The 1,153,433-nt window shown below is 45.9% G+C and overlaps 3 protein-coding genes across 4 annotated transcripts; 2 read left to right on the forward strand and 1 right to left on the reverse strand.

The window, feature by feature from the left end:
- Positions 1-107,946: 107,946 nt before the first annotated feature.
- On the forward strand, positions 107,947-583,170 carry NPDC1 (neural proliferation, differentiation and control 1). Of its 2 annotated transcripts, XM_086921156.1 has the most exons (9): positions 107,947-108,189; positions 361,845-361,997; positions 528,489-528,575; positions 530,266-530,433; positions 533,179-533,245; positions 533,556-533,640; positions 535,839-535,918; positions 536,572-536,671; positions 579,425-583,170. In XM_086921156.1, exons 1-9 carry the CDS (start codon positions 108,105-108,107, stop codon positions 579,497-579,499), a joined length of 900 nt encoding a protein of 299 aa, XP_086777282.1. In that variant the 5' UTR covers positions 107,947-108,104; the 3' UTR covers positions 579,500-583,170. The 2 variants fall into 2 exon arrangements, with proteins under 2 accessions (XP_086777282.1, XP_086777283.1); XM_086921157.1 differs by lacking the exons at positions 107,947-108,189; positions 361,845-361,997 and adding an exon at positions 479,398-479,587.
- A 217,571-nt stretch (positions 583,171-800,741) lies between these two features.
- LOC147710473 (POU domain, class 5, transcription factor 3-like) lies at positions 800,742-827,824 on the forward strand. The gene is made up of 5 exons (XM_086919360.1): positions 800,742-801,386; positions 818,235-818,346; positions 823,110-823,240; positions 826,319-826,483; positions 827,570-827,824. Exons 1-5 carry the CDS (start codon positions 800,742-800,744, stop codon positions 827,822-827,824), a joined length of 1,308 nt encoding a protein of 435 aa, XP_086775486.1.
- Positions 827,825-873,849: 46,025 nt separating this feature from the next.
- Positions 873,850-932,843, reverse strand: FUT7 (fucosyltransferase 7). The gene is made up of 2 exons (XM_086921158.1): positions 931,797-932,843; positions 873,850-876,812 (listed from the first exon to the last, which is right to left on the reverse strand). The coding sequence occupies exon 2, from the start codon at positions 876,691-876,693 to the stop codon at positions 875,659-875,661; it is 1,035 nt and encodes a 344-aa protein (XP_086777284.1). The 5' UTR covers positions 876,694-876,812; positions 931,797-932,843; the 3' UTR covers positions 873,850-875,658.
- Between the last annotated feature and the right edge of the window lie 220,590 nt (positions 932,844-1,153,433).

A 1,153,433-nucleotide genomic window follows, 5' to 3' on the forward strand; every position in this document is an offset into this window, starting at 1 on the left:
AAAGCTGAACACGATGTTTGGTCTAATTTGCAAGGGTGTTTCCAGATTACATGCTGTTTTTATTCACCACCATAAAGAGATTTAGTTTATCACCTTTAGGCAAAGTGTAGGCACGTGATTTCACACTGCTCATGGGCACTGTGCCAGATGCATTGTTAGTGTCCTTTATAAAATGCAACTATTTTCAAAGAACATATTTAGAACATTTTGTTGCAGAATAAAAAGTTGGCCCCATTTAAAAAAATATCTTGGTGTTGTGGGTTCCACCTTCCGTCCCAAGCCCTTTCAAGGAGGGCAATTCTAGCTCATAAACTCTGTGCAGTATGGGTCTGGTTCCAGCGCTGCCTTTGGCTGCTTTTCATACTTTGATGAGGTGATCGGAAGCACAAAAACTGCAGAAGGACTACATTATCTATTCCTCATTTGTTGCTGATTCGAGTCCAGAGTATGGAACGGTGTAAGGATTTTTAGCATTCGGAGCAGAATAGGAGTTTGTTTTGGTGTGCTCCCTTCACAGAAAAAAATAAGGCTGTTTTTAGACCTTTATTGTTTTTGGTGAAACGCAGTGCCAGTTCTTAGCTAGCTTTATGAAGTGCCGGCCCTGCCTCCTGGCTCCATGTTTCCATTCCTGATCTTTTCATTTGCAAACCATTGCTATCTGTTGTGTTAGTCTAAATAGGTCAATGTAAACAATAGTTATTAGTAAAAGCAATCACAACCAACATGTTAGGTTTTAACTCCTGAGTTTCTATAGTTACCAGGCCACCCACTCTTAAGATAAAATACCTACCAATATAGATGACATTCGACTCTTACACCTTGTAGCCCTCATTGTCTTATTAACATTTCCTATACATTGACTTACACATTTGTATGAGTCATTGTCTCAATACAGTTTGTGTGTGATTTAACGCACTCTGACACCCTACCCTACATACTTGGCATGACAAGCACTATGTATGGGTTCCATATTAGCATGCTACTCTCCGAAAGAAAACACTACAACCCCTCATCAGGGGTAGCAAGCACTATATAAATGCAAACCTTTTTTCCCTCCTCTATCCCTCCACTATCCTTCTCAATCCAAATAATCTGACTGACATATCCACCACTCAAATTACTTTCATATTTTCAGTATACGAATTCACCACTAACCCTTTATGGGTTCCGAAGTAGCATGCTACTCACCGAAAAAGCGCTTTAACACCCATTAGGGATAGCAAGCTATATAAAGCAAACATTTTTCCCTTCTCTATCCCTCCACTATCCTTCTAAATCCAAATAACTGACTAACATATCCACCACTGAAATTACTTTAATATTTTACACTATACTAGTGCACCACTAATCCTTTATGGATTCCGGAGTAGTGTGCTACTCGCCGAAAAAGCGCTTTGACAGGGGTAGCAAGCGCTATAAAATGCAAATACAATACAATAAAAGAAATGAAATACCCATGAGAGAGAGTCTAGGTGAAGGTGAAGGGCACCATTGGCGGATGGGCCGTACCAGGCATCAGGATTTTCACAGGAGGCTGGAGGGGTAGGAGGCTGGTTTTGTTACTGGGGGACGTTTTTGTAGCAGTGCAGTAGTTTTGAAAGCATTGCTAAGTTCCTTGTACATCCAGCAGTTTTCAGGCAACAATAAAAGTGTCACAATAACTCCGGTGATTAATTTACCTGCTGGAGACAGATGGGAGTTTTGTCCAGTGGCAGTTTTGATAAGGTAGTGCAGAGGATTAATATGCCTGCTGCAAAAAATGTGTACTGTGCAAGTCAAAATACAGTATTTTATGTACGGAGCGTACAACTGGGTTACTGCTTTTGTTACAGAGATTCTTTAGTTATTGTGTAGCTCATAAATGACAATCATAATCTAGCACAGTGAGCTATGAACTGCCATCAAAGAGCTGCTTTGTATAGGTTAGAAAGTTATGGCTGTTTCCCAGTCTTTCATTAGCCCGATGTTGCTAAAAAATGCATGATTGGGTTGAAATAAATTCATGTAATAAAAGTCAACCCTAACCACAATGTTATGTTCTGAATCCTGAGTTTGTGCTTCTTCAGACCAAACACACTTAAAAAATGCCTACTGGTATGGGTGACATGTGCATCCTACACCTTGTAGTTTCCTTTGCCCTACGTAACATTTTGTATACCCTGATTTACACATGTGTGATTAATTGTCTCTGTAAGTGTGTGTGATGTAAAGTGCTCCGACACATTATACTGGTATGAGACGCGCCATAAGACACATGAAATGCATGTGAGAGAGGGACTAAGAAGAGTTAGGAGGAACTGTTGGTGATAGTGAGGTAATCGTTGAAGAGCCCCAACAAAGATTGTCCTATCCTGGTGCACAGTAACATCATCATTTACTATGCTTTAGAAGCTAATACAGTTTAATATCTAATGACAAATGTGTTGTAAAATGCACCATGCATTCCCAAATTTTCTTGGTGGTGTGAAAACAAATGCTGTAAGCTGTCAGTGTTTTGTAACACTCAACAACCTTTGAATACCTGTAAATCAAATCATACAAATCAAACAGCATTTGTAAAGTGCAACACTGTCACCCCTAGGGGTATATGGGTGCTGTGTCTCAGTCGAAGAGCCCGGTCTTGAGTCTCATTCTGAAGCGTGCCAGCGAAGGGGCTGTATGGAGCTGGAGGAGAAGGTTGTTTCAGGTCTTGGCAGCGATGTAGAAGAAGGAGAGGCTACTGCTGAGGCTGCAACATATTTGAGGTGTATGTACGAGGGCGAGTGAAGAGGAGCGCAGGTGACTAGCGGGTTGGTGGGAGTTCAGTTGAAGGTTGAGGGAGGCAGGTCCTCAGTCATGGAGAGCTTTGCAGCCATGCGTGAGGACTCGAACTGGCATCTTTTCTGGATAGGGAGCCAGTGGAGGTCGTAAGTGAGGCAAGTCAACTTGTGGAGGTCTAGGATGACTCTGGCTGCAGTGTTCTATATGGTCTGGAGCCTTGTGAGGAGATGGTTGGTGATGCCGGCGTAGAGGGTGTTGCCATAGTTGAGGCGGCTGGTGACTAGATCCTGAGTGATGGTCTTTCTGGTGTTGATTGAGATCTATCTAAAGATTCTGCTTGTCAGACGAAGTGTGTGGAAGCAGGAAAAGTGACTGCATTAACTTGTCATTTCATGGTGAATTGGCTGTCGTGGATGATGGTGAGGTTGCGTACATGGTCGGTTGGTCGGTGTGGGCATGGGTCAGAGTTCTGCAGGCCACCAGCTGTGGTCCAATGAGAAGGTGTTCTTCCCGAAGATCAGTACTTCATTTGTGTCAGAGTTAAGTTGAAGGCTGTTGTGTCTCATCCTTTTGGTTACGTTGTTCATGGCGTTGCAAAAGTTGGTTTTGGCATTGGAGGGGTGCTCGGTGATCGAGAGGATCAGTTGAGTGTCATCTGCGTAGGAGAATATGTCTGTGGGATCTGAGGACGTCTGTAATGGGGGTCATGTAGGTGTTGAACATGGTGGGGCTGAGGGAGTATTCTTGTGGCACACCGCATATGATGTCTTTGGGTGCGGAGGTGAAGGGAGTCAGTGGGATGCTCTGTTTGTGTCCTGTAAGGAAGGAGGTGATCCACTTGAGGGCGCCTTGGCGTATGCCTGCGTTGTAGAGTCTGTTGATGAGGGTGTTGCGGGAGACTGTGTCAAAAGCTGCGGAGAAGTTTAGGAGGATCAGTTCCATGGTTGCTCCATGGTTGAGGAGTCCTCTGACGTCTGTGGCAGCAATCAGTGAGGTCTCAGTGCTGTGGTTGTCACGGTATCCTGATTGCGAGGCGTCAAGTTAATGGTTTTGTCCCAGGAATTCGGCGTACTGCTGGTTAATGGCTTTCTCAAGAACTGTGGCCAGATAGGGAGCAGGAACATTGGATGATAATTTTTGAGATCGTTGGGGTCAGCGGAGGGTTTTTCTAGGAGGGGTTTGAGGTCTCTGTGTTTCTATGCTGGTGAGTTGCGTGTTGATTGGGTTTGTTGCGAGGTTGTAGAGGTGGTGGGGGCAGCAGTTGGTGGGCGTCCCTGAGTGGATGAAAGACAAGATGGCTGAGGTGGTCAGGGTGGTGAGTGATGACCAGGTGGTGATGGTTTGGCTGATTGGTGGAGGTCGTCGGGGTTGAGGGTGGTAGATTGGATGTTGAAATTGTTGTAGATGGTGGTCTTGCTGTGGAAGTAGTCTGAGAGGTGTGGATGGTCTCCATGGCTGTCGGTTTGGAGAATTCTTTGACTATTTTGAAGAGTTCCTTTGTGTGGTTTGCTGTGGAGTCGATGAACTGTGCAAATGTCTCAAACATGTCAACAGTTAGGAAACCATAAATGGACCACTTGTTTGTAATTCAGAAGTGTGCTCAAAACAAAGTTTTAATAGGATAAAAACAATCAAGGCACTTTACATGGTGATGTTCAAATGATGAATATTTGCTGAAACCACATTTCCAAACATTACTATTTGTGCGCTATATGGTTTTATCAGTAAAACTGCATGTTGGCATTGTTCTTCTATTTCAAAAGAAAATGTTCTGTATGTAAAAAGACAGTGTCCCCTTCTGACCTACAATAATGCCACAACAACGTATACAGTTTCTAGTCTATAGCACACTTCTGTGCATTAGTGAGAATCTGCAGTTTAAACCTTACAGAAATGAAACAGCCTAATCATATATAGGTAAAATAAGGAGGGCGGATATATGGCTAGCCAGGACATTATATAGTAATGTCAACTACTATCTAATCGTTCTGGTCCACAATAATGCCATGCCACTCAGCAGTGTGCAGCCAAGCATAGCTCATGCAGGGTGGGTTTTCCTGCTTCATGCTCTTAACCTCACATAAGACCTGTGCGCTACAGGTCTTATCCATCACTCAGTACTGTACCAGCCACTATGTAAGTCACCACCAGCTGAACAGAAATGGAATACCTGACACGATCTGACACATAATGCTGGCCACTCGGAGGACTGCATTCTAGTCCAGCACTGCAGGCCCCAATTAGTTACATTCTATGCGTGCTGCTTTACATCTCACAATGGAAGTTAGATATGAGATGCTGGTAACTAAGTTCATCCATCCAACCAGTTCTCTCACCAAACATGCCTTCTCAGGACCATGAACTGTAAACGAAATATCGGACTGGACAACCCAGCGCAGTAACCATATAAATAGATCATGATCATATGAAATACCACAAAAACACCTACCCAGCTGCTCAAAGCTGCACGAAAAACTGTGACATGCACAATTGTTTCAGCCTAATATAAAAATATTTTGACTTGTACTTATGTTGGTTGTCTATTATCTTATATATTATTGTATGACCTCCTCTGATGTGTCTCTAAAACGTACCTTTTCTCCCAAAGTTTTGTCCTGAATTTTGACCTTCTGTCCTGAATTTTTGTCCTGGATTTTGACCCTTTGTCGTGAATTTTTACACTGACCGTCCTGAATTTGCAACCATGCCAGTTGGTCACCCTAGCTGGCAGAGATCATAACAAGGAATGCCTCCGCCCTCACTCCGCCCCTCAGAGGTCTCACCCCAGAGCCCCTCACTTCCCCTGCCCTCCCACTCCCTCCGCTTCCCCCCCTCCTCCCCGCCTTCTCTGCTGTCTGGTCTGACATTCTTTGGTAGAGATTTATAGCTGAAATAGCCCCTCCAATGAAGCTCTATTTTCGAAACTCCACGAAATCAGCACTGACAAATCTAATAGTTCTGTTTTTTTAAATATGAAAAAAGTCCTCTACGTTTACCGGAGGGTGGACTGGAGTTACCAGAGGTGAGAAGAGCTGATCAAGCGGGGGTCGTGGGGACACTCACACTGTTACTTCTGGCGCAGGAGTAGGTTTGCCTTTATATATGTGCACATTTACTTCATGGCCTCGCTCAAAGTCTGTTGACAAAGTCCAGGACCCCAGAAATGAGCCCCGGTGCACAAACACCCGTTCGAAGTAGTTCTTCATCTCGCGCTCCATTGTACATTTTGCATCCACATGAAATAGGGGCTTGTTTCTGCCCTTACCGTCAACAACGTTTTGCCAGCAACATCCGGCAGAGGGCAGTCAAGTCATAATATTCAACATCTCAACCAAACTGTGTTTAATGAAGTTAGCAGTTTAGGCAGTGCTGGCCACGATTGAAAATCGAGGCTGATTTCGAAGGTGGAGACTTTGATTTATTTTTCGGAACAAGAACAATGATGAGAAAGGCACAGCGTGAAGAGAACTGTGAGAAGGACATTCTGACTTTCACCTGGGAGAGGTGACGCACTGGCGCCTCTAGGTAGGGCAGCAGACAGGTGGGGGTACAAATAATACTGCTGTGACCCCCTTCAGAGGGACACTGGGAAAGCTGGATCACTTCGAATAAGATGCCAGTGTTTGGTCATAATGCTCCTCACCTTGTTGTGTTGAGTTTTATATGTAGTTATCCTTCTACAATCATTGTTCTTGGTGCTTTCTTTTTTCTTTCTGGTGTTGCTCTTGCTGAAGAGAATTTCTTCTCTTGTTCTTTACTTAGCTCTTGAAATCGTCGAGTTTATGCACTGTTCGGGATAACCTCTGGCTTTGACACGTGACTGTAATGTCTGCAGTTCTACACCACAGCTGTCCTGATTGCCGCAGTTCCAAATAGTTCTAAGACTTTTGCTAGGAAAAGAAGAGAAGAAATTCTCTTTAGCAAGAGCAACACGAGAAAGAAACTAGTCACTCTCCACACCCTAGTCACTCTGCACTCCCTAGCACTCCCTAGTCACTCTGCACTCCCTAGCACTCCCTAGTCACTCTGCACTCCCTAGCATTCCCTAGTCACTCTGCACTCCCTAGTCACTCTCCACACCCTAGTCACTCTGCACTCCCTAGCACTCCCTAGTCACTCTGCACTCCCTAGCACTCTGCAGTCACTCTGCACTCTCTAGCACTCCCTAGTCACTCTGCACTCCCTAGCACTCCCTAGTCACTCTGCACTCCCTAATCACTCTGCACTCCATAGCAATCCCTAGTCACTCTGCACTCCCTAGCACTCCCTAGTCACTCTGCACTCCCTAGTCACTCTGCACTCCCTAGTCACTCTGCACTCCCTAGTCACTCTGCAGTCACTCTGCACTCTCTAGCACTCCCTAGTCACTCTGCACTCCCTAGCACTCTGCAGTCACTCTGCACTCCCTAGCACTCTGCACTCCCTAGCACTCCCTAGTCACTCTGCACTCCCTAGCACACCCTAGTCACTCTGCACTCCCCAGTCACTCTGCACTCCCCAGTCACTCTGCACTCCCTAGCACTCTGCATTCCCTAGCACTCTGCACTCCCTATCACTCTGCACTCCCTAGTCACTCTGCACTCCCTAGTCACTCCCTAGTCACTCTACACTCCCTAGTCACTCCCTAGTCACTCTGCACTCCCTAGTCACTCCCTAGTCACTCTGCACTCCCTAGTCACTCTGCACTCCCTAGTCACTCTGCAGTCACTCTGCACTCTCTAGCACTCCCTAGTCACTCTGCACTCCCTAGCACTCCCTAGCACTCTGCAGTCACTCTGCACTCCCTAGCACTCTGCAGTCACTCTGCACTCCCTAGTCACTCTGCACTCCCTAGTCACTCTGTACTCCCTAGTCACGCTGAACTCCCCAGTCACTCTGCACTCCCTAGCACTCTGCACTCCCTAGCACTCTGCACTCCCTAGTCACTCTGCACTCCCTAGTCACTCCCTAGTCACTCTGCACTCCCTAGTCACTCCCTAGTCACTCTGCACTCCCTTGCACTCCCTAGCAGTCCCTAGTCACTCTGCACTCCCTAGCACTCCCTAGTCACTCTGCACTCCCTAGCACTCCCTAGCATTCTGCAGTCACTCTGCACTCCCTAGCAGTCACTCTGCAGTCACTCTGCAGTCCCTAGCACTCCCTAGCACTCTGCAGTCACTCTGCACTCCCTAGCACTCCCTAGTCACTCTTCACCCCCTAGCACTCCCTAGTCACTCTCCACTCCCTACCACTCCCTAGTCACTCTGCACTCCCTAGTCACTCTGCACTCCCTAGCACTCTGCAGTCACTCTGCACTCTCTAGCACTCCCTAGTCACTCTGCACCCCTAGCACTCCCTAGTCACTCTGCACTCCCTAGTCACTCTGCACTCCCTAGCACTCCCATGTCACTCTGTACTCCCTAGCACTCCCTAGTCACTCTGCACTCCCTAGCACTCCCTAGTCACTCTGCACTCCCTAGTCACTCTGCACTCCCTAGTCACTCTGCACTCCCTAGTCACTCTGCACTCCCTAGTCACTCTGCACTCCCTAGCACTTCACAGTCACTCTGCACTCCCTAGTCACTCTGCACTCCCTAGCACTCCCTAGTCACTCTGCACTCCCTAGCACTCCCTAGTCACTCTGCACTCCCTAGTCACTCTGCACTCCCTAGCACTCTGCAGTCACTCTGCACTCTCTAGCACTCCCTAGTCACTCTGCACTCCCTAGCACTCCCTAGTCACTCTGCACTCCCTAATCACTCTGCACTCCATAGCAATCCCTAGTCACTCTGCACTCCCTAGCACTCCCTAGTCACTCTGCACTCCCTAGTCACTCTGCACTCCCTAGTCACTCTGCACTCCCTAGTCACTCTGCAGTCACTCTGCACTCTCTAGCACTCCCTAGTCACTCTGCACTCCCTAGCACTCTGCAGTCACTCTGCACTCCCTAGCACTCTGCAGTCACTCTGCACTCCCTAGTCACTCTGCACTCCCTAGCACTCCCTAGTCACTCTGCACTCCCTAGCACACCCTAGTCACTCTGCACTCCCCAGTCACTCTGCACTCCCCAGTCACTCTGCACTCCCTAGCACTCTGCATTCCCTAGCACTCTGCACTCCCTATCACTCTGCACTCCCTAGTCACTCTGCACTCCCTAGTCACTCCCTAGTCACTCTACACTCCCTAGTCACTCCCTAGTCACTCTGCACTCCCTAGTCACTCCCTAGTCACTCTGCACTCCCTAGTCACTCTGCACTCCCTAGTCACTCTGCAGTCACTCTGCACTCTCTAGCACTCCCTAGTCACTCTGCACTCCCTAGCACTCCCTAGCACTCTGCAGTCACTCTGCACTCCCTAGCACTCTGCAGTCACTCTGCACTCCCTAGTCACTCTGCACTCCCTAGTCACTCTGTACTCCCTAGTCACGCTGAACTCCCCAGTCACTCTGCACTCCCTAGCACTCTGCACTCCCTAGCACTCTGCACTCCCTAGTCACTCTGCACTCCCTAGTCACTCCCTAGTCACTCTGCACTCCCTAGTCACTCCCTAGTCACTCTGCACTCCCTTGCACTCCCTAGCAGTCCCTAGTCACTCTGCACTCCCTAGCACTCCCTAGTCACTCTGCACTCCCTAGCACTCCCTAGCATTCTGCAGTCACTCTGCACTCCCTAGCAGTCACTCTGCAGTCACTCTGCAGTCCCTAGCACTCCCTAGCACTCTGCAGTCACTCTGCACTCCCTAGCACTCCCTAGTCACTCTTCACCCCCTAGCACTCCCTAGTCACTCTCCACTCCCTACCACTCCCTAGTCACTGTGCACTCCCTAGCACTCCCTAGTCACTGTGCACTCCCTAGCACTCCGAAGTCACTCTGCACCCCCTAGCACTCCATAGTCACTCTGCACTCCCTAGCACTCCCTAGTCACTCTGCACTCCCTAGCACTCCCTAGTCACTCTGCACTCCCTAGTCACTCTGCACTCCCTAGCACTCTGTAGTCACTCTGCACTCTCTAGCACTCCCTAGTCACTCTGCACTCCCTAGCACTCTGCAGTCACTCTGCACTCCCTAGCACTCTGCACTCCCTAGCACTCCCTAGCACACCCTAGCACTCTGCTCTGCAGTCACTCTGCAGTCCCTAGCACTCCCTAGTCACTCTGCACTCCTAGCAATCTGCAGTCACTCTGCACTCCCTAGTCACTCTGCACTCCCTAGCACTCCCTAGTCACTCTGCACTCCCTAGCACTCTGCAGTCACTCTGCACTCCCTAGCACTCTGCAGTCACTCTGAACTCCCTAGTCACCCTGCACTCCCTAGCACTCCCTAGTCACTCTGCACTCCCCAGTCACTCTGCACTCCCCAGTCACTCTGCACTCCCTAGTCACTCTGCACTCCCTAGCACTCTGCAGTCACTCTGCACTCCCTAGCACTCTGCAGTCACTCTGCACTCCCTAGCACTCCGTAGTACTCTGCAGTCACTCTGCACTCCCTAGCACTCCCTAGTACTCTGCAGTCACTCTCCACTCCCTAGTCACTCTCCACTCCCTAGTCACTCTCCACTCCCTTGCACTCTGCACTCCCTTGCACTCTGCACTCCCTTGCACTCTGCACCTTCAGAGACCTGGTCCTGAAAAGAACTGGAGGAATCCACCCTTGAGGCTTCTTATGGAGACAGGGCCTGTCCTGGGGTCCACCATGTGGTACCATCCAAGACCAGAGCTGTAAGCATGGATGTCTCTAATAGAGGCGCTGCCCAGTGGCATTCTAGGATCTGAGGCGCAATAGAGAAAGGGGCACGGGTGACCCTCGGGTCAAACCACTGAAATAGAATGTCAGCTCACTCGTTCAGAATCACCACCATAATATGAAATCCTTCCTCAGAGAGTCCTTCTCTTCCCAATACCCCTCCACCCTCAATCCAGCACACGTCCACTGCCTGTGGGAAATTTGAGTAACCACGTTTTTTGTCGCTTAGATTCACACACTAGCATGGCAATGTAAATATCTGGATTAGGAGGCATGTTGAAATCTTTACCTGCCCCAAGATCTCAATGGGAGTCGGAGGCTTTTAAAGGAGAACGGGGAAATCGCGAGCTCGGATTACTCGAAGGGGCGGGTATGGCCACGGGTTGTAGACAGAGCGCTACGAATTCCAAAGACGAACGCCTTAAACCAAAAGGGCCCGATTCACAAAGCCTTTGCTGTGATTGTACTCTTGGAGAACTCCGGCTTACTCCTGACATTCAGGAGTAAGTTAGGAGTACAGTCACCTCAACTCACAGCAAAACCGTTATGAATTTTGGTCCCTCAGTGCAGGCAAAGAATAAATGCAGGCCCGTGCCTGTCCATCTTTCACTCCTCGGCCTGTCCTTAATAGTTTGCCATTTAAATGTACTCCCTGAACGCTAGATTACACCTCACATTGACGCAGGGTCGCAGAACCAGTCACCTCTCGCAACCTCACCCCTATCAAATAGGTGAGTTGTGACACCTTTGTTTCAGGGTGTGACTGCAACCATCACGTAAGAGAATAAAACACTGTGCCAGATACCACTGGACTAGCCCCTTCAGGTAGTCTCAGCAAAAAGGCCAGGGATTGGAAGAGGACACACTCCGAACCACCCTCTGTTCTTTCAAGGTTGGCTGTTGTATGTTTTGCGATTTTTAGACGGCTCAAATTGGTCATTTAAAGGGATTCTGAGCGCTGAGGGGTGACTCCCGGAGCACTGTGTGTTTCCTGCGGCGGAAGAGGCCCTGTGGGCAGATCTAGCATTCCTCCCTAGCCCACAGGTACGGGTGGCTCAGTGGTTCAAGTGTTCCTAAAGCGCCTAGAGGCGATCAGGTCAAAGCAAAGAGCGCAAAGAGCGCGTTTCAAAATTGACATTCATGCTGGAAGTGCACTGTAAGGGCTCAATTGCCGATCCTGTGACTACTGAAGCCACCTGTTGCCGGTGATAAATGCTCTGCTGGTTAGTTACTCATAGTTACTACTTTCTTTTCCAGGCTCCAACCCACGAATCTCTGGGGGTTTGAGCAAGGGAGAAACCAGCTCCGCGTGGCCAAACACACGCCGGCACCCAGAGATTCTCAGCGCACTCCGCGGGTTTCTATTCTCACAGAGAAGGTACACAGAGCCAGCGGACTCGCTGCCACAGAAGAGACGCCGCGAACCCGTCTCATAGTCTCAAAGCGGAGATGCAAAGAAAACCAGAGGGCCTCATTCTTACAGGTCCAATGGACCCCGGAAGCCAGTGTGCCTCACTCATGCAAGAGACGTGCACAAAGGGAACAAGAGTCTCATTTTAACAGAGAAAGACTCACACTGGAAACGGAGCCTCTTTCTCACACAGCAGACACATGTGGGACTCCCGGGGATCTCATTCTCACAGAGCCTCAAAACACACAGGATACCAGGGGGGTCACATTCTCACAGAGCCTGAACACACAGGATACCAAGGGGTCACATTCTCTCACAGCCCGAACACACAGGATACCAGGGGGTCACATTCTCTCACAGCCCGAACACACAGGATACCAGGGGGTCACATTCTCACAGAGCCTGAACATACAGGCTACCAGAGGGTCACATTCTCACAGAGAATTGGTGTGAATGTCGGGAGGCAAGTTCCCAACATATATGCGGCAGTCATTATTCCCGGCGGGGCCGCGGATAACGCCTCCTGCCATGTCGTCCAGGGTGGCGGCTGGATGGGGGCGTATGCCGCGGGGGGACGGGCACACGGACAGCGGGAGGGGGGGGGGCACACGGACAGCGGAAGGGGGAGGGGGTGGGCACACGGACAGCGGGAGGGGGGCCGGGCGGGCACACGGACAGCAGGAGGGGGGCCGGGTAGGCACACGGACAGCGGGAGGGGGGCAGGCAGGCACACGTACAGAGGGAGGGGGGGCGGGTGGGCACACGGACAGTGGGGGGGTGGGCAGGCAACATAAGACGGGATACACGAGACGAGTAAAAGACGAGCGGGAAAGGCACGGACAGCGGGAGGGGGGGGGGAAAGGCACGGACAGCAGGAGGGGGGGCCGGAACGATCGATCAAAGCACTCACCTGGACCTGGACTTTCTCCGGCGGCGGTCGGCCGCGGAATGACCAAACAAAACATGGACAACCCAAAAAATAAACCCCGCCCACCGCCGCACTGACGTGATAAAAGGGGCAGGATGAGAAAAACATCGCCGGAACGCCCACGAATCGCCTCGAACCATGACAGACAGATCTCACTTCCAATGGCTAGCCTCCATTTATGGAGCTAGCCAATGGAAGTGAGAGGCGTGACAATACTCTTCACAAAAGTTTTCGCCTGCGCGAACGCTGCTGCGCAGTGGACGCCAGGCGAAACCTAAAAAGAAAGCACCAAGAACAATGATTGTAGAATGATAACTACATTTAACTCTCAACACAACAAGGTGAGGAGCATTATGACCAAACACTGGCATCTTATTCGAAGTGGTTTTAGGTGTGTCGCTTTGTGTTGTTTTGTGTAGTTGCTTCTTGTAGCCACTCATATAGTTTTTTAACAGAATGTATCAAGCTCTGTTCAAGCTATGGAACTTTTTACCCCCAACATAAGATCCACAGATAACCACCTCATCTTCAGAAAACTACTCAAGAATTTGCTCTACCCACATAACCACCATACGCAAATAGAAATATACAGCATATTCCTCTGTATTTAAACATTTATTTGGACTATAGCTATGTACCTTTATATGTGTCTTCCTTTGTATAAATGTGTATAATAATTATGTTTTAAAAATATAGATATCCGTTAGTTCTGCTTAACAAATGTACATATTACTAAAAGTTGTATTATTCTATGTTTTTAACATGTATATAAGTGGCTGCATAAATAAGTAATTTCTTTTATCCTAACTATCTACAATTGCATCACTATTGAATTACAAACAAAAATCGATATATTTATTACTTTTCTTCTAATTCAGCATATGCAATGAACTACCTCATTTCTCACCATCTACCACACTCAATACAGCATCTACCTCAACTCTCTGACTCATCTCAAACCTCATTCTACTACTCTTTCCAATACACTACCCTATTTCTCACCCTATACCACTGCCAATATATCTTCTACCTCAAATCTCTGATTCATCTAAAACCTCACTCTGCTATTCTTTCCAATGCACTACCCTATTTCTTACCCTATACCTCTATCAATATATCCTCTACCTCCACTCTCTGATTCATCCCCAACCCCATACCACTACTATGATCCCCAAAATAACCCTCTACAGACTCGTCCATACTCTACCCCTCTTTGAATCATCTCATACCTCTTTTACTATTCAGATCCCCTAAACAAGCCTTTTTTAAACCCTTTTCTCTGACTCTTCCCTCTCCACCTCCCTTTTATTTACCCCAAGCCTACTCCTACTGCTATGAGCTCAAAAAGAGTTCTATATCTTTCTCTCTTCTATCCCTCCACTATCCTTTTCATCCAAATAGTAGACTAACATGTCCACCACTCAAATGAATTTCATATTTCACTATACTAATTTGCCACTAATCCTTTATGGGTTCCGGAGTAGTGTGCTACTCGCCGAAAAAGTGCTTCAACACCCCATCAGGGGTAGCAAGCGCTATATAAATGCAAACCTTTTCCCTCTTCTATCCCTCCACTATCCTTCTCAATCCAAATAACTGACTAACATATTCACCACTCAATTTACTTTCATATTTCACTATACTAATTCACCGCGTATCCTTTATGGGTTCTGGAGTAGTGTTCTACTCACCAAAAAAGCACTTCAACACCCCATCAGGGGTAGCAAGGGCTATATAAATGCAAACCTTTTCCCTTTTCTATCCCTCCACTATCCTTCTCAATCCAAATAACTGCCTAACACATCCACCACTCAACGTCTCATCAGGGGCAGTAAGTGCTTTATAAATGCAATTACAATACAAAACAATTACAATACTGAGTGTGTAAGTGAGGCACTGTATAGGTGACTGAGTGTGTGTATGGCTGTCGGTTGGTGAATGGGTGTGTCTGGTGTATATGGATAAGTAACTGAATATGTGAAAGGCAACATAGGTGAGTTTTTGAGTATATGAGTATAGTATATGTGAGTGAGGGATTGTGATAGTGGCTGTATTGGTGAGTGTGTGCTTGTGTCAGTGACTGTATAGGTGAGTAAAAATGATATGTATGAATAAGTGAGTGTGTGTGTGTATAACTGTATAGGTGAGTAAATGGTTGTGTGATTGACTCTAGCTGAGCGGGTAGATGTGTGAGTAGCTCTATGAGTGACCGATGGTGTGGGAGTGGCTATATGGGTATATGGGTGGCTATGTCAGTGGCTGTATTAGTGAGTGAGTTGGTGTATGAGTGGCTGTATGGGTGATTGAGTAAATGTCTGTGTAGACAGATGAATCAGTGAGTGGGAGTGTAAGTAATGGTATGGGTGTGTCAATGGTTTTGAGAACGGTAGTGTGGGAGTTTGAGTGGGTATTTGAAAGGTTAAATCAGGCTGTGAGTGGGTGCATCAGAGGATCTGTGGATGGGGTCATCAGTGAAGTCCTTTGAGATGTCATTAGTGATGTCACTGACCATGTCATGAGGGATGTAATATGTGAGGTCATAAGCAGTGCATTGCGGTGACGCGAGTTATAGTTAGCTCAGCTAACTATAACTGCAGAATTTCTCTAGTTTTGTACGAGTGAAACTTGAGCCTAACTATATCTTTTCTGCACCCTTTGGGTTTCACAGTATAACGTCTCTGTAACCTTTCTCTTGTAATTTTATTTTTAAGGTTTTTAAATTGTATTTTCTTCAGTGGATTAATAAGCATAGCTTTTTTTCTTTAGATGTCTATATTCTTTATGATTTTATAATGATCGCGATCACGTTGCGAAATTGCAAAACAAAAGCAGACATTCAACGACCACCACCATATTCCAAATTTTTAACTTAAAAAATGAATTCTAACTATTACAATACACATAACACTAACTTAAAGAACATGTTTGTACACACATTTTTGTAGTAACTTTTTGAAAAACTGTGTTTGAACCCTACTTCCTATTTTCACGATTACGCAGAGAGTCGCAGTGACTCCCGTAACTGCGATGGTTTCGCACCTTTTTTAGTTTCAGACTCTAGGGGTTTATTAATTCACTGTTTAAAATCATATTTTTGTAAGGAGTTTGTATAAAACAACCATTTAAACCGAGTGTCCGTTTTCATGGTGACCTCTGGCGTTGCGATGATATTGGTAGCCGCGATCACCACAAATACGTTGTGAACTGACAAAACACATGCAGACATTTAATAGCCACCACCACATTCAAAACTTATACCCGCAAAATGGATTACAACCAACAGACTAAACACATTACTATCTAAATAACTGTATAATAGCATGTAGAACTTCCTTAATATCTCTATAACATAGTGCATAACTTTTTCAGTGTAATCTAAAACTGCATGCCACACTGTATCAATTGGTCTCTCATTCACTGTATAACTATTTCAGTGAATCTGTAACATGATTCATCAGTCTATCAATGCCTCTGTAACAAACTGTGTGACTGTCTCAGTGCATCTATGTGTGGGTGCATCAGTGTCTCAATGGGTCTGTGACTCATTGCATAGCTCTGAGTCAATCTGTGAGTATGTGCATGAGTGTCTTTGTGCACTTGTAAGTAAGTATACAACTGTCTGACTGGATCTGTGAGTAGATACATGAGTGTCTAAGAGGGTGTCTGAGTGGGTCATTGAGTGGATACATAAGTGTCTGAGTGGGTCATTGAGTGGATACATAAGTGTCTGAGTGGGTCTGTGACTAAGTACCTGAGTCTCTCAGTGGGTCTATGACTGGGAGCGTGAGGGTCTGACTGGTTCTGTGAGTGGGTCCATGGGTGTCTGAGTGGGACTGCAACTGCATGTGTGAGTCTGAGTGTATGAGTGACTGGGTGCATACGTCTGAGTGGGTCTGTGTGAGGATGTGTGAGTTACTGTGGGAGTGGGTCTGTAAGTGAGTGTGTGAGTCTCTGAGTGGGTCCATACATGGATGTGTGACTCTTCAAGTGAGTCTGTAAGTGGTTGCATGAGTATCTGAGTTGGTCTGTGAGTGGGTGCATGATTGCCCAAGTGGATGGGGCCTTATAAAGTGACAGGAACAATAGGAAGAACGGCTAGGACCTCTCCCTAAGAATAACCATCTCACCATACCTACTGACACTTCCTCTGCATCTACCCTAGAACTTCTGGTGATAAATGAAGAGCTAAGAAAGGGAGAGCAAGAAGACTTACAGGAAGTACTTAGGCCTTTCTCCCCTCTATTCTCCGACCTCCCAGGAAAAACGTTGTTGATCGAACACCAAATCGTGACAACTCCGGGAGCTGTGATAAAACAACGACCCTATCGAATACCCGCAGCCAAAAGAAGGGACATACAGAAAGAAGTCCAGGAAATGTTGAGGCTCGGGGTAATCAGACCCTCTAGAAGCGAATGGTCCTCTCCGATAGTAATGGCCCCGAACCCGGACGGAAGCACCAAGTTCTATATGGACTTTCGCGTCTTAAACCAGATCTCTTCATTTGATTCCTATCCCATACCCCGCATTGACGAGCTCATCGAAAAACCCAGGGAGGCCCAATTCATCAGTACAATAGACTTGACCAAACGCTACTGGCAAGTTCCCCTAAGAGCGGAAGATAGGAAAAAGACAGCCTTTGCAACACCAGACGGTCTATATGAGTTTAATGTACTTCCCTTCGGCTTACATGGTGCCCCCACCACCTTCCAGCGCCTGATGAACGAAGTCCTACGGGACTATCATACCTTCAGCTAAGCGTACTTGGATGATATCATCATATTTAACCCCACCTGGGAAAGTCACATGGAGCATATACAGACCATTCTGAATGCCCTAAAAGATGCGGGACTACACATAAATTCCAAGAAATCACGCATAGGCTATAAGAAGATTAAATATCTCGGGTATCTACTAGGATATGGAGTGATTGAGCCCCAGATAGAGAAGGTCCGTGCCATCGCTGAAACCCTGTTTCCCAAAAACAAGGAGATGAGAGCCTTCTTAGGACTTATCGGATACTATTGTTGTTTTATCCCCTCCTTCTCTGAAATAGCAGCCCCTTTATCAGACACCCTTAAAAAAGATGCCAAACCTAAGACATTCCAATATCCCACAGCCGCCATGTGGAGTGCATTCAATTAATTAAAGAGAGCCATCACTACGAGTCCCGTGTTAAGATCACCGGACTTTATCCGTCCCTTCATTTTACACACAGATGCATCAGAGTATGGGGTAGGGGCCGTCCTTTCTCAGTTGTCCCCTGAAGGAATAGAGCAGCCTATACTTTACATCAGTAGGAAACTCTTTCCCAGGGAATTTAAATATCCAACAGTCGAGAAAGAGTGTCTCGCAATAAAATGGGCTGTGGACAAATTAAGGTATTATTTGGAAGGACGCCCATTCTCCCTATACACAGACCATGCTCCTCTTAAGTGGATGAGCCACAACATCTCCCAAAACCCCCGAGTCCTGAGGTGGTTTTTGTCTCTCCAACCCTTTGCTTTTACAGTATGTCACCATAAAGGCACAGAGAATTGCAATGCTGATTATCTATCACGCTTTCCTCTCCCCAATCGGGAGAATCCGGGGGGGGTGGTGTGTGACCTGGAAAACCGGCCCGGTCTCGAGACTAAGAAAACGCTACCCTTAGAGACCATCGATAGACTGGATGCATAACTGTTTTGCTGGGTGTGTCTTTGTCTGTTTTTTGTACGCCTGGGTGTGTCATTGTCGGTTTTGGTATGTCCCTGGGTATGGCAATGTATGCATCAGCGTGTACCTGGGTGTGTCAGTGTATACGTCAGTGTGTGCCTGAATGTGTTAGTGTATTCATTAGTGCGTGCCTGGGTGTGTTAGTGTGTGCATCAGTGTGTGCCTGAGTGTTTTAGTGTATGTATGACGGTGTGCCTGAGTGTGTTACAAATGATGTACTGTTGATATAATCATCATTGAGCAGCCAGAAATATTGTAGTAAAAAACAAAAACTGCACACAATTTGTATGTAAGTAGATATTTGCATGTGTAAATAGGTCTTTTACTGACTGTACGGGTTTTTGAGTGGGTGTGTGACAGTTTGTGGGTGTGTCAGTACCTATGTGAAAGACTGTAAGTGTGTGAGTACATATATGAGTACCTGCATGGGTATGTTTGTGAATCTTAAGTTACGTTAATAATAAATATATTTATAACTTTACAAGTACATTTTATTAACATATTAGAATACAATTTAAACCAAACAATTAACAAAAAATATGACATAACTTATTTAACTATTTATAAATACAGAAACACACTGAAACTTGAACTTTTGATTAACTACTGTAGGAACCCAGCCATATACTTACAGTACTGCTGTCTATTTAATGTACTACTCCAGTTTTGTAGCAGAGATGGAGTAAGTCAGAATAAAAGTAAAAAATGTTATAAAGAAATTCCTAACTTGACAGGGAGGTGGAAACAATTTAAAGAAATACAAATACATATGTTTAGAAGTAGAGTAATACAGAATTTGGCATGAACAATGAGGGACATGAAGACGAGAAGAGCAGCCCTCAAACAAAAAAAATATATTGAGAGTGTGGTTGATTAATTATTTGCGCTGAAGCGCATCCTATTTATTTCTAAACTAAACAGAATGAAAACACTGGAACAGTGTTGTCTATGAAGAAAAAAAGCCAAAAATGCTTGATAAAAGTAACTTTTGCTAAATTTTCAAAGGAGAATGGAAGTGTATGTCTAGTACTGAGCCTTTATTTAATGAAGAAAGCTACTCACAAGATAATTAATTTGTGTATGTATTTGAAACTACTGGCCAATATTAGGAAGTAAATGAGAGTAATCTCATTGCAAAAGAAGAGATGGTTCCTAGAAATGTAGAGGAAGAGATAGGTGAAGAGGTACAAGTAAGGCGTAGACATGCTCCTGTATATAAATAGGAGTGCTGTCGTATTTGTAGTATTTTCCAGGACTAAATTGATACAGTAGGACCCTTCCCACATACTTGCAGTGCTGCAGTCTGTTTACTTTACCTCTACAAATATTGGTGCGAATGAGTACAGATATCGTTGTCATGTTGAGCTTAAGTGCATGTTGTAAAATTTAGAAACACCAACTGGCTTTCTAACCCTGAGTTGTGCAGAATATCTATGGGATCACTTACATTATTTTCTGAGAGAAGCAAACTCTTACATTAAAAGTATCAGCAACTGTGCTTCAGAAAGGACTTAAAAGCAGAGTTGTGCATTACCTTTAGATGTTAAAAGCAATATTAAAACTGTAGGTGTAGAGAGAGATTTGGAAGAACCGCTTGTTATTCTAGTGAACTGTGTGCCCATGAAAAACAAAATAATCTGGCAAGAACGGCTGTATGAGATTACAACGCATGCTTTTACCAAGCATGCTTTTACATCGCAAGTTTTACAACACATGCCTTTACAACGCATAGTGTTGAGGGGTGCTGAATAGTGAATAGTTTAATTTACTATTTCAACTCCAGTCCCCGTGGATAGTAGGGAAGGTGTTGGATAGTAAATTAAATCTATTCCCTATCCTAGAGCGCCCCCCAGCGCAATGCGTTGTAATGGTTTGCGTTGTAAAAGTTGCGATGTAAAGGCACTGCGTGGTAAAAGTTGCATTGTAAAGGATGTTTCCCGGCAAGAACTAGTGGATGTAATTAAATAAGTTGAAGAAAGCTACATTATATCTTAAAGAAAATAAAGTATACTATAAAGTTGTAGATGTTTTCTAACATGGAATTTGCATGGAGGAAGAAATGTTGCCTTCTAGTGGACAGTTTGAAACAGTGCATAGAAGTAGATCTGAAGAAATATATGAGCATTACAGTATCCATCCAGTACAATCAAAAGATGTTATTGTGGATGCCATTGAACTGTTTTAGATGAAACAGGCTAAAAGAACTCCAATGAGTGTCAGGAGAAAAGGTTAGATGCTCAATATTTTCCTCAACTATTTCAAACTGGAGTAGGCAGATAGCATGATGACTGCCCTGTCCAAATACCTTCAGCAAAGTATAGGTCAAACAAGATGCTTCTTCTCAGTTCTCTTTGGAAAAAAGAAAAAGTATAAAACTGTTAGAAACACCTTCTTAAAAACATCAATATTTTTAACAAACATTTCAAAAGTACCCCACAAAATCCTCCCAGCAGTAGTGAGACAGTTTATGACTAACCCTAAATTTCAACCTGCACTCCTCGGAGGTTAATTCATACTTACTGACAAGGGCCTCCTTTATAGTGGGATACCTCAACCTCTTCCCCTTCTCTAGAGCTAGTAAGTTTTCCCTCCCATCACCACAAATATGTCTTCAAAGTAGGCCCGGGTGGAATTCACGTAGTTGCGCTATGTGGAACTTCACGAAGTGTCAGAAAAACTCCACAGCGCTATTCGGAGCTCCACGTGCAGGCGAAGTTGCTCGCTATGCCCTTTCGCGCAAATGATTACCTCATACACAATGCAAAGTTTGTTCTTGCACCAGAAATCGTGCACAAACGGCCCCACCCTGTTTGCATGGGAACAGCCATCTTGCTTTTTGCTCTGCTATGGTGCAGGGGCCTAATTTTAAGTTTCCTCTTAATCTGTGTAATCCTACCCATTTGCTTTACTTGTCTTTTTATTTCCTTCCTTTCTTTCGACATTATTCTTTTTTTTCTATACTCTTCTTTTCCTCCCACTCGGTGCCATGGCAGAGCAGGGAAGCAGAAGTGTCAGGCCTCCCTGAACCAGCACCACCTGCAGAGGTGCAGCCCACGCCATTTTCTCAGAGGCGAAGGTGGCTGCGCTAATTTTTTTATGTGCAGTGCCACCTCTCCTCTATCCTGGCAGCAGGCCTGGCAGTGGGCAAGGACTCCGGGAACGTAGGCAGTGCTGGGAGAGGGTACGCTGGGCTGTGTGCCACTGCTCTGGGGTCCTGCGCACCTAACAGCAGCTTATGCACCGGTGAGCCAACATCCTGGATAGGGACCAGGACCTGCTTGACCTTCTGGGTGTGGAGTTTTTTGGGCTCAGTAAGTAATAACTGTCTATTTGTTGTGTTCTATCTATACCAATATTATTTTCCCCAATGGCAGGCATACTGCTCACACTCAGGTAAGTTAATTTATGTTGTAAATATTATGTGACCATTATCTACAGTAGACAGGTGCTCAGCAGCAGTACCTAATCCTACTCATTGGCGCTCGCTTGGGCTGTTTATTTAAAGCCATGCGGAGACTCCTCTGTTCTGTCACTAAGATAGCGGTAGTTGTTAGTATTAGTGAGTTAGCAGGTTCTCTCACTTCTCTGTGCCCTTATGTTTTGGAGCTCATACTGTCCCAAACCCTAGCAATTTCCCAGTGATGTGTATTATGCATTGAAAAAAAATGTAGACTGAGTTGGCCCGTCAAAGATCATTTGTTACAATCTGTTAGTAGTTTCAAAGTGTAGTTTAGGAAATTTGGAATAGGGTTAGGTTTAGGGAGTTAGAAATAGGTCCATGATACGTCTAGTACTGTAGGAAATCTGATTTAGAAAAGTTAAATGTTACTGTGTTTGCCTTCCCCATTGAAAATATTTTTGTGGAGATTATTATTTACTGCACCACTAATCTTATTTTATTTTGTTTATTTCTTACATTAGCATCCAGGGGCAAGAAGAGGGATGCACCTGGATTCAGCGAGGCAGGCGAGGGAGCTGGAGGTGCCACTGCCTCCACAAGTGCCTCAGAAGATGGCTCTGCTAGCCCCAGTTAGTCCTCCTGTTGTTAATATTATTCCCCTACCTTTTGCCGCTCCACGTTTAGAATTATTTTTCCATTTTGCTGTGCCTATCTCCTACTTTTTTTTCAACTCCTCTTTGTTCTATTTGTTTCCTAAATTCTTCTTATCCCTGCATTATCCTATTTACTTATTATCTATATTTCAAGTTAGTGTACTTGACATCAAAGTGTCTGTACAAGTCTGTCTATTCTTTAGCTTCCTTTCTTCTGCTTTTTCAGTAAGCTTTCCTTCTCCCCCCATATTTCTTGTAGACTGGTAGTACTGTAAGACTCTGGCAACTCATTTTAGGTCAGGGACTCTATTGTGAAGTTTGCATGCCCAAGTAAAGTATTGTACGCATGTTTGTTGAGAAAGCTTCCTTTTTTCTTGCTCGTGTTCAAACAATAAAACAAGAGAGTGGTCATTGTCATGGGGGACCCTCCAATGTTTGTAGGCATAATTATCATAGTATACCAGCAGTTGATCTATCACACGAGATCGTGGGACCAAACAGGTCCCAAAAGGGTAGAGAGTTCCTCAACCACAAGCTTTAGAAGGTACACGTCCTCCCTAACTCATATACTCACAACTAAATAAGTGTCCCTTCGGGAAGATACTACTCGCTCCTCCAGGGATGGAGGAGGCAGGGGGTTCCTAAGTGTACGATGGTAAGCCTCTCAAGTGGGGATTGCTGGGAGAGTCTGATATGTGACCAACCCATTGCTACGGGTGGGAAGGGAGAGAGACCCTTTTTTTATATAGCCCTTACTCATTCTAGTAGTGACATGCGTCATCATCGGGCTCACCCCAACTCCTACAGGTCGGGTGGCTCAACCATTTTCCAGAGAGCACTTAAAGATATGGTGTATGGGGGTGTCCCGTTAAAGATAAAATTCATCATCCACTCCTAAAGTATTCTTTATTGATGGAGTGGGAGGGAAGTTTAAAAACACTATAATCAGGTATCAGGATGTGATGGTCCTATGACCCTAGAACAGGCACCAACATGTTTCAGCCCTCCTTAATGGCCTTAATAAGTCCTGGGTTTTTGTCAGGGTGGGATGTAAAGAGGTTACCTCCCCCAAAGACGTGAGTGTGTGTACGCAATTTGCATAGGGCACATCTAGGTGTAAAAGTAGGAACAAGCCTAATACTTGCCACCTCTTGCAGATGAGGAATTACCCCATGTAATCAGGGCTCAGGACAAGTCGGGGAGCAGAGCAGCAAGTATGTTACAGCAGGGCAGGACCTTTGATGAATTTGTGACTACAAGGCCTCCCTACTGTGCTCTCTTGAAAATCAAAAGCTCTGATTACATGGGGTAATTGTTTACAATTTATCTTTTTTCTTTCTAGCTACTCCTACTGTCTGTGGTCATCCAAATTGGCATAAAGTAGTAGCCTGGCTGCGGCAGAAGAAACTGGAGGCTATACGTGATGTGTACCAACAACTGGAGCCCCAGGAGGAGGATACTGCTGCCCAGGGCCCCAGCCAGCCCCTAGTGCCTCCAGCCTCTCAACAATGGTGCCACAGTTCACTGGCAGACGCCCACTGGGGATCCATCACTGCTGACCCCCTCAATTTCTGATCACAACTTCCTCCGCATTATGCAGAGGCTGGGCTGCATAGAAGCCAGGGAAACCAAGAGGGAGGAGCTCCCGCTGTTGGTACCCTCTTCTGCCCCTTTTTTAACCTTTGTTGGGACTGGGAAAGTTTGGACTTTAGTAATCAGTTGAAAGGAAAACGGCAGCCCTTAAATGGAGTTGATGAAACAATATTGAAACAGCATGATCAGTAGCAAAGAAAGGAAAACATGAAACCTTTTGAAACAAATTTGCATACATGGCATTTAAATACATACAGGAAGACAGAAGGCCTTTGCAGTGAGATAGCACACTTGTTTGGTTCCTCTAGGCAAGTTTGAGCTGTCTGTGGAGGGCGGTGGGGGTGGGTGGTGGGCTGGGGTAACATTCAAAACGTATGTCAAAAATTATTTCAAAAAGCAACCAAATCTTCTCTAAAGTACCTCAACAACAAAAAAAGACTGAGGTTACATGGATGCTGAGAAAGGTCTAAAAAGGGCAGGATGAGCCATCTGCACAGGAATGGAAACCTAAAACCTTTTGCAAACGGGGTAACGGGGTAGAGAATAAGATCAGGCAACAGTGCTTAGAGAGAAAATGAATTGTTGTATGCTAATCCAATGAGATTAGGGAAAAGGCGTGTACTGAAAATCCAAAAGTTGCCCCAGATCATAATAGCAAACAACCAAAATAAACACTGAAAACCAGGCGCTATGCAACACCGGTGGCATCAAGGAATGAAAAACATGAAACAGTCCAGAACAGACCCTCCAATTCAGATTTAAAACAGAACAATCCACTGAAAAGAAAACAACAAAACCATGTCAATTCCAGGTATTGGAAAAAATAAAAACAGAAAAAGGAGAAAAGCTATTTAAACAGGAATGCAGTGGGCGTATCAGAACTCAAGATGTAGGATGGATGGAACATGAATGCATAGGCTTAAAATCGCATGCCCCACCCCAGCAAATGTTTAAAAAAATTGTATATGGAATGCCTTTAGCAAAATCCTTTAAATGACATTTACTCAAAACGCCAAAGAGTATTCATTTTATTTTTTTTAAAGACAAGAATACACAGAATTCCACCATAAAGCGGTCACAGGTGGCCACTTGTACTCCAATCTCTGCAATAAATACCAACCATCAGACAACTTACCATCTGCATTTTCTTGATCTTATGACTGTCTAGACACCATGCTGATCTACTACGCATTTGTGGTGAAAAGCAAGCACTTCCTTTTAGATGCGTGTGTGTATATAGATATATATATATATATATATATTCACAAAGCTTTTAAATGTTAATGGCTCACTATAATCCCGCACTTATTTTCAATGCATTTTCTATTTAGTAATTTATTTTTGCGTATTTTATTGTAATGGTATTTTGAAGTTTGCGTTAAAGGTCAGCTGCTCTCACAAGCAGTGCACGTAAACCGTATCAGGCTGGTCACGTTCTGGTAGCTATGTTACCCCAGCATAGTCATCACAGGCTCCACTATGTGTAGTGCACTTTCAGGGAATACACTGTAGACGCATACTCTCTGCCTCGCAGCTCCACAGCCTGCCATATCTAGTGGAGCACCAAACTTCCAAGGGCTGCTGCCTCCCTCTCCGCAGCCACCATCTGAGGAGACTACAGCACAGCACTGGCGGCAGACTGGAGGAACAGAGTGAATAGCTAGAGGAAAGAGCTGCTGGGACATTTCAGTGCTGCTGGAACATTTCATTGTTAAGGAAAGGTAGGTTTCAATAAGTTTACATTTCAAATGTCTTCCAGCCTGTGCTCCAGCCTGTGCTCCAGACACAACCTTTGTGTAGTGATGCCCTTCACAGCAGGGCTGTCTCCAGCCTGGAATGCCCACAACAGAGGCACAAAGAAGTGTGAGGGCTCTGCACTGAAGTGTCATTGAGGTAGACAAATGCTTGGCCTCACCTAAATGGTCCCTTTCAACCTGCAGCTCCACATCTACTCGCCAATAGCATCAACAAAAAGGGCACTGGTTCAGAGAGTCTAATCAGCAGCTGTTTGCTAACAAAGTGTTCCTAGAATTTGTAAAGGAAGCCCTTTCACCACCCCCTCACTCACACGTCACCGGTGTTTGCATCCCCTGGCCTCCAGCCACTGGAAAGCAGGTAATACACTTCCACTGTCTGGGATGTGGTCCTTATCTTCCATCTAGTACCAATTAACCCCAGGTGTCGTAACCCGCTCTGCCAGCGGAGTTTGCAGAGTTTTACCAACTGCACGCTCCACTGGGAATGCAAAGTTGGGCAAAACTCTGACTTCGCGGCGGAGCGGAGTACGAGGCCAGCCCCCTTAAAGAAACATTTTTTAAAACCCACTTACCTTGTCTTCTGCCTGCCCTCATCCTCGCCGCGGTGTCTCCCTTCTTGCGACGTCCTCCTCCTCGCGTCCCTGTATGTATTACGTCTTGCGTGAACTGCGCATGCGCAATTGCGGTGGTATAAAGTGCTGATTCTCTTTGATCAGGGTTAATCACTCCATGTTTTGGGGCGAGATGGGTCATTCTCACTGTGATAACTGCACTGAACACCCACTCAGCAAGCACACTGGCTACTGGGCAAGACAGATACTTTATTTGCAGCCTGCTGAGCACTGGCCATTGGCACCTCTTCCCATACCAATACACCAATGGGTTTTTGTAAGGAGCCAAAGGAGTTTCTGCAGGAGTGTCAGGAACCGAAGTCTAGCCCAACCCGCCCCTACACCAATTGCGGCTATCAAACTCTAGAACGCAATGGTGATCGGGAGGGAAAGGAGGGAACAAAACAAGGTAAGAAGGGGAAAGACACAGGACTTCTTGGATGGCTCTCTCTCCGGATGCAGCTGGTGCAGGGAAAGGAATGGTTAATTAGTACATTCAAAAACATTAAGCAATACTCATATTAATCTGTAATACTTTACTGGTTACCTGATGAGAAATGGGAGACTACCAGGATATTAGGAATAATGTTGTCCTCCTAAATGCCCACAGTGACTAGGTACCACGGAATGCCTGTCATAAAATAGAGTTTGTGACTGGGGAATGTGCCACAATTTAGTACACTGTAATATGTAGTGCTGTATAGTCTTACCCCTACAAACAATGAGCGTAACAAGGTGGTTGACCTATGGAGCTGACTAAGAAAACAGCAATGGTATCTGTTGAAGAGCAAAAACAGTTGGCATGTGAATCATAAGTACCTTTACGAAAGAAATGTATAATTAATAAAGGGGCGCTACAAGCGCGTTAGCAGGTTGTCTGCTCTCAGTACTGTGATGAATGCCAACATCCATGAAGTGAAGCAAACTCCAAGAAATAGGGACTGGGATAAATAACAAAAGAATAAAGGAGAATACCTCCAGGCGGACCACCACTCCCAGAATCCAACAGTGGACACCAACAACGTGCACCTCGCAAGGCCGGCCGCCAGAAAGCGGATCCGCAAGATATGCAGCCGAGGGAGCCCCCTCCAGAATCCCGAGAGGAGACAGCCGGCAACGGGGTCAAAGAATGAGTATCAAAACAAATGAGGGAAAATCGGAACGGAACCGCGAATAAAGCTAAGCGGCAATTCCGAAGCTTTAACCTCTAATAACGAGGTTCTGTAAAGCGTTAACAGCCACAATAGCAACTAAGTCAGCAAGACTAATGTAGCGTTGATCAGAAGGAATTCTCAGGGGAACTCGTATGGGAACGAATAGTCAGAAGTAACCTCAGTAACCAAGAAGTGAGGTGGGCGAGGCGGAAGTGACGCGCCGCACGGAGCGATGTGAAAACTAGAGCGCGAAGCTCAGAGCAGCGAGGAGATCATGCTTTAGTATCCAGCCTGATCTCCTTGCGCATGCGCAGAACCTCGCGACCATCTTGGATTGGTCTCGCGGGGTTGCTCGGTCTGCGGCTTCACGGAAGGGTTGGCAGGCGTGACAGTTTTGATCAAGATAGACCTCTGTTGACACAATGTCTCTTTGTACCCTTGTTTTAACAGATAAGTGAAGGATTAAGCTCTCCACCAACTCATGCACATCTTTTTATTTGTCCACACCTACCTACATTTCAGACTTCTTTAGCAGTTCCTGTAGCATATGCAACAATGCAATAGCTTGGCCCATAATACTGTCCTCCTTGCTGACTTCCCGTGTGAAAACCTCAAAAGGAAGCAGAATCTATGTCAGGCATTTGACTAGGCCCCATTGGTCCATTTCAATGATCATGCCTTTCACAGTTGCATCCCCTCTTTGTATGACATATCCATTGATCATTCTGCACTGCTCAAACAGACGTTGCAGCATGCAATAAGTTGAGTTCCAACGTGTAGACACCTCCTTTATGAGTGCTTTAACTGGCATTAAATTATCACGCTGAATGGCCCTCAACTGCTTTAAGGCTTTAAAAGAATAGCTGAATGAGTGCAGATTCATCTGCAGGTGGACAGTAAGTTGCTGACTCGGGCTTCTTTTCAGAGAAAGTCCTGTACAATGATGTTGATGCAGTGCGCCAAACACGAGACCCTGAAATAGCCTCCATCTGCCATGGCCTTAACAATAATAGTGCCACTGTCTGTGGCAACAAATCCAATGCTAAGCCCTCTTGGTTGCTGCTATTCAAAGACCTTATTTGTTAAAGTTTTCCATACTTTTGCAGCAGTATGGGATTTCTCCATGGCAAACATGGCTATTGTTGCATGCTTCTGAGCACCATTAAAAATTTCAGCGGTGTCAACACTTGCAGATAACATTTCTCTGAACTCTACAAAAGAGATCCAGTGTGCAGTGATGCACATGTAATCAGTGGCATGGTGACTGGTCTACATGTCTGTAGTCAGGTGGATAGTGTCCAAAGCACTCCACCGGAAAGCTTGTACAACTAATTCCAGCACATCGTGATGTATCGCTGGAACAGCAACTCTGGCAAAATTGAACCGGCTGGGAACCTTCCATTTTGGGAAGATGGCTGCCACAAATTCTAGAAAACCCAACCCTTGCACAAAAGAAAATGGAGAATTTCCAGTGCTAACATTTAAGCCAGCTTTGCGTTGTACAAACATGCTGATGGGAGGCTGCGTTCATACTCCCCCTCCTGCCTAAACATGCCAGGAATAGTAGCCCGATTTTTTTCTTTTCTGGTGCCACGTATACAGGTGACTTCTTGAGAGCAGAAGGTGCCAGGCTAAAGGTGCATCTTAGCAAGACAGTCCCTGTATGCTCTTGCCTTGGTGTCTTGATAACCTGAGTCTTGTGCCATTTCTATACTACTGCACTGCTTGTACAGGGCGAATCTGCACAGTGAAAATGTCTTCCTCTTCTTCAACTTCCGCTGTGATCCGATTGGATACCCCGCTTAGCCTTTCACCCTTTCACCAACACCACTTGCAGTTCTTTGGCCACTAAGGCGCTCCTCCCACTGGATTGTGTGGTGTTTTCTCAAATAGGTTGTTTGGCTTCGGTACCATAGTTGATACCAAGCTTGCCCCAGCTAACACTTGCTCTGCAAATGGAGACGTCCCAACTGGGGAGGTCCCCTTTCTGATGCTGGTGCCACTGCCAATGTTGGGTGAAACAGCTGCTGGTGGGCATTTTGACCTTTGCCTCTCTGCAGTGAGGCAGATATCCTAGTTCAACTGAGGTGGTTATAGGTCACTGCGGGGGCCTTGCAAATATGGCAGCAAGTTGGTGGTGGTATCTTTGGCACATTCCTCAGAACTGGTTGAGCTGGAGTAACGTTGGTCTCCACTGAGGCTAGGCAAACTTCCATGATGACTGGCTCGTTGTCATCCCCCTCCTCTTTATCCATAAATCTACGGCTTTCAGGAGCCTTCCTTTTCCTTAGCCTCTCCTGGCGTGTCTCAGACTGAGGCGGGATTCAAGTGGAGTATTGATCATCAAAAGAGGGGCTTGGAGAAAAAGATGGTGAAGTAACCGTCCTTTTTCATGCTCGAGATCTGGAAAACAATGGATCTTCTTAAAGAGTGGCTCCTTCTACTTCCTCAGCATGAAGCTCAATCTCCTGAACTGCTCCTACTTCGGGAAGAACTGCTATTGCTGGCTGCGGCTGTTGTCCACTTATCTGAGTTTCCTGCAATAATTGGGTACTACTTTGCGAAAGAAATAAGCCCATTTCAATGTCACTGCTCATCGGCGTTGCATGATTAGACTGGCTACCTCTGTGCCAGACATGGGCTTGGGCCTAGTTTGGGGTGGGTTCGAAGATACAGGGGTGCTGCTCTTTCTTTCTCTCTTTCTTTCCTTTCTTTGGGGCCATTGTGCAGCTGTCAGTTGGCAGTGGCACTTAGCTTCACAAGCTGACGAGATGTCCGCGTTGTGTGGTCACGTGTCACATCATGCACAGACCTTCTGTCTGGCAGTACTGTGGGTGATGTTGTCTCTTGTGCATCTAAATGCAAACAAGCAAGAAGGACATTAGTGAAATGCGACATTGTTGAAGTTGCATTAGTAATATCATTTAGTGTGGTTACTCAAGTTAGAAATAATGAACAATATAGTGTTTCCATTTGCAAAACCACACCAAGAGAAACTTTCATGTACACTCAGGAGGAATAAAAAAGAGCAACAACAACACAAATATATAGCAGTTTGCTTTATGTGCATCAAGTTGGGAATGGGATGTGGCACTCAGGAAGGTGCAGTTGACAAAAGAAAACTGACAATGGAATAATCCTTAGAAAATGAATGCTGCTGTGCGGTTGAGCACCACCGAAAGCACATGGGGTTGATGTCAGATGTTAATAAAATGGGAAAAAGAAAATGATTTAAAAAAAGAAAATTGAAAAAATGTGTACAAATATTTTTTATTACAAACATTTTAAAAATTGAAAAAAATGAAAACATTGAAAAAATTAAGAAGTATCAATTTAAAAAATACAAAGCAAATTAAAATTAAATTTAAAAAATGGTTGTGAAAAAAGAATTTTCCAAAATGTATTAAAAAAATATAATTCAATTGATGATGTACTAGGTGAAGGTGAATACTACTTACTAACTTGACAATTGCATTTGGAACCCACTGGGATTTGGGAGGCAAGGAGTGGTGCAGATGAAAAATAAAAAATAGTATGTATTACGATATAAATCACTGTTCCAATAGTATATTCGTAGGAGCATTGAGCTACTAGGCCTCAAGCATAATGAATGAATTGGGAATTTGTATGGCGCAACTTAACCCGAAGGCATCAAGGTGCATCTGATGGAAAAAAAACAACTGAGTGGTCGGAGGCATCATTAGGAAGCAGATACTACAGGTAGGATACTGCGAATAGCCAGATTTTTAGATTTTTCCGAAAAAGGGCAAGAGATGGCTGGCCCTTAAGGTCAGCTGGACGCGTGTTCCACAGTTTGGGGGTGAGGGAGAAAAAAGCCCTCCCTCCCCACCTGGCCTTGGCGATCCGGGCGATCGTCAGAAGGTTTTTGTGAGCCGATCCCAGGGCCCTGCCCGGGGTATAGAAGGACACGAGGGACCCAATGTCCTCAGCACCCAGGCCATGTTGAGCACGGTAAGTCATAACCAGAACCTTAAAGTTAATCCTGGCTTGTGCAGGTAACCAGTGGAGGTTTTTTCTGATTCCTGTGACAGAAACATGTCTGGGGGCATTCACCACCAACCTGGCTGCAGCGTTCTGGATGATCTGGAGGCGATGAATAAGCTTTCTGCAAATGCCAAGGTAGAGGGCATTGCAATAGTCCAGACGAGGTGAGATGAGGGCCACAACAACCTGTTTCCGAGCATCAGGGGAGAGGTAGTGTACTAATTTCCTGAGGATCCTCAAAACCCCACAGCAGGTTGAAACAGTTTTGTTCACTTGTTTATCAAACGCCAGTGTGGTGTCAAAGGTGACCCCCAAATTTCTGGCAACCAGAGACGGTTTGGGACAGGTTCCAAGGGAGGGTGGCCACCAATCATCTGACCAGAGATCTTGTTTGCCACCAAAGATGAGGATCTCTGTTTTTTCCTCGTTAAGCTTGAGGAAGTTTGAGGACATCCAACTTGCCACGGCTTCCATGCATTTCTTAAAATTAAGGGCCGTGGACTCCACAGAATGGAATAGGGAGACCATTATCTGGGTATCATCAGCGTACGATAAGACTTCCAATCCGTAAGATCTAACAAGCCTTACAAGTGGGGCCACATATATGTTGAACAGTGTGGGGCTCAATGAAGAGCCCTGTGGGACCCCACAATGCAAAGGCTTAGCAGAGGAAAGGAAGTCACCCAGTTTGACCTTTTGGGCACGTTGGTTAAGGAAGGATGTCAAGAGGGTGAGGGCCGATCCATCCACTCCCATCTCACCCAGCCGCCTAGATAAGATGGAAGGAGACAGGGAGTCAAAGGCGCCTGTGAGGTCGAGCAGGATCAAAATAGTAGGATGACCTCTGTCGATCTTAGCACGGATGTTGTTGACCACCACTGTGAGGCCCGATTCAGTGCTGTGCGCCTTTCGAAAGCCATGCTGTAAGGAATCTAGCAGGCTCGCATTGTCCAGAAAGGCGCTGAGGTAGTAATGGAGGTGGGCCTCAAGCATCTTGGCTGGGCAGGGAGAAGGGATATAGGGCATAGTACACAAAATTGCCACTAGCCACATAGCCAAATAGCACGCATGGAGGCATGACGACAAACAAACAACACAGGCAGGCCTATGGTAAAAGCACACTGGCTGCCTACGCAAAATGGCCACAATTCGCATGGTCACAACAGCAAGCAGGAGGCCTTGAAAACAAATAACGCAAACAGGCCTATGGCCTACACAAAACGGCCACTGAGCACGGGATCAAACAGCAAGCAAGGAGGCATGGCCATAAACAAAGAACACATGCAGGCTATGGAAAAATTACACTGGCTGCTTACGCAAAAAGGCCACCAGCCACATGGTCACAACAACAAGCAGGAGGCCTGGAAAATAAAAACACATGCAGGCCTATGGCAAAAGCAATCTGGCTGCCTACACAAAATGGCCTCCGACCACATGGCCAAACAGCAAACATGGAGGTATGGCCACAAACAAAGAGCACCTGCAGGTCTATGCCAAAAGCACACTGGCTGCCTACACAAAATGGCCACCAGCCACATGGTCAAACAACAAGCAGGAGGCATGGAAAACAAAGAACATATGCAGGCCTATGGATACTGACTATGCAAATGCCCCCTGGCCACATGGCATGGGGAACAAACACAAATGTTGGCCTATGGCAAACAATCTCACACACTGGCCAGACAAAGGAGGCATGGTAACACAGAGAATACAGCATTAATTTAACAATGAAAAAAACGAAACTTAACAGGACCAACATTTTTTATACCAACACACATCCACCAAAGGCATTACCCCACCTTTATGCTGGTTGCAGGGAAAAAACATGAAATACCACAAAAAACATTTTTATTTTAATCCAATGTTATCCATTGCTTAATGATGTTTCAATTCAACAGACACCACGAAAACAGTTGTTTCATGCACCCATGACTAGTACTGGGCCTACTGGCTGGGAGGCTCATTGGCAGACTAGGCAACATAGTGAATTAAAAGAATATTGCAAATTAAAAAAGAACATAGAGAAAATGTACTAAACTGTGCAACATTTTTCCTTTAGAAAAGAAAAAACGTACATGTAAAAAAACAACAACAACAACGAGCAAGGAGGTATGGCCACAAACAAGAACACATGCAGGCCTATGGCAAAAGCACACTGGCTGCCTACTCAAAAGGGCCACCAGCCACATGGTCAAATAACAAGCATGAGGCCTAGAAAACAAAATACACATGCAGGCCTATGGCAAAAGCACATTGGCTGCCTACGCAAAATGGCCACAGACCACATGGTCAAACAGCAAGCAAGGAGAAATGGCCGCAAACAAAGAACACAGGCAGGCCTATGACAAAAGCACACTAGCTGCCTATTAAAAATGTCCGACAGCCAAATGGTCAAACAGCAAGCAGGAGGTATGGAAAACAAAGAACGCATGCAGGCCTATGGACACTGACTATACAAAATGGCGCCTGGCTACATGGCATGGAAAACAAAGACAAATGGTGGTCTATGGCAAGCACACTTAAACACTGGCCAGACAATTGTGGCATGGTAACACAGAGAACATAGCATTAATTCAGCAATGCCAAACATGAAAATTATTAGGGCTAAACATTTTTACAACAACACACATCCTCCAATGGCATTACCCCACCTATACACTGTTTGACGAAAAACATGAAATACCACAAAAAAATCACATTTTGACTACAACAGACAGTTGTTTCATGCACCCATGACTAGTACTGGACCTACTGGCTGGAAGACCCATTGTCAGACTAGGCCACATATCTAATTAAAAGAATATTGTAAATTTATTTAAAAAACATGGAGAAAATGTACTACACTTTGCAACATTTTTCCTTTACAAAAGAAGAAAAATTACCTGCAAAACATTACTAGGCCCCTACTGGAACTAAAAGCCATTCCCACCACAATAAATGTTAAAAATCAAATAAAAATACAACTAAATCCTGATGCATGTCCTCTATCAAACAAACAAAACACTTACATAACTGTTTTTTAATTTACTTGTTGAACCTCAAATACAAAGTCCTTAAATCTAATGGTAAATATGCAGCAGACGCAGAGAGTGAACCTTCCAGCTCCAAATGAAAAGTGACCAGTAGATGGACAAAGCACTGGGAGGAGCCTGATAAGCAGGAACAGGAAGTTTTAGACTCTGAGGCACTTTCTTCCTGTTGAGAAAAAAAGGTTTTTAAAAAGTAATCCTCGTACAAAAAACCAACGCGAATGGTCATTTTGAAATGGCTTTTAACTCCAAATCGTCTTTTTGAGGAGATTTAGCTGCTTCTGAAGAAGTGTCCCTAAAGCCGTTTTAGCAGCCATAAAATCACTTTGGAGCTAACGGGTGGCTTGCAAATCTCGTGGCTCTCGCGAAAGGCTAGAAATTCTTGTAGGCACTCGTGAGCGACCAGCAAGTCGCTAGAGCATGCGCAACGTGACATTTCGAGCGCGCCAACGTTCCATTGTGGAGTACAGAGTTTATTGGTAATTCGTATTCTCCGTGGAACGCAGAGTTGCCAAATTCTGCAAACGCATTGAGCGGAACGGAACTTTATGCCTAGGCCTACTTCTAAGGCACCTCTACAATCCTCCTCAGACATCCACTGTACCTCTACAGCTACTTCTTATGCCAGAAATAAGCTATCTATATCAACCCTCTCTTTAAAGTCAGGCACTAAGTCTCTGAATATATGAACTCTTTCTTCTCTAAGGGACACAATAGTGGTGCTCCCGCCATTTTTGCTAGACTCTAACAGCTATTTGGCCTTAAAGTGCACCTCCTTAACACTTCAGCCAACAAGACCCTTTTCTCCTCCAAGGCTCTCTTCATCTCAGCTTTTCTCTCCCCTCTCCTCTGGGCCGGCTGCAGCATCAGGTCCCACTCAGCCTGTTTCTGCTTGAGGTCCTCCAGAGTTTGGGAGGAGACAGTACTTATTGCACGTTATCCAATAGAAAAGTTTCTCTCTGGGAGATCCCCTCTCTCCTCCAGAGACTTTACCCACTCATTTCTCCACTCCTCTCCCTCCTTCTGAAACCCACTACCTTTTTGGCCATTATTCTGAGGTCAGCTACAATCAGGGTTCTCTCTTATCAAGAGTGCTGAAGTAGTTCTCTTCAAACCCTTCTTGTGGTGCAGGTTGCATTCTGCAGATGTCACCCCAGGTTCTGAGAGCAAACTAGAACTCAAACTTGGACGTACACATGAGTAAATGTGTGAGTGAAATTTCTTATGTGTTTGACAGTGAATACACAATCATTTTTATCTAAATGTACTTTTGTAGACAATGACCTATTTAACATACATGTAAAAGTTCTTTGCTGTTCTCTTAGTTTTATTTCTTTGTCTGGTAACATCTGTTTTAATTTCAAATCTCCAGTCAGAACTCCTGCACACCACCTCCTCTCTCACTATAAAAAGCAGCTAAAATGACTACCCTTTACCATGTGCTCTTACTTATGCTTCTCGAGTTAATAAATCATAGGCTTTCCTTCATCTTTTTCTTTTGTCATACCACTTCTAAATGGTCAGTATTTCTTTAACCCTTTCATTGTCACCTGCGAAGAATCCCAATGCAGTTGGGTTTTTTCATGAATCCATGGATCCACAGTGACGCTCAGAGTGCCCCCCATGCAACTTCACGGCGAGATGCACAGATTTACATGGGGGGCCACACTGGTCTCCTTGATGGCTCCACGGATCTCACGAATGACCAAAAAACCATTGTCTGGCATTTTACAGCCATTATAACTCCTTTCACCTCATTTACAACATGCGAAAGAGGTCAGGAAAGCTCTTACCTGACCCCTTCAATTAGTATGCAAGCAATATTTCACCCCAGGAACTGTTTCCCGAGATATAGAATGGCAGCCGCAACATTTCTGTATAGGCATGGCCAGCCAATCAAAACCCTGCTTTGTTGCACGGAGCAGTGGATTCACAGTGGGTGGATCCGCAGAGGGTCCGCATCCCTAGATATACATATTTGGCTTTAAGTTAATATCTCTAAAACTACTGAACAGATTTACACCAAATAACACAAAGCATGTCTTCTGGACTAAGATCCAGCTTTCTGCCACCACATTTGGTGTAAATCCATTAGTTCCAAATCCCTATGGGAAATTGTATTGGTAAAACGTGTTTTGGGACACCTTTTTCTCTCGCCACCCACTTGATGGATCACCCTGAAACTTTCAACACAGCAGCTGAAGTTAGTGCCAAACTAGTTTTGAAAATTTTGCAAGGATTTGTCAAAGGGCGCCAGAGTTATCGGTATATATATACATATATATATATATTCCTTGAAAAAAAAGGACAAAGTTATAGTTAGGTTTCATAAAAAGATGTTTTTTTAGGTTTTTTTAAAATCTTAGAATGTAACTGAAAAAACCAAAGGTGAAAGTAACGTTATAGTTAGGTGAATTTGTCAGTGACAACATTGCCGTTGTGAACAAAAAAAAAACAAAGAAATTCACCAGTTATAGTTTGCAGCACTAACTTCAACTTGCCCCCCACCATGCACTGCTCATAACCTCATATATGACATCACTCATAACATGTTCTATAATATAATTTATGACATCACTCATGACATCTCAAATGACATAATTGATAACATCACTGATGACATCATCTAATGATGTGTGCTAGTTTGTTTTATAGTTTACATAGTGGTGTGCAAGTACCATATTACTTTTGTACCTATTTTTCTACAGCCAGGTTCTAGCTAATGGGTGCAACTGTTTACAAAACACACCTGCTACTAATGCATCATAGGTGTGTTGAGGTATTGAAGACGTTAGAAAGGTTTGCATTAAAGAGTAGCCTTGTGTGCAGGTGACAGTTGACAGCTCGTGTCTATTATCATAGAAAAAGTTTGCAACCATTTCTACATACAACATACTACGAATTGCAAGCACCCTTTAGTTATTAGACAGAATTGTGTCAGCATAACAATTTCTAGGTAATATATAAGACTGGGTGCTTGTGCTTGTTTTGAAGATGGGTATCTGTAAAGACCAAACTTCAGGCATTGCAATTAGATCAGGAAGGAGGACTGACACTTCCTAGAATGGAATTGTATTTTCAGGCAATTGTTTTGGACTTATTAACTTGAGCTGCTCCCTCTACTAATGATCATAACAATTTCTATTTAAATAGAATTATAGAAGCAGAATCCAAGCGTTTCTTGTTTTTAAAAAATCCCTAGACTCCTGAAAGGGTCCATGTGTAGGATGCCACACATAATAATCAATAGGTTTAATAGGAATATAATTTATAAACTACAGAAAGGTTCTGTCGGGTGCCACAATTCTTGTACAAGAAATGTGAAATATGTTGAACATTCAACATTAGTACATGAGGGTCACAACTTGATCTCTTTTGAAAAGGGGATTATTTTAGTATTACAGACTTATAATGTTTGTACCTTAACACTAAATAAAAACTTGTGTGCTAACTTGTTTTGCAAAAATGAATCTAAAACTGAAAAAAATCACAAACACGACAAAACAAAGTAATTTATAGTTTGGTATATTTATTGGCATATAACAAACATTACATATAATGAAGCAATTTTCTTTTATTCTTTGTTTTTTCAATATGCTGCTCATAACACATTACAATGGGAAACACTAGAAATTTGAAAGCCCCTATGATTGAAAGAATCTGTGAAAAATGTCTGACAAGCATAGCAAGTGAAAAGCTTAAGTAACAACTGGAAAGTGAGGCAGTGTGGAGAAGAGCTGGGGAATTGCAGCAAATGCGAGGGTGGAATTAATAATTACTTGCGTTGGCCCCACTACACCAACTTGGGCTGAGTGCCCGTATCTTATTAGTGCTTGAGTGTAATCATAGGACTACTCGACTTTTTCGAACCAACATGCCACTCCACTTTGAAAAATCAGCCCAGGTCACATCTGCCCTGCCTGGAGTATTCCCTATATCCAACCTGCCTGTCTGGTGAGAAGCCTTTGGCCAGTCCTCTGGGCAGGGAGATATTTGATCTATCCAGTGTTTAAAGATTTCCCTTCTAGCAAGAAGCACTAGGTAGAACAGCAGACACTGCTAAGGTCTACTCAAAAGGCTGTGTGATACAGTATCTACCCCAGACAGTACTAGCGTGGGACTTAGCTTAATTCTTTTTTAAGTTTTAGAAGTAAAGTTTAGTAAGTAGGAAAGAGGGAAATCAAACTGCAGGTTCACAATACAATCTATAAAAAATTTACTGAAAACATTTGAATAATAATAAGATAAAAACATGATAATATTTGCACTTATATGTAGAAAACAGGATTAGGGGGAATGGAAAAAGAAAATAGAAAGGACAAAAAGAAGCACTTCTGATGTAATGAAATTAGCATACTTTTAAACAGTAGTGGAATTAAAAAAATACAAAAATCCTAGAGAAACAAAAAAAAGCAAAACATGTTACTATTAGAATAGAAGTTCTAATAAGAAAAAGTATATATTCAAGGAGGTTTAGATACTTCATCAGTTAAGGGTGGCTTAGCTTAATTCTAACACCCAAAATTTCCGCAATTATATTACAGTCTCCCAGTACCCACTGATCGAGGGGCAGGTGGCACACATATGCATATATCTCAAACATACCACCTACTTATTAAACATATTTTTGACTGCAAAGATAAAGAAGGATCACTCCATCACCTTGTGTACTCTCGATGTGACAACCAGGATAGGACTGAGCACAGCAGAGTGGTTCATCTTTAACCATACCATTACATGAGTGAACACAGTATTTTTGCTGAACAGTCTTTCTTAAACCCTTTGCCGCAGGTTTTTTTGTTGGGGCATAACTTTTTTTAACGTTATTATTAAATTTGTAAATAATAAGCAACATATCAACTTGTACAGTTTGCAACAGTTAGGGATCAGACTAGTTATATTGTAGTTACACAAAGTGCAATTAACTGGATTTGGATTAAGCAAAAAGTTATCATGATTGGCACCCTAAACTCATGCAGCAGACATTGAAAACATGTTTATCTCTGCATTTGGTGACATAGCCTTTATAGTCCTGTAGATATATGGTCTCCAGAATTTGGTACACTCGCCTGCGACAGGAAAAGGTACAGCCACAAAGGCTTGCATAGATCTTATGGTCTGATTTCGCTATTGGCTGCATCATTCTGCCAGTCCCCTATTTTGTGGCCTGGATCCCTCAACCATGTCACCGGAAGCCTTTGCCTTGCTAACCATATCAATATTGAAACTCGTCTTCTGAAAGGTAAAGGGATGCTTAGTGTATCCTAATAACATCATCCTGGGGTTGCATGCTCTCATGATCCCCACTATTTCTCCTGCCTTGCATGGTGCACCATCTCAGTAGTCCACAATTATTGAGCACTCTCACACTAAGTGAAAGGACCCTGCTGTCTCTGCCTCGGAGCATACACACCCTGTAGATCTAGCATGGCCTAACTTGTGCAAAAACCTGGGAGAGCAATACAATCTGTGTGAAAACTTAAGTGAATTAGTTTGTGTTTGTAATTTATGGAAATCAGTTTTGTTTGTATACAACAGTACCTACACCTATTGGGTGCTATTGGATCACGCAAATCAGCCCGCAAATTTGTTATTGTTCAGTGAGGAACTATCAAGTAAGACAGTATATAGCTTATAGAGCCTGGAAATCCCTCCCTTTCCCATTTGGTTTTTAATCATATGTGTCAAAGGAGAGAATTCAGGGGGAATGTCCCCAAGCAAGTCTTCTCTGCATGTCTTATTCTATGGTTGAGTTCCCTCCCGTCCGTGAACTGTTCCATGATGAGAAATGTATGGTCAGGGAAGAGCTGGCTGGTCTTGAGAAAGCCCGCTTTCATCAGTTTGAGATTCACTCCCCTCTCCAGTGTGGGAAAAGAGGTGGGTTGTCGAGCAGGACCATCCTAAATCAATGTTCTCCAGCTGTAGCCTAAAGGGACCAAAGTGCAGTGAACAGTCTGAATGCCCTGTACGGGTCGACTCAGCTGCACTGCTATGCCAGTTAGTAGGCTTCCACTCTCTAGCTGGTCCCTCTATCTGGTCACTAAATATGGGGTCATACTCTGCGGATCCAATCAATATATGAACTATTGGGCCTGAGCCGCATGATCATGATATTCATGGTCAGGATCTACGAATTCCCCTTGTTCAATTGACCATGTGAAGATCTTCAACTGCAGTACAGGGTTCTTACTGCCTCACACTAATCTGGTGAGTTATGATAGTAATTTTGCAAAACAAGTTTTACCTTGGGTGGTAGGAATATTGTGAATTAGATATAGAAACCTAGGCAGTGTTAGCATTTTAATGAAGGGCACTCGGCTCGCCATGGACAAGGTTGGCAGGATCCACCCAGCTTGTCCACAACCGGTTCACAGTTATCTTGATGGATTTGTTTGTCTCTGTTTATCATTACACCTAAATATGGGGCTGATCCATCGCACCTGCGTAAGGGGTAGTCATGCCATGATTTGCATGAAGACTCCGTCAATTGAAACATCTCCAATTTCCGCCAATTAATCCGTATCCCCAACACTCTTACGTATTTCAATATTTCTTTCATAAAGTGGTCAGTTTTAGAGCCGGGTGCAAGATATCGTCCATGGTTAGAAAGAGGAGAGGTGAGAGTGGGCAGCCGTGCCATGTACCCTTATATATATAAACCTGAAATACAGCCATTGGCATATACCTTCTCCATGGGTTGCCATAGAGTCATTTAATAAGTCCCAGAATATTGTGTCGTATGACCAATGTGCAAAGACATACAACCACTCATGGAAGTTGCATGCTTTTTCCGCATCATGAAAAGCCACCAGGGCATCATGCTCCTCATTAGTGGACTGAGTCTATTTGCCATTATGTGGACCAGAAACTTGTTATCTAAGTTCATGAGTGACGGCAGCCGGGGCCTTAACTGGGCCGGGTCCTGACGGTGCTCAGCAGTGGCAGCTCTAAAAAGCAGGTCCTGAGGCAGGTTCCTATAGGGCTCTCTATTTCTGCCCTCACAATGGGGGTGAAAAAAAATCTCAACTCTACAGCAGTGCAACTCTTCACTGCCTTTAATGTAACTTCAAAGAGACTCGTTCTTTCAGAGTCTCATTTCAGAACTGAAGCATTTCCAATATATTATGCAATGAAGTCATAGTTGTTGCTAATTAATCTTATGTATCTAACAACCACTGATAAAAGCCAATAGTCATATATTTGTATCTTACCTGTTTTTAAGCCTTGCCCTTAATTAAATCGTCCAAGCCCCTTTGAGAGACCCCCCCACAGTTTTGTCATCCTACTTAAAGCCCTAACAGCAGCCTATACGACCCTCTGTCTTGGAGGTCCTTACCCAGTTTTAAAATGACTATGATCATTGCTTTCCTGTCTGTGGGGAAGAGCATCCCCTTTCCATCACTTTTTGATATAAGCAGTGCTTTAAATGAGCCGGTACTGTCTGGTACGGAGTACAAAGACCTTTTTATTTGGAGAGGGAGAGGACCAACACTTCTCAAGAGAGACGGAATACTTTTAATCGGAGAGTACCAGCACTTCTCAGAAACAAGAAGATACCATTCCATAGTCCCTCAATTGCAAGTGAAATCTCCTGAGTGTCTATTGGGGGTTTATTTTTGCAGTTTTATATAGTGAAAACCCGACCCGAAGGTATTGGATCGCTTTACATGAGCACCTCTTACATTACAGATGGATACATAAATTTTTGGCAGGTATAAGGAGATTAATTGATTTGCCCAGAATCACAGGATGTTAAGCCGACGCCCAGACTCGAACCTGGTTTCTGAGTTCCAAAGTCGGCAGCTCTGGCAATTAGGCCACATAAGGTTCTAGCCCCTCCCTCAATCCACGCTAGGGTCACACCACTGAAATACTCTTCAATTTGGCTGGATGTGGATTTCTCTCACGTGTGTAAATGATCATAATAGTCACTAAATACCTCCTATAGTTATGCGCTCATTCTCCTAATAGTATGCATCAAGATATGCGGACACGCCTTATTTATCAGTCTTGAGAGAGTTCTCCTGGGACACTCCCCTCGCCCTAGGAGGGGTAGGTAAAAGATGTCTGTAGTCTACAAGCATGTCTCTGATGAGGCCAGACTAAAATTAATTTGGCAAAGCTGTTATAGACAGAAGAGTGAAATGAATATGCTCTGCCTTTCGTTGTCCTCCACACATCCGACAGGCTGTCCACTTCAAGAATAGAATTTAGCACCCATGATGCCTTTGGGTGGTTCACTATGGTAAGGTTGGTAATGTCAAGGTCCTGCTGTAATGTTAGATTGAAATCACCACATAATATTGTCAGCACATGCACAGTGCCATCATTGCCTCAAAGAAGTTTGGTCCATCTTGGGGGCACAGACATTAAAAAAAAATTGACCCAGAATTCATGCAGCACACCCATAACCATGTAAAATGTGCATGGGGATCCCTGTGAACTTGTAAGTGATTAAAGCTTAATGGCTTTTTTATCAGCACAGATACCCTTCTCAAATAAGTGTAGAATGAGGTGATATAGCGTGATCGGCCAAAGTGCCCAGCATAGGTGCTAGCCAATCCATCACCCAGGTGCGCCTGCTGTAGCATGGCAACCTCGAAACCATACCTCTCTTAGTATGCCTGTATCAACCCCCGCTTTTTGCAATTACTCATCCGTGTTATATGCCATGACTTTAATAGTTCGCATCTCCCTGTAAAGTGATTATGGACCTGTGTTTCCAAGTGTTGTGCCATTAATGTCATTTCTAGATTGAATGTCCTCACTCCCCCCACACAAACACCTCAAGTTTCAGTGAATTACCCCCCTTTGGACATCTCAACTCTCCCACAAAACCAGTGGAAAGCTTTTAGCCCATGGAGAGACCATCACTGGCCATCCCGTGGCCCTGATTATTGTATCACATAACAATAAACGTGCTGCCATTTCATTATTCAATCCATCAACTGTTCAAAACACCAGACATATACTCCTAATGCTGTTATCCACCAAGCATCCATTCACACATGGTGTTAGTCCAATCTGGAAAATCCACATGGCCATGCAAAAGTCTCATTCCTGCCAGTGGGTCTGTTCCAAGCTCAGCCCCTTCCCCTCAGCCGCGGGAGGTGTGTAGAGCTTTCTCAACTTCCGATTCTTGTTTGCATTATGTGAATGGTTAACTTGCTCCTCTTGAGTTCTGGAAATAGTCTTAGCAAACTTCAGGGACTTTTTCGGATTCCCAAATGTCTGTGTGTGGGATAGAGCATGCCATGTTTGACGCTTTGTGTCGAGAAATCTTCTTGGTTTACCAAAAGCTCTCCTCACTTCCGGAACAACCATGGTGAAACCTGGGTAGAACGATAATTAGAGGTTTCCTTACTCTCTTGCTAGGCATATAGCAGTATATCAGTCTCATTGATTAAGTAACCTAGCAATAATAGCCCTGGGAGGGCGACACAGCGGAGACCTAGGGCCAAGTGATCTGTGCGCACATTAAACTACCAACAAATCTGAAAACTTAGCTTGGTCAAAAAACTCTGTCAAGAGTGATTGAATAAATGTTGCTGGTATACCCATATTGGTGAACTCTGGGACACCCATTAGGCAGATATTATTTTTGTGAAAGTGCACTCTGAGGTCTTCATTTGTCACAGAGATTCTGTGTAGATATTTTCAATATGCCCTTTTCATGACTGGGAACATGACTTTCAGTCCACATATACAGCACTCAGCTTCATCAAAGCAATCCCTGGTTTCCATTCACCATTTATATGCACAGTAAAGAGCTTTCATTGATATTATCATTTCCTTGGGAACTGAAAGCTTGAAACCATATTCTACACAAAAAACACTGACTGCAATAATCTTAGACATTACTCAAGCTTCCAATAAAAAACCCTAAAAGACAATTATCTAGAAGTCCAACTCATGAGATTTAAAAGAATAGTAAGCAACAAAACCATGGACCATTGGTCAGGGCTGCAAGCAGAAATCAACTTTAACAAAATGTTTCATGATAAACCTTTAAAAACCATAAATAACTTCTTAGTACAAACAGAGACCTGGCTGACTGACACAGTCAGATTAACTCTAATCCACAAGGGATAGTTTAAATTTGGGGAACTACAATGCGGTCATAAGCAGTAGAGAAATATACGTCACCCTTATACACCCTTATACAGGACAGAAATTGTACATTGTACATTAAGAACACCTGTATGTGTGATACTCATAACTCCCTGCAGCAAGATTTACTTTGAGAAAACCGAACACAAAATAAAAATACAGCTAAAAAACATAAAAATAGCGTTTTACATAATTGTGAATGAACTACTCTTGCAAACATTTGCAGAGACGGAGTACATTAGCCAGCTCAGGCTTTAAGTCACTGAACAACTGCAAAAGAAACAGCACTTAACCTCTTCGATGCTTGTGACGGAACGGTTCCGTCACGAGCGCCGGTTGGGCTGTGCTTTTGACGGAAGCGTTCCGTCACGGCCACGCCCGTTTCTTAGAACCTTCAGCACAGCGCGAAAATACGCGCTGCGCTGAAAGTGTTAAGCAGCAATAAGATATTCTTACAAAGAGAATTATTTTGGATAAAACCTCTCTCACTCATACAACACACAGGGCTAAATGACCGACTTGAAATGTCCTGTTATTTATAAGTTGTTTCTGTGAGGTGCTCTGATGATGTATTTCTAGATCCTTTCATGTATTTCATTTCTACCTGTAGATTTAGATGGTTCGACACATAATAACTGATGGCCTGTGTAACAGACAGGATTACTTTTTGCCATTGCCCGACATTATCCACTTTCCATTATAGCACCCAGGTTTCCCATCACTTCTGTACATGTTTTTCTATCTACTCCCTTCTATATGGCAGACACCCAATTCTCTCAGCTCTACTGCACTGTTCTACTCCTTTTTCCAGGCTCACATCTGATTGCCCTACAAAGATTCCACCTTCCCACCACAGTTTCCTGTATCCCCCATTTACCTGTTTGCACAATGACCAACAGTTTCTCTTTTGTATCCACTGTGACGTCTGCAGCGATGTCCCAGCAGTCCAGGTTTAGGTTCTATATAACTGGTCACCATCTAGCCAGTGGCGGCCGCCGCAAACAAAGGGTGGTGGGTGGGTGGAGTGAATGGGGAGGGATTGCATCACGGGGGGGGGTAGTGATAATATATTAATTTTGAAAAAAAAGAACTTACCTGAAGCCGCTGGCTGGCTCGCGCGTAGCTCCTGCTCTCCACCTCCTGGTCCTAACAGCCCCTGGGACAGACTCCTTTCCAATCACCGTGCTCCGTGCTACAGGGCAGCGCATGGATTAGCCTGAGCGGGCTGAAAAGCCGCTCCTCTCAGGTCAGGGAGTCTGTGGGGTTACTCCAGCCCAGCTTTTCAATACAGCTGGGCAGGAGAAACCTAAGTGTGCGTGTGTTTGGTCGGCCTGAGACACCTGGCCAAAACACATATACGCACTTAGGGCGTGCACATAGCACTCCGCTTCCCCCTCCCAAGACTCGGTCCAGCCCTTCCCATCAGAGCTGGCTGAGAGCCGGCAATGAAAAATAATCCGATGCTACAAAATCGTTTTATTTTTCATTTGCTGCCTCTGAGCCAAGCAGTGGGGTGATGCTCCTCCGCCATTGTGGATTAGCCGCCGCTGCATCTAGCGCCATGGCTGTCCAACTGTTTTGAATGCCATCTGGTGACAGGCACTCTTCACCGTGAATTCAAACAGTTGGTCTACTTTTCTGCTTCCACTTAGTTGCCTCACCACCTCCATCCTCTGGCACTAGTCTGCCAGTCTTCCCTGGTGTTTCCTGAGATAGCTTACAGTTCATCCACAATGTATCCTTTCCATGCCCTCTCCCAAATTGGTTTTAGTGGGTTCTTGAGATAGTGCTGTGCCAGATAGGCCTTGTCTTTACTACTCACCTTCTCAATGAGATTTGCATATTATTAGAGTATTTGACTTAGCATGTTAATGTATGAAATGGTTAGGTGATTAACAATGTCTATTAGCACAGCACCTCTGAAGAGTCGAGAAGGGGCGTGGCTTGGTCAGTAAGATTGGGAGGGAGTGAGCTTCAGATTTCCAGTCATGTGTTAAAATACATTATATGACAAGCAGGATGCATGAGAGGGGCTTAAGAGACAGTAGAAAGGGAGAGGAATGGGGATTGGCAGGAGTCCTGAAAGAAGCACAATATTTTGTAAAATAATCAACATTTTTTAGGACTTTCAAAACAGAGACGAGAGAGTGTGTGTGTTTTTGTCAGTGTGCTCATGCTCAAATCCCACGTGAAATCCGACATCTCACCATACCCGACATAAACTATTTATCAGAAAATACATTTATCAGAGGGTTGTAACGCCCCAAATACGCCCCCCCCCCCCTCTCCTTTGAAGGTACGCCCTTGGGTTGTAGTCAAGTCATGTTATAAGGTTGTTTTCTTTTTTTCTCTTCTATTTACTTTTTTCCACCATCGTCAATTCATGCGAGTCTTCCAATGAAGAGACTCTTCCCCCAAATGCAATGCTGCATTGCATACAGCCTTATAATTGGTACCTTTCAGCTCACTTTATGAATCACTGTGCAAAATAAGAGGTTTGATAATAAATAACTAAAAATCACTTAGGTATGAATGACTGCTAAATGAAAGTAACAAGGATTGAATTAATATTTAGCATCTTTTCAAGCACAACTGTTGTACGGATGCCTGAACTGCGCTATATCATAAATCTTGAGGGTAATCTGAAGACATTGAAAAAGACACATCTGCAGGCTCTGTGCTACTATGTTGTGATGCAGAGATGTAGTATAACTAAAGTATACCGATTGAAAGCAGCTTGCAGAATGAATCGTTTGCAATTTTGTTTAACTCCACCTGCTTAGCGAAGTGCGAAGCCTTTGAAAATAAAAAAAAAAGGCAGCTTCAGGGGCATTTTGTGTGAGCTAGAAACATTCTTACCACTGACAAGATTTATTCAGGGCAATGGGGAACTCGTGATTATGTAGCAAAGATAAACAGATCGTTGCCTCCCCAATCTCAGGGACTTGTAAAACTAACACATCCCCAGATTTTCCCAACATTTGTTTCACAAGGCAATCACGTGGGGTGCACTACATAGAAACTGAAATGTTAAAAAACAGTGCTACCAGGCTCATGACTTTCTAATGAGAAGAGTGCAATGACCTTTAGAAGAGACACAACAAAGGGGCTGCAGATGCTGAGGTAGCCTGATTGAGAATTCTCCCTTCCTGTACCAGGTGTGAAATCTCGAGGCCTGCACACGTCAGGTAGGAGAAAACCCAAGCTTCTTGGTTTAACATGCGTATGCACAATGGAAGCAGGTGAAACAATATGGTGTTAATAATTGCAATATACTTCAACATAAATTGAGCAAACTTACTCCCCATCTGTATCTATCAGCACTGTTTCCTGAAGTCCCAACCTGACTGTGTCCCACACTGGTATTCCTCGGCACCAATCCCGCTTGACACACTCCGCAGCATTCAACACTATCTCCACAACACCCTTGTCAGAAGACTTCATGAGATTGGCATACAAGGATCCGTTCTCAAACGGATCTGTTTTCTCCTAACAGGAAGAACCCAAGGGGTCGAGCTAAAAAACTTCACATCAGAGACCAAGAAACTGATGTACACAGCCCCACAGGAATTATCCCTCAACCCCACCCTTTTCAACATACACATGACACCGCGTGTCAATATCATCTAATACCAAGACTTCACTGTTATCTCCTACGCCGATGACACCCAACTCATCCTCTCACTGACAAGCAAGACAACCCCCTCCAGAACGAACTTCACCAACTGCATGACCATGATGAGAACCAACTTCCTGAAACCCAACTCTGACAAGACAGAGGTACTGGTCTTCAGCAACAAGACTTTCCTGTGGGACTCCACCTAGTGGTCATCGGAGCTAGGACCAACACCCACATCCACAGACCACGCAAGAAATCTAGGGATCATCTTAGCATCAAGTTCAATATGAAAGCTCTAGTCATCGCAGTGTGCACCTGCTGCTTCCATATCCTACCCATGCTGCAAAAGATCTTCATATGGTTGCTTCAGAACACCAGACTGACCGTCACGCAAGCAATCATCACCAGCAGGCTGGACTACGGAAACACTTTCTATGCCAGAATCTCCAAACAACTCCTACACAGTTTGCAGACCATCCAGAACACTGCTGCAAGACTCATACATGACTTCCCACTCTGCACCCACTTCGTACCACACCTCAGGAAGCTTAACTGATGCCTCATTCACAAGGGCAGCCAATTCAAACTTCTCATGCACACATATAAAGCCATACACAACACAGAAATAGAATACCTGAACAGCCGCATAGACTTTCACCAACCCACCAGACACCTTAGCTCTGCCTCACTCTCACTTGCACACACTACCCGCATCTGCAAAAGCAAAATCGCACCCAATCATGGAAAGACCTTTCTCAACACAGCAGAGCCTCCTCTTCATTTCTTGAGTTACGCAAAAATCTCTTCTATATAAGCACCTCCTGGAACAAGCACCTGCCCAAGTGCCTGGATATCAACATAATGTAACTTAACATAACATAACATGCATCCGTCCTTGGCACCGCTTACCTGGTGACTACAGAGATAGCTGTACACTGCCAATGATTTCCTGTTGTAGGATGTCCCACCCACAGGACATCCTGAAAACTAAATATTATTTCATTGGATCTTAAATTTGGCACCATAACGTCTCATTCAGCTGAAGCTTTTGAAGAGAATGTCAGTGTTTCCGTCAGGAGTGGTCATGTTATGTATGGATCTCCTATTACTCCACTGCACCTGTGAAGCACTTGAAAGCAAAGGCAGATGATTTTGAGAGCCATTTATACCAGAAAATGATAAGCTAGGTAAAAAGAGAACAAGGATTTTTTTCACTATAACCTATCTATAATTCGATATATGATGTTCTATCAATCGGGGCAAGTGGTGGACTTGATAATCATCATCTGTGAACTCTCCCCATTTAGTCAGAAAAATATGGTAAATATTTCAAACATAAATTAAAACCCACACTCAGAGTCCGCCTAGAGTATACATGCCTAGTTTTTATCACCATATCAAGCTTGTTTTGGAGTTCTCACATATTGGCTGTCATGGTATTGGTGATGCTCACTCATTATTTTTCTTTTGCTTAAATTATATACTAATGCACATTGCATGCTTATATCTAACGTGTGATTTTTCATGTTAAGTTGGAGCATAGTTAGTGATTTTCACTTTATAGCTGGCCATAATTTAAATGTGATATAGTTAAATTAGTCACAGTAAATTTAGGCCTCAGTTTAACAACTCATGCAAATGTTGAAAATGCATTTGGGCTGCAGTGTGTTATCTCACTCTTTCTCTCACTTCAGGAGCTGACCTGCAGTAGTTTAAGCAAAATTAAATTGTTTTGGTTTGAATGTTTTGTTCTGGGAGAACTGCTATCAGTGTTAGTTTCACTGAAAGTTGAATAAGGAGTTTCTTGTACCTGTGCTGGGGATGGTATGACCGTGATGTACCATCTTGTCCAAGATATTTCCTGAAGGCTGTGTATCTGTGAGCTTACTTTGTATGACTCCTAGAAAGAATGGATGACACCTTAGCGGGGAAATGCTGGATTTTGATTGGTCCCCATTTCATGGGAACCATAGGCAGTGTAATAGTTTGTTGAATTGGATGTTTTAATTATACTATGCTGAGTGTTGAAAATTGGATTCCTGGTTGACTGGGGTATAAGTCCTGGTCAAGCATTCACCACAATCCTAGTCATGGTAAGGCACAAGTACACCGTAAATTAACCTGTGCTCACCCTCTGCGCAGCACATCTTAACCCAAATCCATGCACCACAGCAACCATAGATAACTTTGTTTCCATGGGCCTAACTGGGTCCCTGTATCCAGCCCACCTCCATTACAGTCGGACTGAAATTTTGGCTTTGTCCTGGTCCGGCACGACCAGATATTCAATTTTAATGCTTTACACTTCTTAGCACTATTTTTACTTTAAACCTTTTAAAATCAATATCTCAAGTTCTACTTATTGGATTTTTGCCATTTTGGTCTTGTATTACTTATTACATCAAAGCTAATTTTTCTAACATGGTGTGGAATCTTTTTGTTTGGTGTTTTCACAGTTTTTTATGTTTGAAGTGTTGCGCAAATACTTTACAATATGCCTCCCATTTAACCCAGGCTTCTCTGTGCCAAGTTACCAGAGACAGAGGTAATGTGCCAGCTCCGAGATGCAGCAAGGCTGTGGTGTGAAATCTTGATGCGTCAACGGCGAGGATCCTGACGACGGGGCTTGTGATGCAAAAAACAATGTTGAGGATGAGTTCTGCAGTCAAGGCGAGGCATCGGCTCTAATGAGCGGGGAAGCTGCGATGTGTAGTTTCGTTGTCAAGGCAGCTGTAGACAGGGATGTAAGGACCTTGTGGCGGAAACAGTGTAACGCACTGGGGGTTCTGAAGGCGATAAGTCAGGTTTGTTCCACGCAGCAGAAGCAATGTATCGGTTCTGATCGAAGCAGTATCGGCGATGCGTTGGTTCCGATCTCCGCAACCACAGCCATGCTTTGGTTCAGTACAGAATTTGCCAGTTCTGGTGGAGAAAACACCTTAGACCCACTTCCAAGGATCCAGGACTGGGATGGCACAACTTGGCTGGGCCGACTCGCAGATGGAGGGTCTAGGTGTAGAAGCATGGTAGTTGGAAGCCTTTTATGCCCCTGAGACTGTAGATCAGGAGGCCTGCCAGCTATCCCTTGAAGTCACTCTGGGTTCAAGTGATGCAGGCCCAGTCTCCTCACCAGGCAAGAGACGGCAAGCAGCAGGGCAAAATAGCAAAGCATGAGTACAGTGAAGCAGTAGTCCAGAGAGTGGTAGTCCTTGTAGCAGCACAACAGTCCTTTTTCTTGGCAAAGTCTTCACAGTTCCAGAAGTGTACTGCTGTGGTGGGGTCAGAGGTCCACTACTTATACCCAGTTGGTCTTTGAAATGGGAGAGACTTCAAAGACAGGCAGGTGAAGGGTACTGAGGTCCTGCTCCTCCTGCCCTGGCTCCAGAGTCACTACAGGGGACTATTCAGGTATAAGTGAGGCTGGGTCAAGCTCCCCCCTCCAATCCTGTCAGGGTGGCCCATCAAGTCACACCTAAGTTCCCACTGTGTGTGGCTGTCTAGGAGGAATACACAACTGTCACCGACCCCAGACATGTGATCCGAGACAGGCTGCAGGCACCAAATGGCTAAAATAAGAAAATGACAACTTTCTAAAAGTTAATTCATCAGAGTGGTAGAATGCACACCATATTTAAACTAGCTGTGTCTTTATGAAAGCTCAAAGGCTTGTGAATGTAGAGCGTGCAACCCTGTAGTGCACTCTGTCCATGCTCACTGATTATGTTAAAGTCAGATTGGAGCCTCATCAGTTGCCAGTCCAGGATGCACTGCTGAAGAAAAAAATTACGAACAAATGCATTCAGACAATTTTTTTTCAGGATTGGCCCATTTTATTTGTTCAATTTTCGTTCCATATTCCATTCTTATCCAAACAAGTCTAGCATTCAAACATTTTCAACGAACACCTACCCAGTAGGGAGATGGACCACCTCAACAGGTAGGGATTTTCACACCTCAGCTGCATGAACCATCTGAGCGGTCTGTGGTCACCATGAAGTGAGTCCCAAACATGTTTGTTATCAACTTCTTCAGTGCCCAGACAACAGCAAAAGCTTCTCTCTCAATTGCACTCTACCTCTTTTCCCGTGGAAGTAGCCACCTACTAATGTAGGCTACCAGTTGGTCTATGCCTTCTTCATTCAACTGTGCTAAGACTGAACCCATGCCATTCTCTGAAGCGTATGTCTGAACGATGAACTCTTTGGAGAAATCAGGTGCCTTGAGTACAGCTGCTGTACATATGGATTCCTTGAGGGTATCAAAGGCTTTCTGACAAGCCTCTGTCCAGATCATAAATCTGGGCTGCTTGGTCAGCTCAGTTAAGGGGGCAAAAATTGCATTATAACCTTTAACAAATCTTCTGTAGTAGCCTGTGAGGTCTAGGAAGACTCTCACTTCTGTCTGGGTTTTAGGTGGTTGCCAGGCAATGAGAATTTCAATCTTGGCCTGGAGGGGCTGCACTTGCACTTGCCCCTACCTACTAGGTGACCCAGGTGTACCACAGAACCCAGCCCGATCTGGCACTTATTGGCCTTGATTGTCAGGTCTGGAAGGCATTCCTACCAGCTAGGACTCTGTTAGCCAACCTCTGGAAGGTATCAGGGCATTCTTTCAGCCAAAGGGTATCACCTAAAATTAGAAGTGGCCCTCTGGGGTCAAGAATGCTCACCTCTCTTTGGCCCCCTCAGTCAGAGCAATCTGCCAGTATCCTGATGCCCAAACAAAGGTAATTAGGAATCTGGTAGCACTCAGACTGTCAATGAGCTCATCAGCTCGGGAGATGGAGTGTGCACCAGTCCGGGTGATGGAACTGAGATCCTTGTAGTCCATACAGAACCTCAGTTCTGAAGTGGTGCCTGGAGGGGCAGTCTTTGGCACCAACACCACAGGGCTGAACCAGGAACTAATGGAGGGCTCAATCAACCCTAATGCCAGCATCTTCAAGACTTTCTACTTTATGCTGGCCTTCACCCTGTCTGACAACCTGTAAATGCTGTTCTTCACAGGCAAGCTGTCTCCAGTGTCAATATAGTGGATGCACAGTAGTCCAGGGGTGAGGGAGACTAGAGAGGCAAACTGTCCTAGCAACTGGTAACAGTCACTGTGCCGTTCTGGTGTCATGGTGGAAGTGAGGTTGACACCCTCCACTGACCCATCATGTCACTGTGCAGAGAGGAGGTCAGAGAGAGGTTCCCTCTTCTCTTCCACTCCCTCATCTGTCACGAGGAGCATGCTCAATTCGGACCTCTCAAAATGAGGCTTGTATATACATATTACCTTTTGTATAGCCAATTTCTTGGTAGCAGCAGCTAGGATGAAAAAACACACCCATTAGATCCATTGTTATTCCTTTTTAACTTTTGTATGCCTAGATTTGTTTTAATATAAATGATTTTATTGTCAAATCTTAACATACATTTAATCTTAATATGTATGAAATGTTCCTAATTCCTTGTATGACATGTTTTTAATTTCTTTGTATGACTTTTAATTGAGTCGAATAAAGATATCTTGACTGACTGAGGCTTGTGCCTGTTGACATGGAGCACCCTTAAGGGGTTTCTAGGAGTCTGCACCGGGTGGATGGACTTCTGCTTCTTGATTTTGTATGGGCCGGTCCAGTGTTCTGGGAGAGCCCTGGGCTCTACTGGCTCCATGACCCATACTTTTGGTCAAGTTGAAACGCCACCAGAGTGGTCTTATGGTCATACCAGAGCTTCATGACTGGCCTCAACATTTCTTTTTGCCTTCTTTCAGAAGCAATGCATCTGGTCTCAGAGGGTGATCATGTAGCTGACCATATCCTGGGGGGTTTCTAGTTAGCATTCTCCTATCCTTTCCTGACAAGGCTCAGAGGTCCCCTAACAGGGTGGCCATAAAGGAATTTCAATGGGTTGAACCCTACTCCTTTCTGTGGCCCCTCCCTGTAGGCAAAGAAGATGCATGGCAAGAGGACATCCCACATATGCCTCATGTGCTCAAGCAGCCCCACAATCATGCCCTCAAGGTTACACCATCCTTATCCCACATGGACTTCATGTATGCAGACATGGAGTGAGTGCCTCTGACACACCTTACCTTCTTCGGAAACCCAACATGAGAAAACATCTCCATTAGAGCTCTAGCCATCACTGGTGCAACCACTGACCCCAGAGGGATGGATCCTGGGTAGCAGGTGGCATGGTATACCAAGATCAGGACAAACCTGCCAATCCTTTCAACGGGGGGTCCCAATGACTGGGAGTGGGATCAGTAGAGATTTTTGCTTTTCCCCTGAATTCCCACTGGCCTGGCATGTGGGAAAGGACTTGCAGAATGCTTCAGAGGCTGTCTTAATTCAGGGTCAACAGAAATGGGAGGCTAGCCTGGCGAAGGGATTGTCTTGCCCTAAATGTCCTGCTAGAGGTATATCATGAGCCAAGCACAGTAGGACAGCCCTGTTACACTGGGGGACCACCACAACAGTGGCTGCACCAGAGCCAGGAGACTCAAGCTCACTATAGAGGCAATAATTCTCCCAGTAGATTAGGTGATCCCTAGTGGGAAAAATGCCAATTGGCGATGAACCAATATTACCATGTTTAGAGGAGAGAGCACAGACAGTTCAGCACTGGTAAAGTGCACAGGGTCCTAGTATAAACAAAAACGATGGGAGGCAGGAAAAACGTTGGGGGAAATACCACCCTAAGGCTGTCAGGTCTAACACTTAGCTATTGAGTTTCAGATTCTCCTATCTTCTCTTTCAAGAACAGATGCACCCTTCCGCTCTCGAGACCTCATACTTATTTTATTCCTGCTCCTAAAATTAAACTCTTGAGCAAATCTATTCTTCTTTGTCTGATTGAACCTTCATTTGGCTCAGCCTTTACTTGCTGATGCCTGCTGCTTAGCTTCCCCCCAACTTCATTTGAAGCTTCAGCTTAACATTAGGGAATTTCCCTTCAGGGGACACTAAATCTTTATTCAATTTGCATATGACAATCTTTAAAAAACTTGTCTTTGTATTTTCTATTTTAATTTACGCTTTGAATATACCGAACACTACTTTTATAAAGTGATTATTGGTTTATGACTTATTCAAATCATTTGAGTGTGTACCTTTGCTTATCTAGTAATAAACCTTCATGGTTTGCAAATCTACAACTATATGTGGTCCTTGTGTGGCCATATGGGCTTCTCTGTTATTGATGCATTATAGATTTGATGATGTTAAGCCTCAGCTTCAAGACAAAAGTCCTTCCACATAAGTGAGCTTCCACTTGAATTTGCACAAAGGATCTGCATGATGCAAACCCCATCAAGAGCTACTTCAGTCGGTAGTAGAGGAGGGTTCTTACTAAAGCTTAGGGAGCTAGAATTTACCCCAGAGACAGTAGAAATCCACTCCATCCCTGACAGAATTTGAGGATATTATTGGAAGAATTCTAGAACTGGAATTTACAAATGGGTAAAACAAAGAAGAACTTTTGTTCCTGTGCACAGAAGCTGCTGGGTGAGCTTGAGAGGCTCATGAGTATCTAGAAGGAAAAGCAGCAGAATGTGGGGATGACTTGTCCAAGAGTCAGAATCCGAAGATGGAATTTAGGATGTTCATGAGTGAGAAACGTTTCCAGTATATGTAAACGCCAAGAATAAAATTATTTCTGAGGGAAGTAATTGGGAATATTAAAAAATTGATTGATATTCAAAACATTAAAGATTGGTGGACTCAAAAAGTAAAGAATAAGTAAAATAATGATGATACTGGAGGGCCAGAAGGTAAAAACAGCAAAAGTGACTCAGAGGTCAGGGCTTATCCATTGAGAGAAGTACATGGAGGTGGATATGTACATGTACTCTGGAGTCATGGTGATCTATTCACGTTCGTAAATCAATTCGAGAATTGAGAGAAAATCCTCAACTCTGGTATACACAGGTTGACTGGGTTGTGAAAATATCAAAGGTGTCTTGGAATTTGAACACCTATTGTTTGTAACGATTTGTGGGCTGAGTGCAAAGTGCCAGTGCAGTGGCCTGCAGTGGAACTGCCAAGAGTGGCCCAAAAGAATGCTCCTTCAATGGCTGTGATGGATAAATATAATCAGGTGATTAATGTCTTAAAAATTAATGTTCCCCAGAAAGATATCGCTTGGTTGAGACCATCAAGAATCATCCCAAGTGTCTAAGGATTCTGTGCGTGCTTATTATGGGAGCCGCCTGCAGGCTTTTCATCACCTTAGTGGCATTGAGAATGCAAAAAAGAGGAAACCTTGGTAAATTTGTGTCTCACTTCGTTCTTGGTTTCAGGCCGGAGATTAGCTTGCACATTCAACAGACTGTGATTAGTTGGCAACTGAAGCCTTTGAATGGAATTGAGTGATATGCAAAGTAGTGCAGTGATGATTTGGAAGCGAGAGAAGAGAATCAAGGAGAGATTCATGCTGGCACAAATGAAATTAGCACAGAAATAATTTCAGAATGGCCTCTATGTGACCAATTCATATTATAGCCCTAGGTTTGGGGTTGGAATACTGGAAGTTTGATATTGATGGAGCGAGGTGGAAAAACAAATTTTTTGTACCCCTCGTTAAATTACTTCCTCATAATAGTAACATGAACTAATTGTGTGGTTTTGAAAATTAACCAACATAGAATAAAATGCACACACACAAGTACACATGGGAAACAAATTTGCTTATGTTGCAAACCATAATCGACTTATTAAGTGATATTGTTATGTTTATAAGTAATGGAAATGCTATAACCTAATCAAAAGCAGTATAAATGTGCTTTTGTCTGTCTAAATGTGGCATAATAGATGAAGAATGGTGAGTAAATTACGCATATATGTTGCTTTATCTGCTAGGTAATAACTAACAGGGATACCTTAGTATGATGGGAGGTAAACAGAAGGATTAAAATTTAATAATTAACGTTTAATTGTGTTTGTTTCTATAATAGTTCCCGCTCTGGCCCATGCGGCCTAGTATAAAATGGACATTTCTGTAACTCCGATGCTGTACGCATGCGCGATTAAGCCCTGAACGAATGTGAGCTGCATGTGCCTGTGCAGAATGGGTCAAGGACAATGTGCCCTGAGGACCTGATTGAATGCCAATAAAAATGAACTTACGCATCGTGAGCCTGGGAAGAACTGAAAAATAAGCGACTTAAGGACACAAGAGAGATGAACATAAGTTAAGACAAAGACCACTTTCATATTTTATGATCGCACAAAATTGGAACAATAAGGTGATGTGGTTATGCTCATCCACCCCTTGCTTTGAACAATCAGAACTGTTAAAGACCCCAAATGTATCAAAATTTAGATAGATTAGTTAGTGAAAAGGGGTATAAAAGAGTACGTTCGGGCTTAAGAAAAAATTCTTCATTCCTGATCTTCATCTTTGCATCCCGACATGCTGCCGGATTGCTGAATCTATCCTGAGGCGTAGGAACTTTGAAATTTTCTGAACTTTAACTTTTTCTTGAATGAGTACAGAGTCTTTATTAGAGATGAACAGTTAGAGAGAATAGAAAGATGATTTCAGGAAACTATTCTGTCCTATGCTAATGTCTGTGTCCTGAGATTGTAGAAATAATTTGCTTATTTCCTGAACTATTGATTTAAGTAAATATAAATGCTTGATTTTAATGCTTCTTTCTTTAGGTTGTTTTACTAAATGAATAAAATAAAAGAGATATTAAATAAAGTTCATGCTAGAACATTTTCGCTTAGAATAAAAATTAAATAAATGGTGAATTAAGCTGGTCTTGTTTATCCTTTAGTTAATTTTTACTAGCAGATCCATTGACAAAAATAATGGTGGTGTGTCTGAATAACTTTCTCTTAAATAAACCATGGTAAAAGATTAAACTGCAGATGTATATATTATAAAAATTTGTGTTTAGTTTAGACACTCCGCTATGATCCAGTCGCTCTCCTATTTAAACTTCACTGAATCCTTGAAGTAGAGTAAAAGTGTGTGGAAGTGACTTGCAGTGTTATGGGTCCCACTGATGAGTAAATGCGTGATTGTGTTCTTCAGGGAATAGGTGAGAAGTTTAGATGACATTTCTGGAGTAGCGCTGCATCAGTTAATTACTTGGTAGCAGAGCATAGGTTGCTATAGGTTAACTAGGATAAGATGTATACAGAATTTTGATGTACAGAATTCATGACTAACACCTCTTGAGTTTGTATTACGTTATATGTAGTCTGGAAAAGGCGTCCGGAAAGTGTGGGAAGCTAGTTACTCTGTCTGCAGGCAGAGGAAGTGTGGCAAGTGAAGTCGCACATCACATAGTCTGTTTCAAAGTAGTGGTATCGTCGCATATCACAAGTCTAGGGAACTTTACGTGTGAAAGGATAAATGTATAGCGAGGGCAGTCAATAACATTTTAGCCTTCAAGTACAGGGATCATTGTGTATCCTGATTTAAAACTTTCTGCTGGGAGAGTAATATAGCTTAACCTGAGCTTGAGAGAAGTGTAAGATAGAAGGATGTGCTACTTTATCGGCGAGTCTAAAATTATTTGGTAGAGAAGAGGTAAGCGCTGTCTACCGGAAATACAGAATACTTTTGTGAATGAGGAAACTATCACTTTGGTTTTAGCGAAACAGACGAATGGAGTTGTTTTATGTAGTTACTAACTGATTTAGCTGTATAAAAGTGTAAATACGAATTGCCGGAATTTTTTGTAAAGGCGGTGTCAGCAGAAAGCTGTACACACCGGAGCAGGGTTGAAGTCAAAGGTATCGCGCTGGGATTGGTCCATGTGACCAAGACAGGGTTAGAGCTGTTTGGTGCATCAGGTGAAACAGCAAGATTATTGGTTGAGCACTAAGGAAACGTATCTTGTTCTAATTGGTACGATAGTGTGAACCTTCCTGTGATAGGTTGGTGTTACGAGGCAGTTTTCTGAAAGGTGAGTGACTGTTTTGAAAGTCCGGAAATCATCAGAAATATGGAGTTTTATTACGGAGAAGAGAAGGAGAAATCTTCGTGGTTTAAGAAATTGAAAAATGTGTTCAAGAAGGACAAGGCGATAGTAACAGGAGAGGGAAAATTACTCCCTCTGCCTAAAAAGCCTGCTTCGTACATGATGACAAAATATGGCTATCATACATGCATATGGTTCGAGAACTGTGCTGGATATACCAGGAATGATGGTGCGTTAGCATTTCCAGAAGTAGGATCCTTTAGTTCTTGCAGTGTTGCAAAATTTGAGAGAAAAAATGATGAAGCTTGAACCGAGACCTAGACTGACTCAATTTGAAGCACTAGTTGAGTGGGAAGATGAGATGCATGAATTAGAGCGAGAAAGGTTGAAAGATTACAGAGGACCAAGAGGTAGATTTGGTGGATTTTGGAAAGAGACTCATGAAAGTAGAATGCGAAGGTGGAGAAATGCTGATATGTGTGATGGGATGTATCGTGTTAGAATGGTTGATGAAATGGTAGGATGAAAATGCATGGAGAAAAGGAACAATGTGGAGACGGGAGGGAAAGGCTATGAAGATTGTGAATCAGAGGATAAAGTACTGGAAGAGATATTAAATAGAAGACCACCACCTTATCAACCGAGTTCTGTAAGTACAACCCCAAATGTGTCAGGCTCCTCCTTCCGATATGTTCGGGATTGTGCTGATGCTATAGGGGTTCCACCTCTTGACGGCCCCAGAGTCTGAAGTGTAAGTACACAGACTGCCGGGATAGTCCAGTGAGGGAAGAAAAGGAAAGGAAGGGGACCGCAGGGAGGGAGATCTGAAAAGACAACAAAAGATGCTGAGAACACAAAGGAAGTATTCATAAACCTCAGGACTATCTTTGTCCCTCCCTCATAACATAACATGCAGTATGCCCACCTTCTTACCTATAAAGGAAAATACTGATGCCTCAATTATAGGAAGAGTTTAGGGTGAAACCAGGGATTTGACCAACTGTAAGGGGAAAACAAGAGAACACATTGGAGCTTCTAATTCTGTACCCCCTATGCAATCAGATGAGCCCGTTATTGTAACATACCTAACGCTGATTGAATATCTTCGTGTATTAGACAAAACCCACTGATATATCACCCTTTGTTTCTCTCTCCTGTGTTTGAAAAAGATATAAAAGGTTGTGGAGAGAAATCATACATGAACAGCAGACGGAGTTAATAATCCTTAATGACGTCTGTTCCACATTTACTGCAGGCCAATTACTCAGCGACCATTAGGCTGACGAAAACCTCAAGTAATCCAACGAGCAGTTTGTGCCCAAAACCGCTCCTAGTCGTAACCACCAATACCACAAAAGTCCTGCTAGAGACCGGGAACAGGAGTCTCCTCCAACAAATGAGTGAGACTATGCTTTGGTCTTTCCCCGCATCAAGACGGAAGGATGCCTGACTCGGCCAACGGGGAAAGCGAGCTCGCTCAGACGAGAGAGCCCATCAGGGACTGAGCCGGACCAACACTCACGATGTGCTCCGCTCGGCACCACAGTGAGACATGTACCCAAATCCAGAACTGGATACAACGAGAACAGAGTAATGCATAAATATTGGTTCTTACCGCCTTCCCGGCAATACCAACCGCACGACCTCTCCGGCAAGAAAATCGGCAGCGACGGCTTCCCCGGCATGGGTTTTAGTTCCGGTTGTTGCGTGGTTCATGTTGCAGATGCGACGTGCTCCCTGGCATGCTGGGAGTTGTAGTCTTTCTGCCCGAACCTCCGTGCCAGCGCAAGGAAGGACAGCGCTTTACCTGAGACTCAATTCCTGACAGTACATCTCCCCTCACAAGGGGCGCTGACCAGCAGCAGGCTTGTCCGGATGCAAGCGGTGGAACTTAGCCACCAAACGGGGAGCATGTACAGCCCTGGCTGGCTCCCAGGAGTCCTCCTCCGGGCCATAGCCCTTCCAGGAAATCAGATACTGCAACCGCCCCCTCACCAGCTTGGAATCCAACACACCCCGAACTTCATATTCCTGGTCGTGACGAACCCAGATAGGCAAAGGAGTATGCCTTACCGGGCAATGGGAGGGTTTCAGGAGGGACACATGAAACACCGGATGAATCCTGAAGTGCACTGGCAAGCGCAGCTTCACAGCCACCGGATTAACGTGTTTTATGACACGATAAGGACCTATGAACCTGGGGTTAAACACGCTATATTTCCTAAACTTTATGTGTTTTGTGGACACTTACACACCGTCTCCCTTTTTATACACAGGGAAAGGCCTTCTGTGTTTGTCTGCCTGTTTTTTGTATCTACTCTTGGCTTGCAGAAGGTTCTCCCGTGTGGCAAGGAGGATCTTGCCGACAAGTAGCAACCTCTCCTTGACATCTGGCAACCTGACGTTGGAACTTGGGAGCAACAGTGGGTTGAATCTAGGATGATGCCCGTCGGAACAGAAAAAGGGAGAGTGTAGTGTGGAGGAATGCTGTGTGCTGTTATAAGCGATTTCTGCCACCCATAGCCAGTCTACCCATGCCTCAGTGTTATCCTGAACGTAGCAAAGCAGGAACTGTTTGAGCGTCTGATTTAGCCTCTCTGTCTGCCCGTCTGTTTGGGGGAGAAAACGAGTTGAGAGGGAAGAGGTTATTTGCAGTCCAGAGCACCAAGTCTTCCAAAAACGTGCCGTAAATTGGGCCCCCTGTCTGAGACTATAACCCTTGGAAGTCCATGTAAATGAACTACGTTTACCAATAGTATGTGTGCTAACTGCCCTGCTGTGGGAACCTGATTGCATGCGACAAAGTGACCCATCTTGTTAAGATAATCTCCAACCACTACAATCACAGTTTTCCCTTGATCTTTGGGGAGTCCAACTATGAAATCAACGGAGATCCTTTCCCACTGGTTCTCAGGAGTAGGCATGGGTTTTCGGATTTCATTCAGGCACACGTTGCACACTCTTTTACCCAACAGCCTATGTCAGGTCGAATCGAGGGCCCCCAAAATTGTCTTAACGCCCTCTCCAGTGTCTTTGCATATCCCATGTGACCAGCACAAGGTGAATCGCGACACCAGGAAAATACGTTTTTTCTTAATGGCTTAGTAGGTACTAACACCTGTGTTCCTTTCACGGGTATTTCTTGCTTCATCGTCCATTCTTTATGATGCCTAAGCCAGGTTCTCCATACACATGTCTGTACTCCTGTTATTACCCCTATCAAGAAGTCCCCAGTTGTGTAACACACAAGATCTTTGCGGGTTCGATGATAGCTCTGTTTGGCGTTACAGTGTGCATAGTTGGGTTTTCCTGTCGTGTCAAAGCTTCCGCTTTCTTGTTATCCACACCTGGCCGGTAGGTGACGACGAATCGATATTCGTCGCCATGAAACCGCATGGTATAAGTGCGCTATATAAATGTTTTTAAATTCAAATTCAAATTCAAATTCCTCAAAGAATAGCATCCAGCGTAACTGCCACGGGGTAAGATGACGAGCTGCTCGCATGAATTGCATGTTACGGTGGTCTGTATAGACCATCACCAGATGCTTTGCTCCCAATAGCCAATGCCTCCATTCCAGGAACGCATCCCTGATGGCCAGAAGTTCCTTTTCAGCTATCATATAGTTTGTTTTGGCTGCATTCAGTTTCCGAAACATGAAAGCTATCGGATGTAGGTGTCCTGTTTGTTCGTGTCTTTGGGACAGGACCGTTCCCAGAGCGACTTCGGATGCGTCAGCTTCCACTAAGAACGGTATCTCGGGATTGGCGTGTGTAAGAACCGGAGCCATAGAGAACGCGGCTTTCAATGAATTGAAAGCTTCTTGTGTTGTTTTGTCCCACACAAAAGGCGTGTTTTTTCGTGTGAGTCGGGTTAACGGTGTTACCATAGCAGAGAATCCGCGGATGAACCGCCTATAAAAGTTGGCGAATCCCAACAGGCTCTGAATATCTTTGATGTTGCAGGGACGAGGCCACTCCTTTACAGCCTTGACTTTTCTTTCGCCCATCACCTGACCAGATGGTGTGAGCATCACACCCGAAAATTCCACTGTAGTGACGTGAAACTCACACTTGGTGATCTTGCAGTAAAGGTGGTTGTTTTGCAACGCCTGTAAAACCCAGCTCACTCTCCACATGTTCTTCGGTTGTGGTGGAGTATATCAAAATATCATCGTTATAAAAGACCATGTAGATGTCCAGATGCTCCCTCAATACTTTGTTTAAGAAGAACTGGAACGCGGCCGGGGAGTTACAAAGCCCAAAGGGCATTACCAGGTATTCAAGAAGCCCATACCGCGTCTTGAAGGCCGTTTTCCATTCATCACCCTGCTGTATTCGAACAACGTGGTAGGCGCCCCTTAAATCAAGTTTTGTGTATATCTTGCCCGCTTGTACTTCTTTCAATAGAACCAGGATCAAGGACAATGGGTATTGGTTCTTCACTGTAATGGTATTAAGAGCTCTGTAGTCGATGCTGCAGCGTTTCTCACCATTTGCCTTCGGGATAAAGAACAGAGGAGAAGCTGCAGGGGATCTTGATGGTCTTATGTACCCAGCAGCAAGGTATTTGTCCAAATTGTTACGCAGGATTCCGTTCTCAGGTATAGTGAGGGCGTAAATCCTTCCCCTAGGGACCACAGTTCCTGGAAGAAGGTCAATCCTGCAGTCGTATTCCCTGTGAGGTGGGAGGACCTCTGCCTACGTGTCGCTAAACACAACTCCGTACGCCTCGTAGACCGTAGGCAACGTCACCCCCTTTTCTGCAGCAGTGGCAACGTGTTGTATCAAGGCTAACGCCCGAGAGGGACCACCCAGTTCCTGGTTGCAATGATCCATAAAATATGCTGACATAAATCGCACGGTTTTGGAGGTCCAGTGTATGAGGGGTTCGTCTTTTTGTAGCCATGGAAGACCCAGTCTGACCCCATAATGAGGCGCGTTAATGATGTTCAATGACAGCCATTCATGATGATATCTATCATAAGTGAGGTCATATTCAGGGGTGTTGAACTTAATGGGACCTGCTTCCAGCTCCTTTCCGTCCACAGCGTACACTGTTTCTGACTGGCTCTTGGTGATAAGAAGCGCTCCTAAACGTATGGCTTAGTCGTAATCCATGAAGCATCCAGTGGCTCCGGATTCTACCATGCCGCTTATGTCTTTTTCTTCGGAATTTATAACCATAGACATCTCTAGAAACAGGTGGTTCTTCTCTCACACACAACCCGGAGTGATTGAAGGGATAATATTCTTGCTTGAAGGCTCCCCTTCACCAGCCTTCAAGCTTTGGAGTTTTCCGCCCCTTTCTCTGTGACTCCTGCCGCGGCTTGTCCATTCCTAAACCTTCCAGGCTTAGGTTTCACTGGACAGTCCCATAGGTAGTGCCCTTTCTTACCACAATAAAGGCACAGGCCCTGTTTTCGGCGATGGTCCTTTTTCGCTCAGTGTCAACGAGGCCCTCGCGGCTCCTATTTCCATAGCTTCCGTTGACATCGCTGTTTTTTCCCCTGGTCCAACACGCTCATATGGCGGGACAGGGCGATCCTTTTTCTTGTGGTCCCCTTTCCGCTTTTTCATCCTATGATCAAGGCGCAAGGTAAGCTCAATGAGAGCGGAACAGGTGCGAGGTTGGGGATCGATGGTAGCCAACACATCCTTTAGTTCATCAGTAAGGCCCTGATAAAATATGGCAGACTGTTTGGACTCAGGCCAATCGGTTTCTGCCACCAATCGGCGGAAATTGTTGAGATAGGTTACTCGATCAGAGGAGCCCTGTTTGAGTTCCAGTAAATCCCTGTCAGTCGAAAATGTTTCTGCTCTCCGGTCGAATGTTTTCTCGAATTCCTGACGAAACTCCTCCCAATCGTAAAGCAAAGGATCATCACGTATAACTACAGGGACTGCCCACTGTGCTGCTTCGCCCCCTAGATATGAAATCAGAAACGCCACTCTGGCCTGATTCGTAACGAACAATTTGCGTTTGCACATGAAGTGTAGCAACATCTAGGTCATAAACACCTGAACCTTTTTGTTATCGCCATAAAACCTCTCGGGGGAGCTAAGGGTATTTGTGCGGGCATTTCAACAACTACAGAGGTGAGGGGGGGTAGGTTCCCTACAGCAGCAATGGGAGCCCCTGTATTCTATCCACCCTGGCTTGTAGCTGCGTGGTTACTGCTCTTGAAGCGGCTATCTCCTGTCGGGAAGCTGCCAGCTCTGCTTGCACCAACGCCAAAGCTGCTATCACGTCTTCTAAGGTAGCCATATCTCTATCGCAGCACAATCAGGAAGAGAAAGCAATCCTGGGCCCATTATTCTCTCAGGCTCCTCCTTCCGATATCTTCGGGATTGTGCTGATGCTATAGGGGTTCCACCTCTCGACGGCCCCAGAGTCTGAAGTATAAGTACACAGAGTGCCGGGATAGTCCAGTGATGGAAGGAAAGGAAGGGGACCGCAGGGAGGGAGATCTGAAAAGACAACAAAAGATGCTTAGAACACACAGGAAGTATTCATAAACCTCAGGACTATCTTTGTCCCTCCCTCATGACATAACATGCAGTATGTCCACCTTCCTACCTGTAAAGGAAAATACTGATGCCTCAATTATAGGAAGAGTTTAGGGTGAAACCAGGGATTTGACCAACTGTAAGGGGAAAGCAAGAGAACACATTGGAGCTTCTAATTCTGTACACCCTATGTAATCAGATGAGTCCGTTATTGTAACATACCTAACGCTGATTGAATATCTTCCGTGTATTAGACAAAACCCACTGATATATCACCCTTTGTTTCTCTCTCCTGTGTTTGAAAAAGATATAAAAGGTTGTGGAGAGAAATCATACATGAACAGCAGACGGAGTTAATAATCCTTAACGACGTCTGTTCCACATTTACTGCAGGCCGATTACTCAGTGACCATTAGGCTGACGAAAATTTCAAGTAATCCGTGGGTAATCCAACGAGCAGTTTGAGCTCAAAACCGCTCCTAGTCGTAATCACCAATACCACAAAAGTCCCGCTAGAGACCGGGTACAGGAGTCTCCTCCAACAAACGAGTGAGACTATGCTTTGGTCTTTCCCCGCATCAAGACGCCGGGATGCCTGACACGACCAATGAGGAAAGCGAGCTCGCTCAGACGAGAGAGCCCATCAGGGACTGAGCCGGACCAACACTCACGATGTGCTCCGCTCGGCACCACAGTGAGACATGTACCCAAATACAGAACGGGATACAATGGAACAGAGCAATGCATAAATAATGGTTCTTACCGCCTTCCCGGCAATACCAACCACACGACCTCTCCGGCAGGAATAATCAGCAGCGACGGCTTCCCCAGCATGGGTTTTAGGTCCGGTTGTTGCTTGGTTCACATTGCAGACGCAACGTGCTCCCTGGTATGCTGGGAGTTGTAGTCTTTCTGCCCGAACCTCCGTAACAGCGCAAGGAAGGACAGCACTTTACCGGAGACTCAAATCCTGACAAAATGCTCCACCAATGGAGGATAGGTTTGCTGAAACTCCTAAACGATTCTCAAATTTTAGAGACCTTCCAGAAAGAGTAGAAAAGAGATATGATTCAAATACCCTATTGATAGAAACTAGATTTACTGGTACCCCTAAACAAAATAATGAAAAGAGAAGGAGTGTGGCTAGAGTAGAGAGACAAATTGAAGAACAACCAAGTACTTCTGAATATATACGTTCTACAAATGAATTAACCGAAAAGATACAGGAACTTACTAAAAATATAGAAGCTGTAACTGTCCCAGTAACAATAGGTCCTGTAATTCCAGTGTTCGATAATCAGAAAATAAAAGAAACATCTTTGACGATTCCTTTAAATCAAAGTTTGCAAAATGTAAGAGAAAAAGTTTATCCAGATTTGTCTGAGGTTAGGCGTACAAGTCATATAACACCGCCTGACTTGACTTTCAATCAAACCTTACCGTATAAATTTCCAATGGGTGCAGAATCTGATTCTGTGACTCCTGAAAGGAGTATAGAAAAAATAGATTTATCACAGACCCCAGTAGAACCTACAGAACAGGAATTACATGATTGGATTAAAACTTTAAAAGTAAAAGATCATGAACCTAAAGTATTAGATGTGGCTAGGTTAAAAATTGACATGGAAGAATCGATAATTGGAACAATAGGAATAGATAGGCTGAAAACATACCAAGATGATGAACTGATGTTCATGTGTAAAAGCATTACTTGGAAAGCGAAATCTATGCATGAGCGGTTAGAAGGATTGACTAGTGAATTAAATGTAAACTTTATGATGAATAAAACATTACAGAAACCCTACAGAGTAGACTTTAGCGAGAAAGACATTGAGAATATGAATACCACAGGGAGATTAACCCAAATAAAAGAACTAATTGTGTTACTAAGAAGATGGGGAGATGTGAATAAGTGGAGAGTGAAATGGGCAAAGAAAAAAGAAGAAGGCAGTGATAAATCCACATTAGCATTCCCAGTAAGAGAAAAGGAACAAGTAGTAAACGAATTCCCGATGAGAGAAAATACCTTGAGGAGGATATGTACATGTTCCTTGGACTAGACAGGACATATTATCATTTACTAATGATTTCCCCAGATTGAGAGAAAAACCAGTAGAATGGTATCGACAAGTGGATTGATTTGTAAAAGTCTCGAAAGTATTATGGGAAGATTTAGATGGATTGTTTGACGTAGTGGTACCAGCAGATTTGTGGTCTGAATGCAAAATAACAGTGGATTTACCAAAAACTGAATATCCACAAGACAAAGTGACAGGTGCTCCTGGACATGAAGTAATGTGAAAGTATGAACAAGTAATAGTGTTTCTGAAAAATAAGATTCCACCGAAGGCAACAGATTGGGTAAAAATTGACAGGACATTACAGGAACCAAAAGAATCGGTACACACATTTTACGAGAGACTATTGTTAGTGTTTAAACAGTATAGAGGATATGAGGAGTTGAATGAAAAGGATATGAGTCATTTTGTGGATCGTTTTGTGTTCAGATTGAGACCAGAAATAGGATACATGATTAAACATAATTTAATAGGTTGGCAATCATGTTCTGTAGATGAGGTACTGAGACATGCAAAATACTGTAGTGATGAAATTGAAGTAAAACAGAGGAAGCTTAAAGACAAATCTATGTGGGCCCAAGTGAAGGTAGCCGAACATCAAGTGGCTCACTTGGAGAATAAAATTACAGAAGGAAGTCAAGGAAAACCGAAGGGAAATTTTATTAAACCTAAATTGGTAGGGAATTTGGATGAACTTAAGAAAAAGTACCCTTATCATAATTGCGGCAGGATAGGGCATTGGGAAAAAGAGTGTCAGTATCCACCAAAGTTTAATGCCGAAAATACATCATTGAATCCGCAGGTGCAGAATGAGATAATTCAGCAGCCATCGTCACAGCAGCAGGTAGTTACTCAACAAAATCAGGTGCCACAACCGCCACTTCCACACACTGTAAATCTATAGAGATACAGTACAGAGGCAGGATTCTGCGGAGGCAAGCAGGTAATCAGATCCCCTAGAGTGAATGTTAGTCCGCAGTATTGGTTAAAGAAAGATGGGAGTGAGTCGGATGATAGTTTCTGATGGTGCCCGAGAGAGGAGAAGAGTGCGTACTTGGCGCCACTCTAGAGGTAGATCAATCTGGTCCTTTTGTGAATGGAAAGGTGAATGATGTAGATGTGACTTTCCTAGTGGACACAGGTGCTACCCGGTCTACAGTCAGATCAGTAGAAGTTCAAAATCTTCCTCTCTCTGGAGAACACATCCAAGTTGTAGGTGTAGCTAATAGGCAAATTAAAACATCCCTAACAAAACCAGTTGAAGTAGAAATCGGAAATTTCAAAGACATGCACTGATTTGTGGTGTGCGACAGTAGTCCTGTTAATCTGCTAGGCAGAGATATTCTATGTAAAATGAACCGTGCCATATACTGTTCACCAGATGGCATTGAACTACAAACCCCAGATGAAGATAGCCTGTACAAAATGACTATGTCACTGTGTATACAAGCACAGATGTACTTCGATAGCATTGTATGGCTCGGGGGTATGGGGACATTGCAATGCCAAGGCTCTGCAAATTGAAGAAAACAAGTTCATTAAACGGCTGCTTTGTCTCCCCACCTCCGCATCTACTATTCTAACTCATTCGGAACTAGATCTGGATTACCTGTCCGACCTCACCGGATTAAGGCCACTGTTGGTATGGAAATCCATTTTTACCAAGCCGGAAACAGCATTCACCAAAGATATCATCAAAGACTGTTTACTCTTGGATAAAGTTTTAAGTATTCCATGGTTAAAATATGTAGTTTCGACTGTTAAAGACCTGTTTGACATGGACCTAGGAAATGACCCTACCAGCCTGAACACGCTAGATAAACAGGAACTAAAAAATGTTTATCTTAGGGCGAAATCGGATGTGCGAAGTTATGCTACTAGAGATTATTCCACACATATTTACTACCTGTCCTTGAATGACGATAGCCGGGGTATTCCTATGTACCTTAATGTTATCCACAGACAGTCCCACCAGTTTGTTCTTTCAAGGCTAAGACTAGGTATAGTGCATAACTTGGTTGCTTTCCCGATTATGAAATCCCATCCAGTTACCCCATGTCCATGTGATGGCTCTTCCAAACAAAGCACAATGCACTTTTTACTACTCTGTCCTCTGTATAAAGCACAACGCATCTGTTTCCTCAAGCCTATGTTCCTTAAATATAACATGTATACTACTGATAGCGCTTTGAGGCTTCTCTTTTCACTTTCAAGCCCAGATATATGTTTTTATACTGCCACTTTTATTCTGAAATCTATCAGAGCTAGACTTAGCATGGTTTTTCTGTAATTTTATGTGCAGCAATCCCCACAACATGTGACAACGTTATTACTGTTTCTGTATTCTGAGTACCATGTGTATGTAATGTTTTAAATTGTATACTTTTATGATGTTTTTTTAAACATTCGAATAAAGTTATAAAAAAAAAAAAAAAGACTATGTCACTGATAAAATCAGAAAAGATTGAAATGTTTCCTGTGTTTGATCGATAAAAGATACTTGTTGAATTGAAAAAGGTAGTCAAAGAGCAAGTGTGGGATTTTACAGGAGAGGATATTGGATTAATGAAAGGTGTAGATCCAGTAAATGTTTCTGTAAAAGAAGGAGTGAGTTACCCGAATATTCCACAATATAAAATGACAGCAGAAACAATTAAAGGAATAACCCCAGTGATAAACAAAATGATTGAACAAGGCATTTTAAGGGAGATAGAAAGTAGTCCTTGTAATTCGCCAATAATGGGATTGAAAAAGCCTAATGGAACGTTTAGGATAGTACAGGATCTTAGAAAAATTAATAAGATTGTTGTCTCATGTTGTCCGATTGTACCAAATCTAGCAGTGATTCTATATCAAATTCCACATGATGCAGAATGGTATACCGTCATTGATTTATGTAATGCGTTCTTTACTGTTCCATTACATCCTGAAAGCCAGACAATATTTGTGTTCCGGTGCGGAGTCCGTGTTTTAGCATGGTGTTGAATCCCTCAGGGGTATATTGAGAGTCCATCCATCTTTAATCAATTGCTAAAGAAATCATTAGAAAGTTTGAACATGCCTGGAGAATCTGTATTGGTTCAATATATTGATAACCTATTGGTGGCATCAAACACAAAAGATGCATGTGTATCAGACAGTGTTGCATTGTTGAATCAGGGACATAAAGTGTCTCCATCGAAGTTACAATTTTGTCAGAAAGAAGTACAATATTTAGGTCATAAAATTGTTAAAGGAATTAGGCAAGTCATTGTAGAAATAATCAAAATGATACAAGGAATGCAGCCCCCAAAAACACAAAGACAAGTGAGAATGTTCTTAGGAATGGTAGGCTATTGTCGACAATGGATTAGTGGGTTTTGACTGATAGCCAAACCTTTACAAAGATTAACAAGAGCAGATGTAAAAGACCCTATAGTACTGAACAAGGCTGAAATGGAAGCATTCGAACAGCTAAAAACAAGTTTATGTGAAGCACCAGCTTTAGGAATGCCTGACTATGAAAAAGAGTTTGAGCTGTATTGCAGTGAACAAGAAGGATGTGCATTGTCAGTCCTAATTCAAAGACATGGAAAACTGAGAAAACCATTTGCATATTTCACAGCTTCTTTGAATCCAGTTGCAAAAGCCTTACCAGGTTGTTTGAAAGCAGTAGCAGCTACGAGTGTAAGTTTGGAACAAAGTTAAGGGATAGTGATGGGATTTCCTGTGAGGGTATATGTACCCATTCTGTGGAGATTCTCCTCACTAGGACAAAAACACAGTTCCTTACTAATAACAGGATGACAAAATATGAGAAAACAATTCTAGGTGCAGATAATGTGACAATTTCACGATGTGTGAATGTAAATCCATTCACATTGCTACCTGATGTCATAGAAGCTGAAGTAAGAAATGAGGTTGATCACAAATGTTTGGATGTTCTCGAGTATTGTACCAAACCAAGACCTGATATCAAAGACAAACCATTGCCTGAATCTGACTATGTAATGTTTGTTGATGGTTCATCCCTAAGAACGGATGAAGGTGCTCTGAGTGCTGCATATGCTGTATGGACAGTAGCAGATGTACTAGAAACATCTTGTCTGAAAGGAATTCGTTCTGCCCAAATAGCAGAATTGATTGCTTTGATTCAAGCATGTGAACATGGAAAGAGATAAAAGTTACCAATACTGACTGACAGTCAGTATGGATTTGGGGTTGTCCATGACTATGGGCAATTGTGGTCCCAAAGAGGTTATTTATCGTCTGCAGGATCCCCCATTTGAAATGCAGAATTTGTGAAAATGTTGATTGATGCAATTCAATTGCCTGATAAAATGGCTGTCGTGAAATGTGCAGCACACAAAAAAGGAGATGACTATGTCACCAGAGGTAACCGGTATGTTGACTCCATTGCAAAATACTGTGCTAAAAATCTAGCATCCATAAATTGGGACAGAAAAGAAGAACATGTTTCAAGTCCTTAAATGCTAACCACAGTAGTTGAGACTTGGCAGGAAGTGAGACAGATGCAAGAAGAAGCTAGTGAAGAAGAGAACAACATCTGGCTAAAGGCAGGATGTAGACAAAGAGAAGAAGATGAAATTTGGGTTTACAAAGATGAAAGACCAGTAATGCCTGATAACATGATTTCAAATATGGCCCGAATGTACCATGGTCAAGCTCATATTGGAAGAGACGCAATGATCAGAATGTTTAAGCAAACATGGTATAACCCTAAGTTTAGGATAATTGCCAAGAGCCTGTGCCAGAGATATCTTGTGTGCCAGAAATGTAATCCTAGGCGAAAGACAGTTGTGAGCTTGGGAACCATAGGACAGGAGGGAGGTCCATTTACACGGATGCAATTGGATTTCATTGAATTGCCACCCTGTGACAGACTCAGATATGTATTTGCAATCATCTGCCTATTTTCTCAGTGGGTAGAAGCATTCCCCACTAGGAGGAATGATGGAGTAACTATTGCAAGATTGTTGTTACGTGAAATTATACCACGCTACGGTTTCCCAGTAACTATTTAAACAGATCGTGGAACGCATTTTCAAAACGAGCTGTTGCAAATGGTTTGTGAAGCACTGGACATTCGTCAGAAATTGCATTGTGCTTACACACCAGAGGCTTCTGGGGTAGTTGAACAAATGAATAGAACAATAAAAAACAGAATTGCAAAAATGTGCTTGGCTACTGGACTGAAGTGGCAGGATGCATTGCCACTTGTTTTGATGGCCTTAAGGAGCATACCTGATAAAAAAGACTGCACTAAGTCCACATGAGATTTTGATGGGAAGAGTAATGAGACAAGCATTTGTGCCAGTTGATAAATGTTAACTATTAATGATGACATCATACTCGATTACTGCAAAAAACTGTCTGACGTGGTAATTTCTGTGTTCCATCAGGTGGGAACTGAGTCAAACAAGAAAGAAAAACATCCAGCTCATGATCTAGTACTTGGAGATTGGGTTCGAATAAAGGTGCCCCGAAGAAGAAACTGCTTAGTGCCTCGCTGGCAAAGACCAAGACAGGTTATTCTGGTCAGCACAACTGCAGTTAAATGTGCTAGAGTAAAGAGGTGGGTGCACGCCAGCCACACCATCCATGTACTTGAACCTGAGAACCCACAGGAGGAAGGTGAAAGCACAACTGATTCTGAAGATGAACCGGAAAAAGATCCAGATTCTGAAGCTCGACCTGGTTGTCGACACCTGGAGATATCAGAGGCTAGCTCTGCATCTGAAAGAGAAGGTGAAGCTAATGAAGTACCAAAGTTTGAAGATCGACCTAAAAGTCGAGATTTGGTAAGGACTGATACCAGTAAGGACACTGAACAGAGCAGAGATACAACTGGTAATCAGGAAAATACTGAAGAGCAGTCAGAAAGCTCTGGAAGCAGGAAACAAAATCCTGAAGCTGGAAAACAGGAAAGATCTCAGGATAAGGATGAGCTTCCAAGTACCAGTTATGGAGATGTTCCTAACAGAGTGAAAGTACTGACTGAAGAGAAAGCAGATTCTGAGAAAGGATAAGACATTATAAATTTCATCATAAATGAAACTGTCGAAAATTCTGAAACTGAAAATGAAACTCAATTGAGAAGGAGTTCAAGAAAAAGAGCTTGGAGAGTGGAACGTAACACTATTGAACCAAAAACGAAAAGAGCTTGTAAAGGAGAATATTGGCCTAAAGGAAGTGATGGACTGAAATTTAAACTGGTTAATAAAGCAAGAGAACCAGAAGATCAAGTAAATGAAATAACCAGTCAAAAAGAGTTGTTGGGAAAGAAAATAGAGGTTGCTCAAAGGCCAAAAAGAGTGAGGAGACCAAATCAGAAATATAAGTCACCTGAATGGACTTACATGATCTTACCTCCTATTAGTGAAGTAAACAGCAGCCAAGAGAACTTGAATTGTCAAGGCAAAGAGAAAGAAAGTGAGTAAAATTAGGACTCAAAGAAGGAAAAGAGATATTCGAACTGAAATTGTGAAAGAGAAAAGCACAAGGAAAAAAAGATTTGAAATCTTGGTGGAAGAAACACTGCAAGTGTGAAGTAAAGATTTAATGAGAGACAATATTTATTAAAAAATGGCTACTAATGATGTAACTAGATCAAATTGTGCTTTTTGTAGAAAATGGTGTAGAATGTGGTTAATATGCAATGGATTATTAATGTTGATATGGTTAATTTTTGCTATTATTATTCCTTTTAGACCAGATTTTGAGAAAATGAAAGATAATGTGAGTATGAATGAAAGAAATAATGAATTAAAAGGTGAAACATTACATGTGTATAAGCCAGAGATACATAAAGATAACTCGATTAGTGACTTTTCAAAGAACACTTTTTCAAAATTATTATCTGAATATGTTAAGACCATGGACGCTAGTGACTGTTACGTGTGTGTGAAATTGCCAGCATCAGTTGCGGAGGGGTGACTTACCACCATCTCCCACTCACATATGGAGTTACATGTAGTGTATTAACAAGTTTATTTTATAGAACAGGTACACTGGAGTATTATTATTCAAATTCTGACGATGTTTTTGCAAAACTGAAGATTGTAGCTGAACTAAACAAAATTAAGCCTGCAAAGGTTTTTGGAGAATATTTTTGGGAAACACAAGAGTTGACTCATGATTATGCATTTAAACATAATTTGACTTGTAAAATGAGGAATGAACAAAAAGCTTTTTTAGATATGGTGGAGGAAAGAAGAAATTAGTACAAAAGGAGGGAAAAAGTGAAGCAGACTAAATCTAATATGTGGACATTTGGGGCCCGATTCACAGAATGAACTTAAGACTCAATCCTAAACGTACTACTATTTTGGTATTCACCGAATGAACTTACTACTTTTGGTATTCACAGAAGTTAGGATTTTGTCTTAAGACTGTCTTAAGTCTGTCTTAAGTCTGTCTTAAAACAAACTTAAGACAAAATCCTAACTTCTGTGAATACTAAAAGTAGTAAGTTCATTCTGTGAATATCAAAATAGAAGTACGTTTAGGATTGAGTCTTAAGTTCATTCTGTGAATCGGGCCCATAATGATGAAAATATTGAAGGGCAGAATGTAAATGTGGCCATTAATATAGATACACCATTATTAGGGAAATTATTAATTCGAATAGATAATACTGTGTATGACAATTATTTTGTGGGAGCGAGTCAATGTGAAGATACATATATCATAAAGGAAGGTTGGGGATTTAAAGGTGGTAATGACTCAGTCTTTCCTGGGATCTATTTTTTGTGTGGGAACAAAACTTATTACAAATTACCAGATCATTGGTACGGGTCCTGTTATGTAGGCCTGGTCTTTCTGAAAAATTTCCATGTAGATAGGGGCATTAATGGAATACATGAGATAGGTAAACCTTTAAGTCAAAGAAAAAGAGAAAATGTATTAGAAATAATAGGTGATGTTTTTGGAGCACTGATACCAGCAGTGGGTATATATTTTAATGCAAACAAAATTCGACAATTTTAAACGATAGTAGATCGTTTCTCAACAAACACTGGAGGTGGATTTTTAATGGTAAACACTGAAATGGTTGCTATGAGGGCTATGGTGATGCAAAATTGTCTTGCTCTTGATTTAATTTTGGCAAAAGAAGGTGGAGTTTGTGGAATTTTGAAGGTACAACATTGCTGTACATACATTCCAGATAAAAGTGAAAACATTGAAAGATATATTACAAATCTTACAGAGTTGCATAAAGAAGTTGGACCACTGGAGGTTGATGGTGTTCTTGAGAAACTTAGTAGAAGATTTTCAGCAGTTAAAAATTGGTTTTATGAAATAGGTAGATCAATTATAGGTAAGGTACAAATTCCAGTAACAATAATAATAGTAGTGATTTTAATTTTAAGATTAGGTTGTAAACTCAGAAAGAGGAGAAATGTCAAAAGGTTTATAAATAAAGTGATTGAGGAAAAACAAGAAAGAGAAAGTGAAAAAGGAGATATTGAAATGGAAGAAATCAAAGAAAAACTTTATCAAGACAGAAAGAAAATAGAAGATACTAGAGTATAGCGCATACAAATTGAAAGTACTTGAAACATGTTAAGATAAAAATTTGCTAAATTTAGGGATTTGTTTGGTGATAAATCACCAAAGGAGGGAGGTGATGGAGCGAGGTGGAAAAACAAATTTTGTGTACCCCTCATAAAATTACTTCCTCATAATAGTAACATGAACTAATTGTGTGGTTTTGAAAATTAACCAACATAAAAATAGAATGCACACACACAAGTACACATGGGAAACTAATTGCTTATGTTGCAAACCATAATCGACTAATTAAGTGATATTGTTATGTTTATAACTAACGCAAATGCTATAAACTAATCAAAAGCAGCATAAATGTGCTTTTGTCTGTCTAAATATGGCATAAAAGATGAAGAATGGTGAGTAAACTACGCATATATGTTGCTTTATCTGCTAGGTAATAACTAACAGGGATACCTTAGTATGGTGGGAGGTAAGCTGAAGGGTTAAAATTCAATAATTAACGTTTAATTGTGTTTGTTTCTATAATAGTTCCTGTTCCGGCCCATGCGGCCTGGTATAAAATGGACGTTTCTGTGACTCTGAGATTGAAGTGCTGTACGCATGCGCGATTAAGCCCAGAACGAGCGTGAACTGCCTGTGCCTGTGCAGAATGGGTCAAGGACAATGTGCCCTGAGGACCTGACTGAATGCCAACAAAAATTAACTTCCGCATCCTGAGTCTTGGAAGAACTGAAAAACTAGCGCCTTAAGGACATAAGAGAGATTAACATAAGCTAAGACAAAGACCACTTTCATATTTGATGATCGTGCAAAATTGGAACAATAAGGTGATGAGGTTATGCTCATCCACCCCTTGATTTGACCAATCGAAACTGTTAAAGACCCCAAATATTTTAAAATTTAGATAAATTAGTTAGTGAAAAAGGGTATAAAAGAGTACGTTCTGACTTGAGAAAAAACTCTTCCTTTCTGATCTTCATCTTTGCATCCCGACATGCTGCCGGATTGCTGAATCGATCCTGAGGCGTAAGAACTTTGACATTTTCTGAACTTTTTCTTGAATGAGTACGGAGTCTTTATTAGAGATGAACAGTTAGAGAGGATAGAAAGATGATTTCAGGGAACTATTCTGTCCTATGCTAATGTATGTGTCCTGAGATTGTAGTAATAATTTGCTTATTTCCTGAACTATTGATTTAAATCAATATAAATGTTTGAATTTAATTCTTCTTTTTTTAGGTTGTTTTACTAAATGAATAAAATAAAAGAGATATTAAATAAAGGTCATGCTAGAAGATTTTCGCTTAGAATAAAAATTAAATAAACGGTGAATTAAGCTGGTCTTGTTTATCCTTTAGTTAATTTTTACTAGCAGATCCATTGACAAAAATAATGCTGGTGTGTCTGAATAACTTTCTCATAAATAAACCATGGTAAAAGATTAAACTGCAGATGTATATATTATAAATATTAGTGTTTGGTTTAGACTCTCCGCTATGATCCAGTCGCACTCCTATTTAAACTTAACTGAATCCTTGAAGTAGAGTAAAAGTGTGTGGAAGTGACTAGCAGTGTTATTGGCCCCACTGATGAGTAAATGCATGATTGTGTTCTTCAGGGAATAGGTGAGGAGTTTAGAAGAAATTACTGGATTAGCGCTGCATCAATATCAAGGTAGTGTTCAGAAGTAGAGGAATGAGAATGATGTCCCACATGGTAGAGAACGAGGGATGCCGGTTGACCTAAATTCAGGAATGGACATAACCATGTTGAAAATGTTTACTCTGTTTTCAGTATTGTAATATGGTGGGCCTCTGGGAGCGGGACTATGGTTTAAATCCAAATTGAATGTAAATTGATTGGCAACTGCAAAATATAAACATGATGTCAGTTAAAAATATGGAAATGCAAACACCCCTGAACATTAACATGCCCCAAGCTCAGCTAATGCAGCAAAGTATGAATGTCCCATGGTTTAATATAATATAAACCTGAATCCTAGAAACAACAAAACCCTTTCACAATTTCTGGCAGTCTCCATCGAATCCCGATCTTTGACAGTTTTGGTCACCCAGGTTCTGACCAATCACAATGATGAGAGGGCAGACTGCGTGCTTGGTACAGACTTTGAGGTAGCCTAGAGTGGCCCATTTGTACATGGAGAGTTGAATGGCCACGTCATTTTTGATTGACACCAGTACTACCCACTCTACTGTAAGAACTATGGAGGTCCCAACCAGACCCTCCAGGATTTCGCGATTTGCAAAAAAATCGCGAAATCAGCAGTTTTGTAAAAATATGGTGATTTTTACAAAACTGCCTGCGAAATCCGAGGAATCCGCCCCTTTCTATTGGCCCGGTGGCTCTCGCTATGGAGCCAATAGAAGGAGGGGTCCTCGGGTCCTCACAGCAGGCAGGCGAGAGGTGTAGTGCTTATTTAAACCCCTCCACCTCTCACCTGCCTTGCTGCTGCTGCCTCACCTACTCACCTGATGTCACCTGGCTGCCCAAGCAAGGTAGGTCTCTTCCTCTTTTTTTAGCTGCTGGGCCCGCCGCGTGCCCCTGTGTGGCGGGCCTGGAGGCATGGTGGGCCCGCCGCACAGGGGCACGCGGCTGGGCCTGGGCGGCATTTTTAAAAAAAATGTGAGGCTGCTGGGCCCGCCGCGTGCCCCTGTGCGGCGGGCACGGTGGCATGGTGGGCCCACCGCACAGGGGCACGCGGCAGGCCCTGGGGGGCATTTTTTTTTTAATGTGTGGCTGCTGGGCCCGCCGCATGCCCCTGTGCGGTGGGCCCGGTGGCATGGTGGGCCCGCCGCACAGGGGCACACGGCGGGCCCTGGGGAGCATTAAAAAAAAAAAGTGAGGCTGCTGGGCCCGCCGTGTGCCCCTGTGCGGGGGGCCCGGTGACATTTGTGGGTCCGCCGCACAAGGGCATGCGGCGGGTCCTGGGGGCATTAAACAAAATGTGAGGCTGCTGGGCCCGCCGCGTGCCCCTGTGCTGCAGTCCCGGTGGCATGGTGGGCCCGCCGCACAGGGCACGTGGCCGGCCCTGGGGGCATTAAAAAAAATGTGAGGCTGCTGGGCCCGCCACGTGCCCTTGTGCAGCGGGTCCTGTGGAATGGGGCCCGCCAAACAGGGGCACGCGGCGGGCCCTGGGGGGCATTTTGAAAAAAAATGTGAGGCTGCTGGGCCAGCTGCGTGCCCCTGTGCGGCGTTCCCAGGAGGGCATTCTTTTGGGGCCAGCTGGTTATGCGGGCCCAGGGGGCACATGGGGTGCAGTGGTTTTTAAAGAGGCGTAGTGCGGCAGGTGGCAGTGATGTGGGATAGGTGCCATGGGAAGGGCTATCCAAGCCTCCTGTAACTCTTTTTTCTTCTTTTCGTAGAGTCCCAGAGGGAAGAATCTGCTGGTTCAAGAGCCGGTGCAGGACACAGGTAAGTTTTGTACCCGCCTCATGCCCGGTGTGCGACGGCCCCCTGGGGGCATTCTTTTGGGGGCAGCTGGTTATGCGGGCCCAGGGGGCACATGGAGGTGCTGTGGTTTTTAAAGAGGCGTAGTGCGGGAGGTGGCAGTGATGTGGGACAGGTGCCATGGGAAGGGCTATCCAAGCCTCCTGTAACTCTTTTTTCTTCTTTTTGTAGAGTCCCAGAGGGAAGAATCGTCTCGTACAAGAGCCATTGGGCCGTCTGGCAAATAATATGCTTCACAGAACGGGTACGTTTTGGTTTCTGTACACTTCCGGGAAGATGAATAACACATACGCTAAAGCGCAGAAGCTTGAGGTCGCCACCCATATTTGTGAAGTCCTACTTGCGATGGGTGGGAGCGCTGTGCATGGTTTGGTGATGGGATTCTGCGTGATCATGTGGGTTTCATACTTGTCGTTTTGTTTTTTGTATTTCTTGGGGGTGGTTTGGAGCTATCTTGGGATTTTCCCTAGACACCCGTTAAGCACTGTTGGCCCCCACCCCCCAGTGTAAACACCGGGATTATTTGCTCCTACAAAGTACATTTGTACAAATTTGTTTTGAGCGGTTAGATTTCGCTTTCTTCGCAGGTGGTTCATCCTTCCCCTTCTTCCAGTTTTTGCCCAAATGTGATTTTTTATTGCAGGCACTTTGGGGCACAGTTGTTTTTTGGGTGAAAACACTTTTCCCTTATGTTTTTTATGTTTACCTCACACCCCCACTGCCTTCCACAGACAACTCAAAGATGCCTAGCGGGACCACACAAGTGTGCCATTTCACTTCAAAGGACCTCTGCCTACCTGTATGTTAAAACGCCATGTATGCAACTTTGCTTCACAGTTACACGCATTTTTAATCACGTTTAACTTACGTTTTCTTAACTTTTTATCCAACAATTGCAATGTCCTTTTCCCCTTTGGAACACATCTAGTAACACCAAATATATTTGTAGGTGAGCTACGGGAGTGCGCCACAAGCCTGAGATCTTTTGGATTCCAAGGGAGCAACAAGCCACTACAACAAAAGAAGGATGGAGAAGTTTCTGCAGCCTGTGGAGATTGTGAAGCACCGATCACATCTACCTACCCATATAACTGCAGCAGATCGGGCCAAAGAGTGCAGCGCCGTGATGCATGCTGACGGTGGCGTACTGTTTTGCAGTGTGTGCAATGTGGCGGTGGACCACATCCGGAAACACACAGTTGATATGCATGTGCGGTCCCAAAAACAATTGAAGCGCTGTTCAGATGATCCAGACCCTCACTCTTCGCCAAAACGTGCCCGTCAGATGACTGTGAACTCGCTGTTCACAAAGAGTACAGCTGCCGGTGCCTCAAACCAGGAAATTATAAGTGAGTGGGTCAATGTCTGCACAGCGCTGAACATTCCGCTGAGCAAAACCGACCACCCTGTGTTGCGCAAGTTTTTCCATGAGCGAGTACGAAATGGTGGAGCGATACCTGGGAGTCATCAGCTTCAGGAACGTTATCTCTCAGAGAGATATATAGTAGCAAAGAACAAGCTGAAAGAACACTTGCAAGATCAGAAGATCAGTGTTATATTTGATGAAACATCTGATGTCGAAGGGCGTTGTGTATTGAATGTGTTATTTGCAGTGGTCTCTGCGCAGGGTGGACGTAAGATCCACACCCACCTAGCAGACACAGTGTTCCTCTCACAGTGCAACCATGGGACTGTAGCGCAAGCAGTTGTGAAGGTGCTCACAAAGTACAGCATAGCCTTTTAGAACGTTATTTCCTTTAACACTGACAATGCGGCAAACATGCTCAAGGCATACAACACTGTTTTGAGAAATCTGTACACAAACTCCATACATATCACCTGCTGGGCACACATAATGAACCTTATTGGAGAGTCATTTAGGAAGCCTTTCGTGGAGCTAAATGCTTTCCTTTTGTACTTCTTGCACATCTTTTTCATGGCCGGTAGCAGAAAGAGAAGGTACCTGCACCATCTTGCTGAGAACCATGGGATGAAACCACGGATGGCACCTGACCACTGCAGTACCCGGTTGAATTCTTGGTTTCCTGCTGTCCAGTACCATTGCAAGCATTTTGAGGCATATGCTGGGTTTGTTGAGTCTGAGATGCAACTCAGCAAGTCTCCCCCAGATTCCCTTGAAAATCTGCAAAGGATTTTGAACAGCGACCAAAGAAACTGCATTAAAGTGCAATTGGACATTGTGGCCGAAAAATGCCAAAACCTTTTACATCTGATGGACTTATTCCAGAGTCAGACACCAGTGACAATGAAGGTGTATGATTATTTGGAGGACCTTCACATTGACCTAACAAACAATTCAGTCCTCACTCTGGAGTCACTAGAACCATTTTTACATGGTTCATGTTTATAGAAGGAAGTCCCTGAAAGTGAACAGGAGGAAAGGATCAGAGCATGGTGTGTGAGGACTCAGGATGACATTTGACCCTTAACAGATAGGAGACCTATTTTGCCAGATGTTGTGTTGTCCCTTATGGTCAGACATTTAGAGAGAGCTGCAATGGTGCACTTGCTTAAGATGCACTGGTTAAATCCCTGTAATTGCTGAGAATTTATGTCATTTATGTGCCCACTGTCAGCAGCTAAATACGGGCAGAACGACCATAGTAACCTTGAATCATATAGGGAAATCAGGTGGCCCCTTTCAATCGCATGCAACTTGGTTTTGTTCAAATGCCTATGTGCAGCTGGGAAGGTAAGTTGGAGCGTGAGGATGTAAGTGCACCTCAGGTCCTCTTCTCCAGGGCGCAGGACGGCCCGGATGCAGGGGTGCCCATTTGAGGATGGATTTCACCTTCCTGGGCCACTCGCGGTTGGGTGATCTCCATGCAGAGGCTGCATGCAGCGTCGGGGAGTCCGGGTGGGGTCAACCCACAGTGGACTTGAACTCTGGAGCACTGGGGGACTTCACTGGAACTGGTGGGCCACTAGGCAGTGGTGGTTCCAGGTGTCAGGTTTCTTTGACTTCAGCAGGCTCGGAGTCTTGCTTTGAAGATTCTTTTGAAAAGAGCTGCTGTTCACAGGAGATTCAGTCTTTGTTGAAGGCAGTCAGTTGTCCCAGTGGTTCTGGAGGTCACTGGCTGCAGGACAAGGTGACTTTTGGTGCAAGATCTCTGGAAACTTCAGACGGGCCGGTAGGGCTAGGGCCAAGTCAGTTCTTCTCTGCAGTCTCCTCTGCTGGGCGTCTTCTTTCTTCCTTCTTCGTAGGTTGCAGAAATCTCTCTTCTTGGTTCAGGGCTGCCCCTAAATACTGTATTTAAGGGGCGTTTTAGGGGTCTCGAGGTCAGTAGCCAATGGGCTACTGACCTTAAGGTGACTACACCCTTGGTGTGCTCACCCCTCATGGGGAGTGGGCATAATCCTTAACCCTGATTGGAGAGTGCATGCAGCCTACACAAAAAAAATGGCCTTCCTACTGGCGCCAGGCTGGGCGCTGTCACCACCAATCACAACGCTGCCATTTCAGCGTTGTGATTGGCTTACGGGAAGGGAAGGAGCATGCCTATTTCTGTTCAGGAACAGGAAATCACTAAATGCGGGACCTGGCCCAGGAGCATAGGCGTTGCGGGAGCCGGTCAGGTAAGTTTTTTTCTTTTAACCCCCCTACTCCAGCAAAAACACCCGCTCAAACCCCCAACCGCAAGTATTGCGAGCCGCGACTGCCTCTAAGGTGTGGCACAATATGTCCTGCAGCCCTTAGAGCCCATCCCTTGTCACAGTGCACTTGGTAACCCGTGTTCCTTTTACAAAGGACTTACATGTGGCCAGGGAGGTGCCAATTAGGGGTACAGAGGTACAATTTTGGGAAAGAACACATGCCCTGGGAACCTGATTGGCAGGGACCCAGGGCACATAAAGTCAAAGTGCATCAGAAATCTGGTTAAAGGCGGGGGTTACTGTAACAAATACTCACTTTCCCACAGATGGTCCTTACTTATGTACTGCTTGCTGTGTTGGCCTTCCTTTAGCATGATGCGATGTACAATGCCTTTGAGATTACCTACTTTCACCCTCATCACACCTAAGGGAACTTATTATGTAGCACTTCATCTGAAGCCCCACTGTCGCCAAAACCTGTTTCTCTCTATTACAATATGACCCAGTGAAAACATGCTTCTGACCTTGACAACCCAAAACAAGTGGATCCCTTTTAGAAACATACTACTTTCCTATTGTTTCACAAGAATTAAAACCACATTTCAGCATCTTTTGTAATTACATATTTACTGGCTATCATCTATACTCTTTTACACTTCACAGAATATAATGGTGTCAGCTGAACAAAGTACTCTATTTTAATTTTTACTCCACCAATGGCCATAAAAAAACTATTCTCCATTCTTAGCAAATATCCTGTCTCATCAATACAATCAACTGTACCTCATTTACTCTCCTTTTTACACACACTGCAAAAGAGTAAATGCTGCACTTATTGCACTTTTACTCTTTGCAAATTAGCATTGTCAATGCCGTTACAATTACAAAAAAAAATTCTGGTCCGCATTGAATGTTTCATAATCTTATGCACCCCATTAATATTGCTCTCCCCTGAACTCTCCTTCACAAGTCAAGCACACATCCCCGGTAATTTCATTCTTCAAATTAGAATAGCGTCTTTCTGCAAATCAGGCTTCAGTCAGTGCTTAATTTGTGTTGTGGTGGCCGGTGGGGCCACCTGCACTTATTTTTGGGGACTGGCACTTACTTTTCCTCAACAGACTTTGACACCAGCAGGTGAGAGAAAAATACAGATATCGGAGAAGGACGAAGAAGAAAGATGGGAAAACAGTCACAAAAGGAGAAAGCAGGAACCTGCAAGAGTGTGGTAAAGGGGCAGGGAGTGTCTGGTAGTTGATTGAAGAGGCATGAGCAGTGCTTAATTTTAGTCATTGGTTTCCTGTGCTCGGTACCAGCACTTATTTGTCAACATCAGTGCTTGTGGCAGTCTGCCACAAGGTGGCTCTGTCTGTCTAATTTAGAGAGTAGCACAAAACAGTTAATTAATTCAATATACATTAAAAATCTAAATCACCTGCTGCCCAAGCCATTCAATAAATTTGGTGGCCTGGAATAGTTGGTTAGCAGTTGTATTGTTACCATCACTGGCCGCAGTGTTAGGAGCAAAGTTCGGTGCAAACTCTGGACGAGAGCCCTGGCCCTTTTTTTGTTCGAATTAAGCACTGGCCATGAGGTGGATTTAACAGTACACAGCCTTGGTATTTGGGCACACTGACATTCCATAGTGCCGGACGCAGGCTTGTGGGCAGAGCTTTGGGGGCCAGCATTTATTTGACAAATTAGGCACTGATCTTCATACACTAATACTCTTGCATACTGTTGTTATCACAATACAAAACTACTTGATCGTTAATTATTTCAACATGATGTGCCCCAAATTTGAAATGTATAGCTCATTACTTTAGCCCCGAAACAAAATCATCAATGCCCTTAGGTCTGTCAATGACAACATACTGATGCAAATCACTTAGTGCCTCAGTATGCTCATGCCATTAGACAAAAACCCTTATTTTTGGTATATTATTTTAAATTCTGTTTACCCTTTAGGTCCAGTGAAGGCAGGAATTATTTTTCAATTTTGCAGAAGTACATCCCTGTTGACCCACAAAAATGATGTAATTTTTAAATTCATCTTTCCATTCCTTTCACGGCAAGTGCGATCTGTTAATTCGGTCACATTTTCACACTGTATTTTAGAACTTGTAGCTTTGATGTTCACACTATAAACACAAAACTGCATACACTCACAAACATCAAAAGGGTCTTCCAGACTGTCAAGATCAGTTTTTCACCTCTTTTCTGCATGTGAGAACGAGCCATTCAATGTGTTATGCAAGCATCATGCACTGGCACACTGCAAATACAGGAACATCACAAATGAGATTAAAGAAGACTTGACAGCTACGGTATTCCAGGCCTACCCTTGTTATTTTGTGGAGGGGTCCAAACAGCTGTGGGGTGGTTATTTAGGCAGAGCAAGGCCACACACCCTATTCCTCGCACACACAAAATTGCCATTTTTGCCAGTTCCATGTGCGATTAACTAGTTCAGTCATGTTCTTTTTAAAGACATCTGGGACTTGTAGTTATGGTTTTATACTGGGTTAAATAAAACTACAAGACCCAGAATTGTAAATTTAAAAAAAACAGGACTGGCTAACTAGTTACGCATGGACCTGGGAAACTTGGCAGCTAAGTACGCTCACACAGTAAATAAATATAGGATGAAAGGTCTGCATGTGACCTTTCTTTGGTTCGGTTATTTTTGTTGCCATCTTTAAAGGCCACAGTGCTGCAATAGAAATGTAGTACATTGTTCACGATCTTGGACCATGCCCACCTTTAAATCCACAATGCCGTCAGGTGAAAGCAGCAACTGCACATGTATTAATCCTGGCAACTAGTGCTTAATTTGCGCTGGTGGTTTGAGGCGGGGGGCACCTGCACTTATTTTTGTGCACCGGCACTTATTTTTCCTTATTAGACTTTAAGCCAGAGGAAGAGAGAAAAAAAACAAGTACAAATGGGGAAAGAAGGAGGAAAAAAAAGTTCAGAAAAACAGTACCAAATGGAGAAAGCAGGGATGAGAAAGAACCAGCAAGAGTAAGATGCTGGGAGTCTCTGTTGGGGGATTAAAGAAGCATGATACGTGTGACGGTCAGCGCAGCAGCGTTTACCGTTGACGCATGCTAAACCAAGACCGCCCTTGCGCTCACGCCGGCCGGCGTGAGCACGTGTATAAAATAAAAATGGATGGAGCTGTGAGGCAGTCCGCGCTACACGCTGATACTGAGTGTGTGTGAGTCATTCATGCGGCGCGCTAATAAGGCCCAGCACAAATCTTGGTATAGGGAGGGAGGCCCCCCCGATCATAACATTGGCGACGAGGGCAGGGAACAACACACGCTGCTCCTGCCCAGCCCCACTGGGCTGCACACCCTGTCTCTGCTTTGCTACAGAAGGCAACAGGCCTACACCCTGTTTTGCCTCAGACCCTCACGAGCAACCCTCCCTGGCCACAGGTTTAAACACAGCTGCCCCCCTGCCAAGCAACACCTGCCACAGAAGTCCCCGGAAATCTGCTGCCCCCACACCACGAGGGGGCGAGTTGCGGACATCCGGGAGGAGCCAACGGACAGCACTGACCCACGCTAGACCGGTGAGTGGCATACCACTGAAAGCGCGCAAGCTCTTACGATTCCCACATCGTGCGACAACGCCTACGCGCCTAGGCCCAACACAAGACACCAGCATCCTTGGCAAGACACTTCCCTGCACATACATCTGGTACAATGGGAGATCAGGATAACGCCGCCCAGGCCCCTGCGTCAACAGTTCCCCACCACCCGCACTCAGGAGTCCTGCCTCCATTTAATGAGTCGGCAGACCCCTCCACGGCTGCGCCACGGTGGCAGACCTGGCTAGGTCGCCTGGAGAATTACTTCATCACCACAAGGGAAAAGGATGGCGCAGTGAACCGTTCATTGCTACTCCACTACGCGCGGGAGGAAATCTACCTTTTGGTTAAGCACCTACCAAACAAAGGACCCCCTGACGACTACGCGGCAGCTGTCACCGCCCTAAATGCCCACTTCGACCTGCAAATGAGCCGTGACTTCGAACACTTTAAGCTCAGGCAAGCCAAGCAAAGTGAGGGCAAGTCAGTAGACGCTTTTCAAGCAGGACTCCAGGAACTAGCCACCACCCACCTTGCGGGAGACAGGGCCGCAGAGGAAATCAGAGCCCAGTTGATCCTTGGAATTCGCAGCAAAGTTCTACGTGGCCTCATACTCAGGCAACCGAACATCCTGATGAATGACATCCTGGTACTGGCGCAATCCCGCAATCTGTCGGCGGCGCAAGAAGAAAAAATGGACATGGCGCTAGAGTGAGGGGCAGAGAAAGGCGTCACAGTCAAAACGAAGAAAGCCAACACAGTCAAGACACGATACAGGACCTACAGACCTCGTGATCGCCAACCACAACCCCCAAAGAATCAATGTGGGTACTGTGGATACGAAGACCACCCTGCACAGGCATGCCCGGCACAAGGAACGACCTGCACCAACTGCGACATCGCAAACCACTTTGCGTCAGTATGCAGAAACAGATGCTGGGACAGACGTCAACGCGGTAATCGACACTGGTGCCTCAGTAACTGTAATGGGAATCCAGCAGTACAACAAGTTAAGACCCAGGCCAGAGCTGAGACCGTCGAAGGCGCAGATCTTTGCATATGGAAGGGACTCACCACTACCCCTCCAAGGTAAAATGACCTTGCCGGTGCGGTCAAAGACGTTGAGATCATCATTGATATTCACGTCATTAACCAGGAGGTGGACACGCTCCTCAGCAGCCATGCAGCTGAAGACCTAGGCCTGGTAATATTTGCTGAAAGGATACTAGCAGACAAAACTGAAGACCCTACTGTCCCGCAAACAGCCCTACGACACCGAAGGATCCCGTTCCACCTACGACCGCTAGTAGAGGAAGAATTGCAGAAACTTGAAGACCAAGGGGTCAGAGAAAAAGAAAAAGTATCCGGGCCCACGCCGTGGGTATCACCCATTGGGATTGTCGAAAAGCCTCACCAACTAGGGATTATCAGACTCTGCATTGACATGTGCCTTCCCAACAAGGCCATTCGGCGGGAGTGCCACATCACGCCGACCATGGACGACATTGTAGCTGACCTGAGTGGATCCGGTGGTTTTCTAAGCTGGACCAGAACGCGGGCTATCACCAACTAGCCGGACCAGGTATGAGCAAGGGTACTGGACAGTAACCACCACACAAGGGACCATGGTGACTGTCGAGAAGGCAGGAGAAACAGTGACCCGCAATGTCTCTTGGTTCAAACGGGTGGACAGGCCCCACACCTCCCCTGCTGTCGCAGACCCCGCCGGAGAACCTGGAACCATGCCAGGTGAAACCCAAGCAGCAGAAGACCACCGTCCTGAAGTGGTCCCGATGCCGACAAGTCCGGAAGCCCCCGGTGAAACCCCCAGCCTGCCTCCGGGACCCACCACACCAGTCCCTGACCCCACCACCAGCCGGGGCCCTGCCAGGTATGCCCTACGGGGAAATCCTCCGCCGAGCACCCGCCTGAGAGACTTTGCCTGCCAAGTAAGTGGACCATGAGACTTTTGTGATCCAGTCAAGAACTGAGTTGAGATGGGATATGACGGTCAGAGCACCAGCTGGTGCGCGCTAAACCAGGACCGCCCTTGCGCTCACATTGGCCGGGGTAATCGCGTGTATAAAATAAACATGGGAGGAGCCTCGAGGCAGTCCATGCCACAAGCTGATACCGAGTGTGTGTCAGTCATTCATGCAGCGCTCTAATTAGGCCCAGCGCGAATCTTAGTAGCAGTAAAAGTTGCTGCAGGTTTATTATTGTTATTTGTATTTGTATAGCGCAACATTCATCCTATAAGGATATCACGGCGCTGCAAAAAATAACAGTAAAACCAAGGCAGAAACCTGGGAGCATTATATTACATACAACATTATGTGATCATGGTGGGTTATCTTACGGGCGATCCAAGGCCGCATTCTCGCCACCTGCCCGCCTGATGAGCCAAGCAGCACAGTGGCGAACCACCCATCTGCTGCGTCATTATGGTAATAACTCTACTCACGCCCCTTGCGGGGCGTACTAGGCAAACCCCCGGTTGCACAGGCACACAACCGCCCGAAGGACTACTGGGGCGCCGACACGGGTTCCCGGCCTCCCATGAGGTTCCAGGTTAGGCTCTGGCACCCCTATGTGCCCGCTGAAGTACAGTGCTGCACCTCTCTGCTTCCGGATCGCCCCGTAACTCCGCCTGCAACGAAAAAGAACACATTAAAGTTCCCACAGGAACCCCCCCTTAGCTGACACTCAGGGTAAGAGGTAGGGAGGGAAAAGAGTGTCCCGTGACCCGACGAGTGACGTCCGGAGCGGCAAAGAGGCTGATAAAAAAGCGAGGGGAAAATATAAACCCCTCGCCTGCCTGCCACCCCGGACGTGCGTCACTGGCCCGCCCACGCTCCAACCGGGCACCACCTGCCCGGGGAGGAGTGGCTGACCCAAGTATGGGGGAGGGCGGGGGAAGTCCTCCGGGACTAAGGGCCCGCCCTCCTGATGGCCACAGGGTGGCCTCGGGCAGCCGTATAGTACCATCAGGACAACAGCACCCCTCGCCCCAACATACCCAACATCCCGCAAATAACACACAGACACCAGTGTTAGATTGGGAAAAGTTGCTGCAGGTTTATTATATTACATACAACATTATGTAATCACGGTGGGTTATCTTACGGGCGATCCAAGGGCAGGCCGCATTCTCGCCACCTGCCCGCCTGATGAGCCAAGCAGCACAGTGGCGAACCACCCATCTGCTGCATCATTATGGTAATAACTCTACTCACGCCCCTTGCGGGGCGTACTAGGCAAACCCCCGGTTGCACAGGCACACAACTGCCCGAAGGACTACTGGGGCGCCGACACGGGTTCCCGGCCTCCCATGAGGTTCCAGGTTAGGCTCTGGCACCCCTATGTGCCCGCTGAAGTACAGTGCTGCACCTCTCTGCTTCCGGATCGCCCCGTAACTCCGCCACAGCCCGGCCGGCGGCCACCGTCGCCGTCCGGGCCCCCCACCACTTCGCTACTTAGGCAACCTGCAACCTTTGCTCTGCAGAGCTTCTCTTAACGAAGAGGAACAAGGCCAAACCGACAGGTGCGAATGGACCCCTTCCATCTCAACGAGACCTTAGATCCTGTCCCGACTAATAAAGGCCCCTCTGTCACTAATCTGCAGATTACCCCCGGGTCCATATCCTTCTCCAGCAATAGTGTTGAATGACCAGGTTCGAGGGGACATACCCCTAGAAGAATGATACAGGTAGAATAGGGGGGCCCCCCCAGCTGCTAGCGCTCTTAATTTGTACAATAAGTACCAGCGCAAGCCACTGAGACCCACCACACCCCTCACATGAAGTGTCAAAAACTACCCCCAGGAAAAGTTTCAACTTCTGTCGTAGCGCGGTGCCCAGAAAACAATGTTTAATATATAACTTGTGTGGTATCCCATCATTAGACACACAGGAATGCACAGATTGGAACAACAGGCTTCCCCTGCCCTCGAGAGATTAGCCTGGAGGCTGCCTGGACCATGCCACCTCCAGGATAGCTTGTCTATAAGGTTTACATACCACCACCCCTTAAAGGATTGTTTTGACAGATACAGGTGCCCACCGAATAGGGGACATCATGATCAGGCAACTTCACACAATGGGAGGGGCTTCCCAGATAAACTATAGGTTACTCAAGTGTATTCACAAGGCTATTCCGGCCAAGCCAGGGGAGCCCAACCACACATGATCGTGTTCGAGAAGCCGTGAGTCCCAATTTCCGCAAGGAGCCCAGTGCAAGCCACTCCCCCTGGGCGACGAGCTAAAAAGGAGAGGTTGGGTTACCAGATGGATCAATGTGATCCCCTGCAAACTAGCAGGGAAAATGAAGGGCCCCTCCCCAAGAATGCCGCCAGGGTAGGCCCTGACAGCAAAACTGTAACTGGCATAATTCAAGGAGCCCAGGTGGATTGCCGCACAGCAATCAAAGAGGTTCGCACTAACTGAGGAGGCAATTCCAATGGCTTAAATACACACACTATTCACTGCACGTAAGCTGAACTGCCTCCTACCAGCCCAAAACAGGAGGGTGACAAGCGTCGCCTGCAAAACCACGTGCTCGTGGTAATTAGCCGCTTGAGTACATCACTACACCCAAGGTGTATGTCAGAAGTGGATGCCCCAAAATACTGTAGCGCAAACAGCTCTACTCCTGCCGCAGCAGAGCGGCTCCCTGGCACATACGGCCCAGAGCAATGGAGCACACTGAAACTGTGTGCCCTTTTCCAGGGTAAAGAAAGAGGGAAAGCCCACGTGAACGGACCCTGTCGACACTGGCTCGACCACTGTGTAACCCACTTTCTGTGCCACTGTGGAAAAAGGGTAGGGCTGATGGCCTTTTTCAAAGTTGCCCGGCGCTAACCGCCTCTATACCATTCTAGTTATCAAACAAAGAGGCAGGCGCTGGAGACTGGAAGGCAGGAAACAGAAGTTTTTATTCCGACGGAGCAGAACACATCAGATCAGACAACAAGGTATCGTTTTGAGGTGCTCTAACAGCCTCTCTGAGGCCTGGCCTTTTATACTCTGGTTTATGACATGTGAGCATTCTTTATTGCAGAAAAGACTCTTTGAAGTATGACAAGACATCCCCGGAATCCCCGTTTCAGACCCACCCCCACATGTATCCACAATAGAGGTCCTCACCCCACATACAATAGGAGGGGGCTATCACGCAGCTGAGTGTTCCGCCGATTCTTAGGATGAGTGCGCCTGATCGTATCCCAGGGGGTGGGGAGGCCATGATCAATAGTAGCTCCTTTGTAGAGGAGCGACTTCATACAATAGGGGGGGGGGCAATAAACTGTATCCCCCGGCTAGGTGGTGGCCTGGGACCCGTGCGGACAATCGGACTCAGAGGAAGGGGTCATCAAAAGAGGGGTATTCATGAAAGGAAAGGAAGTGTTGGTCAGGCGCGGGTGCAACTCCCAAGGACAGTGTCATGCGGAAGGAGAGGGTTTATGACTTGTGCATGTGAGAGCGGGGGCAGCCAGGGTGTGCAGGGGATGCTCGCAGGGTCGGGGGAGCGCGCTGGCGATCGATCGTGTACAGGGAGACCATGGTACCTAAAATAGCTGCCGTGCATATTGTACATGGATGACAAGATGGCGCAGATGATGTTCAGTTCGCAAACTAAAATTCCACAGTCCTCCCTTTTAACATGTCTCGCCAACTTGTCAATTCAGGTCTATCCCCATAAGGCCACGTACTTCTACCTCGTAGAGGGGACTCATGTGCTCAGTTCGGAAGTCCAAAGTCATAGGGCACATGCAGTTAGAAATGAGTGCACACAAAGATGGCAAGCATTAAATACCTAGGCAACACCCACATAGTATCACAATCGGTATCAATATGAATGTAAACAACCTCCATCCCCAGCCCTTCAGAGTGTCCCAAAACCAGCTCCCAAGCGACCATCCTTCTTGCTCTTGATGAACTTCTGAGGAAAGTCTATGGAGGTGCTCAATTGCCTTGTAGACTGAGGGCGAGTTATCTGGCACGTAGGTGCAACAGCTGGATCCGATGATGCGGCATGCTCCTCCACGATCGGCTAGAACAACGTCTAGAACCAGGCGATTTTGAAGGGTCACAAGGCGGACCGCCTGAAGCTCAGCCGTGTTGTTAGGGAGGGCGCCAGCTGTGATGTTGATGGTCGTTTCTATTGCCTGGGTCAGATGTCGGATGGCGCGGCTGTTCGCCATCGGGCCCCACAGAGGAACAAGTCCCTTCGCTGCATCCAGGAACTGTGCTCCAGTGGAGTCGGCTTGTCCAATGTCACTTGCGCGTCTCTGCCGGTGATGATCAGCAGGGGCTACATACGTGGGGGGGGAGGACGAAAGCGATGTAGCAAGTGCCTCTCCAACCTTTCGGGAGCCAGGTGTAAGCTTTGGTGCCACAAATAAAGTACATATTCGGAGAAGCAACAAAAGAGGGGGGGTCAATTGAGTCCAGTGTCCTTGTGATGTGGCAGGCACTGTGACCTACCAGCTGTCTTCCCAGGCCTTCGATGCACACCTGGCCAGTGACGTTGATGACAGACAGGGCCACAGTCAGAGTGGCGGCGGTTCGCATCCGTAGGTGGGAGAAGGTGGTTCTAGCTGGATTATGGAGCACCTGCATTTCTACTCGCTCCTTTGCAGGGATGTCCATAAGGAAGGCGGAACCAGAGGGAACAGGACACAAGGGAGCAGATGTCCTTCCGGTTGTGTTCAGCCAGAACCCATGGTAGAAGTGTGACACTGTTTGACCAGAAATGGTGTTGTCCTTGTGGCTTTCTTGCATGAGGATCAACCAGGCAAGGCAGGAGCCATGAACTGAGAAAGGAGAAGGGATGAAGGGGATGGAGTGACCGGTGGCATGCGGGAGCAGTCCGCAGATCCAGCAGTTGGTGGCATTTGCAGCAAGGTTGTGCTGGTGCAACAGTTGTACAAAGGAATTGTTCCAGAACTCCTTACGCCTCTCTCGGAGCTGAGGTGAGAGGGAGATCAGGTGATGCTCTTTCATAGTGGTTGGCTGTGCAGTGGTTAGCAATATCTGATGAGCAGGAGTGCTTTCCTCCAAGATCCAGAAGGAAGTCATGAGGAGGAGGCAAAAGAGGAAAGCAATGAAGAAGGCGATTGTCTTTGATTTGTGCATATTGTCAGTCTTTGGGTTCCTGTAGTGGGTATTCCCGGCTGCTTCCATCATCTTCTTATCTGGTGCTTCCATCATCTTCTTATCTGGCGCTTCCATCATCTTCAAGGTGCTCGGTAGCGGGCAGAACCACAGACTTTGTTTAGCTTCTCTCCGGGTAACCCTTGGTGGTGTTTGGGTCACCGTTCTGAGATTTAACTTAGTCCGCGGTCTACTTAGCCGAAGCTCCCTCCTTTCGACGCAGGAAATACCCTTCCCTGGTTGGCACAGTGGGATCAGGGAATTTTGCAAGTTCAAGTGCCTCGGTATCGGAATAGCAGTTCAGTGATGGTCGATCCTTGTTCAGGAGCTCTTCTTGGTTATCGATGTCTTCGGTGGTGGCCAGGGTCGAGGAGACCTTCTTGCAGTGGTGTGCGTGCAGCCAGTGCCGCTTCCCCTCCACTCGAAGAGCCGTCCGGGTGGTGATTAGTACTTGCCAGGGGCCCGTCCACCGGGGTTCCAGACTCTTTGCTCGTTGAAAATTCCGGACTAATACATAGTCCCCCGGTTGGATGTCGTGGCCCGGACCCCTGGAAGCATCGGGGATGGCCTGCTGCACCTGCTGATGAATGACAGACAATGTTTTTGTTAATTTGTACAAGTAATCAGACAGCAGGACATCCGGGACGTCATGAATGGAGGTCGGTTTGGGGGCAGTACAAAGGTTCATTGGTCGCCCGAATACAACCTCATAGGGGGTCAAATGGTGCTTAGTGGGAGTGGAGCGCATTGATAGCAATGCCAGTGGGAAGGCATCTGGCCATTTAAGTCCTGTGGTGGCCACTATTTTTGACAATTTCAGCTTCAATGTAGCGTTGTGTCGCTCCACCAAACCAGCAGATTGGGGGTGGAAGACCGCATGGAACCTCTGCCTCACACCCAACCCCTTCAAAATTAGCTGGATAACTTCTGCTATGAAGTGGGGGCCGTTGTCGCTCCATAAAATTCGACAGAGGCCGTAGCGAGGAAAAAACTCTTTCAGTAGTACTTTGGCAGTAGTCATGGCAGTATTGTCACGGGTTGGATAGGCTTCCACCCATTTGCTGAAGGCACATACAATGACCAGTACATACTTCAAGCTTTGGCATCTCTCTAGCTGAATGTAATCCATCTGGAGGACCTCAAAGGGGTGGTCGGGGATCCCAAACCCTCCCCGGGGCACTACAGTTCCTTTCCCGGGGTTGTGTTGCAAGCAGATAAGGCACTGCTGAACCAGACGTTTGGCTGAGTCGGGGATTTTGTCATTGTGCCAGACTTTGGAAATGAGCTCGACCATGGGGCAGATCCTATATGTGCGGGGGAGTGTGCCATAGTCAGTATGGGGATCAGGTATGAGTCAGGCAGCAACCACTTGTTCGCATCCTTTGTCCGCCAGCAGCCTTCATCGTCCTTCAGACCCACCCGTGCCCACTCAGTCAGTTTGTGAGGTGTGCTGGCCGAATGGATGTCTCTAATCGTCTCCCTAGCGTCAGTCCATTTCTCTGCTTGTGACCTGGTCACATACATGCGTGCCGTTGTCCTATTTTCAGCTGTGGTTCGTGCAGTGATATCGGCCAGTGCGTTTCCTTGTCCGACTAGGTCCGTCACCTTCTTGTGTGCCTGACACTTGATCACTGCTAATCGTTTGGGGAGTAGTACTGCTTCGATCAGGGCAGAGACTAGATCCCCGTGGAGGATGGGTGTGCCGTGGGACGTCAGGAATCCCCTTTCCCTCCATAAGAGCCCAAAATGATGAACCACCCCGAAGGCATACTGGCTATCGATGTATATGTTCGCTGTGGTTCCTGCTGCTAGGATGCATGCTCGTGTCAGGGCAATCAGTTCCGCTGCCTGTGCAGATCGTTGTGTAATGCAGGCTGTCTCTACTACAGTTCGGGCCGTGGTGACTGCATAGGCAGCTGAAGTGGTGCCATCGGGGAGTTTGATGCAAGAGCCGTCCACCCACAGCTCTCCGTCAGGGTCAGGAAAAGCCGTGTCTCTGAGGTCAACCCTACTTCTAGTCTGTTCATCCGTGAGGGTCACACAGTCGTGTACAGGGGGCACATTGGGATCGCTCTCTGGTAGGGGTAACAAAGTTGCCGGGTTCAGTGTGGTGCATCTTTTCAGAGTGATGTGGGGTGCGAGCAGAGTCAGTTCGTATCCAGTCAGTCGGGCACTCGTCAGGTGTTGCGTCTTGGTTTGGTTCAGGAGGGTGTCAACTGCATGGGGTACTAGTACCGTAAGGGAATTCGAGAGCACGATCCCCTCACTCTGTCGGATAGAGTTAGCAGCGGCAGCTACAGCTCGAAGGCAGGCAGGCAAGGCTCTGGCTACGGGGTCAAGAGTGGCAGAGAAGTAAGCGCACGGTCTTTGCTTTGGGCCAATGGACTGGGTCAGGACAGATAAAGCGCACCCCTCCCTTTCGTGAGTGTAGAGGGAGAAGGGCTTTGTGTAATCTGGTGTTCCCAGGACAGGTGCTGAACAAAGGGCATTCCGCAACTCTCCAAAGAACGTTTGGCATTCGGGGGTCCAAGGGAGCGGGAAGGGGACATCTTTGGTCAACAAGGAAAGTAGGGGTTTTATTATGAGGCTGAAATTTGGTAACCACTGTCTACAGAAAGAGGTTAGACCCACCAAAGAACGGACTTGCTTTTGGGTTTTTGGGATGGGGGTGTCTAGGATAGTTTGGATTCGATCGGGCGTAAGTTTCCTCCCTTCTTTGGACAGGAGATGGCCTAGGTATGTCACTTGAGGCTGGCAGAACTGCAATTTCTTTTTAGAGACTTTGTGACCATTTTCTGCAAGGAAGTGTAAGAGTTGGACAGTGGCTGTGATTGCAAGTGGGGTGGTGTTGGCCGCCAAAAGGATATCATCGAAATATTGGATCAACACCACTCCATCTGGTAGTTGGACGGCGTCCAGCTGTCTTTTGAGGGCCTGGCTGTAAATGCTGGGACTTTCAGTGTAGCCCTGGGAAACTCTACAAAATCGGTACAAACGGGATTTTAGGGTGAAGCCGAAGAGATAACGGCTGTCTGGGTGGATGGGGATAGAGAAAAATGAATTTTTGAGGTCAATGACAGTGAAGGTGGTGGCAGTGGGCGGGATGAGGGTCAGAATGGTGGTGATGTCTGAGACTACAGGGTACTGGGGTACGACCACTTTGTTAACCTCCCGCAGGTCGATGATGAAGCGGTACGCTTTCTCATCTCCCTCGCCTTGCTTCTTAACAATGGGTAGGATAGGGCTGTTGCAGACATTGCTAACTACTTCCTCGACTACTCCTGCATCTACCAGGGACTGGATGATCGCTACCAGTGCCTTCTCGCCCTCGGGCGATATCCGATACTGTGGGAGTTTCGGGAGTATTGCGTCTTGTCTTATCGTTATGTGTATAGGGTCAATCATCATTCGTCCCACATCAGAGTCATTTTTGGCCCATAGGTACGGGGGCAGGGTGTCGAGCAAGGACAGGTCAGCGTCAGTTATGGAGTACATGTGTCGTGCTGGGCAGGATTTGGACATGCTCGGGTTGTCGTACAGGATGACTCGGACTCCATCTGGGGAACACCTAATGGTAGCCCGAAAATGCTTTAGTAAATCAATGCCCATAATGGCGTCAGGGGAGTTGGAGGAGAGCAAAAATGTTGTGTCAGTGAGGTTGTTTTCTAGGTCAAAGGAGATAGGTACGGACAGGGAGTTAGTGGAGGGCGTCCCATCGAAACCTATCGATGTAATGTGTGAGCCAGACAAGGGTGCCCTTGGAATCAGTCGTTTTGATAACACACTACGTGTCGCCCCAGTGTCTACCAAAAATGGAGACTTTGTACCCAGGACCTTAGCGGTGACGAAAGGACCTTGCTGGTCAACACAGAGCTCGACTGGATCCCTCCCTTGCCCCTGGCAGTCCTATGCAAAGTCGGGGGCATTCTCGCTGTCGGATAGTTGATACTGGTTCTGTCGGGGACGGTCAAACGTGTTCGATCTCCCTGGTTTATCACTGTTGGTGTCATTTGTGTACCCTCGTCCCTGTCCCCTATTTCTCGGTCCACCCGCTACGTCCTTGGGGTCCCTATTTCTGTTCATTTCTAACAGAACCGGACACTGGGATTTCCAATGGCCGAATCCTTTGCAGAAGGCACACTGGTCCTCGCTAATGTCTCTACGTCCGATGTGGGGTGTTGGGGTGCAATCTTTAGGAGGTGGATTTCTAGGGGTGGTTGATTGGTAGTTCCCCCTGTGGGGTTCTCTTCCGACCGCTACCCCTTGTATCTTGGCTATCATCACCCTTTCTTTCAAATCTTTCTTCTTTCTCTCGGATGCCCTATCACTCTCATTCTTTTGATGTTCGTAATACTGAGCCATCTGAAGGATAGCTGCGGGTTTGGAGGCTCCCCAACTACTCTCGCTCGTCTGTAACTTTTGGGAGACCTCTTGTGATAGACCCTTTACATAATTTTGTACAAACAGGTGTTGTCCGGTGGCGGTGGTCATGTCTTGGCCACTGTAGTCGGAGAACACCGTCTCAAATCGGGAGAAGTATTCCGATACGTCTTCCTGGGGTGTCTGACGGCAAGCCGTGACTATCGACCAATCTACCTTTTTCTCTGGGATTAATGTCTTTAGCTTCTGAACTATTTTGTCTGGGAGTTCCAGTACGTCTTTTACAGGTTTCCTTCCGGGCTCTCGCTGTCTATCTAGTTCACCGAGTTGATTCCAGGTATGTCCGAACAGATCTGTGTGGTCAGCTTTCCGGATTTGCTTCCACACGTCAGCCGGCAGACATAACCCGAAAAACAAGTCAATGTCCGCTAAAGTCATTATCGTCGAACCCAAGGCTGTGCCTAATTCGGTATAAAATGCTGTTGGGTTCTTTCTTAAATCGGGCAGGGTTTGCCTAAAAGTTAAGATATCTTGTCGATCCCAGGGTTGATAAACCCAATTGTACACAACCCTCCCCTTTGCATCTGTGTGGTTGATATCGTCGTTTGTTCCCTGACCTCGTGGCGGAACCCAGTAAGGGGCCGCCTCTCTGATAGGCATCATAGTGTTGGCTACTTCTAATGAGGACCCGGTCGTTTCAGGGACCGTAACCTTGACTTCTGGTTTCTGTTCCGCGAGGTGTAGGAAGACTTCAAGCATTTGCATGAAGAGGCCCGTCACATCGTGTTCAGTCCCATCTCCAACATCGACCTTTCTATATAAAGTTGTCAATTTAGCGGGCCCTTATTCTGATACCTATCCTCATATGCGTTCAGGGTGTGGTAGCTGAATCGTAAAATGAAATGCCGTCTGTGGCTACCGGCATGTGAATTGTGCATATCCATCGTGTATTCTTCGCTCTCCTTCCGTTCTACTAGTGTCTTCACTATCTTGTCAATCCCATCCCGCTCATCTTTGCTCAATCTATTTGGTCTGGCTGGTGGTTGCTTGCTAGCCTCGAGGTCATCTGGTGTCGTTACTAATGCAGCCGGTGCAGAGGCCGCAAGGGCCGGGGCACTAGCGCTAAGGTCACTCTCGCTTGTATTTGGAGCTGGTAGGTGCTGTATCAGAGGTTGGCAGGGGGCATATGGAGGGGGCATGTAGATGATTGGAGGACCTAGCAGTAACTCATCGTTCGCCCGTTGTTTGGAGGGCAGCTCAGGGTAGAGCGTAGAGGGGGTCCTAACAGGGCATTGGCCTGTCAACCCTGAGTCTTGCTTTTGTGTAGCTTCCTTTCTTTCTTTTATTTCTTCTTCTAGTTGCTTAGCGGCTAGGTGGGCTGCCTTTCGTAATTCTTTCCCTATTTTTGCTTCTTCTCTTTTCTTTTGTTGTTCCGTTTCTTTGCGCCACATGCCGATACTATCGTGCATGGTGGGCGTAGTCTTATTTTTCTGGAGCGCTGCTTCTAACGTTTCTATTTTATGATCATCAAAGGAACCGATCAGTGGCCACTGACTTTCGGGGTCCTTCTTTGTATATTTATGCCATAACTTGTTATAAGCTATAGCGACTAGTCCATGCTTAATGAACATGTCCTTATTAGTGGTGCCTTCCAGTGGAGCCGGATGGTTCATCTCTAATAAGCGGTCCGGGCTAAACAGGCTACCAATCAGTGGGGAGAAGATAGGCATGACGGATTACAACGGGGACAAAAGTCTGCACTACCTATCTTATCACTGCGCGCAAAGACTAGACAGAATATTTCTATTCTTCGTTGTTTGCAGGCGGTGAATACCTCAAAAGAACCAATATCGAACAATCAATGTTCGGTCAAACAATCAATGGGGAGAATAAGTAGGCACGACGGGTTACAACGGGGACAAAAGTCTGCGTTACCTACCCTTTCGCTACCTGCAAAGAGAGAACCTGTTCTTCCCCGTTTGCAGACAGAGAATCTCCAGAAAACAATCCGCGAACAACAGTTCGGGCCAAACAATCAATCAGTGGGGGAGGAAGATAGGCACGACGGATTACAACGGGGACAAAAGTCTGCGTTACCTATCCTTCGCTACCTGCAAAGAGAGAGCCTGTTATTTCTCTGTTTGCAGACAGCGAATCTCCAAACGAATCAACAAAAGAGTAATACTAGTATTATCCAAATAAAACAATCATTTCGCAATTTGTCGCATTTACACGACCTTACCCGGACCGCATGGACAGTTTCCTGTCTTCCGAATCCAGCGCCCGATCGTCCTCTATTCTTCGTGATCTTTGCGGCACTCCTGATGATTCCCAGTCAGGACCGTAGATCACTCGAGAGAGGTCTGTTCGGAATCAGTAAAGTTCGGATGATCGGCTGTCAGACGAGGGTCTATCGGACAGGAGCTCTCCCGATCGTTGCAGTCGTTCACTCTATCTTCAGGACCTCTCCCACTGGATCCACGAGTCACTGATGGGTCCCACTTTGGGCGCCAATTGTGGAAAAAGGGTAGGGCTGATGGCCTTTTTCAAAGTTGCCCGGCGCTAACCGCCTCTATACCATTCTAGTTATCAAACAAAGAGGCAGGCGCTGGAGACTGGAAGGCAGGAAACAGAAGTTTTTATTCCGACGGAGCAGAACACATCAGATCAGACAACAAGGTATCGTTTCGAGGTGCTCTAACAGCCTCTCTGAGGCCTGGCCTTTTATACTCTGGTTTATGACATGTGAGCATTCTTTATTGCAGAAAAGACTCTTTGAAGTATGAGAAGACATCCCCGGAATCCCCGTTTCAGACCCACCCCCACATGTATCCACAATAGAGGTCCTCACCCCACATACAATAGGAGGGGGCTATCACGCAGCTGAGTGTTCCGCCGATTCTTAGGATGTGTGCGCCTGATCGTATCCCAGGGGGTGGGGAGGCCATGATCAATAGTAGCTCCTTTGTAGAGGAGCGACTCCATACAATAGGGGGGGCAATAAACTGTATCCCCCGGCTAGGTGGTGGCCTGGGACCCGTGCGGACAATCGGACTCAGAGGAAGGGGTCATCAAAAGAGGGGTATTCATGAAAGGAAAGGAAGTGTTGGTCAGGCGTGGGTGCAACTCCCAAGGACAGTGTCATGCAGAAGGAGAGGGTTTATGACTTGTGCATGTGAGAGCGGGGGCAGCCAGGGTGTGCAGGGGATGCTCGCAGGGTCGGGGGAGCGCGCTGGCGATCGATCGTGTACAGGGAGACCATGGTACCTAAAATAGCTGCCGTGCATATTGTACATGGATGACAAGATGGCGCAGATGATGTTCAGTTCGCAAACTAAAATTCCACACCACAACACTTTATAGCTGCTCCTACCTCCCCCCGCCTGCACCCTGGCACAGCGGGGGGATATGTCTTAGTGCGAACAGATAAATTGTCACATCGCTACCTCGGTTTACCCCCTGTGACTGACACCGCACACATTCTGTGCCTTGTGTGAACATGGCCACCATAGTGGGAGCAGCGCCCCGGGACGTATACTTGGCTTCGAGGCCGCTGACGCACCAGAACGGTGAAGAATTAGAAACAATACTGCAGAGTCCTGGTCAAGACCGACAAAAAATTCTGATTGCCACCAATGGCACCTGCATCAATCGGACAAGCCGGAGGGCCAAATGCAAAACTCCTGGTGGCTCGCGGACCATGATAGTCAAGCAGCGAGACTTCGCTCAAGCCATAATCTGAAACCAGCTTCTCACAATGCACGCCACCCGGCGCCAAGGGGATCCATTTAGGGGATCCGGACTGGCAATGCATGACTAGTGTTGTCGGAACACTGATATCCTGGCAAAATAGTATTAGGCCCCCGATTATACATGAGAATTGCCAGATATAATATCCCAGCCCTCTCCAGTCCAGCAAAAACCACAACGTAAGTACCACCTATGAACCAATCTCTCGTGGTGTTCATAGAATGGCACATCCACGCCTCTACACTAATCTGATCAATTTAAAATAGCGCAGAGAACTGAGTCTGCGAAAGAGATGGATCTGCCAATACGACACGAGGGAAGAATCAGAGAAAACTCTAGACTTAAATTGGGAATTCCTCCAATACCCTCTAGCGAGAGCAAGCATGTGCAGTCAGACCTAGACTGGATGAAAGATCTACGATGGCAGAACGCTCTCCTAACACTAGCGCACCATTGTGCACAGCCTTGCCACTTGAAACCTCACCAGTCCTCGCAAGGGCTTAATCAACGTGCATCTTAGTCATAATACAAATATGTGTAAAGCATGCAACCGACTACTGATAATAATCTGTAGAATGGAGACTACTGATAATAATCTGTAGAATGGATGTACTCACTCTCGCAATGGAATGCATGGGATGAAAATGAGCTCGGTATCATAAAGGGACGTGGCATATCAATTTAAGGGTGTGGCTTAATAACAGGCAGTGCCTCTAAAACCCAATGTGTGTTACAGCCCACCCTAAGAAACATCATGCCCTTGTGCACCACGTGTAAGTCTTAAATGAAGTTATGCTTGGCGGCCAGCATTGGTTTTATGCGGGGAAGCAAGGGAGTAGAAAGCACCGTGTACAAGAGTGGCATCTTAAGGGCAGTCATAAATGAATAACTTTCCCGACCAGGTGCCTGGTTGCTAACATCCTATCGATCATACAGGGTGTGATCTGAAATTACCCACAATGCTTGCCGGCAACAACAATTCCTACTGCCGTGTGGGAAAAAAGGTGCAGGAACCCACATGCCCTGATATGCGGCTACCCGGGAGGCCCATCTGGCCTACTCGAATAACGCCCCGCTATTATGTATTGATAAGCAACGAGAGACGACCGCGTACACCGCAAGGAAACGCGACCCGCAGGCCCCGCGACAGGACCCTGTAACCAGCACCAAGGTCTCCCAAGCGAGCTCGCCCTCCCGATAAACGAATCCTCGCAAACAGGTAAAACTCGAACCCAAGGCTCAATCCTGAGTTCCAGCACCAGGCTAGACAACGCAACCAGGATCGCTGCGGGTGAGCGCGATGCAGAGGCTCGAACCACCAGTTTGGCCGCCGGCCTCGACCCTAAGGTATGAAGCGCTTGCATGAGCCGCTTCCTCCTCGCATTCAAGAATGGGCGAGTTAGGATGCTAGCCCAGAATCACACAGTGTGAAACGCAACCCCAACGCGTGCCATCTGAAATGTACCTTAATCAGAAGATTGCCCGGACTAACCATTATAGCTGAGGCCCGACCAGTTTACCAGCATTGCGGACGACACTAACTGCCGAGCATGGAAGCTAGGTTAGCCACAACAGGCCATGGGGCAACGCAAAATCTGGACTGGGCAACATACGAAGCTGCCCGGCCGAGATGCCGCACTTCGGGGAATGTACTAACGACAGCAGCTGCAGGATGCGGGCAGATGATGGGCAATCCCGGGAAGACCCATGCCCACGCGGGTCTGGTGCCCGAAGTGGCTCACCAAACGTGTAACCCGCACTGGCCGGGTGAACGGGCCCGAACGCTCACCAACATCCTGCCCTTGGCCCCCTGAGACAGACGGGCACCCGAATGGCCACTGTGGGCCAGCATTACGCCCGGAGCTATCTCCCGAAAGAAATGGGCGACCCGCGGGGCAGAAGACATGCAGAATGTAAACCCCCCCTCGGCTCAGCCGCTCTACTGCTGCGCAAGAGACGCCTCGTCCCCTAACTGTGGCCCGGAGGCGCACAAATGCGACGAGTTCCCTGCGAATGTCTGTTCTACGTACGCCAGAGGCACCTATGGCTGACAGCAAGGGCAACTTGCTGACGGCTGGTGCCTCCCCTACACGTGCTGGCCTAGCAATATCGTCTAGAATATCGGTGCTTACCTACACCAACGCGGTTTCGTGATTCCCGAGTGCCACAAGCATATGCCCCAAGCTCGCTAACCGAGGGCTTCAGGCACGTTTGAATAACGTGCAATGCCCTCATATATATGTTTGTATTCGAGTAGGATTTCCCCCCCCCCATCGTAAGGTTTTACCACGGGGAGAACAGATGGGGTTCCTTGGATAGACGTTTACCACTAGCCAGGACTCTATGCTACTGGCCTGTTGTGCAAGTAGGAATATGAGAAGCTTGAGTTGCTGCAGAGAACGAGCCATGCATGCAGTAGCAGTTATTAAATGCTGTATTCCACCAGCTGGATTCACGCTGTGCCTTCTCAGCACCGGCCTAATCGCACGGTGTCTGACCCGGGCGCTCCCCGAAATTGGGCACCAAAAAAAAACAATCATGTCACGTCACTCACTAAACGTGCCCCATTCCACAGATATGGAACTGGAGCCACGGAGGCACCTCAAGGAGATGAGGAGCGAAGCTGAGGGGCGCGGCAGTTGGGACGCGCCTCTAAGGCCATGGCCTGCTAGTCCTATGATTCAGAAGCCACGGTCCGGTATCAAGACTGTTGAGCATGTGTCCACAGTTGTAGCACAGCCGCCCCAGACATAAGCAATTCCCTGGGGTGTACCGCACTTTGACCAAAAGGATTGGAGCGCTTTAGAGCACCGTATTTACATTACACATTTTTGCACGGGGAGATTATGATGATATTTGCCAGGAGGCGAAACTGAGACTCGAACCACGGTCTCAGCACCAAAGTCGGCAATCTAGCCGACTGACCACGTCCTATCCCTAATAACTAAACGTGGCAAAATTAAAGTAGGCTCCCAGCAGGGCTCAGCCAGCGCCGACACTGAAACGGATATGTGCAGCAACTGTGCTAGGAATGCAGGCTGCTAGACTAAGGGATGCCCCAGGGCGTTGCAAGACTGACCCCGTGCCCGGGTAATTGCGACCGTCATGATGCTTGTCCCCCCACCCCCTGAGGGCGTAGGAGGCAGACACAGGGCCTCAGAATAGTTGGCAGTGTCCCGCGCCACTGTAGTCCCTATGGGTGGCCTAGACCGACACCAGCGGACCGCAGGCGGGGGCAGCGGCAGTACTGGCCGAAGGGGTAGGACGCGTGCGCTGTGCCGGTCCTGTCCGTGACCTGAACTGAGCACATGTACCGGCTATATTTAATTTATGTATATAGCGTGGTGCCTACGTTTACTGCTCGCTCAGGAACCGGTGACTGCTATATGAAGGGGCCCTCGCACTGCCGCGCATGCCAATCCCTCCCCTCCGCTTGCTGACGTGTGCGAGGCAAGACCTCACAAGGCTGAGCACGCAGGTATCTGGTCGTGCCTAAACCCGGGGCGGGGGGGGGCAGGCGCTCGAAATAGGCCGCCACAAAGACACCTAAGCAGTGCCTCCGTTGGGACCGTACCCCAGAGGAAGGCAGGGCCCGCGCACATATGGAGCAGGACCGCACGCCGAGGCCCGGACGCGCCTACTTGCCCCCCCCTCGTGTGCTACAAAACCTAATCGCAGACCTACTGCTATCCTTGCGTAAGAAGAGCCCCAAGAGCTCACTAAAGGGCGGGAGTGCCCATCGGGAGTACCACACCCACCTCACCGCAGTGCTCTGAATTAGCGCGTATGCAACGCATACCCGTGCCCATGCGGGCGTCCCGCACCGGCAACAGGCTGGACGAGCAGAGAAAATGCAGGGCATTGCACACGACCCCCCTTGCCAATGGTAGGGCCGGACCCGAGCCCCGGGCAGGGCCCGCACGGCGGCCCGGTAAACACTCACGCAGCCCACTCGCGAGCGGAAGCAAAAGCCCCGCATACCACCGGTGTACGCTCCGCCTGGCAAACGGTGACGGGGAAATGCAACCTGCACCCACAACCCGCCCGCAATGGCACAACTGTACCCACGAATGCCAGGGGATCGGGGAGTACGCCTCGAGGCAGGCGAGGAGGGACACGAGTCCCGCACGACAACAGGCCAACTCAGCCTGCTCAGCCACAGCAAGCCAGCTGCCTGGCGGCATACCGAGCGTGTGGGCTGCCCCGAATCCCGCTATGCTGCCCCCTAGTCCGAATCCCACCCGGCCACAGTGCCGCAAAATAAGCCCACTCGAGCCGAAACACGTGGGTGGCCACCCCCCCCCCCCCGTGGTCTCCTGCCACAGGGCCCCTGTACCACCTGGATCCATACCAGGGACGGGGCCGGGGGACGTGAGAGAGAGGCACACCTACCTTACAATTCGGCGATCTGACAATGGCGGGCAACACACGCACTGCAGCACTCGATGGGAGAAAAGAGTGTCCTGTGACCCGACGCGCGACGTCCGGAGCGGCAAAGAGGCTGATAAAATGGCGAGGGGAAAATATAAACCCCTCGCCTGCCTGCCGCCCCGGACGTGCGTCACTGGCCCGCCCACGCTCCAACCGGGCACCACCTGCCCGGGGAGGAGTGGCTGACACAAGTATGGGGGGGGGCGGGGGAAGTCCTCCGGGACTAAGGGCCCGCCCTCCTGATGGCCACAGGGTGGCCTCGGGCAGCCGTAAAGACTGCGCAGCCTTGGAATTTGGCAAACCAATATTAGTAGCGCCGGCCGGAAGCGAAATTTCCGGAGCGAAATTTTGAGCCCAGGCAACTTATGTTTTTACAAAATTAGCACTGCATGCAACAAACTACATCATACCAAAACCCTTCGATCGAAGCCTCGGAGGCAAAGTCCTTCCCTGACTATCGAATGCGATGCTCTAACAAAGGCAGAATGCGTGCCACATAAATGGCAAGTGATAACAAAGCGTAATATAAATACCAAAATTGGACGCAAATGGCATAGCTGCACTACATAAATAAAACGCACACTGCAGTCACGATAAACACCTCGGTCACGGGTCGCCATTTAACACTAAGCAACCGCTAACGCTCGGGAAAGTTTGGCCCTGGGGCACGACGGATGCAGGTGCGTTTTTATTCCGCTCCCAGTTAGCAGACGAGAATGACCTGCCCCGTAAGATTGCAGAGTGACATCAGACGCGCCGGTCCGCTACCGGCAGGGCATGCGCCTAGGGGCGGCTTCGACAATGTGGAAGCCCTCTCCTTTATGCTCCGCCCCCTTGCTGTTATGGCAGCTCCGCCTCCTCTTCTACCGTCCTAGCGCCTACTCTCCAATGTTGTTGAGCTTTTAGGCCCGTGGAGGTAGCTCCGCCTCCAGCAAGTTTTAGCTCCACCTTCCCTTGATCCACGTAGCCTGACTCCGCCCCTATTCGCGCCTCACACGCTCCGCCCCACCTCCTTTCTGACTCGCCACGCCCCTCTAGACACGCCCTCTCCTTATTATTTATTTTTACATTCTAGCTCCTCCGCGGTCTCCGGCCTCGCGCGCTCCGCCCCGCTCGGGAGCGCGCGCTGACTGTCAGATTGCTGGCCAGCTGAGCTTGCGGCGCGCGACGGTGATTGCAGCCGTTCCTGAACCATGCTGCACCCTCAGCCCTGAGCCCCGGAGCATGGAGCCCCCCAGAGAAGCCCTGGGAGCATGGCTGCTGCTGCTCCTCTGCGGGCTCAGCCAGCTCGGCGCCGCGGCTCCGCCAGGTGAGCAGGGGACCCGGGCATCGCTCGGGAGGAAGGGAAGGTCGTATATAGAGGTAGTCAAGGAAGATGAGGGGTATCCACCGCCAGTTAGAGGCGTGTGTGTGGGGGATCCGGGCTGCTTAGCACTGGCAGGGCGGCACCTCACTCGTAAGGGACAGGAACATAGCTGCCAAGGTTTCAGATTGCTTATGTGTGACATTTTCATAATTTCAGTGTAATTATGAATGATATTCAACGACTATGAGCGGCACTTTCTCGCAAGCAAAATCAAGCCATGAAGTTGAAGGAAATATATTGATATTGGAAATTACACCAATTTGAGCAATGAGAAACTATAAGAAGATCTATAAACTGCTGCCAAGCACCAAAAATGGAAGTGCATTAGGATGTGAGAGAGGCCCCAGCGTGAACCAGCCTCACTGACACAGCTCAACTTTGTGCACACTGCAGACAGTGTCTGCAATGCAGAGCTCAGCTCAGGCACTGCAACTTTACTTACAGAGGACCGGCACACAGTGCCGGCTTTAGAGCAGTGCGACTGGTGCAGCCGCATTGGGCGTTGACATGTGGATGGGGCGCTGACCTCAAGGGGGCGCTGCGTTTAGCAATAACTTGGGATTGGAGGGATGAGGGGCACTTTTGCCCGGTGGTAGGGAGAGAATCTTAGTAGGTGGTCATATGGTGTGGGGGTGCCAAAAATGATGGTCACACTGGGCGCCACCAGCGCTAAAGCCTGCCTTGCCGGCACAGTTACATAAATCGTGGGCTGAACAGGGTCACGCCCAAGAGCCAGAACCAGAATCCAATAACTGAGGATGCCTCTGCCCAAAAAATAGTTCTTTTCACACACTTTTGCAAATAATGACCCTGCCATTAACCCTTTCGATGCTGATGACGAGCTCAGCTCGTCATCACCCAAAGGTGTCGTGTGCTGATGACGAGCTGAGCTCGTCATGAACAAATGGCATCAGTGGTTTTCCAGCACAGGGGGGGAAAACGCCCAGCAGCCATGTGGTTAAGAAGCATGTGCAGTCTGAACTGCCTTCAGGCATAGATGATACAGGCCTGATGTCTGAATCTGAACCGGAAGCATACAAAACACATGAATTTCTCAGGTTCATGTGATGTGTTAGTACACTAGGCAATGTAAGCCATCTTGAAGGCTATCATTTAAAAACCTATCTTTATTAAGAGGAACTGGGTCAATTAATAGACAAGACGTGAATCACTAATTTTTCATCATATCCCTTTGACCCGACCAAGAGGAAAAAGGAGAACGGAGGAAGTGAAGCTAGGAAAACAGTGAGAATCGGAGAAAACATTAACGAAAAATGACCTGCATGATTGAGGTCAAGAGTCAGAAAGTGCATAGTCGTGGAAAAATGAGTATGCATGGGAATCAAGACTGAACTAGACTGCTAGGCACCTAAGAAAATCTTTGGGGCCCTGCACTAACCTTTTTCACAGATTAGAAGCTGGTTATTAGTATTTACTAGTTGCATTATTACCCCACTAAAAAACCTTGGTACTCTTACAGATCTTTGTGTATGGCAAGAAGTAATTAAAGTGCTTGCTTTTATACTTTTAAATATGGCAGATTTTCTCTCCTTCTCCAAGAATCGTATGCAGAGAACTCACAAAATGGAAGTAAGTTCTTCTATGAGCAAATCGTTAAACATGATCTGTCAAGCAAAAGAAAATGTATCCGCTGATGGTTGATTTTGAAAAATGTGATTAGTTAATAATGCAAAAACTCAATGGAAGAAAAATGTAAACAGAAACTACAGTACTCTACCAGTTCGCTGTTGCAGCAGGTGGTCTCAGTGACGGTGCTGGAGGCTGCGGTACTGCTAGTGGCGAGGAGTCACCTGCATCGCACAGCAGCTCTCGCTGATGCCTTCAGCAGAAACAAGATACACACCACAATAAACTATTCGTGGATGCCCACTCCTTCACTTCTTAAAGGCAGACATGCACAGGACAGTGCTACAGACGCTCCAACATCCACAACATCAGAGCTGTGTAAAGGGAGAGCATGTAATGCTTACTTTGGAGCCATGACACACACTGAGAGCCCCTCATTCGATTCCCCCAGTGACCAGTCTGCAACACCGTCTGCACAGCACTCACGTGCTGGTGTAAATTCAGCCCTGACAGTTGTGGTCACTCAGAGCTTCTCACTCACAGCGCACAGGTGTTGTCAACTCATTTAAATGTATGATTTATTCAATTTAGTGCGGTGATGTGGACCACCACACTAAAATGTGTTAGTCTAATGCTGATGCGTGGTACTTGGCAGGGCTGTCCGAATGGGTGCTAACTCATCCGCAGAAGGAAACTGAGACTCATGGAGGGCGCGCATGTGGAGAATTTACCTCTTAAACAGTAGTACACACATATGCAACCCAGAGGATTCTGAGCTAGAAAAGGGCACATCATTTTATTCTTGGGGCATGTGAGAGTTTATGCAGGGTGGGGTTTTAAGTATATCCTCCTACGGAAGTGGGGGGCGGTTAAAAGGTGTTTATCTCAGAGTGGATGGGTACAATGCAGATAGGGACTATGGGGTATTTATCCTTGAGAGAAGGTGACCAGTACCGTTTTGCGAATGCAAAGAATACTCCTTTGGCACAACCGGGCATAAACTGCTTTGGTTGTGACAGAATCATGAGAGAATATGGCCAATGGTCATCAACTTCTAGGTTGAAGTAAAAGGGTTGCAGCACTGGATGAATAGGACGTATGTTCGTAGAGAATTTGGAATGTATTTACCTCTGGGGGAATAGGGCAGCAGTTGTAGGTATTACCATGGGGAAGGAGTGCCATGCGCATAAACAAACAGTGTCTTTTATCACAGAGAGAAATAAGGTATTTCCCCCAGAGATGATGGAATACATTTTCCAATGTCAATTTGTGCGAGTAAATATTATATGATGGTCATTTGTTACTAAGAGAGCATGTTATGTATTTGTAAGCAGGTGAAGTAGCCCCCTACTCATCACTGCCTATAGCTCCTTTTGCGATTGTTTTTATAGTAGGAAGTTACCCCTCGGGTAAGCTTGTGTGTGATATGTATGTACTTTTTGGTAGTGCGTTCATAGTGGAGAGTAGTGTACTCCCGTATCTGTGTTGTCAATGTTTGTGACCTGGATAAAAGCCCATTCTGCAATGTATACCTTAAGCCCTGTCTTCCGTGGGATCCTTCTCACTCCCAGAAGGCCTTGCTGCGTACGCAGACATTGGAATTAGTCCAGCAGTTTGTCTAACTTCATTTATTATGCATATTTATGTGGGATCCCGTACAGTTTGGCTGTTTACATATTCTGTTTGTGTTGCTTTCTACCACGTGTGTGCATGCTGTGCATTGCTTCTTATTTTACTCGCTGGCGTTGACAGTCTGGGTGTATTTGAGTCCTGAAGGGATTGGTGTCAGGTGTGGTTTTTCTTCTCACTGTTCATTAAAAAGGGCGTTTGCAATAACTTGTGTGGGTGCAGCTTGAGGGAGTTATGCGACCCTTCATACATGGCTGACCTCTGACAATAAAAAGAACTAGCACCACTGATCCTGCAGGTTCCACCAAACTGCTTTGCAAGGTTGTCTTTCGTTGTCTAATTGTGAGGTTTTCATGCAAATACTGCAGGGTGACAGCTTTGTCTTTCCTAATTTAAAAATTACATTGCTTATGAATTGTGGTATGGAGGGAGACCTTTCTGTAAAATGCATAATAGTGGAGCCCTCATCTCGATAAATAGGCATGAGTGAACTAGGGATTGTCAAACAATAGCATTTAGGTGACTGTGCTGCCACCAGCCGCTTCGAAAAAACAGAAGTCAGGCTTGATTTGTTGGCAAATGCTGCTTTGAGTTGCTATCACTGCTTAATTATTTATTTCGTGATTTAAACAATAATATGCAATTATTTCTGCCTGTCGAGTCATAAAGAGTCTGCTACATTTTCTCACTGGATTTTATGACCGTATTTTCGCTACTTTATCGCAGATTTTCCTTTACTTCAAAACAAAGAGTAAATGCTCCACTGCCATTGGTGTTTTACTGGAGATACTTGTGCCAGTAGACTGTGAAATGTGTATCACTGTGCAAGTCATTAACAGCGCTTAATTTGTACCGGGCTACTCATTTTTGGAGACCAGTCTTATTTTTTTCTCATCAGATTTTGTCCCAGAGTAAGCGATTGGAAAACAGAAAAGGGAGAAATCAGGAATAGAAAGCAAAACTGTGACAAAGGAGCAAACAGGGTTGAAAAAGAACACGCAAGAGTAAGATAAAGAGATAGGAAACGTACAATGGTGGACGAAGTAGACACGAGCTAGCAGTAAGACTAGGTACCCCTGATGTTTGGTAACACCTAGCATTTAGCAGCTCCTGTGTTGGTCTTCTAAGAAAGTCTTTGGATCCGTGCACTTTTTTATTTTTACAAATTTAACAGAGGTCGTGTAACTCACTTTCCACACTGAACCAAGGGCAGAATGCAGATCCCATGAAACCCCTGCAGTGTAGGGGGGGGGGGGGGGTTGGAGGGAGCTCACCCTTCAAGGACCCCCTGACAGCCATAGGCCTGTGAATATCTGCAAAATGCAAGAGTCTCAAGGACCCCCCAACACATTCTGAAAAGGGGTGCCACCATTTTGTGTTTTGCTGCTGCATTGAGTAGTGAAATATGTGATATATTGTGCTGTCTCCTGGCAAACCTGTTCTCTTTGACAAATGGTGAAAGAAAATACTTTGGTAAATGTTACAATAATCCTGGCAATGTTCAAATGTAGTATTTAGAACAAGTTCCACCTGGGCATTGTTTTTTAACCTAGCCACATTCTTCACTGCTTCTTATCCTTTGTCTCCACTTTTTGCAATGTGTGGTTAGGATTCAAGCATCAGACAGAAAGTGAACTCCCTGTCTTGACGTAAATGTTTCCATTCCTGTGTGAAGAATGTAGTATGACGCCCATAAAGCTGATAAACCACTTTTAGTTATGATTTCAGTGTTTTCTTAGATGCACGTTCAGTGGTGATGCATGTGTAGTGTGCTGTGTGGTATCATTTCAAAGAACAATGTAGGCTTGGATGTCCTCTGCAGTGCCACGGAAAGAGGGATATTGCATTTTTTCCTGCAGATCCGACTGTCTTTCGGAGTACATAAGAGAGGAAAACAATAGTTTAGGAGGGTCAAGGGGACTATATTTATAGACCATCCAAACTCAAATACCCCTAATTAAGCTACAACGAACAAAGAAGAGTTGGAGGGTCTGTAAACCAAAAGAGCCGAGCCTATACGGTCCTGTTAAGAAGACCACACTTTTGGATTGCACTAAATCAGACCAAGTGGTCACATGACACAAGTATATGATAGATATCCTATCAGCCCACCCACTTGGCGGAGCCTCGTCATGTAGGACGTCTAACCAGAAAAGTGCTGAAAAAGTGCAGTGCAAACAAAAAAGAGTGAAGTGGGTGATGTTAAAATGACGGTCGAGGCAAAAGAATTTTTTTTTTATTGATATTCACCAGGACGCCAGATTAAAAAGAGATGTAGGACAGTGTGAAAAAATCACTGTTTACTTTGCTGTGTTGTGGATTAGGCCAACATGTTTCTGCCAATACGTGAAAACTACACCGGCATTCTTCAGGGCCACATACATAAGATATTGCTACTGCAAAGGTACACTCAAATAATTTTGTGTAAAGTGAAAAATGAAAAAGACAGACCAATTTATTTGTTAACGGGCTGTCAAAACTACTGGAGTGGTCATATAGACCATCCTACCATATCCTCTCGAACCAGTAGTTGATGGAGGATGTAATCCCAGCAATATGTGGGAGTCAAGCCTCACCTCACCCGGCAACGGCTCGGAGATTGAGGCCCCGCTCTCTCCGTCGGTACCTCTCGGCTAACACCAAAGCCGAAGGGGAGGGAGCCCGTTAACAAATAAGTAAACAGTGATTTTTTCACACTGTCCTACATCTCTTTTTAATCTGGCGTCCTGGTGAATATCAATAAAAAAACATTTCTTTTTCCTCGACCGTCATTTTAACATCACCCACTTCACTCTTTTTTGTTTGCACTGCACTTTTTCAGCACTTTTCTGGTTAGACGTCCTACATGACGAGGCTCCGCCAAGTGGGTGGGCTGATAGGATATCTATCATATACTTGTGTCATGTGACCACTTGGTCTGATTTAGTGCAATCCAAAAGTGTGGTCTTCTTAACAGGACCGTATAGGCTCGGCTCTTTTGGTTTACAGACCCTCCAACTCTTCTTTGTTCGTTGTACATAAGAGAGGACCCTACTCTGAAACGTTAGTAGCAGGCCTATTAATTCCCAATACGTAAACAAGCATCCGCACTTTCACACCATGCAACTAGCTGGTCGATAATCTCCACTTTTCATACCAATTAAACTTGAAATTGGAAAATTATTTTGCATTTCAGCATAATTTCACTTGTGTGTCTGTGTGTGTGCCGAGGAGGTTCATCTTTATGCTTGCTTTGCCCTAGTTCACTATCAACGAACAAGGTTTTGCACTATACGGTGCATGTTTAGCATGTGCCTGACAGCAGACAGTTTTCTGAAGCACAACCATACATTTTCAGCCATTCTGTTAAAGCTGGTACAGAACCAGTTAATGTTAAGGCTGGCAAAGAATCATGTTGATGTCTTCTCCGTTTTTGGCCTGGTTGGGAAGTACGGCTATGTCATTCTTCCATAGCTGTGTTGATTTAAAGTGAAAAAAAAACCACTTTCACCTGTAATGACTTTGAATAGTTCAGAGCAGGTTATTGAAATGTTACACAGGTTATTCCACTTCAAAGTGAAATTAAAAAAATACCCCCCTGAGTCAGTTGAACTAGTCGAGGAATATTTCCAGTTGTATATTTGAGTGATTTGCACTGCGTGCAGTGGCAGGGTTGCCAAGTGCTGCCTTAATGATCCCCGAGCTGACCATATTAACCACCCCAAGGATGCCGACCAACCTCTCACATCCTGGGTTACTGCCTTCAGCTCCTTGTTTTGAACTTTGTCAGCAAATATTTACCAGTAAAGTCGCTAGTGATGTGCAAACTGGAATAGTCCTAACTTGTTATTTTTTTCATGCAGGTTCAGGTGGTTGACTTCCATTCTTTATACAGTAGAGCTAGGAGGAGAGAAACTGGAATTAATGTGGCAGCGGAGCACCAAATTATTGCAACAGAGTTGACTGAATTATGCGTAGGGCTCTTAGTTTTATGGTATTTTTTTTAATGTATTTTAATCATCTGTTTTAAGTTTATTTTATTTAGCAGAGTTACTTAAAACCATTGCTACAAAATATCTCATTGCATGTCATCAATTAAAAAATATTAAAACCAATGAAAAACACTATGACCAATTGATGTTTGCAGTACATTAAAGCAATAAGCAGTTATTTAGCAGCGTCCGACTTTTCCTTGTCAACTGTATTGCTTTTTTGACTAGGCATTTTCTTCTCCACTTGTCTCAAGAATTTTACAAAGCGGCAGTTAAGCTACGTGTCCTCGGGTGTAAAACATGCGAGCACAGCCTGTCTCCGTGTGCGAATACCTCTCTGATTAAAAAGTGGTTTTAAAAGCTGTCTCCTTTCCTTTGTTAGTTCCTTGCATGTGTAGAGGAGATGCAGCATATCTTCTTGCGATGTATCACATAAGCGACAATTGGGATCAGATTGGTTTTTCAGCCAATATGGAAAGTGCTTTGTGAATGGCAGCAATCCTAATGTGTATTTTAAAAATTGAATTTTTGTATATTTGGCAAAACCCGAAGCTAGATACTTTTGTGCATCCAGGGAGGAATAGGAACTCAAGATCTTCCAGCCATGCGATCTCCTTGTTAAGGCTGCCTTATCTTCAATCCAAGATTGATTCTTTACTATTTTCTTAGTTGAATTTTTAAGGAGTGAATGACTTATAGGAGTTGGCCAAAGTTCCGTGAGACCCAAAGTGGACACGCTAGTCGCATAATAATTCGCCTCTGGTGATGCTTTTTTCTGTTGTAGCTCAGGCCACAAGTGCCAATTTAGGGTACCTGATTTGTATTTCCTTACTTTGTCCCAGAAAATAACTATTGCACCTTTTCTTGCAATGGTCTGTTTTTGAACACCAACCTCAAGCCTAATTTGTGCTGGAGAGACTCGTGTTGGTAAACCAAAATTTATTCTATACACTTTTGCGACCACAACCTCCAAGAGCTTCGAGTCCCTTCCCCTCTGTGCCTCGCTCCCATAAGTTATTGTGGGTAGGAGTTGTGCTCGTATAATTCAACCAGTGGGGCAAGTGAGGGGCCCGTCAGTTTGGAATGTAGGTTTCTCATTGTCCCAAAACCAGACCGGTGTTTTCTTAAGGTTCTTTTTAACTGTCATGGTTTTGTTTTTTTCCAGGTTAATATTTAAATTGTCAGCCTCAGACTACTCAAACGTGATATCAAGAAGATGCTGTAGACTCACCTTCATTTGGCTGATCAATACTAGTTCATCAGCGTAGGGTAGGCATGGTAGTACTAGGTTACCGATCTATGGAGAGTATGATTTACTGGCATTTAATAGCGGGATCAGATCTGCAAGAAACCGATTAAATAGCGTTGGGGCCAGTACGCAACCTTGCTTGAGGCCTTTTGTTGATGAAATATACCTCCATAGGGTTGATCTGTCGCCCAGCTTTACTTGAACCCACGTCTTAGTATGCAGATTAATTTACAGGTTCAGTAAAGCCAGCCTGCCAGTTTCAACCAAAGGTTGTGACAATTTACATGATCGAAAGCTGCCCGGTAATCGATGAAGTACAAATGTAGTGGCGTTCTTGTGATCTCTGCCTTATCGATTAACAGAGCCATTGTTGTTATGTTTGTTGTGGTCCCAACCGATTTGGAGAAGCCAGTTTGATTTAGGGGGATGATCGAATTGTCTATCGCCCAGAGTTGCAGTTCGTCCAGCAAAGTGCCGGCAAAATATTTTGCTTCATGGTCCAAGAGGGCAACAAACCAGTAACTCTTAGGCTGAGTCTTGTCACCTGGTTTGAAAATTGGTGAAATTATCGAAGTCCGCCAGGATGGAGGGAGTAGGCCTGTCGCTCTTATTTCCCAAAACAGAGGACTGAGTGCTTTCGCCCAATATTCTGTGTCTTGTTTGTAGAGCGCGGGTGGAATTCCATTGGGCCCCGGTGCCCCTCCTTGCCTTCCCTTCTTGATGTAATTGTTGATTGATTTTATGTAATCATGTATGGGTCTGAATCCCCGGGATTCTCTTTCATACCATTCCTCTGGGGTTGCTTTTCCCTCATTGGATTGATGCTTCAAGATGATAGGCCGCTGTGTGGAATCCATGCTAGTTTCTGTGTGCCATACGGTTTTTCCTTGATGAAAGTAGTTTCCAAGATAAGTGGCCCAGTCTTCCTCAGATATATTTGAAGACAGACTCTAGTGCATCAGATGGGTGAATCTTTTTATTGTTTCCCAGATCTCGCACTGTTTTTCAACTTAGAGTCCGCATGCAGTTTCGCCCATAGGATATCCTCATTATCATGCCTGGCTTCCCAAATTGCTTGCTTCAGTCGTGTTTTCTGCTGTTGCAATTCAGCTAGTTTTGTGATGTTAGTTGGAGACCGGCACACCTGCCGCAAAGAGTAGTTGATGCTATTTTTGATGGATTTTATCTTGCTCTTTTGCGCCATGGTGTAATTAGTGTGTCCTCTATAGCCCTGCTGTGATTTAGATTTAATTGGGGCGGAGAAAGATGTTGCCAAGGCATGTGTATAATTTGTCCATCTCTCTATTTCGTTGTCACCTTCCTGTGATTCAAATAGAAATTTAGCAGCTTCCTGGAAGTTATCTTGCGTTGCTTGTGTGAATTTTATTTTCCTAAAGTTGATTGTAGTAATTGTGCCTGGTATGCTGTTCCATTTCATTAATCTTGGGATATTTGTGCGCAATATAAGTTCCTTGGGCCAGTGATCGCTATCAACTTTGTCGCCCATACTAAATGAGAACATTTCTTTAAAGAGAGTTAGGGAGCCAAAGGTATAGTCCACCGTTGAATTCTTTGTGATGATTGATGGGTAAAGGCAGGGGGGTGTATCATCTGTAGTTCTGCCATTCGCTGCTCTAAGCATGAGATGTTCAAGATCCTCTATAAGAAGCTGACCAATTTTTGAGGGAGCTGCTGATGAGTTGGTACCCTGCTGCGGGATGTTCCATAAATGGTTAAGTATAGAAACTTCCTCCGCTTTTGGATGGGACAAGTAGATGTAAATTAAAGTCTCCTGTCAGTATCATATCTGGTGTATTGACCCTGCTCATGCAAGACTCTACGAAGTTGGCCAGTTGTTTTGCGTTGTTACATTTCCTGTTGGGGTGTATGTACGTGTTTATCATTACTATATCCTTGTGCCTATTCCCTGATGGCCCCTTTATAGTGTAGATTTTTATAGCGATGGATTCTGGTGTTGTTAAGGCCACTGAATGGACTGAGTTTGCGCAGGTGTTATTTACATAGATCACCAGGCCTCCCTGCAGATGACCAAATCTTGCTCTTTTGCTCTTTTGAGGGCTGGTGCATAGAAGCGTAAATATCCTTTTAGATGTGGTGGATCTGTCATCCATGTCTCCTGGAAAGCAATGATATGGAATGACTTTTGATAATTCATAAAGGCATGGTCTGACAGCTTGCTGTTTAGCCCGTTGCTGTTCCATGAGCATATCCGTAATAGGTTTATTTCACCTTCTGGCAGATTATACCTGCTATTCTGTCATTTGCTTATTACTTGGTTGGAAACTACCCTCATGGGTCATCTTGAGTCTTCGTGGCAGAGACCTTGGTGTAAATGATTCTGATTCTGGTGATGTCTCCTTGCATCATGTGGTTGCCTCATGCTGACCGGCGAGGGACCCCTCACCCCTCTCAATATTGACTTAGAGGTGTTGGACCGTTCTGTTATCCGTCTGCCCCCTTGCCACTGTATTAGTGGTGCTGGATAACCGGGTGAGTTGATGGATTTTATTTTTATACCCCAATTTTCAAATGTCGTACTTTCCAGTAATATTTTTGTGCAATGGTTTCCGGCCTCCATGTTGTCTGTGTGGCCTCACCCACTCCCCAAAGGTCCCTTTGGCTGATAAACTCTACTGAGTCCAGGTCCGTTGACTTTACCTCCGTTAGTGAGGGTATATGTGATAATAAGCGAAGGATGTTCCCACAATTTAATATGTTGTGAGCCCCTCTTGATCTGTATGCTGGTGCAAACTCTAGTGCTTTCACATTCCTATTGAGGTCCTTTCCTAGGTTGTCTGATTGTGGTCTGTTGGAGGACTCATGGGTGTTTGTGCTTACTTGGGATGGTTTCATGATTACTTCTGCCTTGCTCTGATCATCTGGAATTTGTTTTCTTTGATCATGGGTCCTGCAGATGTTTGGTTGACGCTGGTATCAATTTTTTAGTATTTCGTCTGCATTTATCCATATTTATTTTAGACCCATCTTATTGGTATTTATCCATATTCATTTGGGGTTTTGAGAGCCAATGGAGTTGTAAAATTGTATATTTCCACATTTATTTAAGTGATAAATTTGCACTCATACTTTGATGCTGGACACGTTTTAACAAATTAGACAGTCAAAAATAACAAAACACTACATCCACGCATAATATTAGCATTCTATACAAATATATGATGAGCTATCCCTTTATTTAAGGACATGTCATCTCGTTTTTTACTTCCCCATGATGGCTATATGTTCAGCTGTTGGCCTGGAATTCATGAAGAATAGCATGAAGAGTCATTCATAAGAAGCTTAATTTTCTGTATTTTTCTGCATTTAAAAATAAATACAGATAGGAAACACATTGTTTTGTGTCTGTATTTATCTGTAAAAATCAGTAAAAACTGAAAATTGGGAGGCTTAATTATGCAGCAAAAAGGGCAAATTATGCAGCATAATGAGGCACCTTTTCTGATCTAACTACTTCTTTATTCAGTCATTTTTAATACCGTTGAGCAAATATTTCACCTCATTAGTGCTATTCTAATAACCAAATGAGAAATAAGCAACTGAAAGATGACTAGATGACCTTTGCAAAGGACCTTCTACTGCACACAAACATGTTGCCTCTTTTTAGTAATGTTTGCTCCATTTGAGCTAGAAACAAATATTTTTTGTTAAAATCTGAAGGTTATGCAGCAGATGATGGATTATGTGGAAAATGCGTCAAATCCCTTAGTATGGGGGGGAAAACAAACAAAAAAAAAAACAGAATCACATAATTCCAGTGGCCCTTGTTATGAGGAAAACAAAAGATTAGAAAACAGTTCTTTTAAATGCCATACTATCTTATTAACAGTACAAGAAATATGTTTGAATAAAAATAAAAAATAAATTGGGGGGGGGTGAAGATGAAGGTGAAGGGCCTCTAAGAAAGGGTGCAAGAACAACAAATCCTCGTTGACACCTAACTGATCTTTTAAAGACCTGTTGGGCACTCTGGTGTGGCTGCAGTAAGATGGACGCCAGACCACTACAGCTCAAAAACTCTGCCCTGGCTGACACACACAACGGGAGCGTTGTGAGCTTGATGTGATATTGTGTAACAAAATGAATGTTGCTTAGCAAAAGCTGAACACGAGCTTTGTATCCACAGACGGTTTCGTGCACAATAGGCATCAACATAGCCAGGCGGTGCTATTTGCTCCATGTTCTGTGGAAGGGGTGGTACCTAGAAGGTGCAATAGGCAGACATGCAGATCTACATCTTTGGTGCCTAACAAGTGTTATCGCCATAACATATACTGCTGCCTAAAACGCGTTTGCTATCCTTATGTTGGTTCCTTGCTAATATCCGTCAGAATGCCCCCCATCATAATTTCAGAATGAAAAATTAAAAGATTTGTAAAAGAGAGGTGAAATCCTTCAAATAGACAGCGTATGTTATTTTAGGTTTAATAGTTCATCAAAGTCTACCTTTGATGTGGACAATATAGAGCATGTACGCACTTATTTCTCATGTAACTTGTCATAAGGGTATTAGCCTAAGAGCAAGACCTTGTTCAGCTTTCATAAAAAGTATGGGAAACTTTATGATGTCGTCATGACCAGAAATAAGTGAATGTAAATCACAAAGACAGCACAAGTTATTAAATACAAAACCGAATATCTGATAAGAGGCTGATGTGATGTCCTAAAAGAAGGACATCCACAAAATTGATTTTTTTCGATTCATTTAATGGACTTTTCGGTGAATGTGATAAACCTACCTTTCCAGATTACTTCCCAGACTCTTCTGTAAAGCTCTCCACCCTCGAGCAGAAGTGTTATCCTTGCATGGAACGTATGTGACTCTTGTCAATCTCAGTTTTCCCCCATAGATTCCCCGTTTCCTACCCTTGCCTGTCACAGCCCGCTTGGGCAAGTGCCACAGCTCCCGATCTAAGAGTTGCTCAACCTCTCTAGAGGCCTTGCACACTAACTCCGTTTCCTTCTGCCCTATTGGGCTCTGCACTTCGAATGGCTTGGGTGGGGGGAGGGGGGTATCAAGCTCGCCGTGACCCCCTGGTGTGATCTGCTGCACTGTCTGCTCAGAGCTGCACATGTATGTCAGTGACTCAAGCCTGGTGCGCGTCTGCAAGCCCAGTTCTAGAATCTCACACACAGCTGTGCCAGGGTGGCACAACCACCCACAACTGCCCCCTTTGCAAGAACACTGCCATGGCTGACTCGGGTTAAGGGAGGTCTAGGATCCAGACCACCACGAAGAGGCATCCTGCTGCGCACTCGTCATGCACCCGGGTTAGGATGGAAGTGTGCCAGGTCCACCCATCAAAGGAACACCTCTGTGGAGGTGAGCGCACCCTTCGCGTCACCTGCCTTCACCAAAGTGGTCCAGGAACAAAGTTATCCAGCTCTGCTGGGTGGATCATAACAGAACGATGTCTGCACAAAGTGCCCCGAGGCCAAGTATTTGCCTAACACTACAATGTGAAATACCCAGTGTAGGGTGACCAACCGTCCGTAAATTTCACGGACAGTCCGTAATTTCGACCGTCTGTCCGTTGTCCGTGAAGGATTCTTTAACGGACGCCATTTGTCCGTAATTTTAACCGGGCACCGGTCACACCTCCCTGAAGCCGGCACAGCTTCCACTCACCTCCCTTCTTGACTTCACATGACGCATTCAGGGCTGTTTGCATCTGAATAGATGCCCCTGCTCTTGAAGCTGCAGCCCCCACCCCTCACACCTCCAACCCTTGATGAGCTGTTAAGAGGTGCTTGAAGGTGGCTGAGAGGGAGGGGGCTGCAGCTTCAGGAGCAGGGGCATCTATTCACATGCAAACAGCCCTGAATGCGTCTTGTATCTGCAATTTGTATTTGTATTGCAAATGTCCTTTCATAATTCAGGTGTGGATAGTGCACATTTATTCACACAAAAATTGCTTGGCAAAAATGCATTTACACTTTTTTTCTAAACAAGACATTTTTTGAGACTGAAAGAAGATTGCATTGTTGATTTATATACTGGGTGTGTTCTGTGGGTGAGCAAAGTTGTTCCTCCTGTTGCTTTTCATGTGCTTGTTCTGAGGACGTTTGTATTTCTGCTATCCGTGCTGCATATGTTCTGGGTCAGTGGACGATGTACTGTGCAGGGGAGAAGATTTTTTTGCCCTGTTTGTGCCGAGCCCCTGGGGGAAAGTATGGGTTCTTCCAATCTAACGGCGTGCGCACACTGGTTGGCTGCATAATCTGGGTGTTCCGGAGTTATGAACAACTGTAGCTTCCATGGGACGGTTTCAGCTGGTTCATGAGGCTGAGATCGGTAGTAGCTCCAGACGAGGGGTCCGGTTCAACAGGGATGAAGAGGGTGCGGAGCAAGCAGCTCTATGTCACCTGCAGAGTAGACACTTCAAGGGGTAATGGTCAGCCCCTCGACTCTCCCCTCACCCAGCACATCCACAGGGACATCTGTACTAGTGGCAGGAGGAAATAAAATGTCAATGTGCAGACTCCCAGGTCCCTTTTGGAACTGTGTAGTCTCTGTTGGAGGTCATCCGCCAATTTGAAAGCAAACTACAACCAGGGGGAGCCCAGTAGATGCCACCTTGTACAAAGGCAGTTAAATTCAAAGTCCTCCCATTAATTCACAGTTGTAGGAGCACTCTCCAAACCTGGCTCTTACGTGTAGACTAGAGGGAAGATGACCCCGGTTAAGGGAGACTGGGCGGACGTTTTACATAGCCAATAGCATCTCCTTCTGAAGGGTGCAGGAAGTCCTGCTGCCACCACTGTAAGTCTCTCAGAGCCTGAGGAGAGAGTGCCGTGGATGTGTGTGAGACCTTCCCTTTCTGCCCAGGGCCCCAAACATCCTACAACCGGTCTGATACACCGAGGCAGCACGTGGTTCTCATCACAGCACAGAGCTTAATAACTGTCACTAAATTGTAAACAAACCTCGATTCTTCAAACATGCAGTCTTTAATGTAATAAAATAAAGAAATGGCACCCACACTTATTAACAAAGTACGGAGGACAATCAGTTAAATCAGTTCTCTTAGAGTATCTCCTTTAAGTACTGTGCTTCACAGTGGGGGCTGGAAAAAGTAACATTTTGGAAAGAGAGACTGACTTCTCATGGTCTTGTCCCGGAGGGGGTGAGGAGCCCTACCCCACCCTGGAAGAGACCAAGATGATACTAGGATACTGCATGCCCACCCCTGTGTCCACCCTGGTGGATCCTGGTCCCCCTCCTTCCCATACCCCTCCCCCCAGTGATGGCTCCTGTCCCTCCCCCTGCCCCCCCACCTGTGGTGGATCCTGTCTCTGCCCTGGGTGGATTCTGTCCCAGTCCAGGAATGGCTTCTGCAGCTCAAAAAGGCTCAGCTCAAAATGAATATGAAAAGGTGGGCGAGTGAGTAAGTGAAGGGATGGGTGGATGGCTGGATGAATTCGTGAAAGGGTGCATGGATGAATGAAAGATTGAATAGATGGATAATAAAAGAGGATGGATGGATTGATGAGTGAGTGGTGGAAGGATGGAAGGGAGAAAAGGTAAATAGCTGGATGTATGGAAGGAAGGGTAACTGGATGGGTAGAAGGGTGGATGGATGAGTGAAAGCATGGATGAGTGAAAAGGTGGGTGGGTGGATGGATGGATGAGTGAAATGATGGATGGATTGATGAATTGATAAGTGCAAGGGTGAATGGATGGACAGATGAGTGAAAGGGTGGATGTAAGGATGGGTGAGTGAAAAGGAGGGTAGATGGACTAAAGGATGAATAGATGAGTGAAGGAGTAAAAGGATACATGGATGAGAGAAAGGATGGATGAGTGAAGGGTCAATGGATGGATTCATGAGTGGACGAGTAGATGGGTGGGTGGATGGATGGAAGGAAGGATTGCTAAGTGAAAGGGACGATGGAGAGAGGAAGGGAGGATGGTGGATGACTGAAAGGGTGGATGAGTGGAAGGATGAGTGACTGGGTGGATGGATGAGTAAGAGAAAGGATGGCTGGATGGGTGAAAGGGTAAATGGCTGGATGGATGGGTAGAAGAGTGGATGGATGAGTGTACAGATGGCTAGGGTGAAAGGGTGGATGGATGAATAAAGGATGAAAGAAGGAATGGATGACTGAAAGGATAGATGGAAGGATACATGATGGATAGGTTTGCAAATGGTTGAATATGTTTGGATATGACTGGGCTTACTTATATACCATTGCGCGACCTCTAATGTGTTTGTAAAACTTATCCAATTGTCCTGAAGTTTTGTCCTGAATTTTGACCTCCTGTCCTGAATTTGTGTCCTGAATTTTGACCCTTTGTCCTGAATTTTTACACTCACCGTCCTGAATTTGCACCAATGCCAGTTGGTCACCCTAACCCAGTGATAAAACACCCCCCTCAAATCTTAAACTGCTGTCCAAAAACTCAAGTCACCTGCCTGAGTACCATGCACGCATTTTCGGATTTCACTGCAATGAACTTTAGTTCTAGACTCCCAGAAGTGAATGCATGTTGTGTTACTAAAACTCCACAGCTGTGAAACAGAAGAATGTGTAGGGCTCCGAAAAAGATGAAGTTTAATTTTCAGCGGACCATAGAGACAGGGCGGTGCCAGGTAGTCATGCTAACACCCTCGCTCCCACCCCGCCCCTTGTCAGTCAAACAGGAAAGGCAGCTTTTCTCAGGTATGCGGTGTGCCGCCTGTTTACCTTACTGGGTGAGTCAAGAGCTGTCATTCAGCAGGCGCGGTGTTTGCTGAGCAGACAGTCCTCTTCCTGACTGCTGGACGCCTGCTTCTAACACCTGCTTCTTATGCTGTCTCCGCACTATCAACCCTCTCTCCACCACCACCGAGCAGTCTCCTACACTCAGGAATGGGATCTCGGAGGACGCCTGCAGGTCTCGAAGGAGCGCTGTTCAGCCTCGGGTGTTTATTTACCTGTATCCGGTATCTCGGGCCTTTAATGGCCCGCTTATCTGGCTGCTACTGTGCTTTATCTGTTACCTGCCCAGCAGGTGTGAGAGGTGCCCGCTTGCATCTACCGCAGCATCTTGCCTGACTCGCTGAAAGGTCACCTCTTTGACCTGGTCAGATGCTGGCTGTACACCTCCTGCTTTTGAGACCGATGTTTCCCCATCCTCCCCCAGTGCCCCCTACTTTTAGAAAACAGGCATTGAGGTATCCTGCCCAAATGCAGTTCTGCACTATTAATTGCCCTTGCACTTGATTTTTATGAACTACCTTTCCTTCAGCAGCAGAAACCATATACAAACCTAGTAAAGGCCGCCTACGGAGTATAACATATTACAGTGCAATCTGACGATATTTGGTTGATCTTTCTGGAAACATATGTTTGCAACTCAAAAATTTTAAGATTGTTCAATTTTATTGCAGTCGAGCTCCTCTTCCCCTTCCTTTCTTCTCCATAACTTTTCCCCCTTTCTTAATTTTAGTTCTGCTGTTCTTCTCCCCGATAGCTACGCGGTAGTGTAAAATCAATTGTATATTGCTGTTGTGTACAATGGTATTTATGCTGATAGTCATTTGTAACTATAAAAAGCTCCAACTAAAATGTCAACAAAATTAACACAGAGGGCAGTGTTCCTGATGGCACATGGATGGCAGTTTTCCTGATGGCACATGGATGTCACCCAGGGACGCCATTCGAAGAGGGATGGGGTAGAAGGCTGTAGGCAGCTTAGGCCCTGACTTTCTTTTTGGCTTTGTGCTAGCTTCCACTAGTTCTCGGGGTCATGAAGGCAGCAGCAGGAACAGAGAATGAAGGGTGCACAGCCCTGTTTTCTTTCTGTAGGTTCTGCAACATGCCCTTCCCCTTAAAACCTCCCCAGCAACACAGCACCTATTGGAGGGAGAGGGTGAAGGTAAAAGAAGAGGTTAAACCTGTCATCAGTCAAGTCATCATTGGTCATCGTGTGATCAGTGGCCAAAGGTTTGATGATGTTACTTCTGCTACCCCTGGCTTTTAGTGAATTGACATACATGGTGCTAACTGGCCCATTCAGGTGACCAGTTGGTCTGCTTAGTCTGTCTTGCGTATACATTAACTTTATTGACTACTCTTAGGTGAACCTCTCTGAAAGTTGTTCTTGAGGCATAGAGCATGTGATCGACATGCCGGCCTAGGATCATAGGTCACATTTTTGCTGTGTCTACATTCTTCTCATTCATATTATGTCACACCACTTCTGACACCAACATCTGTGGCAAACTCCTTCCAGCAAGGACTGCATTGGCTCTCTCCTCTGGGTCATGAGTGACTGACATAATGGCGGATGGTATGGTAAATAGCAACCGTCAGCTGGAACCAAAATTGTCAAACCATTTAACAAGTTCTAAACTTTCCCACAGGAGCATGCTGTGGCATCCCAACCATTTGGACAAAATCAGTCTTTTATTTGGACAAAATTAGTCTTTTATTTCAACAATGAATAAGGAATCAAATAATGTAAAGTCAGCATTCAATCTCCTTGCCCAATTTTGGCCTTCACCAAGCTGAGCTTTCAGTGTGAGTTCAGTTGGGTCGTCAGAACGACTGTCATTCTACTCAAATCCATTACCAAAGTACCTGCAACTGTACAATATAATGTCTCTTAGTTCCAAAACCATTGACCCTTGTGCAGTTATGTTTTTTTCTTTAGCCTCCACCTTTAACTCTGAGCCCCCAAGTAGACCCATTCCCTTATCTTTTAAGTCACACCTATTTTTGATTGTTGTGCCCATTCTGCTACCCACCCTAACCCCTAGTGCTCATTGTTGTTCTTCCTTTTTTCCCCCTGAAGTTAATTTTGTATACTGATGTAATTGATCTTAGGAAAACACATAACCTTCAGAGTACCGATGACATAACATTATAGCTCAGCTACTTAGTAATTATGGGATGTATGACAACAGATGTTTTTAAACTATTTACCCGCCAAGTAGTCCTTTTCAGCAGCATTTGAGTGAGTGTTTTTAGTGTTTGATGGGTGAGACAGGAGGGCTGTACCAAATCACTTGATCGTCCTCTGGAATGGTTGGCATGTCTAAAAGTAGATGGTTGGTGGTATGTTATCTGGGCCTCGTAATAGGCATTAGTTAAAAGTGTGTTGGTTGTAGGTTAGGCATTTGGTCTTAAAGTCCTCTGACGTGTTTTCTTGTGGAGAGTGTTCCTATAAGCTTGGTGATGCCCAAAAATATGGTAAATCCGCACCCTGTTGGATGTGATTTCAACTTCTGTCTAATCTGTGCTATTGCACGTGTTGTGTGATTGGAGATGTGTGTTGTCAATACAGTGATACCCATGTCATATGGCATCTCTCTCCTGGAAGCATGTTGTGTTCTGTCCAACATGTCCTGTTATCTTATATTTATTTGAATAGTGCACTAATCACCCAAGAGGGTCTCCAGGTGCTTGGGCAGGTGTGTAGGTTTGTGGTCTCAAGGTGCTGATCGAAGAGCCCGTTCTACAGCTTTTTGCGGAACTCAAGAAGTGAGGAGGAGGCTCTGATGTGTTGTGGGAGGTTGTTCAGTGTCTTGGGTGCGATGTAGGAGAATTTGCGATTTCCAGTTTTGCTTTTGCAGATGCTGGGAAAGTGTGCAAGTGACAGTAGGTATTGGTGTTAAGATTTTGTGTGTGTGTGATGTACGCGCTGAAAAGTTCTTTGAAGATGGCAGTGAAGATGAAGCTAGGAATGAGAACTTGAAAGACCTGTAGCTCAGTGGACCCCTTACGCCGATGGATGCAGTCCCATAATATATGTTGAAGCATCCGTTTACTCGGTTTCTTTTACATAACTTTGTGCTACTATCTCTTGATCCCCGTTGGTCATGTTTTCTCACTTATTAAGTCTTTCGCTCATTTCTGTTTCTCTTAAGTTCCATTTATATATCATCTGCTTTTTCTTTTTCTTTCTCAGTCTATTTTTTGTCCACCTCTCACACTTCCCTGCATCTCACTGCCTGTTCAGTTGCCTCTCTTCAAACTTCTTTGTTTTTGTCTGCCTCCTATGTCTGTACACCTGAGTTGTGTGGGCTTCATCTGATGTAGCAGCCATTCTGCACCCTCTGGGTAACTGTCGTTCTCTGTTTTTAGGTCTGGCTTGAGAGTACAGCGATCTGCATGTCGCCTTGCTAGGAATTCTTTAAAAACACACGTAGAGTTTTGGCTTTAGCTCCTCCCACAGGAGTATACCTCTCCCACCTCCTGCTTTTCATTATTTGGTGAGTATTCTCCATCCCAGAAAGTACTTCCGTCAGAATGCATACATTACTTTTTCACATCTGAAAAGTATCACAGTCACCACCATCCTGTTTGTCCTTTTCTCCTAAATGCATTTTACAGAAATCAATCCTTTTTTGCATTCATTTTGCCCAGCATTACCAAACCCGGTAGCGCAGGCTTAAATGTGATAAGCAGCATTTTTTTGCATGCCTGCTGTGATTACACGTATTGGAACCTTTATGCCAGACCTTTTGGATTTTCTAATGCTTGCTTGTATTCTCTCGCTGCCTGTCATCATTTGCCTTCCTTTCTTTCTCTCTGGCGTCTGTCGTCAGTCTTGTTCCTGCCGTCACCTTCACTCAGCCTCGTGCTCCCTCTCTGCCCCTCGTATCGCTCGTCTGTCCCAGTGACACGTTGTTTTGCTTCCCCGCCAGGATGTGCCTGCAATGTTCAACACCCAAGGCGGACGCCTTGCCGAACACGATTCCTGGCGGCGCGGCGGTGAGATAGTGTCAGACCGTGAGATACCTCGCGCTAAGGTCATCCATCAGGGGACGCACTGGTTTTCTCCCCAGTGTTTGATAGTCACGCCCTCGCCGTGACGTCATAACGTGGAAGCTCGCTGCAGACGCCGGGATCCCCTGCAGAGGGCCATCCGTTCGTATTAAATAAAAGAATGAACGGGCTCTCTACTCTGCTAGGAATACCGACCTTTATCACCACAAACAGGACTGCCTTCCTCGCCATCATCGGCAAGACTTGCCCGGTAATACCGGGCATCCTTGCCAGAGGCTATGCATGTCAGAAGCTATAAGTGACGCCAACTAGTGACGTTATCATAACCTCTGGAAATTACTCTGGACAGCTTTGTGTATCAGTTGTTGTGCCATCAAACCGCCATCTGGGTCATTGCACTTTACCGTCATTTCGGCACTCTTTGTAACCAGCACGCGCAGTAGACCAATTGTGGTAGAAACGCTGTGCATTCGAGCTGTTGTGCATCCGAACCCACACTTAGTTCTAGATATTCCGAGGATATTTCCTTCGGAATGGCAGTTCAATAGAACACATCCAATTTTATACACGTACCACAAAATAATCCACCGATCATTTTCGGTACAATGTCTGAATTACTGTGCCAAAGACTATGCCTACGACAACACTTGCTGTGCAACACGGACTGTGCTCATCAGAAATTCCGTCCCTCAATATATAGCAATCAAAATTGCCATCATTATGATGCCACTTAAAATGCATCCCAGGGCCATGGAATATTCCAATCGGCGGCTCTGTGCCAGGAAAGCATGCTTGGCAGGATTACTGTGCTACAGGTTATATACATACACCCAGTGATGCCACACAAAATACATCACAACGATTGCGCTCTACAATAGAAGTTATGTCCCTATATGCTACTCCAAATGTACCGGGCCTCTGTTAAATCAAGAGGACCCTAAACCTATGGTGAGTAATGCGTGGGAATCAGAAAGAAAGGGTAAAGAATTTACCTTCAAGTTTATCCATCGGAACTACTCTTCCAAGAGACTGCCTATGAGCACTGGTCCTCAAAACAGGCCCCCTTTAAATACATTATCTTCTAATCTTCGGTGGTTTTTTTGCAAATGTTTGGTGTATAGCCCTGAATTCGCGCTTTTTTGTGTGCTCTTTACCTAATGTTTTGTGACCATTGTGGACTCGAGCAAAAAGAAGAATAAAGTTAAAAAAAAGAATACAAACTCTTTGTGTGTGTGTGAGGTGGGTTTTGCAGAGTTATACAGGGGTGACTAACATTCCAGGTGGGCAAGGCATGCATGCTTAACATTGGTAGCAAGGAGCAAGAGAGGGGTTTTGACTCCGCCCACATGTTGGGAAATAGGCATACCTGTTTTGAGTGGGCAGAAGTTGTGTGCTTCCACAAAAAAGTGCTTGCCCTCCCACAACTGTTATCCTTTTGTTTATTTATCCAGTTGGCTCAGCTTAAACTTCCAGAGGCACACACATGGCACTGTAAAGCTGCACAAGTGTCTTAAATAACTAGATCATCTTTGGCACTTGTATTTTCCTGGCAGCAGCTCAGATGGGAGGAGGGCAGCCAGGAGGAATGTGCACCATTCTATTTTGTTGAATTTTGTGTGTTTTATTCCGATTGGGTCAGAAGCTGAACGCAAAAATGAGTCAGTGGATGAATGATTAAATGTATGTGCAGACGAGTGGCAGAGTACATGTACAAAGACCTATTAAGTGCTAAACCTAATAGTGACGCAAGAGGCCCTTTCATTCATAAGCCAGACCTATTGACTTTGCCGATGCTTGTTGTATCTTTAAAATCAACTCATGGCCACCCCAGGTTAAGATGATTGTGATGACCTTAAGCTGGGGGCAGCATAAAAAGCCTCGCCCACATAAACCCTTTGCTGGTGGTCATGAACAGCAGGAGAGATTAGTTATTGCCAAGACACAAGTTGTTGTGGCTGTTACTATTTATTCTTCTTTTTAACAGCTCTGGGGACGGGGTCAGCATGGTCCACAGAGACTCTCACGGTTGCAAACATGAAAACCGCATCAGAAGCCTAAAGATGACGGGTTGCCGTGCAACATAAAGCTCACGGTTATGAGTTTTCACTGGTTACGCCAGCAGTGTTATAGAAATGGGTTCTGAAGGGAGGAATTCAGACAGCCAGTGATTTGAATCTGCAATAATGCTTGTGTCACTATTGAATAACAATATACATGTTTGCATCAGACTCATTATTAACTTCATAGTACAAACCTTTTTAAGTGGAGTACATATGACAGCAGCATCTTATTCTGTCATAACCATAAAGGAATATATAGTCATGATTCACGTGATTTTTTTGAATTACATTTAAGATAGTTAAAATATTCATACATTACAATGAGACAGACGACTTTTAAGGTATATGCAGTGATGCACAGTCCTTCCATTACATTCTTAAGGTCTCAGCACATCATTCATGCGTTGATTTTGTACCCTGATGTAGTTCATGCAAGAGAAGTTTGATATACATATTCAGCTTTGATTAATATCATGGATAATTAATCCAGAAGCTTCCCATAGTGCAAATTGTAAACTCCTCTGAGAAAGGCTCATGCATTTCAACCTACAATTTTCAGGCCTCCTCAGGAAATATACTAGGATACACGTCTGAATTCATACAATTTTATATAGAAATTATATTAGAAATGCACATTACTTTGACCACATGCATAGAAAATAAATGGAACAAACTGTTTACCCTAAGTAGCTATCCTAAACAGTCAGTCACATGAATGGCAGCTCTGCTTCCCGCTGACCTCATATTTTCAAAAAACAAACGTATCATAAGGTGAGCACATATTACAAATAGGGTCTATCGAATTAATGACAATATGGGTGCGAGAAATAGGTAGTTTGGCAGTAGCTCTGGGTAAACCAATAGATTAAAACGAACACCACATACGACAGGAAAATAATGTCATTGCCATAAGAAGGAGAGTGAGCCCTGACTTGTACAAAGGATGTGGGCTTGGGCTCATAGGCAAAGTCGGATTCCAGTCCTTTAATAGGAAACCAAAGGTTTCTTTTAGATGAAAAAGCTGAATCACAAACGCTAATATTACTCAAAACATGGCAAACACACTCGCTGCAGTCGTCACGGCCAGGGCGATCCCAGAAATGGTGGGGCGAAATCACTATATGAAGTGGGTCGCAACACAACCTACCTCACTAATATTAATGAGGCAGATCACAAGTTGTGACTCCCTCCAATTGGATACGATCACAGGGATGGTGACCTTCTGGGGTGAGCAGACCACCATGTCTGTGATGGCATTTAAATAAAGTGTATTTTTTTTTAATGTAGCTTGTTTTCGTTAACGGAAAAGGGGCTTTGTTTAAGGAAATAAAATGTAGTTAAAAAAAAAAAGCTGGCTGTGTTCCCTTGGACCACTGCACACTCCCATGCAACCTTGTTTTTCATTCACACCGCGTAAGAGGTCCCGTGGGGCTGCGGGACCTCTTTCTCGTTGCTAATGTGATACTACCTCATTTGGGGCTTCAGTGATCTATCATCCCAAATTGGGTTGTAACCTATTTAAATTTCTCATTGTGAATCAACATTTGAAATGGATGCCCTTAGCACGCCCCTTCCAAATTGCGGTTCATAATGCATTTCTAATCCCATTTTACAATTCGAGAACCAGTTACTGAATCGATAAATGGGTTTATTGCATTTGTAAAAGTTATTTAGCAGTCCCAAAAGCTGCGATTTAGGCAATCAAAGACTTTGCAACATGGCTTAATACACCTGCTGCTAAATGGGGTACTCGGTATGTAGAAGTGAGAGGTATTTGAATTTGTTGATTTTATGGAGCAGTTGATATTGAAACCTGATTGCAATTAGAATGTTAATGCTTTGTTCAGCAGTGGACACAGGCAGGGGAAATCGGTGAGGCAGATAAAAAATTAAGCAAAACTTATCTTCAGCCTGATGTCTGCCGCCTCTTCAGTGCCGATGCTCGCACAGGCTCCCACGGTCGCCTGCGCCAATCCAAACACTACCCTCATGCTGGTATTACTCCGCATGATAGAAGCATCGGGGTTGGGCTGATTCCACGCTCCACCAAGGACTGGAAGCCTGTTCTCCTGAGCCTGCCGATCTCTCCAAGCAATTGCCTGGAGATATCCAAGTGTGCATGTCGGTTTGGCTGGCCGTGGACGGCCGACCGAACCGACATGCGCTCTGGCACTGTGCCCTGAGCCCACCACTCCTCCTGCTGGCCCCGCCCTCAAGACTCGGCTATGGCTCCGCTATGGAGTAAAGTAAAATGGTCATAAAGCAGCTTTATAACTGCTTTATTGTAATTTTATTTTATATATGTCTGCAGGTTCCAGCAGTGGGGCGACGCTCCAGCGCTATTACGGAGGAGATGCCCCTGGGTTTGTTTAATTTGCTTGAAACGCATGGCGATTAAACAAACGACATTGGTGGGCTTAGCAGAGTAGTCTGGTGCTATAATTCTATAGATACATTTCCTGCAAAAAGACTGACTGTAGTCATCTGGTTGGATAAAATCCAAAAGTGACAGGAATTTAGCATTTTCTGCAAATTTTAAAAAAAATTCATTGGCTTAACAACAACAACCTTATGAAAAAAAGCGGGTTTTGAAACCTCTCCTTTCCGTACAATAAAGGAGCCAAACATGGGCATGGTTGCATTCCAAATGATGCCCTTGTATCTAAAGCACAGAAGCCAATACTATCACCTTTAAACAAAGCTTTACCGACATAACCTTTTCCGACCAGGACAACGCAAAGGGCAGACAATATTTGAGGTTTTCAGTAAAATTAAAGCTGCACATGGAAATACTTAATCAAGCTTGCATTTAAGTACAGCTTTTACAATTGTGTATTACAATTTACAACAATTACTTTGAAACACATTTTAAATTACAATAGGCTGTCGAACACATAATCACAAAACACAGTTTTTACAATTCATCATACTCCTTATTCAGAGCCACTTTTAGTTTAATTGCCCACCTAAGAGCTGCAGGGAAAGAAGTTATTACACATCTACTCCTCTTCTAGGAAAACCAGGGCAGAGGCAGCCCACCCGATGTGCATCATGAGTAAGAGCAGTCTCATTATATTCCTTATATAAGAGGGTTTACACTGGGAAAGGTCATCACACAGGAAGTGCTTCAGTTCATCTAAAGACTGCAACCAGGCCAAATGCAATTTCTAAAGACCTTTCACTGACCACCTCCCTCTCCTTCTTAGATCCAAAGTACCAGATTCAAATACAATGAAAGGCTTAGAGGAATAAAGAGACAGCAGCTTAGGAAGTATACTGCTCTGGGTTTTAATCACTCGTGGAAAAGTGACTTAGAGAAAAAATATTTAAAGCTTGTGCTCAGGTCTTCTACCACAAATTCCACCGACTGCCGTTAGTGTATTAAATTCTACAGTGCCTGCTGCCGTGGGGCTGCAGGCCCATTTGCTATTTGGGGACGTATTGAATACATGCTAAGGACAGGGTTGTGAATGTGTGGGTGGAGCACCTCAGAATTGGTGTTTGGAATGATGAATGTACAGAAAAGAGAATATTATTGAATGTTTTCCGAGATGGAGAACATGGATATGTGCATAGATTTCCAGCTGGGTGGCTATTTTCGTATTAAAACTCTGGATGTGCTACCTACTACCCTGGAGTCTGTTAGGAATAATCAGATGTTCAACCTCTGCATGCTAGCCGCCTTTCAATGGCCATAAATGCCATGTAGCATTTTAAAATAGTCCCAGAAAATGCAGAACTAATCTTAATAATAATTGCTCGTGAGACCAAGAGAGATTGAAAACACTGTGTACGCTTTCTTTCGCAGTCTGTTGGAAGAAATGTGAGTACCTCTATGATATCCCTTTGGCTCTTCGCACGTGTATAGTTTTTAAAAAGCTTTTGGGGCAGTAGTATAGTGCAAACTCTCAGAGCCTTATTGTAAACTTTGGCATAGTATGTATGTATGTATGTGGTATTTTTGTAGCATGAACCTAGCCAAAAGGCATCAAAGCACTGTATGGGACCAAGACAAACATGCAGTCATTGAGTGATGAGTGAGGTAGCATGTTTGTGGACTGTTCATGCATTGTGATGGAGTGCTCTTTGAAGAGGTTGATTTTCAACCCTTTCCTAAACAGGAGCAGTGTTGGGGCTTTCCTAGTGGGTATGGGAGTGGTGTTCCAGATTTTGTCCTGGTTCCAAAAAATTCCTTTTGCCTGTGTTTTGTTTTCTACACTACTTAGTGTGCAATCTGATAGTTTTCTGGCTGCGGGTGTGCTGAGAACCACCAGATGCCACAAGCTTGTCTGCAATATAGGCGGAGGTGCTGGTCGTGATGGCTGTGTATATGAGCCAGATGGTTTTGAAGATGCTGTGGGCTGGCAAGTGGAGTTGATGGATTTAGCTAATTAGAATTTATCTTGCGCTATCCTCGAGAGGGCCCCATAGACGTGTGCCCTGCTGAATTAAAAAAATATGCACATATGTGTTTTCGGCGTGCTTTGTGAGTGAAGCATTTGAAGCTTCAAACATGTTACAGTATGGGGGTTTCTTATACTAACTATTAAATATCTTCAGGTTTCCCCAAAAAATTTCTGGAGAGAAGCAGTAGGTAAGAGCTATAAATGCTTGAGTTACTAGTGCATGATAGATTCCTTCTGTGGTTGTATCTGTATTATGGCGTCAGTCTGCCCACTCTGGAAAATACCTGTGCATTAGCAGATGCTCCTTCAGCAACCACAGTAATGTGACGGGTATAGAACCACTTTATGCTGGCAGGTTTCCATGCTGCCTGTTGACGGTGCAGCGCAAAATGCAGTAAGTCATCTATGTGTCCTACTTCTGCACAACCTGCTCTATATCAAGGTCTCCCAGTAGCAGGGCACATTTGCACTGAAGTATCTGTGTCCGACTGTGTTAAAAAAAAACAGCGCACCTACCACCAGGGAGATCAGAATAGCTGCCGGCATCCTTCTGAACAGATCCAAGCCAAGAAACATTCGAGGCTTCAGGGAAACAATACAACTTTGTGTGATCTTGGATTTTCAGACCTAATCCTGCACTAGTGTGGGGTCTGAAACTTGCTAGCATAGAATATAGAAGTACACTTCTAATTTAGAGTCTAGAATTCTATATTTACAATGTCTTTCCAGAGAAGGCTGCAGCAAAGGGGACGGCTGGAGACCTAGAGAAAAGCATTAGTTGGTGGGTTTCAGAGACCAGAACGCATAATAGGAATAAGGGAATAGTATAGACAAAAGTGACAAGGTATAAAAAAAGTAATTGTTCTTTTAAAATTAGCGGCTCCAAATAGGTTATGGCTATATTGGCTTAATTTGTCCCACTTCTTAAGCATAACCCTGAACCCAATTTCCTTTTCCTATTATCCGGAAATGATTAGTGAGCAGATCAAACTGACGACTACCTTGGTTCTGCCTGTATCAATTGCCAATGAATCTAAGTAGAAATCTAAACAGCAGTTTTAAAATAGTAGAGGGATTTTGGATACATCTAAAAAAACTTGTAATTTTCAAAAAAACAAAAAATAACCTCTTGCCAATAATACTATTTGATATACCAAGCTGATCCCAGGACTTCCAAGAGCACGAAAGCTCAAACTTTCACAGTGGTTGAGTTCATCAGTGGACAGGTGTATACTGAAACCTATACAATCTTTTAATTAAAGGAACTTGTGACAGTCTTGTATATTGAATTTGTATAAAATTTCATTTTTGCATCAAAGTAGCTACTGAATTAATTTAAATTATTTATTTAGGGAGATGGAATATTTTTATTAGCATGGATAATTAAACGTCTGTTTCTGCAAATATTGCATAGAATATGCAATTGTTGAAAATCAGGGCAGAGGGCGCATCATTCAGATCAGATAAAATATCTAACAGTGCTGCTTGGAAATATAATCAAAGATTGGATAGAGTAACCCACCATGCTCTTTATCCAAGTGTCAATAAGAAAAACTCACTCAGCTGAGACTGATGATTGTTCCAAATGAGAAACTCCGTAGTAGTGAGTCAATCTTGGAGAATAATTTTTGGGGGATTTGTGCAGAATTGACATTTTAATCATGGATACTCTGGTGAAAGCAATTCAAACGGGAAGGAACTGGTCCCAAGAGAAGGGCAAAGAGGAAGGCAGGTCTACTAAGAGAAATGCAGAAAAGAAATGTGATCGATACAGGTAATGGAAGTGGTAAGGGGGAAAACAATGTAAAGAAAAAAAGAGTATGAAGAATCAAAAATGAAGACAAGGACAACAAGGGCACATGAGATCAGTATAGAGGAAAGTGCAGAATCACTCTTGAGTAATTATGGCAAAAAAGGTATCACAAGTAAGCAGATGTAAGCTCATGGCATTTGCACTTGGAGGCAGAACCCATATGGTTGTTGGCATTGTTATTGTCAATTTACATTGAACTACATAATGAGAAATATATAGCATCTCACCAATAGGGCGGGTCTGTACACATTGAATGGATGCAAAGTGTAATTTAAGTGATCTGTTTTGGATTGCAGCTACTGTTCATGGTGTTAGAAGAAACAAACTCTGCAACTCCTGACTCCAGCCCTAACTCCCTAAGTGTAAGGTGATAATGGTTCATAATTTCCCTAGTTTGGTGAGTTACACATGGATGCAGGAAAAAAGTGGGTGACAAATAAAACAGAATCTGGATGAATGAAGTGACATTACATTGACACAAGGAGGGAGCATTGGCAGGGATCAGCGAGGAGTGATTGGCTCTTTGCTAATGGTCTTGATTGATCAGTGGGATATATGGGGGAACGAAAAAGAGCTTCATTTATTGTAATCCACCATTCTGAGCATATGGTCATTTGCAGCCAAACTATTTTTATTTTAATAATTCTAGTGGAGCGGTCAATTTACATATTAGTTTGTGTTGCTCCCAAGTAAGTAATATACACTTTTGTAGAGCACTGTAGGTAAAGTTGTTTTTTAGATGCTTAAATGCTAATTTCCTCTAAGTGTACTGAAAAAGTTATTCTGAAATTCGTGTTAAATTGAGGGCGAGGATAAGGTGTTGTGAGGCTTCTCTCATTACTTTCAATCTAAGTTGATGTCTGAATATAGAAGCAAAAGCTTAAACGTTTCTTCCTGTAAGAACAGAGTGCTGGAAGAAGTCAAGAGTAGCTAAAGGCCATATAGATTAGAATTATTGGGGTAGGACAAGCATTCCTTGTAGGGTTCAGGGCACCAGAACTGGAATGCTATTGGGAATTTGAGCCTATCTTCAAACTTTAAAGTATGCATCTTGGGCTTAAGGCTTGATCATGTCTATTCATGCAGTTTGAGGTACCCAGACCCTAAAAAATAATTGTGATCCCAAGGTTTTAGAATATTCTAATTGGAAGTTGATTATTGAACCTCATATCTGAAATAAAGCACACTATTTTGTGTAGCTGAAAAAAAGTGCAGATTGGTATTTTTCAAGATGTAAGCCATCTATGGCTCTATAGCTAATTGCTGGTTTAAAAGATTCATAGGTTACTAACTTTACGCACAGTGTGTAATTTATAGAAACAAATGCTGGTGCCCAACTTTCTACTCAGAAGCCAGTGTTTTTGTAGGACCAGGTGCCGAATACCAAGAATAAGTAGTAGTAAAATCATGACTTTGCATCCACCACTGGACAGTCCCTGCTTCTTTATCTCACCCTTACAGGTTCTTGTTAATGCTGTTTTCTCCATTTGTCGCTGTTTTATATCTTTCTCCTCTTACTCCTTTTCCCTGTTTTGTGTTTTACTCTCTTTTGCTCTGGCTCAAAATGTGTTGAGGAAAAATGACTGCCAGTCGCCAAAATGAGTGCTAGTGGGCCCACCTGCTACCACCGGCACAAATTAACCACTGTTTATGAGCTAGATTCATGTTTTTCTGGTAAAACAGAAGATATATTTTTTGTAAATAAAAATTGTTGGGGCATTTATTTTTGTGTTAAAAGAAAATGACTTAAGTTTTGGCCCAATTCAAAAGCAACCAGCTGCAAAACTTCTTGGATTCATTCTCTGCTAGCTAGCTAACTTATAGTTATATTGGTCAAACGACCCATCCTGTTGTGCTAAAACTGAGGGCTGCCAGATTAACGCTCAAAATAGAGATCCCCAATCTGAATGAGTGATAACAAAGATTTACTATATCAGTAGAGTGATGAAGAGCTTTATATTTAAAGAGGCCCTGCGCCTATGCCCTTCCAAGAAGTTAACTGACTTCTATCAAAGTTGGAGTAGTTCCTCGTAAACAAGGTGGTGAAGCCACAAGACTGGCCAATATCATCGCAAGGGGACCAGAAGGTCAGATCTTAAAGCCCACACACACCTGTTAGTGTGTCATGCTTCATCATTGGGTGCTCCGCGTCTGGCCGGCGCTGAAATGCCGGACGGGGATGGGGCCTCTTTGTAGATGTTTTGACCCAAATACGCAGTTTAGGTGAATGCGTGCGAGGGTAGAGTGCAGATGTGTTTCTGGTGAAAAGTGAAGTGTCTCTAAAATAGACTCCGGTACCCCCAAAACAATTCCTTATGGGGTAGGGGTACCATGACTTAATAAAAACAGCGTTGCTATCATTCAGTCACAATATACCTAGACAGCTATCAATTAAGTGAGGTTGACATGTTTCATGCCTTAGTCACCGAAAGGGTCAGTCTGCATTTCATCAGGACTGAAAAATAACAGTAGAATATTCCCCCATCTCTGATCACAACTCTTTATCTTTATCTTTATTTCTTTCAATGGAACAGTCTGTCCAGTTTGGCCGGTCTTGTATGTGGACCTTTGATAGACAGGTGTTATTTGAAGAGGGGTATATTAACTATTTGAATAAAGAACTGAGGGATTATGTGCAGTTTAATGTTGGCTCTGCTTCTTTCCCAGTGGTATTGGATGTGCTTAAGGTCTGTTGTAGAGAGTATACATTGAAATAATCAGATTATCAGAGAATGAAGCACATTAAGGAGGAGGTTAGTATGAGGTTCTCTATTAGCGCTAAGGAATGCCTTCTAGTGCAAAGTGTAATAAATCAGGATTGGGGGGGCCTTCACCTCACAACTGCTCAGGCCACACTCTGGGGGAGACTTTGGAATAGATCGATAAAGAAGATCCAGGTAAAGTGAATAAATAATTGAAAATAATTATAAGTAAGGCTCCCTATTTTCCATTTTTAAGGATTCGTACAGATACATACAGACAGAAAACAATGTGTTTTCTGTCTGTATCTAATTTTAAAAGTGGATAAATACAGAAAATTGTGCTTCTTTTAAGTGACTCTCCGTGCTGTCTTTCATGAATTATAGGCCATCAGCTGAGCAGATAGACAGCATGGGAAATTAAAAAAACAGGATGAAATTTCTTTAAATAATGGCATATGTCAACATACTTGTATGGTATAATGCTAGTATTTACCAGTGGATGTATTATTATTTAATATTTGGCAGCTTAAATAGCTAAAACATGACAGACGTCAAAGTATGAGTACGCGTCTGAGGTAAATAGATATGGACACGGGCCCGCCCCCTCAATAGAACGCTCCACACCGCGGCGAAATTGCCGCCGCGGTAAATGGGTTAAACAAAGCTGTAGCCACAACCACAGCTTTGTTTATCTTCCCCCCCAGTTTTATTTAGCGCGAGCTTGACCCAACAGCGTTAGAGCGCTCGACATGAGCAAAGCCGCGTGCACGTAAGAGAGATGGGACGATGGGGCTGTGTGAGGGGGGATTTCGACAGACGATGCAGAGGAAAAATAAGTAATTCATTAATTTACCCCCACGTCATCGTCTTTCGAAATCCCCCCTCAGCGGATCCCATCGCCCACCGCTCTTACCTGCAGGGGCCGCTGCTGTGCTCATGTAGAGCGCTCTAATGATGTTGGGTCAAGTTTGTGCTATATAAAACTGAGGGGAAAATATAAATAAAGCTGTGATTGTGGATACAGCTTTGTTTAAGCGTGTACGTGTTCTTTATAACTCTGCTTCTCCCTCTTGACGCTTTTCCTTTTACTTTCCAGTCAGGGGCGTAGCTTCAGGGGAGTGTTTGGGGTGCTACACCCTCCAATGAATGTATTTTCAGATGGATAGTTGGGTACAGCTGCTTTCATTCAGGTCTGGTGAGGTGTCTTTCGGATTTCACCTGGGATTTTTGCATACATACACAGTGGCGGCTCGCGCAGGTAAGGGCGTGGCATGGGGCGGGGCAGGGTGTGGATTGGTGCAAGTTGACAGATGACGGGATAAGTAATATTAAATAAATGAATAAATAAAACCACTTTGCGCGCCAGCGATGCGGAAAGCGCAAAGTAAGTAGTTTTTTACATTTTTTTTATTATGACTTAGCCTGTAGTCTGGTGATTTCAGTCAGCTACTGTACACACACTGACAAAAACACACACACTCTCTCATTCGAAAGCTCTAAAAATGTTTATTTTACACAATATTGGGCTTCTCTCATTTAGTACTCCTATTAATCCATATTCCTCTCCCTTTCCACTGCCCCTTAAGGCGCTCCCAAGCGCCCTGCTCGTCTTCTAATGTTTTTTAACATCATATGCCGGCGTGAAGGTCGGTGACTCTGATGCTCACAGCCCCCAGTCTGACTGACCCAGCTTCGCCTCTGGTTCCAGTTGCTCGGCTCTTGTTAACGGGTTTTTCCGTGTTCCATGTAAGGTCGCTGATTGAGTTTGGGCTGGCGGCTTCCTTCCTCTGCAGAGGAATATGGGAGCTTTGAGGATTAGATTCCGAAATTAAGGACAATGTGAGGGGAAGCGGGAGGGGGCGGGGGGAGAGGAAGCGGTGCCAGCTCGCTCACTTTGTTCTTGGGCTGAGCCGTCCCTGGTGTTTTGAGACCGCTTGTTGGTTTTGCGCGAGCACTTCTTCCTGGCACGTGCACAGAACCTCCCAAACAAAACCAGTCCGGTCTGTTCGACCGCTTTTCCCATGGCAGTTCGAAGGAATCCCCTTTTCCGCATTCTTTCCACATACATGCTTTACAGCAGGTGAACTGTGTACATACTGCGGGCAGAGCGCGCGCCCCTGCGTTCTGTACTTTCTTGCTCACACAGTGGGGCATTTTCAAGGCGTTATTGCTTCGTTTGCTTTTGTGACGTGTCACTGTCCTCTGGGCTGGAGTATGACAGAGGTACGTAGCCAGGTCCCATTGGTCGATACACACATCCATGACCCAAAGGTGGCAACGATTGCAACAAGCAGGAAGCTTGCATCTTTCTAAGGGACGAAGGCCTATTTCCTGAGTGAGGGAGGCTCCACGCCCTTATGCGTATGTATAAAAGTGCACACAAGCTGCTGTCCTGCGTGTACACCTCCGCGCACTCACTCCTGTGCGTTTGTGAGGCAGCCTGTATCTTTTAGGCGCCACGTGTCTGAGAGATTAAGGGTCACTTTGGTACTTCCTACCAGGGATTAAGTGAGCTTTAAATTTACAAAATCCCCTCTTGCCTGGGTAATTTGTGACACTGCAACCTGTGGAGTTGTGTAACAGATCTATGTTTTGGGAATGCACCCTTCCCTCACATTAAAGCTATTTATTGTAAAGGGCTCTCTTCCCTCCCAGACATGTGTAAGAATCAGTATGCAGGACCTCGGGGTTGGATTGGGATTAGAAATCGGCCCGGGCAGCTAAAAAAAGAAGTGCTCCACATTTCCATATTGCCTCTCTGCAAAACACTGCTTTGGCGAAATTATGTTTTTTTAAAAGGGGGCGTAAAAAAATGCTTGGATTAGTTTACACTGGTGAAACACACCTAAAAATAAGTTAGGCCACTTTTGCTCGAGCCCCTTGCCCCCGCTCAATCTGCATACATTAATGGGGCGGCCAGCGAGAGAATGGGAGTGATATACCTCCGCCTGTTGAGAAAAGGGAGGTTATGGACACCCATCTGCCTCCAGAAAGGCCACTCGGGTACCCACTGGGCATCTGGTGGCATTCGAACACAGACACCACCCAAAACAGAGCCCAGGTTGCCCAAAAAAGCAGCGCACAGCTGGGAGTCTGATACCGGCCCCTCGGGCATTGCCTGAGTGCCTGCATTACCAATCCAACGCTGCGGGACCGTCCTGGTTAGCACGTGAGCCCACGTGCCACCGAGGGCCTTCTGTGATCCATTACTGCTTAACACTCAGTCCTGTAAGCACCCCTCCCTCACTGCCTGTTGTGTGTCTGTGCCATAGCTGGTACACTTGGAGCGCCAGTCGGTGCCTAATTTTCACCGGTGGTTGGTGGTGGCGGGCCCCGGCACTCCTTTTTAGGGACCAGCACTCATTTTGTAAAATCCGACTTTGACTCAGAGTAAGAGATTGAGAAGCATAAGGGAGACCAGATAAAGCAGGACAGTGATGTCTCCACTGGCAAATCCGGAATAACGAAGAACAGGATAGAGTGCGATAACGAGATAGAGAGGGTCAGATTAGGCACTGGAACCAGGGATACAAGGGGTGCAGCAGCACCTCCAACATTACCATGGAAGACTTCACAAGGTGACTGAGCAAAAAAGGATGGCTTCAGTTTTGTTTTTATCGTGCCACTTCTCCTGTGAGTTCAAAGACAGAGGTCAAATGTCAGGCTGTGTCTGCAAACAACTTGCTGCTTATTCTTTTCACGCTGAGATTGGTGTTTAGTTTCTCAGACTGCAAAGTGAGAGGGTTTTGCAAAGTGTAGTATGTGACAATCCTACCTCATTTACTACATTCGTTTTATTTTCGAGATGCTTCGATGTTTCTCAATCCCTATTACTTCAGTGATGTAAAGCTGATGGTAGCACCTGCATTATGAAAGTTGTTCCAGTACCACTGGGTGGAGTGATGGAAGAAAGATGCACCAGGTGGACACAAGACTGTGCAGACTTGCTGTTTGGGAATGCCGGCATTCAGCAAAGGTGTGTTCCTAAGGAAGGTTTTGGGGCACCAATATTTATATTTATCATTATTATTGCATTATTCAACACACACTGAGCACTGTGCACCTCCCTGTTTGTGGTGTGTGGGATTCAGTGTAGAGAAACCCTCTCTGCCTACGGTGAGAGGGCTCTTTGCTCCTCGGAGAGCCGCTCCCTTCTTGTGGTGTGTGGGTCGGAGGTGACTCCCTAGAACTGTATCTGTTTACCTGTGTTTGTTCAGCTCAATGACTCACTAAACACAATTTGATTGCCTTTGAAACCACTCTTTAGTTCTTGTTTTGGATTCATCACAGGCTGAAAACAACATTCTTTGTGTCTGTAGATAAAACAAATGTTGCTTATTGAGCTTGATGAAGTCAAAATTTGGTATGACAAAGTTGCACCTGCCGAGATAATGTTTTAGTTGCAGTGGGTCTTGGTTGTGTAAGTACAACAGCTGATCGTTCAGTGGGATGTTCTCTCTAAGCAGGGCGGGCTGGGTTATCCGCCCGCTAGAAAGCTCGCTGTAGAAGGCGGTTGAGGTGTTATGCAATACTAACCCCCATTGGCAGGTTCTTGATAACACCTCCACAAAAAAGTTTCCTTCTGGTACCAAGCAGATGAAGTACATTTAGAACATTTCGTAATGACGGACACCATCCACCATCTTCTCTCATCCGACCCCGCCAGCTCTGCCCGTTGGTTCTCCCCATCCTTCGTCTCCAGTCATTGTCAGCAGTGTGCCTGATCAGCAGTTAACAGTAAAGATGGACATCTAGTTGTCAGATAAACACTGGTATTATCCAAAAGTGGAACATTGACTTTTCCAAATGTCAAAGCCTATACGTTATTTAAAAAATGAACTGCTTCTAAATTTAAAACTGTTGTTGTCTTGGCTTTAGGATCTAGTAAAAATATTTGATAAATTATCGTACTACTAATCCTAACTACTATCCTTCACTAGGCAAATTTAACATGTAGATCCTGCCTCCCCTGAAAAGATAAGATTCCATACAAAGAGCTCCCTTGAACTCTCAAGGTTGAGTCCGCCCAGATATAAGTTTAATATCTGTGGCGAGGACTCGATGATGGAGCATGCTACTGGAGTGAGAACACAGTGAGTGAGAGTCCTAATAATAAACCAATATGTTTGCCAGGGTGGGTTGCAATAGGTCTATATGCCCCACCCATTTTTGGGCAGTCCTTTCTGATTTAAGTTATTTGTGGTAATACACTCACTGCCCACATGTTAGTCCTTAAAATGTTATAATCCTTAGAATTTCCCCATCCCCCGAATTACAGCAACCTCTGGTAATTGTAAAACAGATGTGAAGCTAACCTTTGGTATTAAGATTTGAATATCAGACCCCTGCCGGAGAAATGGGGAAACAGCATGGATTGGTGCATGGGTGCCGAGAGGTTTGTTTATGAAGGCATGGCTACATGGGCAAATTTGAAAAAATATAGGGCCCATGGAAGAATCACTGAGGGTTTATGTGAGTGAATATTATGTTATTGTATAATATTATTGTGATTGAATAATATCTTTTTGTGATATTGATGTACCACTGATATGGCTGAACTGCATGTAACAATCACTTGATATAGCTATGTTTAATGTACTCGGAGATGGTTATTGTTTTTTACAAATCTGGCTAAACACGGTGGTGTTATATTGAGCATAATTAAATCACTGTACTTGAAGATTCCAAAACTGTTGCTTTCTGCATCCAGAAAGACATAATTTAAAGCGGCATTATGGATAAGGCCAAATAAGTGTATGTACATTAGAGAATAAAAAAACAAATGTGCAGAGGAGAAATAAATCTTTGCCCATAATTTACATTTTGTTTTGTGACTCATGCCAAATATTCCCTGTCTTTGTTAGAGCCCACAATGTTTGTGACATTTTCCCTAGTTTGGGAATAACATGGTGGTATTATAGCCATTTCCTTTTTTTGTAGGGTAGGGAGATGGACATCCTTTTTGGAAAATACGTACGTGTTCTTATGAGGGCAAGATATCTGCATTTGTTTTCCATGTAAACCTGTGAGACTTTAGCATGTGGTGTGATTAATTGCATGGAGGTTAAGCCATGTTACAAGAGAACAATGAGTTCAGTGGTGCCCAAGAAAGTCTGGTCACCCATGTTTCTGGAGATGAAAAGAAAATCAATTCTGAATTAGGATTTACAGGCATTAGCGGAGAAATTATGTTCCTTCTTAGTAGTAGTCAGTGTGTTTGTGTCTATTAAGGCATTTTATTAATGCCTGTTGGCTTTTGGATGGGTTGTAGTGGAATCAGGACCACAGCCCATTGAAGAATGAATCTGTGGTCAAATTAAAGTCTCTTCCCATTATTATAGGTGTGCAACCGAAATGCACGATCTCAGAGGATAGTCTTACCTAGAATTCCAAGCGCTCCGCCATCAGTCCATTAATCACTTGGAGCATTGTCTCCAATTGGATTAATTCAGAAGTGTGTTGAGGAAAATGATCACGTCCATCTTTTTCACTGTCTTCAGTGGGCAGATAGACCAAGAATCCAAATATGTTGCATACTTTCCAAATCTATATATTAGATGGATCTCCTGGGGGAGAATCATCCCTAATTTTAGTTTTTGCTTTCCAATATTTTTTGTCAAATCGTACTTACAACCTGAAAATATAATTGCTACTTTTAAACCAGTGACAGTGTCTGCCAGGAGCTCCATTTGCCCAAGACCCCCACTTAAGCACATGTCATGGTAGAATGACAAGAAGAAATCTTATTCATCAAAGGGCCATTGTTGAAGAGGTTGTTTTTGAGAATTGTCAGCAAGTAACCCGGACTTGATCTCTCATCCATGTCGTATACGTTCTCATGTTGATATCTCAATTATTACTAAATATTCAGGAAGGCAACAAGGGTAATGGAGTCTTTCAAAGAATGCGTTGAGCGAGATTCACAAAATAGGGTTCATACTTATATTTCAATATGGCCTTCAGTTCGTAACCTGCTCTTTCGCAATCTAAATGTTAACAGAGTATGGGTGCTGCACACTGCCCTCCTCTCCATTACAAGTTGTTCAGGTTTGAGAATTTGTATTAGGTTATTGATTTCAATAAGGTTTGCATATATGGTGTTGACTCCTCGAATTTTGATGGATGATTCAGTAATAGGAGATTGGGGATACACTTCTTGTTTTCCAGCTGCCATTTCATAGTTCTTGCAACATTCAAACCTATCCACCATATTCCATGCCAGTCTCTCTTGCTTCTCGGAGGGTTTACCCCACTGCTTGCTGCTCCACCTGAGTTTTCACTTTTCTCTGCATGTGTGTACGTGAATCGGCACCACATCAGTGGCACCCTTGGTTCCACTAAAGGCACCCAACTTTTTTTTTGTTGGTTGAAATCTTTTTTATTATTGAGAAGAAGACTCATCATGTACACAGCAAGTCACCTACAACCCTTTGACCGGCCGGCTGCATGATGGAATCAGGAGTCGGAATGCAAGAGTGGAACAGTATGAAACTATGCATGTACATTAGGTCACCTACAACCCATACAGGCCAGTCCCGTAGTGTGGCAATCATACTTGGTGGGTATAAATTTAGAGCTCCTTCAAATGATAAGGTCATGGCACCCCACTTTTATGCTGGTTCTCTGATTGGTCTGTTTTGCGGTTTGATTGAGCCCAGGAAGAGGCTCCTTGAAGGTTTCTCAGTGCCTCAGAAAGAAGGAGGAAAAGTCAGTCCTGATCCTCTTCGGATTTTTCGGAGACCATAATCCCCAGCTGAAATTCGCATTGCTCAAAAGATAGCCTCTTGCTCTTGAAGGTGTGTTGCATCGCCTCTCTTTATTGAAGGCTGAAGTTCAGGTTTCAAACGAAAACCATCAGTGATTCAAAGGAGTAGGACTGCACTTGCCTTTGTTGCCTAGAGAAAAAAAAATTGTGTGGGGAATTGCCAATGCCTTTATGGAGGGAATCAATGTGTGTGAATACATCAAACGATCCATCCATAAAGTAAAATTCTATCGGTGAGTAGCTGCATTTTTACCATAGGCAGTCAAAACAATGCGCACTTGTATGCTGAGCTCTAGAGCCACCAGTCTAGGTAAGCAATGATTAAGATGAAAGTTATTAGTAAAGAGAATATTGTACTATCCTATTAAAACAATTTTGAAAAATCGTTTTGTTAAACACAAACCTGTGGCTGTTGATAGAATATAGTCAAAAGTGAGCACCTAGTCAAGTCAGACTGAAGTTCATGTGTCATCAAAATGTTCCTAGGAACCAATTATGCAGACATCATGCATGCAATAGAAATCAATTTATACGATGGTGGAATATGCAAGACCCACTGTGAAATCAAATTACTGCAGTGAAATAAAAATAATAGAGTTCATCTTAAACATTTTTATATGGTGCTAAACCAGCTACTTGGCGAGTGCTCAAGGTGAAACTCTTTCCACATCTAAGTTGCATATGTTCTCACTGCCACATGACCGGCGGGTGAATTGGGAGGACATTAATGAAGAGCATACTTGCAAGTGTGAAAGCCTTGCATCTAGCAGCCTCTATGAAAGGAGAGGCCAAACCATAGCACACAGGAGGCATGAAGTCCCAACATTTTATTGCAATAAACTTTATCTAAGAACAACTAAAGACTGTCTTCCGCTCTCGCTACCCACAAAAACATGCATTGACAAAACCAATAAAATAGATTTTGTACCCACACAGAGACATAAACCATACAGGCATGCATTTAAACATTGGGCACACAAGTTTCCACATGAGCAAGAATGGGGCAACCGATCTATAGACTTCTAGGAACAAACAGATTCCAGCAGATACAGATATCTAAGGCCTGTGCGCACAGCCCACCAGATATGTTGGTACACCTACTCACAGACCAACAAGCATAGGCACACACTTTTACCAAAAATACAGATACATTGACAGTGACACAGAACATGCATACAGGAAGCCATAGGGGTAGATTGAGGGAGGGACAGACAGCAGACAAATGGTTACACACATGGACTTGTAGACAAGAAACCCTCAAACACACACAAACAAGCACACCCATATGAACCTATTCTCAAAGACCATGCATTCACCTATGCACATATATAGGCAGCCCCCCATGCACACAATCGAAGAAGGCTTATTCATGCATGCTGGCATGAAGAAATGGCTCGCATTCAGACAAGCATTTACAGAGAGTACATTTGAAGGCACACATTGATAGACAGGAGATCAGACTGATGAGACAAACCTCAGTCACAAGCATGTATTCAGAGTTAGTGCAGGGGATGCAGTCTTCATGTCCACTTAATCTTTAGACCATGTCTGAAGTAATTAACATTTGAAGTGAGAAAAGGTTTGCGTTAACACTGGTATCAGTCCATGTCCTCTCTATGGTTAAACCTCCTCTATTGGGGAATAGAATAGTTCACTTTTCATACTCATCCACTTTTTTCACTTATTGTAATGGACACCTGTAGGTAACAACAGTAAGTACATTGTGCATGGCCATTCCTTTCCTGTCCTCCTTGGTATCATCATACATATGTAGCATTGCAGTTCAGTACCTCCAACTGTGTAATTGCTAGATGACTCCATGCATAGTCTACACCATTTCTGTGGATCTAGGATTTCCTTTCACAAAGCATAGCTTTCAGGAGTGTTACCCAAGTAGTTCAATTGAAGTCAGCCAATGCTGTACTTGGAATAAGAAATATTGTGTTGGCATAAATGTAACTGATAGTTCTAATTACGCTTCAATCTTTGCACTGTACCTTTACAAGAAATCATTTGCAAGACAAAGATAATATTTGGTGTCTTTGACTATGATATTTCCCCATTTGCATTCCTTCCATTGTAAAGTCATTCATTGTGCCTCCTGTTGCTGTTCTGCAGAAGCAAAACGAAAGAAAGCTAGGTTGCTGCCATAGAAGCCATTTTTTCAATGCTGGCTCATTTTTATAGCCCACTTTTTAGATTGTGCAGCTAGAAATGGCTCCTTGAAAAAAAAAATTCAAATGGAACTTAGAGAAAAATGAGAAAGAACTGATGAACCACTTTGAGGTTTGTAACCCCGTAATCTCGTGCATTGAATTATTACTGGCAATGTCTGACCATAAAATTGACTTTTTTAAACTTTCACTAATTAAATTGGCAAATATCATTCTAGCTTGGAACATCAGCTAAAAACCATTTCTGAAGAGTGGAGTTTCGTTGTTGCACTTGCTGAGCCAGTAACAAGTGATACATCCCAAATATCACATCCAAGTCTCATATTCGTATAGATCCAAAATAATTTTAAATTAAATGAAGTCCTACATTAGAAGAAAACGACTCAAATTTGCTAATATGTTTTGTGAGCCTCTACCAGATAAACCCAAGTTGGGTAAAGAAAGTCTAAAAAATGAAAAAGTTTTGAAACTCAAATATCTAAAATGGTCACCAAGCTTCAAGGGCCCCCTTCATTAAGGAGATGCATATCAAGTGAAATGTAATTATTAAAAATAACGTGTGTAATAACTTTAATATCAATTTGATTCGGACAACACTGCATACTTCTTTTTGCATTTCTGTATTTACTTGGTATTACTCCATTTGGGCCTCAGTGGTCCTATTGTACAAATGACACGTAAATCTACTCATACAAGCCAAAATAAAATAAAAGTATTTAAGAAGCGAATAGGGATGTGAGCCTACTCCAGGATGAAGCGTGCATAGGGAGTGCATAGGGAGTGTGGAAGAATACTTTGCTACCGGAGCCTGTATTTATTTTTTATATGTATCTATGGTGTTTTCACTTGTACCTTCCATGTTACATTGTGGGAATTACACGGTACATATGCACAGTTCTATGTGGTCCATTACTGGTACATTTGATGAGGTATGTTGTTACTAGTGAGGCAGTAATGTGATTTACGTATAGTGAGAGCTTTGTTTCCTGTGAGAAAGGTAGTAGTGCAAAAGGTGAGCCATTAGTGGTACATCTTATGAATAAAGGTGAGCAAGCCAACAAATTAACAGGGAGTGCCCAGACAAGGGTTTAGCTTGGCACTAAGAACCTGTGCACAAGCCGAGGCTTGAAAATATTTGGCATGTAACAAAAGCAACAGAGATCATGTGATAATGAAAACGTCTCTTCAAATAATTCTCAAAAGCGGACTTCTTTAACACATGCACGCATTTCACATTCGTACACTTTATATCAAAGCACGGAGTTGTTTATTAAAGGCAATACGGATAGTTTTTAAAAATTAACTTATATCCCACCCCACGCCCCTGCCATGATGACAGTGCCACCAGTGGATTTAGAGACAAGTCAGTTGTCATATGTATCCCTTTAAGTTGTCTTGATTTTTATTAGACGTTAAGCCTCATTATAGTCCAGTTCAATCAAGCACGAGAGATTTTCGGACAGCGCACATCCTGAACTTAGATATTTTAAGTTCTTTCATGTGCAATAATGAAGACAAAGGGGGCATTGTGAAATAAAATATTTGTGTAGATTCACACTGTTAGGTCAAGTAGGGAAAACTGAACTGTTCCCAGTGCAGTTCAACCACTAGATGTTATCTCTTTGTCTCTCCTCTTTCATATCAAAGGTTTCTGCTTTATCTTTAATTCGTTCATGAGGTTAGAGCATGGGTGGCAGACAGACAGAAGCCGCATGAAAGCTCGGCTCGTTTTGGGCTCGAAGGTCCAAGAGTACACAAGCTGAGCCGGAGGCAGACATCTGACTCAAGCTTTCAGTAGTTTACCCACTTCTTCTTAAGCATTATAGTGTGACCAGTGATGCTGTAATGTTATTTGTGTAAAGTGACTGTTTTTACTGTAAGAACGTTATTAATAGTGCAAGAGGTGACCATATGTAATTAGAAAGAAGTGCATTATTATCCCCGTCATTGAGACTTATGCAATAAACATCTTCAGGGGGAAAAGACTGACTTTGGGCCACATGTACGACCATGTCATTTAGCGACTCGCAAAGTGTGCTCAATTGCGAGTCATTAAATGTACAACAGTGTCTGAGACACTGTTAGCGATTCCTGATAACACTCGCAATTTGAGACCCCATTAGTAATGGCTGGCCCTCCCAGGTATGGTGGGCTGCTGGGCTCAGCAGACCTCCATGTATGGGACTGCTTTTAAATAAAGCAGTTTTTTTTAAATGCAGCCCGTTTTCCTTAAAGGAAAATGGGGTGCATTTAAAAAAAGAAAAATTAAACGTTTTTGTTTAATTTTTGAAGTGCAGGTAGTGATCTCGGGGATCATTGCCTGCCCCTAAAAAATATTTTCAAATAGGGATCCCTTCCTATTTGCGAGTGCTTTACCACCCTTTTGAAGAGGGCGGTAAATTGCGAGTGTTTTGCAACTGCAAAACATTCTTACATAGGCCTCTGACTCGCTAGTAGGATGGGACGCCCTCGGAACATCCCTCCCTAAGAGCGACTTGCAATTCCTATTTAGCGTGTCGCAAAAAAATTGCGACTCACTAAATAGGGATTGTACATGGCCCTATTAGATTTTGCATGCACTAACGGGTTGCAAACATCTGGCCCTTTAATCCTAAATGCCTAATAAGGGCATAAACTAAGACACCCACCTGTCTCCAAATACAAACTGCTCTCCGTAATAGTGGAACTCAACCAGGAAACCTTCTTCAAGCTAGATAAATAGCACCCTAGCTTATTTCAAAATATACTATACACCGAAATAAACATTGTTCAAAGGAATTGACGAGAACAAATCCAAATGTATATAGTTCAAGACAGAACTGACATTTTAGAAAATGTCTCTTTTGTTTCTCTGCACCTCAATTCCTACACTGCCCACAGGTCGCACATGCTTATCTAAAAATCATTGCTGTTTGAGACAACTGGGTTATGGATTGTTGTTGCATTTTGATGTAGTGTACTTTAAAGAGGCACGTCTTCAACTCTTTCCTAAATTGGAGCAGGGTTGGGCGGTCCTGATGGATAAGGCGATGTGTGTAACAAATTCTGTGTGTATAGATGGAAAAGGCCTATGGCCCTGTTTTTTCTTTTTTACACTTCTTAAAATGCAATCTTATAGTGTCCTGACTGCAGGTGTGCCGTGCACCGCTGAGATGGTGAGGCTGTCTGCAAGGTAAACAGGGGTGCTGGTTGTGATAGCCTCGTAAATGATGCAGCTGGTTTTGAAGATGGTGCCTGCTGGCAAGGGGAGCCAATGGAGTTCCACCAGGAAGGGGGGATCGGTTAATACTTCTTTAGGTCCAGGATGAGACATGCTGTGGCTTGTTTGATGCTCTTAAAGGATGCGAGTGTGGAATATGGGAGGACCTGGACCATCATCCAGATGTGAGATTACACACAAACTCTGACACTACAAAGATCCAACAAGAGACAAATGTCACTATGCCGGTAAGGTGCTTATCAATCCTGGGATTTGTGACAGACCAACAATCCTCTGTTATTAATAAAACGGTGTACTGCTAAACTAGGTAACAGCTGCTCGTCATACTCAGTGCTACGAAACAGAAAATGAGCAGCTACAAATGCCATACAAAAATGATTATGTATTTATGTATGTGGGTTGCCCACGTAGACCATCCACACAGCACCAGTCTTTTATGATTCTTCAGCTGCTGTAAAAGTGTGGTGAAGGTGGGGTTTGGTCCCAAGTATTTAGTTGTTTTAGTTTTTTTTGTCTGCTGAGGTCAGATGTATTGACAAAATATGTGATCAGGCTAGTTTCTTTTCAAACAATGCACTAGTGGCACAGGCAAGGATCTAACTCAGGACTGATTTGTTTGCTGTAGAGAAGTGATGTGCTGATCGACATCTGTAGTGTGGTGATTTCTTCTTTTCCTGCGGGTGTTTGGAGATGTATAGCTGACCTGTGGTGATGCAGGTTGTTAAGAACTTTCTATCATCTTGTCGCTTCCTATACCTCTCTTTCTTGCTCTTTCTTTCTTATTGCTATTTCTCATTTCTTCCATGACTCCTCACGTCTGTACTTGTGATTCTCAAGGTTGTCTGTCTACACCTCACTTCTACATCTTTTGATACAGTTCCTTCTCCTCTTGACACAGTGCATACAAAGTCTCTGAATTGGAAGTGACCTTCTGAAACGACCAGGACAATCCTAAGAAGTGCACTGAGATGTTTGGTTTTCCTTTTTTTCCTTCATGGCATTAACATTCTATCTGTGCTGTTAGCAACAACAGTGACCCTCCAAGTTCTGAAAATCTGCGCAGCATACAAATTAGAATGTTTGACCTCTGAGATGACTACTACATCTAGGGGAGGGTGGATTATTAATTTCACTCACATGATCAGGCTTATTCGGGAAATAATGTTCTAAACGAAAGAGTATGACGTTTCCTGACTTTGTTTGTGGCCAGCGGATTTATCCGCCCATCACTGGAGCTAATGGTCCCGCCCAACAAGGACCGGACACCAGGCTGCAGGGGTTTGTGCTTCCTCACTGCTGCCTGCATGGGTGACGCGTAGGCGTTGGAGAGAGCCTGGCAGGCTGGGTGCAGTGGGAGAGTCCTGCAATTTCATTGTGGTCCGTGGGTATGTAGATGGGCCTCAAAACATGTGGAAACGCTTTAGAAAATGCTGCTTTATTGACCATTCGTGGTGACTTTTCTGGTTGTCCAGTTTCCTTGCTCCTGCTTAGATAGAAATTAACCTTTATTTTCTTTTTCTGGGCAGTTGTTGATCATTAGCAACATTTGCCCACCACCCATTTGTGATATCTCTTCTGTGCAAGCTTTATCAAATGTTTATCCTCTTATATAAACCTGTGATTTGCATTTTAAATATTTATATTTATGATTTTACTGTAAGGTAAACCACCCCAGGTGAGCCACTGATCTTTGATGAGGAAAGGTGCTCAAGTTTGTGTACACCTTTCCCAGGGCATGATCGTTTGCTGTTGGGTGTGGAGCGCCTTGTGCTGGGTGTGTAGAGCCTGTGTTGGTGTCTAGCAGCGGCCCCAGTATTGCAGTGCTTGGGGCATCTGTCTGCCACCCTGTTATTAGGAAAGTTATTGCTGCCGCCGCAATGTTGTGACATTGGTGTGGGAGCGTAAAGCAAGATCAGTGCCAATTTACTAACTCAAGCTTTGGCAGTGCCAGCTGTTTTTTTTTTTTTAACAAGATATAGGTTTTCTTCAGCTTCAGTGACAAACAGTGCACACGTTGCGCATGGGTGGGGGGTGTGCAGGCTTTTCTCACACACAAAAGACCAAACTGGCTTCAGCGATGTAAACTTCCCTCGCATACATACACAGGTATCATGCAGGCAGGATCAGGACAAGTTGCACTCATGCAGAGAATAGGCAGAGCATATTCTGCACCGGTGCAACCTCTGCCACTATTACACCACTGGATTCAAGCAAGCCGGGCTGAAGACGGCTGGAATGCCAGAAACCGGTCCACAGAAGCTTGTTTCCGGTCCAGAGAAGGCATGGCTTGGGAGTTCGGGCTGGACTGTTCCCATGAGGCACAGGGTCACACTGATTTGCATATGGCCATGTCTGAACTGGGGTGGTGTGGAGTGCAAAAAAACGATGGATTTAGGCCCAGATCTCTGTACTGGGGGGAATGTATGACATTGTTCTGCATTCTGTCCATCAACTGTGGTTTTTACAACTATTAGCACGAACAGCACCAGCGCCCACCATGTAACTCTCAGCATGACAGCTCCATTGCATCCTCTGCCACTCCTAGCATGGACAACACCAGCGCCCACACTGCCACTCTTCGCATGTACAGCACCAGTGCGACCTCTGCCATTCTTAGCATGTACAGCACCAGTGCGACCTCTGCCACTCCTAGCCTGGCGAGCACCAGTGCCTGCTTGTCCACTCAGCATGGACAGCACCAATTCCCACCATGGCACTCCTAGCATGGACAGCACCTTTGCAACCGTTGCCACTCCTAACATGGACAGCTCCAGTGCAACTTTTGCCACTCCTACCATGGACAGCACCAGTGCCTGCTTGTCCATTCTTAGCATGAACAGCACCAGCGTCAGCTCTGCCTCTGTGAGCATGGACAGCACCAGCACCTGCTTATCCACTCTTAGCACAGACAGTAGCAGTGCCTGCTCATCCACTCTTAACATGCACTCTATGCCAATTCAATCTACACCACTTTACTCAGAACCAATGCACCTTACGCCATGGTACCTATGCCAGCTACTTTTCACCACTGCACTTTACGCCACTATACTCTACACCATTCTACTGTGCGCTACTGCACTGTATGTCACTGGACACTACGTCACTCTACACCATTGCTCTTTACGTCACTGCACTCTATACCACTCTATTCCACTCTGTACCACTCTACTGTACGTCACTGCTCTCTGCAACACTATATGACCCTGCACTCTACGACCCTGCACTCTGACACTGTACTCTGCATGACTGCACTCTAGGCCACTGCACTCTTTGCCACTGCACATACTCTTCACTACTTAACTCTACTGTACTCTTCCCCACTACACTCTTCCCCACAACAGCCTTCACCACTGTATTCTGCGCCACTGCACTCTGCTGCACTCCACTCTATGCCACTTCACACTATGCCACTCTACTCCATTCTGTGCCACTTCTCTCTACTCCATTGCACTCTACACCACTGCAGTCTACTCTGAACCACTCTACTTTATGCACTGCACTCTACGCCAATGCACTCTACACCACCTTACGCAAACTTAATGCACTCTGTAGTTTACTCTACTCCACTCTACTCCCCTTCATTCTACGACACGTCACGATACACTACTCTCCATGACGCTCCTTTTCATTAAACTCTTATCCATTGACACTCAACTCCACTCTATGCCATTCTACAACTCTACTCTGCAACGCTCTACGTAACTCCCTCTTTCCACTTCATGTCACTTTACTCAGCTGTGTACTATGACACATTACTCCACTGTACTCCTTTCCTCTCTATGACACTCTACTCTACGACAATCTACTCTGCTGTACGCCACTCTACTCTGCAACACTCTACTCCACTCTACGCAACACAATCTGCGCCACTCCACTCAACACCACTCCACAACACTAAGATTCTCTACTCAACTCTGACACTATGCTCCACTCTAAACCACCTCAACTCTACTCCCTTCCACTCTGACACTCCACAACTCTGTACGCTACTCTGACACTCCACTCTTCTCCACTTTAAAACACTCCACTCCCCACCACTCTCCTGTACCCTACTAACTTTTAACCATGCTACCCAGCAGTCACTCTGATGTACAACATTGCTAAGGCATATTGGCAAAGCCACTAGCTCTTGCAAAGGGAAGACTTCTTGGGTTTGCCATTGCTTGTTTTCAAGTCTGGCTCATCTATCTGGCCCACTATTAACTTTGATAAAAATAAGAAAGGACTGATAAACTACTTCAATGTTGGTGACTTGTCACAACCATCCTGTGCATTGAATTATTACTGTGAATGCAAAGAATAAATAGTTCCCGAGCACAAAAGGTCTTCTTATAGTCTTTAGAGAAAAGATATATACTTTCAAGAGTCCAATAAGTTAATTCCTTTTATTTCCTTTATCTTTTCTCGTCACACATCTGAGAATTCTTCGTCAGTCTTTCAATATTCATCAAATTCACATCAACGTAGCCAATGGAAAAACCAATGCCAACACGTGTTTCGTCATGGGGCACAGTCACCCAAATGACTTCTTCAGGGCTAAAAATGAAAGTGAAACAATACAAAGTATAAGCACTGATCTTAGTTCTCAGCCAACAATCACCAATCAGTGGGCATGCCACCTAAGAGCCAAGGTTTAGAAATCAAAAAACCCAAAAGTTGTGAATAGTGAGAAAGTCAAAAAAGTACTACCAGTGTGATTTACACTAGAAGAAAAGATTACCAGGTGTAATCCAATTATTAGATTTGATAAGAAATAAGATACAAACGAAACAGACAAAGGGGGAAAAGAGAACAGACCAATATTTGTGTTGGAGTGCGTTCAAGTAACGAACAACAGTTTAGCAAAGGTCAAAGTTTGTTATATCACCCAAGGAGATGGAAAGACCTAATAAACAAGTAATTATGAGAAAAAATACCAAGGTTTATAATCGTGTTAAGATCAAGCAAAGAGCTCACCATATAGATCAAATGTATCAACGGTATATATACGCCAATTCCAGAAATCAATAATTTTCCAAGTAGAGAATTAGAACTAAATAAGAAACAAAGAATAAATTAGGGCCCAAGTATTCAAAACAGATGGATAAAAGCTACTTAAGCCTAATCCTACGTACACATAGGCATTGTATCCCAATTTATCATGGGGATAGTAAAATAAAATTATTTTAATATCTATAGATTCAGTCGACAAAGAATATCAATTAAAGGTGAATTTGCAAACGGTTACCTCTATCCATTCCTATTGTGGAGTTCTTCATGTGGATAAATGTATAGATGATATTCTGCAATAAAGATGTGAACCAGTGTGTTAGTTAAGGTTCACTCTAACATGTAGCGACACATGTCATATTTTGCAAGTGATCACCATGGTTCCAAAACCCAAGCAATATGTTTAGTGGTTTGGATTTAACACCAATAATAGGTCGACTTATTCATTCTAAGGCAACCAAAATAAGGTAAGCCTATAAATTTTTTATCTTTAAAATTCACGCTCATAGTACCCCTAATTTATCAAATAAAATTGCATATTTAATAAGTACCTTGAATATTATTATAATTCGAGCACATAAGACAAAATGAACCAAAACAGTTATATGTATAAAGAATTTTGCGTCATACCACATCAAGATGTCCGACATAGCGTATAAATTCAGACAACTCTAAACAAAAATCGACACGTTATTAGCGTCGTATATCTACAAGCAAAGTAAACCAAAACAATTATACATATGAAATTTACGTCATAAAACCCAAAGAACACAAAAACGTCCGACGTTATATATAGATTCAGGCATATCTACTCAGTATGAATGGTAGACTGGACTTTATATATATCGTGGTGCGGCACAAAACCGACACTGCGAGCCACATATGTAAACATAACATCCGTAGTCAGCCCTAGGTAATCCTACGTTTAATATATTATCTATATGCGCCAGGTATAATAAATATTACTAAATACACAAACGTGTAGATATAGAGCAGCACCGAGATACTATCAATCAGTTTCATGATATACGTAGTCCTACAAACAAAACCTCACGCCAGGTGTTAGTATCATACGGATGAAAACACCAGCTCGTGCAGTAGCATGGTCGACTCACCTCGGAGAGTACTCCCTGCCACATCAAATGCGATCCATATTCGTTAGTAGCCGTCTCGATGTCGCACGGCGTTTAAGTGCCCGTTCGCACCACAGCGTTGTAGTTAAAATCGACATCGTCTTAGAGTGCAGGGTCATATAGTGTTGCAGAGAACAGTGACGTACAGTAGAGTGGTACAGAGTGGAATAGAGTGGTATAGAGTGCAGTGCCATAAAGAGCAATGGTGTAGAGTGACGTAGTGTCCAGTGACATACAGTGCAGTGGCACACAGTAGAATGTTGTAGAGTATAGTGGCGTAAAGTGCAGTGGTGAAAAGTAGCTGGCATAGGTACCGTGGCTTAAGGTGCATTGGTTCTGAGTAAAGTGGTGTAGATTGAATTGGCATAGAGTGCATGTTAACAGTGGATGAGCAGGCACTGCTACTGTCTGTGCTAAGAATGGATAAGCAGGTGCTGGTGCTGTCCATGCTCACAGAGGCAGAGCTGACGCTGGTGCTGTTCATGCTAAGAATGGACAAGCAGGCACTGGTGCTGTCCATGGTAGGAGTGGCAGAGGTTGCACTTGAGCTGTCCATGTTAGGAGTGGCAACGGTTGCAAAGGTGCTGTCCATGCTAGGAGTGCCATGGTGGGAATTGGTGCTGTCCATGCTGAGTGGACAAGCAGGCACTGGTGCTCGCCAGGCTAGGAGTGGCAGAGGTCGCACTGGTGCTGTACATGTTAAGAATGGCAGAGGTTGCACTGCTGCTGTCCATGAAAAGAGTGGCAGTGTGGGCGCTGGTGTTGTCCATGCTAGGAGTGGCAGAGGATGCACTAGAGCTGTCATGCTGAGAGTTACATGATGGGCACTGGTGCTGTCCGTGCTAATAGTTGTAAAAACCACAGTTGATGGACAGAATGCAGAACAATGTCATACATTCACCCCAGTACAGAGATCTGGGCCTAAATCCATCGTTTTTTTGCACTCCACACCACCCCAGTTCAGACATGGCCATATGCAAATCAGTCTGACCCTGTGCCTCATGGGAACAGTCCAGCCCGAACTCCCAAGCCAGGCCTTCCCTGGACCGGAAACAAGCTTCCGAGGACCGGTTTCTGGCATTCCAGCCGTCTTCAGCCCGGCTTGCTTGAATCCAGTGGTGTAATAGTGGCAGAGGTTGCACCGGTGCAGAATATGCTCTGCCTGTTCTCTGCATGAGTGCAACTTGTCCTGATCCTGCCTGCGTGATACCTGTGTATGTATGCGAGGGAAGTTTACATCGCTGAAGCCAGTTTGGTCTTTTGTGTGTGAGAAAAGCCTGCACACCCCCACCCATGCGCAACGTGTGCACTGTTTGTCACTGAAGCTGAAGAAAACCTATATCTTGTTTAAAAAAAAAAAACAGCTGGCCTTGCCAAAGCTTGAGTTAGTAAATTGGCACTGATCTTGCTTTACGCTCCCACACCAATGTCACAACGATGGTTGGCTGAGAACTAAGATCAGTGCTTATACTTTGTATTGTTTCACTTTCATTTGTAGCCCTGAAGAAGTCATTTGGGTGACTGTGCCCCATGACAAAACACGTGTTGGCATTGGTTTTTCCATTGGCTACGTTGATGTGAATTTGATGAATATTGAAAGACTGACGAAGAATTCTCAGATGTGTGATGAGAAAAGATAAAGGAAATAAAAGGAATTAACTTATTGGACTCTTGAAAGTATATATCTTTTCTCTAAAGACTATAAGAAGACCTTTTGTGCTCGGGAACTATTTATTCTTTGCCTTTGAATCCTCTGGCTCTACAGAAGATTCCCCTTGGGGACGCAGGTGGCCGCTTTCCCCTGTTCCCTTGAGCCACCTTACTTGGAGAACACTACACTGGTTGCAATTGCGCAAACATTACCCAGCCACCCTTTGTCTTGTAATATTACTGTGAATGTCTAACTGTAAAATCGACTTTATTTTTAATACTTCGACGAATTAAATTGGCAGATGGCTAGCTTCGTACTTCTGGTAAAAACCATTTCTGAAGAGTAGAGCTTCGGTGTTGCGTTTGCTAAGCCAGTAACAAGTCCTAAATACCAAATATCGCATCCAAGTCTCTTATTCGTATAGATCCCCAAAATTTAGAAATTACACTCTCTTACCTTAGAGAAAAAAACCACTAAATTTTGCTAAATTGTTTTCTGTGCCCCTTCCAGATGAGCCCACAATAGGTAGAAAAAAATCTAAAAATGTAGGAAGTTATGACACTAAAATATCCAATATGGTCACCAAGCTTTAAGACACTCCGTGCACAGCATCTGGTGCACGGTGATACGAGCAGCACCAGACAATTCCAATCTCACGCAATGAAGAGTTGCACGCTTAATACCTCCCCGGAAAGGAGGCACGACATCTGGTGTGCCTTGATGCTGGTCGCAACAGACCATTCCAGTCACACACAGAAGTGCAAGTTCAGCAGTGCCACGTGAGGTAGAATGAGGCACCACTCTTTTCTTCTGCATTCGTGACACTCATGGTTGTTCGCCTACACCTCCCTTCTACATCCTTTTTTCCAGGTTCTTTTCGTCTCGACACAGTGCATAGAGTCTCTGATTTTGAAGTGACCATAAGAAATGACCAGAGCAAGCCTAGGAAGTGCACTGAGATGTTCCTTTACCCTTCACCACAATACAATTCTATCTGTGTTGTTTTGTACTAATAGCAAAAACATCTGTGACACTCCAACCATCTGTGCAGTATAGAAATTAGAATGTTTCAGCCGAGAGCTGACTACATCTAGGGGAGGGTGAATTATTAATTTCCTTCACATACAGCCATATTCATCAACATGAATTGCGCTCGCAAATGGCCAGATTCTGAGAATCTGGCCGTTTGCAAGTGAGATTTTAGCATTTGGGATTCATCATCTCAAATGCAAAAATCGCTATTACCGAAATCGCATATTTGCGAGGAATTGGATTTAAGGAATCTCTAATAGAGATTCCTTAAATCCAATTCATCAACCAATTGGAAATTGCGAATTCGCAATATTTGGTCGGAATTTACCACCAAGTCTGACTTGGTGGTAAATTGCGAAAAAAGAGTAAAAAGCACTTTAGTGCATTTTTTTCTTTTGCATGTTACACACACACATGTCCTCTGGACATGTGTGTGCGCAACACCTGTTCAAATGTGCATTTGAGGGGTGCTACAGGGTGTCCTTTGGACACCCCTGGCACCCTTCAAATCGCAATCTTATTTGCGATTAGCAAATTGCTAATCGCAAATAAGGAATACTCCCCATTCATTCCTATAGGCCTTTTGGCCCATAGGAATGAATGGGGAGTTTTTCCTTATTTGCGATTAGCAATTTGCTAATCGCAAATAAGGAATCAGTAGGAATCGCAATAAATTTTGCTAATCCTACATGAATCCCGTTTTGCGAGTCCTTAATAGCGAATCGCTATAATTTGCTATTAGGGCCTCGCAAAATGGGAGATTGATGAATCAGGCTGATAGTCAGGCTAATTTGCGAAAATATGCAGTTAATGAAAAAGTGTGACGTTTGTTGAATTTGTGGCCAGTGGATTTAAATTTGCCCACCCCTGGAGCTAATGTTCCCGCCCAAAAAGGACCAGACATCCGGCTGCTGCCTGCATGGGTGACGTGTAGGCGTTGGAGAGAGCCCATCAGGATGGGTGCAGTGAGAGAGTCCTGCAAATTCACAGTGTGGTCAGTGGGCGTGGCGATGGGCCTCAAAACATGTAAAAACTCTTTGGAAAATGCAGCTTTGTTGACCATTCGTGGTGACTTTTCTGGTTGTCCAGTTACCTTTCTCCTGTTTAAATAAAAATAAACCTTCATTTTCTCTTTTGGGCAGTTGTTAATCATTAGCAACCCTTGACCACCAAACAATTTGTGAAATTTCTTCTCTGAAAACGACATTAAAGATTTATCCTCTTATATAAGTTTGAGATTTGCAGTTTAAACCTATATATTTATGATTGTACTCTTGGGTAAATTGAGGTCAGCATCACATCACCCCCAGGTGAGCCACTGATATTTGATGAGGAAAGATGCTCAAGTTTGTGTTTTTAACTGTGTGACACAGCCCAACAGGGCAGCTCTAGGCTCACTTTAAACCTCTTTCAAAAAGGGGAGAATGGAAAAGGATTTTCCACTCGTTCCGTTGTCTGGTCTGTCAGGGCATGGAGTACCGACAAGGGCCATCTTTAGAGTGTGCATGTTCTCGAGGTTCAGGGGTCTGTAGGCCTTGATTCTTCTACCACAGTACACTATACATGAACATATTACCTCGTTTCTGGAGTAGAGATACATCTTTGTGAAAACCTGCGCATATTTGGCAGACTTTGGACATTGAAATCCTTTCTTTGGATGGTGCTCCAGAAGCTATGTTTTTGTTTTTGAAAAGAGCAGTAAATTATTGAATAATTATGTGAAAAAGGAAATAAACGTCTTCATATATGTATTTTCTCTTCAGAGCGCAAACATATCCTATATTGACTCTAAGGCTGCACCAATAAATAGCCTTGAATGCGACAGTAAACTTTGTCTACACGATAAAGTTGATGCTCGGCAACCTGCCAACAACACTTAGCACACCCCTCCAGCCTCCGCAAAGCTGTTTACTAAGACCCCAGCAGTGGGAATGGTGAAACCTATGCGAGGGCTGCGTTGAGCTCCTTTCCACCCCTGCTCTGTGACCCTGCCTTGTGATTTTGCTAGGCTTTGCTCCTGCTATATGTCTGCGTTCTTTGTTTGGCAAGTCTTGTGTACACCTTTCCCAGGGCGCGATGGTTTGCTGTTGGGTGTGGAGCGCCTTGTGCTGGGTGTGTAGAGCCTGTGTTGGTGTCTAGCAGCGGCCCCAGTAATGCAGTGCTTGAGGCATCTGTCTGCCACCCTGTTATTAGGAAAGTTATTGCCGCCGCAATGTTGTGACATTGGTGTGGGAGCGTAAAGCAAGATCAGTGCCAATTTACTAACTCAAGCTTTGGCAATGCCAGCTGTTTTGGCTTTTTTTGTAACAGTATATTGGTTTTCTCCAGCTTCAGTGACATACGTGCACACGTTGCGCATGGGTGGGGGGTGTGCAGCTTTCCTCCCACACAAAAGACCAAACTGGATTCAGCGATGTAAACTTCTCTCGCAGACATTCACATATTCTGCACCGGTGCAACCTCTGCCACTTTTAGCATGGACAGCACCAGTGCAACCTCTGCCCTCTCAGCATGGAAAGCACCTGCTGGTCCACTCTTAGCACGGACAGCACCAGCGCCCACCATGGCACTCTTAGCATGAACAGCAACTGTGCAACCTCTGCCACTCGCAGCATGGAAAGCACCAATGCCTGCTTGTCCACTATTAGCACAGTTAGCATCAGCCCCCCCTCTGCCACTGTCCGCATGGACAGCTGTCCACTCTTAGCACAGACAGCACCAGTGCCCACTCTGCCATTTTCAGCTTGGGCAGCACCTGTACAACCTCTACCACTCTTAGCATGGACAGCACCAGTCCCTGCTTGTCCACTCTTAGCACATTCAGCATCATCTCACGCTCTGCCACTCTCAGCATGGACAGCACCAGCTCCCGCTCTGCCACTCTTAGCATGGACAGCATCAGTGCTATCTCTGTCACTCTTAGCATTGACCGCACCAGTGTCCACTGTGCCTGAGCAGCACCTGCACCCGCTCTGCCACTCCTAGCTTGGACAGTACCAGTGCCTGCTCTGCCACTCTTAGCATGGACAGCACCAGTACAACCTCTGCCCCTCTTAGCATGGACAGCACCAGTACAACCTCTGCCACTCTTAGCATGGACAGCACCAGTACAACCTCTGCCCCTCTTAGCATGGACAGCACCAGTACAACCTCTGCCACTCTTAGCATGGACAGCACCAGTACAACCTCTGCCACTCTTAGCATGGACAGCACCAGTACAACCTCTGCCACTCTTAGCATGGACAGCACCAGTACAACCTCTGCCCCTCTTAGCATGGACAGCACCAGTACAACCTCTGCCACTCTGAGCATGGACAGCACCAGTACAACCTCTGCCACTCTTAGCACGGACAGCACCGGTGCAAGCTCCGCCACTCATAGCATGGACAGCATCGCTGACCGCTCCGCCACTCTCAGCATGGACAGCAGCAGTGACCGCTCCGCCTCTCCTGGCAAAAATGTGACCTACATCTGCTACTCAGTTACTGGCACAACCAGAGCCGGACTGGGAACCCAAAGCAGCCCTGGCAATTTTCTCAGACCAACCCCTGGGGAAGCACCACCTGGCCCAAGGAGGCTGGAGATGCTTACTTACTGCTTTTGTTACTGGGGAGCAATATTGCAGCACTGCTGCAAAACCACCCCCCACCGCCACAAAACCGGCCCCCACCCTTCCAGCCTCCTGGGGAAACGCTCGATGCCAGCTGCGGCCAGCCCGGCTCTGGGCACATTGTCCATTACCCGAGTGCCCACGTTACCAATTTGACCCTGTGCCCCCCTGTGCTAAATGTAATCTAGTACTCTCTCATTATCCTTACACTGGATTTGTTGTGATATCTAGTCGTGTTAGATTTCGTTTAACTGCATCTCATTCAAATGTGCTTTTTGTTGAAAGTTGTGAATTAAATGTGTGCCATATATAAACGTTTCATGCGATTCATGTTATTGCTGTTACAAGTGGGTGAGGGCCAGAGGGGTATTCCCCAGGCCTAGGCATTTTTAGGGGCCCATGCTTATGCTGCAAAATGTATAGATTTAGAAGCAGAGCTGCCCTCTTTATCAATGACCAGACAATCAAACTAAATGGCACCCGTTGCTGGAGATGCAGTGCTTTCTCCTAACTTGAGGATACTTAGGGAAAGGTGTTCTTGCTTGGTGGAAGCCCACGTGAATCTTTTTACCTGGGCCTGGCAAATACTTTCGACTTGCTCGATTGCTCATTGCCTGGATGCAGAGGGCCGATGAGCTTTTATACAGTACGGTCCGTGACCAACCCAAGATCTAGCAGAGTATGTCTTATAGTCAGGGCTTTAAGTGGGCCGGTTCCTGCTGGTGCTCAGCACCGGCAGTTCTGAAAAGCAGGTGCTGAGGCGGGTCTCTATCGGGCTCTCCATTTTTGCCCTCACCCTCTTTGAAGAAAAAAAACTTAGCCCTGCCGCAGAACCTCCCTTCACTGCCTTTGATGTAAATTCAAAGAGACTCGTTATAGTTCTTGAGCAGTTTCATTATTGTAGAACTGAAGCTTATTCAATATTATAAATAACAAAGCCACAGTTGTTGCTTATTTATCACTTGCAACAAACAACTATCGACAAAGCCAACAGTTCTGGCTTGTTGTAGGTGTAATGTTGCATGTTCTATTATACTTGTGGATGCAATGACAGAAGCAGCAAAATACCAGTCAGGGGGCACACTATGCTAAGCACAGATTTCTAGCTAAGGTGTTTTTAAGCCACGCCCTTAATTATATTGACCACGCCCCATTGAAAGACCCCCCCAGTTTTTTCATCCCACTTCAACCCCTGATTATAGTGTTGGGATTTGGGAATCTCTAGTCTGAAAATGTATTTCTCTTCTTTTATTTTGATGTATTAATCCTGATCAAATCTGAAAATATGACTTAAATTCACTGACTGTACATATAAAAATACGTAAAGCGGCCAAGGTCACAAGACATGTCAGTATAAAGCCAAGATAATACCCATTGATCGCACACTAACAAGTTTCCACCATATGCATCCTGGAAGAGACTCTTTACTAGGCCAAGACAAGAAAAAAGATGGAGCAGAGCCTTCTAGGACCATCTGTCTTTCTGCAGGTGCTGGACCACTTTCTGACGTGCTCCACGTACTTGGCGTTCCTGCTTCGGTTCCATTCTCATCTGACCCCTGTCGCTTCCCTTTTTTTATTCTTTTTTTTAAATTTCTTTGTCGAAGGAGAAAAACCCCCTTAACAGATGCTCTTGCATTGTCAGACCCATCTCCCTTCATATTCACATTTCACTAGCAGTTACTCCGCGGCCAAAGATCCATGGAAGCTGTGGGGCTACACTGATATGTGCCAACACTTGTTACGTCAGTAATGTGGATTATTTCAACTGACTCCATTCCTCTTTATGTGAAGTTATCAGGAGGGAGGCCTCATCCGCGTGCGCTCAAATGGACACAATGGCCAATAAAGAAAGCTCTGTTGCTCAAGTGATGGTTCTAGATACACGGGGTTACTGGCCGAAAACTACAGCAGAATACCCCATTTTCCACTGGAGTGTCTCTCGGGAACACTGGTAGGGCTGGGTCAGAGTCTGTCACGCGTGTCTCATTTTGTAATTTGTAATTTATATTTATATAGCGCATTATCACCAACGGTCTCTAAGCGCTTGCTTTGGGAACCCGTCCTGGTTTTTCCCTGTGAGATAACCTGTACTGGGCACCCCCAAGGTGAAAGCCAGGCATCCCGCCGCGGGGGGGGGGGCATAGTGGAGATTAAGCAAGCTATTGCCCGGAGTTGCAGAGTGTGAACCCGTAGTTCGAGCAGGCACCGAAGCGAGAATTATCGAGTCCAAGGACATTTTAGGCTCAAGACCCTGCCGCGTAGGAAATTGAACCGTGGTCCCGGGTCTGACCTCTGCTTCATGGTATGCCTCTTCTAACCCTTGAGCCACACTTCTCCATTTTGCCCATTCAATTCATGACTGACTCTACCCTGTCTCTACCAGCCTTTAAGAGGCGTCTGCATTTGGGAAATGGTTGATTTAGAGGCCAATCCCGCTCTGTTTTGAGATTGCCTAGAGAAGCCTTGTCAGACTTGTTTTTTCCATGCTCGTGGTTTTGGCTGTTCTTGTGGCATGAGGGTGGGACAGTGGGCATTGCTTTCACAGTCCCAGTTTTCCCTCAGGGGGGGGGGGGGGGGGGGGGGGGGGGGGCTACGTCTGACTGCCAGGCGTGGGGGTGGATCCTGCTTCAGTGACTCATCCCAGTGATACTGGAGAGCGGGAGGGTAATCGGCTTACGGGCCTTCTCTCGGTTTATTTACGTAACTGATTTACTTCTTGGCAAGTGGACGGTGCATGGGAAGTGGGCAGATGACGTGACGCCCACGAATGCTAAGCGCTGTCCTCAGATAACCAGTTTGGGTTACTTTTGAGGTGTCTTTACTAAGCAGAGGCAGCGAGTCTGCATCAACCAGTCGCCAGAGTCCACCTCAGCAGAGCGAGGCATTCTGGAAATGAATTAAGCACAAGTGTGTCGCCTTTCCTTCTTCTGTGCATGCTAAGCTACTCTTCATTCAAACACACACCTCCCTCCTCTCCTAATCCGAAATGCTCTCTTATTTTAGCAGCACCCTGCCATGGCCACGACTCTTATTCACGAAGCAGTTCCTGGAATTGAAAATCCAAACAAACTGTGATTCTTGGTGATTTTAATGTATTAGTTGAGTGGCCTCATTTGAAAACTGCAACAGACTTCCCTGAGAATATGCTAGACCCACCTAAATCCGGCAGCCCAGCTGACACCACTTCTTCTCCACTAACCAGACCAAGCTTACTTATACTAACAATACCCGCCCACTTCAAACCTACATCCCTGCAGAGCAAGGTTTGCCTCAATAGAGCTGCTGCCCTGGATATTTTTGTTCCGATCTATTCATCAAACCCAAATAAAAAAGTAAGGCACTCGTCAAGTGGTCCAATGAAGAACTGGCTGAACTGAAACGCACAAAATGTAACCAAGAATGCAAATACATGTCTGAAGAGGATAACATTCTCCACACATGCACATAAAAACTGAGAACCGGACATTCAGAAAAGCTAGAAGAAATACCTCCCTAAATGTGTCAATGAGATACCCAACAAATTGAAGGAAATATGTAACATCTACAATGGGCGGTGTCAGTCTGCTGGCCTCAAAAGCAATGCTTGGTCATGGCAACTCTGCTGTCGGTGCCTCTTATCTGCATTCACTTCCTTCAGCCCATCGTGATTGATGGGATGTGTGGCATGGATGCCCAAATCAAAGCATTCAATTACCACACCGACCCCTTTTCAGCCACAACTCCTCCTTCTCGTGCACCGGATGCTGCAAATATGATAAATACCTCCCTTCGATCAGGAGTCATTAATGACCCTTAAAGTATCCTTTAACAACCCTGCTTCTGAGAAAAAATAGATTTAGAGCTCCATCATTCTGTCTAATTACAAACCCTCTTTAACCCCCCTTCATTCCTTAGAAGGAACCTGGAAAAGAGTGTGACGACGGCTCCACTACTGCATGAACATCTATCCTCTCCTCTGTGACCACGAGTCAGGGGTAATACACATGAGTGACACCTAAACACCCATAATTGATATAAGCGATAAGCTCACATCTCAAAGGCTGAAGCTAAGAAAACAACCATAAGACTCCATAGCATGTCCATGTCATACGATACTGCTGACCGCACAGCTTTGCTGGACCAGCTACAAAAATGGCTTGGAATAGTAGGCTGTGATCTGTCCTGTGCCCAGTGTTTTCCCAGCCACCACAGCCAAACAAATCAGGATAGAAATAGCTGAGTCTTCCACAATTCTGGGACCCTTGCATTTGTGTACACCAAAGTCAACGTTTGTCAAGTAAAATTTATGCAAATGGCACTCACATCATTATTGGCTAGACGACTATGGAAACAACACTGCTAAAATGATCTTGCGCTTGGCCCCCAGGTCTTACGACCCCCGCTTTCCACCACCCCCAGGAAACTTGAATATATATCTTCGATTCAGCGCTGTCATTCAATCCACAAGTGAATTCAGTGGCCAAAAGGATCACTCTTGAGCTCTTGCTACTCTATAAATGCTCCCTTTATTCCAAGGTGACCATAGAGCCCAGCTGGGAGGAGCCCTAATGTCCTGCTTGGGTTAGAGTCTCATCATGTACACTAGTCTCCCCAACATGCTCACGGCTGTGCCCTAACCATCATGAGTGGGGCCACCCCAAGCATGCTCTGAAAGCACTACATTGGCTATCTGTCAAGTTCAGCATCACATTTAGCAATCTTTCGACAGTCCTCAATGCATTCTGGAGAAAAAAAAACACAAAAATCTGCAGAATATATTCAACCCCACACTTCTGTCGGAAAGCTCTACTCCTCGTTTGCTAATTTGATACAACAATGGTTGTTCAGTGGGATGAAACCAGAATACAGAGCTTTGAAAGTACAAGGTCTAAGACTATGGGATGCCTTCCCCCTCCCCCGACTTTCCACGCTACAGGGTGTCCTTAGGCTGCATGCAACAAATCTACCTGATCGGTTGCAGCTCTTCCAATTCGCCACTTTTTTCTTCAGATTAGTGAACGGTTACACACAGTGCACTCCATAACTCTCAAATTAAATAAAATAAATAACACGATTCTCAACGTCAGTCTTACCTCCTTGTTGTACACTAACATAGGTGGGGTGTTCCATAATTGTGGGGAAATTTAAGTGGGGCTTCTCATCTTTTCAGCTCTCAGTAAGCAATAAAATAACATCGAGGTACCTTTAAACATCTTTTTACTGTCAGATGCACTCACTCTGGCTTCAAAGGGATGGCCCTTTATAACAAAAATTGGGCGGTGAGGTTAACTAGATTTTGGCTTACTGACTCCATCCATTTGGACTTTTCAACATATTAGGAATAAACTGCATCTATTTATTGTGCTCTCTTCACACGAGTTGAAGATTATTGAAGGTCAGGATGTTGGAGCATTTCATCCCTGTGAGCCCAAAATGGCCCAAGTCCCCGGAGGGCACCACCCAGTGATGTGCAGAGCTTGTGACCGGCATCTCCAGACACAGGCAGGTCCGCATTAGAATTAGGCTTTGTCCTCCACCCCAGGTACTCAAGGTTGTAAATCATGAATTTAGCAATATTTACCTGTTTAATGTGATGCTGTAGTTCAGTGTAGGTGTGTAGGTATTGTGTTTTCAAGTGGTCCTCCGCCATTGCACTGATGTGCCCCGGGGGGTACAAACGTCAATTTAAAATGAACTCCATTTCAGTTCGGCTGGTGTCAGAGCCTGTGGTAAGAGTAAGCAATACTTTCCTTCCCCTGACTCTAAGGCATACATTTGGATGAATATCCCCACGCGGAGTGTGATCTTTCACGTGCAGCTCCAATGGCTCCCAGACCCAGAAGTGACCAAGTGCCTGGAGTGGGATTTTGTGGAAACAAGTGCCTCTCCATGTCTTGACCATTCTTCACTGAAGGATGATGCTGATCCACAGGTCATTCCAAAGTTGTTGGGAGGTTGCCCACCCCTAGTTCCTTTCACCCAGTGCATTAGTATTGCTGAAGTGCATTTTCTCCTTTTTGCTCATTGTTGGTCTATCGCCTTTTCCGTATGTTGTCCTAAGTGGTTTAGACAGAGCATTACTTTGTTCCTGGATAGCATGTAGGTTGGTCAGCCACCCACCTGATGAAACCGGATCTGCTCGCCCTCTTTGCCACTTGCTCCAGTCTCTACTGATGGAACACAAAAAACATGTTGGCCTGTGTTTCAGGTGTCCTTATCAGTTCCAAGTTCATTGATTCAGGAGGCTCTAAACATTGTGCCTGCCCTTGCCTGGAAGGGTAGAAAAGCAAAATGCCACGCGCCCTGCTGAGAGGGATGGCAGAGATTTTATTCTGCACTTCACTTTTAGGAAACCTGCTACTCCCGTCCCTCTGTAAATGTGCAGAGGACAGGTGGAGGATCAATCCGTCCCTGACTGAGGGTATCTACAATTATTCTGTGTATATCTTTTATTTGTGAGTTATGGGATTCTGCCACTTCCAGCCAGATTGGTGAGGGCATCAGAACATTTGTTACACTCAGCTTTATGGCTTTGGAAATGCCAAATTTCCTTTTTTGGGTTTCCAAAATTATTTCTTCTCCAAGCACTACATATTCAACAGTTCCTAGAAGAAGGATTTGGCAAGGAAAGACTTTAGAAAAACCAACGTTACCAAAAAGGCCAACAGACAAGCCGAACTGGAAAGCTAGTGCTCCTCCCAAAACTGGTGAAAGTGCAGATTACTTCTGATTTACTCCCATTACAGGCAAAGTGCCGGTTCTGGTATGTTATTTTGGTGTGCTCTAGTGCCTCACCCTTCCAGAAGCCGTTTCCAAGGTACTTTAACCATGGTCGTGCTTTACGTGCAAGAACGGAACCAAGACAGAAATCACTGTAATGTGAGGAGTTCATCAGAAAAAACAGAACATAAAACAGAAGTTCATAGCAGATTATGGTAGCAGTAGGTCTGTTACATGTACCTTTTTGGTGTACGCTTCATTATCCAGCTGCTTTTGTTATTCCCCTTGCCTGGACATCAGTCCCATAGCTATGGTTTATAATTTACAGAATGTTTTGCTAATAGTTTTTATGGTCTAGCTTGACAGCGCAGCTATCACCACACAATTACGTGAGCATCTTTAAAAGGGGGCCTTGGCTCCACCCACATGTTGGGACCCAAGAGTACATGTTCAGATTGGACAGAAGCTGTGTCCTTCCACAAAAAAAGTGCTTGCCCATCAGTTTGTTCATTTATTCAGCTACCTAATCTTGAATGTTCAAATTCTATTAAGGTGTCTTAGATAAGTCAGGGCCAGATGTATTAACTTAACTGTTTGCAATGACCTGATAGCAAATTTTTGTGATTCGCTACTAGGTAATCGCAAACAGCGATGTACTACAGTTTGTTTTACATTGTTTGCAGTTCCCAGTAGGTCGCAAATAGACCTACCTTATTGATATTCATGAGGTAGTTTTAAATTTGTGGCCCATTGGAAATCGCTAAAATCACAGGGATGGTGGCATTCTGGGGTTTGCAGACCACCATGTCTGTGATTGCTTTTAAATAATGCAATGTTTTTTTCTGTTTGTTTTAAATGCAGCCCGTTATAGGAAAACAGGATGCGTTTCAGAAATAAAAAAAAATTACATTCTTTTAATTTGTTTAAGAGTTGGCAATGGTTTGTGTGACCACTGCCTGTTCTTAAAAAATGTTTTTACAACCATTCACAAAGGGGAAGGGGCGTTTGCAAATGGGTTACCACCTACGTGAAGTAGGCAGGAAAATGTGAATGCTTTTCGACCGCATGTCAGTCCACTGCAAGTTGCTGTTAGGAAGGGATGCCCTTAACACGGCCCTTTCTAGTACTAAATCACAAACCCATTTTGGGATTCGGCAATAGCTTACCAAATCGTAAAATAGGTCTTGGTCAGGGAAAAATTCTTTTTTCCGGTCCCAAATGGCCCGATTCTGCAAATCGGGCCATTTGTGATCTAAAAATGTGTACTTTATTTGGCCCTAGATGATTTATGTTGTTTTTGCAGGTAGCAGCACAGAAGGGAAGAGGGCAGTGATTGACCTATAGGGATTAACCTACATGGATTTATATTTCTGACTTGGCAGTGCGACCTTTTAACCCAGACCAGTATTATTCTACAGTTCTTTGATTCTACATAAATGCATATCTATCCCCATGCTATGTACTTGTAATGCTTCACATTACCATACAGCATTCCTTTAAAGCCAGACCTGTTGGCAGTACCAATGTTTGTTTATATCTTCCATGGCCAGATGGCAGTCTTCTGGTTCATCCACTTTAAAGTGATACATTCAGAGCCTGAAGAGGACATAAAGTTTCTCTGGCTCATATTATGCTATTTTATTGATGGAGCTCAATTCAAGAGCAGGCATCATGCTTCAAGATTGTCTCCACTCTTTGTAGCTACAACTAAGAATACTTGTCACACTTTGTGAAAATCTTATGTTTTATTATAACATTTCCATTTCAATGTAACTGATTTTGAGAAATAATATAGTCGCATTTTACGTGTGGGGTTGACTGTGTAAATAAAACAGTTTGGTTATTGTTCACACAATACGCACTGATAGTTCTCATCTTAGCAAAACACTGTGTGTGTAGTTATGCAAATGGCTACATTTATTGGAGCACTAAATTGCTGTAAATAATTGCTGAACAAAACTGCTCTCGTTTCTCACAAAGACTTTGCATATGGACATTTTAGTTTTTATTTGTAGATAATGTGATTGCCTGTATAGGCACGATTCGCAAAAAATATACAGTATAGTGAATGTAAGACATCCTTACTGGTTGTCCAAATATAGATTATTGAACATCTCAGGACATACGGACTTACATATGGATGAAATGCTCATATTAGAAGAAAGAAGTGCAAGAAATTGTACTAAAAAATAAAAGCTTCCATAGGGCTGTTTACCACACCCTTCATATACCCACTGCACATAATGTGTCACTCGTACCCCGGTTTGGGTAATTAGAAAACAAATTCAACTAACTTTCGTTTTTACATTTGTTTATTTTCCACTTAAAATTCATTTCCCTTGCCGGTCTCCCCTTCCTAACCTCCCCTCCTTGAAAACTAAGTTAACAGGTGTGCATTCAACACTTTTAGTACTTACACTGGAATGTGTGGAAAATGGCAATCAAAACCGGTGTGCCTCACCAAAAAATTCGGACTAAGAGTTTTCACCTCACCGCTCTTCTGTTGCTCCATGGGAACATCTCTGTTAAAAATGTAATAGTCGAAAGTAGAGATGCAGCACAATCATCAAAGAGAAAAAAGTCCAGTTTAAACTCAAGCCTGTTGTCAAGTCTTCATTTTCTTTTCTTTCTTAAACTCATCAAATGTTACAGCGAAGACAGCCAAAGCGTTTCGTTCATAGAAATTGGACTTCTTCAGGGCACATTCAGTCAAATGATTAAGTCCTCGAGTAAGTGTATGTCAAGCAATCTCAACTCACAGTGATAGGAAATACTCTATGTGCATGGTTTAGGCCAATCTGCCCTGTATTTGGTCCCACAGTATATTGTATTATCCAATCCCCCTAAAAGAGTCTATCTCTCAGTATCCATATAAAAAATGTCTATATGGTGGTTTGGGCAGGATGCCTCGAGATGGCACTCCAAGTACTGTTAAAAATGTAGTTCAAAACTACAGTCTGTAGGTGACTGGTGAATGAATAATGCATTTCTACCCTTATTTTTGCTATTTTATTTGTGAAGCCTATAGCTGCCTAAAGGTCTTCATGGCAGGTCTTTTTCAGTCTCTCTTGGAGGGGAAGATTATTCCCAAGTTTAGAGGCTAGATATTAGAAGGAACGCTAATATGAGAATTTGTTGTTGTTCTTAATATGTATTATTAGTTGTTGGTGAAGATTTCCCAGATACAAAGATCAGACTGGGTCATAGGAGTTTTCTTAGCTTCGAATTTTCCCGCCCATAAACACCTCTGGTTCATACAGAGGCATTTAAACTGCACCCCCTGCTCTACAGCCAACCCCTGACCCACAGACACATGATTGCACTTCGATATTCTCTGCACTGTTATGAGTGCAACATTTAGAGCTAGTTAAAGTATTACTAAAAGATATTTAAATGGGGCTATAGCTGTGATCAGGTATGGACACTGCATGGATAGCAACACCTTGAGCATATCTGTTTCTGTGGAGACATTACAAGCCCGTTTCTCAGCAATTGGCGAGTGTAGACTTTGGCACTGCCAGATTGCCCTATTCGCCAGTCCGGCCATGGAAATATGTGTCTGCCAAAGATTTGATCGGCACGTTCATAAATACTTCCCGGTGATGGAACTCGCAAACGAGGCTCCGACATCATCATTTGAGTTGAGGTTGTAGCTTTACCACAATGGTTCTGATGAAGCTTCTGGATTTAGGGGAGTTTCCTCGCCCACGTTTCTTTTTTGGTCATTTTCACCTTGAATGTGAAATAGGCAGCCAGTTCATTGAAGAAAAAAACAAACCTAAGAGTCAGACAGAATACCTGACAGGTATGGAGGATCAATAAATATATTTATTAAAGTGAGCAGGGCGTGGGAAGGATTTATCAGTCTTAATGTTTCTTCCAAATAGATATCACCTTCATGAGAGTTTTCATACAGCAATTTTGTGGTTTTTATTAACTATTTTCCGTAATTCTTAGGTGGTTTCTCTCCAAGCCTGTTTAGCCTTTTAGTTTTCAGCTTGAATCTGACAATTTTGTAGGGGGTGGAACGTTTTCTTTTTTTAACTGAATTATTCATGGTGTCATTGAGCTTCTCTATCACACCCGCAAGACCACTTAGTTGGTGCTTTTCAACCATCCCTTCAAAAGTTCTTTGAGATGTTATCCATGAGTTTGTAAGGTAGAATATTGTATGCAAAAATATTGTCAGACATAAATATCTTGTCCTAACCATCATTCACAAAATTATCATCCCACTGGGAGTAGGATTTATTTCATTAAGTACAGTAGGCAAAACTTTTGTAAACGACACTGAGGACTAGATATTCTGACAACAATATTCCAGTACCATCTCTATCCAAGTTCATCTCTTAAATGGAGGGGAGGTGTGAGTATTAGTGCCCAGACAGGTTTGGCAAATTGTATTGTATTGTATTGTATTGTATTGTATTGTATTGTATTGCATGTTGGATTTATATAGCGCTTATCACCCAGGGTTCTCTAAGCGCTTGCCTTGGGAACCCGTCCTGGCTTTTCCCTGTGAGATAGCCCGTACAGGGCATCCCCAAGGTGAAAGCCAGGCATCCCGCCGCGGGGGCCGTTGTAGAGATTAAGCAAGCTTAATGCCCAGAGTTGCAGAGTGTGAACCCATGATTAGGTCAGGCACCGAAGCGAGAATTATCGAGTCCGTGGACATTTGAGCTCAAGACCCTGCCGCGTCGGGAATTAAATCTTATTCCCGGGTCTGACCTCTGCTTCAGGGTCTGCCTGCTCTAACCAGTGAGCCACACTTCTCCACTCTTTCGCCAGTTTCGATAAGGTGTTGATCAGTTCAGCGCAGCAGGAATACTTCCAGTTTTAACTAAGTTATCCCTCACCAGAGCAATGTTGAGTGTAAATCCCCCAGTACAGCTTTAGTCACTGACATTTGTGAGCTACGTTATCAGGAATATTGTCGCTATGCATCTTGGAGTCACCCAGCGGCACGAAAACTTAGCGAGGCCTGGCCACGAATTTCTAAGAAAAGATCAGTGATGCCTTTACTTGAAATTGAATGTATGTGTCCATTCTTACTATTGTTGGCCCAGACATGCCAAAGAGTCGGCGCAAAAATTGTCCAAGCGAGGAAATTTGATATTTAAAATACCATGACTATGCCTTCCCTTCCAAATCATCCCTATTATGATAGAGGTTCTTAAGGCATCTAGGCTAGCATAAGCAACACCCTAGTGGTAGGTATCCTTGCATCCAAGTTTCAGTGAGACATAGAATATCTTGAAGTAGGTCACCAACAGATAGAAAATCTCCCACCAGTACTTCACTAACGAACCTTTATTTACCAAAGCACAAGATTAAAGCGACGTACCAGGTCATGGTAGCGTGCGGGCTGTGTGCCATGTGCAGTTCTTATACCCATTTCTGCTTTGTGAATCTGGGATAAACTGTCCAGATGTCATAAGCTGTGACTTTTTCTAGGGGGTTAGCTGACTTACACATTGAAGAATCACTTCTGACCCCAGTGCTCTGTGATTTCCAGTCTCTCAAGTAGCCACTGCTAAAGAGGCAAGTTCCACTGACGGGCACAAGGACCCAGGTGAGAACAAGACACATTTTACACAGAATAGTTGTATTTAGACCTTAGTGCCAGCAGTCGAGTGGCTGGATCCTGCACAGGCTGAAAATGGTAAATCATGTAGCCCAGCACACTCCGAAACAAACTGTAACTGTACCTGGAGTCCAATCGAGGAGCACAAGCCATGATGTGTGTGTGATGCTCAGCTCAAAAGATGAGCACAAATGCTTTAGGTGTCTATAGGTTGCTGTTCAAGATTGAACAGCTTTATGTCTAGGTGAAGCTGGATTCTTTGGCAATAAGGATGTTCCAGGCTGGAATGAAGCTGCCGTGCGTCACTTCACACAGACAGACAACAAAAGATGTAAATTCTGGTTATTTCCTGCTATCACAATTATTTTCACTGCTGGGGCTGTAGTTTGTGAAGCAATCACTTTCATAGTCTTTATCCATCTTGCCTTGGTCTCGGGAGACCTGGAGGAAGAGTTGGGACAGCGAGTGACTGTCCACCTCATTCTTCTTCTGCCCACTAATCTTGTCTCTTCAAATCCGAGGGAGATGGGGAATATATGTAGTGCTCTGGTACCACCAACTAGTCGGTTCCCTGTGACTCATGGGTCTTTGTAGATGCCTTGCTGCGAGGGAGTTACTCCGCCCCAGCAGAGACTCAAGCAGAGCCACTGATTGCATCATCTCTCTGGCCTCTAAGAGCAGAATGCACAGCAATCATGTCTGGTGGGGAGCTAATCCCCCGAGGGTGGTGAAAGAGAGTGGCAGTTTGCCATGCATTATTATTATTTTTTTAAATGTAGGTGGAGGGGGGGGGGGGGGGGAGTGCAATGGGTACACCAACGCTGGCAGACCAACAGAATGTATTTAAAAAAATTTGAACAAGTAGAGGGTGCTGCAAAGCATAATGTAAGAGGGGAGCAGGGTTACAGTTATTTTTTGCAATTTGGTATTAAACAGAGGTAGATTGCCCATCAGGTAGTAGGAGGAGATGACAAGACACCAGGTGTATATACAATTTTTAATGTACAGGATAATCCAGGTGCCTGCGATGCGAGGCAGCTGAAGGTGACTTCTTTCACACTGTATGGCAGTGTACGTCCCTGTCAGGGTTTTGGAGAGGAGTGGCAGCATGCCTCTCGGAGGTCCTGGGATGGGATATTCAACTCTCGCCCGATTGATTTTTCGTCATATAGCCGAGGGGTTGGATGGCAATAGATACAAGCGCCATTTCTTGTTTCTAGGCCTTACGCTGACTAGGCGCGATATCGCAAGAGTGTGGAAGAGTGAGGCTCTGCCACTGGTTGCAACAAGGACGAAAGGTTTTGACTTTTGCATGGGGTTGGAGATTCCAGTCTTTACGGCGAGAGGGTGTACCCAGAAACACTATAAGATATGGAAGCGGTGGGCCGACTACAGGGGAGTAGATCTAGAACCTCCCCCCTCTGTCTCTGCTGTTGAAGACCTGTTGAGTTGATCGGGCTGTACTGCGCCATAGATATGGACCCAACTTACATGTGTACTGATTTGCTTGCACCTGTGTATTGCAGGTCGCTGGGTGCGTCCAGCGATATTGTTATGGCACTATCGTTTATTGTTTTAAGTTTCTTTTTAACGTGTTTTTTGCATCAACATGATTCTGTAATCTTTGAAAATGTTGAAATCAATGCTGCTGGTCATTATACACTGCTGGCGCTCTATGGAACGCCAAATTTGTATCGGCTTTCAACAATAAAATTGGTTGTGAAATTTTTTTTTTACAGGATTAGCTCCATCGTGTCTCCTGCACCCAAGTGCAGATAATTATTACTCAGAATAAGACTGCACATGGGCAGCTGGCAATAATGTGGTGCAATCCACCCCCATGTGACGTCATAGTCAGCTCCATCTATGCTCTAGTTGTCTACGTCACTTGAGACCCCTCGGTGGATAACAACACTGTTACTGACAGTTCAACTATACGTATATAGATATAGAGCATAGATTCTTATGCCAAACTTCTCAGTTTATATTGGAATTACAAGAGAAAGCACTCCCTGCACACTGAGCAACGTGGCAGATCTGGCAGCTGCGGCCACAATGCTTTGTAAGGCATGGGAACCTTGAAATGCAGATGGTGACCTGTGGTTTTGCACAGAATGCCTCCGCCTCCAGCATGAATGCTTTGCGTTTGCCCTTCCAACGAGTAATATTGTGAGAGAGGGTGTTGTCCTGTCAAGGTGTCTTGGACAGAGTCCCTATCAGCTGTGCAGCTGCTGTGTACACACGGATACAGGATTTCTGTAATGTTTAATGGATGCAGGGAATCCTACAGCTTAATTTTTAACCACCTGCTTTAAGTGAGCAATTTGCAAGCTTCCTTCTAATCTTAATCGTTCGTTGCTCAGGGACACATGCTATTTTTGTCACATACAAATAGGTCTCAGATTGCATGGCCTGGCTGGCATTTCAGTAGCCAAGGACAGAAATTATTCCAGGTAAACCCATTGCTCCCCTCCAAGATCTGAAGAGGGCAGGGCTTTTTTCTAGGGTTGCAGGGCTGTGCTTTGCTGTTTTTTGTTTTGCTTTGTGGTCCCTCAACTACCACATTTTGAGGGCAAACCCAGAAAATTTGAAAATACTCTGCCCAAAGAAGGGCAAAGCTTTGTGAAAACGAAGAATTAGAATTTTAACCAAGCTAGTTCCCAATTTACCTAAGTTGTGCCTTCTCTTCTTCGCCCACAAGAAAAGTGGGGTTTATTTATGTATTCAAGGGTTTTGTGGCGTCTGGCATGTAGTCCTGCGGTTACCTCAGAGTGCCTATTGTGAAGTAGTGTGGCTCACTGGTTAGAGGCGGCAGACCCGAGAGCAGAGGACGGCCCGGGACCAGGGTTCGATTCCCGACGCGGCAGGTTTCTGGACCAGGGTCAGCGGACTCGATAATTCTCTCGCCTCGGTGCCCACTCTGATCAGCGATCACACTCGGCAACTCTGGGCACTAGCTTGCCTCATCTTCACTAACGGCCCCATCAGACCGCCGGGGATGCCTGGTCTCACCCTGGAGATACCCATTAAGGGACCATCTCTCAGGGAAGCCAGGAAGGGTTTCGCAGCGGTCGAAGCGCGGGGACACGCCGGTGCGCGTAATAACCCAGCGCTATATAAATGCCCCTATTACTATTACTATTACTATTGTGATTGCAATCCTGATTCGACAGCATCACCTGTTACATTCAGCTCCCTATTTGATACATCGTGTAAGTTCAGTGTCTACAGTGAAAGAAATGGTCATATTTGGGTTGGATGCAGTCTCCTAAAGTCCCCTTCACCACCTATCTTTTTTTTAAATTTTTTTAATGGGAATGGTAACATCTGGTGACTCCCTACTGAAATACATCCTGGGAAAGACAAATGACATTCAGTGCTAGGCACCCAGGTGTTTTTTTCTGCCCTGCCTCTCACTCTGTCTACATCACTGTACCCATCTTGTCTGCTTCCTGTTCAAAAGGGATAGATGCATTTTCTCCCATGCAGCAGGTTCTCTCGTGCTGTACTGTGGTTTGCAACATTCAAAGTTTCCAAAATCACTCTTTGCAAGGAAAAGGGCCCAGTAGACTGTGAAGAGGGTGACATTGGTGGTCCATTCTTAATAGTTTTAATCTCCAGCCCTGTAACAGCCTTGTGGAAAACATTTCTACATGCGCGGTCTTCTCGAATTGACATCAATAGCCATTCCTTACTGCGCACCCATTTTCATGTCCTTTTTGGCTTAAGCCAATATGGCTAGTGAGAGTTTTTCTGGGAAATGCCCTCTGATCTTGTTACCTTGCTGTCAAACATAACATAAGGCCTGACTCTTGCATTCCTGGAAGTGGATAGAGACTCTCTTCCTGTTTGGATGATCAGAGATTTAAGGTTTGGAGGAGGAGACTTTAAGACGTAGCAGGTTGCACACATTCTCCCACTCAGTAGATGCTGCAATAGGAATTTCCTCTCTATGGTAAATGGTTTTGCAACCCTGCCTGACTGAATATGCAACTGGTATCCTCTCAGACGGTGAGGTGTCCAGGACCATAGAGAGGCGCACTAAACATGGCCTCATAGATCACCCTGGACTACAGTCCCTTTCCTGGGTTTTGCCCATAAAGCAGTGGTTGCACCATACTGTCTTTTGTGATTCTTTAGTGGGATCAGACTGGTACCTGTGGCTGTGGGAATGTGGCCGATTGGTCTCACTGTTGTAAATGTCCACTGTTATGTGAAACAAAGGGCATTGCACTGAATGTCTGCTGGCATCCCATATGAATGACAAGTGTGTGTGTGTGTGTCAGTCAATCAGTGCGTCTGAGTACTGAAGCCAATGGAATCCATTTTGGATGCCCCTGGTTTATCATAGCACAAGAAGAAGTGTATTGGCTGCATTCCTCTGGCTAGAGGGTGGAGAACCAGACATCCGTGTGAGGAGTAGGGAAGCAGAAATACCTTTAGAATTTCCATGAAGACTTTGTTCTGAATCTGCTGATTAGTTCTTCCTGAGAATTGTCATTCGGTAGATGGTGTTGGCAGTCACGGCCGGCATGACTCGCGGGTGGGTGGCGCATGGGGTCGTGCGGGGAGAGCAGGGGGGTTAAATAAAAAAAATTAAAAAATACATTACCTTCGCCCCCGCGACACTGCTCATCTCAGGAAGCAGGCAGCCTTCCTCCCCTCCCCTAAGCCAATCACAATGCTGCAATGGAAGCATTGTGATTGGCCAAGACGCCGACCGCACAGGCGTCTATGGGGATGCCGTTTATTCCATGCAGGCTGCATCTACCTCTTCCACTTGACCACAGCTGACCAAGAGGGCCACCGCTGCTGAGCCAGGTGCCGCAGTGAACAAAACCTCCCCAAATTAATCTTCCATCGCTGTCCACAATGAAGAGTATACTGCAAAGGTGGAAGGGTAGGACTGCATCTCCAGCATGCCTCTGAGATGAACTTGCAGGTATATCACTGGGCTTAGCCTACGCCAAGAGATGAGAGGCCTGAAGGCATACAGGGAGATCTGCCAGCCCACTAGAAACTGTAGCTTGAAGATAAAGGAATGGTAAACTGTTGATCTGAGCTGTCTATTAGGAACAGTGAAAAAATGTGGACTAACTGCACATGTGGCCGAAAGCCATAAAAGGGTAGGGACGGCAATACTGGAGATGATGTGCCTAGTGGAAAAGATTACTACTGGGAAGGGAAGAGTGATTTCAGTGCCTCACTGACAGAATGTAGCAATCTTCACACATGTATCTCATATTCCTTGAATTGTACATTACTTAGTTTTGATGTGAGAAGTACTTTCTCTCTTTTTGATAAAGATAGGGCCTTAGCTGGACATTACCTTATTGTGTCTGTTGGTCGATGGTTGATTGTTGTGCTCTGAGCTCTGGTCCCCATACTATCTCCCTCCTGAGAAGTTTGTCCTTACTCACCCTTGCTACCCTGAGAGTCAAGTGCCGATAGGGTTATACTCAGCCCACTTTGCAGAGCCATGGTAGGATGGGCCCCAGGACACCAGTTGCAGATTACCTCAACCACCACAGTTGAGGGTCAGTAGCCCCCTGTCTGCCCCGTGGCTCCTCGAAAAAGTTCTGACTTTTGCCCCCGGTCTGGGATGACAAAGGCCAGATCTTGGGAAGGTATGCATTCAAAGTACTTTTACCAGACAAGCCAACTGACTTAACATTACAGACGGGTGGAGAAAGTATAAAAGCCCTTACTCTGTCAACCCTGTCCGTAGAAATAGAACAATATGTTCCATCAGTTGTTAAAACCGTGCTCATACTCTACTTCCCTGTATTTTCAGAATGCATTCCAAGATCTGCTATCTTTTCATTCAAGCCCAGTGTCTTTTCCTGCCGATCAGTGTTCACTGGACTCACATAGACCTTAAAGACTAAATAAAATCTGGGGCTGATTTGATGACAACATTTGCCTTAGGGAAGCACATCTTGGATATGCTATATAGTTAAGATCTGGTGAAACAAAGATTTAACTTTTCAGGAATGTGTGTACATTTTAACTTGCATCTTCTCTTCTGTATTTATGAAGTCAAGAATATTGAATGTTATTTTTTATTTTCTGAACTGGCATTCGTTACTGTACTAAACAGTTTATTCAGCCGCACCTAGAATTGTGCTCTAAATTTTTCACAGGCTTATCACAGTACGTGGCATCTTTTAAGATTGATGGCAGAAGCCACTTGTTGATTAGTTGAGAGGCCCAGAAATTATTAACATCATTGTGCGTATTCTATGTTAATTTATGTACATTTATATAACACAGTCTCACGATTTGTATGACCTAGAGGTGATTTTACTGTATAGGTGGGCTGTTTGGTCCTGAGAGTCTTATTGACCAGGGGGAAAGTGGTCTGTTGATGTTGAGTTTGGTTATGTTTCATTCTGTTATGAGTGAGTCCTATTTGTTAGTGGATTACAATCTGTTTTTAAAATTTGGTCTTCATATCGCTGTCAGTTCCAGCAACGTGATTTGGTTTATGGAACATGGAATTTCTTGATAACTGACATACATTTTTTGCTTGTGTGGCTCAGAGGAAGAAAGCTATTGATTTGTTTCAGCAAAGTGCTTGGTTTAATCTTAGGACATCAGAGACACCATGCCAACGTATATATCCTTGCCAAACCTTTTCTAGGCTTTCTGAATCACACTCCAGATCAATTTTGCTAACATAATTAATGGAATAGAGTCATTCCGATACCAGTAGTGCGTTTGACAGTACCCATTTTTTTCCTTATTTCCCTTCTAGCTAAATGGATTAAAAAAATAGGAGTCTCTTCTGCAAGGATGTAAGACATCTGTTTGATGAGGGATCCCTCCCAAATAATATTGAAATGTGGTTTACCTTGATCTCTTGTACAAAGATTGCAGATACAATTTTGCTTGCTTCTTCTTAAAATTTCGTCAATTTGGGCAATTTACAAACATATGTTCATTGTTTGCCCCAGGTAAGTCGCAAAGCTTACATCTGAGAATTTCTTTTGAAAATCTAGCCTATCTTTGTGATGTCTAATAGATCCTGTTTAGGGTGAAAAAAATATTTCCTTGAAGCAGCAGACTTGACTCTGGCATAAAGCAAATTATAAGATGCTTGACATATGTCTCCTAGCTTGGGCATCAGCAAATATCCCTTTCATTCACGATAGGGCTCCATCTAATTAGTGTCTTCTGCTTTGTCAAGTTCCCAGTATCATATTGAAACTTCTTTTTCGCTATTATATAATCATGAATCAGTTCTGTGTATTCACAATGATCACTCTAAGACATATTTTACGAAGCCTTCCGTGATTCAAGCTGAAGGTATATGAAATTAGAGAGATTTTCTTCTGTTGTTTCTAGGATTGTGTTCTAGTTGCTAGGGTTTGTCCCATCTCGTAAATCTCATCAAAAGTTGATGCCTGCATTCCCAAAGGAGAACTGCGCTTACCATTTAAGCATGCTGGTGTAACCAGTGAATCCCATACTGGGCTAAATGGGTATAATAGTGAATGCCTAATGATCTTCTTGGGTTTAGCCATAAATTATACAAGGTTTCAGAAACTTTCAATCAAACTTTTTTTTTTTAACCCCTCAGGTCTCCAAACTTATATAAACATTTCTCTTGTCCTAAGGCCCATAATTTTGCAGTATATGTATTCCCTCTGATTGAATGTTCCTTGTGAGTCATCACCATTTGTCCATTTTTAAATTGAAAAGCATGACAATAAAGTTGAAGATACAGTGAGGCCAGAGCCTTCACCTTCCTAGTTCCCAATCTGAACTTTTTTCCCTTGTAAGCTTTACTCCTTTTGAAGATCAAACGAAGCTTCTAATCTTTCTCTGACATTTTAAGATGCTATGCTTTGCAAAGGTGAGAGGGATGGTTGAAATATAAAGGGTTAATTTAAGAAGGGTTATCATTTTGATCAAATTCACCCTATCATACATTTTCAAGGATAAACTTTCCCATTTCCTCTAAAAGCCTTCTTTTTGCTTACGTTTTTAGACCATAGATCAACTATATGTTTTGTGATTACAACCCCAAAATATCTTATCTCCTTTTTTGATGTTCTGGTTATCATACCTTTGTTTTTGCATCATTACATCATTTTTTTCCTTATTGATCTATTAGTCCGAGATATTTTCAAATTATTACACATGTGTCTCTGCTCTTGTTATTCAAAAAACACTGGTCCTAGACCTTCATCTGACAAGATATAAATCAAAGTTCCTATTTGGTATATCGATAAATTCATGAGCTTCTGAGAAACGACTTGTAGGCTCACAGTACTCAATACATTATTCAAAAGTAAACAAAAGAGTGCAACAGAACATGACCTCATCCACCATGCATTTTATTTTCATGTCAATTGGTAAGAGAGGGTCAAACCATTCTGACAGTATGAACTTAAGTCAAAGAAGGTTGCTCCAGAGGGAACGTGCATGAAGGAAGGCTGCTCAAGTGAGAAGGTGGTGAAAGGAATTCAGTTAAGTGACATGGGAAGCTTTATACATTTAGAATATGGACCAGTGATTCAGAAAGCCTAGAAAAGGTTTGGCAAGGATATATACGTTGGCATGGTGTCTCTGAAGTCCTAAGATTAAACCAAGCAATTTGCTGAAACAAATCAATATCTTCCTTCCTCTGAGCCATACAAGCAGAAAATGTATGTCAGTTATCAAGAAATTCCATGTTCCATTGCACTCTTTTGTTTACTTTTGAATAATGTATTGAGTACTGTGAGCCTACAAGTCGTTTCTCAGAAGCCCATGAATTTATAGATATACCAAATAGGAACTTTGATTTATATCTTGTCAGATTAAGGTCTAAGACCAGTGTTTTTTATTATCATATTGTACCCAGGTCCAAGTCTACGATTGGGTAACCCCATTTTTGAAATGGCCTTGTTATTCAAAAATGATTCAGAAAAGGGGGTGGTGATGAACAGAGTGTTTGAATTAAGCAGACCACTCTTACCCAGTCCAAAGATCAGGGCTTGATCCATCACCGTTTTTTAGCTCACTGCACCATCCCAGCTCAGAACTTGGCTATATGCAAATTAGTCTGACCCTGGCCCAGTGCATCATGGGAACAGGGCAGACCAAACTACCAAGCCAATTCTTATACTGGGAAGGAAACAAGCTACCGGGGACCGGTTTCTGGCATTTCAGCCGTCTTCGGCCCGGCTTGCTTGAATCCTGATGGTGCAATGAGCTAGGGACTCACATCTGAGTATACCCTTCCACGCTTATGGTGGACAAAAATGATTCAGAAAAGGGGGTGGTGATGAACAGAGTGTTTGAATTAAGCAGACCACTCTTACCCAGTCCAAAGATCAGGGCTTGATCCATCACCGTTTTTTTAGCTCACTGCACCATCCCAGCTCAGAACTTGGCTATATGCAAATTAGTCTGACCCTGGCCCAGTGCATCATGGGAACAGGGCAGACCAAACTACCAAGCCAATTCTTATACTGGGAAGGAAACAAGCTACCGGGGACCGGTTTCTGGCATTTCAGCCGTCTTCGGCCCAGCTTGCTTGAATCCTGATGGTGCAATGAGCTAGGGACTCACATCTGAGTATACCCTCCCACGCTTATGGTGGACAAAAATGATTCAGAAAAGGGGGTGGTGATGAACAGAGTGTTTGAATTAAGCAGACCACTCTTACCCAGTCCAAAGATCAGGGCTTGATCCATCACCGTTTTTAGCTCACTGCACCATCCCAGCTCAGACCACCCCCTTTTCTGAATCGTTTTTGGCCACTATAGGTGTGGCAGGGTATACTCAGACATGAGTCCCTTTCTCACTGCACCATCAGGATTCAAGCAAGCCGGGCCGAAGACGGCTGAAATGCCAGAAACCGGTCCCCGGTAGCTTGTCTCCTTTCTGGTGAAGAATTGGCTTGGTAGTTTAGTCTGCCCTGTTCCCATGATGCACTGGGCCAGGGACAGACTGATTTGCATATAGCCAGGTTCTGAGCTGGGATGGTGCAGTGAGATAAATAACGGTGATGGATCAAGCCCTGATCTTTGGACTGGGTAAGAGTGGTCTGCTTAATTCAGACACTCTGTTCATCACCACCCCCTTTTCTGAATCGTTTTTGGCCACTATAGGTGTGGCAGGGTATACTCAGACATGAGTCCCTTTCTCACTGCACCATCAGGATTCAAGCAAGCCGGGCCGAAGACGGCTGAAATGCCAGAAACCGGTCCCCGGTAGCTTGTCTCCTTTCTGGTGAAGAATTGGCTTGGTAGTTTAGTCTGCCCTGTTCCCATGATGCACTGGGCCAGGGACAGACTGATTTGCATATAGCCAGGTTCTGAGCTGGGATGGTGCAGTGAGATAAATAACGGTGATAGATCAAGCCCTGATCTTTGGACTGGGTAAGAGTGGTCTGCTTAATTCAGACACTCTGTTCATCACCACCCCCTTTTCTGAATCGCTTGTTATTCAAAAAGCTGGATCTGCTGTGTACAAGTTAATGTCGTCCACATATAAAACTATCTTGATAGATGTGCCTAATGATACAAATGGGATTATATTTTTATTGCTTCTAATTACCTGTTTCAATCAATCAATCAACCATTTGTAGAGCGCACTACTCACCCGTGAGGGTCTCAAGGTGCTTGGGGGGGGCGGGGGTGAGGCTACAGCTCAAACAACCAGGTCTTAAGGAGTCTTCTGAAGGCCAGCAGGTCCTGGGTCTGTCGTAGGGGGAGGGTGTTCCAAGTTTTGGCGGCGAGGTGGGAGAAAGATCTTCCACCAGCGGTCGCTCGTCGGATGCGGGGGACAGTGGCGAGGGCGAGGTCAGCGGAGCGAAGCTGACGGTTTGGGGAATAGTGGCCGGCAATCTTACTATAGATTAATGAATTGTTTGGTGATGTATTATATTGGAATGGGCTGGCCGTATCCTGTTGTTGTCTATGTGGAGCATTATGTTAATTGGAGCCTGCTGTTTGTTTTTACTGGGGGAAGATTGTCCATTACTCGGCTACAGTTGGAAGTAATTTTTCAAGTCATGCTTGCCTTCTTTTGCTTTGATGTTTTTCCATGTGTATGTGGGCATGGTATGTTTAAGTTAAATTATTCAGGAATGATAATATGTATAATACTGACAGAACATATGTATAACTAGATTAGATGTACTGTTGAGGGTGAAACACTTTGGTAACTGGCTAGCTTGATTGAATCATTTTGATGTCCTTCCTGGCTAGGAACAAAAGGTAGGATATACGCTGGGAATGCTCTTTGTACTGTAGAGATGCAAATAACATAAAACAACATAGCTGTGGCACGCCTTCTCATTGGTGACATTCTTCACATCTGTATTCTACATTTCTACCTATAAAGCTCATTTGGAAGGACTACCACCCCTTCACTGTCCCTGTTCAAAGTTTGACCCCATATCTGTTGTTAAAGAACACGGATGCTAGCAGGAAGGAGCCCCGCTCTTCTTGATATGGGGGGTGTTTAGAAGAGGTCATCTCTCCTCTAATCTGCAGCTAGGGCAGCACCACCTCTACCACTGTGCAGAAGGACAGGCAGCTGGGGGATGGGCTAATTGATTTCTTGTAATGTGAGCATCACTTTGCTGCCTCCTGGGTGTGCAGTGAGCACTCTGTGGTGTGTCTTGCACGACCTCCTGATTGGCCCTACCTTGATCTCACAGGCATATAGTGAAATTACAATGAATAATTAACATCTTCGAGAAAACATTAGAGTAGGCCTTCATACATTCTGCTTTTTGTTTTCATTCAGTCTAATCATGGGATAAAGGAGAGGGGTGATATTTGTTGTTATTGCATTATTATTTGGGTTATTAAATTTGTTGTTTCATTAACGAGCTCATGTTTCAGACCATGCAGTAAATCTTTCATAGTAAAAAACAGCCTGTTTGTTCATTTGCTTATTGATTTTCTGCTTCCCTTTTGCATGCCTTTGATTTGATCTGGCAACTGGTAGGGCGAATGAAAGGATGTCTGAGGTTGGTGCCAGAAAGGTTTTTTCCAGCCATATCTGATGTCACTGCTACTGTATGCCAAAGTCTGTAATGTGCCATTTTTAAGTAATTCATAGCTTTTAATAATACACAATGCCTATATTAGAAAGGTTAGCAGACAGAGATGTAACGTATGTGTGGTGTCGATATTGCTTCAAGTCACAAAGAAACCACATTTACAATCCTCTTGTACTTGCTTTTGCATACAAATCATTTTATCTGGTGTATTACTGTCAGTGTAACAAAAATGGGGTGAATAATTTTGTACATTACGTTTTAAATTTTTTTAATATGTGATGGAATTAGGAGGTCCAGGATGTGGAAGATCTCTATTTTTATTACGGTCGTCTAATTGATCGCCTTGTTTTCTTTCTTATTTTAACAGTTTGTATACAATGTGAATTTTGCAATTTTCTTTTAAAGATATCTGTGTTATATCTAAATAAAGATTATTATTATTATTATTATTATTATTATTATTATTATTGGTGTATTACTCTAAAGTCTCGATCATGAGTGCCATGGAGGTTGTATCTTATATTTGTCCCACCTTCATCTGCTGGCATAAATAGCACCTATTGCAGGTTTTGCCTTGAAAATGGGACACAACAGGGAGAATGTTTTATTCCTACACCAAAAGTCGTATGTCCTGTATTTACCTGGGTCTTTTTTCCACGCTAAATTTCAGCAAGTTTGATCTGCTCATATTTATCCACGAGGGAGCGGACTTTATCACACCTGGTAATTACTGAGCGCAGTAAACTTCCTGCAACTTACAATTGTGATGCCTCGGCAAAGGTGTTCACGCAATAATTAGGCCACACTGTTGTTTAACCCCTTCGCTGCTGGCCCATTTCCGCCGCTGTGCGGTAAACAAATGAACAGGGCGGGGCCGTGACGAACCCCAGCCGTCATCAGCACACGAGCACCGCGGAGCGTGACGGCTGGGGTTCGTCACCAGCATACAAGGGGTTAAGGCATAAAAGGCCATTTACTAGGACCAGGCTGCACAAACACAACAATAACCAAATAACATTAATCCCCCACAACTCCCCCCCAACAACACTCAACCTTCATATACTCCAAACTCACCTTCCATTCCACTCCATGGCCCATTCCTTTCTTCCACCCTTTCTTCCGCTTACTCTTGTCATCTGGTCATTAGCCTCATGTCTTCAGTCCCCCCTCATCATTCACTCCTCTCCCACACGAGAGGTGGGTGCACCCGCCAGTGACTCCCCCCACCCCTCCCAAGTACCGCCACCCAGGGAACCCCCTTTAGGGCGGTTATCTACCCCCCCCCCCAGGAACCTACTGTGCAACTTTCGCCCCCAATTCCTTCAAGCCGTCCTGTGACACCAGATCGCCTCACTCCACAGCTTGCTCACCACATCTCTCACTTCCATCATATAATAGGCCTTCCCTAGAGTCGAAAGATGCACGCCGTCATCCCTAAAAAGCAGTCTCTCTTCCAGTCTCAGTCCGGGGTGTGCTATCACCTTAATGTCTCTGCTCTCACAAAAAACCCTCATAGTTCTGTTTAGTTTCCTTCAAGCTTTCTCGACTGCCCCATGCTTGATCGCCCCTCTCAACTCTTCTGGGTACAAATTCAGATAAGCAATACAAGTCCCAGATAATTTCTGCTTTATTACTTCCAAGTCTCTTTGCATGAGCTGTAAGAGCGCCAAACCCGACAGCTGAATCATGTCATTTTCCCCCAGATGAATAATCAATAGATCTGGGCATCCTTTCTGTGGGACCATCTTCGCGAGCCAGGGCAATAGTACCCCCCATCGCATCCCCCCTTTTTCCCACCAGTGCACCTCATGCTGTTGTCCCCCGAGTCCCAGGTTACGGCCGTAGACCTGTTGCTCTGCATATTTGGAGGACCAGTGCACGAATGAATGCCCCACAATCCATGTGACCGTCTTGGCCCCCAGGCCGCCCACGTAACCTAGGAAAAGAAACAGAAATTAGTACACATCCTGACACGTAACCAACCCCCTCATCCTTCCTTACACCTTACCCAACCCTTGAAACCTGACCCACCGGGTTCAACCCCAACCTGCCTACTGCCATCCGCAAAACTGCCAACAACTGTGCAGCCGTGTCTCTGGGCCCCAGACGCATGACAAAAAATTCCACCCACCGAGGCCACCGAGGAAACCAAAAACGCCCTCCATTCTGCCACCGGACACACTCCCCCACCCCCCCCCCACCACCCCCCCACCACTCCCCCACCACCCCCCAGCCTCACACAACCAAACCCATTTTCCCCATCCCAACTGATCTGTCTTAGACTGGCCCAACCAAATCCCAAGCCGGCCAGCACCCAACCTGATCTCCTCATACCGCCTGCCACCTTTGGCCCTTGTCCCCAACAGCTCCGAAACCCTGAAAGCTCCAAAAAACATCCACACCTTGCACAAACGGAAAATGCGAACCTCAGAACTATCATAACAACATCACGGCCAACCGGACTAACAGATCAATAGTAACAGCTTTCCTCAACCTCCACTCCCCCCTCTGCTCCCTACCCCAACCCCGCAACACCCTACCTATAACCACATCTTTGGTAGGGTCAAAACTGAAAAACAAAGACTCATAAAATTACAGACCTGCCAGTATCCCCGCAATGGTCGCGACCGACAACCCTTTGTCCATGCAATGTAAAACAAAATGTAACACCCCTTGTTCCACCACAGTTCGATCCCCCCATGTCGCATCTCGCTGCCAACCCATAAAGGAGCCGAACTCTGCCCATGCCAGCCTGAAGGTCTGCTTCGTTGAGTCCGTCACTGATTTCTCCACCAGGCCTAGCACCCTCACTCCCCCTAAGGCCCAGACGCCGGCCTGCAATCCAGTCTTGCTCCGATCCGCTCCATGCACCAGTCTCCGGAACCGCTGCCACTGCGAACGAGACAGAGCATCCGCAATGTCATTATTCGCTCCAGGGACATGCTTAGCCCGAAACACCACATTCAAGCGCAGACACTTCAGCATGAAACCCCTCAACAGCCGTAACACTCTCAAATCCCTCGCCCGTTGCCGGTTGACCAACCCAACCACAGTCATGTTATCTACATGGAAAAGCACCGATCTGTTCTGAAACTCCTCTCCCCACACTTCCGCCGCCACCAACAAAGGGAAGAAATCCAGAAAAGCAATGCTCCCCCCCTGCCTCATCCAATGGGCCGGCCACTCTTCAGCACACCATCTGCCATCCCAAAAGATGCCGAAACCAGCTGCCTCTGCTGCGTCAGAGTAAATTTGGATTTGCCAGATCATCTTTTCATCCACAAAGTCGAGTGACACCCCATAGAAATCAGTGAGGAATGTCAGCCATGTCCTTAAGTCAGCCCGCACTCCCATGGAAGTCCGGACCCTGTGGTGTGGTAAAACCGCCCCCGACATGACCATGCCGAGCCACCTGCAGAAAGTCCGTCCAGCCCTCACCACCCTACAAGCAAAGTTCAAGAAACCCAACAGTTGCTGCACCGCCCTCAAAGCAATCCTCTTCTCCCCAATCGCCCACAGCAAACATGCTTGTATCTCTTCTACCTTTGCCTGCGGGAGGTGAGTCATCCAATGAATGGAATCCAGCTCAATTCCGAAGAAAGTCAAGCAGCAGCTGGGCCCAGCTGTTTTTTCCGGCGCCAGGGGGACTCAATACCTCTGCGCATCTCCTGAAAGTGGGACATGGTTGCCACAGTCACCGGAGTGATCCCTCACGAGGAAGAGAAAGTCGTCCAAATAGTGAGTTAGTCACGGTGTCCACTAATCTGTGTAAAAGCCCATTGTAAAAACGTGCTAAACACTTCAAAAAGCGCACAGGAAATGGCGCATCCCATGGGCAAGACCTTGTCCATGAAGATGGCCCTCGCAAACTGCATCCCAAGCAGAGGGAAATCCACAGGGTCTATAGGCAAGAGATGGAACGCAGATTTGATATCACACTTTGCCAGTTCCGCCCCCCGCCCACACACTTGTACCAGGCGGATCGCATCATCCACCGATGCAAAGAGCACTCGTGATTCCACCTCTGCAATGAAGTCGTTCACAGACTGTCCATCCGGCCAGGAGAGGTGGTGGATCATCCGAAACTCACCCTCCTTTTTCTTTGGCACGACTCCCAGTGTGGAGACGATCAAATGTTCAAGGGGCCAATCCACAAACGGTCCTGCTACCCTGCCTTCCAACACTTCTTTCTGTAATTTGGCTGCCACCACCCCAGGTAGTTCTTTGGCTGATTTAAGATTGTCCACCCATCTCCGCTCCCTAGGTCCCTGGTAGCCCACATGAAAACCCTCTGCGAAACCCCAATGCAACTTCAAAGCCGCCTCCCTATCGGGGTAACACGAGAGCCACAGGGCCATCACCTCCACCTTAACCGGAGTAGGCGCCCTTCTGTCTAGGCTGCCCCCTACCTTTCGCATTTGCATTTCGCCACTGCTCTGAAGGGGTGACCAAGGTGAAACAGTGAGTGATCGCATGCCGGCCTCCACATTTGGAGCACTCATGTTTGAACTTGCAAGGGTACCGCAAACAGTATCCCTTGTTGTAGCTCCAGCATGCACCTGTAGTGCTGGTGCCCGGCTTGGCTGATTGACTGGCATTATTCCCGGGTCCGTTAGCCCCTCCCACCCCAGACTGGGTGGGCCGCGGCTGAAAAGACCAATAAGGGACCGGCAAACCACTGGCAGTGTGCGTGGACCCTGACGAGTGTGTCAACGCCATCCACTGCATCCACAGCTCCTGATCAATTTCTCCCCATGGCTGGTCAGGGTTCACACTAACCCGCGCCCAAACTCCTCATCATAACTTAACCAGGCAAACCCCCCAAACTTTAACTGTGCCTTCCTAATAATATCCATGTATCTCAAGAGGGGGATCGCTCTGTCCAAATGCTTTTCGCAGTATATACTTGCATAAATTAGAAAAGCGGATGTCCAGTTTTCTATATTAAGTGGTACCCTGGGACGCCTTGTTAGTTCCCACCTTCCTTGGCCTGCACTTCCCTATGTAGAAGCTTGAAGACGTCTTCATACTTATGTTTCCATATCCTGCTCTTAATCTTATCCGACAAGTGAGAACCCAGTGGCATAGCTAGCCCCATATATGGCAGTTTCTTATGTTGCTTGTCCTCCCCTTTACTCTCTTTGTCCTCCTTCCCAGCGGTCTTGTCATCCGTCCTGTCGGGCTTGTCAGTCTGTACACCAGCCACCACCACCACCTTACCCCCCGTCTTGAGTGTCACCCCCCCCTGACACTCCCACTGCAGGCCCCCCCACATCCCGGACAGACCCTTCCCCAACACCTACCGACCTACACGCCTTCCTCCTGCCCCCTTTTGGGCCCTCCTCCCAAGCTGGCCACCACGCCCCCTCGCCTGCCAAAGGTGTCTGTGTCGCTCCCGACCACCCTCGCGAGCTGGTGGCTTTGCTAGAATCCGTTTCGCCTTTCCCTTTTACTTTTGTGGGGCCTGCAAAACACCAAGACCACTGTTGCTCTGCAACCCCCCGTCCTGTCAGTTTCATCCCTCACCTCCCCCAAGTCCTCACTCTCAGAGCCATAGTCCAACTCCAGCACCCGTTCATCCGCCACAGGCTGCCACATCGCTTCCCGCACCGCTCTCTTCACTCCTTTCTGTCCCACACCCACTCTCTCGTTCCACGCACTTCGCCGTAACCCGATCCCGTGCTGGATGGAAGGCCGCCGCATGCCCCCCTGCTGCTTCAAGTTGGCATCCTGGGGCCGTCTTTCACCCTACCGCACGTCCCACCCATTTGCTGACCTCCGCCAGCTGGGATCCCCCCTACCCCCCAGGTCGCTCCAACCTGGGCGGGCTCTGGCATCATCAGGCATCGTCGCCATCCTGACCGTCCCTAACTGGCTATGCTGGAATCCCCTAAAATCGGTTCTCTCACACTGAACCCTGCCCTCCCTGTCTCTCTCCTCTTGCTCCGCCCACATTTCCTCTTCCGAGGTGGGCGTGGGGGGGCCCTACAGCCTCCTCTTCCCAGACCGCCCCTGACCTAGTCGCTTCCAGCTCCGCCAACCGCGCCTCTGACTCCTGCACTAATAAACGCTGCTCCCTGATCCTGTCCTCCCATCTGCATGGAATCCCACCTGGGGAGCAGTGGGGGGCAATGACGCCTGGGGCCCACACCCTGCATGCAAGCCCAAGGTACCCCAATCCTAACTTGAGAGTCGTCCCCTCTCCCTCCTGCTTGTAACTCTGACTTGGGGCCCCTCCCCACACTCCCCACCTGAGCAGGGGTGCAGGGGTGAGACCTCTAGAAAGGTCCATAGGTGCCTCAATCCCTAGCCTGGGAGCCTCCTCACAGACCACCTCCCCATCGCTGACCTCCCCCTGCCACAACTGCTCCTGACACCGTCTCGAGGCCTCCTTGGCCCCCAACAGCTGATCCTCGTGTCCCACTGGCACAAGGCATCCCAGCGGCCTCCCGCCTCCCCTCCCGCATCCCTTATGGCATCACACTCACTCAGGGGCGGAAGCACTAGGCCCCCCCCCCCCCCCGGGGCCATGCTGTGCATTCCCGACCTCTCAGACCCGCTCCCCTTCGCGCCCAGCAGCCACAAACCCTGCCTTTCCTAAACGCGGGGGCAGGCTCGTATGCCGGCCTCCGTGCACCGACACACGCTGCCTCACGCCCCTCCCCTACTCGACGCACTCCGAGCCGGCGGTGGCGGCTCATCTAGACACGCCGCCACCACCGCGGAAACACCAGCCGAGGCCACCCCCGGGATGCGGGCGAGCCCCACCCACCCACGCCCCGCCGAGCACACCGGGCCGGAGGAGGTCCTCCCGCCCGGCCCGCCCCAGCACCTTTAGGGTCTCACGTACCTTGTCCGATGAGACCTCCTCCATACTGCCTTCCTCCTCAAGAATGCCACAGGAGCCCGACGCCGCATGCTCCGCACCACCGACCAGTGGTCCACGTCGCAAGACCACCTGCACCGATACTCTCCGTCTACACTACTGGGCCTAACTCCCCTCACCTCAAATAACTATTCCCCACCCGAACGATGCCAGAATGCAGGAAGAGGAAGTTGCCTTCCTCTCCTGCATTCTTATACCCACCGCCCCCAAACCACACATCCCAACCCCAGCCTGGCACTCCCTGCGCGAATGACCCCGGGGGAAGACTAGACTGCGTCTTCACTTCCCCCGGGGCCCTGCATTGTGCAAGGATCGGTGAAAACCGGGGAACTCTTACTCAAGGCCTCATAGTTTTAATTAATCGGGGCTTAAAACAACCATCTCAGAATGTGTTAATGTGATACACGGAAGCCTATGGCTTATGTCATTACATCACTTCCTGTTTATAAACCTTAGTAACACATGAGCATAGTTTGGCAACAGATAAAGTGAGCAAATAATATATGTACTAACAGACCACAGTATCTTCTTTTACAAGCAGTAAGTGAAAGTGACATAAAGTCATTTGATTTAACATTTTGATGCATTAGGGAAGCGTACATCACCGTAAGTTTACTTAGCTAACTTAGTAAGCCCTTTTTGGCTTCCTTTAGTAGCCCTTGTTGGTGAAATGTGACATTTTGGTATGGGTGTGTTGTTTCAGTTGTTGCTGACAACACACCCAACAAACATACCTTTCTTTACGCGTGCCCTTCGGGGCATTAAGTTAACAATAGATGGTGAAGTTTTCCGGTGGATGTGTTCATCAAAATGGAATTTCTACCTTCAGCTTCATGGTTCCGCCGCCTCCCTGCACCGTTGTGATGAAGAAGTGCTCATGTTTTGCTTCTGGTATCGCCAAAGGGAAGGAGGGAATGAAAAAAACGGTTCTATTCTTGACTTTGAGCTGAGCACATTCATGCTGTGGGGCTCCTTGCAAAATGCATTTATTATATCTCAATAAGAGAGAAGGTGTTGGTGCATATCATAAAAAATGGTTTCTATTTTTAATGCATCATTGAGATAAAGTGTGATGATTCAGAGTACTTTTGAGCTATAAAATAGTCCTTCATGCTTTACAATGTGAGGACCACTTGGCAGACTGAATGATGCTACACACATCTACTTTCATGAAGTGAGAGAGTTCTACTCCGCTGGGTGGAATCAAAGCGTCCTCTGTGTATATTTATAGAATTGGTACCAATGGGCTTTGCAGAAGGCTGTGCTATCAAATCAAGCCAACTTGGGTGCCCCCTCTCCCATTACCTTTGGCGTTGGGTTAGTGCTGCATGTTTGTAATGTAGGATAATCAGAGAATCAAAAGGATGGCTCTAGAGGCCAGGGTGGCAGGTTCAAGTAAAAAACACAAAGGTTTCCTGTACTACTCTACTTCATTTTCTACATATGACCCAGTTAACAAATTATTAACTCAAAGTGGCCATGACGGTAGTGCAGCTGTTAAACACCACGATTAGTGCCTTTATTCAGAATAGTATTACACGAAACAAAGCCTCAACCACGCATATGATTTATGTAAAATTGTATCTCGTCATGGTTTATTAAACAAATATTACAGTAAATCATCAAGTTGGTCAATACATTTAATCGACATATCATTCCATAAAATATTGTAACCTCTACACTATTAATTATTGAATCATTGCACACTTTGTGAGTTGATTTACCTAGAAGTTCTCTAATTCATGATCAACAATACTATTAGAGCGTCTTTATTTAAGACAATCAGGTCTTCTAGAACCACTGAGGCTGTGTTTTGGCTGTTACATAACTTTTAACAGCCTTCTTCAGGACACATATAATATTTGCATTGAATATTGTTTGGCAATTAAGTTCACAATTTAAATGGTATAAACTATTTTATGCTGAAAATGGCAGATAACAGTTTATGAATATTAAAGCAACAGAAATTCAAAAGAATATTCTGTACAGAGCTTTTGATAGCGGAAGCAATTTTGCCAAATCATTGTTCAAAAACGTTAGAGAGTTTGCTTCCCCGTTTTTAATAAAGCAGACCTCTTTTGAATATAATCTTTTTGTATATATTAACTGTGTGTATGCAGTGCATGGGGATATTGCGAAGTAATATCTTAATATAAGAAGAAGCACGGTGTGTCTTCAGTGTATGAATGCCTCTATCATCTAACCCTTTGCAAGTGGTTCAACAAAGAAACCATGCTACTTTAATTAAAATAATTGTGAGCTCTGAGACATATTAATACATATATTCACAATGTTTACATTATGAATCAAAATGTTAATAATCTAACAAATGCTTCATAAACCATGAAAGATTGATACTTTTTTTGATATTGAATGTACTGTGTGTATATTATTGTATTTAATTATCGTTTTTAAAAGCTCTGAACCTTTAAAATCGGTTGCACTTTTGCTGATGTTCAATAACTACAATCTGAGAATCTAATAGGTAATTTAGAAAGGAAAAATCAGTCAGAGGCAGGAGTCTTGCCCTAAAGAGGGTAGGCTTCTTCCTCCCTGACCACAGATGCAAAAACCCTGACAACTGATGGAAAAACAACTTAATCGCTCGAAGCTCATCCCAATCCATTGTTTTTCACGCTCCATGTCAACTCAGTTTGAACCCAGCCATATGCAAATCAGTCTTGACCCTACTCTTCATGGGAACAGTCGAGCCTGAACTGCCAGGCCAGGTCCTCCCTGAACCGAAACCAGCAATCTAGGACAGGTTTTGCCCTTGTTATGGGCTTTTTAGCTGGGTTCCAGTGGCACAGTGAGCTCGGGACCCACGTCTGGGCATACCCAGCACTCTTAGGACATCAAATGCAAAAACAGCAAAGCAATGGATGGAATGCTTGAATTAATCTCTGCCTTTGGCAATTGCTCGATTCGAATCCCAATCCATCTTTTTTTAGCCCACAATGCCATCTCCGTTTGGACCCAGCCATATGCAAATCAGTCTTGACCCTGCTCCTCATGGGAAAAGTCCAGCCCAAACTGCCGGGTCAGGTCCCGATTGGAGCACGGTCAAGACTGATTTGCATATCGCTGGGTCCATACTGAATATGACATGGTGTGCAATATACCGATGGATTGGGGTGCGGCCCGAGTAATTACCAGTGGCTGAGATTAATTTAAGCATTCCATCCATCACTTTTTTTGTATACTTTAATGCACAGCTTTCCAAACTTTTCATGTTGGTGACACACCTATTAGACAACCTCCATCTTGCGACACAGCAATGATAGAGAGCGAAGCGAGCGAGCCTGAACCACCTAACTTCACCATAGGTAGGACAAAAATCATATAGCACTCCCACGGTAGTTCAGATATTACCTAAAAAGGCTTAATTTGTGCAGGTGGTTGCAGGAGAGAGTCGCATGCGCTTCTTCTTGTGCACCAGTGCCCATATCATAAAGATGTGTAATCAGGGAGGGGACAGCTGTGCACCAGTTTTCACGCACTTACACACTCTAAAGTACTTACATTTAACTCAGAATTTCTCCAAGTTGTGCAACAAACAGCATAGCTCGGAGGCACTCACCTCTTAGCTGTGCTACATGCACTGTCTCTGAGAAATTTCGAGTTAAATGTACATGGTTTAGAAATTCAGGACCTGCGACTACTCCTAAGGAAAAAATGTTGGGCCCTCCAAACTCAAATATCTGGTTCCCCTTATTGGATATTGTCATTTTGTTGTGATGTTTATTACAGGCGCCTGTCCTGGGTTATACAACCCCAGTGTCACATTCTGGGGGCCCCATGCTGGCATCCTATTTCCCAAGCGCTTCGCTTCGCTTGTACACGAGTCACCCTCCTTTAAGGGGCTGCATTCCTTGTTTGTGATGGCGTTTATCAGAAATGAAAACCTGCTTTCTTGCTTGGAGTCATATCCATTGATCCGGTCGCACTGGCCCTATTAAAGTACAGAAAGGCAGTTTATAGTGCTTACATTTAATAAGTAATAACATTAATAACCCATTCTATGTGTCACTCGTTCCCTAAGATGTATTCTTTCGTTTTACCATGAATACTAGCCATTATGACTACTTATCTTATTGGTATTCATATTAAAGTGCCTCAAAGGATGATGAGCTAAGTCGACCCTGCTATCATTCCCACCTGTGATTTACCGGTCCATGCAGATTTCTGCAGCGGGGCATTAACCCACTGAGTTGTCTCACCGGCACCAAGACAAAGCCTAGCAAATATCGGGAAGAAACTGCTTTGGGGGTCACCTTCAGCTCAGCCGCCTGCCATCAAAAGGTGGAACAAATCAAGAGGAAAAGAAACTACACCTCCGACATTGGCACCATATTAGTTCAGGGCAGGATACAATTTAATGGCAACAGTTTTTAAAAGTCGAAATTTGCCTTGCCGAGCGCCTGGGATTGGGACTGCAGAGACGGCTCCGTGGACTGCAGATTGGACGTTCAACGCACGTCGCAAAGGGAAACAAGGCCGCGCTCACCTTACCCCTCTCCTTCCTCCATGTACTGCACCACTGAAAGCAAACTCCAAGAGGGTGTTCGTCCTAATCTGCCTTGGATGTCATCGTCGCGCGGCACATCCACACCTGGGAGGCGACACAGTACAGTGTTGCGCCACAGTTTGGAAAGCTCTGTTTTAATGTGTCGCCATAAGTGGGGCAGGTATGCCCAGACATGGGTCCTGTACATATTGTGTCACTGAAACCAAACTGTACCGGGCGGTATACACCTGTTACAACGCAACTTTTACAACTACCTACTGTTACAACGCAACTTTTACAACGCATACCATTACAACGCATTGCGCTGGGGGGCGCTCTAGGATAGGGAATAAGTATAATTTACTATCCAACACCTTCCCTAGTGTCCACGGGGACTGGAGTTAGAATAGTAAATTATACTTACCACTATCCAGCACCTCAAAGCACTATGCGTTGTAATGGTATGCGTTGTAATGGTCGCGTTGTAATAGTAGGTAGTTGTAATGGTATGCGTTGTAACATGGTACATCCGTACCGGGCTGATGCGCCCACAACTATGGCAAATAATTTCCCGGGCTGCTTGTGCTCCAGTTTAAGGAGGACCTGGCTTGGCAGTTCGGCTTAACTGTTCCTATTGGAGCAGGGTCAAGACTGATTTGCATACACCTGGGTCCAAAGTGAGGTGAAATGATGTGCAAAATTGCGATGGATTGGCCCAAATAATTTCCAGCGGCTGAGATTATTCAAGCATTCCATCCATCACTTTTTTCTACAGCTTTTAGTATTCTGGCTACAGAGGTTGTGTGGCAGGTTGGCTGAAGGAAAGAGATTTCTAACAGAGGAGCCAGATAAGCCTTTGTCGTTGAGAGCCTTGTAGTACCCCCACTTTTAAATAAGGTGGAACAACTGCAGGTTTGGAAGGTTATGGAGCCCAGCAGACTTGGTTTGGCTTTCCTTAAATAAGGCCCTAAGTCACAGGTGCCCCAAGACTTTCAGGTGCACCGGTCATTGGAGGGCTGCATGCAGCTGGTGTTTTACCAACTTGTTTATGAAATGGAGGAAAAGTACGAACCACATACAGACACTAGCCTTAAAGATCCTCCACCCAGAGTTTTAAAAGTCCCTGTCTTTGTGCCTTTCCTGCAGATAGCAGCCTTGCACCTTGGTGCAGAGGAATAACAAGGGTTCCTGTGGCCTCCGCGGCGCGTGGGGCCCCCAACCCTCATGGGGGCCCCCTTCAGCAAAAGTTCAATGCGTATCTTTGAGATATAGGAGACTCTTGGGCCCCACACTACATTGTGCTGGGGGGCCCCATCATTTTGGGTTACTCCACTGCCTCGATGTCTGGGATGGGTAAGAGTGGGACAGTTGCCTAAGTGCCTTGCATGGGGGAGCTTGTCATGTGGTGAGCGTATGACTGTCTAAATAGACCACAAGCCAGGTCCGACTGGGAGCCGAAACCGGCCCTGGCAAAGAGCTCGGCTATCTCCGGGAGCGGAGGGGGGCTAGCAGAAAGTGGTGTGCCGCTTTTGTTGCTGGAGGCCGATATTGTAGCTACGCTTTATGTAACCGGCCTCCAGTAACAAAAACGCCCCCCCCTGGGGTCCAAAACCAGCTCCCACCCTGGCGGTCCACCAGGAAAACACCTGGTGGCCACTACAGCAAGTCCGGCCTTGACCACAAGTTAGGTGTTTAACCCCTTGCATGCTGATGACGAACCCCAGCCGTCATGCACTACGGTGCTCGTGTGCTGATGACGGCTGGGGTTCGTCATGGCCCGCCCCTGTTCATTTGTTTACAGCACAGGGGCGGAAACGGGCCAGCAGTGAAGGGGTTAAGGGGCCATTCAGCAGAGCTTTGGATGGGCTTCCTAGTCCTCGTCCGGCCCGCTTGCCTTTATGTTGACATCAGTTCGCACAAGAACAGGAAAGGATGCAAGCTGGCAGGTCAGCGTCTCGCGGGGCTTCCCGGTGTGCGCGGACTCTCCATCATTTAATCAGCAGCAGCAGCAGAATGTGCACCCTGTGCCCGGGCCAATCATGGGACCGCTTGTTCCGAAATGATGGATGCCTTGTCACTTTTGTTTACCATTTCACCTCTGCCACAGCCACCAAAAATAGAAATATTTTTTTCCAACATTTTTAGCAATCTAAGATGTTATATTGCTTTATTAATTATAATGCAACTAACAGGTCGCCTGAACCCCTTTTGAAAATATATATTTATTTCATTTTTTTCCAACCTGAAATATACTCCCAGACTCTGTAATGCATTTAAATATTCAAGCTTGAATCTATGGCTGATATTCTCATTCAAATAGGCAAAATAAATCAATGAACTGTTTCATGTTTTCTGGAACACAATGAGTCATTTGACTTATTAGGGTTTAAGTCTAATCATATAAATGGTTTCCTGTGTTTTTAGATTTAAATAGGTCTTTGATAAATGTTTTTACGGATTGTGTGTATAGCACTGGAATCCTTCAAAGGATTTTTACACTTTATTAAAACTAAATCCTAGCAACTGTTTGGGGGTCTTGGCCCAGTCCACACACCTTTAATATATAAATAAAATAATTAAGACAGGCCCCTCCTCTCCAATGTGTTCTCAAAGAATTGAACAGAATTTGGCACTGTTTATTTCCCCTTCCTTGCGAGTGTGTTAAATCACTTTTTCTATACAAGGCTGTCTTTGCCTGTTTTCCTGCATGCTTGCATTCACGCGTGTGCATGTTTGCCCTTCCATGTGCATGTTCACACACGTAGATCTGTCTATCGAGATGGGCGAGCCAACAAATAAACAGGGAGAGTCGATCCAGAGCCAAGCCAAGGGGTCTGACTCGGGTCTTAGAGCCCCTACAGGAACTGAGCCCTAAAATATTTTCTATGTAAATGATATAGCACACATCCTGTAAAATATGATACAGTCTCTTCAAAATTCACAAAAATATTTTTTTAACATGTGGGCTTTGACATGAATAGGGCACATTATAGCGCTTCACTGAGAAGTACTTATTAAAAGATATTTTTTTACAATTGTGGATTTCCACATTTTTGCTGCTGTCTCCACACAGGGTTTGTTGTGCTTTTAAACTCTTCCTTGCATCCCTTGGAAACTGCTCGCGGGTCCCGCTTCGCTTGAGGCCACCTCTGAACATTACTACTGCTGAAACATTGCCTCTGGGTGTCTGGACGTGCAGGGCTGCGAACGTGTTGTGGGCGCAGGACTACAAGTCCCAGGAGCGCCTACAACCCCCAATTGTTACCAGCTGGGACGCTCTCCCTGAAGGCTCCTCCCTGGTTCATCATCGCTGGTAAAAGGGTGGCTAATATGGCTTGTTCCACAAACACTCCAACCTTGCTGCCCTCTTTGAATGAGTCGGGGGCTGCTATTATGGGCCCCCTAGATACCTATTTTAAACGGCTGCCTCAGGATATTGATAGGGAAATCGCCCTGGCAGAAAGACTTGCGGGACGCAGGTTGTCCATTGAGCTTCTAAAAACCCCTGTTGACAAACGTCCAAACCAAAGTTTTCCATCATTGGTCACGCCTTTATCATCCATCACGCTGCCTGTTGCACAGGAAATCCCACACCTTTCTCCCCCAATAATTGAGCCATTGGCTACTTGCCCTTTGGAAATAGTAACCTCTACTTTGCCTGCAACCCCTCCTAATGTTCCTATTAATCCATTCACTGGGCAACAGCCTACAACTCAACCCAGTGTTCTAATACATGTTGCAAAACCCAAATCCTGCTCCAAAAGGAAAAGGAGTGTAGTTACAAAGAAATGTCATGCTTCAAAGCCTCCAAAAAAATACAGGAAATTAGGGACATGTACACGACCTCGTGATATTACTGGGAATAACCTTACTGGGCCATCAATGGGAGAGGGAGAAGCTGTTCCATCAGGCTCAGATCCCATAGTTATAGCATCCCCTGGGACACCACTACCATCAGGCTCAGATCCCATAGTTATAGCATCCCCTGGGACATCACCATCTAAGCCGCAACTCTTCTTGGAGTTGGAAAAATTAATACGGTCCCTTCTGAACCCCTTTGAAGACAGACTTAAAAAGCTAGCTGATCAGCTAGACCACCTAGAGCAGGCTAGTCTAGATAATTTCTTTTCAACTAAATCTTTAATTAAGTCCTGTCTTAAAACGGGCGAGAATATGATCCACCAGCAATTAGCTGAGCGAGATGGAGGTGCCCCCTCGGTTGAATTACATCCTCCCGTTGCTAGTATTGCAACTGGTCAACGGGGAAAGGGACAAAGTAGTAAGACTACTACCGAATCGCCAACCATCCTAAGCAAAAGCAATTGTGGGAAAACCAAGCCCCATAGTACGGTGGCCGAAGGTAGCAAGGAATGCCCAAAAAATATCACCCCTGTTAGTAATGTTACCCAACCCCTACCAAGTACCCTGATAACTTGCCAGGGACCTTTGGTTAGCAATGATAGAAATTCCTGTAAAAACAGTGTTGGAACAAACAAGTCCCATGTTCCACAAGTTCAAAACAGGGGTGGTTCTGCAAGTGGTGGTAACGATATTTCTGGGAAAAATAAGGCTTCCTTGGTATCAAAGAATGCTCCCCTTCCACGCCCTGTTGTCCCAGAACAAAGCCGACCAACACCCTGTGTGACAAAACCTCCAACTAGGATACCCCCAATAAATCTTACTCCGGATTCCTATCCCTATGTGGCTATTCTTACCAATGAGAAACCTACCAGATGTTAAAAAAAATAAGGTATTCTGAATTCAAATACTGGAAAGTGCTTTCATACGCGATAATGAAGACGAAAGAGTTTTGGTGAAATAAAATATTTTCCTAAGCTCACACCATTTACTTAGGAAGCTGCAATTTATCCAGGTTTTTTTATTTCACTTTGTACAGATCAATCAGTAAATGGATATCTATTGGTCTTTCTTGATTTTAAGGCTTTGTTTTGACCTCAGTACATTTTTCTACAGATTTGAAATATAGCATGAACTCGATCTGAAGGCCGAGCGCCTTACATGAGCACTAATTGCATTATGCAAAGTAACATGCATTGTTTTTAGGCATGGGGCGATCAAGGGCCAGATGTAGGTCACCAAATACCGGTCGGTAACGGCCTTTTTCGGCCGTTACCGACCGGTATTTGGTGATTGAGATGTAGGGGGCCTAAATTCTACAGAATCTGTAAATTTACCGAATCGGTAAATCTATATGTAGGTGGCACTGCAAACAGTGCCACAGGCCCCTAAGAATTTGTTATTTATCATGTAATACTATTGCATGGTAAATAACGAATTCCTGTGTACATGCACATCTGTGCATGTACACCTGTGCCATGTGGCACACAGACATGCCCTAAGGGCATGTGTGTGTGTCTCATGGCACACAAGCCTGAATCAGGGGTGCAACAGAATGTCAAAGTGACACCCTGTCCATCTTGTCAATTCGGTAATTTTACCGAATCAGTATTTACTGATTCGGTAATTGCCATAGGTTCCTATGGGCCTCAAGGCCCATAGGAATCAATGGAAATTACCCAATCGGTAAATACTGATTCTGTAATTACCGAATCATTCCAATTCTGTAAAAATTACCAAATATTTACCTACATCTTATTTACCGAATCTACAATACCGAATCGGTAAAATTCGGTATTTTAGAGTCGGTAAATAAGATTTACCTACATCTGGCCCCAAGTGAGTTGCCCAGAATCACAGGATGTCGAGCCGACGCCGAGATTTGACCCTGGTTCCTCAGTCCAGCTCTGATAGTAACACCACATCCTAGGCAGAGGGATGAAGGCAGGAGCCACATGAAGGCGCTTTACGGTTCGAGGTTGCAACAGTGCCTCAATCTGAGCCAGAGCCCAGCCTCAGGCTTGAGCCTGGCTCAAGCTTTCAGTGGCTCGCCCACCTCTGTCTACTCATCAAGACCGGTAACAGGCCAACAAAAGTAAAAGATGGTATTTTAAGTCCTTGAAGTACATTTACGCCTGAAAATACCTCTGAGAATCGGTCCCTTTATGTGTAGATATCTTTGTGTATTGAATTGCATTTCTGTGTGTATATCACTATATGTGTGTGCTCTCTTCTTACTATACCACGCATTAAGAAAACACGTTTAGGTGGCCGTGCTTTTTCTTTCCAAGCCCACCATCTTTGCAACAAACTTCCCCTACACCTACAAGAATGCACTGCCCACTACAATTTCAGGAAATTATTAAAAACTGAATTATTTTAAACTTTTTAGCTCTTCGCCTTACATTTTTGATCCCGCTGCGCTGAGATATCTCTTTAGGGATGATTCATGCGCATTACAAATAAAAAAAAATTAAATAAAAAAAATTGTACTGTTTGTGTGTTCGAGACCATATTTTGCTGTCCTGTAGATTTCTGTGTTACATTCATAAGTGTAGGTCCCTTTCCCCTCTAACTGCGGTACACATTGTTCATGTGAGGAACAGTTTGTCCTTAACCTAGCTCGTGTTTGTCTATGCTTCATATTTCAAGCACTAGTGTGTGTTTGTCTGCTCTCCTTTATACACTGTTATTTATTATGTATTTGTATAGTGCACAACTCACCCAGGAGGGTATCCTGGCGCCAACAATACAGTTTGTTTTACAAACAATTCCCCTACGGGCAGCACTGTCATTTCAAGCACGCTACTGTTGGGTTTCTCTTCTGTGTATGTTTTTACCTGGGACTTGTGTGTGTTTGGCTGCCACCTAGTGTACAGCTTTCTGCATTACTAAGTCTTCTTGTGTGTGTATATATATCATGTGTGCTTGTCAAGCGCTAGCCCTCCCACTTACAGCATATGTACATGGGTGGCTGCCCCAAAACGGGCCTTGCTGCCCGTTTACCTGGGTACATTGCTAGTATGTTGTGCTAGGTGAATAACACCCGTCGGCAGCCGTCTCATCTCGTTGACTTGTTTTCATTTGTTTATCACTGCAGTGAAGCCTGCAGCACTGGCTGCTGAGCCCAGGATGCTGCTGGTCTTCAGGAGGTAGAGAGGCCTTCTCGTACAGTCATTCATCACCTAATTCAATAATTTAAAGCTTCTATCACGTTGTGTACCACTCGACTCCTTGCCCCGCGGTGGCCGAGCCCCGGCGAGCCGCCACAGACCTGCTAATGCCTTCTGCAGTCATCCTCTGAGGAGCGATCGAGTCTTAAACCTATGGCCTGATCTGGAGTTTGGGGGACGGGCTACTTCATCACACATGTCACTGATATCCCTTCCCCCGTATTACGATCTCCATAGTATATCTTGGAATCATAACACGGCGGATGGAATATCCGTCACGTTTGTGACTGACGAAGTAACCCCAGGAGAAGTGTGGCTCACTGGTTAGAGGAGGCAGACCCTGATGCAGACGTCGGACCCTGGACCAGGGTCCAATTCCCGACGCGGCAGGGTCTTGAGCTCAAAATGTCCACGGACTCGATAATTCTCGCCTCGGTGCCTACTCGAATCATGGGTTCACTCTCTGCAACTCTGGGCAATAGCTTGCTTAATCTCCACTACGGCCCCACCGTGAGGGGATGCCTGGTCTTCACCTTGGGGATGCCCAATAGGGGTTATCTCGCAGGGAAAGCCAGGACGGGTTCCCAAAGCAAGCGCTAAGAGACCTGTCGGTGATTTGGCGCTATATATTAACATAACATAACATAACATCCGCCAAACTCTAAACAAGGCCCTTAGTCCTATTGCAATTAGTAATTCAGAAATATATGTGTGAGCTTAATAAAATCGGTGGGTCATCTTTCAGCCAACATAAAACCCCTCTTCCCAAAGATGTTTTCTTCCTGTGGCAAAAGCTAAGAAGTGGGAATTATAAACATACAGATATCATGAATCCCAAAACTGTACATTTATCAGGATGGTGGATTGGTTGACCAACACATCTACTCCAGGAAACTTGGTTTGTCGTCATGACCACAGGCTCAAAACCCAGCAGGTCCACTCAGCCTTTCAGCCTTCAGCGGTTGATAAAATGAGAACTATTGAGTTGGGTGACAGTAAAACCTGTCTACTCAGCCCAACATGGCCCGAGGCGAATGTGTGCTCTACAAATATGTCTTGTTATTTATCCCCAATCACTTCTACTTATTCTTGTGTGAACGCATTTAGAATTGAAATTTCGATGTTCCTCTCCTCAATACATCATGAACCTATTGGTCCAGAATATATAGCAATGTTTACAGAATTCTTCTGCGACTTAGGGCCCAATTTATATGTTGGCTGGAAGGTAGCTCCCTCCCCATCATCATAGTGGTCTGTCTGCACAATTTGATTTTGGGTGGACCATCAGATTAGCCTCTGTGGAGTCCACTCTGTCTCTGCTGTGGCCAAACTTCTCCGATGGCTCTGGGGAATACAGGCTGTCAGAGAAATGGCTATATGTCCACCTGCCCAATTTAGATGGGCGGACATGTATCCATATTTTACTATTTCTCACCGCTATGTAAAACCTGGCGGAGAGGGACAGTGAAATCATACTATAATAGTCCCTGCCCACCATGGGAGAAAACTCACATGGTGAGGGAAGCATTATTTTTTTTCTTTACAAAAAGAAAATCTCATTTCAGGAGTAAAATGCATTGTCAGGAACCGCCATTACGGCACTTCCTGGAAATGATTTTATAAATGCCTGTCTGCTTGGATGTCATTTATAAACTTAGCAGGAGGCCCCTCCTCCATACAGAAGAAGTAATTTACTCCATCCCCATGGTGGAACAGCGGGCTGTCAGCCCAGATATGAATCTGGGCCTTAATTTACCAAGCCCATTACAGAAGCCTAGGGAAAACACGGGCTGCATTAAATGTAAATCTGATATTGGCAAAGTAATGTTTCTCAAAGAAATAAAACGTATCCGCTTTCTAATTCAAACAATTAAAAACCTCAATATGTATTAGAGTATGCCTAGCTCTTAAAAGTGGGAGAACAAATCGAAAGAGATGCAGCAATAGTTTACATCTGCAGTAATCAAACCCCAAGAAACCTATCTGCTGGGATTCAACTAATTCTTTAACCCCTTCAATGCTGGTGATGGAACCATTCCGTCATCAGTCACGGTTGAGCTGTGCTGATGACGGAATGGTTCCGTCATGACCACACCCAGTTAAGGGAAGTCCAGCACCGGGGGGAATCGGGGCAGCAGCCATGTGGTTAACAATGATTTTGCTTAGATCATTTTTCTCTGACCCTCAAACATCTGAAGGGCGTTACAAAGCTATCACCAAAGAGTGCCCTTGTGGTTTCGCTGATGCTCCAAGAATCTTGTACGGGCACACTGCTATGCCGATGCATTTACATCTCAATGTCCTTTTTGAGACCATCAAGCACATGATCTTATAAACCACCCTTAATTGACCAGCCTCAGCCAGTACAGTATTGTACTATACAAGGTTGTTCATAGAGCACAGAGTGAGCCAGGACCTCTCTAACCCCTTTACACTCCATTAAGAAGCCCTCGGATGTCTAATCGTTTCATCTCTAGCGTCAACCCCATCTAACCATACAAGCGACCAGATGAGCACTGACACACCATCACTCGAATGGTAATGTCAGCCAGCTGTCCCTTCGGCTAGACACCAAATCAACAATTCTCTCCACAACTGAAGCAATTTTGAAACACAATATCAACAAATGCACCAGAGGCTGGTGGGTTATTTGGACTGGACCTAAAGATGAAACAAAGCCTCAGATGTAGGCACTTATTGATTTTTTCTGGGATTTCCTACAACTACAATTAGGGCTAATGTCTGTAAACACTGTTGTGGTGTTTTAGTGTTGTTGTATAACCACTGTCTCCAGCTGCATTCATCTACAACAGAATTTATGAAGACATCCTAAAGCGGAAAAATAGCGACACACCCAGAAGTGATGCCTCACAGCTTGACTAATAAAGAGCTCCCAATGGTCAGCACAGTATCACTGAGTTCATAATGGTGGCAAACCAGTGATTAAGGCCACACGCCTGAACTGTTGGTAATATGAAAAGTAATGATAAAGGCAGTAGGTAATACATATTTATTATGAACAGCGTTTGTTAAAGTCATTATATTCTTAAATGTGGATTATAACTCTGTATTAAAGCCTGAATTGTTTACATGAAATCTCACAGGTTGGCATAATCGTCAAGGGTGTTATGACACACCCTGAGCATAGAAGATTTTCACTCTGATAAACCTTGATAGGCTGTTTTGAGAGGAGTTGTATATTGTTTTGCCAAATGTAATTTTATACAGTCAGATGATGAGAAAGACACTGGTGTAAAATCTACAATGATGAAAATAAGGTCAAATTTAAAGCAGGTGTAATAAAATATAAAACCATACTGGTCCAAACCAACTTTTTATAGTACGCTAGCAAAATCACAGAAGCCCCCAATAAACAAAAGGAGGTCTTCTAAATTCTGCATCCATACTTTCTCTTAAAGCGTGACCTAAATCCTAGGGCCATCACAAGAATTCTGTAACTCACTAAATAACTTTTTTTTTTAAAGTACATTTTATGAATACGAGAGTATTGTTAGAAATTCAGTAGACTTAGATGTAGGTTAAAGATCACACTACCGATTACCTTTCGTCTTTTAATGCTCTAGACTAGATGAAGGAAGTCTTCAAGTTTTGTTGAAAAATATTAAGTTGGGCTATCCTTTGGGTCCCAGCATACCGGCAAATGTGCGGACAGGCTCTTCAGTTATAGCAACCCCCCATTAAACCTGTTAAATAAATCTCCAACCCAAGGTTTAGTATACAAAGCATTAAAAATGCAATGGTTATACTACTATTAAAAAAGCAAGGAGATGATCCAAAGCTCCTACCCCCTGTTTTTTGTGCCAACCCACTGCAGTTCAGCTTCTATCTGCTAATGCTGCTATCCACGCTAATCGAATATATGGCTGAATCCAGGGGAGTTTTTAGAAAATTAAAATAGCCCCACTTGAACCAAACCTCAACTGACAATGAGCACATAAGGCAAGCAAATCTTACTCTCTGTAGGAGACTTACATTCATCCTTTAAACTTCTATCCATCCATTCATACATACATCCTTTCATGCTTCCACCCATCAATATGTCCACATATCATTCTATCCATACCTTTGCCATACATTTTTCGCTTTTCTCTATCTTTTCATTCTGCATTTTTCTAGTAATTCACATGGTAACCCATCAATTCTTCTATTCTTTCATTCATCTTCTCACCTTTCCGTCTATTCATCTTTTTACACTTTCATTCTCTTTTTCACCTTTTCTACCTTATTGCCTTTTACTTTTCTTCCTTTCTTTCTCCTCCATTTTTTTGGTTCCTCCTATTTACCATTCTTTTGCCTTTCATCATTTCTTTTGTCTTTTCTCTCACGCTGATTTTTTCTATTTGTACCTCTGTGTTTTCCCTTATTTTCACAATCCCATCCTTTCTCTTTCTCTCTTTCCCTTGCCATGCATGTATGCCTACCCACCACACCCCTCTGTCATTTATTGCCAAACAGTATTATTTATTAGCACTTTGTATCCAGATGTGCAGACAGAGGAGGCCCATAAACAACCAATTGTTGAGTTGGACCCATTTCATTATTCAGTAGCGCCCAGTGGTAGCCCCCACTTAAGATTCTTACGCGGGGGTGGGCTCCCTACGCACTTGACTATATTGATTGGGTAGAGCTCCTGACTGGGGCTGCAACTGTTCCTCATAGTATTGGGTAAGATTTCCACTTGTGAGTGTACCAGCACACCCGTCGCTTTTTAAAACCTAGAGATAGGGTACCTTCTCTTTTCAGGGTATGCAAACCAAGTGAGTAACTTTCTTGCATTGTACCTTTGATCAAATGGGCTTGAACAGGTGCTACTTATAGTCGTACCCCCTTAGTATCACCACCAAATGCATTGTCTTCTTAATTTCTGTGGCCTGGAGTACAAGGTGGTTGACCTTGTGTTCTCTACCTCCTTCAGTATTTGTTCTTTCATATCTGTGTCTTAGATTACTGTTGGCCCTATAACCCCCAAAGCATTGCCCACACACTAAAGCTTTAAATGTGTCAGAGCTGCAAAACCTGTACCCTGATTCTCCCCAAGAGTACTGAAAACACTTTCCTAATCGGCTGTGTTGATACCAGCCCTCAAGGGCATCTGCCTACAACCTCTAATTGGGGCTACTTGTCCTGTCCACACCCCGCCCCATCCTTATTATGAGCGGGTTGTAGTCAGAGTAAGACCCAGATAAATGTTCAGTGTGGTCTATAGGAGTATGGATTGGATGAGAGCAGTAAAATGCAGCCAGTCTGACATGGACATTGTGCATACTGTTCCCTAGAAGCGTGGTGTTGAACCCTCCACATATCTGTAAAACCCCAGTGTCTCACTTATGCCTATAGTGCTATTACAGTTCTATGCGTTCCAGATGCAGGAAGCAGAGGGTGGGATCTATCATGTACCACAGCAGCAATTCACTTAAAATCTCCTCCTACTATCAGGGAGTAGTGTGTATATTGGTCGTCTCATGTGACCGCTTATAAAGAATAGGAGATGCTCCATGTTCGTGGCATACACATGAATCGGGGCAATGTCCTTCTAGCCTGTCCCCAACAATCAAGTACTGCCCTCCCGTATATAACTCTTCGCCATTGTATTGAGGCTCTCACAATCCAGGCTGGGGCGGCTCCTCCACTATGGCGGAGGAGCGTCGCCCCACTGTTTTAAGCAGTGATCAACATAAAATGACAATTATTGTCATTTTATGTTTTGTGTCCTGCTTTGCGGCGGGTGGGTGGGTGGGCTAGGCTGCTCTGCTCTACGAATAGGGTAGGGGAGGAGTGGTTTGCCCACTCCTAAATTGTGCAGTGACTGTTTGGTCGGCCTTCTTGGGCACTTCCTTGTTCTGCATGCAGGCTGAATTACAGCCTGCATTGAGACCATGCCCACAACTCCATCCCCTGGCTGAGCGCCCTGTCATGGCACTCAGACCAATCACAATGCTGCATTGCAGAGTTGTGATTAGCTTAGAGGAGGGAACCTGGCTGCCTGTTTCCTGTTCCTGTCGGAGACAGGAGAAGAGAAGACGCGGGACCCGGCCTCGATGTAAAAAAAATTTTTCCCCCGATTCCCCCTACCCCCTTGCAGTCCTCTCACTTTACACTGTCCCTTAAGCCCCTCTCATGCACCCTGCTTGTCCTATATTGTATTATAACATTATATGTCAGCATGATCTCCGGAAAATCTGAAGTTCACCCCTCCCCAAACTTAATGACAATGCTACGCCCCTGACTTTTAAGTAACTTATTCCATTTGCGACGCGTCTCAAAAATAACACACAGACTCGGAGGACTTTGGCTGTCTACGCATGAGGACATACTAGCATACAAAAAGCCCACTTCCCAATTTTGCTTGAAACATATAATTTTAAGGTCTGGCCTAGCGACCGCTTCACCCATGTGTCAGCCTCATCTTTTCCCCCAAAAAATCACAATAAAAATATATTCCTATATACTTACATACAAGGACTTTCAGTCAGCCCTCTTCAACAATTAGTCTGTTCAAGTCTCATTCACATTTTGTTTCCTTCCACCACAGCAGACAGCATGGGGCACAGGGTCAGCCCACTTCATCCATTGGCTGTCTTGCACAGAGAGTGACAGCATTTTGCATGATCACGTGTGCACAGCCGCCTGAAAAAAGTAGTGCACTTCATTGCCAGGGCTGCAGAGCCACTCCGTTCTTTTTTATGTTTTAAAAAAATATTTTTGACAGTGAGTTTTTTGCCTCAGCGCTCTTAGCTAGGCTGCACTGGCTGCCAATCGCTGGGAGAATTAGATTTAAACTCCTCACTTTGGCGTTTAAAGCTCTCCATGCGATTGGTCCTTTCTATCTGAGGAAGCGTACTGCTTTCTATGTGCCACGGAGGTCTCTGCGGTCGGCGGAACTGGCCAAAATGGAGGTGCCTGTGGTCAAACGTGTCCGGATGGGAGGTCGCTCCTTCCAACACGTGACAGCCTGTTTGTGGAACGAGCTCCCACTTTCCCTTCGGAAAGCGAATAACCTCCTGGCTTTCAGGAAGGAGTTGAAGACTCTGCTCTTCACCAAGTAACCCGCGGTAACTGTAGCATGTTTGCCTTTGGTTTTCCTGTTTCTAGGGGCCTCTTTGCTAAAGCGCCGGGACACCCTCTGGGGTAGCCGTGCGCTCAAAAAGTTCGGCTTACATTAACATTAACATTAACATACTGCGTATGATTGGAACAGAATTGCACGATTACCAAGTCCAAGCCTATTGGCCTGTTTTAAATTGGATGGAAAATGGACTGAAGAAATGGCTCCATTTTGTATTAAAAAGATTGCAAAAAAAGTGGACACCGAAGCAGATTATGTTTCAATATCTTGACATTATCGGATTTACATATTCAGAATTGAAGTTGTTAAGATTTTACTTCACTCCATCCTGACCTTGTCTTCGCTCACCCCTCTTTCTCTGTTTTCGAGACCATCTTCACTTTTCTGCGTGGTTATGTAACACATTTTATAAGTGGCAGCAAGTAGAAACGTCCATGTAATTGGAGTGTTTCTTCTTATTACAGAGCATTACAAGCTGTCAGTGTCTGCGGGGAGTACTGGGGCATCTGGTACACTCTTTGTCTTCAGCCTGGAGATGAGAAAGATACGGCTTCATTGAAAAACAGAGCATTGGAGTATATCTAATTAGACTAAATGAGTACATCCTTTGTGGAAAGGGGTGATCATTATTCCATTGAAATGGGGAGTGTGCTTTATTCACCGTTGTTATTGAGATAGTCAGTCCTAGGGACTGTACGTAACCGCTTGAGGGCTGTGGCTCTGGATAAGGTGCCAGCTTGTGCCATTTTAGGTTTGGTCTAAGGTGCCTTTGTATGTTGTCCAAAGGCCATGGTGACCTGGGTGGACTACACTACCTCCCAGTGGTGGTCAAACCTCTGTGTGCACGCTTCCACGGCGGACTCTTCCCTTGCATTTTAATTGTACCACAAAGGTCCCTTATGATTAAAGTTTACTTCTTCTGTTAATACATTCATGTACAGAAAGGTGTAGTCCTGTGTTTTCCTTTTTATGTTTAAATAAAAATTAAAAGTCTCTTTCTGATTGGTTATTCAGCCTCAATAGACCAACAGTATTGCACTCATGTGAAGACGCAAGTCCCCAGCCTGATGTACCAGCTGTACTAGCCCAGCCATTTTTCATGAATCCCTGAAATGACCTTTCTGGTTCTGCATAAACTAGAACCAGGGACATCCATGTACCTTGGGGCATCCATGTACCCTGGGACATGGGCAGCCCCAAACTAATATGCCCCATTAATCTTTTGGGTGACTGCCCTTGGCTCCTCATTGAAGGTCATGGCATGTTGCATCCATGGGTGATGCTTACTGCACCATATAAATGTTGCCAGTTTTGTCAGGAGCCCTTGGTGTTTCGTTATTTTTTTATTGAATTTAATATTCACAGTCTGGATTTTAAACACGGTAATGATTATGAACATGTGGACAAGTTCAGAAAGAGGAATGCCCATGGTTACCTTTGCCCCCTTATCTATAGGGTCACCATAGATGATCACAAACAACCATTTGAGTGGAAGCTGAAGATTGATGCTGCCCTAGGAAAAAGATGTGGGGCAGACCACCAAACACTTTTTTTACCGCTTTTTCCCTTTCCTGTCCTCTTGACCTTTTTACTCTTTCTGTTGGGGATCACGCAAAGTTTCCCACCCGCAGCAAACCTCTGTGGAGTCTGCCTAACTAGTGTCACTTAGACAGGAAAGACTTCTGACCAGCAAAAAGCTGTTCCAACTAGACTGGTTATATTTTTTTCAAATTTAGAGGTAAACGTGCATGAGTTTATGCTGGAGCTGCATCACAGTTTTACATCAACACACATCGGCGTGTCCTTTGCGCCAATGCTTTTTTAATATGGAACTAGTCGCTCCCTATTTCCTTAAGGCTAGTGCTCAAATTGATGCTGTGTTATAACCCAACTGGCCAACTCTGCTGCTTGCCCGTTTGCACTTCTACAACCCGATGACTCTAGATGTCGTACTTGAGGACCAGACAGACAGATCTAGTTGCAGCTGCACTACAGCGCGGAGCGGTTGCCACCAATGACATTGAAGCCTTGAGAAAGTCGCGGGATGATTTCCCAGTTTGTGCGACAAAACACGTGTTGGCTGATCAGAAAGAAAAGAATAAAAGAAAGAGAAGAGTTCTGAAACTGTGTTTATAATTTGTGCATACTTGCATTGGTATTTAATACTACTCATTCACAACAAACAATGGGGGTAGGGTCTAAGGGCGAGTTTACCGACCAACCAGGTGCATGCCCCAAAATACAGTATTATCACTACAGAGAACACCTGGGGGTCAAAAATAAGAGGTGGATCATAAGACCAATTGCAACACAAAAGACACCAGTGAGTGAGCTTCGATAGCGAAATGCCGGCCGAGGTAAGGCTCAAGAGCAAATGGAGAAATAGTTCCCATCAGAAGCCACTCTGTACCGCCCTTATTCTCATCATCTGGGTTCTCCTTACCCAGGAGACTGAACGGCCGGTCAGGTGTTACCGTAGCCGATATGTGCGAGATAAGGGAAGTGAATGAAGTACAAAGGATTAAGGTGGCTACTGTAGAGGCAGTGTTGTGGTGGGAAAAGTGCTGAGTGAGGGGAGAGAATATAAAATTAGGTGGTCGGGTGGACAAACAACATTTATTAGTGTCCCCCAATCCCTAAGATTTAAAAAGCAAGTGTAAGTGCGGGTTCCAAATAATCACCGTACTATATGATGGTCAACATGTTTCTGCATTATTCTGAACAAAGTTTCAAATGCATTCTTCAGGACCGAAATTGTAAAACACTGCTACTTAGATTTTGTGAAATTAAAACCAATATCACCTGATCTTCAGGTACAAACTCAACCGAATACTGTTGCGTCGCACGATATTAGATCCACACAAAAAGACAGACAAGATAGAAAAGAGAACATGGTTGAGTCATATTCCCATGATTGGTATACTGTGACAAAAAAGACATGTATAAAGACAAACATTGTCGATTAGCAGACTCACCCAAATCTTGTGGTTGAGAGGCTTCACCCCACCTGGCCACAGCGCAGGTATGAGGAGCACCGCTCTACAAAGAATTCATAAGTAATGCCTTTAGAGCAATAAATCAAAAAGTTTAAAAATGAGTTCACATCGTGGTTAATGGTTTGATAAGTCCTTCCTACTCCTCATTTAAGAATGTGGAGCATCCCACTACTACTCAACTCCATCAATCCAAAAATGGCTGGCCAAGAGGAGGATAGCTTGGTCATAGAGGGGTTAATCGTTATATAAACTACGCTTATCAGCGTGTGTGCTTTGTAATCAGAACACCTCCAGAGTCAAGCGCTTTTAAACAACATACTGTTAGAAAAATATTGAGCCTTGTAAACTCAAGTCAAGCGCTTTTAAACAACATATTGTTAGAAAAATATTGAGCCTTGTGAGCTTAAGGCATCCAAACTCTGGGGCACTGGTTTTAGCGCGATCGTTGTCAAAATAACTGACGTGACAGTATTAGTTATGTTGGCCGGGTAAAGATACTCGTCTTACTAACAACGCGCTATGATTCTGGAAAAGGCAGACACTGATTATAGCGCGATCGTTGTCAAAATCACTAACGTGACAATATTAATTCTGTTAGCCGGGTAAAGAAACTCGTCTCACTAACAACGCGCTCTAATTCTGAAACAGGCAGCAGGGTAAAGAAACTCGTCTCACTGACAACGCGCTCCGATTCTGAAACAGGCAGCAGGCTGCATCAGCGCGTATACCTAGTAACGCGATCGTGATCTAACAGCGATGCATTGTTTGGGCTTCAAGCACAGAGAGCCTGCTCGCTTACCTAATCCGTCGATGTCTCCAGGCAGTCAGCTGTACTGCTTGGGGGGGCACCGGCGTTACTGTGGACGCGACTGATATGCACTTCCTCGTTGTACAAGGAATAATGACGGTCACGTGGTACAATCACATGACCACAGGAATGCTGGGAAATGTAGTTCCAACTGAGATCAGTGTGTAAATCAGACAATGATTAAGGCAAATATGTACAGTAATGAGTATCTAGGGAGTTCAAAAGAGTAGTCTATGGCCTAAAAAGCGCCGAGGCAGAGTTGCTAGTGAAAACCCAGAGGGTAGATATATGTGTGTGTTTACAGTAGAGGATCATAGGGACATCCAAGGGATAGGTTCGTTTAGTCCCTCTTTGTCACTGTTAAGACGGTATACCCACTTTTGTTCAATTTTGAACAGGAAACGGCTGATGTCAGTACAGGACAAGGGTATCAATGGTTGCTCAAGAACAGTCCAACAGAAATCTTCCGGGCCATGTCCCTTTTCCAAGAAATGCGCGGTGAGGCGGGTGGCTTGTTTTCTACACCGCACCGTGCTTTTGTGCTCCTGTAGTCTCGTCCTGATTTTGCGGGTCGTCATGCCTACGTATCGCAAAAGGCAAGGGCAGGTAATCAAGTATATTAGGTTGCTGCTGTTGCAGTTGGTAAATCTCTTCTGTATCCAAGGGCGATTAGTCCCAATGTCAACCTCGGTGGATTTCCTCACCGCGCATTTCTTGGAAAAGGGACATGGCCCGGAAGATTTCTGTTGGACTGTTCTTGAGCAACCATTGATACCCTTGTCCTGTACTGACATCAGCCGTTTCAGATACCTCCCAACATGGACCAGCTGGTCAAACCCCTAGAGGCCGGGGTAACAGAAGAAACGGTAATCACTCCCAGAGCTTCAATAATTTCCAACCGTGGTGGCCGGCCAATCCATGGATGTTTGGACCACAGTGTCCCCCCCAAATGGGTGCTTTTGGCCCCCCTCCAATGCAACAGGGTCCAGGGTCGTATCCTTTTTTAGGATTTGGCCAGAGGCGGGGCAGGGGCAGGAGGAGACAAGGGAATACCAAACCACAGGTACATTGGAACACAGAAACTCCGCAACAGTCAGGAATGGATCTCCGCAGCGGAAAGAAGGTCCCACAGGACACTGCAGGGACCAGCAACCAACAAGCCTTGTGATGAACCTTAGCTCACACACACTCTCCCCTACCGAAGAACGGCTCCTGAACAGAGGCTTAGGTTTTGTGGCCACCCAGAAGGGGGACCCCTTTGTAGCACAGATCGAACTGGCTAAGTTTCTTCGCAAAATAAGATTACACTACTTCTTTTCCAAGTCAGAACAACCAAATACTGTCCCTGAAGACACCAACACGGGGTTAAAAAAACCCTCCAACTTCAACCCACCTGCTGCAGCTCTACCTCCGAAGGTCTTGACCTTTGAAGCAGCATTGGTAAATGACATTAAACGCATCTACGAGACAGAGACTAAACCATTCATGAACCTTCCGAAGAATGAACAGCTTGCTCTACGCTCTCTAACATCTAACGAGAGTATCATTATCAAGCCAGCCGATAAAGGTGGAGCAACAGTCATCCTGGATACCAACACGTACCGGAACGAGTGTATTCGACAACTGAGTGACCAGAGATCATATCTTCCATTGAGGGAGGACCCCACCGAAAGATTGCAGAGTAAAATCAGCAACCTGGTAGAAGAAGCTACCGGCGAAGGTTGGATAACGCCTCAAGAAGGACAGTATCTGATCACAAAACACCCGACAGTCCCGTACTTTTACTGTCTTCCAAAAGTGCATAAGCCCCAGAGACCACCACCTGGCAGGCCCATCATCTCTGGCATTGGCTCTGTTTTAGAACCCCTATCAACTTTTGTTGATCACTTTCTGAACCCTATGGTTAAGGCTATGCCTACCTTCCTGCAGGACACAAAAGACGTTCTTAGGCTACTACCAACTATACCATATGACATCAACACAGACATCTTGGTGTCATTCGACGTAGAGTCTCTATATACGTCCATTCCACAGACTGAGACCCTAGAAGTAGTAGGTGCCCTATTGGAACAGAGTGATCATCAATCTATCACGCCCACAAGTTTCATTATGCAACTTGCCGAGATTGCGATGAAAGAAAACTATTTTCGCTTTGAGGAGACCATCTACCTGCAGACGTCCGGGACCAGCATGGGCAGTGTTTTCGCGCCGAGCCTGGCGAACCTCTATGTTCATCATTTTGAACAGCAGGAGGTTCTGACGCCCACCAATCCATATATGTCGTCTTTACATGTATGGAAACGATATATTGATGACATTCTGGTGGTGTGGCGCGGCACAGAGGAAGACCTATTACTATTCCATGGCTGGTTGAATAGTAAGAATCCATACTTGAAGTTCACCATTGAACATAGCAGAACCTCATTAGCCTTTCTGGACCTGAGGCTACACGCAACCGCCAATGGCATTGAATCGGAACTTTATCGGAAGCCCATGGCTAGGAATGCCCTACTAAGGTACGACAGTTGTCACCCTCGAGCCCTGAGAGACAACCTGCCCTTCGGCCAATTTTTAAGGGTACAAAGGAACTGCTCCAGCAAAGAAGCATTTGAAATTCACTCCAAGAATTTGGAAACCCAACTGAGTGAAAAGGACTATCCGAGAAAGATCATTCGGAAATCAAAGAAGAGGGCGTCCAATAATAATAGAGATTCCCTCTTGGAGATACAGCCACCCAAAGATAAGACAAACCGTATTGCTTTTGTGAATACATTTAACACACGCTCCAACCTGGTACAGAAAACCATAAAGAAACATTGGTCGATCCTAAAGACTGAAAATGATGACATTGCCCCCCCTATTTTTGCTTTCAAAAGAGGACAAAATCTCAAGGACCAATTGGTCCATACCCGCCCACGCAACAAAGAACCCAGGCAAGTTGGCACGTTGTGGGACTTACCTCCAGTATCTGGACACCACCCCTGCGGGGCATGTAGTGTTTGTCCCCAAACCAGGAAATCCACCGAGGTTGACATTGGGACTAATCGCCCTTGGATACAGAAGAGATTTACCAACTGCAACAGCAGCAACCTAATATACTTGATTACCTGCCCTTGCCTTTTGCGATACGTAGGCATGACGACCCGCAAAATCAGGACGAGACTACAGGAGCACAAAAGCACGGTGCGGTGTAGAAAACAAGCCACCCGCCTCACCGCGCATTTCTTGGAAAAGGGACATGGCCCGGAAGATTTCTGTTGGACTGTTCTTGAGCAACCATTGATACCCTTGTCCTGTACTGACATCAGCCGTTTCCTGTTCAAAATTGAACAAAAGTGGGTATACCGTCTTAACAGTGACAAAGAGGGACTAAACGAACCTATCCCTTGGATGTCCCTATGATCCTCTACTGTAAACACACACATATATCTACCCTCTGGGTTTTCACTAGCAACTCTGCCTCGGCGCTTTTTAGGCCATAGACTACTCTTTTGAACTCCCTAGATACTCATTACTGTACATATTTGCCTTAATCATTGTCTGATTTACACACTGATCTCAGTTGGAACTACATTTCCCAGCATTCCTGTGGTCATGTGATTGTACCACGTGACCGTCATTATTCCTTGTACAACGAGGAAGTGCATATCAGTCGCGTCCACAGTAACGCCGGTGCCCCCCCAAGCAGTACAGCTGACTGCCTGGAGACATCGACGGATTAGGTAAGCGAGCAGGCTCTCTGTGCTTGAAGCCCAAACAATGCATCGCTGTTAGATCACGATCGCGTTACTAGGTATACGCGCTGATGCAGCCTGCTGCCTGTTTCAGAATCGGAGCGCGTTGTCAGTGAGACGAGTTTCTTTACCCTGCTGCCTGTTTCAGAATTAGAGCGCGTTGTTAGTGAGACGAGTTTCTTTACCCGGCTAACAGAATTAATATTGTCACGTTAGTGATTTTGACAACGATCGCGCTATAATCAGTGTCTGCCTTTTCCAGAATCATAGCGCGTTGTTAGTAAGACGAGTATCTTTACCCGGCCAACATAACTAATACTGTCACGTCAGTTATTTTGACAACGATCGCGCTAAAACCAGTGCCCCAGAGTTTGGATGCCTTAAGCTCACAAGGCTCAATATTTTTCTAACAATATGTTGTTTAAAAGCGCTTGACTTGAGTTTACAAGGCTCAATATTTTTCTAACAGTATGTTGTTTAAAAGCGCTTGACTCTGGAGGTGTTCTGATTACAAAGCACACACGCTGATAAGCGTAGTTTATATAACGATTAACCCCTCTATGACCAAGCTATCCTCCTCTTGGCCAGCCATTTTTGGATTGATGGAGTTGAGTAGTAGTGGGATGCTCCACATTCTTAAATGAGGAGTAGGAAGGACTTATCAAACCATTAACCACGATGTGAACTCATTTTTAAACTTTTTGATTTATTGCTCTAAAGGCATTACTTATGAATTCTTTGTAGAGCGGTGCTCCTCATACCTGCGCTGTGGCCAGGTGGGGTGAAGCCTCTCAACCACAAGATTTGGGTGAGTCTGCTAATCGACAATGTTTGTCTTTATACATGTCTTTTTTGTCACAGTATACCAATCATGGGAATATGACTCAACCATGTTCTCTTTTCTATCTTGTCTGTCTTTTTGTGTGGATCTAATATCGTGCGACGCAACAGTATTCGGTTGAGTTTGTACCTGAAGATCAGGTGATATTGGTTTTAATTTCACAAAATCTAAGTAGCAGTGTTTTACAATTTCGGTCCTGAAGAATGCATTTGAAACTTTGTTCAGAATAATGCAGAAACATGTTGACCATCATATAGTACGGTGATTATTTGGAACCCGCACTTACACTTGCTTTTTAAATCTTAGGGATTGGGGGACACTAATAAATGTTGTTTGTCCACCCGACCACCTAATTTTATATTCTCTCCCCTCACTCAGCACTTTTCCCACCACAACACTGCCTCTACAGTAGCCACCTTAATCCTTTGTACTTCATTCACTTCCCTTATCTCGCACATATCGGCTACGGTAACACCTGACCGGCCGTTCAGTCTCCTGGGTAAGGAGAACCCAGATGATGAGAATAAGGGCGGTACAGAGTGGCTTCTGATGGGAACTATTTCTCCATTTGCTCTTGAGCCTTACCTCGGCCGGCATTTCGCTATCGAAGCTCACTCACTGGTGTCTTTTGTGTTGCAATTGGTCTTATGATCCACCTCTTATTTTTGACCCCCAGGTGTTCTCTGTAGTGATAATTTAATACTACTCTACAGAAGTATGCTGAGGATTTTGTGAATTTCTATGTTGGCTTTGGCCACAGCTTTGGGGGAGGTTGGTTCTACATCAACACACATCTGCGTGTCCTTTGCGCCAATGCTTTTTTAATATGGAACTGAGCACTGCCTATTTCCTGAAGGCAAGTGCTCAAATTGATGCTGTGGTATAACCCGGCCGGCCCGCTCTGTTGCTTACCCGTTTGCACTTCTACAGCCCGATGAATCTAGATATGGTGGACACCAAGAAGCCCTCTCTACCCCTTTGGAGGAGAGCTTTCCAAGATTAACCTATAAGTGCATGCGAGCCGAGATCTGCCTCTATTATAGCCTTATAGCCCGCCGTAGCGGGCTATACCGGCTATTAAAGGCCCGCTGAATCGTTAAAGGCCCGAGCCGAAGGCGAGGGATTTTAACGAGACAGCAGGACTTTAATAGCCGGTATAGCCCGCATACGAAGGGCTATAAGGCTATTAGAACATTCTGCCACTAGAGGGCAGAATGTTTTAACAAATTAAACAAAGGGTTCTCGAAGCTCGAGGGGATATAAATCCCCTCGAGCTTCGAGAAGCCTTTGTAGAACATTGGAATGTTGCTCTGCGGGCCTTTGCCGGCCCGTAGAGGCAGGGAGCACTCCATTGTCTGCAATGGAGCTCCCAACATTCCAATGTTCTAATAATAGATACAGTCCTTCCTGCTCTATTCGCCATATTGTTTGTATCACTTTTACTGTCACTTCACCATGCTGTTTCCTGCACCTGTTATTCTTTTATGGCATAACATTGAGGGCATGCTTCTTACCATCATCAATGGCCTGCAGCTGTAAGAAGGGCTTCCAATCCACTGTTGGTTATCTCCTGACCCTGCCCGACTTTGTAAAAGTTCACCAGAGAGTAGCCATAGCTGCTAATCAGAAACCGAGCCTGAAGAAGGCTCAGGGAGTTCATAGGATGTGTGTTTTTTTCCTGGTTGGCTCACATCGTTAGTTTCCACTGAGGGTTAGAATTTTGTCTGACCTCTTTCAGATAGTTTCTTCCGGGACATGGAGCCCCAGACTTGTCTTTGCTTGCGCTTTTAAAGTAATATATAAGCCAGAACACTGAACTGGAAAAGAAGTCAAGAGGATTACAAACCTTGTAATTATGAACATTATGAATATTGTTATTGTAATTTTGGTACCTCATGTTGCTACTTTGTACTCGTATTTGATATTTTGTGTGTTGTGTGCTTGCATTTCTTATGATGTGTTCTACTACATTTCAGATGTTATTGAAGTGTTGTTCCTCTAATTAAAAATAACTCGAGCTGGATTCCTGTATTATTACCATTGTGATACCTGTGCTACACCACATGTTCTGTTAACTTTCACACCACCTCTTTTGAACTAGACAGTAAATGCATGTCCAAGCATCCCAGGAGAGACGAGTAGTCGTTGGATGTACAAGTTTTCATCTCAGACCAAGCACATACTATCTTGGTCAGTAGGTAGCATATGCATTCTCATCTTTGATATTGCTAGGTAGTCCCTACAACTTCACTGATCTGGTAAAACGCCTGATACCAATGACCAAACTGTAAGCAAACAGGATGAAAATATCACTAAAATAAACATACATTCAACTTAAGAACTTTGCCTTCTTTTAATAAAATATAAAACATAGATGCAATATTGACTACAAATATTTGGGGGATGGAGGATCAGGCGTGATCCATCACAAATGGGTTGACACACAAAAATATTATGAATACAGGAAGTAGCACTACAGGAGTACTCTTTTGCATACTCTTATTTGTAAATCCGCCTGAAAATGTCCAGCATACTATTAGTGCAAAACAGGCTCAGTCCTTTTTATTTGTACTAATTTTATATGAATATTTCCTGAATGTTCCAATGTTATTCCAGTTTTAGATATTCGGTGCCAATTCATAAAGACTGTAAGAGTACATAAAAAGAGTACTACTTCCCATACTCATAAATGCTCTTGCGATTCGGTCAAGAAAACCATATTCAGGATATTGCCTTGCTAGTAGGCTCACCGGATTCTGCCTTTTTAACTGTTAAATTCTTGACTGTTTGTTTTTGACTGCAGCATGGAATCTTTCTTGTTTAAATTGTTGAATTATTACCCAGTCCTAAGCATTCCAAGGTCATAGGAAATGTTGCTATTTTTGCTGGAGTGGAAAGATGTGAACTTGTGCTTCTTGTTTCCATTGATATCTAATGCTACTAGAAGGTCTCCACACTAGAATGAGTCTGGCTGTTGCATGTACGATTAGTTCCCTTTTTCCCATGAGCTGGGTTTCAATTCAGGTTCTATTTCAACTGTCTGAATTTTTGACAGTTTGCTTCAAGAAACATTTTTTTCAAAATGTATTATATTTTATACCTTTTAGATTTAGTGATTGTTATATTATGTTATGGGGTATTAATATAGCGCATTATCACCGAAGAGGTCTCTAAGTGCTGTCCAAGAGGGGTCCAGTAGAGAGAGGCAGAGAGTCAGGAGTGCTTTACATAGGGCTCCAAGCTTCCAGGAAGAGAACAGTTTTGAATCTCTTCCTGAAGGTGAGCAAGTTGGTCTGTTAGCGCAGGCTTTCACGGAGACTATTCCATAAAGGTGGCATCGTAGTTGAAAAGGATCTTCCACCCAGTGTAGAGCGCTTAAAACGCGGACATACCAGAAGACAAGCTTCTGAGGACCGCAGCCTCCTACTGGGAACATAATGGGTCAGTTTGTCCTTGATGAAATTTGGGGCCGAACCATAAATGGCTTTGTGGGTGATACATAGACTTTTAAACTTCACTCTTTGATTGCTTTTATACAATGAGCTTTCCTTCTGTAAACATCTACAAACTCACCTTTTCAGACTCTACCTAATCCACCAATATTGATTTCATTCTCTGTTTATCATCTTTTGTTTGCTGTTTCTTGTTAAGCATTGTTGTAACCGTTTACTGCAATCTACTGTTTTTTTCTAAGTATTATCTGTATTTGCTGTTGTAATGTAAATCGCCCAATATACTATTTAGTGACCACGTGCTATTAGAAATTATTAAATGAATCCTGTTCTATGGATCACTGCATTCTTTTATGACCTAAACCATGCATGTTGAATATATACATTGTCCACTGAGTCTTGATTGGTCAGACTTCAAGTAACTGCTGCATGACAGCTCCTCGTTGGTCAACTACTTGGACATTGATATTAAAGATACAGAAAGGTACCAGGCGTTACGGGCAAGAGCACAGAGAGACTGATTTTTTTAATTTCACAGGCAAATAACAACTTCTTCTTCTCTAGCCATTCGCTGCATATATTTCTTTGAACTCATGCCCAGACAACCTAAATATTCAGCCTCTGTACATAGCCACCTTATGAATCTGATGTATTAATATTGATACATTATGCCCATTACTGAGATATTAGAACATGTATTTTCTCATGATAAATGGCAAGCTCACCTTGGATGGATATAGCTTTTGTTTCCTTCATGGCGTCTTTTAGACAAAGTGCGTGAGTTCACCGTGAAGGGCTTGCAGCATCACATGTCTTTTTCCCAGGAGAGCCTACAGTCATCAGTTTTTGCTAGGGGAGAGGTGGACTCCATCAGGCAGAAGTCCTCTAACTGGATCGCATACCATCACCAAAAGTCAAAGCAGATATTACACTTGATCTTAGCCAATAACCAGAGAAGTGAATTTGAGGCAGTCCAATGTTTCAGCCCACAGCACTTAGCATGCTCTTACACTCTTTCAGCTGATGTAGAACAGTAAACTGCAAATGGCTGCATGAATCGGCTGTTATTGAAAACACACCACTGGCTCATTTTCACCCCCATGCCATACAAACAATTTGCAGCTATAAAAGGATGAACGAGCAACTGTTCTCCCGCCTACAGGTCCTACAAAACCAGGCGGCTAAACTGGTCTGTAACAAAGGCAAGCGAGATTCGGCCTCTGCATGCCTAAAAAAACTTCACTGGCTACCAATGCGTCAGAGGGCCACCTTCAAACTACTTTGCCACGCGCATAGAGCCCTTCATAAAACGGGCCCCACCATCCTTCAAGGGAAAATCGAATTCTATATCCCCAACAGGAATCTAAGATCCAACAACTCAGCTCTGGCGAAATCCAAGCGCATTTACAAAGCAAGGACTGGCGGACGCGCCTTCTCGTACTTGGCGGCTAAAAGATGGAATGAGTTACCTGTAGACCTCAGACACACCACTAACTACCTCCAATTCCGCCAAAAATTAAAAACTCACCTCTTTCCCAAAACTAACTCCCCAGCACAGTTTCAGTAGTCTCCTTTTTCTTACAGTGCCGTGATATCCCATGGGATGAGTGTCGCGCTCTACAAATACCAGAAATAAATAAATAAAAATTCTTGGATATAGACTTTCATGAATTGAAAATGTGAACTGGATGACAGCAAGAAGCAGAGCAATGATATGATGAAGAGGTACCATATCATGTGGAGTGGTACACCAAAAACACGCAGCAAAGTACAGACTTCGCCTACAGGGATTAGAAAAGGAATGCCCTGGGACAGGAGGTTGTGAACACTAAAAATAAAATACTCTGATTAACCGAAGTGCTTCTCTCTTCCTCACTCCTTTCTGAGCCTACATGCTGACTCTGAATACGAATAATACTCTACTATACAACAATTTGTTTTTGGCATAGATAAACTTACCTATTTTCCCAAAGATTAATAGTTCATAATTAAATGACTATAAAAAGTGTAGAGTTTGTGCTGAGTGGTCTGATGCCACTTTATAAGAATTCAAAAGCTAACCTTTGTAAGAGTTGTAGGAGTTAAAAAAAAAAACACATTGATTCTGTGTTTCCTGTTGCCGGGGAATCAAATATAAGTAATACTAAATAGCATCCATGCAGAGTCAACCAAACGCCAGCAGAAGTGACATCACATGCTCTTAAACACCTGATGACATCCCAGGGTTGACCTCTTGGCTCACCTTTACCACCTCAACCGCCTATTATTTTTTGCTGCTGGTAGGTTAGGGGAAAGGTCAAGGAGTGAAAACTACAGAAAGCAAACAGAGTTTCTCCTACATACCACTTATTGTCCCCCAGGTGAAATAGGAACTTGTGCAGTAATGCCACAAGAATCTATTCAAGGTGTGGATGAGTCACTCTGGCTGATTAAAGATGACAAGCTTCAGATACCCGTGTAATTACATTTGTAGGTAATTATGTACACGTGAAGTCAAATTAAGTTCTAAAAGAAGGTTTCGAATGTACATACTGTGTGGTGACCTAAAAAGTGAGAGATGGCAGTGCATCATGATACATTCAGGAATTACATAAAGAAAGAATGCGACTGCTAATCAAACACAATTGTGATAAAATGGTGGCAGTCCCTTTCATTTATTTTATTTTTATTATTGCAGAACTTTATACCTCCAACTTCTAAGATATCCTGTGCCGTTTCTTGTGTCCTCGTCTCCTCTTTATCCAACTGAGTGATATATTCGTAGCTTTGAGAATCGCAAAACTGCGATTGTTCTGTTGTCACCTCTGCTTCTTTTCCCACCCTTAACAGTGTTTTATGTCTAGCTTTACACAGCTTTGGCTGTCTGGCAAACTCGCTACCAGAAAGTAGCACAGGCAGAGGGTGGGCTTTGGGCGAGCCACCTTCATTCATTGGGTTTCTTGTGCTTTTCATGGTTGATTATTGTTTGTATTCACCGAACATCAACTCCAAGGGATTTTGTGGATGGCCTCTTTGTCCAATTTGAGTTCACATTGGGTCTTGATGATAGTGCATCAAGTCTGCTTTGTGCAGCAAGTACTCCTTTTGTTGTAACATGATGTATAGCTTGCAACTGAAAGCCAGTTTGATGCATTTACTTTACTGACACAACATTTTAATTGCGGCTTGGTGGTCCTTTGTCTAGGAAGTGCATGTGGGTTGGATACTTAAGGCCGTCATCAAGACCCAGTGATACTCACTAATTGTCCTTGTACTTTTGTTAGCAATACTTTTCAGTCATGCAACATTTAGTTGAATTTACATTTCTTTTATGTTTAATGTAAAGAGGTACACACACTGTTTTTTTAAGGTCGCAACGAAAAGGCTGGCCGTTTGTGAAATATATCTTCAATGCAATATGTTGCGGTGTGCCTCTTACATGCATCACTTACAATATAAAAGGAATCGTCTGGCTCATTTTCATTCCACTCTCCTTTCAAGGTGCAGCTTAACTCTACTAATGCAGGTTGTTCAGCAAATGGGCAATTCTCCCCGCTTGCATATTGTGTTAGCCGAAGAGATAGTTTTATTATGGGATTTTCACTCTGGGACGGCTGGGAAAAGTATTACCAACCCTTTCCCCTAAGAAAGAGGAAGACCTAATTGCATTTCTACTACTTATTAAAACAGTCCCATGCACGGTCTAGTGGTGTTATACCAGAACAATGCAGGTACGCTGAGTAGAAGTCAGAGCAGGCTCTAATCATGTATTACATGTATGTCACTGTGAATACTTTGTCCATCTAAATCTTCGATACCTTTCATGTAGTATGTTTAAAAGCACAAAATGGTGTCTTCATATGTACTTTTCAAAGTGCTGTGTGGATACTTTATACCAACCTCAATTACAACACAAGTAAACTAAATTAAAAACAACTGGCTAGATGATATTTGTAATATTACGCAGTGCTTTAATGTTTTTTTAATGCATAGAGCAGTGATATTTCTAACGAGGCAGAGACTTCCCAGTGTGATACAAAGCCACTGTATTTATAATGAGCAACAGAGTGTACATTTGTTGACGTTTGTAATGAGCCACTGAGTCATAATGGAGTAGAGAACTGCGTTATTTACAAATAAAGTATTGCATTATGTAATTTGTAATAAGCTAAAGAACTGTAGTGTTTGTAATGAGGCACAGAGATGTGACATTTTAATGAGGTACAAAGCTTAATATTTATAATGAGGAACAATGTGAGGCACAGCGCAGTGACATTTGTAATGAGGCCAAGTGCTGTGACATTTTCAATGAGGCTCAGAGCTGCAGTATTTTTAATGAAGCATGAGGTTTGAAATGAGGTACACAGCTTAAGTGTGTGTAATGATGCACAGAACTCTGTTATTTGTAATGAGGCACAGAGCCACAGAATTTGTAACGATGCACAGGAGATGAAGTATTTTTAATGAGGCACAGAGCCACAGAATTTGTAACGATGCACAGGAGATGAAGTTTTTGTAATCATGCACAGGAGATGAAGTATTTTTAATGATGCACAGGAGATGAAGTTTTTGTAATCATGCACAGGAGATGAAGTATTTTTAATGATGCACAGGAGATGAAGTTTTTGTAATCATGCACAGGAGATGAAGTATTTTTAATGATGCACAGGAAATGAAGTATTTGTAATGATGCACAGAAGATGAAGTATTTGTAATGATGCACAGGAGATGAAGTATTTGTAATGATGCACAGGAGATGAAGTATTTTTAATGATGCACAGGAAATGAAGTATTTGTAATGATGCACAGGAGATGAAGTATTTTTAATGATGCACAGGAGATGAAGTATTTGTAACGATGCACAGGAGATAAAGTTTTTGTAATGAGGCACAGAGCAGCAGCATTTGTAACAATGCACAGGAGATGAAGTATTTGTAAGGATGCACGGGAGATGAAGTATTTGTAACGATGCACGGGAGATGAAGTTTTTGTAATGATGCACAGAGCAGCAGTATTTTAATGATGCACGGGAGATGAAGTGTTTGTAATGAGGCACCAAACCATATTTTGACGCACGGCGAAGTAGAGTATTTGAAATGAGGCTCAGAGCTGTAGTGATTGTAATGAAAGAGTCCTCAAACCATGATATTTGTCATGAGAAACTGAGCCACTGTATTTTTAATGAGATGCGGAACCCTGATATTTATAAAGAGTCAAAGAACCATCACATTTATATTGAATCCTGGAGCTGAAGTATTTGTATAGAGACACAATACCTATATTGATCGGTGTAAACAGATCGGCCTGGAAATCGATATACCTCTCAGGCAGAGGTTTGTAAAGGAGAAAACAAGTAGAGAAGATCAAAGAGCACATTGAAGCTCTCAATAGGGGCCTTGCTTATTGGGCAGATGAAACAGGCACATAACAGCATCAATCGTAGAGTTAGTCAATCAGCTGAGACTTAACCTGCCCTTTAACTAGTGGTGTTGCTGTCGGTGCAGGCCACTATCAACCAAACTGCCACCATTGCACCCACTCCTGAGGACTAAGTCAATGCTTACGCAGAGCAAAGTGCACACAATCATTGCAGTTGTCTCACCCATGGGATCATATGCTTCCCTGGTTTAGAGAGGTTACCACGAAAAATGTTGGAAGTCCCTGCAAAAGCTACAAAACAAGGCCGAAAGAATAGCAACAAGTGCTCGCTGCCTTACAAGAACCGCGGACCTCTGCAGAGATCTATGCATTGAGATGCTGGCCAACCACCTGCACAACCTCAATGAGGAATTCTGCAAGGTACTCAATCAAAAGGAAAACCCACTGATCAAGAAGCTGGCTAGCATTCAGCAAGCTGTTACCCACATGCCATCACAACGCTAACCCTGTCAAATTATTCTATTGTAAGAACGTGTCACAGATCAACAAGAAAAGCAATGCAACTAAATATTTGAAAGGGAATATGGAGTGATGAGACTCCAAGGTTTGGTGTGCAAAACCACTAGTGTCTGATTGAACGTGACAACCAGAGAAGAACAGATCGGAGTACAGGTCACTTCCACTCACATTCAGTGTTGCACCGGCAGCAGAGCTGCCTGGACCAGTGATGGTCTCATGCAGGAGAAGAACATTCAAGGGTGGCACAATTGAGTGACTCGTAGGTCTCTAAAACACTCGTCCACCTAGTCAGAGTTGAACTAGGACATGTCGCTGTTCATAGGTACAGCACTAAGTGAAGCATGTGCTCTTTATTTTGATATTTATGTATGCACTGCATACTATTAACAATCAAACTAATTGCACTTTGTATGTTCTACACTGCGATCAATGCAGATGCGATACCTTTGCATCACGGATAGTTTAACGACCTGTATATACTCTGTCCGTGTGCGTCCTCCACCTAAACTGGGTTCCGTATTGGATGAAGTACTCATTGGATATTTTGTGTGCCCCTTTTTCAAAAAATGTATGATTCTAATTTATTTTGCATGTGCATAGCATGTACAGCATTAATTGCCGTGTATGCACTGGTGGTCATTCACGGGTTCAAAGTTGGAAATCCGTGTCACTTGTGTGACTTTAAGTACTTCACCGTGACATGGTGCACTTCACTGTTGATGTGTATATCTCCATGTTCACTTTACATACCTCATCTGGGCCTTGAGAGTACACCTGGGGGATGGGGGAGTATGTCTCCATATTCACGTTAGATTATTCATCTGGATTGAGGGATAAACTCCTCTCCTTGCGCACTTTAGCTAGTTTTTAACCCTTCATCTGTGCACTGGAAGTACACCGTTGATGTTTTATATTCAGGGCCACTAGAATTATGCTGCAGAAGAGGGCCAAATTATGCTGCAGAGTTGAGAAAATTATGCTGCAAGAAAAGGCATGTTATGCGGCATTATGTGCCACATTTATTAATAGTATTACTTATTTAGTTCATAATTTTTAGGTCTCGCCTGGAAATCGCATCCGAAGGATGCGTCCAGGCTGGAGACTTATAGCGAGCTGACACGGGGGAATGACGGACAAGAAACTGTCACGCGCTTCTCCCCGGCTGGATTCAGCTGCTTGCACGCGCACCAACATTCATGCATGCGCACATCACAGCCACACGCATACACAGCACTCACGCATGCGCACATACACACGCATACACAGGCACACCCCCGTCGCCGCCGCCGCCGCACCTACACGCATACACAGAGACCCCTCCACACACACCAGCCCCTCTCCTCCCGGCTCCACTCACCGGTGTCTGGCGGGCGCTCCCCGGGTCTCCAGGCTCCTTCCCTTCCTCCGCAGCTGCAGGCTCTCAACATTCACACATGCGCACATCACAGCCACACGCATACACAGCACTCACGCATGCGCACATACACACGCATACACAGGCACACCCCCCGTCGCCGCCGCCGCACCTACACGCATACACAGAGACCCCTCCACACACACCAGCCCCTCTCCTCCCGGCTCCACTCACCGGTGTCTGGCGGGCGCTCCCCGGGTCTCCAGGCACCTTCCCTTCCTCCGCAGCTGCAGGCTCTCCCCACATCACGGGGGCCCGCTGCTAGACAGAAGGCTTCTCTGTGGCCGGGCGGTGGTAGCGCTCGGCGGGGCTCTCTCTCCACATGGGAGCCCCGCCTCCTCAGTGCGCCCGCTTCGCCCCGCGGGTCTTCACCCGGTCCCCCATCTCGGGACCGGGACTTAAAGGGAAACAGTATCCAGGGCTCCTTCCTGGTCACGGGAGCCCCGGGGCCGCAATGCTCACGCCCCGGGGCCGCAATGCTCACGCCACTTCCTACTGCCGGCTCCTCTTCCTGGTTGCACGTCAGGTCCCGGGCCAGCAGCCAATCAGAGCGCGGCCCGGGAATGACGTCACAGAGGTGTCCCGCAGTACCGCCCCCGGCCTGCCTGACTTCTCAATTACATGGACGCCATGGACGGAGCCGTACTGGATGGGCGCGAACTTCGGGTGCAGATGGCTCGTTATGGAAGGCCACCAGACTCACACCATAGCCGCAGGGGACCACCACCCCGAAGATATGGAGGCAGTGGAGGAAGTTATGGACGCCGGAGTCGCAGTCCCAGGAGGCGTCGTCGGTCGAGGTCCCGCAGTCGGAGTCGCTCCAGATCCTGCAGCAGGAGCCGCTACAGCCGATCCAAGTCAAGATCCCGCACACGATCAAGGTCTCGTTCCACATCGAAGTCCTGACAGAGAGTGCAGAGTGCGTGGAGAGTGCAGAGTGAGTGCAGAGTGAGTGCGGAGTGACAGTGAGTGCGGAGTGACAGTGAGTGCGGAGTGACAGTGAGTGCAGAGTGACAGTGAGTGCAGAGTGACAGTGAGTGCAGAGTGACAGTGAGTGCAGAGTGCGTGCAGAAACAGTGAGTGCAGAGTGCGTGCAGAAACAGTGAGTGCAGAATGACAGTGAGTGCAGAATGACAGTGAGTGCAGAGTGACAGTGAGTGCAGAGTGACAGTGAGTGCAGAGTGACAGTGAGTGCAGAGTGACAGTGAGTGCAGAGTGACAGTGAGTGCAGAGTGACAGTGAGTGCAGAGTGCGTGCAGAAACAGTGAGTGCAGAGTGCGTGCAGAAACAGTGAGTGCAGAGTGACAGTGAGTGCAGAGTGAGTGCAGTGACAGTGAGTGCAGAGTGACAGTGAGTGCAGAGTGACAGTGAGTGCAGAGTGACAGTGAGTGCAGAGTGCGTGCAGAGTGACAGTGAGTGCAGAGTGACAGTGAGTGCAGAGTGCGTGCAGAATGACAGTGCGTGCAGAGTGACAGTGCGTGCAGAGTGACAGTGCGTGCAGAGTGACAGTGCGTGCAGAGTGACAGTGCGTGCAGAGTGCGTGCAGAGTGACAGTGCGTGCAGAGTGACAGTGCGTGCAGAGTGACAGTGAGTACAGAGTGCGTGCAGAGTGACAGTGAGTGCAGAGTGCGTGCAGAGTGACATTGAGTGCAGAGTGACAGTGAGTGCAGAGTGACAGTGAGTGCAGAGTGACAGTGAGTGCAGAGTGACAGTGAGTGCAGAGTGACAGTGCGTGCAGAGTGCGTGCAGAGTGCGTGCAGAGTGACAGTGAGTGCAGAGTGACAGTGAGTGCAGAGTGACAGTGAGTGCAGAGTGACAGTGAGTGCAGAGTGCGTGCAGAGTGACAGTGAGTGCAGAGTGACAGTGAGTGCAGAGTGACAGTGAGTGCAGAGTGCGTGCAGAAACAGTGAGTGCAGAGTGCGTGCAGAGTCAGAGTGAGTGCAGAGTGACAGTGAGTTCAGAGTGACAGTGAGTTCAGAGTGACAGTGAGTGCAGAGTGCGTGCAGAGTGACAGTGAGTGCAGAGTGACAGTGAGTGCAGAGTGCGTGCAGAATGACAGTGAGTGCAGAGTGACAGTGCGTGCAGAGTGACAGTGCGTGCAGAGTGACAGTGCGTGCAGAGTGACAGTGCGTGCAGAGTGCGTGCAGAGTGACAGTGCGTGCAGAGTGCGTGCAGAGTGACAGTGAGTACAGAGTGCGTGCAGAGTGACAGTGAGTGCAGAGTGCGTGCAGAGTGACATTGAGTGCAGAGTGACAGTGAGTGCAGAGTGACAGTGAGTGCAGAGTGACAGTGAGTGCAGAGTGACAGTGAGTGCAGAGTGCGTGCAGAGTGACAGTGAGTGCAGAGTGACAGTGAGTGCAGAGTGACAGTGAGTGCAGAGTGACAGTGAGTGCAGAGTGCGTGCAGAAACAGTGAGTGCAGAGTGCGTGCAGAGTCAGAGTGAGTGCAGAGTGACAGTGAGTTCAGAGTGACAGTGCGTGCAGAGTGACAGTGCGTGCAGAGTGACAGTGCGTGCAGAGTGACAGTGCGTGCAGAGTGACAGTGCGTGCAGAGTGCGTGCAGAGTGACAGTGAGTGCAGAGTGCGTGCAGAGTGACAGTGAATGCAGAGTGACAGTGAGTGCAGAGTGACAGTGAGTGCAGAGTGACAGTGAGTGCAGAGTGACAGTGAGTGCAGAGTGACAGTGAGTGCAGAGTGAAAGTGAGTGCAGAGTGACAGTGAGTGCAGAGTGCGTGCAGAAACAGTGAGTGCAGAGTGCGTGCAGAGTGACAGTGCGTGCAGAGTGACAGTGCGTGCAGAGTGACAGTGCGTGCAGAGTGACAGTGCGTGCAGAGTGACAGTGAGTGCAGAGTGACAGTGAGTGCAGAGTGACAGTGAGTGCAGAGTGACAGTGAGTGCAGAGTGACTGCAGAGTGACAGTGAATGCAGAGTGACAGTGAGTGCAGAGTGACAAAGAGTGCAGAGTGACAAAGAGTGCAGAGTGACAGTGAGTGCAGAGTGACAGTGAGTGCAGAGTGACAGTGAGTGCAGAGTGAGTGCAGAGTGACAGTGAGTGCAGAGTGCGTGCAGAAACAGTGAGTGCAGAGTGCGTGCAGAGTGAGTGCAGAGTGACAGTGAGTGCAGAGTGACAGTGAGTACAGAGTGAGTGCAGTGAGAGTGAGTGCAGAGTGACAGTGAGTGCAGAGTGACAGTGAGTGCAGAGTGACAGTGAGTGCAGAGTGACAGTGAGTGCAGAGTGACAGTGAGTGCAGAGTGCGTGCAGAGTGACAGTGCGTGCAGAGTGACAGTGCGTGCAGAGTGACAGTGCGTGCAGAGTGACAGTGCGTGCAGAGTGACAGTGAGTGCAGAGTGACAGTGAGTGCAGAGTGCGTGCAGAAACAGTGAGTGCAGAGTGAGTGCAGAGTCAGAGTGAGTGCAGAGTGACAGTGAGTGCAGAGTGACAGTGAGTGCAGAGTGACAGTGAGTGCAGAGTGACAGTGAGTGCAGAGTGCGTGCAGAAACAGTGAGTGCAGAGTGCGTGCAGAGTCAGAGTGAGTGCAGAGTGACAGTGAGTGCAGAGTGACAGTGAGTGCAGAGTGACAGTGAGTGCAGAGTGCGTGCAGAGTGACAGTGAGTGCAGAGTGACAGTGAGTGCAGAGTGACAGTGAGTGCAGAGTGCGTGCAGAAACAGTGAGTGCAGAGTGCGTGCAGAAACAGTGAGTGCAGAGTGCGTGCAGAGTGAGTGCAGAGTGACAGTGAGTGCAGAGTGACAGTGAGTACAGAGTGAGTGCAGTGAGAGTGAGTGCAGAGTGACAGTGAGTGCAGAGTGACAGTGAGTGCAGAGTGACAGTGAGTGCAGAGTGACAGTGAGTGCAGAGTGCATGCAGAGTGACAGTGCGTGCAGAGTGACAGTGCGTGCAGAGTGACAGTGCGTGCAGAGTGCATGCAGAGTGACAGTGCGTGCAGAGTGACAGTGCGTGCAGAGTGACAGTGCGTGCAGAGTGACAGTGCGTGCAGAGTGACAGTGAGTGCAGAGTGACAGTGAGTGCAGAGTGCGTGCAGATTGACAGTGCGTGCAGAGTGACAGTGCGTGCAGAGTGACAGTGCGTGCAGAGTGCATGCAGAGTGACAGTGCGTGCAGAGTGACAGTGCGTGCAGAGTGACAGTGAGTGCAGAGTGACAGTGAGTGCAGAGTGCGTGCAGAGTGACAGTGAGTGCAGAGTGCGTGCAGAGTGACAGTGAGTGCAGAGTGACAGTGAGTGCAGAGTGACAGTGAGTGCAGAGTGACAGTGAGTGCAGAGTGCGTGCAGAGTGACAGTGCGTGCAGAGTGACAGTGCGTGCAGAGTGACAGTGCGTGCAGAGTGCGTGCAGAGTGCGTGCAGAGTGCGTGCAGAGTGACAGTGCGTGCAGAGTGACAGTGCGTGCAGAGTGACAGTGAGTGCAGAGTGACAGTGAGTGCAGAGTGACAGTGAGTGCAGAGTGACAGTGAGTGCAGAGTGCGTGCAGAAACAGTGAGTGCAGAGTGCGTGCAGAGTGACAGTGAGTGCAGAGTGCGTGCAGAGTGACAGTGAGTGCAGAGTGACAGTGAGTGCAGAGTGCGTGCAGAGTGACAGTGAGTGCAGAGTACGTGGAGAGTGACAGTGCGTGCAGAGTGACAGTGAGTGCAGAGTGACAGTGAGTGCAGAGTGACAGTGAGTGCAGAGTGACAGTGAGTGCAGAGTGCGTGCAGAAACAGTGAGTGCAGAGTGCGTGCAGAGTCAGAGTGAGTGCAGAGTGACAGTGAGTGCAGAGTGAGTGCAGTGACAGTGAGTGCAGAGTGACAGTGAGTGCAGAGTGCGTGCAGAGTGACAGTGCGTGCAGAGTGACAGTGAGTGCAGAGTGCGTGCAGAGTGACAGAGCGTGCAGAGTAACAGAGCGTGCAGAGTGACAGAGCGTGCAGAGTGACAGTGCGTGCAGAGTGACAGTGCGTGCAGAGTGACAGTGTGTGCAGAGTGACAGTGCGTGCAGAGTAACAGTGAGTGCAGAGTGACAGTGCGTGCAGAGTGACAGTGCGTGCAGAGTGCGTGCAGAGTGACAGTGAGTGCAGAGTGCATGCAGAGTGACAGTGAGTGCAGAGTGACAGTGAGTGCAGAGTGACAGTGAGTGCAGAGTGACAGTGAGTGCAGAGTGCGTGCAGAAACAGTGAGTGCAGAGTGCGTGCAGAGTGACAGTGCGTGCAGAGTGACAGTGAGTGCAGAGTGACAGTGAGTGCAGAGTGACAGTGAGTGCAGAGTGACAGTGAGTGCAGAGTGACAGTGAGTGCAGAGTGACGACAGTGAGTGCAGAGTGACGACAGTGAGTGCAGAGTGACGACAGTGAGTGCAGAGTGACGACAGTGAGTGCAGAGTGACGACAGTGAGTGCAGAGTGACGACAGTGAGTGCAGAGTGACAGTGAGTGCAGAGTGACCGTGAGTGCAGAGTGACAGTGAGTACAGTCACTCAGCACCACCACATTATCACTCAGAACCACCACAGCATCACTCAGAACCACCACAGCACCACTCAGCACCACCACAGCATCACTCAGCATCACCACAGCATCACCACAGCACCACCACAGCACCACCACAGCACCACCATTACAATCACTTTTATTAAGTATTACAAAAAATTAAAAGCCATTGTTATTTGTAATATCAATACATCTAAGTCACGTAAATACAAATGTTGCATTACAAATGCTATAGGTGTCACATTTGCGAAAGTTATAACTATTGGCATTGTAAATGACAAAGCTATTAATTTAGCTATTTTCAAAACCAACACATAAAAGAACATTTGGTGAATTTCCATTAAAATATTTGACTTTTTTACTAAGATATTATTATACTCTTTTATGCAAACAAAATTTAGATACTGCATAAATAACTTCAATAAAACATTTTTTATATGTAGCTTTTTATGTAAAAAAATAACTATAGCAAAAAGCAAAAAACAATTGCCATTTACAATGCTAATAGCTCAAACTTAAATAATGCGAGACCTATTGCATTGCAAATGCTTGTTTAACTTGGTAACACTCTGGGCATTGGATGCACCTCTTTAGTAGCAGTTTAACATCCAAATATAGCAAAAAGCAAAAGAAAGGTGTGCAGTCCAGCTTTGCAAAGGTCCTTCTCCTGCGTTGCAACATGAGCCGTTTGAGCTAGAAAGACATTTTTTTTGCTAAAATCTTTATATTATTTTGCAAATGATGGTTTATGTGGCAAATGCAACAAATCTATAACTATGCAAAAATCGCCGCGACCGCACAATCGCATTATTGCAGCGGCCCTGTCTATATTATGTCACATGCACCTCCCATATAAAGCCCCGATCAGCACTTGCCCTTCTGAAGGGCGCTGCCCTGGGAGTCCTCTGCATTCATTATAAACAAGCACCGTATGGTGGCTTTCATGATCTCATTAGACGTTCAGACGAGCGTGGAGCGCCGCCGAGCCTGCAACACCCCATGGACACATTATACATTCACAGCCTGGTGTGGCCTGGCCTATCACCGGAGTGGAGACGCGGTGCAGAGCGAAACGCCTGGGCAACTTAACAGGGTATGAAGAAGCGCGGCCACAGTCTTTACTTGGAAGTAACCAGGAATGGCCAGTGCGTGACCGGTAACAAGACAAGGGGGCTCATACCCGACTCCATGGTGCGGACGTGCGGTCGAGACCCCTGCACAGAGCTAGGCCAGGCAGTGCGCCTGCGCAGGAAGCACAAGGACACGTTATCTGCAGCTAGGCTGTCCTCACCTCCTACTTGTGAGTGCAAGAAACCACTTCACACTCGGCGTCCAGTCCTCTGCACTGTACCCAATGCAGATAAGGGCCAGGACAACTGATAAGATCCCGTGGCGCCCTAGAAGGCATGGAATGGACAGGGAGGGGCCCTCTTTCCACCCTTCATTCACTCACACAACATGGCAGGGAAGCCTTACATTTAAGGGTTCGGCTCAATAGATTTATAACCACAAAGTAAATTGTAACATGGACATTTTTCAGTCAGAGAATCGACGTAAACAATTCAGAACATGTTTTGTAACACTTAAGTCCGCAAGCCATAAAAGGACATAAACAAATTGCAGAAAAAAGGAAAAGTACAGGTAGGATAAAGATATTTAATTTAAACAAGCATTGGAAATGCAATAGGTCTCGCATTAGAAAAGTTGGAGTTATTGGTATTGTAAATGACATATGTTATTTATTTGTTGGTTTTTAAAATTGCTAAATTGATGGCTTTGTCATTTACAATGCCAATAGTTATAACTTTTGCGAATGTGACACCTATAGCATTTGGAATGCAACATATTTTGTATTTACGTGACTTAGATGGCAGCTCTTGTCGTTAGGCCACATCTCTAGAGAGCAGGAGAGTGCAGCAGGGGAGAGAAGCACAGCAATGCAATAGGTCTTGCATTAGGAAAGATTGAGCTATTGGTATTGTAAAGGACACATTTTTTATTTATGTGCTTGTTTTGAAAATAGCGAATTAATAGCTTTGTTATTTACAATGCCAATAGTTTTATCTTTTGCAAATGTGACACCTATTGTAACACAATATGTGTTGTGAGGGTGAGTGAGGGTGAGGGTGAGGGGTTGAGGGTGAGGTGTTGAGGGTGAGTGAGGGTAAGGTGTTGAGGGTGAGTGAGGGTGAGGTGTTGAGGGTGAGTGAGGCTGAGTGAGGGTGAGGGGTTGAGGGGTCGAGGGTGAGGGGTTGAGGGTGAGGGAGGGTGAGGGGTTGAGGGTGAGGGAGGGTGAGGGGTTGAGGGTGAGTGAGGGTGAGGTGTTGAGGGTGAGTGAGGGTGAGGGTGAGTGAGGGTGAGGGTGAGGGGTTGAGAGTGAGTGAGGGTGAGTGAGGGTGAGGTGTTGAGGGTGAGTGAGGGTGAGGGTGAGGCTGAGGGGTTGAGGGTGAGTGAGGGTGAGTGAGAGTGAGGGTGAGTGAGGGTGAGTGAGAGTGAGGGTGAGTGAGGGGTTGAGGGTGAGGGGTTGAGGGTGAGTGAGGGTGAGGGGTTGGGGGTGAGTGAGGGTGAGGTGTTGAGGGTGAGTGAGGGTGAGGTGTTGAGGGTGAGAGAGGGTGAGGGTGAGTGAGGGTGAGTGAGGGTGAGTGAGGGTGAGTGAGGGTGAGTGAGGGTGAGTGAGGGTGAGTGAGTGATGGTGAGGGTGAGGGGTTGAGGGTGAGTGAGGGGTTGAGGGTGAGTGAGGGTGAGGGTGAGTGAGGGTGAGGGGTTGAGAGTGAGTGAGGGTGAGGTGTTGAGGGTGAGTGAGGGTGAGGGTGAGGGTGAGGCTGAGGGGTTGAGGGTGAGTGAGAGTGAGGGTGAGTGAGGGGTTGAGGGTGAGGGGTTGAGGGTGAGTGAGGGTGAGGGGTTGAGGGTGAGTGAGGGTGAGGTGTTGAGGGTGAGAGAGGGTGAGGGTGAGTGAGGGTGAGTGAGGGTGAGTGAGTGATGGTGAGGGGTTGAGGGTGAGTGAGGGTGAGGGGGTGAGGGTGAGGGATTGAGGGTAAGGGGTTGAGGGTGAGTGAGGGTGAGGGTGAGTGAGGGTGAGGTGTTGAGGGTGAGTGAGGGTGAGGGGTTGAGGGTAAGTGAGGATGAGGGTGAGTGAGGATGAGGGGTTGAGGGTGGGTGAGGGTGGGTGAGGGTGAGTGAGGGTGAGTGAGGGTGAGGGTGAGTGAGGGTGAGGGTGAGTGAGGGTGAGGGTGAGGGTGAGTGAGGGTGAGGGTGAGTGAGGGTGAGTGAGGGTGAGGGTGAATGTGAGTGAGGGTGAGTGAGGGTGAGGGTGAGTGAGGGTGAGTGAGGGTGAATGTGAGTGAGGGTGAGTGAGGGTGAGGATGAGGGGCTGAGGGTGAGTGAGGGTGAGGGGTTGAGGGTGAGTGAGGGTGAGGGGTTGAGGGTGAGTGAGGGTGAGTGAGGGTGAGTGAGGGTGAGGGTGAGTGAGGATGAGGGGTTGAGGGTGGGTGAGGGTGAGTGAGGTTGAGGGTGAGTGAGGGTGAGTGAGGGTGAGTGTGAGGGTGAGGATGAGGGGTTGAGGGTGAGTGAGGGTGAGGGGTTGAGGGTGAGTGAGGGTGAGGGGTTGAAGGTGAGTGAGGGTGAGGGTGAGTTAGGGTGAGGGGTTGAGGGTGGGTGAGGGTGAGTGAGGGTGAGGGTGAGGTGTTGAGGGTGAGTGAGGGTGAGTTAGAGTGAGGGTGAGTGAGGGGTTGAGGGTGAGGTGTTGAGGGTGAGTGGGGGTGAGGCATTGAGGGTGAGTGAGGGTGAGGTGTTGAGGGTGAGGGTGAGTGAGGGTGAGTGAGGGTGAGTGAGGGTGAGTGAGGGTGAGTGATGGTGTGGGTGAGGGGTTGAGGGTGAGTGAGGGTGAGGGGGTTGAGGGTGAGTGAGGGTGAGGGGTTGAGGGTGAGGGTGAGGGTGACTGAGGGTGAGGGATTGAGGGTGAGGGATTGAGGGTGAGGGATTGAGGGTGAGGGATTGAGGGTGAGGGATTGAGGGTGAGTGAGGGTGAGGGTGAGGGGTTGAGGGTGAGTGAGGGTGAGGGGTTGAGGGTGAGTGAGGATGAGGGGTTGAGGGTGGGTGAGGGTGAGTGAGGTTGAGGGTGAGTGAGGGTGAGTGAGGGTGAGTGAGGGTGAGGGTGAGTGAGGGTGAGGGCGTGTGAGGGCGAGTGAGGGCGAGTGAGGGTGAGTGAGGGTGAGTGAGGGTGAGTGAGGATGTGGGTGAGGGGTTGAGGGTGAGTGAGGGTGAGGGGTTGAGGGTGAGTGAGGGTGAGGGTGAGTGAGGGTGAGGTATTGAGGGTGAGGGGTTGAGGTTGGGTGAGGGTGAGTGAGGGTGAGGGTGAGATATTGAGGGTGAGGGGTTAAGGTTGAGTGAGGGTGAGGGGTTGAGGGTGAGTGAGGGTGAGGGGTTGAGGGTGAGTGAGGGTGAGGGGTTAAGGGTGAGTGAGGGTGAGTGAGGATGAGGGGTTGAGGGTGGGTGAGGTTGAGGGTGAGTGAGGGTGAGTGAGGGTGAGGGTGAGTGAGGGTGAGTGAGGGTGAGGGTGAGTGTGAGTGAGGGTGAGTGAGGGTGAGGGTGAGGGGTTGAGGGTGAGTGAGGGTGAGGGGTTGAGGGTGAGTGAGGGTGAGTGAGGGTGAGGGGTTGAGGGTGAGTGAGGGTGAGGGTGAGTTAGGGTGAGGGATTGAGGGTGGGTGAGGGTGAGTGAGGGTGAGGGGTTGAGGGTGAGTGAGGATGAGTGAGAGTGAGGGTGAGTGAGGGGTTGAGGGTGAGTGAGGGTGAGGGTGAGGGGTTGAGGGTGAGTGAGGGTGAGGGGTTGAGGGTGAGTGAGGGTGAGGGTGAGTGAGGGTGAGTGGTGAGGGTGAGTGAGGGTGAGTGAGGGTGAGTGAGGGTGAGTGAGGGTGAGGGTGAGTGAGGGTGAGTGAGGGTGAGGGTGAGTGCGGGTGAGTGAGGGTGAGGGTGAGTGAGGGTGAGGGTGAGGTGTTGAGGGTGAGTGAGGGTGAGTGAGGGTGAGGGGTTGAGGGTGAGTGAGGGTGAGTGGTTGAGGGTGAGTGAGGGTGAGGGTATGTATGTATGTATGTATGTATGTATGTTGAGTTTGAGGGTGAGTGAGGGTGAGGTGTTGAGGGTGAGTGAGGGTGAGGGGTTGAGGGTGAGTGAGGGTGAGGGGTTGAGGTTGAGGGTGAGGGGTTGAGGGTGAGTGAGGGTGAGTGAGGGTGAGGGGTTGAGGGTGAGTGAGGGTGAGGTGTTGAGGGTGAGTGAGGGTGAGTGAGGGTGAGGGTGAGGTGTTGAGGGTGAGGGTGAGGTGTTGAGGGTGAGTGAGGGTGGGTGAGGGTGAGTGAGGGTGAGTGAGGGTGAGGGGTTGAGGGTGAGTGAGGGTGTGAGTGAGGGTGAGGGGTTGAGGGTGAGGGGCTGAGGGTGAGTGACGGTGAGGGGTTGAGGGTGAGTGAGGGTGAGGGGTTGAGGGTGAGTGAGGGTGAGAGGTTGAGGGTGAGTGAGGGTGAGGGGTTGAGGGTGATAGAGGATGAGTGAGAGTGAGGGTGAGTGAGGGGTTGAGGGTGAGGGGTTGAGGATGAGTGAGGGGTTGAGGGTGAGTGAGGGTGAGGTGTTGAGGGTGAGTGAGGGTGAGGGTGGGTGAGCGTGAGGGTGAGCGTGAGGGTGAGTGAGGTGTTGAGGGTGAGGGGTTGAGGGTGAGTGAGGGTGAGGGGTTGAGGGTGAGTGAGGGTGAGGGGTTGAGGGTGAGTGAGGGTGAGGTGTTGAGGGTGAGTGAGGGTGAGGGTGGGTGAGCGTGAGGGAGGGGTTGAGGGTGAGGTGTTGAGGGTGAGTGAGGGTGTGGGTGAGGGGTTGAGGGTGAGTGAGGGTGAGGGGGTTGAGGGTGAGTGAGGGTGAGGGGTTGAGGGTGAGGGTGAGGGTGACTGAGGGTGAGGGATTGAGGGTGAGGGATTGAGGGTGAGGGATTGAGGGTGAGGGATTGAGGGTGAGGGATTGAGGGTGAGGGATTGAGGGTGAGTGAGGGTGAGGGGTTGAGGGTGAGTGAGGGTGAGGGGTTGAGGGTGAGTGAGGATGAGGGGTTGAGGGTGGGTGAGGGTGAGTGAGGTTGAGGGTGAGTGAGGGTGAGTGAGGGTGAGTGAGGGTGAGGGTGAGTGAGGGTGAGGGCGTGTGAGGGCGAGTGAGGGCGAGTGAGGGTGAGTGAGGGTGAGTGAGGGTGAGTGAGGATGTGGGTGAGGGGTTGAGGGTGAGTGAGGGTGAGGGGTTGAGGGTGAGTGAGGGTGAGGGTGAGTGAGGGTGAGGTATTGAGGGTGAGGGGTTGAGGTTGGGTGAGGGTGAGTGAGGGTGAGGGTGAGATATTGAGGGTGAGGGGTTAAGGTTGAGTGAGGGTGAGGGGTTGAGGGTGAGTGAGGGTGAGGGGTTGAGGGTGAGTGAGGGTGAGGGGTTAAGGGTGAGTGAGGGTGAGTGAGGATGAGGGGTTGAGGGTGGGTGAGGTTGAGGGTGAGTGAGGGTGGGTGAGGGTGAGTGAGGGTGAGGGTGAGTGAGGGTGAGTGAGGGTGAGGGTGAGTGTGAGTGAGGGTGAGTGAGGGTGAGGGTGAGGGGTTGAGGGTGAGTGAGGGTGAGGGGTTGAGGGTGAGTGAGGGTGAGTGAGGGTGAGGGGTTGAGGGTGAGTGAGGGTGAGGGTGAGTTAGGGTGAGGGATTGAGGGTGGGTGAGGGTGAGTGAGGGTGAGGGGTTGAGGGTGAGTGAGGATGAGTGAGAGTGAGGGTGAGTGAGGGGTTGAGGGTGAGTGAGGGTGAGGGTGAGGGGTTGAGGGTGAGTGAGGGTGAGGGGTTGAGGGTGAGTGAGGGTGAGGGTGAGTGAGGGTGAGTGGTTGAGGGTGAGTGAGGGTGAGTGAGGGTGAGTGAGGGTGAGTGAGGGTGAGGGTGAGTGAGGGTGAGTGAGGGTGAGGGTGAGTGCGGGTGAGTGAGGGTGAGGGTGAGTGAGGGTGAGGGTGAGGTGTTGAGGGTGAGTGAGGGTGAGTGAGGGTGAGGGGTTGAGGGTGAGTGAGGGTGAGTGGTTGAGGGTGAGTGAGGGTGAGGGTATGTATGTATGTATGTATGTATGTATGTTGAGTTTGAGGGTGAGTGAGGGTGAGGTGTTGAGGGTGAGTGAGGGTGAGGGGTTGAGGGTGAGTGAGGGTGAGGGGTTGAGGTTGAGGGTGAGGGGTTGAGGGTGAGTGAGGGTGAGTGAGGGTGAGGGGTTGAGGGTGAGTGAGGGTGAGGTGTTGAGGGTGAGTGAGGGTGAGTGAGGGTGAGGGTGAGGTGTTGAGGGTGAGGGTGAGGTGTTGAGGGTGAGTGAGGGTGGGTGAGGGTGAGTGAGGGTGTGAGTGAGGGTGAGGGGTTGAGGGTGAGGGGCTGAGGATGAGTGACGGTGAGGGGTTGAGGGTGAGTGAGGGTGAGGGGTTGAGGGTGAGTGAGGGTGAGAGGTTGAGGGTGAGTGAGGGTGAGGGGTTGAGGGTGATAGAGGATGAGTGAGAGTGAGGGTGAGTGAGGGGTTGAGGGTGAGGGGTTGAGGATGAGTGAGGGGTTGAGGGTGAGTGAGGGTGAGGTGTTGAGGGTGAGTGAGGGTGAGGGTGGGTGAGCGTGAGGGTGAGCGTGAGGGTGAGTGAGGTGTTGAGGGTGAGGGGTTGAGGGTGAGTGAGGGTGAGGGGTTGAGGGTGAGTGAGGGTGAGGGGTTGAGGGTGAGTGAGGGTGAGGTGTTGAGGGTGAGTGAGGGTGAGGGTGGGTGAGCGTGAGGGAGGGGTTGAGGGTGAGGTGTTGAGGGTGAGTGAGGGTGTGGGTGAGGGGTTGAGGGTGAGTGAGGGTGAGGGGTTGAGGGTGAGTGAGGGTGTGACCATATCCATTCCAGACACTGATAATTAATTGGCGACAAAAGTTATTATTTGACGTGGCATATCTTAATTGCTAGGTTTTTTAATTACTAGTTGATGTTTAATTTTTGTAATCATTTTTTTAAGTATGCACCTCTTAAAAAATAAATAAAAATATTGCTTGTTATGTATTTCCATTTGTAGACCTAGAATAGTTATGGTGCATTGTATGTAGCTTTAAAAAATAAAAATGTAGACTGCTCAATGTATTTCCGTGAATAGATGCAGGTTGCCTCTTTCTGTCAAATAATATCCCTTGTTCAACTTACTATAGTGGCGCGGCATACTATGAAGCAGAGGAGGACTGACTGTCAGAGCCTTGCTCTTTCCTCTCTTGCCAACAGGGCTACTCCAGAATAAGACCACGAAAACCATAATTTGTGAAACATGGCCATTTGACTCGCAGCCCGGTCAGTGGAGGGGCTCCGCTTTCTGATCCGTAGAGGCTGATGCGCAGTCACTTTCTTGAAGAGGAAATGGGGAATAAAAACTTTACTTTTGCAGTGATGTCGATGAACCTGGCTTGATGTCACACTGCTGCATTGTGCTGATTTTCTAAGTAAAAACATGCATAGTGAGGAGCACTAATACGGGTTTGAGATGGTGGAAGAGCTGCTTATCTCTTATGGAGATAGATTATCTGGGGGGAGGAAGGGCTCCTAATGGGAAGTGTAGACGGGGAGAAATTGAGAAAAAAGCTGAGCAGGGAGGGTGTTATTGCGGCTATCTGTTTGCCCGAGGGGAGGAGAAATGCAGGCCTGAGGCAGAGCACACGCTGAGAAGCTTGTGGGAGGGGGGCTGGGCTGCCTTTGATCTGGTAATGCGAGGCAGGCAGGCAGGCGGCTGGTGGCATTGTGCACGCGCTTTTTAGGGCTTGCGCTTGCGCAATGACCTAAAAAGCACATGCACTTGAAGAAATCGCCAGTGGAATCGCCAGTGGTGGTTCAAAACTGGATAAGCCGTAATAGAGCTTCGCCAGCGATGCGCAGAAGCGCATCAGCAGGCGAGCCCTAAAAATGGGTTTTGGAGAAAATTATTTTCGCTTGACATGTAAAATTTTACAAGAGGGACTGAGCCTTGAAGATGGGTATGACTACCTATGACCAAATTAAAACCTATAAAATGAAAGATTTATAAACTGCATTAAAAGAGGGATGAAATAACTATTTGAAGAAATCATTCTGTAACTCAATCTCTTTTCTAAAGCTTTTCCACACCACAGTTTCTCAAAATAGTAGATCTCCACCGCTGTATTACAGGAACGGACCATTCAACATTTATGAATTCCAAAAGGCTTAATTCAGGTTCCATTAAATGTGAAAAAATGTAAAACAAGGCAACCGACTTACGTGCATGACGCGTTTCGACCGCTTGAACACGGTCTTGATCACATGACAACACTGCGTCACATTATCCCTTTTATCCAATTGTAAACACCTTGTGCACGTACATACAATTGTAATGAAAGACAGGCTATCCCTATTCATATATTGTAAACAAAATGGATTCATTCATGACAGTTCATAAAAATAAATACAGCGTAAAATAGATTGATAAATATAAATACGGTTTTTATAGAAACATCTAACTCATTAAGCTGATTCTTTACATTTTAGAAATTCCATTGTAATACTAGTCAACAATTAGCTATGGCTCTGTTATATATGACATTATCATGATCAAAATATTATTCTTTTTGGAAATGTGCGTAATGCCAACGGTATGCTAAAAAGTAAAAAAAAAAAAGAGGTTTATATATATGTAAATACTACACCACTGTAAACCCTTTATTGGGTGCATAAAATGGTATGTCACCTGGTGTTGAAGGCTTTTTACACTCCCCATGTGACTGGTTGTAGAACAACAGACTGGTGCTTAACAGCTTCAAGCACCCTGTCCCACTTGTAATTAATATTTTACATGTAAAACGATAATCATTTCCTCCAAGCCCACTTAAAAAAAAAAATATATATATATAATATATATATATTTTTTAAAGAAATATATATATATATACTAGCAGCCCATCCCGACGTTGTCCGGGTATGAATTGCTGCCGGCCAGTAGTATATTGTTTTTTTTTTCTTTCTTTTCTTTCTTTTCTTTGGAAGTTTTATTGTAAAAAGAGTATATTGTAACGATTTTAAGTGATTGAACAATAAAGCTTAACCCCCCTATATTTTTTTGTAGGATTTCGTTTTGATAGCATTTCTTATCTGTGAAAGGCCTGTGAAACGCTCCGATTCACAGTGCACTGCTGATGCGCTTAAGAGTGCGCGTTCAGTAGTGTGTGAACTCGAGTTTCCCTACTTTATTTTTCCTTGCAATATTATATAGCGCGAACTCAACAACGTGTCATGAGCACAATTTACATTACAGAAAAACACATTCATTTGTGGTAGGCACGGGGAGACAAAGCGATTTGCCTGAAATCACAGGATGTTGAGCTGATGCCGAGATTCGAACGTAGCTCCCCAGCTCTAAAGTTCGCAATTCTAGAACTTGCGGCGGGAGGTGTGTCTAAAAGTGTATGTCGGTGCTGGCCATCAATGAGAGAGACCTGTGCATTTTTCAAATCGGTGGTGAAAAAATATGAATATGTTGCTGGAGATGTGGGCCGCCGTGCCACCAATGTACTTACCGGGGGAGGGTAAAGACCCATTATTCCGCAACTTTCTTTCCGCATACCATCACTCTGCATACTTTCATTACGAAAGTACCATGACTCCGCAATGGCATTATAACGCATGGCATTACATTTTATATGCTTTTACCACGCATACATTTACAGCGAAATTCGTTGTACATGCATGAATGGTAAAAGCATGTTTTTTTAATGTTTGGATAAGGTAAGTATGGGTATAGGGGTATATGTTTTGGGGTACTGAGGTATATGTTTGGGGTGTTTGGGTATTTTAAGGGTTCAGATATAGTTGTGGGTTATGGGGTACAGGGGTAGTTTTAGGGTTAGGTATTGGTTTTGGGGTACAGGGGTATTTTTAGGGTTCAGGGCTAGGTTTGGGTTTGGGGTATAGGGGTATTTTTAGGGTTCAGGGGTAGGTTTGGGTTTTGAGGTACAGGGGTATTTTAAGGGTTCAGGTCTACGTTTGGGTTTTGGGGTACAGGGGTATTTTTAGGGTGCAGGGCTAGGTTTGGGTTTTGGGGTACAGGGGTATTTTTAGGGTTCAGAGGTAGGTTTGGGTTTTGGGGTACAGGGGTATTTTAAGGGTTCAGGGCTAGGTTTGGGTTTTGGGGTACAGGGGTATTTTTAGGGTGCAGGGCTAGGTTTGGGTTTTGGGGTACAGGGGTATTTTAGGGTTCGGGGCTTGGTTTGGGTTTTGGGGTACAGGATTATTTTATGGTTCAGGGCTAGGTTTGGGTTTTGGGGTACAGGGGTATTTTTAGCATACAGGGGTAGGTTTGGGTTTTAGGGTATTTTAAGGGTTCAGGGCTAGGTTTGGGTTTTGGGGTACAGGGGTATTTTAGGGTTCAGGGGTAGGTTTGGCTTTTTGGGGTACAGGGGTATTTTTAGCGTTCAGGGCTAGGTTTGGGGTACATGGGTATTTTTAGGGTTCAGGGGTAGGTTTGGGGGTACAGGGGTATTTTTAGGGTTCAGGGGTAGATTTGGGTTTTGGGGTACAGGGGTATTTTAAGGGTTCAGGGCTAGGTTTGGGGTACAGGGGAATTTTATGGTTCAGGGCTAGGTTTGGGGGTACAGTGGTATTTTTAGGGTTTAGGGGTAGGTTTTGGTTTTGGGGTACAGGGGTATTTTTAGGGTTCAGGGGTAGGTTTGGGATTTGAGGTACAGGGGTATTTTTAGGGGTAGGTTTGGGTTTTGGGGTACCGGGTATATTTATAGGGTTAAGATGGGTTAGTGTTTAAGGGTGTTGGGGTATTTTAAGGAGTAAGGGTGGGTTATGATTATGGGATGCAGGGGTATTTAAAGGGAGCAGGGTGGGATTAGCACACGATATGAGACATGGCATGAAGGGCGGAACGTACCACACGCCCCCGCGTTTGTCACGCCCCCAGCACAACACAGACACGCCCACAGGGACTACTTTGCTGGCACGGTTCTTTTACCTTTTAAATGTATATGGTGGGCGTCTGCCTAGCCTATGTCCTTCTGCTGCAACTGCCCTTTCCAACGCTGTATTGGGTGTTGTGATTGGTGCTGTGGTTCCTGAGATTACCCACCTCAAAGGTTTGGGCTCTCTCTTTATTATATTAGTATGGATATATATATACACGTGAACTGCAGTATATTGTCACGATGTTTACCGATGCCGAACGCCACACAGCGGCACAGGGAATGTTCAAACGGCGAGATAAGCCGCCGGCAGCAGCAACAGGCGCGTCTGCAGAGCCATCCAGTGACAAGCTAACATCGGTGATGGCAAAACTTGAGAGGCTATATGAGCGTGAAATACGCAAGTGGTGGGAGGCAACCAGTCTCACCAACTATGTGGAGGAGAAGAGGGTACCTAGAGGCCTAAGGGTACACACAGTTCCTTCTTATGAGCACCCAGACCCGCAGTTACTTACTGATTGGTTCAAACACACCGCCACGTACTGTGAGGGGACCCTGAAAATACTTATTAAATATGCATGGAGCGACCGTGAGAAAGTTCTGGCCGAGATCTCATCAATTAATGATGAACTTGACAAAGAGACATCGAACATCATACTGTCAATCACCGAGAAAAAGGAACAAATGAAAGCTCGCTTGGTGAAATATGAAACGAAAATAAGGAATCGGAAGCAAGAGAAGTACGAGCGGGACGCCAATGACTACCTGTCAGGTCGAGTACTTACCTATGCCAAGAAATTTGACGCCCCACGCAAGGCTCTATTGAAAAGTTCCAGCACAATTACTGGAGCATCTACAGGATTGGACATCGCCACCTCTGAGTCAGAGGTCACTGAAAACGAGTCCGGCGACGAACAAGCTGAGCCAATCCAACGGGGTCGTACGCGTGGAGCGCAACAAGGCAGAAGCAATAGAACCCCTTTTCAAGAGGAGTACGAGGTGCTCAAGAGTACGTGGCTCCGTGGAGGAAAGAACAAACCCCCGGACATGGAGGAGCCAGAAACAGAGGCACCAGGAGGACTAGGAGGTCAGGGGGCGGAAAAAGGAGGAAGAAGGGGAACAAGAAGCTCCCGCTGGGTCAACCGCAACCGAACCAAGAAGTAATGACTTCTGATTCCAATGGCCCACAAGAACAGGCCAACTTAACGGTTGTCAACCTGACGTCCAAGCAACTGACCAACCAAGAAACCGAAGTCCTCAGTCTAGGACTAACCTTCTGCCCCAACAAGGAACTGGAATATACCCAAACGAGGATTGACCTATTTCGCTTCACGCGAAAATTAAAACTCCACAAATATTTCAAGCTACGCCCCCACACTCAAGATCCTAAAAATCAGGGGACCAGAATAACAGCCACTGATGCCCTGAGTAGTAGAGATCTAGCAACAGTTGAGGCCCTGGAAGATCTTGAAAGAGAGGAGACACAAGATGTTCAACACTTGGACCTTGCACAAAGGGCTGAGCTGCAAGGGATTGATCAGGAAAGGGAAGAGAGCAATTTTAAACCCCCTTCTATCTTTGTCCCTCAATCCCCGTGGGATGCTGTGGATGCGTTTAGCGAAGCTATGATTAACGACCTCATAAAGTATCGCAAGTCTAACCACACCAGTCACAACTTCAACATCTCTGAACAGCAACTAGAGGCGCTGAAAAAACTAAAAGAAGACAAAAACATTGTGGTGAAACCTTCTGATAAAGGTGGGAACATTGTTTTAATGAGTAGGGACTACTACAAGACTGAGGCATTGAGACAGCTCTCAGATGAAAACTTTTACATCAAGTGTACTATGACTACGTACCAACAGAGCCTGAAAGATTATGATACTCTCCTCAAAAAATGGTACGACCTACAGATGCTGGGCAAGGATGAACATCTATTCCTACGAAACAACTGCCCAATGATTCCCACTTTTTACCATCTCCCAAAACTTCACAAGAGCAAAGACAATCCTCCTGGCCGCCCCATTATCTCCTCTATTGGGAGTTTAACGGAGAACATGTCGCGCTTTGTAGATAATATCCTTTTCCCTTTGGTGCTAAACCTGAAGTCATATGTCCGGGACACTAAGGATTTCCTCATGAAAATAGGAGACCTACAGTGGAATCCGAGTTACCTGCTGGTAGTGCTGGACATCACCAGCCTGTACACTATAATTCAACACCAACAGGGTTTACAAGCGATAAGGCATGCTTTAGAACAGCGCCAGGCGCGATTTGCGAGACATAATCTGATGATACTGGACTTTGTTGAATTCTGCCTAACCCACAATGTTTTCCTGTTTGATGAACAACTGTATCTACAGAAGTCAGGGACGGCGATGGGTACTTGCTTCGCTCCCAGCTACGCGAACCTCTTCGTGGGCTGGTGGGAGGAGCAAGTACCCAGGAGCTGCAGGGTCGGGCAGGAGGTAGGAAACGCGGTGTGTTGGCATCGATACATCGATGATCTTTTCATCGTTTGGAATGGTAATATCGAGACAGCCACTGAATATATCAAACTGCTCAATAACAACAACCTCAACTTACACTTCTCGGGTTCTATTAGTCCGGTGGCAGCGGAGTACTTGGACCTGAGGGTGTTTGTTGAAGATGGGCAGTTACACACCTGCTTGTTCAGAAAAGAGACTGCTGGCAACTCAACACTCTTTGCCAGCAGCAGCCACCCACCACAATTGATCAACAGCATTCCCTACGGAGAGCTCTTGAGACTCCGTAGGAACTGTTCCAGGGATTCGGATTTCGAGGCGGCTGCCTCTGAATGCATATCCCGTTTCATGATAAGGGGATATGGTGAAGACCTATTACAGGATACATTGAGAAGGGTTAAAAAGACATCGAGAAGGAGTTTGCTCACCGCCAGACCGGCTGGCTCAGGCCGTGATGCAAACAAAGACACCAATGTCAACAAATTCAGAATGATCACCCCCTACTCCACTGGGGCCAATGACCTAAAAAGAATGCTTAAAAAGAACTGGCATATCTTGCAAACAGACACTGTACTGAAGGACGACCTTCCCCCCAACCCGCTGGTTACATTCAGCAAAGCGAGGTCTGTAGGTAACATGCTCGTTACAAGCCATCTGGAGAAACCCCCTCCAAGGGTAAATACCTTGAAGGACCAAAGAGGGTTCTTCCCCTGTGGGAGATGTAAAGCCTGTGCAAACAGTAAAAGGGTTCTCTCATACATCATACCAGACACAGGAAAGAGCATGTCCATAAGAAAGTTTATTACCTGCAGCACACAATATGCAGTTTATTGCCTACACTGCCCGTGTGGCTTGCGCTACATAGGCAGCACGATCAAAGAACTGAAACTGAGGGTCATGGAGCACCTGAGAGCCATCGACAAAGCTGACCCCAGTTATCCAGTGGCCCGCCACTTCGCGGAGGTACATGGACGGGACCGTAAATTACTACAGTACTACGGTCTAGACACCATACCCATAAATGCGAGGGGCGGAGATCGTTTGAGACGACTCCGCAGACTGGAATCTAGGTTCATTATAGACCTTTCCACGAAGCATCCCAGGGGTCTGAATGCAGGGGAGGAGATGGCGTTCCATCTGGGAAAATAGAACCATGTACAGTGTATATAGGCCATATGTAGGACACACCCTTTCCCTGTTATAACATAACGTCTTGGGAAGATTGGAGTAGACATTCCAGGTGATCTAAGAATATACACAGGGTCCTCATTGTGGCTGGAATGAGAAGTTGAACATGGCGTATGCCGACGCACCTATCTGTCTGTTTGTCTCACATCGTAAGATGCAATTACCCTGTGAAAATGTATGATTTATCTCATCATCTCTGCACTGTCTGTACGCACAGGTTGTCCCTGTGTCTGAATTTTATCCATGCATAGGTTTTAACACTGCTGTGTCTCCTGGCATGCATGAATGCACTTTTACAACAATGTGTACAATTATAATTTGAGATATGGATTTGTACAGCAAAATGATCCTGTGACCTTTTTTCGGTAACATAAGATGGCATTTTCGTGCAGTACATTGGTGGATAGTTATTTGATACACTAGATAGAGGACCCTAGCCGATCCACGGCTTTATTTCTTATTCTGTTTATGCCTTGAACAGTATAATTTTTGTGTATACCCACGCCCTGTATGGATTTGCCCATCTGTGGGCTACATTGCAAAACCTGTGTAACATCTTTAGGTTGCGCACATTGACACTCAAAGATGGCGCCTACAGCAACCACAGTGGGGTTGTCCTCTGTCGTTTTCTATGATTGTAATTAGAAAGTGAGAATGTCTTATTTAAATCCACCTAGTAATGCAAAACGTTGTTACCACACTGACGAAGGCAGCACGCCGAAACACGTTTGTGGAGGGTGCCTGCAAGAAATAAATAAACCTGCACTTTTCGAAAAGTAACCCCTGAGTGCTGTCGTCTTTCTCGCATATGAGGAGGAATTGGAGCGTGATATATATATATATATATATATATATATATATATATATATATATATATATATATACACATACATACACACACAGCTAAGTTAATTTAGATTAACTTAGCTGCATGGAAAAGTAGAAGTCACAGACTGACTAGTTTCATTGCAATTTCGTACAAGATTTCCAAGCTACCATTAAAACCAGTAATTGTCAAAATGATTGTCACTAGCCTTGGCATGTTCAGATAAATCATTCGTATGGTGATTGCTTCTCACTTGTCCAACAGCCTTCAGTTCAGAAATGCAATATGCAAATCTGATCTTTTTCGTTGCAATCACTTTAAAATGCTAATGCGACTTCTGATCAGTTGTTCAGACTCTGATTCTACAGCCTACAGGTACTCAGTCTTGGCTTTTTAACCTATGTACTTCTTGGTTTCTTTGTGGGAAGGGCTACAAACAGTTCACTCACAGGCTGCTCTAGGATTTCTGAGAAGTTGGCCATCTTATGCTAGTGTTAATCTATTTTCACTTGTTCCCGTTCCATGTCCTTCTTTACTCTAAAATGCATCTCCTTACCTGTTTAGAGCCCGCGTCACTCATACCTTTCCCTAAGATATCTGGGTGGTGCCAAGTGTCTATATAGCAGGGACAGTTAAAAAATTGAACAACAGAAAACCCCTAAAAACAAAATGCCTAGTTTAAACAACCTTCGAGAAAGCATTTTCCATCTGGAGCCATATTTCCACAGATTTGGAAATACTTCAAATATTTCTAAATTTGAGAAAACACCTACAAGCAACACTCTTTAGGTGTTTTAGTAAACCAGTATTTGAGAGCTGCCTATGTTTTTTTGCAGTATGCATTTCCTTCTTAGTAATATTGATTTATGATGGGGAACTCTGGAGTGGTTTCAAATACTCTGTTTGGATAATATTTTAGGATCTATTTGCATAACATTGTACTCCATTATCACTTATTCTCCTTTCAATATTGCACAGTTCCCTGATACTCTGGTAATTTGCACTTTGTAAAAATTCGTACATAGAACAAGCAGTGTTAAGTAATATATATATATTTCACAAATAAGACTGACCACCCCTAACATGACTCAACAAAGTAGCGGGCACATTCTCTACTTAAAAGATGGATTGAACTGAACAGAGGGTGTGACTGCCTTCTTCAATGAAATAAGTTTGTAACTTGGGGATTGTGTTATTTGTGTTTGGAGTACAGTGTGAGCTGTAGTGCTGCATGCCTTTAGCTACTCTCCCCTCCTAGGGTCAGCTTCAGGGCTACTGAAGGGAGGATTTTAATATTAGTAATGATGTATTGCCATAAAGTATTATCTGCCTCTTTCCAAACTTGTGGTCAAAACTAGTGTTCCTATTGCCACCCACTCCTTTGAACTCTCTTTGGAACAACATATGACTGTCTTGACCTACTAGTATTTCAAACTTGTGATTTTGTGGTTGAACGAAGATCTCTGCAGTAAGTACTTAACTCACAGAATGTTTTAGAGCATCAAAGACAATGTTTGGAACCCCTCTCCTAAGATCAATGGTTCTTGGAGCAGTTTCTTTTTTGACTATCTGACTAAAGTTGATTAGTTGGAGTAAAAGCCCCTAGGTCGTCCCTCCAGCCAGTGCCCTGCTGGCTGCCCCAGGACTTGATCCTACCACCCAAGCCTTTTACTGTTCACATGATGTTATTGAGAAAGGTACTTGAGCACTAGTATGCCAATGACAGTAGAGGGCAGCAGCTGCCAGAAGAGTTGCTGGTCATGCATTTAGACCTTGACCACCTCCACGTATCAGAAGCTCAAATTCGCTAGGATAGATTTTATCCTTTTGTCAGGAACCTGCCCTTACCTTTCAGCTACAGTTAATGTTTTGGAAGAGGAGCATTTGTCCTAGTAGAGTAGCACCAGTTTAACTGCAATGAAAATTAAATTCTTTCTGCAGCTTTTTGTTTTTTAAACAGCACTTGAAAAATTGTCTTGGGTGAAATTTCCATAATTTCTTTTGCGAAATTGATGCAAAATGGTCCAAAAATTATGTAGAATTATGTGTTATTACGCAGAATGCAGGCCACTCAATGCCACTGTCATTTTGGATGTGAAGACCCATTTAATGCAACAGCAAAAAAATCACAAAATTCAGGGGCTTTCACAACCACTATATACATAACCTGCCAGGTGTAATGGCCTAATCTTGGACATTTCGTGTAACCAGTGTAATGCGAAGTGCTGGAAATAGAAATGCGTAAACTAAATATAACCCTGGTCTATACAAAATCTTTTCCCTTCCCACCTCAATGGGGGATTTTGGCATAGCTACCCAGAGTTTCATGTGTCCCACTAAAGACCCTTTTTCACTCTATTCACACTTCTGGCAAGGCTGGGCGTAGGTATGCCTTCCTGTGGTAGAGGCTGCAGGGTGTTTGTGCGGAAGGGTGGGGTGTGCTGGGCATCAGTAAGGCGACCCAAGCATCACCATGCTGATATCCTTGTTTGAAGAGATAAGCCTCCAAGGGCACCCGGTGAAAGTCATAGCTGCTGAACACCACCCGCCTTCCCCTGGGTCCACAGTGCTTTTTCGGAAGTGAGGGTCGGGTTGAAAATCTTTGGAATTCCTCAGGACAAGGAGGACATGGTAATTCTTAGTATTACCAACCCTGGCGTGTGCAAGAACCCACTGATGCCCACCATTACCGCCCCTTGAAAGAATCCACCGCTGGATTATGTGACATTACGGAGGTATCTGAACTCTGCTAGTTCTCAGAGTAAATCATCAGCTTACATTACAAGGAAGTGGAAGTGCAGTGTGATAGCTCCGATAGACCTGCTCAGACTTGAACAGTAGCGAGTGACGCTCTACATTTTGGCTCAACTGAGCTCCCTGTTGGGCAGGAGTGACATTCACAAGACTGAAGCATCTTGTTACCTGGGAGCAGCTCGAGATTTCAAAGGTCCAGCTCAGTGGCATTTTTATGGCCAGCATTATAATATACTCACCATCTTTACATGTTACTGTCACCAGGTCCAAATGCAACTTTACCTTGCCCTGAGATGCATTTGTGCCCTGAGAATCTTACCCCTTCTGCTTAGGCTGTATTATTTAATGACTGTTCCGCCGCACCCCTTGTAGGATCAAAGTAAATGTACAATTGTTGTTCAGTCTGGGTTGTCTGGCATAAAGCATTTAACATTGCAGTCGGCCTCGCACGAGCATCCACTTGGCCACCGAGATCTATGCAGGAGTGCAGCAGTAGTAGCTGTTGGATGTGCTTTTTCCGAAGAAGATCTGCAACCTCGGAAGTGAGTCCAGTTAAAGAACTACTAGCACATCCTCTGCCTCGTGGATACAGTGACCTGAGCTGAGGGCGTGCTGGTCCTCCCCCCCCCATTGTGAAGTCTGGTGACTCTAGGGACGCTGAGGTGTGCATCGGGAGCACAGTCTGAGCTCCATGACGCTTGTTCCATTGCCCATTGAACCAAACGCTGCTTCATAGTTCTTGCTGACATTTTTGAATAATAATGATGTCTTTGTGCAGGGCTGGCTGGCAGAAATGAAAAGGTAGAGGGAATGATGTGATTTGCAAGTTGCGCACACACACCTCCGCATAAGGCACTTAATACCCAATGGTGTCTCACCAACGAATAGGACAAGTTACAACGCAAACATTTACAACGCATGCTTTTACAAAGCAATTTTTACATCGCAACATCCCTTACAATGCATGATTTTACGATGCATGCCATCACAACGCATTCTTAGAAACTACATTTACAACGCATACCATTACAACGCATACCATTACAATATATAATACTTTTAGGGCAACAGTAGGGTAAGTGTTGAATAGTGTAGGGGTAAAAATTACTATTCCCACTCCAGTGAGTGCAACAGTAGGGTAAGTGTTGGATAGTGTAGGGGTAAAAATTATTATTCCCACTCCACTGAGTGCAACAGGAGGGTAAGTGTTGGATAGTGTAGGGGTAAAAATTACTATTCCCATGTACTCCAAAACCCATACCCACCCTAAAACTTTAAAAATCCCTATTACTTCCCTTATAATGCGTTGTAATGGCATGCATTGTAGTGACACGCTTTGTAATGGCATGTGTGGTAGTGACATATACTGTAATGGCTGCCTTGTACTGGCATGCGATGTAAAGGCTGCTGCGTTGTAACAGCCGTGTTGTAAAGATACTGCGTTGTAATGGATGTTTACCCTCACCAACATGACAACGAGGATGCTTGCTAGCTGTAACGATGCTGAGTAAACAGCACTCATCTGGCCACAGAAGAGGTATTCTATAAGCTTCCTGCAGTACATACAATGATGGGATGATGCCAAATCAGACATTCTGGCAAACTGTCAGTATACACTAAAATAAGTATTTTTAAGGTTGTCTTTTTTCCTGGCTCAGTGTTGCTGCTGTCCAGCTTACCACAGACTGTAACTCAAGTTGGGTTTGGGGTTCGAAGTCCTCCGCTTCGTTGCTGTGAGCTTCTTTCCAGCTTTGTAATGGGCTCTGGTGGCGGCTGAAATTGATGTTTGACTCAAGCTCTGGAGCACGCTGGCTATGCAGTTTTTGATTTACCCCTCATCTTTCATGCGCTGATGAAGCTGCTTTGATTGCATTTTCCTTCAGGGTGACTTGATGCAGCATTCAGAGCTAGGGACATGTAGAGGGACTTTGCAGAGAGTGTCCTGTAGATGCAGTATTCCTGGTGTCAATGGCCAGCCCCTCCACGGGCTACATCATTTTTTTCCCATTGTCCAGATGGATTTTGCGACTTTCAATCTTTCTGCAAAGACACTAAACCACAAAAAGGCATAAAGATCCAGCTGCAGAACTTTTTCTTAGAATTGGCTAAACTAGTCAAAGAGGCTTTCCAAAGTCATCAAACTCATGTCTCCCTTGATAGCATAAAGCTGTTCACCAGCCCCTCCCTCCAGACACAAGGCCACTCATGGCTGAGGTCACACCTCGTCTTGGTCCCGGGAAAGCAGGTGGGGCTAGATAGTAAGCATAAACAAGAGGTAGACCTAAAAAATGGGGGTCTTGGTGCCACTCAGGAAGTTTACCAGCAAGTTACTAAGCAGAAACTGACTAAGAGAAACAATTTGTTACAATCAGGGGGTCCACCAGGGCCTTCTGGCACCAGCCCAGTTCTGCGAATCACAGGGGTGGGGGGTCACACAGTCTCTTGACCTGCTCCTGAATCTTCTTGTAAGTGTCCTTCCAGCTTAGTCAATTCCTCTCACTCCTACCTCGCGCCACAGAGTCTTGGTAAGGGCCAGATGGGGAGGGCTGTTGGTCCACTGTGATGGGGTCAATGAGGGAACAAGTAGTTAATGGGAAATCGCACACAGGGGAGCCTCTCAGCTTGAGGAGGCACCCTGTCGTTTACACACTGATCTGGGATGTGTCCTGGCAATCTGGGCACAGATTCTGGCACATGATTAGATGAGTCACACCAGACACTTCAGGTTACACAAAGTATAGTTGCAATTCCGTACCTCTCTGGAAATGAGGCACTTGGTCCGGCATACCTTGATGTTGGTTGCACCAGATGTTTCCGGTCACACACATAGGCGCACGTTTAGCAATGCCTCATGAGTTAGAATGAGACTCTGCAGTGGTTGCATCTCCCCAACCTCGGAGGGTCGCAAACTATGAATTGGACACTGCACACACACCATGAGCATGCAGTCAGCGTGGTGCACCCGAGAAATGTGTCACAGTTTACGTAGCGGGCAGTGTTGGATCCCACAACTGGTGAAACTGCTCCCCACCAACAAGACACTGTTGCGTCCCGAGGTCCCTGCAGTACAGGAAGCACTTCGCCATAGATGTGGGCAACTTCTTGAGCTCCACACTAGGCACTCCAGTCTCCAGGCACGATTTTGTAGTTCCAAACTCACATGCGCTGCCCAGCTTTTAGCAGGTGATGTGGGCACTGAGAGGGCAACGCTCTCCAGATGTCACCGGTAGATGGTGTGAGCACCTCATAGGCACACTTTGATATCCCTGAGACCTCCGAGAGACAGTATACCAGCCAACTGGTCCTTGGGAGCCCACTTCAGGGTGCCATACATCAGCAGGTTGTTGGGCCAGGCCAGCCACTATTCAGGAAGGCAAGTGGTTCTGTCCACAGGTAGTTATCCTCTATGTGAATAACGGAGTCCTCTGGCAATGTGCACCACACAGACCAGGCTCTCTGGTCCTGCGTCCCCACAAGCAGGTCTCTCCTTATGGTGTTGTGGAATTGGGTAGTTCTACCCCATTGGGTCTTTGAAATTGAGGGAATATTTAAAAGATATTCCTTTGAACCACAGATGTGTCCCTTAAATGTCCATCCTGTCTGCCATGAGTCTTCTGAATGTGGATCTCTATGTTTATGGGGGCTGTGATCTCGCCCAGAGGCCAGGTGTCACAATCTCTGACCCCCATATATTCCTCCAGGCCTGCAAATGGCAAAGGTCGGCTATTTCAATTGCAGGCCCAATGGTTTATTGCTGTCGCTGGGAGTACCCAAATGTGCTCCCCAGTCTCCGGTGTTGACTGGCGGCAAATACCATAGCACACGAAGTTTGATGTATAAAAATGTCTACCTTCCATAAGTGGCATTTCCATGCAAGATATACCAAGCCCACCGTTTCCATTGGAACGAGGTTGGCTAAGCAAATCTATTGATAGGAAATATAATGAGGCTGTGCCACTCCAATCCCTTATTGCAGCTTGAGATACCGGCGGCTCTTTCCCCGTGCTAACTTAAGGGAAGAGCATGATCCTCCATAGGAGAACCCTCCTGGGTCTTCCTTCGTACCTGGGCAACGAACACCCATAGGTGCTTGCCCAGCCCTTTATCTTCCATCCTAGTGGAGGCGAAGGACCTCCTCCGGATGGACCGTGTTTGCTACAGGCCAGCTAGAGTACAGGCACAAGGGTGCTCTAAAGATCTGCTGTGGCAGGTTGGACACATGTTTGAAACACGCAGGCCATGCAAGCGCGTACACCGTCCTGCCAGAGCAGATCGCGCACAATAAGTTAACCACACCCAGGCCGCAATGGCTGGCCTGACCTACGTTTTCAAACTTCATGTCCGTACCACTTCCTAAAATGTGTGGAAAGGGTGTGCACATATTCACACTGCAGTACAGTGGGAAAGGGCCCAGAGCCTTAAGGCTATATACTAGAGCCAGCACGTACACCAGCTTGCTGTGGCAGGCTGGCAGCCTGGGTCTACAGGACACCTGTGGTGTCAGTTTGCTATGCGGGTGACAATTGACGGTCTAGTCTCATGCTAGGCATTTCCTTGGTGCCACTGTACACACCGGCTTGTCTTGGCAGGCTGGTGGCGGAGGTCTAGAAACACCACTATTGCAAGGGCTCAGGCAGACCAGCACTAGCAGGTCAGACACAGGCCCAGCACAACTTTGGTGCTAATGTAAAAAAAATTGTAAATTGATACTTGTATAGCGCACTACTCACCCGCAAGGGTCTCAAGGCGCTTGTACGAATACCGCTGTGGAACCCATCCTGGCTTTCCCTGTGAGGCGTCCACTCCTGGGCACCCCCAGGGTGAAGGCCAGGCATCCTTAGCGTTGTGGGGGCCGTTGTAAAGATTAAGCAAGCTATTTCCCAGAGTTGCAGAGTGGGACTCCATGATTGGAATAGGCACTGAGGCGAGAATTATCAGGTCCGTGGAATTTTGAGCCCAAGACCCGCCGAGGCGGGGAATTGAACCCTGGTCCCGGGCTAGATCTCTGCATCAGGGTCTGCCGCTCTAACCATTGAGCCACACTTCTCCATTGCACCCACCGCTTGTCATGACAGGTGGAAGATCCGTTTCAACCCCTCAGCTAAGCGCTGCTTCCTAAAGGATATAGGAATTGTGGTGCCCTTCCACACTGTGCCCACAGTGTGGAAGGGCTCTGGCCCTACGACTGCAAAGGGGCCTCGGCAACCTTGGGAGGTGTCCCATAGATAGGACTGACCTCTGAGGTAGGGGGACCCTATCTAGGGGTTCTCCCCTGTTCTGGCAGTGGTCCCACTTGGGCCCCACCTGACCACTTGCCTACCCCGAGTTTCACCCCTCTGGACATACCCTAAGGGCGCTCCTGTGTTTGGGGAGGCCCCCTCCAGGTTGGCACACCGAGGCGACGCCAAACTGAGTAGAAGACGTAAGGGGCCGGCAAGTCCCTGGGGCATTATCAGTGCCAAGTCCCCTGTCTCGTCCATGCCGTACACGCCCTGGGTATGTGGTGTACCCTTTCATAGGGCACTTCCGGGAATGACACTTAACCCAATCGTGCAGGCACCCTGCTCCTACCCTGTATGGGGATGGTGCTTTTATTTTCCCACTGCAGTACAGTGAGAACAGGTTCTGAGTCTCAGGGTCATGAACAGAGGGTAAGCGAAGACTAGGAGGTGGAAAAAAGCAAAACATTTTGGGGATGTTCCCCTAAGAAGGCCTTGTCCAACACTCCTCCTTCAATCTATGCAGCCAGGCCTGAAAATGGCAAAGGTCTGTCTTTACAATTGAATTCCCAGTGTTTTGTAGCTCTCACTGGGGAATGCCCAGATGTGCTGTCCCAACCTCCAGTGTGGATTGAAACCAAGCACCAAGGCACATAAAGAGTTTTTAGAGCATATAGATGCCCAGTTTCTTGTAGTGGCACATGTACGCTAATCATGACAAATTCACCTCGACCAGTACAAGGGCTTGTTGCTGCGAATTAAATGATAGGAAACATTACGCGGCTGCTCCACTTCAATCCACTATTGCAGCCTGAAATAATATCAACTAGTCCCCTGTGTTAGCTTATGGGAAGAGCAAACCTCATTGGTAGCGAAAACACACATGGTTATTCCTCATTACTGGGGTAGGGGACACCCCTGTGTACCTGCCCTGTCTTTCACCTACCACTCGCTTCATCCCTTAGGACGTACCCTTTGTGTACTCGATGGAAGTGAAAGTTCCTCTTAGGATGGCCAGTGACTTAATCAGGCCAGTCGGAGCAAAGGCTGGACGCATATTTAAGAACTCCATAGGTGCAAAGAACACACCAGCCTGCTATGGCAGGCCAGACATGTAGTTAAGATGCCATTGGTGCAAAGCACATACCAGCCTGTAATGCCATGCTGGACACTTATTTAAGACACAAGGTAAGCACCAGTTCCTAACGTTGTAGGAAGGCGTGCGCACCGTCACGCTGCATTTACAGTGTAGAAGTGCCCTAAGGCCACTCCAAGAGAATCAGCAAATCCCGGTAGGAAAAGGCGTAAAGTCTGGGGAAACGCTACCTGAAGGGCTCAGGTCTAGCCGCTGCCCTGGCTCATGTAGCTCGAGTTGCCCCAGGAACAAAGCAAGGAGAACGTGCAGTATTGCATACAGTCGTTCGTGCCTTAACTAAAACTAATTAAAAGCATCCTGGTTCGCCGTCACCAGTCTGGACCAACTACTTGGCTGACTCTCTGATCCTGCTAACAGACTCATGAGACACACCCAGGCCCCAGGAGCTTCTCGCCCCAGAATTGAAAGAGCCTCACAAACAATCAAAGCGCAGGTGATGGCTGGGATACAGGTGGAATGCTGTATCACTTGGGGCGTAGGGATGGGGGCTACGTGGAGCTGCTTCAGCACCTTCCATGTTCATTCTCTGTCCTGAGGGAAGGTGGTCCAAAGGTGGGGGAACAGCTTGTATCTAGGGTAGCCTGGCCTGCATCCCCAGTTCTGCTGCTTCTGGAACTGGAAGGCGGGTGATAAACTGAAATGTACCTCTCAGGCTGTGTGTTCACCAAGGTAGCTCAGTGGGTACTTTCTTACAGCAGCTAGCTGTGTGCAATTTGTGATTCACAAATACGAAAACCACTAGTGCAAACTCTGCCTTTCATCCTTCAGAGGTCGACAATGTGTTCCATCACATTTGAATATTATTAACACTTATTACTGAAGCATCGTACAGCTCTTCAGTCTGCAGTTTGCGCGATATAAACGGACGGTGTTTTTTTTTTTTATATATTACCTTATCGTAGAGAAAGAGATTCCAAACAGCTGAGCACTCGACTGTAAAAATACCACCTGGGCATAGCTCCTCTGGTACTCGCTTTTCATTTCTTTCTCTGCCACGTGAATCACAGGGCAGTGAAAAGATGTCGGGTTCAAGTCCGTCAAGTGTAAAAGTACGGGTGAAGTGTTACGAATTCGACTGATCGTACTTTTACACGTGTTGCCTTTCACAGAACATTTGCGATAGTGTGCCTGGGAAGCCTCGTCGCGGGCAGTTTTCAGGGTGTTCAATTGCACCTGTGATTTGACTTTTTAACGGGCTGCCTAATCCCCCTGTGACGAATGGTACACAGTGAGAAAGGCAGACAAAAGTGCGATTTTCTGTTGGGGGGAAATATTTGTCCAGTGGAGAAAGGCCTTCCTCAAATATCCCCCCCCCCTCCTCCCGCCGCCAATACCCTGGCAAATCTTGAGGTGATCTGTTCCCCTACTTCAGCCGTTGAATTTCTGACAATTATCAGGGTAGGAAAAGATCTAGCTTTGGTTTGTCAGTGCACGCAATCATACATGTTTTGTGGACACGCTTTACCACTGCAGATGTCTTCGCCCTTGTGGAGGATTTGGGATTGATCAGATTTAGGGGGACTTTTGAATAAAAAGTGGAGTGACTATTGCTTTCTCAGTGTCTAGAGGCTCAGGGCCTTACCATAGTCAAGCGTTATGGAAGTGTGCAGGGATGGGTTAGAGGATTCTCCCTGGACGGCCCTTTGCACTCGTGCCCTAGATGGACACTAGTGCCAGCACCTGACAAGTGAGTGCACAGATCATAGGAAGGGAAATATTAGTGGTGTGAAGCCAGAATCTCCTCCTTTTTTTAGTCAACTTCATTGATTCCTCACTTGGAAGAATCTCTGCAGATCGCTTTATTCACAAACTAGCTCCGTGGAAGTCCCTCATATTATCACACTTCCCAACGATCTAATCAGTCAAATGTAAATATAGTGGGATTGTGATATGCCTGGTCTCAGGTGGGAATATGAATCATACCTTTTCTGAAGCAATGGGGTCTCGGTGGGCGCTGGAGACATAAAATGTTTCCTTTGTGTGCGTAATTGTGCGTTTGTGTTCCATCTGCGGACCCAAGTGGACATTGTTGGCTTCTGGCGGATGGTGAGCCTTCACTTTCTGTTTTTAGTGACATCTTGTTAAAATGATGTCTCTTCTTACGGTCTTCAAAGCTTCCCCTGTGCTCTTTTCAACAAAGGGAGGTTTGTAGAAAATGTGGACGCCTTCCCCTGTGCTCTAAAGCAGAGAAATAACATTCTGGGAAGGGAAGAAAGCAAGCTCATTTTTAATCATGACTTGCTTTGATGTATTGGGCTTACCAACTCAAGTCCTGTTGCTATCAGCCGATGAAGAGGTACTCCTTTTCGCTACCTTATTGCCTGCCTGGGTTAAAACCTGTGATCTGCTCAATGCACATTGTTCTGTGTATTGACTGCGCTACCCAACTATCCTACCTTATTTCTTCACAGTATGATGTGATGGAAGATGAAAGGGTGCCACAACTTTGGTCAGAAAGTGTGTTTTAAACCCATTTGTGCCTCAATTATGCTCCAGACCATGGGTACTTGCAAACATTTTTCAGGAGGCTAAAATGTTTGCCTGTAGTGTGAACGTGTGCTGCATTGATGGCAGGTGGGGTGTAAGGCATAGGGGAGGCAAACATATACATATAAAGGCTGGATTGCATATTAAGAAGTAAGAAAACCTTGGATAAATCCCAGCTTCCCTACTTGACCAAATTGTGTGATCCTAGACAGTTTTATTTCACTTTACTGTCTTTTTTATCATTATCACATATAAGGAGACCTCGAAATACATGACCTCGGGATGCGCACTGTATGAAACCTTCTCTTGCGTTTTATTTGCTAAACTATAAAGTCATCCATTTATAATAGGAACCATGGCCACTCAGGTGGTAAATATACCAACTGACTTGCCTCTTAGTTCACTATTTGCGGTGTTGCCAGGATAGAGGGGAAGCATGAATGATTCAAAATTCATCTTTGCAAACTATAACTTTAAAGAAAAATATTCTCAATGCACTAATATAATCTAATGTACTAAGATGAAATGCTCCTGCATGTTAATGAAATAAAGTTTTTGAATATTGAAGAGACTGTCATATTTTCACAGTGGCAGAATGTCTTTAAAATGAAGATGTTCCTAAATGTAAATGGTGAATGATACCTTTATTACTTCCTTTAACTTCAGTTAAGTTGTAAATAAATGCGTGCCCCTTTATGAATATATTCTCAATGTTTGTGCTGAGTCGCGAAACAGCAGCCGAGTGCAGCTGATGACCAGGGGGGCCGCATGCTGCACCCGGGTAGTAGTACTTTGAGTATTGCTGCTCTAGACCAATGAGCTCAGTAGGTGTTTCTTCTCTTCCTCCTCTTTATTCTGCATAGATTAGTATTCTCTCCTCTACGGTTTAGCTTTATTCTCACCCACTTTTCTCAGAAGCTGGAAGCTTTTGCCAACCTATTTATCTACTTAGAACTGTTTATACAAGGACGAAAAAACCACAATGCACCATGATGCAGGGCCCAAGGCACCGGTGTTGTCAGAGGCTCAGCCAACACAACTTGGAAGAGCGGGAAACTCAAGTGCTTTGTTGCCACTTGCCAGGCCAGTGCAAGCAACCTGGAGGAGGCTGAGGGGAAAAAGCAACAACTGGTCTGTGGTGATTCGAGAGGTACATGTGTATTATTTACATGTGTGCTTTACTCCTATCAAAATTTTATAAAAGCCGGTAAGGGCATTAGAAGTTCTGACTTGTTTCAGCCTTGACTATCTGCCTTTCCTGTAATCTAAAGCAGATTGCAGCCTTTCTTTGCGGATAGTTCAGATGGACAGTGAGTGGGTGGTGGACTACTGGTCAGTAGACGGGGGATGCAGCAGTGATCGCATATCCTGCAGAAATCTTTGAATGGAAACATTTCTACCCTTTCACCAGGTTCTCCTGATTGTTCTTCTGGTGTTGAATGGTCTTTATCTTCCCGGCAGTCAGATTTAATCTGGCAGTGGTGTTTTTGCTTAGTTTTGAGTTTGAGCTTCATTATTCCACATTCAATTCAATGTGAATTATTTGCCACAGTTTTGTTTGACACGTGATCCGTGACACATTTCCAAGGTGAGATGGTTCAAAGGCTCTTCTTTTTGATCCAGTTCTTCATGGTTTTTTCATAGAGGTCTCTTTTTAGCCCATTTCCTCATAGGTGGTGCATATGGCGCTATTTTTGATCCACAGTTTCGTAGTTGTTTCAAGTGGTTCTCTTTTTGATCCAATACTTCGCCGTTTTTTATATAGTTTTTTTTCTTTTTGATCAAGATCTTTATAGACTGTATGTTGATCTTTAGGATGTGTTCTTATCAAGTATCATCCCCAGCACTCTTGTAAATTGTTGTACACAGGTATCTATCCTTGGAATTTGTTTACAAATATGTGCATAGATTTTAAATACCATTCCTGGCAGTCGGTCAGCAGAAGGAAGACACATGACAGTCTAAGACTGATGATCACCACATTACATAGATTTTCGTTTTTTAAAGGCACATATTTTGTTTTCAGGAGTTAGCGCGATGCTGCCAATTTGGTTGAGCCATTCTGACCATTTTCCTAAATATGGTTTATTTGCTTCAGTTTAGAGGCCCATATTACATTAAGGCGGCAGCTGTTCTCTTTCAATTTTAGTTCCTGTCCTGTGAAGTGGCTCTGTGGGTTGTCTAATATTTTTTGTGGTGGGCAGCTTTGTTGTACTCTTGCTTATGTTGAGAGATTTTTGTTGGCGCTGCCAGTCTGAGTCTATAGAGAGATGCTTAAAGGTTCCTATCGGTTTCCTTTTCACTGAAATACTGAGAGATGACCACATCATAACTGTATGGTACAGTATTTGTATTTCTTACGTTTGTCAGAATATCCTTTTTGAACATATTGAACAGGTGCGGCCCAAAGTTTGTTCCACTGGGCTGTTGTCGAAAATAGACACAATAATTGAAAGTGTGACAGTCTCTGGAGCCAATATCCATCTATATTTGGGTATAAAGTCACAATAACTGGCATTGGTAGAGCTATAGAACCACAAGCCAGCTGTGGGTGGGGCTAAAGCCCAAAAATCTCTTGTGGGCTGATTTAGAGTGATACTCGAGATATAATAACCATTCAGTACATCCGTATGGGCAGTGCAATGACCATGAGATGTCAAGCTTAGTATCAATCAGGACAAGGATACTCTCTGGTTTTAAACAGGAGCCCTCCCGGTTTTCCTTACAGACATTCAATTTTAAGTCTCAATGTATAAAGGGGATAATTAGTGGTGTGTGGTAGTTTTCTGACTGATTGCTGTATCAGAAGTGACCAACAACTCCCTTGCAATTAACTGATAATAAATTTTTTCACATGTATGGTGTAGAACAACACTAAGCACCAAGGTGTAAATCTTTTGCATTAAATGCACCTGTGCAGTGAAATCGTAGACTTCTACAGGTCCCAACTCGTCCTTCAGGTATCCTAACACACCTGAGCTTCGAAGTGAGGGTCCCGTCCTCCAGGTCTCTTGGGCAGTCAGGTCTACTGAATACTGTAGAAGTTGACTAGAGCGCTGGGCAGGTAGCAGTAGTTCTAGTAGTCACAGAAATTGATATTCGGGGTATTGATGTTGCATGAGAGGAACAGTGAGTACTAGACAGAAGATGTGGATAGTTTCTGTGAAGGTATGAGCTAAATAATCTGGTTTGCCAACTTGGATTTATTAACTTTAAGGAAGCCAAACACATTGTATTTAATTTTCCCACCCCGGTCTAGTGGGTGGCCCCCACATCCACTAAAAATACTGTTCCAGTTAATGGGTTTTCTTCTTGTGAGTCAAACATTTGTAGAAAGCTACAGTTTATTATATTGTAATCCTAAATTGTTTACTAAGAATAATGCTTTAATTATAGCATTACTTTTTGGCCACAAACTTTAAATGTCTCGCCAAAGCAAGGGTTTGACTAAAGTCACAAAAAACTTTATTCTGGCAGAAAATATATTTTTTTCAGCTGGACCGGGCAATAATGCTTTGTGGTGATCCATTCTTTATTGATTATGGTAGTGTGTATTACAGAATGACTATTTAACGAATGTACACTGGCATGTAAAATACCATAATGCTAATAGTGAGGCGACCTGTAAAGAAGCTACACTTGTTGCCTCATCCTGGGCTCACACTTTAAAGAGCTAATTTGTCTGAAGCCGACCATACCGTCCTCTCTACTTTAGATATTTAATAAACGTACTTGAATAGTGGGGTCACATGGGCAGCAGGGCGCTTTACACGTATCAAGGGAAACAATGAGACAACTTTTGGTCAGTAGTTGTGATGTTCAGCAGCTGATAGTAACAGGAGGAGCAGTAGTGAGGAGGATTAGGGGTAGAGAAGACGGAGGAAAACATAGGAGCTGAATTTATGGCACACCGGTTGAACTGATGGTGCACCGGCTGAATTGATGGCGCACCGGCTGAACTGATGGCGCACCGGCTGAACTGATGGAGCACCGGCTTAACTGATGGAGCATCGGTTGAATTGATGGCGCGTCGGCTGAATTGATGGCGCGTCGGCTGAATTGATGGCGCGTCGGCTGAATTGATGGAGTGTGGGCTGAATTGATGGAGTGTGGGCTGAATTGATGGAGTGTCGGCTGAATTGATGGAGTGTCGGCTGAATTGATGGAGTGTCGGCTGAATTGATGGAGTGTCGGCTGAATTGATGGAGTGTCGGCTGAATTGATGGACCTCTGGCTGTATTGAAGGAGCACCAGTTAAATTGATGGAGCACCAGTTAAATTGATGGAGCACGGGTTAAATTGACGGTGCACTGGCTGAACTGTGGGGGCACCAGCTAAATTGATGGAGCACCTGCTGAATTGATTGAGCACTGGCTGAATTGGTGCAACACCAACTGAATTGAAGGAGCACCTGCTTAAATGATGGCGCATTGGCTAAAGTAATGGGCCAAAAGAATTGATGGACCACTGGCCGAATTGATAGAACACTGTCTGAATTGAAAGACCACTTACTGAAATGATGGTGCACTGGTTAAATTGATGGGGCACTAGTTAAATTGATGGATCACTGATTGAATTGATGGAGCCTGAATGTATTGATGGAGAACTGGTTCGACCGAGGGAGCACCGGCTGGACAGATGGAGCACTGGCTGGACAGATGGAGCACTGGCTGGACTGATGGCGCTCTGGCTGGACTGATGGCACTCTGGCTGGACTGATGGCGCTCTGGCTGGACTGTTGGCGCTCTGGCTGGACTGATGGAGCTCTGGCTGGACTGATGGAGCACCGGCTGGACTGATGGAGCACCGGCTGGACTGATGGAGCACCGGCTGGACTGATGGAGCCTGAATGAATTGATGGAGAACTGGTTCGACCGAGGGAGCACTAGCTGGACAGATGGAGCACCGGCTGGACTGATGGAGCACCGGCTGGACTGATGGAGCCTGAATGAATTGATGGAGAACTGGTTCGACCGAGGGAGCACTAGCTGGACAGATGGCGCACTGGCTGGACAGATGGCGCACTGGCTGGACAGATGGCGCACTGGCTGGACTGATGGAGCACCGGCTGGACTGCTGGAGCACCGGCTGGACTGCTGGAGCACCGGCTGGACTGCTGGAGCACCGGCTGGACTGCTGGAGCACCGACTCAAGTGATGGGGAACTGGCTGAATTGTTGTTGCATTGAATACATTAATGGTGCCCTGGTTGAATTGATGGCTCACTGGCTGGGCTGATGGCGCACTGGCTGGGAGTGATCGGCCACTAGCTGGGCTGAAGGAACACTGGCTGGGCTGATGGACAACTGGCTGGGAATGATGGACCACTGGCTGTGCTGATGGACCCATGACTGGACTGATGGAGCACTGGCTCGACTGATGGAGCCCTGGCTGAATTGATGATGCAGTGGATGAGTGACATTACATTTCATGAATTCTGGCTAGCAGTTTGACTACATGTGTCACCTTTGAAAACCACCCTAATGTCATGAAACCCGTGTAGAAGGAGATGCCACAGTACACTCATTGAGCTTATGAACAAGTTGGACGCGGTGCATGTACATACCACGTGTATGGTAAACTACTACTAGCACCAAAGCAAGATAATTAATGAAACATAAGAGAATACCTCTAAATGTCCTGGAACAAGGTGTCCTGTAAGAGTAGGCCATCCAGACCTTTTAGAAAGGCCCTACTGTAATAGGTCCATCTGTCCCACTGTTGCCTGCCCAGCATGCAGCCAAGGAAGCAGCTCCAGAAGACTGAAGACAAATGTTTGCCAAGGAGGGAAAGCAATAACCAAATGAGAGGTACTAGTGGAGCAAACTCCAGAGCCGCACTCAGAGGAGGCCGCATGACCGCACTTTTGCTTTAATGGGTTCTGTCGAGCCTGGCCAATGGAGGTCAGCAGATAACTAACCTTAACCGGAACAGCAAATATACCCGAAACTGGCAGCGAGGCAGACAAAACCGCGTTAAATATTGGAACAGTAGCAGCGTGTAACAGCAAACAATGGAGCGAGGAATCTGGGTCACGAAGGAATAAATGAACATGAACTGGTCTCGGAGAAAGACAGGCGTGGAGCGTGTGGCAGGCAGCAGAGCACACGTGGCAGTACAGGATCCTTGGATGCGCCGTGTGCATAGGAGGGGATGAATGCTAGCTCCCCTACATAGAAAAAAGTACATTTTTGTAGAATGTTTTTGTCAGAGCTTCTTGTGCAGTTAAAATGTGTATTCCTCACCCACCCACAAAATCAAATGGCCTCAAACACTTAATTTCTGTCAGTCGTTGGCTGTGATTGGCGATGGGACTCATTTTTTGGGGACAGACACTTACTTTTCACCATTAGACTTTGACCCAGAGAAAGAGAGAGGAGAGAAAGGCGAGGAAGAGAACGATGGGACAATGTAGCAAAGCACGGGGTGAAAAAAGCATACAAGATTGAGGTAAAGAGACAGGAATTATAGGGTGGTGGAAAAAAGATGCAGTAGGTGGAGGCAGGACCGTGCAGCCTTCGTATTCAGCATCTCTGGCATTCGACTGCGGCGGGCTCCTAAGGAACAGGGCCTTCTTCTTCTGCACGGATTGTGTATTTTTATTTTTTAATTAGTCACTCGTGACCTTCCCCTCCACCCATGGAGCTTGAGTATACAGACCCTGGGGTTTCCTTAGCAGCCCAGATTAGCCTGATAATCATAGTTGATAGATGCAGGGGCGAAGCAGGCACTATCAGCTACAGCAGAATCTCTGGCACATTTCTCTCTGGTCCAGACTGAAATGCATAACAGAAAATTCAGAAAAGTACATTTTATTTGCCTTGTAGTAGAGGTTCTGGTTGATATTTTTCGATTGCCAGACGTCTCGTATGTTGATATACCTGTCTGTGTGAAATGGCTTTTCAATGCATTCTTTTGTTTGACTGCTCCAGAGTTTTGCTGCTGAAGTGCCTGTTGTTTGGGGTGGTTCTGGGTGGCGCTGGTTACCTTCCACACCCATACAAGCATTACAACAGACCTCTGAGGCATTGACAGACATTGCATTAATGGTTATTCGGTCTCGCCCTCTGTACATGCCATTGTTTTGTGGTGACTCCTCAAACTCTTTATTAAACTGTCCCAAGCAGGGTGCGGTAGACATTTCGTGCTCCGAGCACCCTGCGGCGTGCAGCCTGTAGCAGCATAAGCAGTTGCCACTCAAATAGGCTGGGCTTTGAGAGCACCGGCATGGCCCCTGGCCCCAGAAGCCCGTGTAAGGATGTGCACTGCAGGTGATGGTGGGGCTTCCTCATTGGTGGCCAAGCAGAAAGAGGCTCTCCTCCCTGCGGAGTGGGTTGAAGCGTAGAAGGGCAAGGTAGGGCACCTACCTCACTGCAGGCAGAATTCACATCTGTTTAAAAGGTTGCACCCATTGACTAGCAAACAGAGAGGGGCAAAGCCTTTTTGTAAACAATAATTAAATGTACATGCTAAAGGCAGCTAACTGCTCCATTGCCCCAGTGTTAGCGCACATCAAGCTGAGGACCAGAGATAGAAGAGAGAGCCTCCTAACAGAAGCTGTATTAAATTACTTCTGTGTTCCTGTTAAATATCGCCATTACTCTTTACAACCCTTTTCAAACTGCTCTTATTACAGTTATGTATACCTGTATATTTTACATCTGCACCTGAGATTCTTTTCTTAAACTAAATATCTTGCTTTTGGTGAGTGGGAGGGCGTCCAGATTTCAAAGTGTCTTGGACCATGAACTACCTGCTCCGTTCGTTTTCTCACTATAATGCAGTGTGAAAGTTGCACGCGCTTCCGACACATGCCAGGAAGTGGTGCTTATCTGATTGGTTTAGGTGATGTACCTGTGAGTACCCTGTAAAGAGGTATACTACATACCCAGGGCAGGTACTGCACTGGCTACTAGTGGGCCGCAGCACTGATTGTGGCACCCACATGAATAGCCTTTCAAACATGTCTCAGGCCTGCCATAGCAGTCCGGTGTGTGTTCAGTTGCAATATGCTCAAGTGGGCATTTCTAAACCATTAGCCCATGCCGAGTGGGCCATTCACTACCACTAGGACACCACTAGGGTAAGTTCCCGAGGGGTGGGATGAGTGGTAAGGGAAAGGCAGGGCAGGTACAATATGTGTTCTCTGCCCAGGTTGTGATAATCTCCATGTAGGCTTTCCCTACCTAGGAGGTCTGCTTTCCCATGGGTCAACATGGGGGAATTGTTGATTGACTTTTAAACTACAGTTTTAGCTTACAGCAGGGAGTAACCTTGTAGTGTTTTCAAACATGTCTTAAGCCTGCCATTGCAGACCTGTGTGTGCGCCTTTTCACTTATGCTCAGGGTGGCCTTTTTAAATCATTGGCCAATGCTCAGGGTGCCTTTCACTAGCACTAGAGCACCCCTAGGGTAGCCAGGGTGCATTGTTTGGTGCAACTCGTATCATCACGCACTAGGCATTGTATCTCATTCCCGGGAGGTGCGGCAAACTGGATTGTGGGTTAATTGTAACCGGATTGTCTGGTGCGACTCGTATCATCGCACACCAGATGTTGTGCCTCATTCCAAGCAGGTACGACAAACCCATCCGTGGGTTGTTTGTAAACAAATTGTCTGGTGCAAATCTTCATCGCGCCCCAGACGTTGTGCCTCATTTACAGGGAGGTACGGCGAACCTGACTCTGGGTTGATTGGGACTGGATTGTCTGGTGCCACTTGGATCATCGCACAAAAGACACTGTGCCTCATTTCCAGGGAGGTACTGCGAACCCAACTTTTGGTTCATTGTGAGCAGATTGTCTGGAGCGACTCATATCATCGCGCACGAGACATTGTGCCTCATTTCCAGGGAGATACAAGGAACCAGAATCATGATTCCTTGTGACTGGATTGTCAGGTGCGAATCAGATCAACATGCACCAGCCGTTGTGTATCACGTCCATTAGGGTGTGGGGACAGCTGCAACCCCCATTCACCAATATTTCCAGCTTGCCCTCAGTGCAGCGAATCAACTGCCTTCTCCAGACCTGGGTCCATGCCTTCGTGTTGCCAGGTAATACCGCCCAGTTCGGGCCTGGGTGGTGAGAGTAATTGACTTAGCTGAGGAGTACTTCCGAGAGCAATCAAGAGTGGGTTGAGAGAGACTGCATGACTCCCCTGTGCTTCACAAAACTGGACTGGACCTCTTAATTGAACTGAGACAGCCTCTAGCCCGTTTCTGCTCAGCATAAAGTGGGTTAACTTCCTAAGTGGTGGCCAACCTGCATTTGTCAACTGTTGCCTGGCTACTCTGATAGCTACTCCAGCCTTCTCCCCTGCGCCCCTGACTAAGTGTGACTCTGGCCTTAAACTGATATAACAAGGGGTGGGGAGTTTTGACTGCAACCTGTGGGCAGAGTAGTGGGTAACGGAGAGGTATGGGAGGGATTGTGCCTCAGGGTCAGTATTCATATTATCAACTGACCTGCCAAATATCAATTGTACCGCGTTACGGTGCCGTGCCGAGTGCGTGTGTGTGCGAGTCTGCTTCATACAGATTGCTAATATCCTTTGCAGCGCTGTACCGTGCAGTGAGAGTGTAGGAGAGTGTGCTGCATGAGAACAGCCGGCTAATAGTTGCACAGTGCAGTTGTTTTACCTGCTTGTTTCATTATCCAATGAATACCATGTTTTGACATTGGTTTTACCTGTGCGAAATTGGCACACAGTGTTACTGAAAAGTGTTATAAATTCCTGTGTGTACACATTCCTGATATTGTTGTGACCTGGGATGCACCCTAGAAATGTGTGGATTTTAATTGTGCTGTTTGCCTGGGTGGGCACAGTTCTGACAACGTAACGCACCGCATATGGGTGCTGGGGTAAAATAGGATTTTTCCCCTATGTGTATATTACGTACATAATTTTAACACTGTTGGGCCCAGTACTGCCAGTAATATTTCCATGTGTGATTTATGCCCAGAAATACGTGATGTTCAAGTTGTGTTAACGTGTGTTTTGAATACAATCTTTATTTACGTACACGATGCGTGAAGTCTCCTTTGTGACGCTCAGTGTATTTATTGTGTGATAGTGCTGTGCTAATTCTTTACACATTACCTCTGTGATAAGCCTGCCTCCTCGGTGCAAAGCTGTCCAAGGGTGAGTGCAGGAGTGGTAGGTTCTACCTGGTTTGGGCACCACCTTTGCCAACCACAATTACCAGTTCCAACATCCTCCCTTATCCTGCCACTGCTTGTCAGAGCTCTTTGTTTTCTTTTATAATTTGCCCTTTGCACAGTACCCAATACCCTCCTTATCAGGGGACCTATTCGGAGTCCAATTGTTGATTTGTGGCCCTCACCCCCAGTTGATAGAGTAGATGTGTTCAATTCAGCACCTGCCTCTAGGAGTCCAGTACAGGTTTGGGCACAGTACGAGGTTACCAGCGGAGGCCTCGCTCGCCTTCGTTTGGTTACCTCTGCATGCTGCGGTCAAGCTGTTATCTGCTTGCTGTTCCGATCATTAATCTTTCAAGTTACGCTCCACAGGTGAGCATACGATGAAAGCCCAACTGCTCCAATCTACTGCATAAAATAAGCAAGGGCAGGTTCTGTGGGAAGCTACAGATCGCTCTCGGAAGTGTTCCACAGCCCAGTCACTTACTCTCACCACCCAGGACTGATCCGGGCAATACCACCTAGCAACACAAAGTCGTCGGGAATGGTGAGGAGAGGGCAGTTGAGTAGCCGCACTAAGCGCAGGCAAAACATAGAGGAAGGAGGAAACATATACAGAGAGTGAGGGCTTACAGTGAACACAAAAGTATAGTAAATGAATCTACATAAGACAGATTAAACTGGAAATGTTGACTGTCAGGAACAGCAAACAAGCATTTTCAATGCAATAGGTCGCACATTTACGAGAGTTTGAGCTGTTGGCATTTAAGTGAAACCGCGGCATGGGGACTTTGACAAAAAAAAGCATCTGTTTGTCAAGTTGACAAACAAATGCTTTTTTTTGTAAAAGCGCCCCATGCCACGCTTTCACTTTAATAACGTCTGCGCACATTTCTTTAGACACGGCTTGTCTATAAAAGGGCCGCGGCTTCCATTAATGTGAAAGTGCCACATGGACGCTAGTAAACAAAACAAAAAATTATACGAGTGGCCTCTATACTTAAAGCACTGCTAAAATAAAGGAAGAAAGAAGCGTGGACGCTACAGTTAAAGCAGACCACTATAATTAAAGCGAACCACCATTACTAATTAAATTAAAAGCGGGCTGCATGCTGCAACATAGTAGATGAAATAGGGGCAAATCATTGAACAAAATAGTGCGGTACCAAAGAGGGAATAATAAGCCTATTCAGGAATGAAAAGCAACCATTTTGCAAGGACGGTAACAGGAGCCAATTGAAAAGATGAGCAGAACATGGGCGGAGTTTCAAGTCCCTACCCCAATAATGCATTTCTCGCAGCGTATGCACTGCCCAGGCTCTACTTAAAAAGGGGAGAAAGTCGAGGCCAGGTCTTCCTTTATTCCTGGCCTCAATTCAAAGATCCAACATTAGGAGACTTGGAGCAGAACAATGTTCATTCAGGGCACTTGTGAGGTTCTGTAATGCCCCGGTGGACTTTAACCACTAGCATTAGGAACTGCAATGAGGCAGTGAACTACCTGCCAGTGAGTGATGGGTTTTCGGCACTCAATGTCTGCTTCTGATTGCAAGATGAGTTCACTGCCTGTGCCCTTTATCTGTGACTTTTCTGGTGCTATCACCTTTGGAAGATAAGCTCTTTGTTGGAGTGCAGTCCTCAGAGCTTCTCAGAAAGTGGCTGAAATAAGAGGGGGTGACTCCTTGGAAAAGACCCCAGTGTTTGTGCTGCTTCAGTTCTTTGTCTCCCCCTGAAGAGATCACCTCTAGGATATATATTCACACATATTCAGTTCTTGCCTTTGGTGTTGGAGCTCAAACCTTTAGAGTGGCATATTGGAGCTTAGTCTCAATGTCTTCATTCCAGACTTTGGACTCATTCTGTAACTTAATTATGCATTCTTATACCAGTTTTGTCCTGAATCGCCGCCGAACCTCTGGGTTGTCGGCTGATGGGCAGTGTAGTACTGTAATATTGGTGGTCTTACTCTATCTAGCGGCCAGCCCCCGAGGTTGTAGGCCCATGCCTGTATTTTCTTGAATGCTATAATAAAGGTTTTAAAAAAAATAAATAATCCACCATCTCTAAAACAAGCACCTGGACTCAGGTGGTAGTTTAATGGCTTTCCCTGCCGCCTCGGATGGCAGGCATAAATGGGTGGTAGGGGGACACACTTTTTCCTAATTTTTCCCTAAATAAATAGAAAATTTGGGGTAAATTTCACTTCTTTCTCCACTATTATAGACATGGTTTGAATATAGGAAAAAGCCCAAGCCTTGATTATGCCTTTTCCTCATATTTCCATGTATTTCCGCAATTCGGCTGAGTATAAATGGGATGCAGTGCGTGATGGGACTTGTGCACAGTAGGAAAGCCCTTCTTTGCCTCGGGTATGTGTAGCATCTTGCAAGTATTCATTTGTTGAAACCACTAAGTAATGCCTCTAAGTAAGAATAAAGAAATAACATATATATGCAATTTTATGTTTCTAAAGCTCAGTCCTCGCTCTGAGGGCAAGTACGATCAGTGCCGCTTCTGCTGAGATATCTCCCCCAGCTTACCGAAATCACTGTAACTTAGCTGCCTCACGCAGAATAGGGTTTAGGTGATGTGTGCCAGCAGGGGTCGAAGTGGGGCAAGGAAGGGGGCTAAAGGGGTGTTAAAAACATCACACGTCGTATGAGGATGAAAGACTAAAACCACTTTAAACTGGCAAATCAGACAGGAACGAACAGGCAGGGACAAGGACCAGGCTGGGACAAGATGAGAAGGGTGCTGCTGTTGGCTTAAATTGAGTGCACACAGCTCCCCTCGAAACATTGGCGCCCTGGTCCCAGCGCACCCTTTGCTAAAGTCCTGCCCTGAGTAAGATGCTGTTCAATAGTGACAAATCAACACAAAATCAAGAGTAGAAGCACAAATGCAATATCAAAATGAAGAAAGGGTCAGATAACAACAAAAACTAAAGAATACTCCACAGGCAATGAACATCTGTACCACACACATGTGACTAAAATAACCCACCGTTAACCAGTGTGGTATATGTGTGGTATCTGTACATAGTGCCCTGCTGGAATGCACTGAGTTCCTGGCTGTGGGTCTTGTTGCACTGGAAATGCCATCACAAATAACATTGACCTGGCCTCTAAGTATGACATAACCAGTGGCGACATCGATTACATTATGGTGAGCCCAGCAGTGTGCAATTCAGCATAACCACTTGAGACACTTTGAGTCAAAAAGCAGATTGGCGACAGTCCTATCATAGCAGCCCTCGTTTCAGACCAACTAGCTGAGTTTCTATGGGGCTATTTAAAGGTGAGGGTGGACTCTGAAGTCAGAGTGGTCCTTGCCAATGTCACATGCAGAACAACAATGGCCTGAATCACTGCTCATGCCGTCATCAGAGCAAACCTCTTCCCTTGGTTGCCAGGGGAACTATGCGGCCCTTCTTCTTGAGAACCTAGCAGCTGGTCTTTTGATTGGTGTGTCTCCAAAGGTTATCTTGATAACCCTGACCATCTATGTGCCTTACATGTAATGGTTGTACAAGGTAGTAATTCTACTATACTCTCTCCCTAGTACTACTCTCAGCAAGCCCTGAAGGCTGAGCAGAAGAACAAAGTCGTAAAAAATGACCTGAGGAACCACTTTTGGATCCACTTTGTTCTTCAGCAGACCGGTACATCCGTTTTAAGAACACACACACTCTCTCCAGTTAATATAACATTAAAAAGAGCAGCTGGTTTTGGGAGCTTACTGGCTTTGACGTTGGGTGTCAACTGAGCAAAATGAGTCCTGCAACTCATGGTGCATGCACTACTGTCAAATGAGATTATATGAGGGTACAGTCCTTCTGTTTTAGTTTGCATTTAGTTAGGCGGCTTGCTTGCGTTGGTCATACAGAGAAGATCCTCCTAAATGCACACTTCCAGAGTGGCGAGCAGTGCACATTAGTTGACATGGTGAGGAGGCCTTTCCCTGGCCACCTTTCACTGTCTGCTGGGGGCAGTCATGTCACAGTGCACCATTGGCCACATGCGTAATTCCAACACTGGTCTTGCAATGTTGGGGCGGCCACAAGCAGCAAGGGTGAGCCCTCTCTCCTGTCTTTGCCCACACCAGGAGACCACCACCTGTAAAGACTACGTGTGTTGATCTGCAGTCTTTAGTCAGGAGGGCAGCTGTCCATGCAGAAGATGCTGTGATATGCTATCATTGGGCAATGCATACCATGATTTATTTTTCTTCTGGGCATCAGTGGTCTCCACTTGTCTGGATTGTGAGTCAAATCTATGGAGAGCTTGCAACCAGCCCACACACCCTCCCACCTGAGTGGTTAATCTTGCACATCAGGTGCAATGGTAGGGCCTCACTTGGAAGGAAGGGTGTCAGGGAATACTTTTTTAAGATGATGAATTGGATTTCAAGAACTCTTCCTCAAGGTCACAATTGCTTGGTCTCAAAAGGTCCCCAGGACTGTGTGGGATGTGGGTACCAAGGTTTGGATGATGAACTATTCTGTTCAAGAACTGAACTGAAAAACTTTGACAAGAGTCCACCGCGTTCTGGAAAGCTGAAAGCAGTTGCATTCGAGTGATGTGCATTGGCAGCGATGTTTGTAAGATCCCCATGGCATATTACAATGCCAGCCCCTTTCAGAATTGAGGGACCTGACAGTTCTAGCACTGGAACCAAATGAGTCATTTCTCTGCACCATTCAAGAACACGGAGAGAGCTGTGCTTGGGAGCATGTTATTGAGCCAGGAAGGAGGACGCTCCTGGTTGGCATGGGGGGGATTTGTGCGTGAGCTTGTGTACCCCAGTAATGCATTCATGCCATCATGTGTGTGCACTGGAAGAACAGAGCTCGAGGTTCGCTTCCTGGGACAGCAGGAAGTGTCCTTGGTCGGGCTGAGAAATCTGAGTGCGCCTTCCCCTGGAGCTGAGCAGGAGCATCGGAGGATCAGTGTGTGTGCTCGTGTGGGGATTGATGTTTGTTGGCTTAGCTGTAGACACAACAATGCCCTCGTATCCTTCCGCTGCCTTCCCCGACGCTCTTCAGATCACCCAGTTTATAATCACAGTAATGACCTTGTCATTTCCTCTGTGTTGTTGGGAGCTGCGGTGTTTGGCTTCCTCTGCTGCGCGTGCCCACAGGGGGATGTGCGCGTGCTTGCCGCCATTGCTGATGACCTAATGCAAGGCTTACAATTTATTTTTGTTCGGCTGCCTCATCTAAAGACCTGCTCTGAGTCCTGGCAGCAGCGGTCCTTCTGGCGGAAGTCTCAGTCCAACATGTCTGCTGCTGCTGCCACAGTGACTGCAGCCTACACACACTCTACTGTCTTGTCACACTAGGGGGCGGCAGAGGGCACAACCGAGTGATCATCAAACTTTTCTATGTCAGAACAATTCTTGCCCTCAATCCCAAAGTGACGCAGCCTGCTAGAGTGTTTAACGGGATAGGATAACACGTTGGAAGTTAGAGGTTTCTTTTTGCTGAATTCAAAGATAGCAGAGCAAACGTGATACTCAGTATTGCATTTCCTCACCCCATCCTGAAAATATTAATTGTAAAGTGTGCCCAGAGTTAACAGAGCACAAAATCCGTGGCCGTGCAAGGTTTCCTCACCCACATTGTAAAGGCAAGGAACAGGTGGAACCAGTGCTTAGCTAACAAACAAAGACTGAGGAGAGCATGGGCAGAAGAAATACAACTCGATAAAACACAGGTTGTAGCAGCTTCTCGAGTTTTCTCACAAATAACACAGATATGGAATGAGTTGTACAAGCTTAACTCACCCACAGAAGAGTTACACAAGAAAACCAGGCCTGCAGGCAGGCACCACTGTGCAGTGCTCCTCACCTAAAAAGTGCACGGTGCTCTTCTTTGATTGGCTGTGTACCAGGGGGATCACATGAGCAAGGTGCTACTTATAGGTCAATCTGCCACAAACGCGGAGGGAGATTTGGTGTTGCGGCCTCCACAGGCTGTGGGTACTGTGACTTCCCCACTCCTTTGTCATTCCCTCGGAGATCATAGGCAGGTAATTGTCACAATTATGCATTTTATACGTGACCCTGTAGTCCCTCAGCATGCACTTAGTCACCATTAGCCACCTTGTAAGAGGGCCATTAGTGTGCCAACACAGATTGTCTGCTGGCTTTCAAGGGGCTTTAGATGGTGCCTGAGTTACATTGCCGAATTTTAAGTCCTAACTGGTCCTCATTGGCCCATGGCCCGCGCAATGAACCAGTCAGCCAGCCCTAAGAGATTTTAATCTGATACCCTGATCCAGCCATTTGACAGTCTGCAAGGACCAACCCTCGAGCACCAGAACCCCTCAGCTGCCACTCAGCCTTCACTGGGCTTTAGTCAACCTCAAACGACTTCCAGGCCCAATGTGGTGGTGTTCAGAGTCTGTTAAATACCATCTACAGGTTCCTGGCTTTCCATAGACACCCTCACCGTGCCCACAGGCCACTAAACATCACCCTCCACTGGCCCTCAGATTGCCCATGAAACCATTAGCTGTACACTAGACCCTTAGCTAATCCCAATAAGGCCTTAGCCGCCCCCTTTCCATAAAAGATCATCATATACTTTAGCCAGTGTTCACACACTCACTCCACCCTGCCAGCCACCTGAGTCTCTGAGACATTTTTTTCAAAGTTTCTAAAACTAATCACCTAGTCCTGAAGTGCACCTCAGAGTTCTCTCCAGCCCTCTTTTTGGGCTCTCTGATATCCACAAGGCATTACTTCCAGTCTTAGACCCCCCCCTCCGCCCCCTCCTCCACCCCACTGTGAGCTCTCTGACACATCTGTCCAACGATTACTAAATGGCTTCATGTCACCAAGGATGTAATGCTTCATTTGTGGGCTTTTCATTTACAGGTTATTGTTTTCAGGTATGTTGGATCAAGGGAAGTGATGTAGGACATCAATTCCCAGAATGCATCAGACTGTTAAACCAAAGTCCAGTTCTGAAGGAGTGCATGTTTGATGATATGGAATTATCTGGTACTCAGGTCCTGCAGCCCCTCCTGAGTGGTCCTCGGAGCCAGTCAGACATCCATTCTTAGCCCCCAGCGCTCCTTTCCCGGGTGCTCACAGTACAACTGCTCCCTGCCTGTCTGTCGGTCCTTCCCTCCCTTGCACACAAAACACCCAGACACCTGCATTCACTGTGGAGCCAATCCTTCACTAATCTGCAGCGCACAGGGTGTCACTTGTGCTTCAAACCAAACGTGGACTCAACCCTTGCTTAGTCACACACAGCAAATGGCGCCCAAGACCTCCTGCTTTTGCAGCTACTCGGTAAACTGGTTCCTTTTAACACGTTTATTTTTAATTTGCTTATTTTGCTTTCTGCATAGAAATGCACACAATACATCCCAAGGGCCGAGGGGTGGAGGTCAAGGAGAGAGAGAAAGAACTGATGCAAAAAAAGAGACAGGGCAGACGCGCAAAGTAAGTTAAACCGAATAGTAAGAAAGGAAACGAGCATTTACAATGCAATAGGTCTCGCATTATTAAAGTTTGAGCTATTGGCATTGTAAATGGCAATGCCTTTTATTCATTTGTTTTTAAAACCTGCAATCGGTGCATAAACATGCACTTTGAACGTATAGTCCTTGCTTACACTGAGCAAGGCTGGCAGTAAAAGAGACTGCCAGCCTTGCTTCTCATAAGCATGGACTATAAGTACAAAGCGCTTGTTTACGCACCGATGCAAATGAATAAAAGGCATTGTCATTTACAATGCCAATAGCTCAAACTTTAATAGTTCACCATGTACTTTTTACAATTATTCTACAGTCACAACCCATTCGACCACTGCCAGGTTGGCGTCAGGCCTTTCTGAGAAACAAAAAATATGTAGGTTTATGTCTGGGACTACTTCAGATGCAAGCAGGTACAGATGGTGCATTGTAAACCCCTGCACTTAATAAACTTTTTTCACTGTCTGGAAATTAGAAAACATTATTTACTGAATTTCCTCTTTACTCTCAAAGAGATGCTGAATAGGGGAAACATCCATTACAACGCAGTCATTACCACAACCTACCTTTACAACGCAACTGTTACAACACAACTGTCTTTACATCGCATGCCATTACAATGCATGCCATTGACTGTCAAGGAATAATAACACTCAGTGAGTGATTGTCCAATCAGTATTTGTTCTTTAGAAAAAGGAGAAGTACATTTATTACACACACATACTACTAAATACTACCCAATAATTTACAAATATATACATTGGTAGATGTAAAAAAACACAGATGGCATTGCATAATCAACTCTGCCCCCCCGCCCCAAAATGTTCATACAAACATTTAAAGTAAGCCTATAGGCTAGATCAAAGGTTCATGATCAGCAAACTGCATGTTAAAAACACATCATTTTGTACTTAAATGCAATCACCAATAATAAAAATCATGAGTGAATTCATTTATTAATGTTAATAAAAAGCACTTTCACTATGATAATCATTGTCAACATTATTTCAATAATAAATCTAAAATGAACAAAACATGTGTCTGTTTGCTTTCTGTAGACTTTTGAACCATGAAAGTGCAATCATAAAAACAACACCTAGAGAGCATCACATTTTGACTACATTAACATGCAACCATAGACTTGGCCCCTAGAAAGCACTTTAGTACATGAATTTCCTTTAGACACTCCTAGGCCACAGCAACTGTATCCATAAAATCATCCCCTAAAAACACAGCACTCCGAGCTATAGAAGAAAAGCTCTAGCCTATGGAGTGCTTTAACATATTAATGAAAATCCCCGTGGGTCATGGTTTGCTTGACCCCAAACACATGGGATCAGTACTTTGAAAAACCCTCTTTAGGGGGCAGCTGCTGCACTCCAGCAGCACCCCCAAACCGCCTTCACTAAGTTGGTGGTACCCCTGTCTGTTTTGGGGGCCACCACAAACATAAAAAAGAATGCAATACAAAAACCCCTCAGGGCATTATGGGGTGCTCCACCGAGGTATGCTCGCTAAGGCCTCTAACTAGCCAGCAGATGAGGTGTCTACTTAGTGTATCAGGCCTGGACTAACTTATCAACTCTGCTCTGGATTTCCAGTCTTCCTATTTTACATCCAACTTCAAAATTCCGCAGCCACACTGCTACCAAACCTGGGAAGGAATGACTAAAAGTCTGTGTGCTCCCTGCCTCACGTTAAGATCCCAAGCATGTACCCCCATTGGTTTCAAGGCACGCTACAGTAAACAAAGAGCAGCAGATGGACTTGGGCATGAGTAATTTCAAACTACATTTGTCCGAGTCCTTCTCAACTTTACCATTTGATCAGCATCATCGCACCACATGGCCATACCACACTACACTTTGGAACACTATCTAATGACGCCTCCACACCATACACAGTAACCTGCCCAAAAAGGAAGACCTAGAATCCTGCCTTTTGCCAACTGCACCATTTACCCCCACTCCACACTACCGACCTGCTCACATAATGATGAGCTCACTTATACTACCAATGGTCTAGCAGTTGCTCTGACATCCAAAACACCAACACCTGGGCGGTCAGCTCCTCAAAGTCTGTTCAGTATCCCTCCACCCTCAATACTTGATCCTGCCATTGCTCCTGGGCACTATCTCACTGTGAGGTGCCATTGGCTGGCACCTATTGGCCTGAACTTCCTGCTTAGTGTACTGTTGTAGATCCTATAAAACAACGTGTCTGTCTTTACGTAAAATTGTATTTGCTCAGTCCTTTTAATCTGAGCCATGCTGCCCCCACTTCTGCAGGCTCTGCCAAGGGCACAGCTGTTATAGCGCCGACGGCCAAGCACCTGGTAAGGTGCTGCTTCTCTCAATACAACATTAAGACCCAGCAACTAACATAATTCCTTAGAAGATGTTTAATAGATTCTCTACATGTGTGCCATTACAAACCATTACCCTTGACCTGCCTCTGGACCATGTCCCTCCCAGTCTATGCCACACCTCCAGCCCGCACCTTCTACACTGTTCAAAAAACTGCAGCAATGCACATCCCGACAACCCACTCGCACCAAAAACAGTGGGGCATTGCTATACAAGTGCCAGCAATATATAACAAAATATAAGATAACACACACAATATAACATACACAATATAACGAAACATACTCCTAACATACCATGGGCACCACCCTCCAAAGGAGGAAGGGATCTGGCAGGTGGACGACTAGGCCTTGGCGCTTGACAGGGTGCAGGGCTAGGGCGCCAGGGCCTGCCACCCTCCGCGTTCAGCCGCCATGCATATGTCTGTCAGGCCTCGGTCTCAGCTGTTCAAAGATTCAAGAGCGCACAGCACTGCCAGGCACCGGTTTCAACAGTTTGCAAGAGTAAGACACTAAAAAATACAAAACATGTATCAATAAGCTCGTGGCACGAAGCAGGGGTCAGGTCTGACACCACCACTGCCCACTACAGCACCCCTACCGCACTACGAACAAGGGAAGTACACTCTACGCTGCACACACCCTGCTTTCCAGGCATGCTAGGTCGGGGGTCAGCCGCTTATGGGCACGGATTTGCCTTTCGCATTTATTAGCTATTTGGTCAGTAGCCTAATAGTCAGTCAAACAGAAGTGCACTTTGTTCAAAGGCTCACATTGGACAAACGAATGCAGTCAATGAACAGGTATCTAATTTTCCATCATAGATCTTTATTTATTTCAAAGGTTTTATATAGCGCTTCGGACCCAAGAGTATCAGAGCGCTTTACAAGGGAGGTAAACATGTTACAGTGGAGTTACAAAAGGAAGAAAATTCACAAGTGAATAAAAAATTGCATTCAGAGTAATTTACAAGTTGAGAAGACAAAATAGAATTAAATTAACAGTGTGTGAAAATCTCAACAAGGGATATAGTATTGCAATTAAATGAGCTAGGAAAAGAGAGGAAAGTGGACAGGGTCAGAGTTGGTAAAGTTAGGTACCCCAATATTTGCTGAGAAGCAGTACTTTGAGTTCTTTTTTGAAAAGAGAGTAGGAGGGGTTGCAACGAAGTTCCTTGGGGAGAGTCTTCCAGATGGTAGGAGCATTGCCAGAGAATGCACGGGATTGGGTCTTTTGACATTTTAGTCTGGGAGGGATTAAAAGAAGGGAGTTACTGCTCCTCAGGGACCTGGTGCAACCTGCCTTTTTTAGTTTGATAGCAAGGTAGGAGGGGGTGTTTTGGTGAAGAGCTTTGTGAGTGATGAAAGCAATCTTGTAAGTGGATCTTCCTTCAACTGGGAGCCAATTGAGATTTTTGAGGACGGGGGATATGTGGTCAAATCTTTTACAGTCAGAGATAAGTCGAGCCGCTAGATTGAGAACAGATTTAATCGGTGCAAGGTGAGTTTTAGGGGTGCCGGAAAGTGTGGCGTTACCATAGTCAATCCTTGAAAGGACAAGTGATTGGACAACAATTTTGAAATCATCAGCTGGAATGAAAGGTTTAATTTTCTTGAGGTGTTGAAGGGTGAACAGAGCACCTTTGGCTGCATTTTTAATGTGGGGGGTGAGATTGAGATTCTGGTCGATGCTGGTGCCTAGGGATTTAACAGAGTTAGAAATGGAGAGGGAGCAATTAAGAGCTGTAATATCCTCAACCCAGAGTTGGATAGGGAGGGTATTGCTTTTGGGGGTGAAAAGGATGATTTCGGTTTTATTTGGGTTCAGTTTGAGATGGTTGAGATGGAACCAGGCTTGAACTTTAGACAAGGTGTCGTTGAGTGAAGAATGTCTTTGTGAGATTTGATCTTGTAGTATAATTGGGTGTTGTCGGCATAGAGGTGGTAGTTTATTTTAGCTTGTTTGAGAATGAGGGTGAGAGGTTCCATGAAAAGATTGAAAAGGGTTGGGGATAGGATGGATCCTTGAGGGTCACCAAGAGAGACAGGTTGGGGTTTAGAGAGGAAGTGGCTAAGCTTGATTTGCTGAGATCTGTTTAGGAGAAATGAGGAGAACCATTTGTATACGGTGTCTACCAAACCAAAACGATCTTTGAGAGTGTTGAGAAGCATGGGACGGTGGACAGTATCAAATGCCGACGAGAGGTCGAGGAGGATTAGAAGTGAGGGTTCACCTTTGTCAAGGGAGCGATGAATGTCATCTGTAATATTTAACATAGCAGTTTCAGTACTACATCCTTTTCTAAATCCTGATTGGAGAACATCAAGGAGGTTGAAGGCCCCACATTCAGAATAACAGCGAAATGGCGCGGAGGGCCTTTTATTTTAATTGAGATGGGTCCTCAGGCTAATGGAAGAGATATATTCCCTGACACCCCAACAAGACTACTCCCCACTCTTCAGGTAGGAGAGCCTCTCCCTTTTTAAAAAGGACATTTAAATTGAAAGCCACAGAACAAGAGATGGGTGTAATTACACCACAAACTCTTTAACTTGTCAACTTGTAAATCTAAAAAGGCCGTCAATCACCGTAGGAAAGAAATCTGAAATACCTGTGATTGACAGCGAGCACTCTTTATTTTGTGCACAGTCCTCATTTACCCCCTCCCTTGTTAGAGTCAGCAATGAATGTAGTTCCTGTTGCTTTCCCGGTTCCATAAAGCGCGTGGTATTTTGGGTATACATTCTAAACCGTAACTAAGCAATGCACTTTCCCAGTTCTAGGAGGCCCACAAGAAATAACCGCCAAATGCAGTTCCTGTGTGTCGTGAAACATGAGCTGGCATGTCTTGCCATCTTTTTTACTGTGTGTAGCGTGTTGTACCAGACACACTCCCTGTGTGGGAAGCGAACACAAAACGCAGCCTTGCTCCCTGCCTTGTATTTGTTCCAGCATAGCTGATCATGTTTCCGCAGTAACGCAAATATCATAAATAAATAAAGATGTGCATGATAACTGTAGCGAGTAGCCTAGTATTACTGAGTGGTGCACGCGCATGTTGCCCTCCCCCAACTGAGGCTCGAACCCGGATCCATAGCTCCTGATTCTGCAGCTCTGGTCCCTGCGCCACACCCTCTCCGAAGGATGTAAAGAATAGGCGAAGAGTGCATTGCAGTATTTAATCAGCACAGCGTATAGACACCGCTTGTGGGTCTCAGCACCACCACCACAATAGCAAAATGTTACAGCACACCTATTTTGTGCACAGTCCTCATTTACCCCTCCCTTGCTACAGCGTCAGCAGTGAATATAGTTCCTGTTGCTTTCCCAGTTCCATAAAGGGCTTGGTATTTTGGGTATGCATTCTAATCCGTAATTAAGCAAAGCACTTTCCCTATTCCAGTAAAGTGATCGCGAAAGTGAAAGCGATCGCTTTTGGCAGAGGAAAGAGGCCGGGTTTCAGGCGTGGCACTGCCAGCCTGAGGAGAGACTCCCGCAGCATAAATGCCCGACGCTGGTGCTGGAAACCAGGGTTCAAGCCTCGGGGTCGCGCCCACATCCTGAGATTAAGTGATTTGCCCAGAATCACAGGATGTGGACGCGACCCCCAGGCTCGAACCCTGGTTTCCAGCACTAAAGTGCTCCAACAGCAGAATTAATTTAACCGAACATAAGTCTTTATGAACATGGCCCTTTATGTCTACAGCGGTGGCTCGTGGCTGCTGAGGCAGCTGAGCAGCGCCGCTGACAAGGCCTCAAAGCCCCAAGATCACACGACGCAGAAAACATGTTCAGAAGGGAGCCGAGAAGCTCTTAAGTTTGAAAATCACAGGCCGCGCCGCGGGGCACTGATGGGGCTCGGATCAGCTTCTGGGGATGATGTGCTCCCCCCTCCCGCCCCCGGTTCTTAGGACCCGTATAGCTTGGCTCTCAGTCTGCAGCCTAATTTGTGACACTCTTTGAAAAGGATTAGACACGTATTCCCTCCCGCCCTTAGCTGCGCAAACACTCGGCAGCCCCTGTGGACCGAACGCTGCCACTCTCTTCGAAGCTAATGCGGACGCAGGCTCGTCTGAATGGGTGCCTCTTATCTCTGGAAGAGCACTTGAGAAGAGGGGGGGGGGCAGCTGGAAGGGAGGAAAATAGGGGGGCGAACAGGAGAGGAGGAGCAGGAGAGAGTCTGGGAATTTAGGCATATGTCTTCAATTATCGTGGCTGTGTCTGGCCGCGGTAATTGAAGACATATGGGCTTTGGTGCGCGTAACAGACACCAATAGGCCATAGGCTGAGCTATGCGACCGCCTATGGCCTATTGCGTGTTCTGTTAAAAAAACAGCACGCAAGAAAAGCCCAATCAAAATGGACCTAGGAAATAACACGCACATGCTTTGTGGAATTTCCAGGTCCATTTTTTAAAACCCTACCAAAAGGGCTTTTTCGTTTCGCTTCGTTTGCGAGGCCTAAAAATAAGGTGAGAATAGAGCGAAAGATGGGTCACAAGTGCCAATCCCGAGGAAACCTGTGGATTATGCATTAGATAGAAGAAAAATCTGCATATGATCTGCATTGGAATCCTTACCAGGCTCCATTGTAGAATGAATAGCATTGAATGAGCTATTCTTTCTTTATTTAATCTTTATTCGATCATCCAAATGCAGATCATGAAAGATACACAGATAAAATCATACATAAAAATATTTTAAAAATATCCACAATAAAATTCTTAGATAACTTCCATTAAAAAGGATGATAGTGCTTGGAGCTTAATTCAGCAGCTTGAAATTGAAATAGCAGAGTAAACTCATCAACTTTGGTGAATTAAAAATCCATAAATCAGAATTTATCATCATCATTTTTTTATATATATATATATATTACCTACTGGCGATAGCCAGTAGGTATATATAGTTAGGATTTTTTCCCTATGGGATTTCTGAAAATTCTATGTCTAATAACTTTGGCGTTTGTGGACGGAATCGGCTGAAATTTTCAGGAAAATGGCACATTTTGTTTCTGAGCAGCTCCTGGAAATTTGGGGGGGGTTCGTCAAGGGGGGGCCGAGAAAAAAGGGGGGTCCCAAAACGCGTTTTTCCCATGTTAATTTCCATAGGGCGGTTGGACTCACTTTTAGCCCGAACGGCTGAATGGATTTCCACGAAACTTGGCAAAATTGTAGGGACTGTTAGCCCGATGTGCCTTTGCTAGGTCTCAATATATGTGCTTCAGTGGATTTTGAGAGATTAACGTTTAAAACAAGATATATATCTGTAACAGCGCTCCGGGCAGCGCTCCGGTTCGCGTACTTTTCGCGTATCGGAACTTTGCGAAGCGAAGCTGATTGGCTCTCCGGTGTCTGTCAACATTCTAAACAGTCCGGAGCGGCCGCCATCTTGTCTCTCGGTAGGATCGAGAGACAAGAGGAGGCCAAAACAAAGGGGGAAATGAAGGAAAGGGGGCGAGGTAGACCCCTTCTGACCCCCTAGGATTGATGAGGGGGATATTATAGAGTCACGCGGGGCCCAAAAAAAAAAAAAAAAAAAATTCCGATTTTTTCGCCGTAGAGACGCGTCCCGGTACGCGAACCGGGCAGCTAACCGGGAAGCTAACCGGCAGTGTAACGGGAGTCTGAGGAGTAGCTGATTGGCTGTCAACATTGTAAACAGTCCGGAGCGGCCGCCATCTTGTCTCTATATAGTTAGGATTTTTTCTCTATGGAACTTTTGAAAATTCTATGTCTAATAACTTTGGCGTTTGTGGACGGAATTGGCTGAAATTTTCAGGAAAATGGCACATTTTGTTTCTGAGCAGCCCCTGAAAATTTGGGGGGGGTCGTCAAGGGGGGGCCGAGAAAAAAGGAGGGTCCCAAAACGCGTTTTTCCCATTCATTTTTCCATAGGGCGGTTGGCCTCACTTTTAGCTCAAACGGCTGAATGGATTTGCACGAAACTTGGCAAAATTGTAGGGACTGTTAGCCCGATGTGCCTTTGCTAGGTCTCAATATATGTGCTCCCGTGGATTTTGAGTAATTTAGGTTCAAAAAAAGATATATATCTGGGCGGAGCCTAACCACACATCTGATCTGATTGGCTGTCAGCACTTCATCCAAGAAGTGTTGGCAGCCATCTTGGGACCAATATACATGATAGCACCTCATTAAAAAGCATTGTAGTTAATAGAGGGTTTTAGGACTTTAGTTACATTATAAAACGTTTGTGATATGTGCACGTGTGGATTTTGTCTCATTAAGGTTAAAAAAATATATATATATCTTTAAGCGTGTTCTGGCGCGCTTACGTTTTGGGTTTGGTTTGCGCTGCAGAGACGATACGTCACGGTTATGCGATGCATCATGAGGCGTCTCACGGGCTACGTGATACGTCACTTAATAAAGAATATATTTTACAGCTATAGATATTAGCTTTTAAAAAACCAATGAAATTCACAGAAAAAACCATAGGTTATAGACCATATATAGTTAGGAATTTGCATTTACAAAACCTTGAAAATTCACTGAAAAAAACATAGGTTATAGACCATATATAGTTAGGGATTAGCATTTAAAAAACCTTATTTTATTTGCACAAAACCATTGAAATTCCATATATAGTTAGTTGCACTAACTATATATCGCGGACCCGCAATCCACTGCTAATGATGTCACATATTACATCATTCATGACATGGTCAGTGACATCACTGATGACATCACTGATGACATCTCAAATGACATCACTGATGACATCACTGATGACAACACCCAGTGACTGTATGTTTCGGTAAAGTTAAAATATGTCTTACATATTGAAGAATGAGTGGATGTATAAGTGTCTGGATGAAGGATTTAGTAGGTGCATGACTGACTGTATGAGAGAATGATTAAATGTGTCTCACTGAGTGCATGGGTTAGTGATTAAAGTGTCTTAATTTGGCAATCATTATTTATGTTCTTCTGTAAACTAATGCATGTTTAAATCAGTAGCTATATCAGTAACTATATGGGTTATTGAATGGTTGCCCAAGTATTTGTATGGGAGACTGAGTATGTGTGTGGGTGGCTGGGTGGTGTATAACTCTGTGCATAGATGTGTGAGCAGTTGATTCCCTAGGTGTATGGGTTCAAAAGTGCATGTAGAAACAGCTGTATGGACAGTTGACTGTGTGCATGAGTGTATTGGTGAGTGAATGGATATCTCAGTTCTACATGTCAAAGTAAGTACATATGTAAAACACACTCCATGTGAGAGTTGACATATATAAATAACTGAACATAAGAGCCAGTGAATGTGAGAGTGGCTGTATGAATCATTGTGAACTTGTATCAAGGATTGTATAAGAGAGTAAATATGTGTTAGTATATGTTTGAATAAGTAAGGTGTGTATAACTGTATAGTTGAGGAAATGGAGGTGTGATTGATTCTTTGCATGACTGACTAGGTGTGTGAGTAACTCCATGGATGTGTGACAGTCTGTGAGTGCCTGTTTACACTGAGTGTATCTAAGGTTATATTAGAGTCTGAAGATGTATTATCACATAAATGATATCATCAGTGATGTAATCAGTAATGTCAAATGAGATGTCATCAGTGATGTCATCAGTGATGTCATTTGAGATGTCATCAGTGATGTCATCAGTGATGTCATTTGAGATGTCATCAGTGATGTCATCAGTGATGTCACTGACCATGTCATGAATGATGTAATATGTGACATCATTAGCAGTGGATTGCGGGTCCGCGATATATAGTTAGTGCAACTAACTATATATGGAATTTCAATGGTTTTGTGCAAATAAAATAAGGTTTTTTAAATGCTAATCCCTAACTATATATGGTCTATAACCTATGGTTTTTTCAGTGAATTTTCAAGGTTTTGTAAATGCAAATTCCTAACTATATATGGTCTATAACCTATGGTTTTTTCTGTGAATATATATATATATATGTATATATATATATATGTATATATATATATATATATATATATCATGTGATCAAGGCCAGCTTGGCTGGCCAAAACGCGTTATGACAGGTTGCGGGAGCACTGCATATAAAAATGTATAATAAAAACTAACTTGGAATCACAGGAAGCGGTGTTCGTGTGTCTCTTCATCGCCGAAAGAAGGTTGAGGATGTCATTGGATTAAAATATATATATATATATATATATATATATATATATATATATAATCACACACACTCTCTCCTGACAGGAAAGACATAGCCACACTCACGATGATGAGGGTCAAATCCATTTATTTACAGCGTGGGCAGTCCTGACGCGTTTCGGTCTTCGTGACCTTTTTCGAAGGTAAGCCCCGGCATCTTGAGAAAGCGCACCATGAAGTCACATGCTCAATTTAAACATTCTTACCCTCTGGTGGACGCCCTGATGGGAACCTTTTTCCCTGAGCATGCTGGTACTTGTAGTGCGCTTACCCCACAATCACACCCTCCAGTGGGTTGCCGTTTTTTTTAAGATTCATTTCATTGCTGTGTTCATCATCGCTCCGTCGCATAACCCATTTTTAAGGATGCATAGAGTCCAAAACCGAAGCCAGTCTTCGGCGGCACCCACTGTACCTTTGTCGTTTTCACGGTCTACCAGAGGCGGTTCAAGGCGGGACAGTTACGGCGGTCTTTGCTGGTAGTGCGTCGCTTGCGGTTGAACCACGCCACTGAATATCACACACACTCTCTACTGACAGGAAAGACAGAGCCGCACTCACGAAGATGAGGGTCAAATCCATTTATTTACAGCGTGGGCAGTCCTGACGCATTTCGGTCTTCGTGACCTTTTTCGAAGGTAAGGCCCAGCATCTTGAGAAAGCGCACCATTAAGTCACATGCTTAATTTAAACATTCTTGCCCTCTGGTGGACGCCCTGATGGGAACCTATTTCCCCGAGCATACTGGAACTTGTAGTGCGCTTACCCCACAATCACACCCTCTAGTGGGTTGCTGTTTTTTTTAAGATTCATTTCCTTGCTGTGTTCATCATCGCTCCGTCGCATAACCCATTTTTAGGGATGCATAGAGTCCAAAAATATATATATATATATATATATATATATATATATATATATATATATATATATATATATATATATATATATATATATATATATATATATATATATATATATATATATATATATATATATATATATATATATATATATATATATATATATATATATATATATATATATATATATATATATATATATATATATATATATATATATATATATATATAACCAAGCAGAAATCCAGCAACAAAAAGGAAATCAGGCGAGCCCACAAAGTAGATGCAGCAGGTGAAGTTTATTCCTGGCAGCAAAGATGACGCGTTTCGAACAGTAACTGAGTAACATTTATCATAGTCATTGAGTTGCTGGAGAAAAAATAGGGCGGCCTTACACTTTAGAGAATATCTACCAAGCTATTCATTGTATATGAAGTCTAAAACAATTTCATAATGTGTCCGATATAAATGGTGATTAATTATATAATTTGACATACACACATTACACTGTATGAAGAACAGATGCAACATACATGTCTTGTTTTGTTCGAGTATCAACGAGTCCGTTTATTCAGGAAGAGTAAAATGAATGTTGATCCTGTGTATATGTTAAAAGCCTTCGTGCCCCTCTCATCCCACGGCCTACTTGTTGCATAAAGAGCCAGAGTGCATCTTGTTTACTCTGAGAGCCTACTCAGTCTCAGCCAGGTGTGAAAAGGTTTTTGAAAACTAAGTAAGGACCATCGGCGCCTACAATGTGTAATCAAACTGAAGGCCTCTCTTTTGTGAGAATAATCCCTCCTCTGCCTTTAATATGCAGCAGCAGAAGATGAGGGCAGTGAAACTTAATGTTTGGTTTTAGGTCTGGCCTTTGAGACCGCTTTAGTTGTCTCATCAGAATATTGTTTACCCAAAATGTTATACATACAGAGTGGTGCTTTTGGTCAGCAGACTTCAGCCAATGGTTAAGTTGTCATTCACATTTTTCTTCAGCCCACCACAGCATACAAAATGTGGCAATGGGTCAGCTTTCTCTGCTCATTGGCTCCTTCTGTTTGAGTGACTGCACAAAGCTTGTGCACATAGTTCACACACACTTAAAAAATGTTTTCTTCAGTGACACAGCTCTTTCAGAGTGTTCTTTTTTAATGTTATGTTTATATATGACCTTCAAAGAAAAGTGCCCATTCGGGTGTTGATTTTTTCCTGTCTCCTTTTATAAAGGTGCTTTTATGTGTAAATGAGTTTGTCACATAGTAGCTGCTGCTTGCAGTTTGAGTGTATTTGTTTGAATGCACGCAAGTGGTATTTCTATAGTGCGAACCTAGCCAAAAGACAGTGAAGTGCTGTAGAGAAGGGGGATGCCTGTTCGGACCTTGTAGCAAACACAACAAGTTGATGGACAGAGTGCTGAAACGATTCAAGCACTCACCCCCAGTCACAGATCTGGGTTTAATCCATTGTTCTTTTGCTCACTATTCCACCCCAGTTTGGACCCAGTCATATTCAAATCAGTCTTGACCCTGTTCCTCATGAGAACAGTCCAGCCCAAACTGCCAGGCCAGGTCTTCCTTGGACCGGAAACAAGCAATCTGGGACCAGTTTCGTGTTATTACCCCTTATCAGCCAGGCTAGCTTGAATCCAGAGACACAGCGACCTTGTAGCCAAGATGGAAATCCATGATGGTGTGCTTTTCATGGACTTGGAGCCATTTCTTCCTTCAGTTGCACCCGCAAAATCGAAAGATGGGATGTTCCCAAAAGAAGTTCAAGCAAATCAAGGTAGAGTAAGCCATTGCAATCTCGTTTTGACATAGGATTGAGGCTTCAGATGCACTGCATGGTTTCCAAATGCACCAAAGTGAGGAGCTTCATGGATGGGATTCACAAATTCATCCGAATATGCATGGTTATCCCTGTCTAAGATATGGATCATGGGTGAAGGATGTACTCCTTTGTCATCGTGGCCCAGAAGGCTTTAGGGTTGGTGATAGATGTGAATAGGATCAATTTCTCCAAAGACGGGTCTCATTGATCAGTACAGGTGAATACCTGGTTCAGTAGGCCTTGGGGCCCCATATATTCACATTACGATCAGAAGGTCATGTTAGAGATGCCTGCATTGCTGTTTCAGAAGCTTACACATGCACTTCAGTGCCCAGCCATTTAGATTTAAGTCAGCTCCACTTTATACAATGGGAATTTTGCTTAGTTGGAGTGTCTTTCTGCACCTCTACTTGAATGATTGGATAATCCAGTCACTGTTGGCCTGAAGCCATAGGTAGGATTCCTTTGTGTTAAGTTAGCTGTTGGCCTACCATAGATATTTAGCTAACCTCAGGCAGTCTCAACTCAGCCCCTTGGATTTTTTGGGTACAGTTCCTGACTCTTCTTGGAGCTGCCTTCCATCAGACACAACTAGACTAGACTGCTTTAGAAGGACCCGGCCATGTCAGGAGTTTAATGTGGACCTTAGGTCACGATTTTGTGTTTGTGCTGCCCAGGGCTCCCCTACAAATCGTCACATTTGCACTGAATTTAATAGTTAAAGGAGATCATTTCCAGTTCCAATTACAAGTTAGTGTATCTGATTACAAATACAATCAATAACATCAATTATGAAATCATATACAGATCCAATGATACATTTAATATCGATTCAGCCTTTTGTTTAATAATATATTATTGCAAGGGTTCCTTCTTATGTCTTTCAATAACAAAAAACTAGTTTGTCTAATATATACAAATGTTATTTTATCAAGAATGGTATTACTGGAAGCACCCCTTATTACATTTAAAGGCTCACAGATTATTAAGCAGTGAGTGAATATCAGACCCACACAGATTACCGTGATGCTGCTTGCAAGAAACACCTAGGCTGAGTACCTTTAATTTTTCACCCATTCCACAGATGCTTCTTCAGCTCTTTGCAAAATGGTAGCAGGGTTGTGGCAGTCCAGCTGGATTTGAGGATGCTCTTCCACAACGTTGGTGTATGAATAGAAACAAGTTGTTTTTAATTTTCTTTCACCTGTCTGAACATTAAATTGCTCAATAATTCAATGGAGTGAGTCACCTGTTTTTCAAAATAATTCTAATTGAGACTGCCAAGTGAGGCTGCAATTGCGAATCGATGCAAACTAACACAAAACTCTTCAATCACAAAAATAGTTAAAAAACACATCTTACTGAACTTATTTTTCTATTTATTTTGCCTTTTTTTAATTGATCTACACTGCATTTCCACTCCAACTCCAAGTGCTGCTGCTGCCCTTTGGACAGGCCCAGGTTAGAACAGGCGTGAGTGAAAGGTGACAACTAGATCAGAAGGAGGAATACCTCTCTCGTCTCCACCACTTCACTTCCTGGTGTGCAATGCCATACGGCTGGCAAATGTGCACGAAGAGAGACGAGACAACAGAGACTGAGAGAGTAAGGGCAGAAAGGGCCAATCACTACATGGTTTCATAATAAAGCAATAGAGTGATTGGTTATGCGGTCTGTCACCCTGAACCTCCCACCTCTGCACTGCCTTATGCTCACAAGAGGCCTATTAACAGCATCTCTTGAGCCAATCTAGACACTGCTCTCTTGCTGTTATGTTACCAATACAAAAACAACAATTGATGGACAGAATGCAGAACAGTGTCATACATTCACCACAGTACAGAGATCTGGGCCTAAATCCTTTGGTTTTTGGCTCACCATGCCATTCCAGTTTGGACCCAGCCATATGCAAATCAGTCTTGACCCTGGGTTCAATGGGAACAGCCCAGCCCAAACTGCCAGGCCAGGTCCTCCCTGGACTGGAAACAAGCCTCCTAGGACCGGGCTCTGGGTTTCACCCCTCTTCAGCCAGGATAGCTTGAGTCCCTTGGCATGGAGAGCATGGGAACCACGTCTGGGCATACGCACCCACTCGGGGTGACAAATGCAAAAACAACAATTGATGGACAGAATGCAGAACAATGTCATACATTAACCCCAGTACAGAGATCTGGGCCTAAATCCATTTTTGCTCACAATGCCATTCCAGTTTGGACCCAGCCATATGCAAATCAGTCTTGACCCTACACCCCATGGGAATAGTCCAGCACGAACTGCCAGGCCAGGTCCTTCCTATAATTGGAAACAAGCATCCTAGGACCAGTTTCGGGCTTTGAGCCCTCATTAGCCAGGATAGCTTGAATCCAGTGGCATGGAGAGCACAGGGCCCAAGTCTGGGCATACCCGTCCCACTTGGGGTGACAAATGCAAAAAGAACAATTGATAGACCGAAACGGGGAGCTCTGTGAGAATGGCCCCCTCTTGTCCGGGTGAACCTAGGCAGCCACAAGAAAACACAAGCATTGGCAAAGCCAATTGGTCTCATCTTTTGAGGAATTATTTGGTTTTTGGCAATGCATGTTGATACCCTCGCCTCCGCCACTTGCTATGTCATTCAATGATAAACATCTTGTGAGAGGGATGGTATACTTCATTGTCCAGCACTGGGGTCAGCGTCTCAAGTGACACATGGGCTGAGCATGGAGCAAAATTCAGTCGGGTCGAGACCTCCAGGAGAGGTCTGAGGCAGACGGTGGATGCCGTTGTTCAAGTGATTTCTGACACGACAAATCTCACCAACAATAAGGAAAGCAAATGCATGAAAACCGGCACAGAACACAGAGAGGTGAGCTGGGAATGGAGGTTCAAGTTCCTTAAACACCAAAGAGCTAGGTAAGCAGATATGTGCATGAAAAGTGGCACGGCAGCTACATAACCACCCCATTAATATTCACAAATATAAATAAAGTACATAGAGCAAACATCTGTAGTTTACTAATATTTACACTGAATGTATGCCTAACAACATGTTTTTAAATATCCTGATGGCTGAGTAACAAAGGTGCAAAGAAAATATAAACTATCCGAAGATTGACCTACATATTAAAGGGGGTGCCGAGACTGGAATCGGGGACTCCTGCTCTCACCTGTTCGTAAAGCAGGCAGATAATTGGAAATTACATAGGGTATTTGGGAGACAAAACCAGGGACTGCAATGTGGTTGGTTGAAGGAGGTGGTTGCTCATGTAGTGTAGAACTGTCTGGTACAGACTGGCACAGAAGGTCACTCGCAACGACTGGCTTTGGCATGCTTAGCTCACTGGTGCGCTAATGAGGAGAACTGGCTCGGGGAATATTATACCGGCTACTCTCACATCTTGCGCCTCCCCGTCGTTTATCTTTTATTCAAGTTCTTTAATTAGGCTGCCAACGATCACTGTGCCCTTTCAACTGGCTGCTGCTCCTGCCCGCAAGCCCAGACCGGTGTTGGCACCAGAAGAGCAAGGCAAGCGAGGCCTATTTGGTGAATGCTAAAACCAAAGAAAACAAGCATCATACAAAAACAAGATGGCCAGCACTTCTTTGGAACGCATAATAAGAATGTATTTTAATTGTGGTTTCCAAAGGAGTGCCAGCCATCTTATATCTTGAGGAAAGAGGATGTTTTGTAATGGCTAGAGCGACCGACTTTGAAGCTGGGGAATCGGGTACCTCTGCTTGCCTCTGCATGTGTCCGTTTGTAATACAACTGGCGCTTGTGTAAAGCACTTCTGATAAAGCACTCCGATACGGGTTGAGTTTGTGCCATGTAACACGACAGAGGAAGAAAAAGGTACTTATCTGGTACTTGCAGAAAACAACTAAAAAATGATGCTCAGAAACAAACAAACCTACAGCCATCAGCCGCAGCTCATGAAGGTAAGAGCGGTGGGGAGGGGTGGGGGGCAGGGGTAAGATGACATTTTGACAAGGGAAAATTTATTAATTTATTTTATTTTCCCTTGTCTGTCAAAATCGCCCCACCCGGCCCCACTGCCCGATCACTCTTACCTGTACGAGCTGCGGCTGAGAGCAAAGTGAATGTATATAAGTAATAGGCCCCTGCTCCATGGGAGGGAACAAAGCACCAAAAGGAAGGACAAAAAAGATGCACTCCCCACATAGAAAAAAGCTTTTGGGAAGGGCACCGGACTAAACCAATGAAAAGCGATGGGCCCACAGAGTAGATGCAGCATGCCTCGAAGAGACAGTGCATTCGCTGCCTAGGCGAGACCTAACCAGTACTCCGCTGTTGAGATTCAACACCTTGGCTTCGCATCAGACACGGCAGCCTTAGATGTTGAAAAACACCTGTGATCTGGTGCCCCTTAATGCCATACAGAGCAAGTTCACATATTGAAAAGCATATGCTCTGCTGATGAAATGCTCATGTGATTCCGCACCCTCAACAATACATCACATGCTCAGTTGTTGAGAAGTTCAAGATTCCACACCTTCACACCATGCATACAGCGCGTGCTCATGTGTTGAAAACCGCATGTGATTCCACACATTCGCAGATTAACAGCACATGCTCATGTGCTGAAAATCACACGTGATCTGACACATTACTTACATACTAAAATTACGTTGACATGACATTTGCAGTGCAAACTCGGAATTAAAGCAAAACTCTAATCCCACTGACGCAAAAAGATGTACATTTACACAAAGGCAATGATTCATACTGATGTCTAGAAATGTCAAATTCTCGGTACTTCCTGTTCTTCAGGATTGTGGCACTACATTCCGCTTCGAATGACATGACAGGTTGCACACCTTGCGCCTCGTTTAACCCTGTTTTTCACGTTTTGGGTTTGTATGTGAGGATTTGTCACTACAAGTAAGTACTTGTTTCATCATTCTTCCTGTACTGTTAGTTGTTTTTGTGCATGCTACGGGCCTCGCCCGCTTTCTACCAGTGCCCACTGTGTGCATTCCTTGTTTCTGTGCTTGACCGTCTTGTGTGGTCTGGGCACTCACTGCATCTCCTGCCAGCCGTTGTCCTCTAGCTTGTGAGCCCTGTCCTATTGTGTACCCTGTTTTCCTCTATAGTCTCACTATTGCTGTCCAGCTGGTGATGTCCCTACCGCCTTTATCCAGTACATGCTTTAAGTCCTTTCTTTATGTTTGCCATACACATGTAAGAAGAGCCTTTGCTATTTCTACACGGTGCCCACTTGTTCTCTCTTTCATCACCTGAAGCTGTTGTAATCTGGGAGGCAGGTACACCAAGGCTGAGGTGTAGATTATGCAGTTTAAAGACATCTTTCAAGAACACCATTTCTTTCTCACTCACCACTTTTGCAGCCTTCAGGAAGGAATTTAACGACAGAAGCTTGCATAACTTTTGTGAACCCTTGTGTGTTTCTGGAACACTTCTGTGACCTATGTTATATTTTTGACACCATTGTTTTAAATTCACGGTGATTTCTATTTTCTTTAACTTTGTCATTTATGTATTTTTGCCACTGATAAAACAATATCAGTCACTTAACAATTTTCAAAATTAACAAAGTACACATAAATAGGAGATCCTATAACTATATTCTAATGTTATGCAAATGGAGAAACACATAAGCGACATAACTCTACATTAATAAAATAAACAGCTATTTCAGCTTTGGTAGCACAGACACAAAATTGAACATACGTTATTTTTAATACTTCCAGTTCTGACCCAGAGAAACCAACAATGGTACACAATGGAATGCCCACAGTGACTCTACGTGGCACATACATAGAAAAGTTGTAATATGAAGATAAAAGTAAGACTGGGTGTGGCAAATGAACAGAAAGGGAAGAAATGAGAAAGAAGAAATACCATAGTAAATAAAGCACACTTTCCCTTAATAAGAACTAAAACGCAAAGGACACACAATGCTATTAAACAAAGTCATTTTTTCACTTATGGATCGCGTGGCACTTATGGCAACAGTGTCTTCAGACAGCACATTGGTACCATCTTCTCCACATGCCTCACTGTTCCTCCCGTCTCCTTTATTAGCGCCCTCAGTATCCATGGAATTATGTTCCAAAAGTACCTGTGGACTTATGATAGTCACTTATTTTCATCAGGAAATAATCAGAGGCAGATTCACATTCACAAAGCTGACTTCTCTTACACTGTTCCTTACATGTCTAACATTTTACATGTGCCCATCTTGGGTCACATCACTTTCGTAATTTATACCGACATGCCAAGCTTAGAGCACCCTTTGGTAATGTGACCAAGCTTTAAAATCCTAACCCACTGACCCTCTTTGAAATCAGGTTGACATTCATGCCGCCTGCAATCATGCTGAGCTTTCGACACTTTTTGTTTCTCTGCTCCTACCACTCTGCTCTAATTCTTTTTTTTAAAAAATGTCCTTCCTTTCAGCAGACTTGTTTTTATTAAATCTACAAGGACAAAGCTTAGAAACATGATTCCTCCCCTTGATCAGCATAAATGGGCTCTCTTCCTTGCTGCTGTGGGAGGTGTGATACAATATAACCAGCCTTTCTCATGTAAAATGTCATTCCAATTCAGACTATTGGAAGAGGCCCAAACTATATTATTCTTGATCACTCGTTAAACCGTTCAGCTTGTCCATTGTTTTTTTGATCATACAAAACTGTGAAAATGTGCTTAATACTGTACATGTGCAAAAAAACTATTTCATTCCATGTGGCTTCAACTGGGTTCCCATTGTCCATCACCATTGATTTGGTTGTACAGTTCAATTATGCAGTATAATGTGCTACATTTTCTGATAGTATTACTTCATTATTGTGTTATTTTACTCTTGTTCTCACTGTACAGGCAAAGGTTTAACCTCATTAGTATCAGTTTAACACCCAAACAGATCAATAAACAGCTGAAAGGTTACCAGTCAATTATGAAGGGCCTTACATTCTGTGGCAGCATGTAGATTAGTAACTGTTGATCCAAACAAAATGATATGTGAACAAAGCTGTGGCTGCAGAATCACCCTTAACATATTCTATGCGGAAACAGTACTCTTGCAGTCTTGGTATCTTAATAAATACTTAATCAACCATTGAGTTTCAAGCAAATGAATCATTCAAAAACATGTACTGCGTTCAGTAATAATGAGTAATATGAGCATTATTCATAGAACTGCTTTGTCATTCAACTCTTATAAAATGTTCATATTATAATATCCCATTTTTGAGCATCGTCATGAAGAGTTGATGTGGTAATACACAACTCTACATGTTTGGTAACATGGGCCGTGCTTTTGAATTGGTTTTACAGATATGTTTATCACTAAGAGCGGCTATTTGCTTGAAGGAGGTTTCTCTTAGGTGTGAGTATGAAAGTACTTTTTTCAGCTGTTTACATAGTGTGCTATTGCTGTATTGCCTACAGGTAGTTATTGCACAGAGGAGACAGGCTTAACTTGGAGCATTGGGTAAAGTATCCAGGTACAAACAGTAATAAAGTCGAAATGCAAAACAGTACATTACTCAAACTGAATTATAAAAGTAGAATAAACTTTATTACACATAATGAATGATACAAAAATGACAAAAATACAATAAGGAGACCCGAAGATGTGAATTTTTCAGGTTTTAAGTAGAAATGGCATCAAAACGCACACAGCACCAATGACAGTCAGTAGTCTCAGAACATGTAAGTGCAATTTATGGCTGATTGCGATAGAGTGCAGGTTGGATCCATCAACCAGGTTCCACCTGGTTAAAGATTTTACCTTCTGACTCAGTCCTTTTAGTCCCAGTCCATCATAGGAGTACACTTCTAAAGCCCCAAATACATCAGGGGAGGGGCTTAAAGTCTCAGGGGGTGTGAGGCAGAGGCCAATAGCTGCAAGGTCCAGTCCAGATCCAGGTGGTGCTGAACTGCTGGAAGATGCTCGAAAAAGTCTCTTGTAGTTTTTCGTAGCACTATTGGCAAAGAGGAGGCCCACCAACTGATTCTTGGAGTCCACTTCTTTGCCCTTGGTACAAGAGGAAGCAAGATGAAGCAACCCCAGTTCTTCAGGACTCCTCTTGAGACACAGACAGCAGGTCCAGTCCTCTTATCTTCATCCTCAGACCCAGCAGTGTTTTGAAGTGGATGCTTGGAGATACCACATTAATGTCTGTCGTGAGCTAGTGGGTGGAAATGACTCCTGGACCCACCCTAACCAACAAGGTAAAAGTTAAAGGCCAACTTTACACATATTGGGCATTTTAAAATAGCAAAAGTCTTACCCCACATTAAACTTGGGCTCTGAGAACTGTGTGTGTGTGGGGAGTGTACTACGGTATTCCTAGTGTCCTCCTACATCGAACACTAAAGTCCAATAGGAAGCTGACACTGTACCCACAATAAAACCAGAAGTCTGGTAAGACAAAGCAGGGTTGTTTAGCAACCATACAGTAGATACACAAGAATTGTCTTGATATCCTATTCTCCCCCTTTCAGGTGTTACATGTGACTCAGCAGACCTGCAAAGCAGGATTTGATGCTATACTGTGAAAAGGAGGCCTATAGCTCCTTCCTTTTGGGCCTCAAGGTTTACATGAGAATGACTTACTAATAGTTAAAATAGCGGTTGTGACCTGTCAGAAGGGTATATTTTAGCAGGCTGATTTGCAGTTTCATCACTTCTATAACCAGGATACACTGGTAGGCCTGAAGCCATATTTGCGTTATAGTGGATGGCACAATAGGTGCTGTAGTCCACTAATGGCATTTAACTTCCAGGCCCTGGGTACGTTTTGTACAAAATACTAGATACCTATAGTCAAGTTAAATATACCAATTATGAGTATGCCAATTCGACCATGTTAAAATGGGGAGCACAAGCACTTTACTGCCGGTTAGCAGGGGTAAAGGGCAGTGCTGTAAAGCCAGCAAAAATAAAGGACAGGCACAAGGTGAAAAATCCAGGGTGACCACAAAAAAGATAGATTTCCAACAATAATTACTAAGTCAATGAACGTATTGAAGCTACTCAGTTGTTGCACAACTCACCAGTCAGATAGTAGTTATGTCTTGCTCTGTTTTTCAAAGTAGACTGTTGTTTCCACAACTGCTTATACGTTATATGGCATAACCTATCCATAAGCACCAAAGAAAAGGTTTTTCAAACCATGAATTCATAAAACAAACCCATGTGTTAAGCACATCGTTGGGTTTCAATCTAATGAATGACTAATCAAATGAAACATCCTTTTTATGAAGGAGGAATCCTTGTGAGGAAGGTCTGCTCTACATTCTTTCTCTTCAACGTGGTATTTTTCTGGTTTAGTATAATATATGCTCTGCAAAGAATCACTGGAGAAATGGTGAAATGTCAAAGTAATTCATTTTCAGACTCATGCACAGATGCATGCTTCGGAGTTCTGACACAAAAAGTGCACAGCGGCTTACATAAAACCGACTTTATCATTCAGCTGGAGAATAGCATTTCTCTGGTGAAAATGTACCTGAAGACAGGATACCTGTACGGACTTAGGGTTCAGATGATAATAAGCGTATACTACATCCAACTTCAGCATTTGTAGAGAATGCTCATCTGTGTGTTTATCTGTGGAATGGATCTGTCAATTTGACTTCTAATAAAGCACGACAGAGCATAGGCGCGTTGATGGGTACAAACTATAATATAAGGCGTTCTATATTAGCACACACACTTAAAATGTATTTACTTGTGAAGCATTTCTAATATCAGCCCGAGTTATCCCGGTAAAGAGCTCAACGCGCTGATCTTCATTATGTGAAAATGTGAGTCCCCTGTGCCGTCAATGATGTACAGCACCGTGTAACCTGGTACAAAGCGCATGCTCTGAGCCATAGATGTGCCGGGTGCATACAAGGATGATTGTAGCACTACAATGCCAAAGCTATCAGTAACACATCTGCAGTACTTCCAAGAAGCGCACCTCAGGATTAGTGATCTGGGGAAATATCTGAGGCTTGTCCACATCACCTGGAACCTCACTGACTATATGGTGGAAGTTCACTGGAATGGATCTTGAGCTTGGGTGTTCACCAGCGCTTAGGACTTTCAGCCCAGGTCCTGGTCATTGCTTTAGATGCTTGATGTTTGACTACCAATGCTTGAATAGCACCGCCTTGTTTCTCCGGTCAGTCGGTAGTATGTTTTGGGAATTACCTGTACCCAGAACTCTTCAGTCATATTTCATCTCTTGCTTGCTTCTGCTCTTTGTAATGTTGCTGTCTAATGTGTTGCATATTACTAAATACATGATGGTATTGTAAATAGAATCAACACAACGTCCTTGACTTGAAAACTTCAAGAAAAATGGAGCTGCTGTTGACGCAAGTTAGAAAATGAAATATTATTTTCCTGATATAAACATTAGTAACGGTTTTTAAACCACATGCTTTATTATTGTTTGTCTGCATACGCATGTCCTGAGCTATTTGATGTTGAACTTCAGTCTTAAGCAAATCAACGTTTTAACATTGATGGGCGATGTATGAACACCTGACTTGAATGGGTATCTGAGCACCATTGTGTGAATGCATTTTCATTGCCATAAATTAAAAGGTTCAACACTATTGTTACTTGTAAATGTGGAAACAAAACCAACAACAAGATAACAATGGACGTGGTTGGTAGGAAGTTGCATGTTCATGGGAGGTAATCAAATGTGCTCGATTAGAAGAGTTTGTGGACTCTGTGAAGTCAGCCGTGTGATGTAGGCCGGGCCTCGATGTCCATTCCCACACTGGGTAAAGGATCTAGCCATGGGAGGGTGTTTGTCCGATGTTGGCCATATCTGCTTATGTTACCTTTTGAGGAGGTGGATTTTTGGATATTAATGAAATAATTTGATGTGATGCTGGGATACGGGGTAAGATGTCCCACAATGCTCACTTTTGTTTCCATAATTGCTCAACGTAAACCTAACGTATCCTGAAGCCAATATCTGCAGGGACTTCTAGAAGAATCATCAGAGCTATGTGGACACACATATCTTTGATTCAGAGCCTTTGTAAATTTCTGATCATGTGTTTAAGGAGGCTGGGCCTCAAGAGAAGAACAGGCTGAAGCAAATCTAGGCTAACACAAACCTGTGGCGCTGGTTGGCCCATCACATAGAGACAATCAATGAATTGTAGCCAAATCATTGTTGGAAAATGCTTCATGTAACCCGCTTTGACTGTAGCCTCAGCCTGTGTAAGGAGCAAGAATGCCACTGTCACACTGGAAGTTGTCGTCATGTACATTTTTCGCAAGGACCGTGTCTTTATATGTCTTCCCTCAGGAGTGGAATCAACATTGTGTGGGCCCCATTGGATTATGGGCACACCCTATATGTTGCAGAGCTGTCATCTGGTCTATCCAATAGACTTCAGCGCATTCTCCTCAATCTGACCTATGACCTGAAACTTTCTTGGTGCTTAATGCACGTTAATGGGCCCATATTGACTGGATATGTGAGATCCTAGATCAGTAGGAGATAGAATTGGGTTAATATTTTTATTCAGCCCATCTCTTGCGTCAGTTCCTATATTAGTGTTCCTAAAACTTTAGATTGATGCACACTATTTCAATTCTGCCACTTTTGTTTTAAATATTGTTTCATATTGTCTTGTAATTCTCTCTCACCTATAGTATTACCTTCTTGTTCAATGGTACCTGTTTTTCTACAATTTGCCGTAATGGGAAAACAAAGATGAGTCCAGGAGTGCTCTATAAGAATTTTAGTAAATAAGTAAATAATGAATACTTACTGTGGGCATTCTTTCATACTAACATCTTACCCATTTGGGTGTGTAAGAGCTAGAAATGGATTGGATAGCAGGTATAAAGTTAGAAGCTGGGGACGGAGGATAGCGGGAAACATCCTTTACAATGCAACTTTTACGACGCAATGCTTTTACATCGCAACTTTTACAACGCTAACCATTACAACGCATTGCGCTGGGGGCGCTCTAGGATAGGGAATAGATTTAATTTACTATCCATTACCTTCCCTACTATCCACAGGGACTGGAGTTGGACTAGTAAATTAAACTATTCGCTATCCAGCACCCCTCAACACTATGCGTTGTAAAGGCATCGTTGTAAAAGTTGCGATGTAAAAGCATGCGTGGTAAAAGCATGCGTTGTAATGTCATACATCCGAGGATAGCGGTAGACACATAGTTACAAGCCGGGGATGGAGGAAAGCAGTGGCTATATAGTTACAAGCCAGGGATGGTGAAACGCAGTGGATACATACTTCAAAACAAAGACACAAACAAGGGTAAAGGCACGCAAGTCCTGCACTCGTCAGATCAGAGTAGGAACCAAAATTTATCTAGAGTGTGGTGCAATGAGCCAGAGACGTGACCCCCCTACGTCTCTATGTGGGGAAAGAGAGACCCCATACAATAACACACAGCGTGGTTCAGCACTCAACTTCACCCTTAAATGATCAAGTAACAGAGATTATAATTCATAGTCCACAGATAAGATAAACAGAATGATATCTTCTTAAAAAATCATTATGTGAGTCGTTCTTCCTTCGAAAAATAATTCTTTATTCTTTATTTATAGTTGTTTTTAAAAACACAGCATGCAATTGATAGCCAATGCGTTTCATCCCTCTGGGACTTCTTCAAGGCTCATCATGCGAATGAGGTTTCCCGCATGTTCTCCATGTCATGCTCTGTAATAAAGATACAGTGATGTGTAGAATAGTTGGTGTATGATAGCTCCAAAAAGTGTTGATGTGATGTCAGGTTCAAATGGAAAGAGATGCACAGTTTCAAGCCTGAGAGGTAGAAAAGGAGTGGATAAATAGTTACAAGCGAGAGAGGGAGAAACATGGTGGATACATAGTTACTTGCCAGGCATGTAGGAAAGTAGTAGATACATAGTTACAAGCCGGGTATGTAGCAAATTGGTGGATACATAGTTACAAGCTGGGGATGTAGGAAAGCAGTGTACATATCAAGCCGGGGATGTAAGAAAGCAGTGAACACATAGTTACAAGCCGGGGATGTAAGAAAGCAGTGGACACATAGTTACAAGCCGGGGATGTAGGAAAGCAGTGGACACATAGTCACAAACTGGGGATGTAGGAAAGCAGTGGACACATAATCACAAACTGGGGATGTAGGAAAGCAGTGGACACATAGTCACAAACTGGGGATGTAGGAAAGCAGTGGACACATAGTCACAAACTGGGGATGTAGGAAAGCAGTGGACACATAGTCTCAAACTGGGGATGTAGGAAAGCAGTGGACACATAGTCACAAACTGGGGATGTAGGAAAGCAGTGGACACATAGTCACAAACTGGGGATGTAGGAAAGCAGTGGACACATAGTCACAAACTGGGGATGTAGGAAAGCAGTGGACACATAGTTACAAGCCTGGGACGGAGGAAAGTGGTGGAAATTTAGTTATAAGATAGGGATGGAGGAAATGGTGGTTACATAGTTACACAGTAGTGACGGAGGCAAGTGGTGGCTACATGGTTGCAAGCTGTGGGCTTGGGGGGCTGGAGGGGAAGCAGTGGATATAAAGTTAGAAGCTGGGGGCTGAGGATAGCAGTGGATACATAGTTACAAGCTGGGGATCAAGATTCAAAAATTCGAACTCAATTTACGGTAGGGTTCTTGCTGGGTGAAACTGAAGGTGCAAGGGGAGGCGGGAAGGTGGTCTCATACTCCAGATGGCAATATCATAATAGTTATAATAGGGAGCTGAATAATCTGTGGCAAGAATTAGGATTCAAAGAAATGGGAAATCCTTTGGCATAGCTCTTTGGTGGCAAATTAGAACTAACGTTGGGTGCAAAGCCCTCCACATGCTTACTCGAGCTTGCCTGCTCGTATCAGCTCTGTCTTTAGTCGCCCTTGATTTTCTCTGGTTCTATCGTATAGGAGTATGTTCTGGTTGCCAGTGCCCTCAATCTTCACTTTACTGCTACTCTTCCTCAGTGCCAGGTGCCTACAGAGATACCTGCGGCACTGCCAGCGCATGGCTGCGGGCTTCCACTACCATCACCAGCCCAAGAGACCAGAGCTGAGTACATTCTGTTTTACCTGAAGCCAGAACAAGTTAAAATCCGACATTATCTGCAGGGGCTGTTTCTGCAGACTTTCTCATTTCAGTACATCGATTGCAGAAGAGCTCAGGGCCTTTCAAATTTCATATTCTGTTGAACAATTTGTAAATGTATTCTCCCAAATCTCCTTTCTGCTGCAGCGTGCTTTCAAAACTGGATTACAGTGCAGAGATACCGATGGTGCTGGCAAAGCAAATCCTGATGAAATATATGACGATTTCCATGAAAATACCCATTTATTAAAAGACGTGTACTGAATAAGTAATGTGATATATAAACGTGTAGCATGTTCTATTCATATTTTAAAAAGCAAAACACAGGATAACACCCCCCTCCAATTCTGTTGTTTAAAATCAAATGTTTCCAGTATATTTACCCGATTGATACTAAATATTTCCAATTGAATGGCACCCTCTCCCTGATGTGTTTTTGGCCTGCCCGCTAGTACACGTTATTAGGTACAACAAAGATGGGGAAGTACCTTCTTAAGGATTTGTGCACCACTTCAAGGCATACTGTAGACCATCATGGTAGATGGTACACCATCCCCTACATTCACATTACAATTAATGGTCCATGTACAATTGTTTCACTGTGGACTGTAAGAAACGTGTTTTGGACAACTTCTGCAGGGCCGGCTTTAGTGCTGCTGGCGCCTGTTGCGACAATGTTTGTTGGCGCCCTCCAATGACGTTCTTCACAGATTTGATCACTACTACCATTTAACAGTGACCCTCAGGTCTCAGTACCACTCACTCAGGTGCATTTATTTTGTTCTATAGCGCTACTCATACTAATGTAGGGTGTCAGAGCACTTTACATCACACAGAGACAATGAATCATATGTGTGTAAATCAGTGTATAGGAAATGTTACACAAGACTTAGACTGAGGACCACAAAGTGTAGGAGTCACATGTCATCTATACTGTTGACAGTTGACAGTTAATAGCTCACTGTGCTATATTAGGATTTTAACTGCAAGTAACAAAAGTATCTATGAGTAAAGTAGTTTATATGCAGTTATATGCACTTCTGTGATCTGCACGTTCTTTCCAGAAAGCACATTAACCCTCTGATTTACTTTACGATGAGTCAAAACATTCACTGAACAAAACTCCGATCTCTCTCTAGCAGGGACATTAATCACCAGCATTATCTTAGCATTTTTATTGTTGCCTGAAAATTGCTGGAAGCAAGGAATGGTGCAGCAGGTGCTTTCAAATCCATAGTATGTTTGATAACATGATGCACCCCCAAAGTAATGCCTAGTGCGGTGGGACCGATCGCACCGTCTTAAAGCTGCCACTGTCTGAAATTACTTTTACTAGTGGGCACAGCATTTCCACCCATAATACATGCCTCCCTGGCAAAAGAAGTGTAACCTGGTACTAGCCAGGCCTGTTCCACTGTTTGTTTAATTTTATGCCCTCCACATCACTGGAGTCAAGCTATCCAGGCTGAAGAAGGCTGAAAGCCAGAAACCGGTCCTTGGATGCTTGATTCCGGTCTAGGAAAGACATGGCTTGGTAGTTCGGGCTGGACTGTTCCCATGAGGCACAGGGTCAAGGCTGATTAGCATATAGCCATTGTCTGACCTAGGGTGGTGTGGAGTGGAAAAAAACGATGGATTTAGGCCCAGATCTGTGTACTGGGGTGAATGTAAGACATTGTTCTGCATTCTGTCCATCAACTGTGTTTTTTGCAACTCTGCAATATGGCCGCATGAGTGTCGGGCTTTGCCAGATGGTGTTAACACAGAGAGACATACAGGCCGTGCATCCAAAAACCTTTCAAGAGATTGTAAGTATTGATGTTATGTTAAGACCTCCTTACTGCCAATTCTCACTAACCTAAACTTTTAAAGTTCTATGCAAATATTGATGAAATTGTCTAATTCTGAAATTATTTTTGGCGAGATACACATTTTAAATTACATTTCTACAATTAGCCATTTTGTCATACTTAATTTAGTGCTTTGAGGCGACTGGAAAGTGACATTTAGTGCTTTGTTAAAATCTTAAATAAATGAAAAATCATGTTTAGTAACAAATCTTTTTTGCTGTCAGCCCCATCAGCGGCGGTGGATCCCTGCTTGGCCTCTTTGCTCAAATAAAAATGTAGAACTTTAAAGTTTTTTAAAAAGTACATTTTGACATCAGGCCAGCTGTCTCTGATGGCTAAAAGTTCAGGTAAGATGGTAGACACCATTTACCCTAAGATGGAAAAAATAGTGATACCATTTCCAGCAGCACACATTATTTCTGGGAACATATGAACCATAGCAACCAAGACCAGACCTGAAATGGCCACATTTGCTGTGAGATAATTCCCCTACGTGAGGAACATCAGGTGTGTTATTTGAGACAATCAACACAACATTCTGGGTCTATCTCGAGTAGTAACTGGAGTGACAACACAACCACCATTCCACCATGTTGCTTCATTCTGAAGTGGCTCATGCCTTGTGCGTGATACCCATTCAAGGGTTGTAAGGGAAAAATGTCCATGTAGAGGGCAGACCACCTTAAATGTGGCCATACCATGGATTCTCTAGAAGAGACAGTACCTCCACCAAGCCAGCCATATCTGGTCAGCCGGCACAATAGGTTTTGTGTGCACTTCACAGAAGAGGTCTTCGGAGCTTGTGAAGTTCATCTTGGGTTCTCTCAGTGCCTGTCATAGAATGCTGCACTTGAACTCTGAAGTTCCCTTGCCAGCATTCTGAGTGGCTAAGAATGCAGAACAAAAGCTAAACACACCCTGGACCAGAAGCCATGCTCCTGTCCCAGCATGTATTTAAAAAAACAAGGCAACTTGGAACCACAAAAGAGGCTTTATCTGTGATTTAAAAATACGGATCCTTTACCTGGACAGGTTCTTTCATGTTCTGAGTACCTGTGCTTTATCACCCCTCAGTAAAGGTGCAGTACTTTTAATGGGAGAGTACTGGCACTTTTCCGTAACAAACAGGTAGCATGGGATACTGAGTGCCGGCACGTTTTTATATTTCCATTTCAAGCACTGCAGATGCTTTTCCCTCCTGCCAGCCATCTATGTAGGGTGTACGTGGACCTCTTCATCAAAAGCCATAAGTGAGGGCCTGTTGCCTAGACACAATTTCCAAGGCTCCAAATGCGCGTCATTCTTCTTTTGATCCAGTTCCGAGAGACAAGCCTTGATCTGCTAAATAGACGCAAATTGATGCAGAAAATGTGCAGTTTCATTCAAAATTGAGTTATTGAAAACGTTCCTCTTTCTGCTTTTTTAATTGGAAGTGCTGTGGCAATGAAGAAAGCGTTGCGACCAGAGGGAAGGTTTTCAGCAGAACCTAGAGGTTCGAAATCAGCTTTTGAGCTACGTGAACCCCCAATTACAAAGAATTTTTGGTTAAATCCCTTGACGCAGCAGCTTCCGCGATCTGTTTGAAGCAGTTATGTGCATGAACCCTGCAAATGTTGCACTGATGCATTATTATTCTGTTAATGGAAATGGAATCATTAAAGGAAAACGCATTCCATTTCTATAAATTGAAGCCCTTTCGTTTTTTCTTGTTTGCTTTAGTTTTTTTTTCTTCTCAAGCAAGGCAGGATGTCTCATTGGGTTGAGTATTCGAATCCTGGCAAGGCAATCTCTTCCTTTCATCCTTTCCAGTTTTGATGAGTACCATAAATTGTGTAATTATGACATCTGTTATTTACATAACTTTGAAATAATAAAAGTGCTGTATGGTATACAAAAGCAATTGTGAACAAAAGATGTGTTCCTTATAGTTTTCACAGAGAGTGCTCCACCTGCTACTAATGTGATGCCAACTCTGCATTATGAAGTATATTTCAGCTCCCACATGTATTATTTTATTTGTTGATTATGTATTGCATAGAGGCTGTGTTCAGCTCTTTGGAAGGGTGGGGCAATGAGGAGGAGGAGCGAGGGGGTGACAGTCTAAGAAACGTGCAGTCTCTAGTATACACTACGGGTGGCCAGTAAACTCCACTCCACTGGCGGAGTTCGTGGAGTTTTGCCACTTGAGTGTGGCAGAGTTTACCGGTGCCACCCCGAGTTTTAAAGGGAAATCTATTAGTACTGCTGCTAGGGTGAGTAGCCGCAGCTGCAGAAGCCTGGCTGCTAGTGTTTAGCTGGGTATCAGTCAGATCTCAAGTTGGGGGCGTGTAGTTCTTATCAAAGCCCCCCTTGTCTTGTTGTGTGAAAGCTCTGATATTGTTTATTGTTGTGAATGTCAGGTATAATTAATTAGCAATCGATACAAAGAACCCATCGTGTGTGCTTGCCCAGTCTGTGACATCACGCCCAGGCGGGCCTGTGATTGGCTCTGTCGCTGTCCAAGCCTGAGCTAATTATTGGACGGGTTCTGTTGATCAAATAAAGAGTAGCCCCAATTCTGGCAGCATGTCTCCTCCCGGCTGGCCTCCATACTCCGCCAATCGGCCTGGACTTGATGGAGAGCCGCATTCTCGGGCACCTTTATGCCTAGTTCGGGGGCTCCTTGGGCAGCATGGTGGGTTCCCCTACCTGCTCAGCCCCCACCATGTATAAGAGCTGGCCGCGGCAAGGCACCAGATGCAGTCCATGGCCTGGCCCTTTTGCATTGAGGGCTACTGGGCAGCTCGTGTGCGGCGTCTTTCGCCAACCCCTGTCCATTGCCACCCTCCGGCTGCGACCTCATGGGGCAAGCAGCAGTACAAGATGTCAGGTAAGAAAGAGGGTCTTCGTAGTCAGTGTTGGTACTGGGGCTGAGTTGTTTTAGGGCCTTATTAAGACTTTGGCAGTCTCACCTCCCGCTGTAGGACCACCAAAGCCGTAGTACTGCTGCCCACCAGATGAGGAGTTCAATCCTGATCTGGTGGGCGGTGATGCAGCCGTCTATCAGGGTCATTTAAGAGCCTGATCTGATGACTGCCGTTCTCAAAGCGCTGACTGCACCTTCCTGCACTTTGGGGCCTACATGCCCCACCGTCCAGGAACTCGGGTGGAAAACCAGAGGGTCACTGCATGTCACCCGGCATGCACCCCCATTTTCCTGGTGGGCTCACTGACATGAAAAGGGTGGTGGACAGGCAACTCTTAATATGCTTGTCGGTGCTGCAGCGGCACTGCCAGCATATTAGTGCTCCTGACCTCGAATCCTTGATCCCCGGCGGTCGCTGCGGTCCTGTGGCGGTCCAATGCCACACTCTATAATACTGAGGGCTGGCCCGCAGTGTGGCAGTGGTTGAACAGCCACCATGGATTCCGCCGCCAAATTCATAATAAGGCCTTTAGTGTTGTAAAGTTTGGGCATGAACAACAGGCGCTGAATATCAGCAGTTTCCCCCAGCGCCTTGAGAATGTTCATACGGTATACTGCTGCCCTATTAAATTGTTGTCACACGCTTAAATACTTGAATAACTCTGCCGAACCACCGGGGAACAGATTGTCTCAAAGACATACCCACCCAAGGTACCTGTGCATTGCTTTCATGTGTCACAAAGAAGGGAAGGGCTGTTGCTCCGCCTCAAGGTGCACTCCCTGCTGGTTGATCGTAATGTGCAGAATGCATGAAGATGCTTAGAGGGCTGTGGCATGCAGGGTGCCAGGACTTGTCTGCACCCCTGCAGTCCGAATCAACTGGATCCGTGCATGCTCACCTACATGTGATATCAGTTGAGAGTCGGCCTCAGAGAATATTATGGTATATGCACGCACCTTCTGAACATGATTTATAGTCCTGCAATGATGCCCGCTGCCAAGAAACTTCAAAAGTAGGGCTCGCCGGAACTCTGCTGAATCTCGCTGAGTTTTTACGCAACTCTGCGGAATTTCATGGAGTAAAACTCTGTGAGTTCTGCCCACCCCTAGTCTAGACCTAATGCTTGTTGGAAGATGGAGAACTTTTACACATATCTAAAGGCAACAAGGAAAGGTGGACAGTGCAGACAACATGATATCTGTTTGTTAGATTGTACAGACAAGCATTTACAATGCAACGGTCTCGGCATTGCAAAAGTTAGAGCTATTAGCATTGTAAATGACAATGTCATTTATTTATGTTTTAAAAACAAAAACATAAATAAAAATAATGTCATGAGCAATGCCAATAGCTCTAACTTTAACAATGCCGAGACCATTGCATTGTAAATGCTTGTTTTTCTACAGCACTCGTCAGTAAGCTGTGGGGAAAATATAAGATTAAAGTTGGTTTACCTGTTGCAACTCTTGTTTTAGTTGGAACAGTCTGCGATTGCATCCCCTAGTCGTGAGCGGGGGCTCGCCTCTTGATAAGGCATCCCTTACTAGTTTGCCGTCCAGGCTCTGTCACCGGGCAGCCCACGAGCAGGGTGTGAAGACTATTAGGTAGCTGCTTTCAGCAGATGCATCTGTACTGACCGAAGTTATGTATAGAAATTGGTTGTGACTGAGCACTCTCACGGATGCTCGCTCCTTTTATGTTATCACGTTGACAGAGCAGATGTTTTGGTTGGCACTATGTAAGGTTAGTAATTGCATGTGCAATGCAGTCTTCGGTTAAATGTATTATTTAAATGTATTGCTCCTTTTGAGAAGAGCCACCTATCAACAAATATGCTAAAACTTTCTTGAAGATTAAACGCAAATTAAAAGTCCTTAACCCCATCGCAGTCCTTTGCACCCATAAATCCCCAAAATATTCACATGGAATGTTGTCTAAAAAAGGAACCCCCACATTCTACTCATGAGTGGTTCTATATTTCAGTGGGCCACCCACTGGCCCCAAAATGAATCCTCTGTTTTAGCCTTTCTTTTAGCCAATTTCTTTTAGCCAAGAGAGCCAAGAGAGTCTTTTAGCCAAGAGAGTCCCCCATAAAGCAGTGGCATGACGAAACTTGAGCGGACCCCCTGCAAAGTCCAAGGGGCATGGTTTAAAAACAAAACATGTCAACAAAAAAAAGAACTGAGTTTAGCACAGTGTGCTGCCCGACTTGGATTTTGCTGTTCCTGTCATTGCTCCAGGTATATGATACAACAAGTAACATCATACCTTCAAGTCAAGACTATTGGCTTTGACAATGGTTGCTAGTTGCATAACCTAAATAAGCAGCAACTATGGCTTGTATATAATATTTAAAAAAAACTTCCACTTAAAGACCTGGTGACACCACGACGATGTTGCTGCTCCTGAGTTTCAAACAGAGAAGGGAAATCCAGAGAGAAAATGACTCTCTTTAAAAGATTTCCCTTCCTCTACAACTCTCACCTCGCGCACATCGACGTGCCTGCTGTCACTGCAGTCTGGTAAAAAAAAAAACGGACTGCCTGTGTCAGGGCACAAAACAGAGCCAGATAGAGACCCGTTTCAAGGCCCCCTTAAAAAAACTACCGGTGCTCAGACCAGGTGAGACCCGGCCCACTTAAAGCCCTGCCCGTGCGTGAATATGTAACGTAAGGGGTGCTCATGTAAAGCGCTCCAATACCTTTGGGTTGAGTTCGTGCTATACAAATCTGGTAAAAAGGCCGCATTCGAGCGCTTTTCTTCAGCTCTAGTTACCATACACGAGTGCAGGTCCTAACTGCCACTGTGTGCAGAGCCACCCTTTGCTACGATAGTGCCCTGGCCGGAGTGAAAATTGGCGACCTTGCTGACGGTAGTGTGGTAGGGAATAGAATGAGGCAGCGGAGGGGTGGGGGTTGGGCTTTTGTGTTCACAGGTCTGTCTCTGTCAGCCCAGTGAAGGGCCCTAAACACAAATATCTTCGGACCTCACCCAAGTCACCCATAGTTTACATTGCGTCACGCTGCGGCGAGGAGGGTGGTGGTGGTGTATGTCAGCAAGGGTAAGAGGGTGAAGGGGGCAAGGAAGGGGGCTAATGGGCTGTTAAAAATATCCTCTACGGAAAGAAAGGAGAGCGGAGAGGCACCGAGGTTGGAGAAAGGTTTGCTGCTGTTTGCATAACCTGAATACATACAGCTCCGTCCACCCCTCAGAAGATTGGCGCCCTGGGCCTGAGCCCAGATCGCCCATGCCAAAAGCCAGTGCTGTCTGGGTGCCTGTTTACCAATTAGAAGTGGCGGTACGTAGTATCTTATTGACGACTCGAGACCAGTGTCAAGTTTGTAGGTCCTTTATTCCAACCCCCGCATGAAAGGACACCCAACACGAACAAGGTACAAGCAGTCAAATGACACAAAGGGAATACTTGCTACATCATACGATTCTACAATTCGAGATCGTTAACATTAATACAGTTCATGTACTATGATACTGAGTTACCCATTACGCACTATACTACACGGTACTCTCCCATCAAACGTTTTACAGCAGTGCGAAAAGGTGCTGGTACTTCTGCCCAATTTCAAATTTAAGAAAAGCAGGTACTGAGGGGCAGATTTCCAAGCCCCTTGTGCCACTTTTGCGTCATTCCCATGTTAAAAATGACGCAAAAGTGGCGCAATGGGTTTGTATATCAGCCCCATAGTGCCTGAGAGCACCTACTCATTTAAAACACGGCTCCTACCATTACAGAATGTGTTTTTCTGCGTAGAGTTACGATAAAACTTTGTAAAATTAATCAATTTCCTGTAGATTACTTATTATAAAAAATATATACATGTTCCTTGAAGAGACGTCTCAAATACTGTGTACTGGATAAGGGATTTCAGGCATTTAGCTCGTGTTAGCACTAGTGCGATCATCCTGGCAGGCTGCCTCGAGGGGGGGTCCGCCTCCCTCCTCAGACTGACTGCCCCAGTGGGCGCAGGGCACGCTGCTAACCTGAGAGTTTCCCAGCAAAGCATCCAGGGTGTCCTATCTCCAGGGGGAGAGGGCGTCACCTATCTGCCACAGATAAAAGGCGTAGGAGAACTAAGTGGGGAACATTGGAAAGAGTAAACGAGCTCCGACAGACAAGAGGCTATCAGGAAGGAAGGCAGCAAGCAGACCGCATGCTCTCTGCACCATCCACGCCGCGTGCATCACACATCTGTCCTCAGCAAGTCACCATGAACAGCTGCCTGGCGATCCTGGCGCTGCTGGCCGCGGCTGCAGCCCTCTCACAAGGTAAGAGAGCACACGAATCGACCTCACATGCCATTTATACATTAAGAACAGCCGTGTCTAAAACCAACCGGGCGTTCCTTAATACCAGTTCCACAGCTGCCCCTGTGCCAGCAGCTGGATTGAGTTGAAAACATGTGTATGCGGTCTGCAGGCGTTTGCAACGTGTGTTGGGCATCCAATAGTGATGAGCCTGAATCCTGACAAGAATGCTGCCAGGCTTCGGTAACAAACTACTTATGTCGTTAGCCCTTTAATATTTGTCAAGAGCCAAGTCTGCCGCGGCCGGTCCTGCAGTAAGTGGCACGGCGCATGCGTAAGCCCAAAACCTTCCATTGGGCACGGCGCATGCGCAAGCAGCGGGAGGTATAGCTAGCGTCTCAGCTTCCGAGGAGGACAGCGGGTTCGCGTGCGCGTGGCCTTAACAAATCGCCGCGCGCGGCCAGTGCTGTCCTCCTGGGAAGCTGAGACGCTAACAATAAGGTCTCTGGCGAGAGCGAGCTTCGCTCGCTTCTAGCCGAGACCTAAAAAAGGAAACAGAAGCCATCTCAAATTAATTATTGAAGACTATTAAAAAAATAAAAGAAAATTCTATGATGCAACTTTAATGAATATAAACAGCAGCACTTTAAATTCCCTTTTATTTTTATTTGTCCATGAGTTTCCTTCTTTCATTTTGATGTTTGAGAATTTCTATCCTATATCCTGGGCGTTTTTTTTTATGGTTGATGTGCATTTTGATCTCTTTTAATGTAAATACTAATGTACTGTTGGGGTTTTCATGCCTTGAGACCTTGTAGCTTATTAATTGGAACTTCTTCCTCTGCAGTACAAACATTATTGAGGCAATAATGCATCTTCAGGTCTTAACGCCTTAACTGCGGCCGTTATTTCAGTGCAGTGCGGGCGTTCCATTAGGTGGGCGGGGCTAGCACTAGGGAGGTAGTGCTCCCATCGGGCAATGACCGACGGGAGCACGAGAGGGGTTAATGAGCATACTGTATAAGCTCCAGACCCACTGGTTTGGTCCTAGTGTGATCTACTCAGCCTTCCATTCATTCACAGCCATTAAAATGGTATCATCGTGTTAGGTGCAGGGAGCAAGTACTATTAACAGAATTACACATTTTCGTCTGTCAGGGTTCTCTACAGTTTATAGATGACCAAGAATATCCCTATTATTTTTGACTAGGCAACACCGAAGAAATGTGTGTACTTAAGATGTGAGACCTTCCTCTATGTGGTAGAATGAGGAGGAGGTGCTGGAGAAAATAGTTTTTCCTCTATGGCCTTCCAATACAAACAGGTTTTCAAACCTTCGTTTTAGCAAAAACCCTGTTGATTGGACTCCTATGATCACTTTTAATCCTTGTTATCCAGGTGCAGGAAATCTGTCAGGCTTCCCACATTAAGGCTTTAATCTTCTTAGCAAACGCAAGGGTGGTGTACTGCAGAACTTGGATATGCCCCCGACCTCTCGGCGCGCCCGAAGATACTGGTGAAACAAAATGGTCCATCATATCGAAGAACCACCTTCCACCTTTTGGAACTTTCGAACTTTTGGATGAGGTTAACTGTGACATGGCCCACTGTATAAATTGTATATAATAAAATATAAGCAGTAACATATTTTCTTTCTATAGGTGGCTTTAGGTCCTATGTGCAATATTTATTTGAAAAATAACTTGGCCAGAAATGTTGTGAATACCACAACAGGCTTTTTGGGTATCCACTTCAAAAACTGACTGGGAATCAATCTTATTACATATGACATAAAAGGCCTGACTCCAACCCTTATTTTTTTCATGCAACCAAAAATGCCCTATGGCTTTGTAATACTGTATGCATGTGGCAGACTGTGCACTTGGCAGTCTGCTGCCAAGCACGCTCCAGCCTGTGTGTCACTAACCGAGCTCCTGGAGTATGTCATCCTATCTACAAATAACAAAAGCTTGTGAAGCAGGTGGTTGACTCAAATATATTTTTTAAAAAAGAAAAGTGACATATTTAAGTTAAGTCCAAAACACCACTCAGGGCGTTCCCTTGTGCCAAGAGTTTCTCAATCCTTAACAGAAATACCGAAGAACACTCCCAAGACAGAAGCCATTAAAATGTCCTGTACGTTTGGGTTCAGCACCTGTGTGTGTCGGTGCTTGCGGAAATTTGGTGCACCCAACCCACTTACCCTAAAATTAACAAACTGAGTACGCCAACCGAAGCTTCCTAAATGTACCATGTGCCTTATCCCAGAGCACACAAAAGGCCAAAAGAAACCCTTAAACAATGCCGCCAAAACTTAAAACACTCTGCATATGCAAGCAATCACTACACCTTACCCAATATGGTAGTATCATCATTAACTGGTTGCACATAAGAATATTGTGCCAAAATATATTGTGCTACAAAAATATTGTAGCCAAAATATCAGCGTCCACAGTATTGTGAAGATAAGTAACTATCGATAAGTATATATTACTATCAACTCCACATCTATGTACCTTGCAGATAAATATATATATATATATCTTAAAGATTGATTTATGTTGTTAACCCTAAAAAATTATTTATATATGGACTCCTTCGATCGAGGTAACCTTTTGCGAAGTTTTATGTAATGGCATGCCTAGCCGTGAGGGAGTCCCGCTGCGGCCAAGCAGGCCTAGATGACGCCGAGAGGCTGCCATCGTTTCAGGACAGGAGCAGAATTTCGAGGTGACAAGATGCGGGCTAAAACGAGGGAAGAATTCTTAGCGACCCACATGGATTTTTATATGATTAATCAATGGATTGCAGAACAGCTCACTGTAGCAATACTGAATGTGCACTTCAAGTTCCAGAATGCCGTACGAAGCGGCTGCACCCACTCCTTCAATCGAGGTGAGCTTTTGCAGAGATACATATGTGTGTGTGTGTGTATATATACATATATATATATATATATATATATATATATATCTTGCTTCCCGCAAGACTGCACACAGTTTCCATAGTCAATAAAGTTTATTAGCAACGTGTTTCAACCTGAAAAGGTCTTCTTCACAGCCTAGATATATTTCACAATTTTGTGGTATTTATATTTTGGTTATGATATTTTGTAGCATGAAACTTACAATATCATACTCTGATAAAATACCAATTAAACACATGGTACAACACCGCACAATATAGCCTTCCTAATGGTGACCCACAGTCATTAGCCTTCCACATGTCTGAAATCCCAGAGACTTTCAATATAGTATTTTTGCTGTGTGTGTGTATGCTGTGTGTGTGTATGTATGAGAGAGAGAGAGAGAGAGATTTATGCATATTTATATTATTGGCGTGTTAATCCCCCAAACTCCTCCTTTTTTGTGGAGGGACTCATAAACCTCACCTCTTTTTCCTTTAAATCCTAATTTGCCCTTACCTTGCTTTATATCTACCTACCCCAGACGTTTAATATCACCCTTAACTCCTTTTACTTCTAACCACCCTTGAACCCTAAAATAATCCTTACCTCCCTTCACCTCCACCCACCCTATAAGCCTAAAATCACCCTCACCACCACCCATCCTTAAATCTCTAAATCACCTTTGCCTGCGTTGTAAATACCACGTGGTAAAAGTATCAGTGGAAATGGTATGACCTGTAATAAATACGTACCTACGTGGTGAAGGGTGCGTGGAGCAGGCTGCGTGCCCTCTCGAGCTGTCCCTGCAACAGCTGTTCTCGTGCTGCCTGGCACGTGCCTCCAGATGGATAGCGCGGGAGGCGATGGTTACATGATAACGTGTTTACACCCAGGAATCCTGCTAACAGGGGCCTTGTTTGTTAAGCGATTTGGACTCACGAGCAGGATGTAACACTCCGTGCAGAGCGCGTCGACGTCCTTATCTCTGAATTCTGGAGCTTTCAGAGACGCTGTAATTTTAGACCAACAAATTGTTCTGGCTGGTGTTAATGCTTCCAGTTTCCGTAAGTGCGCTCCCTGCGAGGCCTTCCCAGCCCTGGGAGGGTGGACCTGCGAAATCTACACACCGTCAACAACGTGCCGCAAGCGCTTGGTGCGGATGTGCTGCTAATCAAAGCGCTAAAGGGTGGGGGAGGGCCCGAAGACGGCTCTCACCGCGTGCCATGCTGGCAGGGCAACAACAGGCTTATTCGCTTGGGCTTTCACTGGGCATCGTAGTGCACTCTGGGAGTTGTCTTAGAATGTTTCCGATGAACCAATCGGACTAATGTACCGGAGTATAACAAGCATTAGAAATGCAATAGGTCTCGCAGCATTAGAGTTAGTGCTTTTAGAATTGTTTATGGGTTTTTTTGTAAATCTTTAGCATGAGGTTGAGGGTGAGTGAGGGTGAGTGAGGGTGAGGGGTTGAGGGTGAGTGAGGGTGAGGCTGAGGGGTTGAGGGTGAGGGTGAGTGAGGGTGAGGCTGAGGGGTTGAGGGTGAGTGAGGGTGAGGCTGAGGGGTTGAGGGTGAGTGAGGGTGAGTGAGGGGTTGAGGGTGAGTGAGGGGTTGAGGGTGAGTGAGGGTGAGTGAGGGGTTGAGGGTGAGGGGTTGAGGGTGGGTGAGGGGGTGAGGGTGAGGGGTTGAGGGTGGGTGAGGGGTTGAGGGTGGGTGAGGGTGAGGGGTTGAGGGTGAGTGAGGGTGAGGGGTTGAGGGTGAGTGAGGGTGAGTGAGGGTGGGTGAGGGTGAGGGGTTGAGGGTGAGTGAGGGTGAGTGAGGGTGAGTGAGGGTGAGTGAGGGTGAGTGAGGGGTTGAGGGTGAGTGAGGGGTTGAGGGTGAGTGAGGGGTTGAGGGTGAGTGAGGGGTTGAGGGTGAGTGAGGGTGAGTGAGGGTGGGTGAGGGTGAGGGGTTGAGGGTGAGTGAGGGTGAGTGAGGGTGAGTGAGGGTGAGTGAGGGTGAGTGAGGGTGAGTGAGGGTGAGGGGTTGAGGGTGAGGGGTTGAGGGTGAGGGGTTGAGGGTGAGGGGTTGAGGGAGAGCAGGGGGCATGAACACTACCAGGGTGGTGAAGTAAGAGCCTGGACATAAGGTTGTGTGTCAATTCTGGGGCATCTGGGTGAGTAGGCAATTGGTAGGGGAGCAAGGGGGAAGAAGCATACCAACCCTGAGAAGATGGGAGTGTCTAGAAGGAACACCATCCTGGTGTGGTTAATGGTCTGCCAGAAGAATAAAAACGGACAGAAGTGATCTGCGTACCCCAGGAGTGGTGAGCACTATAATCTCAATTATTACACTCCTGAGCCTGAAACGCAGATCAACAGCCAACCTCGCTACTGTGCCAAAAAGTTAAGACTGTGGCCACCTACACCACTGTGACACAGAAATGTATCTGCAGATGCCCTTGCTACTGTGATCAAGATGTGTGCCTGCAGCGGTTCTTGACGCATTAAAGAAGTGTATACGCTTCTATCCATTCTAATGCTGTGAACACTCCCTCTCAGACTGTGTGCTCCACCTGCATAGTATAGTCACATGATCCAGAAGCCGGTAGGGAGCCAAGGGGGGTCTGCTTTATTCTGTTAGGCCCCCTGTGATAAAGTACTTGTGCTAATGCTGGAGGACCTATAATATCAGCCCTTTCGGTCTATAGACTCAGCCTGCCTGGACTGACAAAAGCTACTCCTGCAAGCAGCAAGTCTCCTACCAGAAGCGGGAGCAAATGAAGGCGTCTTTCCAGTTCCCTCTGGCTACAATGTAAACACAGAACATGTGGTGGGTGAGCCTTTAAGGAGGACTCTACCAAACAGAGTACAATTTATGCTCAATAAGGATAACTTGCTCCTGGGCCTTGATTTGCACTGGACAGAGACTTTGGCCCTAGGGTGAACTTCCAGAGCTTTACCAAAAGAAGGAAATTCATGTAACATGTACTTTTCTTTTAGTTTGACTATCAATTAAAACACTACTGGGTGGGATTGCTTTTTTCTATATTGATTGTATTTATTACTCTTTGTATCCAATTTCATTATTAAGCTGTGATTTGGCTATTTAAAGACCTGTGTAGATTGGCCGTTATGTCTGGATATATGTAACATGTATTGTGATATAGAATTTGGATTGCCAATTGTTGTTTTCTACAGTGCGTTGTCCAAACATGTTACATACACAGCACACTGTAAACAAGCCAGTTTACACCTCTTCCAAAACACAAGTTGCTATTTCACTCTCCGCCTCGACTGATGCCACGGGCTAGGGGTGCGTTATTTTGGGAAGCTTGTGGCGTTTTGGCAAAAAGTCTTAAATAGGTAAAAAGATAAAAAGTTCTGTGCGTTTAAGCGTTCGCCGGAAAACGTGTACTTTACCGAAACTATTAATATTGCCCAAGCTATTTTTCTCAACGCAAAAACACTTTCCTGCATTTTAAAAATGTTGCAGGAGATTTTTTTGGGGTGTCGCAAACATGCGTTTTTTTGTGCGCGAGTACACTAATTTGTCACTCATGTCGCTCAAGCGCATCGGAATGACCTCATTTTCAAAGTGGCAAAAAAAAAATATAGGAAGCATGACGTGTATACGGTTTAATTAAAAAAAAAAAAGATGACAAAAGAACACAGCCAGCTGCGAGAAAATATTCCACCATACAGGTAAGTGTGGGAGGAAAACGTTGACTGTTTGAAAAACGCGTGAATTTTATGATGCTAGGTGAAAGTAAATAACTGGCTAATTTTTGGCAAACCCCTGCTTCTGTAACAAAAATCAAACCCATCCATATGACAGATTAATTAAATTATTCCTGGTGCCCGTTTTAAGGAGAAAAAATAAACAAAAAAGAAGCCGGAGGGAAGAGAGGGGAGGGGGGAGGAGAGCGAAAGGATCGGAGACACGGCGACACGGCGGGTAAAATAAACAAAAAAAAAGCCGGAGGGAAGAGAGGGGAGGGGGGAGGAGAAATGCGACACGGCGGGAAGGGGAGGGGGCGGAGCGGGTCAAATAAACAAAAAACAAGCTGGAGGGAAGAGAGGGGAGGGGGGAGGAGAAGTGCGACAGGGGAAATGCGAGACGGCGGGAAGACGGACATGCACGCGCCCGTGACTTTTAAGGTCAATGCGCATGCGCATAAGCTTAATGCGCATGCGCATTGACCTTAAAAGTCACGGGCACTGCAAGGAATCGCCACGATTCCTTGCAGTGCAGATAAAGAGTGGATAACTCGCAATACTCTCGCCTTGCTCGATGCGCATGCGCATCGACAGGCGAGACCTAAAAATGAATAGCAGACTCCAGGGATCAAGGTGGCGGCCCCAACCCGGTGGGATCTGGGGCTTGGCAGATTCATGGCTGAGAAGTGTACTGCAAAGGGGAGGCAGCCCCTGTATAGGGGATGAGAGGGCTTTTGGATTGTTTACAGTGAGAGCAAGACAGATAACTCTGGTGAAGCTTCGGGAGGTCTTCTTGCAACCCCAGTTGGCTCAGCCCGCAACCAGTATTGACCTACACATAACCCGCCTCATTGTAACCACCTTGAATTGTCCTTTGCGGTTCATTTCCTACGGTCAATAGTTCAGTGCCCTCTAGCTGGGTGTGCGCTACACAAATACTTCAGCAGGCACGCACACAACCCATTATACTAACACACAGTTTCCTCTATTTGCTGGACTATCCGCGGTTTCAGCTTTACCCATCGCCTCAATCTAACCCATCATAGCTCTGTGAGGGAAGCCTGCACTACTGTTGCCTGTGCCTTACCTGTGCTTGAAAGGAAGCTTGTACCAGCTACTGCAAGTACTGTGCTTGCGCGTAACAGAAGCTTGCACTATTGTTCCCGGTGCCGCGCCTCACCTGTACTTGTAACTCTTCCCTCTTCTATCCCTCCATTATCCTGTTCAATTCCACTAACAGACTCGCGTGTTCTTCGCTCAAAATAACCTATATTTCTCTATTCTAATCCACCACTAATCCTTTTGGTTTCCGGAGTAGCAAGCTACTCACCAAAAAGCTATTCCAGCCTCATCAGGGATAGTAATCACTAAATATCTACAATTACATTTACAGTAAGGAAGCTTGTGCCAGCTGCTCCCAGTACTGTACTTACGTGTAACGGAACCTTGCAGTACTGTTGCCCATGCTGCGCCTGCCTTTGTAAGGAAGCTTACACCAGCTACTGCCAGTACTGTACTTGCGTGTAACAGAAGCTTGCACTACTGTTGACCGTGCTGCGCCTCCCCAGTGCTTGTAAGGAACCTTGTGCCAGCTACTGCCAGTACCATACTTGCGTGTAACGGAACCTTGCAGTACTGTTGCCCATGCTGCGCCTGCCTTTGTAAGGAAGCTTGTATCAGCTACTGACAGTACTGTACATGTGTGTGATGTGAGCTTGCACTACTGTTGCCCGTGCTGCGCCTCCCCAGTGCTTGTAAGGAAGCTTGTGCCAGCTACTGCCAGTACCGTACTTGCGTGTAACGGAACCTTGCAGTACTGTTGCCCATGCTGTGCCTGCCCTTTTATGGAAGCGTGTATCAGCTACTGCCAGTACTGTACATGTGTGTAATGTAAGCTTGCACTACTGTTGCCTGTGCTGCGCCTCCCCTGTGCTTGTAAGGAAGCTTGTACCAGCTACTGCCAGTACCGTACTTGCGTGTAACGGAACCTTGCAGTACTGTTGCCCATGCTGTGCCTGCCCTTTTAAGGAAGCGTGTATCAGCTACTGCCAGTACTGTACATGTGTGTAATGTAAGCTTGCACTACTGTTGCCCGTGCTGCGCCTGCCCTGGTCTTGTGAGGAAGCTTGTACCAGCTACTGTCAGTACTGTCATCGAGTGGAAGCTCAACAACAAAAAGTCCCTAGTTGGAGGAAATATATCCTAAGGCGTAAGGTAACCTAGGCCCGGTGGCTTAAGGGTTATCTACGCTAACAGAGACTACAAATATGTCAAGACACCCTATTGTAAATAATCAGTCAGTATAAACTCCCTATCTGTACGTCACACAACAATTGAGAGACTATAATTACTACTAGTGTAAAAGCAACAATTTATTAAAAACATTATACAGAATCAATTTGCATCAGAAAACACATTGTACAATAAAATACATAATTTTTTTTAAAAAAAACCAAAAGTCGACGCGGCGTTTCGGTGTCTTTTGTTGATGCCAACACCTTCTTCAGGACAGGGTAGCCTAAAGATACGTAACGAAAGAGTCCCGAAGTATTAATAACAATAATACAAATGTGTCTCAAATTGAAAGGATTCTTCCTCCATGGGGGTATAGACATTGGAAAATGATATATGCGGGTAGTTAACCATTATGATATGCCCAATAGTAATGCATGCTAGTCCATCAAAGATGAGAGTATTAATGCAGACAAAAGTATTCTTGTCGTTCCAAATTCAGTATCTTAATCAGAGGAATGGAGTTATGAACTCGGGAGAAAATGAGTATTTGATTGAACCTCTTATATTTAAATCACAGATATTGTAAGGCAAGACTACACATAGGTCGAATGTTTGTATGATAACGTAAACTTTCTCTCAGAAGTATTGCATTGTTAACTGTGTTTGCTGTGTCAATGTAACTTCTAGGTAACCCTAAACAGTCAGTGTACAATAGGCCCTTATTGATTGTACGTTTTTTGTAATTTTACTTTCTAGAGACTTTTTAACTCAAAAACCCTGTCCTGAAGAAGGTGTTGGCATCAACAAAAGACACCGAAACGCCGCGTCGACTTTTGGTTTTTTTAAAAAAAAATTATGTATTTTATTGTACAATGTGTTTTCTGATGCAAATTGATTCTGTATAATGTTTTTAATAAATTGTTGCTTTTACACTAGTAGTAATTATAGTCTCTCAATTGTTGTGTGACGTACAGATAGGGAGTTTATACTGACTGATTATTTACAATAGGGTGTCTTGACATATTTGTAGTCTCTGTTAGCGTAGATAACCCTTAAGCCACCGGGCCTAGGTTACCTTACGCCTTAGGATATATTTCCTCCAACTAGGGACTTTTTGTTGTTGTGTACAATTTACCCTGTCCCCTAACCGGTCTCAAGGGTACCTCCCTCCTTGTGTTGTGAATCGAGTGGAAGCTTACACTACTGTTGCCCATGCTGCGCCTTCCCTGTGATTGTAGGGAAGCTTGTACCAGCTAATGGCAGTACAATACTTGCGTCTTGCGGAAGCTTGCACTACTGTAGCACGTGCAGCACCTGGCCTTGTAAGGAAGCTTGTTCCTGCTGCTATTAGTACTGTACTTGCATCTGACGGAAGCTTGTGCCTCTGTTGTTGGTGCTGCGACTGCACTGTGCTTGTTAGGAAGCTTGTACCAGCTACTGCTAGTCCAGTACTTACGCGTAAAGGAAGCTTGCACTACTTTTGCCCGTGCTGCACAGGCCCTTGTTAGGAAGCTTACACCAGCTACTGCCAGTATGGAACTTACATGTAAAGGAAGCTTGCAGTACTGTTGCCCATGCTGCACATGCCCTTGTAAGGAAGCTTACACCAGCTACTGCCAGTCCAGTACTTGCGTGTAAAGGAAGCTTGCACTACTGTGGCCCGTGCTGCACATGCCCTTGTAAGGAAGCTTACACCAGCTACTGCCAGTCCAGTACTTGCGTGTAAAGGAAGCTTGCACTACTGTTGCCCGTGCTGCACATGCCCTTATAAGGAAGCTTACACCAGCTACTGCCAGTCCAGTACTTACGTGTAAAGGAAGCTTGCACTACTGTGGCCCGTGCTGCACAGGCCCTTGTTAGGAAGCTTACACCAGCTACTGCCAGTCCAGTACTTACGTGTAAAGGAAGCTTGCACTACTGTTGCCCGTGCTGCACATTCCCTTGTAAGGAAGCTTACACCAGCTACTGCCAGTACAGTACTTGCGTCAAAGGGAAGCATGTACTTCTGCAGTCCATGCTCTGACTGTACTGTGTGTGTAAGAGAAGCATGAAAATAACCCTTTCACAAAAAAATAGCTTAAATTATTATGCTTGTTGTGTCGGTGTTAGAGCAGGGTCCCACTACATCGAGGCTGTGCTAGTTCATGCCTTGGTTTGGAGTTTATTGTATTTTATTTAAAACAGTTTATTTGTCTACAGTTACTACAACTTCAGTCAGTTTGGAGATTAGAGGCATCCTGTTCAGTTTTGATGCTAAGGTATGAAAACCAATGGCCATTCAGTCTTTAATTTGGGCCTCTGCTGGTGCACACTTCTTTTTGCAATACCGGACTCATTTTTAGGTTGAGCTTGGGCAGCGCATGCGCTGCCTTGTGAGGTGTGCTGTATTCAGGTATGGACTTGAAGCTCCGCCCACTCTTTGCCCATATATTTCATTAGTTTGTGTCATTGTGCACTGTAAACTGGCTTTTCATTGGTCAACCCTCTTTAGTTCTGCCTTGTCTCATTTTGTAACCTCCCATGAGAACACCCCCTGTTACAAGTGTTGTTGCTCAGTAGGCTTTAGTTACACCCTGCAAGCTCTATTTTCTCAAATAGATTTGTCCTGCTTGCTGTTGCAGGCAGGACACACTCTCTCCTAATGCTTTAAAAAATATATATATTTATAGCACGGGTGCCAAACGCATTTGCAATGCAATAGGTCTCCCATTTGCGAGAGTTTGTTATTGGCATTGTACATGACAATGCCTTTATTTATTTGTTTTAAAAACAACACATAAATAAAAAGGCATTGTCCTTTACAATGCCAATAGCTTAAACTCTCGCAAATACGGGACCTATTGTATAACAAATATGTATTCATCAACAGTCTCTGACCTAGAGAGAAAAAAGAGGAGGAAGTGAAAGGTAATACAACACTGACTAAGGTAGAAAGCTGGAAGGCAAAAGAACCGGCCGCCAGGAGGTGAAGGGGAAGGAAGTGTAGTGTTGTGAAAGAAAGTGGAAGGAGGTGGAATCACAGCTGGGCAACCTTGGCATCTGGCAGCCTGGTATTCGGCATCACTGGCAGTGGACGCCTTAAGAAAAACTGAGCTCCCAGGCATCTATTATTATTTTGTGTTTGTTTTTATTCCAAATTAGGCACTGCAGCCTGATCTATGCCTTCTTGTCTTTGCAGTCGATGGAGGTCATACTTGTGAGCAGAGCTCCAGCCTGGAGGTGGTTGCACCTTTAATAGGAGAGCGAAGGCACTCATACATCACCCTAGTACACTTGCAGTCTTCCATCTTTCGACCTGGGGCATCTTCCAGTAGGACTGAAGGAGCCAGGCTTCTTTATTAGTGCTATCAATGACGTCATCTGATTGACAGACAGAGCAGAGCGCATTACAATATGGAAAAGACAGAGGTGCAGGCTCACCCATGATTGGCAGTGCAGGGTCGGCAGTGTCAAAGGCGGTGGACAGATCCAAGACCCAGCCAGCCCTTGCATCCCCACGTCACACTTCTTTATCCCACATCTGTACCACGGCAGTGTCTGTGCAGCGTTGAGGATGGAGCCCAGAGGTCAATGAATGGAACAGTTGTGCCCAGTCCAATCATTCCTGCACTTGAGACTCCCCCTTTCTGTGCTGTCAGTGAACCGATCTCTGAGCCTCTGATCTCTTGGTTCAGTGGGATTCATACTCCTTTTCAGCAGGTGTTCGTATTATTTGCAAGAATCCAGCACTCTGGTGCATATACTTGACTAAGGCCAGCATTGTTGCTCCTGGTAGTGCAATATCTGCTAAACACATTGCATGCTGTTTTTTTGTAGTAAACTTTATAGTTGGCAGAAAGACAACGACCACAGGTAATTAAAAAAAATTAAATTCTTCACGTGAAACCGACCTTCCTGCATGCACTATGTGTTTATAGGTTACTTCCATATGCTCAACGTGCACAGATGTCGCGTGCCACCAGACCGTGACCTCGCGCTCTTGGACAGTAGGGCGGGAATAGTCCAGTGTGAGCCAAAGGACCCTGGGACCCTGGTACACTGTTGTGTCTCAGGCTTGGCTCTCTCTGCGCCCTCCTCTGCTGACGTCACTCTTTCCCCATCCGTGGGTGCGCACTACTTAAGGTAATTGCAGGTGCGACACATTAAGTGGTGAACCATATTGGCGTGCAGTGCCGGCACAGTGCCCGGAGCACAGACGCATCCATTTGAATAATGCATCTCCCAGGGCCATCTAGTTTTATGTCTCTGCCGAGTTAATCATCGGCCCAGTAGGATGCTGACAATCCACCCTTTCTTATCAGAAACATGCATAATAATATTTCAAATCAATTAGGAATAGTTTTGTTAGTTTTGAGCATAGAGCTCTACTTCAAACTTCATGATACCTTGTTATGTTGTTTTTTTTGTGGTGTATGTGATTGAGTATTGAGCATACTGGTCTACTTAGAGGCGCATGATGCCTTATTATCTTGATTTTTTTGTTTGTGTGTAGGTGTGAGTGTGTGTGGTTGGGGTTTGAGCATACTGGTCTACTTTGAATCTCATGATACCTTGTTTTCTTGATTTTTGTGTGTGTAGGTGTGTGTGTGTGTGTGGTTGGGTGTACAGCTGTCCTTCTAACCTCATGATACTTTGTTATCTTGATTTTTTGTTTGTGTGTAGGTGTGAGTGGGTGTGTGTGTGTTGCATGCAGTACCTCAGGGGTGGACCTCTCAAGCCTCCTTGTTAAGTCAGCATTAGGCCTCCCGCAGATCACTCCCAGTTCACCTCCTCCATGTTAAGTTGCTGTGCATATTGTTTCACCATTATCTCATGTTCCGGGTTCATTTAGAAATCCTTGCTCTGGCCCCATCTGATTTGTCCTGTCTCCTACTCCTTCTTGATGTCTGCATAATTCCTTTGATCGGATCTGAACTGTTAGATGTATCTCAACCTTGTTTTCTCCTGTATCCCTGCACTCTTCTGCTATCTGAGGGATGGGGTCTCTCATAGCTCTACATTGCGTTTTATACCGGCACCTCTGTGTTCTCAGAGTGATGGTCAAAGTGATAGGAGTCTCTTATAACTCTACACTGATTATTGTACCGGCACCTGCACTGCTCTGCTTTTGGAGAGATAGGGCTCTCTCATAACTCTGCAATAGCTCTTATATCAGCACCTGCACTGCTCTGCTATCAGAGTGATAGGGCTCTCTCATAACTCTGCAATAGCTCTTATATCAGCACCTGCACTGCTCTGCTATCAGAGTGATAGGGCTCTCTCATAACTCTGCAATAGCTCTTATATCAGCACTTGCACTGCTCTGCTATCAGAGTGATAGGGCTCTCTCATAACTCTGCAATAGCTCTTATACCGGCACCTGCACTGCTCTGCTATCTGAGAGATGGGTCTCTCTCGTAGCTCTGCAATAACTCTTATACCGGCACCGTCACTGCTCTGCTATCGGAGTGTTGGGGCTCTCCCTCATAGCTCTGCAATAGCCCGGCACCTTTACTGCTCTGCTATCGGAGAGATGGGTCTCTCTCATAGCTCTGCAATAACTCTTATACTGGCACCTATTCTGTTCCACTATCAGAGTGATAGGGCTCTCTCATTGCTCTGCAATAGCTTTCATACCGACACCTGCACTATTCTGCTATCATAGAGATAGGGCTCTGTCATAGTTCTGCAATATGTCTTATACCGCCACCTTTACTCCTGTGGTATCGGAGTGTTGGGGCTCTCCCTCATAGCTCTGCAATATCTCTTATACCGGCACCTTTACTCCTCTGCTATCAGAGTGATAGGGCTCTCCCTCATAGCTCTGCAATAGCTCCTATGCCGGCACCTGAACTGCTCTGCTATCGGAGAGATAGGGCTCCGTCATAGCTCTGCAATAGCTCTTATATCAGCACCTACACTGCTCTGCTATCAGAGTGATAGGGCTCTCTCATAGCTCTGCAATAGGCTATAGCTATTAAACAAGCACTTTCACTGCTCTGCTATCAGAGAGATAGGGCTCGTCATAGCTCTGCAATAGCTCTTATACCAGCACCTGTACTGCTCTGCTATCAGAGTGATAGGGCTTTCTAATAGCTCTGCAATAGCTCTTATACCGGCACCTGCACTGCTCTTCTATCGGAATGATAGGGCTCTCTCGTAGCTCTGCAATAACTCTTATACCGGCACCGGCACTGCTCTGCTATTGGAGTGTTGGGGCTCTCCCTCATAGCTCTGCAATAGCCCGGCACCTTCACTTCTCTGCTACCGGAGAGATGGGTCTCTCTCATAGCTCTGCAATAACTCTTATACTGTCACCTATTCTGTTCCACTATCAGAGTGATAGGGCTCTCTCATTGCTCTGCAATAGCTTTCATACCGACACCTGCACTATTCTGCTATCATAGAGATAGGGCTCTGTCATAGTTCTGCAATATGTCTTATACCGCCACCTTTACTCCTGTGGTATCGGAGTGTTGGGGCTCTCCCTCATAGCTCTGCAATATCTCTTATACCGGCACCTTCACTGCTCTGCTATCAGAGTGATAGGGCTCTCTAATAGCTCTGCAATAGCTCCTATACCGGCACCTGCACTGCTCTTCTATCGGAGTGATAGGGCTCTCTCATAGCTCTGCAATAGCCCCTATACTGACACCTGCATTGCTCTGCTATAGGAGAGATCGGGCTCTCTCATAATTCTGCAATAGCTCTTTTTACCGGCATCTTCACTGCTCTACTATCGGAGAGCTAGGGCTCTCTCTGAAAGTCTGCAATAGTTCTCATAACGGCATCTGCACAGCTATCGGAGAGATAGGGCTCTCTCTTTGCTCTGCAATAGGTCTTATACCAGCACCTGCACTATTCTGCTATCGGAGTGATAGGGCTCTCTCATAGCTCTGCAGTAGCTCTTATACCGGCACCTGCCCTGCTCCGCCGTCGGAGTGATAGGGCTCTGTCATAGCTCTGTAATAGCTTTTATACCAGCACCTGCACTATTCTGCTATCATAGAGATAGGTCTCTCTTATAGTTCTGCAGTATCTCTTATACTGGCACCTACACTGCTCTGCCATCGGAGTCATAGGGCTCTCTCATAGCTCTGCAATAGCTCGTATTCCGGCACCTGCACTGCTCTGCTATTGGAGAGATAGGGCTCTCTCATAGCTCTGCAATAGCTCTTACATCAGCACCTTCACTGCTCTTCTATCGGAGTGATAGGGCTTTCTCATAACTTTGCAATAGCTCTTATACCTGCACCTTCACTGCTCTGCTATCAGACAGATAGGGCTCTCTAATAGCTCTGCAATAGCTCTTATTCCGGCACCTGCACTGCTCTGCTATAGAGATAGGGCTCTCTCATTCATAACTCTGCAATAGCTCTTTTTACCAGCATCTTCACTGCTCTACTATCTGAGAGCTAGGGCTCTCTCATAGTCTGCAATAGTTCTCATACCGGCATCTGCACTGCTATCGGAGAGATAGGGCTCTCTAATAGCTCTGCAATAGCTCTTATTCCGGCACCTGCACTGCTCTGCTATAGAGATAGGGCTCTCTCATTCATAACTCTGCAATAGCTCTTTTTACCAGCATCTTCACTGCTCTACTATCTGAGAGCTAGGGCTCTCTCATAGTCTGCAATAGTTCTCATACCGGCATCTGCTCCGCTATCGGAGAGATAGGGCTCTCTCATTGCTCTGCAATAGCTCTTATACCAGCACCTGCACTATTCTGCTATCGGAGTGATAGGGCTCTGTCATAGCTCTGCAATAGCTTTTATACCAGCACCTACACTATTCTGCTATCATGAGAGGCAGGTCTCTGTTATAGCTCTGTAATAGCTCTTATATCAGCAACTGCACTGCTCTGCTATCAGAGTGATAGGGCACTATCATAGCTCTGTAATAGCTCCTCTACCGGCACCTGCAATGCTCTGCTATCGGAGTTATGTTATGTTATATATGGATTTGTATCGCGCACTGCTACTCAAGAGTGTCCTGGCGCGTTGGGGAAAACAGTGACCGAGCAGACTGGGGCGGCTACACCACTTGTTTAAACAGATATGTTTTCAGAAGTTTTTTAAAGGTGGTAAGTTCTTTTGTGTGTCTTAGTGTATCCAGCAGAGCATTCCACATGGTGGATGCTCTCACCGCCAGGGACTGACCTCCCAGGCGGGCTCTTCTAAACCTAGGGATTACCAGCCGTCTTTGCGCAGCAGAGCGCAGATGACGGGTCGGGAGGTAAAAAGCAAACCTAGCACTCAGGTAGGAGGGGCAGGGGCCATGGAGAGCTTTATGTGCCAGGACCAGGGCTTTAAAGCGTACTCGCTGAACAACCGGGAGCCAGTGAAGATCACTCAGTTGCTTGCGGACACTTAGTCTCCTCGGGATGTCAAAGAGGAGCCTGACCACTGCGTTCTGCACAACCTGTAATTTCCCCAAGAGAAATCCAGGAGAGCCGATGTAAAGGGCATTAGCGTAGTCCAGGCGCAAGAGTATAAGCCCCCTAGCTGCAGCCTCCTTTGCGACATGAGGAAGGAGGAGGAAGAACTTCCTGAGGGCTTTCAGGGTACCAAAGCAGGCTCCTGAGAGTCTCATGAACTGTTCGCGGAAGCTCAGATCAGCTCCGAACCAGATCCCTAGGTTCTTGGCTACCCCACAGTCCCCCTTGGGACAGGGAAATCCCTTGGGCCAAAGGGATTCCCTGAATGCCATCGGAAATTGACCATAAAGGAGCACTTCTGATTTGTCCTCGTTGCATTTCAGGCTAGCCTGGGCCAGCCAGGAGTCATAGGGCTCTCTCATAGCTCTGCAATAGCTATTATTCCGGCACCTGCACTGCTTTGCTGTTGGAGTGATAGGGCTCTCTCATAGCTCTGTAGTAGCCCTTATACCGACACCTGCACTGCTCGGCTTTCGGAGTGATAGGGCTCTCTCATAACTCTGTAATTGCTCTTATACCGGGACCTCCACTACTCTGCTATCGGAGTTATAGGGCTCTCTAATAGCTCAGCAATAGCTCCTATACCGGCACCTGCATTGCTCTTCTATCGGAGTGATAGTGCTTTCTCATAGCCCAGCAATAGCTCTTATATCAGCACCTGCACTGCTCTGCTATCGGAGAGATAAGGCTCTCTCATAGTCTGCAATAGCTCTTATACTGGCACCTTCACTGCTGTGCTATCAGAGAGACAGGTCTCTCTCATAGCTCTGCAATAGCTCTTCTACCGGCACCTGCTCTGCTCTGCTATTGGAGAGATAGGGCTCTGTCATAGCTCTGCAATATCAGCACCTACACTGCTCTGCTATCAGAGTGATAGGGCTCTCTAATAGCTCTGCAATAGCTCCTATTCCGGCACCTGCACTGCTCTGCTATCGGAGAGATAAGGCTCTCTCATAGCTCTGCAATAGCTCTTATATCAGCACCTGCACTGCTCTGCTATCAGAGTGATAGGGCTCTCTCATAGCTCTGCAATTGCTATTAAACCTGTACTTTCACTGCTCTGCTATCGGAGAGATAGGACCTCGCTCACAGCTCTGCAATAGATCTTCTTCCGGCACCTGCAGTGTTCTTCTCTCTGAGTGATCGGAATCTCTTATAGCTCTGCAATAGATCTTCTACCAGCACCTGCACTGCTCTACTGCCAAAGTGATAAGAATCTCTTATAACTCTACACTGACTATTGCTCTGGCACACCCTCTGCTCTGCTTTTAGAGTGACAGGGCTCTCTCATTGCTCTACAATAGCTCTTATTCAGGCACCTGCCCTGCTGTGCTATGGCAGTGATAGGCCTGACTTATAGCTCTACACTGACTGCTGTACGGGCACCTGTACTGTTCTGCTATCAGAGAGATAGGGCTCTCTCATAGCTCTGCAATTGCTCTTATACCGGCACCTGTACTGCTCTGCTATCGGAGTAATAGGGCTCTCTTATAGCTCTGCAATAGCTCCTATTCCGGAACCTGCACTGCTCTGCTATCCGAGAGATAGGGCTCTATCATAGCTCTGCAATAAATCTTATACCCGCACCTGCACTGCTCTGCTATCGGAAAGATAGGGCTCTGTCTTAGCTCTGCAATAGCTCTTATACTGGCACCTGCACTGCTCTGCTATCGGAGAGATAAGGCTGTCTCATAGCTCTGCAATAGCTCTTCTACCGGCATCTGCACGGCTCTGCTATTGGAAAGATAGGGTCTCTCATTGCTACCTGCTGGTCCACTGATGAGGTAATCTCACTGCTTTGTAGTGTCCCCTGTGCTGAAGCTTGCGGTGCATGGTATTCCAGTGCTGGGGTCTCCATGCCATTGGAGTCAAGATATCCTGGCTGATGAGAGGTGAATCCCTGAAACCGGTCCTAGGATGCTTGTTTCTAGTCTAGGGAGGACCTGGCTGGCCTTTCGGGCTGGACTGTTCCCATTGGTCGCAGGGTCAAGACTGATTTACATGTACAAAGGAAAGTAACAGTGGTAGATTCCCAAAAGGACAGCACCTAGTCAGTTTATTCTCCAAAAAATCACGCCCTCTTATACATGGGGCAGTATGTGTGCACGCTTCAATGAACACCCACTGTCACAATGCAGGTTCAAACATGAACTATAGTAAGATTTGAAAAAAGGCCAAGGTGCACCACGTCAACACTTAGGGAAATAACTATTTTCAGTGAAATAAACAGTAATAATCATATCAGAGAGATTTTTCTTCATGTAGTTTTGAGAGTTCTTTATTTAGTTCAGATGGTTAAAATATACAGGATCTACAGCCGACGCGTTTCGTCCACAAGGGACTTCTTCAGGGCAGGATAGTCAGATGGTGATGGTGTCCCTGGTTTCTGGACCGTAGGTGAAGGATAAATGAATCAATCCGGATAACTATATTAATCATCCGATGGTATCATGTGTAATTCAGGTTTAGATCCAATTGTATAACTGGCGTTAGAGAGTTCAGCTGTCATCAAAATTGCACCATTAATATCAGGTGTTGCAATGTCTTGTGTTCAAGCCACATCAAAAGTGAGGACAATACTCCAATAGTGGTGGAACCAGGGTAGAAAGATAATGGAGACCTCCGTATAGGATTTAAAATCTTTTCTCTTATATGCGGGGAAGTATAGGGAAAAGTTCTATTGCCAGAAAAGCTCTTAATGAAGCTTGCTGCTGCCTCCCCTGGTTCCTACGTGGCTAGCGACGATAGCGTCTGTCGAGACGTCCCCCTCCGTCAAGTACCGGTACTTGACGGAGGGGGACGTCTCGACAGACGCTATCGTCGCTAGCCACGTAGGAACCAGGGGAGGCAGCAGCAAGCTTCATTAAGAGCTTTTCTGGCAATAGAACTTTTCCCTATACTTCCCCGCATATAAGAGAAAAGATTTTAAATCCTATACGGAGGTCTCCATTATCTTTCTACCCTGGTTCCACCACTATTGGAGTATTGTCCTCACTTTTGATGTGGCTTGAACACAAGACATTGCAACACCTGATATTAATGGTGCAATTTTGATGACAGCTGAACTCTCTAACGCCAGTTATACAATTGGATCTAAACCTGAATTACACATGATACCATCGGATGATTAATATAGTTATCCGGATTGATTCATTTATCCTTCACCTACGGTCCAGAAACCAGGGACACCATCACCATCTGACTATCCTGCCCTGAAGAAGTCCCTTGTGGACGAAACGCGTCGGCTGTAGATCCTGTATATTTTAACCATCTGAACTAAATAAAGAACTCTCAAAACTACATGAAGAAAAATCTCTCTGATATGATTATTACTGTTTATTTCACTGAAAATAGTTATTTCCCTAAGTGTTGACGTGGTGCACCTTGGCCTTTTTTCAAATCAAGACTGATTTACATATGGCCAGGTTTAAACTGGGGTGGCATGGTGAGCAAAAGAATGATGGATTTAACCCAGATCTTTTGATTGAAGGGGAATGTTTTGATTTGTTCTGCATTCCGTCCATCAAGTGTGTGTCTTTTTGTTCCTCGCCCTAAGTGCGCCGGGTATGCCCAGACGTGGGTCCCGGGCTCACTATGCCACTGGAATCAAGCTATCCTGGCTTATATGGGGTGAAACCCCGAAACCGGTCCTAGGATGCTTGTTTTTGGTCCAGGGAGGACCTGGCTTGGCAATTTGGGCTGGACTGTTCCCATGAGGCACAGGGTCAAGACTGATTTGCATATGGCCAGGTCTAAACTGGGGCGGCATGGTGAGCAAAAGAATGATGGATTTAACCCAGATCTTTTGACTGGAGGAGAATGTTTTGATTTGTTCTGTATTCCGTCCATCAATTGTGTCTTTTGCTCTGTGGTGGGCCTATTTCTGAAGCCGGCCCTGCTGTAGTATTCCATTGATGGAGTACTCTCCGAGGCATGCTCTTTACGGGTACCCGCACTTCATGGATATTCCATTGATGGGACACCCTAACTGCTATGCAGTGGCCTGTTATTGATACCTGCACTGCTGTAGTATTTACCCTGGCTGCTCTGCAGTATGCAATATGCTGCTGCCTGCCCTGCTCCGGAATTCCACTTTTGGAATTTTCTAACTGCTCCGCCGTGTGTCGAACACTCCTCTGGCATTCTGTTGATGGGTACTCCCATAACTCTGAAACGTGCCCTCCACTGGTTCCTGCACTGCTCTGGTACTCCAGTGATGGGCACACTCAGAGCTCTGCGGTGTACTCTCTATTGCTGCCTGCATTGCTCTGATATTGCATTGATCGTGCACTCTCATAGCTCTGCAGTGTGCCCTTACAGATATCCGCAGTGTTGAAAGTGACGGGGTACCTTCATAGCTCTGGAGTGTGCCCGAGCTCGCACCTGCACTGCTCTGAAGTCCATTGATGGTATACCTCTCCGGACTGTGCAGTGTTCCCTTAACTGGTAGTACCTACACTGCTCTGCGTTTCCATTGATGGGTACTCTCGCTGCTTGAGCTGCTCTGCAGTGTGCCCTGCACTTCTCCAGTATTCCATGCATGGTGCACACTTGTGTCTCTTCTGTGGACACTTTGGCGATACGTGCACTGCTCTGGTATTCCTTTGATGGTGCCCTCTCAATGCTCTGCAGTGTGATCTATACTATTAGCGGCACTGCGTAGATATTCCACACATTCTCGCAGCTCTGTGTTGTGCCCTACACTGGTTTGTGCACTGCTTTAGTCATTCGTTGATGGGGATACACTCAAGGCTCTGCAGTGCATCCTGCAGTGCTCTGATCTTCCATTGAATGAGTACCCTCACAGCTCTGCAGTGCTGTCTGCTGGTGCATGCACTGCTCTGGCATTCATCGATGGGCTTCACTATCTGCGACTGGGGCATTCTTCGCTCTGGTGTCCCACTGGTGAGGTTCCCCTGCTGCTGGGCTCTGCCCTGTGCCTTCTGGTGATACCAGCAGTGCTCCAGTATCACAATGTCTGAGAACTCTCATAGCTCTGCTGTCTGCCCTTTACCGGTACCTGCACTGCTCTGATAGCCAAAGGATGTGGTACCCTCACAGCTCTGCAGTGTGCCCTCTGCTGTTCCCTGCACTGCTCTAGTATCCCATCGATGGGAGTACCCGCACAACTATGCAGTCCGCCACCCCCCTGGTGCCTGCACATCCTTGGTATTCAAGGGATGGGGTCACCTCCACGCTCTGTGATGTGCCCAATATTGGTACCTACAGTGCATTCATATTCTACTCATGGAGTACCCTCACAGCACCCTCTGTAGTTCCCTGCACTGCTCTGATGTTCCATTGACGGAGTACACTCACCGCGCTGCAGTGTGCCCTCTCCTGGCACTTGCACTGCTCTGGTATTTCACTGATAAGGTACTCGCTCAGCGGTGAACTGTGCCCGGCTCTGCTCTAGTATTCCATTGGTGGAGCACCCTCACACCTCCGCAGTGTCCCTCTCAGCTGGTATCTGCACTGCTCTGATGTTCCATTGATGGAGCACCTCACACCTCTGCAGTGTCCCTCTCAGCTGGGACCTGCACTGCTCTGATGTTCCATTGATGGAGCACCCTCACACTTCTGCAGTGTCCCTCTCAGCTGGTATCTGCACTGCTCTGATGTTCCATTGATGGAGCACCCTCACACCTCTGCAGTGTCCCTCTCAGCTGGTATCTGCACTGCTCTGATGTTCCATTGATGGAGCACCCTCACACCTCTGCAGTGTCCCTCTCAGCTGGTATCTGCACTGCTCTAGTATTCATTTGATGGGGCACCCTCACACCTCTGCAGTGTCCCTCTCAGCTGGTATCTGCACTGCTCTAGTATTCCATTGATGGAGCACCCTCACACCTCTGCAGTGTCCCTCTCAGCTGGTATCTGCACTGCTCTAGTATTCCATTGATGGAGCACCCTCACACCTCTGCAGTGTCCCTCTCAGCTGGTATCTGCACTGCTCTAGTATTCCTTTGATGGGGCACCCTCACACCTCTGCAGTGTCCCTCTCAGCTGGTATCTGCACTGCTCTAGTATTCCATTGATGGAGCACCCTCACACCTCTGCAGTGTCCCTCTCAGCTGGTATCTGCACTGCTCTTGTATTCCATTGATGGAGCACCCTCACACCTCTGCCGTGTCCCTCTCAGCTGGTATCTGCTCTAGTATTCCATTGATGGAGCACCCTCACACCTCTGCAGTGTCCCTCTCAGCTGGTATCCGCACTGCTCTGATATTTCACTGATAAGATACCCTCACCGCGCTGCAGTGCGCCCTCTGTGCACTGCTCTGATGTTCCATTGATGGAGCACCCTCACACCTCTGCAGTGTCCCTCTCAGCTGGTATCTGCACTGCTCTGATGTTCCATTGATGGAGCACCCTCACACCTCTGCAGTGTCCCTCTCAGCTGGTATCTGCACTGCTCTAGTGTTCCATTGATGGAGCACCCTCACACCTCTGCAGTGTCCCTCTCAGCTGGTATCTGCACTGCTCTGGTGTTCCATTGATGGAGCACCCTCACACCTCTGCAGTGTCCCTCTCAGCTGGTATCTGCACTGCTCTGGTGTTCCATTGATGGAGCACCTCACACCTCTGCAGTGTCCCTCTCAGCTGGTATCTGCACTGCTCTGGTGTTCCATTGATGAAGCACCTCACACCTCTGCAGTGTCCCTCTCAGCTGGTATCTGCACTGCTCTGGTGTTCCATTGATGGAGCACCCTCACACCTCTGCAGTGTCCCTCTCAGCTGGTATCTGCACTGCTCTGGTGTTCCATTGATGGAGCACCCTCACACCTCTGCAGTGTCCCTCTCAGCTGGTATCTGCACTGCTCTGGTGTTCCATTGATGGAGCACCTCACACCTCTGCAGTGTCCCTCTCAGCTGGTATCTGCACTGCTCGGGTGTTCCATTGATGGAGCACCCTCACACCTCTGCAGTGTCCCTCTCAGCTGGTATCTGCACTGCTCTGGTGTTCCATTGATGGAGTACCCTCATACCTCTGCAGTGTCCCTCTCAGCTGGTATCTGCACTGCTCTGATGTTCCATTGATGGAGTACCCTCACACCTCTGCAGTGTCCCTCTCAGCTGGTATCTGCACTGCTCTAGTATTCCATTGATGGAGCACCCTCACACCTCTGCAGTGTCCCTCTCAGCTGGTATCTGCACTGCTCTAGTATTCCTTTGATGGGGCACCCTCACACCTCTGCAGTGTCCCTCTCAGCTGGTATCTGCACTGCTCTAGTATTCCAGTGATGGAGCACCCTCACACCTCTGCAGTGTCCCTCTCAGCTGGTATCTGCACTGCTCTTGTATTCCATTGATGGAGCACCCTCACACCTCTGCCGTGTCCCTCTCAGCTGGTATCTGCACTGCTCTAGTATTCCATTGATGGAGCACCCTCACACCTCTGCAGTGTCCCTCTCAGCTGGTATCCGCACTGCTCTGATATTTCACTGATAAGATACCCTCACCGCGCTGCAGTGCGCCCTCTGTGCACTGCTCTGATGTTCCATTGATGGAGCACCCTCACACCTCTGCAGTGTCCCTCTCAGCTGGTATCTGCACTGCTCTGGTGTTCCATTGATGGAGCACCCTCACACCTCTGCAGTGTCCCTCTCAGCTGGTATCTGCACTGCTCTGGTGTTCCATTGATGGAGCACCTCACACCTCTGCAGTGTCCCTCTCAGCTGGTATCTGCACTGCTCTGGTGTTCCATTGATGGAGCACCTCACACCTCTGCAGTGTCCCTCTCAGCTGGTATCTGCACTGCTCTGGTGTTCCATTGATGGAGCACCCTCACACCTCTGCAGTGTCCCTCTCAGCTGGTATCTGCACTGCTCTGGTGTTCCATTGATGGAGCACCCTCACACCTCTGCAGTGTCCCTCTCAGCTGGTATCTGCACTGCTCTGGTGTTCCATTGATGGAGTACCCTCATACCTCTGCAGTGTCCCTCTCAGCTGGTATCTGCACTGCTCTGATGTTCCATTGATGGAGTACCCTCACACCTCTGCAGTGTCCCTCTCAGCTGGTATCTGCACTGCTCTGATACTTCACTGATAAGATACCCTCACCGCGCTGCATGTGCTCTCTGTGCACTGCTCTGATGTTCCATTGGTGGGGCCCCCTCAGACCTCTGCGGTGCACCCGTGACTGGCACCCACACTGCACGGTGATATTCTGTTGATGGGGCACGCACAGCTCTGCAGTGCCCGAACAGGGAACCACAGAGCGGGCCTAGAAGTTAGAAACGGAGGGATTCAAGGTGCATTCAATAAACGACTGAGCCGGAGACAGCGCAGAACGAGAACCAGACCCCTGGGTCTTGCCCCCTCCCGCACTGCAGTGGGCACCGTGTGCGGCCCCACCATGCAACTCCAGGGCACACGTGTTGGCGCATCACCCGCGCCCTTGCGACGAAGACGGAGGCGCAACGTGCTCTTTAAATGTAAACTCTATTGTCATTAAGATAACGGTAATTGTGTCCCGCACGTGTCGTCTGCGGCTTCCTTTAATTGCATCGACTCCTCATCCCCGGGGGGCGCGCGCGGAGCCAGGTAAACACACCAGGAGGCGCGTGAAGGAGAGGGTGGGAGCGCCGGGCAGATGCTGGAAACAACATGGATAATTTATTGGATTTCAGTGGTAAGGACGGGGAGGGATGCCGCAGGCGTGGGAGGCATGGATCAGACGGAGCCTGCATTAAATCGCCATTATCCACAGCCGCCAGCTCAGGTGGAGAAGGGAAATGCCTACGAAAATGAGCCCTTTCCGTGACTGGCAGAAATTGTGCGCACACGTCAGCGTGGCCGCGCTTCTCTCCGTGAATCCTGACGGGGGGGCTCGTCCTCCGCAAGTCAGTGTGCTCCCCACAATCGTGCCCCCCAGCGCCTCCAAGCCTCCTTCTCCTGGGCATGCCAGCCCACTCCCTAAACGCTGGGTATTCACCCTAATGATGTACAGAAGAACCAGCTTCCTGCGCCGCCGTGTCCTCCAGTAATCCTCAGTCAAAACTCTCACATACACCATCCACACTTCCGGTCCTGCCAGCTCTCTTTTAAGTCACCGGCCACTGAGTAGCAAAGACTATTCCCAACTCATGCTGAGTTATTATATATATATATGTTTAAAGAATATTTGTATGTGTACTGTGCACACTACAATACAACTGTCTTTAAGCTCCCAGAAGGCCAAATTAAATTTAAATGATAACTTTCTAAAGATATCTGTTAAGTGAAGTAAACCAGACAAATGGAAAAGAACTGAGTTTTAACAGCTTTTCCCGGAGCTCCTGGGCCCCGCTGATGAACCTCCCTCTGATGCACCTCCCTCTGATGCACCTCCTTCTGATGCACTTCCCTCTGGTGCACTTCCTTCTGATGCACTTCCCTCTGATGCACTTCCTTCTGATGCACTTCCCTCTGATGCACTTCCTTCTGATTCACTTCCCTCTGATGCACTTCCCTCTGATGCACCTCCTTCTGATGCACTTCCCTCTGGTGCACTTCCTTCTGATGCACTTCCCTCTGATGCACTTCCTTCTGATGCACTTCCCTCTGATGCACTTCCTTCTGATTCACTTCCCTCTGATGCACTTCCCTCTGATTGACTTTCTTCTGATTGACTTTCCTCTGATTGACTTCCCTCTGATGCACTTCTCTCTGATGCACTTCTCTCTGATGCACTTCTCTCTGGTGCACTTCTCTCTGGTGCACTTCTCTCTGGTGCACTTCCCACTGACGCACTTCCCACTGACGCACTTCCCACTGCCGCACTTCCCTCTGATGCACTTCCCTCTGATGCACTTCCCTCTGATGCACTTCCCTCTGATGCACTTCCCTCTGATGCACTTCCCTCTAATGCACTTCCCTCTGATGCACTTCCCTCTGATGCACTTCCCTCTAATGCACTTCCCTCTGATGCACTTCCCTCTAATGCACTTCCCTCTGATGCACTTCCCTCTGATGCACTTCCCTCTGATGCACTTCCCACTGATGCACTTCTCTCTGGTGCACTTCTCTCTGGTGCACTTCCCACTGACGCACTTCCCACTGACGCACTTCCCACTGACGCACTTCCCTCTGATGCACTTCCCTCTGATGCACTTCCCTCTGATGCACTTCCCTCTGATGCACTTCCCTCTAATGCACTTCCCTCTGATGCACTTCCCTCTGATGCACTTCCCTCTGATGCACTTCCCTCTGATGCACTTCCCTCTGATGCACTTCCCTCTGATGCACTTCCCACGGATGCACTTCCCACTGATGCACTTCCCACTGACGCACTTCCCACTGACGCACTTCCCACTGACGCACTTCCCACTGACGCACTTCCCTCTGATGCACTTCCCTCTGATGCACTTCCCTCTGATGCACTTCCCTCTGATGCACTTCCCTCTGATGCACTTCCCACTGATGCACTTCCCACTGATGCACTTCCCACTGATGCACTTCCCACTGATGCACTTCCCACTGATGCACTTCTCTCTGGTGCACTTCCCACTGACGCACTTCCCACTGACGCACTTCCCACTGACGCACTTCCCACTGACGCACTTCCCTCTGACGCACTTCCCTCTGACGCACTTCCCTCTGATGCACTTCCCTCTGATGCACTTCCCTCTGATGCACTTCCCTCTGATGCACTTCTCTCTGACGCACTTCCCTCTGAGTACGAATGAGGGTAGGAGATGGAGAGCGCATGATGTCTGTCTGAGGAAGGAGTTGAGGAGAAAACCTTAGTGCTATCTATAGATAGGTAAATCTGCCATCTGAAGGCTCCCACGCCGTGACCGGTTCGTAACATAGTGCCGGATTTAGAAGTTGGCTGCTGAGTTACTGCGTCCCAACGGTGACGGCAGGGGTGGCTCCTCTTCTGAAGCAGAGGAGTGTCGCCCCACTGAGCAATAAAAAACTGAAAAATAAAATGAGAATATTATTATCATTTTATTTAAGGGGGCTGGCTCACTTGCTTGGGGGCGGGCAGGGCAGGGCTGTTTAGAGGCTGAGGGAGGAGTGGTAGGCACTTCCTAAATGCGCATGACACTTTGGCCGGCCCTCTGGGACCGCCAAACCGTCATGCGCACTTTGCATGTTCTCCACACAGGCTGCATTATAGCCTGCTTGAAAAACATGTCCAGGCCAAATTTCCCTGGTAGAGCGCCGAACCTCAACGCTCAGACCAATCACAATTCTGCTGTAATGATTGGTCAGGGGAGTCTGGGAGGCTGCCTGCTTCCTTCTGCCCTGGGAGAAGAGAAGAGGACGGAAGAGAGGCGGCGGCCAACCAGCAGGCCGGCCGCATCCAAGTAAGTATTTTTTTTGTTTTGTTTAATTTCTCCCCCCTCTGCTCCCCACCCACGTCCATTTGGTAGCGGCTGCTACTGGTTGACTCATATCCCGTCCGCCGAAATATAAATTCCATTATATCCTATGGGATTTATTTTTCAGCGGATGGATATGTGTCACTGCTGTAATGGAGGAACCCGTCCACCAAGAACTAGCAGCCAGATTCATCAAGCTTAATTGCGCTCGCAAAGGGCCAGATTCTGAGAATCTGGCCCTTTGTGAGTGCAATTTTTGCATTTGGGATTCATCAACCCAAATGCAAAATTCGCTAATAAAGAATTCGCTAATTTGCGAGGAATTGCATTTAAGGAATCTCTATTTGAGATTCATTAAATGCAATTCATGAACCATTTTAAAATTGCGAAATCGCAATTTTGGGCCGCTATTTACCGCGAGGTCAAACCTCGTGGTAAATAGCGAAAACTAAGAAAAATGCATTTAAATGCATTTTTCTAAGTTGCATGTTACACACACATGTCCTTTGGACATGTGTGTGCGCAACACCAATGTAGATTACATTTCAGGGGTGCTACAGGGTGTCCTTTGGACACCCCTGGCATCCTTGAAATCGCATCCTTATTTGCGATTAGCAAATTGCTAATCGCAAATAAGGAATAACTCCCCATTCATTCCTATGGGCCAAAGGCCAATAGGAATGAATGGGGAGTTATTCCTGAATGGGGAGTTATTCCTTATTTGCGATTAGCAATTTGCTAATCGCAAATAAGGAATGTGTAGGAATCGCAATTTATTTAGCGATTCCTACATGAATCCCGTTTTGCAAGTCCTTAATAGCGATTCCTTAATAATCGCTATTAAGGACTCGCAAAACGGGACAATGATGAATCTGGCTGTAAATCCGGCCCAAAGTGTTAAAACATGAATTAGGGAGGTTTTTGGAGCCTATGGGGAGGGTTAGTTGGTAGAATTATAAACTAATATTTGAACTGCCCAAAACCCTTCCTTGTTTAGCCCCAAAAGTGGTTTCCCTTTTCCCTTCCTCTACCAATGCCATGCACAATTTATTTTTTATTTACAGTTTTTCTGTAAAACAAAGGCATGACTGGTGCTTAGTGGCACACACTGGAGAGGGAGGAAGGGAAAGAGAAGCAGAAGCAGTGAGCGAAGAAATGGAACATGGAATAAAAATCCTGCAGCAGTTTGCCAGTCTCTGAAGAGTGTTCACTTGAGATGGGATGAAGAGCTTGTCAAAAAGTGGTGCATCCTCAGAGCCCACCTGGTGCATTTGGATGTCCATCTCATGGTGGAGGACCAACAATAGTGAGTCCTGGAAGATGGAACTTTGGACATGGTTCACCGTGCCCAAATTTACTCCCTTCAAAACAAGATTTGTATTGCATCAGCTGGAACAACAGCTTCTTTCTGAGCCAGCATTTGGCTTTTGGATGCTTCGAACAAGTTTTATGAATTCCATTCTTTGCTTAACCTGCAACCAGTGAGCACCCCAGAGAGGCTTCGTTGGAGGCGGTGATGTGATCTGACTATTTTAGGCGTCGCACTTCTGTATTCGTTGATGCTACACCATGGATTTCTTTGCAAGGTGACCATATACCCAATTTCAAAACTCTGTCCTGCAGAGGAAGACTGCAAGGACCAATACAATTCTTTGGACAACAATAGTAGTTGTAAGAGTCAGTGGAGGTGAAAAGAAGTTTCTAATACATTTGTGAGATCATCGGCTCTTCATCAAAAGTGGTTGCTTTGTTGCATATTTTCCCTCCAGTAACTCGTGGGGTCTTCATACTGGGGGTGTGTGGAGGATTTAGAAGGATGCAGGCTAGAACTGGTAAGCATAGTCTCAGTAGGCCTATCTTGGCTGCATTCTGGAATAGCCTGTTGAGTCTCATCCATTCGCCACCGCACAAACACAAAGTCACTAATTATCATGAAAATGAGACAAAAAAGGCTACATTTTTCTGACTTTCTTTTGACCCAATTCACAAAGACCAGGCAAAAAAAATTAGAAATTTCCCCCCATAAATTTCCTACGCTTGGAGTAACTCATTTTATAGGTATTTACAAGGCTCACCCAGAAAGCAGCCATCTGTTTAGCTAATAGACTTCAGAAATGAGTTCACTTCCGTGTGCTATTCAGTGTTCTACACCGTTTACCTGTCAAAAACACCATGTGTCCCAGAATTCCCTGCCTGGTCTGCAACCGTTCACATAACTTAACCTCTTCCTGCATTCTTGCACATTTTACTCCTCCTCGGAGCTTTAAGAAGCAGCACTCACGGACTCCTAGCCTTTCCATGCATTATAGTCAAACCTGGGGGACAGGTGAGTCAAGGGCCAACACATGACATTCTCTCCCTTTGGCACTCCGTACCTCACAAGACTTCGAGGCTTAAACAATTCTTTAAATCATTTCTGTTGTAAATTACTATTGTGTCCTCTATCTTGTAACCAAGGCTCCCAGATTTTTCCAAATAAATACAGACAGAGAACAATGTGTTTCCTGTCTGTATTTATTTTTAAACGCGGAATACAAACGGAAAATTGTACTTCTTGTGGATGACTCTCCGTGCTGTCTTTCGTGATTATCAGGCAACAGCTGAGCAGATAGACGACCTGAGAAGTTAAAAAACAGATTGAGATGTCAACATATATTTGTATTATAACACTGATATTTACCTGCAAGTGTGATTTTTTACTATATTTGGCTGCTTAATTTGCTAAAATACAATAGGCAGCAAAGTATGAGTGCATGCTTATCAGTTAAATAAATGTGGAAATATACATTTTTGCGACTCAATTTATTCTCAAAATGCATTATGGATAAATACCAATAATATAGGCAAAAAAGAAATATAGAGAAATACAGAGTGAAATGTTAAAAAAATAAATACCATAAAGCGGGAGCCCTACTTGTAACGTATGTTATGCAAATTTGGTCATGCTGGTAATAAGAGAAAAAGGACTCAAGAGCACCCCTGGAAATCTGAATGTCGTAGATTTCCAGATACTCCTGCTTCCTAAAATGTTCTTGCACATATTTTCCAATTGAATTAAAGATATGAATGGGTGAATAATGTGATACATGTAAGCATGGGCGAATTTTGCGAATCTGGCTTTCGCAAATTTGCGTATTTGCGAACTCACAATCCGCAAAATCCGCGAATTCTCGCTAATTTGCGGATTTATTTTTTTTTGTGTTCGCAAGGGTTTCTGCCAGTTCGCAAGGGTTTTGTACCAGTTCACAATTGCGAACTTATTTGTCGGCTCGCAACGGTTGTGACTTTGTTGTTTCTACGTCTGGTTCATCATCACAGGTTCACAGCACCCTCTGTTTCACCACTGCCACCCTCTGATTCACCCATGCCACCCTCTGGTACATCACTGCCACCCTCTGATTCATCACTGTAGATTATGGGGGGGAAAGCAAGCACACCTGCCCTGCTTCAACTGACATGAATTAATTTGGGGTTGATTAATGTGTCACTGAATTTAAAGTTCCTGTCTGGCACCTGCTTCCTTATCTGTAATTTTCTTTCTGTTGCAGTGCATTTTTTTTCCCAGGACCTTTGTGGCCTACTTGTAGCTATTCTATGAGCCTGCTGTGAGGGTCAGAGCAGGGTCATAGAATAGTTGCAAGTAGGCAACTGAACTCTGGAGGGGCCCCTCAGGAAGCACTACAGGGAATGGTTACTAATGATGAATTTGAACTTTTGCACCTGCTGAGTGCTTTCAGTTTTGCAAAACTCGTTTTTCTGCAGAACAGCAACTGTAATGCCCCAAACAAACGTAGGCAACTGAACTCTGGAGGGGCCCCTCAGGAAGCACTACAGGGAATGGTTACTAATGATGAGTGAACTTTTACACCTGCTGAGTGCTTTCAGTTTTGCAAAACTCGTTTTTCTGCAGAACAGCAACTGTAATGCCCCAAACAAACTTACTTGTGAAAGTTGATTTCTAATCCAAAAGTGATCCAAAGAAAGTCAAAAAGGCCTCAAATCCAAAAAAGTGCAGGCAAATGTCAACCTGAGGAGTTATTCTGATAAAAATCATCATTTTCAGAAGGTTTATGCTGCTTGCTGGTGGATTTCTTGTGCAGAATTGCAAATTTTGTAATTTCGCGAGTGCGAGATTGTTGCTGCCCGCCGCATCTACATGTTCGCAATTGCGAACTCTCGCGATGCGTCGCCAAACTCCCGCGGGATCGCGCAGCAAGATCCAAAATGGTGCAGCGCTCGCAAAATATAGAGAAAAACAACTCTGCAAACGCTGAATGACGGTAGGTGAACGCCGCACGCCGCAGTATTGTATCACCAAGCAAAAAAATCCGCTGCGTGCGAATTTGCGGATTTTCGGTAAATTCGCGAGAGTTTGCGGATTGCGAATTTACCGAAAATCTGCAAAATCCGCGAGCGGAACGGATTTCCCGCCCATGCTTAGATACGTGCATTTACACATCCCCCCACAAAATCCCCTGCAGCACTGAAAACATCTTTACCTTTTCCCCCCACACTGCTATCAAATATTGGCATGTCCCTTCTAACTCACCACTATTTACAAAATATTCATCAATGCTCACAAAATTGGGTATTGTACGTTCAGTTAATTTTGCATGCTCCCTCCATGTCGATGGATTTCCTGACGATAAGAGTGAGTATGAACATCAGGTATTTCACTAGCCTTGACCTCGTGAACCAGGATGAATTCGAAAGAGACTTGTATGCGCAAAACATTTGTGAATTCGTCCCTGAATCTGTTTGTGTTCCAAAATGTAGACAAGTGATGCAGGTAGTGTTTAGTGCACTTTTGGTTTTCAAGGTCCACAGTAGTTGAGTCGTGATTGCTTCTCGGAAGATATTTGACTTCTGATATGAAGGTGAAGCCAAGGATTTCTAATGGATCTTTTCTATTAGAAAATGCATTCTGAGATGGAGTGTTGTTTATGACACAAAGCTGACCTTCTCCACTTTCCAAAATTCTTTTGATTTTTATGTTGCTGAAGACGTATTTCACTTTTTGCAGATTTTGAGGCAGCTCTCCCTTTGCGAGCATTAATTTATATTTTTTGTATAACCTGGTGTTCTCATTTCACTGGCCTCTTGGTGGTGGGTGTTTTTGGATGTTGACACCAGACTTTAGTGAGGATGCAAAGATGCTGCCCTTGTCTTCATCCTGGTACAACACATCTGTGGGAATATTTATGTTCCTCCTGAAGGCAAAATGAGACTTACCTGAAGAGTTAGAGGCCTTTTCACAAGCGCATATTGTAGTACGGAAAGGAGTGCCATATATACTAATTTTACTCACTAAGAAATGATGTTCAGAAACCTACGGCCTCCGCCTCTTCTTTCTTTTCTTTGTGGAGATCTTCAGCGGAGTCCCAGGGATCTCTACACACATATGTGAACATTGTTGTAGCAAATGTGGGAGGGACAAGGGGGATTTGCTAGAACATGGGGAATAGTTACTACAAGAAAGGAGGGTTGTAGGGGGCAGTAAGGTTGACTATAGGGAGAGAAAAGAAGAGGAGTAAGAGACATGCTAATACAAACACCCAGTCACAAAAGAGTAAGGCCAGGGACCTAATATATATAAACGCGAAACGCGTCGAGGAGAGCACTCGCTCTATGATTGCAGAATAAAACTTACCACCACTGACACGATTTTGGTGTGATGGCGATTTACTAAAATCTTGGATTTGATACTTGGGGAGAGAGGTTTGCGCCTGCTAAGTCTGCGTGGATAGCGGACGGGACTGTTTCCAATATATATTTCGATATATATATATATGTATATTTTTGTTTTTCAACAAAACAGGGGGCCCCTGTGAGGATGCCCACTCAAAAAGTACTCTCCCTGGATGGAGGACCTGAGCACAAAACCGCCTCCTTTCAATCTCGTGTAGCTGCTTAACCCGTTTCAAACTGTTTGTTCTTGATCACAAGCCTTGACAAACTGGAAACTGCAAACAAAATGCGTGGCACCTTCTCTTTATTCAAACAACCCACTGGGGTAATACTGTATGTGTGGACTGCGAATACCAAGATGCTTTCTGGCATACGCCCACTGGGGCAGAAGTACACGCCCATGGGGCGGGTTGTTTGAATAAAGAGCAGGTGCCACACATTTTCATTGAGGCCTTGCCTTACAGTTTCGTAGAAATCCTTTGTCCTTATATGTAGGAAAGCATACAGGACATTGAGGTTTCTCCAATTAATCTGAGCAGATGTTCTTTAGGTGAAAACCCATGTTGGTCTTGACAGACCAGTCACTTCTGTTCGTTGGTAACTTAGCCCGTGACTTTGTTGGATGCCGACGAGGCCTGCCCAGTGTTGTCTCTCATTCCCTTAATCCTGGCAGTTGGGGTCATATAGTTTAGGGATCACAAAATGCCCCATCAGTGCTCATGGACATGTTTGCCAGTCATAGATTGTTTCATGGGTCCTCCCACTGACAACACTTACTTTTGTCTCGTTTGTTGATAATCTGAGTAAAGATGTTGGAATGTGCTACTGCACTGTAAGTTTCATCCCCTTCTTTTCATCCATCTGGAAAATGTGTCCTGTTAGAAAAATCCTTTCTCCTACATCGACTGCTAATGTTAGTAGGTGGGAGAGGGCTTGACACGTAATGTACGGACCTACTCCTGTCATTTCTATCCCTAAAGTTACTTCAGCAGACATATGTCATTTATCTTAACCGCAGCAGTGGTTTTTCCTCCTAAAGTTATGACTCTGTGGGTGTTCACTATGTTCCTATGCCCTCCTGCTCCACTCTGCTGCTCCCCCAGGGGATTATCACTATATTCACTGAAAGCTCAGACTTATTGTGAAGGCAAACTTGGAAAGTGGCGACTTTCTGACAGTAAATATGCTTTATGGTCAGAAATATCCACAGTCTTGCTTTTTGAAATGGGTATTTGGTATTTGTACACTGAATGCAGGTTTTGTGGGTATACATGTAATTTATGGCTGCAAACTCCGTTGCCAAGAAGGCCCTGAGAGGTCTTCCTATTTTTCCACCAAACCTCAAATATGTGAGCCCAAGGTTGATTTAAAAGGCGTTGGGTCTGAGTTGCAGTTTGGTGGACAAGGTACACTGCTACAGATGTGGCAGAATAACCTGTCCAGCAAACTGATGGTCCACCTGCTCTATTTATTATATAAAAGTGCTTCATAAGGGAACCCTAGTAGCCCCATAATAGAATTTTGAATTGTAGAATTTTTCTAGTTGAAGCCACACAAACAGTCCAAGCCTTTGACAAGTCCTTACTCTACTCATAGTCTTATATAAATTGGATTAAACTTGATCAACTCAGTGCGCAGGTGCAAGATACCACCTATTTGTAGAACATCTGGGAGGTTAGCACTGCTCCAGTTTTCTTTCAAGTTTAACAGTCACATATGCATTTTGCTTCAGTGTGCTTCGCCTCTCTGCTGTTGAACAACCTTGAGAGATAGCAGTTTTTAACTAAAAGCCAAGTTAAAAGGCTCTGGACCTTAATTAAATTTGTTCGAAGGGATACTCAGTCACAAATGTGATGGATAACCTGTCCACTTCATGACAAGTGCATTGTACCCTAATTGTATCCTAATGCAATTGTAATAAGGCTGTCAGGGTATCCGTCATGTTTGTGAGTACCCATCCGCCAAATTCTAAATAAGGATTTCTGTCTATAGACTGAGCAACTGTTTTGTTCTATTTTTTAGACTCAAGGTGCTTGTTTAGCAGTGAAAATGTGCAGACTTGGCTATTGGGGTGTGAAATCCTTATAAGGGCTAATGACTATACAACCGTGTTGGAATTCCTTACAGGAAATGTATCTGTTTCTTTGGGTGGATAATAATATGTTGGAGATTTGTGATTACCACTACCGTTACAACTATAAAGTATCCCTGTTCCACATTTACATGCTCTGTCTGTAGTAGGTCCAGGGCCAGTTACAGACTTAGGTCCTGATTACGATGGTGGTGAAACCGCCACCGACAGCCGGTCGGTGGCAGTTTCACCACCATCGTAAGCAGGTTTACCGACCGCGAAAGACACGCCCGCCATTGTAATGTGGCAGGCGTGTTGGGGAGACCGACCGCCACTGTTTCGATGGGCTCCAGGAGCCCGTCAGAAAGTCGGAGGGGAATCATATCCCTACAACGGCGGTGGTAGGGATTATCATGTAACCTGCCATGAAAAGGCAGGCGGAGAGGGACTTTGGGTCCCGTAGCGGGCACCCTACATATCCCTGCACCATCTGACAGGCACCCCATGATGCCTGCAACGTAGTGCAGGGATATGTTACATGTCCCGTTTTTACATTGCAGCGGGTGCTGCAGCCAGCAGCACCCGCTGCAATGTAAAATATAGGTATTGTGGCCGCCGTGGTGGTGGTCACATTGTAATTACCCCTGTGGGACCACGCCTTGTAGGAGTGCAGTCTCACTCCTCGATACGATGGCGGACGGACTGAAGTCTGTCTGCCATCGTAATCAGCCCGTCAGATTGGTGTTTCCCCAATTGCAATGGCATACCCTTCAACTTTGCAAGACCAGTATGAGGGTGAGGGCTGTGCCATGCAGCTAACGCCCTCAGCGTGTCCCAGAGATATGCTGGACTATGGGAAATAATGCATTCTTGGGATCATTGGTCAGGTAACTGATATGGCTAATATGCTATTTTATAGAGTGGGCTTTGGGTCACCTCTCAAGGAAGGTTTTCTAAATGTAGTGGGAAATATTTTTAATGCACACAGTGCTAGTAACGTTAATCACAGAGGACTAGCTAGGGCTTAAAGTGCACATTTACATGAGGTTCCAATGATTATCTTGAAAAATGTGCATTTTAACAGTCATTGGGACAGTAACAACGGGCAGAACTTGATATAAATAAGATTTAAAGACTATTTTTCAAGTGGATGGGGATTGTGATTTTCTCTCAAAGACAGATTTGGGGAAGTGCAAGGCAAACCATGTTTTGTTTTGAAGCCTGTTGGATCTGAAGGCGTGCACCCTTGTTCAGTGTTTCCCTGTGTATGACTCAGTCCCTTCTAACCCGTATGAAGGGTGTGTGGAAAGTGGCCATTGTGCTCATATTAAACGTCCAGGACATTCTTCCAACAAAAAGTTTAGTAGCTCAAATTATTGGCATGTGCAACAAAGACTGCAAAATCGCAACCTGATGGCTGCTGCTGGGAATGCCTTCAATAACTCCTGCACCCCACCCTCAATGTCTCTGAGTCCAGTGCACCTGGCATCAGTTCCCCGTCAGACCACCCAGTGGCCAAAGGTCTCAAGGTGCCCAGGCCTGTTCTTAAGTAGCTCATCCTGCGGAGGGATTGCTATGTATTACATTCAGGAATATACTCGTCAAAAACTAAAAGGGCTTTAACGTAGACTAGTCCTACTTAACAGTCTGCACCATACATGATATGATGTATTGTTACACAATGATGTACTTATCAGATATGTGAAGCCAACTGATACCACCCGCATTGCCAATAAAAATAAATATTAAAAAATTGCTCATCCTGTCCAGTTTATTTGCTTTCATTCTGCAACATGTAGTTCTGTTTATTCCATTTAAAATGTAGGACTACAAGTCGCAAAATGCAATGCAAACACTGGGACTGGGTGAGCTACTCACACCTAGGTCAGTGAGGGGTCTTCAGACCGGTCCCTACAGGATTGGCCGACCTGCTTAAATAATTTCCCTTATTTTCTCCTCTGTTTTGTTTCCCGCTTGCAGCCCCACCTGAGCAACTCCAGAACTCCAGTCTTTTATTTCCAACCTTCATCCCAGATGCCCTCTCCCTTCTGCTCACCAGTGCCACTACCTTAACGTCGTACTTCTTTCCCTCTTCTGTGAATATATCCCACTCCTCCGCCTCAGGCCCTTCTCTCTCTTTCTTTTCTTTACCCCACATTTCCATTCCCTACACACCATCAGTTTCTGCTCTCCTATCCCAATTTTACTTTAGTTCTTTCGTTCCTCCTTTAGCTCCACCTGAACTCATCTCTCTCCCCCTCCCTCCTTTAGCGCCACCAAAGCTAGGCCCTCCCTCTTGACTATCCAAACTCTCCCTGCACCTTCCTTGCTCCTCTTTCCCTTGTCCGCTGCACCTTTCTACTCCTTTCTGTAGCTCCATCTCTTCTTTTATCCGACAGGCCACCTCCTTCCCTCGTTCTAGGCCATATTCCAACCTGACTCCATCCCTCCCTTGACGACCCAGAAAGCCGGTCTTCTAGACACTCAGTGGCGTGGCAATCAGACAGATGAATCAACTTGCTGGTGACATGGTAACATTGCAGTTGTGTAGGTGTAAACATCTGAATAATGGTGACATCCAAAACTTCTGATTGACACTCTGGTGTGGCATGGTACCAGTTACACAGATGCTCTTTTTCTTTTAGGGAGCTACTTCCTATTGGGATGCTCATGTTGAATATTTTTTGCTCTATATCCATCTGTGTCTATGTGGGTATTACTCACTGCTCATCGCTGAATAGCCTCTGCGGTGACCAACAGTGTCCTAGGATGCCATCCAATGGCCTGCGTATGCTCTTGTATGCAGTTTCTGGTCTTTTTTCACGGTTCCTAACAGCTCATTCAACTTTGGTCTTTAAATTAGGATGATCTTTGTGTTAGAGTAATGTTTATGCTAGGATGATGATTGTGTTAGGATGATGATTGTGTCAGGATGATGATTGTGTCAGGATGATGATTGTGTCAGGATGATGATTGTGTCAGGGTGATGATTGTGTCAGGATGATGATTGTGTCAGGATGATGTTTGTGTTAGGGGGATCTTTGTGTTAGGTTGATCTTTGTGCCAGGATGATCTCTGGCTTGCATGATTTTCATCTCTCGCCATCTCTATTTCCAGCCTCGCACTGCCCTGGGAGCATAGACTGCGCCTTGCTGAGGCGGCAGACCTGCCCCGAAGGTAAGGGCGAATGTGGACCCTGCCTCGAGAACCACGTGAAGGATACGGAGGCTGTGGATGGGAGGTGTGTTCTAAGAGATACTGCACAGAGAGGTATGTACAACATGACCTAACCTAACCTCCTCCGGTTCAGAAAAGCCCTCAAAACTCTTCTCTTCCCCTAAAACTGTCACTTTTCCGGACCACACCCCCTCGCGAGTAAAAAAGGTTTTAGCGCTGGGATACCCACTGGGTGACTACGCGCTCTACAAAACTTTAAATAAATAAACTTTAAATACAATCCTTCTCCTTCCAGCCCTGGAGGACTGATCTTTGAGCCTTACCATGCAAAATGGGCATCTGTCCATGTTTAAGACTGTGAAATCTTTTCTGGAGATGTGTGAGAGGGGCTGATGCATCTTCCCTGGTAAAAACCTGGTTGTAGTGACAATAAGCCATTCTATTTTTAATTGTTAAAATTAACCTTTCCCTTGTGAGCTTGGTGGTTCAAGCTTTGATTTTATTAGCTTTTGCTCTCTATGCTCTGAGTTGTTCAGTCGTCCATGTGCTATCAATTGGGCTGGGATGGTTTGGACAGATTGTAACTTCTGCTTTGCGGAGAAACAATTTGGATAAATACGTGTAAGAACAATAAAAGGCAGTGTTACCTGAATTCTGGATTGTACGTACATCATAAATACCTTCTTCTGCTTTTATCAGATTTTTCAAGCATTAGTTACTTCCTGTCTACTTGGCCAGTCACCATATTGGTCTGGTGCTGATTTTGCTTATTATGGTATATAATTTCAGTTACTAATGAAGAATATTATTTGGCTTTTTTAATTACATTTTTAATATATAGAAGGGAGAGTCACTTCTGGCCCACAGCTGTATTTCATGGTGGCCCATTAGCTTTTTTATGGGAAAAAAAACAGTTCTCAGTTTGTTGTTCATTGCGTTGTCCATGGAAGGTTGTACCAGATATTAAGTGAATTACTTTGCTGAAAGGTTTCCCATTCTTGTCAGAGCCATGGTGGTCAATCATCGTCTCATGTACACTCATGAATCTGGTTAAACATTGAGTGCTGCTCCATCCTGAGGACTCTGGTGCAATTTCAGTATCAGAAAGTGAGGCCACCTTACGTGTTCAAGGTCAAATCTTCGAACCGCTAAACTGTAGCGATGTTCAACATCTGACTCAGTTATGCACTACCAAAGAAACCATTCCATAGAGGTCCTCAAGAGGCGGGAGACCTACTTCAGAAGATGAAGATAGCAATTGGAATGGTTTACCATAGTGACTAGCAGAGCCAAGATCATGCAGGCCAATACATTGTGTCACCAATGCCTTTTGTAATGTGTGCCAGCAGGAGCAGCTGCCATGCATCCACATGAAAAATAATGTGCTATCTGTGGCTCCTAGCAGCAAGGGATTAAGCAAAGAAACTAGCGTGAAGTATTTAGAAGCAACAAACAAATAAATAAGAAAGACACACAGCATGAAATAAATCCAACACCAATTTATAAAAATTGATTTGATATTTAGGAATTTTTAGGGTACAAGATGACCAAAACTGTACCAGAGGTTTTTAGAGATATATATTTTTAAAGTAAACTTGAATCTCATTTCTTTTAGTCACACCCATAAACAAGCATTGGTAACCATAAAGTTTGGAAACTTTCGAAAAGTTTGAAAGACTTATGTTCGGCTCCTCCAACCTGATTCGGGTGACCAACCCCATCAAGGAGAATGTCACGGGGCACCAAGGAGTATTTAGACAGTTACCTAGTCACCAAAGCTTCTAAACTGAAGAGTCAGTCCAGTTCTTAACTTTACACCATAGCTGCCCTAGACTTTAACGGAGTGGTCCTCATTTTGGGAATGCAGGAGATGGGAGGGTGCTCATGGATGCTCTGGGTGCTGTGTGGTCAATGGGGATGTACCTTGAAGTCCGGGGATGTCCCTTGAAGTCCTCTTTGAGCCAGTAAAAGGTCAGCTGTAGCTGGGCTAAAGGTCTCCGTTCACAGCGGTATCCTTTGGTGGAGGCTACTGTCCCTCTTGCGCACCCAATCTGGACTCAGGCAATACTCCTGGGTCCGGCAGGCTCGGGTGCAATTTGTGGGAATAGAGGATCAGTCTCTTGGGGTGCTCATCAGCGATTCTCCAGAAGTGGTTACTGACTTGCCAAGTTGGGATACTGCAGCTTTGATGGTCCTGATGCTAGTTCCGGGAGGGGGGGGGGGAGGCGGTCGTCAGTCTACTGATCCTTGGAGTCACTTTTTTGGTCTGGGGCTGGGGAGAGACTTTTTCTGAAGCCTGGAGCTACAGGTACAGTCGTCTCTTTGCTGCCTCAAGGTGCAACTGGTGCAGTCTAGCAGACTGAGAAGCCTCTCTTTGCCAGGTCAAGGGATCAGCATGGCAGTCCTTCTTCGGTCCTCTCTCTGGTTCTGTAGTGATCGGAGGTTCAGGGTGCCAGGGGTGCCTTATTTATACCCAGAAAGTGTCCTAGGGGGATGATGCTGTCATTAGCAAATGGGGTACCAGAAACCCTTCTGACTTTCTATGGCATCCGGCAAAGTGTGGCATCTTCAATCCCAGGTGACACTATTCTGCCCACTCCCCAAGATGTCTGAACCCTTCCTTGGATGTTAGGAGGTTGGTAGCCCACCCTAGAAGTGTGGCTACCTGTGGGCCATACCCCCCAGGAAAACTGATTTGGGAACTGGTCTTCCCTCTCTGTTCCCGCTGCTAGCCTGTCTACCTGAACAAACGGGCAACCCCTCATGAGTGTGATTTATATTTGCACAGCAAAGGCAGTTTCGCTTTTGAAGCTCGCCTTTTGGGCCAACACTCTGAGTGGCTTCCAACAAGGTGGAAATAACACTTCCCTATGTAGCAGGCTACCGTTGTTCCTAAGCCTGGCAGTCATTAAATGTACTCTCTCCAGGAGGGCAGAAGGTGTCTGGTGGCCAGCGACCATGTGAGGCCACTGGACAAATTGGTCTACAGAGTGGCAACTTTCTAGAAGTTGCTTTTCCTTAAAAGTGACATTAAATTTGACTTGGGCACCAAGTCAGGTTTGATGCCACAATTAATTTGCTACCTTGTAAATGTATTGGCATTTATATAGCGCACTACTTACCCGTAGGGTCCCAAGGCGCTTCGACCGCTGCGAAACCCTTCCTGGCTTCCCTGAGAGATGGTCCCTTAATGGGTATCTCCAGGGTGAGACCAGGCATCCCCGGCGGTCAGGTGGGGCCGTTAGTGAAGATGAGGCAAGCTAATGCCCAGAGTTGCCGAGTGTGATCGCTGATCAGAGTGGGCACCGAGGCGAGAGAATTATCGAGTCCGCTGACCCTGGTCCAGAAACCTGCCGCGCCGGGAATCGAACCCTGGTCCCGGGCCGTCCTCTGCTCTCGGGTCTGCCGCCTCTAACCAGTGAGCCACACTACTTCACCTTGAAGTAACCATTTAGTAATCTCATTCCGAAGTTAGCCAGGCTGAGGGGTCACCCGGTAACTCTGTGTTAGCCAATGCGGCTACTAACTTTTCCACAGCAAAATGACAATTTGGATGTGTCAGGACAGTTTAAAAGCATATATCATTCTTAATAATGCATAGCTCCCTGCCTCAGGTCTCCATAGGCCCTTCTTAGTGGAGACATATATATTGTTAAAGGAAGTGGGGACTTTGCCATTGCTTTCAATGGCAAAGTTAAACTAGCAGGTGAAACCTGCTCTTCCAGGGAGCAGCGACAGGCTGGGAGCAATTTTGTACTTTGTCCCACACAGGATGTCCCAACCAGCGCTGCAGTCCTGGAGGGACACTGTGTTACATGCCCTGGGTACCCATGGTACCATATACTAGAGACTTATAAGTACGTCAGCGTATGCCAATTGGGTCTGCCAGGTCATCATACACTTTATAAGGGGTTAGAACACTGGCGCTGAGGTCTGCTTAGCAGGCTTAAGTGCACTCTCAGAGTTGAAAAACGATGCAGGATCAATGCAAAACATCGGGGGTGATCATGCAAAAAGATACATTTCCTTTTACAGCCTCTGCAAACAGTCTTAGCTGCAGTGAGAATCTTGGGGTAATATTGGTTCCTGCATTAATCCTCTGTTTATCAAAGGACCCTATGGATGCTGTTTGAATAACATGAGCTTCCCGCACCCTAAATTTCTCATACTGTCAGTGTCAGTAACTCTGGTTCCAGCAATACTATATTGGTATTTTCGCACTCCTTCGAATGAAGTAGGGCCTTCGTCACTAGTAGGTAAAGATGTCTGAAGTTGCACTCTCAAACACAAGGAGATTATGGACGGAGCACTGAAACTTTTCAGACACTCACCCCAGTCGCAGATCTGGTTTGAATCCATCAACGTTCTTTAGCTTGCTACGCCACCTCAGTTCAGACCCAGCTATATGCAAATCAGTCTTGACCTGTGCCTCATGGGAATAGTCCAGCCCGAACTGCCAAGCCAGGTCTTCCCTGAACTGGAAACAAGTTTCACTCTCATCCCAACCCAATTTTTGGGTCATTCAATCAACCAGAAAATGATGTGTAAGCTTGTCTACTCAGTCATGTCTACCCTCTTCTTCATTTATTATGTCAGACTTCACAGTGTTTGGAAGTACAACAAGCTACAGAAAAGCTGCAGTGCAGCTTCCTCTTCCATCATCCTACAGCAGGAGTAGGGCAAGTGGAGCAAAGGCTTGCCTTCGAGCTCTGTATAGAAAAGCAGACATAGGAAATAATGTAGTTTAGCCTGTGCTTGATGCTTTCCAAAGAAGGATAGCATGAAGAAATATTCTGTTGCTCATGAAAGCTTTCAAACAAACCATTTATTTAGCCGAGTTCAGGTCTCATGTGCTACTATGTACAGGTAGCTCCAATCTGAGCTCTTACTCTCTTAAGTGCCTTTGTGGATGTTTCTTGGTTGGACTCCCCGTAGCAGTAGGCCGACGCTTACAACCTGAGATGTTGATGGGTATTCACATCACACTTTCAGGTAGTTTCCCTACTATCTAAATTCATTTTACAAGTTTTATCCTGTGGATGATATAGAAGTAAATAATTTTCCAGAAAGGAAAGGGCAAGGAACAACCCTTTATTTAATAGGGTGTCGAGAACAGGGTTTTTTTTCCATGGGACGAAGAGTTTCCACACTGACAGAAAAGCTACATAAAGCACATATGCAGATCAAGTACAGATGCAGAAATGTCCTCCTGCTGAAAATTTGTGAATCTTGTGCATTTACTAAACTGGTCTTGGGATTGTTTGCAAATACCTTGCCATCTGCTCCAGCTGCATGAAAGTGTGCCCAAAATAATGTTATAATTCAAGATGTTAATGTCATCGTAGTTGAATGGGGAAAAGTTGTAAGCACGCCTTGTAAAAGCCCACCGTCTTCAAGCTATAGCTCCTAATTCTGCTAAATTTACTGCACATGTCCTAAGGTTCTAAGCAATTCTGTCTCTGTTATCTCTATAACATATGGCCGTAAGCAATCCTGTGTCTTTTATCTCTTGTAGTAAATGCTTAATGCACATGGCCTCGCAGTCATGTGTGAAGGCTGTTGTTATCTGGTTATTTTAGTGAAAATACTCAATAATAATATGTTACAAAGATCTAGCTGACAAAACTGATGTTTGCATTTTTTCAACTGTACCTAAACTATTTAAAGGAAAAGACAAAGCTATTTGAAAAGCATCTAGCCACTTAATTGACTCTTTTATCCTAAACCTGCACTTAAAGAAAGCCTCCTACTCTTTTGTTCAGATGAATGCACAGCATGTAGCCTGCCCCTAGGCCACTCTAACCCTCCCCTCCTTTTACTTCTCAGAAAGGGAAAAAAGACTTTCTCCGCCATGTGCTGTGCAAGGAAACAGGAGGTGGAAATGGAGGATGAGAAACCTTCACTTATGGTTGTCAACTATTTTAAATGTGCAAGGCATCTCATCAGTGGCTGTATGCTCTTACTCTAACATGCATTCCAAATACTGGGACGGGACTCCCTGCCCTACTGACCATATAACAAGCATTGGCAGAGCCAGTAGGTCAGGCTTTAACGGGCTCACGGGAAAATCCAGAGATGTGCAAATGTGCACAGACTACGTCAGTCCGGTCTTTGAGAAATCTGCCTCCTTCTGTGCCTCTCATGTCTGTCTCTGTTGTTTTGTATTTTCCAAGCCTTGATGAATGCTAATCGTTCAGGATGTTATGGGTTACGAATATCACCCGTCTTAAATAGTATTTGGAGCTGTGATCGCATGGCATTTGTCGCAGGCTGTGGTGGTACACTTGATGTAACGCGTGTGGAAGAATGCTCTCAGGCATGGGGTTGAGGAGTAGGTGTGCTGAGTGAGATATAATTGGGGCTGCGAGGATCTAGGCGAGTAGGACCAGTAGAAGTGAGCCTGTGGAAAAGAGAGACAATGCGGGTTGCACATTTTGTATCGTTTCAGGCATGTGATCATCTTCATTTTTAGGTCAAACAGTCATTTTAGGAAGTGTTTAAGAGATTTTTGTTTTGGTTCTAGTAAGTAGTTGTAAGGAAGCACCTTGTGTATGCCTCATGCCTAGGGGTGATTGAGTATTTCTGTGATGAGCCAATTTGTGTGCTATTGGTTTGCTGCAGCTGAAGCTGGATCAAGAAGACTGGGAGTTTGATTGACAGAGAAAGGCTGCATCGTGTCTTACTAGTGGCTACTGGAAAACTTATGTCTTGGGTCTTAACAGAATTGGATCTGTCTCAGTGTAGGAATAGCAGGGTTCCAGCGAATGGCTCGCCTACATTGATTGATGCTGGCATTATCCTGTCTGGTTTTGGGTTTTGTGGGTGATAATCGGAGTCAATAGAGTAGTGATGTCACCATTAAAAAGTGTAGGCTGGGAGTGAAGGAGAGTGAGATTGTAATGGCTGTAGTAGGGCACCCAGGGTATCAAAAAATGTGTTGAAGCTATGAAAGTTGATATCCACACACAGGGCCTTCACTTTCCAATTCCTTACTATTTTCAGACAGGGTGGTGTGTTGCTTGCATTTCTGGATATTGTAACCTGTAATGGAGGTTTTGAGACTAATTTGAAAAAGCTTAAAGTAATCAGTCCAAGGGCATATATCCTTTGTTTAAAAAGAGTAATCTGTTTTAATGCAGCCCAGTCTGAAACCGTGGCACTTGTCACACGTTAAGGTTTCCTGGTCAGGGTTCGATGTTTATGGTATTCGGAGGCCAATAAAGCAAACGGGATTCATAAAGCACCACTATTCACTTGTGAGGGTATTTAGGTGTTGAAAGCCAAGCTGCTCGTGTGGACTCAGTCGAACAACCAGGACTTCAGCCCCCTTCTGAATTCCTGAAGAGGAGGTGATGTCCGGAGGTGGAAACTGTTCCAGAACTTTGTGGTGAGTTAGGAGAAGCAGCGTCCTCGGCTGTTGCTTCAGTGATGCGGAGGGTGTGAGAGAGAGGGAGACAGAGCACAGGTGTCTTGAGGGTTGGTAGATCTCGGGATTGTGGTTATTGTAGGCTGTTCCTTGATTGCACACGGCTTTGTAGGTGTCGGTCAGCATCTCGAATTGGCATCTCTTGAGGACGAGGTGGCCAATGGAGTTTCTTTAGGTGTGGGGTGATGTGAGTCCCTCTAGGGAGGTCAAGAATGAGTATAGCTGCTGAGATCTGTAGAGTCTGCAATATTCTCAGGAGGTGAGTGGTGATTCCTTCGTAGTGTGTGTTGCCATGGTCCAAGTGGCTGGTGACGAGGGCTTGAGTGACTGTGTGTCTGGTGGTGACTGGGAGCAACTTGAAAATCTTACGGAGCATGTGAAGAGTGAAGAAGTGGGTGGAAGAGATTGCGTTCATCTGCTTTTTCATGATGAGTTTGCTGTCCAGGATGATGTCAAGTTTCCTGACATGTTCTGTAGGAGTGGGTGAGAGAGTCCTAGGTCAGCAGGCCACTAGGAGTCATTCCACAGGGAGGTGGTGATCCTGAAGATCAGTACCTTTGTTTTGTCTGTGTTGAGTTTGAGGCCTTTGTTTTGCATCCAGTTTTAAACTCTGGTCATGCATGAGTGAATGTTGTCCTTCTTGGTGGATGGGTCTTCAGATAGAAAGTGAATGAGCTGGGTGTCTTCTGCGTAGGAAATGATGTTCAGTCCATGGGTTCTTACTATGTTGCCCAGGTGAGTGATGTTTGCTGTGAACAGTGAAGGGCTGAGGTATGAGCCTTCAGGGAGGCCGAAGATGATGTTCTTGGGTTCCAAGGTGAAAAGTGGAAAGCAGATTCTCTGTGTTCTTCCTGTGAGGAAGGATGCGATCCATTTGAGGTCATCCTATTGGATTCCAATCTGATTAAGCCTCTTGATCAGAGTGTAGTGGAACACGGTGTCGAAGGCTGCTGACAGGTCGAGGAGGATCGGAGCGGCCGCTTCTCCCTGGTCTAGGAGGGCTTTGCTATTGGTGGTGGCTGCGATCAGGGCAGTTTCGGTGCTATGGTTCATGCGGAATCCAGATTAGTATGGCTCCAGAAGATAGTTATTCTCCATGTATTCCGTGAGATGGTGATTGATGGCCTTTCAATGACTTTGGCAGGTAAGGGGAGCAGGGAGCTGGGCTGGTAGTTCTTGAGCTCATTGGGGTCGGTGGGAGGGGTTTGACTTCAGCATGTTTCCGTTCTTCTGAAAAGGTGGCTGAGCTGATGGAGGGGTTGAAGATGGCTGGGAGGATGCTGCTGGCAGTATTGTTTTTGAGGTTGAACATGTGGTGGGGACTCCTGAGAGGATGGAGAGCATGATGACAGTGGTGCTCTGAGTGTTAAGCTGATCCCAAGCGGTGATCCAGAGGTCTGAGTGTGTGTCTGTGGGGGTGAGGAGGCTGGGGAGGTCGGAGGTGAGTTCAAAGTGTTTGTAGATGGTAGAGGTTCTGTGATGGAAGAAGACCCATGGGTGTCACAAAGTTCTTGGGAAGGGGTGATTATGTTCTCGGTTGCTGGACGCTGAAGAGTTCTTTGCTGTGTTTGGAGCTGGCTTCGATGTGGTTATATGAAAGATTTGCAGGCTATTCATCTTGAAAAGCACAAAAATATTGGGACAGACATAATATACAGCAGCGGGATATCACATAGTAAAGAGAGAAAAGGCAGTCGTAAAATGTTACATTAGATGTAAAATGTGTCCCTTGGCATAGCTACATATTTAGTTAACAGCACATGGAAGAGCAAAATCTCCCTTGTAATATCAGTATGAATGTAGAAAGTCTTTAGGGTCAGAAATCATATTTATGTGCAAAATCTAGCTTAGATATAAAAACAATTTTATGTGCAAATTCACTTTGGGTAAAAAGTAAGCAGCATTGTGGAATTATATTTAGATGCACAATCAAATTTTGGTGCTAAATCAAATTAACATGCAAAATCATCTATTGTGCTACATGAGTAAGTGAGTGGGAACATGTTTAGTAGCACGAATCACATTTACGAGGAAAACATGTTGATGTAAAAACTCAGTCAGGGCTGCGAGTATGGGACTATCAAAAGCGTTAGGTGAGACGTAAAAGATTTTCTTAACTTGATAGTCTTCCTTGTTTTGTGTATATGTACAGTGATAAATGACAGAGCACTGCATGTACCAGGCAGCAATCATTGAAGGTAGTTCTTTCTTTGACTGGGTGCCCCTGTGGGGATACAAGGGCCAGCTTTGATGATGTGATGTTGTTTCAAACCAACCAAGCATTCTGCAAGGTTTTGAAATGTTGAGTTTTGAGAGAGAAGCACTGGGAATTCCGGTGTTTAATTTGTTGCAGTAGTCTAGGTGGAACATGACCAGGCCAAAGGTTAGCAAGAGTGAGTTTATGACAACAGTGGAGCACTGGCAGACCCCCTTTTACATGACCAAACCATAGAGGCAGACTGGCTTTATGGAGGAAATTTCCCGACACGCTGATGCCTCTGAAAAGCCTCAGTGTGCCAGGGTGTGGCTCGTGGCCTGAAGGCCTTTCCATATCTGTACAGCTCACACAGAAGGGGAGGCTCTGAAGCTTGACTGGGAGGCATTGTTAGTACACAGGTACATGACGCTAACAGCGTACGCCCACCTTTTTAGTGAAATGGAAACATTGTTGTATTGGATCTGTCAAAGCACTCAGATAATTGTGCCCTATAACAGTGGCTCTTGGATGGAGAGCAGGAGCGGGTTTAAGGTGATCCCTGAAGGATATTTGCAATAATCTCCACTCGTGTTTCATTCCCTTGGGCCTGAGCCTCCTTGTGGAATCTGCATGAGAGTTGTTCATATTTCTATGTACTCCTAGCTTCCATCTCAGACCCTGAGAAGTTAAGTGATGGAGCAGGCATTCAATAGTTGCCTGCATTGACCTGCATTGGTTGAGTTCAGGGAGCTTGAGGATGCACTTCATTGCTCTGAGCCTGGGACGCTGCATGGAACACAGAGGTGGAACACCAGTGCTGGAGTGGAGTAGCATTGTATTCATGGCAGGCACTTTGCGGAGTCTTGCGGAGCTCTCACAACCAACTGCTGGGTTGAATTTGTACCCAATCCACTGTAGTTCTCCTACTTGCACACTGGATGCGATTACGAATCCACATACAACCCCAAAACACTTATTATTTACTTAAATCAGTGGAAAGGGTTATCGTTGGCATTGTGCTTGTCTTGAAATCTTTGGATACACGGACATTGTGAACCAACATTGAGCCCCATTGTCAGACAAATTTGCTTGTATCAATATACAGCTCTTAGGTGGAAGGATGAAAAATATGTCTGTTTTCCGATATCTATACAGCGATGTTTCTTGCTTTGGGACTAGGTTTTACCTACAAAAAGTGGTTGTTGTTCTTCATCTTGTCCATGCTGTGCAAGATTTGTTAGTTTTGTATAGGAATGTATACCAAACACCATTTGTCTAGTCCTGGGATTTCCGTTTGTGAGTGGTTGTTGTCATCCATGTGAATCCAATTTCTTGAAATTATGAAATGAAGCAAATATGTCCAGCAACTCCTAGAAAGTCCTGGACTGGAAACTGGTGAACTATGACATAGAAGCCCGATCTGTTGTTCAGCAGAGGTCTGTGTATACTGTGACATGAAATTATAATATGTTCTTAACAGCATCATTTTTTACCATTTTAGGGAGCATTAAGTTAGAGGGAGATTTGGAGATCTGGATGATTCTTTAAATAATGGAAGGTTTGTGAAGGTGGCATGAAGATATGATTGGAAGTGTGAAGGGTGGAGAGGTAGGAAAAACACACAGTGTCTGATTGTTTCTGTGTGGTGCCTTGCTCACGGTGTGCACCAGAACCTAGCTGACCACGTCCTGTCAGACCTAATGATACTCAAATACAGAAACTACCGCCAGATTGCAACTGGAATGAGCCAGCCGTTTACTTATCGGTAGCACCTAATTAGTCTATAGGCCCCCCTCAATTTTCAATCAGTAGATTTTAAGGTATTCATTTTATTTCTTACATTTTGTTTTCAAAACATGAGTTTGTTTTTATTATATTTAGGGATAGCATCCCTTCTTAGGGGAATTTATGCATTATCATGACCATTAAAAATGTATTGACAGTAATTTAAAACGAGCATTAGTAAATGCAATAGGTTGTACCTAAGTGATTAATAATGAGCTGGTTTTTGTTGTAAGTTGTAGCTTGATGAGCATTTGTGCAATATAAGTAAGCATGGGCGGAAAATCCGTTTCGCTCGCGGATTTTGCGGATTTTCGGTAAATTCGCAATCCGCGAGATTCGCGAATCTCCCGCAAAGTCCGCAAATCCGCGAGCAGCGGATTTTATGGCTTGCTCGCACTGTTCGCGTGAGTTCGCGGCTTCCCAGTACAACTTCGCGCCCCGCGAATAAGCGCTAAATTGCAGAAATACGATCTTAGCAAAACTGAAACTACTTACCAGGTTCAAAAGTTCAGGCTCATCATTAGTAGCCATTTCCTGTAGTGCTTCCTGAGGGGCCCCTCCAGAGTTCAGTTGCCAGTTGCAACTATTATGTGACCCTGCTCTGAACCTCAGAATAGTTACACATATGCCACAAAGGTCCTGAATTACAGCTAAGGGAGACAAGCAGGAGCCAGGCTGGAAGTTCAAATCCATTAATCAGCCCCTAATTCATTATTGTCAGTTGGGGCAGGGCAGGTGTTGTAACTAATTTTGCAACAATGAAAGCACTTAGCAAGTGCAAAAGATCACTAATCAGGAAGCACTAAGGAAGCAGGTGCCAGCTAAAAAAATATTCTGTGACACATTAATCAGCCCCAAATTAATTCAGGTCACTTGAGGCAGGGAAGGTGTGCTTTGCCACAATAATGTACACTGACTGGACAACCAGAGGGTGCTGTGATGAAACAGAGGGTGGCATGGGTGGGCCAGAGGGTGGCATGAGTAGTCAGAGAGTGGCAGTGGTGACAGAGAGTGGCAGTGATGAAGAAGAGTGTCCCAAACAGGCTGGACACGTAGAAACAACAAGTTCGCAAAACTTGCGACCCGACAGGTAAGTTCGCGTTTGCCAAATTGTACAAAACCCTCGCGAACTGGCAGAAACCTGTGCGAACACACAAAAAAAAAATCCGCAAATTCGCGAGAATTCGCGGATTTTGCGGATTGCGAGTTCGCAAATCCGCAAAATTCACGAACGCGAGATTCGCAAAATTCACCCATTGAGAAAGGCAATGTTTTGTGCTCTTACTGGGGGTATTATAAAGTGGGGATATTAGGTAAAGGGTGGAGGATGAATTAAAAAAACATGCACCCAATAAATATACTTGAAATAGGTGCAGCCATGGAGAGATTAGGTAAAGGTTATAAAACAGTTCTGCTAAAAAACGGACCCACACACTGATCTTTCAGACCACCCGATCGTGCAATCCCTCATTGTCCTAGGGATCAGTCCGACCCTGGATGGGTGACTGGAGTTATCTCCTGAAACTTGCCTGCAGACAATGATCTGGAAAACCAATGTCAGTACACCAGTAGTCTGGTGGACTACTGCCGACCGCAAAGCTTGTACCCTGTGAAGTCACAAGCACAAGGCATGTGACGCTTCGCTTGAAGGTCATCAGTGAAAGCCATTCTAAAAGGGCTTCAGCTACTTGCCAGGGTAGTGAGAGCAGCTATATAAATACAACACAATAACAGTTCCAGCGTGGCACAGGCCATTATTTGGACATGCAAAGCTACAAGAAGTTTGCTCACCGTGTGAAAGCCTGGATATCCCCTCCCCACCCATCAACATACCACAAAATGACCCAACCAGAGCACAGCACAACAACTAGCACACTTGAATTGCTGTGCTGTTTATTGTTGTGTTGTTGTGCTTGCGTGTTCCTAAACAAACTTTGATGGATGATTATTCAAAATGGAGTTGGTTACCGGGTGTTCTCTCTAGCAAATCTACTTCTTGTCCTAAACCGCATCCAAATTTTTAACAGAGACTTGAAGTTAATCTCATGGAATACTGCGGGTTTCAAAGATTACAAGGAAAAATTATGTTTCCTACGCTCCCTAGAAGCCGACATAATCTGTCTTCAAGAAACGTGGGTGGAAGGTAAATTAATACTAGAAAAAGAGTATTTTGTCTTAGAAGGAAGTGCAATCCCCTCTAGGAGAGGTCATGCCAAGGGTGGAATAGCATGTTTATTATCCAATAGAATCAATTGGAATTATTCCCACTATCTTGATCCCGATAAATTGTTTCAGGCAATACTTTTTAAAAATTTGTTCAAGGATTGTCCCAATAAATTGCTTGTTTTAATAAATACTTACATTCCCCCAAACTTTTGCTTTAATGATGGTTTAAAAGTACTCTTCTCCTTCATAACTAAAAGTATGGATACTTCCCCCCCTTATATATTGTTATTTGGAGACTTGAATTGTAATATATCTAATTGTGGGCTTGATTTGTTTAGAAATAAATTTAGGGAAGAAGCGCTTAATATACCTCAGGCCTTGTTTCCAGCGAATATTAAATCTAATAAAAGAGGTAAATTAGTTCTGGAAGGTCTTTCTAAGGTGGATTGCCTAATAATAAATGGGAGATTCCCTTCTGATATCCCGGCAGCTTTCACACATAATTAAAAAAACGGAGACTCTATTATTGATCATGTAATCGCAGATTGTTCTTTCTTTTCCCATATGAAAGATCTTTTGGTTGTAGATACTAAACTTAGAGACCATAATGTGCTGATGCTTACAGTTTCTCTCAGCCCTCCTCTGGCGGATTCCTGGCACATCGACCCGGATGTGGTGAATTTTGGCGCCAGTTCGGGGAAATGTTTTTGGAATCACCGTTCCTTTGTGTGTTTGCTGACTCTTTTAATTTCTACTGTGGAGAATTTGTTTCAGTGGGACGGGAGGGAACTATTAGGCTTTGCTGAGTTTTTAGAATTAGTGACCTCAATAGCTAAGAAGGGCCCCTCCTCTAAAAAACCTTTAGTAGTCCCCCAATCGCTTCGGCTACTAAATATTGAAATAAATAAAGTGATAAGGGGTCAATACTTATCATTTAGTTAGGAAGCCCATCAGAAATTAGCATTATTTAAAAGAAGGAGAGCAAGGCTGAAGGCCAGTTTAAAAAGAAATTTTCAACAACTAGCACGGGACAGTGGACCACTTATACACCTTCAATGCACCAACCCATATATCACCAATAAGTAGGTATGAATTTCTTGTAAGTAGCGTGCAATTTCAAATACTCCCTGTCCCAGGAGTATATCCCAGAGGCACCCTAGGAAAAAGACAATTTTCAAACAAATTTTGAAATGCACCACCCAAATGAAGTAAATTGCCACTAGGCTTGATTGATAAGGTTCATAAGCAAATAGTAGTTCCAGATGAAAAACGCTGAATCCGTGGTTGCAAAAGAGTTCTTTTAATATGCCAAGAAAAACCAGCCAACGCGTTTCGTTCTGTCAAGCAGAACTTCTTCAGGGCTGTAAATCATAAAGTGAAACATACAAAAACCCGTGTAAGTCATTTCTAGCCAATGGTTGTGAACCACAATAAAAGTGTGTGCACAGACATTACATTTAACAAAAGAAAAATACATACAAACCACAATTTAAAAACATGTCTCAATTTTAAAATAGCAGCATTCTCCTCACAGCAATACAGTTTATGTATATTTACCAAAGTGCCTATGCTGCAAACGCATTGTCTAACGCAGATTTCATTATGAGCCCACCTACTGTTAGCTGTATGCGGGTACATCATTCCTAGAGTATTGTATGTCCAATTACAAGCAACAGAAACAGCGTAGTCCTTAATATTGGTCATAACACATTTCGAGATTTAAAATCAAACACACGATTCCGCACCAAAAACCTTTTTTGTTAAGTACAAGAGCAAACATTCTAACCTCCATTGTCACAGCTTTTTGAGTGTGTCACCTCTTTTATCAAGATCGCAAATTCATGCCATACTATAGAACGACAGCAAACAATCTCCAGATTTGGATACAATAACATAACACGCAGCCACCCTTAGTAATGGATAAATAAATATAGTTCCTACCGCAATGATGTGCAAAGAGACGGGGATATATTCCGATTCAAAATGTCTGTATTGAAACAAGGAGCCAAATCCTTCAGTGTAGATGTCTAATGGGCCGTATTGAGTTCCGACAGTATTTCAAACAAAATATTCACCTAAGGTTGCCTGCAACAAGTGCATACAAGTGCATACATAAGAGAAACACAAATGCTGGGAATACCATAATATATTTATATACCGACTAAGTAGTTTGCTTCTACACCTTATTTAGAAGGAAGTAATAAATAAGTACCTTATATATTCAAGGAAAGTAATTCTAAAAGGGGACGCTCGATTTGCATCATATAAATTTTTCAGCGTAATACGCACTCCACTGAGCTCAAGTATTGGCCTGCAACAATAGTAAAAATTGAGAAACAAACCATTAGTCGTGGAGATACTTAAGATCTATATTGTCGAACTATCGTTGCTTCTGGGGGGGGAAAAATTAGGTCCATCGCTATATATATTGGCCTACCTTCAAGTGGTGTGACGTGCACTTTGTTTGCACCGTCAAGTTTTTCAATTCCTGCAGTCCATAGTTGGCTCCAAATATGTATTCAAATGAAGGTAGTTGCCTGTAAATTAACGTGAAAATATATATATTTGTTTATACCATGAGGGTTGCATGGTCCTTAGTGCTGTACAAATGTCTTTAACCCTATTTCTACCCTTAAGGGACGAAATATCTGTTCCCCAAATATTAGCTTTAATGTCCCTTCGGCACATAATAATTAAGGCGGGGAATCGCATTGCACCACACAACGGTAGCACCCGTTTCTGTTGTTGTACCCAGTTCTAATGAGCCCGATATAATGGTCACCTGGTCTTAGCGACATGAAATCATGACGCAAATACTTTTTGCTATTTGTGTTAATCAATACTGGCAATGCATTGGCACTTGTCCCAAAGCAAACTATTTGGCTCCATAGTGAAAACGACCTAAACGCCGACTTCAGTCAAAAATACGTAAACAATGTTAAAGTACGGCTCTTTCGGAATATGGACCCCTATCGTACAAAGGTTCTATAATTTATACTGAAAACCGAACGAAGGGGTCTGAAATTAATGAAAGAAAGAGTCTCCTGGATATCCTACCTTAAGGGGTCGTGTTATTCCCCCAGTTGGCGTGTCCACGGTCCGCGCGCCAAACCTTTCCCGGCAAGTTGTGAGAAACGTCCACCTGCGCGCTAGCTGTGATATAACCACACCCTCCTCACGTGTGGACGGCAGAAATTCATGCACCTCGAACCACTACTTGCCGGTCCAAAATAGCCGCCATATTAGGCTAGTCAGATATGAGCTTATCTCGATGTTAGATTCTGTCGGGTCAGGGCGTGAGACGGGAGTGAGCAAAACAATAGTGGCTTGACATTTGTTTCGCACAATTCCTGTTCATACGAGGATTGTACTAATATATAATCCAAATCAATCATTAGTATATAGAAAAACTATTATGTACCATTACGTATATAGACCAGTATTCAAACTTTTTAAACATATGTATAAAGTTTGAGAGTATTATATAGAATACAATTATAGAAAAAAAATTTTTGTAGCATTAACAACAGTAGTTCATCTAATTCGGTAGGATACAGTGTATCAATTGAGAGGAGATTGTTACTGTCGCCCCACGTGCGGCTCGAAAATGACGTCAAGACAACAAGATACACATAGCATAATATGTTATTATAATGTTGCTCCCAACTCAATAGAGGGGGTAGGGGAGACAAAGTATTTGTTTGCTATTAAAGATTGGTTGTGAGACTAGGAGGATTGCATATGTATCAAGCAAAAAGAATAAATCAGTGGGATGTACAGTTCAACATAATGATGGTTAATGAGGGGAGCACAGATCACACTTTTGGCGACACAAATAGGCAGTCAGCAGTAAATAAGGCGAAAAACCAATTTAATAGTGGTCCGTCCTAAATAAGCCAACACCAGTTTTTACAAAGTCCGTTTTTAGAATATCAATGATTTATATATTCTTTGGAAACCCACCAGCACTGTTATTTCAAACAAGGTGATAGTGCATTTCATCCTCGGTGTTGTGTCCCCATTCGACACACCTTAAGCGACATATCCAAGACGCTTCCCTTTTCCTGAGGGTGAGTTCGCGATTCCCCCCTCTGGGATGTGGCGGTATGTGATCAATACCATGAAACCATATTTTCTTGTCGTCTTTATGGTGTTCCTGCATGTGATAGGTCATGGGGTACTTCAGGTCATAGTTTTTCATGGCCCGAGTGTGTTCCTGAATCCTGATTTTTAAAGGACGCACAGTGCTCCCGACATATATCTTATTGCAACCACAGCCTATGACGTAAATCACATGGCTAGTGTTGCAATTGATATAATGCCTTATCTCATATTCCCTTTCCGTGTTGTATTTGAACTTCTTGGTTTTATTCATACCAAGGGGGCAAATATTACATCCTCCACATGTATAAAAACCTTTTGGTCTTGTTTGCATCCATGTTCCTGTTTTCTTCTTCATTGGATAACTGGGGCACAAAATATTTCGTAAAGTTTTACCTCTCCTGAAAGTGATGCTGGGTGTCTCATTGACTACCTCCTTCAGATTAGGGACCTCACATAATAGTTTCCAATGTCTTTTGAGGACCTTGAAAACTTCTGTGCTGTTTTGTGTGTATTGGGTGGTGAAAGCCATCCTGGATTTGTTCTTCTTTTTGTTGTTTTTAGCCTTTTTAATGAGAGTATCACTACGTGCAACGGTCAGTATTCTCTTTTCAGCCTTATCCAGGGTTTTACTGTTATAGCCTCTGTTGGCAAACCTGATCTTACTGTCCTGTATCTCATGTTTGAAGTTCTCCTCTTTACTGCAATTGCGCCTTATGCGCACCATCTCACCATATGGAATATTGTGGATGGTTGAGCTAGGGTGCGCACTGGTAGCGTGCAACACACTGTTACAGGCTGTACTTTTGCGGTACAGGTTGCTCTGTATGGTGTTTTTCTCAACGAAAAACAATATATCTAGAAATTCCATTTGATTGTAGTCAGATTTCACTGTCAGATGTATATTGTAAGGATTATCATTCAAAAAGTTGAAATATTCCAGTAGTTGTGCCTCACTCCCTTTCCACAGCATGATGATATCATCAATATACCTCCCCCAAAAGATGATCATATCCATCCAGGGGGAGGCATATTTGCCCCATGCGTGTTCACGCTCCCACCATCCCATAAAAAGTCCCGCATACGAGGGAGCAAATTTGCTTCCCATTGCGGTCCCCCTTATTTGATGGTACCAGCTGTCTTTGTGTAGGAAGAAATTTCTGGATAGAATTAACTCTGTCATTTCGATCAGCATTTCATTATGATCTACATGATCTGCTGTTCTCATTGACAAAAATGACGAGAGCGCTCTGATACCAAAGTGTTGTGGTATACAGGTGTAAAGCCCTGTTACGTCCAGCGTAACAAACATCAGATCAGCAGACCATTCTAGGCCATCTAGTTTTTTCAGAATGTCCCCTGAGTCTTGTATATAGGACGGTAGATTGGCCACAAGGGGTTGTAAAAACCCATCAACATATTGTGAAAGACGTTCTGTAGGAGAATTAATTCCCGATATAATGGGACGTCCTGGTGGAAAATTGCCTCCCTTGTGTATTTTTGGCAACACATAGATACATGGTGCAGTTGGATGTATGACCTTTAGGTATCGACATTCCTCCTCAGACAGAAGGCCAACCTCGCCCCAGTCTTGTATTCGGTTGTTGATATGGGTGACAAGAGATGGAATGGGATTGGTTTGTAATGCTTTGTAACAGCTAGTGTCGCTTAGTTGTCGGGCAATCTCCTTATCATAGTCCACAGTATTCATCACAACCACATTCCCACCCTTGTCAGCCTCCTTTATTGTAATGGTGTTATCTCTAGCCAATCCATCGAGTGCCAGTCTTTCTGCCTTTGTCAAGTTGTTTTGTTTACATGTATATTTGTTTGGTGAGTCAATCATTCTACAAAAGTCTTGTGAAACTCTTTCGTTGAACAAATCAATGTTTTTATGTGTGTTTGTAGGGATATATTTGGAACGGGCCTTAAGACCACTGTTGATGGTTATATCCTCCTCAATATTTAGATCCGAACGGATCTCCTGTAATGAGGGATTGTCACCACTCTCAATAGATAACAGCAATTGTGCATTTTGGAGGTCAGAAATGGTGGTAGTGCAAATGGTCTTAGTGTTCAAATTACAAACAGGAATTCCAGGATAGTTTACAAAATGATCTTTTAATTTCAAAAGTCTTATGAATTTAAACAAATCCACCATCAGTAAAGTTGGATCTCCAACCTGAGAAGGGCAAAAACTCAAACCTCTCTTCAGGATGTTAATCTCCACATCCGTAAGTTCGCGGTCTGATAAGTTTACGATAGACAGGGCGTTGTCAACAGAAATAGTATGGTCATTGTCAGGATCAATATTAGGGGGGGAAGTCATGTAGTTTAGGTTCTCTTCGACCTGGTGTCCATTGGGTGTGCGGTCCCGCCCCTGGGCTGTTTTGCTTTTCCACCTTTTTCCTCCCCTCCTGGTTTTGGGTCTGGGTTGATATTGGGTAATTTTGTGCCTTGGCGGATGCGGTCCATCTCCCATAAAAAATTATTACTTCTTGGAGTGGCCGCCTGGCATGCCCCCCCATCCTTTGAGGATGAGCTTCCCATGGAGGAAATTGAGCTGCTACTAGCGCTCATTGACTCTTCTCTAGGTCGTTTGCCATCACCTCCCTGTTTTATATTATCAAATTTATGGGCAAACGTATAAATACGCCCTGTCCTGTAATCATTATCGTCGCGCTTTATTTTGCGTAATTTCTTATCCCGTAGGTAGATCTGATACCTGCTAATGACATCATCAAAAATTTCATAGTTCTTTTTTATGCTATCTTTCAAGCTAGATGTGTCTATTTCCCGTTCCAAGTCTAAGATTTCCTGCTTAAGAGCTGCGACTTTTTTCTCTGAATGGCGAATTAATATTTTCATCATTGTATGTGAAGCCTGTTTCAAATTCTCTTCCCATTCTCCGAGGGCATCATCATCCAAGTCCTCAAAGGTTGGGAAGATTAAGATCCGCAGGCCCCTAGGAATTTTCTGATTATCTAGATACTTCTGCAGTGTGATGCCATCCCACCATCTAGACATCTCCAGCTTTTTTAATCTCTCTAGTTTAAGAAATTTGGCACGAAGGCCTTCTGTGCTGGGTTCTTTAGTCGTCGTGGCACCCCCAGACTGGCTTTTGCCAAACAAACTCGAAGCCATCTCCTCCCTAGTATCCTTGAATTTGGACATGATGTTATACGGTTAAATCTAGATCGTACTTGAAAGGTGCGAAAACAATGTGTTACAATCTCAATCGTTCAATTTACAAATCAAAATAGAAACTGACAGTAGTACAAGTTGCAATGGTTTGGATTGTGCAGTCAATGGATCCAAAAAATGAAATTTTCAACAACTAGCACGGGACAGTGGACCACTTATACACCTTCAATGCACCAACCCATATATCACTAATAAGTAGGTATGAATTTCTTGTAAGTAGCGTGCAATTTCAAATACTCCCTGTCCCAGGAGTATATCCCAGAGGCACCCTAGGAAAAAGACAATTTTCAAACAAATTTTGAAATGCACCACCCAAATGAAGTAAATTGCCACTAGGCTTGATTGATATGGTTCATAAGCAAATAGTAGTTCCAGATGAAAAACGCTGAATCCGTGGTTGCAAAAGAGTTCTTTTAATATGCCAAGAAAAACCAGCCAACGCGTTTCGTTCTGTCAAGCAGAACTTCTTCAGGGCTGTAAATCATAAAGTGAAACATACAAAAACCCGTGTAAGTCATTTCTAGCCAATGGTTGTGAACCACAATAAAAGTGTGTGCACAGACATTACATTTAACAAAAGAAAAATACATACAAACCACAATTTAAAAACATGTCTCAATTTTAAAATAGCAGCATTCTCCTCACAGCAATACAGTTTATGTATATTTACCAAAGTGCCTATGCTGCAAACGCATTGTCTAACGCAGATTTCATTATGAGCCCACCTACTGTTAGCTGTATGCGGGTACATCATTCCTAGAGTATTGTATGTCCAATTACAAGCAACAGAAACAGCGTAGTCCTTAATATTGGTCATAACGCATTTCGAGATTTAAAATCAAACACACGATTCCGCACCAAAAACCTTTTTTGTTAAGTACAAGAGCAAACATTCTAACCTCCATTGTCACAGCTTTTTGAGTGTGTCACCTCTTTTATCAAGATCGCAAATTCATGCCATACTATAGAACGACAGCAAACAATCTCCAGATTTGGATACAATAACATAACACGCAGCCACCCTTAGTAATGGATAAATAAATATAGTTCCTACCGCAATGATGTGCAAAGAGACGGGGATATATTCCGATTCAAAATGTCTGTATTGAAACAAGGAGCCAAATCCTTCAGTGTAGATGTCTAATGGGCCGTATTGAGTTCCGACAGTATTTCAAACAAAATATTCACCTAAGGTTGCCTGCAACAAGTGCATACAAGTGCATACATAAGAGAAACACAAATGCTGGGAATACCATAATATATTTATATACCGACTAAGTAGTTTGGATGCAAACAAGACCAAAAGGTTTTTATACATGTGGAGGATGTAATATTTGCCCCCTTGGTATGAATAAAACCAAGAAGTTCAAATACAACACGGAAAGGGAATATGAGATAAGGCATTATATCAATTGCAACACTAGCCATGTGATTTACGTCATAGGCTGTGGTTGCAATAAGATATATGTCGGGAGCACTGTGCGTCCTTTAAAAATCAGGATTCAGGAACACACTCGGGCCATGAAAAACTATGACCTGAAGTACCCCATGACCTATCACATGCAGGAACACCATAAAGACGACAAGAAAATATGGTTTCATGGTATTGATCACATACCGCCACATCCCAGAGGGGGGAATCGCGAACTCACCCTCAGGAAAAGGGAAGCGTCTTGGATATGTCGCTTAAGGTGTGTCGAATGGGGACACAACACCGAGGATGAAATGCACTATCACCTTGTTTGAAATAACAGTGCTGGTGGGTTTCCAAAGAATATATAAATCATTGATATTCTAAAAACGGACTTTGTAAAAACTGGTGTTGGCTTATTTAGGACGGACCACTATTAAATTGGTTTTTCGCCTTATTTACTGCTGACTGCCTATTTGTGTCGCCAAAAGTGTGATCTGTGCTCCCCTCATTAACCATCATTATGTTGAACTGTACATCCCACTGATTTATTCTTTTTGCTTGATACATATGCAATCCTCCTAGTCTCACAACCAATCTTTAATAGCAAACAAATACTTTGTCTCCCCTACCCCCTCTATTGAGTTGGGAGCAACATTATAATAACATATTATGCTATGTGTATCTTGTTGTCTTGACGTCATTTTCGAGCCGCACGTGGGGCGACAGTAACAATCTCCTCTCAATTGATACACTGTATCCTACCGAATTAGATGAACTACTGTTGTTAATGCTACAAAATTTTTTTTTCTATAATTGTATTCTATATAATACTCTCAAACTTTATACATATGTTTAAAAAGTTTGAATACTGGTCTATATACGTAATGGTACATAATAGTTTTTCTATATACTAATGATTGATTTGGATTATATATTAGTACAATCCTCGTATGAACAGGAATTGTGCGAAACAAATGTCAAGCCACTATTGTTTTGCTCACTCCCGTCTCACGCCCTGACCCGACAGAATCTAACATCGAGATAAGCTCATATCTGACTAGCCTAATATGGCGGCTATTTTGGACCGGCAAGTAGTGGTTCGAGGTGCATGAATTTCTGCCGTCCACACGTGAGGAGGGTGTGGTTATATCACAGCTAGCGCGCAGGTGGACGTTTCTCACAACTTGCCGGGAAAGGTTTGGCGCGCGGACCGTGGACACGCCAACTGGGGGAATAACACGACCCCTTAAGGTAGGATATCCAGGAGACTCTTTCTTTCATTAATTTCAGACCCCTTCGTTCGGTTTTCAGTATAAATTATAGAACCTTTGTACGATAGGGGTCCATATTCCGAAAGAGCCGTACTTTAACATTGTTTACGTATTTTTGACTGAAGTCGGCGTTTAGGTCGTTTTCACTATGGAGCCAAATAGTTTGCTTTGGGACAAGTGCCAATGCATTGCCAGTATTGATTAACACAAATAGCAAAAAGTATTTGCGTCATGATTTCATGTCGCTAAGACCAGGTGACCATTATATCGGGCTCATTAGAACTGGGTACAACAACAGAAACGGGTGCTACCGTTGTGTGGTGCAATGCGATTCCCCGCCTTAATTATTATGTGCCGAAGGGACATTAAAGCTAATATTTGGGGAACAGATATTTCGTCCCTTAAGGGTAGAAATAGGGTTAAAGACATTTGTACAGCACTAAGGACCATGCAACCCTCATGGTATAAACAAATATATATATTTTCACGTTAATTTACAGGCAACTACCTTCATTTGAATACATATTTGGAGCCAACTATGGACTGCAGGAATTGAAAAACTTGACGGTGCAAACAAAGTGCACGTCACACCACTTGAAGGTAGGCCAATATATATAGCGATGGACCTAATTTTTCCCCCCCCAGAAGCAACGATAGTTCGACAATATAGATCTTAAGTATCTCCACGACTAATGGTTTGTTTCTCAATTTTTACTATTGTTGCAGGCCAATACTTGAGCTCAGTGGAGTGCGTATTACGCTGAAAAATTTATATGATGCAAATCGAGCGTCCCCTTTTAGAATTACTTTCCTTGAATATATAAGGTACTTATTTATTACTTCCTTCTAAATAAGGTGTAGAAGCAAACTACTTAGTCGGTATATAAATATATTATGGTATTCCCAGCATTTGTGTTTCTCTTATGTATGCACTTGTATGCACTTGTTGCAGGCAACCTTAGGTGAATATTTTGTTTGAAATACTGTCGGAACTCAATACGGCCCATTAGACATCTACACTGAAGGATTTGGCTCCTTGTTTCAATACAGACATTTTGAATCGGAATATATCCCCGTCTCTTTGCACATCATTGCGGTAGGAACTATATTTATTTATCCATTACTAAGGGTGGCTGCGTGTTATGTTATTGTATCCAAATCTGGAGATTGTTTGCTGTCGTTCTATAGTATGGCATGAATTTGCGATCTTGATAAAAGAGGTGACACACTCAAAAAGCTGTGACAATGGAGGTTAGAATGTTTGCTCTTGTACTTAACAAAAAAGGTTTTTGGTGCGGAATCGTGTGTTTGATTTTAAATCTCGAAATGTGTTATGACCAATATTAAGGACTACGCTGTTTCTGTTGCTTGTAATTGGACATACAATACTCTAGGAATGATGTACCCGCATACAGCTAACAGTAGGTGGGCTCATAATGAAATCTGCGTTAGACAATGCGTTTGCAGCATAGGCACTTTGGTAAATATACATAAACTGTATTGCTGTGAGGAGAATGCTGCTATTTTAAAATTGAGACATGTTTTTAAATTGTGGTTTGTATGTATTTTTCTTTTGTTAAATGTAATGTCTGTGCACACACTTTTATTGTGGTTCACAACCATTGGCTAGAAATGACTTACACGGGTTTTTGTATGTTTCACTTTATGATTTACAGCCCTGAAGAAGTTCTGCTTGACAGAACGAAACGCGTTGGCTGGTTTTTCTTGGCATATTAAAAGAACTCTTTTGCAACCACGGATTCAGCGTTTTTCATCTGGAACTACTATTTGCTTATGAACCTTATCAATCAAGCCTAGTGGCAATTTACTTCATTTGGGTGGTGCATTTCAAAATTTGTTTGAAAATTGTCTTTTTCCTAGGGTGCCTCTGGGATATACTCCTGGGACAGGGAGTATTTGAAATTGCACGCTACTTACAAGAAATTCATACCTACTTATTGGTGATATATGGGTTGGTGCATTGAAGGTGTATAAGTGGTCCACTGTCCCGTGCTAGTTGTTGAAAATTTCATTTTTTGGATCCATTGACTGCACAATCCAAACCATTGCAACTTGTACTACTGTCAGTTTCTATTTTGATTTGTAAATTGAACGATTGAGATTGTAACACATTGTTTTCGCACCTTTCAAGTACGATCTAGATTTAACCGTATAACATCATGTCCAAATTCAAGGATACTAGGGAGGAGATGGCTTCGAGTTTGTTTGGCAAAAGCCAGTCTGGGGGTGCCACGACGACTAAAGAACCCAGCACAGAAGGCCTTCGTGCCAAATTTCTTAAACTAGAGAGATTAAAAAAGCTGGAGATGTCTAGATGGTGGGATGGCATCACACTGCAGAAGTATCTAGATAATCAGAAAATTCCTAGGGGCCTGCGGATCTTAATCTTCCCAACCTTTGAGGACTTGGATGATGATGCCCTCGGAGAATGGGAAGAGAATTTGAAACAGGCTTCACATACAATGATGAAAATATTAATTCGCCATTCAGAGAAAAAAGTCGCAGCTCTTAAGCAGGAAATCTTAGACTTGGAACGGGAAATAGACACATCTAGCTTGAAAGATAGCATAAAAAAGAACTATGAAATTTTTGATGATGTCATTAGCAGGTATCAGATCTACCTACGGGATAAGAAATTACGCAAAATAAAGCGCGACGATAATGATTACAGGACAGGGCGTATTTATACGTTTGCCCATAAATTTGATAATATAAAACAGGGAGGTGATGGCAAACGACCTAGAGAAGAGTCAATGAGCGCTAGTAGCAGCTCAATTTCCTCCATGGGAAGCTCATCCTCAAAGGATGGGGGGGCATGCCAGGCGGCCACTCCAAGAAGTAATAATTTTTTATGGGAGATGGACCGCATCCGCCAAGGCACAAAATTACCCAATATCAACCCAGACCCAAAACCAGGAGGGGAGGAAAAAGGTGGAAAAGCAAAACAGCCCAGGGGCGGGACCGCACACCCAATGGACACCAGGTCGAAGAGAACCTAAACTACATGACTTCCCCCCCTAATATTGATCCTGACAATGACCATACTATTTCTGTTGACAACGCCCTGTCTATCGTAAACTTATCAGACCGCGAACTTACGGATGTGGAGATTAACATCCTGAAGAGAGGTTTGAGTTTTTGCCCTTCTCAGGTTGGAGATCCAACTTTACTGATGGTGGATTTGTTTAAATTCATAAGACTTTTGAAATTAAAAGATCATTTTGTAAACTATCCTGGAATTCCTGTTTGTAATTTGAACACTAAGACCATTTGCACTACCACCATTTCTGACCTCCAAAATGCACAATTGCTGTTATCTATTGAGAGTGGTGACAATCCCTCATTACAGGAGATCCGTTCGGATCTAAATATTGAGGAGGATATAACCATCAACAGTGGTCTTAAGGCCCGTTCCAAATATATCCCTACAAACACACATAAAAACATTGATTTGTTCAACGAAAGAGTTTCACAAGACTTTTGTAGAATGATTGACTCACCAAACAAATATACATGTAAACAAAACAACTTGACAAAGGCAGAAAGACTGGCACTCGATGGATTGGCTAGAGATAACACCATTACAATAAAGGAGGCTGACAAGGGTGGGAATGTGGTTGTGATGAATACTGTGGACTATGATAAGGAGATTGCCCGACAACTAAGCGACACTAGCTGTTACAAAGCATTACAAACCAATCCCATTCCATCTCTTGTCACCCATATCAACAACCGAATACAAGACTGGGGCGAGGTTGGCCTTCTGTCTGAGGAGGAATGTCGATACCTAAAGGTCATACATCCAACTGCACCATGTATCTATGTGTTGCCAAAAATACACAAGGGAGGCAATTTTCCACCAGGACGTCCCATTATATCGGGAATTAATTCTCCTACAGAACGTCTTTCACAATATGTTGATGGGTTTTTACAACCCCTTGTGGCCAATCTACCGTCCTATATACAAGACTCAGGGGACATTCTGAAAAAACTAGATGGCCTAGAATGGTCTGCTGATCTGATGTTTGTTACGCTGGACGTAACAGGGCTTTACACCTGTATACCACAACACTTTGGTATCAGAGCGCTCTCGTCATTTTTGTCAATGAGAACAGCAGATCATGTAGATCATAATGAAATGCTGATCGAAATGACAGAGTTAATTCTATCCAGAAATTTCTTCCTACACAAAGACAGCTGGTACCATCAAATAAGGGGGACCGCAATGGGAAGCAAATTTGCTCCCTCGTATGCGGGACTTTTTATGGGATGGTGGGAGCGTGAACACGCATGGGGCAAATATGCCTCCCCCTGGATGGATATGATCATCTTTTGGGGGAGGTATATTGATGATATCATCATGCTGTGGAAAGGGAGTGAGGCACAACTACTGGAATATTTCAACTTTTTGAATGATAATCCTTACAATATACATCTGACAGTGAAATCTGACTACAATCAAATGGAATTTCTAGATATATTGTTTTTCGTTGAGAAAAACACCATACAGAGCAACCTGTACCGCAAAAGTACAGCCTGTAACAGTGTGTTGCACGCTACCAGTGCGCACCCTAGCTCAACCATCCACAATATTCCATATGGTGAGATGGTGCGCATAAGGCGCAATTGCAGTAAAGAGGAGAACTTCAAACATGAGATACAGGACAGTAAGATCAGGTTTGCCAACAGAGGCTATAACAGTAAAACCCTGGATAAGGCTGAAAAGAGAATACTGACCGTTGCACGTAGTGATACTCTCATTAAAAAGGCTAAAAACAACAAAAAGAAGAACAAATCCAGGATGGCTTTCACCACCCAATACACACAAAACAGCACAGAAGTTTTCAAGGTCCTCAAAAGACATTGGAAACTATTATGTGAGGTCCCTAATCTGAAGGAGGTAGTCAATGAGACACCCAGCATCACTTTCAGGAGAGGTAAAACTTTACGAAATATTTTGTGCCCCAGTTATCCAATGAAGAAGAAAACAGGAACATGGATGCAAACAAGACCAAAAGGTTTTTATACATGTGGAGGATGTAATATTTGCCCCCTTGGTATGAATAAAACCAAGAAGTTCAAATACAACACGGAAAGGGAATATGAGATAAGGCATTATATCAATTGCAACACTAGCCATGTGATTTACGTCATAGGCTGTGGTTGCAATAAGATATATGTCGGGAGCACTGTGCGTCCTTTAAAAATCAGGATTCAGGAACACACTCGGGCCATGAAAAACTATGACCTGAAGTACCCCATGACCTATCACATGCAGGAACACCATAAAGACGACAAGAAAATATGGTTTCATGGTATTGATCACATACCGCCACATCCCAGAGGGGGGAATCGCGAACTCACCCTCAGGAAAAGGGAAGCGTCTTGGATATGTCGCTTAAGGTGTGTCGAATGGGGACACAACACCGAGGATGAAATGCACTATCACCTTGTTTGAAATAACAGTGCTGGTGGGTTTCCAAAGAATATATAAATCATTGATATTCTAAAAACGGACTTTGTAAAAACTGGTGTTGGCTTATTTAGGACGGACCACTATTAAATTGGTTTTTCGCCTTATTTACTGCTGACTGCCTATTTGTGTCGCCAAAAGTGTGATCTGTGCTCCCCTCATTAACCATCATTATGTTGAACTGTACATCCCACTGATTTATTCTTTTTGCTTGATACATATGCAATCCTCCTAGTCTCACAACCAATCTTTAATAGCAAACAAATACTTTGTCTCCCCTACCCCCTCTATTGAGTTGGGAGCAACATTATAATAACATATTATGCTATGTGTATCTTGTTGTCTTGACGTCATTTTCGAGCCGCACGTGGGGCGACAGTAACAATCTCCTCTCAATTGATACACTGTATCCTACCGAATTAGATGAACTACTGTTGTTAATGCTACAAAAATTTTTTTTCTATAATTGTATTCTATATAGTACTCTCAAACTTTATACATATGTTTAAAAAGTTTGAATACTGGTCTATATACGTAATGGTACATAATAGTTTTTCTATATACTAATGATTGATTTGGATTATATATTAGTACAATCCTCGTATGAACAGGAATTGTGCGAAACAAATGTCAAGCCACTATTGTTTTGCTCACTCCCGTCTCACGCCCTGACCCGACAGAATCTAACATCGAGATAAGCTCATATCTGACTAGCCTAATATGGCGGCTATTTTGGACCGGCAAGTAGTGGTTCGAGGTGCATGAATTTCTGCCGTCCACACGTGAGGAGGGTGTGGTTATATCACAGCTAGCGCGCAGGTGGACGTTTCTCACAACTTGCCGGGAAAGGTTTGGCGCGCGGACCGTGGACACGCCAACTGGGGGAATAACACGACCCCTTAAGGTAGGATATCCAGGAGACTCTTTCTTTCATTAATTTCAGACCCCTTCGTTCGGTTTTCAGTATAAATTATAGAACCTTTGTACGATAGGGGTCCATATTCCGAAAGAGCCGTACTTTAACATTGTTTACGTATTTTTGACTGAAGTCGGCGTTTAGGTCGTTTTCACTATGGAGCCAAATAGTTTGCTTTGGGACAAGTGCCAATGCATTGCCAGTATTGATTAACACAAATAGCAAAAAGTATTTGCGTCATGATTTCATGTCGCTAAGACCAGGTGACCATTATATCGGGCTCATTAGAACTGGGTACAACAACAGAAACGGGTGCTACCGTTGTGTGGTGCAATGCGATTCCCCGCCTTAATTATTATGTGCCGAAGGGACATTAAAGCTAATATTTGGGGAACAGATATTTCGTCCCTTAAGGGTAGAAATAGGGTTAAAGACATTTGTACAGCACTAAGGACCATGCAACCCTCATGGTATAAACAAATATATATATTTTCACGTTAATTTACAGGCAACTACCTTCATTTGAATACATATTTGGAGCCAACTATGGACTGCAGGAATTGAAAAACTTGACGGTGCAAACAAAGTGCACGTCACACCACTTGAAGGTAGGCCAATATATATAGCGATGGACCTAATTTTTCCCCCCCCAGAAGCAACGATAGTTCGACAATATAGATCTTAAGTATCTCCACGACTAATGGTTTGTTTCTCAATTTTTACTATTGTTGCAGGCCAATACTTGAGCTCAGTGGAGTGCGTATTACGCTGAAACATTTATATGATGCAAATCGAGCGTCCCCTTTTAGAATTACTTTCCTTGAATATATAAGGTACTTATTTATTACTTCCTTCTAAATAAGGTGTAGAAGCAAACTACTTAGTCGGTATATAAATATATTATGGTATTCCCAGCATTTGTGTTTCTCTTATGTATGCACTTGTATGCACTTGTTGCAGGCAACCTTAGGTGAATATTTTGTTTGAAATACTGTCGGAACTCAATACGGCCCATTAGACATCTACACTGAAGGATTTGGCTCCTTGTTTCAATACAGACATTTTGAATCGGAATATATCCCCGTCTCTTTGCACATCATTGCGGTAGGAACTATATTTATTTATCCATTACTAAGGGTGGCTGCGTGTTATGTTATTGTATCCAAATCTGGAGATTGTTTGCTGTCGTTCTATAGTATGGCATGAATTTGCGATCTTGATAAAAGAGGTGACACACTCAAAAAGCTGTGACAATGGAGGTTAGAATGTTTGCTCTTGTACTTAACAAAAAAGGTTTTTGGTGCGGAATCGTGTGTTTGATTTTAAATCTTGAAATGTGTTATGACCAATATTAAGGACTACGCTGTTTCTGTTGCTTGTAATTGGACATACAATACTCTAGGAATGATGTACCCGCATACAGCTAACAGTAGGTGGGCTCATAATGAAATCTGCGTTAGACAATGCGTTTGCAGCATAGGCACTTTGGTAAATATACATAAACTGTATTGCTGTGAGGAGAATGCTGCTATTTTAAAATTGAGACATGTTTTTAAATTGTGGTTTGTATGTATTTTTCTTTTGTTAAATGTAATGTCTGTGCACACACTTTTATTGTGGTTCACAACCATTGGCTAGAAATGACTTACACGGGTTTTTGTATGTTTCACTTTATGATTTACAGCCCTGAAGAAGTTCTGCTTGACAGAACGAAACGCGTTGGCTGGTTTTTCTTGGCATATTAAAAGAACTCTTTTGCAACCACGGATTCAGCGTTTTTCATCTGGAACTACTATTTGCTTATGAACCTTATCAATCAAGCCTAGTGGCAATTTACTTCATTTGGGTGGTGCATTTCAAAATTTGTTTGAAAATTGCCAGTTTAAAAAGAGATAAGGAGGATTCCGTTTGGATCCAACTTCGGGAAGCCTCATATAAGGGCCAAGCTAATACATTCTGGTCATTAATAGGCAAAGGGTGCGGCACTAGAGTTAGTCCTACGCCAATCGCCATTGATGAGCAGATCTGGGTTCATTATATTGAGAATCTGTACAGTAATAATAATCTGCAACGGAAAAATGATGTAACTTATGATGACTCTTGCATGTATGATTCCCCCACTGAAAAGGAAATTGAATTAGCCATTAAGAGCATGCGCTCTTCCGGTGCGATGGGTCCTGACGAGGTTCCCATCTCTGTACTAAAACAACAGGTAATTATGGAGCAAAATTCTTTATCCTGTGTTTAAATCTTGCTTTGCTAGTGGAATTGTCCCCCCATCCTGGAAAGGGAGTATTCTTGTCCCTTTATATAAAAAAGGGGCAAGAGGCATTCCACAAAATTACCGTCAAATTGCTTTGCTTGATGCCATCGGCAAGGTCTTTGCAAAATGTATTCTCACCTTAATCAATGATTGGGTAACTAAGGCCAAAATTTTGCCTTTCGAACAAACTGGTTTTAGGCAAAAGCACGGAACATTAGATAACTTGACTGCACTTCAGGTTATAACGGAAAAATATGTGAAAGTCCGTGGAGGGCATGTTTATGGCGCGTTCATCGATTTCTCCACAGCTTTCGATAAAGTGGACAGAACATTGCTGTGGAGAAAGTTAATCGATTTAGGGATGCCTCCCTTTCTTATTAAATTAGTTTGTGCCCTCTATTCGGACACCTGGTGCAGAGTGCTGCTAGGTGGTGAAAGAGGTTTATCTAGAATAATTCCCACATCCAACGGGTTAAAACAGGGTTGCCTATTGGCCCCTCTACTATTTTCTCTTTATACAGCTGATTTACCTCTGGCTCTCTCAGCATGTTCAGGTATTGTCCCGATTTTGGGGGGCTCTCCAATTGTATGCCTCATGTATGCTGATGATATTTTGATTCTTGACCTAACTCCTAAGGGTCTGAATAATCGCCTGCAGGCTTTATATGAATATGCTGGAAACCACTTTTTGTTGATAAATATTGCAAAAAGCAAAGTGATGTGCATGTCAGGTAGGAAGAAACCTAAATATCCGAACTTTCCTTGGGTAGTAGGGGGTCACAAATTGGAAACAGTGAAATCTTATTCCTTCCTTGGTGAAATTGTTATGAGTAATCTAAGTGAAAAAGCTCATATAGCCAACAATTCCCGGAAAGCTATTGTTCAGGGAAAGAGTTTGGTATCCTTGCATAAGGCTACAGGTAGAAGGCATTTTTCGATATTATTAGATGTATTTCGAGCAAAAGTTCCTGCCTCCCTACTCTATGGAATATAGTTAATTGATATAAAAAATTGGAGCTTCTTAAATTCCTGGGAAGGAAAAATTTTACGTAGCCTAGTATCTGTCAATACAGCTAGTTCTACTGCTGTCTTTAGACAGGAATTCGGCTTATGTAGTAGCTGGGTCCAAGGTCTAGCGGGAATCGTGCGCTGGGTTGTCAGCCTTGCAAGGAGAGAACCTAGTACCTTAAGACATCTTATAAAAAATGAGTTGTTGGGAAATTTTAATGACTATTCATTCATCGTAAAAAAATTTAGATATGCTGTGGGTCAATTACAACTGGATAAAGATGTGTTATTCTCTTTGTCACCTTATCAGTTAAAAACCCTTTTGAAGTCCTCCCCGTGGGAACTAGGGTTTAGACTGGATAGAGATCTCCGGATTTTGAAAAAGGGCATTACCCCAGTTATCGATTCCTGTGTGTTGAGGAAAGCTCAACCATACGTTCAATGGAACATTCCTCATGGCGTTAGACGCCTACTGTTTTTAGTAAGACAGGATTTACTTCCTTTGAAATCGCTCTTATCCAGATGGCATGGCTCTTCAGCGGTCTGTGATTTTTGTCATATGTATGATCAAGATTTGTCTCATGTTATTTTTGTTTGTCCAGCCCTGATGTCTTATAGGCGAAGATGGCTTAGACCCATCTGCCTTCAATTGAACATTTTGTCTGCTCCTTCTTTTAGTGCAGCTTTGATCAATCCTCCTAATGAAATGTTTTGTTTCAAACTGTACAAATTTTTCAAATGTTTCCTGAATTTGTATTAATTTGGTAATTCAGAGGTCCTAATTGTTGTGTATTCTTATTCTATGTACTTGTCGATATTTTATTTTAAAGATTTTATTGTATGTATTTTATGTCTTTTATGTGGATCTCATAAGAGTTCCGATATCATAATAAACTTGAAACTTGAAACTTGCTACATTATGTCTTTCTATGGAGTGATCTTTTATAATGCTGCGTTTGTTTGTTGGTCTGTGGTGTATTATTGAATTGTTGTTGCGTTTTGTTAGGTTGAAGTTTTGTTGTGTTGTATTGGGTTGGTTTGGTGTACAGTGTTGTCACTGTAGTGTGTTCTGGAGTTTTGTTTAAACTGGTGAGTTTACAAATGGCATAGCTTGTATGTTTTCAAGTTAACCAGAAGCCCTATTTTCACATTTCCATCACAAAGTAGGTACTTTAATACTTTTGGATTTGTATACAACAACCTGTACTGTAAGTGTGATTATGGCTAGCTAGATAAAGCAATATTCAGTACAGATGCTCGATAGTGTGGTTATTTGAGACTTGTAACCATCCTTTCTTTCAAATGTATATTTATTGTAAAATTGAGGAAAATTATAGCTCTCATTCAGAGTTTTTAAGTGTTTTTAATTGTTTTCGGTCAATGGTCTTTAAAGAAAAATGGTTTTGAACTTACCTTTGAGAAGGTTAAATATTCAATGAAAAAAAGATCGACCATTTAAAGAAATTATATCACCATTTGTAGAGACCTCATGAGACTGTACTTTACAGTAGGCTGGCATTTTGCTGACTACCATTCAAACGCATTGCATTTATGCATTCCAAAGTGGCACTGTCCATTTGCGTGCTGATACTTGTAAAGAAACCGCAAGATTAAATAACTAGAATGGGTCCCTGCTTTAGCCCCAGGGGACAGGTGAGTGTGCTGCTCGGTGTACAAACAAAAGGTTGAACTAAAGTAGGCCCCTGCTTCGGCCCCAGAGGGATTGGTGAGTGTGCGTTGTGATCAGAGCGTTGGGTTCCCACAAAGCACTCTCCAATGCATAAAACAAGCTGCGTCTGTTTACACTCCAGGCAGCGTGAGCCTTGACTTTGTAGTCTGCTTCAGACGGGACTAATGTGTCAAGATGGTCATAGCTGCCAGGCTTTCAGATTGCCTTGTGTGACATTTTCATAATTTCAGTGTAATTATGAGTGACATTTCAACAACTATGAGTCCCACTTTCTCAGGGGCAAAATCAAGCAAAGAAGACGGGAGAAACATAAATATCAGAAATTACACCCATTTGAGCAACGAGAAACTCTAAGATCTTAAAACAGCTGCAAAGCACCAGAAATGGAAGAGCACAACTGGAGACCGACTGCATGACTGCAGTTCTCAGTAACAGAGGGCAGGCACTGCAACTGCTCAGAAGATGAACTCATTGATCTGATCATTCATGACTGTGCGTTAGCCCCAACAGAAAAAGTTATAGCATAGCAAGTGCAAATATATATATCACACACAAACCTCCGAATAGGGAGCCACTAACCCGGCCTCTTCAAAACGGGCACGGAGACGCCCGCCAATTTCACACTCCATGAAAAACACACAAGAGGCCCATTTCAGGAGACGGAGCTTTTAATTCAAGATTGCGTGCACAGCGCTTTCTGCAGTCCAACTAGTTTCGGCACTACAGCCTTGATCACGGGCAGAAAGTTTCACCAAGTGCCTCTGTGCTTGCGTTTTTGTAACGTCTCTGATCATGTGACTGATGATAGCCTGCATCTCCCAGGGTGCATCATTACGTGCAGGTAAGTGTTGTTTGTGAGAAAATACTAATTTTGCTGTCAGAAAGATGATACTCTGCTCAGCTGCCTGATGCACACGTTATTTGAATAAATCCCAATGGAAATCAGTCAGGATATTTAAAATAGCGTAATGCTGGATGTTGAGGCATCTTGATTTGCAGGCTCCTGTCTCCAGAACGATTGGAAAGGGAAATCATCCCCAGCCAAATCCCTTCCAGCGCTGCCGTTATTTTCGCCATTTGGCATCTCCAAAGTAGGTTTAACGGCAGCGCGTGGGTCATGCTCCCTTGTCAAATATCACACACAAACCTCCGAATAGGGAGCCACCAACCCTGCAGGACGGCCTCTTCAAAACGGGCACGGAGACGCCCGCCAATTTCACACTCCATGAAAAATACACAAGAGGCCCATTTCAGGAGACGGAGCTTTTAATTCAAGATTGCGTGCACAGCGCTTTCTGCAGTCCAACTAGTTTCAGCACTACAGCATTGATCACGGGCAGAAAGTTTCACCAAGTGCCTCTGTGCTTGCGTTTTTGTAACGTCTCTGATCATGTGACTGATGATAGCCTGCATCTCCCAGGGTGCATCATTACGTGCAAGTAAGTATTGTTTGTGAGAAAATACTCATTTTGCTGTGCTGGATGTTGAGACATCTTGATTTGCAGGCTCCTGTCTCCAGAACGATTGGAAAGGGAAACCTTATATATATATATATATATATATATATATATATATATATATATATATATATATATATATATATATATACACATATACACATATATGCTTCGCCGACAGGCACCTTCGTATGCCACAACTCCTCTCAAGATTGACAGGCACTCCGACAGGCGCGTGTGTCAGCAAAATATTTAATGGGCAGCACAACGTACAGACACGTTTGGCAGCAAATTGCCTGTAGTACGTGCCATTTAGCTCTTACTGTTTATAGTCACATGAGCGTGACGACATAGAGACCATAATGAACATAAAAGTGTCAAACTCTGGTGTTACAATATCGGTCCAAAACGCACAAGATGACAACACACCATGCTTAACGATATTATAAATAAACATTGTGATCAAACCATGCACTGTTAAAATCACAATACTTATGTCTAAGTAAGCTCTTGGCTAAGGAAACAGACCAAAAACCTAGTAATGGAGTAAATGGGTAAAAAAGTAAATATGTCGCTCCCAGCTATCACGCCCCAGTGGGCTGGGAAATAAACGTTGCCTTTTCAAATGTTCGCTGTGACACACATATAACAAACAGTTAAGTAGTTTAAGGATGAATGAGATCAAGGAAAAGGTGAAAGCATCAGAGAAAAACAACGCGTCCAGTACCGTAAGGTGATGGCCACAAGCACCAGCCATAGACCAGCTGACCATACCAATGAGTGCCCCAGGCCCACCAGAAGGCTATATTGCTTCATAGGCAAAGTGGCAATCCAGAGATTAAGTGCTATGCGTCATTGGCATAACGAAACTTGAGGGGGCCCCCCTGCAAAGCACAACGAGGCTGCCCCCCAGTGGCCTGGCCCACCACCTACCACTAATAAGCGGTCACCTAAAGCCCTATTTTCAGCACGTATCTGTGCCTACTTCGAACAGCAAATATAAATAGAATGCACTTTAATTGTGTTCTAGGGCTGCCTGAATGATGTGATCCATGACTGATAATTAAAGGGAACAAAGACAGAAAGGTCACATTTACAAATTAATACATACGTGTTTTATTTATAACCCTATTCAGTGCCAACGCGAAGTCTTTCTAGGCTCTTTAAACACATGGCTAGCATTTTACTTTTGGCAACCCTACTCTATATTCCTTTTCATGACATGCATTCTCACACTACAGAAGTAAATGTAAATTTCAAATGCAAGGAATAGGCAGAGTGGGGTCCAAAGGGGTACTGGAACAGGGAAAAAACTAAGCCTCGGTAACCAGTTTACAAAGGTATGTTGACTGTGCACCTCAGATAGAGCGTACAGCCGACTGTTGTGGTGCACTGTAGCACCCAACAACACTTTTTCAATAATGTACATCACCCGCCGACATGTAATAGCGCCCACTGGGTAGAGCATATATAGTTCATAGCTCAGAAATACCATATAGGTGGATGGCACGCAGCTCCCAAGAGCATTGTAAATAGTTTAAAACACACACAAGCATCGAACAGAACGCTCTGGACAGACCTTGCATACAGCCCACATAGCGCAGATGTACTATACAGTGGCAATGTGACCCCGAAGAGCACTTTTCAATAGCATGGAACACACGCAAACCTCCAACACAACACATTAAATAGAATATTTTGCTTACATCTAACTAAGCACAGACATGGCATTTGGGCCATGGGCCATACTTTCCACAGAATGCATTATATAAACATATATACCGTACCATAACATGTAATTGCTGCCCCTATAGTTGTGTAGCTCTATCTATAATTTGGTCATCAGAATGTGCTACACACAAAGACGATGATGCTGGGCTGGTAAACAGGAGAGGGGGCCAACCCATCTTCCCTACTGAGAGGCTCAGAAGCGCATCATTTAATTTTTTGAGGCAGGCCGCCTGGCCGCAGCACTGATATGAGGCAACTGGGGAACCCATGCTGCAGATGCGAGTTACAACTACTGCGCTGATGGCCCGAACTCAACGCCACTCTACTCTATGCCACTGCACTTTTGGGTAGAAGTGCACCAGTGAGTGAAGTGCCCCAGTACTGGGCTGGAAGTGCCAGTTGCAGATCAGAAATGATTGGGCGCATATGCAACTCGAGTGGATCTCTGCACTAGAATTGCAGAAAGGGGCTGTCCTACAGGCCAGACACATGCTGAGAGAATGGCCAACTAGACGCTGAGCACAGTGGTCATCCTCAAAGTGCAAGTGTCATGGCCCATTCTAAACATACCACAGAGTGCTCTGCAAAGCTGAGACTCCCCCCACCATACCCTGGGTGCTTGCCCTCTGCGGGCCCCATGTTTGCGTCGGGGGTCGGGCACACTAGGGCTCCTCAACAACACAAGACCCAAGGGAATGCTGGAAATGAGTCCAAACTAACAAAGACGTCTGTGCAAGTCTTCCTGCTCAGTTGGAGGCTGTGCACATATTTCACAGCATCTATTTACAGGCCTCAAAACACACTGAGAAAACAAGTGACCGGCTCCATTTACAGGTTCGGAGAAGGCTGTGAACACAACCGGCTGCATCTATTTACAGGTCTCAAAGCAGGCTGAGCAAACAACTGGCAGGATCCATTTACAAACCTCAAATGAGGCTGCTTTATCAGCTGGCAGAATCCATTTGAAGCCTTAGAGGAGGCTGTGCACACATCTGGCAGCATTCACGTAAAGGCCTGAAAGGAAGCTGCGTATGCAGCTGGTAGAGCCCATTAGGAACTCAGAGAAGGCTGTGCACACAGCCGTCAGCATCCATTTACTGGTCTCAGAAGAGGCTGACTACAGCTAGAAGGATCCATTTACATTCCTCAGAGTAGACAGTAGACGGTGAACAGCTGACAGGACCCACTATGACCTCTGAAGAGCCGGTGTACACAGTTGGCCGGATCCATTTGCAGCCCTCAGAGGGCACTATATACAATTGGCAAAGCCCGTTAAGACCTTAGAGGAGGCAGTGAACACATCTACCAGGGACCAGTCCAGGCCTCAGAGGAGGCTGTGAGCAGAGCATTGATGTTCATGCCTCAGTGGAGGCTGTGCACAGCTGGTTGGACCTCTTTACCAGCTAGAGAAGATGCGCCGTTTTGGCCCCTGTATAAGTGACCATAAAACAACACACTGTCTGTTGTAGGTATTTAGCATTGGGTGTGGTTAAGATTTTGAATCAGATTAAAAAGGAGTCCATTCACAAACTGCATTTTGTAGTACATAAATTAGTACTACGTAGTACTTCCATGTACTATAAAATGCTATTCACAAACCTACAAGCAGAGCCCTCCATAACTCCTATCTTTTCCATGTCCAGATTTCTGTAAAAGTGTTGAAGGTGTCCGCACACATAAACCTACGATTTAGCTGTAAATGTCAGAGGGACAATGGAAATCTGCTGGGAAATTAGCAATAGTTACTACTAAATAGGAGGGGTTCAAGGAGCAGTAAAGAGAAGTTTATGGATATGAGGTTGGGCTAGGGGTGGGGTCTGCTAACACAAACACAGCCATTGCTATTCACGAACTACATTTCTAAAGTTACTATAACTCAAATGGTCACAAATCACTAGTAAATGCACTCCAGCCTCGTCTTGGAGTGAGTATAGCACCACACATGGCCACTCACTGGTACAAACACCCACTCCCAATTAAAGTAATGGATGAGGGACTTAGCACCTCACAGGAAATCATATTAAATATATTTAGTTATTTTGATTTTTAAATTGAATATATATATAAACGTGTTTTGGTGTAAAAGTTATATTAAATTCAACAAAATATTTTATCATTTTTTTTAATGAATAATTAACCAATTAAAAAAAGTAATTCAATTAAACTTGTGAGCTTTTAATACAAAACGTCTAATGATTTTAAATACATACAAAAAAACATATCTTTCGCCCAGTTGCCGTGTTTGAATTAATAGTACACAATTGACAACATGTGATATGAAATTGTTTTATCTCGAAATTGAGTGATTCCTACTAGGAGATATTTATACAACTTGCGAATTAATAGAATTGTGGAGAAGGCAAACAGATTGGTCAAGAGTGTAACTGAATTGGGCGTAAAGGGCAAGCTGAATGTTGAGAAAGCATCTTTGGGAGCTGTATTGGCACATTGCGCATGTGTCACCAGTATGACAGTTCAAATGCATTTTATATTGATGGCCGGGACAAACCAAATTGGCTCCATGTTGGAATAGGCAAGCTGTAGAAAAAGAAGACATCAGAGAAGGCAGAGTGGTTGAAAGAGACTGCTGGCTAGACAGTGGTGATTAAAGTGAAGCAGGGAATATGGGTGTAGGTCTCTCAAAATTAAGGAGGACCTTACCAAGTATAGTGAAGGGTAATTATGTAATACTGTCAGATGGACAAAGATGGAACAGAAAAGGGTTGGGTATAATAAAGTTCTTCTGTTACGGTTTTGTCAGGCATAGTTGCATTCCCTTCAGGCAGTAGTTTCCCTGTCTACAGTTCAGGCACGCCAAGGTTATGTTCACCTTTACCTTTTTTTTAAATCTTAGTCACATATAAACATGTCTCATTTGCTTTGCCTTGCTTTTTTCCCTTCATTTTCTTTTGCTATATTTGCTTGAGTAATTATATCGTTATCTGCATACTCCATGAACATATATGTGAAACCCTATCAGAGTGCCTTTTCAACTATAAAAAACCTCATAAAAATAAATTGCATCATTCTTTTCCACAATACAGAAGGCTTACCATAAGTATCATCAATAGATGTATACACACCCTATGTGATTGCCAGACCTCATATGATCTTATTTATGTAGTATAATTGCTCAACCCAAACATTTTCTTAGGCAAAAGTATAGCAGTGCATGCATGTATTCAAGCAAGCATTTATCACTAGGAAAGCATTGCTTTAACTGTGAAAGCCTTCTCTTAAAGATGTTGGCCGCATTTAGCAAAACGTCACTGCCACATAGTCAGAGACACTGGAATTATGTGATTCTGCAGCCGTACATTTGTTTTGCATATATATGGATTTGCCGCATTTACCACATAATCCACCGTCTGCTACGTAATCTGAAAATTGAGATTAAAAATGTGTTTCTAGCTCATAAGGACCGAAAGTTACTAAAATTGTTGCAATGTGTTCCAAAGCAGTGGAAGGTCCTTCGCAAAGGTCAACTGGTCACCTTTCAGTTGCTTACTTCTGTACCTGGTTGTTAAACTGGTACTAATGATGTGAAATATTTGCCCAGAGCTTCTTACGTTGGCTAAATATTATAAAATAATGAATAGTACCAAAAAAGTGCAGAATTATTCCGCATAATTTGCCTTTTATTGCCTCATAATTTAGTCAGGCATGCTGCATAATTCCAGTGGCTATACATAAAATTAAATACCATTTTGTACTGTAATATAGGAGGCGGGATGGATTAATTAAAGTCTGCAGTGTGAGGATATAATTTGCACAATTACAAAACAGATAGAAATGTTCCTGGGCAGGACAAAAGAAACGAATATTGAGGAAAGCCAACAAATCAAGAGAAGCCTAGCAAGTTAGATAAAGCCATCCATTCATTGCAAGGGTTTGACCTAAAGTCTTCTACAAGTACATGATGTGCACTGGAAACAATAGGTCTGCCTACAGAAATGTAACCCCGAATCGTAAAAAAAAAAGGTGTGGACTTATTGAATGTTAGAATTAATGTCAGATACATTTATTTTACCCTTCCCCATTCGACTCTATTTTTTTCAATTATCTGCACGCCAATCTTAGTTTGAGTACAATGGCAGCAGTGCAGCTCGAAAAGATGTGAATATCTCCCTTGGCGGTTATTGCTCTACAGGTACTAGGCGGTAGAGAAAGCATCCAAATATGAGAAGCAACAGATTAGTTAAAATGAGTCCGCCGGGGAATGGGTGGTATTTGGCGTGGATACCTTGAATGTGCCTACAGAGTATTGGCTCCGATATTGCAGTCTGCAGCTCAACTGCCAGGGCAAAGACTTACAATGTGAGTGACTGATAGGTGGGGTGGGGGAGAACGTTCAAGATGAGTGGGAGGTTATGACCGTGACAAGGAAGGCATCACACGTGAGTCGCAATGGTAAGGAACACGGTGCTTAACAGCAGGAGGGGCCACAATAAGGCGGGGCACCCTGTATGAATGATGGTTGGCCATTCTAGATGAATGCCAAGAACATCCCAACAGCAGTTGTATGGAGGAAACATCACGTTATTAGGTTAGAGGAAGTGGGTCGGTGGACATCACCAGTGTCTGGCGGGCGGCTCGGTGCTAGAGAACAAGATACAAGTCGTGGCTGGGTGCACCTGCCCCTGACACTCTCCATGCAGACTGAGGAGTAGCGAATGCAACCGGGAGGGGATGGAGCCAACGTGGAGAACAGACGGCAGCTGGAGTAGTGTAGTTTATTCTCTTTTAAGTAGGTAGCTGAGCTCTATGGCGCCCATTCCTTCCGTGCCCTAGAACCAAGTCGGTGTAGTTGCTAATTGGCAGAATAAGAGTTTCTCACTATATCTGAGTCACCTCCACGACCAGTATCCTTCTATGTACCCGAATGGGGACTTACCCGTCATTTGAATTCGTTGGCAGGTACTGTCTGAGCCAGAGCCAATCAAAGCAAATCATCCGCTCAAGCTGCACTTCCGGACTCCGAATGACGTACTTCCGGGGGTACCCAAGAAAACCAGAACAGAACAATGTGGCATGGTCTGAGCTTTGCATATAGAGCGTTTGGATATTATCCTATTTCTGCCTTAACTATTATTTTTCTGCATGCAGTTTTTTAAATCCATGTTACATATTATTTGTACACCCTTCTATGCTGTACCTTGCATTGGGGGCGCGAGGCACCTACATACTGTTCATATCATGCGCTAGTCCAGTTCGAGGCAAACACAGAAGATGTATATCCAAAAAGGACAAAGAATATAGCACAGCTCCCCCTCTTCTAACAATTGGAGAAGTGTGGCTCACTGGTTAGAGGAGGCAGACCTGGAAGCAGAGGTCAGCCCAGGACCAGGGTTCAGTTCCCGGCTCGGCGGGGTCTTGAGTCCTAAAAAAAATGTCCACGGACTCGACAATTCTCGCTCCGGTGCCTACTCGATTCACGGGTTCACACTCTGCGACTCTGGGCAATAGCTTGCTTAATCTCCACAACGGCCCCTCGCGGCGGGATGCCTGGCTTTCACCTTGAGGATACCCTGCCGGGGTTATCTCACAGGGGAATACCAGGACGGGTTCCCTAAGCAAGCGCTTAGAAACTGCTCGGTGATTTGCGCTATATAAATTCCTGTACATTTACATTTAAATTTACAACAATATAACAAGTACGATGAATAAAGTAATAGAACAAAGAAATTAAAAACAAAATAATACGTGTGCAATAATTGAGCTGGACAGCTGCGCAGAGAAGTAGCCTTACTCTGCCTGAGGGGCCCCCTGGACCGCGGGCACCCCTCCACACCGCGTGGGCTGCGAGGGCATGTGTTACGCCCATGCTATGCGTGAGGCTGCTTTTTGAAGTGCCTCATAAACCCCTGATTTTCATTGAAGTGATGCGTAGGAGAAAGAGAGAAAAGGGGAGGGCAACATGAGGTGACAGCATAGAGAACCTAAAAGTGACAAACTCGGATGTTACAATTTCATTCCATAACACACCATGCTTAACAATAATATAAATAAACATTTTGATCAAAGCCATGCACTGTTAAAATCACAGTACTCACAGCTGAGAAATATCTCAGCTATGGTAAAAGACTGAAAACCTAGTAACTACGTAAATGGATAAACAAGTAAATACATCGATTCCAGGTATCACACTCCACTGGGCTGAGAAATAAACATTGTCTTTTCAAATGTACACTGTGAAAACAATATATAACAATTGAGGAATTTAAGGAAGAAGGAGGTGAAGGAAAAGGTGAAAGTGCCAGAGAAAAGAATCACGTCCTGTTCTGTAAGGTGATGGCCACATGCACCAACCAGAGACCAGCCAACCCCCAATGTCCACAGTTTAGCAGCGTGGCCTGTGCCGGATGACCCCGAAGCAACCTGTGTTTCAGAGAGGGCTGACAGGGCTCACAGAGGGAGCACAATTTGTTTTTGCAAAACAGGACTGAAACTGTATCACTGTGCCCCGTCACCATAGCAATGAGTCTCCCAGGCCCGCCAAATGGTTAAATTACTTTGCAGGCAGAGTGTCAATGCATAGATTATGCCCTACACATGAGGCTGCTTTTTGATGTGCCTCACAAACCCCTGGCTGTCATTGAAGTGGTGTGTGGTAGGAGTGAAAAGGGGGGAGAAACATGAGGAATGGAGGCGAACTGTAGAGAGTCATGCACTCGGCAGAAAGTAAAAACAAGCACAGGGCAAGGGCTGTGGAGACAGAAGCTTTAATAAAAGGTCCCACAAAGTGGATGAAAGCAGTACTTGGGCCATGGTAGACTGATAAGGAAAACACACAGTGGACCACTAGGAAATAGTGTGCTACAGCCAATAGAAACGGAGGGAAAGTAAGTGGCAAGCACAGAAACCAATGAAAAGCAAGAGTGGGATGTAAGCCTCTTTTAAGATTTATATTTAATCCAATGGATTTCACAAACATTGTGCAAGCGCTGGACAGGCGAAACCTAAAAACAAAAAATTTAATTTAATAAAATGTATTGTTCCACCTGCTGGTTTCTAAAATACAGAAATTAAACAATTTGTTTTTAGAGAAAGAATGTGACATTTTACGTTTTTTTCATATATTGTCTTCACTGTGAAAAGGTTACCTTTGCTTGAATTGTAGGCAAATTTGACAGCTTGAGAGTAGTTCAAAGAATGATTGTGTAAGCTTGAGTGCCCATTGCAACTAAAGCGTAGCAAGCATGTAAGACATATAATTGCGGGCGTAATGGACCAGCAGGCTTATGCAAATGGTCTCTGGACTATCCTGCAGGCATAGCCACAATGTTGGACATCATTTCTTGGGCTTGAGTGATTGTCACATCTTTGTGTCTTTTTCATGTAAAAGGAGTGCTAAAACAAGTGCAGGTAGGACCCAGTATTGGTTTGGCCAATTGGTGATGAAGGCATGGGGCAACAAGGAAGGTACATTTGGTGCTTGGCTGAAGTTAAGTTTGTTACTTAACTGGGAGAGGCTGGGAAAGAAAGATAATTCTTCATGAATTGTAATGCTGGAAATGACAGACACTCTTTGGGTGAGTTCTTTGGTCTAAGGTTGACCAGTCAATGTCCTTGTGATCTTTAAAGTGCTTTGTAAATCCAGTATTGCCTCACATTGTTATGATATCATAGATTATGCAGTGAGTCTGATGACGGCCATTTGCATAATCCAGTCTAGATATCACTATTATCAATGAAGGCAGTATCTTATGGATGAGATCTGGTACATTTGGGATTTTCTGAGAAATTAAAGGCCAAACTTCACACAGTTATGAATCCTGTTGGTTGATGTGAAAAGCTATGGATTACAAACTTCCATAACAACTACACAAAAGTGATGATAGCCAACTTCCTAATGTGCATTGCTTTTTATAACTTAATGCATCCTGCTTTCCCATCCAAACAACTGTTAATTAAATCTGGCATGACTAAATGAAATGAAAGCCAATACCATCAGACCCCACTTGCACAGGAAGTCAAATTGTTGAAAATTTGGCTTGACCCATTTGTCTCAACAAATGCTCAGTTCAAACGTACTAATAAACCTCTCAGACTCACTAAATAAAGCAAGCAATTAAGCAAACCATCAACCTGTGGATAGAGGTTCAAACACCAATCATCTCTCAATTAAACTAATAAAATGTATCACTTATTGGACTACCTAAAACAAGACTGTATCCCGTAACGTTGATACTAAGTTCAATGAAAGCCATCTTACTGGTGGCCATGAGACTGGCACCTGGATGACAGAAGCAAGACAAAATGTCTCCGGTGTTGCGATATCGGCATTGGCTTTCCCTGGAATCCGAAATAAAATAAAATCCTTCCTGCTCGGTGTTCAAAATCTATGCGAACCGCAACTAGTATTTTTCCTTCCTATGTGTCACTGGAAGTGAGAGGGACTGCAGAAGAAAAGATGTACTTGATTGAAAACTGAGAAATTCAAGACTGAAATAGTGTCAGCCCAGTTGTTCTACCTTCCAGCTGGAACTCTCTTCCTCAGAAGATGAGGTGCTAAGGTCACCTTCTCTGGGCTAAAAAAGCCAAAGACTCTATTGTTTATCAGACGTTCGGCCATTTAAGCGATTGAGGATATCTCTTTGATATCCTCTTATGAACCTTTCAATTTAGTCTAAACTTGTCCTCACCGCCCCACTTCCTCAGTTTGGTTGTAGAAGAGACTCCGGTCATCTAACTCTGTTTTAAGTGAAATATTCTGGTACATTACAAGGGCTGCGAGCCGTACTACATAAAAAGGCTAAAATAATAAGAGAGATCTTAAGAGAACTTAATTATTTCAATAATAAAGTATACGCAGAGTTCAGCATATTTGCATTGCATTGTTCCAAATGTCTAATATGGAGTCAACCTTTTAGTACAAAAACTGCACATGTATCTTTCGTGTCACTGCCTGCAGCCACAGGGGCATACTGGTCATCTTTTTTTTCCCTACCAGCATAATAGTCCCAGATATTCTCAGTGTAATTGCATGGAATTCTGAATTAAAGATTGCCCAAAAGTTTAACGTTCAAGTATATAGCAATGGCAAGGCCCAGAGTTATAACCTGCAATGCCTTATAAAGGTTCAGTACTCCATTCTGATCACATGCAGCTATCTATTACACAGTCCCACACTCTCTCGAACTCAAGGAAGCAAAATAACAGTTGTTTGTGATCCAGAACTCACTGTTGTCAAGATGAGCTACTTTGTGTAATGATCGAAAGCTCTAAAGGCACCACTGTTTACCTACCTGTTTACCTACCTTGCCTATGTCTTTGTTGTATAGCTGCTAGACTAAAAAATTATGCACTTTGTGATAGAAAGCTGAAAGTTGGTAGAGACATTCATCTTTGCAATAGTAATGGCGTCAGAATCGGACTTGTCACAGGCAAATACTAATGCGGATCCTACGTCATCTTCAAAAGCTAACAGGACATCTCTTCCTCCATTGTATGCCTTCAAACTTCTTGTATTTCTGAGAATTCTCTCTGATACTCTTGTTGACTCTTACCTGTGTAAAGGTTTAGTAAGTCACATAGTTTGAAAATTGTTTTAACACCTCCCACTCTCAAATCTTTCTGATAAGATAAAAGCTCTGGTAGAACTATTTCTTCTACTGAGGTCTCACTAGGTGATACATTTTCATTCTTTCATACACTGCATGCTCTATTATAGAGTCCGACTAAACATTTATGGTGATATTCAGCATCCTGTGCGTGCATATCATCCATAGCTAATTTTGCAGTAAGTGCTGTATCTTGAACTAACTCAGCACACTGGTGAACATTAGCATCCACATCATCGGTTTTCAGTTTATGCATTACAGATGTATCTGATTCTTTACAAAAGAAACATGCTTTCCTTCCAGGAATTTTATTTGGAACTGGAACTGCCAAACATGTTTTAACTTGCCTACAATATAGATCTGCATCACTTTGTTTTCTTTTTTAAGCCCGTTGCTGCTTTAAATTGTCACATATGTTAAAACATGATTTATGCCACACTGCGGTGTTGGTCCTTAATGTCTGCTCAATACCAGAACCATCCGTAAGTCATCATCATCATAAACTTTATGCAACTGAACTCTGTCATGAAAACACAGCGCATAAAATACATTATACATATTTAAAATAGTCATAAAAATACAGTATACAAGAGTAAGAAACATAAAAATGCCCTACACATTGAAAAGGAACATCTTTATAGTAAATCACCAATATATGTCTGAGGATTGGCCATATCCCTGCTTAACATCTAAATTACATTTAATAAAATTATTTACAGGCGCCAATATTATATATCTAGTAATTGGCAATATCTCTTCCTTGTAGCTAAGGCACAGGTATCCAGTGTTTGCAATATGTTGAAAGCTGTCCTATGCTATCTACAATTAGCTGCACGGAGAACTAGAACAAGGATACACTTCCTATGAGAAGAGTACAAACTGCAAACCATTTAATGTGCAAAGTGCTTTGTTTAACAACTGGGTTGTACGGACAGTGAGGGAGATCAGAAAACCAGGAACCCTGACAGGGGAACTCTACCAGGAAGTGAATTCAGTTAAAACGAAACCTCATTAGATAAAATCTGTACTCTCCATTATGAGTGAGAGAAAGATAAAACTCCAACCCCCATGAGGTTGTAATGGGAAGATAGTTTAGAGCTGTTTGCGATTGAATAAAAAACTCTGGTGAACTGTTTCTTTCCATTTTTAAAGCAGCTCTTTCACCAGTATTCTGGTGCCACTCGTAATCGTGTCTGGATTTTAATAAAACTCCTCAATTCCCAAAATACTAAAAAAGGATTTGACCTATTTCAGCCAGGGAATACCTAAGTGAAGACAATCTAGGATGATCTTCCTTGTAGGGATAGCTTGAGGGGCCAACCAAATTCTTACCCGTAGATGTAATGGGCTGATTTTAATTCTGTCCTCCAAATAGATAACACCAAGTTCCCTATGACAAGCTATAGTGGAAAGCAACTGAAGTACTGCCAATAGATCACGCAAAACTTTAATTCCAATTGTATGAAGAGAAGCGTTATTTTTATAACCCCACACTCCATAGTTCGCTAGTATAACACATTTAGCATTATAAATTACAGACAGTTTCTTCACTTGATTTTGACCGAACCTTCTAGCAAAATCTAAAACGGAATACATCGATCTCTGAAAGTGAAGGGAGCGTGATTTAAATAAACATTCTCAACTCATTTTATAATCAAACTCAATTTCCAAATAAGTTGAACTATTTACATTGGCTACCTCTGTGCCGCCTAGTTGGAATTTCATGGTTCTTGTTCTTTTTGGGCCAACCTTCATAGCAAAGGATTTACCTAAGTTTGTTTGTAAACCAAGGGGATCAATGAAATATTTAAACCTGTCTTATAGTTTTGCAACCCCATAGCTGTTTGTGCAATCAGCAAGGCGTTATCTGTATAAAGCGGATCAAGAATTGGAAGAGCCTTAAATATGGGTAATTCTTTCCCTATACCACAAAGCGATTCCTCCAAGCCTTTCATATAAATTAAGAACAACAGAGGGGCCTTAAGACAGCCTTGCAAAACCCCCATCATGGACCTGATTTCTGGAGAAAGTTCCCTGTTAATCCCATACCATATTTTTACCATGGTGTCTTAACTGCATCCTATATAGCAAGTTTATTAGAGATTTATCAAACCCTAGTTAATCCATGATGGCCCACAGGACTGGGTGGTTAACCATGTCAAATGCGCTGGAAAGGTACATACACGCATGGACCCCCCCTTTGCACAGACATATTTTCCACTGATCATTTTGAGATTGAAGCACTGATCGAATGTGCCAACACCTTCATGGAACCCAAATTGTGCCCTAGAAAGTAACTGCCTCTCCTCTATCCAAGCCTCCAATCAATTTGGATGCAATGACTCTGACCAAGATTTAACATGAGCTATCCAGGAGGGAAACTGGACGGTAGTAGCTAGGCATATTTTTGTTCCCTTTCTTAAACATTGGTAAATGTAAATCCTTATTTTTAAAGCGCGAACTACTCACCCTTACGGGTCTCAAGGCGCTGGAAACCCTCGTGGAAGTTAAGTGAGCTATTGCCCAGAGTCCCATGGTGCTGAGCTGAGCTGCCCCTGGGGATCGAAAAGTTAACCCTGTGCTCCGAAGTCATCTGCCCTGGCCGCTGTCCAACACCTTTCCAGAACAGGATAGATTGACCTAAAATAACAGCCCTGAACACATTTGTTTAAATCAGTGACCACAATGGTGTATTTGATTTGAGAAGGTCCATAGGGACCCCATCCAGGCCTGAAGCTTTTCTTAAGCAACTCTGTTTAATTGCAGCTGCTACGTCTTTGACCTGGCTAGATTGACTTAATAAGGAGAGTTCTTCTTAACTAGATTGAATATCAACAGGGGTTGATAGTGGGGAAAGATCCATTTCTCAACTGAATATAACTGAATAATGTTCTACCCAGGTTTGGACAGTGATGTTAGTACCAATACTGAGTTTATGACACCCTGAGAAAAATGGTTTAGTCACCATCTTCCAGAAATGTACATTACCTCTTAGAGTACGTGCCTTCTCCAGGTCCTCCCATGCCTTCTTCTAATCTCTTCTTTACTAAGTTCTAAGGCCTTCTTATAATCATTCCTGCATAAGCTAATTTCTTCCAGGAAACTGGGCTTTTTTATTAGGGCTGTTTTGAGTCACTTGTGGGCTGTGGTACACATAAAATTAAACCAGCCCTTCAGTGGTTTATTCCTCATGGTTTTACTTATTAACATCGTGTAAGAAATAGTAGAAAAGATATCCTCAAAGGCCTCAATATCCATTTGGGCCTTTAAACCCCCATTATGTGACAGCTCAATTGGGTGGCCAGAATTACCATCAGTAAGCTGCTCTAGTTCAATTTTCATAGGTATGCATTCCAAGGATTTAACTTTCTTCAGGTTATGGTGTAAAACACTATCCCCCACATGCATCAAACTCCCGTTTTGCGTTTCCAAATTTGCGATTTTTACCGAATCGCAAATATGGATTCGCAAAACGGGATGCATCATAGAAAGTGCTAAATATTTCCGATTCGGTAAAAATCGCAATTTTTACCGAATCGCAAATATTATGCGAATTCAAAATTGCGAATTCGCTATTCCCATTGATTCCTATGGGCCAAAAGGCCCATAGGAATCAATGGAAATTGTGAATTCGCAATTTTGAATTCGCAAATGTTGATGCATTCCATGGGTGCAGGGGGGATCCAAAGGACCCCCCCCCCCCCTGCACTCCTGAAATGTATTTTTAAATGGATGTTTCACACACACATGTCCTAAGGACATGTGTGTCTGTAACATGACATTGTTTAAAATGTAAATTAGAACATTTTAAACATTTTTCGCAATTTACCACGAGGTTCAACCTCGTGGTAATTTGCACTTCCAAACTTTGTATTCGCAATTTGATTTCAGAATGATGCATTGCATTTAAGGAATCGCAAATTTGCGATTCCTTAAATGCAATCGCTTTCTGGAAAGTCGCAAAATTAGCGATTTTCATCACCAAATAATGATGCATCTGAAAAAGCATTTTTGGAATCGCAAACGGCCGATTTTAGGGAATCGCACCGATTGCGACTCCAAAAATGCTTGATGCATGTGGGCACATGTCCAGACCCATAATGTTTGCGTGTCGCATTTGTTGGACTAATAAGTCTTTCTGAAGTGCTATCCTGACAGAGAACACAAATGGACCAATTTGTTGCATCATCATCATGCTGGACAGCTTGACCACTGGTTGTGTGTGTTGCGGTAGAGCATTGTTTCGACATGCTACTCCTTTTCAGGGATTACAGAAGATGTGTTGAAGCTGAAAAAAAGAGAAGTACATTTTAATATATTAATAAATGTTGATACATGTCAATAAGTATGACTATTTACATCGAATTTATAAAAGATTTGAATTTTAAACTTTTCTACATGATTTTGGTGGGCATTTTGGTTTTATATTTGTGAAGTCACAGTCTAGATCCAATGTGGACATGCACATGACATGCACTGACATGCACACATGAACTTTTGTGCCAAATTTGACCCAAGTCAGAATAGCTAAAATTATTTTTTATATTTTATTTCTCAAGCAAAAAAAGGAGGGAGGCAGAGGGAGAAGTTTAGCCTCCTTATTGATATATAACAAACAAAAATCGAATACTTCGAAGAGAACCTGCCCAAGGGATTAGTGATAGGATACAGAGGAATCTGCTGTAATCGCTTACTAGAAAAAATACTTATTTCTAGAGACCCCTCACCCACCAAGGTTAACCTAGGTGACATGCTTAATCATTGGGGTTCATCCCAATCCTCTACGGATTGAGGCGTGCTGCCATTCAGGGATTGCGCAGGAACGCTTACTGGTGTAGATTAGGTGAAGTAAAGGGGAGTGGAAAAGGGTATTTAAAAATACCTGAAGTTGTGAGCCACTATTTTTTTTCCGCCCCTAGTTGGTAAGGTTAAAATCAGGGGTTATTACTGAAAAAAGAGACCATAATGAGTCTGGCTGTCTCAGTAATGGATAGCCAACATGTTTCGAGCCGTTCCCCTATTGGCTCTTCTTCACGACTCCACGGAGACCAACCCCATTTGCACCACTCTAAACTAGTCCATTAATAGGGACACTCTTGTGCACACTCCTTGCACATACACTTTGTATACAAACTTTTTTTTAATGAAATATCCCATATTTAGGAAACGTTATACTATAGCTTCATGGTCGCGGTCCCCAGGGCAAGAAATAGGTGCATTGATCCAAGGCTGCTGATGAAGGGTTGACCACAGGCCCCTCGACCCTAGTTTCGACCATGACGCTATAGTATAGCGTTTCCTAAATACAGGATATTTTATTACCTTTGTCAAAGCCCAGTATTTATGAAGCTACTCTGCTGAGGCATTAACTGAGATTTTCTGGTGGTGGTGGTTTTGCCAGTATGAGATCTTTGATAGGTTTATCACTGTCACTGGAATTGGGCCTAAAACCACAAAACACATTTAACATAGCATTTGGAACAATCTCTGGGCGAGCTTAGGATTTGAACCTTGGTAATGACATACTAACGCCCAGTGTCGTATAGAGCTACACCGGTTCAAGTGCAGCGTTGTTGTTTACAAAAAGTGGAATGGAATTACCTTCAAACCTCCATCTAGTCTGCAGCGGTCCAGATTTCAGCACAAATAATCAGACAGCCACCAGTCAGAGCCTCTGCTCTAAAGGTGGATGTTACTCAGGCTTTACTTTCTGACACTGAGTGCATTGCACATTGTTTTTAGTACACATTGTATAGGTTTTTAAAACAAGAGCCCCCCAAAACCATGGAAAGCGGAAGTGACCTCACAGAAACGATCTATGAGACACAGATTGAAAACAAGCACAAAGAGCCAGCTTCTAAAGCTAACTAAAGCTATAGGTGTTATTACTTACCTGTTTAATGGTCTGTGTTAAGACTGATTAAATTACAGGTTTGCGAGAAGCAAAACATGGGAGCACGTCCTACTCTGGACTGCTCCAGCATTGACCTCTTCGCAAACTTATGGCAGTCTTATAGCTGCAAAGCCGCTTTTGCATCAGACTGGCGTGTTAAGGACTAGGCGACGCCCTGCTTCCTGCGGGTGGTCTGGTATGTCGATGGATAGACGCTACTCAGTAACTAGGTTTACCTGGATTACTGAGTCACTGTAGGAACAAATAAGCAGAAGGAAGTTAAACACGTGCAGTATCTCGGGTCACGGCCATTCAATGGATACAGAGACTTGCTCTGAGATAATAAATTGGCAGCCTGGGATGGAGGTAGTCGGGGTTTTATTTGCTCGTAAACTATCGACCAAGCAGTCAAACATGATCACTTGTAAAAATGTAATCAATGTCTTGTACTTCCTGCCTTTCCCGCTGGGTACAGTATTCTGTTTGGCTTCTCTTCTAAGCCCATCGCCTAAAGATGCTTCAATAAAATGAATTAAAACAAATGAAATGAATGATCCAAAGCAAGAACCTGGTTTAGTGGAAGGAAGGCGAGTGACGTCTAAGGCACTGACACCGGATTGGCTAGATCGTTCCCTCGATATTGTCTGCCTTAATGCTAAAGCTGACAGATTTTTTTTGAGAATTGACGTGCACTATTAATATGTAATGAGTTATGTATTAGAATCATCACATGGATGCAAAAATGGGTTTATTGTGAAATGGATTTTTTTAATATGTAAATGTTTTTAGTTGTGATCAATAAATAGCTTTGCTTTTACTATAACGAGTCATTTTACATTGCTTTGGATGTGAAAACTACTAGCGAAAGGAGTGTTTTATTTATCAAGAAACGGTCTAAGATAAACATATAAGTAGAAGAGTGAAAAATCTTTTTGTTTCTAGAGAAGAAAATAGCTCAAGACCCACACAAAACTGGAATATAAACAAGACACTCTTAAAACATTAATATAATGTCTAAAAAGCAGAATTTGTATTTCTTGCAAAAAACATATAGAGACGAAAGAGTGCCACTCATTCGCTTCAACAACAGAACAAGCCTTAGACTTAAAACAAACAGTTTTGGACTTGGGGCCTTAGGAAAAATTGGCCTGAGGAGCAAAGAGTGCATTGTGGGACATGTAGATGGAATTTAGCGGTCACGGAGCCACCTTAGACAGTACATCGGCTAACTGCTCTGTCACTTTCCTCAACTACACATCAACCTTCACACAAGTTCTCCACCCTGATACTGATTCTTCAATGTCTGACCCATGTCTGCTACCTTCCAGTCATCTTCCTTCTAATCAACTTTAACTTCCAAAAGTAATCTCACCATGCAGTTAACATTTACGTTGTGCGCTCCCAGTAAATACCTAATGTTAAACGACTATGCCTCAACCAGTACAGCCACTTTGCTGTTCGAGAGTTCACCTTACTTGGACACCTTGATGTAAATAGGTGAATTAGTGGTTTGTAATCTGTCTTTAATTCCAAAAATGCTCCCTATTCATAGATTCAGAAATGCTAGACTCCCCACCAACATGCTCATACCTCCTCTACACAGAGTAACTCACTTCAGCTTGTGTAAGAGTCTTTGAAGCGAAACATCACCACCCTTTCCTGACCTTCCTTGCACTGCACAGTATTCTGCAAGACCTAAAAAAAATTGATAACTGACCCTTACCTTCTGGTTTGGTACCTTATCAATACCTTCAGTTAACATAATCTTCGGTTTAATGTCCTAGCCTGTCACCTTGTACCCCAAGCAATCAACCTCTTTTACTCCTCCAGTGCTTCCCTACTATGAGATCTGCTTCTCCCTAGATCTACAAGATTCTCCCTAATACACAATCATGTTCTTCCTTGCTGGATCCCCTATACAAATACCTCTTCCTGGAAGCATATTACCTGGGAACGTTTATCCAACAACTTCGGCATCACATGTTGGAACATGGCTAATGCAGATGTTAAACCGATGGGCAGTCAAATAAATTGTTATTCCCTCGCTGGCATGATGAAAGACATTAAATACCTCGACTCTGAGTGCAACATAACCTGATGGTAACTATTTGACAAATGTAAGGGTGAAAAGGCCTTTGCATTTTTCACTGTAACTTATCATTTAAGTTGGAGCGTGGCTAGTGGTTTGAAAGCTTGTTGTCTTTCTGCCTAAGCAATGTGTCCTGGGCATCAGATGATATAAATTGCACACCCCTGGCTCTGCAGATGCACATTTAAACCAAGTGTTCAACAACTGAGCGTCTCCCTTCATAGGAAAGGGGACAATCTTTACACTACCTCCGTCATTCCCTAAGAGCTGTTGTTGAGAGTACCTTTGAGCAATGGTGTCAGCCGGTTAGGGTATTTTCCAAATGCAGCATCTGCTGAGTTACATTTTGTCTCACAATAAATTATCTGTACTTCTAACTTTGCACAATACCCCAGCATACCAGATCCCATTTCCTTTTACCAGTCCATGTTTGTTCCCTGCCCAGTATAGAAATCACCCTGTTGCTCCTAGTGGTATTGCTTGGTAGTAGTAAAACCCACGTTACTTTTTTACTTCCATCTGCTCTCCCATTCGTGTTGCACAGCACGCATCTCCCTCCATTCCTGATTCGTAACATCTACATGTCCTCGGCTCTGCACAGTCTTTGGCATTGGCAAAGAATTGGGTCAGACTGGTCATTTATCCAGGGGCCAGTGTCCCGACAGGATGGAGCCTTTGGGTGCCACTGCTAGCGCCTCTGTCCCCTTCTCTAGCTCCCTGATGTAAATTGCAGCTAAGAGAGTGAAAGGAGGGGAGAGTGAGTGATCAGAGAGGGAGAAAAGAGGGAGTGGGGGGAAGGAGAGACCGATATGGATGGATGAAAAGAAAGAGAGCTTGAGAGAGGGGAGGAAAGGAGTGGGGCAGGTTTGAAACTCTTGCCAGGGCTACTTTTAATTCACAATTCGGCCCTGGAAAAGAAATTAGGAGATAGTTCAGGCAGCCCGTGGCTCGCCATCTTTGTTTTGCCTTGGCTGTTAGATGGCATGCTTTTTATCTTATGCCAAATTAAACAAGGAATGAGTTCTATATCATATTAAAGGACAAAAATGTTGTCAATAACGAAAGAAGCCTCCAAGCTACTTTGATGCCTGCATGCTTGGTCTGCTCTACCAGCTGGCCCATTCAGAGAGACACTTAAATACACCTCTCCCAAGTAAAAACTACTACAGTTGAGCAACAAGACCAGCTTCTGTGTTCTAATATGATGTGCTCTGAATCAGTGTGGAGTTCCAGGTTGTCCCAAAGCCCTAGTTATGGCACCGAGGGATGGATAAATGCACACATGGCTGTTATGGGTTTTATGGGAAGTTTTCATGGCGCCTCCCTGGTCTGGCATTAGTCCTCCGTGCATCGGTGATGGCCCATGTGGGCGGACAGGGTTGGGCTGCAGGCTCTCTCGTTCAGGTCTTATAAAACATAGGAAATAAAGACTTCTCAGTCTCTATGACTCATCGGTTGTTGGTTATTTATCTCATTTCCCAGCGAAAACGTCCTTCAGGGCCCTCTGGCTACAGTATACAGGATGATTAGCAGGGAGAGCTGAATACATCACTTGCGTCAGACCAGACGAGAACCTTGTGTGCTGCGGCTATCCACTGTAAACAGCGGGCACTCACAGACCCCCGCTGCCCTTTCGAATGCTGCAGCAACACAGCACAAAACTCACACCACCACCAGAATCTCATGCAACACAGCAGCACCAATCACACAGTATCACAAGCATACCTCATGGAGCAACATTATGGATGCCGCTATCAACCGAGCACATAGAAAATACAGCGCTTGTTCTACTCTTCCATCAGCAGGGAAAGAACCACACAAACGCACACTGATATCATCTACTATAACCTGAGACAAAGAGAACACATCAGAATGAATCTACACTGTTACCATATGAGTGTGAATCCCATATGGCTACCAGTGGAGATGAAGGAACACAATAATGTGAAGCCCACAGTACCAATGGACCTGTGTAACACAGGACCATGAATCCCCCTACTGCTACCAATAATGCAGGACTCCGGCATTCACTTGTGGAAAGGTAGACAAAGTAAACCGAATATTGGGCACTGAGTTGCCCACGGTCAAATTGGGAGTCAGCGGCGAAAAGGGATCCAATAGGAAATCTGTGAACAAGGTAACAACAAGTCAAAGCTCAGAAAGAACAGGCACTCAAGCGGCTATTTAGCATTCAGAATAACTAACACTCAGAATGAGAGAGACATGCGTGTAACAACATTAACAAGGAATGTGGGGTAAAGTACTGTGCCAAGCAGTTGAAGGCACACAAAGCACACAAAATTAGTACCCAGATTCAAAACTCCAATTTCCAGGATCCTCAACTGGAGGGATTTCATCTGAGACATAACACCAAATCAGTGATACTATCCATTACCAACAGCCTGAGAATGGATTTTGTTGCTGGCCAAAAAGCAAGCCTTGATTTTGCTCGACCTATCCACAGCCTTTGACACAGTAAACCATAAGATCGTGTTCAGTTTGAGGGCATCGCGGGGACAGCACGTAAAGGGTTTGCTTCATTTCTGTAGACTAAAACACAGGCAGTGCAGCTGATCAACCGTATCACCTCATCTTTTAACATCTATATTTGATCTGTAACGATAGAGTTGACTAATCTAGATTTCTGGATTTTTAACTATGCTGATGTCCCCCAGATTCGATTATGGCTACATGATTAAGTTGCTTCCCAAGAATAATTCCGAGATATAATGTGCTTCACCTGTAGCTGGATGAGAAATAATCATCTGAAACTAAATGCAGGCAAAACAAAAATTGCAGTGATAAATGAAAACGCAACCTCCTTGGTCTAAATCCGTACTGACCTACAGAGATGGGAATGCTCCCTGAATCTAAGCCAAGGGCTAAAAGTCCCGGAGTTCTAGTTGACTACCAGCTCTCCCTAACTCCACAAATCAATGCTGTGGTCTCCAGGGATATTTTTTAATTCTCAGGACCACTAGACAACTACAGCCATACCTCTACTCAGAGGCTTTAAATGTAATTCCGGCAGCAGTGGTTGGAGCAAGGCTAGATTATTCTATCATCATATACCTGAGCCTTCCCAAATGTGATACTGCTAGATTACAAATGGTTCAGAATGCAGCTGCAAGATTGGCTTTTGAGGCTCCTTTTAGAATACACACTTCTGTTCAGAAACAGCTTCATCGGCGGCCCATTAAATAGTGCATTCAATGTAAAACTTGCTGGTGAATTTTTAAGCCCTAAATAGTCTACCCCCGAAATTCGTTGCCCAAAGAGTGTCCAGATACGTTCCCTCAAGAAATCTTTACTCCTCCTCAGAAAACTTGTTGGCCGTTCAGCAATTTTGAAAGTAAAATCTGGGGGCTGATGTCCTCAGTGTTGGCATCTATCGAATGGAATTTCCTCCCTTGGGATACACAGTCGCTTACTGACCTAATTACCTTCTGTTAGGCTTTATCAACCTGGCTCTCCTCTAAAGTCTTTGCCTGGTATTCCCTAGCATCATCCTCTTTCACATTATACCACATTACGTTTACTTTAGCACCAAGACCCCTTGAGTGAATGTGCACTTTATAAGTACAGTTAACATAAACTTTAAGGTTTCTTGTGGGAAGAGTGAAGACTAATGAAACAAGAGTGCACTACAATAGTTCTAGCTCAGAAACAAAAGAAACAAGGAAGCACTGCAGGGCGGTGCTAGTTCAAGGAACCAAGACGAAGCTATAGCTCAGAAATCATCTGGAAGCAAGGCTTAGCAAAAGCGCAGGAACTGTGGAAACAAAGCATCAGTCAAACAGGAACATTACAACAATGACCAACGCTGGACTGAAGGAAGCTGAGGCTTAACAGAGCTCACTATGATCACAAGCCTCAAGTGTGGAGGTGAAACAGTAAGCGAAGAGTTTGAAGAATTTGAGTTTTTAACAAGAAACGCAGACTGGCTCCCCCCAAGCCCAGCATGGATCTGGAATGAATGAGCAGAGGCTTGGGTGCAGGGATTTCCGGAGATCCAGCCAATTGGCTTGTCCGGGATGAATCGACTATTGCTCCGCTGGTATCCCACCTTGGTATTTCCCGTCACCAGCATGCCTCATGGAGCAACATTTAGATGCCACTATCAACTGAGCACATAGAAAATACAATGTTTTTTCTACTCTTCCAACAGCGGGGACAGAACCACACAAACACACACTTCTGTCATCTACCATGACCTGAGACTAACACATCAGCACGTACACTGTTACGACATGGGTGTGAATCCCATACTGCTACCAATGGAGATGAAGGAACACAGCAGTGTGAAGCCCACAGTTACTGCAGAAAATGCTCACAGAAGGTCAATAAACTTTTATTTTCAGCTTTTACTTGATCTAAAGGAATCCTTTAGGGCAATTTTGCTTCTTCTTGATTTTCCCACATTTGCACCCTTAATCAAAGGGTTCTTGTACATAATTACCCTGGACATTCTGGACATTCAGAAACTCCCACAACGTGTGTCCCGATCGTGCGTGTTACTTCTTCTGCTCCAAATCCACTGTGAATTCAATACTTTTCGTCCCAGTGACATCAGCGTGTGCGCGGTCATCTCAACAGTCCTTGAGGCAAAAATGATTCGCCTATCGGGTTTAAATAGGACATTTATATGAAAAACCGGCCCATGATACCTCCAAAAAATAATTTGCCCTTTTATTGGTCTGGAGGTGTCTAGCTCGCCTGTTGATTGGCTAATCGTGGTCTATAAAATTCCTTGTTTCCATAAGGAGCTAAGAAGGGTGAGGGGTTACATGTTCCCATTGACAAGGGAATGCCTTACCACTTCTCAATTCTCTGTCATTTACAAGTAATGCTGTAAAAAAATTGCAAGAAAGGATAAGGATCTTCACACACAAATCTGTGTTTATGTGAAAGAGAGAGGAACTGTGTTTGTCCATACTAGGCCCTATTTTATCATGCCTGGGGCATTAGTTCTGGACTGAGATTTTCTCTCACCTTATAGATTTCTTCCATTGTTCTCAGATGTTGGTATTTAATAGTTATTCAGTAGCACTGAGAGGCCAAGAATGTGAAATTGTTTTTCTATTTGTATTGGAACTCTGGCCCTCATCAAGGATGTATACACACTTCTCTTTGCTTCCCTACAATCTGAACCCAGCTTCCTTCTGCTGTTTTACGGTGGCCCATCACACATGTAATGGGGTTTTGTACATTCCTTTCAGCAAATGGTGCACAGATGTGCATGTGAGCGGCTTCTCATTCAGCCAGTCAGATATGTTTGTAGTGTAGATATTTTTCTTCACAACCAATTCAGTTTTTTCCCAATAATTAGTAGTGGTGTTATGTTGAATTCCTAGAGCAGAAAAGGGTGTATTTTAGTTGTCAATGGGGAACTAACAGAGAAATGATAGGATATGCATGGACAGGTTAAAGTAACAGAATGACCATACACAATACTTGCGTGTAACAAGAGGGAGAGAGAGGACTAGTTAGCTAGTCCGAGTCCCCGAGGGTTTATATGTGATTAAACAAAGAGGACTAGCTTAAGTTGACCAAAGTGTTGCAGTATTCAAATTAGTTCTGTCACGGGCTCCTTGTTGGTGTATTCATGAAGCCCTCATCCACCAACCTAGTTGGTGGCATGCTTCATCATCGGGCCCACCCAGTGACACCTAGTATGTCCCGGGTGTGCTACGACGCCTGATTACAGCGGAGCTGGTATATTGCTGAGAGTGCAGTGAGGTTGGATAAGTTGTGATTTAAAACGGCTTGGTGGTGGTCCCAGTACCCGGGGGTAAATTAAATTTTAATAACTGGGCCGTCACCAGCGGTTAAAAGTAAGGCTACAGGACGCGTGAGGGTGGCGAGTTACTGCCCCCTGCGTCCTTCAAATGGTCGACATGTTTCAGCCAGTGCCTTAGAGTATTCTGGCTTTCCTCAGGACCGTTTTTTAAAAATGTGTGGTGAAATAAAACAGACTTAGTGTTGTGGTACAGACTATGTGATACACTCACTAAGGCGTTGTTCTATATGTGAGAGGGGGATTCCCTTCTCATGCATACGCTTTGGGTTATTAGCCAAGGCTTCCTGGAGGGAAGCAGTAAGGGGATGACCAGTCTTTCTGGTCAGTGCCTGCCTTGTACCTGTTGTCCCGCCGTCGTCCTCCGGTAGGTGAGGGCTTCATGAATACACCAACAAGGTGCCCGTGACAGAACTAATTTGAGTACTGCAACACTTTGGTCAACTTAAGCTAGTCCTCTTTGTTTAATCACATACACAATACTTAACACTGTGGTATCTTGGTGGCTTGTGATTCTTCATCTCCAGTACTGTGTCCAGTTAGAGACTGCTTAAGATAGTTCAAAACCTAGGATAGACCCACGAGTAGAGAACGTGAAGTATGTGCACTACTGTTGAGATGTGGCTTATAACTAAGGAGCCATAAAGTAAGACCTCTTAATGAGCTGGAGTCTTAGGAGTAAAGTGAAGCACTCCTCAGGATGGGTGATAAATGCACTGAACCTAGCCTCCTCCCACTAGAAGTGACTAAATCAATTACATGATGTAGAACATCATGGTACCTATGCGGGAGAGTCATAGAACTTAGTCAACTGACCTGGAGATGATTAAATGCCTAATCAAACGTTTTGGTAATTAATGGAAAATTTATCAATTTGAAGACAGGGTGAGGTCTTGAAGTATCCTCATGTGGAATTTTTTTCTCAAACCTGTCCCTTTTGTACTGGAAATTCCATCAGCACATTCACCATTTGTAGATCAGGCCCACCTGATGGTCCATGGTGCTCTACCAAGTCTCTTGGACAGTGCCAGATGAGCATTTCATAATTATCGAGCTCAAACAGAGCTGTGAATGGTATGAAATCAATGACTAAAGAGTGAGTGTGACTGTTTGTTCACAGCAAGAAACATGTGTGGCAACTGTATGAAGAGTGTATGAATACACAATTTTATATGGATTTCAAGTTTAGGATTGGCAGTGCAGGCTAAACAGTGCAGGCCTACTGTCCCTTAGACCATCTCCAGCTCCCTCAAAGTACTCCTTCCTCCTTTTATGCACATCTAACCAGGGCTCTAACTTGCTCCCCACACTGTGTAACTCGACTATGCAGCATCTATACCATTTCATTTAAATTTACAATGATACCTCCCATCTATAAATGGGACTCTTGACTTCCCTGTGGTCTTTCTTGCTGCTCCTTCGTAAATTGTCTACCCTGCTCTTATCTCTGTAATCGAGTACCTTTAGCCAGTGCCGTTAGAAGGCCGCACAATCGGGATGATCTCTCGAGGTTATTCTCTGTTATGATTCTTCAGAATATCCACATTTCCGCAAAGGACTCCCGACTCAATTGCCTATGTTTGTAAACTCTGCATAAGGTGGGAGTTCATGGAACCCTGCACCATGGTGAGTTCCTGTGCTGACCACCCCACCTCTCCCTGAGGCATCCCGCAGAGATAGGACTTCCCACCTTGGATCTGGGTGTTTGTCCCATTCTATTCAATGTAACTCATCCTCTCCAGAGCCCTGAGATTTCTGTGGTCATGCCCACTAGCATCGCTGACTCCAAGTGGAAAGATGGCTCACTCACACTAATCAAAATACTGGGTAATCCAATATATCTATTGTGTAAACACATGGAGGTGAACGCCGAACAGTTCCGTATGTATGGTGATCAGTTTTGCAGAGATTTCACTACTTTATTCTCCTCTTTTTGTGACACGCACAATGAAGTTTCCTTCTTCGTTTTAATGTTCCCAATGTCTATAGTGTGATAGCCCTGAAGTGAGCCTAGTTTTGTTTATGACAGCGGCCAAAACTTTGGAACTCCCTGCCACTCTCTTTGAGAAGCCATAAGGACTACCTTCCTTTTAGAAAAGCGTTAAAAACTCACCTTTTTCCATAAATGGCCTGAGCTGTTAAAGTCTATGGTTCTTGATCAAAGCGCCAGGATGCCCTTTGGGTGACAGGTTTGCACTCTATAAATACAGTAAATAAATAAACAAATAAATAAATGACATCACAATGGAAGCTCCTTTCACCTCTCTCCACTGTCAGCCGGTTACCTGTAGTGTTTTGTATGAGCATAAGGTGCTATATATATGTTGGTGCTTGCTTCCTCTATGGTCTCGTTTACTGCAGCCGCCATTTTCGATCTTCGAAAAATGAGTTTGCCTTTTAGGTTTTGCTGGTTTTAGTAGTTGATTCTTCTGGCTTATTAATACTTGATGTTAATTACGATGCCATAGTCCAAGCTTTTAATAAACGTTGTATAAATAAGTACATTGACTCTTCATTGGAGATGAAGGCCATGTATTGCCGCTTCCTATGGTGTCACTGGGTCAGGGAGCATTTAATGCCAATTTCCATAGCCGTGTGATTTGCTGTGAAATGACATCACTTGTGCAGGGACAAAATAGTCTTGAAATAATTATGTCATCTTCAAAACCAAGCCCAAAGAATAGTATATGTGCACAGAGATATAAAAATACACAAATATAAAATGTAAGGTAATCATATGACACTGTACAGCATTTTATTTTTCAGTTTAGACCTTCTCCTCTAACAAGCACCCTCCATGGCATTGCAGTGGGTTATAGCCAAAAGAAGGGATGTGTTTATCAGTGTCTGTTCCCAGGGTATCTAAGCACTCTATCATCCTGCACTGCCCCACCCCATACATAACTACTTGTGTCCTTGGAAATGGGGTATTAAAAACATTAACTAACAACTGGTAATGCATATCACGTCACAAGAAAAAGATTTATCAGTTGTCCCTGAAAATGGACAAGTATCCTTTTTTGTTGTACAATTGATTTTACCCTTGAGATGAAAATAGAGAGGACTGGTCCTTCTGTTCTTTTGAGTCCCATGAAATTGGGTGTTGGTCATACTTATTTACAAAGCTGAAATGCTACAGAGGAACAATTACTGTGCTTACTATTATTGTTATCCTAGGGTTATTCGTAGAGCATGCAAATCACTCAGATGGTTATCCTGGGGGTTAGAGAAGGGAACAGAGCCCCATATTGGGCCTATTGGAAGAGCCAGGTTCCCAGTTTCTTTCGGAATCTTCCACTGTGCTGGCAGCTCTGATGTGATGGGGGAGGCATTCCAGGTTTTAGCAGATAAAGTGGCTGCCAGCTCTAGATCTTCAGATTCGAGGGACAGAGGCGAGCCGAAGATTGGCAGAGGGATGGTGTCTGACAGGATGTGGAAACTGATGCAGCTGTTCAAGTACATGAGTCCTTGGTTGTACCGTGCTTTATGTGTATTTGTGGTCAGATTGAAAAGGCGGCGTTTGTGAATGAGGAGCCAATGGAGGTCTTTAAGGTGAGAGTATATGTGGGTGTGGGGTGGGAGATTGAGTTTAAGTCAGGCCACTGTGTTCTGGATGGCCAGGAGCCTCATGGTGAGTTGAGCAGAGATTTCCACTTAAGTGCATTTCCATAGCCTGGCTGCCAGTTGATTTGAGCTTAGGTGATTGACCAACAGATTTGGATAGGAAACCATCTGAAGATTTTCCAGAGGAGCCTGAGGGTGTGGAAATAGGAGGATTCTATTGATTTAACCTGGCTTGGCATTAAGATATGCCTGTCAATCACGATCCCTAGGTTCGTATCTTGGTTTGACGGCATGGGTCCTAGCTCTGCTGCCCACCAGCCCATAGACCACAGTAAGGTGTCTTTTCCGAAGAGTACCAGCTCCGTCTTATCTGAGTTGTGCTTCAGGTATTGGACTTCACCAAGAGGGCGTCTTCTGAAACGCAGTCAATAAACTTTATTTGGGTGCAAGGAGTGTCATCGGAGAGGGTGAGCTATGTCATCAGAGTAAGAGATGGTGTTGAGGCCAATAGTACGGACAATGGTGGCACGTGGGGTCATATTGATATCGAAGAGCGTGGGGCTGAGAGATGACTCTTGGGAGATTTAAGGGGGATGCCAACCATCAGCCTGAAGGGTTTGGAGGTATAGGAGCCAGGTTGACAGCCTGCGTGGGGCCTGTGAGTAAGCCACTCATCCACTGAAGAGCCAGTCCACAACAATATATCTATCCATTTAAAATACAATATATTATTACTGTTGTTATTTATTATTATTACTGTGACTTTTATCATTTTTAATAAAGGTTCAAACCAGAGGCATCAAGAAACCAAGACAGTGTTAGTTGTTTTGTCACATGACCACAGATTTCTTACACAGTTCATACAAATAGACACGAGATTCCGGGCATAATTTGACACTAGAACCTGCAGAACAGACAACTGCGGTGTTCCAGGCAGCAGCGTCATCGCTCCCACCCTGGTGGGCTTCGAGCGGGAACAGCAATATAATATTCCGAGCTCACAATAAACCATAACTGCTGCCCCTCCTCAGGGAAGTATACCGGAAGTGACGCACAGCTGACAACAGAAGGCAAGCTCCGGTCTGCACCACTGCACAGGGCGCTCTGCCGGGAATCTCGGGCGCGCGCTCAGTTCACGGTTTAACAGAGAGTCAGACATACATGAAAGACGTGACTAACACTTGTATTGCACTTGTATCATCGAGAGCTGTGAGCGTCCTGAGGAACGGCGGAGCAGGTGGAGTCCTACGTCTCTCACAGAGCAGTGTTCCTCCTGGGAATGGAAGGACAACTCAAGCACAGTTGAAAATATTTGTCCTTTATGCCACATTCACCGCTGCAGTTTAATTTCGATATAGATCACCTCATCAGGTGTGTTTAGAGCATCCTGCGAGAAATAACGTGTTTTTTTCACTTGATTTTTTTTATATAGCAGCATTACCTTCTAGTGCTTCTTTTAAAGTCTTGTTAAAAAAGTCACAATATTACTTCTACCAAGGGTGCACGCAGACTGACACGTAACATGAATGTATATAGCAAATAATCAGGAGATATAAAATTGTACGATATAAACTCCATATGTACATGCTTTGATATTTAAAAATTCAGGCTTTCCATTTTTGCAATAAATTTAGGATTTTTTGTATTTATCATAAAAAAAATATATATATATATATATATATATATATATATATATATATATATATATATATATATATATATATATATATATATATATATATATATATATATATATATATATATATATATATATATATATATATATATATATATATATATTATTTGTATGTGCCCCCAATGTTTCAATAGTGAAGCACTTATAGCTACAATTGCTGTAATCATATTTACAAATTGTGACAGATATGTGGTATTACGGGAAAATAAACCCTTAAGCATACACTCATCCCCACGTATGTTATTGATGAATTGATCTACGAATATATAGATATATTGGCAAAGTTATACATATAACTATGTATATAATATACATTGTTTTAGCTTTATTTTTTAGTGATTAATTATAAATGAGATTGACTTTTCCATCTTCACTGGTTTTTACATAAATGAAGATGAAAACAAACGGTTTTTACCAATGGTTTCTATGAATGATTTTATATAGTGAAAATACGGAATATAGATCTTCTTTTCAGCATCTCCCTTTTATCAGTCATGACAGGCAGGACAATAGCTTTGCAAGTTAGCAGCGTAGAAAGTAAAAAAAAAAGATAGGTTTTCCCAATGAAGCTTAAAGAGCTGCAGATGTGCATGATAGACCTGCAATGCATTTTGTTCAGGTAAGTGTATTATCTCATTATATACAGCTCATTAGTGCACTAAAACCCAATATCTATCGAAGTGTGATTACTTCTTTATCAGTTAAATAAATGTGATACATTTGGGTAATATACTACTTCAAATTCATGTTTATTTATTTATTTATTTAGTTGCTTATATAGCGCTGGAATCAAGCCCGGTTGGGTTATCTCCGCGCTTTGACTGCAACAACAGGTGACAAGACTACTTTACAGATAACCTGAGAATGCAAAAAACAGCTATAAATTATATCTCCATAAACAAGTTGGTTTTTAACATTTTCCTAAATGTAAGGTGATTGGAGGTCTGTCTAAGGCTGAGGGGCAGGTTATTCCACAAGGTCGGCCACACTGAGGAGAGGGCTCGGCCGCCTTGTCTGGTCTTTTTAATGAGAGGTGGTTTAAGCAGAAGTTGATTTCTTGACCCTAGATCTCGTTCTGGTTTGTAGGGCTGTAGTAGTTGAGCTAGATAATTGGGGCCCTTTCCAAATAGACATTTGTGGACAGTGCAGCAGATTTTAAATTTAACCCGTTGGCGTATTGGGAGCCAATGTAGTTCTCTCAACAGGGGTCCAGAAGATGTTCTAGGGGGGGCATTCAGGATCAGTCTGGCCGCCGTGTTCTGGACCACCTGCAGTCGATTGATGGCATCCTCATTGGCTTGTATCAGAAGCCCATTGCAATAGTCAAGGCGACTTATTACAAGGGCTTGTATAAGGGTCTTTTTTGTAGGTGTCTGGTAAAAGAGGAAAGACTCGCCTGAGTAGTCCAATGGTGTGAAAGCAGGCTCCTGCAGTTACATTTGCGTGATCTTTTAGGGTTAAATTTTGGTCCAGTTTCACACCCAGATTTCTAATGGATGGTTTTGGGGAAGGTACAGGTCCCAAATCCTGGGGCCACCAGTCGGGAGACCAGAGCATGCCAGCTTTCCCAAAGAGCATCACTTCTGTCTTCCCGACATTACACTGGAGGTAGTTGGAGGCCATTCAGTTGGAGATGGCCCTCTTGCCTTCCGCAAAGTTTTCCCTAACATTGGAGTTAGGGTCATGGAAAGGGTAGAGGAGTTGAGTGTCGTCAGCGTACGACACTTGTGTGAATCCGTACTTCCTCACAATCTCAGCAAGGGGGGCCACATACACATTAAACAACGTGGGGCTTAGGCATGAGCCCTGTGGCACCCCCTTAGTGAGCGTCCTGGAGATGGAATGATAGGGGCCCAGGCTGACAGATTGTGAGCGGCCGGAGAGGAAACTCTCCAACCATGCAAGCGCCTGACCTCTAATGCCCACTCCTTGTAGTCGGTTCAACAGGATTTTATGTGAAACAGTGTCAAAAGCAGCTGACAGGTCTAACAGCACCAGAATCATCGAGCCTCCTCTATCCTGTGACATCTTGATGTTATCGGTCACGGAGAGGAGTGCGGATTCGGTGCTGTAGTTGGGCCTGAACCCAGATTGAGATTGGTCCAGGCCCCCTGTCGCTTCTATGAAACTGGAGATCTGGGTGTTAACAAATTTCTCAGCCACCTTAGTCAGGAGGGGCAAAAGAGAGATAGGGCGAAGGTTGGAGAGTTCCTTCCAAGGTGCGGTGGAATTTTTACGTATCGGATTCACAACTGCCTCTTTCCACTGTTGCGGGAGTTTACCTTCTTTGAAAGAGAGATTGAGAATTTTGGTGATGATTGGGCATAATGATCTGCTCAGGCTATTGGTTAGCCTAGCAGGGAGAAGATCATGAGGGGAGCCAGATTTCATATTGTTCAGAAGTGTGAGAATTTCGCTCTCTGTGGCTTCTGGAATGACTTTAAAGATCTCTAGGGGAGTTTCTTTGCATAAAGTACTCGAGTCTTCTGAATTATTAGGGTGTTTAGCCAGGATTTTATTGTAAATAGTATCGATTTTATCCTCAAAGAACTGGGAGATATTATTGCACAACTGTTGTGAGAAAGTGTCTGGGCTTTCGCAAGCCAAGGGGTTGGTAAAAGTCCTAAGGATTTTATATAACTCTCTTGTAGAGTTGGCGGCTTCATCAAGCTGGGACAGCAGGCAGGTTTTTCTTGCCTTTTTAATGTTTTTGTAGTAGGTAGATATGGCCTGCTGATAAAGTTCCTTGCTGGCGAGAGAGTGTTCCTTTCTCCATTGTTTTTCCAGCTTCCTACATTTTTGTTTCTCTATTTTTAGTGATTCAGAGTACCATATTTCTTTTTTGATGGTCAGAGGTTTTTTGACTATTTTTTGTGGAGCTAAGGAGTTTAAGGTATCCAGAAGGGTGTTATTTAGCTTGGATAGAGCCGATTCGATGTTGTCAGAGTCAGAGATAATTGGCTCTTTCCAGGCTTGTTCAAAGGAGTCCGGTGTGATTTTATGCCATGATCTTTTTGTAATGGTCAGAGTGGTGGGGGGATCAGAATATTTGGTAAGTTTTAGAAAGGAAAATTCCAGCATGCTATGGTCAGACCAGTTGATGGATTTAGGTGGGGGGCAGTGTATTAAGGGATAGTTGGTAAATATTAAATCCAATGTATGGCCTTTTCTGTGAGTAGGGCCGCAGTTTCTTAAGTGAAGACCTAGAAGAGCAAGGTCGGCTAAGAGGAGTTTAGTGTCAGGGTCTTCTGCTATGTCCGCATGAAAATTAAAATCCCCGAGGACGATAAAATTTTCTTTTGCTCTTAAATGAGGGGGTAGTATTTCAGTTAAGGCAAGTGAAAAGCCAGCATTGGGGCCTGGAGGTCGATATACTAAGGCACCTTTCCAGTGGTCTTTAGTTTTAATATTTATTTTAAAAATCATTATTTCCATAGTTGGCAAAGTAATTCGTTCCAATACCGTGATATGGAGATTATCTTTAAAAATAATGGCAATTCCTCCACCTGTTTTTATTGGGCGGTCCTGTCTTAGAATTTTATATCCTTGAGGGATACCCAGAGTTATAGAGGGAACAGTGTGAGGCTTCATCCAAGTTTCCGTGAGGAAGCATATTTCAGGCTTGTGGCTTGTGGCTTTGGATAGTATCCCCGATAAGAAACAAATACGGACGCATTCCAAAAAGTGAGAAAAAATATGAGTAAGTACAGATAGAAATGTTAAAAAATAAACACCATAAAAACAAGGAACCCTAATTATAACCTGGAAGTATAAATTCTGGTAGCCTGAAATCCATCAAGCCAGATCTCGGGTATTTACTTTGGTCCAAGGTACAAAGTGGGAAAGCATGTAGTATGACACAAACCTGACATGACACACACAACGTGTGGTCTTTGTAGACAAGAAACGAGGCTGCTGATAGGCTGGATGAGATAGAAGCCATTGAGTTTTCAGACAAGAAACCCTTGCCCCCCTGGCCTGGCCCTCCCTTAGCTCATGAGGTCATCCTGGACTATATGTGTGTGTTGCAATTGTTGAATCCTTGTTGAGGTGATGGTGCCTCGTCTTCACTATCCTTTCCATTTCCTGTGACCCACTTGTCTTTTATTAGGCAATTATCACTATATATTCATTCTGGTATTTACGTGAAGTAATAGCCATTTAAAAAGCAAAACAAAAAAAATATGTTCTGATTATACGCCTGCCAGTGAAACAATCCCACAAATTGTGCCTTGGCAGAACCCTTCGGACCGCATACTGACCTTTCCTTACCAGGCTACCTGTTGGTCCACCAGTCAGCGCAAACCCTCGCACTGTATTTCTTAATCTTGTGGGACCTGCATGTGATTCTTGGATGTTCAGTGGGTGCTCAAGCTGTGGGGAGCTCTTGTGTGTGGTAGCCAGTATAGCGGGTCAACGGGCCTGGTGCATTGATCAGCAGAAGATCATGCGAGCCGACAATGGTAACTCATCAGTGTTAGTTCTATTGGACTTGTCAGCCGCATTCGACACGGTAAGCCACGCAGTATTGTTAGGCAGACCGAAAAGACTTGGTGTGAAAGGCAAAGCTCTGAAATGGTTACAATCTTATCTGTCAGATAGACAACAGATAGTGGCCATGACTATGTATGCCTCCCCCAAGTCCCTGGTTCATCACGGAGTGCCACAGGGGTCGGCAATTAGCCCTATCCTTTTTTATATATATTTGCAGCCCTTGATTCCCATTATAAAATCCTATGGGATCAACCTGATCAATTATGCCGACGACACCCAATTGGTGTTTTCCCTGGAAGGGAAGCATGCGGTGTCTATGGATACTTTTCAGGAATGCATGCGCCGGGTCTCCGGCTGGCTCAATGCAAACTCTCTGCAATTTAACAAGGGGAAAACAGAGGTAGTTTTTGCTCGACTGCCAAAATGAATCGGCAATTACCGTGCGAGCTCAGGTTTTCTCCGGGGACCGATCTTCTGGTCCCAGTTAAAATAATGCGTAACCTGGGGGTACTGCTTGATGAAATTCTTCAAATGGTATCGCAAACCAACAAAACAATTAGCGTATGTTTTGCCCTGCTAAAAGCACTTAGACAGATCCTTCCTCTCCTACCCAATGAGGCTAGACCCTTGGTGAGGAGGAGCATAATCTTGTGCAGACAGGATTATTGTAATTCCCTATATTTAGGTGCCCCATTATACATCCTGCAGGGGCTGCAAAGAGTCCAGTCTTTAGCGGCAAAGCTGGCACTTAACAGACCGCGCAGTTCCTCTACCACAATGGCTTTGAGAGATCTTCACTGGTTGCCGATAAGGGACAGAGTCACCTTTAAATCACTGTGCATTGTATACAGAGCACTGCACAGTACGGGCCCCCTATCAATGCAGGAAAGATTTACCTGGTATAAGCCCACCAGGCTCCTTCGCTCGTCCAGTGTGAGTCTGGCAACGACTACCAGATTCAAGAAATCCAGGATGGGAGGAAGGGCTTTCAGTACAGTAGCATCCCGTCTGTGGAATGAGCTACCTCAGAACATCAGGCGAGCCAACTCTCTGATGTGCTTCAGAAAGAGTCTAAAGACCTGGCTATTCGCTAAAATCTGAGACTCCTGTGCCCCCATACTCAGCCCCGCTCTCTACCGTTTCCATCTGATTAGGTTTTCTAAAGCACCAGGATACCCGTAGGGTGACAGTCTGCGCTATATAAGTGTAATATACAATACAATACAAGAGCAGGCAAGGGACAGTTCTGCCCAAGTGGTACCTTTAATAAGGGGGGACACTAACAGCAAGGGAGTGGAGGCCTCTTCTGGTGTACTGGAGTATTTTTATGTCTCAATGGCAAGTTCCTGCATATTATTTATTTATTTTTATGTGCATGCCCGGTGGCTTGCTGCACATAGACAAAAGTCTATCACTTGCAATGTCTATACATATGCTGTGTCGGATTTCAATTCCGTAGCGCACATTTTCTACTGGCCTCATGACACTTTTGCTTTGTTCAATGAAGCCATAATATGCTTGTGAGGTGAAGGTGTGTGGATGAATAGTGTTCTGTGGTGGGAATCTAGCAGTGGCGGTTCGTCCATTGGGGGCGTTGGGGTATTGCCCCACTAGCCATGGACGACCGTCACTGCATACATACGATTACCGAGTCATAATGCATTTGCCTTGAGAGGTTGCCGTCGGTCGGAGTCACTAACTATAGTGACATCATCACGGAAGGGTGTGGGGGGCGGGCCTGCTCTGCGGCAGTGAGTGGCAGCCGGCAGGCTGGGCTAGCAGATAGCAGGCAGCAGCATGGCAGGGAGGGCAGGGGACAGCAGAAGTGTGTGCGCATTTAGGACAAGTCATTTTTATGACTTGCCCACGCATGCGCACACATGCGGTAGGCCCTTCCCTCCTCCTCCTCTCCTTGTACCCACACAGGCAGAGACCCGGGGGAGCCGGGTCTCATTATGGGCAGTATTAGCCCTGCTCCATGTACTCAGTGATTGGTCGGCGCTGCTTCCCTTGCAACGTAGGGGAGGGAAGCTGGCTGCTTCCTGCAGCAGGAACAAGCGTAGCGGGCCCACCAGAAAAGGCCAGAGCGGAGGTGGTATCCTAGCCCTCAGGTACGTGTACTTTTAAACATTTTAATGCTGGTAAATTTGTATTCTCCACCCGCCCCCCCCCCCCCCTTCCCCTTTCACTCGAGTATTTATTTCGGCCACCGCTGTGTAAGTTTTGTAGTTGGCACTGCGTGGGGGACACAGGGGCGTAACACAGGCCCCTGCAGCCCCCGCAGTGCGGGGGGGCCACATGCTCCAGGGGGGCCCCCCAGCCCCCTTCACTCCCAGCAGAGGAAGACTGTTGCGCACACGCCATGTAAGTTACGGTGACAGAGAGCCTCTATTTAAATGTTTAAATTACAGGGGCGTAATAACACAGGGCCCCGCAGGGCCCCCCCACGCTCCAGGGGCCCCCTCAATGGGGCCCCCACGCTCCATCACCCCCCCTCACTCTCGGCAGAGCCAGGCCTATAAACTGTGCTGCGCGTGCACACCACGGATGGTGACGACGTGAGCTCGTCTTCTCAGACTCTATTTCACCATTAATTATAGGGGGTATTAACACAGGCCCCCGGAGGGGGCCCCAACGCTCCAGGGGCCCCCTCACTAGTCTCAGCAGAGGCAGAGGCAAGCAAGCCTATAAACAGTGAGCACAGACCACGGACAGTGTGACGTGCCTCGGGCTCTGTGGCCTCTATTTAACAAATTAATTATGGTGCCGTGCGCTGTGGGCATGCCCTGCCGGCCTGCCTGCCAGAACCTTTTTTCATTAATTAAATATTTGGTGCGCACTATGCAGTAGCTCTCTGGCATGCACGTAACATATATAGCACACAATTAGTTACACAGGAACATAGTGATGAGTTTGTTACATAGCGCTTTCAACCTCCTAACCTTATAGCGCTACAGAGTTTAGTTTCTTTCATAGTGCTTACAATCAGAACATCTTAGAATCGTAGCGCTACAAATGTAAACTTTTACTATGACCCAATTTAACATAACTTGTTTTAGTGGGTGCAGGCAAAAGCAATGTAAGCACCTGGGAATTGCACTTGGTAGGCACGCAGGACGCAGAAGCATTAACCCACCAGGCTAACTCTGCAGCTACGTCACGTCAGACACTGCATTTGTCCTCTGCGCAAGTGGTCAAAACTGGAGTACCAGAAAGGAAGAATCCGCGCACCCAGAATCCATCATCTCATATTCAAAGAGGGCGCTGCATTAATGAGGGCCTGGGAGGATGAATGTTGGGGCGGCGGGTGATCGATGCGCCGCACATACGTTTTCAAGTGTAATGACACTCATTCCTATTAGCCCTCGCCGCTGAAGGCCCGCGCGTTATGAAGTGCGCACTACATCCATTTCCTGCCGCCTTTACAGGGCGCTATGCGTGCAGGCAGCAGCCGGCCACCCATTCCTGCACAATGGGGCCGGCCTCCCATAAACTGAGAGAAGTCACCAAACCAATCGACAAAAATGAGCAGCATGCATCAGAAACACGTTTTCACACTGTCCACATTCAGCAGGGCCTTTCCTCTCTAATGCATTTACTAATTCATCAAATCTGTGCCTCACCAGTATATGGTCCATATACTATGGACTACCCTACTTCACTGGCGTGATCCGCCATACCTTCGTCTACCAAAGGGAAAATATTAATTAAAAAGTACTGAAAATGACGCAGAACATATTCAGCATTCCAAAATTATAAAAGGGGGCAATGAAAGTGTCATGGTGCGAACCAATTGGTTTGAAACACGCTGCCTCATTTTCTTTATGATACACAAAGCCTAGAATATTTCCTAATAAAATGTGTCATTTCTGTGCCTTTGCAGCCATAGGAGACCACTAATATCAGATGCTATTGCTATTTTGTCAAGATGGCATTTCGTGAAAGAGAGTCTATCATGAAAAAGAAACCAATCCAGTAATTATGGATAAAATATGCTCAGCTGAAAACTGCCACAGCGGCGGCGTGGGGGCATTTAGGGCACGCCGCTGGGTGGGAAGGGCTGGAGTTCTTGTTATGTGGAGGATGTGTGGGTGGGGCATGGCGGGCCACAAGCACTAGGACAATCTTGGTCTATGGATTTTGAGACGTCAGTGAGTCCAGATCAGGAAGTAAGGTAATTTCCTCTAGAAGGTCACTGGGGCTGGAGTAGAGTTAGCTCTGTCCACCTTTCAGGGCGTGTGGGTCTCCTTGGCACATCTTCCAAATTCCTTACTTTAGGCAGGCCGCTGGTGGAATCCGATTTTGTGACGGTGACTTTTTACTACATAATTGTGGAATGGTATTTGCCACTTATTGCATCAACTGCAGCCTAATCTGCCGATTTTGAAAACATTTGTTTCTGGCTCAGACAGATCAAAAGTTAATGAAAATGCGTAGATGTTTCAGCGCAGCGCAAGGCCTTTCACAAAGTTGGGTAGCGCTCTTTCAGTTGCTTATTGCTATATTGAGGTATTAACTGACGGTAGTCTTGTTGTTGTCTCCGTAATGGTCCGTGGGCTTGGCAACAAGCTACACATCATTTCTAAAATAAACCTACACCTGAAGGAAATTTCTCCGCATGTACTATAAAATCAATAGATCAATTTACAAGCAAAATGAAAGCCTTTCCAAACTATATATTTTATTATTTCTACTAGTAGTTGTCTAATCTCACATCAGGGCTCTAATGGAGTCAGTATATATTGAGGAAAATCATGATCCCTGTAATAGGCAATGTTTCCTTAATTCGCTTACCGCTTTAACTTGTTTATCTACTTTAGTTGATCATTGTCGAACTAAATCCTATTTTACGTCTTCAGTGACATACTAAAGTCTTTAATGTGGATTTAAGTTTGGCTGATATAATATTTTCTGTGCCCTCATTTCTCACGTATGTCTCAGTCATGTATTAGTTATTCCTGAAAGACATTCCAGCAGTTTGGCCATATACCCCCCTCCAAAACTTAGAGCTGCCTTTATCAAATGCCTCAGAGCATTTTACGAGGAGCAATGTGTATATATATACCTATCTGTGATAAACGGGGTAGTTCTACCACTTGTGAGTTTAACCTGAGGAATTCCTGGACTGAGATGTCGAGATGATATACTGTATGTGGTGGGCTGGGTCGCCAGGGGGGCCCCCTCCTTATGCTTTGTAGGGGGGCCCCCTCAAGTTTCGTTACGCCACTGGGGGGACATCTAGGACCTAGGCTAGGTGCAATGTTTCCTTGTGCACGGCTTCACGTGAACATTGATTTGTGTTGTGCGAGCGCCCACTCTTATCTCAACAAACCTGCTGGATCACGATCTGTTCAATAGCCAAACTATTGAAGAACATTCAGAAAATGTATATAATAAATGCACGCCATTTAGAGTTGAGAGATACGGCAGTTTAAACGTGAGCTCTGCTCACCCACATTACACCAAGCCTTCCCCCACCCCCACTGCAGGATGTGTCCACGTCACGCAGGGGCTGCCTGTCTTTAGATCAGGCCCTCAACTCGTACCTTCAGGCAATGAACGGATGTGCGTGCACTAGTGCACGCTGATTTCCCCAGATCTACCTCCAACGTGTACAGCAATAATGAATAACCGCCAGGTTACAGAGTAGTGTTCCACCTGCCATCAACACCTGATCAGGGGTAGTAGTAGGCGCTATATAAATGCAATTACAATACAGTACAACGCCTCCATGTGCACCGTCATTATATCACTTTTTTCTAATTTCCTTTAAGCTCATCCAACTAAAGATACTATAACCAGAGCTCGCGCTACGTAACCTTACCTTAACCCTAGTGTTAAAGCTAACTGTAACTCTGCCTGCACTGTACCCTAACCCTTCCTTTACTCCCGCCGCTGCCCAAAGCCTCTCCCTTACGGTGAGCACAAAGAGAAGGTGCTGTGGAAGCGGGCATATCTTTGCTTAAAGTGTGCAGGGACACTCGTTCGCGCATTGTGGGAACTGGTTACACACTTACGTGCAGTGCACTTAGAAGGGAACAGGGCGCAGTCACTGGTGCTACCGTGCTACAGAGCACGGCGGAGGGAACCGGCCAGGCTCCACTGGCTGAGGCGGGTCTCGGAGAGTTTGTGAAAAAATGCATTAAGGAGGCAGAGGTGGGGCATTGAAAAACATCTAAAAACCCCGTGCATGCAACTGTGCTGTGCATGATGTCTAGAACTGGCGTTGCTGACTGAACCCATCACCTGACTGCAAAGACTTAAGGGCAGAGTAAAAAACAAAATTATATATATATATAACAGCAAACAACAGAAAATCGATCCAAGTTGCATCTGTTTCTTGTTGCCAATTAGTAAGTGACGTGGGTGTGGAATTATGTCCCTCTGAGCTGATTTTCGTCAGCCAGCAGGCTCGTTGTGTTTTACCTTCAGCATTTTTGTGCAATTAATTAGACGGAGGGGTGTTTTAGGGGCATATTACACGGAGTGATTTTGTTCAAATTCAGTTGCATTGCAGCAAGGTGAATTTTAAGTGTTTGACTCTGCAAAAAGTTGACTTCAATAGTGCAGCATGAAGGGATGTGCGGTTCTAAACATGGTATAGTCCAGTGCAGAGAATTGGACTTAAAAGCACAGACTAGAATGTTGGGCAGTGCAGGGCAGAGCATAGTGCAGGTCAGCCCACGAGTGAGACCATACTCCTTTAAAAAGCTTGATTTTGGGTGATTACATCATGTGCTATGTGTAGATGTGAAGAATGCAGGATGAAATTGAAATTTGCCCTGTGTGGAATGTAGGGTAAGCATGTTTGGAAAATGGAACAGAACAGCGTGAAAATGAATGCTCAATGCAGAATACGAGTCTACACAGGTCAGGGAGAGGGAATTGTGCCTTGCAGGGCACGGCACTGCAAAAAAAAAAAAACAAGTGGGAGTTTACTATGCAGCACATTGCATTGCACATTGTAGTACAGAATGATGGGAGGCATAGAGCATGTGACCGCAGCACAGAATAATGGACTAGGGTGTGTACAAGGTTTGACTGAGTAGTACGACATATGGTTCTGGGAGGGCAAAATGTTACACTTGTGCATAATGTCAATTATATGCTACCTAGATTGTGTTTCTGGCTGGCCTATACTGATCTTGTTTTTCACCCACTTCCAACACGTGTCTATTCTGGCTTCTTTCGTGCTAAGCTGTTCTGTAACTCTGGGTCCATCTCTGCCTCTTATTTGGATATTTTCTGTAGTCTTCACCTTCGACTTGTGCAGGCCATAACACAGTGCTCTGCATTTAAGCCTTGTTCAGTGTCAATTGCATTTTGGAGCAGCTGACAGAACTCCTGCTTGTCTTATCTAAGGAGCCTGCACTCTGTTATACCATTGTGTTCTTGCAGTACAAGGCTGTTGACCAGTGAGGAAGTGCATTCTGGAAACAGTGAAAAGAGGATGCTGAAGAGGAAGGAGAGTGGGTTGAAGATGTGGATATGGACAAGATATGCAGAGAAAAAGTTGAACCCCCCCCCCGAATTCCCCTTATTGCGGTCGAGCTTGCTCGCATATGTTGCTTTCTTCTGCATCTGCCTCACCAGTTTGAAATTCCACCAGCCGCCACTGGAATCTAGTTGTGTGAGGCTCAGATGTAGTCTCCAGTCATAGTGTGGCAAACATGGCATTAGAGGGAGCGTGTGCCCCTGTTTTTATCAGAGGAAGGCGTATGGCACGCATGCTTGACGAGGAGCGGACCAAGCACACGCCCAATAACGCAAAGAGAAGAATTCGGGGACCTAATGTGCACGGAGGAAAACTGCATAATTGTAGAGCAGCCCAAGGAAGCCCTATAAAAACTTTTAAACCACATACGAGGGATGAACAACATTAAAATAAGACTGGCCACAATAAAGAAAATTGATTATAGAAAATACTACTAACAATGAGATGAAGGCCTGTGAAATTATACCAAAAGGAAGTATTGTTTTCAAGATAAAACCAGAAAGGCTTTTAAAGCAAAACGAAAATCTGAAGGCATAAGGAGCACCCAAACAAGGCTCTTTTCATCTGTATGAGATCTGGAAAAACATACATGAAGAGCAGGTATAATGAAAATGGTCGGCAATAACATGCTGTAAGAAGTAATATCAGCTGGCAACCAACCAGTGCCAAACAAGAGAGACACAGTTTTGTCTTGAAAAAGATGAAACTATAAGACGAAGCCATCGAAATGCGTCAACGCTAATATTTGACATAATCTTTTGGGCAAATAACCAATTCGTTTAAGATAAGCTAAGAAAATATGCTACTAGGATTGGTTTAAAAACATTTGTCCCGGATGTGTCGGTTAATGACAAATCAGAGTGTCTATCTTGCTGTCTCTCTGTTTTATTTGTGTTAAGTTCTATGTAGGTATAGGGATATAATTGTGGGCGTATAAGCTTTACATTTGAGCAAATGAGTTTCGCTTATTGGGGGGTTATGCAAAAATTGTTTTTATGGATTGTAATTAGGTTTTTATTAATTGTATTATGAATTGTGCGCTGTATGAAAATACATGTTTTTAAATGACAAACTTAGAATATTATCTTGTTATTTAAAATAAAAAGATTTTTGTAATATTCTAGCTCTAGGTATTTGATTGATTATAAGTTGAATGAGGCAAGTCTTCACTGTATGGGTTCATATTGTGTGATATCCAGTATACCAGTAAATTCTCATGATCTAAACAATTGTCCGCCAAGGGATAACTCCATATCTACCTGTGTAATTAAGTTGTACAGGAAGCAAGCGTCATACCTTTCCTGGTGAGACCTCCTGCAGCCCATATTCTGTATTGAAGTTTAAGCAGTTTAATTCTGGACGAAGGAGGGGGCTACTATTAAGCTACCTCCATGAAGGGTTTGAGGCTGTTGGAATTGAATTGTAGAAAGGGGGCTGAGTGCTTCACATTTCATGAAAGAGGAGATCCACATGTTAGGGCTAGTCAGACGGTGAGCTGATTTCGTACTTTCTGGTTGCAAGCTGAAAAATATGTACACAATTTTGCAGTCTAAACCGTGATTGCAGCGCCTCACAATTTGTAAATGGAAGAATCTCAACCCAGAGTGGAGACTGAACGAGTTGCAGCTTGGATGATTCCTGGAGCACTTAGTGCACATTTGCTTAAATTTAATTTAGTTGGGCGACCATCACCTGGTCTCAGAAATGTTATGGTAGTTTAGTTTGATAGAAAATAGACTGTAGAACTTAAAAAAAAAATCTATACATAGAAAAAGACAACCATCTGCTTTTTCTATATATATATATATATATATATATATATATATATATATATATTATTTTTTCCAACAAGTTTTAGTCGCACACACAGATCCTTCTTCTTTATGAGTTATTTATTCAAAAACAGAGCCGGTCTGTCAACGTGAGAAAATTGACTTTGGCCACTGGTCCAGCCAATAGTCTGCACCCACTGCTGAGCGCTCTGGCGATCCGACCACGTTGTTGCTGAAACCAACATAATCTCTAAAGATGAGGCCATCCAGGTTTACTATGGAAGTATATTTATTGTAGGTACAGCACACCAGATGGGAGGACACTGCAGTACCACACAACGGTGTCAACTCCCCAGCGATATCTCCTCAACTGTCATGTTCAGCTGGCGTTCTAGAACGCCAGCTGATCACATCACAGTATGATATGAGGCACGAGCAGGGAACAGGGGGCAGGTGGAAGGATCAGGAAGGTTCTGGAAGTGTGAGGAAAGGAAGGATGAGAACAGCCGATCCTCAAGCCACTTTAGACGGCAAGTCCTCAGTGGGGTAACTGGCCCCTAATTATATTTGCAACATCTTCCACTGTTGGTACGTAGTCCACGTGTTAACAACCAAGACAGCACAGACTCTTATTCCATCAGCCTATTTAATTAAATTTCAGCAGCATAAACCGCCCGACGCGTTTCAGAGCCTCCGCTTCTTGATCACGGGTCATTGCTATTTACTACATCATTCTTTTTTTATGTGATTCCCCACCACCATCAAAGTAGGACTGTGTGGAGTACTTTTTGACAAGGTATAGACATACAATGTCAGCCATCTTTTAGAGTTGTTTTTCTTTTACATACATGTGTATTCACATTTCTTACATGTTTTAAACCTCCAATGGTTACAATTTACCAATTGTTATTATAATATAACATGTGCACCATATATTTGCTTTTTAAAATAGACTCATACCATTTTTTTTACACTTGATACTGTCATTATTTCACACCCATGCTGGACACATCCTTGTGCTCCATTCTCATCGCTGCACGCTGCATTTATTTTCATGTGCACAGATGTCTCCCTAATACCAGAAGGCAGAATTGCTCCAATCCATTCTCTCCAAGTACTTTGCTGTTTTTGTACGGTTGTGTTGGCCCGCAGCTTATTTACCTCTGGGTTCTTATGCCCATATTTCTCAGTCTGCAGAGCTACTACAGGCTTGCTTTTTCTGGCTCACAGCCCCTCAGACAACTACATTGCTGCTCCCAGCTTTTTATTGTGGGTCAGAGACTACCCACCGCTGTCATACATCCCCACCTATGGGCGCTGCAAACACTTTGTGTGGTGCCAAGCCAGTGGGAGACCAACTGGTAAAGAACTGACTATGGCATGCTCACCACATGCATAAGGAAAGATAGTCCTTCTGATGATTTTTGCCTACCAGTAGGGCTGGGTGAACATCTGTCATGTTACGAGTTGTCAGGGCACTACCACTAGTGAAGGTGTGCTGTTTCCAAGTGAAGATGGATGCAATGTCAGTCCATTGGGTCTGTATGAATTACAACCTGTAAGTACTCTGCACCACCCATCTTAAAATCTTGTACAGAAAGGCCCCACCCATTGTAAAAGACCTTATTGTCCCCTACAAAACTAACAGAACTCTCCGCTCTTCACATCTACACTTGGCGTCAATACCTAGGATCAGGAAGGCCCGCTCTGGAGGCCGATTATTTTCATACAATGCCTCCAAGCTGTGGAACACACTGCCCCAAGACATCCGGGCTCAGCCCAATCTCCTTCCATTCCGCAAATTACTCAAAACCTGGCTGTTTCCCTAATTCGTTCACTCCCCTCAAATTCTTCTGATCTATCACCAGCGCTGGGACGCTCACGAGCAGCCATGCGCTCTAAAAATCTGTAGAATAAATAAATAAATAATCAGTTAGGTTGACCTTGGCCAACCTGCAAACATTTTATTTTCAAGCCGCGGCCCCTTTTAGCATTTCAATAGTACACAAATAGCAGCATCATTTCCAAGCATGCTCTCACAGGTGTGACCCCATCATGATGTACACTTTGAATAAACACAAAATGAGGTAATATTGCCAAGTGGAGAGTGAAAGCAATGAAAAGCCATGCATGCTGACACTATGCCATATTCCCCAAATGCTCACAAAATAGGACATTGCTGTTGCGTGTTTCTCTTTAGGTGGGAATACAGTCTACAGTGGCAAAGAGGTGACGAGGCTGTCGAGTTACTTATTTTAAACAAAGCGTGGTAGTTTTTTGCCACTACGTGTTGCTACCCATCCATTAGGCTTTGGCATCCACCAGTAACAAGTTCACAATGATACAGGGAGGACTTCTTTTTAAGGACGCAGACTAGGTATGCTCTAGTCTTTTAATGGGCATAAGACTCACCTATAATAGGTTAAGAGAATTCCATGTTAAAGGCACTGAGAATATTGGAAGAAGAGAGGTTGATGGAAGCCAGGGTGGCAGCGGGTGCTTGGTACAAGTGCCATACTCCTGTCTGTGATCCCCTTTACTCTCCAGTTCCCTCTGCTTCCTTCCCTTGTGTTAATATGTCTTCTTTGCCAATCGAACTCAACTTCCCAAGAGCTGGCAATCCTTTCCGTTGTTCCCTGCTGGTCTCTTCCTCTCCTCTCCCTTGTTTGGCGAACCCCAAAATCCCTTCTAACATCTCATATAGTGGTGGCAAAATTTGAGATTGTTTTTCCAAATTCTCGTGATATTTTTTTACCCACCACTTTCCAAGTGTGCCGTTTTCTTAAACAATGTGTATGTAGCACGACTGATTTTCCACAGTATTATTAGTACCAACAGCTTGCCACTTTGTGTGACTAATGTAATGATATCACAGAGAATTAACGAGGCGAAAGTTGGACGAATACCAACAAGAAAATAGACTAGAACGAACATGGTTTACTTTAGTCGATGATGATGATACTAATAAATGTATTTTATTTAGTATTTCATTCTGCATGGTCCATATTATAGAAAGGTTTGTTCAAATATCTGCGGCCCCACGCCTAATACCAAAGTGCCCTAATGTTTTCAATGCTGGCACAGTGAAAAAGTAATTCCATCTTAACATAAACGGCACAAATCCTCCCTTTGGTGTAGGAGCCTGTGTGAGAGTCAGAAGGATTATCACTGCACTTACTCACAGTAACGGGTATCCCTCGTGTCCTATTACACAGATCCATTGTATGAGATTGTATGAGATTTATGTTTAGTTATTTATTTGTAGTAGTTACTAAGTACAGATTTAAGGCAACCAATATATAGACAATAAGTGAATGCTAATACATAGCTTTCAATCATTGTCTATATATTGGTTGCCTTAAATCTGTACATGAATTGATTTTTCCCTACCTTAAGGAACCTTTTTGTAACTGTATGGGGCCTCTTCTTTGCGCTCGTAGTTACGAAGTACCACATGCATTTAGAAGCCATCTCAGGGCTCCTGGGATGGTCTTAGAGCTGTTCTTGAGTAGAAACCAAGATTCCTCCGTACCCCAGGCAGTGAGGGTGGATATGATGAAAAGCCTTGGTGAGTACCTAAGGGATCATGTACCAGCCGCGGTGTGGCAGAGTGCTGGTTTATGAAGTTCAAAGGGGACCCAGTGTGGCCTAATCTCTATTAGTCTTATATAGAGGTTAGATCACGGATTAACTTGAGTGGAAGAGGGTGGAGCGAGTTCTCTTTGACTCTTCAATAAGTCTTTCTCGAGTATTGTGTTCACTGGATGGCTGTTCCATAGCAAAGCACCCTGTTCATAGAGTGAACTGCCAGCAGATCATTTCAATCTAGAAGAATAAGTGTGATGGATCTTGTCTACTGCTGATGTCAGATATCTTGGAGGGTTAATATGAGTGAGTTATCTTGTAGAGGTATGTAAGAGTGCGACCATGCAATGATTGTGAATATGCACATTTGGAGCAGCGATCGAACATTGACAAGAGATTTTGATGCTGGGCATAATATGCTCTCGTGGTCTTAACATTACTATCATCTTAGTCGTCTGTTTTGGGGTTCTCTCTCCAGTGTTCTATGCAATGGTGCATGGGTGGAGCTGATAAATGCACTGCGTCGTCTGTAGCACCTCCAGTTTTTTTTTGCTTCGTTAGGCAACAGGACCTTGTATTTCGGAACTTGTCAGAGGCGGAGATTTCGGGGGATGTTACACCCCCCCCCCCCCCCCCCCCCCACACACACATCCCCCTCAATAAACGCATCGTCTGATAAATAGTTGGGTACAGATGCTTCCAGTCGAGTATTGTGAGATGCCTATCAGATTTTACCAGTAACATTTACATACACAGAAAAACACACACACACACACTCCCTCTCCGTTTTGAAGGTCCTCAAAAACATTGGTTCTTTTACAAAATATTGTGTTTTCTCTTAGTACTCCTGCTAATTCGCATTCCTCTCCATTCCACTGCCCCTCAAACCCCCCTCATGTACTCTGCTTGTCATACAATGTATTTAAACATTGTGGGAAAGTCTGAAGCTCACTCCCCCCCCCCCCCCCCCCCCCCGCTCCCCTCCCCCACAATCTTACTGACCGAGCTACGCCCCTGGAACCTGTAGTCTTGTTTTTGTCGTGATAAATGTGGACACAAATATCCCATCTTGCATAATAATGTGTCCAAAAACCCAGGTCTGGCCAGAGGTGTCACATGTGACGTGCTGCCTCTTCAGTCCTGCGCCCCTCCATCAGCGGTTGTGAGCACTGGACATCTTTAGTTTGCATCAGTTATCTCCTCAATGTTGGTCTGTGTGGCGTAGGTGCCTGCATACACAGTGCTTGTTTTCAGGTGTTCTTGGTGTGGGAGCCTGTGGGAGTCCGTGAACTCCTCGTCGCCCCCTCGCACTGAGCCCCAGCTGCCACGCTCACTGTTGCTAGTATCAAAGCATTACCAGGGCTTGGGTTCAGCTCCCTGCCCTGCTCTCGAGGTGGCATGTCTGGCTGCCAGAGAGATGCACCGGCGCGAGACTGGTGCCTAAGACCTGCCACGGCTTCCATCAGCGGATGGAGCCCCAGAGCTGCCTTCTGGGTACCCGTTGCAGCCTCTCATCTCAGCTATAGCTTCTAATCCCCTCAGATCACTGCCCAGCTGAGACACAACCCGCGTCATTGTTTTGAAAGCTGTTTCTCCACGTGGGCTTGAGTCACTCCTGGCTTCCTTGCCATGGGAAAGCTTCTGCCTGTGGGCAGATGGGCACATGACTCAACACATTGCACAGTATGTACCCAGAGGGAGCCCCCCGTGTACTGCTCGAGGAGATGGAGGTAACATGGATTCAGTGCGCGGCCCTTCTGCTGGCGCAGCCCCCGTGCTGTCCATGGTCCTGGATCTGTTGCAATACCTCGCGTCAGGCGCTAGTCGAACTGTCCGAGGGCCACCTACAGAAGGAGGAAGAACTGGGAAGTGCTTAGCGCGCGCCTCTGGATAACAGTGGGACTTTGCAATGAGTGGCACGTGTCTCCCGACTCTGCCCCAGCCTGGCCGGCCCTACAGACATACTGACCCATCGTGTCACTTCATGATTCTCCCCTTGGCCTTTATTCTTCCACAGTGAGATTTGTTTTCCTTCAGATTTTAACAATGCACGCTTTAATTGAAAATTACGAAGAAAACGTCTTATTGCCCACAATTTTTATACGTGAAAATATATTTTCTTTATAAACTATCTACATATGTTTACATATATTTGGGTTGGTTTCTGCTACGGACACTTTTGACATTCCAACTCTTAGTGTCTTCTTGCCTTCCTGCGACCCTCTGTCCCTGGTTGCATGCCTGGCCTCGACTGTGTTTGTATGACTGGTGTCGTCTGTGTTTGTATGACTGGTATCGTCTGTGTTTGTATGACTGGTATCGTCTGTGTTTGTATGACTGGTATCGTCTGTGTTTGTATGACTGGTATCGTCTGTGTTTGTATGACTGGTGTCGTCTGTGTTTGTATGACTGGTGTCTGTGTTTGTATGACTGGTGTTGTCTGTGTTTATATGACTGGTGTAGTCTGTGTTTGTATGACTGGTATTGTCTGTGTTTGTATGACTGGTGTCGTCTGTGTTTGTATGACTGGTGTCGTCTGTGTTTGTATGACTGGTATTGTCTGTGTTTGTATGACTGGTATCGTCTGTGTTTGTATGACTGGTATTGTCTGTGTATGCATGACTGGTGTCGTCTGTGTTTGTATGACTGGTGTCGTCTGTGTTTGTATGACTGGTATCGTCTGTGTTTGTATGACTGGTATCGTCTGTGTATGTATGACTGGTGTTGTCTGTGTTTGTATGACTGGTGTCGTCTGTGTTTGTATGACTGGTGTCATCTGTGTTTATATGACTGGTATCGTCTGTGTTTGTATGACTGGTGTTGTCTGTGTTTGTATGACTGGTGTCGTCTGTGTTTGTATGACTGGTGTCGTCTGTGTTTGTATGACTGGTGTCGTCTGTGTTTGTATGACTGGTGTCTGTGTTTGTATGACTGGTATCTTCTGTTTTTGTAAGACTGGTATTGTCTGTGTTTGTATGACTGGTATCGTCTGTGTTTGTATGACTGGTGTAGTCTGTGTTTGTATGACTGGTATTGTCTGTGTTTGTATGACTGGTGTCGTCTGTGTTTGTATGACTGGTGTCGTCTGTGTTTGTATGACTGGTGTCGTCTGTGTTTGTATGACTGGTGTTGTCTGTGTTTGTATGACTGGTATCGTCTGTGTTTGTATGACTGGTATTGTCTGTGTATGCATGACTGTTGTCGTCTGTGTTTGTATGACTGTTGTCGTCTGTGTTTGTATGACTGGTGTCGTCTGTGTTTGTATGACTGGTATTGTCTGTGTTTGTATGACTGGTGTCGTCTGTGTTTGTATGACTGGTGTCGTCTGTGTTTATATGACTGGTGTAGTCTGTGTTTGTATGACTGGTATTGTCTGTGTTTGTATGACTGGTGTCGTCTGTGTTTGTATGACTGGTGTCGTCTGTGTTTGTATGACTGGTGTCGTCTGTGTTTGTATGACTGGTATTGTCTGTGTTTGTATGACTGGTATCGTCTGTGTTTGTATGACTGGTATTGTCTGTGTATGCATGACTGGTGTCGTCTGTGTTTGTATGACTGGTGTCGTCTGTGTTTGTATGACTGGTATCGTCTGTGTTTGTATGACTGGTATCGTCTGTGTATGTATGACTGGTGTCGTCTGTGTTTGTATGACTGGTGTCGTCTGTGTTTGTATGACTGGTGTCGTCTGTGTTTGTATGACTGGTGTCATCTGTGTTTATATGACTGGTATCGTCTGTGTTTGTATGACTGGTGTCGTCTGTGTTTGTATGACTGGTGTCGTCTGTGTTTGTATGACTGGTATCTGTGTTTGTATGACTGGTATCTTCTGTTTTTGTATGACTGGTATTGTCTGTGTTTGTATGACTGGTATCGTCTGTGTTTGTATGACTGGTGTAGTCTGTGTTTGTATGACTGGTATTGTCTGTGTTTGTATGACTGGTGTCGTCTGTGTTTGTATGACTGGTGTCGTCTGTGTTTGTATGACTGGTGTCGTCTGTGTTTGTATGACTGGTATTGTCTGTGTTTGTATGACTGGTATCGTCTGTGTTTGTATGACTGGTATTGTCTGTGTATGCATGACTGTTGTCGTCTGTGTTTGTATGACTGGTGTCGTCTGTGTTTGTATGACTGGTGTCGTCTGTGTTTGTATGACTGGTATTGTATGTGTTTGTATGACTGGTGTCGTCTGTGTTTGTATGACTGGTGTCGTCTGTGTTTGTATGACTGGTGTCGTCTGTGTTTGTATGACTGGTGTCGTCTGTGTTTGTATGACTGGTGTCGTCTGTGTTTGTATGACTGGTATTGTATGTGTTTGTATGACTGGTGTCGTCTGTGTTTGTATGACTGGTGTCGTCTGTGTTTGTATGACTGGTGTCGTCTGTGTTTGTATGACTGGTATTGTCTGTGTTTGTATGACTGGTATCGTCTGTGTTTGTATGACTGGTATTGTCTGTGTATGCATGACTGTTGTCGTCTGTGTTTGTATGACTGGTGTCGTCTGTGTTTGTATGACTGGTGTCGTCTGTGTTTGTATGACTGGAATCGTCTGTGTTTGTATGACTGGTATTGTCTGTGTATGTATGACTGGTGTCGTCTGTGTTTGTATGACTGGTGTCGTCTGTGTTTGTATGACTGGTGTCATCTGTGTTTGTATGACTGGTATCGTCTGTGTTTGTATGACTGGTGTTGTCTGTGTTTGTATGACTGGTGTCGTCTGTGTTTGTATGACTGGTGTCGTCTGTGTTTGTATGACTGGTGTTGTCTGTGTTTGTATGACTGGTGTCTGTGTTTGTATGACTGGTATCTTCTGTTTTTGTATGACTGGTATTGTCTGTGTTTGTATGACTGGTATCGTCTGTGTTTGTATGACTGGTGTCGTCTGTGTTTGTATGACTGGTATCGTCTGTGTTTGTATGACTGGTATTGTCTGTCGCAGATTGGATGAGGCTATCTACAGCTGCTTTTTTCTCACGATGTTTGACTGGTCGACTGTTCCCTTGTGCGTCTGTTTTGTCACTTGTGGCTGGTTGCCTCTGTTTGAGCACTGGCACACCCAGTCTTTGGATGCCAGTTTGTGATTTTTCTTTCCTGTTTATGTTCATCAGACGCCATACCCGTGCTTCTGGGTCACAGTTGATATGGTTATAGCCACAACCCTCGGAGCGCACAAGGTTTGAGAATTCATAGGACTGTGAACTAATTAACATATTTGAATGCGTCACAAGAGGTGACGTCACACAAACTTTGACATGCATGATAACACAATAAGAGGCTGGTGAGATAGTAAAACAACCATAAAAAAATAACAAACCATGCAGTGAATAAAGCGATTGCTAAACTTAGTTGAAATACACGTTTAACTTTCAGAAGTAGGGGAGTAGCACTCTCTGAGGTGTCCAAACCGGCGCCCGGCCTCTTCCAATAACTAAAGTGGTCTGTAATAGGCTTCCCCTGGGGGTGGAACAGTCCCCCCTGGCGTCTTTTCAGCTCCCATGAGCTGCTCTGCACATGACTGAGCTGTGAAGGAAGCTTCTTTTAGTGCTCAACCTCTACCCATCCTTCCAAGTGTGACCCTGAGAGATCAACCCGACGTTTAAATATGTGAGTCACACTCGCAGTGAGGTTGGAGATCACCGTACTCCCTGTTTATTTGACTGTCTTTGTCTGCCCCTGTTTGTATGTCTGGCTTCCCACGTGTCTTTGAGACTTTTTTTTTACCTGCCCCAATATGTGTATGATCGTTTGCCGCTCTGGTTGTTGCCGTCTTTGATTGACTGTTTCTCTGATTTTCTTTTTTGTTTTTGCTTGTGAGAGTGACTCTCTCTGTGTGGTAGCCTTCTCCTGCCCCAGTGTGTGTGTGTCTGTCTGAAATTATCTGTCTGTGTCTGCCCCTGTGTTTGTGAGTATGTCCTTGCCTGTCCTGGTGGTTGAATGACAGACTTACCTCTGTATCTTTGGGACTGGTGTTACTTGCTGCTACTTCTTTTTTCGAAAGTGTGCCCCTTTGTATGGCAAACCTTTGTGACTTTGCTAGCCGGCCCCTGCTACTCCTACTATTGCAGAAATAAAAGGGGACTAGTAGAAGATAAGTTGTTCTGGAAGTTTATTTGGAAATTAAAGTAGTGAGAGCCGCAAAACTTTGACAGAGAAAGGCCGTTCGTCAGCCGATACAAACTGCCTGACCCACTGTCAACGATCAGCTGTCCAGTATTCATGGACTCCAATCAGGGGTGTCCATCTTAGGTCCAGGAATGCCAGATCCAGATCACATTTTCAGGCTATCCAGATAAAATAAATATATATGCATTTAATCTAAATGGAACTGTTACATAGTCAGTGGATGTTATGAAAATCACGAAAGGCCCAAAAACTCGTTCACAACTACTACATAGCCTCCCTTAAAGATGACAACTGACTGTCCTTGTTTGTGTATTCTTATATTGTTTGTGTATTATTATATGTGTGTTTGTGTTACAGACTATCGACGGGCTTTTTAAACACTGTCTCTAAGTGTACCTGTCATCTCCTTCTTCTTGTATCACAGTCTTCGTGTGACCTTGTGTTTCATGTGTTACGTTGATCACCCATCTGTTTTTTTATCTGTTGTAGACGTGCGGGCAGTTATCCTTTGGTTTCCATGGAGATGCTTCTGTTAAGCCCTACCTGAGAGATGCAGACTGCTTATGAAACATGACTCCTCACAGATTAAGTGAAAATCAAAGGAGAGAGTAAGGGAAGTTACACAAGCTATGTGTGGTGGGAACTCCTGGTCCCCTGGTAAAGGTTTTAACAACAATGGAGGAGTACCCCCTAAATGCAAAGTATACAGTATAGGGATTTCCTCTGTATCTAAAGCATAAGGCTTAGGTTAGTAATAAGTGTCCCAACCTTGAACCGGACAAAAATGTCTTTTTTGAGAAGACCCCTCACTCACCAACCTAGTTGGTGACATGCTTCATCATCGGGGTCCCACCCCATAAGCCGAATGCCTATGGGGTGTGCTGCGACACCTGATTACAGTGGAGCGGGTTCTTTGTTTTTTTTATATGTGAGAAATAATAACTGTGAAAGGTGTATTAAAAAGGGGCAAAACTGCTCACTTCAAAGACTTTATTCCTGAGTGATTTGTCCCTGTTAAAAAGAGAGTGTGGCACCCGTGCCTATTTAGGAAGGCGATGGTGTCTCAAAACGTGTGATAATTATAAAAATAGCGTGGTGTGCTATGTGTAGTATTTTAAAAATTATAGGTCTACATGTTTCAACCATTAAAAAGGATTCTATTGGTTTTCTTCAGGACCGTGTTTTTTGAACGGGGTGGTCCGCACACGCTAAGGCGCGTCCAGCCCACGTCCAATTTAAAGACCACAAATTGTGGTCTAGTGAAAAAAGTGGTGTTTTATCCTGAATCAGGAAAAACCTGTGAAAGAAAAAAACATACAGAGGGTTGGGATGTACCGGGTAAGACAATTCATGGGTACACACTTAGTGAGTAGGTGAGCTTGGTGAAAACACCAGGACTATAGTGGTAGAAAAATCCAGAGTACAGGTCGTACCAGTGGTCTGTCTCAGGTAAAAGACAGTGGTGCCAGGCAGTATTTACTGCGTTTGTGGCGTGTTGGACTAGGTTGTTTTGTTCATCAACTGGTTAGTGCTCAAAACGATCTTTATCGTATGCTGGTGGTAAATATACTGTGGGGGAGGGAATGAAGGGGGAGCGATCACATCCATTCATACAGCAGACATACAACATGCCGAGGCGTATCTATAGGTGAACGTCCACTATACGGCAGTGTTTTTTGAAGGTGCCGCATGCGTTTCTATGTAGTTGATACTATCATTGCTTACACGTGAAGCGTTAAATTTTTGCTTCATGGGCAGCGGGAGTTCCAAGACGGCAAGTGTCCGTCACCTGGAACCATGAGAAGTAGGGAAATTACCGTTAGGATCGTGCCTCGTGTTTGAGGCGTTTCAAGCAGAGAAGCGCGACAGCGTCGTGCTTAGAATCATAACCCACTTACTTGCGGCTTCTGCTCGTCTTGTTTATAACCTACTTGGTTTCCTCTCACTACTGCCCCGTGGATTCAGCCGAAATGGAGACGCCGTGTAGAAGTAAGCGACTTGCTACTTCCTGGTAGGGCGTGGTAATCGGCTGGAGGATACCGCGGGCCAATGGGAGAGCGGTACGTAAGCTGGCCAATGGGAGCGCGGTTAGGGGGCGTGTGATTGGATGACGCTCTCGGTAGTTTCTGTTTAACCCGGTTGTCAAGGCAGCCGGTTAGCGAGCTTATCGAGCGCCAAGCAAATAGCAGAGTTTGAGCTATTTCTAGAGTATTTGTGAAATATGGGATTTAAGGAACATTAGGAATATTTTTGGAACGATGTTTGATACTGGAACAGCATTTCCTCCATAGCTACGGGCCCATAGAGCTAAATGAGGAGATTGACAAAATTATTTTACTTTATTTTTCCATAGTTAGGGACCCGAATGGCTACAAGGGGAGAATGACAAGGCAATGATCAGGGGGACACTAGGTACCTAGGACATAAATCCTGATTTCGTTATAGTGCCTTGAAACGTAAAGTAGAGGAAATACTCAATGTGTCTCATGAGACAAAATTTAAAAGTGTCTTAATACAGTGAAGAAATTAACCCATCACGGAGTGCCATGGGATATTGTCGTTCAGACCGGTCTTATGTGTTGCCAGTCTGTAGACCCATCGCTGCTCCTTTTCAAAAAGGCGTTGGTTCAAATTTATGCCTGGTCTTATTTGTTCAATGATTGTCCATTGAATCTCATCTGGACTGTGTCCAGCAGACAGATAATGTTCGGTCAGCCTAGTATTGGATTTTCTGCACCTGATGGTGCTTCTGTGCTCTCCTAGGCGTGTTTTTATTTTTCTGCTGGTCATTCCTACATAGCGTAGGTTGCAGGGGCAAGTTAGTAAATATACCACATTCTCACTGTTGCAGTTAGTATGCCCTCTAATCGTCCATACTTTGTTAGGCTCCAGTTGCAAGGTTTTAGTATTTTTCGTGAAGGGGCAAACACTGCAATTGCCACATTTGTAGTGACCAGTTACCTTCGCTAATCCCCAGGCATTAAGGACAGATTCATTTTCCATCGGCAATTCTCTTGGTCTTGTGTTGACCACTGCGTCTCTGATGCTTCTAGCTCTTTTGTAGGAAAATAGGGGTTTTTCCCATCTCAGGTTTCCGGTGTTTAAAATTCCCCAATGTTTTCCTATTATTTTTGTCACATCGTTTGATATTCTGTTATACGTAGTGACACAGGTTAGAGGGGTTTCTTCCTCTCTTCTGATTGGGTCCTCCAAGAGAACTTCGCGTTGTTGATTGCGTGCTCTCTTTTGACTTTTGTTCAAAATCCTTTCTGGGTACCCTCGATTTTTTAACTTAGTTGTGAGCTCATGGGCTTGTTGTTTGTAATTGTTAAGGTCACTGCAGTTTCTACGCAGCCGTAAGTATTGTCCGTACGGTAGATTTTCCCGTAGCGGTCTTGGATGGAAACTCTCGAAACGGAGTAAGGTATTTTTTGCAGTTGGCTTGTGGTGCGTCACTGTTGACAGCTTACCTTCAGTTTTTGTTATAGTAAGGTCCAGGAAGACTAAAGAGCGATGGTCCTTCACACAAGTGAATTTCAGGTGATCATCTAATGTGTTAATCCAGTTGAAGAATGATGTCAAGGTTTCCTCGCTGCCCTTCCAGATTGTTAACACATCGTCTATATATCTTCTCCAGAGTAAGATATTAGATCTGTAGGGGTTGTGCTGGTCGAGAATGAATTTTTCTTCAAAGTTATACACATACAGGCCTGCTACACTAGGAGCAAAAGTACTGCCCATGGAAGTTCCACCTGTTTGGAGAAAGATCTTGTCTTCATATTGGAAATAATTGCGTGTCAGGGCCAGTCTTGCACACTCCAGGATAAATTCCTTAGGAGTTCTGTGTGTCCATTCTTCTTTGTCTAAGGCCTTCTTGAGTACTTCCAAGGTTGCTTCCTGGGGAATGCTCGTATAGAGACTCTCAATATCAAAGCCTACCAAGATTGTATCATCATCTATGGTAAGCTGATCCAAAAGTCGCAATACACTCTTGGTATCCTGCAGATAGGTGCTGGTTTTCTGTACCATGGTTTTAAAGAAGAAATCGCAGAAACATGATAAAGGTTCCAGTAGGGAGCCGATACCGGAGACGATGGGTCTTCCTGGTGGTGGTGTAGTGTTCTTATGAATCTTTGGAAGAGTGTAAAAGTACGGGATCTTACCGTCACTCTTACATAAGAAATCGGCCTCCTGTTTCGAGATGTAGCCTTCTGCTTCCCCGTATTCTACTAGCGAAACAATTTCGCTTCGAAGGTCGTTCGTGGGATCCTGGGGTAGTCTACGGTAGTTCCTTTCGTCTTCGAGTAATCTAAGACACTCTGTCTGGTATGCTGCTTTGTCAAGGATCACTATCCCTCCGCCTTTGTCGGCCGGTTTTATGATGATGGTGTCTGCGTTTTTCAAGGTGTCAAGTGCAATTCTCTCATGTTTTGTGAGGTTGGCGAAAGGTTTCTTTGGGGACACTTTTTCAATGTCGTTAAACACTGCTTGTTCGAAGGTGGATCTTAAACTTATCCAGGTTTGCAGTAGGGACAAAACCCAGCCCTTTGTTAAGGACTGACTCTTCCTCTTTACTGAGGGGTCTAGTCGAGAGATTTACAATTAGGTTTTCCGATTGCTTAAGAGTCAGTCCTTAACAAAGGGCTGGGTTTTGTCCCTACTGCAAACCTGGATAAGTTTAAGCTCCACAGTGAGTTAGCGACATTTTTCAGAAAACTAAGATTGAAGGCATTTTTCGAAAAGAAAAATGCAGAAGACAGCCCTGACATTAATGAAACTGATATCAATGAAACTGGACTAAAGAAAAAATCAACTTTTATGCCACCACCCCATACAATTCCAGTGGAAGTATCCACCTTCGAACAAGCAGTGTTTAACGACATTGAAAAAGTGTCCCCAAAGAAACCTTTCGCCAACCTCACAAAACATGAGAGAATTGCACTTGACACCTTGAAAAACGCAGACACCATCATCATAAAACCGGCCGACAAAGGCGGAGGGATAGTGATCCTTGACAAAGCAGCATACCAGACAGAGTGTCTTAGATTACTCGAAGACGAAAGGAACTACCGTAGACTACCCCAGGATCCCACGAACGACCTTCGAAGCGAAATTGTTTCGCTAGTAGAATACGGGGAAGCAGAAGGCTACATCTCGAAACAGGAGGCCGATTTCTTATGTAAGAGTGACGGTAAGATCCCGTACTTTTACACTCTTCCAAAGATTCATAAGAACACTACACCACCACCAGGAAGACCCATCGTCTCCGGTATCGGCTCCCTACTGGAACCTTTATCATGTTTCTGCGATTTCTTCTTTAAAACCATGGTACAGAAAACCAGCACCTATCTGCAGGATACCAAGAGTGTATTGCGACTTTTGGATCAGCTTACCATAGATGATGATACAATCTTGGTAAGCTTTGATATTGAGAGTCTCTATACGAGCATTCCCCAGGAAGCAACCTTGGAAGTACTCAAGAAGGCCTTAGACAAAGAAGAATGGACACACAGAACTCCTAAGGAATTTATCCTGGAGTGTGCAAGACTGGCCCTGACACGCAATTATTTCCAATATGAAGACAAGATCTTTCTCCAAACAGGTGGAACTTCCATGGGCAGTACTTTTGCTCCTAGTGTAGCAGGCCTGTATGTGTATAACTTTGAAGAAAAATTCATTCTCGACCAGCACAACCCCTACAGATCTAATATCTTACTCTGGAGAAGATATATAGACGATGTGTTAACAATCTGGAAGGGCAGCGAGGAAACCTTGACATCATTCTTCAACTGGATTAACACATTAGATGATCACCTGAAATTCACTTGTGTGAAGGACCATCGCTCTTTAGTCTTCCTGGACCTTACTATAACAAAAACTGAAGGTAAGCTGTCAACAGTGACGCACCACAAGCCAACTGCAAAAAATACCTTACTCCGTTTCGAGAGTTTCCATCCAAGACCGCTACGGGAAAATCTACCGTACGGACAATACTTACGGCTGCGTAGAAACTGCAGTGACCTTAACAATTACAAACAACAAGCCCATGAGCTCACAACTAAGTTAAAAAATCGAGGGTACCCAGAAAGGATTTTGAACAAAAGTCAAAAGAGAGCACGCAATCAACAACGCGAAGTTCTCTTGGAGGACCCAATCAGAAGAGAGGAAGAAACCCCTCTAACCTGTGTCACTACGTATAACAGAATATCAAACGATGTGACAAAAATAATAGGAAAACATTGGGGAATTTTAAACACCGGAAACCTGAGATGGGAAAAACCCCTATTTTCCTACAAAAGAGCTAGAAGCATCAGAGACGCAGTGGTCAACACAAGACCAAGAGAATTGCCGATGGAAAATGAATCTGTCCTTAATGCCTGGGGATTAGCGAAGGTAACTGGTCACTACAAATGTGGCAATTGCAGTGTTTGCCCCTTCACGAAAAATACTAAAACCTTGCAACTGGAGCCTAACAAAGTATGGACGATTAGAGGGCATACTAACTGCAACAGTGAGAATGTGGTATATTTACTAACTTGCCCCTGCAACCTACGCTATGTAGGAATGACCAGCAGAAAAATAAAAACACGCCTAGGAGAGCACAGAAGCACCATCAGGTGCAGAAAATCCAATACTAGGCTGACCGAACATTATCTGTCTGCTGGACACAGTCCAGATGAGATTCAATGGACAATCATTGAACAAATAAGACCAGGCATAAATTTGAACCAACGCCTTTTTGAAAAGGAGCAGCGATGGGTCTACAGACTGGCAACACATAAGACCGGTCTGAACGACAATATCCCATGGCACTCCGTGATGGGTTAATTTCTTCACTGTATTAAGACACTTTTAAATTTTGTCTCATGAGACACATTGAGTATTTCCTCTACTTTACGTTTCAAGGCACTATAACGAAATCAGGATTTATGTCCTAGGTACCTAGTGTCCCCCTGATCATTGCCTTGTCATTCTCCCCTTGTAGCCATTCGGGTCCCTAACTATGGAAAAATAAAGTAAAATAATTTTGTCAATCTCCTCATTTAGCTCTATGGGCCCGTAGCTATGGAGGAAATGCTGTTCCAGTATCAAACATCGTTCCAAAAATATTCCTAATGTTCCTTAAATCCCATATTTCACAAATACTCTAGAAATAGCTCAAACTCTGCTATTTGCTTGGCGCTCGATAAGCTCGCTAACCGGCTGCCTTGACAACCGGGTTAAACAGAAACTACCGAGAGCGTCATCCAATCACACGCCCCCTAACCGCGCTCCCATTGGCCAGCTTACGTACCGCTCTCCCATTGGCCCGCGGTATCCTCCAGCCGATTACCACGCCCTACCAGGAAGTAGCAAGTCGCTTACTTCTACACGGCGTCTCCATTTCGGCTGAATCCACGGGGCAGTAGTGAGAGGAAACCAAGTAGGTTATAAACAAGACGAGCAGAAGCCGCAAGTAAGTGGGTTATGATTCTAAGCACGACGCTGTCGCGCTTCTCTGCTTGAAACGCCTCAAACACGAGGCACGATCCTAACGGTAATTTCCCTACTTCTCATGGTTCCAGGTGACGGACACTTGCCGTCTTGGAACTCCCGCTGCCCATGAAGCAAAAATTTAACGCTTCACGTGTAAGCAATGATAGTATCAACTACATAGAAACGCATGCGGCACCTTCAAAAAACACTGCCGTATAGTGGACGTTCACCTATAGATACGCCTCGGCATGTTGTATGTCTGCTGTATGAATGGATGTGATCGCTCCCCCTTCATTCCCTCCCCCACAGTATATTTACCACCAGCATACGATAAAGATCGTTTTGAGCACTAACCAGTTGATGAACAAAACAACCTAGTCCAACACGCCACAAACGCGGTAAATACTGCCTGGCACCACTGTCTTTTACCTGAGACAGACCACTGGTACGACCTGTACTCTGGATTTTTCTACCACTATAGTCCTGGTGTTTTCACCAAGCTCACCTACTCACTAAGTGTGTACCCATGAATTGTCTTACCCGGTACATCCCAACCCTCTGTATGTTTTTTTCTTTCACAGGTTTTTCCTGATTCAGGATAAAACACCACTTTTTTCACTAGACCACAATTTGTGGTCTTTAAATTGGACGTGGGCTGGACGCGCCTTAGCGTGTGCGGACCACCCCGTTCAAAAAACACGGTCCTGAAGAAAACCAATAGAATCCTTTTTAATGGTTGAAACATGTAGACCTATAATTTTTAAAATACTACACATAGCACACCACGCTATTTTTATAATTATCACACGTTTTGAGACACCATCGCCTTCCTAAATAGGCACGGGTGCCACACTCTCTTTTTAACAGGGACAAATCACTCAGGAATAAAGTCTTTGAAGTGAGCAGTTTTGCCCCTTTTTAATACACCTTTCACAGTTATTATTTCTCACATATAAAAAAAACAAAGAACCCGCTCCACTGTAATCAGGTGTCGCAGCACACCCCATAGGCATTCGGCTTATGGGGTGGGACCCTGATGATGAAGCATGTCACCAACTAGGTTGGTGAGTGAGGGGTCTTCTCAAAAAAGACATTTTTGTCCGGTTCAAGGTTGGGACACTTATTACTAACCTAAGCCTTATGCTTTAGATACAGAGGAAATCCCTATACTGTATACTTTGCATTTAGGGGGTACTCCTCCATTGTTGTTAAAATCCTCACAGATTAACACAGCCCGCCTGGGGTTGATGTACTAACCAGAACCAAGGAACCACAAGCTGTGGATCCCCTCTAAGTTGGCTGGCCCCCAGAGGGGGCGCTCTCCGAGGTTCTGAGACAATGTCTAGGTCCGAACTGAGTACCTTAGTTGGAAGTCTCAGATAGTGTAGAATAAACTACAAGTATCTCAGCATCCTTTGCCTTCTTGTTGTACATATACATTCTCTTTCTTCTCTGTCATGCAGTTTCACGATTGCGCTGCTTTATAACTATTGCTAATAACATCACAATCACAAGGTGTCATAATTTGGGACCTTTCTGCTGCTTTTTACACCCAAGACTCTACTATCGTCTGTAAAAGTACGAGGAACTATAGAATTAGCACAGACGTTACTTGATTTATACCTTTCAGACTGTTCTTTCTCAGTCACTTGTGACTCTAAAACATCAACCTCATCCCTTCTTCTGGTTGGCGTCCCTTAAAGCTTGGTTCTTGGTCCTCTCCTTTGCACCACCTGCCTTCAGTACATTGTCATCTCATTTGGTTTCTTGGGCAACATTCAAATCTTCTTTACTTGTCCTACCTTTTTGCCCCACCTTGAGTTGTGGGTCTCCAGTGGTCTGATGGCTCTCCGATGCTGGGTGGTGTCGTATCGTTAAAGTGATACCTTTGTTCCCAGGTTCCTTTAGGAATATCATGCTTGAGATTCTAATGTTGTCAGTTGAGCGTTGGGGCTGGCGTGGGGAGGTCACACATGGCAGGTTGATTCAAGCTTCAACTTAAGAACATATATTCAGTGTTCCAGACTCTTTATTTTACAATAGATGGCTTTATGGCTGTGTGTGTTACATTCTCTTACTTCCCTGTTTTCCCTTCCTATCCTTTCCTCTTATTACATCATTGGGTTCTTTGCCAGCCCTGGCATGCACTATGTTGATTTTCTATTAACATTCCAGATTCTGATAGCTTCCTTGATACTTTATGACTGTTTGTTGCCCAGTTGCATCTGGAGCTGTTTATGGATGGACTCATATTGCTGTGCTGAACTGGAAATCAATCTAGTGCAAAATGTTATTGGACTTGGGATTAATTCTTACACCGTGTTCATCTGAGGTTTCATAATAATCCTCTACATCACCACCTATCTTCGCTCTCTGACCTAGTTCACTATCTCCCTGACAACCTTTCTTTCACCTCTTTGACCAGAAAACGTGTGGTTCTCTTCAGTCCATTCATGAAAAATAGAATCTTTCATTCCCAATACAGCTGTTGTGTCGCAATAACATCAAAAGATCGGCTCACCCATCGCAACCGCTACAGCCAAACACACATCATCTTACTAGTATCCAGCAAAATGGGCTCCTATGATAGTCTATGGGTGGATCTACCCCAAAATGTTTTTGCCCTACTTAATAACGTCTTAAACTTCACCACAGAACTTTGTAAAAACGTCCCTGGACACGATCTTACCTTGTCATACCATCAGCAACCGGGCATGCACTCTGCCAAAACCATGGTGGGTTTCCAGCTGCTTGCCTGCTCTGAACCTAAGATCTGTCGCTCATGATCTAATAGCTACGCCCAAGGCACCTTGTCCTGCTACCAAAAGAACCATCCTTGTCCCTTCAATACCTCTACGTTGGAACTCGCCACTACCAGACAATTGGTCAATCGCCTCGTTTGAGGACTTCAAACCAACACCAACTAGCTATCTATTTAAACTGGAAAGGAATACAGAATCAGTCCTCTTTTCACCACTTTGCTGTAAACATTTATATTCCATACCTGAATGTTCCATTACTTTAGAAATTACTGTTCCACGGACCGTAATTGTAAATATGTATCTTTTAATACCTATATGTTCCGTTAGCCATGGAAATTCTATGTCAGGACGGAGGCGAGGATTATGCAGTCCTTTCTTCTCTTTATTTCGACAGCACATTCAAAGTAGGAACCAAAACAAAACTTCAAACTACATCTCCCATGAACACATGGGGCACAGTGTCCATAGTAACAGCCGGCCAATGGAGATGGTGCTCGCTGTATAACCAGTGCTGACGTCCCTTCCGCTTCCTCTTTCTTCTCTGCTCGTCAGATAAGTGACATTTATTTTCTGACGTGTTTATGTTACTGTGACTTTTTGATTGATAGCCTGCTTTTGCCTGTGCTTTCCCTGCTCTGTAAGCGCGCTTCTTCGCGCGGCCGATTTGACACGCGACAGGCTCTGCCTGCGCGTCCTCACGCATATCGCGGACCGTGACAGGAGCGCTTCGCGCTCTTTCCCGGCTCTGTGGGGCGCCGCTTATCACGGAGACGCTGCTCGGCGGCCTTTCTCCGTTTTGACACGGCGCGCTGAGGCAGGTTCTTCTGCCCTCACCAACCCTCGCCCTGACACCGGCTCTCGGTGATTCCACACGCGCTAGTGCGCAACGCCCTCTAGTGGCGAGTTGAGGTATTGCACCTCTCATTTTCTGACAGATTGCTGTCTGGGCACCGGCGAGGGGGCTACCTTTGGAATTAATTAAGGTGTTTGGTGCCTACACCCTCCATAATGCAGTCTTCGGACCAAGATACTAATAACAACCAAGAGGCAGAGGAGTTCCACCTCGCCCAACCCTTCCCGCCTGCGGTGGGCCACGCGTTGTCGCAGGCCCTGGACTCGGTGCTTGCGCCCCTGCGGGATAGAGTGGACGCTCTCGCCCAAAGTATTCCCGGGGTGTTTGGCGCTGCAGGCCCTGCGGACCGTGGGTCCAAAAGCTCGCTGGGGGGGGGGGTAAAAAATCAACTAAGCGTCCTGCGGGGCACTTGGAAGAGTTCGAGCGTTTGCGAGACTCTTTCCGCAAAAGTGCGCGGACACTGAAGCATATACCCTGCCGGGAGGGGCTTTTGCCCGGAGATGATGGCGACGAGGTCGCACAAGACACGGACCAGGAGGATGGTTTCCCCTTGGAGGGAGAGGGTGTCTCGGGGGACGAAGGTTCCTCGGATGAGGATGATTGCTACTCGGGTAGACCTTGGCGCCCGACGCCTCATTCCTCGGGATCCCTAGAGGGAGAAGACACTCCCTCGGACATGTTTGACCCGACGAGCATTTACCACCCTAGATCGTCGGAGTGGGTACCGGATCCCAAGGTGGCGGCTTACGCTGCAAGCAAAGTGCGCCAACCCCTGGAAAGGGAAGTTAGGACACGCATGCGAGGTGAATGTCCTCGCCCGAAGTTAGAGGGCAGGGTGGCCACCATGCCGGATATTGACGAGAAGCTTTGTGCGTTCTTCGCAAAGTTCATGCGGGACCCGAAGAAAGGCATAGATCGCTCCTGGCGAGCCTGCCAGGACAAACTCCTGGACGCGGTAGGACCCCTGACGTAAATTATTCAACTGGCTGAGCGAGCCAAGGAATCGGGAACTCCGATGTCCACGGAGGTCGTGGCGGGCTGGGCACAGCGAGCTCTGTGCTTCCTAGGGAACGCGAACTGTGCGTTAGCGGCTGAGCGTAGAAGGTCCCTCCTCATCAAAATAGATCCCAAGTTGGGAGACTTGGCCACCTCAGAAGCAGGGATCATTGCACAAGGCAAGCTTTTTGGCGAACCTTTCATTAAGGAACTTAATAAATTTGTCACCACTTTCTCGGCACTGGACAGAGCTCAGACGACGGTCAAAAAGATTTTCCCGGGGCGGGTTTTTGCCGGGGCCGGACGAGGACGGGGCCGCTCCTCCGGTCATCAGCCCCAGCAAGGCCCCCATAACAAGAACCAGCGCCGAAACAACGGCTGGAACGACGGTCGCCAGGGAAACTTCTACCCCAGTAGAGGCAAGGGGCGCGGCAGAGGCTACCGAGGGGGCGTCAACGCCCCAGGAGGCCCATCCGGTGAGTGTTACCCTTTTTTCCCCACACGTTCTGGGGGGGAGGCTTCGGAAGCATCTTTGCAACTGGCGCAAAATTACTTCGGACCCTTGGGTCTTACAAACAGTTCAAGGTTTTCAGATCGAGTTCTACGGTCTTCCCCACCAAAGGCTTCGCCCTCGCCCTCTAGTTTTCTCACAGGAGGAAAGACTTCTGATCGCCGACGAGGTTGCGGACCTCCTCAGGAAAGGGGCGATCTGCAAATCCCATCTTCATCCTGCAGGATTCCTAAGCAATATCTTCTTGGTCCAGAAGAAGGACAAGGGTTTTCGCCCAGTGATAAATTTGCGGGAATTCAACGAGTGGCTGGTCTACCGCCACTTCAAAATGGAGGGGATTCATCTCTTACGAGATATTCTCCTCCAAGGGGACTGGATGGCGCGCCTGGATTTGAAGGGCGCTTATCTCACGGTTCCCATCTTTGCACCACACCGACGATTCCTTCAGTTCCTTTGGGACGGGGAGGTCTTCGAGTTTCAGGCTCTCCCTTTTGGCCTATCATCGGCCCCTTGGTGTTTTACGAAACTCCTTCGGCCGGTGGTGGAGACCCTCCGCGAACGGGGAGTCCGACTAATCATATATCTGGACGATATACTGCTGTTGGATCAGTCACCGATCCGGCTCAGGTCCAACTTGAACATGACTATTGCTCTATTGCAAGACCTGGGTTTTGTGCTGAACACCCAGAAATCAGAATTCCTCCCGACCAGACAGATCACTTTTCTAGGTTTCCTGATAGACTCGGAGACGGCATCTCTCAGCCTTCCTCAACAGAAGGTGTCCAAGATCCGCAAGGAGCTTTCCCAAGTTCTGAAGAAGGACAGGATATCCCTTCGGCAGTTGGCCCGCATCGTGGGACTGCTCTCCTCATCGATCCAGGCGATCTTTCCGGGTCCCCTGCACTACCGAGCCCTCCAGCGGTTGAAAGCACAGCACCTCAGGAAGGGGCTGACGTGCTCCGAACTCATCTCTCTCACAGAGGAGACAAGGACGGAGATTCGGTAGTGGATCGAGCACATGAGTGCGTGGAATGGGAGAGCGATTTTCGGATCCAGCCCGGACCTGATCATCGAATCGGATGCCAGCAGGTCAGGTTGGGGCGCACGCTGTGGCGACGTTACCATGGGGGGTCGTTGGACGCAGGAGGAGTTGCTACTCCACATCAACTGCTTGGAGCTACTAGCGGGCTCGTTTGCAGTGAGGTCCCTGACTCAACATCGAGTTTCGTGCTGTATTCTGTTACGCATGGACAATGTGTCAGCAGTGCAGTATATCAATCGCCTGGGCGGTCCTCGGTCGCGTGCGCTAGCAAATCTGGCGAAGGACTTCTGGCACTATTGCCTAGAGAGACAGATATCAGTGTCAGCGGAATACCTTCCGGGCACTCAGAATTCGATTGCGGACTGGCACTCCAGGAACTTCCAGGACTTCAGCGACTGGCGACTGGAACGTTCAATCTTCCAGGCGTTGATGGCCAGGTGGGGTCCATGCTCGATAGACCTGTTCGCATCTCGACTCAATCGACAGCTCCCGAGGTTCGTGAGCTGGAGGCCGGACCCGGAGGCCTCGGCGATCGATGCCTTCTTACAGGACTGGACACGGGAACTGGCATATGCATTTCCCCCCTTTCTCATGATTCCACGTGTGGCAGCTCAGGTCCGCAGACAACGGGCTTCCATGGTCCTGGTGACTCCCTTCTGGCGAGCCCAGGCGTGGTTTCCCTCTCTATTGGAACTGTCATGGGACTGTCCGATTCGACTACCCTTGTTCCCTTCGTTGCTCTCGGACCCTCAGGGGGAGCCTCACCCCCTGGTGATTCGAGAGACCCTGCATCTCATGGCATGGAGGATTTCAGGGGACGTTGGCAGGACGGACGCCTTTCGGCGGACGCTGAGGACCTCATCCTTGGAGCCTGGGCTCCAGGAACTGTCAAGAGGTACCGCTCGGCTTGGCAGCGGTGGCGTCGTTGGTGTCTGGGAAGACACGCCGATCCCGTGGGGGCGGACGTTAGCCACATCCTAAATTTCTTGGCTGAATTGCATCGGTCGGGTTTGGCCTATCGATCTATTAACTCTTTCAGATCTGCCATTTCGGCGGGGCATGCCCACTTCGATGGGAAACCGGCGGGCGAGCACCCCTGGGTCTGCAAACTGATGAGAGGTGTTAGACTGGCTAAGCCCCCGGAACCCAGGTATGAAGGTCTCTGGGACGTTAACATTGTTCTGCATTTCCTCTCCTCCTGGGGGGATAATCAGTATCTTTCTAGGAAAGAACTGTCAGCCAAACTGGCGATCCTTTTGTGTCTGGTCTCGTGCAAGCGTGTTTCGGATGTGAGGGCGCTGGATATCACATCTCGAATGTTTACTCCGGAAGGGGTCACATTTACGGTGACAAGAAGGACCAAGACCGATATCAGATCGGTGTCGTATCCCTTTTTTCCGGACCAACCCAAGCTCTGCGTGGTACGATGTCTCAAATCTTACGAGGACATGACGTTGGAATATCGCCCTCCTGGGGAGCGACAACTCCTTATTGCCTTGCAGAAACCCTTTAAACCGGTTTCCTCTCCAACCATCGCCAGGTGGGTCCGTTGGATCATGACCGAGCGTGGACGTGACCAGATTTGGAGCCCACTCCACAAGGGGGGCAATGGCCTCTAAGGCGGTGCAGGTGGGCGGTCGGCTGGAGGACATCATGGCGGCAGCGGATTGGTCCTCGGAGTCTACGTTCAAAAAATATTACTTCAAGCCCATCTATGGCGCAGCAGAACTGGTGGTGGATAAGCTTTAAACATGCATAATCCTCGCCTCCGTCCTGACATAGAATGAAAAATTTCCTAGCTAACGTAACGGAAAGTTTAAATTCTATTAAGGACAAGGAGGCGAGGATTATCCCACCCAAGACTCGCTGGTCTCACCCACCCGGATCTACGTACATCCAGTAAGTACCACCTTATGTTTACTTATGGGTTTTTTTCTGCTGCTGTGTGGTATTCATAGTTTGTAGAATGATTTGGTTCAAGTACAAAGTTTTCTCTTGGTAAAATGTTTTTTTCATCACTGCTCTTTGCTAGGAATTGTTGTACACCGTATCCTGATGCTTCCTGGAAAGGAAGAAGAACGAGATAACGGTTTGTTTTGTATTGATTTAGGACAAGATCAAAAGGATTAAGGAACGTCTCCGGGAGTTTTCCTCACAGAGAAGAAGAGGAAGCGGAAGGGACGTCAGCACTGGTTATACAGCGAGCACCATCTCCATTGGCCGGCTGTTACTATGGACACTGTGCCCCATGTGTTCATGGGAGATGTAGTTTGAAGTTTTGTTTTGGTTCCTACTTTGAATGTGCTGTCGAAATAAAGAGAAGAAAGGACTGCATAATCCTCGCCTCCTTGTCCTTAATAGAATTGAAACTTTCCGTTACGTTAGCTAGGAAATTTTTCATTTCACTTTCAGTCGATTTGTTTATCTTTCCCAACAACATCTATAGAACTGGCTTTTCACAAATGCTTTTGCTGTGAATTTATGTCAGTGACCTTATGTAGTACTTACATTTCTGCTGCTCAGCCAGTATGCATGTGTGTGTGTATGGATCCTTGGAATGTTTGATGACTGTGTGGAATGTTGGGGTGCCTGGTGGACTGGAAGAATGACAGTTGGAGAGGGTGGGCTGAGCAGCGATGATGCAGCTCCTGGTGGGGCTCTGAATTAGCTATGAACTAGCCTTCATCTTATCACCATCTCATGTACTTGTAACTACCATCTTGGAACTACAAATAAACCACTACTTTTACTGACCTTGTGACTACGATTATACCTTACAACACCTTATCATCACGGTTTATGTACTGTAATTGCTATTCTGTAAAATGTTTCTTACCGAAATTATGTTTCTGCTAAATCAATAAATAAGACTTTCAATTGTTATGACCACCGTTATGATTGGCTTTTTTCCATGGGACAACAGATTGTCAGACCGTTTCGCCCATGCTGGAGGATTTACAGGCACTCTTTGTGACAAATACTGCTTGTTGTCCCTAGAACCTAAAGAAGCGTGTGCTACTGTGAGCTCACTGAAAGCCAAGAACATAATTTGTAGGTTGTGACTCTGAAGAGGTAGTGATGGTGAGAAGTCAAGTTTTAAATGTTCAGGCTATGTCATAAGTTATAAAAAGCCTAAGACTTTCATTCACTATTAAATATGCCTTTTTTAGTGAGAGCAAGTCATGTTAAAAACAGCAATGCTGATATTTTGGCTCACTGAGATGTGCAGAGCAGTGACACTAGGCACATTAACTGTAACTGTGGTCGTAGGTCAATGCGTTGTGTAACTGTGCCGGTTGTGGTGTTTAACCTGGGACTGGGTGCTGTAAGTCCTACTGTCTCATGTGGGTGCCTGTGTGGAGCAGCTGTATCAGTCAGTCAATGGTCCATAAGATTGTGTCAGGAAGAGAAGAGTCTGAGTCCTCTTGACACTTCCACATTTCTGTTCCTCTGGAAGTAGGACCGCAGGCTGTCGCCAGGGTCGGCTCCTCCGTAATGGCAAAAAATATTATCTATTTAGTTTCCGCTGACTTACTGACCCGATGTCAGTGTAGGGTGGGTGGGGCCGGACCATGTCAGGGGGGGGGGGGGGGGGAGTGATGGGCACTGTAAAGTGAGCATGTCGGTTTGGTTGGCCCAGACCTCTCAGACCAGTCCTGGTGCTGCTCTCATGCTAGGAATAGCATGAGAGCAGTGCTGGGATTGGGTGGGGGGAGCCTGTGCCTCAGAGGCTGCCGGGAGGAGGACCGGAGAAGAGCACCTCGGCAGCAGTGTCGACAGGTACAGGTTTTGTATTATTTATTATTCCCCTAATTTCCCGTCCTCCCCACCTGCCTTACCCCGGCCCCACTTTAGCTATCCGGCCTCTGCCACTGGCTGCCGCGCCGTACGTATGTATATTGTGTTTATATACTGCGAACCCAGCCAAAATGCAGCAGACTACTTGCAGGATGTAACCCTATTGGCACGAGTCACCAAGCATCAGCCTGGCAACGTCACAGACCTCTGGTCTCATCAACATTTCACAGTTTCTGCAGCTATTCTCGCGGTCCAGCAGCTGGGCCTTAGTTTGAGCTGCTATAGAAGTTTCTCAGCATGCAGAGCAGCCCACGTCCTCCTCTCTACTTTTTAGCAATGCAAATTTTCTGTGCAGTCTTTCGAGTCTTATCCCAAGTGAAGGGTGGGGACAACCAGTCCCTGGTGGTAACCTTCGCTGGCCGAGTGCAGTTTCTTCTGCGCAACACATTGGACCCATTTTCTGGATTTGCAGGATCAGCTTCTATCCTCAGATGTTTGTTCAAGGATATTTCAAGAATAGTTAAATACATTGATTTAGGGAGGTTCTATTCAAGTAACTCACAATTAACTTATTCAAAAAACAATTCAATCAATTTATCAATGAGTAAATCATTAAGAAAAGAATTACATAAAACACAGGTGTATGTATTAAAAAAATTATTTAGTATTGATTCAAGTTTGTTCAACTATACAGGGTACATAAAAAACAACACAAAGTAGACAGAAGTAAGGATTAAATGAGATTAAATATCCTTCAGTTACAGTTGTGGACACCTTTTCACAAAATGTTTTTTAAGGCAATTTGAAGAGTTTACACAAAGCAAACATTGCCTACAGGACATTGAGGTAGTGAATAGGTGTAATAGTCGACGTTTCGGTCTAATAATGTCTCTGTCCGTTAGACCATCTTCAGGACTTTGAGTATGTCCATTAAAAAAGACCCTTCACATTAGGTAGTGATTCTATTTGGTATTTTAGAACCACAATTTATTTGAGGACAACAGTTCATTGATTACAGCATAAAGTAATCGTAGGTACTTAAAGCAAGGACCGAGTTGTTCTCGGGCCCCTTAGAGTGAAATCAGATAACAAATCTGTATTACAATGCAATGCTGAGAAGTTCAAACAGTTCACGCTCACGTAGCAGTCGGCGACTCATTGGATACATATATACTGCGAGACCACCAGCTTAGAGGACCTAACTTGATGTACACGGCAACCCTCATATACACACACACACACACATAACACACAAATATATCTCACATTTATACACATGTGCCTCTCACCTCGGACGGGGTAGGAAGCACTATATAAATGCAATTACAATACAATACACTATAGATAAGTGAGAAGAGATAGTGACAGACTAAACCGATTTAAGAAAGTTTGGTCATTATTAGCGGGATTGGCCCGTATTTGCAGTGTGTAGAGTTACAAAATCTCCCAGATTTGGACTTTGCATTTTGTTAACATTGCACATCCATGGACAGAGTTTTATATATATACCCCCACCACAATTTAGATTGTGTGTTGTAGCCACTCCTTCTAACTTCGCTGCCATCACCACCCAAGTGGTTCCATGCCTGCCGGTCTTGACAACCACCTCACACTGTTTGTATTCCCCTGACCACACTTCTTACCTTTTGTAGGAAGAGGTTTCAACTGCTGTACTCAGTATTGTCTGGTACAGGGTGTTAAACCGTGTGCCATGAAATCCAGTGCAAATCGGCCAGGTGGGTCTAACCGTTCCATGGACGAAGTCAGGAAAGGTCGCCTGTTTCACAAAAGCCCAATTTCCAAATTGTGACCGACATTACGGGAGTAGCTACATCCCTCGCCCACCTGTAGCCAGAAGTCACCATTCACAGCTTCGTGCATTAGCTCACAAGAGCCATCAGCCATTCCAAGGATTGAGTATGGGGACGGTATCCATCCATGGTAGGTGGGGTATCCCTTTGGATGGACAACATCTCCAGCAGAAGGGAGTCTCCACCTGTTAGCAACTTCACTCACAAAATCATGCCGAGTCTGTCCCAGAGGAAGAAGGACCTGTGCCTCACCTGTGAAAGAAATATACACCTTAAAACATCCATCTAAAAATGATGAAATCAGGAGGAGGGTGACAAAGAGTGACATCACCAGTGTCTTTCAGTCCTAAACACACCCTAAAGTTTCTTTTTAACAGTTAGACAAGGAGTAGGTGTGGGTCTCAATGTGTGACAGTTAGACCCTGAGAATACAATAGAGCTTCTGCTTTGCAGTAAGTGTTCCATAAAATAAATTATAATACAACTCTGTTAAGTATTACCTCCTTTGTATTCACCTGCTGTGCTTCAGGCGGTCTGCTTGGGCACAGTAAGAAGTGTTTTGTACGTAGGCGTAGGCGCGCCTGTGTTTGTAATGCTTGTGACAGCTGATAGATCCACTGGATTAACAACTCATCATCTATTTATTGTGCCACCCAGAACAATACTGGGTGAGGCCTAGCACGCCGCAGCCCCTGGGCATCCCTTGTTGTCAGCATTGCACCTGCCATAGTAACAGTGTACCTGGGGGTATACAACCAGTATATCAAGTACCAAGTCTGTTTGTACAAATATACAGTGATCAGAATAATGACTGCCATAATATTGTGAAGGGAAGTATGTAGAGGCAGGTATAGATTTACTGTACATAATTCTTAATATTCATATGCCTTGATGCATTTTACATATGCCTTGATGCATTTTACAAATGCCTTGATGCATTTTACATATGCCTTGATGCATTTTACATATGCCTTGATGCATTTTACATATGCCTTGATGCATTTTACATATGCCTTGATAGCATTTTTTGCAAGATGTTCATGAGCTCTTTGGTACCAGAAAGTGCCACGGTGGGCTGAACAGAAGGGATTGCTGTTAGGACCACAGTCCCTTCAATTAGGATTTAGGGCACTTAAAATATGGGATGGAGACTGCTAGGTTTAGAACTCGAGGATCCTGGAAGTGGATCCTAAAACTCTGGTGGTTAGGGCATATTGTACCTCTTATGATTGTGAGTGCATCGTGCTGTGCATGCCTGTGAGTAGGCTGTGCTTGATGCCTGGGGACCAATCTTGTTGATGATGCCCCTGTGAGTGGGATGTGCTATTTAAGCCTGCACGTGGGATGAGCTGTTGATCTCTGCAAATGAATATTGTTATTGATTCTGGCACGTGGGTAGTTCTGTCTCTGTGAATGTTTTGCTCATGATATGGATGCCTGTGGGTGGGATGTGCGGATTGTTTATACCTGTGAAGGCACATTGTTATTGATGCTGGTGTTGGGAAGAACATCCCTCTGCCTGCACCCCGGCCCTGTGCTCGACTACAAGCATAGTCGTAGTATGTCTGTGTAGGTTTTTGGTTCCACTTCTGAAGGGTTTGAGCAGGCCACGGTGTGGTTGTATTTTTAGACTGTACTGTCTTGATGATGTTGAGTTGGGTCTGTTGTGGTTGTACATTTAGCGTGGGATGGGCTGTTGTTGTGGGGTGTAAGCTGGTCATGATGTTATTATGAGCTGGTCAGTGCCGCTGAGGTTGTTTTGCTAGATGTTGTCTTTGAGGTTTGAGTGGTCACACCTCACAAGTGGGTTGAAATTCTGAGCATGCTGTATGTGGACAGAGTTAGTCCAGAAGCGCAGGCAGCCACGCGTTTATGGTCCAGGCTTATTAAATAAATGACTCCCGACCTTTACCCCCCACATTGATTTAACCACCAATCAATGGCGCTGGCCCAGTTTAATCCATTAATTATGGACACCAGCAGCATACATCTGTCTTCTAGTATTGGTGCCTGTGCACAGGACAACAGCTGGAAAGCTGACGGACATTGAGATCCTGGAGGAAGCTACAGCTGTAAGAGAGCAGACATAATGAAAACTGAAGTTCTACTAAAGAAATCAGAACGCACTTTGGCTTGCTCAATCCTCCAATATTATTTTTATTGTAAAACCTGATCCCTCATTCTAGTCGGTTTTCTAGGGCTTTAAAAGTACATTAAATCTACTTTCATTCACAGGCATAAAATGGAAAGCGGGCTTGCACTATGCAGTCAGAGGGAAGCCGCAAATGAGGTGACTGCTGCAGAGCTTTCCACCACTGGTGTTCTACCTGAGGTCTGTGTTGCCCTGCACTGTGATGATGCTAATATGACTGATGGGTGTTTGTGTATCTCTGCACTCTGAACACTATGCAGCAGCCGGATGTTGCAGGTACCTAAGATCTCCCCCGGGCCTCCACCGTCCAGGCACTGCATCCCTGTGTGATGGTGTGCAGCTGCTGTCTAACTGTGATCAACTCTATGGACACTGTTATTGTAATTATTAATTAGCAGCTATTTAGGGCACAATCCGCCGTTAGTATGGCAAGGTATTGTGCTCCAGTGGTATGGTGTGGGTACCCGATGCCAACCTGGTTGGTCCAGAAGCAAGACAATGCACTCCAGTGCAATGCTTGGAGTACTTAGTCAAAAACAGCTGGTTTATCTCCATCTTTACATCCTCCTACGTCAGAAGGGCTGAATGATAAAGAAGGTCATGCATGGTTTATCAGATACCTTTGGACAAGATGCCCAAGGATGATGTGGCCCAGCAAAGCTCTGGGAGAGGCAGGCACCTGATCCTTCCCTGCTAAGAAGCTTGCATATGCTTTTTATTGGCTTTGCAAGTATGTATTGAGCATTATAAATACACAGCATGTTCAAACGTTATGCATTACTGGCAGAATACAGACTAGCTCATTGAAGCACTTATTAAAGTTAACATTGAAACACATGCACAATCATACCATTGTGTACATGTGATCACTTGGTAATGTGTCAAGGGCATGTGGGCTGAATGTTGTGATGCTCTGCTTACAAGGCATGCCCCACAGAGTTAGGTCTTCAAGCAGAAATGAACCAATAGTTGATGCGAGCTGACCTACTGCCCCATGTTGTATGTTGTACTGGTCAGAAGCAAAGTGTGAATGGCGCGTCTGCAGCCCAAGGATTGAAGCGGGCTGCCTAATAGCTCAACTAAGAAATGTATATTGTTTGTAAAAGCAGAAGGTCTTGGCTAACGCCAGGCTGAAACTGACAAGTCAACTTTTGTTAAAATAGGGATTAAATACCCAGAGCTCTGTAATACATTGTTTGTACATAAACTACGACTGTACTGTGCTTTCAGTCGATCTGTCAATCCACAGTCACCTATTTTCTGCTCCCTCAACTCCTGTGTTTTTCAAAATGTTTAGTTGATTCTTTTTTTCCATTTGGTGTTTTTGTGAAACTGGAGGTATGCAAATTCTTATGTCTGCTGTCATGGTCTAGCCAGCTGTGAAACATTCCGAAATATCTTGGTTGTCCCATTTGTTATTTTCTTTTAAATCTAATGCTAATTAAATATTAAATGTGATCAGTGTATAATTTGCAGCAGGCCAAAGCTTTCTTAAGAGCCCACTGCAAGTGCTCCCAAATGCCAGAGTTGCGGCGTATAAATGCAGCTTAGTTTTGATTCAACCCGATGCTTCTTTCTTCCACTGCCCTATACTTAATGTCTCCTTATCACTCTCTTGCAAGTTATTTTCTTAACCCTGATTTCCCCCTTTGCCACTCTTTTCCTATCTGTACAAATTGGGTTATTATTTGGGGCAGTAACTGCTCACTTCGAGTAATATTCACAATCCATTTCAGGGAGACCCACTAAAGTCACTAAATAAACGTGCGCTAAATCCCCCACAAGGCCCAATTGCACAGGCTTAGAGGCAATATGTAAAGTATTTATGCAGTACCAAAACAGTAATAAAGTTGAAATGCAAAACCATGAACATCCCAAACCAAATTAGAAAAATAGAGTTACATTTAATAAACAAAATGACACTAAATGACACAAATCGATAAAAAGAACTGAAGATGTGAATGTTTGAAGTTTTAAGTAGGAAGTGTGCCAAGAAGCACAAAGTCCCAATGATAGCCAATGGTTGTTGTAGATCGGGACTTAGGTGCAATTTGACGCTGACCGCGATGAAGAGAAGATCAGATACACCAACCAGGTGCATCTTGGTCAAAGATTTTACGTTCCGTCTTTAGTCTTTTAAGTTCCAACCCAGCCCAGGAGTTCACTTCTAAAGCCCCCAGGACCTCAGGGGAGGCACTTAGAGACTAACAGGGTGTCAGGCAGAGGCGAGCAGCAGGGTTCAATCCATGTCCAAATGCCACTGGTCTGCTGGGTAGTTGCAAGAAAGGCCTCTTGTAACTTTTCTGTACACCTGTATCTCGAACAGGTCGTCAGACTACTGCCCCTTCAAGTCCCCTTCTTTGTCCTCTGTAGAAGAGGGAACAGATCCAGTCTTTCGTGGCTCTTCTCAGGCCACAGACAGCAGTCTCAGTCCCCTTCTATCCTTCCCCAGGTCCAGGACTATTTGGAAATTGGTGCCTGGAGATGGCACATTTAGTGGGTGAGAACGACTCCTGGGAACACCCTAACCAAAGGGGTATTAGTTCACCCCCTTTTCACACTTGTACAAATGTTAATTTACATGCTGGCAGATGTGGGTGAGCAAATGCAAATGTAAAAGTACAATAAGGAGTATACCATTTTAATCAAGTTAAAAGGAGGAACAGAGGCACTTTACGACTGATTAGCAGGGGTAGAGTGCACAGAGTTCTACAGCCAGCAAAAAGTCAGAGCAAAAATCTGGGGGTACATCACACAAAAGATTTTCATTCGTACACTATCTTCACTATCGTTTTATTTTTATTTCTCCTTCCTTTTTCTGCCTTTCCCTCTCTTACTCTGGGTCCAAGCCTGGTGAGGGAAAAATAAGTCTTGATCCCCCAAATTAAAGGCCAGTGTACCACCTTCAACCACCTGCAGAAATTAAGCACTTGCATTTATTTGATGAAGCCGAATTGGGTTAAATCTTGTTATTGTGAGAGATTACCTCATACCCCCCCCCCCCCAGAAGGATGAAAGGGTATGCCTGTGACCTGTGTTTCAAATGGGGCATTTGCTTAATGATGCTGCATCAGATCTCAAAATCCCAGCTGACCCCAGCACCTAAAATTAATTCTAACATGCAGGACTAGGGAAAAGAGAAATATGTTTTCTGTAAATGTGATGGCTCCTTGAATGGATCAAGAGTCAGCCAAAACCTGTGATTGTAATATATGTTAAATTTTCACATAAGTGGTTTGAAGTGCGTGAACATGAGTTAGTCACCTATACAATTCTGAGTCCGCGTCAAAAGGTCTCCAGAACAGGGGGGGGTTTAAACTCCATTTTAAAAGTAAAAAGACAAGAGGTGGTTTTTAGAGGATTGTGAATATTCGCTCATTAGCAGTGGAATTCTAACATCTGTACCCGAAATGCAATCCATGCACTTTTCTCTCTTCACTAATTAACCCTTGTTCGCTTCCAAGATTAAAGGCTGAAAATCACAAACTGAGGCTTGATACTTTTTTAAAGTTTTACATCATTGCCAGGTAGCCCTTGTGTGTCTTGTGTGGCACCTTTAGCCAGTCCTTGCATCTCAGGAACTACGATGCCGCAAACTGGGACCTGGCGTTTTTGGGAGTTTTTTTAGCGCTGTAAATAGAGACCAAATATCCCATCAAGCAAAACATTGGTATCTTAAAAGCCAGGATTGCTTGAGGAGTCATGCATGACTTAAGAACACTTGGACACTAGATTTGTACTTTTTATTAAGTGTTCTAGTCCATTTCCAATACTGCTACATGAGATTGTGGGATTAAGTAACTGTGTGTGCAGCTGGCATGGGCGTTCTGGAGATATTGCTTTACTTATGGTGGAAGGCACCCAGGGCACATGGGGTTACTTGTCGCAAAAGTTGTGTCCCTGGCATATTGGAGATAATGCTTTTTATAAGAAGGTGTGTATTGCAAATTTCTGGTGATAACATATTACATACCACAGGCAGTAATAGACATATGGGGCAACCAAGATATATGGGGACATCCCTTGCAAAATCCTGGCATATTGCATGTCATTCCTGACATATGGAGCACACCCATGACACAATCCTGCCCTGATAAACTGGTTGTAATTCTTGACATATGAGGAATGCACGGGGCAACGCTTTGGTCCTGGTATTTTGCAGGGTATACCTGGCATGTGGAGTGAACTCCAGTACACGCTGAGAGCGCGGGATTTTTTCACGAGTGCTCATTTAGACTCTATTGCCTTTTTAGTAATTTTCTGTGGCAGTCTTGCTGTAAAATGCACTACTTAGCCACACTTTCTTAGGAAAAAATCGTTTATGGGCCAAGAGGTAAATAAAATCGGTTAAACCTCACAAGTAGACGCCACACTCCCGTTTTATCTGCAACTCTTTCCAATGTATATTAAAATTCGGGTCATATGGCCCGGGCACCAACATTAATGTTGTTCACCTAGCAATGCCATGCTTGGGCGCGAAGTACTAACACTGCAAAGTAAGCTTTTAATGGTAAGAACTGAGGGAAGAGCAGGTGGATGTTGGGTGGTCTTCTGTGTATAGTGACCCCAGGAACCTGCATGGTCTATGGTGGGTTGTCGCATTTAAAATAAAGAAAGACTAGAACTCCCAGAATGCACTAATAAGTCAGAGCAAAGCCAGGGGGTGTACACGTGGTGTCCTGGTGATATGAGCCACGTGGCCACTCTATGGCTGCCCAGTAATGCGCGCCAGGAAACTGCTGGATTCGTTCTTCCGGCGTGCAATGAACTCTTAGCAGAGGGGGCCTGGGCTTCCAGAGACGCCTCGTTCACCCTGGTGTGGCTCCGGCCGGGAGCGGCCTGCGCCGCGCCCAGGGCACACTCTGCCTCCATTTGAAAGCGCCAGGAGGCCTCTGGAGGGCAGGCAGCGTGTCACTGGGGCTGGCTGGAGGAGTTTGTGTTTACATCTGCATATGTGTTTCAGACAACTATCGCAGTATGCTGGGATGTCCATATGGGCCAGAAGGCACGACGCTGCAATGGCTGTTAGAATAGGCTACGTGGCGTAGGCAGTAAGAGGTGACAGGTTTAAAGTGGATCTGAGATAGCAGGTAGGTCACGACCAGTCAGTGGCAGCCATGGCCTGCCGGCACGCGCTGGGGTAGAAGCTTGTAATACATTGGATTTCTGTGTTCCTTCCTCCCGGCGTTGTCGCGCTTCGTGAGGAACAGATGGGCCGTGATGCTGCGGAGAGGGCGAGGGCTCTGTGTGGGAGACCGGCTTCTCTGCATCATCCCCATCGCACAGACACCCCCTCGCCTCGAGGCTGTCCTTTCCTCGTGCGCACGGTGCCTGCTCGGCGCCTGCCCCTGATTGGCCGCCTCCCTCCTGCTCTCCGGTGCGTGGGTCTGTGCGAGGGCTCCCGACGTCTGCCCACACAGCTGACATCAGGGAGGACCGGCGAGCTGCAGTGCAGGGAGCCGCTGCTTCAACTTCACCTCGGCTGCCTGTGAGCTGCCTGTGCCTGCGGACCCTGCTACCGCTACCCTGCTCGTGCCTGTTCACTCCGCCACCAGTGCCTGCTTCCCGTACTGCCTGTGCCTGTTGGCCGTGCTAACTGTGCCCTGCCTGTATCTTCTAACCGTACTGCCTGTGTGTGCTGCCTCTGTTCTGCTTGTGCCTGCTGCCCCTGTTCTGCCTGTGCCTGCTGCCCCGTTGGCTGTGACTGCTGACCTTGTCGCCTCTGCCCTGCACTTGCCTGCTCTCAGTGCCTGTAATCCGTGCTGCCTTGGTACTCTTGTTGCCTGCACATTGCCTGCTTCCTCTGCTGCCTGTGGCAGTTCATCATACCGCCGCTGCCTGTGACAGCTGACCTAGGGACTCTCCCTGTGCTGCCAGTGACTGCTACCCAAGTGCCTTCCAAGTGCCTGCTGACCTGGTGCTGCCTGTGCCTTCTGCCTGCTTCTCTCGCTGCCTGGAACCCTTCTCCGGACAATCTGATTGGAAATGGCAGTGAGTCGGATTTTGCTCCAGACGTGCCTCTGCCTGAGCGTGACTTCGTGCCTATGTTTCTCCGTGCACTATCGAGAGCCTGGAGGCAGCCACTGGAGAGGTAAGGCGCTATGTGCGGCAGGAGGGAGCTGAGTCCGGGTCACAGGCTCACGGGGAGTCTGACCAGCTTTCACGTGTGTTTAGCTGAAGAGATCAGTGTGCGTTTTTACAGCTGCAGGACCGTGTGGCAGAGCCTGCTTCGAGTTCTAAAAATAAGGAATAAACTCGAGTATCTGAACCTGAGATGCTTAGCTCCAAAATCTGCATCTTGCCTATTACACAGCCGTTAATCCAGTTTTACAATATATTAATACCATATTACGGCAACATTTACTGCCACGTGCGCGCTAGGTCAATATGCAATAAATAGTTGTATAACTATTTCATTTAAATGAATATTATCGCTGAAATTCACCAGTTATACTTGTCTCTGGTAACTATAAATCGTGCCCTAAGGTAACTCACCATCAAAGCTTTATTTCGATATACAGAATATCATAAAAGCACTTAAAAATATAAAACCACAATTCATAAGCATCGCATTTTTAAAAAGTACATTACAATAAAACCATTCATATTTCAATAAATAGTTTTAAAAACATATTAAACACTAGCAGCTTTGTAAGTATTTAAAACATTCCAACTAATACTAAGGTCATCTAATAGCCTTTGATCTAATCAGCCAGACCCAGCTCAGAAATTTGGCCACCCCACACACTAAGGTTGTATTGGTGTCAGCCTTAAGTATTCTGAGTGCAGAGGAATGATCCCTGGTTCCAAGCAGTAAACACACTGGTTTTAACCATTTCAGTCTGGGTTTTACATAGGCTGGGCATACAAAGAAGACATGAGGGATGTTTTCTGTGACACCTTCACAAATTGGACAGTCAGGTGAGGTTTGGTGCGGGGGCTTCCACTTGCACGTATAATCACGAAGGGGGAGGTTTCCCAGCCTAACCTGGATGAAAAGGGATCTATCTCTTGGTTTCTTGATGAAATCCAGGTAAGACTCCAAGCGAGGCTTTGATTTATGCTGCATAAACGCCTCAGTCAGCCTGCCTTGGTTTGGGTCCCTTAATTCTTGTTGTTCAACCCATTTCCGGTAGGCTCGTTTGGTTTCATCCTTAGATAGAGAAACCTCAAACTCCCAATCAGTTGGCAAGCCAGATTCAAGCAAAAGCTTCTTTATATTGCGAATCCAGCTAATTTTGTGAGCACCATAGAGATTCATAACTTCTTTCAAGCCATCTAAATTCTTTGAGAGTTCAGGGGTCCGCCATAACCTAACCCAATATAAAAGAGGATGTAACCTAGCTAAATCCTTAATGGAACGGCGACCCAGATCGCTCAATAGTGGTTTGATGGGAGTACCCCTTGGTAGCGATACCAGCTCCCTAAAGAACTTATTCTCAGAGGTAATCAGGGCGTCAAAACAATCAAAGCCTCACAGCTTTGCGCCCTAAAGGGCGCAGCCTACAGCTTTAGCAGCGTATATGTCCAAGGCAGGAGCGATGGGCTTAGAGATGGATGTGCGATGTTCTCGCCCTAATGCTCCGACTACCCTTTTGTGATTTAGTACCATTTTATCGATGTGAGGCTGCCACTTTAGATTATGCGAAATTCTGATACCCAGGTAGTCGAATTCATTTACGCGTTCCAGTGATACCCCATCTAAGGAGAGGGTGGATCTGGAAGACATTTTTTTTTTAAATTTTTACTTGGGTTAAGGTAACAATAACCATGCACAGTTTGTCAACAATGATATCAGTTGCAATGTTGCAGTGAAGTTATCAATAATATCATAGAACAAATAGTGGTGAAATATGTGGGTAGTTAACTGTGCATGGCGAGGGCACAAGTTACCAGAAATAGCTATAACTGGTGAATTTCAGTATTTTTTTGAGTTTAAAATGTTATGTTGTCACTGAAATGTTCACCTAACTATAACGTCACTTTATTCTTTAAAAAAAAAATAAAAATTGAATTTATAGGTGGTATTTAATATAAATGAATGTTATTACCATATGTAAAGCCAACTTTCCGCAGGTGGTAACGGGCAACTTGTGTTGGCCGCAGGGCCTGGCTTATGGCCAGGCCCTGTGTCCAACCCATTGGTGCAGTTCCCTTCCCCAAGCCACTTTGAGCCCCGAGGACTCAATTCAGGAACATTTTTTTTTTTTATTAAGGGTAAGAGGCACCCGGCCCTCCTCCCCAAGACGCTAAGGGCCTCAAGCATCCCATCCTCTGTAAGCTTTTTTTTTTTTTTAATTAAGGGGAGGCAGTGTGCGCAGCCCTCCTCCCTGATACACTAAGGGAACCAGGGACCCCAACCCCGGGGACTTTTTAAATATTAAGTGGAGAGGGCACATGGCCCCCATCCCGAGACAATAGTAGCCACTGGGGCCAAAGTATAAACAAAAGAGGGGATGTTCCCCTTCGCCAAGGTCCAGTACAGCCTGGGGACTCCATCCCCCAAGACCTGTAAAGGGGGGGGGGGGGAGAATCTGTATGGGCCCTGGGGACCACATGTCCCAGGGTTGATACTTAAATATTGGGGAGGGGAGCACGGTCCCCCTCCAAGACTATAATGCCCTCGGGGACCGGGCCTCGGGCACCTGTGGTCGGGTGCCTGGTGTCCACGCAGGGCACTCAACAAACAATACATTGGTGCCACAGGTGAAGCTCCAGGGTCCCTGTGGCCCAAGTCGGCTCCCCACATGTACCCATCCTGGATGCTGTGGGAGGCAGCATTGCATCCACCTGGTGGGAGAAGCTGTTTTTGTTTGTTCCTGCCACGCTGGAGCAATGTGTTTTTCCCTACCGTAAGAGCGTGGGCAGAGGAACAAAAGTGTGTTCCCACCTGCTGGGAGGGTTTGTAAAGCTTCTGCAGAGTAGGAGGAGACACGCCTTCCCTGCTCGTATTCCTGCTAGCAGGGAAGGCATGTCTGGTCCCACACAGCGGGAGCTCCCTTGGACACAATTACTGAGCTGGCCCCTGGGGATGAGGTCCCCGGGTCCTTTACAGGATTGCGGAGGGTGCCCGCACTCCATCCCTTTAATTTTAGAAAGGCCAGGAATGGAGTACCCAGGGCCTATCAAGGCTCAGGGAGGGGGCCAGCTGCCCAGTCCCAATATTAAGGTGATGGTCTCATGGGGATGGCCCCCCCTCGGGGAGGGGGGTCTGATTGGGGCTGCGTGCCCCATTCCCCTTTAAAATAAAGAAGTAGGCTCTGGGTATGGGATCCCCAGGGCCTTAATGGCCCTATGCATGGAGCATAACACAGGCCCCCGCAGCCCCCACGGTGCGGGGGGCCTTAAGCTCCAGGGGCCCCCTCAGCACAGCACTCTGTCTGCAGAGCTCCTGATTGAGCCCGGGGGGGAGCCCCTCTCGTGCTTTGCATGTAGGCCCCCACAAGTTTTGTTATGTCAGTGGCCTATGGAGACACACCTCACTTCCCTCACCAAAGATGGGGTTCCCAGAACCTTGATGAGGCTGCGTGCCCCTCTTTGTAATTCATGGTGGCAATTTTTTGGGTATGTGTCGATTCCACAGGACTTATGCAGCATTGCGGCATTAAAAAAAAAAACACACTTTTGACCCAGGGAGGCCACGAGTCCTAGATGGGCAGGGTGTCCCTACTCTTCCTCTTTATATTATATTTTTTAAGGTTAACTTCAGGACAGGAGGTTAAGTTCTCGAATCCTGTGATGGCTGCCTTCAACATTTTCCTTCATGTTGCAGGCAGCCAATCAGACCGCTCGCTCCCTCTGGAGCTTATTGGCCCAAAGGAAATAAAATTCCTCTGGGCCAATCAACGCTGTATTTTATAAAATTGGGTTCAAGTGACTCTCGCAGAGTCCCTCGCTCCCAACTATCCAAATGTTAAATTTTTTTGATCTTTATTATTAAAACAATTATTCAATGGATTTACACCAAATCATAACCACCACGCTGTTTGGATCAAGATCTATCCTCATGACAAATTTGTTGCAATTCTAATCAGCAGTTTTCGTGATATAGATTTTTAAAAATTCTATGGAAAATGCATGACGTTTTAGCATTTTGGGACGTTCTCTGTCCCCATTTGACAGATCACTCCAAAACTCGTTGTGCAAACTAGGCAAAAATAGCTCTTTTTTGGAAAGCAGAACAAAAAGTGTCCTGTTTATATCTATATACATATACAGTCACCGAAACCCCCCCAAAGTTTGTGTTTTTATAGTTGGGTGGATTTGTCGGTAACAACATTAACTTTTTGAACTAAAAAAACACAGAAATTCACCAGCTATGGTTACCATAGCTAACTATAACTTGCGCCTCACCATGCACTGCTTAGGACCTCACATGTGGCATCATCACTCATGACATGCTCTATGACAATTTATGACATCATTTAATGCTTAGGTTTTCGGCCCTGGACCCCATCCCCCAGGGCCACATTACATTATAAAGGGGAGGGGGGGCCATGTGGCTCTCTTCCCCAAGCCTATTATGGATCCGGAAAACCCATTCCCCGGGTAGTCCATCAATAGTAGGTGGGTGGCCCGGTGCCCACCCAGGGCATCCACCAAACACCTCGTTGGGGGACGTGTGCAGAGCTCCAGGATCCAGCAGCCCCAGCTGCCTCCTCACCCGGAGGCAGCAGCTATTTATGCTGATGCCTCCTGGTGGGAGCATTTTTAAATCTCCCAGTGGCTGGGAGTAGACTTAATGTTTGCTCCCGTTTGGTTGGAGATTTAAAACTGATCCTGCCCGATGGGAGCAAACACATGTATCCCTGCCCTCGCTAGTGCAGACAGTGAAACTACTGTGTTCCTGTAGGGGCTACCCGGAACTCAGTAAGTGGGCCAGCCCAGGGACCCCTGGGCCATTAAAGGCTCAGGGAAGGGGACCACATGGCCCCATCCCTTTTAATTTAAGTTACTGCCTTGAGTGATGGGATCCCAAGGTACTTTATAAGGCTCAGTGTGGGGGGCTGAGTGCCCTTCATCTCCTTTTATTAGACTTCTGGCCTGGGGATTGGGTCCCCTGGGCCTAGTTTGGCTCAGTGAGGTGGGGTAGCGTGCCCCCCTCCATTTTTGTTAAAATATTGCCCCCCCCACCCATATATATTTTTTTTAAATGGTGGCAGAATTTGTTTTAATTTGGCCTCGGGGGGGGGGTCCCTCTGGGTCACCCCCATGGGACCTAGGGGGCAGGGTATCCACTCAGCCTACATATATTATTTTTGTTTTTTAAAATTCAGGCCAGGAGACTAAGTCTCCTAGTCCTGTAATGGCTGATGGCAATATTTTTCTATTGTTGCTGTCTGCCAATCAGAGCGCTCACTCCCGAGGGAGTCTGACTCCTGTGGGATCAAGATGGTTCGAGGGAAAAAAAGCTCCCTGGGCCATACCCAGGGCCACAATTAACTTTAAACATGCTTCCGCCGATAGGGAGCTGACTTCTATTCTGTTTCCTCACCTGCACTCCTGCGGGAAGGGAAACACAGCAGATGTGGCTCCTTTCCGGAGGGAGCATGGATAATTAGCTGATCCCCCCCCCCGGGCGGTAGCAACGCTTGCTCCCGTAGCATGTAGGGAGTGGGTTGGGGCAATGGGGGCCCTGTGTCTTCCCCGGTGGCCCCAATTTAAGCTTTGTGGATTGTCAAGGGGGGGGTCACTCACCCCTTCCCTTAATAATGTATTTTGGTCCCGGCTGATGGGGTCTCCGGGGCCCAATAAGGCTTGGGAGTGAGGTTGCATGGCCCCTCTCCCCTTTTTTATGAAATTCCACCTGGAGAATGGGGTCCCTGGGGTCTGTGAAGGCTTGGGGAGGGGAGACCACAGTGCCCTGCCCATTTTTAAATTAATATGTCCCCTATGTCCTAATGAGGCTCGGAGAGGGCGGGGTTGCTTGCCCCCTCCCCTTAATATAAATGTTTCTTGGTGGGTGTCCAGGGCGGGTACCCACCTATAATTTACAGTGGCCCTATCCATAAAGTCCTTGGGATCTCCCTTTTGTTAAAGGCGAGGAGGTGCTTTCTTAACATCTGGGAATCTACAGATTTGACTACCTCACAGACGCAATGGGCTACTCTGGGATTTATGATCGCCAAGCGAAATATAGCCCAACTGTGGGGAGCTGGGCAACCTCCCACACTGGAAGTGTGGGCAAACAACTTGGTCTGGTGCATGTTCAGGGAAAAAAACTGCATACTTAGCGAGGGGGTGCCCCCGAAAGTGGTCATTGGTTTGGGGGCCATGGAATAGCTACAGAGGGGAAATATGTACGCCACCCCAAAATGCCGCTCTGGATGACCCCCCTCTCCATGAAGTTCCCTTATCTGGGTGAAAATTGTTTAATCTGCTGTCCCTGATGTGTACTCGGCTGCTTTATTTGACCCTCTGTACTGTGAATTTGTTGATGCTTTTGCAATAAAAAGAGTTATAAAAAATAAATAAAATAGAGAGGCCCAGAGATGGGATCCCTGGAGCCACATGTGGCTTGGAGTGGGGGGCCAGGCAGCCCAAATTCCCTTTTTATTAGAATTAGTCCCTGTGGGATGGGGTCCCCGGGGCTCAAGAAGGCTCGGTGAAAGGGGTGCCACATGCCTCCCTCTCCTTAATTATAGCATTTGACACCAGGTATGGGGTCTTCAGGGCTTAATAAGATTTAGGGAGAGGAGCTGCATGCGGCCCTGGAGAATGGGATCCCTGGGGGCCTAGTAAGGCTCTTGGAGGGGAGTTGTGGGCACCCCTCTCCTTAATATATACATTTTGGCCCCGGGAATGTGACTCCCAGAGCTACTATTGGCTTGGGGAGGTTCGACCCTGAAGGATGGGCTAACTAGGGCCTCTATTGGCTCAGGGAGAGGGCCGTGCACAGGCCCAGCTGTGCAGCCAACAACCTGCTGCGCACCGCTGAATGCCTTGCGCCCCCTGGGTTAGCTGCCTTCTGGGGTATTGGCTACAGGACCTGGCAGCAAGCCAGGACCTACAGCCACCCAGGGCCTGCAGCCAACCAAGCACCTACAGCCAACCAAGCACCGTGCATGACCAAAAGCCATGTGCTGTCGGGGGATGGCTTTACATATGGTAACAAAATATTACTTTACGTGCCTAATTTGGTACAGCATTTGTCCAGCTAATGAGTGTAAGTGTTTACAAAACACGTGTGCTTCTAATACATCATAGATGTGTAGAGGTATTGAACATGTTATAAATCTGTGTATTCAGGAGTAACTCTGCTTGTAGGTGACAGTCGACGGCTACTGCCAGTCAGTGTATTCCACACAAGTTTTTGGGTTCTGTGGAAAAAGTTTCCAACAGGGCTAAGATTCTATGTAGTAGACAAAAAGTATTGTAAGTAGCCATGAGTATTTAGGCAGAATCGTCCCAGCAGGACGATTTCTACAACTGATAAAAGCCTCTATGCACAAGGAACTAGCCTATGCACACATGCTCAATTGGCTTCAGGAGATGGGCTATCCGTATGAAAGCTGCAGGTCGTATGACTTTTAGCACATTCAAACGTTTTTAGTGAATAGTGTTTCTTTGGAGAGGTTATGCATAGAGCAAACACGGTTCTTAGTAGATACTTTATAATTCTCTGTGGTGTATTTCCCATGAGAGTTTCACTGTATGCCAGCCTGGTGGTACAGAGTAAAGTCCCTCCATAGCGTATACAGTGTTTTACTGCCCTCTTTTCTACTCATGTCAGCTTTGTATCTCTCGAGAGATTCGCTAGCTGTGAAGGGTTTTATACAGGTTAAAGGCTATTCTTTGTCGGGCATTAGTTACATAACTGGGCGTATGTGTCTGGGGGAAGTTGGTTTTCTCTGAACAGTAGTGCACAGATTGAACACCGCCTGCAGTAGAGGTTATCCATCTATGTGTGGTTGATTGTGAACATCAGCTCAGCTCCACATGAAGTGTATGGTAAAGGGTCAGTGTTGCACATAACAGAAGCTTGCTTTCCCTAAGAGGGTTGTATGTTTGATTCCATTAATGATGCTTCACATTATTCTGAGCAATGTTGTACTTACTTTCATACCTCTAAGGGAATACTCGCTTATAGAGTAATGGGTAGAAAAGAAGCTTGGAAGATGTAATCAGTGATAGCATCAATCATTCATTTGAGATGTCATCAGTGATGTCATAGAACATGTCATGAATGATGTGATATGTGAGGTCACAAGCAGTGCATGGTGGGGTGCAAGTTATAGTTAGCTCTGCTACAGCGAATATCTGTTTTTTTTATTTGTTCCAAACGTTAAGTTGTCACTGACATATTCACCTAACTATAGCGTAACTTTAACCTTTGTGTTTTTTCATTGAAATAAAAAAAAATATGTATATATACATACAGACATACATACTGCAGACACAGGTTTCTGATAGACTCTGTTGCAGCTCAGAATGATGGATTGATAGACGGTGTGGATTTTTTCAAACATTGGTTTTTAGTCCCCAGTGCAGGATAACTCTGGCCAAAAAAGGATGTTCTGAGCTCTCGTTGCAATCTTCGGTATAGTTTGTAAAGCATTCCCTATGATGCTGCTATGCTATATGCATTTTCTTGCTCAGTGCTGTTGTATTCACATCTCCCCAAAAAACTAAAATCTGCACTAAATGGGAAGTTATGGTTCTGGATCTAAGAACGGAGGTTTATCTCCAAAAACTGGTCCCTAGTGTGCGCCCTTTTCCACCCAACCTGGAGAAAGCAGACACCAAAGAGGCGCGATCTCGAGCTTGAAGCGGTTTAAAGGTGCAGTAAAAGAATATCGAGACTAGGGCTTTACCCCCATCCAGTAGCCACTTGAGAGCGTAAGCTATGGAGCGCCTCCTTCCCCTCAAAGCAGAATGTACACTTATTATTAAAGCACACTACTATCACAATTTGAAACAAAAATTCTCATCCAAACAACTACTTTCGAGAGTCACATAACATGTTTGATCTCGGTGCCATTGAGAATGTGCTGTGGCAAACTGTAGTATGTTTTCATGGAGGGGCTTCTCCCATTGATGTGTTCTCTGCTCTTGCTGTGAGTGATTCTATGGAACCAGAGGGTGCTGATGCCAACAGCCTAGATCCACTCCTAGTTCCTGACTTAAGTGGTCTGTGACCGGCAAGGCCAGACTGGCTACTGGGCATTTTGGCTTGCTGCTGATGTGGGGGCTGGTGATGTCACTGCGGTGGGGGCTAATTTAGTTGATAGAGACCTGTGTGTGCTTCGAAATAAACAAAGCAAAACGAATTTCGTTCAGCACACGCAGGGCCCCATCCACGAAATTAGCCCCCAGCTCGGTAGCATGCCAAAACGCCTGGTAGCCAGTCCCTGGTGACAGAACCACATGTGATAGGCAGATGCAAATGCTTCAATAAGGCCATGTAATGAAAGCGAGGAAGGACTATCCCCCGAAACTAGAATGTATATCTTGGAAGCAGCTGAATTGAGTATAAACTATCGACAACTCCAAACCTTGGAATCTACTTCTTTTCCATCAAACACACTGGGATAGGAGTGCAGTAAAGAACAAACCACATTGTGCTGTAGAGATACTGAGATTGGGCAACAGTCAGATTTGTAAGCCAGCATCTTCCTGCCAATCACCCCAGGGCCCCAAACTTTCAAGTGAAATGCTTGCATGAATCTCAGACACTGGTAATTTCTTGAGTTCGTATTCCACTCCATCGTTATGTTGCACACCATGCCACATCAGTTTGGACCCAGCTATATACAAATCCACCTTGACCCTGCTCCAGTAGCAACAGTCCAGCTCCTCACCAAACTGTAACATGAGCAACCCAACACCAGTTGCAAACTGACTGGGGCTCGTCAGTCACTAGCTCTGTTTTCAGGGCCTGCTACAAGCAGCCCCAGGAGCACCATCCCTGCCGGCAAGCCCTGCTGCCACCAACCCCTACACTGGCACCAGCTATGTTTGCAGTGTCGGCTGCAGTCCCTGCAGACGCCAGCCATGTCTTCAGGGGCCTGCTACACCAGCTTCCCCTACACAGCCACCTTGGATTTCATTCTATCAAACAGATTGCGTTGGTGGTGCCCGTTTGAGCTCATTATTGCCCAGATGTTGTGGTCTGCGTACCAAGTGATTTCTTCAATGAAGTGTAGGCAAGAGGCGGAAAGACGATGGAGAGTCATCTTTGGAAATGAGCCAGACCAGAACCGCCTTCCTGTTCCAAGCTGAAAGAGCAGTATCTTCGTTTAAGTAACAAGACATGCATTGGGTGCAAGAGTAGGCCAAGGGGGTGGAGTGATGTGATATTCACTTTCAAAAAGAGACCATAGCACTGAAATTTTTAAGCCTGCACCTTGGTTTATTAGGTCTCGCACCTGGCGATGCAGCGCGAAGCGCTGTCACCAGCGAGACCCATTGTCGTCGACTTGTCTTTCAAGGGCTCTCAAGGGAGACAGGAGATGGGCACGCACAGGCTGCTGGCCGGACTGGAAATGTGGACGCGCGCGCCGTGCGCATCTCCCGTCGACCTTGAGAGGCAAGGCACTTTCACTTTCCATGCCCAAGACATGTCAGTGCACTGGCGCGCCCCACTCACAGGGCTGCTGGGAAATGCGACGCCGAAACACACCCCACATCTCCACTTCACCCGGGCCCCCAGGACTTCTCTGGATTTCCACCGCTACCGCGGGGCTCTCCCTCCCTCATGGGAGCCCTGCATCAACGAGCAACACCGGCCTCTTCCGGCCGCGTCACAGGCCCCACCCATGTCACGGGAAAGGATGACTGACTTCCTGGTTTCACCCCCGCCCGCAACAGTGATTTTGTGCTTGCCTCGCTCTCTCCCCTGTGCCTGCTACACCTTTGCTCCCTCTCCAGCGCCCCCCCTCACCGTGCTCCTGACCTGCCCCCCCCACCCCGCCGGTTGTACCTGCCCCTCTCCTCCTTGCACCATAACTTATTTCCAGTGAATAACTGTGTTCAGACAAGAGTCAGCAGTTTTACCAAGCAATTTCATTCATGCTTGATGGATGACTGTAGGGCCTTTCTGTGTATTTCGATTATCGTTTTCTTTCCATTCACCGAAATTCCATTAATGCTGCCAGTTCTGCGGAACTTTGATGTATGTAATGCGTCCCTTATGATAAAGCACTGGTTGCCGTCGCAGTAAATGTATATTCATATGCAGCAGTCTCTTGCGGCACTTTCGAACTGAAGCTTTGATGTCATTAACTTTCGAGCTACTGCGTCTTCAAAGTGCGCATGACCACTCTTTAAAGCACCAAAGTGTCTAAAAAGTGAGTTGATATGGCATACCGTCTGGATCAGCTTTGTTATTGGAACATAGCAGTTCGATAGCTCAGGGGAGTGGAGCTTGTTGAAAAAGTAAATAAACATGCCCTTTCGCTGTGCACGTGAAAACCATAACAGAAAAAAACTGTATATGCTAGTTTAGGACAATTGAAAACTCGGTTACAGTTGCCAGGTGAGTTTTGATATCTTATTGTTTGTGTTGGCTGCATGTTTCTGACTGGTATGTGCAAGGGGCGGTGGGAGAAGGGAAGTGTACACCTTTACTGTTTAGCATGGATTGATGGAAAGATTCTGCAAGGTCGAATTGACCATGGCCTCATTAGGAAGTCAGCGACTTGTTCTGTGGCACGAAACATTCTATAGGGGCTGTTACACTTTGTGTCCTGCAGGGTATAATTGGTCACATCACAGATGCACAACAGGAGGTGGTGTGAATTCAGGAGCAGAAAAAGTAACACCAATGAAAACCATGCCCTTTGATGCGGGCTCCCGTCTAGTTATTTATTAACTTTCTCATTTTACGTTCATCTTTAAAAATGTTCGTGTCTTTTCTGATGTTTGACAGAACATCACTGAAATCTAGGCAAACTTGATTTCTAGCATGTGTGTTGCTGACCCTTTTCTTGTTTCCCAATACTTATGCCTCAGACACTGCCCCTTGGATGCAGAACCAGTCGTCTTGGGAAAGAGAAGTATATTTAGAATGTGTGCTTAAAGTATATGCGGCAGTTAAGGTAAAAGGCTATTATAATATCTTATGGGAACGAGATCGAGATCTCAACTGTCAGAAACTCTGGATCGTGTTTTTTTAGCAGAGTCTGACAAGTTCCACCTTCAGTATAGTTAGGACAGCATCCTGTTGATCACTTTGAGATTATGAATTTGTGCCTTTCTCCTTCTGTCCCCTTCACTGCCCCCGTGATTCCGTGCCTTTCTCCATCTGTCCCCTTCGTTGCCCCTTGATTCTGTGCCTTTTTTCTCCTTCTGACCCCTTCGCTGCACACAACCACACACACACACAACCACAATCAAGCACACAACCACACACACTACCACAACCACACACAATCACACCTACAACCACAAACCCACACAACCACACACCCACGCAACCACAACCACACACAACCACAACCACACACACATAAGCACACTCAACCACACATTTAACCACACACTCAACCACACAACCACACACACAACCACACATACAACCACACACACAACCACACACACACACCCACACACACAAAACCACACACACAAAACCACACATACAACCACACACACACACAACCACACCATCAGTGCACACTTTCACCAGGCACAGACACTATCAGTCATCAGTGCACGCTTTCACCGGGCACAAACCCCACCAGCCATCAGTACATGCTTCCACCAGGCACACACCACAAGACGTCAGTGCACGCTTTCACCAGGCACACACCAGCTGTCAGTGCACGCTTTCACCAGGCACACACACACACCACCAGCCGTCTGTGCAAGCTTTCAAAAGGCACACACCATCAGCCAACAGTGCACTCTTTCACCAAGCACACACACCACCAGCCATCAGTGCACGCTTCCACCAGGCACACACACCACCAGCCGGCAGTGCACACTTCCACCAGGCACACATACCACCAGCTATCCATGCACAATTTCTACAGGCACACACACCACCAGCCATCAGTGCACACATCAATTGTTAATGCATCCACAATTAACTATTGTAGCAATCGAAGTATGGCGCACTTTACTTTTAAACCTATTCATCTAAAGCCCAGCATGCCACCATTGCTACAAAAATAAATACACATTTATTGGGCCTACAATTTATAGACTTTTGTTGCAATTGGTGTTGCAATATTTAGCAATGCCAATAGCTCAAACTTAATTAATGCGAGACCTATTGCACTGCAAATGCTTGTTTAGTTGTGGCAGTGTCAGTGTCTTACATCTTGGCCTAAACTCTATTCAAAGTGGTGAGTGATGGGGAATAAATGCTCCTTAACAAGCTAGTTCAGTGGGTTCCTCGTTGGGGCTGAAGAGGGACAAACCGCCCGCTGACCCCCTGTGTTGCCTGATTCAACCCACAATCCTGCCCCTCCCTCCACACCCTCCCCCACCCTCAGAGTTCATGGTCCCGATTAGTATTCGGCCAATGTCATGCTGACCAGGGCTCGTCCTCTACAGAATTTACATTTGAGCCCCCTCTGTAACTAGTAGCGTAGCAAGGATGCCATAGGCCCTGGTGTAAGGAAGGAAAATTGCCCCATTGACTGCTGTTGAGGCAGTAAAATACACCAATAATCAGAGTTCAATGGGTCTCTATGGTCTTTGGGTCCCAGTGCCACTGCACCTGCTGAGCCACTGGTAGCCACACCGCTCTCTGGAACCACCATACAATGAGTTGATGATCCTTCTTTTGAAGAGGGGTAAGAAACCTTCTGCAAACCGATTACACTTCAGAGGTGTACGCAAACTTCATACAGCACTGATATACCTGCAGGATGGTTACTTGTATGCTTCAGCCTGAAAGAGAGCCTTCCACCAGGCTTCCATTAACATGGCGCATTGACTTTTAGGCACTACAGTTAGTGCATGGAGCCAATCGCTGTGTCATATCTAATTTTGCAGTTGCATTGTTTAGCAAATATGCACCCACGTGGGTAATTACTTCATCCCAGCACCACCTCCTTTGTCGGATACTTTCAGAATTAGCAGATGCCGCATCTGGCCATTGATGACCACTTGATCCATCAAAGAGTCATAAAGACATTGCTCTCCTCCCCGGACCAGCGTCGCTTAATGCGCCCTCGCTTCAGTCTAAGCACCCAGAGCGCTGTACCTCTGCCAAAGTTCCAACACATCCTATAGACTGAGTATAGCACGTGATACATTGTAGAGTAACTGAAAGCCTATCATCATTTCCCAAATGTTGTCATTCATGAGAAGCCCACAATTGGGTATAAGTGGGACAAAGTAGGCTATTGTGGCATTACACCTAGGGGGACCTACTTATGGTACACAAATTCTGTGTGTTCGTGTTTTGACACACCTGGGCCATGTAACTTGTCATAGCCTTTGTCAGCGTCTATGTCTGGTGAAGCTCCTTATCGAAGACACAGGTGTTTACCAGTTGTGCAGCTTGGCAGGTACAAATGCTGAATCTGGAGACACGTGTTGAAAGTGGAATCAGCTTTAAGTTTTCATGGATTGGGGATTGTATGAGCTTCTGTCAGACATAGCTGGACCGTGGGTCCTTTTTCCTAATGCATGTCTTTGAGCCCCCTTGAGTTATCCCAGCCACGCCTTTGAGGAGACCTCTATAGGGACTGCGCTGTGCGTGAATGCAGGTGGAAGTCTTGTATAAGGGCAGCATTTGGGGGGCTTACTAATTGTCTGTGGAATGGATTTAAGGTGCAGGTAGAGCGAAAATACTGGGTGGGGGGGGAGTTGGCTACACAAAAAACAGTGGGGAAAAGGGTACTGTTCGCATGATTGGATGACATAGGCTAGGTACCAGTGACTGGAGCCTGCGGTGTCTACTTAGTGCTTCTTTAACAGAGCTGTGACAGAGGAGCTATAATGTAAGAAATCCACCCTAGAAAGCAGGAGTTGCAGTGGTATTTTTCAAGTATTAGCCTTTTAGAAGGGGCTGGACAACCCCACTGTAGCAACGCATGCCCCAGAGTCTATGGGAGTGGCCTCAGAGCTGTTGTTCCTTCTCTATACTTTGCTCTTATGAGTGCTCCCCCCCAACCTCTGGAGAGGCGGGATGAGGGCGGTGCTTTGCAGTGGCGCAGCCCCTGGAGGAAGACACAGAAGTTACAATGAGTCTCATGAGAGGACCTACATGCTTTTCATCAATAGAGCCCTTAATATGTGCAAGGAACTACATAGGAAGGCAACATTGAGTGTTTTCGTCCTCATGACTATGTCATGAGCTGCTTATATTGGATGGTGTCCGAGCACTCAGGAGAAATGTTTTCCCTGCCCTTGGACCTAATCCCCAAACCTTTTTTTAATGAATGCATTTGATCCCATAGGATTACTTCTATGTTTGGATTTCTGGCTCTTTTAGGAACTATAAAAATAACTCCCGAAGTCATCTGGGTAATCTGAGATAGCTACAGATTCTCAGGAAAGAAACATACATAAAAAATGAACGTTTTATATTTTCTCATGTAAAAATATGACGCTAAAGTGCTATTGTTCCTGAACTTTTTTGCCCCAAAGTGAAATAAATTGTTGATGGATACCCAAAAGCTTTATTTTCACCTTGTTGCTGGTGGATCCACAAAGAAACGTCCACAAACCCACAAAACAATGAAAATTGGATTTAGTTCGTGGAAATGTCATATTGTATGCAGAATTTCCTATTGATCAAAACACAATAACATTGATAAAATCCCACATTTCGTGAATCCAGAATTGGTTTATATCTTTGCAAATAATGTTTGTATGCACTTGTGTACAGATAAGTTCTTAAAAAGTGGTCACTGTTGACGGTCCGTGTTTGTTATTTGTGTTCTGAGACCTCCTTTATGTGCTGTAAACAACTGCTAGTGTACTCTGTAGGACTTCAGTGAACATTCCATTTTGACGCACCTCTTGAGTTGTAGATGGCTATGAATCTGTTATGGGAGTTGTTATTTTATGAAGGATGGTGGTGCGGCCATACATGAAGAAATCCTAAACTTTTTCAATTTTTGTCTGCCCTGTTGTTCAGAGGGTTATCCCTTATAAACATGCTGGTCACAGATGAGGGACTAAATATAAAACTCTGTTACAAAAAAAAAAGAAAATGTTGATGAAAGCCTGCTGCAGATGGTTACAGATTTAATTCTGTAATTTTGTAACCTCTTCTAAGTTATTGAACTGATATTAATGACACACCACAACAGTATATACAATGGTTCACTATGGAACTTACTTAAAATGTACTAAGAAATATAAACAATACTTACAAAAAAAACCTTGCTTTAATACACTTAGGATGTTTACTAGTAGCCCGTCCCGACGTTGTCTGGGTATGAATTGCTGCCGGCCAGTAGTATATTGTTTTGTAGGATTTCATTTTGATAGCATTTCTTATCTGTGACAGACCTGTGAAACGCTCCGATTCACAGTGTACTGCTGATGCACTTAAGAGTGCGTGTTCAGTAGTGTGTGAACTCGAGTTTCCCTACTTTATTTTTCCTTGCAATATTATATAGCGCGAACTCGACAACATGGCATGAGCACAATTTACATTTCAGAAGAACACATTCATTTGTGGTAGGCACGGGGAGACCTGTAATTTTATTTTACCACTTCTTAAATACCGAATTTTACTGATTCGCTATTTAAGAAGTGGTAAAATAGAGGGGGGGGGGATGTAGGTATTACAGAATCGGTAAATACCGAATCGTTAAGATTCGGTATTTACCGATTCTGTAAATACCGATTCGGTAATGCCCATTGATTCCTATGGGCATTGAAGCCGGTCGGTAAATGGCCACCTACATCGGGCCCAAAGTGATTTGCCTGGAATCACAGGATGTTGAGCTGATGCTGAGATTCGAACGTAGCTCCCCAGCTCTAAAGTTCCCAATTCTAGAACTTGTGGCGAGAGGTGTGTCTAAAAGTGTATGTCGGTGCTGGCCATCAATGAGAGAGACCTGTGCATTTTTCAAATCGGTGGTGAAAAAATATGTGTATGTTGCTGGAGATGTGGGCCGCCGTGCCACCAATGTACTTACCAGGGAAGGGTAAACACCCATTATTCCGCAACTTTCTTTCCGCATTCCATCACTCGGCATACTTTCATTACGAAAGTACCATGACTCCGCAATGCCATTATAACGCATGGCATTACATTTTATATGCTTTTACCACGCATACATTTACAACGAAATTGGTTGTAAATGCATGAATGGTAAAAGCATGGTTTTTTTTAATGTTTGGATAAATAAGTATGGGTATAGTGGTATATGTTTTGGGGTACTGGGGTATATGTTTTAGGGTGTTTGGGTATTTTAAGGGTTCAGATATAGTTTTGGGTTATGGGGTACAGGGGTAGTTTTAGGGTTTAGGGATAGGTATGGGTTTTGGGGTACAGGGGTATTTTTAGGGTTCAGGGCTAGGGTTGGGTTTTTGGGTATAGGGGTATTTTTAGGGTTATGGGGTAGGTTTGGGTTTTGGGGTACAGGGGTATTTTAAGGGTTCAGGGCTAGGTTTGGGTTTTGGGGTACAGGGGTATTTTTAGGGTTCAGGGCTAGGTTTGGGTTTTGGGGTACAGGGGTGTTTTAGGTTTCAGTTGTAGGTTTGGGTTTTGGGGTACAGGGGCATTTTAAGGGTTATGGGGTAGGTTTGGGTTTTGGGGTACAGGGGTATTTTAGGGTTCAGGGGTAGGTTTGGGTTCTGGGGTACAGTGGTATTTTTAGGGTTCAGGGCTAGGTTTGGGTTTTGGGGTACCAGGGTATTTTTTAGGGTTCAAGGGTAGGTTTGGGGTTTGAGGTACAGGGGTATTTATAGGGTTCAGGGCTAGGTTTGGGTTTTGGGGTACATGGGTATTTTTACGGTTTAGAGATAGGTTTGGGGTTTGGGGTACAGGGTATATTTTATAGGGTTAAGATTGCTTGGTGTTTAAGGGTGTTGGGGTATTTTAAGGAGTAAGGGTGGGTTATGATTATGGGGTGCAGGGGTATTTAAAGGGAGCAGGGTGGGATTAGCACAAGATATGAGACATGGCATGAAGGGCGTAACGTACCACACGCCCCCAGCGTTTGTCACGCCCCCAGCACGCGCCCACAGCACAACGCTGACACGCCCACAAGGGACTACTTTGCTGGCACGGTTCTTTTACCTTTTAAATGTATATGGTGGGCGTCTGCACAGCCTATGTCCTTCTGCTGCAACTGCCCTTTCCAACACTGTATTGGGTGTTGTGATTGGTGCTGTGGTTCCTGAGATTACCCGCCTCAAAGGTTTGGGCTCTCTCTTTATTATATTAGTATGGATTGAGAAAATTCACAAACTCTGCATTAATAGAACGCTGAAAAAGTGAACACAGTGAAATAACTGGAACCAGGTGCATGGTGTGTATATTCCATGAATAGGGCTATAAAAAACAGGTAAAACACCTTTATAACGCAACATTAATTCCGCATACCTTCACTCCGCATACCATTACAACGAATGTACCGAATAACGTCACATATTCTGAAATGCAGGCTAGAATAATGTAACATATTCTGAAATACAGGCTACAACTATCATAGATCTGATTAATTTTTCAGTTCCAACTATTGTATGAATTATTATAGACAATAGCAATTTGCCAACGTTTGCCGACGGTGTTTCAACCCTCTTTAGGAATTGGCAGTCATCATCAGGACAGAGAGTAATGTGGGAACAGTACAACGCCTGCTGGTAAAGGAGAGAGAGGTAATCCTGAAATTAGATGGGAGTCAGTAAAAAATTGGTAAGACCAATGTCGACAGTGCAAAAGGACTTCCTGCACAGAGTGCTGTCAGGAGGAGTATACGCAAAAGATCCTATAAAGAGTCTGGATCATCAAACAATCTAATTCAGCCTGGACGGTGGTTCTGAAATCAGGATCATGTTGATCTTTTTTAGCTATGTCAATTGGAGCAGGCAGTGTCCGTAAATGTTTTCATTCTGACTTTTTTAAACTGAGGTGGAAGTAGAGTTCCCTGTGTTTTGCTGCCAGGCTCTTTGCCCTTGTGGTGGACTCATGATCTCTGCCTCTGTTTGGGCCAGTTCCATTGCCTGGTTGCTCTATTCTCCTTTAGTGTGTTTGTGGCTCACCAGTGCCCTGCAAATAGAGTCTCTGCTCTGGATCTAGACACGTTGCTCTGTGGTGAGTGAGTGCTGGTTCTTTGCCACTGTACTGAGCATGGACTGTTACCATTTTTACTGTGTAACGTGTCAGTCCTGTGCGCTGTGCATGAACCGTCTGCCTCTATCCTGCGCCCTCAGTCGTAGACTAGCTTCTCAGCAAATGTGCTGTGAATAGGCTCCTTACTTGTGTGCTGTGTCTAGACTCGTAGCCTGTGTGCTGGGTCTGGACTCTTAGCCTGTGTGCTGTGTGTGGACTCTTAGCCTATGTGCTGTGTATGGACTCTTAGCCTGTGTGCTGGGTCTGGACTCTTAGCCTGTGTGCTGTGTCTGGACTCTTAGCCTATGTGCTGTGTATGGACTCTTAGTCTGTGCGCTGTGCCCAGGTTCTTTGCCTGTATGTCTGATGCTTGTGCTACTTGCCTGTGTGCTGTGTCCGAACTTTGACTTTTGTGCACACGATTTACTTGTGTGCTGTGTCTCTTTGTATAGAGGAAACCTATATTTGGAATGTTTTATTGTGCTCCCCGACACCTCTTTTTCAAAAGCAAGACCCTCCTGTGATGTACAGTCATTTCAGAGGAGCTGTGTGCAAGGAGCTCCTGGTTAGTAAAGGTGCAGTTGGTAACACTTGATGACTAGAACATGCTTGGATAGATGCTTAAATAGGATTCATATTTGCTCGTTCAGTGGCCGCCATTGGCGATGACAGAACGGATCTCCTTAAAAGTTGGCCTTGAAAGCTGCTGTTGGGGCATGTACGAGTTAAGCAAATCAGTGCTCAATTTGTAAAAAAAAAGAAAAATGAGTGCATGGCCTAAAGCTTGTGTCAGGAGCCTGGTGCCAGTGGTGGTCCAAAGGATGGGTTTGTGAATAGCGGGGCAGCCCAACCCTGTTTCTACCTCATGCCCAGCGTCAGATTGGTAACGCGGGCATTCGGGCAATGCCCGAGGGGCTGGTGTCCGAGTGCTGCTGTGGGCCTCTTTAGGTCTCGCCTGTCGATGCGCATGCGCATCGAGCAAGCGAGACTATAGGGGCTCATCGACTCTTTATCTAACTGCAAGGAATCGTGGCGATTCCTTGCAGTGCCCGTGACTTTTAAGGTCAATGCGCATGCGCATTAAGCTTATGCGCATGCGCATTGACCTTAAAAGTCACGGGCGCGTGCACGTCCGTGTTTGTTTACCCTTGCCTACTCTCTCTCTCCCCTCTCCGCCCCCGTTCCGCCCCCTCCCCTCCCCGCCGTGTCGCATTTCTCCTCCCCCCTCCCCTCTCTTCCGTCCGTCCGTCTTTCCCACTCTACAAATTTTTGTTTACCCGTGTCGCATTTCTCCTCCCCCTCCCCTCCCTTCCTTCGTCTCACCTCTCCCCTCTCCGCCCCCTCCCCGCTGATCCTGTCTGCAACAGAGGCTTCTCCGAGGCCCCATCTCCTGGCGCCGGTCCTGTCTGCCGTCTCTCTCAAAGGCCCCCCTTCCCTCGCTGTTTGCGTCAGCCTTAGCGCTTCCCCAATCACCCGCTGTCCCCCCATTGGCCTCTGCCCTCGCCATCGACATGCAGTACACACGGTTGTTGTTTATTTATTTCCTTCATGGTTATTGACCTAAGCAGCCATGTGACACGCGTCGCATTTCTCCTCCCCCCTCCCCTCTCTTCCGTCCGTCCGTCTTTCCCACTCTACAAATTTTTGTTTACCCGTGTCGTATTTCTCCTCCCCCTCCCCTCCCTTCCTTCGTCTCACCTCTCCCCTCTCCGCCCCCTCCCCGCTGATCCTGTCTGCAACAGAGGCTTCTCCGAGGCCCCATCTCCTGGCGCCGGTCCTGTCTGCCGTCTCTCTCAAAGGCCCCCCTTCCCTCGCTGTTTGCGTCAGCCTTAGCGCTTCCCCAATCACCCGCTGTCCCCCCATTGGCCTCTGCCCTCGCCATCGACATGCAGTACACACGGTTGTTGTTTATTTATTTCCTTCGTGGTTATTGACCTAAGCAGCCATGTGACACGCGTCGCATTTCTCCTCCCCCCTCCCCTCTCTTCCGTCCGTCCGTCTTTCCCACTCTACACATTTTTGTTTACCCGTGTCGCATTTCTCCTCCCCCTCCCCTCCCTTCCTTCGTCTCACCTCTCCCCTCTCCGCCCCCTCCCCGCTGATCCTGTCTGCAACAGAGGCTTCTCCGAGGCCCCATCTCCTGGCGCCGGTCCTGTCTGCCGTCTCTCTCAAAGGCCCCCCTTCCCTCGCTGTTTGCGTCAGCCTTAGCGCTTCCCCAATCACCCGCTGTCCCCCCATTGGCCTCTGCCCTCGCCATCGACATGCAGTACACACGGTTGTTGTTTATTTATTTCCTTCGTGGTTATTGACCTAAGCAGCCATGTGACACGCATCTCATTAGCACGTTGCCAAGGAAACCCCGAAACATGAGGGGGCGGTAGGACGCCGGCAGCTTTCCTGGATTCTGCGACCTCCTCACACGGCAGAGGATGAAGAGAGCGCAGGGTGGCACGGCGCTCGCTATGCCCAGATGGGTGCCCAGGGCTGCGCGCACAGGGAGGTTGGCATGTTTTATTCCATGCTCTCAGGATCTGGCCGGAGTGCGTACACGGATCATGTCTCAGACGCTAAAAGTGTTCATCCGAAATAGTGAAACCATCTCAGCTTTTATTATATCCAAAGTGAATATGCATGGCCCATTTTTACATAACCACAACTTCTGTGGTGGTTATTTGCATATGCGTTGGTCATTCGGAAAGCAGGACTAGATTTTGGGTTCGTTGGCGATTAATAAACGCTCCATTAATGCAATTACAGTATATAACCCTCCTCGCCCACAATAATACCACAACACTCAGCTGCCAGGTAGTAGATTGTAACTCTAACAGGCTGCATAATAATGCCCTTATACCGCTTGTTTTCTTAACCTCCGAGTTCCTGCAGCCCAGCTCTGCCATGAGAGCGGAAGTGCCGTGAGAGAACAGCTGTTATTTATTTTTCGTCTCCTGTGACATAACTGGTTGGCTTCTCGTCACTGAAATGTCCTTACCTCCCAATATTGTGTAATTTATGAAAGCAATTGATAACATGCATCACCCTCACTCACCCTCACTCACCCTCAACCCCTCACCTACCCTCACCCTCAACCCCTCACCCTCACCACCTCACTCGCCCTCACCCTCACTCACCCTCACCACCTCACTCGCCCTCACCCTCACTCACCCTCAACCCCTCACCCTCACTCACCCTCACTCACCCTCACTCACCCTCACTCACCCTCACCCACCCTCACTCACCCTCACTCTCACTCACCCTCAACCCCTCACCCTCACTCACCCTCACTCACCCTCAACCCCTCACCCTAACTCACACTCACCCTCACTCACCCTCACTCACACTCACCCTCACCCTCACTCACCCTCACCCTCACTCACCCTCACCCTCACTCACCCTCACTCACCCTCACTCACCCTCACTCACCCTCACTCACCCTCACTCACCCTCACTCACCCTCACTCTCACTCACCCTCAACCCCTCACCCTCACTCACCCTCACTCACCCTCAACCCCTCACCCTAACTCACACTCACCCTCACTCACCCTCACTCACACTCACCCTCACTCACACTCACCCTCACTCACCCTCACCCTCACTCACCCTCACTCACCCTCACCCTCACTCACCCTCACTCACCCTCACCCTCACTCACCCTCACTCACCCTCACCCTCACTCACCCTCACCCTCACTCACCCTCACCCTCACTCACCCTCACCCTCACTCACCCTCACCCTCACTCACCCTCACTCACCCTCACTCACCCTCACTCACCCTCACTCACCCTCACTCACCCTCACTCACCCTCACTCACCCTCACTCACCCTCACTCACCCTCACTCACCCTCACTCACCCTCACTCACCCTCACTCACCCTCACCCTCACCCTCACTCTCACTCACCCTCACCCTCACTCTCACACAGTGCAATAGGTCTCGGAGCATTTGAGTTAGAGCTTTTAGATTTGTTTATGGCTTTTTTATTTGTAATTCTTTAGCATTGGCTACAGGAAACAAAAATGCTAAAGATTTACAAAAAAAACCCATAAACAATTCTAAAAGCACTAACTCTAATGCTGCGAGACCTATTGCATTTCCAATGCTTGTTTTTTTGTAGAAGTCTGGGGCGGCCATTTGGGCACTCTCTCCGTTGTTCGAATACAGCCTGCGGCCCAGTGGGTGTCTGAGTGGCCTTTCTTGACGCAGATGGGCGCTCATTACCTCCTGTTTAGCAGCAGGCAAGAGGTGTCACTCCCTTTGTCTCGCTGACCGGCCCATTAATGTGTGCACATACTGAGTAGGGGCAGGGGGCCTGAGGAGAAGTGGCCTAACTTGTTTCACCACTGTAAACTACCGCCTGCATTTTTTACCCCCCCCAAAGTTTTTTTTATATTATTACGCCATAGCAGTGATTTGAGGAGTGATTATGCAAATGTAAGGCGATTTATTTATTTATTTATTTTTTTTTTTTTTTTTTTTTTTGCTTGCCTGGCCGATTTTCAATCCTAATCCAACCCTGCTCATGCCTCCATCTTCCACCAATCTACGCTGCCTGTCTCATCATCGGGCTCTTCCAGTCTCATTTTCACCCTTGCTTTCTCTGTTTTCCTGTCTTTCTCTGCCTTCGATTTCTTCTCTTTTATGCCTTTTCAGTTCTGGCCTAGCGACAGCACTAGCTGTCTCGCCAGGCTCTGGTTGTCAAAAAAAGTATTAATAAAAATGCATACCAATACAATACATGCAGGGTCTTTTGTTCTTATATTTCCCATGTTTGTCCAGTTCTTTTAACATTACATATTTAGCACATAAAAAAAATGTTTAACGAGTCCAGAACTGTTGCCTTTGACAATGCTTGTTTTCACTTCTTCTGGGTGAAAGACCAGTGATATAAAATAAGTCCTGGACCCCAAAGTGAGTGTGGATGCCCATCACCTGCAACCACGTGCAAAACGTTAGCACTGGGTACCACCTGCTCCCCAGCCCGGCCTCTCACCTTTAACTCGTGGATACACATGAAGCTAGCTTCTCTCCCGAGGTGGTGGGCGGCGGGGGGCGGGAGAGGTGTCGGGTGGTGGCGGCAGACCCTGTGCCTGAATAGGAAACAATTCACATGGTTTCGTTTTCCAGGTCTAACTGAAATGCCAGCTCTGAATAACCATGAAGGCACGGGGACAATGAATAAGTTATGGCATGTTCCTGGAATTTCTGCCTACGGATCTGTGCCTTCCAACGCCCTCCTGTTCGGGCCTCAGTTCTTCCAGCACCCTGCTGTCGGGCCTTAGGTTTTTTTCTTGTTTGAGGAGGTTAAAACTGCCCATTACTCTTCCATAGTAAAGTGGCTTTTATATTTATAAACATCACTACCCAGCTGTGTATGTTATGTTATGTTATGTTATGTTAAGGTGAGCTTATGTCACAGTGGGTTTCCTGGCGCTGATCTGGTGCTAAGGGAGGCAGGGGAGATTAGCCAGATTGTGGGAAGAGCCATGTTTTCAAAGATCTGCGGAATTGGGTGAGCGAATTGGAGAATTTAAGCAAGGGAGGAAGAGAGTTCCAGAATTTAGGGGCCAAATGTGCAAATCTCCGACCTCCGATTCTACAGAGTTTGAAAGAGGGAACAACCAGGAGGCGGAGGTGAGAAGATCTGAGGTTACGTGAAGGGGAATAGGGACTGATAAGGGATTTCAGGAAGGCAGGGCAGGGACCGGTTAAAGATTTGAAGGTGAGGCAGCCGATCTTAAAGGCTACCCTCGAAGTGACCGGGAGCCAATGCAAGTTGGTAAGAAGGGGTTTAGCAGATTGCCATTTCGGGATCCCGAAGGCCAATCTCGCCGCTTGGTTCTGGACGATCTGTAATCTAAAAAGAAGGGCTTTAGGCAGACCGTGATAAAGAGAGTTCGAGAAATCCAAGCGGGAGAGGACGAGAGCCATGATGACTTGAATCAGGGCTTCGGGAGTCAGAAGATAGGCCACCTTCCTGATCCTGCGCAGCTGATACATGCAGGAGGAGATCACCGTCCCTATCTGGGGCTTAAGGGATAGCTCGGAGTCAATGATGACCCCGAGACTCTTCACCGAGGCCACAGGGGTGGGAGGAGGGCCAAGCTCTGCCGGCCAGAAGTGCGGACCCCAGTGGGTAGAGCTCTTACCAGGGAGAAGGAGCTCCGTCTTCCCGGGGTTCAATTTGAGTTGATTCTGGCTCATCCACTGAAGAATGTGGGACATAACCGCCTGAAAATTAGAGATAGCAGAAGAAGAATTAAGAGGAAAGATAAGTTGCAGGTCGTCAGCGTAGTTAAAGACGGTGACGTCCCACTGCCTCAGAGAGAAGAGGTCGGAGATACAGATTAAAGAGAAGAGGGGATAAGGAGGAGCCCGGGGGGACCCCGCAGAGTGAACGCTTCCTAGGTGCCCTGAAGGTACCCAGACTAACTGTCTGAGACCTCCCGGTCAGAAAGGATTCGACCCATGCCAACGCCAGGCCCTGGATGCCGGCCTGCTCGACACGGTGGAGAAGGATGTCATGGTCCACCGTGTCGAACGTGGCCGACAGATCTAAGAGAACCAGGGCCTGGGGGGTACCCCTGTCGGCGCCGTCTCTCAGAGCATCCAACACGGCCAAGATCACTGCCTCCGTGGAGTGGCCGGGTCTGAAACCGGCCTGGTTGGCTTCAAGAAAGTTGGAGCTCTCGATGAACTGTGAGAGGAAGGCGGTGACGTGGGCTTCCAGAATTTTAGAGAAATAGGGCAGAAGGGAGATAGGCCGGTAGTTCGCCAGGACTGCGGGGTCAGCTCCTGGCTTCTTAAAGTGCAGTGTTGTGCATGTGTTGCATTTGTACTATTTCATACTATTTCTCTCTGTGCGGATAGGTGGATGTGTTGTGTGATGGTGCTGTTGATTTGGCTGCACATTTTAAACTATGTGCCTTGGTGTTGTGCTCGTGTCAGTGAAGGGATTCTGTCTAGTATAAGGTCTTCTTTCATTACACACGTGCTGAGGCGTGCTGTTACTTTCACTTTCAAATTAAAGAAGTGCTGATACTCAGTTTGTGCCCATTTAAAGTGCCGTTTGTTGTGGAATTCTTGGTGACACTGCGTTTCTATCAATGAAAGATGCTGGAAAATTACACTCAAACCCGACACATTAAGCTGCAGTTCGGTGTATAGCCACTGGATGGCACGATTGTCCCAGCTTTGTTTTTAGGGGGCTCCGGCTGTTTCTCCTCGGAGTAGAATTAGTCGAATGTCGTGTTTCATTTTAAGATGGAAATGTTGGGAAGTAAAACTGCGTGCGCCTCGCATACTCTTGCACACACGCTCCCGTATTTAACATTTGTTGACATTCGGAACCCTCAGTAGCATCTAGGATTCTTTTCAGTGGCTATGGGAGGGACAAGGGTCATGATTCATTGGACATTAGGGTATACACGCATAGCTGGCATGTTTTATGATTCCATACGTGTGATCTTTCTGTGTTTTCGTTGTTTATGTGTGACATTTCATTGCCATATGCGTGACACTTTGAGTGATATCTTATGATTAGGGTACTCGAGCAGTTCCGTCCATTTAATGAGCGCACGTCCCTAGCACCACCCCGTACACACAATGAGCATACGTGCAGCTCAGCTCACAAACCCTGCAAAAATATAAATAGTGTTTCTCATACATTGGCATTTTCCAACTGCAGGAAGAGGAATTTCAGATATGTACATTTTTTTTCATTTACTTAAATTGGACCTGCAAACATCAATGTATTGGATTTATTTTGCTACTCGCGCACTACAGTCAGCAAGTGTTAAGCAGCGCCATCACTTGGCACCAATACTCTTACCAGCAGTTGCAACGGAGTTCTGGAACACTCAGGCCTGGTCTGGTAAGAGCGCCCCATCTCAGGTGCTTAGGTAAGCTTGCCCATGTGTAAACAGAGCTCTTATCGATGTTTTGACCATTGGAGCTAGCTGTCACTAGGTGTCACTGTCTGAACGCTAATTAAAAAGAGTACTGCCATCCACAACAAGGCAGGGAATTAGAGATATCCTGCTTAGCTGTCTCTTTATCTTGTTTGCGTGACAAATTACCGCTCATGCGGTAATGAGGGAATTTAACTTAAATTGCGTTACCATAACGCAACATGCGTGGCACTTGGCACCACTTCCACTAACGTCCATGATGGTGATGCACAGGGCAGCTGTCACGGCTGTGTGGTGCTGGGTGTGCATACAGGGCATGCTCTGGTGGTGCCCAAGAATTATAGCACTAAAACGAGTAATTTCTGTGTCATGCTGTTTTGAGTGCCTACAACCCCCTAGAAGTCTGCGGCTAGCCAGTGAGGCTCCAGTCTTTTGTATAATCAAAGCAGGAATTATTCCCAGATTATGAGATCTAACCAGAGAGAGAAAACTGCTGGAAGATGTGAGTGCTGCTGCATTCACCGGTCACAGGCAGCTGTAAAACGGTCACCCCGAGTTTCCCATGTGCCTTTAACAATTTTCCACATTAACACACGCATATTTGACAGCAGAAAGCCCCGGGCGCCCTCAGGGGATCTCCGTTTCCATGTCCAGGTTCTGTTCAGTGTTTGTCGTTGGCTGTGTAGTCCTTAATCTCTATTACAATGTTGTTTGTTCATTTTGTAATGTTATTTGAGTTAATTATAGTGAACATAGAGTCGGATACTTATTTCAAAAGCTTAGAGACCAAATCCCATGTTCTTCGCACAGTATAAGGGAGTAACCCTGAGCCATCATGCTTCTGATCTTCACTGATTCACCATGGACTGTGCAATAACATTGTGCTCTGGTTGTGTTTAAAATATAGGATGATATCTACATAATTGGTGAATATGTACAGAGCTTAGTATGCTGTTTATTACCATTGCTGAGGGAGGGTGGAGGAGCCGCATGAATGGCATACTCAGGGCTTCTCTTCTCGTCAATCATGGCTCATCTGTGCACCACTTAATAGTAATAAATAGCACATTAAAGCCTGCAAATTTCTATACATATGCATTACACTGTTGCAGTTGCCTTTGTGTAGGTATAATCAGGTCAGAGTTTACATAGAAAAAGAGTTTTTTGTTTTGCTGATTACTTTGGGGTTGTTTGACAAAAATGTACAAAACTTTCCCAAAATAGGTCATTCACCTCATCACTTTCCTGGAAAGTTTTGCGCCAAGCTTTAAAACAAGGCCGAGAAAAGGGGTGGGTCCAAAAACTTATATTTACCATGTTAATTTCCATAGAAAAATTCACTCTCCAATGCAGAACAAATGGCTGAATAAAATTGGACCAAATTTAGCTAAAAGTTAGAGCTTTCCTCAGAAAGCTTACTTTTTGGTATTCGGTGTAAATCAAGAAATTGGTAGCTATAGAGGTGCTATGGTTGGGAAAGGGGTTGAACTGTTAAGTAGATCTGGACAGTTGGTTCTGCAGGAGTCCTGTAGGACCAAAAATCTAGAAAAAAAATATAGGGCCCATTGATTGGCTGAGGGTGCTTTTTCTTCCATCGGCCATTTTGGTACCGTGGGCCCAATCCTGTGATATTGAGCAATCTGATTGGCTGGCTGCAACTGATAAGAAAAAGTTGCATCTGGGTACCCGTGTCCTGAAAATGTTCAATAAATAATGTATAAGAGGACAGGGGTAGGTACACCCTGTCCCCCGGTACTTGTTTAGTGGGGGACCAATAGAGGCCCACCATGGGCCAATTCTTTCTAAAAAATGTTTTCTTTCTCTGCTGATACTGTGCTACTCTTGCACGACCTAGTGCCACCCTCCCATGAGGTATTGCGTCATTCCTCAAGATGCTTGCACAGTACCACAGCACCATGGGGTCAAAGTGGATACTGCAGGAGAACCGCTGACACCTGAAAATTTTTCAAAAAATGAAATGTTGGTTGGATGTCTGCAGGAGGATGGGTGTTAGTAGGGTTGTTGGGCACACATGACCTTTCAGATAACTTGTGTTGCACCTGGAAAGAGGCCAGGCTCAGCAGGTAATGCCCTGCTGCGCTCGGCCAAAGGCTGCGCCCAACTGGAGGCATTAGCCACCCATCGGGTCAGAGCAGAGGGCCTGGCCATATGCCAGGCTTTTCGGTCATCCCTCTGCAGTGCATGTCTGGAGGCCAGACCCTACGTATAACCTACTCTTGTCCATAGCTAAAGCCATGCACAGCAGGAGTTTGGCTGCACACAGAAGGTTGGGAGCAGGGCCTAGTCAGAGGGCAAAAGTCCTTGTGAAAGGTTTGAAGGGGCGGAGTGGTTCTTCACCGGAGAATTTTTTTTAAAAGAAAGCAACATACTGTGTTTTACAGCACCATGTTCACATACATTTTAAAATCCTGAGACTCAGAAAAAACACTTTTCTGGCATGTGATGCAAACTATATCTTCACAAGGCATGGTGGATCTCACCCTCCCACAGTTAACCTTTGAAGAATGGTAGCAAAACATCAGATTCTGCAATGTAATGTTCCCTAAGATGTGGGCATAGAGCTAATGCATTACAGCCAGTAAAAATAATTCTGGTTATGCAGCAGCACAGGGCCTATCAATTTTCAAAATGTGTATAACCTTTTCATTCGCTGCATTTTGATATCCTTTCAAGAATACTACCAGTTATATGCTATGGTTCCGACTTTGCAGGGTCAGGGTCAACAGCTCAAAGGTTACACAAATATCACCATCACATTTTTTATTTCTAGCAAATATTTCTGGTCCTCGCACCTCTTCTTTTCATTTTCAACACAAATTAACACAGACTGGTGTCATACAAGGACAGATTCTACCTTTCATGCCGATTCATCATCATGAAGTACAAGGCGGTCCTTCAAAGGGCCAAGATTTATGCCATCATTAAAGGACGCAGTCAGAATTATTTCAAGAATGGGCCACTTCTATTACAGGGATAGCCTGATTTGTGTCAGGAATAGTCACAATGTGGCATGGACGGGCTGCTGTTGGCTTAGGGATAGTCCAAATGCAGCCAGGAATGCTTACATGTCCCTGATTGGGCATTAACTCACAGTGAGCTGGAATGTCCTAAAGAATTCCTGCAATATTTCACTAATTTATTTATTTATAAAGTTTGTATAGCGCGAACATGATTCTAGTGTGTATCAGAGCGCTTTACAAGAAGGGAGGGTAGGGTATAATTGAAATAACTTACATGATCACTTCTATGAATGAAAGTAAAGGGCCTTGAGAATGCACAGATAACTACGCTTTTTATCAGAGGTAGTTAGCAAAGAGAAGGTGTGGCATTATAGCAAGAGTCACTGGTATGGTTACAATCAATAAAACACAGAAGTGATAGCTTAGGGTAAAAACCTGTTCATCAGAAAAGTTTTGCTTCCTTTTTGAAGGAAGAGGTAGGTAGATGCGATTAGGCGAACATCCGGTGGCAAAGAGTTCCATAACTTTGGTGTAGCACCCGAGAAAGCTCTGTATCCTGTTTTCTTTTTATGGAAATATTGTGGTTTCACTAATGACCTGTTGTTATATTAGAGTGAGTCAGCATGTCCTCAATTAATGCCACAATGCGTCATTACCGTGCCGTTGTTTTGTTAGGGTAGGGTTATCCAGCATGTCCCCTGGGATGCCCACAGTTTGTTACTAGTGGGCTATTATTATGTACGGTTCACCAGCATGCACCAAAAAATTCCCATAAGATGTAATTAATATGTCATTATTAAGTTAGGGTTATCTTGCATGTACCACAGATGTCTGCAGTATTTCATGAAAAGGCCAGAGGTGACCCCCATCACTTGTGACCAAACACATATATGAACATGCAAATATAGTCACACCCGTGCATTAACACTTCTACTCACACTGACCTGAGATTGGGCAGCATAAGATACATCTTTTAGATATAGTAAGTGGACCCTAGACATTGGTCCCTAGAACAGATGCAGCATGTAAGATGTGACTATGGGTGTGGCTGAGGGGAGCAGTGTGGTGTGTGCAGCTACTATTCCTTTGGTATGTGAGCGCAGGAGTTCTGGCAGAGGTGTTTGGAGTCAGCAGAGAATGTATCTCACGAGCCAGTCTCTAGCTTGAAGCATTGCTCTGGCTTAGCTCGAGGTCCTTTTGGAACCATGAGCCCATAACAAGCCGAGCTTTCATGTGGCTTCTGCCTCCCTCCCTCTACCCAGTATGTGGCTTTATTCTCAGATCTGCCAACTGTGAAACTGGTGAAACAAGCTTTAGTCCCGGCATTGGCTCAGCATTCTGTGATTCTGAGTACCTAAATGTAATTTTCATGCCAATAAACAATGGATGTGTCCTTATGTAATGTAACTGGTCCTCATGTAAAGCACTCAGCCTTTGGTTATTTAAAAACGGCAGCAAGTAAAGTAGGAGGTAAAAACAAAGCCTTAATATAAAGAAAGAGAAATAGAGACTGTTGGACTTTGTCCTTTTGGCCAGGTTTATCTCAAAAATGTTGCTTCTGACCTCCTGGTATTGACTGTGTGCTGGATTTAATTATTGCTGACTTTAGGACTCTGGGCACTTTACCACTGCTGACCAGTGCTACAGTGCAAGTACTCCCTGTCTAAAATGTAATGGTATTTAGTTTCTCCATGATTGGCCTATTTGATTTAGTAGAGTACTCCAGGTGTGCCCAGGGTCTGTGAGTCAATTGCTACTAGTGGGCCTGCAGCACTGATTGTGCCACTCACATGAGTAGCCCTGCAGACATGTCTCAGGCCTGCCACTGGTAAGTCTGTGTGTGCAGTTTTAAACCATGTTGACCTGGCAAGTGTACCCACTAGCCAGGCCCAAACCTTCCCTTTTATTTCATACAAGTCCCACCTATGGTAGGCCCTAGGCAGCCCCATGCGCAGGGTGCAGTGTATTTAAAAGGCAGGACATGTGAAGTTGTGTTTTACATGTCCTGAGGTGAAAAACAGCTACACTTGTTTTTCACTACAGCAAGGCCTATCTCTCTCATAGGTAAACATGGGTATTGCCTTGAAATATCTTTTAAGTTTAATTTACCATTTGGAGCAGATAGAGAATTGAAGTTTGGTGTCTCTCGACACAATTTACAAATGCATCTTTTAGTTAGGGTGGTTTTTAAATTGCAGGTCTGAAAAAGCCACTTTTTGAAAGTGAACATTTTCTTACTTTAACCATTCTCTGCCTCTGCCTATCTCTGAATAAATGTCTGAGTCAGGGTGACAGTTAGTCTCTTGTGCATTCACTATAGTTAGTCTCACAATGGGAGCTGCTGTGTGCCCTGCTTATCTTGATGGCCCATCACTCAGCTGATGGACCTTCCTGAGCTAGAGTGGTCGGAGAAGTTGACACTGACATGTGAATAGGATTGTGCCTGTCGACACAAAGAAGTTTCAACTCCCTGTAGTATGTCTGGAGCCAGGGAAAGGAAGAGCGGGGCTTGTGCACTATAAAGACCTTTCTTTGATGTTTGCCTACTTCAAAGGCTGAATTGGGTATAAGTACTGGACCTCTCACACCATATAATCAGAACACTTCAGGATTGAGGACATTCTACCAGGAAGAAGAGCTGTGTTTCTCTCAGGTGGGACTGACACTTTGCTGTTTGCTTTGCTCTTCTGGCCTGCTGCTTGCTGCTTCAGTCCTGGGAGTGAAAGTACTAGACTTTGCTTTTTACATCCTACCTTCTCCAAGAGCTTGGGTTGATTGTGACTCCTATTGGAAGACTCAGGGCCATCAAATACTTCATTTGCCAGCACCTGGGCTCCTCCGGTGAGACTCAGTTCTGCCAAGTGGTGCCAATTCCATTTCTGGGCCCTTGGAAGTGAGTTCTGGTGCTAAAAGAAGAAAAATAGGCATCAACTCATATCGTAATTTCAGAATCGGCATCCCCTGCAAGAATCGTGGCATCGCCGCTGCCTGCACCAAAGCATTGGTCCCCGAGCGCGAGTGTGCGATACACCGACTGCTGTTTACAATACAAGCTCTAACTTTGCTGCAGGGCCCTGAAGAAGTGCTGCTGTGTAAGTCTCGAGCACCACATCACCGACGTCCGTGATGCAACACACCGACCCTGAGCCAGCACCTGTGGTTCAACATTAACGCATCGCACTGTGACATCAATGCATCATCAACACTGTGTGGCCTTCCGGAACCAAGGTATCTCACCTGCAATCAACGTATCACCTCCCCTGCACCTCACATCATCACTGGTCGTTAGCAGCTCAACAACCCTACACCGCCTCCAGGAACCAACGCAGCACTTACTACAAGCAAAGCATCCCCTCTGTTGCGCAACTTGTCCTCACCTAGCGCCAACGACCTTCATAGCATTAAGGAACCAATGCTTCACCTGCTTTAACGACACCTCACCTCCCATGCACCACGCATCATCTTTGATTTTTGATGCATTTATGGTACTTTGTCCTGGTCAAGCGCAACCATCGATTGCTAAGAACTATAACTTCATTTAACCTTGAAAATTCTTATCTTGATTTGTGTATGCTGGATTTTTGATGTTTTGGTCTTGTTTTAATCGGATAAATGTTGGCTGTTATTCTAAACTGATCTAGAGTTCTTTTGTGTTGTTTTCACTGTGTTATTGTATTGTATGTGTGTGTGTGTGTGTGTGTACGAATACTTTACACATTGCCTCTGGGGATATGCCTGACTGCTCTTGACAAGCTACCAAGGGAGTGAGCACAGGTTATTCTGAGGGTGTACCTTACTTACCCTGACTACAGTGAGGGTCCCTATTTGGACAGGGTGCAAGACCCTGCCAACCAGAGATCTAATTTCTAACAGTGACCCATCTTTTGGCTAATTTGTACAAAGTGAAACTAGAAAACCTGGTTAAATTGCAGCTTCCTGCATAAAGTGCGTGATCTTCAGCAAATACTTTATTCCACCAAAACTCTTTTTTCTTCAGTATCGCGTATGAAAGCACTTTAAAATATGTGAGTTCAGACTATCAGTTGTACAAAACTATCCCTTTTAATAAGTACTTCTCAGTACAGTGCTTTAATGTGCCTTATTAATGTTAAAGTTTCCACATGTTAACTACTTCCATGCTTATGACGAGCTCAGCTCGTCATGAGGCACAGTGGAGCTGTGCTCATGAAGAGATGAGCTCAGCAGAACTGCTGCGGCCTTCCCACGCGCGGCGAATTCACCACCTGTGCGGGCGTTCTAAAGGAGTGGGCGGAGTCATGATGAGTCCAGCTCGTCATGAGCACAGCTCCACAGCTCGTCATGAGTACCGCGCACCGCGGGGGAATTAGCCCCGTGTTGAAGGGGCTAAGGAAATACATGTTTTTTATTTTTGATGTGGCTTTAACATATTTTTCTTGATGTTGTATGAATAGCAAATATTTTCAAGGCTAGGTTTGTGCATGGGCTCTAAAATCTGAGCCAGACCCTTGGCTCGGATCTCACAGTTAATTTGTTGGCCCGCCCACCTTTACTGTGTACTGTGGGACTCCTTGCACTGAAGCTGTGAACGTAGTTGCTAGTGTTATCAGCTGTGTCAAATATGTTTGACTAACATGTCCTTCAGTAACAGGCTTACCTCTCCCTCCTACACTTAAGGAGAGGACATAAAGCTCACATGGTCAAGGTTCATCCACTGCTGCACATCCCAGAACTCAGTGCCCCTGGACTCAACCCACACCTTCCCTAATGATGTGCTTCCCCCCCGGTTGAGCTCGCAACCCCGCCCCACCTCACCCTTAGACCTTCATCTTGTCACTTCTAGTGTAAACAAACCTGTGTCGTCCTCTTGCTCTAACCTACATCAAGTGTTGTTGTAAACCCTTCCTGAACTGTAAAGAGCTCTCCATCGCTTTTTCAAAGCTGGGTCTGCTGTTTATAAATACCAGAGTCATCCATAACCATGGTAACACATGACCGTCTGTACCCATGGCGACACCATGCCATCTATACCCACAGTGGCACAATGCCATCTGTATCTCATATGCAGTGATCCTGATTCAATTATTATATCATTTAACAAACCTTCTTACCTTCTAGTCAGGGTTTGAAGCGCTATAAAAATAACAACCCAACCACCCATAGAGCACTATGGGCCTCGCAAAGAGTCAAAAGGTGCTAGGTAAATACCAAGGCAATACAATAAAATACCTTCTTTCCTCTACTTATACTGTTTTGTAGCTTCTTTACCTACTACACCTACTTAAACTTTCTACCCAATATAAGGTTGGTGCACATATGGGAATACTGCCATTACCTATATGTTTTAGAGCAGTAGATACATTGCAAGCACCTTGTATTGACCTTGAGTTCAGTATGCAATGAACTTCTATCAATGTTCTTATGTAGATGACACACAAAATATTGGCAGTAGTGTCTGCTAAGCAGTACACCCCCTAACAGAGTAGACGTTCAGAGGTTCATTCCAAGCAGGCTACTTTCACACAGACCCCGCTTGACTTTACAGAAGCTCCCGCTGCATCTCCATGCAGCCCATAAGGTGACCTAGTGAAGTCACAATGAGGACCAATTCATGAAGCACCCAGCAGCGGCTTACTTGGTTCCCACAGCCACCCTTGAGCTCCTTGGGTATGCCCAACCTTTAGACATGGGTGTAGTGTCTTCCCAAACGACCACGGATGGGTGCCTGTCTAGAGTCACCCACGCCTGCTGGGCCTTCATGCATACGGAGCAGAGGTTGTCCGCTCCCAGCTCTACATCACAGCCAATGCCCATGAACTTTCATCTGGTGGTTTCTCATGCAGGCTTCCGGCCCGTATTGAATGTGGATGTTGCAGCTACGTCACCGTTCGGCAGAGGTCCCCTTATACCTAGCCTGACATACCATCAATGCCAGGTTGCCTCGCTGTGCACACTGATGACCACATTAACTTCCTAGTGCATCACACCATGCCCAAGGCATAAAGCGGACATACTTCAAAAGATCTTCAGGCACACACTTAAGTCACAGGGTACCATGCCATGCTTGCTGGTGGGTCCCGGGCTCACTGTGCAACTGGATTCAAGCTAGCCTGGGTGATGAAGGGTAATACCCAGAAACCGGTCCCAGGATGCTTGTTTCCCGTCCAGGGAGGACCTGGCTTGGCAGTTCGGTCTGGACTGTTCCCACGAGGCACAAAACATTCCGTCCATCACTTGTTTGCAGAATGCTTGCTGTGGTAACAGCTGATTAACCTTGTTTTGGCATGTGCCCATGCTAAACCACCATGCCTTGGAGTCTGACCCCTCCCATTCTCACCGCAAATGGACCAAACCAGGCATCTCTCTGGATGTCCGGCTCCTCCCCACTGCGGTTACCTCAGTGTGCTCATGGATAGTCATCCACGCTGCCGCACAGAAGAGCACAGGCTGTAACGCCAGTCCTCAATGAGATCTTCACCAAGCTTAGATGCTAGCAGACATTCATTCTGATAGGGTCCAGCACTTCTGAGGGTGCCACTCACAGGTGTCGTCTCTATGGGCACCCGCTGGCAGCCCCAGACAGTGGCAAAGATGAGTCTTTGTGGATACTCTGAATAAAGCCCTGCTTGTGGGCTTGGGCATGTCTTGTCTGTCTATAGGGTTAAAATCCCCTCCTCCTCGTGTTCTGCATGGAGAGGTGCTGGATATGAGTTACTAATGCAACAAGCATTTACAATGCAACGGTCTCGCCTTTGCAAAAGTTAGCGCTTTTGGCATTGTAAATGACAAATGTTTTATTTATGTGTTGGTTTTGGAAACAGATAAATAAATGGCATTGTCATGAGCAGTAGAGAGTGAGTAGTAGAGAGTGAGTAGTAGAGAGTGAGTAGTAGAGAGTGAGTAGTAGAGAGAGTAGTAGTGAGTAGTAGAGAGAGTAGTAGTGAGTAGTAGAGAGTGAGTAGAGAGTAGTAAGTGAGTAGTAGAGTGTGTAGTAGAGAGTAGTGAGTGTGTAGTAGAGAGTAGTGAGTGTGTAGTAGTGAGTGTGTAGTAGAGAGTGTGTAGTAGAGAGTGTGTAGTAGAGAGTGAGCAGTAGAGACTAGTGAGTGTGTAGTAGAGTGGTGAGTGTGTAGTAGAGTGGGGAGTGTGTAGTAGAGTGTGTAGGAGAATGTGTAGGAGAATGTGTAGTAGGGAGTGTAGTAGAGTGTGTAGTAGAGAGTGTGTAGTAGAGAGTAGTGAGTGTGTAGTAGAGAGTGTGTAATACAGAATGTGAAGTAGAGAGATTGAAGTAGAGAGATTGAGGTAGAGAGATTGAATTAGAGAGATTGAGGTAGAGAGATTGAAGTAGAGAGTGTGGAGTAGAGAGTGGAGAGTCTGTAGTAGAGTGTAGTAGAAAGTAGTGAGCGTGTAGTAGAGTAGTAGAGAATGTGTAGTAGAGTAGTAGAGAGTAGTAGAGGGTGTGTAGTAGAGTGTGTAGTAGAGCGTGTGTGTAGCAGAGTGTGTAGTAGAGTGTAGTAGAGAGTGTGTAGTAGAGAGTGTGTAGTAGAGAGTGTGTAGTAGAGAGTGTGTAGTAGAGAGTGTGTAGTAGAGAGTGTGTAGTAGAGAGTGTGTAGTAGAGAGTGTGTAGTAGAGAGTGTGTAATGTAGAGTGTGTAATGTAGAGTGTGTAATGTAGAGTGTGTAATGTAGAGTGTGTAGTAGAGTGTGTAGTAGAGTGTGTAGTAGAGTGTGTAGTAGAGAGTGTAGTAAGTAGTGACTGTAGTAGATAGTGTGTAGTAGAGAGTGTCTAGTATAGAGTGTGTCGAAGAGAGTAGTGGCTGTAGTAGTGAGTGTGTAGTGAGTGTGTAGTAGAGTGTGTAGTAGAGAGTAGTGACTGTAGTAGAGAGTGTGTAGTAGAGAGTAGTGACTGTAGTAGAGTGTGTAGTACAGTGTGTAGTAGAGAGTAGTGACTGTAGTAGATAGTGTGTAGTAGAGAGTGTCTAGTATAGAGTGTGTCGAAGAGAGTAGTGGCTGTAGTAGTGAGTGTGTAGTGAGTGTGTAGTAGAGAGTAGTGACTGTAGTAGAGAGTGTGTAGTAGTGTGTAGTAGAGAGTAGTGACTGTAGTAGAGTGTGTAGTACAGTGTGTAGTAGAGAGTAGCGACTGTAGTAGAGAGTGTGTAGTAGAGAGTGTGTAGTAGAGTGTGTAGTAGAGAGTAGAGTGCATAGCAGAGAGTAGTGACTGTAGTAGAGAGTGTGTAGTAGAGTGTGTAGTAGAGAGTGTGTAGTAGAGTGTAGTAGAGAGTAGAGTGCGTAGCAGAGAGTAGTGACTGTAGTAGAGAGTGTGTAGCAGAATGTGTAGTAGAGAGTAGTGACTGTAGTAGGGAGTGTGTAGTAGAGAGTAGTGACTGTAGTAGAGAGTGTGTAGTAGAGAGTGTGTAGTAGAGAGTGTGCAGTGATTTGAGTTTTACATCAAATTAAAAACGGGAACGGAACAAACTCATCCTATACATTATTGTGGTAGGTGCCCACGCATATAGGGTTAAATGATGCGTTAGATGCCACAGGTCCCACCAACACGCTTCCTTTATGATAGAATGCCCAACATCGCGGAGATTTGCTCTCTGCTCTTCCCTGGTATTTGTATTTTCAAATGTATAATGTTATCCTGCTAAACGAAGACGATGCTCAAACTATAAAAGAAGAGGGTTTCACAGATATGTTAGTCCTTCCGGGCAAACGAAATGACCCAAAGAAAGATCAAGTGACAGTTTAGAGCTCCAAGTGAGTCTTAATAAAATCAGTGTCTGGAACGCATAGCATCAAAAAACGAGCGGGGCATCAAACTGCAGTGTCATTCAATCAAAGCTTCAAGGCTTCTGAGCGCTAGCCGAGAATTATTTTTTGTGAAGCACTAATCACTGTGGAAGGTGCCCCTGCTATCCCAGATGTGAGAAGTCAGTCTGATATGAAAATAAGCAGTATTTGGAATGAATGTATTTGGCAGGGGGAAGGTGGGGCGGCGCAAGACCGTACTGACGAGTGAACAGGAGCCATTTTGTACCGAGTGATTCTGCCTGTGTGCATGTAGACAAACCAGGCAGCAGCATGAGCATGTGATTCGGTAAAATAACAAGCATTTACAATGCAATGGTTTTGCCTTTGTTAAAGTTAGAGCTATTGGCATTGCTCTTGACACTCTGAAGCTCCACTCTGCATTCTGAAGCTCCACTCTGCATTCTGAAGCTCCACTCTGAAGCTCCACTGTGCACTCTGAAGCTCCACTCTGAAGCTCCACTCTGAAGCTCCACTCTGCACTCTGAAGCTCCACTCTGAAGCTCCACTCTGCACTCTGAAGCTCCACTCTGAAGCTCCACTCTGAAGCTCCACTCTGCATTCTGAAGCTCCACTCTGCACTCTGAAGCTCCACTCTGCACTCTGAAGCTCCACTCTGAAGCTCCACTCTGCACTCTGAAGCTCCACTCTGCACTCTGAAGCTCCACTCTGAATCTGCACTCTGAATCTGCACTCTGAATCTGCACTCTGAATCTGCACTCTGAAGCTCCACTCTGAAGCTCCACTCTGCACTCTGAAGCTCCACTCTGAAGCTCCACTCTGCACTCTGAAGCTCCACTCTGCACTCTGAAGCTCCACTCTGAAGCTCCACTCTGAAGCTCCACTCTGAAGCTCCACTCTGAAGCTCCACTCTGCACTCTGAAGCTCCACTCTGCACTCTGAAGCTCCACTCTGAAGCTCCGCTCTGAAGCTCCGCTCTGAAGCTCCGCTCTGAAGCTCCGCTCTGAAGCTCCGCTCTGAAGCTCCGCTCTGAAGCTCCACTCTGAAGCTCCACTCTGAAGCTCCACTCTGCACTCTGAAGCTCCACTCTGCACTCTGAAGCTCCACTCTGAAGCTCCACTCTGCACTCTGAAGCTCCACTCTGAATCTGCACTCTGAAGCTCCACTCTGCACTCTGAAGCTCCACTCTGAATCTGCACTCTGAATCTGCACTCTGAAGCTCCACTCTGCACTCTGAAGCTCCTCTCTGAAGCTCCACTCTGAAGCTCCACTCTGAAGCTCCACTCTGAAGCTCCACTCTGAAGCTGCACTCTGAAGCTCCACTCTGAAGCTCCACTCTGAAGCTCCACTCTGAAGCTCCACTCTGAAGCTGCACTCTGAAGCTCCACTCTGAAGCTCCACTCTGAAGCTGCACTCTGAAGCTCCACTCTGAAGCTCCACTCTGAAGCTCCACTCTGAAGCTCCACTCTGAAGCTCCACTCTGCACTCTGAAGCTCCACTATGAAGCTCCACTCTGAAGCTCCACTCTGCACTCTGAAGCTCCACTCTGAAGCTCCACTCTGAAGCTCCACTCTGAAGCTCCACTCTGAAGCTCCACTCTGAAACTCCACTCTGAAGCTCCACTCTGAAGCTCTACTCTGCACTCTGAAGCTCCACTCCGAAGCTCCACTCTGAAGCTCCACTCTGAAGCTCCACTCTGAAGCTCCACTCTGAAGCTCCACTCTGAAGCTCCACTCTGAAGCTCCACTCTGAAGCTCCACTCTGAAGCTCCACTCTGAAACTCCACTCTGAAGCTCCACTCTGAAGCTCCACTCTGAAGCTCTACTCTGAAGCTCTACTCTGCACTCTGAAGCTCCACTCTGAAGCTCCACTCTGAAGCTCCACTCTGAAGCTCCACTCTGAAGCTCCACTCTGCACTCTGAAGCTCCACTCTGAAGCTCCACTCTGAAGCTCCACTCTGAAGCTCCACTCTGAAGCTCCACTCTGAAGCTCCACTCTGAAGCTGCACTCTGAAGCTGCACTCTGAAGCTGCACTCTGAAGCTCCACTCTGCACTCTGAAGCTCCACTCTGAAGCTCCACTCTGAAGCTCCACTCTGCACTCTGAAGCTCCACTCTGAAGCTCCACTCTGAAGCTCCACTCTGAAGCTCCACTATGCACTCTGAAGCTCCACTCTGAATCTGCACTCTGAATCTGCACTCTGAATCTGCACTCTGAAGCTCCACTCTGAAGCTCCACTCGGAAGCTCCACTCGGAAGCTCCACTCGGAAGCTCCACTCGGAAGCTCCACTCTGCACTCTGAAGCTCCACTCGGAAGCTCCACTCTGCACTCTGAAGCTCCACTCTGAAGCTCCACTCTGCACTCTGAAGCTCCACTCTGAAGCTCCACTCTGAAGCTCCACTCTGAAGCTCTACTCTGCACTCTGAAGCTCCACTCTGAAGCTCCACTCTGAAGCTCCACTCTGAAGCTCCACTCTGCACTCTGAAGCTCTACTCTAAAGCTCCACTCTGCACTCTGAAGCTCCACTCTGAAGCTCCACTCTGCACTCTGAAGCTCCACTCTGAAGCTCCACTCTGAAGCTCCACTCTGCACTCTGAAGCTCCACTCTGAAGCTCCACTCTGCACTCTGAAGCTCCACTCTGAAGCTCCACTCTGAAGCTCCACTCTGCAGCTCCACTCTGAAGCTCCACTCTGAAGCTCCACTCTGAAGCTCCACTCTGAAGCTCCACTCTGAAGCTCCACTCTGAAGCTCCACTCTGAAGCTCCACTCTGCAGCTCCACTCTGAAGCTCCACTCTGAAGCTCCACTCTGAAGCTCCACTCTGAAGCTCCACTCGGAAGCTCCACTCGGAAGCTCCACTCTGCACTCTGAAGCTCCACTCTGAAGCTCCACTGTGCACTCTGAAGCTCCACTCTGAAGCTCCACTCTGAAGCTCCACTCTGAAGCTCCACTCTGAAGCTCCACTCTGAAGCTCCACTCTGAAGCTCCACTCTGAAGCTCCACTCTGCACTCTGAAGCTCCACTCTGAAGCTCCACTCTGAAGCTCCACTCTGAAGCTCCACTCTGAAGCTCCACTCTGAAGCTCCACTCTGAAGCTCCACTCTGCACTCTGAAGCTCCACTCTGCACTCTGAAGCTCCACTCTGCACTCTGAAGCTCCACTCTGCACTCTGAAGCTCCACTCTGCACTCTGAAGCTCCACTCTGCACTCTGAAGCTCCACTCTGCACTCTGAAGCTCCACTCTGCACTCTGAAGCTCCACTCTGCACTCCGAAGCTCCACTCTGAAGCTCCACTCTGCACTCTGAAGCTCCACTCTGAAGCTCCACTCTGCACTCTGAAGCTCCACTCTGAAGCTCCACTCTGCACTCTGAAGCTCCACTCTGAAGCTCCACTCTGAAGCTCCACTCTGAAGCTCCACTCTGAAGCTCCACTCTGAAGCTCCACTCTGAAGCTCCACTCTGCACTCTGAAGCTCAACTCTGCACTCTGAAGCTCCACTCTGAAGCTCCACTCTGAAGCTCCACTCTGCACTCTGAAGCTCCACTCTGAAGCTCCACTCTGAAGCTCCACTCTGCACTCTGAAGCTCCACTCTGAAGCTCCACTCTGCACTCTGAAGCTCCACTCTGAAGCTCCACTCTGAAGTTCCACTCTGAAGCTCCACTCTGCACTCTGAAGCTCCACTCTGAAGCTCCACTCTGAAGCTCCACTCTGAAGCTCCACTCTGAAGCTCCACTCTGCACTCTGAACGGTCAGACTCCAAAAATCGGCCCTAATCACAATAGTATTATTTCACCTGCGTGAATATAAGTCTTTGAAATTCTGGCCAGTGGTAATACACACAAGTAATATAAAATTGTTGTTCCAAAGAGCATTAAATGGAAATAAAACAAGTACCAGACCCATTGACGCCTGCACCTTAAAAGCGAAACTGACTGAAGCAAGCGCCCGGGCCACGTTGAAAAAAAAAGCCACACACATTAGATGCAGTCAAGGCGCGCTCACGAACTCAGAAGGCACTCCACATGAACAACTACCAGACACATTGACGCCTGCACTTTGAAATGAAACAAAGTGAAACTGACTAAAGGAAGCGCACGGCCCATTAGATGCAGTCAAGGCGCGCTCACGAGGTCAAATCTCCAAAGGAGAAGCTCGTGACAGCCTGACTACAGCAGAAAAAGCTCGTAACAGTCTGATGTCCACAATATTCCCAGAAAAGTGGCAGCATAAGTTGTCTCGCATAGACAGCAAAAGCTTCGCTTTTGCTTTCGTCTAGGCGAGACCTAAAAACAACAGTTGATGGACAGAATGCAGAACAATGTCATACATTCACCCCAGGACAGAGATCAGGGCCTAAATCCATCGTTTTTTTGCTCACCATGCCATTCCAGTTTGAACCTGGCGGTTCGGGCTGGACTGTTCGCATTGGGCGCAGGGTCAAGACTGATTTGCATATGATTGGGTCCAAACTGGAATGGCATGGTGAGCAAAAACACGATGGATTTAGGCCCAGATCTCTGTACTGGGGTGAATGTTTGACATTGTTCTGCATTCTGTCCATCAATTGTTGTTTTTGGATACGAGTTACTGGTACTCTTTGCAAAGGACCGAAGGAAGATTCCTTCGCCAAATCTGTAATTGGAATACTCGGTGAGCCCCCCACGTCTTGCGCTTGGATTTGGGTTCAGTTTCTGTGTATCCCTTCTCTTTGGCAGCTGTATTGAGGTGGGGAAACTCTCTCCTAGGTGGGGAGGAGGGAATGTTAGGAGCAGCTTTGAGGGCTGAAATGTTCCCCCTGTTGAAAGAACAGTCTGTGTTCTTTAAGTCTTTTGAGCAGGCTAATAAAACATTTAGGCTCACCTCGAATATTGATTCTTTTAAACCCAAGTCGGCTCTGGAGACTCTTATAAAAGGCTCAGTGGCCAAAATGAGTTTGACCTGAGTGACTTGGTCGTTTGTAATTTTTAGATGTACCAATAGAAGGGCGATCCTTTTATTGTGCACAAGCACTATGAAAGATATTTAAATGTACTAGGAAGTATTTTTATGTATTTTGTCATAATATGTATAGCGTAATGACACTGCATATTAATATTGTGTTCTTTTTACATTATTTGTAATGTTATTTCATTTAGATTTAGGTCTATATCAATAAATAACATTGGAATAAAAGTTAAGTTAATAATAATTTACTCATTATCTTGTATTTATTAATGGACACATGCATAATGAGTGTGTTAATACTTGCAATCACGGTGTGTTTGATTGTTTTCGGATGCTTCATCGGAGAGGAACCCATTGTCTCGCCCCACTCGCATCAATCAATGGTACCGTCCGCCACCGCTCCTTGCGCGCAATGCCCATAGGGCTAAAAGGGCTTCAGCCCCCCCACACCCCTTCCGCCTCCTCCCGGTCATGTGTACGAGCCTGGGCTGCTGCAGCTCGAGCTGCTTTGGGCTCGGCTGAGCAGCATCTGGAGTCTTATATCCGGCACGCCTGAGTTTTTCACAGGTTTTTAAAGACCATTTGCACATTTACATACCTCTGTAAACTGGTTACTGAGGCTTTGTATTTTTTCAGGTTCCAGTACCTTCCACCCTGGGCCCACACTCTGCCTATTTCTTACATTTGTATTTTAAATTTACTACTGTAGTGTAAGAATGCATTTCATGAAAAGGAATATAAAGTAGGGGTGCCAAAAGAAAAATGTCAGCCATGTGTTTTTTAAAGAGCCTGCAAAGTCCTCGTCTTAAAACTAAATAGGGTTATAAACAAAAAAAGTTGTTATTCAATTGTAATGTGACCTTTCTGTCTTTGTTACCTTTGTTTCCTTTAATTATCAGTCATGGATCATTCAGGCAGCCCTAGAACACAATTAAAAGTGCTTTCTATTTATATTTGCTGCACAGATAAGTGCTGAAAATACAGCTTTAGGTGACTGCCTATTTTTGTACCGTCTGAGACATGAAAATAATGAGCTGGCAACCCTAATCCTGAGACTGGAAGGTTGTTGCAGGATCAGCGCATTATTTATTTCATTCACTCTTAATCCCCTGAATAATGCCATAATAGCAATAGTTTAATTTATATCTGAAACCCTACGTCATCGCCAATAACATGCTGAGTTACTTCAATTGTCTGGGTATGCACCCTGAATTCATACTCACTCCTCTTCTCGCCCTTCACTTTCACGCTCACCCTGTACCCATAGCTATCATAATGAACTCACACTGATCACCATGCACTCACACTGATCACCATGCACTCACACTGATCACCATGCACTCACACTGATCACCATGCACTCATTGCATTTACCCGCTCTCCGTACCCTCACAGTGATCACTCTGCACTCACAGTGCACTTGCGCTGTTCACCCTGTGCCTCCCCCTGCAGTCACATGAGCACAGTTTTCACCCTGCACTAATTTGACACTTCACTCACCTGTCAACCTCGCTGCTCAATCTGCAATCTTCACTCAAACAAACCCATCACTAACCATGTATTCATTCTTCCCACTCTGCACTTACATCCGCACCCAAATTCATATGGTCACCTGACTCCCCCTGCAGTCGCTCCTCATACCCTACTCTCACATTGTTGCATTGCTCACCATGCACTCACATGGACACTCCTGCCACCCACACAGCACAAAGGGTTAATGTGCCTACTACAAAGAATGTGTACCACGCATATCACAGAACTGAGTGTGAGTAAACTAGGAGTAGCGCTATAAAAAAAGAAATACGTGTCAGAAAGGTGCTATAGAGAGATAAGATGCATTGTGGGTCAATGGTAGTGATGGAATTCACGGAGAAGCAAAAAATGGGAGGGTGGCGCCAAAAAAAAGACTGATGCACGTGTTCGACCAGTGCTAGGGCCAGCCCTGACTGGGAGTGTTAACAACCCTCCCCAACCCCACCCCCACCCCCCACCCCCACCTCCCCCAACCAAGGTTCGGGTCTAGTTGCGCCCCTGAGCACGTGGCAACTCTCTGTAGTTTCAGCCAGAGTGCTCAGTGTATTCTCTGGCCTTCTGCCTGACAGGTGTCTGTACTTCCGGACCCTCTTGCTGACAGAGGCCTGCCATTCCGACCAGCATGAGGGGGGCGCGCCAAACCAGCGAGGCACAGATGACTTCCACCGCAGACAGTTTTCCCCCATCTGTCCCTTAAGCCCTGATGGGCTCTCTGTTCTGTGACACTCCTTCAGCCTATTAACATGTGTACGGCAGGGACTGAAACCTCACAACAATGCCTCCCAATCAAAGAGGGGAGAAGGGCGGGGCTTTGTGTTTCTAAAAGGCATTGTTTGTTCTTAGAAGAGGAAAGTGGGCTCGGCTGAGCGGGGAACACCCCCTCCACCAGTGCTGTCTCCCTGGGATACAGGCCTGGCAGTCTGGTATGCATGGGGCAAGCATTAACACCCAATTGTTCGGGAAAACGAGACATCATTACTTTTTGATGGCTCCGGTAGTTCATGCCAAGACAGGTGCTTTCTTGATAGAACCTCTACTTGTCACCCCCACTCACTTTTATCTTTACTTCTTGCTTCCGGTCACTAATGCGGCGCATTGGCGGGGGTAAACAGTTATTTAATAGAAACGTAGAGAAGGAAACCGTCCTCAGCAGCTTCCATTGCAGAAATATGCACCGTTTTTTGTTGTTTTTTCAAAGTCATTTTTATGCGGCACAAACGGGAGTAGCACCGGAAGTAGCACCGGAAGTACCCTTTCATGCTTGGCAAATGCAAGATGGCCGCCTCTGAAGATTCTGCCACTTTCAAGCTAAGCAAAAATGGTCATTTGTGTCCATTTTGTCCCTTTAAAGGCAGAATTTCTTTGAAGCAATTTGTTCAATTGGAAACAAAGGTGTCTTTCAAAGGGGACAAGGGCTTTTGAGATAGTTAATGGTGTTTTTAAGAGTCCACAACTACAATAAATATACAATAGTGTGTTAGACATTTATTTATTATTTTATTTTATTTATTTCATTTATAGGGCGCACAGCTACCCAACAAAGGGTTTCCCGGCGCAACAGATCCCGATATGATACGCTGATGTTAGACATGGATTCTGGGATCCACCCCTGTGATGAAAAATCTGATTGGAGCAAACAGGACTCCACTCTGGCACAAGGGCGAAGCATTCATATTGGCCCAACAGCAGAATCTAGAATTGCACTTTGCTTAGGTGTGGCCACGTGTAACTCTCTTCTCTAAATTCCAAAGTCTGGGACCATGGTCAGTGGCCCAAGGGTTGCTTTGACATGTGACAGTCTGTGCCACAAGCACTTTTTGTCCAGTTGAAGTTCTTTAATATAGTGTGTGGAAAGGTCGTAAGAAATGAATACTCTAGGGGTGTCTGTGTGCATAGATCACAAGACCAGTAGATGATGCGGCTTCATGCACATGGGCTATAAATATGAGTAATAAATAAATAATATATAAAGTTGACTTATAATGTCTTATGGCCTGCCCCCTCTGTTCACAAATTCCAGTTGTGAGCGGTCTACTTGCCCCCATGTGCAGTGACGTTTTAATGCATGGGCAAAGTGGGCTCTGGCCCAGGGCCCAGACTTTCAGGGGGCTCTTGACAGAGTCAGGTCTGTTCTGCAGAGTCTTGCCCTAATGACCTTGCATACTTCTTAAACAGTTGTTTTAAATACTGTTTTCCTTTTATTTATTTTTAATCTACATGATGTGTAAGTCCAGTACAGACATTTTACAGAGGAATGTTGTGTTTATGTTTCATGCAACATCCATAAAAAAGTTTCATTTAGATCAAAATAGGGCCTCACATATGAGAAATGCGAGGGTGTCACATGGGTTATTTGCAGTAATATTGGTGAGCTGCTGCTGTGTTGCGATATTGAAAACACACATAACTATCCCTGAATATTAGATGTAAACACATTTAGAATTTGTAGGAGTGTTACTGTGCACTGTCGGGGCATGAAAGAGCTGAAAATGGATCATAAATTCAAATCTGGTCCGAACAGGGCCCCCAAAATACGTTTGGCCCAGATGACCCTGCCCATTTGTCAGTAGACACTGTAACTGTTGGAATGTTACCCATGAACATGGAAAGAGTTCTTATTTGAAGGCCACATGTTTCACAGCGGTACCCTCTGTAAACAGACCTTTAACTGTGATGTGCCTGGAGCTATCAACCCCCCATCCTGCCTGTTCTGCCTTAGGAAGTATGTGGTAAGACTGTCAGTGACCATGGCAGAAGCATGGCTTCCTTACCATAATTGAGGTGAATGGCATATTCCTCTGGGACTGGAGAGCCACGTACGTTCAGTAGAGGAAGCCCGTGTCGGTCATGATGGAGTCCCCCAGAAAGAGATATGGTATACCAACTTCCGTTTGCTGTCATATTTTTTTAGATTCTTTTCAAAAATGTTTTTGGCAGGAGACCAGAGTGCTAAAGCTAGCTTTCTTTAGCCGGCATGTTGGCTCAGTGAGTTAAATGCTGGCTCTGCATGGCATTCCAACAGAATATAGTGTTCAAAAATAATGTGGACAGAATACCTACTACCACAATATTGTGAATTTAAGTCAAAGCAGTTAGGTATTCTTAACTCCACATATATGTAACTTGATAATTCATATCTATGCAGTGTACTTAGATAGTAAGAATAGTAAATCTGTACTTACCAGCACAATATTGTGGCATTTGATAGTCTCTCGTCAATGTTTTTGGACTCAATATTCTGACATAAAATCACTGCCGACATCGCGTCTGACCAGCAGGTCTTAAATTCGAATCCTGAAATGGCCTGTTCAGCCTTCTATTCTTCAAAGGCCATTAACCATCACACTATCATATTTGCCTCTATTAACACTTGTTATTTTTTGTGTGTTTATGCAGCCAAATGGATTCAGACAATCTCTATAAAAACCTGTTATTATTAATAAAAGCATTGGTACTTGGCAAAAGAACTTACTGTCAGCATTAAGCACTTCACAAACATTGTTGGTTATATTTACACCTTTATAAATGCCCTTAAAAAACCCTTCCTTTGTGATCACCAACTTTATCAGCATTGTGAACTTGCTTTTTGCAGTAATGTTGGTGGCAGTTCTTAACGTGCTGCCCTATACTCTAGGATGCTGTTCTGAACATCTTAGGTAAACGCTTTCTTGTACTCTTTCTTTCCTCAGGGAAGCCTTCAGACGCCCTTATAGACCAAGACATTGAATTCTTAGCATCCTTGCTGAACAAGCAGAATCTTCAAGTGGAGACGGGAGGTAAGTGATACAGGCATGGTCTCTCATTTTCCCCTGTCTCATAGTTTTCTTCAAGAGATTCATCTGTAAACCCTCTGTGGCTGGAATAGCAGCAGCGATCATCTTGCAGGAACCTTCAGAGGGTACCTTGTGTTCATTCCGTTAATGATATCTGCATATTTTGGGAGGACTACAAAATAGAGACGACCAACAAGATTGAAATACTAGAGCCCGCCTTGTGACCCGTTGGCCTGGCTTCAAGCTGCTATGAAGCTCAGCTTTTTTGAGGCTCCCAATTGCTGGGTTTGGCCGCATTCCTAGATGGACATCTTCAAGTCTAGGATGGCTTCTGCTGGTGAAAAGTGGCTGCTTCTTGCGATGGGTAGCCTCCCCATCTATTACGTCTCACTCCATTGGACAGTGTGCCCAAGAGGAGACTGTCACTTCTGTCATCTATTGTAGCGCTCCCCATTGTTCTGCATGGTATCTCAGACCCTTCCACCTTCTTGTACACTCACAAAAGTAACAAAAGTGCTATATAAATACAAACCTTTGTCCTCCTCTATCCTTCTGCTATCATTCCAAATCCAAATAACTGACTAACCTATACACCACTTAAAATGTACTTGCATGTTTCACTATACTAATTCAACACTAATCCTCTGTGGGTCTCGGAGTAGCATGCTACTCGCCGAAAAAGCGCTTTGACGCCTCGTCAGGGGTAGTAAGCGCTATATAAATGCAATTACAATACAATACAATATGTGAGCAGGACCCAGTAGTTAAATTAAAGTGTGTTTTTAGGAGCAGGGTCAACAGATGATTAGATTCAGATGTAAGGTTTAATGGTAAAAAATGAATCCACTCAAAGGAATATGTTGGCACGCAGAGAAGAGCAGATTCAACCTCAGAGAAGCAAATGGCATTGATGGCAAATGTAAGAAAAAAACAAACCTACTGGAGAATTGTGTGTGGGAGCATGATGGAGTGTAAAACAGGATCAGCTGAAGGGAAGTGTATGGTGTGTGGATAAGGGGTGATAATAGGATCTACTGGGGCTTAGAGGATTTTGTGTTAATAGAAACTGAAAGTGGGATCCACTGTATGAAAGGAAAGCAAAAGAACAAGATTGACTGGGAGTGGTGGGGGCATGTGCCTAAAGTATAGGGCCGGCTCATGTGCAGGATTTCTAAGAGGAAATAATCCTTTATTCACAGTTTTATCGAGCGCTCTGCTGGCCACTAACCAGCCTATGTTGCAGGGGCTTAAATTTGGATGCAGGAGCGGAGGTCAACCGAGCTTCTCTGTATGAGCTCCTTAGATTTGGAAAGCGTTTCCCAAGCATTAAAAGACGCCGCTCTCTCTTGCAGCTCCAGCAAGGTCTAAAAAGAAACCTGTTTCCTTGACATTATCCTCACAGCCTGTCATACATTTTCTGCTACGATGATTGACTGTTGAAGTTTCCTGGTGTAATAAGGCATTTCTATTCCTTGTGGGTGCCCATTAAATTTAATTTTTAAAAAAGGAGAAAATAAATACATAAATGCACATTTTAATTCTTCTATTATTCAATTCTGTAGTGTTATTTGAAGAGTGTATTTTGTTTACAGTTCAATGTATCAAAATACTTTTTGCCAGTGTTTTTTGTCACCTCTGCTGTTTCCTGTTACGGCTTGTTTCAGAGCGCCTGCCTTATTTTTTCCCTGTCCAGGTGCCACACACCCTGAGCAAAATGACCCAGCGGGCAATGCCAACGCAGACGAGTCCCTTGTCAAGAACCGGGTGGGCAGCGTCACCACGGACCGCCCGTCCCCCACAAAAGATGGAGTGAAGAGCTCTCCGGTCACCAGAGACAAAATGAGCGACGCTTTGCTTCTAGGTGTGTATATGTATCTACTGTTGCTGTAAACCTGACAAGGCCATCTTCTCCTTCGCAGTGGGGCCAGGAGGGGGCGCGTGCAGATGCAGTCATTTTTATTTGGATTTAACAGTCTTGTTCCATCCCTTCCTTCAAAATTCCTATTAGATTTTTCAGACATGGTTCCAAGAAAAGAGCTGCAATTGTGGGCACCTAGAGCTTTGTACAGTGATAAAACAATGTCTCTAGCCTGGCCTTCCATGCCCCTTCTAGTGTAGGATAAGACACACCCGCCACAAAAATCGTTTGTAGCATGACATTTTACACTGAGCATCTGTCTTCCTGGTTCTCTGCTCTAGTTGTTACTACCAGATGCCTCAATTTCAGATGCTGAAAACAAGAGAGAACCTGGCAATAAGACGCTGTGAGCAGTGTAGGCAAGGGAGGTGCCAAGTTTGGATCCCACCCAACCCTAAATCAACCGAGTCAGTTAACTTATATGAGATGTTTTCACATGAGCCATATATAATCAAAGCACAATATAAAAAACACCAATTAGCTAAACAACACATCCTGAATGCATTTTTAAATTCCTTGACCATATCACTGTATATAATTCTACATTTCTAAGCTAGGCATAACATTTGCACTATATCTTTTTTGTGGTAGCCGGGTTGGTCTTGGCCAGACTAAAGTTAGCAAGAAAGAAAAGACCGTGATCAAGGTAGCCTGCACTGATAAAGGGGGCTAGGTAATGCAATACCAGTCCAGTTGTCACGTCACTGCTCTAAGAATCAGGTTTCCTGCATACCGGCTCCAGCGGAGTCAGAAATGTCGCTGTTGCAGAGAGAAGGGGAGTCCGCTACCTACAGCTATACGTTTTCTAGATTTCTCTCGAACTAGGCAGGGAAATGGATTTTCTAGACCATCTGACACTAAGGACTTACAGCTAGATTCATGAAAGTAAATTGCGCTCGCAATGGGCCAGATTCTGAGAATCTGGCCCTTTGCGAGCGCAATTTTTGCATTTGGGATTCATCATCCCAAATGCAAAAATCGCTATTTGCGAAATCGCATATTTGCGAGGAATTGTATTTAAGGAATCTCTATTAGAGATTCCTTAAATGCAATTCATTAACCAATTTTAAATTGCGAATTCGCAAAATTATGCCTCTATTTACCACGAAGTCTGACTTTGTGGTAAACAGCGAAAGAAATAGAAATATGCACTTTAGTGCATTTTTCTCTGTTGCATGTTACACACACACATGTCCTTTGGACATGTGTGTGCGCAACACCTGTGTAAATTGGCATTTCAGGGGTGCTACAGGGTGTCCTTTGGACACCCCTGGCACCCTTGAAATCGCTATCTTATTTGCGATTAGCAATTTGCTAATCGCAAATAAGGAATGTGTAGGAATCGTATTTTATTTAGCGATTCCTACATGAATCCCGTTTTGCAAGTCCTTAATAGCGATTCCTTATGAATCGCTATTAAAGACTCGCAAAACGGGTCTTGGATGAATCTACGTGTTAGTCTATGTGCCAACCTAAGACAAAGAACCTAGTGGACTGCTGCCCCCGCAATCCACTGAGCATTACTTGAGTGAGGTGCTTTAAGGGCGCAATCAGTCCAGTGAGATTTCTCAAGGATAGTTAGTGAAACACTAACCCTCTTTCATCATGAATAGGTACATTCAAGAGCACTAGGAAATTAGTAATGTATTTTCAAGATTTATTAAAATCAAGATCCTGTCCTAGTGCACACAATGTGAATAGTAACTATTATGAAAATAAACACGACAGTGGCAATGATACTTGTCAGGAGGCAAAACAATAGGAAAGATTATAATGGTAGTATATGGTTTCTTTACATCAATATCCCTACCCCGACTTTACCTCAGCAAACTGAGCTAAACCTAGCACCAAAAGAAGCCTAGTTCGGGATTCATAGATGGTTCAAGCTCGCATAGCTTTTATGAACAATTGAAGCAATGTTAAGTAAAGAAACAGCAACTGCTTTTCTTGCCTCCCCGGCTATGTCCTTGAGTCGACAAAGTGTCCTCTCTGTGGCATTCAGCAAGGAAACTGTGTTTACGGACACTGCATGAGCTTCCGTCTCATAGCCCAGGAGGGAAATATCTCTCTATTTAATAAAACTTTGTTTCAGTTTATATATCTCTGTCTGAACACTGATGAACATGTTCAAAATAAACAATTAATAGTAAAGACCTTTTACCTTCTTACATTCTGTGCCTCATTGCTTATTATTTTTAAAAAATAACTGCAAAGGCATTAAAACTCTGCAGAATTATTTAAGCAAGCTGAATTATCACATTGCAATGAATAATGTCATTAATACATATGAATTTGTTATATGAAAAATACACATAAATAAATGAACATATATTATTCAGAAACTGACTGCACCAGAGTGGTGGAGATGTTGGGATCGATGTGCACCCTCAAGCCATATCTTATTCCTGCATATGTGGGTTCCACTCTTGCAAAATTCCCACCCTTGTACACTTTCAGTGAAGTTGCATAAATGCTTTAGTGTTTCTCACTGTGCAATCAGCTACATTTCACATTTTTATGTTCTAGAAATGTGAATATTTTAATTTCTCTTTTGTGACTTTTTAGTTTATATTAAAGAACAAATATGCATTAATAACCCAACAACCACAACTTTTGATTCTATATTAATATCATGAGCAAAGCCATTCTAATCTACTTAACCTTAACCATGCCTTTGTTTTCCTTTAGGTCTTGTAGTGACATGCACAGTGGCTGGGGTTACCGCTCTGATTGTGGCTGCGATATGTTGGTGTCGGTAAGTTGAAAAGTTGCAAAAACGCTGATACCAGAGAGTCAGTAAGAAATTAGGCAAGATTTAGAAAAGTGCTGTGATTGGTTGAGGAGCTGCTTTTTGGGTCTTCGCAGCAAGGTGTACGGACAGAAGTCACACCTTTCCTGAGTAGCAGTACATGGTATAAGTTGAAGTATCAATTACCTCAAAGTGGCTGCACCATAGAGAGACTTTTAAAAAGATGTCTTAAAAAGTGTATCCTAAAGTGGAAAAAATGTATGTAGTGCAGTGTAGATGCAATGTTGATGTGTGATTTAACTCTGTCTTAATGTAGACTGCGGAAGGAGATGAAGCTGGCTGCAAAAACAGACTACTCATCTAACAAAGCATCCGGGCCACCACCATATGACAGATCCTCGGTACGTTTACAATGTTGTCTCTGTTTAATATCATAGAATCATTTTGTGAAACCTGATCTTATATAGGATAACAGACATGACTTCCCATTGGTTGGCACATTCATCTTCCTGTTGGATAACATGTACAAGGTTTCAGTGGGTGATACCCCATGATTTTCCACTTTGTGATAGACATGAGTTTCAATTTGAGAGGGCATGCATTTCCGTTTCGTGACCCATGACTTCATGCTGGCTGGTACCCTAAGTGGTTCACATGAAGGCAACGTGACTCCTGTTTGGTGGCACCAGCAATGATGTAAAGGTGTTCTGCACTTAAGATAAAATATTGCTTTACCACTGCTGCACTCTAAATCCAGACAAAAAACGACAATTTCCAGATCTTTGCTTGTATTTGGCCATCATGGAGTGATGGTGAACAGGGGCTGATCATTTTGCCGCAGTTTGTGGAAGTACTAGCCCCAGGTGACACAAGCAAATTCAGTGACTAACACATACAAATTTACTGTGGATGGAACGAGCTTACAACATTGAATCGGGCTGTGCATCGGATTTACCATCAGAGGCCACTGATGGCTTTACATTAGATAACGCACATGAGTTCCATTGGACAATACACAAGTGTTCAGTGAATGTCCACTCATGAATATTTCCTTTTGGTGACAAACAGAACTTTCAGTTTGGTAACAAACAAAACTTTCCATGTATGACAATTGTAAACTTTCTATATGGGGATGAGAAGCAGGACTGTATGTTGTAGGGCAAATATAACTTTCCATTAGATTAAAAACAGGCATTTATATTGGGTTACACACATGTCTTTTAGTAGAGTTACACACAAGGCTTTCCATGGAGTTACAAACAATACTTTTCACTGGGTTACAAACATGACTTTTCACTGGGTTACAAACATGACTTTCCACTGGGTTACAAACATGACTTTCCTTTGGGTTAAAAGCTTGACTTTCCATTGGGTTATAAACATAACTTTCCTCTGAGTTACAAACACGACTTTCCACTGGGTAACAAACATAACTTCCCACTGGGTTACACACACGACTTTCCACTTGGTTACAAACATGACTTTCCACTGGGTTACAACCATGATTTTCCTTCAGGTTGCAAACTTTACTTTCCATTGGGTTACAAACATAACATTCCACTGGGTTACAAACATGACTTTACATTAGGTTGTACTTGTGCGTTTCCACTAGGTTACTCACGACTTTCAGTTGGGTTACAATCATAAATTTCCAAATATAATTTTCCATTGGATTATAACATAAATTGTCAAGCCTAATTTTCCATTGGGTTTCAAAATTAACTTTTTAAAGATAACTTCCTGTCGATTTACAAAGGTGATTTTCCTATGAATCATCCTTTTTCATTGGGTGACAAACAGCTTTACATTAGGTGTAACTCATATTTCGATCATATATATCACGCAAAGAAAAAAAAAGCCAACTCCCTCCAATGCACTACTCGGTCTCATCCTGGACATCTTTCAATATATCCTTTCGCTCCACTCTCTGACTCATCCCAAACCTCGCTCTCCTACTAGGATCTACCTAAGATCCTTTCTTGACTCCTCTCTCCTCTATCCCTCCTTGACTCACCCCAAACGTCATTCTACTACGATCTCCCATATAACCCTTTCTGGACTCTTCCTTCCTTGACTCACCCCAAATCTCATTTTACTTCTATGATCTCCCATCAGATCCTTTCTAGCCTCTTCCCTCCTGTATCCCTCCTCTTGATCATCCCAAACATCATTTTACTACTACGATCTCCCTATTAACCCTTTCTATATTCTTCCCTCCTCCAGTCCTCTTTTTAGTTATCCCAAGCTTCATCAGACAAATATGAACTCCCGAATAACACTATCTAGACTCTTCCTTCCTCTAGCCCGCCTGTATCCTATTCAATCAAACTTAGACTCACATGTCCACCATTCAAATTAACAATTTGTATTTCCCTAGACTAATCCACCACTAATCCTTTGGGTTCCGGAGAAGCGTGCTACTCAGCAAAAAGCACTTAAACAGCTCTTCAGGGGTAGTAAGGGCTATATAAATACAATAGAATACAATACGAAGGGGTTTGTCAAAAGCAAGAGTTGAAGACCTGGATCAGTGAGGCCTTTGTCAGATTAGACCCAGCTTCATGTTTCCAGTGTTGTAATGTCACTCCTTTGCTTTCAGCCAGTAGACAAGAAGCTTGCTCAGAGCGCCCAGATGTACCACTACCAGCATCAGAAGCAGCAGATGTTATCCATGGAGAAGTAAGTATGGATTGCCCCTGTGGCTCTGTTCCACAGCTGTATGGGTTATATTATCTGATAGCTTTTGCATTCTGAGCACAGATGTGCCAAGACAGTGAGCTTTGCTTTCGACAACATCTGATTTCTTTTCTTAATGACTTTGCCAACTTCCTAACTTTCTCTAGATTGTTGAACTTTGAAAAAACCCATTATGGGAGAAAAATCTGTCAAAAGTAAGTTTTACGACAGTAAGCCCACAGAACACACTTTATAGGGTAAATTATCCTGCAATTAGGTTTTTTTGTGGAACTAATCTCCATCAAAACATTTGTGTGGCAAATTTCACACACAGGTGAAATTGTGCTGGGGTCAAATATTTATAAAGAGTGTGTGCGTTGCCGTTGATGGCGCTCTCCCTCCAAAGAAATGCTGGTCGGTGTGTAATGATTGGCTCCCTGCAGGACCAGGGCCATGCCTGTGTGTTTAACGCCTCTCTCCAGAGCGAGGCTCCCTGGATGCAGAAGGCAGATTTCCTCGTAGAAAATGCTCTGAAATTATTCATATTGAAAGTTTGTTTGTGTGACGGCCCCTAAAAGGCAGGTTAGAAGGTGAGTGCGAAGAAAGTCAGGCTCGTGTTAAGCGTGTTTTTTTTTTTTGTTTTTTTTTTAATAAAGAACTAAAGACGAACCAAAGCTGCCAGACTCCAACACGACGTCAGACGAGGAGAACGAGGACGGGGATTTCACGGTGTACGAGTGCCCCGGACTGGCTCCTGTGAGTACACGGCCTCCCACGCCAGCTATATTTCTTGAAATAATCCGTGTAACGAGCCTTGTGGGTGAAACTGGTTTTCCGGCCCAAATACTTAAATGTCCGTGAGAACAAATTTAATTTGGAAGGTTATCGTGCCACAGCGCTACGAGGCGGTCAAAGGTTGGCGCTTGACAGAACATAAAAGTAGAAATGACCATGTTCTTTCACTGTTACGTATCACCATGTAATGGAACAACTTAGTAAAAACTCGTGGCCATAAGTAGTATGAAAATAAAACAATTTGTGACATTAAAAACTCCAGGTAGCTCACTGTCCGCTGGGTAAATGTCAAACAGCTGCGCCCTGTTGGCATACTAACCCCAGTGATCTGCGGGTTTGCTGTTAAGCGGGCTTCTCTTTAATTCTTTCAAACTCGGAGAGCAGAACCTTCACAAACCTAGTGCCTAAATGCAAGGTCCCCGGAACCCTCCTGGTAGGTGTGTGTGATCTGGGCTGTGTGAGGTAAGACTTGTTTATTTGGCGTGAGCCCGTCGACGTCTGGGGCAGAAATTTCCCATCAGGGCGGAAGTGGTACATAGCATGATATTGTATTGTATTTGCATTTATATAGCGCTTACTACCCCTGACGAGGCGTCGAAGCGCTTTTTTTGGCGAGTAGTACGCTACTCCGGAACACATAGAGGATTAGTGTTGAATTAGTATAGTGAAACATGCAAGTGCATTTTAAGTGGTGGATAGGTTAGTCAGTTACTTGGATTTGGGATGATAGCAGAACGGTAGAGGAGGAAAAAAGTGCTGAATGGAGAGGGGTGATCTGTGAAACAAAAAAAACAATAGACAGCTTGTATCAGAGGGTCTCGAGCTAGACTTGTTCAGAGTGTGGTTACAATGTGTTTTTAGGTGGATGTGGTAATTATTTGATTATATTATTACATATCTACGGCAATATTTTACCACCTGTTGTGTTACTTTTTTCATGATATTTATTGGTTTAATTTGTCTCTGCTCTCTGAACATTTGTAAAGCGCTCCGATACCCGCAAGGTCATGTTCACGCTACATACAACTTTCAACATAAATAAATAAGTGTATGGTGGGTGGCATTATATGTGTGATATATAGCGAGTATGGACATGTGTATGACGCGCTGTACATGTGGGAACTGAGGATGTCTCGCTTTTCCATGGATGCTGTAATGGAAGTGTGTGTGTGTGTTTGTGGTAGAGATATGCGCGACGCATGTGCTGAGGGCGCTGTGTTTTGTCTATGTGCATGCTGCTGGCTCTGCGTGTGGGTGTGCTTTACATGTGTGGGGTGAGGGCATGTTACAGGTGCTGAGAATGTGTGTGATGCCTGGTAGGGGAGGAAGTGGGCGCTGCCTCTCAGGGGTTGCAGTCACTATATTTCCATGGGTGCAGTGGTTGCTTTTGTTGATGAGCCGCGTGTGCTAGGTGTGCATGTGGAGTTTGTTTTAGTATCTGTGTGGTGTGGACAGTGGAACGGTAATTGTGTGGGGGGGGGGGGCTACATTACAGGTTTGGGGAGTGGTGTGCAGCAGATGTGGGTGCGTAGGATGCCCTATTGTGCCTGTGTGTGTTTGTGAGGGGTGTGTGCACTTTCCTGAGCATCCCATGTGCGGAGAGCCCATCGCGTGAGGGCTCCCGGGCCCCCTATGAGCGAGCCCGGCCTCTGAGGCCCGAGGAGGGTGGGCTCGGGCGGAGAGGCCGGCCCCTGACATATTAACTTGTCCCTTTGTTGGGGTCTCTTCATCCACTCCTCCCGCCTTTCATGGCCCTTGTCAGAAGCTAAAGCATGAAAAGCACGGGGAGTCCCGGGGGGCCCGGACAGGCTTTCACGTGGTAATGGCGCTGCTGATGAGCCATCGGGGAGAGATGATGGACCCTAAAGCGCCGTTCACGGCCCATTAAATGCTTGTTTGTTGGACACAGGCAGTCTGGGGGAGCGGGCAGCCGGCCATACCTCCGGACCGCTCCGCGCCTTCTGTTTGCCCCCTGCCTGAAAGGTGACAGGCGGGAGGTTTACAGGAGCGCTGGGGCTATTAGACCCATTTCCCTTCCTGGCCTCCCTGCTGGGAGCGCTGCTGCCCCACCAGCGCTGCCCGGGCTCCCCGCTGGCCCCCCTCTGCCCCCCTGAGACGGGCCTCAGCACAGAGAGCCACAGGAAACGCCATAAAGGGGCAGAAAGGCCCAGGCAACAAAAGCAGCAATCACTGCCACGTAATGGCGTCATTACCAGCCGATTCAAAGCACAGAGCTTTATTGGCATGACAAATATAAACATTCATGTCTGGGACAATAGCGAAGCCGTCGTGCTGCCTGTCTGCACAGGTCAGTCAGGTTGTGCACATGCTGCTGCAGGGCCAGAGGACGAACCGAGGCCCAATGGACTGACGCTTGGTCTGTGAAATGGGGAGATCTGGGCTGTAATCCCGGCGTCCTCACTTACACAACATGTGATTCTGGGCAGATTCACTTATCTACCTGTACTTTACTTCCCCTAACTTTTGAACGGAGTCAGATCTGTAAATAGTGACGTATTAATTAATCCCCCATATAAACAATCCTCTCCAATCCCACCTGCTTCACCCGTCTTTCTAAAGAAGCCAATAAGATATCTCAGTGAGCTAAGGCCTTGCTCACTAGATCTACTTGCACTGCACACTCACCAACTCAGTATTCGACAGGTCTGGCTGAGCCCTTATTCCTTCAGAGCACGATCTATCGAATGCCAGTGAGATGTGCAATTGAAACACTTGTTAATTATAGTGCCCTGAAACCGTCAACTGCGGTAGCGAGCTCTATTTAAAAAAAATAATCTTATGTTGTACTTTCTCTCATTCATTTTCACACACATACACTGTCGGAGTTTGTGTGAACAGAAGTCCTTATTTGTAGTTTCAGATAAGGGGCCTGAGATTGAATGGTTGACCCCTTCTGGGCATTGTTATGTTATGTTATATATAGCACACAGTCGGGTCTCGTAGTGTTTAGGATCCTGCGAGCTTCCGTCCATACATTACGCAGCTTTCGCACAGGAGCATGAAATGGGCCCTGAGGCTTACGCCGTGGAGGTGACCAGTAATGTTTTCCCTCACCACAAACAAGACAAAGACAGCACACCACCCCGGCTTGTGTGATTACCAAGGGTCATTCTTCAAGCTTAACATACAATTATGTTTGCATTTACAGTATCAACGCTAATTATACAAGGTATGATCATAGTTAGCATCCAGGACTTTAAGGGTTAATCGTTGCATTCTGTTTCAACTGTTTACATCCGGTGACACCATCTATCTGTTCATTGGAGGCCGGCCATTGGACAACGGCCCGCCCGAGCGCAAGGCTCAGCACTGACCCCCATCCCCCCTCCCCCCCCCCCCCCCCCCCCCCCCGCCCCTTGCTCTTCCCACAGCAAAGGACAGAGACTCAAACTACCCGAGTCAATGCCCAGGTGTTTTTCAGCTGGGATTATCTGGAGCATGTGTCTGCAGGTGTTCATGGCAGGCATTCCATGCCGCCACCCATAAACACCACCAGCAGACAGCTCTATAGTTCAAATCACATGCACAAAATACACTGCTTGTTTCATACACCCCCGACACATAGCCTTCTATTACAATTGACAGTTGGGTTTAGGAAAAACGGCGTTCCAGCGAGGATGGTGGCCTTGGGCCTGGGTGTCTCAGCGCCGACGTCTGCTGGCCCACCTGCCGGAAACGGATGGAACTGACCTACAGACAGGGCCGGCTGAAACAAAGCCAACCTTGACCCAGGATGGAGGGACATTCCTCGTCCTTTCCCCATCCACCACCCGCCCGCTCCTCAAGGGCTGTTCACAGGAGCAAGAGCCACGATGGCCGCCCACCTAACTTTCCTTCCCCCCTGAACATAGATGTCAGTTCAGTTCAGTTCAAATTCTTTTATTCGGTTAGAAAATTAGTTAACCATAAAAAGTACATCATAATTTGAAAATACATATTTACATAAATGCGGAACAAGTAATGCTATTACAATATTACAGTACAATTTTTAAAAAAAAGCCTATAACGTTACAGAAAAAATAACAGAAGGGAAAAATACACTTTCAGTCAACTACCAGCACAATGTTTCAAAGTGTTAGATCCTCGTTCCTTATTGTTTTACGTATTATTATGCATGATTTCAAATACATTGCCAGGCTTTTAGCCTCGTGTTGTGAATTTGGCTGTTGCAATGCAAGAAGCGCTGGTCGACAGGTCCTCAACCCCATCTGACGCAACACGGGCAAAACCCAGCGTTTGCGGGGTATGGCGTAATAGTAACAGAAAAAAGCTACATGCATGGTGGATTGGGATGAGACCTTATCGCATGGGCATTTCTCTAAGTTGTGGGACCAATTTAATGGGTTTGGGAAGGTTATCAATCGGAAAAACAAATTAAAACGAAACCTGGTTATAAGGTATTTTTCGTAGTTAGTCAAATAATAAGTGAGGTAAGGCTGTAAGCCTGGAGAGACTTGTACCATCATAACGTGGGCATTTGATTGCTTGGGTAATTCGCCGCTCAAACGAAGTTCCCTAAGGTGGTTAAGACAATGGCACTTAAAGGTTTTCCTACTTAGCTCACTGATTAATGACGGCTCTGTTACGTATTGATTAAGATCCAGATCTTCCAAGAAGTTGACAACGTAAGCCAACCATGGGATCTTTTTCCAAGAGGACAGCCCCAGGCAATCCGAAATCAGGGCCCGAGTAAGGTGACATTCAGGCTTAGACCAGATACGATGCCATAGGAGCATTGGTTGACATTTGATGTAATCAGCTAGGTAGTCAATCCCAAGCTCGATATGGCATCCGTATGTGGGGGCACTCTGGGGAAGGGCCAACAGGTATTTTGCAAAGCCATTTTGAATTTTTTGGAGTTCGGCCGTATTTACATAACCCCATACGCCAGCCCCATATGTAGCAATGCTCTGGCACTTAGCTTGATGGATTTTAAGTAGTGTGGGGGGAGATGGCTTACCCAGTTTTCTAGAAAATGAAATTAGGGCAGATGTAGCACGCTGGTATAGCAGTTTTCTAGTTACCAGTGCCCTTTTCCACGTTAGCTGGTCATCTATTAATATACCCAAATAAGGGTATTCCCTGACTCGTTCTAATTTTGAATGCTCGATAGTGAGATACTTCGAGCTTGTCACCTTGGGCCCCGTTTTCATAACAAAGGTCTTGGTCTTATTTACCTTTAACCCCAGGGAAAGCATATAGTTGCAGTATTTGTCTAGTTGCTTCTGTAATTGAACCAGGGATCTAGCAAAGATAACTGAATCATCAGCGTAGAGCAGTGCTGGGATAGGGCGATGGTTAATGGTAGGTAGGTCCTGGCTCCCTTCAAGCGTGGCTGCTTCCAAACCATTCGTATATAAATTAAACAAGAAGGGAGCCAGGACGCAACCCTGCCTAACTCCACGTGTTATTTGAAAGGAAGATGTTAATTCGCCACCTGTTCCAAACCTTACGCGAGCCGAAGCTTCAGAATAAAGCTCGCGCAAGAATTTGATTAGCGGCGGGTCGACCCCCAATTTCTCCAGGATGGGCCATAGCTTGGCATGAATTACACAGTCAAACGCCGCACTAAGGTCGACGTAAACCATGTATAGGTTTCCCCGTTTGGCTCCCACATACTTTCCTATTAGAAGTGCTAAATTTAAAGCCTGTTCAACAGTGCCCAGTCCCTCCCGGAATCCATACTGGAGGTCGGTGATGATGTTATTCTCCGCCGCCCAATCCTGCAAATGGTCAAGGATTAGGCGACCCGCGACTTTTCCCAATGAATCCAGGAGGGAGATGGGCCTGTAGCAGGCAGGGTCATTTCTATCCCCTTTTTTAAAAATAGGAAGAAGTATGGAGGAAGACCAAGAATCCAGAAGGCCAGTGCTAAGAACTGCTGTCATTAGCTGGGTGATAATTGGAGACCATAGGTCGATGTTAGAGACAAATATATCTAATGGGACGCCGTCCGGGCCAGGAGCCTTTCCAGTTTTTGAGGAGGATAGTGCGGTTATAACCTCCCCCAGGGTAAAGGATAGATCAATTGGGTACACTCCTTTTCTTGGGGATCTAGATTCTTGATTGAATTGTGCCACACTGTCCGGGGGGAGATCACTAAAGATCTTAGAAAAGTGAGTCACCCACTCGTCCGCGGACACTGCTACGTCTAGGTATTGATGGGATTTGGCCTCAAGCAAGAAAGGAGATTTTACAACTTGCCAGAACTGAGAGCTGTCCTTTGTTTGGCAGCTCTCATGTAGCTGTGCCCATAGTTTTTCCTTCATCTCTTTTTTACATCTGATTTGGGCCTGCTTATATTCAGATCTTAGCTTAGCTATTTTGGCGTTGTCTCTGACTGGATTATGGAGTTCTTTCTTTAGGGCATTTAGTGCTTTTCGACATGCCGTGTTGAACCATTTTGGACCTGGATGGGTACCTGATTTGTGGGTTCGGACTAGTACACTCTGGATAGTTTTGAGGATTTCCCCAAAACTGGAAATGATTTGCTCAGGGGTAGAATCCTCATCAAGGCAGGAATTTATCCAGGGGAGTGCTTTGGTTACAATTTTAGTTGTTGTTATTTGGGGGTCTACCCGGGACCATTTCACCGAATAACCATTGGTTCTGTCCATAATTAATGCATTTTGAGTCAGTAAACTCTTCAGTGTAGGCTGATGATTATTAGAAAATAACTTCAGTACAATGCTGTTGGAAAAATGATCGCCAGATACTTCTGTACCTGTAGTAAACTGGAAAAGCGTACCCTTTAAAGAATATGAACACAAAATAAAATCTATAATACTAAAGCAGCCCCTACCGTGGAAAGTGGGTTTGAATTCCACTTGGGGGTAGACAAGTTCATTGGCATACAACAATTCTAAAAACATTAAACTTTCGTTAATGGAATCTCCTACCGGGGAGTGAATAAAATGTGTCAGTGGGCAGTCGTTTTCGTCTGAAAGGCCACAATCAGTTGTCCTATATTTTGGGCACAGTTGTACATTGAAATCGCCACCCCATATTACATTACACAGTGTGGGTGAATGTTTAGCGCGTTGTTCGCTTATAGACATGGTAATTTCTGACACAGTTTTCATACAGTCTATCGGAGATAGATTATTATAAAAATTAATTATGCAGTATGATGTACCGTTTTTAAAAATAATCAAAAGAATTTGGTAATTCGGTGTAGCACATTTTATAAAAGTTTTTCTTACTTCAAGTTTGTTTGAAATATATATAACAAGGCCCCCCATCGGTCTACCATGAGTTGATGGGCAGGCCGGTGTATGAAACGTTAGGTAACCCTGTATGTGCAGTGGATCAATTGTCCAAGTCTCTTGCAAACAGATTATCTGGTGTGTGGTAACAAAGTCCAACCAAGGAGTAGATAAGATCTTAGTTCGGAGACCTGCCACGTTCCAGAACAATATTGATACTAGCTGGAACGACTCTGCTTCATTAATAGGTACAGGGCTTCTTATCTGTGCAGGTGAATCCAAGGATGCACGATTGACGTTGTTGAGGGGGGAAAATAAAGAAACTCCATTGTTGGGGTTAGTAGCGGTGGTTGCATTAATGGTACACCGGGACGGGACTGGTTGGTGAGAACCTTCCGCCTCAGTATTATTTGTATCTATTGCGGTTGCGTCTACTGTGGGAGGTAAGAGCATCATTCTAGCCTGCAGACTTCGGGATTGAGGGAGATTTGCTAGGGTTGAGGATGGTAGATCAGATAAAGGTATGATCACATTTTCCAGTCCCTGGACTGTTGATGGTCAGTCCACCATCTCCAGGCAGTCAAACCTGTTGTAGGTGGAGACACCCCTCCAATCCGGGAATGACGTAGTTTCCCTGCCTCCTTGTCCTTGCCATGTTGACCAGTTCGTTTTGTTGTTCCAGTTGCCAACCTGAGTCCAGTTCCATTCGTGTCCTGGTAGTAGGGACTTGGCTGGTGGGTAGAAGAAAGCTAATCTTTTTGTTGAAATTCCTTCAGGGGAAGTTTGAGGCCCCCAAGAGGAAATAAGTTCCACGGTTTGAGGGTCTTCAAAGTTTATTATTATACAGTCCCCTGGGATCAATTTTGGCTCCTTCCCTACCCACGGAACTCTACGGACTGATACAACTCTGTTGTTTGCGTAGGGGGGAAGTGGACGATTCAGTGACAACCAGTGAAGCACCTTGTTTTTTAGGGACCATCCGGGCTCATCGGAGTTAGTATGTAACTCTGGGACCCCAGTCATAATAATGACGTAGGGCGTTGCTTCTGGTGGAAGATAAGCTGGGCGTGCACCATTGCGTCTGGTATTATATGCTGCGTTCTTTGTAGCAGGTGTCTTGTTGGGTACAGTCGTCTTTTTAGGGGCTGGTGTCTTTGCTGGAATTGGGGTGGGTGGATGGTTGGTGGATTGGCCCTCTGGTACAGATGGAACAGGAAGGGAAGAAGAAGCAGAGGTAGTAGGCTTGTTTGCAGGTGGATTGACTAATAATTGCTGCGAATTAGCATGTGTTGTATTAACTGATTTCTGTTGGGTCACTATTTTTTGTTGGACCACCGTTGAAGCGTTAACCGCTTTGGGTGCTTTGTGTGCTTGTGGAAGATTTATTCCCCCAGCAGCTTTTAGTTTTGGATTACAGGTTGGAGCTGCAGGAAGTGGGTGCATAGGAAGTAAATTCTTCTTGGGTTTAAGATCAGAAGTTAGTGTAGCTAAAGATTTTTCGATTTTAGCTAGTGATACCATGAAAGGTTGAAGGTGTTGCTTTATTAGGGCCTCAATTGAAGTTAGCAGATTGGTATCATGAGTGATTACGTCCTGCCTAGTGCACGTATTGCCACTCGGAATCAGGTTATGGGTGTCAGGTGAAAGGTTTATGATTTCTGGGGCAGGAATATCAATCGGCTGTTGAGGCGTGGCCGAGTGGTTTAAAGCTGCCGAAGAGGAAGAATTTTTGTCTGATTGTGTCAGAGGATCCTGTCGTGTATTGCTAGTATTTTGAGGGGAGTTCTTATTTCCTTTTCTTTTGCCCTTGCTTTTTTTCGGGATAGCACCTTCTCTCTGGCCCCTCGTGGAGGGGGATGGTATGACCTCATCTGGGGGGTTTATAAACAGGATCGGGGTTCGCTCAAGTGATGGGGGGAGATGGGATACAGAGGTTTGAGATAGTTGAGTTGTGGATAGATCAATAGACACAGACAAGTCTACAGTCCCAGGGACCGTTGGGGTCTCTTGTAGTGTGCCAAAGACGAGAGTACGTTGAGGGGTTACGGCGGTTGCGAGTAGTCCCAGTGAGGAACGTCTTGCTGCCGCTAAGTCCTGCGAGACCCTCCTTTCTAAAAGGAGGACTCCTTGGTTGATAGCATCGTTCGCCTTGGCGATGAATTGGTCAATTGGCCCTTTGACCTGAGCAGCATGTGTGAGCTTGGTATTTCTAGTGATTCTGGGTGACATTGTAACAGATTCAAGAAGGGCACAGTAAATGAATACAATGAAACAACACCTAGATGTTGATATTACTGTAGAACCACTACGTTAAATAAAATGAAATGTCAAGGGGTTAGCCCAGTCCAGTCTTACCCGGGCTTGAACGGGATTAAACGGGCCCGCCCTTGGCCCGGGCTTCGCCCGGCGTCCCGCGAGACGGGGGTCTCACGCTATTTCAGCGCCTCCGGGCGCGCAGATGACGCGGCGTGCGCCGCACTGGGTGCTGGGAAGTGTAGTTTTCCCGCCTTCGACCGCGCTCCCCACGGCTAGCGGCCCCAGCTGGCAACGGAGTCAGGCTGCGGGGGGCGGGAGGCTCAACTGGTGGTTTCAGGTCTTCTTGGCTGTTTGGGCAAGCGTCAAGGTGCTCAGAAACGAGGGCTTCGCACACACAATGGTACAGAGGATTCCCCCCCTCGACCAGGGTCTCACGCTATTTCAGCGCCTCCGGGCGCGCAGATGACGCGGCGTGCGCCGCACTGGGTGCTGGGATGTGTAGTTTTCCCGCCTTCGACCGCGCTCCCCACGGCTAGCGGCTCCAGCTGGCAACGGAGTCAGGCTGCGGGGGGCGGGAGGCTCAACTGGTGGTTTCAGGTCTTCTTGGCTGTTTGGGCAAGCGTCAAGGTGCTCAGAAACGAGGGCTTCGCACACACAATAGTACAGAGGATTCCCCCCCTCGACCGGGGTCTCACGCTATTTCAGCGCCTCCGGGCGCGCAGATGACGCGGCGTGCGCCGCACTGGGTGCTGGGAAGTGTAGTTTTCCCGCCTTCGACCGCGCTCCCCACGGCTAGCGGCTCCAGCTGGCAACGGAGTCAGGCTGCGGGGGGCGGGAGGCTCAACTGGTGGTTTCAGGTCTTCTTGGCTGTTTGGGCAAGCGTCAAAGTGCTCAGAAACGAGGGCTTCGCACACACAATGGTACAGAGGATTCCCCACATAGATGTCTTTTTTTGCAACAACCTTACTACTTTCTTTAAAACCAAGGTAGGAGTTATTTTTAATCCCTTAACCACACGTGTTGACCATGGGGGACTATGTACATTTGATAACCCTCAGGCTGCTGGGTTAAACAATCCTAAAGGAGGAAAAGCTATAGGGACCGGATCCCCCAGCATGCTCCACGCCCGCCCACAACCCACCAGTTAATTAACACTTGAGATAAGGTGGGTGTAAAAAAAGGCCATGTTTAATAACAACACACATAAACATGACATTGCATAGTTATATCAAAACGTTATTAAAATTCATATTCTGAATAAAAATCTTGAACTTCACATTATCATAACTCATCTTGAAAATCAGAATGTCATTATCCTCTCTTCTTTCCCCCAGCACCAAGGGGCCCTCTGGCTCGGCTCTCCCCAGGTAGCGATGCCCACGCGAGGTGCAACCCACCTGCGCCACAGAGTGATGGGCCCCAGCCCTCGAGACCTTGTCCGCCATTTCCAGGGCACCACCACTCGTCCACCAGGTTGCCCAGGATCCCAGGAGGCTTGTACCTGTCGCCCTAGCCTCCCCAACCGGTGGTCTCCATCCCCCTGTGGAGAGCTTACCTTCTCTCCCCTCAGTGCTGGCCTAGGGAGTGCTCAAGGTGGACTCCCGTCTATTTCATCCATCTATATCAGTGTTCCAATGTCTCTTTTCCGTAACTCACCCCTTCAAACTACCTACTAAGGGACGGGTGGGTGGGAGTTAAAAAGAAATAGGCTAACGAGCCCGGGGTGAAGTCCAGCAGGTGCGAGCAGGTCACGACGCAGGCGAGGAAAGAGGCCGATCTGACTGAGCTAGTGACCTAAATAGGTCACGGCCTCTGACCCCGCCTACGCCGGAAGTGCGTCACCGCCCAACCCGGAAGGACATCTTCCCGGCCAGCCTCCCATAGGGTGGTTGGCCGCTTACTCTCGACAAATGGCGTGCGTGGGCCGGGGGCCAGCCCCTAAAGGCAGGCTCGTCTAGCCTCGCCCTGGGTATAGGGACCAGATCCCCCAGCATGCTCCACGCCCGCCCACAACCCACCAGTTAAATAACACTTGAGATAAGGTGGGTTAAAAAAAGGCCATGTTTAATAACAACACACATAAACATGACATTGCATAGTTATATCAAAACGTTATTAAAATTCATATTCTGAATAAAAATCTTGAACTTTACATTATCATAACTCATCTTGAAAATCAGAATGTCATTATCCTCTCTTCTTTCCCCCAGCACCAAGGGGCCCTCTGGCTCGGCTCTCCCTAGGTAGCGATGCCCACGCGAGGTGCAACCCACCTGCGCCACAGAGTGATGGGCCCCAGCCCTCGAGACCTTGTCCGCCATTTCCAGGGCACCACCACTCGTCCACCAGGTTGCCCAGGATCCCAGGAGGCTCGTACCTGTCGCCCTAGCCTCCCCAACCGGTGGTCTCCATCCCCCTGTGGAGAGCTTACCTTCTCTCCCCTCAGTGCTGGCCTAGGGAGTGCTCAAGGTGGACTCCCGTCTATTTCATCCATCTATATCAGTGTTCCAATGTCTCTTTTCCGTAACTCACCCCTTCAAACTACCTACTAAGGGACGGGTGGGTGGGAGTTAAAAAGAAATAGGCTAACGAGCCCGGGGGTGAAGTCCAGCAGGTGCGAGCAGGTCACGACGCAGGCGAGGAAAGAGGCCGATCTGACTGAGCTAGTGACCTAAATAGGTCACGGCCTCTGACCCCGCCTACGCCGGAAGTGCGTCACCGCCCAACCCGGAAGGACATCTTCCCGGCCAGCCTCCCATAGGGTGGTTGGCCGCTTACTCTCGACAAATGGCGTGCGTGGGCCGGGGGCCAGCCCCTAAAGGCAGGCTCGTCTAGCCTCGCCCTGGGTATAGGGACCAGATCCCCCAGCATGCTCCACGCCCGCCCACAACCCACCAGTTAAATAACACTTGAGATAAGGTGGGTTAAAAAAAGGCCATGTTTAATAACAACACACATAAACATGACATTGCATAGTTATATCAAAACGTTATTAAAATTCATATTCTGAATAAAAATCTTGAACTTTACATTATCATAACTCATCTTGAAAATCAGAATGTCATTATCCTCTCTTCTTTCCCCCAGCACCAAGGGGCCCTCTGGCTCGGCTCTCCCTAGGTAGCGATGCCCACGCGAGGTGCAACCCACCTGCGCCACAGAGTGATGGGCCCCAGCCCTCGAGACCTTGTCCGCCATTTCCAGGGCACCACCACTCGTCCACCAGGTTGCCCAGGATCCCAGGAGGCTCGTACCTGTCGCCCTAGCCTCCCCAACCGGTGGTCTCCATCCCCCTGTGGAGAGCTTACCTTCTCTCCCCTCAGTGCTGGCCTAGGGAGTGCTCAAGGTGGACTCCCGTCTATTTCATCCAGCTATATCAGTGTTCCAATGTCTCTTTTCGGCCACAAGGGTGACTAGGGGCCATAGGTCCGTCGCCCTTCCCCCCTTCCAACAGGTGTAGAACAAAAGACCAAATTCCATTAATCCAGGCGTCCATGCCAATGTCAGAAAAATGCACTCCGTCATGATGAAACATCGATGGTCCAGAAATCATCTTGTGGGGTAAGTGTAGCAAGCGGCTCTTCACTGAGCACAACTTTGCCAACTCACCATTCAGACGTCTCACCGACACGTTCAAAACCCTAGCCCTGATGCCATCGGCCCAACATTTCCGTGGGATCATACAAGACCATGCAATCCTGGCCTGTGGAAAGGTGTGACTAAATAAAGAACAGAGCACGTACCCCGCCAATTGATCTAATGGTCCCAAAACTGGGATCCCGGTATATGAGGGGTGACAAATCTAGGAGTTGGAACTGCACCGGACAAAATATATACAATCCAGATATATGCAAGGGAGAGAGTTTTTTTTCCAAAAATATATGTATTTTTATTTGTTTATCTATACACCTTTTAGAATTGATATAAAGAAAAAAGGATTTTTTTAACGTACATAAATAACACATAATATTGCACAATCAGACATAAAAAGTTGCAAAGGGATAAAAATGACAGGTACATTTTCACTACAAGGCCTCCCCAGCAACAATCCACACTTCATTCATACTTTCATTCTCTCAGATTCTCACCAAATAATTCTACCTAAAGTTCTATCACTCCACTCACATTCTTCGATACATTCCCATCATTTTGTTGTATGTCACACATAGATGGTAAATATGTGGCATAGAACAGAGTCTTATTCCATACAAAAACTCATAGTACGGCCCCTTATTTAGTATAACATAATATGCCGTATTTCTTGAGACATGAGCCGACGCGCGTTTCGGTGTACGGGCCCAAAGGGCCACACCTTCGTCAGGGCTGGGGGTTGTTGACTGGGAGGGAAGATGATAATGATCTGAAAACAAAACACAATGCCTTAGTATTTTTCTAAATAAAGAATTCATCTATCATGATACATATCTCTCTAGTACAATTTGTTGAGCCAATGCAATTACTTTAAACCATTATTATTATCATTTATTTTATCTCTACGTGGTTGTCATTCTGACCGTGTGCAGTAACCAACTACCTAAGAGCACTCCCACTGACAGACTCCCGAATAGGTGAGATCTGTAAAGGCAATTAGATGGCCAGGGCTAAGTAACCAATCAGGGACACAGTTTTTCTTCTTACACACTTCACAATATGTCACATTATAACAAACACTCATTTTGAGACACATATTGACCAAGGACGGAAAAGAGAGGTTATTGCATGTCACTAGAAGCTACAATGTTGAGAAGCCCTATTTTTGGCTGGAGAGACGGGAAATTTTAACCCCAAAAAAAGAAGTAGGAAGTATGTTTACGGACATTTTTGTTTTAAAGGGCGAGATAACCTGAGGGCCAGAGTAGATACTAAGGCACAGAACCTATAAAGTAAGTGGTTTTCTAGGTGTTTATGATGTTACTTAGATCTATAGCAGTAATATAAGATCAGGCCTAGTTTTACGTCCAAGAATTACCATAATACAATTTACCTGATGATGATATTCACAGGGTATTCTAATGCAGAGATGCTTTATATGTATTTTCAGGAAACCAAAGATCTCCTAAATGGTAAAGAGTGAGCTCTGATTATCCACGGTCTATGTTAATTTGTCTTAAGTAAATAGTGGCAAAGGTTCGCAGTTTAGTTACCTGGGTCCTGAGGATTATATTTCAAAATAGTAGGCTCCACTATGTAGAAATTGGCAGCGAGGAGGCAACTGGAGGATCACTATGTTTTCGTAGTTTTGGTGGTGTCAGGCACACTTTCCCTGAGATAGAGTTACGTAATCAGTATATAAATAGGTACTCGTTTGCAGGGTAATAAAGGGTATGGTCATTAAAGATTTATACCCACCGGGAATAACAGGAAGATTAAACACTGAGTCTGTGTAGTGTAAATCCGTCAGGAGGTATGTGGTGGACAGCAGGTTGCATACGGAAATACCTGGTGGGCGATGGGAAAAGATGCGTGTAAAACAAAGTGCAAAATGCGTGTAGGCAATCACGGGTAACCGTTAACTATTAATATCGGGAGTCCCTTGCATGTACACACCTTTTTTGGAGGCGAGTGCGAACGGCCACTAAAAATTCTTTCAAATTGAGAGCGGCGCGTAGCTGCCGAGGGTGCCGCCTGGATGAGGACGGACACTGAGCTTCTTCAATTTAGGAGTGGCGCGTAGCTGCCGAAGGTGCCGCCTAAGGTATAAAAACAAACAGGGAAGGGCACATGAGAAGACGCATTCTATTCCGAGAAGCGAGGATCTCAGGGTATTGGCTAGATTCACTTACCTAACATAGAGACGATGAAATCCGTGAATGGGGATCCGTTGGTTAGCCGTGTCGGCCGTTCCTTACGGGCGACAGGACACACAGACACGCAGAGCCTGTCCAAGTTTAAATAGCCGATATTTCGCGCCATACTGGGTGTTTGTCGGCTGCTAACGAGCAGAGAGATAGATGACGGACTGAAATGTTATCGATGGTTTGGTGGCGGCCATCTTAGAACAGGCACATAATGCCTAAACAACAGCTCTGTAGCTCTGTTCGGTCATTAATTTAGCAGAGAATTATATTTGCCTGGTTTATAAAACGCACCTTCGAACATATTGTTTTTTAAAGGCATTGCCATATTACGTTGTAACTTATAGTGCAGCAAGTTTATTTACAACTTTTCTCAAAGTGAATACAAATGACGTTTTACAATAAATTTAAATAGCACTGTTCAGATTGTCGTCGCCATCTAAGGAGCTACTCAAGTGCTACTAAGATCGAATGTGTGCTTGATTACTTGAGAAATTAGACTATAACTATCAATAAAATGCTGATCTTACTGATTCAACCAACCTCCACAGTATAGAGCCAGACACAGGGTTATGAATGTTTTATTGTTATTATAGGTATAAGTACATTGATGCTATAGCATCCTCCTCAGGTGGGATCACACGGTTTCGCCGTTTTACCTAGAATGTCCAGTGTGGGACAGTTACCTCCTAATTCGAATTTTTCATGTTCAAAGAAAATAGGGTCAGTCACAATGGTCTGGGGATTCATATTTTACAGAAAAGCCTGGTGCCAGGGACATTCTTCATTGAGACCTTTGTTAACCGTATCCAGAAAGAAGATCCAAAAGACCTCCCGTTTTTTTCTTAAGCTTACGGGGTCAGTACCTGGGTTCGCTTTTATTTTCTCTAGAATGAACCAGCGGAGTTCGTGTTCCTTATGATCTTTCTCAACCCAATGGCTTACTAAGGGGGCAGTTGTTTTTTGTTTCCTGATGTTAGACTTGTGTTCCCCTATCCGTATTCTACATTCCCTGCCGGTTTCCCCAACATATGGGAGATTGCAAGGGCACAGAATTAGATATACGATATTGCTTGTCCGACAGTTTGTCATGGTTGCATTCCGTCGTACGGATATCGTGCGAGTATTGGTAGTAACCGTCTCTCCCACGATAGCCTGAGGGCAGATGTGGCATGTCCCACATTTATGGTTACCATAAATGGGTTCAAGTCCAGTTATGGGGGTTTGGATATTTTCGGACATTTCTTGAAATTTGCCTCTAACCAAATGGTTTTTCAGGTTAGGGTTTTTTTTGAAGGCAAATATCGGTCGGGTAAGATGTGGTTTCTCATTGTCAACATTCAGGATATGCCAACTTGAATTGATGGCCTGTCTGATCTTATGATTCATTTCAGAGTGGCGGGTAACACACACAAGTTGGTTGGCTTTCTCAGAATCTCTCGGTGTGAACATAGCCTCTCTGTTAGTGTATCTTGCCCGTTTGAATGATTCTTTAATAAGTCTGGTCGGATAACCTCGAAACCGAAGTTTCTTTTGCAGGATATCGGCTTGAGTCAGAAAGTCATGCATGTCGGAACAATTTCTCCTAATTCGGAGAAATTGACTGTAAGGGATACTGTCCCTCTGGCTCCGTGGATGAAAGCTGGAGTACTGGAGCAAGGTGTTCCGAGCAGTTGGTTTAGTGTATAATGACAACTTGATGGCATTTTTGTCATGTTCAATCCAGACATCCAAGAATTCGATTTTAGAGGTACTGGTGTGACTGGTGAATCTCAAATTGGCGTCCGCCAAATTGAGCCATTGGATGAATTCAGAAAGCTGTTCTTCGTCCCCCTTCCAGATAAAAAAGATGTCGTCTATGAACCGTTTCCAGTTCATGACGTTCTCAAAGAAGGGGGCCATTTCATTGAAGATGTTAATTTTTTCGAATTCACCCATGTATAGACACGCTATGCTAGGGGCACAACTTGCCCCCATGCTGACTCCAGTAGCTTGCCTGTATATGATGTTGTCAAATTCAAAATAGTTCTCGAAGAGAACTATCTTGAGGCATTGTTATGTTATGTTATGTTATGTTACCTGTTTTGTAGAGCGCAACAGCTGCCCCAGCGACGGGGCGTCCCGGCATGACGTCCCGGCTGGACGGGGCGTCCAGGATGAATTCATTTGTGCCCTAGCCAAGAAAATTCCGCGAGGAGCGCCTCTTTGACCGCCAAACGTCCGCGGTCCACCATGTCGTTGCCGCCCAGATGGATGATGATCAGGTCCGGGAACTTCTGTCCCTCGCGTTCTTTAATCTCCTCCACGAGCCGCCGCAGATGCCGGATGCGCATTCCTCCCACACCGTGCCACAAAAATTTAGCCCCATCCAAACTCGGTGGTTTCCCCACTCGCCGCCGTTGCAGATGCCCAGCTGCCCGCCGCACGAACGAGTGACCCAACACCCACACCACCATTCTTGGCATACTAATAATCAGAGAGGAAATAGAAAAGTTAGGCAAAATCATGGCAAAAACATCTTGTCAAAGCAACTCAGGGCGTATGTAACGCGTAAAACAATCTGACGACCAGCGGCCCACTTTTTTGACCGCAGTAGATGACAACCCTGCTCCTGCCGCTAAAGTAGCTGCCCCTATCCTGAAGGAATGGGAAGAGTAACCTGTGCCCCCCAACCCCAGATCTACCAAGGCCCTCTGCAACACGGCCTTGAATTGGTATTGTGATACGCACTCACCACTCTCATGGATGAACAGGGCCGGCCCCTCCCCAATAGGGCGGATGGCTAAGTACTCTTGCATGCAGGCGACCGGGCATACCGGGGCCGCTGGAGCGGGGCGCAGCTGTATCACCGCCCCCTTACCCGCCTGGTCAGTCTTAGATTTCGTAAGGATCACCACCAGTCCCCCAGGTTCTATCCTAGTATCTTTGAACTGGATCCCCCCACCCTAGTTACTACGAGAGGACCCTACAATTTTCCCCCAGGCGAAAGGCCCCATAAAATGCCAGGGAGAACACTGCTGCAAATAACTTGCCCTCAAATGCCGAGGTGCAAAGTCTAGGTAAGGTCCCCAGGATGTCCCTCAAAGTCCTAACATCTAAAGGGCGTCTGCAATCCCGCTTAGGGCCCTCCAGCCTGGCCCATCCGGACAAAGCTCTCCTAACCACAAATGAGGCCCCGGGGTCATGAGCACCCGCTAATCTAGCAAAGAAGCCTACCGCTGAAACATGAGCCCTAGCATAAGAGAGAGACCTGCCCTGGTCCCTGATTTTTTGCAGGAAGGAATACATGGCTTGATCAGAAAACCAGCTTGTGATGCCTGCCTCCTGCACCAACATCCTGTACGTCAAAAAACCCTGCTGATAACCAGCCCGAGTGCGGTCACTCAATGAGGCACCTACCAGCCCCGCTAGAGCGGGGCTCCAATCCTCCACAGTGATGGTGGAAACCCTGTCATCTCGTCCTCCGCCTCCGGGTGGTATCTCCGGAACTCCTGCAACTTGGAACGAGACAAAGCATCAGCAGCGTGATTGTCAACGCCCGGAATGTGTGCAGCCCTGAACAGTAAATTCAACCTTAGACATTCCAACACCAGGTGCTTCAGCAATCTCAACACATGCTTACACGTAGCACCCTGCCTGTTGATGGCCTCGACCACAGCCATGTTGTATGACCAAAAGATCACAGATCTATTCTTGAAGCGCTCCGCCCAAATGGTCACTGCTACCAGGATCGGGAACAGCTCTAAGAATGCAATGTTCTTAGTCAAACCCCTCTCGTGCCACTCCATTGGCCACTCCGCCCCACCCCAGTGAGGACCCAGGACTGCCCCAAACCCAATGCTACCAGCCGCATCTGTGAACAACCCCAGTTCCTTGCTAGACACCGCAGGTGCCGGCCAAACAATAGAGCTGTTAAAGTTTGCCAAAAAATTCCGCCACACCTTCAAATCGTTCCTCACCTCAGCCTGGAGGCGCACCCTGTGGTGCTTCTGGGACAGGCCGACCATAGCTCTGGCTATTGATCTCGAGAAAGGGCGTCCCATTGGGATGATCCTTAGGGCGAAGTTTAGCTGACCCACTAGGACCTGCAACTGGTGTAAAGTCACTTTAGGAGTGGCCAACGCCGCCTCAATGGCCTGGGAAAATGCCTGAACTTTATCTGGAGGCAACCTGCACTCACCAGCCACTGTGTCAATCTCTATGCCTAGGAAGGACATGCATGTCGCCGGGCCCACAGCCGGGCCCGGAGCCAGGGGTATCTTAAACTCCTGAAACATGGCCACCAACTGTTCTAAAGCCTGCTCGCAATCTGCCGAGGCCGCCAGCCCCATCACCATAAAGTCGTCTAAGTAATGCACTACCTCCTTGCAACCTGTCCTATGGGAGAACAACCATTGGAGCATTGAGCTGAATGTTTCAAAATATCTGCAAGACACAGCACACCCCATGGGCATACACCGGTCATAGTAAAACTGGCGATCCAACTGGAAACCCAACAGGTGATAATCATCCGGGTGTACAGGCAAAAGGCGAAAGGCTGACTCTATGTCTGTCTTGGCCATGATGGCCCCAGGGCCCAGGTCCCTCAACCTCTTCAGGACAGCATCAAATGAGGAATAAGTCACCGAACAAAGGGCAGGGTCGATGGCATTGTTCACTGAAAACCCTCTAGGCGCTGACAGGTTGTGGATCATCCTAAATTGGCCTGGCTCCTTCTTGGGCACCACCCCCAAAGGAGAGCACACATAACCAGGTAGGGAGGGAGTCAGGAAAGGGCCTGCTACCCGCCCCAACCCTAGCTCTTTGTCTATTTTCAACTTCACTACTGCCGGCTGAGCCCGTGCAGAAAGCCAATTATTGCAAAATTCTACAGGGGGGACGTCTTGAGCTGGAATGCGAAAACCTTCTGAAAAACCCAAATATAGTAACTCGGCTGCTGACCGGTCAGGATACTGATTCAGCCAATAAATCAGTTTCCCGATGTCCACGGGAGTGGGCAACTTAAGGCTGGGCTGGGGAGGCTTGATCTCCTTGCCCCCTCCCCCTCTCTCTTTGGATTTTTTAATACATTTTAACTCTGGATGCGAGTGGTGTCCGCAGTAGGAGCACACATGTTTGAACTTGCACTTATCTGTGGGCCAGGTGCACGTCTTTTTGTTAAAGGCCCAGCAAGTCCCCCTCTTCTCCCCGGGCCCCCCTTGTGAGGTCCGAAAGGGCTGCCTATTGGTTTGAAACCCCCCAGACTTGCCATTCACACTCTCTAGCCAGACATTGACTTCCACTTGGTCCCAACCCATGTCAGGGTCCTGCACCTTTTCCCATCTAAAGTCTCTATCATAGTCCAACCACGCAGAACCCCCATGAGTCGTGTGTGCCTTCAAAATCTTATGCATATAATACACCAAAGATGCTGCTAACTCTGGTTTCTTTTCAATCATCACCGTCATGAACACCTGAAAACCAAAGAGCCAGTTTGTAATGGACTCTTCCACTCTCGGTCTCCTATCCTTGGAAGAGCTATCCTTCCCATCCCTTTCCTTGTACTCCACTTCCCATCTTTTGGGTCGAATGAGAGAAAACATATCCACATATTCCCCTTTCCAAATCTTCTCTTTAACCTCCAGGGTAAGCGTGGGCGGAAAATCCGTTCCGCTCGCGGATTTTGCGGATTTTCGGGAAATCCGCAATCCGCGAGATTTGCGGATTTCCCGCAAAATTCGCACGCAGCGGATTTTTTTGGCGGCGCGCGGCGTTGGTGATACAATTTTTGCGGCGCGCGGCGTTTATCATCGTTTGCCGAGTTGTTTTTTTCGATAGTTTGCGAGTGCTGCGCCATTTTGGATCTTGCTGTGTGATCCCGCGGGAATTGGCGAGCGCGATTACGTCATCGCGGCTTGCCAGCGAGAGTTTGTCAACGCGAGTACGGCGAGATCACGTCTCGCGGTACTTCGCAAATTGCGAGATTTGAGATGCGGCGCGCGAAAATATAAATTTGCAATTCTGCACAAGAAATCCACCAGCAAGCAGCATAAACCTTCTAGAAATGATGATTTTTATGTGAATAACTCCTTAGTTTGACATTTGCCTGCACTTTTTTAGCGAGGAGTCCATTTTGGGGAGGGGGGCAGGGGGGTGGGAGGAAGGAAGTGCCCCATAGTCTTCAACTTCCTGTTCCTGTTCAGCAGGCTCCTCCCAGTGCTTTGTCCATCTCCTGGTCACTTTTCATTCGGATGTGGACCTGGAAGGATTACCTTTTGTGGATGCTGCTGGATCTTTGGATTTGAGGCCTTTTTGACTTTCTTTGGATCACTGTTGGATTAGAAATTTTACAAGTAAGTTTGTTTGGGGCATTACAGTTGCTGCAACTAAAATTTTGGGATTTTCGATTTTTTTGCTGTTTTGGGGCCTTTTCCCAGGGGTACTCAGTGGTGGGTGGACTGATTCTTTCTGTGGGTTGTCTTGAATTTAAACATCATGGAGGCCATAGATGAATTGGGATTGTGCTGATTTTTCTGTGTTTTTCGATTTTTTTTTTTTGTAAAATTTTGTGTTTTTCGATTTTTGACCTGTTGTTGGGGCCTTGACCAGGGGTAGTGAGTGGTGCATGGGGCCTAGTCTTTCTGTGGGCTGTCTTGAATTTAAACATCATGGATGGAATGGGATTGTGCTGATTTTGCAGTGTTTTTCGATTTTTGGGGGTGTTCATGGGGAGGGACATGCCATGTGGCTGGTGGCCATTTTGAGTGCAGCTACAGGCACTGGCCATGTGCTGGCAGGCAAGTGGCCATTTTAAATGCAGGCTTTGTTGTTAGGCCTCCAACCATTTTGCCTACTTTTCAACCTTTATTTATGCCAGGGGTAGTGAGTCTTGCATGGGCCTAGTATTTCTGTGGGTTGTCTTGAATTTAAACATCATGGAGGCCATAGATGAATTGGGATTGTGCTGATTTTTCTGTGTTTTTCGATTTTTTTTTGTGTAAAATTTTGTGTTTTTCGATTTTTGACCTGTTGTTGGGGCCTTGACCAGGGGTAGTGAGTGGTGCATGGGGCCTAGTCTTTCTGTGGGCTGTCTTGAATTTAAACATCATGGATGGAATGGGATTGTGCTGATTTTGCAGTGTTTTTCGATTTTTGGGGGTGTTCATGGGGAGGGACATGCCATGTGGCTGGTGGCCATTTTGAGTGCAGCTACAGGCACTGGCCATGTGCTGGCAGGCAAGTGGCCATTTTGAATGCAGGCTTTGTTGTTAGGCCTCCAACCATTTTGCCTACTTTTCAACCTTTATTTATGCCAGGGGTAGTGAGTCTTGCATGGGCCTAGTATTTCTGTGGGTTGTCTTGAATTTAAACATCATGGAGGCCATAGATGAATTGGGATTGTGCTGATTTTTCTGTGTTTTTCGAATTTTTTTTTTTGTACAATTTTGTGTTTTTCGATTTTTGACCTGTTGTTGGGGCCTTTTCACCAGGGGTATTTGAGTCTAGCATGGGCCTAGTCTTTCTGTGGGCTGTCTTGAATTTAAACATCATGGAGGCCATGGATGGAATAGGATTGTGCTGATTTAGCAGTGTTTTTCGATTTTTGGGGGTGTTCATGGGGAGGGACATGCCATGTGGCTGGTGGCCATTTTGAGTGCAGCTACAGGCACTGGCCATGTGCTTGGCAGGCAAGTGGCCATTTTGAATGCAGGCTTTGTTGTTAGGCCTCCAACCATTTTGCCTACTTTTCAACCTTTATTTATGCCCAGGGGTAGTGAGTCTTGCATGGGCCTAGTCTTTCTGTGGGTTGTCTTGAATTTAAACATTATGGAGGGCATGGATGGATTGGGATTGTGCTGATTTTGCAGTGTTTTTCGATTTTTTTGTGCTCTATAACTGAACTGATGTTCCTCTGTCTTCCATTTTTTTTAGGTGCACAAGACTCAAGAGAACCACCAGTGCCAGGAAGAAGTCCTGCAGCGGTGTGTGTGTGCAGCATAACGTCACGCGACGTCACGTCTGGCCTCAGACAACTCTACAATTCGTGCAACTGCGGCCTGCTGTCTGACCTGCTCTGAAGAAGATGGCCCCGCCCCCAAAGAAAGTTCTCCGTAGCTCCTCTAGCAAGAAAGTTGCTAGTAAGGAGCAGAAGAAGCAAGTTACCAAGGAGGCTGGTGTGTCACCCGCCACTTTTTTTGGGAGCAAAAGAAAAAGTACGCCTGCAGCAGCAGGATCTGCTGGGGACCAACCTGAGAGCAGCACCCCTGCTCCATTGGGTTCAGTGCCTCCACCACCACGCCAACTTAAGTCAAAGCCCTTGAGTGCTTCAGAGGCAGTCAGTGTACTTCTCCAATCACCATCGACCAGTGATGTTGGCTCATCGCAAGAAAGTAGCAGCAATGTCCCTGAATCAACACAGGTTGTTGTAACTCATCTGACAAGTGTTGAACAACCACAGCCGCAACAACAACACCATGTGCAAGTACACGCCCAAGTACATGTGGAAGGAGAGGCAGCAAAAGGAGATGCGCAAGCAAAGGTGCATGGACGTTCACAAGTGCCCACAATAGTTGTTCCTCCCGAAGTAGGGGCACATTTGGAAATCGACAATGAAGCTGAGGTATCATTGGAAGCCACTCCTCCTGATGATCATTCATTGTCTTCCACATCCCTAGCAAGGAAAAGATCAAGGGGGGTGTCTACATCTTCTTCAAGCCCACCTCGTTCTGGTGCAAGTGATCTGTCTTGGGAACCACGACAACTGCGGTCTGACAGTGAGGCAGAGGCACACCATGATCTGCCACCGGTACCTAAGCGTAAAAGGAAGGTCGTCCAAAAACTCAAACCTATGGAGTGTGATGAGGCTCAACAAGAAGTGACAGATACTGCTGGTGATGAAGCCTCTCACGATGACGACGAGGCAGTCATCACAAAGGTCACTGCAGCCCCACCGGGCATGCAGCAAAGAGACATTTTGACCCTATCCCGAGAAGCTGCTGAGCGTGATGATGATGTCGGCGAGGAGGCAATGGAAATGGAATCATTAGATTTGGAGTTAAGTAGTACACCAAAACCTACCGCTTCCATATTTCTTCCTCGCAAGAAGGTACCCACCTCGTCCTCGACCTCAATTCGTGGTGGTGAAAGTGCAAAACGTACTGAAGTTCGGCAATCCACATCCTCCACTTCATCTGTCATTAGCAGCAGGACCACCACCACCAGTATCGACGCCTCCTCCGGCGGCGGCCCCCGAAGACATTTCAAGTCTCCAGTTTGGGACTTCTTTAGTGTTTGCCCAAAAAAGGCAAACGTAGCCATTTGTAGCCTTTGTAAGCTTCGATATAGTCGTGGTAAGCTTGGTTCTAACTATGGTACCGGAGGCCAGAGAGGTCATCTTGAGAGAAGGCACCCTCTCGAATGGTTTCCGCACCTAGAGGCGGTCAAGAAAGCCGGAATTGCACGTAATGAAAACGTTGATTTGTCATCTGCTGATGACGAGGAGGTAGAAGAAGACGATCCAAACACTTCACTTACACCCAGTTCCCATGTCAGCAGCACACCCCATGGGAGCCACACTAAGAGTGTGGGAGAGAGTGAGACATCAATGCGGAAAAGTTCATCAGCGAGCGTAACTGGGTCGAAGAGATCATCATCCCGTAAATCATTGGTCCAGGGCAACATTAAAAAGATGTTGTTTACAGAAGCGCAATATGAACGCAACCACCCAATGACCCGTCTGTATAACACTAAGCTGGCTAAAATGCTAGCTCTGGACCTTCTCCCTTTTTCTTTTGTCGAAGGGGTTGGTTTTCTAGAATTAGTGGCAGTGCTCTGCCCTAAATGGAAGGTTCCTAGCCGGTTCTATTTTGCCCGAGTTGCGGTTCCAGCACTACATGAAGATGTTCTGAAGGCGATTGGGGCAGCTTTGCAGAAGAGTGCTGTTCACACTATACATCTGACAACAGACATGTGGACCAGTGGCGCAGGCGCTGATTACATGTGCATCACTGCACACTGGGTCTCTTTTTCAGGGGCTAAAGCAAAGCTAAACTCAGGTGTTGACACTAACACTGTTTTTAAAGGTGCTCGGAAACATGCAACACTAGCCATGTTTGGTTTGGAGAAACGTCACACAGCAGAAAACATTTTGGATGTCTTTAACACAAAGGTCCTTAACTGTCTGTCCCCACTAAAACGCAAGGTTGGTTATGTTTCCACGGACAATGGCTCCAATATAGTTAAGGCCATGAGGGACGGTTACTATTTCAGAGTGCCGTGTTTGGCGCACTGTATAAACCTGGTTGTCCAAAAATTCTTGGGTAATAAAGACAGTGCAGCGTGCAGTGTATTGGAGAACTGCCGAAAAATTTGCAAGCATTTCAGGCATTCTTTTAAGGCCCGCAAGCAGCTGAGGAGCATGCTATATCAATGTCAAATGCCAGTGAAAGCACTCATCCAGGAGGTGGTAACACGTTGGAACTCAACCTTCTACATGCTTGAGCGTCTGTATGAGCAGTATACGCAACTCGATCAATATTTCTTGAAAGAGGGTATAGAGGAGCTGAGGATGGGTGGGCCGCAATGGAACATAGTTGAAAGCCTAACACGCATGCTTCGTCCTTTTGAGGTCTTCACGCGTGCAGTCAGCAAGGAGGACTCTAATTTGGGAAAAGCTATCCCATTGTTGTACATGCTGGAGGACCAACTGAAGGAGGTGTGTTCTGTGTTTCGAAAAGATGACAAAAAGAAAGGCTCTTCTTTGCTTCTGGCTGAGCAATTATTAGAGCTCCTACAAGGTGATGAACGTCTTCAAAAGATCCACTCAGAACAGCATTACATTTGTGCTACTATTCTGGATCCACGCTACAAAAAGGCGCTGGCAGGCAGAGCATTCTTTGCTTTTGCTGATGAAGATGTTACAAAGTACAAACGTTGGCTAGCCTTGTCAGCCAAGAAGTTTGAAACAGAACGGCTGGAAATTGAAGGAAATGGCAGTACATCAGCAGGCCATCCCCAGTCAAAACAATCCACTTCTGCACCTGTGGCTGTGGCACAAGTGACCTCTCAGCCGTTAAAGACACCGGCAACCGCATCATCTGCACGAAAGACAGCAGAAACATTGGAGGCTGAAGAGGATTGGCTAGCTCTGCGTGGGTTTGGTTCTCAAAAGGCCAGAGGCACAGCAAGAGCTACGCAAAGTGGAGGAACCTTGGAGGAGGACCTTGAGTCGATGGTGAAGGACTATCTGAATGACTCCACAGAGGTCTATGTTAATTCTGACCCATTGGCGTATTGGCATGGGAAAAAAGAATTGTGGCCACAGCTCACCAACCTGGCTTTAAACTACTTGTCTTGCCCACTCGCAAGTGTGTCTTCTGAACGGGTTTTCAGTGCGGCTGGTGGGATTGTAACTCCCAAACGGAGCCGCCTCTCGCCCAAAAATGTGGAGAGGTTAACAATGATCAAGATGAATCAGCACCTCATACCACCAGATATAAGAGTACGAGAGAGCGTGCCGGATGAAGAGGAGGTGGCCAGCACCATAGATGAGGGAATTTCTACTCTGTCAGGTGGCACTGACCTCACCCGGGCTGAATTCGCAGAGTATGATGACGAAGCCTTATTCTTATTCCTGGACCGTGATTCCGACTTCGAGCCCTGAAAATGAGACAACGAATCAATAACTTTCTTTTTCATCCTTATTCACTTTTATTCCTGTGTGTCTGTCTTTCTTTGTTGTGCACAGTTAATATAATTCAAACTTTAATCAGATTATCACAAAGACAAGCCCATCAGCAGAACTGTCTTCACTTGTTTGCTAATTTATTTGAAGGTGCCGCAGTCTGCATTCCTCAGGTTCACAAGTTCAGAAGAACATGCTCCTCTATCCTCCTCCTCCAGACTCCTATTTCCATCAAAGCAGAGGGCTGGTTTACGCCCAATGAAGAAAGACTCAGCACTTGTGGGGGTGTTGTTCTACCTCTTTGCAGGTGAGTTGACGGGTCTGGGGCCATTGCTGGGAAGCACTAAAAGTGGTTTGTGCCAAATCCGAGGCGGAAATTTTTTTGTGTTTTTGATGACTTGCTTGCCTTTGAGGTGCTCTTAGGGGGGGTTCCGTCTGTTTGTGGGTGAGTTTCATGGTCTGAGAGCATTGCTGGGACACTCTAATCTTGATTGCATTTGCTTTTCAGGAAATCCGTCGTGCCAACCCCGACTTATGGCCTAGCTACGCAGCGCGTTTGGACCGAAGGCCCAGAAATATTGCAAGTATGAGATTTTGCTTTTGGCCTGTTTGGGGGTGTTATGCTTCTTGGCGGGTGGGTTGCCGGGTCTTGGGGCATTCCTGGGAAGGTCTAATACCGGGTAGAAGTGGTTGGGACAAAATCCAGGCCGATTTTTTTTTGGGCTATTTCAGACATTTTGCTCTATGTAGCGTTTTCGGGGGCCTGTTTGGGGGGCTTGCTGGTGTTTGCGGGTGAGTTTCGTGGTCTGGGAGCACTGCTGGGACACTCTAATCTTGATTGCATTTGCTTTTCAGGAAATCCGTCGTGCCAACCCCGACTTATGGCCTAGCTACGCAGCGCGTTTGGACCGAAGGCCCAGAAATATTGCAAGTATGAGATTTTGCTTTTGGCCTGTTTGGGGGTGTTATGCTTCTTGGCGGGTGGGTTGCCGGGTCTTGGGGCATTCCTGGGAAGGTCTAATACCGGGTAGAAGTGGTTGGGACAAAATCCAGGCCGATTTTTTTTTGGGCTATTTCAGACATTTTGCTCTATGTAGCGTTTTCGGGGGCCTGTTTGGGGGGCTTGCTGGTGTTTGCGGGTGAGTTTCGTGGTCTGGGAGCACTGCTGGCTATATATACTTTACTTTGCAAGAGGTTTGAAGCAAATCCATGGTGGCTGAGGGGACTTAGGGCCTAGCTGCAGAGCGCGCGCGGAGTGATTTGGGAAATTTGTGAAAAAGTGACTAAGTCCCCATTTTTGTACTTTTGCTCTTTGGCTGTTTGGGGGTCTTCTACTCGTTTTCTCCTGGGTTGACGGCTCTGGGGCCATTGCTGGGAAGCTCTAATACCGGATAAAAGTGTTTTGGACCAAATCCCAGGCGGAATTTTTTTTGTGTTTTTGATGACTTGCTTGCCTTTGAGGTGCTCTTAGGGGGGGTTCCGTCTGTTTGCGGGTGAGTTTCGTGGTCTGGGAGCACTGCTGGGACACTCTAATCTTGATTGCATTTGCTTTTCAGGAAATCCGTCGTGCCAACCCCGACTTATGGCCTAGCTACGCAGCGCGTTTGGACCGAAGGCCCAGAAATATTGCAAGTATGAGATTTTTCTTTTGGCCTGTTTGGGGGTGTTATGCTTCTTGGCGGGTGGGTTGCCGGGTCTTGGGGCATTCCTGGGAAGGTCTAATACCGGGTAGAAGTGGTTGGGACAAAATCCGCGCGGAAAAGCCTTTAGTTTTGGCACTTTTTGTAACTTAGGGTTCGTTAGGGTTAGCCCTAGCACCAGGATTGCATGTGTATCGGGGTGTTCTAGATTTTTCAAACTGAGTTCTGGGGTCTTAGAGCACTCGTGAGAATGTGTAATTTTGGTTGCAAGTCATTTGAAGAAAATCCATGGTGGGAAAGGGGGGATTTGGCATAGTTAAAGAAAGCCTTTGCCACTATTCTTAACTTAGGGTTCGTTAGGGTTAGCAGTATTTCTATTGCATGTGTTTGAGTGGGGGGGATTTCGAGTCTTGGAGCGATGCTGGCTATGGCTACTTTTGCTTGGTTGCTTGCAAGTGGTTTGAATACAATCCACGGGGGGTAATGGGTAATTAGGGTACTTCGGCCTACTTTTACTTTCAAAGTAAGTTTTGTCTCCAGTTTTCTGCTAGGCCTCGTTTTTTGGGTGGGAGCACTGCTAGGAAGATCTATTTTTGTTCTAAAACACAGTTTACAGTACACCTAGCTTGAGGGGCAAGATCCGCTACATTAATTTGCCCATACTTACTTATCCTTCAAAAGGTGACTCAGAGTACGCACTTTCAAAAACATTGTACTGTCTGTCTACTAGGAAAAACAAATTGTGACTTTTTGCACTCCACAGCCTACATACCTTATATTTATTTATCAGTGGTGTTGTAATATTATATCACTTCCTGTTTTTCGTTGAATAATTACAGGCCGGGTTTCAGTCTCTGCAATGGGGAAAAAAGGATGGAGTCAGGCTTCACAGTAGCGAGCCACAATTCAGCATCAGGCAGGCAGTGGACAGGGTGTCTTCTGGTGACCAACATCGGTGGACGAAGCGTCGGCTGCAATGGAGGAGTGCCGCTAATAGGAGGATTTTTTTTCTGCGGGCAACTTACTTACCACTTCCAACAGGACCACTACAACCACACATAGATACAGTATCCCTTGCCTTTTTCTCTGACTGTGACTGCATTTCTTTGCTCTCTCTCGGCTTCTACATTGATCCCTTAACACATCACTTAGTCCACTCCACTATCTGCACCACACATAGTCATTTGTAAGTGCTCCTACGTAATTCGCAAGTCGCAGCACGCCCCAGGCCGTAGAGGACTGGGATGGCCCCAATGATGAAGCATGTCACCAAGGGGCAACCCTGGTGAGTGAGGGGACACCTAGAAAAAAAGCAATTTCTCCTTTTCTATCTACTATACCTTCTGTCAGGTTACGCAGCCCCTAAGCGCCTACCGTACTATGAAACTACATTTCCCATGAGTAGGCGGGAGACTTGCAGACTATTTAGTGAGACTATATGAGAGTACCCTTGTATGTTAGGACATCACTTCACTGATGCCTGTCTTGTCTTCTCTTACAGGTATCCTTTCCCTGCTGACCCTACCTTTACCCATCCCACATTTTTTATTTTAGTTTGTTATTTTTCTCCCTCGCCTAATGCCTCGAACACCCTGTGTTTACACTTCTGGGTGTTGGTGACATTTGGAGGTGGAACCATATTTGCATCGACTGGATCACGGGGAGTAAACGTGACACCTTCCAGACCAACCCCATTGAGTGTTGTTGTGAATGGATTTATAGTGACCAGCAAGGCTCTCGGGTATCTGGCTACAGAGACCTTATGTTGAATATAGTTATCAATAATTCCACACAGGCCCTGTACTGTCGCATTCTTTCTTTCCACAGTTGTCGATGATATATTCTTACTCTGCTTGACAAAGAACCATTGCTAATGTGAAAGAACTTCAACCGAATTAGTAGTTATACTTTACCATTTGTTAGGCTACAATGTGGCACTGCTCTACTGTACTTCTGTCACCTGCTATATTCTCAGTTGTACCGTTGAATTGCTCAGGAGGACAAACCAGATTTCATTTTCTTTTTTTTCATAGGCATGCAACTGCCACTGTGGCACACCACTACTACCACCGCTATGAGGAAATTTTATCCGACCAAGATTGCCAACGTTATTCGGTGTTTCCCGTGGAGCCAGCCCTGGGCCTAGCCCTACTTTCAAACACAAATTACAGGTAAGATAAGCGTTTGGTGGTTTGGGGGTATAATGGAGTATTAGTACGAGAGACGAGAGCCTGAAGGTAGTACTACTAAAGTCCTAGGACTCTTGGATTCACTTCACTTAGTCTGTGAGAGGCACTTAGTGTTGAAAACATTTGGGCATTTACACTTAAAGGAAGAAAATGGAACTAAACTTTCAGGAAAACAGTCAACGTTAAACCCCCACCCACCAGGCAAGCAGTAAAAAACAGGTATGCTCAGATAAAGTTTGAAAAAGTATATTTATATCCCTAACAAAATAATCTCCCGCAAGACCCTCCCTAACCCCAACGATTGTCCTTCAAAAGTCCCCAAAAACCCAACTCCCAATTCCCACCCCCCAAAAGTCTCTAAAAAAGGGGCAAGGGACACTAGGGGTGGATGCTGTTCACTTTTTGGGCCAGGGCATCATGCTCCTCGCGGAGCAAGGCGAGCTCCTGCTGAAGGCGGGACACCATCAGGGTGGTGCGGCGCAGGCGTGCCTTCACTGCCTTGCAGGTGCAAGGCCTGTGAGAAGCAGCTGTTGGCCTTGCTGCTCGGCGGTGGCGTTTGCCTTTGGCAGCCCGGCTCAGTCTCGGTGGACCACTGTGCTGGGTCACGGTGGCAGCCGGTGAGGCCACGGAGGACGACGTTGTCGTTGTTGTCGACCGCACACTTTCCACGTCCTCCAGGGCCACCAGCCGCCGATATTCCGCAACAGTGGCCTCGATTCTCCGTTGCCGGGCCGCTCTAGCCAGCTCCTTCCTCCTTGTTCGTTTGGAAGGAGAACCTATATGAAGAAAGAAAGACATAGTCTGTAACCAATGCTCTTTAAGATTAACTCAATCATTCAGCAGAAATGTGTGCTGCAGTACAACTAGCAACTTGCAAGCGCATTACATAACTATTGAGGCCAGTATCTATCTAACCTCACACTTCTTCATCCTTGCTCTAACATTAGTGGGAGTTTAAGGAACAAATTCTATGAGCACTGTGGACTTCCATTGGAGTCGACTATGAAAGTACACCAGTCTTATTCTTCTTCTTGTCTCTTGTTTTGGAAAATTGGTACGTTATTTTCTGCAAGCCGGCATAATGCCAGCGCGGTAAACTTGCACCCGAGAAAAAGAGACGCACGCCATGAGGAGTGACCTAGACTTGCGTTGCCGTTGCGTTACTGTACCCGTCCAGTACATGCAGGTGGTGAATCTCTTACTTTTCTATTACGGGTGGCACTGAGAATACTCTGTTACAACTCAAGGGCTACTGCTTAATTAATTTAACTTTCACCCTACAGTGGAAATGAGTACTAGAAATGGAAAATTGAAGAAGATAAATAATCTGATTATCTATCACTTCACATGGGATGTTTTTGCTTATATATGGGATGACTTTAGGTGCTTTGCTTTTTATTGAGTGACAGGCAGTGATACATCCACACATGAATGACTGAGTACTACTAAACTTATTAAGAGAGGTAGGGAGTGGCCACCATAATAACCGGATCTATGCAGTGCTTGCAATACAAACTACTGCTACTATTTATGGTAGTATTTGGACAAAATTAAAAGTTCTTTTCCTTGCCTTTCCTACACTGGAACGGACGTGCGGGTGCAGTGTTAGTGTTACATGCTCTTCAAAGTTACACTTACTTCATCCACTGACCGTCTACTCTCTCTAGATCATGGGTACTCACAAACTTTCTCTCAGGGGCTACATTTACAGTGTAGTTTGGGGCCGAGGGCCGCACTGGTGGGGGCGGAGTCAGAGGGGGCGGTGCTAAAGCAAAACGATAACTTGTGACCATGAGGTTGCACACAGGTCCCTGCAGCAGATGCCCTCATCCACTGAGCCACCAGACCCAGCATTTACATACATCTCTCTCCCTCCTGCTGTCCCTCCTGCCCTCCCTCCATCTCTCTCTCCCTCCTGCCCTCCCTCTCCCTCTGTCATCTCACTGTGTGTGTGTCTATCTGTGTCAGCCTTCAGCCCGGGTTGAGACCGCTTCCTCAACGCGCACACACAGACAACAACACCAAAGTACTTAACAGGTCTTTAAAAGACCATTAACATATTATTGAGGCTTTGTTTGTTTTAGCGCCCCTGCTTCTCCACCCTGACAATCACTGCTTGCCCGGCCCCACAGAGCAGAGGCTTAGTTCTATTTCACCTCTTTGTGGCCTTGCATCTCCACTCTGCTCTGTGGGGGCCGGGGGAGCAGTGATTGTCAGAGTGGAGATGCAGGGGCGCTAACAGGTGAAATACAAAAAAGCCTCTGCTCTGTGGGGGCCGGGGGAGCAGTGATTGTCTGCAAGGTCAGCGCACCGCCAACGAAGGCTTGCCGGGCCACCACCGGCCCGCGGGCCGTACTAGGAGTACCCCTGCTCTAGATACACATATGCTATCTAAGAGTCAGATAGTAGCATGATCCAGGTATATGGACACATACAGTTTCTGTGTCACCCACCCAGGCTGTTGTCCTTCCACCCATCATTGCTTCATCATTCACCCAGCCATGCATCTCATATTCTTGCCTTCCCAGCTAGTCTTCAATCTCAATAAGTAAGGAATATATAAGAGCTTACCTCTGGCCGCCACCACCACCGTCTCAACTCTCACAGCTGCCGCCGCCGCCTCCTCCCCTGAAGCATCGCCCGATTCGCCCTCCGCCTCGGTGTCGAGCACCACCACCTCCACACTGGCCCCGCCACCAGATGTTCCACCTACAAAGTACATTTAAGAATGTTAGAATAAAGCAGTCACTAGTATTTGGTCTAGGAATGAAGACATGTGAAAACAATGTAATTTGTGACTGTCGTTAAAGTTAAAAAAAAAATGTCCCTTTTTCCAGGGAAGGTTGTCTTGCTGCACTTTTTGGCACAACTGATGAAGGCTGTTTTTTTAACACGCACCATTTTTCTCCACACAGACAGAAGATGGACTTCTAACAACAAGATCAAGTTGAAACCAGGTGAGAGCTCGGCTCGACCACAAGAAATGTCTTCAATTAATCGTCAGCACTAACCACTTTTCCATTATCAGTTAAACGTTTAGTTTTATTATGACTTCATTTTAATAAATGTGTTTACTTTTAATAAAGCTTTTAAACTTAAATACAATCTGTGTTTTTTGGTCCAGACTAGAGTGACTGAGCGAAAGGTTTTGCAATTTTTGCAAGCATGAGTCCAGATAGAACACTTCAAAAGACATTATGGACAATCCCAGAGGACTGCACTAAGTTGATAGAGCTATTGCTGACTAGAATCATGGGAGTTTCGCCAACCGTGCAATCTTAGTTAGCTACACAGACAGACTAATAAGAATAATCTAGTAATACCACAGGGAGTCATAGTAGAGGCAGGATAAGAATTTAGATACAGTCTACAAGAAGAGCAAAGACAATTTTGAAAAAAGTCAAATGAGGAACGCTAGGAAAAATAGGTACTAGTCTAAAATGAAAACTTACTGGGGCCAGCAGAGGAGCCCTCGCCTGCCCGATCCTGGCCCTGTTGATGAACAGCATCCGCCGCCTGCTGCTCCTGTGTCCTCCTCTCGCCCCTGGGGGGAGCTGACGTACAACATGAAAGAAAGAACAGAAAACATGGATGATTGTTGCTTGTCAATGTCAACCAAATCAAACATTTCAAAAGAACAATAACAAAATATTTCTGCGAAATTATATTGATTATGGTTACTTTTCATTTATATGCGGACCTGTGACTTCGAAAGTCACGTAACTCACTAAACAAAGTACTGAAACGTTCACCTAGGACTGGCAGGCAGCAGTCCGCAGGCAAGACGCAAAGTGACAGACAAACTCCATTGTGATTTCAGTCAGATCAGTGACAACACTAACAGTTGCCTGCTACATTACCAGTCATTTAAATAGTCAAACTATCAATCCACCGCCACTATTTTTCTTATTGTCAGGGTTACAAAGGAAGGGGCAGATTTAAGCCCTTGCGGCTCTTTTGCGCCGTTCTTGCGTGACTTTTGTGACGCAGCAGCTAAACAAAAAAGGGCGCCATGGTGCGGCGTATAATATTATAACAACGTGACGCATTTGGGAGATGCATCCCGTTATAAAGCCCTGCGCCATCAGGGGGCGTTCCGGCGCAAGGGAGGGCATTCCTGCGCTGGAACACATCCTAATAGTGGCTGAGGGAAATCTACAAAATATCAATCAGTCACCTTTAGGACAATGATGCGTCACACAAACCCTGCACCTGCTTGAAGCAGACGTACGGCTTGACCCAGCATTGGGGAGATAGGGTACCCCAGAGCATTGATGGAGCTGCGCCATCGTTGCGACGCAACTCCAGCAGTAAAGCTTCGGTGACGTTTTGGGCCCATGGGGCGCCGCCGCCGCATTGCAAATACGGCGCACCATGTTTGGTGGTGGTAGCGGGCCGCACAATTAATGGCGCATCCCTGCTACTTTGCAGGGATGCGACGGTAATTGCAATTCTGCCCCTTAGGGGCATACTTACTTACGCGTTCTGGCGCATCTCCAGAGATGCGCCAGATCAAATGCGTCACGCAAAACTACCCTTGCGACACGGCAGATGTGCCTCATTTACAATGCGGCGCGCCCTGGCGCAAGGGTAGGCACTTGCGTGACGCATCTCGTCACGTAAGAGCGGCGCATCGCTGGAGTCACGTCGCCAACGCAATGCAACTCCAGTAATGCTCAGGGCCACCCAATACTTTACATGCTGTGTCAGTCCTTTCGCCTGCTTCGAGCAGACATAAGGAATTGAATTGACGTAGCAGCGGCGCAGAAGTGCCTGCGTTAAATCTTGTAGATTTCACGCAGGCAATTTTGCGAGGCGCACAGCCGCTGGACCGCCCACCCTGCGTACTAGGAACGCACCCATTGTGGTGCAGGCCCATGGCTTTATAACGTGACGCATCTCCCTAGATGCGTCATGCTGTAAATGACTTGCAGGGATGCGGCACGTTTACGCCGCTGTTGCGTCACGCAAGGCAACGTAAACGTGGCGCAAGGGGCTTGTAAATGTAATCTGCCCCCTAGTGTCTAGCATTACGCAGTTCTGTTAAGTACACTCATACATAATAGTTACTCAGGCCAATGAGACCACGAAATAGAAAACAAATAAGCATAGTAGCAACCCCACTGAGAAGGAGAGCAGTGCACCTGAAATGCACAGAAGATTTTGAAATATAATTTAACTACAATGTAATCGTCATCAGCGGCATTATTGGCTTGCTCCATGTAAAAAACAAATATTTGCAATACAACAACACAGAGCAGGAGAAAACATCATAGTAGTGAGTGATTAAATGCCAATGGCTACTACTACTCACCAAGGCCGGGGATCTCCAAGCCGAGCTGGTCCAGCAGGTCGCGCTCGCGGTCCAGGAGGTCCGTCCAGCGATGGGTGACCTGGCTGTAGGTGCGCTGGACCCCGTAGAGGTGGGATATGGCCCAGCACACCTTCTCCCACCGCTTCCGGCGCTCCCGCATGTTATAGCCGCCGGCCGCGATCCTGCCGCCTCCCGCGATGGTCCTGGGCAGGCGGCGCTGGACAAAGTACACCAGCGCGCCCACTTCCTCCGGGCTGAATATCTCCCGGCGCGTCACCTGCTCCCCCCTCGATCTCACGCCTGCTGTCCTGCCACTGGGTCCAGCACTACTCCCCGCCGCCGCTGCGGCCCTCAAGTGCCTGGGCAGCTTCACGGCGCCTGGCTTGACCATGGTCTGGGCAGGTAAGGTAGGAAGAAGTAGAAAATTAAGAAAGAATAGGATAGGGAAGAAGAAAAGAAAAGAGTTTACAAAAGTAGTTTAAAAGTAAAGAAAAATAGCAGAAAAGACAAAAATATACAGCTAGGAAAAGAGAGGGATAGATAAGAAGCAAAATCGTAAAAAAAAAACTGAAAACAAGCAAAGGATGGGAAAGATATCAAGAGGATTAAACACCATGCCCAGACACAGGAAATGAATGAAAAACAAGATGGCCGGCGCCCGTTTCCGAGCGCGAAAGTCAGTTCGCGCGAGATTTTCCTCGCGATCTCGTGCGAACCTCTAGATTTCCCGCGCGATCTTGTGCGAACCTCTACTCGCAATGCGCTTACTGCGCGAGATTATACATAGCGGGCGGAAACGGAAATACGTCACGCAAACAAAATGGCCGCGCCCGTACTCGACCTTGGGGTAAATTCGCGTGTTGCGCTGCAAGCGGCTCGCGAATACTGCAAAAAAACTCGCGAAACAACAAGCCGCAAAAAAATAAAATGCTCATTCGCACGAATTGGCGGCTTCCGCGGTCGGTTTCGCACGACGCCGCGCCCCGCGAATAGCGCGAAAAAAACCGCAAAACGATTTCAGCAAAAGCAAAAGCAATGAGCAGGTGCAAAAGGTCAACCTCATGATTTGTAACGATTCTTTGTATTGCTTCCTGAGGGGGCCCTCCAGAATTCGGTTGCCTGCTTGCAACTATTGTGTGACCCTGCTCTGACCTTAACTGTATGCCACAAAGGTCCTGATTTACAGCTAAAGGAGCAGACAAGCAGGTGCCAGGCTGGAACTTTAAATTCTTTCAGTGACACATTAATTAGCCCCTAATTCATTATTGTCAGTTGGGGCAGGGCAGGTGTTGTAACTAATTTTGCAACAATGAAAGCACTTAGCAAGTGCAAAAGATCACTAATCAGGGCGCACTAAGGAAGCAGGTGCCAGCTAAAAAAATATTCTGTGACACATTAATCAGCCCCAAATTAATTCAGGTCACTTGAGGCAGGGAAGGTGTGCTTTGCTTTGCCGAAAATAATGTACACTGGACAACCAGAGGGTGTGGTGATGAAACAGAGGGTGGCATGGGTGGGCCAGAGGGTGGCATGAGTAGTCAGAGAGTGGCAGTGGTGACAGAGAGTGGCAGTGATGAAGAAGAGTGTCCCAAACAGGCTGGACATGTAGAAACAACAAGTTCGCAAAACTTGCGACCCGACAGGTAAGTTCGCAAATTGCGAAATTGTAAAAACCCTCGCGAACTGGCAGAAACACGGGCGAACACAAAAAAAAAAAAAAATCCGCAAATTCGCGGGAATTCGCGGATTTTGCGGATTGCGAATCCGCAAATCCGCAAAATTCGCGAACGCGAGATCCGCAAAATTCGCCCATGCTTACTCCAGGGACACATGTGTTGCCAAGCGGCCAGGTTTAGACAGAACATAACCCTGCCCACCCTCAGTCTTAGCCCCTCCAGCTGGTACACTACTCCTGCCCTCAGGCTTACCTCCTGAAGACGCGGAATCAATCAGCACTGATTGGGTCGTCTGTTGTCCTAACTGCACACTGGATCCCTGTGCTTTGACCAGCATGGCCAGCTGCGCCCTAATCTCGCTGAGGATGGCGTCCTCCGCCGTACTAGGAGCCCATAGAGCGACTGCCGCAGTTGTGGCAACCGCCACCGGGATGGGGGTGGGGGCTATCGCCGACGGCGTCGCCCCAACCCCCCCTATCTCCTGGACCTTGGGACCTGGCGTTAATGCTCTTAGGGCGCTTAATATTTCTGTCAGCGGGCCTGTAGCTGCACCCCCTGGTTGAGGGGCTACTGGTGCTGCTGTGCCAGGTGGATTCACCTCTCCCCCCGAGGCCGGTACCGGTGCAAGGGCAGCCAATGCCCCCCGAATCTCCGCTAAAATCGCCCCTGTCCCGTCCTCAGAGGGACCTACAGGGTGGGGCATCGGTGGTACACCATGGGGGCTGCTGGGTGGTACCGATGGCGGTATTTCCGGCTGCTTAGGGGGGGTATGAGCAGGACATCGGGTTCAAGGGGCACAACATTAGGGGGAAACTTATCCCGGCTTGCTGCCTTCTTATTCTTGCCCCGCCCGCCTTGCTTCTGTACTCTGGGTTTTTTCACTAAGGGGGGGAAAGCCGCCCTGGGGGGGACCCCTGGCCTCCGGGGACGCTCCTCCACTACCTCAGGCTCCTCCTCGGGTTCTGGGGGCTGCTCATCTCCCTCACTGCTATCCTCGCTGCAATCTAGCTTTGCCAATAATACTTTCAAAAGCTGCGCGATCTCGGGATCCTTTCCCTTGCGCTTCTGTTTCAGGCTCTTGGGCGGCATCCTGACTGCTCGATTCGCGCGGGAAATTATAAGCTCGCAGCCATGCGCACACTACGGGGCCTCTCGCGCCCTACTAAGCCCCCTCACTGAACGCCGCTACCGCAAACCCCCTCCCGCCTTCACAGCTCGCACCAGGCGGCAGGCAAGGGGCGTCGGAGCTCGCTCTCCTAATGTCTACCAAACGCTGCAGCCTGCGCGGGCCCCAGAGCCGCCCAGGAAGCCGACTCCCCGAGAAGGAGGGCGAACCCTGAGACCCACCCACGCCTACAGCCTCGTGAGCCCCGACACCTTACCTGCCGCGCTGGTCGCTGCTGATTCACGCCGCTCCGACCACAGCTCTGCTCCGCCCTGCTCGCACTCCTCGGGAACCGCTGCCCAACGTCCTTCGACACAACGAGGGGGAAAAGGCGATGACTATGGGGCAGGGGAAGCTACCGGATGGGACCGAAACTAACACTCTGTTAAAATTAATTTAAAGTTAAAAAGAAATAGGCTAACGAGCCCGGGGGTGAAGTCCAGCAGGTGCGAGCAGATCACGACGCAGGCGAGGAAAGAGGCCGATCTGACTGAGCTAGTGACCTAAATAGGTCACGGCCTCTGACCCCGCCTACGCCGGAAGTGCGTCACCGCCCAACCCGGAAGGACATCTTCCCGGCCGGCCTCCCATAGGGTGGTCGGCCGCCTACTCTCGACAAATGGCGTGCGTGGGCCGGCCCCTAAAGGCGGGCTCGTCTAGCCTCGCCCTGGGTATTCTAAAGCCAGACCTGACGATACCTTCCCAATCCAACTACCCCACTTTTCCAGCTTTCTCCCCCCTTACGTTAGACCAAATTACTAATCTGTTCAGGCAAACTAAGTCAGGATCTCCGTTTGACCCTTGGCCGCCTAGAGTTCTCCGATTGGGATCAAGTATAGTTCCTGGCCATCTTCTAGGGATTTTTAATCGAATCCTTTATTCTGGCTATTTCCTCAAAAGCTGGAAAGTCGCATCAATTCTCACTCTTTAAAAAAAGGCTAATTTGGACACTGACTTTCCTAACAACTATAAGCCAATTTCTCGACTCCCTTCTCCGGCCAAACTGATCGAGAAAGCCATAAACTCTGAGCTCTCTTTCTACATCCAGGAACAGTTTGACTTTAGGGGCCAACATAGCACTGACACTGCTCTGATCACAGCCACAGAATATGTCAGAGCAACCTCAGACAAAGGAGGGGACGCTGCCCTAATTTTACTTGATCTGTCGGCAGCGTTCGATACGAAGAGAGAGAGAGCACAAAGAGAACAGAGGGTGCAGAAGCACAGATGAGAAACTGACAGACTTTACTGACAAAAATAATAGATAAGACACAGTGAGCAAGAGCGAGCATGTTGAAAAAAGGGAAAAAAAGAAGAGGGAGGGAGCACCCAGTAGAAAAACTGACTACAATAAGGGAAACATGGGCATTGAGGAAATGGTGAAATTTGTTCTGTAGACAAGTGAGAGAGCTATAATAAACAACATCACCAAATATAAGAAAGTGATAACTTTAGTATAGACCACATTAAGGGCGAAAGAGAAGGAGCAGTGAGAAAAAACTAAAAGACAACAGCTTGGAAATAGTAAAATCATAGATACTAGAAAGCACCAATAATAATGGCGTCAGTGCACTTATAAGAAGGGTAGAGAGATAACCAAGGACAGAAAAGTGTAAAAGAGAGAAAGGGCAGAAGATACAATAGGAGCAATGACACCTCAAGAGAGGGAGCACCGAAGAAGAGACATTCTCTTTCTGTTTCTCAGTTAGGACTTTGGGAATTTATTTACTGGCAACCAAAGACATTGGATGCAGGTAGTTTGTGAAGATGATGATCTTGGTAACTGTGGTTGTATGCGTATTGCTTGGGTTGATCTAGAGGAAGGTACTTCTCCAGGAAGTTGTGCCTTGGGTATGAAATGGAAGCTCATGCTGGTCAAGTTCTGCTCATCAGTTTTTCAAACCATGAAAGTGTGAAAGGCATAATGCACTGCAAGTGTGAGGCCTTTCCCAAAAAAGCAAAAATGCACAGCAGCTGATCTGACCAACCATAGGCGTGAAATTAGGGAGGGGTGCATTTTGTTTTCCTTGTCGCGATGGTGAGGGGAGCAGCAGGCGGTTGTTCATAGTATGGATTGACGGGGATGAAGGTGGCATTCGGAACAGAGAGCTGTTATGGGGCTCTGAGGGTGGAGTAACTTGGAGGTTCCTTGTCAGTGGCTATGCTCTTTGGAAAAATATGTGTTTTAACCCCTTCACTGCAGCGGCTATTTCGCCGCAGTGCTAAGGGGGAGGCGGGCTGCACGGCGGTCCCGTGCTCGTGACGCAACCGCTCCATCACGGCACGCGGGTGAGCTGTGCTTGTGACGGAACGGTTCCGTCACGGCCCCGCCCGCGCTTCAGAACGTCAGCGCAGGCACGGAATTCGGGCCGCGCAGGCGCGGCGAGCGGGCCGTGACGGAACCATTCCGTCACCAGCACAGCCAACCGAGGCTCGTGACGGAACGGTTCCATCACGAGCATGGGAGGGGTTAAAGTAATTTATAAAGCAGAGCAACAGAAATAGTCCCATTCTTCATAAATGTAATTGGATTCATTTAGAAAACCTTGCAGGACAAATTACACAGTCTGACTTTAAAGATGGCAACATATGAACTCTAGAGGGGTGCTCTCTTTGGCAGAAGGCAAGTAATGAGCTAATTAGAATTAACAATACCATGCAGCACACTTAAGATATTCATGCTGAACATTATTTATTTTCCAAACATGCTATGGCCCTGGTATAAGGTTTAATCTTGGCATGCCTTTATATTACAAAATCATCCAACTTGAGACTCCAACTTAAGCGGGGCACCTGATGTGCGGAGGGATAGTGCTGGCATATCAGAGGTGAAACCCTGTGAAGACTTGGCTTTTGATCTTGCACTCTTTGAAAGTTTGATTTCTAGGCTGTCAATGTTGTGAATTTTTGTCAAGTAAATTCTGTTATCATTGAAACACATTTCTGAGGTTTTTTTTAATGTAGCAGAGCTAATTATCAAAAGTTTGAAGTGTGCAAACATTGGACTATTTCTTTGTTTTGCTTTTTTGTAAAATGCTCCACACAAAGATGTAACGGGGGAACGGGAGGGAAACCAAAGAAAAGCACAGACCCCCCTTTCAGAATTGACATTACTATCAAGGGCTGCAGCTTGTCGTAGAGTGGGATACGTCCTAACTGAGTCTCTGTACAGTTAAAGTTGTACCAGGTTGTGAATGGAGTGACATTTTATTACTTAAGTTCACTAGTACAAGGTTCAAAACTAAAGGTGGATGGGGTTATAGATACTTAGAAAAAAACCCTCATCCAATGCTACGTCGACATGTTTCTGCGCAGAATGAAGAGCTGAACAGTATCTGTACATTCTTTTGGACCTGGTGACCCTCTTCCTTGCCCTATTCAATCACCTGTAGCGAAAGAGTAATAGTGAAGGGAGAGACAGCCTGTTGCCAGGATTCACTTGGTTGTATCTGTAGGTGCTAGTTCTACCTATAAAGTCAAAATGGCTCTGGAGTCCTAGGTATATGCCAAACTCCTATTATTGTTAAGCTCAAAGTGTATCCTGACGCCACCATCCCAGATTTCCTTTGTGTCATCATACACAGGTTCTCGAAAAGAGCTCTGGGATGGCAGGTCAAGGATACACAAAGAACTTAACAATAATGAGAGTTTGACAAATAATTTGGAGCCCCAAATCAACTCTGAATTTAGGAGCACACCCCAATGGGGTTTGGACAATTCAGATAATACAATTAAATGCAAGACTAGACTCAATGAGATGTAACAACCTTCTGCTTCTACCTCTCTTCCAGACTGGTGAAATGGAAGTAAAGAATCCGCTCTTCGATGACTCAACCCTGCATCACGCAAACTCCAAGGCACAGTAGCATCCTCTTCAGCTCTCCGCCTCTTATGGAACTGTACACGGAATGAGAGAGAGGGGCAAGGAGAGGACGCAGAGGTGAAAACAGGGCTTCAGGGAAGGAGCAATTGGTGCATGGATTTCTGAAATCCTCTTCAAGACTGTTAGAAAACCTAGAATTTCTGAAGAAAAGCAGAAATAGAACCCTGAGCTTGGTAGAACCTTCCAGCAAAAGAGGTTCTTACTATTCCAGGGGGTCCACAGGTATCCTACCTTATAGATTTGTGGTCTGCGAATTTCACCCCACACTCCGTCTTTGTCCTGGGGTCTCCAGCTGCAGTCTTCATCCTTTTGTGACTGCCTTAAAGGAACTCCCGGAGTTCTCCTAAGCTCCATGACAGTGGGTTCTCTAGAATGAGGGCTATTTTTGGAAAGTGGAACCCTTATTTTCCTAAACTCTAAGAAAGGAGTGCATGGCTCCAGCGAGTTGGATGTGCTTTGTCATGTTTGATGTTCTTCTATTGGAAAATGCTGCTGCACCCAAATTACAAGTCCATTCATGTAACATATCACTTACCTGTGACTCTTCAATTTAGTCCCAGTTGTGTTTTTATAAACATACCAGACCTGTGAAGGTCTCTGTGGTCCACTGTGTAGGAATGGGATATTGTCAACTGTTAAAGTTAATTTATTGCAGTCTCATGCATGGTGGTTTCCTTTGGTTGATAGCTTTGCGATATGCACTAAGCCTGTGGAATTTGCATCCCCACGTCCGCATTTGCATCCCCATGTCCACCATTGCATTTGCAAAAGGCTCATCTAACGTTTGTGTGTCTGATTCTGAACGTTCATTTGCACAATTTAAGCCAGCAGCTCAGGGTGGAGACCCCAAGTTGGCTAATTTTGGTTCCCAGTGAATTTCAAACATAACTTCCCTCAGCCACAGTTATTTTGAATTAGCAATCCAAGGGTTAAAACGTGCCCCAGAGTATTGTTGCTTTTAAGAAGAGTTTCAACTGGATGGCAGGATTCACTCTTTTAAGCAACAGGGGGAGTCAAAATGGGGTCTTAAATGTCTTGGAACCATGTCACCGTTTTAGAATAGATGCAATCTTTGTAAATGAGTTGTGTTTAGAGTCATTGTATGTAACCACTGACTATGTAAATGAGTTCCACTTAGAGTCATTGTATGTAAATGTATCTTCTGTGGATATCCTGAAACTCTGACATGGATCCTACCACCCGGACCTAAACTGTACCCCTCCAAAGAAGTAATGGGATTGCTTGTGAACCACCCTTGTGCTTCCCTCCACAAATCCACTGATTCTTTATTCAGGGGTTAACCAATAGGTGAGGATAGCCCTTGAGTTCATTAGGAACATTCATGTGTTTGTATCTATCTAGGTGGCATCAATAGAGGGACATCACATCACTAGGTAGTACCAGCCTTCTAGGTATTGTGCTTAGTACTCAAGATGGAGACTGTGATGCATGTCACTAATGATGCCAGAGTCTTCAAGTAAAGGCTAAAAACATTTCTTTAAAAAGACATTTTGAGAATATTACTCTTTTAAACTTAGTAGCTCTCTTGAAGTAGGAGCTCCTTTGTGTTTTATGATAGGCAACACCTCCTTCCCCAATATCACCATATACATAATTATGTAAGTTTAAGTTTCCCATTCTTTACTATAGCCTTATAACCACTGCCATCCGCTATACTGGTTGTTAAAGGCTTTGAACACAAGGTATAGGTCTAAGCCGCAGGCAAAGGCCTTTAGTGACAGAGAGGGACACTTTAACAACCAGTGTAGCACGAAGCAGAAGGAGAACTTTCCACCCACGGACGGTAGAATGTTCTAAATTAAAAATAGAGAAACAGAAAGACAAACATTGGAATGTTGGATAAGGTGGCTTATGCCAGCCATAATTAGCCCTGAGCCACATCATTGTTTTCAGTGGAACTTCCAACATTTCAGTGTTCTAATATAGCCTTATAGCCTGCCTTAGTGGGCTAAACTGGCCATTAAAGTACAGCTCCAGCCTTTCGGCTCGGGCCTTTAACAAGGGAGCGTGACTTTAATGCTGGTATAGCTAGTTATGGAGGGCTATAAGGCTATTAGAGCATTCCGCCACTAGAGGGCAGAATGTTCTAACAAATGAAACAATGGTCTCACGGAGCCCAATGGGATTGAAATCCACTCTGGCTCCGTGAGGCCTTTGTTCACAGCAACAGGTGTGAAGGATAACATTGGAATGTTGGAGCTCCGGGCTTCTACCGGCCATTAGAAGCCCGGAGCACTCTATTGTTTTCAATGGAGTTCCCAACATTCCAATGTTCTATTATGGATTAGTCTCATAGTCCCACTATCATCAACTCCCCATTCCATGTATGTCTATCTACACATTTAACTTTTTTGGTTTCACTTTATAATAAGCGTGCTCCCCCTCCCTGATGTACCATTTTCATTCTTTAACACAACTCCTTCATTGTTTTACAGATTATCACTTCGTAGGAGAGTCTGTATGAGTTCCTCATTCTCTGCCTATTGTTACAGCAACAGTTGTGTTCTCTATCCTCCCTGTGTGACTTCTCAACCTCCAAATACTCAACCTTGTATGCCTTTCCTCTATCTCACTCCCAAGATCTTCACTCCTTTTTCTAATGCCAGCTCACACATTCTCTGTCTCAGTAATGTTGCTCTTTTCCCTTTCTTCTCTTCATCATGTAAGTGCTCAACACTCTTATCTCGCCTTATGTTATAATGCTACTAACCGCATGTCACTCTTCTTTCTGCATCGTGTTATTGATCTTCTTTCTATCTTGTTCTTCCCACTTTACTTTCCTCTGCATTGTGTACTAATTTAGACCTCACTTTCCTCTCCCAGCACTTTCCATCTTATTTCTACTCAAGTAACTTTTCCTGCTCTCGATGCAATTGGCCATCTCATTACCCTGTCTTCGTGTTGCTACTTAATTTTTTAATTTTTTATTCATTTCATTATTACTTCCCCAACCTTGCTTTTTTACTCTCCATCATATTATTGACCAAGTCTCATTTTCCATATCTGTTTTGTTACTTGCCGAGTTCTGTTCTTTACTCACCATAATATGACATTTCAAGGTTCATTCCCCTCCCTCCATCATCTTGCTTTCCATATTGTATTATCCATTCACCCCTTGTTATTGTCTAAGTCTCAGTACCCCACCCCACTTTCTTTCTACTGCATCTCATGCACCATGTTCCTCCCATATCTGCTCTTTCACTACAGTGGATCTGACCTAGTCTCTCTCATCTCACAGTGTTACTGCTCCAGTTTTTTCTACAGATTTTTCAGTCTTCAGCTTTTAAGTATGATAACAATACAATCCTTCCTGGAGAACTCACAATGAAGGTAATAGTAGCATCAGGGATGTGCACACCTCATATGCCCTCCTGGAAAATGGTCCAGTTATTTCTGATGTCTCCAGCACCCTGTCTGTATGTGCAATCACCAGACGGATTAATGTGGTTCATAAAGTCCTTCAGTATGTTATGGTAAAGAAGTTCATCCCAAACTCAAAGTTAATTTGTTAGTCGCCTTTTTCTTTTCTTTTTAATCTGTTGGTTAGAAAATCAAATACATTTTTAGTTGGCTTTTCTCGGGGTGCACCCATGGTTTTAAAAATAATAAATTTCTATGTATATTGCATCTCAACTTTCTAATGCGAGTGTCTTTTCTTCTGAGGACCTTCTGTTTGGATTGAGTGCACCAAAGGACACCAGAGTAACTTTTTAATAGATGCTGCTTCTGCCTCACTACTCAGTGACCATTTTTTACTCTGTTGTCGTGTTAAATGGCCAATGTGCAGTTCAGATTGCCAACGTGTCTGGCATGAGCAGGAGCAGCACTGTCCATCCTGGATTTTTAGCTAACCCAACCACTTGCTGGATCCTGTAGCTTTGCTTTTCTCTTTACCAGTAGAGGCCTGCAAGCTCTGCATGCAAATGCTGTTAGCTAGCTAGACAGGAATGGACAAAGGTGTTCCTGGTGAAATGGGCACAGCTGGTAACTGTGAGTTGGGAGTCAGTGATCACTGGTCAATGTCCATTGGCCAGATACCCCCTTCCCACCTCGCCATGTCTTGCTTGGCACTGGTCTCCATGGCCATGTTAATCTCTCCTTGGATGTGATACAACAAAGCCTTGGCACCTGAGATTTCTGTTTTAGAAGACTTGTCCAAAATCTTTTTCCAGCCCTAGCTGATGAAGCCATGTTGGGGTTGCCCTCTGCAGTGTGTGCCTCAGAACTCATGCACCCTGAACTGCTTCAGGAATAGAGGTGACAGGATAAGCCCATGTGCTGTAAAAGAGGTAGTAAGTGAAAGAAGAATTCCACTGATAAATCCCCACTCATGCTTTGAGAATATTCAGAGTACTATGCAGCAACTTCACTCTTGATTTTCAGAAGTCATTTTCACAATGTCCTAGAGAACCCTAACCCATGCCGGACCACCCTTCGTTCCTTTTTTTTATGCAAATTGTTTTTTTTATTTACATTTGGAAATATCATGCATGCAAAATGTAACAGTCAGAATATTTTCTTAAAATATTTTATTGTCTTCCATCAGTGATTTGATATTTTTTTCCTGCAGGATTGCTGGTCAGTCAGTTAAGTGAAATCTCCTTCTACTGTTCGCAATGACAATTAATTTTTTTCACGTAAAGTTTGAATGAGTGTACGAGTGCCGATGAAGGAATAGTAAGGGTGAAAAGGTGGTAAAAATCAGTGTTTATTTCCCGAAATAGTCCTTTCTACATTCATGTCCATTACTAAGTCCTTGGCTCATTAATAGCTTTTTACAGTTTCAGCATCACTGGTTTCAAGACCACTGTCCTGCAACCAGTTGGGTATAGCATCTGCTGCACCAATCAGGACCAGAAAACAACTGGTACAAGGTTTGACTAAGCCTGGCACTGCATTAAATATAGTTTCTACGCGTGTTCTCTGTTAAAGATCACTTACAAACATTAATACATTGAAGGTGCCAAAACTGTTTTTTATTTATCCAGTAATACATCACTTCTCTAGTGTTTGATTGCTAAGGCTCAATCACATTCTCAATGTGCCTTATCATAAAATCATTGTCCTGGATTCATTTCGAACCCGTTTTGTCTATCTTTAGGGAGTTGTGCTATGTTCCCATTTCTGGAAAGAAATAAAAATTGATGTTAAAATCAACACAAAATTAATGAAATACTGTGAGCCACATAAAATGCTAATTCCTGTATGTCAACGGCCCTTAAATGAGCAAAAACTATTCTTCGCATAGTATCACTTATACCTGCATAATAAACAATGCCGTAAAGGATTGGTGGATTAAGATGCGCAAAGAAGGTTAGGAGGTCTCATTGTGTAAGCAAAAAAATTGAAAGGGAGGATCTCATTGGTGTAAAAGATAGGCCTTGTCATTAGGCTCATATCAACCTGATTATAATACATAGTGTTTGGGACTTTGCCAAGCCTGGCTTAGCTTGCCAATTATTGGCCGCACTCACCGTTCTCATTGCACTGCACTATACTTTCATTAAGAACAGATGCTATATTAACAGAACAAATTTATCATGGTGTGGGTTGTGCAAGGGTTACATTTATCGCTTACTGTTTAAATGACTGTGAAATATTGTAGTGAAACTTTTTATCCTCTGCCATTTAGGGGTTCTGATGTTCCCTCTTAACCAAACTCCCCTCTCACCCCATTGCACCTTGATACATTGAATACATTAGTTTCAGTGCTTTCAGGGCAAAGGGAGTTTCTTCAACTTAAATTTATTTTTCATTAAAATTTCACATTTTTGACTGTTAGACATCAAATTCTGAGGAATAGATTTTGCACACAATACCTGATTCTCTTTGCCTACCTTTTAGTCCCGTGTTTAATGCCTCCAACACCACTGGTGTTGCCAATGCCTTATGAAGGTAGGTTCTGGAGTGTGCTATCTATTCTCATCCTTCAAGATGTTGTCGTTCATGAAGTATATGGCCAGGTACAGCCTAGTCCTCCTCCTCCCATAACCCCCACCCTTGGGGTGGTGGCCCCATTTTCCAGTGCCCCGCTGCTCACCTCCCATCCTCCCCCAAGGCAAACAACTTCATCATTACCAATTTTTGGATTACGGGTCATAAACCCTGGCCCTATTTATAACATAACAATAATCAAATATTAATATATTTACATTATGTACACAATATGCAGAAAGTCTAGTCGGTTACATTGATAGGTACAGTATGTCATTAGCCTAACCTTAACATGTTTCTAATACATAGCCAATCCTATCCTAAACTAATAATTCGACAACATAACATTATCTTTTTGTGTATCCCAGTTTGAGCCTATGGCAAGGTCAATGACTGGCCCCAGTTCCTGATCAAGCTATGTCCCAAACCCCTACCGGAGTGACCTTGCGCAGGGGGCCCTGTTCACAGGAAGGATACCAGACACCCCGGGAACCCCCTATGCCCTCAAGACTATCTCCATAAGGGGCCTGTGTAGTTATGCGCAGCTTACTTGCACCCTTGTGCGCGTTCGGGGTGGCCAACCAGCCTACCAGAAGCGTAACTCCCCTCCCCTGCACCCTTCCAGTTTACCAGCTGTAACTGCCCCTGGAGTTCCATGAGAGACCATCTGTCCCCACCTCGGGCGTCCCCATTTGACAATGGTGATGCCCGCTAAGGACCGTAAAACTATGCTCAACAATCATAACCTTACCGCCACAGGCCAGTATAGTTGCCTGACTATCTGGCCTTCCCCCTCTGAAGGTCATGCCTTGTTCCGTGACCCTGGTATCTGGTGTACCGGTGTGGTCATGTCTCTCCCTATAGAAGGGTGGATTCATACCCCAACCGCCAGGCCCGGGGGGAGGGGGGATATGATTCCAAAGTGTTTGACACCAAACACGACATGTTTCCTTGCAGCCATTCCAAAGTTAGCATTTACCGCAAGGGTATAATGCAGAGTATATGGTCAGGCTGCATCACAGAACAACCCCGGAGAATAGATTCTGAAGGCTGCAGAGGGGGCCTGCTCATGCATGGGCACCCTCTCACACAAAACCCAGCACCCTGCCTTCAGGATTGATAAGCGGTACAAAAGGGGGTGGCGATGGACAGAGCATCTGAATCAATCAAACACTCACACCCAGTCAAAAGATCTGGGTTTAATCCATCACCGTTCTTTAGCCCACTCTGCCACCCCAGTTCAGACATGGCTATATGCAAATCAGTCTGACCCTGTGCCTCATGGGAACAGTCCAGCCCGAACTGCCAAGCCATGTCTTCCCTGGACCGTAAACAAGCTTCCGAGGACCGGTTTCTGGCATTCTAGCCGTCTTCAGCCCGGCTTGCTTGAATCCAGTGGCAAAGTGAGCAAGGGACTCACGTCTGAGCATACCCTCCCCAACCGCCAGGCCTGGGGGGGGTATGATTCCAAAGTGTTTGACACCAAACACGACATGTTTCCTTGCAGCCATTCCAAAGTCAGCATTTACCGCAAGGGTATAGAGTATATGGTCAGGCTGCATCACAGAACAACCCCGGAGAATAGATTCCGAAGGCTGCAGAGGGGCCCTGCTCATGCATGAAAGGGTAAATTTGCCTTCAAGGGATTTATTCAAAATATATTTTGTTTGATTAAGGTTATTTCTGAAAAGGATCAATCATTTATCCTTATAATGAATCCATCAACAATTTTGTAATTCAACACGAGCAATATATCAACATATAACATGTAAACATGAAGACAAAGACACAAGGTGTATACGAAAAATATGATTTTATCAAATAGCTTAATCAAAGAAATCAGCTACATGTACAGATCAGTAAGTGAATAAAATTAGGGCTGTAGGTACACATATAAGTGAATTATCAAGTGACACAACAGAACCTAAATAAGACACCTATCCCAAAACATATTGAACCAAACAAAAGAGAGGGATAAAGTGTGAAGTCGACGTTTCGGTTTCTCTGACGTTAGTTTGCTGAAACCATCCTCAGGACTGTTATTGAATTATGGTCTGTAAAGAGATTGTAATCTGTATCACAGGATTGACTGCATCCCGTTGATAGCTTGTCGTCAAAATGATTTAGTGATTCTATATATTATTGATTGGGAAACTATATTTGATAGTTCACACTGTCGACGGGTTGTTCCTCATCAATATTCAATCGAATGCAGTGGTAGCAGAAAAATCCTGTATGTATGAGATTGTAGTTTCAAGATGTCAAATTCGGGTAAATATCGATCGGTCGATGATCAATAAAGCAGTAGTTAATTCTGCATCACCTATCCTTGAATTACAATCTCTTTACAGACCATAATTCAATAACAGTCCTGAGGATGGTTTCAGCAAACTAACGTCAGAGAAACCGAAACGTCGACTTCACACTTTATCCCTCTCTTTTGTTTGGTTCAATATGTTTTGGGATAGGTGTCTTATTTAGGTTCTGTTGTGTCACTTGATAATTCACTTATATGTGTACCTACAGCCCTAATTTTATTCACTTACTGATCTGTACATGTAGCTGATTTCTTTGATTAAGCTATTTGATAAAATCATATTTTTCGTATACACCTTGTGTCTTTGTCTTCATGTTTACATGTTATATGTTGATATATTGCTTGTGTTGAATTACAAAATTGTTGATGGATTCATTATAAGGATAAATGATTGATCCTTTTCAGAAATAACCTTAATCAAACAAAATATATTTTGAATAAATCCCTTGAAGGCAAATTTACCCTTTCAATTGTATTACCCAAGCCCTCAAGGGTATTCCGGGTCGCTCACTCCTTCTAAAACTGCTCATGCATGGGCACCTTCTCACACAAAACCCAGCACCCTGCCTTCAGGATTGATAAGGCCTGTCATAAGGGTGACTGATAGGTTTATATGTGTAGTGATATAAGGTAGATATAGGGAACCTATATCTAAGTAAGGGGTGCATTCACCCCCTTACACAGGCTGCTGTAGCTGACCTGTTGTGTCATTTTGAAAGGCTGCCCAAGGTTGGCATAATACATGCTGCAGCCCCTGGTAGGCCTCTGGGGTACCTATGCCCTGGGTACCTAGTGTACCATATACTAGGGACTCATAAGGGTATCCAGTAACCAAACTGGAGTGTACCTAAAGTACATGAAATCATTTTTAAAAGAGAGAGCAGATAGGCTGGGGCCTTGAATAGCAGGACCCTAGCCAAACTAAGTCAAAAACGATCAAAACACCAGGAAAAAAGTGGGGGCAACCATGCAGTCAGATTCCACCTTCCTACAGTAAGCACAAGAGACAGAGCACCCCATAGGCATGCATTTATCCATGTAAAACTTCCCCTGGAATTGGAAGCCCAGCAGATGGAAATCTAGAGGGTGTACTGGCAATAGGCAAAAAACTGACTGGATATCTGACTTTGCCAAAAGTGAGCCAGGGCCCAGATCTCTGAGCATCTCAACTGCCTGATTAAAGGACGAGTACCTGACCGTGCACAGTTCTCCATCAATGGCGTCGCTCAACGACTGGCCCCTGGGGGCCGACAGATTATGAATCAACCGGAACTCCCCTGGCTCCTTTTTGCGGACCACTCCCAGTGGGGAGCAGGCAAATCGCTCCACCGGTAAGCTGTCAAATGGACCTGCTACTCTGCCCGGGCGCAATTCCTTCTCAATATGTGCTGTCGCCACCCCAGGATTGCCCCTCGCTGATAGCTGATTCTGGCATTGTGACACCCCTATGTAGTCAGGCGCGGGGATTCTGAAACCATCTCTAAAACCTTCCAATAAAATTCTAGTGGACGTGGGGAAGTTGTACCTGTTCAACCATGGGATCAGTGCACTGGTTATGGGGGACCGGGCCTTCGTGAGGGAAACTCAATAATTCCTGTTTCTTACGCCCTCTATATTTTGATTTTATTCAAATACTTGGACTCCGGGTGGGAAGTGTTGCCACAGAAAGAACATGAATGCTTGAACTTACATGTGCCTGCTGCCCTGGTGCACGTACACCTATTAAAGTCTCAGCATGCCCCCTTTTTTCCTCCACCACCCCTCGAGCTAACAGGGGGGCCTGACCGAAAGGACTGGCTCTTTGGGCTGCCCCGCGACCCATGCCCCAGGTGGTCTAACCACAAAATCATGTCAATTTTGTCCCAAGTGAGGGCCGGGTCATTAGCCTTTGCTCTCCTAAAGTCCTTATTGTATTCCTTCCATCCGATACCACCATACTTATCGTGAGCGCCCGCAATCCTACTCTGGTAGCATGTCATTTCCGCAATCAAGCCTGGAAAGCGTTCGGACATGACTGCCCTGTAAATTGAGAAACCCCTGAACCAGTTAACCAAAGACTCCTCAACCCTATATTTTTGCAACCGATTTGCCCATTGCCTCGGGTGCATCCACTCTTTGTTCTTTTTGGCCTCCTCCCTTTCAGTCTCATCTAACAGCAAGGAAAACATATTCACAGAACTTCCCTTCCAAATTTTTTCTTTCAGTTCCAGCTCTAGTTTTCTCCTGTCCTGCGTCCAATGGTGTGCTTAATGCTAACTGTTCTTTTCCTTTCCCTGCGGGAGCTGCTCCACCCGCTGCTGCCCCACCCGCCAGAACTGGCTGCTCCTCCCAGGCTTACCATCTGCATATTGCGCCACCATCCTTGCTGCTTTCTCAAGTGCGGACTCCCCGCCACCCAACACCCCTGCCGCTGGGGTCCAAGTACCTGACTTCCCCAAACATGGCAGAACTGCCACCAAGCTCGCCACTAAATCAGGCTGCCCTGGTGCGCCCCCGGACGGTCCACCTGTGGCCAGAGGGTTTGTACCCGAGGCCCCTGGTTGGCTCCCTGCCGGAACTCCCATCGTAGGGATAACTGGGGCCTGAGGCGGGGGTGCGGCACACAACGCTCCTGCTAAAGTACACCCTGGAGGCATGGTACCTGCTGCACCTGGCTGACCACCCCCATCGGTAGCCTGTGGCACCACCTCTGCTGGCACTGGTGGTATTGCTTGAGGCACCTCCCCCACTGGGGACAGTGGGGAATGCTGCCTTAGGGGCCACCCGCTCGCCTGGGCCTCTCTTCTGTCCCATCCTGCCCATCCATTTACATTTACATCCACCTTGCTCCTCAACTCCTCTATAGCTTGACCCATGTCCTCCATTTTCTACATCATGGGCTCCATAAACTTGTCCATGTGTGAGCGCTGTTCACTTCGCTTTGCCTTAGGGGCCATGGTACCACCACAAGAAGAAACCCTTTTTTCTAGTAATAACTCACAACTGCGCAGCCACTAAATGCAGTGCCTAGTAACCCCCAGGGAGCTTACACCCCACAAAACCACAACTAGATTGCCACCTAGCAGACACAGCTTGCGAGCCCCCTCCGCCACAGAACCTCTTCTCCTGAGGAATCCTGTAGATGTCCTGCAGTCAAAGCACCGATGTGCCTGTGTGCCGGGTGCCCAAAAACACCAGATGGAGCCACCACCGCTAACCACCATGCGGGACAGGCGAGTAATCTAAGCCTGCGTGGCCCCAAGCTGGCTAAACAGGGTGCCCTGGGCAAGGGGCTGTTCCCAAATATTGTCCTGCTGTAGGCTCCCCCAGCAATCACTGCGACAAGCGATAACCCCAACAGCTGCTCCAGATCCCTGGTGATAAAACGATAAGAAAGGTGGGAGAAACAAAACAAGACCTCCTGCTCCTACTGATCTCGGTGGCAACCTGCAGGGGAAACAAAAGGAAAATCAAATTCGTTGGGACCCCCGTTCAAGGTCCGTGCGTGCAGTCAGCTGTGGAACAGCGAGGAAAGAGAACGTCCTAGCCGCTCCACAGCCTTTTAAAGTTTCCTGCGCCGGCAGCCGACTCTAACCATCTTTGCCGGCGTTAGCGCGACACGTGACCCAGAAGCAGTTACAACCACTTCCGGGTCACGCACTACCCGCCAATCAGGATTGGGCCACGGAGGCAAGAAGCGCCACATCACTTCTGTGCGAGCCTCAGCCCCGCCTCCCTACTGGCTGCGGGGGACCGGAACAACTGCCATAATCGCGGCATGTCTGAGTCCGTCCCCGCCTATTGAATGACTGCTGTATCAGTCTTCTCAGAATATCACTATCTTACATCTTTCCACTGGTAGTAGATTCCCTTTCTAGACTCCATGAACACTGGACTTTAAGATTTCACAAGCTCTTGCCACTAGCAGCCAGACCAAAGTTTCAATGATGTGCTTGTTATCATATTACTGTACCTAACATTCTACTTGAATATCTGACAGTGCTCCCTGTGAATTAGTGGGGAGCTAATCCAGCTGTTGGTCTTTCAACTACTCCAACATCATTGCTGTCTTGTGCAACAGCCCATTATCACTGCTGTTACTTATGGAGCACCTCTGTTGCCTTATGTGTAAACGACTCAATCTGCTACTCTGCTTGCTCCTTCACTGTTACCGTATTCGCGGTTTTCCACTTCTTCTGTGGCACCTGTGGTTCGTGTATCTGCACTAACAGTGTTAGCTTATTTGCCTGCAGATTCCCCATCTACAGCTTCCAACTAACTTTCAACTTACCTCATCAGTTCAAGAACTTCCTGTTCTCTCTCCAGCAACATGTATGGCCTCCCTAGTGTGCTTCTCGCCGTCACCACCTCTGGTAGAGCAAACATTCGATTCTATCTACTTAAATATAGTAAGTTGTCTGTTGCCCCATCTACTCTTTAAAGGTGGGTCTCATAGCTGAATGAATTAATGTAAAGTAAACATTTATACAGGGAAATTTCTACCAGAAACAGTATCTCGGCGCTGAGAGGCATAGAAAAAAGAAAGAAAAAGAAACAGAAAGAAAAAGAAAAAAAATCAGAGTCCAAGAATGGAGAAAAACTGGTAGAGAAGCAAAAAACACACACCAATTTATAGGTTGTTTTTTTTTAAATAACGTTCCTGCAGAAAATATTGTGATCTTCAATAGATTGCATGGAAGTGGGCAGTTGATTCCAAATGTTTATCCCAATGGTACAAAAGTTTTAAAAATGAAATTAGCTATTCTGAACCAAGGCATAGCCATGAGGACGCTGGAGGAAGATTACAGAAGGCAAGCACGTTCAGAGTTCCCGAATGAAGTTTGTAAAGCAGCAGCCCCTACATCATGTAGGACCTTATGAACCAATCACATAGTGTTAAACTCTATTCTTTGGGGGACCATCAACCAATTAAGCCTATGCCTCTCTTCTGAAATGTGGTCAAGTGTACGTAATTGTAATCCATAAATCACACAAATGGCGGTGTTTTGGATTATCTGTAGGCTGGCAAGAAATTTGCCGGATAAGCTGAGATAGCAGGAGTTGACTTAATCAATTCTTGGTAAATTAGCAGCAGCCACCACAACTGGCCTATATATGGGAGAAGTAACTCTCAAACCATTTGCCTGAAGTTTGAGATAAAAAGAACAGGCTGGCACTATCACATCAATTTGTGCATCTAGGGAGAGCACCTTATCCAGCTTCAATCTTAGGTTTTTAACTACATTAGGAGATGATGGACGATAGTCCTTACAGGAGAGCTACAAGTCAGCAGCCCAAGATGTACAAGGATCACAGATTAGAATCTCAGTTTTCTCTGTGTTAAGTTTAAGCTTATTGATGCTCATCCATGACTGAACTTCAACTAAATAGGGTTTTAAGAAAACGTGCATATTTTTCAAAGGCTGATGAAAGCCAAAAAGCAGCTAGGAGTCCTCAGCATGGTACACACACTCCGGATCATAACAGCAGACCAAATGTTTTAAAGGACAAACATAAATGTTAACTAGAAGAGGGGATAACTAGGAACCCTAACAGCCCCAATAGGTGACCCTCCTTTTGCTTGATCTAAACAGTCTTAATTCCAAGACTTGACAATGATAATTTTAAAAAGAGCACAACCAGGTGGGGGTAGTGTCTCTCAGACAAACATCCCTCAAATGATCAAGTGTGATTGAATGATCGATTTTGTTGCATGTGGCTGAGATATCCAACAGGATATCTACTGTCGATATTTACGCTCAGGTCATTTAGTGTAGAGACCAATGTCATTTATGTAACCGTGCTCGGTCCAGCTCCCAATTGCGAATTATTGAGCAAACTGTGGCACTTTAGATGGCTGGATAGCGATTGGGTTAAATAGTTGTCATTGAGCTTTGCCAACAGGTGAAAAATGGAGGTAGGTCTGTAGTTCGCAGGAATAAAGGTATCCAGAAATTGCATTTGTATATATGGTGTTACTACACTTTATTTCCAGGCCATTGGAACCTTTCCAGAATGGAAAGAAGCATTTAAGACATATGTTAACACTAGGCTTTACTCCCTCACTAACATGTAAAATATTATACTGTGATGTGCATCCATTGGGGGAATCCAGATTTTCATTTATGCCAAGAAGCACATCAATGTGAGGAGTATTAGGGTTCTACATTAAGGAAATAGTAATATCTCCATTAGCAGTTAAAAGCAAATGTATGCTATCATAGATTGTTTGAACTTTATTAATAAAGTTATCTGACGATCTATCATAGAACTCCTGAGCCGAAGCAAAGGGGCTAACTAAACACTGAAGTTCTCTTACCACCTTGAACAGGGCTCAGGGTAAATAAGTTGCTTTTAAATTTGAGTTGAAGTAGACTATTTTACTTTGTATCAGAGCCACTTTGTACCCTTGTTAGTGAGATGTATGCCTGTAGGGCATCTTCCTTACAGGAACACTGCAATGTTATTTTTTCTTACTGCTGAAGTATCAACGTTTCAGTTTTTCAGATGGAAGAAAACTGCCAACTTTTCCACCTTCTTTTCATTGAGAGGGACCATTTCCTCAAAGGTCAAAATTAAACACAACGTTTTTGCAAGAAAAAAACATGCAATCGCACCTTCTCAGGAATGGCCCTCAGGATTTGGAATGCCTTGCCCCCAGAAACGAGACTCAACCCATCCGCGGCTTTTTAAAAAAAAGAAGTGAAATCCATTCTCCTGTCCAAATTCACATGAACTTTCTATTCACTCTTATAGATATGTGCTAGTCCCTAATAGTTACCAGTAATATGTTTGCATAATTCATTTTATTTATTTATATGTATATGTCATTGTATTTACCCTGTGAAGCCCTCTGATACCTGCAAGACTCTTGTTCGCGCTATACAAAACCGTCAAAATAAAATAAAGTAAAATAAAACAATCATTAAAATGGGAAAAAGAGGTGTCCAGTTCAATTAAATTAATTACTTAAGTCCAACAAGTTTTAAAGCTGCAGCTATTTGTCTGTGGTGTGCTGCTTCACTTCACTTTTCAGAATTCGGTGATTTCCTTTTGGTATACTTCATCTCCAAGAACAAAGATCAGAAAAGATTCCATGAAGATGAACTAAAAAGGGCTCTGCCCAACCCACACATCACCCCAACCTCCACCATCCACCACACAATCTACTATCCTTCATATATCTCTACCTGCTGATGACTTTACCAGTCTCAAAAAAGATTGGGGCGCTTTGAGATCACCAGCAGACCGCTGCCCAGCCCATATATTCAGAAACATTCTCATTAACAGCTCATGTGCCGTCGTGGCCTAAGCTATATTCAACCACGTCCTGCAGTCTGGCATATTACCAAAAGAACTGAAGACTGCATTCATCAGAAAAAAAGAGTCTCAGCCATCTCTCACCCAATTTGAAATACCCCCATGTAGGCAAGTGGATTGAAAGACATGCCTATGTTCAATTATCACCTATATATGGCAGAATGTGCTGTTCACTGACATCTAAACAAACTTCTAACCAGAGAGAGCACAGAATCTGCACTAATTACAACAGGGGATACCGTAACGTAAAGACTATTGTGGACTCAAGTAGTTTAGCAATACACCTGCTTTTCAGTATTTCTGTTGCCTTTGACAGCACGCATCTATGCCAGCACCAACAAAAGCAAATAAATATTCACCAATGTGAAAGGTTTCACCTCACCATTGGCCACCTCCAACTCGTTCACTCCCTCGCAGGACCTCTGCAACAATATCTCTCAATTCTTCAGCAGCAAAATCACCTTATTTACAGCAATTTCAGCCTGCAGCCAGACCCTACAAACCTCGCCAATCACCTCCCAGTCTAATCCAAAGAGGCAATGCTAACCACATTGCCTGTCATATTACCCTAGAAGAAACCACCACCACCATGAAGTCCATCCAGTCAGGGGCCCCATTCTTCACCATGTGTACTCCAGAGGACTGCAACCCATCAGTGCCATGCTCACACCCATCAGAATGACTCCACCTTCCGAAATGCTTAGAAACATGCAACTTTCCTCCCATTGCTAAAGGAACCCAATGTCGACCCTTCAATGTTTTCCAACTACAGACCGATCTCCCTGCTACCATTCCCAGCCAAGGTCTTACAGAAAATCATCAACAGACACCTCAATAAACAGCAACTCCTCTGCACCACTCAGTCTAGTTTCAGGCAAAACAACAGGATGTAAACTGCCCTCAACGCTGCCACAGATGTCATCTGCATGACTTTGGACAGAGAAGACATGGCTGCCCTCATCTTTTTGGACCTCTCCGTAGCAGTTGACATAGCCTCCCACACCTAATCCAACACCTACACAACATCGGAATCCAAGGACCCGCACTCCGATGAATCTGCTCCTTACTGACAGGAAGGACCCAGTCAGTCAGCCTGGCACCAAACACTTTGGACAACCGAGATCTCAATTGAGAAGTTTTGCAAGGATCCTCCCTGAGCACGACCCTCTTCAATGCATACATGATCCCTCTAGCCGGCATCATCTGCTCTCACAATAGTAACATCCTCTCCTCCGGCAATGACACGAAGCTCATTCTCTTCCTCACGGACATGACGCCCAGTACCCGGATCAAGTTCAATGCCTGCATGAATGAAATCACCCACTAGATGAAGACCAACTGTATAAAGCTGAACACTAACAAGACCGAAATCGTGATCTTTGGTGAGAGCACATCACAGTGGAACTCCACCTGGTAGCCAGCGGAACTAAGACCGACACGCACCTTCACCACCCATGCCAAGAACCTCTGGTTCATCATCGACCCATACCCTGAAGATGCCTAGGAACATTTTGGAATGGCTCCCAATTAGCACCTGGAAAATAGTCAAGCAAGCCCTGGTCACAAGCAAGCTGGATTATGGGCATACCCTTTGTGCTGGGATCAACAAAAACGAACTCACAACAAGGCTGCAGAACTTGGCACTTATAATCACACTCATTGTGCCACACTGTACTCACATCACACCACAACTGAAGGAGCACCACTGGCTCCTATTCACAAACTAGCACAATTCAAAATCCTCATCCACACTTTCAAGGCACTACATAACACTAGCCCAGCATACTTCAACAATTGCATCTTTTTACACAAACCTTTCAGACACCTCCGTTCGTCCGGACTCCTATTTGCACAAATTCCATGCATAGGTAAAACCAGATCTTGTGGGCAAGCCTTCTCCTGCATTGCTCCTAAAGTGTGGAACAGCCGGTCGCTATACATACGAGCCTGGCTTTACAAGTAGACCCTCTAGGCCCTAGATGTACATAGACTCTTACCTGCTCAGCACCAGGATACCCTCCTGGGTAATAGTGCGCGCTACAAATCTGCATCACATCACCTCAAATCACAATCACCTTACATCACCAAATACATTGCATTCACAATCACATCATCAATCACATCACCAATCGAATCCACAGTCACATCCAAAATCTCATCACATCCACATCACATCTTCATCCACAATTACATCACACCACATCCACAATTACATCACATCCACATTCACATCCGCAATCACATCATATCACACCCACAATCAATTCACATCACATCCACAATCACATCACATCTACGATCACATTACATCATATTTTCAGGAGACTGGAATTGACAGTATTTCTCTGCACTGTCCTCCACTGGATTGACTTCTTCCTGGCTAAAAGATCCTTCATACTGTTTCACCCTCTGTTCTGCTGTCAACCATTTCCATCAAAAGCATAATTCCCACAGGCATCCACCACCATCCACCTTTATCTTTAATGTATAGATCTCAGACTTCTGTAGGATCTTATCTCTTTGTCCAATCTCAGTTTCTAGAGCTATACGGATGATACACAAATCATTACAGAACTTCAAAGCCCAGGTAACTTAGATTCCTATACTATCAATATATGTCTCATACATGTAGATAATTTGATGGGAACAAATTACCTCAAACTAAATGCATCAAAAAAGCAAATAATACAGGAAAGTGACCACTTACCAACTGTGCACCATATGGCCTAACAAGTTTGGCCCTCTTCCTTAGTCATCACTCGTAGTGGGTAAATTCAAGGGTGATCAAGCTTTCTGTGATATTGCAATGTTGAGGTTAGAAACACTATCCTCCAGACTGAGCGCCAAGTTGACAACGAAAACAAGTTTCTGATTGATGTTCATATGTTTTATTCAGTTCATCACAAATTATTCGAGTCAAACGATTTTGTAAGACTGCAAGGACAATAAATAAACATTGGCATTTGATACAAACTGAACCGGACCTCAACAGCCTATATAATGACAGCATTACGTTTGCCTTTCAAAGATCTAAAAACATCAAGGCATTTCTCAACACTCCGGCTAAGAAGAAAATGATATGGAAAGGAATGTCAAAATGTTTCAATTGTATCCATTGTAACAATGTAATCAGTGGCAAAACATTGATGCATCCCACTAAAGGTTTTGCAATTGAGTTACAGCATTCCAGTACATGTGATACTGCTAATTGCGTCTATTTGATTAAGTGCCCATGCGGCAAAATATACATCGGTCAAACTGAACGTAAAATCAAAGTCCGCATCACGGAGCACAAGAGTAATATTAGATTAAGCAATATGAAATCAACTGTGGCAAGCCATTGGAAAGAAAAAGGTCATCAAATTTCTCAACTAAAATTCAAGGTGATCGAGACAATTCAACAGCGCCCTGACATGGATCCTGTGAAACAGAGACTGAGAGCAGAGTTTCATTGGATAAAAAACTGAATTCTACCCACCCTATGGGGTTGAACGATAGGATAGAACATTCGTGTTTTTTATAACACAGTGATCCTCAGCATTGACTTTTGAACATTTCTGTACCCCTTTAAGCTCCGCAGCTACTTTGCGTTTAACTGTGTTCACATTGTTAAGTTTTCATTTAATCAGTGCTGCTTACAAACGTTATATTTATGTTTTCATTTTCATGCATTTTCTCATTAGCATCATTTATTTATTATTCAGCACTACGCGCAGCGTTCAATTTAGCCTTGTTTTGAAGCCGTGGTACTCATATCATGTGACCGATTGGCCGCAACGCCATTGGTTGCGGTCGCGATCACATGACTGAAGGTTAACCTATGATAGCACTCGTTGTAACACTGTGGGCAGAATTCTGAATCCATTGAGGCGCGAACGCGTCCTACTACTCGTAAGTTTTGCGTGTGTATAACAGTGTTGTAATATTGAATGGGGGGCAGCGAGATATCGTCAGTTTAACGGTTTCACCATCAATGTTGGTGTGGCATCTTCCTGCCATTTTGAGTTTTGATGACATGTTTTTTTAATCTTGGTGGCGTGGATCTTTTTCTGAAGCAGCACGTTTTATTGTATTAATTTCCGTTTGTGACGTTGCACAAACAATTTACTTTGACCATGTGATTGTACATTTTGGAATTTTGAGGGTTATTAATTTGGTCCTGTTTTGATCCTTATTTGCAGACCCCTGAGGAAGGGTCACGTTTCCTTTGACCCTAAATGCAAAGGTGGGTGGTATGTGTTGGGTGTTATGAAAAAGTGGATTATTGTCTAAAGACAGTGCTACATAAGAAGGGAATTATGTTAGCAAGGATAATCATGCAGTCTTACAAAATCGTTTGACTCGAATAATTTGTGATGAACTGAATAAAACATATGAACATCAATCAGAAACTTGTTTTCGTTGTCAACTTGGCGCTCAGTCTGGAGGATAGTGTTTCTAACCTCAACATTGCAATATATTTCGAAAGGCACGCTTTGACTACGTGCGTCGACCTGAGTGCCAATCCACAAACCTTAAAAACTTTATGAATATTTATGAAGCTCGAGTGCCCGGGATAACATTGCGTTACCAGCTTTCTGTGATCTCATCTCTCACGTGAACCATGTTATGGAAGGATATTTCAGCATGATGAGATGCCAGTGCCAAATCGTCCACTACATAGGATTCCACCAAAAGCAAAAGTCAATCTTGTACTCCCCCATCTGGAATATATCAGCTATATAGTTTTTCAAAGGTCTTTAAAGACCATTTGCATATTTACATGCCTTTGTAAACTGGTTACAGGGGCTTAGTTTTTTTCCTGGTTCCAGTATCCCCTGGGTCCCCACTCTGCCTATTCCTTACATTTGTATTTTACATTTACTGCTGTAGTGTGAGAATGCATTTTATGAAAAGGAATATCAAGTAGGGTTGCCAAAAGAAAAATGCCTGCTGTGTTTTGTTTAAAAAGCCTGCAAAGACCTCCTCTTGACACTAAATAGATTTATGAATAAAAAAGTATGTATGCATTTGTTATGTGACTTTTCTGTCTTTGTTCTCTTTAATTATCAGTCATGGATCATTGAGGCAGCAAAAGTGCTTTCTATTTATAGTTGCTGTTCGAAGTATGCTTGGATAAGTGCTGGAAATAAAGCTTTAGGTGACTGCTTATTTTTGTACCGACTGGGCCATCAAAATAATGTGCTGGCAACCTAACCATAGGACTGTAAGTTTGTTGCAGGATCAGCACATTATTTATTTCCTCCACCCTCGATCCCCGGTTTATGCCATAATAGCAATAGTTTAACTTCAATCTTAAACCCTACTCCGCCGTCAATAACATGCTGAGTTACTTCAAGTGTCTGGGAATGCACCCTGCATTCAGACAACTCACTCCTCATTCTCGCCCTTCACTTTCACGCTCACCCTGCACTCACAGCGATCACAATGCACTTACTCTGATCACCATGCACTCACACCATTCACCCGCTCACCCTGCACTCACAATGATCACTCTTCACTCACAATGCACTTGCACTGTTCACCCTATACCTCACTCTGCATTCACACAAGGACACTACTCATCCTGCACTCATGTGACACTTCACTCACCTGTCCCCCCTTACTGCTTAATATGCAACTCACTCAACAAGCCCATCAGTTATCATACTTTAATTCGTCCCATTCTGAACTTACATCCGCAACCAAATTCATATGCCACCTCACTCACCCTGCTGTCACTCCTCTTACCCTACTCTCAGACTGATGCATCGCTCACCATGCACTCACATGGGCACTCTTGTCACCCACACAGTGCAGAGGGCTAATGTGCCTGCTACAAAGAATATGTACCACAGAAATGAATGTGAGTAAACTATGAGTAGCGCTATAAAAAAATGAAATGTTTGTCAGAAAGGTGCTATAGAGAGATGAGGTGAATTGTTGGTGAGTGGCAGTGAAGGAATTCATGGAGAAGGAGGAAACAGGAGTGGGGCACCAAAAAAGACTGTTGCACCGTGTGCGACCAGTGTTAGGACCAGCCCTGGCTGGGAGTGTCCCCCCCCCCCCCCCCCTCCGAAGTTCTGGTCTAGTGACTCCCCTGCTTCTGCCTATTATTATTATTTACATTTGTAGTGCGCTACTGTTACCAAAAGATGTCCTGGGGCTAATAACCATCTGCTGACTAAAGGCAAATGAGAAACACACAGAAGGAGAAGGAGAACCATCTAAATGGGGTTACCTACAGAGCATAGAGAAAGGTTTGGCAATCTTCCTAAAGGATAATAGATTCTTGTTGTAGCGAAGCAAACGAGGTTACAAGTTCTATAACTTTGCGGCCTGCACCAAAACAGCGAGACAGACAACTCATGCCTTCTTGAATTAGGGAACAATAAGCAGAGTGGCAAAGGCCGAGTGGAGCATACAGGTCAGACCCGTATTCTTAGTGAGGAGAGCTGAGAGGATGAGAGAGGACAGCAAGGGAGCGAGAGAATTCGATTGAAGAGGTCAGGGATGAGGAAAAATGTGAATTGCCGAAGAGAAGTGTGGACACGCAAGAAGTGAGTGTTAGCCAAAGGTGAGGGCTTGTGTTTGAACAAAGGGAAGATGAGAAAGATGAATGGGGGGGCTGGAGAGGTGTAAGATACAAATAGACAAAAGTTTTAATGGAGAGACACGGTGAATGAGAAGTGCTGAGGGGCACGGGAGGTGACGGGGCCAGAGCGGCCATGAGATAAATGCAAGAGACTGTTTGAGATGAGGGCAGTGAAAAGACAGAATGGAAAGAGGTAATTAAAGGTGAAGTGAGAGGGTGAGTGGGGAGAGTTCAGAAGTTGTAAAAAGGGCTGAAATAAAATGGCCTGCAAAGTGAGAGAGGGATCTGGGGTTAGGAAAGGAGAGAGGGATGGAAGGGAGGGCGTGAGAGGAAAGCTGCATGTGTAAACTGCTTAACTCTGCACAAAACCGCCAGGGTTTTAAGGGACCCCTGCTTCTCCCGGCCAGGGCCAGGTGAGCTTCTAATGTGGCAGCACATATTCCTGCGGATTGGAAGAACCTTCACAAAGGTTCACTGGAAATCTTTCTGATGTTAATTGCTGTATTTTGGTTATAAACGGGTACTGATAGGGTGAAATCTTTCCTCAGTGTTAGTGTGTAAAACATTTCAAAATAATGAAGCAATTATATCCTAAAATATGCGGCATCACATAACATCATTTACATTTTCTACCCACACAATTTAGTCAAGCCTGTCACATACTTTGGTCCTCACCTGCCTCATAATTCCAGTAGCCCTGTCTACAGGTTTAGAAATGTTTGTCAGGAGGGGGTCCTTACGCCTCAAAATGTTGACAGGGGGTCTGGGCATCCAAAAGTTTGAAGTCCTCTGATCTAGGTCATCATGCCAACAATGGCTCAAAACCCCACTTCCTTCAGCAAAAGGTCTGTACCTATCATCAAATAAGACCACTTCAAACCAGGCAGACTCCACTCTTCTCTGTTTGCTCTATCAACAAATTGTGAACCGGGGAAACAACTTCTTAGTTCAAAGAGCTATGAATGGAACTCTCTACTGTCAAGAAAAAGAGCTATTTACAACCATCATGAGTACTGGAGAGCACTTAACACTTCACTCTTCGACATTTATTTTTTTATCTCAAATCGTTTTTATTGGATTTTCAAGAAAAGAACAAATAAATAATAAACACAATGGTAAAATGATAATGAACACAAGAATACTGACAAATAAAAAAAACATGAGAAATACAAAAGAAGTAGAAAACAGCAAGTTACTCCAGTGCATTACCGTGGAAGTTGAAGTGAAGCTAGAAAGAAGGACAAGTGTTCTATCGAATACAATTTTCACATGTGTCATAAGAAAAAATACAGTACAATACAGGTGTACTCAGAGAGTTTAGCATTCTATAAGCAATGCATTATAGGAGATTGAGAAAAAACTAATCCTATATGATCCAATCCTGAAATTGGAGGAGTGGGTAATTGACAAGCCTTCAATTTAAGGCGGGAGAGCCCTATGACCGATGAAGGTGTGAAGGAGTCGATGAGATAATTTTCACGGTGGATCGTATGTGAAGGAAAAAGCATCAAGGGACCTCTATAATTTCCTGTGTGTTTTACACCCGGGGGTGGCGTGAAGTGAGATGTTGTCAGCACCTCTGAGGAAGGACAACCATTCCTGCCACATCCTAAAGGAGACTTTCTTTGGAATTTTTTCACTTATTAAGTACAATTTTACAGGCCAAAGTGAGCATAAGATCTAACAAATAGCAATCATTCTGCTCTGGGCCAGGGTCAGACTAATTTGCATATAGCCAAGTTCTGAGCTGTGATGGTGCAGTGAGCTAAAAAACGGTGATGGATCAAGCCCTGATCTTTGGACTGGGTAAGAGTGGTCTGCTTCATTCAGACACTCTGTTCATCACCACCCCCCTTTTCTGAATCATTTTTGTCCACCATAAGCGTGGAAGCTCATCTCCAAACCTCATGCCAAGATTGTTCTTCAACTAACACCCTAGCCAACTGTGCCCTCTGAAAACGGTGCCCAAGATATTGATGCACAGAACACAGTCTGCATAGAAAGCCAACCAGGATGTGCCACAATTTGGGAAGATAATTTGCATCAACACTTGTTCAAAAGTGCTCCAACTTCCATAAGCACCCATTTGGGGAATGCTCCTGAGCAGCTGTCAAAACCATGATGTCCTTGTCAAAGCTCAACCCACTACACCATATTCAGTGAGGAGCATTGTCAGAGAATCCTTGACAAGGGCATCTTGGAAACCACTCTTCACAATACCTGGAAGAGAAAAATGCAATAATACTCCCTAATATCTACAAATTGTAATGTTTACAGGTAAAAAATTATTCAAAACAACAAAAGAGCTCCAGAGGAATGGTCGTTCAGTCATACTCCATCACAGCAAAGACTTGAATATTGATAATAATTTCTCAATTTCCACTCAGTCCTATGGTTTTACTCTTAGCTACAGTATCTGTACTATCTTTGCTCATCTACTGTGTTGACTTCATTTGTAATCCTTGAAGACACATGTCTACACAAACTCTCAGGAGCACATGACATTGGTTTAGCCTTGGTGCAGGGTGTAGGCACGTTGTTCTCACCTTCCTTGCCAGCATGTTGCTCAACAGACTTGTTCTCACTTATGTCATCTATTGCTTTGGTATATTAGTACCACTGGAATAACCCACATTTGTCATAGGTTCGTCAGGTACAGGTATATTAAGTGCAGGGGGAGATAGGAGAAATTAACAGTGGCACTACACACAGCATAGCCATTGGAACAAGACTAGGGTAATCATGATCCCTTGGCACGTGTAGTGCAGATTGGCACCAAGAACATTGGATCGGACTCCAGGGGCCACAGTCATTTTGCACCCTTTGCCAAAGGTCTACCAACAGGGTTGGGGAGGTCTGCAGGGGGCAGTGACTCACACTAGACAAAAGGAGCATCATGCAAAACATAGGGCTGTGTTTTTAGTGAGAAAAAACCCAGTGTGGGTGAGTCACTCTGCAATCGGCCATCAGTAACATATTTTTTCGCTCATGTTCTGGTTGGGAGTATGTGCGAAAGGAGGAGGGGGTCCAAATGACGCTTAATGTCCCTCTCCTATTTCTGATAAGGGATCACTCTGTCGAGGCTTTTAAACTTTAGTAGGGTGACCAGATTTTGAAAAGAAAAAAAAGGGACGTTTCATGAAAATAGAAGAAAAAAACTGCATTATTAAATCATCCGAGGGGCACAGAATAACACAGAAACACAGGCATTAGGAAAGTAAAATGCTATTTTTAAGCCAAGCATTTTATTGGTTAACTAAATTGCTTTGTGATAAGACCTCCTAACCTATCCTGAATAGAACACATAAAAACACTACTACCACTGTCTTCAGTTGCCCTCTCAGAAAACCAGGACCGGAGCCAAATGTGTCGAAACCCTGCAGCCAGGACAGCTGGTGAAAAACCAGGACTGTCCCACCAAATCCAGAACGCCTGGGCCCCCTACACTTTCGGGAGACCAGACTTCTCATAGCATGTGGGCAACCATGTATTTGCATTTTTTAGAAGGGATAACTAAACTTAACTGCAATATTAGTATTGTTGAATACGTTTATACCTACCAACTTTGTGGAATAATATAAAAAAAAAAGTTGCTGCTCTGGAGTGCTTTAATGTTTTTTATTTAAAAAAATATTTTTAACACAAAGGAGTTCTGCGTTAAATGTTTGAAGACCGGTGGCCTTGTATAAGAAGGCAGGATATTCTTAACATGCAGTGTTGATGGACCACCTCATTGAAAGGTTTCAGCTGAGGCTGTGGGATATGGGTGGGGTCCTATTAGACCTTTGCAGGCTTACCCAAATGCCGATGTGAGGCAGTTATGTGCAAAAATCAAATAATAATTGTTGAAGTTGAAGTTGAAAGGATTTGTTAAGCGCACGTTGACCAGGTGGTTTCTTGGCGCTGAGGACAAGTGTAAAAGGAGAACTGCTCACTCAGCGAAGGCTTGTGAAAACAGCCAGGTCTTCAGCCGTTTGCGGAACTCCATGTAATGGGCCGTTGTTCTGATAGTAAGAGGTAAAGAATTCCAAAAGGAAGGGGCCAGATAAGAGAAGCTCAGGCCACCATGTTTCTTCCTTTTGAAGCGAGGGATATGCAGGAGGTTTTTGGTAGAGGATCGAAGGTCACGAGTGGGGACATAGGACTTGAGTTTGGGAGATACAAACACAGGAGCAGAACCGGCTAAGGCCTTAAAGATCAGGCAGCCCAGTTTAAACAGAGAACGTTCAGTGAGGGGTAGCCAGTGAAGGGATTTTAGAAGATGGGTAGTGTGATGATATTTGGTAAGTTTGTAAACTAACCTTGCCGCTTGGTTTTGGATAAGTTGGAGACTGCGAAGCTCGACATACAGAGCATTTGCGTAATCCAAATGCGAAATAACCATGGCTAGCAAGATTAGTTTAAGCGCCTCAATGGAAAAATAAGTGGGAAATTTTGCGTATGATGCGCAAATTAAGAAAACATGAGGACACCACAGCGCTAACTTGGTGATGCATAGAAAGGTCACTGCTGACCTTAATGCCTAGGCTTTTAACAGTTTTGGAGGGAGAGGGGAAAGAACCAAGGGAAGGGGGCCAGAAGATGGAAGACCAGGGATGGGAGCGCCACCGGTGAGTACCAGCTCGGTCTTTTCTGGGTTGAGCTTAAGATTGTTCGAGCTCATCCAGTCACTGATAAAAGTCATGACAGATTGAAAATTGAGGATAGAAGAAAGAGAGGAAGAAATATTAAAGATAAGCTGGAGATCATCGGCGTAGTTCAATACCGTGACGTCCAGTTTGCGAAGGGCCAACATAAGAGGGAGGATATAAAGATTGAAAAGGAGGGGAGAAAGAGAGGAACCCTGGGGGACACCACAAGTGATGGAACAGGCAGTGGCTGAAAAGCCAGCTAACTGAAGATGTTGTGTGCCAGGGATGGGTGAGATTTGAGGGGAGTGGTCAACTTAAGGGCTCTAGGGGTGATTCAAACAGGGGGAAAATTGTGATAAATGTCCCAGACAGGAGGTGCATAGCACAGTTCTTCAAGCCAGCTTCGCACAAGCACTGGACTAAAAAAACAAGCATTGGCAAAGCCAATAGGTCTAGCCTTTAACATGTGTAATTTGTGTTGTTGCTATGATAAATTAGTATCATGTGATACAATGTGCGTACGTGTGCTTTAAGCTTGTGTGAGTGTTAGCTATGAAGACGATTGTGGAGGTGCCATTTGAATTGTAACATAAACAACTCTTCTCAGAGATTTAGAAGTTTCCTCATTAGGAGGTTGGTTATTGATCTTTGTAGCTATATTGATTGCAGTTTAGCTGATACGACTGAGTCAGAAATCAGCCCACTTTCACAGACAGTTTGTGTTAAAAAGGCGAGTCAAAGTCTTCAGGAGGAATATTGTTTTGCACTTAGGAACTGGGCAGACATGTGTTGCATCGCGGCATGTTTAGATGCATTTAATAAATTATGGCATCATGACTTTAAAAATGTGATCCTTTTGCATGAAATATAATTGCATTGTCACATGTATTTACGGTGAAATTACAGAGTGGCACAGAAGAGTGGGTGAGGGACAGGCGGGTGGGGGAAAGCAACAACTCTGAGCAGGGAATGGGGGTAAGGACAAGAAACACACCGGGAGCGGCACAAGAGGGAGGGAGGAGGCAAACAATAACTCTGAGAATTGGGACAAACACCAACACAGAGCTGATCGGAAGGGTGGGGCAAGCAACAACATGAAGTGGAGCAGGAAAGGAGGATGGGAGCAAGCAACAAAACTGAGCAGAGCAGGAGAGTGTGTGCAAGCAGCAACACATAGCAGAATGGAGGGTCTGTAACTTACAAGGAGCGGAATGGCACAAGCTCGTGCCAGGAGAGGGAAACAAGAACACATCTAGGGAACACACGCATATGGGGGAGAGAGAGTGAATTGGAGGATGGGCACATGAAGTAGAAATAATGCAAATGCATGCACTCGAAGGGAGGGTGTTTTCAACAAATAGTAACTCCCACAAGACAAGCAGTGGAAAGAAATAAGAATTTGGGCCATGCTCCATGGGAGGGTCAAACAGATGCAGAGGAAGTGAAGCCGGCACACGCTGACCAAAGAGAAGCATGTAAAGTAACGATGAAGCCAAGCAGTGGTAAGCAATGGTTGAGCTCTAAGCCACTGTAAGCTGAAAAAATGTCTCACAAGCAATTATGCATGCTCTGTTTCAGGCAAGACCTAAAATAATATATAATAATAATAAGGGAGTTTTATAAAGGGCTTGGTTACGCTCAGATGGCGTGTCCCCGCGCTAAGACAGAAAAACTCATGCAGACAGGGCCGCAGAGTCTGCTTGGTTACCGTGTGTATAGGTATGTTTTTAGCTTCTTCCTGAAGCTGGGTTCAGATGGCTCCAGGCGAAGGTCCAGAGGTAAGGTATTCCTGCTCTTTGCCACCAGGTAGCAAAAAGATCTACCTCCCATGCGAGCCCTTCTTATCCTAGGGACCTTTAATAGGCCTCCATAGGAGGAGCGAAGGGCGCGCGTGGGCGCGTATCTTGTGACCAGGTTCTGGAGCGGTGCTGGTGCCTTCCCAGCAAGGATGCGATGGCAAGTGCAAAGGGCCTTAAACTTGACCCTACTTCTTACTGGTAGCCAGTGAAGGGTCTGAAGGGCAGCTTTGGAGGCCGATCTTTTGGGAAATTTTAGAATGAGGCGAGCTGCCGCATTCTGCAACACCTGGAGGCGATTTATTGCCTTACTGGTTGCTCCCAGATACAGCAAATTGCCGTAGTCCAGGCGCGATGTGACGAGGGCATGCACCAGCGTCCTACGGGCTGACGTAGGAAGGAGATCTAAGACCTTCCGCAGACTTTTTAGGACGCTGAAACAGACACCCACTACACGGCCTATCTGAGGTCCAAAGGACAGGTCAGCATCAAGCCAGACTCCAAGGTTCCTAGCTTCTTGACAGGGTGTTGGAACCTCGCCTAAGCATGGAGGCCACCACGCCGACGACCAGACAGATGGGTTCCTCCCCACCACGAGCACCTCGGTCTTACTGCCATTTAATTTGAGGCAGTTGGTGGACATTCAGGCTGCAAGGTCTTGCATGCAGGCTCTGAAACTGTCCACCGCAAGACCGGGGGCGTGAAAGGGAGATAACCAGCTGCGTGTCGTCGGCGTAGGACACTATGTGCAAACCATGGCCCTCAGCAATAGGGGCCACTGGGGAGACATATAGATTAAATAGGGTGGGGCTCAGGGGCGAGCCCTGGGGCACGCCCAGGCCCAAGCCGATTTCCCTAGAACAACATTCGCCCTGGCGGACCTGAAAACCTCTCCCAGTCAGGAAGGACTGGATCCATTCGAGTGCAGCTCCAGATATCCCTCCACTATTCAGACACTGTAGCAAGGTGGTATGAGCTACAGTGTTGAATGCTGCACTCAGGTCCAATAGGATGAGGGCCATAGTCTGACCCTCATCCACCCCCTGACGTAGGGTCTCCACAGCCATCAGAAGCGCTGATTCCGTTGAGTGGTGGGGATGGAAACCAAACTGGGTGTTGTGTAGGAGGGCAGCCTCTTCCACGAAATCCATCAGTTGCATGTTTACCGTTTTTTCCGCCACTTGGGCCAGGTAGGGCAGAAGGGAGATAGGTCGGAGGTTTTCTAGCTTTTCGAAGCTGATGTTAGGTTTCTTCCTAAGAGGTAGAACCACTGCCTGTTTCCAGTCTCTGAGCACTGTCTTAGTTCTAAATGACACGTCCAGTAGGTGTCTGATATATGGTTCCAGCACCGGTAAGCTATCAACTATACGTTTCGGCATGGTGGGGTCCCGTGGAGAGCCCGACTTGACAGATCTACAGATTTTTAGGAGGTCCTCTGGGGACGAGGTGACAAAGTTGGTCAGTATATGTCTGTCCCCTCATTCCCTCGGGCTTTCCGTAAATTCCGTCCCTGCAGTGGGGTGACTAGGAAATGCCGAGTAAATTTTTGCTATCTTTTTGGCGAAAAAGTCTGCGATCCTATCACAGAATTCCAACGAACAGTCGTCTGGAGCAATGGCTGGTTTCCCACTCGAGAGGGTTTTGTAGAGCGAAAAAAGCTCCTTCGTGGAATTACCAGCTTCACTAATTCTGATAGTATAGTATGCTGCTTTGGACTTCCTGATTAGTCCATGATAGACTCGCCTCTCAATTAGGTAGGCCTCCCTAGTTTCCTTAGAAAGAGCCCCTCGCCACTGCCTTTCGACTCGCTTCAATGCTGCTTTCGCAACTCGTAGTTCATCGCTATACCACGGGGCAGTTTTTTTAATGCGGCCACCCGATTTGGCGTGGGAGAGTGGAGCCGTGCAATCGGGCGCCTCGTTGATACGTTTATATAGGTTGGTGTTAGCCGTGTCCGCATCATCCCCCGCAGGGCTCCCTCCTCTGGTAAGTGCCGCACAGAATTTAGCCTGGGAAAAGGTGGCCCATCTCCGCCTGGGGTGGTACAATGTTGCTGGCTCCGGAGATCTTGCCCCAGGAATGCGTATGGAAAATGGTACCAGGTGGTGATCCGACCAGGGGATAGGAATGGGAATCATGGCTTCTACTTCCCCCCAATTGGCGAATATGGGGTCTAGCAAGTGTCCCAACTGGTGAGTGGGACCACTTACTATCTGATTCAGCTGGAGGGCTCCTAGCGCCTGGCAGACGTCCCTGCTAGCATTGTCCGTGGGGTTGTTCAGATGAAAAATTAAGATCCCCCAGTACCAGGAATTTATCTTTGCGCAGAGCAGCCTCCATTATGCCTTCTACCAGACTCTCCCCAAACCTGGCCATAGGGCCTGGGGGTCTATAGATTAGAATGCCCTTCAGCGTGCAGCCTTCTTTTACTTTGATAGTAAAGCTCCCTGCTCACTGTCCAGGATGGGAGAGTGGTCTAGTTGGCATCGTAGACTTTTCCTGGCTACAATAGCGATGCCCCCTCCTCTACCAGTGGGTCTATCCTGCCTAAGCATTATGTAGCCCTCTGATAGTGCCTCTAAGGCATCAGGGGTAGAGCCTTCATCTAGCCATGTCTCAGTGAGAAATACAAGATCCCACTGTTTCTCACTGAGTAGGTCGTATAGATCTAGTTTGTGTTTCCGTAGAGAACGCACGTTGAGCAGGCCACAGTCCAGGATATAGTCTCTAGGGGCCACATCCCTACCAGGATCATAGGAGAAGTGGCAGTATTCGCAGCCCATATTATCCTCCACTCGCAAGTTATGCAGACATGGGCTGGCAAAGGTAGTGCTCTGTGACCAGTGTGAGTGGCAATAGATTCTGAATTGATCACAATAGGTTTTGTGATCTAATGCACAGATAATATCCAAATGTTTCTAGGAAATAAGAGCTTTGTTTCGGTAGTAACTAGAAGATGGAAGGTTGCTAATAAAGCATCATTTCTGAAATAGATCTTCTAGCAGTTCGTGAATCAATAATCAATGTATCTAGCAAGTTAGTAAATAATATATTGTAGGTACTCCTGATACGGAAAGACCACATGGGATTCATCTTCAAATTAAAACAAGCATTTACAATGCAATGGTCTCGGCATCATTAAAGGTAGAGCTATTGGCATTGCTCATGACATTTCTTTTAATCATAAATAAATGGCATTGTCATTTACATTGCCAATACACAGCACTCTGCACTCAACAGCACTCACTACTCTGCACTCAACAGCACTCACTACTCTGCACCTGCACTCACAACTCTGCGCACTCACAACTCTGCGCACTCACAACTCTGCGCACTCACAACTCTGCGCACTCACAACTCTGCGCACTCACAACTCTGTGCACTCACAACTCTGCACTCACAACTTTACCGCCTGCTTTCAAAGAGGAAGCAGTTTCCATTCTAAGGAGCTCTGACAGTCTTATAGTGTTGAAGATGTCAGCAATGTGAAGCCACTTCTTGCCATAGAATACTAGCAGATATGTTGTCTAGGTGCCATGTTACTGGTTTCTGCCCCAACAAACTGCCCTTCGCCTGGTGTATTTTCTTTACCCACTTGGCGAATTGTGCGATCTTTCTTTAATCACTTAATCTCCCACTGCCTTTCTTCCTTTATCTACAAACATTACGAGTCCTGAAGAAGAAAGCACTAGACAATATAACAGGTATATGCTAACGCTGAATAGAAGCTTAAGGCCACTAAAGGGTAAAATTGGTTCTAGACTTGATCAGAAAGAAGGGTAGGAAAACAGATTACAGAAATGCATTGAAAGCAGCGGCAGATTTAAACTTTAAAGTTCATCGAGACTGCTCAATATCTTGCCTGCTGAATATTCTCAAACCGTCTTCAAGGAGCACTGTGACCCTGTAAAGAAAAGAGCTACAGGGCAACACCCAATCAGAGAGCCCAATGGAGTCAGCTCTTCCCAGCCAAGGGGGGGACGGGAGAGACTCGCGGGGGGGGGGACGGGAGAGCCTCGGGGGACGGGAGAGCCTCGGGGGACGAGGCGCGGGGGACGGGAGAGCCTCGGGGGACGGGAGAGCCTCGGGGGACGGGAGAGCCTCGTTACTGGTGCCATGTTACTGGTTTCTGCCCCAACAAACTGCCCTTCGCCTGGTGTATTTTCTTTACCCACTTGGCGAATTGTGCGATCTTTCTTTAATCACTTCATCTCCCACTGCCTTTCTTCATTTATCTACAAACATTACGAGTCCTGAAGAAGAAAGCACTAGACAATATAACAGGTATATGCTAACGCTGAATAGAAGCTTAAGGCCACTAAAGGGTAAAATTGGTTCTAGACTTGATCAGAAAGAAGGGTAGGAAAACAGATTACAGAAATGCATTGAAAGCAGCGGCAGATTTAAACTTTAAAGTTCATCGAGACTGCTCAATATCTTGCCTGCTGAATATTCTCAAACCGTCTTCAAGGAGCACTGTGACCCTGTAAAGAAAAGAGCTACAGGGCAACACCCAATCAGAGAGCCCAATGGAGTCAGCTCTTCCCAGCCAAGGGGGGGACGGGAGAGACTCGCGGGGGGGGGGGGGAGAGAGACTCGCGGGGGGGACGGGAGAGACTCGCGGGGGGGGGGACGGGAGAGACTCGCGGGGGGGGAGAGACTCGGGGGGGGGAGATAGACTCGCGGGGGGGGACGGGAGAGCCTCGGGGGACGAGGCGCGGGGGACGGGAGAGCCTCGGGGGACGGGAGAGCCTCGGGGGACGGGAGCCTCGGGGGACGGGAGAGCCTCGGGGGACGGGAGAGCCTCGGGGGACGGGAGAGCCTCGGGAGAGCCTCGGGGGACGGGAGAGCCTCGGGAGAGCCTCGGGAGAGCCTCGGGGGACGGGAGAGCCTCGGGGGACGGGAGAGCCTCGGGAGAGCCTCGGGGGACGGGAGAGCCTCGGGGGACGGGAGAGCCTCGGGCGGGGGGGGAAGAAAAATAAAACGGCAAAAACAAAACATGGAAAGAAAAATAAAACGGCATAGAAGACAAGACCGCTATAGATATTTTTTGCATAGTGCCCCAGAGATATTTCGGCGTACATTATCAGATGTGTGTGTGTGTTTTTACTGAGATTTGTGAATGATTGTTTCAAGTGTGCAGATCCCTATAGATTCTAGGCGTACAGAGCTCTATAGTTGTTTCTTTGTTCAGGCGACCAGCGGATTGTAGTTACTTTGGTGTACAGAGCCCAATAGATGCGTTGGTGTAGACAGCCTTTTAGATATGTATGTACGTGTGTGTGTTTTGTACATGTTTTCCGGTGCTGCATGGTCGTGTACAGGGCCCTGCAGGTTGAGAAGCCCTATAAATATGCGTGTGTGTTTTAGACGCACAGAGCCCTGTAGATACATGGGTGCACGGATCCCTATAGACGCTCTGGTGTTCAGAGCTCAGTGGGGTCAGTACTCTTAGAGCTATTTCGTGTACGCTGACCTGGTGATTTTTTCGTATACTGTGCTCCTTTAGAATGGTGCTTAGGTGTACAGATCTCTTTGGAAGGTCATGGGCACAGAAGGCAGAAATATTTTATAGTTCTCTGTGAGTCTGGAATTGTTAGTACTCAGACTGTGAGAATAACTATCGCCGAGGCAGCATCTATGATTCATTGGACAGTGTCTGGCATGACGCCCTACCACTGGCTGGGGAAGTCTTATCAGCTGACCGTGGGATCCGTGATAGAGATAGGGGGCAGGCAGCTGCGGAGGGAGGACGGGAGAGCCTCGGGGGACGAGAGCCTCGGGGGACGGGAGAGCCTCGGGGGACGGGAGAGCCTCGGGGACGGGAGAGCCTCGGGAGAGCCTCGGGGGACGGGAGAGCCTCGGGAGAGCCTCGGGGGACGGGAGAGCCTCGGGAGAGCCTCGGGGGACTGGAGAGCCTCGGGAGAGCCTCGGGGGACGGGAGAGCCTCGGGAGAGCCTCGGGGGACGGGAGAGCCTCGGGGGACGGGAGCCTCGGGGGACGGGAGAGCCTCGGGAGAGCCTCGGGGGACGGGAGAGCCTCGGGAGAGCCTCGGGGGACGGGAGAGCCTCGGGGGACGGGAGAGCCTCGGGAGAACCTCGGGAGAGCCTCGGGGGACGGGAGAGCCTCGGGAGAGCCTCGGGGGACGGGAGAGCCTCGGGCGGGGGGGGGGAAGAAAAATAAAACGGCAAAAACAAAACATGGAAAGAAAAATAAAACGGCAAAAACAAAACGGCGGCCACAACGACTTTCGGATTCGGGGCGGGAACGAGGACAGCGGGAGCATGCGACCTACCTCATGTACAACAAACAGCTTAATGGCGGCCGGCGCTCCTGAAATTTTTCGGAATTGGGGGCGTGGTTTTGATGTTCTGAGTGACGGACAACGTCACTGTCTAAAGAACATCAAAAATGACGCCCCCAAATCCGAAAAGGACGGGGCTACATTGGAGTGACTGATCTCTCCTCCAATGGCTGGCCTCCGTTTAGGAAGCCAGCCAATGAAGGAGAGATGGGGCACGGAGGCGGGACCTTCGGCGCTACTCAGACTCATTAAATCTCCGGCCTAAGACTGCGCAAGCGCAGCCTTTTAGGCCTTCGACCTAAAAAGCAGAGTTCCTGATTTTTAAAAAAGTTTCCATGCCTTGAAACAGTCATTTGTGAAAAGGATGCTCTTTGGTCATCTATTTTTTATATTTATATCACATTTGTGCATGATTCATGATGGTCAAATGCAATGAATCATTGATGCCAGAAGAAGCTCTCTTAGAACAACTAACCTGTCCTTTCAACTACAAGTTGTACCACTGTCCACCATCAGTCCCCCTCTATCCAGTCGCCAGCCTCCATATCACTTGAAATTCAGATGGGGACTGGCTCCTGAAACCTTGACTTCAGGAATGGCCTTGTAAAGTGCTGCATTTGTACAGGCAGCAGACGGGGACAGTTGCACTAATTTATGAGGGCTGGGGCATATTTTTCAACACCAGAGTTTGACCAAGAAAAAGAGAGAGAAAGTCAGAAAAGAGAGAAAGTAGGAGGAAGAGAAATACCATAACACAGTGACAAAGGGAGAAAGTAGGGATGAAAAAAAGGACTTGCAAAAGTGAGATGAAGAGGCAGGGAGTGTAGAGTGGTGGAAGAAAGGGACATGAAAAGGAATCAAGATGAGGCATCATTGGCATTTGGTGAACTCACCATTCGACAGCACTGGTAGCGGGCTCCTAAATAAAACAACAAAAACACTTTAGACCCTGCACTTTTTTTTAAATTTATTAAGCACCGTTGGGGTTCTATTTATCCCTTTCTTTTGTACAATGGTGTAACGTGAAATGATGTTTCCACACCCCGCAGAATGTAAAGAGTGCCCCTAAGTCTCATATCTCATAGATGAATATTGACGTGGGCGGATAGGAGCCCCTCTGAAAGGTTTGGGGGCCCCTGATGGGTTGGGGCCCTGCACCACAGGGTATGCAGGGGCGTGTGTTAAGCCCTGCTTTTGTATCTGATACCTCCCCTCTGCGCCTTGCATAAAAATACTTCCTGGCATGACTCCTTGGCGGGTTTTGCAGTCTCCTAAACTAACCATCTGTCAGGAAGTGGTTTGAACTGTACGGCCAGTGGACATTGGCTGGCTGGTGCACCACAGACCTCCTAGGGGGACCGACGTCCCTCCGCTGTGGAAGGACAGCTTGTGTGCAGCCGAGGCACGTGTTGGAAGACAGCTGCGCCACACACACGTCGACCCCTCCTTGGACAGTGACATGCGACGCGCTTCAATAAAGTGATTACTGTCCTTCAGAGTGTCTCATCTGCATGAGAATGTGCGCGCAACTGTTCGCCGTGGACGCCCCGGGGGGCCACCGCTGGCCGCGTGCCCCTCAGCAGCGAGAAGTGGCCCCTCGCCACCCAGAACCAGGAATAAATGTCTGGGCCTGCAGGACGCAGCCCCAAAGTAACTACAGCTGTCCAAGGGACGCCCAGGACACGCGTGGGACTCGTAAACACATGTTGGACAGCACTACAAAGTGCCAATCTGTCGAAAGCCGGCGCTTTATAATTGTCTAAAGTAAAATAAATTACCAGGCTGAACCCGTGGCCGTATCATACAAAGTGCCATTGTTGAATGCTGTTTTTAACCTTATGGTTATTTACGCCATAGTGGTGTTTACCATCATATTACATGTATGCGTGCCCTGTATTCATTTTGCTTGAAATTTTTGCAACAGTGGTGCTACTGACATGCATACATTAACAGTGACAACCGTCAAAGGGAAAGAAGCACGCTGGCACTTACAAATATATAATACGACGCTAAATAACACTTTGATGCAAATTAGAAAAGGTCAAAAAAACACATAACGTACCTGGGCTTGGAAGTGTATAATCTGGCTCCTGGTCTGTCCTATCACAGTCTATTCAAAGAATGCTACCAAAATAAACCCACTAATGGATGCTCCTTAACAAAACCTACATGGTGCACCTGTTACCCAGAGCATTTGAAAAATAAAATAGGTGTGAAAATATTTCATTTTAAAAAGTAGATTGTTCAGAAATACGAGAACGCATTGTTTGTTTTCTTGGCCAATGTACTAAAATCTTCCATTTATGCAAGATGCTCCATGATGAAAATAAATTTGCCAAGGCGACAGGAGAATTTTGGATGGAAATATAATGCCAAGTTGGCCGCAGTGTCGTGGCAGACAACTCCTCATTATTCTTTTTACACAGAAATAGCTCCCAAATTGGGGGTTTATTTCTGTGACAACGTGAGGGTTTCATTCCCTTTCTGCTTTATTTGGCTGAGAGCCACCAAACCTGTCGAAGGAGATCTGGGCAAGAAAAATGAACGTCAGCAAGTCAACCTAGCTAGGGTGATCCAGCCAACGTTCAGATGCCAGCAACCCTGTGGCAGATGGACTTCCAGCAAACGGTTCCACTATGGGGGGGCACCCAGTGGTTCAAACACCTCAAAATGAAGGAGTGGAACAAGACATTTGAAGACGCGGGTATCCATTGGCTGGTGTAGGAAGTCCCGTTGTCACCAAACCCTAAATGACTCCCTTAAGATACATCTACTTCAACATTTTCTCTTATTTTGTCGATAAAGTTAACCATTCTTAAATTTGCATGTTTCCCTGCATTAAAATAGGCGTCATCACATTACATTGTTTGATAGGTGACATCAAACTATGTTGAGCAAAGGCGTGCAACACATAATGCGATGCAAACTGGGCAATTATCCCTTCTGAGTTGCCTTCAGGTATGAGCATAGGGATGTGAGATGATGGAACACTGGGGGTCCTGAGTGACAACACTGTGCAGAGAATCAAAGACGACCAAAATTACAATATTATATGGAACACTTGGCAAATGGGAGGATATTGATGCAGCCATAGTTCTGAATATAAGGGATCAAGAAGAATGACAGGGCTGAAATTACAAGTCTGGGCTCCTTATCTCTGCTAATGAAGAACAACTGGGCAGGCTACAGGTAGACCAGAACACAGCAGCTAGGTTGGTCCTCAACGCCCCTGCCAGATCTCCGTCACGCCCTCTTTTGGACAAACTCCACTGGCTGCCCATCCGCCAGCGGGTTAAGTTCAAAATATGCTGCGTAATCTATAAATGCCTGTTTGGCACTGGCCCCAAATATTTGATGGACAAATTTAAACTCTATGAGCCATGTCGCTCTTTACGCTCCAGGAACCAATCGTTACTTCAGGTTCCGCGGATCAAAAGGGAATGGCAGGGTGGTCGAGCACTGTCCTATAGGGGCCCCACTCTCTAGAACACTCTGCCCCTTACCCTCAGGCAAAATTCCAACCTTGGAGCATTTGGGAAATCCCTAAAGACATTCCTGTTCCCGACAGTCTAAACCCGCATCTTCCTGATTTATTTTTTGGTTTCTGGCAAGAACACAAGCGCGGAGATACCCCTTCGGGGGTCGAATTCCTGCGCTATATAAGAAACACATAAAATAAATAAATAAAACTCACTAGCTTTGATTGCCTAGAGATGCCAAATCCCCAAGAAGCTTTCTGTGAAAATGTGTGGGTCCTGGCACACACATGTATTACTTGCTAATATGGGGAGCAGGCCTATTTTACCTAGCTGTACCTGTGTTCTGCCTCTGACTCATTGTAAGACAGTAGGCAGTGACGAACTAAAGGTACATTGACAGCAAGGGCCCTGGAGAGCCAGCGTCCAATCATGAAGCAGCTGCCGCTGTCCTTCAGGGGGTAATCAGACAAAATATCGAAAAAAAAATATCGGAAAGACAAAATATCGAAGTAAAAATATCGTAGGACAAAAATATAGGTATGTAAAAATATCGGATACAAAAATATCGAAATAGGTGAGTATGCAAAAATATCGAAAAAAAAAATATCGAGTGTCAAAATATCGTAAAAAAAAAATATCGTGTAGTAATGGAAATAATCAATAGTATAGGAAAAAGTAAAATAATTGTATGGGAAAGTTATAAAAAAGCTGAATTATAATAAATAAAACAATTATAAATAAAATATTTAAAAATACATATCTATGTTTAGGAGCGGGTTATTGGGTTTATAGGGGATAAGGGTGGGAAGTAATTTATTAATAATTAATTAATATATGTTAATAACAAATACTAAATTATACGTATTATTTAATTAATTATAATTAATTAGTTAATTAATTAAGATCATATAGTCTATATCATTAATTAATAATTAATTGATAATTAATAAATATTAATTATGAAATTAAAATTACATATCTTAAACATTATATGTAGATATTTGTTAATTTTGTATTTCTACATTTAGTAAAATAAAACTTTATAAAATTACATTTTTAGTTTTAGGAGCGGGTTATTGGGTTTATAGGGGATAAGGGTGGGAAGTAATTTATTAATAAGTATTTAATATATGTTAATAACAAATACTAAATAATACGTATTATTTAATTAATTATAATTAATTAGTTAATTAATTAAGCTCTTATAGTGTATATTATTAATTAATAATTAATTGATAATTAATAAATATTAATTATTAATTTAAAAATATATATTTTAAACAATATATGTAGATATTTGTTTATTTTTTTTTTCTACAATTAGTAAAATACATTTTTTCACAATAATTTTTTTGGGTTTAGGAGCGGGTTATTGGGTTTATAGGGGATAAGGGTGGGAAGTAATTTATTAATAATTAATTCAATAATTAATAATTGTACATATTTTTTTCCTACATTACACCTAATTGCTAATTAATTAATAATAATTAGTTCAGTAATTAATATTATATAGTCTAATTTATTATTTACTCAATTCGTTGAGAATAATTACTTTTTATTGTTATTAATTTATTTAATGTACTTAATTATCTTTAATTTAAGGGGTATTAGTTGAGTTTTGGGTCAGTTTTCAGTTTGTGGAGAAAGGGGTATTTGTTGGGTTTAGGGTCAGTTTTCAGTTTGTGGAGAAAGGGGTATTTGTTGGGTTCAGGGTCAGTTTTCAGTTTGTGGAGAAAGGGGTATTTGTTGGGTTCAGGGTCAGTTTTCAGTTTGTGCAGAAAGGGGTATTTGTTGGGTTCAGAGTCAGTTTTCAGTTTGTGGAGAAAGGGGTATTTGTTGGGTTCAGGGTCAGTTTTCAGTTTGTGGAGAAAGGGGTATTTGTTGGGTTCAGGGTCAGTTTTCAGTTTGTGGAGAAAGGGGTATTTGTTGGGTTCAGGGTCAGTTTTCAGTTTGTGGAGAAAGGGGTATTTGTTGGGTTCAGGGTCAGTTTTCAGTTTGTGGAGAAAGGGGTACTTGTTGGGTTCAGGGTCAGTTTTCAGTTTGTGGAGAAAGGGGTATTTGTTGGGTTCAGGGCCAGTTTTCAGTTTTTGGGTACAGGGCTAATTTTAGGGTTCAGGGTCAGTTTTCAGTTTGTGGATAAAGGGGTATTTGTTGGGTTCAGGGTAAGTTTTCAGTTTCTGGGTAAAGGGCTAATTTTAGGGTTATGGGTCAGTTTTGAGTTTTTGGGTAAAGGGCTAATTTTAGGGTTCAGGGTCAGTTTATAGTTTTTGGGTAAAGGGCTAATTTTAGGGTTCTGGGTCAGTTTTAAGTTTTTGGGTAAAGGGCTAATTTTAGGGTTCAGGGTCAGTTTTTAGTTTTTGGGTAAAGGGGTTCTTGTTGTGTTCTGGGTCAGTTTTAAGTTTTTAGGTTAAGGTCTATTTTTGGTGTTCAGGGTCAGTGTTCTGTTTTTAGGGTAACGGAGTATTTGTAGGGTTCAGGGTTAATTTATAGATTTTGGTACCTAGTTCTACAGGATAAATATATATTTATTTTTCATTTAATCAATTACAGGATTTTTAACATATATAATATTACATCAAGTTTAATTTACTGTACACTACTGTTGGAATAATCTATTGAAATTAATTAGTGTATAGTACATATTAACATTTTATGTAGAGTGCAGTAGGAATATTAATATTTATGTTATTACTGTGCTACATGTATTGTAATTTAATGTACACTGGATTTTGTATATTCTTCATTACATTATTAGAGTCCAACATATACTCACTTGTAATATGCAGTTATGTATTTTTTATTACATTGATACTTTTTAGTAAGATAATAAAATACAATATTCAGCATGATTTTATTACCTTTTTTTTTATTTACATTTTAACAAATAACATAAATGCATAATAATATCTTTTTATTGACATTTCTTTCAAATAAACTTTTATAAACACTATTAATAACAAATATACAGAACCATTATTATTTTTCTTCATTTTCATATGACATTAACATTCTTTATTATCTCTTTCACATATTGTTATGTCAGAAAAAAATTGCTAATAACAATAATAATTTTCTGTAAAGCTTTTCTCACCTTCATTTGTGAAGATAACATTTTTACAATATAAATAAACATTTTACATTTTTTTAAAAATATTTTTTCTTTTTGTGACAATGTACTTACAATTTTTGACATTGTTAACATAAACATCATTGTTTTCATCATATTACATTATTATATTAATGTACATTTTTATCATGATTTCTTTGTAGGAAAAAAAATAGATATTTTTCTATATAACATAAATTAATACTTCTTTTTTTACACATTTAGTTCTGTATAGATATTATATTTTACAAATGGGACTATTTTATTTAGTTTTTGGTGCTTTCTTTTGTAACCGGGTTTGGTCGTTTTGGGTTATTTTGAAGAAGGGCTGATCGCGGTTGGGAGACACTTCACGTCGCTGCAGGTAAGGTTAATTTTATATATTATATGTGTATTAATATTAAGGTTTGACACTAGTGAGCTTATATTTAGTGGTGTTGAATGTGAGGGAGCTATGTTTCAGATTTAGAAATAACATATTTACGTATGGTATATACACGTCGTGTTAGTTAGTTTACTAATTATTTATAGAGTTCATTTAAGTCTTTTAGGGTATATCGAACATTAAATCATCAATGTTAATATGTTAGTCTGTCATTATTTGTTAAATATTGTGGGTAGGAATGTCTGTTTTCTATGTTTTTTTCCTAGGTGTTCGCAACATCGGAAGTTCCGTTTTTTTTCTAAAGGAAGTGTTAGTTTTTCTAATCCTACAGTGATTTACAAACACTTCTTTACAGTTTTTCGGGTTTTCCGGAGCGATTCTTTATTTTTTTCGACTTTTTCGGGTTTTTTATGGTAGTTCGATGGCTAAGGACCGCGTGGAATTCCTAATTGTGGAACAGTTGTATTTTTTCATTTTTTTTTGGGTTACTTTTGCACTACCTGGATTACTTTGGTGGTAATGGACGTTCTTGGATAGACAACTAAATTGGTAAGTGTTTGCGTTCTATTATTTTTGTGGGTGGGTAATGTCATATTTATTACGGAATTGATTTTAACTTATTATTTAGTTTTAATGTGTGCATATATTAAAATAATATCATTATATATTGCATACATTAAATACTTTAAAAGCTCACGTTACATATTTTCACATACTTAGGTGCTACATTTGGTGTTTTATAACAGTTTCGGCTTTATTTACAGTAGTGTTTTGGCTATGATGTTTAGGTATTCTATGCCTTTCGTATTAGGGTACAGTTTAACCTGCTCTTCCAGGTACTTGTGCATTTGTTTATTTTGCTTGGATGTTTTAGGGACAATTTCGGTAACAGATTGGTCCATTCGGAATTCTTGATAGCTCTGTTCTTTTTGTAGGCATTTTATGAATTTTTCGAGACTAGGTTTGCTTTTGCCAGTTGATTGGACAAATGCATTGTGCCAACCTTCAACGGCATTGTTAGTTTTTGACTCCCCGTTAAGGGTACTATGGTACACATTCCACCAGGGAATAAGGAATTTTGGATTTCTCCTGTGCCCTGATCTGTGGAGTCTGCCTACCCAGGTGTCCTCAAAGTAATCAAGAAAAGGAGTTAATCTAGCCTCGTTTTGTTTATAAAATGGACTGTCTATGATAATATTGTAATGTTCAGCTACATCTGTTGTAGGGACATAGGCAAGTGCTATAAGTTTTTTTATTTGAAAAGCAAATGAAGAATTTGTAGCATATTCGACACTTAGGGTAGTTTTTTGAAGGTGTCGCCATAAACACTGGTTGAAATGATAATAGCACCCTTGAATGGAGGTATGTGGGTGGATCTTTAGAATAGTTGAGAGCATTGCATGCTCAAAATCAAGAATGATTTTGTCCGGAGAGAAATCATTGGTTTTTTGTTTTATGACATTTAATAATTCCATATAAGTAGAATTGTTTTTGTTAGGCAATAGTGCATATAACAAAGGGATATTGCAGTTGTGATAGAGGCCATGTATTGTGTATAATTGGAAGAATGGTTTGGGACAGATGTTAAATGTCCCATCCATCATCCAATATTGGCTTTGCTGCAGTTTCACTAAATTCATACTGGTACCAAAAATTATTAGTCTATTTTCATTGCTTTCGTTGTCATAAATTATAAAGGGTTGTTTATTTAAAGTTATTATTTCGTTAGCACTAAAACTAATATCCTGATATGTTCTAGGACATGGTGTTGAAGAAGTTGTCGCTTTTTTGGTCCGTGCTATAGTTCTTTTTAATGATAGGATGTTTGGCATTTGGGTTGAGGCTGTTTTGGGAATTTTTGGAATGGCTTCTTTCAAAATGACATTAGTTTGCTTTTGGGATCCGGTACTAGCTTCTTTTATACTTTCTATGGCTGTTCTGACTTCTATTTCTGTAATATTAGGTGGATGATTATGTTCCCTAGTATATAGTACTGTAGCTTCTTTTGTTGTTGCTCTGTCGTAGCACTTGTTGGAATAATATTTGCTACATTTCCAATTCACTTTCATGCCATATTGTTTTTCCTGTGTGTACGTGTAACCCATGTAGCATAACAATAATTTTCCTTTTTGGCTGGTCACAAACTCGGCTCCTTCGGTCATTTTGTACTTTGTATATCTATAAAATATATATAATAGTTAATATCAATTTAAATGTGATCAATAATCTATGTTAGTGATAAGTAGGAATGTTTATACTTACGTGTTTTACAATGTACAGCTAAACTTTGGACTTTCTTGTTTCTTTAGTTGAGGATAAATAGTTTTGATGTTGTTGTAGCTGTTCTGAGAAATATGAAAGTAGTATATTATTTATTAATGTTTAGGTAAATTAGCAATTATAAAGCTCATTTTTACTACAAAGATGTGTCTTCATTATTCACATTGTGAAGATACTTACATAATTTTTGTTGTTGGTATTTGGCAGGTATAATTCTTTCTTCAACTTCTGTAGAATACTTTGTAGTGTTATCTTTAAAAAATAAGGAACATATGAGTTACTTTAATCACCATGTTGGTAGGTTTTTTGAAACATGTGGTAAATATGTCATTTAATATACTTACTTAGTTATTAGTTTTACTGCTGTTTAGAATGTGAAGTTCTGTATGTTGTCTGTATATCTATTCACTGTGTTTGCTCTGTAAATAAAGAATATGTCATAGAAAATTATTAAAACAGTTAGAAATGTTAGAATTGTTTTCACACAATTATTGCAGTTGCATAATACTTACTTACTCAAATGTATTTTAGAAATACTACTGAGGTCCTTAGTTAATTAGGAGTGCAGTTTTCTGAAGTCGAATCTACAGAGAAAAAAATATATGTTGAGGAAAACTGTTATTTTTTCAGTGTTTAGATTTTTGACCACAAAATTACACAATGTAACTTAACTTACATAGTTATTCGATTCTGTGTTCCTATGCTTTCTTCACACTTACTTTGAGAAGAAAATTCAGTTGTTGTAGTATCTAAAAAAATAATAATATGTTATTATTTAGGATGTTAAGTACTATGAATAGCAAAGAGCCACCGGGTATTTAGCATGAAAATAATTAGTAGTACTAAATATGCAGTTTCTATTTCATGTACTTACTTATGACAAAGTATTTTAGATATAATTCTGATGTTTTTAGTTCTGTAGTAAAGCAGATTTCAGTAGTATAATCTATAGAGAAAAATAAATATGTGGGAGAAAAATGATTATTTCATTGTGTTTAGATTTATGTGGACATAATGAAACTATGTGCCATTCTTTACATATATTTTGGCTTCTGTATTCCTATGCTTTGTTCACAGTTATTTTGAGTAAAATATTCAGTTCTCGTGGTCTCTTAAACAAATACTAGCAGATAATTTATTAGCATGTTAACTGCAATGAATAGCAAAGGGGTACTGGGTATTTAGCAGGTAATTAAGTATTACTAGCAAATGAAGCACTTTCTATTTTATGTACTTACTTAATATAAAGGATTATAGATGTAGTACTGTAGCCTTAGTTCTGTATTAGTGCAGTTTTCTGTAGCAGAATCTATAGAAAAATAAAAAGATGGTGTGCAAAAGTCATTATTTCAGGGTGTTTAGATTAATGTGCACAAAACTAAACAATGTCAAATTACTTACATACTTTTCTGATTCTGTATTCCTATCTTTTGTTCACAATTATTTGGAGTACAATTATCAGTAGTGGTAGTATCTAAAAAAAATAATTTTATATCATTATTTAGAATGTTAAGTAGTATGAATAGCAAAGGGCCACTGGGTATTTAGCAGGTAAGTAAATACAAATAGAAAATAATGTAGGATATATTTTATTTACTTACTTAGTAGATGTAATAGTAGGTTTTCAGTCTCGTTCTTCTACTTGTTGTGCAGCAATTCGGATAGAGATGAATCTCCTTCTGTGACTTTTGGCAAGTAGTTTGTGCTTACGTTTTCATTGCTTATATAGGGGAGTGTCAGTAGTAATTACTTTACTATTGGTTCATTTAAAAAATTAGGCTTGTGATTGGTTAGTTAGTAGATTTGAATTTCTGTTGACATTAATTAGTATTAGAATATAAAATCAAAGAATAATTAGAAAAGTATACACAGTACCATAGAATATTTTTATATGTGTATGTGACATATTTTAAAATAAATAAAAAATAATATTTGATTTTATGGTGTGTGTATAGTAGAAATTAAAGTGTTGTATGTTTTTTTTTATGTGAAAACATATAAAGCGTTCCTTAATTATGTAAAGAAACTCTCTAGAACACTCTGCCCCTTACCCTCAGGCAAAATTCCAACCTTGGAGCATTTGGGAAATTCCTAAAGACATTCCTGTTCCCGACAGTCTAAACCCGCATCTTCCTGATTTATTTTTTGGTTTCTGGCAAGAACACAAGCGCGGAGATACCCCTTCGGGGGTCGAATTCCTGCGCTATATAAGAAACACATAAAATAAATAAATAAAACTCACTAGCTTTGATTGCCTAGAGATGCCAAATCCCCAAGAAGCTTTCTGTGAAAATGTGTGGGTCCTGGCACACACATGTATTACTTGCTAATATGGGGAGCAGGCCTATTTTACCTAGCTGTACCTTCATCATATTACATTATTATATTAATGTACATTTTTATCATGATTTCTTTGTAGGAAAAAAAAATAGATATTTTTCTATATAACATAAATTAATACTTCTTTTTTTACACATTTAGTTCTGTATAGATATTATATTTTACAAATGGGACTATTTTATTTAGTTTTTGGTGCTTTCTTTTGTAACCGGGTTTGGTCGTTTTGGGTTATTTTGAAGAAGGGCTGATCGCGGTTGGGAGACACTTCACGTCGCTGCAGGTAAGGTTAATTTTATATATTATATGTGTATTAATATTAAGGTTTGACACTAGTGAGCTTATATTTAGTGGTGTTGAATGTGAGGGAGCTATGTTTCAGATTTAGAAATAACATATTTACGTATGGTATATACACGTCGTGTTAGTTAGTTTACTAATTATTTATAGAGTTCATTTAAGTCTTTTAGGGTATATCGAACATTAAATCATCAATGTTAATATGTTAGTCTGTCATTATTTGTTAAATATTGTGGGTGGGAATGTCTGTTTTCTATGTTTTTTTCCTAGGTGTTCGCAACATCGGAAGTTCCGTTTTTTTTCTAAAGGAAGTGTTAGTTTTTCTAATCCTACAGTGATTTACAAACACTTCTTTACAGTTTTTCTGGTTTTCCGGAGCGATTCTTTCTTTTTTTCGACTTTTTCGGGTTTTTTATGGTAGTTCGATGGCTAAGGACCGCGTGGAATTCCTAATTGTGGAACAGTTGTATTTTTTCATTTTTTTTTGGGTTACTTTTGCACTACCTGGATTACTTTGGTGGTAATGGACGTTCTTGGATAGACAACTAAATTGGTAAGTGTTTGCGTTCTATTATTTTTGTGGGTGGGTAATGTCATATTTATTACGGAATTGATTTTAACTTATTATTTAGTTTTAATGTGTGCATATATTAAAATAATATCATTATATATTGCATACATTAAATACTTTAAAAGCTCACGTTACATATTTTCACATACTTAGGTGCAACATTTGGTGTTTTATAACAGTTTCGGCTTTATTTACAGTAGTGTTTTGGCTATGATGTTTAGGTATTCTATGCCTTTCGTATTAGGGTACAGTTTAACCTGCTCTTCCAGGTACTTGTGCATTTGTTTATTTTGCTTGGATGTTTTAGGGACAATTTCGGTAACAGATTGGTCCATTCGGAATTCTTGATAGCTCTGTTCTTTTTGTAGGCATTTTATGAATTTTTCGAGACTAGGTTTGCTTTTGCCAGTTGATTGGACAAATGCATTGTGCCAACCTTCAACGGCATTGTTAGTTTTTGACTCCCCGTTAAGGGTACTATGGTACACATTCCACCAGGGAATAAGGAATTTTGGATTTCTCCTGTGCCCTGATCTGTGGAGTCTGCCTACCCAGGTGTCCTCAAAGTAATCAAGAAAAGGAGTTAATCTAGCCTCGTTTTGTTTATAAAATGGACTGTCTATGATAATATTGTAATGTTCAGCTACATCTGTTGTAGGGACATAGGCAAGTGCTATAAGTTTTTTTATTTGAAAAGCAAATGAAGAATTTGTAGCATATTCGACACTTAGGGTAGTTTTTTGAAGGTGTCGCCATAAACACTGGTTGAAATGATAATAGCACCCTTGAATGGAGGTATGTGGGTGGATCTTTAGAATAGTTGAGAGCATTGCATGCTCAAAATCAAGAATGATTTTGTCCGGAGAGAAATCATTGGTTTTTTGTTTTATGACATTTAATAATTCCATATAAGTAGAATTGTTTTTGTTAGGCAATAGTGCATATAACAAAGGGATATTGCAGTTGTGATAGAGGCCATGTATTGTGTATAATTGGAAGAATGGTTTGGGACAGATGTTAAATGTCCCATCCATCATCCAATATTGGCTTTGCTGCAGTTTCACTAAATTCATACTGGTACCAAAAATTATTAGTCTATTTTCATTGCTTTCGTTGTCATAAATTATAAAGGGTTGTTTATTTAAAGTTATTATTTCGTTAGCACTAAAACTAATATCCTGATATGTTCTAGGACATGGTGTTGAAGAAGTTGTCGCTTTTTTGGTCCGTGCTATAGTTCTTTTTAATGATAGGATGTTTGGCATTTGGGTTGAGGCTGTTTTGGGAATTTTTGGAATGGCTTCTTTCAAAATGACATTAGTTTGCTTTTGGGATCCGGTACTAGCTTCTTTTATACTTTCTATGGCTGTTCTGACTTCTATTTCTGTAATATTAGGTGGATGATTATGTTCCCTAGTATATAGTACTGTAGCTTCTTTTGTTGTTGCTCTGTCGTAGCACTTGTTGGAATAATATTTGCTACATTTCCAATTCACTTTCATGCCATATTGTTTTTCCTGTGTGTACGTGTAACCCATGTAGCATAACAATAATTTTCCTTTTTGGCTGGTCACAAACTCGGCTCCTTCGGTCATTTTGTACTTTGTATATCTATAAAATATATATAATAGTTAATATCAATTTAAATGTGATCAATAATCTATGTTAGTGATAAGTAGGAATGTTTATACTTACGTGTTTTACAATGTACAGCTAAACTTTGGACTTTCTTGTTTCTTTAGTTGAGGATAAATAGTTTTGATGTTGTTGTAGCTGTTCTGAGAAATATGAAAGTAGTATATTATTTATTAATGTTTAGGTAAATTAGCAATTATAAAGCTCATTTTTACTACAAAGATGTGTCTTCATTATTCACATTGTGAAGATACTTACATAATTTTTGTTGTTGGTATTTGGCAGGTATAATTCTTTCTTCAACTTCTGTAGAATACTTTGTAGTGTTATCTTTAAAAAATAAGGAACATATGAGTTACTTTAATCACCATGTTGGTAGGTTTTTTGAAACATGTGGTAAATATGTCATTTAATATACTTACTTAGTTATTAGTTTTACTGCTGTTTAGAATGTGAAGTTCTGTATGTTGTCTGTATATCTATTCACTGTGTTTGCTCTGTAAATAAAGAATATGTCATAGAAAATTATTAAAACAGTTAGAAATGTTAGAATTGTTTTCACACAATTATTGCAGTTGCATAATACTTACTTACTCAAATGTATTTTAGAAATACTACTGAGGTCCTTAGTTAATTAGGAGTGCAGTTTTCTGAAGTCGAATCTACAGAGAAAAAAATATATGTTGAGGAAAACTGTTATTTTTTCAGTGTTTAGATTTTTGACCACAAAATTACACAATGTAACTTAACTTACATAGTTATTCGATTCTGTGTTCCTATGCTTTCTTCACACTTACTTTGAGAAGAAAATTCAGTTGTTGTAGTATCTAAAAAAATAATAATATGTTATTATTTAGGATGTTAAGTACTATGAATAGCAAAGAGCCACCGGGTATTTAGCATGAAAATAATTAGTAGTACTAAATATGCAGTTTCTATTTCATGTACTTACTTATGACAAAGTATTTTAGATATAATTCTGATGTTTTTAGTTCTGTAGTAAAGCAGATTTCAGTAGTATAATCTATAGAGAAAAATAAATATGTGGGAGAAAAATGATTATTTCATTGTGTTTAGATTTATGTGGACATAATGAAACTATGTGCCATTCTTTACATATATTTTGGCTTCTGTATTCCTATGCTTTGTTCACAGTTACTTTGAGTAAAATATTCAGTTCTCGTGGTCTCTTAAACAAATACTAGCAGATAATTTATTAGCATGTTAACTGCAATGAATAGCAAAGGGGTACTGGGTATTTAGCAGGTAGTTAAGTATTACTAGCAAATGAAGCACTTTCTATTTTATGTACTTACTTAATATAAAGGATTATAGATGTAGTACTGTAGCCTTAGTTCTGTATTAGTGCAGTTTTCTGTAGCAGAATCTATAGAAAAATAAAAAGATGGTGTGCAAAAGTCATTATTTCAGGGTGTTTAGATTAATGTGCACAAAACTAAACAATGTCAAATTACTTACATACTTTTCTGATTCTGTATTCCTATCTTTTGTTCACAATTATTTGGAGTACAATTATCAGTAGTGGTAGTATCTAAAAAAAATAATTTTATATCATTATTTAGAATGTTAAGTAGTATGAATAGCAAAGGGCCACTGGGTATTTAGCAGGTAAGTAAATACAAATAGAAAATAATGTAGGATATATTTTATTTACTTACTTAGTAGATGTAATAGTAGGTTTTCAGTCTCGTTCTTCTACTTGTTGTGCAGCAATTCGGATAGAGATGAATCTCCTTCTGTGACTTTTGGCAAGTAGTTTGTGCTTACGTTTTCATTGCTTATATAGGGGAGTGTCAGTAGTAATTACTTTACTATTGGTTCATTTAAAAAATTAGGCTTGTGATTGGTTAGTTAGTAGATTTGAATTTCTGTTGACATTAATTAGTATTAGAATATAAAATCAAAGAATAATTAGAAAAGTATACACAGTACCATAGAATATTTTTATATGTGTATGTGACATATTTTAAAATAAATAAAAAATAATATTTGATTTTATGGTGTGTGTATAGTAGAAATTAAAGTGTTGTATGTTTTTTTTTATGTGAAAACATATAAAGCGTTCCTTAATTATGTAAAGAAAAGCTTTACAAAAGTCGATATATTTCTAAATCCGATATTAATGTTCACGATATTTTTGATTTCGATATTTTTGTAAGTGTCATTACATTTTGCAGATTGCGATATTTTTGTTTTCCGATATAAATGTGGTCGATATCACAGTAAACGATATTTTTGTATATCGATATTAAAAAATCGATATTTGTGTAGATATATAGTTAAGTATAGGATCCCGATATTTTTGACATCGATAATTTTGTTCCGATATTTTTGTACTTCGATATTTTAGTTTTCGATATTTTGTCAGACATTCCCTTCAGGGCGGTATTTGCACTCTTAGGCCCACAGCAAGAATCAGATAAAATAATCCCAGAAACATAGAAATATTATTGCCTTACACTGAACAGAGTACCCAGTCAGAAATATCTTTGAAGTACCATTCAATATTTCCTCTTCATAGTGAAAGTTAGTGATGCAGATGGGACACAGTTTATTGTGTGCTCCAATATTTGAAACCTGTTGATTGAGAGGTGCCAAAAATTAGCGTTAGACATCCTCATTTCCACAAATATGTCCACCTGTGAATGTGATATTAATTTGTTGGTATTTGAAAATGACAAATTCTCAGCCAATACATTGTTAAGAAAAAGTAGGATGGTTTGTTGAAATCCTCGAATCCATTTGAGATTGTCGAGCAAAAGACCAGTGGGCTGTTGCACCAAAGTTTTTTTTAGTTATTTTTGACAAAGGCAATAAGTCATCACCAAAACAACAACAAAAATCCCAGAAATCTATTTTGGAGACTAGGCCCCATGCCACCAAATATTTGGACGTCTCTAATACACCCTTTGTGGTCAATAAATGCAGTGAAAACAGAGATGTCTGCTGATACATACATTTGGCAACTGTATTTAGATCTGCCCTTTAATTGCGTCAGGCTCTCAGTGCCTCTGCAAGCAGATCACCTACTCTGTAATGTTAATAACGCAAGGCACCCGGGGGGAAAGGGAATGGGAAGAGAAACCGCAGCTGATTTGAAACCTCTGGTTGCAGATAGTTTTCTTCTGAGTTGGTATAGTAGAGAAAGAAAAGAAGGTTCCAGTGATAAGTGTATGAGAGCCTAAATATTAACATGATGCAACTCTACTTGTGTCCCGATTACACTCTCTTTCTCTCTCTCTCTCTCTCTCTCTCTCTCTCTCTCTCTCTCTCTCTCTCTCTCTCTCTCTCTCTCTCTCTCTCTCTCTCTCTCTCTCTCTATATATATATATATATATATATATATATATATATATATATATATATATACACACACATATATTTATTTAATTTAATTTAACGATATTTATAATATATATATTCACAGAAAAAAACAAAGGCTACTGTGACGTAGCTAGGCTCAGATTTCACTCATACAAAACAAGTGAAATTCAGCAGTTATAGTTACCTGAACTATCCATTAGTTACATCCCGCAAAGTGCACTGCTTAGGACATCATATATTACATCGCTCATGATATTGCCAGTGATATCACTAATTACATCTCAAATGACGTCACTGATGACATCCTCAAATGGGTCTGCTTTCTAAGAGTTTGATTTTAAACATATATACTAACCTACTACAAAAGCCAGATTAGTATACTGGTTGTACTACTAATGAGTAATACTATTTCTAATATATGTTATCTGAGTGGCTGTGAGACTGTCTGTATCAGTGGATGTCTGAGTGGGTGTGGGTTTATAATTGGGTGAGTGTCTGTGTGAATGGCTGTATGGGTGAGTGAGTGGATATGGGAGTGCTTGTATGAATGTGTGAGGGGCTGTATTAAGTGGCTGTATGGGTGTGTGCGTGCATACAGGAGTGGCTGTATGGCTGAGTAAGTGGGCTTCTGACTACCGCTGTGGGTGTGTGAGTGGTTGCATGGGTGTATGAGTGAGTGTCTGAGTGGCTTAATGGGTGAGTGAATGCTTGTGTGAGTGGCTGTTTCAGTGAGTTTGCATGTGAGTGGCTCTATGGAGAAGAGACTGTGAGCATTTGTATGGGTCTGAGAATGAATATGCTAGTGGTTGTGTGGATGTTTGAGTGGGTGTATGAGAGGTTGTATAGGGGTGTGAATGGGTGTGTGAGTGGTTCTGTGGATGATGTAATCAGTGGGATCACTGACATAATATCGAGGGACAGAATATCGACCATCAAGAATGTCGTTGAAAAAATATCGACAGACAAAATATCGAGTTTCTATCTACAAACAGATAAGTACAAAAATATCGAGTTAAAAATATCGTTTACTAAAATATAGTTTTTAAAAATATCGACTTTACTAAAAACAATGTTAAATTAAATTAATATTAAAAAAGAATTACTAAAATATACTTAAAAATACTTAAATTAACTTATAATAATTAAATAATTAATAAAAGTAAAAACAAAAATGAATTCATATTTGTTAAAACATATATATATAGTAACAAAATATAAATAAATAATAGCCAATATTATTAACGTACAATAACAAAAGTGTAAAAATTACTATTCCCACTCCAAAGAGTGCAAGCGTAGGGAAAGCGTTGGATAGCGTAGAGGTAAAATTTACTGTTCACACTCCAGTGGGTGCAACAGTAGGGAAAGTGTTGGATAGCGTAGGGGTTAAAATTACTATTCTCACTCCAGTGAGTGCAACAGTAGGGAAAGCGTTGGATAGCGTAGGGGTTAAAATTACTATTCCCACTCCAGTGGGTGCAACAGTAGGGAAAACGTTGGATAGTGTAGAGGTAAAATTTACTATTCCCACTCCAGTGGGTGCAACAGTAGGGATAGCGTAGGGGTAAAAATTACTATTCCCACTCCAGTGGGTGCAACAGTAGGGACAGCGTTGGATAGCGTAGGGGTTAAAATTACTATTCCCACTCCAGTGGGTGCAACAGTAGGGAAAGCGTTGGATAGCGTAGAGGTAAAATTTACTATTCCCACTCCAGTGGGTGCAACAGTAGGGAAAGCGTTGGATAGCGTAGGGGTTAAAATTCCTATTCCCACTCCAGTGGGTGCAACAGTAGGGAAAGCGTTGGATAGCTTTGGGGGTTAAAATTACTATTCCCACTCCAAAGAGTGCAACAGTAGGGAAAGCGTTGGATAGCTTTGGGGGTTAAAATTACTATTCCCACTCCAAAGAGTGCAACAGTAGGGAAAGCGTTGGATAGCATAGGAGTAAAAATTACTATTCCCACTCCAGTGGGTGCAACAGTAGAGAAAGCGTTGGATAGCGTAGGGGTTAAAATTACTATTCCCACTCCAAAGAGTGCAACAGTAGGGAAAGCGTTGGATAGCGTAGAGATTAAAATTATTATTCTCACTCCAGTGGGTGCAACAGTAGGGAAAGCGTTGGATAGCGTAGGGGTTAAAATTACTATTCCCACTCCAGTGGGTGCAACAGTAGGGAAAACGTTGGATAGCGTAGGGGTTAAAATTACTATTCCCACTCCAAAGAATGCAACAGTAGGGAAAGCTTTGGATAGCGTAAGGGTTAAAATTACTATTCCCACTCCAGAGAATACAACATTAGGGAAAGTAAATACTTCATATATTATTTAAAATTTTTAAAATGAATATCTATTAATAATCAATTACAAATAATTAAAAATTGTATATAATATAATAATTAATATAGTAAAATTACTAATTAACAATATTTTATTAATTGATCACCTATTAATACAAATTAATTAAAAATTAACAATTAATTATTTAATAATTAAAAATTATTTAACAATTATTTCCAATTAAATAAATTTAAATACATTTAATGTGTTAATTATTTATTAATAAATTACTTCCCACCCTATTCCCCTATAAACCCACAACCCGCTACAGAAAATAAATTATTAAAATTAACATAATTAACAATTAATCAATTAAATTAAATTAATTGGCAAATGAAAATTTTAAAATTACCCATAAATACTTAATTAATAATTAATTCTAAATAAATACCAATAAATAATTTAACATATTTAATTAATTATCATTTAATTACTTCCCACCCAATTCCCCTATGAACCCACAACCCGCTACAGAAAATAAATTAGTAAAAATTACATAATTACCAATTAATCAATTATTTAAAATTAATTATCAATTAAAATGTAATTAATTAACAAATATAAATTAATTACCAATTAATTAAAAATTACTATCAATAAATAAATGTACATATTTCATTATAATTAAATTACTTCCCACCCTAATCCCCTATAAACCCACAACCCACTACAGAATTAAATTACGCAATAATTATAAAAACAAAATTCATTAATTAAAATTAATTATAACATAAATACACACTTTTCACACATATTATAACATAAAAATACACTATAAAAAATTAGATAATATTAAAAAATCGATATTTTTAACTATCTATATTATATACTTCGATATTTTAACTTTCTATATTTTTAACAGTCGATATTACATCACTTACCTTTAAAACGATATTTTGGTTATCTATATTCTGTCCTGTCGTTATTTTGTCCAGTCTATATTTCCAACTCGATATTATGTCCAATCGATATTTTGGACTCAATATTATGTCTGTGCACCGTAATCAGTGATGTCATTTGAGATGCCATCAGGGATGTAATCAATGATGTTTATCACCATGTCATGTGTGAGATGTGAAGTCATAGCAGTGCATTGCGGGATGTAAGTTATAGTTAGTTCAGGTTACCATAACTGCTGAATTTGAATGGTTTTGTATGAGTGAAATCTGAGCCTAACTATAACGTCCCTGTAACCTTTGTTTTTTCAGTGAATTTCAAAGTTTTTTAAAATTCCTTTTCCTAATTATAATCTCTCTGTAACCTATGTTACTTCATTGAATTTCTCAAGTTTTATTAATGTTGTTTCCTAACTATAACATCCCTGTAACATTTGGTTGTTTAAGTGAATTTCTAAGGTTTTTTACTAAGGTCACCTTATCCCCACTAAAGAACCTGCCACCATCAGACTCAAATGACTGATAGCCTCTCTAAACCACTCAGCAGGACACCCACTCAATCCCATCTTCTCCAGAAGCAACAACATCTCTGTCACCACACCTCTGAGATGCATTGGACCCACCACCACTGCGTCTTCTTCTCATTCACCAAACCCACTGTACATCACCACACCCACTGCTATCCTAGCAGAAGTTGGAACAAGATCACAAAGACCAGCTCACCACCTCCCTCAGCAAAACCCTCCACCAACATCCACAGATGTCAACACCTCAGCACACACCCTCCACCCTTGGATCTCCATCTGCACGAACACACTGGCTCTCCTAAGAAAATCCTCAGGTAAGCAGCCCTCCAAGAAACCCTGCTGGTTCTCCCCTGCCCTCCAAGAGTCCAGGGGCACCTGCAGATGGAACGAGAAAAGATGGGGTAGCAGCAAGATCTTGGCAGACCACACTGCCTTCAAAATCGCCATCACCGCACACCACCACCACCTCATCAGAATAACAAAGAAAACAGCTGTGCAGGAATGCATCAACACCAATGCACACAACAGCAAAGAACTCTTCATGGTGGTCAAAGAATTAGCCAAACCCAGCACTGAGACAGCAGACATACCCCCCTCTCAAGACCTCTGCGACAACCTCACCACTTATTCCACCACAAGATCAAAGAAATCTATGACAGTTTCAAACCCAAGACCCACCTACCCCATCCGCAACCACCACACCCAATGGCTCCAGACCCCAGCAGACCCTGCCAAACTGGACATCCTCACATCTGGCAACACCCTCAGGTTCATGAAGAGCATCCACTCCAGAGCCCCCTCGGATCCCTGCCCTCACCACATCTTCAATGGAGCCGGCACCTCCATCGCCCGACCTCTGCCACACCATCAACTGCTCCATCAAGTCCGCCGCCTTCCCTGAAGACTGGAAACATGCAGGGATCAAACCCCTGCAGAAGAAACCCTTGGCCGACTTGACGGACCTCAATAACTACAGACCCATCTCTCTGGGCCCCTTCCTAGCCAAAGTCATTGAGATGGCCATCAATGCCCAACTCTCCGAGTTCATTGAAATGAACTGCATCCTGGACCGCTCCTAATCGGGCTTCAGAAGCAACTACAGCGCAGAGACTGCTCTCCGCGCTGCCATAGATGACATCCGCACCCTCCTTGACGAAGGCAAAACTGCAGTCCTCATCCTCCTGAACCTCTCGGCTGCCTTCAACACCATCCCCCACCAAACCCTCTGCACAAGACTCCATGACACCAGCTTCTGTTACAAAGCCCTACAATGTATCCACTCTTTCCTCACCTGCTGAACACAATGAGTCAGACTTCCACTGTTCTACTCCAAATCCACAGAGATAAGCTGCAGAGTGTCTCATGTATCCTCCCTGAGCCCCACCCTCTTGAACAGCAAAATGACCATGAAGCCATCGTCAGAAGTCACGGACTCAACATCATCTCCTTCGCCAATGACACCCAACTGATTCTCTCCCTCAAAGACGAACCCACAGACACCAAGAGCTACTTCCACAATGGGATGTAGGCAGTCGCCACATGGATGAAGGACAGCTGCCTGCCTCAAGCTCAACTCCGGCAAGACCGAAGTCCTCATCCTGGGCTCCACCCCCTCCACCTGGGATGACTCCTGGTTGCCTGCAGTGCTTGGACCCCCCACACCTACAGACCACGCACAAAACCATGGAATCAGCCTGGACTCCTCGTTCTCAATGAACTGGCAAATCAATGCAGTTTTGTCTTCCTGCTTCCACACACTCCGCCTGCTTCAGAAGATTATCAAGTGGATCTCCACGGAAATAGTCACCCATGCACTCATCAGTAGCTGATTTGACTGCGGCAATGCACTCTGTGCTGGCACCACCCAAAAACTCCTTAAGAAACTGCAGAACATCTAGAACGTCTCCCCCAGACTCATGCTGAATATCCCCTGCTGCAGCCACTTCACTGGTCACCTAAGAGACCTCCACTGGCTCCCAATCAACAAAAGAATTACCTTCAAGCTCCTCACGCACTCCTCAAAAACCCTCCACAACTCCTGACCTGCATACTTCAACCACAGCCTCTCCTTCTACACGCCCACCAGACATCTCCAGCCAACTGGCCCTGGCCGCCTTCCCAGGAATCCACAAGACCACAGCTGGAGGAAAATCCTTCTCCTACCTTGCTGCAAAGACCTGGAACTCCCTGCCTCTATATCTCAGACAATCACTATCGCTGCCTCAATTCATGAAGGACCTCAAGACCTGGCTCTTCAACTGAACCACAGATCCCACCTTCAATGACTACAGGTGTGTAGTCACTCTTTACATGAAACTTGATTCATTGATTGATTGAGGGTTTTTTAAATTTTATTTCCAAAATGTAACCACTAAGATTTGACAGTGAGTGTGTGAGCGTGTCAAGAGTGTCTCAGTAAGTCTGTGAGTGGGTGTTACAGTGTCTGAGTTGGTCTGTAAGTGGGTGTGTGAATGTCTGTGAGTGACAAAGTGGGTCTGTGAGTAAGTATACAAGTCTGAGATGGTCTGTGAGTGCATGAGCTTCTGTGTGGGTCTGTGAGTGAGTGCATGAGTTGCTTAGTGTGTCTGTGATGATGTGTGAGCATCTGAGTGGGTCTGTGGCTGGGTACATGAGTGTCTGAGTGGGTCTGTGAGTTAGTGCATGAGTCTCTGACTGCGCCTGTGAGTGGGTGCATGAGTGTTTTTGAAGGTCCATGTGATCTGAGTGGGTGAGATAGTGTCTGAATGGGTCGGTGAGTGGGTGCATGAGTCTTTGAGTGGGTCTGTGAATGGGAACATGAATGTCTGAGTGGGTGGATTAGTATCTGAGTAGGTCTGTGAGAGCTTGCAAGTGTCTCTGAGTGGATCTGTGAGCCTCTGAATGGATTTGTGAGTGGTGCATGAGTATCTCAGTGGTTCTGTGAGTGGGTGTGTGAGTCTCTGAGTGGGTCTGTGAATGGATGCCCTAGTGTGTGAGTGAGTCTCTGAATGGGTTTGTGAGTGTGTGTGTGCATCTTCCAGTGGGTCTGTGAGTGGGTGAATAAGTGCTTGAATGGATCTGTGGGTAGTTGCATGAGTGTTTGAGTGTGTCTGTCAGTGTGTGCATGGGTCTCTGAGTGTGTGTGAATGGGTCTGTGAGTTGGTATATGAGTGGGTCTGCCAGTGGGTGCACAGAACAAAAAGTAGGAGGGCACCCAGGAGCAGGTCCTCATGCCAGCTCCTCCTGTGACGGTCCTCCTGTCTAGTTTGCCTCTTCTCATGTTCTGCTCATTTTTCTGCATCTTCTCTATTTGACCCTGATCTCTATTTTGTCTCTTTTTACACATTCTGACCTTTTTTGCCTCTTTCTGCTAGTTTCTGACCTTTATTCTGTCTGTTGCTGCTGTTTTCTGACCACTATTCTGCCTCTTTTTGCTCCCTTCTGACCTTTATTCTGCCTCTTCTACTCCCCTCTCACCTTTATTCTTCATGTTTCTGCCTGTTTCTGACCCTTATTCTGCCTATTGCAGGTCATTTCTAACCTCCATTTTGCCTTTTTCTGCTCATTTCTGACCTTTATTCTGCCTCTTTCTGTTAGTTTCTGATCTTCAGTCTGCCTCTTTCTGCTCGTTTTTCAACTTTATTTTGCCTCTTTCTGCTCGTTGCTGACCGTTATCTTGCCTTTTCTGCTAATTTCTGACCTTTATTCTGCCTCTTTCTGCTAGTTTCTGATCTTCAGTCTGCCTGTTTCTGTTTGTTTCTCACCTTTATTTTGCCTCTTTCTTCTAATTGTTCACCTGTATTTTGCCTCTTTCTGCTCCCTTATGACATTTATTCTGCCCCTTTTGCTCATTTCTCACCCTTATTTTGCCTTTTTTAGCTCATTGCTGACCTTAGTTTTGTCTATTTCTGCTCATTGCTGACATTTATTCTACATTTCTGCTAATTTCTGGCCTTAATTCTGCCTCTTTCGGCTCGTTTCTGACCTTTATTTTGCCTCTTTCTGCGCTTTACCGCAGGACCCCCGGGGGAGCCTCAAGGTGCCCCCAGGTCTCAGCCGGCATCCTGCCGGAGGCGGCATTGCTCCTGCATGGAGAGAGCTGCTGGAAAGGCAACTCCTTCTATGCAGGAGCAGTCATTTAATATCTTTCCCTGCCCACATGTCTATGGGCAGGGAAAGAGACGAAACCTCAGCTTCTAGCGGGGTACCACTATGACAGCTCCCACCTGCTGTAACCATAAGACTTTTGCTTGGCGGGAGCTCTCAAAGCTCCTGCCAAGCCACAGTTAACAGCTATATCCCAGGGGTGGGTACCCCGGGACATAGTAGGAGCCGGTCCTGGGGGGTGGTGGTTCCAGAGCCATGTTTGGTCCACACGGGTCACCATATCAATTCATTTACAGCCCTGGGGAGATGGTGGTCCCAAGGGCTCAGCGGGGTCCACAAGGCACCCAATTTCTTTGTATTTTGCCCCGGGGAGGTGGTGGTCTCCAGGGTTTGGGGAGGTTCGCTCAGTCTGGTCAATTTATTTATAGACCTGGGGAGGTGGTGGTACGTGGGGCGCGGTGGGGTTACGAACATCCCCCGCAATTTTAAAATTTAGCCCTGGGGAGGCATTGGTCCCTGGAGCATAATTAAGTTTAAGGAGGAGGCCCTCCCTTAAAAAAAAAAAAGCCCACATGCTCCCGGGACTTGGCTCACCAGGGGACTATAATGTAAACAAGCATGGGAAACCACGCTTGTTTAAAAATAAAAACAAAACTGCTGCAGATTCGTGGCTCGGTCACGTTCCCACAGCAAACATTTTTTAAAGTGCTTTTTGGCCCTGTTGGGGTAACAGGGGGACCACAGGACCACAGTTAAGGGGTCAGGTTATTCCCACCCTGACCCCTTTTCCTTTTTTAAAATGTTATTTGTGGAACTTTGCTGAAGCCAAGTCCTAAGATGGCTGTCAACACTTACTGGTTGAAGTGTTGGCATCCAAACAGATTTGTGCACAGGGAGTGTCGTATCCTCAGAGGATCTGTGTCCCCATATATTTGAATTTGCCCTAATATTTCCAAAACTACTGAACAGATTTATACCAATTGATAAAAAGGTCTCTTTCTGGATCAACAGCTACCTTCTGCCAAATTTGTTGTAATTCTATTCAGCTGTTCGGGCTATAGTTGTGTCTAAAATCCCTATGGGAAATTGCATGGGGAAATTTTTTTTTGGGGTACCCCTTTTTCTCAGCCCCCACTTTATGGATCACACCAAAACTTTTAAGGCTGCTACTGAAGTAAGTGGCAAGCTAGTTTTATGTACGTATATATCTATTACCTACTGGTTGTCGCCAATAGGTAGTTATAGTTAGGACCTAGTTTCCATAGGAAAAGTGTTTTTTGTGTTGCTATTAACTTTGGCGTTGTTTGACTTCACGAAATTCTCCAAACTGGTTTGCCAGTCACTTCGGCTGCTGTCTGGAAAATTTTTATGTGATCCGTCAAATGCTTGCTGGGAAGAAGGAGGGTCCCAAAAACGCTCGAATCGCTGAATGGAATTACACCATATTTGGCAGAAAGCATGATCTTGGTCCAGAAAGAGTGTTTTTTGTAATTTGGTCTAAATCGTTTCAGCAGAGATGCTGATCCACCGCGGATCCTCTGCGCATCCGGTGGATTCATGCATCCACGTGCAAACAGCAATACTGTGATTAGCTGGCCGCAACTTGAGAGGAAAGTGGCAGCTGCCATTTTGTGCATCAGTTCACAGTCTCAGGGGGGAAAATTAAATGTAAAAGTAATAGAAGGTGTCGGTATAGAGGTACCCTGACCCCATGGGACTTATGGAGGGGGTTCGTGAGGGAGATCTCATGAGCAAGAATTTGTTTTAAAATGTTTTTTTCTTCACATATTTGGGTAGATTCGTGGATCCAAACCCCATTAAAAAAAAGATACTTCAACTCACATACACATACACCTACTCACACACACTTGCATGCCCACTTACACATCCTCACAACCACTCACACACCCATACAGCCACTAACCCACCCACTCACTCACACACAAAGCCACTCATATACCCAGCAATACAAAAGGGGATGATGGACGGAGCTTTTGAGCAAATCAAACACTCACCTGATCTGGGTTTAATCCATCACCATTCTTTAGCTCACTCCGCCACCCCAGTTCAGACATGGCCATATGCAAATCAGTCTGACCCTGTGTCTTATGGGAACAGTCCAGCCCGAACTGTCAAAGCCATGTCTTCCCTGGACAGGAAACAAGCATCCTGGGACCGGTTTCTGGCATTTCAGCAGTCATCAGCCAGTTGACTGGTGGTGAGTGTTTGATTTGCTCAAACGTCCATCATCCCCTTTTGTATCACTCATATACCCAGACACCTACTCTCACACTCACTCGTAAGCCCACTTACACATCCACACAACCACTCACACAGCCACTCACACATCAGTACAGCCACTCACACACCCCACCCACTCACCCACAAAACCAGTCACAGACCCACACTGCCACTCCTATACCCACTTGCACACCCACAAAGCCACTCACATACCAATATAGCCACTTACACACCCACACATTCACTCGGGCACCAACACACAGACAGGGATACATGTTAAGAAATTGGAATAGCATATATTTGTATTTATTGTGTTGTTATTTCAGTATTTATTGTGTGCAATAAAACAGGCAGACCCCATGTTCGTAGGCCTGTGCGGAGTTCCTCTATACGGAATTCTGTGAAGTAAAAACAAAAAACTCAGCTGCAATATGCGGCTTCCGCAAAGTGGCAGAGTGCATATGTTCATGCTGTTTGTGTTGATTTTTAGTGCCGGGTGTTTGTCCCGCACTGTAAACTCAGTGCAAATTGCACCATACACAGCACAAGAGGGCGCTGCTTTTTTTCTTGCCGCTCTACTAGATTTTCTACCAGAGCGGCAGCTTTCTCAACACGAACAGAAGGTTTCTCAACGTGTGCCGTTACAACTATCTGTGACCCCCCGGGCTGAGAGATCTGACCGCCCTTATTGAGAAATCCCACCGGGTGGTGGATTTTCCTCACTCCCGCTCACCAACTTGACGTTAGTGACCGCAAACGAGGAAAATACTTGTTTTTGGGAACTCCGCTTGTTCCGCGGAGAGCAGAGTGTGTAAAACTCTGCAAACTCCTCCAAAAGAGCAGAGTTCACCATCCAGGCCTACTTATTTGTCCAAGGATTCATGACAGATCCACTGTTCCACAAGTTGAATTAAAAAAATAGAAAGACTTGATGCACTGGATTTATAGAAAGACTACATAAGTGACCTGAGCTTATTTTTTACATTTTGTGTTTTAAAATATATATTAAGAATGAATATGTGAATACAATTTATTTATAAACTTGTGAAAATGTATATTAGCAAATTTACCTATGGGTCAAATGATTATACAATTTATATTTAAAAAAATGGCGATCTCCACTAACAGGCCAAAATTTACAGGGACGTTATCATTAGGAAATAACATTAAAACTAGGCCTGGGCTGTATATTCTGTTCCACTCGTGGAATGTGGGTAATTTTGTGTTTTGCGGAGAACGTGGAACTGCCAAAAATTCCGTGATCCGCTGCTTTGCAAATTTTTTGCTTGTTCGCGCTTTCAAAATGCGTGTTCGCAAGATATTTCTCTCCGAGCACGCAAACAGCATTTCCGAACAGGAAAAAAGCATTGCGAACAGGCCGAACAAGCAATTCCGCGTGTTCTCAACTTTTGCGTGCTCACGGAGGTTTTTTATCGTTTTGCGGACCTTTGTGTAGCGCGGCTACGCAAACTCACCCACCCCTAATTAAAACCAGCAGAAATTCACCGAAAAAAACAAAGATTACAATGACTCTATGGTTAGTGAGTGGAATTTTAAAAAACTTTGAAATTTACTGCAAAAATAAAAGTTACAGGGACGTTATAATTAGGTCAAATTCTACACAAGCAAAACCATAGAAATTCAGCAGTTATAGATATAGGTATCTCAAGGAACAATAACTCATGCCTTAGGTAAGTATAACTCACGCCCTCAACCACAATTTCTATGTTTTTTAATAAACTATTTCATAACTATAATGTCCACCTAGCCTTTGCTTTTTTCAGTTAAAAAAAGAATATATATATATATATATATATATATATATATATATATATATATATATATATATATCAATATCTATATATATATATATATATCAATATCTATATATATATTTATTTATTTATTTATTTATTTATTTAGATTTGTAATGCGCCTTATCACCCGGGGGTCTCTAAGCGCTTGTCAGAGGATGCACTCGGATTCGATGTGGGGGGCAGGTGGGCTGCTAGGATGTACCCCATTCCTCCAGGCAGAGCACGGTTTTAAGCTTCTTCCTGTAGGGGTAGGAGGTTTGTTTCCTTGCGCAGGCTCACTTTCCAGTTGTTCCAGGCCACAGGAATTGCGTTGGAGATGGCTCGCCTTCCCATAGAAGATAGTTTGAAGCGGGTGCAGACCAGAAGGGTGGCATCTGCTGATCGCAGAGTCCTGCTGGGAGCATAGGGGACTAAGCGCTCCTTGATGTACCTTGGGGCTTGTCCGGACAGTGCTTTATGTGTGGTGCAGAGGCCCTTGAACATGATTCTCTGCCTAATTGGGAGCCAATGAAGCTCACGTAACAGTGGTGTAGCATGTGTCCGTCTTGGTTTTTTAAAGATTAATCTTGCTGTGTCGTTCATGACTTTTTGTAGACTGGCCAACAGTTGTTGGGGGAGGCCAGCATACAAAGAGTTGCCAGAATCCAGACGCGACAGGATCATAGCTGATACCGCCCGTCTGAGGGTGGCCGAGGTCCGGAGTCGAGCTAGTTTCCGCGGTTGTCTTAGTAGGCCCATGCAAGTATCAACAACTGATGAGACTTGTTGTGTCATAGAAAGTTTGGCATCTATATGAATGCCCAGGCTTTTCACAGCCACCGTGGGTTCCGGAAAGGGCCCTAGTTCTTTTGGCCAAAAGAGGTCATTCCAGGGGCTGGTCGCTGTGGAAATCGCCAGCACCTCTGTTTGGTCCGGATTTATCTTTAGCGAATTGGCTGACATCCAATTGACCATAAGTGTTTGTATATTTTGCAATCTAACATATGCCATGGGTGAATTGTCAATTTGAATAATAATTTGAGTGTCATCGACATAGTTATAGAGCCGGCACTCCATCTGGTTTAATGCAGAGATCAAAGGTTGCAGATAGGCGTTAAAAAGGAGAGGTGAAAGTGCTGGGTTGGAGACCAAATTTGCCAGTTGGACTCTCTCGGAACGGTTTTTGAGAAATGAAGTTAGCCAGGCTTGCGCGGTGCCCTGAATGCTGAGGTCCCCCAGCCGCAACAATAATTGGTCATGGTTGACCGTTTTGAATGCCGAGTAGAGGTCTAACAGCCCCAGGGCACACAGGGTTTTTTGTCTGCCCTGAGTCTCAGATCATCCAGCACAGAAAGCATGACCAATTCCATGCTGTGATGGGCCCTGAAGCCGGCCTGGTTCAGTTCTAATAGATGATTGTTTTTAAGATGGCGAGAGAGGTGTGGGAGAACGTGATGTTCGATTACTTTGGCTAGGAAAGGCAGCTGTGATATAGGCCTAACATTTTTCAAGATCTTGGTGTCTGCACCAGACTTCTTTAAAAGCGGGATCAGGCGAGCCTCCTTAAAATTAGTGGGGACCTGTCCTGTTTCCAGGGAACTGTTAAGAAGGGAGAGTACGGTGTCCTCTATTTCTGGCAGGGTTAGCTTAAATATCCTGGGTGGGCAGGGGTCCGCTGTTGACCCTGATTTCACTCGCCCCAGCCGGACTGCCAGAGTCTCCTAAGTAAGTGGGCGTCGCGTGGTTAGAGGGTGGACAATCATGGGGGTGTCAGTGAGGGGCTTCTAGGACAGCTAAAGCACGGGGTGCAATGGATTTTTGTCAGGAGATCTGATATTTTATCAGTAAAGAAAGACTGAAATTTGTGACAGTCTTCTTGAGTAAAGGAGAGATTCTGCTCCTTGTTTTATCTTCACTCTGTCAGGACCTTAAAGGTTTCTTTCTGGGGGTTACTTGCCACAGAGATTCTGTCCTCATAAAATTTGGCTTTCTTGGAAATTATTGCCTGTTTGTAGGTGGCGAATGCCAGTACATACAAGGCCCGGGCGCTGGGTTTGTACTCTTTACGCCAGGCTCTGTCGCTCTTGCACAAAGATCATTTCAGTAGCCTGAGAGCATCGTTGAACCATGGGGCATATATATATATATTTTTTCTGAAGTTCCAGCGAGACCAACAAGACTACAGAACAGGCCGGATTCTAACATTTGCCCGAAAGTTTAATGCTACAAGGAAATGAATGGCGCAAGGTACACCCAACATTACCAACAGAGACACATCTGAATCAGAAGCTGAAGTCTCAGAAGGGGAACAATCAACAAGCTTGAGAGAAGGGGAGAGATCTAATGAGTCTCCTTTTTTACATGAGTACCAAGTCATCAAAGAAACACGACAGAGACCCCCACAGAGAAAACACCCTCGCAACAAACCAGAGAACAAAAAGGAAAGGCAAAACAAGGAGGGGCAAGAGGGGAAGAAACATCGGTAGCTTCACCAAGAGTTACACTGAGCAGAGGCAGGAGAGGCAAATGGTAATGGACATTGAGGATTATACAGTCATCAACCTCTCGGATAGACCATTGAATGAAGAAGAGATAAAGTTTCTAAAGAGGGGCCTAACGTTTTGTCCAACTGCAGAATTTGACTTGATACAAACAAGAATAGATCTGTTCAAGTACATAAGAAAATTTCAATTTCAAAAAATCCTTTTATTGCATCTGAGAATGGAAAACATTGAGGAAGAACAAAGTGATAGAGGAAATGATCCAAATGAATTATTTGGAAATGATCTAGAGACCTTATTGGCCCTACAATCCATGGCACATACACAAACAGAGGAAATCAACAATACAGCAACGGGTCTGGAAATAGCGGGGGTAACTCAAATCAGGAATCCCAGCAACTTGAAACGGAAATCAAAGATGCTTCCAGACACCCCCCATGATGCCATTGATGTGTTTAATGAGGCCATACTCATGGATTTAAAAAAAAATTACAAAACCATCATATGAAGACAATAAGAAATGATCCAATATCACAAGAAAAGAGTGTGAGGCTATAAAATCATTGAAGAATGACCGAAACATCGAAATCAAACCCTCAGATAAAGGGGGAAATGTTGTGGTATTCAAGAAAGAACTCTATGAACAAGAGGCATTGAGACAACTCACTGACATAAATTGTTGTCTATACTACTATTATAAAGGAAGAACTTTGAACCTTTGAGGCGGGTAAACTCGGGAACCACAGCGCCAATCCACACACCCGATACATCGTTGTAATCGTCAGGGTGTGCAGATGGACATAGGCTACATAAACGTAATAAATATACGTTATTTAAAAAATGTACCGGAAAAAAAAAGTAGTCCCTTGGAAGAAGTGCCAGCCACGAAGTGCGTGCTCGACGTGAGGAGTGCGGGGAGGAGCGGCGTCCAGGAGCGCGAGGAGGACCGGCGGACATGGCGCGGGGAGGAGCAGTGAGGAGTGGCGGACAGGCGGTGCGGAGCGGCGGACAGGCAGTGAGGAGCGGCGGACAGGCGGGGAGGAGCGGTGAGCGGCGGATGAGGTAGGTTATTTATTTGTTTATTTTGGTGCGGTGAGCGGCGGAAAAATGAAGCAAACATGAAAATCGTGAGCAAGAGGAAGCAAACAGAGCATTACAAAAGTGAGCCAAACGGTGCATTACAGGAGGAAAAAGTTACGTGTGCAGGTTACAAAAGCGTACATCGTGAGCAAGAGGAAGCAAACGGAGCATTACAAAAGTGAGCCAAACGATGCATTACAGGGGGAAAAAGTTACATGTGCAGGTTACAAAAGCGTAGAAAGTAAACATAGAGGTATAGGAGGAAAAAGTGACGTGTGCAGGTAGCAAGACGAAGCAAACGGAGTATTAAAAAAGTGAGCCAAACGGTGCATTACAGGAGGAAAAAGTTACGTGTGCAGGTTACAAAAGCATAGAAAGTAAACATAGAGGTATAGGAGGAAAACATGACGTGTGCAGGTAGCAGGAGGAAGCAAATGGAGCATTAAAAAAGTGAGACAAATGCTGCATTACAGGAGGAAAAAGTTACGTGTGCAGGGTACAAAAGCGTACAAAGTAAACATAGAGGTATAATACTGCAATATATGGAGGAAGGCTCCGGGGGACCCACGGACAACGTCGGAGCGGGCGGGGGCCTTGAAGCCTAATTGCTCCCGGACAACGTCGGGACGGGCTGCTAGTGAAATAATAAAGAAATCCGAATACGTGAGATGCACAATGAAATACCAAACTATTTTAGAAGGTTGGAAAGACGAGGGAATGTTAAATGAAGAAGAATTTTTATTTCTCCAGTGTGAAACACCAGTCCTACCGACCTTCTATCACCTCCCCAAAATCCACAAAGATGCAAAGAATCCTACAGGGAAACCGATAGTGTCTTCAATCGGTAGTCTCCCGGAGAACACCTCAAGATTTACTGATACTTTTTTAGCTTCACCCATGAAGGACTTGGCATCGTATGTGAGAGATACACAGGATTTTTTAAAACTCATGGACAACATAGTGTGCGAGTCAGAAATGCTTCTGATCACACTAGACTTTACTAATTTATACACATGCATACGCCATGAAGATGGTATTTCAGCGATAAAATGGTTTCTTGACAAAAAACCTTTGAAATACTACAAACATAATGAAATGTTGCTATGCATGATAAGAATCTGCTTCTAAAACAACATCTTTCTCTTCTAAGGCAAACTTTACAAACACATACGGCGGACCGCAATGGGCATGTGCTTTTCCCCCAGCAAGCGAATTTATTCGCGGGCTGGTGGGAGAAGCACGTGGCCTGGGGCGATACCCATGATCACTGGACAGACAAGATTATGTTATGGACAAGGTACATAGATGACCTCTTTGTCGTTTGGCCTGGAGACCGATCCGGCTGAGGAATACGTTGCCGCGCTGAATGACAAGGAGTGGAATCTAAGATTCACCAGCACTATTAGTGCAACTTCTGTCAATTATCTTGACCTAGAAGTCTTTGTGGAGACCAAAATCTTACAGACAAGGCTGTATAGAAAGCCAACGGCGGGTGACGCCGTGCTGCATGTGGCAAGCCACCAACGAGAAGCCTAGTAGGGAATATTCCTTGGTGAGGTTTTTCGTTTGATGTGTACTGCTCGGATGTGGGAGATTACCAAAGGGAAAAAAGATGAGGCCAGTGCGAGGTTCAAAAACAGAGATTACTCAGACAATATCCTGAGGGAGGCTGCTGAAAAGGTGGCGAAGGTAGATAGAACAAATGTACTGGTGGTTAAACCTATAGTGAAAAAAGACAAACCTGCCAGAATGATAACAGATTTTAACATAAAATCGGGAGAAGTTGTGCACATTTTTAACAAAAACTGGAACATTTTAAAAATGGACAATGTTCTAAGGAAACATCTACCTGGCCAGCCATCTATCACCTATAGACGCTGCCAATCTCTTGGGGATCATCTTGTCCATTGCCTCTTTTCCACTCTGCCACAATCTCGCAAGACACTCAATGTCAAGGGTTTTTATCCGTGCCTTTGTTGTAAGGCCTGTAAAAACAGTAGAAAGGTACCGACATACAAAGGAAGGCCAGATGACGTAAGAACGACAAGAGAAATCAAAAGACTCTTAAACTGCAACTCTGAGTTCACGTTATATTGTTTGGAGTGCCTATGTGCAAAACGATACATTAGCAGCATTATACATCCCACAAAGAAACGAATACTTGAGCATATGCGCGCAATAACAAATAAGGATAAAAACATATCCTGTTGCGCGCAAGATCAGGTGGACAGAAAGGAAAGGGGAGGAGACAGAGTAAAAACATTAAGAATTCTAGAATCCAAATATATTATCAACCTTCAGACAAAGACCCCCAAAGGGTTGAATAATGATTAAGAAAAGTGGGTATATCTATAAGGTTATATAAACAAAGAGTAATTAAAATCATGATTCCTTACAGAACAATTACCGATAATCATCAATGGATAAAACTGAGAAAAGAGTTACAGTTATGAAACACTCAAGATCCACTGGGAATACCGTCACTAGAAGGGTGGCATTACAGGAATACAAGGATCAGAATAGGTACACCAATAATCCATTGTTCTCGACCAGATACTGAGACGTCAGCCCATCCAGGGCTAGATAGTAAAACAGGGGAGAAATGCAAGGCGTAGGCTATTGACTTAGAATACATTAGAAATTGCCATAATTAAGTGGTCATATGTAATAAATGCAATGTTAATGCAAATATTAATGATATTACAATAGCAAGCCTTGTCTAATGAATTTTATAACAAATATGTTTTTTCTCCCTGTAATTCACAATTCGTTGTTGTTGTTTTTATTATAATTGCACATAGCACTTTAACAAATGACATTTCAATGATTTTGCACTCTATGAAACATGCTTTAAAATGGCCGCACAATTTGAGAAATGTACTGAAGTCTGTCTTTACTGTTGACATACATCTCGTGAGGCTTCACAATATGAAATTGTCGTTTGCTTTGCACAGAAACCTGACATTGGCGAAGCCGCAAGGCGAAACGCATCTGTTGGGGGGTTTGAACAAAAGTTAAAGTAATGTGATAGTTAGGTGAATGTCATTGACAACATTATCGATTTAAACTAAAATAAAAACCACAGAAATTCACCAGTTATAGATAACTTGAGCTCACGTCATGCATTCTTAAGACTTCACACATTATAAGACTCATGGCATGTTCTATGACATCCCCTTTGGTTTTACTTTGTTCGCCCTAAGTTAGCAGGGTATGCCCAAACGTTGGTCCCTTGCTCACTTTGCCACTGGATTCAAGCTAGCCTGGCTGATGACTGCTGATTAGCCAGAAACCGGTCCCAGGATGCTTGTTTCCGGTCCAGGGAAGACATGGCTTGGCAGTTCGGGCTGGACTGTTCCCATGAGGCACAGGGTCAGGCTGATTTGCATATGGCCATGTCTGAACTGGGGTGGCGGAGTGAGCTAAAGAATGATGATGGATTAAACCCAGATCAGTTGACTGGGGGTGAGTGTTTGCATTGTTCAACACTCCGTCCATCATCCCCTTTGGTTTTGCTTTGTTCGCCCTAAGTTAAACGGGCACAATAGGCCTTACAGTAACTCACTAACCTTCTGGCTTTTTAATCTACCAGGTGCACCACGCTATTAAAGTACATCTCTGTGGATACCCCTAGGTAGTTTTATCCGCTCACTTTCGCACACACTTTAACACTGCTTCCACTGGAACCACCTCACACACCCGCTCTCACCTAACAGCTTTTCTCTTAAAAGATCTCCGTGAAAGTGACCCTTGGGACTGTCGGACATTGCAGCGCCGGCCTGAAGAGGACCTAAAAAGCACAATGATGAAGCATGACATCCTTCAGGGTGTGTGAGGGCAACTAAGAGGCTAGACTTGGCCCTCCTCTTTGGGATTGGATCCTTGACACTGGGGATGAACCTCTGCCTCTCTCTTTTCCTTCTCATCTGATCCTATAATCCAGTTTCTTACATTGGTGTTCAAATGTGGGATCCAGCACACATGGTTTGCAGTACCATGGAGTGATTTAAGTTGGAATTAAAAATCCCTTTATAAATTGACAACAAATATCGATTATGGATTTTTTATTGACTATTGGTCTTAGTTGGGTAATTTTTGATTGTCCTAAGTGTATTCCTGTCCTCAGTTTTTGCACTTGTGCTGTTTACAAGAAATGGGGGTAGTCCTCAGTAACATAGGGAGATCAGCATGGTAGAATGAAGGAAGATGTACATGGACAGAGGGCTAAGGCTGAGCAGAGAGTCCAAGTAGCACTTCGAGTTTGTGAAGGAGTATGCATGCTACAATCCGCCTCACGAGAGCATGGAGATGAAGAGAGGAGGACGAAAATAAAAATTACATTGAGGTGGTTCCAGTGTTAAAGGAGTATGTGTCCCAAACAGCAGCTTCACCTCCATTGTAAAGTGCAGAGAATAGTGAGTCAGTTCAGAGCTTGTCCCCCCAAGAGCTGGAGGATAGACAGGCTGAAAGAGCTTTGAAATTGCAGTTGGCTTCCCTTGCCTTGTAGAAAAAGAAGCTGGCTATGGAAGAGGAGGAGAAAAAGTTGGCTGCTGAGCAAAAGAAGACATCAGCAGCAACATTGGCACTGGAGCAGGAGAAGAAGACTTAAACCGTGACCTTTGAGGAAGGAAGGCCCTGCTGGCTCATGAAAGGAGTCAGTGCAATAAGGACTTGCGGTTCTGCAGGGTCTCAGAGCCCAGGGATGATGGTGGCAGTGACAAGAGGAGGTAAAAGAGTCCACATCGCCAAAGCCTGGTGCTTAGCTAAATCGTGAGGGATAGAATAGATAAGTGGTTTGCAACATGTGTGGTGCCCTGATGTGTACACAGAGTCCCAGAGGAGGATTGGGAGGACTGTATGTGGAAACACATGCCCATCGCGGGAAGGGATACCCGACTGAGATGACAGGAACCAAAACCTATATAGCACAAAATCTAAAGGAAACGCTGTTTGATTATTCATCATGCCAAAATGGTGACTACACTTGCACAGTGCGCTTCAACTCATTCGGTGAAACACAAAATGCTTATTTCTGAGAAAATGAATACATTAAAAAAGAAAAAATGTAAAAAAAAATTTCAGGAATATATTAGTCTGCTGACATTTTGACATACAATCTTCCCAGTCATGTATTGCTTAATTTGATGTGATGGATAAACTGGCAAACCTATCTGGAGGAAAGGGGAATTCCCTCAGTCATGTCAGAAATCCCTCAGTACAAATGAAGCAATTCCCCCAATGAATGAGTCATTGTATTTTCTTCATTTGAGCATTTACTACCACAAAAGAAGTTTCCCAGGACCTCTGTAACAGAAATCTGCATTGGGACCATACACATCAGGGCACAGAAAGGTTTACGTTGCTATGTTCATAGACATGGCTGCCAAGTGGAAAGCAAACACCTTCAGTTAGTCCAGGGGCGTGGCTCAGATGAGGTGACAACAAAACATCTGTCAAAAGGCATCTGTCCTTGTCTGCATCCCCCCTATCTTCTTGGGGAAGCTGTGTTGTTTATTGAGGAGTTGTTTGCTGAGGCATGAGGAGCACTTCATTTTGTAGTTGAAATGTTGGTAAACAAGCTGTCAGCCTGGCTGGCTAATTCAGAGTGGTAATTTGATGCAATTGTCACCCGCATCCGATATGTGCGAAACTGCCATGGCAGTCTTGAAAAGAAACCAGGGGAAATGTTCCTGACACACTGAAAGAAAACGTCCATTCGGTCAGAGATACCTTGAATGTGGTCCTGGGATTCCACCCCTAAGAAAAAAACATATTTTCAAGAGGAGCAGCAGAAGAACCTCAAGGGACCGATTTACAACTTCTGGTGCATCTCTGCTAATCAGCAGGGATGCGCCAGAACAGTTGCGACATGCCAAACCACCCGTGCGCCACCACTGATGCGCCATATCTACAATGCGGTGCACCATGGTGCACGGATGGGCAGACGCGTGTTGCATCCCCCGGCGGAAAGGCGGCGCATTGCTGGAGTTGTGTTGCATGCTCGACGCAGCTCCAACAAGGTTCGGGGAGACCCTATGTCTAACATGCTGCGTCATTCCTTACGCCTGCTTCAAGCAGGCGCAGGGTTTTGACGTAGCCTGGCCGTAAAAGTGACTGAGTGAAATCTTGTAGATTTCACTCTGCCACTTTTGCGAGGCGTTCCTGCGCCAGAACCCCCCTGTCCCGGATCGCCCACATTTGGTGCAGGGCTTTACAACGTGACGCATCTCCCTAGATGCGTCACGTGTAAATACCCCGCAGCATGGCGCAGGCTTTTCGTTTTTGCTGCATCACAAAAGTGACGCAACGGCTGCGCAAATGTGGCGTGCGGGGCTTGTAAATCTGGCCCCAAGTATTTCAGAGTCAAAAGTCTTCCAGAGGCTAGTTGAAGAGTCAACAGACTTCAGCTGCCATCTGAAAACCTCCCACAAAACAGTGACTACATCTAGTTTCCTCTCACCATTCTACACCCCTGAGAATAGGAGCATGTACAACGGTCTTCAGCATGGCTAAAAGTTACAAAAGATTTGTGGGTGCTAGAAATTGTGTGGAATGTGTACATAATCAGGTTTTTAGTTCTCCCCCTAAAATTCCTCTGAAGGTGCGGAATCCTGCTTTGCTGAGTCAGCTGGTACCAGAAGCAAGATGATATTCAAGAAGGGTGCAATAGAGTCGGTTCCAAGACAGCAGTGGAACAAAGAGGCTTACTCTTGATACTTTCAATGAGGAAAAAACTGTTGGACAGGAGTTTTGTATGATTTCTAGACCTCAAAAGGGCAAAACAATGGGTCAAACGACACAGTTTTCGATGTTAGTGTTTCATCATTTTTTTCCACTTCTCCAGCAGGGCCGTTAGATATGTACCTTGGATCTGCAAACACTTATTTTCATCTACCGACACCAAACATCCGAGATTCTTTTGCTTCAAAACTGACAACAAACATTACCAATACAACGTCCTGACGTTTGTACCAAGATCAGTCGCAAGAGCTTTAAAAAATATCATGGCAGTTGCACCAGGTTTTCCTCACAGAAAATGTGTTTTCATTTATCTTTATCAGAGTGAGTGGTAGGTCCAGACTGAATCATGTCAGAGGCTTATCTGGGATCTCTAGTCTATGGCTCACCCCCTTCATAAACTGGGTCCTCACATTCACTTCATGAAATTGACTGTTAAATCGTCTTAACTTATCCAAAACCTGGGGGGAAATCTAGACAAGAGGTTAGGAAGAGAGGTTTCAATCTATTGTTGCATCAGAAATGCCTTCAAGTTCATTTAACAAAAGAATCCTAGAGTTAGACATGTGTCCTTCCTCCTGGGCTCCATGTCTTCTTGTATTTCTCTGGTAAGGGAAGAAACATTGCCTCTAAGACCTCTACAGGAATGTCTTGAAAATCAATGCTGCCAAAAGTCAGGAGACTGGGAAGACAAGATGTGGATCTTTTACCTAGTTTTGCAGTCCTTTAAGTGGTGGTGTCAGAGAAAGAATTAGCTGACGTCTGTTCTGTTTCTTCCACTTTACAGACGGCAGTGATATATATATCCCTGGAGGACTGTGGGTGCTCACATGGGAACTCTGCCAACTCAAGGAATGTAGTCCGCGAAGGAGAGATGTTCTCATATTACCATGTTGGAGTTGAGAGCAGCGCATCCAGGATTAAAGTAATTCTTGCCAATGATCAAGCCAGGTCCCTTATTATTGCACTGGATAACATGTCCACAGTGTTCTCTTTGAACATGCAGGGTGGGGCAAGATCCACAGTTCCTTCTCAGGAAGCTCAGATATCTGGCATTGGATGCTAGCAAAGGGCATTCGTCTCATGGTAATTCATTTTCCCGTACACCAAATACCAAAGAAGACAAATTAAGTCACCATTTATTACAAGAGCATGAATCGGTATTGGACGATAATGTGTTAAAGACATATGTATAGAATGGGAAATACCTCAGATTGATATTTTTACAACAGAAGAAAATACAAAATGTCCCATTTACTGCTCCAGGTGTCTGGCACCCCATTATGTGGGAAAAGTACTTTCAATGACTTGGTCAGAAATATTTTTATATTCTTTTCCACCATGTCCTATCCCTCCCAGGTTGATTGCCAAGTTCTAAAGCAGCAATGTCAAGATGCCTTACAAACTCCACATCTTTGGTGGTTCCAGACCTTCAACTTTTTCTCCTTCCACACAATGGACATCCTATCAGACCAGAAATGCTCTCCAGGATATCAGGCAAGGTCCCTTTTCCAGCTTTGATTGCTGAACTTGATTGGCTGCCTCCTGAGATTTTAACATGTGGATGCTTGATGATCCCTGGTAATTGCATGACACTCTTCAGAGATATGGAATGTCCTCTTACAAGGTCTGTGTAAGAATTCAAGTGAAATAGGTATTGCCCATAATACATCAGCAAGAAAATGGACATGAGAATATGCCACAAGGAAACTGTACTACCTTACCTTCTTTACCTGGCTATATATTTGGTTTACTGTGTTCCTCTATCACGTTGCATTTCTATCACCTCATACTGTAATTCTCCTTCGCAGACATTTTCTTCATCATTCTGGTGTGTAAGAATTACTTAGAGGGAGAGAGGCCACCATGGCAGACGCTTTGTAGCAGAACTCAGTGTTGACAACTCCCTACTATCCGTTTGCGCTCCCTGAAAGGCGATGGCGGGGCTGGGGTAGACCGCGCTGAAGAACACAGTGAGGCGCTGTTTAAATGGGGAAACCCATGATGGCAATGCTGCTCCACCTGGGACTGTGCTGAAGACGTGGAGCGGGCTGCTGTTGATGTTGGAGACCTGGGCTCTTTCCCGTCTGGGACTCTCTGGCTCTGATGGGCCGAGTCTTAATACCGACCGTTAGCATCCATTTTGGTAAGAAGCGCTCCTGTGAGTACTCTGGCAGTTGAAGCTGCTGTGGGGGGTGGTGGGGGTGGCATTTGCCTGCTTTCTTTCCCCCCCTCTGTTTTGGCAACGCGGACGCAGAGTCTCACTATGCACTGCAGACTACCCATCGCGGTGTGGTGGATGCACATCGATGTGGGACTGAATATGCTGGAAAACTGGGGAATTAATATAGACCATGTCCACCACTCGGTCAAATGCTACAGCCACCACCCATTATATCTTATTGACCAGGAGATAGAGCAGTATTCAGACTTACTACCGGGGGCTGCTTGTGCTGCACTACACATTGGTGGCCCCCTGTGAGTGTAAGGGGGCCTCTATGCCCACGGATTGTGTATTGCTACAGTCCTGCAGACCTCGCTTATGACTGCCTACTCTGAGTCCATGTAATCACCATACTATGTGGTTCCCGCAAACTTCCTGTGCTCCTGGCAAACACTAGATCTCCTTTGACCCTGATATACTGAAGACACTGTAGTAGCTCTACCAGATCCTCGTACTACATCTGTTGGCATTACATTCCTTTTGATTGGGATACCCCCTTTTGTCTTAGAGGTGAGGTCCACTTCTGGGGCCTCCTGACTCACTGGGGGTTGCTCGTGCTGCGCAACCTAGGGTGTTCAAGCAGACCCCTGAAACTCCCTGGACCCACTCAGCGGCCATTGTACAGAACTACAGGGTTGGTAGTTAGACAGTTAATACTCACAGGGGTGACACGAGAGGTCACTACCACTGGACTTGAACATCCTTCCTGATTCCTTGCGAGAGGTGTTTCCAGTGCAAGCCACTATGGCTAAAGACAAAGGTCCTAAACCTCAAAGACAAGGCAAACTGGACCGCTATAGCACTGACCCTGTGGTAGAGGTGGAAAAGAATACCCTAACCATACCAGACAATGCAGCTCTGCTATTACCAATCCAATCCTCACAGGAAGCTATTGAGGGATGCATTGGTGAGGTCTGACCTGAGGTGTCTCTCTTCAATTCAATTCAGTTAATTTATATAGCGCGCTACATACCCAGAGGGTCTCAAGGCGCTTGGGGAAGGGTGGGGAATTACTTGTCGAATATCCAGGTTTTAAGTTGCTTTCTGAATGCTAGGTGGTTCTGAGTGAGGCGAAGGTGAATAGGAAGTGAGTTCCAGGTTTTTGCCGCCAGGTAGGAGAAGGATCTTCCTCCCATGGTGGTTTTGTTGATGCGAGGTACAGCAGCAAGGGCTTGGTGGGAGGATCGTAGCTGGCGGGAGGGGGTGTAGAAGGAAAGTCGTGTGTTGAGGCATTCGGGTCCAAGTTCGTAAAGTGCTTTGTGTGCGTGGGTTAGGAGGCGGAATGTTATCCTCTTATTGACGGGGAGCTAGTGGAGGTTTTTCAGGTGACCAGAAATGTGGTCTTTACGCGGGATGCCAAGTATGAGTCTGGCTGATGCGTTCTGGATGCGTTGGAGTTTTTTCTGAAGTTTTGTGGTGGTACCGTCATATAGGGTGTTTCCGTAGTCTAGGCGGTTTGTCACCAGTGCGTGGGTGACCGTTTTTCTTGTTTCGGTGGGGATCCAGCGAAATGTTTTTTTGAGCATACGAAGAATGTTGAAGCAGGATGATGAAACAGTGTTGACTTGTCTGGCCATCGAGAGTGAGGAGTCCAGAATGACGCCCAGGTTCCGTGCGTGGTCAGTCGGGATGAGTGCTTTACCAAGGGACTCTGGCCACCACGAGTCGTCCCAGGCGGAGGGGGAGGTGCCTAAGATAAGGACTTCTGTTTTGTCGGAATTCAGTTTCAGACGGCTCTGCTTCATCCACTCGGCTACTTCTCTCATTCCATTATGTAGGTCGGTTTTGGCGGTGTTAGGGTCTTTGGTGAGTGAGAGGATCAGTTGAGTGTCATCAGCGTAGGAGATGATGTTGAGGTTATGTTGGCGGGCGATGGCCGCGAGGGGGCTCATGTATACGTTGAAGAGGGTAGGACTGAGTGAGGATCTCTGTGGCACGCCGCAAATGACTTCAGTGGCCTCAGATTTGAATGGTGGGAGGCGGACTCTCTGGGTTCTTCCGGAAAGAAAGGAGGTGATCCATTCCAGTGCTTTTCCTTGGATTCCGATGTTTCTGAGGCGTTGTAGCAGGGTGCTATGACAGACTGTGTCGAAGGCTGCGGAGAGGTCGAGGAGGATGAGGGCGACTGTGTCTCCATTGTCCAGTAGAGTTCGTATGTCGTCTGTTGCTGCGATGAGTGCGGTCTCAGTGCTGTGTTTGGCTCGGAAGCCGGACTGAGAGGGGTCGAGGGATTTGTTGGTTTCGAGGAAGGCGGCGAGCTGGTTGTTGACAGCTTTCTCGATGACCTTGGCCGGGAATGGAAGGAGCGAGATGGGGCGGTAGTTTTTGAGTTCGGTGGGGTCAGCTGTGGGTTTTTTTAGAAGGGCGCTGAGTTCGGCGTGTTTCCAGCTGTTTGGGAAGGTGGCGGAGTTGAGGGAGCAGTTAATGACATCTCGGAGGTGTGGTGCTATGATGGAGTCTGCTTTGTTGAAGATGTGGTGAGGGCATGGGTCTGTGGGGGATCCTGAGTGGATGGAGTTCATCAGGCGGATGGTTTCCTCAGTGGAGATTGTGTTCCAGTCATTAAGGATGTTCAGGGGGGGTGACGGTACGGCAGAAGGTTGGGTGGGTTGGCCTCCGGGTTGGTTGTCAAAGCTGTTGTGGATGTCTGCGATTTTATTGTGGAAGAACGAAGCTAGGGAGTCGCAAAGGGCTTGAGATGGGGTGATGTCGTTGGAGTTGGCAGTGGGGTTGGTAAACTCTTTGACGATGTTGAATAGTTCTTTGCTGTTGTGGGCGTTGTTGTCAAGTCGGTCTTTGAAAGCGGCTTTCTTGGCAGTCTGGATCAGTTGGTGGTGTATGCGGGTGGCATTTTTGAAGGTGTCCTTGGTGCTGGTGTTTGGGTCTTTTTTCCAGGCCTTCTCAAGGGAGCGACAGAGTTTCTTGGATTTCTTAAGATCATCGTTGAACCAGGGGGCGTTTTTGCTGCCTATTTTGATTTGACGTTTTTTCAAGGGAGCAAGGTTATCGGCGCTGTTGGTTAGCCACTGAGTGAGGTTAATGGCTGCTTGGTTAGGGTTCGAAGAATGGGCAGGGGGGTTTTGGAGAAGCGATGAGAAGATCTGGTCGATGGTGATTTTGTTCCAGTTTCTTCGCAGAGTAGGTTGAGGATGGTTGTGGGTTGTGGTCTTTTTGTAGATAAAGTGAACGCAGCTGTGGTCCGTCCAATGGAGAGCTGTGGTGTGACTAAAGGAGATATGTTTGCTGGAGGTGAAGATAGGGTCGAGTGTGTGGCCTGCGTGGTGGGTGGGGGAGTTGACAAGTTGTTTGAGGCCGAGGTTGGCGAGATTGTCCAAAAGGGCGGCGGTGTTGCTGTCGTTGCTTTTTTCCATGTGGAAATTGAGGTCTCCCAAAAGAATGTAGTCCTCGGAAGGGAGGGCGTGTGGGGTGATAAAGTCAGTGATGTCTTCACTGAATTGTGCACAGGGTCCTGGTGGCCTGTAGAGAAGGGTGCCTCTGAGTGTGGTCTTGGGGTCGGTGTGGATCTGGAAGTGAAGGTGCTCGGCGCTAGCGAGGTTGGCGTCAGAGCTGGTTGAGATGCGGATGGAGTTCTTATGGACGATGGCGATACCTCCTCCTGTTTGTTTGGCGCGGTCTTTCCGGATGATCTTGTAGCCTTCCGGGATGGCAATGGTGATGTCTGGGGCTGAAGAGGCGTTCATCCATGTTTCTGTTAGGAAGGCGATGTCCGGAGAGATGGTGTCTAGTAGGTTCCAGAGGTCAATGGCGTGTCTGTGGACTGAGCGGGTGTTGAGCAGGATGCATTTAAGGTGGTTGTTGTCATGTTTCTGTTTGGTGTTAGTGGATGGGGAGTTGGTCTTGGTGCTGTCATACTTGCAGGAGTTGCATGTGAAGGGCCCATGGGTGTGGCCAGGAGCATCTTGGGCGCAGTTGGGGAGTCGGCCGGGGTTAAGGGCTAAGAGGGTGGAGGCGGCATAGGTAATGCGGGTGGGGTGGGTAGTACGGGGGCCAGGGGGTCTGGCGCTGGGCGCGGGCTGGGCGCGGGCTTGGCGCGGACGGGCGTAGACGGGCTTACCTTTGGCGCACCTTCGGCGCAACTGGGGCGCGATCGCTGCGCGTGAACGCTGCGCGTAGGTCCTACTGACATAAGTTGGGAAGTGGAGGGGGGCGGAGCGTGGGAGGGGGAGCTGGGAGGCGGTAGCGAAGGGGGAGGGACGGGCTGCAGGCACAACAAAATGGTGGGCTCGACAACAACAACAGGACGCTATGCGAGGGCAATGCGAAGTAACAATCAGCAGCGCTGTGCACACAGGTCGGGTGCAAATCTAAACAAACAAATGTGAGGTCTCAAACAGCAGCGCTATGAACACAGGTCAATAATTAATATTGTGAAGCCCTGAAAGCAATTGGAAACGAGAGTAAGCAGCGCAATGCACACAGGACCAAATAACAGCAATGAACTACGCAATGCGGAGCGCTACGCTGGAAACTGGGCGCTGAATCAAAAATGATAAATGGCAGTGGATAGGCAGCGCTACAATACCACAATAGCGCTTGTAGGTCGGGAGGTGAGCAGGAGCAACCGCTTCACGTGGAGTTCAGATGGTCACAGAGGCTCCTCAGCCGGGTTGTTCCTGGTGATTCGTGGGTGGGAGGGGGAGCTGGGAGGCGGTAGCGAAGGGGGAGGGACGGGCTGCAGGCACAACAAAATGGTGGGCTTGACAACAGCAACAGGACGCTATGCGAGGGCAATGCGAAGTAACAATCAGCAGCGCTGTGCACACAGGTCGGGGGCAAATCTAAACAAACAAATGCGAGGTCTCAAACAGCAACGCTATGAACACAGGTCAATAATTAATATTGTGAAGCCCTGAAAGCAATGGGAAACGAGAGTAAGCAGCGCAATGCACACAGGACCAAATAACAGCAATGAACTACGCAATGCGGAGCGCTACGCTGGAAACTGGGCGCTGAATCAAAAATGATAAATGGCAGTGGATAGGCAGCGCTACGATACCACAATAGCGCTTGTAGGTCGGGAGGTGGGCAGGAGCAACGAGATAATACCTGCAGAATCTATCTGAGAGGGTCACAACAGCAGAGGCAAGGATTTCAGAGGTTGAAGACACGACCAATGGCCTACAGAAGGAAGTCTCAGAGCTTGGGATATTGGTGACAGACCTCAATTGGAGGGTGAACGACGTGGAGAACAATGCTAGAAGGAATAACCTATGCTTTGTGGGCTTTCACAGAGGGGGTTGAAGGCTCCAAGATGGGGGCCTTTCTGACCGATAGGTTGCAGGCCTCACTCCCGCTGAAACAGTTCTCCTCATGTTTTGTTATAGAATGTGCTCACAGGGCTTTAACTCCTAAACATCCCCTGGGTGCTTCTCCTTGCCAATAGTTAAATCATGGCACTATTCTTGAGAGAGGCAGAGACAGCGTTGGACTTTTGACTCCATCAAAGTTAAACTGAGAGCTCTCCAACTGAACTAAATGCTCTTGTTTCCTGCAAAGCTTAAGGTTATATTTGAGGGCAACGCTTTTTTCTTTTACTCCCCAGAGGAGGCGTGGACCTAGCTATAAAAGTGACCACCTCGGTGAAACACCGAAGATGGCCAAAACGCTGGAGGTACTTCATACCCAAAGCGGGTGAAGCCCAAGACACGCAGATATGGGAGGAGGAAACAAAGCCGAACTGATGGGCCTTGGTGCAGGGGGACGCCACTGGTGGTGCACCAGCTGCAACAGAAGCCCTGACTGTCCTCAGACACTGAAGGAGACACACACTTAATACGTAAAAAGTCAAAATCAGCTCGTGAACTAAGTGGTCAAACTCCGGTGCCTCAGACCCACATCCATTAGCCAAAGAAATGTAACTGCTGGAGTGGGGACAGTCCGAGAGTGAGTCCTCCGTAAAGAATGACACAATGCATAAAGTTGAACTGGGCAACTGAATGGTGGTATAGAATCAATATTTTAATTCTTGGGAGTTACTGGAGCCTCTAACTCGTCACCTCTGAACTTACAGACACTCCTCGGAGCAGATAGTGTGCACATATTGTGATTGTTATAGTTTTTCTCTTCTAATACTTTAAATGTTTTTGGGTTGTAAATGGGACTGGGTTTATTTGAGAAAATGAGGAGTACAGACCTCTCTGACTTGGCCCGTAGCACAGTTGCAGGATTGGCGAGTTGGAGTATATGTGCGGGAGGTGGGAAGGGTGGGGGACAGGATGGAGGGTGGGGGCAGGACTGGGGTTGAGGTGAGTGGTGGGAAATCAGTCAGTTGTGGCTACAAGTAGGATACGTACATGAGCTATACTGTTGTAGAAAGTGGGGGCCAGCGTGGGAAGGCCAGACACCTTGGAATGTGAATTATGGGACCAGGATCCCATGGAATAGCGATCCTAGTGAGGAAGACCCCACCCTTTGACATAGAGAAATCATGGACTGAATCCAATAGGACATACGTGGCAGTGAAGGGTGTTTAGGGGTGAAGAGACACTACATTGGTCGGTGCCTAGTGCCTCCTAAGACTTCAGAAGGCGACACTAGACGAGGTGTCAGGGATTTTGCTAGAGGCAGGTTCCTCCTTACATATTAATGGGGCGATTTTAATGATGTTATCAACCAAAACCTGGACCGCACCAGCCAGACCCGGGGACCACAGAAAGAGGCGGTACTGGCAAGCTTTGTGGCTACCATAGGACTCTCCGACCTTTGCTGCAGATACCACCCCATGGATCGTAAGTACTCATATTACTCAGGAGCTCATAAGGTGTTTTCCAGATTGGACTACATCTTTGCACCAGCAAGTGTAGCGAGAGGGGTGGAAAGAGCTGAATACCTGGCTTAGGGACTCTCAAAACAATCTCCTCATTTTGGCTCACATTTGGGACCCAGTAGGGCAGACACCGACCTGGAGATTAAACGTCTGGGAACTTAGAAACGTTACTGCATTCAAGGCAATTAGAGTAGACACTGAACTTTACTTCACTAAGAATAAGGGATCGGTATCATCCGCTATTGTACTTTGGGATGCCTACAAAGCAGTACTTATAGACAGGGCACAAAACATAATAGCTCACATAAAGAAAAGGAAGTGCAAGAAATGGAGGAACTGAAACATTTATGGAACTAGAGAGAAGGCCCGGCGCACACTTAGATCCCACCATTTTGCACAAGATTGCAATCATACGTAGAGAGTACCAGTCATTGGTGCATTAAGAAATTAGAGCCAAGATCCTATTCCAACAACACCGTCTATGTGACACCGGGGATGAAGCGGGTGAGTATTGGCCTGGCTGGGTAGAAAGGCAGCTGAGGCTAGATGGATGACTGAGATAGTAGGAGATGATGGGGTCTGGGGTTTCCTTTGCTACACCCGAAGCCATTGTGGCTGAGTTTGCAACATATTTTGGGACCTTCTATTGGGCTCACCCCGTTGGCAGACGCCACCCAAGTAGAGAAATACCTGGAAGAAGTAACGGTCCCAACACTATTGGGGGAAGAACGACAGGCTCTAGAGGACGATGTGGGACTACCAGAAGTACTAACCGCCATTGGTCAATTAAAGACTGGGAAAGTCCTAGGCCCTAATGGCATATCAGCAGAACTCTTTAAAAAGAATGCCGGATTCCTGGGCCCACATTTACTTAAGATGCTTTGTGAAGCTAAGGAAGTGGGAGCCTTCCCTTTGGACCTCTGCAGTGCCACTATTGTGGTGATCCACAAACCGGTTAGGCCTGCAACACAATGCAGCTCTTACCGTCCAATATCCCTCCTTAACACAGAGATAAAAATACTGACAACCATATTAGTCAATAGACTGATATTGGCGATCAGTAAGCTAATAAATTTGAACCAATCATGCTTAATGCCACAAAGGCCTACCAGATTCAATCTCCGGGGAATATACAGCTCACTAGAGATGGTCCAAAATAGGAAAGAGCCCCATATCATTTGCCCTTCCTGAGGGAGGTCCTAATGAAGTTTGGGTTTGGTCCCAAATATATTGCCTGGATTGACCTACTTTATAAGAACCTGGTAGCTAGAGTTAGACTAAACGGTGCGCTTTCTGGTGACTTTCCTATAGAGAGTGGCATGAGGCAGGGGTGCTCTCTATCACCCCTGCTATTTGCCCTAGTGCTGGAGCCCTAGCAATCATAGTTAGGACTCACCTGTAGAAAGTGAAATTCAGAACAAGGGCAGAAGACTCACGTTATGAAATAATAAAAAGATAATGTCCTTCTTTATATATCCAGACTGTCTGTATTGCTTCCTACAATATTTCAGATATTTGACACTTGCAGGATACTGAATTAATTTGGACAAGTCCAGACTAAACCCAGCGGGTGGCCCTTTATTGAACAGGACTGTCCTGGACAGTTGCCTATTGATAGACGAGGCGTTAAATACTTGGGTATCTATGCAAGTTCTAACGTTGAAACTGGCTTAGATCATAATATTTGGAAAGTCATTACAGGATGCCATGGGGATGTCAAAATATGGAGAATGCTGCAGTTGGGGGCAAGTGCCCATGTACAAGATGGTGAGACTACCAAAGTTACTATATATCATTAACAATACCTATCATAAAATCCCAGAAGACATATTTAATAGAATAGATAGTGAAACCAGAACGTTGTTGTGGAATGGGAAACATCCTAGGGTGGCACTGGGGATACTGCAGAGAAACCAATATAACGGGAGTATCTCTCTCCCTAATATCTGGGCCTACGATTGGGTAGGACACTTAATTGTAGTTAATGACTGGGGATACTTGCCTGAAAATCACCCAACCTATGCACTGGAGAGGACCCACTTCCAGGCCCACTCATATTTACACTACATATTTGTGGGTTAAGTGTCACGGAACTTGTTGACTGCAACCAAGATGACTATTGCTGCATGGAAAGAGGTGGAAAGTTTAATAAAATGGGATAGGCGGTTGACTCGAGAGACATCCCCGTGGGTTGGTACACGCTTAAAGGAATTTGGAACGTTGAAGGGCTTTACACAATAGGAAACGATTGGCATCTCCACACTGGGGGACCTCATGGAGGAGGGTGCATTAATCCCCGTTAGCTCCGTGCAACGGGAACACTACTTACACAGTACCCAATACTTTAAATATCTACAACTGCATCATGCCTGGCAGGAGGAAAGGATAGTGGTTGATGACCTCTAGGAGTATGCACCACTAGAAGGGAGACTCCTCCAAGGGGACTTAGCTGACAAGGCAATCTCATGGACCTATTAGTCTATCCTTAATAATGTCCCAGACACCTTGATGTAACTGAGAGCAAGGTTAGAAGACGAAGTACGTGAACTAGATACTACGGATTGGGAAGGGGCCCTGATGCACCCAAGGGAGGTGGCAAATAGTGTAGTGTAGTTCCTATATTTCCAATAGGCTCTGCGCATTGAAATAATATATCCTATAGAATTGACGTAGGACTTAGGTCAACTAGGTCTCTATCGAATATATTAGACTTAATTGTGAGTGCCAGCTAGCTCAGAGGTCACTAGAAACGTTCTCGAATATTTTGGATATTTGGATATTTGGAGGGGTATTTATAGAGCGCGGCGTTCGCTCCGGAAGGAGCATCATGGCGCTGTAAGTCCTTGAACCAGATCGCAGAGTGATAGGAGAGGGGGTCTAGATGGCCGCTTTTGTCCAGTCGTCGGAAAGATTAAAAATCCAAGTTTTGAGGAGCTTCCTGAAAGGCTTCTCAAGAGTCTGAAGTCTGAGATGTCTAGGCATGCTGTTCCAGGCTCTAATAGCCAGGGTAGTGAGGGTTTTTCCGCCTTTAGACTTCAGATTGAACTTGGTGGGGGTCATGAAGTTTTCATGTGAAGATCGGAGGGAGCGACTCGGATTATAATGAGGGAAGCGTCTGGACAGATAGGAGGGTCCGGATTTGTTAAAGCCACGGAAAGCTACGGTGAGAATTTTGAAGAGTATTCTCTTGTGCAAGGGGATCCAATGCAGGGTTTTAAGGGCTGCAGAGATTGATGATTTACGTGGAAGTTTTAAGACAAGGCGGGCAGCGGTGTGCAGAACACTTTGAAGTTTCGAGAGAGTGGACTTTTTGGTCCCTGCCAGAAGGCCATTACAGTAGTCTACTCGAGAGAGTATGAGGGCTACCGCAACAGTCTTTCTGGAGTCTAGGGGGAGAAAGTCGAAGAACTTTCTCAGGGACTTAATTATGCCGAAGCATCTTCCTGCTACGGTCGAGACGTGGAGATCGAAAGAGAGGTGTAGGAAGGTGGCTACCTGACTATGGTTACCCCAGATTTTTTGCCTTGTGTTTAGCTGGTTTTCGACTTAGTTGGCCTGGTTCCCTGCTAATCAGGGCCCCAGGCTATCTGCTCTCTCTGTAAAATGGATTCCATGTACCCTAGGTGCATAACTAGATTGGCTTGGGTCACCTTATCAGCCCCTGTACAGAGCACTATAGGTGCCCAGGGCATAGGTGCATCCAAGGCCTACCAGGGGCTGCAGCATATCTTTTGCCACCCCTGGCTGGCTATCTAAAATTGACACAACTGGCTGATCACTCAGCTGGGGCAAGGTGGTGTAATCACCCCTTGCTTAGATATAGTATGCCTATATCTAAACCTATCTGGACACATATAAACCTGTGAGCCACTCCTATGGCAGGCCTTAACAATCCTGAAGGCAGAGTGCATGGTTTAATGTGAGATGGTGCTCTAGCATGAGCTGAGCCTGTCTGCAGCTGTCGGGACCAATTCCCTTAGCTGTTCCGGGATAATGCCAAACCATATACTATTAAGTGCATTATAATCCTCGCGGTTATATGTCAACTTTGGTTTGGCTTTATCAAAACATGTCGTGTAAGGTGTCATACGATTTGGAATACTACCCCCTCGCCAGTCCTGGCGACGGGGGTAGCATTCCACCCCTCTAGAGGGGACGACATGTTACTTTTGCTAAAACGCGGTTGATTTTTAAAAGAGCCTCAGATCCACAAAATGGATGCTTCTGCCACAGACACATGTCTGACCTCCTGCTGCAGACCGAAACTCAGCAGAGGAGGCCTGGACAAAGGATTTCCTGTCACAGGGAGGTGTGACACCACCCCAGACAGGAGATAGTGGATTGTAGCAGGGAGGTTTGAATGAAACCAGACAGTGCCTGGGGAGCACAAGGCTTCCCCTTGCATAATCCGGTCAAACCGGTTCTGGGGCAGCCCAGCCCCAGCTCCAGTGAGACCTGGACAAAGGAAAGGGGGTGTAACCACCCCCCTTCCTGGTCCCACCCATAGGGGAGGGACCTAGCAGGAGATCCACCCCTCAGATTGGAATAAGAGGGGGAGCAGTGCCAATGCAACTCAGATCATCCTGAAATCAACTTTAAACTAAGAAGACGACTGGACTTCGACATTCTGATGACAGAAGACTGAAGAGCATCTCCCTTGTGGCCTAGGAGGGGCCACCCTGTGAACACAGGCATCACCCAGCACCTCGACGTCTGCTTTGCCGCCGCCTCCCGCCGGAGTCCGAGTGCAGAGCCTGACAAAACCCAGCTTCCAAGACTTCTCCCAGCCCGATCCACAGTCCCTGCAAAGAAGGGACCCGTGGAGGCACCGAGAGACGTGGGAGCGGCCATCTTGAAAGACCCCCGAGACGCTGACTGCGCAGCACCCGAGGCACCCTCGACTCTGTGCTTTGGGGTTTGAGAAGCCCCATAACCGAGCAGCATTTCCACCAAAGATCAGCCCTCCAGCATCTCCACGATCTGCGTGGGGCCCTTTTGTTTTGTGCCACTTGACTCGCCATCCCGTCCGCTTGTCACGTGGTCAGCGGCCATCTTGGCGACGAAATCTACGATTTACACTGTGGGTCTGGTTGCTCCAGACCTGCCCTCGCTCCTGTAAAAAGGAGTACCCGCTTTGACCTTGCTGGTCCGAGTAATAAGCCTTTTTCACTTTCCCCGTGGCTTGCATTAGCCAAGGCTTGTTTGCTTCAATCGAGTTGCCGACACCAACATCAGCTAGAGCCTTTGAAGGACAACTCGTGATCGACTCCTGGACGTCCTTGACCTCTTCGTGTCCACGCAGCTGCAGAGAGAAGCAACCCCTGATCACCTGTTTGCACCCGACTTTGCCTGGTTCCAATCTGGTTCCACGGTGGTCACTGGTCAGTGACTTTGAACATTGTCCCCTCTGCTTTCAGGTCTTCACCACTTCGATCCACCCTTGGATCGCACCGGACACTTCTGCTTCACAGCGCCTGCAGCTGCAACAGCTCCAAGCACCAAGAACCTGCGTGACAGAACCCGACGCCACTTCGACCCTGTGCACCCACGGCCTGTGGGTGAGGTAACTTTGCAACGCCGGTGTCCTAACACTGGTACACACCTCTAGGGTCTGTGTCTAAAGTTTTGTGTTCCTAGGTTCAGCGGAAGTATCATTTAATTCACTTTATCCAACTTTTACGCACCATTGACTTTGCATTGGTGCGCGCCGCACTTTCCGTGCTGCACCCGTCTCCTGTGGGCTACTCCCGACTTCATCACTGCTAGTCCTGACTGCTCCCAGCGAATCTCTAGGCCCTAGGCCTAACCATTGTTCGATAAGTGTTCCTTATACCACTTTTTTAATATATGGTCTGAGTGGCCACCCGCCCTCATCCATAACTGTGCAACTTTATATGTTTTACTGTGCTTTTGATTTAACGCTTGTGCCCCTTTCCTCATAAAGAGTACTGGGGAGTAATTTAGAAATAAATACATATATTTTTACAATATATACTTATGTGGTGTCCTTTCATTTGATTACAGGATTGTATGTGGTAAAACAGCTCGCTTAACACGACCTCTTAAGTTAAGCCTTTAAGGCTGCTTAGTCCATGCTACCACTAGGATAGCTTGTCTACAAGGTTGACTTACAACCTGACATCTTTGGGGTTTGTTTGGACTGATACCCAGTGGTTCCAGAATTGGAAGCACTACATATCAGGCCAACTTCTCACATTGGTGTGCAGCGGTGCGGATTTGAGCTTGCTGTTTGTTTTACCATTGCAATCTTTATCAAATTGAAAGATCACATCAAGTACCTCTAGGTACATATAAATCAAAAGCTTAGCATATTAAGTTCTACTGAACTTAGTAGTTGTAGATTAAAGGGATTAGCACACCCTGACTACAACTCACTAGCAAGGTACAGTAGGAAACCACTTAGTGTAGGTAAGTGCATCACTTACACCTCACTAGCAGTCATGTCTGATACAGGTAGAGCCTCAGGCTCTGCTCCTGTAATAGTTGATCCTATAGGGACAACATCCAGATATGACAACCTTAGCCACAAAGACCTGAGTGCCTTGTGCACAGCCAGGGGGCTAAAAAGGGGCAGAGGCCCTACCATTCCTTCCCTAATAGCTATCCTAGAAAAGGATGACTTAGATAAGGTGAGTCAGGCTCCCTTAGATTCAGGTGAAGGGATACACTCCCCTGAGAATGAGAATCTTCCAGAAGAAGAAGAGGAAGAGGAAGGCTCTGATTTAGAAGAGCCTGAAGATCAGGATCAGAGGGGAAACCAGGTACAGGTTGCCAGGCTTAACCAGGCCAACTTGGACCTACATGAGAATGGAGAGGGCCAGCACCACTCCAGATCCCATAACCAAATTCTCCCAGGCAACAGGAGGGTGAGATCTCCATCAGGGGACTCTCATCTTTCTAGTGCCTCAAGAGAATCTCAAAGAGGGATGACTTCCTCCCAGAGAAAAGAGCATAGGGCCAGAATGAGGGCTGTCCAACTCCAGATAGAGAGCGAGGAGGTAGCTCTGGCTCAAGCTAAACTTACCTTGGCTCAAGCTAAACTTACCTTGGCTAGGGAACAGAAATTAAGTGGCTTAGATGCCACTGGTGGCAGCAAAATTCCTAAAGACAGGTCCTATGATAGTAGAAACCTGACAAAGATTGTGCCCCCCTATCAGGAAGGGGATGACATCCACAAATGGATGACTGCTCTGGAGAGAGCCTGCATGGTACAGCAGGTTCCTGAGGAACAGTGGGCAGCAATCTTATGGTACTCCTTTTCAGAGAAAGGGAGAGATAGGCTCCTCACTGTCAGACATGAGGATGCCAGCAATTACAAAGTCCTGAAGAGTGTTCTGATAGATGGGTTTGGCTTAACCACTGAACAGTACAGGTTAAAGTTCAGAGATACCCAGAAGACACAGACTCATGACTGGACTGATTTTGTTGATTGTGCAACTAAGGCTCTGGAGGGTTGGCTAAATGGCAGCAAAGTACATGACTTCACAGGATTGTATAATTTGATTATGAGGGAGCAGATCCTAAGTAATTGTCAGAACCAGCTCTTACACCAGCACCTGGTGGACTCAGATTTGACCTCTCCCCAAGAATTGGGAAAGAGGGCAGATAAGTGGGTCAGAACCAGGATTAGGCCTAAGAATCAGGACAATAACCAGAAGAAGGAGTCTACCAAGCCTCAAGATAAGGGTGGGGATAAAAGTAAAGAAAACACTTCCCCAGGGCCCCAAAACTCCAAGAAGGGGGGTGGGTCCCAAGACACTTCATCAACTGACAAAAAGCCTTATTGTCATGCCTGTAAACAGGTTGGGCATTACAAAACAGACAGCTGTTGTCCCAAGAATGGCAATAAAGAAAACATACCTCCAAAGCTAGCTCCAACACCTCCTGTTACTGTCAGCAGTAATCCCCCAGGAAGTGGGAGCACACCCAGGAATCTGGGTGGGTTTACTTTTGGAGCCCAAGGGGACCCTGGCCTATCCAGGTCCCCATCCCCAAATGATCTTGTTTATGAGACTGGCATGGGGTTTGCCAACTTCTCAGTTTGTCCAAATACCTTGAGCAAATATAGACAAGAACCCATCATCAATGGTTTGAAAGTTGAAGCTTTTAGAGACACAGGGGCTAGCATCACCATGGTGGCTGACTGTATAGTCCCCTCTAAGCAACTTTTACCTGGTGCCACATACCAGGTAACAAACATTGATGGCATCCAAACAAATCATCCCATGGCAGTAGTAAGTCTCAGCTGGGGAGGTGTCATTGGCCCAAAGAGAGTGGCAGTGTCACCAAACTTGCCTGTAGACTGTCTACTGGGTAATGATTTGGAAATCTCAGCCTGGGCTGAGGTTGAACAGGAAATCCATTCTAGAATGGTAAATTCCAATGGAAAGGTTAGTGGGGCTGTACTGGCTATAGCCCCAATTCAAGATGTCCTTCCTGAAAGGGTTGGTAGGGCTGAGCAACTCTCTGCCCCATCTTTACCAGAAGCTCTTCCAAAACAGAATAGCAAAGCTGTTATGATAACAGCAGAAACCCAAACTGAGTCTCCTCCTGAAAAGGTTGGTGGGGCTGTGATGGCCACAGCCCAAACTCAAACAGATATGTGTGTTGTGAAGCCTGAAATGATGGATCACTCCACCCAAACTGAGAGCATGGAGGAGGAAGAGAAATCTCCCCCTCACCAGACAGTAGGACAGGATCAGCCTCCTCAGGGAACTGATCTTACCCCTGATGAAGGAACTGCCCCAGAGGTTGTTAGGCCTGGCCTGGCAGAGCCTCTGATGGCAGTGGACCCTTCTCAGGTGGGATCCAGTCTGGAGCAGGTAACCTGCCCCTCTCTACCTTGCCTCAGTCAGCCCAGGGCTGCAGAGGACAAGAAGGACAGTGAGACCCAGAGGGCCCCCTGTCAAATAAAGCACCCCCATCAACAGATTAGGGGCACCAAAACTAGTAGGCCTAGTAAGGTGAAAACTTTAAAAACTCCTGAGGGAGCCCCCTTAAAAACAGTTAGGGACCTCCCACAGATGGATTCTGTTGGGCACAGCCAAACCTGGGACCCAAAGGGCCCAAACCTGAACTGTCCCTCCAGCAAGCCAAACAGAGGGACCCAGCCTCCAGCTTTAGGTAGCCAGAGGTTGACCCTGAGAGCTCAGTGCAACTCAGTTGAAGAAAGAAAGGCACACATGGTGGAAGATAATTGGAGGAAGTTGAGCCCAAAAATAGTGGAGCCTCACTTCAATACTCCATATCCAAACCAGCCTTTAACTTTGCATAAACACACCCAAGGTAGTGATTCCCTATGGTGGAGACCCTCTAATACCCCTAGGGTGAGGGACTGCTTAGTGGACCATGAGACAGGGGGTACCCATGCTAGTGCAGGTACTTCCTTATATGGCCACTCAGGCAATAAAGGCTTACCTGGCCAAGGATAGCCTTATCTCCTTTCGTTTGGGGGGGGTTATGTAGGAAGGTGGCTACCTGACTATGGTTACCCCAGATTTTTTGCCTTGTGTTTAGCTGGTTTTCGACTTAGTTGGCCTGGTTCCCTGCTAATCAGGGCCCCAGGCTATCTGCTCTCTCTGTAAAATGGATTCCATGTACCCTAGGTGCATAACTAGATTGGCTTGGGTCACCTTATCAGCCCCTGTACAGAGCACTATAGGTGCCCAGGGCATAGGTGCATCCAAGGCCTACCAGGGGCTGCAGCATATCTTTTGCCACCCCTGGCTGGCTATCTAAAATTGACACAACTGGCTGATCACTCAGCTGGGGCAAGGTGGTGTAATCACCCCTTGCTTAGATATAGTATGCCTATATCTAAACCTATCTGGACACATATAAACCTGTGAGCCACTCCTATGGCAGGCCTTAACAATCCTGAAGGCAGAGTGCATGGTTTAATGTGAGATGGTGCTCTAGCATGAGCTGAGCCTGTCTGCAGCTGTCGGGACCAATTCCCTTAGCTGTTCCGGGATAATGCCAAACCATATACTATTAAGTGCATTATAATCCTCGCGGTTATATGTCAACTTTGGTTTGGCTTTATCAAAACATGTCGTGTAAGGTGTCATACGATTTGGAATACTACCCCCTCGCCAGTCCTGGCGACGGGGGTAGCATTCCACCCCTCTAGAGGGGACGACATGTTACTTTTGCTAAAACGCGGCTGATTTTTAAAAGAGCCTCAGATCCACAAAATGGATGCTTCTGCCACAGACACATGTCTGACCTCCTGCTGCAGACCGAAACTCAGCAGAGGAGGCCTGGACAAAGGATTTCCTGTCACAGGGAGGTGTGACACCACCCCAGACAGGAGATAGTGGATTGTAGCAGGGAGGTTTGAATGAAACCAGACAGTGCCTGGGGAGCACAAGGCTTCCCCTTGCATAATCCGGTCAAACCGGTTCTGGGGCAGCCCAGCCCCAGCTCCAGTGAGACCTGGACAAAGGAAAGGGGGTGTAACCACCCCCCTTCCTGGTCCCACCCATAGGGGAGGGACCTAGCAGGAGATCCACCCCTCAGATTGGAATAAGAGGGGGAGCAGTGCCAATGCAACTCAGATCATCCTGAAATCAACTTTAAACTAAGAAGACGACTGGACTTCGACATTCTGATGACAGAAGACTGAAGAGCATCTCCCTTGTGGCCTAGGAGGGGCCACCCTGTGAACACAGGCATCACCCAGCACCTCGACGTCTGCTTTGCCGCCGCCTCCCGCCGGAGTCCGAGTGCAGAGCCTAACAAAACCCAGCTTCCCAGACTTCTCCCAGCCCGATCCACAGTCCCTGCAAAGAAGGGACCCGTGGAGGCACCGAGAGACGTGGGAGCGGCCATCTTGAAAGACCCCCGAGACGCTGACTGCGCAGCACCCGAGGCACCCTCGACTCTGTGCTTTGGGGTTTGAGAAGCCCCATAACCGAGCAGCATTTCCACCAAAGATCAGCCCTCCAGCATCTCCACGATCTGCGTGGGGCCCTTTTGTTTTGTGCCACTCGACTCGCCATCCCGTCCGCTTGTCACGTGGTCAGCGGCCATCTTGGCGACGAAATCTACGATTTACACTGTGGGTCTGGTTGCTCCAGACCTGCCCTCGCTCCTGTAAAAAGGAGTACCCGCTTTGACCTTGCTGGTCCGAGTAATAAGCCTTTTTCACTTTCCCCGTGGCTTGCATTAGCCAAGGCTTGTTTGCTTCAATCGAGTTGCCGACACCGACATCAGCTAGAGCCTTCGAGGGACAACTCGTGATCGACTCCTGGACGTCCTTGACCTCTTCGTGTCCACGCAGCTGCAGAGAGAAGCAACCCCTGATCACCTGTTTGCACCGACTTTGCCTGGTTCCAATCTGGTTCCACGGTGGTCACTGGTCAGTGACTTTGAACATTGTCCCCTCTGCTTTCAGGTCTTCACCACTTCGATCCACCCTTGGATCGCACCGGACACTTCTGCTTCACAGCGCCTGCAGCTGCAACAGCTCCAAGCACCAAGAACCTGCGTGACAGAACCCGACGCCACTTCGACCCTGTGCACCCACGGCCTGTGGGTGAGGTAACTTTGCAACGCCGGTGTCCTAACACTGGTACACACCTCTAGGGTCTGTGTCTAAAGTTTTGTGTTCCTAGGTTCAGCGGAAGTATCATTTAATTCACTTTATCCAACTTTTACGCACCATTGACTTTGCATTGGTGCGCGCCGCACTTTCCGTGCTGCACCCGTCTCCTGTGGGCTACTCCCGACTTCATCACTGCTAGTCCTGACTGCTCCCAGCGAATCTCTAGGCCCTAGGCCTAACCATTGTTCGATAAGTGTTCCTTATACCACTTTTTTAATATATGGTCTGAGTGGCCACCCGCCCTCATCCATAACTGTGCAACTTTATATGTTTTACTGTGCTTTTGATTTAACGCTTGTGCCCCTTTCCTCATAAAGAGTACTGGGGAGTAATTTAGAAATAAATACATATATTTTTACAATATATACTTGTGTGGTGTCCTTTCATTTGATTACAGGATTGTATGTGGTAAAACAGCTCGCTTAACACGACCTCTTAAGTTAAGCCTTTAAGGCTGCTTAGTCCATGCTACCACTAGGATAGCTTGTCTACAAGGTTGACTTACAACCTGACATCTTTGGGGTTTGTTTGGACTGATACCCAGTGGTTCCAGAATTGGAAGCACTACATATCAGGCCAACTTCTCACAAGAGGTCAGAATCGAAGAGGACCCCGAGGTTTCTGGCCGACGAGACCGTCTGAGGGGGAGCTGCGGAGTTGTCAGGCCACCACAGGGCAGGGCAGAATGAGGCATTCTTTCCAATGGGGAGGATCTCAGTTTTATTTGAGTTGCAGCGGAGGTGGTTAGCGTCCATCCATTGAAAGACAGCTGTTAGGCAGTGTTTAAGATTGAGCTCTGCCTTGTTGGAATTGTCGTCTGGGGGGATGATAAGCTGAGTATCGTCGGCATAGGAGGTAACGGTTATGCCGAACGATTCTATAAGGGTGAGAAGAGGGATGAGATAAATGTTGAAGAGAAGGGGGCTTAGGATGGAGCCTTGAGGAACTCCGGAGGATACCTTTTTCTCATTGGATTGGAAGGACCCAAGGGTGACGGTTTGGTACCTATCGCTGAGAAAAGATCTAATCCATGACAGGGCTGAGTTGGTGATGCCGATGTCCATAAACAAGAATAAACAAGAAGGGATTAGTTTCTGAGAACCGCATAAAACATGGCAACTTTGTTTCCCAAGAAAAAACGTATCTTCAGAGTCGTGGAAACAATAGATAGATATTTCACCTAGTCAATCGTGCATGCTTCATTTTACCAGAGGTGCAGGGAAATAGAGAGATGGGCGTTTTCAATAAAAGGTATTTATTGAACAGTCTTCTTTCTCATGCAGAAGAAATCAACTGCTACAATCGTAATACTGGCTGTAAAGTATAATGTGTACAGCATGAAGAGTATTATGAAATAATACTGTAAAAGCATTGTATGGTTTCTAAGCCATGAAATACATAGAATACATATATAAAATAAATAAGGACTAAAAGTACTCAACTTGTGCTTCTAAAATACGCCTACCCCGATGTACCTAACCTAGGTCTAGTACGAGGGAAGAAGTAAGTGAGGTGTAGCTTAGGTTTAGTATTCTTTTGTCAAGAATCTATCCAAGATTTCTCTTAGGGTCTAATCAGCTCCATACCTTGGTTTAGAATGAAGGAGGTCTGGTATCTCTCTATCTCAGGACTCGATTTCCCAACAACCCGCAAGGGTAGCTTGGAAACACTGGAGCTGGATTTGTCGGCAAGAGAAAAGACAGCATCTCTCTCAGTGGGTCTGCTGGAGGGTCGGCTTCCTTCGGCACTTGCTGCAGCGAGATGCGTCGGGCAAGTAGATAGTCGGACTGCTTCAAACCACTGTGTGTTTGCTAGGACAAGTGTGGGCATATTTATACTTTGAAGGTGCAGAGTTTGACGTAAGGTTGGACATAATAACGTCATCAAAGAGTCTCAGTTCTTTGAAAACTCTATGAGCTCTTGGACAAATCAATATTCAAGCAAGGGGAAGTCCCTGACTGCTGAAGGTGAGTTTTCCAAGAAATCGTTGTGGATTTTCGGAACTAGTGGAAGTAGCCATGCTGTATTTGGACTGCATGAACTATGTCTAAATATGGTTATGATTTCTATGCCTATATAAGGATAGAGTGATTTATACCTATATAAGAGCATGAATCGGGAAAATTACAATAGGGTCCTAAAATGCTATACAACATTAGATCCCACCTATGACGTATTCAATTTAATGTCCTCCATAGAGTGTACTATGCCAGGGTCCATTTGCATAGACTTGATCGAGCTGCCACCCCCAACTGCCTAAGATGTGGAGCCAAGGTTAGGTCATTTATACACACAGGGGCCGATTCACAGAACTAACTTAAGACAAAAACCTAACCTTACTACTTTTGGTATTCACAGAAGGCATTTAGTAGTTGTAAAGTTAGGATTTTGTCTTAAGTTTGACTTAAGACAAACTTAAGACAAACTTAAGACAGACTTAAGACAGACTTAAGACGGACTTAAAACAGACTCAAGACAAAATCCTAATTTTACTACTACTAAATGCCTTCTGTGAATACCAAAAGTAGTAAGTTTAGGATTTTGTCTTAAGTTCGTTCTGTGAATCGGGCCCACTATGTGGTCCTGCCCAGAGATCAGCTCATACTGGAACACTATAGTGAAGGAACTAAATAATGTTTTGGGGGTCAGTCTACCACTTGATCCTAAAGTTGTATTGTTGGGGATACCTTCAGAAGTGGATGTGCCTAGGAGTAAACTTCTTTTTAGTAGCCTAGATTTTGTGGTGGCGAAATGAGATATCGCTGAACATTGGGGAGCCCCTGAGCCACCTAGTCTTAGAGAATGGAAACTAGGAATGGACCTTTATATGGCCACCAAGAGAGTCACATACAAGGCAAGAGGGTGTCCCAAGAAATACTGTAAAGTGTGGGAGGGGTCCCTGGCTTACACATTATAATATTGATATGGGTGGCGAAGGACAGGAGCCCTCCAATGTGCAATGCCCCCCCATGAAGGATACAAATATAGAATGAGGACTCTCAGACCCACGAGGGGCACACTATGAAGAATATGCTGATATGGTATTATAATGCTGCAACACTGCAAGATTTGTACGTTTCACCCCATGTAGCCTTGTTGAAGGATGTGCTAATCTATTACATGCTTTGTTTTAGAAAAAAACGAAATAAAGATTTTTTTTTAAAGAATTTCTTTATGGCTGTTATGTCCATAAGAGAGCAAGCTTCAAGCTCTTTGTGCTAATGATCACTATATGGTTTTCCATCGGAATAAGGTCTTGTTACATACACGTCCATCTTTTCTTCCTAAAGTAGTATCAGATATTCAAAGCAACCAAACTATTTCTTTACAAACCTTCTTCCTGAACCCCATGACTCCTATAGAGAGGCCCTTGCATACCCTGGTTATTAAGAGAGCTTCACATTATTATCTAGACAGGCTACAAGATATTTGCAAGCAAATCATAAATATTGTTTTGCAGATTAAGGGACAGTTAGGGCAGGCTGGGCTCCGTGTAAGCAGAAGATAGCTAGATGAGTTGTCTCTTTTATAATTATTACTTCTGGAAAAGCTACAAGACCTTTGCCATATAATTCTAATGGCCACACTACAATAGGAAAGAGAGCTACTCTTGTTCTGAGTAGGAATGCCTCTATTCGTGACGTTTGTGGATTCACAATCCAGGATAGGAACTCTCGTAGGTCAGACTGTTCATCGTTACTCCCTTGCTTAGGTGTTCCCTCTGTGATGACTATGAAAGAGCTTAGTACTGTGAGTTAGCGCGCTACTCTATTCCACCATTTATGAATGTCGGAGGCAATTCCGTGGTGAAGAAGGGAAAATGACTTACTTGTGGTTTTACGTTTTTATCATGGTATTCTCTCTGAATTCATAACTGTCCCACACTCTTTCCCGTGACTTTGGGCCAAAGTTTTGAACCTGAGTTTTCTATTACCATCTTCTCTACACTTCGAAATTGAACTGCCTAAATTTCCCCCTGCTGGACATGATGGTATTGGGAAGCCTTCTGGAATTTTTGAAGTGACATTGTCATATTTTCAAAATAATTGCTTAGATATATATTAAGATATCACTTCCCGATTTTTGTTTTTTACAATGTACCATTATGCAGTGGTATCAATCGCTAAATGTGTTGTTAAGTTTTAATTAGGTTCATTGAATATTTAAAAAGAAACAGCAATTATTGCCTAATTTGACATGTCTCATTTTAGAAAACATGCATCTATTGATATGTGTTACGGGATCTTGCACACATGCGACGGGCCCACAGTGATGACTGTAGTTCTTTAAATGCCAACACACTGATTCAATGAAGAGACTCGTGCTGTTCTAAGGAGAAAATGACTTTATTTTGGTTGCATCATGCCTTATATTTCCTCCACTTCAATGCTACTCAACGGGGACAATAAATGCCCATATTTTTAAATTCTCCATCTTTTTTATTTCCAAATGTTGCCATGCATGTAGTTTCACTATGCCATCAAAGCATGGGTGACCTGTGCCGCAGGCAGTGTGGCTTCAGCCTGCACTTGCAAAAGCCACTTGGATATAAGGGGCCGGTGCCGGAGCCCTGCTGCACCCCCGGGAAACTCACAATTGTCAGGCCATCAGTGTGTGGTTAGACCGATTGGTAAACGCCAAATGACACCAGTAGCGGCTGGCACAAATCGGGGGTGTCTGGGCGAGATAGATAAAAGAAACCTTCCCTCCTCGTGCTTCTCCGCGTCGTTCCTCATCGTCCTCCCTATACACCAGCCGGAAGAGGAAGCAGCCATGCTCCCTTGACCAATCACAATGCTGTAATGCATCGTTGGGATTAGTCTGAGCGCCGTGCTTCGGCGATCAGATGGTGAATGGGGGCTTGAGCATGTTATCCATACCGGCCGTAATGCAGCTTGCATGGAGGACATGCAAAATGCGCATGACTGTTTGGCTAGCCTGATAGGGCTGGTCAAACATTCATGCGCACTTTACAGATTGCCACCACTCCTTCCCCTGCTTTGAGAGCAGGACAGCCCTGCCCTACAAAGACGCAGAAACAAATGAAATGATAATAACGTCCACTTATTAACATTTTTATTTTTCCTTCATTACCACTGCTTAAAAGCAGTGGTGCGTCTCTTCTCCGCCTCAGCAGAGGAGCCGCCACTGAATAACAACTCTTGCTTTTCAACCAACAGCCAGAGCTCTCAGCTTTCTCAGGTCCATGCTTGAGTTGTTCATCCAGTCCAGGTATTTTCTCTTCATTCTGGGGCTTGTAGTGCTCATTTTATAATTCCTACAAGAGGACTGCAAATTCCAGAATGCATATATAAAAGAAAACTTGGACTGGCTGAGCTACTGACGTAGAGAACTGAGGAACTAAAGAGCTCTGTTAACATCCTGATAAGTAAAGGCACTATTCAACTTATAGAAATGTAGTGGGGGCTAAGAAATGCCCCCTTAACCTCAACCATCTGGTGACAACTGCTGTTGGTGCCATAGTTAAATTCAAAATACTTTGCCTTTCACTCATGTTTGGCATACTGGCTTGCCATCCCTCCCTATACCTGTCTGACAAGTTGTTCACGTAATTCTTTGTATTGAAGCTTTTATGTAAATGTATTGCTGCAGCGCCTACACACAGATAGATGCAGCACTATGTTCAATGTGTGTTTGGGAGGGTGTTGTCTTACTACTGAGCGTATGTGCATAACCTGAACTGCCAGGCCAGGTTCTCCCTGACCCAGGAAACAAGCGCCCCAGGACCGGTTTCATCCTAATTATGCAGGGTCGGCAATACACATGGGCAGTGTGGGCAGCTGCCCCGGGCCTCCGACTCAGCCTATCAGCATGGGGCCCCGCCAGGGTGGGATTAGGATCAAAAATTGGCCCGGGCACACTAGAAAAAAAAGGCCCACATTTGCTTATTGCCTTTGTATGTAAAGAAAGAGGGTGGGGGGCATGTTTTATTAACTTCATTTAGATTTAAAAAAATGCACAGATTAGTTCACACAGCTGTGCCACACATGACTGCAGGTGAGACCACCTCTGCGCAGGTCCCCGGCCCGCGCTCAAACAGCATACATTAATGGGCCGGCCAGTGAGAGAAAGGGAGTGATACCTCTGCCCATCTCCCTCTAGAAAGGCCACTAAGGCACCCACTGGGCCGGTGGCGACATCCTAACAGCACAGACAGCCCCCAGGTTGCCCAAAGAAGCAGCCCACAGCTAGAACTCGGCTACCGGCCCTTCGGTCATTTCCTGAGTGCCCGCGTTACCAATCCGACCATGGGCCCAGCACAATTGCACCAGCCCACCAGTCCTCATCTACCCCTGCCGATCCGATTGAAAGAAAGGTGTCTCTTTACAATTGGGCCATGGGAGGGTGCCCGCACCTCCAGCCTCTCAAAGATGGTGTGGAAAGGCCTAGGGAAGGGGGACACTTCCTCTTGTCCGAGTTGCAATGAGACACATTTTGCAGGTTTGTCATGCTATTGGGCCTCCTGTCTGGCTGCCCATTCAGAGACACCGCAGGACGCCCATTGTCAGCACTTTTGCGACCCCACAGTTTTAACTCTCAGCCCCCAAGCAATTCTCACACCTTCAGCCCATATGAGCTGTAAAAGAGCTGCTTGTAGGTGGCTGAGACGAGGAGCTGAGGCCCAGGAAGAGTCTCCACCAGGCCCGGCTCCAGGAATTTTCATCTGGATGGGCCGAGGGTTTGTTTGGGTGGGCCAACGCGTGTCTAATTTTTGTCAGTTCTTTAAGATAGCCTACAACCCCAAGATGTACATCATATCTTCTTCCAAAGAGGCATACAGAGCGTCTAAGGTGTTATTTTAAGAGTAAGAGCTGATGCCTATACTCAACAGCCCAACTCTTATAATTTCCAGCAGACTAGGCTTTAGCATCAGCACTAGGATTCCAAGCCGACTGTAATAGTAGTTCAAGGTTAAGGAGGTCCCTTTTACCATAGCTAAGCCTTAACATTTCCCACTAGGAAGGCTTGCCTGAAAGCTTCATCCAGGCTTGAGCCTTTAAGCCATCCTCAGCTTGAGGGCGTGTTGGAAATTCGAGCCCCCAATGAGCCAAGTTATTATTAAGTACCTTCTCAGTGCCACCCTCAATCTACTCAGTATGTGGCGTTACGTCGCGAGATTCCAACTTTGGAAGTGAATAAGTTAGGTTTGGTCAACATCCTGTGATTCTGGGCAAATCTCCAGTGACTAAAAGACAGTAATGTGACCTTGTATAATGTAACTGGTGTTCATGTGAAGCATTTAAATATCTCCAGGTGGATTTCACACTATATAAAAACTGCAGAAAATCTGGGAGGTAAAAACAAACCATTAACATAAAAAAGGAGAGACGGATAGCCATTTAGTGGCTGATTTGTACAAAGTGAAAGCATAAAACCTGGATAAACTGCAGCATCCCAACTTAAATTGTGTGAGCTTGGGCAAATATTTTATTTCACTGAAGTCCGTTTTTCTTCATATTTGCGAATGAAAGCACATTCAAATACATGAATCTGAAAACCAACTATATAAAAACCTATTTTGTTTCATTTAATAGACTAATATTGCTCTATAATAATCTGGGCTACATACAGGGTTAATGTAGCAACTGTCTTGCCTGTTAGTTCGCTAATGGCACTATCACAAGTGTGAGGAAAGCAGCAGGAATGAGTCTAATCTCATGTTTAAAAAACATCACTTTTAATAAGTACTTCTTGGTGCAGCACTATACTGTGACATATTAATGTCAAAGCTTCCACGTACCCTTTTTTCAATTTTGAGGAGACTGTATCATATTTTACGTCATGTTTGTTGTATGTTTTACACAACAAACATTTTCAGGGCTCTGCTTGTGCATGGGCTCTAAGAGACAAGCTAGAGCCGGCTCTCCCTGTTAATTTGTTTACTTGCCCACCTCTAACCCCAAAACACTACTCCCAATTTAAATTTTAGACACAATAAAAACAACATTTCGACATTCTGATGTTGAGACGGAGAAAGCAACAGGTGCCTTCTCCGTGGCCTCTCGTGACTTCTTCTGCACTGATTGGGTGGGCCAAAGGACATGTTTGGATGAGCCTGGCCCGCGGCCCCCTGCTAGAACCGGTCCTGGTCTCCACAAAGAAGCTTCCTGAGCCCAGAAGGTGTCACTTAGGTACATTAGAGGGGCCTCGCACATTTCTTTTCTCCCAGGGGGTGCCCTAAAATCCTAGAACAGGCCCTGCAGTTAAGCCCTCATCAGCCAGGTACAGCCTGGTTCTGCACAGGACCCATGTCTGGGCATACCCGTCCCACTTAGAGCGAAGCAATAAGTTCACAAAACAGTGATGTGATCTTCCATGTCATGCGATGCGTAATGACCGCTGAGGTGTGGGACACAGCGTTTAGCAATAAGATGAGTGAAAGTAGTGTGAGGGATAGGCATACAATTTACGTTGTAGATATGCTGGAAACGCTAGTTCGTTCTGCAACTCTTTTTTAATGTATTTATTTATTTGGTATTTTTGGTATTGCGAACAATTGTTACATTTCAAATTTTCATTCATCCCACAATAATTACATCAGCAATGTGCAGAATTATCAGATCACTCCGCGTCACTCAGGGTGCAGTGTTCCAGTTCTGGGCCCTTCTTTTACAAAGCAATGACCCGCTGTCTCGGTTCTATTGATCAATTAAAAGGAACCAGGACCACTGCTCCTCGAATGCATAGAATTCTTAAAGGAAAATCCTGGACCCCAGCATTGCGCTCCTGCTGAAGCGTAATCTATGGATTTAAAAAAAGGTAGGAAAATACACTCGCACCACTTTCTTATATCCTCGATCTTGTGCCAACTTGTGACCGAAGAGCTCCATCCACCTCAAAAAACGTTTCTAATTTAATCTGCGTCACATTTTTTTCTTTTTCAATTTAACACTGACAAACGTGTAGTGTTGAAAAATGACTTCACGTCACAGCGTCCCCACTTATCTAGTCTCGGGATGCCATTTTATTGTCATCGAATGCCTTAGTCCGGAAAGTCTATTTCAACCGCACCAAAACTACATTTCCCAGAAATCAGTGGTATCCCAAACAGAAGAACGGAAATTGCGAGTCTTTGTGACATGGAGCCGTTTGGTATCACCCAGAACCCCAGGGGATTTCAGGTTCTTGCTTGCCCAAGGGATACAGTGGCACTTAACTACCTACAATCACATAATGCAAACCAAACTCTCTGCCCCCAAACAGCCAGGGAGCTGAGAGCTTTGCTCCTCCCAGCTTCAGCGCCGAGGGAGGGATTGGGGCAAAGCGTCTGGCTGCTACCTGCTGACCCGACAGATAGGTCCTCTCTGATGTAAATGTGATTATAAAATTCAGCCCGCTTCCATTGGACACACTTTCACCCTCTGCGCCTCCCTAATCCCCTCCCCCCGGGCGCTGCCACCTCGGGCGTGCACTTTATCCTGCACTTTATCTGGCTGCGATTGAGCTGCTAATTGCCGGGCCCGGGAGATCTGAAGATTCGGGGGCCATCTGCCGGAATTTCATTATTCCAAAACTGTTTGCTTTTTCCCCTTTCTCCCCCACTTGCTCCCTGCCCTCCCAGTCCCCGCCCCCCGGTCTTTCTTCCCCAAGCCCCCCCATCGCTGGACCTCTGTCTCTTTGGCTTTGCATGCGAATGGCCAGCTGATGGCAGCCGCTCCCCGGGGCCTCCGTGATGCCTTGTAGTTTCTGATCTGCAGAGGCTTACAGGGATCAGAGAGGCTCGCTGGCTGAGCCGGGATCGGATGCCAGGGTACTCGTGTCCCTCTGTTGTTTGGCGCTTTCCTCTTCCCATGGGCGAAATTCAATCCAGAGTCCAGGGTTCAGATTTACAAGCCCCTTGCGACACTTTTGCGTCACGTTTCCCATATTAAAAGTGACGCAAAAGTGGCGCAAGGGGCTTGTAAATCTGCCCCCAGGTATTTATATGGTCGCTGATACTCCTGGGGGATGACTGAGGAAGGGCCCTATAGCACACCTACATCCCACCCTATCTTTTGATCCTAGAGCACTTTGCAGGGTGGGATGCTTGAGCACGTGGTTTAAGCCTTGCTTGATATAGGGCAGTCTCCCTGACCTGCTGCTAGAATCTTTTTTAAATATACCTACCGTGAGTTTTAGCTCTACCCAGGGGAATATCACTCCTGCACCTTAAGCTATTGGCTGTTTGGTGATCATTCCACTTTTTGGAAAGTGATTCTTTTGCAATGAGTGACTATTTTGCACCTGAAAAGTTCACCCAATCATCACACTGTTTGTCACATTCCATTCTTTATCTTTTACTAGCAGCCCGTCCCAACGTTGTCCGGGAGCAATTAGGCTTCTGGGCCCCCGCCTGCCCCGACGTTGTCCGTGGGTCCCCCGGAGCCTTCCTCCATATATTGCAGTGTTATACCTCTATGTTTACTTTGTACGCTTTTGTAACCTGCACACGTAGCTTTTTCCTCCTGTAATGCACCGTTTGGCTCACTTTTTTAATGCTCTGTTTGCTTCCTCTTGCTACCTGCACATGTCACTTCTTCCTCCTATACCTCTATGTTTACTTTCTACGCTTTTGTAACCTGCACACATAACTTTTTCCTCCTGTAATGCTCCATTGGACTCACTTTTTTAGTGCTCCGTTTGCTTCCTCTTGCTACCTGCACACGTCACTTTTTCCTCCTATACCTCTATGTGTACTTTCTATGCTTTTGTAAACTGCACACGTAACGTTTTCCTCCTGTAATGCACCGTTTGGCTCACTTTTGTAATGCTTCGTTTGCTTCCTCTTGCTCACGATGTACGCTTTTGTAACCTGCACACGTAACTTTTTCCTCCTGTAATGCACCGTTTGGCTCACTTTTGTAATGCTCCGTTTGCTTCCTCTTGCTCACGATTTTCGCCGCTCACCGCTCCTAAATAAATAAATAAATAACCTACCTCATCCGCCGCTCACCGCTCCTCCCCGCCTGTCCGCCGCTTCTCACCGCCTGTCCATCGCTCCTCACCGCCTGTCCCCCGCTCCTCACCGCTCCTTCCCACGCCATGTCCGCCTCCTCGCGCTCCTGGACGCCGCTCCTCCCCGCGCTCCTCACATCGGGCACGCACGTCGCGGCCGGCGCTTCTTCCAAAGGACTACTTTTTTTTCTGTAAATTTTTTAAATAACGTATATTTATTACGTTTATATAGCCTATGTCCATCTGCACACCCTGACGATTACAACAATGTATCGGGTGTGTGGATTGGCGCTGTGGTTCCCGAGTTTACCCGCCTCAAAGGTTCAAAGTTCTTCCTTTATAATAGTAGTATAGATATATAATCTATACAGTAAGCACTTTGCTTGTGTTGCCCTCTGGAGGGTGCCTTGCCTGACAGTTTGGGATACACTGTCCCAATGAGAGCATTTTCTGCTACTAAATTTCCCCAAAAGTTCCTTAGGAGTAATATATCTCATTATGTTATGTACGATGTGTTAGTAGAATGTTCTTTACAATGTACCCATTGCCAGGGATTTCCCAAGTATTCCTTTGAATAATAATTGAATAATACAAAGATCTATTATATGTTTTAAAGCCACAGCATATAATACCATTATTCCAGAGAGATTGCAGGGGGCAGCCCACCCCGTGCCACTATGTTATATTTGAATTCATCATTACTTGGGGACATGACTTCCATAGACCTACATTTTGGCGATGGACCGATGCAAAACTAAAAATGTACACAAACAGAAAACAGTGTGGGTAATCGGGTTCGCAAATCTTTTACTATTTGCACATGGATGTAAATGACTTCATTGGTCTAGCCAGTAGGTTTTCTGAAAGGCACATTCCAGGGTGTCTGGCCAACGCCTTTCAACCCTTCTGGTCATCAAGAGGCAGCAGTGCAGAGACTGCATGAAGAATACAATGTTAGAATACTGTATGCTTCGCAATGTGTCCCTTGTAACACCCTCCAATCATTGCTAAAGCTTGAGATGACGTCTGAGGACACACCTCTTACCCTAGCATACAATCAGGAAGCAGCAGTCTAGACAGCCTCATTCTGCTGTCACCGATGGTCCCTAGAAAGATTCTTGAAACTGGTCCCCACAGCTTCGCTGTCACATGGTATGTTGCAGAATTAAGTCGTCTTCGTACCTTCTCGCCCGCCACTTGGCTCCACCCTCAAAATCTATACAACGAGGAAGTGCCAAAGGAATCGGAGTCAAGTCATGACTTCCATTGATAGTAGGAGCACCACATAAAACTACCAGGATATGACCGTGTCCACTGGTTCATAAGTCGCAACCAATCCTGATGATTTTTACATAAACTATCAGGGAATGGCACAAATACTATGAAATCTTTCAAGCTAGCAATGGTAAGAGTTCCATGCTTTCTGCAAAATGAAAATTTAAAGTTTTTCTGTAGCGCTTAATTTGTACATCTTTTTTTTCAATGTGCTTTGTTTCTAAAGTCAGTTCTGCATCTTGTATGATTAAGAGCAGCCTTGCTTTTACAACAAGCTTAACCTCCTACTGATAAGAGCCTGTCCTACAAAAAAAATCAATGTTACTGTGTTAATTAATTTGCCAACTGAAAAGGAGGCAGTAAAATACAACTTAATTATATGACCATCATTAAAACAAAGGACAGTACTTTTTCTCCCAACAGCGAGCATGTTTTTTTTAAAATTAGCTTGACAGTATTTTCTGAAGTTTAAAAAAAATCTTTTATGTGGTTTTTTAATGCATACGGCCCAAATCAATATTTATCTTCTTTATGCCCATCACAGATCGTGAAAATCAGGAGATCCTGCCAAGGAAAATAACTATGCTGGTACAGAGCAGGGTCGGACAGAATGCAGTTGTATATTGAGGAAGAGCCCTGTTCCTAAGACAAGCTGAACTTCAATTAAAAAAAAAGTCCAACCCCCCCAAAAAACAATGTGGGGTGGATACAAAAACTCAAGGTTGAAAATGGGCCAAGTAATATAGTTAATCTCTCACTAATGCTAAAAATATCAGATTTCCATCTTAATCCTATTATAAATCATGCACATGGCTCCTTAAAACCACTGTCTCTGCACCATTGGAGCGTCTACTCTCACTTCACCAAACCCTTCATGCCCCCTCCTCAATTTTCTCCGGGTGCCTCCCATCTCCTGACTTACTTTTAACAAGCATTGGAAATGCAATAGGTCTCGCATTAGGAAAGTTTGAGCTATTGGTATTATAAATGACACTTTTTTTATTTACGTGTTGGTTTTGAAAGTAGCAAAATTAATAGCTTTGTCAGTTACAATGTCAATAGTTTTAACTTTTGCAAATGTGACACCTATAGCATTTGTAATGCAATGTGTGTTGTATTTACGTGACTTAGATGTATTGATATTACAAATAACAATGGCTTTTAATTTTGTAAATAATTAATACTTAAATAAAAGTTATTGTAATTTATAATGGCAATAGCTTAACCGTTTGTAAATAACTTTTGTGAAGATTATGTTCAGTGTATTTTATTGTGACGACAATCCAAGAACATTGCATTTGCACCTACACACACAGAGCCACACACATGTAGATGTGGTGGTGGTGGATCTGGGGGATATGGTGGTGGTGGATGTGGTGGTGGTGGTGGATGTGGTGGTGGATGTGGTGGTGGTGGTTGATGTGGTGGTGATGGTGGTGGATGTGGGGGTGGATGTGGGGGTGGTGGTGGATGTGGTGGTGGAGGTGGTGGTGGTGGTGGATGTGGTGGTGGTGGTGGAGGTGGTCGATGTGGTGTTGATGTGGTGGATGTGGTGGTGGTGGTGGTGGTGGATGTGGTGGTGGTGGTGGTGGATGTGGTGGTGGTGGTGGATGTGGTTGTGGTGGTGGTGGTGGATGTGGTGGTGGTGGTGGATGTGGTGGTGGATGCGGTGGTGGTGGATGCGGTGGAAGTGGTGTATGTGGTGGTGGATGTGGTGGTGGATGTCATGGTGGATGTGAAGGTGATGGATGTGATGGTGGATGTGGTGGATGTGGTGGTGGTGGATGTGATGGTGGATGTGGTGGTGATGGTGGATGTGGTGGTGTTGTGGTGGATGTGGTGGTGGTGGATGTGGTGGTTGTGGATGTGGTGGTTGTGGATGTGGTGGATGAGGTGGTGGATGAGGTGGTGGATGAGGTGGTGGATGAGGTGGTGGATGAGGTGGTAGATGTGGTGGTGGATGTGGTGGTGGATGTGGTGGTGGATGTGGTGGTGGTGGATGCAGTGGTGGATGTGGAGGTGGATGTGATGGTGGATGTGGTGGTGGATGTGGTGGTGGATGTGGTGGTGATGGTGGATGCGGTGGTGGTGGATGCGGTGGATGTGGTGATGGTGGATGCGGTGGTGGTGGTGGATGCGGCGTTCCAACCCGTCACACAGCTAGTACTTGTGGTTTAGAACAACAGACATATGAACTTCGATTATTTCAAAAGCCAATTGTGACGACAATCCAAGAACATTGCATTTGCACCTACACACACAGAGCCACACACATGTAGATGTGGTGGTGGTGGATCTGGGGGATATGGTGGTGGTGGATGTGGTGGTGGTGGTGGATGTGGTGGTGGATGTGGTGGTGGTGGTTGATGTGGTGGTGATGGTGGTGGATGTGGGGGTGGATGTGGGGGTGGTGGTGGATGTGGTGGTGGAGGTGGTGGTGGTGGTGGAGGTGGTCGATGTGGTGTTGATGTGGTGGATGTGGTGGTGGTGGTGGTGGTGGATGTGGTGGTGGTGGTGGTGGATGTGGTGGTGGTGGTGGATGTGGTTGTGGTGGTGGTGGTGGATGTGGTGGTGGTGGTGGATGTGGTGGTGGATGCGGTGGTGGTGGATGCGGTGGAAGTGGTGTATGTGGTGGTGGATGTGGTGGTGGATGTCATGGTGGATGTGAAGGTGATGGATGTGATGGTGGATGTGGTGGATGTGGTGGTGGTGGATGTGATGGTGGATGTGGTGGTGATGGTGGATGTGGTGGTGTTGTGGTGGATGTGGTGGTGGTGGATGTGGTGGTTGTGGATGTGGTGGTTGTGGATGTGGTGGTTGTGGTGGATGCGTTGGTGGGTGAGGTGGTGGATGAGGTGGTGGATGAGGTGGTGGATGAGGTGGTGGATGAGGTGGTGGATGAGGTGGTGGATGTGGTGGTGGATGTGGTGGTAGATGAGGTGGTGGATGAGGTGGTGGATGAGGTGGTGGATGAGGTGGTGGATGAGGTGGTGGATGAGGTGGTGGATGTGGTGGTGGATGTGGTGGTGGATGTGGTGGTGGTGGATGCAGTGACACAGAGCCACACACATGTAGATGTGGTGGTGGTGGATCTGGGGGATATGGTGGTGGTGGATGTGGTGGTGGATGTGGTGGTGGATGTGGTGGTGGTGGTGGATGTGGTGGTGATGGTGGTGGATGTGGGGGTGGATGTGGGGGTGGTGGTGGATGTGGTGGTGGTGGTGGAGGTGGTGGTGGTGGTGGAGGTGGTGGTGGTGGTGGATGTGGTGGTGGTGGTGGAGGTGGTCGATGTGGTGTTGATGTGGTGGATGTGGTGGTGGTGGTTGTGGATGTGGTGAAAGTGGTGGTGGATGTGGTGGTGGAAGTGATGGTGGTGGGTGTGGTGGATGCGGTGGTGGATGCGGTGGTGGATGTGGTGGTGGTGGATGCGGTGGTGGATGAGGTGGGCGATGAGGTGGTGGTGGATGCGGTGATGGATGTGGTGGTGGTGGTGGTGGTGGATGTGGTGGTGGTGGTGGTGGTGGATGTGGTGGTGGTGGATGTGGTGGTGGTGGTGGATGTGGTTGTGGTGGTGGTGGTGGATGTGGTGGTGGTGGTGGATGTGGTGGTGGATGCGGTGGTGGTGGATGCGGTGGTGGTGGTGGATGTGGTGGTGGATGTCATGGTGGATGTGAAGGTGATGGATGTGATGGTGGATGTGGTGGATGTGGTGGTGGTGGATGTGGTGGTGATGGTGGATGTGGTGGTGTTGTGGTGGATGTGGTGGTGGTGGATGTGGTGGTTGTGGATGTGGTGGTTGTGGTGGATGCGTTGGTGGGTGAGGTGGTGGATGAGGTGGTGGATGAGGTGGTGGATGAGGTGGTGGATGAGGTGGTGGATGAGGTGGTGGATGTGGTGGTGGATGTGGTGGTGGATGCGGTGGTGGATGAGGTGGTGGATGAGGTGGTGGATGAGGTGGTGGATGAGGTGGTGGATGAGGTGGTGGATGAGGTGGTGGATGTGGTGGTGGATGTGGTGGTGGATGTGGTGGTGGATGTGGTGGTGGTGGATGCAGTGGTGGATGTGGAGGTGGATGTGATGGTGGATGTGGTGGTGGATGTGGTGGTGGATGTGGTGGTGATGGTGGATGCGGTGGTGGTGGATGCGGTGGATGTGGTGATGGTGGATGCGGTGGTGGTGGTGGATGCGGCGTTCCAACCCGTCACACAGCTAGTACTTGTGGTTTAGAACAACAGACATATGAACTTCGATTATTTCAAAAGCCAATTTCCAACATGAAAATATTACCTTGTCTGACACCGACTCTTCTCACTGTGGTAAGTGTAATGCCGATAGTTAAACAGCGCGCAGGCTCCTGTAATTATTGTTGAGCACGTTTGGCCCACACCTGAATTGCTTACTTTTTCCTCATAAGCAAAAATATCATGCAGTGCTGTCCCTCTCCCGCTCAGACGCTGGAATTCCTAGATTGTATATTTTGTTTGAAGTTGATAGCCGTCTGAGCTAATAGCAAGCCTCAGAGCAAGATCGGACAGACTCCCAGCCGGATTCAAAGAAGGGCATGGAAAACCCCAGCAGGCAACTAAGGTTATTCGAAAGGGGCTAAAAGACGTTTTTATGGGTCGCTGCATCAGCACTTCTACTTGGAAGCATGCCAACAGAAGGTTGGTTGGGAACATTGTGCGGAAAAGTGGATTAAATGTCCAAGGTCAGGGGTGACCAGAACTAAAAACAGTGTTAAAACCCTCACTGAGGAAATCGGACAAGCTAAAGCTGTCTCGAAATGCAAAGTGCAACAAAAACGTTCCCATAAATGTGAGGTCTGCTGCTATTCACATGTGACATGGAGACCTAACCTTTCTTGCCTGAAAGTCATTTGCTTTTTTTTAAAATTTTTCTTTTTTACGGAAGACTAAATTCTAACATGTTTTACATTTTGGAAGTAAATTGTATTCTTAAATAAAAACAAGCATTGATAAAGCTAATGGGTTTGGCATCGAGGTACTAATCTATGCAGACTGCAGTTTTGATTGTTAAATGCCTTTGTCTTAATGCATTATTACACTAAATCGAAACCCATTGTTTTTGTTAATGTTTGTTTGTTACAAGCAGCGGGCTTGTACATCTGTCCGTGTAAACATAAATGTGTACATGTGGGCATAACTCGAACACAGTTCCTGACTAAACATTAAAAAAGTCTTTCTCTGTGAAAAAACAAAAATGGATTGCTTTGAGTATACTGTGTAGGTTTGATATTAAGAATGTAATGATTCAGTGTACTCCTTTAGATATTTAAACTTGTCTTTGCAATACGAGTAGTCCTTAGGCAGTGACATTATACCTCAAGAATCTAATCGTATGAGTTGAGAGAGAAATACACCGCTGAATAGAGCTAAAACCCACTGGACATACATTTCTAGGAAATTGTAACAATAGGTCCTGTGGACAACCTTATTGTATAGCAAGACCTAATATGAACAATAATGAGGTGCGGGCAAAATAATTTCAACACAGACATCATTTAGGGCTCGCAGCTGCAACCCTTCGCATCCCAGCTGCAACCTCTGGCTTCCCCCTTGCAATTCCTGGTACCGGCTGTGTTTCCAACCCCTGGCCTCCGAGGTGGCAAAATCGGTGCCAGGAACGCAGAACTATGGGCTCTTATCACCTGGTTTTCTACCCATTGATTATTACACTAGCAAGTTAAATATTGTTCGATTATTAACTGTTACTGTAATAGAAAATTGAGCGCCAGGGACTAGAATGAGACCGTCACTGGCAGCGGAGTAAGAAAAATAAAAAGTGCTCAATTTTAAATGTATGTCATGTGCGTGCTTGTGAGTGGATGTGTGAGCATGCGTGTGAGTGCAGGGGGGTGAAATTAATTGGCAAGTAGTTTGTGAAAAGGAGTGGGACTGAGTCTATGTGAATCAGAATGAAAGAGTGACTGCAAGTGAGGAAGGTGGGTGTCGGAGAATGAATGAGTAACAAGTCTGGGGAGTGTGAGTGAGACTGAACAAATGACAGTGAGTTTATCTGTGATTGAGAATGAGTAAGAATTCGTGTGAGTGAGAAAGTATGAGTGAGTCAGAATATGAATGAGCAAGAGTGCAAACGAGTGAGAATTAGTGAATGTGAGAGAGCGCGCGAGATTGATTGGACAGAGCGAAACAAGGAGAAACACGAGAGACGGCCAGCGGCCGTCAAAGTGAAAGTACGGCCGGCTGAGGGTATTGCTGTGGGGAGGGGGGATGAGAAATGTGACACGGCGGGCAGGGGAGGGGGCGGAGCGGGGAGAGCGGCATGAGGGTGTGAAGCAGCAGGGGAGGAGTGCTGCTGGCGATTGACTGGCGATTTGATGATGTGCACTCGCATTTTAGGTCAATGCGCTTGCGCATTGACCTAAAAGCCACGGGCACAGCATCAAATCGCCAGTCAATCGCCAGTCTAGGTAAAGCTTATTTAAGCCCCTATAGAGCTTGCCAGCTATGCGCATGCGCACAGCAGGCGAGCCCTAAAAATGTACATTCCTGCTGCCGATCCTCAATGAGGTGCGTGAGCTGCCCTTTTTCATTCAAGTGCTCTACTGCAGGCAGCTTGGCTTCCAAGGAGCTCAGAGTCGATGATGATGAGGTGAGGCAACACTGTTTGAGACCCCATGCTGAGGAGATGTTAGCCTCAATTCTGTCCGGTTCTAGTGGCGAGGCCTGGCTGGCAATGATGCAGACTGTGGAGCTAAACGCAGGTGGCTAGGTAAGGCTGAGGACAGGTAAGCCATGATGGCTATGCTGGGCGGTTCTATGATGGAACCACGCATGCCATTACCACGCAGGCCTTTACAACACCATCATTGAAACACATGCGTCTTTGCTACACATGCATTTACTAAAATAATGGCTGACTCTGTGACTGCTGCTGTTTTCCCCGGGGTCACATGGCAAGGTCTGGTTGGGTGCAAGCCGCCTGTGAGCTGTACTTTGAGTACCACTGCTCTAGATTGATACATTTCTCTGTCCACAATCCTGCTCTAGCCTCATCCCTTCCTGACCCTGGGTGCCAGTTCCTTCTTTAACCCCTTGCATGCTGCTGCGATTCCGTGCCTATGCGGCAAAACCGCGAGTGGGCGGGTTTATGACGGCCCCCAGCCGTCATCAGCACACGAGAACCGTAGTGCATGACGGATGGGGGCCGTCATCAGCATGCAAGGGGTTAAGCTTGTGTCAGGGAGATAATTGTTTGCCTCCCTCAGGCGCCTACCCAGGGTCGAGAATATGGATCAGCACTTCCAATGGTGATTAAAAGATGTTTAAAAATTGGTATTGGTTCATAACCTGCATAATCCGTTTGCTTTTGCTTGTTGTGAGTGCTTGTAGTGCCTTCTGAGATGCCGTGGCCATGGGTTTGGGGTGAAGAGAAAGAGCAGGGACCCTGAGCTGGTTCACTTATTAAAACTGGTCCAGCAGAAACTGGGGGATGAGGGTGGGTCTGTAGAATCATCCTTGGATACTGACCCCGAAAAGGACGTTGACACCATGGAATGCTCTAGGTGCTCTAATGATTCCCCCAATGCAGGCTGTGCAGGGCGGTTGTAGCCCGGGTCAGATTCTCGATAGGCAGGAGTCCGCTGGTTGAACGGTGCAACCTGCAACACAACTCACCACAGTTCCAGGCAATAGCCCAATGCCCATCCTTGCAGCACTCACCACCTTAGATGCCCATTGCCCCCTTGCCAGAAGATGCAGCAGTCACCATATTAGACCCCTCACTAACCATAGGGTCAAAGCGCCATCTACACCAAAAGAAGGACAGTCTGTGAGAAGTTGGCCTGATATATAATGTTCACTATTCTAGTGAGCACTTTGTATCAGTCCAAACAACCCTTATGGTGATTGGTTGTAAGTCAACCTTATAGACCAGCTATCCTAGTAGCGTGGATACGAGCAGTCTTCGGGCTAAACTCTAGAGGGCGTGTTAAGCCAGCTGTTATACCATCACATATACCCCTTAAACACCAAGTGAAAGGACACCACACAAGTGTTATGAAAATAAACAGTGTATTTATTTAAATCACAACAGCCCTGTACTCTTTATGAGGACAGGGTACTAAGCACACAACAAAACTCTTACGAAAATACTTCAAGTTGCACAATTTACACAGATGCCCGAGGGGCACGAAAAACCATATACTCTGAAAGTGGAATGCGAAATTACTAGCAGGTAAGTACTATACTAATAGGCTTTGGAATCGCTAGGACTATGTTACTGAACCTTCAGATTACTAGTAGGAGGCCTAGGGGACTCAGGTGCAGAGTGTGCACTCTCACGCGGGATGCGGGACAAAGTCTATGGGAGCTAGTAAAGACAAAGTTAGTGTTCTCGGGCGAACCCGATAAGGTAGGTCAAACGACAGTGGATCCTGATCCTTGGATAGTGAGGGTATGCTGGGGCACCGAAATGCCGAAGTTACCTAGCCCAGGGGCTGCAGCTGCATAGGTCTCAAAAGACGTCGGGAATCCTCGTAGACGAATCAGGAGCCTGAAGAAAGGAGTTGCTGGCAGGCGACCAGTGAAGATTGTTCGAGTGATCCAAGCCTGGATCGAAGATGGATGACACCTGAAAGCAGAGGGGACCAAGTTTGTGACTACTAGCCAGTAGTCAGGTGGCACCAGGAGGGCACCGGATGGTAGTCACCTCGACTAGCTGAGTGGGCGACGCTGGGCTCTGCAGTCTCACGGACCAGGAGGCGTTGTCGGCAACCAGGATGGAGGTGCGAGCTGTCCCACGATGGGTGATGCTGTCGACGTCACTGGACCCAGGATTAGGGCAACAAGTCTTGGCAAATTCAAGCCCACGCGGTGTACCTAAAATGGCGTCTCTAGTGGGCCAGGAGGGTCCGGGGTGCTCCTCTTTTGGAAGGGAGCAAGGACCAGTCTGGAGCAACCAGACCAGCAGCGGTGATGTCGTCGGGCGTCGTTAAGGAGGCCACAAGCCAGCGGGCTAGTAGCCAAACAACGCGGTGAGCAGCAGAAAGCAGAAGGGCCCCAGGCAGATCATGGAGATGCTGGGAGGCTGGACTTCGGTGCTGGAGCTGCTCAGGGTCGGGGCTTCTCGGACCCCAAAGCACTCACCAGAGGATCCCTCGGCGGTCGTGCTGGATAGAAGTTGTGCAGTTCTGATGATGGCCGGTCTCTCGAGGTCTCTTCGCACCTACGGTTCTCAGCTTAGCTGTAGAGGTAGGTAGAGGTCAGAGGTGCCAGGGAAGCCAAGTCTCGTCGTGCTGGTCGGTCGGATTCCTGAGGAAGGACGTGCAGCAAACCGCAGAGTTCTTAGATGGTGCCTGCGGATGCAGGGTGACTACTCCTTAGCCACAAGGGAGTACGCGACTAGGTCCTGCCTTAGGGGTGGGACCAGGAAGGGGGGTGGTTACACCCCTCTCCCATGCCGGACTTTCCCCAGGCCAGGGGCTGGTGTGCCCCTGGAACTGGTTCTAGCCGGCAGATGCATAGTGAGCACCGGGGTGCCACTCTGCAGTCACCTTCCTGTAAAGCCCTGCCTACCCAGGATACACAAAACCCTGTCTGGGATGGTGCTAGCACCGCCCCGGACAGGAAACCCTTTGTCCAAGCTCTCCTCGCTGGAAGGACTCCCAGCAGCAGGAGGTCAGACTTGTGTCTGTGGTGGCAGCATCCATTTTGTGGAGCTGAGGCTTCAGTTAACTTTAACCGGGGTTCACAGTTACATACATGTTGTGTCCCTCTAGAAGGGTGGAATGCTAACCCCGTCGCCAGAATTGGCGAGGGGTTAGTATTCCAATTCATATGACACCTTACTCGACATGTTTTGATAAAGCAATACCAAAGATAGCATTTAACCGCGAGGATTATAATGCACTTAAGAGTATATGGTATGCGTTATCATGGAACAGCTATTAGGACTTGGTTCCGCAAGCTGCAAACGGGCTCAGCTCATGCCAGAGCACCATTTCACATGATTCCAAGCACTCTGCCTTCAGGATTGTCAAGGCCTGCCATAGGAGTGACTGATAGGAATCTGTGTGTCCATTTTTAGGGTTAGATATAGGTATACTATATCTATAGCAAAGGGTGATTGCACCACCTTGCCCCAGCTGTCGTGCAGCCAGTTGTGTCAGATTTCGATGGCCATCCAGGGGTGGCATAATACATGCTTCAGCCCCTGGTAGGCCCTGGGTACACCTATGCCCTGAGTTACAGGGTCTGATAAGGTGGCCCAGTTCCAATTGGATACTGCACCTAAGGTACACATGTCAATTTAGTGAGAGAACAGCTAGGCTGTGGGTCTGATTGGCAGGCCCACAGCCAGGGAAAGTCGTAAACCAGTGAAACAAAAGCAAAAAATCTGGGTGATCATAGGATTGCAGACCCTACTCTCCTACACAGTCTACAGGCGAAGGCACCAAAAAACGCTCTGGTCGCTTCTTCTTTATTGTCTTAATGAACTTCAGGTTAAGATACCAATAAATTTGCTGTATTCGTCACTTCACTGTCACTTCTAAAACATTGGTTATGGTCACTTCAACTGGGGTTAGTTATCACTTATTTTCAGAAAAACACTTATCATTGAAACATTGCACGCCGTTGTATATATATGTAAATAATAATGTTTTGTTCAATAAGAAAAGAATAAATACTCAGCTCGGCTGAACTGAGTGCTTGCTAAAATTGGATCAGACTACAAAATTGTTAAGAATCTTTTATAACTTTCAAACAGATTAATACTGTTCTATATTTTAAACTTTTTTCTTTGATATATCTCTACAAGAAAACTGTCTGTGGCATTAGAAGATTGTCCCTATGAATGAGTTCCAGCTTGGACAATGGCATTTTAAGATGCAAGGATTTACTAATTGTTGGGGCACGTGTGGTTATCCTCGTTTAGGACTTGAGATAGCAAGACCTATTCTTAGAGGGTATTCAACATTTCAATGAAGAATTCTATAGATGTTGTTGTGACATTCCACATAACTCAAGAGGCATTGTATTTTAGATGGAAAAAGATTTGTGCGTACCATACATGAAATAAACGTTTCCACATCATCAATATCCATACAATAAAACAGCTTACAGCTTGGGGCAAGCCACCGCTCTGTGTTTTCACATGAATGCGCTGCCCCAGGGACAGCGCATTCACCATAATGAGCGCATTGTCAATTTTTGCGCCCAGCGCACCTTTTAAAAGGTTGCCAGGCACAAATAATCGATTTACAAAAGGGGGTGGTGATGAACAGAGTGTCTGAATTGAGCAGACCACTCTTACCCAGTCCAAAGATCAGGGCTTGATCCATCACCGTTATTTATCTCACTGCCCCATCCCAGCTCAGAACCTGGCTATATGCAAATCAGTCTGTCCCTGGCCCAGTGCATCATGGGAACAGGGCAGACTAAACTACAAAGCCAATTCTTTACCAGAAAGGAGACAAGCTACCGGGGACCGGTTTCTGGCATTTCAGCCTCTTCGGCCCGGCTTGCTTGAATCCTGATGGAGCAGTGAGAAAGGGACTCATGTCTGAGTATACCCTGCCACACCTATAGTGGCCAAAATCGATTTACAAAAGGGGGTGGTGATGAACAGAGTGTCTGAATTGAGCAGACCACTCTTACCCAGTCCAAAGATCAGGGCTTGATCCATCACCGTTATTTATCTCACTGCCCCATCCCAGCTCAGAACCTGGCTATATGCAAATCAGTCTGTCCCTGGCCCAGTGCATCATGGGAACAGGGCAGACTAAACTACAAAGCCAATTCTTTACCAGAAAGGAGACAAGCTACCGGGGACCGGTTTCTGGCATTTCAGCCTCTTCGGCCCGGCTTGCTTGAATCCTGATGGAGCAGTGAGAAAGGGACTCATGTCTGAGTATACCCTGCCACACCTATAGTGGCCAAAATCGATTTACAAAAGGGGGTGGTGATGAACAGAGTGTCTGAATTGAGCAGACCACTCTTACCCAGTCCAAAGATCAGGGCTTGATCCATCACCGTTATTTATCTCACTGCCCCATCCCAGCTCAGAACCTGGCTATATGCAAATCAGTCTGTCCCTGGCCCAGTGCATCATGGGAACAGGGCAGACTAAACTACAAAGCCAATTCTTTACCAGAAAGGAGACAAGCTACCGGGGACCGGTTTCTGGCATTTCAGCCTCTTCGGCCCGGCTTGCTTGAATCCTGATGGAGCAGTGAGAAAGGGACTCATGTCTGAGTATACCCTGCCACACCTATAGTGGCCAAAATCGATTTACAAAAGGGGGTGGTGATGAACAGAGTGTCTGAATTGAGCAGACCACTCTTACCCAGTCCAAAGATCAGGGCTTGATCCATCACCGTTATTTATCTCACTGCCCCATCCCAGCTCAGAACCTGGCTATATGCAAATCAGTCTGTCCCTGGCCCAGTGCATCATGGGAACAGGGCAGACTAAACTACAAAGCCAATTCTTTACCAGAAAGGAGACAAGCTACCGGGGACCGGTTTCTGGCATTTCAGCCTCTTCGGCCCGGCTTGCTTGAATCCTGATGGAGCAGTGAGAAAGGGACTCATGTCTGAGTATACCCTGCCACACCTATAGTGGCCAAAATCGATTTACAAAAGGGGGTGGTGATGAACAGAGTGTCTGAATTGAGCAGACCACTCTTACCCAGTCCAAAGATCAGGGCTTGATCCATCACCGTTATTTATCTCACTGCCCCATCCCAGCTCAGAACCTGGCTATATGCAAATCAGTCTGTCCCTGGCCCAGTGCATCATGGGAACAGGGCAGACTAAACTACAAAGCCAATTCTTTACCAGAAAGGAGACAAGCTACCGGGGACCGGTTTCTGGCATTTCAGCCTCTTCGGCCCGGCTTGCTTGAATCCTGATGGAGCAGTGAGAAAGGGACTCATGTCTGAGTATACCCTGCCACACCTATAGTGGCCAAAATCGATTTACAAAAGGGGGTGGTGATGAACAGAGTGTCTGAATTGAGCAGACCACTCTTACCCAGTCCAAAGATCAGGGCTTGATCCATCACCGTTATTTATCTCACTGCCCCATCCCAGCTCAGAACCTGGCTATATGCAAATCAGTCTGTCCCTGGCCCAGTGCATCATGGGAACAGGGCAGACTAAACTACAAAGCCAATTCTTTACCAGAAAGGAGACAAGCTACCGGGGACCGGTTTCTGGCATTTCAGCCTCTTCGGCCCGGCTTGCTTGAATCCTGATGGAGCAGTGAGAAAGGGACTCATGTCTGAGTATACCCTGCCACACCTATAGTGGCCAAAATCGATTTACAAAAGGGGGTGGTGATGAACAGAGTGTCTGAATTGAGCAGACCACTCTTACCCAGTCCAAAGATCAGGGCTTGATCCATCACCGTTATTTATCTCACTGCCCCATCCCAGCTCAGAACCTGGCTATATGCAAATCAGTCTGTCCCTGGCCCAGTGCATCATGGGAACAGGGCAGACTAAACTACAAAGCCAATTCTTTACCAGAAAGGAGACAAGCTACCGGGGACCGGTTTCTGGCATTTCAGCCTCTTCGGCCCGGCTTGCTTGAATCCTGATGGAGCAGTGAGAAAGGGACTCATGTCTGAGTATACCCTGCCACACCTATAGTGGCCAAAATCGATTTACAAAAGGGGGTGGTGATGAACAGAGTGTCTGAATTGAGCAGACCACTCTTACCCAGTCCAAAGATCAGGGCTTGATCCATCACCGTTATTTATCTCACTGCCCCATCCCAGCTCAGAACCTGGCTATATGCAAATCAGTCTGTCCCTGGCCCAGTGCATCATGGGAACAGGGCAGACTAAACTTGCTCATTGCACCATCAGGATTCAAGCAAGCCGGGCCGAAGAGGCTGAAATGCCAGAAACCGGTCCCCGGTAGCTTGTTTCCTTCCCAGTGTAAGAATTGGCTTTTGTAGTTTGGTTTGCCCTGTTCCCATCATGCACTGGGACAGGAACAGACTAATTTGCATACAGTCAGGTTCTGAAACTGGGATGGTGCAGTGAGCTAAAAAACGGTGTTGGATCTAGCCCTGATCTCTTGACTGGGTGAGAGTATTCTGTTTAATTCAGAGACTCTGTCCCTCACCACCCCTTGTTGTAAATATTTTTGTCCACCCTAAGCGTGGAAGGGTATACTCAGATGTGAGTCCCTTGCTCATTGCACCATCAGGATTCAAGCAAGCCGGGCCGAAGAGGCTGAAATGCCAGAAACCGGTCCCCGGTAGCTTGTTTCCTTCCCAGTGTAAGAATTGGCTTTTGTAGTTTGGTTTGCCCTGTTCCCATCATGCACTGGGACAGGAACAGACTAATTTGCATACAGTCAGGTTCTGAAACTGGGATGGTGCAGTGAGCTAAAAAACGGTGTTGGATCTAGCCCTGATCTCTTGACTGGGTGAGAGTATTCTGTTTAATTCAGAGACTCTGTCCCTCACCACCCCTTGTTGTAAATATTTTTGTCCACCCTAAGCGTGGAAGGGTATACTCAGATGTGAGTCCCTTGCTCATTGCACCATCAGGATTCAAGCAAGCCGGGCCGAAGAGGCTGAAATGCCAGAAACCGGTCCCCGGTAGCTTGTTTCCTTCCCAGTGTAAGAATTGGCTTTTGTAGTTTGGTTTGCCCTGTTCCCATCATGCACTGGGACAGGAACAGACTAATTTGCATACAGTCAGGTTCTGAAACTGGGATGGTGCAGTGAGCTAAAAAACGGTGTTGGATCTAGCCCTGATCTCTTGACTGGGTGAGAGTATTCTGTTTAATTCAGAGACTCTGTCCCTCACCACCCCTTGTTGTAAATATTTTTGTCCACCCTAAGCGTGGAAGGGTATACTCAGATGTGAGTCCCTTGCTCATTGCACCATCAGGATTCAAGCAAGCCGGGCCGAAGAGGCTGAAATGCCAGAAACCGGTCCCCGGTAGCTTGTTTCCTTCCCAGTGTAAGAATTGGCTTTTGTAGTTTGGTTTGCCCTGTTCCCATCATGCACTGGGACAGGAACAGACTAATTTGCATACAGTCAGGTTCTGAAACTGGGATGGTGCAGTGAGCTAAAAAACGGTGTTGGATCTAGCCCTGATCTCTTGACTGGGTGAGAGTATTCTGTTTAATTCAGAGACTCTGTCCCTCACCACCCCTTGTTGTAAATATTTTTGTCCACCCTAAGCGTGGAAGGGTATACTCAGATGTGAGTCCCTTGCTCATTGCACCATCAGGATTCAAGCAAGCCGGGCCGAAGAGGCTGAAATGCCAGAAACCGGTCCCCGGTAGCTTGTTTCCTTCCCAGTGTAAGAATTGGCTTTTGTAGTTTGGTTTGCCCTGTTCCCATCATGCACTGGGACAGGAACAGACTAATTTGCATACAGTCAGGTTCTGAAACTGGGATGGTGCAGTGAGCTAAAAAACGGTGTTGGATCTAGCCCTGATCTCTTGACTGGGTGAGAGTATTCTGTTTAATTCAGAGACTCTGTCCCTCACCACCCCTTGTTGTAAATATTTTTGTCCACCCTAAGCGTGGAAGGGTATACTCAGATGTGAGTCCCTTGCTCATTGCACCATCAGGATTCAAGCAAGCCGGGCCGAAGAGGCTGAAATGCCAGAAACCGGTCCCCGGTAGCTTGTTTCCTTCCCAGTGTAAGAATTGGCTTTTGTAGTTTGGTTTGCCCTGTTCCCATCATGCACTGGGACAGGAACAGACTAATTTGCATACAGTCAGGTTCTGAAACTGGGATGGTGCAGTGAGCTAAAAAACGGTGTTGGATCTAGCCCTGATCTCTTGACTGGGTGAGAGTATTCTGTTTAATTCAGAGACTCTGTCCCTCACCACCCCTTGTTGTAAATATTTTTGTCCACCCTAAGCGTGGAAGGGTATACTCAGATGTGAGTCCCTTGCTCATTGCACCATCAGGATTCAAGCAAGCCGGGCCGAAGAGGCTGAAATGCCAGAAACCGGTCCCCGGTAGCTTGTTTCCTTCCCAGTGTAAGAATTGGCTTTTGTAGTTTGGTTTGCCCTGTTCCCATCATGCACTGGGACAGGAACAGACTAATTTGCATACAGTCAGGTTCTGAAACTGGGATGGTGCAGTGAGCTAAAAAACGGTGTTGGATCTAGCCCTGATCTCTTGACTGGGTGAGAGTATTCTGTTTAATTCAGAGACTCTGTCCCTCACCACCCCTTGTTGTAAATATTTTTGTCCACCCTAAGCGTGGAAGGGTATACTCAGATGTGAGTCCCTTGCTCATTGCACCATCAGGATTCAAGCAAGCCGGGCCGAAGAGGCTGAAATGCCAGAAACCGGTCCCCGGTAGCTTGTTTCCTTCCCAGTGTAAGAATTGGCTTTTGTAGTTTGGTTTGCCCTGTTCCCATCATGCACTGGGACAGGAACAGACTAATTTGCATACAGTCAGGTTCTGAAACTGGGATGGTGCAGTGAGCTAAAAAACGGTGTTGGATCTAGCCCTGATCTCTTGACTGGGTGAGAGTATTCTGTTTAATTCAGAGACTCTGTCCCTCACCACCCCTTGTTGTAAATATTTTTGTCCACCCTAAGCGTGGAAGGGTATACTCAGATGTGAGTCCCTTGCTCATTGCACCATCAGGATTCAAGCAAGCCGGGCCGAAGAGGCTGAAATGCCAGAAACCGGTCCCCGGTAGCTTGTTTCCTTCCCAGTGTAAGAATTGGCTTTTGTAGTTTGGTTTGCCCTGTTCCCATCATGCACTGGGACAGGAACAGACTAATTTGCATACAGTCAGGTTCTGAAACTGGGATGGTGCAGTGAGCTAAAAAACGGTGTTGGATCTAGCCCTGATCTCTTGACTGGGTGAGAGTATTCTGTTTAATTCAGAGACTCTGTCCCTCACCACCCCTTGTTGTAAATATTTTTGTCCACCCTAAGCGTGGAAGGGTATACTCAGATGTGAGTCCCTTGCTCATTGCACCATCAGGATTCAAGCAAGCCGGGCCGAAGAGGCTGAAATGCCAGAAACCGGTCCCCGGTAGCTTGTTTCCTTCCCAGTGTAAGAATTGGCTTTTGTAGTTTGGTTTGCCCTGTTCCCATCATGCACTGGGACAGGAACAGACTAATTTGCATACAGTCAGGTTCTGAAACTGGGATGGTGCAGTGAGCTAAAAAACGGTGTTGGATCTAGCCCTGATCTCTTGACTGGGTGAGAGTATTCTGTTTAATTCAGAGACTCTGTCCCTCACCACCCCTTGTTGTAAATATTTTTGTCCACCCTAAGCGTGGAAGGGTATACTCAGATGTGAGTCCCTTGCTCATTGCACCATCAGGATTCAAGCAAGCCGGGCCGAAGAGGCTGAAATGCCAGAAACCGGTCCCCGGTAGCTTGTTTCCTTCCCAGTGTAAGAATTGGCTTTTGTAGTTTGGTTTGCCCTGTTCCCATCATGCACTGGGACAGGAACAGACTAATTTGCATACAGTCAGGTTCTGAAACTGGGATGGTGCAGTGAGCTAAAAAACGGTGTTGGATCTAGCCCTGATCTCTTGACTGGGTGAGAGTATTCTGTTTAATTCAGAGACTCTGTCCCTCACCACCCCTTGAGGCACAAATAATGACAACACGTAAGATGAACCCAGGGGGTCTCAGGGTCCTATAAATCTGAGCTTTCTAAAGTTTTCCATTTCCCGGCTGTAGCTTACGCTGGAAGCAGGAATAACAGTTCTGACCACTACAAAACCTGGCATTTACCTATTGTTTATGTTGGAGTGGGAATGGTAAAGCTGACCCCTCCTAAGTCCAACGCTTTCTCTATTGTTATATCTGTTGGAATGGGAATAGTCATACTGATTTCTCCAAAGTCCAGCGTTTATCCTAATGTTGCTCAGGTTAGAGTGGGAATAGTAAATCTGAACTTTCTAAAGTCCAACACTTTTCCTACTCTTGGTCAAGTTGGAGTGGGAGTAGTGAGTTTGACACCTCCAAATGTAACTATTTTTAAACTGATTTTCTAAATTGTTCCATTATGTTTGTTTTAATTTTAAAAATTACTTTAATGTAAGTTTTTTGTATTATTTTTATAGCAATATTTGTATACTTTGTTTTAATGTTATAGTATAATTAAAAAAAATATCTAATGTTTGTAACTTTAATTAATTAATAGTTTTGTATTATTTGCGTTCATATAATTATTTTTTATAGTTTTTTTGCAATTATTTTAAAGTAGATTTTTTTATTGTTTCTAAGTTATGTATTAAAATCTATTATAAGGATCTTTTTTAATGTAACATTATTTTTCAAGTTAATATATTTTTTCAAGTTAATGTAGTGTATTATAATTGACATTCAGTACATGATATTGTGGTCTTCTATATTTTTTTTGCAAATATGTTTTTGCCAGTATTTGTCATACAGCTGTCTGGAACATGTATGAGATTTGCAGAATGTCTGTGTGTGGTGGGCACTTTACATGTTTATCTGTACAAGTAAAATGTGAAGGCCATTGAACTCCAAGTTGTGTGTATGTGGTAAGGTGACTCACATGTGAACCTGGACAGGTAAAGGGTGGAGTCCATTAGAATCCAGGTATCATGTGTATGTATTGGAGTGTCTCAAGTGTTAAAGTAGTCAAGTACATGATGGAGCCCATTGAATTCCAAGAGTCATTTGTATCCATGGTGGGGTGTTTCATGTATGTAACCAGGGATTTGAGTGGGTGGATCCTGCCTGTGCTAAGCGCCAGCAGCTCTAACAAGCATTTGCAATGCAATAGATCTTGCATTAATTAAGTTTGAGCTATTGGCATTGCTAAATATTGCAACACCAATTGCAACAAAAGTATATAACTTGTAGGCCAAAAAAAGTGTATTAATTTTTTTTAGCAATGGTGGCATGCTGCGCTTTAGATGAATATGTTTAAAAGTAAAGTGCGCCATACTGCGATTGCTACAATAGGTAATTGTGGATGCGTTAACAATTGATGTGTGCACTGATGGCTGGTGGCGTGTGTTCCTGTAGAAATTGTGCCCTGATGGCTGGTGGTGTGTGTGCCTGGTGGAAGTGTGCACTGACGGCTGGTGGTGTGTGTGTGCCTGGTGAAAGCGTGCACTGACGGCTGGTGGTGTGTGTGTGCCTGGTGAAAGCGTGCACTGACGTCTGTTGGTGTGTGCCTTGTAAAAGCGTGCACTGACGGCTGGTGGTGTGTGCCTGGTGAAAGCATGCACTGACGGCTGGTGGTGTGTGTGTGCCTGGTGAAAGCGTGTACTGATGGCAGGTGGTGTGTGTGTGCCTGGTGAAAGTGTGCACTGACGTCTGTTGGTGTGTGCCCAGTGAAAGCATGCACTGACGACTGATGGTGTCTGGTGAAAGTGTGCACTGACGGTGTGGTTGAGCCTTTGGGACCTTATAAGTGTTTAGCCATGCAACACTTGATGTTGTTGGGAAACATCATTTACTACTAAGTAATTACCACTAATAACGTTTTCCACGAGTCACTTACCACGCAAACGTCTTTTAAACGCAGGTGCCTTCCACGACCTCCACTACCACGCAAGTACGCTCTGCGTGGGCTGGGGGGGAGACGTGGTATTCCTTCCAGTCGTTCTGCGTGGGCTGGGGGGGCTGGGGGGGGTCTCCCCCCCAAAAAAAAACAAAAACAAAGGAGCAGGTTACTTAGAAAAAAAAATACGCACTTCAGTACCAATGAAGAAAAAGGAAAGTGCCTCCCCCAAAGACGTGCCGTGTACGTCAAAATAGCAGTCCGTTTTTAATGTTGGTAGACGTGTTTTGACGCTTGTTTCGAAGGTGGATGGAAGCAAGGGCTGCTGTTGAAAGACGGGAAGGTGTAAGGTAAGTAAATAATCTTTATTTAAAATATATAAATATTTAAGCGCACAGTAAAATAAAAGAATTTATACATCTAGGGTAATTTGTTGTTTTTGAATGTTGAAAAAAAACGATCGATTGGGTTAAGCAGTTACTACAAACTCTAGACATACTTTTTTTGCCTATCAGTTTCATTATGTTTCATTTGTGCTTAGTGGACGTTTCTACGCGTGTTATAATCCATTGTTGTAAATTCCAGCGTGGTAAAGCCACTTGCGAACTAAAATTCGCGTGGTAATGCCATGCGTGGAACTTGCAATAGTGGTAAAATCATATATTCAATGTTGTTGCACCAAGGATACTGTGCTGGATAACTAAACACTTATAACGTACCAACGGCGAGATCTATTGGCTATGCCAATGTTTGGAGCAAAATGGTAGGCTATTAATCATGTACTACTTGTCAAGAGAATGTACTTACATATTGTTCAGTCACCAATTTTCTTTGTGTATACGTAGCAATTTATATTGAAAGGCTGGTTTCCGGTTCTGAAGTTTGAGGGTAGATTAAACTGCAAGATTAAATTCACAGTTAGTTTGAAAAAAATGGAAGGGAACATATGAAGAGGCCCCTACGTATTAAATGGTTTTTAGTGCATATGTACTTACTTGGAGTTTGTTTAAAGAAGATATGTAGTGTGATGACAATGTGTTGACTCAAAAAAACTCAAATTTGTGATTCCACATAAGAGAAGAGAATCCGGCACAAGAGTATCCTGAAATATTATAATTAATTGATGCCCTGTTAGATGTTTGATGTATTTGTTGGAGAGGAGTTTATAATTCATAATATTATTCTAACGTGGCAATATGATCAATCATGCTGTCATTAGATATAATCATGCTCAATCGCTTATGTTGCTGGTGCTGTTGGGTCCCACCAACATCGGATCTATTTTTAAAGAAAGCCAGTGTTACAGGGTCCATAGATGCCGGTCGCTGATAACTATGGAAATATATATGCACATGGGGCTCTAAATCCTAAATAGATAGTAATTATGACGAGTGCCAGTGTTGAGATGGTTGTATGGCGACCTAAATAATATATAAAGGGCACCAATATATAATTTTTATGGAGGCCGGATGTATCTTAAATCAAATCAATGGGGAAACTTGCATAAAGCAGTAAACCTACTGACGTTATGCACATTAACTATGCCTGGCACAAATGACATTTAGAGAGGATCTAATAATACCTGGCGTTGGTGATGTTTAAAAGGAATCCAAATCCTATGTCACGTTTTAATAATCCTGTCTTTATTGAATTTAGCGTGCAAATTTGCACAAAACAAATACGATGCTGGCAATGCATGCATGCATTTAAACTGCCGCTTTTAGTGTGTTGCAGGTCAGATTTATAGCAAGTTCTGACTCAAGGAGAGTACTTACTGGTCTCGACAATATAGCAATTCCCTCAGTAGTGTGTTCGATAAGCGAAGATGAACTTGTCTATTTGATGTGTTTCTGTTATTAAATGCTTCGCGTCTGACGTCCCTCTAGTGAGGAGACATCGAAAGATTATACTACGTGCCACTTTGGGGAATTCATAGGCATAGAAGAAAGATTGGGAGAAATAATTAAAAACTACCAGATTTTGCAATGCATGTGACTGAGTGATACATGTATATCATCCAGTGTTTTACCACAATACCTTTCTGAGTGTCATGGCCATCAGTAGCTCAGTACACACAAAGCGGAGTCACGCGTGGATGACGAGGTGCTAACAACACACGTTAACCAAATGTCCAGGACTTAGTGTCTAGAACTAACTACAAGAGTCACTGGTGATTGTTGGTAAAAGATAGGTACTAGCAGGTTTTCACTAATTGGAAACCCCCAAGCCAAACACCTGAACTCGGCACCTAGCAGGCATCGTATCAACAACTGAGCACTTTACTGGCCAGTGCACGAATAGCAATGTAGTGCCTAGAGGCTAGAGCACTAAAAACAGTGTGCCTGCATGTCACGGCCCCAATCGCACAGGGTTGCCCGTGTGCAAACAGTAGCGAACATCAAAAACCTGGTAATTTAAGGGTTCAGCAATGGGTCTCCCAACGACGGGTCCCCCCAAAAATGGAAGAGAGGCGGCCCGAGGACAGCAGCTTGTAACCTTGGCGCTTTAGAACTGGGACTATCTGATCAAGTGCTTCGCAGATGACAACGTGTGCTTGTCATTTGGCATCTGGGCGCTGGCCTCCCTGCCTTGGATCACCTTGCATGCACTGTACATATATCCTTTTTATAGCCGTGCGCATGGCCACACAAGCACCCTCGTCTTATCGCACGTGGTTTTGAAAGCAATCATGACACGTCTGCTGTTTTTGTAAATTGTTCCGCGAATGGTGGTCAAATGGTATTCAGATGTGGCAGGCTCGGTGAGGAATTCTGCCAGGAAGGAGACCGGATTTCCCACCAGTCACTCTAGCCTTGGACTGAATGAGCTCCCCCTCCCCGGGCAGAGGCCAGATGTGCCGATTGTGTAGTAGTGATGGGGGAGGGGGGAAGGCGGATGGGTGAGTCACGAGCGCGGCAAAGGAGGGTGACTGGAGGAAAGTTGGGGTGTGACCTGATGAATGAAAGGTGGTGGCGATGAGAAGGGTGGACGAAGTAAGGAGTTACGTAGGTTGAGTTGTGCTGGGGCAAAAGCGGGGAGTGGATACTATAGAAGAACAAGGAGTGACGGAAACAGATTGAGAGAAAGGAGGGGAGCAGAGGATTGAAAAAACTTGGCAGGTGATAATGAAAGAAGAAGGAAAATGAGACGTTTGATAAAGCGTTAGAGGTGGTGATGAGGGTGGGGTTTCAGTCACAAGGAGTAAGAACAGTGTCAAATATGTCCCTAACATTACTTCGATGTGCCGCAGTGAGGAAAAACGTGCCACGAAGGTCAAGGAAGGGCCTGGGGGAGGCCAGAAAAAGGAGGGTCAAGAGGCCAGCCAAAGTGTGTTAGGGCTTGTCAGGGCAGACAGGAAAAAGTGCACAAAGGCATCTGCTGTGAAAGAGACACGGAGGGGCTTTGTCAGGGCAGACAGGAAAAAGTGCACAAACGCATCTGCCGTGAAAGAGACACGGCCGCGTGGCCGTGAAAGTGAAAGTGCAGCCGTGAGACGCGCTCTGTGGTGGGGGTGAAGGAGGGGGAGGGGCATTTGCGCCAAAGGGAAGGCAGGAAAGACAGATGGCCGCGCGTGCTCATGCATGCACTCAAGCTTGTAGACAGCCATGAAATCCTGGGTAGCACTTTCCAGATGCCCTTTACTATAAGTCGAGCAAACAGCGCATGTGCTGTTCTAGGCTCGATCTAAAAACAAGCTCTCGGCATTGCTGTGGCGGGGCGGGAGAGCACATTCCTTTGAAGTGGGGTGGCTTCCTTTGAAGTCTGGTGGGCGGTGGAGCGGGGGAGCGGCTTCCTTTGAAGTCGGATGCCGAGGCTCAGACAAATGGTGTGGGATATGTCTGGCAATGGTGTGGGTGCGCGATGTGCGATGTGCATGAGCCTGTCTCACATGAACTGTATGCGATCCGCAGCTACGTAGACTTTTCTTTTCTGCTTACTATAATCTCGCCTATTCAATCCCTGCGGGATAGACTAGGCGAGACCTAAAAAGCAGGTGCTGAGACAGATTCCTATTGGGCTCTCTGTTGTTGCCCTCACCCTCAGGGTGGAAAAATAAATCTTAACTCTGCAGGAGTAACATCGTTCACTGATTCTGATGTAACTTCAAAAAGACGGATTATAATTATTTCACTGTCTCATAATTTCAAAACTTTTTTACAATTTCATGTACCACAAACTCAAACAGAAGGTATTGGAGTGTTGGACCCGGGGTCACCGGTCCGACTAGGGTAGCTTGGCACAAGAGGGTAAGACTTAACTCTAAGGCTTTTGTGCTGTACTTGCGTCACACTCTCCTCAGCACCCCAGCGTACCTCCACTCAAAAAGAAATGACACTACACCGTATGTAGAAAAAGTAGAAAAGCTTTATCTTTTCTTTCATGTTAGGTTACAATTTGCATCACATTTAATACCATTAACTATAGGTTGCTATTTGTCATGGTATCTTAACAACTCTACTCTGCCCTTTCAAAATTAGCAGAATAACTTTAACGATACGTTACCATTGAGATCACATTCCAATTACAAACATGAGGAAACATTTCAGCAGACAGTTTTATGCGATCTCAAACAACTAAATTCCTAGGTGGAAAAAGAGGATAAGTCATTTCACCTATCAGATATGCATTAACTCTGTTTTATATCCACAGTCAATTAGCAAATCATCAAAAGAACATCCCAAAAGCCCTGAACAGTTGGTATATAGCATTCCTCTCAGTCAGGCATTGTTCCAAGGCCAATATGGATTTCACGATCTCCTCCAATTAGGTTCACCCTAAATCTGTTGTCTGCCAAGATCTGCTACCTCTGGGGTGACTTTTTGTAAACAGTAATAATTCCTCAATGGGCAGGGCTAATAGCTTTTCATAGGGGAGGCAGTTCAGCCGGTGTTAGTAACAGATGCCCGATTTACCCGTCTTTCACCTGGGCCAAAGGGGGACCGTCACGAAGCAGATCCCATTGACAGTCTTCCCTCCCTCCACTGTCAGTGCCCTGCTTACTTCCCAGTCATGCGTTCCAGCTCAACTGAATGGTCCTCAGTGAAGCCCGACCTCCAGCCAATGCTCTCCTCAGTGCTGCCCGGACCCTCTCAGAGGCAGGATGCTGATTGCCGCCGATTGAGGATTACTTCAGACACTCCTCAGCTCTTCTGTGTTCTTCCTCGAAAGGGCGTTGACACGGGAGGAGCCACGCTACGACTACGCCAGAGCCCGGCCTACCTCAGCTCCTCCCCTCCGCTTCCGGCGCCTCCCTGCTAGCCTGTCGGGCGGAGCTCCACTCGCTCTCTTCCGCTTAACAGCCTCTCCCACGCAGCTCCTGCACCGCAGCAACCCAGCAACCCGGGAACTTCTGCGGCGCGGATACAGAGCCAGAACTACCCGCAGGAATGGGGAGAAGCCGCGATTTGGTTCACCCGCCCCTCAGATCACACCAGGGCAGCTACGGTAGGCACAGTCCCCACAGTCTAGCGCTTGAATCGCTCAGGTCCCCACAGTGCATTAAAGCTTCGGGCAATGACAGGGATTCAGCAGAGTTAAATAGTGGTATTAGCTCCTTATTCAGAGTCAGCCCCCCGCACTCCCTATCTCCTAACCCAATGTGTCTCAGTTCCTCGGATCTTCAGGGTTTCTCTAAAAGGAGCGCTAGAGATGGGAAAAGGAGCTACAATAAGACGATGGCAGGAGGGTTATGTCAGCAGGCAAGGGGTCGCATCAACAAATAGGGGTAGCCGGCCGAAGGGTCAATCAAACCCTACTCAGTACACCAACCTCCCCACGTAGTTGCCTTAACTCCGTTCCCCCCAGCTCCCTCACAAAATGGCCGCCCAACATTCCAACTTATATAGCCTGAGCCTAGAATGTCCAGAGTGGACCAGAAAGTTCTGGAACCACTTATGACATTCCTATGGCCTCAGGCTGTGAGGTAATTTGGTTAGTTAGCAATTCACCATTTTGTGAAAGAACCCTTTCCTCCATTTTAGGGGAGCACCTGCACCTTATTACTAATTGGTAGTAACGAGGCGCCCAGAGACCTAGGGTCAACCCCAAGAAAATGTAGTGGACACACAAAAAAAAAAAACATGAAGGCAAAAAGGAGAGGGAAAAAAAAAATTAGGAGGGATCACCCAAAGGGCTGAAAGGTCTAACATGAGCACTTACTAAAGCCGACGCCGAGGCTCGAGCTCCAAAGTTCCTCAGCGCTAGCCGGTATGCCACAATCTCTCCCACAAGAACTGACACATTTTCAATATTATGTACAAAGAAGCCATAGTTGTTGCTTTTTTATCTTATACAATTAACCATTGACAAAGCCAATAGTCCTGGCCTGTTGTAGGTGTAATGTTACTTGTTATATTATATATGTGGACCCAATGACAATAGTCACACACAGACAAGACACAAGACAGTCCAAGATTCACGACACACAGATGAAGTGCAACACATGCAGAACAAACTTTCATACAGAACAGGTACAGCATATGTAGTATAACGTTCTATCATGCACAGACCATGCACCGTACATAAAGTGTAAGATTCGCTCACACACAGACCAGATAGAGCACATAAAGTGTGATATGTCATGTCGTTATACACAGCCCAGGTACATCAAATATGCAGAAAGATCATCTATCATGCACAGAACAGGTTGTACATGCAGTGTATGAATTCATCATAAACAGGTACCCCCCATACAGCATAAGATTCTATCCCACATAGACCAGGTAAGGGACCTACAGTGCACGTTTCATGACACAAAGGCAAGGCACATAACATATAGGATTCAGGATGCTTGTTTCCAGTCCAGGGAAGACCTGGCTTGCCAGTTCGGGCTGGACTCCTCCCATGAGGCACAGTGTCAAAACCGATTTGCATATGGCTGGGTCTAAACTGTGGTGGCGAAGTGAGCTAAAGAACGATGATGGATTCAACCCAGATCTGTGACTGGGGGTGAGTGTCTGAAAAGTTTCAGCACTTGTGCAAGTATCATTTATAGACCACATACCATAACACAGTGCAAGCTTCATTTATCCGCAATAGACCACGTATCTGACATACAGTGCAAGCTTCTTTCATATACAAGCCTGGTATAGCCCATACAGTGCAAGCTTCATTTCTCCAGTGTCTGTTGGATTTCACTCTGAATTTTTACATGTCCACACTGACTAAAACACACATACTTCATCACTCTCTCCTCTCTCTTTCCACTGCCTCACCTCTCGTGTCCTGCTTCTCATAACATATTTTAACAAGATATACCAGAGAGACTGTTGGTAATCTGAAGTATACCCCCTCCCCCCCATTTTTACTTATCAAGCTACGCCCTTGAATTAACTGCATGTGCACTTGTCTTTAACACAGCGGCCAGACAACACACTATGATGGGACACAGACGGCAGGGTGAACCCGTCCATAACAAATTGGCACTCGGGTGCCTTTACAAAGGACAATTGCAGCTTTATGCACCCCATGTCCACCACCCCCCCACTTTGGTTTCAGATTCTTGGCATTACTGCAGAGTTACCTCATTGTACCGCCCCCCTCCCCCCAAAATGGAAGTTTCCCAAGTCCAGGCGCCAGGGTCAGAATCTGGTTTCTACCGGCTGCAGGTAGGAAACTCCCCGGTCCCCGGGGTTCCAGTGGGGGTGGGCTTGCCGAAAGGAGTTTTGACAACAACCTATTTTCCTAATCTTTCCCTCAGAGTAGAAGAACACAGAGGATGGGGACAGAGGCCACGCACTGTCCACAGACTCTGCACGAGCGAGATTTCTGTTGTGTTATCTGTGTAGCACTTAGTACCCCTGAATTGGCCTCTTGGCGCTGCGGGTTCTCTTGGGCGTGTTTTGGAGCGCCCTTGGGCTGTCAGAAAGGTCTGGCTGGTGTGTGTGTGTGTGTTTGTATGCTCAGCTGAGTGCTCGCACAGGCTGGTGAGGTCTATTGCACGGTGGGTTTGCAGGCGCTGAATGTGTGATTGTGTCTGTATTTGAAGAGCAGATGTGGTGTTAATTTATTCTTAGAGTGTGCTAACGTGACTGGCTGTGTTGTGTGTAAGAGTGCATGCGAGAATGTGAGTGACGTGAGTTGATTGTGAGCAAAGGTGTGGGTGAGGGAAATGTTTTGTGTGTGTGAAGCGAGAACGTGTTGTGTGTAAAAGTGTGTGTGTATTTATGTGACATAAAAGTGTTCTGACAGGTCTGAGTTGTAAGTAATATTGTGTTTGTGTGATGTGAATGTATCATGTGCAATTGCGTGTGGGGTGAATGTGTTGTATTGACAGTGCCCAATGTAAGTGGGATGAGAATGTTCGGTGTGGAAGAGTATTTGGCATACATGTTTGGGTGCAAGAGTGCAGGGTCGGTGCGGGACAAAAAATAGGCCTGGGCAAAATAATAAAAGAGGCCCCCATTAGCAATCTAAATAGCTAAAAAGTGGTCGACATTTGCAAATCAAGCTAGTTTTCAATTAGTAAAGTCACGTTAGTAAAGTTACGTTGTATGGGTGTTTTGCAAGGTATAGGAGACTGCATGCATTTTTATTTGTTGCAAGAAATGCTTGTGGTAATGTCAGGGAAATCAACAATAAAAGCCGGCCCACCTGACCATAAAACCGGCCCATAGACGGCCAGAAAACCGGCCCACTCACTGATCGGTCAGACCAACCCATCGGGTACTGCCTGATTACCCTATAGGCAGGGCCACTGGAATAAAGCGATTGTGCAGCAGCAGCGATTTTGCATAATTATAATTTTGCTGCGTTTGCCACATAATTCATCATCCTCTCCATAATCTGCATATTTAACAAAAACATTTTTTTGTTTCTAGCTCAAACATTAGGGGAGAGGATGTGGTCTAATAGCTAGAACGTTCGACCTCGAAGCTGGGGAAACAGGTTTGAGTCTCGGCAGAAATACTCAACATCCTATGATTCTGGGCAAATCACTTAGGGCCCGATGTAGGAGCCCTAATTCCAGTCGGAAACGGCCGATTTCGGCCGTTTCCGACCGGTATTAGGGTTTTCTAATGTAGGAGCATGCTTTACAGAATCGGTATTTTACCGAACCTGTATTTACAGATTCGGTAAAATTACCGAATCGGTAAATACAGACTCGGTAAAAATACCGATTCTGTAAAAGCACATGTAGGTAACACATCTTTGAGTGCTGCAGGCCTTTCAGATTCGGTATTTTACCACCCAATCCAATTGGGTGGTAAAATACCGAATCAAGGTGTGCATGCACATCTGTGCATGCACACCTGTGCAATGTGACACACAGACATGCCCTAAGGGCATGTCTGTGTGCCACATGGCACACAAGTCCGGAATTGGGGTGCCAGAGGGTGTCAAAGTGACACCCCCTGCACCCTTGCAAAAATCGGAATTTACCAAATCGGTAAATACCGATTCAGTAGTCACCATTGATTCCTATGGGCTTCAAGGCCCATAGGAATCAATGGGGGATACCGATTCTGTATTTACAGAATCGGTAAATACCAAATCTTACAGATTCAGTATTTACCGATTCTGAAATACCTACATGTGCCCCCTTCTATTTTACCACTTCTTAAATACTGAATCGGTAAAATTCGGTATTTTAAAAGTGGTAAAATAGAATTACCTACATCTAGCCCTAAATATCCCTGTGCCTAACAAAATGAATGTGTCCGTCTGTAAAGCAATTGGTGATCATGTAAAGCGCTCTGATACCTTCGGGTTGACTAGTTGCCTTTCTGTATCTTATTACTATATTTGGGTGTTAAACTGGTACTAAAGAGGTGCAACAAATGCCCAAACAGTACTTCACCAATCGAGCAATTGGAATGACCCACTGGGCAGATTCAGCCACCCCATTCCCCCTATGAAGAAAACCTTAGAGGGACGTTGATACCATCTCCTCCCAGACAAAAGCTTATAGAGACATTGGCCCTTAAATAAACCTAAACCAGAAAGTATAGCACTCTGAAGGAATAGGTTATCTAAGACTATCAATTAGAGGATAATATTGAACCCATCTTTGATTCCTACTGTAGAAAGCCCTATAGACAGAGATATAAGAACTATGATACAGCTTTTTTGAAGGAATAAAGGAAGAGAAACATGGACTATCTAACCAAGGTGTAAAAGTAATGCTAGTTTTTGATTAATAATCTTTAATAAATGTTATGTTAAGGGAATTTTGTATAGCGCACTGTCACCGGAGGTATCATGGCGCTGAAAGGGTGCTGAGGAAACAGAGGGATTTTAGCGGGATTGTGGGAAAAGCCAGGTTTTTAATGATTTGCGAAATTGAATCAAAGTACCGGAAATCCTAACTGAGAGGGGGAGAGAGTTCCAAAGTTTGGGGCCGAGAAAGGCAAATCTTCGACCCCCAGATCTACAGAGTTTGAAGGGAGGGACCACCAGAAGATGTAAGTGAAGTGATCTAAGGTTACGTGAGGGACAGTAGGGGCAGATCAGGGATTTCAGAAAGGCGGGACAGGAACCAGAGAGAGATTTGAAAATAAGACAGCCAACCTTGAAGGCAGCCCTTAGGCTAACCGGGAGCCAGTGTAGCTTGATAAGGAGGGGTTTGGCGGACTGCCACTTCGGAATCCCGAGGGCCAGTCTCGCCGCCTGGTTTTGGATGACTTGCAACCTATTGATGGAGCATTTGGGCAAGCCGTAATAGATGGAATTTGAAAAATCCAGGCGGGAGAGAACAAGGGCCATGATGACTTGAAGCAAGGCATCGGGAGTAAGAAGGTAGGCCACCTTCCTGATCCTGCGCAGTTGGAACATGCAGGAGGAAACCACTGTCCCCACCTGCGGCCCCAGAGAGAGCCCAGCGTCAATAGTGACCCCGAGGCTTTTCACCGAGGTTACCGGGGTGGGAGGAGAGCCAAGCTCTGTCGGCCAGAAATATGGACCCCAGTGGACGGCGCTCCTACCCGGCAGGAGGAGCTCCGTCTTACCGGGGTTCAATTTCAGCTGGTTCTGACACATCCACTGAAAGATATGGGACATGACTGCCTGAAAAGTAGGAATAGAAGAAGGAGAGTTTAGAGAGAAAATGAGTTGTAGGTCGTCCGCGTAATTGAAGACGCGGACGTCCCACTGCCTCAGAGAAGAGAGAAGAGGGCGAAGATAGAGATTGAAAAGAAGAGGGGATAGAGAGGAGCCCTGAGGGACCCCACAAGACAGATGTTCCCTAGGGGCCCTAAATGTACCTAGGCTGAGGGACTGGGATCTCCCCATAAGGAAAGATTTCACCCAGGCCAGCGCCAGGCCCTGGATGCCGGCCTGTTCAACACGGTGGAGGAGGATGTTATGGTCCACCGTGTCGAAAGCGGCCGACAGATCTAGTAAAACCAGGGCCTGGGAGGTACCCTTGTCAGCTCCGTCTCTCAAGGTATCTAGGACAGCCAGGATCACAGCCTCCGTAGAATGACCAGGGCGGAAGCCGGCCTGGTTGGCCTCGAGAAAGATGGAACTCTCGATGAACCCCGAGAGACAGGCAGTGACATGGGCCTCCAAGATTTTTGAGAAAAAAGGTAAGAGAGAGATAGGACGATAGTTTGCCGGGACGGCAGGGTCGGCTCCAGGCTTCTTCAACAGAGGCACTAGAACGGCCTCCTTGAAGGAGCTGGGTACTGTCCCGGAAAGAAGAGAAGAATTGAGCAGAGGAAGGATACAGTCGGGTAGAGAATGGCAGATGTCGCAAAGTATGGAAGGTGGACAGTGGTCGTCAGGGGAGCCAGACTTGATCCGGGCCGCCAGGTTGGCTAAAGATATAGCGTCTAGTGGGGGAAGCTGGGTGATAGAGAAAGCATTATGAGGGGGTGTGATGGGAACAGCATCCAATGAGGTGACCGGGATAGTGCCCTTAATCAAAACAATCTTCTGTAAAAAAAAGGTGCTAAGTGCATTGCAAGATTCCTGGGTAGGGGCCTGGGACAAAAGCGTTCTGGCGTCAGACGTGAACTCGTCCAGAACTCTAAAAATCTCCTTCGACTTACAGGGAGCTGACAGGATACGCTCGGAGACATAAGTTTTCTTGGCTGCAGAGATAGCAGATTTGTACCTATTACGAGCTGCCACATAGATATCTCTACTTGACGGGCAGTAGTCTCTTCTCCATCTGCGTTCGAATTGACGAAGTTCTAACTGTACAGTTTTGAGGAGTGGAGTAAACCATTTATGAGAATGGTTATAACGAGAGCGAGGGAACTTGATTAGTGGGGCAAAGATATCGCTGGCTGATATGAGCCAGTTAGAGACTTGCCCATCTAGCTCATTAATGTCAGAGTCATTGGGGGGAGGCGGACGTGTGTGAGACAGATGAGTTAGCAGTTTGGAAGAGTCGACGGCCTTCCACTTACGAGCCATGCCACCCTCCCGCGAAGGGATCCTGACCTGACCAGCCATCGAGATGGTGGTATCGATAATGCTATAAGATCAGAAGTAACAGGAACCCAGGATTCTTTTTTAGTGCCAGAAACATGGACTGTCAAAGTTCCCCTCACATCCAACAACAGAATACAGAAGTAATGCTATTTGTTGCCTTTGTTGGGTACAAATAGTAGACCCACCAGCTCACATGGTACCACCATGTGTGAAACAATAGAGGCAGTCTTTACATTCTCAGCCAGTGAAGTCCAGCAATTACACAGAGAACACATAGTGAAAAGAAAGCCTTAGACAGAATATGGAGAGAGAGTGCCCCATAGGGGTGCATGGCATTAGGACCCGGGACCTCCATGGCAGCCATGCTTACTTCCCTGCTCTCATAACTCTGCGGCCAGATGCAGGGAAGGCGCCATGGGACAGTGGCAGTCGGACTCCCTGTCCTTTATCTTGCGAGTCACGTGCCAGGGAACAGGAAGCCAGGGCCACGACTAGTGTGCCACTTTCAGCCCAGATGTCACTATGACAAGGGGGCTATTTAGCCAAACCGTGATTTGGCCTCCCCCTTTTTCGAGGAACCACCATTGCGGGTGTGACATTGGAGCCTGAAGTGGGTGCACCAAAGAGACCATGCTTTCAACCCACCCACTTAAATGCTTAATCCTAGTTAAATAGGGATTAATGGAACACTGCATGTTCAAGTTACAGTGTCGTACAATTTGGATCCAACTGAGACCCATAAAACTTAACAGATTAATCACTCCGTGATCTGAATCAAATTTATCAAAACACATGGGGTTCCCAGGTCGCTAAATCACACATTTCGGTTCATTCAAGTAAGGAAGACTTTAATATTAAATAATATATTCTAAAAGGGAATGTTGTATCAAAAGAAGTTTTATTTCTACTCATACTTGAAAGCAATATATTATACATGAAAAACATGAATTTTCACATATTGAACCACTTAAACAAGTGGTTCAATATGTGAAAATGAAGTGGCTCAATATGTTAAAATTCATGTTTTATACGTATAGTATATTGCTTTTACGCATGAGTAGAAATAAAACTTCTTTTGATACAATTTTCCCTTTTAGAATTTATTATTTAATATTAATGTCTTCCTCACTTGAATGAACAGAAATTTGTGATTTAGCGACCTGGAAACCCTATGCGGCGAGTGAGGGCCTAGGGGCTGCTGGACGGCGCGGACCCCGTGAGGTGAGCAGTGAGGGGACTGGTGCAGAGCTCCGTTGCCGTGCTCCCGTGTCCCTGAGCGATGTGCAGGCGGTGGAGGCCTGACTGTGGTAGCCGGGAGCTCATCTGCATAGTGGCCCTCGGGGGACGCCCCCCGTTTCTGTTTCTTCTGGGGAGTCGGCGGTGGAATCGGACCTCAGAGGTGAGTGCCAGTGGACTTTGCCGCTGCTCCTCTTGGTGGTGTCTGTGTCGATGGTGGAGGGTCCCTGAGGACGACGCCCATGATCTGGTGCAGCAGACTCTTGGGTGGTTGTGGGGACCAGCGTCGGTGGTGCACGGGCCCCAAATTGGGGAGGAGGGGTCTTTCTTTCTGCTGAACAGTGCCTGAAGGGCTGCTCATGCAGGGGGGCTCCTGAGTCGGCGGCTGGCCCGGCCGAGTTTGAGTCTGTGTGGAACGCATATTGCCCACTGTTATGACAAGAGATAAGGGAGGAGGCAACGGCACCACCAAGCATGGGCCTATTGACAAATTTACCATCCCGGGTGCGGCGGCGGGCACGACCAGGGGCCAGCAGGAGACAGGGCCAGACAACGCTGCTTTGATGGCGGCGATCACCCAATCAAGGGACATGCTGGATGCCAAGTTTGGCGCGGTGGGTGCTGACGTCATACTGCTGTGGCAGGATCTACTGAACGCTGTGGCCCGCATCACCGAAAAGTAGACCCGTGTCTCCAATGTGAAAGACAATGTCACAGCCATGAAACAGAAGGTAGCAAACATGGAAAATATTCAGAAGGGTCTTGCATTACGGGTCGAGGACGCGGAGGGACGTGCTTGGCGAAACAATCTATGCTTTGTTGGCTTTCTGGAGGGCTGCAAAAAAAGGCAGTATGGAGCGCTTCCTCACGCAATGGTTGGAGGGCTGGCTCCCCCACGACGTCGTGTCCCGGTGCTTCGTCGTAGAGTGGGTCCACAGGGCGTTGGGCTCAGAAGTCCCCGGTGGGTGCCCGCCAAAGGTCAGTGATTGCAAAACTCCTGAACTATCATGACCCCAACGTTATATTGCAGCAGGCCCGAGCGAAGGAACCACTGATGTATGACAATCACCGTATCCTGATCTTCCCGGATTACACACGGCTGGTGCAGCAGCAGCGCCAGTCGTTCTCGGCCGCCAAAGCCCGCCTGCGAGACTTCAAGCTGCCATATGCTCTGTTGTTCCCGGCTCGCCTGCGAGTGGTGTTCCAATCCCGCACCCACTTTTGATACCCCGGAAGAGGTTTTAAAATGAACGGATGAAACTGTGCGGGTGCAGCCACACACTCCGCCGGGGCTGGGGTCGGACTCCTCACAGAACGAGGCGCTGTCATGCGGGGGCCCATCTCGGGGGGGCCCTGCTCCTCAACAGCCAGCGACAGATACTTGACCTATGCTGTTCGAATGGTGTCGAGGACTTTCTTTGCCTGTACGGAATGTATGACTGACCTTGGAGGGGGAGGGAGTTCCTATGCGGGCTGTCTTTCCCCTTCAGTTTGACTCCTGGAGGGCTGGGCCCGGAGAGTAATGGGCAGTCAGTTGGGGATCCATTGGCGGGGGAGGCTCTTGACCTCCCGTTGGGGGTGGATGACTAACCCCGCCGTGACAGGTACTTCAGTGTTTTTGAGGTATGGGGTGGGGAGGGGGGCAGGTTGGGGGTAGGGGATTGTTTTAGTGCTCGAGTTGCATGTTCATTTTTTGGGGGGCTTCTAGTTTGCGCGTCCATGATGACATCTGGTAACACTACACACACTGCAAGGTGCCAGTACGGGACAAGACTGTACACACCTATTGGGATGTCCAGCGAGATGATGGGGAGGCGGGTGACCCCTGGTGCCTTGTGCATAATCAGCTGGAACGTACATGGGGCCCTGGACAAGTTCTAACGGGGGGCCATACTTCATTATGCCAAACAAATGGGGGCCGATGTGCTTTTACTCAAAAAAACTCACCTGATGGGTTACAAAGGCCCTGTGCTTACAGCGATATGGATATCAGCACATCTTCCACTCGGGCTTCAAACGGGGCTCGAGGGGGGTGGCGATAGGGATTCACCGCAGGGGCCCCAACATACACAAGAAGCACTGGTCGGACAGCCAAGGGCGGTACATCTTTATTCAGGGTAAAGTGGGGGAGGACACTATTACATTGGGCAGTTTATATGCTCCCCCACCATTGCAATGGAATTGGGTGGAGAGGCTCCTTACTCTTTGGGGGGACATGCCGGACACGCTGTCAGTGGTGGGCCGGGACTGGAACGACATGATGGATCAGGGCTGGGACAGATGGCGGAGTGGGGGTGTGGTAGAGACTGGTCCCCAGATGAAATTACACTCCCTGGCGACGGGACTTGACTGGGTCGACACTTGGAGGTATCTGCATGGTTCTGGTAGGGCTTATACATACCTCTCTGCGACGCATTGTTCCTTCTCGAGACTAGACTATCTCTTTGTTCCTAGGGGGTTGGCGCACAGGGTAGAGTCGGCTGACATTCTGCCCAGGGCCCTATCAGTTCACTCGCCTATTACTATCACCTTTCGGATTGGTCCGGGGCAGCAGCCACTTAGATGGCGTATGTCGGGGTGGAATCTACAGAAAGAGGACTACAGGGAGCATCTAACGGAAGCGATAGATCATTATCTCATGGCAAATGTGGGATTGGTCCAGTCCCCGGCGGTACTGTGGGAGGCATTGAAACACACGATTCGAGGAGTGGATATCTCATGGAGCGCGGCAGCGCGTAAGGAGCATAGGGCGGAGTTGGTGAGGCAGGAGGCGGCCATGGAGGCGTTGGAACGCGGGAGCCAGGAGACGGATGGCGGCCAGGTGTGAAGACAACTACTTCTAGCCCAGCAATCTCTTGCGGCCCTATTGATGGATGAGGCCCGACAGGCTTGGCTGGCAACGAGAAGTAGGGTCTACCAATGGGGGGACAAATCCAGTAAGATGCTACATCGCTTGTGCCAGGGGGCGTTCCATTCCCAGGCCCTGCCGAGAGTCCTGGGTCCCATGGGGGTGCCGCTTATTGAGCCTCTGGCTGTGGCGGAGAGCTTTGCAGCGTACTACGAGAATCTTTACGCACCACAAGAGTGTCTCACAGGTGAGATGGTAGCTAAATTTGTAGAGGATCTTCCACCTAAAACTGTATCAGATGAGGTGAGGGACCAATTCGGCAGGCCGCTGACTGACGAGGAGTTGGGTACAGCCCTGGGGGCGTTGAATCCTGGGAAAGCCCCGGGACCGAATGGATTTCCCAGTGAATTTAAAAAAAGTTTTTCGTGCATCTGGCCCCACATTTTCGTCTGGTGGTGGAGGAGGTGCGGGAGCGGGGCTCGCTTCCCCCAGACTGGAGGCACGCGGAGGTGGTGGTGTTTCTCAAGCTTGGCAGGGCCCCGGAGCACCATGCGTCATACTGTCCCATCTCACTCTTAAATGTGGAAGCGAAGGTGCTGGCCAAGGCGCTGGCTAATCGCCTCCTCCCACACATTTCTACTCTGGTACACCCGGACCAGGCTGGGCTCATGCCCCAGAGGGCGACACGCCACAACATCAGGCGTGCTCACGTAGTGGTGGCGGCCAGCTGACAATTGGGATAGCCTGCAGCACTCCTACTGGCCCACATGGACAGGGCCTTTGATTCCCTCAGCTGGGTATATTTATTTGCCCTCCTGCGGAGGCTTAATCTTGGCCCATGATTTCTCGCCTCCCTCGCGTTGCTATACACTGATCTGACAGCGTCGGTGCGGGTAGGGGAAGGATTTCCCACCCCATTCCCTATCCGGTGGGGTACACAACAGGGTTGCCCCCTCTCCCCATATCTCTTTGCGCTCACCATGGAGATTCTAGCGGCCTGGGTGCACATAGATACCCAGCTTAGGGGCTTTGTGTGGTCTCCGGGGCTCTCGGACAGAATTGCATTATATGCAGATGATGTCCTGTTCTTTCTTACTGCCCTAGACAGGTCGGGCCGTGGTTGCTGTGCACCTTACAGATCTTTGGGGAAACCTCAGGATTATATATGAACCCACGTAAATCTACGATATGGGTGCTGGGTGGTCATCGGAGTTTGGGAACATGGGCTGCATCGGTTCAGCAGGCGGCGGGAGGAGTGAAGTATTTGGGAGTCTTCCTGTCTGATGTGCCAGCGGTGTCCTGGGAGCGCAACCTGGTTCCGGTGTGGGAGCGTACCAGGGAAGATATTAAGGTCTGGTCCCGTATGCCCCTGTCCATATATGGTCGGTCGGCCATATTCAAAATGGTGGCGCTTCCCCATCTCCTATATCAACTGCAGAACCATCGATACCCGATCCCACCCCATTGGTTCCGGCAAGTGAACGCAGCGCTGGGACAGTTTCTGTGGGACGGAGGTAGGGAAAGGGTAGCACTACACACATGCTTCCTTTCTACCTATTCCGGAGGCCTGGCCACGTCGGATGTTCTTTCATACTATCGAGCTTCGCATTTGCTGGTCCTCAATGAGTGGTGGTATGGGGACAGGGGGGACCCGGCATATGCGGTCGAGTGGCAGCTCATGGGGCGCTATTCCCTTCACACCCTGCTGTTCTCTGCGCCGCTTCGGAGACCCCTGCCACCGGTTACGCCGCTGATATTCTCTGTCTGGAGGCAGGCGCTGTGTAGGATGGGGTTGTGGAATGCCTTAACCCGTGAGACCCCTCTCTGGGGCAATGGTTGCCTGACTCAATTAGCAGTGCTGCAGGGCTTCCAGGAGTGGGACGCGATCGGTATCTGGGTTCTGGGAGATGTTGTGGAGGGTCTGACCCTCAAGTCATTTCAGGATCTGCAGGAAGAATGTGGTATGCCAGGATCCCAATTCTATTGCTACTTACAGCTTAGGCATGCCCTGGGTCCCAGTGTGGTAGGCCTAGAGTCACTCCCCGATTTTAGCCCTATTGAGGCGAAGGTCTACATGGGGGAACTTCCTGATTGCAACATCTCCCGTATCTATCAAACGCTGGTCATCCACTGCTCCCCTGACCTGCAGGGGCTTCGACCTGCATGGGAGGTGGGCGTTGGAGACCTGGAGGAAGAGGACTGGGTTGAGGCCCTTGCTAGCCCGTGAGTGGCGGCAATAGCAACGCGCTTGTGGTTAGTACAGTTTAAGTATTTGCGCAGGGTATACTTTACAAGGGAGCACCTGTGAAAGGTGGGCTTAATCGCATCACCTGAGTGTCTTCGTTGACAGCTGGAGGAGGGTACACTTATTCATACGGCCTGGGATTGCCTCTCCCTACACAGATTCTGGAGGGGAGTGTACACTTGCTTGTCAAAGGTACTGGTTTGGGAGCTCTCAATCCTGTGTCTGGCTCTATTACTCATCATGGAGGGAGTGGGGGGTAATTGGTAAAAGCGACACCTCCTGCTATTGGGTCTTATACTCGCGAAAAGAGACATTGCTAGGGCCTGGAAGGCACCTAGGGCTCCATCCGTAGCCGCATGAAAAAATGGGCTGGACTTCTGTATGGGACTCGAACAACCTATCTTCCTGGCCAGGGGATACCCGTGCAAACATTACAAGATATGGCACAGATGGGCGGATTACCGGGGGCTGGACCTGGACCCTCCACAGGACATGGAGACACGCCTGCCGGGCTAATGTGTATACTATTCTCATGCTTGTACAGGGGTGAGGCGGGAGGGTCCGGAGGGGCTGTGATTTCATGGGCGTACAGTGGTACAGTGAATGACAGTGTGTGACATGGACGCGATTTGGGGGAGGGCGAGTGGGGGGGTTGTTCTACGTGGTTTTGCTTATTGCTCATAAAAAGTGAAAGTCAATTACATGTATATTTGATGTGTGCAGTTGCCCCTGGTGCTCAGGGCCCTGCAATTTATGTGATGCTTGACAAAAAATTTTTTTTTTTTAAACAAAAAAACTTCCACTAGACAAAACTCTGACCTCTCTCTCTCTAGGGAGAACATTAAACACCCGAAATATCATGACATTTTTTTTGTTTCTGAAAATTGCCGAGGGCCAGGAAGGAGGCAGAAAGTGCTTTTAAAACCATAATATACTTGCAAACAGGATGCCTCCACCCAAAGTCAGCACCTGGTGCGGTCACACAGCCTTAGAGCCAGCCCTTCTCAAGGGTCTTGTGGCCTCAGTGACAGATTCACTGTTGTTCTAGGGCATGGGTACTCACAAGTGTGGTTTGTGTCTGAGGGCTGCACCGGTGGGGGCGGGGTCAGTGGGGGAGGGGGCGTGGCTAGAGCAACAAAAAAAACTGTGACCATGAGGTTGATCACAGGTCTCTGCAGTGGATGCCTTCGTCCACTGAGCCACCAGACCCGGCATACACACATCTCTCTCTCTCTCTATCTACCTCCCTCTCTTTCTCCCTCTCCCTCCCTCTCTCTCCCTCTGTCTCTCTGTCTCCCTCTGTCTCACTCACTGTGACTCTCTCACCCCCTCTCACTCCCTCTCCATCTCTCCATCTCTCCCTCTGTCTCACTCACTCTAACTGTCTCACTCCCTCTCTTCCTCTATCTCACTCACTCTGACTGTCTCACTCTCTCTCGCTCTCTCTTTCTGTCACTCTCTCTCTCTGTTTCCTTCTCCTTCACTCTGTTTCCCTTTCCCTCACTCTATTTCCCTCTCCCTCACTCTGTCTCCCTCTCTCTCCTTCCCTCTCCCTCCTTCCCTCTGCCTCCATCTCTCTCCCTCCCTCTCTCTCCTTCCCTCTCTCTCCTTCCCTCTCCCTCCTTCCCTATGTCTCCCTCTCTCCCCTTCCTTCTCTCTCACTTTGAGGTCTCCCTCACTCTGAGGTCTCCCTCACTTTGAGGTCTCCCTCTGTCTACCTCACTCTGAGGTCTCCCTCTCTCTCCTTCCCTCTCCCTCACTCTGAGGTCTCCCTCTCTCTCCTTCCCTCCCCCTCACTCTGAGGTCTCCCTCTCTCTCCTTCCCTCTCCCTCACTCTGTCTCCATCTCTCTCCCTCCCTCCCTTTCACTCCCACTCCCTCTCACCCTTCCTCCCTCTCCCTCTGCCTCCCTCTCCCACCTCCCTCTGTCTCCCTCTCCCTCCCTTTCCCTCCCTCGGTCTCCCTCTCCCTCCCTTTCTCTCCCTCCCTTGCTCTCCCTCCCTCCTTCTTGCTCTCCCTACCTCTGTCTCCCTCTCCCTCCCTTTCCCTCCCTCTGTCTCTCTTCTTCTGTCTGCCTCCCTTTCACTCCCTCCCGCTCCCTCCCTTTCTCTCCATCCCTCGCTTTCCCTCCCTCTCCCTCCCTCTCGCTCCCTTTCCCTCCTTCCCTCGCTCTCCCTCTGTCTCCCTCCCTTTCCGTCCCTCCTCCTCCCTCTCCCTCCCTTTCCCTCCCTCTGTCTCCCTCCCGTCTGCCTCCCTTTCCCTCCCTCCCTCGCTCTCCCTCCCTCTCCCTCCCTTTCCCTCCCTTGCTCTCCCCCCTCTCTCGCTCTCACTCCCTCTCCCTCCCTTTCCATCCATCTGTCTCCCTCCCTCTCCCTCTGTCTCCCTCCCTTTCCCTCCCTCCTTCTCCCTCCCTCCCTCCCTCTGTCTCCCTTTCCCTCCCTCTGTCTCTCTCCCTCTGTCTCCCTCCCTCTGTCTACCTCCCTTTCCCTCCCGCCCTTGCTCTCCCTCCCTCACCCTCCCTTTCCCTCCCTCCCTCGCTCTACCTCCCTTTCCCTCCCTCCCTCGCTCTCCCTCTTTCTCCCTCCGTCTCCCTCCCTCCGTCTCCCTCCCTCCTTCTCCCTCCCTCTGTCTCCCTCTCGCTCCCTTTCCCTCCCTCTGTCTCCCTCCATCTGTCTGCCTCACTTTCCCTCCCTCACCACCCTTTTCCCTCCCTCCCTCGCTCTCCCTCCCTTTCCCTCCCTCCCCCGCTCTCCATCGCTCTCCCTCCCTTTCCCTCCCTCGCTCTCCCTCACTCTCCCTTCCTTTCTCTCCCTTCTTCTCGCTCTCCCTCCCTCTGTCTCCCTCTCCCTCTCCCTCCCTTTCCCTGCCTCTGTCTCCCTCCCTCTGTCTGCCTCCCTTTCCCTCCCTACCTCTCCCTCCCTTTCCCTCCCTCCCTCGCTCTCCCTCCCTTTCCCTCCCTCCCTCTGTCTCCCTCCCTCTACCTCCCTCTATCACCTCACCCTGCCTGTGTGTGCCGGGGATGAGACAGCTTCTGGGGGCATACTCACACACACACAGCTGCACCCAAGCACTTCACAGGTCTTTAAAAGACCATTTTCATGTTAATGAGGTTTTGTTCACCTCTTAGCGCCCCTGCAGCCCCACTCTCTCTATGGCGGGAATCGCCCGGCCCCCACAGAGCAGCAGAGTCTCTGAGTCACACTCTGGTTGCAGACACTTTTTAAAAAAATTACAACTCGGGTACGATGTCTGCAAGGTCCACGGGCCGCCAAGGAAGGCTTGCCGGGCCACCACCAGCCCGCGGGCCATACTAGGAGTACTCGTGCTCTAGGGTATGCTGCTTTATAGGTCTGCCCCTAAGACTGGAGGTGAATTTCAGTATTGATATTGTGGTGAACAGGCATCAAGGTTAACCTCCACCTGCTGGTGCTAAAAGGCCAGGGCTTCTAAGGACTAGCAGGCCCTTCTAAGGTCTAGCATGGGAATGAGCTCCCTTAGGAGTCGTTTAGGGGAATGGCCATGAAGGCTGGACCTGGTTCCCCAGATCCAAATTCAGCAACTCTGACCATAGTGCCACATCCTCTACCCCACTGAACACACCATACGGCCCCACTGGGAGAAACTCTCACTACCTTCAACTACAACCTAATTGTGCCCTGCTTTAAACCTGGATTCGACTCAATTTAAATTACGCACTAGCCAAGAGCTATATGCTGCCTAAAAAAAAGAAAGTAACAACATCCATGGAAAAGCAAAGTACAGCATGTGAAATGTAATCAGAATGAACAGGTTACCAATCCACCCATCAATCAGGCATTGCAGTACCTCCAGGAATGGTGCACTTCCCCACCTGGGGAAAACAATGCTTTTCAAAGAAAGACAAAAAAAAAGTAGGTCTTCACTGGCAAACTCTGTAATGTGGCGCTAATGTCGTTGGGTGTGAATAAAATCAATATGGCCACTTTGCAACCACTCTGTCTTGCTTTATTTCGTTTTTAAAAATTATTTTTCATATTTTGAACCTTTTATTCCCAAGGCTGCACTGTGGAAAACAAAAATGTCAGAAATAGACGACAAAAGTGTTTTTTATCTTTTTGGATCCATTTCACGGGGGAACAAATAAAAGAAAGGCAGAAAGAAACGTTGAGAACCGGTTTTTGAAGTCACGGTTCCAGTAAGTGAGGAGGAGCTATCCATAAAGAGAGGCAATATGAGGAAGAAGGAGAGGGGGGAAGCTACCAGCGGCAGAGCGGAAGTAGACACTGCCATTGTCTTCTCTGGGCAAGAAGGAAAATAGTTATTTCCATTCTCTCCCTGCCAGGCCCATCCCCAAATGGCCACAAACGCTGAGCATTATCTGCAAGCCTTGGCTATTTCTGCCGTCCTGGGACGAAGGTTTAAAAGAAAAACAAGCATTTACAATGCAATGGTCTCTGGATTATTAAAGGTAGAGCTATTGGCATTGCTCATGACATTTTTTTTCATTTTTTTTTTACAAACATAAATAAATAGTATTGGCATTTACAATGGCAATAGGTGAGCATTATAGAGTAGTAGAGAGTATTCGCAGACACAGAGCCACACACACACACACACACAGACAGAGCCGCGCACACACACACAGAGCCGCGCACACACAGAGAGCCGCGCACACACACTCAGACAGAGCCGCGCACACACACCCAGACAGAGCCGCACACACACACCCAGACAGAGCCGCACACACACACCCAGGCAGAGCTGCACACACACACCCAAACAGAGCCGCACACACACAGACAGAGCCGCACACACACACACACAGAGAGTTCCGCAAAATCGGCGGCGCAGCCAACGGATTAAACTGAAAGCGTGATATGAGGCGCTTTTACCCAAAAACGTATTTGTTTGTCAAGTTGACAAACAAATGCTTTTTTTTGTAAAAGCGCCCCGTGAAAGCACACATGGCGCGCTGAATGTTGCAGGAAAGCATGTAGTGCCCGCAGTAGGAGAAACCATTAAAGAAAATAGTGCTTACAGAGTAAACAAGACATACTGTGTAACAACTGAAGTAAAAGGGTCAGTTCTCAAAATAAAATAAATTAATTACTAAATAAACCCTTCCCTGTCCTACCTCCCTCTGCTGGACCGGAACCAGTGGTAAGACCAGAGCCCAGAGTCCCTGCAGCCAGCCCCTCCCGTCCAAATCGGACATTGGTGACTATTTCCGGGGTGCCACTAACTATAAGGGCATACATTAAAAACACGCGTTATTCAACCAGCGTTTGTTACATAACGTCTACGTGGTCACAGCCAGTTAGAAAGAAATATACAGAGGTGGCAGGAGGGGAGGGGGCGAACGTAAGCAACACAGACCCATGGATGGAGGAAAGGAGAGAAGAGAGAAATTTGCAAAGGGGAGATAGAAACGGACCCGTGGGGGACAGGAGAGAGGGAAGTGTGTGGGGGGGTGGGGGGAGAAACGGGGTGTGAGAGATGCGCATGGCAGAAACTCAGGGAGGGGGGTGGGGGCAATGTGAGACAGGCGGGAGAGAGGGGGAGTGATGAGAGTCGAGCTGGAGAGAAGACAGTGTGAAAGGATGTGAGAAACAGACAGATATACATGGAGAAAGTAAGGACGAGACAAAAGAAGAAACAGAAAGAGATGAGAGAGACAGTGTTGGCGAGAGACAGAGAGGCCCTGAGAGTATGAGAAAGACGCGACAAACAGAAAGACGGGAAGAGGGTGTGCGAGAGACGAGAAAAATATGGAGTTCTATAGAAAGCAAGATGAGGTGATGAGTCAGGAAAGGGAAAAGGCAAGAGAGAAAAGAGGGAGGGACAGAGCAGGGGATGCAAGAGAAAGTGAGGCGGGTAAAGCGAACCAGAGACACAAAGTGTGAGGGAGAGAAACGGAGAGGGGGCGGGGCAGCAGCTGCCATAAAAATTCTACCTCTTCCGGTATGTCGGAGTCCAATGTTCACTCCGGCTATAGGCACTAGATTATTTTTGTACAATCTCTGTCTAGCGCCGCGATGCCCCTCGGGCCTGGTTAGTGCTGTAGACCCCCTTGCATAAGTACGGGCCATTCTGTGCTCACCTCGTTATTTTTGTACAGTTCTATACAGCGCCTTAATGCCCCTCAAGTCTGGTTAGCGCTCGACACCCCCGTACATAACGCCTTTGGCCCTGTGCTTACTTCTGGGAGTGCAGTGAGCACTACGGTATTCTTATATAACCTTTATACAGCGCCTCGGTGCCCTTCGGGTCTGGTTGGCGCTTGAGACACCCTTACATGAGACCACGGGTCCTGTGCTTACCTCCCGGGGTGCAGTGAGCACTGTGCTATTCTTGTATAATGTCTATACGGCGCCTGTGAGCACATACGCTAGACAGACCGTGGCGCACCACCACATCCGGCCGTTCGCTACCGCACGAGCCATGGCAGTGCTCTAAACTCTGTTTACTTCCTGTGGCTTGCTCTGAAGGTAGCCTGAGGGACAATAAGAGCCCATTTGTTTATTTTAAACTGCGCTGCTCAGTAGGGCGCTGGTGGCCATGGAGAGTGCAGGCTATGCGCGCTGCAGGACGGGGTGTGGTGGGGCTGCTGCTTGTGCGCTCTGGCTCCCACTGCGTACCTGTGATCCTGTGCGTGTCTCCTGTCTGGGCCGGGCTGCCTCCGCCTAACTCCCCGGCCATCGGGAACTCTGTTGCAGTAATGGTTTTGATGAGGGGCGAGGACTCGGCGACTTCTTGGGACGGCGGTCGGCGCGAAATGGCATATGAAAAGCACCTGCCATTTTCGGATTCGGGCGTGTTTTGGCGTTCTGAGTGACGGATGACCTCACAGTCGAAAGAACGCAAAAAAACACGCCCCCGAATCCGAAAGAGACGGGGCTTGAACTGAGTGATGCCCCTCTCATCCAATGGCTGGTCTCCATTTAGGAAGCCAGCCAATGGAGAGAGAGGCGGGTTCAAGCCCCCTAACTCCAAAACATAAAATCTTCGGGACTCCTCCCACTGCTTCGCAGTGCGACGGTCCCTCGACCTAAAGAAGAAGGGGAATGGAATCTACTGAATAAAAGAAGTAGAGGCACGCTGTGTCCTGCCGATCCAGCCCACTTTGACCACTGTTTTTGGGGGCAGGAACATGGCAGGTGGTCAAGGATGCAAAGAGTTAGGATCGGCCTTTAGGGATACAAGTGGTTTTACCTGTGTGATCCAAGCAGATGTCACATTTTATGGAATGCAGTGCCTCATTCTAAGTGCATGTGTCTATCAATTATCTTTATTAAGACAGTCCATTTGTCATTGACGTTCTTAGCGAAGTTTTTCTAATTATTGTAATTATGCAAATCTTAGTTTTTGTCTCAAATTGTTTACACTTGTGTATGAGTTATCATTGTTGTGTTTATGATTTTGTTGTATAACGAACATGGCCCATTACCCATGGAAAATGAAGGGAAAGTACAGCTGATTCGATTGAGGGGGAGCGTGAACCAGACTGGTGGTCTCAGAGTCCTGAGTTTCTAGGTGGTGAGTAGCAACTTGGCATGAATATAGACAATGACCTCTCACGTCTTTCCTTAGCCTCATATGGGGAACATTTTTTAAGTGTGGCGGGTCTATATTGCAACCTAAATGTCTCAGAGTACTAATTTAGCAAAAGTGCAGGTTAGTAATGTACAAAAGACTAAATATTTTAACTAATCCAAGTCCAAGGGTCTGATTCACAAAGGCATTTGAAACCATAAAAGTCTGTATTTACAGCTTAATAGTATTGAGAAAAGGACACCTTAGAGGTGTACATTATTTTACCTCTGCATATATGTATACCACAACTGTGTACAATTAATGAGGTCTAACTGTGGTAGATTGGAATGTGGGTGTAACAATGCATCGCCAGTCTTAGAGCTTTGTGAATGCCACCAACACGTCAGCTTTCTTTTTTTTTCTCGTAGTTTTATATAGTGCGAACTTGACACGAAATCAGGTATCAGAGCGCTTTACATGAGCACCAGTTGCGTTACATGAGGACACCTTCATTTTTTGTTAGGCACAGCAAGATTAAGTGATTTGCCTAGAATCACAGGATGGTGAGTGTCGTTACCGAGACTCGAACCGGGTTCCGAAGATTTGAGGTTGACCGCCCTAGCCGTTTGGCTACATCCTCTCCTCAACCTTAATGGCATCCACCCAGGGCCAGCTTTAGGGCAGTGCGACTGGTGCGGCTGCACTGTGCGCTAACCTTTGGAGGGGGCGTTGACCTCAGGGGGGGCAATCTGTTTAGTAATAGCTTATGACTGGAGAGTGAGAGGCACTTTTGCCTGGTGGTAGTGAAAGAATCCGAAGACGCGTTCATGGTGTATGGGTGCGCCAAAAAAGATTGTCACACTAGGCTTCACCAGCACTAAAGCCGGCCCTGCATCCCCAACTGCTGCCCTCCCCTTTCTCACACTGAAAATAGTAGGACAATTTCTCCTGCAAGGGGTTGAAGTAACTCTCCTTCAAAAGTTGGAGAATGAATAGAACAGCAGCAAACTTGATAGGGGCGCAGTGGAAAAGGTTTTGCAGGGGGAAAAATACTTTCCTAATGGAGTAAAAGATTTTAAAATAGGCAATTGAATCTCAGCACTTACATTCCCAAATTCGCAATTGTTCAATTCTGAGAGCTTGGTGTGGCTCCATGGCCTTGAGATGAAAAGAAGTCCGGGCACAGAACGGCCCGGTGGAATGCGGCATGGGACTTCGACAACACTGCCAGCCTAAGGTCTGGTGTGGCCACAGGGGTGCTTCAATCCAGATGGGATAGTACAGCCCACGGAACTGACATCATTGGCCTCCATCAGATGGGACCGGTGCCAACGCTGGGAGGGCACCTTGCTGCAACTCTGCAGCTTGAGGGGACACATTTGGGATTCAGAATGAAGTGGCACAGCAATGGTATGCACAGAGTGATATGGGTCTGAGTTTCGCTGAGTAGGGGCAGACTCTGCACAGTTAGACTATGATGAAATGAGCCTTGAGGGCGGTGAGGTGGTGATGATGACACTCCAGGGGCAGAGGAGCAGAGGTGGAGGCAAAGTGGTGCATGCAGGGGGGGGGGGGGGGTTGGATAACTTGGTTGTACCTAGTCTCTTACAGGAGTCACCAGACGCACGGAAGGAACGTGTCAAGGAAGGTGGTTGCGTTGGTCCATTACCAATGGTTAGGTGGCAGGCCCTGGTGCTGATGCCAACCTTGACACCAGGTAAGGGTATTGGGGGCATAGAGCCCCTAAAGTGATGGTATTTAAAGGGGTGGATTTAATGGGAGATAAATCACATAAAGACACATGCTTTTTGAGTGGTTTGTATGTGCGTGACACTGGGGTGGGTACAGAGGAGCAGAAGCCTTGTGGGGAGGGGTGCAATGCTGCGTCAAATATGGGTGGGGCCAGGAAGAACTACCATTTGGGATACAGCATCCACAAGCAACTCAGAAGGCATGGGGTCCGGTCCAGTGGGGTCCGAGGAGCAGAAGACAGTGAATTTGGAGCTCAGGATCAAGATGTTACCATATAATGGAGTAACAAAGCCTCTTGGGTCGTACGTGATGCAGTCACTAAAGAGAAAATATAGAAGGGGGAGTATGTGGAGATGTTTAAACTCTTACATAGGGAGATGAAAACAAAGGAGGGATCAAAGAAGGAAGTATATGAGTTGTCAAAAAGGGCCAAGGTGCTGATGACAATAGAGGGTTGGACTGCAGCTTTTTTGATTTTTGCTAGTGTATACTGCGTGAATTTCCCTGAATGATGTGTGGCTTTATTTAAATATATGGACGTGATATGGAAAGCACAGATCAGGTACGGAGAGTATGCCTGGGCACAATATGACAATGAGTTATGGGCACATTTGGCCCTTGACTAGGAAGTCAAATGGAGGAAAATAGACTGTGGCTTGTGGCAACACTCGAATGGCCTGGCTAAATTTGGTAAGACAATGTTTACGGACAGTGTTCTCCCAATCGTATACCGACCCTTTAAGGGCATCCCACTCAAGGAGGGGTGAGGGACAGCAGCTGAAAGATAGGGTAGGGCGATCGGAGCCTGCTGGGACTTTACCAAAGGTCTCTGTACAAGAGAATATTGCAAGTTCAGACATGATTGCTTGAAGTGCCCTGGAGTGCATGCTCTTGTGCAATCCTATGGAGCAGCAGGGGGTTTCCAGCAGCCACATATGGGACAATGGGCACCACAGCAGGACACTGGGGGGCATACCACAGTGTGCAGAACTCAGGATTTTGGGGGGATAGAGAGACGCACGGAGCGGTGGGAGAGGGCTCGTACACCAAGTAGACAGGATTAGCTGGGTTTCTGATTAGCTCGAAACACATGCGGGGAGGATGAAAGACTTTTGAGTGAAGGATCTGGGGATTTTAGGTTGGGATATGAGGGCCCAAGACTGTGGAGGTGGGCCTAGAATATAAATTCTGCCAAAACAGGTGGTTCGAGAAAAACTTCACAAAGAAAGTCAGGAGGGTCCGATGGCGGACCCCTTTGATGATTGGCTTATGGCGGACCCGATTGTGTTGCACATTGGTGTGGGACCAAAAAGGGAAAGGGTCCGTTTTGGCTCATTCAACATCTGTTGTGGCCTGAGGGGGCTTCAGTAAATGACTTAATGTCAGACAACATTGCATCAGTGTCTTACTCATCTGTAGGTGTAGCTATGTCATTGGTGGAGCAAAACGGAAAAGGAGCGCTCATGACCAAGAGTCCCATAAAGTACTCTTTTTGGCAGTTGCCTATACACCCTGTTGATTTTCCACTACTGGGCATTTTGTTTGACAGTTAATGGTGTGTGGATAAGATGTTGCCCATGGGCTGTTCAATATGAAGATCACTATTCGAGCGTGGATGTTGCACAGGGCACATGTCACATATCTATCTGGCCGCTTTCTTTTTTGTGGGTCAAACCGGTTCTGTGGACTACCAATAGCAGATGGTAAGCTTCTAAGAGCTCATGGGAAACCTGGGGATACAATTGGTGCTGGAGAACACTATGGGACCCAGCACAGTCCTAACTTTTCTGGGCATTGAGCTTGTATTGATGGCCATGGAAACCCCGTTTCCCCTCGAAAAGAAGGTGAATATGAGTTGGCTACTAGACACAATGCTGGCAAAAGACGAGCTCACTGGTATGGATGTACAGGTTTTGTTGGAGAGAAGCTGGTATTTTGGGGCAGGACTGGGGATGTAGTGCAGTTCACCTTGGCCTTGATCGAGAAGGGTTTGTCATGACTGCTGATAACTAGGAAATTGGTGGGCATTGCATTTATGGAGAAACTTTTTTGTGGTACACCCTATCAGCAGGGGAACTGGGCAAATGAAAACTTGAAGATTGGGCAATGGAGCGTGGTCATGGGGTAGGAAAAGGAAGGCGATGGTGCCACAACTGTGTAATAAAGTCCTAGGGGCTTTGCCGGTCATGTACCATGGAGAGGATGAGGCCATTTGGTTTTTCAATCAATCAATCAATCAATCAATCAGTCATTTGTTAAACGCACTACATACCCGCGAGGGTCTCAAGGCGCTAGGGGGGGAAGGTGGGGGCCGCTACTGATCAAACAGCCAGGTCTTTAGTATCCTCCTGAAGGTCAGCAGGTCTTGGGTCTGTCGTAGGCTCATTGGAAGGGTGTTCCATGTCTTGACGGTGAGGTGGGAGAAGAATCTCCCAGTGGTGGTTGTTCTTTGGATGCGCGGGACGGTGGTGAGTGAGAGGTCGGCGGAGCATAGCTGGCGATTGGGGGTGTAGAAGGAGAGCCGTCTGTTGAGGTAGGCTGGGCCGGTCTTGTGGAGTGTCTTGTGTGCGTGGATGAGTAGCTTGAAGGATATCCTCTTGTTGACGGGGAGCCAGTGCAGGTTTCTCAGGTGGGGGGTGATGTGGCCGTGTCGTGGTACATCGAGGATCAGTCGTGCCGAGGCGTTTTGGATGCGTTGTAGTCGATTGATGAGCTTGGTCAGGGCTCCCGCGTAGAGGGCGTTTCCGTAGTCGAGTCTTCTGCTGACGAGGGCATGGGTGACTGTCTTTCTTGTATCTGTCGGGATCCATCTGTAGATCTTGCTGAGCATGCGGAGGGTGTTGAAGCAGGAGGAGGAGATGGCGTTGTCTTGCTTGGTCATTGAGAGTCGTTGAGTCGAGGATGATTCCCAGGTTGCGTGCGTGGTCGGTGGGGGTGGGGGCTGCCCCCAGTGCCGTTGGCCACCAGGAGTCGGCCCAGGTTGACGGGTTGGAGCCGAGTATGAGGACCTCCGTCTTGTCCGAGTTCAGCTTCAGACAGCTGATCTTCTTCCAGTCTGCGACGGCCTTCATTCCTTCATGAAGGTTGGCTTTGGTGGTGGAGGGGTCTTTGGTGAGGGAGAGGATCAGTTGAGTGTCATTGGCGTAGGACAGCAGTTCCCAAACTGTGCGCCGCGGCGCCCTGGTGCGCCGGTATGAGTTGCCAGGGTCGCCGCGCATGATGTGGGAAAATAGTGTCTGGGCGTGTGCTGAGCAAGACTGTCTACCAGGGCCTGAATGCAACGAGCAATTGAAGGTTATTGTAGCAGCAGGGCGACATAAAGGGGAGTTAGAAATGTTGCCTGCACAATCCAGGAACATGTTTTGCCCAGTAAGAGCGCACTGCCGCCATACATGCATACGTGCATACATACCTACGTGCTTTCCTTCACAGACTTAGCCTCCGCATACGCCGGCATACGCAGCAGATTGTTCAGCGTTACTGCTGCCTGCCGTGCCTCGTGGGACCCTCTTCTCAAGTTACATAGGTAAGAGGACAGAATCACGGCTCACTCATGGTTAACAAGCACGCATTGTGTCTTGTATGTACCGGAGCAGCTGTGACCCAGAATTGAAGGACACAAGCCTCTCTAATTAAGAACAAAAGACAGGGAGGTTGTAAAGGCATGTTAGCAGAAAATACGTTTTGCACGTAAACTTGTGAGTCAAAAAGGAAAATTGTGTAGTTTGTTTTCTTGAGCAGCTGTACTTATTGGCTGCAGGAAATGCAAGTTGCTTGGCACTTTTGGCTCCACTAATGATAAGATGGTGAGAGAGAGATAAGATGTGTGCGCCATGGAGTCGGTAAGTCTGCACTGGCGTCCAGATCTCAGGGAGGCGCACATAAATGCTCCACTCTGTCGCCATCATCAGTAGTAGTTGAGCTGCACCCGCGCTGCAGCACAGACCACCACTTCAGCTACCCTGCAACCTGTACGAGTGCTGGTTCTGTCCACAGCAGAGGAGAAGCTCTGGTACTCAAACGAAAAAACATATGAAGTGCCGACCCAATTAAAGAACTGTTGGCAATTCCAAACAGCAACTTGACAAGTTTATACGGGCCTCGGTCTTCCCTTGGTTGGGCTTACATCCCCCCACTGGTAAAAGAATGGTGGGGAGCCACGGCCAACTGCCAATTAGGTCAAGGGAGCCACAGGTCAAAAAAGTTTGGGAACCACTGGCGTAGGAGATTGTGTTGAGGTCTTGCTGTCGGGCGACGTGTGCGAGCGGGGCCATGTAAATGTTGAACAGTGTCGGGCGGATCCTTGGGGTATGCCGCAGATGATCTTGGAGGCTTCGGAACAGAACAGGGGGAGGCGGACGCTCTGGGTTCTGCCGGAGAGGAAGGAGGTGGTCCATTCCAGTGCCTTGTCTCAGATCCCTGCGGCGTGGAGGCGTGTGCATAGTGTGCAGTGGCAGACGGTGTCGAAGTCAGTGGAGAGGTCTAGGAGGATGAGTGCTGCAGTCTCCCCGTTGTCTAGCAGGGTCCTGGTGTCGTTGGTGGCGGCGATGAGGGCGGTCTCGGTGCTGTGGTTACTTCGGAACCCTGTTTGGGAAGGGTCCAGGATTCTGTTCTCATCGAGGTATCGGGTTAGCTGTCTGTTAACGATTTTCTCGATGACCTTGGCCGGGAAGGGGAGCAGAGAGATGGGTCGGGAGTTCTGGAGGTCTCTTGGGTCTGCCTTGGGTTTTTTGAGTAGGGCGTTGATCTTTGCGTGTTTCCAGCTCTCTGGGAAGGTTTCTCCACACTGGTGTCGTGCATGCTCTTTGGAGCGTTTTCGGTGTCAGAAAAGCTGGGGGGCAAGTTGACAGCGGGATAGTGTAGGAGAAGATGACAAGGATGGGAGGGAGCTTGAAGCTTTATTTCAAGAAGTCCAAGACAGACCAGAGGGCACAGGGGAAACCAGTGATGTTTCAGGAATACCTGGTGTGGCTCTTGTGCCCTGTACGGTGGGATGAGAAGCTGCTGGGCATGGCAGTGGATGCGAGCGGGGAAATTTTTCGCCATAGAAATGGCACCGGGGGATGTCATTTCAACTTATGGTTGTGTTGGGCAAGGCTTTGGTTTTGCTTCAGGAAGAGCATGGTGAATATGGCACTCATTCATTGAGGATCGTGGGTGGCCACCGAGGTTGCAAAGAGGGGTTGAGATAGGGCCAGGATTATGGGCTTGGGTATGTGGTTATCTGACTGCTTCAGGAGATATGTGAGGTTGGATGGGGGGAACTGTTGATGAGGATATTGGGTCATCTGCTTTCCTCACTCTGGTAATCTTTTCAGGTGCAATTGCGGGCCCGGTGGTTGCAAATTTGTCCATCTGGATTGTGGGCCACTCATTCACAAAATGGGCAGAACAGTGTGAGGCGCAGAGAGGCTATGGTTCTAACCTGGGAGTCAACAATTATTTGTTTAGGTCTCTTGGTATGGTAAAGGGATGCACTGTAGGGAATTCTTGCGCGGCTTGAATAACCTGCTGCACTGTAATAGCTGCACAGATGTGTTGATGATGCATAATTTGGGGGAGAACAATTTGGTTGTTACCAGGGGATTAGCCTTGGCCCTAGTTGGGGGGGGGCTGGTTAGAAAAAGTTGAGGCACAGACAGAGCCGGACTGGCTGTAGCGGGCACCAGGCATTTCCCCGGGGGGCCGCAGGGGTTGGGGGGGCGGTTTTGTGGCAGCGGAGCCACTTTTCTTATAGGGGGATGGTTTTTCAGCAGTGCTGCAATATCCGCCCCCCTGTACGAAAAGCGGGAGCGGTGCTTCTTGCAACCCCCTTCCCCTCCCAGGGCCGGTCTAGCAGCAACTTACCAGGGCTGGTTGATGTTCCCAGTCCGGCCCTGGGGATAGGCACTTTTGAGTGGCGGTTGGCCTATAAATTGCATGGGTTTTGGGTGAAAGGGTGTTGGGGAAGAACACCTGGAAGAGGCTGGAAACTTAAAGTTATGCGAAGGAATTTTAGGTAGTTTGATGTTATTAGATGTAGATTGAGTTAGGGGAGGTTAAAGGTCACCATTACAATTGTGCGGCAGGGTGGGAGTTAGATAGGTGTAAGTTATTATGTGGTGGGGGTTAGCGGTAGGGGCTTTAGTGACCGTAGGTGACTGGTTGGTTATATAGTGAGGTTTATAGTTTGTACGGTAAAAGGACTAGGAATGCTATGTAAAGTGCACTTTTTTCAATAAAGCGTCCTTTTTCACACCAAAAATAGTTGGCTGTGGTCTGTGCTGTTCCTCTCTCCCCCAATGAGTCAGTTACGTTTTGCACTGTTGGGATGCTCAAAGTTCCAGATTTCCCTTCCTCATCATGTTTACAAAGTTTCCAAGTTTTCCTGTACAAGATCCTCTTCATATTCTAAGATCATTTAAACTGGATTGAGAGATAATTTTCACTTTAAAGAAGACTAGCTAGGCAGGCAAATGTATGACTGTTTTTTCTCTGCTAGTGAAAACTGGAAGACTTTTTCTGAACACAATATCATTGTGTATGAGAAGAAAACTGTTTTCTACAATGTGCTGTATCATGCAGCGCTATTTTCTTAGTGTTAATTAAGGGCTGACGCTAAATTGTTGTAAAAGTAACGATTTTCAAATAGACTTGACGAAAAGAAAATCTTTGCGAAGCTGTGATTTTTTTCTAAAGTCCTCTGCAAAGGTAGAAAAAAAACCTTGGGACTTTGCACACCTCTTTACTCATTGTTTTTAAAGTAAAGCTGTAGCCGCTAAACCCAATAAAACATAGCCAGGTGGGATGGTAATGTAGGTGTGGCTCAGTCCAGTGTTGGGGGTCCCAGATGTGGGGGAATTTAAAGCTGCATACCTGCCTGTTCATTGTAGCTCTCTCTCTCTTTCACTCTCATGTCCTTCTCTCTCTTTATCCGCCTCTCTGTTGCCACTCTCTCACTCGAATGTGCCCAGTGCAGTTGCCTCTGTGTACACTGTGAGGTGGTTCACTGGACGTCACAGTCTCCCAGAAAAAGTGCAAATGCATAGTGTGGGCTTGCCCTTTGAAATATGCACTCATAATGGACATAAACAGATGACTTTTCTCTAGGTACCACCAGCTCCCAACATATATGTGGAAGCCTCAGTCACCCAGTACAAACACAGCACCTCAGATGTTTGTAGTTGTTGTACTTGTAAATGTAGTTGTACTTGTAAAGCGTACGGCTGCCTCAGCAACGGGGCATATCGGCGCTGCATTCATACCGCTGTGGAACACTTTCTGGCTTTCCTGTAAGATCTCCTCTCCTGGGCACCCCCAAGGTGAAACCAGGCATCTAAGCGCTGCTGGGGCCGTTGTGGAGATTAAGCAAGCTATTGCCCAGAGTCACAGAGTGGGACCCATGATTAGACTAGGCACCGAGGCGAGAAATATCAGGTCCGGGGAAATTGAGTCCAAGAGCTGCTGAGGCGGGAATTGAACCCTGGCCCCAGGCCAGACCTCTGCATCAGGGTCTGCCGCTCTAACCATTGAGCCACAGTTCTCCATGTTTGTGCACAGTGCGAGCTGCGACATTTCAGCCAAAGTCTCTGAGCACTTGGACCGCAGCTCAGACGCCATATTTGGGAAAAGTGCGGGCTGGCACATTTCAACCACAGTCTCTGAGTACATGCACAGAAGCTCATAGACCCCAGACCCCCCAGCTTGCTCTCAACTCCCCCCAGGTAAACATACAACCCACCAGTTAATCATCCTCAGAGATTTGGGTGGGGTGTAAAACGGCCATGTTTAATAACCATATTCCATAAACATGACAGGCAGATCATATGCATAAGTAACAATTCACAAACACAATTTTAATATTGACCACATTGTTATCATGCAAGATTTTTATCCTCTCCAGCACTAAGGGGCCTTCTGGCTCGCATCTCCCCAACTGAGCTTCCCACATAAGGTGCAACCCACCTGCGCCCTTCAGTGGTGGGCCCCAACCTCTGATCTTTGTCCGCCATCTCAGGGGTCCACAACCCGACCACCCGGCTGCCCAGGAACCCAGGAGGCTCGAAACCTGTCGCCCTAGCCTCCCCAGCCGGTGGCCACATTTTCCCAGCGTAGAGCTTACCGTCTCCCCCCTCAGTGCTGGCCTACGGAGTACGCAAGGCGGACTCCCGTCCATTCTGTAATTCAATGTCACTGATGTAAAGTCTCTTTACCGCCACAAGGGTGACCTCAGGTCCGTCACCCTCCCCCACTGCATTCTGCACGAAAGACCAAAGCCCCTTGATCCAGGTATCCGTGCCAACGTCCGACAAATGCACTCCATCGTGATGATACATCGCATCTCCTGAGATCAGTCTGTGGGGAATGTGGCACAAGCGGCCCTTCACTGAGCACAACTTGGCCAATTCCCTGTTGAGTCGCCACACGGACACGTTCAAAGATCTAGCCCGCACTCCTGGGCCCCATGCACAGAAGCTCAGATACCATGTTTGGGCAAAGTGCGGGCTGGCACATTTCAGCCACAGTCTCCCAGTGCATACACTGCAGGTTATATGTGATATTTGGGCACAATGTGGGCTGGCATATTCCCACCACAGTCTCTGAGTGCATGCACATCGGCTCAGATGCCATGTTTGGGCACAGTACAAGCTGGCATGTTTTAGCCACGGTCTCCCAGTACATGCACATCAGCTTAGATGCCATCTTTGGGCACAGTGCAGGCTGGCATATTTCAGCCACAGTCTCTGAGTACATGCACAGACGCTCAGATGCCATGTTTGGGCACAGACCGGGCTGGCACATTTCAGCCGCAGTCTCTGAGTACATGCACAGCAGCTCCAATGCAATGTTTGGGCACAGTGCTGAATTGCACATTTCAGCTGCATTCTCCTGTACATGCACAGCAGGTTATATGCCATGTTTGGGCACAGTGCTAGCTGGCACATTTCAGCCGCAGTCTCCCAGTGCATGCACAGCAGCTCAGGTGCCATGTTTGGGCACGGTGCGGTCTGGCACATTCTCTGAGTACATGCATTGCAGGTTATATGCGATCTTTGGGCACAGAGCGGGCTGGCACATTCCATGCCACACTCCCACGTCACGCAGAGATGTTCCCAGGAGATGCGCATTGTTTGTAGCCTTGTAACCCGGCCGTGCCCTCTCCCTGATCAGCTTTAGCAGGTGGGAGGGGATCCTGGCAGGAAGCGCCCCCCAGGAGGGTGGATTGTGTGCGGTTTTACTGTGCTCATCACAGGCTCCCGCTGGGCAGGGGACAGCCCTGTCACGGCCGCACACTGGCCAATAGCCCGGCCCTTTGATTTATTGTCTTTAAGTGTCAGCACCCCCCGCTGGCTCGATGTGTGCCCCGCCCACGGGGCGCGCTCAGGCCTCGAGCTGCCCTGAACCAGCTCACACACCCCCCGACCAGTTCTACAGACCCCGGCTCACAGCCCCCATGGGGGCGGTGGCTTTGAACTACTCTGTTCGCTTTCAACACTGCTGATCCCCAGAGTAGTGTTTCAATAAGGGACGCAATCGGTGATTGAAATACCACTTTAGCCCAGATACACGAGCTGCGCCCGGTGAAACTGGCCTCGGGCCGAAAAGGCATGCCGGGAACACGTGCAGCAGAAACGGGGAAGCCAAATGGAAGAAAGAAACACTCGCTGTCGGTGTACCTCAGTGGAAAGTGCTCTGCAGAAGCTCATCTCAGCACTGCTGCAATATATTAGATGGGAGAATACCTGCACTTCTCAGCACTGCTGCAATATATTTAATATGGGAGTATGGGCACTTCTCCACACTTCGGCAATATATATTATGGGAGAATACCAGCACTGCTGCAATATATTTAATAGGGGAGTACCAACACTGCTACAAAATATTTTATGGGAAATACGGGCACTTCTCTGCACTGCTGCAATATTTTTTATGGGAGATTACTGTCACTTCTCGGCACTGCTGCAACATATTTTATGGGAGAGTACTGCCACTTCTCAGTACTGATGCAATATATTTTATGGGAGAGTACCAGCACTTCTCAGGATTAAATAGGTACTCCTAATAATGAGTGCCTGCACTTCTACATTTCAATTTAAAGCGCTGGTTTTAATGCATTTAACTGGAGAGTACTAGCACGTCTAAGTACTGTTATAATGCATTTCATGGGAGAGTACCAGCACTTCTAAGTACTTTTATAATTCATTTCATGGGAGATTACCAGCACTTCTAAGTACTTTTATAATGCATTTCATGGGAGAGTGCCAGCACTTCTAAGTACTTTTATAATGCATTTCATGGGAGAGTCCCAGCACTTCTAAGTACTGTTATAATGCATTTCATGGGAGAGTACCAGCACTTCTAAGTACTTTTATAATGCATTTCATGGGAGAGTACCAGCACTTCTAAGTACTTTTATAATTCATTTCATGGGAGATTACCAGCACTTCTAAGTACTTTTATAATGCATTTCATGGGAGAGTACCAGCACTTCTAAGTACTTTTATAATTCATTTCATGGGAGAGTGCCAGCACTTCTAAGTACTGTTATAATGCATTTGATGGGAGATTACCAGCACCTCTCGGTAGCAAACAGGTAGTATGGACACTGAGTGCAAAGACTTCTATATTTCCATTTAAAGCTCTGCAGAGGTCGCTTGTGGCCCCTCAGTTCCGGGTCCCCTTGCTAGTATCGAGGCCTCACCATGCTTCTGTCCGTCACTGATGTGCGCCCCTGTAACAGCTCCTTGCCTCCTCACAAAGCACCCGGCAGATGGGAGTGCCGAGGTGCACTGTCGCCCCATGGGGGTCCGGCCCTCCTCATCTGCTCCAACCAGTTCCTCATTTATCTTGACTTTCTAACCTTATCTCCCGCTGTAAAGAGATTCCCCAACTTCAAGGGGAGCCGCCCCCGTCGAGGGGGGACAAAGGCCGGGGGCCCTGGGAGGCTTTGTGCGGCCGGGCCGGCCCCTCGGCTTGTTTGCTGCTCTCTCGGCCCGTAACAAGATTTGGGAGGCATCTGAAAAGCGGCAGATTGGTCTCACCAGGGGCTGTCAGAGGCACAATCAGACCTGCCAGTATCATGTCACCGATCTAAGGCCTATTTATATACCAGGGGCTAGAGGCGCTGCTGCTGACGCAAGCAAGTGCCCGTGGCGCCGACTCCTGCCTCGCAGCACTCCCTGGGAGGAGGAATGCAGGTTTGGGCATTCTGGCGGCATTCACTCATCCTGCGAGGGTACAGTGGGGCATGTTTTAAATGAATTTATCGACTTTTTTGTGTGTGGGCATTTGTGCATGCTATACATTTTAATGATTGTAATGAAAATGAATATGTGTCAAGAGCTGTACAGTGCTGGCCTAAACCACAAACTTCACACCCTCTCCCTCCCCTATCAACTTCTGTTTTTTTGTTATCCGGGACCACACCCTGTACAGCGCGTCATTTCCGAGATACTCCTGCTACCATACATATGTGTGCTGTCTGTGTCTATCTATCTATCTATCTATCTATCTATCTATCTATCTATCTATCTATCTATCTATCTATCTATCTCTCTCTCTCTCTCTCTCTCTCTCTCTCTCTCTCTCTCTCTCTCTCTATCTATCTATCTATCTATCTATCTATCTATCTATCTATCTATCTGTCTGTCTGTCTGTCTGTCTGTCTGTCTGTCTGTCTGTCTGTCTGTCTGTCTGTCTGTCTGTCTGTCTGTCTGTCTGTCTACCTCCCTCCCTCTCCCTGTCTGTCTATCTTTATTCCAGTAAATGGTGAAAACGTGACCTGATTGGATAAAAGTGCAGCTACTCATTCTCATATAGCACATATTCCCCCGCAGGTCCATTACGCCTCACCACTTTGAAATGTCACCAGCCACCACTGTCCGTCATGAGAAGTGCTGCTACTGATGGACTGAAAATAATGTAGGTCCGTCATAAGAAGTTCTGGTACAGATGGGCAGAAAATAGTACAGGCCTGGCATGAGAAGTGCTGGTAATGCTCTGCTCAAGTTTAGCAGCCCACCTCAGGTTACCAGTGTCCAGTCCAAAGTAGAGCGTCCGAGCTGCAAGTGAGGGTTCTTCTCCATTGAAAGTGCCAGTACCATCCAGATACAGGTGGAGCTGCCTTGCCAAGAAGTGCTAGTACTGTACACATTTGAAGTACAGCAGCCTTGCTGCTAATCAGGGCACTGCCCATTTAGAAATATAGCAACCATGCCGAGAAGTACTGGTACAGTCTGTGCCACTAAAAATAAAGGAATCAGGATGAAAGCCTCCTGAGGCTCGCCCCCATTTGGGGAGAGATGACCTCTACGGGAGGGACATGGCGGGACCGGGTGCCCTTCAAGGTGATTGGCCACCTGGCCTGCGGAAGCCACCTTTTCTGGGGGCATGGCCCGTTCCCTTGCAGGTCCCCTGTTCACCTCCACTTCAGGAGGGAAGTAGTCTTGCAATGGTGTGGGGGGTGGCGAGGGGCGTGGCCACAGGTAAGTTTAAAGGGAGAGTGAGGCTCGGTAAAGGTCTTTTAAACGGCAAGGCTCCAGGAAAGGACCAACCAAGCCATCAAGATTCTCCCAAACGCAGAGGTGGATCATCTTGCGGAGGTCTTCACTGCCTGTATCCAGGACTAGTACTTTTATATAAGATATAAGTTTAAACATGGAAGATTAACTTAAAAGATGTAAGTGGATAAAGAATGCAAAGAAAAAAAACATTGACAAAGTAAAGTATTGACCCATCAGCCCTTGCACTGAAGGGCACTTATTTTTAGGCTGGTGTTCATTTGCAACCAGGTATAATCGCATCACTCAAAGTGCAAGAGAGCTAGTGCCTGAAGTGGGCAGACCTATCGCCTTATGCTCCATGCTGTCCAACGTAACTCAACAGACGACTCAGCTTCTACACCCCCACCCGCCAGCTCTGCTCCGCAGACCTCGCCCTCGCCACAGTCCCCCGCTTCCGAAGGGCGACCTCCGGCGGCAGTTCGTTCTCCCATCTCGTTGCCAAGACCTGGAACACCTCCCCATCAACCTACGGCAGACCCAAGACCTGCTGACCTTCAGAAAACTCCTCAAGACCTGGCTTTTCGAGCAGTAGCAGCATTCCCCACCCCAGCGCCTTGAGACCCTCGCGGGTGAGTAGTGCACTTTACAAATGATATGATTGATTGATTGATTGATTGCTATGGTGACTGGAGGCAAAATGTGAATGGCACTTAAACATTAATGTCAATTAATTTATGAATTGTGATTCTCAGTTTGTTAATCAATTATTATTTCTGGTTTATTGAGGTCATAGTGACCACTGTTGTATTATTCACTCAGTACCTTCACTATCCCAAAACTCCCTTCCCCTTCCCAATTCTTTAGGGGCATTAAATGTGATTGATTTTGGATGTATTTTCTGAATAATTTTTAGGATACCCGTTGTGAATAAAAACAATGTTGTTATACTTTCTTTGAATTTATTTTAGTTGTTTAGTTATGTTTTACTCGTTCTAGTATGTGGGACCACTTTGTTTGTATCATGGGAACAGTCCAGCCCGAACTGCCAAGCCGTGTCTTCCCTGGACCGGAAACAAGCTTCCGAGGACCGGTTTCTGGCATTCCAGCCGTCTTCAGCCCGGCTTGCTTGAATCCAGTGGCAAAGTGAGCAAGGGACTCACGTCTGAGCATACCCTGCTACACTTATGGTGGGCAAAAGCGGTACAATAGGGGGTAGTGATGGACGGAGCATCTGAATCAATCAAACACTCACACCCAGTCAAAAGATCTGGGTTTAATCCATCACCGTTCTTTAGCCCACTCTGCCACCCCAGTTCCGACATGGCTATATGCAAATCAGTCTGACCCTGTGCCTCACGGGAACAGTCCAGCCCGAACTGCCAAGCCATGTCTTCCCTGGACCGGAAACAAGCTTCCGAGGACCGGTTTCTGGCATTCCAGCCGTCTTCAAACGTTCCGTCAATCATCCCCTTTTGTATCGCTTTGTTCGCCCTAAGTTGGCAGGGTATGCTCAGACGTGAGTCCCTTGCTCACTTGGCCACTGGATTCAAGATAGCCTGGCTGAAGACGGCTGGAATCCGAAACCGGTCCCAGGAAGCTTGTTTCCGGTCCAGGGAAGACATGGCTTGGCAGTTCGGGCTGGACTGTTCCCATGAGGCACAGGGTCAGATTGATTTGCATATAGCCATGTCTGAACTGGGGTGGCAGAGTGGGCTAAAGAACGGTGATGAATTCAACCCAGATCTTTTGACTGGGTGTGAGTGTTTGATTGATTCAGATGCTCCGTCCATCACCACCCCCTTTTGTACCGCAGTTAGTATGTGAGCGCATTTCCCACGTGAAGTTGTTATTCAGTGTGATGCTCTTATGCACTGCAGTGAATGCGCGAGCAGTACAAGAGCCATAGGGATAGTGACCCATTACTGCTGGCAGAGACCACAGGGTCCCTTGTCGATTAGACACTTTGCTTTTAGGTCTTGTGCTAATGAGCATGTCTTTCAGATTTCTTGAGCGCTTAAATGGGAATCGTGGTTGGTCAAAGTGTACCAGCTGCGACAGGGGCAGCGGGTGAGCCTGAGGCAGGGGCTGCGGTGCCCCGCAGGGCCCCTCTCTTCTGCACCTAGACATTCCAGGAGCAGTGGAGTGAGCTGCAGTCACACGTTGGGAGAGGGATAGTTACACGCTGCCTTAGAGACTCTGGGGCAGTGCTGGCCGCAGAAGAACCTGGGGTGGGACCAGGCATAACCTAACAGGCCCTTTTGCAGACTGCAGGACGGCGCTGCCTTTCTGGCAGACCTTGCACCGTATGACCTCCTCCTCACCGCGTCCGACGGGGGCCTTGCGGTTTACCGTCTCAATGTGACCAGTCGCTCGGGCTGGACACGCCTAACTCCTTGGACTTCTACTGCCTGCCACCATCCACAGTGTGCATCCTGGCATACAGGCCCTGCCAACTCCCTGCTTCTGGGATTGCCTAACCCTGAGGTGCATTTAGCGTGGAGGCATTGGGAGCCTACGGCTGGAATACAGCCTGATCCTTCACGGTGAGTACGGCATATTCGCCACCTCTCCTCCTGCTTCTATTGAACACAGGACTGGCTGCCCATTCCACAGGGTGAGAGGCACTGCCAACCCCATATCTCTGCTGCCGCCACCTGCCACCTTTGCCCACTTCACCAACAGTACTTCCACCTTGCGTGCCTATCTCTGGACACTATCCTGTGGGCCATCTCCCACGTGGACCCCCTCTCGCCTGTTAATATGTACACTGGGGACGCCCCTCATGACACCACTGTGGCCCTCCCTCACTCTTGCCATTTTACTGTTTGTTGTCAGGCGCTCCACATTCACACTCCCCAAACTCCCGGGTGCTCTCCAGTCATGGGATGAGGAGACCCTAAACAGCACAGACTCACATTCGATCGGCCAAACTAGCCGACCGACCTGGGCCCACATCAGACATCGAGGATGGCAGAGACTCTGCCTGCCATCTGGGGGCCGGCTTTTGCTCTATCGATGCACGTTTAGGCACTCTCATGTTCTCACTTGACCGAATGAGGGAGTTCCTGGGCTATCAAGGCACTCGTATAGATGCCACAGAGGAACAGATTTCTATACTAGAGGACACTTCACCCGCAATAACATGCCAACAAGAGAAAACAAAGCATCTACTGAAATTTGAGGCCATTAAAAATGAAGACCGGGAGGCCTGTTCACATAGGACCAAATTCTGCATCGTTGGCCTGGCAGAATTGACTAATATAGGACCCCCTGAGCATGTTGTCGAGTCACTGCTCAATTAACACTTTGACGCCAAACACTTCTCATCCACCTTTATTGTGGTGAGGGCCCACAGATCTCTAGGCCCATGCACACCACCAGGAGTGCCCACGGCACATTGTGGCCCGTTTTTTTAATTATAGGGACCAAGACACTGCACTTAGAATGGCCCGAGAAAGGTCTCCCTTGCAGTACGGGGGGCTGTTATTTCAATTTATGCTGACTTCACTCTTGCGGTGCAGGAGGCGACACAGATATTCTCAGATGCAAAAACGCTACGTAGGAAGCATGGCCTGAAGTATGGTATGTTGTATCCAGCCAGACTTCAGGTGGTGAAGGAGGGTAAACCATGTTTCTTTGATTCCCTAGCTGACGTCATCGCTTTCTGCAAGCAACTGGGACGCAACAGTTCTACACAGATACATGCGGCCCCGGAACTCTCTTCCCTAAATGACAACCTCCTGGCCAGCGCCACCCTTTTAAATTCCGACTGACCAATTTCGACATCCCGAGCTGGAAATTACACGTTGCTGTTGAGGTTCTGAGGACCGCTCTAACTTTTGCATCGCTTTTCTGCTGTATTCCTGCCTGCAAGCTGTTATCTGCTGCTCTTCACTGTATGGTTCAAAGTTGTTTTTTCAGTATTGGGCACCAAGTTCCGCTGCATTGCCCGGTCCCCAAGGATGATTCCAAATCTGGATTTGTCAGGGACTTCCTGTTTGGGATGGGTTCCATTGGGACTCACTGGGTTCTTTGCACCCGGTGTGGGTGGGCTAAATGGGGTATCTTCAGTGTTATTAGGTCTCGTGACCTATCAATGCGCATGCGCATTGATAGAGAAGCGAGACTATAGGGCTTTAAACAAACTTTAACTAACTGGCGATTTGGTGCTGTGCCCGTGCGCTTTTAGGTCAATGCGCAAGCGCATTGACCTAAAATGCGTGTGCACAGCATCAAATCGCCAGCCATCTGTTGCCCAGCTTGGTGCCGCTCCACCCCCTGCCAGATCAAAGGCTTTCACGGCCGTCCGGCCGTGCTTTCAGTTTCACGGCCGTCCGGCCGTGTAAAGTTTACTTTTTATTTACGATGCCCACCATACAGCCTTCTTGAGCTGTTCTTTTAATGGATGAATGGGGTTGCTTTGATTTCAATTTTTAGTCACTGAACGTGCGCTGCAATGGATTTCTTTAGCTTAAAAGAATTGTTAAGTAAGTTATTGGTCTTTGTCAGTAATGCTCCGTTTCTTTTTGCACAATATATGCAGTTTGCAGAAGCACTATTTTTTGGGCAATGTGTTTTCTTTTTCACCAGCTTTCTTATTTGTCTTTTCATGCTCTTTATTTAGTTGTGTTGGTGACTTTTTATTAATCGGCTGTAGAATGTGCTGTATTCACACAGCTAAGTGGATAGTCTTATTTATTTCTAAATGATCATGGCTGGTTAAGGTTGCGAGTCAGCGCAAAATAAATCATTATTTTATATTGTATAATCCGCACTTGATGCATGCGGGTTCAATGTAATCCAACACCACATCCACCACCACCACATCCACCACCACATCCACACCCACCACCACATCCACCACCACAACCACCACCACATCCAACACATCCACCACCACTTCCACCACCACCGCATCCACCACCACCACCACCGCATCCACCACTGCATCCACCACCACCGCATCCACCAACACCACATCCACCACCACCACCACATCCACCACCGCATCCACCACCACCACCACATACACCACCACATCCACCACCACATCCACCACCACTTTCACCACACCCACCACCACCACACCCACCACCACCACATCCACCACACCCACCACCACTACATCCACCACCCCATCCACCACCACCACCCCATCCACCACCACCACTGTATCCACCACCACCAACACCCCATCCACCACCACCACTGCATCCACCACCGCATCCAACACCACCACCACCACATCCACTGCATCCACCACCACCACATCCACCACCACATCCACCATCACCTCCACATCCACCATGACATCCACCGCCACATCCACCACCACATCCACCACATCCACCACCACCACCACATCCACCACCACTTTCACCACATCCACCACCACATCTAACACGTCCACCACCACTTCCACCACCACTACATCCACCACCGCATCCACCACCAACACCACATCCACCACCACCACATCCACCACCACCTTACCCAACACCACATCCACCAACACTTTAACCACACCCACCACCACCACATCCACCACACCCACCACCACTACATCCACCACCCCATCCACCACCACCATCACCCCATCCACCACCACCCCATCCACCACCGCCACATCCACCACATCCACCACCACATCCACCATCACCACCACATCCACCACCACATCCACCATCACCACCACATCCACCATCACCACCACATCCACTACCACTTCCACCGCCACATCCACCACCACATCCACCGCATCCACCACTGCATCTACCAACACCACATCCACCACCACCACCACATCCACCACCGCATCCACCACCACCACATACACCACCACATCCACCACCACCACATACACCACCACATCCACCACCACATACACCACCACATCCACCAACACTTTAACCACACCCACCACCACTACATCCACCAACACCACCACCACTACATCCACCACCCCATCCAACACCACCCCATCCACCACCACTGCATCCAGCATCACCACTGCATCCACCACCACCACATCCACCGCATCCACCACCACATCTACCATCACCACCACATCCACCACCACATCCACCATCACATCCACTATCACCTCCACATCCACCATGACATCCACCGCCACATCCACCACCACATCCATCACATCCACATACACCGCATCCACCACCATCACATCCACCACCACATCCACCACATCCACCACCACACCCACCACCACCAGATCCACCACCACATCCAACACATCCACCACCACCACCGCATCCACCAACACCACTGCATCCACCACCACCACCACATCCAACACCTCATCCACCACCACATCCACCACACCCACCACCACTACATCCACCACACCCACCACCACTACATCCACCACACCCACCACCACTACATCCACCACCCCATCCACCACCACCACCCCATCCACCACCACCACTGTATCCACCACCACCAACACCCCATCCACCACCACCACTGCATCCACCACCGCATCCAACACCACCACCACCACATCCACTGCATCCACCACCACCACATCCACCACCACATCCACCATCACCTCCACATCCACCATGACATCCACCGCCACATCCACCACCACATCCACAACATCCACCACCACCACCACATCCACCACCACTTTCACCACATCCACCACCACATCTAACACGTCCACCACCACTTCCACCACCACTACATCCACCACCGCATCCACCACCAACACCACATCCACCACCACCACCGCATCCACCACCACCACATCCAACACCACATCCACCAACACTTTAACCACACCCACCACCACCACATCCACCACACCCACCACCACCCCATCCACCACCACCACCACCCCATCCACCACCACTGCATCCACCACCACCACCGCATCCACCACTGCCACATCCACCACATCCACCACCACATCCACCATCACCACCACATCCACCACCACATCCACCATCACCACCACATCCACCATCACCACCACATCCACCACCACATCCACCGCCACATCCACCACCACATCAAACCGCATCCACCAACACCACATCCACCACCACCACCACATCCACCACCGCATCCACCACCACCACATATACCACCACATCCACCACCCCCACATACACCACCACACCCACCACCACCACCACATACACCACCACATCCACCAACACTTTAACCACACCCACCATCACTACATCCACCAACACCACCACCACTACATCCACCACCCCATCCACCACCACCCCATCCACCACCACTGCATCCAGCATCACCACTGCATCCACCACCACCACATCCACCGCATCCACCACCACATCTACCATCACCACCACATCCACCACCACATCCACCATCACATCCACTATCACCTCCACATCCACCATGACATCCACCGCCACATCCACCACCACATCCATCACATCCACATACACCGCATCCACCACCACCACATCCACCACCACATTCACCACCACATCCACCACATCCACCACCACACCCACCACCACCACATCCACCACCACATCCAACACATCCACCACCACCACCGCATCCACCACCACCACCGCATCCACCACCACCACTACATCCAACACCTCATCCACCACCACATCCACCACACCCACCACCACTACATCCACCACACCCACCACCACTACATCCACCACACCCACCACCACTACATCCACCACACCCACCACCACTACATCCACCAACACCACCACCACTACATCCACCACCCCATCCAACACCACCCCATCCACCACCACTGCATCCAGCATCACCACTGCATCCACCACCACCACATCCACCGCATCCACCACCACATCTACCATCACCACCACATCCACCACCACATCCACCATCACATCCACTATCACCTCCACATCCACCATGACATCCACCGCCACATCCACCACCACATCCATCACATCCACATACACTGCATCCACCACCATCACATCCACCACCACATCCACCACATCCACCACCACACCCACCACCACCAGATCCACCACCACATCCAACACATCCACCACCACCACCGCATCCACCAACACCACTGCATCCACCACCACCACCACATCCAACACCTCATCCACCACCACATCCACCACACCCACCACCACTACATCCACCACACCCACCACCACTACATCCACCACACCCACCACCACTACATCCACCACCCCATCCACCACCACCACCCCATCCACCACCACCACTGTATCCACCACCACCAACACCCCATCCACCACCACCACTGCATCCACCACCGCATCCAACACCACCACCACCACATCCACTGCATCCACCACCACCACATCCACCACCACATCCACCATCACCTCCACATCCACCATGACATCCACCGCCACATCCACCACCACATCCACAACATCCACCACCACCACCACATCCACCACCACTTTCACCACATCCACCACCACATCTAACACGTCCACCACCACTTCCACCACCACTACATCCACCACCGCATCCACCACCAACACCACATCCACCACCACCACCGCATCCACCACCACCACATCCAACACCACATCCACCAACACTTTAACCACACCCACCACCACCACATCCACCACACCCACCACCACCCCATCCACCACGACTGCATCCACCACCACCACCTCATCCACCACTGCCACATCCACCACATCCACCACCACATCCACCACCACATCCACCATCACCACCACATCCACCATCACCACCACATCCACCACCACATCCACCGCCACATCCACCACCACATCAAACCGCATCCACCAACACCACATCCACCACCACCACCACATCCACCACCGCATCCACCACCACCACATACACCACCACATCCACCACCCCCACATACACCACCACATCCACCACCACCACCACATACACCACCACATCCACCAACACTTTAACCACACCCACCATCACTACATCCACCAACACCACCACCACTACATCCACCACCCCATCCACCACCACCCCATCCACCACCACTGCATCCAGCATCACCACTGCATCCACCACCACCACATCCACCGCATCCACCACCACATCTACCATCACCACCACATCCACCACCACATCCACCATCACATCCACTATCACCTCCACATCCACCACCACATTCACCACCACATCCACCACATCCACCACCACACCCACCACCACCACATCCACCACATCCACCACCACCACCGCATCCACCACCACCACTACTACATCCAACACCTCATCCACCACCACATCCACCACACCCACCACCACTACATCCACCACACCCACCACCACTACATCCACCACACCCACCACCACTACATCCACCACACCCTCCACCACTGCCTCCACCACCCCATCCACCACCACCACCCCATCCACCACCACCACTGCATCCACCACCACCACCGCATCCACCACCACCACATCCACTGCATCCACCACCACCACCCCCACCACCACATCCACCACCACATCCACCATCACTTCCACATCCACCATGACATCCACCCACATCCACCACATCCACATCCACCGCATCCACCACCACCACCACATCCACCACCACATCCACCACCACCACATCCACCACCACATATAACACGTCCACCACCACTTCCACCACCACCACATCCACCACCGCATCCACCACCACCACATCCACCACCACCACCGCATCCACCAACACCCCATCCACCACCACCACTGCATCCACCACCGCATCCACCACCACCACCACCACATCCACTGCATCCACCACCACCGCATCCACCACCACCCCATCCACCACCACCACATCCACCGCATCCACCACCACATCCACCATCACCACCACCTCCACATTCACCATGACATCCACCTCCACATCCACCACCACATCCACATACACCGCATCCACCACCACCACATCCACCACATCCACATCCACCGCATCCACCACCACCACATCCACCACCACATCCAACACTTCCACCACCACGCATCCACCACCGCATCCACCACCACCACACCCACCACCACATCCACACCCACCACCACATCCACCACATCCACCACCACATCCACCACCACATCCAACACATCCACCACCACTTCCACCACCACCGCATCCACCACCACCACCACCGCATCCACCACCGCATCCACCACCACCACATCCACCAACACCACATCCACCACCACCACATCCACCACCGCATCCACCACCACCACATCCACCACCACATCCACCACCACTTTCACCATACCCACCACCACATCCACCACACCCACCACCACTACATCCACCACCCCATTCACCACCACCACCCCATCCACCACCACCACCCCATCCACCACCAACACCCCATCCACCACCACCACTGCATCCACCACCACCACTGCATCCACCACCACCACATCCACTGCATCCACCATCACCACATCCACCACCACATCCACCATGACATCCACCGCCACATCCACCACCACATCCACCACATCCACCACCACATCCACCACATCCACCACATCCACCACCACCACCACATCCACCACCACTTTCAACACATCCACCACCACCACATTCACCACCACATCTAACACGTCCACCACCACTTCCACCACCACTACATCCACCACCGCATCCACCACCACCGCATCCACCACCACCACATCCACCAACACTTTAACCACACCCACCACCACCACATCCACCACACCCACCACCACTACATCCACCACCCCATCCACCACCACCACCACCACCCCATCCACCACCACTGCATCCACCACCCCCACCGCATCCACCACCACTGCATCCACCACCACATCCACCATCACCACCACATCCACCACCACATCCACCACCACATCCACCATCACCACCACATCCACCACCACATCCAGCATCACCTCCACATCCACCATGACATCCACCACCACGTCCACCGCATCCACCACCACCACCACATCCACCACCACCACATCCAGCACCACTTTCACCACATCCACCACCACCACATCCAACACATCCACCACCACTTCCACCACCACCGCATCCACCACCACCACATCCACCACCACATCCACCACCGCATCCACCACCACCACATCCACCACCACCACCACATCCACCAACACCACATCCACTGCATCCACCGTCACCACATCCACCACCACATCCACCATGACATCCACCGCCACATTCACCACCACATCCACCACATCCACCACCACATCCACCACATCCACCACCACATCCACCACCACTTTCAACACATCCACCACCACCACATTCACCACCACATCTAACACGTCCACCACCACTTCCACCACCACTACATCCACCACCGCATCCACCACCACCGCATCTACCACCACCACATCCACCAACACTTTAACCACACCCACCACCACCACATCCACCACACCCACCACCACTACATCCACCACCCCATCCACCACCACCACCACCACCCCATCCACCACCACTGCATCCACCACCACCACCGCATCCACCACCACCGCATCCACCACCACATCCACCATCACCACCACATCCACCACCACATCCACCACCACATCCACCATCACCACCACATCCACCACCACATCAATCAATCAATCAATCAATCAATGACATTTATAGAGCGCGCTACATACCTGTAGGGTCTCAAGGCACTGGGGGGGGGGGGGGGGGGGGGCGCTACTGCTCGAACAGCCAGGTCTTCCAGCATCACCTCCACATCCACCATGACATCCACCGCCACATCCACCGCATCCACCACCACCACATCCACCACCACCACATCCACCACCACTACATCCACCACACCCACCACCACTACATCCACCACCCCATCCACCACCACCACCCCATCCACCACCACCACTGTATCCACCACCACCAACACCCCATCCACCACCACCACTGCATCCACCACCGCATCCAACACCACCACCACCACATCCACTGCATCCACCACCACCACATCCACCACCACATCCACCATCACCTCCACATCCACCATGACATCCACCGCCACATCCACCACCACATCCACAACATCCACCACCACCACCACATCCACCACCACTTTCACCACATCCACCACCACATCTAACACGTCCACCACCACTTCCACCACCACTACATCCACCACCGCATCCACCACCAACACCACATCCACCACCACCACCGCATCCACCACCACCACATCCAACACCACATCCACCAACACTTTAACCACACCCACCACCACCACATCCACCACACCCACCACCACCCCATCCACCACGACTGCATCCACCACCACCACCTCATCCACCACTGCCACATCCACCACATCCACCACCACATCCACCACCACATCCACCATCACCACCACATCCACCATCACCACCACATCCACCACCACATCCACCGCCACATCCACCACCACATCAAACCGCATCCACCAACACCACATCCACCACCACCACCACATCCACCACCGCATCCACCACCACCACATACACCACCACATCCACCACCCCCACATACACCACCACATCCACCACCACCACCACATACACCACCACATCCACCAACACTTTAACCACACCCACCATCACTACATCCACCAACACCACCACCACTACATCCACCACCCCATCCACCACCACCCCATCCACCACCACTGCATCCAGCATCACCACTGCATCCACCACCACCACATCCACCGCATCCACCACCACATCTACCATCACCACCACATCCACCACCACATCCACCATCACATCCACTATCACCTCCACATCCACCATGACATCCACTGCCACATCCACCACCACATCCATCACATCCACATACACCGCATCCACCACCACCACATCCACCACCACATTCACCACCACATCCACCACATCCACCACCACACCCACCACCACCACATCCACCACATCCACCACCACCACCGCATCCACCACCACCACTACATCCAACACCTCATCCACCACCACATCCACCACACCCACCACCACTACATCCACCACACCCACCACCACTACATCCACCACACCCACCACCACTACATCCACCACACCCTCCACCACTGCCTCCACCACCCCATCCACCACCACCACCCCATCCACCACCACCACTGCATCCACCACCACCACCGCATCCACCACCACCACATCCACTGCATCCACCACCACCACCCCCACCACCACATCCACCACCACATCCACCATCACTTCCACATCCACCATGACATCCACCCACATCCACCACATCCACATCCACCGCATCCACCACCACCACCACATCCACCACCACATCCACCACCACCACATCCACCACCACATATAACACGTCCACCACCACTTCCACCACCACCACATCCACCACCGCATCCACCACCACCACATCCACCACCACCACCGCATCCACCAACACCCCATCCACCACCACCACTGCATCCACCACCGCATCCACCACCACCACCACCACATCCACTGCATCCACCACCACCGCATCCACCACCACCCCATCCACCACCACCACATCCACCGCATCCACCACCACATCCACCATCACCACCACCTCCACATTCACCATGACATCCACCTCCACATCCACCACCACATCCACATACACCGCATCCACCACCACCACATCCACCACATCCACATCCACCGCATCCACCACCACCACATCCACCACCACATCCAACACTTCCACCACCACGCATCCACCACCGCATCCACCACCACCACACCCACCACCACATCCACACCCACCACCACATCCACCACATCCACCACCACATCCACCACCACATCCAACACATCCACCACCACTTCCACCACCACCGCATCCACCACCACCACCACCGCATCCACCACCGCATCCACCACCACCACATCCACCAACACCACATCCACCACCACCACATCCACCACCGCATCCACCACCACCACATCCACCACCACATCCACCACCACTTTCACCATACCCACCACCACATCCACCACACCCACCACCACTACATCCACCACCCCATTCACCACCACCACCCCATCCACCACCACCACCCCATCCACCACCAACACCCCATCCACCACCACCACTGCATCCACCACCACCACTGCATCCACCACATCCACTGCATCCACCATCACCACATCCACCACCACATCCACCATGACATCCACCGCCACATCCACCACCACATCCACCACATCCACCACCACATCCACCACATCCACCACATCCACCACCACCACCACATCCACCACCACTTTCAACACATCCACCACCACCACATTCACCACCACATCTAACACGTCCACCACCACTTCCACCACCACTACATCCACCACCGCATCCACCACCACCGCATCCACCACCACCACATCCACCAACACTTTAACCACACCCACCACCACCACATCCACCACACCCACCACCACTACATCCACCACCCCATCCACCACCACCACCACCACCCCATCCACCACCACTGCATCCACCACCCCCACCGCATCCACCACCACTGCATCCACCACCACATCCACCATCACCACCACATCCACCACCACATCCACCACCACATCCACCATCACCACCACATCCACCACCACATCCAGCATCACCTCCACATCCACCATGACATCCACCACCACGTCCACCGCATCCACCACCACCACATCCACCACCACCACATCCAGCACCACTTTCACCACATCCACCACCACCACATCCAACACATCCACCACGACTTCCACCACCACCGCATCCACCACCACCACATCCACCACCACATCCACCACCGCATCCACCACCACCACATCCACCACCACCACCACATCCACCAACACCACATCCACTGCATCCACCGTCACCACATCCACCACCACATCCACCATGACATCCACCGCCACATCCACCACCACATCCACCACATCCACCACCACATCCACCACATCCACCACCACATCCACCACCACTTTCAACACATCCACCACCACCACATTCACCACCACATCTAACACGTCCACCACCACTTCCACCACCACTACATCCACCACCGCATCCACCACCACCGCATCTACCACCACCACATCCACCAACACTTTAACCACACCCACCACCACCACATCCACCACACCCACCACCACTACATCCACCACCCCATCCACCACCACCACCACCACCCCATCCACCACCACTGCATCCACCACCACCACCGCATCCACCACCACCGCATCCACCACCACATCCACCATCACCACCACATCCACCACCACATCCACCACCACATCCACCATCACCACCACATCCACCACCACATCAATCAATCAATCAATCAATCAATGACATTTATAGAGCGCGCTACATACCCGTAGGGTCTCAAGGCACTGGGGGGGGGGGGCGCTACTGCTCGAACAGCCAGGTCTTCCAGCATCACCTCCACATCCACCATGACATCCACCGCCACATCCACCGCATCCACCACCACCACATCCACCACCACCACATCCAACACATCCACCACCACTTCCACCACCACCGCATCCACCACCACCACATCCACCATCACATCCACCACCGCATCCACCACCACCACATCCACCACCACCACCGCATCCACCAACACCACATCCACCACATCCACCACATCCACCACCACACCGACCACCACCACATCCACCACCACATCCAACACATCCACCACCACTTCCACCACCACCGCATCCACCACCACATCCACCACCACCACCGCATCCACCACCACCGCATCCACCACATCCACCACCACCGCCACATCCACCACCACCACCACATCCACCACCGCATCCACCACCACATCCACTACCACCATATCCCCCAGATCCACCACCACCACATCTATATGTGTGTGTGTGTGTGTGTGTGTGTGGCTGTGTGTGTGTGTAGGTGCAAATGCAATGTTCTTGGATTTTCATCACAATAAAATACACTGAAGATAATCTTCACAAAAGTTATTTACAAACGTTTAAGGTATTGCCATTATAAATTACAATAACTTTTATTTAAGTATTAATTATTTACAAAATTAAAAGCCATTGTTATTTGTAATATCAATACATCTAAGTCACGTAAATACAACACACATTGCATTACAAATGCTATCGGTGTCACATTTGCGAAAGTTAAAACTATTGACATTGTAACTGACAAAGCTATTAATTTTGCTATTTTCAAAACCAACACATAAATTAAAAAAGTGTCATTTACAATACCAATCGCTCAAACTTTCCTAATGCGAGACCTATTGCATTTCCAATGCTTGTTTTTAATTTGGCCCCCTCCTTCTTTCTCTATTCTCCTTTATTTCTGAGGAGAGGGGACCCAGTACTGCAACTTGTATTGCACTACACACGACAGGCACGATTTCACGAAACTCTCTTTGATCTAGCTTTCCTCCCATGGAAAGAATGCAGGTAGAATAACCCACAAAAGGGGAAAATGGTGCTATCTTGTCTCGCACGACATGTAGTCAAAATTGTATTCTTACAGGAGACAAACCTGCCTCCACAGTCATTGCCTCCTTTCACTTCATCCTAGGGACCACAGCAATTTTTTGTTAGTTATAGTTTTTACTCCACGGGCCTTTACATACACCCTTTTAAACATTACACTACTATCGTGGATGGCCAAGGCCGCTGTGTTCTGGTGACAGGGACAATGCTTGGACGGAAGCCCAAATATTGATGACTCCCTTTTCTACAAAGAACGTATTTGTCGGCCTAGACAAATATGAGGCCAATGCCATTGTTATGGGTGGCGTTCTGAATATAATTTTAGACCCACCTTGGATTCCTCAAGCACCTGTCCCGATAGGAAACCCAATTTGTTAAGCACTCTTTAGGACATGGTCCATTCTAATGCTCTCAAGGATGTTTGGCGACATTGCTCTCCTACCATTCCAGGCTATACCTTCTATTCCACTCCACATGCGCTGTGGACAGGATTAGACTACTGGTTCCTCTCATTCTGCGGCATGCCCTGGGTCCAAGATGTAACGATACTGCCACATACACTTTCAGACCACACATCAGTTAGGTTACAGCTCACTCTTCCATAAGATGGGGGCTGGTAGCGTCACTGCTTTCCTCTCATCAGTGTTGTTAGACGCAGTCTTCTGCTCCGAACTTGAATCTGTCATAACTGATTATTTTGAGACTAATACAGGATGGGTCACTCACTATGCCACATTCTGGGGCACCTTCCCTGCATATATCTGCGGTATTTGCATTTCGAAGCACACCGGTGTGCTTCAAGATATTTGAAATAGCCTGGCATGTGTGGAAGCTGCACTTATGGCTATTGATAGTGAGTGTACCCTGCACCCCTCACAAGTGACTCTTCATGTAGTCCATCTGTAGGACTTCAAACGGATGACTAGGAACCCCAAACCCTCCCCGGGGTACTACAGTTCCTTTCTCAGGGTTGTGTTGCAAATATATCAAGCATTGTTGGACCAGACGTTTGGCGGAGTCTGAGATTTTGTCGTTGTGCCAGACTCTGGAGACAAGTTCGATCATATGGGCTGATCCTATGTGTGCAGGGGAGAGTGCCATAGTCAGTATGGGAATCAGGTATGAGTCAGGTAGCAACCATTTGTTCGTGTCTTTTGTTCGCCAGCAGCCTTCATCGTCTTTCAGTCCCACCCGTGCCCATTCAGTCAATTCCTGTTGTGAGCTGGCCATTTGGATGTTCCTAATAGTTTCCCTAGCGTCCGTCCATTTCTCTGCTTGTGACCTGGTCACGTACATGTGTGTCGTCGTCCTATTCTCAGCTGTGGTTCGGGCAGTGAGGTCGGCTAGTGCATTCCCCTGTCCAATGATGTCTGTCACCTTTTTGTGTGCTTGGCATTTTATGACTGCAAGTTGTTTGGGAAGAAGGACAGCTTCAGTTAGGGCGGAGACTAGATCTCCGTGTAAGATGGGGGTGCCATGTGAGGGCAGGAATCCCCTCTCCTTCCAAAGGAGCCCAAAATGATGAACCACTCCGAAGGCGTACTGGCTGTCGGTGTAAATGTTTGCTGTGGTTCCTGCTGCCAGGATACATGCTCGTGTGAGGGCAATCAGTTCTGCTGCCTGTGCAGATCGTTGTGTGATGCGGGCTGTCTCTACTACAGTTCGGGCTGTGGTAACTGCATAAGCAGCTGAGGTAGTGCCATCGGGGAGTTTGATGCAAGAACCATCCACCCACAGCTCTCCGTCAGGGTCAGGAAAAGCCGTGTCTCTGAGGTCAACCCTACTCCTAGTCTGTTCGTCTGTGAGGGTCACACAGTCATGTACAGGAGATACATTGGGATCGTTCTCTGGTAGGGGTAACAAAGTCGCTGGGTTCAGTGTGGTGCATCTCTTCAGGGTGATGTGGGGTGCAAGCAGAGTCAAATCGTACCCAGTCAGTCGTGCGCTCGTCAGGTGTTGCGTCTTGGTCTGGTTCAGGAGGGTGTCAACTGCATGGGGTACTAACACCGTGAGGGAGTTCGAGACTACGATTCCCTCACTTTGTCGGATAGAGATAGCAGCGGCAGCTACAGCTCGAAGGCAGGCAGGCAAAGAATAATCTTTACCAATGCCTTCTCGCCCTCGGGCGATATCCGATATTGTGGGAGTTTCGGGAGTATTGCGTCCTGTCGAACAGTTATGTGCACTGGGTCAATCATCATGCGTCCTACGTCCGAGTCAGTCTTGGCCCACAAGACGGAGGCAGAGTGTCAAGTAGGGACGAGTCAGCGTCAGAAATGGAAAACATGCGTCGGGAAGGACAATGTCTGAGCAGAACCGGGTTGTCGTACAGAAAGACTCGAACTCCGTCTTGTGAACATCTAATGGTGGCTCGGAAATGTTTCAACAAGTCAAGTCCCATATAAGCATGGGCGAATTTTGCGGATCTCGCGTTCGCGAATTTTGCGGATTTGCGGATTCGCAATCCGCAAAATCCGCGAATTCCCGCGAATTTGCAGATTTTTTTTTTTTTTGTGTTCGCCCGTGTTTCTGCCAGTTCGCGAGGGTTTTTACAATTTCGCAATTTGCGAACTTACCTGTCGGGTCGCAAGTTTTGCGAACTTGTTGTTTCTACGTGTCCAGCCTGTTTGGGACACTCTTCTTCATCACTGCCACTCTCTGTCACCACTGCCACTCTCTGTTTCATCACCACACCCTCTGGTTGTCCAGTGTACATTATTTTCGGCAAAGCAAAGCACACCTTCCCTGCCTCAAGTGACCTGAATTAATTTGGGGCTGATTAATGTGTCACAGAATATTTTTTTAGCTGGCACCTGCTTCCTTAGTGCGCCCTGATTAGTGATCTTTTGCACTTGCTAAGTGCTTTCATTGTTGCAAAATTAGTTACAACACCTGCCCTGCCCCAACTGACAATAATGAATTAGGGGCTGATTAATGGATTTTAACTTCCAGCCTGGCTCCTGCTTGTCTCCCTTAGCTGTAATTCAGGACTTTTGTGGCATATGTGTAACTATTCTGAGGTTCAGAGCAGGGTCACATAATAGTTTCAACTGGCAACTGAACTCTGGAGGGGCCCCTCAGGAAGCACTACAGGAAATGGCTACTAATGATGAGCCTGAACTTTTGAACCTGGTAAGTAGTTACTTTCAGTTTTGCTAAGAGCGTATTTCTGCAATTTTGCACTTATTCGCGGGGCGCGAACTCACGCGAACAGTGCGAGCAGTGCGAGCAAAATCCGCTGCTCGCGGATTTGCGGATTTTGCGGGAGATTCGCGAATCTCGCGGATTGCGAATTTCCCGAAAATCCGCAAAATCCGCGAGCGGAACGGATTTTCCGCCCATGCTTAGTCCCATAATGGCGTCAGGGGTATTGGAGGAAAGCAAAAACGTCGTGTCAGTGGTGTTATTTTCTAGGTCGAAGGAGATCGGTGTGGACAAAGGGTTAGTGGAGGGCGTTCCATCAAAACCTATCGATGTTACAAGTGAGACAGACAAGGGTGCCCTTGGAATCAGTCGTTTAGATAACGCACTACGTGTCACACCAGTGTCTACCAGAAATGGAGACTTCATACCCAGGACCTTAGCGGTGACATAAGGACCTTGCTGGTCAACATAGAGCTCGACTGGATCCCTCCCTTGCCCTAGTCGCCCTATCGTTTTCGTATTTCTGATGCTCATAATATTGGGCCATCTGGAGGATAGCCGCGGGTTTGGAGGCTGCCCAACTACTCTCGCTGGCCTGCAGTTTCTGAGAGACCTCCTGCGACAGACCTTTGACATAATTCTGGACAAACAGATGGTGTCCGGTTGCAGTAGTCATGTCTTGGCCGCTGTAATCGGAGAACACCGTTTCAAACCGGGAGAAGTATTCCGATACATCTTTCTGGGGTTTCTGACAACAGGCCGTTACTATCGACCAATCCACTTTCTTTTCTGGGATCAGGGTTTTCAGTTTCTGCACAATTTTGTCTGGGAGTTCTAAAATGGATTTCAAAGGCTTCTGTCCAGGCTCTCGCTGTCTATCTATGCCATCGAGTTGTGACCAGGTATGTCCGAACAGCTCAAGGTGGTCGACTTTCCGGATTTGCTACTAACACATCAGCTGGCAGACATAACCCGAAAAACAAATCGATGTCGGCTAGGGTCATAATCGTTGAAACTAAGGTTGTACCTAGTTCAGTGTAGAAGGCAGTGGGGTTTTTACGTAAATCGGGCAGAGATTTTCGGAACGTCAGGATATCCTGCCGATCACATGGTTGGTAGACCCAATTATACACTACCCTCCCTCTTGCATCTTGGTGGTTGACATCATCGTGCGTTCCCTGACCTCGTGGGGGAACCCAGTAGGGAGCAGCCTCTCTTATTGGCATCATGGTGCCAGCTTGCTCTATTCGTGGTTCGGTCGCTACAGAAGTCGTAGGTTTAGCTTCCAACCCTTGTTCTGTGAGGTGGCGGAAAACCTCAAGCGTTCGCGCAAGGAGGTCCGTCACATCACACTCGCCCTCATCCCCGATATCGACCTTTCTATACAGAGTCGTTAGGCTCTTGGGACCTTTGTCTCGATATCGGTCCTCATACGCATTCAGGGCATGATAACACAATCGTACGACAAAGTGTCGTCTGTGGCTCCCCGCATATGAGTTGATCATATCCATGATGTGTTCCTCACTCTCCTTTCATTCTACTAGTGTCCTTACTACCTTGTCAATCCCTGCTCGCTCATCTTTGTTTAACCTGTTCGTTCTTGTGGAATCTGTCTTTCGGGCCTCAGGGTCATCTAACATTGTCGCTTGTGCTGTATCCAGTACAAGGGGTTCGGCCGGCGCGGAGGCCATGGGGACCGAGGCCCTGGTACTACTCTCGCATGTGCTTGGGGGCAGCGGGTGCTGTGCTAAAGATTGGGAAGGGGCATATGGAGGGGACATGTAGATGATCGGAGGACCTAATAAAAGATCGTCGTTGGCTCGCTGTTTCGAGGGTAATTCAGGATAGAGCGTAGAGGGTGTTCTAACAGGACACTGACTCGATGTTTCTGACTCTTGCTTCCGTTTGGCTTCCTCTCTCTCCTTTATTTCTTCTTCTAGTTTTCTAGCAGCTAGGTGGGCTGCCTTTCGTAGTTCTTTCTCTAATCTAATTTTGTTTCTCTTTTTACATTGTTCCGTTTCTTTGCGCCACATGCCGAGACTATCAAGCATAGTGGGCGTTGTATTGTTGTTACAAAGGGCTGTTTCTAGCGCGCTTATCTTATCTTCATCGAAGGATCCTATCAGTGGCCACTGACTTTTCTGATTCTTTTTCGTATATATTTATGCCATAGTTTGCTATAGGCTATGGCGATTAATCCATGCTTCATGAACATGTCCTTATTAGGGGTGCCTTCCAGTGGAGCTGGATGGTTCATCTCTAATAAGCGGTCCGGGCTGAACCAACTACCAATCAGTGGGGAGAAGATAGGCATGACGGGTTACAAAGGGGACAAAAGTCTGCACTACCTATCTTATCACTGCTTGCAAAGACTAGACAGAATATTTCTATTCTTCGTTATTTGCAGGCAGAGAATACCTCAAAAGAACCAATATCGAACAGTCAATGTTCGGACAATCAAACAATCAAATGGGGAGAATAATAGGCACGACGGGTTACAAAGGGGACAAAAGTAGGCGTTACCTACTCTTCACTACCTGCAAAGAGAGAACCTGTCCTTCTCCGTTTGCAGACAGAGAATCTCCAGAGAACAATCCGCGAACAACAATGTTCGGGTCAAACAATCAATCAGTGGGGGAGAAAGATAGGCACGATGGGTTACAAAGGGGACAAAAGTCTGCGTTACCTACCCTTCACTACCTGCAAAGGAAGAGAGAATCTATTCTTCTCCGTTTGCAGACAGCGAATCTCCAAAAAGAACCAACAATTCAAAGAGTAATACTAGTATTTTCCAAACAATCAAACAATAATTTCGCAATTTGTCGTGTTACACGACCTTACCCTGACCGCATGGACAGTTTCTTGTCTTCCGCATCCAGCGCCCGATCGTCCTCTATTCTCCGTAACTGTTGCGGCACTCCTGATGGTTCCCAGTCAGGACCGTAGATCACTCGAGAGAGGTCTGTTCGGAACCAGTGAAGTTCGGATGATCGGCTGTCAGACGAGGGTCTATCGGACAGGAGCTCTCCCGATCGTTGCAGTCGTTCACTCTGTCGTCAGGACCTCTCCCACTGGATCCACGTGTCACTGATGGGCCCCACGTTTGGGACGGCAATTGTGGAAAAAGGTAGGGCCGATGTCGAACAAGAACCTTTTTCAGTATTGCCCGGCACTAACCGCCTCTCATACCACTCAATCTATCAAGCAAAGAGGCAGGCGCTGGAGACTGGAAGGCAGGAAACAGAAGTTTTATTCCGACGGAGCAGAACACGTCAAATCAGACAACAGGGTATCTTCTCGAGGTGCTCTAACCGCATCTCTGAGGCCTGGCCTCTTATATACAAGTTTATTGCTTTATTGCATAAAACACATCTCTGTCAACACTTTGATGTACGGAAAGACATCCTCGGAAGCCCCGCTTCAAGCCTGTTCCCACACACATTTACAGTAGAAGTCCCCACCCCGGTCACAACAGGTGATGATTGTCACGCAGCTGGGCATTCCGCCGATTCCCGTAATGCATGTGGTTGATCGGATCTCATGGGGTGGGGGCTTTGATCAGTTGTGGATCTTTGATGGGGGAGCTTCCTACTGTATGGGGGCAATAAACAGCATCCGCAGGGCCAGGTGGCGGCCTGGGAACAAGCAGGACAATCGGGCACAGAGGAAAGGGGGTTTTATCAAAGGATACGGGGTCATGAAAGGAATGGAGGGAGGTGTTGAGCTGGGAACAGGATGGGGTTCCGAGGCAGGGTTGCGCGGGAGAGGGTTTTATGGCCCAAGCATGTGAGAGCGGGGGCTGTCAGCGCGCGGGGGATGCTTGCGAGGTTAGGAGAGAGAGAGAGACGCGCTGGCTATCGGCAGTGGGCAGAGAGGCCATGGCATTCAAAATGGCTGCCGCTTACGCGCACGAATGGGCCTAAAAAGGGACAAGATGGCGCCGATAATGTTGACGCTGCAAACTAGATTTTAACAGTTCAAGACCCCCCCAAATGGTCAAGAAATCTCACCCAGATACCCCTGGACGTCATGGAAGGTAGACTAAAGTTGCTCCTACCCAGCGACAAAGATCTCTCCACAACTGACCTCACCTCGCTCTATAACACGAATTTGGTATTCCTTCTTGACCAACCAGCACCCTTGAAACTAATAACAAATTGAGCCATTCCGTCCAGATCTTGGTTCAACTCTGACACTAATGAAGAAGGAGACAACTAAGAGCAGCAGAAAGACACTGGAGGAGCTTGCCCACTACCTGCCATCGCGACAAATTCAGAACTATCCGGAAGAAATACAATAATCACATCAAGAACAAAAAAATCTATGTTTTTCCCCTCTGCTCTAGAGAGCTCAAAAAACAGACCTAAGAAACTCTTCAGTATTATTAGACAGTATTATTAGACAGCAAACCTCCAAACCAGATACTTCCCTGGGGTAGGCCTCCAAAGAACAATGCAACAACTTCGCCAACTTCTTCAATGATAAGATCTCCAAGATCGAGCACTCTCTGGTCACCAACTGCTCTTCCCCCGCCCATAGCAGACAGGATGGGGTGCTTGGTAGCGCTACCCCTCCCACTACTAAACCCTGGTCACTCTTCCAGCCCATTCTAGAAGTAGAGATAGTCAAATTTATTTCCACCTCTAAACCTTCATCTAACACACTTGACCCCTTCCGGCTCAACACACCAAAAAACTGAAACTCTCCCTAGCCCACTGTGGTGCAGGATTATCAACAACTCCCTAAAAACCAGAGTCATCCCAGACTGTCTGAAAGTGGGACAAGTCACACCACTGCCATTCGTGCGCGTAAGGGCAGCCATTTTGAATGCCATGGCCTCTCTGCCCACTGCCGATAGCCAGCGCGTCTCTCTCTCTCTCTCCTAACCTCGCAAGCATCCCCCGCGCGCTGACAGCCCCCGCTCTCACATGCTTGGGACATAAAACCCTCTCCCACGCAACCCTGCCTCGGAACCCCATCCTGTTCCCAGCTCAACACCTCCCTCCATTCCTTTCACGACCCCGTATCCTTTGATAAAACCCCCTTTCCTCTGTGCCCGATTGTCCTGCTTGTTCCCAGGCCGCCACCTGGCCCTGCGGATGCTGTTTATTGCCCCATACAGTAGGAAGCTCCCCCATCAAAGGATCCACAACTGATCAAAGCCCCTACCCCATGAGATCCGATCAACCACATGCATTCCGGGAATCAGCGGAATGCCCAGCTGCGTGACAATCATCACCTGTTGTGACCGGGGTGGGGACTTCTACTGTAAATGTGTGTGGGAAAGGGCTTGAAGCGGGGATTCCGAGGATGTCTTTCCGTACATCAAAGTGTTGACAGAGATGTGTTTTATGCAATAAAGCAATAAACTTGTGTATAAGAGGCCAGGCCTCAGAGATGCGGTTAGAGCACCTCGAGAAGATACCCTGTTGTCTGAGTTGACGTGTTCTGCTCCGTCGGAATAAAACTTCTGTTTCCTGCCTTCCAGTCTCCAGCGCCTGCCTCTTTGCTTGATAGATTGAGTGGTATGAGATGCGGTTAGCGCCGGGCAATACTGAAAAAGGTTCTTGTTCGACATCGGCCCTACCTTTTTCCACAGAGCAGGAGGCAGGTATAGGACTCTTTGGTTGATATGGAATAAGATAATGTGATGATCTGACCAGTCCACTGGGAGGATGTTGTCGATCGTGATTGCGTCTTGGTGGGCAATGATGGCATCCAAGGTCGCTCCTTTGTTGTGAGTTTCTTCAGAGCAGTGTTGGGAAAGGTGACTGTCACAAAGGAGAGTATATTGAGAGATTGAATTAGTGTGTTGTTGGCCTCGTTCCAGCGTAAGTTGAGATCACCCAGGATTATGAAGTTAGTGTCTTTGAGAGCGCAGTGGGAAATCAGGTCGTATAGGTGTTCACCAAAAGTGGGGGAGTTGCCAGGTGGGTGATAAAGAAAGGTGACCAACTAAAGGGCGGTTATCCTTAGTCTTGATGGTGACAGATAGACATTCAAAAGAGCTGTATTTGCATGGGTCCATTACAACGATGTCAATGTCATCTTTATGGATGATGGCTACACCACCCTGCGTTGATCTTTTCTATCTTTGTTGATGATGGTGAAACCTGCGGGCACCAGCATGTCTAAACAAGGTTAACCATGTCTCCGTGATGAACGCAATGTCTAGGTGCTGAGAGAGGATGGCTTCAGCTAATTCCGCTTCATGCTTGGGGGCTGATCTGCAGTTAATGAGCATGCAGTTAGTCGCTAGATTACTTTTGTTCAGATGCTTTCCTAATGGGGCCCTCGGTATGGAGGTGAGGGAGGGCGGGGGTCTTGAGGTTTTCACGAGAGGGAGGTCTCTTCCGAAGCCCATGATCACTTGAATATTGGAGTTAGTGGAAATTGGGAAAGGGGAGTCATAAGTGGAGGCTAGGTCCAAAGCTTCATCAGTATACACTACTGCTTTCATTCTGGATGGTCTTTGTGTTTGAGTCTCCACATCTTTATTAGTGTGGCTCTGAGCTCCAGACGCGGGGGCTTTGATCCTTGTGAAAGATTGTATTGGGATCACAGCGTCGGTTCTAGGGGGCCTCAGCAGTCGGTTCCCGTGGGCGGGTGCAGTAGGAGGGGTAGAGTAGGTCAGATAGGAAGCCATTAGTTGTGAATGTTGTGGCTTTCGCGCCTTGTCTAGGTTGGAAAGAATTTCATCAAGGCCACTGAATATAATTTCTAGCTGACTTTCCGGTAGATCCAGCCGGTGCGCCATATTTTCCGGGGCTGGTGGAGTGCAGTTTTGGGTTGGGACATCTCGTGAGGTGGGGGGCAGGGTCGACTTGTGAGGTCTAATGCTCAGTAGGTCAGCCCGGCTGTCTCTGTTAGCGATCCTCGGTATGGGGTTTAGTCGTGGATTCTGCTGGAGTGAAACGGGGGATCAGTAGACCAAGCCCGAGGGATGATGTTGTGCTGTTGAGGAGAATGAGATTGAGAGGGCCATGTGTATTGCTCTTCTTCAGGAGATAGAAGGGTGTGAGTAGACCGATCCCGTGGGATGATGTGGGTAATGTTGAGGAGGATAGGACTGAGGGGGCTGTGGGGACTGATCTTCCTTGTCACGGTTCATGGAGACGGAGGAGTGGGAGGGGTTTCTGGGGGGGGGGGGGCTGGTGGTCCCATCAGGGGAGTGGAAGTATATAATTGCTTCTCCTGATGGGGCAGGTTGATCGGGGAGGGGGGCTGGGGTGGAGCGTGACGAAGAGAGTGCAGATGTGTGGAGCAAAGAGTAGGGAAGAGGGAGTCAAAGGCCTCTAAGTTCTCGTTGTTGGCCTGTATCAGAACTGTGCCATTTGCGTAAATGGTCACTGATATATTACCTTTTCTAGTTGCCTGGTTGGGAAGAGAGGTCGTCAGTTTACAGCTATGTGAGGTGGTCGTCATTTTAGATATGTGAAGTTACATTCTTAGAGTAGTGTTCCAGTTCTCAGGTCTATCTGTGTGGAAGATGAGATCCATCTTTACCTGCCTTTGGAGGAGCAGTGGTACGTGTGTACAAATAGCGTTTCTGGGTGTTGTCTAATTAGATTATGTTTGTGATTTCTTATCGCTTTTGGAGAGAGGTTAGGGAGAAGCTAATAGTGAAGGCATTGGCGCCGTGTGGTTTCATGTGGAGCCACATGGGTGGTTCGACGGAAACTGGCATGCCTGGTGACATTATTGCGTATTATGTAGGCGGGACGGAATGGCTATTGATGGGGGGCAGGACTCCCTTGGTCTGGTAGTATTGACTGTGGAGACTGCACACGACGAATGTTTGGAGGGCACTTAAGGTTCCACCCTACTATGGGAGCCATGATTGAGGGGACACAGAGTAGACCAAGGAACAGGGGTGGTTGCTGAAGGGGGTAGAAGGCGTCATGGAGCAGGTAGTGGGGGGGCACAGAGTGGACAGGTATAAGAGTGGTTGCTGCAGGGGGCTTGGAGCAGATAGTGGGGGGCACAGAGTGGACTAAGGTATAAGAGTGGTTGCTGCAGGGGGCTTGGAGCAGATCTGGTACCTTAGAGTGGGCCAGGAGTCTCTAGCCTCGTTGGAGCAGAGCAAAGGGCAGTCCTTGTTGGTCGTAGGGTCGGGCAATCTCTAGGCTTCGGGAGGCTGGCCTGATTTGTCATCAAGACGGGAAATGTGAAGATCGGGTCGCGCTTGGTTAGGCGTCCTGGCTATGCCCTTAGGCTGCATCGGCATTTTGCTTGGCGACCTAAGTGTAGTCTTAAACTTGGCGGCGAATTAAATGACACTTTCTTAATGCCGAGGTAGATTGGTGTCGGCCATTTTCAGATCAGACATAGTCCGGAGCGTGAACAAGCTGATGTTTTGCTTTCTATTAGGCAGATCTCAGGGGGGGTTTCATCTGTTTGAGTGTCCCAGTGAGTGGGGGTCGCGCCTTCGAGTTAATAAGTGAGTCAAAAGGGGGCAGGGACAGCTTCAAGTGATCTCCAATGATCACTTAAGGTCACAAGCGGCAGCCATCTTAGGGCCAGGCATCCCCATCCGAGCCGATCCTGCGAGGGATTCCAGCTCTTTACAAAGCATCTGTCATGGTAAAGCAGGGGAGTCAGGGATAATGGCAAGGGAGGTGGAGGAACGCTCCAGCTTCAGAAGGAACAGCCTGGTGTGCTCTTCCTTCGATCCTTCAGGTCCCAGGTGGTGGCTATCTTAGGAACAGGCATCGCCATTTGAGACGATCCCCGCTCCCCTCAGTCCTTGATGTGCTAGACAATTCTAGCTGTCCTGGGTCCCACCGTGTACAGCAGGTAGGGGGGGGAGTCGCGCCCCAGCCCGTAGCGCGCTCCGGAGTGAAGGGGCAGCAGAGCCGAGCCTCACATCCCCAGTGGCGAGCGTGATCTTACCGTTCCATGTGCCTGCTGGGTTGAGGTATTGGTGGTGGAGCGATGAGCTGCAGCTCAGGTCTCCCTCTAAGGCTCACCCTAACCTGAGGACGTGAAAGTTAAAATTGTGTAAAAACTATTAGGTGCAAAGAAAAAGAGAACAAACGAATAAGTTGTGGGATTTACCTTGAATTCAGAGGAACCTGTATAGGCTGGAAACAAGGAGACATACGAACATGTAAAAAGACAAACACTTAGTTAGTTGGATCTGTCTTCAGGGTTTCTCTAGAGGACCGATCTCAGAATAAACGTGCTTAAGACTAGTCATAATTGCGTGACCTTGGTGTAATAGTAAATGTAGTTGTGCAGAATCCATCTGTCTGCAGAGCAGACTGATGCGAGGACATGCACAATGCCTAAAAGAGAAAGGCGTAAATTGTGGCCCTCCACGCAATTACTGGCGTCTAGATTGATACTCGTGCTTAGAGATCAATGGGCCAAAATGCGGGGCCAGTGAAAACAGTGACTGATTATATGACCCAGCGTTATGGTTAGATATGGTGTGGAATCTCACTTGTTAGTTAAATGATCCACGCCCCATAGGTCTCGGGAGGGGGGTGGAAGCGAAAAATGGCACACCCTGTAGGAGGGAAGATAACAAAATATCAGAAGAAACAGTATTAATAAGGAGAAATGCACAAGGCATCGGAGAGCACTTAGCTGTATATTGCGCTAAAAAACGAAACTCACGCCCGCAACGCCTAGCACCCGCTTGGTACCTAGGTTCAGCCTCGACCGGACCTCGTGGATAGCTTGGTGCCGGTGGTGAAGCGCTGAAATAGTTGCCGGTTTGGGTGGGGCGACCCGGTAGCGGCGCCTCGCGTCATCCCAGTGACGCGCAACCAATGGGTGGCAGTGCTTGAGAGCGAGGTTTGGAGCACAAGCTCTCGCGTCAGGGGTCGGTGGAATGACGCTTAGCCAATCGGCTGCAGGGATGGAAAGGAGGCTTGGAACACAAGCCAGAATGGGTGGCAGTGATTGAGAACGAGGCCTGGAGCACAATCTCTCGTGTCAGAGGTCGGTGGAATGACGCTTTACCAATGTGCTGCATGGATGGAAATGGGGCTTGGAACACTAGCCGGAATGGATTCAAAGTAAAAAAAACGTTATTCACCAGATCGGCTAAAAGTGTTTGCTTTATTTAATAAAAAAATGACAAGAAGTGGTGATTATATGAAGTGCAGGGGTGAATGGAAGTAGTTAAAAATGCACGATCAAATAGGTCTTAATAATGCGGCCGTTCAGAGGGACACTAACTAGGAACAATAGACACAGAAGATTCCCTGTGGGGAGTTGTTCTGTAGTGGTAAGGAATTGAAGGAATCCTAAATTACGCTGTATAAAAGACAGTAAGAATTCAGTAGTCTGTATATCAAATAAGCGATTCAAAAAACCTCCCCCGGTAAAAGTGGGGGCGGGGGAGGGGTTTGTTATTTAATTGGTCATAAATACAACGTGGGTGTTTGTGGAGCGATGTGTTTTGTATAGGGATACGCTGACAGGGAATGACGTTAGCGTTTTAGTACTGATGACCATGGTATCCCATCATTAAGGCCATCAATATGTGTCCCCAATCTGTACACCCATTGTTGTTCTTTCTCAAAGAGTACATTGGTGATGCTTTTCCTGGTAGGGATTTGTTCAATGATCGTCCAGTAGAGATCATTCGGGGTATGGTTTTGTTGAAGAAAATGCTCACTCATTCTGGTTGTTACTTTGCGGCACCTGATGTTACTGCGGTGTTCGCAAATGCGTTGTTTGATTTTGCGGGTGGTCATCCCCACATATCTTTTTTGGCACGAGCAGGTAATCAGGTAAACCACGTTTGTGGAATTGCAGTTTGTGTGTGCTCTCTGGGTCCATACTCTGCCTGGTTCCAGAGCAAGTTGGTTGGTATGTTTAGTTAGATGGCACACACTACAATTTGAACACGGGTAGGGTCCAGTTATGGGTGGCAGACCCCAGACACTTGTGATTGATCTCTCGTTAGGCATCTTGGTCGGTTCTGTTTTTGGGCATGTGTGGACCAGGGAATCCCTCAAACTCCTTCCTTTTTTTAAAGAGAAAAGAGGTTTTTCCCATGTTTTGTTATTGCTGGTGATGATATTCCAGTGTTTGTTAACTGATTTTTTCACTGCGTCTGACAGACTGCTGTACGTAGTAACACATGTGAGTGGTGTGTCTTTTGGTTCTCTCACGTTGTCTTTAAGTAGTGCATCTCGTGGCTGATTCCTTGCACGTTTGTTGCATTTATCTAGGATGTGAGTAGGATACCCTCTTGCTTTGAGTCTCTGTGTGAGGTCAGTGGCTTGTTTCCTGTAGTCCCTGATGTCACTACAGTTCCTCCAGATCCTTAAGTACTGACCGTAGGGGAGATTCTCTCTGAGGGGTCTCGGGTGGAAGCTCTAAACTTCCAATAGGATGTTTTTCGCTGTCGGTTGTTAATGGGTTCTGGTGGATAGCCCTGCATTTTTTGCTATTATTACCACATCCAGAAATACCACTTCCTCCTTGCTGCTACAGTGTGTACATTTCAGGTAGGGGTCTAAGGTGTTAATCCAGTCCAGGAAGTGTTCGAGGAGGGTCTCATCGCCCTTCCAGAAGAGCAGGATATCATCTTTGTACCTCCTCCATAATCCTAAGGAGGAGAAGTAGGGGTTACTGATCGGTAGGATATGCTTGGATTCAAAATCATGGACATACAGTCCCGCTACACTAGGGGCGATGGTGCTGCCCATGGAAGTTCCAGTGCTTTGGAGGTATAGTTTGCCTTTGTACTCGAAGTAATTCTCTTTTAGGGCAATGGTGGCACATTGGAGAATGAATTCTTTATGTGTTGAGTAATCCCATGCAATAGAGTCTAGGGCTGTACCCAAAACTCTGAGGGTGTCATCCTGCGGGATGCTGGTGTAAAGACTTTCGATATCTAGTGTAACAAGAATGATAGGACCTTCCTCCAGGGTGAAATTTTCAATCAATTGTAGAACGTTTTTGGTGTCTTTAAGGTAGGTGGAAGTGTTCTATATAAGAGGTTTTAAAAAGTGATCACAGAACACCGAGAGAGGTTCTAAAAGTGGTTGTTGTCAGGAACAGCCCGCTGCCATTCCAGGTAAGTTTGCGAGAAAATCCATGCCTCTGGGGTGTCAGGGTCTTCACCAGATTGTTCGGTGACAGCCCCCGCCATGCCTGCTGGGTGGCCTTCTCCCTGGCAAGTGGCACCAGCGCACGCCAGACTTTGCTGCGAGATTCGGGGACAGGCCGCCAGGCTCCGGAGCTCCATGTTCACCTTTCTTTAGTGCTCGGCGCTCGATGATGTTTGCTTTAGTCATTGTGATGATAAGTGCCTGCGGGCTGCAACCCTCCCTCCTCCCTCCTAGTTTAGTGCAATCTCAAGAGCACCCCAAATCTTGTTCTGGATCCGGAGAAGAGCCCAGTGTGAAGTGCTACAAGTCCCCATCAGTGGTAGTGGTGTGGCTCACTGATTAGAGCGGCAGAGGACAGCCCGGGACCAGGGTTCAATTCCCGGCACGGCAGGGTCGTGGACCAGGGTCAACGGACTCGATAATTTTCGCCTCGGTGCCTACTCTAACCAGGGATCACACTCGGCAACTCTGGGCACTAGCTTGTCTCATCTCCACAACGGCCCCCCACATATGCCGGGGATGCCTGGTTTCACCTTGGAGATACCCAGTAGGGACCATCTCACAGGGAAAGCCAGAACGGGTTCCCCAGCAGTCTACAGCGCGGAGATACCCCATTGTAGCATCCAGCTACAAAGAATCACAGACACAGGTTCTTAATTAATGGAGCTTTATTAACAGTTACTTGTCTCTACCCTGTCCCTACTCTAACTGCCCCTTTCCTGTGTCCGCTCCTCCTCTTCCTCTGGCCCCCTAGCTCCGCCCACTCCCAACTACTAGTATGCTAACTTCATAACATCTCCCCCCTTTGTGATAAAACAAACAAAACATACTGACTTCTCAGTCCATCTCTACGATCAGTCTCTTGGGTGGACGTACGTCACGATGAGGTCGTGGCGACCTGGCTCTCGGACTATTAGTACTCAGTGTCTCAATGATCGGAGCAGTGCTCTCACGATCATCTGAATGCAGTTCTTCCGAACTGGGAGTGTCCATTTCACTCATCATGGTTCTGGAGGTATCTCGTGGCAGTTTCTTAAAGTGCGAGATGCTTCTCGTGACTCGCCGCTGCTCGGACTCCGCCGTCAACATAGTTCCTTTCCTTTTCGTGATCACCAATGGTTCGTCCTTAAATAGACAGTCGGTCTTTTTCTGCGGCTCCTGCTTGACGATAACATGGTCCCCTTCATGTAACGATAGTGACCTCGCTCTTCTCCGGTGGTCTGCATAGGCCTTCATTTTTCCTTTGTTGCGTTCGTCAGTTGCTCTTATTTCATGTGGATCTTTTGCAGACGATGATGCTTTCAAGGCTTCATCCCACGTTGGAATGCGATTCCTCATGGGACGTCCCAGCATGAGTGTCGCTGGGCATTGCCAGTCGTTGCGTGAGGAGTTGTGCGGTAAGCTCGGAGGACTTCATTGAGTGCTGCTTGCAGATCCCTTCCTTCCGCGGTAGCATGTTGGAAGGTCTTTTTGAGCGTGGCCATGAATCTCTCAATTGTCCCATTTGCCTGTGGCCAGAGGGGTGTAATCCTACGGTGATGAAAGTCTAGGTGTTTCACAAAGGCTGCAAAGTCTTTCCCATTGAAAGGGGGCCCATTGTCCGATTTAACTGTCTTGGGAACCCCCCACGTTGCAAAGACTTCATCAAGTACTTTAAGAGTACTGGAGGCATTTGTGGACGGTACAAAGCATGCAATGGGATATCTAGAATATTCATCAATGATGGCCAGTACATATTTGCCCGATGACAGGGGTCCATAGAAATCAATAGCGATCTCTTGCCACACACCACTGGGCAGGGTGGTCATGTGTAATGGTGCCGGGGGATCGCTCTTGCTAGTGAGTTGACAGAGATGACAATCCTTCAAGGTGGCTTCCACCAATTGATAGAGGTATGGAAACCATACTCGTTCCCTTAGAGCCCTTTTGGTTGACACAATCCCCCGATGCCCTTCATGTGCAAGAGCAACCACTCCTTGTCTCAGTTGAGTGGGGATCACAATCCTCTGGTCTCGCAATAGTATGCCATCAGTGGTGGCTGACAGTTCGCCACATACATGCCGGAAGGCCTGCATTTCACGTTTAACAAGGGGATCAGTCTCTTCATCCTGAGGGTCATGTCTCCATCGACTGTTTCGAACTCTGTGAAGAACTTTCTGTAGGATGCCATCCTGTGCCGTACTCTCTCGAATGGTATCCATGGGGATAGCTGGAGGTAGAGCTCGGTCAGTCACAAAATGTATGTACTCTTCTGCGATGGATGAATTGGAAGCTGACGATGGAAGTGGGTGCCGGGACATGTAGTCCGCTGGATTTTCAGACTTCCCCGGTTTGTGGATTATGGTGAAGGTATATTCCTGTAACCGTAGGCCCCACCTTTCAATCCTCGGGGGCATCTTGGATCGTGGGTTTCCATAAATGGTGATAAGAGCTTGATGGTCTGTAATTAAAGTGAAATGTTTGCCATATATGAAAACATGAAAATGTTCACATGCCCATACTACGGCTAGGCTCTCCTTTTCGGGCTGTGAGTAGGCCCGTTCCGGGTCAGTCAGACTACGACTCGCGTAGGCAATGATGCGGCGTTGATCTGAGTCATTCTCATATTGGGTCAGGATCGCTCCAAGCCCCACGGGGCTGGCATCCACAGTTATCTCAGTCTTTCGCTTTGGGTTGAAGTATGACAGGTGATCCGCCGATTCCACCGCTTTCTTGATTTCCTTGAATGACTGCTCACATTGGGGAGTCCATTCAAATGGTTGACCTTGTTTGGTTAGTATGCGGAGGGGATGGCTGATCGTTGCGTTGTCCCTAATGTAACGAGCACAATAGCTGGCCATTCCAAGGAACGGCCTGAGTTCACTGACATCTTGGGGACTCTTGGTGTTGTTTAAAGTCACAATTTTGTCAGGGTCAGGCTTCATGCCAGCTCCAGAAAAGATATGTCCAAAGAACTTCAGTGTGGCCTGGTGAAACTCGCACTTCTCTTTGTTCAGAGTCAGGTTTGCCTCCAATAGGGCATGACAGACACGATTGAGTGCGATATCGTGTTCTCGTACATCAGAACCATAGACAAGGATGTCATCGCTATAGTTGAGCGTGTTAGGAATGTTTTGAATGACTTGCCGAATTGTTTCCTGAAATATTTCGGCCGCTGAGGAAACTCCGAAGCTCAGTCTTTTATATCTAAACAACCCCAGATGGGTTGCAAAGGTGGTGATATATCTTGACCCTACATCCAGTTCCAGCTGATGGTACCCTTTATTTAAATTTAACTTGGAAAACACGGTGGCCCCATTGAGCGCTGCGATCATATCGCTCAGATGTGGTCCCGGGTGTCGCTCTCTTTCGATTGCAGTGTTGGGCATGCGCATGTCTACACAGAGTCTGACTTTGTTGGCCGTGCCCTTCTTTGGGACAATAACTACTGGAGATACCCATGGGGTTGGGCCATCAGTGCGCTCGATGATATCTGCGGCTAACAGATCCTGGAGTCCTTCCTCAACAGCAGTCTGTAGATGAAATGGTACCCGTCGAGAGTGTTGAGCGACGGGTCTGACTTGTTCATTAATATGCAGTCGCACCTGACAGTCTTTCAATTTGCCCAATCCCTGAAACAATCTGGGAAACTGGCGGGTCACATCTTGGTTGTCGCTGACCTTGAAAAGAATTTCTACTAAGTGAAGCCGCTCAGCGGTCGGCAAGCTCAATAGACAGTCTGCCTTTGGGCCCTTGATGACATGGTTGTGTTGTCATGTTTAAGAGTCGTCGAGAACTTCCCCAGGCAGGGAAGTGGCTTCTTGGCCATCCACGTGAAGACTCTCACAGGTGCAAATGTTAGAGGAGGCCGTAGGCTCATTCTTTCGTATTCGGTGACTGGAATGTAGTTTAAGGATGCACCAGAGTCTAATACAAACTTTGTGTCATGATTGCCAACTTTGATATCCAGCCGAGGGTATTTCTTAAGCTGGTCCGGATCTGCCGCCAGGTTCAGGTACTCGACGGTGTATGCTGAGTCTCGGGACGACGGTCTGGATTCTCTGGAAGGTGACCTCTGCTCCCACCTGGACCGACGTGACTCTCTGCTAGAGTGCGACGACCCAGAGGACTGCTCCGTCTGGTCTTGGACAGCTCGCGCATGGTGTCTTCGGGTGTCGGACCGAGACATTCTTGGGGCTCTGCTTCGTGTGTCAGATCGTGGTGTCCTTGTGGTACCACTTCGTTTCTCCTTATTGTAGTCCCCACACATCACTTCGAAATGGTTAGTTCGACCGCACTTCCGACATCTCTGACCCATGGCAGGGCAACTGTCCACATGAGGGTAATCATACCCACATCGGTAACATTTCCTCACTCTTTCCGATTTTCTCTCTTTCTTCCATGGTTCTAGTCGCTGATATTTTGATTGTTCTTGACGGGAAGACGTGTGCGACCTCCATTGTCTGTCTCTTGAGCTCCTTCGACTGTCGCTTTTGGTGTGCACAAGTCGCACTTGTTCATGACTTCCTTTGTGTTCTGTTTCAATATCGGCTGCGTACTTCTCCGCCTGATCATAAACTCGTGTCATCTCCTCTATGTCATCTAGTTCATGTACTTTTCTCAGTAGGCGCCTCCTAAGTTGATCAGAATAACATCCGTCTATTATTTGTGATTTGATAGCGGCATCTGTTGAGAAATTATCAAATTCACAGTGCTTGGCCAGTCTCCGCAGACGCATCATGAAGGCACTCATGGGCTCATCCTTCCCTTGCCGAGCGGAGTGGAACGTGTGGCCTTCGTAGTCTAGATTTCTTTTGTGAAGAAATCTTTTATTCAAAACATCACGTGCTTTGTCGTAAGTATCTGCGTCAGTAGCAGGAAGGTCCTTGATTATTTTAACTATCTCTCGCCCCGCCAGGTTGCACAGGGCAATCAACTTCTTTTTGTCCCCTATAATGTCCGATCCTTCAACGTAATCTTCAAACTCTTCCAGCCATTCTTGCCATCTGGGACCCATACTCCCTCCAGTTGTCACCTTGAGTGGCGCGGGTGCCCGCAGGAGCGACCCACCTGTGGCCTGGGGACTGGCGTCATTTGGTGGAGGCTGATTGTTGTCTTCGTCAGACATTTTGCAGAAATCTCACTTGGTTTTACCAATGCTTGTTTCCTTGCCAATGCCTGCTTACTTGCCACTGTTTGCTTATTTATCCTTGCGTGTTTAGTTGCAGATACCAATGCTTGTTTGCTCGCCAGTGCTTGTTTGACTTCCGGTGCCAATGCTTGTTTATTTGCCAATGCTTGTTTCTTTGCCAGTGCTTGTTTTATTTCTGTCGCCAATGCTTGTTTGTTTACCAGTGCTTGTTTTATTTCTGTTGCCAATGCTTGTTTATTGGCCAATGCTTGTTTATTTTACCAGTGCCTGACTTCAAAATGGCCGCCGTCACTCTATACAGGTTTGTCCTTCCCAGACGCCTGACTTCAAGATGGCCACCATCACTGCAGGCACACACGAGGCTGGCTCTCCAGGCTCATTCATTCGAGGTCACTCAGGACTCACCGGCGGTCGGCTTCTGGGGCAGTCCACGCCAGGATTCACTCCTCCTCAGCCACTATGGACATCAGGTGAGATTGGGGTGGGCTCCCGGCTCACATTCGTAGTTCCCGCTCTCTCGCGCCGACGGCCTGCCAAACCTCACGCATTAGGCGTGACGTTTTCCCGATCTCCGACAGCGCCTGGGCTCAAATTGCAGCGCTCTCAGCAGCGCTTGCTGGCGGCACGTCGTGGACGCCGTCCACGGTTCTGGGGCACTTCTTCTTCCTTCCTGGGCACAACACAGGGTCGGAGTGGGCTCCCGATCTCTGCACACGGGCCACTCACCCAGGACACACGCTTCCAGCGTGAGACGCGTTTCAACGCGATAAACTGCTTGGCTCTCGAGCGATTCAGCGCTCGTTTCTTCGGCCCCTCTGCTCCCTCACAGACTTTGAAGGGCAATCTTAACAGCTGCTGGCCTCGTCCTTCAGGCGGCAGCAGGGCTCCATTCAGCAGGGTTTTCGAAGCTGTTCGGGACAGGGCGTCCTTGTGAGGCTCTGCACACAGTGGGGCTTGCTCTATCCCACCCTCGTCGCCAGTTGTAGCATCCAGCTACAAAGAACCACAGACACAGGTTCTTAATTAATGGAGCTTTATTAACAGTTACTTGTCTCTACCCTGTCCCTACTCTAACTGCCCCTTTCCTGTGTCCGCTCCTCCTCTTCCTCTGGCCCCCTAGCTCCGCCCACTCCCAACTACTAGTATGCTAACTTCATAACACCCATGTGGGGTGATTAATGCGCTTTACAAGACTTCATTACATTACAGTGAGTGCCACATAATGTAATTACATTACAAGCCCATGCCAATAATACTACCACTGTGACACTCAGCGGTTGGCAGTCCATTGTAGTTGATCTACCGGCGCAGCTTTGGGCCGTTTTGTTTCCGGTACCCTGGTGAGCAACCGCATGGACGATCTTTGTCCTGGCTGCTGCCGGAGTGCCTTGCCCGCCGGGTGCCGCCGGGCTCGGGGCAGACTCGCTTCCTAGAATGGGGCGGATGCGGCGATCGCCTGTCGGGAGCAACGCCCCCTTGGTGAACTGATCGTGATCGGCTCCGGGCGGCGGGGCTGTCCGGTGGCCGTTTGGTGTCCGCGGGGCCATTGCCTCCGTGGTTTTGCTAGGTTCGGATCACGTCCCCCCGGGGCTCCGCCGGGTCCGTGACTTGACTGCATGACGCTCGCTGGTCAACCCAGCCTATTACCTCTGTGATTCTTGCGGTCCTATATTAAGAGGACTATGTTACCATGTTCATTTCCTCCTCTAAACCCACCCCCCCCTCCTTTATTCAGGTAATCACCTAACAGCTCAGGCCCCACAAGGACAGTCTTTGGGGACCCTCCATCCGGGAATTAGGGGTAAGAATTTATGATTAGCATGACACCTCTGTGTTTTTTCAATCCCTTTCCCCCATTGAAGTGCTTAAGGCTCACTTTGTCAGTATCCACACTACCCCTTGGCTCTGAAACACAAATACGTGACAAGCATGGAGTGTAACACGTTGTGTACATACATTTAATGTATTTGTAACTTGTTTTTACTGACGCATGCCTCTCCGTGATACACACAGTGTATCTTTTTGTTCTTTCTTTCTCTCTCACTGTACATAGGTGTGAGCCCCTGAGCCATACCAAACAATGGACAAATATCCATCTGTGCGATGTCCTGACTTATAAATTAAATTTGAGGCTGCAGTGAATGATTCAGTCTCTCTTTTCTTCTCTTTTTCCCACTCAGGGCGGGAACCCACGCAGGACTCCTTCCTGCTTTGGTACAATCACCGCGCAGTTTGTATGTGAAACTTCTTTCAATTTTGATAGATTTCTCTAATCAGTTGATGAGCACACTTTGGTCCTGAAGAATTGCCGCTAAGGCATGAAACATGTTGACCACACCATAGGCGAGGGTTGAACGAGGCCAAACCACCTTACTTTTGAGCTTGGGTACCCCTCCCTTCATTATTTTAACAAGGCAGTGAGCCACACGAATAAAGTAATCTGAAGTGGACTTTACTGATCTTTTTTAACCTTTTTCTTCACGCTCACTACTTTACCTCATAGGCCCCTCACACGCACGCATCTGTTGGCCAGGAACAAAAGAACTCCACTAAAGAGTAGCACTCTGTGCTACCCGTCAGGCATTGCACCGCCAGCCTGTCGCTGGAGCAGGAGGCCAATGATGATACAATACAACCATCAGGTAGGATGACAACAGTCGTCCAGCTTTTTAGTTGTGTGAGGCATCCTCAGTTCCGATAAGGGATTACCTTTATTCCCTGTCACGATTTCACACAATTTTCAGTGAGAGAGTCACTCCTTTAACCTATTACCTTTCTTTTTCTTGTGGAACTTTGTACATTCTGTTGGTTTCCGGTTTAGTAGGACACGTACATTGGACCCCGGTAAATATTGTCCTTAATCTGTCCCTCCTTGTTGTTAAAAGTCCATGGTAGTTCACACAAGCTGCATCATAAGTCCCTTTTACGGGTGCCACTTACAGACGAAACAGATGAGAGAAGGCTCAAGTCCAGCACGCTGCACGGTCCCAGACCAACCAGGAAAGATGCCCAGGCACGCAACACCCGCACGCAACGCCACTGCGGGTCCCAAACAGCTGTGTACTAGGAGTGCTTCCAGACACCTCATGGCCGCAACCAGAGAGGGGAGGGTTTAACACAGCCTGTCCCAGCAGCTCACTGCCAGTCCCGGCAGCTCCCTGCCCGTCCCGGCAGCTCCCTGCCCGTCCCGGTAGCTCTCCGCCTGTCCCAGCCGCTCTGCACCCGTCCCGGCAGATCTCTGCCCCTCCCGGCAGCTCTCAGCCCATCCAGGCAACTCTGTGCCCCTCAGCTCTGTGCCCCTCCTGGCAGCTCTGTGCCTCTCCCAGCAGCTCTGTGCCCCTCCCAGCAGCTCTGTGCAAGACCCAGCAGCTCTCAGCCTGTCCCAGCAGCTCTGTGCCCCTCCCAGCAGCTCTGTGCCATCTCTCCCGTTAACCTTTGTCCGCTCAGGGCCATAAACTTTAAAACAAAATATCCCCAAATGGACAGAACCGGGGAGTACCCAGCTGCTGGAATGTGAACATAAGACCTGCAGAGCTGCTATGTACTGTTGAAGGAAGTGACCTGATTTGGCCACCCGGGTCACTCACGACCACCTCTCAGCCTTCCAAGAAATGAAGAGTCACTGATACAGTAGAGAACACAAACCAAGTTTCTATTAGTAATTGCGCTGCCGCGGAGTCCAGTCTCACTAGCCTCCTTAGATGCTACTGAGGGGACTGACTTTAGAACACTTGGTAAAACATACATAATATGCATTTTTCAACACCCTAAAGTCCCGCCCAGGCAGAATTTTCCAGCTCGGGCACTGGTGAACAATGGAGGTACAGAAGGATGAGCTACCACCTGCAGGACGGGTACACATTATCACACTTTCAAGGTCGTCTTGTTCGAGCTCAGTGCTCTCAAGTGAGGGAGCATGGCTACCATGGGGGAAAGGCATGCGAAGGCAGAATAAGCTGTTCATTAGTACACTAGGGGCCAGATGTAGGTAAGTATATTTTGCCGATTCATAAATACCGAATTTTACCGATTCGGTATTTATGAATCGGTAAAATGGAAGGGGGGAGATGTAGATAGAATCGGTAATTGAATTACCGATTCTGTAAGAATCGGTATTTACCGAATCGGTAAATACCGATTCGGTAATGCCCATTGATTCCTATGGGCATTGAAGCCCATAGGAATCAATGGGCATTACCGAATCGGTATTTACCGATTCGGTAAATACCGAATGTTGCAAGGGTGCAGGGGGTGTCACTTTGACACCCTCTAGCACCCCGAATTCAGGCATGTGTGCCATGTGGCACACAGACATGCCCTAGGGGCATGTCTGTCTGTCACATGCCATAGGTGTGCATGCACACATGTGCATGCACACCTAAAATCGGTATTTTACCACCCAATTGGATTGGGTGGTAAAATACCGATTCGGTAAGGCCTGTGGGACTCAGAAGAGTTCCACCTACATCTCAACATTACCAAATCGGTAAAAATACTGATTCAGTATTTTACCGATTCGGTAAATTTACAGATTCCGTAAATTTACCGAATTGGTAAAATAGGGCCCCTACATGCCAAATACTAAATACCGGTCGGTAACGGGCGAAATCGGCCGTTACCGACCGGTATTTCGGCTCCTACATCTGGCCCTAGGATTCAACCTTGAATATGAAAACACAGAAGTAACTCGGAGCAGCTCTTCGCTGAGTCAGACAGCTAATGAGGTAGAGGCTTTTTTAACAGAGTTTTATATAGCGCAAACTTGACCCGAGACGGGTATCAGAGGGCTTTACATAGCACCAGTTGCATTACAGGCTTACTTTCGATCACAGTACAAAATGGCTGCTAAAGGCAAAATGATTCCGCAAATGCTAACTTAACTCACACAATGCTAGAAAGAGTCGACTAGACGCATTTACAGTCCAACACTGTGTATGATTGACTTTAAAACACATGGGGGAACGCTAAAACCCTAGGAGGGTGGCCTTGGTGGCTCTATCTCTGATAAACACTGGGCTTTCAGTTGTGCACAGACCAAATGGTGTCCTCTAATCACCGCCATAAAATGCTCCACTTCCAATTACTAAATAGGTCCTATACCATCCTAGAAGGGCTGACGAGGATTGACCCCTCTAGGTCGTTAACCTGTCCTAAGTGTCGAACCCCTGATGCAGACTTTCCTCATCTGACATGGACCTGCTAAGTTATTGCGATGTACTGGATGGAATTATTTGATGCACTATCCCAAATAATCTCTTTAGCACTTACCCCTCGCCTTTCAAGGCTGTACTGGGCAATGTCCCACCCATTCCTATAACATTTCACAGCTTTACCGACATTGCTCTTTTTGCCAAAATGAGAGATCACACGTCGCTGAGGCAGCGCTACACGCAGTCGCGGCTGGCATGACACGCAGGTGGGGTGGGAGGGTGCACGCACGGGGAGAGGGGTCACACGGGGAGAGGGGTAATTAAAAAATATTTTAACTTACCTTGGCCTCCGGTCCACCGTCGCTTCTCCTCTCTCCACTTCTACAGAAAGCAGGCAGCCTCCCTCTCCTCCCCTAAGCCAATCACAATGCTGTAATGGCAGCGTTGTCATTGGCTAGGGCACCGACCCCACAGGCGACTATGGGGAGGCCATTTTCTCTATGTGGGCTGCATGCAGCTCACATAGACAAAAGGCAAAGTGTGCATGGCTGGTTTGTTCGGCCCTGGAGCCGACCAAACAGTCAGCGCCCACAACAGTGGACAAGCCACTCCTCCCCTGCCTGGACCAGGAACGCCCACCCTCCCGCCCCCAACCAAAACCTGCCTTCTGCTTTCTCACAGTGCACATAAAATGGTATTTAAAATACAATTTTATGTTTCTGCTTCTCGCACTGCGAGAAAGCAGTGGTGAGACGCTCCTCCGTCCACGTAGAGAAGCCGCCTCTGGCTATAAGCACCACAGTCCAGGCCTGGCTGCGAAGCATACCCTACTGCTATCTAACCAGCAAGGTTTATGACATTACAACCGCCGTCTGCCCAACCGCAAGATATGGAAGCCTCTCCGCTCCTATCTCCTCACTGTGGAGTCCAGCTCACCAGAGTTTACCCTGCTGGCACCAACACCCGCTTGTCCTCAGGCCACACCAGCTGGCTGAGATACTAATGTTTGTTTCTCTGCCTTCCGTACCCCTTCTCCCCTTTCCTGAAGCAATCCTGCTTTTCTTCTGTATTCATCCAGCTATCGCTCTCTCCTGATCCCCAGTATGGTTATAAATACAATCATGATGTTTGTACATGTAAACAAGTATGTGCATACAAATGTTCCACCGTTGCACCTTCTGTCACTTTCTTTTATCTTTGTTTTTCTTTCTTTCGTGAAATGTAATGCTGAAAAATGGTTTCATAAAGGATAAAAAAAAAGACCTCAGGATCCATTTGTCTGTTCAACTGATACAAACACACAAATTGTGATATGAGGCACATTTGCAATAAGCCTAATCTCTGGCTATCGCTCAGGTTCCAACCCATGGTTCTTTTGCCCAGCATGCCACCTCAGTTTGGACCTAGCTATACGCAAACCAGTCTAGGTCATGCTCCAATATGAACAGTCCATCCCCAACTGCCAAGTCGGGTTCTTTCAGGGCTGGAAGATAAGCAACCCAAGACCAGCTTGAGTGTTTTATGTAGCCCCTATGTGGCCTAGGTAATCGTCAAATGTGAGTCCCGTGCTGAGTATGTCCTTGGACCCAAGCTACACCCGACTGAAGAGCCTCAATCAAGACTATACCAGTCTTGGGTTGCTTGTGTTCTGGTTCAGAAACAGACATTGCCTGGCAGTTTGGGCTGGACCTTTTCTATTGAAGCAGGGTCAAGACTGCATATGGCTGGGTCCAAACTGAGGTGGTATCGCGGACAAAAGGACAAAGGATTCGAATGCTACCACAAGCACTTTAATCAAATTTAAAACGTTCTTCCCATCGCCTTTTCTGAGTATGGTGTAGTACCCTACATGGCAGGGTATGCCCAGACGTGGGTCCCATGCTCACTGCGCCGCTGAAACCAAGCTACACCAGACTGAAAAGCCCCAATCATAGCAAAATCGGCCTCAGGGGGAATGTGACCTGGCAGTTCGAGCTGAACTGTTCCAACTGGAGAAGGGATACGACTAATTTGCATATGGCGGAGTGCAAACTCAGGTGGTGTGGTGTGCAAAATAACTATGGACTCGGGTGCAGCCCGTGTGATTACCAGTGACTGATTAATTCAGGCATTCCACCCATCACGTTTGTGTATACTTTTATGTTGTTATTATAGTCAAACCCATTCTAATCCGGTTTTACAATTGTAACTTTCGATATTTTGGGGCAGATTTATGTTAACTGGCGCATCCCCAGGGATGCGCCATTTAACATGCGCCACAGTGCGCCACAGCTCCGCCAGCCATGGTGCGCCGCATTTATAATGCGAAAACAACAGGTGATGGACCGAATGTGGATCAATGTCACACACTCACCCCAGTCCAAAGATCTGGACCCAAATCCATTGTTTTTTTGCACTCCACACCACCCTGGGTTAGACAATGGCAATATGCAAATCAGCTCTGACCCTGTGCCCCATGGGAACAGTCCAGTCCGAACTACAAAAGCCATGTCCTTCCCAGAACGGAATCAAGCATCCGAGGACCGGACCGGTTTCGAGGTAACACCTCTCATCAGCCCGGCTAGCTTGACTCCAGTGGTGTGGAGTGCCTGGGACCCACGTCTGGGCATCCCCAGCGCACTTAGGGCGGAATATGCAAAAACAACAGGTGATGGACCGAATGTGGATCAATGTCACACACTCACCCCAGTCCAAAGATCTGGGCCCAAATCCATCGTTTTTTTGCACTCCACACCACCCTGGGTTAGACAATGGCAATATGCAAATCAGCTCTGACCCTGTGCCCCATGGGAACAGTCCAGTCCGAACTACAAAAGCCATGTCCTTCCCAGAACGGAATCAAGCATCCGAGGGCCGGACCGGTTTCGAGGTAACACCTCTCATCAGCCCGGCTAGCTTGACTCCAGTGGTGTGGAGTGCCTGGGACCCACGTCTGGGCATCCCCAGCGCACTTAGGGCGGAATATGCAAAAACAACAGGTGATGGACCGAATGTGGATCAATGTCACACACTCACCCCAGTCCAAAGATCTGGGCCCAAATCCATCGTTTTTTTGCACTCCACACCACCCTGGGTTAGACAATGGCAATATGCAAATCAGCTCTGACCCTGTGCCCCATGGGAACAGTCCAGTCCGAGCTACAAAAGCCATGTCCTTCCCAGAACGGAATCAAGCATCCGAGGCCCGGACGGTTTCAAGGTAACACCTCTCATCAGCCCGGCTAGCTTGACTCCAGTGGTGTGGAGTGCCTGGGACCCACGTCTGGGCATCCCCAGCGCACTTAGGGCGGAATATGCAAAAACAACAGGTGATGGACCGAATGTGGATCAATGTCACACACTCACCCCAGTCCAAAGATCTGGACCCAAATCCATCGTTTTTTTGCACTCCACACCACCCTGGGTTAGACAATGGCAATATGCAAATCAGCTCTGACCCTGTGCCCCATGGGAACAGTCCAGTCCGAACTACAAAAGCCATGTCCTTCCCAGAACGGAATCAAGCATCCGAGGACCGGACCGTTTTTTTTTTTTTTTGTAAAAATATACTTTATTTAAAATTATTTGTCAGGTTTACATTTTAAGCAGTCCCTTATATTTGGGTGCTGTACATTTAACCATTCTCAAAGTAGCGCATTAGGCTATCTTTGGTGGTTTTCCATCAAGATTTCTCATTTTACCCATCCAGACCAACTCCTGATTTTCCAGGTTTCCTTTGCCCACTCTTGTCTAAATCTATGGGTGTCTATGCACATGTAAGAGAACATTTTAGTGAAAACAAGTTTTTGGCATTCTTTTTCCGTGATTGCTTGGTGTTTGTACAAGGAAAGGTTCCTGTTTTCCCACATCGCCTCTTTCACACAGTTTATTATTCTCCATAGTGTCCTTTCTTTATTTGCCTTGCAATTCATGCCCAACCTATATAGAACCAGTTCATAGGACAGGGATGCCTGTCCTGTTAATTCTTTAATGAGCTGTCCCATTGCCTTCCACATGCTTTGTGCTCCGCCGCAGTTCCAAATAAAGTGCATCAGGGATTCATCTGCTGCACAGCCTGGTGTTGGGCACCTTGCTGTTTTTGCCAGTTTCCTTGCATGTTGGAATTGTTTCACGGGTAGGCATTTGGATACCATCATCCATGCCAAGTCTTTCTGGGAGTTTGTCAAGTCTTTGTGGTTCACCATCTCCCAAACCTTCCCTGATTGCTTCTCTGATAAGTTGTTTACCATTGTCACTGAGTCTGTTTCTTTCAGTTCTTTGCTTAAGGCCATCTGGGGTGTGATGTCCTTCGCTTGAATTTGTCTCTCTTCCAGCTTCTTGAAGAAAGGCTTGATGCCTTTGTACGCAGGGGGTGGTTCTAGTAAAAAAGGCTTTGTATTGTCCAGATTACATATGCCCTCTCTTGATAAGATGAAACTTGTAGCAAACAGAGTGTAGGCAGCCACATGTGAGTCTTTCTTTGCATTCCCCAGTATGTTTTTAACAAAAGGTGACATCAGGAAGTCATGGAGGTTTGGCAGGTCTTTCCCTCCTTTTGTGGGTAGTTTGAAAACTGTGTCTCTTTTTAGTTTTTCAATTTTTGACCCCCAAAAGAAGTTTGCAAAAAGTCTTTGTGTCACTTTTGTCCACCTGTATGATGGAGGGAAAATCATGGCAATAAACATCAGGATTGGTAGACATATTGCTTTCAGCACCAAGACTTTCCCTTCCAGGGAAAGTTTTCTTGTCGTCCAGAGCGCCATTTTCTGCTTGAGCTTTGTCTGGATCTTCTCCCAGTTTATTTCTCCCTTCATGTCCTGTGAAAAAAGAATCCCCAGTATTTTTACTGGGTCTTTGGAAGGTTTCACTGGGAGCTGAGACAGTTTGTCCCATTGTCCCACTGTCATGCAGTGTGTTTTCTCCACATTCACCTGTAGCCCAGCTGCTAGGGAAAATAGTTGGGTTATAAGGAAAGTTCTTTTCATGGATCTAGTATCAGTGCAAGCAATGGTGACATCGTCCATGTATGCTACACATTTGACCTGTTTGCCTTGGCTGCCCGGTACCAGAGGGCCAGTTATGCACTTGTCCTTCCTGATGGCACATAGGAGAGGTTCAATTGCACATACAAAGAGTGCCGGTGATAAGGGGCATCCTTGTCTGACCCCCGATTCAATGTGGAACCCCTCAGATAGTGTACCATTTATAAGGACCTGGCTTTCACATCCAGTGTATATTAAGCCAATAGTTTTGATGAAACCTTCTGGGAATCCCATTTTCCTGAGCACTTTGAAAAGGTATTCATGACTTAGGGAGTCAAAGGCTTTCTGGAAATCAAGGGCCAAGATAGCTAGTGGATTCCCCCTGTCTTTCGCTAACCACAAGGTGTCTCTAATAATGGTCAAGCTGTCCCAGATTTTCCTTCCTGGGACCGCACATGTTTGGTCTGGGTGCACGATGGACCGGTTTCGAGGTAACACCTCTCATCAGCCCGGCTAGCTTGACTCCAGTGGTGTGGAGTGCCTGGGACCCACGTCTGGGCATCCCCAGCGCACTTAGTGCGGAATATGCAAAAATAACAGGTGATGGACCGAATGTGGATCAATGTCACACACTCACCCCAGTCCAAAGATCTGGGCCCAAATCCATCGTTTTTTTGCACTCCACACCACCCTGGGTTAGACAATGGCAATATGCAAATCAGCTCTGACCCTGTGCCCCATGGGAACAGTCCAGTCCAAACTACAAAAGCCATGTCCTTCCCAGAACGGAATCAAGCATCCGAGGACCGGACCGGTTTCGAGGTAACACCATTGTCTAACCCAGGGTGGTGTGGAGTGCAAAAAAACGATGGATTTGGGCCCAGATCTTTGGACTGGGGTGAATGGTGACATTGATCCACATTCTGTCCATCACCTGTTTTGTTTGCAATTGCCGCCATAAGTGCGCTGGGGATGCCCAGACGTGGGTCCCAGGCACTCCACAACACTGGAGTCAAGCTAGCCGGGCTGATGAGAGGTGTTACCTCGAAACCGGTCCGGTCCTCGGATGCTTGATTCCGTTCTGGGAAGGACATGGCTTTTGTAGTTCGGACTGGACTGTTCCCATGGGGCACAGGGTCAGAGCTGATTTGCATATCGCCATTGTCTAACCCAGGGTGGTGTGGAGTGCAAAAAAACGATGGATTTGGGCCCAGATCTTTGGACTGGGGTGAATGTGTGACATTGATCCACATTCTGTCCATCACCTGTTTTGTTTGCAATTGCCGCCATAAGTGCGCTGGGGATGCCCAGACGTGGGTCCCAGGCACTCCACACCACTGGAGTCAAGCTAGCCGGGCTGATGAGAGGTGTTACCTCGAAACCGGTCCGGTCCTCGGATGCTTGATTCCGTTCTGGGAAGGACATGGCTTTTGTAGTTCGGACTGGACTGTTCCCATGGGGCACAGGGTCAGAGCTGATTTGCATATCGCCATTGTCTAACCCAGGGTGGTGTGGAGTGCAAAAAAACGATGGATTTGGGCCCAGATCTTTGGACTCGGGTGAATGTGTGACATTGATCCACATTCTGTCCATCACCTGTTTTGTTTGAAATTGCCGCCATAAGTGCGCTGGGGATGCCCAGACGTGGGTCCCAGGCACTCCACACCACTGGAGTCAAGCTAGCCGGGCTGATGAGAGGTGTTACCTCGAAACCGGTCCGGTCCTCGGATGCTTGATTCCGTTCTGGGAAGGACATGGCTTTTGTAGTTCGGACTGGACTGTTCCCATGGGGCACAGGGTCAGAGCTGATTTGCATATCGCCATTGTCTAACCCAGGGTGGTGTGGAGTGCAAAAATACGATGGATTTGGGCCAAGATCTTTGGACTGGGGTGAATGTGTGACATTGATCCACATTCTGTCCATCACCTGTTTTGTTTGCAATTGCCGCCATAAGTGCGCTGGGGATGCTCAGACGTGGGTCCCAGGCACTCCACACCACTGGAGTCAAGCTAGCCGGGCTGATGAGAGGTGTTACCTCGAAACCGGTCCGGGTCCCAGGCACTCCACACCACTGGAGTCAAGCTAGCCGGGCTGATGAGAGGTGTTACCTCGAAACCGGTCCGGTCCTCGGATGCTTGATTCCGTTCTGGGAAGGACATGGCTTTTGTAGTTCGGACTGGACTGTTGCCATGGGGCACAGGGTCAGAGCTGATTTGCATATCGCCATTGTCTAACCCAGGGTGGTGTGGAGTGCAAAAAAATGATGGATTTGGGCCCAGATCTTTGGACTGGGGTGAATGTGTGACATTGATCCACATTCTGTCCATCACCTGTTTTGTTTGCAATTGCCACCATAAGTGCGCTGGGGATGCCCAGACGTGGGTCCCAGGCACTCCACACCACTGGAGTCAAGCTAGCCGGGCTGATGAGAGGTGTTACCTCGAAACCGGTCCAGTCCTCGGATGCTTGATTCCGTTCTGGGAAGGACATGGCTTTTGTAGTTCGGACTGAACTGTTCCCATGGGGCACAGGGTCAGAGCTGATTTGCATATCGCCATTGTCTAACCCAGGGTGGTGTGGAGTGCAAAAAAACGATGGATTTGGGCCCAGATCTTTGGACTGGGGTGAATGTGTGACATTGATCCACATTCTGTCCATCACCTGTTTTGTTTGCAATTGCCGCCATAAGTGCGCTGGGGATGCCCAGACGTGGGTCCCAGGCACTCCACACCACTGGAGTCAAGCTAGCCGGGCTGATGAGAGGTGTTACCTCTAAACCGGTCCGGTCCTCGGATGCTTGATTACGTTCTGGGAAGGACATGGCTTTTGTAGTTCGGACTGGACTGTTCCTATGGGGCACAGGGTCAGAGCTGATTTGCATATCGCCATTGTCTAACCCAGGGTGGTGTGGAGTGCAAAAAAACGATGGATTTGGGCCCAGATCTTTGGACTGGGGTGAATGCGTGACATTGATCCACATTCTGTCCATCACCTGTTTTGTTTGCAATTGCCGCCATAAGTGCGCTGGGGATACCCAGACGTGGGTCCCAGGCACTCCACACCACTGGAGTCAAGCTAGCCGGGCTGATGAGAGGTGTTACCTCGAAACCGGTCCTCGGATGCTTGATTCCATTCTGGGAAGGACATGGCTTTTGTAGTTCGGACTGGACTGTTCCCATGGGGCACAGGGTCAGAGCTGATTTGCATATCGCCATTATCTAACCCAGGGTGGTGTGGAGTGCAAAAAAACGATGGATTTGGGCCCAGATCTTTGGACTGGGGTGAATGTGTGACATTGATCCACATTCTGTCCATCACCTGTTTTGTTTGCAATTGCCGCCATAAGTGCGCTGGGGATGCACAGACGTGGGTCCCAGGCACTCCACACCACTGGAGTCAAGCTAGCCGGGCTGATGAGAGGTGTTACCTCGAAACCAGTCCGGTCCTCGGATGCTTGATTCCGTTCTGGGAAGGACATGGCTTTTGTAGTTCGGACTGGACTGTTCCCATGGGGCACAGGGTCAGAGCTGATTTGCATATCGCCATTGTCTAACCCAGGGTGGTGTGGAGTGCAAAAAAACGATGGATTTGGGCCCAGATCTTTGGACTGGGGTGAATGTGTGACATTGATCCACATTCTGTCCATCACCTGTTTTGTTTGCATTTATAATGCGGCGCACCATGGTGCAACAACGGCACAGATGCGTGACGCATCTGTGCCGGAAATGTGTCGCATTGCTGGAGTTGCGTCGCAAGTGCGACGCAGCTCCAGCAAGGCTCGGGGGGTGCCCCATTTTAACAATGCTGCGTCAAGACCTACGCCTGCTTCAAGCAGGCGCAGGCTTTTGCCGCAGCATTGGCTTAAAAGTGACTGAGTGAAATCTCATAGATTTCACTCAGCCACTTTTGCGAGGCGCACCTGCCCCGGAACGCCCACCCTGCGCCGGAACGCCCACAAGCGGCGCAGGGCTTTACAACGTGACACATCTGCCTAGATGCGTCACGTTGTAAATCGTTCGTAGGGATGCGCCACGTTTACGCCGCCTTGCGTGACGCAACAGCGGCGTAAACATGGCGCAAGGGCCTCATAAATCTGCCCCTTTGTTTTTAGCCCAACCTTACCTTCCAGCCTCCCAGAGGCAGCGCCAGCCTCTTTGGCTAAAGGTCTGGGTTGAGCTAATTGGGGGAGAGTCAACTCCCAAAAATGCGTACTTTATGGCCTGGAACCCCAAAGTGAGGGCGGCAGAGGGCACTCTGCCATTGGTTCATGCAACGGTGCGTACAGGAGTGTAGGTGGGTATGCTACCAACGGGCTATAGAACAGGGTGGGGCAGGGCAGGTGGACTGCAAGGCACAGGGCGCCCTGTAATATTCTATTCACCAAGGTGTCCGTGGTGGGGGGGGGGGGGCTGCTGCCAAGGGGTCGTAGAGTGATCTAGAGACCTTAGCCGGACCACGGATCGCCAGAGGACCCAGAACACCTTTCCAATGAGCCTTAAAAGCTATCCACGGGGCTGGTGGGAGGGGGCGCAGCAAGGCATACTGCCAAAGGGCCATCCGCACGCTGACGCGGAAGCAGTGGAGGGAGGTCGCATGCCCCTTGGGGCAGGTGTTAAGCTGCCTTGTGACCCAGGAGCTCGCTGTCAACAAACCCGCCAAAAGCCTGCCGGGGGCTCCACGCAGCCCTGCTAAAACGGGAGGGGCTTCGAATGGGCGCCCCTTCCTCCAAAGTCTTCGAGCTGGTGTCAGCGGGGGCACCGCAGCCGTGTTTGTGTGCACAGGCTGCAATTTAGCGATAGATTAACCCTTGATTGGCCTGGAACCTGCCGATACCCTCCAGCCCCGCCTTTCACTAATGTGCCACGGTTTACATGTGGATGATGAGTCGTGAGCAGTGCCAGCCAGTGGTGCCGGGGTACCCTGCACGTGGACAGAAAGGGGGGGGGTACAATCACTGCCATGTGTGAAAGATTTACGGGTTATTTCGTCTGGCAGCGTCAATTGCTTTAAAAGAGCCAGAACCCGCGGAAACTCCAATTGACACTCTGGTACTAAAGGTCTGCCCCTCGGGCACGCTTCGGAGAACAGTCCCTCCTGCGTGGGGGCTGAGGCTTGAGGACGGCGCGGCGACGGGGGCGGGACACACTAGTGCCTGCGTCCCTTCAAAGGCGAACCTCCCTGCCTGTAATAAGTCGCATCGACATTTTTTTGGGGGGTGCCATCGCCTCGACCAGGTGTGTGTGGGTAAATACCCCCCGCGGACGGGATTCTGTGCTTTAGTTGATGGGGTGAACCAGCCGTGGGTGTCTTTCCTGGTTAGTTGAAGCAATCTGGTTAATTTGAGTAGGCGAAACTTCTCGTGTGTCTGTGCTTGGTGGGCGACACTTCTTGGGTGTCTGTGCTGAGTGACTGCAACCCTGTAGAAGCTTGGACTGAGGAAAGGGCGACACTTCCCTCTGGGTCACTGCAGACCCTGTTTCCAGTCCCACACTTTTGTGTGGTAGCCTCGTGCATGAGGGTTGGCGTCTTCTTTTGATTTCACTGGTCTAATTGGGCTAAACCAAGGATTTGTAGGCGAACGATCAGGGCCGGAAGTAACGTCATAATGGTCTGGACTGAGGTCGTCATCCTAGGACTGGGTGGTTGGATACTGTTAGCATTTTGGGGGGTGAAGCTGGTGAGTGTCAGTGCCGGGAGGGTCACTGACTGTGCACTGTGTGCAAGCTTGCCTCTTTGTGTGCCGGGCTGTGTGGGTACATCCCATGTGAGTGGCGGTGCTAAGAACCTCTTTACATCGGCTCCAGGCAGCCGCCCGCAGATCACCATAGTTTAAAACACAGCTATTCCGTTTCACTCTCATAGTCAATGCTTTATTGTTGAAGTTAATAAAAACCATAACAGTATCATGATAGAGAAAAGGTCAAACAATTTGCAGGCATTTAAAATATTTAAAAAGACGTAAATATTTTTCTTTTAAGAAAAAGAACACAGTTCATATCATGTTGCACTATTGATGCGGCCCCGCCACCCCTCAAAGCAGGTGGACACGACCCCACACCCGGCCACGGAGACCCGCAGGGGGAGCACCCCTCTGGATGTGACTAGGGTCGATTTCGGTGGGACGTGTAAATTGTCCACCCTCAGAGTCTTGGAAGGGCAGTGTCCACCGCTCTGTGCAGGTGTTATATGTGAGAGGCTGTCTCTGGCACGGCCCTGCTGGTCTGGAGGGTCCCTCTCTGATGCTCGTGAGGGAGTCTCCCTCTTGGGGCTTTGTCCGGGTGTAACAGTCATTTTTCCAAGTGTCTCTCTGTCGCTCTTGCTGGTTTGAAGTGTCCCTCTCCGGGTGGGGACGCCTTTAATTGGCTCTCACTTGTGCGGCAGTCTCCCTTTGTTGGGCTGTCACTGGAGTGAGCATTCTTTTGGTACTGTGGGAGTACCTCTCTCGGGGGTCTCTTTGGGTACTTTGGAAGTCCCATCTGGGGCTGTCACTGGAGCGGGGAGTCCCTCTTTGTGGCTCTCACCGGTGTGGGAGTTTCCCTGGGGTGCTGCCTGAGAGAGGGGGTGTCTCTGGATTCTGTGGGAGGGCACCTTCTGGTGTCCCGCTGGGTGGGGAGTGGCCCGTGTGAATGGCTCGGCTCATGGGCGGAGAATGTGGCCGCTCTGTTTTGTGGTTACAGGCTTAGACCTCGGACAGTCCAGAGAGTGTAACCCCCAGGGCTTTTTCTTCGAGGCCTGCAGCTGAGGGACAGAGAGGGTCTGGAGAGAGGGCTCGACCGTCACCGAGGGACTCCTGGGGCAGGAGGTGCCCGCCCAGAAGAGCGCCCGGAGTGCCCCGCAGCCATCAAACCCCATCACCAGCCAGGACTGAACTTCCAGGAAGAGAGGTCTGGAAGGGGCTAGTGGCCCATCCCCCTTGCAGGACAGACGGCCACGATGTATTCTCAGGATACCCGGGCCCCCTTCCCCATGGGCTCCGGCCTTCACGAAGGCACCTGCCAGAGCATCTACCCGAGCATGGGGCAGGCCCATACACGGCCCACAGGAGAGGCCTCCCAACGGCCCCTGGGGCAGCTTCCTCCGCGCCCCCTGGGGCACCCTCAGCCTTCTGGACACCCCTTTCTGCCCTTCCCCGGGGTGAAGGCGCCCTTTCGGACTTGTGAGCGCCCTGGAGGAGGGGGTGACCCCGGGCAGGCTAGGCCCTGGCACGCCTTCCAGGCCCCGGAGCCTCTCTGCCAGCCGGGCATCTCTGTGGGGCATCCGGGGGACGCAGAAACGGAGCTCCGCAGGGAGTTTAAGGAGGAGCCGCTGTCGGAAGACGAGGTCCCACGGGGGTCCCCCGAGAGCAAGTACAGCCCCCCGGGGCCGGCGCCCCCCTACTACCCGCAGGCTTGGAACCTCTCCTACTGGCCCGGCCTGGGGGCATCCACGCCCAGCGGCAGCCCGGGCCAGGCCTACCCCGCAACCCAAGGCCTCTACATCAGCCCCCAGAACCAGAGCTCCAGCGGGGTGTCCAGCCTCGGTAGTAGCTCCAGCGAGGCGGCCTCCGAGGGCGGCCTGTCCAGTGACAGTGGAGACGAGGTGAGCCTGCGGCCTGCGCCTGCTACTGTTGTATTATCCACGTCTGCCACCTTCCCTGCCACCAATGTTTCCTGCCTTATTTAATCCCTTCACCTTCGATCTCCTTATATCATCCCTCCACCTTCTATCTCCTTATATCCTCCCTTCAGCTGCGCATCCTTATCTCATCAGTCTTTGAGGATCTGCTTCCCACCCGTCCTGTTTCCGTATGTCATCATTCACCGTCTACGGGCGAATGTTAACTTGCTGATTTATATCATCCTCCAACCTATGTCTCTATTATTCCCCTCCCCTCTCAGCGTTCATCGTCACTCTCCGTTCTGCCTTGTGTCTTCCGTTCTCTTTCAGTTTATATCGTCACCCCTGCGCCATCACTTGTCCTGTAGCATCCCATAGCTCCCCTGCTGTGTGATCCACACGAATACAATACATCAACACTTTCCACATAAGTTACTCCTTCGCTCTCTACTGTCTTATATCATCGATTCTTCTGTCATTTTATTTAATCCTTTCACCGCCCCTCTTTTTAACATCTTTCCACCTGCCGTCTTACTTCATCCCTTTATTGGCCGCTCTTCATCATTCCTTCAACTGCCGTCTTATATCATCCTTTCACCTGCCTTCTTTTTTTCATCGTTTATCCTGCCGTCTTACTTCATCCCTTTATTGGCCGCTCTACATCATTCCTTCACTTGCCGTCTTATATCATCCTTTCACCTGCCCTCTTTTATCATCCCTTTATTTGCCGCTTTATATCATTCCCCTTATATCATCCTTTCACCTGCCGCCTTACTTCATCCCTTCATTTGCCGCTTTATATCATCCCTTCACCTGCCGTCTTATATATGTCCTTCATCTCCGCCTTGCAGCATCCCTTCCTTCTCCTGCCGTTTTATAAAAAGAATTCACCCCACCTAGCAGCATCCCTTCACCCCTGCCTTCTATCGTCTCTTCACCTGCCATCTTCTGCAAAACTCCTACTGCTTTATAATTCATTCACCTCCTGCCTTGTATCATCCCCTTCACCTCCCGCCGCATGTCACCCTTCCATCCACCTGCCCACTTATCTCACCCCTTCACCTGTCGCCCTATATCACCTTCTACCTTGCACCATTCATTTGTCTGCTCTTACACTGACGTCATCCCTTCACATGTACCCTTGGTCTAAACACCTCTCCTTCACCTCCTGCTGCTTTTTATCTCACCTTCTCGTTTCTATTGCTATATGCACTTGTTTCAATTTGTATTGCCTCACATGGTCCATCATCAGGCCGATATTGGTCATCACGGCTTAATTAACCCTATGCTGCCTTACATCATCCCTGCCCCTCCTACTGCTCTGTGTCAGACTAAATATATTCTGTTATTGTCCCTGCCATGACTGAGTGCCACAGAGCCTGGGAGACACTGACCCAGGACATATAGGGAGTTAAGACACTGAGTGCCACTGACCCTGGGGTACATGAATATTGAGAGACACTGAGGTACACATGGACTTGGGGGTGTGAACCTCTGACTCTGGGAGACACTGACAAAGAACTCACACAGTCTTTATACTTTCACTCGCTCTCTTTCTCTCATTTTCTCCCACCGTCACTTCCGGCTTGTATGTATCCTCCCCCCTTTGTGATTGCTTTATGTATGTATCGTCTTTTCCTGGCTTCTCCCCTCTGTCTTTCTTTCTCTGCTTTCTCGTCTCTCTCCCTCCTTTTCCTTTCGCACTGTATTTGATTTACTTTTCCATTCCAGTCCGTTTTAAATCACCCGAAACCTGCATTGCTCTTGTTTTAACGAGATTACAATCGGCTCTCTGCTTCAGAACAAGCAGTAATGTTTATTTATTCGTCGTGCCGTTTCCAGTTTCATTGCTGTCTGGCCTTCTCGAGCTCTGACAGTTTAATTAAATATTTTAAAGCGGTTTGAAAACATTGCGGGGAGCTTCCGAAGACGAGCCATGTGAATACTTTCAACCCTTGTTTCCTAATTCATTTCCAGGCTCCCTCTTTGAACTGCAAAAAAACCCAGCTTCAGTCGAAAAGAGGAAACCACTTCCTAATTTATTTTCAGACTTTTCTCTAGCTTTCTTCTGTGGAATTATGGTCTGTGGGACGTGTATGCACTTACAAACTTATGCCCAGGGTCATATTCACATCGAGTCGTGCAGTTGATTATTTTATTAAACACATTTCTAATCTTGTTGTCCCTTCCTGTTGCTGTTAAATGTCTCTGCTTTTAGGAAGGTTTGTTTTTATGTGGTGCTATAGGAGGCCAGAGGCGGATTCAATACTACACTGTCTTTCTTTTTGGGCTCACCAACATTTAATACTGCTGCAGACAGTGACTTCTGAGCAGAGCTTTGGGCACCGGCACTCACCCCTTTTTTTCAAATTTGGCACTGGAAGCCTTCACCATACTCAAACAGCACCCATGTGCAGCACGCATACAAAGTGGGAAATGCTTTTCATTGTGTCTATGCATAGTATTTTGCACAAGAAGTGTACCCTTCCTTTACAAAACCTATGCTAGACTCATGCACACACTATATCGTTATGGCCATAAGTTGTGTGACTGGCGCACGGCAGTTGAAATCAAGATATGGCGCTCTCCTTCGCCCACCCAGTCGCGCAATGCAGCGCAGACTTGTGGGGGGCTGCGGTGCGTTGTGTGACTTTTTTGTAAATCTCCCCCCAAATCTATATTTCCTAGAAGCATTTCCTTTGATTGTAGGAGGTGCCTATTTGGGTAACACATTCATTTGTTGGGTGGCTTTTTGTAGGCCCTTCTTGGCCATATATATAGTTGGTGGGCTATCAACTCTTTCTTAAATTATTACTGAAAAATTCTCCTACGAGTCACTGCTGCTACACACTGAAGGGTTGTCTTGGGGCACTTTCACTTCGTGATTTCCCTCCAGGAGTGGGTTTGACTGGAACACCCTGCAGCAGGCCAAGCAGCTTAAGTTTCTGACCCCTAGGAGAGGACTTCTAACAAAAAACAAGAACACGATCCTAGAAAGACACAGCCCAAGGCAAAAAGTATTTAAAGCGAGGTAAAACATACAACACCTACTGTTTAGTAGAGGGTATGTCCGGCTTTTATTTCTTACTGGGGTGTCAGAACCAAAATAATTTTATGGGATGCTGTGAGGGTCAAACTCTGGGAGCAGGGAGAGGAAGAAGGTGCGAAAGGGATCAAAACTGAAATCAGCCAATCTCAGGGTACTTGGATGTTCAACAGCTGGGATTGATATTTTAAACACACTTTAAAGTATGGAACATCTATAGCTGCTGCTGTTTTCCTATTAGGTCGTGAGGGTTTCCAGCCCAAGTGCTGCATTTAGGTGTTCATATGTCCTGCAAAGCATTTGATGTTGTTTTCAATCAACAGCACCTGGTTCAGTAGTTCTTTTGTGGAGGTGTGGATCTCAGGCCATTTCAACCAGTATCTATATGTGTAGTTTAGATGTTGTGCCCAGGGTAGCTCTGGTTGGAAGGGTTATTCCCCCTTTATCCTTACTCTGAAGGAAAAGAATGCAGGAAAATGGCTTTTATTTCGTGAAATTCGTCTGTGATGTCTGATTAAGTGGGGCAAACCCTGATTTTGCTATCGCCTCTATTCTGGTATTATTGGTGGGATTACATGAACTGGTGTATGTTTTCGGAGAGGGTCGCCTATGCCAGTCAGAATTGCCCAGAATTGTTGACCAACTTTGGCGGACAGTACACATTTCATGGACTTGTTTGTATTGACGTGGTATCTGCTGCGGTATATATTGCACCCGGCTGGGTGGGCCGTATTGGGATTAGCACACGCCGCTGTCACTTTGTGACTTCAGGCATACTTTGTGGGTTGTGGTTATACAGAATGTCTAAACAGTTTCTACTCGTGTGCATTTCATGAATGTGCAGACTTGGTGTGTGATCTGTTATTCTGTAATGCCTAAAAAACGTAATATAAATTGTTTAAAGAAAAGACGACCTTTAGTTCTTGACAACAGTGCCCCCTATTGGTGCTGATTTGCTGCTGCAGGGTTAGAGTGCATGCTTTTTAGGTCTCGCTATTCGATGCGCATGCGCATCGAGCTTGCAAGGATATAGGGCTTTAACCAGAGTTAAACTAACTGGGCGATTTGGTGCTGTGCCCGTGGCTTTTAGGTCAATGCGCAAGCGCATTGACCTAAAATGCGCGTGCACAGCACCAAATCGCCAGCCATCTGTTCCTCAGCTTGGATCTCCTGGCTGCTCCTCCCCTAATTATCCGCACATCAAAGGCTGCTCCCGCCCCCTGCTTCACACTTCAAACGAATGCTACCGAGAACATTTCCCGCCCGGCCGCTTTTAATTTCATTTCGCAAGCAGTTCCCCCTCCTCCCTCTCCTCCCTCTCCTGACTTTCTCCTGCCTGCCACACCAATCCAAACTGAGGCGCTGCTGCTCCAGTCCCTGTATTACTCCCACTCATCTATGATTAGGAATAAAAGACTGTCGGTTAAAAACAGTTTCAAGATAAAAATGGTTTCCCATTACTTTTGCAGAATGTTCTGCATTTCCTTAACCGCCTCCAACTCTCCGACTTTCACATGCACATACCACTTTGCTGATACTGACCGAGATATGCGCTTTATAAGCAGGAAATAGAATTCTACAGGAAACAATACTACCCAAAGACCATTCGAGGGTGTGAGCTCAATGCCACCGAAGAGTACGTACAATTATTATACTTAAAGTTCAGTCAACTACCCTTGATGCACGGACATCCTTTGAAGAAAGTGAAAAGCATGTACCCTCACCCTCACTCACCCTCAACCCCTCTGCTCACTCACCCTCAACCCCTCACCCTCACTCACCCTCACTCACCCTCACTCACCCTCACTCACCCTCACTCACCCTCACTCACCCTCAACCCCTCACCCTCACTCACCCTCAACCCCTCACCCTCACTCACCCTCAACCCCTCACCCTCACCCTCACTCACCCTCAACCCCTCACCCTCAACCCCTCACCCTCAACCCCTCACTCACCCTCACTCTCACTCACCCTCAACCCCTCACCCTCACTCACCCTCACTCACTCTCAACCCCTCACCCTCACTCACCCTCACCCTCACCCCCTCACCCTCACTCACCCTCACCCTCAACCCCTCACCCTCAACCCCTCACCCTCACTCACCCTCACTCACCCTCACTAACCCTCACTCACTCACCCTCACTCACCCTCACTCACCCTCACTCACCCTCACCCTCACTCACCCTCAACCCCTCACCCTCAACCCCTCACTCACCCTCAACCCCTCACCCTCAACCCCTCACTCACCCTCACTCTCACTCATCCTCACTCACCCTCAACCCCTCACCCTCACTCACCCTCAACCCCTCACCCTCACTCACCCTCAACCCCTCACCCTTACTCACCCTCACTCACCCTCAACCCCTCACCCTCAACCCCTCACCCTCAACCCCTCACTCACCCTCAACCCCTCACCCTCACTCACCCTCAACCCCTCACCCTCACTCACCCTCAACCCCTCACCCTTACTCACCCTCACTCACCCTCAACCCCTCACCCTCAACCCCTCACCCTCAACCCCTCACTCACCCTCATTCACCCTCAACCCCTCACCCTCACTCACCCTCAACCCCTCACCCTCACTCACCCTCACCCTCACTCACCCTCAACCCCTCACCCTCACTCACCCTCAACCCCTCACCCTTACTCACCCTCACTCACCCTCAACCCCTCACCCTCAACCCCTCACCCTCAACCCCTCACTCACCCTCACTCACCCTCAACCCCTCACCCTCACTCGCCCTCAACCCCTCACCCTCACTCACCCTCAACCCCTCACCCTTACTCACCCTCACTCACCCTCAACCCCTCACCCTCAACCCCTCACCCTCAACCCCTCACTCACCCTCACTCACCCTCAACCCCTCACCCTCACTCACCCTCAACCCCTCACCCTCACTCACCCTCACCCTCACTCACCCTCACTCACCCTCAACCCCTCACCCTCACCCTCACTCACCCTCAACCCCTCACCCTCACTCACCCTCACTCACCCTCACTCACCCTCAACCCCTCACCCTCACCCTCACCCTCACTCACCCTCACCCTCACTCACCCTCACTCACCCTCACTCACCCTCACTCACCCTCACCCTCACTCACCCTCACTCACCCTCACTCACCCTCACTCACCCTCAACCCCTCACCCTCACTCACCCTCAACCCCTCACCCTCACTCACCCTCACTCACCCTCAACCCCTCACCCTCACCCTCACTCTCACTCACCCTCACTCTCACTCATCCTCACTCACCCTCAACCCCTCACCCTCACTCACCCTCAACCCCTCATCCTCACTCACCCTCACTCACCCTCACTCACCCTCAACCCCTCACCCTCACTCACCCTCAACCCCTCACTCACCCTCAACCCCTAACTCACCCTCACTCTCACTCATCCTCACTCACCCTCAACCCCTCACCCTCACCCTCACTCACCCTCACCCACCCTCAACCCCTCACCCTAACTCACCCTCACCCTCACTCACCCTCAACCCCTCACCCTCACTCACCCTCAACCCCTCACCCTCACTCACCCTCACTCTCACTCATCCTCACTCACCCTCAACCCCTCACCCTCACTCACCCTCAACCCCTCACCCTCACTCACCCTCAACCCCTCACCCTCACTCACCCTCAACCCCTCACCCTCAACCCCTCACTCACCCTCAACCCCTCACTCACCCTCACTCTCACTCACCATCACTCACCCTCAACCCCTCAGCCTCACCCTCACTCACCCTCACCCTCACTCACCCTCAACCCCTCACCCTCACTCACCCTCATCCTCACTCACCCTCAACCCCTCACCCTCACTCACCCTCACCCTCACTCACCCTCAACCCCTCACCCTCACTCACCCTCAACCCCTCCCCCTCGACCCCTCCCCCTCAACCCCTCACCCTCACTCACCCTCAACCCCTCACCCTCACTCACCCTCAACCCCTCACCCTCACCCTCACTCACCCTCACAACACATATTGTGTTACAATAGGTGTCACATTTGCGAAAGATAAAACTATTGGCATTGTAAATAACAAAGCTATTAATTCGCTATTTTCAAAACAAGTACATAAATAAAAAATGTGTCCTTTACAATACCAATAGCTCAAACTTTCCTAATGCGAGACCTATTGCATTGCTGTGCTTCTCTCCCCTGCTGCACTCTCCTGCTCTCTAGAGATGTGGCCTAACGACCAGAGCTGCTATCTAAGTCACGTAAATACAAAACATGTTGCATTCCAAATGCTATAGGTGTCACATTCGCGAAAGTTATAACTATTGGCATTGTAAATGACAAAGCCATCAATTTAGCAATTTTAAAAACCAACAAATAAATAAAATATGTCATTTACAAGACCAATAGCTCCAACTTTTCTAATGCGAGACCTATTGCATTTCCAATGCTTGTTACCTGTTGCTCCGCCTGCTGCTGCCGCTTCCCACTGCAGTTGTCAACCATATAATTCCGTCCCTTATTGTGTCACTCCTATTAAAATGTTTCTTTTCAAGTTCCGGAAGGACCTAAAGACTCACCTCTTCCTGCTCCACCTTGTGGAATAATGTGTTTTCTTTCTTTTACCTCTACACTCCTCCCCTCCACCCCATCGGAAGTCTTGCTTTTGTTGCTTTTAAAGCACTCCATTACCCATGTGCCCAGTTCCACCCTATAGAAATACCTCCACTCACAAATAAATAAAATAGTGATCAGGGCTAGGCGTGCACAGCAGAATAGAAACACCGATCCAAACACTGCGATTTGACATTTGCGCCACAGAAGCAGCATTCCACCTGTAAGCAGAGGATAATTGACCCTGAGTTGTTCTCTGCCTGGTGTGAGTAGCTTGTTGATGCTCTTTTCCATTTGCATTCTGGTATTTGTAGTTCAAGATTGATCACAGGCAACAGAGGGGCTTGGAACACAAATGATGCCGTATCACCAAGGGCCCAATTCACAAAGGTAAACTTAGCTGAAGGCTAAGTTTAGACCTGAACTCTAAATTTACCTTTGTTTGAATTGGGCTCTATGACTTCAGGTCTAAGTTTACCTTTGTGAATCAGGCCCACACTGTGCTTGGTAATACAGTGCGACAGGTAGAACTGGGGCCTTGAGAACAGATGCTAATGTTGCACCAACAGCTGGAGCCTGCAGTACAGTTTTTGCAGTAAAAGCAGGGCCACTGGAATTATGTGGAAGGGTAACACGCAAATAATGCAGCAGGGTTAACTAAATTATGCAGAAAAAAGGCAAATCACGCAGCATTACGCAGCACGTTTTTTGACAGCATTCATTATTTTGTCATTTTTACACGGGGTAATGCTGTCTGGGTAAAGATGTCACCTCATTAGTATCATTTTAGTGCAAAATATTGAAAAAGGCACATGAAAGATGACCAGATAACCACTGCAAAGAGCCTTCCACTGAGATCGAACACAAGCTGCATTTTTAGTAACGTTTGATCGGTTTGAGCTAGAAACATTTTGTTGTTGTTAAAATCTGCAGATTGTGAAGCGGATGATGGATCATGTGGCAAATGCAACAAAACCATAGATATGTGAAAAATGCAGCTGCCGCAGAATCTCATAATTCCAGTGGCCCTGAGTGTAACACAGTGAGCCAGCCCCACTGGAGAAGGTCATACAGGTGAGACAAAATAACAGGAAGAATGAACATTATCAGCAGAGTGCTACTGGTAAATCAGTCTCTCAGTGAGCTCTGGTAAATCAGTCTCTCGGTGAGCTTTGGTATCATCATCTAGATCACATAATGGGTCAGTCACAGAGCTGTGACATTGTGAGCAGTGTCAGGCACACAGATGGCAGTATCAGCAATGAGGACCAGAAGAAACTTCCTGAGGTCCGGGACTGTCTGGAGTTTGCACCTTCTGTAAGCAGCCACCATACCTATAGTCAGGGCCCCTGGAATTATGCGGCAGGCGAGAGTCAAATTTTGTGGCAGAGTTGAGTTAATTATGTGGCAAAAAAAGCCCAATTATGCGGCACATTTAGTGATAGTATTACTTCATAATTTTGTCTTTTTTAAACTTAACACTGTCTGGGCATTAGTTGCACTTCTATAGTACCAGCGTATCATCCAAATATAGCAGTATGCTACAGAAAGGTGACCAGTAAATGTTTGTAAAGTGCAATCCAATGCGCTTCAACATGTGCAACTGCATTTTTAATAACTTTTTTTTATCAGTTTTGTCTTGAAATAAAAAATAGTTTTGTTAAAATCTGAAGATTATGCAGCAGATGATAGAATATGTGGCAAATGCGGCAAATCTATAGTTATGCGAAGATCACCACAGGGCTACACAGTCGCATATTTCTAGTGGCCCTGCCTATAGTACAGAAGAATGGACAAGAGGGAGCATCAATACTTAATTTGAGCAGGTGGTTTCCAGTGCTTGGCACTAACACTTAATTGCCAGCACTCTGTGCTTATGACAGTTTGCATTTACAGGTCTCATTTAAGCTTCCTTGAGACCTGTACAGCCACCATAGTTTTATGGTTTTGTGGCAGCCGATTGGATGATATTTGAGGTATAGTTGTACTTGGATATATCATGCATTCTTCATAGACACTACCAGGGACTTCCTCCAGCGGGTGACCATCACCACATACACAAGGAATTAAAGCCAGGTTACAAATTGTATTGTAACTATACTCTGCTGTCCTATGACAACCAAGAGAGGTTGGGGTACCACTTATGGGGTTTATCTCCTGTTCTGGCCCGCCTTAGGGATGTTATAGTGGGCGGATATCAGGAATGGTCCTGTTACTGACACATAGGAAATTCTCTCCATGTGTACACATCCTGCCTTATTGACTCTGTATTTTTATGTGCACACTACTCCAAGATGATGTACTTTGAAGTGGGTCTCTCGTACCTTGCAATAAATGAGTCTTTTAAAAAAAAGTTTTAAAAGATTACCGGCGACTGGCTTAATGGATTGTGACAAGCAGGAAGTTCCAGAACATGGGGCCTTGAGTGGAGTGGACTTCCACCACCCCTTGAGTTGGGTTTACAGAGATGAGACAATCAGAATGTTATGGTCTAAACTCTTGAGGCCAGGTTTAACTTGTATCTATTTATGCACTGGATGCCAGTGTGGAGTTCTTTGGCTGCAATGTATAAGTTATTTCGAGTGAGTTCCTTTCGTTCTGGGCTCCCTTGTCGCCTGTGTACCTGATAAGCAGAAAGACCTGTTATAGAAAACTATGGTCAGGCCACTCCAGAATCTGATGTGGGGCAAACACTAGTTCTGGGTCCCTGATCCAAAGAAATTGGTTTCAGACCCAGCGTCCCAGTTTAGTTAAATTATATGAACCCTGGTGATTATTATTGTTCAGGGCTTCTCCTCTGCGATCATCACCTTTGAGGACATCTCAAAATAATTCCATCAGGATGCATGCTGTACAAAAGGCTCTCTTCCATGTGGTTTAATAGACCATAATATAGCTTCATCTGCAACAACATTAAAGGCTTCTATGAGGCACTAGACAAAAGACATGCCTCTAGGAGCACTCATAAAGTCGTCGTCAGGGTTGGAAGAGAGCGCTTCTATCCATTTTATTAAAGGGGGCTCAGTGCGTTGATAAAACCGAATGTGCTAAAGTCGGGCGATCCAAAATGTCTAAAGAATATATACATTTTAAATGTAAAAATTTGTATCATGAGCTCAGTGGCTGTCAGCGAAACTTCCGGGTCAACAGATCCAAGATGAGCAGGATCCAGTAGCGGCTGGCATCTACGGGGAGAGGGGAGCGCGGGGAAAAAGCTTCCTTGGCGAACGCAGCATCCTCATCTTCGGACTTCCACAGGGAATAGAAGCTGGAGCCTGGAACTCCCTTGACCAATCAGGGTGCAGCTCTCATGCTGTGAGAGCAGTGCCCTGATTGGAGGGAACAGCCTTATTCCGAGCTTCATAGTGCCATGGAGGTCTGCACTAACTCTAACCCAGATGTCTTTAGACTGCTGGGCTACAGATTTTTAAAGTGTGCATGTATGGCTGGCCGCTTCAAGGTGGCCGGCCAAAAAGACATGCACATTTTAAACATAAGTGCATAGACAGCCAACCATCCTCCCTGCTGCAGTAATCTTGATGCTTGGCTCGGGACTTAGATGAAAAATAAAATGGTAATAAATTACCATTTTATTTTTCATGGGGTTTTGGGGGGATTTTAAGTGGATTCAACGGAGGAGCTTCCCCTGGCAGGATGCCACCTCACTGCCACTGTTTCATGGTTGTGATTGTAGGAGTCCACGCCAGGTAGAGGCAGTACTAACCACCAGGGCTATAAGCTCTATTGATGGCATCAGGTGAGATGATTTTGTGTATGTATGGACGAAATTTGCAAATTCGCGGTCCATGAATTCTCACAAAAGCAAATTTGCGGTCTACAAAATTCGTGAATTTGTGCGAAATTTTTTATTTTGGCGTGTTCGCAGGGTTTTTTTCAGCGCGGCTACCGTGAACTTACCTATGCGGTCGTTTTTGGGCGTGGCCACCTTGTTCACGGGAGGAAAACAACTCGGCAAACTCAGAATCAAGGTAAGCCAACGCAGCGCGTGCAAGATTTTATTTTTAAAGCGCGAACAAGCAAAAGAAAATCACAGAATTGTGGATTGTTTGGCAATTTCGCGCGATTCGCGGATCGCGAAATTACCAAAAATCCGCACATTTCACGAGCGGAACGAATTTGCAGCCCATGCTTTATTTTGTGGGAATTGTTGATACAAGCAGCTTCTTACTACCCTCCTATCTGGGCATTGACGGGTGCTTCTTCTTCAAAGAGGAACTCCACCTTTGTATTTTATCCTCCTCTGAACCTGAATGTGTAACTCAACATTTCATCTCCTGTGCTGTTGAACTTCACATAAGGCTGGCTGGACATAAGAACTCTCTAAACACACCACACCTGACCATGCCCATTACTTCAGCAACCACGCCAGGCCTGGCCTTGCCCATGTCTTCTGTAACTGTATAATGCATTTCCGTGCCCAAACATTCTATACCTGCACCAAGTCTGGCGATGCTCTTCTCTTCTGTGCACACACTATCAGCATATGAATTCACAATGGTATGAGATGCACACCAATCTGTTCAGATTTTTCATTTTTAAGTTTGTCCCATTTATATCGAAACTCTTTCAATGTTTTGGCGTGCATGAACTTTCCTCGCGCTCGTCTCATTGCGCTGTGACAATATCTGCAAGTACGATGGGTCCAGTTTCGGATCCACAAAAGTTGCACAGCCAATATCTGGATTAAATCCAAAGAATCAAGTTTGTTTTCAATCATCTTGTCTTATTAAATTCATATCATTTCATTTTAACCATGTTTTTTCTAATTCAATTCATTTTATTCAATCTGTTGTTTTCACATATTAAACAGCACTCAGAAGCGTGGGGTTCATTCCATGTCACGATTTATTACTTGCGGTCCAATGCATTTCGGGAGAAAACCCCCCTTCGTCAGGGACATTTACAAATGCATCATTTTAAATACTCTATGCCAAGATAACAGTGTCATCATGTTACAATTTAAAAGTTATTGAAAACATGTCCATTTAAATATCTAATCCACTGTCATTTTTTATACTCTAACGTGGAGCGTGTTCAAACAATGTGCTAGGTTCACCATTCTTACACTCGGTATTCTGGTCGGTCTCCCAAGATTAAACTCGGTTACTTAAAAGAAATCCCACTATTGGCTCTAATCTAATTTATCACTATAACGCTCCACGTTAGAGTATAAAAAATGACAGTGAATTAGATATTTAAATTTAGATATTTAGAATTTAAAGAGATAAACCCCCTTGATAATATGGCCCAATCTAGAGAATGTGGGGCATATTATCAAGGGAGTTGATCTCCGCTTTTTTGGCTTTAAAAGCCAAGAAAGCGGAGATAAAATTATCTCCCTATTACCTAACTGTCACTAACACCATTTAGCGACAGCTAGTAGGAGATAGCGACCATCTTGAGCCCCGCTTTGCATGTCAGAGAAATGTATCACTAATGACATGCAAAGTGGGCGTGGCAAGATGTTAGCGACTGGAAACAGTCGCTAACATCGCTATCTCCTATTACCAACTTTTGGAGATATTCACGCTAAACGCGAATATCTCCAAAAGCTAACACCTGCCCTCAGCAGTTCTTAGCCATGTTATCCAATGGGAGGTGGATAACATGGCTAAGAGCATTAGCTCGGTAATGCATGAATATCGCTGACTTTTCTGCGATATTCATGCATTGCAGCCGATTTTTATCGCATTTGCGATAAACCTTGGTAATACCAAGGTTTATCTGCGATAAAAATCGCCGCAGCTGAGCGGTAAATTTTTGTCTCTAACCAAGCAATAGCGATAATTATCGCTATTGCTTGGTAATATGCCCCGCCATTTTCCCCCATTGACTTCAATTAATGCAGAGGCAATTTCAGCCGGGAGATAGTTAAAAGTATGCCTTTTTTGGGGTTAAAAAATCGGGAATCTCAAGTCTGAATCGAGTCAATTGGCAGAACCCTGTCTACTATTGTTAGTAGATGGGGTTTTGCATCAAAAACCATAGGGGTTAGAGTGGAAACGCTCATATACAAGCCACGGAACGCCCCTTCATGGCGAATCATGCAAAGCAGCGCTTACAAACCAAAACAAATACAATTTGCCTTTAATTTGTAAATGCAAAAAATATTTTTCATCAGGTCTGCATTAAAAAAGCAACGCAAACCCGTCATGAAACCTTTCGAAATCTGGCCCTGCGTGTACTATGATCTCCAGGCCCTCAATAATGGGCTGTAAAGGACTCCTGTTGACACGGCTCAGTTTATTGCAGCAGCCGGTCTGATGCTGGTGTAAAAGAAAGTTCTAATACAGCTGTTAAAGAAACGATGTCTGCCTGCTGCCACCTTCAGGCAACAATAGCAAATACCTGGGTAACACATTTTCAAGCTGTACGAATTTAATTGGCAAATAATTCCTTCGCTTTTTTTGTTGAGTGGAAAGTTGTTTTACCAGCTTCACAAACAGATAAAACAAGCATTTGCAATGCAATAGGTCTCGCATTAGGAAAGTTTGAGCTATTGGTATTTTAAATGACAATTTTTTTGTGTTGGTTTTGAAAATAGCGAAAGTAATAGCTTTTTCATTTACAATGCCAATAGTTATATAACTTTCGCAAGTGTGACACCTATAGCATTTGTAATGCAATATGTGTTGTATTTACGTGACTTACATGTATTGCTATTACAAATAACAATGGCTTTTATTTTTTAAATAATTAATACTTAAATAAACATTATTGTAATTCATAATGGCAATAGCTTAAACTGTTGTAAATAACGTTTGTGAAGATTATGTTCAGTGTATGTTATTGTGACGAAAATCCAAGAACAGAAGTGAAATATTAACAGCTTTTTCTGACATTTGTAATAAACTTTGAAACATTGAGAGAACATATTTGAAATAGTGATGCTGTGGTGGTGCTGAGTGATGCTGTAGTGATGCTGAGTGATGATGTGGTGGTGCTAAGTGATACTGTGGTGACGCTGAGTGATGCTGTGGTGGTGCTGAGTGATGCTGTAGTGGAGCTGTGGTGGTGCTGAGTGATGCTGTGTGCTGAGTGATGCTGTGGTGGTGCAAAGTGATGCTGTGCTGATGCTGAGTGATGCTGTGGTGGTGCTGAGTGATGCATTCTTGGCCCTGAGTGATGCTGTGGTGTTGCTGAGTAATGCTGTGGTGTTGCTGAGTGATTCTGTGGTGGTGCAGAGTGATGCTGTGGTGGTGCTGAGTGATGCATTCCTGGCCCTGAGTGATGCTGTGGTGTTGCTGAGTGATGCTGTGGTGTTGCTGAGTGATTCTGTGGTGGTGCTGAGTAACACTTTTGTGCTGCAGAGTGATGCTGTGGCGGTGCAGAGTGAGGATGTGGTGGTGCAGAGTGATGCTGTGGTGGTGCGGAGTGATACTGTGGTGGTACTGAGTGATGCTATGGTACTACTGAGTGATGATGTGGTGGTGCTGATTGATGCTGTGGTGGTGCTGAGTGTTGCTGTGGTTCCGTAGAGTGATGCTATGGTGGTGTGGTGGCGCTGAGTGATGCTGTGGTGGCGCTGAGCGATGCTGCAGTAGTGCTGAGTGATGCTGTGGTGGTGCTGAGTGATGCTGTGGTGGAGCTGAGTGATGCTGTGGTGGCTCTGAGTGATGTTGGACCTGGGCCTCGCAGGCAGCCATTTCGTGGGGCTTTGCCAAGGAGTGGCAGGAGAAGCCACAACAGCAGTAAAACTTCAAACAAATTGTGCCTTTGAAGAGTTTGATGCTGCCACGATGGCGCATAAAATGTACCAGCAATCATCAGGAAGTAATGATCATAATGTTTTGCAAACCATTTTTTTCACTCAGCAGGAAGAACGTCCTAGAACTGCCTGTATAATCTGCAAGTGCTGCGAAGACGTAATGATGACTGAGAGTGTGAACGCGCTCTCTTATTATGCCCGCTATGACATTAATATATGAGGCTCCAATCTCCCGAGTACAATTACAGTGGGAAGGAGACAGGAATTTAAGAAGGAAGTCAGACTTTGAAAAAGCAAGGAAGGCGGAAAACAAGAGTTAGGACAGCAGTAGAGACAAAGAAACGTGATGGAGAGAGAAAGTGAGTGTTGTAGAACGGGAATAAAGGAAAGGGTGATATGGAGGCAGAAATAACGACGATGATGAATAAAAGAGGAGAAATAGGAGGCAGAGACGAAGAGAGCGAAAGGGAGAAAGAACACAAGCCAGTAAGACAAATTGGGAGAGTAAACATGCGATGCGTGCTCTGTGCTGGGGGAGGGGGAGGTCCATAGGAGGCAGAGACGAAGAGAGTGAAAGGGAGAAAGAACGCAAGCCAGTAAGACAAATTGGGAGAGTAAACATGCAATGCATGCTCTGTGCTGGGGGAGGGGGAGGTCCATTAGCCTGTGAAACTCGCGCCGGCAGGGAAGAAAAAACTAGAGAGAAGGGGGGGGTGATAAGCGTGAGGCGAGAGACGGCCTGGCGGCCGTCAAAATGAAAGCCGTGGGCAGTGAATAAATCAGGGGAGGAGAAATGCCTGAGGCACAGCGCACGCTGGGGGATGCCTGTGGGAGGGAGGCTGGTGGCTTTGATGTGCACACGCTTTTTAGGTCAATGGGCTTGCGGGGGACTAGGGGCTGCAAGTGAGAAGCGCCGCGCCCGCTGCACCACTCCTGTTTTTGTTTCAGGAGGCCAAATTTGCAGGTCTGCTTCAAAAAACTGTAGTAACAAAACCAGCCCCCCACTGGTCCAAAACTGGCCTTCCACCTTTCCAGCCCACCGGGAAAATGCCTAGTGCTAAACTAGGCGTAAGAGCAAGTAGCATTGCATACATTTTCGGCACTGAAAATGATCCACTGTGTTGCATCTTCCTCCAGCGAAGTAATTGACCAGGCTGCAAACATCTGGAAGTGATTATTAGATTAAGATTTGCGTCTTATTTTAAGGAAGTAGTCCTTTGTGTGTTTTGATTGATTGCTATAATAGTCTATGCCCATTGAGTGTGTGGCCACTATTAGTTCTTTTGAGGAAAATGCCCATATGATGGTCAGGTCTGCCCTCCATCTGTCTTGTACACCGGGTACTTTTTTTGTTCATGTTCTGTTTAACCACTAGGAATCTGCCAATGCTGATATCTATGTCTGGGGATTGGCCTCTCGATCAATAGACCAGTTTAGTCTCCGCCTCCTTCTCGTGTCTGACCGGATGCTCTCTTATCCCTTGAACAGGACACACCGACCAATGGGGAACTGGAGCAGTTTGCCAAGGAACTGAAGCACAAGCGCATCACTCTTGGTTTCACCCAGGCAGACGTGGGCCTGGCACTGGGAAGTTTATATGGTAAGACGTTTATGATTTGAGACTATATTATTATATCCGATTGCAATATTCTGTACCCTTCACTGTTATTATTGGCTTGTTCACACCTTTAAGAAAAGTGTCCCTGAAGGCAGGCATTGGATTTGAGCCGACATTGTGCATTCTTAAGTGTACCAATTAAATAAAAAAAACAATGACAAATACTTAACAAAGACTGATGAAAGAAACTTGGCATACAATTTGACAGAAAAGTATTCACCAGAAATGCTGAAGATGTGACAATCTGTGGAAAGGCAGGTAGAACAAAACCAAGGGGCATATTTATAAGAGGTGTGCACCACGCATAGTGGTACATGTGTGATGCAAGGTTTTAAGTCTGGTTTTTTAAGCCACACGAAACCACTTTGTGTGGCTTTGAATGGCTTCATAAATCTGTAGTAGGGCAAAGCCGAATAAATCACTGCATTGTACTACTCTAAACAAGGGAGGCGTTGCAGTGAGTGTTCCATGGCAACTCCCATGGTTTCTGATGCATTCCCAGATTTTAAAGGACTTGTAAACCTGGGAATGCACCAAAAACTTACACCTCCTCAGGTTAGGGATAACAAGGAGTAAAATCTTTGTTTTTTCTCTTTCTATGTATGCAGCACTTGTAGAAAAAGAAAAAAAAACCTGTGAGGTATGTTTTTGTGCACAAAGGTGCCTCTTCCTGCGCACAAATAATCCTGCCTGCAACACAGACACCCTTGCACCATGGTGCAAGGGTGCCTGCATTGGAGCTAGCCTGCCAAAATGGCACCAGCGCAGGGGAAAAGGACAGGATTGAATCATAATGGATAAATACAGTGCATTACTGCCCGTTCCTTGTGCCGCAGGGCAGCACAGTACTGTGACTTGCTGTGCAGCCCTGCCCCACTATTTTCATAAATATGGCCCCAAGTCTGTGAAAGTGGTTTTGGCTCTCCCTCCTGCTGCCCCGGCATTAGAAGTACAGGTGCATTGTGTACCTGCTGAGGTCAGTGAACAAGAGATAAGAGAAAGGGGACCTGTGGTAAAACTGGGCACTGGAAGAGGTAGTGAACAACAGAATTTATACACTCACACAAATGTTCATATTAAAGTCTAGAGGGGAAGTATGTAACGTAGCATTCTTTTAATACTCCTCCACGTACTCTTACGTGCGCTAGTGAATTGGCCCCAACATATATAAAATGGAAATATCGGAATGTTTATTTGCTATTCGTATAAGTAGAAGGGACTGTACATTCTTTGCATTTTTACCAATATGGAGTTGGACATTTCAGGGCTGATTCACAAATGAAATTAACAATATGTGACCTGTACTAATATTTCCCGTACTCAGAAATGCTTTTGTGAATTGCACTCATATTGTTTAAATAAAAATCAATAGACGCGCTAAGTACTTGCACGCCATACAGTATGCTTGTTTCTGGCCCAGGGAGGATCTGGCTTTGCAGTTCAGTCTGGACTTTTCGCATGAGGCACAGGGGCAAGACTGATTTGCATATGGCTGGGTCCATAATGGGGTGGCGTAGTGGGCAAAAGAACGATGGATTTAACCCAGAACTTTTGACTGGGGGAGAATGTTTGCGTTGTCAGCATTCTGTCCATCGTTTGTTTTTTGTAACACTTTTCGCACTAAGTGGGATGGATATGCTCAGACGTGGGTCCCTTGCTCACTGTGCCACTGGATTTAAGCTAGCCTAGCTGATGAAGGGTGACCTACCCTGAAACCTGTCCCAGGATGCTTGTTTTCGGTCCAGGTAGGACCTGGCTTGGCAGTTTGGTCTGGACTGTTCCCATGAGGCACAGGGTCAAGACTGATTTGCATATGGCTGGGGGGGGGCATAGTGGGCAAAAGAAGGATGGATTAAACCCAGATCTTTTGACTGGGGCAGAATGCATTGTCAGCCTTCCGTTACAAATTCGTATTACACATTTTTAACAAGCGTTGGCAAAGACAATAGTTCTTACTTTCAGACCTGTTGACGTTGACAACGCAATTAGCCATGCAGCACAGCATCCTCAATGGCTAAAGGTTTTTTTTAAAAAAAAGCTTTTTTGCGTTGCCCACCCCCTCTTTTTGTAGTTGTGTGTCTACAAAATGACGAGGCTGCCTTTTTTTTTAGTTACCAATCCTAGTTGGATCTGTAACTAAAAAAAAAAGCAAAAGGAGTATAAGCTTACTTAATGTGCAAGTAGATGGTGGAAGCAACATAGGGAGAGAAACAACACAAGTGGATGATGGAGGGTTGTGTAAGAAACATGGGGGACAATGAGTGGATGCAACACGTGGTGTGGGTGGCAAAAGCAACATGCTGCAGACGCAACATAGGGGCAGTGTTGGGTGGTGAAGGTAACACAGGGAATAAGGATGGATGCAACATAGGGACACAGGTAGGTCAAAAACAAAATGGAGTATCGGGGGGATGAACTGGGTGAAAGAGCAACATAGACCTTGCAGGGAAAAGCACATGAACGAGAAAGTAACATGTTGGGAGTGGAGGAGACATACATGGGTGAGGAAGAGGAACATGGAGTACAGCAGAGAGGGGAGTGAGACACTCATTAGGGAGGCAGCAGAAAAACACATACACTCTTGAAGAGTGCCTATACAAAAATAAATGGTTGCACCTGAAAGACCGAGTAGTGAAAGAACATAGTAATGTGTTCATGCTCCAGTGGTAAGACAAACACATGAAGGGGAAGGAAAGCCACATAGTTAACAAATAAGAAGCACGTAAATGACAGTGACAATGAAGCCAACCGATAGTATGCAATTAATGGGCTTTAAACCCACTGTAGGCTAATAATATGTCTCACAAGTGCACATGCACTGTCGGTGAGACTAAAAATCAACTACTAAATTTACCCTACGTAGGTTGCTCTCTAAAAGAGAATGGATATTAGCTAATGCATTTTTCCCAATAATTCTAGCAAGACATGATATTCCTCAAGGAATGCTCGCAACCATGGATATGTTTTTTTAGGTGAGGCATCTGAGACAGTGTTAGAGCTCTCACCAGAAGATATCATACATAACATGCATACTTAGGCATAGAGGGGCTTCAGGTCAGCGGACATCATCCTTTGGTCTGTTAAATTGTCATTTACATTTTGCGTCCACCTGCCACAGCACATAGCTCAGGAAAATGGGTCAGTCCACTTTACCCATCGACTCCCTTCATTTTAAGTAACTGCACAAAGCTTATGCATATTGTGCACATTCTTCTCAGTGACAAAGCTGGTTCAAAGTATGCTTTTTTGTTTTATTTATTTTTAATATTAACTTTAAATATTGGTTATTTATTTTGCATGCAATTCTGGTGCTTGTTTAGCTGGCATTTTCAATCTCATTTTTAAAGTTGCTCTTATAAAGTCTGTATCTGAACTCTACCAATTGTAGCTGACTGTGATGTTGACTGCTTGGGTAGGTAGTGATGTATTCTTGTCTCCTTCACAAAAGAACAAAATATACACAGCATGACTATTACTACATGATGTAGCTTTTATTCGGTGCTTGTGTTATTGTTATTTAGTGCAGCAAACATCCAGAAGTCTCAAAACTCTGTAGAAGAAGACTCAGAAGTTGGAAATTAGCCAAGAATTAAGAATTCACTTGTTTAGAACTCTCTCTGCTGCAATTGTGCTTTTAGATCCCTGCACTCTTCTCCTGCTAACCTGGTCCGTGTCCCCATGTCAAGAAAGTTCGAATGGGGGGCAGATCCTTCAGCTTCACAGAATGCAGACTTTGGAATGCATTACCTCCGGAGCTTAGACAACTGAACACCTTGTCACGCTTCAGGAATGAATGAAAAACCAGATTGTTCCCTAGAGGCTAGACCTCCGCCTATCTCAGTTCTGATACTCGCTGATTGGTAATCTAAGCGCCAGGATACCCCTGGGGTGACAGCGCGCTATACAAGTGTACCTTACATTACATTACATTGGTGCAAAAGAATCCTTCCCCAGCTCCCTTCATATGCTGTCACCTGTGAAAAGTGGGCACATTTTTTAAAACATTGTAATTAAGACTCCTTCATTTCCATTTTTACAAATTTTTACAGATAAATACAAATAGAACACCATTTAAATTCCTACTGTATTTATTTTTAAATGTGCATAATAACGGAAATTATGTTTTTTTTAAATTATTTTAAATATTGTCAGTCATGATTGTCAGGCCAATAGATGTGTGGATTGACAGGTATAGCTAGTTAAAGAATTAAGAATTTTTTAGTAATGAGGCTGAAACATCAGTAGATATGCATATGGTTAATACGCAACATTAATATTTTCATATACGTGTATTGATTCACCATCTGTGGCTCTTCATATAGTTGAAACCTGTCATACATTCAAATAAGAGCGTATATTTATTTGTTGAATAAATATAGAAATGTACTAGTTTCAGCTTAATTTTTCCACAAAACCTAAAATCTATAAAGATATCATTAACAAAATATAAATATGGATAAATACAGATGTAAATGGGAAAAAAATACCATAAAACTGGGAGCCATGATTATAACATATTGGTACATTCAGTCTCTATACTCATCTTATAGCTCTTGGGTACTTTTCTGTTTCCCTTACCTCTGATTCCTTATTGCTTTGTGCCATGCATCTCTTTTGGCAGTGTTGAGAAATAGATCCGTTTCCCCTTTCAGGCTAGAATTAATGAGAAAGGATCACTCCTGGGTTTTAGTCCAGGCCACGCTTGCCTCTGCCTCAGGTGAATATTGTATTTTCTGCTTCTTTAGGGAGAATGTTCAGTCAGACGACCATCTGCCGCTTTGAAGCTCTACAGCTAAGCTTCAAGAACATGTGCAAACTGAAGCCTCTTCTACAGCGATGGCTCAACGAAGCTGACAACACACAAAATATGGAACAGGTACGTGAGGAGGACAGTGGGGCAGGCCATTGGTGGATCTTTTAGGTCTGCGATGGGTAGGTGGTACCCAGACGCAGACGTGTTGACTCCTACCCTGTAGGACGTGGAGAGAGCGATTGGTTGTAAAAGACAACAGAGAGGGGGTTCCTAATGCCACAATGGATTCAGCTACAAGACACTAAATATCTTATGTGGTCAATATAACTTAAACATGTTCCCTTGTGGCAACTAGGGGGCTCATTGTTTGTTTACTTGTCCAGGGTGCAGCTTGTATGCCATAGGGCATAGCAGAGAAGGAACTGTGATGGGTATTAGCGGGCCACTGGAATGATGCGATTTTGCGGGGATTTTCGCATTAGTATAGATTTGCTGCATTTGCCACAAAATCTATCATCTGCCGCATAATCTGCAGATTTTGACAAAAACATTTTGTTTCGAGCTCACTCGGTTCAAAAGTTAATAAAATCGCATCAACTCCTGTTCTCACACATAGTACGTCCCTTTGCAAAATTGGAATGGTCACCTTTCTGGTGCTTAAAGCTATAATTGGGTGTTAAACTGGTACTAATGAGGTGCAACCAAAACCCATTAAGTGTTAGCAAGTTTAAAAATAGCTAAATAATGAAGTAATATTATTACAAAATGGGCTGCATTATGCAGCATAATTCCAGTGGCCCTGGGTATAAGAGAGTCTGCTTAAGGAATATTAGTTGAGTAAATTGCTTAGTGGTTCTGTGTCCTTTGTACCAACTTCTGCCCCTAGTCTAACACAATTCCCGAGGCTACCATCAAGCTACTCAAGTCCATCAAATCACATTCCCTGTTAGACTCTGCACCTCCGCACGCTCTTCTCAAGGTTATACTTTCCCCTCTAATGAAGATTCTTAATAAGTCACTCGAGTCAGAGTCGGTCCACCTATCTTGGAAGCATGCCGTAATAAGACCAATTCTAAAAAAATCCCATCTGGATCCTGACATACTTGGCAACCTACGACCCATATCGCTTCTCCCTCTACTTGGCAAACTCCTGGCAAGGCATGTCAATCACACTTTAGTTAACTATCTGGAGGAGAACAAGCTACTCCACCCTACGCGGATGGGTTTCCGCCCCCTTCATAGCACAGAAGCAGCACTCCTGGTAGGTACCAAAGATCTTAAAGCCATACTAGATAACGAAGAGGGTCAGCCACCATCACACTGCTCGATCTTAGTGCAGCTTTTGATACTGTCAATCATGCCATACTTAAAAACAGATTGATGGAAATAGGTATCCGGACAAAGCAATGGATTGGTTAAGCTCCTTTCTGGACGACAAGTCTCTCCAAGTGATGGACAAGGACTGTTTCTCGGATAGCCTGCCAATAAAATTTGGAGTGCCACAGGGCACTTCCCTTATCCCCACTCTATTCAATATATATGTAACACAGCTTGCCACTATCATGCAGGAGTTTAGCATCCTAGGCGTATCTTATGCTGACGACACCCGTTTCTCTGTCCCTGCCTGAACAAATCGGCCCACTGGATGTCGAACTGTTACCTAAAACTGAACGGGTAAAAGACTGAACTCTTCCCAGGCCACTGAATAACTGGTCATCTTGTATGGGAGACCCACTGGTTCCTAAGCCAGTGGTAAAAATCATCTGACTGGATAGCTCCCTCTCAATGAACCAACAGGCAAACAAATTGTCAGGTATCTGCTTCAGACTTCTGAGAATGCTCAGAAAGATACTGGGACTCATCCCGGAGCAGCTAAGGAAAACCGTCCTGCAGTCTTTGATAATCTCTTGTCTGGACTATGGAAACACGCTCTACTTGGGCTCACCTAAGTATGTGATTAAGAGGGTCCAGATGGTGCAGAATGCAGCGGCTAGGCTCCTGCTCAAACTCCATAGACACACTTTGGCAAGAGAATCCCTGAAACTTCTACACTGGCTGCCGATCCCTGTGAGAGTAACGTTCAAATCCCTTTGCATCGCTCACAGGGCAGTAAATAATAAAGTCCCAGAAAAACTCAGATATCTGATCTGTGCACATGCCCACATCAGGCTACTAAGGTCCTCCCATTTACACCTCCTCTGCACCACCAGAATTTAAAAATCAAAATGGGTAGGCAGATCCTTTTCACACCTGAATCCTAAACTGTGGAATGAGCTACCTCTGGACCTAAGAGTGCTGCAAAATGAACTTGCATTCAGAAGAAAACTAAAGACCAGGCTTTTTCCTGTAAACCAATAATGGGCTCCGTCTCTTACCACAGCTCTCATCCTCAGCGCGGGGAAGCCTTAGGGTAGCCGTGCGCTATATAAATACCAAATCAAATCAAATTCTGGTCCTGTTATGGGTGGGCTAGGTTAGCTGTATGCCAAAGCCTATGGGCAGTGCCATCGAGTTAAGGAGCAAGGTTGGTGACCCCTGGTCTCTGATGCTGTACGTCATGATTCCGGTTAATAGTCATATGTCTTCTTTGAGCAGCTTATTATTCAGTAATCTGTTGATGATCAGGTAGTTTGTTTTTACTTCTTTGAGTGTTCCAGATTCTGGACCCATGTGTATGGCAGCTCATATTATTTTGCTTCCTGAATCTCTGTTATTCTTTTGTTTTCACAATGGTCCAAGTGTGGTTCTTGGGGTGGTTACTGCTTGGGGGTGGGGGGGCATGAGCTCAAGGTTTTCCCATAGAAAACCACATCACATGAGAAAGATGTGCACAAAGCGTACATTTCTAGGCTTCCGGTTGAAGCCAGAGTTATTTGGTAGAAATCTCTACTAAGATGAGAGTGATTTGTGATGGGCTTCACAATCTCTTTCATTAGCTAGGGATCTGCTTGTTCATTAACCTTGCATGAGTACCTTGTTAGTACCTTGCTTCGCACATTGACTTTTAGGTAAGAATGCCTTGTTGGCGGGGGAAGGGATAGATGTCTAAAGAGGAGCCTGAAGAAATCAGTAAGTACCACTAAATGGTAACCTGAAGTCCATGACTGCTCAAAGCTCTGACTTTCATCTGTTGGCACAAGTTACATGCTGCCTGTCATCTGCAACCTCAAGTTTAGGATTTTTGTTTTCTTCTTGTTTTAGATGTGCAATATGGAGCAGATGCTGGCCCAGGCTCGGAAGAGGAAGCGCCGGACCAGCATTGAGAACAATGTGAAAGGCACTCTAGAAAACCTCTTCCAAAAGTGTTCCAAACCAGGACCTCAAGAGATCTATCAGATTGCTGAAGACCTGAGTCTGGAGAAAGATGTGAGTCACTAAAGGATAACCTTTAAACATTACATGTACGGGAAGGGTTCTGCAGGTGAGGGCAGAGAGCAGGTGGTGATGTAGGGTTGTGAAGCTAAAATAGTATCTGCTGTTTCATGAAGTTAAAGGAAAACTATATAATGTTGAATAGGACAGCAACAGTTTTCAAAGCGTTTTAAACTTTATAGAAAGACAAGGGACAGTCTCACCTATCAAGAAGTCTAACTGATGTCCGTATTGTCACATAAACTCTGGTAGAAGTTGTAACTTCTTTTACACCATCAGATCATATCACATTTTCTGCTCTTATTTGAATGGATGGGAGTTTAGGGATCATAGATATAAACCTGCTCATTTTCTCCACAAAGTAATGACGTAAACGATTCTTGACCTATCCCTGCCAAGGAAACAATTTCAGGCATGAAACTTCCTTCCCATTGGTTCATTGTGAAGATTCTTGCAGATACCGCTTCGCTTCTCTGAAATATTCACCAGTGCACAAAAGTATGAGTACGTACCCATGCCCCGTTGCTCTCTCCATGCCATGCCGCATTGCTCTCTCCATCCATGGTTTTACTTTAAGGGATTATTGGAAGGCACCCGCTACACAACAGCTTCAAAGTCCATGATCACAGATCCTCAATACACCGTCTGCGCACCACTCCCACTAAAGGAGTATACAGCAAGCCACTTATTGGAAATGATTTGCGTATCCTGAAAAACCAATACACAAGGGTGTTTCTGTCGCTCAGAAAGTAATGAAAACAGTTTTTCTCTCATTATAGGAAGTCTCTTTTCTGTGCTTCCCATACACATTGTACCAGTGAAAATTGACTAGTGCCCTCTTTTACAATAGTGAACCATCTCGTACATACCGCTTATCCTATCTTTGCTTCTTAATTTAGTGCGTTTCTGCCCTTCTAGAATTAAACTGGTACTATTGTATTTATCTGTGAACTGTGTTAATTTTTGAGGTTTGCAAGTATTATTCTTCAGCAATAGACACCCCGCCCTCTAACTATACTCATAGTTTTGTAAGTGTTCTTGTATTTTTATCCTAAAATATGTTTTTCATTTGTCTGGCAGGTAGTCCGTGTTTGGTTCTGCAATCGTCGACAGAAGGGCAAGAGGCTGCTGCTGCCGCCCCACCTAGAAGAGATGGAAGGTGGGATGTATGAAGCCATGCAGACCATGACACCCCCTGCTGGGTCTACATATGCCTTGCCAACCATGGTTTCCTCACAGGGGTATGCTGTGACCTCAATGACCTCTGCGCCCATGTACATGCCAGCCTTTCCACAGGCATTGCATCCAGGAAGCCCCATGGGAAACAGTAATTAAGTGACAGAACCCTCTGGGAGGGAGCAAGAGACCTTCCACGCGTCAATCCTCTTCTCTAGAATGGATCAATAAAAATGTTCCTTTTAGGATGGAATATTGCCAGTTCGTAAATGTTTCCAAATGGTTTGCAGCTCTATTTTTCAGAGGCTGCCGTTCTCATCTCCAAGAACTTTGTGCTATTGATTGTGTTCGCGCGGACTGCGTCTTCAGTAATGGCGGATATCTGCATATGTCAGCAACCGTGGCAAGAAGAACTCTCACATCTTTGAGAATCTTTGCGTCTCTTTTCTATTGACAAAGGATGCTATTATGAATGTGGTCCTGTAAGCAGAGGATGTTGGAGGTTTCCGTTATTTTTTATTTGTTTTTTGGATGTCAAGGACTCTATATCCTCTGTTGCTTGCACTGGAGTAAGCAATACCCACCTTTTCATGTTCTCAGGGATACATTCTGGTGACCAGCTGACAGACATTTGTTGGTGACAGACTTCTTTCTAACCCTTTATAGACGTTGATTATTTCACTGTGTTTTAGTTTATAGTTTTTCCATTTCTCTGCTGCTTAGGCGCCCAATTTCCTGGTGCAGTTTTGGCAATTGACATGCAACACTAGTAAATCTGAGCTTAGCTCCTTTTCTGAACATGTTCCTGATCCTGCTTCTCAGTGGGTTCTTGTCTCTTTGCTTGTGTACACAGGTTGATATTTTATCTGTAAACTGATTGCATGGCCTTGTCTCACTCCCCTTTTCCGAAACCTCCTTTAGTTCAGAATACTTATTTTATTGCCATGCAATAATGTAAAGAAGTGTGCCTTTCCTAGATCTAAACTTGCGAAAAACAATGCGTACTATTTGAAAATATTGTCCCACCCACTTCCCTCTAGAGTAGGGCCCACGTATGTTGTAACTAAATTATGGAATTATGGAGGGTGGTTTTTAAATGTTGTGTGTAGTAACAAGTGCCTTGCTGCATAAAATATCCTGGGAGAATTAGACCAATTAATGTTTCCTATGTGCATTTAGCACGAATTAGATAGCTTCATAAATGTGCCAATGTTGCCTTTAAACTTGCAATACAGGTTGGATTCGTATTCAAAGCTCGCTTTACAAGATGGTACCAGTAGGGGATAGGCACCATCCATAGCTTTTTCATAGAAGTCGCCATCATAACTTATTTGAAGACACCTCTGTCAGGCTTATTTGTATCATGCCTTTAATACCGATGGTTTCACTTTACAGCTCCTGAAATGATAAAGCTGTGTGAGCAAGGTATTATGAGATTGTTGTAAAAATGCTCAAACTTTTCTGATGGAATGTTTTCATTTGTGCAATTTTGTCTTTTCCATTTCTTAAGGAAGTTTTTATTATTTGTATTTTTGCTTTTAAGTGCCCTTCTGTGCCCTTGATGACGGAATGCTATTTATTTGCCCTCACTTTGCTGATATTGTATTTTGCTGGATGGTAGGATGCTGAGAGGGAAGAACTGAAGCTTATTCCAAACAATTCTCTGTAACTGTTTTCCTTTGTCTGCACAGCCAGCATCAAGTTTCTTCCACTGTTTGGGTGGTCTGTGAAGATCTTCAAGTTGTTCTCATGACCGTCCCTCCTCTCTACTTCCTGTTCCAGCATTATTTTATACATGGGTGTGTCAAAAACTCTAATATATTTGTAAAGTTCACTTTTCTACAAAATGTTTGATTTAATAAGTTTACATTTTTAATTAAAAAATGAAAAAAAGACCTAACCCACTCAGTCGTTTTTCAAATTAATAACCAAGACTGGCTCTCAATCAGGAGTGCATATCCAGCCAAATAATGAAGCAATATATCAGGGAAAAGGAGATGGACAGCACTGGTTCATCAGATTATAAATGTATGTGCATCTATACTTCTGAACACAATTTAAAGGATATCAACTATGAGTTTGTTTTGGAAATAGAAAAATATTCCCATTGCAATTAGTTAACAAACACAAATGTTCATATGGTGTCATAGTGAATATCTTTTATGTTCTCCTTTTGGTATCAAAACAACTAGCACCATTAACTCATTGATAGAAATATTATATCAGTGGCAATAGTTTAAAAAAATATTCACAAGGTGGCTAATGCAATAGTGTAGCAGTAAGGAGCAACCTATTTGGTGTCACAGTGAAACATGCCAGTGTACACAAGTTGCTATAAGTAAATGTCAATACGACAATTCAGTTAAACTATATGGAGCTTTATTGTATTGTTGTTTCAAATCTTGCTTCTGGTTTTGCAGGCTATTCCTGTGTCAATCTGCAGTCATTTTGCTCCTATGGGGAGATTCACATTTCTATATGAATTTTTTTGATTTTAGCATTTCTCTGTTGCTGTTGTTGCTTGATCAACTTCAAATATTTTTTTGAGTGCATGTTTACGAGTCTTTGAACCACACAAAACACACACATAATTCTTATTCTATATTTGCTATTTCATCATCAGTTAACAATTTCACTGAAAAAGGCAGCATTTTAATAGAAATAGTAATAAGTAATACATGGAGAGTTTATGAATTTTTCTCAAAATGTGTATTTTCTTGTAATCTCAGTGTTCCCTCCCTTTCTGGTTGTATTCTTCACCGTTCTATTTAGTTGAATTATATCTATGTTATAATTATCTTTACCCGTTTTAAGGAAATTCAAATTGGTTATCACTTGATGCATGAACTATTCTACAGGAAAACATTTTCAATTTATCCTAAAGTATTTACACTAATACTTTTAATAGTGGATAGTTGTTCTTCCACAAAGGACCTCGGAACAATTTAATCACACCCTGTATCAGATTTTTCACCAAAGTTAATAGACAATTTTAGTTTTTCCAATGAAATTGTGCCTAGACATTTAAGTGCACAATATGTATGAAACAGAACCATGTTTATGGTGCAGACCAGCAACAAATAGAAAGTATGCTACTATACCCTCCAACCCTGCTCGTAAAGTATTCTTGTTCTACGTTTTGAGTAATTTAATCATGTATTTGATAAACTAATGGTGCTTGTTCTCTCCAGATTGATTATAATACATTAGTCCAGCTTGTTACATACAATTTTGCCCGAATCCTCGATGTGGACTTGGTTTAGATTTGGCTTATGAATGTCTTTACCAATGCTATGTAACAACACGAGAGCGAGGAACTGACCTTGGTACTTGTCCCTTTCCCCAGTAGTATATAGAAAACAACGTGGACAAGTCCTTTTTACAGGTATAGATCAGGGATGTTCCCCTGTCACCTAGTGGCTGAACGCTGACAACAGGTCGTTCTTTTATGAAACCCCTCAGGTAGGTGGGTGAAACAACAACCTGTTGTCAGCGTTTAGCTACTAGGTGACAGGGGAACAACCCTCATCTATACCTGCAAAAAGGACTTGTCTGCGTTGTTTTCTATATGTCTTTACCAATGAACATGTGGCCTTATAATCGATTCGGATTTTGGGTTGAAAACCTGTCTCTCACTTTATGCAACGTTATTTCAGTTGGGACTTTGTGTATTGCATCTGTCTATTTCAACATTGCATGAAAAGGGGGGGGGACATGTGGTGCAATGGTTATTTTACCGCATGTGGATCAATTAAACCTGGGCTCCAATCAAGCTCTCCAAATTGAAATGACGAACCTTGTTAGAGATGTGTCAAAGACAGTGATAGGCACAGAGTACAATGTGGAGAAATAGTGAATGATCTGACAGAGATCCACCACTACATGGATTGACCGTGCTAGTTTTATTGTAAGTGACGGTCGTATGACAGAAAAACAAAACACACAAGATGATGGACAGATTGTTGCACAATGGCAAAACATTCACCCCCAGTCACAGATCTGGGATTAATCCATCGTTATTTTGCTCACCAAGCTTCCCCAGTTCAGACATGGCCATATGCAAATCAGTCTTGACCCTGTGCCTCATGGGAACAGTCCAGCCCGAACTGCCAAGCCATGTCTTCCCTGGACCGGAATGAAGCATCCTAGGACCAGTTTCTAGCTATCAGCCGTCATCAGCCAGGATAGCTTGACTCCAGTGGCCTAGTGAGCACGGGACCCACGTCTGGGCATACCCTTCCCACATAGGGTGAACAGCAAAACACACAAGATGATGGACGGAATGTTGCACAATGGAAAAACATTCACCCCCAGTCAGAGATCTGGGACCAATCCATTGTTATTTTGCTCACCAAGCCACCCCAGTTCAGACATGGCCATATCAAATCAGTCTTGACCCTGTGCCTCATGGGAACAGTCCAGCCCGAACTGCCATGACTGCCATGCTAAACCGTGTGTGCCTCTACAATGCTGCGTGAACAACAAATGCGTCTGAACAGAGCATTCCTTTTCCACTCATGGATTTTCCATGCTGATAAAAAGTAAATTCCAAATTCGTATAAGTTTAAATCCAAGTCTATTTACTGGAGTAAGTAAATAACAACCCTCACGGACCTCGATCCAGCATCAACTGCCGGATCAGGTTCTACAACGAACATCCACCAGTGGAACATCTATGCATACATCACCAAATGGCATAGTAAGAACTTCTGAAAAGGCATAGCCATAACACACGCATGCCTTTGCCACACAATTTCGTGGTAAAGGCATGACCAGTAAAGGGATATGTGTGGTAAAGATCATGTACCAGCCCCCCTGCCTTGAGCCCTAAAACTACTCTGACCCCCCACACCCCTAAAAACTACCCTGACCCTCCTGAGCTGTAAAGACCACCTGACCACCCCAGCCCTAAAAATAAACCGACCCACCCTGAGCCCTACTCACAACCCCAACCCCCCCTGAGTCCTAAACAATGCCTCGACCCCCTGAGCACTGAAAACAAGCCTGACCTCCAGAGCCCTAAAATCTACCCCAACCCTTAAAAACTACCCCCCCCCTGCCCAATTACCAGAACGAGTCCTCTCCTGATCCTTCCTCTTCCTACCCATCCCAGAATCTAGACTACGCAATGCCTTAACCACGCATATGTGTGATTAAGGCAAGCGTGGTTTCGTTTGCGGGGAAACAGCACATGTGGCTCAGCCCGCGTTGTCAAGAGATCTAAGTCACCGTAGGACAGTCGTGCAGTCTGTGTCATGCTAAGGGAACACAAGAAAGGTATTTGCTGGACTGCATAAATAACTGGTTGAAACCTTGGAAGGGGTATGGATGCAGAAGCCTGCAATTCCTGGAGTATAGCTCCTAGAGAAAACAAAAGCAAACAAAAAAATCAGGGGCATATTATCAAGATCGCCGCTTTAGCGACAGGAAACTGCCACTAAAGTGGCGATAATGGTCTTGATAATATGCCCTTGTGAATTCCCATAGCAGCCCAGGTTAGCACCAGAACCTGGGCTGCTATGGGAATTCACAAGGGCATATTATCAAGCCCATTATTGCCGCTTCAGCAGCTGTTTCCTGCCGCAAAAGCGCCAATAATTTTATCGCCGTTCTTGATAATATGCCCCTCAGTTATTTGAAAGAATGGCCTTAAATTGATGAACTAAAGTGCCACCAGTTCTACTTAATAGATTAAATCTTTCGGAATTTAAAAAGAAATGGAAAGCTTGAACTTTCAGTCATATTTTTCAACATTTTCTTGAAGTTGATAGTGTTATTTTAGCAGATGTTTAAATGGTTAATGAAGATGTATTTCTGTTATGTTAATCTGTGTTTCCAATTTTTTGTATGATTGCTGTAAAGCAGTGTGGTACCTTTTGATGATATTTGCTCTTTATGAGAAGTAAAAAACACATAAGTATAAAGTTTGTTTAGTTTGTGCCAGTGGTTGCGTGCTGGTGTTATAGCTGAACTAGGAATTGACAGGCGAGCGCAACATGTAAGTGTGACTTTGTGTCATCTAAGAATGCAGTGCGTTTTTCGTCTCTGTGCTCAGCACGATTTAAGGCAGTGGGTTTCTCATCTTTGTGATCAGTTTGGCTGATGGAATCCTCTCCTGCACTACTGGATCAGTGTTTGTGTTTCGCAACCCTGCAGCTTTAAAGCGGCGTTTGCCTGGTAAGCTGCATCTAAAGCATGGAGAATATCATGGGATCTTCTGCTCGTACCAGTAAGATGCCATATCTCTAACGATGTAACCATGGCTAGCCTCAGATATACCCTTATCCATGATGACGGTTTTTCCAGTAATTTTTGTCTGTGAAGTTCCCTAACCAATATGCTGCTAACCTGTTTCCTGTTTGGTGACATTGCCTGTTTAGACAATATGTAATTAGGGTTTTATTTCAGAGGGACAGGTCGCAACAGGTTTGTTCCCTTATTTTTTGTTGTTGGGTTCGCTGACAGAATATCGATGTAAAAAACGATAGAAGTCAAAATATAGATAAAAAAATATAGAATGTAAACATATCGACTCCCTATACTTTAACGGGTAAGTACAAACATTGAGAAAAAAATATTGATGTAAAAGATATAGTTGTACTAAATAACGATTTATATATATATATATATATGTATATATATATATATATATATTGAAGCTCTGTCTCGCCTCGTATTTCAGAAGAAAAGAGAAAGCACTCTCAGGAGCGGGTTCAAAGTTTATTGTAAAAACCCACAGCGACCAGACGCGTTTCGGCGTTTTGCCTTCTTCGATGGTAAAGTGCGCGTCTGAGGCAGCCATTATTATTTACATCAGCACATTGTAATGTACGACATAGAGAGAGGACAAATCAACAAGGGTATGGGCGCCATCTTAACCTAGTCATGTATATCTCTGAACCGGCTGTTTACAATTGCGTTAATATTGCAAAATGAAACTTTTCGATTCTTTAATCATCATTGATAAACATTATATAAAGTCCATTATAATGTTACAATATATTTCAATAAGGCCCTGGATGGGCTTGCAACCTTTTTGCATTCTCCCCTATATCCGTCCTTCCATCTCGCCCTAGATGGGCAAAGTCAGTACATTATTCATTCACTTCTATTTTAATCACATCAAACTTATGGCCGCATATAAATACAATCTTTACATATTCTTTATAGCATATACATTCTTTACATATTTCATCTTTTCCTTGTTTTGCTTTTCTCTTACACTGATCATCATATAGCCATAATTCATTTAACTTCTTATGAACCTCTTATTTTCCCAGATGTACCGCTAGTTCTTCATGGGTATTCAGACCTTCACGGTGCCTCGTTTGTAAGTCAATGATGTAGCGAGACTCTAGTCTTCGCAACATCAATAATCTGTCAGCCCCCTAGGGTGTGCTGGGACATGATCTAGTATGAAAAATCTGAGCAGATCCCGGTCACTTTTATGTTTCAGTTGAAAGTGCCGGGCTACCGGATATGTCATATCACAATTTTTTATAGCCCTGGTGTGTTCTAGGACTCTTTTTTTTGTCTTGTGGATGGTACTCCCAATATATTGGAGTTCACAGGGACAGACCAGACAGTACACCGTATATGGTGTGCTGCATGTCAAGAATTTCTTGATCTTTCTCGGTTTGTCAATCCCTGGTACCCTATAGGAAGAGACTTTTCTGCTGCTTGAGCACGCCTTGCATTTGCCGCAAGGAAAGAATCCTTGCAAGTTAGTAGATAACTGAGTTGATAGCTTTTTACCCTGGTAACTACTCATGAGTGTATCCCTCAGCGATCTTGCTTTTCTAAAGGTGAGTAGCGGTTGGGATGGAACAGTCACAAATAAACGTAATTAATAAAGTTAAAACACCAACATAATAATTAAAATATATTTTCACTTTAACACAATTACTAAACTATTAATTTTAATTTATTTTACAATTTTAAAATTATATAAACATGTACATATATATATGTATACATATATATATACAATAACATAAAATCCAATAAAAAACATTATATTATAAATTAAAACATTAAACTATTTAAAAATCTCCAAACTTACATTTCCCACTCCAGTGAGTGCAACAGTAGGGAAAATGTTGGATAGAAGAGGGGGGAAAATTACTATTCCCACTCCGGTGAGTGTAACAGTAGGGAAAGTGTTGGATATCAGAGGGGTAAACATTACTATTCCTACTACAGTGTATTCAACAGTAGGGAAAGTGTTGGATAGCGTAGGGGTAAAAATTACTATTCCCACTCCAGTGAGTGCAACAGTAGGGAAAGTGTTGGATAGAAGAGGGGTAAAAATTACTATTCCCACTCCAGTGAGTGCAACAGTAGGGAAAGTGTTGGATAGAAGAGGGGTAAAAATTACTATTCCCACTCCAGTGAGTGCAACAGTAGGGAAAGTGTTGGATAGCGAAAGGGTACAAATTACTATTCCCACTCCAGTGAGTGTAACAATAGGGAAAGTGTTGGATAGTGGAGGGGTAAAAATTACTATTCCCACTCCAATGAGTGCAACAGTAGGGAAAGTGTTCGATAGTGGAGTGATAAAAATTACTATTCCCACTCCAGTGAGTGCAGCAGCACGGAAAGTGTTGGATTGCGGAGGGGTAACAATTAATATTCTCACTCCGGGCAGTTCAAAATTAAAAACAAACAAAATATTAGCAACAACAACAATATTTTTTTTAAAGAAAATAAATTACAAAATATATAAATGTGTTAAAAATGTAAATACAAATATGTTTATTATTTTTTAAACAAATTATAATGTTAAATACATATGACAAATACCTACAAATATAATAAATAATATAAAAATAATTTTCAAGCAACTACATATTTTTAATTAGAAACTATTTAGAAACAAAAATATTAATTATTAAATAAACTTACTTGTTTTATTTCCTACCCTATAACACCACACAATTCACAACCCACATCAATGTTTTTTAAATGTACTTCCTTAATTAACATAATTTATTTCCAAAGAAATATTAATTCAAAAATAAATTAAAATGAATTAACTTCCCACACTTTACCCCTATAACCCACACAACCCACAGCTTAAATTCAACTGTAAATAATTAATTACACAAAACTTATTTTAAGTTAAAAAACAAAATGTTTTTAACAACTAATTATAAAGAGAGTAAAATAATTTACTCCCCACATTGCACCCCTATAAAAGTAAAACCCACACACAAAAACATATAAACATATACCCTATTTAATTATCAATTAATTAATTAATATTAATGATCATCTAATTATTAATTAATTAAACATAAATTACTTCCCACCCTTTACCCCTATACACCCTACACTCCACACCTAAAATTAATTACACCATTTCCATATTTGATTTTCAATTAATTCATATTAGTTATCCATTCATTATTAATTAATTAAACATGAAATTACTTCCCACCCATTACCCCTATAAACCCAACAACTGGCACCTAAAATGTATTACACAATTTCCATAATTATTTTTCATTCAATTGATTAATATAAATTAACAACTAATTATTAATTAATCAAAAATTGGGAAGGACTACATTGCGAACTACTAGGTGATTGGGACCTACCAAGAATAGATGTTCACTTTCAGGTCATTACTGTTAGAGCATAAGAACAAGCCGTATTTGCAATATGTCTCTGATTTACCACGTGACCTGTGTTCCCTTTCCGTTATTATATTCCTTCTTCTTTGCTTACTTGTGTTCCCTTGCCTAGTTTTCCGTTTTCCCTCTTCTGCTTGTTTGTTTGCTGTCTTGTGACTCCATTATTTATCCTTGCTGTGACTGATGAACTCTGGAGGTGTGGATCAACGCTGGTATCCGGGTAGATAGCTGCTCTCATCATAGTTCTTAATGCCCCAGATGCTGGTAAATATAAATGTAAATGTGTGGGACTTGTAAAGCGCACTGTTGCCCGTGAGCGTCCTGTCGCTGAAGACTGCTGGGGAACCCGTCCTGGCTTTCTCTGTGAGATGGTCCCTTCTGGGTATCTCCAAGGTAAAGCCAGGCATCCCCGGCGTCTGTGGGGGGCCGTTGTAGAGATGAGGCAAGCTTAATGCCCAGAGTTGCCGAGTGTGATCCCTGGTTAGAGTAGGCACCGAGGCGAGAATTATCGAGTCCGTTGACCCTGGTCCACGACCCTGCCGCGTTGGGGATTGAACCCTGGTCCCGGGCCATTCTCTGCTTCCGGGTCTGCTGCCTTTAACCAGTGGTAAGAAGCCATGGCTTTAATGATACAGCTTCAACTATTTACACATTGAACTCTGAGGGACATATGTACAAGGAAATGTCGGAGCGTTGAGCTGCGCCAAATTTAGCAGCGCCAAGCTCCAACATTTCCAAAATGCAGAGATGCGCTGCATTTACAGCAATATGGTGCCCCACTGCGTCTTCCTTTGCGTTGGCTAGGGACGGCCAGTGCAGGTAAGAGCGGTGGGGCGGGGGGAGTGGGAGAGTCAACATATGATGAAGAGGGAAAATAAAATGTAAAAAGAAAAACACTTGCCATGCGCTAACTGCATCGCCGAGAAGCAGCAGTTGTGGTGGGAGGTGAATTTAACATTTTTTTACATGATCCTGGGCCCAACTCACACTTCTCCTGCTGCTCCAAGTCCCGACAGTCCCTGGAACAGACTCCTCAGCCAATCCAGATGCTGCTCTCATACTATGAGAGCAGTGCCGGGATTGGCCTGAGAGTTCTGCTAAGACACTCCGCTCAGGCACTGGAAGTCTGTGCCGTTTCTCCATCCGGCTGTAAAATACAACGAGTGGAGAAACCTAACTGCGCATGCCTGTTTGACCGATCTTAGACGACCATCCAAAAAGACATTTGCACTCAGAATTGCACAACCACTCATCCTTGTGCCCCCAGCCCCGCCCCTCCCTGCACAAGCTGGCTCAGAGACAGCAGCTGAAAAATGAAACAATATTTTTTCATTTTACAGCTGCTGGCTCTGAGTCAGTGGGGCAACGCTCCGCCGCCATTGCAGAGGAACCGCCGCTGCCTGCACATTTTACGATCATAATTTTTGGGAAGGTGACAGTTCTTTTCACCATACGTAAGGGGTATTTGAACAGGTAACAGCATAAAAACGAATAACTGCGAGCATGCAGTGTCAACTTTCTGAATTGTGCCAGTAGGGTGACTGGAGCCAAGGCCTGAAGATAAATCCATGTCAGCACATAGCCCCGCCCCCTCTTGAAAGCCCCCTCTAAGGGGGTTCTATGTCCCACTCCCCTCAATGTGAGGAAAAATAAGCTAATGCTAATGAGCGAGGAAACACCTCAACCAATAGTTGTCATGTTTACCCTACGGAGCAATTACCCCCTACACCATGGGACCAACGGGGGCGCCATAAAAAAACAGGACTCCCTGTGGCTGACCAGTGTCCTAAGCTAAGCCTGAGCCAGTGACCAGATTGGTATGGTAGCCTACACCCGAGCCTGTCCTTGGGGGCTGTTGTGTTTTTCCTCCACTTGAAGTTCTGGGAGGCCTGGCTGCTCCTGCAAGGGAGAAGGCCCTGATGAATATGGCGATGGTGGTGAGGAGATTGAAAGCGGGTGGTGATTTTGACGGTAGGTGTGTATCCTCTTTGTATTGAATGGTAGAGAAAAGAGGACCATGGCAGTGATATTTGCCCTGGTAGGGGGCACTGGCACTCCCTTTGCCATAGGGCAAGAAGTCCGTCTTAAGATCACCGTACACATGTCTATGGTCACTGCCCTCTGAATATTCACTTTGCCTTAATTCAGGTGTAAGATTGTGTGATCAGTTCACACTCACACAGGTAGCAAACGCTCCTGTTTCCTTGTGTAAATCTGGTGTCTTTTACTCATTTGTAAATTACACATATATAGTGAGTGTAAAAACATTTGGGAGCAAGTCTTCTAGGAAACAGTTCAGCTGTCTATCAATAGAGCACAGGATGAATCTGCATTCATATCTTTTTTGAAGTTTACTCACTCTGATGTCGTCTCATGGCAGAGTGCTGGTACTTTTTTAAACAAGCAGGTCAAACTTTAACACAGTTATTAAATACACCCAAAGTGAACATTAGGACAGGGGCCACAGAAGAATATTTTGCGTAGTTGCTCGCAGTAGCTTCATTTCTGGGACAGGATGCAACAAGAGCTGCAAATGACTTTGTGGGTCAGAAGCTGTACAATGCCAGGAAATGTTGTGAAAGTTAAACTCTGTTGCAAGAGCCCTTGTAGGTGTTTTGTTGTGACTACCTCCCTGTGATTGCTCCATGTCACTCTTACAGTCTGTTCACCAACCCCTTCCTGGTACGTCTATCTTGCAGCCAGTGTGTTGAAAGGGTAAGGCTAGGTTCCCAATCCCATTCATGGGGAGCTCATGGAGGCTGCATGCTTCTTTATTCTTCTGATATATGTCACTTATAAAGCACAGACTTGCCATTTCCAGGGTGTTGGAAACCCACTGTGGAAGTGGGCACCCTGTTTATGGGTCCTCTCTAGAGCTAAAACAGAACTTTTCTGAGCATTCCCTTGTCTGGCTTTTGGAAATGAGGGCCGAGTTTGAAGATTGTTCCTAGAAAGCAGTTGGTGACACAGACATATAGCTTGGGGGGCAGGGGGGTGTTTTTCCCCCCTCTAATAAATGTATTTTCTGGTGAATAGTTAGGTACAGGTGCTTTCGGTCGGGTATGGTGAAGTGTCTGTCAGATTTCTGCAGAAATGTTTACATACAGACAAACACTCTCTCTCTCTCGCACTCTCTCTCTGTTTTGAAAGTCTTCAAAAATTAAGTTAGTTTACAAAATACTGTGTATTCCCTCACTTAGTACCCCTACCAATCCATGATCCTCCCCCTTTCCACTGCTCCTTAAGCCCCTCACAAGTGCCCTACTAGGCGTATAATGTTTTTTTTAAATTAAATGCCAGCATGACTATTGGAAAATCTGAAACGCGCACCCCCCAATCCCATTGACCAAGTTACGCCCCTACACATTCAGCTCTGTTGTCATTGCTCAACCATAATCCCACCACACCCCATCACTCTCCTAAAAACCGTCCTCAGTGGATTTTGATCAACTGCTGGTGTCTGCGTACCTTTAATGGGAGCAAAGTTCTGGCTTTCTGTATTTGAGGGGTTTCCTCCAAATAAGGGGTTCAGACCAGCGCATGAAGTTCTTCGCTCTGATGCTATAGTCCAGGTCCCAGAACGTATAAAATTGGAGTTCTGTTCTGAAGCCACTGCCTGAGCCCATGATGGCAATGACCGTCTGGCTCACCCTACTGCCCTTGTCTAGGTTCCACTGACTTATGACAGTGGGATACGGTTCTTCTGCCAGTATCTGGTTCTATAATGTTGACATAAACCATAATAGAAGGAAACATAGAGGACATGTTTCACACAGTCCAGCACACACACACCATGGACTATATGACTAATTGTTGTGCAGTTCTGCTGTTCAATCAGTAGGTTAACTTGACGTCTGGTACACTGATATCCCCAGACCTAGGGTAATCCCTATTTTAAGGTTGCAGTAGCCCTCACCGACCTTGGTGGCATGCTTCATCATTGGGCTAGCTCCTCAATGGGTATACGCTGCAATACCCAGTGGGCTCCCAGGAACTGGGGCTTTTTGCCAGATATTTTTTTTCCCCTGTATTGGTATTAGCCCGAACTCAGGTTACTGCTGTAGTTGGTGATTCTGAGAGTAGGTGGTAGATTGGGTAATTTAGTGGTTAAAATTGTCTACTGCTCTCCCTTATCAGTGTTTATTCCTAGTGAGTGTACGTGCCAAGATTAAAAACAGGACTGAACTAAACAGGCATAACAATGAGCTCTTGGTTATGTTCAGTAGGGTCAACATGTTTCAGGCCCAAAAGACGAGTGATGGGCCACCTACCCTGGGAAGAAGAGCTAATTACAACTTCTTGCTTACTGAGTCAAGAAGTTCCTCATCCCAACCCCATGCACTCTAGAAGATTTTATTTAATTTGGATGTGAGAAATATATTTTGATTAATTTATGTATTTGTGTGTCATGAACATCTTTTGTATTTGCTATTCATCATTTATTTATATTAAAGTTGATAACTTGTAGTCATGTTTTGTGAATAAGTATCTTGTTAAACAGTGGATTTAAAAACAATGTTATTCTTAAAATAGCTACAAAATAATCTTGAGCTTGTTTAGCATAATATTGCTTCTTCCTTCACAAAGAGGCAAAGATACCACAGAACTCAGCACAGTACCTATTTAAGAACTGGAACCAAATCTCCCTCAAAGGTGGAAGGCGTGCACACCTAACCCCATCTCTCTTACATTCCACCCCACTTCTATGCACAGTTATGGAACTACAATATGACTCTGACCCACAGATCACACTGCATTCCCACACCCTTCCAAAGTAATCACAAGTGCTAATTAGCAGCAAGTTCGCTCACTCCTGCGTTCCCCTCACTTGCAGAGACACGTCAACATACAACACGATCAGAGCACAACTATGATCATCACAATACCAACATTACTCTCACACAGGCTGTTCAACAAACTAATGGTTATTCCAGACCACTCCATGACAGGGATGAAAAGAGGCTCTATGAAAAACATCTGTGGCAGGGGGCCAGGTACCTCTCCTCCATCATTGCGTGTTAATAAGTTCTTTGAATATGGTTGTGTCTTTATCTGCATTTGTGGCAGCAATTATTTGTTCCACAGACAGAGCTGCTGGTGTTCTGGACCTCACAATAAAGTTGAGGTATGCTTCAGATGTCCTTGAGGTCAAACTGTGAGGAGATAGTGGCCCTCGTGAAAAGTAGTCTTCCGGGTTTGATTCTTCACCGGTTTGTGCACAATCGTATAGTTTTAACCCCCACCTCTCGTTGCGAAACCCAGTGATCTGTGATGACGGTGAATCGTTTTCCGTAGAGAAGAACATGAAAATGTTTGCAGGCAAACAATACAGCCAGACTCTCCTTCGCCTGAGAATAGGCTTGTTCTGTTTCAGGATTCGACTGGCATAGGAAACAATGTGGCTTTGAGCATTCGGGTGACCATTATGTTGGGGAAGGATTTCCCCTAACTCTACTGGGCTTGCATCACATTATTTTGGTATGTAACTTGGAGTCAAACAGGCCATTTTAGTTGCACTCTCAATTGCATGTTTAATGGCAAGTTTTTTAATGGGGCACTCACTGTAGTAAGGTTACAAATGTACCTTGAGCAATATATGGGCATGCTTAGAAAGGAACTCAGCATGGTAACTTCTTGGGGGCAGTGGGGGACAAGTAGATGACAGTCCTTGTCTGTGTCTGGAGTCATTCCCCCTTCAGCGAATATGTGCCCAAAAAACTTGAGTTTGGTTTTGTGAGATTCACACGTTGCGTCTTTCAGAGTGAGGCCTGCATCAGTGAGTCACTGGCACACTTGTGTAAGGAATTAGTCATGTTCTTCTTATGTTCTCCCAAAAAACATTATGTCATCACTGTAATTAAAAAAATGTGTAACAAGTTGGATTATTTGGTGAATAATATTCTGAAATATATCTGCAACTGAAGACACTTCAAAATGTTGTCTCTTATATCAGAAAAACCCTATTGGAGTCAAAAAGGTAGTAATCTACCTGCAATTATCCGCCAGCTTGAGTTGATGATACTTTTGTTTCAATTCAAGACGGGAAAACACTTTGGTTCCATTCAATTGCATTATCATGTCAGCTGTGCATGGACCAGGGTGTCTCTCCCTCTCAATGGCTTTGTTTGTCTGGCTCATATTAATGCAAATGTACATCGCTCCACTACTGTATTTCTTTGGTACAACTACTATGGGGAGAACCCTTGGAGTGGGTTTGTGGAGCATTCAATGATGTCATGTTTTAAGAGTGCTTCCAACTCTTTCTCTATAGCTTCTTGTAAATAAAAAGTGGTTCTACAGTGCCGCTGAGCAACAGCGTGAATGTATTCATCGATATGAAGATGTATTTTCATTTTCTTGAGTTTTTCCAGACAATGGAACTACAACAGGAATCAGCTCATGGTCTCAGAATGAACACAGAGGTTGTAGTTCAGGGATATCAACCCCTTGTCAGCAGGGGTGGTAAGAATGAGCAAGTAGGCACTCAATGAAGTCCCTTGAAGAACATGAAAGGTGGCTTGCACCAATGTCTTTTGTGTCGCATTGTAGCAATAAAGGAGAGGTGTGGTTCAGCAGCCAGGGGAGGTGTGGTTCAGCAGCCAGGGCAGCTGACTTCAAAGCACAGGGGAACGGTTCGATCCCCGGCACCGGCGTCAGCTCAGCTCAGCATCATGTGACTATGGCCAATAGCTCACTTAATTTCCACGACGGCCCCCAGCGCCTTGAGACCCGTACGGGTGAGTAGTTGTGCTATACAAATACAGATTTACATTTACCCTTGGATTTGCAAAGGTTCAGAAGTGGTCCAGGTATTCACCTTTGAACCTGATGGAGTGCGGCTAGGCTGTTAAACTTTTCCACTGGCAGGATATTAATTGACACACCACTGTCTATGATTAAAGTTATTGGGTGATCATTTACTTTCAATGTGATTTTGGGATAGTGTCCAAATAAAATTTGTCACTTTGTTTGGTAAGCTTTCTTTGAACTGTGACTTTCTTTATAGGCAGATAACCCCCCATATGCACGCCATCCCTTTGTAGATATCATTAGCGCATTACCATCTTCTTCTCTAGTGTTCAATAGTAACGTTGAAGAATCTTTGTATGATGAGCTTGACAATGATTGCTCTTGCCTAGCTTCTACTGGTCATGGTTGATGTTGCTTTTCGGTTTTAGGGGCCGGCGAGAATGCTTCTGGAATGTTCTTGCGTCCATCTTGATTTTTCTTTAGCTCGGCACGCAGTTATGAAATGGTTCTCTTTCCCTCAACCTTTGCAGATTTCTTCTATAACTGGACATTTGCCTTTATGGGGAAACATAAATCCACATTGAAGCAGAGCTTTGTTTTCCTTGAAGATGTCAACTTGCATGTATCTTCAGCTTGTGCTTGATTGTCATGGCCAATGCTTACGCATTGTAGGCTGTTCCTGCTTCCATGTCAAGTCAAGTCAAGTCAAAGGATTTATATAGCGCACTACATACCCGTAGGGTTTCAAGGCGCTTAGGAGGGGGAGGAGAATTACTTGTCAAAAATCCACGTTTTAAGTTGCTTTCTGAATGCTAGGTGGTTCTGGGTAAGGCGAAGGTAAGCGGGGAGAGAGTTCCAAGTTTTAGCAGCCAGGTATGAAAAGGATCTGCCTCCCATGGTGGTCTTGTTGATGCGAGGTACAGTGGCGAGGGCTTGGCTGGAGGAACGTAGTTGGCGGGAGGGGGTGTAGAAGGACAGTCGTGAGTTGAGGCATTCTGGGCCGATGTCGTAGAGTGATTTGTGTGCGTGGGTAAGCAGTCGGAAAGTGATTCTCTTATTGATGGGTAGCCAGTGGAGGTCTTTAAGGTGACCAGAGATGTGATCGTTGCGTGGGATGTCTAATATGAGTCTGGCTGAGGCGTTTTGGATTCGTTGGAGTTTCTTCTGGAGTTTTGCGGTAGTCCCTGCGTAGAGGGTGTTTCCGTAGTCCAGTCGGCTCGTGACCAGAGCGTGGGTGACTATTTTCCTTGTTTCGGAGGGGATCCAGCGAAATGTTTGTCTGAGCATGCGAAGAATGTTGAAGCAGGAAGAGGATACGGCGCTGACTTGTCTGTTCATTGAGAGTGAAGAGTCCAGGATGACGCCAAGGTTCCGTGCGTGGTCTGTCGGGATGGGTGCTTTTCCGAGGGCTTCCGGCCACCAGGAGTCGTCCCATGCAGAGGGGGATGTACCTAAGATGAGGACTTCTGTTTTGTCTGAGTTCAGTTTCAGACGGCTTTGTTTCATCCATTCGGCAACTTCTTTCATTCCTTCGTTTAGGTTGGTTTTGGCGGTGCTGGGGTCATTGGTGAGGGAAAGGATCAGTTGAGTGTCATCCGCATACGAGATGATGTTGAGGTTGTGATGGCGTGCGATGGCCGCGAGGGGGCTCATGTATACGTTGAAGAGGGTGGGACTGAGTGAGGATCCTTGTGGTACGCCGCAGATGACTTCAGAGGCCTTGGATTTGAATGGTGGAAGGCGGACTCTCTGGGTTCTTCCGGTGAGGAACGAGGTGATCCATTCAAGTGCTTTTCCTTGGATTCCGATGTTTCTGAGGCGCTGTAGAAGGGTGCTGTGGCAGACTGTGTCGAAGGCTGCGGAGAGGTCGAGGAGGATGAGGGCGATTGTGTCTCCATTGTCCAGTAGAGTTCGAATGTCGTCTGTTGCTGCGATGAGGGCGGTCTCGGTGCTGTGTTTTGCTCGGAAGCCAGATTGTGAGGGGTCGAGGGATTTGTTGGTTTCGAGGAAGGCGGCGAGCTGGTTGTTGACAGCTTTCTCGATGACTTTGGCCGGGAAAGGGAGAAGCGAGATGGGGCAGTAATTTTTGAGTTCGGTGGGGTCCGCTGTGGGTTTTTTCAGAAGGGCGGTGAGTTCAGCGTGTTTCCAGTCTTCCGGGAAGGTGGCGGAGTTGAAGGAGCAGTTGATGACGTCTCGGAGGTGCGGTGCTATGACGGAGTCTGCTTTGTTGAAGATGTGGTGAGGACATGGGTCTGTGGGGGATCCTGAGTGGATGGAATTCATCAGGCGGATGGTGTCCTCAGTGGAGATTGGGTTCCAGTTGTTAAGGGTGTTCACGGGGGGAAGATGATCAGCAAATGGTAGGGTGGGTTGGTTTCCGGGTTGGTTGTCAAAGCTGTTGTGGATGTCTGCAATCTTGTTGTGGAAAAATGAGGCTAGGGAGTCGCAGAGGGTTTGAGAGGGGGTGATGTCGTTGGAGTTGGCCGAGGGATTGGAAAATTCCTTGACGATGTTGAAAAGTTCCTTGCTGTTGTGGGCGTTGTTGTAAAGTCGATCCTTGAATGCTGTTTTCTTGGCTTTTCGGATTAGTTGGTGGTGAGTGCGGGTGGCGTTTTTGAAGGCGTCCTTGGTGCTGGTGGTTGGGTCTTTTTTCCAGGCCTTTTCAAGGGAGCGGCAGAGTTTCTTGGACTTCTTGAGATCATCGTTGAACCATGAGGCCTTCTTGCTGCTAGGTTTGTTTTGACGTTTTTTCAGTGGTGCTAGGGTGTCAGCGGTGTTGGATAACCAAAGGGTGAGGTTGGCTGGCTTCGTTAGCATTAGAAGAGAGGGCTGGGGTGTTTTGAAGGAGCGATGCGGAGATCTGGTCGGTGGTGATCTTGTTCCAGTTTCTTTGCAGAGTTGGTTGGAGGTGGTTGGTGGGTTTTGGTTTGTTGTAGGTGAAGTGAACGCAGCTGTGGTCAGTCCAGAGGAGGTCCGTAGTGTGGCTGAAGGAGACATTGTTGCTGGATGTGAAGATGGGGTCGAGTGTGTGACCTGCGATGTGGGTGGGGGAAGTGACTAGATGTTTAAGTCCGAGGTTGGTGAGGTTGTCCACGAGGGTGGCGGTGTTGCGGTCGTTGATCTTTTCGAGGTGAAAGTTGAGGTCTCCCAGAAGGATGTAGTCTTTGGAGGGGAGCGCGTGTGGGGTGATGAAGTCTGTGATGTCTTCGCTGAATTTTGCGCGGGGTCCTGGTGGTCTGTAGAGGAGGGTGCCTCTGAGTGTGGTTTTGGGGTCGATGTGGATCTGGAAGTGAAGGTGTTCGGAGTTGGCGAGGTTGGCGTCCGATCTGGTTGATATGCGGATTGATTTCTTATGGACGATAGCGATTCCTCCTCCTGTGTGGCTGGTACGGTCTTTGCGAGTGATCTTATAGTCTTCAGGGATGGCAATGGTGATGTCTGGTGCGGAGGAAGCATTCATCCATGTTTCCGTTAGGAAGGCGACGTCTGGAGAGAAGGTGTCGAGTAGGTTCCATAGGTCAATGGCGTGCCTGTGCACCGAGCGGGTGTTGAGGAGGATGCATTGTAGGTGGGTGGGGTCGGGAATCTGTGGTGTGGTCGTAGCGGAGATGTTGTCGGTGCCGCTGAATTTGCAGGAGAAGCAGGAAAAAGGTCCATGGGTTTGGCCAGGGGCGGCTTGGACGCATTTGGGAGCGCGACCGGGGTTCAGGGCTAGGAGGGTTGCGGCATCGTAGGTAATGCGGGGGGGCAGGGAGGGACGGGGGCCAGGGGGTCTGGCACTGGGCGCGGTCCAGGCGCGGACGGGCGTAGACGGGCTTACCTTTGGCGCACCTTCGGCGCGGATTGGGCGCGGTCGCTGCGCGTGAACGCTGCGCGCGGGAACTACTGTCATATATGGATAGTGGAGGGGAGGGGCGAGGGCGGCTCGGCTGGGAGGCGGGGCGGGCTCGGGTCAACACGAAGCACAACAACAACAGCTACAAAATGGAGGGGGGAGTCGAGCAGGGCGCTGGGGGGTATCGCGCTATGACTTTGGCAAGAAAACAATGGTGCAAGCAGGCGAGGAGCACTCAATGCGGTTAAAGGCACAGTGAAGTAATGCAGCTCAGTTCTATGAAACCGGCAGGCAAGCGGCGAGGTTGAAACAATTAATTAAATTAAATGGCAGTGCAAATATGCTAGCGAGCTTACAACAAATAATTGAATGGCAATACAAACAAATATGCTAGCGACGTTTAAAACAATTAATTCAATGGCAGAAGCAGCGTGGGTCAAACAATTAATTAGATGGCAGAAGCAGCGTGGGTCAAACAATTAATTCAATGGCAGAAGCAGCGTGGGTCAAATAATTAATTAAATGGCAGAAGCAGCGTGGGTCAAAACAATTAATTAAATGGCAGAAGCAGCGTGGGTCAAAACAATTAATTAAATGGCAGAAGCAGCGTGGATCAACGATACCGCTACACGGTGGAGAGGCAGAGGAGCGACCACTCGGGGCAGAAGCACAGAGGGATCAGCGAGCAGCTTGTCTGTCTGCTTGTTCTTCTGCTCTCACAGCCATCAACATTTTCTGTAGAATGTGTGTTTTTCTCAGCACGTGCCTTTTAAATGAATTTAAGAGCCAGCCATCAATGACTCCAAGGCGCATGGCTCCTTCGTTGGTGAATTCCCAGAACTTGCAATGTTTAATGAGTGCATCAAGTCTTTCATCAAACTCATCCATTATTTTACTAACCTTTCACGCTTGGTTGAAGATATACCTTTCATAGTCGTCATTTGGCATTGGATTGAACTCGACCTCCAATGCTTCTTTTACCTTTTGGCTGACTACGCGGAATTCCTCGGAGTTGCATAAAAGCTCAGTGGAATTCCACAGAGTTCTCCTCTGCCCTACAGTAATACATTGTGCTTTTGAAGTATGCCTAGTTTATAAAGCGTGGCTGTTGCCATGATAAGGCACAAAGGGAGAGGGTTTGTACAAGGGCTCAGGCACCCTAGGGCTATTCTGGTGCTATATAAATGCATGATTATTGAATATTATATTAGTATGCCACCAGAATGAATAATAGTTGTTTGCGACAACCTGAGAACTTTGTGATATAGTTCACTCCTTTTAAAGAGCAAACTTCACACAGTTCCCTACAGCGTACCTGACATGTTTCCCTCCCACTCCATGCACTGAATTCCTGTCCCCCCACCCCATGCACTGACTTCTTCCCCCATCGCCCCAGGGACCCCCAGCGTGGGCAGGTACTCATGTTTGATTTGCTGACAATTGCTCTAGTCCTCTGGACATCGCTCTGCACTCTGTCGCCAGTTCGGGGGGTAGGGGGGTTTAGCTGCATGGAGCCTGCAGAAGGGATTATGGGGCATATTATCAAGGGGGTTTATCTCCGCTTTTTTGGCTTTAAAAGCCAAGAAAGCGGAGATAAAATTATCTCCCTATTACCAAGCTGTCGCTAACACCAGTTAGTGACAGCTAATAGGAGATAGCGACCATCTTGGGCCCCGCTTTGCATGTCAGTGATATTTATCACTAATGACATGGAAAGTGGGCGTGCCAAGATGTTAGCGACTGGAAACAGTCCCTAACATCGCTATCTCCTATTACCAACTTTTGGAGATATTCGCGCTAAGCGCGAATATCTCCAAAAGCTAACACCTGCCCTGAGCAGTTCTTAGCCATGTTATCCAATGGGAGGTGGATAACATGGCTAAGAGCATTTGCTCGATAATGCATGAATATCGCTGACTTTTCAGCGATATTCATGCATTGCGGCCGTTTTTTATCGCATTTGCGATAAACCTTGCTAATAGCAAGGTTTATCTGCGATAAAAATCGCCGATGTGCGGCGATAATTTTTGTCTCTAAACAAGTTAGAGACAAAAATTATCGCTAGTTGTTGGTAATATGCCCCTATATTCTCAATCCCAGGGTGGGGTTCAGGCAACTCCACGAGGCATGGGTACTAGCATTACGGTGGTGCACTCTCTCCCCGGACCAGGGTGTGTGTCGGGTTCGCCAAGCGCTAGAGCTAAAGTTTGAATGGAGTAGCCATATGGTCCCTGGTCTTTTCCAGAGTCTGGGCTCAAGAAGGCACTCTGTGCTCTACCACCTCCTCACGCCGAATAACCAGAGGTTCCCGCAGTGCCTATCAGGGTGCTCTGCCTAACCTTAAAATGGCAGTGCTAGACTGGCTCATTAGCTGTTGCCACCTTTAGATCAGGCAGAGATTAACATTTGAAGAACACTGCACCGTGCCTGATCTTCTCACCCGCCGGCTAATATACACAAATAACATAAGCACCCTGGGAGGCCCATAGACAGGGTAAGGGCACCAGGCAGACTCCAGACACTGCCAGCGAGGCACTATGTTAACAATAGGGGTGGGCAGCAGGGGCAAACTCCGCCACACAGCGTAGTCAAAGTTTTTTGCTGAACTCTGCGTTTCCAGCTGAGTGCAGAATTGGTAACACTTCGCTCCCTCTGCTGCTGGAGAGGGCTTCACCGCCCACACTTAGTTTTGGCACAATTTTACATCAATCAATGATTTTCTTTAGCAATTCTTTCACTCCATCACCTGCAAGGTTTTTCAAATATTTGATGATCTTCTTGTCATCTTCATCCTGTAGTGCGTTTATGTAGTAATCAAAGGTTTCAATCGGGGGCGTGGCTAAGCACGCAATGGCGACGGACGCTCTTGGGTAGAGCTCCGCTACCGGCTCCCCTTTCCTGAGCCATTTCTCCGGCAATTCTTGGACGTGGCCGCCCGAAACCTCGAGCGGACCCCCCCGGAACCCGCCGCGGCACATCTGGGGAACTTTTTGTGACGAGCTCCGGCGGGGCCGACCTCGACCTCTCTTGCAGCCCTCTGGCGGGATAGAGCGCTCCCGGACCGGCGGCGCATCCAAGGCAGACCGGGGCCTGGGCCCAAGAGACAGGCCCGACGGCCCACCCCCACCGAGCTGCCCGAGCCTCCTGAGCTGCGCACTGCCCTGCCGGGGAGACCCGCTACTGGTCCGGAGGATACCCTGCACAGCCACGGATCGCCGGGGACGAGCCCGGGCGACGGGGAGAGCAGGACCCCCCCACTCGCGCTGTGGCCCCCACGCACGATCTGCCCCGACCAAGGAGAGGCACGGAGGGGCAGAGGTCGACCCGGAGTGGACGCGGGTGACGGCGGTTGCCCAGGCGGCGGACTGCCCCCCCCCCCCTCCCCCCCCCCCGGAGGGACCACACAGCAGCAGGCGCCCACCACGCTGAAGCAGCGCCGGGGGGCCGGCAGGAGGCAACGGCTCTCGAGCTAGGTACTGGGGGCCTGGGGCACATCACCGGGGTTAAAACAGCCGTCCCCCCCCCCCCCCCTGCATTGTGGCCACACAGAGGGGCGCTCCTGCAGACCCCCCCCCCACACGGAGGCGAAGACGGCCGGAGAGGAAATGGGGCATGAGTGGTGAGAGGACCAGGCCCCGACCGACCAAACCAGACCCCACGGGCACTCAGGCCTCCACAATAACCAAGCCGGTGAGGCGCAGCCACGGGATGGTGGGGTGAAACGCCCCCTGGAGGACCCCCTCCCCCCCCCCCACGACGACGGCCTAGCCTGGGGGACCAGCCAGCACTCGCGGAGCCCCAACCCGGGAGCGCAGTACTTCAGGGGACACCATCACTGGAGTAGCGCTGGGGGACGACCCTGCAGGACAAGCGGCACCTGCACATGTCCGGGGGAGTGCGGACCCGCACTGGGACTGGTGGGGCCCCGCCGAAGGGGAAGACGGGCAGATCGACACACAAAATGGCCGCCGAGCAACTGGCTGCGAGGCTTGACAGCGTACTGGCGGCGGTGGAACGGATGGAGCAGTCCCTCCAGCAAACTAGAACCTCCCTGGAGTCCAAAATTGATGGGGTCGCCGAGGACCTGACCCTCCTGCGTGATGACCACAGGAAATTGTCCGACCGAACCAAGACCCTGGAAGGCGCAGTGAAGGAGATCGAGCCCAAGGTCACCCAGACGGACAGGCAAGTGCAGGACCTCCTGAACAGGGTGGAGTTCCTGGAGGACAGGGCCGAGGACGCGGAAGGGAGGGCGAGGCGCAACAACATTAGACTTGTGGGGGTTCCTGAAAAATGGGAGGGGGCCCGCCCGGCCGAACATGTGGAAGACTGGCTGCGGACACTTTTGCCCGAAGGCTCGCTGTCGCCGCACTTCGTCGTGGAACGCGCACATCGGGTGCCAACGAGGCCCTATACCACCGGCGCCAACCCGAGGCCGTTGCTCTTCAGGATATTGAACTATAGGGACAGGGACACGGTGCTGCGAGAGGCACGGCGACTGGGTGAGGTGCGCATAGACAATGCGTCGATCATGTTCTTCCCCGATTACACCATCCAGGTACAGCGCCGGAGGCACGACTTCATGGAAGTGAAGAGGAGGCTACGCACTGCGGGCCTCAAGTACTCCCTACTATTCCCTGCCAAGCTGAGAGTGGTGGCGGGAGACAACACTTACTTCTTTAGCACACCTGAGGAGGCCAGCGAGTGGCTGGACGGGGGCACGGACACGGCACCGACACACTCTCGCGGAGGCGAGGCGAGGGCCAGGCCACGAGGACCGCGACGACGCCGCAGGCACAGGACCCAACAGTCCCAACGCGCGGAGGAGGGGGCGGGACACCCCCCCACACTGGACCAGATGCTCCAAGAACAACGCGATGCACTACAGAAGGTTTCCCAAATAAGCAACTCATCCTCCCACGAGACAGCCCAGGAAGACAGCCAACAGCCGGTACCTAGCGACGACGATGAGGCCATCTACGGGATCCCGAACTCACAGATCTCGGTGGAACTGCCCATCGTCACACCGCAAACCTCTGACCTGATCCACTGATCCTACAGGAGGCGTCTGCATTGGCCTTGCCACAACGAGGGAGGGCTGGCAGTGGTCGACTGGACGATGATGCGCAATCGGCGCCCGCAACTGTTGGGACCCCCTCCCACCCCCCCCCCCCTGCCAGCTGGCCGAACTGTGGACACCTGGAACAGTGAGTAATGCCCTTGTGGCACTGGTGGTAAGCAGGGAGGGCACTGAAGGGGGGGTCTCTTAGCACGTGTCTGCGCCTGGCCGCGCACAGGATGGGCTACTTGGAACATTGGACCGTAGTGGGCGGCCACTAATGTCCTGTAACGAATGGCTCAGGGAAGCGACCTGCTTCCCCTAACTGACTAACTATCCGTCTTGCCGAACTTGTGCTTAGCACACACTGCCCCTTGACCGAGTAAGAATGTTCCTCTCCCTTGAGAGCATGGACGGTGGCCTGTTCCGCCACTGCCCTTTTGGTATTTTAGTGGGGATAGCCCGCTGTTGGATGTTGTTTTTTATTGTTCTTTTTCCCTGTCCCAATGTTTTCCCGAATTTTGCTGAGTGTACTGTGGGGGGTGGGAACGGAAGAGCTGGGAGAATCACTGCTGGGGCCTTTGGTGGGGCCGATGCCAATGGGAATGTCAGGGAGGACTGTATATTACCAAAATGTCTGTCATAAAAATATGCACATGGAATATTAGAGGTATGCACACGCCCGCGCGCAGGTACCAAATCTACTCCTACTTGAAGAGGCAGAACGTGCAGGTCGCGCTATTGCAGGAAACACACCTGAGTGGGGCGGAGGTGACAGCGCTGAGGCGGAGATGGAGGGGACAACTGTATGCCACTGAATACTCCTCATACGCCCGCGGAGCACTGCTGTGGGTTAGGCCGGGAACCCCCTTCGTGATGTCAGAGGTTCACATAGATGCGGAGGGGAGGTATGTCCTGGTGAAGGGTCGCATGGACGGGCAACCAGTGGTCCTGGCGTCCATTTACGCTCCAAACACGGATCAAGGCCCCTTCCTGGCGCGCATCACAGAGAAATTGGCGCCCTGGCACGGCGTCCCATGGATTCTGGGAGGTGACTACAACACGGTACTAGACCCAGTGTTGGACCGTTCGGTCCCGCCGAGGCCAGGGGCAACATCCCAGGGGGCCACGAGGGCACTTACACAGTGGGCGACACGGTGGGATCTGAAAGATGCATGGCGAGTGCACAATCCGGACACTAGGGTGTACTCATATTTCTCGGGAGCGCATGCGTTACACGTTCGCCTCGACAGATATATGGTATCAACGGAAATGCTGCCCCATATCACTGACTCTCAATACCTGGGTAGGACACACTCGGACCACAACCCCCACACACTACACATGGCCTGGGAGCGCCCGCGCCCGCCAATCCCCACGTGGCGACTGCAACCTACACTACTGCTAGATGGCCCCTTTAGAGACTCCCTGCAGGCTTGCGTCGCGCAATATTTTGAAGATAATTCAGATACAGCATCCTCCCCGAGAGTAGAGTGGGACGCATTCAAGGTAGTGATAAGGGGACATTGCCTGAGCACTCAGGGAGCATACGGTGGAAGCTGGAGGAGGACTTGCGCAGGGTGGAAGCGGACCTACTCGGCGGGGAACAGGAGGCGGTGGGAGGCGCAGGAGACCGACTGCGGGAGGCCCGGGCGGAGCACGACGCGCTGCTGGAGAGGCTGCGACACGTCAACTATGCGGCCCACTCGGCGCGAGTACACCAGCACAGTGACAAGCCCGGTAGGCTATTGGCCTGGTTAGTCAGGCAGGAGGAACGCACGGAGCCGGTCTCCGTCATCCGCACGGCTGAGGGAGAGCTAGTGTATACCCAAGCCAGGATACATCAAGCGTTTGTGGGACACTATCAGGCCCTATACGAATTGCAACTGCGAGTATCCGCGGCCTACATAGCAGACTACCTGGCGGATATCCCGCTACCCTCCCTTATAGGCTCGCAGCAAGACGCCCTGGGGGCGCCATTCTCCTCGGAAGAAATACGTGAGGCCATTTTCGCACTGTCCAACGGCAAATCACCTGGCCCGGATGGACTACCCGCCGAATTCTTTAAGGCGTGTTCGGACACGCTGGTTCCGGAGCTGCTCAAACTGTACAATACTGCGATGGAGGAATCTGCACTCCCAGACTCGCTCAACGAGGCAAACCTGGTCTCGCTGCTGAAGCCGGGCAGAGATGGCGCACTCATGGGGTCCTATAGGCCGTTGGCCATGCTGAACACTGATTATAAAATCTACACCTCCCTTCTGGCTCGCCGCCTGGCCCTGGAGGCATCAACTCTGGTGCATGCGGATCAAAACGGCTTCATGCCGGCGCGGAGCACGTCTCGTAACTTACGCCGCCTATTCCGGATCCAGGAAGCGGCTCTGACGCATTGGCCTAGGTCGGGGTGTCTGGTCTTGGACCTGGAGAAGGCCTTCGATTCAGTAGAATGGCCTTACCTGGGAGCAGTGCTGGACAAATTCGAGGTGGGAGATGCATTTGCTGACATGGTCGGACTGCTCTACCAGAGACCCAGTGTCCGAGTGAGGACGGGTGGGCTGCTGTCGGCGAGGATCGGGGTGCACCGAGGCACCAGGCAAGGCTGCCCCCTGTCGCCCCTCCTCTTCTCCTTAGCCATAGAACCACTGGCGGCTCTGCTACGGGACAGAGGAGTGGAATGGGGGATCCCACTGGCTGACGGAACGCACGTAGTCTCACTCTATGCAGACGACCTGCTGCTTTATGTACGGGACCTTGCAGCGGTGCCAGCCGAGCTGTCGGGCATCTTCCGGACCTTCGCGGAGGTCTCGGGCCTCAGGGTCAACTGGGCCAAGTCCGGGGTATACTCGTTCAGCCGCGATCAGGAAGAATGCGATGTGCAACTTGGAGGGGCCAGGCTTGCTTGGTACCCGACCACGTTTAAATACCTAGGACTACACATCTATAGAGATCCACAGGACTTACTGGAGGGCAACCTGGTGCGCGCCATCTCCTCTCTGCGAGCCCAGATGTCCTTCTGGAAAACCCTGCCGCTGAACGTGCCCAGCCGAATAGCTCTTTCTAAAATGATAGCGCTCCCTAGGCTACTTTATTACTTCGCGAACATCCCCACGTATGTCCCCACGCGGATATTCCGCGACCTGGAATCAATGATTCGCGGCTTGATCTGGAACGCGGGGCGGCCCCGAGTGGCGCTGGCCAAATTGTACTCCCCGACCGCGGAGGGAGGATTGGCTGTCCCCAACATGGAGCTGTATTATCTGGCCGCACAGCTCCAATGGGTGACGTACTGGCTCAGCGATACGCATCTAGACGATACGGCCACTGCGGACTACCAATGGACCCACCCCCAGATCTGTGCCCTGTTTCACCCACTAACCAAGGGACCCCGTCCCCTGCCTTTGCATATGGCCGTGGCCCGCAAGTGCTTTCTCCGCAGCCTGAGGCTGACACGAACTACTAGACCATATGCTCCTGCCCTCCCCCTGCTGGGCACCCCCAGGAGGAGCGGGATGGTTACGCCGCGCAACCTGGACCACTGGATCGCGGCTGGAGTAGAGACCATGGGCGACCTATATGCTGATGGGGCCCTGCTCCCGTTTGCGGAATTGTCTGCAACCACGGGACTCCCGGCCGGGCAGTTCCTACTCCATGCGTCGATACTGCGGGCATACACCAACGCCTGGGGCGACATCCAGGATGGGCCACCGATGCACCACCTGATCCAATATCTACATGTAATGGGCAGAGGCTCGCACATCACGCATTGGTTAGCACAGGCGCTACTCATCCACACGCAAAAACCCACACAGCAGATTAGGGCTAAATGGGCGGCGCACCGAGGGAGAGATTGGACGGATAAGGAGTGGAACCTAGTACTAGCCAGCCCAGTGAACGTCCCCCGCAACTCCCGCTTCCGCATCATTCAACTGTACATACTGCACCAGGCATACCTAACGCCAGACAGAATAAACAGGCACTTCGTGATCGACACTGCCGTTTGTCCCAGATGTGACCTGTTGGGCGCAGATATCCTGCACATGCTATGGCACTGCCCAACCCTGACCGTGTACTGGGGCGAGGTGATCTCACTCCTGAATCACAGCACGGGCCCGGGCCTGCCGGACACATGGGAGGCGTGCATTCTCGGACTTTATAAAAGAACCAAGCTGAACAAAACACAGGCAAGATTCTGGGATCTGGGCCTCATCACGGCCAAACGGCTGCTTACACGACACTGGAAGCGGCGGGAACCGCCCACCCCGAAACACTGGTTCGCATCCTTTACAAACTGGGCCAGGGCGGAAGGCACAGCGCTCCACCGGGAAGAAATAGCGGGCCTACGGCAGTTCCCGATAGCACAGCTCTGGGATGGCATCCTGGGGTCCCTGCAGGGGGAGGGCACTGTCAGAGGGCTCACGTAGAATAACCGACACCAGAGGCGGGCCACAGAAGATAACGCTCTATAGCAGGAACCACCGCATGCGGCGCCCCCCCCACCCCCCCCCCCGACACAGACAAGCTTTAATCAGCGCGTAGACCACAGACACGTCCTGACACCCGCACGGGAGCCCACCAGCAGTCATTGCCCAGCAGAGCGCCCCGAGCACAGAGCTACTGACATCACCCCCGCAAGCACACTCCACCCCCCCCTACCCACTTTCATATATATGTTTACATGTTTGTAGTATCGGATCCCCGCTCACGGACGGTAGCCTCCCCAACCCCCCACGCCACAATGGATAGACGCCGTCGGTGGCGCCCCAGACGGCAACCGAAGGCGTACACGCCGCTTGCCACACCGACAGCGAGGCTACTTCAACTGCCTGCTACATGCTCCACTAACAAGGCCGGCGACCGGCGAAATGCCATAGCCCGAGGAGCTGTCCCACACTACGCACGAGCACATTTGCGCATGCACACCTCTGCCCTCTTGTAGTACTGTAACAACATCGGCGAACACCACACCGATTAGAGGTGGCTCCTACTAACACCGTGCAGGTGGGGCGGACTTCAAGTGGTGAAGTCGCAATGGGAACACTGGGACACACAGATACGAACCGTTCTGTTTAGTTTGCCAAATTCATGGCCCAGTTCTAGAAAAAAATGAAAAATAAGACGTCATTTCTGGCCTTTTCCTTCCTTGATTTACAGTAATGTGACTATCTTATCTATGTCCTAGTACACGGGGACACAAGAGGCGCAGTGACACACCCTCTAATGTTGCCCGCAGCCTCACGATTCACCGTTTATTTGCAGCCGGCCCGCAGGGTTGTAGGCTTTGCTATATGTAATGCACCTTTGAACATTAATAAACGTCTTGAAAAAAAAAAAAAAAAAAAAAAAAAAAAATCAAAGGTTTCAATCCTCGCAGCCCACCTGACATCAATGTTCTGTTTCTTGGAGGTGTCGAGAGGAGATGGTGGCTTCAAGAACATAGCTGCATTGTGTTTCATGCTCCCTTCTGCTGCCACTTTGTTAGCACGTGCAGGTCAGGGGATCGCGATGCAGGCTGGCTCCGGCAACTCTGGCAAGCAGAAGTTGCCTTTTAAGCATGTGTCGCAGTATGCTTCAATCGCCTGTGATGGTGAGTAAGTTCTCTGTTCCTCATACCTTGCTGATGTGATCCTTATCTCTGGCTTCGTCTAATTATTTGCTCTGTATTTAGGGCACGATGCAGCATCTCTGTTGACCACCTCGTCGGCGGATTTGCGGACTTTTTGTATATACTTTTCTAAAGGGTCTTTTATTTCTTCTGTGGCCGTGTAGGGGCTGGAGCAGGGCTTTGACTCCACATGTGCCAGTCACAGACCACTCTGCATCGATTTTGGGCACACATGTCATGCTTGAGCAGTTTGCCCTATGATTACAAACTCTCAGGGAGAGCAGTTTGTCGTCTATGGCACGTATCCCATAATCGTCGCCAGTGGTAGTGATGGAGCGAGGTGGTAAAAACAAAATTTTGTATACCCCTCTCAAAATCAATATTCCATAACGTTAACATTCACTAATGGTGTGATGTGCTTGAATAACCAACCTTAGCGTAATATGCATAAATGAACATATGGGAACACTAATCTTGCTTGCATGATGCCATAAAATTAGCTAATATGTGTTGTTATTGTGATGTGAACTAATGCACAGCCTAATTATAAACAAACGCAATTTAAATGTGCTTATTGTACACATTCTGTGCCAAAAGGTCGCTGGATATGTAAGTATAAAACGTATTTATGCGGCTTATTTGCTAGGTAACAACTAATAGGGAAATATTAGAATGGTGGGAGGTAAACAGAAGGGTTTCATTACCATAATTAACATGAATTTGTGTTTGTTTCTATGATAGTTCCAAAATGTGGTCTGTGAGGCCTAGTACGAAAAAGGCCACTCTGATTCACTGCGAGCGAGTATTGGTCTGTGCATGTGCATCTAAAATCCTGCAAGCGCGAGTGAGCTGACTGTGCTCGGATGGGAGGTTCAAGGGCGCCTTGCCCCGGAACCTAGGATGGGTGTCAAGCATGGACTATGTAATGCTCAGAGCCTGAGAACTTTTTCCTATGTTTCAAGTTAAGGAAGCGCCTAGGCCACAAACTGTCTTAAACAAAGCCCCTTTATTTTTTTTGCTGATTCATCGTGAAAAACATACTGTAATGATGAGGAAGTGCTCATCTACCCCAAATTTGTCCAATCAGAACTCTAACTGGTGATGTTAGTTACTTTTTAGATTGATTAAGGTAGAAAATAGTGTATAAAAACCCCTGATTTTGCTTAGAAGGGGTCGCTCTTTCGATTTCCTCTGGAAGTGCTGCCGTATTGAAGATCGATTCTTGGATGTAAGAACTTCTGATTTATTTTGTTTTTCTTTGCAGGTCTGTTAGGATAAGATGAGGGTGTTAGCGAGGGAAGTTAGGAGAGAATGAATTTGGAACTATCTGTTCTTTACTAAACTTTACTGAACTTTAAATTAAATGTCTATTTCTGAGCTTTAAAATAAATGATCATTTTTGAAAATAAAGTTAAAGATTCTTATTGAATAAAGAAATAAATAAATGCCTAAATGTCGGACATACTAAAAGTTTGCTTTGAATAAAAATTTGATAAATGGAGAAATAAAAGCTGGTCTTTGGTTTTTCCTACACCTAGTTTTTGTTCTAGCAGATCCATTGCCATTATGGTGGTGTGTCTGAATAAAATGGTGTTTAAAATGAAACTATGGTAAATTGCTTTACATTGCAGGTGTAAATAAAAATAGTTAAATAGGTTTAGACACTCCGCCAATGTTATAGTAGGACTCCTGGTTCGTTGGCCAAATCTATGAAGCCGAATTAAATTAACAGAGTAAGTGTGCAGTGTAATGGGCCCCACTGTTGAATGTATGTGTCTTTCTGAGAATTCGGGGAAATGGCCATGGTGATTTAGAATATATTTTGGAGTCCCGCTGTAGCAGTAGCATCTTCCCCAATCCAGGAGCATGCAGATGAATTATGCCACAATGGAGCTGCGATCAAGCACTACTTTATTGTCCATCATACACTCACACACAGCCCATTACATCATAGTTCCCATGAGCCACACCCTAACATCTCCCTTCATATTATAGATTTACTCTTCAAAGTCTGCCCAAAACCATGAGGATCGGAGTGCTCATAACATCAATATGCTACAGTCATCAGCCAAGATTCTAACTCAGAAGCTCGCCAGAAGGTAGGCATGGAGACAGCCTGAAGGATAGCTGATAAGACAGCCGTGGTCGATACATGTAGTGGAAGCATAAATGGGCTCTTACACCTGAAAATACAACAGGAACTGCCAGTGTTACATTGGGAGGTGGGGCGGGGGACAAGATGTTAAAAGGGTGCAAACACAGTCCAAGACACGAATATAGATTGGTGGTGCAGATGCAAAGAAGGGAAACTGAGGCATTGAAAACAAGCATTGGCAAAGCCAACAAAGTTGCCTGTAAAATACAAAAATAGTCACAGTATAACACCATGTTTCCATGCATTTGATGATCTACATCCTTCAGCCTATTTACCAACAACATGATGGGAAGTTATTTGCAAAAGTTTAGCAGTCTGCAATATATGCAGTGGTTCAGTACCCATTTATTAATGCATTAGTTCTCAACAGACAACTGTCAGTAGCCACATGCTATATTAAATGACCTCCCATATGGCCCGTTTTGGCGAATATTCGGACCTTCGAATAAATTGGCACAAATCTGTTATTTTTCCGCTTACCCCCTCCACCTCACAATGGCCGTGTGCTTTTCCTCTAGAGTGGAACACGGATTCCGTGAAAAATCTGGGAATTCATGTCCACCTTGACACGGTGTCCATTATTCGCTTAAATTACGGGCATGCCCTGGATTTCTTGGAGGACCATATGGAGCGCTGGCTTCGCCTCCCCTTGTCCATGGTTAGCCGGATTGCCATAATTAAAATGATCGTGCTTCCTCAGTTTTTGTATTTATTTAACAATATCCCGATTCTTCTCACTGCGAGTGTCCTTGCGTACCTTAACGCTTCCTTATGAGCGAGGTGGCTTCGGCGTGCCCGACTTTTTTCTTTATTATTTAGTTGCACAATGCTCGTATGCATATTCCTGATTTCACCCGGATGCCAGAATTCTATATTTGAAGCCTGAGGCTGACCTAGTGCTACCTGTGCCCCTTAAGTCCATCCTTCCCAGAGGGCTTCCCTGGGACCCACAAGATATACAAACAGTCTCCACCACGTGCTGGACTTGGGAAAAACTACGCAGACTACTTCAAATTGAGACATTATACTCTCCCGCCCTTCCGTTGCCTAATTCCCATTGGCTCCCTATCACCGGCGAATCGGTGGTACAGCGCACGTTATCCAAATATCAACTAGACACGGTCGGAGGCCTCTTCCCGGAAGGCCATGTTTTCTCCATGACTGAGGATCAGCGTTTTGCTGAACGAACATTTATGGACTCTTTCACACTGACTAGACTCAGATCCATGCTCCGTGCTGAGTTTCGCACATTTCCACTTCCCCCTGAGGACGCTACCATACTCACATTCATAATACAGAGTCAGACAGGATTGCATGTTGTCTCTAAACTATACAAACTATGTCTAGCCTTGCTTCCTGTCTCGGACACTGCGGTGCACGCCGCGTCGGAGGGCGATCTGGGTAACCAGATAACTGACGACCAATGGGCGCCGTGCTGTGCGGCCACTAGGGACGTGTCCATTAATAGCAGACATAAGCTTATACACTTTAAGTTTTTGAGACGGATGTATCATACTCCTGCTCTTGCTCATAAGATCGACGCTAGCAGGCCACATTGTTGCCCTAAATGCCGAGCCCCACAGGCTGATTTCGCCAATCTGTCCTGGACATGCCCGCTTTTGCATGACTACTGGCTTCAGGTACACCGTATTTTGGGTGACATATTGGACTTGGAGTTGCTGCCCACTCCTGAAATAGCGCTACTGGGCTATGTCGTCAATTTCCCATGTTCTTCCAGCAAATTGGCGGCCATTGGATTTCTATTGGCAAAAAGAGAGATAGCACTGCTCTGGTGCGCTAGACGCGCTCCCAGAGCTCAAGCTTGGCTTTGCAGCCTGGCCTACTGCAATGTCAACAGTGTGGAATACTCCCATCAGATTCCGTCTGCTTCCCGACCAGTGGACATATGGGGGCCATATCGCACGTATATTGCGAAACTTACTCAGGAAAAACAGTCTCAATCAATTAACTCCATTGTACCGGAGGGGGTGAGCTAGATTGGCTTGCATGGCTGCACTGTGGCCGATTACACCACTATTATTGTGTCAGATACGTTAGCACTGCACAACAGGCCAAGCTGTTTGTTGTACTCACGGATTGCATGGGCTTTTCATTAGATGACCTGTACTGTGACTGTATTCCTGTAGAAAGATGTTTCTTCTCACTTAGTGCTCACTGCGGCCTGGCCTGATACAAAATGTAATGGTGTTTGCCCTTGTCAGATGACCGTACTATTCTTGGGACATTTGATGTACTAATTGATCTGCTCTCTCGCTCTCACAAACTTGCACATATGATTTGTTTTTTATTTTTTATATATATATATATTTTTTATTGTATATCTTTTATTTGGTTTTTGTTTGCATTACATTATTATACTTATGGTTTGGTTAAGAGCAAAATTACAAAATTGCAATGTATCATATATTGCGTCCGAAATCCCTCTGCACGACTGTTTGTTTTCCAGATAGTGCTCCAACTGTTGCTTATCATATATTTGCATGATTCTTGTACACGAAAGAGTGGATTGCTTATTTGTTCAATAAAGAGATTTAAAAAAAAGTGTCACTCCTAGGTAGGAACTGCTGTTTTCCCATTTTATCTGCTCTCCATTGAGGCAGATCTGGGGATGGTCTTTGATCCTCTTTATGACGAATATTGTTGCTGTGGTCTTACTTGTATGAGATTAGCTTGCCAGTTGCAATACCAGTCAGAGATTCTTCTTAGAGATATTTCAAGGTTCATAGCTATTTCCTTTTCTCAGAAAGACTGAGAGATGACAGTGACATTATCAGCGTAAGTCTGAGGGAGAATCATTTGTAAATAGATTGAAGAGAAATGGTACAAGAACTGATCCCTGAGGCACTCCAGCAAGAATTGGGCATACGGTTGAACATTACTCTCATACCATAACATGACAGGGGAGATCTGCCAGGGAGCTGGTCAGCAGGTTTACCAGGGAGCTTGGAAACTTGAACTTGATGAGCTTGTGGAACAGTCCTGTGTGCCATGCTTAGTCAAATGCCTTTGCTACTTCTATAAAGACTATTCCAGTTGATTTGTTGATGTTAAATCCATGGCTTATTATAGCCACCACTCTGAAAAGTTGATGATTTGCTGGATGTTCTTTCTGTTGCTGGATGTTCTTTCTGGAACCCAAACTCTTCTTAGGACAGAAGGTTTTTGCTAGATGCAGTCACTGAGATGGGCAAAAATGACTTTTTCAAACAGCTGTGATAGGCAAGATAGCAAGCGTATACAGCAGTAGTCTGCAGGATCTCTTAGTGATTTACCAAGCTTAGGAAATATGACTCTTTCTTCTTCACCCGCTTCACGGAAGTACTGGTGCTGAATACATGTGTTGAAGATGTCAGCAACACAGTATATTGCTGTATTCAGTAGCATCTTGATTACCTGGTTAGTTATTTCATCCCTTTCTGGAATTGACTATGACAATACATGCTGGGAAACAGAATTCAAAAGTGGAACAGTTGCCACCTCAAATCCAGCATGCAGTCACCAACCCACAAGACTCTTAAGGTAATGGGGAAAGTGGCTGGTCATTTGAGCTATCATCAACTTGCATGCTGGGCGACTGGTTTACTTTTATGGATCTTACAGTTAGGAATCATCATTGTTTTTCTGTTTAAAGATTAACCTTTGGTCCAAACCCTCAAATCTCTCTCATATGAACTGCTTGAACCATGGAGTTTCTGATGCTATAGTTGTTTTCTTCAGTTGCGTTGCCTGTTGTCCTTCAGAAGTTCTGATGATGGAGGCTGTTGCTGTCCTGATTTAGTTTAGCTAAGTGCATCATTTTGCAGCTCAAATGCAATGTCTCTAGACACAAATGGTCTTGCGTACACTGCAGATGACAAACCCTTCTGCATCTTGGGTTCCACTTCCCCATTTCTGCAATCAGCAAGATTCTCGAGCATTGAGGGGCAGATTTACGAGAAAGTGTAGCAGCGTGGCACCGCAAGCTCTTTGGCTGCGCCACGCTGCAGCACTTTCAGAGCACAGGAGCGACATATTTACAATGATATGTCGTATTCCTGTGCTTCCCCCTGTGCTGGCGCACAAACAGCTGCCACGCGCCGGTGCAGGCACCCTTGCACCATGTTGTAAGGATGCCTGCGTCATGGGGAGATTCTTTTTGTGCAGGAAGGTGCACAAAAACAATCACTACAGGCATTTTCCTCTTTCAATGCGTGCTGTAGAATGCAGCACGCATTGAAAGAGGAAATAAACTAGGAGAAATGAAAACAGTTCTCTTTGTTGTGCCTCGCTACGCTACCCTACGGGTGGCGTAGCATACTGACGCATTTCCAGGTTTATGAACCCTCATAAATCTGAAAATGTGTCAGGTTCCATGGGTGTTTCGTGGGAACACCCACAGCAACACCCATGGAACGCCCCTTTTAGGCAAAGTGCTGCATGCAAAGCGGCCATATTTACAAAGACAGGAAAAGTTACAAGGGTTCTTTTCCTGTCCTTGTAAATATGGGGCAGAGAAATGCACTGCCAGTGCGTTCGCAAAAAAGTGACGTACAGGCAGCGCAAGGGGCTTGTAAATCTGCCCCTAAATTGTGCATAACCACTCCTAACAGGGACTCTGCAATCCCCTAGCGGTGGGTGTGTTCAGATGTGTTGATGCTAAAATAAAGACCATTGTTCTTGATACTACTGGCACTGTGATTACTGTGAGTACAGAACTATGACCATGGTCCTTTTCACCACAGTTGCATATAAAAGTTTTACATATTTAGGGGCAGATTTACAAGAAAGTGACGCATCTATAGAGATGCGTCACTTTCCCTGCGCCACACTAAAAAATGCTTGCGCCACCATGGATGCGCGGTATTTACAATACGGCGCACCATGACGGTAGGATTGACAGATGCGTCAGACATTCTGATGCATCTGTTGGGGTAAAAGTCACGCATTGCTGGAGTTGTGTCGCAAGCACGACCCAACTCCAGCAATGCATTTTGTGGCCTATTCCCACTACACAGCGTCACTCCTTACGCCTGCTTCAAGCAGGCGTAAGGTTTTGACGCAGTGGTGTCCTAAAAGTGACGGAGTGAAATGTTGTAGATTTCACTGCGTCACTTTTACAAGGCTTTCCTCCATAGGAACGCCCCCCTGCATACATTATACCTGACGCAGGTATAATGTGACACAGGGCTTTACAACGTGACGCATCTCTCTAGATGTGTCACGTAGTAAATTGGGCGCATTGTTTGCGCCGCCGTTGCGTCACAAAAAGTGGTGCAATAGCGGCCCAAAGAGGCGCAAGGGGCTTGTAAATCTGCCCCTAAGTTTCCTTTGCTGTTTGGATATATTGGGGCAGATTTATGACTTCTGGCGCATCTCTGATAATTAGCAGAGATGCGCCAGAAGAGTTGCGACGCATCTGCCCACCCATGCGCCACCACTGATGCAACGCATTTACAATGCGGCGCACCGATGTGCTCGGATGGGCAGATGCGTGACGCATCCCCGGCGAAAATGCTCCTGCATGTGGCGCAGCGTTTAACAACGCGACACATCTCCCAGATGCGTCACGTTGTAAATACCCCACAGCATGACGCTGGCTTTACGCTGCCGCTGTGTCTCAAAAGTGACGCAACATCGGCGTAAAAGAGGCGCAAGGGGCTTGTAAATCTGCCCCATTATGTTTCTCCTTCCTTTTTCTCTCCCCCCTCCTCCTTCATATTATTAGTGTAATTGTGCATGAGAGTACTATAATATAACGCTGCACAATGATTATATTCTGTTTTTTATAGCTTTACTTTGTGGTGTGTTTTACCGCAATGTTGACAGCTGTTAATGCACTTTGTATTTACAACAAGGGGTGGTGAGGGACAGAGTCTCTGAATTAAGCAGAAAGCTCTCACCCAGTCAAGAGATCAGGGCTAGATCCAACACCGTTTTTTAGCTCACTGCACCATCCCAGTTTCAGAACCTGGCTGTATGCAAATTAGTCTGTTCCTGTCCCAGTGCATAATGGGAACAGGGCAAACCAAACTACAAAAGCCAATTCTTACACTGGGAAGGAAACAAGCTCCCGGGGACCGGTTTCTGGCATTACAGCCGTCTTCGGCCCGGTTTGCTTGAATCCTGATGGTGCAATGAGCAAGGGTCTCACATCTGAGAATACCCTTCCACGCTTAGGGTGGACAAAAATATTTACAACAAGGAGTGGTGAGGGACAGAGTCTCTGAATTAAGCAGAAAGCTCTCACCCAGTCAAGAGATCAGGGCTAGATCCAACACCGTTTTTTAGCTCACTGCACCATCCCAGTTTCAGAACCTGGCTGTATGCAAATTAGTCTGTTCCTGTCCCAGTGCATGATGGGAACAGGGCAAACCAAACTACAAAAGCCAATTCTTACACTGGGAAGGAAACAAGCTCCCGGGGACCGGTTTCTGGCATTACAGCCGTCTTCGGCCCGGTTTGCTTGAATCCTGATGGTGCAATGAGCAAGGGTCTCACATCTGAGAATACCCTTCCACGCTTAGGGTGGACAAAGATATTTACAACAAGGGGTGGTGAGGGACAGAGTCTCTGAATTAAGCAGAAAGCTCTCACCCAGTCAAGAGATCAGGGCTAGATCCAACACCGTTTTTTAGCTCACTGCACCATCCCAGGTTCAGAACCTGGCTGTATGCAAATTAGTCTGTTCCTGTCCCAGTGCATGATGGGAACAGGGCAAACCAAACTACAAAAGCCAATTCTTACACTGGGAAGGAAACAAGCTCCCGGGGACCGGTTTCTGGCATTACAGCCGTCTTCGGCCCGGTTTGCTTGAATCCTGATGGTGCAATGAGCAAGGGTCTCACATCTGAGAATACCCTTCCACGCTTAGGGTGGACAAAAATATTTACAACAAGGGGTGGTGAGGGACAGAGTCTCTGAATTAAGCAGAAAGCTCTCACCCAGTCAAGAGATCAGGGCTAGATCAAACACCGTTTTTTAGCTCACTGCACCATCCCAGTTTCAGAACCTGGCTGTATGCAAATTAGTCTGTTCCTGTCCCAGTGCATGATGGGAACAGGGCAAACCAAACTACAAAAGCCAATTCTTACACTGGGAAGGAAACAAGCTCCCGGGGACCGGTTTCTGGCATTACAGCCGTCTTCGGCCCGGTTTGCTTGAATCCTGATGGTGCAATGAGCAAGGGTCTCACATCTGAGAATACCCTTCCACGCTTAGGGTGGACAAAAATATTTACAACAAGGGGTGGTGAGGGACAGAGTCTCTGAATTAAGCAGAAAGCTCTCACCCAGTCAAGAGATCAGGGCTAGATCCAACACTGTTTTTTAGCTCACTGCACCATCCCAGTTTCAGAACCTGGCTGTATGCAAATTAGTCTGTTCCTGTCCCAGTGCATGATGGGAACAGGGCAAACCAAACTACAAAAGCCAATTCTTACACTGGGAAGGAAACAAGCTCCCGGGGACCGGTTTCTGGCATTACAGCCGACTTCGGCCCGGTTTGCTTGAATCCTGATGGTGTAATGAGCAAGGGTCTCACATCTGAGAATACCCTTCCACGCTTAGGGTGGACAAAAATATTTACAACAAGGGGTGGTGAGGGACAGAGTCTCTGAATTAAGCAGAAAGCTCTCACCCAGTCAAGAATGTTCTGAGCTGGGATGGGGCAGTGAGATAAATAACGGTGATGGATCAAGCCCTGATCTTTGGACTGGGTAAGAGTGGTCTGCTTGGTTCAGACACTCTGTTCATCACCACCCCCTTTTCTGAATCGTTTTTGGCCACTATAGGTGTGGCAGGGTATACTCAGACATGAGTCCCTTTCTCACTGCTCCATCAGGATTCAAGCAAGCCGGGCCGAAGACGGCTGAAATGCCAGAAACCGGTCCCCGGTAGCTTGTCTCCTTTCTGGTAAAGAATTGGCTTGGTAGTTTAGTCTGCCCTGTTCCCATGATGCACTGGGCCAGGGACAGACTGATTTGCATATAGCCATGTTCTGAGCTGGGATGGGGCAGTGAGATAAATAACGGTGATGGATCAAGCCCTGATCTTTGGACTGGGTAAGAGTGGTCTGCTTGGTTCAGACACTCTGTTCATCACCACCCCCTTTTCTGAATCGTTTTTGGCCACTATAGGTGTGGCAGGGTATACTCAGACATGAGTCCCTTTCTCACTGCTCCATCAGGATTCAAGCAAGCCGGGCCGAAGACGGCTGAAATGCCAGAAACCGGTCCCCGGTAGCTTGTCTCCTTTCTGGTAAAGAATTGGCTTGGTAGTTTAGTCTGCCCTGTTCCCATGATGCACTGGGCCAGGGACAGACTGATTTGCATATAGCCATGTTCTGAGCTGGGATGGGGCAGTGAGATAAATAACGGTGATGGATCAAGCCCTGATCTTTGGACTGGGTAAGAGTGGTCTGCTTGGTTCAGACACTCTGTTCATCACCACCCCCTTTTCTGAATCGTTTTTGGCCACTATAGGTGTGGCAGGGTATACTCAGACATGAGTCCCTTTCTCACTGCTCCATCAGGATTCAAGCAAGCCGGGCCGAAGACGGCTGAAATGCCAGAAACCGGTCCCCGGTAGCTTGTCTCCTTTCTGGTAAAGAATTGGCTTGGTAGTTTAGTCTGCCCTGTTCCCATGATGCACTGGGCCAGGGACAGACTGATTTGCATATAGCCATGTTCTGAGCTGGGATGGGGCAGTGAGATAAATAACGGTGATGGATCAAGCCCTGATCTTTGGACTGGGTAAGAGTGGTCTGCTTGGTTCAGACACTCTGTTCATCACCACCCCCTTTTCTGAATCGTTTTTGGCCACTATAGGTGTGGCAGGGTATACTCAGACATGAGTCCCTTTCTCACTGCTCCATCAGGATTCAAGCAAGCCGGGCCGAAGACGGCTGAAATGCCAGAAACCGGTCCCCGGTAGCTTGTCTCCTTTCTGGTAAAGAATTGGCTTGGTAGTTTAGTCTGCCCTGTTCCCATGATGCACTGGGCCAGGGACAGACTGATTTGCATATAGCCATGTTCTGAGCTGGGATGGGGCAGTGAGATAAATAACGGTGATGGATCAAGCCCTGATCTTTGGACTGGGTAAGAGTGGTCTGCTTGGTTCAGACACTCTGTTCATCACCACCCCCTTTTCTGAATCGTTTTTGGCCACTATAGGTGTGGCAGGGTATACTCAGACATGAGTCCCTTTCTCACTGCTCCATCAGGATTCAAGCAAGCCGGGCCGAAGACGGCTGAAATGCCAGAAACCGGTCCCCGGTAGCTTGTCTCCTTTCTGGTAAAGAATTGGCTTGGTAGTTTAGTCTGCCCTGTTCCCATGATGCACTGGGCCAGGGACAGACTGATTTGCATATAGCCATGTTCTGAGCTGGGATGGGGCAGTGAGATAAATAACGGTGATGGATCAAGCCCTGATCTTTGGACTGGGTAAGAGTGGTCTGCTTGGTTCAGACACTCTGTTCATCACCACCCCCTTTTCTAAATCGTTTTTGGCCACTATAGGTGTGGCAGGGTATACTCAGACATGAGTCCCTTTCTCACTGCTCCATCAGGATTCAAGCAAGCCGGGCCGAAGACGGCTGAAATGCCAGAAACCGGTCCCCGGTAGCTTGTCTCCTTTCTGGTGAAGAATTAGCTTGGTAGTTTAGTCTGCCCTGTTCCCATGATGCACTGGGCCAGGGACAGACTGATTTGCATATAGCCATGTTCTGAGCTGGGATGGGGCAGTGAGATAAATAACGGTGATGGATCAAGCCCTGATCTTTGGACTGGGTAAGAGTGGTCTGCTTGGTTCAGACACTCTGTTCATCACCACCCCCTTTTCTGAATCGTTTTTGGCCACTATAGGTGTGGCAGGGTATACTCAGACATGAGTCCCTTTCTCACTGCTCCATCAGGATTCAAGCAAGCCGGGCCGAAGACGGCTGAAATGCCAGAAACCGGTCCCCGGTAGCTTGTCTCCTTTCTGGTAAAGAATTGGCTTGGTAGTTTAGTCTGCCCTGTTCCCATGATGCACTGGGCCAGGGACAGACTGATTTGCATATAGCCATGTTCTGAGCTGGGATGGGGCAGTGAGATAAATAACGGTGATGGATCAAGCCCTGATCTTTGGACTGGGTAAGAGTGGTCTGCTTGGTTCAGACACTCTGTTCATCACCACCCCCTTTTCTGAATCGTTTTTGGCCACTATAGGTGTGGCAGGGTATACTCAGACATGAGTCCCTTTCTCACTGCTCCATCAGGATTCAAGCAAGCCGGGCCGAAGACGGCTGAAATGCCAGAAACCGGTCCCCGGTAGCTTGTCTCCTTTCTGGTAAAGAATTGGCTTGGTAGTTTAGTCTGCCCTGTTCCCATGATGCACTGGGCCAGGGACAGACTGATTTGCATATAGCCATGTTCTGAGCTGGGATGGGGCAGTGAGATAAATAACGGTGATGGATCAAGCCCTGATCTTTGGACTGGGTAAGAGTGGTCTGCTTGGTTCAGACACTCTGTTCATCACCACCCCCTTTTCTGAATCGTTAATGCACTTTGGGTCCTGTTTGTTTCTTGTGTTACATTACCTTTTTTAAACCATGCCATACCGTGGACAACTTAAATCCGCTTATTTTTGTTTTTATTGTTGCTTGCTGTTTTCACTTTAATAATTTAAGACGCCGTTCTTCTCCAGCTTCATTGTGTTGCTATGCTTAACACATATATTATATATGATTGCTTTCCTCACCATTCTTAAAGCGCAGGCACTTACAATTTATGTCTCGCTAACTATAAATGGGGATTATAAGTGATAAAGTGTTTGTTTTTCATATTTATCAGCTGATTATGGTCGGTGAATGTGTTCTTACATTTAATGTCTTTACCTGTTTTATTGGGAGCACTTTATCTAATGCCTGCAGCGCGTACATTTTCATTTATTCAGTGTTGCATACAGGGTTTTGTTTGTAGTTTTCTCCCAATTCAGCATGTTCGGCTATGGATATTCATTTATGGATATTTTTTCGGAATAATGATACATCTAATATTAACGTGTTCTATTATAAGGCGCTTCCTACAACACATTTGCATTTCTATTCGCTGTAAACAACAGATGTTACTATTGTTAACTCATAGTACTTTTGATTATTAAATACATTGCTTTAAGGTTTAATAAAGCATTTTACAGAACACTCATTCACTTTGTTTACAAAATGTACAAAAGACTTCTCAAACCCTCTTAAAGACAATGTCAAGACCAGGCGTGGGGCTAGTAGGCTTTGCCCTGGGTGCTTGAACTTTACCAGAACTGTGCTCTGCGTGATTGTTTCGAATGACATCAACGTGCCTAGAACTGATCTCTGCCCATGCCGTCAGCAGTATCCCATCACTGAAATCATAGTAGTGGCAGGAAATACATCTTAAGACTGATGATCACCATGATATCCAAGGAAGTGACACCATCTTTGACCCATTGGATTGGCCAATAAATCATAGCTTTTGAAGATTTGTTTTTGAAAACGCAAGGTTGATGAACGATTGTAAAAAGTGATTGTAAACCATTCGTCATGGGGTCGAATTATTTCCCTGTATGTTTTAACTCTACTCACTGGTGTCAGGAATAAGGATTATAGTCTACGAGTAAGGAGTTAGTAAGGAGTTTTATTCACCATTTTCTCCCTTCTATTTCCACGATAGGACTCCCCCACAATTTACACACACAGGGGCTTTAAGAGCCTCCCATTGATTAGGGTAGTAGCTCAATTTGGTACCCAACCTGGCCAATGTGTGGAGGAGCCCTATGATGAAGCACACTATCTTTGGGTGATGAAGGTTCTCATCCTAACGAAGGGAACATTTCTTTGAAGCTTCCTTCATTCTTGATAGAACAGAGAGTAAACACCTTACGCACTCGTTCACGCCTAGAATACTTGTTGGTTTATGGCCACAGCACCTCCGCTATTCTTCTTTTTGTGAAACGGGAACAACACATGCTCACTTTGTTCCATTTTTAGGTTGTGGTCTCGCACTTCCTCTCTCCACCGAGCCTTCACACCAGCACCTTCCTGCCACACCAGGCAGGGTGGCAGCAGGCCACAGGCAGATCCGGGGAGGGAAATAACACTGAAGCACACCGTGAATCATCAGTTGAGCAGTCAGTCACCGAGCAGTTCTGTGTCATATGAAGCACCATGTCTTAGGTTCTTACAGTTTTGAGCAGGCTCAAATATGAAAAAAAAATACCACACAGACAGGTGCAGCCTGTATCTGAGGATTCCCATGGTCGCAATAAGAACCATGGTTCACGTCTTCGTTCCTGACCACGATGAAGTACCAAATGTGTCATTGCAAATGGGGAGAACAGGAAATTGCTCCCTTCTCTGGGGGTGAGTGCAGGGCATGCTACATACCGTATGCTATGGTATGGCGTGGTATGCTATAGTATTTTCATTGCATTTATTACCCTTGACGAGCTGCTGAATAGGTTTTATGGATGGGTAGCACGCACCTCCATAGCCTACTTACGGCATTACAGATTTCAACGTGAATACAGTTGACAATTCTCATTGGGAAACATCCTTTACAACGCAACTTTTACAACGCAAACCATTACAACGCATTGCGCTGGGGGGCGCTCTAGGATAAGGAATACGTTTAATTTACAATCCAACACCTTCCCTAGTGTCCATGGGGACTGGAGTTGGAATAGTAAAGTAAACTATTCACTATCTAGCACCCCTAAGTGCTATGCGTTGGAAAGGTTTGCGATGTAAAAACCGCATTGTAAAGGCATGCGTGGTAAAAGCATGCGTTGTAACGTCATACATCCTTCTCATTATCACAGCTATCATTCAGTTCACGATCACTCTCTCATGCCAAGTTATCATGCATTGGGTACAGTTTGCTATGCTGATGCATAGTTAGGTTTATTCTTCAATAACTAAACCAATACCATATAGCCTAGAACAAAGTTTTGTTCCAGTCCAAGTACTGCATAAGTAGCCTTCTTCATCCCAAGTGCGCCACGACATGAACCTCAGTGTACCAAAGTCAGTTTGTGGCAGGATCCCCCAGTGGCTGCCGAATTCAGTCTAAATTATTCATATTGTGAGGAAGAATACCTTAACAGACAAAACACAACAAATAAAAGCAACTGTGAAAAAAATACATTTAATGGGAAACTTCTACAACGAATACTTAAATAAAAGCTTGGATTCCTAGAGCTAAACTACAATGATTTTCTTTACCTCGAAAATGTGTTTTGGCTCCCCTCTCCTACTCTTATTTGACCACTACAACTGATCCTACATCTAAGCCTGAACCTAACTAAACCTTATGTTATTTGATCCCCGTATCCTACTAATAATTCTGTCCCAATCATACACTTGGTCATCCAAGGGCACAGTGTTCATTTGACAGGGCCACAGAGAGACTAGGGACACACTCTGAAATAACACGCGCCTTCCAGCTGCCAGGAGGAAACTGGGGTTTCAATTTCAAACGCTGATCCTTTCAGTCAGGGGTAAATGTACCCGGGGTATTCTGGAAAGGAACGAGAGAAACTAGCCAGAGACAGAGGGGACCAGACCAGTGCCTCAAGTATGGTGACAACCAGAAGCGGAATGGTAGAGAGCAATTATAGGTCCCCCTGTTCCACAAGACACCTATGAAGATTGGGGCGCATGGGTCTTGGGCGGGGTATGTGCAGGCCGTCATGTCCAGTGGGGCAGGATTAGAGAAACAGGGGAGGAACCACCATTTTGTTCATGTATTCACTATTTCTTTTATATGAACATAGCATTCACTCTGTAAAAGATCTGCAAGGATTTTCAGGAAAAGGGCCGCTAGTTTCTTTGCCTTCCTGTGGTATGTACGTCATCTCCCTCAACTGCTTATCCTATCATAGTGCGGTAAGTGGGGTTAGTGTCACCCTTGACTATAGTATGGGACTACGCTTTGTGTGGACCTTGGAGTATGCTGTTGAACGCCTCCACAAAACATGAAGCAACTCCACTGGCCTCACTGTGGGGGAAACACCAGGGCAAGACACTAGCTGATGGCTTTTGTCCACCACAGTACTGATGGCTTTAGGGAGAGAATAACACTATTGTAGCCTGAGACGCGAGACCTAGTGTATAGAGAAGAACTCAAGGCCCTAATGAAAAGTGTGAGAGGGCCCTGGGAAGTGAGGGAGCTGGATACCAATAGAAAGGTAACATTCAGGAAAGAGGAGAGAGTGAGACACTAATGGGACGGTGAGACAGAGCTAGGCACTAATGGAGGAGAGGAATCACCCAGGCATTATTGACTAGAGAGAAAAGGACTCAAGTGCCATTGGGAACATTGGAAGATATCCTTCACCTCCTGAAGAGGAGAGAAAGGATGAACAATATAAAAAGCATTAAGATAAGGCAAGTGCTCAGTGACAACAAATAAAGAAAAACTGTAAACAACATTCCGGGACATTATTTTTAAAACATGATTAAAACCTTTTATCCTGTGGGTTTTTTATTTCAAACAAATTAATTCAAGGAACAGTTTAGTTATTTGCATTTGGCTTATTGTTTGGATAATATTAAAGGTATGTATTACTGTGTCTTGCCTCCCCTCACAGAACAGGTATGATTTATTGAGTATTGCACTGGTTACTTGGCAGTGGAGGCATCCATTTTAGAGTAATAGTTCTTTCTCATAGGGAGAGTCAGTTAAAGATCACAGATCTTTGGTGAGTAATAATTGAGTCTAGACAATGGTGTGGCAAGGTTGCCATTTGCCCCAATGCAAGGAAGGAAAATGGCCCTATTGTCCCATGTTTGGATAGCAAAAGGCAACTATAATAAACATCGAGTGTGTCCCTCACAATCCTTCAGGGTACTTCTGCATCTGCTGTGCTATAGATAGCTTCTGAGTTATTCTTCAAACTCCATCAACAGTTGTTAGTCTAAATGTATTACTTGAAATCAATAATCTATTATAATTTATCCTTACCCCTAAACCACCCACTTAAATCTTGGTACACTTTCTCTCGTGGTAGGCTGTTGTACTTGACACAGATGGAACATAACCGTTCACTCCAGTCAACAAATGTCTTCACGGTGTGATTGTTCCGCCAGCGAAAGTACTGCTGGTATCTGCTTGAGTTCATGGTTTTCAAGAACCTGGCAAGCTCCTCTGGGGATGCAAAGTCATCAATGTGGATAAAGGCATCCTCGGGGACAAAGAGCTCATAATTTGCCCTTGGTGGGCCCATGACCACGGGTACAGCTCCGGCAGCGAAGGCATTCGTCCACATCTTCTCAGTGATGTAGTCCTGGTGGATGGAGTTCTCAAAGGCCAAGTAGAACTTATATTTAGAGACTGTTGGAAGGAGGCACTCCGAACAAAGAGGTTTCTTGACTGATCGGCCATACACATCAACATGGATGTGCGCTGACAAATTCTTGTAGTAGGCAGCTCTCTCCTGCTTTTTTTTGTAGTTACTGATTACCCAAGAGACCAAACCTGTCTTGTTTGAGATGGTCAACGAGTGAGATGTTTGTGGCACCAGCCACCCGTAGGGCACGAAGATATCGGAATCCTGTCGGTAGGTCATTGTCCAGTTGAATAAAGTGCCGTTCAGTGCATCAAGGCTTCGGGTGTGTGAAGGGGACTCCAATGTTGCCCAAACCCATAGTTGCCCTGGGGGCCTTTTCTCTACAGGCAAGGCCATGCCCCTAATCACTAGTTCCTTGTGGTGGAACACTACTACGTCAGCCTGACTGATGTCACTATGGTTATCTGTTAGCCAGCAATTTGGTATGCCATAAAGGTTTGAGCAGGTGTCCATGCTGATGTTCTGGGGTGCATGGAAGGGCCAAGACCAGATCAAAATGGTAAGTGGTGGTGACTGCTGCATCCGGTCATTGATTAAGGAGTAGAGTAAGCATTTTAAGTTCCAAAGAGCAGTGGCAAGCATGAACATTCCTCCCAGGGTCCTGCAGCGGTGACGTCTAAGAAGACATTGCATCCTCTGCCAGCCTTCAATGAGTGAATAGAGTGGAGGCCTGACACAGCTGGTCTGCCTCTTTTGAACTACGTGGTTGGATCTTCAGGGTTCTCAGTTTCTCAAACTCAAGGCCACTGTCTCTGCAATGAAAAACATAAAGAGAGTTAAATACCGTACAGATCATATGATGAAACTAAAACAGGCCTTACACCATGGCATTGCTTTTTGCAGCTGTTTTCAGGAGAAACAAAAATTTAGCAGCAGAGAAACTATTGGCAGGAAACAATGATCTAGTGCAGTGGTCTTCAAACTTTGTTACATGAGGCCACTCCTTGAGAAAAATGTGTTGGAGGCAGGCCCACCATTAAACCAGCAAAGGGGTAGATCGAGATGATGGTTTTCCTTTGTTAGAACACTTGGGGCCAGATGTATGACCCTTTTTTGTAGCCGCAAACAATAGAACCTCCCGTTTGAGGCCGCAAAAAGGGCAATAGCATGTACAAATGCTATTTTGAGAGTCCCTGACTTGCAAAACATAATTTGCGACTCTCACTATTAGGAAGCGACTTTGCTTCCTAATAGCGAGTCAACATGCTATGTACTAGTGTTTTGCGACTGCATTTGCAGCCGCAAAACACTTGCAGTTTACCACCTACTTCAAGTAGGTGGTAAACAACTCGCACCTTTGTGTGTATGTTGGAAAATATTTTTTAAGAGCGGGTAGTGGTTCCAGAGACCACTTCCTACCCTTAAAAAAATGAAACTGAAAGGTTTCATTTTTCTTTTTGAAATGCATCATGTTTTCCTTTAAGGAAAACGGACTGCATTAAAAAAAAAAAAAGCGGCTTTGTTGAAAAGCAGTCCCAGCCATGGTGATCTGCTGAGCCCAGTGGGCCACCATCCCTGGGAGAGCTGTCATTCCCAAATTAATTAATATAAATGAGCCTCGCAATTTGCGACCCCATTGGGAATCGCAAACTGTGTGAGGTACACTGTTGTACATCGGAAATTGCGCCTCTCAAATTGGGCCTCGCAAAAGTGTTGCAATTTGCGATGCTCAATTTTCTTAGTCGTACATCTGGCACCCGGTGCTTGTGTGCTGTGAGTGTAGCATCTTGGCATCGAAGACTATCAGAAACAATAAAGGCCACCAGTGATTGTAAATAGCACATAGCTTTAAAATTGAAAAGGGCGGTTTTCAAAGCCTTACCAAATCTAAAATGATATTAATTTAGTTAAATAAAAAAGGGCTTTGGATTGCCCGCACCTTGTTTACCACAGGCACATAAAGCAACAAGTCGTTTGAGCATTGGAGCTCAAGGCTCTATCCAGTTATGAGTTTACAGATCAAGAAGCGGATGGTGGAGGAGAAAGGAATTCACTGAGAATTGTTTTAATGTACAATGTTAAGCGCCTTCAAGTGACCAATCCTTCGCAATAGGAGCCAAAGAAGGGATTGAAGTGTTGGTGAATACTGGGCTGCAGCATTCTGGATTTATCGCCTCAAAGGAGATACTGGTAGGCCTAAAAAAAGGTTATAACTGGCCCCAGGACAGGTTATCACTTCGCAATTATGATAGACGTGTTTTCATAAGAAGTTACGCCACTCGCAAGTTATACCTGTGGTTGTGTCACTGCCCTGAATTCTCCACCACAAGTTGGACTTTGGAAAGTAAGCCAAATGTCTGAAAACACACTTTCTACAAACTAACCGATACATAAGTCATACCTTCGCAGTACTTGTTGCACCTGCCCTAATCCTACAGAAGCAGCGCAGAGACTGCTGGAGCGCTATACAACAGCTACAGATAAAATAATGTAAATAATAAAGGTTGCACAAAACAAGGTCAGACACCGCTGACGTAAAATTCCAGAAAGAGGTGGCCCAGAGTCAAAAACAAAATGTAACACCTCAGCAACCTGAGGATCTTGTAATAAATGGGAATCGAAAATACAAGCAAACTTTGGGGCATATTATCAAGCAGGGCATTAAAATTATCGCTGTTTTAGTGGCAGAAAACTGCTGCTAAAGCGGCGATAATGGGCTTGATAATATGCCCGGGAGAATTCCAATAGAAGCTCATGTTCACACCAGAACATGGGGTTCTATTGGAATTCACAAGGCCATATTATCAAGCCCATTATCGCCGCTTTAACAGCAGTTTTCTGCCACTGAAACGGCGATAAATTTTAAAGCCCGGCTTGATAATATGCCCCTATTTTTTTATGCATATTATTTTTTTGGACAGATTCCCATAGAAACGAAAGCCATAATTCTGAATTCAAGATGAAGTATAACGACCTCAGTTTTAAAGGAATAAAGGTTCGGAGGGTTAATATTTGGCACTTTTTTAAAGTAGAACTAGCTATTAGCATTGCATGGTACCTTCACGAGTGTACAGAGGAAATGACACAGAACGTACACATTGGCCCAATGTGAACAGCAGACACTTTCATGGAGGAATGACTTCAACTTTATAGAGGGCTTGGAATGGAAATATAGAAGTGCAGGTATCTTATACCAGAGAACCTACTTGCTTTTGAGAAGTGCTGGTACTCTCCAATTAAAAGTATTGCACCTCTGCTGAGAAGTACTCTTCCTCTCAAAATAAAGAAGTGCATGTACTCGGTCCTTGACAGTGCAGGTCCATTTAGAGTGCATAACTGTCAAGCTTCCTGGGTCCATGTTTGATGTGGTGGTTTAGACCAGGTTTTTTCTTTTGAATTGTGGTACTTTTAGTCCCGTTTTATAATGAACAGGACTACAAGTTCCAGAATTCAAAGAAAAAACTTGGACTGGAGCAGCACATCATGCATGCACCTGGGAAACTTGGCAAGGCTGCTGACTTGACATATTTATGGATGTTTCTCCTTTCACTGCAACTAATACTGAGACAGAAGAAATGCATACATTGGAAGCTAAAATGGGCAAACACCAAGCAAGCAGTACATTCAAACAAAGCTGGGAAAAATATGTTTTATTGAATAAAAGATCAGTATTTGATGGCAAACTCCAACTACATAACTCAATATTAGCATATCCAGACTTACTATAGGGGTTGGCAAGTATTGTGATTAAAATGCAAATGCCAAAATGAATAATGTTTCGACTAACATACAGACTAAAAAGTCTGCAGATATCTTTAAAAAAAGAATTGCAAAGTGCTTTCTGCATATATGCCAACATTTTTGGGCAGGCAAGTGGGAGATTTAAAAATAAATAGTCCAGCCAGATAATGTAGTTTCCCTTATATTGAAGCAGAACCAATCTGCTTAAATTGGTCTATTGTCATGTATGGTGACAGACAATCAGCATATTATTTTTGGCAGCGTAATAACATAAAGCTCTCCCGGGGGAACTCTGTACACCATTTTGTTGTTGATTGTTGCTAGGACGAGTACATTGGACCCCCATAAAAATTGTCCTACCTCCTTTCCCCTTCTTTTGATATCACAGCTAGCGTGCCTTGTGCACGGGATTTGTTGTTTTAGGTTACCAGGGGCGGGTCTTACCCGCCTCGTGGACCAAACCATACAGTGAACCTCCCACGCACCCTTGACCAGGGTTCTTGTTTGACACTCTGCTCTGGCTCACGAGTTCAGGGCACCCCAGACGATACCCCAACATGGAGGATGTCCCTGGCCTCAGCTTTGACGAAGATACAATAGCCGAAGCATTAAGGAACACACCCTCCCTACTTAGTAATCCACCGACAGTGGCATCAGGTACATCTGGAGCGACATCTAATGAGTGGTCTACCTTGAGCGACATGAAAAAAGAACTAATCAGGATAACAATCCACGGATTGATGATGACTGAGTATCTAAGGAGCAATATTGCCCCACAAGGCCTTATTGTGAACATCGTCCCGAGATTGTTCCTGGAGGATAATCGCTTTAAGGTAGACTGGTGCCAGGTTTCCTGGAAGTGCACCAAGGACCTGCTATTCCTGATTAGTCAGACAGCCAAACGACTAGCTGAGGCACTCCAAGAAAGAATCTCTGCCCTAGAAACGACCATGAAAAATGCCACTTCAAAAAACAACAAATCAGCATACACGACTAAACTCACTGAGATCAATCAGGAGATGACTGATCATTATGATTTTCTGCTTAAACAGAAAACATCCAAATTGGAGAAGGATATAGCGAAGTTCTCTAAGGAAAAAGTATACCCCTACCTTAAGGATGGTTTCAAGGGGAGCAAGAATAACTACTCCTCGGACGACAATTCAAACACCGACACCAGGCGTGGCTCGTCGAGCAGTGACTCCAGTGGAGGATACCAAGCAAGAAATGCCAGAGCGACCCGCCCATGGCAACAAGGATACCATCAAGGACCAATGTTCCATGGCCCACCGAATATACCTCCACCATGGCAATACCCTTTTTACCCCCAGGGCCCCCCGCAATTCTACCCCCTCAATCCGCCTCCTTTTCAGGGCAGAGGTTGGGGCAGAGGAAGAGGGCGAAAGCGAGGCGGGAACAAAGGTATTCAGTGGCAAGATCAGGTGCCAGAACCAACGGGGATGGAAACCAGGAGCACGACGTCCAGGGGGAGAAGAGCTTGATTGTTAATCTCTCCAAGAGAACCCTCACCGACGCAGAGAAGACAGTCCTGGAGAAAGGACTGGGGTTTGTCCCTACTCCGACCCCCGACACCTTCCATGAAATGATAGAACTGAAGCAATTTTTCAGGAAGGTACGCCTCCGAGCGTTCTTTGACAACAAACCGGACATCCCCTGTGAAGACACTGGCCTCAGGAAACCCTCCACTTTCACTCCAACTGATGGGATGGTCCCCCCTGAGGTATTGACCTTCGAAAGAGCTGTGCTGAGAACCCTAAAGAACAGACCACCCACCAAATCGTTCAACAATCTCTCTAATGATGAGAGACGGGCAGCTTCCTCACTTGGCACTGACACCTCCATTGTGATAAAGCAGGCCGACAAAGGGGGAGCCACTGTCATTCTCGATTATGACGACTACGACCAAGAGTGCAGACGTCAACTGTCTAATACCAATCATTATAGACCATTGACTGAAGATCCCACTAACCGTCTCATGACCACCGTGATGTCCCTGGTCATTGAAGCAGAGACCAATGGATGGGTTAGCAAAAAAGAGGCAGAATTCCTGGTGACCACAGACCCTGTAACACCGTACTTTTATATCTTACCAAAGATACATAAGGGCATCACCCCTGTTCCAGGACGACCTATTGTGTCGGGCATCGGTTCTATCTTAGAACCCCTCTCCCAGTTCTGCGATGCTTTCCTGCAACCCCTGGTCAAACGCATTCCATCCTACCTTCAGGACACGAGAGATGTTCTTCGCCTCATTAACGACATGGATGCGAGAGAAGACATCGATCTTCTCTTGACACTTGACGTGGAAGCACTTTACACGAACATCCCCCAACAAGCGACACTGGAGTCCGTTGAAGCAGTCCTCCGACAAGAGGAGTGGATGTCACCTACACCCATCTCCCTCATCATGGAGTTGGCCCATTTGGCATTAACTGAAAACTTTTTCAAATATGAATCGTCCCTATACCATCAGATACGCGGTACATCTATGGGCTCGACCTTTGCGCCGAGCCTAGCCTGCATCTACATGGCATCGTTCGAGGAAAGGTGTATCTACCCCCCTGATTGCAATCCTTTCCGTGAAAACATCACCTGCTGGCGTCGTTACATCGACGACATCCTGGTATTCTGGAAGGGGGACCAGATTACCTGTGAGAAGTTTTGTCTGTGGATTAACCAACAGGACCCGTTCCTCAAATTTACTGGCACCATGTCTAGTGAAAATATTCCTTATCTCGACCTCACCATTGTGCTGGAGCCCACGACAATAAGCACCACCCTCTACAAGAAAGAGACGGACAGGAACAGCCTACTACCATACAACAGCCACCATACTAAGTCCCTCAGGGACAACTTACCATTTGGGCAGTTTCTCCGCCTTCGGAGAAACTGTAGTTCAACTGATGACTACAAACGACAGGCTCGCTCCCTCCAAACTAAACTCTTGGACCGGGGTTACCCCACCCGCCTCCTGAAAGATTCCACAAAAAGAGCTCTTAATAACAACAGAGAGGCCCTTCTCGAGGTGCACCCAAAGATACCAGACGATAAGATCACTTGTGTGACCTCATTCACCAGGAACTCAGTATTCATTAAGAAAACTGTCAATGCCCACTGGGGTATCCTGAACTCGGCAGGACTGGAGATACCCCGTCCACGTTTCGCCTTCAAGAGGACGGCAAACCTCAAGGATACTCTTGTGCATACTCGCCCCAAGAAGACCACTGCTCACACTACCAAGACTTTGTGGGATCTCCCGCCTGTGACTGGACACTATCGGTGTGGCACATGCGTTGTTTGTCCACAGACCATCCAGGGCAAATCCATTACCCTGAATCACACTTTTACATGGACTTACAGCAAGCATACGAACTGCAACAGCTCCAAGTGCATATATGCCCTGATTTGCCCTTGTAACTGCCTCTATATAGGGATGACCATGCGCCCTGTCAAACAAAGGATAATGGAACATAACAGTAACATTCGTTGTCATAAATCCCACACCAAACTGTATGACCACTGTAAGGAGAAGGAACACCTCCCCGAGAACATTCGATGGGCTGTGATTGAATCCCTACCACACCTCAATCAACAAGCACTCTTCATGCATGAACAAAGATGGATACATCGCTTGCAGTGTGACACGCTGGGTTTAAATGACGGGGTGCCCTGGACGACTCTCGCCAGATAGTCATGATTCTGGACACATTGTCCACTGTTATTTCCATAGCTGTGCACCCTTGATTGTTACACACGTAACCCCAGTCCAAGATGGCGCTCATACTAACGCGCCCGAGCTGTGTAGTCCTTCTTCTTTACTGGCTGCCTTGCCAACTAGGCTTTCCGTTGCCTAGTAACGTGACGGACACACCCCTAATGTGCGCGCGCTACCTCCCTCTCTTAAACCCGGAAGCGGTCTGCTCAACCACTCCGGCTGTCCAGACTTTGTTTTCTTGTGGGAGGGGTAGGTGCATAGCAGCTTGCCTGCAGCGACGCTAGAGGTAAGGAGCTGGGCGGGCTGGTTATCGGCTTGTTTCCTTGACTTTGTGCCGACCGCTTAGCATTTCCGCAATAACCTGTGATCGGCTTTCAAATCCTTCCCCGCTGGGCACTTGCCTTGTTGTCTTCTTCCCCTTTAGGACTCCCTCATCTCGCTGCTGGCCCCACTCGGATGGCCCGTGAGGTTTCTAGGAGAAATATTAGGGGTGAGTGCGCTGATTGGCGCACCAATCAACTTTCCTTTACAGAGTGTCAAACCACGTTCTTCCCCGGTCTTCACTGTATGGCTCGCTCATTTAGAGCATAAAAATTCGAACCTCCTACGGGTGGCTGACCACTGTTACTCACCACCGCGTCGCCTCGGGGGGTCTGATTGTACATGCGCTTGGTCAGCTGATGTAGGCGTTATCATTCATTTTATGACATGGTTCACTGCAAAATTAGCACGCGACCACTATTGAGTGCGAGCACCTTCCACGCACTGATCAGAATTAAGTGAATTCTGATCTTCTCTCTCTCCATCGCACGAAAAAACCTGCTGCTTCTATTATCTAGACATAGCCATTCACTGGGCACGCATGCTTTGGATAGCATGCACACTAATAAACACAGAAAATAAGTCACTAGCAATTGACTGCCAAGGAGCCATTACCTGTGTTTATACTGTTGTTTCTCTTTTCTTTTTCAGTTCCAGAAAGTCCCCTCTATGGAACCATTACGATACGACACTAATTCAGGTCGTATACTGGTGTCCTTATAAAACTTTTAAGGAACCGAGTAATTTATGAGCACCCAGGTCCTGATGAATCGCCCTTAGGGCGTGAAACATGTTGACCACTTCTTGCACATAAAGGGTTGAATACGGGTTGGTTCCATTACTTGCCACCCCTTAGTACCCCTTTCCTTTTTACTGAAGCAGGAAGCCTGACCAATAAATTGTTCATCAACAGGACTTCCCTGACTTCTTTTAACTTCACCACCACGCTCACTATTACACTCCCTTTGGCCCCTCACACGCACACACCCGCTGGCCCAGAATTAAAGATCTCCACTAAAAGTGCAGCTTTCATCGCTGCCCGACGGGCATTGCACCGCCAGCCCGCCGAAGGAGCAAGGCACCGATGATGAGGCTGGACAACTATCGACTGGGGCTACAGTTGTGGTCCTGTTGATAGCCTGTGTGAGGTACCTTTTCATTCTGGAATATGGGTCTACACTGCACACTTGAGACCCTTTCTTCACCCCTTGTCTAGATATCTTGAGAGAGAATTACAGGTTGAGCCAGATTTCTTAAGCTCTCCCGGGGGAACTCTGTACACCATTTTGTTGTTGAGCGTAATAACATAACCCAAAAAGAAACAGAGTTCGAAACTCTGTTTTGTTATGCGCTATGTAAAACTGCCAAAAATAAAATGTTGAGGCCTGTCACACTCTAATCTCCCCCTCCAATAATTAGGGACAAAGCCTTAACCCCATGCATGCTCATGACGGAGCCACTCCGTCATGAGCCGCGGTTGTGCTGTGCTCATGACGGAGCGGTTCCGTCATGGCCCTGCCGCCGCTGATTTCACGCCTGCGCGGCGCGTTCTATTGAGCGAGCGGGGCCATGACGGAACCGCTCCGTCATGAGCACAGCGCAACCGCGGCTCGTGACGGAGCGGCTCCGTCACGAGCATGCGAGCGCCGCTCGCCCCCTCCCCCCCAGCGCTGCGGCAGAATTGCCGCCACAGCGAAGGGGTTAAGCTTTGCTGTCAGAGGTCATTCTTGCAGGGGGATACAGGAGTGTGCATGACAGGCATCAACATTGCGCTTCTGCCTTGTTTCCAGCAGATTGTGATTTGGCAATCCAAATCGGGTTCCAGCGTGCAGAAATTGAGAGGCAGGAGACTTGCCTTGAAACCGGTGGTCTCCCGTCTGAATCAGGAGGATTGGTAAGCATGTTTCTGGTACACTGCTCACTCTCCCTGCCTCGCTGCACACCCTCGCTTCCTAACAGTGCTTTTTTAATGGTGTTTGTTATGTTATGTTATGTTAATAACTATTTCTAGAGCGCGCATACACCCGTAGGTTTCATGGCGCTATTTGTAAGAGACACAGGGTACAATTCTAAGCATAAGCCTGTTGGAAAAGCCACGTTTTCAGAGACTTTCGAAATGCCAGGAGATCATTGCTTTGTCTACTGGGCGGCGGGAGGGAGTTCCAAAAAGTGGCCGCCAGATAGTAAAAACAGCTGCCACCTTGACGTTTCTTCTTAAATAGGGGAACAGTTGCAAGAGCCGAATGAGCGGATCGTAGGTTGCGCGATGGTTTGTAATTGGTGACCAAATTCCTAATGAATTTGGGACCATTGTCGTGCAGTGCCTTAAAAGTAATGCATCCAGCTTTGAAGGCAATTCTTTGGGCCACTGGCAACTAGTGGAGTTTTTCCAACCCAGCTCTAGCTGATTGCCACTTGGGTTGTTTCCAGATGAGCCTGGCCGCCTGGTTCTGGACCTTCTGGAGGCGTTTTAACAGACCTACTGGAAGCCCCAAATAAAGGCTGTTTGAGAAGTCCAGGCGGGAGAGTACAAGGGCTATAACTACTTGAATGAGTGATGAGTGTGTTAGTAAGTGAGCTATTTTTCTGATTTTTCTAAGTTGAAAAAAACTAGAAGAGACGACCACTCCTCCCTGTCCTTTTAGTGATAGATCTGCGTTAAGAGTGATCCCTAAACTTTTAACTGAGTGGGTCTTCGGGGAGGAGTTCCCATATCAGTTGGCCAAAAATGACGACCCCCAACTCAGTTCGCTTTTCCTGGGCAGGATCAGTTCCGTCTTGCCCGAGTTAAGTTTGAGATGGTTAAGGGTCATTCATCTCTGTATATGTGACATGGTAGCCAGGCATTCAGCAGCTGAGTCCAAAGTGTTTAGGGGAATAATTAGCTGAAGGTCATCAGCATAATTTAAAATGGTGATTTTATGATTTTTTACAGAGTGTAACAACGGGCTGAGATATAAATTAAATAATAAAGGGTAAAGTGACGAACCTTGAGGCGCCCCACAGGTAGATGGAGTCCTGGGGACCGTGAATGTCCCTATTCTCACAGACTGTGTGCGGTTGGTAATAAAGGATGCTATCCAGTTCAGGGCGGGCCCCTGAGGCCGGCCTGCTCGACACGGTTGATCAGAATATTATAGTCAACCGTGTCGAACGCGGGCGACGAATCAAGAAGCACCAAGGCCTGGTAGATGCCCTTATCTGAATTAGATCATAAAGTATCCTGAACTGCCAAAATGACAGTTTCTGTTGAGTGAGATGGTCGAAAACCTGCCTGATTTGGTTCTAGATATTCAGAATTTTCAATAAAGTTGGACATACGCCTAGATACATGAGCCTCAAGGAGTTTGGATAGAAAAGGGAGAAGGGAGATGGGCCTATAATTGGCCGGGTCCAAGAGGTCTGCTCCAGGTTTTTTCACTAGTGGGATCACCGTGGCATTTTTAAATTTGTCAGGAACCTTGCTTTGTGCGAGTGATTCATTTAAGAATGGGAGGATTCCTAGTGGTATGGCTGAGCACACCTCCTTCAGAATATGAGGTGGGCAGCTATCATTAGGGGAGCCAGACTTAACTCGGGAAAGGAGTTCGGAGAAAGTTTTTGCATCAATGGGCGGAAATACTTCTAATGTAGAAGGATTATAATAGATATCATCAATAGTATCCCAGCAAGATACGTTTTGAATACTCTTCTTGATAGTGACAATTTTGTCAATAAAAAAGTTATTTAATGAATTGCAAAGCTCCTGCGTAGGGGCCAAGGGAAGGGCTGTTCTTTCACAATTGCATAAATCATTTACTATATTAAAAATGTCTTTAGATTTATTTTGGGAATTTAAAAATTTACCTGAAAAATAATCAGTTTTACTTTGTAAAATAATCTTTTGATAATTTCTGCGAGCAGAAATATATTCCTCCTTGTCTTGTAGCTTATATTTTGCTCTCCACTTTCTTTCTTTCTCGCGCACCTCGACTTTTAGGTTTTTGAGATCTGAGGTGAACCACTTGTTTACGGCGAAAGAAGCATTTGAGTAGAAGTCCAACTGCCTTTAAAAATATGGCTACAAAATACAAAACAATAGGAATAGGCTCCCCCCTTCATAGGCCTCTACATCCCCCCAGGGGGGCGCACCCCACAGTTTGAAGACCACTGATATAGCACAACATCAATATGCACTGCATACCTGCCAACGGACCCACTTCAGCAGCAGACTCCCGATTTTAGAAGCTAAAAATGGCTTTATGAGAGCTGTCTCCCGTATAAAACCACTCTACTACAATACAAATCAATGGAGAAGATATATTCTCCCGATTCGTTTGTTAAATCTCCCGCTTTGATGTTCTAAAATATTGGCATGCTTGGCAATGGTATACTCTTTTTAATAGGGGCAGGTGGTGCAATGGACTTACTCTTTATAGGCGCAGCTATGTTTCCTGGCAACACAGGCCTGATTTAGAATTCGGCACATGGGTTACTCAATCACCAGTGTGGCTGATATCCCATACGCCTGATTAAAAGTGTATTTTCGCCTATGGCTCTTGTTATAAGGTGGACAGGATGTCCGCCATGTTTGTGATGGAATAAACCAGCTGGAAATCTCTAAATCAGGCCCTTAGTTCCTCTCTATAGCTGTTAGTTCCTGTATTCAGTCGATTAAAAAAGGAAAGGATAGAGGTGTCTCATTACCTTAAATGCAAAATATATACAAATTTCCTGCCTTTCTCATTGTTCCGGTGCATATCAGTTTCATGCCCGACCTTAGCTTTCAGAACCATGCCAAGCCAGCCAGTGCTTCACAACAATTAGAATTAAAATCTGAAGGCAGCTATGGACCGTGTGAGTGCAATCTAATCGTATCCTGGTTATATTATAAATGTACTCCTGACATGATCTCCAGTCTAACTCTTCGCTTCCTCCCTACTTTTGTTCCCTTGTGTCTGCCTTGAGATTTTTAAATTCATTTAGGCTCTCATTGGACAGCTTGGTGAAGAGACGCCCAGGGTAAGAGTCTCTGATTTCAGAGATATCCCCTCACCAAATTCCAGCTATTTCTAGATGTGTCCCAGTGATGATGCCGGAGTCTTGTTCCAATTTTTGACCTCATCTTACCAATCTTGAGAATCCTCTATCCACCGGACCTTTTTGTCTGCTATGAAGTGTAAAGGGAAGAAACACTTTTCATTCACTATTTTATCAATGACCAAATCAATCTAATTCAAAGGAACTACTGACTACCAAGGTAAAGTTTTGAAGGTTTATTTCAAAGCCAAAAATAACTGAACATACAAGCACCTCAGCAAGAGGTTAAGAAAGTAAACGGGCACTAATACAAACATAATCCTATGCAGGAGTCTCATCCAACTCAAAATAAGAATGAGCGTTATTTCTCAAAGCATCAGGTAAACAATAACAGTTCCAATTTTGATCTTGGACTGCATTGACCTAAAAGAAAGAAATATTAGTAACCTATCCCTACACTAACACTAAAGTGGCGTCCCTGCTTAGCATCATCCCCAGGCAAGAGAAAAAGGTGTCAGCAGTGAAGAAGTGTGGAGAAGTGTGGCTCACTGGTTAGAAGCGGCAGACCCTGAAGCAGAGGTCGGTCCGGGACCAGGGTTCAATTCCCGACGCGGCAGGGTCTTGGGTCAATGTCCGCGGACTCGATAATTCTAGCCTAGATGCCTATGCTAACCATGGGTCCCACTCTGCAACTCTGGGCAATAGCTTGCTTAATCTCCACAACGGCCCCAGCAGAGCCGGGGATGCCTGGCTTCATCTTGGGGGTGCCCTCTCACAGGGAAAGCCAGGACGGGTTCCCCAGTGGTATACAGCGCCAGGACGCCACGTAACGAGGTAACAGTGGGCTTTACAAGTATACATACATTACATTACATACATTACATTACTTCTTCAGAAGTACACTCACTTTGCATAGGTAAGTAGCCAAAGCTACAGAGCTCGTTCTAAGATGCTCCTTCTTGTTTCTCCTCTAGTCCTCATCTCCTATTTTGATTCTCCTCTCTCGGGGCACTGTCCCTAATACAAAATCCCAAAACAATAGAACACGCCCTTCGCACACCCCTTCAGGCAGGTCTTCATTCTGTAATTTTCCATCAAAACTCTGACTTCATCCAGAAACCGGTAGGTTGACCTTGAGTCCCAGGCACCTTCTCCTCTAAAAGTATCATATCTACATTCCAGTATACTCCCATGGCGCCTGCTCCTACCATCCTAACTCCTAAAACAAAGGGATATTCTGCCTAACGAGACATGTGTCCTTGCACCTGCAACAGAAAGCCTGTGAGCAAATCGATCTTGCACGCACACAAATTCTACAGTCTACATCCAACTAAGAAAAAGAGCCTTTCCAAGGAAAATACATTTTCGGGCCTACAATATTCATCTAACATAAGAAATCACAAATAGGCCTTTTCTTAAACGTGTATGCGATCAGGTCTTTGCACATTTAAACATATATTTCTAAAATCATATTATAAGCATTACATTCACATTCATCTAATGAGTTACAATTCGTTAAAGGAATGAGCAAATGTACACGTGTAACTTTAATATGGTGAACGTCTTAATCCTAAAGTCTCACTTTACACGTAAACTAATACATTCTGCATCATCTAAAGCACATCTTCGATTAAACTCTACTTTGGTCTGTATAAACGACATGGTTACATTCCTAAACATGCTAGTATATGCTATTTTAGTACTACATTTCTAATTGCTACATGTTAATAGATCCCTCTAAATATGCGGGTGCTAACTACCAGTGATTATGATGCACCCCTACAAATTTCAGAATAACATGGCGCTCTATCACCAGATAGATGACTACTATCTGCATGGGCATGGACATATCTGACCCTTTTGTCTGTTATTTCCCCTGATTTCCAGGACAAATCCGACTACATTTTACACCTTCTCAGAGCAGGCGTAACATTTCTGCAGGAGGGTCAGTGGGGGTTGTGGCGTTGGGCAGTACTGGAGAGGGCTTTTCCACTCCCCCATGTTGTACTCGGTAGAGAAAGGTTGGGGGCTACACAGCCGGAGCACTGCCATCATGCCAGTGATGTGTGGATGAAGGCGCACTGCCATCGGACCAGAACTGTCTATGGGGAAGGGGGCAGGACTTGCAGCCCAGAGTAGTAATTTGGGCTGTGTCTGCTGTGGAGTATGGACAAGGGCAGAGGGGGAAGGGAAGGGAGGTGGGAGCCATGCCTTTACCAGCCACAGCCTGCAGGCTGGCCATGGTGAGACCATTGTATGCTTCCCTATGGTACTGCAGGGATTGGGCAGGGGACAGGCTGTAATCCAGCCAATAGGCTCTGCCCTTCCCATCGCAGTGGTTCAGCGTGTACACATCTGAGCCCAGAATTATTTCTAAACCAAGAATTATGGGGTCCTTAATTTTCTGACCCGAAAATTGCAGATCCAGAGGGGCCGCCTACTTTAAATTTTGAGTGGCGGTATTCCATGTGGGCTTTCTCCTCACGTGGAATTCCGCCACTTGTAATGAGGGCTTTAGAGTTTTAACTCCTCATTTGTGCTGGGGAAAGTACTACACATAGCTGTGATAATTCTCTCTGGAGAGAATGGATGTATGATGTTACCCATTTTAGCTGCCACATACTGATTGTTTCCATGGGGCAGTAGGACAGTCGACTCACTAAAAAATGACAAATTAACACTGAAATCTTCCTGAGCCTTTGTGTCTTTTTCAGTCTGATCAGCGATCTCCAGTTCTTTAAGTGGGATGAAAAGTGCTTGAAACTCTTCCAATGGTGGGTACTAAGAAGCGTATCTAAGAGAAGAGATGCCACTTCAAACTGCTCACACACGCCTACAAAGCGCTCCACAACACGGGACCAGAATAACTGAACAAGTGCCAGACTTTGCACCAGCCCACCAGACTCCCTTGCCCTCGCCACCGTCGCCCGCATCCATCACACATGTGCCGGAAGACGGTCTTTCTCCCGCCTCGCCGCCAAGGCCTGGAACGACCTCACCCTCCAATTCCAAACCGATACCACCCTCGCCAAATTCAGGAGAAGCCTCCAGACCTGGCTGGAGAATAAGCCCCTCCCCACGCAGCGCCTGGATACCCACTGGGGTGATGAGTGCATTTCTACAAATACAAATTGATTGATAAGCCTACAGAAGAGATATGCCCTATGTAACCAAGAAAGTGGCCTAAAACGTGAAATAGAATCCATTTCTAGATACATTCAAAAATAAAGACCTACCCGACAAAGATTAACTGAAATGAGTGGGCAACGAGGTATTAAAAAGTTTATATAGCACTTTTATCCTGGGATAAAATAATAAAACCCTTGATAATGTAAAGTTGTTATCGCTACTCTCGGAGAGTCAAGTGTACAAACAGAACACTTGGCTATTCATTTGGAATAGAATAGTATCTTAGGCTCTATTGTATCAGTGGCAAACATAATTATCCACTGTCTTGCTTTATTCCCGTGTCACTAAAAGGACTTCCAGTAATTTTTGCAGGTCTGGAATATTACAGGCAGGCAGGTATATTTTTTTTAGCTGAAAAAGAACAGAAATAGAATCCTCCTTCTGGGTTTAAAGTTCTTTTTTAGGTCTTGCCTACAGTCAACTTTAGCTATTATTATCGAAAAACCGAAATGTTACCAACATATGTACGATGGTCTTTGGTTCCCGACTGAAACCATTGGCTTATTTGTTCTGTGTCGTTCGGCTGTTATTATTATTATCGAAGTTCTTAAATAGCGCATAGCTACCTGTAAGGTTTCCCATTTCTTGAGGACAGAAGTTAGTAGCCTAAGAACGTGACCTAAAATAGCTACGTTTTGAACTTCTTACGGAAGGAGATTAGAGAGTTGCAGCCTCTAATAGACTTAGGAAGAGTGTTCCACATCTATCAGAGTAGAAAGCAGCACTGATGGTTCTACAGTTTCTGTGTTAACTGGAGTCTGTCAATCACATTTTAGATCAACTCCGAGGTTACTGAAAGTCTCATAAAATGGTAATGGCTGTTTTTCTGTGTCCTTTTCCCGCCTATTGAGAATTGGTATTGCAGTATATGAAGGAATATTTTACCTCTCTGTCTCTCACTTTGCGTGTCGTCCCTCTCTTTTGCACTGGCGGCTGGCACCGGTAAGAGCGGCGAGGCAGGGGGTTAAGGCGTGGGCAGGAAAGTCAACATACAACGGGATAAGTCAAATTAAATTAAAAAAAACAAAACCACTCACCTTGCGCTCACTGCATTGGCAAGTCGGTGATGCGGAGAGCAGAAGGTAAGTTTTTTTCAAATTTATTTAATTTTACTTATCCTGTCATATGTTGACTTACCCGAACCCAACCCCGCAGTCTCACCACTTTTACTTGTGCCGGCCGCCCCTGCTCTTTGTATCACAGCGCAGGCTGCAAACCAGTGCTCTCAACCATTTGCTGCTCTCCTCCTTCACTCTCTCTCCACACTTCACACTCTGCTGCTTGTCCAGTGCTCCTCCAACTCTTCTTTTACCACAGCTTCCATCCTTGCTTTTGTCTCCTTCACTTACCACCGTCCCCTCCCTTCTCTTACTGCCGCTTGTGGATATTGGCTTTGACAATACCTGCACATCTGTGGCACAAGCATTGGCAAAGCCAACAGCAGATGGGACACCTGAGAAGGGTGTTTCTTTGTCAGCAACTGTAACACAAACCATTCAAAGATGGCTGACTGTACATGCATGTGCATGGATGCACACGCCAGGGCAGCCATCTTCAAATAATTTTTTTAATGACAAAGACATTCCAATGCAGCCATCTGTGTTTGAATGTTTTTTGCCATAAAGTGTGCAAATAAACATTGGCAAATACAATAGCTAGGCAGCCTCATATTACAAATGCAACCAATTAGCTCAAGCAATACTTGTTCTTCTTTGCCGATGATCAGTCCTAGTAAATGCTGGGCCAAGTAGAGCTCTGATCCACTTCTCTTTGTCATCAACTGTAACAAAAAACATTAATAGATGGCTGACTGTGCATGGACGCACAAGCCAGAGCAGCCATCTTCAAAGAATTTCTTTTAATAACAAAGACATTCCTAGCCAGCCATCTGTGTTTTTATGTTTTTTGCCATAAAGTATGCAAAACTAAACAAACAATAGCACCAGTAGCTCGGCAGCTGTATATTAAAAGTGCAACCTATTACCTCAGACAAGGCTTGTTCTGCTTTGCCAAGGACCAGTCCTGGTAAGTGTTGGCCCAAGCAGAGCTCTGACCCACTTCTCGTTGACATCAACCGTATCAAAACCATTCAAAGGTGGCTTTTAAGGACATATACATTCCACAGCAGCCATCTGTGTTTAAATGTTTTTTGCCATTAAGTTTGCAAAACTAAACAAACATTGGCAATGCCAATAGCTCTGCAGATGCTTATTAAAAGTGCAACCAATTAGCTTGGACAAGGGGTTGGGAAAAGTGGTTGATTTCACTCATAAACTCAAGCTTATAGACAATTCCATACATAACATGTGTATTTGTAAAGTGCATGTTCACCCAGAAGGGTATCTTGGTGTTGAATAACAGATTTTTATTGTTACCCAACTCAATGGTACTCATTTTATCAACTTCAGAAGGATGTAAAGCTGAGTAGACCGGCCCGAGATTTGAACCTATGACCATGATGTCAAACAGAGGCCCCTACAGTGGACACATTAGTCTACTAAGCTATTAGACTCGGTACAAGTGAAATACAAACCTAGAAACATTCTGTTGGGTGCAAGACAAATCGTAGTTTAATGCTTTAAAAGATGTGTAAAGAAGGTGTAATTGAGCCCTTCGAATCGGCGGAGTGGCTGTCGCCAGTAGTGCTGGGAAAAAAAATCGGAAAGCCTTGGACTGCGTGCTGTTTTCAGGCCACTGAATAAACTGATCTTTACTGATTGTCAATGTCTCTCAAAACTTCAAGATTTGTTCACTTCAAACAGACAGGCTAAATACGTTACACCTGATCTTTGTGCAGCTTATTACCAAATTCACCTCACACATAATTGGAAATGTTCACCACCTTTTTTATCTCAGATGGGACACTTTGCCAAATGCTCATGCCTTTTGACTTGGCAACTGCCACTGCAATATTGCAGAAGAATGTGGATAATTCTTGGGGGACATAGAAGATGTCAATACTTTCCAGGACGACATCCTGGTTCTTCTACTATCAATGGAAAGTCAGAACAGGATCTTGAGTAAATAATTAAGTGCTCTGAGCGATAGAGGGATGAGTCTCCAAATGGAAAAGTGCACATTTCTTTGCAAAGAGTGATAGGATTGCACAAAACCCAAGGGGCATTATTGTAGGCCATAAAAGCTGTACTAATCCTTCAAGTAAAGATCAACTAGATTCATTTTTTGGGGTTTGCTCATATTACACATGTTTTGTGGAGTGTAACTGCATCTTTGAGAACTGTTATGAAACAGAGCACTACATTTTATAATTTGAGCAAATGACAAAATACGTTTGTTTTCTAAAAGATTAGGTAGTTCAGAATCTAGCAATATCCCCCTTTAGTGAAAATTAGAGTGCAGAGTCACAGTGGACATCAGTAGCACTGGATATTTGACTGTCCTTTCACAAAAGTCTCAATGGAAGTATCATTTAGTCAGTACTGTGGCATTTACATCAAGAACCCAATCTAACGCAGAAAAGAGGCACCTAGCGATTTGAAAGAGAAGCGTCGGGCTGTGCATGAGCTTTTGAAAATTTCAAAATGTTCTTGTGTGGTAGGCATGCTACTCTAAAAACTAAACACAAGCCCTTAATCTTCTTACTTATAAAGACTGAGACTAGTCAAGCCACTTCCACACAGATTCAAATTTTAACCAAGCAGTATGAGTTCAGTGTCCCAGTAGACTGCATTTTAGGAAGGAATAATTGTAAAGAGATTACTTGTTTAGATTATCCAGTGTGTTGATTGGAAGTACTGAAAACATGACTGGAAAAGAATGCATTGTAGCTCAGTGAATGAAGACGATTGGTTGAGACATCTAAAGACTGATTGAGTTTTGGTTCAAGTCAAAGTTTTGATGGAGGAAAATGGACTTGCAAAGATACATTAGATAAGGAACTACAAGTATTCTGAAAAAAGAACAAATTTGCTGTTATAAGTGACGTTATGAATTGAGGAGACAAGTTTGTACCTCCTGAGTGAATGAGATAGTCTACTATTGGGGTTGTCCACAAGGGCCATCTATGAGAAATGTCTACTAAGAAGTTAATTAGAGATTTGTTTTGGTGTCCGTACATGGATGATAATTGTGACGGGGTGCTAGGAGAACCCCGAAATGACCCGGAGTGGTGGTCCGCCGCTCCTCTCTCACCTTGCCCATTGTCCCCACAGCTGCCAGAGAACGAGTGGAGAGAGAAACAGGATGATTGCTGGATACCACCTGAAACGGGACCTGGTACCTTTAAGTGGAACAACGAGGTTGGCGCAGCCCCGCCCCCCTTCTACGGAGCGACGTCAAAAGGCGGAAGTGTCTCATCATCGACGGACGGCGTTTCCCTGGAAGTAGACGGTGTGGAGAGAAGAAGGAGCAACGCGAGTGTGTATCCGGAGGAGGACGGAGCGCAGACGAGCCCAGCTGATATCATCAAGCCTGGAGGCCAACGGTTCGGTGCATCGCCCCGCCACGGTCCCGAGGGAGGAACGTGGCTTAACAAGGTACGGGGCCGAGTTGCGGGGTGGGTGGGACGGAGTAGTCTCCCTACCGAGTGATAACCGCTGCCGAGTGTAATTAGCGTCCCATGTGCCCCTCCCTTCACGAGCACTGAGAGCACTACGTGACGTTAGTAAAGTTCACTGCCACTTGGTTTCCTTCACTTCCCCTACCCTCCACTGTTTGTACTGGACGTCCCAGTAACCGTTAGTTTTCTCCATTTTGCTTTCTGGGTTTCTGCGGTCCCGACGAGGAAGACCTCAGCTACCGGCAGAACATCCAAGACCGGAAACCTTCCTCAGAGTCAGCGGGAACCACGGACTATACCAACGGAAGTAACCTGAGCACCCAGTTACTGAACTTTGTTTTCGTTCCCTTGTAAAGAGACGGAAACTCCCTCTCCCTGAACTCTCTATTTGTTATGCAGAAGAAGACCTATATACCAATAAAACCCTCGTTAAAATCACTACTTAAAGATCCAACCTTTGTGTTTACCCCGAGTTCGGTAAAATCTGAAGAGCAGTTACCCACTGAGCAACCCCCCCTGGGACAACTGGTGTCAGAAGTGGGATCAGAAACACCAGCCATCTGCCAAAACGAGATGGAAGCCCTCATTGACCACATCATTAAAGGCCAGGAGAAGCTGGAATGGGCAGTACAGCAACAAATACAGTCCGCCCAAGCAGACAGGGATTTGATTAAATCCACCGTTACAGCCCAACTCGAAGGCCTTAAGAATGTGCCGCCTCCCACACAAGTCATCGCGGGAGAAGTACGCCAAGTCTCCCCTCATCACGCAGGTGTCGCCCTACAAAAATACATAACCGGAGAGGATCCCGACGCTTTCCTCCTCAATTTTGAGAGGGCAGCCCGGGCTATGGGATGGCCCGAAGAAAAGTGGCTATTTTTCTTGGCTCCTCTCCTCACTGGTGAGGCCCAGTCGGCCTATCAAGCCGCGAACCCCTTAGGGAACACCGCCTATAAGACAATTAAAGAAGTCATCCTTGACCATTTAGGCCTAGATCAGGAGGCCTATCGAGTGAAATTCAGAAAAGAGCGGGGAGCCCCGGGAGAGAACCCGAAGACCCTCTTCTTCAGACTAAGGATGGCCGCCGATAAGTGGTTAAGACCCGATGTGTGCACCAAGGAGGAAATACTAAACAAGGTATACTTGGAGCAGTTTATGGAGGCCCTGCCTTATGAAACCCAGCGTTGGTTAGGTCAACATGCCAGTCTGGACGTTAACCAAGCCATTGAGATGGCGTCTCATTTCGCCAGAGCCCAGCCCCGGACGATAGTATGGGATGCCGACAAAACAGAAAAGTCTCAGAAACAGACAGTCACGGGGAAGCCGGACAAGAAACCCAAAGTAGGGACTGAAGCTATGTGGTCCCGTCCAACCGGGATGACCTCCCCCATGACCAGGGGGCTCCAGTGTTTCGAATGTGGGGAGTGGGGCCACATAGCCAGGTTGTGCCCTAGGAAAAAAAAACCCGAAGAGCCCATGGAAGTTGGCTACCTCCCAAGGACCGTGATGTATTCGGCGGAACTGGGTAGCACATTTTATGTGAGTATGAAGCTTAACGGACTCATGGTAAAAGCTCTACTAGATTCCGGGTGCCGACAGTTGGTGGTCCAGGAACGCTTCGTTAAACCTGAACAGCTCTCTGCCCCTGCCACAGTTTACATACGCTGCGTACATGGTGATGTAAAACCATATCCGGTAGCTGAACTAACACTGTACCTGCCCCAGAGAAACCCTTGCCAGGTCAGGGTGGGGGTGGTGGACTCCCTACCAGAGGACATGATTCTGGGGACAGATAACCCGGAATTCCTCTCAGTTTTTAGGGAAACCCTGACCCCATCTCCCTCACACAAAGCCAACATTCCATCCACCTACCTCTCCCCCGAACCGTGGGTTATAGACAAGAGTTTCCGCTTTGCGCAGGCTGAAGACCGGACATTATATAACGCCTGGGAAAGTGCCCACGCTAACGGAAGGTACCACCACCCCGACATATCCCAGGTTCTTGATCAAGAAGGACTTGCTGTACCGCCAAGCGCAGAGTGATGGGGATCTTCAATTGTTGGTTCCAAAGACCTTTAGAGAGCAGGTCTTATTCTTTGCCCATGCACATCTAACGGCCGGGCATCCAGGCAAGGAGAAAACCACGGATGTCGTTCTCCGACATTTCTTTTGGCCCGGAATATACAAGGATGTTCAGGACTATTGTGCCAAATGCGAGATATGCCAAAAGAGAAACCCGCAAAGACCAAGTGCCGCCCCTCTCCAGCGGATGCCGATAATAGGAACGCCCTTTGAAAGGGTCGGCATGGACCTCATAGGACCTCTACCGAAGACTCCCCGAGGACACCTGTACGCATTAGTCGTTGTCGATTACGCCACCAGGTTTGTGGAAGCATTCCCCTTACGTACTACCACGACTTCAGCCATTTCAGAGAAATTTGTTGAATTGTTCTCTAGGGTAGGTTTTCCGAAAGAGGTCCTCACCGACCAGGGAACCCCCTTCACCTCCAAGTTAATGAAGGAAGTATGCAAACTCCTAAACATCAAACATCTGAAGACCTCCGTGTACCACCCCCAGACGGATGGACTCGTCGAAAGGTACAATCAAACCCTAAAACTGACCTTGAAAAAGATGTTGAGTGCAGAAGGACCCTCCTGAGACAGGTTACTACCCCTGGCCCTTTTTGTAATCCGTTCCCAAAAGCAGAGCAGCCTAGGCTGTTCTTCATTTGAATTATTGTATGGCCGCCTTCCCAGGTCACTGTTAGAAATGACCAAAGAAATGTGGAAAACAGAGGAAGAACAAGACAAAAAAGGAATGCTGGAATATACGACACAGCTGAGAAATAAGCTGGGGAAACTCAGGGAGTTGGCTCACTCCTCATTGGACCGTCAACAAGAGAGAAACAAAAAGAACTATGACAAGGGGACGAGGCTACGCAGGATCGCTGTAGGAAAGTGGGCTTTAGTTCTTCTACCCTCCATCAGCAACAGTTCAAAAAGTGAATGGCAAGGCCCCTATCAAGTGATTGAAGCCATAGGGCAAACAACCTACCGGTTAAGGATAACTGCCAAGAAAACACAAACCTACCACATCAACCTACTAAAGGAGTGGTTGGGACCCTCCTAAAGACAACCACCTGGTCGTACCGTCAGCGACTTCACAGTCGTCCTTACAGCAGCTTGTGGTGAATGATGAATTAACCAACGAACAGAAACAAGAGTTGTAGGACATACTGGCCCCCTTCTCTGATGTGTTTTCTGATACTCCTGGGAGGACCACTCTGGTAGAACACCGGATTGAAACTTTACCGGGAAAGATAGTGAAACAACGGCCCTACAGAATTCCGGCAGCCCGCCGTGAAGCCGTAAGGAAAGAAGTCTCCGAGATGCTCCAATTGGGGGTGATACGTCCGTCCCAGAGTCCCTGGTCATCCCCGATCGTTATGATCCCCAAACCAGATGGTTCGAAGAGATTCTGCATGGATTTCAGAGCGCTAAATGCAGTGTCCCACTTCGATACCTATCCAATTCCCCGGGTAGATGAGTTGGTGGAGAAGATAGGAGACGCCCGTTATATCACCACCATTGACCTCACGAAGAGGCATTGGCAGGTGCCTCTTCGTGAGGAAGACAAGAAGAAGACCGCTTTTGTCACAGACGAGGGCTCGTATGAATTCACTGTCCTCCCATTTGGCCTTCATGGGGCTCCAGCGACTTTTCAGCGTCTCATGAACCAGGTACTGCGGCCATACACCACCTTCAGCTCAGCTTACCTGGATGACATCGTTATCTACAGCAACAATTGGAATGAACACATGAAACACTTGCAGACCATTCTCTCAGCCTTGCGGAAAGCTGGTCTACATATTAATGCGAAAAAGTCGAGAGCAGCCTTCACTAAAGTCAACTACCTGGGATATGTTTTGGGCGACAGGGCCATTGCTCCCCAAAACGAAAAGATCAGAGCGATAGAGAAAGTGCCCTTTCCAGCCACTAAAAGAGACATGAGGGCATTTCTAGGGCTGGTAGGGTACTACCGCAAGTTCATTCCTAAGTTTGCTGAGACAGCTGCCCCTCTAACAGTTCTCCTACGAAAAGAAGTCCCGCTCAAATGGTTCATGAATCCATCCCCGGAGTCTGTAGAAGCCTTCCAGTCTTTAAAGAGGTCTCTGACCACAGCCCCGGTACTGCTATCTCCTGACTACACAAAATCCTTTATACTGGCTACAGACGCCTCTAATGTGGGGATAGGCGCAGTATTATCCCAAATTGGGGAGGACGGGACTGAACACCCGGTACTGTATGTAAGCCGGAAATTGTTTCCACGTGAGTGCCACTACTCTACTATCGAGAAGGAGGCCCTGGCCATCAAGTGGGCCATCGATAAGTTAAAGTACTATTTAGAAGGCACTCAATTTGTCCTCCATACCGACCATGCCCCTTTGAGATGGATACACCAGAACAGTAGCCAGAACCCTAGAGTACTTAGGTGGTTTCTATCGCTGCAACCCTACTCCTTCATTGTGCAGCATCGCAAGGGCAAAGACAATGGGAACGCGGACTTTCTGTCCCGGGTCTTTCCTCTCCCCGATCGGGAGAAGCCAGGGGGGGAGGTATGTGACGGGGTGCTAGGAGAACCCCGAAATGACCCGGAGTGGTGGTCCGCGACTCCTCTCTCACCTTGCCCATTGTCCCCACAGCTGCCAGAGAACGAGTGGAGAGAGAAACAGAATGATTGCTGGATACCACCTGAAACGGGACCTGGTACCTTTAAGTGGAACGACGAGGTTGGCGCAGCCCCGCCCCCCTTCTACGGAGCGACGTCAAAAGGCGGAAGTGTCTCACCATCGACGGACGGCGTTTCCCTGGAAGTAGACGGTGTGGAGAGAAGAAGGAGCAACGCGAGTGTGTATCCGGAGGAGGACGGAGCGCAGACGAGCCCAGCTGATATCATCAAGCCTGGAGGCACACGGTTTGGTGCATCACCCCGCCACGGTCCTGAGGGAGGAACGTGGCTTAACAAGGTACGGGGCCGAGTTGCGGGGTGGGTGGGACGGAGTAGTCTCCCTACCGAGTGATAACCGCTGCCGAGTGTAATTAGCGTCCCATGTGCCCCTCCCTTCACGAGCACTGAGAGCACTACGTGACGTTAGTAAAGTTCACTGTCACTTGGTTTCCTTCACTTCCCCTACCCTCCACTGTTTGTACTGGACGTCCCAGTAACCGTTAGTTTTCTCCATTTTGCTTTCTGGGTTTCTGCGGTCCCGACGAGGAAGACCTCAGCTACCGGCAGAACATCCAAGACCGGAAACCTTCCTCAGAGTCAGCGGGAACCACGGACTATACCAACGGAAGTACCCTGAGCACCCAGTTACTGAACTTTGTTTTCGTTCCCTTGTAAAGAGACTGAAACTCCCTCTCCCTGAACTCTCTATTTGTTATGCAGAAGAAGACCTATATACCAATAAAACCCTCGTTAAAATCACTACTTAAAGATCCAACCTTTGTGTTTACCCCGAGTTCGGTAAAATCTGAAGAGCAGTTACCCACTGAGCAACCCCCCCTGGGACAATAATGTTGCAAGTTTGTGAGTGTTTTGCAAAATCTACCATGTCTTCAAGACTGTCTAAAATGCTCTTGGTCCCTGCTCCCTTTAGTATAGGACCATGGGACTAATAAGGCCTGGGATTTATAGGTATGTTTCATACTTTGAAGGGCGCGTTAAGACCTATGATTGAATTTACTATTTCAGATGGGTGAAAAGGAAACTTGTAAAATAACCAACTACTGATATCGTTTTGGAGTCTTTAAAATAATGTATTTAAATAGATGCTTGTCCTGCTTAATACTTCCTGACAATGGTGTGCAATATATTTAATCAAAAATTGATTAATTTGTATCAAAATACGGTATTGTGCACAAATGTACACCATTGTAAACACACTCTTCAAATGGACTTGTGGAAAAATGTAACAGAATTTCACGTGAGGGTAGACACATTTTTGTGACCAAAAGGAAGGACATAGCGTTTCCTTTATTAGAAAAAATATAGGAATATCACAGCAAACAACACTCCACGAAAGGATTTTCACCTTTTGTTCTTTTAAGAAACCGTATTCTAAGTTCGGTTTGAACTGTGGTACTTAACCAAGCATCAGTCAAAGAAGGTTCAGAAGGACGTGCGTGAAACCTCGCCTAAGATGTTAATGTCAAAGAAGAAAACATGAAAAGGTGGTATAATGCTAGGTCTGGTAGAAGACATCCCAAAATTGATTGGGAATTTTGCTAAGGTCAAGAATCTCAGATTCAATCATAAAGGGATCTCGAAATGTACCTGTCCTTGTGGGGTGGAGGTGAGGGGCAGACCTGCTGCCAAACTGGAAGATGGTGGAAATTGAACATAATGACTCAATGTAACACTGGAAGTGAGTAGGTGGATGGCTTATGGTTGGATGTTGATTGTGCTAAAGCTTCACCAGGGTCTGTCAGTGAATCAAGTAGTTTGACCATGGATGCAGGGGAAGATTATGTAGATGATCAGCTGAATGAGTGTGTGAAAAAAAGTTGCAGAGTTTTCAGGATGCCTAGACATTCCAAGGTTTATATATTTACATGATTGCACTTACTTTATTACAGTTTGCTGCCTCCTACCAGTTATACTTCAGCTCATGTTTGAACTATTATCTGCTTACCACTAACTCACTGTTAGACCTGTCATCCTTAGAGTGATCTCCCCCGAAACCTTTTGCCTGCTTACATCCTCTTTTTGCTGCATCTTTGTGTGGCATTAGGACTGAGCACTTTACCACTGCTGACCACTGCTAAATTGCATGTGCTTCTCCCCTCAACATGGTAACATTGGTGTATACACAACTGACATATTTAGTTTACTTGTACATCCCTTGTGAAGTGGTATACCTTATACCCAGGGCTTGTAATCCAAATGCCACTAGTGGATCTGTGGCACTGGTTGTGCCATTCACACAAGTAGTCTTTCAAACCTGTTTCAGGCCTCCCTTTGCAAGACCTGTGTGTGCAGTTTTCTGCCACTTTGACTTGGCATTGCAAACCACTTACCAAGCCTTAAACTCCCTTTTTTATTACACATAAATCACCCCTAAGGTAGGCCTTAGGTACCCCGAAAAGAAGGGTGCTGTGTAACTAAAAGGTATGGCATGTAGTGACAAACGAGTTTGCAAAAACAACAGGTGATGGACCGAATGAGGATCAATGTCACACATTCAACCCAGTCAAAAGATCTGGGTCCTAATCCATCGTTTTTTTGCACTCCACACCACCCTGGGTTAGACAATGGCGATATGCAAATCAGCTCTGATCCTGTGCCCCATGGGAACAGTCCAGTCCGAACTACAAAAGCCATGTCCTTCCCAGAACGGAATCAAGCATCCGAGGACCGGACCGGTTTCGAGGTAACACCTCTCATCAGCCCGGCTAGCTTGACTCCAGTGGTGTGGAGTGCCTGGGACCCACGTCTGGGCATCCCCAGTACACTTAGAGCGAGTTTGCAAAAACAACAGGTGATGGACCGAATGAGGATCAATGTCACACATTCAACCCAGTCAAAAGATCTGGGTCCTAATCCATCGTTTTTTTGCACTCCACACCACCCTGGGTTAGACAATGGCGATATGCAAATCAGCTCTGACCCTGTGCCCCATGGGAACAGTCCAGTCCGAACTACAAAAGCCATGTCCTTCCCAGAACGGAATCAAGCATCCGAGGACCGGACCGGTTTCGAGGTAACACCTCTCATCAGCCAGGCTAGCTTGACTCCAGTGGTGTGGAGTGCCTGGGACCCACGTCTGGGCATCCCCAGTACACTTAGAGCGAGTTTGCAAAAACAACAGGTGATGGACCGAATGAGGATCAATGTCACACATTCAACCCAGTCAAAAGATCTGGGTCCTAATCCATCGTTTTTTTGCACTCCACACCACCCTGGGTTAGACAATGGCGATATGCAAATCAGCTCTGACCCTGTGCCCCATGGGAACAGTCCAGTCCGAACTACAAAAGCCATGTCCTTCCCAGAACGGAATCAAGCATCCGAGGACCGGACCGGTTTCGAGGTAACACCTCTCATCAGCCCGGCTAGCTTGACTCCAGTGGTGTGGAGTGCCTGGGACCCACGTCTGGGCATCCCCAGTACACTTAGAGCGAGTTTGCAAAAACAACAGGTGATGGACCGAATGAGGATCAATGTCACACATTCAACCCAGTCAAAAGATCTGGGTCCTAATCCATCGTTTTTTTGCACTCCACACCACCCTGGGTTAGACAATGGCGATATGCAAATCAGCTCTGACCCTGTGCCCCATGGGAACAGTCCAGTCCGAACTACAAAAGCCATGTCCTTCCCAGAACGGAATCAAGCATCCGAGGACCGGACCGGTTTCGAGGTAACACCTCTCATCAGCCCGGCTAGCTTGACTCCAGTGGTGTGGAGTGCCTGGGACCCACGTCTGGGCATCCCCAGTACACTTAGAGCGAGTTTGCAAAAACAACAGGTGATGGACCGAATGAGGATCAATGTCACACATTCAACCCAGTCAAAAGATCTGGGTCCTAATCCATCGTTTTTTTGCACTCCACACCACCCTGGGTTAGACAATGGCGATATGCAAATCAGCTCTGACCCTGTGCCCCATGGGAACAGTCCAGTCCGAACTACAAAAGCCATGTCCTTCCCAGAACGGAATCAAGCATCCGAGGACCGGACCGGTTTCAAGGTAACACCTCTCATCAGCCCGGCTAGCTTGACTCCAGTGGTGTGGAGTGCCTGGGACCCACGTCTGGGCATCCCCAGTACACTTAGAGCGAGTTTGCAAAAACAACAGGTGATGGACCGAATGAGGATCAATGTCACACATTCAACCCAGTCAAAAGATCTGGGTCCTAATCCATCGTTTTTTTGCACTCCACACCACCCTGGGTTAGACAATGGCGATATGCAAATCAGCTCTGACCCTGTGCCCCATGGGAACAGTCCAGTCCGAACTACAAAAGCCATGTCCTTCCCAGAACGGAATCAAGCATCCGAGGACCGGACCGGTTTCGAGGTAACACCTCTCATCAGCCCGGCTAGCTTGACTCCAGTGGTGTGGAGTGCCTGGGACCCACGTCTGGGCATCCCCAGTACACTTAGAGCGAGTTTGCAAAAACAACAGGTGATGGACCGAATGAGGATCAATGTCACACATTCAACCCAGTCAAAAGATCTGGGTCCTAATCCATCGTTTTTTTGCACTCCACACCACCCTGGGTTAGACAATGGCGATATGCAAATCAGCTCTGACCCTGTGCCCCATGGGAACAGTCCAGTCCGAACTACAAAAGCCATGTCCTTCCCAGAACGGAATCAAGCATCCGAGGACCGGACCGGTTTCGAGGTAACACCTCTCATCAGCCCGGCTAGCTTGACTCCAGTGGTGTGGAGTGCCTGGGACCCACGTCTGGGCATCCCCAGTACACTTAGAGCGAGTTTGCAAAAACAACAGGTGATGGACCGAATGAGGATCAATGTCACACATTCAACCCAGTCAAAAGATCTGGGTCCTAATCCATCGTTTTTTTGCACTCCACACCACCCTGGGTTAGACAATGGCGATATGCAAATCAGCTCTGACCCTGTGCCCCAAGGGAACAGTCCAGTCCGAACTACAAAAGCCATGTCCTTCCCAGAACGGAATCAAGCATCCGAGGACCGGACCGGTTTCGAGGTAACACCTCTCATCAGCCCGGCTAGCTTGACTCCAGTGGTGTGGAGTGCCTGGGACCCACGTCTGGGCATCCCCAGTACACTTAGAGCGAGTTTGCAAAAACAACAGGTGATGGACCGAATGAGGATCAATGTCACACATTCAACCCAGTCAAAAGATCTGGGTCCTAATCCATCGTTTTTTTGCACTCCACACCACCCTGGGTTAGACAATGGCGATATGCAAATCAGCTCTGACCCTGTGCCCCATGGGAACAGTCCAGTCCGAACTACAAAAGCCATGTCCTTCCCAGAACGGAATCAAGCATCCGAGGACCGGACCGGTTTCGAGGTAACACCTCTCATCAGCCCGGCTAGCTTGACTCCAGTGGTGTGGAGTGCCTGGGACCCACGTCTGGGCATCCCCAGTACACTTAGAGCGAGTTTGCAAAAACAACAGGTGATGGACCGAATGAGGATCAATGTCACACATTCAACCCAGTCAAAAGATCTGGGTCCTAATCCATCGTTTTTTTGCACTCCACACCACCCTGGGTTAGACAATGGCGATATGCAAATCAGCTCTGACCCTGTGCCCCATGGGAACAGTCCAGTCCGAACTACAAAAGCCATGTCCTTCCCAGAACGGAATCAAGCATCCGAGGACCGGACCGGTTTCAAGGTAACACCTCTCATCAGCCCGGCTAGCTTGACTCCAGTGGTGTGGAGTGCCTGGGACCCACGTCTGGGCATCCCCAGTACACTTAGAGCGAGTTTGCAAAAACAACAGGTGATGGACCGAATGAGGATCAATGTCACACATTCAACCCAGTCAAAAGATCTGGGTCCTAATCCATCGTTTTTTTGCACTCCACACCACCCTGGGTTAGACAATGGCGATATGCAAATCAGCTCTGACCCTGTGCCCCATGGGAACAGTCCAGTCCGAACTACAAAAGCCATGTCCTTCCCAGAACGGAATCAAGCATCCGAGGACCGGACCGGTTTCGAGGTAACACCTCTCATCAGCCCGGCTAGCTTGACTCCAGTGTGTGTGTTGGGCTGAATGTTAAGTTGAGTGTCTCTCTTGTGTGCGGATATCTGACTGAGCTTGTTTCTTATGTTGATTTATGTTTTTCAGATTTTGTCTGTCTTTGGTCCTGAGTGGAATCCCAAGGAGTAATGGGATTCGAAACGCGTCGACCCCTCTAGATTGAATAATTGTTAAATTTCTCCTCACGGTGACCTTGTGTCATCGGGGTGATAGAGATTCAGCTTATTGGTTGCATATAGTGCATTTTGAGTTTACAAATCTAAGTGTGCATTTTTTTCATATTGATTGTATTTTTGTGTTTTCTCATTAAGAATTGAGCCTTTCTTGCTTACCCTAGTTGTATATATTGGATAGGAATTTCCTCCCCTTGTAAATAGCCATTTTCACACTCCCCCACTTGTTGTATGTTGTATGTGTAGCGCTTCTATGTGGATTGATTGTAGTACGAATGCCAGGTTTGTGAGCTAGAGTGAGTTGAATTGGATATTCGTGGTGTTTATCGTCTTCCCCTGTTTCACTCACACATATTCCTCTTTTTGTACATTTGAATTGTATATATTGACAAACCTTTTTGTGTATAGACCTTTACAATCTTTCTTTAGTTGATACAAAAAGAAATGTAAAAAGTTTTCAAAAATAATAATTTTGTAAGTAGAAAATAAACTTCTATATAATAACATTTGGTGTGGACTGAATGTTTGGTCCTTCTAAGTTGAGAAGTGTCAACTCAGCTTATCGAGTCTATGATCAAATAGTGCGAGCAGTACCGGCAGTTGTTTTGTTTCATATATCATGGGAACAGTCCAGCCCGAACTGCCAAGCCATGTCTTCCCTGGACCGGAAACAAGCTTCCGAGGACCGGTTTCTGGCATTCCAGCCGTCTTCAGCCCGGCCTTTTTGAATCCAGTGGCAAAGTGAGCAAGGGACTCACGTCTGAGCATACCCTGCCATACCTATGACTGCCAAAAGCGGTAAAAAAGGGGGTGGTGATGGACGGAGCATCTGAATAAATCAAACACTCACACCTAGTCAAAAAGATCTGGGTTTGATCCATCACCGTTCTTTAGCCCACTCTGCCACCCCAGTTCAGACATGGCTATATGCAAATCAGTCTGACCCTGTGCCTCATGGGAACAGTCCAGCCCAAACTGCCAAGGCATACCTTCCCTGGACCGGAAACAAGATTCTGAGGACCGGTTTCTGGCATTCCAGCCGTCTTCAGCCCGGCTTGCTTGAATCCAGTGGCAAAGTGAGCAAGGGACTCACGTCTGAGCATACCCTGCCATACTTATGGCGGCCAAAAGCGGTACAAAAGGGGGTAGTGATGGACGGAGCATCTGAACCAATCACACACTCACACCCAGTCAAAAGATCAGGGTTTGATCCATCACCGTTCTTTAGCCCACTCTGCCACCCCAGTTCAGACATGGCTATATGCAAATCAGTCTGACCCTGTGCCTCATGGGAACAGTCCAGCCCGAACTGCCAAGCCATGCCTTGGCAGTTCGGGCTGGACTGTTCCCATGAGGCACAGGGTCAGACTGATTTGCATATAGCCATGTCTGAACTGGGGTGGCAGAGTGGGCTAAAGAACGGTGATGGATTAAACCCAGATCTTTTGGCTGGGTGTGAGTGTTTAATTGATTCAGATACTCCGTCCATCATCACCCCCTTATGTACCGCTTTTGGCCGCCATAAGTGTGGCAGGGTATGCTCAGACGTGAGTCCCTTGCTCACTTTGCCACCGGATTCAAGCAAGCGGGGCTGAAGACGGCTGGAATGCCAGAAACCGGTCCTCGGAAGCTTGTTTCCGGTCCAGGGAAGACATGGCTTGGCAGTTTGGGCTGGACTGTTCCCATGAGGCACAGGGTCAGACTGATTTGCATATAGCCATGTCTGAACTGGGGTGGCAGAGTGGGCTAAAGAACGGTGATGGATTAAACCCAGATCTTTTGACTGGGTGTGAGTGTTTGATTGATTCAGATGCTCCGTCCATCACCACCCCCTTTTGTACCGCTTTTGGCCGCCATAAGTGTGGCAGGGTATGCTCAGACGTGAGTCCCTTGCTCACTTTGCCACTGGATTCAAGCAAGCTGGGCTGAAGATGGCTGGAATGCCAGAAACCGGTCCTCAGAAGCTTGTTTCCGATCCAGTGAAGACATGGCTTGGCAGTTCGGGCTGGACTGTTCCCATGAGGCACAGGGTCAGACTGATTTGCATATAGCCATGTCTGAACTGGGGTGGCAGAGTGGGCTAAAGAACGGTGATGGATTAAACCCAGATCTTTTGACTGGGTGTGAGTGTTTGATTGATTCAGATGCTCCGTCCATCACCACCCCCTTATGTACCGCTTCTGAAGTAAGGGTGAAGTAGTGTGGCTTACTGGTTAGAGGCGGCAGACCCGAGAGCAGAGGACGGCCCGGGACCAGGGTTTGATTCCCGGCGCGGCAGGTTTCTGGACCAGGGTCAGCAGACTCGATAATTCTCTCGCCTCGGTGCCCACTCTGATCAGCGATCACACTCGGCAACTCTGGGCATTAGCTTGCCTCATCTTCACTAACGGCCCCACCAGACCGCCGGGGATGCCTGGTCTCACCCTGGAGATACCCATTAAGGGACCATCTCTCAGGGAAGCCAGGAAGGGTTTCGCAGCGGTCGAAGCGCCTTGGGACCCTATGGGTAAGTAGTGCGCTATATAAATGCCAATACATTCTGCCCAGAATGGGGTCATTTTGCTGACAAACAGTATATTTGTATATTCCAAGAGACCTGGGCGAGGGAAGATTTTCAGCCGGTTGGTTTTGCATCTTTTAACATCTTGGCCACCATGGGAAGGAGGGGGGACCCTTCTGTGGCCTAGCCATATGGGTAGATACACACCTTGGCTGCAGAGCCGAACAAATGACATCACCCTCAAATGATATCCAATATGTTTTGTTGTCGTTTCCCACAAAGATAAACATTGCCCTAATTAATGTGTACTCTAGACCCATGAATAATAGACAAGAATCAGTTGTTATAGACCACTTGGGGTGTTTTATACCAATTTGGATCCAGCAATGTGGCTGATCGTAGGGGGTGATTTCAACTGCCAATTCGAGCCTCTCACTGATCCAAATCACTTTGCGTCCTCGGAAGAAGATCTATATTGGTCGATACCTGACCCGCAGATTAATCCAATTAAGGTATGGTCACCATTGGCAATGCATCTCCACTCACTTACTTTAGCTCTCTCCCTGAGGGCATGTAATGGGAGGACTAAATCTGACCACCAAGGCCAGCTCACATTTAATAGAGTAGGGCAGACCTCCCTACTTGATTAAATCATAGTGGAAACTAGAATCTGGGAAAAGGTCTCTGACTTCTACGTCCAGCAGAGATAGGACAGTGACCATAATGCCCTGATAGTGATCCTAAAAACAGGGGATCTTGTTATGTTCAACTCTTCACCCCATCCTGCAAACGAACCCAGCGCATTAACGCTTTCTAACAACAGAAGGAAAGTTAGATGGAGTCACATCCAACACTCTCCCCTAAAGTTGGCCAAAGTCTACCAGATAGCAATACCAATGATAACCTATGTGGGAGGTAGTACAGGTGGAGGTTCTTACATGAGAGTGAGATAAGACAGGTAAAAGTCACGAGGAGCTAACCACAAAATCGACTGACTTATTCTATCCGGTGTCGCAGATGAGGAGAAATAAACAACCTAAATGCTCCTGGTTTAATGATAACTGTCGCAAATTCAAACAGGACCTACTGGATGCAGTGAAGGTGAAGGACAGGCCACAAATCAAACTCGCTAGGGCCTGATACAAACGGACCATCCAGCAGGAAAAGAAAAACTGGGAATTAGATAGGTGAGAAGCCCTCAGGACAGCCCGTAATGATAAAGATCTGATACTTTCTGGGCAATAGTGAGCGAGGGTGACCGGGAAGGGAGTCCGGCCTTGGAGCCCAACATAGCGCTTGAAGCTTGGGAGACACACTTTGGGTCACTGTACAACACTAAGGATGGCAGCAGTGTTATTCTTGGCACACCCAGTTTATCCCTGGAGTCCCAACAGGAGGGGCGTTGGGAGATTACTATGTCTGAAGTGGGAAATGCTATCAACAGTCTCCATCGCAATAAAGCGCCGGGTTTAGATAAACTTCTAGGGGACCTCTTCCGGGAGGAACCCAAAATCTGGGTCCCATATCAGTCTGCCCTATTTAATGCCATCTTGAATGGCATGGATCCCCCCGATACCTGGCGTGGGGCAGAGATAGTTCCCATATTTAAAAAAGGGTGTCCTCTTCTATCCTCAAATTATAGACCTATCAGCTTAATTGACATCACTCAAAAACTGATGGGACAGGACCTCCTGGACCGCTTACAGGGTTGGATGGAGGAGGAGGAGATCCTAAGTCCCTACCATGCCGGCTTCAGAACAAATATGTCAACCGTAGACCAGATATTTAGATTATAGCTACTCTTCTGGAAAACGGTGACTATACAGGGTGGCAGCCCCTACCTAATATTTGTTGACCTGAGGTCGGCCTTCGACCTTGTACCCAGGGAGAAACTCTGGAAAGTGCTCAGTGACCTTGGGATTCCACCCTACCTTCTCAATGTGATAATGAGGCTGCACTTAGAAAATTATGCACAAGTAAGATGTGGAAAATATGGGGAACTCTCCCCACATTTCCCCGTTAAAAAGGGGGTACGTCAGGGATGTGTTCTAGCCCCACTTTATTTTGTCTCTACATTAATGGGCTCATAGACCACCTCAAAAACATCAAGGATAACGATGCCCCTAAGCTAGTCTCGGGGAAGGTTCCCGCATTGATGTTCGCGGATGATACCCTTTTAGTGACAAAATTGCCAACTGGTATTCAACGCATCCTTGATGGTTTCGCGAACTTTTGTAATATGCGGGGATTGGAGATCAATCTAACAAAGACTAAATATATGGTCTTCAATCCCCCAAGACGACCCGCTCAAACCTCTCCCTAAATGGCACACTCTTGGAAAGGGTGAGGATTTTTGATTATCTGGGTGTTACATTATAAGAGCACTTTGAGTGGGGGTCCCAGATGGCCAAAGCAAGACTCAGGTTAACCCAGACCATGGGTGAGATTATGAAACTGCACAGAACCTCTGCATTCAAGCCAGCTGCCCCTGTAGTGGAAATATATAAAGCCCAAGCAAAGGGGGACACATTATATGGGACGCAACTTTGGGGCATTGCTCTACCTCTAATCTTATGAAGGTGGAAAACAACTTCATAAAGCAGTTATTAGGTCTTCCTCGTAGCATCCCCCCTAGTATCCCTCCGCATGGACTTAGGCATGAGGCCTATTGATGAAGAGATTGCCCTTTGGTTTGGGTGACCCCAGAGTTGGAGTTGTCCATCTATAAAGCCGAGCTCAAGGAGATTTTGTCCATTTCTGCCACCAAGAAAATACTGTACTCTGCCCCATAAAGGATCTCTCCTTAAGGTTAGGCAGGATGGACCTCTGGAAAACCCCTGAGACATCATGTCCAAAGATATCTAGGCTGGACCTAGTGCAACATTATAGGCATTCCAACATACTGCCCATACAGGAAAGTCCCACTGGTGGTCAGCTGACAGCAGAGTTCCTACAAGTAAAAGATACATAGCAGGAACACTTCCTGGATATGTTCTATCCCCCAATGGCCAGGAAACTGTACGTGCAGTTTAGACTAGGGAACCTTCCATTATTTGCACATACTAGCAAATGGGCCAAAGAGAATTCGGGTGATTGTCCTGCTTGCAGCTACAAGCTAGAGTCTGAAATTCATGTACTGGTTTTTTGACCTGCATATCGACTGCCTCGCAAACGCTAGTTAATCCAAATATTTAGAAATCAAGGCTTTGTGCGTTGCTTAGAGGCCTACAGAGTTCTAAAATATGATACTCACCCTCCAATTGTGTTTGCTGTATCATGTTTTTTAGGTTTAAAGCATTTTATTAAGGCAAAAAACATAGGAGGTAAGGGAACATGAGGGGTAGGGTTACATACATTCAGGTGAAAATAGCTAAGTATAAATCTAGGAGCGCGATGGTGGACAAGGCTGCTGCAAAGAGAGAAATCAAATAGTAAAATGATAAGGGCTAAATACAGTCGCCACCATCAATCAGAGCAGAAAATGAAAGGCAATGATGCAGGAAACCAACCCCACCAACCCCCGGAACCCCTCCCTCCAAACTCCCCAACTCACCCCAACACCCTCCCACCTCCCCCCACTTCCAGTACTCGGCCATAACGCATCATGCCCTCCCGCCACGCCCCCCACCCCGTGAGCCCAGATCCTATGTCCTCCTAGTCAGTTGGGACCACCGGTGGCGTTAGTCTCAGGAGTCTGAGGTACCTCGGACAAGTGAGTTCTCTAAATTCTGTGGTTAAAAGCGCATGAAAGGGTTGCCATAACTCGTCAAATTGTCCCACGTCCCCCGCCACCATAAGCGATAGTTTCTCCATGCCTAGTACATGCCAGAGCCTGTGTAGCCAGCCTGTGATGGAGGGGACCGTGGTGGTACACCAATGAATCAAGATGTTCTGAATCGCTGAACCCAGCGCTATCGCAATTTGCCTGCCCCTGCGGGACTTCAGCGGGTACATCAGGCCATTCGGGAGGCCCAGCAATACATACGCCGGGAAGCGTGGCAATTCAGTCTCAAAATGAACATCTATCTCATCAAGAATCTCCTTCCAGTATTCCTCTAACAAGGGGCAGTCCCAAAGTACATGTGTAAGAGTCCCCACTCGACCACATCCCCTCCAGCACTCCTTCTCAATATGCCTATTCATTTCGCGTAGCCTCTCCGGGGTATAATACCACTACGTGGACACCTTGGTGAGTGTTTCTGTGAGACCTGTATGATATGCCGAGTGTCTCGCCCGATGCGCAATTTGATCCCATTCCTTATGACTAAGCGTCCTTCCCAGTTCCCTATTCCAGCGTTCCCTACCCGGGTTATAGAAATGAAACGGAGGGGGTTGCAGGAATTTGTAAAGGTCGGTGATTAGCTTAGCATCTGAGGCGCGGGTCACCAACCACCGCTCGTATGACGTTATCTGACGATCAGCAGTGCCCCGCACCTGAGATTGAAGCGCCCAGTGCCTAACCTGCATGTATCGTAATCTATCCATCTCAGGTAGTTGGAACTCTTGCTTCAATTGCTGAAAAGGGACCACTCCCTCCGAGCCATATATCTGGAAGAGCGCTCGGCAACCCGCTGCCCTCCAGTGTGAGAAGGCGCCTGGTTCCATACCGAGGGATAAATCAGGGTTATCCACTATCGGCGTGAAAGGCGAAGGGAATGTGGTGAGTTCACGAACTTCATTGACCGTATCCCACACCCTCAAGGGGACTCGCGTGACGAAGGAAGCATAGAGGTTAGGGGGGCGATGAATCCAGCGCAAGAACGGAACCTCCTGAAGGGGGCGCCCCGCCACCGCCTGGTCCTGAAAGAGCCAGTGCTTGTCGGATTCCCACCTACTCCACTCCACTAGGTAGCGCAGCTGCGCCGCCTGGAAGTATTTCCGGAGGTCCGGGATACCAAGGCCCCCCGCCTCAGGGGCCAGCGTGGAGAGAGCCCTCTTCATTCTCGGCTTGCGGCCCTGCCAGACGAAGCATGCAATGTCGGCTTGTGTCTGTCTAATCCAGCCCGTAGGTGGCTGGAGCGACAAAGCTCGAAAGAGGTACAAGATCTGGGGCAGGACCGTCATCTTGACCACCGCAATCCTGCCGAGCCAGGACAGCAGGCCTTTACTCCAGCGGCCCAGCTCTTCCTTGATTTTCCTACTAAGGAAGGCATAATTGTCCGTTACCATCGCTGGCAACGTTGGCGCTAGCAGAATCCCCAGATACGGCACCAGGGAGGATGACCACTGCATGGGGAAGAGCCGCTGCAGATCTTGTCTGGTATCCGCGGCCAGGGACACATCCAGAGCCACCGACTTGCCCATGTTCATCTTAAAACCCACCACCTTCCAAAAAGCGTCTAGTTCCTGAATACACGCCGGAAGGGCCCGTCTTGGATCGTCTAGGGTCAAGAGGACATTGTCCGCATAAAGACTGATCGTATGGACATACTGCCCCATCTTGATCCCAATCGCGTCTGGGTTTTGGCGAATTCTCTGGGCAAACGGCTCCATATAGAGAGCAAAGAGGAGTGGGGAAAGCGGGCACCCCTGCCTGGTACCCCTTTCGATCGCAAAGCTGCGGGAGCTGCACCCGTTAACTCTCACCGTCGCCGAAGGGGATTTGTAGCAATTGAAGACCATCGAACAGAATTTGTCTCCAATGCCCAGTTTCCGGAGCACCTGCTCGAGATAAGGCCAGTGAACGCGATCGAATGCCTTCTCGGCATCTACCGCTAGCAGCATCCTCTCACCTGGGATCCGCGAGGCTTTCTCCAAGATGTGTGCCACTCTCTTGGTGTTATCGACGGTTTGCCTGCCGGGGACAAAACCAGCTTGATCAGCCTCAACCAGGCCCGATAGATGCAGGGCCAATCTAGATGCCAGAATCCCTGTGTATAATTTAAGGTCGACATTCAGGAGTGAGATAGGCCTGTATGAGCCGCAGAGGGCCCGGTCCTTCCCAGGTTTCGGGATCACTGAGACCGTTGCTCTTAACAGGTCCGGCAGTATGGCACCGGGCTCGGAAAAAGAGTTAAACAGGCGGGTGAGAATAGGAGCTACAACCGGGCAAAAGGTTTTATAAAACAGGGACGTGTAACCGTCCGGGCCCGGTGCTTTCCCATGTTTGAGCCTGGCTATCGCGGATATCACCTCCTCCACATGAATGCTTCGCTCGAGGTATTCCGCCTGCGCTGAGTCCAGCGCCGGAAGGGCCACTGACTCCAGATAATCCATTGCATCCTGCGACGAGGGGGGCTCCCCCGTGTAAAGGGCCTCATAGAAACTACAGAACGTTTCTGCCACTGCCGCGTCATCAGAGACCGCCACCCCATCAGAACCGAGCAGTTCCTTCACCACGTTACGCTGGTGCGCGATTCGGAGCCTATTCGCCAAGAGTTTGCCACACCTATCCCCACCCGTGTAAAACGCGTGTTTTAGACGCAGCGCCGCGTATTCCGCCCTGTCCATGTCCAACGCCGACAGGAGCTTCCTGGCAGCTTTCAACTGTTTCCACACCCTAGGAGCTCCGGTACGGCGATGGACCTGTTCCAATTCTCGGACCTGGGAAGTCAGCTCCTCCCTCTTACGCTGTCTCTCCCTGTTTTCTGCTGAGGAGATGGAAATAAACTCCCCCCGTAGAACCGCCTTCAATGCCGCCCACTGCGTCGCTGGCGAGGTGTCCGAGTTGTCGTTGTGTGCCTGGTATTCCCGGATCGCTTCCTCAATGTGCTTCACAACCGTTTTTTTATGCAGGAGGGTGTCTCTAAGACGCCACACCCCACGAGAGGGGGAGGCCGTCGGAAGCGCAAACGTGCCCACGACCGGCGCATGATCAGACAACGACAGGACCCCAATGTCCGCCGCAGTAGCGGCGGCACACATCGGTCCACTGACCAATAAGTGGTCCAGCCGTGCATAAGTCCGGTGTGCATGTGAATAATAAGAATAGTCCCTACTCGTGGGGTGGAGGGTGCGCCAAAGATCATGCAGGTCCATATCAGTGATTCGAGCCTTCCCAGCCTGTGAGAGTTCCCCAGTCTGCGGGTATCGCTGCGCTGACCTATCGAGTGTGGAGTCAAAAACTATATTCAAATCACCCCCTAAAATGATATGTCTATCAGGGGAGGCAGTCACGTCCACCAGCGCCGAGTCGAGAAAGCGCTCTTGGTGGTCATTCGGGCTATATAAAGAGCCAATAGTGAACGTTGTGTCCCCCAGCCTGAGGCGGTACGCCAATAGCCTCCCCTTCTGTTCTGCAAATTTGTACAGCACCTCCCCCCTGAAGGAACTCGCTATCAAAATGGCCACTCCCGCGGTCTTAGATGCAGCAGAGGAGAAAAACTGAGTTGGAAACTTGTTAGAGTGCATCCTATGACAATCCCGTGGTAGTAAATGGGTCTCCTGCAGGAGGCATATATCTGCCTGTGTCCCCTCCAGCAGAGATAAGATTGCCCTTCGCTTCACTGGGTTGTTCAGACCCTTAACATTAAGGGTCACTACTTTCAGTGTCGACATATCCCCAAGTGACCGTAAGGGCCAGGCCGCGGGCAGTCAATCAGCGGGGGAGGGGCACGGGACAGCAGCGCAGGACAAGCAAAATAAGACGAAGCAATGACATTTGAGATATTGGACGGTTCCCCTTCTACCCCTAAACAACCCCCAACCCCCTCCAAAACAAACCCGTGGCAACTAGCCAACTCCCCACCCATGCCCAAACAACCCATTGTCCCAGTCATGTCCCAAAACGGACAAGTCCGTGGAAAATACAAAAAGTGGACGTCCGGCCACTCGTTCTTCCCGCCTCTCCCCCGACCCCCCTTCCAACCCCCAAACCTGTCGTTGCAGAAGCTATGTCCATCTCCCCCCGGAGTGAATCTACGCCGTCACGGCGACTCCGTTCGTGGCGGCCGAGTCCCTGGCCGCTTCTCTCAGGGCGTTGGCCATTTCTGCCCTGATGGTGGGTGAGTCCGGCCTTCCAGCACTAGCCGTCGATCTCCGCCTCGCCGATCGCCGTCGCCCTCCTCGATCAGGTTGCCTCCAGCCCGGTGTCGCTTCACTCTCTTCCGTGGCCGTGAGGCCCAGGACACCACAGACATCCTGCAAGGTACGCAGTTGGTGCAGCACGCCATTCCAGCGGAATATTAGGCGAAAGGGATGTCCCCAAGAGTACGGTGTCTCATTCTCTCTCAGGAAATCCGTCGCGAGTTTGAAGGACCTGCGCTTCTGTAGCGTGATGGCAGACAGGTCCTGAAACAACGCCACAGGCCGTTCGCGGAAGGTCAGCGGCTGTTTCTTGCGAGCCTCAGCCATTATGCGTTCCTTCACTGGGAAATCCGGGAGGTAGGCCAAAATGTCCGGTGGAGGTGCCGTCGACTGTCGCTGTCGGCCGACCCTGTGGGCCCTGTCGATTCGAATCGGGAAGTCCGCGGGCTCGCCCAGGATCTCCCTGAACATGTCCTTCAGGTAGCACGTCAAATCAGTTCCTTCGTCTGCGGACGGTACACCTCAGACTCGAATGTTGTTTCTTCTCGACCTGTTCTCCAGGTCTTCATTGTGTGCCTGAAGTTCGACGTGCTGCTCCCTGAGACGGAGAACGTCTTGTTGTAAATGGACAATCTCCTCATCCCTCCGTTGAGCCGCTGCCTCTACCGTCTCCATCCGCTCACCTAGGCCTTCCACCTCCCTGCGGACCTCGCGGACTTCGCTGGCCACCTCCTGCTTCAGTGTCTGAAAGCCAGCCTTAAGCGAACTGAACAGATCTTCCATGAAGGATCTGGTGACGGGGGGCTCACTCCCGGCTGGGTCCACTGCGGTTCTGGAAGAGCTTGGGGACGGTTGCGCCCTGTCGCGTTGTTGCTGGGCTCTGCTGAGCATGTCCGGCAGGGTGCGGTCCCCCTTCCTCGATCCCCGGTTCCCCGACATTCGTGCACTATAGACTGCCGCACTCTACTCAATCAGATATGCGATCCCAAGCCGCTGGCAGCAGATCCCGGTGGCGATGAGTCCCCAACGACTGGCAGAGCACCACAGAGGGGAGCGTCCGTTGTAGTAAGGCCACCACGGGTCCTGCGCCACCGAGGACAAAATGGTGGGCCAGCTCTGCCGCGGAGGTCGGCTCGCACTCCAACGAAAGTTCAAGTCGCTGACCACTACCAGGGCGACCCAGACCGCAGCATCCCCTAGGACGAAAGGTCTGTGCAGGGCCAGGGGTGTAGGAGCTGTCCCCAGACGGCACTGTAGGAGGTCCTCGTCACCGTTGCCGTGAAGATAAGATGGCGGCTGGGCGTAGCCGGGCAGACCTTCCGAGCCTGATGGCGCCGCCAAGGCTATGCAAAGAGTCAGTGCCCCAGAAGTGAGCCCCCTCCGGGCCCGCTTAGACGAAAAAGAGTCAAATGACCCGGCCCCCACTCCTGAGCACTGTCCCAAACTGGCGACGGGGCTGGGGCTCACGCAGTGTATCAAGCTGCCGCCGCAGATCCAAGTGCCTCCACGGTCAGACAATAGGCATCCCCCTTCTCGGCACCTCGTGGTAGCTACCCATCCGGCGCACCAGACAGGGCACAGTCCAATGCGAGTATGCAAGCGAACTCCGCGCCAGGCCACCAGACACTGGCGCCAGGGTCCACTCAGGCCTCCCGGCCGGCGCTCTATTCCACTCCGCTTCCGTGGCGCTCCGCAGCTAGCTCATCGGCCCCTGAGCTTGCCTCCGCCGAAGCGTTCGGGGCCAAAGTTGTGCACCGATGTGCACCCCAGGGTCTCCGCCACCCCTCCCACGGCCGCTGAGCTCCAGCGGGGGGAGAAAAGCTGTCGAAAAAGGGCTCGGGCCTAGTCGGGCCGGAGGAGCTGCGGGAAGAAGCGTCCGCTCACCCCGCCATCTTGGCCACGCCCCCGTATCATGTTTTTTAAATCATATGTGGCACATACGGCGGGGTTTGTTAAAGTAGTACCCTGGGAAGATTAATGTGTCGAAATTGCAAAGGTCCACATCAGTGTGAACACAATCAGGGTACATAGACCCAGCTTATATATCTTTTTCTTTTAACCTTGTAAAAATTGTACCTTGTGCTTTTAACAGATGCTTGTTTTTATTAGATTCTAAAAATGTTTGAGTGCGCCTTCTTTTTCACATTTACAGCTCTGCAGAGTTTGGAGAATCTCTGCTTAAGAAGGCAATCGTGAGACATGTAATATATAATTGTAAGTGCATATTTTTTTTATGTGTTTTACTGCTTGTTGTGCTTTTTAGTAATGTACTTTTATGGCCCTAGTGGCTGAAATAAAGTTAGTGAATGGAATGGAAAGCGGGGCTTCGAGAAGAGGACCTAGAGGGTGTAGAAGGTGAACCTGAAACTAAAGATATGTTTCTGAAAATAAGTGTAATCCACCCAATGAATGATGCACATTATTACACAAATAGTTTGTGTATATTTGTTTTCTTATGAGAGCACCATTGTATATGGTTTTACACAATCTAGTTTAATCTGAAAGGACAGGGTTAATGTGAGGATATGTAAATCTGGATAAAATCCAGAGGGTGGAAAATGGGCTCATTAGACAATTTTTCTTTGTCCCCAAATCCACCACTACTTTCACGATTCATGAGGAAATGGGTTTGACCTATATTACTGATAAACTGAAATTAGCCCCACTTCTTTTTTGGGCTAAAACATGGTTGAACCCCGAGTTAACACTCAACCATGCTATTCTCAAAGATGTAACCTCAAGGGACCAGGCCATGAGAATACCCTGGTTGAAATACATTAGATCTGCATTTGCTACGCTTGGGAGACCGGAGCTTTTTACTGTACCAACTAACATCAGGAGGGAAGACATCAGGTGGATTAAGCAGGAATTTCTGGAGAGGGCTTGCCTGGAGAGAGAGGAGTTGGAACTAAGGAAACTCTCTGTAAGAGCTTACATGGTTTTAACCACTACCCCATCTCTGGAACCATATTTAAAAATTTTTACCAATCCACTCCACAGATTCTTGTTAGCAAAATTTAGGATGAACTTGATTCACTATTCACTTGGTAGTTTCCCCGGGTGGACAAAATCAGAAGACGGTCCGCCCTGTGATTGTGACCAGTTTTCGAACCAGGATACCCTCCATTTTACATTTTTTTGCGGTCTGTATACCACTGAGAGGGCAAAATATTTATTACCTGTCCTGAAGGCTGCTGGCTTTATTCAATTAAGGCCAGCGCTAATTTTCCTCCAATCAGTAGCGGACATCCATACCATTTTTAGTGTTGCATGCTTCCTAACAGCTGCCTTCAGATTAAGGAACAAAAGAATTCCCCGGAGTGTTTTATTTTAATCTTATTTTAAATATGGTTTTATCAGTAACCAATTTTAATTATTTGTAAACATTAGGAAACAATGAGATTAATAATTTATTGTCATAATTGGTAATCAAATTCACTGATGTTTTTTAAAAATTGTTCTGTATTGTATCTTGCCTTTTATGATTTTAACAAAAATCAAATAAAGTGTATTTTGACTGACTGACTGACAGGGTTAATAAAAATGAGTTTTCTTGCCCTTTAATGCGCGACAAAATTATTAATTACTGTTGACCATCTTGGAAAGTGCCTGTTGAATGTATAGAGCTTTCTTTCTGACGATACATATGTACTTATGTAGCACAGGGATCCCTGTTGCATCATTGTGTTAGAATATCAAAATAGCTGAATGGCAATGCTACACAAAGGCGTCGATTCCGATCCTGTAAAATCCCCGTCCGTACGATTCGTATCCGGAGCCGTTTCCGTACGACTCATAAACACACCGTACGACCCGGCGAGTACGATCCGGACCGGGTGATCAGGACGCTATTCGTACGGTCCGCGTCAGTTAAGGGCGATTCGTACAGAAAAGCGCACAATCACATACACACCGTATGGCACGTACCCCCCATGATCGCCAGGGTACGTGCCGTACCCCTCCGATCATGGGGGGTACGCGCTGTACACCCAGCGTACATGGGGTACGCGCCGTACACCCACCGTACATGGGGTACAGTGCGTACCCCATGTACGCTGGGTGTACGGCGCGTACCCCCAAGATCGCAGGGGTACGGCGCGTACCCCGGCGATCATGGGGGGTACGAGGCGTCCCCGGGGGGGGCGTTCCATACTTGTTTCGGCGCGAACTATGCGTTTGCGGCTGTTCCCAGCTCCCGTAAAAAAAGGGTCGTACGGTGCGTACCCGACACGAATCGTACTTGCTGGGTCGTAAAAACCAGCCGCGAACCGTAGCGATGTCACGTACAGCGGGTTCCGAGTGAGACTCGTACGGATATTTGAGTCGTACGGAGTCCTGTACGACTCGTACGGACTTTGGCTCCTGGTACGGATCGTACTTCGTCGTACGTACGGGGACGTTTACGGGTACGATTCGTACGGGGAAAAATGCTCCGTACGATGATTTGGAGCGCATTTTACCGGATCGGAATCGACGCCAATGTGTGGCATGGTTTGCTTTTTACCACATAATACGCTACATAACCTGTCGGCTTTAGCTGTATAATTTGCATGTTCATGCTGCATTAGTTAGTAAACCCTGTTGCATAATATTGTTCTTTGCTGTCGCATAATTCCAAAGGCCCTGACCATATATAAATGCATACATTTTAGTTACCTTACTCTTCTTCGCCGTTCCTGGAGCTTTTACCACCTTAGAATTGGTTTAGGAGAAAAAAGGTTACTAACTTAAATCTTTCTTTGTATTTTTTGTCTTAAAACTCTATTGTAAGGTGTGGCCTTCTATTGCAGCTACATTTTAATGCTGACTTTGGAATTTCCCTGCCGCGCCTCACCACTTCCTGATTTCATTGTCACTGCCATCAGCGCTAGAATCTAAAGTCCGTTTTTGTTTGGAAGATTTATTTTCGGATTCGCTAGAAAATGTTACGATAAGTAGAGTCATGGCTATACTTTTTCAAATCTTTCTGTAGTTTGTTGACCTTGGAATGCGTGAGAAACTCCTAAAACTCAGTGACTTCTTTGATAATCCCTGTAAATCTTTTTTTGTAGATACCAATTTGGATTTGAGATTTTAATAAATTCTCACTGGTTTGAATTTTAATCAACATTGTTTCAGATAGCCTTTTTACTGTGTTGATAAATTTAATCAACCAGTCCCTTATGCAGCTCAATGGAAAGAGGGGCCAGTCTCTTCTAAATGTTAGGTAGTCAATAAAATACGAGGGTCACTGTTGACAATAAGTTGAGGAGGGCATCTTTGCAGCGTAAATATTCCGTCATCAAGGTCCATACAAATATGTTTTATTTTATTTTTCTTTCATTTGGTCAGAGATTTCCAGATGTTAGTTTCTGCCAGTAATGGTGGAGCACCTACATTGAAGTAACATCCTCAACAGAAAAGGAGAAAGATATTTTCCATCTTGATACTGGATCTTAGTATAGATCTCTGTGAAAAATAAATGGATAGTGCAGCATCAAGGATTGTTAACAATTAATAATTGTATTCCCATAGCTATCCGCTGCATAAAAACACACCCAAAAAGGGTAAAGAGAGGTATGACTCTGGTCCACAGAGATGTCTTCCGAGAATAACTTATATACAACACGAAAACCACTATTGATTTATGGTATTACTATGATGAACAAATGAAGGGGAAGGAAAATTCTTACTTTTGATTCACAGGACCTCACCCACTACTGTGGCATGCTTCCTCAAGTCGCACACCAGTGACGTATCAATAGTGTGGACTCATCCAGAGGACTGGGAGCACTTGCTATTTCTTAGTGGTGCAGGGACATTTTGTAGTTAAAACTATCTTATGAAAGGATTTTAAGAAATGTTTATTGTGAAAACCACAAATAATACTAAAACATGGAGTAGATGTTCTGGGCCATTTTAACTCTGACTTTTCAAATCGGTCAACATGTTTTAGCCATATCACAAGTGCTGTTAGTTGTTACTGTAAGGAGGCAATGGGATATATTTTACTACCTTGGGTCATTAATACATATCACTGACTGGGCCACTGATGAATATTACTGTTAGGGGACATTGATTTATTATGCTCTCTGGTGCACTAGATGTATATTATTATACTGTGCCTTTGATGCATATCACTGTCTGCCACTGTCTATTTATTTTGTTGTCATTGAGCACTAATATATAACACTATCTTGGGTCTTTGAAATGCAATTATATGTGAGTTCATCAATACCTATTGTTGTCTGGTATATAACAGTTGGGATGCATTGAGATACACTACTGTAATTGACCACTGATTAATATTTTGTCTGAGGCCGCTGGTGATTAACACTAACATCCAAAATGAATCCATATTACTGGTTTAGGACATCAATGCATACTGCTATCAGAGGGCACTGAGATATATTGCAGTTAGGTGGCACTGATACATATCACTGTAAATGGTCCATGATGCATAATACTGCCTCTGGTCGTCGGTGCAAATACTGCCTGTAGACATTGATACATATTTATGTCGGGTGGTATTGATGGAAGATGCTCTCTTAGATCATTGATGTGCAGAATTGCCTGGGGGTCACACCTGTGCGATACTGTTTGGTGATATTAATGCATATTGTTATCAGAGTGCACTAATGTGTGCTGCTCTCTGGAGCAGTGGATGAAGGATGGATATATCCAACAGGGTTTATTGACAAATGGTTCTTTCGGGAGGAAACTGATGCACAGTACTGAATTGGACCAATAAGGCATTTCACTGTCTGAATCCAATAACAAAGCAAACACAAGGAGATGATGGACGGACCGCTGAAACTTTTCAAACACTCACCCCCAGCAACAGATCTGGGTTGAATCCATCATCGCTCTTTAGCTCACTTCGCCACCCCAGTTCAGACCCAGCAATATGCAAATCAGTCTTGACTCTGTGCCTCATGGGAACAGTCCAGCCCGAACTGCCAAGCCAGGCCCTCTCTGGACCGTAAACAAGCATCCTGGGACCGGTTTCGGGCTAACAGCCCTCATCACCCAGGTTAGCTCGAATCCAGTGGCAAAGTGAGCAAAGGACCCACGTCTGGGCATACTTGGCCAACTTAGGGCAAACAAAGAAAACACAAGGAGATGATGGACGGAGCGCTGAAACTTTTCAATAACACACATTACTGCAGGGGGCTATTGATTCATAAGAATGTCAGGGGGTATAGATGTACATTACTGTCAGGAAGCATTGACGCATAATGTCAGATCACACTGTTGCACGTTGATATCGAATGCCACTGATACATATCACTCTTTGCGACAATGTATGCATATTACTGCCAGGTGCCATTGATGCGTAACCTTTCAGGGACCATGGAAGCATAATACTGCTATCTGGAATCAATCGATTTATTATGTGTGGCCATTGGTGCGCATACTGTTTAAGGTCATGCGTATTACCTCATGGGCACATTGACACCACCTACTCGATGGCCATTTATGTATATTATTGTGAGTGGGCATGTATCAGTAATATAGATAGAGCAACTGAAGCAAATTTTAAGCTCAAACTGTGTGTGCAAATTTCTACTGGCCCATAGATGAACCTTGTATGTACCATTAGTGCATATACATCTATAGTAATTAATGGATATACTTCCTGAGGTCAAACAAATCGACAGTCATTATAACGTTTAAGTGTATATTACTAAACTATCTCATTAGTGAAATTTGTTTATTGGGATAACATATTGCCAATATTCGCTGTGGACACCTGCATATATTATAATTTTAGCCAATGTGTAGATTTCTTTTGTAGTCATTGTACATTATTTTGTGGCTTTTTCATCTTTTGGTATCTTACATTTTATAAACATGCATTTGTAGTTAATAGAAAATCATATAAAAATGCATGTCAGTAGTTTAAAAGTATTTACAACAAATTTCATTCTTAAAAATGTCCTAGTAAATTCCGCACAGCTTGCCATTTCACCATTTCAAATTGTTGAACAGATACATAAATATAACATAATCGACAGAGTTATAGAGTAAAAAAGGGTAGTGAGAGTATTATAAAGCTAGTCAAAAAAAGAAGAGTTTAGACTCTGGTGGGTGGTCAATCAACACACCAAGTCAAGAGAGGCCATTGGCACAGCTCACCTGCTGCAGGACTGATCACCATCTTGGGAGATCCACACTTGCTTTATGGGTATCTCTAAAGTCTTCCGAGACACCGCCGATGTTGCAGTTGCTCTGAAGGCTGGTGGGTTTGCTAAGCCTGCTTTGTTGCAGCCACTCTGCAAACTTTTTTCCTTTTGAAGAATAATACCTGAAAGCAGGAGTTTTTTCATGGAGAAAAAAGAAAAAGTCCACAATGCTCAGGGAGCTTCCTCTGACTGTTCTTGGGGGCTATTGAGCGATTTCCCTGATGAGAACCCACACCCCTCAAATGGCAGTCCTCAGAAGGAACATCTAGTGAGAGACGCCTCACCCTAAATAGGACATGGCGGCCATCACTGTGCCTTGACTGCCCTGTGGCAGAGATTCCGTCAGGTCAAAGACTTTCAATGGTGGAGGCAGAGGAGACTCCATTGTTGGATATTCAACGGTTCCCCGGATTCTAAATTGAGGGGGGAGCCACGAGACTGGTGAAGCAGGACCATTGCCAAATCAGTCTGTATAACTCCAAATTACACCCAAAATATTTTCATTGGGGACTATTGGATATAAAAGATTTATTTTTTACCAAAATCACTGATTGTAAGTCTGTGATGTCACTTCCCGTGATGTCATTTACTACTATACCATTGATTAGAATCATTAGCATTCACTCCCACAAGTGCTGAACAGTTGAAAGCTCTGTATATCCCACCTTGGGATGGTGCCATAGGGCACCACTTCTGTTTGAAAAGGTTAGGTCAACAGCTTCATATCCGGCTTTGCCCCTCCTTCTCTTTCCACAACACATAACTGGTCTGAACTACCTCATTTAACTGCTGTGACTACAGTTAGCCTTTAGTGTGGCTCACTAGCAGCGATGTATTAGCCGCAGGAGCAATGAAGCTGCCTTTGTTGTAGCAGTTCTACACATTAGAGCTCATATCGTAGCAGCACAGGCTGAAACTCTGATCTGTGAAGGGTGTGGCCTCACCACTGGACACAATAAATGATTGTGTCCAGTGGTGAGGCCACACCCTTCACAGATCTGAAAACAAATGTGCAAGGGCAGCAGTTCTACAAGTGTACCATCCATTACAGCTCTGCCATTTGGATTACTTCAAAGTTCTGAAAGCCAGGGTGATATCTTGGGGCCAGATGTACGACCTTTTCATTTAGAGTCTCGCAATTTGCGACACATTGCGAGTCGAAAATTGTGAGGCGCTAAATGAAATGTACAACCGTGTGTTCACACTGTTTTGCCATTCCCAATGGTGTCGCAAATTACCAGGCTCATTAATATTAATAAGCCTCTCGCAATTTGCGAGCCCATTGTGAATTCCAGCACTCCCAGGGACGGTAGCCTGCTGGGCTCAGCAGACCACCATGCCTGGGACTGATTTTTAATAAAGCTGCTTTTTTTTTAAATGCAGCCCGTTTTCCTTAAAGGACAACAGGATGCATTTTAAAATAAATGAAACGTTTTGTTTCATTATTTAAGTGCAGGCAGTGGTCCCTGGGACCACTGCCTGCCCTTGAAAAATTATTTTGCATGCATTTGCAAAGGGGAAGGGGTCCCCTGGAGACCCCTTCCCATTTGCAAATTCATTACCACCTACTTGAAGTAGGTGGTAATTGCGAGTGTTTTGCGACCGCAATTGCGGTCTCAAAACATTAGTACATTGTTTTGAGGGATCACTGACATAATATCGATGACCAAAATCCACACACAAAATAAAAGTAAACAATTACCATAAATATTTATCAATTAATAAATTAATAATAATGAGCAACTGATTAATAATTAATAAAACCTAACATACTTTCCACCCTTTACCCCCAAATAATACCACAACACATACCTAAAAATCATTACACAATTTCTATAACTAAAAATATCAATTAACAACGTATTAATTAATTGAAAATAATGTACTTTACCACTATACACCCCACAACTCACATCCCAAATTAATTACATAATTTCCATGATTATTCATTTATTATTTAATTACCATTAATTAACAATTAATTATTAATTATTTTTAAATAAATTACTACACACCCTATTCCCCTATAAAATCACAACCCGCTCCTACAAAGTTGATGCAATTAACATAATTACCAATTGATTCATAATAATTATCAACCAATTAATAATTAATTAATAATAAATGAATTCCCACAATTAACACTATAAAAATCTAAATTAAATAAATAATAATACATAAACAATATTAATTTATTTATTATAATTAAATTAATTACTTCCTGCCCTATTCCCTATAAACCCGCTCCTAAAAATAAATAACACAATTAACATAATTATCAATCAATTATTAATACAAATTAACAACCAATTAATAATTAACACAAAATGAATTACCACAATTAACACTATAAAATCTACATTAAATAGATACTAATAAATAAAAAATATTAATTAATTTATTATAATTAAGGTACTTCCCACCCTATTACCCTATAAACCCACCACCCACTCCTAAAACAAATAACACAATTATCAATTAAATCATTAATAAAAATGAACAACCAAATAATAATTAATTAGTTAAAAAATTATTACCAAAATTAACACTAGAACATCTAAATTAAATAAACACTAATAAATACAAAATATTAATATAATTAAATTACTTCCCACCCTATTCCCCTATAAACCCACAACCCGCTACAGAACTAAAAAAACGCAAAATGTAATTAACATAAAATGAATCACTACTAAAAATTTGACACACATATTTAAAAACAAAAGCAATACTTAGTTAAAGAAATTAGATCACATACTTTTAAAATACATACTAAAATACATAGCACTAATATAAAAATCGATATTACTGACTTCGATATTTAAAAAAACGATATTTCTTACCTTAAAGTCGATATTCTGGATCACGATATTCTTGCTATCGATATTCCTGCATCACGATAGTTGCATCTCGATATTTTTGTATATCAATATTCAAAACCCGATATTCTGTCTGTGCACTTGTTTTGAGACTAAGGCCCCCATTAGGATGGTGGGCGGACTTTGCCCGCCCGCCATCCCTGTGCAAAACGGGACCGCCCGCCATAGGAGCAGCGGCCCCACCTGGGCAATTAGGATGCGCCCGCCACACTGGTTGGCGCATCCTGTATTTTTACCATTGCGGCGGGCGGTGCTGAAAGCGCCACCCGCCGCAATGGTAAAATTGCACATTGTGCATTTCAAAGCACAAGTCAGGCACCACGCTGTGCCTGACATGTTGCACTTTGAAATGCGCACCCTCCACCCCCCGGAGTTCCTGGGGGCCCGCAACGGGCCCCCGCAGGGATTCTCCGCATGCCTTTCCGTGGCGAACACCGCCACTATATTATACCTTTTCCGCCCCGGTCACCTTGCGACCGGGGCGGAAGAGCGGCGGACGGTCTTACAGTCCGCCGCGGTCCTCCCCGCCATCCTAATAGGGCGAGCGGTCTTTAGTGCAAGGATGGGGGGTGGATCGCCCCTGCCAGGCTGGCAGTGGCTACCGCCAGCCTGGCGGGGGCGATCCGCCCGCCATCCTAATGGGCCCCTAACTATTTGGAAGGGAACGCCCCTTCCAAATAGCGAGTCATAAAACCTATTTAGCGAGTCGCAAAACAATTGCAACTCGCTAAATAGGCTATGTACATGGCCCATGCGCAAACAGGTTCGCAAACCCTTTTGCACATGCAAAAACAGGTCGTACATCCGGCCCTTAGTGAATAATGTTAGGGGTGGGAGTGTGAAATTTCTCTACAAGCAATAAGGTGTACCTAAGTAACAAGGCTAAGGAGGGCTAGAACAGTGGATGGTGGTAATGAACATGTTTATGGGTACTAGTTTTCAGATATTTGGAAAAGTAAAGCGGTCAGCGTAGGACCTCAGTGAGGTCGAATGCACTAGATAATCCACTCTACTCCATCTCCTCCTCACAGCAATGTAGGGCAGAAAGGCAAAGGAGAACAGGCTAGCATAAGCCCATATCTAAGATCAACTGATCAGACAGGGTGGTCAGTGAGACCTGGCCTTATAGTAGCCCGGGCCCAGCAGCTGATCTTGCTTGGAAGAAGAGAGGAATCAAGGAGAGCAGCCTTGGTCTGCACTCAGACGTTTCCCCGGGAAAGGGCGGGGCTGCTTTTGTTACAGAGGGTCGGTTTTGCAGCAGGGCAGCAGTTTTAAAAGCACTGCAGAGTTCCTTATATATCCAATCGTTTTCAGGCATCAATAAAAGTGCCAAAATAACGTTGGTGATTAGTGAACCTGCTGGAGAGAGATCAAAACTGTATCTAGTGGCAGGCTTGACTCATCTAAGGTTGTGCATAGGGTTAATATGACTGCTGCAAAGAGCGTGTAGAATGCAGATGGCAGAACAGTATTTTATGTGCATAGCTCAGTGGGTTACTGCTTTTGTCAAAGAGGTCCCTTTATTACTATGCAGCTCATAAATTACAATCGTAATCTAGGTTAGAAACTTATGGTTTTTCCCAGTCTTTCATTAACCTGATTTTGCTAAAAATGGTTTGTTTGGGTAGAAATAATTTCTTATTAATAAAGTAATTCCTAATCGCTGTGTTTTGTTCTGAGTCCTGAGTTTGTGCTTCCCCAGACCAAGCACTCTTATAAAATGCCTACCAGAATGAATGACATGTGAATCCTACACCTTCTAGTTCTCTTTGTTTTATGTATCATTTTCTATACACTGATTTACACATGTGTAATTGTCTCTGTATGTGTGTGTGATGTAAAATGGTAAGACACCTTGCACTGGTATGAGTTGCTATAAAACAAATGAAATACATGTGAGAGAGGGGCAATGGAGAGAGGAGAGGCACTGTTGGAGGGTGTTAGTGAGTGAATCATTGTAGAGCCCCATTAAAGAATTAAAGATTGCCGTATCCTAGTGCATATTAAGGTAATCATTTACTAAGCTTTAAAAACGAATACAATTGAATATATAATGAAAAATGTGTTGTAGAATGCGCCATGTCGGCTATTTTTCCGATTTTTCATAGGGGAGATACACCCACACCCTAATTTAGCTGTCAGGATTGATCACTTAGCTCACTCGTTATGCCCCATATGGGGGTTGGTCTGAGAAAATTTGCCTGTGCTGCTTTGGATTCCCAGTCCGGCCCTGACTCAGAGCCTGCAGCCGCTGTCTGTCCATGATCAATACATTTAATTGTCTGGTAAGTCGGATGGGGAGATGTCGGGAGTGCTGGGGATAGTATAAACAGTGGCATTCATTTTCCAAGGTGTATTGATTTCTGGGAGGGTGGAGGTCTCAGGGTTCAAGGACTGCTTCTCAACATGCTGAGGGCCATGTCCTTGAACTCGCTTAGTATAAGGTCACATCTGGCTGTCTCTACAATGTATGGAAAAAATGCTGGGTCCGGATACCTGCCCATGACACTCTAGGATTTCTGTTTCGTGCATTATCAGGGGATTGTGAGGGGGTACAATGCAGTTTGTGTGTGTGGGGGAAGGATATGACGGGGTGCAGTGTAGGTGGGAACAAGGAATAATTTAAGGGGAATTAATGAGTGAGCGGCTGAGTGGATGTATGAGTGAGTGAGTGAGTGAGTGAGTGTAGAGTGGTGTGCTTGTCGGAATAGATTAGGGAGAGCCTCTATAAATTGAGACCAGGCGATCATTTAAAGATAAACACTACCACATGAACACTGGTCTCACTGAAACCAACGACTTGCATGCGTATACCTCTTTTAGTGGAGAAGTCTCCCTCTGCGGGTTACAGTGGAGCAGTCTTCCTTGGTGGGTGACAGTGGAGCAGCCTCACTCAGCAGGTGACAGTGGAGCGGGGTCTCAGCAGGTGACAGTGGAGCGGTCTCTCTCAGCAGGTGACAGTGGAGCAGGGTCTCAGCAGGTGACAGTGGAGCGGTCTCTCTCAGCAGGTGACAGTGGAGCGGGGTCTCAGCAGGTGACAGTGGAGCAGCCTCACTCAGCAGGTGACAGTGGAGCGGGGTCTCAGCAGGTGACAGTGGAGCGGTCTCTCTCAGCAGGTGACAGTGGAGCAGCCTCACTCAGCAGGTGACAGTGGAGCGGGGTTTCAGCAGGTGACAGTGGAGCAGTCTTCCCCAGCAGGTGGCAGTGGAGCAGTCTCTCCCTGAGGTTGAGAGTGGAGCGGTCCCTCTCAGCCAGCGTCCTTGCACGGTCTGTAAGGTCTGTGGGTTTCTGCCAGAGGCGCAGTCTCAGTCCCCTGGCGGCTGCGGTTGCTGTGGTCAGGGGCCGGGGCACTCTCTGGTCTCCGCAGGTGTCAGTGGAGCGGTCTCTCTCAGCATGTGACAGTGGAGCAGGCTCCCAGTCTCTCTCAGCAGGTGACAGTGGAGCAGTCTTCCCCAGCAGGTGACAGTGGAGCGGTCCTTCTCTGTAGGTGGCAGTAGAGCAGGGTCTCAGCAGGTGACAGTGGAGCGGTCTCTCTCAGCAGGTGACAGTGGAGCAGTCTTCCCCAGCAGGTGACAGTGGAGCGGTCCTTCTCTGTAGGTGGCAGTGGAGCAGTCTCTCCCTGAGGTTGAGAGTGGAGCGGTCCCTCTCAGCCAGTGTCCTTGCACGGTCTGTAAGGTCTGTGGGTTTCTGCCAGAGGCGCAGTCTCAGTCCACTGGCGGCTGCGGTTGCTGTGGTCAGGTGCTGGGGCACTCTCTGGTCTGCAGGTGTCTGTGAGGCAGAACTCTCGGCAGCTCCCCCGGAAGTGTCCCCCGGCTGCTGCTGCCCCTCGCCGCCACCTCATGCTTAAGGAGCCTGTTTTCTGGCTCTTCTGCTTTTCGTGCTGTTTCATCATTCATCTTTCCGGTCTGTGACGAGCTCAGCTGTCCTGTAGCCTCGGGTTATTTATCTTTCGATCTGACTTCTTTCAGCAGCAGGCAAGGTGCTGTGTTCAAATGGGGATGAAATGACTCAGGGACACCACAAACAACTCTTATCGACCCATCCTTTTCCTTCTCTCTCGTCAGATAGCTGAATTGTAATATTGTTAACCCAACTTTCTGGGCCTTGCCGAAGGTACATCTTTAAAAGTCTTGCACTAAAGCCCTCTCCCTCCGCTTTGACATCTTTAATCTCCGGACAGGCCACTGCAGAATTCTCTTTGTGAATGCTAAGTTAATTGAGACTTAGCAGGCGCACTCATCCCCAGGCTGATACTCTTTCTGTGTGACAGATCATTTTTTAGCATGTCCAATGAGAATGTTGAATTTACTGCGCATGCGCACCTTGTTCGTCAACCAGGAAGAAGGCCCAGCTGACTGACGCTTATGTGTAGGAGTAAACAAGCAGAGAGCCGGTCCAAGGAGGTACAATAATCTGTGATCAGATGGCCCTGTGGCAGATGGGCCCCTGAATCAATGGTTTCCAATGGCGTAGCCCACTGAGCTTCTGCAGCCAATCAATTCCTCCCCAGCTCTGAATGAGTCAGGGGAGCTGCGCCTTTGATGGAAGCTTTGCCAAACTCTGCATGAGCCTCTTGTCTCTGGGAGGTCAATGCCGGAAGCAAACTTCCCCTATATATATGAGAGGAGCCTTTCCCATTATTTCCTTCATCAAAGTGAAAGCATGGTCTTCAAGTCCCAACATAGACTGATGCAGCCATGTTGGCCTCCTTGGGGCTCTTTCAATTTGTTAAGACACTTCTCAGAACCTTGATTACCAGCGCCTAGTGAGAAAAGACGCTGCAGAAGCGCCTAAAAGTGTAATCACTCTCTCGCTCATCACATTCTTACGATCTTCCAACTCAGCAGCCGTGTGGGCCCTGAGTGAATCTAAAGTGAAATTCACCAAGGTAGCTAAGTCCAGGCTCACTGGAAAAATCTTGCTGCAATCTGTACCGAAGGCAACCAGTGCCGCTTGAGCGGAGGGCGGGACAGGAAGAGCCAGTGACCCCACCCACACTCTCGCGCTGTTAGCGCTCTAGCTGATCACTTCAGGCAGGGCATTTAAGCCTTCTCGTCACCCAAGCGCGCAGCGGTTGCGCGCAGGGGGCGCCTTAGTCGCGCCTGAGACGAGCCAGAGAGGAGCCCGTCTGTGCCCGTCCGTGACCGAACGGGGCCAGGGGCCATGACCCCTACTTCTGTTGCTTCCACCTGTAGAGTAGCGGATAGACTAAGTTACTCTTCGAATGACTTACGTAATCTGTGGCACCCGCCGCCTAAAGGCTGCGCACAGGATCCCAGCCCATGTCCTGGGGGCCCGTTTTCCTGCAAACATTGTCATTTCCAGTCACTTCCTGGTCCCCCCTTTTCAGACATTCCAACTCCTGTGGACCTCAACCCTCTGCCCCCCAGGGGTAATAGCATACTATGTAATGTCAGATCTCTCCCTAAGCACCATTCGGAAGTTTGGGACTTAATACACACAAACCGCCCCGACTACTGCTTCTGTACCGAGACCTGGCTTAAACCCCATCTGGTCCCTGCTATCACCTTAGGGGTCCCTTTGGGGTACAAGATTCTTAGGCTGGACCGCCCTGTTAAAACTGGCGGCGGGGTCGCGGTAATCTACAAGGATACTCTTACTGTCACTCTTCTCGACCAATGCTGCACTGACGACATTGAGATACTGGTTTTTAAAATTGGTTTCTCGCCCCTATCTTATTGGAAGGGAGCATTAGTGTACCGTCCTCCGGGCCCCTACACTGAGGCTTCGTCTATCCTCCTGGAGACTCTAGCCCCCCATATCAGATCTGGAACTAATTTTGTACTCCTAGGGGACTTCAATGTCCACAGCGAACTATCTGATAACGCTGAAACTCGCAATTTGTTGACTGACCTATCTGCCCTAGGCTTCAAACAGTGCAACCGGGGTCCTACTCATCAGGCCGGTCATACCCTCGACTTAATCCTATCGAACTCTCATTCCCTGACCTGTCACCCCCCTTCACAGGTGGAATGGACCGACCACTTTATAATCAACTTCCTCCTCCCCACTCTCTCGGAGGAACGCCCCAACCCTGTCCCCCTGCCGCTATGGCGCAGGCAGTGGCACAAGGTGTCCGTTGATTCCTTTAGAACTGCCTTTATTCCTCCTGATTTTCTTCCCTCAGACTCCCCCAACTTGGCCTTGTCCAAATTCAATAATGCTTTGAGTACAGCGGTCAACATGATCGCCCCCCTAAGACGCTGTAATCAGCGGTCGGACCGTAAACAAGAACTATGGTACTCAGACCTACTGCGCGCGGAGAAAAGAGCTTGCAGAAAGCTGGAGAAATCTTGGAGACTCTCGCGCAGCACTGTCGATAGAGATAGGTATAGCTCAGCAATGAGACTCTATCATAAAAACATCAGAGCTGCCCGTAAGTCCCATATTATCTCCCAACTCTCTGGGGCCGGTAACAACCCCAAAATGTTATACCAGGTGCTCTGCACATTTACCAAGCCTGTCGCTTGCGACAGTGCAGAAGTGCTAACCCAAAAACTGTGCGATGACACGGCCGGTTTTTTCTCGGAGAAAATTGATGCCATTTACCAAAAAATCTCCCAATCAAGCACATCCGTGGATGATAATGTCCCCTCTTCCAGTTTTCAGCCTGGAACAGCCTGTGCTGCCCCAGCCTCACTATCATTCATCCCTGAGATCACCTTAGATCAGGTCAACTCTCTGATTGGGACCATTAAGTCAGGCAGCCCAGTAGACCTCGTACCTGCCCGGGTCATGCACCTCATTGGGAGTGTCCTCAGCCCCTGCATTCGGACGGTGATCAACCGCTCCCTATCTGAGGGACTGGTCCCCCGGGTGTGGAAGGAGGCCATAGTCAAGCCTATCAGGAAGAACACCGCCATCCCTTGGTCAGACATGACCAATCTGAGGCCAATCTCCCTTCTGCCATTCATCGGCAAATTGACGGAGAAGCATGTCAATCACCATCTCTCCACCTTCATTGAGCAGACTGGCAGCTTAGACCATTCTCAGTCCGGGTTCAGGCCTAGGCATGGTACTGAGACCGCCCTCCTCTCCGTTACGGATGCCATACGCATGTCCCTGGACAGAGGGCTGTCTGTGGTGTTGGTGCTGCTGGACTTGTCCGCAGCATTCGACACCATATCCCACGCCATTCTCCTTACCAGATTAAAGGAGACAGGCATTGACAAATCTGCCCTGGCATGGTTTACCAGCTTTCTTTCAGAGCGGACTCAGAAGGTGAACATGGGCTCCTTTAGTTCCACCTCGGCTAACATCATCAGAGGAGTCCCGCAGGGCTCATGTCTTAGCCCTACGTTGTTTAACGTATATGTCTCCTCTCTGGCCAACATGACAAGGTCCTTTGGGTTCATGCCTATCTCCTACGCTGACGACACGCAGCTGCTGTTTACTTTTAAGACCTTTACTCCAGAGATTAGACAAACTTTCTCCAACGGCATGACTGCAATCGCCAGCTGGATGGCCAAAAACTTTCTACAGTGCAATGTGGGAAAGTCTGAGGTCATGTTATTCGGAGAGGCGAGAATCCTCTGGACCCCAGACTGGTGGCCTCCAAGCTTGGGACAGGCCCCGCTCCCCAAACAGGTAGTAAAGAACCTGGGGGTGCGTCTAGACCAGGACCTCACCCTTTTTCACCATGCCAGCACCACTGCAGGGTCCTGCTTCCACATTATCGGCCTCCTTCGGAAGGTGTTCCCCCTTCTACCCGACGATACCCGGAAGACCCTGGTCCAGGCCCTCGTTTTGAGCCGCCTGGACTATTGTAATGGCTTACTTCTAGCTGCCAATGAGGGAGTGCTCAATAAACTACAGGTGGTGCAGAACACCGCAGCACGGCTGGTGACCAACACCCCCCCCAGAACACCGTCCCTCCCCCTCCTTAAGGCCCTTCATTGGCTTCCTATCCGGAAACGGGTAGAATTCAAGATCAGCTGTGTGATACACAAAAGTTTACACAATCTGGGACCACATTACTTGACAGACAAATTTGTTTACCACCGCCCATCCCGCATCCTCAGGTCCTCCAACCAACAGCTGCTTCAGGTTCCTAGACATTATAAGACCAGACAGGGAGGCCGTGCCCTCTCCATCATGGGTCCTCGTCTATGGAACAACCTCCCCCTCTCCCTCAGAGAATGCCAGAGTCACTCAGCTTTCAGGAAACGCCTAAAGACTGTACTATTCTAGGAGGAGCTCTTCGACCTGTTCACCTCACAGCACCGCGCGGAGATACACCTTCGGGTGTGATGCCGGCGCGTAACAAGCCTATAAATAAATAAATAAATAAATAAATAAGGCGTGCCAAAGGCAAGCCGTCTGCGCCCGTCTGCTCCAGTCCGCGCCCGTCCGCGTTAAGTGTGCGCCCTGTGCCAGGAACCCTGGCCTATTTACTTCTGACTCCGGTAAGCCCCTTGTTTATTCCAGAGAACAGCTCCTGGATCTTCAAGTACAGAATGGGTTGCATTTCAGTTCTGTGAACCTTGAGCCTCCGGTAGGTTGTCAGGTGTACGAGTGTGTAAGCTGTAAAGCACTCATCCCGCTGGGTGTGGCTAGGAATTCCTCTGAGGATACTCGTCAGCCTCATTCTTTGTCCCTGAAGCATTCTTGTATGGGATATCTTGTGGACGCCAGATCTTTTATTTCTCCACGCCACCAGGGGTGCGAAAAGACAATCGGGCAGTCTGTAAGGGGGAATGGGGAATGCCGAAAGGAACGACGAGAAGAAGAAGCAAGAATGAAAGATGGACAAATAGCCGCGAGCCAATGCTTAACCGTCACCCCCCCCCCCAATCCCCCCCCGGGGCGCCTTTTCCCGGTCTTTTCTCTTGTCTATGTTTTCAGTTATCTCCCATGTATATCCTCTGCACCATGTAAATATAATTTTCAATAAAAAATTACTGAAATAGGGCAGAATTTAGGGACTTTGTATTCCTTCGTAAGCCTGCCTGGGTTTTCATTACGGAAACCTGGGCTAGAGATTGCTCAGGGCCTGATCTGGTGGAGGCCATCTCCTCTGGGTATGCTCTTTCTAGACTTGATAGGGAAGGGAGGATGGGGGGTTAGGAGTGCTGTATAAAGACATCTATTTGTGCTTCACTGAGGCCCTCACGACTCCCTCAGATCCCTATCAGGCCTTATATTTCTCTTTGAAAGTCCTACCAACTGAAAGTTTTGTTGGAGTAGTGACCTACAGCCGTGGCCGGTAGTAAGAGTACCTGCCGGGCGGTGACGTGGGGAGGGGGAGGGGAAGGGTGGGGGGTAGTAATGTATGGATTACGGTAAGTAAACATATAAATAAACAAAACAAATTTTGTTGCGCTCACTGCATTGCATTTGGTGATGCAGTGCGCACAACGAAATTTGTTTTATTTATTGATATGTTTACTTACTGTTAAAGTCCGTAATCCATACATTACTACCCCCGACCCTGCCCCTCCCCCTCCCAACGTCACCGCCCTCCAGGAACTCTTACTGCCGACCGCGGCTGGTGACCTATCGGCCTCATGGACCCAGGGTGATGTGTAATCAGGATTTTAGTAATCAAATAGAGCCCTATCTGGCAAGATCTAATATAACTCTCCTGGGGGTTTTAATTTTAATTGGGAGAAAACTCTGTGCACCGAAACGCAGGTATTCTTGGAAACTATGGTTTCTTGTGGTCTCCCCCAGCTGGTTAGTAGTCCTACTCATACAGCAGGACACATTCTTGGTGGCATTTTCTCCAATGATCCTAGGATAGAGGTGAAGGATCCTATCCCACTCTCCTGGTCTGATCATTATGCCATTCCATTCCATTTGCAAATTGCAGAATCTCACCTAGATTTTAATATTAAGAACCGGGAGTAGATGAAGAGAAATTTTAGGCTCATCAATAAGGAGGGCCTTCTTAATAGACTTAGCAATTATGGATGCCCCCTTTACTCGGATGTCAATTCAAACTACGACGACTTTTCCAACTGACTTTCGGCAGTCTTGGATTCTCTTGCCCCCCATAAAGAGCACTATGTAGCCAGAATACGCCCTTCAGCTCCTTGGTTCTCTAAAAAGTTGAGAAAACTTAGACAAGTCTGCCGACACCAAGAAAGGAGATGGCGCCGGGATACTACATCAGTTGAAAGAGATCTACACAAACTTAGACTGAGGGAATACAAGCTAGCTATTAATGAGAAAAGGTCTCTTATTACTCTAAGATGACGGAATCTACATCTGTAGTAAACTGCACAGATACAACACCAAACACCTGCAGTTTATCAAGGCGACTTTGACGCAGTCCACCTTCACTGGACCTCCAACCAACTGCTGCAGACACTGCTGCATCATAGAAGCTCAGCTCCTGCAAACACACATACACACCAAAATACACTGCAAGATGCTGAACTACATGTCTCTTCGCACAGCCTCTCCCTTTTCATGGGCACCACCCTTAAAAACGAAGGGCATCATTAGGATGGCGGGCAGACTTTGTCCGCCCGCCATCCTCACGGTAAAAGTGACCACCCGCCATATGTGCGGGGGTCTCGTGAGTGACATTAGGATGCGCCCGCCACACTGGCGGGCACATCCTGCACTTTTAACATTGCGGCGGGTGGTGCTTTAAGCACCGCCCGCCGCAATGCCAAAAATGCATGTTGTGCATGCACATGGGGGGTACCATAGGTATCCCCCATGTGCCCCCCCATTCCCCCAACATCCTGGGGGCACGCAACGGGCCCCCAAACTAAAAAACCGTGTTGCCCCCACGGAAAGGCTCCCTCCCACCTGCATCCTTATATGGATGGCGGTGTCTAGCAGACACCGCCACAATATGAAACCCTTTTCCGCCCGGTCGACTTGTCGACTGGGCGGAAAAGCGGCGGACGGTCTTCTCGTCCGCCTCGGTCCCCCCGCCATACTAATATGGCGGGGTGAAATGGGTGGCGGGCGGGCTATGATGTAGGGCGGATCGCCACTGCCATGCGGGCGTTGGCGATCCGCCCTGCATCCTAATGAGCCCCCAAGTGTCCAGAATGGTGTGTGTCCCAGGAGGCTGATTCACTTCATAACCCATTCAATGCATTTTAGTCAATCAAAACTGTAGTAAATGCCAGTTTTGACAAATGCAATACACTAGAACACCATGCATGGCCAGTCAAAGCTTGCTTATCATTCTGCAAACACCTCCTGAAATTCAGGCCTCGTTGAATCACTTCAAAATACAGGTCAAGTAAACATAGACGAAGAGAGGGCAGTTACTATTGAAAATCGATACTGTGTTCAATTACAAAGTTTTTAATATAAATACTTTTTTTTTTTTATTGAATACAAATTTAAAAAGCAAAACCATGAACCCTCCGAGGTATCTTGACACTGACACCTGAACAGACCAAGCGCTGAAAAAATGAAGAGGGAAATCGAAGCCAAGTATTAGCAATGTAGAGGTTAAGTTTACTGATGAGGGAAAGAGGAAGTATTCCAAATATTGGGGGTGAGTTAGGAAAAAGTCTGTTCGCTGTAACATACACAGTGAATATTTCTTTAGAAAGAAAGATGTGCTGTCACCTGGTGCCAAAGATTGTCATGTGAACACTAGGGGTTGGCGTAAGTCGCGTAATTTGCTGTAGAGTAATTATGCAAAATGACAGCAAAACTATGTAAGCTTACATAGAATTAAACAAGGAGCGCAGCTCAGCATTTAGCAAAAGAAACAATTGATGGACAGAATGCTAGACAATGCAAGCATTCACCCCCAGTCACAAGGATCTTGGTTAAATACATAATTCTTTTGCTCACCACACCACCCCAGTTTAGACCCAGCCATATGCAAATCATTCTTGACCCTGTTCCTTGTGGGAACAGCCCAGCCCGAACTGCCAAGCCAGGTCCTCCCTGGACCGGAAACAAGCATATGTGGACCGGTTTCAGGGCATCACCCTTCATCAGCCAGGGTAGCTTGAATCCAGTGGTGTAGTGAGCACGGGACCCACTTCTGGGCAGACCCTTCCCACTTAGGGGGACATATGCAAAAGAAACAATTGATGGACCTGGCTTGGTAGGTCAGGCTGGACTGTTCCCATGAGGCAAGGGGTCAAGACTGGTTTTCATATTGCTGGGTTCAAACTGGAATGGCATGGTGAGCAAAAAAACGATGGATTTAGGCCCAGATCTCTGTACTGGGGTGAATGTATGACATTGTTCTGCATTCTGTCCATCAACTGTTCTTCTTTGCGCTGAGCATTTAGAGCAATATACTTAGCACAAAATGTAACAACACGAACAGCAGCAGTTGCTGTTAGCGCTTGCTAAGTCTGTTGATCCTGTGCTGCTGCTGTAAGATTTTGTGCCAAATTGCTTATAATTACATGACCAAGGAAATCACTAACTTCTGGTAATTTTGCACCAAAAGAGTAAAACGAAATGACTCAGATTACTATAGTGCAATTAATATTTCAATCTGGCCTAGTGAGATTGGCTTTTTTGACACAGTCTCCAGTGGAGAGCTGACCCCCTCTTACACTGTTTCACAGGTGGCAGGTCTTAGAGATGCCCTGATGCAGACACTGGTGAGGTGAAACATATCCAGACATGTTTACTACTTAAAAAAATGTTTTATTGGGAGCCAGGAGGGGCGGTGCCTTGGAGGTGGTGGGGCTTAGTACAGAGCACAGCCTGACGCACATCTACCATTCCTATCCCTTCACTTTGAAAAAATAAAACAAAACTGTTGTATATTCATACTTTCTTCAATATGGCTACTTGGTGTCTGTAGTCCTTTCTTAGTGTTTCTATCTTCTAACCTAAGAGTGTTCTACTGTGCTGTGAAGATTCCAGCCTTGGCAGTTGATGGTCTGGTCAGCTGTGAGGTTTACTGCTCTGCTGTCTTATCTTGTCTAACTTAATAAATATATCTTAATAACCTGAAGACGTGTCCTGCTGCCTACTTAATCAATTTACAACAAAAACAAACAAAAGTTTCTAAACCTGCCATTGCTGTCCTGGGGAGTTCCACGTCCTATAATGACATTGGATGTGCAGGGCCTCGAAACACGATCAGGAAATCCACCTTGTAAAGAGGCTTCCAGGTTACCTTTCGAGCCGCTATGTGATATCAGCTGTGCCCCAGGAGACTATGTGAAGGCAGCCGATACCGTGTGTCACACGGTGGCATCGTGTGAGTTGGCAGGTCTATGTATCTCCTCCAGTGTGTTTCATGAAGCCCAGGAGGGGTGCTAATGATGACAGGGTAGCAGATAGAGACTCCTAAAAAGGATTATTTTGACAACCAGGACCCAGAGAAGTCTTCTCAGATGCAGAGAGACAAGATCCGTGTGTGCAACGCCCAAGGTGGGGCATCCTACTAAGTTCTGTATTATTTGAAGATGTGAGATCAGAGATGTGGCCCAAAAGCAGAGTTGTAGTCAACCATGCGGGAGGATATCAATGCCAAGATCCTAGATTTCTGACTGCTAGACAGAAGCCGAACAAGAATTTTGAGGATTATTCTGTGACAGTGAAGAGAAGTAGAGACTAGTTTACTGATCAGACCTTTAAGAGTGGGAGAACTTTCAAAGATAATTCTGAAATTGAACACCATGGTGGACTGGATTGGGAAAAAGTCAGTCTTGGGCATTTCAATGAAAATTAGAGCAAAATATATTGTTTTAACTGAAATGATTTTCAAAGATGTTTAATAGACATGTACTGAGATGAAACAACATCATTCCAGTCAAAACGAGAAATCATATTGTACGCATAAAACTAAACACTAGTTGCCACATGATTATTGTTAGAACGCAGCCTGCTATGATTGCAAAAGGTTTTTAATTCAGGATTAGTTTCCCACCAACTATATCCTGTACAGAACGCTCTGCGTAAGATAAACTATTACGACATAATGTCGACCATTCTTGCTATTTGTTGCCCAACACTGAGTTCCTCACTGTTTCCCAATACAGGCCTTTGTAGTGTTTTTCCTCAAAGTCTGACTTCACCCAGTGGAAAGTAACAGGCATCATCTCAAGTGTATCGTTATCACAATTGTAAAAACTTTATACTCTGGGGTGTTAGGCAGATGCAACTACCATCAGTAGTATTTGGTTTATTTAAGTGGGAGAAGTGTGGCGCAGTGGCCAGAGCTGGTGACTCCGGAGCGAAGGGCACACAGTCCAATCGACAGCGGCAGCTCAGCTCAGCATCATGTGTCTCTGGGCAATAGCTCACTTAATCTCCCCTAAAGTTCCAGTCCCCTCCACCCCCACAGAATACCCACTGACCATAACACTTCTGAATTGCACGAGAACCATATTGCTCCATTAGTGCCTAAAAACCTCTCCCCAACCTGGTCAAATTAGAGGCTCAAAGCTCTACTAGGGGGATGGCTGGACTTCGATGCGGCTCCCTCTCGCCCACTGTGTACTGTAAGGAGACTAAAAAGCCACTCTCAAGAACACATGGGAATAAGCTAATTGGGAAAAACACACATCAATGCGTAGCACCCTCTATTGGCGCTCTTATAGATTTGTCTCATGCGCTTGAGTCCTGAAGAGAGTAAACAACCAACTTTACTATTTATTCTAGCGGGCTGAATAATTATGTTGTATGATATGGCTTTTAGAGCTAGAAAACACTCTGCTCTGCTGTTAAATACAAGGGGTTGACCTACAACATATCATATGAAATGTTAGTCTAAAATGTAACTTTAGGTAAATAGAATGAGTAATGAAACAATGCCGCCTTTGAAGAAGGGTCCAAGTCCATACAAGCACTGATGGTGGCACTCGAACAACAATCAGTTCCAATGAAGGATTACAACAAGGAGCACTTTCAGGGATGATGATAGCATAATTCAGTTTTCAAAATGAGCAATACACAGGCAAGCAAAATAACAGAGTTTAAACATGGCCTCCAGATTCAAATTCACATTTGTTACCATTTGGAATGAGATCTTCACTGTGTGGACACCATCTTGGTTTGGAAAATATACACCAGACATTCACCATTTCCGCTTTTTCCTAAAAGTATAGAACATTACTTAAATCTGCACTCAATATTAAATATGTTAAGTCAGTATTCATGATACAATGTTCTGAATGACTAAATTCAAGAAGCCACAAATGTACCTAGTGCCTATATCCATTTACTTTGATTGGCTCCAGTGACAAATCCTCACCTACTCTGACCATAATTAATGCACACCGTGTTGATGTTGCTGACCCCTGTGTCAAATGCCCAACAATATATATGTTACCTATAAGGTATAAGGACAGGATGAATCAGACACTTAGGGGTCTATTAGGATGGCAGTCGAAAAATCACCCCGACCGTCATGGTAGCGGGAAACAACTGCCCGTCGGTCCCGCAGCAAAACCGGCGGTCCGATTAGGATCAACCACCCAAAAAATCAGACCGCGGCGGAACGAGGTCACCAAAGACCGCACGTAGCGGGCAGAGCAGGTGGAAATTCGTGCACAGTGGTCGGATTTGCGGCGGAAACAGACCAAACCGCCGCCAGGCCAGCAGGGAGACCGCACAGAAAATTAGCATTTGTTTGCTGTGACAGCATGACGTTGCAAAGCCACCGCCGCGGACGCTCCGTGACAAATATGGGGGTCGTCCAAAAAAAACACCGAACAAGGCCAGCAAGTGCACACAGCAAACTAGCCCTGCCCCCAAAACACCTTACACATCCCAATGACACACCCTCATGGCAACTTCAAAAATACAAATCCCAGGATAACCCACACAAAACACCTGACAGCAATACTCCATTTTGACACACCCACATAGCTGAGTATAAAACCAGCCCCTTCCCTGACCATAATCTTTTGCACTACTCCAGCACTGAAGGAACCAAACCCTGCAGCACATTGGATAGGCAGAACACCACACATCTCACCTGCACAACAACACACACACACCCCACCTACACCACTCCCACCACCCTCACAACTGTACCTCAACACATTAGCACATCACATACCATGACACCACAGAAAATGCCCAAATTCACAGAGAGTGAGTTGTCTGTCATGGTAGATGAGAGAGTAGAACCACAAGTGTTTGGTCACCTGGTCTAACAGACACCATTAGCCACAAGACCAGAAATGTGGGCAAGGATAGTCGACAAGGACAATGCAGTAGGGAACACCTTGCGCTCCAGAATTGAAATCATGAAGCAGTGGCTTGACCTGAAGAGGGTTCTGAAAGAAAAGAGGAACATGAACTGTGAGCTGTCTCAGAGGACTGGCGGTGACTCTCCCACACCACCAAAAACATTCACTGCATGAGCGGAGAAGGTACTTGCCATACTGCATCCAGAGAGTCTCACAGGAGTGCAGGCTGGTAAGGACAAACAAATGTCTACCATTACACTGCCATGTACTGTATCACACAACTCCAAAGCTACATCTCCTAGGCCCAATCCAATTCATCTGCACCACCATACCTAACATAGGTCTCACAGATGCAACATTCACCCCATCTGATGCACCCCAAAGGTAGCATCTACCTTTCCAGGGTTGTATGCGTACAGGGATCCATTACCACAAACTCCCACCAGGGCCCTTGTACCAACCCTGAGCAGGCTGGAGCACTCCCTCCCACCCAGAAGCCTGTGGCACTCATTGCATTGTTCACCCTCATCTAACAGGTAGGTAGCCATCTTCCCAGGTTGTGCTGTTTGTGGGTGGGAGACCTGCAATACTACTCCCACTCTTTTTCCCCAGCTGAGCAAGATGGAGCACTCCCACCCACCCAGAAGCATGTGGCAGCCATTGCATTGTTTACCTTCACCTAACAGGTAGATAGCATAATCATAAGGAGGGCTGTTTGGGGTTGGGAGGCCTGCACTACAGCTCCTACCAGGCACTCCTGTCCCACCCCTGAGCAGGATGGAGTACCCCACCCCCCCCCCCCCCCCAGAATCACGTGGCAGCCATTACATTGCCATCATCAAACTAACAGGTAGGTAGCCATCTTCCCAGGGAGGGGTATGTGTGTGTGTGTGTGTGTGTGTGTGTGTGAAGCCTGCACTACAACTCCCAACAGTCCCCTGTGTCCCACCCCTGAGTAGGATAGAGCACTCCCTCCCACCCAGAAGCATGTGGCAGCCATTGCATTGTTCACCTTCACCTAACAGGTAGGTAGCCATCTTCCCAGGTTGTGCTTTCTGGGGGTGGGAGGCCTGCAATACAACTCCCACCATGCCCCCTTGTTCCCCAGCTGAGCAAGATGGACCACTCCCTCCCACCCAGAAGCATGTGACAGCCGTTGCAATGTTCACCCTCATCTAACAGGGAGGTAGCCATCTTCCCAGGTTGTTCTGTTTGGGAGTGGGAGGCCTGCACTACAACTCCCGCCAGGTACCCCTATCCCACCCCTGAGCAGGATGGAGCACCCCCCCCCCCCCGGAAACATGTGGCAGACATTACACTACCCCCATCATACTAACAGGCAGGTAGCCATCTTCCCAGGGAGGGCTGTGTGTGTGTGTGAGGCCTGCACTACAACTCCCAACAGTCCCCCTTGTCCCACCCCTGAGCAGGATAGAGCACTCTCTCACACCCAGAAGCATGTGCCAGCCATGGCGTTGTTAACCTTCAACTAACAGGCAGGTAGCCATCTTCCCAGAGTATGCTGTCTGGGGGTGGGAGGCCTGCACTACTGCGCCCACCATGCCCCCTTGTTCCCCAGCTGAGCAAGATGGAGCACTCCCCACCCACCAAGAAGCATGTTGCAGTCATTGCATTGTTTACCCTCATCTAACAGGTAGGTAGCCATCTTCCCAGGTTATGCTGTTTGCGGGTGGGGGCCTGCACTACAACTCCCACCAGGCACCCCTGTCCCAAACCTGAGCAGGATGGAGCACCCTCCCTTCCAGAAGCATGTGGCAGCCATTACACTACCCCCATCAAACTAACAGGTAGGTAGCCATCTTCCTAGGGAGGGGTGTGTGAGGCCTGGACTACAACTCCCAACAGTCCCCTGTGTCCCACCCCTGAGCATGATGGAGCACTCCCTCCCACCCAGAAGCATGTGGCAGCCATTGCATTGTTCACCTTCACCTAACAGGTAGGTAGCCATCTTCCCAGGTTGTGCTGTCTGGGGATGGGAGGCCTGCAATACAACTCCCACCATGCCCCTTGTTCCCCAGCTGAGCAAGATTGAGCACTCCCCACCCACCCAGAAGCATGTGGCAGCCGTTGCATTGTTCACCCTCATCTAACAGGGAGGTAGCCATCTTCCCAGGTTGTGTTGTTTGGGGGTGGGAGGCCTACACTACAACTCCCACCAGGCACCCCTGTCCTACCCTGGAGCAGGATGGATCACTACCCCCCAGAAGCATGTAACAGCCATTACATTGCCCTCATCAAACTAACAGATAGGTAGCCATCTTCCCATGGAGGGGTGTGTATGGGAGGCCTGCACTACAACTCCCAACAGTCCCCTTTGTCCCACCCCTGAGCAAGATGGAGCACTCCCTCACACACGGAAGCATGTGGCAGCATTACATTGCCCTCATCATACTAACAGGTAGGTAGCCATCTTTCCAGGGAGGGGTGTGTGTGTGGGAGGCCTGCACTACAACTCCCATCAGTCCCCCTTGTCCCACCCCTGAGCAGGATGGAGCACTCCCTCACACACGGAAGCATGTGGCAGCATTACATTGCCCTCATCATACCAACAGGTAGGTAGCCATCTTTCCAGGGAGGGGTGTGTGTGTGGGAGGCCTGCACTACAACTCCCATCAGTCCCCCTTGTCCCATGTCACAAATTTCACCCAAATATGACAACAGAACAATCAAGTAGACAGTGCATGCACCCCGCCTTCCTCTCAAAAAGCATGGAGCCAAATGACAACACCAGCCCTCACACCCACCAAAAAATACACAGATACAATTGCCACTCACAGTGTGCAGACAGCTAAACGTATGTAACTGTCACAGAAACAGAAGTGTGACTCAACAAATCCCACCTCGAAGCAAATCAGGGCACAAACATTACATGGGGGCTGAGCTTGAAGGATCATCTGAAAACAAACCAAGCATGGTCCGTCGAACAAATTAATCTAAGCTCAGGACATGACAAAGGTATGCATGAGATGACAATGCATTGTGCATGCACAAATGTAACGCCTGCCTCGCAGAGTAATCAGCAAAGATGCCTCACATCAAGTTGTATTGCCGCCAGTTGTCAGGTGACAACATGTCCTCGTAATCACAGAATCTACACGTGGGGCATGGTATTCATCGACATGTCACACCATGGAAATATTATGTATGTACTTCCAAAATCATGTCATGATGCACATCACTGTGCAGACATACAATGTGTGAAATAGTTAACTGTGTGTTGCATAACCAGTAAATAAGATACATTGACCACAAAGCTTCAGGGGTTTACGTCAATGACCATTTCCCCTCCGTCCCACAGGCGACCAACAACTGACTGCAGAGGACGACAACATCAACCTGCAGGGCCAGTCTCCACACCCGGAACATGGACTCTCTGATGATGACTCCCTGGATTTCAAAGACACGGAGCTCAAAGCCGGCCCATCTGGTGTGCCAGGGCGCAACAGGTCCAAGGACCCCACTGTCCCCCCACCACCTCAGCAGCACCAACAACAACTACGCTTGCTAGAACGACTTGTGCGGCCTACACCACCACCACCAGTGCTGCCTGCAACAGTCTCACTGCCCAAGAGGATGACCACCCCACCGCACCAACTGAGGAGGGCAGGAAGAGGAGGCTGGTGCCTACAGTGGTGAGGCAACATGTCCGTGACAGCAGGGCAGGTGGGAGGGCAAGGGGGAGTCGAAGCCAACAGGGCACTGGGACCGAAGCCCTGGACAACATCAACAGAGTCCTTGGAGCCTATGAACCGGCCCAGGGACGAACAGGCCAGGCTGAGAAAGATTCAAGTAAGCTCCGCCTGCTGCTATGGTCCTTCGGCACCCACATGGGCCAAATTGTGGACCTCTTGGACCAGCTAGTGGTGGTTCTGAGGGACTAGTCTGCGGCACAACCAACACCTCCATCACCAACCGTTGTCCTGCAGGATGACAGTTCCACAACCTCCCCTGCTGGCACAGAGAGGGGGGACTCTTCAGACCCCACTGGCCCTGCAACAGAGCCCCCCCCCTACAAAACGACAAAGGGGCTGTCCAAAGAAATCCGAGGGAGGAACCCGTGGCAAAGCACCTGCCAAACACCAGTCAAGGAGCTAGCTATGATGGCAACCTTCTTCACCATTACATTGACTTTGTTGAATGTCCTTCCTCACACTGCCTTGTTAATGGCATCCGTCTGTTGGACTGGGTCACCACATCAATGTATTGACTACTCGATTGTCTCATCTACCATCACTGACAACTGATTGTTTCACTATTCACGTAAATATTCACTCCCCTGTCACATGTACCCATTTTTGATAAACACTCCTTACACACACATGTCGTTGTGTCTGCTCTGTTTTTAATACAGGATATACTCCAATCTGCACACATTACAATGAGCAACAGTACCAACCTGAACATCCTGTATCTGTGCCAAACTACCCTGTCCCAGGAACATTGCACCCAGCACTGAGTCAACAACAGGCTGCAGTCACAAAGCTTGCATACACCTTTCCACCAACAACGACATCACCAGACAATGGCTCCGTAGTACATTGTCAATCACCTTCAAGTGAAGTAGCGGTTGATGAGCTGTTGACGCAGGTCGGCACCTTCCTCCTCTCCACTTTCCTCATCACTGGACATGGGTTGGTTAGTAATGGAGCAGGGGAGTGACAACATTTTTGTGTACCCCTTGTAAAGTCAATCTCTCATAACCATAACCATACTAATGGAATGAAGCATGTAAACTGAACAACAAAATGCATTTAAACATCTTACATTACACATTAATTGCTGTTTGCGAAAATAATATACTAATAATTGTAATTGAGTCATACTAATATAGAGCTATAATAATATATTTTTAATCAAAATAAATGTGTAATTATGCTTAAAAGTAGTACAATTATTTTGTGGCAAGAGAAAAATGCCTTCGGTAAGTAATATGAAGCTTCAATGTTTGCTTCTGCTAGGTAACAAACTAACTGGGACATTAGAGTGGCAAGAAGTAGACAGAATGGCTGTCATTCTTGATCTAATTTATGTTATGTTTGTGTTCGCATTAGTTGTCATAGAGGCCTATGTAGCCTTGTTGTAGAAAATGGTTGCTGACTAAAGCATCGACATCGATTTGAGAAAGGAAGCCTCCAGGCATGCGCGTTTGACAAACTGTGCGGATAGAATGGCCTGTACATGGAGTGAACGATGTCAAGGTCAGCGTGGCCTAGTGTGAGGAAGTATGCCAAAGGATGTTCACTTCTAGTAACGTGGGAAAGGAAGCTTAATTTTGAAAAGAGATACATGATTCGAGCGACAAATAAAACTTTTGAATGAGGCTATGAGAATCTAAAAAAGGATGGCTTTGCTACATTTCTAACTGGTATGGACGAGTACATGAGGTGATCATTACCACCCCTCTAATGGACCAATCAGAAAGAACTGTGGACCCTAAAAGTTTCAATTTTAGTTAGATAGTTATAGAAAAAAGGATATAAAAGAGTCTGTTCGAAAAGGCAAAGGGTCTTTTTCCACGGATTTGATTTTTCACCACAACATGTTGTCGGTTCAGACAATTTTATGGTGCTAGAGAGTTTGAAATATTGTGGACTTTAACTTTTGAAAGACCAAAGAAGATAATTGATTGCAGATTTTTTATTTTGGAAGAGAGGCATTGAGGAGAATAGAGAGGCAGCTTTGGGAACCTCTGCGACTGTCATTTGTTTACGACAGATGGGTAATATATCTTTCTAATTTTAATTTTCTTTAACATGTACTAAATAAATGCTTAAATTCTGTTTGTATAAATAAAATGCTAAATTTCTTTTTCTCAACTGAGGTAGATAAAATTATATAAAATTTCAACTCAAGTCTGTATTTATTTTAAATGCATGTCATGACAGGATAAGACATTTTAAAGGTTTATAGGATTACTGTGATTGAGCTGGTCTTAATCGCCATCAACGGACTTCTACTAGCTTGGTTCATTGACCGAAATAGCAGAGTACTTGATGCATATGTGTCCTATTTTCAAATTAGCATGATGATCAAAATTTATAAAATGTATACAATGTATGTAGTGTAGAATCTAGGTACCCCGCTGACCAGCAGGTCGCCTTCCTTTTCACTAACTCGGGAGCGGTGAGATGTGTGTGTATGTGTGACTCTCGGTGTTATGGGCCCCACCGATGAGTAAGAAATAAGTTGTTCCTGGGTTAAGTGATATGAATATAGAGGGTTGTTGGAGAGCTCCACTGGATCATTAGGAGGCAGGGGCCTTGGCTGCTTATCAGCATCCAGGAGCAGGTAGATCTCCTTGCACAAGGCCAGGTTGTGGAGAATGCAGCATGCAACTACAATCTGACACACCTTTTTGGGCGAGTACATCAGTGCACCTCCGGTCTTGTCGAGGCAGCGGAAACGTGACTTCAGGAGACCAAAAGTACGCTCCACCACACAATGTGTCCTCCCATGGGCATCATTGTAGTAGACTTCAGCCGGGGACCTAGGATTTCGCAGTGGGCTCAGCAATCAAGGACGGTTGGGATATGCAGAATCACCTAGGTGGGAGATACACAGACCAACTTTGTAATATGACTGTGGCAGAGGACAGCATGTTACACATACAGCATGCTACCTGACTCTTCGTACTCACCCACAATACATGCATGCTCTGGTAGCATATTATCCATCAGCTGTGGCACAATGCTGTTACGCATGATGTACGAGTCATGGGCCGAGCCAGGGAATTTAGCACAGACGTGTCAGATGATCATGTACTCCTGGCACACCACTTGCACATTGAAGGAATTGAAATGCTTCCTGTTCCTGTAGATGTGCTCACGTGCCTGTGGTAGAACCAGGCCAACATGTGTGCAGTCAATGACAGCAACAACATTGGGGATGTGCCCAAGTGCATAGAAATCTCCCTTCACAGCCGCCATTTCATGCCTCCTGGGGAAATGGATATATCTGTCCTTGTAGATCCTCATAGTGAACAGGACATCACGTAGCGCCATGCTGAACATAGGTTGCGACATCACACCTACGCTGGACACTGTGTACTGGAATGATCCAGAAGCAAAAAATGCAGGGCCACCCTCACCTTAGACGTTGTTGTGAAAGCACTCGGATATGTCCTGCGAGGCTGCAGGTGGGGCTCCAATATAGCACATAGGTCTTGTATGGTAGGTCGATCCAGATGGAATTTCCATATGACCTCCTTATCCTTCATGTCTGCCAGCACTGTGTATGGACGATGCACATTTGGCCACCTCCTAAGGTGAGATGAAAGGGGACACATGTCAATGCATTCCACCAGGAGATATGTCCGACATCTTACGTTTTGACTGACAAAACCCCAACAATGACTGTCACCACAGTTAAACTCACAGACCAACATATATGTAGGGACACCTTCAGCTACAACATCCGTACACCTGTCTACTTTTCACACAGCTAGCACCTCCGAAACAATATCTGACTATGTGAATGCCCAAATGGATATGTCCACAACTTGCATGTGCAGCCCTGCGAGTAGTTCAGACAGCATATGTGTGAAACAGCAACACTACTGTCTCCTACCTAGCTGCTGTACCTGCCACACCTTCTTGTGTAAGTCGAACCAGGCACACATCAACAACACAATGTGCCCAGTCTGTAAGTAAACAACACGTCTGTGCATGAGCCAAGAAAAGTAGACAGTAAAATATGCACATCGGGTAGTCAGACGTTCATCACTGTGAATTGCTCTGCCCTTTCAAACATTAACATGTGTACCCATTGGAGAGTCCATCACAACACTGTTCTGTGTACATGCCCAGCAATATCATAAGTGACATGTGAGGGAGTAAATGCCAATGATTAAAATCATATACACAAACATGGCATGTGTAGTCAGCAGTGGGGTTAATGTTACATTGACATTGTGTGCACAATTATATGCCATGAATCATGTGGCCACTGTGTACTGTTGAGAACTGCCCATTGGCCATTGACACAGCATGATGTGTCCATAGGTGCTGTCAAAGTGCTCTGCCACCCAAATCAGGGTCATTCTTAACAATATTTGGCACCCATATTGCGGTAGCTACTGCCTGGCCCCAGCTGTGTGTCACTGCCGATGCCAAAGCCACACTCCTGGTGTTGATAGGCATATACCCATGGTCAAATGGCGGTTGACATGCTCTGCTACCCAAATCACTGTAATTCTTAGCAATGTATGGCACCCATATTGCGGTAGCTACTGCCTGGCCCCACCGGTGTGTCACTGCCAATGTCATAGCCACACGTGCGGTTGTGATAGTGATATGTGTATTGCCAAATGGTGGTTGCCATGCTCCGCCACCCAAATCAAAGTCATTGGCTTAAATGTATGACACCCATATCTTGGTAGCTACTGCCTGGCCCCAGCGATGTGTCACTGCCAATGCCAAAGCCACACCCGCGGTAGTGATAGGCATATACCCATTGTCAAATGGCAGTTGGTGTGCTACGCCACCCAAATCACTGTAATTCTTAGCAAAGTATGGCACCCAAATTGTGGTAGGCACGCCTGGCCCCAGCGGTGTGTCACTGCCAATGCCCAAGCCCTTACAGCCAATGGGAACCGCAATCGCGGTAGACTAATGCAATTTTGAAAATTGCTGTAGGCGTGCTCCGCCACCGCGGAGCCGGTCATTGGATTCAATTGAAAATTGCATGATCGCGGTAGCGACCGCCTGGCCCCTGCGGTGTGTCACTGCCAATGCCCAAGCCCTTACAGCCAATGGGAACCGCAATCGCGGTAGACTAATGCAATTTTGAAAATCGTGGTAGGCGTGCTCCGGCACAGCGGAGCTGGTCACTGGATGCAATTGAAAAATGCACGATTGGGGTAGTGACCACCTGGCCCGTGCAGTGTGTCACCGCCAATGCCCAAGATCTTACAGCCAAAGGGAACGACAATCGCGGTAGACTAATGCAATTTTGAAAATCGCTGTAGGCGTGCTCCGCCACCGCAGAGCCGATCATTGGATACAATTGAAATATGCACAATCGCGGTAGCGACCGCCAGGCCCCCCGCGGTATGTCACTAACAATGCCCAAGCCCTTACAGCCAATGAGAACCACAATCGCAGAAGACTAATGCAATTTTGAAAATTGCGGTAGGCGTGCTCCGCCACACACAGAGCTGGTCATTGGATGCAATTGAAAAAAGCACGATTGCGGTAGCGACCGCCTGGCCCCTGCAGTGTGTCACCGCCAAAGCCCAAGCCCTTACAGCCAATGGGAACCGCAATCCCGGTAGACCAATACAATTTTGAAAATCGCGGTAGACGTGCTCCGCCAATGTGTGCATTGTCTGACGTCAGAATTGAGAGGACTACACATCTGGCACCAATGTGCAACTGTAGTTGTGGCCCAAAGTACAACATGGTAGATGGTATGAGCTCATGGCTATTTTGAACTGTTATCTCGGAGTCTATATCTGTGTTATCCACTTCTGCTGCCTCCAGATGTGACAGTGGCAACATGTTGGGAGGTACATCTTCTCCCCCTCAGGGCCCCCTGGTGTGCTCAAAGGGATCTGTGTGTCTAGTTACATGGAGCCACCATGCCCGCTGAGAAGCTGGTGCCTGCTAAGAGTCCACATAAAAAGAGCTCCAAGGCAGATTCACCCACAACCTCAACTCCCATCCATACCTCTGTGAAACAGGGAAAGGAGGGCACTGTAGGGGGTACACCTGGTAAAGAGGGGATGGAGGGGGCAAAGGCAAGGCCAGGCCAAGCGTACCGCTGGATCCAGCATGTTCCCAGAGGGAGGGCCACCGGCTGCGCCTGATGCAGTTTTGGTGGAGAGTGTGCCTGTTGTGTCCACCCCCACCTCCCACTCCTACCAAGACTGGAAAGCCATTTTGAATCCCCAAGAAGTGAAAAGGCACCACTCCACATTCTCCCACCCACACTGCATCTCACGGCAGCATGACTCCACCTCCACATGCCACCACACCACCCGGTCTAAGCAGCCCTGCGGCTTCCAAAGCCACTGATACCTCTACCTCAGCTGGGCCTCTTTCTCCCCGGTCCAGTCCTCCATCTGGCCCGACACTCAGCCACCTCCCACTCCAACTGTCTGCCAAGTCTGAGTCAAATATGCCCTCACACGCCTGTCTCTCCCACAGTGGTGCCTGGACTGCCTATTGTTATCCCCCCTAACTGTGTTGCTGACCATGGCAAGGTAGAGTCTCACCCATTCCCTGTGCTGGATCTCATGTATCTACTCTGCACTTTGTACTGGCCACTGGCCTTGCTGTTCACCGCTGTTTGCCCATTCCCTGTACAGGATCTCATGTACCTACTCTGCACCTTGGACTGGCCACTGGCCTTGATGTTCACTGCTGTTTGCCCATTCCCTGTGCAGAATCTCATGTACCTACTCAGCACTTTGTACTGGCCACTGGCCTTGCTCTTGTCTACTTTTGGTGCCTATCGGTGTAATATGTGAATAAAGACAGTTACTCCTGCTGTCTGCCTTGTCAGTGTCCTTGCTAAAAGAAGGGTTTTCTGTGTGGGTATGGTTTAAAGTGACACATGCTCTGAATGACACTTCAACATTGCCAATGGCTTGTTCCACTTTTTCAGGGTTTTGCAGAGGTGACAGGCACTTCAGTTCTTCTTGACCCTGAGGATTGGGGGTGCAATGATGGTTGTTTGTGATGAACTACTGTTGTCATAATCATTCTATTGTCAGGTAAGATACATTGCACACATGTCATGTTTGGATGCACTGCCAGCACAAAGTGGGATTCTATCCACATGATTGCAGGCAGGCTGGCCAGGGCCATCATGTATGTGTGATCTTTCTTGATGTGTGAACAGCAGTGTTGGTGTAGGTCATCTTGTGATGGCCAGTCACCCTAGTCACATGGGTAACTTTCGATGTGTGCACTTGGGTGGTCAAGAAGTGTGCAGTGTGAAGGGGGTGACTTTGTCAGCAGTGTTGATGTGTGTGTGCCCCTGCAATGGCAACTTCACACATGTCACCCAGCAGTTGAGTGCCTGTTAGTTGGATAAGTCAGCCCTCTGCTTGTGATTGTGTGCACATGTGGGAGTTGTAGGTTGTGGACTGTATAGTGTACTGGTGTGTTCTTGCACTTCTGGAGGACACCTACTTGTTGTTGGTGCCAATTGTGATTACGTAGAGTGTATGACTGGCAAGTCAGTGTTGTGTTTTGTTGATTAGCCATGTGTCTTGATACTGTTTGTGCTTACTGTGCAGACCTGCTCAGCCACACTGACATTGTGGGTACGTTTTGTCATTCATTGCTGTCACTTGAGGCTTTTTTGGCTCCAGTATTGCATGTGGGTTGTGGAGTCAAAACGTCCCCTATCTGTGCTTCTGATGCCTACTCATTGTGAGTGTGCACTCCATCTATTTGTGTATGGGGCACTCCAGACATGCCTACTACTGACGTACACAACACTTCACTCTCATGTCAGCTGTCCCCTTGGTTTGCCAGTGTGTGTGCCTCCCCACCACTTTATGTGTTACACTTTGCTTTGTGGTGCTGATCTGTGCACAGCACCAATGTGCCACTCAGGGCAGTTTCCCAATTGGTCATATATGATTTTCTTGTACTGTTTTGCAGTCATGGTTGCTCATATGCAGTTCAACTGTTTGTGCTGCACATTCCTCTGGTCATGTTGTTTTCACCTGGGTGTCTCAGGCTTGTGCATCTGTGGGTGATGGGTGAGCTGTATGTGTGTTTGCTGCACTACTACTTCCTTTCCTGAGTGAGAAGTTGTGGCATTCTGTTCTGTCTGGGCTCACATTGCCCTTCCCCAGTTTTACTGCACAGATCTCTGCTTGTTGTACTTCTGTGTATGTTGTTAGTGAGGTTTGTGTTTGGCTGTTGTTTTTGTGCTAGCATTGGTTCAGGCATCCCTGAGTGTGTGTGTGATGCTTGAGGATGCCCCCAGGGAGTGTAAATGTTTGTCAGTATATTGACTGAACATTATTGGCACCATTCTGTGTGTTTGACATTGGTGTTGAGTACTGCAGGTGTGAGGTTGGGGGGGGGGGGTATGTGTGAAGGATCCAACTTGTGTTTGACAGTCATGGAGTGTAACAATGGGCCCTGTGTGTTATGCTGCTGACGTACACCTGTCCAGTAGTTGGATACAGATGTGTGGCTGAACACTGTTTGCCTTCAGAGACTTCCTTTCATCCCTGTGCCTATGCATGGGTTGTCTTGCTGTATCCAGGAATTGATGCACAGAGGTGACTGTGGTTTCATTTCACTCACTGTGCCAGCCATGTGTGATTTGATGGCTAAGGGTGTTATTATATGTCCTTTCTCTTGCATGTGATGTACACATGCTTAGTGGCTTACTCCTAGGCCTTCCATTTGTGTCCACCTCACTTTAGCGTTTCCAATTCTTGTCTCCATTGCTGCTGACATCTGATCCCCTGATCTGTGTATGTGGCAGTGTGTCAGTGTGGAGTGTGTCTAGTTGAGTGATTGTTCCTATTCATTTTGAGTGTTAATTTTGTGATTGGACTCAGTTTGCTTGACATGAGTGTAGTGTGGGTTTGGTGTGAGGGTTGCCCTGGCCCTGAGCTTATCTGCTGTGTGTTCCTGTGCAGCACCACCTGCTGTGACTGTCTCCCTGGTTGTTTAGTGTGTGGTGCAGGGTGTGGGTTCACCTGGCTGGTTATTTTGCATGGGGGTGCACAGGAGGGGCACACAGCATGTCCCGTAATGGGTGGAGGGGCCTGGTGTGTGGAGGGTGGAGGGGTGTCCCTATGATCTTTGTGGACTGCCCATACCTGGCGCTGGCCCTGCCTTCTACAATGTGCGAATGTTTTCCCACATCTTCACTGCTGCAGTGACGTGAGCAGTACATTGCATTGATATCGCGTTGATGGGTGGCCTGGATGCGGAGGGGTGATTTAGTGACAGGTAGGACATGTGTGGGTACACTTGTGGATGTGTTCCTGTCCCCACCAGGGTGTCCGGTGTGGACAGGAACAGTATATCAGCCCTAGAGTTGTGGTTGTGTGCGTAGTTGTGTGATTGTGTACCTGCGGCGGCCGCCGCGAAGGTGCATAACTTGCTGGTAGTTTATCAGGTACAGCACCGGGAAGATGTGTAGAGCTGAATCCATTGCGCTCCGGACCGGGTGGTGTGGACCAGAAATCTGGTTTGGCGCTCCACAGTCATGTTTCTACCGTCTCTGGTTGGGCGGTTTCTCCGCTGCAGTGTTTCTGGCTGTTTGGGGCATCCTGATTTGTACAGCGGTCGAGACGTCATTCCGCATGGCGGTGGGTCTCCATTTGCTCCCACCGCCGCGCACGTGGGCGCATTTTGATGGCGGTTTGCGTCGCACCGCGGTGGACGGGACATGGGCTATGTTTGTCCATACTAATATGGCGGGCGTGAGGATCGCTGCTCGTGTGCGGAAAATTGCATTTTCCGCCACCGCCAGCACCAAAGTGGTGCCTCTGCACGCCATACTATTGGGCCCCATGGTTTCGAGAACTGACTCAAAACACCAGGCCCCAGAGTCAGTGAGTGTGAAAAGATGAATGTATGTAAGTGTGTTTGTAAATGAGAGGGAGTGAGTATGAGTGAAAGAGTATGAGTGTGTAAGAGTCTGTTTGTTTTTGGGTTTGATGAATGTGTGTCTACTACTGATCATGGCATATTCAATATAATTTTGAGCTTATAGCGGAAACCCAAGGTAACATGCTGGTAATGGCATATTGGGAAATAATTATTGGCATAAGAAAGGGCGCCCATGGTAAAATGCATGCCCTGATATACTAGAAGTTTTTCTTGGCAAAGGGGCCCCTGTGTGAAACTTCTGGCATGAGCATGCTGGAGGAAATTGTTGGCATGGGGCACTCATGGCAAAATGCTAGGATATTGCAGATAATTCTTGAATAAGGGAGCGCATCTAAGGCAAAAAGCAGACTTTGAAATACTGAAAGTAATACTTGACATACAGAGACACCTGTGGCATAATGCTGGTGATGGCATACTGCAGATAATTCCTTGCCTCAGAGAGGGCAGCCATGGCAAATTGGGGCTAAGGGGACAGGTTGGGTGAAGCCAACCATGATAAAATCTTGACCCTGAAATACTCGAGGTAATTTTTAACATACACCCATGGTATACGGGCAGTATCAATGGCACAATTCTGGTTTATATTGTATGTGATTCTTTTCATGGGGAGTACCCATAACACAATACTGGCATTGGCAAAATGAAAGTAATTTTTAATATAACATGAACTCTCAAGTTTTGATTTTGAAAAAAATGGGATGACTTTTTGGTAGGTATAATTATTATTATTATGCCTCACCACTTTCAAAGATTACTAGCTGCCACTAGATATACAACATAATAATATAACATTGTTTTAATAGTAGTCAATAAAGGTCAAATAAACATTGACATTTACAGCATGGCCACTGACAAAAAAACAATTTACTCCATTATAAAAGCTTTGATAAATTCTCCTTAAAGAAGCTCTTGCCTTACTCTCAATTACTAGGAGTATCAAATTCTGACACATTCAAAATTAAGGATAAAACTATGTGCAAAAGATTTACAGAAAGAGCATATCCAATTGATAAATTACAGACTGCAAAAAGAGAGCCACAGCACATACCAGATTAACCCTTCTACGAACACGACTAGGACAAAACAAGGTAACAGATCCTGTTTCATATCTAATTTTTTAAGCAGCAGCTCAAATATCAACGAAGAAATCATAGACTTTGCCCCCTGGAGAAGGGGATGCAATATGACCAAATTGCATTCAGGAAAAGAGAGAAATGATGAGAGGTGACTAAAATAAGCAGTCTTAAATGGAATTAGGAATGAAGGATATTGTTGATTAAGTTGTGCATTCATAAAAGATTTCACATACAGAGTTTATGAATAATTTATGAATAATTTATTGTACGAATATAAGAGTACAATTTACAAAGTACAATTGCGTGGAGAGGGCTCTTGTATCACACATATAGTAGTGCAACCAAAGGGAGACATTTCCCAAAATTGGGACAGTGATTTTTCAATAGTCATAAAAGAGTTCAAAGGCCCGTTGGGGTCACACTATATTCTTTTACATGGAGTGCATCACAAATTTGTGAAGAAGGAAAAAGTTCAAAACAAACAGATGGAACAACTTGGAGTGCCTGTTGGGCTCATATGTATATTTCCCAGTGGCTGTTGCCATTTGGTAGTTATAGTTAGCACCTCGTTTCCATAGTAGAAACATGTTTTGGTTTGCTTACAACTTGGGTGCAGTTTGACAAATCTTCACAAAACATTTTTTTTAAATACGTCTCATCCACCTCAGCTCCTTTCCCGAAAGTTCCTGGAAAGTTTTGGGGTCATCTGTGAAATGGGGGCTGAAGAAAAGTGGGGGTCCCGAAAAGCGTTTTCCCAATTCATTTTTCCATATTAAAGTTGAACAACGATGCCAGAAATATCTCTGAACGGAATTCCACCAAGTTTGACAGAAAGCTAGATCTTGATGGAGAAAATTAGTTTTTTGTGATTTGGTTTAAATCCACTCAGTAGTGTTTGAGAAATGAAGGTTGAGAATTTAGGGATATTTCATGCTGTCCACCATCCAAGGAGCTGACAGATCTCAAGATAAAATCTGATTATTTGCCACCACATCAACAAAGATGTGGAGGCAGCACTTTTAGGACTCAGGGACTCAGCCCTCTGTCCTACACAAAAGTATAAAAAACCATATAGAAGGGGTGGAGTATCCCTACCCTGCCCCTCTTGACCTGGTGGGGGGGTTGATCCATAAACCTTTATCATTTTACCGTGAATTTGTGAAGGATCTGCAGATACCTGGTAAAAGAGGACCCTTTAAAAAATAACAGGTGGGCCATGGCCCGGGGTGCTGTCGTAAGTCACGAGTCATAGTTACTTTAGTGCATGAGTTACAGTTACTTGAGATAACTATAACTGGTTAATGTTTTAACTGAAATTTTCACCTAACTATAAAATCTATTTAATCATTTTGTTTCAATGAATTTCTAAGTTTTTGTTAATGTAAAGTACAATAATATTATAATTTCTAACTATAATATCACTTTAACCTTTGGTTTTTCAAGTAGTAATATATATGTACATATCTCCACTTCACTTCGCACAGGAATGAACAGTGCACTACTGGGACAGTGAATGATGTGACATTAATTTTCAAATCAGCATCAACAAAACGTGACGTGTCTCGGCATTTACCTTACTCATGGGTTACAGGATTGCTTTAGGAAACATACTTTCTACTTCACTAACATTCAATAAAATTAGACGCAGGACTAACTGATTATTGTATCAACTACATGGTGGCCATCTTTATGTATGCAATGTCACATAAAGAAAGCATGAAAATATTATTCCAAGCATATGACCTAATAAAATGAAAATAATAAAGATTCAGTATTGGACCATCCATTCCAATCAGTGTTACATACAAATACCCATCAATCATCATTACAATTGTGGTTAGTGCAAATATTTAAATGTCATAACATCATTCACTAAATGCAGTTTTAACCATTGGAGAAATATACTAAGAAAAAAATAAACATATAGTAATTCAGTATATTGTACAAGAATGAGATATATAGATGGTAATTTTTTAAGATTCAAATCAAATCCCAGGATCTTAACCTCAGCCATGAAAAAAATTTCATACAGATCAGCTGAGCTGTAGATCTGACCAAATAACTTAATGCCCACATTTCAAAATAAACTATGTATATGACAATTCATTAAAATTAAGAGAAAATTGCATAATCATGACCTCAGTTGTACTAAAATCAAAGAACATCAAGCCCTAGTGGGCATAATCAATTGAGCTGTGCATGCATAATAAGGATAACTGCCTTCAACATGTCCTTATACATTAGCATTCTCCTTCATAATCATTTGATCACATAATATATTAGAACCAAGTATAACATCCTCCCACGTAGCTCAATTGTAATTCTTATCTTATTCTGCTGTATATGTTTCTAGGAGTCCTGTGTAATAAAAGCAATATTTAAAATGGCTCACAAACAAACTAAACAATTGATACACTGTCCATAGAGAAGTAAAAACAATCATAACTACAACGTCATACAGTGGCCAAGGTAGTTAACAGTTAAAACATAATTTATCAATATTCAAACACTTAGGGATTTGGTACCCAAATCTATAATGTAACGAGATTCTAACCTCCTAAGCGTTGATTCTCTGTCACACCACAAAGATTATATTGAACACTGTCAATCCCAAAATACCTCAGTAGCTTCTGATCTTTCTTAAAATCCTTAACAAGTATTGAGAAATGTTGTCATTAGAAAGAAGTAAAGTGACTTTCAGAAAAAGTCACTCCTTAAAGGATAAATGAAGCAAAAATGGCATTTGTGAAAGAAGTGAAGGTGTGGATAATGTAAAAATTGCAAGTATGGTAACAATGTGAAAAGGTATTCAGTAACCGGGAACGAAAAGGGGAAGGGAAATCTTGAAACATCCAACATACAATTCAGATTTTGTTGTGTATGTCCTCATATGTTCATGTGAGAGATGGTACTATTCATCCAGGAAAAAAAGAGTTCTTAAACATCTTAGAGCTATCATAAATTAAGACAAATATACCCAGTAGCTCTACTCTTTGTGGAACACCATAAGAAAGATTTTCATTGTATTTGTTGCCATCATTGGAAAGATTGTTTGAAGTGTTGCACAAATACTTTACATATTGTCTCTGAGTTAAGCCTGACTGCTCTGTGCCGAACTACCCTAGAGTTGAACACAGGTTAATTTAGGGTTTGGTTGTGGCTTCACACAGAGAAGGTTTGTGGTTGCTGCTTGAGAAGGGATTCAACCACCCCGCCCAATCAGTAACCCAATTTCTTACACTGTTGTTCAGTTGTGAGGATTTGGACTCACGTTTGGGTAGTGCCACATAGTCATTCTTGTGTTACACTACCATTCCATATAAATATTTGAGACCATTTTGAGTTTTTAAATTCTCCTTGATTAACTTGTTTTTCAAAATGTACCCACATTTCCACTACTAAGTCAGAAACCATATCGACAGTAATGAAGTTTGAGCTGGTCAACTTGAAAAGCTACACAGTGGCTGGGCGTAAACAGTTCTGAAAGGAAAGTGGACTACAAATGAAGAAGGGAACCACAAAGTTGGAGCTGCAGAAAGCTCTGAGGGCCTGTACAGAGGTCCGCCAGTTGACAACAGCTACAGAGCAGCCGTGTGATGAGGATGAACTAAATAAGCAGGATCAGGACCTGGGAATTAATCCTGAATGCAGCCGTCAGTAGAGGAGGATGATCCATCTCCTGAATTGGAATTCCCTACCAGAGCAGGAAGCAGTGTATCCTCGCATGGTCTGTCCCAGAGGAGCTGGTGGACAGGAAGGCAGAGAGGGAGTTTCAGCTGTAGATTACCAAATTTAAAATGAAGATAGAACTAGCACTTGAGGAAAGGATATCGAGGATAGAATAGAAACTTGCTTTGGAGCGTTTGGCTCATGAAAGGAGCCTTAAAGAGCTGGAGCTGAAGTCAAAGCAAGCAGATTTCAGCAGCATTGGTGGCAGCATGTAATCAGTGTCTGAAGAAGACAGAAAGGTCTGTATCCTAAAAGACCTGGCACCCAGTTATGAGGTGGGAGATTACATGAAAATGGTTTTCATCTTATGAGGTGACCCTGAGAGTACACACATTACCAGAGGAGCATTGAGGGTCTGTAGAAGCATATGCCTCCAGTGGGGAGAGACACTCTTCTGACTTACTTCGGGGCCTAAGGAAGCAGGAGCCAGACGTTGGGAGACACGCAGCCAGTGGTACTCAGCACCCCGCTGTGTCTTAAGCCCCCCTTGCCCTGCATACCACCTGCCACTGACCCACCTGCTCAATGCACTCCCCGGCCACCAGGAAGAAGCAAGCTTGTCCAATATCCAACAGCGACCCCCAGCCCCTGGATGCCAAGCAATCAGCCCACAAGAAGCTCGTCCTCTCTGGGGACAAGGTGCAGGAGTGCGGGCCGTTGAGCAGGTGAGATTGGGATCGATCTAGAGAGTATAGGCAGAGTTTTGCATGAAAGTGTGGTGACTAACAGAAGGGGCGACACAACAACTGTTTCCAAACGCACATATTTAAGCAAACTCGAGCTCTTAAATGGTCCTTTAAGCTAAGTATCCCCCGGTTAGCGCCTCAAGACAGGTAAGTTTACTGGGAATGAACAGGTGATGTACACAATTGTGGATTGGTATGTGTGTGTGTGTAAACCCAGGGGCAGCAGGGCAGTTATGATGGAAGATCTAAGTTTATTTTTGGTTGTGGGTGAGGTAAGTTCATAATAGAGGGAGTTTCTAAAGTGGGGAGAGTATATACTAACGGGCAGCTAGGAAAATGTGTAAAGGTACTTGTTTGATAGTTACGATGTGGTGGGCCTGTATTCAAGAGATAAAGATATAACTGGTGGGTTGCACAGTTAAGGAATACAGGGAGAGATGGGAGAATGCCCACTTACCTTCTAGGGTGGAAAATGGGACAATTCATCCGGTGCTGTATATATTTTTCATGTATGTGAGGGTATAACCCTACCACTGGTTTACTAGCACATGTGAGCATAAGTAAGATTTTTATTGTTTCAGGTTATTAAAAACCATCACAATATAAAAACCACAGCTGAAATAAAAACACATAGGGCCCAATTGCTGTTGTTGTAATACTTTATTCGATAGAAATTTATCATAAAAGTACAAACATACAAATATATAAAAACAATCCATCCAAAGTACTACAGTTACATCCAGAACAGCAAATAGCAATTTAAAAACAGCAAGGTAAAAACAATGTTTTAAAACAATGTTTAGTTATTAAAAAGTTTTTTTTTTATGCATAACCCAACAGTCTAGAGCGTATTATCCAAGCACCCCCCCAGGTATTTTGCTACCCCACAGATGATATACATAGAAACAGTATTAGTTGTGATGATACGGAGGGCTGACCTATGATCTTTTACACCCAACTCCCTGCATACAGGTTTCAACCATTTAGCCCTAACAGATTTGTATGCTAAACCGGCAAATAAAAAATGGCCAAGGGTTTCCTCAGGACATTGGCAACCTGGGCATTTTAATTCAATCCCCCCCTTGGTCTTCCACCTTTCCATACATTTTTTAAGGGGCAGGGTGCCATACCTTAATTTCAAGAACAAGGTTCTATCTCTAGCTACTTGGATGGAGTCCAAAAATGGTTCCAACTTCATAGAGGGTTTATGAATAAGAAAGTTCATTGTTAAAGTCCCCAAATTTGAGTTGTTGTTAATCTTGGCCTCAACCCAGTCCCAATATAATTTCTTTACAATTTGCTTTGCAGGAGGGACTTGTGACGCCCAGGACTCCCCCAGGCCTATTGATATTACTAATTTCTTAAGGTTGTTGAGCCATTTTATTTGGTTAGAAACATTTAGGGTTATTAACTCGTCCAGCACTCGGGCATACCCGGCTAGTTCCTCGGTTCTTCTAAGGCGCACCCAGAATAGCAGCGGCCTTAGTTAAACTTTGTCCGAGATCGATTTTTTACCCATATCAAAAAATAAGGGTAACAAAGGGGTAGAAGCTGGAAGTGAGACTAAATCTCTGATGAATTTATTTTCCGCAGTTACCAGTGCCTTAGTATTTTCAGCACCCCATAATTCGGCGCCATAAACTGCCGAGGTGTAAGCCTTCCCTTCATAGACTACCAAGGCAGGGGCGACCGGTCTGCTAAAAGAGAGACGCTGGTTCTTTATTATTGCACCGGACACCCTTTTTAGATTTAGTACCATTTTTGAAATATGGGAATCCCAGCTCATATTGTTGGACAGCCTCACCCCAAGATAATCAAATTCATTCACCACCTCTAAAGGGGATCCACACAAAGTAAGATGAACCTTCCTAACCTTTCTGTTAGGAGTTAGGACCATTAGCTTTGTCTTCAAAGTGTTGACCGTTAACCCACGATCATTACAAAAAAGGGAAATGCGGTCAAGCAACTTTTGAAGACCCTTAGGGGTCTTGGACATCAGGAGGGTGTCGTCCGCAAAGAGAAGTGTTGGGGTTTTCTCCCCGGCAAGGACGGGGGCATCTGCCGGGTCCTCCCTCAAATGGTCCACCACCCCATTTATAAAGAGGGAGAACAATGTTGGCGCCATCACACATCCTTGCCGTACCCCCCTGCTGACTGGTACCCTCTGTGTCATTTGACCCTGGCGCCCCCATCGTATCCTTCCATAGTTGTCCTCGTGCAATTTGATAACCAGTTGCAGCAAGGGACTAGGAAACCCCATGGCTTGTAAAATCTCCCATAGCTTGGCGCGTGGGATAACATCGAACGCGGTTTTCAGATCAATGAAAGCCAGATACAAACAGCCCTTAATAATTGATACTGACTTCCAATAGACCGCACAAAACCGGAAGACTTGATCCATTGCACCGACATTCCGCCTAAAACCAGCCTGAAAATGGGTAAGAATATCATTATCCATTAACCATGTCTCAACTCGATTTATAATGACCCTGCCAACTACCTTTTGAATAGTATCGATTAAACTAATTGGTCTGTAGTTGGCAGGGTCCTCTCTGTTGCCTTTCTTAAAAATTGTAATCACCTCCGCCCATTTCCATGATTCCGGGATGGGATGGCCTAGCTGGATAAGAGTCATTAAACTAGCTATATACTCTGCCCAGATTAAGGGATCATGTAATAGAAGATCACCGGGCAGGCCATCTGGGCCGGCCGCTTTGCTTGGAAGTGTGTTTAAGATACCGGCCTTGACTTCTTGATGGGAGAATATCATTTCATTACCCGTCAACTCCAAACCGGGGTTGCTATTGCTACACTCTGTTGGTGGAAGCAGGGGAGTTTGATCGGCAACGTCACAATATAATTTTTAAAAATGAGCGTGACATTGCTGGTCAGTAATATGGTTTAAAATAGGATCAACACCCCTCCGGTCTAGCACGTTAATCAATTTCCAGAAAATGGTAGAGTTCTTTCCACTGGCAGCAATTTTAAGCTGCTGCCAATGCTCTTCCTCCCAATTTTTCTTCGCTAAGGCAATAGAACCAAGATACTCCTTTCTAGCTAGTTTTACTGCCGTCAAATCCTTTAGTTTTATCGCTAAACCAATGGCTTTTCTCTTGGCTCTACATTCGGCTGTATACCATGGGTTCGCCTTCGGCGGTCTATTGGCCACCGTGGAGTTACTTTGAGTATTTTTAACGAAGTATTCTCCTATTTTATCTGTGAATATTTTATACTGACCCAATAATTTATGCCCCACAGAGGAAACCTCTCCCCAATCCACCGCTGCAAGGCTAGAGGTTTCTGCTTTAACTAATTCCCTAATATTGTTAATTTTCTCCTCTTCAAATTTTACCACATCCCACCTCAATTTCCGGTTACAATTGGAAAGGAGAACATCCTTCGTGACCATCTCTGGACCCCCTTTGTTACTAAACTTGTGTCCCCAATTAATTTCCATACATAATGGGTTATGATCACTGTCTGAGGACTGCCTGACTTCCATATCTTTTAAACTAGCCCAAGAATGAACATCTAAGAAGATGTAATCAATTCGCGATGGGCAGCTTATTCTATTGTAGGTCATTGCCCCTTCACGATCAGAAGTAGTCCGGCCATTTAATGCCCGTAGATTATGGTCCAAAGCTAATGCATTCAACTGTATTTCTCTGGCAGTCCACTTCTTAATAGGGGCCAACGTTAAAGGTGGTATGGCCTGTCTCCAGTCTTCAGAATTTAAACCCAAAACGTCCTCATCATCTAGTGGTTCGAATGTGCAATTAAAATCGCCCCCCAGCAGGATTTTTGACCTAGGTGGAAGCTCAGACAATTTAACATCTAACAGCTCAATCGTTTGTGATGTTAAACCACCCTGAACCCCTCTTGCATAAACACAGAACAAATGAACAATGCCCCCATATGGGCTTTTCAAAGAAATATGCAAAATGTCATTGGACTGTGTATTATGTGTGGTAACAGTACAATTCAGGTTCACCTTTACCCAGATAAGCAGACCACCTGAGGGGCGGCCTTTTCCTATAGAAACTGCTGGGACAAAATATGTAGAGTACCCGTTTTTATATTGTGGGGACAAGCAGCAAGTTTCCTGAAACAAACAAATATGGAAGGGATCAATAAAATCATTCCAGTCCGGATTTTCAAGATTTTTCCTTAATCCTGCTATATTCCAAGAAATGATGTTAATTGAAGAAAGAGCTACGGTTGTTACAATAGTTGTAGGCGATGGGGTACAGTCCAATTCAGTCATTCTAGTGGCCCCATTATCCACAGACACTTCAATCTTTTCTCCAAGTGTGGATATAGCCTGCGGTGACCCTGCCTCCTCCTTCATAACCTTTTGTCCGGAAACATAAATCGAATGTCAATCAACTGCTTCCAGGGCACTGAAACGATTAAAACAGGGTAATGGAGAGGGGTAATGTTGATGGCCAAACCAATCCCCCTGAAACTGATTAAACCCAAAAGGGGGCCTACCTACTCTCCTTCGTACTGTGCTCCACCCTCTATCTTCGCCCCCATCCCAATGATTTGCATTGTAGTCCTGAAAAGGCTCTTCTCTCAACCCCCTTCTTATATCGTTTGGAGCCCTTAACCAACTCCACCTATTACTGCGATGGTCTGCAAGCATATAGAAATAGGAGAGGGGTTTAGCTAGAATGGAGGAGTTGTTGTCACATGGGGATCTAGTACAGATATACTCCACCGTACGCGGATCCTCAAATGTCACAACAATACAGTCACCCTGGAGATTTTTGGGATTCTCACCCACCCAAGGTGCTCTCTCCAGCATAAGCAGATTACTGCGAATGTTGGGCGGGAGTGGGTAGTTTCTATCTAACCAGTGGCAGACTTTGTTTTTAAGAGCCCAATACGATTCTGATGATGAGGGGGGAAGCTCAGGAACTCCTGTTAGAACAATTACATAGGGATGGGCATCAGGGGGCAAGTTAATATTCCGACGTATTTTAATATTCGCTGGATGGGATAGAGGAGGTTTGGGATCAATAGTGATGGGAGGATTGGGGGCAGCAGTAGTGGGGCCGTTTACTTTCTGGGGTATACTAGGCACAGTAGAGGGCAGTTTATTACAGCTATTTGTATTAACCTTGGTTGGAGGTATTTTGGATGAACACACTTTTGGGGTAAGGTTTTTCCCTACTACTTGTGTGTTAGACAGTGGTGGTTTGTCACCAGCTGGTGCTAGTCCACCATTTGCCTTTTTGGCAGGAACTTTTGATCTGGCTTTTAATTCCAGATTTAAGGCCTGCAATTGATCTTCAATGCCTTGTAGTCTAGATTCCAAGGGAGACAGTAAGGATTTAATCAAGTCAGCTATAGAGCTCATAAAAATACCTTTCCTGTCTTCAGCCCCATCAAAGGATTCATCCAGGCTACTATCTTCAAGAAAGTTTTCCAGACTTGGGGTTGAGGCTGTATCATCAGGGATACCCAGTGGTAGGGGGTGTGAAGCACGACGCTCCTCAGCTTTATCTTCACTATTTACTAAAGTAACCACAATATCCCTCTCCGCCTCTAACCCACAAGACGTGCTAATTGGATCACTAGAAATTCCTGCCCCGTCAACTATGACTATTGGATCAGTACTATCCTTGTTTGATATTTGGGAGTATTTAGGGATAGCGCCCTCCCTCAAACCTCTTTGTACAAGTGATGTATCATGATCGTTTATGACAATAGGAAGAACCATTAAGGAGGTTGGGGGGCTGCTTGAGGGGGCATCAAAGAAGTAGAATCCATGGGTACAGATTGACTAGTAGAGATAGAATGCCTTACGGGTGTAGGCTGAATAGGATCTAATTGGGGAGTGCATTGGGCTCTACTTGGTGTGCGCGCAGATGCTATGAGGCCTAGAGATGATCTCCTCGCTGATGCGAGATCCTGTGACACTCTTCTTTCCATGAGGGCAATCCCCTCATCGATTAGGGTGTTTGTGCGCACAATAAAATTGTCCAATGTGCCCGTCAATTTAGAAGCACTAGCCGCAGCCTTACTTCGGGTTTCCCGAGTATACATCCCTGTACCCAAGGGTCAAAGACTAACTGATACAATATACACTATACAACAGCAGTAGACAAATCAAAGCAACTAACAATAGTATATCACAGTAGGCAAAATTACTCACACTAAATGAACCCAAGGTAACTGAAATGAAAACAAGTTGCAGAACCAAGAGCTGTGGCCCAGACCAGACTCTACAGGCCTCGAAGGGCCACAGAGGGCCCGCCCTTTGCCCGGGCTTCGCCCCGGGCTGGGTCCCGTGCGCGTCCCGCGTGCGCGTTGCTGGTAGACGTAATATACAAGGAGTCACAGAAGGGGGCGGGAAGAGGACCAGCTGCGGCCGATCAGCGGCGCTGGGCAGGCTGGTCCTCGCAGTCCCGCCTCTGTCCGTGGATGAAGCAGGCAATGGGTGCAAAGTCCTCCGGATTCCAGGAAATCGGGGCCAACAAAGTTCCAACCCAGCGAGCGGCTCCCGCGAAGCGGGGGCCGCGAGAGGTAGCGTAGTGACCAGAGGGAAAACTCAGCGGTAAGTTCAACGGAAGCAGCAATCAGTTGCAAGGACCCACTGAACGCGGACGCTGCACGGTCTTTTGTGCAGGAGGGGGCGGGAAGAGGACCAGCTGCGGCCGATCAGCGGCGCTGGGCAGGCTGGTCCTCGCAGTACCGCACCTGTCCGTGGATGAAGCAGGCAATGGGTGCAAAGTCCTCCGGTTCCAGGAAATCAGGGCCAACAAAGTTCCAACCCAGCGAGCGGCCGCGAGAGGTAGCGTAGTGACCAGAGGGAAAACTCAGCGGTAAGTTCAACGGAAGCAGCAATCAGTTACAAGGACCCAATTATGATGCTGGTCGGACGAGCGCCCGACCGGCATCGCTGCAGTAAAGGGACCGACCAGCAGGTAGTCGATGGTCCCGAAGGCCAAATTTGGATCCAACCAGCTTGGAGGCGGTCGGAAACATGCCTCTTTGCATTGAGGCTTGTGCTACAGCTGTAAAGGGGCCGTAGCACAAGCCCCAATGCCAAAAGGCATGTTTCGGGGTTATCCACTTTCCATTTACTCTGTGTCTTCTCCCATTTCTGTTATCAGCTTTTTACATGTCAGTTTATTCGTTTTTCTAGTCTTGTGCCTCGCATCACGGCCTAGCAGGTAAACGAGCTCATCATATATTTGGTTATCCACATTTTGGAGATGTGCTGACAGACCTATGTTCAGCGTCTGATGCGTGTTACTTTTTTCAGTTTTGGGTTTTCATGTATACTCGAGGTCATTAACGAAGCAGCCTATGTTTCGAGCAGGGGACTGTCATTGAGTTATATTGCCTCTCTCTGGTTATGTCGGACGGTTTGTTGATAAGGGGTCTTTCCAGCACGTTCTGAGCAAGACCGACCACAGATGTACAACCCTTCTACTGGGGATGGTAACTTTCCTTCTGTTCACCACTTACAGATTGATTACTGGGTCATGTTAACGTAATTCCGTTACGTGTAATTCATGGTGTCTCACGATTTTTTTGGTAGTGATACAATTAACCAACCTATGTTTTGACAAATTGAATATATGCAATTTGCATTTATTTGAACATATGTTTTTGTATTGCAGTGGCCCCTGAGGAAGGGACTTAGGGTCCCGAAAGGCATTGGGCTTCCCTTAATTGTTTGTGATTCATCAACATTGTAATGTCAGAATCTCAACAATGTTTCCCTTTTTTTCCCCTTCTTTATTCCCCCCCCCCCCCCACCGCCATAAAAACATCTTCCTACAAGGAGTGTGACTTTTTTTCTAAGGTTCACTAAGCAAACTCAGCACCTAAAGCAGCATGTACTCCCCAGCCCTTTAACCATATAAAAACCCCAATCCTATTGTCCTGACGATACTACTTTGTTCCTTATCACAGTTCCATTTACATCTAATATATAAAAGTGCTACCTACATGTGTCAGTCTTACTCCCAAAATGGAACCAATATTCCCAGCCTGTATAAATAAATGAATACATAAATATGGACAATATGATAAAAAGCGGCCAGTGCTTAATTTTAGCCACTTTCAAGTGCTTGACACTAGCACTTACTTGTCAACACCGGCGCTTGTGACAGTCCGCCAAAAGGTGCCGCTAATTTAGAGATGACCACAACAATTGTTAATTATTAGGTCAATGTAGATTGAAAATGACTAATAGCTTCTCCCCAAGACATTCTTATAGCTTTGTGGGTCTGTAAAAGTCTGAAATGTCACCGTTGTGAGTGTGATGGTTAGTAGTTGTGTTGATACTATTACTGGCAGCATGGCAGGGGCAATGTGTGGGGCAAGATACAGTGGCCTCCTAATTAGAACCCTTTAACTTATTGTTTTACAAATTACGCTCTGAGAGTGGCCCGTTTAAAATGTCAAGCAGGAGTTTCTACAGCACCTGGCATTCCCAGGTGGTCTCACATCCAGGTACTAACCCTGCTTAACTGCTGAGATCAGACGAGATCAGGTGGAATGTGAGAGTGAAGCCTCACTGATAAAAGAGGACAGTTTTTTTCAACAGTTTTGTTTTTGATTTTCTGTAGATGGTTTCGTCTTCCTCTGTGCAACACGTCTGCTAGTCAAAAAGGGCTGGATTTGCTCTGCGAACTGACAATCAGGTCACCCTGACCATGGAGTCCAAAGTTAAACTTGCATTTTCAATGTTTGCTTCAGGGTAGACCTCCTTATTTGGAAACAATTTACTTGTCAGTTTTTTTGTAGGATGGAGGCCGGGGAGGGGGGGGGGGGGGGGGGGTGCGGGTGGAGGTGGGGAAGGGGGGGGGGAGGTGGATGCACGGAGTGTCTTCGGTTACATAGTTTAATAGATTATAGAGAAGTATCAGTTATCCAAATACCATGTATATTCTAAAATGTGAGCTTTTTTCACTGAGGTGTGCCTAAAACTTTTGTAAAATATTACTATTGTACTCAAATTCTTGTCATTGCCTGGCTTTCTTATTTGTATCCTCATGTCTCTTACAGCGATGTTGTTTTCTATGTGGCTTTTATGGTATGTAAACTTGGTGCCTAAATATGTACTCATTTGCCTTTTAATTTCAAGCTCACCCAAATTCTAGCAATGCATGTCTTTCTCATGGATGGAATCAAAGTGTCATGTCCATTGAAACACACGTCGACCTGAGAGTATGATGCCCCAGCCATCAGCATAGCATCTGAGGGTTGATGTTTTCACCCGAGTTGTTTTCATCTGTGTGTGCTACGCTGTATGAATGTGTGTAGTATAAGCATGGGCGAATTTTGCGAATCTCGCGTTCGCGAATTTTGCGGATTTGCGAACTCGCAATCCGCAAAATCCGCGAATTCTCGCGAATTTGCGGATTTTTTTTTTTTGTGTTTGCGCGGGTTTCTGCCAGTTCGCGAGGGTTTTGTACAATGTCGCAAATTGCGAACTTACCTGTCGGGTCGCAAGTTTCGCGAACTTGTTGTTTCTACGTGTCCAGCCTGTTTGGGACACTCTTCTTCATCACTGCCACTCTCTGTCACCACTGCCACTCTCTGACTACTCATGCCACCCTCTGGCCCACCCATGCCACCCTCTGTTTCATCACAGCACCCTCTGGTTGTCCAGTCAGTGTACATTATTGTGGCAACGCAAGCACACCTTCCCTGCCTCAAGTGACCTGAATTAATTTGGGGCTGATTAATGTGTCACAGAATATTTTTTTAGCTGGCACCTGCTTCCTTAGTGCTTCCTGATTAGTGATCTTTTGCACTTGCTAAGTGCTTTCATTGTTGCAAAATTAGTTACAACACCTGCCCTGCCCCAACTGACAATAATGAATTAGGGGCTGATTAATGGATTTGAACTTCCAGCCTGTCTCCTGCTTGTCTCCCTTAGCTGTAATTCAGGACCTTTGTGGCATATGTGTAACTATTCTGAGGTTCAGAGCAGGGTCACATAATAGTTTCAACTGGCAACTGAACTCTGGAGGGGCCCCTCAGGAAGCACTACAGGAAATGGCTACTAATGATGAGCCTGAAGTTTTGAACCTGGTAAGTAGTTTCAGTTTTGCTAAGATCGTATTTCTGCAATTTTGCACTTATTCGCGGGGCGCGAACTCACACGAACAGTGCGAACAGTGCGAGCAAAATCCGCTGCTCGCGGATTTGCGGATTTTGCGGGAGATTCGCAAATCTCGCGGATTGCGAATTTACCGAAAATCCGCAAAATCCGCGAGCGAAACGGATTTTCCGCCCATGCTTAGTGTAGTATGTGTCAGTGATATGAGTGTTGAATATGTGAATAAGGTGTTACTGTGGGGTGGACAAGTTGGTTCAGTAAAATTTACGTTAGTTTCTTGAGGAAGAAGATCTATAAAAAGAAATTGGGTACAGATCATGAGTTTTTTGCACAGATTGTGATATTGATAAGAAAATGTATTATTGCAACTTGTTGATACATTGTAAAGAAATAACTGTTCAAAAATAATGTGACAATACAAGCTGAGTGTTATGTGATTGCTTTTAAATAAGTGAATAAAGAAATAAAATGAAATGATAATAAAAAAAGTTTTTTTATGAAACTTATATCTTTGTGTGGAGAAATCATGAGCCAATGACCCGCTGCTATGCTATATATTAGCAAGTATAAAAGTATTTAAGGTCAGGTGGGAGGTTGCGCATTATAAATTGGTTTATTTTCCCCCTACCTCCCAGACCAAATGAGTTTAGTTCTCTAGGGGGTCGCTTTTCTCAGATATAAGCACTCCAAGGGAGACTCCAAATGTTCTGAGTGGGCACAGACTCCACCGATGGGCAGACACCAGGGTTAGCGAGTGTAGCGCTGGTTCGCAAGTGTAGCTTTGGAGAGCAAACAGAGGTGACCCTTGAGTCCCTGGGGGATAAGGAGATGGAGTCAAAAGCCATACGCCTGCCTCTAAGTACAGGAGGTAGGTCACCAGCAATGGGTGGAGGCTCTGAGGAACACAGGAGCTAGCATTTATTTATTTGTCGGATTTGTAATGCGCATAGCTGCCCCAGCGACGGGGCGTCCCAGCGCAAACCACAGACTCCAAGACATAAACCAGAAAGAAGCCAAATGATACAGGGAAAAGCCAGGTTTTTATGGCTTTCCTGAAAACAAGATGATTCTGGATGGTTCTGATGGAAACAGGGAGCGAATTCCAGAGTTGCGCGGCCAAATCTCCCGCCTTCCTTAAATCCCTGGTCACTCCCTACTGTCCGGCACGCAACCTACGGTCCTCTCATCGCCAGCTCTTAGTTACCCCCCCAATCAAGCTTAAAAAATTTGGCGGCTGTAGATTCGCTCATTTGGCCCCCAACCTCTGGAACCCGCTGCCCCTCTCGCTCAAATCTTCCAACTCTCTTTTGGGATTCAGAAAACTTGCCTTTTCACACAGTCTGGCTAGACTCCCGTGCCTACACCTCTCAGCACTCAATCAGCGCCAGGAAACTTATGGTGACAGAGCGCTATACAAAACCCCCTTAAGATAAGATAAGATAAGATAAGGAGCGGCCACCCGCTCTAGCTTTCAGGACACGCGGGGTACAGACCAGCGCTGAATCGGCAGATCTCAAAAGGCGCCGCAGCACATAGAACTCTAACAGACCAAAGAGCCCCAGGGGTGCCTGAAGCGTCCGGATCCTGTGGGCCACAGAAAGCGACTTAAATTAGATGCACTTCTCAACAGGCAGCCAGTGAAGTTTACAAGGCCCGTGAGAAACTGCGCAAGATTTCGGGAGAGCCACCAGAATGCAAGCAGCTGCATTCTGTACTCTCTGTAGACGCTTGACACTAGCCTTGATGGCACCCAAGTATAGTCAGTTGCCATAATCCAGTCTAGATAGAATTGTAGCCTGGATAATGGTTTGGCGTACTTTTGGAGGAAAGAAACCCAACAGCGGCTTCAAGCCTCGCAGAAGCCCAATACACGCCCCGGCCACTACCTTCGATTGGGCGTCAAACGTCAGGATGCTGACAAACCACACGCCTACGTTTTTCACAGTCTCCTTAGGCAGGGGGCAGGTTTAAGACCATCCGGCCAACATTGCTCAGACCACAAACCCCGATCCTTCCCAAACAATAGAATCTCGAACTTACTGTCCGAGATTCTATTGTTTGGGCTCTGGCACAGGAGTGAGACTGCCTCAATGAACGCCAGGCAAGATGGCGTCGGTGTGAGAGGTCGCTGCAAAGCCTGCTCCTGAGACCTGGGAAAATGTCTAATATAATATAGTGATTTGTCAACCTTCAGTTTTCAACCTTCATCCGCCGGACTTTTAGATTCTCAAGACTTTCAAAGACGACGCGCTGTGCTTACCAGCGGAGGGCTATCGCAAGGCAAGCAAAATGAAGATGTAAGGCTGTTACCGCCGTTGTTGTTCCTAGCTACGTGATGCTCTCTCATGGTGCTTTCATGGTGCTTTTTTCATCGTTTGGCGGTTGCTGTGACGGTAGCTGAATGGATGGCCAAAGCTACTTGAGGTAGAAGCAAAAGCTAAGGTTGCAGTGTATATAAAAAAAAAAAGACGTGATCACACGGAGCACACGGAGCACAGCTAGAACGGCAAAAATTTCAACTATCGGCTATCGGCTATTCTCGGTGATTGACTAACTAGTAGGAGCGGCTGAAATCCCATGCTCCTGGGCTCCTGGGCTCCCCTGGATTCCTCCGGACTTAATGCCTCAGTGCCTTTATGCTTGCAATAATTACAGTATTGATTGCGATTGCAAAGCAATACAAACGAAGTGCGATAGAAGTACAAGTACCATGAGGAAAACGATTTAAGGGATTCAGGGGATTTAAAGGACCCCTACCTGCTTTCCGTTCCCACTTTGACTAACAGCGGAGCCTGTTTTCTCTCTCTCTTCAAGCCTGGTGCTAAGCGCTTCCCACTCTTACTCTCCGTTGCCTCCCGTGCTCCATTCACCGCCCGCCCGCCACTCACCGCCCGCCCGCCTCGCGTCTGCTGCTGCCTGACTGTGTGTCTGCTTGCTGTCATCTGCAGACACGGCGGCAGGGCGTCAGTAGGCAGGAGACCGCGCCGTTGTCAAGGGAGACGACGCTGTTGGCTCAGGAGGTCTGGAAGGCACGGGGACAAAAATAACAAAAGAAAAAGGAGGAAAGAGTGCTAAGTTTAGTGCGAGAGTACGGCACAGTATAACACAAAGGGGGCAAAATAGTGGAAAATAGTGGAAAAATAATGGAAAAATGGAAATAGTGGGACAGTAAGGAAAGTAAGGAATTTCAAAAAAAAAAAAGTTGAAAAATCCAAAAAATACAATATAGCAGTAATAACATACCAGGAGCAAGAGGAGGTGAGCCATATATGGGCTCTCTGGTGGTTGGCCAAAACTTCCGTTTGATCTGCTCAGACCTACAATTGGGGAAAAATATAGGTCTAGACATTAAGATTTTTCGGAGAAAAAGAGTGTATGCTGGATTCTCAAGCTTACTCAAACCAACTACAAGGATTAGAGGCGGAGGATTCGGGGCCAGAAGCTACGCAGTACTGCTAGTGGCAAATATCACGGAAAGTACCATACAGATGCTGAATACAATCATGGAGAAAGACGTGGAGAAAATTAGGGAAAAAGATAAAAGTAAAAATAAGGATAAATCCAGTGATAAAACCAGCGAATTTGATACTCAAGCTCAAACTCAAAAACAGAATCAAACTGAGATAATAAACGATACAAAAGCAAAAGCAAAGGCCCTGGCTCAAGGAGGAGAAGGTGGTCAAGAAAAAGAAGAAAATCTAAAAAGTCAGGAAAGGGATAAGAACTCAAATGATACCGGAAATACCGAAGAGAACTATAATTTACAAGGATCTCAGAAGGTAAAAGAAACACAGAGACGACCCGAAACCAGGGGTTATAAGGCGATGGAAAACAATGACGAAAATAATGATGGCAAAACAAGAGCTATCAAGTCTGATGGAAGAGATAGAAACACCGAGAATGAACAGATTTAACATAAACTACATAAGGAAGCTGAGAAATCAAAAAAGAAAGCCAAGGAAAAACAGAGCGCAAAAGAAGCAGAAAAGGAATTGGTAAGCAGAGTGAATCTTGATCTATTAGAGAAAAAGGCCAAAAGACTACAGACGATCAAAAATTTAAAAGCTGCGGCTAACATAACTGGGCACTCAACAAGTTCTCAACCTAGAATTTCAAACATATTCAGCCCAGCAATTAAAGAAAGACAACAGAATTGCCCTCCCAATGAAACTGCACCAATCACAATGGATCAACAAGGATTACAAAATAAGACCATCACTGCGGCAGCTGAGGCTTTACTCCCAGTAGAGCATCTAGAACATGAAAATATGAGGGAAGAAAGCGGATCTGGCCCTAACATAGACGCAGACTCAAATGCTAATATTAATCCATTGGTGAAAGGCAGCACTTCTGTAGAAGTCTCGAACATAAACCAAGCGACGGAGGGGTACGCTTCAGCAGAAGTTTCCGATGGCTCTGAATCAGAGATCTACGAGACAGGAATATCAATTTACAGTGAATCCAGTAAATCCAGTGAAGAGACTGATCTTGGTGAGAATCCCAGACAGGAGGAACTGGACAAAAAAGTACCTTCACCAATAGATATTGGATCTAAAAATGCCCTATTATATGATTATACACCAACAAAAAAAATGGGGAGGAAAAGAAGTAAACATAAAAGACACCCAAATATAATTCATGATGAAACGACAGATCCCGGAAGTAATCCAGAACAAACAACAGTGAGAACCAAGCTCTCACGTAAAAGGCCTCATCGCAAAACTAATGCTGAATGTGAAAGAAATAAAAATATCTTTAACAACCCGGATGATGATGTGCAGTTGAAGCATAGAGAACCTACACTTAGCGAAGTCTTCGAATCAATCAAAAATTTTCATCAAGATGTAAAGAAAGATAGCCAAAGAAACCATGTCGCTATTCAAAAATTGGAAGGCGCTATCAATAAAGTTGGCAATACATGCCAGGAAATCTCTGATAGAATGTGTTCGGTAGAAGTTCGTGCAGAAAACCTGAAATCAGACGTCGGCAGATGACAACTCCAAGTAAAGGAGCACGAGGGAATAATTAAGGACTTAATGATAAAGGCTGAAGACCAAGAAAATAGAACAAGGAGGAACAATCTTCGATTTCTTGGGATTCCCGAGGGCTCGGAAGGGAGTGATCCAAGAAACTTCATGATCAATCTACTAAAATCCTCTTTCCCGGAACTCAATTCCTGGGAAATGGATAAAGAAGTATGCCGAGCACATCGCTTTCCACGAACACTACCAAAACGATCAGAGAAATCTCCAAAATATCCTAGAGCTTTTTTAGTCAACTTTGGAAACTTTCTGGTACGTGACACTATATATGACTTGGCCAGGCCAACGGCTCAAAGAGAATATAGGGCTTTAAGTTTTTTGCAAGACCAGATTTTGCACACGCAACAGTAGAAAGACGATGGCGAATGCGACAACTTTTTGCCCCTTTCGAAAAGCTAGGAGCAACGGTCTATTTGCAAAATCCGGCGCGTTTAAAAATAACCCTCAAAGGTTCAACGAGGAGCTTCACAATCGAAATCCTGGCGGAGGCCTATCTTAAGGAGGTTGAAGCAAGAATGAAACAAAATAATGGTAACTGAATAGAAGAAGGCATCTTGTGCCGATAAACTATTAACGATTATTATTTGATATAAGGTTGACACTCACCAGGATCATATAGTATCAGGCCAGGGGGTGGGTCCAGGCGCACAGAACACACGGCCATCAACAGCTGGGTGAGTCTAAACCCAGGTTGCCTCAAAGGGTGGCAGGAGGGGGATGGGGGGGCAAGAGGGTGGGGAAGGGAGGGGGGGAAAGGGGGCTGGGTGGTGGATGTGGGGGGAGAAAATAAAAAACTGAAGAGAGTTCGTACTGCTAAAGTGATTTCGAAGGAAAGAGTAAATTTGAAACAAAGGATATGCTTTTATTATGTATATTGTGTATGCATCAGTTATCTGGACAGGTTGATGTTATGGAAATATTTAAAAATTAAGTATGCCTAAACTAAGGATTGGATCTCTCAACATAGGAGGATTAAATGACTGGAAAAAGAGGGGGAAGCTTGAACAATATTTAAATATGATAAACTTAGATTTAATATGTCTACAAGAGACCCACTTACCGTGGAGCAAAAAACACTGCCTGAACTTTAAAGGCTATGAATTGCTGTCATGTACATCCCAGCCTTCTATGATAAGAGGTGTGGCCATTATTGGCAAAGTGGGGCTAGGGGGGGCCAAAAGGTGTAAGGCGGACTCACTAGGAAGATGGGCAATTTGCGAAATGAATCTAGGTTTCACTATTTGCGCAGTATATGGATCCAATACAGACGAGCCAGAAGTCTTTAGTCATATTGAAAATGAATTAATTGATTGGCATACCCCCATAGTATTATGTGGCGATTTCAACATCTCTGCAAACTTTACGGATGGTAGCGCATACATAGGCAGGAAGCCAAGGGTGTTTAGAGCAATCACGTCAATGATGCATTCACATGGCTTAGACGATGTCTGGGGAAATTTATTGACTGGAGATCCAGGGTTTACTTATTTTTCACATCCTTTTAATAAATATTCGAAATTGGACTATTTCATGATCTCGACCACCCTACTTAAGGGCGTTCAAATAAATAAGCTTCCTAAAATTATGTCAGATCACAATCCCCTAGTCTTAAATATGGTCATTAATAAACCATACAAGGTTCCTAGACCTTGGTCATTTGATAAAAAGTTATTGGCAGATGTCGATTACATCACCCATATGAAAATATGGTCCCAGTCCTTTTTTGACGCTAACAGGTATAGTGCATCAAGGGGAGGGGTGTGGGATAGCTTCAAGGCAGGAATAAGAGGAGAGACTATAAGCTATACTACCAACATATGGAAAAAGGGTAATAGGGAAAGGGAAGCATTGATGGGAAAACTGATTGAGGCAGAGACACAACATAGACAAGATATAATTACAGGTGCTCAATCTGTCGAGAGCCTACACAGAGTAAACTCCCTAAAAGCAGAGATCCAGAAACAGCTAGCAAGAAAGGCGGCAGCAAATTATCAGGCACAGAGATCACGCCTTTACGAAACTGGTGAGCAAGCAGGTAGAGCTCTTGCCCTGCGAATCAGGCAGGTGGCAAGTAAGAACATTGTGACACAAATTGAATATCAGGGCCAAATATACGATAAGCCAGGTGAAAGTTTGGAGGGGTTAAGGAAATGTTATCAAGAATTATATCAGGAGGAAGCAGCTGATATAAGTTGGTTAGACATGGGTAGTAAGTTAAAACCAGGCCAGATCGAATCACTGGAACAAGATATTACAATGTCTGAGGTATTGGAAGCTCTGCAAGATCTTGCAAGCGGAAAGGCGGCGGGCCCAGATGCTATACCTGTAGAGCTATATAAATGTCTAAGGGAGGAAACAACACCAATGCTCTTAGATCTATTTAATGGTGTTATGAATACCGGAATAATACCTGAGTCCTGGCAAGAAACCAATATAGTGATATTTCACAAAAAAGGAAAACCTAAGACCAATCCGGGCTCCTACAGACCAATATCATTGATTAACAGTGATAACAAGCTATATGCTAAAATCATGGCCACTCGTATGGCAAGGATCATTGCGTCCTTGGTTTCCCCCTGGCAGCATGGGTTTATTCCAGGAAGAGGAACCACAAATCATATTAGAAGAGCTATCACCTTATTTGACATCGGCGCTGCTAGGGGGGAGGGGGTCGCAATGATCCTCCTCGATGCGGAGAAGGCATTTGATCGCGTCAGATGGAGTTTTTTATGGAAGGTTTTGGAGGCAAGGGGATTTGGCCCTAGATTTTGTCAAGCCATCCAGGCTATGTACTCATCGCCTACGGCAAGAATTCAATCAATGGGGGAAAGATCAGATAGAATTAATATAACAAGGAGTACGAGACAGGGCTGCCCATGTTCTCCAATCTTGTTCGCGCTCAACATAGACCCTCTAATTACACAATTAATGAATAGTGCGCTTATTAAACCGGTAATTTCAAATGGGTTTCATACTAAACTTCTCGCTTATGCGGATGATTTAGCAGTCATTACAAAAGACCCAGAGCTAGCTATGAAGGAGGTAGTCAATATAACCGGTCAGTTTGGAGATGTGTCGGGCTACCGACTAAATGTGGATAAAACACAGGTATTATGCTCTAAAAAAATAGCCAAGGTGGATGGAAGATATGTAGAATCTGTAGTTTACCTCGGTATAATAATAAATGCAGATCCAGGTAAAATAATCGACGATAATTACACCCCTCTTATCAAATCTATGGAAACAGATCTAAAAAGAATGGACTCATTACAGCTGTCACTGATTGGGAGGGCTAATGTTAGAAAAATGACAATGTTTCCCAAGGTGCTTTACAAATTAAGGTCAATCCCATTTAAAATTGATGAGAAAATTATTAAGAAAATTGAGGCAATTTTCATGAAATTTTTATGGCAATATGGTAAAATAAGGCGGTCAAGTAGATATATGTCATTACCACAAGATAGAGGTGGGCTGGGATTGCCAGATATTAAGAGCTATCATCTTGCATGTCTCCTCACAGACATGGCTATCCTACTCCATCCGGGGGGCCCAACCCTCAGGCAGGCGGTGATACCATCAATTTTTCAGCTATTGGTGGGTAGTGAAGCCGTAGGGCTTCTATTAAGGAGAACTCAGAGGAGTTATTACAAGGAAATTGGATACAAGACGCTTGAAGGTGTATGGTATATATGGAAAACTGTTAAAAAGGTTCTAGTTATACCCACTATCCATTACCGCACACCACTTTGGAATTCAACACTCTTTCCAAATCTTAGTAGGGATGGAGCGTGGCCCCATTGGGAGAGTCAGGGTATTGTGGAGTTGGGGCAAATAATGATCAGAGATCATTGTAGAACACTTGAAGAACTTACACAACACTATTCACTACAAGGTCATCAAGAGTTCAAATACCTACAGATTGTAAATAGAATTAAATCAATTAGGCCACTTATCACTATGCTTGGGAAATTCAACCTAATTGAGTATTTGAAGTCGGGGGGCCATAGAATTAGAGATATATATAAAATATTTAACGATGCATCAATTGACGATATAGGAAAAATTGAAACCGCATGGTCCAAAAAATTGGGGGATCCCGAAGTAGACCTTGATAAGGCATTAGCTATGGATAAGAGGTTTCTGCGCTCCTCGAATCTCAGGGCCCAACATTACAAAACTCTATTTAATCTATACTATACGCCCGAAAAATTATTCTCTTGGGGGAAAACGGCAGATAGTAACTGCCCAGATGTGGAAATGGTACAGCAGATCTTATACATATGTTCTATGGCTGTGAAAAATTAAAAACTATTAAAATTGAAATAATACGGTTTTTAGAGGGGCTACTTGATGTCAAAATTAACCTATCCCCAACCTTGATAATAATTGGCTGTGATGTGAAATTAAATATGAGTATTGAGGCCGAAGCTTTAGTTTTTATTTGCGTAGCAGTCCTTAGGATTTTAATTAGCACAGCCTGGAAGGATACAGAAGCTCCAACTTTTCAAATGTGGCTGTGCAGAATGTTGGGCATACATAATATTGAGGAAGCTTTATATGATTTAAAGGGAGTGAAGCTAAGGGATATGGGCAAGCGACTTTGGGCCCCAGTGGCTATGTGGCGGACAGCAAAAGTATAAATGAATGATTTACTGGCTGTGTAGATATATAACCTGTCAATTGATTCTGTATTGTTTATTAATCCCTCTGTTTTTTTTGTTTTTTTTCGCTTGACGGTATAATGCCATGCATCTATCTATGTATTTATGTATGCATTTATGAATATGTATTTACCGGTATGAACTCTCAATAAATAAAAAAAATAAAAAAAGAATCTCGGACTTACTGGCGTTCAACTGCAAGCAGTTTAACGCCATCCAGTCCGCAATTACTGAAAGTTCCTCTTTGAACTTGGCCAGATTGGTACACCTTTTTTGGAGAAAGTAATCACCAGCTGGGTGTCGTCCGCATACGACACCAGTTACAGGCCCCTACCTTTCGCTAGAACAGCCAAAGGCCGGACATAGATGTTAAACAGTAGGGGGCTTAACACTGAGCCCAGCGGCACCCTCTGATGCAAAGCAAACTCCTGAGAGTGGAAAGGAGGCACGAGGACGAGCCAATTCAGAGCCACGTCCCTGATGCCTATTTCCTGAAGGCGTCTTAAAAGTATTGCATGGGAGACTGTGTCAAAAGCGGCACTTAGGTCCAAAAGGACCAAGGCCACTGAGTCACCGTCGTCCAGACTCGCCCCGATGGCCTCCGTAACTACCAACAGGGCAGACTCAGTACTGTGGCGGGCACGGAAACCGTGCTGAGATGGATCAAGTATGACGTTTTGCTCAATGAACTTAGAGAGAGTGGCGTTCACATGTGATTCAGCATCTTTGCCAGGAAAGGCAATTGGGAGATAGGACGATGGTTTCCTGGCACCGCAGGATCCAGGGAGGGTTTTTTGATCAGCAGGATAACCTTAGCGTGTTTCCACGCCCTCGGTATTGAGGCTGATGCCAAAGAGATATTGACCAGGGCAAAATTCAGCGGGGAGAAAAAAGTGTGGAACTGGCGGAAATGAGCAGCTGTCAGAGGGTCGGCCGGCGATCCCGATTTGATCTTCAGACAAAGTCAGTGTCATCAAAGGAAAAGATGCCAAGGTGTTTTCCACGATGGAGCAAGTGGCCCCCAGAACCACCGCCTCCGGGGATGAGGTCATGGTCGGAAGTCCAAGAGAGATCTTTTCGACTTTGTTGACAAAATACAGAGCCAGCTCATTGCACTGCAAATCAGAGGAGATCGATGAAGTCCCCGTAGTACCACCGCTCTTCATGCCCTTCAGAACAGAAAAGATCGTCTTGGCGGGATTGGTGCTAGCCAGGATTTTATCAGCCACATACTCCGCACGCGCTCGCCGAATAAGCTTGTGGTACTGTTTGATGGCTGTACAATATTCACTTTTTGCTACCTCATCATAAGAGTATCTCCAAGCATGCTCAAGCTGCTTACAGCCCTTTTTGGCTATGGTTAGTGATTTATTGAACCAGGGGTAAGATGGCCTACGACTCCCCTGCCCAGTTTAGCAGGGATGCAACTATCCAAGCTTAGAATAACCCACTCATTGAAACAGGAGTTTGCCGCCTCCACGTCCAGTGGTAGCTGGGGCCTATGGCTGGACAACCATGCCGAAAGAAAACTGATGTCTAGCTTATGCCATGGCCGTTTTAAGACTGGAGCAGGACAGACCAGGTCGACTTTCCCCAACAGTCGCAACGAAAATGCGACCAAGAAATGGTCAATCCAAGCCTGCAGGACCGGCGGCAAGATCGTGAGGGAGCTAAGGTTGGAGAATATGGGGTCAAGCAAGTGGCCGGCCACATGCGTACCAAACTGGACCAGCTGGACCAACTGATAGGCCTCCAAGTGAGCCAGGAAGCAGGAGATCTCCCCCTTCCCACAGTTCTCAAGATGGAGGTTGAGGTCCCCTAAAATAGTATAATTTGCTGCCCTGCATGCATTTTGCGCGACTTTATTCAACAAATCTTCCCTGAAAGTACTAGAAAGGCCTGGAGGGCGGTAAATGAGCAAACCGGTCACAGTAAGATTGAAATTCAGTGTGATTTTAAACAATGCACTTTCGGAGCCAGCAATATTCTCCTTGCTAAGGGAGCAGTTATAAACATCCTTAGCAATGATAGCAATTCCGCCCCTCTACCGACCCCTCTGCATATGCTGTACAGCCTGTAGCCTGGGGGGAGCGCCAGCCATGGCTCTGCCACCGAGTCCGGCGTGAGCCAGGTCTCTGTCAGGAATAAGACATCCGGAGCCTCCTCTGTTAAGAGATCAAAGACCTCGCCATGGTGTTTCACAAGTGACCTACAATTAAGACTGAAAAACGTGAGGTCAGTGTAGTCAACGGGACAGGAGATCAAGTCCTTAGATGGAAGATGGACAGCACAGTACTTACAATTGAAAACACCATCCTGCGGGGCCCAAGCTGGGGAAGAACACTTACTTTCCCAAGACAGTAACTCATCATGCAAATACGTAATGAGAGCGGCAGTAAAAAGGGCAGTGGTCCTGGTGACAGCCCGGCGCGGACGGGCGCAGACGGGCTTGCCTTCGGTACGCCAGCGGCAAGCCCACTGCGCGGTCGTGGCTGTGCCGTCATTTCAAGGTTCGGTGAAAAAACAGCTGCTCCGCTGACATGTGCACCTCCCAAGATGGAGGGCTCACTCTGACCGTCCTGGGCAAAAGTGCTTCCTATCCCCCGTCAAGTCACCACACAGCCCTTCAGAGCCCTCCCCACAGCAGCAAAGGACACAGCAGCCATGAGCGCTTGTGGCAGAATAAATGCGGCGCGTAAGTAAAAAAAAGTTTTACGGTTTAAAAGTAGCAGGCAATTATCAGCTAAACATACATTGATAAAAGCACACAAACAATGTCTAGGTCCCGGCTCACGCCTCAGGAGTCTGAGGTCTGCATTACTACAGTAAGGTGTCAGCGAAATTCCTCTCTAACACATTCCACCAAACGATAGTGCTTGTAGCCTCTCTCTGCGCCACAAGACTGGGTGTAGCTGACAGTTGAGATTTGTGTATTCCTCTTTGATATCCACACACAATAGAGAACTTCAGTGTGCCTGGATGGGCCATCACTGGCAGAATGGGCGGGCGTGATGGGCCCAGCCCTACTTGCACTTAAATAGGCTATGTCCTGTCGGGGAACATCCTTTACAACGCAACTTTTACCACGCAGTGCCTTTACGACGCAACTTTTACAACGCAAACCATTACAACGCATTGCGCTGGGGGGTGCTCTAGGATAGGGAATAGGTTTAATGTACTATCCAACACCTTCCCTACTATCCACGGGGACTGGAGTTGGAATAGTAAATTAAACTATTCACTATCCAGCGCCGAAAAGCACTATGCGTTGTAAAGGCATGCGTTGTAAAAACAGCGTTGTAAAGGCATGCGTGGTAAAAGCATGCGTTGTAACGTCATACATCCTGTCCTGTCACCACTCAAAGGACTGTATATCCCCTGTAGTTAGTCTGGAGCCAGGGAGGGCAAAATGCCTATGGAATTCAAAGGGAGTTTCTAGAAGCTTCTTCCAGAAGAAGGGCACCAGGTATAAATATTGGACCTCAGACACTAACTCTCCAGTACACTTCTGGAACTGTGGATACTCTGCCAGGAAGAAGAAATTCTGTACTGCTGAAAGGACTGCAACTTAGCTCGATTGCTGCTCTAAGGACAGCTTCCCTGCTGGTGCTGACCTGATGCCTTCTGTCCTCTGGTCTGGGTAAGAAGGAATGTACCTGCATCTGTTGAACCCAGGACCACAAAGTGACTCCAAGTACTAGTTATCTGGCCTCCTGACTAGAGTCTAAGTTACAGAAGGCTCCAACGACCTTGAACCCAGCACCTAGGCTCTGTCATCTGTGAGTCTACCCTGCCAAGTGGTGCCACCAAAGTTCAGGAACATTGGAAGTGGGCCAAAGGTGCTCTGCCAGCATCTGTGGATACAGTAGCACCAACGCATCTCCTCTCCTGCGCAGCACAACCCAGAGCAAAACCAATGCATCATCTCAGCTGCTGTGTTGCCTGGTTCCTTCGTCAAGACCTGCATCACATCATAGCCGGTTTCATCAGAACCGCTATTGCATGATGGATCCTCAGAGCAGGCTCTTGTATCCCTCGTCGACGGCTGCCTCGACTTGACGTCAGATTCTGCATCACAGCCTCACTGCTCTTCAGAACCAGCTGCACGCTGCATCCTCAATGCTAGACTTCGCATTGCAAGTCCTCGTCAACGGGATCCTCGATGGTAAATCAGGATCTCATGCCACAGCCTCACCGCACCTCAGAACTGACACATCGCTTTGGCTGTGTAATTCTTCTTTGATGTGCCCCACAACTGTCCAGGAACCAGGTTTTAAGGTACTTTGTTTGGCGGGCCTAACTGGGTTCCCGTAGCCAGCCAGTGATCCATCGAGGACAGCCTGAACTTGTGACTTTGTCGCAGTCCGGCGGGACCAGATTTCTACAGATGCCACTTTGTGTTTTTTGGCACTATTTTTACTGAAATGTTAAAACCTGTATATCTCCAGTTCAAACAATTAGATTTTATTTGTTTTAGTCAATGAATGTCATTTGAGAGTGTCAGGGCTCGCAGCTGTGACCTCTAGCTTGCTCCCTGGCACTTTCTTTGCACAGTGATGTCTGGTGGCATTTGAAAGTGGTGGGGTGTAAAAGTTGGGCATGACTTTTATGTAGTGACCCAGGCATGGCCTCCCTGAGCCCAAGGGCTACTTTAACAGCATGCAACAATGACATGCTCAGGGAGCAACAGCTGAGCTAGAATATTTCACATAACATTTGGACCTGCCAGACTCAGTTAAGAAGATTGAAATACCTGGATAACTGTCCTTTACAGCTGCTTATACCAAGTCTTACTGCGCAGATCGTCTCCTCCTGTTATACCACAGGTACACGAATCTGCTACTTGGACCTTTAGTCTTCTGCAGCCAGTTCTTCCAGCCACTGTGTGGAATTTAGAAGCACACACAACAGCAGTTAGTGTTGGTACTTCTTGCAGCCAGGGTGATGGGGAAGTGCAGAGCATGTAATGTGCCTTCTCAAAAAAAGTTCCAATCCTGCAGGGCTCATCCAGCCACTTTTCCTTCTCAGGCTGAAATATAAATCCTGACATTGACAACACTCTCATATCAATCAACCGTCTAACCACTTCAGTGACCCTCTTCCACCTTCCATCTTCAAGGAAATAAAGGTCTCCATCATCCCCTTATGGTACAAGATCGTCAATGCTTCACTAGTGCAAGGTACGATCCCCGACTGTCTAAAAGCAGCACAGGTCTCCCCTATCCTGAAAAAACTTAACGCAGGCAGTTCTGATCTGAACAACTTCCATCCCATTTCCAACATCCCCACTCTGGCAAAACTTCTTGAAAAATGCGTGCTAATTCAACTCTGCTCACACATAGAAAAATTCAAACTGTTGGATCATCATCAATCTGGCTTCAGGAGAGGGCACAGCACCTGATCGGCACTCACGCACATCATGGATGACATCTTAAAATTCCAAGACCATAATGAATCCTGCTTATTGATCCTCCTTGAGTTATCTTCTGTCTTTGACACTGTGAACCATATCAAACTACTATCTACTCTGGAACACAGGATCGGCTTTTCCGGGTCCGTATTGAAGTGGTTCACTTCCTTCCTTCAAAACAGATCCCAAAGAAGGAAGATGAATCAATCTCTTTCCCAGCCCCGTACAGTAACTATGAGGGTTTCAAAGGGGTCCGCCATATCACCCATACTGTTCAATTTATTCTTGGAATGGTTAGCAAATGCCTTGAACTCCACAAACATTCTTTTTCATATGTATGCGGATGACACTCAACTCTATTTGAAAGTCACCTCCCCAGCAGACATCATCTCACTCAACTCAATCCTGACGAATATTCAAAACTGGCTCACGGACAACTACCTCATGCTCAACACATCCAAAACCAAGGGGCATATTATCAAGACAGGCGATAAAATTATCGCCTCTTTATCGGCAGAAAACTGCAGATAAAGCGGCGATAATGGGCTTGATAATATGCTCTATGGAATTCCAATCTAAGCCCATGTTAGATGTGAAGACACCTCACAGCCTTCAACTGTTCCCCCCACATCATTGAGTCAGTGATAACTTATTCGCAAAAGAAAAGGGGTTGACTTTGAACTCAATTACCTTTGCGAATGGGCGGCTGCTTCAGGGGGAGTAGCAGGGGTTCACGGCACCAAAACCTAGGGCCATATGTATCAAGCAAATTAGCATTCGCAAAGGCCGAAATTCGCAGAATTTCGGCCTTTGCGAATGCTAATTAGCTAAATGGTATGTATGAAACATTTTGGCAGCAAAATAAGGAATCGCAAAATTTGCCATTCCTTATTTTGCGATTGCACTTAAGGAATCGCAAATTGTGCGATTCCTTAAATGCAATGTATCAAAGGAAAATTAATTCAAAAATGCCCATAAGGATTCGCAAATTACCACCAACTTCTAGTTGGTGGTAAGTTGCGAATTCTTTTACAAAAGCAATTTATTCAAAATCCAAAGGTGCCATATGACGCTCATACATGCCCTAAGGGCATGTATGTGCGCCATATGCCCACACATGTCATTTTCAGGGGTGCAGCAGGGTGTTCTTGTGACACCCCTGCACCCTTGAAAATATTCCTAAATTGTGATTAGCAAATTGCTAATCGCAAATTTCCCATTCATTTCTATGGGCCTCCTGGCCCATAGAAATGAATGGGAAATTTGCGATTAGCAATTTGCTAATCGCAATTTAGGAATGTTAAGGAATTGCTAAAAAGAAGCGATTTCCTATATACATACCATTTTGCGATTTCTAAATAGCGATTCCTTAAAAATCGCTATTTAGAAATCGTAAATGATCATGATGATACATCTGGCCCTTTGTCTCAGTAAGGTGTTTCAAAAATTTCAAAAGTTAAACTTTTTTTTTCTAAAAAGCAACTCCTTTTCCTATGAAGAAATTTGACTCCTTTAAAAAAACATGCTTTCCCATTCAAAGACAATCATGGTGACCACCATACCATGCCTGTCATTGCAGCTAATCCTACCAGGCTGCAAATTATGACCTGCCTAATCATATTCATGCATTAGTATATAGGTCAGTTTGCAAAATCAGATTAGATTCGCAAAAAGCCGAAATTTGCAACTGGTTTTTGGAAATCCAGCCTTAGTATATCTGACTCTACGTGTTTTCCTCGGCATGCTTAATGGCCAGGCCTGCCTGACAAGATGGCTGCTACCCTCTCCCACACCAAAGCTACTCAGTGGGTTATGGGTAATCTGGATTCCCCATGATTGTAGCTGCCAGGCAGCATCATTAACCAAGCATCCCTTCCTCTGGTGAGTAGCGGTGTTGGGTGGGGTGTCTGTTGGGGGAGGGGTGCGGGCTTATCTTTATTAACCAACAGCCATCACCCTCTCACTGCTCAGTAATACCACAGCTCTCTCTTTGCCTCATCAGCCCGTGCCCGTTCCATGTCCTGTTTCCTGTCGTGTTTTGTGGCGCGTGTCCCTCCCCTCAGGTAATTAGTCATGGGTTTGAGTGTGGGCAGGGAGTGTGCAGCAGCACCTCACGTCATGTGGTTTATGAGGGATATCTATACGTTAAGGCAAACCTCTACAGTTCTCGGGCACCCGTCGCCCAGACCGCAGCAGGTGCCGCCACCTTCAGACCTCCGGCCTGGCGGCGACCCGAGGATGTGATATGGCTCTTTGCAGAAGGAACTGGTGCTGACGGGGCAATGCCATGCTTTGAAGGGGCTCAGACAATACACACTGATAAAAAACACATGCCAGCTTCATAAAACGTCAACTAATTGTAAAAAAAATAAATAAATAAGAAAGCTTATGGTGCAGAAGAAACTAATACTTAGAAGAAAGGGAGCGATAACTGCATTATACACCATGAGCAGTGGCTTGTATCATACTGAGTCCTGAAAGGAGAAATGTCACTATAGAATGGATTTAAAGTTTATGTCCATCAGTTCACACATTCTATGCCATAGCTTTTTAGGGCTGAATCCAATTCTCAGACGAGCCAAACCACATGGGATTGAAAAATATAAACATAATGCAGCCCTTCCTCTGTGATACCACACGGCAGTGGTAGTCTGGCTGAAGAAGGGTTTTGCAGGACTGGGGAGGCAGGGGAAATGGCGAATTGCCGACGGCAGAGCCTTGCCTGACTCTGCTATCAGAAACCCTGTAAAATAACCACTCGTCAAGGGAAGGAATCTGTCAGAAATCTGCTTGTCCTGTGTAAAAATCTACCTGGCCCATTCGGTGCCATGCAGTCAAGTGGCAACTTATGGTATCGTTCTCAATATATTAGTGGCCTAATAATGCCATCTCTGATTAAAGCAGGACTCATATTCGGTTTATGCATGGGCTCTGTTCATCAAAAGGGAGTATTGAACACGTGGGCACATTCATTATGACAGCTTTCTGGTTGTAACAACTTCACCATATACTAGCTTCTTGATGCCACACATTCAACATTTAGACCCAACAACAACATTTAAACCACCCTCATAGCAGCAACAGACGACATCCGGATGACCCTCAACATGAGGTGAACCACAGCCCCCACACCTCTAGACCCATCAGTAGCCTTCGACACCATCTCCCATCCCATTCTAACCCGACAACTCCACGAAGCAGGCATCCAGTGACACAACTTCAAATGGATTTGATCCTTCCTCACCGCAAGAACTAAAACTGTCAGCAGGCCCCCGTACTCCTCTGAAGAACAACATCTAATCTGAGAGTCTTGAAGGGCTCCTCGCTCAGTTTGAAATGATTCAGCATCTACAGCTCCTCTGGCTCATATCACGACATAAACATCCGATGACACACAACTGACAATGTCCCTCTCATACAGAACACACAACAATAGGAACAGGTTCACCACATGCATGACAAACGTGGCAACCTGGATGAAATCCAAGTATCTCAAAATGAGCTCGGACAAGTCCGAAGTGAACTGGTGGCTCACAGACTTTAGACACGTCCCCCGCATTGCTCACAAGCAACAAACCTTGGAATTATCATAGACAGCAATCTGGACATGACGACCCATGTCAATGCAGTGGTCTAGTGTTTCTTTAACACCCTAAGGATGCTGAAGAAAATCTTCAAGTGGCTACCAGACAACACCAGGAAATGATCACCCAAGCCTTCATCACCATCAGACCATGCTACGGGAGCACTCTGTACACAGGGATGAGTCAGTGAGTGAGTGAGTGAGTATAAGACTTGTAGAGCGCGGACTTAGCCCACGGGCATCAAGGCGCTGCGGACAGAGATCAATATACCAGATGTGAGAAGTTGCCAAGCTATGATATTAAAGCAGGTGACAGTTAGAGCAGGTAAAGAGCCAGGTCTTCAAGGATTTACGGAATAAAGAGTGTGTTTCCAGAGTGGAAATTTGGAGAGGAAGATGATTCCAAAGGTTGGCTCCTATCAGCGAGAATGCCCTCCCCCCCACCTGACTTTCCTGAACCTGGGAACCATTACTCGATTCTTGCTAGCAGATCTCAGGTTCTTCCCAGGAATGTATCTATGAAACATTTTGTTTATGCCTTCAGATCCCCTATTATGGACGGCCTTATGAACCAAGCATAAGGCCTTGAACACAATTCTCCTCCCAAGCGAGAGCCAATGGAGGCTTCTGACGGGGGTTGAGACTGCATGAAATTTAGGGAGCCCCATCACCAGCCTGGCGGAGGAGTTTTGCACCAATTGGAGTCGATGCAGGAGTCCCTTGTTTATGCCTAAATACAGGGCATTGCAGTAATCCAGACTGGATACCACAAGGGCCACCACCGCCTGTTTCCGAGCTGGAAAGGAGAGAAAACGGAAGATCTTCCCAAGAGTCCGTATCATCCCAAAACAGGTTGAAACAATTCTGTTTATTTGTGCCCTCAAAGACAAAGAGGAGTCTACAATGATGCCTAAATTATTGACACTAAGACAGGGTGAGGGGCAAGATCCTAGAGATTCAGGCCACCAGGCCTCTGACCAGATGTCCAACTTGTCTCCAAAGATTAGGACCTCTTTTTTGTTCCCATTGAGTCTGAGATAGTTCTTGATCATCCATGCAGCCACCGCCCGCATACAGTTTTTGAAGTTAACAGCTGAAGCTGAGACACTCTCAGTGATAGAAATCAAAATCTGAGTGTCATCAGCGTAGGAAAGGACTTCTAGACCAAAAACCTAACCACAGTGACGAGCGGGGCTACATAGATATTAAAGAGAGTTGGACTCAATGAGGATCCCTGAGGTACTCAACGAAACAATTGTTTAGGGGCAGACAAAAATTGGCCCATCTTAACTTTTTGTGAGCGATCCGTGAGGAAAGATGACAGCAAATTGATGGCAAATTAAGTGCGGAATCCTCTATCCCGATTTCCCGGAACCTGCAACCAGTCTACTCAGAGAAATGGTATCGAAGGCTGCAGTCACGTCCAGGAGGATCAGCAGAGTGGTGTGACCAGCATCCGCCTGTTGCCGAATGTTGTTAAAGACAATGGTTAGTGCCAACTCTGTGCTGTGTTCACTCCTGAAATCATGCTGCGAGTTATTGAGTAATTGGAATTCCTCCAAGTAGGAACTCAGATGGCAGTTAAGATGTTTTTCCAAGATCTTGGCTGGAACAGGCAGCAGGGAAATGGGCCAATAGTTTTTTTATTTGGTCGGATCAAGAGAGGCCTTCTTAAGCAGAGGTTTTACCACAGCAGTTTTCCATGCGGTGGGAAATTAGCTAGCCGAAATGGCGGAATTGAGCATAGCAGTCAGAGGAGGTACAACCACCTCACTTCACAGTTTCAAAATCTTATGGGGACAGGGTTCAAGGGGAGAGCCAGATCTGTTCGCACTTAACAGCAACTCATTGTCTTCTTGCAGGATAGGCGGAAAGAAACGCAAGTGGCAGTCCGCCAAGGGTATTGACACAAGATCAGAAGGAGGAGTTGTTTTAACACCCTTCAAATTTGAGTTCTCCAAGGAAAAATAGATGTCCTTAATTTTGTCAAAGAAAAAACCTGCCATTTTATCACAAAAATCCTGGGAGACCTCAGTGCTGGCACTGGTCGAGGGAACTAGGAAGGAGTTAATCATGGTAAAAAGTTCCCTAGAAGATCTGGTAGATTCCATCATTGCTGAAAATAGGAGACCTTTTCCTCTCTCATGGCTTCCTTATATTCCCTTAGCCGGAGTTTATGCAGGTCCCTTTCTACTCTAGAAGAGTTCATCCGCCAATTTCTTTCCTGCTGTCGGCAGACCTGCCTAAGCTTTCTCAGTCTCTCGGAAAACCATGGGGCAGAAGGATGTTTTCTTGCCTCGTAGTGCTTCTTAGAAGGGGCAAGGGAATCCAAAGCTGTTGTTAACTAGCTGGTAAACTCCTTATAGATGACATTAATATCGGCAAAAGAGGAAAAGCAAAGATTACTAAGCTTGTCAAGAAGAGCCTCCTTACTAATTCGTCTGAGATTTCTCTTCCAACAACCAACAAGCTCCCATTAAGACTGCAGATCACCTAAAATGCAGCAGCCAGACCAGTCCTCAACCTCTCAGGCTGAGCCCACATCACATCCCACCTTAGGGAACTCCGCTGGCTCCGATTCACAAGTCGCACACTTCAAACTCCTCACTCACACCTGCAAAGCACTCCAGAACACAGCCCCTGCCTACCTGAACGGCAACATTCACTTCCACCAACCATCCAGACACATCCGCTCTGCCTGTCTTTCAATAGCGCATACACAAAAGCAGAGAAGGGGACTGCACCTTCTCATACTGGCTCCTAAAACCTGCTAACGACCCCCCACAACATATCAGAGCCACCCCCTCTCTTCTTGACTCTTCTTGACTTTTCCAAGAAGCTGAAGACATCGCTTTCCGAGTAAGCCCTTCTTGCCGGGTCTCAACACCATCTACAGAGCTCCTTGGTACTCTCACGGGAAGTTAGCGTGCTATAAAAATATTGATAACATAACATAATATAACATGCTTAAGTTACAACTCTTTCACACGAAAATCCGTTTTACCCTTTAGCTCAGCACTGGGCCTGTGTGTGAAGAGGAGGCAGGAAAATGTGTTAAAGCATGCCTTCACACAAACCATTGTGGAGGAAGGGTGTAAAGTTGGACAGTGGTGAAAGTTAAGAGGAGTTGCAGTGGGCAGATGAAAAGGACTTGGATGTCAGGCACAGACAGGAAAAAACAGCTGCTGCTCCCAGCCCAGAACTCCTCTTTCTTTCTGCTGTTTTGCAAAAGTCGAGAGATTATGCTACATTGACTCATGAATGATGCTTTTATGTTATGATTGTTAATATGAAATAAAGATTGTGTTTGTAATTTTATAACTGAATCTAACGTAAGACTGTAGTAGACTCAGTATACCTGAATAACATCCCCCGCCCGCAATATAAAAACAAGAAACATTTCAATATTGTGATTTACATGTTCGGACATTGTTTGAATGTTTTCAGGGCTATTAATCTGTATGGCAGTATGATCTTTTTAAAGGATTTGGAGGATGATCAATAAAGTATTAAATGACACTGCAGGGATTTGGACAGCAATCATCCTGTATGTTTGTTACAATGAAAAATATACATTGTGTAAGACTAAGCTGGAATTTTTGGATTATGAGTCCTCTTTGGAGAAAGTGAGTATGAATCGATCTGAAATGCAAGTCGTATAATTATGGGAACATAACGTTAACACCTTGGCTGCTAGAGGTTTTCCCCTCCTGTGCTGGAAAGTAAGATTTATCATTGTTCATGACAAGGTCAGCTCGTCATAAGCACAGCTCCACTGTGCCTCATGATGAGCTGAGCTCGTCATGAGCAGCGAAGGGGTTAAAGACACTGCTGTTCTATTAGGCCTTACATAAAAGTCATCCCACATTTTTAACAACGGTGGCTATACTCTTTAAGCTTCAGTCCGAATGTGCAAAAGATTAATAGAGAAGTTCTGTAGAATATCAGTGTTGTACCAACTACATGTACAAAGAGCTTCTAAATTTAGACTGATATTTAGACTATTTGAACCCTCAGGTTATCAAAGTATTATCTATTGAAACATTGGTTTCCCATTGGATTGTCTTCACGATGAACTTGTTAGAATCTCCCACCTATATCAAATGTCCACAGGCTTCACAGCTTATGCAACAATACCGCAACACTATGTGATCCTCAAAGCCCAATTAAAAATAGGATCTGCCAAGTGAAAAGGTCTACCATTGACCCATATTACCTAGACAACTACAGCTTCACCATCCATCTACCTACCATTGATAGAATCATTGAGAATGCAGTCTCCATTCATTTCCAAGATCAGATCAGCAAGAATATCCTTCAACAGGACTACCATGCTGCCTATAGATCTCACTGGAACACAGAGATTAACTCCATTCATGAAGCTCCCCTGCCTGTAGATCCTACTTGACCTCTCTACAGATTTTGACGCAGTGGAATCACAACCACTTATCAACACAATGCAAGCATGAATGGTCTTCTCTGATACAGTGCTTCAGTCGCTCACCCTTTCAGCCATCCGTCACCAATTCATCCAGCTGAGAACAACAAGATCTCAGAAACTACCCATTTATTGCAGAATGCCTAAGGGCTCCATCCTCTGCACCATAATTTCAAACCTTTACATGGAACCACTTGGAACATTACTTACTGGCAGCAGCATCAAGGTCCATCAATAGGACGGCAAATCACAACTCTTCCTGAAAATCTCTACCCCTAATACCATTTATAGACTCAAACCTCCTTCATCTCATTCAGATTTGCATGTCCAGCCCTAACCTAATTATCAACCCTACCAGGATAAAATTCTGCCTGTTCACCAGTACTAACAAACAATTCAAACTTGTCTCTCTGATATTAACTTGGACGGTTTCATCTCCCAGCTGACACCAAATTCAAATCACTTATTTTCGCCTTTGACTTCACACTCTCCTTCAAAGACACATTAGACACAAACCTAAGTTCACCATGCACACACACGAATCTTTATAATGTGCACATTGTGCAGATGGACATTGGTTGCTATGTGTTCTGTTCCAAAACTCAAACTGCAATGTGTAACTAGTTCTAAAGATCTTATAGTTATTCCACAAGTTGGTGTAGATTTCAGCAGTTAGATAAAATATCCTAGATTGTACTACAATGTACCAATCCTAAAATATTGAACATCCCTGCACTGGTTCATAGTCTCACCTGAACGCTCACCAATTTGTTGAGTTGCAATGTTATCTAGGATTTAGCTGTCTGTAGCTGATGACTTGTATTAGCCTCATAGCTGCTGCCGTCGGCCGCCGAACGTTCGGAGCACTACCTGGCTGGTGCTGCAAACGTTCAACGGCCGACGTGGCCCCGCCCACTCTTTGGAAGGCCCAGCACTGCCCCGAAATAACAGCCGCAGCTAAGGTGTTAGGAGGCAGATGATGGCTGTACTATTGCTCTAATTTTATTAGATCTATCATCAGCAATTGAGAATCTGATCAAGCAGCTCCAAGTTATTTGTATGCACTACATTTTTAACAGGTAGAGCTCAACAGACAACACTGGCACAATTATGTTCCACCATTACCACATACATCTGTAGCATCCTGCAGGGATGAGGACTATCCCTATATTTGTTTGATATTTATTGTGGCCTTTTGCATCCATTGTACACTCTTTTGGAATCAAAATATATATATATGAAGAGGATACTCAGCCTTTGCTCAGGGTCAGTAACTCTTTCTACCACCCTTGTTTTACATAACTGCCTTTCATTGGTCCATAATTGGAAGAGTTTCCACTGGTTGAAACTCAACACGGGCGAGACCGAAATCTCGATCAGCAGGGGAAACATAACTTCTGGAAATCCAACTTTGGGCCTCCTGATTTTGATCCATGCCCTTATCGTGCCACCAATGTGAAGAGTCTGGTAGTCTAAGTAGATGCCACTTTCCATAGAGCTAGTCAAGTTTAATCTGTTGTATCTTCTACATTCCATTGACCACATCTTCAACCTCTGCTTCCTATTCTTTCTTATGAATGCAGACATGTTTGTAGCATGTCCACTATAGACTCAATTAGATTACTTGCATTGCCTTACATTTCGTTGCATTGGGGAGGCGTTACTTGGATGGAGCATGGGCAGTCCCATACATTAACTCGCATATTTTGACATCAATTCAGATTTACTAAAGTCTAAAAACGTGGGTTTGCATCAAAATGGTGAGCCTACCTGAGGCTAGTATAATGTGAATAAAATATCTTTATTTTGCCTCGCTACATCCTCTTTGCATGTGTGCTGCATTCTACAACACACATGAAAAGAGTAATACGCCTCTAAAAATAGTTTTGCACAAGAAGGTATGACTTCCTGCACAAAAACTATCCTCACCACAACACAGACATCTGTGCATCATGGAATCATGGCACAAGTGGTACCTGCATTGGCATTGGGCTGCCACAAGTCGGCCAGCACAAGGAAAGGCCACAAGTGCACCATATCTAGGTAAATATTATGGGGCTTGTATACAAGTCACATTTTTCCCATTTACAAATGATGCAAAAGTGGCACAAGGGGCTTGTAAAAAAAAGCCCCTACATATTTCGCTCTTTCTCTTTCACACAACACAGTGCAGCAAGTTCACTTGGTACGCTGTGCTGCATGAAAGTATAGTAATTCTGGGCCATATTGTTGAAATGCAGCACACCCAGCTCAGAATATAAACAGCCTCTATATTAAACAACAAGCTGCTTAAACAACACAGAATGTGGAATTCAGTAATGCTCCAGTTGGTCAAGTAGAGGCCGGACAAACACAAGCATTACAGCAGACATCAAAGAAATTCAGAACTACAGTTTAATGACATCACCTAAAGAATGGAAACATATAACAGTTTACTAAGCAGATTTCCTCACTATAGGGAAACCTCATTATTTAGGGCTCGTAGTGGCACAGTCATTGTACAAGTGGTTTGTCTGGTGATATTTTGCCACATCAGAGAATGTATGTCTTGTCTATGTTGAGTTCCAGGTGGCTCTGTGACTTTCATCTCTTCACTACCAGCAGGTGGCTGCAGTGTGAATGTCTGTGGTAGGAACAAACTGAGCCCTATCAATGTAGGTACAACATGTATAAATACACATGATCCGATAAGGCAAATGAGCAAGAGACAACTCCTGTAGCATTTCATAGATGAACAAGTTAGATACAGAGCAAATTTAAGTTAGAGAATTGTTTTTATAAGAGAAGAGACGATTAGATTCACTAGACGTAGGTATTTCTCATTTACAAGTGGTTTAATCAATGAATAAAGGAGTTTTTGAGGGTGTGAAAAAAATGGACAGAGAAGAATGACTGCAGTGTCGCAATCTATGTTCGTTTGACTTTTGAGCTACTCTAATGGCCAGGGAAACCTCTAAAACTGGTCCTCGAAAGGGCATTTTACACGTTGTGATCTAACAAACTCTTTAGTTGCTCAATAATATCTCATACAAGCAGTATGACTATGTACCCTATGTTTTTGCTATGTCTGTAGTTCTTTTGGTGTGCCGGTTTGAGTCAAGTGTTTTTTTTAGTAAGAGGTTTATGTTTGTCGTTTTAAGTTGGGGCATGTTCTTCCTGTTTTCCAGTGATAGTTGAAAGCCATGGAGATTTGACAACGGTGGAGTGAGTTCTTTGTAGAATGACAGTGAGACAGAGTTAGCCTCTGTCAGCGGGATTGGTTGCGGTTGAGCTGACTTCATATGCTGATAATATCTTGGGTAAGATGCAACTGTGGATGTTGGTGATTTTGGCGGTGAAGTCCTCCACAGGGAGCAGAGCAGGACTTGTGATGATGCTAGTTCAGGCGAGGTGGGTTTTATGTCATCCAGAAGATTGAAGAGTTGTTTCTGGGACAGTGCCTTTTCTAAAACTCATATATCGGTTCTATAGTGACATTGCTATCTTGTGCATACTAACATGTCAAGTCGGATTTAGTTTGCTTGCCATTTTCAATCAAGGGTTCAAATGACTACTTTGAGCCTATAGGGTAAGTGTTAGATCCTCTTCCTTTGTGGTTTTGTTTTTGTTTTTTTGTTAACTCAGTGCTTCCAAAGTGGGAGAGAGTACTGCATGTTTCATGCTCTCGTTTGCCAGTCTGATCCCCAACAGGTTGGTAGTCTTTCATGGGCTGATGTGCAAAGCCAGGGAGAATAAAGTGATGGATGTGGATGAGTGAAACACACTGGTTGCATGCTTCTGTGGTCCTGGAACATTAGATGCCTACAGTCATTTCTCCGTTTTCTTCTGAACCACTGGGTTATTTACCTGATTCTTTCATGATGCAGCATCTCCACCTGCTGGACTGACAGATTTCAGGTGTGCTTGGGACCATGCGGCCAGATTCATCAAGCCGAAAACAGCTCGCAAAGGAATCTGGCCCTTTGCGAGCGCTATTTTTGCATTTGGGATTCATCATCCCAAATGCAAAAATCGCATTTTTAGAAATCGCATATTTGCGAATAATTGCATTTAAGGAATCTCAATTAGAGATTCCTTAAATGCAATTCAAGAAGCATTTAAAAATTGCGAAATCGCAATTTTTGGCCGCTATTTACCGCAAGGTCAAACCTCGTGGTAAATAGCGAAAACTTAGAAAAATGCATTTAAATGCATTTTTCTAAGTTGCATGTTACACACACACATGTCCTTTGGACATGTGTGTGCGCAACACCGATGCAGATTAAATTTCAAGGGTGCTACAGGGTGTCCTTTGGACACCCCTGGCACCCTTGAAATCGCATCCTTATTTGCGATTAGCAAAGTGCTAATTGCAAATAAGGAATGTGTAGGAATCGCAATTTATTTAGCGATTCCTATATGAATCCCGGTTTGCAAGTCCTTAATAGCGATTCCTTAATAATCGCTATTAAGGACTCGCAAAACAGCACTATGATGAATCTAGCTGCATATTACATAAATAAACAGTCGGTCCACGAATCACTAATGCACTGCCTCCAGTTTGCGATTGCCCTGGGGGCAGTGCACTATATGTCATAGAGTACACACTCCCTGTTTTTCCCTGGCACACTTCATAAAAGGTGTCATGGAGCACAAACAGGGACAATGCACCCTTTCCATAATACCACCCCTGGTGGATTAGAGATCTTTTGGAGAAAACATCTCCTCTGTTGTGCTGAGCTCCTGGGACCCCTTGTGAATGTAGGTTTTTGGAGCATGGGATATAACCCAGACCTCATGTACCAGGTCTGTTCGAATCTAGTCAAATTCCTGGCAGATCTTTCCACAAGAGCTTGGCTTAATGTTAGATAAGCCTCTGATCCATTGTTTAATGTGGTCACTGTCTTGTTGACAACCAGGCGATTGTCATGAACTCCCTTGTCTGTTGTTTCATGGGGGGTGTTAGACCTGGGGTTACCAGTCCACCTGGGGTAGCCTGGCTCAAGCGGTAAAGCCTATCTCTAACGCAACTGTGCTATACTTGCGTCACACTCACTACAGCAGTTCAGCGCCCATCCACTAAAAATGACACCACACCTTGTTAGAAAAGTAGACAAGCTTTATCTTCTCTTCAAATTAGCTTTTGGTTGCCTCAAAATTCTGTAACATTAGCATTTTAGATATCACCGTCATTTTACATACTTTTATACATTCATAAGGATTACATACATTCTAATCATTTCCGTTTTTAGTCTACAACAGGGAGATGTAAATCGTACATTACCATAGAGGACACAATGGAATTACGAATGCAAGAGGTACAAGGTCCAAAAACCGCTCTGCAGGAATTACACTACTGGTTATACGGTAGGTTGCCTAGAATTCCAAAATGTAGGTCAGAAACGTTACTTCACACAAGTCATAAATACCTTCTACATACAACTCAGAAAGGCAGGCAATACTTTGGGGCAAACAGATTTCCAATTGATCATAAACCCTCCTACCTAAGACTGGCAAGACTCAGTTCCCCCAGCGTGATTGTTCCGTCTCTGCTTCTAGACAGGCATGGTCATCTGGACCCTTTGAAAATTTACCTCCCACTAGCCAACCTGTCCCCAACCCACCACTGGGGAGTAGTCTTACTGAGGATGACTGGTGGTAGGTGGTACACTCCCTTGTTACGTTCCTTTTTGTTTATGAAACTTTGCTTGTTAGAGGCCGGCTGGCCTTACAGTCTCGATGTCCCCTAGACCAAGCAGTCAGACCACATTTCTAATCCAGCAAGGCTCTCGTTGCGCTCACACGTTCACCCCTCTCCCCGCCTTGTGATTCCCTGCTTACTTCGGGAGTGGCGCCTCTACGGGAAAGTCATGACGTGGAGAGCACTCGACCGAGTCCCCGCGCAACCTGAGGGACTCTGACAGCTGAATTCACCAACATCCGGCCAAGAAGGAGGGGGGGGTTAATTCCTGCCTTCGCCCTCAGCCCGCTATATGAGGAAGTACTATGTTCCGGTCCGGCCTTCTCGCAGCCCGCCCCTCACCTTACGGCGCCTCGCCTCCTGCTGACGTGCCGGGCGGAGCTTCACAGGCCCTTCGCTGCAGCCCGCCCCTCACCTTACACGCCTCGCCTCCTGCTGACGTGCCAGGCGGAGCTTCACAGGCCCTTCGCTTCCTTAGTAACCAACGCGGAAGCCGCTCACCAGGACGCCCAGACTGCTCGCTCTTCTCAGCAAGGTTAGATGAGTAGCGGTGAGTGCCGACCAGCGCGAGTTAGTGAGGCGCTACGCAAGATCCGTTTCTGGTGAACCTCCTGTTGTTTCTATTCAGTATTAGTTCAGAGAGTTAGCACAACAGGCAGTTTCACACCCTCTAGCTCCCGGCTTATGGTCCTCCACTCTCCTGACCAAACCGGGTTTCCTTACAAGGGGTGCCTCACGAGTATCTCACTTGGAGTCAAAACCAAGAGCAGGGCTAGATCATCTGACAAAGGGGAGCATCAGCGAAAGGGGGGACAGGCCTGAAGACAATCAATTCTCCCCTCTGCGCGCCAACCTCTCCTCTCAGAAGCCTTGACTCCTGTCTGTTCCTTCTCCTCACTGACTGGACGAACCAAAATGGCCGCCTCATTCCACCTTTTATAGTCTGGGCCAAGAGAGTCCAGAAGGGTCCAGCAGGTTCTAGAACCCATCATGCAACTCTATGGCCCCAGGTTCTGAGGTGATTTGAGCAGGCCACCATTTTGTGTCTCCCTACACTCCCTCCATTTAATAGGAGCACCTGCGCCACATTACTAATAAGTAATAATGAGGCGCCCTGAGACCTAGGGTCAACACCAGAAAAAAAAACATTTGCAAATATTTTATTTGTTTTTGAAAATAGCGAAATTAATAGCTTTGTCATTTACAATGCCAATAGTTATAACTTTTGGAAATGTGACACCTATAGCATTTGTAATGCAATATGTGTTGTATTTACGTGACTTACATGTATTGATATTACAAATAACAATGGCTTTTAATTTTTTTAATAATTAATACTTAAATAAAAGTTATTGTAATTTCTAATGGCAATAGCTTAAAGTTTTGTAAATAACTTTTTTGAAGATTATGTTCAGTGTATTTTATTGTGACGAAAATCCAAGAACAGAAGTGAAATATTAGCATCTTTTTGTTACATTTGTAATAAAGCTTGTAACATTGAGAGAACATATTTGAACCAGTTGTTGTTGAATGGTTGCACATATTGATGCTGTGGTGGCGCTGAGTGATGTGATGGCGAATGAGTGATGCTGTGGCGTTCAGTGAATCTGTGGTAGCGCATAGTGATGTTGTGGTGCCCCTGAGTGATGCTGTCACGAACCATGTACTGTGCCGCTGACTCCACTTCTGTTTTAATTCCCCGTACGAGTACGGGACCAGAGACTACAGTTCCTGACATGCCCGAGATGTAAGGGGCGTGGCGTGTGTCACCACGCTCAACCGCGAAATAACTATGCCGAGGGGGAAACAGAAGCTGCCGATTATTTTCGCCATGGACTCGAAGCGTGTGATGAGTTGAGAGAGACTGATGGTAAGTTCATAGTCTGCCATCAGCACTTATCCTTATGTACCCCGTGTTGGGTTGGGTACAGACTGCGGATTTGAAACGGACTATTGCGAGGTGAGAATTACCTCCTCATTTCGGTCCTTTCGTTGTTGCCTGCTCCAGTAAGGAATCTCCTGGATCAAGAGTTTCCACTTTAGAGTAATTGCAATCCTGAACTTGAGTGGGTTGTGTTCTGTTATCTTTTGTGTTTTCTTTAGTTACAAACATTCAAACTGCCAAGGAAGACAGTGTAAGGGAACCAGACTTTACAGCTATCCGATTAAAGACGTTTATGATAGCTGGTTCCATAGTTTTCAAGCGAAGTTCGCCCAACAACATAAACATTGCATATGTACAAGGATTGTGTACGACTATAGGGTACAGATCGTATTAAGAGGCATTAATAGATCCTGTTGCCCTCTCCTTCATTTTGTTTTCCACAACCTTTTGATTTTGTCTCAACTTCAGAAGAGAGTTCACAGGGGATTCAGGGAAGCCACGGACCTAAGAACTGTACCTGATAAATACTGGTATGATGCGCAGAGACTTGTTGCATGTTTTACGGTTAACAATTCAGTGTCTTCTATCTGTTCTTTGTTTCCTTATGGTAGGTCTGGTCCCTGGTATTTCCTTTATCTCTTCTGTTATTTGAGGCTACAACCCTTTCCTTTCCAGGTAGGACCATAGACATATATAGCTCATGGGTAAAGGAAGGAATCTCTTATGACTTGTGTGCAACTCATTGTGTATATACTTAGTGCACTTGTATTATTGTTTCAGCTCTCCCTCCCCGCTGTCCCCTTCCTTTCCCTCCCTCGCTAGACTGCCTTGGTGATCTGTATGCTTTTAGCTAGACACCGGGGACGTCGGGAGGTGAAACCCATTTATCTTCAGCACAATTCCGAAGACAGGAGTGACTGAGCCTGACAGATGCTGTGGTGGTGCTGAGTGATGCTGTATGCTATGCTATGTTTTGCTATCCTATGTTTTGTTTTGTTATGCTATGCTATGGTTTTCTATGCTATGCTATGCTTTCTTATGCTATGCTATGTTTTGTTGTGTTTGGTATGCTATGCTATGTTTTGCTATGCTTTTATATGTGTTGTTTTGCTATGCTTTTATATGTTTTGTTTTGCTATGCTATGTTTTGTTGTGTTTTGTTAAGCTATGCTATGTTTTGTTGTGTTTTGCTATGTTTTGTTATGCTATGTGTTGTGTTTTGTTATGCTATGTTGTGTTTTGTTATGCTATGTTGTGTTTTGTTATGCTATGTTTGGTTATGTTATGCTATGTTTTGTTATGCTATGCTATGTTTTGTTTTGCTATCCTATGCTATGCTTTGTTTTGCTATGCTATGTTTAGATTTGCTATCCTATGCTTTGTTTTGTTATGCTATGGTATGCTATGTTTTGTTGTGTTTTGTTATGCTATGCTATGTTTTGCTGTGTTTTGCTATGCTATGCTTTTTATGCTATGCTTTGTTATGCTATGCTATGTTTAGTTTGTTTTATTATGCTATGCTTTGTTATGATATGCTATGTTTTGTTATGCTATGCTATGTTTTGTTATGCTATGCTAAGCTTTATTTTGTTATGCTATGCTATGTTGTGTTTTGTTAAGCTATGCTATGTTTTGTTGTGTTTTGTTATGCTATGCTATGCTTTGCAATGTTATGTTTTGTTATGTATGCTATGTTTTGTTGTGTTTTGTTATGCTATGCTATTTTTTGTTGTGTTATGCTATGTTTTGTTATGCTATGTTTTGTTATGCTATGTTTTGTTATGTTATGCTGTTTTGTTATGTTATGTTTTGTTATGCTATGTTTTGTTGTGTTTTGCTATGTTTTGTTGTGTTTTGTTATGCTATGTTTTGTTACACTATGCTGTGTTTTGCCATGCTTTATGTTATGCTATGCTATGGTTTGTTTTGTTATGTTTTGTTATGCTATGCTATGTTTTGTTGTGTTTTGTTATGCTATTCTTTGTTGTGTTTTGCTATGCTATGTTTTGCTATCCTATGCTTTGTTTTGTTATGCTATGATTTGTTTTGCTATCCTATGCTTTTTTTTGTTATGCTATGCTATGATGTGTTTTGTTATGCTATGCTATGTTTTGTTATGCTATGCTGGTGAGGGTGTGTGAGTGAGGGGGTGTGAGGGTGGGTGAGGGGGTGTGAGGGTGAGGGTGTGAGGGTGTGAGAGTGAGGGGGTGAGGGTGAGGGTAAAGTTAGGACTAACTTTACTACTACTAAATTGAGAAAAATCCTAATTTTAAGACTTTCGGTATTCACAGAAGGCATTTAGGCATCCTAAAGTTAGTAGTCCTAACTTTACTACTACTAAATTGAGAAAAATCATAATTTTAGGACTTTCGGTATTCACAGAAGGCATTTAGGAGTCCTAAAGTTAGGAGTCCTAACTTTACTACTACTAAATTGAGAAAAATCCTTATTTTAAGACTTTCGGTATTCACAGAAGGCATTTAGGAGTCCTAAAGTTAGGAGTCCTAACTTCTGTGAATACCGAAATGAGTAAGTTCATTCTGTGAATACCAAAAGTAGTAAGTGCAATCTGTGAATACCAAAACAGTTTAAGTTTAGGATTGAGTCTTAAGTTTATTCTGTGAATCGGGCCCTCTGTTATGGTGGCAATTGTGCGGGAGGAGGCAGGGGCCCCTATTAGCACACAGAGCATCCCTACTGTAGTGGTTGCAGAGGAGAACAAGCGACCGTAAAACAGTGGCAGACTCTCTACAGTGGAGGCGACGGTTTAACAACCTTGCAGGAGAAGGTAGAGATGATTGGCTGAGCAGACCCAATGGGATGCTTGCTTTTGACACAAAACACAGATCCCTGTGGTGGATGCACCATCCACTGGATCCCCTTTAGTTAGCCAGATCACCCAAGGAAGATTCTACCAGTCCCTCCTTCAGGTTTGTAACTGCTCCTGCATAACAATCAAAAGGATACCTGCCACGAAGATGCACCGCCCTGAATGGTCCACAGATAGTAAGTACCTCATTGCCCTGGAGGCTAGTGTGTGCTCCAGAAACACTAGAATAATAATTACATTAATGATGGGGCATGCGAGAACACATGGTATTTAGGCAACAAGGTCGCCCCTGGTGCATGTAAGCCTGTAAGCCCTATATAAATCTAATTAGAGATGAGCTTGTAAGCGCTATATAGATCCAATTACAGGTGAGCTTTTAAGCGCTGTATAAATCGAAATACAGATCAGCTTGTAAGTGCTATAAAAAAAGTCCAATTGTAGATGTTTGTTAAAGTCTAAAATTCTTGACTACGTGTGAGAACTGCTTCCTTGCACAACTCACTGTTCTAGAGGCACCGCACTGAGTCCCAGAAATGTTATGAAAACACAAATAAATATCGTATTAAGGGTTTGGGGACAGCTATTTGGGAAATCGATATTAATTCACCTGCTTTGCCTGAAGAAGCTTCAAGTCAGTTCACACGTCTATGCAAAGGCTCAGATTACACGAATATGTCCTGAAAACAGCATGTGAGAAATAGCATTTGAACTTGAAATCATTAGCCAAGGAAAGTGAAATCTCTCCTCTATCTGTCTCCCCGTGCTAAGGTGTCTGAAGAGGCAGGGGGCGGCTGAGTGACAGGCAGAGACGGGCACTTACCTGTGCTTGCAGCCGGCGCTCTGTTTGCCCCGGAGTGGCAGGGGGGGGTTTGCAGCTGCTTTGCCCAAGAAGCCTCGCCTCACTCGGCTGCCACCTGCAGGGGCAGAAGAGGCAGGTGGGACGGGGAGGGGACCAGACGCCGGGCCTAGTGGGCTAATGCGCTCACTGTAGGGGCCTGTGCTTGACCTCATGGCCACTGGTTCAAATCCCAGCAGGTCCGCTCAGCTTTTCATCCTTCTGAGGTTCACAAAACGAGTGCGGATTCAGGTGCAAATTGCGCTAGGCCTGTGTTGCAAATTGTGCACCTCATCATTGTTGTAACCCCGCGCAAACAGTAATTAGCATGCACATACCTTGCAATCAGGGCCTAAGCGGTGATATTAACTTGGTGTGTGAGGCACCTCCAGCAACTATTATGTCGGGGTCCAGTGTGAGTTGGACTCAGCACCACCTCAAATCTACTACCCTCCTATCTGCGCACACCATGTTTACAGCTGTACAGTGACTTAATGTCATGTGTGACACCTTCTCCCGATCTTGACTTTTTTTAAAAACCAACAGTTAGGCACACTCATTTTACCTTAGTCAGATAGGGCAAAGTCTTTGGAAACGCCATTCTCCGATCTTGGCATTCAATGAGGAGCCTAGTGCATTCTGGGAGCTGTAGTCTTTGCTAACATCGAATGAACCAACTGGACTAAGGTATCAGAATAGTATGGTTTCTACAATGAAAGCCCAGTATTGGAGCAACATGCTGTCTTAAGTGAGATGACACTTCACCACTTCACCACTTAGGCGAGCACTTTTTTTCACTGATATCATTTAAACCACAGTAAAATTGGATACCATGGATGAGCATGACTTGTCAATGTTAGTTACTTTGGTTTAAACCCCACGATTTTTTGAAATGTTGAATATAATCGTTTTGCATGTATTTCGTTATGATGATGGGCTATGTAGCAAACCATGGCTGTTTTGAATTCTAGGGCTCCTTGAGAAAGGGCGATTCCTGCCCGAAATGCATCAGAGCATTATTTTGGAAATTACTACATTGTTGAAAACAAGGAATAAAGAAATGAAAGTAATGAATTGAATACACAACGTTAAAATTTAATGAACAACAAATAAACTCACTTCAAAGTACAGTGGAGTCTGTCTTTCGTGACGAACCTTAGTGGAGTGCCCAATGCAGGGATGTGTACATAAATTATGAACACACTTATTTGACGATTAAGTGAGATGACGTCATGGGTCACCCTATAGAAGGGTAATCCACTCAGAAGGTTGTCCGGGAATCCTTCTGTACGCCTGTTAACTGAATAATGCCAGCGGTGCAGTACTGAACATTATTATAAAGCAACGCAGGCCTAGCGCTTTCTAATGCTGTGAACCCCGAGCCCACCAGGTCATTTCCGTTGAGCATTGGCCTACACGTCCTATCGTACTAGTATTAGAAAATGGAACATTTGGTTAAAAAAAAAATCACTGGGCAGAGAGTATTCGGGCTGCGAGGAGACGTGGGAGGGCTGCCGGCTCATGCGCACCATTCATAACTTTCGTTATGAGGAGCGAGCCCGGAGCCAAAGCGAAGTGCGGGAGCCGAAGTCCAGGGTCCCAGGAGGGGGCCCGGGGGAAGAGCAGCGGATAGCACGGCGGAGCTCCCATGCCTAAGGGGAGAGCCCCGCGTCATGCTGGCAAAGGAGCTGGAGTGCAGAGATGAGGTAAGGGGGGGTTCGCTTGTGAGCATGTGAGCGTGTGTGTATGCAGTGTGTGTGTGTGCGTGCGTGCGTGTGTGTGCCTGCCTGCCTGCGTGTGTGTGTGTGTGTGTGAGTGTGGCTGTGTGTATGTGTGCGCGCGTGACTGAGAGAGGCATGGTGGCATGGCTGACTTCCTGGGAATCTGAGATAGGATATATGCACGCCCACGAGGTGCAATCAATGGCGTGGCCGAACCCTGTCTCAGATTCCCAGGAGACGGGCAACAATAGTTGTCGAGCTAGGCGCATGCTTCGCATGCGTACTCTAGCTCGACCTAAAAATGTAGTGGACATCCGGAAAAATACAGAGGCAAAAAGGGGATAAAATAAATAATAATTAGGAGGGACCACCCAAAGGGCTGACAGGTTTAACACGCGTCCTCCCAGCTGAAAGTGGGGAGAGCTACCCAACCCCTTGGGAGTTCTCATCACTAAGGCGGAAGTACCTCGAGAGACCGTCTGCGTTGGCGTGGTCCACTCCAAGCCGATGTTCCACCCGGAAGTCCATTCCCTGTAGGGAAATGGACCATCTCAACAACTTCGGATTCTCGCCCTTCATTTGCATCAGCCAACGAAGGGGCCGGTGGTCAGTCTGTACAAGGAAGTGCGAGCCAAACAGGTATGGCCGCAGCTTCTTCAGAGCCCATACCACCGCAAAGGCTTCCCGCTCAATCGCACTCCACTTCTGTTCCCGTGAAAGCAGTCTCCTTGATAGGAAGACAACAGGTTGGTCCAGGCCCTCTTCATTGAGCTGCGATAACACTGCCCCAATGCCATGCTCCGAGGCATCCGTTTGAACAATAAACACCTTGGAAAAATCAGGGGCCTTTAAAACAGGAGCTGCACACATGGCTTGTTTTAGGGTTTCAAAAGCTCGTTGACACGCCTCAGTCCAGACTACCTGTCGAGGTTGTTTCTTACCCCTTAACAAAGCGACGGTAGTATCCTGTGAGGTCCAGGAAAGCTCGGACCTCCGTCTGAGTCTTGGGGGGTTCCCAGGCCATGATAGCCTCAATCTTAGCCTGGAGGGGCTGCACCGTTCCCCTACCCACCAAGTGGCCTAGGTACACTACCGACCCCTGCCCGATCTGGCATTTGCTGGCCTTGATCGTCAAGCCAGCCTGTTTTAGGGCTTGGAGAACCGCCTGTAAATGACACAAGTGGTCCTCCCAGCTGCTGCTGAAGACTGCGATGTCATCTAGATAAGCAGCAGAGAAGGCCTCCATTCCGGAGAGGACCTGGTTCACCAGCCGCTGAAACATGGCAGGGGCGTTCTTGAGCCCAAAGGGCATCACACAGAACTGATAGTGGCCCTCAGGAGTGGAGAAGGCTGACCTTTCCTTGGCTCCATGTGTAAGGGAGATCTGCCAGTACCCTGATGTGAGGTCAAAAGTACTCAAATATTGGGAAGCTCCCAACCGGTCAATGAGCTCATCCGCCCTAGGGATTGGATGAGCATCAGTTTTTGTCACTGAATTCAGTCCCCTATATTCCACACAGAACCTGAATTCTGGAGTGGTGCCCGGTGGGGCAGCTTTTGGTACCAGAACCACTGTACTGGACCAGGGGATGCTTGAAGGTTCAATCAGTCCCAGGTCCGGCATCTTGGTCACTTCACTGTGAATGCTAGCCTTCACCTTATCTGACAGCCGGTAGGTCTTGGACTTCACAGGTGGGCTGTCCCCTGTGTCCACATCATGGAGATGTGGGTCCTTCCCGGGATAAGGGAAAACAGCGAGGAATACTGCTCCAGGACTTGGCGGCAGTCCCTCCGTTGTTCAGGAGATAGGGATGGGGAGAATCACCCCTTCCACCGACCCATCCTTCACTTGGGACGAAAATAGATAAGGGAGAGGCTCACTTTCATCTTCCTCTGCTCCATCAGTCACCATCATCAAGATGACCTCGGGCCTCTCATGGTGGGGTTTGAGGCGGTTGACATGGAGCACCCGATGGGGCTGCCTGGGGTCTTAAGGTCCACCAAGTAAGTGACCTTGCCCTTCTTCTCAATCGCCTCAAAGGGGCCTGTCCAGCCATCCTGGAGGGCACTAAGCTCTCCAGGCTCCATCACCCACACTTTCTGGCCAGGCTCCAACTCCACAGGGTGAGCATTGTGGTCATACCACTCTTTCATAACTGCCTGACTGGCTCCCAAGTTGTCAGAAGCTTGCTTCCACAGCTTAGCCATTTGGCTCCGGAAAGGAAGCATGTAGCTCACCACATCCTGGGGAAGTTTCCTGGGAGTCTTTTCCCATCCGTCTTTCACCAGACTGAGAGGTCCTCTGACTGGGTGCCCATACAGATGTTCGAAGGGGCTGAAGCCCACCCCTTTCTGTGGCACTTCCCTGTATGAGAAAAACAGACAGGGTAGGAGGACGTCCCATTTCCTCCGCAGGATCTCAGGCAGACTTCTGATCATGCCCTTCAAGGTTTTATTGAACCTTTCCACCAGACCATTGGTCTGGGGGTGGTAAGGGGTGGAGAACCGGTAGGTAACCCCACATTCCTTCCACATAGCCCGCATGCAGGCTGACATGAAGTTGGCCTCCCTGTCAGACACAACTTCCTTGGGGAAACCCATTCGGGTAAAAATCCCCATCCGGGTCCGAGCCACTGCAGGTGCTGTAACGGTCCTCAAAGGAATTGCCTCTGGGTACCGAGTGGCAAGATCCACCAGAACCAGGATAAACCTGTGACCGGCTGAAGTAGGTGGATCAAATGGCCCAACAATGTCAATGCCCACCCTTTCAAAGGGGGTGCTAACGACAGGTAGCGGTTCCAGGCGAGCTTTCAGCTTAACCCCTGTTTTCCCACTGGCTTGGCAAGACACACACGTCCTACAGAAAGTGTCGGACGCCACCCTCATTTGAGGCCAATAGAAATGGGGGACAAGCCGGGCAAAGGTCTTGTCCTGACCCAGGTGTCCTGTCAAGGGAATCTCGTGAGCCAATTCTAAGAGAAAGGCTCGGTAACGTTGGGGTACTACCAAGGCCCGTGACGAACCATGCACCGGTGCCTTGGGTTCACTGTAGAGAAGTCCATCCTCCCAGTAGATGTGGAAGTTCCCTGCAATGTTACCTGCTGCCTGGGCTTCGGCCTGTCGCCTCAGACCCTCAAGGGTAGGGCACTCCTTCTGCCCCTGACAAAACTCTTCCCTGGTAGGTCCTCCCTCCACATGCCATTCTGCAGGGATAGGTAGGTCCTTCAAGGAGACATCATCCCCCTCTGTGAACTCTGGATCCACCACCTCAGGTGTCCCATCCATCTCACTGGGTTTGGATGCCGAGGCAGGTTTCTCCTGTTCCCGGATCTTCCCCTTTTTGGCAGCCAGCTGTGCCTTTGTTCCAGGCTCCAGCCCTTGCGAACTCCCCCTCCGGGTAGTCGCATACCGTGTGCTCGCACAGGCCCAATAAGGTGTACCCAACATCTCAGAATGAGTTCGGAATTCCACCTCCTTCCAGGCATTGTGCTCCAAGTCATTCCCCAACAGACAATAGACTGGCACGGCAGGGCTCGCCGCAACTCGAGGGAGACCTGCGACCCCTCCCCACTCATAGGGAACTTCAGCCACAGGGTAGTGACCTAGTCTGCCGTCAGCCATCGAGGCAGGGTGGAGTACGTTTGGGATCACCTGCTCTGGGAACACCAGATGACTCCTTACCATAGTCATACTGGCACCTGTGTCCCTCAAAGCTTCATCTCTCTGACCATTGATGGTGACCCACTGCCCATACTTGGTGGTATTTGGGGGCACCTGGATCTTAGGAACCATCTCACTGTCTCCCAGGGACACTAAGGTTACTCCCGCCCACTCACCTCACTTATCTAAGGGCAATTCCTCCCCGAGCACTACACTAGCCACTCCCGGGGTTTTTCCTCCAGTGGGAGGGGGTGGTCTCTTTGGGCACTTGACATCTCCTTTATAGTGCCCAACCCCACCACATTCATAACAGCGGACAACCCTTGGCTGCTGACTATGGTCAGGATAGGGTTTTTTTGTGGATTAACCCTAGGCGTGAAACCTGATCCCCTTCCTTGGAAACTGTTTTGGGGGCCTTTTGAGAACTCCCTCTTTATGTCTCCTCCCTCTTTCTTCTGGGGAGTGCTCTGACGAGTCCTTTGGGAATCCCTTCCAGTCCCCTTTGAGGATACCCGGGTACTAGCCCAGATGTCCGCCTCCTCCGCAAGCTTCCTAGGGCTAGTCAGCTTGCTGTCCACCAGGTGTTGACGCAGCTCTGGAAAACATTTCTCGAGTAGGTGCTCCTTTAATACCAGGTCATACAACCCCTCATAGTCAGTCACCTCCCTGCCTTGTACCCAACCCTCTAGGGTCTTCTTAGCATAGTTCAGAAAATCTACCCAGTTCTGTGCAGACAGTTTGTGACTGTTACGGAATTTCTGTCGGTATTTCTCAGGGGTCAGCCCAAACTTTCTAATCAGAGCAATCTTCATGGTGGGGTAATTGGTCTGTTCCTCCTGCTCTAAGGCTAGAAGTGCATCCCTCCCTACCGGAGGCATATACTTGTACAGGCCAACTCCCCAGTGACTCTCTGAGATCCCATGGGCTCTTAGCGAGACCTCATAGGCAGCCAACCATTTAGCAATGTCATCCCCTACACTGAAACTGGCGACTACGTCCTTGGGCAAGTAGGGTCTGGGTTCCCTGGCAACTTCTTTGGATGCGCTGCCACCAACAGAGTTATTGGAGGTCCCTATCTGTAGGGCTTTGAGGTCTAAGTCCCTTGAACTTAATTCATGAGCAAGCCTCTTCTCCTCCCTCTCCTTTTCCAACCTAACTAACTCCCATTTTAATTGTCTTTCCTCCCTCCTGTCAGCTAATTCCACTGAGGTCAGGCTCCTTCCTGATACACTGCTGCCCGCCCTCAAAGGTATCCCAGGACCTGGTAACAGGTTCCCCCCTCCGGTTTGGTACAACATGTCTGCTTCAATGATGGTGTCACGATCCCCCTCTTCCTCCTCCTCCTTTTTCCCATCTGGGTGAGCTGCCACCCATGCTCTCAAGCTGGTTTATATTTCCACTTTCTTTCCCCCATGCTTGAAGAACACCCCCCTCTCCTGGCAAAATTTCCTAAGTTGGGCCACTGTATAAGTTTCCAACTCATCCAACTCAAACTCAATTTTACCAAGCGGGGCCTCAGACAGTTACTTTGGAGTATTCAAGAAAGAGGCGCCACGTAAGGCTACTTTAACCCACCACCAGAAAGGAATTTGTAAAAAACAAAACGTCCTAATAGGGTGACCACTAGGAGAAAACTCCAGGTGTAGGGTACGTGGTGCACACTAAGCCACTGTCCAGTGGACGCAAGCACAAGCTCAATCCCACAGCTGAACACCAATATGTTAGACCTGGGGTAGCCTGGCTCAAGCGGTAAGGTCTATCTCTAAGGCAACTGTGCTATGCTTGCGTCACACTCACTACAGCGGTTCAGCGCCCATCCACTAAAAATGACACCACACTTTGTTAGAAAAGTAGAAATCCTTTATCTTCTCTTCAAATTAGCTTTTGGTTGCCTCAAAATTCTTTTACATTTGCATTTTAGATATCACCGTCATTTTACATACTTTTATACATTCATGAGGATTACATACATTCTAAATTCATAAGCAGATCTTCCCTAATCATTTCCGTTTTTAGTCTAGAACAGGGAGATGTAAATCGTACATTACCATGGAGGACACAATGGAATTCGAATGCAAGATGTACAAGGTCCAAAAACCTCTCTGCAGGAATTACACTACTGGTTATATGGTAGGTTGCCTAGAATTCCAAAATGTAGGTCAGAAACGTTACTTCACACAAGTCATAAATACCTTCTACATATAGCTCAGAAAGGCAGGCAATACTTTGGGGCAAACAGATTTCCCATTGATCATAAACCCTCCTACCTAAGACTGGCAAGACTCAGTTCCCCCAGCGTGATTGCTCCGTCTCTGCTTCTAGACAGGCATGGCCATCTGGACCCTTTGAAAATTTACCTCCCACTGCCACACTGTCCCCAACCCACCACTGGGGAGTAGTCTTACTGAGGATGACTGTTGGCAGGTGGTACACTCCCTCATTACGTTCCTTTTTGTTTATGAAACTCTGCGTGTTAGAGGCCGGCTGGTCTTACAGCCTCGATGTCCCCTAGACCAAGCAGTCAAACCACAGTTCTAATCCAGCAAGGCTCACGTTGCGCTCACACGTTCACCCCTCTCCCCGCCTTGTGATTCCCTGCTTCCTTCGGGAGTGGCGCCTCTACGGGAAAGTCATGATGTGGAGAGCACCCGCTCAACCTGAGGGACTCTGACAGCTGAATTCACCAAAATCCGGCCAAGAAGGGGAGGGGGGTTAATTTCTGCCTTCGCCCTCAGCCCGCTATACGAGGAAGTACTCTGTTCTGGTCCGGCCTTCTCGTAGCCCGCCCCTCACCTTACGGCGCCTCGCCTCTTGCTGACGTGCCGGGTGGAGCTTCACAGGCCTTTCGCTGCAGCCCACCCCTCACCTTACGGCGCCTCGCCTCCTGATGGCGTGCCGGGCGGAGCTTCACAGGCCCTTCGCTTCCTTAGTAACCAACGCGGAAGCCGCTCACCAGGACGCCCAGACTGCTCGCTCTTCTCAGCAAGGTTAGATGAGTAGCGGTGAGTGCCGACCAGCGCGAGTTAGTGAGGCGCTACGCAAGATCCGTTTCTGGTGAACCTCCTATTGTCTCTATTCAGTATTAGTTCAGAGAGTTAGCACAACAGGCAGTTTCACACCCTCTAGCTCCCGGCTTATGGTCCTCCACTCTCCTGACCAAACCGGGTTTCCTTACAAGGGGTGCCTCACGAGTATCTCACTTGGAGTCGAAACCAAGAGCAGGGCTAGATCATCTGACAAAGGGGGGCATCAGCGAAAGGGGGGACAGGCCTGAAGACAATCAATTCTCCCCTCTGCACGCCAACCTCTCCTCTCAGAAGCCTTGACTCCTGTCTGTTCCTTCTCCTCACTGACTGGACGAACCAAAAATGGCCGCCCCATTCCACCTTTTATAGTCTGGGCCAAGAGAGTCCAGAAGGGTCCAGCAGGTTCTAGAACCCCTCATGCAACTCTATGGCACCAGGTTCTGAGGTGATTTGAGCAGGCCACCATTTTGTGTCTCCCTACACTCCCTCCATTTTATAGGAGCACCTGCGCCACATTACTAATAAGTAATAATGAGGCGCCCTGAGACCTAGGGTCAACACCAGAAAAAAAAAATGTAGTGGACATCCGGAAAAATACGGAGGCAAAAAGGGGATAAAATAAATAATAATTAGAAGGGACCACCCAAAGGGCTGACAGGTTTAACAGGGGGTTTCCCAAGTGCTTAATTTGTAAAGAAATAAGTACTAGAGCACTAGGTATTTCAGAGAGGACCACTGCAGCTTCTACCACTGACTGTCCCTGCCAACGCTGCCAAATACTAGTACCTACCTATTAACCATCTACAAATGTGGCAATCTGGAATATTCGTGCTTGCACAAAGTCATAAGAATGGCCTGGCTGTTTAGAAAGAATTGCAGACCACCAGAAAACACCAGTTCAAATTAATCAACTCGTTCCCCACTGGAGGTCCCCTCAACTGAAGTATGATTGCCTTAGGGAGGTTAACAATGCACTGTTGTCATGGACATAGTTCCAAGGGGGTGTTTGGGGTGTGACACCCCCTAATAACAGTGGTGTAACAAAACTTGAGTGGACCCCATGCAAGGTACATGCAATGACCTGACAGTACCAGAGGGGCCCTATGGGTCTGGGGCCCCTGCACAGCAGGGGCTTTTCTTACTCCACTGCCTAATAAATGGATTCTGGTGTGTGTAGTTGGGTCCAGGGGCCTCCAGTTGGGCTAGCAGAATGTGTGGTCGGGTTTCCACTCGGATAAGCAGCCCTCCGAGCACAGACACACATCTCTATGAAACTTTCAATTTACACCCATCCCTTCACTTCTATCTCACACAAAACATGCCAAGAATAAACAAAGAATAGCATGTTCTAAAGTGGTGCAGAGAAGCCTTTCAAATGTAATGTTATTTTTCATGATTTTTATCATTTTAATGGCAGTGAAGGTTGGGAAATCTCTGTTCCACGCGAGTCTAACTTACTAAGCTGCGCCCCTGCTTACTCTCTTGAAAATCAAATAATCTTCAATTTGCTGCCTGGCGTTTTTTGGGACTTCCCCAACCTCTATGTGGTTTGCCGCTTGCAGTCATAAGAGGGTGATACTAAATCTGTGAGACAACCAGGTGCAAGTAAACTTTTGAGTCTGTTTGCCCTCTTTTCAACGCTAGGCTGACCTGTGGGGGCACTCCACTATTTCTGCATTGGTGATTGGCTTAGGCGAGTTAGGGTCTCCTGCTGCAAGAGGGGTCATGGCTTTAAAGGCCATGTGCCCAGTGGAACGCTAAGCGGGCTTACTTAAATAAGTCCATTAGTTGAGGGATTTAACCTTCAAGTCCTTTCTCTTTACACTGGTAGAGCAAAGTTTAAACCTACAATTAAGAGGAGCATCTAGCCCTGTAATAAAATTAGGATCTCCTGAATTGTAAGGACCGAAAAACAAGATTCAGTTGAAGACAAGGAGCCTCGAGGTTTTTGTCTCTTCATCACACCCATACTGGTTTTAGGATAGGATTGGCAGCACAGTTGTAGGCATGACCAGCTATTATTACTAATTGTTTAAGATAGGCAGACAGTGCGTGGGCTCTGCCTCCATCCCGAGGGGTATTTCTCTCTCACTTCACGCTATTGGCTCTTTGGTGTATCATCCACCCTCATATGGAATACTTGCATTGCAAAGCAGAATGGACTATTTTTCATCTGAAAAACACACTCAGTCATCACACATTTACTTCTTTACTCCTTACTTGAATTTGTATATGAAAACAATTATTTTCTTCACCTACAGACAGCATTAGCTTGATCCAATAGAGACTTAGAGTGGCTTTTTGTACGTCCCATGCTCAAGATTGGATGGCTTTCTAGTCTATCTGAGTTCCTTGCTCCTGATTTGATGGCTTCCCTCCCTATTCTTCTTTTTGTCCCACCCATGGAGCATTTCGGTCTCACTGTGTTCTGATAAAATTAGTTGTATCCTTCAGCCTCTGCATTGAAGTGCATGAGGGATCATTTTCTCTCTCTCTATGTTTCTTCCTGCTCCCCCTTCTTTTCCACCCCAGCTCTCTTTATTAAACAAGCACTCGCAAGCCAATTGGGTGCACATTTTGGCTGGCAATGCAGACCTATTAGTCTTGCAAATGCTTTTTGTGAGTACTTTAAAGAATCAGCAAAGAGATGTACTGTTTTTGATGCTGTGCAACAGCTGTAAAAAAGGGATTAATAAATGGAATGACATATGTGTGCTAAATGCATCACCATGCATAACGGCATAACAAAGCTGCCATTTTTTTTTGCTGTTCCAAGATGGCGGATACCAATCTTGGAGTGGTAAAAAAAAAAACGCCTCATGTTGCCAGTGCTGCCCACAACTAGATCCATAGGAAGCCAACCTTAAATAGTTTTTAAACCATTCCAAAGTGGCTGCCCGTGTGTGTGAATTCATATGTGAGCTTTGATGTTGCTTGGCCATCTTGTCATGGCTTTCTAATGCTTTGAAAAAATGACTCCAAGAGGGATGCTATGCATGCCCAAGCATGTTCATTGACCATCTGGAAATTAGTTTTCTTTTACTTTAAAAGAAATTGATCTAAGCTGGCCACCACACATGCGTACATATGCACAGCAGCCATCTTGGAAAGCTTTTTCCTTTTATTTAAGAAAATCATTTCAATTTGGCGCTGCACATGAGTGTTTTTGCATAGTAGCCATCTCGGAAAAACACACGCATTGGCAAAGGCAGCAGCAGCCGCGGCCGGAAGTGGGAGTACCTGCCGGGCTGTGACGTGGGGAGGGGGAGGGGGAATGGCAGGGTGGTGGGTAGTAATGTATCGATTACGGACCTTAACAGGTAAGTAAACATATAAATGAATAAAATTAATTCCGTTGCGCGCATTGTATCACCAAATGCGATGCAGTGCGCGCAACGAAACTCGTTTTATTTATTTATATGTTTACTTACCTGTTAAGGTTCATAATCCATACATTACTACCCCCCACCCTGCCCCTCCCCCTCCCCACGTCACCGCCCGGCAGGTACTCCCACTACCGGCCGTGGCTGGGCAGCAGTTGTGCAGCCTGTTATCATGGGCCTGACCTATTGGCTTTTCCGGGAGTGCCATTAAGGAAGGAATTACATGGCGCCTTCTTTGTCTTGGTTAACATCGAACTCTGATTCCTCGTTCAGCTTGATTTTACTGCCAGGAAAAGAGACTGTGGTGTAGATATCTGGGACACTTAATTCCGATTTACACATTTTGCTTGCATAGTGAAGGATCAGGGTTCCATGTTCTAGATCTACTCTGGAACCCCAGGCTGATGACTCTTTTTGTCAGCATGAAAGCGTGGAGGGGAGAAAAGTTGTTAGCCAATCAATCATACAGTTCCAATGAGCTGGGACTCCGAAGAATCACAAACTCCCAATTAGATTTGGTTAGTTTATTACAAAGTAAAGAACAGGTGGACACACAAGCACCTGAAGACGAGGAGGTAGAAATACATTGGAACTAACACAAAGCTGAAACTACGGGTGAAGTTAAAACGGTGCAGCATGCACAGAATAATCAGTTTGAGACTCAGAAAGCAGAAGATAACAGCACAAATGTCAAGAATCCCCTTCATTGGATGGGAGGAGCCAAGCTTGCAACCACGATGGCCGCTTAGGCTCTCGGCTCCGCCGACCTTCTTGCTTTGCACAAACATCCTGTACCTCATCCTGAACTCGAGTCGTGTTTTTATGAGGGAGAAATGATGCTGCTTTCGTTGGCATGTCCCCGGGATTTCTACCAGCTGTAACACCGGCAAAACATCCTTGCCTAATCTACGGCCCCTACTACCCACGAGACCGGGGCTTCGAGTGTTGGTGACGGCCAGCCCCTGATTCAATAACAACGGCCACCTGAGACAGGGAGGAGTCGGCCGGCCGGAGTGAGTCTGCCGAACTGCCCTTCCCTTGCTGTGGCCATCCAGACCACCCAGCGGTGTTGTTTGCCTGCGGGACATCGCGGATCTGGGAGACTACAATGTATCTGTTTCTCCGCCTGTGAACCGCCCGGGCACTTTCCTCATCTCTCCTCGAGTCATTGTGGGCGACATCTTGAGCATCACGGAATCGGCGCCTGGCACTGGGGGCTCTGGATTGCGATTGCGGGACCAGGTGACCACTGGGGCCGCATCCACGCCACCGACCGCAACACTATGGAGACCGCTATTCCCGTGCTCCTGACCCGACTGTACTCCGGTGAGTGGCAGTGTGATGACCGGTTGGACGCGGGGGAGTGCAGCGGTCGGGCTCGGGGGTTGCGATTTGCCGGGGAGCCTCGAGTGAGGAGGAATGCTGGAGCCTATGCTTCTGGGGCAACGCCAGGGATTCTTGAAGTACTGGTTGCCCTAGGTACTTTGCGCACTGCCCTGGACTGTAGTGCCCGAGACCCGGGGAGTCGGCTAGACGCCATTGCTCCCATTGTGCGCTTCGCTGCGCGTGGTGACTCTCGATTGCGGGCCGCTGCGCCACACCCTGCACCCGAACGCAATGAACTGCCCACCCCGTTGGATGTGGGGATGTCAGGGGACCAGGATTTAGAGCCAGCCATGGAGCTGATCGCTGCCGGTGGGAATGGGTCCGGTGGTGGTGGACCTGCACCGTGGTTCGAGGATCGGCTCCGGACATCGCGTCCGGCTACTCAATTGTGGATTGAGGGGGCGACTCTCCCTCCTCTCCTGGAACTGATACTGCCGGGCTGGTCAGTAGGCTCGGGGGGATTATTGCGGCACATGGATCTCCCACACATCATCTTGGTCCACCCACTATTGTCTTTGGCCGGCTTTGGTGGGCAGCCTAACGTACTATCATGGTCACTCCGCTCACCCACTCCATCTAAAATGGCGGCTGGCCGGCTGGATTCCTTTGATACAATTGACCGTAAGGGACAAGGCTGAGAATGTTTTCTTGAGTACTGGTACACGGACGGCTGGTGACTACGTGGGACAGGCGGTGTATTGACTGATTCGAATCTCTACTCTGTATTGGTTTGAGGGTCTGGGCTCGAAGAGTGGGCGGCCGGGAGCCCGTACATTAATTCTATTCTCCTCCTCCGCTTTTCTTATTCTTTTCTTACTACATTTCGGGTCTCTTATTTAGGGCGACAGGCACACTGCTGGGGGGGGGGGTAGGCCGTAGCCTTCTGCAGGGGTGCGGGGTGGGGGGTTGGGGGAAGGGTTTTTTCTCTTTTCTTCTTTACTTTCCTGTCTCTTTGTTTCTATGGCCCTTTTTTCCTTTCTCTTTTATGGCATCACTGTCTCCTGTGGTTCCTGCAGGATTACCAGTTCGGAGGGGTGGGGCGGTGGTTTGTTATGAAACATGTTTGCACTGATGTCTATCCTGATTAGCGTACTTCGCCTCCACCACTCCTACTGTAATTGTGTTGCTTGTTGACTTCTGCTACATGTTTTCAACTGCGGGACCTGGTATGATCATGTGGCTTTGATTTTGTGACTTATATATGATAAAATGAACCTCTTTAATCCTGACTGCCTACGCTGCCGCATGTTATATCCTGAACCTTAGGTGGAATCCCTGACCTTGGTCTGCTGCGTTTGTTTTACCTAAGTTTGCCATGTGATAATCATGTCGTGTTTAGTGGCGGGCCAAGACGGTTGTAGGCTTCTGCTTGTACCTGCTTGTCAGATCAATAAAGGTTCCCCAAAAATTAAAAAAAGAAAAAAAGAATCCCCTTCATTGGAGATTTGGGGGTATAAAGCATTAGCCTGTCCCTACACTACAACTAGCGTGACATCCTTATTTAGCATTTCCCAAGGCAAGGCCCATAAAGGTGGCAGCATGTGAAGTCTTCCTAAGAAGTCTCTTCACATTAGGTGGGTCAAGTAGCATAAAGCTACAGAGCTCATTCTAAGATGCTCTCTCTCTCTCAAGGCAAGGCAGAAGTCCCCGGACACCGTCCCTAACTTCAATACTTCCATTTTGCAGGTAGTATCCCAAAATGCATTGCGGCATCACACCATCCAGTCAACCCACCTCCTCGTAGGTAGTTTTCCACACGGCAGCAATGCTCCCAGACCTTGGCAAGGAACCTTGATTGCCAGGCTTACTCCAATGAGAAGGTATAACAGTTCCTTATTATCAGTACCGTCATTTAATGTATCCTCTCCTACCTAAGCCTAACTCCTAAAACAAAGGCATTATTCTAGCTAACAAGGACGAATTTTCTACCTGCAACAGAAATGTGAGAAAGAAAAAATCCAACATGCACATGAAATGTACTAGTAAGTCTAATGCGATATTCAGGGGAAAAATACAATTCAGGCCTACCAAAATTGGTCAACATAAGAAATAACAGAAGGCCTCATGTAATGACACATATAAAATGAACATTATTACTGAGCACATCTAAATTAACACGTTAAAAAAGCACATCAATTGTGTTAGTTCTTATCAGCGACATGTACGAACTATGCACGTTAATGTTTTCGACTAACCATACGTAGTTTCAATGTTAATTTCTTTACATTGAAAATATCCCTAGCACATCACCTTTCACATTATTACAGTTCACCTTCTAATGGCAAAAGGTAATACAATAAAGGGTTATATGTAGGTGCGGACTACCCATGAGTACAATGCACCCCTACAAACAAAAGAGCAAACTTTGTGCTCTAACAGTCCCCCCTCAGATGACAAGTGTCATAACACCCACAGTACTATTCCCTCTAGAGAGAACCAACCTAAACAGACAAGGTATCCAATCGCACTTGTCGAAATCTCTCTAAGCTTTTAAGATTCTCATAGTGACTGTCCTGCAGTCTCTCCAGTCTCCTCTCGAGCTCTCTAAGAGAATTCTCAGCTCGTCTCGACTGAAGCCATTTGTAAGCCTTCACAGCTCCCATCAACAAAATGACACAAACTATTAGTATTGGCATCAAGATATAACCAATGATTCCTTTTTCAAGGTTGGCAAACCAACTTCCAACATTTCCAAACCCTTTTCCAACCTTGCTTTAAACTCCCTCAGTTGCCAAATCATGTATCTCATGGTGTATCTCAGTGATGTTGCTTATATACTTCGTCAGATCCTTACTATGGTCTGGGATATAAGTACAGCACTGCTGAACCCTCAGCATTTTAGAGAATCCACCCTATTTTACTAATAACACGTCTAAAGCAAGACGGTTTCACATCACCATAGCTCTTATCGAGTCCATCTCTCCATCGACAAGTAACAATGACTGATCTGTATAGAACGACACCTTATCTACTGTAGTTGACAACCTTATAATCTTGACATCATTTAAGAACACTCCCAAACTGGGTATCATTGCTCCAAACACATCTCCTACAATCTCTCCTGCACTGGTACCACGTATTTCCCTATGTGGTGACTGCACTTCCAAAGTGTTCAAATCTTCCACATGGTATATCTTAGAAAACACAACAGTCACATAACATGTGCCATACCAATTGTTCGGCAACTGGACTTATGCATATTTCCCACACATGAAATACACATTCAGCACCACTTGCACTGCATCCTGCAAAAGCGTCATGGACGAAGCAACAATGGTGAAAATGTGATCACACACACTCTGTCCCACAAATATGGTATCATAATATGTCTCTACTTGTCTGATGCAAAGCTTTCTTCTCTGTCCCCAATCTAAAGCTATTGGGCAATAACTTCCAGTGGCCTTGTGAGCTAACTCTTCATTGTTTCATTCGAAATTTCCTTTTCTATTGTTAAGCTTAATCATTAATGACCTATGTCTATCTTCTACTTGGTCTACATATTTCTTTTCAATGTCAGTTAATATACATGTTAAGTTATATCTAGGTGCATACGCTGTGTCTGGTGTAACAGTAGGTACAAAATACTTTCCCATTCTCTCTTCTTGTTTGTAATAATCGTATTTGTTCAGGTGTTTGTAAGCTGGAACTTCTGAAAGCACGAAGTCATAATTTGAAAAGTAGTAATCGGAATGACCTTTTCCATAAAACATGCTCAGCAACAAACTACAACTAATACTATACGTCAAAGGCAGGTGATGACACCTAATACCCTCCTCAACAGAGGCAGGTAATTGCATGCACAATTAACAATCCCTCACATCCATGGTTTTTAGATACTCATACAATAATTTCACAAAATCATTCAACGTATAGCCACCTTTGGACAAGTGTACATGCAATAAGCGAATAGTCTGTCCTATCAAAGCACTGTCAGCTCCTAATGTACCCTCTGTTGTGCTATACATAGTATGGGTGGATGTCCCATGTACTCCCACCCCTCTAACTTCAGATTCATGTAAACTTATAGTGGACGTAACGATGACTACAGCGATTACTTGGATCACTCATACAACAAGTGTACTTATTATACACTTGTGCCAACGGTTCGAATTTCCAGACTCCATTTACGACTGAGCTGGTATAGTGAATGTAAGAAAATCAATGCAAAGTATCTTTCTCTGCCTCTCACTGTTGCACAATAAAGTTCATATGCAGTTTATTGAAATCGTGGAAACACTTCTTAGTTCATGGAACAATATTTATACAGCTTAGAAGACTTCCCTATCCCTCTTTCTTCTTTTACAGAAAAGTCCCTAACTTTATTCTTCTTCCACTCGGGCCTACTGTATCTTATTGTGAACAAAAGGGTTTATTTACAGTTTAAAGTTCAGTTTACATCCCTTATGAGATCAGACCCAATTTCGCCAATGACACGCTGCAAGAATGCAATGCAAAATGTTGCAATCTCCTGAGCTCGTGGCTGATTCCCAAAAGTTGGAAATGGGTGATCTTTCAATTCAAGCTCCATAAGCCACTCAGTCTCGGTGGATATGGTACAGTCAATGTCAGAACTCCATTAGCCTCAACTCCAGGGACTAGCAGTTCAGTTTCAATTATCAGCCCTGCCACTCCATGCCTCACCCTCCCGGGCCTCACTCTCACCTTCATTTGTAACAAGGTAAGTCCATTCAGAAGAGGCGTATCTCTGGCTCATCGCTCTGACTCTCCTCAACCTCCTCACATTCCCCAGCGCTTGTTCGGTCTCACTTTGATAAGATTCAGATGACTACAGCTATTACTTGGTTCACTCATATGACAAGTGTACTTAATATACACTTGTGCCTACGGTTCGAATTTCCAGACTCCATTTTTGACTGAGTTCGGAAAGTGAATGTAAGAAAACCAATGCAAAGTATCTTTCTCTGCCTCTCACTGTTGCACAATAAATTCATATGCAGTTTCTTGAAATCGTGGAAACAGTTCTTAGTTCATGGCACAATATTTATACAGCTTGGAAGACTTCCATAGCCCTCTTTCTTCTTCTACAGAAAAGTCCATAACTATATTCTTCATCCACTCGGGCCTACGTTATCTTATTGTGAACAAAAGGGTTTATTTACAGTTTAAAGTTCAGTTTTCATCCCTTATGAGATCAGAGCCAATTTCTTCAATGACACGCTGCAAGAATTCAATGCAAAATGTTGCAATCTCTTGAGCTCATGGCTGATTCCCAAAAGTTGGAAACAGGGAATCTTCCAAAATCAAGGTCTGTAAGCCACTCAGTCTTGGTGAATATGGTACAGTCAATGTCAGAACTCCATTAGCCTCAACTCCAGGGACTAGCAGTTCAGTTTCAATTATCAGCGCTGCCGCTTCGTGCCTCACCCTCCCGGACCTCACTCTCCCCGTTATTTGTAACAAGGTAAGTCCACTCAGAAGAGGAGTATCTCTGGATCGGCGCTCTGACTATCCTCAACCTCCTCACATTCCCCTGCGCTTGTTTAGTCGCACTTTGATCAGATTCAGATGATTCAGTTATGGGAGCAAGGTCTCTTTCTCGAGCAAGATTTAGATTTTGCATTTTCTGTCTCACAGGCCACTGTTCTCTTGTGACTTCCACCTTCTTCTTTTGTAGCACCCGACCACTCTACACCAGGCTCTTCAGTTGAGTCAGACTCTATACCATTCGAAATGTTTCCCTCTGCCTCAGAGTGTTTACCTGGGTCTTGTGTATTGTGACCCCGCTCAGCTCGACTTGGTGTATATCCAACCTCTTCAGGAACCCTTACAGTTTGGCTTGCCCTCTACAGTGGTCTTGCAACCACAGCTGGAGTCATTTCAGGGAGAGGAGCTGTTTCTTCCAAGGGTCCTAAAACTCTACGGGTGTGGGAGGCTTGTATCCAGGTCATTAACCCTCCGCACGTCACAGCAGTGTTTGTCACCAAAATCATCTGCTCGAAACCTCACCAACATGCATCAAAACAGCTCTTCATCATATGTTTTTGGACCAGGACCCAGTCCCCCGGGCCCAAGTCATGGCAGAGGTCTTTGGAGGTTGGTGCAGTTGCAGCTTCAACCTGGTGAGACACAGAACAAACCACATCAGACAATCCCTTGCAATAGTCAAGAACCAAATCATCGGTGATGTTTACCAACGATATGGATGGCACTTCAGGCAAGCCCGTTGTCTTCCCCATGAGGATCTCATGAGGGGATAGCTCAGTCCTCCTGCCTGGAATGCTGCGCAAACTCATCAAAACCAAAGGCAATGCATCAGGCCAGTTCAGTGACCTTGAAGAGCACACCTTTGCCATTGTCATCTGTAGTGTCCCATTTATTTGCTCCACCATCCCTGACGCTTCTGTAGCCACATTGTAATCTCTGAGCGACATTCAGGGCAGTGCACCATATCTTCATGATCTCACTATGTTATTGAGTTCCTCTATCCGACTCCAATGTAGTTGGAAACCCGAACTGAGGGATAAGCTCCCTCAATAATAACTTGGCTGCTGTAAGGCTATCACACCTTCTAGTCGGATATGCTTCCACACACCATGAAAAGATGCACACTGCAACCAGAATGTATCTCAAGCCATTGCTCCTAGGCATCTCCACGAAGTCTAGTGATATTCAGTTGGAAGGACTTCCCAACCTTCCAATGTGACTCAAGGCAACCACAGTTTTCTTTCCAGCATTCATCTGTTGACAAGTGACACATCGATGACACTCTGCATCAGTATTCACACAAAACCTCTGGTTAAACCACGTTTGTCTGAACACTCGCACCATTGCTTCTCTCCCAATGTGAACTGCTCTATGAATCTGTCCTGCCATAGGATTCAGTAGACAATCTGGCAACACTGCTTTGTCATAATTTGAAACCCAAATACCATCTTCCCTTTTCTCACAACCTGCTCTGATCCATCCAGCCTGTTCTTGATCTGACACTTCTCCCTGCAGACCCCTGAATTCATCCTAGATGGCTAGCATCATGCTGAACTCAGTTCTTTCTGTGCTCTTGCCTGAATATTCCTCATTAAAAATACTTGCATGAGTTGCACAAAAGCGAGCGACTTCGTCCGCTTATCTGTTCCTCATTGTCACAAAATCTTCCCCTTTCCCATGGGCAGCACACTTCACAACCGCCACTTCCTCCTGTCGCTGCTAGACTTCCAACAGTTGTCTCACATACTCCCCATTCCTAATGAGAAATCCTGATGAAGTTAAGAATCCTCTCTGTGACCATTGCTGTCCGAAGTCATGAACCACACCAAAACTGTACTGGTTATCGGTATAGATGGTGACTCGGATTTGATCAGAGGCAAGACGGGTCAAAGTAATGATTTCAACTACTTGTGTGAAGTATACTCCTTGTCAACAGGCAGCGTCCATCACTCCAGAAATGGTACAAATAGCAAAAGCTGCTCTTAGCTAAACCCTCATTGTCTCTTTAGCATGAACCATCAACAACAAGGATTTGATCAAACACAGGCAGAGGTTCATTGACAATGTCGAGTCTCGCTTTGTAACAAAGTTCACTCACTTCCAGGCAGTCATGGTCCTCACAATCTTCCCCCTCAACATTGAAAATAGGCATCAAAGTAGCAGGATTTAACACAGAACACCTCTTCAAGGTGATGTTCTCAGCGGCTAACAGGATTTGCTCATATCTGATCAGTCTATTGTTCATCAAATGCTGTGTTTTGGGTCTCGTCATCAGGAGCTCATCTAAATGAGGAACATAAACAGTAAGAGGATGACCCATCACAATACTTTCACACCTTTCAATGCTGACGCCTGTTGGTGGAACAGATCTGAGACATCGGGGCAACGCTGAAGCTATAAGATCTAATGTAGCTGAGAAAAAGACCACTGCTCTACTTATACCCCCATGTGTCTGGGTGAGTACAGATAGAGCACAACCCTCCCTTTCACAGCAGAATGGCAAAAACGATTTGTTGTAATCAGGCATTCTCAGAGCTGGAGCACGACAAAGGCAATCTCTCAACTCCAAGAAGGTGACCAAGCAATCATTATCCCAGGTTACCAGATCGCTCACATCTTTGTGTGTCATTCTCTGTAAGGGCTTTGCCCTCAACGAGAAAAATGGAATCTATTGTCGGCAGTAGCCAACCATTCCCAGAAACATCTTTACTTCCTTTTGTGTGGTAGGAGCATTCATTTTCATGATCGCCTCATTGCGACAAGGTGACACCTTTCTCTTGCCTTTCTCGATGTGATGACCCAAATACTGAACTTCAGTCAAACAGTATTGAAGCATGCTCGGTGACATCTTGTGTCCATTTTCTGCAAAGTGGTTCAATAGACCAATGGTATCATATCTACAAGCCTCTTTGGTCTCTGATTCAATTAAGAGGTTGTCAATGTACTGCACAAGCACAGAATTCGGTGACAGCACCTAGCTCTCAAGGTTCTTTTTCAGAATACATCTGGTTAAAGATAGATGGACTTTCAGTGTACCCTTGTGGGATATGACACCATGTTAAAACACGATTCTCCAGCTGGAAAGCAACTGAAAATTGGCTTTCCTCATGTAATGAGATGGAGAAAAATGCTTGGCACAAGTCAATCATAGTAAACCATTCAGCCTCACAAGGAATCTGAAACAGGATCACAGATGGATTCGGTACCACGGAACAAAATAGAATCACAATCGCATTGATTTTTTTCAAATCCTGAATTATGCGATATTTACCGCTCGACTTCTGTAACCTCATTATGGGTGAATTAAATGGACTTCCTATTATCTCTTTGAGGATGAATCATAGACTCAATCACAGGTGTAATCCCTGCCACTGTTTCTGGGGTCAGGTTGTATTGGGGCATTCTTGGAAATTCTGCATTTGGCTTGACCTGTATCCGAACTGTCTCAACTCCTCAAATCAATCCTATCTCTTATTCACACCACAGGAGAGGTCCCATGGCATGTCATCCACTGTTAGTACTGGAAACATGTCTAAACAGTGGTTCTGGTTTGTCAATTTGAATGTAATGTCATCATCATTAGTCTGTAGTTCCACTCCCTTAGGTGTACAATAGAGGGTATAATCCAGCTCGCATAAAAGATCACGTCCTAGCAAACAGACTGGACTTGAATCACACACCACAAATTGGTGTCAAACCTGAAAAGTTCCTATTTTCAGAGGTAGTTCTTCTGTCAATGGATTGGTCATTATCCTATTGGCAACTCCTACAGCTTAGATCGATTGTCCCGAGAGGGGTAGGTTTGGGACTACTGCAGATCTCACAGTAGAAAGGGCAGCACCAGCATCAATCAAAAATGTAATGGGGTGACCCCCTACAACTACCTCCACATACTGTTCACTCTAGCCTACCTCTAAGACTGCTCCAAGAGTACAGTCTTCTTCCCCCCTCAGGCACCATCATTGTGACAGGTCCTGATCACAACTGTCTAGCGTTTCTATGAAGGGCATTTGTGATATGCTTGGTTACTCTGTGGAACTCTCGGAGGTTGGGGTACTTGGACTAGCTGATTCTGATCTCCCCCATTGTAAGCTGTGGGTCTCATCACAGTGTTTATTACATCAGGCACCTGTACGATCTCTCCCTCTTGCAACTGATTTTCTGCATTTGCTCGACACTCACGTTTCCAATGCCCGATTTTGTGACAACAATTACAAGTAGTCGTTTTCTTCAGCGTGTTAATGTATATATCTGTCTTGGGGTCTGTACCTTTCCCTTTTCCCTGACCTGCATTGTTTGGAACATTTTTAATCCACTCCTTGACTGCTTCCCTGATTTCGACCTAAGAGTCCCCCATTTGTCTGCACCTGATCTACTCTGTTCGCAGTCCTCATCTGGACTAAAATCAACTTGTCCTTTATTCTCCTGTGCTTGGAATCCATCTCATCACTGCAATATCTGGCATACCGTATATTCTCATCCATGGACTTGTTGTGCCAGCTGATTAAATGGTGTTGAATCATAACACTAATTTCCGGTCTCTGCCCTAGTACAAATTTGGAAAAAAACTGTCCCATATATTTAGGGTCAAGAGTACCTAACCTGCTGTATTGCTTGAAGGCTTGCAAGAGCCATTCATAGTAAGCATGTACTGATTCTTTGGGTTCCTGGGTCGTACGGTCTATCTTAACCCAATCAATATCTTGTGGAGCTATCTCAGACTAAAACCATGTAATTACCTGTTCGAACTTCTTCATGACCAAAGGTGAAGGACCATGAGTTGTGAGATCTCTATCTGGTTTGGTAGAAGGTCAATCAATAGCCATTTTACAAGCAGACCATAAGTCACTAGGAACCACAATATCAAACAATGTGTTCAGGTCAATCCACAACACCTTTGACATTTTTAAAAAGCGTTTGACTTGCTTACACCATTCACCAGGTTTCTCCCTCAGCCGAGGAAAGTCATTTGTGAAAGCTGCCAAATCACTCCTTCTCCAATGCACATGCACATACTCTCCACTGGGTAAGCCTCTACTCCTGGTATCCCCCCTCCTGGATGCGCCGTATCTCCGGTCACCTTCCTAACCTTATTTTTTTTAACCATCTTTCCCCTCATTTATCAAGCATGCTCCATGCAGGTATTCCTATGATTAACTCTTGGATGTGTGTTTTCAAGCCTGTTACCCTTTTCTCTTCCAGTTCTTGATCACTGTAATTCAACCTATGGATTCCCTGTAACATTTTCATTTTAGCCAAGTCTACCTCATATTTTTGGGCCATTCTGTGAGTTGCTCATGCGCTCGTCTTGCCTTATGGGTGACATCCTTCACCACAAACAATAGCAAATGTTGCGGCTGCTACTAAGTTAGCCTTATAATGCTAATCCTAACATAGCACAGGACAGGCCTAAGAGGCACAGGGATTTTTTCAAATCTAACACCTTGTAGATAAGGTGTAGGCCACGTAGCACAAGCCACCGTGTTGCCTTACATTGGAGCAGGGCAGCTTGCCATGGGTGTACTGTGGTTGTTCCCACACAACACCCATGGATTTTGATACTGCCCCAGATTTACAACATAGCGTGAATCTGGGGCAGCGCCAAAAACCTAAGCCTCCCCAAAGCAGCCATAACGAGAAATGTTTACATTTCTTTTAATTTCTTTCTCTTGTGATTGTTTTTGTATAGGAAGCTGCCCCTTCCTGCACAAAAACAATCATACCAACATAACAGACACACTTGTACCGTAATGCAAGGGTGCCTGCATAGGCGCACTGCTGCAGTTTTTTGCACCAGTGCTGGCTGAAAGGACAGGAATGCACCGTACCTGGTAAATACGGTGCTTATCTGTCCTTTCATACTAGCATAGGGCATTGAAGCAGGATGGCTTGTGGCGCTGCCTCACGCCAATTCTTTCTAAATATGCCCTTATGCTGTTGGGTGTTAATTAACAAGCCCTGTGCACCGCAGGCACGTCATTTTTTGTGACATTCTTGTGGCACATAGGGCTTAACGATATCTACAAGGCCATGTAAAGCCACCCTGCAAGGATTTTCATCGCCTTGTCGATATGATGGGAAGGCATGACACAGGCGTACGGTTGGATGTCCCCACATAACACCCATGGCATTTGGCACATTCCCAGAGTTACAACAAACTGTAAACCTGAAAATGCGCCAAAAGCCTACGTCTTCCCAAGGGAGGCATAGGGGAGGTGCAATGAGGAGAAATAACATTTTCTGCCCGTTTTTCCTCTTTCTATGTGTGCTGAGTTCAGCAGCACACATAGAAAGAGGAGATCGCCTCTATTTATTGTTTTTGAACAGGAAGGTGTGCCTTCCTGCGCAAAAACAATAATCCCTACAACTGCATTGGCATAAGGCAGCCCTTTGAGCACCATTGCAAGGGAAAAAGACAGGAATGCACCATACCTTATAGATACCATGGCCATGTCTGAGCTGGGGTGGTGGAGTGAGCCAAAGAATGATGATGGATTAAACCCAGATCAGTTGACTGGGGGTTAGTGTTTAATTTGCTCAAACGCTCCGTCCATCATCCCCTTTGGGGTGGCTTTGTTCGCCCTAAGTTGGCAGGGTATGCTCAGACGTGAGTCCCTTGCTTACTTTGCCACTGGATTCAAGATAGCCTGGCGGATGCGGGTTATGAACCCAAAACCGGTCCCAGGATGCTTGTTTCTGGTCCAGGGAAGACATGGCTTGGCAGTTCGGGCTGGACTGTTCCCATGAGGCACAGGGTCAGACTGAGTTGCATATGGCCATGTCTGAACTGGGGTGGTGGAGTGAGCTAAAGGATGATGATGGATTAAACCCAGATCATTTGACTGGGGGTGAGTGTTTGATTTGCTCAAACGCTCCGTCCATCATCCCCTTTGGGATCGCTTTGTTCGTCCGAAGTTGGCAGGGTATGCCCAGACGTGGGTCCCTTGCTCACTTTGCCACTGGATTCAAGATAGCCTGGCTGATGAGGTTTATTAACCCGAAACCGTTCCCAGGATGCTTGTTTCCGGTCCAGGGAAGACGTGGCTTGGCAGTTCGAGGTGGACTGTTTCCATGAGGCACAGGGTCAGACTGATTTGCATATGGCCATGTCTGAACTGGGGTGATGGAGTGAGCTAAAGAATGATGATGGATTAAACCCAGATCAGTTGACTGGGAGTGAGTGTTTGATTTGCTCAAACGCTCCGTCCATCATCCCCTTTGGTATACCTTATAGATACAGCACATTCCTGCCCTTTTCTTTTAACGCAGCGCAGCAGGAAGAGTTTATATTTTGCTGATGGTGCCTTTCTGGTGAGGACATTACTTTAGATGAGCAGATGAAGGGTTTACCAGGCACTTAAATATTTCAAGATTAATGCCAGAGTATGTGAGACGGTGCGGCCAGTGCCTTTCACTGAACATTACACTGATTACCTTGGGTAAAACAGAAGAATGTGTTTAATGGCGGTGCTGCTGATGAAGGATAAAAAATGGATTAACTGAGAACGGCGTCCATACAAAACAATTGTGTACATTGCAGCACTCCAGTTGCTGCACTGAATACCACCCTCAGATATGCAGTAAACCAGGCACTCCTTCCCTTTGCTGCTGCAGGCCCTGTCTGTATTGGAAAAGATGATGGACGAGTATAGTTTGGCAGGCTACCGACTCTGCAGATGTATAAATACCCAGAATTCATCATCAGAGCAATATTTGTCTGGTTTTTTTTTTGTGCAGTGGTCTGTCTGAGAAAATTTCACTTTCCCCAAACTAAGATTCGGTTTCCGCACCACAAGTGAGTAATTATTTTTGGGGTTCTCAGCTTATACTATAACAACGTAAACGTATTATTAATATCCATATAACACACTATACACATTACTGTTATCCGGCAAAATATTAGTTTGCATTTTAAAAACTAGACTCAAGGAAAAAAGAGAGCTCCCTTCCCCAACTTTTCAATCTACAGAATACACTGCACTGAAGTCAAAGTCTGTAAATCCATCTGTCTTATACATCATGCTGGCCACAGATATGACGCTGTTGCATTACAAATATAGAGAGTTGTCAGTTGTTTTATTACAGATGGTGGCAGCAGAAACACATTTAATTATTTAGTAATGTAATGTAAAAACAAACTAACATTTTGAGCGAAGCCGCCGAAAATGCAAAACGTTGGGGCGTATTAGCAAGAACCTCGTTAAAATTATCGCAGTTTTAGCAGCAGGAAACTGCCGCTAAAACGGCGATAATGGGCTTGCTAATATGCGTTATAGAATTCCAATAGAAGACCAGGTTAGATGTCCTGCACATCTAACCTGGCCTTCTATTGGAATTCAATAACGCATATTAGCAAGCTCATTATCGCTGTTTCAATTTTAACGAGGTTCTTGCTAATATGCCCCTGTGTCTGTACCCGCAAAGCCACCATTTCATCGACCAGTATAGTGCAAAACCTTGTTCCATTTTACTCTAAATTTGTTAGTCTTGAGAATACCAGTCGTAATTTAAGATGACTCAAGCATTGTGCCGCTGGGTAAATTCAGTCCAAATAGATCCCTCTGATGAGAAGAGCTTTCGCCCCATCTCTTGCCTTCCGCTGCCAGCCAAGCTAGTGGAGAAAACCATGAATGGGGAGTTATCTTTCTATCTCGAGACATGGCATATTCTCGATAACACCCAGCATGGCTTCTGTGCGAATCATTCTATGGAAACTGCCCTATTGATGGAAGCCGAGGAAATTCGGAAGGGTATGGACGAGGGAGGCAGGGTCACATTGGTCCTGATGGATCTTACAGCGGCCTTCGACACCGTTAACCATGAGGTGCTCATCCAACGGCTTCGGTATGTTGGTGTCAAGGGCCGAGCGTTAGATCTGCTCTCCTCCTTTTTGTCTGACAGGGAACAGGTCATCTTCTGGAACGGCCATCAGTCAGAAAAATTTTCCCTTCCAGGAGGAGTCCCCCAGGGTTCGGTATTATCGCCCACCCTGTTTAACATTTACATCTCCCCTCTGGCCAGGATAATCAAGGATTTGGGATTCAAGCTGGTGTTATATGCTGATGACACTCAGCTGATCGTTTTCGTGTCTCATTCTGTGGACTCCAAGGCTGCTGATTTCGCCGGCTGTATGTCGAAGGTCATGCAGTGGATGAACTTGAATTTCTTGAAATTAAACACAGAAAAGACGGAAGTCCTAGAGTTCGGACAGAAACCGTCTATCTGGAACCATAACTGGTGGCCTAGGGTGGCAGGAGCCTGTCCGGTCCCAGTGGCAAAAGCAAGGAACCTAGGGTTCATTTTCGACAAAGACCTGTCATGGAAGCCACAGGTTGACCAGGTTGTTTCTGCCTGCTTCTTCCTGCTTAAGGGGCTGAGAAAGATCTTGCCGTTTATCCCTTATCTTCTCAGGAAAACGGTTATAATTGCCACCATCTTTTCTAGAATAGATTATGGCAATGCCCTCTATCTAGGAGCAGGGTGCGCCCAACTGGCCAAGATGCAATCAATTCAGAACGCTGCAGCCAGACTGCTCCTCCATCTGCCCAAATATCATTCCACCGCTCAGGCCATCAAGCAGCTACATTGGCTCCCAGTCCAGATGCGGATTGACTTTAAAGCGCTCTGTCTGGTCCACAAAGTTTTGGCGGGAGTGAGGGCCTCCGATCTCCAACATCTATTTACGAGGTACCTGCCAACCCGACCTTTGAGGTCTGCCTCGCAAGGGCTGGTTATGGTTTCAAAGATCAATAGACAACGTTGGGGAGGGAAGGGCTTTTCCTATCTGGCCTCGAGGCTGTGGAACTCCCTACCGCAGCAGGTAAGACAAATTTCCAACCATTAGGGGTTCAGGAAGGAAGTTAAGACTTGGCTTTTTACTTGATAGGACTTCTGGCCTTGCATATCTCAGTTACTGTGCACAGCACCAAGACGCCTCGGCATTAGTGCGCTTTAGAAATACCATCACTTACTCACTCAAATAGCTCTGAGTCCCATTGTAATCTCTGTTGATTAAATATGCTGTCAGTAACGGACTAGGATGTGCTGTGTTGATAATTTCTGTAGGTTTAATCAACCAATAATTCTTCTTCAGCAATGCAGAAGCGCACATCCGGGAAGAGCTGGTATAAACCAGAAGTTGCCTCTGCTTGGTTTATCAAGTTTGCCTCTCATGCGAAATCATATCATCTAGGAAAAGCTGTTAAAAGCTATCTCTTACATCACTGGTTGTGTGTAAGTGCTCGTATACTGAAACTATTCACCTTAAACAGAAGTGGGAGCAACATTATAATATCCAAAATAGGTTTTATACCCAATCCCACAATAAGTGCTAGTACTGCTGTTCCTACTCCGAACCTTAGCAAAGATCTCGGGAAGTAATTTTCAGCCTTTTGGATCTTTTTTGTATTTGCGCAGCCCCATAGTTGGGCTCCATAAATTGGTAAACAGACAAAATATCGACTACAAAATATAGGCTGGACAGAATATCAAATGGACAGAATATAGACATCAAAAATATTGTTTTGAAGGTAAGTAATGTAATATCGAATTTTAAAATATAGATAGTCAAAATATCGAAATACATAATATAGGTTAAGAAAAATATCGAACTATTAATAATATCGTATTTTTTATAGTGTGTTTTAAGTGTTAAAAGTGTTTATTTATGTTATAATGTAATTTAATTAATTAATGTAATGTTATTTAAATTTTGCATAATTTAATTCTGTAGCGGGTTGTGGGTTTATAGGGGAATAGAGTGGGAAGTAATTTAATTATAATTAATTAAATATGTAAATTTATTTATTGGTGTTTGTTTATAATTAATAGTTAATTAATTTTTATTTAGTAATTAATTACACTTTAATTGCCAATTAATTTTATTTAATTGATTAATTGATAATTATGTTAATTTAACTAATTTAATTTATGTAGCGGGTTGTGGGTTTATAGGGGAGTAGGGTGGGAAGTAATTTAATTATAATTAATTGAATATATTAATTTATGTAGTGTAATGTAATTATAATTAATTAAATATGTTAATTTGTGTAGTGTAATTTAATTATACTTAATTAAATATGTAAATTTATTTATTGGTATTTGTTTATAATTAATTGTTAATTAATTTTTATTTAGTAATTAATTACATTTTAATTGCCAATTAATTGTATTTAATTGATTAATTGATACTTATGTTAATTTAACTAATTTAATTTCTGTAGTGGGTTGTGGGTTTATAGGGGAGTAGGGTGGGAAGTAATTTAATTATAATTAATTAAATATGTTAATTTATGTAGTGTAATTTGATTATAATTGTTTAAATATGTTAATTTATTTATTGGTATTTGTTTATAATTAATTGTTAAATTATATTTTTCTAGTAATTAATTAAATTTTAAATGCCAAATAATTTTATTTAATCGATTAATTGAAAATTATGTTAATTTAAGTAATTTAATTTCTGTAGCGGGTTGTGGGTTCATAGGGGAATAGGGTGGGAAGTAATTTAATTATAGCTAATTACATTTAATAATAATAATAGACAGTTTATAAAGCGCCTGGTAACACCTTCCCGGTGTGTCCCCGCGCTAGTAAGGAAGAGCTAGACACTTTAGCATAGACTGCCCGCCCCGAAGTGCCCCTATAGCCTATACAGATGAGTTTTCAGTAATGCTCTAAACTTGACTTCCGCGCTCTCTAGTCTCATCTCCAGAGGGAGCTTATTCCAGCTGCGGGCAGCCATCACACTAAAGGAGCGCCCTCCCATTCTTGATTTATTAGCCCGCAAGACCACCAACTGACCCGAGCCTCCCGAGCGAAGAGCCCTCGAGGGTTCATATCTGCACACTAGGTTATCGAAATAAGAAGGGGCCCTCTTCCATACAATACGATGGCACATCAGGAGGCATTTATATTGGACTCTTTTCTTAACCGGCAGCCAGTGCAGGGTGTCCAGAGCCAGACTGGAGGCCGCTTTCCTAGGTCGTCTCAGAACCAGACGTGCGGCCGAATTTTGTAGGACTTGTAATCGCCCCAAACTTTTCTCGGTGGCCCCCAGGAATAGCACATTCCCATAGTCTATTCGGGAAGTAACCATAGCTTGAATCAAGGTCGGTCTGGCTGGCATGGGGAGTAGGTCCAGCGTTTTATTCAGTGTTTTCAGAACACCAAAGCATTTACCGACTAGTCGTCGGATATGTCCCTCATAAGACAGGGTGGGATTAACCCACACCCCTAGGTTTTTTGCCTCCTCACATGGTACCGGGGTGGGACCCAGACATGGCGGCCACCACTCTGATGACCAACTAAGACTATCTCCACCCACTATCAACACCTCCGTTTTAGAGCCATTCGATTTTAAGCAGTGGGAGTCCATCCAATTAGCCAGAGCCTGCATACAGGCCTTAAAGTTGGATGCTGTCATTGCAGGGACTTGGGACAGAGATAACAGCAGTTGGGTGTCGTCGGCGTATGATACTAATTCCACTCCATACGCCTGAACGATCCCGGCCAGGGGGGGCCATATATAGGTTAAATAAGGTGGGGCTCAGTGCAGAGCCCTGAGGCACCCCCTGGTCCAGTGCCATTTCAGCAGAGCGGGCAGACCCCAGTTGGACTTGGAAGAAACGGCCCGTGAGGAATGACTTTAGCCATCCCAAGGCAGCCCCGGTTATACCACCATCGCTAAGACACTGCAGCAAGATGGAGTGTGCTACAGTGTCAAAAGCGGCACTGAGATCAAGCATCACCAGTGCCATGGTGTGCCCAGCATCCGCTCCCTGTCTCAACGTTTCAGTGGCTCTCAGAAAGGCCGTCTCCGTCGAGAAGCCTGCCCGGAAGCCCGACTGAGAGGAGTGAAGAATCTCAGCCCTCCCCACCAGTTGACGATTTACGACCTTCTCTGCCACTTTGGCCGAATAGGGAAGCAGAGATATAGGTCTCAGATTTTCAAGAACCTCCATAACCACATTCTGCTTTTTCCTGATTGGCAGGACAATAGCCTTCTTCCAGTCGGCCGGGAGCTGTTGGGTGGTGAAGGAAACGTGAAGCACCAGCCTAAGCAGGGTTTCAAGTACCTCCAAACCCTCAGCCAGCACCCTGGGAGGCGCAGGGTCACGCGGGGAGCCTGATTTTACACTAAGGCAGATACTGCGAAGGTCTTCCGATGGGCGGATACCGAAGTGCTCCAATCTCACCGTCAACCCTCCCCGCCCCAGTGGTTCTATAAACTCAAGGCCACTAGCAGGTTGTTAAGAAAAGGAAGCATAGATATTCTTGACTTTCCCAGCAATGAATTCAGCCACCCAGTTACACTCTGCCACCGAATCGGTAGACGGGGCGTTTAGGCTCGGTACCTGGGATATTTCTTTAAAAATTTTAAATAACTCCTTCGCGGAGTGCTCTGCCTCTTCTATTCGCGTTTGGTAATATGCGGCCTTGGCCCCTCACACTTGCCTTTGATATTTCCTCATAGCTAACTTGTAGCCATCCTTACTCCCAGAGCAGGATGTCAGCCGCCAGCTGCACTCCAGCCTCTTACACTCAGATTTAGCCAGCTGTAACTCTGGAGTAAACCAGGGGGCGGTCCTGCTTCTTTTACTACAAGACTTAGAGCTGCTTAGTGGCGCCGTGGAGTTTAAGGCATTTAGAATGCGCTCATCAAGCTTAGAGTTCGCACTCTCAATATCCAAGCCATCCAGCGGACCCCCGCTTAGTATACGCATATTAAAACTATTCTGGGAGAACTGCTTCCATTTGCGATACAAAAAATGTTTTGTGTCAGCTATGTTCTTCTCATAGACTGGGTTAATTATCTCAAAGGGAAGTAAATAGTGATCTGACCATGGAATCGGGATTGGGGTATCCATAGTCACACCATCCCAGCTAGCGAACACCGGATCTAATAGGTGACCGAGTGTATGCGTAGGGGAGTCGTTTTTCAGCTCAAGTTGGAATTCCTGAAATTGCTGACGAAGGTCAGTGGCATCTTTCAATTGAGTATCTTCTAAATGCATGTTTATGTCACCTAAAACTAACAGTTTGCTCCGTCTAATAGCTAGGTGAGCGATGACCTCAATGATACTAGACCTGAAGTTTCCGTAGCTGCCTGGGGGTCTATATAAGAGGATCCCGGATATAGAATCCTTTGGACTAAGCTTCAGATTGAACGTACCAGCTTCGCTACAGTCTATTTTAGTCGGGAGTAGAGTGCATTCAAATAGGGCCTTTACAATAATAGCAATCCCCCCACCTCTTCCTCCTCCCCTGTCAATTCTGGCTATGGAATATCCTGGAGGGACCACGTTGATAATGTCCGGGTCCGAGTGTTCGCCCAACCACGTCTCCGTTAGAAAAAGAATGTCTAGCTTCTCATCCAACAGGAGATTCCATATTTGAATGCAGTGCTTACTCAGAGATCGACAGTTCAATAGGCCTCCTTTAACTCTCCGCCCATCAGCACAGCCGGCGGGTTCCCTAATGCATTTAAAGGAGCAGTAGGGGCAATCATGAAGCGCAATCGCCTCCATAGAGTGTCTGCAGGGGGTTTTTAGTGGTGGGCATAGGTCACGAAGCTTCTGACTATCATAGTGGATGGGGACTCGCCCAAAATGGGCAGGGATTGTGGGCCCTAGCCCCGACCGGCCGCGGACGGGCGCAGACGGGCTTAACTTAGGCGCAACTTCGTCGCGCCTTCGTCGCGCCCGCTGCACGCGTCCGCTGCACGGTCGCGGTCCCACACACATAAGTAGGCAGACGGAAATTAGGAGGGAGGGGCAGCTAGAGCGCTGACCTCCCTGCGTTGAGCCCGGAAGTGCTGGGCTCCTCCTCACCCTCCGCAGCAAACGCCCACACTGGGCGCGGCGGAACGGGGCGGGAGTGCAGGAGGTTAGTAACCCTCCCGGACTAGTATATCAGCCCCAGAAATCGTGCAGGAAAGTTAGCAAGCAACGCTGTAAGCGTAACAGTTAAAACACACAAGCAGGCGTTTCTATTGATTAAAAAGCGCTCTACATCAGCGCACACTACAATTTTAAAAATTCTGTGCAGTATTAAAATGCTATTAATTAGCGTACAAGTGAAATGGCCAGTTAGCACACAAGCGGAGGGAGCCTGGCACTGCCACCGGCTAGCTCTTCTAATTTTTTTTGTGTATTTATTAGATTTTAATTTTTAAGTAACTGTTTAATTACTAATTATTGAATTGTTCATTTGGAGTGGGAATAGTAATTTGTACCCCTACGCTATCCAACGTTTTCCCTACTGTTGCACTCTCTGGAGTGGGAATAGTAAGTTTTACCCCTACACTATCCAACGCTTTCCTTACTGTTGCACTCTCTGGAGTGGGAATAGTAAGTTTTACCCCTACGCTATCCAACGCTTTCCCTACTGTTGCACTCTCTTGAGTGGGAATAGTAGGTTTTACCCCTACGCTATCCAATCCTTTCCCTACTGTTGCACTCTCTGGAGTGGGAATAGTAATTTTTTACCCCTACGCTATCCAACCCTTTCCCTACTGTTGCACTCTCTGGAGTGGGAATAGTAATTTTTACCCCTACGCTATCCAACGCTTTCCCTACTGTTGCACTCTCTGGAGTGGGAATAGTAATTTTTACCCCTACGCTATCCAACGCTTTCCCTACTGTTGCACTCTCTGGAGTGGGGATAGTAATTTTTACCCCTACGCTATCTAACGCTTTCCCTACTGTTGCACTCTCTGGAGTGTGAATAGTAATTTTTACCCCTACGCTATCCAACGCTTTCCCTACTGTTGCACTCTCTGGAGTGGGAATAGTAATTTTTACCCCTACGCTATCCAACGCTTTCCCTACTGTTGAACTCTCTGGAGTGGGAATAGTACGTTTTACCCTTACGCTATCCAACCCTTTCCCTACTGTTGCACTCTCTGGAGTGGGAATAGTAATTTTTACCCCTACGCTATCCAACGCTTTCCCTACTGTTGCTCTCTCTGGAGTGGAAATAGTAATTTTATACTTCCGCTATCCTACAGTAATAATATTGGATATATTTTAATTATATTATGTTACTATATATATGTTTTAACAAATATGATAGTAAATTTTTTTTTATAACTTTAAATAATTTAATTATTATAAGGTCATTTAAGTATTTGTAAGTATATTTTAGTAAATAATTTTTAATATTAATTTAATTTAACATTTTTTTTAATAAAGTCAATATTTTTACAAACTATATTTTTGTAAACGATATTTTTTACTCAATATTTTTGTACTTACCCGTTTGTAGATACAAAGTCGATATTCTGTCTGTCGATATTTTGTCGCCGATATTTTTGGTACTCGATATTATGTCCCTCGATATTATGTCAGTGATCCCCATAAATTGTAGCGCCTACAGATTTTTGTCTGCAAACCTCTAATATAGTTGATATTCATTGATTAACTAGATTAAATTTGCAATGTGTAGTGCTACATTTGCAGTGTGATTTACGGTACTAGCTGCATTATTAATACGGGAAATACATTCCAATTCTCGATGAAAGCAAAGCCTCAGGGAGACATTACCAAAGTGGCTTACGCTTTCGAAAAGATCGTTTGTTAATAACAAACAAATTTCTAGGACAATCAGCATTTTTCATCATCATCCCTTGGATTTTCCCAATGTTTGTTATTAAAGCTTTATCTCGGCACAAACCATCAATCACAGTATGCATAGAATTCGCCATTAGGGACGGGTCGACCTTATGGTTAGCAAATAGCACTTTGGGGTATCTTGAATTGCACAGTTTTATACAGCGGCCTCTTATACCTCCAAGTGACGAGCTACTACATCATTCACATACAAACTAAACAATAACCGTGATAGAACAATGCATCCCTGCCCAACTCCTGGTAAGATTCAGAAACTTTGTGCACGCACCACTGTTATCAATTGTTTGCTCTATTTAATTGTATGTCTATTCATTCCCTGGGTTATGAAGTTTTTGTGTGTCCCTCGTGCTCTCTGTGACGAGTTTTTACATTTATGTGACATTGCTTTCTTGGCAGTTACTGCCATGTTGCTCCTTTATCAACAATCTACATTCTTCCTTTTATATTATACATACTCAAATCTGCCAATGTTTCAGACTGCTTACGTGTGATATTTCTATGATTTCAGTCTACCTATGAGCGACATTCTGTTGTCTAATATGTGACACTTTGATGGACGCCTTCTCAGAAGTAAATCAACATAATAACCAGTATTTGAGTGTCTCTCTGTCATTTTCTGTTTTGTATCTAAACACATCGAGGAACAATGAACATACACCTAAAACAAGCCAAAATTATTGGTGTTGCCAATGCTTGTTGGCAGAATCAGATTAATGAGTATTTTCAATGATTGTGTTGTGGTAATTTGAGTTGTACATATTTAAATAATGAACGTGTTAGACTGTGAGTTGAACAATTCTAGCTCTTTGGAAGGGGTAGTGTGCTTCAGTGTCTCAATCACTCTTATTCTCCCCTTCACACCACTTTACTCTGCAGTTTCTAGCTCCATTACCATTTACACAGTTTCATCAAACTTTTCTAAATTCCTCTATCTGCATTATGTCACACATCATCGTCTTCACCACTCTTTTCACTATCTTTCTGCCTATGCTTCCTTGTTTTGCACATAATCTCTCTCCGTCTCACACATGAACACACTCACACTCTCCTCACCTGTAAATACAGCATTTTTACATTTGTTTTGTGCTGTCAGTATTTTCACAACTGTGTACAGGCATCACAATCCTTGCAGTGTTTAATTTTTCCTGGTGTTTTCCGGTGCTCTGCACCAACATTTATTTTTAAATTCTTTCTAATAATTTTTCTTTTGCTTTGTAACAAATTGCAGGGCAGCAGTCTCAGACATTATAAATAAGCAGCCCAGGTGAGGCTGAACCTGAGAGCTGAAGCTACAGCAACTGCCTCTGTTCGACCTGGGCCCGCAGTGCACTCTCGGCTCAGTGGTTTTATGAAAGCAAAGAGCTGTAACAGCACCATGTGGATACATCGCCTCTTGGTAGACGTGGACCACTGCAAACAATATGTGTTTTATAGCATCTTAGTGTAGTAATGAGGACACTAGCACTAAAATATGTTAGAGTAACCCGATGTTTGGCGCGTCTAGACAGTGCATGCGCTGTCTCTTTGAGACATGTTGTAACCGCTCTATGGGCTTACAGCCCACCGATTGCAGTTTTATTTGTCCCTTCGATTGTCCTTCAAAAATGCTTGCTTGCTAGTGACTAATCCTTCCTCATCGTTGTCCCTCCTTTTTAGGTCGATGCGGTCCAGGTGGAGAACTATAGCTAGCTGACTCGGGGGAATGAAGGACAAGAAACTGCCACGCACTTCTCTCCGGCTGGATTTCACTGCGTGCGCGCGCACCCAGACTCACGCATGTGTACATAAACATACACATACACAGCCACACGCATACACAGCCACACGCATACACAGGCGCGGCCCCCCCCCGTTGCCGCCGCACCTACACACACACTAGCGCACCTACACGCACACACAGAGACCCCCCCACACACACACACCAGCGCACACACATCCCCCCCCACTCACCGGTCTCTTTCTCCGTGTTCCGTGTCTCTCTCTCCGTGTTCCGTGTCTCTCTCTCCCTCGGGAGCCAGTGGGTCAGTCTGAGCATGGGAGGTCCACACTGGTATCCGCTGGTCTTCACCCGGGCCCCCTCCTGGGACCCGGGACTTCAGCTGCCACTTCGTTTTCACTCCGGGGCTCGCTCCTAAAAAACGAAACTTTGGAATGACGCGCATGCGCAGGCAGCCCCCGCCCTCAGTTACAGCCCAGTACTGAGCTGCCTTCGGTTTGGTTTCGTAGTCTTCCGTGTTCGCTGCGGTGGCTGCGGCTACCAATATTTAAGATGACTACACTTTCGTGGCCGCAGATGGTACGTACAAAGTGCACTTTTCCCATTACACATACTGCAGAGGGACTGGAACAAAAACCCTTCACGCAGTGCACTTTTTGTATTTACATGCAGCTTGTTTTAGCATGGTGGCGTGTCCGGCACCGCCAACGCGCGGTAGCTCCTGCTCCATCAACAAGATTTAATGATGCACCGTGCCTGCCCCAGCCCACGGTACACTTAATAGTACATTCGAATTATTTATATCATAATAGGGCCGGCCGCCCGCCACTGGCCGGGGTTCAGTTGGAAGAAGGCACTTGACGTATCACGATAGGGCCGGCTGAGTTTGAAGTTAAAGGCCCTGCCAGGCCCCTGCTTTCTTTGAAAACAAAAACAAAATGTTGTGTTGGGCAGGCAGCATGGCGCTCACAGATTTCTTTCCTATTGCCACTTTGGCCCAGGCACACCCGCATCCCAGGAGCCACAGCCATCATCAGCCCAAGGACGTTGTGAGGTTGAGAGGGCAGGCCAGGTACGCAGGCAGTAGCAGCACCACGCAGGCCTACCTAGCTATATCCGGACCGGTCAGTAGTATAAATTACTGTAAGTACTAAGCAGCTCATTCCATGCGCTGCTTTATTTTTTGTTTGTGGCGAGTGATGGCGTGTTGGGCACTGTAATAACTCCGGTGGCAGCTCCACAGATTCAATGACGCCAGTACTGGATGACGCACTCACTCCACTGTGCCTGCTACCCTCCCTGGCCCAGTAGAGGCTGCTGCCGACCCACATACACATTTACTCAGTCACTCACAATACTAGGCCGGCCGGGGTTAAAAGATGTTACATAAAGGCCCTGCCCTTGAAGTATCCTCAACTGCATTCCTTCCCTAACAGTTCCTCTCAAGAGTGGCCAGTAAATCAAAGCCATGATAATACGGTAAATAATCCGGTTCATTACCTTCTTTTCTATCAGGCAGTAAGTAGTTGTGCACACGCACAACCCGGGCAGCACACCACCTTATAAATGAGCCCATAGACGTAAAGCTCTTTAATCATGCCATTTGTGCATGTAAAGTAAGTAAGTGGTTGTAATCGTGCCTTAATATATATATTAAAGAAGTTGTTGTGCAAAAATAACTGACCGGAGTAGGTCCGTCAGCCTGCAGTGTCCTCCATTAATTAAATTAGTTATATTGCGTGACGTAGTGGCTTCCGTGTTGTGGTCCTTCGGCAGAGCCCCCCTTCCCCCCCCCCCTTCCTGCGAGACAAAGCCTGGGCAATTCAAGGATGTGGCGATAATGGCCATAAGTGCTGGCGCATTGACACTGCCTCGGTGGCCCAGGGCCCTAGTGAGTGTGGGGGGCCGTGAGAATCTGCAAATGCACATTTTTGAAGACCTGGAAAGGCTGAACATGCTAAAGAGTAGCCTACGATGTTGACCTGGCTACCTATTGATTGATCTTGCACGCACCAGCGGCCTATGTAAGCTGCCTAGCGGTGAACCTGCGGAATTTAGCTGCTGCATGAGGAGACTTATTTGGGTAGCTTGGAAATGATCTTTGTCTACGGCTCTGGGACATAAAAGTGGTGGGTGTTGTTCTGCTGAACTGAAGACGTTGTGTGTGGGGCGGGGGCCCCTGTGTGTCATGGCACCTGTTGAATTAGTTACTCGGTGAACTCTTACTGAGGAGAATTCTCTAGTAGTTTCATGTAACACTATGGGGCGTCAGTTTGCTGGTATATTCTTGTTTTAAAAGCACCTGCTGCCATGCTGCTGAGTTCCTTCCTGGCCTCAGTAATATTCAGGCATAAATTAAAATGTCAAGATAACTCTGGTGATTAATCATCTTCCTGGAGAGAGACATGAGTTTTGTCCAGGGGAAGTTGTGACTGCTTGTAAGGTAGTACAGATGGTTAATATCCCTGCTGCATTTAACGTTTACCATGCAGATCACTCAGCACCACCACAGCATCAATCTGTGCAACAATTCAACAACAACTGCTTCAAATATGTTCTCTCAATGTTTCAAGCTTTATTACAAATGTCACAAAAATATGTTAATATTTCACTTCTGTTCTTGGATTTTCGTCACAATAAAATACACTGAACATAATCTTCACAAAAGTTATTTACAAAACTTTAATTTATTGCCATTATAAATTACAATAACTTTTATTTAAGTATTAATTATTACAAAAATTAAAAGCTACTGTTATTTGTAATATCAATACATGTAAGTCATGTAAATACAACACATATTGCATTACAAATGCTATAGGTGTCACATTTGCAAAAGTTATACCTATTGGCATTGTAAATGACAAAGCTATTAATTTCGCTATTTTCAAAACCAACACATAAATAAAAAATGTGTCATTTACAATACCAATAGCTCAAACTTTCCTAATGCGAGACCTATTGCATTGCAAATGCTTGTTGTGTTTTGTTTCCTCCCATGGAGCACCACCCAATTACTGGTATCTGTATGCTTCTGTGTTTATGTGTTCATTTTGAGTTATAATATTTTTTCTTTGTTTCCTGCTCATGTTTACCACTTTTTTGTGTGTTCCAGGGCGTAAAGTCAGTATGTGTGCATCTTGTGAGTTGCAGCCTATCTGTGCCCCAGATTGCAATGAGCAGAGTCCAGGAAGTGGTAAGGAGACAGACTAGTGCTGTCTCATCCCAAGACAAAAAGTTGTTAATAAAACGATTTTCAATTTCTGTGTTTACTGTCTATGCCTGTGGTTGTGACAGTTAAAAATTGTAGTTTTAGCCTGCCTGTAATTGCATATTTTATCACCTGTGTTGTGTTTTAAATTTGTGGTTTTCCCTGTCCATGATTGCTTCCATTTAGTGTGTTGAATTGTGGGATTTGCAGTCCAACCTCTGTAGTTTGTCCCTCTCATTCCTTGGTGACAATTCTGTTTTCCCTCCAAATTTCTCGTTTGCTCTGTGCTAAGACCTGTATGTTAAAACAGTGCACTCCCATCCACCATTTTGTGTTCACAAGCCAGTGAAACCAGCCCCCTGCCTCCCCGCCCCCAGCAACAGGGATTTTTCTACAACAGAGGGTACTCATGTGAGCTGTTTAAACTGTGTTTTACTAGGGCCTGTGCACTTCGTTTTTTGGCCAGCAGGGAGAGTAAAGTTTTATTCAAACAATATTGTTAGATTTCAAGTTAGTGAGGCCCTTTACCTGCTGAAGTCCAAAGTGTGGATTGAGCCTGTCTGTCTCCTAGGACAGTGGTTCCCAAACTTTTGACTCCTGAGGACCCCCATTGAGTCACCACTGGAAGCCGGGGACCCCCAAGAAAATTGTATGAGTTAAATTTCAAATATTAAAACAGTAATTCGAAAAAAATACACACGTGTGCACACAAAACAAATACTCAAAGCTCTAAGGATTTTGGGACCAAACGTACGACCATTTCATTTAGAACCTCGCAATTGGCGACACATTGCGAGTGGCAAATTGCAAGTCGCTAAATGAAATGTACAACAGTGTGTTTAACACTGTTTGAGATTCCCAATGGGGTCGTAAATTGCGAGGTTCATTATTATTAATGAGCCTCTCGCAATTTGCGAGCCCATTGGGAATGCCAGGTATGGTGGCCTGCTGGGCTCTGCAGGCCACCATGTCTGGGACTGCTTTTAAATAAAGCAGTTCAAAAAGAAAATGCAGCCCCTTTACCATGCATTTAAAAGAAAGAAAATTAAACGTTTTTGTTTCATTTTCTAAGGCCAGGCAGAGGTCCCTGGGCCATTGCCTGCCCTTAAAAAATTATTTTGCATGCATTTACAAGGTGACCTCTTCCCATTTGCGAATGCAATACCATCTACTTGAAGTAGGTGGTAATTGCGAGTGTTTTGCGCCGCAAAACATTTGTACATGGTTTTGAGACTCGCTATTTGGAAGGGAATGCCCTTTCCAAATAGAAAGTTGCAAAACCTATTTAGCGAGTCGCCAACAAATTGCGACTCACGAAATAGGCAATGTACTTTGCTCAATAGGTTTTTGCATGCGCAAACGAGTTCGCGAACCCGTTCGTGCATATAAAAACGGATCGTACATCTGGCCCATAGTATTTTATATTAAAGTAATAGCCCCTCTGTCACATGTATTTAATTTGTTTCATAGCATCTCTCATACCATTGTAGGATATCAGAGCACTTTACATCACACACATATAGAGTCATTGAATCATACATGTAAATCAGTGTGTATATAAAATGTTTAAAGAGTGTTTGGTCTAGAAAAGCACAAACTCAAGATTCAGAACAGAACACAGTGGCTAGCACTGACTTTAACATTAAAAATATATTTCCACCCAAATAAATCTTTTTAGCAGCATCTGGATAATGAATGACTCGGAGCAGCTCTTTGATGACAGTTTATAGGTCCCTCTGCTACATTATGATTGTCACTTGTAAAGTGCACAGTAAAGAAAGAATCTCTGTGACAAAAGCAGTAACCACGACCCTTTGCACATAAAATACTGCTTTTTAAAATGCATGTTACACATTCTTTGCAGTAGGCACATTAACCCTCTGAACTACACTAGTTAAGTCAAAGCTGCCACTGAACAAAACTCTCCTCACGCTCCAGCAGGTACATTAATCACTGGCATTATCCTGACACTTTTTTATGTTGCTGTTAAGCTGCTAATTATACAAGAAACTTTTCTGTGCTTTTATGCTTTTAAAACTGTTGCCTACGGACCCCCTGGGAATGTGTCACGGACCCCTGGGGGTCCGCGGACCCCAGTTTGGGAAACACTGTCCTAGGAGATTCTGAACAGGAGAAGCAGCTGCCCAGCCACCACCCCCAGGCCAGCAGACCATTGGCTATTCAGCTACCAGGCAAGTATGAGCCCTCCTCTCACACCTGCCCAGGCCCCTTAAGGCCTTGCTTTCTGCCCTGTCTGCTCACATCCTGTCTTCTATGGGTTGGATGTTTCGATCTTAAGGGTCCATGAACAGGCAACCTTAGACTTTGGCTAAGGATGAGCCTATGGGACACCTTTTCTCCCACTACCCAGATGACGATACTCCGCTTTTGAGTGGGCTGATGGGTACTGTTTTCTAGTCTTAAAGACTCTGTACCTTCTCCTCTTTCATCTCTCTTTTGACATGACATAATATTGTCTCCTTGTAAGATCAACAGTGTGGTCTGCATGCACATTTTTTGGACACCATTCGGGTCCTTTTTTCTCACTTAGACTGAAGGTACCTCCTTTGTGGTTTCGCTTGCTGGGTGCACCCCAAATCATTCTCCTCCATCTTGTGAGTTGCAGCCTACCTGTGCCCCAGATTGCAGTGAGCAGAGTCCAGGAAGTGGTAAGGAGACAGACTAGTGCTGTCTCTTCCCAAGACAAAAAGTTGTTTAAATAACGATTTTCATTTTCTGTGTTTACTGTCTATGCCTGTGGTTGTTACAGTTAAAAATTGTAGTTTTAGCCTGCCTGTAATTGCATATTTTATCGCCTGTGTTGTGTTTTAAATTTGTGGTTTTCCCTGCCCATGACTGCCTCCATTTAGTGTGTTGTATTGTGGGATTTGCAGTCCAACCTCTGTAGTTTGTCCCTCTCATTCCTTGGTTACAATTCTGTTTTCCCTCCAAATTTCTCCTTTGCTCTGTGCTAAGACCTGTATGTTAACACAGTGCACTCCCAGCCACCATTTTGTGTTCACAAGCCAGTGAAACCAGCCCCTCTGCCTCTCCAACCCCCCCCCCCCCTCACCCCCCCTCCCAGCAACAGGGATTTTTCTACATCAGAGGGTGCTTCTGTGAGCTGTTTAAACTGTGTTTTACTATGGCCAGCAGGGGGAGTAAAGTTTTATTCAACCAGTATTGTTAGAAGTCAAGTTAGTGAGGCTCTTACCTGCTGAAGTCCAAAGTGTGGCTGGAGCCTGTCTGTCTCCTAGGAGATTCTGAACAGGAGAAGCAGCTTCCAACTCCCTGGCCAGTAAACCTTGTCTGAGGTCGATGGGACCTTATATGGTCTGCTAATGTTTGGTACATGTCTACACTGATTGGTGGTTGTATCTAGTTTTTCTATTGGATCAGGGCTATTGTCCTCATTGGTTGGGTATTTGAGGGTTCAGATTGGTTTCTGGGTCTGTGATTCAATCAGTGTAGGGTTGGGACTAGGGCTAGGGTTAGGATTTCTATTGGAAGTAGGGACTAGGGCTTCCTATGTTATTGGCTCTTGGGAGTAGGGTGGGACTAGGGCTAGGGTTAGACCTTTAATTGGAAGTAATGATTAGGGCTTCTGTTGTGATTGGTTGCTGGACTAGGTGTGGGACTTAGAGTAGGGTTAGGCTTTCTATTGGAAGTAGGGACTAGGGCTACCTGTGCCATTGGTTGCATGGATTTGTTTTGGGACTACTGGTAGGGCTAGGGCCTTTATTGGTTGTAGAGATCAGGGTTTTTGAACTGATTGGGTGCTTGGACTAGGGCTAAGATTGGCTGTAAGTTCCTGGTCTCCTATTGGTTCCTAGATTTTAGGGCTGGTGTTGTGATTGGATAGTGTTAGGGCTAGGGTTCCCATTGGCTGAAGAGGTCACCTGATTACTAGGGCTATAAAAAAGGCCAGGCTCAGGCCGTCTCAGCCCGGGCGTCGAGGCTAAGGGCAGAGAGGACAGGGGCAGTTGCCTGTTTGAACCCGTTAAGGGCAGAGAGGACAAGGGCAGTTGCCTGTTTGAGCCTGTTAAAGACAGAGAGGACAAGGCAAGTTGCCTGTTTGAGCCTGTACGAGACTGGTCGGGACTAGAACCAGAAATGCTGCCCTTTTTCTCATTTAGCAATACCCAGCCCACACCATCCACATCCACAAACAGAGCAACACACTCACACCAAATGTACACCACGCAAAACACTATGCACGGATTAATGTACCAGCCTGCACTAGAAACTCAACCAAACCACATCTACACACCCTACTATTCCAACTACCACACATATCCACCATCACCTACAAACAGTACACAACTCTATCCTATACCACTAACCAATACACTCATCACTAACACCACCAATCAACACCATACATAACTACATCCCATTCAGACACGCTCTCCCTGCTGTAATCACACCTAACACACCACCTTTTATCACTAACAAACGTATAATCATCAGATGTCCAACAAACACCCTCCTCTCCCTTCTACCATATGTAGAATGTAAATGTAGAGGAATTTATATAGCGCAAATCAGCAAGCGGTTTCTAAGCGCTTGCTTAGGGAACCCGTCCTGGTATTCCCCTGTGAGATAACCCCAGCAGGGTATCCACAAGGTGAAAGCCAGGCATCCCGCCGCGAGGGGCCGTTGTGGAGTTTAAGCAAGCTATTGCCCAGAGTCGCAGAGTGTGAACCCATGAATCAAATAGGCACCGGAGCGAGAATTGTCGAGTCCATGGACATTTTTAGGACTCAGGACCCCGCCGAGCCGGGAATTGAACCCTGGTCCCGGGCTGACCGCTGCTTCCAGGTCTGCCTCCTCTAACCAGTGAGCCACACTTCTCCACTACCATAATAACACTAACGCACAACACACCCACTGCACACCACCATACTTTGTAACTCTTGCAACACATATACTTTCAATGTAATTATGGATCTACATTTTTATCACTTTCTTCTAATTTAGCATTTCCAATGCACTACCCTATCTCTCATTCTATACATCTATCAATATATCCTCTACCTCCACTCTCTCATTTATCCCAAACCCCATACCACTACTATGATTGCCAAAATAACCCTTTCGAGAATCTCTCCTACTCTACCCCTCCTTGTATCATCTGACACCTCTTTTACTATACCGATCCCCTAAAACAAACCTTTCTAAAATCTTTCCTCTGAGTCCTCCCCTCCAAAACTCTTTTTTACTCATCCAAAAGCCTCCTCCTATTGCTAAGACCTAAATAAAAATAAAAATACATTAAAATATTTCACTCTTTTATCCCTCCATTATCCTTTTCAATCAAAATGGACAGACTAACATGTTCACTTAACAAATTCCATATTAAACTATACTAATATACTAACCAAATAACTGAATAACATATCCACTACTCAAATTAATTCATTTTTTTTATACTATACTAATTTTCAACAGTAATCCTTTATGGGTTATGGAGTGGTGTGCTACTCGCCAGAAATGAATGCAAATCATTCTTCCCCTTTTATCCCTCCGCTATCCTTCTCACTCCAAGTAACTGACTAATATCCACCACTGAAATTACTTCATATTTCACCATATTAATTCACCTTTAATCCTTTGTAGGCTTCCTGAATAGCGTGCGTCAACAAGCGCTATATAAATACAAACCTTTGTCCTCCTCTATCCTTCTGCTATCATTCCAAATCCAAATAACTGACTAACTTATCCACCCCTTAAAATGTACTTGCATGTTTCACTATACTAATTTAACACTAATCCTCTATGGGTCCCTGAGTAGCGCACTACTCGTCGAAAAAGCGCTTCGACGCCTCATCAGGGGTAGTAAGCGCTATATAAATGCAATTACAATACAATACAATACAATATGCTGGAGCAGGGACCAAGCACAGATTGGTTGTCTGTCCACTGCACCCGACGTGATTGATCTACTTTTTTTGGGGTACTTTTGTTATATAGCACAAACTCGCACAGAAGGTGATGGAGCACCAGTTACATTGCATAAGGACACATTCATTTATTGTTGCCTAGAATCACAGGATGTTGAGCCAACGCCGAGACTTGAACCCAGTTCCCCAGTTCCAAACTCGGCTGCTCGGGCTGTTTCAGCACATACTCTCCTTTCGTCTACACCCACCCCTACCCCACCACCACCTCACCCCTCTCACCCCCCGCCCCCCCCTATCCCCGTTTGATACTCTCTCCCGCCTCCCCTGAAGCTGCCTTGTTTTGTTTACCCTATACCCCGTTGGCCATGAATAAAATGGTTTATTGCAACATCATATTGTGTTTTTTGTTTGCACGATTCCAAATGAGAGACAGCATTGCTTTTCTGCTCGCTCTTGTGTTTATTTTCGTTGCTTATGTGTATATTGTACCTAAAAATTGCTTGTTACCCTGGCCACTAGCTTCTAAGTTTGTTGCAATTGTCACTTGCACCAGTGTTCTTTTTTGCCGTTGCCGTTTGCCTCTCTCTCGGTTGCTGCTTGCCACTGGTGTGGTTGCAGTGTGCCCCCACTGTTGCTGTAGCTTGCCCACGTGTTTGTTACTGCTTGCCCATTCTATGTTGTTGCAACTGGGACGTTCCTACCCCCTCTATCCCTCTAATTGCATGCACTACTCTGAGTAGCAACCTAAAGGGAGCTCCTTATTATCGGCCTAGGAAGGATGAGACTCCGGGTCGGGTGTATGCCCTTTTACATTTCACACGTTTGTGCAACAGATGCACTCTGCTTTCATGGGCCCTATCCTAGCTACAAGCCCTGTTGCTTCTTTTCTGCATTGACAGGAAACCCCAAAAGCCACTGGCCACAGAACAACTGAAATTACAGAATTATTAAATGACAGCTGAGGGATTTCATGCAATGTTGGACCTTTGGAAGCAACGTTTAAACTCTAAAATAAACCACAAGATATTCCTTCTGCGCAGACCTTACTGCTAAGCCCAAAGGGCTTAGTAGAGTTTCAGACACGTCTTGTTAGCCTCCTAAATGGAACTCCTGTTGCATCGGCCCAAGAAGGATGAAATGGCGGATTGGTCCTTCTGACCAGTTGGGAAAGAGCTTGTGAGCCATTCTTGGAAAGTACTGCCGGAGAAGGAGCCTGAGAGAAGGTGCAGCCACCGCAGGGTTTTCTCGATAAGTGTACACAAATTATGCCACATCCTCATCAGTTCTAGGGTTTGGTAGCACCTCAAAAGTCTGCTATTAGCAACCTAAATGGAGTACTTTGTCATTGGCTTCGGAAGGATGAGACGCTGGGTCGGTGCTTACGACCGGTTGTAAAGGTGTGTGTGAGCCATGCGCGGAACATAATGGTGCAGAAGGATCCCAAGACAGGGTGCCGGCACCACAGGGCTGTCCTAATGTGCTTGTACGAATCATGCTATCTAGTGGTGCAGGAAGGCCATTTGCTAGTGTCTAGCTGACAGCTGGAGGAAATGTTAATAGCCTCTTCCACAGCGGTTTTTTACCAATATTAGGGCTTGGGGGCACTTCAAATGTCTGCTAATGGCAACATAAATGGAGCTCCTTTTTTATCTACTTGTGAAGGATGAGAGTCCAGCTCGCTGCATGTGCCTTTCAGATTCTACAATTTTTTTCAACAGATGCACACTGGCCTTACGGTCAATAACCTAGCTCCAAGCCAGGCTGCTGATATTCTAGGTTGCCAGTAAATTCCAAGAGCAGATGGGCACTAAACCACAGAAAATGAATAATTATTCATGGTGAGCTGAGGCATTTCAAGCTGAATATTATCTTTTGAAGGAATATTTATATCCTAAAACAACCCCTGCAAAATGCCTTTTGTGCAGAGCTGGTTGTTAGTTTTAAGGTTTGGTAACACTTCCAACAGACCTGCCTCTGCCGTCTTGGATTTTGTGAGGACACTCTGTGCAACTTTCTCCACGCCTCGCGGAACCCGCTGCGCGGGTCCCGCTTCGCAGAGGGGCGCTTATCTTCCTGGGGTGAAGCTGCTGCTGGGGTACATCAGGGGCCGAGGGCTGCGAGCAAGAGGGCTGGGACTCCATTTCCCAGGAGCCCCAGCAACGTGCCCCCGCTCCACCTTGGCTGCTCTCCCTCCCCGCCCCGCCCCCAACGACCAGGTGAATTAAATACCGGCTTGCCCTGCAGTTCGTGGGACCTTCCAACAGACCTGCCTCTGCCGTCTTGGATTTTGTGAGGACACTCTGTGCAACTTTCTCCACGCCTCGCGGAACCCGCTGCGCGGGTCCCGCTTTGCAGAGGGGCGCTTATCTTCCTGGGGTGAAGCTGCTGCTGGGGTACATCAGGGGCCGAGGGCTGCGAGCAAGAGGGCTGGGACTCCATTTCCCAGGAGCCCCAGCAACCCGCCCCCGCTCCACCTGGGCTGCTCTCCCTCCCCGCCCCGCCCCCAACGACCAGCCACCTCCACCACAGCCATAAACTAACGCGTGAGTACCGCTGCACGGGAGCGCGCGGGAGCGTCCCGGGACAAGCCCGGGACAAGGGCGGGACCGTCTGTGGCCGTCAGTGGCCAAAGGAGGCCGGGCTGGGCCATACCCCTTATCCTTTCCCACCCAAACTCTGGTTGAACTCTGACTGTGCATAAGGTGATGCCCTCACCGCCAACACGTGAAATTCCATCAAGGGAGGGGGGTAGTAATACTGGGACGCTGGATAACTACTTCAAATCCGCCAAAGGAGATGGGGGCAAAGAAAACTCCCTAGAGAGACGCAGGGCGGACCGTCGGCGATCTATTGGATCAATGAAGAGTAGACCCCTGACAGAAATTATCCCGTATCCTATTTCTCAAGAGGAGGGTACTCCCCCCAATAGCTTAAATCCGACGACCATTGAGGACTTCCCCCTCTTACTTCGGGAAATCCCAAGTACCCCTGGCATATTGCCTGAAAAAGTCGCAGACACAACTCCATCCCTGCCATCTGACACTCCAGTTAACCAGGTTACTCAATCTGCCCCCCGAATATGAATAAGAAGAGCAAGCCAAAGCAAAGTGTTGTGGTGGAGTTGCACAGGCCTCCACCTAGTAAACGCTGTAGGAAGTCCACAGGGGGGCGGGGGAAAACCAAACTATCTCACCTAGATTTTGGTAAAAAACATAAAAATGCACTCCAATCTGGGAAGGACAATGAGACCGCGCCTATCGCTGTCCCCCCCAAAGATCCAAGCCCCAGTATAGCTGCTATTAACAGCGTTCCAGTGGCCAACACACCCAACACAAACCCCCCTCTCACATCCATAGGGAGTATAGAATTCTTGTTTCGTTCCCTTTTGCAGCCTATTAGTGATAGCCTGAAAAAGGTTGAGATAAGGCTGACTATACTAGAGACATCCCTTACTACCTTAAACACCCTAGTTAGTAAGCAATCCAAGGATGTGGGACCTCATCTCCCTGTAGGAAATCCCCCTAAAACAGGAGCCTTACAGGGTACCAACATAGTCCCCCCCCGGGGAGTTTCTACTGCTCCCCCCCCTGCAGCAACTAATGGCTATTCCAGTCCAGGCACCGCGTAATAATCCAACTCATAGGCCTTCACAACCAATAGACTCTGCCCCCCAAAGTTCTCAGACAGGGACCAATGATGGCCTCCCCGAAGCTGGCAGCACCCTCCTTCTTCCCCCGGGGCGACCAGTCCCAAGACCACGGAGACCAGATCTTCCGCCAGAAGCTAACAATCTAACGGTGGTGTTAGCAGGTGCTCCTCAACTAAGAACTGGCGAAAATGAAGATTACCAATCCCTAAAGAAAAAGGTGATCAAGTGGCTAAATTGGAACCGACCCTTACCATCTCATTTTAATAGCGAGATTATTATGGTTAGAAGGGTCCCTTGGTTAGGGAAGACCAGAAAAACAATAATAGGGGACTGCATTTTGGTAACTTTTAAAGACCCGGGCACCGTTTTGCATATTTGTGAAGGAGTAAATCGATCACTGGATTCCACCATCCAGACCCTCCCAGTATCCTTCTTCTTCCCTCCTATTCGCATGCACTATGCTCCTCCGCATGACGAATGGATAAGGGTGGAACGTAGACGCGGACACAAAGCATATGCACAGCACCCTAATTTCCAAGTGCCTGATACACCGTATTCCCACTTCAACCGCTTTAACTGCTTGAACAACTTGGATGGGGTTGACTGACTCTCTGTTCACAACCCAGTGACTCTGGATAATGGCACCGACGGAGTTCTTGATCCATCTCCCCCGATCGCTGGTAAAATTCCTGGTCTATTGAATGTTACGGTGACTCAGGATAATGGCTCTTGCAGACTCTCTGATCCACTCGCCCATAGTGTTGGCAATGATCCTGAACTATTAAATGGACCAGAGCTCCTGGATAATGGCCCCTGCAGTCCCCCTGAGCCATCTGCCCCCACCAATGGTAACATGCAAGAACTATTGATCGAAACAGCACCTGTAACCATCGCCTCCAACCCTTCTGGCACGGCAACTGACACCCCCGAACACCTAAGGCTAATCTGCTGGAATGTTGCTGGTCTTGCCAACAAACTGGGAGACCCGGACTGGGTAAATTACATCGAGACTGGAGATGTATGTATGTTCCAGGAAACCTGGGCTAGAGAGAATTATGGTCATCAAGGCTACATGTCCTTTTCCATCTCAGCTAGGTGGGAAGGCAAGGGCCGTCCGTCAGGGGGGCTTACGATCTGGGTTGCATCTCATCTAGGCTGCACGGCAACACGGTTGTCGGCTAACTCAGAGGACATTCTTGTGGTTTCATTATCCTGGCCTAACCAAGCCAAACTTGTGTTAATTAACATCTATTCTAGGCCAGTGGGAATTGCAAAGGAATCAACGACCATAGATGAACTCACGAACTTTATATCTGAACTACCGAGTGATTCATTCTATGTGGTGGGAGGGGATTTTAATTCTCATTTTGAGCCACTCCCTGGTCTTTTGGAGGGGTTCTCATCGGAAGAAGAGGCCAGATGGGCAGTCCCCCCAGTGGAAGCTCCCCCCCCTAAGGCTTGGACCCCACTAGCACTACAAATCACAGCTCTAACCCTAAAGTTCGGAATCAGAGCCTGTAACGGGCGAATGAAATCAGATATACCCAGTAAAACCACCTACAACAGACTGGGAAGAGAGTCTCGCCTGGATTATGTCCTGGCCCAAATAGTGAAGTGGCCGACTATTCAGGATTTTAGGGTTATGGAACGGTCAGATAGCGACCATAATGCGCTCGAGCTCGACCTTGTCAATCCTGGCCCTCAAGTCCCTGTGACCAATGTGGAAGGGAACAAACCTGCGCTTCTCCTGGAAAATAGTAGGAGAAGAATCAGGTGGGAGCACTTGGTTACAAGAAAGAACAAACTCCCCATGCTCTATGAGGGGATAACTCCCATCTTGGAAACTGTGGGGAGCTTGGACAACGAGGCAAGCAATAATGATTCCCGGGCTAAATTGTACAAGGCTCATGAGGACCTTATAAAAGCTGCGGCCCCTCATCTCTCTAGTAGCTCACGAAAACCTAGACAGGGGCGGCAAGGTAAAACAACTTGGTATAATCCGGCATGCAGACGGGCAAAAGCAGAACTCCTCAGACTTATTAAGGAGGGACTTGGGGGGGATAGCCTAAGACAAAGCAGGCGGGCTTACAAGAAACTAGTTGCCCACGCTAAGGCCGAGTGGGAGGAAAATCAGTGGGAAGAACTTAGCAAGGCCCTAGCGATCCAAAACCAACGTCTCTTCTGGAGGATAGTGAATGGGGGGTCGGGGCACCTTCAATCGGCAATAGAGCCCAATATTGCCCCAGGGGTGTGGCAGGCTCACTTCCAGTCTCTTTACAGCTCTGAGCCGGGAGAATCTCCTACTGTCACCGAGGTTGGTTGGCCAGGCTATGAAGGAGAGCTGATAACGCTGGGTGAGGTCACCGCTGCCATCTCAGGTCTTGCTTCTGGAAAGGCGCCAGGACTGGATGGCTTACCTGGGGATATGTTCAAACAGGAGCCCATTGTATGGGCCCCCTACCTTACTGCCCTTTTCAATGGAGTTCTAAGCGGCATGGAAATTCCTGGTACTTGGCTGGGGGCAGAGGTGGTCCCTAGCTTTAAAAAGGGCTCGCCTCTCCTCCCGGCCAACTACAGACCCATCAGCTTAATCGACGTGGCACAGAAGCTGTTTGGCAGGGTTTTGCTGAATCGCCTCCAGGATTGGATGGAAGAGGTGGGTGCCCTTAGTCCCTATCAGGCGGGATTTAGGAAGGGGGTATCCACAGTGGACCAGGTTTTTAGGTTGAATCTTATTTATTGGAGGTCAGCAATATTCGAGGGCGGCAGTCTGTACACAATTTTTGTGGACTTACGGGCCGCATTCGATCTGGTGCCCAGGGGAAAACTCTGGAGCGTCTTGGCAGAGATGGGCGTCCCCCCGGACATCCTAGTAATCTTACAGAGGCTCCACCATAATAATTATGCCCGGGTGAGGTGTGGGAGGTCGGGGGAATTGACCGATAGATTCCCCGTTGACCGAGGGGTAAGGCAGGGTTGTGTGTTGGCACCGACCCTGTTTTGCCTCTTCGTCAACGGGGTAATCGCCCACCTAAATGCCACCGACTATACTGACGCCCCCAAACTCAATGGCAGCAGGGTGCCCGCAATCATGTTTGCGGACGACACCCTGCTGCTATCTAAAACCCCCATGGGGGCACAGAGGATCCTTGATTCATTTGTAGCCTTCTGTACGGACAGGGGGCTAGAAATCAATGCAGCCAAAACTAAATTCATGGTTTTAAATCCAAGCCAAAAATTGCGGCCGAATCCGCAATTGGGAGCAGTACGGCTTGAGAGGGTTGCCACCTTTGAATATCTAGGTGTGACTCTTAATGAAACCATGACTTGGGGATCCCACCAGAGCAGGGCGAACCTCAAACTTATACAAACCATAGGGGGTATCGCCCGGATGATGACCGGCTCTTCATATCGCCCGTTGGGGGCCCTAATCCAGATATACAAGGCTCAGGCCAGGGGAGCGATCATGTACGGGGCGGAACTGTGGGGACACACACCATGCCGTAGCCTGTCACTAACAGAAAACAAGTTTATAAGACAGATAACCGCGCTTCCCCCCAGTACCCCGCTCCTCCCCTTGAGGCTTGACCTCGGTCTACGACCATTATCTGATGAAATAAGCCTGAGACCCATAGCCTTCTGGCGTAGGTTATGGAGCAGTAATGACCTAGCAGCATACAGGGCGGAACTGGCAGAATTATTGAACCACCCAAAAGCGCTCCGTATCCCTTGGGTCAAAAACATCCAATCCACCTGCATGGAACTAGGGCTCCCTGACCTATGGACTGACCCCGCGAATGCCGCACTGAACATCTCTAAAAGGTCCCTGACTAACGTATACCACGAACACAAATTAGCTAGGGCCCGAGTTACCCAGGCAGAAGGGTCTCTATCCTCTGTGTTTTTGCAATGCAAGGACCTTTATAGGTTTGAGAGGGCATTGGATCCGATCTTTCCGGTACTTGCTAGGAAGCTGTTTCTCCAATGGAGATACGGCTCACTGCCCTTCCGGTCCTTTACAAGTACTTGGTCATCGCCCCCCACTACGACGCAGTGCTTGGCCTGTGATGCTTTGGAGGAAACTGATTTACATGTGGCCTTCTTCTGCCCAGCCTACAGGGCAGCGCGGAAATACTGGCTTCTCCCATTGATTAGGAATATGGGTGGCAGGGAATATGCTCCAATGTACAGGATTTTAAAATCTAATCTCTCTGGCCCGACTGTCCTAGCATTATCAAAATTTCTTACCAATGTTTGGCATACGCGCAACCGTATTTTAAAGGTGTTGGGCCCCCCTTAAAATTTTAGACGCACCGTTTTTATAGTACTTTTACATATGTACTTCCAATGTTTTAATGCTTTGACTTATTGTAACTGTATATGTGTACTGTTTTCTTTTATGGCCAAATGGCCGAAATAAAGATTGGAATAAAGCTTGATTTATTTTATTTATTTTTTTATTTAGAAGTTTTCTATAGCGCTAACAAGACCCGAAGGTATCAGAGCGCTTCACAGTAGAGGACAAGAAAAAGAGAACAGCATGAGACAAACCCAATAAAAGCAATCGGCGAGAGACAATTTGGAAGGAAGAAAAGTTCGGACAGCAGGGCTTCTTGGTGCTGGATTCAACATTACCGCCTGGATTCTGAGACGTTTGCAGCTCCAAGTTATCCACAACCAAGGGAGCGGATAAGGCACAAGGATTTAAGTTGGCTCTTGAATTCTGCATAGGACGGTAGAGTTCTGATGTGCGGGGGGATGGCGTTCCATATTTTGGGGGCATTTCCTGAGAAAGAGCAGTCCGCAGTTCTCTTTCTTCTGGTTTTTGGTAGGATGAGCAGCAGGGAGTTAGAGCTTCTCAGATTTCTGGCTTGGCCTGCTTTTTTGAGCTTGTTAGCCAGGTATTCCGGTTTGCCGGTGTGGAGGGCCTTGTGGGTTAGGCAGTCCGTTCTGAAGGTACTTCGCAATTCCGCAGGGAGCCATTCGAGTTCTTTGAGTGCCGGGGAGATGTGGTCATATTTTTTGCAGCCTGTGATCATTCTTGCTGCCGCGTGTAGTGTTGTTTTTAGTGGTGCCAGGTGCGATTTAGGGATGCCTGTTAGGATTGAGTTCCCATAGTCCAGTCTTGATAAAACTAGAGATTGCGTGGCTAGTTTGAGGTCCTTGTTGGGAATGTAAGGTTTAATTTTGTTCAAAAGTCTGAGGTTGAAGAATGCGCTTTTCGCTGAGTTCTTGATGTGGTTTGTCAGGGTTAGTTTGGGGTCTAGGGTGAAGCCCAGGGATTTAACAGAGTCGGCTAGCGTGAGGTTACCTTTGAGAGCATCGATCGACTTTAGCCACTCAGTGATTTGAGGGTTATCTTCTTTGTTTGAGATGAGGAGTGTTTCTGTCTTGTCGGGGTTGAGTTTCAGGTGATTCTTTGTCAGCCAGTCTTGCACTTCATTTAGGACATCATTGAGTCTGTGGATGTCTTTGAGAGAGGAGGTTTCCAGGTAAATCTGCGTGTCATCCGCGTAGAGGTGGAAGTGGATGTTGGCGTTCCTGAGTAACTTGGCGAGTGGTTCCATGTAGATGTTAAAGAGCTGGGGGGAGAGCACTGATCCTTGAGGGACACCCTTGTTGACTTGCTGGGTATCGGAGGTGAAGTTCTTGATTTTTATTAATTGCGAACGGTTATGTAAAAAGGAGGAAAACCACTTGAGAACTACTTCGCCAAGGCCGGCTCTTTCTTGAAGAGTCCTGATGAGGAGCTTGTGGTCCACCGTGTAGAACGCTGCTGAGAGATCAAGGAGTATGAGGAGGCAGCACTTGTCAGCGTCAAGAGATCCATGGATGTCGTCTATGATATTCAGCATCGCGGTTTCAGTGCTGCGGCCTTGTCTGAAGCCAGATTGGAGGGGGTCCAGGAGATTGATGTTGTCCAGATGTTGCGTCAGTTGCAGGAGTACACAACGTTCAAGTGTCTTCGCGAGTAGAGGGAGGTTGGATATCGGTCTGAAATTGTTCAAGTCAGTTGAGTCGAGACCGGGTTTTTTCAGAAGAGGAGTGACTTGTGCCATTTTTAGACAATCGGGGACCACACCGCTATGTAAGGAGCTGTTTATGATTCTTCCCCAGATGGGCGCTAAGGTAAGCTTCATTTTTTTTATTAAAGATGGGGGAATGGGGTCTGAAATGTGTGCTGAAGGTTTGGAGGTTGAAATCAGCGCGATTATCTCAGTTTCCTGGACGGGGCGAAAGCTTAGCCAGGGGGAGGGAAAGGAGTCGGGTGGGAGTGCCACTGGGGAGGCCGAGTAGCTCTTCTGGAGGTGTGGGTTGTTGATGTCTAGAGATAGTTCGATTTTTAGGACTTTATCGTTGAAGAAGTTGGCAAAGTTGTCACAGAGTTCTTTGGAAGCCTGTAAGGTTGAGGGCAGGGGCTTTGTTGTTTGTTGTCGGATTATGTTGTAGAGTTCTTTGGGTCTGTTTTTCGATTTGACCAATGCCTTGCGGAAGAAGCTGGATTTCTTGTTTTTGATATGGTTGTTGTACTTCCTACGGGCTGATTTTAGTTGAAGGAGGAGAAAGGCGGTTGGGTTGTTTCTCCACTTTCTTTCTTTGGTTCTCAGGTTTCTTCTTTCTGCGTTGAGGTCCGCAGTGAACCAGGTTCTGGATGGAGTGGCTCGGCTTCTTTTGAGCCTTAGAGGAGCTAGATTGTCAAGTATGGAGACTACCCCCGAGTTATAGTGGTCGACGAGGTCGTTGGTCGAGATGTGCATTGTGTTATTTGGAAGAAGTGCGCTTAGTTGACCTTCCAAGATGTCTTGGGGTACTTGGGAGAGGTTTCTCGCCCATTTAGGGGGGTCTTGCGGAGGTTTAAGCGAGACGATGGGGTGATTGATGTGGAATAAGATCATGTGGTGATCTGACCAGTCAACTGGTAGTATGTGGTTGACCGTGATAGAATTCTTATGGGCAATGATGGCATCCAGTGTGGCTCCTTTGTAGTGAGTCTCCTCAGTACAGTGTTGGGTGAGGTTGTTCCCATCAAGGAGGCTAGATAGCGATTTGATTAGAGGGTTTTGGGTCTCATTCCATCGGATGTTCAGATCACCAAGAATTAAGTTTTTGGAGTCGCCAAGTGTGTCTTGTGCAATCAGGTTTGATAGTTGTTCTCCAAACTAGTTATTTCTGCCCGGGGGGTGATAGAGTAGGTGGCACAGTAGAGAGTCGTTGTCTTTTGTCTTGATGACGGTGGATAGGCATTCAAAGGAGTCATACTCGAAGGAGGAGGTTTCTGTGATGCTCCAGCTGTCCTTGTGGATGATAGCGACCCCACCTCCTCGTTGTTTGATCCTATCTCCTCGTTGTTTACTTCTATCTTTGGAGATGAGGGAGAAGCCGGGTGGAACCAGCATGTCTAGGCAGGGAGGGGATGTCGTATTAAGCCAAGTCTCCATGAGGAACGCAACGTCGATGTCATGTGTGAGGATGGCTTCGGCTAAGTCCGATGCGTGTAGTGAGGCCGATCTGCAGTTGATTAGGAGGCAGTTGGTGAATTTCTCCTGATTACTGGTGGTTCCCTCTTTAGTCTCTCTAGGAATGGCGGTGAGGACTGGTGATCTCTGTGTTTTGACGATGGGTAGGTCTTTCCGGTGACCTGTGATGACTTGGATTTTGGATTTGGGTGACTCCGTAGTGGAGGAGTCGTAGGTGGCGGCTAGTAAGGCTGCTTCCCTGTCTGACATCGGAGCTTCTGATCTAAGCGGCCTGGCGGTCGGGTGATTTGAGCCCGCTGGAGTGGGAGAAGAAGTAGAGGACGTTTTGACGTGGGGGGTGGTCCGGGGGGAGAGTTTGTAGGGGTTACAGACTATACCTAGATTAGAGATGATTTCTGATAGACCATGGGTGATAGTGCTGACCTGGTTTTCCAGGGCTGCGAGCCGTTTTGATATGGCCTCAAGGAAGGGGATGTGGGCATCCGCCGTGGGTCCGAGAGTGCTAGGGTTCGAGAGGGTGGGTTGGGAGATAGGGGTCAGGGTGAAGGACGGTGGGGTGTTCCGGGGAGGGTCAGGCGGGGGTTTAGACAAGGGGGCAGAAGGGAGGAGGACAGGAGGGGGTTTGGACAGGGGTGGATTGAGAGATGTAGGGAGACTCAAGGGGAAGTGGCTCGTTATCTGAAGGCAGCCTGTTGGCGTGGGTGTGATTGCTGTAGGGGGCTGTCGGAGCCTGGTGTTAAGGGAGGTGAGGTAGTTGGAGGAAGGGGTAGAGGAGGGGGATTGAGTGTCCTGTGGGTGTTGGGTGGCTGTGCATGTAGGGTGAGGTATTGCCGGGGGAGGGGGGGCCTGTCGGGCTGGATAGGGGTTGCGGAAGGGAGTATCGAGGTCTTCTCTGTTAGTTGTGGTTGTAGCCGGAGGCGGCGTAGGGGCGAGGATAGGGAGGGTGGGAGGGGCTGACCTGAGTGCGGGAAATATGGAGTCGAAAGCTTCCAGGTTCTCATTGTTAGCTTGGATGAGGACCGTGCCATTGGTAAAAATGGTCACGGTTATAAAGCCTCTGCCAGCTGGTCTGAACGGAAGAGTCGCGGTTAGTTTGCAGCTGTGGGGAGTGGAGGTTGTTTTGGCGATGAACATCCGCGATCTAATCGTGGAGACCCAGTATTCCGGTCTTTCAGTGTGGAATATTAGGTCCATCTTCGTCGGACAATTGCTATTACTGAATCGAAAGAAGCTGCATTTTATCGACCTGGAAAGGATGAGTGGCCAGGTTGGAGCTTGTACCCTGTTAGGAGAGAGCGTGTGAGCTGTGCGTGGAACGTGCTGCTGGAGAAGGAGCCTGAATGGGTAGGAAGGAATTGGAATAGTACAGACCTATTTGTCTTTTGATGTTTGTGTAAATGATCCAAATTTTCCTTTGTGATTTTTTGTTTTTATGTTTCTAAAAATTATTAATAATAATTTAGAATTAAAGAGGTATAAAGAATCACTTCATACTGGATTTGGAGTTGGTATGTGACCATGGAAATAGGCACACATAATACTAGGGACTACATACCTGTAGGTAGGAACTAATTTGTGTTGTCCCTGCTAAAAGTTGTGCGGTATCTATTCCTCTACAGTACCCCCTATTTTTCTTTTTTTCTTTTTTTAGGAGGAGCCTGAGGCAGGATGCAGGCATCACGGACCGGCTTAATGTGTGTGTACCATACGAATCATGCTTACTGGTGGAGGCAGGTAGACAACTTTTTTAGTGCCTAGACTACATTAATAGCCTTTTGGACAGACCTTGCAGCCAGTCCTAGGGCTTGGTAGCACTTCAAATGTATGCTATTAGCAACTTAAATAGCACTTCCTTTTACCGTCCCCAGAAGGATGAAAGGCTGGGTTGATGCTTGTGCCTTTCAGGTTTCATATATTTCAGCAGCACATATGACTGCTCTGAGAGGTCCTGTCCTCGCTCCAAGACCTGGCCCTGCTGCTTCCAGTGGCGCTGCAACAATTTTCAGAGTGGGGTGCTGTCATTAATGTGACATCACTGAAGTCGAAAGGGTTATGAAAAGTCCGAGCATCAAGCCAAAAAATAAAAAAAACAAGTGTCGCAGATGAGCCATGCCAATTAGGCAGGAGAGTGGTAAGGCTGTGGGGGCTTATTTACAAGCTTCTTGCGCCACTTTTGCGTCATTTTTAATGGGAAAAGTGACGTGCGGGTGGCGTAAGCGGCTTGTAAATATGCCCCGTGGTATGTAGACTGCGGGGTTCCTTGGTGCACTGGTATGGTAGCGCACCGTCATTTACAGACGCACGTTTTTCTTTGAAATGGCCGGTAACATTGCACCGCTCTTCCAGTGCACCTGCGACAGTTGCACCTGATGCTAACAGCGCGTTGCTCAGAGCTTGCTGCTGTCAATCCCAGGGAGCTATTCAAATGTCTCTATGACCAGATGAAATGGGGCTCCTTTTATCCGCTTCGGAAGGATGGGAGGCCCGGCTTCTCCCTACGTTTCTTTTCACAAATCTATTTAAATGTAATTTTGCACAACTTTGTCCTACAAGTTGCCCTTACGTATTTCTAAACAGCTTTGCTCTTCGAGACGGTGGCCTGTGCGCCTTGACTCCACGGCGCACCCTTTGATGTTTGTTCGCTCCCATTCCATCAACTCTTTCCATTTACTTCCTTCACTGTGACCTCTGTTTTGCCCCCTACCTCCTGCACCCTCTGTGTGCTCCTCACCATGCACACCTGTGTACTTTCTGCCCGCCCTCCGTGTTCCTTCCCCTTCTTCCATGATTCCACCCACGGACTCGACTTACTTATTTGCTTATTACTGATCCAACTCGGATTGTTAAACAAAAAAAGCAAAGAAACGACTTTTGGTATTTAGTAGGCGTGCACCCGCTTGAGGCATACGCCTACAAAATGATGCCTCTGGCAGTGTAGACCTTTTTTCTTGTTTATTAGCAATGTTCCACAGCATCGGGAATGCTGTGCACAATGGCTAAAACCATTAGTAAATCAAATTTGTTCCTAAGGTGACGTCTATTGTATTTGCCACTGCTTGTTCTAAATGAAAGAACAAAAGCGTGAATTTTCAGGTCAATAAAGCGCGATAGGCCTTTCATTTTTCACTGTGGAAGAGAGACACCTGCTGGCACATTAAGTTATTGCAAATATATTTAGTTAAATTGTGACGTGCATACAAGTTAAATTAACTAAGTATGTTTCCTGTTCTTCTGCTCACACGGTTTGTAGATACCGGTGGCCTCCAAGATTTTACTTCTTATCCATTTATTTAAACTGCGCACGCAGATAATTCTTTAGAAACTTTCCGCCCGATTCATCGAAGAAAATAGCGCCAGATTCTGAGAATCTGGCCCTTTGCGAGAGCGATTTTTGCATTTGGGATTCAGCATCCCAAATGTAAAAATCGCTAATTGCGATCTCGCAATTTTGCGAGGAATTACATTTAAGGAATCTCTATTTGAGATTCCTTAAATGCAATTCATCATCCAATATAATTTTGCGAATTCGCAATTTCTAGCCGCAATTTACCGCGAGGTCAGACCTCGTGGTAAATTGCGAAAACTCAGAAAAATGCATTTAAATGCATTTTTCTGAGTTGCATTTTACACACACACATGTCCTTTGGACATGTGTGTGTGCAACACCTGTGTAAAATTTCATTTGAGGGGTGCTACAGGGTGTCCTTTGGACACCCCTGGCACCCTTCAAATCGCTATCTTATTTGCGATTAGCAAATTGCTAATCGCAAATAAGGAATACTCCCCATTCATTCCTATGGGCTTTTTGGCCCATAGGAATGAATGGCGAGTTATTCCTTATTTGCGATTAGCAATTTGCTAATCGCAAATAAGGAATATGTAGGAATCGCATATCTTCATGCAATTTCTACATGAATCCCGTTTTGCGAGTCCTTAATAGCGATTCGCTATGAATCGCTATTAGGGCCTCGCAAAACGGGAGAATGATGAATCAGGCTGTTTGTCAACAAAACTTATGTTATGAGCACGCAGTAAACAAAGCATAGCCCAGAAGAATCAGCAGGAGCTCACACCATTTTAGTCTGTGATGCACACACGTGTTGCCTATCCTAAAAGTGATTAAAAATAGGAAGCATACAGTAAATTCAAACATTATTTCGATGTAACACTGTGACGTGCATACATTAACCAATATGTCTTTTACAGATTTGTCCTGTCTGCCATTACAAAAGTTATAGTGTGTATATTTGATACACAGGGGCATATTATCAAGGGGGTTTATCTCCGCTTTTTTGGCTTTAAAAGCCAAGAAAGTGGAGATAAATTTATCTCCCTATTACCTAGCTATCGCTAACACCAGTTAGCGACAGCTAGTAGGAGATTGCGACCATCTTGGGCCCCACTTTGCATGTCAGAGAAATTTATCACTAATGACATGCAAAGTGGGCGTGCCAAGATGTTAGCGACTGGAAACAGTCGCTAACATCGCAATCTCCTATTACCAACTTTTGGAGATATTTGCGCTAAGTGCGAATATCTCCAAAAGCTAACACCTGCCCTGAGCAGTTCTTAGCCATGTTATCCAATGGGAGGTGGATAACATGGCTAAGAGCATTAGCTCGGTAATGCCTGAATATCGCGGACTTTTCAGCGATATTCATGCATTGAAGGCCGATTTTTATAGCATTTGCGATAAACCTTGGTAATACCAAGGTTCATCTGCGATTTAAATCGCCGCAGCTCGGCGATACATTTTTGTCTCTAACCAAGCAATAGCGATAATTATCGCTATTGCTTGGTAATATGCCCAACAGTTCTTATTTGACTTAAAACTATTGTTCCTACTGCTATTTTTGCTTTTTTTAATTGTTCAGCCATGCAATTTGAGCCACCTTCTAAGTTTTTGCAGTCCAAAGGCGATCCTCCTTGTGCATGGAGGAAATGGAAGAGGAATTTTTAACATATTATTAGGCCATGGTGGTGGAATCCTGATTACAGCGCTCATCGACAACGGTGCATCTGTAAACATCATTGATTCAGAGCAGTCCCTCAAACTGGTCCCCAAGCCCATACCACCCCGACAAAAGCCAAAATCTATATGTATGAGGGAACAGACCCCATTCAGCTACAAAGTGTCAAAGAGGTTGAAGGGGCAAATGGAAATACCAAGACATGTGCCATGTTTCATGTGACCAAAGACAACACTGGAACACGGCTAGGTTGTTACACTGCTGAGGACTTGGGCTTGGTATTCTTTGCCACGCATATTCATCAATCTCATGCCGAGAAAATTATGGTTGACTTTCTGGAATCATTTGAGGTTTTAGGGTGTTTGAAAGGCATTCAGGTCAAACTCCACATTGACACTACCTTAATGCTGGTGGCGCTACGCCCCCAATGGGTACTATTTCATATTCGCCTGCTGGTAGAAAAAGAACTTGAACGTCTGGAGTAGGCAGGAGTCATAGAAAAAGTGACTGGTCGCACTCCCTGGGTGTCACCACTGGTCAGCCCCCAGAAGCAACAACAGCCCTGGGCTATAAGGTTATGTGTGGATAGGAGATTGTTTAACAAGGCTATTTCCAGAGAGAGGCACATCACCCCAACAATAAATGAAATTGTAGCTGCACTGAACTGTTCCAAATGGTTCTCTATAATCAACCTCAATTCTGGATTTCAACAACTGACGCTGGAAGAGCCCAGCAGATACATAGCGACTTTCTACCCATGTAGGATCAAGAAGGTTCAAGCATCTAAATTTTGGAGTGTCGGTCTGCAGCAAATGTTTCCCAGGACGCTATTCGTGAGGCCCTGTTGTTGTTTTGGGATTGATCAATGTGAGTGATGATATTTTAATTTTCTCCAGTACTCTTGCGAAACACCACATCAGGCTGAGGGCCACGTTGCAGCGACTGGTGTAGTGTGGATTGACTCTCCACTGCCAAAAGTGTTCATTCTGCTCCAATGCGGTCACATTTTTCAGATACTGTTTTCCCAAAGTGGATCCCCAGAAGGTCGAAGAAATCAGAATGGCTATGGTTCCTCAGAATCCATCAGAGGTACACAGCTTGCTGGGGATAGCCAATTACTGTGGAAGGTTCATTCCCAATTGGCTACCTTTCAGACCCTCTAAGGGCCCTGATGAAGAAGGATGATCTGTGGGAATGGAACACCAAAGCTGCGCAAGCCTTCAAGGGCATTAAGAAAGCTCTCCTCTATGACGTAACCATAGCATACTTCAGCCCAGTGAGGAAGACTAAACCGATTGTAGATGTCACCTCTGTCAGGCTCGGAGCTGTGCTACTACAACTGAGAGATAATGAGAAATGGGTATCTATTGCATATGCAAATGGCACTCTCACTACAGTGGAAACTCGCTATGCTCAAATTAAAAGAGTGGCGCTAGTGATCAGATGGGCCTGTAAACATTTTCACCTGTATCGCTGAAGCCAACATTTTCAAGTTATCTCTGACTATTAGCCCTTTGTACCCCTTTTTGGATGCACAGAACAGAATGGACCTCCAAGGATTGAAATGTGGACTGTCCAGTTGCAGCAATACTCTTTTGAGGTGTTTTTCTGGTCCTTGAGTAAACTACCCAGTTGATTATTTGTCACGCCATCCTTTGGCAGCGGATCACCAAACACAGCAGGTCGATGACCTGGGAGCCAAGGGTTTTGTCAGGTTGGTCACAGTACTGGCATGCCCTCGTGCACTGTCCATGGAGGAAATAGTAGAAGCCACCAGAGCAGACACAAGCCTAATGAGGGTCAAAGCAGTGCTCCGAGAACATCACTGGTGGAATTTCCTGGACGGTTTCTGTGGTCTAACCAAAGAGGAGCAAGAAGCGAGATAACAACTGTGAAGAAGAAAGTGATAAGTTGAGTGACAGTCAAGAGTGGCTCCTACTGCGGTGTCACCAGATCGTTATTCCTCAGAATTGTTGGACCCGTAATGTGGAGCTGGCACACGAGGGACATCAGGGCGTGGCCTAAATGAAAGCATGTCTCTGAAGTACGGTGTGGTTCCCTGGGATGGACCTGCTGGTCGAAGAAAAAGAGAAGAGTTGTCATTCATGTGTCATCACGAGTAGCGATCCTTCAGCATCTCCTATCATCCCTGAAAGTCTGAATACGAAGCCATGGTCATTGGTAAGCATCGATTTTGGATGTTTTCAAGATAACAGAACCAGATGAGTGGTCATGGACAGACATACCAAGTTCACAGCTGTTAAGCTGGACTGACCTACTGTCTTCGTGTGCGTAAAGCCCACATTCGAAAAAATATGTGCATGGCTGGGGCTGCCTGATGAAAAAAAATGGACAATTGACCTCCATTCCAGGGCCAGGAGTTTAGGGAGCATCTAGATCATCTCAAAATTCAACATCAATGGATCTCTCCCAATGGACACAGGCAAACGGGGAGGTGGAAAGATTTATGAGAACGCTCAACAAGGCACTGCGATTGGAGTAGAGCAGGGGGAGGAACTTGAATGTAGTCTACATCATTTTTTGAGAGCATATCGTCAAACCCCACACAACACCACTGGATGTGCCCTGAGCGGCCTCATAATGAGAAGACCTGCCAGAGATTTTGTGCCTGCTTGCTCACACTCCGAGCCCGCTCTCCTCAACACATTGGCTGCTCAGGAGATTAGGAAAGCCAACAATGAAAAAGCCAGTTGGAAGCGGAGAACGATAGAGCCTGATCTTCAAGTGGGTGACTTGACTGTTATCAAGGACCGCCACTCTGTGTGGAAATTCTGGACCCCCTTGGAGAATAAAAAATGGGAAGTTGTCAGAGTGAGACGTGATCGCATATCCGGGGTCGCCGTGATGTGGTCCTAGATGCCTCCGAATTCGGGAGAACAGAAAACGCTTACAAGATATACATCGTCCCTGAAGGCTGAATGATCAAAGCACCAAGCGCTGTGGACACAACCATTTTTGAGGGGATTCAAACTCGAAATAAAAGGCTTCTCAAACAGTATTCAGAATATACTTCACGACCATCATGAGGACTTTGTAGCAATCCTTTTCATTGGTTCCGATACCCTTGGAGCCAGCGGTACTGCGCCCACTCACACAGTGATCAGCACCTTTCTGGCCTGTATGAGAAGATTCCCCAGGCTTTTCATATGTATATCTGTATATCTTTCGTATGCAGCCCAGTCGACCCCAGACGCATACTGGTGTCTCTGATCTGGGAGCTCCGGGCAGCTCACCCAGTCGACCCCAGCCGGTTGGTGTGGGAGCTCCGGGGGAGCAGCCCAGTCGACCCCAGACGCATACTGGAGTCTCTGATCTGGGAGCTCCGGGCTGCTCACCCAGTCGACCCCAGACGGCCGTCTTGGCCTCTGGGTCGGGGGACTTGAGCACCTCACCCAGTCCACCACGGTTGAACTCTTTCCCCCTCCCGTCCTTTGAAGAATTTTGTAAAACGGCTTTCACGGTGTCATCTGGATCTTCGCTTGACCCACTGCCCCCCAAATTTTGGAAGACTTTTCATGAAGAATTGTTTCCGCCTTTGTTTTCAATCTGTCTTCAATCTCTGAAATCGGCATCTGTCCCAGATTGCTGGAAGCTAGCAGTGGTGTCGCCTCTGCTAAAAAAGCCAACCTTGGATCCAGCCGGCCTTTCCAACTATAGGCCGATCTCCTTACTTCCCTTTCCAATTAAGATCTTGGAGAAGTGGGTAACTCGCTCTCTTTCCGGCTACCTGGAACATATTGGGTGGTTCGATGAGGACCAGTTTGGCTTCCGACCTGGTCATGGGACGGAGACCGCACTTGCGACCGTGCTGGACAATCTGCGTTCGCGTGTCGACAGTGGTCGGGCAGCCTTTTTGGTGCTGCTCGACATGTCGGCCGCGTTCGACACGGTCTGCCATCGGACCCTGGCTCAGAGGCTGGAAGAGTGCGGGATTTGCGAGGGGGCCAGAGACTGGCTGATTTCATATCTTGAGGGCAGGCAACAGCTGGTGTCACTTCCGCCTTTCAGCTCGGAGCCAAGGAAAATCGGACAGGGGGTGCCACAGGGCTCGGCCATCAGCCCGATATTGTTCAACCTGTACCTTCGTCCACTTGTCCAGCTAATAAAATCTTTTGGGGTCTCGGCATTTAATTATGCCGATGACACTCAGCTGGTGTTTTCCTTGGAAGGGAACAATGCGATCTCGCTGAGCACCTTCCATCGCTGTATGGCAGCCACAGCGGATTGGCTTCGAGCAAATTCTTTGCAATTCAATAGCTCGAAGACGGAGGTGCTCCACTGTTCCACTGATCGGATCCCGCGGGCTTTACCCACCGATTTCTGGCCTAGCACTTTTTCCGAACCAGTGTTGGCATCGGAGTCAGCTCGTAATTTAGGGGTCATGTTTGGCCCTAACTTACAACTAGACCTACATGTCTATAAAACCACGGGAACATGTATGATGCTGCTCCGTATGCTACGCAGAGTTTTGCCTCTGCTTCCCGCTCAGTCCAGGCCGGAAATAGTCCGTGGGACCATTTTAAGTCGGCTTGATTATTGTAATGGTCTTCTCCTGGGGGCCCCAAAAAACTTGATAGGGAAGCTGCAGAGGGTGCAGAATATGGCTGCTAAACTGGCCCTCTCACGATCCAGATCTAGCTCTTCTACTCTTGCGCTTCGTGATCTGCATTGGCTCCCGGTAGATCTACGGGTCCAATTTAAAGCGGCCTGTTTGGTGTTTAGAGCGGTATACCTCCTGGGCCCTATCCCGTTACAAAACATGTTTGCATGGTATTCTGCCCCACGGCTTTTGCGGTCGTCATCGGCTCACCTTCTGGTGGTGCCTAGGTTTCAAAGAGTGAGGATGGGCGGCCGCTCATTTAGAGTGGCGGCAGCCAAATTGTGGAATTCTCTCCCACTCACTCTCAGGAGCTACCAGGACTATCTTCCGTTCAGGAAGGCTTTAAAGACTTATCTCTTTCCCAAGTAATGGCTGTGCGTCTGTGCTTGTCTAGTGCGGGGGTTCTCTGATCAAAGCGCCAGGATGCCCTCTGGGTGACAGGTCTGCGCTCTATAAGTATGCTAAATAAATAAATAAATAAATAAATATCTGTATGTATATGTCGGCCCTGAAGAAGGTGATATAAATAAATTCCCGTTCACCGAAACATACGTAGGCCACATACATCTGAGAACTTCACCAGAGAAGACCATAAGAAATCAGGACTAATAGCAAAGTACATCATTTGTTATACCTAGTTACGCATCTTCGGATGAAAATAATTGTTTACTTTCCTCATATCTCAGATGTAGTGTTTGTTTATGTGTTGGTTTAGTGGAGTATGCGAGTGAGTATGTATGAGTATATGTGATGATGAGACAGGTTGGAATGATTGCTGTTTTTGGGTGAAATTTTGTATTATTCATTCTTGTCTGGGGTTTATGAACAATTTTCGAATATATCTGTCTAACAATGTATTCTTATATGTCACAATAATGAGTTTGAGAAATGTTATGTATATTTATATGAAAAATCTTTTTTTGATAAATAATTTTGTAATGAAAATGAACACTTTGAAAAAGAAAAAATAAATATAATGAAAAATAACATGTTTGTTTGGAATTCCATATATGTGCAGCACACTTCTAAAAGTATAGATTGATTTGTTCATAAAGTATATAGGTCAGTTTAGAGGTCCTTTATTGTTGGTCAGAGTGTGAGGGACCATGATCACAGCAAAAAGAGGAGGGACGGAAGTGTCGAGAAATGTGTTGTTTAAAAAAGTACTTGACACATGAGCTGGGTGAAGCGGTCTTTGAGGACCGTCAAGGAGGCTCCAGAGAAAGAGAGCCTGGTGATCATGAGAGGAGTGAAGCAGGAGAAAGAGCTGGGCTACTACCCGCTAGAGAAGTTCCTGTGCCCCCTGGCAGAGAAGACTCCAACCAGGGCCATCATTACCACAAGAAGGCCAACCCCCGGTCCAGCCAGAGGCTGAGAGACTTTGTGTGTTGAACACCTGTTTAAGCTAGCGTTTCTCTCTTTCTGTTCTCCTACTTTCCTTTTTATTCCTTTTCTTTTAAAGGTTGCAAGGGATATAGGTAGCCGTCCGGCCACTACCCCACATTGTATTAACTTGCACCCGTAGGGCAGGGCGCGGCCCGAGGGCTAGTGCATGTCAATAGTACTCAGTAGTGCGCGGTTGCTTCTGTGTGTGCATGACCCTGAGGGCCTCATGTGAGGCCTACATGCGGAGTGGACCCCACCACTACAAAGGTGATAAAATGCATCTAGGCAAACAAATAATATTTTACTGCATTGTTTGAGCCCTGAGGGCCAGGAAGTTTTCAGGACATTACAAGGGGAGATGAACGACGTTAACGAAGCTTTTATACATATGGAAACTAGATTCAAATGCAACACAAGCATTTTGTTGGAAAGGTACATATTTTATGCCTGATCTATGAATTCTTAACAAGTCTGAGGTCTCTTTCTATGTCTTGTAATTCTGGTCCAATGGCAGATGAAATGATAATGGATCAAATTATTGTCGATGTGAAAAGCAAGAAAGTACAAGAACAGTTAGGGATGTTAAGTGACCCATCCTAACAAACAGGGAACACAATTTGAACAATCAGAGTTCTGGGTCATATCCGTCAAGGTCAAATCAGTCAAAGAAGTCAGGCTGGAAAAGAGAAACTCAGAAGGATGCAGTGTTTCAAATAAAAACTCCAGGGAAGATTCAACGTTTAAGAAACCAGAAAAAGGAAAAATGTGCCGTAAATGCGGCAGCCTTTCTCATATTGCTTCTCTTAAGCATTGTCCTGCCAATGAAAGGGATTGTTAAAAAATGTGGGGAAAACGGACATTTTACAAGGATCTGTAAAGAGTCTGGGAAAAGGGGAAAAGGGTATAAATCTCCTACAGCACGTGTTTTCTGTTTCCAGAAGTTGTGAAGAAGATGATCACAAGAATGCTGAGGGAACACAAATAAACATGGTTTTGTTTGTCACAGGGGCCAACGAAACTCATCTCAATGATACCACGTGCGTTCGGAGTTGTTGAGTGTTCACATTTACGTGACACTCTTTTCTGGGCAGTCGTTGCTGTGTTGTGCCTTTTAACAAGCTAAATAATTCCAGTTCTGTTATGCTTGATGTGTGTTTTAAAAAACGCCATGATCATAGGCACTCTCATCTTTGGTACCTGACATATACTCTAACCCCCAAGCCCTATAGCGTTGCCCATAATGTATTCCTATAGATCAGGTCCAGGTATATAAAAGTGAAATAAAGTGGTATCTTCTTTATGACTGCATACTTTGTACACATCACAGACATTCGCATAGCCTGGCCAATAGTACTCGTAAGGTTCCTAAAACCAGCCTCGACATCAGTGAGCACTCTCCCCACGTTTACCCATGACTTTCTATCCATAAACCATACAAATCAAATCAAATCAAATTCAGCTTTATTCGATTTTTTGTGCAATAAAATCATAAACGCACAGTTAAAAAGCAAACATTTCACATTATGTTACATAAAAGAAATAAGGAAGACAATCAGCATATATCCAAATTAGTAGGGAGGACATCGCTTTAAGACTTTACATTGTATTCCTACATCTAATAGCCGACTTTAAAAATGAGCAGATAGCCACATTAATCTGTTAATTTTCTAAAAATTGTGACCTCAAAAGAGCTGTTCTACATTGTCTTAGGCCCAAGCTCTTCAAAATAGGGATAAAAACCTTTTCCTATGTAGAGTGTAATATTTACAAAACAGGATACAATGCAACATTGATTGAGTTGAGATATCATATCATCACACGGACACAGATGTAGGTTTCTCAACCAATCATTAGCTTCTGGAAAAGTAATCATTCTAAAAAAGACCCAAAGCAAAAACGGGTTAAAAGTATGCGACTGAAACTACCCTGGACATGTACCAAATAAGGTTGTATGCCTGGGCATGTTGTCATCAAATGATTATTCATGACTGATATTTTGTCTCTCTCAGGAAGCCATCGCTTATTCTCTAAATGGTTCATGCAATCTATTCTCAAGGTTTTTCTGGGTATTGTTTCCATCCTCTCTGGAGAGTCGAAATATTCAAGATGGCCGATATCATACAACATTTATTTTATATAACTGATCCATGGTATATTGGCCACCCTATCCAGTTTTAAACAGCCTATTATTACATCCCGGTTAAAACCTGTCTCAGTAGATACCCACACTTTATGTCAGAGTAAAAGAGGATTAATACTAATAATGTCAGAAATGAATGGAAGACCAAGTTCCCTATGACAGCTAAAAGTAGCAGTAGAGCTGGAAACCGGCAACAAATAACCTGCAACAAATAACAGATGAAAGCATTTTCACAACGTTGAATTTCTTGGGCATCTACAAGGCAGCAGACACCTGCCCCATATCTCTCTGTTGATATACATTTTGATTTATAAATATCCAATAACTCAGGAACAGGTCTACAGCCTAATTTCCTTGAGAAGTTGATAACCGCTCCTATTGCTCTTGAAAACGTTAATTTTCTTGCCTGCATTGCCGCTTTCAAAGAACCAGTCCTATCAAAATTATTTCCCAAATAGGAGAACCTTTCGGTGCTTTCGATTTTATTATTATTAATAAAAATGTCACATTTTTCACTCCTTTTTTATTGCACAGCTCATTGTGTATGTCTTGCTAATATTTACATTAAAGCCCCTATCTTGCATGTAGTTAACAAAGTTAGTGACAGTTCTTTGTAGACCTAACTGCGTCCGCGCCATGATAACTGCATCGTCCGCATACAGTAAGATGGCGACGGGAGTATTCTTAATGATCTGATAATCCTGCCGATGTTCAATCAGGTATTGGCCAAGGCTGTTAATATATAGAGAAAAGAGGAAAGGGGCGAGTATACAGCCTTGCCTCACCCCTTACTTATACGAAACTTGAATGAACACTCCCCCTGCCTCCCATAACGGACCCTTGACCCTGCCCCCCTGTACAATTCCCTGATGAGTGATAGCAAAGGTGGATTCACTTCCATATCTTTAAGGACGCACCACAGTTTGTCATTTTTTACACAGTCAAACGCTGAACTAAAGTCAACGAATGACAAAAAAAGTTTTCCCTCCTTTGCTAGTGTATATTTACTTATGATTAGGGCTAAATTAAGTCCCCGCTCAATAGTACCAAGCCCCGCACAAAATCCATATTGCAAATTGTATGGCACACCTGTCTCAATGGCCCATGTTTGTATTTTATTTAAAATTACCCTCCCTATTATTTTCATGAGGGAATTCAACAAGGAGATTGGACGATAACACCTTGGTTAATTTCTGTCCCCCTTTTTGAAAATAGGGATCACGTTTGCGTCCGACCAGGTAGAGATAAAACCATGTCGGCTACAGCTAATTAAGGCATTGGTTAGGAGTGGGGCCCATAGCCCAATATTCGTTTTGTATACGTCCACTGGGACGCCATCCGGCCCTGGTGCTTTCCCAGAGGCACTCTCAGTTATAGCCCTGGTAACTTCCTCAAGAGAAATATCAATGTCTATGGGGAATACAATATGGCTGTTCACTATCATCGGTCCCCACGACCACTGGGGATATCTCAATATGACCAATGGTCTCATCATTATAAAGACACGCAGAAAATTAAACCCACTTGTCCTCAGTACTTGCAATATCTATAATATCATTGTCCATATTCACAAAAAAAACCTGTTATTCTTCCTTAAGAACGCCTGGTGCAATGCCTGCCATGCTTCTGTTTTCAATTGTGCCTTACGCCTTTTTATCGCTTGTCGATATAAGGTTCTAGCCTGTCTAGTTTCCTCCTTACATCTAATTTCTCTATGCAGGACATTCTTTAGGTGGGTGTGGGCCTCGTTAGTAATTTCTGAACCTCACCTGTAATCTTAAGGAAGGCCTCAAGAATTTCTTCAACACCCCTTGTCTGATAAAGACAGACTTCAAGATCGCCACTCAAACTATTTACTAATTGCTTAATGAAAACCATAGGGTGCACTTTTGTTCAGTTTAGAGAGTACCCATTTGTGCTGGAAAGATTAATATTAAAATTATAGTGTGCATCCTTCTTGTTTTTAATTCTAACCGACCTCTCTAGAGAGAAGACAATGCTGATTGGATAATGATCACTCATTATGAAATCATGAGTTTTAAAAGTTCATACATTACAAGAATATCAATTGGACACTGGGACGAAATCAATATTAGATTTGCAACCCCTCCCGTTAAAAGTAGGTTCAAAAGGTACAAGGGGTGTACACAATTCACTAGCATATCCCAAGTGAAACTGAAAGACTATTTCATTTAACATGTCCCACAAAATTGTATGTAAGAAATAAATCAGCATATCTTCTTTAGCTTTACCTGAGCCACAAATACCCCATTGGTATTGTTGGCACAAAAAACAATTGAAATCACCGCCCCATATAATACACATATCCCCAGATATATTTTCTTCTAAATTACAGTGTTTGACATAAATTCACTAACACACTCGTTGTCCGAGCCTTCGGTATATTATTATAAAAATGTATTAGCACTGCACCATTTACTCCTCCCATGTTCACTAGTAAGTTCTGATAATACTGCGTTTCATTTAAAAGTTTCATATTGGTCACCCCTGCCGTGTTGGGGACATAAATGCATAGCCCCCTTTGTTACGCCCCTGCTTACTAATGCTAGATGATGTGTTAAAAGTTCAAAAACCATTAATATGGGTGTCCTTCGCTGCCCATGTTTCTTGTAGACAGATAATGGAATATTCTTCTATGAAGGTTAACCACTGAGGGTCTCTCACTTTAGTGGATAAATCTGCAATATTCCAAAAAAGTATTTTACAAGCATTAGTGGAATGTGCCTTGGCATGTCTCCCTCCTGGTATATTAGTAGTCACATTTTTATCTGAATCATTCCCTTCCATAGTTGATATTACTACGTTATCGGGTCTAGTATCAGGATTACCTTGAATATTTATAAGGTTTTCATCCATGTCCACGCCCTCAGTTCTATGGTCGGGATACTGCCTACAATCTATCCTATTCTAGTGCAGAATATCTTGACCATGTTCCTGCTTGTAAGAGGTGTCACCCCGGGGCGATAGGAATTCCATCCTCCTTTGGCCAACCCCCATCAAATGCTGTATTCTTAGTCACGTTAAGAGATATGGGAAACACAATAAACCCCTGTAGGCTTGGGCAATAAACAATTCAACGTAAAGATAGTCTACAAGGGATTTTGTTTCTAGTACATTTGTGGGGTTTTTCAATTCAATTAGGGGAGTAAGTCATGCACAATCAAACTCAAACGTGTCCAAAGGACAACAACACCAAATGTAGATCGAGGATAAAGAGCACACGGAAAATCCTATTTGTATAGAAAAAGTTTATGTATTTCATGTATCAAAAATTGTAGGGGACAAACCATCAGCAAAAAATGTCATGAAAAGATGTATAAATCAATTATACAAACAGTTCATAACATACATCAGCTCCTAAAATAAACAGAAAGCAACTATTATCCAACAGTGAATAAACATTACTACTGAGACAATTAATTTCTTTGGAGTTGATGGGGAAGTCGACGTTTCGGTCTTTGTGGCATTAGTCTATAAGACCATCATCAGGACAATTGTTTTTTGCAGGAGAAGACCCCTATGTAAATACAATACAATTTGTTACAATTTTTTGTAAACATGATTGTACTATAAAACATATCAAATATCAAGAAGTGAACAATTAAAAAGAAAAATCTGTGTGCAAGAGAACTCATGTGCTTTATAACATTGCTTTATAGTGACAAAAGTTACATTTGTGCAAATCCCAGATGTATCCTACCAAGTGTGTCACCACCATATTCTTGGTCAGTCTATATCTTCCAAAGTCGTTAAGAGCTCAAAACGATTATGGAGCGGGACATTCCATGATCTCATTGGCTCAATGTAGGAGTCCCTTACGCGATTTTTAAAGGGATTCCTAGGTGGGGGCGGATAAAAAGCCCCTAGAGGTAGGACATTCATTTTGCTGTAATTAAAATATGCATTCCCTACTGAGGTTCCGTGATTCTGAACCCGTTCAATAAAGGTCGTCGTATCAAGACGATTTTGGTATCAGAGGACCGCAAATAACGAGTGTTTTCGTCATGTTGGATTGATGGATACACTGCATATTCAGGGATTTCGTACGAACCTCCAGGTTCCATTTTGTGCACGGCAGCCATTTTGTGGTTGCCCTCACATAGGCCGATGACTACGGCCGAACGAGTCTTTGGGACACGTACACCTTTAGCTGACTTCTGTGTGACCTGAACGAACTGACTCCATTGCCCGAAGCTGACCTTGTTGATCCAGTTCCTTGTTAGGCAGCTGGTCAGATAGAGATCAAACAGCAGGACATTGCTGAGTTTATGGTACATGCACACACCCTTCTATCTTGTTTCTCATCTGTTTCTGTTCCTTCTTTTATGGCCTATTTATGGTTTGGGTTGAGGTCCTTTTATTATGGGTTTTGTCCGGCCTGTCCGAGCAAGAATGTTGGATTTTGCCTTGTCATTTATGGTGGGCTGGACAACTGAAAGTGGGCTTGTCGTTATGCGATATCTTTTGAAATGTCACTGTGTGATTGGACAGTTCGTAAATAATTGATGCTAGTCAGGAATGTGATTTTTGGCATAAAAGACGATGTCTCGCAATACTACAATTGTACAGTCTCTGACGAGCCACCTGTGTTGTGCTTCGTAGACCTCTGTTCCTGGTTGCAGCCAATAAATTTGGTCTTTGACGTCACCGAGAAGTATCCCGTGTCTCTGTATTCAGGTGAACCCGAAGACATTGGGCGTGCCCCTGGCACCGTTGGGTTCTAAAACCCGGTTCTTCAGTTGGCGCCCCACGTGGGGCGACTTCAGCGGTACCGGTCCAAGCCTGAAGATCGTGAGGAGGAAGGCCTGCCACTTCATCGACCCCTGTATGTCATCGTGGTCCGAAAGTCTTTTGCTGCGAGGTTCCCCGCTTTCTGACGGCTACGAAGGACTGCTGCCCTGACTGTCGCCCTGTCTTGGAGCCTTTTGACGATTTGTAGAGCGAGACAATAGACGGGTCTTCTGGCGACGTTATCGATATTTCCAGTTAAGTATGAGTGGAGCGTCTCCCAGTCCTTAGTTTTGTTTTGGGTATCCCCTTGGGATCATTGATTTGGGACTTGCAAGCTCCAAAGCCGAGGGACTCGTGTATTCACGAGGCTATCGTATTCGATATTCCCTTGAAGTTTGAAGCTAGACTAGTGAGCGAAGATGCCTGGTCTTAGCAGACTTGGAAAGATATTTTGTTGTGGTTGTAATAGGGATTCTCGATTGGAGGACTCGTGTCCGGTGCCTCCGATTGGAACTCCGACCTATGAGCTCTATTTAAAACATGGCGTGGGCCCTATCACGTATAATGAAGTATGGATTAGATATACTAGGAAGGATGGTGTCCTAAAGTGGCCCCAATATGGTAGTTATGACACGGAGATTTTAGATAATTTAGAAGTTAAACTTTTCAAGAAGAAAGCCCGGCCGGCGATATTTGACTTTTTCCGCCTCTGGCGAAAGGAAGCCTAACAGAAAGAAATTAAGTTAGCAAAAAGAAATAAAAGAGAGAAAGGTATTTCGATAATGCAAGCTGCTATACAGTTTAAAGATAACGAAGAAGAACAAGCGAGTGAGCAGTTGCACATGCAACATAAAATGGCGATTGATAAGTGTTATCCAGCTTTGCCACCTCAACAGCAAGGTGCAACGAAGGACCTTGAGAAAGATCCTTTGATGTCATATTTGTTGAGTTCGCCACCCCCTTATGTGCAGAGTGCTACAGCACCTCCGCAACCTTTAGTTGCGCAACCTCCGGTTGCTTTGCTTCCTGCTATTGGACAACCGTCAGCTCCTCTTCAGTTGGCTCCTATTCCTTTGGTGCAGCCTTCTCCAGGGCCGCCGACTTTGCTACCTGCTCCGTCTCTAACTCCTACAACTTTGTCTCCTGTACTTGCTACTTCGTCTGCTATTGTTCCTACGTTGGTTTCCTCTCAGTCTGCTTTGTCTCCTGTTCTTATGTCAACTTCTCCTTCTGTTCGACAGAGAATGACTGAAACTGTTACTGGTCTCTTTTCTCCTCTCTTTGGGTCATTGGGTATGACCCCTGTTTCAGCACGTACACAGTTGCGTAGCTAACTGCCTGGACCCGATGAGCGGGAAGTATTGGATCATTTAGCGCGTAAATGGGTGACTCATTCTTTAAGATATAATTTAGAGTCTGTTATGGATGTCTTCCGTCAATGGGAAGCACCGAAGCAGAGATATATTTTCGAGAAGATGTGTACTTTCCTTCGTGAAGAATGTGAAGATGGTGATTTGGGACAGACTCCGTCTGAGTTGTTCCGCGTACAGTCTGAGTTTGCGAAGGAAACTATAGTGGGTCTCGACGTTGAAAGAGCAGTTGCGACATTGTTGTCGTTTAGGAGTGAGTCTCCTTCTCAGCCGTTGTTTGAGCCTGATTCTTCTGTTAGGAGGACAGTGCGTCAATTACCGATGAGAGAGGTTCCCCCAGTTTGGAGAGCGGGAGATGTAGCCGCTAATCCACCTATTCTGCCACATTTTCAGCGTGTTTGGGTACATGTTCCATGGAAGCGAGTTGAAGTTTTGGCTCTTAAGCAGACTTTGCCTGATCCACGTAAAAATCCTGCAGGGTACTATAAGGAATTATCACAGACTGCAGACTCATGTGTTATGAATTTAGTCGACATAGACATGTTATTTGGGAATGTAGTTCCACAGCCTTTATGGGGACTGATTCGTCATACGGATCATGCGCAGGAATTAGGTGATACATGGGCTAATATTGGTGCTGCAGATGGCCGACAAGTTGGTGGTGCTAAACCTGAGCCTTTAGTTGCAGAACTCCCTGGTAGGATTATTAATTACATGAAGACGTTGATGCCTGCTATACGTGTAAACTGGGACAAATTGTCTGCATGTAAGCAGAAGAAAGACGAAAGTGTGTCCGATTTCTTCACTAGGTTTAAAGAGACGTTTATCGACCATAGTGGCCAGGACATGAGTACGGAAGGTGGTCAACGATTGTTTGTTGATAAGTTCGTGCATAATTTGCTTCCAGATTTGTGCACTAAGTTGAAGGATTCTGAGAGTGCTTGGGCTGTTTCGTCGTCAGCACAGATTTTGGCTAATGCACAGTACTACGAGAATAGGGATAAGGACGAGAAAGATAGAGCCGACAAGAAGACTAAAGAGTTAAAGACAAAGGTTCTTTTGCAGCAAGCGTATCCGCCTCGTAATAATCAGCGCGATTATCAGCAACCTCAGCAGTATCAGAGAAACTCGCAAAGGTTCGAGTCTTCTCAGCCGCGTTTTCTTGTAGGCCCTAATCAGTGTGCTTATTGTAAAGAAGAGGGTAATTTCAAGAGTAGTTGTCCGGTTCTGTTACAGCGCACAAATGGTTCTTCTGGTGTGAGAGGTCGAGGTGTTCAGCAAGCTCCTAGAGGTAGAGGACGTGGTGTGTTTCCTCAGAATGCGCGTTCCTTGCCTCCACAGAATTCTATGAATAGTTTTGATCAGCAGAATGGTGCGTCTGGTAGGATGGCACAGTATTATGCAGACGACTATTATGTCGAAGGTGAGAATGATTGCTAGGACAGCCATAGACAAAGAGAGGGAGTTGTTTCAGTTCCAGTAGATCAGAGTGGACCTTATGTTGAAGTGATTACATCAGGTATGTCAGAGCCTTTTCTGTTGGATACTGGTGCTGCGAAGAGTTCTATTATGCACTCTAAACTCCCTGGCGCACCTTTGTCTGGCTTGACGAATGTTTCAGTAGGTTTTTCTGGCGCCCCAGTTAGTAATCCGATTTCTAGTCCTTTGTCTCTTTCTGTTGGACCTTGTGAATTCGAAGCACCCCTTATTCTGACAACAGAGAACTTGTTGGGATTAGACTTGTTGAAAAGATTGTATGCAATGCTACATTGCTCTCCTTTAGGAGTACAGCTTACATTGGGTAGGAGAGTGGTCTCTCCGATGTCTTTATCTAAAGATCGACTTCCAGCTGAATTGTCTTCTCTTCCTGATTCTCTTTGGGCTACTGGTCCTAATGATGTGGGTCTTTTGGAGATTCCACCATATGTTGTAACGTTGAAAGCGAATGCTAGATCGCCACGTATTCCCCAATATTGGATTTCCAGTGATGGTGAAAGAGCACTTTTAGCGATCATTTATGATCTGATTGAGAAAGATGTGATTAAAGAAACGAGAGGCAATGTGTGCAATAGTCCGGTTTTGCCTGTTTTGAAACGTACAGATTCTTCACAACCGCCTGAATATAGGTTTGTGATCGATCTTCGCGAGATCGTTGTTCCGCAATTTCCTGTTGTGCCAGATATCACTGCTTTATTGACTTTGAATCCGGCTTCTTCTACCTGGTTTTCGGTGATTGACTTGAAGAATGCTTTCTTCAGCATCCCGATTGCCGAGGAGAGTAGGGATATTTTTGGCTTCTCTTTAGGAGGCTGAAGTTTCCGGTTCAAGCGCGCTCCTCAAGGCTATTGTGAGAGTCCATCCATCTATAGTGAGGCGTTGAAAACACAAATTGATTCGATTGTCTTACCTGATAGTGCTGCGCTTATTCAGTATGTTGACGATCTGTTAGTTGCTGCTGACAATGAAGAGATTTGTAAAGAGGCTACTTTGTCTTTGTTACGTCATTTGTCTGATTTCCATCATAAGGTGTCTCTTTCGAAGTTGCAATATTGTTGACAAGAAGTGACCTACTTAGGTCACCTCCTATCGAAGGAGGGAAGAATATTGACCCTAGAACGAATTCAAGCGATTGCGAAAATGAGTGTGCCAATGACACAGAGAGAAGTGCGTGCTTTCCTGGGTATCACATCGTACTGTAGACAGTGAATCCCTAATTTTTCGCTTCTTGCGAAACCTTTGATAGCTCTTACTGTTAAGGATACTCCAAATCCTATTCCTTGGACTGACGAATGTCAGAAGAGTTTTTCAGAATTGCTTGATGCGTTGTGTTCGGCTCCTGTGTTGGGTACTCGAGTCCCGACTACAGTAAGCCTTTTACACTTTATGTCCACGAGAGAGAGGGATGTGCATTGTCAGTTTTGACACAACAGTTTGGCGATAAACAACGTCCATGTGCTTATTTTTCGTCGACTTTGGATCCGGTAGCTAGAGCGTTGCCGAGTTGTCTGAGAGCTACAGCGGCAGCGGCTGTCTCTATTCGACAGTCTGCTGGTTTGGTGATGGATAATACGTTGATTGTGATGGTTCCACATGCAGTGGATACTTTGTTGAACAGGACCAAGACACAGCACTTAACTAGTGCTCGGTTGTCAGGTTACGAGTTAACACTCTTAGCGAGTCATGTGCACATAAAGAGATGTAATACGTTGAATCCAGCTACGTTGTTGCCGATTTTAGTTGAGACAGATGTTATTGAACAGCATGATTGCTTCCTTAGGACAGAGGAAGAAACGAAAGGTGGTTGTATGACAATCCATCGTAGTGAATCACATCGCTGTAATTCACATCGCCGTCACTACATCGCAAATGCAGTCACATCGGCCGTTTTAGCATCGCACGATGTAGCAACGCAAATGCGGCCATGCAATAGGATCGCATGTCACATGACAATGCGATGGTTTAGCCCGCAGCACCAGGGTAGCGTGTGAGACCCTGTATGCAACTGTGAAACTCCCGCATTCGACAAGTGGAGGACCGCATGGTGCACGCAGCAGGAACAACCATGCACTGAACTCCTAGGACTGTGTACTCTATGCACACTCTGTGTGTATAGCACAGCGCGGGACAGAATGCGCCTCTGTAGCCCATGCACACTCCCTTAGTTGCCTGTGTCTGTCAGCGCGGCGCCCTGCACGCCCCGCAGGGCAGGGGCAGCCTGCTCCCTGCGCGCACACTGTCACATTACAACCTGACAGCCACACAGCGCCTGGAAGGGATGAGCGAGGCACCAAGGTGAAGCGAGGAATAGACATCACTCCAGCAAACAGGAGACAAGAACAGCAAATGACACCAGTGCCCCCACAGCACCCCCCGAATCATCAGCACAGGCGGCAACAATTACAGTTCAAGTCCTTATCATTCACGGGCTGCAATGCCTGGGAGTGTGCGTTTAGCCTATTACCCATCGCCACCGTCAGCGGCACTTGTAGGTAGACAGCCCTCATTCCACCCACGTAGGCAGCTTTTATGAAAGCATCTGTCTCTTTAGTCATCTGTTCACACATGAGTCTAGTGTACCATCCATCCAGCCGTGTCAATCTATTGCATATTGCAAATGACGTACACAACCACCCCTGATGTACATCCTCACCTTCCGTCTGTCCGTCCGTCCATCTTGTCCACTCCACCCAACGATGCAACCGCCCACTTATCTGTCAGTCAATTAAATCATACATTCATCTGTTTAGCGCTTCGCCTATCCCTGTAGGCATCTTTTTAACCGACTGTATACCCTTTTAATCTTCGTTGTGTGCTCCGCCCTTCCGTTTAGCCATCCACCCATCCAGTTACCCTTTGGTTACCCATCCACTCATTTATGCATTCATTCATCCCGTTTTGGTGCCCATCCTTAGGTACGGATCCATTTAGCAGCCGAACAAACCTTTTATCGATTAAATATGCGTGTGTGTGTGTGCGTCTAATGGCTACATTATCCTGTCAGCACGTTTCCAAAATGCACTTTTCACCGTAAGCGAGTCCAAAATGTGATGCTTAAGTATTGTTTTTGTGTGCTGAGTGAATGCGCAGCTCACAAAGCCAACAACTTAAAAAAATAGCAACACATTATATTTACTAAATTACGGCATGCTGAAGAACGTTTTTGAGATACGTGTCGAGAGTTGCTAAATTCTCCAGAGCAAAGAAAACGTACTGGCAATTGTTCGTTTTAAGATCCTACAAAGTCCCAGATATGATACTTAAATAGAACTATACAGAAAATCATGTGTATTCATTTTTAACAGGGCCTTTCTGTCATCAAGCGCTGTAAAGTGTGTGCTCGCAAAAGTGTCTTAAATAAACAAGCCACTTAATGTAAAGTATGACGCTGTAAAAGTATGACGCTGTAATTGCAATATCATATGTGGCTCCTACTGTTTTTGCAAAAGTCTCTTAAATAAACAAATGGCCGGATTCCGATGTAATGGCAAAAGTCTCTTCTTCCCGGATTCGGATTCCGATGTAATGGTTAACGATGTACAATGAAATGCGATGCACTTGCATGCGTCCTGATGACATGCGATGTGATGTTGTGCACGATGTAACAGCAGCGATGCACTGTCAGCGCGATGCGATATATCCGCTGTAAGCGGTGCTTCCCACGAAAGGTAGAATAGACCTTAGGGACACTCCTCTTGCAGAGTGTGATGGTACCTTATGGGTTGATGGTTCGTGCTTCAAGCTTCCGAATGGTGATACGACTGCAGCATATGCTGTTACGACTTTGTATACGATTGTTGAAGCTGCACATATCCCACATAATTCAGCACAAGCAGCGGAGTAGATTGCATTGACAAGAGAGTGTGTGTTGTCGAAAGGGAAACGAGTGACTGTGTACACTGATAGCCAGTATGCGTTTTGTGTGGCTCATAGTTTTGGACGTTTGTGGAAAGAGCGTGGGTTCCTGACTTCGCATGGAACCAAGATTCAGCATGGTCAGTTGGTGAATGAACTTCTTGAGTCACTTACTTTGCCGTTGCAAGTTGCGATTGTGAAATGCAGTGCGCATAAGAAAATTACTGATGATGTTGGTCGTGGTAATGCGTTTGCAGATGAAGTTGCGAAAGAAACGGCGAGAGATGTAATGAGTCGAATGTATGTTGCAGGTCCGGCGAGATGGGTTCCAGATAGAAGTATGTGTGAAGATACGATAGAGAGCGTGAAGTCCATTCAAGCTGAAGCTACAGAGAAAGAGTTGAATGAATGGAGAGAAAGTACGGGTAAATGGATTCGAATGGTTGTTGGGTTGAGTTGTCAGAGCATCAGCGATGGTTGTTACCCGATGCGTATGTGCTTCCAGTGGTTACGATGGCGCATGGAATGGCTCATATCAATGTGAAAGGGATTTGTAAGTTGTTGGCTCCAGTATGGCAAAATGCTGGAATTCCTAAGTTTGCAGAGAACCTGGTTAAGAATTGTATGGTTGTAAATGTAAATGTAAATTGAGACTTGTATAGCGCACTACTCACCCGCAAGGGTCTCAAGGCGCTTGTACGAATACCGCTGAGGAACCCATCCTGGCTTTCCCTGTGAGGCGTCCTGGGCACCCCCAAGGTGGAGGCCAGGCATCCATAGCATTGTGGGGGCCGTTGTGGAGATTAAGCAAGCTATTGCCCAGAGTTGCAGAGTGGGACTCCATGATTGGAATAGGCACCGAGGCGAGAATTGTCAGGTCCATGGAATTTTTGAGCCCAAGACCTGCCGAGGCCGGGAATTGAACCCTGGTCCTGGGCTAGACCTCTGCATCAGGGTCTGCCGCTCTAACCATTGAGCCACACTGGTTTGTCTGATGTACAATCCTGGTAAGGGAACTCCAACTCCAGCTGGTCATTTTGCACCTCCGACGTATCCGAGGTTTTGCAGCTGGATTTCATCCACATGGAGAGGTGCAACAACTTAAAATATGTGCTCGTGGTTGTTTGTGCCTTTTCGAGATGGGTAGAAGCATATCCCCATAAAGATAACACTGCTTTGTCCACAGCTAAAACCCTTGTCAAGGAATCCTTCCCTAGATTTGGATTGCCGAGAATGGTCTGGAGTGACAATGGGAGTGAATTTGTGGGTCAAGTGATGAAGAGAGTGTGTGATGGTTTAGGAATCCGCCAAAAATGTCATGCTGCAAATCGCCCCCAATCAGCTGGTTTGGTAGAATGCTATAATGGCACCCTTAAGCTAAAACTGGCCAAGATTCAGGCGAGCTCCGGTCTACAATGGCCCGATGCCTTGCCATTAGCACTTCTGTCAACAAGAATGACTGTACATTCGCGAATGGGACTTAGTCCCTATGAAGTCGTTTTTGGTCGCCCGGCAAATATATGGGGAGTGCCACGGCCGACCAAATTTAGTGAAATAGAGCACCCTGTATTGCTTGATTACCTTTACGAATTGACGGCTAAATTGCGTGTTTTGCACCAACAGGTTCATGATACATTGCCACAAGCATCTGAAGATCCAGGACATGTTATTGAACCTGGTTCCTGGGTTTTGGTAAAGAATTTCCAGCGGACCAAGAACGATCAGCCGCGCTGGATTGGACCCTACTTGGTGCTACTGTCCACGCGATCAGCAGTGCGAGTGCGCGGTAAAAAGAACTGGATCCACGGCGTACATTGTAAGAGGGCCCCTTTGCCTCTGCCGTACGACCAGTGGGTCCAGAATGGTATTCCTGACTCTGAAACTGAAACCGTGCCTCGTTTTCTGCCTTTTAGCGATGCACGTTTAATTGGGACAAACTCTGAACGAGAAAGCGACGATCTTCTGCAAGAAGCTGTGCCTCCGTCAAATCGTTTGGACACTTCCGAACCTGAACTTTTGTTTTGTGATCAGACATTGCCTGGCAAAGGCCGTTATAATTTGCGACCAAGAGTCGTGGGACAAATAAAATGAAATTCTTTTTCTTTGCTATTTTTTGAAATTACGTTCTCTCCTCCGAGGAACTGTTTTGATTGATTTTTGTTTTTCGAACCGCCATCCTGGTTCAGCTGTAAGGTCGCGGTGCAAAGACTTGGAAGTGCAAGCCGAAGACACAAGGTCGACGGTTCTGGTTGGTCTCAGGGCGTTCCCTGGACTGACAGACGCATTCCTTTGCACGGAAGACCCAACCGCCGCGAACAGCACGGTTAGAGGATGGAGTTTTTTGAGATGGAGAGACCTGTTGAAAGAATGAGCTTCAAGAGCAAAATATGTACAGTGATGAGCAGAAAACGTTTTTTAATATTATGTTTGTTGATGCTGTTTAGTTTAATGATGTTTCTGATGGGATATATAATATTCTCTTTCAAAGTGACGTTTGCACCAACTACACAACCTATGCCTCCTCCTACTGTTTCTTCGCATTCTTTTCACCCTCTGCCCGAACATGAATTTATTAGAAGATTGGAATTCATCAATAATTCCTTTGTTCAGCTTCTGCACCAACACCGGCTAGTAGTGAACACAACTAATTGTTGGGTGTGTGGTCTTATGCCTCATACTACTGATAAAGGTATTTCTTATCTGGTTCTGCCTTTTAGCTACAATGGTTCTGTGTGGGCATACAGAACGATGTTCATCTATGCTCGTGAAGTTTACCCTCCACGTTCTTTGAAGGATAGTCCAAAGAATAGTGCTCTAGTCAAAGGTATAGTCAATATGATTAGAGGAATTAGTTCCTTTGACACTATCCCGAAAGATGAGACACTAGCGTATATTGGATGGAACATGACTGGATATGGAGTTAGTCTGAGTGAGAACCAGTGAGCGAAAAGATCCTCTCCAATTTGGATTGTACCCCATCAGGGTCATTACTGTCTGCAAGGTTATGGCAAGAATCCGAGAGCTCAGTTAGGGAAGAGTGTTTGCACTGAGACGTATGTTTTTGCGTCCCAGACTTCCCCATCGTTTCTAGCAGCTAAGGGTACCTATTTTGTTTGCTATGATAGAGCGTACACATGGTTGCCCCCTGATTTCTCGGGCACATGTTTTGTTTCGTTCCTGTTGACTCCTACGTATACAGCTGCGGCAGATTACCACAAGACGAGAGTTGTTAAAGGTGTCTTCAGTAAGGAAGATACTGCAGGACAAGAATTAGGAGATTTCTTGAAGGGTTTTCTGCCGTTTTGGGGACCTATGGTTAACAGCAGGAACATTCGACAACTGACGAGAGTGGTTGAGTCCACCATAGTCGAAACTGCCGGTGCCCTTAGTAACTTGACTGCTGAGCCCCAGTCGGATCGCCTTATGACTCTTCAGAACAGAGTTGCGTTAGATGTCATACTTGCAGATAGAGGAGGGGTATGCAAATTGATTCAATCGAGCTGCTGCGTTGTCATTCCAGACAACGCTCCGACAGTGTACCAAGCCATTTCCAAGCTACATAAGATCTCCGAGTCTGTACATGTGGACGAAGGAGATTGGTCGTTAATGGAATGGTTTTGGGGATTGTTATCCACCTGGGGATGGAAGATTCTGATGGTCATTGGGATGATCTTAGCTATCCGTTTCCTGTTCTGTCTTTGCGTTCAGTGTGCTCCTGCTATATGTTGCCTTTGTGCTACTTCGTGTGCTTGGAGACCTGTCCAGAGAGAGTTGCGAAGTAATAGGATGATGCTACAGCAACATCTTGATGATCTGATGACTATAGACCTGGATTCAGACTGACATGAGTTTGTGTTTATTGCCGATGTAATGGCAAAAGGAGGGTCTGAGGTTTCGTGATTCTGAACCCGTTCAATAAAGGTCGTCGTATCAAGACGATTTTGATATCAGCGGACCGCAAATAACGAGTGCAGTATGTACGAGTGTTTTCGTCATGTTCGATTGATGGATACACTGCATATTCAGGGATTTCGTTCGAACCTCCGGGTTCCATTTTGTGCGCGGCAGCCATTTTGTGGTTGCCCTCACATAGGTCGATGACTACGGCCGAACGAGTCTTTGGGACTCGTACACCTTTAGCTGACTTCTGTGTGACCTGAACAAACTGACTCCATTGCCCGAAGCTGACCTTGTTGAGCCAGTATCTTGTTAGGCAGCTGGTCAGATAGAGATCAAAGAGCGGGACATTGCTGAGTTTATGGTACATGCACACACCCTTCTATCTTGTTTCTCATCTGTTTCTGTTCCTTCTTTTATGGCCTATTTATGGTTTGGGTTGAGGTCCTTTTATTATGGGTTTTGTCCGGCCTGTCCGAGCAAGAATGTTGGATTTTGCCTTGTCATTTATGGTGGGCTGGACAACTGAAAGTGGGCTTGTCGTTATGCGATATCTTTTGAAATGTCACTGTGTGATTGGACAGTTCGTAAATAATTGATGCTAGTCAGGAATTTGATTTTTGGCATAAAAGACGATGTCTCGCAACACTACAATTGTACAGTCTCTGACGAACCACCTGTGTTGTGCTTCATAGACCTCTGTTCCTGGTTGCAGCCAATAAATTTGGTCTTTGACGTCACCGAGAAGTATCCTGTGTCTCTGTATTCTAAGACAGGTGAACCCGAAGACATTGGGCGTGCCCCTGGCGCCGCTGGGTTCTAAAACCCGGTTCTTCACTACCCATGTGAGTGTTTCATGCACTAACATAGGAGCGCTGAAGGTCAGGACTATGCAATCTCCCTGAAGGGTTTTCTGTCCCTTTCCCAGCCAAGTAACCAGTTTTGCCATTTTAAAGTTTTTAAATAATGCATCGGTAAGGCCAATGTAGTGATTTATTACGAAGCTCCTCCCAAGATTCATACTCTGATGTTTGCATTGGAGGGACGTTGGCTAGAATTACTATGTATGGCGTGTCAGCCGGCGGTAAATCAAGACGATTATGCTCTGGAATCTCTGGTGATACCCTTAACCCAATAGACTGTGCCCCTGATCTAGTATTGGGTCCATTCATCTCGATATGAGGCTTATTGTGAGCATTATTAATTTGCAATTCGTTACTGGGAAGAATTGGTCTTTGTGGAAGCAATCTGGATGCATCATTCGGGATGTCTGTATTTGATGTTTCTATGGGTCTGGACCTGGTGGACCTGGTGGAGTGGGACCCTACCTGTGGGGCTAGTAGTGTGCCACTGAGTTGGGTTTCACTACACTGCATACTCGCCCTCCCTGTAAAAATCTATTATCACCTCTTAGGCTCCCCTCTAAATTCGCCACTCTATCTGTTAGCTTCCCCAATGCTCCAATCATGTAGCTATACAATTCATCAATTCTCTTTGAAATAATTTCTAATACAAGGGTTTGACCCTCAATGTGCATGTGGGTCTTTCTGCGCTAACAGAATTTCTACATACAGGTATTTTTAATTGTTTGCCCGGATTTTTCCTTTTCTTGGGTTACGATTTTCTGCTTAGGCTCAACGGGCTCTTTCGCGCAGGATTCACTGCACGTATCCCCTCCACCACATCCGGATTCTTGCTCCGTTTCGAGGGAGGTTGGGGTCCTCCACTACATCACTCACGTATAAGTGATCTGAAATCTCTTGAATACACCCATTATAAGTAACCTGATTAATTTGACCCTTGCCTATGATTGTAACAGATTTGTTTGGCAAGCTAACATGTGTGCTACCTCCCGTTAGCGAGCTCTGCCTCCCTTGGGTAAGAGTCTCTTCCACAGTGTTAACTTGCTCCTCAATAGCCCCCATAGCACCAGTTAAATCGGTCATCAAAGATTTTTGTCCTCCCATTTTTAGGGGGAAACAGAGTTTATAGCGCTGTCAATACCACGCGGGTAGGTAACAACGCAGACGTTACATCGTCCGCGTTGTTACCACACATGGCATTACATCGCAAGTCGTTTCTACGACTTGCGCTAGATGGCGTGCAACACCAAGGAATGTGTTGGATTTCAAATCCAACACATTCCCTACTGTTGCGCTAACTGGAGTAGGTATAGTAATTTATACTATTCCTAAATCCAGCGCGCCATCTAGTGCAAGTCGTAGAAACGACTTGCGATGTAAAGCCTTGCGTGGTAACAACGCAGCCAATGTAACATCCATGTTGTTACCTACTGCGTGGTAATGTATGTCGTAGTAACATCATACATTCATTTTAGGGCTGAGGTAGCTGTCTGTGCCGTCTTGCTCTTGCCCATTGCTTTGCTGAAACTTTACAACTAATAAGTAGAAGAGCTGGATTCCCAAGCTCACACAAAAGACGACCAAACAGACCTACCCAGCCCGGCCTCTAGGGGACTATGACGGGCTAAGACGGGTGGGACCGGCTCTGAGCTCTAATTACGTCCTCCAGGGAGAGGGCGTAAAGTGCTGTGTGCCCGGCAGGAGTCAGGGTCTGTTTGTAATGCCAGGCTGCCCCTGGCCACCGAAGGTGGCCACCTAAGAGGGTGACCACCCTTAGTGCCACTGGATGGCACAGACCCCAAGGAGTGGTCTAGTGTCTGGGACCTGGAGGGTCCCCAGTGATGTCACTTCCTGCGAGGGATGGGCAGGGCCGAGGGTATATGGCCTGGGGTCGCGGGCCTGGCGCCCTCTTTGATCCCTGTTCGGCCACGTGGACGGACCCTTTCCCCCTTGACCCGGACGAGCAGTGCTGCCCGGACGCTGTTTCCCCTCGCTACCGCTAACCAGGCTGTTGGGCAGCAGGGGGGGGGGGTAGTTATCTAATACTATTTTGCTTTGTGTTGCAGGCGGAGTTACAGGGCGATCCAACGCTGGAAGGTACAGAAGGGTACCCTCTATAGGAGCACAGTAAGGGTGTGAGAGCCAATTATCCCCAGGGAGATCCTCGGAGGGATCCTGGAGGAATAACGGCGCCCGTTAGTCCTTCGGGCGGTTGTAGACCTGAGCAACTGGGGGTTGCCTGCAATGCTCCGCCCCCCGTAGTGGGGAGGGCCGTGAGTAAGGGGTGGACTGGAGGTCCGCCGGGGGGAGGGGCTAGCCCTTCCCCCAAAATTGACAACACCCCCGCGGTTAACACCACAGGGGGTTTATGGCATCAGGTGGGCAGGTCGCGAGGGGCGGCCTAACCCTGGATCGCCCGTGAGATAACCCAACATGTTGGCATAATGTTTATGCAAATAAAGCTGCAACACATTTCTCCAATAAAACATTGAGTGTTGTTGGTTATTATGGGAAATTGTTGTGAGCGGTCTGGGGTATGGGTCGATGTTGGCACTAAGTGCAGGGTGCTGGTGACAAAATGTTGCAGAGTGGTCTCCTACGCTGCGACACTGGCTCTGAGCACTTATTGCGTCCTCCAGGGAGCGGGGGTTAAGTGCTGTGTGCCTGGCCCAGCAGGAGTCAGGGTCCGTTTGTAAAGTGCAGGGTGCTGGTGGCAAAATATTGCAGAGCGGTCTCCCGCGCTGCAGGACTGGCTCTGAGCTCTTATAGCATCCTCCAGGAAGCGGGGGTAAAGTGCTGCGTGCCCGGCCCGGTAGGAGTCAGGGTCCATTTGTAAAGTGCAGGGTGCTGGTGGCAAAACATTGCAGAGCGGTCTCCCGTACATTTTGGATGCCTCGTTCAGTAGGGGAAGTAGGTCTGTAGTTTGCAGGGTTGCGTTGACTACCCCATGTGCAATGGAAATATAATGGCAGATTGCCATGATAATGGAGTCTTCTCTGTGGTGTGTCAGGTATGCATGCATATAAGGAATTCCTAATCCTACATGTGCCAAATCTGCATGCAGTGTAAGGAATGCTAATCCTGCGTATCTGCGTTAGGGAATGTGCATGCAGGTATGAATGCAGTATGCCAAATCCTAAATGTGTCAAGTATGAATGCAGGCTAAGGGATTACCCAATACTACATGTGTCTGGGTTAGAAATGTTCATGCAGGCAAGCTTGCAGTATAAGGAATACCTATTCCTACATGTGTCTGGGTTGGGGAATGTTCATACACGCATACATGCAGTAGGAGGAATGCCTAATCCTACATGTGTCTGGGTTAGGGAATGTTCATGCAGGTATGCATGCAGTAGGAGGAATGCTTAATCCTACATGTGTCTGGGTTAGGGAATGTTCATGCAGGTATGCATGCAGTAGGATGAATGCCTAATTCTAAATGTGTCTGTGTTAGAGAATGACCAGGTAGGTATGCATGCAATATAACGGATGCCTAATGCTACATGTGTCTGGGTTACAGAATGTTCATACAGGTATGCATGCAGTATACGAAATGTCTAATCCTACATCTGCCATGTATGCATGCAACATAAAGAATGCCTAATCCTACATGTGTCTGTGTTAGGGATTATTCATGCAGATATGAATGCAGTAAAATGTCTAATCCCATGTGTGTATGGGTTAGGCAATGTTCATGCAGGTAGGCATGCAGTATAAGGAATGCCAAACGCTACAGCAGTGTAGTTTAACAAATATTTATATGCAGGTGTATGATATATATATATAATGCCACCCTTTAGTGACATAGAAAGGGCGTCACTGTCCCTAATGAAAGCTGGGACAAAGCTCATCTAATCTAATCTTAACTGAGTTATTGTGGTCCTCACACCAGTGCCACTGCATCTGCCACACCAGCGACAGCTACCTTCCAGGAAACCTTGGAAAACTGAAGGGCCAGCCAAGGAATTTCTAATCACTGCCCCCTTCAGAAGGGCTCTTTATAGTCGGCAAACTGCAGATTTCAAACTCAAATGTATTAAATACAGGGCATTTGCTTTACTGCACAGTGACTAAAGGAGAAAGGAAGAGGTAGGGCCTGAATTTCAAGGCGATTAGTGCATGACCAAGTATTCGCTATTAAAAACAAAAATATAGGGGCTTATTTATAAGCCTCTTGTGCTGCTGGTGCCTCACTTTTTGTGACGCTCCGGTGGCACAGACGCCTGCTCCATATTTACCAGGCAGCAATAAGTCACTTTTTTGGCTTAATTCTCCAGTGTAAATATTGTTCCCTATAACGCAGTTTTCTGCACTGAAGAGGCATGCAATGGGTGTTGCTGGGGGCGTTCCCAGCAACATCTATGGCTTTTTGACACTGCGCCAGATTTATGATAAATTATAACTCTGAGGCAGCGCCTAAAACTTACGACTCCCCAGGGGAGGCATAAGATAGGCACTACGGGGAGAAATATCTTTATTTGTCCTCGTTTTTTCCTCCTTCTATGTGTTTTGCATTCTGCAGCACACATAGCAAGAGGAAAAAGGCTTTCGTGATTGTTTTTGTGCATGAAGGTTTTCCTTCCTGCACAAAAATAATCATCCCTGCAACGCAGGCACCCTTGCACCATGGTGGAAAGGTGCCTGAATTGGTGCGCAGCAGCCCATTGTGCACCAGCGCAAGGGAAAAGGACAGAAATGCGCCGTATCTTTTGAACTTCACTCATAGCTTTATTTTTCACTGTGTCACATTGGACTGTGCTTGCTCCTTATTGTTTTTCTCCTCTTGATAATTTTTCCTCTCTATTGATTTAATTATTGTGCTATTGTCCCCTGCCCAGTTTCCTGCCACTGCAGCCTCTGCGGTCCCTCCCACTCCGTCACAGCCCCTGCTCCCGCCTCCCAATCTCGGATCCCATCCCCCTCCCCTACTTATGGCGACTGCTGCGCGGTCACGCCGCTGGTGCACCTAAGGCAAGCCCGTCTGCGCCGTCCGTGACCTGACCACGACCAGCGCCAGGAACCCTGGTTCTCCCAGGACCCACCGCTACGACTCCATCTCGCTTGATATCGCCTTCTTCACGGAAACCTGGACCAACACCACATCTGGCCCAGACATGCCACTGCCATCCCTGACGGCTACAAGATCCAGAGAAAGGACCGCCCAGGAGGAGGGCTCGCCATTGCACTCAAGACCCCCCTCCGACTCTCCACATCCAGCACAAGTGACCCCCACTCCAACACAGAACACCTCCACTTCCAAATCCAGACCAGCCCCAAGACCCTCTACGCGGCATCTACAGACCGCCAGGACCTTGCACCCAGTCCGCAACGACCATCGCTGAGTTCCCGCACCCCACGCCATCACTTCCACAGACTACATTCTACTTGAGGACCTGAACTTACACCTCGACAACGGCAACAACCTTAACTCCATCACGCTTCTCGCCAACCTCGCCAACCTTGGACTGAAGCAGCTGGTCAACCGCCCACCCACAGAGCTGGACACACCCTCAACCCCATTTTCATGGGAGGGACAAAAATTTGCTTCAGCCACACCACCCAGTCCCTCTGGATGGACCACCAATGCGTCCACTTCACTTTCAACACCGCCACTGCACCCAAGCCCGCCCGCACCCGCCACAACGGAGCTGCAGCAAGGTAACCCTGGGCGTAGTAATACGCTAAGCTTGCGGAGCGTGCGTAGTTTGCGGTACTACGCACTTCGTGAATTGCACGTAGCACAGTGAAAAAAACACGTAGCGGGCATTTTTTGCTTGCTCGCGGTCCTCAACGTCAGGTTGGCGACCGCTAGCGAGCAAAATCAACATCCCAGTGAGACTTTTTCCTCATTCGCAATCAGCAACATCAAGTTGCCGATCGCGAGCGTGAAAAATATACTTCCCGGTGAGATTCTCAACGCGGGAAGATCAGGTTTCTCATTGCGAGTGGGCGTGTATGCTCGCGACCACACGTGATGAGAAACTACTATTCCGCTTTGAGAAAGCTACCGCTCGAGTACAAATCTACTCGAGCAGCAGAAAATGACAGCTTGCACTGTGCCAGATGCTGTTTACAATGATTGCACAGTGCGGACAAGCATCAGGCACTGTGCAATCAGTGCGAACAGCATTTTCCCTACAGCAGTACGCAGTTTGCGTAGCTACGCGTAGCATGCATAGTGCGAAGTGCACTTCATGTAGCTACATGTAGTGCTACTACGCAAACTACGCCCAGGATTAGAGCAAGGTCACAGAGGAAACACCTCAACACCATGCTCCTCCAAAACACCCCCAGCACCACGATGGGGTTCAACGCCACAGCCACAGAATTTAACCTCTGTATCTCCTGTTGCCCTGACGAGCTTGCACCGGCCACCCTGCCAAACAACGCTCTCTGTAGGCCGCCTGTTTCACCACAGAACTACAAGATGCTAGACGCTCCTGCAGACGTCTAGAGAAAATCTGGCGATACCAGAAAACTACGGAAGCACAGCACAACCACAGGAGCGCCCTGAAGGAATACCACCAGCACAAAAGAGACACCAAACGGACATTCATAAGAGACAAAGTCCAGACCAATGCCACAAACTACAAGGAACTGTTCAACATCATACAGCAGTTCGCAAAACCACCCAGCGAAGCCAATGATGTCACACCTTCCCAGGAACTCTGTGACAAGCTCAGCTCCTACTTCCATCTGAAGATCAAGGTCCTTAAGGACAACTTCAGTGAACCGACTCTGGGCACCACCCTGCCCCCCCACCACCGCCAACAGGCCAACCATCATGACCTGGAATCCCGCCACCGTGGAACACATCTTTGCGACCATGAAGAAAACCCACTCAGGAGCCCCAACAGACCGTTGCCCACCGCACATATTACACAGGGCCATCGCCACCATCGCACCTGAACTAGGACGGACCATCAGTGCCTCCTTCAGATCCGGCATCTGCCCAGCCGACTGGAAGAGAGCAGAGGTTAAACCACTCCTCAAGAAACCAACAGCCGACCCAACAGACCTGAAAAACTATCGGCCCATCTCTCTCCTTCCCTTCGCGGCCTTAGTCACTGAGAGACTCGGAAATGCCCAATTGACCACCCTCATCGAAGAGAACTCCATCCTATACGCCTCCTAGTCTAGATTGCGCAGTAACCACAGCACCGAGACCGCCCTCCACTGACGACATTCGCATGCTGCTGGACCAGGGACACACTGCTGCCCTCATCTTTCTAGACCTCGCCACAGCCTTCGACACCGTCTCACATCGCATGCTTGCAGTCAGACTTCACGACACAGGGATACAAGGAGCCGCCCTTGATTGGATCCAATCCTTTCTCTCCGGCAGAATGCAGAGGGTCAGACTCCCTCCCTTCCTCTCTGAACCCACCGATATCAACTGCGGAGTACCCCAAGGATCATCGCTCAGCCCCACGCTCTTCAACATTTACATGACCCCCCTCGCCAGACAGCATGGGCTCAGCATTGTATCCTATGCCGACAACACCCAGCTCATCCTCTCTCTCACAAAGACTCACGAAGACACCAGACTCTGCTTCCAGGAAGGAATGAAGAATATGGCCACCTGGATGAAAGACATCTGCCTGAAGCTCAACTCGAAGAAGACCGAGGTCCTCATCCTCGGACCCTGCACCACTGCCTGGGAAAACACCTGATGGCCCTCCTCCCTCGGAAACCCACCCACCCCTACAGATCATGCACAAAACCTTGGCATCATCCTCAACTCCTCCCTCTCCATGGCCTGCCAGATCAACGCCGTCGCTTCCACTAGTTTCAACTGTGCATCCTCCCTAAGACCTTCAAATGGATCCCCCAACTGCAGAGAATGACCGTCACCCACGCTCTCATAACCAGCAGACTGGACTACAGCAACGCCCTATACGCTGGAATCAACAGAACCCTTCTACACAAACTCCAAACCATCCAGAACGCCGCAGCCAGACTTGTCCTCGGGACACCGCGTCACGAACACATGAGCCAACACCTACGAGATCTCCACTGGCTCCCCGTCGAGAAGAAGGTCACCTTCAAACTCCTCATCCATGCCTACAAATCCCTCAACAACTTCGGACCCAAATACCTCAACGAGAGAGTATCCTTCCACGTACCCAAGAGGAATCTCCGCTCTGCTGACCTCGCCCTGGCAGAGGTCCCCTGCATCCTCAGAAACAAAACTGGCAGGAGAGCCTTCGCCTACATCCCAGCCAAGGCCTGGAACGAGCTAACTGTGAACATCAGACGATCCGAGACCCTGCTCACATTCTGAAAGGACCTCAAGACCTGGCTCTTCGACTGATCTGGAGCAGCTCCCAACCACCCTCCTGGCGCCTTGAGACCATCTCGGGTGAGTGGCGCGCTTTACAAACCCCTGATTGATTGATTGATTCCTGCCCTTTTCAATTGCCGTAGGGCAGCGCAGCAGGCAGGATTGCGGTGCAGCCCTACAGCAAAAACTCATAAATGAGGCCCAAAATAGTTTCCTTGTTCATGTGTGACTGGCTGGTAGGTCTGACATTCAAAGCGTACTGTGAAGAATGGCTTTTATGCAAATAGAAAGAGTTGTAAGAAAAAGCCTTGTTGGTCACTGTAAGAAACTAGGGGCATAAGTAGGTAGCCGTTTGCGATTCGCAAACGGCAAAATTCAGCGAATTTCGGCATTTGCGAATCGCAAACGGCGTTTTGATATGTAGGTGCCACTTAGCAAAATAAGGAATCGCAAAAATTGTGATTCCTTATTTTGCTTATAGCATTTAAGGAATCACAATTTTGCGATTCCTTAAATATTATGTAGGGGTGCTTTAAAAATTGCGATTTTTGCATAAGGAATCGCAAAATACCACCTACTTCAAGTACATGGTATTTTGCGATTTCCTTCAAAAATGCATTTTTTTAAAAAATTCCAAGTGCCATGTGGTGCACAGACATGCCCTTATGGCATGTATGTGCGCCACATGTACTTACAGGCACATTCCTGGGGTGCAACAGGTGTCCTTTGGACACCCTGGCACCCTTGGAATTGCGATTCTCAAATTGCGATTTTCACACAGAAAATCGCAATCTGAGAATGTATCCCCATTCATTCCTTTGGGCCTTTTGGCCCATAGGAATGAATGGGACACTCATTCCTTAATTGCGATTCGCAATTTGCGAATCGCAAATAAGGAATGTAAGAGATTCGCAAAAAAATTGCGAATTTTTACCTACATTCCATTTTGCTATTCTCAAATAGCGATTCCATAAAATCGCTATTTGGGAATCCAAAATGGAAATTACCTACATATGCCCCCTAGTTGTTGGTTGAGGGGTGTGGAAACCCCACTCAGGCAACAACCACAATCCTTGTCAGGATGAATCCCAAAAGTCACTAAATTAACCTGTGCTCAACTCTCTGGTAGTGTAGCACAAAAGCAGTCAGGCTTAACTTAGAGGCAAAGTGTACAGACTCAGTGCAACACAACAACAGTAATAAACTGAAAACACAACACAAGAAACATCCCAAACGAATTTAGACAGCTAAAGTAATTTAAAAAAACGAAATGAAATGAGGACGAATTAAATCCAATCAGTAGAACTGGAGTTATGAATTTTTAAAGTTATGGTGGAATCTAGCACCTAAAAAAACAAGGCGCAAACAGTGGGTATCTGGTCACGCAAGAGTGGAGCAAAGTCAAAAGTTAAGGGCTACCATGATGGAGTGCAGCAAGTATTCTCAGGGTAGATAGTTGCCAGTCTAGGCTTACCTTAAGACTTTGAAATTTATTGAAGAAAAGACCAAGAGAAAGTAGAGTTCAGTGGGGCAAGGCCGCAGGATGTGTCCGAGGAGGAGTCCTTGTTGCAGGAAGAAGTTACGGTGAAGATTTACACCTTCAGACTTAGACAACGTTTTGGAAGTTGAACATCTCCAGCAGGTTGAAGCTGCAGACTACAGCAGAAGAGGGCTCAACAAGGCTGCATACCATCACTGAGAGATCATGCTGAACTGGATTTGCTGCTGCGAGGAAGAATGAAGCGGGAGGTATTCCGAAGTCAGGCCGACAGGTAATGCACCATTGGCAGATCACCTGACAGGTATGTCCCTGTCTTCTGTTGGTTCTCCAGGAAGTTTTTGTGGAAAAGGTTTCTAAGTCTTAGCTTTTGGAGAAGTACCACCAGCGCCACCACCAAGGGTCCAGGACCTTGGATGGCACCATTTGGGGGCTTAAGACTCACTCCAGCAGGGATCAGGTGCAGTGTTCAATGCCTCAGGAGCTTGCCATCTCCCTGTAGCTAACACGAGAGGCCAGCCAGCTGGCCCTTTGAGTCACTTCTGATAGTCCAGGGTTAAAGGAGATGGTCCAGTTCTCCTTCAAGCAACACAGCAGTCCTTAAAGCTGCAGGGCAGTCCTCTGGTAGCAGCTGAGTAGTCCTCTGGTGGGCAAGGCAGTCCTTCTGATGTCTTCCACAGGCCCTGTAGAACACTGAAGAGTTGTTCTGAGGGTCCAATATTTATACCTGGTGCCAGTCTTTGTATGAGGGGGAATACTCTGGCCTACCCCCACCTCTGGCCCTGAAACATTCTTGCGTTCCCCTGTCAAGACTCCAAGACGTCTGGAGTGACAAAAGGCTGGTGTCAGGTTCCTTTGTGTGTGCTGGAGGAAGGTTCTTTGAAGTGTTAGTGGGGCAAGGAACAGCTACTCCCCCAGCTATTAAGGCAGGATAGCGTATTCAGTCCACACATCATTTTTTTGTGCCACAGTCCTATGATAAATCCATTTGTGATAAAGTCAGTTGGATGTTGACCGGCACAGTCTTGTTATTGAAGAAGCAGGTAGCGGAGATACGTCAAGTTTTGGTCTCTATTATAATTAATATGTGAGAGCTTCCTCAGGACAATGCTTAGAAACAAGTACCCTGATGTTTTGCAGCGATTACTTGGAAGATTGACTGAACAGTTTAGTTAGTGCCGGATTCGACAAGTAGTGCCACGGATCCGCTTTTAGCTTTTGAATGATTAAACCACCCTTTATTCATAATCGTTGTCAGTCAAGTTCCAAGTATTAGTTTATTTATCATAGGAATGTTTACCTTACTGCAAGATTAGATGGTTGTATGTCATGACAACGTGTGGTATTTCCACGCGTGCCATTACAACGCAGGAATTACAACGAAAGTCGTTACAACGACTTTCGCTGGAGGGCACTGGATAGTGGAATAGTTTAATTTTCTATTCCAACTCCAGCCCACGTTGACATTAGGGAAGGAGTTGGATAGAAAATTAAACTATTCCCTATCCAAGAGCGCCCTCCAGCGAATGTCGTTGTAACGACTTTCGTTGTAATTCCTGCGTTGTAATGGCAGTGCGGGGTAATCCCCGCGTTGTCATGGCTGTTCACCAATTCGATCAACATTTGACTGTGATATTTAGGACCACTATGGGCCTCTATTATGTTGGATGCTAGAACTTGTTTAACCCCCTTAGACTATATGTGACTCTACATACCACTTGTAATGTTTCTTTTTTTGTCATTAAGAGACATTTCTGTATTAATACACACAGTTCTCAAACTAATTTTCCTCTTCTTGTCAATATATTTTTGTATTTAACAAATGTTTCTCTAAGCGAATTAATATATATTACGTTTTTTTATTAATTCCATAGGTAAGACAATGAATGATCTTCTTGCTTGCTCTTTATTGTTTGCCTTTATATATCAAAGTTATCAAGTAGTTAGTGGGTTGCCCTTATTTACTGTTGAACTTGCTAAAAGTGGCATTTCTGAATTGTGGCCTAACATCTGATTTTTCTATTAAACAGGATTTTAAATTACAATTGATTTGAGTCTAAACATGACATATCTACTTACTCCCAATCCAAAGGAAGCTCATATTAAATGTAATATGGTAATCCAGTGTTAGCCAGTGGGAGATATAGGCGTTATAGCAGAAAAAAACTACTTTAGGGAGTTTTCACTACCAGGACGCAAACCTGCATATCCTACTTTTTAAATAGAATGCACCCTGCTCTATGAGCCTTTAGGGCCTGCTTTATATGTATTAAAAAGGAAGGTTTAGGCCCGGCAAAATGTTTATTCTGCATTGTCAAAATGGCAATGTAAAACTGCACTGTCAGGCCTATGACATGTTTTAAAGTGCTGTTGGCCCACTATTACCATTTTATTTACAGGCCCTGGGTGCATGTTGTATCATATACTAGGGACTTACAATCATATTCAATTTGCCAATCAAGTTAGAACAATTTTACCTTATTTTAGGGGGACAGCACAAGCGCTTTAGAACTAGGTAGCACTGGTAAAGTACACAGATTCCTAATGCAAACAAAAATGAATTCAGAAAACAGGAGGGGGGCAAATGTTCAGGGGTGACCGCACAGAGGGCCGAGTCCAAAAATCACAAGGTATTATTTGTCATCAGGGCAATGGACTACTCATTTTATACCCAGAGCCTGTTATGGAAACCTTGCACTGCTACAAACAAGTTGGCGTGCATGTGCAATCAGTAATGGAGCAAGCAAATAATGCCATAGTATATATTTCAGAATGGATTTTGTACCTGTGTACCTGCGTAAACACAGGATTGGTCATTGAGAACTGAGATTCCAATACAGAAAAGACATAGCACACTATTTTGTTTACAAATAAAATAATTTGTATGTATCAAACAGATTTTTTTAATAAGCCCTAGTTCATGAAGACCCCTTTAAAAGCCAAAACGAAAACAAAGGGCAAACTGCCTAGTACTATTTTGATACGTATGTAGTCTTCAATGAAAAATAATTATTTTGATTAAATATTTTCCCGTCTTTTGAATTTGAAAAGTGATTAAAAAAAGCACAGAACCGTTTGTATTGTGTTTTCTTAAGTCCAAATACCATTTGCTCAATGTTATATTCCACAAGCAGCAACAATGTTAAAAATGGATTTGCGCTGCTCAAGTGCAGTTTCTGCAATTCAGCCCCATCTCCAATGTTCTGAGAAAATCGTTAACCAACGACATATATCCATTTTACTAGTATTTCATCATACTCTGCCAAATTTAATGCCCGGTTACTCACCGGTAATACCCATTACTCCGAGTCCTGGTCTCCCCGTCCCATTCCTGAAACATGAGCAGCTAGTCTGCTCTACAGAACCCCTACCTAGCTGAGCTGTTGGCACTTCCCCCTAGGATGACGTCACCATCACGTGACTACAAAAGGGGGAAGTGCCGGAAGAATCATCCTGAAAATACCAAAGACAACAGAATGAAACACATACAATCACCCACAGAAAACCCAAAACAGGGAGGGAGGGAAGGGCTCAGGAATGGGACGGGGAAACCAGGACTCGGAGTAATGGGTATTACCGGTGAGTAACCGGGCATTACCTTCTCGTCCTGGTCTCCCCGTCCCATTCCTGAAACATGAGCCCATACCCAAGCACATGGTGATTGTAAGAAGAAAACAGACCAGAAGTATGCCAGAAAAACAGGTCCATTTTAATCACATCAAACAGTACAAATCATAAATCAAGCACTGCAGACAGGACACTAGTCCCAAAGGCAGCGGAGGCCGCCATCCCCAACTCCAGACGATAATGGGCAACAAATGTGTGGGGAGAAGCCCACGTAGCAGCATTGCAAATGTCTCGCAAAGAGGCACCCCTGAACATGGCCCAGGAGGACGAAACGCTCCGAGTCGACCGACCCTGAACAGTAGAAGGCAGGGGACATTGGACAGAATCATAAGCAGCAACCACTGCGCCCTTGACCCAACGAGACAAGGAGGACAAAGAAGGACGAAGCCCTAGACCCGACAGGCCGTAGGTGACGAACAGGGAGTCAACCTTACGGAAACCAGCCGTCCGCTCCAAGTAGATGTGGAGAGCCCTCAACACATCCAAAGAATGGAGGAGCTCCTTCTCAGGAGAGGCAGGAGCAGGAAAAAATACAGGGAGAACAATATCCTCCTGACAGTGAAAAGTGGAAATCACTTTAGGGAGAAAAAACTGACTCGGACGGAGAACGACCTTGTCAGCGCAGAAGCGCAAGAAGGGGGGGGAAGCCATCAGCGCACCAATCTCACCAACCCTACGCCCAGAGGTAATGGCCACCAGGAAGATAACTTTGGCAGAAAGGAATTTCAGGGCCACGGAGTCCAAAAGCTCAAACGGGGGACCCGTCAAAGCCCGTAGAACCAAGGGCAGATCCCAAGGAGGCACAGGGGAACGGGAGACAGGACGTTGAAGCAAGAAACTCCTCAGAAGGCGAGCCACCAAGGGGTACACAGATGAAACAGAGGAACCCCGAAAGGCAAGAACGGCAGCCCACTGCGCCCGCAGGGAAGAAACAGCCAGTCCCAAGACAAAACCATCCCGTAAAAAGTCCAACACCCGCACTGCCTCACAGGACACAGGAGAGAGATCCCTCCCATGACACCAGGTGGAAAAATTCTTCCAGTGACGGGCATAAGACTTCAAGGCGGACGGACCCCGGGAAAGCTGAAGACACTGGGCAACCTCCAATGAGCAACCCAGACCCAGCAAACTCAACCTCTCAAGTGCCAAACCCCCAGCCGGAGGCGACGCAGGGAGGCAAGACTGAGAAGAGGAGCCCGCAGGGGGGAGGGAGACAGGGGAAACCTCCAATGAGGGCAAACGGCAAAAGTCAGCAGCAGGGGAAACCAAGACTGCCGAGACCACTCCGGAACCACCAGGAGAACCTCCGCCCGATCCAAACGAATCTTCCGGAGGACCCTCGGAATCAAGGCAAAGGGAGGGAAGGCAAACAGCAGACCCCCCGACCAAGGAATCGAGAAAGCATCGGTCGCCCAAGCTATTGGAGACGGAATGATGCTGCAAAACAGAGGAAGAAGGGCGGAATCCTCCGAGGCAAAAAGATCCAACCAAGGAAGGTGGAACCGAAGGACAATCTGCCCGAACAGATCCGGGGACAGACAGAGGGACACCGAGGAGGGGAACACCCTGCTCAAAGTATCCGCAGGCCCATTCTCCTTCCCCGGAAGATAGACCACTGTCAGAGACAACAGATTCGACTCGGCCCAAAGGCCGATCTCCCGGGACAGGAGAAAGAGAGAATGACACATGCCCCCCAGGTGATTCACATAGGAGCGAACCACCTGATTGTCTGTCTGCACCGAGACCGCCCGACCCCGAAGGAGAGGAGCGAACCAAAGGAGAGCAAGCCAGACCGCTCGCAACTCCTTCTAGTTCGAGGACTGTAGGGACTCGAATCGGGACCACCGACCCTGACCCTTGGAAGAACCCAGAACAGCCCCCCAACCCAATGCACTCGCATCCGTGGACACCACGACCACAGACTGAGGGGGAAGGAGATCGAACCCCCCGGAAAGGGAGAGAGGAGACAACCACCACTGTAGATCCGCCCGAATCCCCGGAGTGACAGGGATCAGAGTCTCGTAGTCCAAGGAGGCGGGATCCCAGTGAGACAGGACATGATGCAACAGGGGGTACAGATGAAGCCTGGCCCAAGGAAGGAGATGCAGAGTGGACGCCATCTCCCCCTGACTCCGCAACCAGAGACGGGCAGACACCTGCGACTGGGAAAGAAGCCAAGAAAGGTGGCGAAACAAAGTCAACTGGCGCTTCTGGGAGAGGAACACCATGCCCAGGTCCATCCGGAAGAAAGCCCCCAGGAACTTCAGGGACTGAGAGGGCACCAGGGAGGACTTCCGGTGGTTGAGAAGGAAGCCAAAGGAACCCAGCAGATGGCACACCTGGGCCACATCCGACAGAGCCTGCGAAAAAGAGGGAGAGACAACCAACCAGTCATCCAGATATGGAAACACCAGCAGCCCCCTGGAATGAAGAATACCCACCAGAGGGGCCAGGAGCTTGGTGAACACCCTGGGCGCCGAGGACAGGCCGAAAGGCAGCACCCGGAACTGGTAGTGATGGGACTCCACAGCAAAGCGCAGAAAACGCTGGTCGGCAGGATGGATAGGAACATGCAGGTATGCATCCATCAAATCCAGGGACGCCAGGAAGCCACCCGGAAGGACCAGTGGCAGGATGGACTGGAGGGTCACCATCTTGAAAGGGCGATGGACTACGAAGCGGTTGACACGCTTCAGATCCAGAACAGGACGAAGATCCGAAGTGTCCTTCTTGGAAACCAGAAATAGGATCGAGTAGCAACCCTCGCCCCTTTCCAGAGGCGGAACCTCCACAATAGCATTTTTCTGCAACAGGAGTTGAACCCCCGACAACAAAGCTACTCTTCGCAAGGGAAGACGGGGCAGCGGAGTCCGAACAAAACCCGGAGGAGGAGGAGAGGAAAACTCTATCCGGCAACCCTCTGAAACAGTCTGAACCGCCCAGGCATCCGGAACCGATAACCACTGGGCGCGGAAGCACTGGAGTCGACCACCAACGGGCAAAGGCAGACAGTCATTGTGAAGAGGAGGAAGCGGTAGTGGCAACACTGGCAGCGGCCCGGGGCTTGGCACTTCCAGGGGCCCCCCGGCCACGACCCCTGCCTCGAAAGGGCTGAGAAGCGCCACGAGCAGGAGGCCCAAAAGCGCGACGATAACCAAATCCGCGCCCCCGGGCAGGAGGACGGACCGGAGCCACCAGCTTGCGGTTCTCCGCGGACTGCTTGACCATGCCCTCCAGCTGAGGACCGAACACCTTAGAACCTTCAAAAGGCAACTTAAGTAGGACCGACTTCTGCGAAGAGTCCGCCTTCCAGGAACGCATCCAAATATGACGCCGGGCAGCAATGGAAGCACCAGAAGCGGCGGCCGCCGCCCCCAAATTGTCGAAGGAAATGTCCGATAGGTAACGCACCTGCAACTCCATCAAAGACAGAAGAGGAGTGGCATCCTCGCCGTCGTTCAGCAGAACAGACAGAGACTGGAAGTCCTTAAGGAGCGACTGAACCATATAGTTGGAATACGCAGTCGCCCGGACAGAGAAATTAGAAGCAGCATAGGAACGCTTCACAGCCCTCTCAACACGCTTATCCACAGCGTCCGCAGGAAGGGCGTCTTCAGAAACAACCAAACCCTGAGAGGAAAGGCCAGCCATCAAATTGTCCACTTTCACAGACTGAGGGAACTCATCCGCAAAACCCTCAAGAGGGTAACGTCTGGACAGGAAACGAGGGAAAGAAGACTTGTCCACCTCCTTCCACTCGTGAGACAGCACATTGCGCACTGCACCATGCAAAGGCAAAGTATCCGGAGCAGGCTGGACATACTGTGTAAAAAAGTCATCCTCAACAACAGCATCCGCAGGAGGAGAAAAACCCAAGTTGGACCTCACATGGGTAAACAGGTCAGCGAGCTCAGCACCCTGAACAAAACGACCACGGACACCCTCATCCTCACCAGGATCAACGTCATCCTCAGGAGCAACTTGTGGATCTAAAGATACACGAGGCACCTTGGGAGGAGGCCCAGCCGCGTCCCTAGCCAGGAAAGCAGCAGCCACAGCCTCAATAATAATGAGGCGCAGGGCATCAAGAGGAGCCGCAGAAGAAGAAGCATCCGAATCCATAGCGGAAGCCAAAAAAGTCCAAACAACACTCCCAACAGGCACCAACAAGGACAAAAAACATCCCAACAAGGACCCCAGATATAGCCGAGGACCCGAACACCTGTGGGAGGAGAAAAAAAAAAAAAAAAAAACCAGGCCGGCATAAAAAGCCCAGCCAGCCGCCAAAATCGCCCCTTAAGAGGATGCAGGACACCAAACTCCACAGAACAGCCCCTGCCCGCTATAGCAGGGCAAAAAAGGACCGGAGAAAGCCCAGGAACGGCCGCTGGAGCAGACCAACCCAAGTCAGGTGAGCATCACGAAGCACAAACACCAAAAACGGCCGCTAACGCGAGCCGTGTGTAAAGGAGTGCCCCCAAACAGAGCCGGCCGCTAACGCGAGCCGCGTGAAAGAAACAAGTCCCCAAAACGGAGCCAGTGTGGGGGAAAGGCAGCGCAACAAGCACAGGCGGCCGCTAGAGCAGGTCGCTGCAAAAACAAAGTAAAACAGCCAGGAGACTTACCAGGACACAGGAAGCCTCCAAACAGCACAGCCAAGAACGCGGTCGTAGACTGCAGAATAGAAAAAACAGGATGATTCTTCCGGCACTTCCCCCTTTTGTAGTCACGTGATGGTGACGTCATCCTAGGGGGAAGTGCCAACAGCTCAGCTAGGTAGGGGTTCTGTAGAGCAGACTAGCTGCTCATGTTTCAGGAATGGGACGGGGAGACCAGGACGAGGAGGTAATGGTACCCTTTTTTTACCAATTTCAAAAGGGTAAAAGGCTGAGCCTGCCTTGCCCAAAATCAAATCTGCACTCACCTTCAGAACACTGTGAATATCATTGTCAAATGTTAACTCAGTATGCTATCTTAGCGCCATGAAGCCCACGGGCGTACGAGCGCTTTATAAATTGATTTTAACATAACATAACATAACATATGTCTAGAAAAGAGTTGTTCGCAGTGCTTAATTTGTGAAAGAATAAGCGCCAGAGCACAAAGTTTTGTTTAGAAGCCCGCTGCCATCACTATCAAAGGTCTGGGCACTGAATACCAAGGCTGTGTAGTCTTGATGCTACCTCAGGCCTCTTTAATCAAGCACCAGGTTCTCCCTGCCCTTATGACTCACTTTTGCAGGCTCATTTCCATCCTGCTTTCTCTCTTTGTCGCAGTTTCTCCAAATTTCTCTTTCTCCTTCTTTCTTTTTTTTAATGTTTGTCTGTCTCTGTGGGTCTGGATTAGTTTGAGGAGGAAAAATAAGTGCTAGTTCCCAAAAATGAGTGTGATTGGGCACCACCTGCAACCACCGGCTCACATTCATCACTGGTAGCCAGAAGAAGCTTTTCGTACTTGGAGAGAGGGCCCCCACAGCTGATCTCAGGCTAGAGGTTGGGTCAGTCAGGGTGGACACTTGGCTAGAGGTGGCTTTACTGCTTACACGGTGAAGTGTAAGAAGTCTTTCTTCATTACTGATATAAATAGGGTGACCAGGCGTCCCCATTGTGCCAGGATGGTTCCAGTTTTTAAACAGCTGTCCCAGCAAATTTCAAGAAATGTAGCTCATGTCCCGGTTTTTTAAGAGGGTCGACTGAAAACGGTGGGAGGTGTTTTTTATGTTTTACAAAGCAGGGATAGTTAACAATTGTTTCAAGAAAGCAATTTAATTAACTGGCTAGCTACTGGGTTTAAAAATTGCATTTTATATATGTCCTTACTGCCTGTTCGGTAATTCTCTGCTGAGGAAGTAAAATTGTAGTTCTTCTTCTATTTTTGTGAAATGTCCCGGTTTTTGCCTTTAAAATTCTGGTCACCCTAGATATAATGCACAGGTACCCCGGGCAGGCCTCACACTGAGGTTCAGAGCATGCCCAGATGAAGCAATGAATGATTCTGTAATGGTGCTGGGCACACACCGCTGAAAGTGAGTGTGGAATGGCCCAGGAGCAGCACAAGCAGGTAGATTTATATAATGTAAATATTGCTACATGAAGGGAAGTCAGTGTGTGCCCTGGGGAGCCCCCAACAGCTGACTGGATTTAAGGAGAGCGTCTCTGTGTTGGGTGTCACCTCTCTGGGGAAAGCTGCAGGCTGATGGGGTGCTTCCTGGTCACCGTGCACCCCAGTGTCACAGGTCACCCCATGAAGCCTGCTCCTCACAGTGATGTGAACCCCTTTTAGGTGGAGCAGATTTGCCTATGGCGTCAGTCAAGGCCGTGATGGTTGTGTGTTAGAATATTGTTAGCAACATTTTTGTCCGACTTAAATATCACTTTCAAAACTATTGGTTAATTGGGTACATAATTTCAGTTTTATTTTGATGAGCGACATTAAGGGCAAAAAGTTTCTGTCAGACTATATTTAGATGCTGTGGTTTACTGGTCTCAACTGTTCTGGCAAAGATTCAAACTGATCATGTCCTGCTTTAGAGCAGCAGTCCCAAAGCCGCCTGGTTTTATTTTTAAATATTTCCCACAAGCAGTTTGCACTATAGAGCATAGGTGTATTCACCACTATTCCTCTCAATACCTTCTACTTCTCTCAGTCCTACCTCTATCTCTTTCACGCCGCCCTCTCTCCCTCCGGTTCTTCTCTCTCCCCCTGTCTTTCATTAGTCCTCCGCCTCCCCCCACCGGCTCTGCGGGCCCATCAGCCCCAATGAATAGGGCAGGACCGCAGGGGACAGCACGTGCCGCAGCCTCCTTCAGCATCGCATTGATTGGTTATTGATTGACTGACGCATTGCCTATTTAGCCATGCATTTATTGTGATGTAAACATTGGAGGACTAGAAGCTTCTGGCTCGCCTCCACGAACGTTCAGCACAAATATTTATAAATGACCCCCTCTCTCTGGCATCTTTCTGACAGGGGCTCTGGATAAATGGTACGCTCTCCTCTCAGGCATCAAATGAAGGCCATATAGATCCCTGCCTTACATTTCCTCCTGACATTCCTCAACATGAAGTGGTCCCTTTTCTATTTCACCCTATTCTTACCCTGGATGCTTTCAGCTGGCCAATGTCAGGTATTGTTCTCTATTTACAGTTTCATGCTGATCTTGAAGGAATTTTACTAGTGCATGGTAATGTGAAAAACTTCCCATTAAATCAGTCTATCTACATCAGGAGTATGGAAAGTGAGTTGCTGAACTTTGCACATTCATTGACTGAAGAATGCGATTTTTGCACATGATAGATAATAAGATGCAGTTTTTTCCCACTGAAAAAGCTGCTAGTGTGAATTTGCAGCCCTTAATTTCATGAAATAACAGAAATCTAGACAAACGCAAAACCAGAGAAACGAACCCCAAATTTCTCCTCCACCCAAAAACATACGTGAAACAAAAATAATCATTGGCAAATCTAAAAGGTCTCGGCTGTGAGAGATGTAGGCTTTGGCAATGTTTTGTACCCATGATGTACAGCAGCGCAGATGCTTAGCAGTGTGGCTAAAGCTAATTTAAGATAGCACTATGATGCAGCTAGGGATATTGCATTTTTAAAAAAGTGCATTAAATCAATCAATCAATCAATCAGGGAATTGTAAGTGCGTTACTCACTCGTGAGAGTCTCAAGGCGCTGAGGGGATGGGTCCGCAGATCTGTTTAGCCGAAGAGCCTGGTCTTGAGAGTCTTGAGAGTCTTCCTGAAGGTGTTCAGGGAGGGGGCCCGTCTGATGTTTGCCAGTAGCTCGTACGAGGTCTTGGCTGCTATGTGAGAGAACGATCTTCCGCCTGCTCTGGCTCTGTGGATGCACGGGGTTTCAGGCAGTGCAAGGTTGGACAATCTGAGGTTTCTTTTGGGCACGTGCAAGTTTATTCTGTTGTTGAGGTATTCCGGTCCGTAGGCATGGGTGTGAGGATTTTAAAGGTGACTATCTTCTCCACGGGGAGCCAGTGGAGTCTCCGCAGGTGGTGGTTGATGTGTTCATGCCGGGGGATTCCGGAGACGAGTCTGGCCACGGTGTTCTGTATTGTCTGGAGTTTACGGAGTAGGAACTTGTTGATGCTGGCGTAGAGTGCGTTTCCATAGTCCAGTCTGCTTGTGATGAGTGCGTGAGAGCCTGTCTTCCTTGACTCAGGGGGAACCATTTGAAGGCCTTGCGAAGGATGCGGACGGTGTTGAAGCAGCTGGTAGTGACAGCGTTGACCTGTCGGTACATTGCAAGTGATGAATCGAGTATGATGCCGAGGTTTTTGGCGTGGTCTGAGGGGGTAGGAGGGCTTCCGAGGGCGGTGGGCCACCAAGTGTTGTCCCATGCTGAAAGGGTGGTTCCGAGGACGAGGACTTCTGTCTTCTCGGTATTGAGTTTTAGGCAGCTGTTGGTCATCCAGACTGCGATGTCTTGCATTCCTCTCTGGAAGTTGAGTTTTGCGGTGGTGGAGTCTCTGGTGAGGGAGAGGATGAGCTGGGTGTTGTCAGCGTAGGATATGATGTTGAGGCAGTGTTGTCGTACGATGGCTGTGAGGGGTGCCATGTAGATCTTGAAAAGGGCCGGGCTCAGTGAATATCCCTTTGTGACTCCACAGGTGAGTTCCGAGGGGGCGGAGAGGAAGGGCGGTAGTCTGATGCTTTGGCTTCTTCCGGTGAGGAACAATCAGATCCAGTCCAGGGCTGTTCCTTGTATGCCGGCGTCGTGTAGTCTGGTGACTAGTGTGTGGTGAGAGACGGTGTCGAAGGCTGCAGACAGGTCGATGAGGATGAGGGCTGCGGAGTGGCCTTGGTTCAGGAGGGTGCGGATGTCATCTGTGGCGGCAAGCAGGGCGGTCTTGGTGCTGTGATTGCTTGGAATCCGGATTGGGACGGATCAAGGATGGCGTTCTCTTCGATGAATATTGTCAGTTCCCTGTTGACTGCTTTCTCTGCCAATTTGGCTGCGAAGGGGATGGAGCAAGATGGGACTGTAGTTCTTGAGGTCGGTGGGGTCGTCCTTGGGCCTCTTGAGCAAGGGCCTGACTTCTGCGCCCTTCCAGTCGTCTGGGAAGGTGCCTGTTGTAAAAGTGATGTTGATGGTGCGTTGCAGTTTAGGTAAGATGGTGTCTGCGGCTCTCTGGTAGATGTGCAGGGGCAGGGGTTGGTGGGGGCCCCCGAGTGAATGCCTTTCATGGTCCTGGCAATGTCCTCGGTTGTGATTGGTGACCAGTTGGAGATGGTGGGTTGGCTGGTGTCTCTTGGGGCCAGCTGTGGTGTCTTGTGGGTGGTTGACAAAGTTGTCATAGAGTGTTCTGATCTTGAGGTGGAAGTAGGTTCTCAGCTTGTCGCAGAGGTCTTGGGACAGAGTGATGTCTGTGGCTTTGCTTCATGGGTTGGTGAATTCCAGCATGACACTGAAGAGTTCCTTGGAGTTGGTGGAGTTTGCATGGGTTTTGTTGTGGATGAAGTTCCTTTTGGTTGTTCTGATTTTGTTGTGGTAGTCCATCACAGCTTCCTTGTAGGTGGAGTAGTTATCGGTTGTCTTGGTGTTCCTCCAGTTCTTCTCCAGACGTCTGCAGGTGCGCCTAGCTTCTTGGAGATCGGTGGTGAACCAGGTGGCTTTTCTGGGTCACTGTTTGCCCGGGTTGCGTAGCGGGCGAGCTCGTCTTCACAGTTGGAGATCCAAGTGTGGAGTCCTTTGGCTGCGATGTTTGCGTCATATGCCCAGGTGTAGTTGTCTCGGGTGAGGGTGGAGTTCAGTTGCTTGTCAGTAACCTTTCTCCAGTTCCTTTGTGGTGGGCGGTGGGCTGGTTTTGGTGCTTAGGGTTTGTCGACAATGAAGTGAACGCAGTGGTGGTTGGTCCATGGTGGTTGTGTTGTATGGCTGAAGTGAACATTGTTACCCGCTGCGAAGATGGGGTCGAGAGTATGTCCTGCTCTGTGTGTCAGAGTGGTGATGAGTTGGTTGAATCCGATGTTGGCGAGGTTGTCGCAGAAGATGGTGGAGTTGGGATCGCTGGGGTTGTCGAGGTAAAGGTCTTCAATGAGTATGTAGTTCATTGATGCGATGGCATGGGGTGCGATGAAGTCGCAGATGGTGGTGGCGAAGGGTGTTCAGGGGCCGGGGAGGCTATAGTCTAGGGTTCCTTGGAGCGTGGCGTTGGGGCTGGACTGGATCTGGAAGTTCAGGTGTTCGGCGGAGGGGAAGGTTTCGCTGGAGGTGGTGAGGCAGAGGATGCTCTTGTGAGCGATGGGGAGGCCCCCTCCTGGGTGGGTGGTTTGGTCCTTTCTCTGGATATTGTATCCATCTGGGATGGCGGTGTTAATGCCGGGGGCAGAAGAAGCATTGGTCCAGGTCTCCGTAAAGAAGGCGATGTCTGGTGAGAGGGAGTCGAGTAGGTTCCCGATTTCCATGGTGTGTTTATGTACGGAGCGCACGCTGAGGAGAATGCATCTTAGGGTGTTGGTGGTGCTGGCGTTGGCGTTGGTGGTGTTGGAAGCCGTGGTGGTGGTGAAGGTCTGATGTCAGTGGAGGCAGAAGAACTAGCCGTGGGTGATGTTCAGCGAGGCATGTTGGCAGGCTCCGCGTCTTCCGGTATTGAGTGCCTGGAGGGCGGCTGTGCGGTAAGGGGGGAGTCCCTGGTGCAGGGTCCCTGGCGCTGATCGCGGTCAGCTCGCAGACAGGCGGCGATGGGCGCAGATGGGCTTGCCTTTGGGGTGCCTTCTGTGCGCCGGTGGCACATCCGCTGCACAAACGTGCAGTGGCCTCCTTTCAGTAGGGGAGGGGGGAGGGACATCAGCTGGGAGGCAGGAAGGGGTGTGAACGGGGGGAGGGGCCGCAGGGGCAGCAGCAGCGGGGAGAGAGAGGCAGGAATGGAATGGAAAGAGTGGAAAGAAGACCCTAAAGAAAGAAAACAGTATATTGGTAGGACATACAGTAAGCACAGTTACAGTGAATACCAGCACTGCAGCAAGTAGGTGCCGGTAGCAGGAAGCGAGCAGAGGCAGCAAAAGGCACAACGGTGCAAGACAGCTGCCTCAAACTCCTCTCGGACAGAGGCTGGGGCTTGGACAGAGCTGCTGGGGAGAGAGCAGGCCAGTGACCGAGGGTCAGAGGTCTTTCTCCTCGCATTCGCTCTGTATGCATGTTTTTTATTTTAGTACTATTTTTAGCCATGCTGCACAGCAGTCATGCTGCTATACAACATGGCTACAAATCATTGTCAAAGTCAGCAATGCCCGTGCTGTACAGCATGAACAAAAGGTTATAACAGAGCTAACAGTCTTAAAGGCAAGACCTATTGGCTTTGGCAATGATTGTTAGGTCTTGGCAATACACTCCCTGTGATTCTGAGCAAATCCATTAATCCCCCATGTTTGTAAAAGAAAAAAATATGCCATTTGGCAAAACATTCAATCTCATAAATAAAGCAATTGTTCCCATGTCTGTGTCATAGTGAAAATAAATTTGGAAGCAGATAACATTTGTTGTCACAATAAAAGCAGATAACATCTGTTGTCACAATGATCCATTTCAAAGGAGGAAAGGGCTTCTTTTAAATGCATGTGGCACAGTAAAACATAGTTACCAATGGCAAGAGATTCAACAAGGACGATAGGGAAGAAGAAAAAATAAAAGTAGGACCTCAATCATAGTAAATCAGGGGATGTACAGCAATCAAGCTGAAGCAATCAATACTTACTCCATTCTCCATCTGAAAGAAGAAAAAGTGAAGCCAGCATGCACTGGCCAATTAAAAGACAGCAAACATGAGTGGAAATAAAGACAACTAATGTTAAGCAATAGGCAAGCCGCAAACCCTTTGTTGTATATAATATCTCTCGCAAGCAAGAGTTCATACTTTAGTGCGCTGGTGCAGGCAAGACCTAATGAGCACAGAATGTCACAAAACCAATAAATACAGACATGGACATTTAATTTAAAAAGTAAATTAAAGCAAATACAAACAAATGTGGTAACTGACCATCTGAGAGTACCATTCTAAGCACTCTGTTTTGTGGCTGTTTCAACCTATCCACTCCCAAACTGCACAGACCCAATACCCAAGCAGTGCAATGCAACCCATACTCTTATTACCAACACAACTGGTGACCTAGCTACTGCCAATGGCGTAACGAACCTTGAGGGGGCCCCCCTCCAGGGTACGTAAAGGGGCCCTCTCTCGAGCTCGCCAGCAGAAGTGCGGTGCTGACGGGGCCCCCTAGAGGGTGAGGGCCCCCCGCACCGCGGGGGCTGCAGAGGCCTGTGTTACGCCCCTGGCTACTGCATCCCAGGCCCTCACTAACACCAACCAATCCTGTTCAGTAGCACTAATCTTCAACCATATCCACAACTCCAATACACCTCATTCTTCAAGATTAAACCTAATCCCTCAATAATCAAAGTTCCCCCTTTGCCTTGGCTACTACATCCTACTACAATCAAACTAATTTTAATGACATGAAATTCATCAATAAATATTTAGCGTGCAGGGTTACTGAGTTCTGTAAGTTGTGCTGTGCTGCTGATCACCTGCTAGACCCTGACGGTGGCATCCAAGGGGACATCTGAGAAGAATGGGATGGGTGAGGGACAGGGACAGGGAGGAGTTGAAGGGGTATTGCCGTTCCTTGCACAATATCCAACCAAATTAGAAAAGGGCATTTCCAATTGCTGCCTATCAAGCAGTTTGGAAAACAATTTTGCATTTGCCTAAATGTCCTCCTATTGTAGAGTTTAATGCATCGAGCTCCAGTTCATCAGATAGAAGGGACAAGTGTTATTTCTAAGGGTGGGCGTAGTACGCGTAGTCGCGCTACGCGAAGCTACACGAAGCCGTTCTCGCACTGCGCGAGCTTCGCGTAGCTTCGATGTAGCTTCGCAAGCTTGCGTAGTAGCTTGCTGGTCCCGTTCGCGAGCTGTTTTTCTTGCTCGGGAGCGCGTAGTGCGATTTTGGGGCGCTGTCTGCGTGTTCGGGGGATTGTAGCGTGCGACCTTATCCATGTGGTGGGCTATGGGCGCGGCGATGTTGTTTTTTCAATTGTCCCGCCCGCCCGCGTCCCCTATTTCCTCTTCCGGGTCGCGAATAACACGTTCGCGCGGTGCATGTCTTGTTCGGGAACACAACTGCTTGTTCACACTGACAAAGTGCGTGTTCGCGTGAAATCTCGCGCGAACTTACCCACGTGGTCGCGATGGGCGCGGCCATCTGTTTTTCACACACTATGCTATGGTTCTGGGCCTAGTTTTCTATCCACCTTATATCTGTGCAATCTTTACCTATTTTCACAGTTTTTCTTACTTTTTTTTACTTCTCATCTATCTCTCTCTGTCCCTAAGTTTATATTTTGCATTTTATTTCTACTTTTCCACCTTTTTTTTAGCTTTTCTACTGTTTTATTTTACTTCTTTATTTAAGCTCCTACTTCTTCCCCCTAATTTTTTTTCCTTTTGTTCTAACTTTTCTTTTCCACCTCCACCTCCACCCCAGGACCATGGCAAAGGGGAGCAGCAGAACCGGCTCGAAGGGCAAGGCGCCTGCGCCCAAGAGCCGGCTGCCTTGCGGCAGAATGCGACCTGCAGGGGTGCAGGCCCGGAATCTTTTCAGGGAGGCGGAGGTGGCCGCCCTGTTTTTTTTCATCCAGTGCCACCTCCCCTTGAACTTGGCAGCAGGCGGCAGGCCAGGGACCGGTTACCTTCCAGAGGAGCGTCACCGCCGGTGGGCGAAGGTGCGCCGGCCAGTCTACCGTCGCTCGGAAATCGGCGCACCCACCAGCAGCTGGCCCACCGGTGGGCAGACATTCTGGACAGGGAGCAGGACCAGGACCTGTTGGACCTGCTAGGTGTTGAAGTCGTGGGGCTTGGTGAGTAGCTAGTAATATTAATAATTTAATATATATTATATATTATAGTAGTATAAGTATTGTGTATAATTCTTGGACGAATAAGTAACACGGTTACTGATGAGCTTAGTTACATTGCAGATCAATTCCGTCTCAAATTCTTCTGTTATTGATTGTATGACACAGGTACTGCTCACCACTTTTCTTACTGGTTTGTAACTTAGCGCTAGCTTGGGTTGCTGATTATTGATGTTAGAGTTTTTAGAAAACTGAAGTTAGTTGATGCTATTGCTAGAGTCTAGTCCTTACATTGTCCTTTAGTGAAATAGTGGTGGATGGATAGTATTAGTTTATATTTTTTTAATGGTCTGCATGACGCCTCCTCTGTCACTGAATGCTTAGTTAGTTCTTATTTACCCCACCCCTCCATAGAACCGGTTTGAGTTTGTTTACTGAGTGGTAGGCTTAGCACAGCAATAGCATGGTCAGGTGAGTCAGTAGCAGTTCTGACGCAAGCAACCAACAATTACGTGTATGTACAAATTTATGCATGTGTCCTCCATCTCATCATCTATGCATGCTTGCGGGCAAAAATAAAATTGAAATGCCGACTTACTGAACAATTGGCCCGTCTGGATTCTTGAATAGGTGGTGTAGGTCAGGTGGTACTGGCTTCGTTAGTATATTCTGCAATCAGAATGTTTATGGCACATTTGATAAGTGTTCTGTAAGTAGACGGTCTGTGGATCTTGCAAGCCAATAGTCATTTATACTTCGAAGTCAATTTTATTGGAATTGTTGTTCCCTAAAATGTTTGAGAGGATTTTTGAATGAGGTCTTTGTTTCACAGCACTTAATGTTTCTCTTTCTTTATTATTTCTTACATGATCAGCACCACCCAAGGGCAAGAAGACGGGGTCCGAGTTGGCGGAACAACCACAAGAGGAGCGCTCCTCTACCGAGGATCCTGCTGCTGGCCCCAGTAAGTCCTACAATGGTTATATTATTAACAATTATATTTCCCTAACTTTTTAACGCACCTTATTTTTTCCAACCTATTCATCCTCCTTCCTAATTCAATGTTAGCAAAACCTTCTTTGGTCTTAAATTTGTTTTCCAAATTTTGGGTAACTATCCAATGCCATCCCTGACTTTCAGTTCCTTCAAACTGCCTCTGCCCCAAGACTATCTGTGCTACTACTATTAGACTGTGTGTAGCTAAGCTTGCCCTGTTGGCCACTCTTTAGTTAAGGTATTCTTTTGAATAAAGCTGTGATAGAATAGCTGTAGCCACTGGGTCCACTCCTGCCTTTTGCGTTGTCCTCTGTAATCTCCAGTCTTTGTCAACTCTCACCAACAAAAAAGCACAACCAGATGTTTGCCTACTAATTTTTGTTCAGTTAGTATACCTCTACTACTGTTGTGGTTATTATTCTCTGCACATACACATACAGAACTATGCACAAGAAAATAGGATGTTGTTGATGTTGGTGATAGGGAGATTGGACCTTACACCCTGGTCACAGAACTCAGTCAGAAGAACCCATAATCCAATGACCGTCTAGTCTACCTACCTAAGTGTCTCGGTCATAGTCATTTGTCCCACTCCCGACCCCCACACGAAGATAGTTAGATATATATATATACCCAATGATTTTATTACACAACCCAGGCCAGAACAGAAGAAGACCCTTTCGCTCACTCACTCGTTTCAGTCCACAACACCCCAGACACTGAAAATATACCACAGAGTCTATGTGCAAGTTCAAAAACTTTATTTTTTTAATAATAAGCTTTGTATTGTTGTAACTTGTAAGTATTTCCATGAAAAACATCCTGCTCCACCATGCAAAATGAAGAAGATTAAATACTGTACATTTTGTACATCTAGTGCACGATAGAGAAATGTGTGAATTGTGGGAGACCTCTCACCGTTGAACGTATACTGTTAGTGGTTACACATGCATCTTTCGAAAGCTCTGCAAATCCCTTGTTTCGTAGAAGGCAATCTTCTCTTCTCATCTGCCTAAGAGAAAAATGTTGCACGTTAGACAGTGAATACAACTATGCCAGTTTTTAGCAGTCATGGCAAAAAGTGCAACATTATGGATAAGCAAAAGGGACTAACAATACTGGTTTGTCAATTGTATGCAACACTCATGTGGCCTCAATGGTGTCTTTCTTACTGTGCAACAAGCTGCAAGGTAACATGGGCGAAGCAGTAGACCCGGATCTAAAAATGGTTATATGGCTCAGGCTAACTTTCCAAAGACTAGAGTAGGAGTAGATTAGATGACCCTAGGGACGATCTAATAAATTAAAACTAAACTCTGTCTAATGTGACTGCTGTACATTAGGACGCAATTTGGACTAGTTACACTGTCACAACGATTCATGTTCTACGTAACTTTTTTCAATCTTCCTTCCTGGTGAAAAAAGTACAACTAGTTAAATAGGGGGAGGTGTGCAGGCATCTAAAAAGGTGTACTTGCTTTTATAGGTGCACAATCACTACCAACCACCAGTGCCGACGGGGCCAGCGGCAATGCGATTGCCATCCAGGAGGGGACAGAGGCTGCGGCACCTGCAGGAGCATCAGTGGGGGAGGAAACTTCAGCGGTGGGCGGTGGTAAGTTATATTCATTACTTATTTGCATTACTAGGTGGAAGGGGGACATTTTTTTCCTCACTGTGCTATGAGACTTATTAAGATGAATTTGAAGTTGTACTGGACAATGTACAATGGTTGAAGAAGACACCCTTTGTAGCATTACCAGTTTGAGTTGAGTAAACAAGGCCTCTTCCATCAGACTCCAACTCAGCTGTGAAACTTATGGAGAAGACTAAAAGTCAGATCAGATGACCTTGAGGGATGTGTTGAACAAAAAGGCAAAGAAGTGAACTAGGGTGGAAGGAGGAAGGACTAAAGAGATGTAATAATAAGACTAACTACCGTAGAAGGATACTTTGGAAGGTTCATTCACATGGCGGATATGAATCGGATGCATGGGTTGTTAAAGGAAGGGTAGAACTGGAAGGTCAAAGAAAATGCAGGCCTGGTTGGGCAAAAGAATATGGGTGCATGGATACAGTGGATAGCAAGAATCATGAGCGGAGTTTGTGTCAATGAAACCCAAGGCAAAGAAGGAGTGGACGCATGGGTGGTTGCTGGTGAACGTGAAACCAGCTAAGCCGATAATAAAGAATGATAGACATTTACTTTTAATGGGTGGATGCCCCCTAAATGTATTTGTATTCATCATAGGTGAAGACTGTCACTGGAAGCAGAGTCTTACTTTGAAAAAATAAAAGGAGATACAAAAAAGACTTTTGTTCTTATGTGTACTCAAGGCCACCCAGTACTAGGGCAAGTATAATGCCGGAAAAAAATTCAACAATTGCTACAGGCAGGGGAAGCAGGAGGACAGATTAGATAGATACTAAAAGTTGACACCAATTGTATGTACTGCGCTTGGTAGTGCTACTATGCCCCAATGTACTGTTGAATTAATTATGAAGAGTTTCAGTTACAATTCGGTTTCTTTTTTTATAGATACTCATACTCTTTCATCAAAAACCATCGCGGAAGGAGTTGGCAGCCAGGGCCCGGCAAAAGAAACTGCAGGCCATTGTGGAGGAGTACCGCAAGCTGGTAGCTGAGGCTGAGGAGGAGGAGGAAGAGGCGGCGGCAGCAGCTGCTGCCTCTTCCAATGCGTCTGGCCCCAGCAAGGCTCCACCTGCAGGAGTACAGCGCCGCGGCCAAGCAGCCGCTCACCACCGGCATTTAACATCTCCCACCCCCACACAGCATGGATGCAAATATAGGTGCCGTGCATTTCGGCAACAACTTCTCCTCCGGGTGGCCAAGCTGGAGGACCAATTAGAGGAGCACGTAAAGATCATTGTGGACAAACACCTTAAAGCCCGCCAATTGTAATGGACCCGGACCCTGTTGATTTGCCCCTTTTTTTAATACTTTTGTTGGTGGGTGGGAATTGGGTGTTGGGGTTATTTTTGTGGGACATTCTTTGGACTTGGACATTGGTTGGGGTTAGGGTGGGGATAGGGGTGGGATAGGAGGATATTTTTATACATGAATAAATGTTATTTATTTTCAACTTACACATATGATATGATGTTGTTTTGTGGTGGGGTTACTGTTGTACGTCACAAGGTTTACTCTAGATGCAGGGCAGCGGCCAGTGTTTGATTGAAATACTTTATTAATTGACCACATGTGTAACATGCAAACAGATAGATGCTGTGCCCCTCACTCAGTTATGTTTGTCCTATTAGTACCACCAGCCTCTCCTCCATTATACCTCCCAGCAAACTTCTCTTCTTACCTGTGATTGATGATGATTACGTTTGGCACCGCAAGGGCTGCATGGTTTCCCAAGACAACGGAGAATATGCTGTGGTTGTGTGATAGTAGTAGACTAGACTCCTAGACACTGGCACTAGCATTGAAAAACAAAAACAAAGAGACAGTCATTTGCCTGAGAAAGAATGTGAGAGAAGTAGAAAATTACAGTACATAATACGGACAAAAAATACAAACAATATTGCAACTGCTAAACGAGCTCAAAGAAATCAATGGTGTCGGGGACTGAAAAAGTAGAAGAAGATAACTGTAGTTGCGTTGGAGTCATTAAAACACAATACAAATCGTAAACGTAAATGCTCTAAAATTAAATTCAAACAATGCCAGCAATGATTTACATTTATTCGTTGGGTCACTTTGGGATATTAATTGCCTTGTACACTATTACATAAAGTGAGCTTGGGTGGGCAAGCAGAAGAAGATCCTCGCCCTTCCTCGTTGACATTTGATTTCATTAGTGTTGGTTTCACCACATCTGCCCCAGCAAGCGTGTGATCAATTGTTGGTGTAGATTTAATGTAGTAACATCACACCTCAACATCAAACCACACAGCCTGGGGGAAGAGGGTTAGGGTTTGATGAATGGATGGGAACGGGGGGTTGGGGAAAGGTTCACAAAGAAAAACAGTACGCAGGGAGACAACAAAAGCAAAACAATGAAGACGATGATTGATGATCCACAATTCCCCAATAAATGTAAAGTCAATTAAGAACAACGAAATGGATGCACAATGAAGGTTTATTATTAACTTGATGGTTAATGTTAAGTGGTAATTACTTAACTACTACTATTCAAAGGAAGTACTTCTTATGATATGATATGACTTTTGCCTAGGCTGTATGCCCTCTGAGAAACCGTAATACCTGATGTAGCGGACTGAAAGCTAGCAAACAAAATTGAGATAGTTTAAGTGAACAATCAATTACCAAACACAAGCGTAAAATAAATGAAGAGGAAAAAGGAGTCATAGAAACATATGAAAATTATACTAAAGTTAATGTATTATCCAGGGCCAAATGTGTAGTTGTATCTCGTCATTCATTTTTTCCTCCCTTCCATGGACACTGTTGTGACTGATTGATTGATTATATCATTCTTGGGCGCCTCTGGCAGGATGATGATGAGGAGGATTGGTAAGGTAAGTGTGAGTTGTTGCTCCACGTATAATAGCGCTGGGTGAAAGGCCGGCCTGTAAGTGTTTATGAAAGAAGAAATGGGGTATTACAAAATAAGTTAGCAGAATGAAAACATAAAAATCAATTACGGTGTAGTGCAAAACAGACAAGACTCGTGAGCGAGAAGATTTTCAGACTGAGGCTGCTTGGATACATTGATTAACTCTACTCTTCTAGTTGCACAGCAGTCATCGAAAAGAACAACAAGATAGGAGCCAGCACAGAACAGTTACAGGGCCACACCACAACACCGGGACGTGAGTCTGTGGCCCAAACTCCATTTACCAACATTTTTCAGAGTTTCAGACAAAAGGCATATACATCAACCTAGTATTTCCAAAACAAGTGATTAATGTAAATCAATGCGCCAATGTCAGTCAATCATACCACTATTCCATTCCACCACTGCACACACATGTAGCCTAGGTCTGCTGTGCTTCTTGTTGATTGGTTGTGTGTTTACCTTGTATTCCACTTCCTGAACATATTCCATCAATAATCTCTGATCAAACTGACTGACAGCGTGCAAAGATGGTATGGAGGTCATCATCATCATCATCCGGTGTGGCACGTGTACGTGTTCTCCAACAGACCAAAAACAGCAACTAAGTCTGTAGTGAGCAACTACGATTAAGTCCAGACTGCACCTGCAGTAGTAGGAGTACAATTGGATACATATTATTAAACAACATGGAAACATTGACCATCACTTGAGACACAAGCACTTTGAAACTACTAGTATACTTCTACTTCATGCACATTTGCTCTGAGTCAGCAAGCAGCCAATGCAATGTATGGCATCATTTATTTCATATACCGGTCTTTCTCTTCTTTGTGGCTGTCAGATCACAGATGCAGCAGAGCCTTCTGAAAGTGATGACGAGTTTACTTTAATTTTGGAGCCCTGCTCAAGTTCTGACATTGAAGAGTTGTGTATGCCTGCAGACAGAGTTGTAGCCTTAAGACAGTGATGCATTTCAGATTGGAAACAAAACAGAAGATGGCTGTAGTCACGTATGTTTCACTTGTTATGGAGGGACTGTTAGAGGCTACATTATTGCACTATTGTCCATCTCCATCCAAAGTATGGCAAGATGGAAATGTATTTAGGGTGAGTCAGGAAGATGGAGCAGGACTCTGATGAGTGGAGTGCACAGTAAATGCTCAGATGTGCAACTCCAATAGGTAATTAAAAGAGAAAGGAAGATGGTGTTGGTTTTCAAGTTTGAGTCAGAAAGACAGATACACACAAATAAGGAAGAGAGAAAAAAAGGAAGGGAGAATGTAACAATTTCCAAGCCTAGTTGTTAGAGAAGAGGAGCTCGTCCTCAAACCCTGGTGGTTCTTCTGACAGAAGTAGGTCCTGTAACCCACTACTTATTTCTTCCGACTCGCTCTCCTCTTCCAGCTCTGATTCACGGACTTTGTAGTCTGGTGGTATCAAGTGCTGATTCATTTTTTATCATGGTTAACCTCTCCACGCTTTTGGGCGAGAGACTGGTCCTTCTCACAGTCACAATGGCACCAGCAGCACTGAACACACGCTCAGAAGAGACACTTGCAACAGGGCAAGCTAGATACTTTATCGCCAGCTTGCTGAGCACTGGCCATTGGCTTCTTGTCCTATACCAATACGGGCTTTGCTCCATGAACACCTCTGTTGTGTCATCCAGATAGGCCTGGACCATCCGCTCAATGTTCATTGGTGCTCTGGTTTGCTCATCCTCTTTTTGCTTTGCGACAGCAACGGACTTCCCCATCCCTTTCTGTAGAAACCAAGCAGCTATTATTTTGCTTGTGTCTGATGAATCAGATCCTGTTGGTGCGGTTGTTGTTATTGTTTGTGTTGGTGACTGCTGGGAAGCAAACGCACTGCTCGCATGCTGTGAAGAAGAACTTGACTCTGTAGGATGCTCAGTAGTACTTGCACTGTCCTGGGCTGGCACTGGCAGGCCTCTAATTGAGAGCCGTTCATTTTCTAAATCAGTGGCTTCCTTGGCTGTTACAGTTTTGTACTTTGAAACATCCCCTTCTGAAAAAGGAATTACTGCATTACTGTTCACAAATAATTTGTATTGTGGATCCAAAATTGTGGCAGTAATGTAATGTTGATGTGACAAAATCTTATTTTGAATCCTTGTATTCTCAGATAAGCGGCCGGCTATGGACTTCGCAAAATTACATGCTTCACGTTTTCCTTCCACACCTTCGTATGTTTCAGACACCTCCTTCAGCTCTTGCTCAAGCATGTACAACAATGGGATTGCTTGGCTCATAGTACAGTTCTCCCTGCTGACTGCACATGTGAAGACCTCAAAAGGAAGTAGCATCTCAGTCAGGCATTTAATGAGGTCCCATTGCCACATCTCAACGGTCATGGCTTTAACAGTAGGATCCCCTGATCTTCTTGTCATGACATAAGCATTAAGTGGTATGTACTGCTCAAACAGCCGTTCGAGCATGTAATACGTAGAGTTCCAACGTGTTGGTACCTCCTGGAAGAGTGCTTTGACTGGCATGTTACACTCACGTTGAATAACCCATAGCTGCTTCCGGGCTTTAAAAGAATGATTGAAATGCGTGCAGATTCTTCTGCAAATGGTCAGTAAGTTGCTGACTTTGCTTTCATTTTTCAGAAAGTCTTGAACCACAATGTTAATGCAGTGTGCCAAACACGGGACCCTGAAATAGCGACCATCTTCCATGGCCTTAACTACATTACTGCCATTGTCGGTGGCAACAAAACCAATATTGAGGCCTCTTGGTCGCAGCCATTCAAAGACCTTGCTGTTGAACTCATCCAAAATGTTTGCAGCAGTATGCGATTTCTCCATAGCAAACATGGCTACAGTAGCATGTTTGCGAGTATCATTAAAAATTTCAGTAGTGTCAATGCCTGTAGATATCTTGTCTCTAACACCTGAAAAAGAGATCCAGTGTGCAGTGATGCACATGTAATCTGTGGCTTGGCAACTTCTCCACATGTCTGTTGTCAGGTGGATACTATGCACAGCACTCTGCTGCAAGGCTTTTCCAAGCAATTCCATCACTTCGTGGTGTAGTGCTGGAACAGCAACTCTGGCAAAATAGTAGCGGCTGGGAAAATTCCATTTTGGGCAGAGGGTTGTCACAAATTCCAGGAAACCCATCCCGTCAACAAAAGAAAAAGGGAGAAGGTCCAGAGTTAATATTTTAGCAAGCTTAGCATTGTACAAACGTGCTATTGGGTGGTTGCGCTCGTACTTTCCCTCCTGCCTAAACATGCTAACAATGGTACGCTGCTTGGTATTTCTTTCAGATATGCCCGATGCAGTACTTCGTGTCGCAGACTTCGCACCCGTACTCCTTAGTGTCTCCGGGTTACTACTCTTACACTGGGGAGCTTAACTTTTGTCTCCTGCTAGAGGTACCACTTCCAATGCCGGATGAACTGGAGGTTGTGTGGTGAACTTCACTATGTGGCTGCGCAGTAGTACCACTACCTACTTCTGCTGAGGTGGAACTTGTGCTGGATGTAGGACGCTGCCGGCTTTGTGCAAATGTAAAAATGGAAGCTGGAGGTAGTTTTGGTGTGGCCTGTGTTTGTGGTATGCGTGCTACTACATCCCTAGTCGCAGCCATTCTTGATAGGGTTAAAATCTTGGTCTCCATGTCCTCAGGGCCAGGAGTAATGCTTGTGATGACTGGGTCTGACTCATCATCACCATCATCATTATCCGGCTGCTGAACATCGTATTCTATAAGTGGTAGGCTTCCTGGAACCTTCCTTTTCCCTAGCCTGGTCTTCTTGGGATGTCTCTCCTAGGCATGGGCGAATTTTGCGAATTCGCAATTTGCGAATTTTGCGAATTTGCGAATTTGCGATCCGCAAAATCCGCGAATTTGCGGATTCGTGGATTTTGCGGATTTAGTGGGTAATGGCCGGGCGGGAAAACGGTGCACATCGCTAGTGTGAGGGGCAGGGCCAAACGGGCGAGGCTTATATGCGAGTTCACATGCCTCTTGTGTGCATAAAAGGTCAGGCACGGATCAGAGAAGCTCGTGGTCACAGGAACTGCACAGGGATTGAGCTCATGAAAGTCAATATGCAAAGGCCTCCATCAAGCATCATAGCTATTTTTCGATGATAGATATGGGGAGAGCGCACACCTACTCAGCCTCGACAAAACACACATTTTTGGGGGTGCTGATTAACTTTGCCATCACACCAAAGAGCGTTGGGGTCCCTCGAGTGACCTGTCCATCAAGTGGGTAAAGGGCGCGAAGACGGTGCACACACCACTAGTGTGTGGGGAGGGCCCAAACGGACGGGGCTTATATACGAGTTCACATGCCTCTTGTGTGTATAAAAGGACAGGCACGGATCAGAGAAGCTCGTGGTCACAGGAACTGCACAGGGATTGAGCTCGTGAAAGTCAATATGCAAAGGCCTCCATCAAGCATCATAGCTATTTTTCGACTATAGATATGGGGAGAGCGCACACCTACCCAGCCTCGACAAAACACATTTTTGGGGGTGCTGATAAACTTTGCCATCACACCAAAGAGCGCCGGGGTCCCTCGAGTGACCTGTCCATCAAGTGGGTAAAGGGCGCGAAGACAGTGCACACACCACTAGTGTGTGGGGAGGGGCCAAACGGACGGGGCTTATATACGAGTTCACATGCCTCTTATGTGTATAAAAGGACAGGCACGGATCAGAGAAGCTCATGGTCACAGGAACTGCACAGGGATTGAGCTCGTGAAAGTCAATTATGCAAAGGCCTCCATCAAGCATCAAAGCTAGTTTTCGACGATAGATATGGGGAGAGCGCACACCTACACAGCCTCGACAAAACACACATTTTTGGGGGTGCTGATTAACTTTGCCATCACACCAAAGAGCGCCGGGCTCCCACGAGTGACCTGTCCATCAAGTGGGTAAAGGGCGCGAAGACGGTGCACACACCACTAGTGTGTGGGGAGGGGCCAAACGGACGGGGCTTATATGCGAGTTCACATGCCTCTTTTGTGTATAAAAGGACAGGCACAGATCAGAGAAGCTTGTGGTCACAGGAACTGCACAGGGATTGAGCTCATGAAATTCAATTATACAAAGGCCTCCATCAAGCATCAAAGCTAATTTTCGACGATAGATATGGGTAGAGCGCACACCTACCCAGCCTCGACAAAACACAAATTTTTGGGGGTGCTGATTAACTTTGCCATCACACCAAAGAGCGCCGGCGTCCCTCGAGTGACCTGTCCATCAAGTGGGTAAAGGGCGCGAAGACAGTGCACACACCACTAGTGTGTGGGGAGGGGCCAAACGGACGGGGCTTATATGCGAGTTCACATGCCTCTTGTGTGTATAAAAGGACAGGCACGGATCAGAGAAGCTCGTGGTCACAGTAACTGCATAGGGATTGAGCTCGTGAAAGTCAATTATGCAAAGGCCTCCATCAAGCATCAAAGCTAATTTTCGACAATAGATATGGGGAGAACGCACACCTACCCAGCCTCGACAAAACAGTAAACAGTCACACATCATCCTGCAACTATTTTAGGATGGCGCCGGCAAGCTGCCAGCGCCATCCTAAAATAGTTACTAAATTAGCTTCATCAGGGCACTAATAGATAAAATAAAGCAGGTGCTCGAGCACCTGCTTTATTTTATCTATTAGTGCTTTCTGTTGAAGCTAACTTAGTAACTATTTTAGGATGGCGCTGGCAGCTTGCCGGCGCCATCCTAAAATAGTTAAAAGTTCAACAGGCTTGAACTTTTGCCCCCCAAATCCGCTGCTTGCGGATTTCGCGGATTTTCAGTAAATTTGCGGGTGTTCGCGGATCGCGGATTTACTGAAAATCCGCGAAATCCGCGAGCAGAACGGATTTTCCGCTCATCCTTAGTCTCTCCCTCTCATGCTCAGATTGTTCTGGCTCCCAATTGAGGTCAAGATCATCAGAAGGGATGCTTGGCGAAGAACTCGATGGACTAACCCTCCTTTTCCATGGTGGGGATTTGGAAAACAATAGATCTCCTGCATGAGGTGCTGCCTCTTCTTGCTCTGCATCAGGCTCAATTTCCTGAACTGCCCCGTCTTCGGGAGGAACAACAACTACTATTGCCGGTGGTGGTTCTTGAACAACTATTGCAGGCGGTGGTTGTGGTAGTTGTTTTCGTTGAACATCTACTATTGCGGGCGGTGGTTGTGGAACAACTACTATTACAGGCGGTGGTTGTGGTTGTTCTTTTCGTTGAGCATCTACTATTGCGGGCGGTGGTTGTTGAACATCTACTATTGCGGGCGCTGGTTGTTGTTCACCACTTTTCTGCTGTGTTCCCTCTTGCGTGGAATGTGTACTACTTTGAGATTGAGATAAGTTCAGGTCAGGCTCAGTATCACTGCTTTCCGCCATTAGGCTGGCTACCTCTTCCCCACTCATCTGCTTGGGCCTGGGGTGGTGGCTTGGGCCCACTGATGCGGAGGTGCTGGCCAATGGTGGGCGGGCAGCTACGCTCCGTGCATGGAGGGTGCGTAGTGCCGGCTTCTACGCATTTTGCGGAGCAGGCGTAGAATTCGGCACTACGCACGCTCCGCAGACGGTGCGTAGCTGGCCGCCACCCGCCTCCCTCCCGCCCTCCCTAAATACTTTAATTTAAATGTTAGAAAGAATTAAAAGGCACGTACCTTGCCCGCCGCGTCCCCGGGGCTCCCTCTCTTCATCGCTGCCGTCTTGGGTACTAATGCGCATGCGCGGGTGGCCGCGCATGCGCATTTCTCAAGAGAAATGCGCATGCGCGGCCGCCCGCGCATGCGCATTAGTACCCAAGACGGCGGCGATGAAGAGAGGGAGCCCCGGAGACACGGCGGGCAGCGGCGGGCAAGGTAAGTGCCTTTTAATTCTTTCTAACATTTAAATTAAAGTATTTAGGGAGGGCGGGTGGGAGGGAGGCCTGCGGTGCGTAGTGGGGCTACGCGGAGTGCAGAGGTGGGCGTAGTTTCTCGCCCACTTTACGTAGCTCCGCGAAGCCCCACTACGCCCACTACGCCCAGGCTTGGACCCCGGTCACTGCTGCTGCAGGCGTACTTTTTTTTCCCCAAAAAAGGTTTTCGGGTCAACACCAGACTTAAGTGTTACTTCCTGCTTCTGTTCTTCCTTCTTCTCAGCAACTTTCTTGGTCTTGGAGGACCTGGTACCTGCTTTCTTTGGGCCCATCTTCTTCAGATGTCAGCAGCAGCACTCAGTTGCACAAGTTGCTGAGAATGATGTCTGGTCAGGTTAGTCACTCACACCCCACGTGACGTAGTACAGAAGGACGTCCGTCTGGCAGTAGAACAGGCGATGAATGATGACAGACACCTCCTCTGCAGTCTTTTGTGCACCTACAAGCAAAGAAGGCAGAACAACATCAGTCGAATATGGATTTTTTTTAGCTTTAATTACTACTAGAAGTATTAGTACATCCAGTAAGAGTAAGAATAGCAAAGAATTAAAACGCAAATGTAGTGGAAGTGGAACTTGTTTATCCTTAATTTGTGCATCATTTTGGATGGATGCAGCATCAGTGACCTGCAGCAGATAGCAATGGGGATGTGAACAGTAGTAAGCCAACAGGAACAATGGCAAGACACAGGCCAATTTGTCAAAAACAAAACAGCACACTACTACTACCACCACAGCTCCACATGGGCACTCATCACAGGTACATGGGTAAAGGCCAGAAAAAAATAAACTCAAGCAGGCCTATATCCCTCCCTATATGGCCAGAAAAAGGAGGATGCCTACATCACAGCTTAATGCAAAAAAGAAAATCCCCATGGCTACAAGGTTTGAAAGTTACACAACAACACAAACAACAAAGGCATTTGGAGTTTTCCCCCAAACAGTTAACTACACCCCAAACACCACATTTGAAAATTCAATGCATTGCCACCCATGCCCTAAAGGATGTTAAATTCAACAGACAAAATGGAAACCGCTACATCAAGCATCCCCGCTGACTATCTCTGGGACTCTAAGCCTACTGGCAGAAAAAAATCACACAACTTTGTAGGCCTGCGGCAAAAAAACTAAACCAGGATGGAAGGTCACACAAAATGGCTGCCCCCACATGGCATGGCCAGTGCCACCCCCAAAAACATGAAAAGAAAGAGAAGACAGACAATACATTCCTATGGCAAAGGGACAATACTTGGCTTGACAAAATGGCCGCCAAGCCGCTCACATGGTGAGGCCACCCTCAAACAACAAAGTACATAGAGGACAGAAACAGAAAGTTATCCATGCTCCAAAAAGTACAAGCAAATGACAACCTGAGGAGTTTCTTTTAGCAAAATGAACAGCATCTACATTTTTGGGAACGTTTTAGGCAACTCGAGAGATATTGCTCGCGAGAATGCAAATTCGGCGTGTTCGGCGGCGCGAACTGTACAAAACGTCGTGATCGCGCGCCCGAGCACGCACATTGAGCGCGCGAAGAAGACAAAAACTGTAAGGTCGCGTTGTAGCAGTGTGCAAAGTTACCGAAACTACGCGAACTGAATTCTAGGGTTGCCTAGTGCGCAGGAAAAAGCCATATTATTCAACACACACCCAAAACCTGCAATTCAACACCAAAAACACATTTTGCTAATTAATCCAAAGCCATCCATGACCTACATGATGTTACACTTACAACTTAAACACCCCTATAACAGTTGAACAACTTTCATGCACCCATGATGAGGAGGACTCTAGTAGTACCCTTGGGTCTACCTACTGGCACAGTAGGCCACAAGCTTGGAGGCCTATGGCAAAAACACAGAGGCTGCTACTAGTACCAGGAATTAAAATGGCCGCCCCCACATGGTCTGGCCACCCCCAAAAACATGAAAAGAAAGAGAAGACAGACAATACATTCCTATGGCAAAAGGACAATGCTTGGCTTGACAAAATGGCCGCCAAGCCGCCCACATGTCAGGCCACCCTCAAACAACAAGGTACATAGAGGACAGAAACAGTAAGTGGTCCATGCTCCAAAAACTACAAGCAAATGACAACCTGAGGAGTTTCTTTTAGCAAAATAAACAGCATCTACATTTTCGGGAACGTTTTAGGCAACTCGAGAGATATTGCTTGCGAGAATGCAAATTCGGCATGTTCAGCGGTGCGAACTGTACAAAACGTCGTGATCGCGCGCCCGAGCACGCACATTGAGCGCGCGAAGAAGACAAAAACTGTAAGGTCGCGTTGTAGCACTGTGCAAACTTACCAAAACAGTACAGGCCTCCCTCAATAATAATTTTTAAGAAAGATTGAGAAGCACAGAAAACTGTAGTTTAAAAAAACCAAACCAAAAAAACATTTACAGTACACCAATTCTCAATTCTCAAACTTACTTGTGAAAGAAAAGTTCAAATCCAAAATTCCTCAATAAATCCAATTAAATGCTATGATGCAGCAGACAAACACAAAGAGTGATCCTTCCAGCTCCAATTCCAAATGAAAGTGAACACCACATGCACAAAGCACTGGGAGGAGCCTGGTGGACAGGAACAGGAAGTTGGAGACTCAGGGGCACTACCTTTCTCTTGCAAAAAAGAGTAGAAACAAAAAGAGGACTCCTAGCCCATAAAATACAGCCAAATCACAATCTGAGGGGTTAAATGAACATTTTTGAGAAAATGTTAACATGCTCAAGAGATATTCTGTGCCAGATTGCAGTTTCTGCGTGTTCGGAAACACGATCTTACCAACATGGCGCTGCAAGCAGGATCGCGCGTCCCATGAAATGTTCGCGCGTCTGAATGACGTAATCGCGTTCTCAAAGTCGCATGGGATTGTGCGGCCGGATTCCAAACATCGTAGCAAACGCGACCGGGAGAGAAAAGCGAGAAAGCGTACGCAGAACCACGGTAAGTCATTACCGCGCACGCGAGAATGCTATTGAGCGCGCAGGGAAGAAAAACTACTACGCTACGCTGTAGATTGCGAAGTAGTCGACAGCTTCGCGCTCTCCGCGAAGTGCGAAGTTGCAGAAAATTCGCAAACTCATCGAACGGAGCGTAGTTCTCCGCCCAGGGTTAGTTATTTCAGCTGAGACACTATTGAGGTTTTTAGTCAATCAAAGCATAACTTCCCAGCACTGTAAGTTGTCACCACTCGAATGTTTAGACTGCACATAAAGCAGGTAAAGACTACTGATCTTAAAACCCTTGGTGTTATCTAGGAAACATGCGTACCTTCGTTACTATCTAATGGCCAAACCAATCATCCGTTCCAATTGGGGTCTGACGAATTGTCAGTGCCATTGCGTAGAATTGTATCTAATGTTTCCTCCTTGTATTTCGTAAACTGTTGGCTATTTTCAAAATGGGCGAAAGTGGGAATGTGTGGTGTGTTCAATCTTTTGTCTTAGCTAATCCAAGACATAACGTTTGTTGTACAGTTTTGTTCAGGAAAATTATTTGCTGTGGTATCAGGCATGCTCTAAACAAAGCCTCAGTTCCCTGAACCTGCCAGTCCGTTATCCCCCCAATTGGTTTTACATCTATGTTATCCCTCAAAAAGTCAAAAGCCTGTTCTGATAGCTGGTAAACAAATGAAGCAGAGTGTATCAGTTGGGTGTCTGCTATAATATTTTTCTTTGCAGGCGATGGTGGAAGCCTATAATATTAACGCCTTACGTGGCTAGTGCTGCACACTTTTGTTGGCTGATGGGGCCCGCCCACTCTTTCAAACCGCCGCACCGCAGCGGAATTCGTGCCCCGGTTAAGCAGTTAAGATGCTGGGTCAGATGTGTTGTAACTAGAAAAATAAGCAAATTTCTATGCAAATGTTTTGAACTACCCCGTGGTGGTGTAGGAAAATGTTCCCATTGTGTGTAATTGAAAACAGCATTTGGAATACTTGCTGTATGCAGAAAATTATGACCGTAATGTTGAAAACAAAACATTTCATTATAATTAGATGCACCATCATACAATTCATCAGATGAAAACACAGTTTCAGTTCATGCACTGAATCAATATCCCAATTGTCAGAAACAGTACTCGTGGTAATGACATCATTCAACGATAGTTTAAACAAATAAAGAATTTGCAAAAGTTCAGTGGGGCCATACACATCATACGATACCCCATTCCAGACAATCTCATCAAGAACTCTAACAGCTGAAATATTCACCAGGGAAAGGTGTCTTTGTTGTCAGTGTGATGGCAAATGCAGTTTGAGAACCAAGTTCACCAGTTGTACCGCAGAGCATTCTGGGAGATAGTGTCCATTTAGAAGCAAGAAAAAGACTGTCATGAAATCTATCCAGAGGACCAGGAAAAGTAACTCAATTGTAATCCAAAGATGTAACCATTGAGAAACAAAGTATGTCCTTTTTGGCCAAAGATAGAAAACACGCACTTTCAACCTGAATGGGAGAGGCGGCGGTGGTGGTGGTGGATCGGATGCACCTGAAGAGTAATCGTCAAAATTAATGATGTAGCTGGAGGCTATTTGATCTATTTTTGGCAGTTAAGGAGGTTTTGTAGAATGGGAGATGACTCGATCTGTGGTACATTGACGTAGACAGTATTCTTGTCATGATAACATATAGAAACATATAGAAATCTGTGTTTCTGTTCTAGTTGACTGTACAGTTGATGTTGTCATAGCAACAGGTAGTAGATTTCATTGTTGCTTCTTGTTGTCTCTTGGAGAGTGGACACTTCATTTGTAATTAAAGCTTCCATCTGAATTTCCTGCACAGTAGCGAGAGGAGGCAGGTAGATACGTAGGAGCCCACATGGCTTACTGTCAAGAATTGGATGCATAGAATTGTTTGATCAGACCAATGGAGGCAAATCTTTTGTCTTAGCGGCTGACAAGAAGCAGAAAAAGGACAGTTCTGGTACCTTCAACCGCCAGGACAGTGACAGGCCAGAATTATTTCTAGTCCACAATCTTTTCCCTGCCCAGATCCCCAACCTTCGGCATCCAGTCAGCCCTCGCAGGTACCTCCTTCACTTCCCCAGTGGTGGTGCATTTTATTTGGACATTGCTTTGTCCATTCCACAAGTCATGCAGTTCCTGTAAAACAGCCTAACGTTCAGTGATATCAAACAGTGTTTCCACCGCTACTGTGCTGGGATTGTCGAGTTTTGGGACCCACATCTTTACCCCGAACTGGACTTCATAGGGAGTCCAACCACCCAGGGATTTTCTAGGCAGGCTGTTGAGTGCGCTCTGGATCTCATAAAGATGATGGACCCAACTGTGGCCTGAGCCGAGTATGCTGGCTGTAAAATACTGCTTTAAGTCATGGTTTGTCCTCTCCACAAGTACATTTCCCTCAGGATGGTATGGGAAGGAGAAACGCAGGGTCACCTAAATTGTAAGAGTACTTGAGTGGAAAGCCTTTTGGCAAGTGGATGTTGTTGTGAGCAGCATTGACAGCCACCATGATGTCTCTTGCTATTCTCGTATTTTAACAAGTTATTGCTGCAACCACAGCAGTGCAAACTGTTGCTTTTGCGATTTATCAGTCATGGAATTCCCTGCAACATGTACACCAGCACATTGATGACTCAATTATTTCATTAGGCAGATGATATTCTTGTTCATACAGCAAAAAGGCTTGTGTTTGTAGTGTAGAATCAAACTTATGTCTACATCTGTTGCAGTGAGCGAGTTAGCCCATTGTGTCTATTGTGGATGTAATGCTTTAGCATTTGGAATGCTTGCTCTGGTGAAGGCGTCTAAGGTCGGCACTTGGTGACAACAATGTTGTGTTTTCCTTGAGCTAGGGCTCGCTCTCCCACCACTGCAGTTTGTACTTGCTGTCAGAATTATTCTGTAGTTGTGAAATGCATTTAAACATTGGTGTATAGATGCAATGTAAATTTAATTGGTACTGTGTCACCTTCATACTACATGACTTGTGTGTATCCCGATGTTCCTGAGATGACGCAGATCCCCTGGTTCATGGTGTTTACACGTTTATGTAAGTGTTTTGAAGCCTTCATGTCAGCTTTTATGAAACGTAAGATATTTGTGTGTTCCTGAGTCAGATGTGTACTGGAAAAGACTGGATGTTTTAGGACATAGAATGGTTTCACCCATTCTGCGTAATCTTCAATGAAGGTTCTGCCAAAATTGAGAGAACCCGGTATGGATTGTAATCTCTTCAACATAGTTAGAGGTTGAACTAGCGCACACTTCTTTAAGAAGTGTGTTGCAAGAATTTTGCCTCAACTCGCCAGCTTAAATCCCAAAAAATGGATGTTGAGATGGGCAATTTTGATATTTTTAAATTAAATTTGTAGCCCATGTGAGCAAACCCCAGAGTTATGTAATCTACTCCTGTCAAGTGTTCCGAAAGACCATCATCCGTCAAGTAGATGTCATCAGCATAGGACAATGCCTGGTCATAAAAAGTTTGTAGTAGCTCTGTCACCCTGGCTGAGAACAGCCTGGGGCTATTCTAATATTACTGGGACAATCAACAGAATTGCCTCTGAGAGCCTCGCACAATGAATGCGGTCATATATCTGCTTCCAGATACTCTATTTTGTCAGAAAAATCCATTTTGAGATATCAAGTGTTGTTTTGTATTTTTTCCATGCTATGTTGTTCATTAGTGATGTTCTGTGTGCCTTTTGTACTGCAAGTAGCTGTGTTTAAATGTCTGTAGTCTAATACTAGAAGGTATAACTGATCGGGTTTCATTATGGGAGACAAGGGATTATTCATTGATGAGGTGCAGCTTTCTATTATACCTTGGAATTTAACATGTTGGAGGATTTCCCTAACTTGTTTTTTAGCTTCATGCTTAATTCAGTATTGTCTCAGAGATTGTGAGGTTGTCCTCAGCGGTATTTCATGATAAGGGGAACTGTCATCTCATCCCACATGCTTTCAGTATAAAGCAGGGGCTAGCGTTAGAGTGCACTTCTTGACGTATGAAGGTTAAATGATTCTGGAAAGAGGTCAGAAAAAACAGGTAAAATCATGTTTCCCTGTTTGGGCACTCCATTATGAATTCAGTTAGCCAATTATTTCCAGCAAAAAAATTTCTTAACCTTGGGTTAAGTCCTACCAAAAGAGAACACTGATGTATCTGAGTATGTCCCCCTCCAATTGGAGTTTTATTCATATAGACGATGTGGGACACTTACCCTGGTAGCAGGTGTTTTCACCGTGATATACTCACTCAGCTCTAATCTCACCAGACAATCCATCAGGTTCTGGCAAACTATCGTACCTTCTGCCGTGCTGTCCAGCATAGTCACAACCCATTCCACGCTCAAAAGCAGAGTCTTCAATATCCAGGGCAAGCAGGACCATAGGTTCGTCTATCTTCTCCTTTTTGATTTGAGGCTTTGGTTTTTCTTCCTGTTTAAATATTTAGTCAGATGAGCGTTGTGAGTCCTTATTTGGTTTGACAATGCTCTTCCAATCTGCACTCTGACGCCCACCTCTCTCCAAATGCTTAACGGATGACTCCTGAAAGGAGCGGGATGAACTTGTATCAGTAGCGGCTCCTGGAGGGAGTGCTGCCGGGTGGTGATGCAGGGTGGGGGAGGAGCAGAGTGGGGGGTAGTAAACTCGGGATTATGGCGTAACAGAGGTAAGTATACAAATAAATAAATAAAAGGAATTTAATTGCGCGCGATGCATCGCATTTGGCAATTCAGCGCGCACAAGGAAATTCGTTTTATTTATTTATTTGTATACTTACCTTCGTTAGGTCATAATCCAGAGTTTACTGACCCGACCCTGCCCCTGCCCCTCCCCCGCCCTGCATAACCGCCCGGAAGCACTCCCTCAATGCAATGCAGTGCGCACAATGAAATTTGTTTTATTAATTTTTTTGTATACTTACCTCCGTTAGGCTATAAACCAGAGTTTACAATCCCCCCTCCCAGGCTCTCCCCTGCCCTGTGTCACCGCCTGGCAGCGCTCCCTCCAGGAGCTGCTACTGATGTGTATCAGTATCCTGATACCTGTCAGGCGGTCTAATATTATAATGGTGTCAAAGGTTATGCCATTTTTCGGTAGCTTCCTTTTGAGGATACCCAGCCCATGACTTAGTTTTGTCTTTTTTTCTCATTCTCCCACTTCTTCTTTGTAAAAGACTCAGGTGCTTTCTTAGAGTTATCCTTTTCAGAATTACTCTTCAATTGTGGTTGACCAGATCTAGCTCCCATATTATCTCTGCCCAGAGTAGCGTAGGTTTCTTCAATAATTTTAGATAATTTACTCACCTGCTTTGCAGGAGTTAAATCCTGTATTTGCTGGTGTATAGGCAACACTGCTGCTTCCCCCTTTATGGTGCTCAATATATTGGGTGACACTGCTGCAAAATTGCCCATCAGCTTCATCCCCAAGTTCAGGGCAGGTGCTGCCCCTTTCTCATTCTGGATCTGTTTTAGCTCTTCTGTTAAAACAGCCAATTAAGGGGTACCATGTGTTCTGGTATATACTGCAGCAAAGACTGTACCTCAAGTTGTGCAGCCTTTCACAGGTGGAGCCATCCCCATCGGCAAGCAGATTGTTAAAATTCTGTGTTTTTCCTGCAGGCCCGTATGAGGAAACATCGCCTCAAGCTGACTTGTCTTTTTGTGCAATATAGAACAGAATCTCCTCCCGTCTGACTGGGACTTTACCATTGACCTCATTTAACATTTGTGGGCTAATGCCCGGGATAGCCAATTGAGGTTGTGCAGCTTGAGCAGTCAGTGCAGGGTTAAATGTTAATGTCCGCATATTAAACAGTGTAAGACATCTATATATTGTTACTAAATCTTTGTATAGATTTCCCACCTCTGCTGCTGTTAAATGATCAACATTAGGATGCAGAGTATAGGTCATGTTGCACCTTCATTGCTGAGGGGACCAAGTTTAACGTTTGCTGTTGTGTGTGGGAGAGTGCCATTAAACCAATTTATGTTTTCTTGATAAGTTAGAGGTATTTCTATCTCTTCGTATGGTCTATAATTGTCTGATACTTCATGCTGTTTGTAAGTGTGAAATAACCATGGGTGAAGTTTGCAACTGGGAATTTAACCCAGGAACGGAATACCTCTGTCCTAAAAGCTTTGTGACCCTCAACCACGAAGACAACGTCTCCGCCCATAGCTGTGAGACCATGTTGTAATAGTGTTGGACATTCTTCTTAGGGACTTCTTCTTAGTGGAGTTTACCTCAAAACTTTTCTGGGTTTCCTATTAGTCTTTGCAACTCTCTAGGTATGACCTTAGGAATCTAGGTACCTTCCCACTGTACTGCAAAAGGAAGGTGCGCACACCTGCCTCACCCACTTTAGGCAGGGGGTGAGTATGCAATGGGTTTAGGTGCTGTATCTCTGTGCGCCTTGTAAACAGTTATACCACATACCCAGGGTTGGTACAGCACTGGCTAGTAGTGGGACATCGCACTGAGTGTGCCACCCACCAGATAGCTGGCCAACTCTGTATTGGGTCTGCCAGGTCAGGCCGTGGGATGCCATTGTGCCCGTGCCTAGGTTGGCAGCACTTACGCCTCAGCCAACTCTGAGTGAGTCATCCCACATAATGAGAGGAACCCCCCCCCCCCCCAAGGGAAGCCCTGACGTGCACCAGGTGGGGTGGTAGGCTGAAGGCCGGTTGGGTACAAATGGATGTACCCTGACAAGGTAGTGAGGAACTCCTCAAATTGGGCTTTCCCTGCCTCCGAGTTTGGCTCTTCCCATGGGATACTCCAGGGGTGTTGCCAATTCTCTTGTGTGGCCCCCGGGCCCTGAGCATGTCCTCACTGTCAAGGCAGTGTGGAAGTGCGTGCGCCTTCCAACACAAATTAGGAAGAGGCACTGACACAATGTTTTGAAAAATGGGCTGGTCTGCCAATGCAGACCAAAATGTGTGCACCAGACCTATGCTGCTTTGAATACCAGTCCTGGCTCCCACTACAGGTTGGAGGATGCACCCTGGCATCTATGACATTTTGGATAGGTGCCTGGTCTGCCATAGTGACCATTATTTTAGTTCTAGCCACATTTCTGTAATTTTCTGTACAGTGTTCTGTTAAACTGGCTCCAGCCTAGCCAGCACTTTATGTCCCGAAATTGTGTTAATTGTTTTGACCTCATTTCAGTAACTCCATCCCTCATACCCCTACAAATGTTTCTCTGTATATTTAATTGTGTGTTCCTCTGTCACACATCTCTTATTTTTAACTGTATGTAACCTTTGATCCTAAGATTTTTTGTCTTGCTCCTGATTCGGTGTTGATTTCTCACGACCTTCTTATATTTTGTATGTATCCATGGTTCCATTGCTATTTGCATTGCTCTACCTTCTTTAAAGCACTCTGATACTTCTGGGTCTAGCCAGCGCTGTACAAAACCTTTAATTTAAATAAATAAATAGTGGGCTGGTGAGCGCATACCTGCACCCCTGGTGTTGGAGACAAGACTATGGACCCCATTAGGATGGCGGGCGGATCTCCCCTGCCAGGCCATCCGTGCCAGAATGACCCCCGCCATATTATCATGGCTCGGGGTTCCGCGGCGGACGGAAAGACCGTCCGCCGCTTTTCCACCCCAGTCGCCTTGCGTCCGGGCAGAAAAGGGTTCCATATGGTGGCGGTGTCTATCAGACACAACCAGCCATATTACTATGGGCATTTTCCAATGCCTTTCCGTGGCGGAATTGCCGCCACGGAAAGGCATGCGGAGTCTCCCTGCGGGGGCCCTGCGCGGTGCCTGTCACGTTGTGCTTTGAAATGCACAACATGTATTTTTACCATTGCGGCGGGCGGTGCTTCCAGCACCGCCCGCCGCAATGGTAAAAATACAGGATGCGCCTGCCACTGTGGCGGGCGCATCCTCATTTCCCCCACGGGACCCCCGCCCTTATGGCGGGTGGTCCCTTTCCACAATGAGATGGCGGACTAAGTCTGCCCATCATCCTAATGACCCCCTATGTGTCCAACCTGCCAACGCAGGTCTGTGTGCACGATAGCACACGTGCGCCCAGGTAGTGAGGAATACCTGTGTGTATTTTCACTACCTATGAGGCCTGCTCTTCACATAAGTTAACATGAGGAAGTAGTTAACATTACTGCAGGCTGCAATAGTGGATAGCAGTGGAGCAACATCATGATGTTTCCTATCAATGGATTCCCCATGCCAAACCCTTTCCATTGGTAAAGGTTTTTTTGGCATAATCGCTTAGAAACGCCACTCAGAATATGGGCATTTCTATGCTACAAGAGTCTCATGTGCCATGGTGCCTGGCTTCAGTGGACACCAGGGAGCGAGGGAGCACATCTGTGTAGTCCCTAAGCGACAGTCATAAACCATGGGCCTCCCACAAGAACGGCAGACCTCTGCCATTTGAGGGACTCATGGGGTAGATTGGAGATAGATGTTCTTACACTTAGTCACTAGTGGCCGTATCATGGTCCCACTAAAGGATAACATCTGCATTCCACAGCCCATGGCAGACTGGCCTGCAAGTTAGGCGAGACATCTGTGGTTCAAAGAGAAATGCCCTAAACCACCCATAACTTCAAAGACACAACAATATAACTATGGGTACCATCCTTCAGCAAATGGTGAGATATGCTTATGGGGATGTGGGACCAGAGAACCCGGATTGCGTGGTGCAAATTTCCAGAAGACTCTGTTGTGCACATAGAGGATAACTGTCTAAACAGTGGCTGGCCTGGGCCGCGGACTTGCTGAAGTGTGGTGCCCTGAAGTGTGCTCTCCAGGAGCCAAAATGTTTGCCTCCTGTTCTCCTGGAGATCTCAGGAACATCGAATATCTCCTATGAGGGACCTACACCATCAACCTGTGGGATCTGGAGAACGGTGGCCTCTCAAGTGCCCAAATCGGCTACTCAATCACTATTGGTAGTGCTGTGTGAGCGTCAAACTAAGATTTGTGTCTGGAGACCGGATTTTCTAGTGCGTAGTCCAGAAATCTTGCCTACATCTAAGGCGTGTGGTTCCTGTACTGCAGGGACCCTGTTGCTCATAAGCGTCTAGTGGTGGTGACTGGATTCACCGATTGTGGGACCCCACATGGCCCCCTTTCGTCAATCATGCTGCATCTCTCTCGTGTGACACTCCGACTCCATGCAGTGTTCTAGTCACAGGTTGCGACCCTTGGAGTAGGGGTGTACCTGTAGTAGTGCCTCTTTCTACCTCATGTAGCTCTGCTGAACTTGCATCTGTGCGTGTGTGACCGGATTGGTCTGATGCAACTTGTATCATCGTGCAACGGTTGTTGTGCCTCATTTACATGGAGGTATGGAATTGCAACTCTTAGCTGTGTGTAACAAGAATTGCCTGGTAGAACCCCTCTTAGCATTCTCCGGTCATTGTGCCTCATTTCGAGCAAGGTGTGGAATTTGCAACTTATTGTGTTTGAAAGCTGAAGTGCCTGGTGGACTCATACCAATGTATACCAGATGCTATGCCCAGACTGCCTAGGCACAACCCAGATCATGGTGTACCGATCAGGGCACCTCAGTCTACTGAGAGGCTGCCCTGTGTTACCCCCATTCATTGGTCATTACCTTTGTAGCCCTCATTGCGGTGGACCAATTGCCCTCAGCACACCTGGCCTCTCTGGAAGGCATCTTGGCTCCAGGTAGTAGTGAGAGAGATTGTAACTGGGTTGAAGGAACATTTCGAGACAGTTTGCAAGCTGGTCAAGAGACTGCATGACTCCTTTGTGTTTTGAGACCTATGGGTGAACTTCCCAAGTGGCTGCTAAACTCCCTTTGTTTACGTCTACCTCCTAATTAAAACTGCTGCATATTCCTACCTACATCCCGAGGACCAAGGGGAGACATTGTTTACATCGAATGCGCTACAACGCATTCCATTACAATGCGGTCGTCACAACGACCACGTTGTTACAACGCGAACTATTACATCGCAAGACATTATAACGACCTGCTGTAGGGGGCACGCTGGTGTTGGATATACAATCCAACACCTTCCCTGCTGTTGCACAAACTGGAGTAGGAATAGTAAATTATACTATTCCTAAGTCCAGCGCGCCCCCTACAGCAAGTCGTTGTAACGACTGCCAATGTAATGGTTTGCGTTGTAACAATGCGGTTTTTGTAACAACCGCATTGTAATGGAATGCATTGTGGTGCATTCGTTGTAAAGATATATATTCGGACCCAGACTGTGTAACTTCGGCGGTGTGTGGCCCAGTGCCTGGGAGGCAGGCTGGTTATCTTCCATCCAGGAGTATAGGACAATCAGGGTGAACTAGAGGGAGGAGAGAGGTTGTGGCCATAGAGCCTGCAGGGTATTTGCATATGGCTGGGTTCAAACTGGAAAGGCATGGTGAGCAAAAAAACGATGGATTTAGGCCCAGATCTCTGTACTGGGGTGAATGTATGACATTGTTCTGCATTCTGTCCATCACCTGTTATTTTTGCATTTGTCACCCGAGTGGGACGGGTATGCTCAGACGTGAGTCCCGTGCTCTCCTTGCCACTGGAATCAAGCTATCCAGGCTGATGAGGGCTGAAAGCCCGAAACCGGTCCTTGGATGCTTGTTTCCAGTCCAGGGAGGACCTGGCTTGGCAGTTCGGGCTAGACTGTTCCCATGGGGCACAGGGTCAAGACTGATTTGCATATGGCTGGGTTCAAACTGGAAAGGCATGATGAGCAAAAAAACGATGGATTTAGGCCCAGATCTCTGTACTGGGGTGAATGTATGACATTGTTCTGCATTCTGTCCATCACCTGTTATTTTTGCATTTGTCACCCGAGTGGGACGGGTATGCTCAGACGTGAGTCCCGTGCTCTCCATGCCACTGGAATCAAGCTATTCAGGCTGATGAGGGCTGAAAGCCCGAAACCGGTCCGTGCATGCTTGTTTCCAGTCCTGGGAGCACCTGGCTTGGCAGTTCGGGCTGGACTGTTCCCATGGGGCACAGGGTCAAGACTGATTTGCATATGGCTGGGTTCACACTGGAAAGGCATGGTGAGCAAAAAAACTATAGATTTAGGCCCAGATCTCTGTACTGGGCTGAATGTATGACATTGTTCTGCATTATGTCCATCACCTGTTATTTTTGCATTTGTCACCCGAGTGGGCGGGTATGCACAGACGTGAGTCCCGTGCTCTCCATGCCACTGTAATCAAGCTATCCAGGCCGATGAGGGCTGAAAGCCCGAAACCGGTCCTTGGATGCTTGTTTCCAGTCCAGGGATGACCTGGCTTGGCAGTTCGGGCTGGACTATTCCCATGGGGCACAGGGTCAAGACTGATTTGCATATGGCTGGGTTCAAACTGGAAAGGCATGGTGAGCAACAAAACGATGGATTTAGGCCCAGATCTCTGTACTGGGGTGAATGTATGACCTTGTTCTGCATTCTGTCCATCACCTGTTATTTTTGCCTGCAGTGTGTGATCCATTGACATGCTGGGTGCCAGTGGTCCTGCATTAGGGTGCTGAGTGTGTATGTTTGTAAGATTGTGCCGTATGGACTGGCTGATACCTATCACACCATGTAGTGGTGTGGAGTGAGTGTGTGTGAGTGAGAGTGATTGTGTGAGGACCGCCTGTGATTCACAACATTCGCCAGCAGTGCTGCTTGATATGTTGATTGTATGCCAAAGCAAACATAAGGAGATGATGGACGGAGCACTGAAACTTTTTCGACACTCACCCCCAGTCACAGATCTGGGTTGAGTTCATCATCATTCTTTAGCTCACTTCGCCACCTCAGTTCAGACCCAGCTATATGCAAATCAGTCTTGACCTTGTGCCTCATGGGAACAGTTTAGCCCGAACTGCCAAACCAGGCCTTCGCTGAACTGGAAACAAGCATCCTGGGACCAGTTTCTGGTAACACCCTTCATCAGCCAGGCTAGCTTGAATCCAGTGGCAAAGTGAGCAAGGGACCCACGTCTGGCCATACCCTGCCAACTTAGGGCAAACAAAGCAAACACAAGGAGATGATGGACGAAGCGCTGAAACTTTTCAGACACTCACTCCCAGTTGTATGCCAAAAGCACCATATGTTTAACATTGGGTTTACCTACGTGGCTCCAGCCCGCAGTGCTGCTAAAAAGTGTTCTATTTCATGTAGGTTCATATTTTTGATGCCATGCACCACATAAGGGTGCTCTCTCTCAATTGGTTTGGAGGGGGTTTGATTAGGAATTGCCCACAGTGTGCATACTGTTGATATCATAATACGAGTGGGCCTAGTATTGCTAGTAATATTTCCAAATGTGTTTTATGCCCAAAAGTATATGATTTTCATGTTATAATGATTGCATATGTGTGTTGAACATAAACATTTTTACATACATTATGTGTCAAGTCTCTTTTGTGACACTCATTGTATTTATCACGAGTGAATGCTGTGCCTTTGCTTTACACATTGCCTCTGATATAAGCCTGACCGATCAGTGCCAAGCTACCCACGGGTGAGCACGAGTTGTACAGTGAGTGCAATTGCCTTCCCTTAATGGAAGTGTTAGGTTCTGCCAATACATAGAGGTTACCCACTCAGCTGAGGACAGTCCCTACCACCATGGATGACTCTGATTAGGAGGTAATTAGGGGTCTCTGAGAATGCATGAGCGAACTACTCAAGTCGTCCATTAAATAAGAGCCAATTCCACCAACGTTGGCAGCGCCATGTCGTGGTCACAGGGAGCAGTCTTTTCAATTCTGGTAATCCCGGGTGTGAGGACACAGGGTAGTTTAGATTTACCATGGCAGTGTCCCACTGAGAATAAAACTCTGGGCTACTCATAATGACGGCCCAAGAGCATAACATCAAAACAACAAGAGCCATATCAAAATGGGTGCCAGGTCAGAGTGGGTAGCCTGCTAACACTAAAGGCAGTGACCAAATGAGACTTCATAGTCACAGTGAATGAACCTGTAGGCCGTGCAAGTTTGAATTAAGTTATAGGGGCAGATTTACAAGCCCCTTGCACCACCGTTGCATCACCCTGCGTGATGCACCGGTGGCGCAGCCTGCTGAGTGATATTTACAAGTACAGGTAAAGTCACCCTGCAAGACTTAAAATGTGCTTGTAAATATCGACCCTGTTCACTCAACATTTTGCATGCTAGGGGCGGGACATGGGTGCTGCTGTGGGTGTTCCCACGCAACACCCATGTCCACTGATACATTTCCAGATTTACGATTTCTCGTAAATCTGGAAATACGTCAGAATGCTATGCCACCCTAGGGGTGGCGTAGCGAGGAGAAATGTACTCATTTCTCCTTGTTGTTTTTCTCTTTCAATGCATGCTGCATTCTACAGCACACATTGAAGGAGGAAATCACCTCGATTGATTTTTTTGTGCAGGAAGGTGCCGCTTCCTGCACAAAAACAATCTCCCCATGATGCAGGCATCCTTGCACCATGATGCAAGGGTGCCTGCGCCAGCGCATGGCTGCAGTTTGTGCGCCAGCACAGGGGGAAGCACAGAGATGCAACATATTATTGTAAATATGTTGCATCCCTGCGCTTCGAAACTAACGCAGCACGGCGCAGCAAAATGACTTGCGGCATCGCACTGCATTAGTTTCTTGTAGGTCTGCCCCATAGCCTTTAGTCATGACTTTTAGAATGATGCCTGATCCCAGAGCTGGCTACGGTCGTCCGCCTCCCAGAAGAAGCCTACGTTTGTCACAACAGAGAAACAACTTAAGGCCCACATTCTTGCTGCCTCCAAAATCAAATACACATTTGTCACAAAGCCTGACTGCTGCATCACTCAGGAGCAAGTGTGCTGCTGGCTGCTTTAAGAAATACAAGGGCCACATATGAAGGGCGTACATTCACCAAAGGAAGGTTCTGGCAGTGGGACATTATTTGTCACCCCACCCACACACTCTTGTTTTAATAGGGAAACATCTGCGTTACATTGCCCGTATAAACAACAGGAGCTTTTGGTTGAGAATTTGGTTGACGGTTTTGTGATTTAGATTTTCTCCCTGCTTATTACACCATTTGTACAGTAGACGTCTCACTTTCATTCCAAATTCACATGTTGAGAACTTGGTTAAGGCCGCTACGCTTAGCATAGAAGTATAGGTGCTTTGAAAGAGGGGGCAAACCAGTGGTCGAAGTGCATTAAAAAAAGTATGGAAACTGTGAGTAAAATGGAGAGGGGACAGTGAGTGTAGAAGCAGGGTAAAACTCATGGCTAAAAGGAAGAAAATATTCCATTTTTATTTTGTTTGTTTTCACTTTCAGGTATCTGCATGTAAAATAACCTCAGACCTTAAATGAAAAATAAAAGCACGTTAAACTGGTCAGTGGTAAAAGGCATTCCTACCTATGAACCTCTATGCAGTGTTTGAGCTGATGTTTGGTAGGTCGGAAGAAGAACAGCAATAAATAAAGATGCCTTTAAATTATGTGTTTTTCTTGTCACGTTTGCGGTGCTTCAGCGACAACAGCGAGTGAGGACGCCGAGCCACTGCTGGTGGAACAAGAATTTGCAATGCAATCGGTCTCGCCTTTGGGACCTTATATGTATGTAGCACATTAGTATGGGTTCTTTAACATGGAGGGAAAGTAAGCACCAACCCAGGGGCGTAACACAGGCCCCCGCAGCCCCCGCGGTGTAGGGGGGCCCGAGCTGCAGGAGGCCCCCTGAGCAGAGTACTCAGGCCTGAGCGCTCTGTAATAAATCCGGAGAGCGGCCCCTCTGTGTACCTTGCAGGGGGGCCCCTTAAAATTTCATTACACCACTGCACCAAACTGCGTGACACTCCAGGTATGGGAACACATGGAGAGAAATATTGCCTTTCTGCGGGAAATGGTATAGTCCAAAGCTCTGTTTTTTTATATAAAATCAGGGCCTTTGGTGGTCATATCACTGAAAACACAAGATTTGAAAAAATATTATTATCTACAGGTGCTCATGGAAGACAATTTCTATGGACGGGAATCTACAGAATGCTAAAGTGATTCTGGTATTTTACTGACCTCTGCTGGTTGTTTTCTCTCAAGAAAGTTAAATAGAGGCAGTTGCCAGAAAAATCAAAAAAAGAAAGTCCCTCAGCAGAAACCAATTCTGGTATTTACTGACCTCTACTGGCCGTTTTCTATCAAGACAGTTAAATAGAGGCAGTTGAACAAGCAGAACGCAATTCTGGTAGTTTACAGACCTCTACTGGTCTTTTTTTATCAAGACAGTTAAATAGATCTGCGGGTTATGCAGCTGAAAGATGCTCCCACCAAATGTGTAAGAATCTGGAACAGTTACTAGACTATCCGTCACTGTTGTTCTTGTACGATGCCGAAGTCGTACTGAAGGTGCCATTGTATGCTGCTATTAATCTATGTCTTTGTAATGTATTAAAGAAAATGTTAATAAAAATAAAATGAAAAAAAGACAGATAAATAGAGGCAGTTAAACATAAAAAAGTCCCTAAGCGGAAGCAGACAAG

The sequence above is a fragment of the Lissotriton vulgaris genome, chromosome 5, assembly GCF_964263255.1.
Source record: "Lissotriton vulgaris chromosome 5, aLisVul1.2, whole genome shotgun sequence".
NCBI lineage: Eukaryota > Metazoa > Chordata > Amphibia > Caudata > Salamandridae > Lissotriton > Lissotriton vulgaris.

Coding starts and splice junctions, on each gene's coding strand:
- NPDC1 (XM_086921156.1), top strand. CDS start 108,105: ATGGAGCCCCCCAGAGAAGCCCTGGGAGCATGGCTGCTGCTGCTCCTC. Junction 108,190..361,844: donor CGGCGCCGCGGCTCCGCCAG/GTGAGCAGGGGA, acceptor CTCTATTTCCAG/CCTCGCACTGCCCTGGGAGC. Junction 533,246..533,555: donor GCTGCGATATGTTGGTGTCG/GTAAGTTGAAAA, acceptor GTCTTAATGTAG/ACTGCGGAAGGAGATGAAGC.
- LOC147710473 (XM_086919360.1), top strand. CDS start 800,742: ATGTATTCTCAGGATACCCGGGCCCCCTTCCCCATGGGCTCCGGCCTT. Junction 801,387..818,234: donor CCAGTGACAGTGGAGACGAG/GTGAGCCTGCGG, acceptor TCCCTTGAACAG/GACACACCGACCAATGGGGA. Junction 826,484..827,569: donor ACCTGAGTCTGGAGAAAGAT/GTGAGTCACTAA, acceptor TTTGTCTGGCAG/GTAGTCCGTGTTTGGTTCTG.
- FUT7 (XM_086921158.1), bottom strand. CDS start 876,693: ATGCAATGTCTTCTTAGACGTCACCGCTGCAGGACCCTGGGAGGAATG.